This window comes from Eulemur rufifrons, chromosome 29, assembly GCF_041146395.1.
Source record: "Eulemur rufifrons isolate Redbay chromosome 29, OSU_ERuf_1, whole genome shotgun sequence".
NCBI classification, from domain to species: domain Eukaryota; kingdom Metazoa; phylum Chordata; class Mammalia; order Primates; family Lemuridae; genus Eulemur; species Eulemur rufifrons.
In genome coordinates, this window is record NC_091011.1 from 3,534,268 (window position 1) to 4,687,700 (window position 1,153,433).

General features: G+C 37.6%; 2 non-coding genes and 2 pseudogenes across 2 annotated transcripts; all 4 read right to left on the reverse strand.

Annotated features, from left to right (window-relative positions):
* Positions 1-90,069: 90,069 nt before the first annotated feature.
* On the reverse strand, positions 90,070-91,025 carry LOC138377325 (clusterin-associated protein 1 pseudogene; annotated as a pseudogene).
* A 113,470-nt stretch (positions 91,026-204,495) lies between these two features.
* LOC138377695 (U6 spliceosomal RNA) lies at positions 204,496-204,599 on the reverse strand. The gene has a single exon (XR_011231857.1). It is a non-coding gene; the product is annotated as a U6 spliceosomal RNA (small nuclear RNA).
* Positions 204,600-657,271: 452,672 nt separating this feature from the next.
* Positions 657,272-657,373, reverse strand: LOC138377756 (small nucleolar RNA U13). The gene has a single exon (XR_011231903.1). It is a non-coding gene; the product is annotated as a small nucleolar RNA U13 (small nucleolar RNA).
* A 306,453-nt stretch (positions 657,374-963,826) lies between these two features.
* LOC138377492 (uridine-cytidine kinase-like 1 pseudogene) lies at positions 963,827-968,390 on the reverse strand (annotated as a pseudogene).
* Between the last annotated feature and the right edge of the window lie 185,043 nt (positions 968,391-1,153,433).

Sequence of the window (1,153,433 nt, forward strand, 5' to 3'; positions counted from 1 at the left end):
TTGAGTGGGGAATTCAAGCCATTCACATTTATTGAGAAAACTGATAAGTGAGACAGTTTTTTGTTCAGCTTGTTGGGTAGAACTTCATTGTGATGTTTTCTCTCCTGGGCCATTGTGGTATCTGGAATTTGATCTTTAGCTCTTGAGTAGTTTTACATTCATGGATCTTTCTTGTGCTGATCCGTGTGTAATTCTCTTTTGAGTACTTCTTGTAGGGCTGGTCTTGTCTTGGTGAATTCTCTCAACCTTTGTTTATCTGAGAATGTCTTGATTTCTCCTTCATATAGAAAACTTAGCTTAGCTGGGTACAAGATTCTAGGCTGGGCATTATTCTGTTTCAGAAGCGTGAAAATGGGGCCCCAACCTCTTCTTGCTTGTAAGGTTTCAGCTGAGAAATCTGGCATAATTCTGATGGGTTTTCCTTTGTAAGTTACTTGTTTCTTTCTCCTTACAGCTCGGAGAAGGGACTCTTCAGTGGATATTTTGGTCAACCTGATGACTACATGGCGTGGTGTTTTCCTATTTGCTATGAATCTCCCAGGGGTCCTTTGAGCTTCTTGAATCTGTATGTCTAGAGTATTGGCAAGGCCTGGAAAATTTTCCTCGATTATGTCTTCAAATAGCTTGTCCAACCCTTGCTTATTATCTTCTTCACCCTCAGAAATGCCAATAACTCTCAAGTTAGGTTTCTTCACATAATCCCACATTTCTTGAAGACTCTGATCATTTCTCTTACTTTTTCGATCTATCTCTGTGACTGACTTATTTAGTGGGAAGGTGTTATCTTCAATTTCTGAGATTCTTTCCTCTGTTTGATCTACCCTGCTCTTGAGACTTTCCACAGTGTTTTGTAGCTCTCTTAGTGAATTCTTCACTTCTAGGAGTTCAGTTTGGTTTTTCTTCAATATTTCAATTTCTTTAGTGAATTTTTCCTCCAAATCCTGTATTTTTTTTTGTGTTTTCCTTGTGTTGTTTATCCATTGATTCTTGTGTATTATTCAGCTTGTTTATGATCCATAATTGGAATTCTTCCTGTGACATGTTGGTGTTTTGAGTCTGGTTTGTGTCAAATGGTTGGGAGCTGGTATTTCTCTTTGGGGATGAGCTTTCCGTTTGATTCTTTGTGCTCTCCGTGTTTTTTCGCTGGGCCCTTCCCATCTAGATTTATCGTTGGATCTTTTCTTATAGATTTAGTCTGGTTAACAGCACTCTTTGTGCTCTATTCTTAGGCTGTGAAGCAGTCTAGGTATGTTGCTTCTTTTGGCAAGAGGGGGAGACTGTTGTGTATTGTTTAGAGATTTTTCTGTTTCCATTGGGGGACTGCTTCTGATGGGTCCAATCCTAGAGGATTGGAGTGATCCAAGACGACTTTGGCGAGTTAGGACACTGTGTTGTGGTCTTTCAGAAGGCAGGCAGGGTCCACACTAATAGTAGACCGAAATTCTCTTTGTTTGTTTGTTTGTTTGTTTCCCTTTGGTTCTTCCTCTATAGGGGAGGTTTCTGTCTCTATCTGCAGGCAAGATACTAGCTATGGGGAGAGGACGGTGACCTCACTTTCTCAGTGCCCCAGTTGCTGTAGCTCCCACGGGCAAAAGTCTGCCTTGGCCCAATGTCCCCAGGGATCAGGTTCCACACTCTCGCTTCTGGAGAAGTATTCAGTGTTTACACATGGGCGGGGACCCTATATAAGGTCCGTGGACCAGGGGAGAGGGCCGTGCAGGGAGCCTCTTGGTACCCTATTGCTCCGCAGTGACTTGGCTGTGGGCCCTAAGATGGCGATTGCGCGCCCGCAGATCGCCGGCACTGGGGGTGACTGCTCAGGATCCGGTATGTACCAGAGCCAGGGACCTGGCCTGTTCTGAAGCTCACTGTGTGTCCCTAGTTAGAAGGCGAAAAGAGAGAAGAAAGAAAAAGGAAAAGGAAAGAAAGAAAGGAAAGAGGAGAAAAAGAAAGAGAAACGAAAAAAAGAAGAAAAAGAAAAAAAAAAAAGAAAGAAAAGAAACGCCAAAAACCAAACCAAAAAACACCAAAAACACCAACAAAAATGAACAAAAACAAACTACATAGCACCTCACCACACCGCAAGGCAGAAAGATACACAAATCTGAAGTATATAGTTCAGCGACTCAATGTTTTTGTTTGTTTGTTTGTTTTACACCTTAGCACAGCTCCGCCCCTTCACGTCCGCTTGGCTGGGTCCAGAGCAGCCATTAAATGTTTTTGTTTTTACGCCTTAGCGCAGCTCCGCCCCTTCACTCCCAACCAGCTGGGTCCTGGGCGGTTTCCCAGTGGATCTCAAGATGGCATCTGCCTGCCCGCACAGCTCCGAGGGTGGTGGGGATCCAGCCTCCACGCTCAAAAAGGTGTGGCAGCCAGAGGCCCGGAGGGCAAAGGTGCCCGCTGAGGCTGTCCGGCTCGTGAGAGAAAAGAAAAGAAAAAAACAAACAAACAAACAAACAAAACCCAGAAAAAAATCACCAAGAATAAAATATACAGTTCGGCGAGCCTATTCTTCTTGTTTTTTTTTTTTTTTTTTAATGCCTTAGCGCAGCTCTGCCCCTTCACCCCGAGCGCGGCCCCGGCATATCCCGCACTCCTGGCGTTGGTTCAGAGACCAGCGGAGGGTGCCGGGCAGAAAGAGCCGCTCGGCACTTTATGGCTCCCGAGCGGTTTCGCCCTCGCTTTCAAGATGGCGCCTGCAGAGCTCCGGGGCTGGAGGGGACCAGCTCCCCGGCAGGCAGAGACCGCCACTGCCCGGGGGCTGGCGAGCAAGGACGCGCACCGGGGGTGACCGGCTGGAGAACTGCCGAAAAAGGCAGCACGGGGTACAACGCTATTTGCTGTCCGGGAGTCTTTTGTGTTTTTCCGCCCTGTGCAGATCCGTCCCTCCTCGCCAAGCGCTGTCTCAGCTGAGATTCCCCCAGGTTCTAAGGTAATTTCTCAAAAAAGCCTCCTGTCTGCAATGCTCCACGTATCCCTCAGTGATTCTGCGCTGGCCTGGGTCAGGGCTCTATTCAATTGGGAGCGGAGGTCAATCAGGAGAGCAAGCCGCTTTCCCAAGAGGCTGCACCCGCCCCAGCTGGGGGCGGGTGTAGCCGACCCGTGCTCTGCTGGCTAGTGTCTGTCCCGCGTTCCTAATTTTCGTTCACCTCAGACCTCACTCGCTCTGTTTGTCCCACGCTGATTCTCTGTGGATTCACACCGCTGTTCCTGTGTGGTAGCGGTCCTCTAGCATTGTGGCAGGTCCAGATCAATGCCTTCCTCCCCGGGAGCACAGATCCAGGCGGTCACCACCACTCCGCCATCTTTTTTCCCAATTGTGAGTTTTTTTAATAGTGACTAGAAATCTGTTATCAGAAATGTGTTTTGCATATATTTTTCTCTTAGTTTTTATTTTTTATTAGTACCTCTTAAAGATCAGAATACCATAATTTTAATAAAATTCAGTTTTTCAGTGTTCTATTTCAAGGATCATGCTTTTGATATTATAATAAAGAAGTTCTTATCTAACACAAGAGCGAAAAGATTTTCTGATATTTTCCTGTAGAAATTTTATAACTTTAGGTTTTGCAATCAGGTGTATGATCCATTTTGAGTTAATTTTTGTATTATGTTTGAGGTATGAATCAAAGTTTATTATTTCACATATGGATGTCCAAATGTTCCAGCATATTTGTTGAAAAGAGTATCTTTTCTCCATTGAATTGACCTTGCATCTTTGTTAAAAATCTATTGGCCATACATAAATGCATTGACCCACTTCTGGACTCTATATTATTTTCCACTGATTGATATGGATATACTTTCATCAATACCAACCTTGCACTCCCAGGATAAATCACATTTGGGCATGATATAATATATATATATATATATTTGGGAAATTGTCTTTCCTTTCAGTTCTATCTGTTTTTGACTCATATCATGAAGTTCTGTTGTTAGGTGCATGCACATTGAGCATTGCAGTGCCTTGAAGAATTGATCTCTGTATCATTAGGTCTTGTCCTCCTTTATCTCTAATAAATGTTCTATTCTAAAGTTTATTCTATCTCAACAGAGCTACTGTCTCATGGTTAGCATTTGCATGGCATATTTTTTCCACCCTTTTAACTTACTTATGTCTTTATGTTCAAAGTAGATTTTTCTTAAACAACATATAGTTGGATCTTTTTAAAAAAATACATTTGGCAATTTCTGTTTTTAAATTGGTCTGTTTGAATAATTTTATTTAGTAGAATTTTTTGTTTATTGGATAAAATATTTATGATCATGTTGTTTTGTGTATTTTAAAATCTCTTTATTTTTTCCCTTTTTTGACAGCTTTCAGATAGAGTAATCTTATTATTTAATTTCATATCCACTACAAGTTTATTTATTATTTATGCTTCTTTATTTCAGAATTTTTAATTGTTACCTTGGGATTTACAATATAGACACCAATGAATCATAGTCAACCTTCAAGTAATATTATACCACTTCAGACATGGTATAAGTATCTAACTGCAGTATATTCCCAATTCTTCTATCTATTTATGTCCTTTTGTCATATACTTTACTTCTTTTTATGCTATCAAACCACAAAAGTTTGCTACTATTTTTGATTTAGGCAATTATATTTTAAGTGATTTAAAATAAGGCAATATTTTTTATATTTACCTATACTTTATTTTTCAAAGGTTTTCATCTCTTTTGTGTAGAGCCCAGTTTCTGTCTGGTACCAGTTTCTGCCTGAAGAATATCCTTTAAGCTTTTTTAGAGTGCACATCTACTGATAATAAACTCTTTTTAGTTTTTGGTTCACCTGATAAGATATTTATTTTTCATTTATTTTTAAATAGTTGGAAGTTGTTTGTTTTGATTTTGCTTTTCTTTTAGCTTTCCAAAGTCTTCTAGGGGAGATGGTTTTTTCCTTTCTTTTCCCCTGCCTTAATTTATCTTTATGTGTGCACTAAGGGGTACAGTGTCTGCTGCCCTTTTCCTGGTGACGTAAAGCTTTTCCTCTCTACGGCAGAAGAATCCAGGGAGGACTTAGTTGTACTCTACAGCAGTGGCCACTGTGGGAGCCCTTCTCAGCTGCCCTGCCTTGCCCTTTCAGTCTGCACTAGTTATCTGCTACTCCATGACAAATAACCAAAGCTTTGGAGCTTGCAGTGCTGCACATGTTATCTCACCATGTCTGCGGGTGAGGCACGCAGCCACGGCTTAGCAGGGCCTGCGACTCAGGATCTCTTGCCATGAGCAATCAACTTCTGATTGGGGCTGCAGATTTATCTGAAGGCTCAGCTGGGATAGATCCACCATGGAGCTCACTTGCAAGTCTGTTGGCAGGATTCAACTCTTACAGGCCACTGGACTGAAGGTCTAGTTCCTTGCTGGCAGGTGACCAGTGGCTGCCATCAGCCCTTTGTCATGTGGATCTCTCCAGCTTGCTTCTTCAGAATGAGGACAGGAGAAGAGCCAGAGATAGAGAGAGTGCCAGCAAACAGGACAGACATGATCTTCCTTTATAATTTAATTTTAGAATTGACAGGCCATCACTATTGCTGTATTCTAATCATCAGAAGCTATCACCAGGTCTAGCCCACACAAAGGGGTAGGAGATGACACAAGGAAGTGAACATCAAGAGGTGGACCATTGAGAGCCATTTTAGAAGCACTTTCCATCCCTCAGGGATTCTCATTTCTTCTAAACGGAAAGTGTGTTCACCTCCTCCTGAGAACTTCATAAGCCTCATTCCATGATAGTGGCTATCAAGTCTCATAACCATTCACATCAACTCTACATCTACATCTTGGAGCAGGTTCAGGGAGATGACTCTACAAAAGCAAGCAAACTTCCCTTGTCTCTGTGGCTACTAGCGGTAGTATTAATATATTTCCATGCTAAGCTACGTTTGGTCTTTAGAAATCTACCAATAGTTTTAGCTAGGTTCTCCTTACCCATGTATAGTTGTCAACCCTGTCTTCTTTTCATGCTCTGCCACAGGTCAGCAAGGGCTCACATCCCAGGTCTGTTAGGAGGCATATCTCTTTTCTTAATTTCAGACTATTTAATGGCCCTGAAACCCCAGCTCTGTGATTGGTTCAGAAAGTTCAAACTTCAATGTCATTCATTTTTTTCCATATAATTTTTTCATATACTTTTCATGATGAAGACACTTTTTCTAGATTTCTGCATCATCAATAGAAGCTGAAAGTTGTGGCAGTAATTTTTTGATGTTATAATGCAGTATTTTTAAAGATCAAAATACATGATGGCTTTGTCTTTCTGTGCTTGTTGTTTTGACCTTTATGTTCCTTAGTGCCCTGATGTAGTTTCTCCAACCTTCTCACATAAGATTAAACATTATGCCAAAAGATGTCTCAAATATGGAGATGACATTTCCCAAGACAAGGTGCTCTCAGGAGACTTTCTTAATAGGTATCTTTGATTGAAACATAGTCCCACTATGGAAATAAGAATATTAATGTATAAATGCCATGTGTATATAGTATACTTTAAAACTGAGGTTGAGATATGAAACAATCTACAAAATATGCAATATGATTTGGTGAAATATCATTTATAAAGAAAAATCAATGTTAGTCAAATGAATAATAAATTTATGTCAGCTTAAATACTATAAGACAATGTGTGTATGGAATTGGCAATTTTTGTAAACTGCATTGACTTTTATGCCACACTCTTGAAAGGGAAACATTATCTTTCAAGTTGTCCTTTGATTAGTATTTAGCAAAGTGAACAAAATACAAAGAATTTGAAAATGGTGAGTAAGGTCAATACTTGTCCTACGAAATGTAATCTATTTATCAGTGATGTGGATTTTTGGGAGGTAGGTGTAGGCATCTAAGCACCGTGGTTTTCAGCTCCTGAAACATCTGGGTCTGAATCAGACCCACATGGTTATCCATGTCACTTCTACCGTCACTCAGTCCTGTGGCTCTGACAGTTCTTGTCCTTGTTTTCCTTTCTGTTCCTTTGTGTGATCCGGATGAGGGCACATTGTCATTTGGTTCAGTTGCAGGACTGCTTTTTGCTTCCTGTTTATGTATATCCCACACCTGCTGTCAACTGAAGTGTACTCACTCTAGGTATTTACTACAAAAACTTTCTGATGTTTGGCAGCATTCCAATGGATATTGTTTGTTCCTGAAACTCACTCATCTCTACTTGGGTCAGTGACTTGGTTGTTTCACACTAAAATGACACTACTGCAACCACCTACGTATTTACAAGTCTTCTAGGATCACTTAGGAGATATCTTTTTATCCCCAGTGAACAGGTCACAATCACATGTCAGCTATTGCAGTGTCTATATGGAGTCTAGACATCTTCCCCCAAACTGGTAGGTAGGCAAAGGGTCTCCCTGTAGCTGTGAATAGGACTCATCTAGTGACTAGAGGTCCACACTTTGTTATAAAAATTTCATTTGGGTGAGACATCTTAGGTAGGTCCTTTATTCATTTGTTAAATCAGTAAAAATAAATTACAAAGGGAATGCTCTACTCTATAAATATTTTATTTTTCATGGAGAAACCCAATAAATGTCCGTGATGTACAGAATTCATTTAAAAACATTCCAAAAATATTTAGAAGTCTTGCATCATACTGTGTAATTCTTAAAATGCATTCTTATAAAATGTACAAAGGGTAAATATGCACCAGCATACTGAGTATTATGGTAGATATGTTAAGATAGTTTAAAAATGGAAGAGATTTACAGTCAAATTTCATATACATTTAAAGAGAAATATAGGTGTAAGTACATTGGGCTCAGTAATCCAATAAGCTTTTGGAAGTAATACTTACACTCTTCTCTCTCATTTATTCTAAATAAAAAATGCTAAGAACTGTTAGTAGAATAAATCCTTTTTAAAAGGTATTGAATTGTAATCATGTAATCCTTTAAGTTGTACAAAAACTTATTAATATATGAAGCTCAAAACATTCATAAATGATGGTCCTATCTCAATTTAAGAGTGCCTATCTCAAATAGAAATATCTGGCATGTATAAAGTATAAACAATATTGGATTTCACCCATTAGGACCATGAAGTTCAAAATATTGACTCAACACATTGCCGATCCATGTTCATATGTCCTTAATTGCTCTTTAGAGACTCAGAGGGAAAAAAATCTAAGACTGCACAATTTCCCCAGGGACAAACAAACATACTGGCAGCAAGAATAAAAGCACTTGAGAAATCATCTCATCTTTCAACCTTAGCTGTGACCTGTGTTTTCTTACCTTCTTAACTCATCACTGCCACTAACACCTTATATGGAGCTTTATTTTATATATTTTGAGATAACAATGGTTTTATTAAAAGATAATTTCCCTGTTGTATAAATCCATATCTATTTTGAGTATGCATTTCTGTAAAAATGTTATTTTTTCAAATTTTTTCCTTAATTTCAGTGTCCTAAACAAACTGTGTTCTCAATACTATTGTTTTATGAGACTTGTAATGGAAGTATCAAAATGAATGACATCTGATGTGAGTTCTTCATTTGGGAACATAAAATAATGTTATGGACTACTGGACTATGTGATACCACCTATTACATATATAGATACATATTCAAAGGAAATTCTGCTGCCTCTGTGAGAAAGTGCACACTGAGCAAGTCTGCAGGCTTGCAATTTGAAGCAAGGGAGGAACATTAAATCCAAATTCTTACCTGTCGTGGAAAACGTGACAGGTTTCAGTAGGTAAGCCCCGTGTGTTCAGATCTGATTTGCAGGTAGGTTTACCCATAACTGAGTTGACGTATGAAAAATGACTATGTAAAAGTTATTGAATGAGGAAAGTAAATGTATATACCTTTGATCAATAAGAGTAAGAAAACATCTAAGCAATGCTTAGTAGCAATAAACTATACCCATAAATGTAAACCATTTTGATTTCAGATAAATTTAGTTTCTCAAAAGAAGTTTATCTCTGTCTTGCTACATAAATATGTATAAACTTGTACTTCATATATGAAAATGAAATACCTATACAATAATCCTTTCCACAAAACTAATATTTGGGAAATTTTTTCTGCTGCTATTTTTATATTTATTTTAGTAAGCTTTATCTTGCCATTGGAAGTAACACAATATATTTTTGCTTCAGAGTATAAACACATAAAGAAATTATTAGAAATGTAGATGAACACATATTCTAATAATACTGTACTACCCACGGAATGCTACTATGATTTTCTAAGATATTAGAGTCCTATCACGTTGGCAGTTTCCATTGTGCAAGCACGGGTCCTGCAGACAGAGAGCTTGGTTAGCCCCTAGTTTATAGAGGCTTGTCTGACCTTAGGCATGCTGCCTACTTCACTTAGCCTGGCATGCATTGCTGTGGGCTGGATGGTGTCTCCTGGAATTCCTATGTTGAAATCCTAATCCCCAGTATCTCACAATGTGACTGTATTTGCAGACAGGGTAATTAAAGAGATGATTCAGTTAAAATGAGGTCTAGTATCCTTTAAAAAAAAGGAAATTAGGACCCAGACACACACATAGGAAGACCCTGTCTGGACAAAGGAAGAAGATGGCCATCTATAAGTCAAGGAGAGGGGTCTCAGGCCCACACCATGATCTTAGACTTCAGCCTCCAAAACTGCGAGGAAATAGAATTCTGTTGTTTAAGACAGCCAGCCAGTCTGTGGTACTTTCTGATGGTGGTTGAAGCCAAGTAGGGCCCACACATCCTTGAAAAAATGGGAGAAATTTTAAAAATATACATTTGAGGGCTGTTCTGCTTATTAAATAAATTATTGCTGATCAGTGATACTTTATTTGCACTATTTGCAACTCACTCATATGTCATAATTTTGGTCTATAACTCTTTCATCTCTACTCATCACTCATGTGATAGTTTGCTGGGCTTTTGCTCTGTTTCCTACTGAATGTAAGAATATGTGGCTCCAAAAGCAGCGCTCTGGCCATGGTTGGTGTGAACAGCCTCTGTCAATTGGTGTCATTTCCAGCAGACTACAACCAAAACCTTATTGTTTAGAAACAAGCCTATATGTAGAGTATTTCTTGCCATATTATGATTATTCAACTTCAGACATACAAAACTACAGTTGTAAATAATCAACACACTTTAGAAAGCATAAAATTAAAGAAAATTTCTGTATAAAATGATATTAATAATGATTAATTTGATTAGTATAAAGCAAGACAAAAATAAAAGTTTGAATGGTAATAACTCATAATATTAGAAGTGAGAGCATCTTTATTGTATTAGAAAAAAGAGAAAATTATGAATTATATAATTTAAGTTAAAAATGCATGCAAAAAACTCTAAAGGAATCATTAGTTAGCCTATATAAGGTGAATAACTACTAATCTAAAGGAAGAAAAGTATTTTGAGAAATAGGACAAAATTTTAAAAAGTCACCAATCAAGGAATAGATGCCAAGACAAGAAAAAGAAAGATAAAATAAGAAAATTCAGAAGTCACAAGATGAAATAAACTTATCGACATATAGCACCAATGACAATCAGCATAAATTGACTTTTCCAATATCCAACTTAGATAAATGTATTCCACTCCCACGCTGAAAATTCTGTTTCACAACATGATTCTCTATCCCATATCTGAAAATGTTAGAATAACTATATAAAAATGCCACCACCAAAGTGATCACTGAAAAGGGGTAGTTTTAGATAGGTTTTGTAATTCTTTTTTTTTTTTTTTTGAAGGCAAACAAGAAAATGAGGTTTATTGAGGAGAGAAAGATAGGATTATAGGGCAAGAGCAAAATGTAGGTTTACAGAGCATGATATGTAGGCCACAGATGACGGCCAGACCCATTGTCGCAGCAAAGGGAGAGCAAAAGGAAGGAGCCAAAGGGGGTTGGTTATGGTCTGAGTCTTGTTTTACAGTGTCCGGATTGGGACCTCCCTAGTGGCTCAGACATCACCATGTAATCACTTTAATTGGACAGTTGGGAGCTGCATTACTACACGTGCAAGTTGTTCTAGGTCAATTTCCAGACTCTATGGTACCTATGCTGCCTGGCCCATGGGCTAGAGAGTCCTCTGCATTCTTTTGTTTTCAGGTTGCATCTCACTTACATTGTTCATTCCAGTTATGGCATTTTAAAAGTACTTGGAATAGTTCCACCCTGGAGGTATTGCCACCAAATTGATATGCTTTTAGTTTGTTTAATCTGTTTTTGATTTTAAGATATGTATTTACATATATAGATGTTTACATGGCTCAAAAATAAATCTATGAAACAAGATATTTGAAAAAGATCAACTTGTAACCCTTATTACTCAATACTGTTATCTTAATTGTTTTATAATTATTCCAAATATTTTGGCCTTTCTTTTATTTTTAAATATAAACATTTGTATATATACATATATTCTTTACTTTTCAGATGTACAGTAGCATGATCTATACATTTTTACCCAATTTGCTTTTATGCTTGGAGACCAGTTCAAAACAGGATATAGACAAGAAATTCATGTCTTTTTAGCATTTCGGGGCTGTGTAATAGTCCATTGTGTGGGTTCATTCAACAGATACTCCATTAATGGGCAGTTTAGTTATTTCAAAATGTATGTATTACAAGCAGGGCTATACAAATTAGAAATGAAGCATATGTATTTTGGTAGTTTTAACAAAATTGAGTAGTTTTAAATGTCATTTCATCTCTTTTAAAATATATTTGCTGCACCTCTTTTTTTATTGTTGATGATTTAGTGATTGCTATCATCTGAATGTGTCCCCTAAAATTCATACACTGAAACTTAGTCACGCAGGGGATGGTATTGAGAAGTGGGGCTTTAGAATGTGATTAGGTAATGAGGGAAAAGTCCGTATGAATGGGATTAGCTACCTTGTAAAAGGGTTGAAGGGAAGCAGTGTTTGTCCCTTTCTCTGTTCCTTTGTGAAGACAGTGTCCCCCTCTCCCCATCCAAAAAATATACCAATATAGTGCCATTTTGGAAGCAGAGAACACAGCCCTCACAGAACACTGAACCTGTTAGCACTTTGATCTTGGACTTCCTAGCCTCCAGAACTGTGACAAATAAATTGTTATTATTTATAAATTATCCAGTCTGTGTTTTCTTTAATAGCAGCACAAATGAAGTAAGACAGTGACTGTCTTATGGTTTAAAATACATGTCCTTAACTTCTCCTCCTCCTCCTTGATTTTTTTGAAACAGTTCTAGTAGGACTGGTGCCAGCTTATCTTTGTATGTCTGGTAGAATTGGGCTTTTCTTTGTTGGGAAGTTTTCTTTTATTACTGATCCAACATCACTACTTATTATTGGTCAGTTCGGGATTTCCATTTCTTCCTGGTTCAATCTTGGGAGACTGTATGTTTCCAGGAATTTACTCATTTCTTCTGGGTTTTCTAGTTTGTGAGCATAGAGTTATTCAGAGTAGTCACAGAATCCTTTGTAGTTCTGTGGTAGGAGTTGTAATGTCTCCTTTTTCATTTGTGATTATGTTTATCTGAATCTTCCCTCTTTTTTCCCTTGGTTATTCTAGCAAGTGGGTATTGATTTTTTCTTTTCAAAAAATCAACTTTCCATTTCCTTGATCCTTTGTATTATGTTTTGGCCTCAATTTCATTCAGTTCTGTCCTGATATTTGTTATTTTCTTTTCTTATGCCAGCTTTGTATATCGTTTTTCTAGTTCCTTGAAACGCAAAGTTAGATTGTTAATTTTTGATATTTCTATTTTTTATGTAGGCATTTAATACTGTAAAATTCCCTCTTAGTACTGCTTTTTCTATATCCCAGAAGTGTTTATTATGTTGTGTCTCCCTTTTCCATTTTAGTTTTGTTATTGATCCTAAGATCATTCAGAAGCAAGCTGTTGTTTTTCTTTTTAATGTTTTCATTTCTTATTTCTTCTTTTCTTATTGCATTGGCTAAATGTTTAGAAAAAAGGTTGACTAAGCTGGGAATGATGAGTATACTTATCTGCTGTTGATGTGTTCTGGTCTTTTTTTTTAATTATGGGAGTACAAATGTTTTGGGTTACATATATCAATTTTGTTATGCTTGAGTCAGGGTTACAAGTATGGAAATCACCCAGATAGTGTTCATTGTACCTGTTAGGTAGGTTTTCACCCATCCCTTCCTCCCCTCTCCTCCATGCTTAATTTCCATCAAGTTTTACTTCCCTCTGTTCACATGTGTGTTCATCAGTTAGTTCCAATTTAACAGTGAGTCATGTGATGCTTGTTTTTCCATTCTTTAGACACTTCACTTAGGGTAATGGTCTCCCATTCCATCCAAATTGTTGCAAAAGACATTAAGTCTTTCTTCTTCATGGCTGATCAGTACTCCATAGTATACATATACCACACTTTGTTAATCTACTCATGATTTGATGGGAATTTGGGTTGATTCCACATCTTTGAAATTGTGAATTGTGCTGCAATAATATTTTGAGTGCAGGGGTATTTTCGATAAAATGACTTCTCTTCCTTTGGGTAAATAGTCAGTAGTGGGATTGCTAGATCAAATGGTAGTTCTACTTTTAGTTCTTTAGGAATCTCCATACTGTTTTCCATAGAAATTGTACTAATTTGCAGTCCCACTAACAGTGTACAAGCATTTCTTTTTCTCTGCATCCACAACAACATCTATTGTTTTTGGACTTTTTAATAAAAGCCATTCTAACTGGGGTAAGGTGATATCTCATTGTGCTTTTAGCTTACATTTCCCTAATAATTAGTGACATTGAGCATTTTTTTCATACATTTATTGGCCATTTGTCTATCTTCTTTTGAAAAGTTTCTGTTAATGTCTTTCACCCACTTTTTAATGGAGTTGTTGGTTTTTTCCTTGCTGATTTGTTTGAGTTCTTTGTAGATTCTTGTTATTAGCTCTTTATTGCAGCTGTCCCCAACCTTTCTGGCACCAAGGACCAGTGTCATGGAAGATAATTTTTCCACAGATGGGGTGGTGGCGGTGGGAGGCAAGGTGGGGAGGCAGAGCTCAGGCAGTGATGTGGAGCCCTGTTTTTCTAACAGGCCACAGACTGGTACCTTGCTACAGCCCGGGGATTGGGGACTGCAGCTTTATCGGATGCATAGCTTGTGAATATTTTCTCCCATTCTCCCATCTGTAGGTTGTCTATTTGCTCTGTTGATTACTTTCTTAGCTGTGCAGAAGTTTTTTAATTTAATACAGTCCCATTTATTTATTTGTGTTGTTGCTGTGATCACCCTTGGAGTCTTCTTCATAAATTATTTCCTTAGGCTGATATCTAGAAGTTTTTCCAGCATTTTCTTCCAGAATTCTTATGATTCATGCTTTATATTTTAGTCTTTTAACCCTCTTGAATTAATTTTTGTGAGTGGTTCTTGTTTCTTATGGCTATCCAGTTGTCCCAGCACCATTTATTGAACAGGGCTTCATTTACCCAGTGTACATTGTTGTCTGCTTTATCAAAGATCAGTTGACTGTGTGTGGACAGTTTTATATCTGGGTTCTCTGTTCTGTTCCATTGGTCTGTGTCTCTATCTTTGTGCTAATACCATGCTGTTGTGGTTACCACAGTCTGTAGTATAGTTTGAAGTCTATTAATGTGATGCCTCCTGTTTTATTTATTTTTGTTTGTTTAAGATTGCTTTGTCTATTCGAGCTCTGTTCTGGTTCCAATCTAAGCATAGAGTTATTTTTTCTAGATCTGTGAAATATGACATTGGTATTTTGAGGGGGATTGCACTGAATCTATAAATCACTTTGGACAGTATTGACATTTTAACAATGTTTATCCTACCAATCCATGAACAAGATATGTTTTTTCCATTTGTTTGTTCAAGCTCTTTAATTACCATCTATTTGTATAATTTTTTAGAGTTCTTGGAATTGATTTCTAGTTTTATTCCATTGTGGTCTGACAAGATACTTGATAAGATTTCATTGTTTTAGTATTTTCTGAGACTTGTTCTGTGGTCTAGCAAATGGTCTGTCTTAAAGAATGTTTCATGTGCTGGTGAGAAGAAAGTATATTCTTCAGTTTTGGGGTAGAATGCTCCCTCAATGTCTCTTAGGTCCATTTGGCCTAAAGTCCAGTTTACTTCCAGGGTTTCTTTGTTGATTTTATGTCTTAATAATCTATTTAGTGCTGTGAGTGTGGTCTTGATGGCCCCCACTATTACTGTATGGTTGTCTATCTCTTCATAGGTCTACTAATATTTGCTTCATCAATCTGGGTGCTCTGGTGTTTGGTATATATATTTTTGTATCTTCTTGTGGAATTAATCACTTTACCACTTACAATGACCTCCTTTGTTTTTTGTTACTGTTGTTGGTGTAAAGTCTGTTTTATTTGATACAAGTACAGCAATTACTGCTCATTTTTGGTTTCATTTGTGAGGAGTATCTTTTTCCACCCATTTACCTTCAGTCTTTAAGTGTCTTTAACAGTAAAGTGGTTCTTATAAGAAGCATACATTGGATCTTTTTTTAAATCATTCTGCCAATCTAAATCTCTTAAGTGATGCATTTAATCCATTTACATTCAAAGTTAATATTGATACCTATGGTTTTGTTCCTGCCATTGTGTTGTCATTTAATTGCTTTGTAGCTTCATTTGTGCATTGTTTTATAACACTTATGAGTTTTATAATTTCATATGTTCTTATAATGGTATTTTGTTTCTATGTTTAGAGCTCCCTTGAGCATTTCTTGTAGGACTGGTCTAGTGATGAATTCCATCAGCATTTGCTTGTGTCAGAAGGACTTTTTTTTCTCCTGAAGATTACTCTAGCAGGATACAAAGTTCATGGTTGATGGTTTCTTTCCTTCAGCATTCTGAAACTAGGACCCTGATCTCTTCTGGCTTGTAAGTTTTCTGTTGAGAAGTCCACTGTTAGTCTGAAGGTGTTTCCTTTATAGGTGCTTTTCTCCTGCTGATTTTGGGATTTTTTTCCCTTCACATTGACTTTAGATAATCTGATGATGATATGTCTTGATGAAGTCCTTCTGGCAGTGTCTTCTCCTAGAGTTCTCTGAGCTTCTTGTGTTTGGTTGTCAAAGTCTCTAACAAGACTAAGGAAGTTTCCTCAACTATTTTTTAGATACATTTTCCAAATTTTTGCTTTTTCTTCTCTATATTGAATACCTATAATTTGTAGGTTTAGACCCTTATATAATTTGTAGGTTTAGACCCTTATATAATCTTATAATTCTCCAAGTCTTTGTTAATTTTTTAAAACTCTCTTTATTTTTTTCTGACACAATTAATTTGAAGGAGCTGTCTTTGAGTCTGAGAGTCTTTGTCTGGTATAGTTGATTGTTGCAGCTTTTAAGTGTATTTTGTAATTCTTTCAATGAATTTTTCACTTCTAGAATTGCTGTTAGGTTTTTCTTTAAAATATCTATCTCTTTGGTACATTTATCATTCATGTCAGGAATTGATTTCCTGGTTTCTTTGTATTGGTTTTCAGATTTCTCTTGGATCTCATTGATCTTCTTTACAATCCATATTTTGAATTCTTTATCTGGTGTTTCAGGATTTTCATTTTGGTGAGGATCCACACTAGGGAGCTAGTGTGATCCCTTGAGGGTGTTGTAACACTTGATTTTCATACTGCCAGTGTTCTTACATTGACTCTTTCTCATCTGGAGAAAGATGACTTTTTCTCATCTGGAGAAACTATCCTTTTTCCTTACTTATGATTGTTTTTTTATTTGGATGTATTTTTTTCCACTTGAGAATATGACTGTAAAGTGTGTTGCATATTATCATCTGGCTTTGCTCCTGGGTGCTTTCAGTGGTGAAGCCTCTGCATACATTCCTTGGTTATAGATAGCCTAAGTGTGGTGGCTTTCTCAAATGCCACTTGTAGTAGGGAAGTATTGGACACACGAGCAGACTCACAGCTTCCTGAGAGGTTGAGGGAGGTCTCAAGTAGCTTTTCTCATTCTTACATGCTGTGCACCTGTGTAGGCAGATTTTGTATCGGGGTGTGAGGGTTGACCTTGCAGCCAGGAAGTGGCACTTGCGGGAAAGAGCTGGCTGCAGCAGTGGCAATAGAATTTACACTCTATTTGCTGTGTGAGGCTCTCAGTTGCTGCTGGCAATAGGCTGTCCATGGGATGCACAGTGAGCTGAGCTCCCTCCGCAGTCCTGGAGTCTGGGAGAAGGCTGGGCAGAGCTGTGCTGGGCAAGGCCATCCTCGGGTTCCCCTGAGTCCAGCACAAACACTGGCCCCTGACTGGGCTGACAGGAGGGGTCCTGGTGCAATGTGGCTAGGTCTCTGCAGGGGCCGTGGGCTTCCCCAGTGTCTCAGCAGGCAGGAACATGATCCGTGTCCCTGTCATGCCCCCATCTCGGTGCTCGGGAAGTTCGGATCAGTCAGGGGCTGCTGCCTATCTCCAGGCGCAATGTTCCCGAGAGTCATAGCAGATGCCTGGCCCATGCCTCCCCACTGAAATTGCTGCAGTGCAAAGCTTCCTCCCTCAGCCCAAAATGCACAGTTCCCTGGCTTTCCTGCTTCCGGGATGCGGCCGCTCTGTGCAGAGAGAGTGAGGCCTCCCCTTTTGGGCAAGTGGCTACACTGGGACCAGTGGCTACACTGCCCATGGGGACTCAGTGGTCCCTGTCAGCACCAGAAAGGCTGTCCTCTGGTGCACCTGTGTCAACTTCTGATGGGAACAGCCACTGTAGAAGTCTGTAGAAGTGAGGCGGGGGTGGGGGTTGGCGGGGGGTGAGGGGGTGGGGTGGAGGGAGTCCCTCTCTCCATATGTGGGCTTGAGCATTGATGCAGCTCAGTTGGTGGGATGGATTTACACCCCTCCCCAGCAGAGCCCAGAATAGCCTTTGTGTCTCTGTTCAAGCTGTGTCCCTGCTCCCAACCACAAGTGAAGGCACTCAGACTCAGGACAGTGCGCTCTCTGGTTCCTTTGTCCCAAGGGCCCAACTCTCTCCCTGGTCTGGGTGCAGTGGTGTGCAGGCAGCAGCCTTGGCCCAGCACGGGATGCAGACCCCGGGGCTGGGCTCTCAGAAAGGCACCGTGCTGAAGCTGCTCGGGACCCAGAAGCCCGTGGGAGTCCACGTGAGCTGCCTCTGCGCGGTGGTGCCTCCGCACGGTCTCTAGGCAACTCCCCGGAGATAGACAGCAGCCCCTGGCTGATCCGAACTTCCCAAGCACTGAGATGGGGGCATGACAGGGACACGGATCATGTTCTTGCCTGCTGAGACACTGGGGAAGCCCACGGCCCCTGCAGAGACCTAGCCACATTGCACCAGGACCCCTCCTGTCAGCCCAGTCAGGGGCCAGTGTTTGTGCTGGACTCAGGGAAACCCGAGGATGGCCTTGCCCAGCACAGCTCTGCCCAGCCTTCCCCGGCTCCAGGACTGCGCAGGGGCTCCCTGAGTGAGTCTGGAGGCCTGCACGGGTCGAGAGGTTCTTCCATACCTAGAATGAGAGAAGTCCCTGGCTGGCATGTGGAGCCCTGGGGCTCTTTCACTCACTCCATGCCTGGTTCCAGGAGCTTTCCCGATTCCCAGCCCATCCTGGCCAGGCAAGTTGCCTCACTTCCTTCTCCTTTGCTTTCAGTGCTTCCTGCGGCTTCTCTGTGGAATCCCAGTGTTCTCTCTTACCCTCTACAACCATTTTGGAGTGTAAATATATCTACTTGTTATTTTGGCTGCTCTCTGTGGAAGAGGCACATGCTAGGTGCATCCAGTCAGCCTTCCTGTGTCCTGTTGTATCGTTTAATCTCTAAAATCTCCCAGTTTGCTCTTTTTCATATTTCTATATTTCTGCTTAAGATGCCCAATATTTATCTTGAAGGTGTGGATTAAGTTATAACTATGTTAAAGCCATTTTCTATTGTTTCTATCATTTGCATCATTCTGGATCTGCTTCTATTGATTGATTTTTCTCCTCATTGTGGTTCATATTTTAAGCCATATTTGAATGACTTTATTTTTTCATCAGTTGCCAAATATGTGAATTTTACCCTATTGGGAACTTTTTAGGCAGGACAAAGGACACCTCTTGTCTAGGGATAATTTTACATCAGTGCTAAGGCAAAACACTTCTGAGCATCTATCTGAGTGTGCTTAGTTTACAAAGCTTTCCGAGCTGGTGAGCAAACAGCAATAATTTGGCGTGAGCTCTCAGAGGTGTTCGCGCTGCCCTCCATGAGGGGCTCTGTCCCCAGCCTGAGGAGGCTGCCTGTGCATTGATCTGTCCCATTCTTGAGACTCGCGTGGGACCCTCTGCAGAACGCTGGGGCTCGGTCACGGTGCAGCTTCTGCTCTTTGGTGTCCTTCCCTGTGGACTGAGCTGTCGTGGCTCTCCTGGTCTCCTCAGCTCGTTCTTTCAACTCAGGGAGACCAGCAGTTCCCACGCCAGTGCCCCTCATTGGTCTGTGCCTGGACACTCTCTCCCAAATGTTAGCTGGGAAAATTAAATTGCTCACTTTGCTCCCCCATCTCAGAGATCGCTGTCCTGAATTGTCTAATGTCCAATGTCTGACATTATTTTTATTTATTTTCTCTGTGTGTTTAATTAGTCTAGGGGGATATATTTTTACCGGACATTGACTCTAGATTAGCAGTTTATTTTTTTCCAGACTTTAGGGTGGTATTCAATTTATTCTTGCTTCCAACATTTTCTTTGAGAAGTTAGCTAATGATATTGCTGTCAATTCATTTAGATTATAGGTCCTGTCAAGATTTCTCTCTGGCCTTGAGTATGTTCCTAATGAAGTTTTCTTCAGCCTTGTCATCTTCTGGGGTCTCCTATTTTCTTGAAATTTGGTTTGATATATTTCATCTATTTTGGAACATCCTTAAGCATTGCCTATGTTTTTTCTATAATTTTTATATTTGTGTGATATTTCAAATTTATTGCCTTAAACTAGTTCATTGTATTTTTATGATTTACAGATTATCTACATGAGCTGTGATTATGTTCCCATTCTTATTTTTATTATCAACTAAAGAATTTTTAGTTTGTTTCTGTTTGTTTAGTTGTTTTGGTCAATCTGATCATAAGAATTTCTATTTCATTATCATTTAAAAAGACAAACTTAGATCATATTAACTGTGTTTTACATTTGTTTACTCTCATATTTTATATCACATTAATTCATTAATTTATTATCATCAGGATCAACCAGGTATTCTCTTAAATTTATTATTTAGGTGTTTCTATTTTATTTGTCTGCTTATTGAGATGGGTGCATGGGTAATCAAGTATTTAGTAAACTATATTTTCAGAATAGCTTTAGATTAACAGAATATTTGCAAAGAAAGTACAGAGTTTCCATTGACTTGCACCCAATTTTATTACGAACAACTTATATTAGTATTGTACATTTGTTAAATTAAAAAACCAATATTGACATATTAGTAACTAAAGTCTACACTTTATTCAGATTTCCCCCATTTTTATCCAATGTCATTGTTCTATTTTAAGATACCACATTACATTTAGTTATGTGTTTCTGGGAGAAAGATGACAGATTATGTGCAGTTTTTATCACATCGTATTAAGGATACAGATGATCAACCTGACTTCATGGTTGATGTTGACCTTGCTCCTCTGGCTGAGGCTATGTTTGTCATGTTTTCACTGTGAAATCCTGCCACCCTTTCCACACGATAGTCTTTGGCAGGAAGTCAATGTGTACAGCCCGTACTTAAGGAGTGGGGAGCTATGCTTCATCTTCTTGAGTGTGAAGTATCCAAATAAATTATTTGAAATTCTTCCACATGGGAAATTTTTTGCCTTTTCCCCATTTCTTAAAATTTTTCATTTATTCAGTTACCTACTTATATTAGTATGAATTCATGAATATTTATTTCATACTTTTGGTAATAATATGTTACTACTCTACTAATGTTATTGTTTAGTTTGTTTTAGTTTTGTTAGTGGGCTCTCGTGTCCCTTTGACATACTCCATTATTGTGTGTTTGTGTGTGTGTGTGTGTGTGTGTGTGAGTTTAGCACTTCCTTACTTTCTGCTGTGTTGTGCTGTTCTAGGCTCATCCTATATACGTCTTGCTGAGCCCTGTAATTTACCACTTCTCCAAGGTCACGATTTCTATTTATTGGATAATGGTGTTAGATCTCAAGACCTAGGTGCTAGGTGTGCTCATCTTTACAGTGGTGTCACTGCTTCGAGGCCCTCTCAGCTTGCAGCAAGGAAATATGTGAGTCTACACTGACCTGTGTATTTACACATATAATTCATACTGATGTCTCCAATTGTAATCTATTACCATATGGATCATTCCAGCCTCCTTCCTCTTCTTATCTATACATTTCCACTCCAACAGTAGGAAAGGAAGCAAGGAGCTCATTATGTGCCACCTATTATTAAAATTAGGATATGTGTACTGGAGTACCAAACTTGTTAACACGTACATCTGGTAACAACTTTATCACTGAAAATACAGTGCCTAAACAGTTTCTTTTACCTTACTCACATAGATTCCACTCATTTCCAAATTTTAACCAGATGTTTTTCTGTTTTCTTCAATGGCAGAATACTTGTCATGGTGGTCCTACTTGAACAGTAAGATTTATATTTATATTATTAAAATAATGTACATTATTCTGAATTTATTTTTCTTTACAATATATTATTTTCAATACCCAATACATTTTTATCTTATTTTAATATCTACTTAGAAATCTGTTATTGATGCATATATAAAGTATGTGCATATATATAAAACATTTTCCCTGTACTTTTAATTATTTGATATAAATTCAGGTTTATCTTATATAAAAATCATGCATTAACAGCTTTGGGTATATGAAATTGAGCATTTCTATTTGGAATATAATATACTTTCTTACAAGAGGAGTTACTATGTCAAATTTACTTGTAGTAAATATTATGATACATAGCTCCAGTTTGTTTTTTAAAGGGAAATTTAATTTACACTGTTGAGTAGTGAGTGAGAACAATATCTACATACTGGCTGAATACTGCATAAGATCTTCTTTCTAAGACTTTTTGGCAGATTAATAAGAATATTGTTACTAATAAATTCAGATCTATTTAATTATGACCATGTTAATTTGGGGACATTATTGTATTTTAATTTTTAATATATTTTTTCAATTATCTTTTTTTATTTGATAAAAGTGGCTTTTGCAGAATGAAAACCAGTCCTTTCCTACAACTGTGAAAAAATATTTTCTCAGTTACTTCTTTGTTTTAGATATTGTTCTTAACATTTTTGATTGAAAGGAATTTTTAAAATTTACATTGTAGATTTATAAACCTTTTCCCTTTAAGTCTTAGGTTCTGTATCATGCCTGGACAATCTCCAAAATATTAAAATGTTAAACTAATTTTTTAAGAAATTTCATGTTAACTTTTTAACTTTTTACTCCTATGGAATTCATTTTGATGTAAAGAGTGAATCTGAGATATTTTTCTAAAATAATCTTGCTAACTTGTCTACTGATTGGAAAGGAGGACACTACCATGTAAAAAGCCTCATGTAGGTTGAAATCATTTCTGGATTTTCTGTTCCTTCCCACGGGTCTTTCCAACTATGCTTGTGTCAACAATAAGGGGCCCTTCACATAACTTAATATTACATTTGAATGACTTAGTAGGCCTTCTCTGCTACCATGAGGTATCTTAGTGATGTGACTTTGGCTGATGCTATTATGTTAAATGGGTACAGCATGACAGACGATTACACACGCAATTTTACCACAATCACAGCAACAACAAAACCTGTCAGTAACATGCATTTAGATACAAATTGTAGCTATCTATAGATGATCACCCAAAAATTTTCAAAACCATTTTTTAATTTTAGAACTTTATTGAGCATACACTGGATTTAAATTTGAGACAAAACATTATTAAAGAAGTAAATTCAAATCTACAAAATTGACCATAGACATTTCTATGTATATATTTACCATTTCCCTTGATGTATTTTTCAATTTCTTCAACTTCAGTCTTTAAAAATTTTAGATTCTTGAAGCTCAGACTCGGGGGGATGGGGGGGCATGGGCAATATATATAACCTGAACTTTTGTACCCCCATAACGAGCTGAAAAAAAAATTTAGATTTTCTTTAGTAGTAGTAGTATTTTTAATTAACCCATAATGGTACACAACTATGAAGTACAATGTGATTTTTCAATACACGTATATGTACAATATGTAATGTTCAAACCAGGGTAATCACATTCACCTTAAGCACTTATCATTTCTTTCCCTTGACACAATTTTTCATAATATTTTTGTATAGGAAACTAGTTTGTCTGAATCCTATATTTTAATATTTTTTTGTGATTTACATACATAGAAACTATCACATGTAACTTGCTTTGTTGGTCACTTTCAGTTTTAAGTTAGAAATCTTGAAACAAGCCTCCTAGTAAGTAGAATTTTGGTAAAACTTTTATTTCCTTGTTAAGTTTGGGCCAGGACTTTTTTCATTCTGCAGTGTTCATGTTTCACTTATGAAAAAAAATTCATGTAACATTTGAGGCTAATTTGAAGCTGATCTCTAAAAACATAGTTTGAGTCAGTAATAATTCATTTAATGGACTGCCCAACTAATCAGACACAATTAATTTATAGTCTTTGATGCAGAAAGAAACTCAGAGCAACATGAGCAGCCAGTTTCTTTATAATCATGCACCTTCGTTGCACAACAGTAACTCACAATCGATAGATAGTCAGATCTAATTAGTACCCTGAGCTTGGAGGGTGCAGCGCAATCTCAATTGCAGGGTTCTCAGTAAGTGAGAATACCGCTTCACTTGGAAAGTGTGTGAATTTGGCCTGTATTAACCAACCACCTCACTTGAAACCAAATTTTCAATTCAACATATACACATTTTATAAGATCTATATATTCTACTAGATGTACCAGGACTTTCAAATAAACTTAGAGAATAGTTTACCATTTCAGTTCGCTCTTACTCTCTCTAAAGCCATGCCAGGCATGGTTCATAACTCATTATTTATGTATCCACGTAGCTGGACATTTGAAACCTCACCTCCCGGGTCCGTCAGCTCATCTTCTCCAAAGAACTTGCTTTCTTCTCTGCCTCAGCCTCTCATTCCAGTAGTTATGCCTTGGTACTCAAGTCTTTCTGAATATTATTTGTAAATGCTAAAATTTAACTCTCCTGCTACTGACTCCCATCTTTTCATATCACTTTCTCACATACTGCAAAGCTACCAAAAGTTTGGTACAAAATATGAAGTCTTCAAGGCATTGCTCTTGCCATCATTTACTAACCACCACACCATTTATTCTGTATGTCTCATTTAATTTTTCCAGTTAAATTAGATACTAAATCCTTATACCACTTCCCTTGCCTCCAACCAAGACTACCGTTACCCCTTGATAAGGCAATGAAAATTCTTGTTAAATTCGTATCTTTATGACAACCTCATCTCCAGTACCTCAAAGCTATTGTGACTAGAGAGAAATGTGTAACCACACTGAAAAGTATCTTTTTAAATTTACAATCACTGTGCTGAATTGAGTCATTAATTCTGTCTAACAATTGTGCTATAATTCTCTTCCATGCCTTCCCCAAAACTTCACATCTTGTTTCTTTTCTTCTAACCTACAAAACTACTTCCCCCATCTGTACTCAGTTGAAAATCTTACTATTTATTTCACTGAAAAATTGATGTCCATGGTACCTTCCTGGATGTTTGCCCATAGGCTCTGGCTGCTGTCTCGTCATTGTGCTTGGACGTTACTTACTCCAGTGAAGGCTGAACCCTCAGCTGGAGAACTGGTCTTTCTCCTTGCTTGCCTCGTTCAATCGCATTCCCAGTGCAAGATCCAGAGGGATCCTGTTAGCAAGGAAGTCGGATCATGTTGCTACATCGCTTCATTGGTGAATGACTATAGAAGAGATTCCAGTTTATTCTGCCATAATCAGTTTCCCCTTGAACCCTGGCATGCCCACTTCCAGTGACCCTATGCAGTCCATCAGCATTGCTCACTGTCTTGGATATACCCTGTGTCTCTTATCCATCAGAAGTTTTCTACTTCTGAAATAAAAATAAAAGTTTGATACTCTAATCTTATCACAGCATTTATATACACACACACACATATACATATGTGTGTGTGTGTGTGTGTGTGTGTATAATATATAGTTTACTTTCATTTTTCCAGCCCATATCATTGTGGAAATTACAACCTTCTGATTTTTCATCTTTTTCTCTATCTTAAGGCCTTTGGTCATTTCTCTACAGAGTGTTGACAAAACTTCCATTCTGGTTTATCTGACTGTATTCCTAAGGCTAGGCTAGTGATTTTTCTTGCAGAATTTCACTCAAGAGAAACTGTAAATTCATGATGACAATTTCATCTGGGCCACCCGTTGCTCAGCAACCTTTATTTTGCAAGTTGTCTCTCACCCCATTTCTCCTCAGCAGCTGTGTTACACATCCTTGTTCCTCACATGCAAACATTCCCTCCTCATTCTTACCAATTGACCTTCAGTTCTATGCAATGAAAACAAAATCTTCAGGCAAAACCTTGAAAAACTACATTATCACCTATGAGTGCATCTTTAAATATCTCTTTTTCCATTTTTCTCTATTTTCTTTGAGAAATCTCTATACTGTTTTCCTTAGGGGTTGTACTAGTCTGCAGTCCCACTGACAGTGTGTAAACATTCCTTTCTCTCTGCATCCACTGTTTTTGTTTTTTTTAATAAAGCCATTCTAATAGGAGTAAGGTGATATCTCATTGTGGTTTTCATTTGCTTTTCCCTGATAATTAGTGATGTTGAGCATAATTTCTGTTCATGTCGGTAGCTTCAACCACCATCTGTAAATAACACCCTCCCAATAAATATCTCCATCCTCTCTCTCAGCAGAGCCCCTGATCTGTGTATTGCAACCACCTGTGAGGCTCTCACACTTGCATGAATCACAGTCACCATAACCTGCTCAAGACTGAACTCACCTTCTCCCTAAAGTCTACTCTTCTGAGGTTGCTTATTGTAACCAAAGGCATCACAATCTATAGTTTGCCCAAATTAGCACCAGAAACAGTTATTATCTTAACTTGCCCCTCCCATTTTTCACAATCATCAACATGCTCTGCAGTGTCTACACCCTAAAAATGCTCACAACCATCCACTTCATTTGCTCCCCTCCAGCTCTTCCTTAGAACAGACACCACCACGTCTTACCTAAATGTCTGCGACACACTGAACACTGGTCCCATGGCCTCAGTCTTTCCTCCGTCTTCCCCAGTTCATCAGAGTGAGGAACCAGAGTAATGTATCTTGAACCAAAACATGAACAGACAGGCCACTTTTAAAACATTTTTTTTTTTTTTTTTTGAGACAGAGTCTCACTCTGTTGCCCGGGCTAGAGTGAGTGCCGTGGCGTCAGTCTAGCTCACAGCAACCTCAAACTCCTGGGCTTAAGCGATCCTACTGCCTCAGCCTCCCGAGTAGCTGGGACTACAGGCATGCGCCACCATGCCCGGCTAATTTTTTGTATATATATATTTTAGTTGTCCATATAATTTCTTTCTATTTTTAGTAGAGATGGGGTCTCGCTCTTGCTCAGGCTGGTCTCGAACTCCTGACCTCGAGCGATCCACCCGCCTCGGCCTCCCAGAGTGCTAGGATTACAGGCGTGAGCCACCGCGCCCGGCCCACTTTTAAAACATTTTAATGATTTTCTTTGACCTTTAAGTCAAATTTGACTTGTTGAAATTCAAACTTGTCTATAAGGTCCAGCTTCATCTTACTTTATAGATTTTGTCCCATCACTTTATCCTCTGCCTGGATTCCCCGAGACAAACTAAGTTATCAGTTTGGTTCTCAGGCATGTCATGTTTTCATTTATTCTTGGGAATGTTTATGTACAGTTCTATCTGCCAGAATATCTCCACCTCCCTCTGAACCCTTCTCAGCCATCCCAGTTCACAGCCAGACGGTACCCGAGTGACACTCAGATACGTGTGGATCAGGTAGTCCTGTTCTGCACTCTTCTCCAGCACTCAGTATCCCACCCCCACCCTCATTTATATTACTTGTTTTGCTTGAAACCAACAAAATTCCAGTCTCTCTGAGAGCAAGAGTAATACCTCTTTTGTATATCATTTTTATTTTTACAAACTAGGATAATAATTATTAGTAGAGTGAATTAACTGATTTTTTCTCAGCTAGTAAATGTACATGTTAATCTAAACAAGGTATTTTAACTCTTGTTAAACATTTAAATAGCTTTTACATGAAAAATAAATTAACTTCATTGTATGGTTTTGCAATGCAGAGTCAGGATTTGAAAGTGAAAGTTATAAAGAAGAAAAATTAATTTGAATACAATGAAGTACCTTCTAAAAGTCAGAAATGTCTAGACATGGAAAACCAGAGCTTAGGAGAGTGTGGGTTCCCGCGATCAGAAGCTGCACAAGGACAGTGGAGAGATGATGCAGAGGCCATTCATCTATGAAGTAAGTGAACTGCACCAGGATTTCACAAGATTGTGCTGCATTGTGAGTGATTTGCAGGGACTGGAAGAGGTTGAGAGTCGCTTATATTGTTCAAAACCTGCATTGAATTTTGCCAGAGATAACAGTGTGATCTCAATTTTCATGTATAAGGAAACTGTGTCAGTAGTTCAGTAGCCATTGTGGGTTTCCTCAAATATTTGTTTCCCCTAAGTCTGAGGCTGTCTGATGGCATTAGTAGGAATAAGAGCAATCGTGTGCTTAAGCTTGCAGCAAGACATTCATGACTAAATTGTGATCTCCATGTTCAGATGGCTGTTTCTGAGGGTATTTTAATGTTTCCAAGATAATGGAAGACACAGATTTAGAAGCATGATCTGCTTCATAGGGTGCCACCTGTGTGGTCACGTAGGGCCCCATGCTTGCTAGAGGTTTAATGCTCTGTGGTTGCTGTTCTGAAATCCTTAATAATTTTGTTATTCAATTTATGTTCTGTAACTTAAGTCTTATAAAACAATGGAGCATGTGCGAAGGTCTTGGAGCTTCAGCAGTCTGAGCTCTCCTCACCTGCCTGCCGGGCTCCCCTGCCCCAGCTCCTGCCCCACGGCCACCACTGCCCTCCACCTGGAGTGGGCATCAGCAAGATTTAAGGATTTGGGGGATGGATGGGCACATTCAACTGTTAGTCTCTGCCCACAATGGGGACTTGAGCTCTGGGGACGGGTGTGGGTGTCTCTGGGCTGAGCAAGGTAGCAACCATTCCATGCCTGGTTGATGTGGCCATTAGCGCATTTTCTAGACAATTCCACAATGGCCTTCTACCTACCCACAATTCAGGTACTGAGAGCATCAAGAAGAGAGGTTACATTGAGGTTGCAATGCCTTTAGATAAATGCCTCCATGGATTGGAATGGTAGGCTCTTGAGAAGGGGGTGTTGACTTTATCTTCTTCAGCTGAGGTTCTGGATTTTCATTTTGCACTGAGCCCCACAAATTGTGTAACCAGTACTGTGTAGAAGTCAAACACATATTCACTAAAAAGTAGCTTCTAAGCTACTTTTTACAATGGGAGCAAGTTAATGAGATGTGCAAGTGTGATTATGTCTACAAATGTATGCATTTGCATTTGGGTTCAATGAAATGTATTTTCATAGAGATGAGTTTGGAGAAGCAAATGAGAAGTTTGAATATATTAAAATAATAGATTCTATAATGAAATAAATAGGTAAGCATCAGAAATGTGAGGTCCTTGAGTTGTTAAGGTCCTGAGTTTGATATAATAAATTTATAAGTATGTGTTTTTAAAGTCTTTTTTAAGAAATCTGTAGTACTTTTATACTGTGATTCTAAACTATTTGTTTCTGCTGTTCATGTCTCCTTAATTGTGTTATCCCACAGGAACACAATGTCTAGATTAATTGGATCTATTGCTTTTGCTAATGCGAGTCTCTAAAAGGTTATTCAGGTACGTAAAGTAAATAGCTGTCTTCAGGGTGGCAGAACTAGTATGATAAACTCCAGCTCCTTGAATCTGTTTAAAAACATTAATTTAAAAAATAACCTTTAATTCACATTGCTACAAATTCTTTTTCCTCATTAGGTGGCCCAATAATAGGTACTTCTGTGTTGTTCCCACTCTCATCTGTGAGGCTGAAAGCCCTTGGATGTCATCTATGAATACAAACAAACCAGAGTGTGTTGGGATAGGATGCATACCAGCAACTGCCTGTGAAATACTAACTGATTAAATTTCAAGTGCCCAACCACTTTTTTGGTCCATTACCTCTTGGGACTAATTCATGGAAATTAAATGATACATTAACATATAGGTCAGAGTCAAATGTGTCCCCCTAGGCAGGAATTTTTGTTCAACTTTGCCATTCTGCTTAAAATAAAACTCTTCTTACGCTGCCACCAGTCTGAGTCCGACTTCCGAGATCTGTGGGATCCCACAACACACTCTCCAAGGTTTTTCTCCTGGACAGAGAATCAGGTGCGGAGGTTCCTTTTCCCAGAAAACACCTGCTGCTATGAGTACTGCCCGAGGCAGCAATCAACAAATTACAAAGATTTTGTCCAAATCAGAATCCGGTAACTGGCCTTGGGACAGTTTGAGTCATCTAGATGGTGCCTCTCATGTAGTTTTATTACCACAATCCTTTCCAAAGTTGAGGTCTAGAGAGCTATGGAAACGTAAAACAAGGAAACAAATATAGATTAACGAGACTATCAGTAAAAACAATACTAAAATCAATCATTTTAATTTAGAAGTAATTAAGATATATACTAGAGATTTATTCAAATATATGAACACATTTTAAAATAATAAAATCATAGAAAGGTACACTTGAGCACTCATCACAAAACTAAGTACCAATATCATGTGGTATCTTGGCATTGATTTCTAAGCTGAGAGCCCTATTTTTTCCACGTAGGTAACTAAATTATTCTAAATAATATTTCTTTGCTTGCAATCCTTAGAGAAGCTTGACTGTTTTACACTAATATGGGGCAGAGTTGTCACAGGCATCCTTCAGACAAGAGTTTGACAATTCCATTTTTCTGGTGATTCTTTCACTCCCTCCGATTTTCAACTTTTCCAGGGCTTCTTTTGCAGATTGGTGGGGTTCATACACCCATTTCAGACACTCAGGTGTGTGCCTTCCTCTGCACCAGTCAAATCCCATAGTATTTCTCTACTCTTCTCTCTCTTATTAAAATTGACTCCAAATCTTTAATTTGCTGATGTCTCACATTCCAAGCTTCATTTATTCACATAACTCTGTTAAGAAACTGTAATTTTAATAGATTCTTCAGCAGAAAAGAATGGTGAAATATGTCATGCACTTATAAATCCCTGAGATGAACCCTCTCAGCTGAGTTCAGCTGTAGCTGTGGAGAACAGTCTTCTAGAACTCAGCCTCAGGCTGAGAGTACCGCACTTTACTGTCATTCTTTTCCCATAACCATCTCTGACCTTCTATGAAGCATGTTCAGTCCATTTACAAGCATAATACAAAAACGAGGGGAGGTAACACTCTTGGATTCAATAATTTATAGATAAATGCTTCATCCTCCTTCTCTTCATATGGATAATTCTCAGAGGTATTATGTCTAGGCACAACTGAATGATGTGGCCATGTGACTCATATCTCCATGTCACCTACTCTATTGCACTAGTGAGGGACACCAAGATCACATCTACAGCTTCAGGTGATTGGCAGAACACAGAGGAGAAATAATCCCAGGATCAGTTCAGAGATATGTTAGCTCAACCTGTGTTGATCTGGTTATGGACTGATGCTGTAATAACCCCCACCCAAGGAATAGAGAGTTTAAAGGTCAGGGAGGACATTCCCAGTGGGTGGAATGGTGAGCAGTAAGTAGGGATTGCCTACTTTGCATGGAGCAACAAATGTATTGTGGTAAGTATACACATGGATTTCTGGGCTGTGGTAAATAACTTGGTCATTAGGTTAGTGGCCTGGAATGAACTAGATCAGGAGGTCTAAGATAAAGGAAAGAGCTTGAGGATAGGCCTGAAAAGCAGATCTGTAGTGTGTGGTTATTAGGTCACAAGCCAATGCCCACGAAGTAGGAAATCAATAATTCAGTGCCCATCCCATCCAGGGGTTGTCAGCCAAACTCTGTCTTTAGCCCCTTAGTGCTTGAAAACATGCTGATTAATAGAGTAGTCATGGTGAAAGAGATGACACATGCACCTCACAGCAAAGGCTCATTCTTACTAAGGCTGGCCATGACCTATTTATGATCACAACTGTCCCCTGAGGAACTAGAAAGTCACTTAGTTGCAGATTGATCACTTTGGAGGCCTTAGACTCTAAGCACCCAGTGAAATTCACAGCTAGGCCTTAAATGTGGGTTTGTTATTCTATTGGACTTTTCTCTAGTTTTACCTTTATCTCAAGACCTAAGATTTGCCTGATATACTGATAGCGTATCCTACATAACATTGCCTCCATCCAAGATATGCATTTTATGCTGAAAGAAGTGCAATGTTTCATACGTAATTGGAACACCCACTGCCATTCACATTTATTGAGAAAACTGATAAGTGAGACAGTTTTTTGTTCAGCTTGTTGCGTAGAACTTCATTGCGATGTTTTCTCTCCTGAGCCATTGTGGTATCTGGAATTTGATCTTTAGCTCTTGAGTAGTTTTACATTCATGGATCTTTCTTGTGCTGATCCGTGTGTAACTCTCTTTGAGTACTTCTTGGAGGGCTGGTCTTGTCTTGGTGAATTCCCTCAACCTTTGTTTATCTGAGAATGTCTTAATTTCTCCTTCGTATAGAAAACTTAGCTTAGCTGGGTACAAGATTCTAGGCTGGGCATTATTCTGTTTCAGAAGCATGAAAATGGGGCCCCAACCTCTTCTTGCTTGTAAGGTTTCAGCTGAGAAATCTGCGTAATTCTGATGGGTTTTCCTTTGTAAGTTACTTGTTTCTTTCTCCTTACAGCTCGGAGAAGGGACTCTTTAGTGGACATTTGGTCAGCCTGATGACTATGTGGAGTGGTGTTTTCCTATTTGCTATGAATCTCCCCGGGGTCCTTTGAGCTTCTTGAATCTGTATGTCTAGAGTATTAGCAAGGCCTGGAAAATTTTCCTCGATTATGTCTTCAAATAGCTTGTCCAACCCTTGTTTATTATCTTCTTCACCCTCAGGAATGCCAATAACTCTCAAGTTAGGTTTCTTCACATAATCCCACATTTCTTGAAGACTCTGATCATTTCTCTTACTTCTTTGATCTATCTCTGTGACTGACTTATTTAGTTGGAAAGAGTTATCTTCAATTTCTGAGATTCTTTCCTCTATTTGATCTACCCTGCTCTTGAGACTTTCCACAGTGTTTTGTAGCTCTCTGAGTGAATTCTTCATTTCTAGGAGTTCAGTTTGGTTTTTCTTCAATATTTCAATTTCTTTAGTGAATTTTTCCTCCAAATCCTGTATTTTTTTTGTGGTTTTTATGCTGAATTTTGTACTGCATCCATGGGAAGAAGCTGACTTCAGAGAATATTAGAAAGCCCTACAAAAACCTCTGTTAAGGTGCCACCATACTTTTCATATTGGGATAATGCTTCCAGGATATGGTTTATGTATTGAGTCAAGTGGGCTTTATCCCAGGGATACAAGGATGGTTCAACATATGTAAATCAAAAAATGCAATTCACCACATAAACAGAAACAAAAACAAAGATCATATGATTATCTCAATAGCTGCAGAAAAAGCATATGACAGAATTCAGCACACTTTCATGATAAAAACTCTCAAAAAACTAGGCATAGGTGGAATATATCTCAAAATTATAAAACCATATATGACAAATCCATAGCCAACATCGTACTGAATGTGGAAAAGCTAAAAGTATTCCCATTAAGAAGTAGAACAAGACAAGGATGCCCATTGTCAACACTTCTATTCAACATAGTGCTGGAAGTCCTAGCCAGAGAAACAGGCAAGAGAAAGAAGTTAAGGATATTCAAATCAGGAAAGAGGAGGTCAAACTATTGCTTTTGGCTGATGATATGATTATATACCTAGAAAACTCAAAAGCTTCCACCAAGAGACTCCTGGAACTGATAAACAAATTCAGCAAAGTCTCAGGGAACAAAATCAATGTACACAAATCAGTAGCATTCCTATACACCAATAACAGCTAAGCTGAGAATGAAAGCAAAGACCCAATACAATTCACAATAGCTATAAAGAAAATAAAATACATAGGAATATATTTAACCAAGGAGGTGAAAGATCTCTGCAAAGAAAACTATGAAATATTGAGAAAAGAAATTGCAGATGACAGAAACAAATGGAAAAACATTATGCTTATGGATTGGTAGAACAAACATTGTTAGACTGTCCAAACTACCCAAAGTGATTTATAGATTCAATGCAATCCCCATCAAAATATCAATGTCATATTTCACAGATCTAGGGGGAAAAAATTCTATACTTTGTTTGGAACCAGAAAAGGGCCCAAATAGCCAAAGCAATGTTAAGCAAAAGGTACAAATCTGGAGGCATCACATTACCGTACTTCAAACTATACTACAAGGATATAGCAACCAAAACACCATGGCATTGGCACAAAAATAGACCAATGGAACAGAAAAGAGAACTCAGGTAAAAAATCATCCGTATACAGCCAACTTATCTTTGACAAAGCAGACAATAATATACACTGGGGAAAAGAATCCCTATTCAATAAATGGTGTTGGGAAAATTGGATAGCTACATGTAGAAGAATGAAACAGGATCTATATCTCTCACCACTTACAAAAATTAATTCAAGATATATAAAAGACTGAAATGTAAGGCATGAAACCATAAGAATTGTAGAAGAAAATATTGGAAAAGCTCTTACAGACATTAGCCTAGGCAAAGAATTTATAAAGAAGAACCCAATGGCAATCACAGCAACAACAAAGATAAAAAGATGGGATTGACCAAATTAAAAATCTTCTTCACAGCCAAGGATATAATCAACAGAACAAATAGACAATGTATAAATGGGAGAAAAGATTTGCAAGCTATACATCTGATAAAGGGCTAATGACCAGAATTTTCAAAGAACTCAAGCAAATCAGCAAGAAAAAATCAAACAACCCCATCAAAATTTGTGCAAAAACATGAACAGAAGCTTTTGAAAAGAAGATAGACAAATGGCCAAAAACATATGAAAACATGCTCAACATCACTAATCATCAGGCAAACGCAAATTAAAACCACAATGACATATTACCTTACCCCAGTTAGAATGGCTTTTATTAAAAGTCCAAAAATAACAAATGCTGGCTTGAATGCAGAAAGAAAGGAATGCTTCTACACCATTGGTGGGACTGCAAATTAGTACAACCTGTATGGAAAACAGTATGGAGATACCTCAAAGAAGTAAAAGTAAACCTACCATTTGATCCAGCAATCCCACTACTGGGTATTTACATAAAGGAAAAGAAGTCATTTTATCAAAAGGACACCTGCACTCGAATGTTTATTATAGCACAATTCACAATTGCAAAGGCGTGGAAACAACCCAAGTGCCCATAAATTCATAAGTAGATTAGCAAAATGTGGGATATGTATACTGTGGAGTACTACTCAGCTGCGAAGAAGGATGACTTAATGCCTTTTGCAACAATTTGGATGGAACTGGAGACCATTATCTTATAAGATTTATCTAAAGAATGGAAAAACAAACACCACATGCACTTACTATTAAACTGGTACTAACTAATGAGCACACAGATGCATAGAGGGAAGTAAAAGTTAATGGAAATCAAGCATTGGGTAGGGGGAATGAAAGAAGAAGAGATGAATGAAAACCTACCTAACAGGTACAATGAACTCTACCTGGGTTATGGGCACACTTATAACCATGATGCAAGCATCATAAAAGTGATCTATGTAACCAAAAATATCTGTACCCTCATAATACTTTGTAAAAAAAAATAAATGATTTTGTATGCTATGACATATTTGGTGTAATTTGAGTTATTTTGCTTTGTATTTATCATTATTCTGCTACCATTATTAATTGTACCACACACACACACAGACACACACACGCACACAGTACCCACAGGGGCTGAAGACATTAAACCTGGATGTTTCAAAGGCCTTAAGAACCTATCTTGAGCAAGGTTTGTTGCTCAGTCTGTGTTTATTGGGAGCTGGTAGTTCAACTTGGAGGCTTCCACGTTAATTTCCAGATATAGCATAATGTTTATTAAAGAGTAACTAATAAAAATGTGATATTTTGAAACCTGAATGCATATTATTATTAACAAAGCTCAACAGTAATGACAGTAATTGTTTAAAACTTAGATCAACACAGAAACACATAATTTTTTGAGCAATGGATATTTTATCACTGACATCATTTAGAAAGACCAGCATGCAGTTATCATGAAAGGCAGAGTACTTTTTATTTTTTATTATTTGTACATTTACTGCTGATGACATGCTCCCATAATGCCTACACATGAGTGGACTTCTTCCATGCCCCTCCTGGGGTGCAATGTTGGTCCCAGGGCTCAGGGTTTTTACATTCAAATGTTTAGGAACCCAGTTTTGTTATTTATGTAAGCTAATAACTTACCATTTGTTAAATATTGTGTCTAGATCAAAAGGTCGCTGTTCTTGCTGTCATGTAAATGCCCTTAGGTCTCATTTCTTCATTATTTCTACATACTTAGTTGGTCCCTATGTACCACACATTATATCTGAAGCTTCAGTTATTCTTATGCAAAATAAAGGTTAGACCAAGTCTGCTCCCGGCTTCATTGGTGGCCCAAGTGCATCTGTGTGCATGTGCTCCATGAAGAGACATGACTGACATATTGAACTCATTGCTCCTTCCTCACACGCCGATCTATGTCAAAGTTGTATAATGGTGTAAAAAGGCCAGGTGCTGTATCTGACAAATTTGTGATTGCTTTGTTAACATGGGGTGAACTTCATTTTGTTACATGGGGGATATATTTAATCTTAAGGGGAGCCATGAACATTGCTACTCCACTGGAGCAGGGAATGAGACGGACCAGCTGATTTAGGAGTGAAGAATGTCCACTCTTTGGTGAATGTGAAAATAGCTCAGTTGGTGGGGTTGGGTTGCCCATGGCTGCATGGAGGCTGATTAGGATTCAAACCACATCTCTAGCATGAAATGGGCCAAATAACCAGCACTCAGCAGCACTAACAATGACCAATTTCAAGCTCAAGAAAGGTGGTTTGGGAGGAGGTCTGGTTTTCAGCTCCACTAGAGATCTGCATGGACAACTGATATAGGGAGTAGAGTGACCCCTGCATGAGGCCGTCCCATGCATGCATCAGCAGTGTTTAACACATGCGCCTTGGCCAGGACAGCGGGGCTCTCATGAGCAGCCTGACCATCGGAGAAGGAAGTCAGGCAGTAAGAAAAAAGAAATTGCAAGGATGCCTGTGAAGTGCATAAATGACAAAGAGGTCTGGGAAACTCTGAGAAATATTCGTGGGACACTTTCAGATGGGGCTAAATCCTAGCAGGGCATGAATTAGTTTTCTATTTATACCCAATCACTATTTTATGTCATCATCTAAAATACAATGCATTTGGTTTCGAACGTACAGAGGATAACCCAGCTACAAATAAATGACAATTAATTATGGTATTTCTTCACACCACAAGTAAGACTAAGATAATCTTTGCTTCATTTCTTCGACTGTTTTCAAATTGTTTTGCTTTAAATTATGTAATATCCCCCACTTTACTTATTCCTAGGCTACCACCTTTTTTCAGTCTCCGATTATGACGTATTAGGAAAACTACAAACCCCACCTCTTGCGTATGTCACCTAAAGAGCCAATTCAGATCACATGTCACTTGGGTATGGTACAGATTCCTTTTATCTTAAGTACTCCTGTGCAGTGTCACACAATGTCAAACACAAGGTAGGGAGTTTCAGATTCTTTATGTTTTCTTGAAAATCTTCTATTCTTCCAGCACCATCTCATCTCTTAGATGACAAAGTCTTTACACACTAGAAATGGAAAGGGGTAAAGTAAGAATTATTGAAGAAATGCTAGATACATCAAATACTTTGAGGTACAAAAATGCATAGATTCAAGAGCATAGAGTTCAAAAAAATGAGAAAAGTGCAAATTAGGTACACTTTGGTAATACTACATGTTGCAATTTGTGTTCTCTGGGAAGCTGATTCTGAGAGGAAAATTGGCATCAAGAAGCTTATTAGAGGATATAGTTAGAATTAACATCTGCAGAAGGGAATTGAGGATAAATCTGATGTGTGATGCTGTCCTAATGAGTCTTTGGCAAAATGTACTGGGGACTGGAAAGAGAACCCCTGAGTTGGAGCAAAGGAGCCAGAGCGTGTTTCTCCCACATGGTTTAGTCATTGAATATGGGCCCTTCTAGGAGAAGGTGAGGATCTGGGTGAGGCCTAACACCTCGGTTGAGGCACTCTCTGAAGGGAATGACAGCTGAGGGTTTTCTGCTGGAATTGTCCAAGAACTGGGGAAGTGAGTCAGTCATCTCTACAAGGATTTCTGGTGGGCACAACTCTGGTATCCACCACACCATGACAGGACAAGTTGGTCAAGTGAAAGTTGAGGGGGAAAAAGTTCCTCTCAGCTTGTTAAAGGCCCAGGATTAAGGAGAGAATGACTATAGTTGGAAATGTCCAGTAGTTCAGATGATTTGACCACAATAGTGAGAGTCAGTAGATTGGAGAGGGATGTATAGAACATGGTATAGATGTTCCATTAGAAATTTGAGTTTTATCATGTGAACAATGAGAAGCCACTGAATGATGAAGCAGTTGGAATTAGAATAATTCAATTTACATTTTAAAGGTAGCTCTTGATTTATTTATGAAGTTTTAATGCTTTTGAGTCTTTTCACTGTAGACTACGAAAGCAATAAAAGCATGTGTCTCCTTAACCTTGTTTTTATGTCACACAGCCTTGAACATACCAGCTGTTCAATAGATTTGTAAAAATGAATAAGTCAATGAATAGATTTGCACAGCTGGTTGGATAGTAATGGGTTTGATTTGAACATGTTGAGCACCATGAGGACAGTAACAAAGATCAATAATATATGGTTTTAATTATGTGCTCTAGGGTTAGGCAAAATGCACATTAAAAAAAATTGACAGTCATTTTTAAAGTAGAAAGGGCATTCGGCAAAATTCAGCATTTTAAAAATACTCCCACGGGCTCATTGTTTCACATCCATTGCAATAGTTTGTGATCCTTATGTCATTGCTAATTGGAAAATGTTTTTTATGTATATTACCTAACATGGTTATTATATTGAACAAGTGTTCCTTGCACTTTTAATCTTACTAGAGACAAACAAGGTCAAGAAAGAGGCAAAAATAAATAACAAATGCCACAGCTATAAAGGTGAGCCAAAAAAGGTAAATATTCTAAGTCATTCTTAAGTATTAACCAGTGCCTATATTTACTGAAAATGATTACTGTAAAAAGAGCATGTCTATTTATCGTGGCAAATTATTTTAATACTAATTTAGGCAATCAAATATATCCTGTTCATAGAACCATTTGCTCAGAACTCTCTGTATTTTAAACTTATGAAAGTATAAGAAAAGATTTTCATGGCTATAAATTTAGTTTCAGAAGACAGAGAGTAAGAGAATAAAACAGGAAAAAGAAATATTTGAAGACATAATAGCAAAATTTTTCCCAATTTGTTGAAATATACCAACCTAAAAGTCCAACAACCTGAGTGAACCGTAAGTAGGAAAAAGAGAAATCCACTATCCACGCCGTAGTTCAAACTTCCGTAAACTAATCATGCCAAAAAAATTTTAAAAGCAATCAGTGAAAAATATATTATATTTGAAGGAAGAATAGTATGAATAGAATTCCAGTGAATTTTATTTGGGAACAGTAAGGCCCAGAAGATAACGTAGTGGTACATATAAATAGCTGAAAGGAAGTGAAAACGTCAATGCAGAGTTCTTCTTTATCCAGTGATCGTGTCTTTCAAAAACATAGGTAAAATAGGCATTCTAGATAAACCAAACTGACAGAATTCATTAGCTATATTGCAATCTATACTAAAAGAAGGTTTTCAGTCAGAAGGAAAATGACATCTGATAAGACTTGGATCTAAAGAAATGAAGAAAACATGAAATGACAAATATGTTGGTAAATATAACAGTTTTTAAAAAATTGTCTTAAAAAAAGATAGCAAACAGTTTAAAGAAACAATTGTAACATTGTGGGATGCACATGTGTACATATAAAATATATTTCAACCATAAAATGAGAGATGAAAAGGATTACACTGTTGTGAGTCTCCTATATTTTATATGAAGTGATACATTTTTTCACTTTTTAAAGATTTTATTATGAAAATTTCAAACGTACAGAAAAGTAGAGAAAATAATGTATTTTATATCTTCTTGATTAAACAATTGTGCACATTTTTCCATGTTTGTCTTGTATACACATATATGTATGTTTGTATTGTGCACGTATGTGTACCTGGTGCATGTATGTATACCTGGTATATGTATGTATACCTGGTTTCTACAGTATGTACTTCCACAATAGAAAGGCATTTTCCTAAATACCATAATACCATTATTCCATGAAGTGATACAATATTAACTCTAAGTAAACTATAATACTTTAAGTAAAGCCACTTTACTCTTTAGAGCAGCAATAGAAAACAATGAAAAAGAAGTTATAACTAAAAGGTGGGAATTAAATAAATTAGAATACTAAAATATTCAATAAACCCCAAATAAAGATAAGTCTAATAGTAAGTCATTAAATATGAAATGTTTTCAAATGAAAAATTTATTTTATTATGTCTCAAACAAGAAGCAGTACAATTAACCAATCTATGCACCTAAACTATCGACATAGGTTTGCCACCTTAACGGGAGCTTGTTTATGCCAGCAGCAAAGAAGCCTGGAGAGTGAGTGGAAATGAAATAGAGAAAGGCGTTTTCCACAGCTTGTTGAGAATCGAATATTTTTCTTGCAAGAAGTGGTCCAAAGCCTGCAAGAAGTGGTAGTCAGTTGGTGCAAGGTCTGGTGAATACTGTGGATGACAGAGAGTTTCCAAGTCCAGCCTCTGTAGTTTGACCAGCATTGTTTGTGTGACATGTGGTGGAGCGTTGTCTTGCAAGTGATTGGCCTGTCTGTATTGACCAATCTCGGCTGCTTCATCACAAGCATCCTTATCATTTCATCCAACTGGTTGCAGTAGACATCCGCTGTAATCGACTGACCAGGTTTCATGATGCTGTAGTGGATAATACCAGTGCTTGACCACCAGGCACCATTAGCTTTTTTTTGATGAATATCTGGCTTTTGACTGTTGTTTCAGCACTTCATCTTTATCCAGCCATTGGGCCGAATGCTTGTGAGTGTCAAAAAGAATCCATTTTTCATCACACCTAACCATATGGTGTAGAAATGGTAGGTTGAGATGGATTTGCTTCCATGACACCTTTCAGCTCATCATTACCCACCTTGGAATCAGGTTGCCTGCCTGGCTCATTTTCAAAATTAAAATCACCAGAACAGAACTTTTTAAACCATCGAGGTACTGTGTGTTCATCAGCCACATCCTTCCCAAACACTTTATTGATATTTTGAGCTGTCTGTGCTGCATTGGTTCACAGTGGAACTCACATTTGAAAGTAACACAAATTTTTGACTTATCCATGGTTTCACAAAAATTGCTATAAAGAAAAATTGAAAGATAATTACAAGCCAAAACATGCATTTGAAAGAATGAGGATGCACTTTCACAATAAACATACAACAAGAAGTGTCAAAATGAAAGGTCAGAGATATCAACTGTCTAACTTGGTACTTAAGAAAATCGAACATTTCATACTTAATAACTTAATAGTTTCCTCTTGCTGCTATCTATATATCTATATCTATATCTATATCTATCTATATACACATATATAACAAATTATCACAAAGTTAGTGGCTTCAAATAACATAAAATAATTCTCTTAGAGTTCTGGAGGTCAGAAGTCCAAAATAAGTCTTAAGGAGCTTTTAAAATCAAAGTATTAGGCTGTTTTTTTTCTGGAGATTTCAGAAGACAACCTAGTTCTTGATTCTTTCAGCGTCTAGAGGCTGCAGCATTCCTTGGATCATGGTCACATCATTTCAATCTCTATTTTTGTCGTCACATAATTTTCTCCCTCTGACTCTGACTCCTGCATTTACCTCATAAGGACCCTTGTGATTGATTACATCAGGCCCAGATGGATCAACCAGAATGTCCCCAATCAATATCCTGAATTTTTCACATCTGCAAACTACCTTTACCACATCGGGCCATATTCACAGGTTCTAGAGATTAGGAAGTAAATATATTGTAGTGGAGGTACATTATTCAGCCTACTACCACAAGAAAGTTGAAACGGAAGGAAAAATGGGATATATAGAAGATAAATAGGAAAGTAGTATACTTAAATTCAACTATTTCAATGATTACACTAAATGTAAATGAACTTTAGTCATGAGACAGATTGTCAGAAAGGGTTAAAAAATAAAAAGATACAACTATATGCTGCATTTAAGAAATGCACTGTAAATGTGAAGACACAGATAAGGTTAAAAGCAAAAAGTTAAAAAAAAGACATATAATGTAAATTGTAAGTATAGGAAAACTGGTATGACTATTAATATAAGACAAAGTGGACTTTAGGACAAGGACAGTGTAGTGATAAAGAGGAATATTCTATAATGATAAAAGAGTTATCAGAATGATAAGCTATATAATAAAATAATTTCAAAATGAAGCAAAACGTGATAGAATAAATGGAGAAACAGACAAATCTTCACACATAGTTTAAAATTTTATTACTTTTCTCTCAACAGTAGATAAGGCAAATAAACAAAATTCAGTAGGATATACAATATTTGTATAACATAATTAACACAATCAGTGAAGTAAATGAAATTCACATTTATATAAAATTGTGCCCTTATAATTACACAGTACACACATTTATCAAATGCACATGAAATCTCAGTAACTTCCAAAGGGTTAAAATATTATGGTGTGTATTCTCTGTACAAATGGAATTACAATATCAATAAGAATATTTGAAAAGTATGTAAATATTTGAAAATTAAATAACTCATAAATCATAGTAAAATTCAGTGAAATTTATCAAAAAATTAAATGATACAGGTTAAAGCACCATTAAAGGAGAAATGTACACATTTAAATGTTAGTATTCTAAAAGAAGAAAGGTTTAAAATTAATCATTAGGTTTTAATTACATCAAAATTAAGTTTTCACTTTAGCTAAAGAAGGAAGAGCAAATTCAAGTTAAATAATGTAAAAGCAATGACAGTACAAAAATATATCCCGAAATCATTATTTTGAATAAAAGAAGCGTGGTATAAAAAGTTAGATATTATGTTTGCTTATTATAATTCTTCTATTTTCCTGAAACTCAAGAACAGGTAAAACTAACCTAGGATAATAGAAATAAAGCAATAAAAATGACACCACCAACTATCTGGTCACCCAAACCAAAATCCTTGTAGTTTCTTTTCTCTTACTCTCAAAAGCAACAGTGACACAGTAGTAATATTCTCCAGGTATTAGGGGGTTGGGGGGATAAACTCACAACTAATGGATGCAGTGAGCATTATCTAGGGGAAGGGCAAGCCTCTAATCCTCGCTCGGGTGAGGCAAAGACATAAAATGTAACCAAAACGTTTGTACCCTCATAATATCCTGAAATAAAAATAAATAAATAAATAAATAAAGCAACAGTGATGAAACACTGAGTCTCATTGTTTCTATCTTTTCAATCCCTTTCATAATAACCATTTTATCTTCTGTATTGTCATTATATTAATCTAAGCCATGATAATCTCTCTGTGGTGATCACAGCTGTATAAAACCATCATTGTTTTCATTCTTTCAGTCATCAAATATTAAGTTAACGGCAACTATATGGCTGGCAGGCCCTGTGGTACCTACTAGAGAAAAAAAGAACGAACACATATGATCTTTCTCTTGTGAGTTTTATCGCCAAATTGGGGAGCAAACATTATTCAAATAATCAGACCAATGAATACCAAATAAGCGATCCGTATCAGTGCTATGAATAAAGAGTATGGTGTGGCAATGAAGTAAGTAAGAAGGGAATGCACACTGGCCCAGGAAGGTGAAGCTGTGCTTAGGAAAAAGGGACACTTAGGCTGATTCTGAAAATCAGACACGATTATTTACTTATTACAAAAATGATAACACCTCCTGGGCTGGGCACGGTGCTCACACCTGTAATCCTAGCACTGTGGGAGGCCGAGGCGGGAGAACCACTTGAGCTCAGGAGTTTGAGACCAGCCTGAGCAAGAGTGAGACCCCGTCTCTACTAAAAATAGAAAAATTAGCCAGGCGTCGTGGTACATGCTGTTGCATTAGTCCTGTAGGAAAAAATGTGTGCCTTGGATGAGACTTACGGAGCAGAGGACCAGCTCATGTACAGATGAGAGGTAAATTGGGATAACAGGGTGATGGTATGGATGTGGGGGACATAGAGGACAGGAAGACATTAGTGACACCTGCATGAGTTCTGTCCAGCAGAACTGGAAGGATGCACAAAGAAATAGGGGCAGATAAATCATACCAATTCCACATAAATAATTCAAGAATGTAGAAGGAAGGCAAGAGTTTCTCACAAAGGGCATCTATGGAAAACCTACAACTGGAGAGAAAAGGGTATATAGTATACAATTCTGTGTATGTGAGATTCTAGAACAGAAAAAATGAATATTGGGTGGAAAATGCAGAGATGTGGTTGCCTGAGGCTGAGGGCCGAGGGTTTTGCCGACTGCAAGGCGGCAGGAAGGTGCTACTGTGGTGGTGACAGGTCCTAATGACTGGGTGGAATAGTGGTTACATGGTTAGAGACTTTCATCAAAACCCATCCATTAAAATGTGTGCATCAAACAAAAATGATTCCTCAATAAAGTTCATTTTAAAAGTAAGTAAAGAAAAATGTGCCAGGAAAAGTTGAAAATAACAAAATGTAGTAACTGGAGAGCAAGAGATTAGAAAGAACTGTAGCAGTCTGAAATTTTAAAACATTATTTTAAATAACAGTAATTAGTTTATGATGTCAGTTGATATACAAAAATTATTCTCTGTGCAGTTCATTGTTTTTAAGAAAATGGGGAGAAAACTACTCTATCCATAACATATTAAAATTAAAAACCCCAGAAAACTATTATTCAGTTTTCATTCCATATAATGATCTGAATCAAAGGGAAAAAAATTGCAGTGACTTACAACAATAACAATTTTTAAGAAAACATTTGTGGATTAAGTTTCACCTGTTTATTATTTTCCATATTTCAATAAAATTAAAATAAGCATAGATCACATAATATTAGTTTAAATAAATTAAACGTAACAAAAAAATAAAATGGCATCCATAGACCTGAAGACAGACTTAAAGAAAACTTGAGGCAGGAGATAAACCAACAAAACATCGAGTAGGTACAAAATAATCAGAATAAGAGAGAGACATCAGAGGGAGAGCATAAATAGTCAACCTGTAAATGTTTGGAGCAACTAAATAATAGAATATAAAAAAGACAACCAGAGTGACCACCACATGTGTCCTCTGCTGAAACTCCATTTTGGGATTAAAAACAGGGTAATCATAACATGAATTTGAGCTTTCTCTCACAAGACCCCCAGCCCCTATCACCCCATCCCTCAGCAGTTCTGGAAATGCTGAGAAGTTCTTGAACTCTGTCTCTTCACTGCTGCCTTGTGTCCTCCCCTGAGTCAATGAGCAGCAGGGCTCTTTCCTCTTGCTGCCCAGGCCTGAGGGACAGTGAGCGTCCTGGTCCAGGGAAGCACTGGCCGCGGTGCCAGCCAAGGTCGGTACCTGGGGCTGGGAGCTGACGCCAGCACTGCCCTGCGGTTCCCTGATGTTCGTGTCACGTGATCGAATGTCCATGGAAAGTGCCTCCATGTTTTCCAGATATGATAAGTAATCACTCAAGTAATGAATTCATTCAATTATTTATCAATTTATTTAACACATACTTATAAGCATTCATCAGCCATGTTTTAGGCTCTAGGTAAAGGTATTGAGCTAACCAGATAAGGTCTTTGACAACAAATTCTTGAGGCACCAAAGATTATGAAAATTACAGTCAAATATTATTTTAATTTGTACTTAATTTTTGTTTTAAACACCTCATTCTGATTCAGACATGAATACAAGTGACTATGCCACAAGGAAATTTCAAACATTTGATACTGTGTTCAGAAACACTTTGTTTCTCTTCCCTTTAACCTTTAAATAAAAGAGTTCATCCAAATCTTATCTCTTGTGGTGGGTATGAACCTGCTCCCATAAGCTCTGGTCATCTGTAGGGGCTGAACATCTCCAAACATTCTCCCAACTTCCGCGGACCAGATATGTCATAAATATTCCAGGGAACACAGCTTTGGTTTAAAATGAGATCTTTATTACAAATGGTATAATGAAATAATTTCAATAATTGTATAAATACAAAACCTGATATTTTACATTGAGGCAATACACACACACACACACACACACATATATGTTCTAGGCAAAGATTCAGAAATCACCACCTGAAAACTCCTTTTAAAATATCAAAAGAAAATTGGATATTCTCATCAAAATCAGATGCTAATTGTAGAGGAATGAAAACAAGATCAACCTCAGATGTTCATTTTGCAACAGTAAACATCATTAATTACAGAAACAATGAGCAATAAAGAACGTGGTCTAATAAGTCCATATATATCCAAAATGATTAGCATATGAAAGTCATAAAAAGAAATTTAAATTATGTAATTTATTTGACATGATAGCCATATTTTATTTCCCAAAATACATTAAAATATATTATTTATCATAAATTAGAAAATAGTTAATTGTTTGTAATTATTGACTTTTATGCTTAATTTGAATGACCACTTTTGGAAGATTCTGGGAAAGGGTATTGAATCTTCACTTATATAGAGTTTCAGTTATTTTCCAAACCTCATATTCCACTTAAATGCATCATCACTTAAGAACTGACCGTAAAACACATTGTATTAACAGGTACTTTCCTTTAATATTAATATATATGTTCGGAGTAAATGACACATTTATAATAAAATTATGACATATTATGGAAAAGACATATTATGCTCATTATGCATAGTGAGGAACGGGAAGGTTAAAAATGCCATTAGGAGTCTCTTTTTGGCAAATATTTTATGCTTTCACTCACAACATATACTTTTAGAACGCTATGGGGAGCTCATCAATTTATTCATAACATTGTAGAATAAAATATCTTGGTAGTGCTAAAATTAGTATGGCACTAGAAAATAAATTCACTTTGCATTCATTATTAGCTAGAAAGTAATGACTAGCCATTAATCAGAATTTATACCTCATACCTCCTAATGCTGATGAAAAATATTAGAACTAAATGGATGAACAAATGACATTTTCTTTCATAAAATACAGCCAGTAGTTTTTGTAAAATGAAATGTTCAAATTTTACCATAGAAACTATTTCCATTTCATGAAAATGTCATAAATTTAAGAATCCAAATAATCATTGTGGCCAAATCTATTTTGACTTTTATGTTTTTAATTTTAGCTTCCACTTTTTTGAACAGTTAGGTGATTACCTAATTTTACAGAGGCAAGAATAAGAGTGCTGTACGATTTTGAGTAATCTGAAATTCTCTGAAGAAAAAAATTGTCAGCTGAGCAACTGGAATTCTGGGAAAACTTCGACTTCCGCCAGGCGACCGCTTCCCCACGTCAGCCCTTCAACTCGTCCTCACTCCTGGCCACAGCCCTCTTCTGCGCCTCCACTTCCCCCTCCTCGGCATCATTACGCGTTTTATATGAGTAATTTCCACCTATGGTTTTGCCACTGACATTGTTCCCAATTGTATCCAGAAGTTTCTTACTTCAAAACTTAATTCTCAAAGAAATTTAGAAATCTTCCCATGAATCCCAGAGTTTAATTGTGAAATGCTAGCTTTTCTTATCTCAGTAGCCCCTAGTATAGCCTTCTGTTCAGTCATCTTAACTAGACCGTAATGAGACTGTAAATACATTAAAATAGTTACTATATTATTTGACTTTACATCTCCTTGTTAAGGACACATCAAGTCCAAACATGGGAAGAATGTGGAAGTGAATGAGTGAAACATGGCTTGCACCTGCTTCCGTCTTTCTCTTCCTTTGCTTTTTCCAAATCTCTGCTTGTGAAGCTTCTCTGCCCCACTCATCCTCATTCTTCTTGGAGAGATTCTTCTCTTTTTCCATTTGAAATGTTCACATTTCCAAGGTTTCTACTGTTACCACTTACTTTTCTTCAGCTGTTTATACTTTTTATTTTATCACTTATTCTCATGACTTTACTTTCTTCGTAAGATGCACAAATCAATTTTTCCAGCACCAGGTTATTCTTGCTTTCCCAATCATCTCCCAAACCAAAATAATGTGCTTTTTCTGCTAATCAGAACCCTTGCCACAGGTTAGCTTTTCTAGAAAGCACGCCCTAAGTCACAGTTTAATGTGCAGGATATTTACATGGGAGTGTCTTTGGGACCCATCCCTGCAGAAGAGATGAAGTAGCAGGATTAGGCAGAGAGGGAAACTGAGCTGTGATTCAGACTTGACAACAGCACTGGCCAAAGAAAATGAGGAGTTTGAGAGCTAAAACGGCCCATCAGAGCTGTCCTGAACTGAGTCAAGATGGTCAGATCTTTGTGACTGCAATCAGTCATTGCATATGAGTCATCTAAGAAAGACCTTGAATAAGGCCGCTCTCGGATGAGGCAATGCCTGAAAGGATGACAGCTACGGTCTGTCTTCTGAGTGCATTCCCAGACATTGGAGCAAAGTTTGTCCTCAAAGGGGAAATGGGTCAGTGCACCCAATGTCCATCCTGCCACCCATATTTTACTTCCAGTCATCAAAATGCATTGTGATTCCCTGGAACACCCATTTACTAACTTTATCTTCATCTGCATCAAACTTACTGTTGAGTCTAACTATCTTATATTGTGCATAATTTTAAATAAGTAGTGTTTTGAGAACAGTTTCAAACTTACAGAAAAGTTGCACAGATAGTACAGGGAAGTTCTATACAGAGAATGTGCCCTAGAAACACAGACTATAGGAGTGAATTGTCACAGCGAGGGAAGGCTGGGGACATCGATGTTCCTCAACAATAGTCTCCCCTGTTATTATCGTTTTTAAATTAATATGGTATATTTGTTACAATTAACAAAATAATACCAGTGCATTATTTTAAATTAAGCTCATACTTTATTGAGATTTATTTTAGATTTTACCTTGACTTTTTGTTCCAATATCCCATTCAAGATAGTACATCACAATTAGCAGTCACAACTACTTAGGCTCTTCTTGGCTGTGACAATTTCTCAGATTTTACTTTTCTTTGATGAACTTGAACTTGACAGGTTTAGAGAACTGATCAGCTATTTTGTACAGAATGTCCCTTAACAGTAATTTTTTTGTTTATCTCATGGTTAGAATGGGGTTACTGGTTTTAGGGGGGAGAAGACCACAAAGATAAATTGCCATATTCTCACGTCAGAGGAAGGGTATGTGGCACCAACAGGACTTACCACTGTTGGCATTAACCTTGTTCATCTGGTTGAGAGAGTTGTTTGTAAGGCTTCCACAGCGTAAGGTTAATCTTTTCTCCTTTTTCCATGCTAGACTCTTTGGAGAGCATTCATTCACCATGTACAGGAAACAATTGAAGAGCAAGGAATTATTCTCAATCTCCTTGAGAGTAGAGTATCTAGATATATTATTTGGAGCTCAAATGACACATTGGAGTCATTTCTTCTCTATGCCGGAGTTTTACTTTCACCCCCCCGTTTATTTATTTATTCAGTCATTTATTTAAATAGATGTGGACTCGAGGATATTTCTTGTATATAATGGATTGTAATCCAGCACAACTTTACGTATTTCATTGCTCAAATAGATCCAGCTTTGGCCATGGCGGCCCTTTCAGTGGACTCCTGGGTCCCTGTGGCCTGCGCCCGTCAGTGTGGGCTTTTCATCACTAGGACACCTTCATGCACTGTAAGGTGCTCCAGACTCAGTTTGTATAGCTCCGCCCGAGCCTTAGAATCAGGCATTTCTTGAAGAAGCCTAGGTTACTTTTAATGGAGAATGGTATTAGATGCTGATACGTGGGCACTAAGTGTTCTGATTGCTACTGGGACTTTGTTGCTTTTGAGTCCTGTCTGCTAACAGAGTGAAGGGAATATATGTGAGTATTCGAACCCATATATGTAAACACAGCCATCAGTATTTCTACATGTAACTATGTGTATCGATATGAAGCCACACAAAAGTTTATAGTGAGGTCTCCAACACTATCTCATTACCACACGTCTTTCAAGCCTCATCTCCTGGCTAATCTGAAACCTTTTTCTCCAATAGTAAAATTTCTGGCTCCCAGCATCTGCCAGTTGTTTACTTTTTTTTTTTTCTTTTTTTTTCTTTTTTTTAAATTTCAGCTTATTATGAGGGTACAAAAGTTTAGGAACATATCCAAACATTTAACTGGTAGTACAGTTATGCTATGGAGCTATAGAGCTTCCACTATGCTTTTTTTTTTTTTTTTTGTAGATACAGTATGTCCTCATAATGTATACATTATTTCTTGTACAATGATATGAAATAATATGGGAAATATTCATGATAAATTATTAAGTGAACAGTGCAAGTTAAAAACAACAGTTTCATATTTTTTCCCCACCCCCCCTTTCCCGAGTCAGCAACTTCAAGTGTTACCACTCCCCAAACGGTGCGCAATGCACTCATTGTGTAGGCATGCACCCATCCCCTCCCCCACCCCCCACCTCAGTCTGATGTCCAATTGGTGTCGTTCCCAGATTTGTATTTAGGTGATGATCAGGGAAACCAATTTTCTGGTGAGTACATGTGATGCTTGTTTTTCCATTCTTGGGATACTTCACTTAATATAATGGGTTCCAACTCTCTCCAGGAGAACCATAGAGATGTCGTATCTTCATCATTCATTATAGCTGAGTAATATTCCATGGTATACATATACCACAGTTTACTAATCCAATCATGTATTGATGGGCATTTGGGTTGCTTCCACATCTTTGCTATTGTGAATTGTGCTGCTATAAACATTCGGGTACATGTGTCTTTGCTACAGAATGACCTTTTTTCCTTTGGGTATATGCCCAGTAATGGGATTGCTGGGTCAAATGGCAGGTCTACTTGAATCTGTTTAAGATACCTCCATAATGCTTTCCACAGGGGTTGCACTAGTTTGCAGTCCCACCAGCAGTGTATTAGTGTTCCTGTCTCTCCACACCCACGCCAACATGTGTTGTTTTGGGTTTTTTTGATAAAGGCCATTCTCACTGGGGTTAAGTGATATCTCATTGTGGTTTTGATTTGCATTTCCCTGATGATTAGAGATGTTGAACACTTTTTCATATGTTTGTTAGCCATTTTTATATTTTCTTTTGAAAAATTTCTATTCATGTCCTTTGCCCACTTTTTGATAGGGTTGCTTGATTTTTTCTTGCTGATGTTCCTGAGTTCTAAATAGATTCTTGTTATCAGTCCTTTATCTGATGTGTAGTATGCAAAATTTTTTTCCCATTCTGTAGGTGGTCTGTTTATTCTCTGGACTGTTTCTTTGGCTGTGCAGAAGCTTTTTGATTTAATCATGTCCCATTCATTTATTTTTGTTGCTGCTGTGATTGCCTTGGGTGGTCTTCTTCATAAATTCTTTGCCTAGGCCAATGTCTGTAAGAGTCTTTCCTACATTTTCTTCTAGAATTCTGATTGTATCACGCCTAAGGTTTAAGTCTGTTATCCACCGTGATTTGATTTTTGTGAGAGGTGAAAGCTGTGGGTCCTGTTTCAGTCTTCTACAAGTGGCTAACCAATTCTCCCAGCACCATTTATTGAATAGGGATTCTTGTCCCCAGAGTATATTCTTTCCCGCTTTGTCAAAAATTAGGTGACTATATGAGGATGGTTCTATATTTGGATTTTCTGTTGTGTTCCACTGGTCTGTGTCCCTGCACTTGTGCCAATACCAGGCTGTTTTAAGAAGCACGGCCTTGTAGTATAGTTTGAGGTCTGGCAAATTAATACCTCCCATTTTGTTTTTGTTGCTTAAAATTGCTTTTGCTATACGGGGTCTTCTTTGATTCCATACAAAGTGTATAATTATTTTCTCTATGTCTGTAAAGAATGATGTTGGTAATTTAATAGGGATTGCATTGAATCTGTAGATCACTTTGGGTAGTATAGACATTTTAACAATGTTGATTCTTCCGATCCACGAGCATGGTATATTTTTCCATCTATTTGCAAGTTCTGCTATTTCTTTTCTCAGTGTTTCATAGTTTTCCTTATAGAGGTCCTTTACCTCTTTAGTTAGATATATACCTAGATATTTTATTTTCTTTGTTGCTATTTTGAAGGATATTGAGTCTTTAATTTGGTTTTCCAATTGACTGTTATTGGCATATATAAATGCCTCTGATTTGTGTATATTAATTTTGTAGCCTGAGACTTTGCTGTATTCGTTAATCAATTGCAGGAGTCTCTTGGTTGAATCCTGGGAGTTTTCCAGATATAACATCATATCATCAGCAAAAAGCGAGAGTTTGATCTCTTCCTTCCCTATTTGGACTCCGTTGATTCTGCTCTCTTGCCTGATAGCTCTCGCAAGGACTTCCAATACTATGTTGAAAAGTAATGGAGACAATGGGCAGCCCTGTCTGGTTCCAGTTCTAAGTGGGAGTGCTTTCAGTTTTTCCCCATTCAGTATGATGTTGGCTGTGGGTTTGTCATATATGGCTTGTATCATTTTTAGGTAGGTTCCATCAATGCCTATTTTGTTAAGCGTTTTTATCATAAAAGGGTGTTGAATTTTGTCAAATGCTTTTTCTGCATCTAATGAGAGTATCATATGGTTTTTGGTTTTGCTTCTATTTATGTGGTGAATTACATTTATAGATTTACGTATGTTGAACCACCCCTGCATCTCGGGGATGAAGCCCACTTGGTCGTGGTGGATTACTTTTTTGATAAGTACTTGGATTCGATTTGCTAGTATTTTATTGAAAATATTTGCATCTATATTCATGAGGGAAATTGGTCTGTAGTTCTCTATTTTTGTTGTGTCCTTTCCAGGTTTTGGTATCAATGTTATGTTGGCTTGGTAGAACGTGTTGGGGAGAATTCCATCCTTCTCAATATTGGAGAATAGTTTATGTAGGTTGGGCACCAGTTCTTCTTTGTATGTATGGTAAAATTCAGGTGTGAACCCATCTGGACCAGGGCTTTTCTTTTTGGGAAGGTTTTTTATTGCTGTTTCGATTTCAGTTCTTGATATTGGTCTGTTCAGGTACTCTACTTCTTCCTGGTTGAGCCTGGGAAGACTATGTGTTTCTAAAAATTTGTCCATTTCCTCCACGTTCTCCAGTTTGTGTGCATAAAGATTTTTGTAGAATTCATAGATGATATCTTGTATCTCTGTAGTGTCGGTTGTGATTTCTCCTTTCATGTTCCTAATGGAGGTTATTAGAGAATTTAGTTTTGTGCTCTTGGTTAGTCTAGCCAGGGGTGTGTCTATTTTGTTTATCTTTTCAAAGAACCAACTTTTTGTTTTATTAATTTCCCTTATAGTTTCTTTGTTGTCCTTTTCATTTAGTTCTGATTTGATCTTAGTAATTTCTCGCCTTCTGCTGGGTTTGGGATCATTCTGTTCTTCTTTCTCCAGCTCTTTGAGTCTATTCGTTAGGTTGTCTATTTGCATGTTTTCTGTCTTTTTGATATAGGCATTTATGGATATGAATTTTCCTCTCAGGACTGCTTTAGCTGCATCCCATAGATTTTGATAAGTTGTATCTCCATTGTCATTTAATTCAAAGAAATTTTTGATTTCCATCTTGATTTCTTCTTTTATACAATAATTATTCAGGAGAAGGTTATTTAGCTTCCATGACTTTGAGTAAGAGTGAGGGTTTCTGTTTGTGATCATTGTTACTTTTATTCCACTGTGATCTGAGAAGATGCATGGCATAATTTCTATTTTTTTGAATTTTTGAAGACATGATTTATGTCCTAGGACATGGTCCATCTTAGAGAATGTCCCGTGAGCTGATGAGAAGAATGTATATTCTGTGGACTTTGGGTAGAATGTCCTATAGATGTCAGCCATGCCCATTTGTTCTAGCATTCTATTTAGGTCCATTATGTCTTTGTTCATTTTCTGTTTAGAGGATCTGTCCTGTACTGTCAGTGGGGTGTTAAAGTCTCCAGCTATTACAGTATTGTTATCTATCATTTGGTTCAGATCTAGTAGGGTTTGCTTTATGAATCTAGGTGCACCTAGGTTGGGTGCATATATGTTGAGTATAGTCATGGCTTCTTGATGAATGGTGCCTTTAATCAGTATGTAGTAGCCATCTTTGTCTTTTATTATTTTTGTTGGTTTGAAAGCTAAGTTATTGGAAATTAAGATTGCCACACCAGGTTTCTTTTGGTTACCATTTGCTTGAAATATCGATTTCCATCCTTTTATTTTCAGTCTAAATGCATCTTTGCAGGTTAGGTGAGTTTCTTGTAGACAGCAGATACTTGGATTGTATTTTTTTATCCATTGGGCCAGTCTATGTCTCTTGAGCGGGGAGTTCAAGCCATTCACATTTATTGAGAAAACTGATAAGTGAGACAGTTTTTTGTTCAGCTTGTTGGGTAGAACTTCATTGTGATGTTTTCTCTCCTGGGCCAGGAGAGATACCTTGTGGTATCTGGAATTTGATCTTTAGCTCTTGAGTAGTTTTACATTCGTGGATCTTTCTTGTGCTGATCCGTGTGTAATTCTCTTTTGAGTACTTCTTGGAGGGCTGGTCTTGTCTTGGTGAATTCCCTCAACCTTTGTTTATCTGAGAATGTCTTGATTTCTCCTTCGTATAGAAAACTTAGCTTAGCTGGGTACAAGATTCTAGGCTGGGCATTATTCTGTTTCAGAAGCGTGAAAATGGGGCCCCAACCTCTTCTTGCTTGTAAGGTTTCAGCTGAGAAATCTGGCATAATTCTGATGGGTTTTCCTTTGTAGGTTACTTGTTTCTTTCTCCTTACAGCTCGAAGAAGTGACTCTTTAGTGGATATTTTGGTCAGCCTGATGACTATGTGGCGTGGTGTTTTCCTATTTGCTATGAATCTCCCAGGGGTCCTTTCAGCTTCTTGATTCTGTATGTCTAGAGTATTGGCAAGGCCTGGAAAATTTTCCTCGATTATGTCTTCAAATAGCTTGTCCAACCCTTGCTTATTATCTTCTTCACCCTCAGGAATGCCAATAACTCTCAAGTTAGGTTTCTTCACATAATCCCACATTTCTTGAAGACTCAGATCATTTCTCTTACTTTTTCAATCTATCTCTGTGACTGATTTATTTAGTTGGAAGGAGTTATCTTCAATTTCTGAGATTCTTTCCTCTGTTTGCTCTACCCTGCTCTTGAGACTTTCCACAGTGTTTTGTAGCTCTCTGAGTGAATTCTTCACTTCTAGGAGTTCAGTTTGGTTTTTCTTCAATATTTCAATTTCTTTAGTGAATTTTTCCTCCAAATCCTGTATTTTTTTTGTGTTTTCCTTGTGTTGTTTATCCATTGATTCTTGTATATTATTCAGCTTGTTTATAATCCATAATTGGAATTCTTCCTGTGACATGTTGGTGTTTTGAGTCTGGTTTGTGTCAAATGGTTGGGAGCTGGTATTTCTCTTTGGGGATGAGCTTTCCATTTGATTCTTTGTGCTCTCCGTGTTTTTTCGCTGGGCCCTTCCCATCTAGATTTATCATTGGATCTTTACTTAAAGATTTAGTCTGGTTAACAGGACTCTTTGTGCTCTATCTTAGGCTGTGAAACAGTCTAGGTATGTTGCTTCTTTTGGCAAGAGGGGGAGACTGTTGTGTATTGTTTAGAGATTTTTCTGTTTCCGTTGGGGGACTGCTTCCGATGGGTCCAATCCTAGAGGATTGGAGTGATCCAAGACCGCTTTGGTGAGTTAGGACACTGTGTTGTGGTCTTTCAGAAGGCAGGCAGGGTCCACACTAATAGTAGACCGAAATTCTCTTTGTTTGTTTGTTTGTTTGTTTCCCTTTGGTTCTTCCTCTATAGGGGAGGTTTCTGACTCTATCTGCAGGCAAGATACTAGCTATGGGGAGAGGACGGTGACCTCGCTTGCTCAGCGCCCCAGTTGCTGTAGCACCCACGGGCAAAAGTCTGTCTTGGCCCAATGTCCCCAGGGATCAGGTTCCACACTCTCGCTTCTGGAGAAGTATTCAGTATTTACACTTGGGCGGGGACCCTATATAAGGTCCGTGGACCAGGGGAGAGGGCCGTCCAGGGAGCCTCTTGGTACCCTATTGCTCCGCAGTGACTTGGCTGTGGGCCCTAGAATGGCGATTGCGTGCCCGCAGATCGCCGGCCCTGGGGGTGACTGCTCAGGATCCGGTATGTACCAGAGCCAGGGACCTGGCCCGTTCCGAAGCTCACTGTGGGTCCCCAGTTAGAAGGTGAAAAGAGAGGAGAAAGAGAAAAAAAAAAAAAAAGGAAAAAAGAAAAGGAAAGAAAGAAAAGAAAGAGGAGAAAACGAAAGAGAAAAGAAAAAAAAGAAGAAAAAGAAAGAAAGAAAAAAAAAAAAGAAAAAAAAAAAGAAACATGAAAAGCCAAACCAAAAAACACCAAAAACGCCAACAAAAATGAACAAAAACAAACTACATAGCACCTCACCACACCGCAAGGCAGAAAGATACACAAATCTGAAGTATATAATTCAGCGACTCAATGTTTTTTTGTTTGTTTGTTTGTTTTACGCCTTAGCACAGCTCCGCCCCTTCATTTCCGCTTGGCTGGGTCCGCAGCGGCCATCAGATGTTTTTGTTTTTATGCCTTAGCGCAGCTCCGCTCCTTCACTTCCGCTCAGCTGGGTCCGGAGCAGCCATTAAATGTTTTTGTTTTTACGCCTTAGTGCAGCTCCGCCCCTTCACGCCCGCCCGGCTGGGTCCGGAGCGGCCATTAAATGTTTTTGTTTTTACGCCTTAGCACAGCTCTGCCCCTTCACTTCCGCTTGGCTGGGTCCGGAGCGGCCATTAGATGTTTTTGTTTTTACGCCTTAGCGCAGCTCCGCCCCTTCACGCCCGCCCGGCTGGTCCCGGGCGGTTTCGCAGTGGATTTCAAGATGGCGTCTGCGCGCCCGCACAGCTCCGAGGGTGGTGGGGGTCCAACCTCCGCGCTCAAAAAGGCGCGGCAGCCAGAGGCCCAGAGGGCAAAGGTGCCCGCCGAGGCTGTCCGGCTCGTGAGCCGCCGGAAAAAAAAAGAAAAAGAAAAGAAAAGGAAAAAAAAAAAAAAACCAAAAGAAACAAAAACAAACACAAACACAAACACAAACAAACAAAACCCAGAAGAAATTTACCAAGAATAAAATATACAGTTCGGCGAGCCTATTCTTCTTGTTTTTTTTTTGTTTTTTTTTTATGCCTTAGTGCAGCTCTGCCCCTTCACCCCGAGCGCGGCCCCGGCATATCCCGCACTCCTGGCGTTGGTTCAGAGACCAGCGGAGGGCGCCGGGCAGAAAGAGCCGCTCGGCACTTTATGGCTCCTGAGCGGTTTCGCCCTCGCTTTCAAGATGGCGCCTGCCGAGCTCCGGGGCTGCAGGGGGCCGGCTCCCCGGCAGGCAGAGACCGCCACTGCCCAGGGGCTGGCCAGCAAGGACATGCACCGGGGGTGACCGGCTGGAGAACTGCCGAAAAAGGCAGCACGGGGTACAACACTATTTGCTGTCCGGGAATCTTTTGTGTTTTTCCGCCCTGGTGCAGATCCGTCCCTCCTCGCCAAGTGCTGTCTCAGCTGAGATCCACCCCCCCCCCCCCCCCCCGTTCTAAGGTAATTTCGCAAAAAAGCCTCCTGTCTGCAATGCGCCACGTATCCCTCAGTGATTCTGCGCTGGCCTGGGTCAGGGCTCTATTCAATTGGGAGCGGAGGGCTAGCCGCTTTCCCGAGAGGCTGCACCTGCCCCGGCTGGGGGCGGGTGTATCCGACCGGCGCTCCGCTGGCTAGTGTCTGTCCCGCGTTCCTAATATTCGTTCACCTCAGACCTCACTCGCTCTGTTTGTCCCATGCTGATTCTCCGTGGATTCACACCGCTGTTCCTGTGTGGGAGCGGTCTTCTAGCGTTGTGGCAGGTCCGGATCGATGCCTTCCTCCCCGGGAGCGCAGATTCAGGCCGTCACCACCACTCCGCCATCTTTTGATCTATAATCCTCATTATTTTCAATAACAATTTGTTTTTAGGCCAGGTGAGGTGGCCTATGCCTATAATCCTAGCACTCTGGGAGGCCAAGGCAGAAGGATCGCTTGACGTCAGGAGTTTGAGACCAGCCTGGGCAACAGCGAGCCTCCATCTCTCTGTTTACTTAATTATTCAATTCCAGTGTACATATATAGTGTTATTAGAATCGTTAACCTATACCCCTCTGTGGGGGGGAATCTTTATCAACTGGAGTACAGCGTTCAATCGTACGGGCTCCGCTCATTTGCAAGATTACTTAGAGCAGCACCCTTTTTCCCCTGTCCTTTGTTGAGGGTGTTATAAACAGTTAAATTTTTGTCACATTTTGCATTCCATTCTGTGTGGAATCCTAAATGATTTGTTTTTAATTTGCATATATTAAAGTTTGCTCTTCATTCTGTAAACTTCTTTGGGTTTTGAAACATGCATGGTGTCAAACATCTATCATTAAAATATCATTTGAAATGGTTTCATAGTCATAAAAAGTCCCCTGTACTTCACTTCTTCAGCCCTCTCGTCTGCACCTTGAACCTCTGGCAGACTGGCTGTTTCATTTAGCAATATGCATTTGAGGTCTATTTATTTCTTGTTATGGCTTCATAGACTATTTTTGTCACTTTTATCACTGAATAGAATTCCATTGTATGATTTTAATGAAGTTTACTTTATTCATCTTTTGAAAGACACCTTAGTTGCTTCCAGTTTTTGGTGACTAAGAATAAAGTTGTCATAAATGTTTGCTTGCAGGTTCTTGTGTGAACATAAATGTTTTGTGGAGTAAATACCCAGGACCACACCGATAGATCACGTGGTAAGTGTAGGAAACTGTTAAACTGTTTTTCACACTGTCTGCACTGTATTCCATTCCACCAGCAATGAAAGAGACTTCTTATTACTCTGCATTTTTGCCAGTAATTGCTATTGTTAACTTTTTATTTTAGCCATTCTTATGTCTAGTGGTATCTCGTGTTGTTTGATTTTGCAATCTCTAACGACAAATGAGGTTTAGCATCTTGCACATGCTTCTTTGTCATGTATACATAACATATGTATTACACATATATCTTCTGATGAGGTGTCTCTTTAGAAGGTGTTCCTATTATCAAATTTCTTTGCTTTTTTATTGTTGACTTTGGAAAGTACTTTCTATAGTTTAGATTCAAGTCCCTTATTGGATATGGTGTTTTGTGAATATTTTCTTTCATGAATAGTGCTTTTGGTGATTTGTGGAAAACTCATTACCAAACCCAAAGTCTCAAACATACTTCCCTGTTTCCTTTAGAAGTTTTATGTTTTTGCATTTTATTTTTATTTCTTTGATCTATTTTCAGTTAATTTTTGTAAAAGATGTAAGGTCTGTGTCTAGGTTCATTTACACATTTTTTGCATGTGAATGTCCAATTATCCAGGCACCATTTGCTATAAACATTGTACTTCCTCCAATTAATTGACTTTGCACATTTGTCACAGATCAATGGCTCATGTGGTTCTATTCCCAAGTTCCCTATTTTGTTCTGCGGATTCATGTGTTCTTTCACCAAGACTTCTGTGTGTTCTGCACTGTAGTTTTATAGTCAGTCTTAAAATAGGGTAAAAATTCAACTTTGTTATTCTTATTCAGTATTGTGTTAGCTAATCTAGGATATTTGCCATTTCATATAGATGTTAGAAATAATTTTTCAATATCTGAAAAATAATTTGAGATTTTTTGTGATTGCATTGATTCCATAGATAAAGTTGTCAAGAATTGATATCTTTATAATATTTTGTCTTCTAATCCCTGATTGTGTAATATCTCTCCATTTATTTAAATATTCTTTGATTTTTTATGTGAATTTTATAATTTTCTCCATCTAGATCCTATATATAATTTTTGGATTTATATTCAAGTATATGACTTTTTAATTTGGCACTAGTGTAAATGTTATTGTGTTATATTTTAAATTCCAGTTGTTAACTGTTGACATATATGAAGGCAATTGACATTTGTTTATTAACTTTATATCTTCAAAATTTGCTATAATCACTTATTGGTTCCAGAGATACACCTGTTGATTTATTGTGATTTTTTTTCACATATAACTGTCATCTGTGAAAAAAGATCATTTTATTTTGCCTTCTTATCTCTATGGTGTTAATTGCCTTGTTTTGTCTTACTGCAGAAGCTATGACTTCTGGTATAATTTAATAAGAGTATGAGAGGGAATATCCTTACCGTGTTACAATCACAAAGGGAAATTGTCCAGTTTCTCATCATTTAGTATGATTTCAGCTGTAGGCATTTGATCAATTTGTGTTTTACAAGTTGAGGAAATTCCCTTTCTATTTTTATGTTTGCTAAGAGGTTTTAGCAAATGTAGCATAAATTGCAATTGCATTTTGTTAATTTTTTTTGCATCTTTATATATAATCATCTGACTTTTTTTAACACGTTGACAAGATAGACTCTGTGAACGATTTGTGAATGTTAAACCAATTATGAATACCTGACATAATTCGAACTTTGATTTGTTTAATTCTTTGTATAGTTTGTTGGATTTGATATGGTAATATTTTGTTCAGTATTTTGCATCTATGTTCTACAAGAGATATTGACTTATGGTTTATTTGTCTTGTAAAGTTTTTGTCTGGTTTTGGTATTAGTACAATGCTAGCATCATAGAATGAGTTACAAAGTATTCCCTCTGCTTCTATTTCCTCAGAGAGATTGTAGAGAATTGGTATTATTTCCTTCTTAAAGTGGTCTACATTTACATGTGAACCCATCTGGACCTGGCATTTTCTGCTGGAAAGATTATTAATTATTATTTCAAAGTATTTAACAGCTACGGGATTATTCAGATCATCTATTTTTTCTTGTGTGAGTTTTGGTATACTGTGTGAGTTTTCGAAATACTTTGTGAAAGATTTGTTTTAGGTTGTTTTTAAGCATGCAGTAGAATTCATCAGTGAAGGTATCTGGGTCTGGGCTTATCTTTTTGGATATTTTTTGAATACTAATTCAATCTCTTTATTTGTTGAAGGTCTATTCTAATTTTCTATTTTTTCTTAACAGTTTCAATAATTTGTGTCTTTACAGGAATTCTTCTCTATTTTATCTAGGTTACCTAATTCTTTGGCGTACAATTGCTCACAGCATTCCCTTGTATTTTTTATTTGTTTATTTATTTTTGGTTATTCATTGTTTATAGTAATGGCTCCTATTCGTGGTTTTAGTAATTTAAGATTTTTAAATATGTTTTAAAATCAATGTAGCTAAGATTTATCAATTTTGTTAATCATTTCAAAGAACTAAAGTTTGGTTTCACTGATTTTCTGTGTTTTTCCATTGCCTACATCACTGATTCCTGCTTCTGTTACATCATTTTTCTTCCGTCTGCTTGTTTTGGGATTAAATTACTATTCTTTTTCTGGTTTCTTAAGGTTGGAAAGTTAGGCTTTTGATTTGAAATCATTTTTAATTTTTTACTTATTCCTTTTTATTTTTGTTTTGTTTTTATCTGACACCCAGTTTTAGAATCACATTTTTAATTTTAATGTGTTTCTTACAAATATAAATTTTCTTCCCAGTACTCCTTTTATTGCATCTCCTAAATTTTGTTGTTTTTGTTTTCAAACCTATCAAAATATTTGTAATGTTTCCTTGTGATTTTCTGCTTGACTCATTGGTTATTTAGGAGTGTATTTGTTAATTCCCACTTATTTGATAATTTCTCATATTTCATCAGTTATTGATTTTTTAAATTTCATTCTATTGTAGTGAGAATACATACTTTATATAATTTCAGTCCTCTTCAATTTATAGAAATATTTTATGTCCTAACAGGTTGTCTAATCAGAGAATGTCCCATGTGTGTTTGTAAAGAGTGTATTCTGTTGTTCTGGGACCAGTGTTTTCAAGATATCTCATAGGTCTGGTGGGTATACTGTTGTTTGTTTACATTTCCTATTTCCTTGTTGATGTTCTACCTAGTTTTTCTATACATTATTAAAAGTTAGTTTTTGATATCTCCAACTATTATTTAGTGCCTACTTCTCCCTTCATTTTTATTTCGTGTATTTTAAGTCTCTGTTGTTATGTGTCTGTACGTTTATGCTTACATCTCTTTTATAGATGGACACTTTTTATCATTATGACATGTCCATTTTTCTTGCTAGTAACACTTTTTTTCTTAAACTTTAGTTTGTCTGATATTAGTACAGCTACTCATGTTTTTTTTATTTCAGTTTGCATAGCATGTCTTTTAATTTTAACCTATTTGTGCCTTTAGAGAGCATATAATTGTTTCATGTTGTTTAATCCATTCTGATAATCTCTGCCTTTTGGCTACAGTTTTTAATCCATTTAAATTTCTTTTTGAAATATATATAAAGCTTATCATTTTAAACACTTTTGATTGTACATTCCAGCAACATTTAGAACATTCACTACACTGTTAAATTATCACAGCTATCTAGTTCTAGAACATTTTCATCATCCAAGAAAAGAAAACCCAAACCCATTGAGCAGCCACTTATTCTTTCTTCCCATAGTTCCTGAAAACCACTCATTTGTTTTCTGTCTCTTTGCATTTGCCTGTATTTCATTTTTCATATAGATGGAGTCTTAAAATGCATGGCCCCTTTTTTGTGGTAGGGGAACCTGGCTGTTTTTCACTTAGCATGACGTTTCTAAGGTTCATCAATGCTATAGCACTTATCAGTTTATCATTTATTTTTGTGACTGAATAATATTCCACGTTATGGATATGTCTACGATTGCTGGATTATGTGGTAATTCTGTTAAACTTTTGAGGAATCTCTAAATTGTTTGCTACAGTGGGTGCACTGTTTAACATTACCACCAGCAATAAATGTACATTCTAATATCTCCACATACTCACCAGCACGTAGTATTTTCCTTTATTTGTTTTTTTCTACTGTAGCTGTACTAGGGAATACCATTTTGGTGTCTCACTGTGGATTTATCTATGTAATTACTGATAAGGGAGGATGTACATCTGCCATTTTGCCACTTATTTTTGATACGTCTTATGTCTTTTTTTATCCCTCTACTGTTCCCTTCTTTTGTGTTAAATAGGTATTTTCCAGTGTGCCCTTTTAATCACCATTATGTTTCTTTTTTACATTTTTTCACTCAGTTTCTTAGCAGTTGTAATGAAGAACACAACTGACATCTTAAACTAAAGCAGTCAAGTTTGGGTTCACACTAAACTTCAAAAATATTCAAAATTATACAAAAGTATACAAAAGTAAACAAAATTAATACTGAATTTCAAAAGTATACCAAAACCTTGGTCCAATATAGCTCCTTTTCTGCCACTTTCCTTATGACATTATATTCATATAAATTACATCTTTATATATTATAAACTCACCAACACAGCATCATTAGTGCATTAGCAGCTGTTTTAAAATTAGATAGGATTAGAAAAGAATTACAAATAAATATACACTTACACTGTCTTTTATATTTAGCTAGGTTGTTATGCACACAAATGGTCTTTCTGCGTGAATTTAAGTTCATGTCTTGTGTGCTTTCATTTAAAACTAATGGATTCCCTTCAGCATTTTTTGTCAGGTGTATCTTCTAGTAATTATTTCTCTCAATTAATATTTATACAAGAATGGCTTAATTCATCATTATTTTTGAAGTATAGTTTTATTGTACATAGAATTCTTTGTTGATGGTCTTTAATTTTAACAGTTGAATATATCTTCCCACTAAATTTTGCACTGCATAGCTACCAATGAGAATTCAGTATTTAGTCTTATTGAGTATCCTTGTACATGATTAATGGGTTTCTTTTTTTCCTCTTTTTGCTTAAAGATTCTCTCTTTATCCTTCGATTAAAGAACTTGATTATGATCTTTCTAAGCATGAATCGCTGGGCTTACGCTATTTGTAATATGTTGAGTTAGTTGGATGTGTAGATTAATGTTTTTCATCAATTTAGAAAAATTTGGTCATTATTACTTTTTGCACATACTATTCTTTTTTTATTTTTTAATTTCAAAATATTAAGGGGGTACAAATGTTTTTGGTTACATGGATCATTTTTGTAATGCTTGAGTCATGGCTGTTTAAGTGTGCCTATTATTTCTTTAAACTTTCTATCTGCCCTCTTCTGTCTGTCTTTGGGACTTCTATTTTGTGTAAGTTAATATGCTTGATGGTTCCACATGTGTCTCTGCGGGTCTGCTAGTATTTCTTCATTTCTATTTCTCTTTTTCTGACTGAGTCATCTTAGACCTATCATCAAGTTTGCTGATTATTTCTTCTGCCAGCTCAAATCTGCTATTAATCTCCTGTAGTGAATTTTTAATTTCAGGTATTATACTTTTCAAATAAAGAATTGTTCTTTGGCAATTTCTATATTATTATTCATACTATTTGGTGAGATTTCATTCTCATACTTTTATTCAGTTTTTTAGGCGTGGTTTAAATGAGCATATAACTACAATAAAATTATTTTTATAATAGAAATATGGATAATTAAAAATCTTTGCTTTTTCCCTCTTTAAGGGCCATACTTTTCTGCATGTTTGAATGTCTAATAATTGTGTTGCTTATATGTTGAAAACTGGAGATTAAAATAATAAAATATGGCAATTTTGGAAATCAGATTACCCCTTCCTCCCTGAAGTTTGTTATTCACTCTCTCCTTCCCAAGGTTTGTTATTGTTGCTGCTGCTGCTGTTGTTACTGCTAGTATTATTGTTGCTTAGTGATTTTCCTGAACTAATTCTGTAACTTCCGTATTCTTTGTCATATATCTCTATTGAAATCTCTACTTGGGTAGCTTGTTGGTTAGCCAGTGACGGTATGAAGATTTTCTAAATACTTGACGCCTGTAAGTCTCCTAGTCTTTGATGAGGGGCTACATGCGTGTTTGGGGCACATCTTCAATGTTTCTGCAGGCATTTCAACTCTACTTCACCGTTCACTTCCTGTTTGTGCTGAACTTCAAGGTCAGTCATGAGAGTTTAGTGCCTTCTCAGTTCTTTCCTTATTAGGCATACAACCCTGTACATGTGTGAGTCCTTCTAGATTCCCAGGAATATTTCAGATTTTTTCAATTCTCCTATGGACTTTGAATTGTTCCCCACTTTTCCCTTTAATTTTATTCATAAGCTTTTTGTTCACCCCAGGTCTTATTGTCACCAGAGGCAACTGTCATGTTAGACAATTGCCTTTGACTTTTAAAACAAACATCTAAGATAAAACACCTGACCAGGTCAAGTAAAACCAAGCCTTGCAAATTTTGATGCGGTGAAAGTGGCTTTTATATATGAAAAAAAAAGCATACATATCAAGAAATGAACAACTAGCTGTTTTCTTTCAGTGAATTGAAATGTTTGCCAAGAAAAATCATTCCATTGTTACCTATCCTACCTACTGCAAAAACATGTTTGTTCGCCTGCTCGTAGCTTTAAGGATGAGTACAGTATCTGCTTCTAAAACACAAATGCAAGCATACCTACCAAAACACACATCCTTCCATGATTTCTTTTAGTGAATGGAAGTACTTGAGAAGGAACTTGTTTTTTTTTTTTTTGAGACAGAGTCTCGCTTTGTTGCCCAGGCTAGAGTGAGTGCCGTGGCGTCAGCCTAGCTCACAGCAACCTCAAACTCCTGGGCTTAAGGGATCCTACTGCCTCAGCCTCCCAGGTAGCTGGGACTACAGGCATGCACCACCATGCCCGGCTAATTTTTTCTATATATATTTTAGTTGGCCAGATAATTTCTTTCTATTTATAGTAGAGACGGAGTCTCGCTCTTGCTCAGGCTGGTCTCGAACTCCTGTCCTTGAGCGATCCACCCGCCTCGGCCTCCTAGAGTGCTAGGATTACAGGCGTGAGCCACCGCGCCCGGCCTAGAAGAAACTTGTTTGAACAGTATGTACTGATCACTTGCTGGAAAAACATTAAAAAAAAAAAAAAAAAATCCTTGTGTTGGGAGTTTCTAGGAATGGGCAGCCAGGTGAAATGGTGAGAATTATCTGATAGTGGGTTCCTCAGAGTTTCCAAACTCATTCAGCCCTCCCAGTGGTGGTGAGGTAGCTGGTTTTCTTGACTACCATAATTGACAACCATAGGAGGTCATTGGTTTTCAAGGCTACCACACAATTGAGGAAGATAAAAGGGAATGAGCCCAGTTAACAATGCCACAAATCTCCTTTTCTTTTATTACCAAGATCCTGCCATTTTTCTTAAACATACTTTCTTCAGCTTGATGCAAGCCTTTGGTTAATTTTGAGTTTTGACATTTTGATTTTTTTGCCGGTGTTTTCATTGCTCTTATGGAGGAATAGAGGTTTTTTTTTTTTATTTCAGCCTATTGTGGGGGTACAAAAGTTTAGGTTATGTATATTGCCCTTGCCTCCCTCTCCCCCCGCCCCGAGTCAGAGCTTCAAGCATGTCCATCCCCCAGACGGTGTTCATCGCACTCATTATGTATGTGTAACCCATCCTCTCCTCTCCCCTCCCATCTGCCCAATGCCTGATGAATGTTATTCCTGTATGTGCATTTAGGTGTTGATCAGTTAAAACCAATTTGATGGTGAGTACATGTGGTGCTTATTTTTCCATTCTTAGAATACTTCACTTAGTAGAATGGGTTCCAGCTCTATCCAGGAAAATACAAGAGGTGCTATATCACCATTGTTTCTTATAGCTGAGTAATACTCCATGGTATACATATACCACGTTTTATTAATCCACTCATGTATTGATGGGCATTTGGGTTGTTTCCACATCTTTGCAATTGTGAATTGTGCTGCTATAAACATTCGAGAGCAGATGTCTCTTTTATAGAATGTCTTTTGTTCCTTTGAGTAGATGCCCAGTAATGGGATTGCTGGATCAAATAGTAGATCTACTTGTATCTCTTTGAGGTATCTCCATATTGCTTTCCACAGAGGTTGTACTACTTTGCAATCCCACCAGCAGTGTATGAGTGTTCCTATCTCTCCGCATCCATGCCAACATTTGTTGTTTTGGGACTTTTTGATAAAGGCCATTTTCACTGGAGATAAATGATATCTCATTGTGGTTTTGATTTGCATTTCCCTGATGATTAGAGATATTGAGCATTTTTCATATGTTTGTTGGCCATTCTTATATCTTCTTTTGAAAATTTTCTGTTCATGTCCTTTGGCCACTTTTTGATAAGGTTGTTTGATTTTTTTCTTGGTGATTTTCCTGAATTCTAAATAGATTCTAATTATCAACCCTTTATTGGATGTGTAGCATGTGAAAATTTTCTCTGATTCTGTAGGTTGTCTGTTTGCTTTCATGACAGTTTCTTGAGCTATGCAGAAGCTTTTTAATTTGATCAGGTCCCATTTATTTATTTTTGTTGTTGCTGTAACTGCCTTTGGGGTCTTCCTCATAAATTCTTTGCCTAGGCCAATCTCTGTAAGAGTTTTTCCAACATTTTCTTCTAGAATTCTAATAGTTTCAAATCTTAGGTTTAAGTCTGTTACCCACCATGAGTTGATTTTTGTGAGAGCTGAAAGGCATGGATCCTGTTTCAGTCTTCTACAGTCTTCTATCCAGTTTTCCCAGCACTATTTATTGAATAAGGGTTCTTTTACCCAGTGTATATTTTTGTCTTCTTTGTCAAATATTAGATGGCTATATGAGGATGGTTTTATATCTGGGTTCTCAGTTCTTGAATGTCCTTATTCTGCTGGTCCCAAAATGACCCCTGCTAGGGTGGTTTTTTTGTTTTTGTTTTTTTTTTTTTTTTAATATAAAATCTCTTTTCTTTGTTCACGTTAGTAGCACTTTATATTACTTGGACATCGTAAAGTATATTTTTGTCTGATATCAATAATTTTTATAATATGATTTGATTAATTTTGTTACTTTATTTCATGCTATATTTGTTTGACTTCCTTGATATTTCCTTTGTTTTGTTTTTTTCCAGATATATTTTTTATTCCTTTGAAAATTATGGAAACTATTTTTGATTTAAGGTCACATTTTCTGCTTAAGGTAACTTTTTCAATTTATAAATAGGATTTTATATTTACTTTCTATATTACACAGTGCTTTTTAAAAAATATTCAGTCCTAAGAATAAAATAGTATCTATTGACTTCATCATTTTATTTTAATCACAATTAGTTTTTCTTCTATTATAGTATAACTATTTAGTATTGTTTGTTCTATATCTACGTATACCTAAGAATGATTTGTTGTACCCATTCATAAAAAAGCCACTTGGATGAGTATAAGATTCTTTTTTTTTTTTTTTTTTGAGACAGAGTCTCACTCTGTTTGCCAGGCTAGAGTGAATGCCATGGCGTCAGCCTAGCTCACAGCAACCTCAAACTCCTGAACTCAAGCGATCCTCCTGTCTCAGCCTCCCGAGTAGCTGGGACTACAGGCATGCACCACCATGCCCGGCTAATTTTTTCTATATATATTTTTAGCTGTCCATATAATTTCTTTCTATTTTTAGTAGAGATGGGGTCTCACTCTTGCTCAGGCTGGTCTCGAACTCCTGAGCTCAAACGATCTGCCCACCTGGGCCTCCCAGAGTGCTAGGATTACAGGCATGAGCCACCACGCCCGGCCAAGATTCTTGACTATCAGATTAATTAATTGTTATGGACTCAGCTAATAATTAATGATGTAGCATATGTTTTTTCTTTTATCATTGGTAATTTAAACTATTTTGAAAAGTAATAAAAATAATAGTAGCTGTCATTTATTGAGTACTTACTATGTACCAGCACTTATGTAAAGTCATTTACTTATATACCGTAGTCTTCAACATGTTTATTATTATAATAATATATCAGATCATCCCAGAAGAAATAAAAACAACATGAAGTTTGAAAGAGATTATGAACTTTTGCAAGTCAACATAGATGAAGTTAAGACATATTCCTGATCCTGTCTGACTTCAAAGCCTGTGTTTTAATAAGGGTACCCTTTACTGCCCCTCCAATGATTAATGACTTGCACTTTCCAAAGGGAAAGGTTTGTAGTACAAAAGAATATTGATTCTTGCTCTTTTGATTTAGTTTAGTTAAATCCACATTTAAGTAGTAGCATGGCACGGTATAAAGAAATATGAAGAGGAATAAGAAAACCTCTAGTTCAACCTCATGTCAACATCTAACCATAGGAGCAAAGTAGTGAACAATGAAATATCTGAAAAAAAGTGAAATTTTAGCTAGTTAAGAAAGTTCATCTTTAATATACATCAGTGGAAGTCAGTGCATTCTTTGTCCAAATTATCTAGAATTGCCACATTTTGAAGAAGTTTAAAAGTGCAATTTTCTTTTCTTTTTGTGCAAAGAACCATATTACTGGATAGAATTTGTAAAGGAATCAGCAGGCATCAGTGGGGATTTTGCTGATTAATTTTGGATAAGCTGCAATAACATTACTGGCTACTTAAGGGTTGGACTCCACATGAAGCATTATTAAGATTTCTTAACACTGTTGGTGTCCTACAACTCCCAGGAGTGTTTATACACATCTGTCTTTATCTTTTTCTCTATCTGTATGTAATAGGATTATGAAATTCAGTTATTACAGCATTCAGAAATTTTCACTTAACTCAAATCTAACTATGTAATTTTATACTTAAAATAGTAAATGTTTTTTATATGAAAATGATCTTAGCATTACATTTAAAGAATAGGCTTTAAAGGCCTTCATGAGGCCTCTAAAATGGTCAATCTCTATTCTAAATCTTTGTAAATTTTTATAGCATATACTGCTTGAATCACAAGCATAAATCATGCTACCATGGTTCCTGCAAACTTCTGTCAAGAAGGGGAGAAAAGTGGTTAAACATGAACTAGCTAGCTGTAGGCTCTATAGGGTGTATCATTCATGGTACTGAATTAATGATATTCTGATATTTTACTATGCTACCTGCATTGGAATAGATGTTTATACTTTTTAAACACATTTTCAACACCAACCTCTTACTCTCAGAACAAATGTAAGACAGACGCAGTGACACCCATCTCAAAGACCAAGAAGCCAAAGACCTGAAGCCCAGATACTAAGAAATGCAGCGGGTGTCAGTCTTAGCACTGCAGCCTGGGGCGCACGTTCTCTTCTGTGCCATTCTTACACGAGGATGTAAAATGAATACAAACATGTATGCAAAATCTATGTAATTATTATAAAAATTTTTCATATAATAAAAATACATACTTACCTATACATGACCATTTATGTTTAATATTGTTATTATTTAATGGATAATATATATCAATTCATATTCCTATTTCGAAGACAGGAATATCTATTCAAGGATTAGGATATGAGAATAGAGAAGGAATAAGTGAACCCTAGGACAGAGGCAGGTGTGTGCACAATAGAGTCTGTGTAGTGTTTCCAAAGCTCTAGCATTGCAAATTGAAGCTTTGTAATCAGACCCTCTACATCCATATTGGGAAGGAGATCATAGGATATAATCATAGGTTTAAAGGAACAAAGTTTGAATCTTCAAACAGGATCTGCTGTGCTTCAACAGGGCATTGTCATAGGAACAACTGAGTCTTTGTAACACCGTGGTTTGGGAACCCTTCACACAGAAGATTATTGTGAGCCCCGCAGACCAGGTTATGTTGACACCTACAGGAAAACAATTCTGTCACCCTGTCTTGGTAATAAAGACTTTTTTTCTTATCTTTATTGGAACATGTACACAATGAAGAATCACTAATGGAACAACATCCACTAGGCTGAACATTGCCTATCCTGTTAAAAATAGTGTAAGTTGTGTCCCCTTGAAATGTCTTATTAGTGTGCCACAGTTTGTTATTTTTGGCTGTTACTAAAATACACTCGTATCATATTAAAAATAAATTAATAAAACTATGTATGCACTCATTTTTAAAGGAATGGTAATGGTTATGTCAATCTATAATGCTCACACATTTACATGCATGCAACTTTTAGACTCGAGACCCAGGGCAAATTCTTTCTGTGGAGAAAAGGTGAACGTTTAAGGCCACCTTTACTGTGAAATTGTATAGTGAAAGTCATTCAATATTTGGGGCATCCAACTATCTGTGTTTTTAAACAATTTTCAAAATAGTTTTTGACTGTCCTCTTGCTTTTATAAATACATCTCCCTACTGAAAAGAACGCAAACATAGCAATGACCTCCCATATCCAACTTAGAAAGACACTTCCCGACTGTTTTAAATAAACATGCTGATATCAATCCCAGCCTCAGATACACATTAAGGAGTGAAAATAATGGCAATGAGGACTTTAATAAACCCTGAGCATAAACAAAAGAACATCTTTGGATTTTCAAAGCCAGGAAGCACAATCTTCTAAACACCCTGGAGAGCATCACCGGCACCTCCATCTCTCCTTGGACTCCTTTCCAGAGTACTGCTTTTCTCCTGTTTGCTAAAGAAGCAACAGCAGACCAGTCTCACAGGCGATATGACACATTATTTATTATTTAAAACAGATGGAGTAGAACAAACGATGGTGAAAGTTAGCATTCTAAAACTTCATCATGAAAATGGTTTTGTTTTTGTTAAGATACAAAACTTGGGCCCTATTTTTGTTATAGATGAAGAATGAGAAATTTTATTATTGAATTGTAAGTTTTAAGGGAATAAATGTGGACCAAGAAAGTTCTTTTGAGAGCAGGACTATGGAAAAAAAAATAATTAATACTAGAAATAAACTAGACCATACATCAGATGAAAGAGCAAAAGTGAGATGGGCAAAGATTTTGTGAAATCTGTGCACATAAAAGAATAGGGAAAACTCTGGGGATATGCTCTAAAAATAATGTCAGTGATGTTGTTACTATTCTTAGCAGCATCACAAATTACTAGACATTATTTTCGGTAAAAAATACCCTAAAGAAGTGCCTTACATTTTTACATGTCATAATTTAAGCTCAGGCTTTGGGTCATTACTGTCTAAATTTCCATTTGAAGGGGAAAATAAATTTATAAATAAAAAAATCAGTAATGAAAACTAACAACAGTCTCCCTTGTCTACAAAATAGAGGCTACCACAGTAGATAACTGGTAGGAAGTTCTAGAAGGCCCCACTGGCCTTCACTGATTTGGACTGTGGGCTGGATGTAAGGCTGATTTAGGAGGTGGAATCAGGAAAGACACCCCTGGATAGGTTCTCTCTTGCACTGTAAATCTACAGCTATGGAGCCCACCACGGTGAGAAGAGACTTTGCGTGTCCTTGTGGTAGCCTAGGAAGCAATAATTCACGAGCGTGAAGAGGTCTCCAGGGAGGCCCCCTGCAAGCAACTCAGAGAACCCAGTACCAACGGGAGAACAATTCTGTGTCAACTCAATAATTCACATCACCAAGATCTGTAAATAGTGGCTTTTTCCCAGTTGTGACTATTACAGAGTCATTCAATTACTGTGGATACGAACAGTCTGCTTACTATCAGAATTGTTAAACTTTTATTCACTTCTTGGTATAAAATTATGAGATTAACAACAAACAAGAGACTTACTATTTAAAAGGCAGTATAATATATACCTCTAAGAGAACACATATTGGTTATATTAATTTGCTAGGACTAACATTACTATGTATAAGAGACTGGGTGGCTTAAAAACAGGAATTTATTTTCTCACAGTTCTGGAGACTAGAAGTCCCAAATGAAGGTGTCAGTCAGGTGGGTTTCCTTGGGGGCCTCTCTTCTTGGTCTGCAGACAGCTGCCTTCTTGCTGTGTCCTCTCGTGGCCTGTCCTCTGTGTGCTGGCACATCTGGGGTCTCGCCTGTGAAAACACTTCCCATTTTCATAAGGACACCAATCAGATTGGATTAGGGCACAACTAAGAGCCTCATTACAACTTAATCATCTCTTTAAAAACCATATCTCCAAATAGAGCCACATTATGAGGTGCTGGGGGTTAGTATAATATGTTAACATATGAATTTTGAGGGGACACAACTCAGCTCATATCAATGAATGGTAGGAAAATATTATATAAAGGACCCGTAGCCATAAGAAAGATTTTAATACTTTCTAAAATATCATTGGGTTATTTCATTAGAATCAAAGATCCAGACAATTTCTATGTTATACAAAATAATTCAGTAAATAGGAAATAAAGTATTGAAATTAATTCAAGAAATTAAGTTTGCTCTGACTTTTTTAAGACTATGTTTTTTAAGCAGCTGTAGGTTCACAGAAAAATTGAGAAGGAACAGAGATATTCCATCCAGAAAAGAATACAACAAAACAAAACAAGAGACTCACTCTGCTTTTTTCAAAATTACTCAACACTCTCTCCCCAAATTCCCTAAGTGAATCTGGGTTTGTATAAAAAAAAAAAAAAAAAAAAAAAAGCACATAATTATTTGCAAATTTGCCTAGTACTATCTTTTTATAACTCCTAAATTATTTTTAAATGTAATAAAGCATATAAAAAGCTTTTGTGACTATGGCTAAATAAAAAGTTAATATGTTAAAATCAGTAGATTTTCTATAACTGGAAAGATTAGATAGAAATTAAAAGAGAAAAAATGCTGTCGTCACAGTTGGAAAAAATATCATGAAGAAGTTTAACAAGAAATATGAAAGGCCTCTAAATTCTTAAGAGGCATAAGAAGCATAATTTAAAATTATACTAATTAAATTGAAAATAATGTTATTTTTCTTTAATTTATTAATATGAAACACTTTAAATCTAAAATTCAAAAAGATTTTAGGGGAAACTAAACAATGAATATGAATTATTTCTTAAATATCAAGTGCTGAGAACTACAAAATTGTTGGAGAGAAATTGAGACTTGGAACCTTGACAAGTGCTCACTCTAACAACTGTATCTATCACCTCTGAGGGTATGTGTGTCTACAAAATTGTACTTGGAAATGTTATTTATAGAAAGAATCTCTTAAGCTCAACTACTATTGCTATTATTTGCACAATTATCTTGAATCTCTTAAAAGTCTTTAACTGCTTGTTTGCTTGATAATGCTAGTTCTAATAATACAAGATTACTTGACATCTCTTTCTCTCTAAAATTATATATAATTGTACAATTGCTTCTCATTTCTTCCCTGTTCTCCCTATATGTATGAAGGCATAAAAACCACTCATTTGTTGAAATATTAATCCAAAAAAAAGTTTGAAGTTCTTTTTTTAATTTAATTTGCAGTCCTTTGTCTTTTGTTTTAATATTGACAGCTAAATTCTTTTCTCGCTTCCTTTTTGACATTGCTTCTCCTTGTAGGGGAGAGTGCCTTGATAGAGGATGACATCTCTTCCTTTCTTAATACTGATAATAATAATTGCTTTAATCCTATGACAACAATACTAAAAAGGCCCCATTAGAGTCCTCATTTTAAAGATACCAGTGTTAGTTGTTTTCTGTTTTTATGCAATTGTCTACACTGGAAAAGTGAACAAGGGTGACCCTTATAAATGTTCCCAATGTGACATCTCATATTATTGTGCATTTATTTTTCATTCAAAAGATATTTATTGAATGTCTACTGTGTATCTTCGTGTAATTAAAATTTAAGATAATCTGCTCTGAACTAATATCATGACAAAGAATGAGGCCTCCTTTCTGAAGGCACAAGGCAAGTGGGGGTGATTTCAATCTAGTCCTTTTGGGGGGAATTCCAACGGTATCAAAGAAAGCAAATTAAAGAGTTGCATAGTTTAAATGTTATAATCAGGTGGATGAAAAGACAAAGGGATTTTGTAGTAAATGGTAGATGATGCGTGAAATGTTCTGTTTGTATATCACTTAAGTTCTGAGGCTGCTGCAAAGCTAACTTTGTCTTTAATTTCTCTCTCTCTCTCTCTCTCTCTCTCTCTCTCACAGGTTTGCTCCTGTAATAATAGTTTCTCTTCTTAGCCAGCTGAGTACCATGGTGGGTGTGGAGTATGAGTTTGATGGTGACAGATGGATAGAATGTAGCCCTGACTATTTTTAGTAAGATGTAAAAATTTTGTCAGCTTCTTGGGGAGGCAAAAGGGGTTTAGTTCAGAGTTCAAAAGATTACTTTGTCTTCTGGGCAAAAGCCTCCAACCAGTAAAGTGTGTTTTTGTGGCCTTGTCACCTAACCTCACATATACAGCTTAAGAAACTTGCAGGGAGTAATAACATGGAGTTAGTTGAAGATGCAAAGATATGTTAATATAATCAGGATCCTCGGACACATTTCCATATAGCAGTTTTATCTACATGCCTAGGAAAGAGTTTATACAAGTCGGTATCTTTGCAAGCCATCTCCTAAGACGATTTTATTGCCTGTAGCTGTTCCTTCTTGGTTAACTTCAAGTATTTTATATTTTATTAAATAATTTCAATTGTTCAATTTTTCTTTTTCAACATGAACTCTATTTGGTTAATTTCTTACTTACGGATGTATTTTCATCAATGCATCACTTCCCAATATACATAAATCAATATTTAATTCTAATAGTTTGTCAGTCTATTCTTTTGGATTTTCTAAACAATTCTAACATAAGCAAACAATGATAATGTTGCCTCGTATCAGCTGATGTTTATACTTAACCTTTTTCTCAACCAACTACCTTGGTAGAATGTTAAAGTTTATCAGTGTGGTGATAAAGGTCACTCATGCCTGGGTTTTAATGAGAATATATCAATTTTCTAGCAATTAACTTATTGCTTATCTAAGCAATTGTCAACTTGCCAAATGCCTGTTAGGGGCCAGACCTTGTGTTAGCCACTGAGAATCCTTATTTGGGACTTTTCTTTGAAATTGATATTCTTTATTGAATTGAGAAAGTGTTCTTCTACTTCATGTCTGTCATGGATTTTTCATTAAAAATATTGTAGAGGGTGAATGTTATGTTTGGGCATTGATCAAGAAGACTCATGATTAAATTAATTATTTCCTCTTGCCTGATTATGTAATCAATTATGCCAAAGTAATTTTAAATGTTGAAATTTTCTTGTGTTATTATAATAAAATTTATCATAATATAATTTACCATATTACTGGAGCCTCTCTGCTTGATTTAGAATTTTAATGATACAGGGATATGTGAGATTATTTAGTTATATCATGTGTTTAAATAAAATTAGCTTATATGAAACATGTATGATATGATATAAATTTTATAGATTGATATGTATGTACCAATATATTAAAATGGTTACTCTAGGCAGTAAAATTATAGTTTTTATATTTTCTCTTTATGTGTGTATATTTATTAAAATTATCAAATATAACATATATTGGCTTTTGCAATTATTTTTGAGCAACTCATAAGAAGTCCAATGGCCACTGTTAAAAAATGGAGAGCTGAATGAAAAAACAATTCACAAAAAGGTGTAATCTAAAATGCAGGTATACACATCTGGATATGCCTAACTTCACTGGTAACTCAGGAAATGTAAATGGATCAAAAAAATGTTTATGTCTGTAATTGGATTTTTAAATAAATTAATATCAACTATAAACAAGAATTTGGGAAAATTAAAACCTCTTTTTTCAGGAACAAGGTAAGGACTCCTGTTAGCATTCATTTTCAGCATCATATTGGAAGCCCTAGCTAATGAATAAGACCAAAAAAAAAAAAAGGAAAGAAAAAGTATACAGATTGGGAAGGAATAAATAAAACTGTCTTTCTTCACAGACGATATGATTTCCTATACAGAAAATCTGAAAGAATTAACAAAACATCTCCTGAAACTAGTAAGTGAGGTTGCAACTAGCAAGGTTGCTACATAGAAGGTTAATGTAAAAATGTCCATCTCCTGTATGCCAGAGATAAGAAACTGGAATTTGAAATTTACGACATAATACATTAGAACACCCAAAATGAAATACTTAAATATAAATCTGGCAAAATAGATATAAGGTAAATTACAAAGCTCTGGGCCAGGCGTGGTAGCTCACACCTATAATCCTAGCACTCTGGGAGGCAGAGGTGGGAGGATCACTTGAGGTCAGGAGTTCAAGAGCAGCCTGAGCAAGTGTGAGATCCTGTCTCTACTGAAAAAAAAAAAATAGAAAGAAATTAGCTGGACAACTAAAAATATATAGAAAAAAATTAGCCAGGCATGGTGGCACATGCCTGTAGTCCCAGCTACATGGGAGGCTGAGGCAGAAGGATTGCTGGAGCCCAGGAATTTGAGGTTGCTGTGAGCTAGGCTGACGCCACAGCACTCTAGCCGGGGCAACAGAGTGAGACTCTGTCTCAAAAAAAGAAAAAAAAAAGAAAGAAAGAAAGAAAGAAAGAAATTACAAAGTTCTGATGGATGAATTCAAAGACATTTCATGTTCATGATTAGAAGACTCAATATTGTCAAAATGTCAGTTCTCCCAAAATTGATCTTTAGGTCCAATGAAATTGTAAATGAAACCCCAACTATTAATTTTGTAGATACTGACAAACTGATTATAAATTTTATATAAAAAGACAAAAGACCGAGATAGGCAAAACAGTATTGGAGAAGAATAAAGTCAGAGGATTAACACCCCCACATAGTGTTCAAGACTTATTCAAAAGCTACGCGATCAAGACGATGTGATATTAGTGAAAAAGACAGATCAATGGAACAGAATAGTGAGCTCAGAAATAAACCCATACACATAGTCATCTGATCTTTGACAAATGAGCAAAGGCAATTTAGTGGGAAAAGGAGTCTTTTCAGCAAACGGTGTTGAAACAATTGGACATCCACATGCAAATAAATGAATCTAGACACAGATTATACACCTTTCACAAAACTTAACTTAAAATGGATTTTAGACCTAAATATAAAAGTAAAACTATGAAGCACCTAGAAAATAACTTAGGACAAAATCTAGATGATCCTAGGTTTGGTGATGACTTTTTAGATACAATACTAAAGGCACAATTAATGAAAGAAACAATTGGTAAGCTGGCCATCACTGAAGTTAAAAATTTCTGGTCTGAAAGACACTGTCAAGAGATTAAAAATACAAGCCATGGGGGAAAATATTTGCAAAGTAAATATCTGATAAGGGACTGACTGCTATTTAAAATATACAAGGAACTCTTAAAACTCAACAATAAGAAAATAAACAACCAAATTGAAAAATAGGCAAGCTATGTGAACAGACCAAAGAAGATATTCAGATGACAGATAAGCCTATGAAAAGGCATTCCACATCATATGTCATTACAGGGTTGTAAAGTAAAACAACAATGAAATACCGCTACACTACCAAAATCCCAGACACGAACTCTGTCAAGTGTTTCCCAGGATGGACAGGACTCTCCCGGAGCAAGAGGAGCTCTGATTCCTCGCTGGTGGGAAAGGGAAATGGCGCAGCCACTTTAGATGATGGCTTGGCGGTTTCTTACAGAATTAAACGTGTTCTTACCATTCAATCCAGCAATCGTACTCATTGGAATTTACCCAACTGCACTGAAAACGCGTGCCCACACAAAAGCCTGTACGCAGATGTTTATAGCAGCTATATTCATCATTGCCAAAACTTGGAAGCAAACGAGATGTTGTTCAGTGAGAGAATGAATAAACTGTGCTATATCCAATGAAATATTATTCAGTACTAAATAGAAATGAGATATCAAGCCATTAAAAGACATGGAGGACATACAAATGCATGTTACGAAGTGAAAGAAGCCAATCTGAATAGGCAATATCATATATGATTTCAACTATATGATATTCTGGAAAAAATAAATCTATGGAGACAGTAAAAAGATAAGTGGATACCAGGATATAGAGAAGAAGGAAGGAAGCGTAGCTGGAGCACAGAGGATTTTTAGGGCATTTTTGAAACTCTTATGTATGCTACTATAACAGTGAACACATTATCATGCTTTTGTCTAAATCCATAGAACATAATGACACCAAGAGCCAACCTTAATGTAAATTATAAACTTTGGGTGGTAATGATGTGTCAATGTTGGCCCATCAATTGTTAAAAATGCACCACTGTCGTGTGTGATGTTGACAGCAGGGGAGGCTGGCAGGGTGGGCAGAAATACGTGGGAATTCTGTACTTTCTGCTCAGTTTTCTTGTGAATCTAAAACTGCTCTAATAAATTTTTTTTTTTTTTTTTTTTTTTTTTTTGTTGAGACAGAGTCTCACTTTGTTGCCCAGGCTAGAGTGAGTGCCGTGGCGTCAGCTTAGCTCACAGCAACCTCAAACTCCTGGGCTCAAGCGATCCTACTGCCTCAGCCTCCCGAGTAGCTGGGACTACAGGCATGCGCCACTATGCCCGGCTAATTTTTTCTATATAGATTTTTAGGTGTCCATATAATGTCTTTCTATTTTTAGTAGAGACGGGGTCTCGCTCAGGCTGGTCTCGAACTTCTGACCTTGAGCAATCCACCCGCCTCGGCCTCCCAGAGTGCTAGGATTACAGGCGTGAGCCACCGCGCCCGGCCTGCTCTAATAAATTTTAAAAAAATTTGTAGCCTGCCTATATCAAAATCTTTAGAAACATTTATAATATTGGAATAGTTAGATTTTTGTGATTGTAGTTATAAGGAGTTATCATCAAAGCTTTATTTTGATAGAAAAAACTAAACATTGTGTGAGTGCCAAAAATAAGAGGTAAATTATTTCAATTATGGTTGTACATATATGGAAAACATACTAACATTATGATTATAAAATATTTAGTCACATCAAAAATATTTGTTATATAATTTAAAATAAAAAGTAACATCACAATTTATAAATTCATGGTTCTAATAAGTATATTACTTCTACTCAATACTTATTCATGGATAGTGGGTTAAAGAATGTTATTTTTCTTCTCTATCTTTCTATATTTTCTAAATTACTTATAACTAATTCATGCAATTTTCTAATGAGAACAGTGTGTTTTTTGATTTGCATTTTCTGAGCTTTAGATCACTCTAGATTTCCACCTCTGCGTTCTTTACTGATTGCCTCACCCACACTCTGAATCCTTGTGGGTTTGCTGCCCCTCGTCCCACTTTGCACGTGATCCAATGAGACGATGAGAGATGTACATCAGGAAACTGAAGGGGCAGGATGATTTGATGGCCTTTCAGTTCTGAACTCACCAGAGCTCTCCTTATGAAGTTAAATTGATTTTGTTCGCTGTCTTCTGCTTTACTTCTGCCCTGGGGTTATTCACTATTGATGTAAGAACTCCATTTGTATTATTATTACTAAAAATCCAATAATCCTGTGCTGATTTTTTTAAGCGTGTCGGCTCATGGGTTCATATCCTAAAATCATAGAATTCTGCAGCTCAATGGAATGTGCTGTACATTCTAAAGAATAAACTACTAATCTAAAGAAATATCATTTATTAAGCCAGCACAGCCTAAGAATTTTAATCTGACATGCATAGTTCTAACATGGGTTACTAAATATTTTAATATATAACATGATTAAAAGTATAGAGACTTATGCATCTGTTAGCCACACATTTCTTCAGCACAAATAACCACTGCTATTAATTTTTTTTAATTTATCCTTCCACATATGTATTATGCATGGAAAAGAAAATTTAGAGATAGTATCTTTTTTCTCTTTTCTACAAAAAGTGATAGCACACTATACATAATATTCTGTACTTTGCTTTTTCCCCCCCAATGAGTAATTTCTTGACTATATTTTCTTACCATGTGTAATGAGAGTCCCTATTCTGTCTTAGGCATAAAATACCTTTTTACTGATATATCTTAAAGCCAGACCCCTGTTTATGGGCATTTAGCTATGGTTACTGCTTTTGGTATTATAAACAATGCTATAATGAATTGCTTTTAACATAAGTCATTTTGCAAATGTGTTCAAGTGTTAGAAAGATAAATTTTAGAAATTTAATGACTGAGTTTTAATTTTTTATGCATTTTAACAAGTAATCATGCACATAGAATGTAACAAAGTACATTCCCACCAGCTGCATATGCGGTTTATCCCAGGACATTTTCCCTACATACCCCAACATAGGATATTGTCAGGCTTTCCGATCTCTGCTGGTATGTTTGGGGAAAAATGGTATAGCAAGACAACTTCCTTTCCTTTACCCATTTTTCTGTTGGTGATTTTTCAAATTAGTGGCAGGAATACATTATGCAACTTAAATGAAATATCTCTTTGTCTATAATGGGCATTGTCTATGTTTATTTCTGAATTAAACCTGCTTTTTCCACTTGCTTTATGATACTTTTTAGCAGGTTTATTACTGTGGCAGAAATTAATCAATCTTTTATTTATAAACTATTGAGTTGAGTAATAATTACAAAATTCTTCCTCAATCTGTAGCTCTGTTAATAAAATATGATTTTTATGGTTGTATTTTTCAAATTTTTAAAATAATAGATTAATTTGCTTTATTTGAAATTTTTCTTCAATCAATGTGGGAGGCTTGCATCAAAATTCCTTGCCTTCCAAATGGTTCTCAATTATCCAAACAAATATGTAAAAAGTAAATGATTTTTTGCATTGATTCAGATGTCAGCTTTAATGTAATCCAACTTCGTATATTTATTTGCGTCTTCTTACAGTCTATTTTCTTTTCCACTGGTCTGTGTTTATGTACAAGGACTACAGTGGTCTTTGTTAGAGTCTTCCTGAGAGTATTAAACTTTACACTGCTCATTAAGTTTATATGTTGGCATTTTATAATTTTTTTGGTATCTTATAAAGGGACTTTTAAAAACAAATGTTTGAACTATGTGTTTGTTGTATATATAAATGGTACTGATTTCTGTCTATTAATTTTGTACATTACTACCATATTAATTCATTCATTGTTCAAAATAGTTTTTCAGTTTTTTTCTCTTATATATTCCTGGTAAACCAACACATCATTTATTTAGTCATAAATTTACCTCCTCGTTTCCAATTTGTATATCTTAATTTTATTTTGTTTACCTGTTTGGGTAATATCTTCAAAACAATGTGTGATAACAGGAATAATAAGAGTGATTCTTTTAATGTCTTTGTAGGGCAAGAATATCAATTGTTAACCAATTAAGATTAATGGTGGAATTTGGGCTGAATGTTAGATTTTATTCTGTTAAGATTTCATGTGATGCTTGTTTTTCCATTCTTGGGATACTTCACTTAATAGAATGGGTTCCAACTCTCTCCAGGAGAACCAAAGAGAAGCCGTATCACCGTTATTTCTTATAGCTGAGTAATACTTCATGGTATACATATACCACATTTTACTAATCCATTCATGAATTGATGGGCATTTGGGTTGTTTCCACATCTTTGCAATTGTGAATTGTGCTGCTATAAACATTCGGGTGCAGGTGTCTTTTTTATAGAATGACTTTTGCTCTTCTGGGTAGATGCCCAATAATGGGATTGCTGGATCAAATGGTAGGTCTACTTGAATCTGTTTAAGGTATCTCCATATTGTTTTCCACAGGGGTTGCACTAGTTTACAGTCCCACCAGCAGTGTATGAGTGTTCCTGTCTCTCTGCATCCACGCCAACATGTATTGTTTTGGGACTTTTTGATAAAGGCCATTCTCACTGCAGTTAAGTGATATCTCATTGTGGTTTTGATTTGCATTTCCCTGATGATTAGAGATGTTGAACATTTTTTCATATGTTTGTTAGCCATTTTTATATCTTCTTTTGAAAAATTTCTATTCATGTCCTTTGGCCACTTTTTGACAGGGTTGTTCGATTTTTTTCTTACTGATTTTCCTGAGTTCTAAATAGATTCTTGTTATATCTGATGTGTAGTATGCGAAAATTTTTTCCCATTCTATAGGTTGTCTGTTTACTCTCGTGACTGTTTCTTTGGCTGTGCAGAAGCTTTTTAATTTGATCAGGTCCCATTTATTTATTTTTGTTGTTGCTGTGATTGCCTTAGGAGTCTTCAAGGAAAGAAGGAACAGTCACCATGGCCTGCTGTCCTAATCATTAAGGTGCATTTCTTTCTACTCATTTTTCTAGGCTTCCCTATTTTTGTGGTTTTAATTATATTTCTACAAGTTCACTTTTTCTCGTAGTAAATAAAACATGTGTTTTCCCCATTTCTCAATTATTTCTTGTTCACTCACTTACAAATAGAATATCTCACCCAAAACGAAGGCTGTAACATAAAATGTTTCTCCTATTTTGGGGCATTTAGAAATTTTATGCAATTTTCTATTGTGGCTACTGCTGCAGTGAACAGATGGAGGATGGTTTTCATTGTTTTCAGTACGTGCCTGTTGATAATCCGCGAGGCTGGGCCCCTGGTGAGGCCGAGCGCGGTGCCCTGTCTGTGCAGCCGGGCGCCATCCGTGTGGCCGCTCCGCGGGAGGCGCGTCTCCATAAGCCCTTCACCATCTGCGCGTCAGAAAGTCATCTCTCGTTCTGTTGAATTAATTTATGATGTTAAGTGTTATATAGCATATTTCTATGCTTATCAGGAGAATAGGCATAAAAAGTAATCTCTGCTCCTTAAAAATATAAGAAATGGATGTTACGTAATACACTGTAGAGATCATATTCATATTTATCAAAAGAATAAGTATAGAAAATGATCTTTGCTCTCTTAAGTATAATAATATACACTGTATTTTACTGGTAGATTCTTAGATTATAGAATGGATATAATAAAGATATAATGAATATAATAAAACAAAACGTCTCATTTTTTTAAATGAAAATAAGAAATATCTTACCGTCACATGGCGTGGATGTAAACTCAAATATTCTTGCTTTTAGTCCTGTACAAATCCCTCATGACAGTGCTTGTATATTGATTAATCTATGTCTTTTTGCCTTTCTTGCTATATACCAGATATTACATCTTCTTGCAAAATTAGGCAAAGCCTATACATATATAATTAGGTCAGATGCCTCTTCTTATTGTCTCCGCAACAGAAACACTTATGTTCAATACACACATAAGGCAACCAAAAACAATTTATTTTTTTTAATCAGAGTAATGCAAACAAAACACATAATGTAACACTTTTACACTTGGTAAACATGACAAGAATGAAAACTCCTATTAAAATGATGTATAAGAGAGGATGTGGACTAACAGAATCACTTATAAATGACTTTTTAAAATTATTTGGCATTGCCTACTAAAATTGAAATTCACACACTGCATAAGACAGCAATGTCATTTTGAGGCAAATATCCAAGAAAAATTACTGCACATTCTACCAGATTTTAAGATAATGTACATAGCAGAATGCCTAAAATAACAAAAAAGTGGAAACAATCCAGATGCCCATTAATAATACAAAAGATTATTAAATCATCATTTATAGCCGGAATAACACACTCCATTCCAAATGAATGATCTCCATCTCCATGTAATGACAATGATAAATAACTTTGCAATAGGATATTGAGTGAAAAAAATCCAGAAGAAAACAAAAAATACACAATATTCTTTTTATAAAAATTAAATGCAATTAAAACTAAATTTCATATTATTTGAACACACATTGATATCTATAATAGATATATATACATATTTGTGTACATACACATATATATGTGAATATGTATATATATCAAAATAATTTAAAAATTAAGGATATTAATTACTAAGGTGGAAACAGCTGAGGAAATCAGCTTCTCATTCATCAATAAAAATGCATGCCACATAATCTAAAAAATTGAAATATCTGAACTACCTAAGAGGCTCCTAATATTTTACTTCTCTGCACACTCACTATATGCCTTTTGCAGATATTCAGTATTTCAAATTCAGAAGAAAATACTGTAACCCTTTTATACACCCTAAATGTTTTACTGGAAAAAGCTGGAACCTCTTTTAAATGTGTATCATTATCACTTCTTTTAAATGGCCTTTTTGACATTTTCTAGTCAATGATAAGTGGCTTTTTCCCCTCTGCTGAGTCACCAGGGCTCATCTTCTCCTTGTAGTATCACAAGGGCCAGCCTCTCTGTTGACCCTCAGACAAACTGTGGAGGGACACTTGACTCAGGTATAAAAGAAAACTTGTCACTTCGATGTATCAAGGAAATGGTATGTGGTGGTCCTTAGTCTCTGGCTGTTAATCTGTCTCCCCCCCACAATCTGTGCAATGCAATTTGTGAATTTGCAAATGTGTGCATATTTGCATGTGCATAACATTCTGTGTGTGTGTGTGTGTGTGTGTGTGTGTGTATAATTCTGATATTTTGATTTTGGTTCTATTCTTCCCCATAAGAAAAAAAAATGGAATGGTATAGGGAAGAAGTATGCATGTTCACATAAATATTTTTTTCAAAGGACTATCTTGTAAGTTGGGCATAGATACAAAGTGTTCATTATCTTTAATAAGGATGAATAAAGAAAACACAAAAGAATGAGAGAGAAAAATAAGTACAAATAGACTACAGATAGCAGATTTTCTTGAACTAGTGATTAGCGTTAAATTGTGTACCTGAGTTCTATAATCATTTCACAAATATTCCTTGAGTTCTGATTTTATAATAGGTACTAGTTAGGTTTTGGAAACATAAAAATAACATATTAAAAATTCTAACTGGTGAAAAGAGAGTGAGGGTAGATAATTTTAGAGAAATTATTATAATAATATGTGATTTTGATGATTGAGTTATGCCCAAGTAGACACTCGTCAGCAAATATTCACTTTTAAAGATGAATCTTAGAAATAATTTAGCTCCAGAAAGTTATACAGTCTCTAGAAAATTGATCTTCCTCAGGACATAATTTTGTTTAGACAATATTTATTTTATCATCTTAAATGGTCATGCTAAAAATTATTTTAATAGTCAATACACTGCTCTTATTCATTTTTTTCTGTTCTGTTTTAAGCAAAATTGAAGTGCACCTTTTTCAGAGAAAGTTATTATTTATAATGAAAGTATAAAATAAAATAAGAATATGAATTATAAAACAAAGTCATATAAGGTCATTTTTTCTTTTTTGTGGGCGGCAGCTGCTGGGAAGGGGTCTCACTATGCTGCCCAGGCTGGATCAAACTCAAACTCCTGAGCTCAAGCAATGTTCCCTCCTCAGCCTCTTGCACACAAGGTCAATTTTAATCAATTAAAATGTGAAATAGAAGCAATTTCCCGACACCCACATATAAGTTAATATATACTACTGTTTTCATATACCTATAGCAAAGTAGAAAAAATGTCAGTAATAAATTTTTTGAAAAATTTTTCAATATCCTTATCATGTTTTATCTGGAATATTGTAGTATTATTTCCTCACTTCCTTTTCAAATAGTGTTATCTGTACTTCCTAAATAATCTACATGAAATTGCATCCTTGCCTCAAGGCCTTTTGTTGGGAGACCCCAAATGATAAAGATTACACTTTAAGCCAAGAGCACAGTCCTACTCAAGAGACCATAGCCCAGGGTCTGTGTGATGAATGGAACCAGGAGTTACCCAGGAAATAACGTCCGAATAAAACAGGATGGTCCATGGGGAAGCCTCTTAATTGTACTAAATTTAACCATGCTTTCCATAGAAACAATGAGAAAATTTTGAGACAGACATCTTTGAAAATCATTGTAGCACTAGTATTTTCATATCAGTGTATTTGAGTTCATTTTAAGGACACAATTTTTTTTTGTAATTATAAAACTGTTTTCCCCAAAAAACTTCTATTACAATACTAGTTTTTGAAAATTCTCCATCTCATTTGATGTTTCTGAACATAATTTTCTAAGAGTAAGTTGAAAAACTCATCTTTCTTCTCGCTCCAATCGATTTACTCCCCCCGCTGCCCCAAGAAGAAATGGTTGTGGCCGCAGTTCTGGTGTCCTGCTGTGATGACTGACTAATTCTCCTCATTCATCTCACACTATTTTAAAGTAACAATATCACTTATGATTTGCATAGCCTTTCGGTCTCTGTTCAAATGCTTTTGGAGATGGACAGTTCACCAGTCATTTTACTGTGGATCGTTCATAATTCTTAGATGATTTTCCTTTAAATTAAAAGTAAGTCTAACCAAGCTCAGGTAATTCCTTGGCTTACATGGTTTGAAACATGTTCCAGAGCCTTTCAAGTACTATCTCTGTAAACGCTTCAAATTGGCTGAAGTTAAACGTAGATGCTTTCCAAATGTTAGCTCTAAGCTGTGAAGCAGCTTCAAATATCGTGAAAATAAAATAACATAATTAGAACATTATGCACAGATGGTCAAAAGAGTGTCCAGGAAATGCGTTTGGTGAGTACAAACCAGCAGAGTTTCCCAGATGCTTGCCATACAGGTGCCTATGAACACGCTAAGTCCTTTCACATCTCTGATCCAATCAGTGACATAACTAAGAGGAATGAGCATTGTCTGGAACAAATAGGAGCTTGTCCACACAGAACATTTCTCAAACTCTCCAGTTTTTGTATCAGCTCATACAGAACTAAAATTTGGATCTCGAGAGAGATAAATTTATAATTTTATGCATATTATGGCAAAATGCCAATGACACTAGCTTATTTGTTATGTCGCTCAAAAGAACCACTCTGACAGTTTTAGGACATCAGAGCTATAAATCCTATCCCATGGAGATAAAAGAACCTCCTCTTCCTAGCTGCCTTTAAGGTAACCGGCACTGTGTTGAATCATTTATAAAGGGCACATAGGCATATTACATCAATGCCATATTTGAGGCAGAATAATTTATGTGTGTGTATATATATATATATATATATATAGTTAGAGAATTCTGCTTTTTTAAATTAATACACTTTAAAACAAAGATATTGAGCAAAAATAAGATCTTTATATACATAATATTGTTGTTATTGCTTTCTCCTAAATTTACGAGACCAAACTCTGTGTTGGTCATAATTTATGGCATATTTAACAACTTCAATTCCTGGTCTATTATAATTTGTCAGTTCATGCTTTTTCATTAAAACAGTTGGGAAGTACTAGAAATGAGTATCCTGCCATATTATTATGACATCCCATAAAGTTTATGCTTGAGGTTAATATATGTCCTAAAGAAAGGTCATATTTGTAAGATGAGTGCAGAATGACTAGAAAAATGTTTTTTACAGATTAAGAGATACAACATGGAAAGAAAAAGGCCATAGGCTTGTGGCTTTCAGCATGGGTTCATGCGTCCTATCTGCTGACTTTCTTCAAGGGCTGAGTGTGACTGGAAGATTTACAGTCAGCACTTGAATACAAGTGACACACTTTCCCCTTGAGGCAAACTAACACGCCTGGCATTTATAGAAAATAAGCTGTGGTATCATTTTGAGATAATGTAGTGTCCCCAATTCTCTTTGTTAGTTAAAAAATTATTAGTTAATCCAGTTATTATGGCATATTAATCACATGCACACAGTTACAAGTCGAAGTGACACATGTAGTATGGTTTACAGACACTTTACAAACAGGGCAGAATTATTTTTTCAGTTTGAGAAGTTACTAAATCTGTGTCATTATCAATTTATTTTTCTGTAGAAAGATATTCACAATCTCTTTCTTTCCGAGTTGGTGGGAGGTTAAAAATGACAACTGACCGTTTTACTCCGTGCGTGCTGGCGTGTGAGGCTGCCCAGACCCAGGGCGCACGGCGGAACCCAGCGCTGTGACATACGCCACGTGCTGTGTGTCACTCCGCACTACGTGATTGTCTCAGGAACGCACGTCTACTGTACGTGGGATTACTGGATTAACATTCACATCCTTCGCTCTGTCTCAGCTTTTGCATTTTCCAACATGGATTAAAATAAATTTTACATCCTTTCCGAGAAACTGCTTTCACCCCGACTGCCGACTAGGAAGCACTAGAGCAGAGCCGGGAAGGTGCGTCGCTGTGGGGAAGCCAAACTGCCAGCGGTCCAGGAAACCGGCCCGGCAGGAGCGGGGAGCCGGGTGCGACCTCTGCCTTGCCCGCAAGGTCGGCGCGGACCGTGGGCGGGAGGGACGGGGTCCCGCGTGGGCGGCGGCGCCGGTGGAGGAAGCCGAGCCGCGAGTCACGGTCTATGGGGACGAAGGCTGAGGACAGCGTCCGCAGACCGGGGAGGCTGACGACCGCGGTCCCGGCAGAGTCCCACAGGCCGCCCAGTGAGAGCCGCCGATGCTTACTGAGGGGTCAGTGAGGCATCATGGCCCACCGTGTTCAGTGCAATCGCGCAATCGAGCTTTCTCAGAAGCGATCGGTCTGTAAAGAGAAGTCATGCGTTTGCGGACCACAGGATTCTGCCGACGCCCCCTTGGTGTCCTTGTCTCTGGTGGCTATGACTCTGCCCGTGTGGATTCATTGCTTCCGCAGAATAAGTGGGATTACCCTCTTGAGGCTCTTCATTTATAGCTCTGAGATTCTTTCTCCTAATCCCATCCCTTGAATTTTTATCCCACATTATATACAAGTAAATAAACTTGTATGTATACTGTGCTAGAGCTTATAAATGGAAATGTTTATTTTATTTTTGCAAACAGCTGAGAGCAAAAGAACGGACACATCATAAATGACAACAAGATTATATGATTCCCACTTAATACAGAGTGTTTACCCCGCAATAGCCCCCTTGCTTACTCTGAGGCAGGCATTTCCCCTTTGTTTCCCTTGAATCATCAGTAGATCCCTATACCCCTTTAAACTCATCTATTGACCTCTGGTTCACAGATGTTTACTTGATTTCTCTCCTCAAGGTTGAGAGATGGGAAAGTGGCCACTAAAGGAGTCTGGAATGATCCCTGCAGGCACCGTGCAGCAAGTGGACAAGCGCACCACGTGGGGCTAAGCCTCCTCCCACAGCCGCCGCCCCTCCTCCGTGTGGGTGATCTGGCTTGATGATCTGGCTTGTCATTCTCACTAGCCAACAACAGATGAAAGATCATTTATTTTTCACTTCCCTCTAGTCATCAATTTTCCTACCCCAGAGAAAAAATAATAACTTTCAGTTAAATGCATCCTGAAAGTCTGCAAATCAAATGAACCAATCTCTCAGACTCACTTAGCCTCATCTAAACACTGGCGTCAAATGCCCTTGAATTTCATGACCACACCCTCCCGATTTCCTCCCGCCTCTCTGGATATTGTCTCTTGATCAGCTTTGATACTTAGATCTGAGCCAGCTTTCCTTCAATACTTTTTCTTAAATTCTGGCATTTTTCAGAATTCTGTCTTGGATCTGCTGTTCTTTCATTCTATGTACTTTCTTAACGAACTCATCAACTCCAGAGACTTTTATCATCTTGTGTATGCTAATCATTCTCCTAAATCTATTTCTTTTTCACTTATCTCTTGAGATTTAATAAGTTGCACCCAGCTATGATGCTGTGACGTGGTCCCCAGCAGGCAGGCCAGACGCAGCGCTTCAGATTTGCGTTTTCACGCCGTGCACATCGCTTCTCACCAGGACTGAAGTGGACCAATCAAAATTACATTGGTGACCACAGAACTACCACTGAAAATCCTTCAGTGATTTTCCACTGTCTGAGTTAAGTTCCTCTTTCCTTGAATGGCTTGTAGAGTTCTCTACGGTCTTTGCCTTTTTACCTCCTCAGGCTGTATCTCACCCCCCCACCTGCAAACTATGTTTCTAATGGATACTAGTGCTTCATTTCCCCTCTTGGTTCATGCTTTATTTTGTATGGAAACTTCTTACATGGTAATTTCTTTCCTGAAAAACTTTACTTTTACCATGTTCTCTCTTACTATCTGTCTCCCTTTAACCTTAACTTTCATACCACTTCTCAAGGAAGACTTTTTCTATCCTCTTGGAGAGGTTATTTTTTTTTTTTTTTTTTTTTTTTTGCTTTGGTTCTTATTTAAGCTTCATGGGAAATAAACATAGGAGGCCAAAGCAGAAATAAGTATTGCTTCAGTAACAATGAGTCCATCTGGCTGAGTGAACAAAATATATGTTACCTTCGTAACCTTCTTTTTTCCCATTTACCTACAAATCTGAGGGTTTTAATCTGCATGGGTCCCCTGGCCAGAGGGTCAGAAGTCATTGTCACTCTCATCCAGGGGTTCAGGTTTCCGGACTCTTCGACTGGGCTTAGCTGGTGAGAGCATAATGCTCTCATCTTCTAAATCATCATCGTCTTCCTCATCGTCTTCCATGTCAATTTTACTGTCCTCTGAGTCATGATCATCATCGGAGTCTCCGCCTTGCATTGTGCCCATGACTCATTTGCCGGGTCTCCCTTGCATGAGTACTTCCATGGCTGTCCGCGGCTTGGACAGCCGCCTCTCTTCCAATTCACTGTCGGATTCATCATCATCCTGGATGTCTATGTCTGAGCCATCGTTACTTCCACTCTTGAGCAGTCACTTTTCTTCTTCCTTTAGCTTGTTCTGCATCAGACGGAGAGTATTTTCAGCCTCCTCAAACCTCTCTTGCTCCATCCTGTGATGCTCCTCAAGTTGTTGTTCCAGGTAAGTCAAATTTCGAAATTTCTCTAGATAAATGTCATACTGCTTCTGCAATTCTTCTTCAATCTTCTCATACTCATCCATAAAGGCTGGCCTGACACTCTGCAGAGTCTGTAGTCGCTTCCGATTTCTTTCCAGTTCTAATTTTCTCTTCTCAATTTTACCTTCTAAATTAGCTTCATCAGAGGCCACATTATTGAGCAGGTCTTTGGTCTTCTGAACCTGCACCAAAATCTCTTTGATTGCAACTCGCATCACTTTTTCAGTCTCATTTATTTCCAGAGGTCTGCCAATGGCTTCTGTTCTCATTTCCCTCAACTCTACCTCCTTGCCCAGCAAGTCATACAGAGATGCTCCTTTGGAGGTGATTTCAGATGCAAGCTGCCTGGCTGCTTTCAAATCTGCAATCTTCGAGCCGAGATCAAATAGTTTTTCATAGTTTCCTTTTTTTCTATCCTCTATTTCACTTTTTAAATATGTTTTTAATTTTTTTTTAATTCTTTCACTAGTTGTTACCCTTGGAAGGACAAAACCTCTGTCTAACATGTTCACCACAGGCACATAAGAGCCTGTTGTATAATAAAAAATTTTTCTGGTCTTTGTCCTGGGTTTCTTAGAAGGAGTTTCTACACCCTAGGGATTTTCTAGGTGATAGGCATGTCTTTGTTATTCTTGGTAGGCCTGTGGCCCACGCCTGAGTTTATGTACAGCGATGACTCAGAATGGAGTCTGGTCACACCAGAGGAACTGATCATGTGACTGCAGGGTGGAGGATCCCAGCTACATGGAATTAGCCCAACCTCCAGTCAAGGGAGGGGAGCTGGGATTGAGGTCAGTTACATCCCATGGCCAGTGATTCGACCAAGTCCACCTAGGTAAGGAAACCCCGTGAAAAGCCACATTGCTGAGCTCTCTGGCTCATGTACATGCTGATGCATTGGAAGGCTGACAGGGAACAGGACTTGAGAGCTCTGCGTCTGGGATCTTCCCAGGCTTTGCCTATGTGTCTCTTCATTCGTCTGGTCCTGATTTCTGTCCTTTAAAATGAAACTGTAATCATAGATACAGTGCTTTCCAGAGTGCTGTCAGTCACTCTAGCAAGTTATCAAACATGAAGGGATTGTGGAAATGCCCAAATGTGTAGCCAGTAGATCAGAACCAAATGTGTAGCCCAAATGTGGCATCTGAGTGACGGCAGTCTCTTGGGGACTGTGACTTGGAGTCCGCGCTGACTGCAGGTGCTTAGCACAGAACTGCAGTGCAGTACCACCCGGGCACTTTCAAGTCTTTACTGGAGGAATGAATAAACGTATGAATGAATTAAAGACAGAGTCTCTAAACTGTCAGAAAGAATGGGGGTCTTCAAGCAAAGTGTATATATTTCTTCTTGTGTAGGCAGATTTCCAACATGGTCACTGAGATTCTGGTCACTGGTATATGTGCCTTTCCCTCTGAGTATGAGCAAGACCTTGAAAATAATGGGATAGTCATTTTGATGAGTTTACATTATGAGACAAAGGAGATGAGATAGTCACTCCTTTTATATTAATATAATACTCCATTTTAGAAGACTGAACAGAGATTCTTGTTGGTTTTCAAGAAATAAGCTACCACATTCTGAGAATGCCACAGGGGTAGAACCTGGGCAGCCTCTGGGGGTTGAGAGTGGGCCCCACCTGTCAGCAAGAAAACAGGGATCTCATTACTGCAGCTACAAGAAACAAATTTTCCAATAACCCAAATGAGCCTGAAAGAGGACTAAAAACTCCAGATGAGAGAAGAGACACCTTGGTTTCAAATTTGTGAAACCCTGAGCAGAAAGTGTTGCCACCCTGTGCCTGGATTTTTGATTCACGGAAACTTCCAGGTAATCAATGGGAGTTGTACCCCACTGACGCTGTACTAATTTGTTATTAGACAATAGAAAATGAACACATTTTTCTACCTGCATTTATCCATAAAGAAAAAAAGAATTATTAGCAACTTTGATGTTCTATTTTATACCCAAACTAGAAAGCAATTATTTTATGTTGCTTATTAAAGGAAATTTCATGTTTTGATATTCAGCTAAGCATTTGGAAAATTGATATCTTCCAAGAAAAATTAAGATGAAAATTATGTTTTCTTCATGGTATCTTAAAATATAATAGATAGCTCAGAACTGAACATTCATACATAGAGTGCCTTACACATGAAGAGATACATGAAGGAAAAGAAGCAGTCCTATACACAAGCCTTAATTTCAAGTGTCTAATTTTTCAGGTAGAAATGTTCATTTACAAAACCTTCACAAGTTAACAACAGTACAAATGTGACTTATTTAAAGATCATGCTCCAGGGTCAGTAGGCTAGACCAATCCTGTCAATAACACAGAGCAAATACAAACCTAGAAACAACATGTTCTAACAATAAAGAGGAGTTTGAGGAATAAGTATAGGAAGCAGTAACTAGAAGGTTTTAGAATGAGAGAGTGCATGGCATGCACTTGTGATTAGGGCATTGGATATGTGCTTTAACAGCACTGATTGTCTTCTTCAACCTTCTCACCCAGGAGCCTTGTAATAAATGGATCATTATCACTCTGTTCTTAAATCTGGAGTACAATTAATGCAACATAAGATCAAAGAATTATCTAAGCAAAGAGCAAATAATTGCCCAGATAGTTTCAGTTGCCTGATTAGTCCTTTTCACACAGCTGCATATTTGCTGCTTATGAAACGTGGACAGTATTTAGTGTTGAGTAGTGCTTGTTTTTATTTAGTTTGAGGGGTGCATTCTGTTTAAAAATCAAAGCTTGCTTGCTGTGAACACCATTACACACTGTTTAGATATTTTAAGTTTAACTACATGCCAGTTGGAACTCCTACAATTAGATAAGCATGCCATCCATGCTATCTGTGATTGGGTGAAAATGTTGAACAGAATATGATCAAGGGTGTTGACATAAATCATTTCATAGATGAGATCGGGATGGGGGTGGGGGGAGGGGATGGGTGCATACCTACATGATGAGTGCGATGTGCACTGTCTAGGGAATGGACACACTTGAAGCTCTGACTCGGGGGGATAAGGGGGCATGGGCAATATATATATAACCTGAACTTTTGTACCCCCATAATGAGCTGAAATAAAAAAAATAGAAAGAAAAAAAAGAAAGAAAGAAAAAAAAGGAAGGAAAAAAGAGAAAGAAAGAAAGAAAGAAAAAAGAAAGAAAGAAAAAAAAGAAAGAAAGGAAAAAAAAGAAAAAAAGAAAAAAAAGAAAGAAAAGAAAGAAAAAAAAAAAAAAGAAAGGCATTCCAAGCAAAAAAAAAATAAATAAATAAATAAATAAATCATTTCATAGAGAATCCGGTTCACTGGGCATTATTTTCTTACTCATTGTTCTGTGACTGTGATTATCCATTTTTTATTTCTATCACAAGTATGAGCACGAATAAATTCTCAGGGATCTTGAAAGATGATATTGTTAAAATTCAAGTAAACTACAATTCCCAGTAGTTCTTGAAAGTGTGAACTTATACAAATATCTTGGAAATAGACATGTCAAAGAATAACCAGCAATTTATGTAACGTCAACATTTGTAACCCTATAATATTCTGAAATAAATAAATTAAAAAACAGACAGTTCTGGCTTTAGCTTTCTTTTGTAAGATTTAGATAATAGCTCGTGCAGTTGGCCAATCCTTTGGCTTGTGCCTGATGACTATTCCACACTCACTTTGTGCTGAAGCATTTTTTAAGGTGTCCAGCTATGTGTCCAATTCCAAATGTTCTTACTCTGGGTGTTTTTCCTTCTTCCTCTCAGCCCCTAAACACCAAGAAAAAATATGAGATGTTATATCTACATCCCATTTACAAAATATGTTTACTCTTTCTGCCTAGTTTCAGTTTGTTGTATTATTTTTGAAATATTAAAGTGTATCTTCTGTATTTTGTAATCACTTTCAACATAGTTTTTAAATTTGATGGTATACTTTAATTTCCACTGAGAAAATGTGGTAAGCCTCTATCTCTGCATAGTCCCACAGCTTCATGCATTTCAGACTGGTGAAATGAAGCTGCTAGGACAATGGTGTTATTTATTATGGTGCATTATCCAATTGCACTGCACCTGTCTGGATCATAGGTTTGCAATAATGCAATGAAAATGATTTGAATGGGTCATAGGTCTAATGTGTTAAGCACATAAACAAAGACTGCCCAGGGAGAGTGTTAATCCATGCTCATTAATTTTTAAATTCACATTCTGCAAGTTCATCCAAAAATTTATGAAGCACATCAGAGTTTGGCTTCGACAGCAATAGAGACATACTGAAACATATGGCTGGGGGGCAAGCTAGAGTCCTTGGCAGTGCTCCTGTAGACAGACAGGTGAAGTGAAACCCATTAGACCCTCCACCGTGGCCGTGAGAGTCAGAGCCCACAGAAGAGAGACGCTGCCCAGTGTCTCTGAAATCGTGAAAGGCAAAGGAGACTCATTTCAATTACTTCCACAGAGAATATCATCACTGCCCCTTCTGTTTATTAGAGTTCATCTTTATGTATGATCATTTAAATCAGATAAAATCCATCTACCTTATTTTTCTATGTTCTATGTATATACATAGATACATGTATAATTCGGATGCCTTATATATACACACACATGAATTTGCATAATATATTGTGCAAATTATAAAAAACATACTAAATATATTTATAATTATGGAAGTATATTTCAGTTTATTTTATTTTACAATTTAGTAATGATAAACACTTATTTTACACTAGTATTATTTTAATAATCTTATTTTTAATGGCAATAAGGTGATTGAATATAAATTTTTTTTAGATGTTAGTTTAACACTTAGTGATATATACTAGTCTGGTTATTTTAATTTGGTACTTTTCTCCAGTGGATATTTATTTAGAACGGAAATTTATGAATGTATAAGGATACAAATGGAAGATTGAATAATCATAGTCATCATTTCTCCATAACATACACTATTATAGCATTTAGAAGTAAATATCCATCTTCAGTTCTGTCAATTTTTCTTGAAAAAAATAGAAATACTTTAAAAAATAAAAATAAATGTATACAATAATTCCTTTTATATGTTTCATATGTATTTCATATATTTCATATGTTCATAGATTAGAAAAGTAAACATTTCATTTATTTAAATATTCAAATACAAATCTTTTCACAGATGACAAAATTATATATCTTCTGTCCACCAACATCCTGTGTCTTGCCTCAGTGGTACAATGGTCCAGCTCAGAACTCTGCCCTCCACCTGCACAATTTTCTTTGGCACAGTTACAGCAGCCTGCTTTCAATTCCCTGACGACCCCGTGCTGCTGCTTCCTACCTGCCTCCACAGGCTGTATTTCGTGCTCCGTAACTGGGCTTCCATTTTGCCACCTGGCCATTCGCATCGGCAGGCGAGTCTTCCTGGAACCCAGACCAGGGCAGGCGCTTCTCTCTCCTCCCTGGTCCACGCGAGCAATCAGCCTCACAGCCCTCGTGCACCTCTGCTCGGAGACTGGAGCACAGTGAGGACAGGGGCTGCCCTGCGTCCTCTTCCTCAATAGTCCCCACCTCCGAGTTCAGCGACTTTACCCAGCATGTCAGTAAATATGGCGTTGAGCTAGTTAATAAGGAGGCAATCCAAACCCAAGAAAATCGTTTCAAAGACAGAGATGATTTGCATTAGAAAAGAAAACCCAAAACATTTACAACAAGATTAAGTAGAAAAGAATTCTGCAACTATGATAAAGTCTAATAAAAAAAAGGAAGTTCCAAGCCAAAGTGTAATAGAAGTAAATAGTTCGAATTCTTGACTGAACTTCTTTCATTCAATAAACGAAGGGAAAAAATGTGTTGTGTTCCTGAAACTACCCAGCCTTGGGAGAATGGTTACACTCTTAGTGACAAAAACTTCACTAGACTCTTGTAGACATGGCCGAGCTGACAATGAATAAGAAAACGTTTCGGAAAGGAGAAGCACGCGCAGAGGATGCATTCCTGGAGGGAAGTCTATGGCCAGGCCCTTGTTGCCTTGGAAGCCTCTTCCGAGACCAGGGTAAGGCGATTTGGCATTCAACCAGTGTGGAAGGCGTTGGGAGACGGTTTCAAGTCCTGAGGACTTTGTCTCAGCAGAGATTGGCCCATAAAACCAGAAGCTGTGTGAGGCATGCAAGGCGACAGCCTCGCCGGCCACGTAGACAAAACCCCCAGCACGACACCGGCCTGCTCTGCGCCCCTCCAGTGCCCACCTCTTGCTTTCAGATGTACTGCACGGTCCCCCAACCGCCCTGTGATCTGGGGCATGGTCTGATCCCCACTCACGCCCACAGGCTTCCGCACCCACCGCTCTGCCACACTGAGCTCCCAGGTTCCACTGACAGCTTCAAGTTTACTTCCACCGCAGGGCTCGTGCATTTCTAGCTCTTCCTCCCGAATGTGTCCTGGTCATCTCATTATTCTTTCTATCACCTCACTCTGGTTTCTGCCCAAATGTCTCTCTCTAGAGATAATGTTCCTGAATACCTTATGTAAGTGACATCCCCAAGCACTTCTTAGCTTTTAAGGCTGATTTATTTTTCTTCAAAATATGTACCTGTGATCTTTTCATATTTTGTCATTTTATTACATTCTATTGCAATATAGCCCTGCATTTATTTCTCTTTCCAACTCTGTAACATATGGCATAAACCCTCTCTTGTGTCTCCAATTACATTGAAGTGTGGGGCATACAGGTGGTACTCAATAAATATTAACCGGATAGTTAAGTGGATTTGACCCATTTGGATTTTATTTTGCTACAAGATGTGTGGTAAATGTCTAGTTTGTTTTCACAGAGAGCTCAACTATTGCCACAGATCATCATTAAATAATCATATTCTAAAATTGTTTCAAATTTTACTTATCAAAACAAAATTCCGTGTCCATTTTATCCTTTAGTAAGGTCTGAAGACATGTACACCGTCTCTGCTCTTCATAAGCAAGATAACAAACTCCACCTGATTTGCTGTTTCTTCTAACTCTCTTGTTTTTATCTACAGTAAATTTTCATTCACTTTTAACTTAATAATTTAGTCATTTTGTATTTTGTTATTTCCTTTTCATTCAGTAATAAGGGTTATAAATGCATTTTATCAATATCTCTACCAAATATTGTTTTTTTGTTTTATTTCTTTGAGTTCACATCTTGCCATTAGTACTTTTTCATCAATAACCAGGAGGTAAGACTTTTTGTGGTTTTATTTTAAATCATAATTTGGTTGAGTATGAACTATTGATTACAATTTTATATGATATTTTTGAATATATATACACATATATACGTGCAATTTCCCTATAATCTTTCTTGCTGCTATTGGGGAATCCGCTACAGGCCTAATTACCATGTATTCATAGACACCTGTGTGTTGCTCCCGATCTCATAAGATGCTCTCTTCATCCTTATTGTTCTGTAGTTTCACTCTGTTATAACCAGGTGCTTATGCTTATTTATTTATTGAGACAGGGTCTCACTCTGATTCCTGGGACAGTGTGCAGTGGTGTCATCACAGCTCACTGCAACCTCGGACAGCCGGGCTCAACTGATGATCTTGCCTCAGCACCCGCCCCCCCAGAAGCTGGGATTACAGGTGTGTGCCACCACACCCTGCTAATTTTTTCTGTTTTTGGTAGAGACGGGGGCTCACTGAGGCTCAGGCTGGTCTTGAACTCGCAAGCGATCTCCCACCTCGGCCTTGGCCCAGAGTGCTAGGATTACAGGTGTGAGCCACCGCACCAGGCCTCCAATTTATATTTTTTTTTTATTGTGTTTGCTTCATTGGTATTTTCATGTTCTCACTCGGCACTTCTCTGTTACTCCCTCGACTCCCTGCTGCTCCAGGGCAGTCATGACACTGTGGCAGACCCAGCACGTTTCTCCCTGGCTCTTAAGTAGGTTCACATTTTCCACCTCTTCATTGTTTTGAGTTCATTTGCAACTCAATAACATCTACACCTGTGTCCAGACTACCTTTGAGCTGATTGCTTCTAAAGGATTGTTACTGCTGTAACAAATTACAACAAATTCCGTGGCTTAAAATAACGCAAATTTCTTCTTTTAAAGTTCTGGGGGCCAGAAGTCTAAAAACAGTTTTGTAGGCTAAAGTCAGGGTGTCTTTAGGGCTGATTTCTTTCAGCCATTCTAGGAGAGAATCTATTCCCTTCCCCTTTTCAGCTTCTAGAGGCTAGTGGCAGATTCCTCTAGATCCTGTCTTCTTGTAACAGCATAAAATAATTAATTACCCCCCTTAATTTCTATAAGTCAGAAAGGGAAAGATTCAAAATGCCAAAAGTGACATATCAGATGGAAAGCATTTTTTACACAGTTCATTTATTGTCTATTTAAAATCACATTAAGGTACAATCAGATGTACCGACACTATTTCTTCACTTGCTAGAGAGGAAGGTCTTCCTGGGCTCTTTCCTAAGTCCATGCAGAACTGAGGGAGCCCACCCCCAAAGAAGAAAAGCTGAGAGAAAGGATCAGGTCACTGATTCTCTGCTCGGGGAATGCAGTTTTCACCGGTGACCCCAGTGAGCTGCACTTCCCCAGATCCTCGCCCTTGGGTAGTCCACCCCCACCTTGCCCCCAGACTTAACCATGTGTCCTACTTAGGCAAATTGGACATTAGCAAGAGTGATATAAGCAGAGGCTTGAGAGGTGTTTGTGAATCGAGTCTTAGTCTTTTAGAATGTTCCCTCTTGGGTCCAGTAGCCATGTTGTAAAGAAAGTTGGACTAGACTCCTGAATTGTGGGGAAACTATGTAGAGATGAATCTTGGATTTGAAATGTCCTCACCTGAGCTCCCAGCTCCACGCAAATACAGGTGTGACATTGGCAATTCCACATGCCGCCAAAAAACTGCCCACATAATCACAGTTAATACCACTGGCTTTCAAGAAGGGATAAATAATTGCTATTTTATGCCACTAAGTTGTGAAGTATTTTTTTATGCAGCAATAGGTAATAGAAATATCCACAAGCAGTATTCTATTCAATAGCAACATTTTCTTTCTCATTCAGTACATGCCAAGTCAGGTCTAAGTGAGATATTAGAACAGGACAATCATGTTCTCTCATCAGTTAATGCAAGTTAAGCAGACTAGAGAAGATTTCATGTTTTAATTTCTTCCATTTGTTAAACTCATATAAACTATCTCATGCAATTATGCTTTGCTTAGGTTTCTTTGTGTCATGCACTCCCAGTGCCTGTTTACTGTGTCCATATGTTCCCATTTTACATGCCAAATAGGTAAGCTTTTGGGGTTTTTGTTTTTGTTTTGTTTTTTTATTTCAGCTTATTATGGGGGTACAAAAGTTCAGATTATATATATTGCCCATGTCCTGCCCATCCCCCCGAGTCAGAGCTTCAAGCGTGTCCATTCCCCAGACAGTGCGCATCGCACTCATCATGTAGGTATGCTCCCATCCCCTCCCCCCACCCCCACCTCAGTCCGAAACCCAATTGGTGTTATTCCCAAATGTGCACTTAGGTGATGATCAGGGCAACCAATTTGCTGGTGAGTACATGTGGTGCTTAGTTTTCCATTCTTGGGATACTTCACTTATTAGAATGAGTTCCAACTCTCTCCAGGAGAACAAAAGGGATTCTATATCACCGTTATTTCTTATAGCTGAGTAATACTCCATGGTATACATATACCACATTTTACTAATCCACTCATGAATTGATGGACATTTGGGCTGTTTCCACATCTTTGCAATTGTGAATTGTGCTGCTATCAACATTTGGGTACAGGTGTCTTTTTCATAGAATGACTTTTGTTCTTTTGGGTAGATGCCCAATAATGGGATTGCTGGATCGAATGGTAGGTCTACTTGAATTTGTTTAAGGTATCTCCATAATGCTTTCCACAGGGGTTGCACTAGTTTGCAGTCCCACCAGCAGTGTATGAGTGTTCCTGTCGCTTTGCATCCATGCCAACATGTATTGTTTTGGTACTTTTTGATAAAGGCCATTCTCACTGGAGTTAAGTGATATCTCATTGTGGTTTTGATTTGCATTTCCCTGATGATTAGAGATGTTGAGCATTTTTTCATATGTTTGTTAGCCATTCTTCTGTCTTCTTTTGAAAAATTTCTGTTCATGTCCTTTGCCCACTTTTTGATAGGGTTGTTTGATTTTTTCTTACTGATTTTCCTGAGTTCTAAATAGATTCTTGTTATCAGTCCTTTATCTGATGTGTAGTAAGCAAAATTTTTTTCCCGCTCTGTAGGTTGTCTGTTTATTCTCGTGACTGTTTCCTTGGCTGTGCAGAAGCTTTTTAATTTAATCAGGTCCCATTCATTTATTTTTGTTGTTGCTGTGATTGCCTTAGGGGTCTTCCTCATAAACTCTTTGCCTAGGCCAATGTCTGTAAGAGTCTTTTCTACATTTTCTTCTAGAATTCTAATAGTTTTGCACCTAAGTTTTAAGACTGTTATCCACTGTGATTTGATTTTTGTGAGAGGTGAAAGCTGTGGGTCCTGTTTCAATCTTCTACATGTGGCTATCAAATTTTCCCAGCACCATTTATTGAATAAGGATTCTTCTCCCCAGAATATGTTTTTGTCTGGTTTGTCAAAGATTAGATGGCTATATGAGCATGGTTTTATATTTGGATTTTCTGTTCTGTTCCACTGGTCTGTGTCCCTGCACTTGTGCCAATACCAAGCAGTTTTAATAACCACAGACTTGTAGTATAGTTTGAAGTCTGGCAAATTAATACCTCTCATTTTGTTTTTATTGCTTGAAATTGCTTTTGCTACATGGAGTTTTCTGTTCTTTTAGGCAGAGTTGCTCTTTGCTGGAAAATTTCACCCCTTGTTTTTTCTTCTCGATAGGGAACAGATGGGTACAATATTCGCTAAGTCATGGAAACCCTTCTGTTTTTTCCATTGTGAAAGGTAAAATGAAAGCAGGGGATATTTCCTTCAAGGTAAGCAACCATATAATACAGGAAACAGCAACCCTGATTCTGTTATAGGAATGGGTGTGTTCTGCCCATAGCTCAGAGACTGTCATTCAGAAGTATTACGTTTGTCACTACTATGTTTTTGTATCAACGGTAGGTTTACATAACAGACAATGCTATAGACTCTCCTTGCTGGATTAACATGCTCTGGAGTGCAAGATAAGAGATTCCCATGCCAGGCAGTTCCATATTAACATGACCTATAAACTAAAATAGCACCCTGCTCCTTCGGGGTCACAGGATGATACTCCACCCACTATGTAGCACCGTTTTATTGAGCCAACAAAGTGCTATTATAGGACCTTCATAACCTTGTAGGCCACAGTGCTTCCAGAAGCACTGATAGTAAGTATAGTTGCTTAATTAAATAAACCAAAACAAAATGTCAGACACACTGTTAAAATTGTTCATTATTTAACCATATCAGTCTAGTGAACCAATATGGCACTGATTGTTTCTTAGAGCAAATCCAGATAAGTCTGTAGGACCTGCAGGGTGTAGGAATCTGAAGCTCTTGGGTGGAGCAGTGAAACGAACCTACTCTGTCTCATGTACTGACACATCAAGAAGCTTAATTACAGAGTAAAAATTAATGGTTGAGTGTCCAGGTCTGGATCTATAGCCAGGCTTGGGGGCCATACAGGGAAGAAAGTTCCATAAAGCATTATGGAGATACCTTAAACAGATTCAAGTAGACCTACCATTTGATCCAGCAATTCCATTATTGGGCATCTACCCAAAAGAACAAAAGTCATTCTATGAAAAAGACACCTGTACCCGAATGTTTATAGCAGCACAATTCACAATTGCAAAGATGTGGAAACAACCCAAATGCCCATCAATTCATGAATGAATTAGTAAATTGTGGTATATGTATACCATGGAGTATTACTCAGCTATAAGAAATAACGGTGATATGGAGTCCCTTTTGTTCTCCTGGAGAGAGTTGGAACCCATTCTAATAAGTGAAGTATCCCAAGAATGGAAAAACAAGCACCACACGTAAAGCTTTCTTAATTTCAAATGTTGAATGGCTTTAATCCTGCCACAATTTAATAACAGTCAATATTTTTCTGGGTCTATCTATCTGGCTTCTGTGTTTAGGATTCTTTATAAATTCTGATGGAGTTGAACCATCATATCCAGAAGGCAAAGTAGCATCCTTTTTCTGTGCCCCAAAGTTGCCATAACAAAGTACCACAAACTCTGTGGCTTAAAATGGCAGACATCAATTGTCTCACAGTTCTAGAAACTAGAAGTAAAAAGTCAGGGTGTTGGCAGATCCATGCCCCTCTCTGAGCTTCTGGTGCCAGCAGCAGTCTGTGTGCTGGGGCTTGCCCAGCCCGGCCCGTCTCCACTGCCATCGTCACACGGCCTTCTCTCTGTGCTGTGATTTCACATGGCCTCTGTGTGACCTCGTCTCAATTTAATAATTACATCTACAGCAACCTTCTTTGTCAGTGAGGTCACATTCTGAGGTAAAGGGGTTAGGACTTTGACTTATATTTTTGAGGGGACACAATTCCACCCATAGTACATCTCTAGCAGGACAGTGAAGGGGAATTCCTGGTCTCCACACCACAAAAAATTCCCTGGCTATACATCTATACATACTGGAATTCATAAAATTATAAAGCAGACTAATGACTACTTTGTGTGTGTGTGTGTGTGTGTGTGTGTATGTATAGTAATGCAATTTGAATTATATACCCCAAAATTTATAAGTTGAAGTGCTAACTCTCAATAACTCAGAAAGTAATCTTATTTAGAGATAGACTCTTTACAGGGGTAATCAACTTAAAATAAATTTATGGGCCCTAATCTAATAAGACTGGTGTCTTTAAGGGGAAAATTGAAAACAAATGTATAGGGAGATTACCAGGTGCATATGAGGAAAAGATCAGGGTGATGCCTCTACAAGCCAAGGAACCCCAAAGATTGGCAGCAAACCAACAAAAGCAAGGTGGAAGCTCAGCCCTCAGAAGGAAGCAAATCTGCCCACACCTTGTCCTCAGTCTTCTGGCCTCCAACACTGATGGACAATGAATTTCTGTTGCTTAAGCTATCCAGGGTGTGATGTCTGTGTGGCCGGCCTCTCAGACTCGCATGTGCAGGTATGGGCAAGAATCACTGCTTTCGGTTTTTGACCATTTTCATCATCAAAAACAGTCCCTGCACCCTTTCCATCAGCCCTTATTTCCTCCTTCCTCCCTCCCAGCCCCAAGAAACCACTAATCTACATTATACCTACTTGGGACATTCATATAAACGGAATCACACAATAAGCTGTTTTTGTGAGAGGTGTCTCACTTGGTGTGCTGTTTCCAAGCCCAGGCACGTGGCAGCACGTGGCAGAACTGCATTTCTGGTGGATGGGTAATGCTCTCCTGTGTGGACAGGCCACATTTGTTTCTCCACTCATCAGTCGGTGGATATCTGAGTTGTTTCTACCTTTTTGCTAGTAAGAATAATGCTGTTATAAATATACATGTATGAATTTTTGTACGAACATGTTTTCATTTCTCTTGGGTATAAGTTTGAGAGGGAAATTGCAGTTTCATATGTCAAATCTATGTTTAACCATTAGAGGATCTTTCAGACTGTTTTCCAGAGTGGCTGCATCATTTTACATTTTCACCAGCAGTACCTAAGGGCTCTGATTACTACGTATACTCACCGATGCTTGTTGTTATCTGACTGTTTAATTCTAGCTATCCTAGTGGGTTTGAAGTAGTATCTTACTGTGGTTTCAGTATGCATGTCCCTAATGACTACTGATTATTAACATCATTTCATGTGCTCATTTGTTTTATTTTTCCTTTGGAGAAATGCCTTTATATATCCTCTGTCCTTTTATTAATTGCATGATTTATCTTTTTGTTATTGAGTTGTATTCATTCTTTTTAAAATTCTGGATATAAGTCCCTTATCAGATATATGTTTAACAATTATTTTCTCCCATTCTGTGGACTCTTTTCACTTTTTTAAATTTAGAAATATTTAATTCTGAAATAAAGATTGCATGTTTTCAAGATGTACACTATGATAATCATTACACACTATATATGTGTAATGATTACTCAAATTAGTTAGCACATCAGTCACCACCCATACTGTACATAAGCCTCCCAGGGCTTGTTACTCTTATACCTGAAAACCCGTACCCTCAGACCAGCATCCTCCTATTTCTCTTACTCCCCAGCCCCTTAGCAACTACCATTCTACTCTTTGATTCCATTAGTTCAACTCTTTTAGATTCCACTTATAATGAGCTCATATGGCATGTGTCTTTCTATGTCCACCTTATTACACTAGCTTAATGTCCTTTAGGTTCATACATGTCGCTGCAAATGGCAGGATTTCCTTCTTTTTTATGAATAATATTTCTTTGTATATATGTACTGAATTTTCTTTATCCATTCATCAGTTAAAGAACACTTAGGCTGCTTCCATATCTTGGCTGTTGTGAAAAGTGCTGTAATGAACATGGGTGTGCAGGTATCTCTTCAAGATTGGTCATTTCATTTCCTTTGCATATATACCCAGAAGTGGGACTGCTGGATTGGATTGGAATTATATTTTTTAATTTAAAAAAGTCCCCATACTGTCTTCCATGATGGCTGTACTAATATATACACTCCCACTAACAGTGTACAAGAGTTCCCTTTTCTCCACACCCTCAGCAACACTTGTTATCTCTTCTCTTTCTGATAATAGCATCCTAACTGTTATGAGGTAATATCTTGTTATGGTTGTGCTTTGCATTTCTCTCATGATCAGTGATTCTGAGAACCTTTTCATACACCTGTTGCCCATTTGTATGTCTTGTTTAGCAAAATATCTATTCAGGTCCTTTGCTTATTTTTTAATTGAGTTTTTTTTTTCCTTTGAATTTTGCAATTTTCTTAAATATTTTGGATATCATTTATTATTAAATATGTGTTTTGCAAACATGTTCTTTCATTCTGTAAATTGCCTTTTAATTTTGTTGTTTCCTGTGCTATGCAGAAGCTTTTAGTCTGATGCAGTCTCACTTGTTTATTTTTGGTTTTGATTCCTGTGCTTTTGGTTCATATCCAAAAAAAATTATTCCCAAAATTATTGCCACTAATGTCAAGGAGCTTTTTCCCTCTTTCTCATCTAGGAGTTTTATGGTTTTAGATATTATACCTTTTCACTTTCTTAATAGTGGCCTATTTCAAGCACAAAATATTTTTATTTTGATTAGGTCTTATTTATCTATTTTTTCCCTTCCTTTGCTCTTAGGATTTGATGTCATATCTAAAATTCAGTTGTCAAATTCAAAGTGACGAAAACATATACATTATATTCTAAAAGTTTTATTGTTTTAGCTCTCAAATTTAAGATGTCGATACATTTTGAATTAATTTTGTGTATCATGTGACATAAAGGTCAACTTCATTCTTTTGCATATGGCTACCCGGTTGTCCCAATACCATTTGTTGAAATCTTCTAAGGTCTTGGCACTCTTGTCAAAATTCACTTGACCATGGATGTATGGATTTATTTTTAGACTCTCAATTCTATTCAATATATATGTGTATGTATACATACATGTGTGTATATAAGTTTCAATCCTCCTATTTTGTTCTTTTTTTTCTGAAGATTGTTTTGTACTATTTTGGGTCCCTTGAAATTCCATATGAATTTTTATACTCCCTGTGTTAACTTATGCAAAAAGTCAGCTGGATTCTGACATGAATTGAGTTGTATCTGCAGATCAGTTTGGGGAGTGTTGTCATCCTAACAATAGTAAGTTTTCTGCAGTGTGGGATAGTTTTCCATTTATTTAGATCTTCTTTAATTATGCTCAACATTTTGTATTTTTTAAAATACGTGTTTTACATTTTTGTTATATTTATTTCTAATTATTTTATTACTCTTGAAGTTATTATAAATGGGATTTGTTCTTAATTCCATTTTCATATTGTTCATTGCTGGTATATAAAAACACAACTCATTTTGTATCTTTTATCTTGCAACCTTGATCATCACATTAATTAGCTCTAATAGCTTGTTTTAGTGGGTTCCTTAGAATATTCTCCATACAGCATCATGTTATCTATGAATAGAAATAGTTTTATTTCTGCCTTACCTTTTTCTTTTACTTGGCTAATGCCTTGGCTAGAGCATCCAGCACAAGGCTGAGTAAAAGAGCAGACATCCTTGCCTTGTTCCTGCTCACAGGAGAAGGCATGTAGTCTTTCGCCATTAGTATGAAGTGAACTGTGGGTTTTTCAGGGTGCTCTTCATGAGGTTGAGGTGGTTCCTTCTGTTTCCAGTTTGTCGTACATTTGTATCCTGAAAGAGTGTTGCAATGTCACATACTCTTTCTGCATAGAGATAATAATTCTTGTTTATTTTATTGATATGCTATATTAATTGATGTTTGGCTGCTAAACCAAATTTGCTTCCTGAGATAAATCCCACTTGGCCAAGATGTATAACTATTTTACATGCTGATCAATTAAATTTGCAAGTATTTTTTGGAGCATTTTTTGTATCCATATTTATAAAGGATGTTGGTTTGTAGTATGCTTTTCTAGTGAGATATTTGTCTCATTTTGATATATGGTTTATACTGCCCTTATAAATTGAATTGGTAAGTTTTCCCTCATCTCCATATTTTAATAATATTTTGTAAATCATTGATATTAATTTTCTTTAAATGATTGGTAGAATTCAGTAGTCAAGCCGTGCAAGCTTGGGGTTTTTGGTGGGTAATTTTTTGGTCACTAATTCAATCACTTCACTTATAATAGGTCTATTCACATCATATATTTCTTCTTGAGTTAGTGATTTGTGCCTTTCTAGGTATTTTTTCATTTCATCTAAGTGATCTGATTTATTGACATGCAGTTGTTCATAGCATTGTAAAGTCCATAGTAATGTCACACTTTCATTTCTCTGATTCTGGTAATTTGAGTCTTCTCTATTTTTGTTTCATTAGTCAGTCTAACTTGGTTTTTCAATTTAGTTGGTAGCCTAAATAACTTCCTGTAGTATTTTGTGTAAGGTGGGTCTGCTACCAACAAATTCTCTCAGTTTTTCTTTATTTGAGAAACTCTATATTTTACCTTTAATTTTTTAAATATAGCTTTGCTAGGTGTAGGATTCTTGGTTAATTTTTTTTTCTTTGAGCACTTTGAATATATTATATCACTGCATTCTGCTTCTGCTGTTTCTTATCATGAGTTAGCTGTTAATCTAATTGGAATACTCTTTTAAATAACAAGTCATTTTTCTCTTTCTGAAATCAATATTTTCTCCTTGGCTCTAACTTTCAGCCTTTTTAAATAATGTGTCTGTTTGAGGATTTGTTTGTGTTTATCCCACTTGGAGTTTGTTTAGTTTCCTGGATGTATGGGTTTATGGTTTTTCAATAAAACTGGGAAACTTTCAACATGTGTTTCTTTAAAAATTTTTCTTTTCTTCTTTCTGGCACTCCCATTATGTGTATATTGATGTGCTTACTGGTGTCCCACACCATTCTGAGGCTCTGTTCATTTTTCTTCATACTTTTCCCTCTGTTCTTTAGATTGCAAAATCTCCACCACTCTGTGTTTACCGGGCTCTCTTTGCATCTCTCCCTAACGACAACCAAATTTTAAGCTCCACTAGTTTCTGGCTAGTTGCTCCATTGCTTTTAACAATGTGCAGTGGCATATATTGCTGTGCAGATTAATCAAATCAAATTTGATAGCCTTTGAAGGAATACTTCCAAGGTCAGTGTTTGATATTTGTGTTGACTCCTAGAGGACTTCTAGCTGTCTCCTTTCCCGACCGTCTCTGCATTATACAGTTTAACCTGTATCTTCACTGAATCTACCAATTCCTCCCAGCTGCATTTTACCGCAATCCCCTAACTTTGAGAATGCTCTTAGATTTGAACTTCTCTATACCCAGTTGTAAATAAAGTCAGTTTGTTGGGAAAAGATTAGGAGCTGTTTTGCAGTCTGCTTCCCCTCCCAGGCAAATTCTCTGAGCCAGGGCCCTAGAAATGCGGGTGGAGACAATGGCCAGCTTTTCTCGGTAGCAATCCTGCAGCAGGAGCTGAAGGCTTTGTGGTGGTGCGGGAGCAGCCGCTTTAGGTCTTCTCTGCTTGTCTCTGCCCACATGGACCCGCTGCCTCGGCCTTACTGGTCAGACCGAGGGAAAGTGGGGCCCTGGTATACCCAGTAACTCACCTAAGACTGGGCCTCCCTCCCACAGGGGTGCTCTCGCCAGAAGACAGCCCTCACCTCTTGGGAGCACTTGCTCAGAAGGTAGCTGAGGCAGGAGGAGAAATGCTAATGTCCTGGGGCTCCCAAGAAGAAAACCGTCCAAAGGGGAGCTGAGTCTGGGCTGCGCCAGTCTGGAGTGGAGTTTCCAGCTCGCTGAGCTGGAGCAGGGAGAGAGGGTGCAGTCTTGGGCACCTTTCACAGAACCACGTGTCAGTAGAGTTCTTTAATAGGTGTTCCTTTATTTGCCGTATGCCCTGAAGACCATTCCCAGATGCTTACTTTTTTTCTGTCTAAATAATTTTCACCAGTTTCACTGGGGATCATCAACAAAGATCCTTAAGCTGTCATGCTGGAAATTAGAACGATTATAATTTTTTTTTTTTTTAATATATGGGTCACATGAGTCACATTTTTCTGTTTCTTTGCATGTCTCGTTTTTGTTGTGGTTGAAAATTGGTCATTTTATTGATATTAGCAATATTGGCCTTTCTTAATTTGGTAACTTGTCCAGGCTGTATCTGAAATTTGTCTTCCCTAGAGCATGCAACCATTCACGTATCTCTTCGGTTATGTTTATTTTGTCTTGCTTTAGTTTGCAGCCTGGCTTCCCAGGGCGTCCACTCTCACAGCTGGCTTAGTGCTCAGCCAGTGATTGGCAGAGGTTTCGCGAACTCCTCAGAACCAGTTTCCATCCCCAGGGGCCGTGATCCTTCCACTAATCCCGTGACCCTCCGTGCTGCGGGCCGGTGCGCGGGTGGCGGGCGCAGGGCGGCTCGGGCTGCGCAAGCCACACTCGGGCCGGGCCCTTTCGCGTTTGCAGTGGCAGTGCCGGTGCGGCCGGGGAGTCTGTGGCTGCGTGGAACCTTCTCTTGTCACTGAAACAACCTCAGACTGGTAATGCCACAGCTCTGTCCATCACTGAACACCAGTGTTTGCTTTCCAGAGTGTTAAATTTCTGTTTTTGTCAATATTTTTCAACTTTACTGTTCTTACTGCGTACAAGATTTTGCCAACTTTCTCCACCCTAACCATGAATCCCGCCCATGGTTCTTTTTTTTTTTTTTGAATTAACTTTTGAATTTCTTCTTTTAATTCTATTGAAAATTATTCATTTCATTAATGTTTTCATTTATCCATGCATATAAATATGCCTATATTTCTGATATACAATTAATACATTAAATTTTATTACACAATACTAAAATTTAATAGGTTTTTTAAATTTTTTCTTTCTATTGATTATATTTTCTAGAGTCTTGAGATTTATTATTAGTAATTTTTTTGAGTTGTAATAATAAGAAACATCATAATGGAAATATATAAATTATGTGCACCTAAGATCAATTTAAAATATGTCATGAGAAGTGACATTACGTATATACACATTTACATGGGAGGTGATACTGTATCAATTTTGCAAATAAATTTTGATTTAAAAAAAGACTGGGATTAGTTTATATTGCATTTTTTCTTACTGTTGCTGCAATGAATTGTGACAAACTTAGAGGCCTAAAATGACACAAACTCATTTCTCACATGTCCATATGCCAGAAGTCTGGGTGGGCGCAGCTGGTTTCTATGCTCCAGGTCTCACAGGGCTAAAATCCAGGTGTCCACAGGGCTGTGTTTCTTTTGCGGCTCTTAATAAAATCTGCCTGCACTCTCCTCAGGTCGCTGCAGGACTCACGTCCTTGTCTTAGCAGGATTGGTCCCTGGCCCCTCCATCCTCAAGCCAGCAGTGGTGAATCAAATCACTGGGCTTTGAATCTTTGACTTCTTGTTCTGCTACATCTCTTCTGTCTCCAGCTAGAGGAAGTTCTCATCTATTAGAGGCCGATATGCCTGGGCCTGCCTGCCTATTCCTGGCTACCAGCTCTATCTCAAAGTCTGTAGCCTTAATTCCCCTGAAAAGTCCCCTTTGCCGTGTGAGGGACCATATGCTCTGAGCGCAGGGATCCCGGCGTGTACGTCACTGAGGAGGGGCCTAAGACCGCTGTGATCAAGCACACATAGCCGGTCATTTCCAAACCAAAAATTCAGACACAGAACTTTTCTGTTTCAAAGCCTATTTTGTTGTATTGTTATTGTCAGTATTAGCTGTAGTTGTGTTGGTATTTTCTTCTACTTCTCTTTGATATCTTTTTTGTAAAATCTTAAATATGCAGTTTTTGCTAATTCTTTTGATTATAACACAATGCCTTTGCATTACTGAAAATTTGAAAATAATAAAATTATATGAAAAATAAACAAAACAGTAGATAATCCTGCAATGTTATGACCACAGTGAATATATTCCCAAGTTTTTTCTGTATGTGTACATATAAATATATCAATACTTATATTAAAACTCAGGTTAAGAATATTTTAGTTAATGTTATTTTAATTTCTGTTATCCTTTTTTTTTTTTTTTTTTGAGACAGAGTCTCACTCTGTTGCCCGGGCTAGAGTGAGTGCCATGGCGTCAGTCTAGCTCACAGCAACCTCAAACTCCTGGGCTTAAGCGATCCTACTGCCTCAGCCTCCCGAGTAGCTGGGACTACAGGCATGCGCCACCATGCCCGGCTAATTTTTTGTATATATATATTTTAGTTGTCCATATAATTTCTTTCTATTTTTAGTAGAGACGGGGTCTCACTCTTGCTCAGGCTGGTCTCGAACTCCTGACCTCGAGCGATCCACCCGCCTCGGCCTCCCAGAGTGCTAGGATTACAGGCGTGAGCCACCGCGCCCGGCCTGTTATCCTTAAATATACTTCAAAAATATTAATTGCTTAATATATTCTGCTACAAAATACACAAAATTTTTGTCAACCATTTTCTTGGTTTGGCTATTTGGGTTATTTCAAAATGTTACCTATTTTATAATAATTTACAAAGAATACCATTGCAAAGAAAAAACCACTTTCTTTTCATATGAAAAACAATTGTCTGGATTCCTCAAGTATGAAAACAAGGGCGCATGACAGAATCCCGGCTGGTCTGGCGAAGCCGGAGTGGGGCCGGCGCGTGGACCGCGGCCCAGGTGGCCCAGGCGTGTGAAGCATTTGAACGAAGTGCTGTCAACTCACCTTCCGTGACAGTCACAGCCAGATTAATCCTTACAAACTGTTAAATATGGTACTTATTTCTAGTTGATCTGAGGCAAGAATATTTTTGAAAGCATCTATGCATTAGACCTATTGCATTGTCAAGGTCTGTGGTGGTTGTCGTTAGCGGCGGACTCACGCACCGGTTCCAAGCCCGCACTTCCCTGCCTTGGCTCTTCCGTCCACGAAGCTCGTGCCATTGGGTGGGGTCTGGCAAGCCTGAAACCCGCCGGGCGAGCCAGAGTCAGAAACCCAAGTACAAGCTCGTGGTGCGGCCTTGAGTGCAGACTCCACGGGGCGAGCCAGACAGTTTCTGTCCTGCAGTCTTGAGCTGAATTCCGTGTTCTTTCGGGAACCTCAAGCTTTTCTCTTAAGCCGTCAACTGATTGGAGGAGGCCCACCCACCCGATGCAGGTAATCAGATTTAATCAAAGTCCATGAATTTCAATGTTAATCATATCTAAAAAAAAAAAAAAAAAAAAAAAAACAACTCCACAGCAACATCTAGACTGGTGTTTTACCAAAAACTGGACACCATAGCTTAGCCAAGGTGATGCTTAAAATTAACCATCACAAGAGATTTTTCTTGTTACTGGAAACATTCAGTGCTCATTGTGTTGTTTTTAACTAAATAATTGTCAATTACACTGATACCCAGTTATGAGTCCCTTGTGAGATTAAACTATTTTAGGACTAAGCTCCTGCATGGTAGCTTGGGCGAGAGAGCATAGATCGTTCACTTCTGTGTGCCTAATTGTAAGGATCACCAACTATGCGCATTCCTAATGTGAATCGTGGCCCTGATCAGAAACTTTCAAAAAATCCCTACTGCCTAAAAAATCTTTATATCCTTTTTTGGATCTGTTCATCACACTGCGGTTCACAAGTCAAATCCAGCCCCCATCTGCTGTGGTGCGTAACGTTTCATTGGCACGTAGCGCACTGACTCATTTCATGCTGTCTGTGCCAACATCCACGCTGTAACCGCGTTGTTGATTTCTTGCAGCAAACGTCGTAAGGTCTGCAAAGCTAGAAATGGTCCCTCTCTGTGCCTTTACAGGAGAAGTCTGGCAGCCCCATTGTGCGCCACAGCACTGATCCCTTATTTCAGAACTCTACTACGTGTCCGTGCCCCGACCCGTGCTCCGCACATTTCCTTGTCCCCTGGGGTGTCTCTGCGGGGATGTCTCCCCTCCTCACCTGCTGGAGGCTAAAATGCTGCTCTTTTACCAGGTCCATGTCAAGTAATAGCTCAATCCAAGATGCCTTTCCTAATGTCTCTAGGTACAGACTGACATTTTTTTCTGTCTTCTTTTTACCAGTGGCTCTTTATACCTATTTTCATCACTTATGTCATGCCTTTATGATTAGTACTATGATTCCATTTGTCTCATTTCTCCCTTCTGAATGGCACACTTTGCGAATGCGGCCACTCACCTTGGACTTACTGTAGTGTCCGGGTTTCCTAGGTACCATACGGATTGTGAGTAACTGAAAACAATTTGTTGCATAGAATTAAACTCTAATAAACTGCATTGAATTAAATTTTATATCTCTTAGTAATTTTCTTCACCCTTGCAAAAGAAACCTTTTATATGGATCATGGGAAACTGCTGCCCTAAGTTGAAGCAGGAGTTTAAAAGCTTTTTCTGTAAACAGTCAGAGAGTAAATATTTTGGGCTTTGCACATCATTAAGATTCAATTGTCTCTGTCACATACCCCTTTTATTTTTTACCTTTAATAATGTAAGAAAAAAAATCTCAAATAATGTACAGATTGTGGGAGGATTTATTTAGCTTTTTGGAAGCAAATCTGTATGTCTTCCCTTCTCATGGACACCCAAGTTTGAGAATGACTGCTACTGAGGGATGGCCCGAAGTTGAAAGAAGTGCGCAAATAGAATTGGTATTTGCGTCCTTACTGTACTTTCAGTTGTTCTAATATAGACTTCTAGGGCTTAAATCTGCCTTTCTTTCTTTATAATACCATACATAAAATTGTTTCTAGCGCATGATAGGGAAGAAATATACACATAGATACACAATTATTTATAAACCTATTAAGTGGATTTATATATTCTAAGGACTGTTTTATTCTTTCTGGGCATTTCAACTAGGACTCTAAGTACTAAACTTTTATGCTGCATTTTAAAAATAGAGCATAATTTGTTTACGAGGAGTGGGCTCCTGTTGACACTTGGTTCGTGTAAAGGGAAATAGTGTTCTCCAAGTACCACAGTAAGCCAGTTTCTGTAACACTTGAAGACAACACGTTTGTCCCTACAATGTATTTCATAATTTCTAGCTACAGGCTTTTGGTTTTATCCCTCTCATATTTTATGTAAAGTACAGTGCAGCGTGCTGGAGACTGTCCGAGGGTCACACAGAAATGAATGGCGGTCTTCCTGGAATTTTCTCTCAGGAGCTAATTGAGGTAATTACATCGTTTGTAAACATTTGTTCGGTACTCAGACAGGTTGATTTTTTTCACTAGTTGTCAAGCATTAATTAAGAGTTTATATTATCAGTACATAAATAAACTCTTAGAAAAATTACTGCACCAAAGAAAATTTAAACAGTGAAGATACAGATGCGATAGAAATAACTATGACATCCATGAACAGCACTGACAGGTCAGGTCGCTTAGCAGAATTGTGCTCACGGCGTGTTCCAGGTACCAAGACTCCACACATCTTTGTGCCGTCCACGGCACCCGCACTGCATCTTCATCGCGGCTGATTATTTGGCTGAGAAGCAACTCCTCTCTGTAGAAAGCATCACATTTTGAACTGCGAAAGGTACTGATATTAAGAGTTTTGCTTTTTTCCATGGCTAGTAATTTTGAAAAAAATACATTGTGAAGATGTTGTATTGCAAAGATGTAGAAGCAGTTGTGAAATTAAAAAATACTCAGTTACAAAATGAGTCAGACAAACATTTAGAAGTGTGATCAATAACAAAGTCATCTTGTCTTTAAGAAAGTATTGGCGTGACCAGAGCAATAGCATAAATATTTTATCCACTTCAGCGATTGGATAATTTGAATTTAATTCATATGCCAACAGTGTATTGGGTTGAATAGTCTAATTAAAAGTTTCATTATATGTCTTAGAAAAAATTAGAGACAAATTTAACAAAAGAAATAAACTTGAAGAAATCAAACAATTTCAAGAAAAAATCAAGTTCTTATATGGCCCCAAACAAACAAAAAGTATTGGTGAAGTCGAAGGGAGAACCTATTAATGGCATTCACACACCCACCCACACATTATCTAAGTCTTCGTCATCAGCCTTGGTGAGTATTAAAATATTACATTAATTGTGGGATAATTTCAGGTACAGCTGTTTGTAACTGCTGTATCTACCTACAAAGATGCCTGTCAATGGAAGGTGCTCAATTAACTCGGAGTAAATGTTCTTCAGTCCTTAAATTTCTAACATGCTCAATATCTGTTCATGTCAAATAGTACACACACACATATATATTTATATATATATATATATATACACACATTTTTATATTACATAAATAAATAGGTTTCTGTATATACAATTTTACCATTGGGAAATATTTTGTGTGGTCGTGTGGTAGGGATATTTAGTGCTCACCAAATGAGCGTTTGCTGTTCTATATTCCCCAGTTTCCACTGCAGAGCATTTAGCAGATGTGTCATTTTCAGGCCAAGGCTGTGGAGAGACCATGCATCTCCTCCCGCCTTTTTGTCCCCTAATGCAGCATACTTGAAGGGCCCTTATTCTTAATTATAGTGACAGAAAGGGACTGCTCAGGCTGTATTTGCCTTTAATATTAAACCCTTGGGATTCCGATTTTGTATATCAACAAAGGCCATCCTATTATGACCAATGCAGTTGTTTGATATCACCATCTAGCTAATGTGTATTATTTCATTTATTCAAATGTTGCTTCTTCTAGAAAATAAATCCTGATACAACTGTGGTCTATGAGAAGAATATGGTTATAAAGCTCAGTGTTCTTTGACAAGATCCACCGACAGTGGTGACATTTATGGACTATTAGTCAAGAGGATTAATCATTATTTCTACCCCTTACAACTCTTCCCCCGCCTCAGCTGATGGTCTATCTAGACATAGAATCTCCAGCCTGTCATCTCAGTCCTAACCTTTCCTACTTTTACTTTTTTGGGGACTCATCTTCATAATACAACAAAAGAACCCATCTTTAATGTTTATTCCTTCTAAATCCCTTATTCTGTAAAGAGGAGCTTTAAGATTTCCTTTCATAATTTCTTCTCAACTCTGAAAACCTCTATATAGGCATTCCTTTATTTTTTAGAAGCATTAATTGATATTCATTACTTTTCCAGACTCCTTACGCAGTCATCCAGTCAGCCCTACTATCTACTTTCATACTCTCTGTTCTCCTGAAAATGCTTCTATTAATATATTTGACCCCTAGGTCCAGTGGCCTTTTCATAGCACACTTGAAAAAAAGCAAATTATATTTTGAAAGGTGGTCCTTTATTTAAATTTTAAAACATCAAATTAAGGTAAATTTATTTTTCTCCATAGCACAAAATTTTGTCCAAATCTACATAAACATGAACCATCACAAAGTCTAAGATTTTGCATATATACAGCATTTTTATTCTTTCTTTTATTTATTTCTGTTTACCGAATAAGAAAACAAAAGAGGAGAAGAGTGTGAAAACGTGTACACTTTCTTTGCTGGTGTTTCCTTAATTTTAAAGAATTAAAAAGGAGTGTATTATTAATGAGTATTTTGGATGAAATAACTTTTTGGGTAACCAGACAAATGGACAAAAAAAGTCTCCTTGCAGCATTTTGAAGTCTATTCTATATGGTCTATTATATTATGGGGTACCTTTTCCTAGTCTCTCCTCCATTTAGTTGACTATTTTGTGACTTAGGAATTTGTAGCTGGATCCGTGGTCTTGGTTTGGTGGTGACCTCCCTTACCCATGCTAGGGCCTTGTCCACTCCATGTCACAGTGGGCCACTCACTGATTTGTTTGTCCTAAGTCCACAAGGCTTTTTTTGCTTTGGGGCAATAATTCACTTCCCAGCTTCTGCTTAAATTTTTTATTAACTCTTACTTAGGCTGTCTCAGAGATGAAGTTGGGCAATCTTACCCCTTCTAAGGGTGCTTTGCCATTTTCTGCCCTTGCCTTTCATTTCTTCTCTAAGTTCCCAGACTTGGTCGTTCCTTTCGATGCCGTGTCCAGTTCAGCCCATAGGGAGCACGACTCCTGCATCAACCTGCCCAAGGCTGAACCCCCCAGAAAACAGCTCTGTGTGCTTAGGTATTTGCGGATGGTTTAAGGCATTTTATTTATGAGGAAGAAGTTAATATTAAGCTTTAACTTCTTACATAATACAGGCACAGTTCATTTACCGAGTGTTACACTGTTGCTTGTTAGGAGTTTGTAGACTGCCTAGGTGAATTTTCTTATGCATTCTGCTGGTTCATTAGGAATAGAAAGTTCTGTAAAAGATATAGCCTTTGTTATAATTGATGACAATAACATTTTAAGTTTCAGAAAAAGGCTGATAATCTAAAATGACTTCAAGAACCCACACACAACCTAGTAGGAAGACAAAAAAAGTAGGTATGTTGCATATTAAATATAATGTTATTTGGAATAGCTTCTCACTTAAACTTAGACTTTTATTCTCATGTGTATTTAAGTGGGAGGTTTAATCATGGAGAATAATGTTAAAATAATGGACTCTTTATAATCTTGATGTGTTAATCAACCCATGCTTTATAAACTTCAACTTATAAATTGCACGTATTCAGTCTTGTGTGGCCAGGGGGATGTGTCTAAGATCTCTTTCACAACTAATTGATTCTCTTGCATGTTCTTTCATGTAAAGAGAGATGTATGACTGAGTCATGAACTTAATATTTGGCTGGAACCTAGCATTGCAAATTCTATTCCAGACTCTGGCTGTCATCATTTATTCTTGTGTGATTCATCCACTCATGCATGGGCTCATTCATTTAACAGAAAATCATACGATGCTTTCAAAGTGACAGGTACTGCTTTTAGCATTGAGGATTCTTAAAAACAGAGTGAATTATTTTTATAATATGGGTTCTGCATAATCCCTTACATCATAAAGCCAAGAGCATTCCTGACGGAGAATATATCAATTACAAAATTTCTGAGATGGGAGACAGTTTGGTTTATGAGGGAAAGAAAAGGATACCAGCCGGGCACAGTGGCTTATGCCTACCATCCCAGCACTTTGGGAGGCCTAGGTGGTTCTCTTGAGGCCAAGAGTTCCAAGACCAACCTGGGCAGCACAGTGAGACCTTGTCTCTATAAAAAAATTTTAAAACATTAGCCAGGAACGGTGGTGTGTGCCTGTAGTTCCAGTTACTCAGGAAGACGGAGGCAGGAGGATTGAGCCCAGGAGTTCAAGGCTACAGCGAACGTCAATAGAGCCACTGCACTCCAGCTTGGGTGACAGAGCAAGGCTCTGTCTCAAAAAAAAAAAAAAAAAAAAAGAAAGAAAGAAAGAAAGAAAGAAAGGAAGAGAGAGAGAGAAAAAGAAAACAAAAGGAAAGGAAACCATTGTGAATGATGCTTTCTTACCAAGTAGGGCAGGGCTCGGTGTTAAAGCAGGAAGAGCAGGATTGGGAAGGGACTTAATGAATGGTGGAAAACATTGAAGGGTTTTCAAAGGGAACTTTATCGTTGATAGGAATAGGAGTTAATAGCAGATTACTTTGGCTTCTGATGGACAACAGAAAGCAGGAAGCAAGAATGAAAGCAGAGTGACCAGTTAGTATAACAGCTAAGAAGCATACATCTTTCCAAGGAATACCTGATTTATGGTTTCATGCTACAGTGTGGATCTCTCATTGAAATATGGCTGTAAAGACTCACTTATCTCATATTATAGGCATAGAATAAGGTATAGAATAAAGGTAGGCTGAGTGATCCCTTTCCCACTTTAATGATAAAATGAAGCAAAGAGATAAGCAAGAAAAGCATTCCAAAGAAGAGAAGGTCCCTTTGTGATCTTATTTCTTGTCTTTCCAGTAAGGTTCTGTCTGTGGCGTGCGATACAGTTTTGTTCTCTTTCTTGAGACGCTAAATCCTGACTTCTCAGATGGGGGCACTTTTGTAGAAAATGGCCTGAACTCCCCCAAGAGCCCAACAGTATGTTTTAAAATAGTGTTTTAAAATTTTAGGTGCACTAGAAACTCCTGGAGGGCTTTACACATCTCGCTGAAGCCAGGAGGCAATGGGGCCCGGCAACGTGTGTCTCTAATGGGTGCTCAGGTCAGGCTGACGCTGCTGGTCAGGAGACCACATTTTCGAGCTACAGTTTTAAAATTATATAAATGTCTGAAATTTTAGTCAGAGAAGGACTGCTTAATAAGGGTCTTTTGGTTTTGTTGTTGTTTTAAGGACAATTACAAACAATGGTATCTTGGATTCAGAAATTATTTTTGGCCAACATTCTAGCTTTATTTGCTTCTAAGTTTCTTATTAATACAACATATGTCAGGGTAATATAACGTAATAATATATTATTAATATAATATATTTGATACAATTATGATTTTTAATATAAGGTATTGAAGATGTATACATTCAGACACTTTGAAGTCCAGACAGAAAAAAAAAAAAAAAGAGAAAGTAAGAGGAAAATGAAGGAGGAGAGGAAACAGAGAAGGAAGAAAGAGAGAGGGAAGAGGAGGAAAAGGAAGATGGAAAGGAAACATGCTTGGCTTTACTGATCGGTTGGCGGCAGATGACTATTTTGTGATATTCTGTTTGACAAGGTCTGCTTTCTCCCCTATTGAGGACTTGTCTCTAGGAGATTTTCTATTGATAATTTACCACAGTTTTAAAAAATCCTAGCTATATTGTCAGGATTTTCCAATTATTAGGTGAACTAGAGTTACACTGTAGTATTTCGTTATTGTTTTGAAACATCTCTTGCTCCGACGTCACAGTAAGATCATTAGCTTCACTTTTTCAACTGTACAATGGGGACACTTATCTACCTCACTGAGCTGTTGTGACAATAAAACTATATAACGTGTGCAAAGCTTTAATACACTACCGAATCCTCAGCACATCGTATCCTCTTTACATTCAATATGACATGAATTTTTTTAATTAACAAAACAGAACATACACTCTAAAGGGTTGAATACTGTCCTCCCCAAATCCACATCCAAGTGGAATCTCAAAATGTGACCTTATTTGGAAATAGGGTCTTTGCAGATGTAATTAGTTACGGATCCTGAAGAAATTTAGGGTGATCCACAAGCCAATAACTGGCAGCCTTACAAGAAGAGGAGAGGACAGGCGCAGAGTGGCGACCGTGCGTATGGACGCAGAGTTGGCGCGGTCTGTGGACGAGCCAAGGTGGCCCCGGGGGCAGCAGAAGCCGGAAGAGACCGGGAAGGGGACTTCGAAGAGGGCGTGGCCCCGCGGACCCGGGACTGCGGACCTGCAACCTCCGGAGCTAGGAGGGAACACAGTGCTGTCGTTTGGAAACACTAGGTTCGTGGTCACTTGAGTGGCAGCCCTCGGACACTAGCACGCACACCAGCCGCCTCTGCGACTCTGCCGTTCCACATTCATCGTTTGCGGCTTGGCCCCTTCTGCCTTCATTGCTCTGGCCTCACAGGGGGCTGTGTCAGATTCCGGAGGCCACTCTAACAAATTACCATATTTTGACAAATTAAAACAACAGAAGCGTATTTATTCTCGTACAGGCTGTGAGGCCAAGAGTCTGAAATCAATTTCACTGGGCTGAAATCAAGGGATTTCCGGGGCTGCATTTCTTCCGGAGGCTGTAGGGAAAGTCGGTTTCCTTCTCTTTTTCAGCCTCTAGAGGTCACCTGCGTCCCGGGCCGGTGACCCCTTCTTCCCGTCCCCATGTCGGCTACTCTGGCGTCCGGACTCCCTCTGCTTCCCTCTCGCCAGAGCACTTGTGATCGAGCCCCAGCGAGTAACCAGGATAATCTCTTCATCTTAACGTTCTTCACTTGGTCACATCTACGATGCCCGTTTCGCCATATAAAGTTAGAGCCACAGGTGCCAGGCATTAGGACATGGATACCTTTGGGGTCCATTGTTCAGCACGCCACCACGGCTAACATTTTAATCTCTTTTACGCTTATTTTGGGTCCTCTTTCTGATCCTGATCTACATTAGTTACGTCCTCCCAGTTACATGGAATCCCAGCACCCTAACCTGTCGACCTGCAGAAGCGGGTGGAGAAGCTGAAACAATGAAATAGATTATAATGTTTGGCAAACAGATAGTGAAAGACATACAGAAGGCGCTATGCTTGCTCAGCGCTGCCTTCCTCAAGGTCAGATAAAACTCGGGGTCCGCGGACTGGAGCCGAGGTGACTCCCCAGGTGCCTGAGACAGAGACCAAGGTAAACACAAGCAGCCAAACCGCCACACGGTGGTGGTGCGTGTGCTCTCCGTGGGCAGCCCAGAGCCGTTTGGGAACATGGTGAGTGCTAACATCAAAAAATTCAGTTAGATTGATCTAGGAATAAAACAAGAAAGATATACCAGAATGTTTCTGGAATTAAGAAGCAAAAGCTTAACCAACTGTGTCAGACTATTTGGGAAAGTGTCAGTAAGAGAAGAAGGAAGGTAAGCCTAGCATTTTAAAATTCAAACCCAAAGATACAGGGGAACGTGTCATTTTCAGGCCTGTGACTTCCAGTATTATTGATTACTGAGAGTGATTTCCTTTTTGGGAAGATGAGCACATGGGATTATTAAAGCCCAGTGCCATTAACTGTGAAACTACATAATAATAAACCACCCAAGTTGGGTTCTGCACCGGCACTCTCTGTGACGGTGTTCGGGCTCTTTCTCAGCCTTGCACATCAGAGACAAAGTGCTGACCAGGCTGAGACAGCTCCAGCGCTTGCACTGCCTATGAAAATTAAATGAGCTGCGTATGTGTGTGCGTGAACCCAACAGTGATGGCTTGAAAGTTTACTTTTGTGTTTGTTTTGAACTTTAAGGTATTGCATGAATAACATAAAATTAACATGTATTATTTACATAATTAAATAATTATAAACAATTAAATATTCCATGTAGAATAAAAGGCAGAAAATTTTTACAAAGAAGATTTCAGAGAAGGATGGCATGTGCTTCTTAACAATGACGTTGCCCTTACAATATTCAAAAAACCAACTTTTGATTTTGTTGCATTATTTGTTTTTCCTTGGGTTGCTTCTCTTTCTATGTCTGTGTCAGGATCTTTTCCCACATGTGCTAAAGTATTTCATATTTATTTCTGTATCTGTAGAAAAAGGTAACCACACTGTTCCTAACTCAAAGTTATTATAAAGTTACTGAGATGTATGTCTTTTATGAACTAGCTGTTCTCATAGCTTCAGTGATATCTTTTTCTGTTGTTCTTTAAAAGGCAAAGCAAATGCCCATCAATACATGATTGGATTAGTAAACTGTGGTATATGTATACCATGGAATATTACTCAGCTATAAGGAATGACGAAGATACGACATCTCTATGGTTCTCCTGGAGAGAGTTGGAACCCATTATATTAAGTGAAGTATCCCAAGAATGGAAAAACAAGCATCACATGTACTCACCAGAAAATTGGTTTCCCTGAACATCACCTAAATACAAATCTGGGAACGACACCAATTGGATATCAGACTGAGGTGGGGGGTGGGGGAGGGGATGGGGGTATGCCTACACAATGAGTGCATTGCACACCGTTTGGGGAGTGGTAACACTTGAAGGTGCTGACTCGGGAAGGGGGGGGTGGGGAAAAAATATGAAACTGTTGTTTTTAACTTGCATTGTTCACTTAATAATTTATCATGAATATTTCCCATATTATTTCATATCATTGTACAAGAAATAATGTATACATTATGAGGACATACTGTATCTAACAAGATATACTGTTAGACTCTTTGATCCTGTAAAATTAAATTGTTATTAATGATAAAAAAATAATAAAAAAAAAGGCAAAGCAATTATGATGTTGTGAATATTTAGTGATAAGATTTTGGAAGATCCTTTCCATGGATAATAACTGAGTGATTACAAACCGTTCAGGTGACCATGTAGAAAAGCAGTTCCTTGGCATACGTGAACAGAATGCAGTGTTCCAGTCCGGGGCATCTTACTAAGTTGTGCAGGGGTCTAGTGGGATCTTGTTTGGGATCGGAGCATTTATTTGTCATTGTTCTGCTCAATGGGAGCACATGTATGTAAAATGCAGATATAAGGCTGGGCCACTTTTTCCCTGTGCAGAAACTAAGAGCCTAAATAAATCAGAAAGGAAACAGAAGAAAACAGCATTTTATTTCTTCTATTATCAATAGATCTCCAGTGAACACTTCATGAGATGATTCTTCTTAAAACCTTGGCATGAAATGCAGATAGAGGGGAGGATTAGAAAGCGATGTCTTGTGATCACCTATGAAACACAGGTTTTGTTGTATTGCTCTACAGTCTGTGGAGTCACATATACAGTGTCACAAAAGTTGCATAAAAATATGGGGAAAATATTAAAAACATACTTCAAAATTATACAAAGTATTATGCCTTTTGTTGGTGATTTTCTCATGCTGTTTCTACAGTTTCTAAAATTTCAATTAAATAAAAAGAATTCGTGAAATTATTTTTTAATCCAAGAAAATATCACAAAATGGAAAATTCTAGAGAACTTTAACATGGGTGGTGCTTGCCAAATAAATGTAATATTGACCTTATAAGAGTTAATCTTGGCCAGGCACAGTGGGAGGCCTAGCACTCTGGGAGGCCGAGGCGGAAGGATCGCTTGAGGTCAGGAGTTCGAGACCAGCCTGAGCAAGATCAAGACCCCGTCTCTACTAAAAATAGAAAGAAATGATCTGGACAGCTAAAATTATATATATAGAAAATAATTAGCTGGGCATGGTAGCACATGCTTGTAGTCCCAGCTACTCGGGAGGTTGAGGCAGGAGGATTGCTTGAGCCCAGGAGTTTGAGGTTGCTGTGAGCTAGGCTGACGCCACAGCACTCTAGCCGGGGCAACAGAGTGAGACTCTGTCCCCCCAGCCCCCCCCCAAAAAAAGAGAATTAATCTTTATTTTAAGGTTTTTCAAACATTTGACTGCCCCCTCAACAAATTTGTATTTTTCCAGGTATCCGATGAGCCGCTATAAGAAGGCTGCCAGGTCATGTGAGTAGAAGGCCTCGCTGTGACTTCCTGAACTCCAGCTCTTGGCCCGCAGAGCGACACTCCTTCCCTGCTCCCTGCGACCTTCCATCATTACAAGGCACCAATACCACCAGCATTTGCTGAGCCATGTTTGGTCCTTTCATCTCCTTCATTCCTTTTGCCTTATTACTGTCCCCTTGAATCGCCTTTATATATTTATCCCATGTTTCATTTCATCTCTCTCTCTATCGCCACCTTGCTGGTACGACACCAGCATTTTTCTTTTGAGCTGCTGCTCTTCCCGCTTCCACTCATCTGCTCCTCTCTGTGCAGAAGCAAGAATGATCTTTAGAAATTGATGTGTCCTATCACATTTATTTAAGGTACCTCAATCACTTTTTTTTCTGTGCACTAGAATTAAATTTTAGCACCTTAAGAAGACCTTGCAAGCCCTGCATGCTATTGTCCCCCTACCCTTCCAATCTCATCTTGTATTGGCAGCTTCCTTATTTCTGTCACTCCACCATGAGGGAAGTTAAGGAGAGATAATGCAAGATACCTAAACAGAGGACCTCCTACTGGGAGAGGGCAAGCTGGAGCTGGCTGTATAGCGGTGTATTCAGAGATGTATCTCTTTCCCCAGGCGGCTAATGGTTCTCCGTGGTAGTTCCCATAAAAATGCCCAAGAGTGGTCATCTAATTGCACATGCTGCTGCCGGTAAATGGGCTGTCCCAACATAACCAAACCCAGCTGGTTTCCGAGCTAACAGAGATGAAGATTTGTCATCTCAGGCCAAAAGTAGTGAGACAGAACGGGTTACGGAGGCTGAGGGCTTGTGGATGGGCTACCAATAGCTGCCGGCAGCTCGAGTCAGACCAGCTAGAAATGTCAGCTGCAGTTTCTCTCTCCCTCCCCTCTTGATCAGACGCATGCGTACAGTGGCAGATACCCCTGCCTCAGAACTGGAAACTCCTTAGCACCTGTTAGTGGAAGAGAAGCCTAGGACTTGGAGGGGAAATTAAAAAACTCTGATGTAATACCTGCATTGGATATCAGAGAATGAAGAAAACTATTTTGAAAATTATTTTATTATACCTCATTCTATGTTTAAAATTAATTTCTGTCATAATTACCTTTGTTTTTTTGCTCTTTCCTGCTAACTTAAAACATTAAATGTAAAAGTAATTGAGGGAACTGTAGGGAAAAATAAGTAATCTTCAGTAGCTAGTGGAAGAAATTTCTGGGGATTAGTTTTGATTGGTTCAGAATGAGTTGGAAGTAAAATTTGGAAAATGATATATAAGAAGAAAGAAAGCTGGGAAAATAGCAAATGAGTTTGGAGAATTATTGTCACAGATAACACTACTTCTGTAGTGCCACTTTAAATAATCTACAGATTTTTTAGTAAAAGGCCATTCCTTTTTCTTGGGAGGGTTTGTGGAGAGAATGAGTCAATTTTATCCTAATTATTTTCTTAATAACAATTGGAATTTTCTGTCACTGTCAACATAAAAATTCTTAGGAGCCTACACTGTACATGTGAAATATTTTTATTTGTAAAATAAGGTTTTATTTGTAAAATAATTAATGAAAGCAGACTTTGCAAAACAGAAATAAACTACAAATAACAGAAACTGTAAATAGTTTTTAAAATTTCTCTCTTCTTAAAAAAAATGGTGGATTAGTGATGGCCGCCTGGCTCGCTGCTCCCAGAGGAGGTGAAGAACCCGGACAGCTGCACACGAGCGGATCACTCCCAGCCCAAGAACAGTGTTGTGAATCTGCCAGAAACAGCTCGGGACACGCAGCGCAGAAAAAAAGGTGAAAGAGAGATACATTCGCAAAGACTGGAGAGTAGAAGAAATACAACAGGGAACAGAGAGCAGCGCCTGCCCTGCCAGCCAACACAGTGCGATGTGACCCACAGGAGGACGCCTGGCTCCCCCACAGACTCCACACACACTCACACGCCTGAAGTCAGTGCAAAGTTGTGTCACGGGAGGACAGGCTCTGTGGAGAGGAGACAATTGTGGGAAACCTTTTAGACTCTCCAGTGCTCTGTGCTGGGTCCACACTGGGTGGGGGAAGGACTGGTCTGAGGGAGCTTGGGGACAGGCACCTTGTCCCTGGAGGTCAGCAGGAGGAGAGCACACGAGGTCAATGCTAAAAGGGGGCCCTGCCCATGGAAACCACTGATGATTCTGCTGGCTCAGGGTGGGGGAAAAAAGAGCCAGGCCCTCCACTAGGCACATGTGAGTCTGCAGGACTTTGATGCCGAAGTAACAGCTGGCAGCCTGTTTATTCAGCCTGCCAGACCGGCTTTGGCGGCCTCTTGATTGTTGGCTCCCAGCACTAGCTCTCCAAGGGTTGAAGGCAGCCATCTCTGGGGTCTCCGGTACAGAATGCTGCAGCGGCAGCAGTTTCAGGCACCACTCCACCCCCAACCTGGGGACTTTAGTGCTGGGCCAGTGGACTCCGCCCTTGGATATGGGGAGAAGTGAGAAAAGCTGCTTTCTCTGTGAAGCTGGTATGAATCTGTGGGAATTTTGTGCTGAAAAAATAGTGGCCTGTTGATTTGGCCTGCCTCTGGGCCAGACTTAGGCCATCTACTAAGAACATAACTCCAGGGCTTGTTCTCCAGGTCCAGGGGGCTTCCAGCATTGGGGGTTGTGGACAGGGAAGGAAAAACCTGGCCAGAGACCTCAGCAATTGCACCAACTGACCCCTCCCATCAGGAGCAGCCCTCCAAGTGTGGTAAAAGAGCCCTGAATAGCATATTAGTGGCCCCCCATAGTTTCAGGTCAAGCAATCATAGAAGCATATACATCCAGGCTTGCGTTCACCAGCTGCGATCTGTCTTGCTCCTACCACCACTGTAAGGGAGAACAGTGTCCAAGCAACCCTCAGGAGAGGCAAGACCACTCCCAAAGATCAGGGCATTCATATACCCCATCAGGGTGACCAGAGCCTACCACAGAGACATCAGATTATCTTGATAACTGGCTCCTCCACACAGACTACAATCAACAATAAAGAGTGTAACCCCATAGCTTTACACAGTGCCCTCCATCTCAAGCTATAAGAGGGCAGTGGAGTCATACCTACAAGGGCAATCCACCAGCTGGCAACTTAAGCTAGGGGACCAAACTCACTAGTCTCCATTGGCAAGAGGTGAAGACAATAGGTCAAAGGTAACCCAACCTACTAAAATACCCCTAAGGCAATACAGGACCAGAACGCCCCTCCCCAGCACTATCAAGGAACAACATTTGGGACTTAGAGATGAGGCTATAGCCAGTCCTACCTCCCCTGGTTCTCAACCAAGAAGCCTGATAAGAAAGAATCAGCAAAAGAACACAGGAAACATGAAAGATCAGAGCAAAAAAGTCACCCCCAAAAGAAATCATTACATCCTCAACAATGGATACCAACTTAAACGAAATGATTAAAATTATAGAGGAAGAATTCCACATGTGGTTTGTAAGAAAACTCAGTTAAATTGAAGAGAAAATAGAAACTCAACACAAAGAAGCCACAAGAACAATACAGGAAATAAATGAAAAATTCTCTAAAGAAATTGAATTATTACAAAAGAACCAAACAGAAACACTGGAAATGAAAGAGGCATTCAACGAACTACAAAACACAGTGGAAAGCCTTAAGAATAGGGTGGATCATGCAGAGGAAAGAATCTCAGAGCTTGAAGATAAAGCCTATGTGCTAAATAAATCAGATGAAAAAACAACACAGAAGCAAGAGACATGAACAAAACATACAAGGAATGTGAGATTATGTAAAGATACCAAACCTAAGAATTATAGGCATCCCTGAGACAGAAGAGCAAAATACACAAGGGCTGGAAAATCTATTTCTTGGAATAATGGAGGAAAACTTAATGGCCTGGCCATAAATCTAGATATTCTGGTACAAGAAACACACAGAACTCCAGGAAGACTCGATGTGAAAAGGCAATCACCATGTCCCATAGTTAAAGGCTGACCAAGTAAACACAGAAGAGGCAATCTTTTGAGCAGTAAGACAAAAACAGCAGGTAACCTACAAAGGAAAACCTATCAGACTAACTGCAGACTTCTCCACTGAAACTTTACAAGCCAGAAGGAGCTGGGGACTCATCCTCAATCTTCTAAAACACAATAATGGCCAAGCTAGAATTCTTTATCCAGAAAAACTATGCTTCTTATATGAGAGAGAAATAAAGATGTTCCCAGACAAGTGATAACTGATGGAATTTGTGAAGACCATACTTGCCCTGCAGGAAGTACTCAGACCTGCATTAGACACTGAATAGTGCAATAGACACCCACCAATGTAAAATTACTCAAGAGTTAAATTCCACAACACTGATTCCACAATGACTTGAGAGATAAAACAAAGCAATAAGAATTTATCCAACAATATGAAAAGAAATCTACCCCAAATATCAATTCTCTCAATAAGTGTGAATGGCTTAAACTATCCACCGAAGAGTCATAGACAGGTGGAGTGAAAAAAAAAAAAAAAAAGCTAAGTATCTGCTGTCTCCAGGAAAAGCATCTTACCCACAAAGATACTTTCAGACTCAACGCGAAGGGTTGGAAAGCAAATTTCCAGGCAAATGGAAACCCAAAGAAAGCTGGGGTAGCCATTCTTGTATCAGATAGCATAAACATTAAAACAGCATAAATAAAGAAAGGAAAATATGGTCACTATATAGTGGTGGATGGAAAAATCCAACAAGAAGATTCAACAATTCTTAATATTTATGCACCCAAAACAGGAGGGCCCAGATACATAAAGCAAACCCTATTTGATCTAAATATCATGATAAACAGTGATACCATAGTAATGGGGATTTCAACACCACTGACTGAACTAGACAAATCCTCCAAGAAGAAAGTAAGCAAAGAAACAATGGACTTAAACAGAGCTCTAGAACAAACCGGTCTAATAGGTATCTACAGAACATTCCACCCAAATAAAACTGAATATACATTTTTCTCATCAGCTCATGGAACCTTCTCTAAAATCGATCACATCCTAGGTCACAAATCAGATCTCAACAAATTTACAAAAATAGAAATTATTCCATGTATCTTCTCACACCACAGTGGAATGAAATTAGAGATCAATTCCAAGAGAAACACTCACCACTTCAGAAAGTCATAGAAATTAAACAATCTATTGCTGAATGACTATTGATTGAGTCAAGGAGGAGATCCAGATGGAATTCAAAAGATTCTTGAAACTAAATGATAATGGAGAGATAAGTTGTCAAAATCAGTGGGATACAGCAAAAGCATTCCTGAGAGGAAATCTAATAGCATTAAATGCCCACATCCAAAAGACAGAAAGTTCACAAATAAACAAACTAATAAACCATCTCAAGGAACTGGAGAAGGAGGAGAAAATCAATCCTAAACCCAGCAGAAGAAAAGAAATAACTAAGATCAGAGCAGAACTAAATGAAATTGAGAATAAAAGAACGATACAGAAGATTAATAAAACCAAAAGTTGTTTTTTTGAAAAGATAAAATTGACAGCCCTTTTGCTAGATTGACAAGAACTAGAAAGGAAAGGACTCTAATAAGCTCAATTAGAAATGAAAAAGGAGAGGTCACTGCAGACATCAACAGAAATACAAAACATTATCTTGAATACTATAAAAATCTATATGCCCAAGAACTACAAAATGTGGAGGAAATGGACAAATTCTTAGAAACACAGAACCTCCCTAGGCTCAATCAGGAAGAAATAGAATTCCTGAATAGACCAATATCAAGCACAAAAATTTAAGCAGCAATTAGAAATCTTCCAACAAAAAAAGTTCCAGACCAGAAGAGTTCACACCTGAATTTTACCAAACTTACAAACAAGAACTCATAGCTATACTGCAGAAATTATTCCACAATATTGAGAAGGATGGTATTCTCCCCAACTCATTCTATGAAGCTAATATCACCTTGATACCAAAGCCAGGTAAGGACACAACAAAAAAATAAAACTATGGACCAATAAACCTCATGGATATAGATGCAAAATTCCTCGACAAAATCTTAGCAAACCAAATTCATCAGCACATCAAAAAAATAATTCATCATGACCAGGTGGGCTTTATGCCAGAGATGCAAAGATGATTCGACATATGCAAATCTATAAATGTAATACACCACATAAGTGAAATCAAGAAAAAAGACCATATGTTTCTCTCAATAGATGCAGAAAAAGCATTTGACAAAATCTAGCACACTTTTATGATAAAAACTCTTAACAATATAGGCATAGATGGATCATAACTCAAAATTATCAAAGCCGTATATGACAAACCCACAGCCAATTTGATACCGAATGGGGAAAAATTGAAAGCAGACAAGAGAGGGGAATTAAGGGTGTCAAAATGGGGGCAGAAAAGGTCAAACTCTTATTCTTTGCTGACCTTATGATATTATAGCCCAAGGATTCAATCAAGAGACTCTTGCAATTGATAAATGAGTCAGTAAAGTGTCAGGATACAAAATAAATGCACACAAATCAGTGGCATTCTTATGGCAATAGCCGTCAAGTGGAAAATCAAAACAAAGATGCAACGCCTTTCACAATAGCATCAAAGAGCATTAAATATTTAGGAATACATTTAGTGAAGGAGGTGAGAGACCTGTGTAGGGAGAACTATGAAACACTAAGAAAAGAAATTGTAGAAGATGTAAACAGATGGAAAACCCTACCATGATCATGGATTGGAAGATCAATATTCATAAAATGTCCATAATATCTAAAGTGATCTACAGAATTAATGCAATCCCTATCAAAATACCATCATCATGCTTTGCGGATCTAGAAAAAATAATTCTACCCTTTGTATGGAACCAGGGAAGACCTCGTGTAGCCAAAGCAATCCTAAGCAAAAAGAACAAATTGGGAGGCATCAGTCTATCAGACTTCAAGCTTTACTACAAGGCTATAGTAACCAAAACAGCATGGTACTGGTGCAAGAACAGAGATATAGACCTTTGTAATGGGACTGAGAACCCAGATGTAAAACTATCCTCATATTGTCATCTAATCTTTGACAAAGCAGACAAAAATATACACTGGAGAAAAGAATCTCTATTCAATAAATGGTGCTGGGAAAACTGGATAACCACATGCACAAGGTTGAAACTGATCCCCACTTCTCACCTCTCACAAAAATCAACTCACAGTGGATAACCTAAGGCATTAAGCCTTAAGAATTCCAGAAGAAAATGTCTAAATCTTATAGACATTGTCCTAGGCAAAGAATTTGTGAAGAAGACCCCCAAAGCAATCACAGAAGCAACAAAAATAAATAAGAGGGACCTGAACAAATTAAAAAGTTTCTGTACAGCCAAGGAAACTATCATTAGAGGAAATAGACAGCCTACAGAATGGGAGAAAATATTTGCATGCTACACATCTGATAAAGGACTGATAACTAGAATCTATATAGAACTCAGGAAAATTAACCAGGAAAAAATCAACCCAATCAAAAAGTGGACAATGGACATGAATGGCAGCTATTCAAAAGAAGACAGAATAACGGCAAGCAAACATATAAAAAAGTGCTGAACATCTCTAATCATCAGGGAAATGCAAATAAAAACCACAATGAGATATCACCTAACTATAGTGAGAATGGTCTTTATCATAAAGTCCCAAAACAACAAATGCTGGCATGGATGTTGAGAGATTGGAACACTCTTACACTGCTAGTGGGACTGCAAATTAGTACAACCCCTGTGGAAAGTAATTTGGAGATATCTGAAAGAGCTAAAGATAGAAATACTATTTGATCCAGCAATCCCACTACCAGGCATCTACCCAAAAGAAAAAAAGACATTCTATAAAAAAGACATCTACACTAGATTATTTATAGCAGCACAATTCACAATTGCAAAGATGTGGAAACAACCCAAGTGCCCATCAATACATGAGTGGATTAATAAAATGTGATATATGTATACCATGGAATACTACTCAGTCATAAAAAATGACAAACTACCTATTGTATTATCCTGGAGGGAGCTGAGGCCCATTCTTCTAAGTGAAGTATCCCAAGAATGGAAAAACAAGTACCACATGTACTCACTGTCAAATTGGTACTAAGTGATCAACACTAAGGTGCTCACATGGAAGTAATATTCATTGGGTGCAGGTCAGGTGGGAGGGGAGTGGTGGAGGTGGCTAAACTCGCAACTAATGGGTGCAGAACACACTGTATGGGGGAAGGGCATGCTTGTAGCTCTGGCTTGGGCAAGGCAAAAGCATTACATGTAACCAAAATGTTTGTATCCCTATAATATTCTGAAATTAAAAAAAAAAGTTGAAAGAAAGAAATCCAATAAGTTAGCTGGCCATCTTTAGTCAGTGGAATTATGTGTCATCTATTTTTCTCTGATTCTTAACCAAGATAATGTACTTTTTTCTATTAAAAAAATATAAAAAAGCAAGAGCACATAGCCACCCACAAAATAAGAAGAAAAATTGCTATTTTTTAGAAGAACAAGAATAATATCATTGAAAAAAGTGGAGATTTAACTTAGTTTGATTTTAAAAATCTACTTTAATAGTGAAAGCTGCATAAAATATTTCAAATATATACATCAAACACATTAGAATTATTGATTATGTGGAGATGGGAGAGGGAAATGAGAATAAAAGGAAATAGATACATGAATAAAATACTAAAAAAAAAACAAAAAAATTTCCCATAAACCAAAAGAATATAGCTTTACTTGTTTAGTGTAAATATGTCTATTAGTTTTCATTTGTGACACAATAGAACACATATGAATGAAACCAATGAATAAGTGGATGTGATTCACAGTCTTTTGGATGTACATCCTCCCAGCTGGATTAACCCGTGCTCCTCAGTTGAACCAAGAAAACACCAAGGAAGGAGATGACATGAATTTAGAGTACATTAATTTTTCTAGAGTCTTAAATTCTCTTCTATTTAATGAATTTACCTTTAACTTGATAGTCCTAATCTTATGTTTTAATCTTTAACAACAAATTAGCAATAGAAGTCTGATTTTTTTCTTGTCCTTATTTTATTTGCAATTGCCTGAGATCCACGCATAGATTTTAAGTGCTACAGCAAGTGTTGTGTCCGTTTCCAGGGTTTTAGATTGTATTACGTGATGACAACCATCTGCTTAGCATCTCATTTATCTTATCCACTGAAGCAACTTGAAATTAAAATTGACAGTAATGCTCTTCTGCAGGCACTTACCCAGAAAGGAAAGTGGTGTACATCTATGCTGGTCAAGAATAGAGTCTCTTAATACTCAATACTTTCGGATTTAATTAGAAAGCCACATAGTATGCTCTGTAAAAATAAAGTGATGCTGCAGACAAAATACAGATCTAATCAAGGAAATGGTATGGGTAGTTCAGAAAACCTCAACTCCATCACAGAATATTAAACAGGAAATATGGATATCTAGGTTTCTTGGACCAATGTAGAAGCCACTTAGGAGTACAATGGTAGAAACTCAAATGAACTTATCTAATTAATTACTTTTATTAGTAAGGGAATTCAAATAAATGACTTCTTCCAACATCACTAAAAGCTGTGTGATAACAACACTGAATTTGAATTTAGAATGACTGGCCTTCAATTTGTACCATGTGGCCTCTTAGCCGAGTATAATTGGGGAAATATATTTATCCTCCTTATATCTGTCTCAGGCTCTGGAAATGGGGCTGCTTAGAAAATCAGATAATGCCGTTTCTTAAAATTTGTTTAGCAGCAAATAAAAAATTACATAAAATCTTAAGACTATCTACACAGTTGGGGATGCAGAGCCCCTCTCTTGGTCCTGTATTATTTTTTTATAGTGGGCTCAGAGGTCTCTTTCAGGGACCTCAGAGCTGGGTAGAAGTTGCTAAGGAAACCATCAACGTGATATGGAAAAAAGGATTTTGAAAAATATGAGTCATCATGGAATTGCCAAATGTGTTAAAATTAGGTTTTACTATTTGTCAATGTGTGCTTGCAAGGTGCAGTTTTAAGACAAGAGCAGGTTCTTCTGGGAGGGATTAGTAGATGGATGCTGTGCTGTGTCACACGGATGCCCTCTGCGTGATCAAGGGTTTTTCTCCCACTGCCACCGGAACGGATGTGTTCCTCTCTGGGAATTTTCCAAGGAGACCGACTTACTCCTGGGTCAAACCCCTTCAATGACTGGTCAACATGGGCTATGACGGCTGCTCCTTGCACCTCAGTTCAAGACATGCTGAAAGCGTGAGTCCCTGCTCAAAGCTCCCCGTAGGATCGGCTGTTGCCTCTTCTGCAGTCCAGTCACACTGGTACTATCCCCCTGCTCAGTGATGCTTTCCTCATCCCACAGAAGAAAACGCTAGGAAGAAACCTCCAAAATAGTGTTTTGGAGTTCTCTCACCCCCTGGCTAACTGGCCCTCACTGCTGGTGGGAGATGAAGTGCAGACAGCCCTCTGGATACTGCGGTAGCACAACTGATAACGTTTTCACTGGCGGTGCAGGGTGACAGGATGCCTGTGGCTGGTATAATATCTCAGGTGTGTGAGAGGCATGGGGCAGTGGTTCTTGTAAATATTACGGAATTGGATATCTGTTGTGGGGTTTATTGACACTCGGTAAAAAAGAATAAGGCTGAGGGTAGTTAATTACCAATTTAAGGCTTCTCTAGAAGCTTAAAAAGATATTCTTCTCTTCTGCAGCAAGAGTAAAGAATAAGCTGAGTGTTAAACCCACGACTTAATTACAAGGGTAGGTAAGTCCCAAAGAAGGCGAATTCTCAACCACAGCACATTCCCTACATGGAATTCAGACCTGTGAGTTGGAAAGAATGTCATCTGACAACCTTGACTGTGATATATGGATTGATGTACTTGAGGACTTCAGAATTGCAGATGTGCCCTGAAATTTCTGTTCCTGCAGAAGTAGCTCACTCCTCTCTGTTAAATGCCACTGCTTCTAGCTTCCTGGTAGATGATAAAGAAACTTGCAAGACATTGAGCACCCCACATGGCATCTACTGCCCACTCAGCTTCTGCCCATCAGACCAAAACTAATTAATTCAGTCCGAGAAGGGCTGTGTTTGCTAAGGGAATAAAAAGGGTGCATACACTGTGATGTACAGTAGCATGTATAGTCGCTAACATGTACCACCAGTGGTCAGACACGTATGCAACTGGTCCTGAGGATGGTAAAGCAAGGGTTGAAAATACACATTTAGATGAGGGAGAATTTACAGAAGGAGAAGAAGGACTAAGATGAGTATTTAACACCTTCGCAAAGAATCTTAGATGTTCCTAGTGCATGCTAGGGTGGCCCTTGCAATCCTGCTCAAAGCAGTAACCCCACTTAAATAAAGTAGAAATGTAAGAACTTCTAGGAAAAATAGCAGAGGAGAAGAATCCAAAGACTAAGGGAAGTTACCCTGTCAGCATATTTTTATTACATAAGGTTGAAACCCCACAAGTTGACGAAGCCCCGTGGGAGATCCCTGAGAGCACACTGCTTACAAAGAATGCTGTGGTAAGAAAGCACTGTACTCACTGAGAGACTTAGTGGTCACTGACCGCTTCTTGTGGGGATGATGGAGGGGGATGGTATTACACGACTGGGCTCCCCAAAACACAGGCACCCAGAAACACTGGGGCCCGGAGCAGAGCGTAACTGTAGGAAGAGAGGTGGACACAGTTATCATAATGAGCGCAAGGCCTGAGTGATAGATAGCCAGGGGGCGCTGACCTGAAGAACATCACAGAGACGTGTAATAAAACACGGTGCGCTTAAGGATGGGAGGGGTGGGCAGCCCAGAAGAGCAAGGCTTAATTTGTACAATAAACATTAAATCAAGGAAGGGCATTTTCAGCTTCCACATGTACAAGGTTTGAAAGTTGTCTCATCCTCATAGCAAGAAAAAGAACTGAAAATCCACAACTTTTCTTAGTCCCATCATAGAACTGAGGTCACTGGGCAAACTGCCACCTACAAAGCTCAAAGTACAGTTAAACACAGACTCACAGATGCGACACCAGCTTACCAGGAGCATAAGCTGCTGGAGACAGTGACTGGTACGGACACTTAAGTGACAACTTTCATGAACGATGGAGACTGAGTGTGGGCTGGCCTGATAACTAAACCCTGGCGTCTGGTGTGGCCGAGGGGCACACTTCCATGGATGTGACCTTCAGGACTCCCCTTAGGTTCTTGTGGGAAAGATCAGGAAAAAAAAATCCCCTCCTCTTCTGGGAAGGGGGGAGGAGGAAAATAATTGTTTAAAATACTCTCAGAGCTTTCTCCATGATAAAGAATTGTCCTCTAAAGAAAACTATTCTCTATCAAAACCTTATCTGACATGAATAAAGTGTAATAAAAAAACTTCAACCCTTCTAACATTTTTGTCTCATATAAGGGGAGAAAAAAATAAGGCCAAGAAATACTTCTGAAGGTTGCAGGCTCACTTTGAAAATGGGATTTCATCACTGTCTTATAGAAGACTTCCCTCACAGCACCTTACCACCAAATCAACACGGCTCCTGTGCAATAGCAGTGGATCACGGCCAAGAGAGCTGCAAGACACTGACTCTATTTAAGAAGTAGTTCTTAGGGAAACCCATAGACCACAGTGAAGGAAAAATAAACAAAAGCAAGGAAATGAGGGGTAAGTAGAGCCTCTGGTACCTACAGCTACAGCAAACATTAAACATAACAAAGCTCCTAGCCATATTAACATAAAACCTGTCACTAAAAGCCTTAATACTTTACTGTTTAATTAATTTCTTAATATGGAATCTGAATTAATTGAATTAAGCTGTTTTCCTTTCTAATCATACAGTAAGTGCTACAAAGTTTTCCCCAAATTCTTTGACCATATTTTACAGATTATAGCAATTTTCTTGGTTTTTTTTTTTTTTTTGGAGTTTTTTAAATTTTTTAAATTTTTTTATTAATAGATTTAGGGATACAAAGGTTTTTGGTTACATGCATGAATTGTATAGTGGTGATGTCTGATAATCCTGTTACCTGATATATCATATAAGCTTTGAATAAAAAACTGCAAGGCATACAAATGGCAAGAAAAAATACACAGTCTGAAGTAACAAAGCAAGTAGCATAAGCAGATTTAAATATGACATATATTTTGATGTTATCATTTAGGGAATTTAAAATTACTATGATTAACATATTAAATGCTTTAATGCAAAAAATAGACAACATGTAAGAATGGGTGGGTAACACAACCACTGATCCAGGAAGCTCAGAGAAAACTAAGCAGGATAAACACCAACAAAATTACACCTAATCATATCATATTCAAACATAAGAAATCAAAGTATGCTTTGGCTATTTGGTGTCTCTGTGATTCCATATAAAGTTTAGAATTGTTTCTATTTCTGTAAAAATGCCATTGCAATTTTGTTCAAGATTTTATTTAATTTATATATTGCTTTGAGTAACATGGACATTTCAACAACATTAATTATTCTAATGTATGAATATCGGATACATTTCCTTTTATTTGTATCTTCATTAATGTTTTTGATTGATGTTTTATAGTTTTCAGTGTACAGATATTTTACCTCCTTGGTTAAATTTATTCCAAAGTATTTATTCTTTTTGATGCTATTATAAATGGTATTGTTTTCTTGATTTATTTTTTTGATAGATTGTTATTGGTGTAAGGAAATGAAATTGATTTCAGTATGTTGATTTTGTAGCTTTCAAAGAACTGTACTAATTCATTGATTAGTTCTAACAGTGTTTTGTTTTGTTTTGTTTGTGGAGACTTTAGGATCATGTCTGTAAACAGGGATAATTCTACTTCTTCCTTGCTAATTTTGATGATTTATTATTTTTCTCATCTGAGTGCTCTTGCTAGTCCTTTCAGTACTATGTTTTAACACAAGTGGCGAGAGTGGGTATCTTTTGCATTGTAAGGGATCTCAGAGAAAAAGCTTTCAGTTTTTCCTCATTGATTATGGTATTAGCTGTGGGCTGTTCATAAATGGCTTTTATTATGTTGAGAATATTTCTATGCCTATTTTTTTGAGATTTTACCACAAAAGGATGTTGAACTTTCTCAAATGCTTTTTCTGCATCTATTGAGATATTCATATAATTTTTGTCTTTTATTCTGTTAATGTGGTATATCACATTGATCGATTTGTGTGTGTTAAAATAACTGTGCATCCCAGGTCATGGTGTATTACATTTTTGATGAATACACAGTGCTGGTATTTTATTGAGGATTTTTTACAGCTATCTTCATTGGAGATATTGGCCATAATTCTCTCTTCTTGTGGTGCCTTTGCCTTGCTCTTGTATCAGGGTGATGCTGGCCTTATAAAATAAGTTTGAAAGTATGCCTTCCACTTCTATTTTTCAGAATAGTTTAAGAAGGATTGGTATCAATTGTTTTTCAGATGTTTGGTAGAATTCACCAGTAAAGCAATCTGGTCCTGGGATTGTCTTTGTTGTGGCATTCTTGGTTACTTCTTCAATCACGTTGTTTGTTACCACCCTGTTCAATCTTCCTATTTCTTCTTGATTCAATTTGGTTTGTTGTATTTTCCTAGGAATTTATAATTTCCTCTAGATTATCCAATTTATTATTGTATAATTATTTTAGTCCCTTATCATCCTTTATATCTCTGAGGCATCCATTGTAAAGTGTCTTTTCATTTATGGTTTTATGTATTTGAGTCTTTTCTCATTTATCTTCTTGGTCTAGCTCAAGCTTTGTTAATTTTGTTAATGTTTTTCAAAAAAAACCCCTCAGTTTTGTTAATTTTTAAATAGTTTTTGTATTCCCTTTTGACTTATTCCTTCTGTGATTTTTTTCATTTTTCTAACTTTGGGGTGAGTTTGTTCTTTTCCCTAGTTTCTTGAGGTATAAAGTTAAATTGTTTATTTGAGATTTTCTTTAATTTGAGATCTCTTTTAATGTAGGTATTTATTGCTATAAACATCACTCTTAGAACTGCTTTTGGTGCATCTCATAAATTTTTGTAAGTTATGGAGACAATTTTGAGCTGAAGGCAACTGAGAAGAAGCAGATACAGAAATGCCCTCTGCCCTCCCCTATTTGCCTGAAAGCAAGGAATATGTTCACAAAGGTGTCTCTCCTCCCCTCTCTGCTAGCAAGGACAAACTGATCAATGGAGATGACTTTAGACCTATGTCAGCCTGGAGATGGCATGAGATAGTTGAAAGGCAAACAAACTTCATCTTTTAACTACCATTAGATTCCCATATATTTACCTTCCCAAATTTGCTGCTCCTCGAGACTTTTCCTTTGTCTTATCATTTCTCTAAATTTAGTGTTGTTTGTAGAAGATGCTGTCTTAGCTGGATTTCTAAGCCACCTCTTTGAGAATTACTCATTACCGGAATATCGCCCATGTATATGTGAGGTATGTAGGTAATAAACTTGTCTGATTTTCTCTTGCAAATCTCCCTTTTGTTACAGGGGTCCTAGCTAGGAATACAGAAGGGTGGAGGAAAACTTCTTCCCCCTCCATACACTGTTGTGAACATGGGCATACAAATGTCTCTGCATGTCCCTGCTTTCACTTCTTTGAGTACATACCCAGAAGTAGAATTGCTGGATCATATCAAATTCTACTTTCTCTGAGATGCTGTACTGTTTTCCACAGTGGCTGCATCATTCTACATTCCCACCAGCATTGCACAGGCCTTCAGTATATTCATATCCTCAACAAAACGTTTTCTTCTTTTTTGGATGGTGACCATTCTTCTGGGAATGACCTGCTTTCTTTTCATTAGTGCTGGCAGGGTATATATTTTTTCCTAACCTTTTATTTTATTCCATTTGTGTCTTTATATTTAACATATGTATCTCATAAATAGAATAATTTGGGCCTTGCTTTTTATCTAATCTATCTTTTAATTGGGATACTTCTATGATATATATTTGATATATGTGATTAGGGATATCTATTATCTATTAGTTTCCTATTTTTTCTATATACTCTTTATACCAAATTTTCTTTTTTTGTTGTTTTCTTTTGGATTAATTGAACACATTTTATCTGTTTACTTGTTTTAGCTCTTTTAATAAGGCTTTTCACAGTCTACCTCTAATTGATATGTCCGCTTTCTGTACAGTATACTAACCTCACAATGTTGCACTTCCATTTCTCCCCAAGCTTTCTGCTGTTATTTTCATGCAATTTACTTATTTATATGTCATGAATCCCACAATGCACTTATTATTTTAATTAGTCAAGTATTCTTTCAAAATATTTAAATTTTAACGAAAATATTATTTCCTAATTTTTGTATTTTTCTTGATCTTTCTTTGTGTAATTTTCTGTTTACATCTGGTGTAATCTTTTCACTTGAGGAGTTTCTTTAAAATTTCTTGCAGTGAAATTGTACTGATGATAAATTCTTTTAACATTTTATGTCTAAGTCTTTATTTTACCTGCATTTTGAAAGATATTATCTTTGTGTAGAGAGTTCTAGGTTTAAAGTTTATATTCATTTTTGATTTGTCTCAGTATTTTGAAGATTTTACTCACTTTTCTCACTTGCATTGTTCCCAAAAAGAAATATTTTCTCATCCACATCTTTGTTCTCTGTATGGAATATGCTCCCCCCTCCCAATATTTGGCTATTTATAAGATTTTTTTCTCACCACTTTTGTGCATTTTTATTATGATGTGCTTTTGTGTAGTTTTATTCTGATGTCTTTTGCTTGGGTTTTGTGGAGCTTTTTGAGGCTGAGTTTATAGTTTTCGCCATATTTGGAAAAATTTTATCCGTGATTTTAAAAATATTTTCCCTGTACCCCCACCCCAGAGATTCAAATTACCCCAATTTCAGGACCTTTTAAGTTAGCTCACAGCTCATTGAAAATCCTTTCATTTTGTTAAATTCTGTTTTCTGTCTGTGTTTTATTTGGGACAGTTTGTTCATATGTCGATAGGTCCCCAAATTCACTTTTATTTCCTTCTGCAAAGTAAATCTGCATTAATCTCATGCAGTGATAATTTTCACCTCAGCCATTGTAGTTTTCTTCTCTGGAAGTTTGATTGGGCTCTTCTATCTTCCATGTTTCTTTCTAACTTTTTGAACAAATGTAATATATTTACAGTAACTGTTTTGTCCCTTGCTGCTAAATCTCACAATTGTGTCAGTTTTGACTGAGAAATGTTTCTCCTTTTTTTATGTGTCACATGTCCCTCCTTCTTTCATGTCTTGTGATGTTTGTTCTGTTGGCAGGTGTTGTAAATGTTCCCTTTCTTGGTGCTGCACAATTTTGTTTCCTTATGTTCTTGAGGTTTTTCCTCCTGCAACACAGTTAAGTCAGGTGGAAACAGTCTGATCCTTTAGGGTCTGCTTTTAAGATTTGTAGGTGGGTTTAGTTCAGCATTTAGTTTAAGGTTACTTACCCTCTGTTACTGAGGCAAGAACCTCTGAGTGCTGCACTCAGGGCCCTGTGTTAGTGTCCCAATGCGGTGTGAGGCGAGATAGGTGACAGTGGCTTTTAATATAAAATGTTACAACGCAGGAGAAGAGCTCTAAATGCTTGCACCACCAAGCTGGGCATGCCCTTGCCAGGGAAGTTGAGGAGGCTGCTTCCCCAGTGACCTCTCTGATACACTCTTTATGTTTTTAAGAATTTGAAATTCAGACTTGGAAGAATAAAAACCTTCTTTTGTCAGCAGTTTGAGTGTGGATCACTACAGAGTTGTCTAAACCACTATATGATTTATTAATTCACAGTGAAAAATTTACCTGTCAAAAGAGCTAAGATACTCACATTGTCAATATCAGTCCATTCTCTCTGTATAGCCCAGGATGGGGAAGTTAAATAAATAACTTACTAATTTTCAATGAAAGATATCTGTCACCTTCTATGACCAGTGAATTCTCTCCTTCTGTGGGAAGCTCAACGAGTTCTCTCAATACATATGTATATATGTATATATATATCTATATGTGTGTGTGTATATATATATATATATTTGTGTGTATAACCGTTTAATTGCCATAGCCCTGAATATATTTGATTTGAATGATTAAGACATCTAGTTTTAAGACCTCAGATAATAATATTTCTTTTTTTTCCTTGTCTTGTCTTTTCATTCCATACCGAAGTGAACACCTGAAGTTCATAGCCAAAACTCACTCTGCCCTGGACATAGCCACTACCAAATCATACTTTCCAATCTTTGCCTTTTTCATAATTCTAAAGAACCACTCTCCCACTCTCTGATGCATATACTCCAGCCTTAGGTTTACAGAATCCATTCTTAACATATTCAATTTTTAAGTCATTTAATCCTTCAGGGTGGTTATTCATTTTTATCTGCTGATCTACTCTGTCTTAAATTTGTAGTTTAACACAGGAGGGCAATTATTTTTTCCTCTTTTTCCAGTTCATGAAATGATATGCATTTCCACCTGGAATTTGTGATGAGAAGGACCTGTTTTGTGTTAGGCCCTTCCTCAGTCACTGCCTAATAAAAGTTAGATTACCATTTAAGATACCATTGAAAATTGTTAAATTATTGAATAACAGGAACAGATCACATCTGCCATTTGGAAATGTAATTCCAGCAGCTGTTTGAAGGAACAGCAGTGAACTGGCATGGAATGGCATGGACACATCTCAGTCAGAAAGGATGTAGGCTCTGAGTGCAGGAGCAGGTCCCTGAAGGATCTTGGACTGAAACACTTACGCTGTAAATCCTTGAGTTGCTACATCTTTGTGAGATACAGCGTGGTCCTAAGGGAAAAGCTGGGAAAAGCTCGTGAACCTTTAGGGGATTATCTCTACATTTTAACTGCTATGGCCTTAAGGATGGGTGTTTACATGATAGCAGCCCAGTGGTGGGGTGATCGGGGAGAGGGCAATAGATAAATGTGACTTCAAACAACAGCAGCAAAACAAGATTACAAGTCCTGAGAAAACTTGTTTCATTCTACATCATCTTTGGAGTAGATATAAACAACATAATAGGATCTTTTTCGGTCTCCCTTTCTCTATGAGATTAATGCCTTTCCTGATGCTATGGGATTATTTAAGATACTGTACATTTGTCATTATTCAGAGATTAAATATTTACACCAACCCCACCTAATTTTGTCACTTTGTTGGAAGTCTCAGTAGGGAAAATTAAAAAACAAAAAGCTTGCAACATGCGGTTTGTCTACTACATAAACACAAACATCTTTTATTTCCTGTGTTTTAAGGAGAATGAGGGTCAGTACCTTGTACAGCTGATTATTCCAGTCACAGCTCTGCCAAGTTTTTAATTAAAATTTTGTTAAAAGATAAAGGTTGTCTCATGCAGATTCATCATAATAAAAGGCTGTTTTAGGAGTTCATGATGTTCAAAATCTATTAGAGTTTCATCCAGAAACTGTCAAGGTAGTTTACATCATATTTGGTAATCATGATGGCAAATTCCCAGTATGCTGTAAGATTTGTTCATTGTCATCATCTGCAGAGTTGAATTAAAAAAAATTCTCTTACTCTAAACAATGCTGTAGGCCATGTGCAAATAGTTCTGCAGTATATACAGGGACAAACTCTGAGCCCCTTTTGTCCATTTCTGAAGATCTTCCCACATAAATATGAGAAACATCTTCCTTAGAACCATTTGATGCCAGATATTCACTCTACTTATCAGCTATATCACCTCAAAACCACAAGATAAAAAAGGATAATTACTTCTAAGATCACCAAAATTACTGCAGTAGAGATACCTGGGCTTTCTAAAACCACCTCAAAAGTCATTTTGCACACTCATAGTACATTGCTTGTGTAGACCACTCTGTTCATAGATTGTGCTACGTGCCATGGCGACACTGTGCTAGGATACATTGTGCTTTTTTCCCAATTTTATTCTCACTCTGGTTCTATTTCAGTTCTTGCTTTGTAGATTATTAGATGTTGTATACAGTTATAGAAATAAAATGAGAGATATGTGCTAAATAAAAATTAAAGGTTTTAAAAATGTTTGTGTATAACTGCTCATAACTTCCTATTGCTTTCAATTCTTATAAAATAAGATACTTAAAAATTATGAAGTCCATCTGAATTCTGAGAATTTTGCCGTGACCATGATCTCTGTAGGCTAGAGATGGACAGAGGTGTGCGAAAAGTTAAAAAAAGAACATCTGGACAGAAGTAGTCCTTTAGCTGGTCCCACGAAATTCAGCCTTTGCACTGACAGAGAGAAATAAAGGAGACATTAAGGACAGAGATTTTGTGTGGGAAAGAGAAAGGAGATAATCTGAATGTGTCAAGACCTGAGAAGAAGCCTTTGGCAGTGATTAAAATGGTTGGTAAGTTGGTTACCATAGTCTGTGTAGAGTTTTCATTGACAGTAAAGAATTATGACTCTATATCATAGGGTTTGCAGAACACATGGCATTTTTGAGCAGTGAAGCATCAAACTGAAAATACGGTTTGTTCACATTTTTTAATGTACCCAAACAAAAATTTTCTTGTCCCATTTCCTCAAGTTATTGATTTGTTAGCTCCACTGATTTCCATTAAGGTCAAGGTTTTGGATATCATCTCTGCATGTAGCTTTAAAAATATACATGTACACATGTCCAAACACATATGGACGTGCCATTTTATACCTATGACATCTACATTTGTATCTTCCCATCAAATTTTTATAGGCTACAGATATATATTTCTAATTATTTAACATTTTTGACAAAGGTATCACTGAAGCTTCAAAGATTAATATTTCCAAGAAAAGCCATGATTTTCCACACAATCTGGGTCTCATCTGGTGCTGTTATCTCAGTGAATTGTCCCATCTTCCATCCATTGTGTAAAGTACATCTCTGGGACTTCTGCCTGATATCTGTCTCTTCTTCACCTGCTATGACCATATTTAAACAAGTCTTCTAGATTTTACAGACTAAAATTTCTTAAGTCTGTTTACTTTCTTTCACATCCTAGTTGAAATTGCTCTCATCTCTAGCCTAGATAGTGTCATGCCTTATCAACTGGTTTATTCATGTCTATTTTTGGCCTTTTAACTTGCTCAAAGCAAGAGTGAACTTTAAGAAACACGTCGATAATCATTCTCTTTGCAAACTTTTGAGGGCTTACCAGTTGATTAAGTATAAAGGTCAAAACGATTCATAGGAGGCATCAAGTTCTATACAGTCTAGCTATGAATATACCTCCAGCCTAACTTGACAAATAACTGTGTGTTTTCTTTTTTATTTTTATTTCAGCATATTATGGGGGTACAAATGTTTAGGTTACATACATTGCCTTTGCCCCACTGGAGTCAGAACTGCCAGCGTGTCCATCCCCCAGATGGTGCATAACACAGCCATTAGGTGCGAGTATACCCATCCCCTTCTTCCCCCTCCCACCTGCCCGACACCCGATGAATGTCACTACTATATGTGCACATAAATGTTGGTCAATTAATACCAATATGATCATGAGTACATGTGGTGCTTGTTTTTCCATTCTTGTGATACTTCACTTAGAAGAATGGGCTCCACTACCTCTGGGATAATACAAGAAGGGCTAGATCACCATTGTTTTTTGTAGCTGAGAACTCTATGGTAAACATATATCACATTTTATTAATCCACTCATGTATTGATGGACGTTTGGGTTGTTTCCGCATCTTTGCAATTGTGAATTGTGCTGTTATAAACATCCTAGTGCATATGTCTTTTCTATAGAATGTCTTTTCTTCCACTGGGTAGATGCCCAGTAATGGGATTGCTGGATCAAATGGTAGTTCTACTTGTAGCTCTTTGAGGTATCTCCAAATTACTTTCCACAGGGGTTATACTAGTTTGTAGTCCCACCAACAGTGTATGAGTGTTCCTATCTCTCTGCATCCATGCCAACATTTATTGTTTTGGGACTTTCTGATAAAAGCCATTCTCACTGGAGTTAAGTGATATCTCATTGTGGTTTTGATTTTCATTTCCTTGATGATAAGAGATGTTGAGTATTTTTTCATGTTTCTTGGCCATTAGATGTCTTCTTTCGAAAAGTTTCTGTTCATGTCTTTTGCACACTTTTGAATGGGGTTGCTTGGTTTTTTCTTGCTGATTTTCCTGAGTTCTATATAGATTCCAGTTATCAGCCCTTTATCGGATGTGTAGCATGCCAATATTTTCTCCCATTCTGTAGGTTGTCTGTTTGCTCTATTGATCGTTTCTTTGGGGGTGCAGAGCTTTTTAATTTGATCAGGTCCCATTTATTTATTTTTGTTCTTGTTGTGATTGCCTTTGGGGTCTTCTTCATAAATTCTTCACCTATGCCAATGTCCATAAGTGTTTTTCCAACATTTTCTTCTAGAATTCTTATGGTTTCATGCCTTAGGTTTAAGTCTGTTATGTACCGTGAGTTGATTTTTGTGAGAGGTGAGAGGTGTGGATCCTGTTTCAGTTTTTTACATGTGGCTATCCAATTTTCTCAGCACCATTTATTGAATAAGGGTTCTTTTCTCCAGTGTATGTTTTTGTCTGCTTTGTCAAAGATTAGATGGCTATATGAGGATGGTTTTACATCTGAGTTCTCAGTTCTGTTCCAGTTGTCTATGTCTCTGTTCTTGTGCCCGTACCACCATGCTGTTTTAGTTACTATAAACTTGTAGTATGCTTGAAGTCTGGTAAATTGATGCCTCCCAATTTTTTCCTTTTGTTTAAGATTGCTTTTGCCATATGGGTTCATCTCTGGTTCCATATGAAGCATAGAATTATTTTTTCTAGATCTTAAAAAAATGATGTTGGTATTTTAATAGGATTGCATTGAGTCTGTAGATCTCTTTGGGTTGTATAGATATTTTAACAATGTTGATTATGCTGACCTATGAGCTTGGTATGGTTTTCCACCTGTTTACGTCCTCTGCTATTTCCTTCCTCGGTGTTTGGTAGTTCTCCCTGTAGAAGTCTTTTACCTCCTTAGTTAAATACATTCCTAGCATTTTATTTTCTTTGTTGCTATTGTGAAGGGTATTGAGTCTTTTATTTGGTTCTCAGTTTGACTGTTATTGGCATATAGGAATACTATTGATTTCTGTACATTGATTCTATAACCTGAGACTTTGCTGAATTTATTTATCAATTTCAGTAGTCTCATAGTGGAATCTTTTGGGTTTTCTAGATATGAGATCAAATCATCAGTAAAGAGTGATAGTTTGACCTCTTCTGCTCCCATTTGGATGCTCTTGATTTCCTTCTCTTTTCTGATTGCTCTGGCTAAGACTTCCAGCACTATGTTGAATAGAAGTGGTGATAGAGGGCAACCTTGTCTGGTTCCAGTTCTAAGCAGGAGTGCTTTCAATTTTTCCCCCATTCAGTATGATGTTGGCTGTGGGTTTTTTATATATGACTGTTATCATTTGCAGCTAAGTCCCGTCTAAGCCTATTTTGTTAAGCACTTTTTTTGTTTCTCATGTGCCCTCTTCATAGATTTTTTTTTTGTCTCTAATAAACATTATGTCCTTCTCCTCTTTTCTAATAACACCATTCACATCTTTTCTATAAATCTTTCCTAACTTCGTTTATATCATTTCCTTAACAAAGCCACCCCTGAAAAACCCCAAAATCACTCCAAACTGATCAGAATTCTGTTTATACTTTCATAGAACTTATCTCAATGAATAGTTATGCATTTATTATGATAGCTTCAATATCTTGTAGACGTATTCAATATCTTGTTCTTTTGTTTACAAGTTCTTTTGTTTTCTACACCGGATGGACTGATCAGCACAGTAACCACCACACAGTAGATGCTTAGTCACTATGGTTGAAAGAATAACAAATGGTGAGATGAACAAAAAGTGGAGAGAAGGATGAAATGTCTGATGAAATATTGGTCTTTGGGGAACTAGGGAAGTCAAATCCATTTTGATTTCTGGCCTAACATATTCAAGAATATAATTTACTGCACATAAGGCAAATTATAGTCATGCATGAAGGACTGCTCAGTCCTTGTTAATAATGCTCAACCACATCATGACAGCTTGCAAAATCTTAGAAGAATCCATGGAGTATTCAAACCCTGAGTTTTATATGCTTACAATCCATAGAGACTTACATCTAGTGATTAAATATTTCCAAATATAAATCAAGTTTTGATCCAAAAATTCTGCTGAGCTATATGCAGGAGACAGTACCAGTAGCACAAGTTCTGTTCCTAACTTAGGTCAGGCAGCCCCACAGTGTGGAAATCAACCAACACTCATCTTTATTTTAAATATTCATAGAAAGGGACCACAGGTATACTCCTTAATTGAATAAATAATTAATTCTTAATAGAATCCCCAATATTCAGTTGTTGTTTCTAAAAATCTAGGAGGTCTTATAACTTACAATTAGATTAATCATGTTTATAGTAAGCATTGTACGTAACACTTTTGAATTTAAGTTTCATGTAAGTACCACAAGGGCAGAGTTTATTATCTGTTTTGTTCACTACTATTTCACCAGTACCTAAAAGAGTGTCAGATACATCATAGTCGCTATTTATTAAATAAAATTATTTAAATTAATGCTTGTGTACATGTAGATGTTTACTCATATGGCATACATTTATTAACTACCTACCATGTGCAAAGAAGTATGTCCAGCATTGCAGTGCAAACATAAGGCTTCAACAACCAGAATCTCTGATTAAAACATAACTGAAGAGCACCAATGTTTCAGTGTTAAACTAGAAGTTTCCCTGTTTGCACAGGAACTGGGCATAGTAGATGAATAGTAATGTAGTCCTGGTGCCTTTTATCTGCAAGTCAGCAATTTTTCCAAATCTGGTCTTGGTACTTGGCATTACTAAATTGAATTAGACAATTGTTAAACCATGCCTAACAAGAGTGCAGAGAAGAAAACTAGTTTGAACTCTGCTTCTGGTGCCAATAATATTATATAATGAGGTAAACACTAGTAATTGTGTTTAGTTCAATAACACTTTTAATTATGGTTGATTTCTCCTTCAGAGTCTATGGATTTTACTGACGCAAAATAAACCGCTGGAAGCCAAGGGAAGGCAGCCTCCTGGGTTTCTATTGTCTAATTAAAGCACAGATACATTGCTTTTCCCACCGTGGCCTTAAGTAAAATAAGCTAGTTGCTTATAATTTCATATTTAAAATGCTTTTCTTTAAAAAATGAGACTAATAAAATGGTATCTTTAGTCTCTGTATATCCTGTGCATTTATCCTTGTGTCTGGAACATAATAGGCACTTGATTTATTTCTGTTGAGAGAAGAAAAGGATACTAAAATAAACATTTAATGCAGAGAAAATATTTGTTGACTCGGGGTGATTTGACTATTGTGAGGCATAGACAATGAAGAGTTATTAATAAACACTTATATGTTCAGAACTAATCTCCTCCATGTCTTTCTACTTTTAACTCATTAGCTTTTCCAACACTCTCTTTCATGTTCATTCTAAATGAGAAATGGAGAAGAATATTAATGCACCTGAGCCTGCTGATCTCCTGCCTTCTGGCAACATTTATTTCCTTTGGAGAGTTCCATCCATATTTGCTAAATACATAGTGGCAAAGGCAATCAATGACACAATTAATTGGAATCAATCTTGGGCTTTTTCTGTTCATCCTTCAGCTCCCATCCTCCTACTGCCTGTGGAAAGGCTCCCTCCCAGGGGAGGACGTCCACCGCCTGGGCTCGTCTTCACTTCAACATTTCTGAATGAAATATGACAAAACAAATGATGTAAATCCAATTAAAGGATAATATTTATACTTTCTTTTTCTTTTTAAGCTTCAGGTTTGGGTCTTAAGCATCTCTGGCCAACAGAAATAGGCTGATTTCTAGAACATCAGAGAATGGATCAGTTAATGGAATAAGGATCTATGCAGACTAGTTGGAAAAGGACCCAGTGTCTGCACTTTCTGGAGCACTGACAGATGCAAAGCACTTAATCTCATGTGAGCCGGGATTCTTTCTTGAGTACCTTCCATTTTTGCCACAAAGGGACAGAGGGGCTGTCAGTATGTCTCCCCAGAACCTGACATTTCCTGAACCTGCGGCATGCTTACCCTGTAGGAAACTACCAGTAAAACCCACAGCAGCACGACAAAAATCACTCAGAGATTGCTGGTGGAAACAAAATTGGGATCAATAACTTTATTTTTTATAAGTTCTGAAATTGTATCATCCCACCAGCTGCCTTTTCATGCAGTCGCTGAGAACAGTCTGCTCTGAGGGCTGGGGAGACCCTCCTAGCTCCTCTGTTCACTGAGATCTACTTCTCAGCAGTCAATCTGGAGAAGATGTGAGTGCGAGCAGATGTCATTCTTAAATAAATCAGAGCAGATCTGATTTAGTATTTAAAACATTTAAGCATCAAAATTCAGAGTTTTGTCTACATAAGAGGAGAACTAAGCAAAATATTTACTATAGATTTATAGATGTAATTACATTATCCCAGTGCCTGTTTAAAGTTAAGAGGTTTTCTACTTCCATTACAGATTAACATTCTAAGGATGTGTGACTGAATAACAACAATAACAATTGCAAATGAAAATATTGCTTTTTGTATTCTAATTTGACAAATTCAAGAAATGTATCATTTTACTGGTGTTTGCTTTTGCATAAAATGAGCTTTATTTAAAAATAAATGTCATTTGTATTCTACCATTTAGGTGAATTATATGTACTCTTCTTTTTCTTGCTAAAATCTAGTGAAGTTTTTCAGTGCTCCAATGTAATAAATATAGTACTCAATATGTGGCTTACCATACAATCTGTTAAGCAGTCTGGGAGATGGAAAAACTGTGAAACAAAGAGGATACACACCAGAAATAAAAAATGGTTTAAATGATTCTTTTCTAGCTCAATGCATTTGTATCATAACACAGATGATTTTGCTTTGGGCAAAGTAAATCAGTGACAAAGAAAAGTTGCTCGTTTGACCTAGTACCAATTTTATCATATGTATTAGGTTATTAATTATGAAATGTCTGATTTCCTTAAGTACTAAGTTTGACAGTTGATATTGCTGACATTTCACTTTGACACTTCTTTATTTTTATTGTGAAGATTCATTTTCATTCTTTGAAATGCATAGTTTGGTATGTGATTATCTTTCAAATTTTTTTAGAGCAATTTTTGTGAAACCATAGATAAGTCAAAAATTTAGTTATTTTGGAATGTGAGCTCCATCGTTGAACCAATGCAGCTCAGACAGCTCGAAATTTCAACGAAGTGATTGGGAAGGATGTGGCTAATGAACGCACAGTACGTCAATGGTTTGAGAAGTTCCATTCTGGTGATTTTAATCTTGAAAATGAGTCACGTGGTCTCAGGTGAGACCAAGGTGGATAATGATGAGCTGAAAGCTGTATTGGAAGCGAATCCATCTCAACCTATGTGTGAATTAGCAGCAAGGTTTGACATTACTATTCCAACAATATTGGACCACTTGAAACAAATGGGCAAGGTAAAGAAGCTGGACAGATGGGTTCTGCATGAATTAAATGATCATCAGAAGAGAAATCATCTTAAAGCTTGCCTTTGTCTGTTGTCACAACATAAAGGCAAACCATTTCTGTACCGTGTTGTTATGTGTGATGAAAAATGAGTTCTTTTTGACAATTGCAAGCATACGGCACAATGGTTGGATAAAGATGACGTACTGAAACACAGTCCAAAACCGAATATTCATCAAAAAAAGCTAAAAGCTAATGATGTCTGTTTGGTGGTCCAGCGCTGGTATTATCCACTACAGCGTCATGAAACCTAGTGAATCGATTACAGCAGATGTCTACTGCAACCAGTTGGACGAAATGATGAGGATGTTTGCGATTAAGCAGCTGAGATTGGTCAATAGAGACAGGCCAGTCCTCTTGCAAGACAATGCTCCACCACATGTCACACAACGCTGCTCAAACTACAGAGGCTGGACTCTCTGTCATCCACCGTATTCACCAGACCTTGCACCAACTGGCTACCACTTCTTCCAGGTTTAGGACCACTTCTTGCAAGAAAAAATATTCAATTCTCAATGAGCTGTGGAAAACTCCTTTCTTGATTTCATCGCCACTCGCTCTCCAGCCTTCTTTGCTGCTGGCATAAACAAGCTACCGTTAAGATGGCAAAACCGTGTCAACAGTTTAGGCACATACTTTGATTAATTGTACTGCTTCTTGTTTGAGATATAATAAACTAAATTTTTTGCTCAAAATCGACATTTCATATTTAATGACCTAATACAGCTATCTCTATTGATTTATATGAATATATCTCTATATTAACAGAATGACAGCCAACAATAAAATGATGGGATGCTTTGCATCACTGGATTAGTCTGAAAGAAGAATTTCTATACCAACTATATTTTAGGGTCACAATTTAATGCATTTCTATAAAATGATGTACAGGAATGGATAAAAGAAATTAAAATTTTACGAAGCTAGGATTGCCCATTCCAGGTGGCTTACAGGAGTGCTGGGAAGGTGCACCTCACACAGCAATGCAGGCGGCAGCAAAAGATAAAATGTCCTGCAGGTCGTAGCTGCACCAAGAGCAAGGAGGGTATGAGGAATTTTGTGTTGATTCCTGGAAATCGGATTGACAAGTTTCGAGAGCAATTTTTTAACCTTGGCCCATCATGGCCAAATGTCTACTGTATGAAACTTAAGGAACGCATAAAGAACAAAGCTTTAATGCCAAACCATAGCACCATCTGGTAAATATATTGACTTTTCTTCTGGGCAGGAATGAAATGTGGAAAATGCCGAGCTGGAAAGGTTAAAAGAAGAGAGATGTAAATGCATGTGTGTGTCTGTGTATGTGTGTGCGGGTACGAGTGTGTGATGGGGGGAGAGAGAAGGAAGGAAAGGAAGGCTCTCATAAATGACCAAAAGAGCAGAATACAAAACTGAGGAAAATAGGAAGAAATATCTTGAGAGGCAGATGTAAAATCTTAGTGTATACAGCGTTGAAAGAGCTAGAACCTAGCATCATAGTTAAGGAGAAAAGGGGCAAGGGAATCACAGAGTAAAACAAGGGTATATAAAAAGAGATGAGAATGCATGTCAAATGCACACAGAGACAGTGGGGAGATTTCTTTCATTTTTACTACAACAGAGGGGGGTGGAATGGTGCGCTGAATGGAAAACCATTTTCCCCCAAGAAGACAGGATTGAAGAAATACTTGAGGCAACCTAAATATTTCTAAATATATATTGTAGCTAAGAAAGGTTCTCAGTTAAGCTCTGGCTGTTAGTGATTCTGACACCTGGGTTCTGTGCTATCTACCTCTGACGTAAGTGCAGTTATGCAGGAGGGAGAACAGTATTTTCAGTATATTTCCTTTTCCTTAATACAACTTTAGTTCATAAAGGCAGTTAGTAATTTTAAAATATATACTGGTGTCTGCAAAAGCAAAATATCTTTCAAGCTTTTTAAGTTATCTTAGATGTTCTAGAGATTGTTTGTAATTCTACCATATAACTATTTTTCAAAATATAGTAACTTACTATGGAATGTAATGGACACTGCAGAAAGATGCCTAAGGTTTGCAAGAGTGGCTCGACACTACAACTGCCTGGGGAATAGTCTGATCCAGTCGGAGACAAAAGATGCTTGTCTGTAATTATTCAACAATACATTACTACACTATCACCAAAGGGATATTGATTAGGAAGTCAGTATCCTAATCTGCCTCTCCCTAGCTATTTAGCTAATATAAAGTTAATTAATCTTTCTAAGTTGGTTACTTTGCTTATTTATAATAAGGGACTTTTTAAAGCTTTTCTGGCACACAGGACATCATTTTTTTCCATTGTAGCTGCTACAGGCACAACCGTGCAACAACCACCTCTTCTCACCCACCCTGTACTCAGACACCATGGTCATGGAGGCTTCCACAGAGCAAAGACTGTCTTCCCACACCAGTGGGATCTGAACTAGGTGTTCATCTTAATGGGGTCCTGTTTTTATCCCCATTTTACAGATGAGTACACAAGATAGCAAGCAGTGAGACGTGGCATGAGGTTTCATCTCAAGGAGGAAGATTCCAGAGGTTTCAATCTCAAACATCAGGTCTACTATGAGCTAGAAGCTGCTAGAAACAGAATCTGTGCCGGAAGCATCCATTCTCCCAGGGAGATCATGCCCCTGAAAGCCTGAAGGCTCTACTCCTTCAGTATGTGTGAATGTTTGCCATTATTTCAACGTGCACAAGTGTGGCAGACACAGTGGACTTGCACGGCTCTGCCAAGGGCCTCACTGGACTCCAGGAAGGAGAGAACCCATGTTCTTTGCATCCCATTGACAGCTGGTCCTTCATCTTCCTGCCTGTGCAACTTCCTCCTCATGTGCTGTCCAAGTTGGTGTGCTTTCTAGACAGAAATAAAAATGTCTCATCTAACCAATTAGAAGTGAACAGAGTTAGAAGTCAAGATGAGTTTCAAGGACACCAGGTTACAGAAAAAAGGAGTAGAACAGGGTAGGCTGTGCAGCCGGGAGAGAAGCTGAAAGCTTGGCTACCCCACTGCGGGTGGGTTTCACAGGTGTCCTGTGGCCTCAGCCCAGAGTGGCAGTGGAGCAGGGAAGGTGATTTTTTTTGTCCTTTGCCAGATGTTGAGTATTGAAGATCATGAAGGATTGATTTTTTTGAAGCTCAGAGTTTTGTACCCTAGAGTGTTATTCCAGAGACTTTGCAATTTGGAAGGCAGGAATAGGAAAACATTAAAGTAATGTTTCAAATACCAATTTTTCTTTACACAAAGGGTAGAAATATGACAGCAAATATTTTCATTATAGGCATTTCATTTTGCTTTGTTTTATTGTGCCTTGCAGATATTGCATTTTTTACAAACTCAAGGTTTGTGACAACCATGGGTTGAGCAAATCCATTGGCATCATTTTTCCAGCAACATGCTCATTTTATGTCTCTGTGTCACATTTTGTTAATTCTCTCTATATTTTGAACTTTTTCATTATTATCATATCTCCTCTGGTGATCTGTGATCGGTGATCTTTGATGTTACAATTGTAATTGTTTTGGGGTGCCATGACCCACACCCATATAAGACAGCAAACTTAATGAATGAATGTTGTGTGTGTTCTGTCTGCTTCATTCATCAGCCGTTCCCCCACCTTTCTCCCTCTCCTTGGCGTCCCTCGTCCCTGAGACACAACAGTATTGAAATTAGGACAATTAATAACCCTGCAATGGCATCTTAAGTGCTCAAGAGAAAAGAAGAGTCACACATCTCTCACTTTAAATTACAATCTAGAAATGTTTAAGCTTAGGAAGAAGGCATATTAAAAACCCAGACAGGCCAAATGCAAGGCCTGTAACACCAAACAACCAAATTGTGAATGCAAGAGGAAAGTTCTCCAAGGAAATTAAAAGTGCTACTCCAGTGAACACATGAATGATAAGAAAACAAAACAACCTTATTGCTAATATGGAGAAAGTTTTAGTGGTATGGATAGAAGAACAAACTAGTCACAACACTCTCTTAAGACTAAGTTTAATCTAGGGCAGCACCTTAACTCTCTTCCATTCTATGAAGGCCGAGAGAGGTGAGGAAGCTGTAGGAGAAAAGTTTGAAGCCAACAGAGGCTGGTTCATGAGGTTTAAGGAAAAAGTCATATTCATAACATAAAAGTACAACGGACAGCAGCAAGTGCTGATATAAAGCTACAGGAAGTTATCCAGGGATCTAGCTAAGATCCTTGATGAAAGTGGATACACTAAACAACAGATTTTCAATGTGGATAAAACAGTGTTATAGAAAGAAGATGTCATTTAGGACTTTCTTAGCTAGAGAGGAGAAGTCAATGGCTGCCTTCAAAGCTTCCAAGGATACACTGACTCTCTTATTAGGGGCTAATGCAAGTGGTGACTTTAAGTTGAAGCCAATGCTCATTTACCATTTTGAAAATCCTAGGCCCTTAATAATTAGGCTAAATCTACTCTGCCTGTGCTCTAGAAATGGAATAACAAAGCCTAGATGACAGTACATCTGTTTATGGCATGGTTTACTGAATATTTTAAGCCTACTGTTGAGACCTACTGGTCAGAAAAAAAGATTCCTTTCAAAATATTACTACTCATTGACAATGCACTTGATCACCCAAGAGCTATGATGGAGATGTCCAAGGAGATTAATGTTGTTTTCATACCTAATGGTAACACAACATTTATTCTGTACCCCCTGGATCATGGAGTAATTTTGACTTTTAAGTCTTATTATTTAAGAAATACATTTTAAAAGGCTATAGCTTCCATACATAGGGATTCCTCTGATGGATATGGGCAAAGTAGATTGAAAAACTTCTGGAAATAATTCAACATTCTAGATGCCATTAAGAACACTCACAATTTATAGGAAGAGGTCAAAAATACCAACATTAACAGGAGTTTGGAAGAAGCTTATTCCAACCCTCATGCATGACTTCAAGGGGTTCAAGACTTCAGTGGAGGAAGTCACTGAAGATGTGGAAACAGCAAGAAAACTAGAACTAGAAGTGGATCCTGAAGATGTGACTGAACTGCTGTAATCTCATGATAAACTTGAATGGATGAGGAGTTTCTCTTCTTATGGATGAACAAAGAAAGTGGTTTCTTGAGATGGATTCTACTCCTGGTGACAATGCTGTGAACATTGTCAAAATGACAATGGATTTAGAATAGTCCATAAAGTTGGTTGGTAAAGCAGTGGCAGAGTTTGAGATAATTAGCTCCAATTTTGAAAAAAGTTCTAAAATGCTATCAAACAGCATCACATGCCACTGAGAAATCTTTTGTGAAAGGAAGGGTCAATTGATGCAGCAAACTTCATTGTTGTATTATTTTAAAAAATTGCCGTAGCTGCACCAACTTTTGGCAACCGCCAACCTGATGAGTCAGCAGCTACCAAAACTTGCTGAAGGCTCAAATGATCATTAGCAGTTTTTAGCAATAAAGTATTTTTTAATTAAGGTATGTACATTGCTTTTTAGACATAAGTAATGCTATTGCACATTTCATAGACTACAGTACCGTGTAGACATACTTTTACATGTACTGGGAAACCAAAAGATTATGTGACTCGCTTTATTGCTATGTTTGTTTTATTGTGGTGGTCTGGAATGCAACCCTGGATATCTCTGAAATATGCTCGTATGTAATCTTTACGATGCTAAGGAGAGCTGTCTTTTCATCATTATTACTTTAACAGTCAAAACTGCAGGCTGAACATTGCCTAAGACTATTTTTATTAAGTACCTGTAAGTGAAGTGGTAATAAACAAACACAAATGGTCAGAAAATGACAATATGCAATTTGTGTAAATGAAACTTGGAAATTTATTCAGGATTTTGTGGGGGATAATAGAGTCATTTCAGCTAAAAAAAAAAAACACTAGAAAATCTGTGATTGTTACTTGATTTCTCAAAATGTTTTTTCTAGGGCAGTTGAGATAATTTTAGCACGATTTAGTAGAAAAGAAACCAAACAAACAAATCACAAACCATAAAAGCCTATAGACTATTGGGTTAGAAATTACGTCTTTCCTCCTGGGTCTAATTCACAGTGTGACCTGGGACAAGGCAATTAGCCACCTTGCACAGGCCCTTCGTCTCCTTCCTGGAGTATCTTATCTAGTCATACTCACCAAGGCTGAGTCCTATAGATTTTCCAGGGCTCTTGGATGTGGCCAGGGCACGGGCAGAGATGAACAGCATTGCTTTCCTTGCTCTATTGCAATTTTCCTGCTCACCTTCCTTTGCAATTCACTGCTACAGATGGTATCTGGTGAATGAAACTACCCAACTATTCAGTCCCTAGATCACTTAATACTACAACTAGTTCTCTGAGGATAATGCTGTTAAAAATCAACAAATATTGAGTAATGCACTTGGGTAACACATAATAAGTTGGAACATTTTTTCAGATTAAATGATGATTCCAAACTCAGAGGATTTTATTTGCTCTTGTCCTAGTGCTTTTTTCTGTCTTCCTTTCATTGTGTTTCTTATTAAATATTAAGGAACATGCCAGCCTACTCTGATTTGTCTGCTCATTATGTTAATGCCACAGAGAATTTCAAGGCCTTTCCTATATAATAGAGTGAATAAGCATTAAAACTTAACTACTTCATAACTAAAATATAACGACACAGACAAGGCAAAACTAAGAGTGAGCAATGAAATAATGACACTTAAACAAAAAGAAAAGGTATTCACTGGAAAGATAATATCTGCAAGTACCACATAAATGTTCTTAAGATATTTCTTGTATCTCATTCATATAGATAGGAATTCCAATAGATAATTGTATGGGTTGCATGTTAGTATAAAACTAACTCAAGGAATTAAGAGATACTTTTCATCAAACTATGTTCAAAAATACTTGATTTTAAAACTGCATATACAATGATTATCTGCTATTTTTCTCTTGCAAATTAAGAATACAAAAATGATTTTGAACTTACGTATTGCATCTGCAAGCAGACATCAGAAGCGCCAGTGGGCTGGACTTCCGGGAGCCTACCCAGCGGTGTGGGGGACAACAAACCAGATACCCCCTGAGAAAACACTTACACTAAGCAAACGTGCTTGTTTTTACCTCAGAGATCTGTGTGAGAGCTCCTGCTCTGAGATCTTCCTAGAGAATTGCAGGTAGAATAAAGCCTTACTCTTACAAAGAGGGGGTTGAAAGAGATATGGCAACATTCAAAATGTAATTCACTAAATCTTTGTGGGGTATGGAAAGCACATGACATAGTGGTTTAAGTAACAGTGATTAAGACCTGGGAATGATGAAAGTTTGGGGGAGAAACTGACAGTGCTTGCTTAGGGCACATAAAGTTCTCCTCTGCGCGAAGCAGATACGTAAACAATAAGCAATGACAGTGGGTATTGAAAGTATGTTGGCTGTACTAGAGTTGTTTCCAGTTGACGGCTATATTACAAATGGTGATGCTATCGCGAAATCTGCACGTGTGTTCTGGTGAAGACGTGTGTGCATTTCCTAGGGTGTGTACCTGGGAGTGGGATTTCTGGCCACAGAGTATATGCACATATTCAGCTTTAGTAGATACTGCAAAACAGTTTTACCAAACAGCTGTATCAAGTTTAGCTCTCACTAGCAGTCTCACTTCTCCACACCCTCACCAAGACTTGATGCGTAACTATAAGTTTTTAACCTCTGGGTGGGTAGAGAGTGGTATCAGCTGCTGACTTACATTTGTGTTTCCATGAGTAACTAGCACTGCTGTTGAGCCTAAGAATACTGAATTATAGAAATGCCCCCTGTATTTCTGGAGACAAGATTTGATTTCAGAAGTCAAATAAGGCTTTGCCTTAAGGAAAAGATAAATGTGTTAGTTCAAGAGCTGCCTCGTCTCAGGAGGGCGTCTTGCTGGTCAGTAGAAGCTGCATCTCAAGGAGACAGCTGTAAACTGAGCCTTTGGTTCTCACCTGTTTTGAAAGACAAGGCAGGCCTCCCTTAGGACCAAAGGTTACTGGTGCTGCTGACAGGTGGACCCCCGGAGATGAGAGCTCATCAGATAGATATGCTATTGCCCAAGCCAGGCCCAGATGGAACCATGTGGTTAAAGTAATTAACACAAAGCACAGCCCATGTTGACTTCTGGGATCATCTCTGTCTCCAAGAACACAATCACCAGAGCCAAGATGTCTCTGTTTGTTGCTAAAGTAATAGCCTTATCATAAAACTTAGAAGTTTGCCCCAAGAAGATTTTATAACCCATTGTTCCCCTAGTTAGAGTTAGTTAAAGGATCTGTAGTAGACTTTTAGGAGACTTTGACCCTAAAGCAAACTGCCTGTTAGTATCAAAATCCCGTTGCCCTTGGCAACCGGAGCCTGTATGTACCCTATATAATACCTGTGTGGAGTTTCAGTCGGGGAGATATTTGATGCGGGTAAAATATTTCCATCCGGATACCCTCCTTTATCTATTTTCATAAACTTTCACTTTATAAACTATATCTTTGGCTCTGTGTATTATTATTGCCATTACTTTATATTTTTATTTCTGTTTCCTACTATATTTTTCATCCTTTGTGATGACCCCTGCCTGAGAGACCTGATCGGAAGAAAAAACCTCTTTGCAGGGAACGTAGCTAACTCCCTGCAAACTGGCGTAGTCAACTTAGAGATCTGATCAGAACAAAGAGAAAAGGACCTCTTTGCGGGGAGCGTAGCTAACTCCCCGCACACTGCTTCGCACGCCCACCTGTGTTAATCAGCCACGCGGATAACTCTTTTTCCCTCTCTTGGATCATTTGCCTTTCTCTTACTCATGTGAAAAAAGTAGTTATACATTTGAGATATTAGTTATTTGAGAAAATGTCTTTTTCAATCCTGTGTCTTTAACTTTCAAGTTGAGTTCCATGATCCATCTCAAATCGTGAGGTAGGGCACTAATATTCACTTTTAATTCTCTTATGCATATCTAATTGTTCAGCACATCTCCTGAACAACAATCCTTTCTCAACGCAACACAGCGATGCCCTCCCGTGTTGTTATAGTTGTTCACTAAATTAAGTAAATGTACATGTGTAAGATTATTTCTAAAATTTCTATTTTATTCTATTTTTCTATTCTGTACTAATACCCCACTGTTTTAATTGCTTTCAACTTCAAATAAACATTGATAAGAGAGGTGTAAATCCTCCAAATCTATTCTTCAAGATGTACTTGACCATTTTTAGCCATTTTTATTTCCATATTAATTTTCGTAACAGTTTGCCAATTTCCACAAAATTGCATATCTTGCCTTTAAATTTTGCCTTAGTTTTGACAAACAAAATTTTAATTTTTTATTAGTTACAATATATAAATCTTACTCTTAAAACACTTTCTCTTTCATGACATTAGACAAGCTATGTAAGTATTAGAGAAAATCTTTAATAACTTAGGGTTTCTTTATTTGCTTCATTTATAAATCAATTCAACCCTGTAAGTTATCTCTAATTCATTTGGGGCTTTCACTGAAAGCAAAGCAAGAACATTATGATTTTCTTAGTTTTTATTCAATTTTCCAAACAAATTATTAAATAAGTATTTATGTTATATACATTATGCACTCTGTAATCCTATGAGGGTAGGAACTTGTTGAAGGAAGAAATGAGAGATGATTTTTCAAAGAGATTATATGCTGGAACTGGCTAGATGACTGCTGTGCTCACTCCCAATTTGTCTACATGTGTTGCAAAATTATGAAAGTAAGGAATGCTTGGCTTGTTCAAGGTCATAGAGATTGTAAACATTGAAGTAAGAAAAAAATAATGTTGTATGACTGTAATTCAGAAATTGTTTACAATCATATGGTATATAATTTAATCTTACAGTTAAATATATAATATTAAAAATAAAGTTTCAGGAAACAATGGAATATCTCTTCACTGCAACTGCTAATTTATTATCCTAGAATGGGTTAAAAAAGCAAATAAGGAATATTTAAATGATGTTAATATTCAAACATTTTAAAATGAGTAATTTTATGTGATACATTTAGACGAATGGAAATTTTTCAATGAAATTGAGCGTCAGAGTTCCATACCTGATTGTGAGTGATGTTCTTTGCTAACAACTATTCGCAGTACTAGTGTTTATTAAATACTTACAATTGAAATGATCTCCTCTTTTCAAATTCCATAGCCCCTACTATAATTGAGAAACCACAAAGCCTGTTTGTTACTATAATAGCAAACAGATTCTAACTCAGATTCGGAATTTCTTTTTTAGGGAACTTCTACCAAACAGAGGAACAAAATGAGAACTTACTTTATCAACAAGTAGAAAGATGGAGAAAATGACGTTTTAGAAACAAGGATAATACCTGTTTTGGGAGTGTTACATAAGCTTTGTGGGATCGACTTTTTTTTTTAATTTATTAAAGTTAAATTCTGCTTCTTGCCAAGGGTGTAACAGACAAATGTGGTTGAAACCTTTCGCTCTAAGGAATAACGTCTGGGCTGAAGCTGGTCTTCTGCCGCCTCGCAATGGCTTACAACTTGCCCCCTGAGAAAAGTGTTCACTTCGGACTAACTTTGATTAACCTGCACAGGTCAAAAATATCAAAAGAATAAACAATGGCTGAGAAAATCAAATGTTCCTGTGGGACAAATACGGGAGCAAAGATCACATTGACAGGACCTTAGATTTGCAGAAGCATCAGGCTTGGGAGGCCGGAGGTGAGGAGCTCTGGCAGGTGTGCTGCTGGCAGGGCAGAGAGCACTGTCACAGAAGCCCCTGAGACTTCCATCCACTTCATTGTCACTCGGGTCCCTGCGGAGCATGCGAGCTCTCCAAACCCACGACTGGGTGATGTCACGTCTCTTGCCAGTCTGTAAAGCGCTGACATGTTTTATCACTCTGTGCCTTACTCTTCACCCAAGATATTAATAACGAATGAGGAACTCAGATGTGGTGGTCCCCGGAGCACCCTGCATGACGAACTGATGTCAGGTCGGCTGTAAACATTCTTTTAGGGAAGGTCTAAAGCTCTTTTGCTAAGCTACAGTTCTGGGACAAGATGTGACTTTCTTAAAATCTGAAGACACCATCCCAAGTGCTACATTGAAATATATGTGCTTTGTCCTCTCTGCTTTCTAAATGTGCTCATTATAATTCAGAAATGGAAACGATGAGAACACCAACTAGTTGACTTAATAGTGCCGGCATGCTATTCCACGTTATAGACACTCTCAGTAAACAAAGGTAAAAGTAAGCGTAATAAAAAAGTGTGCTCACATTTCAGAAAAGTTGCACTACAGGATAAATAAAATGCTACTTGACATGTCTATTCTTTATTCTCAATCCTAATATACTCATTTTATGATGGTAATAACACACTCATTTAAAATTATTTTGATTGTTATCTGGTTGACCATGTGACAAGTTAACTATTGGACACAAAAGAGAAATGTGTAGTTCAAAAACATTCATAAATACTCCAGATAATCTTATAAACTAGAAAACCCAGTGATAAAAATATTGGCTTAGATACAATAATATGTTGATTCTTTCACTAGAGAGAGATTATAAAATACAACTGATTATTAAATCACAGCAACCTCCATTAGTACATACTATGTAATTCAACTTAGCTAACTTATTGGATATATTTTATGTATTTAGATTTGAATCTATTATGTACATATTCCCCCTTAGAGGTCATATGTATCTTTTACACATTTGGTGACAAGATAATCTAAGTCAGTTGATTTTTTAATTTGGGGTTTGAATATGGTAACATATAGGCTTACTTACCATTGGTTTCTTATAAGATAACTCCAAAAGCCATAATTTAATTTATCTGATCCAAATCAAACTCCTTATTAATGAATTATGTTGCTCTGTAACTTATAGTTCATATATGAAATTAAAATCAATGTTTTCAAAGTCATCAAACATTCATTTTTAACTCCCATCTGTCACATCCATTCAGCCATCAGCTTGTGGATTCTCCTTTCTCGGCAGCCGAGGTCACTGGGTTCCCATTTGTGCTACAAGCCACCAAGCTGGCTCTGCATCACGTGCTGACTTTATGGGTGACAAGGTGTCTTTCCATTCTAGGAGCATAAATTAAATGCCCAAGTGTCTCAAATTTAAGCCAATTTTGCGTTTGGTTGTGCCCAAATTTCTGTCTTAGACAGAAAATCCAATAAATAGACTCTTTTTTGCATGTATGAGAATTAAGCTTTTATGCATCACTGGAGTCTACAAATTTGTTCTGCTAAAGGTCCAGATATTAGATATTTTAGTATTTATAGTTTCTCTCTTAGTCTGTTTATTGTTGCTTATAACAGAATATCTGAAACGAGGAAATATACAAAGAAAAGGAATTTATTTCTTACAGTTATGGAAGCTAGGAAGTTCAAAGTCAAGGGACTGAATCTGGTGAAAGCCTTCTTGTTGGTGGGGCATTCTGAAAAGTCCCAGTGTGGCACAGGGCATCATGGGGTGGGGTTGGCGATGGGGATAGAATATGCTAATGTGATAGCTCAGGTCTGTCTATCTCTTTTCACAAAGCCAAAAGTTCTCCTCCCATCATAACACATAAATCCATTAATTTTTTTTTTTAAATTTCAGAATATAACAGGGGTACAAATGTTTTGGTCACATGGATTGCTTTTGTACTGTTTGAGTCAAAGTTATAAGTGTGCCCATTACCCAGAGAGTGTACATTATACCGTTAGGTATGATTTCACCCATCCCCCTTCCCCCCACCTGCATGATTTCTGTTGAGTTTTACTTCCATCTGTGCACATGAGTGCTCATCAGTTAGTTCCAATTAAGTGAGTACATGTGGTATTTGTTTTTCCATTTTTGCCATGCTTCACTTAGGAGGGTGGTCTCCAATTCCATTCAGATTGTTGCAAAAGGTATCAATTGATTTTTTTATGGCTGAGTAGTACTCAATGATGTGCATATACCACATTTTATTAATACACTCATGAATTGATGGGCACTTGGGTTAATTCTACATCTTTGTGATTGTGAATTGTGCTGCAATAAACATTATAGTGCAAGCATCTTTTTGACAAAATGACTTTTTTTTCCTTTGGGTAAACACCTGGTAGTAGGATTGCCAGATTAAATGGTAGGTCTACTTTTAGTTCTTTGAGGACTATCCATACTATTGTTCACAGAGGTTGCACTAGTTTGCAGTCCCATCAACAGCGTGTAAGTGTTCCTGAGGAAGGAAACTGCAGATAATGTAAACAAATTGGAAAACATATCATGCTCATGGATTGGTAGAATCAACATTGTTAAAATGTCCATACTACCCAAAGTGATTTACAGATTCAATGCAATCCTGATCAAAATATGAATGTCATTTTTTGCAGATCTATAAAAAATAATTCTACACTTTGTTTGGAACGAGAAAAGAGCCCAAATAGCCAAAGCAATCTTAAGCAAAAGGAAAAAATCTGAAGGCATCACATTACCAGACTTCAAGGTATACTACAAGGCTATAGTAACCATGTGCCAGCATGGTACTGGCACAAAAATAGGGACACAGACCAATGGAACAGAACAGAGAACCCAGATATAAAACCATCCACATATTGCCATTTGATCATTGACAAAGTAGACAGCAATATACACTGGGGAAAAGAATCCCTATTCAATAAATGGTGCTGGGATAATTGTATAGCCACATGTAGAAGATTAAAACATGATCCACACCTCTCACCAGTCACAAAAAGTAAATGATGATGGATAACGGACCTAAATCTAAGACATGAAGTCCTAGAAATTCTAGAAGAAAATATTGCAAAAACTCTTCTAGATACTGGCCTAGGCAAAGAATTTATGATGAAGACCCCAAGGGCAATCATAGAAACCACAAAAATAAATAAATGGGAGCTGATTAAGCTAAAAAGCTTCAGCACAGCCAAGGAAATGATCAACAGAGTAAATAGGCAACCTACAGATTGGGAGAAAATATTTGCATGCTATATACCTGATAAAGGGCTAATAACCAGAATCTACAAAGAACTCAAGTAAATCAGCAAGAAAAAAATCAAACAACCCTACTAAAAAGTGGGCAAAAGACATGACAGAAGCTTTTCGAAAGAAGATAGACTAATGGCCAATAAACATATGAAAAAATGCTCAAAGTCACTAGTCATCAGAGAAATACAAATCAAAACCACAATGAGATATCACCTAACTCCAGTGAAAAGGCTTTTATCAAAAAGTCCCAAAACTTTAGATGCTGGCACGGATGCGGAGAGAAGTCAATAAACTCTATTGTTTCCATGTATGAGCTTATTGGCTTGAGAATCTTCCTAAAATGTAAGTACTTATTACTCCATTTATTGACTTTGTTGTTATCTTAACCAACTTTCTGTTTTAAAATCTCAGGCTTATGGCTGGACCATGGCAACCTAAGGATGACTCTTTCTAAAATAACCTACCTGATTGTTTCTTTATAATTTGTTTTTTATTTGCTGTTTTCTTTCTTCTTACTGAAGAGTGTGAAAATGGTGAAATTCAGTATATTCTACATAATTCTTGCTGTCTTCTAACATATTCTCTAACCTGAAGAAAGACTGCAGATTATGTTGACTCTAATTTATACATCTTGTGTAATTAAAACTTTCACAGGTAGGGCTGTCAGTTGAACATCAGCTATTCAAGACACAAACATATCTTTCACCAAGACATTTCTAGAAACACATTTCAGACATACATTGGATGTTCTCTACCTACTTGGTAGAGAACTTGGCTCCAATCCCAACTGAAAAAAAGAAATAGGTGTTTTTATTTGGTGCTACTCTTAAGCAGCTGTCAAGCAAATAACATTGTCACACAATAAATCAGATTCTTAATAAAGTCCATATCTGAAGTCTGAACGAAGAAAACATAATTTTTCCATAGGTCTTAATTGTACAGACTGAAACATTTAGAAACATTACTAGGAACCAACCTATCTTTTATGATTGATTGTAGCAATGCCATTAGCATGACTTCTGTGCTGCTGTTTGATACTGTAGAGAAGAGAAGAAAGTAAAACTGTAATATATCTTCAGTTCAGCCAAACTCTGACACTGAGATAGCACACTGCTATTTTTCACTCTGTGCTGTCAGTTTTGGCAATACTTAGTCTGCACTGGGAATTCATATTGGAAATATTACTTGCTAGGGGTTTTTGTATGGACTCTAATGAAATCATTACAAGCCACTTGCACAAGAGGCTAAGCTTAATTAACTCTATTTCCATGAAAACCTCTCAATACTGCCATGCTAGGATAGTAAGAAATGATTTTTTTTTCCAGCTATAGAGGAATGGTAGCTAGCAAAATGGGACTGCTCAATGAGGCTTGGTGAAGCCCAATCACCAGGAGAAAGTAAGCAGAAAGATCAGACCAAAGAATTGAAATGTCGAGTGTTCACTTTCCCTTATACTCTTTATTTTCCTCAAGGCCACTCACAAAATGCAAAAAGAAGTGGAGGTAATGTAAGCAAAAGTGCTGGACCAGAGGAGATGGTCAGAAAGGGTCAGGCTCCTTTGACCTCACAACCACTAATTCCTGGATTTCATGGTCCTCTTCCCTAAAGTGCTGTTTCTATCAGTAATCTGGAGGGAACCCTTAAAAAAGAGTTGAAATATACCTGCTGAACACTCAACTATTGATGTCACTTCTTCCGGCTCTCTTTGATTTCCACTGAATCTTCTGGTTTGCAGATAAACCGCAGGGTGCTGGATTCGTGCATAATGACAGACCCTTTAAACCTCCTCGGCACTCCCAACGTATTGGCACACGCAGTTAGACGGGCTATTAGCTGACCACCACCCCACATCCTGCTCAGTGCTTTCAGGTCTTCACAGCAGCACTGATAAACAGCACGGTCCCTAGAAAACGACTGCTTCCAGATTTAGAATAACCCATGGGGGTGAGCCCTAAATGTCTGTGTTTGTCTCAGCACAGGTGGGTTGGGGAATCATACTATGATTATCACAGAAATGTCTATGACTTTAGGCTCAGGGAAATATTTTGAAAATGTAGAAATAACTTTGTTCCACACCAGGAAAGCTTGGGAAAAATAAATTGTCCAATATAAATGGCAGAAGAAAAAGAAAATAATTAATGAGTGATTCCTAATAAAATTTTCTTTTTATTCTGTACACTAATACTAACGAATCCTTAACCACAATGGTCTAAAAAGAGGAACAAAGAAAGAAAAAAAAAGAAATATTATGTTATAGTTCATTTATAGATATGATTATGTCCAGAAAGTTATTATATATTTTAATAGATATTATCCCTTTAGAATGTATCAAGGTAAATACACATTGTCCAAATACATGTGTTTTGAGAATCAAATGATCTCTTGTCAAGTTTTGTTTTTCAACAATCTTATGAATACTAACATTTATGCCTTCTATATTGTGCCAATAAAGCACTTAATGGGAATTATTTAATATATACCATAAAATGAGGGCAATCACACTCATCTCACTGAGTTTTTTACAGGATTAAATGGCATAAAGATGACAAACTCAGTACATAGAAACAATCAGAAGTGAATATTATTATTTTATGGGTGATAAAGTTAAGAGCAGGTAAACCACCAAAGGTTTACTGTTAGAAAAATGAAGAATCAATAAAAAATATAAGATTTCCTAATATCTAATTCTATGACTGCAATGATTTTTAATAGAAAGTGTTTTTTTTTTTTTTCTTTTTTCTTCTTCTTCCTAAGCTATTTGAACTCCATGGTCCTCAGGAGGATATTTGCAAAAGGAGTCCCATCACCCTGCAAGAGCACACTCTGGAAGGTGTGTCCAGTGAGAGTTTTGACCCAATCTTGCTCCCTTCTTTGCCACTCTTTGGAGATACTTTGTTTCATTGTCTTTTTAGTGCTTTTGGAAGAGGAACATTTCTTTTGTTTATTTGTTGTTTTTTTTTTTCTTCCTTTTCATTTAGGTGGTAGGACATTGGGCCACCACTCGCTGTAAAAAAGGAGATGGAAGAATGTGGCTAGAGAAAAAGGCCCCAAATGTTTTACGTCTGAAGTTCCAATCTGTGAGTTTATTTGCATAATGAAGCAATTTAAGAACTAGCAGTGATATTATTAAATAAAATAAAAAAGTTAATCATTCCCTTTCAAATTCTCTGAACTAAATAAAGACTGTACCTACTAGAGAAGGAACTAGGAGAACATGGGGAAAAAGCTAAATATACATGCAGAATGAGATCCCTGGACATTTGCCACCACTAGTGGTGAGTCCTAGAGCAAGGCATGGCAGAAATGTCCCCTTGGGTTTAGGGATATGTGAGATGTTTTTCTTACTGGGTTGCCCCAAGACATGGATATGCAGAAGAGATAGTTCTCGAGCACGTGGCATTGCAAACATAATGTGAGAGTGGTGGTATAGAGGTATAGGCCTGTGACACCCACAGACAGTTCTCTCATTTACTTCTGGTCATGAATTAATGCAGGAAGATATTGGAAGTTTCCTTTCTTAGGCTTGTAACTTGGGGATTAGCTCAGGTGCAGCTGTGTACAAAAGAACATGGAATCAGGAGAAATATTACGGATTATAAATTTATTCTAATGACTCAGTTACCTTTCGAGAGACACTGGCGATACATGTTAGGACCACATAGGACAAGTTCTGTATGGAGGAATGAGGCACCAAAGGACTGAGACATCTCAGACAGAGTGAACGAGACCTTGCCCACAGTGGGGAGGTGGTATGTGTGCACGCACCCAGAGAGACGGGAGATGCAGGTGGATACTCGGATGATTAAAATAGCTGAGGGATCTCTGAGTTTGAATGAATTCACTTAGGAAAGGCTAAGTACAATTCTGGGCCTCGGAAAGAATGGAAGCATGCTGATGACCAGTCTAGTTACAGAAAAAAGTATATTGGTGCATAATTGAGTTCTAACTACGAACCATATACGCACTTCTTTCACTCTTTTTTTTTTTTAATTTTGTACTTGTATAGCATCAGTTGAGAAAATTATGTGGGGTTTTCCCCTTAATTCTGCTAATACAGTGTATTACATTGATTGATGTTGAACCATCCTTTTTTTTTATTTCAGTTTATTATAGGGGTACAAAAGTTCAGGTTATATATATATATATATACATATATATATATATCTTTCAGTCTTGTTTTTTTTTTTTTCTTTTGAAATGGTGGCTAAAGCTAGATCATAATGGAATTTATCAATAATAATGAATAAAAACCATATTATTTAAGCTTTCACTTTAAAATTCCTTCTTTATCCTCAGGCAGGAAAAAAAAAACTCTACAATTTGTTTTTGCATATTTTGATATGCTAATTCACAACTACCAGCTTGGAATATTTCACCTCTTCAGAACTTTGAAACATGGAAAATCTTTGAATATTTTGATATTTTTCTCTCTCAGTGCAGAAGAGGAAAATCTGATTCCAGAAGTCAAGGAAAAGAATCCCTCCAACTCTTAGGCAATATTTTACAGATGTCAGAAGAAATACATACAGCTGCTGGGAAAAGTATCATCAGTCTTATAGAACTCTACCTCATGATCCGTCAAGCAGAAAGGCATTTTCGTAAGTACGGTTGATGAAAGACAACCTCCTTGTTGTTGAAAACCCTGAGACAAATTATAAACCCTTATATGGTTTAAAATCTTAATTAATAATTCAAACTTCTAATTTTTTAAGGTCAAATATTTGGGAAGACTTTCATTTTCTTTTTTCATGTTTATGATTGCTTTTGTTATTAATTCTTTTATGAAATATCACACTGACATGAAGAAAAATCAGTATTTTAAAATAGACAGTGAAATAAAGGAACAGAAAGCCCAGTGAAGTTGAGATCTGAATCTGATTTTCAGCCTGCCATGGACTTTACAGGGCCCTGGTAGAGAATATATTGTAAATAGAAAAGAACCCAAACTCTGTATAATAACTTTAAGAGGTTTATTCTGAGCCAAATATGCGCAACCGTGGCTGGGAGAGCCACACCCAAGAAGCCTTGAGCAAGTGGTCTAACGTGGTTGGGTTATGGTTTGGTTTTATACATTTCAGGGAGTCAGGAGTTACTCATAAAGTCATAAATCAACACGTGGAAGGCATACATTGGTTTGGCCTAAGAAAGCAGGACATATTGAAGTGGGGGACTATAAGTTATAGGTGGGCTTAAAGATTGTTTGATTTGTAATTGGTTAAAGAAATGAAGCTTTGTCTAAGGGCTTGGAAAGTTTTAAGTTAAGATTAGGAAGTCTGCTGATCACAGACAAGCCACTGGATGTATACCAAGACTCAAGTGATCTGTTGGGTAAATTGAGGACGTGCAGGTGTGGTCTTGCATGGCCTAGGCCTGTTAGTGAGCTACGGAGGACATCTCCAAGAAGGGAAATGGGCATGAAGAGGCCTGTCTGACCTATCTTCCCATGGCCAGCAGCTCAGCTTTAGGGTATTTCTGGGATCCCCTTAGCCAAGAGGGGATCCATTCAGTCAGCTGGGAGGCTTAAGATTTTGTTTTAGTTCACAGTATGCAAATTAAATACTCAATAAATGTACTTCAAATAAGCAAATGTCTATGCAGTTGTGTAGTTGTGTTTTGAAAGGAAGCACTCTGCTCATAACATTTTAAGAAAGGCTATGTTAAACAAAGGTAAACAAAGGCCTTTATTGGTGGACTTCTTAGAATTACCAGAGTATTATAAATCTTTGAACAGCAGTATTTCATAGGTTTTTTGAAAATAAACCTTTTTTAAAAAGATATTTAGGCTCCACCCTTGGTCTAAACCTAAAAAAAGATATTTGTTCAGTTCTTGAATAACAGTGTTTCTTAGAATAACATTTAGGGCAACACTTGCTTAGAAAAAATTATAAAACTGGACTCCGAGAAGGCGACTTGTCACAAAGACTTTGTTTTGTTTTTCACAAATTTCCTCCAGTCTGTGGGGAAAAAAAGAGAATATAATCATTAATAAATAAAAGCTAAAGTGAACAAAAGACAGCTACAAAATGAAATTTCCATTCCCAGCTGGAGTTCTCAGAATCTACCTCTAACCTCTTGGGATAATTCTTAACATTTACAAATGAAACTAAAGCTCTACAGAAATGTACTAAAGTATGGCATAATTTTGAGACACACACTAGCCCTGCAATATATTTTTAAATGAATCTGCAGTGAAAACAGCAAGGGAATAGAACACAATTTTCATAATCAGGAAGACACTTACATTTTCATAGAATTACTATGGTTGGATAGGTCAATATGCATATCTTAACCCAATGTAAATCCATTGCAAATGAATGAGGGTAAAAGTTCTAAACAGTAAACGTGCAATAAATGTGTGTACAAGCTAACTCAGAAAGTTATAGCAATAACTGATATGAATTTATAATGTAAAGTTTTGTAAGAATATTTTCTAAATACATGAAAAAATGATTTTAACCAAGAGGTACAGATTTAACATATCAAAATAAGCCCAACTCAAAAGTTTCCACGTGGGTCAGGAAGACGTTTATTGTTTTAAATAAGAGTTAAGAAGATACAGTAAGTAGTGTCTATTTTTTGTTCAAAAAACTATGTAATCATGATAAATAAACCAAATTATATTAAAAATGATTAAAGCTGATTTTTCAGTCATAAGGCCAGCAGTCTTGTTGAGGAGTGAAGAGCTCGCGTTGTAGAGGCGCAGCGCTCAGAAGCTGCCTGCGGGCCAGGCCTTCAGGGCCTCTCGCAGGGGTGGAAGGGCCCGGCAAACGCAGGGTCCTGGGACCTGTGACAGCAGCTCTTCCCCACTGCAGCAGATTCGCAATAGCTAATATTGGGAAGAGCCCGACAGGCCGCGCGATAAACGCTGCGGGACCAGCGCGCACGTTCCTGCAGTGAAGCGCTCCACGGTCTTGGGAACGCGAGGCCGATTGCTACGCAGGACGCCTGGCTAAGTGAATTACACCAGGTGAGGAACAGGATTCGGGTAAACGGTATTTTACCTTTATATAAGAAACAACGGGAAATTAAAATGCTCTTATTTCTATTCACTTGTTTTTGCTAGAAATAATGAAGGTTTTATAAACACTAAAGTCCCAGATCACAGACTTGGGAGCTGAAACGGAGGTGACGGGCATAGAGCCGCAGTTCTCTGAACGTACCCGTTGGTAGGAGTTCGCCTATTGAACCTTGCAAATTTATGACACGTTCAAAAATATAAACAGCAGATCCTGAAAGAAAACAGAAACACATGATCCTAATAGCATTTGAAATCAGCAATATGTCTACCCAGAGAAAAGAATCATTTCAAGGAAATGAAACAAACATAATATCCATTCCTTTTTTTTTTTTTTTTTTTTTTTGTTGAGACAGCGTCTCACTTTGTTGCCAAGGCTACAGTGAGTGCCGTGGCGTCAGCTTAGCTCACAGCAACCTCAGACTCCTCGGCTTAAGCGATCCTACTGCCTCAGCCTCCCGAGTAGCTGGGACTACAGGCATGCGCCACTATGCCCGGCTAATTTTTTCTATATAGATTTTTAGTTGTCCATATAATGTCTTTCTATTTTTAGTAGAGACGGGGTCTCGCTCAGGCTGGTCTCGAACTCCTGACCTTGAGCGATCCACCCGCCTCGGCCTCCCAGAGTGCTAGGATTACAGGCGTGAGCCACCGCGCCCGGCCATATCCATTCTTAATGGATGCGCTTCCAGAATAAAAAGAAGGGCAAATGAATGCCACGCTTGGCTCAGAAGGTTTGTTGTTAGGAGTTATATTAGTATTGCAAATTATTTACATTGAATGATAAAGCACATAGGGAAATGTATTAGTGTTCACAAAAACCAAGGTCTCACTGTAAGAAAAAAACTAGAAAATAAAAAATCAAAAGGTTAATATCAATATGAACTCATGATTTTTTAATATTTATTTTCTTGCACTACTCACCCAAAGGAACTAATAGACAAGACATCATAGCACCATTCAATGTGTCTACAGTCTCTGTTTCTTACCTTACTTTCTAAATATCACTCTCTACTAAAAGAAACAGGCCTCCTTGGTGAATCAATTGGTGCTTTTTCATTCGTTGCCGCTCGAATCCAAATTATACCGTGGTAGAAGAAAGCTTAAATTTAGCATTTCAAGTGAACTAATTCATTTTCAGAAGTTTCCAGATTTATAGGATCCCCTTCGCCTCCCTTCTCTATTAAGATAAAATATAACTAAACAGAACATCATGGGGAAAATGCGTGAAAAGGGATGCTTCAACAAAAAGTGTGACAGTCTATCTTTTAAAGATAGTCCACACTATACTTAAGAATAAATTCCAGGTAGATTAATAAAAAGGAGAAAAAAAGCTATAAAAGTGTTAGTTGGAAATATGAGAATTTTTTTTTTTTAAATCTATGGGTGCATACAGCCTTCTGAAGCCATGGACAAAGCTGAGGAGAAATAGCAAAATTATTGACAAATTTAAATTGTGTTAGAAGGACTTGTTAACAAATTTAAGAGACTAGGAAAAAACATATGCAGTAGGAAAATCCATGAAAATGATTAATACACTAAATATTCAAAAAGGCTTTACAAATTAGTATGAAAAAATAATCAACCAAGAAAAGAGTGGGCAAGGGATAGAGCTATGTCATTCATGGAAGGAAAAAAACAGTGGCTAAGATGAGGTGAGTCATTTACCTCTCCATTGATCAAGGCAATTCAAGCTAGAACAATGAGAAATCAGGGTCTTTTTTCCTTAATCAGTCAATTTTTTAAAAAAATATTGATTTTAAATAGCATTGAAGAAGAGGTGGAGAATCAATCATTCAAAAATTATTGATAAAACTTTGTATTGGAAATCTAGTTTTTCAAGAAAGTTTGGCAATATTTAAAAATACATAAATAGATATATATTTTTTAAACAGCAAAATCATCTACTAGAAATTTATTATGTTGGAATGCTCATTTATGTGGACAATGAAGATAATATAAATTAATACATAATCACTTTGAAAAAGACAGTTTGGGACAATTTTGTGTATCTGAAATTGTATATACCCTGCTAAGCATGAGGGCTAATTACAAGTGTGTAACCTAGAGCAGGGAGTCTCAAAGTGTGGCCTTTGTACCACTGTAAATACCCAAGATTTCTTAAGGGGACTACGTATTCAAAGCTATTTTCACATTTTCATACCATGTTTTATTGTACTTCTCTCACTGTGTTGGCATTTGCACTGATGGTGCAAATACAATGTAGGTAACATTACCGGCATTTTTTTCAAAAATGAAGGCATTGCCATCAAACTGTACAGGTAGTTTGTATTATTTTCACCTGTTTGAGTTGCAAGCTGAACTAGCCAATTTTTCATGAAACATTATTTTTACTTGCAATGACTGACAGGTAAACTACTGCTTTAGCAGATATTTTCATAAAAATAAATACAGTGAGCCAGTCTTTTCAAGAAAAACATTTGACAGTACTTGTTGCCAATGATAAAACATGAGCATTCAAATGATAATTAGAATTTTGAAAAGCATGTATCCATCATCATTAGCTTGATAGTTTCCCTATCTTAAAAACTTTTCTTATGAGAAGATTGGTGAGACTTTTCTCACATTATGTAAGGTAAAATTTGATGTTTGTGTAAATGTAAAATCAAATTTGATTTTTAAAAATATTTTTTAATGAAAAGTGTTACTGCTTGTAAGATCTTAAAAACCTAGAGAATGAATATTTTTCAAATGACCAATGTATGAAATTAAAAGGTCATGAATGGGTGAAAAGTCCATTCAAATTTCAAGATAGATTAATGGATTTTAACATAACAGAAACTAAAATGTTTTCTAATCTCACACAGTGCAAGTAAATTTTAAGACATTACCATTTGCTGAGTTTAGTGTAGTATTAAAGAATATCCATATTTATCAGAAAAAGGATTTAAATAATCTTCCACTTTTAACTTTACATATCTGTATGAGACCTAGTTTTCTTCGTTTCAGTGAAAACAACATATTGCAACAAATTTAATGAATAATCAAATATCAGAATCCAGTTTCTTCTATTAAGCCAAACATTAAGGAAATTTATAAAAATGTAAAATAATTTCAATTTTCTCAATAATTTTGTTGTTCCTTTGGGAATATAGTCATAGTTTTCACTAAAAACACATTTATTAATTTATTTACTGATTTATTTAAGCAAACTTGTTTTATTAGGCAAAGTAAAGTAATACAAAAATACTATTCAGAAATAAACATGATACTTTGATATTAGTAATGGTTTACTTTCCTACAACTATGATATTGTTATCACTTATAATATGACATTGATTATGATACATATCCTTAATTGTTTTAAATTAACAAATAAAAATTGTATATATTTATTGTGTACAATGTTGTTTTGAGATATATGCAGTAAGCTGTATGCAGTGGAATGGCTAGATCTAGCTAATTAGGGTATGTATCATCTTACATACTTATCATTTTTTTTGGTGTAGTGAGAATACTTAAAATCTACTCTTAGCAATTTTCAGGAATACAGTACATTGTTATTAACTATAGTCAACATGTAATACAATAGATCTTTTTAATTTATTTCTCTTTTCTAACTGAAATTTTGTATCCTTTGAACATCTGTCTCCCTCCATCAGTCTCTGGTAAGCATAATGCTACTCTCTACTTCTACGAGTTCAAACTTTTTAGATTCCACATAAGTGAGATCGTTTGGTGTTTGTCATTCTGTGCCTGGCTTATTTCACTTAACATAATGTCCTCCGTGTTCATCCATGTTGTTGCAAATGACAGGATTTCCTTCCTTTTTAAGCTGAATAGTATTCCATTTTGTATATATACCACATTTTTTTCATGAATTCATCTGTTGATAGATGCTCAGGTTCATTACATATTTTGACTATTGTGAATAATACTGCAATGAACATGGAAGTGCACATATTTTTTTAAAAAATCATATTGTTTATACTAACACATAAAGGGTTTATTATTGTTATTTTAAGTGGATTATGAAGTATTTTAAATACTTTTAATTTTTGATATGCAAATAATGATAAGATAGACTTTAAATGAACAGTCTTTGAAGTCTTCAATAATTTTTAAATTATAAAAAAGTCTTGACAAAATGTTTAAGAACTGCTATTTTAGACAAGCTCATGCAGTTGTGCAACAGGATACATAGTAATAATGAACATAAATGTTCATAGTAATATTCATTATAATAGATGAAAATTCAATAAAATTAAACATCCATCAACAAAGGATAGAATAAGTTGTAGTTTATTCATAAAATAGAATACTGTAGAACAATGACAATTAAAAATGTGATAGATTGAGTGAAAAAAGTAAGAATCAAACACATTTAATATAATTTGATAGATGGTGAAATTATAAAGAGAAGGAAGAATATGATCATGAAAAAGGCAGTCAGAATGACCATTCTTTTGGGGTGAGGGAAGTGTTTGGAATTGAGGCAAGACGTATGCAAAGCTTCTGGACTATTGGCAATATATTTCTTGACCTTTGTGGTTATGTGGGTAAGTACTTTATAATTATTATTCAACAGCCTGTCTATGCTCTATATTAACATACAAACAGTGTTTGTTTATCTACCACTAGAGGAATAGTTTCCCATTGATTAGTTGGTTTCATTCCTCAATATAATCAAATCATTGTATACTGGAAAGCAAGTGGATTTGAAAGTATGCCAGAACTAGACACACATTCTAACTTCACAATGTGCATGGATAGAAAAGTTAGCCAAGTTATTTCACCTCTCTGAGTTTTATTATTTATTTTCGTTTGGGGATGAAAGAATTGGTTTCATATGGTTGTACTGAGCTTTCAGTGAGACCTATAATATAACAATTGGTTGGCAACATATGAGAGTGCACTTCCTCATTTCTGTACTTGTCATTTCTAAAAAGGCATCTCTGAAATCATTGTATTTTCTAGAAGCCAGGAGTCCTTTATGCAGTAGGTATAAGGTGAAGGGTTATCTGTGCTTACTGCTTTCCCCATGACAATGGCTGATTTCTGCTGTTTGGACTGAGGAAGTTGGTTGGAAGCTTGTCACCAACATGCAGAAGGGTTCTTAGGAGGATAATCAGGTAACTAAAAATTGAGGAATTGAGTCTGAAAGCCAACAAGCAAATTGTGTGTAAGAAATAGCAGTGGGGAGATAGTCTCCGGCAGGCAATTTTTGAAGCTCTAAGTGAGCAACAAGTCACATTTACCTGATTATGAAGCAACAAATACTCGGGATTAGGTCCTGGAGAAGTAGCTGCCAAGATTTTCAATTTCTGCAAATTAATGCATTTATTTTAAAAATTAGAAAATATCCTACACATTAAAAAACAACAATGAAAATCTAAATCTATTCATAGATGCCTTGTATTGGTGTCAGGAATCTTTTGCCTTCTTAAAATTCAGAGTTATGTCGATCAATGTTAATCATATTAAAAATTAAAATGAGAAGTTTAAAATGTATGTATTAAATAATTTGTTTTAAACTAATAAACTCATTGAAGTTTATCACAAATAAAATATTTTGTGAAAATAGTGTATTTTCCAAAGCAAAACTATACTGAGAAGGTTGCATTGCTTTATGCTTTATGCTTTCTGGCTTGCTGCAAAACAGCTTGGTGGCCACATCAGCTTCTGCAGTTGATCTGCTGTAAGATTATGGGTCACAATCTCTGGTACATTCCACTGTCCACTTGCGAGAGAATGAAAAAAATTGAAAGGTATTATTTTGAAAATAGTTCTACCCTAGCAGAATTCTTGTGGACCCAAGAGTCCCCAGCTACACTGAGAGACCCAGCAGCCGAGGGTCTCCCGGGCTGTGCGGGAAAGGTCAGCGTGCTGGCGTCTCGTCAGGCCGTGTGATCTCCTCAAAGACAGAAGCGCTGTTTGCTAGGGAAAGAAGTAAGAAAAGGAAGAATCAAAGGACATTACGCGTTGAAATGGGACTCTGGCCTGCTCAGATATTTTCTGGGGTGACGTATGGTGAGGCCACCCCCACGGCATTTCTCCTGTCTGCCTCATTATCTTTCCACTCTTCAAAATGTTCAAGTCTACAAAGCTCTAGATGAGTCTGGAACTTCCCTCCTGTCAATGATCTATTGCCATCACAACATAGCTTTGTTTTCAGAATGAACTTGACAACTTCCTCAATGTTTTTCTTTGGTATATTCACCTGGCTATTGAAATCGAAGGCTTTGTATACATGTATAAATACATACACACACACACACACACACACACACACACAATTCTAAGAATAGCAGCGATACACAGAGTAAGGCAATAATAAAAACGAAGCATTCCACAGCTCACTTCTTTGTCAAGACGTCGCGGTGGAAGCAAATATCATACAGGACATAAAGACTACTTACACCCCCACCCTCGAGGAGTGGTAGATATAGGTTTCAAGATGTCTTAGAAATAAACTGCACATTGCTAGTCTTGTGACTCCGGACAACAGCAGAATATGTGCTCTGTGGACCTGGGGGGAAAGGGAAGGCACATCCCTGGCAGGAAAGCAAATGCTGCCGCCATTGTCATCAGGGAGGGACAACCAAAGCAGAGGACAGGTGTGCTAGTGCGTGTCACCTGGGGAGGCTGGCTGCATGACAAAAATAACTACCAATATCACTTTCTCTCGAAATCATCTTTCTTTTCCTTTTCTTCTCTTTCAATATGAAAAGCCACTTGAAAATCTGAGGGGAAACCTGATGATTTTAGTTTTGTAACAAGAAAATCAAAGTCTCAGGGACACCACCAACTCCTTATGCAAAAGAGAAGGTAAAAGCCTCAGGCACCTGTGAAAAACTGGCCCCAGAGATCATTCTTTAAGGAAATTTCTTGCTAAGCGCCCATATGCAAGGACATGCAACATGTCTAGCACCTAAACCCAAAGCCTGATGGATTCTACACTGTAATGAATTACAAGTTTAACTTTCAGGTAACAGAACTGGAGACCAGACAGAATCAGACTTTCAGACCTTCTTCCACCCATCCAGGGACATGTACATAATTGATGCTTCCTTCTTTCCCTTATTTTATGTAAAATATAGATTACTTGGGCCTCACAAGAATGTAACCACCACCTCATCAGCAACTCACCCCCGACCCCCACCTCTTTCCTTCTCTCTGTGCACTTTTAAAATGCAGAAAGTTCCATCTTCTGCTTTGGAAAAACAGCCACAGCGTGTCTGCATTTCCTGTTTTTCCCTGGGCGTATCTTGGCTTAATAAACCTCCTTTGGTTGAGACTTTTGCCTCAGTCATTTATTTAGTTGGACAGTTTATTCCATCTCTAGATGTTTTTGTACAAATATACCAGGAAAAGTGAGTAGTTTATTCAAGTACATTACTTTATTCTTTCTGATCTTACATTGATCCCATGAAAAATATGATGAGCGTAGAGTATGGTGATAACCCATATTCTCCCATTTATTTACTTTGAGCTTTAGAGACCAGATTAACCTTGGAAGTGGTAATTTCTAAACAAAATTTCCTAAAATATATTATCATTACCACATTCTGTTGCTAAAATAATCAATTGTAAAGCACCTGGCATGTAGTAAGTGTTCTTAAATATAAGTTGTACTGACATTATTAGTTTTTTGCAATGATCATAAGCACCTTGGTTACAGTTACAATAGCAAGAGTAGCAAGTTCTTTGTGGAATCACAGCACTTCTAAACATGTTAATTTCACGGTCTACATGAGAAATGCCACCCAATGAGAATGGAACACTATGGATGACCCACTCTCGCTTCCAAGCTCAGCAGTATTCTAGGACATGAGACCTCAGATTTCAGAATAAGATATCTTCACTAATTGCTAATTTAATGTCCATTGTATAATTCTGTAATTCTTAGCAAACAACAAGAAAACCCCAACCTTTTCTTATATCAAAATCTCAGCGTAGCCTCACAAAGATTAGGGGAGCTATAACATTTAACATTTAACTTCTATTCTATTGTTAACCATTGATGAGTTTAACCATTAAAAGTGATGTGCACATTCTCTATGAAGAAAAATAACCTGTCCACTTGCCTCAAAGGGTTTGACTAAATCAGTGGCTCTTTACAAGCAGCATTACCTGGGAGCTTATTAGAAATGCACACCTTCCGTCCCATCCAAGACCCATAGAATCGGCAAATCTGGGTTTGGGGCACAGGAATCCCTGTTTTAACAAGTCCTCCCATTGATTTGAGTCACTCTAAAATGTGAGAACCAGTGGCCTGAACATCACCCCCTGCCAGAGGGATATGTGGCAAAGAATAGCAAGTGGGTGGTTGTGCAAGGCATCTGGGAGGCATCCGAGGCTGACACCACGTTAGATCTAGAAGGCTCTGTGTGCAAGACATGCAAAGATGCGTGTCCTCTGCAGAGCTCAACCAGTGCAGGCCGGAGGACTGGTGAGACACTTGAGAGACTGGCCTTTGGTGGGAGAATTGAGGCATCCAGAGACAATGGCACAGATGGTGTATACTGGGCAGGAAAAAAAAAAAAAACTACACACAAATAAAGTAAGGGTTGGTCTCTTCCATGCACAAGCAGGGCATGGAAGAAAGCTTAAAATGGAGATAATCCTAAACTCAATCTCAATTAAAATTATACTAAAAAACAATTAAACAAATAAAACTGGAATGAGGCACAGCTAAAAATATCACAAACCCAGGTTTATGTTGCCGCCCAACCAGATTCATTTGCCCACTGCCCAAGAGGAAGCCAATACGCTGAGACAGCAGGGTTTACAGGAGGGAAAGGGTTTATTCTGCATAGCACCAAGAGGGGAGATGGGAGAAATTTCTCAATCCGCCTTCCCAAGGGTTTTTAAGGAGAGTTTGGCATGGGCAATTGAGTCTGTTAATTGGCTGGGTTGAGGTGGAACCATAGGGGTGTAGAAATTGTCCTCTTTGCTGACCAGGTTCTTGGGTGGCGTCACAAGACCAGTTGAGTCTGTTCCTGGGTATGAGCCGCTGGCCTGGGTGGGTCAGCAGTTCTACTGGAATGTAGGGCCTGGAAGATATCTCAGAAACTACCCGTAGGTTTCGAAAAGGTGACATTATCTATGGAGAAAGCTAAGAATCTTTATGACCACCAGCTGTGTGGCTCCAGAGTGGCAATTACAGAGAAGCAAAGGGGAGGGGGGACAATGGCTAATCATCATGATTATTTTTAGCTAGGCCCTTACCACAGTTCTCATCTTGCACCCGTTTTTACCAATTTGCAAGAGCAGTTTCACTTGGCTCCATCTAGGGCTATGGTTCCCAAACAGGAGCAGTTTTGTCCCTTCCGCCAGGGACATTTGACAATGTCTGGACACATTTTGGATGTCGCAACTGGGAGGAAGAGATTGCATTTAGTGGGATGCTGCACAGGCCAACCCCGTACAACAGAGAACTATCTGGCACAAAATATAAACAGCACTGAGGTTGAGAAACCCTAATCTTCATGAACATGTATAATAGATATATGCATTTAATTTTGCCCTTTAATCCATGCCTGTCTAGTCCTTTTACATTAATCTGTTTTTATTTTAATTCACAAACTACTGTGAATTTGATAGATGAATTTCTGTAATGTTACTAAATATAAACAGTACAGGCAACCGAATCATTAATATTAGTAAAAGGAAACCCTTCTTTCCTGTGCAAATTGGCCTGAACTTGGAGGATTTTCTTTCTTTTTCTTTCATTTATTCTTATGAGTAAAGACATAACCTCAGAAACACTCCTCACGGTCTAAGATATTAGTTTCAGCAAAGAATAGCATGGCATGGGAAAGTGTAGTCTGCGCATATTTGACTTTTATCTCTTGCTCATTTGGCTTCAGCAGTGATGGAACAAAAGTGAGAAAGCATCACTAAAAGCTGTTTGGGACTTCCCAGCTTCCTCTATATCACGCAAATTGACTTTTAGCCAATGTTTTACTCCTGTTGGCTTCAGTTGCATAAGAATTAATTTTGCCTGGCACAGTTATTCAGTGCATACTTAAGGTATAATATTCTAAGATTTTGGTAGTAATTCATTTATACTGTGTCTATTAAATAGACTTAAAGCTATCTTGCATTTAATTGGTAGGCCAATTTTTTATACTACTGACCAGTGAATCACCATATCCTTTTTTAAATAAGTTGAAACATGTCATATCTATGTTATAACCACAGATGATGTTCTCTGTGCTGACTATAAATGACGGAGACCTCTTACAAAAGGCCTTAAAATTAGTCTTTCCCCAAATATGAAACTGAAGGTAACAAAGAATTTTTACCAGAATATTTTGTATATTTACCACCAGAATACACATATGAGACATTGCTGAGATATTTGTTGCATGGGCCATATATCTCCCAGCTATGGACTGTGTGACTCAAGCTACACGTCTGATGTTACTTCCTCCTTTGTAGCTGACTCGATGACTCTTTGGCTCTATGGACCTTGTATATATGTAGAAGAGTCAAGCATGAGAAATACATGGGTACTATACAGTAATATTGCATTATATATTATTGTATAACATATATGCTCTATATAATTTTGTAATAAATTGAATAATGAGATCTCAATTCAAAAGTACAAATAAAACACTGACATTTTCTACAGTATACAGTTATTCCTCCATTCGCATATGTAACTTCCAGGTCCATTGCATATACACAAATACAAACTTTGATTCATTTACTTATTGGTGCTCTGGCTAAATTCTATAATTTTGTGGTTGGTGAAATAAATATTCATGTGTCATCCATGTAATCACCCAATGAACACAAGAATGCATATGTTTATGTGTACTGTAGAAGAATATTATTTCCCAGAAATGGTTTTGGCTAGGGAAAAGATTATAAATATCAAGAGAAAGACATTTTACTTAAGATTGTTTTAGCTATACAAGGTCTTCTCTGGCTCCATATGAAGCATAGAATTGTTTTTTCTAAAGCTGTAAAGAATGATGCTGGTACTTTGATGCGGATTGCATTAATTCTGTAGATTACTTTATATAGTATGGACATTTTAACAATGTTGATTCTATCAAGCCATGAGCAAGGTAGATTTTTCCATCTGTTTACATCTTCTACAATTTCTTTTCTTAGTGTTTTGTAGTTCTCCCTGTATACATCTCTCAACCCTTTTGTTAAATATATACCTAGATATTTAATTTTCTTTGAGGCTATTGTAAAAGGTACTGCGTTTTTTATTTGAATTTTGGCTTGAGTGCTATTAACGTATAAGAATGCCTCTGATTTGTGTGTGTTGATTTTATATCCTGAGACTTTACTGAATTCATTTATCAATTCCAGGATTCTTTTGGTTGAATCCTTGGGGTTTTCTAGATATAATATCATATCATCAGCAAAGAGTGAGAGCTTGATCTCTTCTGCCCCCATTTGGATGCCCTTAATTTCTCTCTCTTGTCTAATCACTCTAGCAAGGACTTCCAGCATATGTTGAACAGAAGTGGGGATAGTGGGCATCCTTGTCTGGTTCCAGATCTCAGTGGGAATGGTTTCAGTTTTTCCCCATTCAGAATGATATTGGCTGTGGGTTTATTGTAAATGGCCTTGATAATTTTAAGGTATGTTCTGTCTATGCCTATTTTGCTAATAGTTTTTATCGTAAAGGTATGCTGGACTTTGTCAAATGCTTTTTCTGTGTCAGTTCAGAGAATCATATGGTCTTTGTTCTTACTTTTATTTCTGAGGTGAATTGCGTTTATAGATTTATGTATGTTGAACCAGCCTTGCATCCCTGATATAAAGCCCGCCTGGTCATGGTGAATTATTTTTTTGATATGCTGTTGGATTCGATTTGCTAAAATTTTGCTGAAGATTTTTGCATCAATATTAATGAAGGATATTGGTCTGTAGTTTTCTTTTTTTGTTGTCTCTTTTCCTGGTTTTGGTATCAATGTGATATTGCCTTCATAGAATGAGTTAGGGAGGATACCATCTTCCTCAATGTTGTGAAATAATTTCTGTAGTATAGGTATGAGTTCTTCTTTGAATGTTTGGTAGAGCTCGGAACAAACTGGGAGGTATCAGTCTACCAGATTTCAAGCTGTACTACAAGCCTATAGTAACTAAAACAGCATGGTACTGGCACAAGAATAGAGACATAGACCTTTGGAACAGGACTGAGGATCCAGAGATGAAACCATCTACATATTGTCATTTAACTTTGACAAAGCAGACAAAAATATACACTAGGGAAAAGAATCCCTTTTCAATAAATGGTGCTGGGAAAACTGGATAGCTACATGCAGAACATTGAAACTGGATCACCATCTCTCACCTCTTACAAAAATCAACTCTAGATGGATAAAAGACTTAAACCTAAGGCATGAAACCTTAAGAATCCTAGAAGAAAATGTAGGGAAGACTCTTTCAGACATTGGACATTGGCCTAGGCAAAGAATTTATGTAGAATACCCCCAAAGCAATCACAGTAGCTACAAAAATAAATAAATGGGACCTGATCAAATTAAAAAGCTTTTGTACAGCCAAGGAAACTATCATTAGAGTGAATAGACAACTTACAGAATGGGAGAAAATATTTGCCCTCTACTCATCCAATAAATGGCTGATAACAATAATCTATCTAGAACTCAAAAAGATCAACAAGAAAAAATTAAACAACCCCGTCAACAAATGGGAAAAGGACATGAATCAAAACTTTTCAAAAGAAGACAGAATAATGGTCAGAAAACATATTAAAAAATTCTCAACATCTCTAATCTCTAGGGAAATGCAAATCAAAACCACAGTGGTATATCACCTAACTCCAGTAAGATTGACCTTTATCAAAAAATACCAAAGCAACAAATGCTGGTGAGGATGTGAAGAGATAGACACTGCTGGTGAGACTGCAAATTAGTGTAACCTTTGTGGAAAAGAATCTGGAGATACCTCAAAGAGTTACAAGTGGAACTACCATTTGATCCAGCAATACCACTGTTAGGCGTCTACCCAAAGGAACAAAAGTCATTCTGTAATAAAGACATCTGCACTCAAATGTTTATGGCAGCACAATTCACTATTGCAAGGATGTGGAAACAACCTAAGTGCCCATCAATCCATGAGTGGATTAATAAAATGTGGTATATGTATACGATGGAATACTACTCAATTATAAAAAACTGTGGTGATCTAGCACCCCTTATATTTTCTTGGATAGAGCTTGAGCCCAACCTCTGAAGTGAGGTATCACAAGAATGGAAGAATAGGCACCACATGTACTCACCATCAAACTGGCATTGAGTGATCAACACTAAGGTGCTCACACAGTAGCAATATTCTTTAGGGGTGGGGGGGTTGGGGTGTGTAAACTCACAACTAATGGACGTGGTGAGCATTGTGGGGGAAGGGCACGTCTCAAATCTTGGTTGGGATGTGGCACAGTCATAGCATGTAACCAAAACGTTTGTACCCCCATAATTTCATGAAATAAAAAGCTCAAAAAAATAAATTAAAAAAATAAAGAGACAGACATTTAGAAAATAAAGTCCTGGGTATGGAGTTTGAATGGAGCCTCCCTCTTGACCACACAGAGATAGCCATTTGCCCACATGGCTTGCGGGAAAGGTTGCCCAGCTGCTGTATCTCCACTTACCCTCAGGCTTTTAGCTGAGCAAGTGGGTAGTGCACTGACATTTTATACTGGATTTGAGATTGAGCAACTAGCACTTAAAACATTATACTGAATTATTTAAAAATATGATCTATTGAATAATATTGAAATGTTTCAGAATTTCCTAGTTACCTCTGCTATTGAATTCTATCTTACTGTCTCTATGGTCATATAAAATACTGTAAATTCATTCAATTCTTTCAAGTTTGTTGAAACTTGCATCATATGGCTCATAATTTGTTTAAATTTAATTATGTCCCTTGTGCACTTAAAAGAATGTGTATTCTTCCATTTTTGGGGAAGTGATCATAGTTAGATAGATAAAGATAAATATATATATGATAAATAGATCGTAGATTTATAGAGTTTATGCTATATTAATAATATATTTTACACACTCATATAAATATGCCACTCATTTTTTGACATTCTTTTTAATTTTAACACTTCATTCTCTTTAAAAATTATTTTTTACTTTCAGATTATTATTTTTATAATCTAGGAAGCTACATGCTCTTGTAAAGAAAACATTAAACACATTAAGAAATTAACAATAAAAAATTACATAAACTCTTACAAACTAAGAATAATTTCATTGTTAAAATTCTTCCTGATTTTCCCATTTGTAAGTATTTACACATATATGTATTTAGTAAAATGAAATTATAATAGGCATCTCTTTTAAGACATTATCATCACAGCTATAATTTTGTGAACATATTTCTATGACAACCTAGACTCATGTAGTCATTTTTAATGGGCACATATTATGTCATATAAATTTAACAGTCTGCTTTCCCTTCCTCAAATGTGTATAACAAGCCGTAGGTGGTACTATGTTTTTCAAGTTTGTGTCTGTGTGTATGTGTGCGTGTGTGTACATGTGTGCTTCTGGAATGTTGATTATAACAAAAAGTCATTCTAAAACTTATCTCTAAAAATTATATGAGCTAATATGTCAGTTTCCTAATTAACCTTAAGAAAATGTTATATTCCTACAAACTGCATGTTTACATGAAATGCTAAATTTCCCTATTCATATGCATATTATATCTCCACATTTAAGCAAAGACATCATAATTTTTTTGGACACTTTCCTGAAGTTAGTGCAGCTCCCCTGGCCCTCTCCTGGGTCAGAGGTGAGATTGGCACATTTCAGAGGTAATAGCACAGGGAAGACAGCTGCAGAGATGCAGCAGTAAGAACAGCAACAGAGGTGGATTTATCAGTTTCTGATGCTCCATAGCTGGACAGTAATTCTGCCAGGCCATTCCTAGCAACTCCTCCTGGGCTGAGGGAATAAGCATGTGTCACTAGAAGAAATCTAATACAACTGACTATTGGGAACAAAGATGACTCCTTCTTCCAAGCCATGAAACAAATTTACCTTTTTTCTTTTCTTATACTTGAGAGAACCAAGTGTATGAATTATCATAAGAATACCACAGGGCATGAAATTTCTTGGAGAAAAATTCTTTCTTTTGTTTTATGAGAAATTATGAATGTTCTTTAAAGAAAGCAAAGGTTGATATATTTTAAACTGTAATTATTAGATATTGGCTATTGCTGTTTATTGAAACACTAGTGGTTCATTTAGTCTATTTATTAAAACTTGAACATTTTATTAACAGTGGAAAAATAAGCACCAAGACCTTAATAAATTTAATTTAAAATACTAAATTGGTAATTATTGAAGAGAAGTCCTCTGTTGGGTAGTGGTAGGAGCAATCCAGGAAAAGTGCATGTTTCACATACATACACACAGGTGCATACATGCAGGTGTGTGTAGATAGATAGGTCTCTCTTACAGAGTTAGTGCTAGTACTGGAAAAATGTTTATATAGTTCTGAATCATCACAGGCTTCATAAAGCCTTCACTGGGACTAGAGCTATCTGTAGTCTAAGTGAAGTTATTTAAAAAACTAAAACTGCTCATTTATACATGAAATTAAGTATTCTGCATATCAGTTGATCTAGTTCTGTGAGAAATTTAACGTGAAGCAAAATGATATTTATTCTCCAGAGAATTTTGCTAGGCATTTTAGATTATGAGTAGAATATCAAACACATATTTCTGTGTGTTTCCAAATTTATTATTGTCCCTCTTAACTCCATATGTAGGCCGATCAACAATATGATACTTATTTGAGTGAGAAGTCACCAGTTTTAAAAATTTTTATATTGAAATTCTTAATAATGTCTTAAATTGTTCAATCATAGTGACTGTGGATATGGAATTAAATATGAGCTAAAAACTGAATCTAGATTCCTAAGTCCAAATACAATATTTAAGTTACCAGTCACATAGTTTTATTCCAGTCAAACTGAAAAGTAACATCCATGTAAAGCAATCCAGGGTGTGCAGTTTCTGGACTTGTTTTCAAATGAGAAGAAATCATGCAGAGGCAGCTTGAAGTGGGAGAAGAATTTGTGCAAACTCATTTTTTTCCCTGTACTATCTAGTGCACACTGTGGCATGCTCTTTCAAGTCTTTCTCAATCCTGATAATAACAAAGTGTTATCTTTTATGACGTTTTCCACTGAATACAGTTTTTAATATTTCAGAGAAAAAGATATTACTTATGCAGAATGTTAACTCATACTGGGGAAATACAAGGACTTTATAAAAAAGTTAATATAAATCTAGGATTTTTTGCCCAATGCTCACATTTTTGGAATATTTATTTTGTCATGTATGCCAGTGGCACAACAAACATGAAATGAGAGGTTGCATATGGAAAGCAAGGAAGCTTGTGTGCATGCTAGTGGATGAGCTCAGAGTAGAATATGGGACCCTAAGTTGTGTGGTGTGCAGGGAAGAGTTAACTCAGCAGGACTGAGTTGCTCAAATCCTGAACATTTCCAAGAGAGGCCTGTTTTCTGAACTGGCCCTTGGCTGGCTCCCAGGAACCAAGCTGTTGGAAAGTTCTGTCTACTAAGAGTGCTTTGACATGCCTGAAGCCTTGTGCCACACTACATCAGTTTGTCCAGGTCATTTATGGTAACAATGTGGTTTATGATGAGTGTCTGTTCTTCTCTGGGAGTCTGAAGCTTGGGTCACTGAAGTAAATCATACAGGTGTTATATTCTGATATGGCTGACCCCAGTGCAAATCCTTGATACCAAGGCTCAAGTGAGCCTCTCTAGTTGGCAAAACTTTGCATGTGTTGTCACATATCATTATTGGAAGAATTAAGCAGGTCCCATGCAACTCCTCTAGAAGAGGACACCTAAAAGCTGACACCTGACTTCCTCCAGCCTTCACCCATGGCCACCATGTTCCCTTCCCCTTTGCTCATTTTAGTTTGTTTCCCTTTCTTGTAACCAGCTGTGACAATGAGCATGGCAACTTCTGAATCCCATGATTCCCATGAATCCCTGGAAGGAAGCATTGATCCTGATGACAGCGTTGGGGACCCTGGCACACTGGACGCACAAGTGTTCTTTGCCCAGTCCTACTAAGGCTCACCATGATTTTACCATTAAAAGTTTATCTCAAGCTTTTATTTTTATTTTTATTTTTTTTTTTTTTTGGCATAGGATCTCATGGCTACAACAGGGTCATGGCTGTTAAAAGAAAATTGAAAGAAATTTGACCTTTACATTAATTGCCTTGAAATTGCTCATTCACTTTGAACATTTGAAAAAAAAAATATGTATGTCAGTAGAGAAATTATTCCGTGTTGTTTTATAAACACCAAGGAAAGGTATTTTAAGCATAGAATTCTTGTTTTGACAAAGGTTATTACATTTTATCATATGGAAAGTGTCCATGATAAAATTTTAAAATACAGTCAACTCTTATAATTGGGGGTAGTTATGTTTTATAAAGTCTATAAATACTGAAATAGTATATATGGACTCATTGCTTCAAAATGAAATGCAGAATTAGGTTTCTACATGTCGCTGGTCACAACATTATTGCATAGCGATCAATACATAACCATATTTTATGCATGCTTCTGTTTTAAAACAACTAGTGTGTATATACACATTATATGTATTAACACTGAATTCATTTCCAACAGTTTGAACAAAGCTCTTCTAACACATACGTCTTCTCCTTAAGGCCGCGGCAGCCCCTGGTGCTGAAGAACACCAGGCTGCTCTACACTCCGCACGTGTTTGGAGGCCATTTTAAACAGTGAAATTACCAAGAGAAAAGGCACAAAAATGAAAAAGGTGTGGCACTGAATAGAGCTCTAAAATAATGCTTGTGTACATTATAAGCTGAAGCAAAAAGGGAGAGGACCACTTTGTTTGACCTCAACGTGGGTGTCAAGAGACTGAAATTTTTCACTGCTCTTTCCATATCTATGAATATTGATCTTGTGGTAGAAGTAAATTTTAAGTAGTTGGCAAATTTGCAAATACAGAATCTATGAATACTGAGGGTAGACTGTGCACCATACTAAAATTTTGTTAATTTCTAGTTAGTTCTAGGCAGCTAGATTGTAAGTGATTTACAAATTCTTTCTAATCTTTTTATCTTCAAGTTATTTCATAATGCGTGTATATTTTCTTTATTTTAAGAAATTATTCTCTTATGAAAATAATGTATGGACTGGGGAAAAACTATAAAACATCAAAGAGTTCAAAAATGCCTCCCACTTTCTCAGAACTATAGTCCAGAATTAAAATGCAAAGTGTACCTTTATTCTCCCAGAAATCTGTCATTTGTAAACATGTGTGTACACACACTTTCATATACCAAAGGACTTTTTAAAAACAAACAAGTGTATGCTTTTATTTATAAAACTATTTTTAGGTGTGTTCCAAATATATAACCAAAATATTATATAATGGCTTCATTGCACACTACTTAAATGTTCCATCATTTATTTTAATAGTAACCGACTGATAGTGTAGAAAACATCTTTGCCAAGGCTCCTTTAGGACAGCAGGGTCTTTCCTAATAGGGTGACTGTGAAGCTGAAGAGCATGTGCTTTTTAAATTCTAATATTGTATTCCAAAGAGGGTATAACAACTTAGAGTTTCAACAAAAATGAACAATAGTGAATGCTTCCTACAATTGGGTCATTATTGTGTATTATCTTTAAAATAATGACAAACACAATACAAAAACCTTTATGTGATAAATTCAAGATGGCTTTATTGTCAAATTTAGCATTTAAAAGAGGAAATAATGTCAATTCTATATAAAGTCTTCCAGAATGTTAAAGATTAGGGGCACTTTTAATGGCACCAACATTATGGATCAAAATCAACAAACATCAAAACGAGATATTACAAAAAAATAAACATAGACACAAATATCCCTTAGGAAAAAATTCTTAAAAATTATTAACAGATTAGTTCCAGCAATATATAAAGATGATAATATATTGTGACCCACTGGAGTTTATGCCAGAAATGCAAGGTGGGTTGAACTTTCAAAATAGCTAGAGGAAAAGAATTGTAGTGTTCCCAACACAAAGAAAAGATAGATGTTTGAGGTGAAGGACATCCCAATCACCCTGACTTAATCATTACATATTGTAGATATGCATCAAAATATCACATGTATCCCAAAATATGTACAACTATGATATATCAATAAAAATACAAACAGCACAAACCATAATAGCAAATCATTAGATAAATAAAATCATAAAATGAATTATTAATTTCATTATATTAAAAACTTTCAAAATCTGTACAAAGAAGAGTAGTATAAGAACAAAGGCAAGTCACAAGCTGGAAAAAGTGTTTTCAGTGCATGTTAATAGCAAGGAACTATTATACAGAATGTATAACTGATGTCTACAAGTACAAAATATATAAACAGACAGAATGGGAAAAACATATAAAACAGCGACTCCCAGAAGGGAAGATGTAAGTAAGTAATTATTAAAGATGAAAATCAACCCAATCACACTAGTTATTCAGAAATACAATTAAAGAGATAATATTTCATACCCTTCAGTCAGGGAAAACTAAAGGGTCTTAAAATACCAAGTATTGGAGAGAACCTGGGGAAATAGGAACCCACCCAAATTCCTACCTGTTGTGCACACATTGCAGAATGATCTGGCTGTATCTAGTATGTCAGGCAGAACCTGCATCTGTCACGTCTTTGGTATCACTGAGGGCTGCCTAAGAAAATGCCCAACTGTGTGCACAAAGGTACGTGCTTAGCGGTGTCAGAACTGTCTCTAGTAGTTCTCTAAGAGTTTAAATTTGAAGCAGCTAATATGTCCATCATTATACAGAATTCACTGTAAACAAATGAACTCTGATTTATACTGAAAAACAAGGAAAAGAAAAAGCAAGCCAACTGATGCAATTGTTCATATAAACAAACTAATTAAATCTACAGGATCATCTCAATGGATAGAGATAAAGCATTTTAAAAAATTCACCATCTAGTCATGATAAATAAAACTCTCAGAAAACTGCAAATAAAGGGAATGTCACCAAACCAAAAAGGGCAGCTACCAAAAACTGATAATTGACGTGGTATTTAGTGGTCCAAGGCTGAGTTACTGTCCCCTCAGAGTGTAAACAGGTGGAGGGTGTACGCTGTCGCCGTTCCCACCCAACTGGAAGCTTAGCACGCATGCGAAGACGAGAAAAAGCAATAATGGGCATGCAGATGAGAAAGGAAGGACTACGACCATCGCTATTTACAGATGATGTGATTATTTGCATCAAGCATCAAAAAAATAAATCTTGTCAGAATCATACTATAGGGCTCAACGTCTGAGATACTCTGGGAGGCCAAAACTAGAGAACAAGACGAGTCCGCTGTGCCCCGGAGGCAGGGCTAGGGAGAGGGCTGACTGCCAAGGGGTGTGAGCAAAACCTTTGAGAGGCTGGGTCTTGTCCTCTCTTAATTTTGGTGGCTACTACATGACAATATCTATATGTTAAAACTCATAGAACTGTGCACCAAAGAGGGTAATTTTACTGTATAAAAATAATATCTGCATTTTAAAAACGTTTCTGTTTACCTAACAGCATATTGCCCTCTGATGACATTTGTCATCGTGGACTAAATTATTGAGCTATTTGTATCTATTCTGTTCCTATGACCAGTTTTTTAAATAACATGCCAATCATAAAGTGTTTTTCTTACAGTAATTTTTAACACATATCAATAATTGACGTTAGTACTGTATCATTGCTTAACTTTTTTTAAGAATGTCCTTGGATATTCTCAAGCATTTAAATTCTCATATGACCTTCAGAAAAAAGTTCTCATTATTAAGAGGATCTGTTGTCATTTTATTGGAACTTAATTAATTGCATTTTTAGATTGTCATATTTTTAAAGAGATGTGACAGCTCTGCCATGTTAAGTCTTTGTATCCAAAGGGAAAAATATGTATCTATGATTATTGAAAAGTCACTTTGCTCAAAATAATCTTAAAATTTTCTTCATTAAAATCCATTGACATTAGAGCATTTGGGCATATACAAAATTAGGTATTATAAATTGTCCTTTTCTTACATTTTATATAAAATTTTTAACAATTCCAATATCATTTCCAACAAATGTTTTAGTGTTTTATACATTTCTGATTTTCATCTTTTTTTTTTTTTCAAGTCTATCCTGTCAAGGCTATTTGTTTTATGTGGGTCACATTTTCTTAACTAGTGGAGTTGGTAAACATTACTACATTATAATCTAAACTGGAGCATTACTCCATGAAAATTTGAGAAAATCCTGTGTTTTTCCCCTTGAAGTTCCTTCTTCTGTGGATTTCTTCTTTTTCCTTATTTTATTACTATTATTTTTTAATTTTACAGCAATACTAGGATATATCTCACTATTGATACTTCAGGGATGCGAATACAAACTGATGGAAGATGATATCTTTAGAGAACGATTTGTGTTGCCCTTGATTTTGCATTTGTCGCTTTTGTGGCTCTCCCCTTGGGACAGGCGACACGTGTTGGGAGACAGGGGTCGGCCCCCCCTTCTCGCGCCTTCTGGCAGTTCCCTGAGCCCTTGTGGCCCCTGCGTCCCCTGCCCGGCTTGAACTGGGCACCCTGCTTGCCGCCACGTCGGTTTTCTGTTTTCTGTTTCTCCTTGTCCAATGTCCCTTTCATTTCTGTGATGGGTTTATTTGTCTCCTGCTCACTCTCTCAGCTTTAAGAGGAAAACAGCTCTAAGTCTGTTTTCCTCTCCTGTGGTCTGAAATCTTTGAACTTCTGTTTCTCTGAACCTTTGATTCTGATGCACCCTTTCCCACCCCAGGAAAGCATTTGTCCAACACCTTTTCTGAGTTTTCCTTTCTGTTGCTATTTGTTTATTTTAAATGAAGTTCGTTATCTGCTCTTTTCTTACCAGGTCTCTTCACAGGCCTGAAGCCTGGTTTGGGGACTTCGCTCACAACATTACTTAAGAAAAAGCTGTGGGCGAGCGGGCGGGCCTGGCAGGGAGGGCTGCTGGGACAGCGGCGTTGGGTGCAGAGCTGGGGCCCAGGACCAAGCGCCGCCCCGCCGCGGGGGGAGCCTGGCTCCAGGGGCCGGGGCCCCTTACCGGTGACTGTTTTGTTTTTTTTTTTCCCAGCTCATTATGGGGGTACAAAAGTTCAGGTTATATATATTGCCCATGCCCCCACATCCCCCCCGAGTCTGAGCTTCAAGCGTGTCCATTCCCCAGACAGTGCACATCGCACTCATCATGTAGGTATACACCCATCCCCTCCCCCACCCCCATCCCCCCCAGTCAGAACTTGACTGTTTCAGATGACTGCAGGTATCATCTGAGATGACTGTCTTCAACGTCCCCACAACCCTGGAAACCAGCAGCCTGATTCTCACACAGCAGGACGCGCTGTGTGTTCAGTCTGGCTGCCCTCTCCGCCCCCTGCTCCCCCATCCCTGCGGGCTACAAGCCCCAGACCCAAAGCCAGGCCTTCGAATCTATGCAGACCTTTGAGCTGCAAGAGCTTTACTCCCCAGCCGCGCTTACGGGCCACGTTTCACCAGTTTTGCAGCTATTCTTTGCAGTCTGGGATCTATGGTTTTGGCCCTTGAAGATGGACTTTGTTCTCCAAGTTCTGTTCTTTATTGTTCTGAAGGGAAGATTGGAGGAGAAAAGGCTTTCTTTTTCCATTTTAACTGGAAGCCCATACTATACTATAATCAACAAAAACATGACTTAAATATACCACATATGCTTGAAAAAAAAATTAAGCATGAATAACAAATTGCTGTCACATTTTCTGGCTTTGAAAGAAACCCATTCTCTGGGTGGGTGGGTGGACATCACCGGAGGACAGAGCGTGTCCTTTTCTTTCCTTGTGGAATTCAGTGAGTGTTGTGGTTACTGTAACTCCATCTGCCTTCTGTTTAGTCGTGATTCCAAATAGATTATTCGTATATATTTATAGGTAGGTCTACTTTAACTTATACATTCTTATATTTTATTGAGTACTGTACTAATTGCTTTACATACATTCTCTCTTCCCTCTTCATAAAAACATAGGTATCTTTAATTCCCATTCACAGATAAGGAAAAGCTAAGTAATTTGCTAATAATCATGGAGCTAAGTGGGGCAAACTGGGCTCAGTGTCTGTTTTCTCTATTGCAGAATTTTATCTTCTTTTCTGTTCTCCTGTACTGTGCTGAAGCTGACGAGGTCCTACCAGGGGCTGTCAATCAGATGGCACCTAATCCAAAAGTTTATATTTATGTTATATTAAGAAATTTAATTTTATTTTCTCTAGGAATAAAAGGGGAAGATGGCCACACAGATATCTAACACTTAGAAAATTAAGAAAAGGGATTCAAGAGAGAGGCAGAGAGAGAGAAAGAGGCTAAGAGCAACATAAGAGCAAAGGCCTAAAATTTTGGCAGCCTTATTTAATTCTTAGAACAGCATGTTCCCTCGAATTCTCTTCCACTAGACATTACTTGAGATGTTTAAACCCAGAGGTAATTATCTAATGTAAGTGCTCCTTGCAGGAGGAACTCTAAGCAAATGAGTTCTGATCACATTCCTACTAGCCAGTTGCATCTAAATTTTTCCACTCAGAGAGGCTCCACCTCCTCCCTGTCTTTCCAAATCTATATAGAACTTCTGCAACCAGGAAGCAATAGTTGCTCATGGCAAGAGATTGTGAAAGTAACAACATCAGTGTAGGGTAAAACCTGATGTTATAATGTTACATGAAGTCCCCCAAGAAAAATGGAAAAAAAAAAAAAAAAAAAAAACTCTTTCAAACATGCATCCTCCATGCACACTTGGCAGAGAAAATAAAACTTGGAGTTACTCTTTTGGTTCTCCTGACAATCCTATGAAATAGGTCCAGTGAATATTCCTACTGTACAAAGAAGGAAACTGAGGCCCAGCAGCTGTGGCTCGCAGAGCTGGGATTGGAGCCCAGGGCTCTGACTCCAGACCCCACGGTGTCCCAGCTTCCCATGTAACCAGGCCATAGCACACGTGAACCATAACATTTACACACAAGAGCATAAATACTTAGAGAAGGACTATTAAAACCCACATTCTTAATTCATTCAGCAGACGTGTAGAGCACACACTAGGTGTTATATACTATTTGAGGCATGGATGACTGCAGTTAAATGCAAAATTTCTGCTTTCATCAAATTTACATTATAGTGCAGAAGCAAAGGGTAAGCAAGCTGAATAAGTAAATTAGAGGTGTTTAAAGGTGATAAGTATTATGAAGTAAGATGAAACAGACATATCAGGAAGAGTTGCAATAAGGATTATTGGAAACATCTATCTAAAAAGGTGATATTTGAGCAAGGTCTTGTGTGTCTTATGTCTCAGAAGAATACTGTTCCTGGAAGAGGGAACAGCAATCCAAAGGTCCAGGGGTAGACGCAGGGCAGGCATGCTTTCGGAAGAGCCAAGAGGCTGACGTCTTTGAGAGAGTTGGGAAGGCAGAGAGCAGCAAGAGGTGTGGTCAGAAAAATACTGGGGTACCGGCTTGCCAAAGGCCCTCCAGTCTATTGTAGATGAGTTGCCTTTTCCTCTGGGATTGTTTTTAGCGAAGAGTTGTTATGATTTGCATGTATTTTGAAAGGCTCACTCTGCTGCTGTGCTAAGAAGGCCTGTGGAGAGGAAAGGGTAGAAGTGAGGGCCCAGGTGAGGGATCACTGCAATGATGGGTCAAAAGGGGTTGGGGTTCATTGCAAGTCATAAAAAGTGACCACATGCAGGCTAGATTTTAGAGGTGAGACCAAGATGATGGGATGGCTGTATGTGAGAGAAAAAGAAATACATGCAAGGAGTCAGAAATCTCTTTGTATATTTCAACGTCAGCAATTGGGAGCATTTAGTTTAAATAAACCGAGAGGAAGACAATGGGAGGTACAGATTTTGGTGCTATGTTCAGGCTGAGGTGTCTGCCATTTGAGTGGCACTTCAGGGACAGTGTGTGGTTATAGGGACCTGTAGTGCGGTGGAGCTGTCTGGCCTGTAAACAAACCTTTCAGAGTAGAGTTGATATTGTAAGCCCGGGACTCCATCAGTTCCCCTAGAGAGTGTCCGGGAAGAAGAGAGTTCCAAGGACTGACATCTAGGACAATCACAGTTGGAGCATAAGGAGAAATCAGAGAAAGAGACCAAAGAGAGGCCAGGAGAATGTGGTGTTCTGGGAGCCAGTGCATAAAGCGTTTCTAGAAAAAAAGATGATCAACAGGGCCAACCATTGTCAGCAAATGAAGTCACAAGATTGAGAATTGCTGCTTCCGACTCCAGCCAGGTGGAGGTAGTGTCCGCAGATGGTGCTTTTGAACCACTGATTTTAATAGGGTGGAGAGGACAGAGAAGGAGTGGGTTTGGACACAAAGAGACAATGCCGTGGAATTTTTTGTTATAAAAGGAGGTCCGCAAAACAAGGTGGTACGTGGATGCTGACAGTGGGGTCAAGTGAGATTTTTTTTCTTTTTCTCATGATGGAAGAAATAGCAAAATGTTGATCTACCTACTGATGGAAATTAAAAGTAAAGAGGTAAAAACTGGTGCCGCTGAAGGGGGGTGGTACCTTTGGGTATTGCTGAAGCCATGGCTTTGGGTAGGCAAAAAGGTTTGGAACCTAGTGCATGAAGGAGGTGCTGGGCTGGTCTTAGCGGAGCTAAGTTGGGGGGCGGGGACCGCTGCATGGGAGAGGTGTGCTGAAAACTGGCTGGATGAAGAGGAGACTAAGGAAGGTGAGGAGCCTCAGGGCTGGAAGAGAGAGAAAAGAGGAGAGGTTGAATGGACTGGGAGCATAAAGGAATCAGGAAAACATAATCTTGAAAATTGTAAAGCTGTCTTGTCAATGTTGCCTTTTACTATACCATCTAGAGACATTTTGTGTAAAATATTTTTAATCTTCCATTATAAGTCATCAGATTTGTTTTATTATATTAACTTTTCTCTATGACAAGAATTTGTAGGATTTGGAATATTTCAGGCTATTATTCAAAATAATATTCTGGCTCCAATCATCCTTTAGGTTTCATTATTATTCCATAAACATTTGTTTATAATAATTTTTAAAAGCAATCCAGATATTCAGCTATGAAAGTAAAATAAAATCCCAGTCAAATTTCCTCTGTTCTACCTCATCTTTTGTGATGTTTTTCCACAAGAGGAACCATCTGTGGTAATCTTCATGCCAGGTGTCTGATTCCGAATCTCCCATGAACACATTAAATAGAGGAAAATGAGAGGAGAGGGATATTCCATCTCTTGGGGGCATTTTAAAATTAATAATAATTGTGCATGCCTCCAGCATAAATTATTGGCAGTAAATGGAACATTTGATTTGAAAGAGGGAGGTTTCTAAAGATGATGTTATTTAAACAACGCCAGATAATCAGTTATTTCTTCCTTGGTGGGAGATTGTTGGCAGGGAAGTAGACATCTCACATCTCCCTGTAAGGCATGAAATGAAATAACTGCAGTGAGACACAGAAGTTTCTATAAGATGTTCTTAATGTAATTCAGAATTTGTTGGAAGATGTAGCAGTTGGAAAACTCAAGATTCTTTTCAGTGATAAAAACATGGTGATGGAATCCTTGTAACTCTTATTGTCATTATTTTCCATAAAATAATATTTTGCTAAAATGATGAAAAAGGTGATCAAATGTTGTCAAATAAAGTTTCTGGGTAATATGCTCTTTGACTTTAATAAACATATGCAAAAATCAATATGTGTGTAATATTTTCTACCTGTGTCTTTACATTAGAAATATGCAGAAAATCAGACAAAATTTTAAATTGCCAGTTATAAAACACCTAGATGAAGTCAGTATTAACAGTTACACAGGACTTCTACATCACTGAAATTACATTGCATACATGACTGGAAATTGCTCTTCCCACCCGACAATCCAGGGGGCATGAAGAGTGCACATTCTATTCTTTCACCTCCTATGTCCTGAGAGCTGCTCAGTAATCCTTCTAGAAGGATATATCACATATTATTTAATCCATTTCCATGTTGTTGAATTTTAGATTGCTTCCAATTTTTATAATTTCAAATGCTACACTGGTGAACATTCTTATAGAAAGCATTTTGTTAATATATTCATACAAGTGAAATATTATAGATTGTTCAAATATTTTTAAAAGAAAAAACATTTGTAATGAGTGACAATTTTTTTTTCAAATGTGCCTATTTAAGCTCTTACTAGCAACAGTAAGTGTACGAGAAAGGTTATTTTCCTGGAAATTATGATTCCTACAGACTGGGACAAAAATTACCATCATCTTCTTTTGAGTGTTAATGCCTTTGATTGCTGGTGTTTGGAGGCAATGTTATCTGGTTTATCTCTATAAGTATTTGAAATTCTGACCAGACTTTTGACTTTTTTGTTGGGGAAAAAAAACAATGGGGAATCTAATATTCCCACACTCTGGTCCCCAAGTCACTGAAAAACCATTTTTCTGTTAGGATCATCGTATATTTCTTAGTTATTTATATATGTATATAAAATATACAATTTTTTTATATATTTAAAATCACCCATATATGAAATTACCATATCATTCTTATCATGTTGGACAGAGTTACTTTCTCCCTGAATTCTATCAGATTACAAAGTGGATGTTTTCTATAACGTAATTCCTTTCCCTGAAGAAAACCTCTATATTGAAAGATTTTCTTTATCTTTTTATTAATTCAAATTTATCATATTTTGTTCTCTTAATAATATCACTTTTCCTTGTTTACTCACCCTTTTATAGAGTTAGCTAGTGCTGGACTTTGGCATTAAATGAGCTGATTCTAAAATTTCCCTTTGTTCCTGAGAAAATTCAATCTTCCTACTTTTTAATTTGAGATTATATTTGATGTGCACAGCATGTAGCCAAGACTTTGCTGGCTTCATACCTTGTATTTAATTTATATATTTCTGCACCATGGAGCGTCAGCTAATCCTGCTCCCTGGTCTGATAAGGTTCTTTTCCTCTTCCTTTGCCCCAACACGCATGAGGACCGTCATCCTCTGGCCGCCACGCAGCGCTGTGGCCCCTTCTCTGCAGTCCCCTCACTGTCTAGCAACTGCCCTTCTGGAGCCATTACCAGCTCCCTGAAAGTCCCACAATTCCTCTCACCTCTGTGGATGTGCGCGTGAGTTTTTATCTGACTGAAATTCTCCTCCTACCACTTCTGATTAAAACATACATTCACTCAACACACTGTCACTTCTCCCGTGATGCTTTGGGTTTTCTGTTTGTTTATTTTCTAATTCCAAACTCCCTTTTCCAGGACTTGATTTTCTGACCCCCTGTATGTGCACATAAAAACCCTGTTTGTTTATTTTTTTTCTGAATTACATTTGAATTTGGTGTCCTACAAATGGTTCTTTGTGTGCATTCCTACTAGGTTCCAGATTGTTTCGACAGTAATGGTGCCATTCCCCTTTGCCTCTCACACCAGCACACTAATGCACCTGGCGCACAGTGGGTGTTCAGCAAGTTCTCTGCAAATTACTTAATGGACACATGCCTTACTATAAGTGAAGAAATTTCTCCTTGGGTGGGCCAAGAATATTAGAATATTGTGGTGCAAAGAAAAATATTTACTCTAACAAACTAAAGCAGAGAATATGCGTATTAGGGTTGCTAACGGAAGCCCTGGCTGGTTCGGTGACTCAGGTTTAGAAGTTCTGTGGACACTTAAAATATAAAAATCACAGGGCCATGGACAAGTTCACTGCTTCTGCTCTCTGCACCGGTGCATTAGCTTCCAGGGCGGCACTGTGTTCTCGGTGGATGTGCACTGCGCCCCAAAGACACCCTCCACTGCGGTCTCAGAATCCTTGACACCTTCCCATCATTCCTACCAGAGTGAACTTTGCTTACCCTCTTCTCCACGTCTATTCGGAATAGAATTATCAACCAGGTGTATTAAATTTGAAGAAATTACACCCAATCTATCTCCAGGGATATCTTCTCTCTGTGTTCCTGGAGATGTGCTGCTTCCAGCTGCACACTTGCCACCCCTCACTTTGCTTTCGAGAGCCGCCACCTTTCCTTCCACATGGCTACCGTGGAGGGGTTACACTTTGAGGGATGAAAGGAACGGTTGAGGTGGCCAACAGAGGAAGTGTGCATTTCTGTTGGAGCACTGGCGTCAAAACTCTGGTGGGCAAAGGACGTGTATCTACAAGTCAGGCTTCTGGTTAAGCACAGGCTCTGCGGCTAATTAGATGCTCAGTTTCTGCTTTTATCACTTACTCTCTAGGAGACCGTAGTGAGTTCCTTAACCTCCGTTTGCTCATTGGTAAGTTGGGTATGATAACAGTTCCTACCTTTGTGTTGAAAGAGGATTAAGTAAGATGATGCATTTGATACAATTTCTGGCACATGGTAAGAATTCCATAACTGAGATTTCATCATATTTTGATTACAGGAAGCATCTGGGTACAAATTTTCTACCATTTCCCACTGTGTGCCTTTCTTATTTTGCCTGAGGACTGCATACAAGCCTTTATCCATGGAAGTATTACAGTAATTTGATGTATCACCAATTAATATTAATAGATGCAGTGGTTTCTAAATCTTTGTATATTGCCATGAATATTTCAGTGGGATGTAAGGAAACAGAGAATAATACATTTTCACCTGAGTTTGATTTAACTCTTTTTGTAGCTCAATGACTTCTCACTGATCATATTAAATATACTCATGTTCTGACAGACTAATTCAAAATGCGTATTTTTCAGGGTAATTGTCATGAGTGAATCAGTGTTTGAATCAGAGTAATTTCTTATCTACTGTGATTACAACGCTTTATTGGTCAATGGTTCTCCGATGCTTTGCTGAAACCGGACTGTGCCGGGGCCTGTTCCATCTCCGCACAGTTGGGAGGCCTGAACGGACTGTATTCATCCCAACCATACGGTTTCGCCGACACTGCTCAGGAACACAATCATGGGACAATTAGAATGAAAAAAGTTCTCATTACTAACAATCTCCCGTCCCAGAGTTACACATTTGTTACTGTCACAAAACATAATTGTGATTCATAACACTATGCAGAGCTTCGGGTAGGTGATGACAAATCTTCACGATAAATATGGATCACTTAATCCAGAAGCAGCTGGACAGGCGACTTCTGTGCTCCCTCCTGCACATTTCTCTCCCTCTCTCCAGGCCTCCTGTGCCCCAGGAATCTCTCTGAACGTATTGACAAAGCAAGGCCAGATGGCACCCTTGGCCAGGGACAGGCCTGCCTCATCACCTCCCTCTTACATGACAGCATGCCCAGGGACCGAGCAGCAGGGGCCACTGTGCCTCTCTCTCGTTCGGAGCTGTGAGGGTTCAGCCCTTAGACAAGTATTCCATAAACTCTTGCTGGAGAAGCTACCCGCATGTCTCTGTCTCGATTACAGCGAACATTCACCACTTCAATCTGAGCACTTTCCTCACCAAGGCCTGTGTCTACACTCGCAGTCTCCTGGTTTCCTTCACTAACACCTCTATATACTTCCTAGAAGATGATTTGCACAATAAAATAGCATTTATTCTGCCCTCTACCTTGCACAGTGCTTATCAGAATTATTTCAGAATAGACATAAAAATAATCCCCCCTCTAAACCAATAAAAATTAGCAAGTCCCTGGATTGCTTTCATTTTTTTCTATGTCGCGGTGTTTTGGCACCTTAGCGGCCTTCCTGCTGGGAAGACTGCCCTCCCTGGGCCGGCCAAGTCCTGCAGGCAGAGGCCCAGCCAGGAGCGGCGTCTTTGGTGCGGGAACTCACCCACCCAGAGCCCCACCTCCTCCATCGGGTCCCTGCACCTCAGGTTGCAATATTCGTCTGTCTGACTCATCCCAGGGCCAAGTCCCAGCGAACGAGAGATCCCCTTTCTAGTTTAGGGCCCACTAAAGTCATGCAAACGAGTCCCCCCTGAGCTGTCCACCTGCCCTGCGCGACTTTCCTGCAGAAGCTCCAACAGGGGCCTGGCCGGGCTGTCCCTTGGCTCCGCCCTCCACTCCTGGCCAGCCTTGCTGCCAGCCACGTGGCCTCGCAGGGTGTGCCTGCCTGCTGGTTCTCGGACCTGAGAGTAGCACAGACTTGATGTCATGAGTCTCTCTTGTGTCAGCTTCTGTAGCTGCACCTGGCCATAATCATGCAAAAGTACACAGAGCAGTCCTCAAATCCCTCTAGTGTGTCAGAGATTTATTTTCATCTTTCTATATCCAGTCATTTCTCCTTTTCAATTTGGGGTCGTATCAGCCCATCCCAAGCTCTCTCCTTCCGAGGGCATGTTCAGGGCTAGCATGGGTTGCAGGGGGAACTGGAAGCCCAGCGCCTACGGGGCGGGCTGGGCCTGGCTGCCTGTGCAGGCGCCCTCCCTGCGTCCTTCCCAGAAGGAGAAGGCAGATTCGGCGGAAGGGCTCGCTCCTCCGTGGGCTCTCCCTGCAGGTGAGCCTTCAGGGAGATTACACCTGCGGGGGAAACGTGGACTAGTAGAGAAAACCTGAACCCACAGTTTATTTCCACTTCAAAACCTGAAGCAGGGGTAAAAAGAAACATTCGGCTTTCTGCTTAACTCTAATTGTTATAAGAAAATAATTGTAGCATTTATTGTTTACTAAGGTGTCTAACTTTTGCCTGTGGGCTCTTCTTTGAACTTGATTGGCCCGTATTTATAAGTGTGAAAGGAGATGGCACCTCCTTGAAAATTACTTTTCTCTTCCCAAAATTGTTTTTAGCTTGAATAAAATGCACACATAAAAAAGTCAAGTTGAGAGAGTGTTTTACTTTGGGTGCAAAACTGTTACTATGCCCTGCTAAGGATCTTCATTTAAAAACATGGAACGCTTCGCGAATTTGCCTACCGTCCTGGCGCAGGGGCCGTGCTGATGTCTGCACCGTTCCAACTTTAGTATGCGTGCTGCGGGGGCGAGCACTGTGCTAGGGACCTTAAACTCTATGAAAACATCCTTTTTCCGATAAGAAGAGACTTCTTAAAATGTAATATTTAAATTTTTTTTGGTTCCCAAAAAATGTAGAAAGAGAACTATATGTAATCTCATATAAATACAGTTTACTCAGAAATCATATTTATTATTTTATATTTTTATGGTATTTGCTCCAATTCATGGATTCTTATAACTCAATAGTAAGTTGTAAATTAAACATATGCTTCATATTTTATTACCTAAATATATATAATTAGTATTCCTCAGGTTTTGTTTTATTTTGCCATCATTGTGAGCTCTCTACACTTAGAAACAAAATGATTAAAGCTAAGACTATTTAACCCTAGTTATTCTAATCTTTCATCAGTAATTAGAAATTTGAAAATAAAAATAATTATATAGATTTTTTTTCAATATATCTTGCTCATAGGAATGATGACTACATTTCTCATCCTTTTCCCAAATCTGCCTAGTCTAAAAAGATTTTCCCTAAAACATTTCCTTTTTTTTTTTTTTTTTTTGACACTCCATATAAAGAGCTACAATCAGAACAGGTGATACCTGGGAGTTCTTGGCACTGGAGATACAAGAGGAATAATGTGAGACCGTCTGCTTTTAAGCTGTGATGAGAGGAATTCAAGTCTGATCTACCCTAGAGATGTCCAAATATGACAATCCAAAGGAAAGACTGGAGCAGGTTTCTGTAATTTATCGTACACTCATTCATTAACAGCCTAAATATTTCCACACATGAGATGGATGGGCTCTATGCTATCTACAGAATGGCACTTGGGTAGAATTAGCGCTAATGTAGGAACCTGTGGGTATATGTGGAGAGTTGGCACCAACTTATATGCATGTGTTTTTTGTTTTTGTTGCTGTTGTTTTTATTGTGGTAAGAACTGTTAACATGAGATCTATTCTCTTAATAAATTTTAAAGCACACATTACTGTATTGCTAACTGTAGGTGCAATGTTGTGCAGCAGACCTCTAGAAGTTATTCATCTTGCATAAAAGACACCTCGTACCCTTGTGCAGCAACTCCCCACTTCCCCCTCCACTCTGCCCTTGGCAGCCACCATTCTGCTCTCTGTTTGGAAGAGATTTACCACTGCAGTTATCTATGTGGAATCACACAGAATTCGTTCTTCTACTGCTGGCTTACTTCACTCAGCATGACTTTCACCAAGTCTATCCACGTTGTCACAAATGGCAGGATTTCCTTCCCTCTTAAAACTAAATAATATATGTAGATGTTTTAATACATCTTTTGAAGTATATAAAAATGAATAGTTTATATTGTAAGTGCAATTCAAACTTAGACCATGATATGACTATGTATGCCAAGTTCCTGTTGCTTCATAGCCTGAGACATTTGATGAATCTCTTAGGCTACTGTAAATTATTTCCCAAGGTGGCATCATCCTTGCTCAGAGATTTATATGTCATGCAGAAATCAACAAGCTAATGAGGGAATTACTATTTTATTGCATGGTTTGCCACCCTTGTTCCCAAACTTCCATTTTAGAGAATTCTTAGATGACATATCAAAGCATTGATTGGCTTACATTGTTTACTGTTTATGATAGACATTTATAATCAAAAATCTCAAAACATCACTATGTGCTCCATGAACATGTACAATTATTATTTTTCAATTAAAAATTTAAGAAAATATTAAGAGGTGAAAAAAATCTAAAAAAAATTATTTTGAGCATTTATATTAGTCAGAGAAGAGACCCAAACTGGTAAGACGATTCACAGATACTAAAGGGGCGACTTCTAATAAAATGTCATGCCCATTAGCCAAATCTAAAATAGTTGAAGTCCTTATCAAATGTATTCATTCCTTTTGAGGTGCATTTGCTTAAAGATTTCAGAAATTTCCCACATAAAAGCCAATTTTAAAATGTACATTCTGCAAAATCCATTAGACTATGCTACAGGAAACGATAAAATAGTTCATATTTCCTATTACCAGCAACATTTAATCATGAAATTTTGGATCTAAACTTAGATTCACTGTCTCTAATTTCATTACATTATTTATAAGACTGGAACTTGGTCATGTACAGACTGAAATTGATTTTCCTGCAAAAATTGAAAGTGCACAGCCACCTCATGTTCATTCTGTTGCAAATTGTATTTAAAAACAGTTCAGGAACTTTCTTCTAAGGTGCATGATGTCAACATGTATACATAGTGGTGAAGAAGCCTTGGACCAACAATAATAAACATTGACCTCATTGTTTATTTCTCTTTAAAGATTTCAGATATTATATTTTTAGAATTACATTTGGATGTTTGCACTCATAATAATGTCTCTTACTGCTTATCTAGGATAGTAAAGATTAAGTTGCTAAGTCCCTAATGACCAGGGTCTATAACTAATTTATAAAAATAACCATGACCCTCTACTTCCAACAGCACTGTAAAGTACATAACCAAAAAGGTTTTCTGCTGAAAAATACTTAGATGTTATGTAAATTACAAGAAATATGACTGCATGCATAGCTGAACTTGCAAGAAGATAAGACATATGTCAGAATGGGTTGAAATCTGTTTTTTTGGTTGTTTTTCTGGTCTTATGGCCTGTCCCTGGAGAGTGGCTATAAACTGTAGCCCTGCACTGATGGGCCCCAGGGGTTTGTTCATGGATGTCTACGATGTGCCTTTCATGGGATACTTCTTTATCCTGGCACACAACCTAATGCCTCTCACAGGAAACTTGTTTATATTGGCAGATGCCCTGGTGGATCTTGTCTGACCTGTGTCCAGTTTATTCCTACCAAGTTAGCCACTCTCTAGAGCCCTGAGTGGAAAAGAAATTTGCTTGGGTGTGTCAGTCAAGCAACTCAATAAAACACATGAAATAACAAAAGCAGTGTAGTGCCTACATAACTTACAGAATTTAAGTAAATATTACACAAGTATAGATAAATCATGCATCCCTGAGGGAAAAGGACAGCACTCCTTGAAGGCCAACTGTAGAACTAGAAAATATTGTAAAGGGCTAACATCCTATTTCAGCTTCTGTATCCATGGCTTGCTTGCTTGATGCTTAGCTTGGCATAACAGGCTTCAGAAAAATTGAGAAAAACAAGGCACCAGGGAGGTGACCGCAAGTTACTTCCCGATAAAGGACTAGGAGTCCTGGGGCTCCAGCCTATCAAACTTCCCGATAAAGGACCAGGGGTCCCGGGGCTCCAACCGACCAATTAGATAAAAAGGGCAAGGCATGATCAGTGTGTGGACAGCTTGTGTGAGGCGTGTGTTTCCCAATATCGCTTATAAACCAGAGACAGAGTCTTGTAAACAGCCCAGAGTATAAAAACTCACCTTGTGCCACAAGGCGGGGTCCTGGTCCATGGAGAGGCCACTGCGTTGGTGCTCTGGGACCAGGACCCTAGCTCAAGCTAGCAAATAAACTCCTTTGCCGTTTGCAACCTTGGTCTCTGCTTCCTTGTTCCGAGGGTCTAGGGGAACCAGATCGAACACAACAAGCGGGGGGATCTGTCTGGAACATGCACACTCAGCGAGAAAGACAGGTAGGACCTGAGGGCTGAAGCTTCCATAGGGCCCAGGGCGTTACCCAAGCAGGTTTCCCACAGGGACTTCTAACTGGTGGGTTTAGAGCAAGGCGACACCAGCCCCACAGAGTCACGCTGTGACTGAGCGGGGGTCACTGTGTATATCTGCCCCACCCTGAGAAGTTTGGGGGTCAGTGGGTGAGTCCAGCTGTCTGTCCCATCCAGGGTGGTAACCAGGGGGCCACATAAGTCAGATATCTGAGGCCAAACCCTGTGCTGAGCTGGGAGAAGGCAGAGGACTGGAAACCCTGTCACAGGTCACAAAGCCCTTCCTCTGATATGAGAAAGTCCAACTCATATCCAAAAAAAAAAAAACGATACTGAGATAATAAAATTGTAGGAATTCACTACAGAGATGAATACTAATACAAAACCAGATACCAGATTTCTTGAGGACAAATTCCCAAAAAGAATAGAGTTTTGGTTGTTACAGTAAAAAACACAGGGGAATGATCACCAGACTTAACACCCCCACCCAAATCTGTGGCACCTGAAGGGGTTGCACCCTACAGAGGAAGGAACAGGTGGACGGCAACAAATCAATAGACCAAACACCTAAACAACCAATGTGCCCCATTTCCTAGTGAAGAATGCAAATTCCCTGCTAGCATTACTAGTTTTATTACCTAGATATAGAATTTTTAACTATTGGCCTATTTTAGCATAAATCTTTGATTTAATTTTATATTAACTTACAATTGTGGCAATCACAGATAATATTGTATTAAATAATAATTATTATTTTAAAATATTGAATAGAAAGGTTAAATATCAGAGTATACCTAATTTAAAAGAGATTTGTTGAGCTAGACTACAGATCAAAAGAAATTACATACAATGTACACTGAGGTCTAAGGAGATAACACATTTGAGAAACAGAGGGTTGGAAATGTGGAGGTGAGGAGTAGAAGTCTGCGCAGATCTACAGAAAGAGGGGAGAGAAAGTCACGAGAGTAAGCTTTGGAAACATAATGACAGAGAAATTTCTAGAATTCAGAGACTGAGCTTACAGATACAGAAAACAATTTCAGTAGAATAAATAGAACACCCATGTGAAATTGAAAAATAGTGACTGAAAGTAAGAAAGAGCGAGGAACAGAAACTACTTTTAAGGTAGAAAAATATATAAGCATGTGTGTGTGTGTGCATGGGAAGTCAAAAGATAGTGGGAAAATATCTTCACTGTATGTTGATGGAAAATAAGTTTCAAGTAAGAAATGTGTACCAAAACAATATTTTAAAGATAAAAGCACGAAAATGATAATGTCCAATGAAAAATTAAGTAAGAGAACATGTTTAAAATAATCTTATTAAAAACTTACAGAAATATATTTTAAGAAGTAACAAGTCCTGCCTGCTGGCAGAAGCCCCAGAGAAACTGCAGAATAAGGGAGGGTGGAAAGGAGCAAGGCTTGCTCTAGACTGCAGGTCTCAGACAGCCCCACCCCCCTACACAGACTTTCCTGTTGAGTGGGGCCATTCCAGCCCCTCCCTAGCAGCTTTGCCCAGAGGCAAAGAACAGACCTTTGACCCCTGCTAACAGCATTTGTGGAGCTTGAGGGCAGGCTTACCCAACCCAGCCCACCCAGCCTCACTCCCTGACCCGCCCCCACTGAGGTGCAGGATAAGGACACAGTGGGAAGTCCCAGGGCCCCACCCACCACATAAGGCACCAGGGTGTCTCTCCAGAGGAATGAGAGCTGGTTACAGGACCCAAAAATAACACTGCAGCCTGCCCTTCCCAGCAAGCACCACCTACTGACAGGGAGGTCATTTTGCACATAATTTTACTGTATCTACTGACTCATCATATAGGGTGTGGTCAAATCTCACCCACAAACACCACCTACTGGCTCAGAGACTAAACAGGGTGTGTCATCATCCAAATGAAAATCTAAAGGTAGGAAGCAAAAGCTGATCCAGATGGGAAGGAATCAGCAAAAGGACTCTGGAAGTATGAAGAATCAAACGGAAAGCACACCCCCAAAGAGGAACACCAGCTCTCCAGCAATAGACATTAACCAAATTCAGAACACTAAAATGACAGAAAAAGAATTTGAAATATAGATCATCAGAAAACTCAATGATATGCAAGAAAAAATGGATAATCAACACAAAGAAACCACAAATAAAATCCAACACTTGGAAGAAAAATTAACTAAAGAAATCAAAATATTAAAGAAAAATCAAACTGAACTCCTGGAAATGAAGAATTTATTCAGAGAACTATAAAACACAATGAAAAGCCTCAAGAGTAGGGTAGATCAAACAGAAGAAAGAATCTCAGAGATCGAAGATAACACCTTCCAATTAAATAAGTCAGTCACAGAGATAGAGTAAAGAAATAAGAAAAAAGGCCAAAGTCTGCAAGAAATGTGGAATTATGTGAAGAAGCCTAACGTGAGAGTTATGGGCATTGCTGAGGGTGAAGAAGATAATACGCAAGAGTTGGATTACCTATTTGAAGATATAATTGAGGAAAATTTCCCAGGCCTTGCTAAAAATCTAGATATACAGGTTCAGGGAGCCCAAAGGACCCCTGGGAGATTCATTGCAAACAGGAAGACACCACGTCATACAGTCATCAGACTGACCAAGATATCCACTAAAGAGGCCCTTATTCAAGCTGTAAGGTGAAAGAAACAAGTAGCATACAAAGGAAAGCCCATCCAAATAACGCCAGATTTCTCACCTGAAACCTTACAAGCAAGAAGAGACTGGGGTCCCATTCTCACTCTTCTGAAACAGAATAATGCCCAGCCTAGAATCTTGTACCCAGCAAAGTTAAGTTTTGTGTACGAAGGAGAAATTAAGACATTCTCAGATAGACAAAGACTGAGGGAATTCACCAAGACAAGACCAGCCCTCCAAGAAGTACTCAAAACAGAGTTGCACGTGGACCAGCACAAGAAACACTCACGAATGTAAAACTACTAAAGAGCTAAATATCAAAGGCCAGATACTAACATGGCTCAAGAGAGGAAACATAGCAATGAAGTTCTACCCAACAGGATGAACACAAATTTGCCCCACCTATCAGTTCTCTCAATAAATGTGAATGGCTTGAATTCCCCACTCAAGAGACATAGGCTGGCCCAATGGATAAAAAAATACAAGCCAAGTATCTGCTGTCTCTAGGAAACTGATCTAACCTGCAAAGATGCATTTAGACTGAAAATAAACATCTGGCAATCAATATTTCAAGCAAACAGAAGCCCAAAGAAGGTTGGCGTGGCAGTTTTAATTTCAGATAACTTAGTATTTAAATCAAAACAAAAGTAATGAAAGGCAAAGATGGTCACTATATAATGGTGAAGGGTACAGTTGAACAACCAGATATAACTATACTTAATATGTATGCACCCAACATAGGTGCACCCAGATTCATAAAGCAAACTCTACTTGATCTAAACCAAATGATAAACAGCAACAACATTGTAGGTGGAGACTTCAAAACCCTGCTGACAGCACAGGACAGGTCCTCAAAACAGAAAATAAAGAAATAAAGGATTAACACAATGCAGGAACAAATGGGACTGACTGACATTTACAGGACATTCTATCCAAACTCCACTGAATATACATTCTTCTTATCAGCTCATGGGGCATTCTCTAAGATTGACCATATCCTAGGACACAAAGCATGTCTTAAAAAATTTTTTAAAAATAGAAATTATACTATGCATCTTCTCAGATCGCAGTGGAATAAAAGTAGAAATCAACTCTAACAGAAATTCTCATTTCTACTCAAAGTTGTGGAAGCTAAATAATCTTCTCTTGAACAATCATTTTATAAATGAGGAAATCAAGATGTAAATAAAAAGATTCTTTGAACTAAATGACAAAGGTGACACAAGTTATCAAAATCTGTTGCACACAGCTAAGGCAGTCCTGAGAGGAAAGTTTATTTCCATAAATGCCTATATACAAAAGACAGAAAGATCACAAATAGACAGACAACCTAATGAATTGACTCAAAGAGCTGGAGAAAGAAGCATAGACCAACCCCAAACCTAGCAGAAGAAGTGAAATTAATAAGATCAAATCAGAACTAAATGAAATTGACAACAGGAAAACTATACGGAAGATTAATAAAACAAAAAGCTGATTCTATGAAAAGGTAAACAAAATTGACATGCCTTTGGCTAGACTAACTAAGAACAGAAGAGAAAAATCTCTAATAAGCTCCATAAAGAACATGAAAAGAGAAATTACAACTGATGACACGGAGATACAAGATATCATCTATGAATTCTACAAAAACCTTTATGCACACAAACTGGAAAATGTGGAGGAAATGGACAAATTTTTAGAAACACACAGACTCCTTAGGCTCAACCAGGAAGAAACAGAATTCTTGAACTGACCAATATCAAGAACTGAAATCAAAACAGCAATAAAAAAACCTTCCCAAAATGAAAAGACACAGACCAGAATGTTTCACACCTGAATTTTACCACACCTACAAAGAACTGATGCCTACAATACAAAAGTTATTCCACAACATTGAGATGGATGGAATCCTCCCCAACACATTTTATGAAGCCAACATAACCCTGATAACAAAACCCGGAAAGGACACAACAAAAAAAGGAAAACTACAGACCAATATCCCTTATGAATATAGATGCAAAAATTCTCAATAAAATCCTAGCAAATCGAATCCAGGGGCTTATCAAGAAAATTATCCATTACGACCAAGTGGACTTCATCCCAGAGATGCAGGGATGGTTCAACATACCCAAATCTATAAATGTAATTCACCACATAAATAGAAGCAAAAACAAAGACCATATGATCCTCCAAATAGACATAGAAAAAGCATTTGAGAAAATTTAACACCCTTTTATGATAAGAATATTAACAAAATAGGCATAGATGGGGCCTACCTAAAAATGATACAAGCCATGAATGACAAACCCACAGCCAACATCATACTGAATGGGGAAAAATTGAAAGCATTCCCACTTAGAACTGGAACCACACAAGGTTGCCCACTGTCCTCACTGCTATTTAACATAGTGCTGGAAGTCCTTGTGAGAGCAATCAAGCTAGAGAGCAGAATCAAGTGTGTCCAAATGGGGACAGAAGAGATCAAACTCTCACTCTTTGCTGATGATATGATATTATTTCTAGAAAACTCCAAGGATTCAACCAAGAGACTCCTGGAATTGATAAATGAATTCAGTAAAATCTCAGGATATAAAATCAATACACACAAATCAGAGGCATTCATATATGCCAATAACAGTCACACTGAGAACCAAATCAAAGACTCAGTACCCTTCACAATAGCAGCAAATAAAATAAAGTACCTAGGAATATATTTAACTAAGGAGGTAAAAGACCTCTACAGGGAGAACTATGAAACACTGAGGAAGGAAATTGCAGAGCATGTAAACAGGTGGAAAACCATACCATGCTTATAGATTGGAAGAATCAACATTGTTAAAATGTCTATACTACACAAAGTGATCTACAGTTCAATGCAATCCCTATTAAGTTACCAATATCATTTTTCACAGATATAGAAAAAATAATTTTATGCTTTGTATAGAACCAGAGAAGACCCTGTTTAGCAAAAGCAATTTTAGGCAACAAGAACAAAATTGGAGGTATTAATCTACCAGACTTCAAACTATACTACAAGACTGTGGTTATTAAATCAGCTTGGTATTGGCCCAAGAACAGGGACACAGACCAGTGGAACAGAACTGAAAATCCAGTTGTAAAACCATCCTCATTTAGCCATCTGATCTTTGACAAAGCAAACAAAAATATACACTGGGGAAAAGAATCCTTATTCAATAAATGGTGCTAGGAAAACTGGATAGCCACATGTAGAAGACTGAAACAGGACCCACACCTTTCACCTCTCACAAAAATCAAATCACAGTGGATAACAGACTTAAACTTATGGTGCGAAAGTATTAGAATTCTAGAGGAAAATGTGGGAAAAACTCTTATAAAGATTGGTCTAGGCAAAGAATTTATGAAGAACACCACAAAGGCAATCACAGCAACAACAAAAATAAATAAATGAGACCTGATCACATTAAAAAGCTTCTGCACAGCCAAATAAACTGTCACGAACAGACAACCTACAGCATGGGAAAAAATTTTCGCAGGCTACACATCCGATAAAGGACTGATAACTAGAATCTATTCAGAACTCAGGAAAATTAAGAAAAAAATCAAACAATCCTATCCAAATTTGGGCAAAGGACATAAGTAGAAATTTTTCAAAAGAAGACAGAAGAATGGCCAAGAAACATATGAAAAAATGCTCAACATCTCTAATCATCAGGGAAATGCAAATCAAATCCACAATGAAATATCACTTAACTCCAGTGAGAATGGCCTTTATCAAAAAGTCCCAAAACAATAAATGTTGGCATGGATGCAGAAAAACAGGAACACTCATACACTGCTGGTGGGACTCAAACTAGTGCAACCTCTGTGGAAAGCCATATGGAGATACCTCAAACAGATACAAGCAGACCTACCATTTGATCCAGCAACCCCATTATTGGGCATCTACCCAAAAGAACAAAAGACATTCTATAAAAAAACATATCTGCACTTGAATGTTTATAGCAGCACAATTCACAATTGCAAAGATATGGAAACAACCTAAGTGCCCATCAATACATAAGTGGATTAATAAAATGTGGTATCTGTATACCATGGAGTACTACTCAGCTATAAGAAATAACGGTGATTTAGCACCTCTTGTATTTTCCTGGCTAGAGCTGGAACCCATTCTACTAAGTGAAGTATCCCAAGGATGGAAAAATAAGCACCGCATGTACTCACCATCAAATTGGTTTCACTGATCATCACCTAAGAGCACACTGAGGAATAACATTAATCGGGTGTCGGGCAGATGTGGGGGGGATGGGTGTATACATACATAATGAGTGTGATGCACACCATCTAGGGGATGGACACGCTTGAAGCTCTGATTGGGGGGCAGAGAGAGGGCAAGGGCAATATACGTAACCTAAACTTTACACCCCCAAAATATGTTGAAATTAAAAAAAAAAAGAGGTAACAAAATTGCAACAAAAATTTGAAATGAAGGAAGGGGTGAAAAAAATAATAAAAGTGGGAAAATAAATAAATATTGATTTATACAACAATACATTTAATGCTAAATTTAGAAGTTAGAATAAAAGTAAAATTAAAATATAGAGTTTACTATTATACTCCAAAGTAAAACAGTATACTAAAATGTACTATATACCTTTTATTAAATATTATGCTCATTTCATACTTTTTAATGGACAAATTGACTTTTTCATATTAACCAGTAAAATAGCAGTAATATAGTACATAAATTTCAAGTTGGTAGGAGGATAAAATGGAATAACATGCAAAATACTAGTAGCATAAAGGGAAAGATAGAAGTAATGAAAGAGGAAGGGAAGAAGAAAAGAAAGAAAGGGAAAAAACCAAATAAAATAAAATAATATATTCAAGGAATGGCATAAAATAAGAAAATAGCTGAAAATGAGCAAAAATTAAAACAAAATATAATGATGAAATAATCTCAATGTATTAGCAATAACTATAAATATAAATGGACTAAAACACCCAACAAAAAAGAGAAATTGAATTTGGGTTAGAGTCTGTTTAAAGTAAAACTTGAAACAAATTGATAGAAAATATATTAAAGTAAAAATATGAAAATATTTTAGGGCAAAATTAATTAAAATATACCTGTGCGTGGAAAACTGATTTACAGCAAAATATTTTTAGCTGAAGATTTTTATTATAGAAAAAGATATTAGTTATTTTGGTGTCAGAGAAATGAAACAGACCAAAGAATCCAGAAATAAGAGGCCCCACTGTACGAAATCTTTATATTTGAGAAATTTTATATAGCATGCCTATGGAAGAAAAAGTGGATGAATCAATAAATGAACAAAGTCAATTTATTTTTATATAAAATCTGAAATCAGATGACTACCTTATAACAAAACAAAATCAATCAATAAAATCTATGTCAAGTCAATGAAAAAGGTTCAATTTTAGATACTATTTGTGATAATTAGATTTATGTGATGACTATCTATACCACCAAGTGATGTTATAAAGCAGTAATCTAGATGTTGCTGTTACTTTGTAGATGTGCTTAACATTTGCAATCTATTAACTTAAAGTAAGGATCTTATACATTACATTTTATTCGTTCTGTTTCTCTGGTTAATGTTGACTGACTCAATGCTAAAGGGCAATCATTTTATAACCTCCTTGTAAGGATGGATTTCATGTAGAAGACACAAAAAAGTTTTACTTGTAGGTGGCTGTTCCTCTATTTGAAGCTTTCAGAAAGTGCTGGATTCCAAGAGAGATGTGCAAGAGTATTTGGTTTTAAGTGTCATGTAGCCCACTTATGAGAAACTGAAGAAAGCAGTTGTCAGAGGAGATTTAGAGGTAGTGGGAGGTTTAAATTTGGACAAAACATAGAAGCTAAGTGGTTTGTAGTAAATATTCTAGTATGATACTTTTCTATTCTCACATAATTTTCTTTCCTCAATTCATAGTAGGTTTTGATTTTGAGAATTATGCCCTGTAGTGACTATTACTATGGAAATTTTTAGAGTAATTCTATATTTGGAGAGCAGAACTTAATCTGTGAATTTTTCATTCCCAAATAAAAGATTGAGGAAAAGGAAGTGTCATTAGCACATATTGAAGCCCTACTATAAGCTGGGCATATGTCATCACATTTCACAATATTTTCAGGGTAACCCAATTTCTCAGTTACCCCACACATGGGTATTGTCAATTCAAAAGCAAAATACAACTATGACAGATGATAAAGCATGTATTGGCAATGTAATACCCCAGATTTAAGATTAAGGAAATTGCACCCATATGCATGCACACACACACACCCACACACATACCACTTCTGATCATATTTCAATATTTGTAATTGGTTGATAATTGTGTTATCAAGAGTTTGGTTTCTCTGAAATAATATCATTCTTTTGTAGGTACAATATTTCATTTTATTTAACTATTTTAATATTTTATTTAGTTAAGATCAGGAACATTTCAATTTGTTCCTGATCTTAACTATTTAAAAAGGTTTTTTTTTTTCTTATAAAATTGGTAGTTTCTTGGCACCTGAAAGCTGCATAAGTGTTGCATTAGAAATCAGTTATGCACATTTGGGAATAACCCCAGTCGGTGGTTGGACAGACATGGGGGGTGGGGGGAGGGGATGGGTGTATACCTACATGATGAGTGCGATGCGCACTGTCTGGAGAATGGACACGCTTGAAACTCTGACTCGGGGGGATGGGAGGATATGAGCAATATACATAACCTAAATTTTTGTACCCCCACAATAAGCTGATATTAAAAAAAAAGAGGCCGGGCGCGGTGGCTCACGCCTGTAATCCTAGCACTCTGGGAGGCCGAGGTGGGCGGATCGTTTGAGCTCAGGAGTTCGAGACCAGCCTGAGCAAGAGCGAGACCCCATCTCTACTAAAAATAGAAAGAAATTATATGGACAGCTAAAAATATATATAGAAAAAATTAGCCGGGCATGGTGGCACATGCCTGTAGTCCCAGCTACTCGGGAGGCTGAGACAGGAGGATCGCTTGAGCTCAGGAGTTTGAGGTTGCTGTGAGCTAGGCTAACGCCACGGCACTCACTCTAGCCGGGGCAACACAGTGAGACTCTGTCTCAAAAAAAAAAAAAAAAAAATTAAAAAAAAGAAAGTTATGGCAATTTGAAATAATTTCCTACTATAGAATTTATGAGAATAATGAGGTTGTTTCTATTTAAGTAAAATCAAGTTAAGTGGTATATATGGTATAGCTAAAAGAAAGTTGAAACTAGAACACTTGTCACTGCATCAGTCTACAGTTTTCCAGGAGAAAGAGAGATACTGAAAGAGGAAAAAACCAAAGACATGGCTCCAACCTCATATTCTAATATTGTGTGGAAAATCATTCAAATGTCCAAATCATATATGTTCTATTAATGTTTGGTTGCCTGGAATTGTTGCTTTACAAGTCTTCTTTTATCTTTAATTGGAGAACATTTTCTTTTACTTTTTGATGTGATAATCATATATGAACATTCCTTAATTCACAGATAGGTTGCATTACAAAAGATTGTTTTAGTAAACTGAATATTTGGGGCTTGAAGCCATTTTTTCCTAAAAGATAAGCTTTACAACGATGCTTGATTCCCATATCAACCATACAAATAAAAAGTCAAAACAAAACAAAAAATCCATAAACAATCCACGGTGTGACTGAACCATAATGCAAAAGAAAATATGAAACTGTATTTGAGGCCATTTTATCATAGCATACACCGCCCTTGCTTGATTACATTTCGGCTTTGCACTGTGCTCCTGCAGACAAGATTCTCAGGGCCAGCCGGGTGGTGAGCACGGACCGGCGTGTCCGGATGGCCAGGGCAGCCCTAAACCGCCAAGGTTTGGAACACCTGGTCTCGTCTCAGCAATACTGTGTTACTCAAGATTCTCTCCTCACCTCACTTCTTCTGGCTCAGTTCCATCTATCTGAGGATCATATTTATTTAGATTTCTTCTATATGGTTTACCGCAGGAAACGGTAAGAAACTGCCATGCTGCAGAGGCAGGGGGTCAGACTGCAAGTGTCCAGTGACACCCACATGACTGTCGCCTCTCGTCGTCTTTCGTGGAGAGAGGGGAGGATTGTCTGGAGAGCGTGGAAACTGGAAACAGGCGCTCACAGCAGGGGAGGCGCAGTCCTGACAGGCAGAGCGGGAAGCGCTTCCCCCACCGCTGCGCTTCCCCCACCGCTGCGCTTCAGGAGAGGGTTGAGGCCCGCGGGGGCGTTCGGGGCAGGGGGAGCACTGGGTGGCAGGAGAGCGCGGAGTGACGTGGTTATTCCTGTCTTTAGCTGAGAGCAGCCAGGTAACAAAAGGCTATTTACTGCCTGTGTGTGACTGAAAAATGGTGGAACCCACCAGAAACCCTTCACAGGCAGAGAGAGAGAGGACTCTTAACGGCGAGGGTGAGGGGGAACCGGGAGGAAGGTGACAGCGTGCTGGGCAGTCAGTGCAAGCCAGCTCCTTTAATCCCTGTGGCCGGCTCTGACCGCCAGTGTTCAAGGGGACAAGAGCAAGACCCTTGGTGCTTCTTCCGAGGGGACTTCGTCCTGGCCGCTGGAATTCAGCCAGGGGACCCTTCGATTGATTCTATGCAAGGCCCTGCTCTTGACTCGCTTCCCTTTGCTGCCTTCAATCTCCAGGAAGCGTCGGTCTTACTAAGGGATTCATCTTCTCCTGCCCAAACCATGGTAAAGGTCATTTTCATGGGTATTCTGACTCGTCTATCGAATTCACATTCCCTGGTAAGATAGGAATCCTCTTCTCAAGAGTAACCAGAGCTGAGCAATATCAAAAAAGTAATTACACAAAATGAAAAAATAAAATTAAGAGCAAATATAAAGCAAAATAAAATAAAATTTTCTTTGATACTGTTTTCCAACTGTACATAGGATTTCCTTATTTGGGCATTTAAAGCCCTTTAAGCGGGCCCTGACTTATCTTCCTTAGATATTTACTTTGATAATTTCCTTTGTGTTCTAGCCCTGCAATAACTCTGCTTTCCTCAAAATATTACTTAATTTTCTCTATTGAGAAAAAATCCGGGAAGTCTAAAGAGTGTAGAATTTCAGTTAGACAATGGCAGCTCAGTCAGGGTCTAGCTAAGCTACTCCTGGCAGCTGACTTAATGTTTCCTTGCCTTTTAAGGATGGATAACAATGGCAAATTTGAAGTTTTACTGTGTAGGTTAAATGAGATAATATAATCAGAGCTTTAAACGTAGTATTTGTTCAATAAAAAATAACTGCAGTAATTATCTTATGATACTTTTATATGAACTATTCCCTCTTCTCAGAGTATTGGGTAAATCTCAGGGTTCAGCTCCAGTTCCAATATCATCTCCTCATTAAATTCTTTCATTCTTTCATTTGCATGAAGATTTCAACTCAAAGCTAACTTTCATTTTGCTACAGTTAGAGAAGCACATTTTATATTTCCTACTTAAGAATGAACCCTTCAATGGCACAAATAAACTATTTAGATTTATATTTTCATAATGTCTGGCACAATGCGAAGGCACAACTAATTGGATTATCAGGGACATAATAATTTGGCACATGGTCTAGTGGAATTCTAGAAAGTGTGCATCATCCTTCTCAACACAGCTGGAGATATCCATGCTCTGTTAGAGCCCTGTGGCTTCCTGGCATCCCCTGCAGACCTCGCCCTGTGGCAGCGCGGGGTTGCCCACCGGCACCTCCTCCCAGCACTTGCCTGGGGCCTGCCTTGGGAGACACCTCCCGGTGAGTAGCAGCATGAACAGCATAACTGAGCAACCCCACAGATACAGGTTCGGCTGAGGAGATAAGTGATAATCATTCCTCGGAACATGAAAGGAGAAAACCATCCTTTGCTGCGTTTGTTCTCTCCCCTGGTCTTGCTCTTGTTCTCCTTCCCTTCCACGTCCTCTCCTTCCCACCTTCCTCCTTCTCCTTCCGTTTGATTCATTTCCTTCACATTCTCATATAGCTCTGGCTTTAACCAGGTTTCTACATTTTTATCACAAAACACACGTCTGTGTCTTTCTACTCATGTTAAATGACTATAGTTATGTTATCAAAGCCGCAGAGTTAAAGAAGTACCCTGGGCTACGTGTCTGTTTTAGTCATCGAAAAAGACAATGGGGTTATGCAAGTTACTGTGCAGGAGGTTTGGGGCTGTCATGCTGTTTTGTCTTGTTTGATCTGGACTCCAAGTGCAGAAGATTGAGCTCATCATACTCTTCAACTAATGGCTGGATGCAGGGCTGTGCCAGTCTTCACTTTCACTAACGTGGTAGTTCCTCTGTGTTCACATTTCTGCCAAAGTTTCACAATAGCCAGCTATTTCTTTGAGCCTAATAGACTAAAAATAATATATTATATATAAATAATAATAATATGATATTTTGTATGTATAACTTTTATTTGGTCATTTTCCTAATGGGTTTAAGCCTATCTTTGGCCAGTTAGCTTGCAGGGCTGTCTGTGCTGTTCATTACACTTACATACCCAGTTTTCCATGGCAGCTGCTGTCTCTCTTTTCATGGGATGCAGAATTTCTGATTAATCTCTTCTCAGTCTTAGACATTGTAAATCACTTTTTCAATCTGCCATCTGTCTATTAACTTTGATGATGGTGCCCTTTCCTGAAGATAATTTATTACTTTTATGTAACCAGATTAATGCAATTTTGTCTAAAGGTTTATGCTTTAGATATTTTGCTTAAAATATATCACCTATTCAAATTCAAGAAAACATTCTATAATACATTTTTATATTAACAGCATAGCTCTGTGTTCTACAAATCATTTTTTAGTCTACTTAGGTTCTACATTTTTATTTGTGTCTATATGACTCAAATGCAGTTTCCCATGTTAAACAACTCATTCTTTCACCATATGCTTATGTTACTAACTTTATTCTACATTGAATTTCCAAACATACATTGCTGTGTCCCTAAGTTCTCTATTGTCCTCCATTTGTCTATTTGTTTATTATTTTATTGATATTATAATGTATCAAAATATAAAATAAACAGCTTAAGAAGTATATAAGGATCAAGATTATTTTCTATTTTTCAAAGCAGTATAGCGATACTTAGATACTGGACAATAGATCATACTTTTACTTCATAATAGACAGGAATCCCAAGAATTCATGATGGGTAAAAGTATGTCACTAATTGTACTGAAGCCTATATGTAATGGCTAGAGGCTTTTTATCAGATGATTGGTAAAAAGAAGAAAAACAATGACTTAATAGAATTGTGTTTATGGGCATATTAATATTTGTAAATAACGTGTTATGTGGAAAAGATGTAGTTATGGAGTTTAATACTTACATTATTTACCAAGAGGATGCCCAGTTTGATAAAAATCATGCTACTTTGTAGTACTTTACCACATGGTTTAAAATCAGATGTTTGAAATGCTACTAATAATTGTCTCTAATTAGTGATATTATCTTTTATTTTTATTCTCTTTAGTATACCTTTTATATATTTTTTGTCTTTTTCATGAGATGTATATTATTTTTACAAACAAAAGTAGATGTTGTATTTTTAATGGTTGTTGGATCCCGTTGTTTTGCTTTAATGTGAAACGCCATCATGTCAGGGTACCCTGCTGGGGCACTGGGACAGTGACTTACACAGGCTCCAGGGAGCCTTCGAAAGGTCGGCAAAAATCGTGATTGCCTGCAGGTTACTTTGACCTTTTTGGACAGATTCTCAAGTAAAAATATCTGTCTAACTTTATGTCCTTCAACTGAATATTTTCCCTTTTCCCATTCTCGATTTTCCCAATATCACTCTTTCTATCACTCTTCTGTGCCCTTTATTCCCCCTCAGTTCAAAACTGTCCCCTCAACTTGGGATCCACAGCAGCAGTTTACTCTTGTGTTTCTTACTGTCATTCTCTCTACCTCCCTTCTCCATCCCTGCCCCGCAGGAGGTTTGCTTAGACTCAAGAGAAAAAAAGACGATGACAGTCTGTTCATGGAAGCAGTTTGCACCGTAAAAACAATTGGTACTACTCCTTTAAAAAGTTACTTTAGGATTAATTAAAAATAACAACTCGATATTATGGGTGTGGGAGAGAAGGAGAGAGAGAGAGATGGTGATTGAACAGCAAAGGGCCAATTCTCAGGAACAGCTCTTGAGCACAAATTCCCTACAATGTCTTCTATACTCTTCAAATTTGAAAGATGACTTAACTAAATAAAAAATCATTGGCCCATAAGTTCCTTCCCAGAGTCCTTTTGGAAATGTTAACTGTCAGCATGTTTTGATTTTTGCCATGGAAAAAATATCTTATACCATCCTGATTTCATCCCTTTATAAATAAGGTGGTCTGCTTGGTAGGAGGCCTGGCTTAGAAAACAGTTCCATGGAAATTTTCTAATTTTATGATTTGTACGTTTCTGATCTGAGTTCTTTTTCTCATATTTTCAAATGCTTATTTATTAATATTTAATTTTCATTGGAGTATTTTGTGGTCACTTTCCTCTGTTTGATAGTTCTTATTTTGGGAACTATCTTTATCAGCTGAAAAATTCATTCTTAATTTTTCACCTCTTTTCATGGTAGCTTACACAGATATCACTATCATTTTACAGGTGTTTTAACATTCTTAAGTAACATTCTTAGATGTTACTTGACCAGAAACCACAAGCATTTCTCTGGCAGTGTCAGGTACTTGGCTGAGTCAGCACATTTTCTAGTGCAAAAACGCCCATTCCGTTGGCTCAGGAAGAGCACCGGGAGGGCGGTGGTATGTCCAGTGACATCAGAATGCTTTTGTTTCTGTGTAATTCTTAGTCTCCATCATTTTCTCTCTTCTCTCACTTCATCCCCAAGACCCTGAGGGGCCCCACCCCCTTCAAGCTGCTGCTTCTTATTCCAGAAGGCTCGCGCTGCCAGACTGCCCCACTGGCCCTCACACCTCTGAGTCCCTTCCCTTTAGTTGGCCGACAGTGAGCGCTGTGACCTTCCATGTCTCAGATCTTTTCTCAACATGTCCCCATTGAGAGCGGGGCATGTTCTTTCTTGAATGATTCTATCTATTCCGTCACCGTTAAGAACCAGCCGTGCTTCCTCCTTACCAATGTCTCTCTGCCTGACTTTACTCGTGTGCAGTGTGGAGCTGGCCCTGCTTGCTTGCCGTATCTTTGCACACTGACATGCAAATGAAGTTTGGAGTAGTTCCTGCCTCCTGGTCTGCTCATGGGTGTGAATGGTTTTCTGTGTTCTAGTTTTTGAGCTACCTGATTTTGGAGAATGTCTATAGAGACCTGAATTTTTCACCTCTTAGCTTCCTGTGGGAATATCAAATTCTGTCTAAGTTCCTCTCTATGAATAGCACAGAATGAAACCATTTTCTTCTCAAATGAGAATTTTGTGGTAGGAACGATACCCATCGTGCCACGTGGGTTTTCCTATTATACATGTATTTAACCAGGATACTTAAAACACCTGACATTGTTCATCATGTTTATGTAGCAAACATTTGTGGGACTTGATTTCCAAATGCAAATTGGCACATTTAAATATCACATCCTTATAAATTGTAAAAAGCAAACAAACAAAAATCTTTTTTTGAACACTTGTAAGTTGTAGTCTAGAAAAGCAATCAGAGGTTTCCAGCCACTGGTAAAAGTATTACACTTCACCTGGTGCACTAGTTCTTGAACTTCACAGTACATAAGAATCCAACAATTGAGAAAATTATGAAAAATGTGTATTTCCCTGCTAGACATGTAGAAATTCAGATACTGCAGGTCTCTGGGTTGAACCTGAAAGTTCTTCATTTTTTACACTTGAAGATCATTATAAGATCATAAGTCATTCTAGTTGAGAAATACTATCACAACTTTTTATTACTTGGCTCCTCACATCCTTATAGCTTTCCTTCCCTGCACTAATCACTGTTCAAAATCACAGGATATATTATTATTATACTTTAAATAGTAGCTATCCATTCCCCTAGACAGACTTTCCATGAAGGGCTGTATCTGTTTGCTCCCAATGATATATTTAGTACACAGCACAATTATTTGGTATTGTAGGTAGCCAATAAATATTTGTTTAACACATGAATGATTGAAAATGACAAAACAACCAAATCCAAACTCTAAATAATCATTTTTAAATTATTAAAATTAAGGTTGGTTGATTGAAATTTTCATGCACTGCACAAAGTACATTTATCTATTTTCATGTATATTTCTTACGCTATCAATTCTAGGCAATTAAATTGTCAAACTACCTGTAAGTAGTAACAAAGGAAACATTAGAATGTAGAAACAATTATTTTAAGGAGTTTTATAATTCATGTAAATTTCTTCATTTTAACTATGAAGAAAATAAAGGCCAGAAACATTAAAACACTTCCCAGACACCTCCGCCCCCTCACATATGGGTCTGTCCAGGCTCAGTGATGGCCAAGGCCCAGGTCTCTCTCCTTGACAACTCAAGGCTATTCTAAAGGGAGCCTCCTTTTCAATAAAATAAGTTTAAGTTCATCACACAGGATTTTGCCCTAGTTTAAGTTATAATATGGCTGAAATTAATATTCAGAATCCCTAGCTTCCTTCTCTGACTTCTTGATTTCTCTCAACTATTTTTTATTTTTTTTTAAATTGACATATAATAGCCATATATTTATGGGATACATAGTGATGTTTCAATACATACAATGTATAGTGATCACATCAGGGTAATTAGCATATTCATGATCTCAAACATCTATCATTCTTTGTGTTGAGAACATTCAATATCCTCCTTCTGGCTATTTGAAACTCTAGTCATCCTACAGTGCTATACAACACTAGAACTTTTATCCCCGCTGTCTTGCTATAATTTCCTTTTCTATTATAGGTAATGCCCCTCAAAGCCTATACATATATGGGTCTTAAATGTCCTTTCCACATAATTCATTGACAATTATCTTTACTCCTAATAGACAAATACTGATTAGCTCTTATGTTCAAATTCAAAAAATGATGCTAATTATTCTATACATTGTGAATTGCTCTTATTTAGTATAAAAATTTATATTTTCCGTATCCCTTTCTGATCATCTGCTATGTTTAGGAGCTTTACTGAGTGCTTTACAAATATTACTCCATTTATTCTTCAATACAGTTCTGCAGTGAATATATAACCACTTACAGTGTACACATGAAGTCATTGAAATGCAGGTAGCATATGTATTAAGATTCTGCAAGCTGGCATTTGTATTTCCATTAGCTGCAGAACTTGTAAAGAGTCCCTCTAAAATTTATATTACATAAATGAGCACATTTGGCACAGAAGCAAGTATGAAACTTCAGGTAAAAGAATCAGAACTGCCTTCCTTTCGTTTATTCTCTTTATTTACTAAGAAATTTGAGGTTGGAACTCTCTTGGGTTTAAGTCTCAAAGTTTATGCTCCAGTGCTGCCTGGGTGTTGGACTGTGTATCCAGGCCTCACAGATTTCTAATATCCACAGTTTCATCTCCCAAAGCCTCATCTGCCAGGAACAGGTGTTTTAAGATGGCAGTTCTTACCAACTTTCCGGCCTTGGATTTTTTAATTAAAGCCCAAAATTCCTTCCTCTTTTTCTGACATTAGTCACCAGGTCCCTTTCTCAATTCCAGGTTCTGCCAAAAAAATAAATCAAAACAAAACAAAAAAAAATAAGAAAAATACACAATATCCTTCACAGTCTAGTTCCAGTGTGTTGCATATACATAAAATATTCAGTCCATAATGTATTTTAATTATTTAGCCAACATCGACATTTAATAAAATAGTATCTTTTCTCTAACACTGTAGCATTTCAAACACCATGGGAATCTATGTTCTCCTGTTTCCACAAAATTAGTTGGTATATCATCTCCTTTCCATTTAAGAATATGGCTTTTCTGATGTACCTGCTTTCCTTAAGGACTTTTGGTAAGGCATAAAAGAAACTTATTTTAACCTTGCCTCACCCAGAGCTCCCACGCACCATTTACCTGGACTTAATTAATTGCTCTTTCCCCCTCGTGGTCTACTAAATCTGTTCCCGCTTTCCACTCAGTCCTAAACAATGAGAACAAATAATATACCTGCCTTCTCGCAGGGGCAATTCACCTCATGAGTGTTTATAACTAGCTCATGCTTCATTATAATTTAGTGTTGTGCAAACTTTGCTTAGATGCAGCTGGGTCTCCACGGGTCTAGGCCAGTGGAGCCCTGTGAAATGAAGGAGCACCGGCAGCCCGTTGCTTCTGTTGACTGCGAATTTGGTGTGTAAATCACAGTCGCTGTGCCACATCTTTTCTAGATGCAAGTACCTCCCAGGCTTTCTGGAACGAACTCAAGAACTGCCACTGATGGCAATGTCTTTCTGTGTCCAACTATTTCTATCCCAGAAAGGATAATATGCCACCCTTCCCCCAGGGCCAAGGTTGAGAATCACTACATCGCTTGATTATGTTCCATGGCTCACAGACGCAAGAGATCAGGGTCCCCTCCCACTGTGGCTGTCTCTTCCACCGTGCCTCCACCTGGCCATGGGAGTTCTGTGCCTAGGACCGGGACCAAATAATCCCCGTGCACTGCAGAAAAATTAAATTCTATCAGCACAATACCTGCAGCTTCCACACCGGAGTGTCCTACCCAAAGTACCCATCACACAGGACATTGGAGTGTACACCAGGGGTGGGGGATGTCCTGGGGGGTGAACTTTCAAATATAGAGAAGCATATAGAAACAAACCAAAACTTTAAAATTCTAGATCTAAAAAGCAACCAAGTAAATGTCAGTGTTTGATATGTCAGAAAGTGAATGAGTTTGAGATTATATGTGTATGTATGCAAATAATATAAAATTGTGATTTTTCTCTGACAAGAGACTTAACTCAATTCTGCTTCGTGACTTTAAACATATGTAGCACCTCTAGCTTTTACTTAGAATACAGAAAGCTGGAAGGAACATTGTTTCCATCCTCACAACAAGCACAACAAAAACATGCTGGATAACCTACAAAACAATCACAATTTTCTCCAACCCACCAGAGAAGTGAGGACAGGACAACAAATAAGGAAAGACAGCACCCCCAAGGAGACAAGGGTGCGAGCACTTACTGGGACAAGCACAGGAGAATATACAGCTGATAAAAAGAATTTTGCTAAAATTCTGAGTGACTTATGGCTAAGTGTGGGCAAGTGTGAGAGTGCAGGCCCTTAGGCACTGAAGACACAGCGGATTCACACCCTCTCACGACTTTTCTCCACAGACCTCTTGAGAAGACTGGAGGCTGGAGGCAGGCTGAGATGAGGGAAAACCTCCTCTGTGGTGCAAGCGTGAGGGAGAGAACAGCAGCTCCGACAGGCCCACTGAGGGCCTTCCCTCCTCTCCCCTATGGCACAAAAGGCAAAAGCTGGTCCAGAGCGGGTTGCAGCCCTGTTCTTCCCGCTGGACATCCACTGCAGCTGTGGTAGAGAAAAGGGAGAAACAGATGGGCAGACGAGAGGGAGAGGCAGACAGAGGGGAGAGAGGGCAAGGCAGGAAGGTGGCAAAGAAGGAAGACGTCTACCCTTGGAAAAAGATAGAAAATATCCAGATTATAGACATTAGACATGCCCTGTGGCCAGGGTCCACTGAGAACCAGGAAGCCCATTTGCCTAAAACTGTGGTGAACCAAAACATTTCTTAGAAAAGAATAGCTTTTTCCCATCTCTGGTGGTTCTTGTTGTTTTAACAAGAATTTCATAGAAAAGCATCTCTTTGAAAATATGTCCCTGGCTTTAAAGGTAATATATCATCTATATATTCAAGATGTAATCAAATATAGGTAAAGACAAATATTTGTAACGTGTACACAACTCAGTTGAGTTGGAATAAAGACATAGCTTCTGTCTTTGATAATTGGAAAGACATTTTTGAGAGAAATGATACTGGCTGTAGGACTTACAGAACAGGAGGAATTGTTAGAGGCAGATGTGAGGATTGAACAGGTAACCCACGTCAAGTTTTCAGACAGAAATACAAAAGAGGTGATTAACACATTATGAGTAGACCAATTTGGCTAATGCATAAAGGTAGCTGATATTTAACAAAGTTGGGGTACACAGTAGGCAAGGTCTCACACCAGCTCAAGGGATGCATCCAATGAAGATAATATCTGGGGCATGTGCTTATGAATAATAGGGAAGTTTCAGTTAACCCTTTGGTGGCCAGGACAGAAAAAAGTTGCCAAAATTAGGATTTTCGTGAAGCTCTTATGCAATCCCATAGGGGTTGACTAAAGCTTGAGCTAATGCAGTGTCACAGACTTGGAGAGGAGGCCACCTATGCAAGAGGGACCACTAAGGCCTTCGTGCCCCCACCTAAGGGCATGCAAAATGAATGTGCTCTTTCCACAAGAATAGTAATATGTTTGAAAAACATTCATTAAATTTTTAAATATATATTTTTACTTCAGACTCATGATTAGGAAAATCTCTGAAGTCTAGATCTTGAGATCTACAGACTAGAATCTTGACCGGAAGTGTCAGTCCAAATTATACTAACACAATATGTTTAGTATGAAGTTTACCACAAACAGGAGCATTCTACACTTCCTGTCTCTTGTGGGTAATATTAGTCTACATGTTTTTTTCAAAATTCCCATTATTATGCTATTATTGATATTATTAGCACAAAAAACCTATCAGGATTTGAAACTGAAAATGATAGTAACCAATGTGTCTGAGATATACTCAAATAAGCAGACAGAAGAGAAGATTATGGATTCATACCAAAAAAAAAAAAAAAAAGAAGAAGAAGAAGCCGGGAGGAGACAGAATTAAGCAATTTGGGTGTATATAAAGTTAAGGTCTATTCGAGTCTCTAGGAAGAGAATTCGCTCTGAAATGCCTACAAAGGAGCACTGTACAGACAGCAGTCATGTGGAATGCCTCAAAGGCACCCTGCTGCATTAGGGTTCTCCTGTGAGCCAGTAAGATATTACATATATCTTGACGTGTGCAAGTGTGTGTGTGTGTGTGCACGTGTGTGTGCGTGTGTGTGCCTGTGTGTGCACGGGCCCCATGAGAATTGGCTCACCTGATTGGGGAGGCCCGGAAGCCCCACAAAGTGCCATCTGCAAGCTGGAGAACCAGGAAAGCAGAGCTGTAATCCAGTCTGAGTCCAAAGGCCTGAGAACAAGAGTAGGAGGTACTGAGTCCCAGCATCAAGGGCAGGAGAAGGTGGAAGTCCCAGCTCAAGAAGAGAGAGTGAATTTTCCCTTTCTCCACCTTTTTATTCCATTCTGCTCTCAGTGGCATAGGTAGTGTTCGCCACCATGGCTGAGGGTGATCTTCTTTGCTCAGTCTACAAATTCAAATGCTAATCTCTTCCAGAAACACCCTCACAGGCACACACCCAGACATAAGGCTTTACCTGCCATCTGGGCACCCCTTAGCCCAGTCAAGGTACTACAGAAGATGAACCACCATCCCAGTCAATGGAGCTAGGAACAGGAATAAACACAGAAAGGCCAGTGTGAGACCCCAGCTGAGAAGAGAAGGGAGTAAAATCGTATCATATGCCAAATTGTTCCAGCCCCCAGGCTGTGACTGGGCTCCCTTCTCTCAAGTTGATCATCTAGTAACACTGGAGAATACAGCCATGTGTAATATTTTATTTTTAACGTTTTTAAATAAGGTTAAGTTCAGAAAATGTCAACAAGTGAAATCCTATAAACTTTATGACAGCATTATAAATTATTTTACACCCCAAACTAGTAACATCCTCCTCTGGGAATAGCATTCTACCTACCAGATACTGACAGTATCCAGGAATTCTTAATCCTCATTCTAAATCTTAATTGTGCCTTTCAAGTAGTATGGTTGCTTATGCATTAATACCAAAATAATGACTTATTAAATTAGTAATTTATGTACATCACTAAATTAAATCATATTTTGATCCAATTATTTGGTCATGAATCCAATAGAAAATTAATAAAATTGCTAACTGTGAAATGATTTTCTGTTTGCAGTGTAACCTCTCCAATTAATCCACTTATTCAACTTATTTTAAAGTCTCCATATTCCAAGCACTGAGAATAGAATTGGTGAATAAAATAGTTATGATTCTCGCTGCTATTGGGATTTTAACCTGCTGGGAGAGAAAAATATTAATGAAAATAATCTCTGAAATAATTCAGTGTGATACATGATAAGAAGAAAAAGTAAAACAACAATTAGAGTGTTGAGTAGGAATAAAAAATAATGTTATACTTAGTCTTCTCTGAGCACATAAGACAATCCATATTTATTTGAAGTTGATGTAATGGTTACATAGTTTACTATTGGATTAGTAGTGATATCATACCCACTGGTGCCTATCCCACTACTTCTCAGGTGTTTGTGTTCAGTTTGTCAATGCAAAACAGAGCACACCAGCAACATTAAGGCTCTAGGCAAAGTTGTATTTTAGGATGAAGTACTCTTAGTGAACCAAAATATATTTCCTTCAAAACACACAGAAATGGCACTCATAGCTTTGAGAAAAAAAATATTATGACAAAAAGAAAATATTTAGAAAAAAATATATATCATAATGTATAAGAGTAAATGGAAGTTGTTACTAGATATAAATGTATCTAGGTAATATTTTATATTACAGAGGTGGAGAACACATTAGTGATTGTCTGAGGCTATCTATGGGGGAAGGGGAACATGGGGTAAGATTATGAAAGAAAAGGTTGAGAGCATCCCTTTCTGGCAACTCAGCAGTTCTGCATCTTGATTTTGGTAGTGTGTTCGAGTTCAAGTTGCTCCAGGTTCTAATCAACACTTGATAGTATCACCTTATTAATTTTAGACATTTTAGTAGATATGCAGTGGTATTCCATTATGTTTTTAATTTTCATTTTGCTAATGACTAATTAAACAGCATATTTTTGTGTGTTTACCAACCATTTCATAGAATTCTGTGAAATATGTACTCAAATATTTATGTAACTGTTTGTTGGGTTATTTGTATTATTATTGATTTGTAAGAGTTTTTTAAATATAGGGTATACAAGTCTTTTGTCAAATATATATACTCAGGATGAGAATACTAAATGTGACTTGCATTTGCATTTCCTTAATTGTATTCTGAATGGCAGAATTTTTAAATGTTGATGGAGTACAAATCATCAATGTTTTCATCTTAAGCTTATGTACTTTTTCATCCTAAGACATCTTATTCTAGCCAAGGTGAAAAATTTTATGAAATTTCATGAAGTGGAAAATTTTTATCAATTTTAAAAATTATTTTTATATTTTCTGTTTCATTATTTTGTTTTCTTTATTATTAATCTAACAATTCTTAGAGTTTTAATCATCTTTCTTTTTGTCACATTGAAATTTGCATCACTGATATCAGTTGGTTCTGTTTCTCTTAAGTATTCAGATTAAAAATTCCCTCTAAGAACTGCCTGTACTGCATCTCAAAAATTTTGAGATGTTCTGTTTTATTTTTATTTAGATTTAAGTAATTTCTAATATATTTGACCCTCAGGTTATGCAGAAGTATATGGCTTAATTTCTAAATATTTTTAGATTTTTTGATATATTTGTGTTGTTAGTTATTCATTTGTAGTTTAGTTTTATTTGGGTCAAACAACATATTCTCCTTGATTTCAATTTCTTAAAATATACTGAGTAGTGTTTTACATGAACATTGTATGCACACTTGAACAGAACATAAATTCGATTGTTGTGACAAGTATTCTATACATATCATTTAACTAGTGATTTCATGGAAGGCTGAGATTGAAAATTTCACCTCCTACCGGAGGTGTTTCCCAGCTTCATCCCTCGAAGAGGCACACCTGGTGCCATTTCAAACAATCCCAGTCATGCACTGTGCATTGCGGTTCCATGTCCTAAAGCTGGAGGCTTATAAAAACTGCATCTTTTTATTGGAGAATTTACTTATTTCTACTCCTTTTTCTTTGGAGACTATGTTTTCTAGTTTTGATTAAATAGAGTTTATGAATATCCCACTCAAATTCATATTCATTGCCTATTCTTCCACCCCAGTTTTGAGACATTATCTCTACAGGCATCCATATGTAAGTATCCATTCACCTACCAAAATCAAAGAAAACAAAACAAAGGACAGGATTATATTTCTTGTCTTTGTTCACTTCCTCTGAGCATCTGAGCATCTGAGACTTGTGCCAGAGAAGATGGGTGGAGAACCATGAATGCCCTTATTTGGTCCCACCCATTGGCATTTTGTCCTGCATCAGACACAGATTCCTTCTATCCTTATAAAATATCCATCCGCAAGGGGCAGTTCATTAAGACCTGCTATGTGGGATGTATCCAGACCCTAAGGATAAGCAGAGTTAATGAAGTGAGCCAAATTCCAGTTGCAAAGAGTCTCACATGGAGAACTCTCACGCTGAGCACAAGAGACAGGTGGAAGGCATTTTCACCCACCTGCCGTCAGTGAGTAGCTGCATTCACCAACATTACAGCCACTCCACCTCCAAATTTCTTGCAGCATGACTTCACAGATATTATTATGGTTTAATGTAATTTAAGTTGGATATTCCTTTATTTGAGTATAAAACACCTTATGAGACATGGAGCAGTTTTAATTCCATGCTCATGTAGGCTTTCTTTGTTCTGACTTTGGGAAAGATATAATTTGTCTCTCAGCCCACAGAAAGCTCCATCTTTGTGAAGATGGCCCCAAGGTCATCACCCACCAGAGTACACACCTGTATAATCCCCTCCCCTTGGGTGTGGGCAGGTCCACTGGACAGGAATTTTATAGGCACTGCATTAGATTATGTTACATAAGACTCTATTGGGCCGGGCGCGGTGGCTCACGCCTGTAATCCTAGCACTCTGGGAGGCCGAGGCGGGTGGATTGCTCAAGGTCAGGAGTTCGAGACCAGCCTGAGCGAGACCCCGTCTCTATTAAAAATAGAAAGACATTATATGGACACCTAAAAATCTATATAGAAAAAATTAGCCGGGCATAGTGGCGCATGCCTGTAGTCCCAGCTACTCGGGAGGCTGAGGCAGTAGGATCGCTTAAGCCCAGGAGTTTGAGGTTGCTGTGAGCTAAGCTGACGCCACGGCACTCACTCTAGCCTGGGCAACAAAGTGAGACTCTGTCTCAACAACAACAAAAAAAAAAAAAAAAAAAAAAAAAAAAAGACTCTATTGAAGTATAATGCAATAAATTCTCCTGTTGACTTTCAAGAAGTCAGTCACCATACTCTCAGAGGTCCATGTGGCTAGGATCTGAGACAGGTTTTTAAATGATGAGAGATATCCCCAGCTAAAAGCTAGCAAGAAAACAGAAATCTCAGTCCTAGAACTATAAGAAAATGAATTCTGTCGACAACCTGAATAACCTTGGAAGAGGACCCCTGGTTCCAGATGAGATTGCAGTCCTGACCAACATTTGACGTTAGCCTGGTGAGAAGCTGAACAAAGGAGCCTGTTGACCTGTGTCTGAACTCTTGACCTTCGGAAACTGTGGGGCAATACATGTGTATTGTTTTAAGCCAGTCTATTTGTAATGATCTTTTATGCAGCAATACAAAAGAAACATAATCTTTCTGTATCCTCTACCCTACGACCTACCCTAAATTCTAGAGGAATACCACCAATGTGAAAGTAAAATATGTATCATAAATTAGTATTTTTGCAAACATCAGTGTGAAATACATGTCTAGAGTTTGCATGAATCTCAACTACATTAGAACTGAGTTACAATCAGTGATAATTTGGCACAAAACACTGTAATCTAGGCAACATTTGTATTCTAACTTGATGTTTTATACTTATTTTATTTCCTTAGCAGTTAGCTATCCAGTTTCAACTATTTTAAATGTGCTCTGTGGTTTCTACTACTTTTCAATTCAACTCCTAATGTCCTAATTCAAGTAGAAAATAACAAAATCAGAACTACCTATTCTTTTGAAATTCCTAAGCAAATTTAGATGACAGGTGTAGAAATTGCATGACTAATTCAGAGGATATGAGATTGAAAAGCTGTATAGTAGTTGGCATATAAGATATTTCCATCACATTCAATTCAGAGAGCATAGCCTTCAGAATCACCTTTTATTAGCAAAATGTTTGAGGACTGATATAAATTTAAATAAGTGGCAAAGCAATTTGTCATAGGTCAAAATGCCTTTCCTTCATTCCTACTGGAAACATTAAAACCTTCTTGAATGTTTATGTTCATTAACTTCACTCCATGGGCATACTATACCATGATAAAGCACTGGGAAACAAAATACAATATTTGATAAGTACTTTAACATGTTTGCAAGGTGTAAATTGAATTATTTGTCTAAATAAGATTTTCTGATTACAAAAGAAAATAAATATTCATTGTGGTGAATGTAGAAAATACAGACAAACAAAATAAAACAAGAGCAGTACTTGCAGAACTCAGTTTTAAACATTCTTAGTAATATGGAATATATCTACAAAATATTGGAAAATAAGTAATTAATAGGTAAAAAGTAAAGACATTGTATACTAAAAACAAACTATATGAAAAGGAAATTAAGAAAACCATCTTATTTACAACAGTACCAAAGGGCATAAAATACTTAGGAATAAACTTAACTAAAGAGGTAAAAGAGTTATACAATGAAAACTGTAGAACATTGATAAAGGACATTTTTAAAAAAATGGAAAGATATCTTGTGTTTTCAAAAAATGGAAAGATTGGGAGACTTAATGTAGCTGAAGTGTCCATACTATATAAAGTGACCTGCAGATTCAATACAATCCCTATCAAAATTCCAGTGGCATTCTACCATGGTCTGAATATTTGTGTTCCCCCAAAACTCCTATGTTGAAATCCCACCCTCACAGTTGATGACTTTAAGAGGTGGGGCCTTTGGGACGTGATTAGATTATGAGAACAGAGCCATCAGGCTTGGGATTAGTGTTCTTATAAAAGAGACCACAGGCCAGGTGTGGTGGTTTATGCCTGTAATCTCCGCACTTTGGGAGGCCCAGGCAGGCAGATCACTTGAGGCCAGGAATTTGAGACCAGCCTGAGCAATATAGCAAGATCCCATTTCTACAAAAAATAAAAATTAGCCAGTCATAATGGCACATGTTTATAGTCCTAGCTATAGGGAACTAGCTAGTCACTTCTTCCACGTGAATTTAGAGTGAGAAGATGGCTATCTCTAAAGAAGTGGGCCCTCACTAGACAATAGATATGCTAGCACCTTGATCTTGGACTTCCCAGCCTCCAGAACTGTGAGAAATAAATTTCTGTTGTTTAGAAGCCCCTTAGTCTATGGATTTTGTTATAGCAGCCTGAATGAACTAGGACAAAAACCTTTACAGCAATAGAAAAAAAATTACTATCATATGAAACCATAAAATACCCCAAATAGCCAAAGCAATTTCAAGAAAGAAGAATAAAGTTGGAGTCATCATATATCCTGATTTAAAAATATAGAACAAAGCTACAGTAACCAAAATAGCATGGTACTGAAATAAAAGCAAATATATAGACCAATAGAAAGTTCAGAAACAAATCCGAACATATACAATAAGTGATATTCTACAAGAGTGCAAGAATATACAATGGGGAAAAGACAGTCTATTCAAGAAATGGTACTAGGAAAACTGGTGTGTTTATTTTCTAGTTTGGTCATGAGATCTCTCTCTCTGGAGAATAGCTATAAACTCGAGCCCTGCCCTGACAGGGCTCGTGGGGCGTGGTTGTGGATACTTACTATGTGCCTTTCACAGGATACTTTTTTATCCCAGTGGGTGGCCTCATGCTTAAGTGTCAAACTCATGACCTGACAACCCTCTGACAAAAAGCTTATTCGTACCAGCAGACACGTTGTGGCTCTCATCTGACCTGTGTCCAGTTTAATCCTACCAAGACAGCCACTTTCTAGGAGAGCCCTGACCAGGAACAGTTTGGCTCAGGTATGTCAGCCAGGTAAGGCACAAAGGAGGCAGCTCAATGAAACACATGAACTATCAGAAACTGTTTCATTATTTACGTATCTCAGAGAGAAGAGGACATCATGCCTCACAGAGCCAACCCAGTGATTGAGCCCTGCTTCTGGTATCAGAAAGTCCAACTTATATTCAAAACGGGTGCTGTGGCGACATAAAAGTATAAGAATTCACTACAGCTGGATAGCCACATTCGGAAAAAAATGAATTTGGGTACCTATCTTACACCATACACAAAAATCAACTCAAAATTGATTAATGACAAACTTAAGAAACGAAAAACTGTAAAACTCCTGAAAGAAAACATAGGGGAAAAGCTTCATAACATTGGAGTTGGCAATTATTTCTTCGATATGACACCAAAAGCACAAGTAACAAAATCAAAATCAGGCAAGTGGAAAAGCTCGTACACAGCAAAGGAAACAACAGAGTGAATAGGCAAATTACAAAGTGAAAGAATCACCTGAAAACCACTTATTAATATCTGATAAAGGTGTCCTTATGTATGGTTTGCAAACATATATGAGAAACTCCCATAACCCCATTGGAAAAATAACAAATAACCCAATTAAAAAATGGTCCAGGGATTGGCACAGACATTTCTCCGAAAAAGACATAAAAATGGACACGAGGTATAGGAAAAGAGGCTCAACACCACTGATCATGACAGAAAGCCAAGTGAAAACCATACCTATTAGGATGGTTATTATCTAAAAGACAAAATGTAAACGTAGGTGAACATGTGGGGAAATTGGAAGCCTGTACACTATTGGTAGGAATATAAAATGATGCAGCTATCATAAAAATCAGCACAGCAATTCTTTAAAATATTAAAAATAGAATTACTATGCAATCCAGCAATCCCATTCTGGGCATATATTAAAGGAATTAAAATCAAGATGTCAAGAGATGTCTTCGCTCTCCTCTTTATTGCAGCACTATTCACAGTAGCCAAGATATAGAAACAACCTAAATGTCCATGATGAATGGATAAAAACACTGTGATGTATACATACAATGAAATAGTATTCAGCCCTAAAAGGAAGGAAATTCTGTCATATGTGACAAGATGGATGAACCTGGAGGGCATTCTGCTAAGTGAATAAGCCAGGCACTGAAGAACAAATATTGCATGATTCCATTTACATGAGGTATCTTTAAAAAAAAAAAAAGGATATTGTTGTATTGTTTACACTTGCATATCTTTGATTACTAGTAAAATTGTACTTTTTAATATAACCATTATTAATTTTCTCTTATTTAATGGTAAAAATGTTAAAATATTTTACTTCTTTCTATGAGGTTTTGATTATCAAATGTTAGAATATTTCCTAATTGTTTTACTTTTGTAGTTAAGTATGTGTTCATTTGTGTGTGTATGATTTAACATTTAGAAGTTTTGAATATTCATGGAGTCAAAAGTAATTGACCTACTACTCTCTAGTTTTTGTCTTTGGTCTTATACTTAGGCAAACTTTCTCCATCACAAAGTATATAAAAACTTCAAGTGTTTCTAAAAAAGTAATCAGTAGATAGAAATTTTTGAAAGACCCTCATTTATCTCTTAACCAATAAATTCCATCAGTAAACATCTGTAAGAGATTTTGCTGAGGGTCAAACCTGCCTCAGTGTCCCTGAGAATGGGAAATGGGTTACTAACCAACTTTTAAGCCTTTTCTTTACAACCATGAAGCTCATTTTTTTTTTTTTGCACCTTTAAGTCTTTGATAAATTCAGATTTGAATTTATACATTTTTGGAGTAATATACTAAGAGTTTTTTCCCTGCAGATATATTTTTTATCTTCCATTTTTTATTTGTTTAGAGGAAGGTTGAATTCTGAATACACTTTATAATTAGATTCACTAAATATTTTGGAAGGTCTAATGTTATTATTTTCTGTTTATTTTTTATGTATGATTTCTTAGTATTTCACTCCAATTCCCAGTAAGTATTTGGGGAGGGAGAAATTAAAACAATGCCAATTGTCTATGTTCTGAATCAAAGAGCTGTTAAGAAGACATACACCCTCATTTTTTGCCCCCATATTCTACAGAGTAGAGGACCACAAAGTTCCTTAGAATCATGTTGGTATGAAACTTAAAAAAGAACCCAGGCCTTCTGAATGATCCATGGGTTCTCTAATCATTATTACATTTAAAATATTGTTTATTTTAATGTTTTAGTACAAAACTAAAACTCAGGGTATGTTAAATTATGTATAAAAATCTTTTAAATAGAATAAAGAGGAAAATGCATCATAAGCCCACCACAATTTTCAGAGCATCGCCAGTCTTTTGAGAGGCAGTTCAGACAAATTCTCATGACATATTTTTGAAAGGATCCTACAATACCAAGAACTATTTTTATTATAATTGTCATCTTCATTATTATTAAAATGATCTGGAATTGTGTAATGAAAGAGAAAACATTTTCATCAGTGTTTCAAATGCTTTTTTTGTTGTTGTTTAAGCTACATGCTATGAACGGGACACAATATTTGTATTTCTTCAGTTAATACCTTCCCAATTTTATTTACCATCATATCTCTGGTTCTCAAAAAAGTTTCTAAATTATGAAAGGTGGTCTAGAAACTTCTTAGAAGAAATTATTTTTTAAAAACTGTGAGAGCTTGATAATTTAGACAATGGCCACTTGGTAAATATATATATGAATAAAGGACTGTTATATTGCTGTTCATTTCTTACCCAAGGCTGGAAGCACAAAGCACCAACTTTTGAAAATATTATATCACAATTTAACATGTTTCAATGGAAATCAAATATTTATTAAATTAAACCTGCAAAAAGCCCAATCTTTGTGGTAATATGCAAAGTAAAACAGAAGCTCCAATTGATATTAAACTTATAACTGTATTACGGAGCACACAGACTATTTTCATAAATCACTTGAAATTTATTTATGAGTTAGAGAAAACAGGAGTTTTCCATCCTTTAAACAATAAGCTATTCCTTGTTTTTAATTCAATGTTGCTTGCAATAAAATCCACTTAAAAATCAAATGCTTTCTATTCAATAAGAAGTTTATATAATACTAGGTATAAAACTAATCCCTAATTTTAAAGGAAAAAGAGTAGAACATTTATACTGTAAGTTGGAAAATTCTTTTTTACCCAATTAAAATTTGGCATTAAGGAGAATAGGAGAAAACCACTTAGCCATGTAGCTATAATTATGCAAGGTCATTTGTCACTGGTTCTGTGATGTTACAAAAATTTACTAGGCTCAGATTCATGAAAACTTGCATTAAAGGAAAGGTGTGTGATAAATCTTTAAAATAATTCAAGTTTAAAATTAATGTCCTTCTGAGAAAACCGAATCTGATTATTCTTACATTCAATTGAGGTTGTCCATTGTCCTCCTTGCTTCTGTAGAAACTAGTCACTAGCAAATAAGAAAGAGTCATTCAATTGCTATTTTTGAAAAATTATAAGGCTGAGGCACACAGAATGCTATGAAGAAGAGTGCTAGGAATAAGATGCATTTCAGATGTCCTGGTCCTGAGATTAGACATAGAAATCTCATCAATCACACATGTCAGTCTTCATTTCCAGTAACTTCTTTTTCTCTGTCAGAGGTTTTAGGTACCCTAAGTCTTTGAACAGAGACTGTTCCTTTTCTGACCTGAATCCTTAATGTGAATTACATTGCTTACCAACACATCACAGCACAATTGCATTGGTTACATTGTACATTGGTTACATCCCATCGCTCATGACGAGAAGGGTGCACAGTGGAAAGAACCATCTACCAGGTGTGCAATTTTGGCAAGTCTCTTAACCACTCTTCATCTCACTCAGCCATTTATTTATGCATTTAACAAATTATGTATGTATATATGTATGTGTGTATGGGTGGTACACACATGCATGTTTGCATATATGTGGAGATATATACAGGGAGTGGGGAACCAGCCGCATTGGACGCCACTGCAGGCTCTGGAGACAGAAGAGAGAGCTGAGTACAGGAAAACCTACAAGCCTCCTCGGTCACTGAGCACGTCATGTGATGGCAACTGCTATCCAAGGAGAAAGAGGAAAAGGGGTAGAAATGACTGAGCAGGATGAGCGTTGGAAATTTAAGAAGGGCTGTCAGGGAAGGGTCTGCTGGGAAGGTGACAAACAAAGACTTGAAGAGGATGAGGGAGCCAGGAGCACCCTAAGGTGAGAACAGTCCAGGAGGAGGCAGCACGTGCTGGAGAGCAGATGCGAATGTCCCTGCTGCTGAAAACCAGCAGGGCGCCATGGCCGGGCGACCAGAGTGGCAGGGGACAAAGCCAGGGAGTAACAGGGCTCTACATTTTCTTAGGCCTACAGAATGTATAAGTTAATGTGACCAAGCCTAATTTTCCCCTCTAGAAGGATTTTTTTTCTGCTTTAAGAATATTATCCTTGTAAAGTGGACACATTTATCCACCAACGGATGTTTCCTCTCTTTACTTTCTTATGTCTTGGGTTTTTGTTACTTGTGGTATTTACCAGCTCTCTGCCCTACATTGAATGACTATATGCGTACTTAAGATACTTAAGATGCATTAATCCCAAAAGAGTAACAATTGAGGTAGCAACATGTATAATTTCAGATTTATCAAAGCTCACATTTCCTTTGAACACATAAAAGGAGCCACTTCAAATTCCTTTACCAGCAGATATCACTATTGACATCTTTGGCCCCTTGAAAGTCCTATTGTAATGACATCTGCTTCTAACAATTCTAGCTCGGGGTGGGGGGGGGACCTCAAAACATGTTTGTTAGATATCTATGGAGTATGAGGCGTAGTTTGCTTTAGATTTATGGAAGCTAGAAAAACATTGTCTTTGACCTCACTGAGTTTGTGCTCTGACCCAGACGGAGTCACAGGAGGGGAGCCGCGTCCCAGGGCGGACTGCAACGGTGCAGTCTCGTGGGTTCTCGATCCCACAAAGGACAGAGTGGGAAGCTCTGCCTTGCCCGACAGCAGCCGGCGTTGTAGAGTAGGATGTGCCGTGAGATGAATAAAGAATAGTTGGGATTCAGAGAGAAAGTGGCCAGGTAAGAAACACAACCCAGCTAAAATAAAAAATATAAACAGAAAATTCTGGCTTTGCTTCATTGCGGTCTTTCTTGTCGTCCAATTGCTGTTGCTTCTTTAGACTGAAGGCTCTGGGTTCATTGATGAGATATCCTACAGATAGTGTTATGCTGACGGGTCAGGCATTCATTTATTTTTATTGCTATCTATTTCAAGAAGTGTAAACCAGAGTAGTAGTTCTCTGTCCTTTCTTCTGAGCTGCAAGACACCGCAGGTCATAAGGATCCTGTGTTGCCAAATTCAGAGGGAAGTTCCTCCAGGGAGCGTTTCAACATGCTTCTTACGGCGATGCAGAAGGAAGCATCTCCTTGCCCGCTTTCTTCCTGTTCTTCCACATTCCAGAAGGGTCCCTATGGCAAAGGCCATCAGTGTCTGCCTTTTCTTTGAGCCATCTGGCCGCCACCCCGAGGCCCCCGGATCCTGGAGGAATCTTGCCAGCTCCACTCCCGGCGGCCTCTTCTCTCGGGAGACGGTCTCATTGTGTTGGTCTGTTTTACTGATTCCTCTTGCTCCAAAATCCAGCCTCACCCCTTTCAATTAAAAGGCTTTTGTGAGAGTTTCCTCCACTTCAAAGATTTTTTTCACAAAAGAAAAAAAAAATTGCATGTCATCCTATTATGCCTCGTTAGACCCATTCCAGTAGGCGTGGTGTTCACAGAAATTTCTCAGGATGTCTTTAAAGATATCTTTTGTAGTTTTCCCTGCTGCCCGCAACTTTTCTCCTTATAATTTCTTAAGCTCCTCGAAAGGATTTTGAGAAAGGTGGAGTTACATTATCTGTGGCATACTGGTTGTGACCACACATCCTAATCTGATTTTAAATAGGAAAGAGGCACATATGAAAATGCCGAGGTAAGTCTTGCCATAGCACCAGTATCATCAAATCTGAGGAGAAGAGACACTTATTCAAACGCTTAACAAATATTTATTGAAAATTTCCTCAGGACTAGTCACCGTCCACGTGTGGAGGACACCAGGGAGACAGCGCAGAGTCCCCGGCGCCTCCGTCCGCGTCGGGCAGGGACGGCAACGGCGAGACCCTGCCCGTTAGGAGACCGCAGTGCAGGGGTCACTGCCGCTTTCCGAAGGGGACACAGAGAGCGGTCAAGTCCAGTCTCCAGAATGAGGAAGCGCATTGGCAGGACCCTCACGTCGGTCCCTTCGTCCGTCTGTCGTTGGGGGAAGGCCGGACCGCAAACGCCGCCAGGAGCAGCCCAGCCGGGCTCTGCGCGGACCGCGACCTTGCGGGTCAGGTGAACACGACCGCAGTGGCGAATGTCTGCTCCCTGAACTGGCTTGAGCGCTCCTTTACACTGACAGAGACAAAGAAGAAAAAACGGTTCGCTTTTTACGCAACAGGAAGAGTTTACACGTGCGGTCTTGGCCGAGCGCCGCGCCAAGCCAGGATGCAGCCCGGGCGGGACTGTCCGCAGAGCGGGGACAGCGCGCTGCTACCTGCGGCGGTGACATCAGGTGGCCCGAAGGGAGCAGGAGTGGCAAGTCAGCTGGAAGCCTTCGGGAAGCAGACACACTCCGGGGGAGGAGAAGTCACCCGAGGAGTCGAGGGACTGTTAGGTCAGCAAAATTGTAACGAGGCCGGAGGGCTGGGTATCCGGGAATTCGCCTCCGAAGGAAACGCCGTATTCTTGCGTGTTTTGCTCAATTGCTAGGAGGGAAGCGCTACGCTCAGTAGGCTTTGGATTGTGGACACAGCATATTTATTATGCAACCTGGGAATGTTGTCCAGTCAGTGTATCAGGTGATGCAAAGGTTGCTGGCTTTGAATGGGGCCCCGAGCGCAAGACGCTGTTCTGCAGGTCCGGGCTGCAGTGGACGCTGACTCGCCTCTTGGGCCACATAACCTGGGAGATCCCGCGGTCTCCAAATACCTGCGGCGGGAGAAGACGCCATGCAGAATTAATAGCAATCCCAGTAGGAAAACCCCATAACAAAGACTTCTAGCTTTCTGCACTATGTCATCTTCAGTGAAAATTTATATAACTTTCAAAAGTAAATAAATAAATAAATAAAATGCTGCCAACATGCTGGAAATGTCCATGCTCACTCCTGTGTGGCTGCAATTTAGCTACACATTTTCATATTTTAACATCTATGAGGATCCTCTTTGACCTAGGTTTGTTGAAGAGGTTACCTTTTTTATGATTTTTGTTTGTCTTTCTCTTTTTTTTTTCCTGCTCTCCTAGCTGACTGTTCTGTGAGAGCACTTGGGAAAATTAAAAGTGTCTGCTGTGAAATTCAGTGCTGTCCCCACCATGTCTCTCTCAGAAGGTTCATTTCATATCATGAAAGTATTCTTGAATTATATTAAAACATATTTTTATATTTTGACAGTTTTTTTTCTCAGTTTATGCCTCAAGACATACGCCTTATTGAGACATTGTATTATGTATAATAATTTAAGTTTTTATCCTATTGAGAACACTTTTATTTTTTTAAGAGACAGGGTCACGTTCTATCACTCAGGCTGGAGTTCAGTGGCGTGATCATCACTCACTGCAGCCTCAAACTCCTGGCACACGGCAATCTTCCCATCTCAGCCTCCCAAGTAGAGGAGATTACAGGTGCATATCACCTCGCCTGGTCAGTTTTTTTCATTCTTTTTAGAGATGGGGTCTTGTTCTGTTGCCCAGGCAGGAGAATGTTATCTTTGAACCATTCACTTACTATGCCTATAACATCATATACAGTATTTCATAAATATCAGCTTGTCAAGCAATGTTGAACTAAATAGAGAAAGAGAATGTGAAAGGAAAGAAGAGAAGTAGAAGGGAAATGGGGAAAGAAGGAAGTTAATAAGAACGGGGGAGATTGATACAGTTTTCAGATAATGTACAACTTGCAATATGGAATTTCACTGACTTACTGAAATTGATGCGATAATATTTGAGGCACTTCTAATAATTCATTCCATTAAACTTGTCTATATTGTCTATGTCACTTCTTAGTTGCAAAAACTCTTCAAATTTCTCTTCTTTACATTAGTCTTTTAAAAACATGAATTCTGTATCTCAGAGCAGTTTCAGAGGCATCATTACTTGTTTCCTCATTCATTAGTGAGTTCATTGACTATTCTCATTCTCTTTGAATCATTTATTATAACAACATCCTTGTTATTCTGATTACAAATATTGGCATGTTTCTTGTCATTTCTTTTTCTACAGGACTCTGATTTACACATCCCTATTTCACGAACCATATTTCATGTATACCCAGATGAATTTTGCTTAGATTGTCATTAGTTATGATATCCTATGGTGGCCCAAACTAGGTGAGCTCTTCTTAATTTTAAAAGTATAGTTCCTTTGAATTTCTTTAAAATTTAAGTGTTTTATATTTTAAATATAATGACATATTTATGACAGAATTTAACTATAGAATCCTTGTCACATCATATGTGTTTTCTTCTCCCAGTTAGTAAGAGTGTTCATCCAGTGGAACAAAGACTACTCAGCCCATTGGCAATTTTCCATAGCATCTTGCAAAATACCATTGTCCTAAATTTAGTAAATTAGCTTTTAAACACGTTTCATAAATATCTCATAAGCACTAATTTTAAACATGAAAAACAGTTTCTGAAATGAGATTCTGAAAAGTTTTCTTAGATTCGACATGGCACGTGCCACTGCTTTATCACTTGTCGTAATCTAGGAATAACCACGATGATCACTGAAACAACCATGGACACTTGGTTTATTTTCTGACAACTCAGCATAAATTGCAAATGACCTTGATTTCTTTTGGCTTCTAAACAAGACTTAGAAGAGTCACTTACAACTTATAACTTAGAGTCACTTACAACTCTCAGTATGTGATCTGATAAATGCCCAAATTTGTGCTTGTTCACTAAAATGTGATTCTCGCCTTGTCATTCTTTTATCAACAAGGAGGTGTGGATGCATTTCTGCTTCCAGCAATATTTGAGAGAATCCATTTTTTTCCAAATTATGCCTGTAACTTAGGGTGCTCTGTTCAGTAAGAATTGGGGGTTCTCTTGAACTCCTTCAAGGGGAACTATCTATATGAATTATTTAGAATTCTACATGAGCTATTTGTCTATTCTAATACATTTATTTATCTATTCAATAACTATTCCAGTAGGGATTCATGGACATTTATTTTATGTTTGAAGTATTATCTAATACTACTTTATTTATTGTATTGTTCAAATCATTCCAGCTTTGGCCTTTGGGAGTATTGTTGTTACCCCTTCTGCCTTTTTGACATACATTATACCTTCATTATTGTTTTGGTTTTGAACACTGTTTTGCTTTTGGCCTCTACAAGATACTCCAATATCATTTTGTATTATATACTGCTGCCTTAGTCCTTGAACCAACCATTTCTCCAAGGACTTGGTTACACTTATTGGAGTAGGATTTTAAAAAACAAGATCTTGGAGCTGGGTATTGTCTTTGTTATGGGGTGATGTTGTTCCTAGGTTATGCTGACAGACAGAGCAAGTACATATGTGCTACAAACACAAATACATATACATATACATATATACACATGCACACACATACACATATTTATATACACCTACAAATATTTCTAAATATATACGTATTTGTATCTATGTTAAGCGCATGTAGGGCCAAGAGAAAACTTCCCCTTCACCCTCTGATGATTCTCTGAAAATTAACTGACAAACAATAGATTAATAAGAGAAAATGTTACTGAAAGTTTGGTACTTGTCCATGAGGCTGAATCAGTGAGAACAAAGAATGAGGACAAGTGGTTTGAGGAAAATGAAAGAGAAGTTTATTAATTTGCCATCACATGAGGAAGGCAACAGACTAACATCTCAAAAGATTGCCACCCTGCCTTTAAGCAGAAATACAGGGCTTTTTAAAGGTGGAGGTTTTGGCGTTTGGGCTCAGGTCTATGTGACCAGCGTCACATGTTGTGGCTTCGGGCTGTTGTTCAACCACGGTTGGTAGTTTTGGTGGACCTTATCTCTGGTGAGGGTGATCTCAGTGCCCTCTGGACAATTCTTATGTTGAGCTATCTCCTGTGGTTTGAGGCACTAGAAAACAAATTCTAAATATCATTTTTCTGCCCCTTTGATTACTGGCCTCAGGCAGGAATACAGGTTTTAATTCCCAAAAAAGGTAGGGTTTTAAGGAGAAAAATCATAAAATATTTTGCCTTTTTTCAGACTTTTAGCTCTGTTACAAAAAAGCATATAAATTGATTAATATTTGGGGGAAAATCACTGTCCCAATGGGGTACAGAAGGTTATAAACCCTTTTTCACAGGGGAGGGAGAAGATGGGGAATTTAGACAACTCTTTGGAGGGAAAGTAAATGATTTTCAGGGAGAGGGAGACACAAATTAACTTGTTAATGATTCTCTTTGGGGTTTGAATGAGCCCCAGTCGCAGGCAGCCCTGGTGGAAAGGACCATGTAGGTGAGGTTGCATTCTTCAGCCTTCTTTTATGCAAGAGATTCTGAGGCAGAAGAGGGGATAGAAGGCCATTGCTATTCTTTTGTTAAGAAGCTTTCTTGGTCAGATAAGGAAATTCCTGAGTGAGTCCTTCTTGCCCTTGGGGGAGGGTGAACAAGACAGGATTAGAGGGACCTTGATTCTGAGACTTATTTATGAAGCCTTTCAATTTTCAAAGCCATTCAGCACGCCCAAGCACTGTATCTGGGGAATCCTGTCTCCAACTCTAAGGCATTACCGTTACCGCATGCTCATTCTGTCCTCTCCTCTCATTTGTGAACTGCCACTCCATCAGTGAGAAACTGGGCTTCTGCCATGTAACCTCTATTTTCTTAATTATTTAATCCCAGAATGCATATTTCGTGGTTTCAGAATTGTTAACTCATAATCCTGAGGGAAACAGCATTATCAACCAGAGTACAGTGCCTGTGCACAGTGTCTGTGGCTTTCCGGACTCCACTCATTTTCAGAGTCACTTTTGCTCTCACTCATTTCAGTGAGCTTATTTCATGCATTTTCCTTTAGTTAGATTCTTTTGTCACAGTGAATATTTTATGCTGAGATCCCCTGACCTCCTATATGACTTGCATTTTTTTCTTACATTAAGGTTGATTCTTTGTTTTATAAATAATTTTCACAAAGATACGTGTCAGGAATTATTTCATTATTTTTAAATATTTCCTGTGCTCCCTTTCCCCACAGTCCAAACTTGGACAAACAGCTATCTCTGTCTTCATTGTGTTTCAAGTTTTTCCTTTCTCATGAATCGGTAAAAATGTAGTCATACAGTATGTAAGCCTTTCAGGCTGGCTTTTTCATTTAGAAATATGCCTTTAAGATTGTTCTATGTCTTCATGGTTAAACATTCCTTTTTTATTCTTAAATATTATTCAGTTATATGAATGTACCACAGTATATCCTTTCATCTATTGAAAGACATCTTTGTTGTATCTACTTTTTGGCAACTATGAATAAGGCAGCTATGCAATGTTATATTTGGGTTTTGTGTGGACATAAGTTTTTTAATCAGTTAGGTAAATTAGAGTAATTACTAGGTCACATAATAAAATTATGATTAGATTTGTATAATACTTTCAAACTACCTTACAAACTGTACCATTTTGCATTTCCACCAGAAATGAATAAAAATTTCTGTTACTCCACACCTTTGCCAGAATTTTATTATGTCAGTGTTTTAGATATTAGCCATTGTAATAGTTATGTACTGGTATCTTGTTGTATTCATTTGCATTTCCCCAATGGCATATGACGTTGAGCAAATGTCCATATGCTCATTTGCTATCTGTATAGCTTCTGTGGCAAAGTGTCTATTCATTCCTTTTATCCATTGTTTATTGGGTTTTTTGTTTTCTTATTGTTAATTTTTAATAATTCATTGTATATTTTAGATACAAATCACTTATCATATGTATGTTTTAAAAATATTTTCTCCCAATCTCTTTTAATTCCCTTACTCATGTCTTTCACATAACAAACCATTTTAATTTTGATAAATCCAACCTATCATTTTTTTTCTTTAGTTGATCATGTTTTGGTTGTTGAATCTAAATCACATCACCCACCCTAAAGTCATATGAATTTTCCCATATTATTTCTTCTGGATATTTTATAGTTTTTATCTTTACATTTAGGTCTATGGTTCATTTTGAAATAATATTGGAGAAAGGTGTAAATTCTGGATCTAGGTTCTTTTTTTTTTTTTTTTTTTTTTTTGCTTATGGTTGCATAAGATCATCCAATTTTTCCAGCACCATCTGTTTTATATGATATCTCTATTGAATTGCCTTTGCTCCTTTGAAAAATGACTACTGACTAATTTTTGCTGGTTGATTCCTGGGATCTCCGTAGTGTCCCATTTATCTATTTGTCTATATTTTTGCCAATATCACACTCTTCTGATTATTGTAGATTTATAATAATTCATAAAGTCAGGTAGTGGCAATCCTTTACCTTTCTTTTTTTCCTTTAGTATTGTGTTGGTTATTCTTTGTCCTTTAGCTTTATACATAAATTTTAGAAACAATTTGTAAATATCTAGAAAAATACATTATGGGATGATGAACGATGGAGACTCAGAGAGTGGGGAGGTGGGATGGAGGTAGATGATGGGAAGTTGCTTGGGGGGTACAGTGGGCATTGCTGCAGTGATGGGTGCATGGAAGGCCCTGACTGCCCCAATGCAGTAGATCAACTGCAACATTGTACCTGTACCCCACGGATATACAAATAAAAAAATTATACCTCTTATTCTGCAATTATATCTCTTATATTGTTATTTAGTGCCCTAATAAAGAAGTATGACTATTTCTTTTAAAAATAAATAAACCACATGAGAATAAAATATAAATTTTTATTTCATAGATTGCTTTAAAATTACATTTATTATTTGGAGGAAAATTGATATCTGATCAATATTAAGTTTTCCAATTCATGAATATGGATTATCTCTTAATTTAGTGATCTTCTCTGAGTCATCAATGTTTTTAATTTTACACATAGAGATCCATAAACTGTTAAATTTATATCTAAGTATATTTTGGCACTATTGTAATTTTTTTTTAAAACTTCAACTTCTAATTGCTCATTGATGAAATATTATAAAACAATTGACTTTTGTATATTGACCCTGTGACTTTGTTATAGTCACTTATTAATTCCAGAATATTTTTTGTAAGTTCTTTGTGTGAGTGTGTATATGTTTACAAAAGCAATTTATGTCTTCTGCAAATAAAGACAGTTTTACATCTTTCTTTCCAAAAGGATAGGGATAATAAACTACAAGTGATAGAAAATTCGTGGTTCTTCAGAGAAAAGTAAAAAAAAAAAAAAAAAAAAAAATTCTAAAAATTCTTTATTTGATGTTGAAACCATCCTAATGAAAAGCAAATGATAATAAATAAATATAAAATAAAAACAAGAGGTAGACTTTAAATAGAAACACAGCTAACAAGGGCTGGCTCACCCCTTATCCCCCCCTTCCAGTTGCCTGCGGCTTGCCCTTTAGCCCCGTCCTCAGAGCTGCTCACTGCCAGAAAGCCGTAGACCCTGTCACAAGCACTGACTTCCCTTACTTGCTTGCTTCTGTAACGTTAGGGAACCTCAAGTTTGCACGTGCGATGTTTTCCAGATCCAAGATTCCCATGGGTCTGCCGAGACCAGGCAGTCTGAAGACCCCTCTGAGGAATGACTGCGCAGAGTGCAGTTTCCGCAGGCTCGCGACTCCACCCCCACGCTCCAAACAAGCAGGGACCTCAGTCCCTTACCCACCAACATTCCCCTAAACGCACGACTGCAAGACCCCTCGGGGAAGCGGACTTGAGATTTCTCTCCTGCCTCCTCCAATTATTAAACTCTTCTGTGATGTAACACCCACTTTTTCAGTGTGTTGGTCCATTACCACGCAACAGACCTGAAACTGGTGGGCCTGTAACAAAGTCTGAAATTTGATTTATTGCATAATAGAAGACTGAGAATTCCCTCTAATTAATAAAATTAAGTGTGGCTGATTACCAAATATGATGCTGAACTTAAAGATGAAATAATGCAAAAGAGATATTCTTTTTTTTTTTTTTATTTCATCTTATTGTTATGGGGGATACAGAATTGCAGGTTACATACGTTGCCCATGTACTGCCTTTCCCCCCAAGTCAGAGCTCCAGGCGTGTCTGTTCCCCAGGATGGTGCACGTTGCACCCATCGTGTAGGTATATCCTTCCCCAACCCCCGCTTCCCGAGTCAGCACCTTCAAGCGTTACCATTCCCCAAACGGTGCGCAATGCACTCATTGTGTAGGCATACCCCCATCCCCTCCCCCACCCCCCACCTAGCTAACAGTTTTAATTAGGAAAAGGGGATTGGATATTAATATCAGAATAAAAATTAACAAGATGTATTATTCATTCCAAATATATATTATGCTTCAGATATATGTAGAATAAATTGTCATTTGTTTTCAAACCATGTGTGTGTCTCAAATGGTTGTCCCTCTTCCTCCTCTTCCTCCTCCTCTTCTTAGTATTCTTCAGTTTTAAAATAAGGATTAAAATATCTCTAGGTATTATTCTTCTAAGTAGATATCTAGAACAGTGGAATCTAGTGGAAAACTTCAGTCACAATTTTGTGTTTCAAGGTGGTTGATCTAACAAACATCATCCCCATAGAATACAGTTTTATTGAAGTGTATTTCTTACAGAGTGTACCTAAAGACTCAATGGTGCATAGTAGGAACTCAATAAATGCATTAAATAATAATTTAATGATTATCTTCAATGATTTTTTAAACTGCAAAATATATTTCTACCTTTAAGGGTCAAATTTTAATGCAATTTAAGATTTCACTGCTTCTTCGGGGCTTTCTTTTTTTTTTTTAATTGTAATAAAACACACATAAGATAACATTTGACATCTTAACCACTTTTATGTTTACAGTTCATTAATCGGAAGTATAATCATATTGTTGTACAACCAATCTCCAAAAAATTTACATCTTATAAAACTGAAATTATATACCCATGGCACAAATTCCTGTTTCCCCTCCCTATTGCTGGCCACCACCATTCCACTTACTGCTTCTGTGAGTCTGACTACTCTGCACAGCTCATGTAGTATGTGCCTCCTTGTGACTTATTCCAATTAGTACAATGTCCTCAAGTTTCATACAGGTTGCAGCATGTGTCAGAATTTCCTTCCTTTTTAAGGCTGATAACTATCACTATAGATAGGTATAGATATAGCTAGATATAGATATGCCTTATTTAATTTATTCATTCATCATTGGCCAGTTGAATTGAGTCCACTATTTGGCTATTGTGAATAGTATTGTTATGAACATGGGTATACAAACATTTCTTTAAGACCTTGCCTTCAATTTTTGGATACACATTCATAGGTTGAATTGATGGATTATGTAAGTAACTCTATTTTTAAGTTGTTGAGGAACAGTCATACTGTTGTCCAAAGTGGCTGCACTATTTGAAATTCTCACAAAGAGTGCACAAAGGACTCTAGGAGAAGATGCGTGCATTATTAGAAACACACTGTGTTAGCTGATAAATGCCCAAACTATTAATATATGCTCGGCCCATTAAAATGTTTTTGTTGCCATTCCAGGTTCAATGGACATGGATGGATTTCTGCTTCCAATGTTTTTCTGCTTCTGACAGTTTGGTATTCTGCTTCCAACACTTGTTATTTTCTGCTTTTAGTTTTTTTTAATGTATAGTAGCCTCCCAATGAGTGTGACATTATATTTCAATGTGGTTTTGATTTGTATTTCCCTAATGGTGAGTGATTTTCAGCATCTTTTCAAATGTTTGTTGGTCATTTGTATTTCTTTGGAGAAATGCCTACCCAAATCATTGGTTCATTTTTTAATCAGGCTATATGTTTTATTCTTGTTGAGTTGTGGAAGTTTTAAAAATATTCTGCATATTAACCCTCTATCAGATACATGACTTGAATATATCTGCTCTAATTTTGTAGGTTGACTTTTCACTGTTATTTGTGTCATTTAATGCACAGTTTTTAATTTTTGTGTAATCCAATTTATTTATTTATACTTTTCTTGCCTCTGCTTTTGGTGTCATATCAAAAATATCATTGCCAAATCCAATGTGATATTTTTCTCTTATGTTTTCTTCTAAGAGTTTGATAAACTTAGGCCTCATGTTTAAGCTTTCTATCCATTTTTAATTTATAAGTGTATGTTGTATAAGATAAATGTCTAGCAATTCTTTTGTATGTGGTTATCCAATTTTGCCAGCGCCCTTTGTTAGAAAGACTGTCCTTACACATTGAATGGTCTTCACATACTTATTAAAAATCACGTCAATATACATGAGAGGGTTTATTTCTGGAGTTTATTTCTTGGCTTTCCTTTCTGTTATACTGGTCTATATTTCTATCTTTATTACTGTAGAGAAACATAACTGATTTTTGACTATTGATTTTGTATCATGCAACTTTGCTGAGTTCATTCACTAGTCATTTTTTTTTTATTTTGTGTGGAACATTTAGGATGTTCTACATGTAAGTTAATATCATCTGCAAATGGAGATAATTCTACTTCTTTCTTTCCTACTTGGATAAGTTTTATTTCTTTTTCTTGTCTAATTGCTCTGGCTAAGATTTTCAGCTCTGTATTGAGGAAATGTGGCAAAGGCAGGCATTTTTCTCCTCTTCCTGCTATTAGAGGAAAAGCTTTCAGTCTTCACCACTGATAATTATGCAACTGTGGGCTGGTAATTTATAGCCTTTATTATTCCAGGGAGTTTCCTTCTATTCCTAGTTTGTTGAGTGGTTTTATCATTAAAGCGTGTTGAATTGTGTCAAATGTTTTTTTTTTCTGATCAATTGAGCTGATCATGTATTTTTTAATAGAATGTTGTTCATTCTGTTAATGTGGTGTGTTACATTGGTTGATTTTCATATGTGGAAGTATCCTCACATTCCAGGAAGAAATCACACTTGGTTATAACATATAGTCCTTTTAATGAGTTGTTGAATTCTGTTTGCTACTGCCTTGCATATACTGATATGTAAGATATTTATGCATAATCAGGGATATTTCTTCATTTGTACTGTAAAGATTTAATTCTCTAGAGCCTAAAAAATGAAAAACATCCATTTATTTTATTAGCATTTCACCTATTTTAAAAAGATAAAAATTAGAAAATAAGATGGTCAAAATTCTACCTAATACTCAACCTTGCATTGTTTATAGCTAACTGAAAAATTATTTCAAAAATTGATGACTTACTACTGAAGGTTAGCAACACTGCTACCACCTTCCTTCCCAAGGTAGCCCCAAATGCCCTTGATGTCCAAAACCTACACTTACCTCATATTTACTTAGTTCTGTCTCCTGGGTATGCTTTGCATATTTCTATCCCCATGTTTTTGCTCTTTTTCCCCTGGTTATGTGACCTCATCCTTCTTTCCCACTCTCCTCTGATCCCAGAAAGCACCAGTCCCTCTAAGGCAGGACTGCTTTGTATTCTTTCCAAATCCCAGTGTTTGCCAGGGATAAAGAACTTACCACATAACTATGTAGCCAATTTCAATATAATTTTTCTTTTTGATTGAAAAAATGTAGCTTTTCCATAATTTCTGTTTCTGGAATTTAAAAAAATTAATCTCTTTCTTTATAAAAGAGCCCTTCAAAAATTAGGAATGTTATTATAAATGTTTTAAGTTACTATTTTCCAGACTAAACACATTAATTTATCCTTATGACATGATTTATAGACTCTTCCACACCCGGTCACCAGCTCCTTGATGTGCTATAATTATGTTCATCTGGTGTAATAAAGTAGTATGGACCTTTCTGATGATGTGATTAAATAGAGAAATATATCAAGTTCATGGATGGGGAAAACTTGATACTGTAAAAATGTCAAATTCATTCATATTTTTGTAAAATATTGATAAAATTATAATTGCAATGTAAGATTCTAAAATTAATAGGGAAGAACAAATACACAAGAAAAGCATGACATTTTAAAAGGATGAGAGAATGTGTGGAACCAAATATTGCTAAAATATCATAATTAAGATAATTCTTATGGCTGAGAAATAGACATAGTTTAATTGTATATGTTTATATGTAATATTATGTATATATTGTCATGCATTAATATGATTAAAAGGTATTTTAGGCCAGTGGCAAAAAGAAACATTCCTCCATATACAGTGTTAAAACATTGCTCATTTGAAAAAGAAATAGAATATGAATCATAACTCATCCCTTTCAGATAAATAAATTCAGAAGACATAAAAATCTAAATATGAAAAGGAAATCGTCCAAAAAAAAGTGTAATTACAGAAGGTCAGCCCTTCAGCTGTGTCCTTGCTCCAGTGACTTATCAAGTGTTTATAGACTTTTTTACTGCAGTTAAACTCTCCTCTCCTGCTGGAATATTACCTTCATTATCAACATGCATCTCAGATTATACATGTTTAATACCCTCCCTTGAGTCTTCCATCCCTTTGTCTGTTATCCCCTCATTCTCTTCTCCCACTAGAGTATAACATTTTCAAAAGTCTTCTATATCTTTGCCTTCAATTCCTCAGCATCCGTCTACTCTTCAATTCATTTCAATCATCTTTCATTCCATTTACTGCCTGGAATCTATTCTCTGTAAGTAGGTTATTATTGCCCGGCAGTCTGCCAAAGACTTTGTCCAAGACGCTGTCCTAAATGTAACCGGTTTCTCAGCAACATCGGCGTGGGTGCCCCCCATCACTCTCTTTGCTACCTGTCTGTGACCCCACATTTACCTAGTCTTCCCCCACGATCTGGGTGTTGTGCCTCCTTCCTTAGAACTTTATACTTGGCATGCCCCTCAAACTTTTTTTTTTTTTTTTTTTACTTTCTATTCTTTGCTTTCACGGATGAAAATGACAAAGGAGAATGATTATATGATTATATGTTATGCTAAAGCAGCTGCAGTATATACCAACTATTCCAAGGTACCACTGAGTGAAATTTAACTATTTAAGAACATGTTCGATACTGAAAATGTTATCAATGTCCAAGCTTAAGTGCTGTATACCTGTGGAAATATGCCATCTCTATTGATGTCATTATTAAAATACGTATGAACTGCCAGGCATTGTAATATAGCGCTTTTTACATTTAGGAATGTACTGTAAAATTATTCTTTCATTACTACTTTATAATATTTGCTCTGTTATTGATGTGTGTTCTTTGAGTATGGCATCATGCTCTCCCTAAATACACTAGAATTTTAAAACATGCTCCATGAACATACTACTTTACTTCTATAATTTACTGCTGGTAGCTTAGTTCTTTACCTATATATCTAAATGTATAAATTACTCATTTTAATGCTGTATTAAACCAGCTTAATAGCCAGACATTTTCCATACAAAACACTCAGGATTCTGAAGGTTAGTCTCAATTTATCACCTTTTTCCTTGTGTATGTCCCTATGACTCCAGTGATGTTAAATATTTTGAAATTGGTCGATCTTATACAATTTCCCTCCAATAATCTCTTAGATACAGGTTTTGTGGAGTAGTGGGCTGTAATACAATTTTATCAGAGAGCTTGATGCCACCATCTCTACTAACTTTGTTCATTGTATCCCTCCTAGAATCCCAGAAGAGGGAGCGAAGTGTGATAATCCACACCACCCTTTCTCCATATAAATTAAAGGACATGCCCCCTCAAATTTTATTCTTAGTTATTTTATCTTCTTTGCATATACTTTCTTCTGAGATGATTTCATTCAGTCTCATGGTTTTCAGTATCATTTATACACCTCAGGCTTCCTACTCGAAACTTGTGACTTAATTGTTTCTTAGGCATCTCCAACTTAACATAATTCTCCCTTCCATTCCACAGGTGCACTTCCCAGTGCTTCCTACCTGCACACCTGAATGTGCCATCCACCTGTTCACTCAGGCTCCAAAGTCACTCAGGATTCTTTCTTTTCCTCTCATTTTATATCCTAATCTGACAATTAATTCTATTTATTATGCCAAATAAAAATCTCTTAAACCTAGCTCCTCTTACAATTTTTACAGCTAAAACCTAGTCTCAGCCACCAACTCTCTCCTGCAGTACTCCAAGAAGGAAAAGAAAAACAGCTCTGAAAGAAGGAGAATAAGCAAAACACCGTCTCTAAAAGTATCTGCTGTGCTGCCAGGTGCCTGGATTTGAATACAGATGTTACCTGTGTGTTAGGTAACTGGCATTCGTATTCTTCTTATCTTCTTTGTGCCTGTACCTCTGTGACTATGTTTCTTCATTCATAATATGGGCATAGTGATAGTGCCTACTTCATTGCGTTATTTTTGATATTAAATGTGTTAGTATATATAAAGTGCACAAAACAGTATTTATAATATGTAATACATGATTTTGAGCTATATAAATAAAGCAACATTCTCTAAATGCTGCCACTTCAAAAATAATATTCCTAGATCACAAAAGATCTATAAACCAAGTTAAACAGCAAATTAATAAGAATAAAAATATAGAATATCAGTAATTATCATGAAGATGTAATATTTGAATATTACAATATTGAAGCAATATTGAAGCAAAAACAGAAAAAGGAATTCAAATATAATCTAGATTCAGACACTGGCATAGAGAGATGCCTGATATTTTTAAAAAATGAAAGAATCTGTTAGTTGCCTAGACTTATCTTAGGGAGACTGAGCAATATAGTACAAAAGCCCTGACAAATTTCTAAATGTCTGGCTGGGAACGTAGGCAAATAAATAAAATTGTATCAGCTAGAAAGGGATGTGTGAGTTCAGAAATAAGTCCTTCCTCAAAACGGCAATGGAAATGGATGATCTTTTAAAAAAAATGATACTGAATCAACGAATGTTCATATTGAAAGAGTATCTTCATTACTAACCCACAACATACATGAAAATCAGTTTCCGATGTGTTGTATACCTGAATAAAGGAGGTAAAAAGAGACCATTTTTGGAAGACAACAAAGAGAAATATATTAATGCCAGTGAAGGAGATAAAGACTTTTTAACTGGTTGCAAAATTACTAACCATAAAGAATAATAATGATAATTAAAATCAAGAAACTACATTTATTATAAAAAGCATAAAATTGAAAAGCAAGTGGCAGAGTGAAGTAGGAGTGAACATTTGCATATATAAAATTTACAAAGAGTTCATACTGATAATATATAAAAAATTCAAATAAACCAGTAAAAAAAGAAGACAAACGAATAACAATGAATGAAATAGTTAAACATGTATTTTAAAAAAGAGGATAGCCAGACTGACAATAAAAAAATGAAAAGGTGTTCAACATTATTAGATATCAGGGAAATTCAATTATAATGTAATGTGAAATCTCCATACATTACCCAGAGCAAAGAAAATGAAAGAACAGGAAGTATTAAATGTTTGGTGAATATAGTCATATCTATTATAGCTGAATAGATTCCTTCCTATGACCCAGTACTTTCTCTCTCAGCATATATTGGTGCACTAAGAGATGTGTAATGGAATGTTCAAAACCGCCTTATTTGCATCAGGTAAACACTGGGAACAAAATAATGACCATTTATTAAAAGAATAGATAAATGAAAAATAGGCTTCCTATAATGAACTAGTTTACAGCAATAAGAATAATTTAAATACTTCTATAGGGGTCAATGCCTCAAACATAATTATGAAGAAAAGAATTAAGTCAAAGAATACATGTGTATATGATGATTTCATTTGTATATCATACCTATACAAACAAGAAAAATAAAGCAAGACAGTTACCCTTGGGAGGATGAGTCGTTATTAGAGAATTCTGGAGTGCTGTAACATACTAATATTTCCTTTTGAAGGAGTTGGATATATGATATTTTTTTAGTGACAAATTATCAAGCTCCACAGTTAACAATTTGCCCATCCAGAACAAAGTGAATTTAAGAAGTAAAGAGAATTTTTTTTTTCTTCCATTCTGTAGGTTGTCTGTTTGTTCTCATGATAGTTTCCTTGACTGTGCAGAAGCTTTTTAATTTGATCAGGTCCCATTTATTTATTTTTGTTGTTGTTGTGATTGCCTTTGGGGTCTTCTTCATAAATTCCTTGTCTAAGCCAATGTGGTCTATTAGAGTTTTTCTGACATTTTCTTCTAGAACTCTTATAGTTTCACACCTTAGGTTTAAGTCTGTTATCCACCGTGAGTTGATTTTTGTGAGAGGTGAAAGGTGCGGATCCTGTTTCAGTCTTCTACATGTGGCTATCCAAATAAATGGAAAATAAATGACTGAAGACAATTTGGGCAGAAAATTTCTGAATGTCTAGGCTGGAAAGTAAGTAAATAAATGAAATTGTATCAGCTAGAGAGGGACATATGATTATAGAAATAAATTTTCTATTTTTTGGATTCATTTTATAGGGCATACAGTACAAATGGTTGTGTATAAATCATTCAACCATTCAATAAATTCAAAAGCTAATGGTGCAAGAGAATGATGGAATAATAGACCAAAGTCTTAGAAATTCAAGAAAGTATAATATCCAAAGATTGGCTAATAAAAGAAGGATGAACATTTTGTCTGTTGATAAAAGGGAGGAGGAGACTATATATAATTAATAAAAATTAATATAAATGTGGTATACTAATAGGGAATTTTTAATGAAATAAAATTTGACATATAAAGACTTTGTTGTAAATTAACTTTGTCTTGAAACTCATTTAAATAGAGCTATTCTGGAGGTTTATAATTGTGTTTTTCAACATGATTTCACACATGGGAGGTGGTCTAAGTGCTGTAGCTTTCAAAAAGAGCACAAAACTGACCCATTCATGAATGACTTATTCATTAATATATGGTATCTCTTGGTGGCAGGACATTTCCACTTGCTTCTCTTTTTCCTTTTATCCAGAGAATGAGCTGTAGAACAGTGGCATTTTCTTCAAATAGGCTCTGCCCCTTCACTTACTTCCAGGGTTCTTGCCTTCTTTTTCCAAATTCCAGCTTGAAACAATTATAAGTTTCTCTGGCATAATTAGGCCACCTGTCAGTTGCCTAATTTGATAGGTAGATTATTTTGTCATTCTCTCTCCTATGAGATACACTGATAAATTCCCTTCTGACCATTCTAGAAGTTCCTTTATTATTTTAAATCATTATCTCATCCATATTCATCACTTTTCTGCCAAATTTCATTTTTTTTTTAAACTAAAGTTCACTCTTAAAAGCCTGGGTTGTCAGCTAGCTGAACTTTTGAGCTAGAAGGTATATTTAAGTTTTGCCAAACTTGATTTTAAACATTACATTGACACTTTTGTCAAAATCCTTATTGCAATTTGTCTAGTACTTTCTTGGTGAAGCTGAAATTTAATCTTCCCAATTAATCTCTACCTACACAACATCTACTATCCACACCCAGAAAATAATGTTTTACATTGATTTATTTATTAACATTAACATGAGAAAGTTCTTTTTATTTTTTATAATAGCTGTACAATTATTTGGAAAACACCATTCCAGAGATTTGGACTGAGTCTTCTGCATCCTCTGCTAAGAATCCTGTATCTATCCCATTGCCCTGTGTTTCGGTGTTTCCATATTTCATACCCTCCACCTTCCTCACACCTGCAGAACAGCTCCTGGGCAGTCAGTTTGTATCGTTTCTGTTGAAATGTGACCTGTCCACCTGTATGAATGTCCAAGTGAACAGCGTGATTAAGGGGAATTAAGTGTGTGAACTGCAAGGAAAGCAGAGCATGTGACTTGGCTCAGAAAGAGCCTAAAAGGAACTTGAAATTCAGGGGAAAAAATTCAGGTATTTGAGGGAAAATGGTAAAATTATAAACCTTTTCACCGCTATTTTCACAAGTGACAAATGACCCTCCCCCCTCAAAGTGATGACATCCTAGGCTCAGTTGGGGGCAGAAAGAGGAACAGAAAGCCTTGTCTTGATACTGTACGTAGGACACACCTTTAGCATCGCATGTCTCGTGTTCCCTGTTTTCCTTCACCCTTTTTCTTCTCTGTTGTCCACTCCTTCAGTTTCAGTCTCTGGGCAGTGTGTAGTATTTTCTTCCATATTTGCATATATCCTTCCTTTTCCAATAAGAGTAATAGTCCCAGTTGGAATATGTGTGAATGTTTACTCCAAAGGGATGTTGTGACAGACAGCCTTTTTGACTTAAATGATTCTCTCTGAAAGGGATTAGCAGGGACAGCGACAAAACATTACATTAAGTGAAATGAGCCAAGCACAGAAAGACAAATCTGTCACGATCTCACTCATTGTGGGAGCTAAACATTAAAACAGTTGATCTCATGGAGATAGAGAGTAGAATGATGGTAACCAGAAGCTGAGAAGGGCAGGGGGCAAGGGGGATAAAGTGGGATGGTTAGTGGGTGCAAAAACGTAGTTCCATAGATGAACAATATTTGATAGTACAACTAAGTGACTATAGTCAACAATAAGTTAGGGTATCCTTTAAAATAACTAAAAGAGTGGAATTGGAATGTTCCTAACACAAAGAAATGATAAACGTTTGAAGTGATAGATACCCAATGACCCTGAATTGATTATTACATTGTACACCTGTATCAAACTTATATGCACCCCACAAATATATGCAACTATTTATAACCATAACAATTAAAAATTAAAAAGCAATAAAAAAACAAAAACAAAATCCTGCCTAGAGCATTGATCTGAGGTTGATACTGATTTAAATAAAAGAAGTTCTATAATTTGGGCTTGAAGAGGAGCTGGGTTAAATAATACAAATTAGTTTGTAGAATGAGCACAGTCAGGAAAAATCTCATACTTCAAGGATTACTCCTAAATTAAGTAATAAAGAATTAAATTTAAATCCCTACTCACAGGTTTTGTTTCATTTTGAATGACCTTTGGTCTGAAATCATTTCTTGTTCCCATTCTAAATGGAGAAATGTACAAGTAATGTGACTGACTTATTTTAGATGTATGGCGGTTAGATGAAGAGCTGGTGGAGAACATGTGAGCCACCATCAGTTGTTTTGCAATTGCACTGAGTGAGTCATCAGCAGCTTTCCACCTACCACTATGCTCAGGACTTTGCGGCAATGAAGACAGGACTCAGCTTCCTCATAGAGTTATTTGATCTCCTGTTGATCTGAATAAAAGCAATTTCTGATGCATAAAAGAGCAAAGAATGCTTATTATTTTACTTTTTATTTAGAATAGGAATCATATATCATGATAAAAACATCCTCTTAGGTCCATCGTATACATATCTTAATTACTTTTTCATGCAAATTTAAAGTGTTTAAGCTCTTTCCAGCAAGTTCTATGAACACATAAAGTTTGCACTTTAAAAGATTTTATATAATTTTTGAACAAGAAATAACTAAATTAAAATTATATAATCAATGTTGACATTAAGTATTAAAAATATATTACTTAATTGGAAACTGGCTAAATATGCTAATTAAGCTGGATTATTAAGCAAATTAAAATATATCCGGACTTCAAAAGTGTTTGGGCATAAAAATATTTTCTAGGCTTTTCAATTATAATTTAAATGTTAAATTAACCTAATTAATAATTTATAATTTTGTATGTAATTCCAGAAAAAGGAAAAAAGATAAAAAAGTTTAGTTTTATTTTTCCTCTATATCTATATCTATATATATATACACACACACACACACACACGTACCTGTATCTATATCTATACCTAGGTATATACACACATACACACACATAAATATATAAGTATATACATGATAAGTATATATACTATATATGATATACATAGATTAGTATATCCTTATAATATGAATATATAAATATTATATATATTGCCATATATAATACATATATTTTCTACCTGATGCTTATATAGCATTATATTTGTAACAGTTCTCAGAAGTGAAAGTGGATAAATTAGTAAAAAATTGAAAATATATAGCAATGATTTAAATTTCAGAATAAAGGTATTTTTTCAAATTTGTGAGACAGATGAAAAACTGAAAATATTTTTGAAATTCACATTTTAATTTGAAAAATCAGGAAGGTTTTCTGATGGGTGATTTTTTAAATTTATGTTAAAAATTTACCAATCTACTTAACTTTTTGGGGTTTTTTTTTGTATTTTTAGGTTAATTTTTTATATGCATGTATATTTTTCCCTTTACTTCTCATGTAACCTATTTTCCTGAGCTCAATAGGCTAACAATACCAGTAAGTCAATGTTTATTTAGCTTATTGAACATGGATACTTCATTCAGAGAAAGAAACTCACACAGCATACGTCTAGGATACAAAAAAATATAATTACTTGATTTTTTTCCTCTTTTATTTGAATAATTTTGTTTTGGAGAGTTAATCAAATATTCCTTTTAAAGCAAATGGGAGGGATAATTCTTTGTTCTATTTAAAAATAGATAATCTATTTAAAATAGGTAAATCAGACTGGACTGGACAGCCTGGTGAGGGTTGCGGTGAATCTATTATTTTTAGACTGTAGCCTCTATGGCACTTTCTTTCTTGTGCACAATTTTCAGACACAAAGAAGCCACTGATTGTCTGACCTTTCTGTAGAAACACTGAGCAACACACCAGAAAAGACTTGGCAAGAGACCTCAGCTCCTTCTGGGAAACTCATCATTGCACGTCCTTGGGCAAGACCTTCAGTGACCGTATGCCACAGTCTCTACACCTGTATGTGCAGAAGTCACACAGATCCTCCTGGTGAATCTCCATGGAATGCTGCTTGCTTGGTCCAGAAGACAGGAACTGGAACAAACGGCTTTCTCAAACATGTCAACGTATGTCAACGAGACTCCATCGGAGAGATCAAATCCGTTGTAAGGACAAAGGAAAGGCTCTTCTTGCCCTTGATCTTCTAGTAATCATTTCTCTGGCTTTAGGAAATCCTGCCTTTCCCAGTTTCCTTGCGCATTGTGACCTTCCCTCAGACATCATCAACATCTGGGTTCTTCAGTAGTTGTTGTTTTCGTTTGGTTTTTAAATCAAATTTGCACCCGTATCATACCCTGCTGTTAGGTGGAGGTACTCATGTGATGACTGTTCATGAATTTGGGTCAGGGGCAAAAGTGATACATTGATCTTATGTGGAAGGAAAGAATGATATCTTTAAAATAAGATTTCACATTATTCTCCACTAAAATGCCCAAAATTAGATGTACTATTCATAGCATAAATCAAGTTACCTCAAAGATCTCCTTCAGGGTCCACCTAAGAAATTACTAATGTTCTATTCACAATTTTTAGGAGTTACTAATTTGTTACATTTTGTATGCTAAATTGCTTTGAACTTCTTCTGGTTTCCCTCACGTCACAGAGCATGCTACATTAACTTGCCGATGAAAGGTGACTGCCCAATTTATATTCCTATTATCCCTATGGAAAGGAGGGAAGAACAAACAGAAAGGAAGAAGTTTGAGTTCACTTGACTATATCATGCTATTGTTTTTAAGACAGCAACAAAAAGCCTCTGAATTTCTTTCAATTTAAACCCATCACAATTGCATAAACATTTGAGTTATAATTTTCAGGGTGCTTCCTGGTGTGTATTATATACTTGTAGAGAGTTTAATTAATAGTCTACAAGCTATACTTAGCCTCCTTTTTTTTTTTATTTCAGCATATTATGGGAGTACAAAAGCTTAGGTTACATATATCTCCCTTGCCCCTCGCCCCCCGAATCAGAGCTTCAAGCATGTCCATCCCCTAGACAGCGTGCATCAAAAGAACCTGCAATCTGGGAGAGCAAGTAAAGAGTACAGGTTAAATTTTAAAGAACACAGCTTTATTAAATGGCTACATCAAGACCGAAACTCAAGTTGTCTGATTTCAAATGCTGGTTATCTTTATAATATACCACACCTGGATCAAAAATGACAAAGAGAACACAGTTCATGCCGACCACCAGCAGTGAAAATTTTTCCAATCCTCAAATCTGTAAGAACTCTAAGTTTTTGGAAAGATAGCTGAAATGAGTTGAGAATTCAGGTGTGGGGGGTAGGGGGGTTCAGGGGATGGGAGTGTTTGTGAGAAACTTGCTCCCTGGGACACTATGACACATATCCAGCTCTCCATATCATTTTAAACCTGAGTTGAAAGTAAGTTCTGCATTTCTCAGTTTCTTCTCCTTTGCCATTATTTGTTATTGGGCAAGGTAACCATATTATAGTATTGGATTCTGAGAATCAGTTTGGGAAGCAAGCTTACATAAATGTAATAAATAAATCATGCTGAGGTACAGAAACTGATGTTACAGTTTTCCAGAATTGGTGACAAAAGTCATCAACAGATACTAGTGAGCATGTGTCATGTGCAGCTGTGAAGTGCAGGAAACCCGGAGCTCCTGGCGTACCCAGAGGGTTTTTCAACCATGATTCTTAGTTTGCAACACGTGCTTTACCCCAAAGACAAGGCTAGTCTAAGGACAATGAGTGTGATGTGTCAGTTCTGTGTCTGCACACGGACACATCACCAGGAGCTGAGTCATTCACAACCATCTCTCGATGCTTAATGGGCTGGCCTCATTCAGAGGCAGGAGTGGTGACTCTCAGCTGTGTGTGATTCAGAGAAAAACTTTCCGTCTTCAACTGGCTCTCCTCAGCCACTATCATGCTATAAATGTCACTAATATCTACTTTCTAAATTAATAGACTTTTCTTTTGAGGAGGTTTTTGGGTTTACAGAAAATTTGAATAGAAAATACAGAAAGTTCCCCTTCACCTGCTCACTACCCCCTCATTTCTTTCATGATCATCTTGCATCAGAGTGGTACATTTGTCAACATTGAAGGGACAATATTGTTGCATTATTATTAACTGAAACCAGCAGTTTACATCAGAGTTTACTCCCTGTGTTGCACAGTCCTGCGGATTTTGATAAATGTATGATGACGTGTACCTGCCACTGTAGTATCATACAGAATAGTTTCTCTGCCCTGAAAATGCCCTGTGCTACACCTGTTCATTCCAGTCTCTCTCTCCCCTGAAAGCCCCTGGCAACCACCGATCTTCCTTCTGTCTTCACAGTTTTGACTTTTCCAGAAAGTCATACAGTTGGAATCATCTGGAGCCTTCTCAGATTGGCTTCTTTTGCTTTGCAGTATGTATTTAAGCTTCCTGTGTGTCTCTTTGTGGCTTGGTAGCTCATTTCTTTTCTTTTTTTTCTTAAACAAAAAGGGATTTTATTAGTTCTTGTAATGGATATTCAGGGTTTAGCTGCATGATGTCATTAAGGGCTCTGGGCTGTCCCCATCTCTCTGTCTCCGTTCTCTGTGCGATGGCTTCGCCGCTGGCCTGCACCCTCCATGGCTGAACAATGATCGCAGCAGTTTCAAGTTCCATATTTACATATGAGCCTATCTAGAAAAAAAAGTGGGGCCATCTCTTTCTTACTTTTAGTATTTTTTGTCCTGCCATTTTTACCATGACATAAAGTTGTAACCATTTTAAATGTACCATTAAATGGCATTAAGTTTGACATTTTTGCGCTATCTCTGCTATTCAACTCTTGAACTTTTTTATTATCCCAACCTGAAATTCTCTACTCATTAAACAATAAATCCTCCTTCACTCCAACCCCCAGTAACCACTATTCTACTTTCTATCTCTATGAATATGATCCTACATATGATCATTCTGGGAACATCTTGGAAGTGGAATCATATAAAGTGTGTCTAATTTATTTCACTTAATATAGTATTTTCAGAGTTCATCCATGTTGTAGCATGTACCAGAATTTCATTTGTTTTAAGGTTGGATAAAATTTCTTGTATGTATGTACTACATTTTATCTATTCCCTTGTAGATGGACATTAGTGTTGTTTCCACCTTTTGGCTACTATGAATAATGCTGCTATGAACACTGGTGTGCTAATCTCTGTTTGGGTCCCTGCTTTCAATCCTTTCATTATATATCTAGAAGTGGAATTGCTGGATCACATGGCAAGTCATGTTTAATTTTTTGAGGAACCACCACCCTGTTTTCCATAGCAGCTGCACCATCTCACATTCTCACCAGCAATGCACCAGGGTTCCAGTTTCTCCACATCCTCCCTTACTACTGTATGCGTGTCTTGTGTGCATGCGTGTTTATAATAGCTGTCCTAATGAGTGTGGAGTGGCACATAATTTTGGTTTTGATTTGCATCTCCCTAATGATTACTGATGTTGAGTATCTTTCCATGCACTTGTTGGCAATTTGTCTATCATCTTTGAATAAATGTCTACTTAAGTCTTTAGTCTGTTTTTGAATCAAGTGGTTGTATTTTTGTTAATGTCTAATTGAAGAAATTGTTTATATATTCTGGATAACAATCCTTATCAGATATATGATTTGTCAATATTTTCTATCTTTCTGTGGGTTGCCTTTCCGGTTTCTTGATAGTATCCTTTAATGCACAGAAGTCTTTAATTTGGACGAAGTGCAATTATATATATATATATATATATATATATATATATCTTCTTTTTGTTGCCTATACTGTTGGTGTCATATTCAAAAAATCATTGCCAAATATCAAAGAATGAGCTTTCCCTTAATGTTCTGTTTCAGAATTTTATAATTAGTTTTATATTTTTTGCTCTTATGTTTAGTTATTTGGTCCATTTTCAGGTTGTTTTGTATATTGTATAAGATAAGGGCCCCACTTCATTCTTTCACGTGTGGATATCTAGTTCTCCCGATACCATTTGTTGAACAGACTGTCTTTTCCCCATGGAGTGGTTTTGGTGCACTGGACGGAAATCATTAGATCACATCAGTGATTGTTTATTTCTAGGCGTCTTTCTATTCAATTGGTCTATGTGTCTGTCTTTATAGCAGTACCACACCTTTTTGATTACTGGAAATTTGAAATAAGTTCTGAAATCAGAAAGTGTGAATCCCCCAACTTTTTAAAGATTCAACATCTTTTTCAAGATTGTTTAAGTTATTTCTTAATATTCAATATGAATTTTAGGATGATTTTTACACCTCTGCAGAAAACATGCTTGGGATTTTGAGAGGTTTTTGCATCAAATCTGTAGACGGCTTTAGGTGGCATTGACATCTAAACAATATTAAGTCTTCTAATCCGTGAATGAGGGGAGTCTTCCCACTATGTGTTATCTGTAATTTCCTTTAGCAGTGTTTTGCAGGTTTTAGTATAAATTCACATTGTCTCCTAGGTTAAGTTTATTCCTAAATATTTTACTCTTTTTCATTATATTGTGACTAGAGCTCTTCTCTTAATTCCCTATTTAGACTGTTCCTTGTTAGCATATAGAAACATAACTGACTTTAATGTATTTATTTTGTATCCTGAAATTTTGCTGAATATGTTTATTACTTCTATCAGTTTCTTTGGGGGGAAGGGGACTGACTCATAAGGGTTTTCTACATGTAAGATTGTGTCATTTGTAAACAGAAATAACTTTAATTCTTTCTTTCCAATATGGATGCCTTTTATCTCTTTTTCTTTTTTAAATTTGTGCTAATATTTGGGGTACTTGAAAAATTTTTACATGTATATAATGCATAGAGATCGACTCATACCATTTAGGGTATCCATTTCTTCATGGTGCATCTTGGAGGACAGTGCATTTTTTGGAATTTTTCCATTTCATCTAGCTCATCCAATACCTTGGTGTAGAATGGTTCATAGTGCTTTTACTTCTTTCATTTCTGTAAGATCAGTAGTGATATCTTCACTTTCATTTCTGATTTTAGAAATTTGAATCTTCTTTCTCTCTCTTTTATAGTCTAGCTAAATGTCAATTTTGTTAATCTTTTCAAAGAACCAACTTTTTGTTTTGTTGATTTTCTCTATTGTTCTATTTTATATTTCAATTATCTTCACTCTAACATTTATTATTTACTTCCCTTTTTTTGACTTGGGTTTAAATTTTTTTCTTGGTCCTTAAGGTGAAAATTTATTTGAGATATTTCTTTTTAATGTAAGCATGATTAGCTGTAAATTTCCCTCTTAGCACTATTTTCTCTGCATCCCGTAAGTTCTTATTTCCATTTTCCTCAATATATTTTCTACTTTTTCTTATGATTTCTCTTTTGATCTATTGGCTATTTTAAGAGTGTGTTGATTAATTTCCACATATTTGTGCATTTTATGGTTTTCCTTTTGCTAATGACTTCTATTTTTATTACATTGTCATTATAAAAGATACTTGGTATGATTTTAATTTTTTTAATTTATTAAGACTTTTTCATGGCCTAATATAATATATGGACTGTCCTCTACAATGTTCCATGTACACTTAAGAAAAATGTGTGCTCTGCTGTTGTTAGCTGGGGTGTTCTTCCTGTCTATACTGAGTCCAATTGGTCTACAGGGTTTCTCTTGTTTTCTATTTGCTTATCAATCTTCCGTCCCTTTGTTCTCTCCCTTACTGAAAGTGAGGCATGGAAGTCTCCAACTTCTATTGCAGAGCTGGCAGGTCCTCCCTTTAATACTGTCAGTGTTTGATTCATGTCCGTTGGAGCTCTGATGTTTGGTATATTCCTGTTTGTAATTGTTGTATCTACTTAGAGAATTAACTCTTTTATCAATGTGTAATGTCCTTGTTTGTCTCTTGTAAAAGTTTTAACTTAAGATGTATTTTGTCTGTTGTTAGAAATGTACCCTAGCTTTCTTTTTATTCCTATGTACACAGAATATCTCTTTCTGTCATTTCCTGTCAACCTGTGTGTGCCTTTAGATCTGAAATGAGTCACTTGTAGACCAATGAAGCTGGATCTTTTTTTTTTTCCCCATTCTGTCAATTAATCCCTTTGATTGAGGACTTTACACTATTTATATTTAAGTTAATGACCAATAGGGAAAAACTTACTTTTGTCATTTTGTTACTTGTTTTTTCTATATGTTGTGCCCTTTTTCTCTGCGTTTTCTCCATTTTTGTGTTTATTTGATTTTTTTTGTAGTGACACATTTTTATTCCCTTCTCATTTCCTTTTATGTATATTCTATAGATATTTTCTTTGTGATTGCCTTGGGGATTATACGTATAAAATCCTCATGTTATAACAATCTATTTTAAATTGATACCAACTTATATTTACTTGCATAAAAATTCTATTTCTTTAAACTTTTTCTTCCCCAACTTTGTTATTTATGTCATAAATTGCATCATTATACATTGTGTATCGGTGACATAGATTATAATTATTTTTATTTACTTGTGTTTTATAGAACACACATATAAAAAGCAAATAGTGGAGTTACAAATGAAAATTACAGTCATGCTAGTTTGTATATTTGTTTGTGCTTTTATCTTTACTGGAGATCTTTAGATCTTGATAAAACTCCAAGTTACTTTCTACTGTTCTTTCATTTCAACATGAGGGTCACCTTTCCCATTTTTTGCAGAGTACATCTAGAAGTATTATAATAAAGTCTCTTAGCTTTTGTTACCTGGTAATGTCTTAATTTCTCCCTCTTTTATGATAGAGCAATTTACTGACTATAGAAATCTCAGTCATCAGGGTTTTTTTTTTTCCCATCACTTTGAATATATCCTCCCACTTCCTCTAATCTGCAAGATTTCTGCTGAGAAATCAGCAGATGATTTTATTGAAGATGTTTCATGTGTAATGATTCTCTTTTTGTGCTGCTTTCAAGAGTCTCTCGTCCTTGGCTTCCAACAGTGGGGTTGGAGCATGTTTTGCTGTTGTTCTCTACAGATTTTGCTACTTGGAATTTGTTGAGATTCTTGGATTTGTAGATCCAAATATGTCATCAAATGTGGGATGTCTGCAGTCATTATTTCTTCAAATAATCCCTCTGAGCCTTCCTTTCTTCCTTCTTGTCCTGGGGCTCTGATGATGTGTGCATTGGCCAGCTCAGTGCAGGGGCGTTCACTAATTACCCTGGCCTACCAAGCACTTAGGGATTAGCCCTATATAAAAGTTCACGGTCTTTTTTCAGTTCTTTTCTGAGCACACATCTCACTGGGGTTTGTGTGTGGCTTTTTTATCCCCCATGCTCAAGGCTGCTTTGAAATATCTTAATGTTACAGCACTTTGTCCCGGGTTCTCCCCAGGCATTTCATGGTCCCCTGCATGTCCCCACACATAAACTCTCACTCCAGGTAGCTCTTAGTCTTTAGTCCTGTGGCAGCTTTTATGAGAGTAACCACTGCTTATCTGAGATCTAGAAGAGGCAGAGACCTGTCCTTCAGGAAGCCTGTGGACAGGTTAAAATGTGGTAACTGAAGTCTGATCTGCTGCTTCTGGTTTGAAGGAAAGAATTAGTAACTGCCCTGCTGTCACCTCCAAACCAAGACTGCACCATAGTTTAAATTCTGTGAAGTGTGCTACCATTTTCGGTTTGGCTTTGCCTTGATTGGGTGTTTACTTGGTTGCTACAGATCTTTGTTGTCTATAGCTCCTATGAGGTTATTTTAGCCTGCTCGTGGTTGCTTTTTTGATGTATCCATAAGGGAATGGGACTTGGAGCCTCCTATTAGGCCATTTTTCTGAAACCATTCTCCCGATAATTTCTTTGTAATCCTGTATAATATTCTGTTTTATGGTTTACCGTAGTGTTTATCCATTTACCTATTGAAGGACATCTCTATTGCTGTCAGGTTTGGGCAATTATGAATAACCTTGTTATAAGTATTGATGCACAGGTTATGGTGTGGACATAAGTTTTCAACTTATCTGTACAACCACGAGGGCTGAGTCATGTGGTGAGAGTATATTTTCTTTGTAAGAAATTGCCAAACAGTCTTCCAGACTATATCATTTTGCAAGTCTACCAGCTATGAAAGAATTCCCTTGGCTTCACATCCGCACCAGAATTTGGTGTTGTCAATGTTTTGTATTTTCATCATCTTAATAGATATGTAGTGTTATCTCATTGTTTTAATTTGCAGTTCTCTAATCATGTAATATTGAGCATTTCTTGATATGCTTGGTTGTTATCTCTATAGCTTATTTTGGTCAAATATTATAATTCATATTTTGTATGTCATACATGTTATATACTCTATTCTTACAATAAATTAAGCTAGAGAAAGGAAAGTATTATTTGGAAAATCATAAGAGAAAATGTATTTAGTATTTATTAAGTGGAAATGAATCATAAAGGTTTTCATCTTAGTCATCTTCACATTGCATAGGATTAGGAGGAGGAGAGAGGGGAGGGGTTGGTCTTGCTGTCTCAGGAGTGGCAGAGGCGGAAGAACACTGAACACACAGTTCAAACCTGTGTTGCCCAAGGGTCAACTGCGTTTCAAGTTTTGGATGCTAATGTAAATGTTATTGTGTTTTTAAGTTCAATTTTCATTTCTATACATAAGAATGCAAATTACTTTTATATATTGACCTTGTATACTGTAACTTTGGTATAATTGCTTATTGTTTTCTAGAAGGTTGTTGTCATTATTGTTGATTCTTTAGAATCTTCTACATAGAGAATCATGTCATCTGCAAATAAAATCATTTTACTTTTTCCTTTTCAATCTGTCTTTCATTTATTTTGCTGTTTTTTACATTAATTAGAATTTCCAATACAACCACTAATAGAAATGGTTAGTGTGGATATCCTTGCTTTTCCCACACACTCATGGCAGGAAAGCAACACACAGTTTCTCACCATTAAGTGTGACGTTAGCTGTAGTTTTTCATAGATGTTCACTATCAAGTTTAGAAAGTTCCCCTTTTGTTTCTAGTTTGCTGAGAGTTTTTATCATGAGTAGGTGTTGAACTTTGTCAATTACTTTTTACATAAACTTTATATTTTAGCTTGTGATATGATGAAATATATTCATTGATTTTAGAAGTTTGAAACAGCCTTACCTACTAAAAATAATCCCTATCTGATCATGGTGTAAAATTTGTTTTATACATTATTGTATTCAATTTTCTATCATTTTGTTGAGGATTTTTTGTATGTTATGTTTATGAGAGTTATTTTTCTCTAGTTTTCATTTCTTGTGATGTCTTAATTTGGTTTTGGTATTTGGGAGGTATTTTATTGCCACCTAAAATGAGTTAAGAAGTATTCCCTCGCTTGTACTTTCTAGCTAATGGCTATTTTCATCACAAAACTTCCTTATGTGGAAAATTGTGTGAAATAATCAGGGTTCTTTAAGAAAACAAAACCAAAGCAAAACCATATATGTATGAAGAGAGAGAGATTTCAAGGAATTGGCTCACACAATTATGGAGGCTGGAAAGACCTCAAATTTGCAAGGTTGATTCTCAGGCTGGAGAACTATGTTCTTTATGTGGTATAGTGACAAAAACCTTCATTTCTGAATTCTCTGGTCCACTTATAGTCATGGCTGGGTTGGGTCATTGTAGTTTTTAATTGATGTTATATATGGGGCATGATATAATAAAAGAAGCCTTAAGAGATCTCCCCCCCCCCCCAGACATACTTTGCCTTACCTCTAGGGTCAATCACCCATCCCAGAACAATAACTCTATTCTTTGTGTTTTGATTCAGAGTCATTAGGATTACAAAGTCACTGAGTGGCAGTCTTAACCTCCAGTTCATTCTAATCACTGTTGTGTTTCTTGGCAAGACCATTCTTTCTTTTGAAACTAAATTCTCTAGGTTAGGTTAGCAGAGTGTAAGTCACAGGGACAGGAAGAAAAATTTTGCTAGCAAGTCAGGGAAGGTAACAGTGAGTGGTAACTGTACTATTCTCATGTCTTGATTCCTGGAACGGTGAATCTTGGCTATGGGACAGAGAATACCATATTGAGCACTGATTCAGAGACCATACAGCCCCTTGTAGAGCCTTGCCCCAGTTCTGCAAGGTATTGTCACATAACTGGCACTGTATCTGAGTCTTCAAAAGGCCATTGCCCATTTCCTCAAGCCAGCTACTTTAGGATAACAGGGAAGATGGTAAGACCAGTGAAGTCAATGACCCTGGGCCCATTGCTTCCCTTATTTTTCTATGAAGTGAATTCTTTGATCAGAAGCAATGTTTGTGGAGTATTATGAGAGAGGAGGAGGCATTTTTAAATTCCATGAATGGCAGTATTGGTAGAGTGCTGCAGAGAAGGCAAATCCATATCCAGAGTCATGTCTATTCCAGTAAGGACAAAACACTGCCCCTTTCATTATGGAAATGATCCAATGTAATCACTTTGCCATCAGGTGGCTGGTTAATCATCCCAGGGAATGGTGCCATATGCAGACGCAGTGTTGGTTTTCATGGCTGGCAGATTGAGCACTCAGCAGTGGCCATAGCCAGCTTGACCTTGGTTAGTGGAAGTCCACATTGCTGAACCCACATATATGCTCCATTCCTGCCACCATGAGCCCCTGGGTACTAACAGGGATAGCCAGGCAAAAAGGCTATGTGGTAGCCACAGAATGAGCCATTCTATTCACATGATTATTAAAATCCTCCTCTGATGACGTCAACTTTTAGAGCCTTCATGTGGAACAAATATCTTCATGCATTTTGCTCATTTAGAGAGGTCTGTCGACACACGTCTTCCCCAGACTACCTTGTCACTAAGTTTTCAATCACATGTCTTCCAAGTCCGTGAACATCCAGCCTAACCAGCCATCGCCCATGAACCAGTATGTAATTACACATCTGGCTATTTCTTCTTTCAATCAAGGTGAACAACCAGGCACGATGCTTCAAGTACTGACCATTGAGAGGATTTCCCTTCATCATGTTCTTCTCTTCCTCGTCAACTAATCACAGGAAACTCCCCATGAAGTGCAGGCTGGTAGAGAAAATGCAGTGTCACAGCAGTGGGAATTATGGCTATTTGGGCCATTTCTTCATGTAACTTACTTATGCCATTAGGGCCTGTTTGGGTCTGATCTCCCATACACAACTTCCATTTGATGATGAAGTGTTACTGTGCTTGCGCAACTTTACAGCTTGGTGAGTTAGATAACACTCCATTTATGATTGTTAACACAGGTTTGCTAGTAACTTGGTAACCCCTGGTTGAGTGTTTAGTCTTTATAGCGCCCAGTGGCATGGGAAAATGTGTTTCTCAAAAGGAGGGTAGTTATCTGCAGAGGATGGAAGGGCTTTGCTCCACATTTTTAAGTGCCTGCACTGTAATTCACCTGCAGGTGTATGCCAAGAAGCATTCCTATCAGCCACTGACATTTCAAGCACCACTGGTTCTTCTGCATCACATAGCACAAGAGGCAGAGTAGCTTACACAGGAGCTTGGGCCTGTTTTAGATGCTTCTCCTATCACTGCCCCATTCAAAACTAGAAGTCTTTCGGGAATACATGGAAAATGGGTCAGAGCAGTACTCTCAAATGAGGAATATGTAAACTTCAAAATTCCAAAGATTCCTGCTAGATATTGTGACTTTTTCTTGGTTGTAGAATGGGCAAGATGCAACAACCTATTCTATACCCTATAAGGGATATCTTGGCATGCTTTACACCATTGGACCTCTAGAAGTTTCACTGAGATAAAATTCTACTAAATTTTTGTCAGGTTTATCTCCCACCCACTGGTTTGCACATATCATATCAGTAAGTGTAGAGTAACTGTTGTTTCTTGCTCACTGGGTCCCATCAGCAAAATATCATCAATGTAATGGACCAGTGCTCCTGGTGAAAGGGAAAGACGAGCATGACTTCTGCAAACTAAATTATGACATAGTGCTGGAGAGTTGGAATACTACTGACGTAAGAGAGTGAAGGTGTGTTGCTGGCCTTGTCAACTGAAAGCAAACTGCTTCTGGTGGGCATATGAACATGGATGGAGAAAAAGACATTCTCCAGATCAGCAACTACATACCACTGCTAGGACTTGTGTTAATTTACTCAGGTAATAAAACCACATCTGGTACAGCAGCTAAAATTGGAGTCACACCTGGCTAAGCTTATGATAATCTGCTGTCATATTCCAAGTCCTATCTGTTTTCTACGGAGCCCAAATAGACAAAATGAATGGGGATGTGGTGGGAACCCTGCTCCTGCATCTTTTAAGTGCTTCATGGTGACACGAATTTCTGTAATCCCTCCAAATGTGAGGTACTTCTTTCAGTTTATTGTTTTTGTAGGTATAAGCATTTATAGTGTGTTTCGCTTGTATTTTTCTACCACATTGGCTCTCATTCCATAGATTATGAAACCATTCAGGGAGCTGTTGACTATGTTTGTTCTAATGATGAATTCTAGGACTGGATAAATAATCACAAGATGGATTAGGGAAGCCAGTGGGCTCACTGTAAGACAGATCTTACCTAAACTTCACTGATCTCCTGACCTCATGAGCCCCTACTATGAGTGTTGGGCCTCAGTGATGATTTGTGCCTCTTGAATTCAGTGTTGCTTCAGAACCAGTGTCCAGTAATCTCTGAAATGTCTGATCATTTCCTTTTCTCAATGCACAGTCATCCTGGTAAAAGTCTATAGGTCCCTTTGGAGAAGGCTGAGAGAAAACTTAACAGTATAAATCGTTGACAGTGTACTGAGATCTTCCTCAAGTTGAGTTGGCCTCCTCTTCATTCAAGGGGCTCTTGGTCTATAAACTCTTAAGTCTTGGAATTCATTGATGGCCTGCAACTCTTCATTTCATGGTTTAAGTTAGACTTTTTGTCACATTACCTAGAACTTTTCTGCTTATACTGATCAAGTAATAGTTTGGTAGGATTTCTATCTATTTCACTTCTAGGAATACCATGATTACCTAGCCAAAACTGTAGGTCTGTGTAAGTCAGGCTGCTCCAATTGCTGCTTTGACTCTGTTGTCTGTCATGGTAACTGTGCTCACCTTGCCTCTGACAGTTGAGTCCCATGATTTTGTTCCTATCACACTGGGATCTGATTACTCCCATTGGATTTAGGATTCCCAGTTCAGTGGCAGCAGTTCCAGCTGTAAGTGTCACGCTAAAGAGAGGAGAGATCACAGAACTTTTCAAATACGTTGTTGCTCTTTTCACAGATTTTTTTGTCATGATGTGGTAAAAAATGTGTCCTCTAGACCCTTCCAGGTTGGATGAGTAGCTAGCAAATGATAAGTCCACTCTAACATCCCATTATTTCTAAGCCTTTGAATCCCTTCCTCTACATTACACAGGGCAGGTCTGACATTTTGAGTAGTTACCCTGGTCTACCTTTTGCTCCATCTTTCAGCCTAACGACCAAAGTGTTAGTGACCTTTCTAACTCCCTGAGCTAAAACTTTAAATGCAAAATCTCGGCTTATGAAACCTATACTAATAAATTAGGATTAATCCATTTCTATGTTTCTTCCATCAATATCATACATCGATGATGTCCCTTGCACACATATTTCCCAGAGTTATGTCTGTATACATTAGAAAAATCAAGTAGTTATTTTGTGATGTGGTAAACCTCCTCATTGGTCACTGTCTTAGTCCATTCAGGCTGCTATAACAAAATATCTTAGACTGGGTAGCTTATAAACAACAGAAACATATTTCTGACACTTTCTGTAAGCTGGAAAGTCCAAACTTAAGGTGCTAGCATATTCCATTGTCTAGTGAATTCCCCTTCCTGTTTCATAGAAGGCTATCCTCTTGTTATGTCCTCCATGGTAGAAGGGGTAAGTGATCTCTCTGGGGGTTCTCTTTTTAAAGGTTCTGATTCTATTCATGAGGGCACCACCCTCATAATCTAATCAATTGCCAAAGACTCCACCTCCTAATATCATCTCTTTAGGGGTTTGAATTTGAACATATGAATGGGAGAGGGGCAATAAACATTCAGTCCATTGAAGTCACACTTTCAACTTTACTTTTAAGGGCCTGCTGGGACTTGAGTCTAATTATAAGTATAAAGGGGGAAAAAAGTGTGGCGGGTGAGGAGAATCAGCACGATCTTGCAAGGGAACTGCCTCAGAGGAGGCCATTACAGTTTCCTCATCTCAGATGGAGGTTGGAGAGGCTGCTTTTCCTGGAAAGGAGATTAATCAGGTTTTAGGGTCTCATGTCCCCAACCTCATCAGGGTATTTTTGCACATCCCCTTTTCAACTTTTAAGATCCATTTCTTCCCAGTCAATGCCCTCACTTTAAGAGTAAACACACTATGAGGCTGAGAATTCAATTTATGTTGTTATTCGTCCATTTTTAAGATGAGATTTTGCTTTTGGTTTTCAGTACTCTCATCCCTGGATCTATGTCTTCTAGAGAGGCATAGAAGCTTGCAGGTCATTTATATGGCACTGTAGCTAGCAATTCAAATCCTTGAGATTATTCTTTTCTTTTCCTATTTTCCAGCAACATAAGGAGCAACCAATCAATCTCCTTAGTTTGACAAAATTGCTTGAAAATATGTACATGATCCTTGTGTTAGTTAAACCAGCATCCACTGGTAATATTTTGTGTATCTCTTTTGTCACATCACACCATGCACTATCTGTGCTCTCATGACTACTGGAAATAGGGTCATTAGTGTCTCTAAATCTAATCATATCAGAGATAGCCAAATTTAAAAATCCCCAAATAAATTCAGAAACACATTCTTAAGATTCTGATTCTCTAGAACCATTCTTTTTACCCAAATTTGTATTAATCAGGGTTATTTCTTACTTCTTTGTGATATTTTAATTTCTAGTATCTATTCACTTCAGCCTAAAGAACTCTTTATAGTATATCTTGTAGAATAGGTCTTATAGCCATTTATTTTCTCATTCTTTAAAATTAAATTGAAGATGCCTTAATTTATCCTTAATTTTTAAGGGTAGTTTTACTGGATATAAAATTCTTGATTAACAGTCTTTTTCTTTCATTACTTTGACTTTGTCATCCACTGCCTTCTGAACTCCATGAGGTCCCTGACAAGAACGCAGCTGTTAGTCTGGGTTGCTAAAAATGTGAGTTCTAAGTCAGGTCACAGAGTATGAAAATTTACAGGGAACAAAAAGAAAGTCATAATGACAATTATCTGGGTCTGGGGCTTTTGGGGAGCCTCACTCATTTTTCCTCTTCAAGTGAATGCTAAGCTACTGTTTTTCATAACTAACAGTTTCAAGGTTGTTGCTTTCAAGGTTATCACAGAGAAGTAGAGAGGGAGATGAGAATAAGACAAGTTAAAATCCTACAAATCTCATTGCTCTTATCAAAATTTAGTAGTTTTTCTTCAATCATATCTTTTCAGGTTGCTGAAAAACTTGCTTAGTTTCCAGTGTTCTGAAAAAATAGATTTGATATTTTATACTACTGTCCTCATTGTTTTAATGTAAAAGTTGATTTTTGAATGTCTTTCTACTCTGCCTTTCTGTAAGTAATTGTCCATATTAATTATTCAGCACATCATATAATACAAACACCAGACCTTTCCTCTACAACTTTAATAATATACCCTGTCAACTTTATTCTTGTATCTGTGTTTGGGAAAATATTATAGACAATATTAAATACTTATAAAATTTCAGCTACTCTATTGTTCATTCCAAGTTAAAATGTGTTTCAAGGCATTGAAAACACATCTAGACACATTTTAATTCCAGTTAAGTTTCTAATGAATTTGCTGATCTTAAATGCATTTTTATGGAATGGTCAAGGAAAATATTGCTGAAATTTTTTGCAAAGTCCAGCTCTAGGTCATAATCCTATGTGAGATCTTTCAGGACCAACCATAGGCAGTTACAAAGGCATTACCTGGCAGACCTCACAGTGGAAATCTGCCTTCTCCACTCAGAACTGATGCACAGTCTAGAGTGAGTTGCAGTCAAGGACTCAGGACTTCTAGGACTGACATAGTGTTATGCATATTTGTGTTCCAAACCCAAACATTTCCATTCATGGGACTTTTTGTCAAGATGCTTTCATCTGAGGCCCTTCCAAGGCATCTCTTCTGAGACCTTCTTATTGAGGAGTCTGGAAGACACTTTTATTCACTTGACTCAGTACTTTTCCATCCTAGCCCTTCCTTTTCTCCCTCCCCCAAGCTCTCAGGTCCAATTAGGTGGGAGGCACCTCTTGTCCAGCCTCCCCAGCAGTGAGCTGATCCTCCCATCTGCTCCTGCTGACCTTTGCCCACTGAAATTCTGTGGCAACATATGGAGCTCTCCAGGAGCCCACACCTTTTTTTTCCTTGCTAAAACTATCTCAGTAAATTAAAAAAAGGCTTGACTGTTAGTTTCAGTTTAGCTCATTGCCTTAATCTACCACCTTCACACCTTACAACTCTCTTATGACACTTTCAATCCTCAAGACCTGCTTAGCACTTAATATATTGAAATTGCTGTCTTAGTTTTGTCTCTGAACCATGGCACTATAGTATGAATAAAAATGTTGATTTACTCTTTCTATAAAAGTTGTGGAATATTCAGAATTGTCTACATTTTTCTCTCTAGTCAGATATGGAGGAAAAAGATCTGAAATACCAAACTCTATGTCTTCTATGATTTCCAGGGGCTTCTGGCCTCTAGGTCCTGTTATATCTGTCCAAACAATCTACATTATTTTGGGATGCTGTCTCTGATGTGGCTTCCCAAATTTGCATGCCACTGTGCCTACTCTACAGCCCCACCCATGACCAAGAAACTCTCCACGCCTGCAGTGTTTCTGAGAGATGGCATCTGCCATGGATAATGGATCCCTCCTAAATAAAGGGCTTCTTGCTATCTGTTTTGTAACTCTAGGCTTTTTCACCTTGGCCATTTCTGATGCCATAAAGCCACACTTGTCACATATCCTTGCCAGTGTTTCATTGTCTACTTTGCTTTTCACCCCATCTGAGAAACAGCAATCTTGTTAACACTGACATCCTGCTGTGTTCTGGAATCTGCATCTACAAATTGAAAAAAGGGTTCAAGGCGAGAACTGTGGTAAGGGCCTAGCTAAAAGTAAGGCACAGGCCTAGCTAAAAATAATGATAATATTTAGCCACTGTCCCCCTGTTTGCTTCTCTGTAATTGCCACTCCAGACCCACACAGCGGGTGGTCATAAAGATTCTTAGCTTTCTCCATAGATAACATCATCTTTTTGAAACCTGGGAGTGGTTTCTGAGATATCTTCCGGGTCTTGCATTCCAGTGGAATAGCTGACCCCCCTGGACCAGTGGCCTGTACCAAGGAACTGACTCAATTGGTCTTGTGACCCCACCCAAGAACCTGGTCAGCAAAGAAGACAATTTCTACAACCCTATGGTTCCACCCCAAACCCAGCCAATTTGCAGACTCAATTGCCTACACCAAACTCTTTAAAAACTCTGTCCCCCAAATTCTCAGAGAGGCAGATTTGAGAAATTTCTCCTGTCTCCCTGCTCAGTGCCATGTGGAATAAACTCTCTGCCTTAAACCTGCTGTCGCAGCCTTTTGGCTCCCTCTTGAGCAGCGAGCAAATGAACCTGGCTGGGCGGCAACATTCTGGCCCATCTGCTTCTATTGTTTTATAGTAAAACTAAGCAACTTCCATATCCCATGTAATCAGCCTAGTAATCAGAAATGGAACTATCAGGTTTGCTCTGGGTGTGAACCTGGAAAGTATGTATAAGACGAAATGCAGTTAATGGAAAACTTAGTGAACATAAAGCTCGTGAAACAATAGCCACAGGCGTCCGGAGAGTACAGAGGTTGTCATCTAACTCTGGCCACAGATGGCTGCAGCGACGCCAGCATTCCTTTCCCCACTGATGAGGACGGACCTACCCCAACCCCATCTCTGCAGGATGAGACCAACGCAGGGGTCCCAGGAATTGGTTGTTTGAAAAGAATTTATTACAGCGGCTGTTCTGGCCCAGTTGCTCACTCCCCATGGAAAAACCCTCTATCAAACCCAAGGTTCTCCCCTCCCTCATGGCGGATGCTCTGTTAGCCTCCACCCATCTGCACCCAGATGCCCAAATAAATGGCATCTTGCTCTACCTGAGGCATCATGCATCTCTCTCTCAGCTCCAGACCTAACAGGAACAACGTGTTTCTTCTCAATTTATATCTCTGCAACTCCAACTCTTCACTAATATGATATTTTAGTCCATTTTCTGTTGCTTATAACAAAATACCTGAAACTTGGGTAGTTTATAAAGAGAAGAAATGCATTTCGTATAGTTCTGGAGGCTTAGAAGTCCAAGGTTGAGGGGCCACATCTGGTAAGAGCTTTGCTACTGGTGAGAACTACGCAGAGCCTTGAGGTGGTGCAGGCATCGCACAGTGAGGGGCTGAGAGTTTTGGCTCAGGTCCTTTTTCCTCGTCTTATAAAGCCACCTGTCCCACTCCTGAGATAATTCATTAACTCATTAATCTATTAATCCATGAATAGTGTGATTCATTCATGAAGTCAGACATTCATGCCTCAACCACCCCTTGAAGGCCCCACCGCTCAACACTGACACATTGGAAATTAAATTTCAACATGAGTTTTGCAGGGGATGAATATCCAACCATAAAATATGAGAAAATCTTATCACAATTTTACTACCAACCTCTTGATTCCTCTGTGATCTCTGCTTCTGCTCATATTACACATTGCAGCCCACACAGATGGTTCACCAACACATTTGAAAATATTTTGGTTCTTTTGCTAAACGTACATGAGTCCACTCCTGAAAGTAACATTTTATTAAACCAATTATTATTAAACACATGTCAAGGGAAATACAAATCTCAGAACCATGGCCCCAACTCCCTATGTAAAAGGTTAAGTCAGGTCGAGAGGCTGAGTCAGGCAAGGCCCTTCCTAGTGAATCGCTGCTGCTAACATTATGCATCAGCTGGTGCCCAGAAAGGTAAGGGCCTCAGGCGCCTGTGAAGGACTGGCCCCACAGGCCACTCATAAGGAAATTCTTTGCTGGTTTCCTATAAATAAAGACATGCAGATTGTAACTTTGGGTCTGCAAGCTAAGTCTAGCTCCTAAAATTAAAGTCTCTTTGATTCCATACTAATAAATAAAGACTATAAAATTTTATCTTCTCATGTGCAGAACAGAGACAAGATGAAACATTCTTTCACCTACCCAGGGACATCTACATAATTGATGCTTCCATTACTCCCTTTTTTTCTTCTAACATTCACTTTATCTTACGTAAAATGTAGATTTTTTTCTGGGCCTCAAGAGAATGTAACCATTTATCTCACCCCCTACTCTTCTTTCTGTAAGCCTTACCTTTTAAATACTGAGTTCCCAAATTCTCCTTCATAGAAAGAGTCACAAATTTGTCTGTGGTTTGTGTTTTTCCTGGGTGCATGCTCAAACTTGGGCTCAATAAACCTCCATTGATAGAGATTTTTGCCTCAGTCAACTATTTTGGGTTGTCACAAATCATTTTCAAATGCATTAAAGCCTCAGGTTACTTATTGCATTTTGATGGGCAGAGGTGTGAGAAAAAGGAAACAGATTGTTGATCCATGGAGGAAAAATTACAAATACTAAGTGAATTAGTTTTATTAAATTTGGACACTATATTCTATATTTTCTTTCTTCCAACAACAGTCAATTATCAAATAGCAATGCCCTTGGCCACCTGGGCAGATTTGATAGCAATTAGTTTAACATTTAAAAACAGGTAGCATCTTGTTTTCAACACTTAGAGCTTGGATTATATTCAGATTCCCTTTTTACTAGAGAGATGTATGCAGCTATTCACTTAAACAGATGCATGTGTCTGAACAGCTGCTGATTTCAAAGTTATTTCCTATACTTATTTATAAACATTCTGAACACATTCCCCAATGCTGCGATGGCATTGCTATAAAACTAAAAATAAAAAGGGAGAAAATCTTCCAGATGCTGCGACTCGCTGAGCAGATCTGCTGCAGAGAGCAGGCACATGACTGACTCCAGTACGCGCACGCAGTGTGTGCTGGGTCTTGGGAAGCCTCCTGCTCACCTGAAGATTAATTGAAATTAAACAGTAAAAAAAAAAAAAATATATGCCATGAGGATTGTCACAAATCAAAATGTGAGTTGGTTGTTTTTTAAGAAATAGAAAACCCAGTTAGTAATTCAATGATATAAATAATTCAGATTTCCCCAGGTTTCATTTTGTCTTTGCGTAGTATTTCTATTTCATTTGTGAGTGTTCACAAAACTCATATTTTTAAACCTGAATGGTTATGCTGTGTTGGTTCATAGAAACAGCCTGATTGATAAGCCACAAAGAATCAACTTAGCACAATCTGAACATTTGTATTCTACTTCAATGATAACAATACAGTAGACAGACATGTTTTTATACTTAAGTAAATAATCAAGGTATTGCAGCAAAACATATTAAAATATCAGGAAGGAGGGTTTTTTTCCTCCTATAAGCATAACCACATAAAGCGTATGCCAAAGGAAGTTTTGCTGCTTTTTTGTATATTATAGACTGATGTGTGATTATATATCCCCATTCTAAATGCAAACCAGCTTATGACAAGCTAAAAAATATAAGCTTAGAAGCTATCTAAAAATAAGTTTATACACATAAACACACACAGAGAGCCATGTTTTAAAACCTACAAAATGTATACACTGCATTCTCGAAGGAAATTTCATTATGTATTTTCTTCAATCAAAATAAAAGAAGAAAATAGTTATTCAGTTGCCTTTGACAAAAAACAAACCTTGATGTCAAATATCAAAACAGAATATATGACCTAGCAAATATGTTGAATGCTGTCTGTGTAAAAGACACAGATGTACTATTCACATAAACATTTCTCGTAGTAACCCAAATAAGAGCTGAGAGTAATATGTAAAATTCAATAGGGTAAAATGAATTATTATAATATTGCAAATTATTACATGTTGCAAGTAGTAATTATCTCTGGGAATTCTTCCATTTTTGAAATATAATTTTTTTATTTCAGCATATTGTGGGGGTACAAAAGTTTAGGTTACGTATATTGCCCTTGCCTCCCCCACCCCCCCAGTCAGAGCTTCAAACGTGTCCACCCCCTAGACAGTGCGCATCACACTCATTATGTATGTATACACCCATCCCCTCTCCCACCCACATCTGCCCGACACCCGATCAATGTTATTCCTAAATGTGCTCTTAGTTGAAATATAATTAACTATGGTATTAATACATTTATTAAAAAAGGAAAACTACATTCTATGACATCTGACAAAATCCTGGTAGCTCACAAGAACCCAGTTATTCTTTTCATTTACTAATGCTGCTATAAAATGATTTTATACTGTACTATTTATATTTCTTAAATTTTGTGAAAAGTCCACTGAGACATAATATATAACTCACCCTCAAGATTCTATATTTAATAAATTAGTAAATTTTGAATTTTATGGGCTTCACTTACCTCTTTTATTTCTCTAAAATCTTTTTTTGCTTTTTAAAATTGAGGTTTTGAAAAGGTCCTCAAGTTTTACACATAATGAGAACTAACTTATATTTAGCACTATTTCTGCCAGAAACTGTGCTAAAAGCTTTATGTACTTACATCATTTAATTCACAAAAGATCCTATTAATCTTAAGAAAAATAAAGCATATAAAGATTTAGTGACTTACCCCAGTTACACAGCTCGGTTATATCAGAGAGCTAGAATATAAACCCAAATCTATTTGTTTCAAAACCTTACATGCTTAACCACTACAACACATTGCAATAAAATATCTGAGCTTACCCTACAGAGTGTACTAAATATGCAAGAAAATTATTCTTCCATAAATAAATTTGGAAAAAAGTTGAAAGTCTTCGAAAAGCAAATAAATCATACATTTTCTTAATAAAGACACTTTTTAGAGTGCTTTCACTGAACATTTTCAATTAACTAAGCAAGAGAACTCAGTGGCCTAATTTATGTCCTTCACTAGATTAATGTTATTGATGTGTTCCTGAACCATTTTTTACACTAAAGTAAGAAAATTCCTTAACAAACAAAATATCTAAGACTAACTTGAGAGCAAACTAACCCTCTTTCCCTGGATTTGGAGAAATGCTACAAGCAGAAAATATTGCTCTTGGAAGAGACTCCTAGATGGATGATTTCTCACCGCAAGGGCCTAAATAGCAGGGCTGTGACCCAGCCATCTGTGTTCCCAGGACTTTCTAATATACGCAGAGCGGGTGCTCAGTGTGTGTGTGTTGGATGAATCTATGAATTAAGTAGTCTGAACCTGTGTTTCACTATGACGAAATTATCAATTTCATGGTGGAGATCTCTGGATATTCACCAAATTCCAATTCCTTTCCTGTCATTTGCACAGCTCACTAGCATATACCAGAATCATTATGGTGTGGCTGGGCCATGTCTCCATTAAGGGTATCCCCCTATAGCAGTTACATTAAAGTTTTGTGTCTATTCTAAATACACATCTTCTTCAATCTCACTTTCTCTATGTGTGTATATCTGTTCCTAATGATATAAAGTGGTATAATATCAATAATTTCTCCTTACATATATAGAATTTTCAGAAATTTTGTTTTTGTATCCTGCATTTTCCAGATGAGTTCTCGATGAACAAACTTAAGTCATATGAACAACGTTCAGGATTCTTTGGGTTTCTATGCTCCTATAGCGTCATGAAAAGTGTGAAACGTGTGCGCGTGGCGGCAGAAACAATCCTGCTACACAGACAATAAATAAATACAACGTGCAAAGTGAACTGTTGGCTATCAGGCAATATGTGAAACAAAATCAAAAGATGATTTTTGAACAAGTATTTTCTAAATAAATTTTATTGTGTATATTTAAGGTGTAGAACAGGACATTACAGGATACATGTTAGTCAAACGGTGACTACAGTGAAGTAAATTAACATATCCATCATCTGACATAGTTACTCTTTTTGTTTGTTTCCATAGCAAGAGTAGCTAAAATTTACTCCATTAGCTGGAATCCCAAATATAGTACACTTTTATTGCCCATTGTTCTCATGTTATAGGTTAGATCTTCAGACATATTCATCCCACACGTCTACTATTTTGAACCCTCTGACCTACATCTCCCCATTCCACCACGCCTGCCCCTGCTAACCGCTTTTATCCTCTATCTCTGTATGTTTGACTGTATATATTTTTTAAGATTCCACATACAGGTACATCATGCAATATTTTTCTTCCTGCGTCTGGCTTATTTCACTTAGCGTAATGTCCTACAGTTCCATTCATGTTGTGGCAAGTGGCAAGATCACTTTCTTTCTCAAGGCTAAATATTGCATCACATACATATGTAATGGAATACATATCCGTATCTTTAGCCATTTGTCCATCACTAGACACAGAGGCTGTTTCTGTATCTTGGCTATTGTGAGTACAATGAACATGGGAATGCAGATATCTTTTTGAGGTCATAGTTTCATTTTCTTTGGGTATATATCCAGAAGAGGGATTGCTGCTTCATATGCCATTTCTATTTTTAATTTCTTTAAAATTACCATACCATTTTCCGTAATGGCTACACCAAGCTACACTCCTAACAAACATGTACAAGTATATTTGCTCTGCACCTTTGACAACACTTGGATCTTTTAACTTTTGGATAATAGCCGTCTTAAACGGAGTGAGGTAGTATCTTATATTGGTTTTTATTTGCATTTTCTTAAAAATTAATGATATTGAGAAACTTTTCATACCATTGTTAGTCATTTTTATGTCTTCTTTGGAAAAATATCTATTCAGGTCCTTTGCCCATTTTTTCATTGAGTTATTTGGTTTTCTACTACTGAGGTATATAGCTTCTTTATAAATTATAGATATTAAGCCCTTATCTGATACATAGTTTGTAAGCATTTTTTTCCAATCTGGAAGCTGTCATTTCAGTGTGTTGATTGTTTCCTCTGCAATGCAGAAGCTTTAGTTTCATGTATTCCCATTCACTTATTTTTGCTTTTGTAGCCTGAGCTACGAAAAGTGTGATGTATTATGCAAAATTCATTGCCACGTCCAATGTTCAGTTTTTTCTCTATGTTCCTTTCTAGCAGTTTTACAGATTCAAGTCTTACAGTTAGAGTTGATTTTGCGTATGGTGCAAGATAAGGGTCCAATTTTATTCTCTTGCATGTGGAAATCCAGTTTCCCCTGCAACGTTATTGAAGTGACTACAGGCAGAAGTAGGAGATATTACAGCTTCAGTTCCAGACCACCACAGTCAAGCAAATAATGCAATAAAGTAACAAATGTTCTTGTTTTCCAGTGTATATAAAAATTATGTTTATACTATACTGTAGTCTATTAAGTGTGCAATAACATTATGTCTAAACAAAAAAACAAACAAACCTTAATTAAAAAATACTTTATTGCTAAAATTACTAACAATCATCTAAGACTTCAGCAAGTCATGTTTTTTGCCAGTGGAAGGTCGTGCTGGGTTGTTGATGGCTACTATCTGGTCAGGGTGCTGCTTGCTGAAGGTTGGTGTGGCTGTGGCAGTTTCTTAAAAACAAGACAACCAAGTTGGCCACGTTGATTGTCTCTTCCTTTCATGAAAGATTTCTCTGTACCGTGCGATGCTGTTCGTGATGGCATTTTACCCACAGCAGCCCTTTTTCAAAATTGAAGCTGTAGCCAGGACCCCTGAGATTTTAGTTCCCCTGCCTTTAATAACTGAAATTATGTACAATTGAACCAGACCCATGGTTGTTTACACACATTCATTGCTTGTTTCCTGCCCAATACCGTTTGTTCTCATAGTAATTATTAACTGCTGGTGTACTGCTTTTATGTCAAGCAGTAGGAGACAACTCCAAGGACACCAGAAAACTTTATGAGACTATGTTGCAAGAGGCAATGAATGTCTTTGAGGAAGTCAGCTGCAGCTGCGGACGCTCAGAGGTGTGCTTGTTCAAGAGGCTGAAGAGGCTATTTGCGACTGAAGAAACACAGACCTCACCCTTGGACCCTGGAGTCCCCCTCCTTTAGCGAACACATAAAACCCACCACTTGTCTGTGACAAGGCAGATCGGAGGGATTGTGCCCTCCTAGCTTGTCACTTTGGCCAACAGTGTAAACCATTCTCTGTCTGCAAGCACCGTGTCATGGTGTTTGGCTTTGGCTGCATGTTGGGAACAGAAAGCCAAATTTGGGGTTCTACAACAAAGTTAATTCTCTTCAACCCTCCTGCTGCTTTATCAATGAAGTTTATGGACTATTCTAAATCCTTTGTTGTCATTTCAGCAATGTTCACAGCATCTTCACCAGGAGTAGATTCCATCCCAAGAAACCACTTTCTTTGCTTATCCATAAAAGACAGCCCCTCTTCCTTTAAAGTTTCATCATGAGATTGTAGCAATTCAGTCACATCGTCAGGCTCCACTTCTAATTCCAGTTCTCTGGCTATTTCCACCCCATCTGCAGTGACTCCCTCCTGTGAAGTCTGGAACCCCTCAAGGTCATCCATGGGGGTTGGAATCAACTTCTTCCAAAATCCTATTAATGCTGATATTTTGACCTCCCCCCGTGAGTCACAAATGCTCTTAATGGCATCTACAATGATGAATTCTTTCCAAAAGGCTTTCAATTTCCTTTGCCCAGATCTATCAGAGTAATCATATCGATGGCAGCTATAGCCTTATGAAATGTATTTCTTAAACAAGACTTGAAAGTTGAAATTACTCCTGATTCATGGGGTACAGGAAGGATGTTGTGTTAGCAGGCGTGAAAACGGCATAAATCTCCCTGTACATCTCCGTCAGCGCTCTCAGCTGACCAGGGCATTGACAATGAGCAGTTCGGCTGCTGCTGGAGCCGGGGAGGCCCGGATGTGAGGAGTAGGGTCCTGAGGTGGTGCAGGACAGTGAGGTCTCAGACTTGGCCCCCAGATCTCTTCTGCCTTCCCAGGCCTTTGAGCCTGTGGTGGGAGAGGTGGCCTCAAAGATCCTCTGAAATGCCTTGGGAGCCTTTTCTCCCTTGTCTTGACTGCTTAGATCTGGCTCCCTTTAAGTCAGGGTAATCTCTTTAGCAAAGGGTTGCTCCATAGCACCCTTGGATTCCTCTCCTCAAAACTTCCCTTCCTTCTCCACCACATAACCAGGCTATGAATTTTCCAAATCTGTATGCTCTACTTCGTTTTACATAATAAATTTTAATTTATGTCATTCCTTTGCTCTTGTATCTAATTGCAAGCTGTCAAAAGCAGTCATGCCACTTCTTGAATGCTTTGCAGCTTAGAAATTTCTTCCACCAGATACTCTAGAGGTCATCACTCTTAAGTTCAGTCTTCCACAAAGCCCTGGAGCATGAGCACAATGCAGCCAGGTTCTTTGCTAAGGTGTAACCCAGAGTGACCTTCCCAATAAGTTCCTCAGAGAACTTGCTCACTCCCAGGAGAAGGGCACCAAGCCATTTGTGACAGATCAGCTCAAACCCAAACACTTCCCACCGACCCCACCTCCAACACTGGGAATCAAATTTCATCACGAGACTTGGTGGGGCCAAAGAAACCATAAACTAACTGCAGAGACTATTTCTTCCACACCGAGTTGCCTTTGTGTCTTTGACTGTTTGTGCGTGCCTACTGTTGTGCTCTCTGTTTTGTTCCACTGAACTGTTTGTTTGTCCTTTTAGCTGTTCTGATTACTATAGCTTTATAGAAGTCTTAAAATTGGGTAATGTTAGTTTTCCAATATTCTTCTTTTTCACTGTTTTGGCTGTTCTGGGTCCTTTTCCTGTCCATATTAACTTTAGAATTCGTTTTTCATTATCCACAAAATAGTTTGCTGGGATTTTGATTGTGATTATCTTTAATCTATAGATGTTTGACATACAGCCAAAGATTACCAAACATGTGAAATAGCAGTAATACACAACTCATAATGAGGACAAAATGTAATCACAACTGATCCAAAATAACACAGATGTTAGAGTTGGAAGAGAAGAATATTAAAACAAATCTTATAACTGCATCCCATATGCTCAAAAAATTAATACATCCAAGATACATATATATATATATATATATATCATAAATATAAAAATCACAAGGTTGAAACAAATAAAGCATTATGTGCACTTAGTTGTAGCTTGGAAAATGCAGAAGAAATATTAATGAACTAAATAGAAGCTATCTAATATGAAACACAATTTGTTGAAAGAAAAGAACAGTGAATTAGTGAACTCTGGTGTAATATCTAGTAGCCTAATATATGTGAAATTGGAATCCCTAAGTTAGAGTAGAAGAAGAATATGAAAAAAAAAATAATGGACATTTTTTCAAATTTTGATAAAAAACATGAAACAACATCCAGGAAGCTCAAAGGACTCCAAGCACATAAGAAAAGGAAGAAAACTACACTAAGAAGCACAATAATTAAAATATTCAAAACCAGTAATAAAGAAAATAATCTTAAAATAGCCAAAGGAGAAGAAATAATGCTGCACAAAATAAAAAATAATAATAATAGTAGCACATTTCACATCAGGAATGTATGCCATCAATCTAGATGCAAAACTTCTAAAAACAAAATAGAAATTTGAATTCAACAATATATAAAGAGAATATTTTGTGACTGATAGTTTACTTAGGAATGCAAGTGGGGTTTAGCATTTGGAGATCAATCAATGTAATTCACTATATTAACAATTTAAAAAAATCTGTATGATTGTCGCCATGGATACATAAAAGCATTTGAAAAAATTCAATATCCATTCCTGATAATTTCTCTCAGCAAAATTGGAATATAAGGCAACTTCTTCAAACTGATAAAAGACATCTACAAAAATCAGAACCTCACTCCATACATGGCTGAATTATTTTCTCTTAAGGTCAGAATCAGTACAAAGAGGTTTGCTGTCACCATTTCTGTTCAGCATTGTGCTAGAAGCTCTAGATAAAACATTAAGGCAAAAAAGAAAAGATCAAATGTATCCTGGTTAAAAATACAACGTAAGATTATATTTTTTCACAAATATATTTACCTACGTAGGACAAGTCTATGAAATCTACAAAAACAGCTATTAGAAATAAAAGTGAGTTTATTAAGTTGCAATGTCTAATGACATTTCTATGCATGAGAAATAAAAAATCAGAATTTGAAATAAAGACTATTATTTACAATATCATCAAACTATGACATGCATGGAGATAAATCAGATGAGAGATATGAAAGACCTGACATTAAAAACTTGAAAATGTTTCTGAAAAAATTTTAAAAAGATCTAAATCATTGGTATCATTCTCCATGTACATGTGTCAAATAACTCAATATTGTTATTATATCAATTATCACAGAATTGATTGATTCTTTCTACAAAGGAACAATCAAAATATAAGCAAAATTTCTTATAGAAATTAAAAAAACAATGCTTAAATTTATATGAAAATGCAAGTGATGCAGAATAGAATAGTCAAACAAACTTGCAAGAGAAGAATGAATTTGGAAGATGGATACCACCTGATTTCAAGACTTACTATTAAATTACTATAATCTAGTCTATGTGGTATTAGTATAAATATATATAAATAAGTCAATGGAACCGCATATAGAGCACAGAAATAGATCCCCATACACTGGACAACTAATTCTTAACATACATACTAAGGCAAAGCAGTGAAGAGAAGATAGTTTCTTCAACTAGTGCTAGAACAATTGGATATCCATATGTAAGCAATCAAACAAAAAATTAAACAAGCAACTAAACAAAACTTCTCCAATCCATATGCAAAGATTAACTCAAAATTGATTTAAGACCCAAATATAAAACCTAAAAGAATTACATTTATAGAAGACTTCACAGGAGAAAATATCTGTGACCCTAGGTTAGATAAAGATTTCTTAGATACAACACAAATAAGATTCAGTAAAATAAAAAGAGGATAACCTGAGCTTTATCAAATTAAGAAATTCTGCTATTCTAAAAATACTACTTACAGAATTAAGACAAATCACAGAGCAAGAACATTTGCCAATCATATATCTGATAAAAAATTTATACCTAGAATATATAAAACTCTTCAAAAATAATAATCATATTTGTAATAATTAAAAATTTTTTAAATGTGAAATTTTAATAATTAACTTTTTTAATTTTTAAAATGTGGAAAACGTTGGACAGACACTTTACAAAGATGGTATAAGGATAGCAAACAAATACATGAAAATATACTCAACACCTTAGTCAGTAGAGAAATGCAAATTAAAACCACAATGAGGTGTCACATACCCACCAAAATAGCTAAAATTAAAAAGACTGACAATGCCAAGTGTTGACAAGGTTCTGGAGGAATTGAAGCTCTTGTCCACTATAGTGCAAGAGAAAAGGGATTCAGCCATTTTTGAAAAGTTTGGCAGTGTATTTAAACACTACACATGAACCTACCATATGAGGAAGACATTCTACTCTCAAATATTTAACCTTGAAGAGGGTAAAAGCTTCTATCTGTACAAAGCATTGTACAGGTATATTAACTGCAGCTTCATTTGTAATAGCCAAAACAAAAAACAAACAAACAAAAACCTGGAAACAATCTAAATATCGCTAACAAGTGAATGAATGATCAGATTGTCACATATTCAGGCAATAGAACACTATAGAACAGTGATAAGGAATGGACTATTGATACACATATTTTAGATAAATCTCTTAATAATTATGCTGCATGTAATAAGTGAGAAAAAAGTATACATTTTTTATGACCCTGTTTCTATAAAATTCTAGAAAATGCAGACTAATCTACAGTGACAAAATCAACCAATAGGTGATTGGGAACGGGATTCAGCGAGAAGGGAAGGAAGAACATGATGAGATCAGGGGAGACAGGAGGAGGCGAGGGGGTGATGTAGATGTTTTCTGTCTTCAAACTGGGGATCATTGTAAGAGTATATTCATATGGCAAAGCTTATCATATTGTATACTTTAAATATGTACAATTTATTTTGAGTCAATTATATCTCAATAAAGCTTTTTAAAATATTATAACAGATTTGGGTTCAAATGTATCATCTGTATCAATTGATGTAAGTGGAAAAAGCTTTTTTATTAAAAGTGAATTATTTTCAGATTAGCTCAATGAGTAAAACCCAACCATGTGCTGTTTATAAGAGCAAAGTGATTCAGACAGACTTAAATTAACCTAAAAAAAAAGATGGGCAAATATACCTGGCATTTGCAAAAAACAAACAAACAGCAAAAAGAAACGACACAATTGTTCACAGGAAACCCAGTATCAAAAAGTTTAAATTATATGTTAAGTATTAAATGAAGAAAAAGAACACTGAACAACGCTAAAACTTACCATTCACCTTGATGTATATCTATGCATCAAATCACTTGCTATCAAAACTTCGGAATAAAAAAAATACATAAAATGAAGGGAGAAATAGGCAGACAATATTCACAGTACCAGATTTTAACATCCCACTTTAGCCAGTAAAAGGTCAAAGTAACAAGATTAAGTATAGATATATAAAATATTATCAATATAATCAAAATGTACACTTTACACATAGACATATAGATATTACATAGCTTTAATAAAGAATAAAATTTCTCTCAGTGCATATAGAACACTCACAAAAATCAATCAGATATTAGAACAACCAGGAAACCTCAAAAATGCCATTATTGAGGAATAACACAAATAATATTTTTTAATTACAGTTAACCTAGGTGTTAATGGTAAAAGTATAAAAAACAAAGATTAGTCCATTGGAAACTGGAGAAAAAACTACTAAACAAGTTCTGGAAACTTAGTTAATATAAACTAAAATTGCAGCATTTCTGAGAGGTAGTAAACCACTATCTGAAACTGCCTTTACAAATTAACAATAGGGCGAGTTAGCAAGGAGACAAACTGTAGTAAGGACCTAACTAAAAATGAGGCGCAGACCTCTCTAAAAATAATGATAATAATTAGCCACTGTCCCCTGGTTTGCTTCTCTGTAATTGCCACACTGGAGCCACACAGCTGGTGGTCATAAAGATTCTTAGCTTTCTCCATAGATAACATCACCTTTTGAAACCTGGGAGTAGTTTCTGAGATATCTTCCAGGCCCCGCATCCCAGTGGAAGGGCCGACCCACCCAGACCGGCAGCCCATACCCAGGAACTGACTCAACTGGTCTTGTGAACCCACCCAAGAACCTGGTCAGCAAAGAAGACAATTTCTACAACCTTATGGTTCCGCCCCAAACCCAGCCAATTTGCGGACTCAATTGCCTACACCAAACTGTCCTTAAAAATCCTGTCTCCCAAATTCTCAGCGAGACAGGTTTGAGAAATTTCTCCAGTCTTCCCGATTAGCACTATGCGGAATTAAAACCTCTTTCTCTAGAGTCAACCCTGCTGCCTTGATGCATTGGCTTCCTCTTGGGCAGCAGGCAAATGAACTTGGTTTGTCAGCAACATATCTATATGAATTTATATGCAATAAATTAAAATAACTACCAAAGAAAATTGATTGCCTTAAATACTTTATTGATCAATTTTAAATAATAAATTAAATAAATTAAATCCATATTTCAACAGTCTAGAAAAATCATAATTCAGATAACAAACATAAAAGCAATAAAGACTAAAGGCAAATATGGAAAACTAAAACTTATATATCTTTTCTCTGTGAAAAAGCAATACAAGACACTAATAACCAAAAAAAGAGAGTAAAGCAGAAATCATGAATACTTAAAAAATATATTGGAAGGGGAATAATCATTGGTACAAACAAAATCATTATAGAAGTGAGATAAAATAGAAAAATTTAAAGTAAAATTTAATTTAACATAATTAGCCAGAGTAAAATTAGAAAATTAGTCTAACTTGTGACAATTGGATACCAATTTGTATGAATAAAATAGGGAAAGGTAAAAAGAACTATTTAACACAAAAGTGCCACAACCCAGTGAGTCCCCCAGGGAATTTTTCAAACACTTCAAAGTCCAGGTAATCCCAATGGTACTTAAATTTGTCTAAAGAACAAAATAAGAGAATGCTTCTAATAATTTTTATGAATCAAATACAATGTTAATACTTCAAACTGGTAAAAATTGCACAAAAATGAAACCTAAGACCAAAATATCATAAGACTATCAATGCAACAATCCTAACCATAATGTTATTAAACAGATTCCAGAAATGTAATAGGGAAAATAATACAATGTGGATATTAACTACGGGGACATAAAATTGGTTCATTAATCAATTAATATAATCCTGAACTTAATGGAACTACAATGAAAACGTTATATGATCATTCTGTAGATATTGAAAGGCTTTATGAAAACAACAACTATTCTTGTTAAAAGCACTCAAACCAAGAACTGATTGGCAGGTACTTATCCTATACCTCAGCCCCAAATTCAGCAAAATTTCCACTTAATGAGAAAACAATAGAGTTTATTCCTACCAAATTAGGACCAAAACAAGCCTGCCCACTGTCTCTACTATTGCTTTCATTTATTCATTTTTAACATTTCACTGGAAATCCTAGCTAATGTAATCAGATACTAGGAAAAAAATAGAGACAAGATAATTGGAAAATATTATAAAATGTTGGATTGTAAGAAGCAGTATAGCCAGGTGTGGTGGCTCAAACCTCTAATCTCAGCACTTTTGGAGGCCAAGGCAGGAGGATCCCTTGAAGCCAGGAGTTTGCAGCCCACCTGGACAGCATAGAGAGATCCTGTGTCTTCAAAAACTTTTAAAAATTTAGCTGGGCATTGTGGTGCATGCCTGTAGTCCTAGCTAATGTGGAGGCTTAGGTGGGAGGATTGCTTGCGACCAGGATTTCAGGGTGTTGTGAGCTGATTGGGCCACTGCTTTCCAGCCTGGGTGACAGAGCAAGAACTTGTCTCTTAAAAAAAAAAATAGTGCAGATAAATATGAAAGCGAAAAGAATGCTTTCTTACATGCTCAACATTAGAGAGTTTAGCTTTTATTCTAAGGCCTCTTCTATTTGATGAGTTTTTACATCATTATGAATAAAGTTAGTGCAAACATATCTGCTTACAGAGACTGAACTGTGCCCGTGATCCTACCACAGGGAGATGGTTAAGTGAAAGTCTGTTAGTGAAAGTAAACTACAAATTATCACGTTTACAAAAGGGAGTGACAGAAAAAGCACTATAGCAAAGACACTTGCATTTGAACAGCTGTAGATTTTAAAAGATTAAGCCCCAAAGGTTGTAGTTTAGTAGACAGCTGTGGATAGGGCTATCGAGCTCTCATCTTGATATACAGCCTTCACCCGCAGAGGAGTCACTTGTAGCCTGGAACCAATCTGCACATATCAGGATAGACGTGTTCCTGCATTGGTTACAACGTGCCTCAGTGGCACCGGGAAGCCACTCACGAAAAAGATATAATTCCTGGGAGTGATGGATGACCAGTAACCTCTATTTTGTGGAGCGAAACATGGCAAAGAGAAACTTAGAAACACTCATAATGAAGATTATGAAAACTACTCAACTTCTATGATGAGAAATTCATTACTATCCAGTGAAGCTGAAGACGCACAGTCCCCCAGTCCGAGAGAATATTGTTGCCTGTATGCCCTAAGGTGACTCATTCACAAAAATCATTGTACACTTTTTATACTAGCCAAAAAAGTATGCATGCCCTAAATTGTTGACAGGTAAATTAATACTTTAAAATGTTTATATGATGGAGTACTATGCATTGTGAAAAAGCATTTGTAAAGCAATAAGAATCAACACAGAAAAATCTCAAAAGAAAAAAATCCCAAAACCCTGTGGAATAGAATAAAGCAAATTGCAAAACAAAACATGCAATATCAAAGCATTTATATAAATTTAGAAACATGCAAACTAATGCTATTATATTATTATGATATATTTGATATAGTGAATGGATAAAAATGTACTCAAAACTGAATTATTGAGTCTTTGATGGAGAGTTGAGGTAGATAGGAGAATTGGATTACAAAGAGATACATACAAGAATATAACTGGGAGGAGAAAAAGATGGCGGAGTGGAGGTGACCTCCTGGATTCCTGCTCCCAGAGAGGGAGGCGTAGTTCCCGGTCTGCTACACATGAGTGGATTGCTCCCCCACAAGAACAGCATTGTGAATCGACAGAGAACCAGCGTGGGGCACAAAAAGCAGGAAAAAGAAAAGGTGAACGGAAGATAAGATTGCGAAAATCTGGAGAGTGCGAGACAATCAATAGAGAGTAGAGCGTGGGACGGCTGCGCCCGCCTTGCCAGTAAGTGAGGGGGGATCAGTCCCACAGGAGAGCGTCTTGCTTCCCCACTGACTTCCACACCCACTCAGACAGGGATCTGCCTGAAGTTGGTGCAAAATCACCACGGGAAACGTGGGACTCTGTGGAGAGGAGACATTAGCGGGAAGCATCTTGAACTCCCCGAGCTCTGTGCCAGGACTGCACTGGGCGGAGGAGGGCTTGGTCTGGGCTACCGCTGGAGGCAGTTAGGTGACAGGTAAATTGGCTCTGGCACTCAGTGGGTCCAGATTGACAGAGGTGAAAACTAATTAGGGGACTCTAACCTGGAAACCGTTGCAGGCTATTAGGCCTGCTCAGGGTGGGTCAGAAAGAGCGAGAGCTTCTGCTGAACAGGCATGAGATTGTGGGAGGGCGACATAAAAGAGACAATGGGGCATCCTGATGACACAGCCCCCTGACCCAGTACCTACCAACCCCTGAACAATCATCCCCCAGTTCTGGTGCTCTGCGGGCAGCCAGTCACCATTTTGGGGGTCCATAGACTGGCCGCTGTGGTGTGATACGGTGTTCGGGCAGCTCCCTTCCCCCAGTCCAGGGACCCTCTCTATGAGCTCCGCTCTTGTACAACCTACGGTCATCAGTCCCGTTTTGATGTGTGAACTCTGAGTGCTCCCCTAGCTGTGAGAGACTGGCACTTGGATTTTGTAGGTACAGGGGCGGGGTAGACCATCACCTGCAAGATCTGCAGCTGCTGGGGCGCTGGGCAAACAGTGGCACCACCCCCTCCCCCTATCCAGCATCTTTCTGCGGAAAGTTGTAGGTGCCAACTCTGAAGACAGGGAGAGACAAGAAAAAGCCTCTCTCTCTCTGCAACTAGTGTGAATCTTGGCTGCAGATCAAAAGTTGTCAGCCCAGTGACTTAACTCATCAGACCTGTTTTAGGTCAAATCAAAAAACCGGAGCTGGATTTTTACCTCTGGCTGGCTGCCAATATTGAGTCCAGCAGCCAGGGGAAAAAGAGTCCTGGCAAGAGGCCAAAACAGGCTCCCCAAGTAACCCCTCCCACCAGGAGCAGCCCCCCAATTATGGGAGAAGAACCCTGAACAACACATAAGTGGTTCCCCCTAGTGACAAAGGAAGCAACACACCTAGGCTGTTAGACAGCCTAGGAACAGAGCCTGCACAAGGCGTGTTACTTTCCAAATAAAAGCTGAAAGGTGGGAAGCAACCATTGATCCAGATAGGAAGAGCTCAGGAAAAGAACTCTGGAAGTATAAAGAATCAAACAGAAAACACACCTCCAAAGAGGAACACCAGCTCTCTAACAATGGACATTAACCAAATTCAGAACACTAAAATGTCAGAAGAATAATTCCAAATATGGATCACCAGAAAACTGAACAATATGCCAAAAAAAAAAAAAAAAAAAAAAGAAATGGATAACCAATGCAAAGAAACCACACACACACAAGAAAAATAATAATCCAGGACTTGGAAGAAAAATTCACTAAAGATATTGAAATATTAAAGAAAAATCAAACCAAACTCCTGAAATGAAGAATTTATTCAGAGAACTACAAAACATGGTGGAAAGCCTCAAGAGCAGGGTAGATCAAACAGAAGAAAGAATCTCAGAGATCAAAGATAACACCTTTCAATTAAATAAGTCAGTCATAGAGATACAGCAAAGAAATAAGAGAAAAGACCAGAGCCTGCAAGAAATGTGGGATTTTGTGAAGAAGCCTAATGTAAGAGTTATGGGCATTTCTGAGGGTGAAGAAGATAATACGCAAGGGTTGGATTACCTATTTGAAGATATAATTGAGGAAAATTTTCCACACCTTGCTAAAAATCTAGATATACAGGTACAAGAATCCCAAAGGATCCCTGGGAAATTCATTGCAAATAGGAAGGCACCATGTCATGCAGTCATCAGACTGACCAAAATATCCACTAAAGAGGCCATTCTTTGAGCTGTAAGGAAAAATAAACAAGTAATATACAAAGGAAAGCCCATCCAAATAATGCCAGATTTCTCAGTTGAAACTTTACAAGGAAGAAGAGACTGGGGTCCAATTCTCACTCTTCTGAAACAGAATAGTACCCAGCCTAGAATCTTGTACCACAAAAGCTAAGTTTTGTATATGCAGGAGAAATTAAGACATTCTCAGATAAACAAAGACTGAGGGAATTCACCAAGACAAGACCAGCCCTCCAAGAAGTACTCAAAACAGAGTTGCTGTTTTGAGTGGACCGGCACAAGAAATACTCACGAATGTAAAACTACTCAAGAGCTAAAGATCAAAGGCCAGATACCACAATGGCTCAAGAGAGAAAACATAGCAATGAAGTTCTACTCAACAGGATGAACAGAAATCTGCCTCACCTATCAGTTCTCTCAATAAATGTGAATGGCTTGAACTCCCCACTCAAGAGACATAGGCTGGCCCAGTGGATAAAAAATACAATCCAAGTATCTGCTGTCTCCAGGAAACTCATCTAACCTGCAAGGATGCACTTACACTGAAAATAAAGGAGTGGAAATCGATATTTCAAGCAAACGGAAGCCAAAAGAAGGCTGGTGTGGTGGTTTTAATTTCAGATAACTTAGATTTTAAATCAACAAAAGTAATGAAAGACAAAGATGGTCACTATATACTGGTGAAGGGTACAGTTCAACAAGAAGCTATAACTATACTTAATAAGTATGCACCTAACTTAAGTACACCCAGATTCATAAAGCAAACCCTACTTGATCTAAACCAAATGATAAACAGCAACACCATAATAGCTGGAGACTTCAACACCCCAGTGATAGCACAGGACAGATCCTCCAAACAGAAAATAAACAAAGAAATAATGGACTTAAACAGAACGCTACAACAAATGGGCCTGACTGACATTTATGGGACATTCTATCCAAAATACACTGAATGTACGTTCCTCTCATCACCTCATGGAACATTCTCTAACATTGACCATATCCTAGGACACAAAGGATGTCTTAAAAAATTGAAAAAAAAAAAACCAGAAATTATACCATGCATCCTCTCAGATCACAGTGGAATAAAAGTAGAAATTAACCCTAACAGAAATTCTCATTTCTACTCAAAGTAATGGAAGCTAAACAACCTTCTCCTGAACAATTATTTTATAAATGAAGAAATCAAGATGGAAATCAAAAGATTCTTTGAACTAAATGACAAAGGAGACACAAGTTATCAAAATCTGTGGGACACAGCTAAAGCAGTCCTGAGAGGAAAATTTATTTCCATAAATGCCTATATCAAAAAGACAGAAAACTTACAAATAGACAACCTAATGAATAGACTCAAGAGCTGGAGAAAGAAGAACAGACCAACCCCAACCCCAGCAGAAGGAGAGAAATTAATAAGATCAAATCAGAACTAAATGAAATGGACAACAGAAAAACCATATGAGAGATTAATAAAACAAAAACTTAGTTCTTTGAAAAAATAAACAAAATTGACATGCCTTTGGCTAGACTAACCAAGAGCAGACAAGAAAAATCTCTAATACCCTCCATCAGGAACATTACAGGAGAAATCACAACTGATGCCACAAAGATACAAGATATCATCTATGAATTCTACAAAAATCTTTATGCACAAAAACAGGAAAATGTTGAGTAAATGGAAAAGTTTTTAGAAACACACAGCCTCCCTAGGCTCAATCAGGAAATAATAGAAACCCTGAACAGACCAATATCAAGAACTGAAATTGAAACAGCAATAAAAAACCTTCCCAAAAAGAAAAGCCCCAGACCAGATGGTTTCACACCTGAATTTTACACACCTACAAAGAAGAACTGATGCCTATCCTACAAAAGTTATTCCACAACACCAAGAAGTACAGATTCCTCTCCAACACATTTTATGAAGCCAACATAACTCTGATACCAAAACCAGGAAAGGATGCAATAAAAAAAGAAAACTACAGACCAATATCCCTTATGAATATAGATGCAAAAATTCTCAATAAAATCCTAGCAAATTGAATCCAGGGGCTTATCAAGAAAATAATCCACCACAACCAAATGGGCTTCATCCCAGAGATGCAGGGATGGTTCAACATAAGCAAATCTATAAATGTAATTTACCACATAAATAGAGGCAAAAACAAAGACCATATGATCCTCTCAATAGACACAGAAAAAGCATTTGACAAAATTCAATACCCTTTTATGATAAGAAAGCTTAACAAAATAGGCATAGATGGGGTCTACCTAAAAATGATACAGGCCATATACGACAAACCCACAGCCAACATCATACTTAATTGGGAAAAACTGAAAGCATTCCCACTTAGAACTGGAACCAGACAAGGTTGCCCACTGTCCCTGTTGCTTTACAACATAGTACTGGAAGTCCTTGTGAGAGCAATCAGGCAAGAGAGCAGAATCAAGGGTGTCCAAATGGGGACAGAAGAGATCAAACACTCACTCTTTGCTGATGGTATGATATTATATCTGGAAAACCCCAAGGATTCAACCAAGAGACTCCTGGAATTGATCAATGAATTCAGTAAAGTCTCAGGATACAAAATCAATACACATAAATCAGAGGCATTCATATATGCCAATAACAGTCAAGCTGAGAACCAAATCAAAGACTCAATACCCTTCACAATAGCAGCAAATAAAATAAAATACCTAGGAATATATTTAACTAAGGAGGTAAGAGACCTCTACAGGGAGAACTATGAAACACTGAGGAAGGAAATTGCAGAGCACGTAAACAGGTGGAAAACCATACCATGCTTGTGGATTGGAAGAATCAACATTGTTAAAATGTCTATACTGCCCAAAGTGATCTACAGATTCAATGCAACCCCTATTAAATTACCAACATCATTTTTTGCAGATATAGAAAAAATAATTTTATGGTTTGTATGGAACCAGAGAAGACCCCATTTAGCAAAAGAAATTTTTGGCAATCAGCACACAATGGAAGGTTTTAATTTACCAGACTTCAAACTATACTACAAGGCTGTGGTTATTAAATCAGCTTGGTATTGGCACAAGAACAGGGACACATACCAGTGGAACAGAACTGAGAATCCAGATATAAAACCATCCTCATATAGCCATCTAATCTTTGACAAAGCAGTCAAAAACATACACTGGGAAAAGAATCCTTATTCAATAAATGATGCTGGGAAAACTGGATAGCCACATGTAGAAGATTGAAACAAGACCCGCACCTTTCACCTGTCAAAAAATCAAATCACGGTGGATAACTGACTTAAATCTAAGGTGTGAACATATTAGAATTCTAGAAGTAAATGTTGGAGAAACTCTTATAGACATTGGCCTAGGCAAAGAATTTATAAAGAAGACCCCAAAGGCAATCACAGCACAAAATAAATAAATGGGACCTGATCAAATTAAAAAGCTTCTGCACAGCCAAAGAAATAGTCACGAGAGGAAATAGACAACCTACAGAATGGGAAAAAGTTTCGCATGCTACACATCCGATAAAGGGCTGATAACTAGAATCTATTTAGAACTCAGGAAAATCAGCAAGAAAAAATCAAACAACCCTATCCAAAAGTGGGCAAAGGACATGAATAGAAATTTTTCAAAAGAAGACAGAAGAATGGCCAACAAACATACGAAAAAATGCTCAACATCTCTAATCATCAGGGAAATGCAAATCAAAACCACAATGAGATATCACTAAACTCCAGTGAGAATGGCCTTTATCAAAAAGTCCCAAAACTATAAATGTTGGCATGGATGCAGAGAGACAGGAACACTCATACACTGCTGGTGGGACTGCAAACTAGTGCAACCTCTGTGGAAAGCAAAATGGAGATACCTTAAGCAAATACAAGTAGATCTACCATTTGATCCAGCAATCCTATTATTGGGCATCTACCCAAAAGAACAAAAGACATTATATAAAAAAGACATCTGCACCCGAATGTTTATAGCAGCACAATTCACAATTGCAAAGATGTGGAAACAACCCAAATGCCCATTAATACATGAGTGGATTAATAAAATGTGATACATGTATACCATGGAGTACTACTCAGCTATAAGAAACAATGGTGATCTAGCACCTCTTGTATTTTCCTGAATAGAGCTGGAACCCATTCTACTAAGTGAAGTATCCCAAGAATGGAAAAATAAGCACCACATGTACTCACCATCAAATTGGTTTCATTGATCATCACCTAAGAGCACATTTAGGAATAACAATAAGCGGGTGTCAGGGAGATGCGGGGGAGAGGGAGGGAATGGGTGTATACATACATAATGAGTGTGATGCGGACTGCCTAGGGGATGGACACGCTTGAAGCTCTGACTCGGGAGGGGGGGCAATGACAATATACGTAACCTAAACTTTTGTACCCCCATAGTATGCTCAAATAAAAAAAAAAGAAAAAGAAAAAAAAAGAATATAACTGTTTGTAATATTTCTTAAACTGATTATTCACATCTTTTTCTGTGTTTGAATTCGTCCATAATGCATTTTTAAAAGAACCATTTTAACAATACAATATGCAAGCTATTAAAAATGGTTTCTGGGCCAATATAAGATTGTATTTTTAAAGAACATTATAAGACAACACACTGCATGTAGGATCTACTGATTGGGAAATAACTGAAATATTTTAAACATCAATGGCCCTATTCTATGACCTACATTCCTTCCGGGAACATAAGAAATGAGTGTATAAATCAGTGAAACTACTATCATCTGTACAGAACAAATAGAGAAAATGTAATCAAACAGATATTTTTGCATTTACCTGGGGGAACCACAGCTATTTCTTTAATTAGAGGAACTCTGGAAATGGTGAAACTGTGCGGCAGAGGTTGCAAGGTGACGTTTATCTGGGAATAGGGAACACCGGACATGAGGGCAGCTGCACGTGCAAGGGAGATGGAGGAAGAACAGGAAGAAAATAAGACTTTTCTATGCAGTTCTTATACTTAGGTCTCTTCTACTTTTATGACTTTCTAAAATAAATAAATTCAGTCCATGGGCCCCTCTCATTAATACAAATGCTGTGTTGTAAGTGCGAGAACTTTAGAAAGTGCTGAAAGGTACAACTGTAAATTACAAAAAATTTAAACATGAAATCAGACTTTCATTCTTTGAATAAATTGCACTTTGCCATAATTTTAATGTACTGCTGAATTTGATTTGTTAGAATTGAATTAAAATGTTGGCAACTATATTCAGCAGTAAGATATATCTGGAGTTTCATTGTTCATCCTGTCAGTTTTTGGTATCAAGGTTATTCTGGTATTTCTTAATGAATTAGGAAGTTTTCCAACTTTTTCAATGATACAGAACATTTTGCTTATAACCTGAGAATTTTATGGTCCCTTAAAGAGTTTTCTCAGAATACTATGGGCATTGCCCTCTTTTAATTTAAATTTTTGACATTAATTAGCCCAATTTGTTTCATAGTTTATATAGATTTCTGCTTCTGGAGATTAATTGTATTATTATTATTTTTTTAATATAGATTCTGCTTCTGGAGATTAATTGTATTACTTTGCTTTCCTGAAAAAATTATGCATTTCATGTAAATTTTCAAAATCATTAGTATAATATTATCAATGTGTGCCAATGGACATTTTGGGAGTATTTATCCTTTAGTTTTATGAAGTACAATTGTCATTTTTTAAATTGTTGCTGCATTTTTTATCCTATTTAAGAAAAAATAAGGGCAAATCTGTTATCCCATATTTTCTTGTAGAATTTTTTTACTTATAGATTTAAGTTCAGGTTTTTGATTAATTTCAAGTCAATTTTGTATGTGAGGAGAGGTAAATATTGAGGTTTTGTTTTTTTTTCTTATGGATATCTGGTTGTTCTAAAACCATTTGTTAAAAAGACTAGCTTTTCCCTGTTAGATAAATTAGACAGTTTTGTCAAAATTTAATTGTCCACATATGTGTGAATTTATTTCTAGACTCTTTATTCTACTCCATTGATCTATATGGCTATCCTTATATCAATAACATATGGTCTTGATTATTGTAGGGTATAGTATTTTAAATCATAACACTTTTGTCTTTGCAAAATTGTCTTAGCTATCTTAGCCCCTTTATATTTCTAAATAATTTTATATTCTATTTGTCAATTTCTAAAAAAAAATATCTGATGAAATTTTAATTTGAATTGCACTAATTCTGAAAACAAATTTGGGGAGAACAGACATCTTAAATTATTGTGCCCTCCTATTTGTAAGAGATAGGAAAAAAAATGAAGTGTTCTTTCTGCTCTTTCCCACCACTCACCATTCTCAGCCCTTGAAGAACACTTTGGACACCAGCGGGGCGGGGGCATTCCCTCACATACCACGTCGTTCCTCAGTGGACGCCAGCTGGGGCCCCTGTAATTTAACTCCATTCTGACACCGTCCACCTGGAGATAGTGTTGGATCCCACAGGTTAAGGGCTCAGTCCCAGGAGGCTGCCCCCACATCGAATAACAGTCACAAATCCCAGATTGTGACTTTTACTTCTGACCAACCTGCTGTAAATCGGGCATTCCCACAGCCACCTCATAGGGTTCAATTAATTTGCTACAGTCGCCCACAGAACTCAGGCAAACACTTATGTTTACCTGTCATTATAAAGGATATTGCAAAGGATACAGATGAAGAAATGCACAGGGCAAGGGGGCAAGGCCTGTGGGAACGGGTAGGAAGGGGCGTGGAGCGGCCATGCCCCGACTGGGCACTACTGTCCAAGCACCTCCACGTGCCCAGCAATCCGGACGCTCTCTGAGCCCAGTTGTTTGGATGTTTACAGATACTTCATTATGTAGTCAAGATTGATCAAATCACTGGCACTGGTGATCAATTCTACCTTCAATTCTTCTCCCCTCCCAGGAGATCAGAGGCTTAGGCTCACAGTTCCAACCCTCTGATCTCAGGGGTGGTTCCCCTGGCAACCATCCCTCACCCTGAGGCTACTGGAGGGCCCACGAACTGTCACCTTATTAGAACAAAAGATGTTTTATGGCTCAGACAAGCACAAAGGTCTCAGGAGCTCTGTGTCAGGAACTGGGGTCAAGGAACAAATAATAGAAGCAAAGGTTCCTCCAGCACCTCTACTGCAAAGGTTTCAGGAGTTCCATCTCAGGAACCAGAAGCAGAGGCCCATATAAAACTATAGATACGGATGTATTTCTTATTATATCTCACTTTCAGTCTATTCATGAAAGTGGCATATCTCTCCATTTATTTAGAGTTTCTCTAATTTTTCTCAGCAGTGTTTTGTAGTCAGTTGTGTCCTGTTCTTGCCTATATTGTGTAAATTTATGCCTAAATATAGCAAGTTTTTCATGCTATTATAATAATTTATTATTCTTTTATTTTTAATTAATAAACTTTATTTTTTAGAGCAGTTGTAGGCTCACAGCAAAATTGAACAGATATTACAGAGATTGTTCATATACCCGTGTCCCCACAAACACCCACAACCTTCCCCACCATCAATGACCATGGGCCAGACTGGTACGTTTCTCACAAGTGATGAACCTGCAGTGCCACATCATTGTCACCCGAAGCCTGTGGCCTACATTAGGGTTCATTTGGTGCTGTGCATTCTGTTGGTTTTGAGGAATATATAATGGGGCAAGTGTATAATGGGCATTCACCACTGTAGTATCATACAAAGTAGTGTCACTGCCTAAAATTTCCCTGTGCTCTGCCTATTGACCCTAAATGAAAACTGTTTGAAGTACAATTTCCAACTATTTAATGAAGCAACTGCCTGCCAGAACGACACTTTTGAAAGGATGTTGACTATTTATATTGATCTTGTATCCTGCAACTTTGAAAAATTCAGGCTTCATCCCAGTAGCTACTTTGAGGAATCTGTGAGATGTTTCATGCACGTGATCATATATCTGAGAATAAAGACAATTTTTTCCTTCTAATCTCTCAAATTTTTTTTTGTTTGCAGTAAATAGATCCTTTATATGTTTCATTTTTATCAATATTTCATCTTTTCCTGCTTTTGTAAATATTGTTTTATTTTATTTTCATTTTCCAAAAGTGTGTTGCTCATATATATATGAGGTTGATTTTTGTATATTGAACTTGCATTCTGTGTTCTTTTTTATTTTTAATATTATTTCCCCAAATTATTATTCAAAAAATTCACATATATAGTAAAGTTGAAAGAATAGCACAATGAACACATGTAAATTCTTCATCAAAATTCTTTAGTTGTTAACATTTTGCCATATTAATCTACCCTTCACTCTATTGCTTCATCCCCAAAATACCTTAGTATGTATCTCCTAAGAAATAGCACATTCATCTGCATAACCACAAATACTAAAACATTTAGGAAATTTAACACTGATCCAATTCTATTATCTAATGTGCCTTCTACATTCAGTTCTACTCCACTATTGTATTAGTGTCCTCGGTAACTGTTTTTGTTGTTTCTTTGTATTTTCAATTTTTTGGTGTGCTTTCTTTCAGGATGCAATCAAGGATCACACATCACATTTTATCAGTTCCTCGGCACTTTAAAATTAAACACATTGATATTTTAGGACTCCAGGCCTAATATCTCTCAATTTGGATTCAGATTGTTCCCTCATGATTACAGTCTAGACGCTGGCAGGACTGATGCTTATAGATGTGCCCTTCTCAGGCCCCGGTGACAGGGACCAAGGTCAGTTTGTCCCGTTATTGGGGAGGTTGAATGATCACCTAATTAGGGTGATGTCTGCCAGATTTCTCAATTATAATCTCATGAATTTTTCCTGTTTTGATATTCATGTATTCAAATTTGCTTTACAATATAATCCACCGATAAATAAAGAATATTTTACAATTTTAAATATAAAATATAAAAGTAAATATAAAATTTACTTTTGGATGTACATTTGAGTCACTATTAGTTTGCTTAATAGAATAATGACAGGAAGAAATGAGAGATAGAAACATCTGACAAATCATTAACGACAGCTGTTGATGTCGACCAGCAGAAGAAATGAAAGTTAATCAGAACTCAGAGATGACGTGGCTCAGTTCTCATTTTCCAGTGTTTGTGGTGTGCGTGCGTGCGTGCGTGCGCGTGCATGTGTCTCAGAGGGAGGGGGAGAGAGAGGGTTGGGTATGGGATATGAGGTGACATTAGTGGGACAGCCATTCAGTCACAGAGACCCAAAACGGGCTGCAGTGCCATGTCCTTGAAGGAGGAGCAGCTGGAGAAGTGTGTGCCCGAGTCAGGACAACAGCACGACCCGTCCTGAAAGGACTCGACGGGCGCTGCAGTGGCCAGCTCCCCTCACCGCCACCACCAGCCTGTGGGTCATCGTTGAAAACAAATAAATAAATGCTCAAGAACTCACGAATATATTTGTTTTAAAAATAGAAATTTTAAAGAAACTGTTGTCCCATATGCAGAAAATATTTTCATTCCAGTTCCTAGTACCTCCATGCAAGAGGCACCTTGATATTTCTAGAATGTTCTCCCTGTATGTCATGGGGGAAAAAGAAAGAAAGAAACCAAACCACACATTTTGGGGCTAAGAGATTGTACTATTAGGTTAGGGTGATCACAGTGAGAGTGAGGGCTGTGACTGGGTATTTAAGCTGGCATGCTTCATGGTTTGAGTATTTTAATAATTCTGGAACTCAGTAGTTAAGGAGGAAACTGTATGTGTGATACACACACACACACACACACATCTCAGAGATTGCAATCTTTTCAGAATGAACTTTTAAGGCACTCTGAGATAACTTTTTAATAAAAACAGTGTACTATCACCACCATAGATTGCTTATAATTTACAAAGTCAAAAGATAGCTTTATAATTGAGAAATATGGCATCCTGTGTTCTTGACAAATTAACTCAAAATTTCTAGCAGCTCCTTTGTAGACACGAATTTTTATATATGAAACCATGTCATTTGCAAATAAGCCATTTTTGTTTCTTACTTGCTAAACGGTATGCTATTATCTGCTGTTATTTCTTCTTCCCGGCTCCCCAGAGCACTGTTTCACAGAAGGTGAGAGCCAGTGCCCTTTCCCTTTTCCCTGTGTTTTAGACAAGCATTCAGTCTTTTGTAACTCTGTAGGATGACAACTGTAGGCGTTTTGCTTATGTTCTTTGCTATATTGGGCAAATTTCTTTATATTCCTGGCATGCTAAAATTTCTGTTATATATGAATGTTAAACTTTAAGATTCTTTATCTGATTCTGTTGAGATGATCATCTGATTTTCTTTTGTATTTCTCAACCTAATGAATTTCATTGATTGATTTTCTGAATATCAAACTAATATCATTCCTGGGATAAACTCCACTTGGTCATAATATATACCTATTTCATATATTGCTTCATTTGTTTTGCAAATAATCTGTTAATGATGTTGCATCTCTTGACATATTCCCACAAATTATTGTAGTTCTGTTTTTCTTATTTCCAGTCTTTTTTCTCTCATTGCTTCAACTTGGAAATTTTTTATTGATCTGTCTTCAAAAATGTTGATCTTTTCTTTTGTATTTTCCAATCTTCTGTTAGTCATACTCAGTTTTTTCTGATCTAGAAATTCCATTTTTCTATCTTCCATTATCTCCTTACTATGGTTATATTTGCTTATAAATCCTGTTGTAGATTTATAATAGATATTTTTAAATCCTTTTCTCACTTCTTTCATTTTTGAACCTGTTTGCATGGATTAATTTTGTCCTAATTATGGGTCACATTTTGGAACTTTTGCAAGTATAGAAAATTTATATTGCATGTCAAGTACTTTGAACACTGTGCCTTTTGTTGTATTTTTCGTAATGAGTATTGAGGTTTATTGTGGCAGGCGGTTGATTTACTTGCTAATTATCTTGGTCATTTTGTGTTAGCATTAACTCTAAGGCTAGTTTTGCCCTACTATTAAGGTATGACTTTTCTTTGGTCTTTTCTAAGCACAAGTATTTAACCAAGTATATTCCTTTCTGTCTGGTGAGGTTTGAATGTCTCCTTACGCAGATTTTTGAAAATTTTCAGCTTAGAGCTCTCCAGTTCATTTCTCAGAGGCTTTAGAGTTTCACTTTACACATGGGTAGTTTTTATTTAGCCACATATTCTAGAAGACCCCCAAGCAGATTTTTAGAAATTATTCACTGCGTAGCTTCCTCTGCTACTCTGCCTGCAAATTTCAGCTACTTCTGTGTCCCCAGAATCTCCACTCCATCTCCTGAAATCACCATAACCCCACACTCTGCTTAGATTCTGTCTTTACTCATGAACTTGACAGTGGTTCTAGGATGACTGCTTGAGTAATAGGGCACACCCCATGTGTTTCCCTTCTCTCAGGTGTCACAGATCTTCTTTCTGCAATGAGTTGTTTCGAATATCATGTCTACTGTTCTATTTTTTAATGGCTACAGGGCAAGTTCAGTCCATACCACTCCCTGCTGACTAGAAGCACAGGTTCCAACATGTGCTTTTTCCTCAAATATTACTATTTCTTTTGTTGCTGTTGTTGTTGTTGTTGCTTAACTGAGTAAAATTGCAACTCTCAAACCTGTGTATCCAGGTCAAAACACTTTTCTTAAATTCTCTTTCACATTTCTGACATCTAAATTAAAGACATGACATTCTAGTGCTGTCATAGACTCTTATGTATATCGGAAATTTATTCCAAATGGAGTTTATTCCTTGGATTATCTATGACGGTTAGTAACAACCAGCTGGTAACTATTTGCTCAGTCAAATATCAGAAGGTTGGTCCAGGATCTTCCTTCTCCTCTCTTTGCTACTCTTGCACTGGAAACCAAGACAAGACGTGAAAAACAGCCTGGCTTGTGGTTAAGGGAACAGATACTGTGCTGCTGCACCAGGATTTAGACGTCAGCCATGTAGTTCACCGGCTCCGTAGGCTCAGGGGAATGGCTTCATCGCTCCAGGTACGCTTTCTCATCTGCAGATGGGATGACAATGATAATAATGTGATTATTTTAAGGAATAAGCGAGTAAATGTTTATAAAGCAAATAGACTCATACCTGGCAAGCTAAAATGAACAAATAAATGTTTTTAAATACACTTAAAAACATTTTTACTTTCTATAAATAATTTCCCACTGCCAATGCTTAAATTCAAACTTGTTATATATTCTTATATAAATTTCACAACTAGTCTGACACCAAACTTTGCCCACCTTTTCAAAATTTGATTTCATACTGTAATAAAATAAGTTCTATTAAATATAATTTCCTATGTATTACACATGGTATTTTTTGTTTGCTGATATCCCTAAAATTCTTACTGTGACATGTTTGCTTTTAATTTGATATTTACTCACAGTCCTAGATGCAGTGATTTCTCATCTCTCTTTTGCTTTTTATATCAAATTACTTGCCGTTCTTGAACTATATCATGTTTTCTCATGTCTCTGTCTGTTTAAACTTATTTTCCTTTTAACTCCTTCATCAGAATTACTGACCTTTAGCCATCAGTTCAGCCATCATCTCTGCTCTCTGGTTTTCCCTGACCACTTAATTCCAATACTAATTTTTCATTAGATGCAACATTTTCTTTGCCTCTAAAGCTCATTTTTACATAGCCCTTACCACACAAACGTATAATATGTATTTTAGTTGTTTGCCTACCTTTCGTAAGATACAATGCATTCTTGAGCGTCCTGATTTTTACTTATTTTTTCCAGTGTTTACTATGTGCTTCCTGGGTATAACGCAGAGATTTTCCAAATAACAATTAAATTTAATGTCCGACAAATTAATAAATAAAATAGTAAAGGTGGAATGTCCAAAAGATGCCTATCATTTATCATGGGATTAGTGATCATTGCAGAGAGTTCATTAGAAATGACCAGAGTTCTCTTGGAACAGGAACATCCCCTGAATTCTGGCCATGAGAATTATGAAAACACATACATTCATACATACATACATAAGTAAAGAAAGTGTTTGTTTTGTTTTTATTTCTGATGCTCAGAAATAGTATGTTGATGAATATTACTTTGTGTATTTTTACTGTTATTTGAATCACCTTCAATTATTTTATAACAAGAATACTTAAGACATTAGTGATATGGAATCTCAGGCTATTCAATGTATAGTAACCTGGAAGAGTGGAAAGTTTTCTACTGGCAATTTTCTAAGTAATCATTTCATGGTGAGTGATGGGAAAATGCAGATTATATTTGTGGCAAGGTGCTGACAAATAAATGAAAGTATTATTTAGATTTTATTTGATCAACTAGGAAAACTTTCAATGGATAAACAAATAGCTCTGTTTTCTAAATTCAGCGCGAATATAATCTATCAAATCAATCTGTGAAGTGGTACTTGCATGAAATGTTGTGCTTCCAGAAGAGTAAATGAAAATCTCCACAAATTTTTCCTGTCACTACTGTGACTCAGCTGTAATTATCACAAAACTAACTCCTGATTGCTCCACCACTTGTTTCTCTGGAGGAAGACAAAATGTTCTTTACTCATGAGAGGAAAATAAAATAAAAAAAAATCCCCAGCCAGGGAGGTGGTTCCAGAAGTTTTCTGTAGAAACAGGGAACAGTCACCATGGAAGATGATGCGCACATTGTTTCCATGGCTTCATGCTCGCTGTGTGCCTGCCACTGTTGTTGGAGCGGCGACTCTCCCAGGTCATACTGCTGCACCTTGTCAAAAAGTAAGTGGTGTCTCCGCTCTGGCCTGCTTCCCAGGTAGGGCAAACATAATGTTATTCATGTCTTAAATAAAACAAGATTTTTTCATCAGAATTCCATGTTTAGTTAAGAAATTTCAAAACAGAGTTTACTGTCCTCAATGGACCCCCACCCCATCCACCCACCCACAGACATATTACAAATGCAGCATATTAAGCTGATGAATAAAATGTGTTGGGATCAAAATCATATAAGAACTTTACGTATATCATATATACAAAAACCTTTATTCAGTAAACATGTGTTGCCCATCTGGGATGTGTCAGAGTTATGAAGAATAAAGGACACAGAACTACTCTCAAGGCCCTGCCCTAAAAAAAGCAATGCAAAGACCCCACGACATGTGCCACAGGCAGTGACTGGCGTGGGGTCCAGAACAAGGATCTTCCCAGGTGAAGAGATGAAGTTGGAAACCATCCCAGGAAGAAGTTACGTTTGAGTGAAGTGCTGGAGAATGCACAGCTTTAGCCAAGTTGAAGGAGGAAAGTGCTTTCCAGGCAGAAGAAAGGTTCACGTGTCTTGCTCTGAAGGAAAAGGACGTTTCAGGAAGCTGTGGATGGGCACAGCTGAAGCTTAGGCCCGTGAAGCATCTGAGGTTGGAGCGTCAATGCCAGCCCGCAGCAGCACGGAGCCGTGGATGCCGCTGGGATTACGGGCAGTGGTCGAGCTGCCGGACGGAAGATGCTGCCTGGAAAGGAAGCAAGAGTGGGGCTGGCGTGAAGCCTGAGCCGAGCCCCTAGGCGGCTGGAGGCTGCGGAGCGGTTGAAAATGGAAATGGTGAGGATGTTAAATGGGCGTCTCTAGCGGGATGCAACGAGACAAGGTTTTATGTATATACCACCAATGGGCATCAGGGCCAGATCAGATCAACTGGAATGAATTGAAGTGGATTTATGTGTGAAACAGTTCAGTTGGGACATTTTGAGCTTGAAAAGCAAATTGGTGTGAACCGTAAGATGAGAGAGATAGAAGAGATTTGATATAAATTGAGTTAAATTAGAGAGGTAAGCGAAGGAATAACAAAGGAATAACGTTGTGAGCAAGATGCCATAAAAACATTTTAACAGAATGTTTTAGTAATCTGTTCTTGAGACTAAGGAAGAAAGCAATGGGAATGTGAAAAATACATTATAACAACTAAACCACTCACAGACTTACAGCTATTACAATGACAACCAGCGATCATGTTCCAGCTGTTTAGCAGCTAGTGTTGCCCACACATCCCCCTATCAAAACACAAGCTCACTGCAGCCCCAAAGCATTACCACTAAAATGTTGAGAAAAGATGTATTTGTAAATATTTGTAGTTGATTTTGGGAGAAGGCATTACAGTTTTCACCATGGGACAGACAAAAGATTTGCTGGACTTTATTTTATAACAGCTTTACTTTGAATTACATATATGTGTATTGGGAGAAGGGCAGCTAAAACCATCTCTGACTCGGGCTCATGGGTCATTGCCTTCACCAAAAATACAATCCTGCACAGTCCTCTCTCCATGTCAGATGTAAAAGTCTCCTTTGAGCTGCCACCCCACTGAGTTCTTTGGAAGTGAAGACAAGCTCTGTCCATGCGCACACTGCCCAAAGTGTTGTCAAGAATCCTATGATCAAGAAACTAAGGAGGGTCCTATGTTTTCCCCTGTCTCCAAACTAACAAGTTAGCCAGCCGCAGTTCCATGGATTCTGGCAGAAACCATGAGAATCCTAGGTCGAAGACAAAGGACTTTCTTACCCATGGCAAGGTAGGCAGTGTCAGCTCCATGTCCACATGGCTCCCTGCCCCCAAATCCTCCTGGGGAGGCCTCTGATGCTGCTGATGCATGTGCGGAGGGTTAGGGTAACAGCTTAAGAAACAGAGCTTAGGATATGGGAACAATCCAAGTGCCTGTCAATCCATGAGTGGATTAATAAAATATGGTATATGTATACCATGAAGTAGTACTCAATTATAAGAAATGATGGTGATCTAGCACCTCTTATATTTTCCTGGATAGAGCTTGAGCCCATCCTCTGAAGTGAGGTATCACAAGAATGGAAGAATAGGCTCCACATGTACTCGCCATCAAACTGGCACTGACTGATCAACACTAAGGTGCTCACACGGTAGTAATATCCTCTGGGGATATGGGGGTTGGGGGTGGGTAAACTCACAACTAATGGACATGGTGAACGTTGTGGGGGGGAAGGGCACATCTCAAATCATGGTTGGGATGTGGCAAAGTCACAACATGTAACCAAAATGTTTGTACCCCCATAATTTCCTGAAATAAAAAAATTAAAAAAAAAAAAGAAACAGAGCTTAGGAAACTCCCAATCTTACAGGGAAGGATGCTCTCAAATATGCCCAACCTCTGTTTGAGAGGGAGATACTGTCTTTCTTACCCTGATCAGGAAACAAATCTGCCTTCTGCCTAGGAGGGAGACACTATCTCTACCTTCTGAGACTGTTTGCTGTATAAGTATCATTACAATGAAAGTCTGTCACCAGAGATGCCAATGCCTCTTCACGAGATTTGCAGAAACAGTGAAATTTATATAGAATCTTCTCCCAAAAATTATCTTTAATTCTTTTCACTATAGGTTATAGGACAGGCTGAAATATTTTACCAAGAAATTGGTGAAAAAAATTAGGAATGTTACAAAGACATTTTACAATGAGTACAATTTACTTATGCTGTTCCTAGATGTGATAAGTTTGGACTTAGAGCTTTTCCCTACATGGTCTCAATAGATCAATAACTCAAAGGTGAGTTATTGGTTTACATCAGAAGTAGAACATCAATACTACATCCACATTGATCTTTGTCTCTCCCATTGCAGATCTGTTTAGATACTGCTGAGTTTCCCACAAAGAATGCCCAGGTCATCAAATACTCTAAGAAAGCACAGAAATTTCACTCAGACCATTGAGGAAAGTTTAAATGCTCTACTCTGTCAAAGATACTGTCTGCCACTTTGGCCTAACGTGATCCCAGGTACAGCTTCCCCATCATTTAAGAAAAAATTTAATCATCTATCTATTTCTCCTCTATTCAGTCAGTCCACAACTTGTGCCAGAGACTGCAAACATTTCACAAGTATATCATGGAGCAACATCTGAATTAACTTGCAACACAGTGCCTTTGGATGCTATCTTCTTGTACCACTTTCCTCTTAAAATCCTTATTAACAGAGAATTGAGAACCTACCAATGACCACCCATATCTGTCCAACCCTGCTCCTGTGCTCCTGACAGGGAACATCCTTCTCAGGCATGGGAGGAAAGTATCTGCCTGTGATACTGTCTTGTCATCTTCTTGTCCCAACTGCTGCTCTCTAGGAACACCTACTTGGACATAAACAATTGCCTCCGTAAGTGGTTTCCGCTTCGAGCCCAGCCTTCATTCAGATTAAGAAAACAGTTATTCTGTACGGTTTGGGCAGGTCATCAAACACTAACCTTTCCCTTTATTACCTGAAACAGTGTAGTCGCAGTGAAGCCTCGGAGGAACTACTGCCAAGGTCCTCAAATATTCACCGTGCCAGACAGGGGCTTGAGTAACTTAATGGAAATTTTTCGTGGTTTTCCCAGAGCAAAGGAACAATATTTACATTGAATTCCAGTCTTCAGTCCTATCCAGAGAGGAAACCTTTCCAGACACGTAATCATCGTCCCTAGCTTTTACTAGTCTCAGGCTCAAAAATCTTTTTCTCTGTTTCAAACAAATTTCTGGCTATACACATTTGGTGACTTAATCTAGGTTTTTTTCCTTCTTTGTGCTTTATGAAAAAATAATTTCTGATAGTTGCGAAATGGTCTCAGTTAGGCAAAGTGATGATTAAGAGCTTCAAAATAGATTATTCTGTAGTAACAGAGACCAGGGCAAGTGCAATATGTCACCCATGCCCAAGGGGTATGTTTTTAACTGAGACTGAGTCTCACTTTCTAAACAAGAAAGAGCCTCATATATTTTATCTAAACATATTTTACCAAGCGTAGCATCATGGATACAGGTTCATGGCTAGCTTTTAAAATGTAAAAGTAACTCAATTCCTCAAAATTCTCCCCCTTTCTGCCTAGTAAATTTACAAATGTAATTTGCTCTTAAGACAAGAGTAAATCTCTGCCTTCAACTGAAACCTAAGAGAAACATCGTACTCCTTTATTTTACACAAACAAACTTAATTTGACTCCGTGTCCTTATCCCACTGGTTGGGGAGGCATTTAGCCCCAGGCGTGCCGAGGTGCTGGGGTCCTCCTTGGGAAGCTGGGCCTCTGACCCGGTGCCAGCTGCCCACCCACCGTCCTGGGCCCACCAACACCGCTGGTGTAACACGCCCCCGAAGTAGCCACCACCATTCCTCACCCTGAGGCTCCAGACTTTCTACTTCTCAGCCTAGGAAAATTTTTCTATTTTCTCAGGAAAACCTACCCCTTCCCCTGTTCATTTCCACATCTCTCTCATTTTTCTCCGCCCTATTCACCCATTATTCCTTCACAGAATAATCGCATTGCTTATTAAGCCTATGGTCAGGATTATTAGGAAGCTAAAACTGCCAAAGATAGACAAAGCTAGACACTACTAGATAAAAGTGGTAAAGACGGATTTTATTCAGTGATAACTATTGCAGTAGGGAAGAGAGTCCGGTGTGACTGAACTCAACTTCAGTGGATGCACAGGTGACCTGACGTCCCAAAAGGAGAAGTGGGGCCTGCGGGTGCAATTAGGAGCTCGGCAGAGTGGGAGCAGTGAGCAAATATAGCCAGTGGCTAGGAGAGCCGGTCAAGGTCAATGCCAAGTGCCCGCTTACTGGAGCTTATTGGTGTTAGACTTCTGCCCTCCCATAGAGACTGCTGTCCTTCCCCGCGTGTCAAGGGAACAGCTTGTAGGTCCTTTAGGAAGACATTCCTGAGTTGAAAGAGACACATTAACAAAAAAAAAAAAAAAAAAAAGAATAGAAGAAGGACTTTATGTAATTAAAAAAATAACTAAATTTTCTAAGACAGGGAGATCAAGGGCCTGTCATCAGATGTTGGCTGGTTGGTAGCCTTGAGTTTTCCAGGCAGAAACTCAAAGGCTATGGGGGCACCCCAGGAACTAGGCCAGAGGCTGCTAGGGGCCACGAGTCTGGTTGCTTAAATTTTAAGTAATCAAAACGTTTCATATGAACATTACAAATAAAGGTGAAAAATTAGCCAGTCTCAATTTTTTCCTATAGGAATTGGTTTTACTAAAACATTTCCTGATCAACTGTAGTTTGTAACTATTGAAAAATTAGAACAACTGTATATAAATTTTAACTATACTTTTAATTTTTGCGCTTTATATATGAAATATTACCTACTTTAACATCAGGATTGAGATAAGAACATCCAACTTAGTTCATTGATAAAATTATAGAGAGGATGCTGATTATATTAGAAACATAGTGGAATGATGAAATTGTGAAATTATCACTGAAGACATACTGCATTATCCATAATATCACCCTAAGAGCCAGAAGGGAATTAGGAAAATTTATACTTACTGATAATACTCTCTACATGTATAATTAGAATTTTAAAATTCATGTTCACTAACAGGGCAGATAAAATTTAATAAAAATTCACAGGGAATCTACATAGAGTTAAAATATCAATATAAAATAACAAATCAGCTGGGCTTACAGTTTCAGGTGTGATGCTGAGAGCTGATAAGAGCATCACTCTATCACTCATTATAAGGAAAAAAGACTAAAAGTTAACAATTTTTCTTGAACCCACCAAAAAGTGAAGTCACAGGGCAAAAATCCAACTCACATTTGGGAATGATACCAATCGGATATCAGACTGAGGTGGGGGTGGGGGGAGGGGATGGGTATATACCTACATGATGAGTGTGATGCGCACTGTCTGGGGAACGGTCACGAGCTTTGACTTGGGGGGACAGGTGGTACATGGGCAACGTATGTAACCTGAACTTCTGTATCCCCCATAATAAGCTGAAATAAAGAAAAAAAAAAAATGCAACTCAAAATCCAGGGAGTGAGAGGAGCCTACAAAGAAAAGACAGGTCTTGAGCATTTGCTTGCTCAGGGCAGACGGATCCAAACACCACAGAAGCCAGTGAGATTTAGCTGGTGTGGTGGAAGAATAATGGCACCCAAACATGCCCTAATCCTTGGGAATTGTGACTATGTTATGTTACATGGCAAAAGGGACTTTTCAGATGTATTTAATGTTACAGATCATAAAATAGGGAAATTACCCTGGATTATCCAGTGAGCTCAGTCTGATCACATGATCCCTTAAAAGAAGAAAACTTTTTGTGGTTCCAAGCCAGAGAAATCTGTCAGAAAGAAATGTCAGGGGCATTGCATAATAAGAGTGATTCAATGTGTCATTGCTGTCTCTGAGATGGAGGGCCCGTTCGCAAGGGCCATCTGCAGCTCACAGCCTGCAAGGAAACGGGAATCCCAGGCCGGCCGACAGCCACAGGAGCCGGATTCTGCCAGCAGCATGAATGAGGCTGAAGCTCAGGTGACTGACGCCTTGATTTCAGCTTTGTGAACGCCTGAGGGAGAAGCCCCTGAGCCACTCTGTGCCCAAATGTGTGATCCTGGCCATGTTGAGATGGTGAGTTTGCATTGTTTTGAAGCCGCTAAGACTGTGCTAACTTGTTATGGTAGCAGCAGAAAACTGATACAGCTAGAAATTTTAAGTGAATCGCAGATGATGAGGTGTAAGCTAGTGAGAGGCTACAAGGCTATTGACGGTGGCAGGCACAGAAGGGTGCTGTGGTCTGACTATCCACAAACGTTTGCGTGCTGGTACTTAATCCCCATCCTGGTGGTATGAAGAGGTCTGGCCTTTGAGAGGTGATTAGTCTAGGAGGGCTCCACCTCATGAATAAGATTAGTACCTTTATAAAAGGGCTCGAGTTTGAAAGGAGCTCTCTTTTCCCCTTCTGTCCCTTCCCCTGTGTGAGGACATGGCATTCCTCCCACCCAGAGGATGCAGTGACAATGCACCATCGTGGCAGCCCTCATGGGACACTGACCCTGCCAGCACCTTGATCTTGGACTCCTCAACCTCCAGAACTGTGAGAAATAAATTTCAATTTTTAATAGATTACCCAGTCTACTGTATTTTGTTATAACAGCACAAATGGACGAAGACAGAGGGTTAGAACTTCTTGCAGCGTTTTCCTCTAGGAACCCTACCAGGTGCTCACAGAGAAGATCAGGAAAATCCTGAGTATTCCCTGGTGGGGCAAGCTGTGTAGGGAAACAGCCGCCACTCTGGGAACTGCATGGAGCCCGATATCTGCTATGTCCACTATAGTACAAAAACTTGAATCTGGAGGAGAGGGCCACCCAAATCTGCATAACAAAAGCACTGTTAGAAAACTACTGCAGCGAGGAGACGGAAGCAGATGAAAAAAAATTTACAGGAGCTCTAGCACTAAAAGAGGGGAAAGATTATATGTAAAGCCCAACATTATGTCTGGAAAAGCAGCAGGAACTTTTGTGAAGACCACCATCCCAGGGCTCAGGTTCAAAGCACTTTCCTAATACTGAAGTTTAATCAGAACTTTAAAGAACTTCTCTTCCCACACCCCACAATCTCACGCTAGCAAGCACTGAATAAAATTCCTGTGAAGTACACCTGGGAGACCTACAGAAGACAGGCTCTCTCCAGGGAAAGACATAATAGACATTCAACCTGAAACCAAAACAAGGTATCCTCAGAGGAATGTGAAGCCTCATGCACTGGGAGTAGTCACAACAACAATCCCACCCCAAATCCTAACCAGATCCGTATAATCACATTTATTTATTTTTTAATTAAATTTATTTTTATTGTAGTTTATTAAAATCTCTTTAATTATCTTAATTTATATTCCAGATGTTCCAAAATGGAAAGACAGGAAGTAGATCCAGTTATTACCTTAATTGATTTTGGAATCATCTTCAGAACATTTATATGATTACTGTCTTTGTTTTTTTTAATTTATTCAGGATATTATGGGAGTACAGACATTTTGGTTACATGTGATGCATTTGTCCCGCCCAAGCCAGGGCTACAAGCATGTCCCTGCCCCATACAGTGCGTCCCGCTTCCATTAGTTCCAAATCACCACATTCAAAACTTAACAGAAGGAGAGACATGCTCATCTCCAAGCATAAAAGAATATTGGCCTTAGTGTCTGTAGTCTGTAAACACACACACCTTTCAAGAAAACATTGCAAGCCATGCCAAAGAGCAAGAAAAGCACAGTCTAAAGAGACAAAGCAGATGCCAATATAAGATTGATGTTGAACTATTTCCCTGGGAATTTAGAAATATCTGTAGTTAATATGTTAAATCTGCAAAGGAAAAGGATAGACAATATGGAAGGGCACACAGATAACCTTAGTAGAAAATTGGAACTTATGAGAAATAACTGCATAGAAACAATAGAAACCCAAAACACAGTAAATGGTATGTAAAATATGTTTGATGACATTAGTAGAGCTGACAGCCAAGGAAAGAATCGGTGAATTTGAACATAATAATGCAACAGGAATTAACTCTATCATGTTCCTTCTGTCTGGAGAACTTACTTTAACATTTCTTGTAGAATAGGTCCTTTCAGGTCTAAGAAATTATTTCCCCTTGATTTTTGAAGGATATTGTTGATGGTTATAGAATTTTGGGTTGTTGGGTTTTCCTTTTAGCACTTCAATGATGTTAACTTCATTTTCTTCTTACTTTCATCATTTATGTAAATTATCCTTGTAAGTTGGTAGAGAAAGTGATTTTCCTCCCCTTGAATGCCTTCAAGATTTTCTCCTTGTATTGGTTTTGGCTTTTTGAATATATTATTCCTAGATGTGTTTTTATTTTTATTTATGCAGATTGGTGTCCTTTGAGGTTCTTAGATCTGTTGTTTGCTACCTGTCCCTGATTTAGTTAAATTTTTGGTCATTTCTTTCTTCAAGTTTTATTCTATCCTGTTCTTTATGTCTTCACCTTTTACTATTTTAATCTAACCATATATACAATCACAGGTAATTTTAGGGTGACATAGCTGTATTGGATGGTACTTGGTCATGGACAACTGATTCTATGCATTTGTAAAAAGCATATATGCATATGTTACAAATATACATTTTTTTAAAATTTCAGCATATTATGGAGGTACAAATATTTAGGTTACATATATTGCCTTTGCCCCACCGGAGTCAGAGTTTCAAGCACGTCCATCCCCCAGATGGTGTGTGCTGCACCCATTAGGTGTGAATATACCCATCCTCTCTGCCCCCTCCCACCTGCCAGACACCCGGTGAATGTTTGCACTATATGTACAATTAAGTGTTGGTCAATTAATACTAATTTGATGGTGAGTACATGTGGTGTTTGTTTTTCCATTCTTGTGATGCTTCATTTAGTAGAATGGGTTCCAGCTCTATCCAGGATAACACAAGAGGTTCTAGATCACTACTGGTTTTTGTGGCTGAGTAGAATTCCATGGTATACATATACCACATTTTATTAATCCACTCATGAATTGATGAGCACTTGGGTTGATTCTGCATCTTTGTTATTGTGCATTGTGCTGCAATAAACATTCAAGTGCAGGTGTCTTTTTGGTGAAAAGTCTTTTTTACCTTTGAGTAAATACCCAATAGTGAAATTGCTGTATCAAATGATAGGTCTACTTTAGTTCTTTGAGGAATCTTCATACCATTTTCCATAGAGGTTGTCCTAATTTGCAGTCCCACCAATAGTGTATACGAATCCTTTCTCTCTGCATCCATGCCAGCATCTATTATTTTTGAACTTTTTGATAAATGCCATACTACCTGAGGTAAGGTGGTATCTCCTTGTGGTTTTAATTTTCATTTCCCTGATGATTCATGACATGGAGAATTTTTTCATATGTTTATTGACAATTTGTCATTCTTCTTTTGAGAAGTTTCTGTTCATATCTTTTGCCCACTTTTTAATAGGGTTGTTTGAGTTTTCTTTCTGATTTGCTTATTTGTAAATTCTAGTTATTCGCCCTTTATCATATCTGTATCTTTTGAATATCTTCTCCCTTTGTGTAGGTTGTCTATTTGCTATGCTGATTGTTTCCTTATCTGTGCAGAAGCTTTTTAGTTTAATCAAATCCCATTTATTAAATTTTATTGTTTCTATGATTGCCATTGGGGTATTTTCCATTAATTCTTTGGCTAGGCCAATATCTAGAAGAGTTTTAGCTACATTTTCTTCTAGAATTCTTATGGTTTAATTCCTTAGAGCTAAGTCTTTCATCCATCTTGAATTAATTTTTGTGAGTAGTGAGAGGTAGGGTCCTGTTTCCATTCTTCTGCATGTGGTATCCAATTTTTATCATGCTGCTTTGGTTACTATAGCCTTGTAGTATAGTTTGAAGTCTGGTAACATGATGCCTCTAGATTGTTTTTTTCTTTTGCTTAAAATTGATTTGGCTATTCAAGCTCTTTTCTGGTTCCAAATGAAGCACAGAATTTTTTTTTTCTAGATCTGTGAAGTACGACTTTGGTCATCTGATGGGGATTGCATTGAATATGTAAGTCACTTTGGGTAGGGTGAACATTTTAACAATGTTGATTCTACCTATCTATGAGCAGCTGTGTTTTTTTTCATTTGTTTATATCCTCTGTGATTTCTTTCCTCAGAGTTTTGTAGTTCTCCTTGTAGAGATCTTTCACCTCCTTGGTTAAGTATATTCCTAGGTATTTTATTTTCTCTGTAGCAACTGTGAATGGTATTGAGTCTTTGATTTGACTCTTGGATTGACTGTTATTATATAGAAATGCTACTGATTAATGTACATTGATTTTGTATCCTGAGATTTTGCTGCATTTATTTATCTATTCCAGGAATCACTTGGTGGAATCTATGGGGTTTTTTAGATACAAGATCATATCATCAAGGAAGAGTGATAGTTTGACCTCTTCTTTCTCAATTTGGACACCCTTAATACTACTGTCTTGTCTGATTGCTCTGGCTAGGACTTCCAACACTATGTTGAGTAGAAGTGACAACAGTGGGCATCCTTGTTTTGTTACAGTTCTTAGGGGGAATGCTTTCAAGTTTTCCTTGTTCAGTATGATGTTGGCTATGGGTTTGTCATATATGGCTTTAATTATTCTGAAATATGTTCCTTCTATGCATAGTTTAGTGAGGGTTTTTATTACGAAAAGGTGCTGGATTTTGTCAAATGCTTTTTCTGCATCTATTGAGAGGGTCATATGTTCTGTGTTATTGCTTTTGTTTATGTGGTGAATCGCATTTGTTCATTTACATATGTTGAACTATCCTTGCACCCCTGGGAGGAAGCCCACTTGGTCATGGTGGATTATTATTATTATTATTTTTTTTTTTTGATGTGCTGTTGAATTTGATTTGCTTGTATTTTATTGAGGATTTTTGCATCTGCTTCCTCCAGGAAACACATCTAAATCACAAGGATGCACACAGACTCAACCTGAGAGGATGGGTAAAAATATTTCACACAAATGGAAATCAAAAGAGAGCAGGAGTAGCTATTCTTACATGAGATAAAATGAACTTTAAGCCCACAAAGGTAAAGGAAGACAAAGAGGATCACTATATAATGGTAAAGGGAGCTATCCAATGAGAAGACATAGTAATCCTAAATATATGTGAGCCCAACACTAGAGCTTCTAGATACATAAAGCAAATTTTACTAGAGCTAAGCAAAGAAATAAACAGCACCATTGTAATTGCTGGGGATCTCAGCAACCCACTGTCAGAGCTTGACAAATCACCAAAACAAAAAATAAATGAACATTGGACTTATACCAAACTCTAAATCAAATGGACCTAACAGACATTTACAGAACATTCCACCCCAAAACTACAGAATATACATTCTTATCAGCAGCACATAGGGCATTTTCCAGGACTGATCATATCTTAGGCCACAAAACATGTCTGAACAAATTAAAAAAAAAATTAAATCATACCATGTACCTTCTCTGACCAAAGCATAACAAATAAAACTAGATATCAATTACAAGAGAAACACTCAAACCTACACAATGTCATGGAAATTAAATAATCTGCTGCTGAACGATTACTAGGTCAAGAATAAAATTAAGATGGAAATCAAAAAATTCTTTGAACTGAATGACAAAGAGGATACAAGCTATCAAAATCTTTGGGACACGGCAAAAGCATTCCTCAGGGGAAAAAATCATAGCCTTAAATGTCTACATCAAAAAGACAGAAAGACCACAAATTAACAACTTATTGTCACACCTCAAGGAACCAAAAAAGAAAGAACAAGCCAAACCCCAAAACAGCAGAAGAAACAAAATAATGGAAGTCAGAGCAGAATTAAATGAATTGGAAAATAAAAAATATCATACAATGGATTAACAAAACTAAAAATTGGTTCTTTGAAAAGATAAAAATAAAAAAATCAACCAGCCTTTTGCTGGTCCAACCAAGCGCAGAAGAGAAAGGACCCAAATAAGCTCAATCAGAAATGAAAATGGCACTTGATACCATAGACATACAAAGCATCATCTATGAATACTATGTAAATCTCTATGCACATAAACTAGAGCACACAAAAGAAATGGATAAGTTCCTGGAAACACACAACCTCCCAAGACTCAACCAGGAAGAAACAGAACTCCTGAACAGACTAATAATGAACACTGAGATCAAAAGAGTAATAATAATAAAAAAAAAAAACCTTGCCAAAAAAGAAAGTCCTGGACCAAATGGATTCACTGTTGAATTCTATAAGACCTACAAAGAAGACCTGGTACCCATAGTACAGAAATTATTTCATAATATCAAGAAGGAGGGAATCCTACCCAACTGATTCTATGAAGCCAGTATCACCTTGATACCAAAGCCAGGAAAGGACACAACAAAAAAACAAAACTACAGACCGATATTCCTCAGGAATATAGATGCAAAAATCTTTCTAATAGTTACACAACTTCTTTCATCTTTCCTCTCTGTATTAGCTGGAACCACTGTGAAAATGTTAAATTTTATTGTGCAGAAAAGACACTCTTGACTTAAAAATCCACATGTTAATGGGTATGTCTTCCTATATAGATACAATTTTAATATCTGAAACATGAAGATTTATTTGTCCCTCTTTGGTATATATTGCATATTGATGTGTATTTGTATGTGCAGTATTCTTAAGTTCTAATGGCCTTAAGAATACTTAGTTTTTAGTATTATAAATGAAATGCAGACTTAAATTTGCCCCCTTTGGTGCCATAATTTCATTTTGTCTCATTCCATATAACTCTAATGATAATTAGAACAGTAATTATAATGATAATAATGATAAATTATTCCTTATGACATGGTTTGACTAGTTATAATCATTATTCTGATTTTATATAAAAGGAAACTGAGGCATTGAGAAATCTACCTGTATTTACAAGAGAATGTGGAGCTTGATATGAAACCAAGCAAGGTTGTTTCAGAACTCACTGCTGATTACCACTTCACTCTATTGCCACTTAATAAGCTATCCATATAGATCCAGTATAAATTAACTGATGTCAATATACATGTGAGTATTAAGTGCTGGAAAGAAAACAGAAATATGAAGGAATTTGCATTTTTAAAAGAAATCAAAGGAAGAAATCATGAGCAAGAAGCTATTAATAATAGATGCAGTTCTCTTCTGAGTGCTGGAATATAGATTATAAGGTACCTAGGAACCACAGTTATAGTCACATTTTATGGGTGCATGCCAAGATAACGTCATTGACATCACATAGATCCCAGTGGAGCTGGGATCGATTCCCGGCTGTGTATTTATTCCCATGCTATATCATCCCTGAAAAGTAACTCACAATGTTATTTGATATCAATGAATTGCTGCAAGCTAAATGCAAGTAAATATGTAACCCATGGAAAGGATATATTGATGAAAAAACTTAACAGTCTACCAGGAAAGAAGTGATGATATTCAAGGCAACCTTCTCAGGATCCCCATATCCTGAAGTTACCACAGCAGAATTTCAGTGTGGACTGAATGGAACCTGAAAGACAATATCTGGAAAAAGTTCTTACGTGATGGGGCAACATTAGAATATGTTCAGGCCATTAGTTAAATATGCTATTCAGTTATCTATCTGAAACCTGTAAAATATACCTTAATTAAGCCACTTGTTCTTAAAGACTTCTTGTCTTGATTGCCCATGTGGTCTACCTTTGTGACCCTGGGCTACACCGACCTGTGACCATTGCCACTTCCGAGCTAAAGTAGGTTATTCCAGTTAAGAAGCAACCAGGAGCTATGCAGCAGGCAGAAGTACATGTCCATCATTTAATCAGTCAAAGGACATGCTAATTTGGTGAGACACAGGAGCAGAGATATGGCATCTTAGTGAGGTTTAATTCAGGCCACAGACTATTTTTAGTGAAATTTAGCTTTTCTCTTTCTACCCCTAATTTTGATACTACCCTTTGAAATTTACATTCAGATAAAATTAGGAAATATTTGTTAATCATTTACTGAGTGTAATGCATTATTCAAATTAATATATATGGCCTAAATTACCAGCCTATGCAGAGATAAAATAAAAAAGTCACAGCAAGTTTTACTCAATAAATGTTATAGACTACTTTGGTTTGATAAGTTATAAAAAACAAAATTAAAAAAAGGCAATGCGTCTCACTGGGGCACTCATATAAGCACATATAAGTTTATTTCACATGATTTAATGGCTGACTTGTTCATGCACAAGGCAATTTTCCCTCAGCAAATATGCAGTTAAATATAATACCCTCTGCATTGCAGGTAGATATAATTTTTAAAATGTTTTACACTTTATACTTTTCATTTAGTTTTTGATGAAAATTAATCAGTTATATGCAGAGACCAGACTCATATTTTTTGTATTGATTATACTTTAAAAGAAAAACAACTCTTTTGATAATAATATATTTCAAATAGTTTTCTTTCATTGAACACCTTCCACCTCTAAAAGGTCAACTCCTAACATTTTAGAAATAATCATTATTTACTGAGGACATTAAACTAATTATTTCAACTTCTCTATTATTTATTTTGGGATTTAGTATTAGGAACATTGCCTGACTTTGGAAGGAATTGGAGCATCAATATATAATAATATCTGAAACTTAAGAAGACAGAAAAATTTTCACCATGAATCCCATTGTTAACAGTTATAAAGTAGTTATTTTGAACTTTTCCATGGAAATAAAATTTAAATCTGGCTTTCTAGAGATAATTAGAATACCTTGGAAAATTCACTGCATTTAAAAATTGAAAGATATCATTAGGTAATTTCACATCTTGTAAGTAAAGCTCTATCTTTTCCATTTGTAACAAGATTTGAATTTAATTAGATAAATGTATGCCTGTAGACTCTAAGGCAGTAGATTCATTTAAAACAAATTAGGTAACTGAGATTTAAAGTATATTCACTAGGATTGTGCATACCGTGTCCTTAAAATGTAAAGAAGGGAGAGAAATAGAGAAATTACAAAAAGAAAACAAAGAAAAGTGAATTTGTCTAGAAAATTTTGTTAAAATTGTATGTTAATAGGTTTTAGTCATTACATATGACTTTTTCAAATCATAATTAGTGAAATTTTAAAAGAAACCTATATTTTAGCATAACATCATACCAAACAATCTAAGAAATAACGCCAGGGTTTTTTTTGTTATAAAAATGATGTATAGTTTACCTTGATTCCAGCTCTTAGTGTCATTCCTTCTTCTGTTCATTGAGTATTTATTGAGGTTCCCTAGGTGATAAAACTGCATAGGACAATGGGGATACACACAAAAAATAAGACTTTGTCCTTGCTCTCGGAGAAATTATAGTTCAATAAGGGCTCACAGACCAGTTTATTTGACTTGTTGCTCCTAGAGTTTTCTGCTGTCATAAATTTGGTTGATTATTTCTTTCTTATCAAAACTCTTTTATCACAGTCTGTCCCTGTCTTACTGGGTGAAACTCCTCATTCTTGCCAGTACTGCTACTCTTGGCTATAAACATTTCTCCATTTTCTTACCTGCACTCTGTTACAATTCACTCCTCCACATTCAGGTATTACCTCAGTGTCCTTAAAAGGGGCATGCAACTCCAGACCGCCAGCACCAACCGCTCAGTTTCTTAAATTTATGTGTAAAGTTGCAATCAGAAAGTTTCCAACCCATGCACTATTGATAAGCGTTCTATACCTGCATACTTATTCCAACTTTCAATTAATTGTCTTCAAGTTTAGTGAACCATTTGTGCCCTACAACAGGGTCTTCTCCACATGTGTGTTATTTTCAATCAATAGCTTCTTCCTCAAGCCATGGAATTGTCTCATGCCCCTGATTTGTGAGACAGTGGGTCTGGGAATCTTCTTTTGTTTCCTCTTTTTACAATCACCACAATGTTTTCATGTCTGTACACATTTTAAAAGACTTTTGTACTTAACAGCTTAGTACTTTTGTTCCTACTGTACATTGGCTTTAAATTTACATCCTGGAATGAAAAAAATATGCCATTATTCTGTTTTGAAATGCATTTTCTAATTTGTTTTTATTCTAAATCTGAATTTGCTTTGGGAATCTTGGGGCCACACCTCATCTCAAAGCCTTTCAAAAGGTTAGTGGCACACCTGAATATTGTGAAAAAGACTGACTACCACAGACTGTGTTCATATGCAACCCCAAACTTAAACTATGAACATGCAGAAATAAAAATGAATTCTAAAAAATGACATTTTCAAATTTCACCTCCGGAAAAACTGCAGACAAGGAAGCAAAGTAAACTTTAGAGATTTTTAAAGGAGGATCTATTACAAAGAATTCCAAACCAGAACTAATTGTCTATAGCAGAAAGCAAGAGGAAGTCAGGTTTATATATATAAGGGAAACTTTCATAATGAGGCAAATAAAAATCACTTGAGAATTATCGATTTGTGTTTTGAAATGATTGGCATAATATACATAATTAAAAATAAAAATCTAAACTGAAATTTGTAAATATACCTAAAATGAATACAAATAAAATAATTATTGAAGTTACACATTTTAAATATATAATAAAATGTGTCAAGAAATAAAGAATACAATATATACCTGTAAAACTACTAGTAAGTCACAAATACATATTCTTGGCAAAATGTTTTAATGAAAGAAAAAAGATGTCATAAAACAAACATTGAATAAAATATGAATCTAATATAAAACACTCAGTTTAACTAGAAATTAAACTTTAAAGATTAAATTTTCCCATTATAAAAAAATAAAGATTCTCATAATTTTTTTAATTTTAATTTTTATTTCAGCATATTACAGGGATACAAATGATTAAGTTACATATATTGCCTTTGCCCCACCCAAGTCAGAGCTTTAAATGTGTCCATCCCCCAAATGGAGCGTACCACACACATTAGGTGTGTATATACCCATCCCCTCCTGAGCCCTCCCACCTCCCCAAGACTACTATATGTGCACTGAAGTGTTGATCAGTTAATACCAATTTGATGGTGAGTATGAGTATATGTGGTGCTTATTATTTCATTCTTGGGATACTTCACTTAGTAAAATGGGTTCCAACTCTATCCAGGAAAATATAAGAAGTGCTATATTCCCATTATTTCTTATAGCTGAGTAGTACTCCCTGGTATACATATACCACATTTTGTTAATCCACTCATGTATTGATGGGCACTTGGGTTGTTTCCACATCTTTGCAATTGTGAATGGTGCTGCTATAAACATTCAGGTGCAGATGTCTTTTTTATATAATGTCTTTTGTTCTTTTGGGTAGATGCCCAATAATAGGATTGCTGGATCAACTGGTAGATCTACCTGTAGCTCTTTCAGGTATCTCCATATTAGTTTCCACAGGAGTTGTACTAGTTTTCTGTCCCACCAGCAGTGTATGAGTGTTCCTATCTCTCGACATCCACACCAACACTTATTTTGGGGGGAACCTTTTTGATAAAAGCCATTCTCACTGGAGGTAAGTAATATCTCATTGTGGCTGTGATTTCCATTTCCCTGATGATTAGAGATGTTAAGAATTTTTCATGTTTGTTGGTCATTAGTCTGTCTTCTTTTGAAAAACCTCTGTTCATATCCTTAGCCCACTTTTTAATGGAGTTGTTTGATTTTTTTCTTGCTGATTTTCCTGAGTTTTGTATAGATTCTAATTATCAGCCCTTTTTCAGATATGTAGCATCTGAATATCTTTCCCATTCTATAGCTTGTCTGTTTGCTCTTATGATACTTTCCTTGGCTGTGCAGAAGCTTTTTAATTTGATCAGTTCCCTTTTATTCATTTTTGTTGTTGCTGTGATTGCCTTTGGGGTCTTCCTCATAAATTCTTTCCCTAAGCAGATGTCTATAAGAGTTTTTCCAACATTTTCTTCTAGAATTCTTATGCTTTCATACCTCAGGGTTTAAGACTGGTATCCACCATGAGTTGATTTTTGTGAGAGGTGAGAGGTGCAGATCCTGTTTCAGTCTTCTATATGTGGCTATCTAATTTTTCCAGCACCATTTATTGAATAAGGATTCTTTTCTCCAGTGTATGTTTTTGTCTTCTTTTTCAAAGATTAGATGGTTATATGGGGATGGTTTTATATCTGGGCTTTCATTTCTTTTCTGTTGGTCTATGTCTCTGTTCTTGTGCCAGTACCATGCTGTTTTAGTTACTATAGCCTTGTAGTATAGCTTGAAGTCTAGTAAAGTGATGCCTTCCAATTTGTTCTTTTTGCTTAAGATTGCTTTAGTATACAGGGTCTTGTCTGGTTCCACATGAAGGGTAGAATTATGTTTTTCTAGATCTGCAAAAATTCATGTTGGTATTTTAATAAGGATTGCATTTAATCTGTAGATCACTTTGAGTAGTATAGACATTTTACAGTATTGATTCTGCCAATCCATTAGCATGGTATGGTTTTCCACCTGTTTATGTCCTCTGCTATTTTCTTCCTCAGTGTTTTCTAATTCTTCCTTTAGAGGTCTTTCACCTTCCTAGGTATTTTGTTTTCTTTGTTGCTATTGTGAAGGGTATTCTTTGATTTGGTTCTCAGTTTCACTGTTGTTGGTGTATGGGAATGCTACCAATTTGTGTACAATGATTTTGTAACCTGAGACTTTGCTGAATTTGTTTATCAATTCCCAGTAGTCTCATGGCAGAATCTTTGGGGTTTTCTAGATATAAAATTATATCATCAGCAAAGAGCTCTTTGACCTCTTCTGCCCCTATTTAGATGCCCTTGATTTCCTTCCCTTGTATGATTGCTCTGGGTATGATTTCCAGCACTATGTTGAATAGAAGTGGTGATAGAGGACAACCTTGTCTGGTTCCAGTTCTAAGCAGGAATGCTTTCAATTTTTCCCCATTCACTATGATGTTGGCTATGGGTTTATCATATATGGCTTTTATCATTTTGAGGTAAGTCCCATCTATGCCTACTTTGTTAAGCATTCTTATCATAAAAGGGTGCTGAATTTTGTTGAATGCTTTTTCTGCATCTACTGAGAGGATCATATGATCTTTGTTTTTACTTCTATTTATGTGGTGAATTACATTTATAGATTTGTTTATGTTGAACCACCTCTGCATCTCTGGGATGAAGCCCACTTGGTCATGATGGCTTTTTTTTTTTTTTTTTTTTTTTGATAAGCACCTGAATTTGTTTTGCTAGGATTTTTTTAAGAATTTTTGCATCTACATTCATAAAGGATATTGGTTTGTAGTTTTCTTTTCTTGTTGAGTCCTTTCCTGGTTTTGATATAGCGTGATGTTGACTCATAAAACGTGTTGGTGAGAATTCTTGCTTCTCGATATTGTGAAATAATTTCTGCAGAGTAGACACCATTTCTTCTTTGTAGGTCTGATAACATTTGGGTGTGAAACCATCTGGTCTGGGGCTTTTTTTCTAATAAGGTTTTGTTTTGCTGCTTCAATTTTGGAACTTGATATTGGTCTGTTCAGGAATTCTATTTCTTCGTGATTGAGCCTAGGAAGGCTATGTGTTTCTAAGAATTTGTCCATTTCCTCCACGTTTTCAAGTTTCTGTGCATAGAGACTTTTATGGTAGTCATCAATGATATTTTGTATTTCTGCGGTATCAGTTGTAATTGCTCCTTTTTCCTTCCTGATTGAGCTTATTAGAGTCCTTTCTTTTCTGCTTCTGGTTATTCTAGCAAGAGGCCTGTTAATTTTGTTTATTTTTTCAAGAATCAACTTTTTGTTTTATTAATCTTCCATATAGTTTTTTGTTATCGATTTCATTTAGTTCTGCTCTGATCTTTGTTATTTCTTTTCTTCTGCTAGGTTTGGGATTGATTTGCTCATCCTTTTCCAGTTCTTTGAGATGATTCATTAGATTGTTTATTTGTGACCTTTCTGTCCTTTGGATGTAGTCATTTATGGACATAAATTTTCCTCTCAGGACAGCTTTAGCTGTGTCCCACAGATTTTGATAACTTCTATCTCCTTTACCATTTAGTTCAAAGAATCTTTTGATTTCTATATTAATTTTCTCCTTAACCCAATAATCATTCAGGAAAAGGTTGTTTAGTTTTCATGAATTTATGCAGGGATGAGAGTTTCTGTTTGAGTTGGTTTCTAATGTTATTCCACTGTGTTCTGAGAAGATGCATGGTATAATTTCTACTTTTTAAATTTGGTGAGACATGCTTTGTGGCTAGGATATGGTTAATCTTAGAGAATGTCCCATGAGCTGATGAGAAAAATGTATATTCAATAGTTTGGGAGTTGAATGTTCTGTAAATGCCAGTCAGGCCCATTTGTTCTAGAGTTTTGTTTACATCCATTGTTTCTTTGCTTATTTTTTGTTTGGAGGATCTGTCCTGTTCTGTCAGAAGGGTGTTGAAGTTCCCAGCTGGTGAAACAAAAATATCCACGCAGATTTTGTCTAAAAGGTACATAATTAAAAATGAAAAGAAACAATTGCAATTAAAATGTGAGGTAAATAAGCAAATAAAAATATTATATTAGAGCTATAGAAAATAAAAATCAAGGGAAAATAACAGGAAATATGACAATGAGCATCAATATGTTTTTTTCACAATGTAGAGTCTTTAATAAATGAAGAATCACAGATATTTATATTTAATGGAACACTTAAAATCACTTAAAATAAGGATGAGTGGAGTAAAATCAACACATCTTTTCTCTACTTTGTATAATAAAGTAAAATGCACGTGACTTTCCCATAGAAGAGGAAATAAATGGATTGAATATATGCAACATTTAAGAGCTGTGAAAACTGATGGCACAGAACTGCTATGTAACTTGCCCTAGATCACACAGACATTATGGTTGGATTATAATTTGAGATTAGGCAGTCTTCAGAGTCTGTGCTCTTTTATTAATTCAGGAATTCTAACAAACTTGTTAATGGAAAAGCTATCACTACAGAAAATACTACAAACAGTGCCAAGAATGCAACTATGTGAAAGTGACTAAAATTGAAGAAAACTGTGAAAGAAAACTTCAATCACTTAAGACTTATCCATAGTGTTACAGGAGTTGACTGACTGCTTTTTTTGTTTCTTATTTTCTTCTTTTTAATTTTCTTCAATTTATAAAAGTAAAATATCCTTAACAAAATATGTTAAAGAAGTTAAGAGAAAAATCGCATATTTCCATCACTAACCATTCATGATTGCAGCGTATCTTTGTAGTGTTTCTCTGCCTACACTGGTTTCCACCACCACCTTGGCCACTTTCTAAGCAATACAAAGTATGAATGATATATGGGGCCTACCTCTCACATATGTGTGTTAAAACACACACACATGAATGCACATATACATGAGCATTGCTACATATACAAATATATGTGTATGCACATACAATTTTGGAAATTATTTTGTACAACTATGGCTTTCTACTATTATGGAATATTTTATCACATGACTATATACTATTTTACATTATGTAGAATATTAAACTTTGGGTTAGTTACATTATTTTTCTATTAATAATACTTCAATTAAATATATGTAATTTTAAAATGTATTTATAGCTTTCAAATGTATTCCAAATTATCCTACAGATTGATTATACCAGTGTGAACTCCAGCAACAGTTTATGCACATTTTTATTTCCTTTACTACCTTTCATTTATTAATTAGCTCTTCTATTAAGGGTAGCTCTTCTGTGATAGCTTTTCTTGTAATATTGCTGGAAATTATTTAGCCTGTGATTTCCCATTTGACTTTTTATTAAATATGATGCCAATTTTCAGAAAGTTAGTATATTCATGTATTTTAATTTATCAATATGTTTATTTTCTACTATTTATGCTAAGGTTTGGGGAAGCATAAAGCTAAATATAAACATGATGTAATGGGTGTATTTCCAAATAGTTAATAAATTGCCTCAGAACTATTCATTGAAGTTCCATTATGCAATATTGATATGTCTGATATGCTAGGGCATTTTCACATATACACTGAGTCTGTTTTGGGGTGGTTGTTTTATTTAACCTACCTAACCATTACCCTGCCTATTCCACATAGTTCCACATTATTAGTCTTTTTTAACATGTGAAGGTTCAAGTTCATTTTTATTATTTGTGGGCAATCTAGCCCAGTGCTGCCCCATAAATATATAATTTAAGCCATATAAGCAACTTTAAATTTGAAGTGGTAACATTTTAAAAAGTAAAAATAAATAAATAAAATTGATGTAAATAAATTTTATTTAATCTAATATATTAAAATTTATCATTTCAGTTTATAATCAATATAAAAATTATTGTGATATATTACATTCTCTTTTTTTGTATTATGACTTTGAAATCTAGAGTGTGTTTTACATTTATTATATACACCCTGACTTACGATGGTTCAATTTATGAGTTTTCAAATTTAAGATGGTGTGAAAACAATATGCATTCAGTAAAAACCATACTTTGAGTACCCATACAGCCATTCTGTTTTTTACTTTCAGTACAGTATTCAATAAATCACATGAAGATATTCAACACTTTATTATAAAATAGGCTTAGCATTAGATGATTTTGTCCAAGCATGGGTTAATGTAAGTATTCTGAGCACATTTAAGGTACACTAGGTGAAGCTATGATGTTTGGTATGTTAGGCATATTAAATGCATTTTCAGCTTATGATATTTTAGACTTATAATGGGTTTATCAGGATGTAACTCCATCATGAGTCGAATAGCATCTGTGCAGAATTAGGTATTTGTATGTATCTGAGTATTTAGATTAGACGCATTTCAACTGTTTAACAAGCACATGCAGCCAGCAGCTATCATATTAGAAAGTGAAGTTCAAGCACTTTTATAGATAAACTTTTACCAAGTGCTAGAGATACTTTGTTTACTGGAATTATGTGTTATAGGTGAACTTTGAAAAGATTTATAACTTCATGCAATTTTTTAACATGGAATTACTTGATTAATTGCAGACATACATTAGACACATCAACATATAAACAATGCTGCCCTCTAGGATGACAGTAACAGGTTTAATGTTTCTTATGTTTTTTGTAACTTGCAAGTTTTCCATATGTATGAAAAATAGAATACATGGAAAAATAGAACAGTTTTTGAGAGACCACTATTTTCATAGGGTTCGTTTTACACAAGAATTTGTATAACAATTGAAATAGTAAAGATCCTAGAAAAACATTTCTCAACAACTGCAAAATTAAAATAAACTAAAATAAAACACTGCAGCCAGGAAAATAATATACAAGAGGATTTTCAATAGATTAATACAGAATTGTTTCATTCCCACTACTTCTACCAGTATTTTCAGTGAATAATTAATGCACTCACTCTTCTCAATGTGGAAATTTAACCCCATCAAGAATTTTGGTTGCTGTATTTAGCTAGTATTAAGTACTGTGCCATCAAAGTCACATAAGATAAAGAAAAATGCTACTTAACCAAGAGCATCCATTTGATGTTGTAAAAGGTCACTATTATTTATTACATGCACAATTTAAGGATTGTGACACAGTGAATTAATTGGAATCAAATTCACTCAACTGGTCTCATTGGTGCTACATGCGACTCTAGCATGAATTTAAGGTTATCTGTGAATCAAGGTGTCCACAGATAATACTGATTCAACAGACAGGTTTTAAACAGAAATTTCAAAATGCTTACTTAGTGTTCTTATAAAGATCATTGTCTATTTTAACATAAAATTGAACTGGAAACTGAAGCCAAAATTTATAGGACATTTTGGCTGCATATAGTTTATTATTAGATTATTTTATTTTTCTGTAAGTTCTGTAGAAACTTTTAATTTACACCTTCATTTTGCTGAAGTGGGCAAACACTCTGGTACCTGCTGCCTGTGGCTACACAGTCAGTTTTCACTCGATCAATGCTTTCATCAGTCTCCACGAGTGATTTCGCACCACCAATTGGATAGATAGTGCCGTTAATGAAATTTAGTCTGGGCAATAGACATGAAGTCCAAGCCACGTTCCATCAGCCTATATTACATTTCGATTGGAGATAGGCACACAGCTGTTCTGTGCTCACGCCACCCACTTGTTCTCTTAGAAATACATCCCAATGAAAGGTATTTTGCATTTCAGGCTCAAAAAACTTTCAATCCATATTAATATTGGCATAGTCCAAAGCTAAGTTCTATCTATGTTTAAACTATCTTTAGAACTAGATTATTGCTCATTATTTAACATTTATTTATTCATATTTATTAATTTTAAAAATGCCACCATTCATTGTATGTCCCCACTGTCTAGCTCAGAATCCTGTGTATGGAAATTTCTAAATAGGCGTTTTTAAATGAATGAATGGATCAATCAACTAATCATTGCAAGGAGCTTTGTTGAAAAAATGATACAATATTTCAGGTAAGAGTAAGCATATGATCTAACAGGCAGCCAATTTCAGATCTAAAATTGAAAGGCTAAGATTTCTCCTGGATCATCCTTTCAAGCTGCTTCTGTGCTAGGCGTTCTCCCGTTGTGTTCCCGCTGTTACGCCGCCAGAAGACCTTGCGTGCGGGTTCATCGTCCTCACTGCCAGGTAACACCTCGTTTACACAGCAGGTGGATGAACTCTCACACAAAGAAACAGGATCCTTTTCTGTAAGGAGTAATTCTTCATTACTCCTTCTGCTTACTAGGAAACTGCTGGTCAGGGTGGATAACACATTCCACAGAGGACCCCACCTACTGCTCTGCCTCAACTGCCCCGACCCCCACGCAAGACCCACTGCAGTCCGCGGGCTCCCCTAGCACTGTACCGTACGCAGCGGCGCTCCATTGGATTGGGCCCTCCCAGCCTGCGATGCCTCTCCTTCACTCACCTACCAAAACAGCCAACAGAGCTGGTGCGAATGGTCAGAGGCAAATCCAATTTCCATTTTTTGTCGCTTTGATTCAATAAATAGAATGATAATTAGTTCCCCTGGAAAATAACTAAATTTAACTTTTTAATTAGAAAATGACATGCCCCATGCCAAAGAAAAATTCATAGAAACATTCATTCAACAAATTGCCATCGAATACCCATTCCGTCCCCAGAAACATGACAGAAGAGCGCTGGAGAAAGCTGAGGGAATTTGCTTTACTGGCGGTGTTGGGGATGGGGAGGATGAGGACAGATATTAAACTAATAAGCCGATAAATATGCAAGGTAGGTGTAGAAAGAAATAAAACAGGGCAGATGCGTGTCACATCTTTGCTGACCCCTGACTGATGGGAGTGAGCCTTTTATGAGAAATTCTGTGGAAGACTGGGGAAACCAATGCAAGGTTCCCGAGGTGGGACCAAACACGGACTATTTATGGAATGCCAAGACCAGGGATGTGACAAGGGTGAGCAGAGTAGGACACTTGCCTCAGGAGCAGCCTTCGAATGGTGCCCAAAACTCAGTAATCGTGAGAAATAGTACAATGCAATATTTTACAACATAACAAATAATGCAAAATATTAAAGATAAACAACATATTAAAAATGTTATAAAGGAAGGCTGTTGTGATTTGTTTTATGATTCCCTGTTGTCGCCGAAAGGAACAGTTCGAACGGTTCGAACCTGATGAGGCTTCCCGCTGGCTGCACGGTGTCGGTGTCCTGCAAGGTTGGTGAGGGCTTAGGAAGAGACTGGGCGGCACAGGCTTTCATGCAGCACGCTCTGGTTTTCAATTGTAGATATTTTATTAATATCATTTCTTCCACTTGGCTCAAACTGTGGGAGGACATTTTGAGAAGTGTGAAAAGTGGTGCACAATTTACCTTTGGGCTCTTTCCAAATGGCTGAGCCGACATCCTTGGTGCAGGTACGGCCGGAGGGTGGCGAGGAGGGAGTCCAGCAACAGGAAGTCCTGTATCATTCTACAGTCTTGAGAGACAGACACTACTATGAGTTTAGGAGAATTTTACTTTGTGGTTTTCCCCAGTGCTTTTAGAGGGAAAAAGGTGAAATGAGTTTTGTCTGTGAATAATATTAAATCAATTGACTCTCTGTGTTGGCCTGCTATTTATTTATTTATTTTTAGGACAGTAGCAACAGCTTGTCTGTTAGTTCAGAATACAACGTATTTTGTTCTACATCTGATATTATCTTTGCCTTGAATTAAAGTGTTTATGCTGGTGTGTGCAATATGTAGAAACGTAATAAATCTTTTTCTTAAGTTGCGTATAGTTAGAATTATTCCTGTTATTTTTTTAAAAAAAAATTCATTACATTAACTTAACACTATACCCACAGATACTTTTGTTTGTTGAAGTATTTTTATATATTTGCATCTAAACTTTTTAAAATTAATATGAAATTTATAAAAGAAGTGTTACATTGAATAAATAAAACATTTTTATTGCCTAAGTTTATAAAGATAAAATGTAACATTATTTAGCAATGAGTTTGACGACTCTCTGGAGATCCTTTCAGTTAGGAGTATTGTGTTCTTATTTGACAACGCATCTGAAGCAATCTCATTACATAAATGCTTTGAATTACACAAAGTGTGTCAAGAAATTGTACTGTTTAGTAAAATTGCTTAATTGGCTAAGAACAACTGGGAATACCAATAAATATTCAAACACACTCTTCGTTCTATAAAACTTGAATCAGGATACCTCCATTTTGATTTCATTTGATAAACTATCACCCATGAAAATTAAACTGTCACCCTGTTCACCTCCGTCACAGAGAAAGCAGATGCTTAAACTTTCCCGTCCTGACATAAGTATATGGAGAGTCACACAATTTGAAATCTAATTAGTGCTTAATAAGCCATTTGAAAATGATGTCATTCAACTCTTACAAATGAATCCTGCTCTTTCAACACCTGCTGGTATTTTGTAACAGTAATTATTTCATGACAAAAAGAGGCCTGAACCGGTCCTTATTAACATAAGCATCTCTCCTGACTACTCCACACAGTTTTCTCTGAGAAATGTTAATAGCCTCCTCCTGGCTTAAGAGGGAAGAAGCTGCTATAGACACAATGAGACTTGTTCTGAATGGAAGAGACTTTACTATCCTAAATTGCAATTTCAAAAGAGCAAAGAGAGTGAGGGACCGTCCCTCAGCTGTGAAAAATCTTCCAGAGATTTCTTAACCAAGTGTATTTTGGTTCATCTCTTTAAAAAGAGACTCACATGGATGAGATAATAGGAAATTTAACAGCAAAGTACTCTTTCACTAAAAGTGTGAATTTTTAAGTTAGCAAAGTATCTCCTTTAAACTAACCTGACATAACCAAAACTGTCAAATTATTGCAAAACCTTTCCCGAACCAATGTTTAGTGCCTCTGAGTGACTGACTACTCTGGTTTATCCTAAATTCAACTTAGATGTTCCCATTTCATTATTAGTTTTAGTTATACTCATATCACTAGCAAAAAGAGAATAATGCTTCACAAAATGTCTGTGATTATTCAGTAAAGTCATGAGTGTCAGCAGCCTCTCACACACCAGGCATTAGTACGTTCTCACGCTGTTCTCTTAGGTGCCACCGCTGTGAAAGTGCCAGCAATCTGCAGGTAAGGAAACTTTAGAGCAAGTTAAAGCCCATGAACGTGCCCCCACACAGCCAGTGTACCTGTATTTGAAAGAATATTGTTAACACAGATTGTTAATCATGACTTGTAAAATATTACGTTTCTCATTTGACTAATTCTAGTTTCATCTTTTTCCAAGTAAAGAGCAATGTGAGATCATTTCGCACAAGTAATTTCATTTGCCCATTTTCCATGCCAGAGCCCCATATCAAAAATCTTCAATCAGGAGAAATGATTATTCTTTAACCTGGTTCTTTATTTCAAATATTGTTTTTGTGGGATCAATTCTTCATCTACACAGAGGAAAGCCTATGTTACGTTACAGCAATTTTTGCAAATGAGTTTAAAAAAAAGTAAAAAGCAAACATTTGCAGAATAAGTTTTTGCTGTAAAGATAAAGCTTCAACAGTATGTGGCCCAGGCCCCTAGTGCTAAATTGAGTTACCCTGTGAAGCTATTTCTATAGTCAGCCAAATGATAGGTGACTCACTTGTGTAATGAGGACAGTGTGTGTGTGTGTGTGTGATAGAAACTGCTTTTTGTCAAACCAATATTAAATTCTTCCCATATTTTAGTCTTAGAACCTTGATTTTGTTACATTTAACAATGTGCCCGACTTCCTTTGAAGATAAGGGTGGTAGATAACTTAATTCATGGAATGGATGTTTGCAGAAGAAACAGATTTTTAGAGAGGTAGATGCCCACCCTATCATATGCCCCTTTGTGAATGTCTATGTAATATAGGAGGTGCAAGAGACAAAACCATGAGACAAACAGAATTACTAAACCTAGGTCCTCAGATGGGTGATTAGAAAAAAATAGGAACTTGACTCTCTGGCGCCTCTGCAGAGCATGAGCTGCCTTCTCAGCAGGGCACTGCCTCCCTCCTTCCCACCTTCTCCTCCCCCAAGTCTTGTTATGGGAGAAAAATAAGCTGCTAATTGAGTTATGCTACTTCAAGTAGCATTCCAAGTATTTGCAACTGCATACAACCCAGTTGATACAAGGAGGTCGAGAAATAATATCCATTATACCTAAAACAGGTTATTAAAAAGAACTTTTCTTACGTTGAGAAATATTTGCTGAAATATTCAGGGCAAGCTTCTATTCCAAGGGCTATCTAAAGATCTTTGGAGAAGATTAAAGAAAGAGCAGAGTGAAAAGGATTTTTTTTTTAAGAGGATTGTTCACTTCCAGAGGATCTCTACTGCTCCCATTTCCAAGCCATGTGTCAGGGTGCTTTAAGGAAAACTTGGAAAAAGTGGAGTTCTTCATTTCTATGGAGACTGACAATAATTCCCTCCCTGAAAATGAATTATTTTATATTTATGTCTCTATGCTCCTGTTTTTCCTTCTAGCAGATTTTATTTTGTTCTCATTACCACATGCATGCCAAGACACTTAAGCAACAGAGGATTATCTTTTTCATTTTTTAATATCTTTCTTATTCTTCACTCATCTAAATGATCTTACTTCTACCCCCTTCTCTATCATACAATCCCTAACATTTTAGCTCATAGTTTCTGATTTTAGGCATCATTTCCCATACATAATATTCAAAATAGTATAGAGATTTTTGGGAAGATGGATAATTTTTAATGTGTAAAATGCATCTTCTCAGTGAAAAACAGGTTGGTTTACAGCTAAATTGAAAACACATATTTCATGTTTCCATTTACTGATTTTCAAATGGCATCAATTAACATTATTTAATGCCATCATATTGTCTTTCTTTAGCTTGTTGTAGTGGATTATACTTTTTTAAATTTGTAAAGCTCTAACAGCTTTGCATCATTTGATTATAGTGGAAAACAATTTTTATACATTTTTAGATTTGATTTCCTAATTTTTATTGAGGATTTTTACATCTGTGTTCATCCCTTTCACATGATATCTTTATCTAATTGCTGTTCTTTTAATTGGTATCTATACTATTCACATATATAATTAATTCTTGAGTCTCATTAATTTCTACTATATTTGTAACTATTTTCCATTTATTTCATTTGTTCTGTTTTCCTTTTCCCCCATTTTTCTGCCTTGTAATTTTAACTGAGAATTTTATATAATTCCATTGTGTCTCTTCTTTTAGCATATCAACTACACTTCAACTTCTTTTAGTGGTTGTCCTATAGTTTGCAAATGTGCATATTGTGTGTCCACCCTCAGACAATACAGCCTTCCTTACTTGTAAGGAAGTATTTGGAGTATTTGGAATAACAAAGTATTTGGAGTCTCTCTTTTCCCATCCCTCATTATTGTTTCATAATACTTATCCAGTGTTAAAGTCATCCAATAAATTGTTGCCATTATCACTTTAAAAAGTTACCTTTAGATCAAATAAGAATATAAAAAGATGATTTTATTTTAGCTTCATTTATTTCTATATTATATATAATAAATACATATGTATAATATTTATATATTACTCCACTCTCTTTGTACTGATATAATTTCTGATGAGAAGTTGCTATAATTCCTAATTCTTATCCTTGTTCCTCTGTAGGTATGTTGTGGGTTGGTTGTTGCTTATTTGCTTGTTTTCCTTACCTCTGGCTCCTTTAAAGACCCTTCTTTTGTCTTTGGTTGTCTGCAGTTTGAATATAATATGCCTAGTGTAGTCATTTGATACTTATCCTGCTTAGTGTTCTCTGATGTTTTTAAATCTGTGGCTTCGTGTCATTAATTTTGGAAAAGTTTCAGCCATCAGTACTCCAAACATTTTTTTTCTGCTCCATTCTTTCTTTCTTCTTCTGGTATTCCAATTACGGATACGTTACTTCTTTTGCAATTTTTGTACCATTCTTAAATATCCTGTGTGGTTTTTGTTGTTTGTTTTTGTATTCTTCTTTTCTTTGCTTTTCAGTTTGGAAAGTTTCTTTTAACTTATCTTCAAACTCACTAATTCTTTTCCCATTTGTGTCTAGTTTATTATTGAGCACATCAACACTACTCTTCACCACTGCTAGTGTTTCTGAATTCTAGCACTTCCTTTTGATTTAAGGTTTTAAAATTTTCACCTTGCTGCTGCTATGTCCCATCTGATCTGACATGCTCACTACCTTTTCCTTACACATATTAATCATAGTAATTTTAAGTTCCCTTTCTCACATATCCAATATCTGTGTTATATCTGAGTCTGTTTCTGACACTTTCTTTGTTTTCACATTTTGTTTTTACTTGTCTTTTATCATGCTTTATGTATTTTTGTCAAAAGTAGACATGCTGTCTCACATAATAGAAACTGATGTGTTTCATTTAATGTTTGGATTTATGTTAATCTTGTTAAGGTTGGGCTGTATTTAATATTTACAGTGTCCATAGGTACTTAGGGCATCAAATTCGTCTTTGTCCTTGTTTTTGTCACCCCTCTTGTCTTTGAGCTCCTCTAAGAAACCTCCCAGACAGAGGCTGACTGCTGCAGATGTGACCTACTGATACGCTGGCGCCATGCTGGGTGGGGATGGCAAGGTGGGGTGGAGGGAAGGCATTTCATAATCTGATGATGAAACCTAGGGATGTCTATGTACTGTAGGGGTCCTGTATTCCTCGTTTTGGCCTTCACAGATGTTTCTTTATGAAATATTAGGGAAGACAGCAAGGTTTGAGGAGCTGGTGTCAGAGAAATGCTATCTTCCTGGTGGAATGTTCTGGTAAAGTCTTTTCCACTGGAGAGCAGGACTTTCTTATGCAGAGTGCTCTAGATCTGCTTTGTAACGGTTGCTTCTCACCTCCCCTGCCCTGTCAGGAGAGCACCCCTCTTGGCTCTTCACTGTGAGAACCCAGTGGTATTCCATGGGATAAGGGCATGACAGTGTGGGCCCAACACTGCAGCAATGAGAGTTTTTCACCCGTGTGCTAGTTTGCACTCACCCTCTAGCAAGTCATCCAAATGAGCACTTACGTGTTGCAACACTTTATGGCTCTGCTGCCTGTGCTTCAAGCAGGGAGATCTCAGCTGCGACACTCCGCATTTGCCTGTTTCTTGACACAGAATTTCAGTTTGCTGTAAAATCTGAGTTCTTTGATGGATTCGAGAAAAGTCATTGATTTTCAGCTTGTTCTGCCTTTTTCTTATGAGGACACAGTGACAACACTCTTAACATGTTGCAGCCAATACTATATGTGTGTTGAATAGCAGTGTTATTGAGATATAATTCCTATCCCATAAAAATCTCCACATTAAAGTACACACACATTTCATTGGGTTTTAGTATATTCACAGGGTTGTGCAACGATCAATATTTCCTAATTCCAGAACAGGTTTATTTACTCAGAAAGAAACTGTGCCATTAGCAGTTGCTCTATACCCTGCCCTCCCACAGCCTTTGGTGACCTCCGGGCCACACTTTGTCCCTGGGGTTTGCCTGGTCTCCCTGAGTCACACACACCAAGTCGTACAATCGTCCCCGGCTACTTTCACTCACCACGACGTTTTCAAAGTTCATCTGTCTTGTGCATCATGTCAGTACTTCACTGCATTTCCCACGCTGTGGGAGAACAGCCTCCCATGGTGTGCACGTGCTACGGACGGATGGTGTGGCGATATTTTGTTAATCCACTCATCCCTCGGTAAACATTTTTTTGGGGGGTTTTATTCATCTTTTTTTTTTTTTTTTACTTATCTTTTTTTTCCTTTTCAGTTATGAATAATGCTACCATGAACATTGTGTATCAGTTTTTCCAAGAATATTTAAGTGCAATTTTCTTTGATATGTACCTAGAGCTAAACTTGCTCTTTCCCATGAAGCTATAGCTTGAATACTTACATCCTCCCCACAGAAAATGATGTACTGAAGTCCTAACCCCAGTGTGATGATATTGGGAGGTGAGGCCTTCAGCAGGTGATTAGGTCATGAAGGCAGAACCCACATAAATGAGACTAGTGTACTTATGAAAGAGGCCCAGAGGGACCCCACACCTCTTCCACCATGTGAGGTTACAGTGAGAAGATGGCTCTGTGGCTTGACAAAGCCCTGAATCTGTCGGTTCCTCAGTCTTGGACTTACCAGGCTCCAGAACTGCAAGACATTAATTTCTATTGTTTATAGACCACCGAGTCTATGATATTTTTGTTATAACAGCCCAAATGGCCTAAGGCATATAGTAACTCTATGTTTAATATTTTGAGGAACTGTCAAATTGTTTTCCACACTAGCTGCTTCATTTTACAATGATACCAGTGAAGTATGCATTTTCTAATTTCTTCACTTCCTTGCCAATACTTGTTATTGCCCATGTTTTCTATTATAGCCAATCTAGTAGGTATGTAGTAGAATCTTACTGTGGTCTCAGTTTGCATTTCCCACATAGCTGAAACTATTGAGCATCTTTTCCTGTGCTTATTGGCTGTGTGTATATCTTCTCTAAAGAAATGTCTATTCAGAAACTTTGTACATTTTTAATAGGGAATTTCTCTTTTTGTTGAATCTCTGTGTATTCTAGATGCAGGAAGGACTTAGCAGGTTTTACAAATATTTTCTACTATTCTATGGATTGACTTTCCACTTTTTGATGATGCCTTTTGTTAAATTATGTCAAATGATGATGAAAGTTATTAATTTTGGTGAAATTCAATATATCTAGCTTCTCTTTTGTCATTGGTGATTTGAGTGTCATATAAAAAATTATTGCCTAATCCAAAGTCACAAAATTTTATGTCTATGTTTTCTCCTAATAGTTTTGTAGTTTTAGCTCTTAACTTTAGGTCTATGATCCACTCTGAATTAATTTTTATATAAAAATGCATTTTATATGTGTCCAGTGATAGGGATCCAATGACATTCTTTTGTCTGCTGACATCCAATGTGATTTAATAAAAAGATTTTTCGTTCACCACTGAGTTGTTTTGGCATCTTTACAGAATATTAAATTTATGGGTTTATGTCTAGACTCTCAATTCTATTCCATTGATCTATATCTCTATTTTTATGCCAATATCACACTGTATGGACTATTGCAGTTTTGTAGTATGTTTTAAAATTGGTATGTGTGAGTCCTCTAAATTTTTTTTCTTAGTTTGTCTTGGGTATTCAGGGTCCCTTGCTACTAAGAATGGAGCTTTTCAGGGAAGTTTGTGTGATGTACTGGTTTAAATAATCTCTTTATTGGAAATGTACATTTATTATGTGAATGATCATAGTTTGGGAAAATGGAAAAATAGCTTGAGGTGCAATACATTTTTAAACTAGTTGCAAAAATGTATACATGTATTTTCACTATTAAAGATATATTTTTATCAAAGTTGAATAATCTTATAGACATGTATAATTATTTTTTGAAGCCTAAATACTTAAAAGAGCACATAGACTTGCATTTTGCAAATTTGTGATGCAAATATTTATGTCTTATTCAATTTTCTTTTAAGTATCATAATTTTGGATTTTTCCAACTCTTCTTTAGTTGATTTGTCATAATATTTTTTTAAGTTGGAAAGCACTGTAAAACCCATTGAAAATCTTCATATTTAAAGACAAAGATTAATATCTAATAAATGTGAAAAGGCATTATGCCCTATAACCAAGTTTAAACTAATATATTAATATTAATAAGTATTAATATTAATTTTATAAAATCAGCTTAATCTTTCTCTCTTACTCTCTCCTTCTCCTTCTCTGTCCCCCCTCTACCAACTTTGGTTTAGCATATGTTCACTGGTAAGTCACCAGAGTAGATTAAGTTTGATGAAGTACACAGGGGAAGACTGTATACATAGCTGCATTCACTTGCAGCAAGTCTTGAATTTTTAATACAATTATTTTTAGAGATAGGTAGGTGAAGAGATAAATAAATAGATATGTGTCTATATAATATATGGGGTACATATTTTGTTAATTATATATACATATATATATTAAAATCATGTTTTCCCCCCAAAGGTTCAATACTCAGCCCTATAACCTAAAAAATAACTTTGTTAGTTTCAAAATATATTTCTGGGGATTGGTCCTATAAGCTTATCTTTTAGAGAGGTTTACATAGCTGTATATGGGAGCTTATATATTCTTTTATTTACAGGTGCCTAGAAAATTGTTTGATAGTTGTATCATAGATATACCAAGCTCTCTGATTTACTAAACTTTTGACCTTATCAATTGTACCACAAGTTATTATTTAATACATGTGCCATTTTTTATGTATGAAATTATATCTGTAGGATTAATTCCACTAAAGGGAAATGCCACTAGAGTTGCAGATTGTCTTTCTTGGGGCTAATATGAATTTACCTACACAATCATGTATAAGTACCAATCCATCACGCCTTGCCTAACTTACTTCTTCTTACTCTGATAGAGCAAAGATGTGCACTGAGGAAAATTTCAAAGTATTGTATTTCAATGGTGCTGAGCATCAGTTCACAAAATTCTTACATGTGTCTTGTAAGTCTCATTTTCTCTGAATTATTTGCTCATATATTTTGTCATTTTTTTCTATTGAGCTATTGATCCTCTATTATTGACTTTTATGATTTCTTTATAATATTAGCCATTTATTGTGATATAAGTTATAATTTTTCTATTCTGTCATGTGAATTTTGACTCTGCCCCGGGGTCTGTGTGTGTGTGTGTATGTGTGTGTGTGCCTTTTTAATACGTTTTTCTCCACCTGTCCTCCTGTTGCCATTCTCCCTTTGGCTCTGTCCGGCGGAGTCTGCCCTAGGAGCTGGCTTCTAGGTCACATAGGTCCTCAGGCCAGGTGGCTCTGGTCATGCACAGCCATTGCAAGGAGACTGGAGCTAGGAGGGGAGAGTCGGCTCACGTCTCTGCTGCTCCTTCTTGCTCCCGTGCTCTGTCATGGGCAGTAGGTACACATTTCACCACTTCTCCTCCGCGGCCCCAGCTCTCAACAGACTCCTGGTAAACTCTTTCATCCCTCTTGCCGCATAGATCCCTGTGAATTGTGACTAATTTTGTTAGGACCTGGATGCCTTAATCATTTTTGTTTGTCTTTTAAGCTCTGTAGAAATCTCTTCCTTAAAATCTCTGTATTTACACAATCAGGGATGAATTTTGGTTTCCATGGATACCGATTACATTTTTTCTTTGTTTGTGTGCAGCCAAGGTCCTGTGGCTATGCCTTCAACACATCCGAAATGCAGATAACTCCTCCTTCCTCTGGTGCAAATCTCCATCATCTCTTGCCCAGAATACACTAATGGTTGGTCTCTCTGCTTCTGGGTTTGCCCAATGATTTCTCCTAACTGCAACCAAAATTATCTTTTTTAAAAATAACCAATATCTCATAAGGCGCAGACAAGCTCAACATGTTGGAAGATTGTACAAAGTGCAGGTTTTATTGAAATATCTTTTCTGCTTAATTCCACTGGGGACTTAGCAAGATGGTAACTGTAGTTTGTGACCTCAGGAAATTCTTCTTGTCAAAAGAACATGAAACATCTTACTGAGAACCATGTCCCCAGCCACTAGATTAAAGGAGAAACCTAAATATCACATTTGAACCTTCCCTCCTCCCCCAAACTGTTTAATTGATCATGAAGGTCTGACAACTCTATTTCCCAAACTCCAATGAAAAATCTCAAACCTTCCTTTTTCTAATTGCTGTTTTTGCCTTACTTTTCTCCAGCCCATCCTTTAGTTTCAGCCAGAATGAATACTCTGGTTTGCTACCTAATCCTGCCACTCCCTGATCGAATCCTTCTCGAGTGGGTAAGTTCACATATTTTATTTGCTGCACAACGACCCCATGTTCAATAATACTTTACCATGTGCAGCTTTTCAGGGCTGTCATTGAGTGTTTACTCCACACGTATCAACTGCTTTTTAATTTTCAAAGTGCAACTCACTTTTCATTCTGTTCTTCCCATCTTTTTCATCTGTGCAATCCTAATATATTTTCACAAACTTTGTCAAATGTTAGCATTTTTGTAAAGATTCCTGCACCATAAACTCTACTAGATTTAGGTGGTCTTCCTACGAGCTTAAAAACATCCTCTAATTTCATTATAGGGATTTTACAAAGCTTTATAAGCTCAGGCCGTCCATTTGCTCTTCTCCACTGGTACTGGGGATCCCACAAGAGTGCCCCTTGGCAGAGTCAGATCTTAGCTACAGACTAGAATTTGCTGATTACAGATCTGCTGCATAAAATATCTTGGCGTGCCTTTATAATGGTATTCTTGTGTGTTTATTCTTTTCTCCTTTATGTCTTTATGGCAATTGAAAATAATTTTTTAAAAATTTGGATGTAATTAAATAATCCATAATTTTTCTTTATCAGCTTCCTACCACACAAACATTTTCAAAAATATAATTCTTAATTCAATATGAGGATTGGATGGTTTGACTCATAAAGTTCTGATAATTAACTGAAAAATACTACTAAGGTATCATCTTCTTCAATGAAACAAATTGGCAACCAGGATTTGGAGGAAGTTTGTTATTTCTAAATATCACACATCTGTTGTGAAAAATGTAGGAGCCCCTGGTGCTCCGCGTGTGTGTTCTTGGGTGCAAAATAGACAGAACTGCCCCTCACAGAAAAGTTTGGATGCCGGCTTTCCTCAAGCTGGGGCTCTTCACTGTCAGGAGATACAACATTTATAATTTCACATGCACAATTTTATCTATATGTATTTTTTCTGAAAAAGGGCTAATAGTCTTCATCAGACTAAAAAGAGTTATGATTACTGAAACTTGTGGAATGCTTATTTATTAATCTAGTGAAACTAAGTTGTGTGCATTTATTACTTTAATCTTCATCACATTTTATTGGACTAATTTCTGCCACTAAGTACAGGAAACAACAGTTCCACAGAGAAGGTCATGTCTTACTTTCCACAGTCCCCACCCCACATAATTGTCACATGAAAAACTCTCCTAAATATGTGACATAAAAATGGAATAATCTGTTTTTCCCTATACATTCTCCCATACTTTCTTATTCAAATAAAATAAATATAACTTACTACACAGTATGCTAAGGAATATTCACTTTTTTGTACACCATAATGGTAAGGTGGGTTGATGATTTAATGAGTTTTCTTGTTTGTTTATTTCTTTTAGAAAATTAGCTCCTCACTTATTTTGTGTCTTATTTTAACATAGTAATTTTCTTTATTTTTCTATTGTCCTTTGATTCTGCTTTTGTAGTCTCTGCTATCATTTTCTTACATTTCTTATTTTATGGGGAAATTAGTAACCTCAACTGCACCCCTAAGCCAAGAAGCAGGGTCTTTAAAATAAAGAGATGCTGGTCCACTCAGCAGCAATGACCTAGTGGCTCAGTGACTTTGTTCCTGTTCTTTTTCAGATGAGGAACGGCATGTTTTTGCTATTAGTGAAAAATAAAAGAAGGAGTGTCAGATTGTTAAAATAACAAAAATTCTTTTAATTCCTGCCTTTTTGGTGAAGAAGTGAAAGGAGCTCTCAGCACACACGCGTGTGTGTGATGTGTGCACATGCGTGTATGTGCAGTATTGGGGGTGGGTGGCCAGCATGGTAAATGATTCCAGGTCCAAGTATTAAATTATTAATTTGAGAAGAACCTTTCCAGTGTTCACTACAATTTTCCCTTATAGCGATTGCTCTTGAATACATAGATTTATAACAAAATTCTGTGATGATTCCTCTGGCAATACTGGTGGATACAGACCCCTTTCTCTTGGTTCACAAGCAGAGAAACGTCCGAAACGGTCTTACCTGTTGGCTGCAGCAGCGTCCCCCCTTAACTTAGGACGTTCCCAGAGATGGCATGTGAATGAAGTGTCACCATATCATATTAAACATAACTCTCACATCAGATTTTCGAAGTTATTGATTCTTTTTCCAAATAGACACTTTCAAAACTGCTTATAATATTGGTTAAATGCATTCAACATAATGAACTTCGCAGTTAACACACTCTGGGAGGAGTGAGCTCCGGCTTCTATGTTTGGGAGCCCTGGGCCCCTATGGCACAGACTGGTCTTCTCTGTACCTTTTACAGCCTTTACTACCCGGCTTAGATAATGGTTCTGAAATGAAATTGAGTGCAGCATATTTTATTCCATTTCACCATATCAATTCCCATTTCCGAAAACATTCTCCTAAGGGCATAATAATCAGCTGCACCACTTGTAATCACTTAGAGCAGCTGACAGAAAAGCCCTTAAAGCTATTTCCAACAGCCATTTTTTTTAATCGATTTTAAGAATGTGTTGTGTCTTTACATACAGTAGATATGTTCCTCTAACAAATATATTTATGGTTTCACATAATTTGTGAGTGCCTATCACTCCTTGTCTTTCAGGTCTTTTCTTTTTCTCAACTTGTAATAACAAATTAAAAACCCTACTTGAGGCTTTGAATATTATTTGACTTTCAAAACTAATTAAATTAAATGAATATAGACAACTCAAACCCATAGGAAGCAGTAGTTATTGTGTTAAAGTATATATGCTCATCTACCGAAATTCTTGCTCAAAAACAGACTCCCATCCTCATCATATTAGGAGTTAAAGTTTTGGTGAAACCCTTGCAAAATATTGAAATGATATTTTGTAAAACCCAACTTCCTCTAATTCCTTTTCAACCAAGTTTCCATGCTTTACCCAGATTCCAACAATCTTATGCACCTCAAGAATCACAGAGGTGGAAGTGAATCAGTAGACACGCAGGTGAGTTTACATATGTGTAAATTCAGTGGTGGGTCCCTCCAGGACCTTGTGGACAGCTGAGATCACGTCAGGCAGAAGCACTGAAGTGTTTGCAAGAACAGCGCCACGACACGCTGGGGAGGACTCTTGGCTGCTTTGTTTCTGATAAATGGTATAGTATGCTTGAAACAGCTGATATATTTTCATGAGCTTCTGAGCACTTAAATCATACTGTACATGTACAACAGAACATATTATATGAGTAGGGATAAAAATAGACCTTGTTCCTTGTTATTCTCATTCTAGTGAGACAGTTGACCACTTAACGTCAACTGGAATCAAAATTTGTGTTTGATGAAAGTAGAAGTTAATTCTCACCAAAAAGAGACAGGTTTGCTTGCCCAGTACTTTGCCTGAATTTTAAAGTGCTGAATACCCAAGATGAATGCTATTCAGGATTGCAGGGCTCTTCCCAGAGTGGAGTTTTGAAAGGCTGGTACTTTACAGTGAACAGCCAACATACATCCAGGAGACTGGGTTGGAGGCCAGAGGAGCAAATAAAAACATGGGGAAGACAGTCAGAGAAAGATGAGGGGCAGCCCATGCCCAGCCGGGGCTGCTCTTGTATGAACTGTAAGGTGGATCAGTGAGGAAAGTGATTTCTGTCATTTTCCAGGAGTGGACTCTATCCACATGTCTGTCCATTGTAAGGCAAAAGTGAAGGAAGTGTTAGCTGAAATACACCTAATATTTCAATATCTGAGTAAAAGCAAAGTGTGTACCCCGTAGCCCTGTGGGAAACAACTTCCTCAACTTGAGTATAATGTTTACGTAGAATGTATCTTTGCCTTTAGTCTTCCAGATCCACTCATTTCCAAAGTAACTTACGTAACTATCATTTTTATTCCACCTCCGTCAGTGTGTTTATTTCATATATATAATATAGTTATATTTTCTTGCAATATTCTGCACCCATCTGGGACTCCCCAAACTCATAAATGATTTTTAAATTTGCATATGTTAACATTCACTCTTTGTGCTGTAAAATTTACAGATTTGCATGTGTAAGTTTTATGTGTCCACCATCATGGTACCACACCGAATAGCTTTGCAGCCCTAAAATTGCCGTACCCTGCACGATAAAGCCTCACACCTGAGCAACCACCGATCTCAGTATCGCTTTTCCTCTTCAGCACGTGGTATAAGTGAAGTCACACAGCATGTGGATTTCAGGCTAGATTCTTTCATTCAGAACCTGCTTTTAACATTCACTCATAGCTTTTCATGGCTTGATAGCTCATTATTTTTAAAATCGCATAATAGTATTCTGTTGTCTGAATGTACCAGTTTGTTTATTCATTCACCTGTTGAAGGACATTTTGCTGATTCTAATTTGCTAAATTCTAATTTGCTGATTCTAATTATATATAAAGCTGCTGTAAACATTCATGTGCAGGTTTTTTGCTGTAGATGAGTTTTCAAATAAGTTGAGTAAATGCCTAGAAATTATGATTGATGGCATGACTATGGTTAGCTTTATACAGAACTGTCAAAGTGCCTTCCAAATTCACTGTATCATTTTGTATTTTCACCATCAATGAGAGTTCTTGTGGCTCTGAATCCTCACCAGCAACTGAGGATATCAAATTTTTGGATGTTAGCCATTCTAATATGTAGGAAGTGCAATCGTATTGCTGTTTAACTTGAAATATTGGAATGATGATTGATAGCGAGCATATTTTTATATGCTTATAATCCATTTGTATATTTTCTTTGGTGAGGTCTTTTGTCCAATTTTTAGTTAGGTGGGTTGTTTCCTTATTGTTGACTGTTAAGAGTTTTTTGCATATTTAAGAAACAGGACTTTTATCAGAATTATATTTTACAGATATAGTCTTTCAGTCTTTGGCATGAATTTAATTACAACAGTAGCGTCACAGACTAAAATTTTTAATGCTAATGAAGTCAAATTTATCAGTTTTCTCTTTTACAGATCATGGCTTTGGTATTGTTATAAAAAGAGTTCGTCAGCAAACACAAGGCCACATACATGTTTTCTTCTAGAAGCTTAAGTTTTTTTCAGTTTTGTATTTAAAATTGTGATTCATTTATAGATAATTGTTTGTGAAATGTGTAAGGTCTGATTTTAAGTCCATTTTATATTTGTTTGCAGATGGATTTCCAATTGTCCATTACCATTTGTTGAAAAATCCTCAGCTTTCTCCATTGAATTGCCCTTGCCGTTTAATCAAAGTTGGCTCTATTTGTATGAGTCTATTTCCAGGCTCTGTGTTCTGTTCTATTAATCTATGTGTCTGTTATTTCACCAATACCATGCTATTTTGATTACCGTAGCTTTGCAATGCATCGTGAAATTAGGCAGTTTGTATCATCCTACTCTGTTATTCTTCTTCAGTATTATACTGGCTCTCCTAGGTCTATTTCCTCTTCACAGAAACTTTAGAATTGATATGTCAACATCTATAAAATACTTTGCTGAAGTTTTGATTGAGATTGTTTGTATTTATAGATCAAAGAAGAATTATCTTAACAACACTATGTCTTGCAATCAATGAATATGGAATATCTCCTATGTTCCATATGATTTCTTTTATCATAAATTTAGTTTCCCACATATAGATCCTGTACATGTTTTGTGAGACTTATACTTGTATTTTCTCCCTTTTTTTGGTGTATTGTAAGTTATTTTCTTTCAATTTCAAATTGCAACTGTTATGCTTATAAATAGGAAACAATTGACTTTTGAATACTAATGCTTTATCCCTTGACAAAGATACACTCATTTATTAGATCCAAGGATTATTCATAGATTCTATGTAATACTTTTTAACTCATAAAACCATGTCACCTGTGAAAATGACAGTTTTATCTCTTCCTTTGCAATCTTTGTGTATTTTTCTTTCCTTTACTTTTGTCTTATTACACTAAATAGCACTTCCACTATAATTTTGAATAGTAGTCGTAGGAGAACATATTTTTCCATGTTCTCAAATCTTAGGGTAAAACATCCAACCTCTCACCACTAATTATGATGTTAGCAGTAGGTGTTTTGTAGATGTTCTTTATCTGGTTGTAGAAGTTCCCCCCTTTTCCTAGTTTGTTCAATGTTTTGATTATGAATGGGTATTAGATTTGTTAAATATGTTTTTCTGTATCAATTGATATGAGTATATAATTTTTCTCTCTTAATATGGTATACCATTACATAGATTGATTTTTGAATATTGAAACAGAGTTGCATACCAAAAATAAATCCTATTTGGTTAATTATACACACACATACATAAATACATCATTCTATTTGATTTAGTAATAATTGGTTAAGATTTTTTAATCTATGATCATGATGAGTATTGGTCTGTACTTTTCCTTTCTTGTGACGTCTTTTTTTTTCTCTTTTCATTTTTTATTAGAAAATCATTTCTTTTTTATTTTTTATTTATTTCAGCTTATTATGGGGGTGCAAAAGTTCAGGTTATATATATTGCCCATGTCCCGCCCATCCCCCGAGTCAGAGCTTCAAGCGTGTCAATTCCCCAGACAGTGCGCATTGCACTCATTATGTAGTTATACCCCTATCCCGTTCCCCCCACCCCCTGTCCCCCCGAGTCAGAACATTCAAGCATGACCATTCCCCAGACAGTGCGCATCGCACTCATCATGTAGATATACACCCATCCCCTCCCACCAGCCCCCACCTCAGTCTGATACCCAATTGATGTTATTCCCAAATGTGCACTTAGGTGATGATCAGGGAAACCAATTTGCTGGTGAGTACATGTGGTGCTTATTTTTCCATTCTTGGGATACTTCACTTAATAGAATGGGTTCCAACTCTCTCCAGGAGAACAAAAGGGATTCTATATCACTGTTATTTCTTATAGCTCAGTAATACTCCATGGTATATATATACCACAATTTACTAATCCACTCATGAATTGATGGGCATTTGGGTTGTTTCCAAATCTTTGCAATTATGAATTGTGCTGCTATAAACATTGGGGTGCAGGTGTCTTTTTTATAGAATGACTTTTGTTCCTCTGGGTAGATGCCCAATAATGGGATTGCTGGATCGAATGGTAGCTCTACTTGAATCTGTTTAAGGTATCTCCATAATGCTTTCCACAGGGGTTGCACTAGTTTGCAGTCCCACCAGCAGTGTATGAGTGTTTCTGTCTCTCTGCATCCACACCAACATGTGTTGTTTTGGGACTTTTTGATAAAGGCAATTCTCACTGGAGTTAAGTGATATCTCATTGTGGTTTTGATTTGCATTTCTCTGATGATTAGGGACGTTGAGCACTTTTTCATATGTTTGTTAGCCATTCTTATATCTTCTTTTGAAAAATTTCTATTCATGTCATTTGCCCACTTTTTGATTAGAGTAATGCTGGCTTCATAGAATAAATTAGGAACTGTTCCTTCTGATCTAATTTCTGGAATAGATTGTGGAGAATTGGTATAATTTCTTCCTTAAGTGTTTGGTAGAATTCACCAGTGAAATAATTTAGGCTTTGCACTTGCTCTGTCTGCTTTGGAGGGTTATTAATTATTTATTCCATTTCTTTGATTGATACAGACCCATGGAAATCATCTATTTGTTCCTGTGTGAGCTTTGTTAGATTTTGTCTTTCAAGGAATTAGTCTGTTTCATTTAGGGCAGAACATCAAGCCAAGAGGATTATTTTCATGACATGGTATATAATGGAATGTGCCCTGCACATTTTGGACTTGCGTGGGGTCTGCCACTCCTTTTTTCTTTCCTATTAATATTTCTCCCTTTTGAAATGGGAATGTCTACTCTATGGTTTTTTCACCACTTTGTTTTGGAAGCACATGACTTGTCTAGTTTCACCAGTTCACATCTGGAGAGAAATTTTGCCTCAGATAAATCCTGCCTCAGGTCTTACCCATATCTGATTTAGATTATATTTAGATGATAATTTGGACTTTAGACTTTAGATTCGATACTGGAATGAGTTTAAGACTTTTGGGGCTGTTGAAATGGAATGAATATATTTTCCATTCCTTGTATGCAAGAAGGACATGAATTTTGGGGTGTTGGGGACAGAATGTTATGGATGACAATTTGTCTCCCCAAATTTCATATATTGAAGCCCTAACCCTCAATGTGATGTATTGGGAAATACCGCTGAGTGGTAACTAGAGTTGGGTGAGCTTGTGACGTGGGGCCCTCGTGTCAGGATTAGTGCTGTTATGAAAAGAGATACCAGAGAGCTCCCTGTCACCCTCTCATGCTCTCTCAGGTCATGCATTTGTGCGCTGTCTCTCTTGGTCTACCATGCAAGGACACAACAGGAAGGTGGCATTTTTAATCCAGGAAGAGAGCCCTCACCAGGAACTGGATGGGCAGTCGCCTTCATCTTGGACTTCTCAAATCTCTGAGAAAATAAATGCATATTGTTTAAGCCGCCAGTGCATAATATTTTGTTATGGCAGTTCTAGCTGACCAACACACCTCCTCTGTGCTTACATTAGCCATCTTTTCTTGCAGATTGTCTACTTTTTACATTAGAGCCTATAATATTAATTATAGAAAATTCACTCTGATATTTTTAACATTTTTGTCATATCTGTGTCTGGTTTTGATCTTTGCTTTTTCTCTTCAGACTGTGTTTTCACTTGCCTTTGAACAGCCTTGTAGTGTTTCATTGTCAGCCAGACATATCATGTAGGGTAATAAGAACTGAGGTAAACTGATTTTAAAGTTTGGATTTATGTAGATTTTGCTAGGAGTTGGTCTGTGTTTACTGTTTTCTCTTGTCTTAGGTGAAAAAGGCCTCAAGTTCCATTGGTGCTTTATATTTTCATTCCTCTTAACTTTGAGCTAAGTCTCAAAGAGAGTCTGCTGATGGAGCTTGTTCAATTTTCATCTGGTATTGCTGTACTGACGAACTGTTGGTGTGATGGTAAGGTGTGACGGACGGAGGGGAAGCATTCTAGAATATCGTGAGTAGACCAGAGCTTTTAGTTGGCTTGTGCGAGCTATGGCTGTCACAGAAGTTTCTCCAATAGTGTAGCTTACCCATGTGCATGCACACGCAAGCTCACACACATGCACGCACACGCACACAGTACTCTTTACGTGAGACATAAAGGCAAGAATAAAGGACTTTCTTTCTCTCCCATAAGGCAATGTGCTGCTACAGTATTTTCCTTCAGAGAGGCTTTTGTTTTGAAGAATTCTCTGTGCATATTTCACAATAATTATTCTTCCCTTTCTCCTGCCCAAGCCAATAGGGGAAGTTTCTCAGCTCTTCACCATGAGAACATGTTGGGATCTTAGACATAAAACCCACAAATAAGTGCTGCCTCTTCTGAGACTGCAAGCCAGGAGTTTCTCACCTTCATGATAGTTCACACTCAGCCTTCAGCAATTTGTCAAAATTGCCATTGGAATGTTTCTTCCTATTAAAGGCCCCTGGATCTTCTCAGCCAGGTAAGCAGCTCAGGATGTGACCCTTTGGAGCTTCCTGTCTCCAGTTTTCAGAGTGACTATTGGCCCTGCCAACTTGAGTATCTGATGGATTCAAGAAAAGTTGTTGATTTTCAATTGTTCAGCATTCACTTATTGTAGAAACAGGAGTGCCTACTTCTAAACTTCTAAATTTCTTGTCAGAGAAAAATTAAGTTCCCTGTATTATTTTTCTATTTGAACGTTTCTATTTTCCATGTGTTTTTGCCTTCAACTTACCATTTCTAGATTTCATGCAGAAATCCAACCTTCATTTGATTGAATACAAGTGTAACATTTGTTGATACTGATTTATAAACTCAACTGTATACTGACTTCAAGCATAGACAAAATGTTTCTGGCCAAACAGAGATACCCACTTGTCTTGTATTCTATACATTATATCTCTCTTTGAAATAGTAACAAGGTCTTTCACTAATTAATGTGAAGAACTTATACTTACAAATAACTGTAGCAAAATTAAAACAAAAAGCATATTTTTAATGTAATAACCGTTTAGTAGTAACTTTTTATGTTTTTTGTTGTTGTTGCTAGTTTAACATTTGGTAGCTCCTATATAATTGCATAAAAAGTTTCTCAGCAGACCCGAGACCGTCTTTGTCTCTTTTTCCAGATAGTGCTCTAATGACCTTGGTGCTGCTACTAGAAAGCCCCTGCTAGGTTTCTACGCATTTGTAACTGGAGTTACTGCCTGGGGAAAATGAGAGATGAGAATAGCGAATCCATTTTCCTCCCTTTCTTCACACTCTCATAGGAGATCTCAAGATGGCTTTAATGAGGCTTCTCTAGGAGAAGCTGGAGAACTAAAACTCAGTTGCACTCAGGTGCGTCCAGCTTGATGATTTGCTCCAAGATGAGCTTCCTCTCCCTTCTGTCTTCACTCTGTCCCTCATCCCTGCTTTTTAGGAATATAGTTCTCAACCATAGCCTCAGTCTCTGCTTTCTGGGGAATCTAGGGGAAGCTAAGTGAAGCCCCAGGTGATGTATTTGCAAAGATAGAAGTAATTATCTCTGGGTTCTAGTTGTTCTTGTTGCTTCCCAAAGCCAAATTTCTGAACCTAAACCAAAGTAAAGTTAGCATTTAAAATATTAGAGCCCAGATGCTGATTAAAACATGAAAAGAGTTGTTTCTTCAGCTTTAAAATTTAAGAGAAATTTGGTTGCCTTCAATTCTCTTATCTGTTATATATAACTCACTGTTTCATTAAATAAATAAATAAACAGACACATAATAAATGCAATGAAATGTACCGCATCTCTACAATAAAGTGTGCATGGAGCACTTTCTCCCATACGAGAGTCTGTTTTAACTGGCAGAGCCCTTTAGTTTCCTGTAGGTGAGGCCACACTGAGCCAAGGGATGGTCACACCTAGCCGGACATAAAATGTTGTCCATCCCATTTTTCAAAAATAGAAACCTTCCAGCCTTCACCCCCAATTGAACACCCATTATTTTGCTCACCCTAAAATGTACACTGCTTTCACCTTTGATAAACTGGATGTTTGGGTGTTGAGGTTACAAGTACCCATATGGAGCAGGAAGATGGAGCAGGAAGGGCACGACTATCCTTTTATCGGTCATAGTTATACTACTTATTGCATTGTGAGGAATCTGCAAGATCAAAATGGACACACATCATTCACACTTTCACTCTGTGACACAGATCAGTATCAGGGAAGCTGTAGCAAATCTACACGATCTCCTAAATTACTTTTATATAGATAAAGGGCTTGTATCTTAACAAAAAAGGGTCAGAATTAATAGCCTCAAAGCACATGAGTTAATATTTTATCATAATACATTGTACCTTACTTTATAATTATTAATATAATTATATTTATAACATTTTAATGGCTTAAACCTACCTTAATGACTTAAACCAAGTTTGAATGAATTTCACGACCCTTCTTCCTCTTAGGTAGAAAATTATGTGGCTTTTCTTCAGCATTAAGTATAAAGGTTTTATTTTCATATTGTAAAAGTGGATTCAATAGACAATTAGCTCTGCAACCTCATTAAAACTGCAAAAAGAATGGTACAATGGCACAATGTCAAATATATTTAAACCATAATACTTAGTTTGGCAGATGTCATCCAATATTTAATTGGCTTTTTTCCAACAAATCCATAAAATATATAAAATCTATAAGTTTATGGGGCTGAATGTACCAAATAATTCATCTTGTGGTTCACAAGAAGTGAAATTACTTACCAACAATGTTTATGGACTTAATTCAGTTTGCTTGTATGTGAGTTTGACTTCAATGTGAAATTTCAATAAAAAGCTATCAATTGCAACATTGAAAATTCAACAATGCAAAACCTATGTCCTTCAATTTTCATTTTCAAATTGTTGGAGACAACCTAAAATGAAATCATATTCCTTCCCCAGGCCCTTGCTTCATTCTTTGGAAAGGTAAAGTGGCTATCTGTTTAAGAACATGTCTGCCTATGCATCTTAATTTTGATAAGAAAGTTATTGATTGGTTGGCAATTTATATTAATCTACCTGAAGCAGGAACTTTAAAGAAAATGTAACCTTAAACCACCTATGTACCCATTAATACTTATTACAAATAATTTTGGAGAAATAGTATTTGCATTAATAGACAGTTTTCTGACGTGATGTATCGTAAAATATTTTCTCAAATATTCTAAATTTTAGCCTTAGGTTAAAGCTACACCATTAAAGAATTTTTCCTTTGGACAATAATTTAGTTCTTCATAGAATGTATACTACTGAAATCTAATTTGGCATTATTCTATTGACTTACCTTAAGGGACGTTATAATAAATAGCTCTAGAATCTCATTATTATATAAATTGTAGCAATCATATAAAGAAACTTGTCCAACACATTGTTACTCTTCACAATGTAGTCTGCTCATTAGTTTAGATCCATAAAATTTTGTTACTAGTCCATTATTAGAGAAAGAAAGAAATGCAAAGTAAAGCATTTAGAAATTTTCAGAGACTTGTTACAAAGTAATTTTATGTCTGTTGCATCTAATAGTAAAAATACCATTTTATATGTCTTTAATATTTTTATTGTCATCATATTTGCAAAAATATTCAGTGATAATAAATTGAAATTAAAGACAACAACAAAAAGGTCATTCACTCTAAGTAGTTTGAGAAGCACTGCACCACCTCCTATGGTATATGCCTCGGCAGAAGCCACAGAAACTTACCAGGGCTCTCAACAAGAGAAAACTTTCTCAAAATAAAATGGCAGCATTATCCTTTCTTTGCTTGTTTTTTGCTTTACTTTTGTTGTTTGTTTTGACTCTGCAGTGTAGAATCTGAAGACCTTGCAACTGTTTCACTTTGCGCTCTCCACTAGGGATGCAGTTATGCTTATCCTGTGGCGTGCCACCAGTACCAATTCAGATTTTTGAACAGGACTGGCCTTGCTTAGTGCCCTGCCCAGAGATGTACCCAGTTTATCAAGCTTATTATTTCTCTTTTGTGTTGTTAGCTTCTAGTGGGCAGAATCTTCATTTTATCACTAACATTATTGGAGCATTAATGCTCCTAAAGGAGGTAATGGCCCTGGCAGCAATTCAGGGTTTACCGCAGCCTGGTGAAGGGAAAGCTACAGAGTCACGTGGTGAGGATCAGCAGATGAGGTGACAGCCACCGGATGGGGGCGTGGCAGGCAACCTGCCTGATCTGTTCAGAGTCACATCAATGCTCATTAGGATATGACTTGAGGCCTGGGACCTGCATTAGCAGGGGACAAGAATCAGAGAAACACAGATTCTTGTGACTTTGTATTTTAATGCTTCTTCCTTTTATTTTTGCAATGCTGCATGCATACTTTATCTAGTTAAGGTTTCAATGCTCAGCCCCAATGAGAACAAGAGGGAAAACTACTAATTTTAAATCACTGAAATTATTCCAGCTAAAACAATATGTTCTTGTAACAGAAGTAATTTGCATAGGCTTTTTTCCCTTTTTCTGTTTTTTTTCTTGATTTCATTTATATTCCAACTAGCATTTTTCCACTGAATTCTTTTGGATGAACCCCAAGTAAGTGCATTGATTTGTCTCATGACTCCTATGTTCTCTTTGGTCTTCTAAGAAATCCACATAAATCATTCCACAGGCATTAAGTTATCATTTCTGAAACTACACTTAATATTTGCTAAGTGAAAATCACATTATAATATTGAGTTCTAAAATTAAGATCTGAGGGCTGTGATGAGAATATAAGGGTGAGATATACATATATATATATATATATATACACACACACACATACCTATGAATGATATATATATCCTATTCATGTTTCCTGGGTACACTTAATGAGCAATTAGAGCCACTGATTTATATTTGTTTTAGCTAAACTCACCACAGAACTTCGTTAATGTGTTCCTTTCTGTTTTAAGTAATTGTTAAGTTCAAAATGATATATTACCATTTCAGAATATTGATGATCAATTGATTTGAGCCCAAGATTTTCTTTTTCATGAATATTTGTTTATGGTTGACACTATCCTATACATGCTACTTTTTTCATCTGCTGTCATAGTATATGCTTTTACCATGTGTGGCAGACACACCCTCAGGTGATTCCCGTGATCCGCGCCACGTGTCATGCCTTCCCATTGAATGTGGGACCTGAGACTTGTTTCTAACCTATAGAAAATAACAAAGGTGATGGGCTAACACACACACCATAGCATTCTTAAAAATATAAATTCTGGGTTATCTAGAAAGAAGGGCTGTGCTGCTGGCCTTGATGCAGCAAACAGCCAGCTTGTTGTGAGCTGCCCACGGAGAGGGCCCCGTGGCAGGGAGCAGTGGGCAGCTGCTGGGACTGACGAAAGGCCCCAGCCAGTAGCCAGTAGGGGGCCAGGGCCCTCAGTCACACAGGCACTGAGAAATGTGTTTGGAAGAGACTGAGCTCCAGAAAGGAACACAACATGGTCAGTACCCTGATTTCAGCATTGCAGACCCTGAGCAGAGGACCCAACCATGGACAAGCTCCTGACCTAGTAAAGCTGAGATAGATGTGCATTGTTTTAAGCCATTAAATGTGGTCATTTGCTATGCAGCAATAAAAAAATAATAGATCATGTTACTGAAAGAAATTTTCATAATCTTTTTTTAACGTTACATATTTTCTTGAGATGTTAATATATAATAATGTTTAAAATCAATTCTTGAATGCTGGACATTTAGGTTCTTTTCTAATATTTTCTATAATGAATATTATTAATGTGTTTATACTCAGGATAGAATTCCAGTGCAGTTACTTAGTAATGTTGCATTGTCATTAACAATTTTATTGACATCTTTTGTGCAATTGCTTTTCTAAAATGTTTTTCTAATTAAGAGTATCAAAGTATGGAAATCCCATAGCATTTTGTGTGTGAATACATATGTATACACGCGTGTGTGTGTATGTGTGTGTATATATGTATATATGTGTGTATAATAGTTTTAATTATAGCTTTTAATTCAAGAATGTGAAACAATGTTCTAATTATTAGTTATTTACTTTATTTTAGTAGACTTTTGAAGTATTTTGGTTTGAATTTTTGTTGCTAGCATTTTGTTTTTCATACAAGGCTCTCAGAGTTTCTTTTTGTGTGCTTCATACATTATGTTATATATGAATAGGATTATTTTTAAATAGTTTTAACAGTCTACTGAAAAACAGAAAAAGAACTTTAAAAATTAATAACCATATTTTAGGCATCATGTAAGTTTAACATAGTGTCTGAAAGACATGGAAGAAAAGGGATGCATGCTTTCTACTACAGTTTATTATATATCTACTTAATTCTTTACCCTGTGTGAGATAATACTTATTATAAACAATAAATTAAAGAAAATTAAATTTATTTAGAAGAGCATATGCAACTATTTCTTAAACAGACATACCATGATATCCATATTTATGAATTTAAAATTCCTATTCAACTTCCATACAGACAAAAAAATGTCCACAGTGTGTTTATTTTTCACTGACCTTGATCTTGGCCCATCAAATCTAACAGGAGATCATGGCCATCAATTATTTTTTTCATCCTCCTGTCTTTGGCTTTTTGAACCGCGTCTGCTTGTACCTTGAAGACTATGAGCTGTCTTAATTCTTTCTGATCCAACAACAATAACAATGTGTCGGTTCCTATTTTCAGTGATAATCTCTCATAAAGTTGTGAGAAATGATTCGCAATAACTGTGATGTCAGTCAGAGATACAATTTTTCCAATTTTTTAAAGACTTCATTTTTAAGAGCAGTTTTAGGTTCTCAGCAAAACTGGGCAGAAGGTAGAGCTATCCACACCCTCCTTCCTCCCCCCGTGCAGTGCAGTGTTCCTAGTGACCAAGAACTCGTCCCAGAGGGGTACATTTGCTGTATTTTATGGTCTGCCTTGACACATCACTATCACCCTAAAGTCCATAGTCTACCTCAGGGTTCACTCTTGGTGCTGTACATTCTATGGGTTTGGATGAAGGTATAATGTCATGTATCTACCACTATAGTATCATTTCACTGCCCTAAAAATCCTCTGTACTCTGCCTAGTCATCCCTCCCTTCCTCCAACCACTAATGTTTTCAATATCGCCATAGTTTTGCCTACTTCAGATGCCATATCATTGGAATCACAAGTATGTAGCATTTTTACACTGGATTCTCCCACTTCATAACATGTACTTCTTAAGTTTCTTCCATGTCTTTTTATGGCTTGCTAGTTCATTTCTCTTTAGTGCTGAATAATATTCCATTGTCTGGATGTTATACAATTTATTTATCTATTCACCTACTGTCAGACATGTTGGTTGCTTCCAAGTTTAGACAATGATGAATAAATCTATTATGAATATCCATATGCAAGTTTTTGTGGGGACGTGAGTTTTCATTTAACTCCGTTAGGTAAATATTAAGGAGTGCAATTTCTGGATTGGGTAGTAATACTACGTTTAGTTTTATAAGAAACCCTCAAACTGTCTTCCAAATTGACTGTACTGTTTTGCATCCCACTAGCAATAGATGAGAGGTCCTGCTGCTCCACACACTCAGCAGTATTTGGTGCTGTCAGTGTTTGGGATTTTGGCCATTCTAGTAAGTACACAGTGACATCTCATCGTTGTTTCAATCTGCATTTTCCTGATAACTTCTGATGTGGAGCATCTTCTCATATGTTTATTTCCTATCCATATATCTTGTTTGATGAGGTATCAGTTAAGGTCATCAAGTTGTTCATTTTCAGACTGTTGAGTATTAAAAGTTCCTTGTATGTTTTGGATAACAACTTCTTATCAGCTGTTTCTTTTGCAAATATTTTCTCCTAGTCTGTGGCTTATCTTTTCCTTCTCTTGACAGTATTTTTCACAGAGCAGAAACTTTCAATTGCAATACTTTCTCTCAAAGATTGTGCCATTGGTGGCGTATCTAAAAAGCCATCACCAAACTCAAGGTCATCTAGATTTTCTGCAGTACTATCTTCTAGGAGTTTTACAGTTTTGAATTTTATGTTGACTTCTGCGTTCTATTGTGAGTTAATTATTGTGAAAAATGTGAGGTCATGTCTAGATTCATTTTTTCTGTGAATATCTAGTTGTTCCAGCACCATTTGTTGGATAGACTCTACTCTTTCCATTCTTTGCCTTTGCTCCATTGTCAAAGATCACTTACCTATATTGATGTGGGTCTATTTATGGACTCTGTGTTCTGTTCCTGTGATCTATTTTTCTATTCTTTCACTGATACCACAATCTTGATTGCATAGATTTGTAGTAAGCCTTGCGGCCAGGTAGTGTCAGTCCTCCAGCTCTGTTCTTCTCCTGCAAAATTGTGTTAGCTATTCTGGGTCTCTTGTCTCGCCACATAAACCGACAATCAGGTTGTCAGTGTACACAAAATACCTCACTAGCATGTTGACTGGGATTGCACTGAACCTATAGATCAAGCTGTGGAGAACCAACATCTCAACATTTGTCTCCATTTATTTAGTTCCTCTTTGATCTGATTTTTTATTGTGAGAAAATCCACATAACTTAAAATGTACCATCTTAACTATTTTTCACAAGTACAGTTCAGTGTTATTACATACATTCATACCGTTTCTCACCCTCGCCAATCTCCAGAACTTCCATCATCCCAAACTGAAACTCTGTCCCTGTTAAACAATAACTTCCCGTTCTCCCTCTCCCCAGCCTCTGGCAACTATCGTTTTACTTTCTGTCTCTATCAATATGACTCAAAATACCATAATTTTCTTTTGTGGCTGGCTATTTCACTTAGCATAATGTCCTCAAGTTCCACTCGAGTTGTAGCTATGTCAGAATTTCCCTCCCTACGGCTGAGGAGCGTTGCGCGCACCGCGTTCCGTCCCCGTTCTTCGTCTGTGGACGCCTGCGCTGCTCTCAGCTCTTGGTAATTGCGAACAGCTGCCATAAACACAGGTGAACACGTATCTTGTCGAGACCCTGCTTTCAATGCTTTTGTGTGTATACTCGGAAGAAGAATTGTTGGAGCATATGGTAATTCTATTTTTAATTGTTTTGAGGAACTGCCAAACTGCTTTCACAGTGGCTTCACCATTTTTCATTCCTACCAACAGTGTACAGAGTTCAGATTTTTCCAGACCTTTGCAAACATGCTATCATGTTATTTCTGCCTTTGTCTGATTGTTTTTTGTAGTCATACGAGGGGGAGTGAGAGATTACATTTTAAAAGGTAATTTTCACACACTTTTTCTCACTCATAATAAAATATTTATACTTTTGGTATGTATTCTTAACCCAATTTTAAAATTGTGGAAAATCGTTTCTCTGAATGAGAAATGTGTAGAACAAATGCTGCAATCCAAGTTCTTAGACCCCATCATGCCATTTTACTGTGTTTCCCACCTGTGCCTGTCACATAAGGGCCTAGACAACCTCACTAATTTGGCTGTGTCAGTATCTTAAATATAATCTTGACTACTATCAAAGACTAAAGTTTCAACAGAAGTAGAGAAATGCCTGCTTGCACAGCATATACCAGTTTGTATGTTTCTCTCCACACTTTGAAGGCAACCAGTCAGTCCTTTTCAATGGCTTTTCAGAGAAATGCAGCAGGAAGCAAAACCACATCTTCAGTGCTCTGGGTAATAACTTGACACACCGCTTAAAAAGAATCCCAGCTGTGTCATTTCATAACTCACATGTTTGAAAGCTTCTGCTGATTTTTCTACATGCGGGGAATGGTTTTGCCTTATTTGCCACTCCAGTTTGCATGATTTCAAACATTCTGCTCAAAGAAAATTTCAAGTACTAAGCTCTTTTCAGAAACAAGGCACACCTGCTCTGCATAGAAAAGAATGTCACCGCCAGTATTTCCTTGGACACGCTTGCCTTTCATGACAGAATGTGCTTGACCTTTCTGTTTGCTCCTGGTTCCAGCAACTTACCATCCCTCAGGTCTGAGGTCTCTGAGATGTATCCCAGGAATGATCGCTGCTGCCACCAGGAACATGTCTTTGGACCACAGGACGCCTGCCACTCTGCCTTGGAGACTAGCCGGCAGTGTCATACGGCAGGGCAGACCCTCACCACTCTAAGGGAAATGAAGATTTACAGTTTCGGAAGGAATTTGTTTTCAGAGGAGCCCAATTCTCTCATTGCAGTCTGAGCCTCCATTTGCTGATGTGGGCAGATCAAAGCGCAGAGCCGGCAGTGCCTTATCAGGAAAAACACTTTCCAGTTTTGTAGCTCTCCATGTTATGAAGTCCAAGCACATATTCGCAAATTTTAAAAATTGCACAGTCCACAAGACGATGTGTACCCTATTTTCTTACTTCCTCTCCATTGCTTTAAGCTCACCATATGCAATCTCACCAGGTTTAGCAGCAGAATATACTTCATGTTAGATTCATTTTTCGAAACAAATAACCACACAGTATTTATTTTTGGTCCAATAAAATATATAATCAATAAAAGAAAAACATGTAGTTAGAAAGCTAGTGTTCAAGGAAGTAATGTATGACAGTAAAAATTCAAACTCAATCCCACTTACACACCTAGGTTACTCACTGTTAAACATGACTGTCAGTAGGAAATTCTCAATAGCGGATGAATATGCATTTAACAAAAATTATTCTAAGATTATGGGCCACTTAAAAATGTATTTTGAAGGTAAATGTAAGAAAAAAAGGACTGTGAAATCAAGAAGAATGTGTCCTAATCTACTTTACTTCACCTGTCCACTTAACCTCGTGTACCCTTCTTTTTACAACGAGGTGAAGTCTAGCTGTGGATCTCCCCCTGCTTCCCTGCTTCAGGCTTTTCCTTCTCTCCTCAACACCAAGCTTATGTTGAAGAAATATTTACCGACCACAGAATTCATATCTTAATTCCAGATGTCCCCCTGCCACGCTGCCTTCAAGTACCTAATGGCTTACTTAAAACTCCAGTTGGGACGTCTATCTGACATCTGAAACAGAACTTGTGCCAAGAAGAAGTCCTGATCTTACCCCAATACTCCCTCTTCCACCATCACCGCCCAGCTGGCTCCTCCAGCCGCTTCCCAATCCCATGCATGAAACGTGCATTCTTCTTGCTGGTTCATGCCCATGACCTTGAAGTTAACGTTGACTCGCTGCTTTCTCCATATCCAAAATTGTTAGGAGATACTGTTGCTTTTTACTTCAAAATTTAACCAGAATCTGCCTATTTCTCCCGCTGGTCTGTGACCCTGGTCACTACTCTCATCGTGGCCACCACTGTGTCCCACCTGGATCACTGACACAGCCTCCTTCCAGTCTCCATCCCCACCCATCCATAGCACACACAGAGTAGCACCAAGTATTTATGACATAAATCCACATCGTATCACTCCCTTTTAAAAACCCTGCAACGGTTTCCCATTGAACTCAGAGGCCAAAATCCTTACAGTGGTTTGAGAAGCATCTCGTGTCATCTGGACCCCGTCACCGCTCCCGCATCCTGCACCTGGCAGCTCAGTCCTCTCCGACCGCATCCCCTGCCCTGCCGTTCCTGGCACGTGCCCGCACCCCTCTGCCTGTGGCTTTGGCACTGGGTGGTCCTTCTGCCAGGAAAGCTCTTTCCCCTGATGGCGTCACTGCATGCGCCCTCATTTTTTGTGAAGTTTGTAATCACATGTCACTTCTCTCTGAGGTCCACTTTACCCATTTTATTTAAAGTTTCACTTGGCCTTCTCATCCCTCTTCCCTGCGTTGCACTTTTATTTTTAATTTCCATGTCATTTATATCCTTCAACTATACCATATAATTCATTTATTTTATTGGTCTGCTGTCCATATCCCTCTGTTAGAATATAAAATCCACAAGAGCAGAGATCTCATTTTGTAAGACAAGCCCCTAGCAAGGTCCCTGCATATAGGAGATGCTTAATTAACACGTTCTTAATGAATATATGCTTTGCTGTGCCTGGTGCTAATCAATGAGGACAAAACATAAATTAAACAAACCCTCTCTCAGTGAGCCCACACACCCCTTTCTCATCATGTTTTTTTTTAAATTTATTTCAGCTTATTATGGGGGTACAAAAGTTCAGGTTATATATATTGCCCATGCCCCCCATCCTCCTGAGTCAGAGCTTCAAGCGTGTCCATTCCCCAGACAGTGCGTATCGCACTCATCATGTAGGTGTGCCCCCACCCCCTTCCCCCACCCCCCATCTCTGTACGATACCCAGTTGGTGTTATTCCCAAATGTGCACTTAGGTGATGATCAGGGAAACCAGTTTGCTGGTGAGTACATGTGGTGCTTATTTTTCCATTCTTGGGATACTTCACTTAATAGAATGGGTTCCAACTCTCTCCAGGAGAACAAAAGAGATGCCATATCGCCATTATTTCTAATAGCTGAATAATATTCCATGGTATACATATACCACATTTTACTAATCCATTCATGAATTGATGGGCATTTGGGTTGTTTCCACATCTTTGCAATTGTGAATTGTCCTGCTATAAACATTCGGGTGCAGGTGTCTTTTTTTATAGAATGACTTTTGTTCTTCTGGGTAGATGCCCAATATTTCCTCCCTAAACAGTTGGAGGAATTTGAAACATCATCGGCATATGGGAATAAGGAAGGGGCTCGTATGACCAGATACGGTTTAAATCTGGGCCTTATGTCTCTCCCTGGGAAAGAATGCCGAGGGTGACAGGGACAGCCACTCTCCCAAGAATCCTTTCAGGAGCAGCAGTTGATGGCAGAAACCACGGCTATCCCTAATTCTGGTGGCTGTCTTTCTTGTATTTTTTCCCCAAACTGCTATTTTTCAAAAATATCCAGTGGACTGAAAAAGAAGGCTGCTAATAGTCTTCACTCTGAGCAGGGCTTCACTGCTGCCGGCCTCAGCCTCGGCCAGAAAAAAATTTCTATCTTTAACTTAAATCACACAGAAAACTTGCAGGGATAATGGAATTATATGTGAATAAAATTTTTGCTTCACAGATGGCTTTTGCTGAAAGGATGTGGCATTAAATACCCAGTGCTCTTTATCTTCTGCTTCACGTGGCCTGGGGGTCTGAGGTGGGGCGTTCTCAGGGCATGATCAGCAGAGAGGCCAGTCCACCCTGAAAATAAAGCCAGGAAGCTGTGGCTTGCATATTCCTACCTATGTCTAGATCTAGGTCTGTTTATCTATCCATGTATTTCTCTCTTTGTTCACGCTCACCTATGAGCACAAGAGCCACGTTTCCAATAAGCTGACTTGAGCCTTTTCTGATAAACTGGCCTGACTTCATTTGACCATTTTGATGATCTCAGGGAAGGTATTTTTAACTAACAATCCTCAACAGCTGGAGTCCCCACATTTGACAGCCCTATCAGGTTAGAAGTTAATCTATATAAACATGGATGTCATCCTAGTTTTAGAGTCTGCCAGAGGAAATGACCTTAATAGCTAGAGTTTTAGCTCCCTGAGGAACAAGAGTCAGCTTTGGAATTTAGATAGTGACGACATTTCAGCGTCCCTTGCTAGCTCTGTTCGGAAACTTCTCTTTGACCTTTGTGTTTCCCTTGAAGAGTCCACAATGAGTGACGTAAACCTTTGGCAAGTGCTAACAGACACAGTTGTGTGATTGCTGGCACTTCACTTTCCTTCTTCATCCCCCTCCAGCGCAGCCCTGGCGGCTCGGCTCCGCAGGCAAGGGGCCTGATGAGACCCCCTCGGGCAGGCGGGGCCCTCTTCACCCTGCCTCTCAGTAGCTCTCCTGCTGCCTAGGTTTCTTTGTTATCAGTCAAATTTAATGATACTCATCTGTTCTTGTGAATAAAATTTTAGAAAAATCATCTCCTGATTTCCCAGTCCTATTCACACTGTGATCACCTTCTTACTTCCTCCCAAGAGCAAATAAAGGAGTGGGTGAAAAATTTTATGACTCTGTTGTTTGTAAATAAACAAACAAAGAAAAAAAGAGTGGGTTGGGGGTGCTCTCCACCTGTAAGAACTCTGCAAGGGAGATATATTTCCCCCAGTTTTAAAAATATTCATGCAGCATGTAAAATTAGTTAAAATTATTTTTGGAACAGACATTATTAAAGACACTGCATTTGACTGTGGCAAGAAAAATAGCAAAAAAGAGATAATAGATCCCTTTCTCATGATTATTATATTCCAGCAAGAGCCATGGACATGAAGTAAGAATTTCCAAATGAATCTGTTAAAAACAATTTGAGGCAAGTGCTGCAACAAACTTGTTAACAAAGAGAGCGTCCTTCCTTTCCCAGGGCCTGAAGGATGCTGAGAGGCTTCTTTAAACCATTGAAATGAGATGTGAAGAATGAGTAGAATTTCGCTGTTCAAAACAAGCTTGTGGAAGGCTCATTTCAGACACGAAGCCGTTTTCTCCACTCCCAGGAGCTGCAGGGAGCCGGGTGGAAACCGGCCGCGCTCCTCCTGGATGCTCCTCTGTGGTCACAGATTCACGCTCCCGCCATGCAGAACTGGCACCATCAGGGGAAAAACCAAGATGCTTGACAAAGCACTTTGTGAGCGAAGGCCTGCTTTCTCTTTTTTTTTTTTTTTTTTTTTGAGACAGAGTCTCACTTTGTTGCCCAGGCTAGAGTGAGTGCCGTGGCGTCAGCCTAGCTCACAGCAACCTCAAACTCCTGGGCTCAAGGGATCCTCCTGCCTCAGCCTCCCAAGTAGCTGGGACTACAGGCATGCACCACTATGCCCGGCTAATTTTTCTATATATAGTTTTAGTTGTCCATATAATTTCTTTCTATTTTTAGTAGAGACGGGGTCTCGCTCTTGCTCAGGCTGGTCTCGAACTCCTGACCTTGAGCAATCCACCCGCCTCGGCCTCCCAGAGTGCTAGGATTACAGGCGTGAGCCACCGCGCCCGGCCAAGGCCTGCTTTCTCTACGTCTGGCTGGGTGCAGCTTTTGTCTCTATCTGTCGTGTCTTCCCCCACCTGGGATTTTAGGCAAGTGTTTGGATCTCTTGCTTTTCTCTTACCCTATGAAGGTAGAGTGAGGAAGCACCTCTTTAAAAGAAGGACTTTTAAGAGAATACACAAGGAGATATAAATACAAAAACAGACACAAATATAAGTAATCGGCCCAAAATTTCTTAAAGCAGAGAAAGGATGAAAGTAAAATTAAATTTGCAAAAAGAAGATAGGCAGATTTAACAGATTGTTCTGTGCCTTTCCTATGCAGTTAAGCTTTGCATTGACTTCTCTTCACAAAGTTGCCTCAGAGGAGCCTTCGGGAGCAGCCTCCGGCCACCTCGTGATCATGCGGAGGCCGGGGTGGGAGTGGGGGTGGGGAGGGGGTGGGGGGGTAGGGCAGAGGGAAGAAGATGGAGCTCTATGCATCTCTCAGCCGCCCCCATCCCATGTCACCAATTCTTCGGCCAGTGATTTACTTCCTCAGAGTTAGGGAGTGAACAGGTCAGCACAGTAAATTTTCTCTGCATGTGGAGAGGGTAAACTCCACAGATAGCGTTGTCAGTGAGAAGACCTGAGGATAGTAGCAAAACGTTTACAAAACTAAAAGTTGGCATGGATGTTGCTCACTCATATTTCCAGACGGCACATCCTGAGCGTAACCGAGCGATGACCCAGGCTGAGGAGGGACTAAGGGCTTAGAACCAACTTTGCGAACTATAGAGAAAAGAAATTCATCAAGAATTTGTTTCTCTCTAACTACTCCTATGATACGCTTTGCAAACACTTCAGAAAAAAATAAATTCTTTCAGGAAAGGTGGTAAAGAAGTCAAATCATTTTGCTCTATTACCTTCTCTTAAAATCACAAAACAAGAATACAATGCCATGGTTTGAATGTTTATGTCTCTCCAAAATTCGTGTTGAAATTAATTCCCAGGCAACAGTGTTAAGGGTGGGGCCATTGCCAGGTGATTAGTCCATAGGGCTCTGCCCTGGGGGTGGGACTGGTGCCTCTAGGAAAGGGCTCAGGACACAGCAGCTACCCTTTCTGCCATGTGAGGACACAGCAGCCAGGTACCGTCTGCGGAGCAGAGAGCCCCAGTCAGATACCGAATCTGTTGGCACCCTGACCCTGGACTCCCCAGCCTGCAGAATTATGAACAATAAATCTCTATTATTTATATATTACCCAGTCTAGGGTATTTTGCAGCATGAACCCACTAAGAAATACATCTTCAATCAAATAAGGAAATAGCTACAAATGCACATTATAAATAATCTACCTGATAGTGTAAGCTTTGGGCTAAAATAAGGGAGAAGTTTAGGAGCCAGTGTAGATTCCCTTATGTATCTAATACTGTGGAAATTTCTTTTAAAGTTAGTTTTATAATATGAATGACTCAAATCAGGATGTTGAATATAAAAAATCAAGGTAAAACAAAAGAATTTAGAAATATCAAAATAGATCTGGGTGTGCACTACAGAATGTTAGAGATTTGGATGATGACACATATACATGTAACTATTAACATACTATGTATTTTGTTCCCTCTGAAGTTTGGACTTTGCTGCCTTTTTGTTCCTTTTTTTCCCACAGAGGCATCCTGAAAGTAAAAAAGAAAGCAGGAGAAAACAAAATCTGGAGTTACTTAGGCAGTCACTGACCAGAGTCAGTTAAATAAACATAGGTAACTTTTATTTTCTGTACAGAAAGTGTTGGCATTCAAAGTGGGCTTTTAGACAAGCAAACCTTTGGAGCAGAAGACACTGTGTGCTGGCACAGAGGGATTCCAAAAAGTAAAAGAGAACATTGTCCAAAAATGCGTAATTAAAGCAAATTTGATTTAAAAAAAAAAACTTCTGAAATGCAGAATTTGTTCCAGTTCATTATGTCAAAGTCTTACTAAATGCTTCTTGGATAGAATTGAATTGATAGAATTGATTATTACAAAAATAACTTTTAAAAACTTATTTGGGATCTACCTGTGGGTTTTATGCATAAAAAGAGAGGATAAGAAGCTAATGAATATATGACTAATGAAGAATTCATATATAAAGACTTGTTTGAGCAAACATAAGAAATGTTAAGACAAAAATTTCTCCTTGCAAGCGTGAGGAGCAAGAGATGAAAGGAGAGATCACAGGCCAAGGAAAGTCTCCCATATAAACATGGGCTGCAAGGCACATTGAGAGTTTTTAACATTCTGTCATCGTGGATTTAGGGTCGAAGGGGCATTAGGCTGAGAGAACATTAGTCTGAGGAATGTTCTATGAGGTATATCTACCAATTAAATTCTACAACTTGATGTCAAAAATATGTTTTACTTCAAGAGTTCTTGCATCGTTTTTTTTTTACTTTTTGCAACGACTATATTAGATCACTAGTAAATCTCAATACATCCCACAAAGTATGATGCAATGACATTTGATTTATAACAGTGTAATATTTGTTTTAAAATAACAAAAATAGAAACTAAAAATTAAAGTGCTTGACAAGTTACTGTCACCTTGATTGTTTTGTTGTTTTGAAGAGAAAATCAATACCTAAATTGTAGTATAGTATGTGAGTGCAGCCTGGTTCAGAGGGATTCTCCAACCAGACATGCTTCACGGATCCCAGGGCCCAGCCAGGGCCTACACCCTCGAGGCCAGCAGGTCTCGTGCCAGCAGCAGCCACGAGAGAGGCAATGATGCCTGTCTCAGGATGTCAGGCTGCACTGGTCACACTTCACTAAGGCCTAAAGAGCAGCCCAGACCAGCACCTGCCCACAGAGCTCAGGAACATGTGGACAGGAGATGGGAGGATCTCTTGAGGCTGGGAGTTCAAGACCAGCCTGGGCAACATAGCAAGACCCCATCTCTATACAAAATAAAAAAATTAACCGGGCTTGGTGGCATGCACCTGTAGTCCCAGCTACTCGGGAGACTGAGACAGGAGTATCACTTGAGCCCAGAAGTTCGAAGTTGCAGTGAGTAAGCTAGGGTGACACCACTGCACACTAGCCCTGAAGACAGAGAGAGACTCTGCCTCAAAAACAAAAACAAAAACAAACAAACCAAAAGAACGTGTGCACCTGTATCTGATTCCCATGCTCCCCCTTTTCCATGGAGCAGTTGTCCAGGCACATGAGGAGGAGAAGATTGTTTATTACAAGAGAGTCAATTGCAAGGCTGAGTGAGGGAGGTGACTGAGACACTCTGCACAGACCTGTTAGCCTTCTCCCTCACCGCCCGACTCCAGTCCCTGCATCTGCATGATGTTTGGCAGAGTATGGTCTGGACCACTTGCTCAGGGTAACCCCGGATGCTCAAGGAATGTCTTTCCTGGGTCCGTCCCAGACCTACTGAGTCACAGTGTCTTTGGGTAGAGCTCAACAGTGTTGCCGAAAACTTGGCACTTGGCCATGGGGCCAAATCAGAAGAACAAGGACAAGTATTTCTGGGAGGAGGAAAGAGATTTACCTGGCTGGCAAAGGAGGAAAAATGGCAGAACTTCTCGTCTCAAAATCCAAATTTCCTGAACATTCTCAGAAATACAGAGCTTTTAAAGGGTGGGTTCTCAGTTCAGGCAATCACTGTTCAATTACAGTTGATGATTCTGACCATCCCATGTCTGCTGAAGACAATCTCGTGACTTCAACATAGAACTTCCCTTTACCAGGTGGGGCTGGGCCATCTCCTGTTGCACAAATCAACAAAAGACTCACCCCGCCCCTCCCAGCCACTGCCTGAGGCAGGGACGCAGGCTTTAGTTCTCAAAAAGGAGCGGAGGATGTTTTAAAGAGACAGAAAATGTTTTTGCCATTGTTTTCCAGGCCATTCCCTCTGTTACACATTGTCACAGAGACCTCATCCTGCTAATTTGGAAACTAATGTCTGAGAATCAGAGCTTTATATTTTTATGTATATTTTGCATGCTTGACATATCAAAGGACCCTGTATACATATTAGTGTCTTTTTATGTTTTAACTAAGTGTCTAATTATTCATTTTCTAGTCATGCTTTTCGGTGCATTAAGGTTCACGGCAATTTCCTCCTTCCCTCCTGTTTTAATCGAGGTTGGGGGTGACAGCTGCTGCTTGGCTTTGGCTTCCAGTCAACTCTGGGCTAAATGGTGTGGACAGTGGCCCCGTGGTCCACACCCGATTTTGGAGACCATCAGATGAGTGGACTTAGGAGGTGAAACTCGCCTGCAGATCAGCCACACAGCTGACGCAGCCCCTGAAAGACACACCCCCACCGCCTCCGCAACTATTCTTCCAGTGTTATGGTAGATGGGAAACCACTGAGGCTGAACTTAAGGGATGCTGGTGGACAAGGAGATTATCCCGCCTGCAAGCAGGTGTACGCCTACCTGAGAGGGTCCAGCATCATTTAAAAAGGTCCATGCAAAACGGTGTCCTGAAGTGGAAGTGTCACAACATTGCTTCCACATACCTGTCATCCCAAGGGGACAACTCGAAGTGAGGAATAACAAAGGCACAACTGAGAAATTAAAAGAGAAAGCACTGACTCCAACCACCTACCCACAGGAGTTAGCCCGGCCAAGAAATCGGTACGTTAAATAAGCCAATATCTGGCCAGTCCTGACTTTTGCTGCTGAATCCATCTACAAACTTCATAGATAACGGCTGAGCTTGGGAGATACTTCAAATCTTGAGTGTCTGATTTTACGAAAACTCAAGGGAATTGTTCTATGTTAAATTGGCCGATGCCTTTGGATCAGGATAAATCACCTTCCTATAATACGAAGAGCCTTTTCAGATTCTCTCAAGTGAGACTGTGAGATTGATGGATTTTGAGGAATTAAAATTTAGCCTTGCTTAAAAATAGTCAAACCTATGTCCTCACTGACAAGTTTTGTCACTGACCGTTTTTTTCCATGAAATTATTTTGAACTCACAAGTAATGTCAAGGTTTTGTTGGATAAAATGTAAGAGTTATATTTTCACATTCCATTAAAAATCAGTCCTAAAATGACAACCTTCGTAAAGCTTTGTTTTTCAAAAGAACCTACTCTTACCAGACTAAGTATTACTCAAATATCTACCAAATTTAGTTACATTGTTGTGCTGTGACCACTAAGAACTAAACTGTTTTAAAGACCTTTGTCTTTAAAAGGACACATCTTCTGAATTTGGTAAATTTGCTTTCTAAGTAATTTTCAGATATGTAAAAAGTACATTTCCTCGTCTACACATGACCTCAAAATGCAGTGACTGAACTGCTCCGGGCCCACGTCCAGGGCCTGTACGGGCCTTCCTCCAGTTCCCTGTACCTGGGGTGGGCTTCGTGGCCACTTATGGCTCCTGGATAGGGTCAAGGGAGCTGTTCCATGTGTGTGGACAGAGCTGGGGTGTGTGAGCTGCTGAGTCCTAAATCACGGTGCTGGACAGAGGTGGAGACAGAAGGATTTGGTGTGCTGCCTGTGCTGACACAAGGAGTCAAAAAATGTAAATTGTAAACTAATCCTCTAGGTTATTATGAGGATATATTTGCCTTATATGTTGCAGATTATTCTGTCTTATGTTTTAATTTCTCCATATATAAGAAAATGTTACTCCTAGGGATGCTGTGAAGATTATAGCAGTTATGTATAAAAAAGCATAAATGCTTAGAAAAATATCTCCAGTGATAGCACGTCAGTGCTAAATATTATTATATAAGAAATATTGCACTCAGTTGAAAACTCTAAAATTACATGATGAGTGCAATGCGCACTGTCTGGGGAGTGGACATGCTTGAAGTTCTGACTGGGGGGATGGGCGGGACATGGGCAGCGTATGTGGCCTGAACTTTTGTACCCCCATCATAAGCTGAAATAAAAAATAATAATAATAAAATAAAACTGAGAAGCCCAGAAAGACATAGAGGTAGAACGTAATGTATATAGAGAATGAAGGAATAAGAGAATTGAGAAATAAAATCGTGTTTTCAGGTTCAAGATGGAAGAATTATTTCATGTTTAAGGATACAAAAATACCATTCCCTGAATGTATTTATTCAGGAGACAAATGTGTTTTGGCTTCACATATAAAAAGGCATTCAGGAAGACGTAGAGACAGCTTGATTGCACAAGGGCTGGGAGTGACAGCAGGGCCTCTGCTTGGGTGGCTCTGGAGAGGGGCTTCTCTCCCACGTAAGGACAGTTCTTCCATCAAGTTGAGCCCAGGAAAGGAAGCAGTGAGCTGTCCACAACCTCAGTGGCTCAAACACAGATCCCACATTTTCCTAGTGGAGCAACTGCAGGCTCCATAGGTAACAGCTGGCCCGGGAAGTGGCTCCAAACATTAGTGTCTCTTATTCGAAGAAAACTCCAGAGAATTGTTCTATGTTAAATCAGTCAGTGTCTTTGGATCAAGATAAATTACTCTCCTATAATATGAAGAACCCTTTCAGATACACTCAGGTGAGAATGATACATTTTGAGGAATTACAGAGAATTTGAGATGCGTTAGAACACTAAAAAATGAAAATCGTGATTTTTTTTTTAAAGAAAATGTGCATGCTACAAATCTATTGGTTAGCTTAAAGTGGTTTCAAGGCAAAAGTCTGATGCAATTTTCAAAATTTTGAATACTTTGAGAGAAAATTTTTGCTGTAGGAAGAAATTAAGCTATTTATGCATGTAAGTTAGACAATTTTCCTTTTATCAAATGACCACTACATTGTAAAATGAAAGCCATAAGATATGTAAGTAGTATGCATGTTTGTGTATGCATGTGTGTGTACTTAATAAAATAACTAACTGCTCTTATTAATTCAGTAGAATCACAAGGTCATAATTTCACCAAGAAAACGATTCCAATTCACAAAATTGTTGCTAAGAATTATTGGAAAAATGCTGTCATGCCATTTCCAGAATTACTGATTCTTTTAATGGGGAATTGGTGATTTAAAGGCTATAATCTTAAAGCTTCTCAGAAACCACTGAAATGCTCAAAGAAAACAGTCAATAAGAAATCTTACACAAGAAAGGTGACTTGTAAATTCTCTTAGGGCGAAAGCTGATTGTTCTAAACTTCTCCATTAGATTTTTCTGGGAAAGGTAAGAATCTTATGACATTTTAGAATTAATTTTAAAGTACATTAAGAGCAATAAAAAGACACATTCTCAGACTCTGAGTGAAAGAAAGGCAATATTTTAAAAGAAGGAAGATACAGACTTGAAAAAAGGCAATTATTGATTCAAACACCAGTCCCACCCTTATTAGAGCTATGACTTGGATGAGATGGCTGCCTTTTATCACTTATTTCTCTAGTCTCAAAGATAATGATATTACCAATCTAAAATGGTTATAATAAGGATTAAGTCAATTAAAGTTTATAAGGCACCTGATAGTTAAAATTATTGTGCTAATTGTTCTTCTTTCCTCACCTTTAGATTTTATCAAATATGTTCTTGTGAATGAAGGAAGAATTTTTATCATGATTTTGTCCCACAAAGAGCAACCAAGCTTTGTTTCTGCATTATAAATTGAGCAAAAATCCAAAGACTATTCAAAATATTCAAAAAAATGTATCATAAATAATGAAAATAAAATGAAATCAACTTGGATTTCTACGTGCAAAGATGCATGCCTCCCACAGTAAGTGTGGAATAGATGGGTGTCTGGTCTCCTGGCATGCCAATAAGATATATTTTTCAAAGTAGGTAACTTCTTTTAATATAATGAATTAAAAATAGAAGACACATCTGCACCTATTGTTTCCTTGTCATCCAAAGAAAAAAGACTTTACTATACCAAAATCAAAATTGCTAGTAAATTGAAGGACATATTCTACATCAAAATGTACAGCAGTAAATAATTCCATCCAGCAGGTTAACTAATGTCATATGTGGAGTTATGTTTTATTGATAACATATCCTGGGGGGCCCAAAACGCGGTGCAAATTAAAACTAAATGTTCCTTTTGGTATAGAAGAGCAATGAGTAGCACTTGTCCTAAAAATGATCCAGACCAAACCATCTATAATTTCATGGTGTGGATTCTGTGGCATGGAAAGTAAACTATGCTTCAGGTGAGGAACCTGACTGTTTAGTTAAAAAAAGATAATATTTCTGTTAGTACTAATATTTAAACATAAAGAAGGCCTATGTGTGGTATGAATGATCATTTGATTGCAACGACATAAAAATTATCAAGTTTATTTCCCACTTTGTTCCCGAGTTAGGCATGGCACCTTCGCAGCAAATCTGGCAGTGAGGATTTTGTGAGCAGTTTCGGACTTTACCACAGAATACAGAGTAAATGCTAGAATGACTGGGCTCGCTTTAATAGCTATAATCTACTGAAAAGTACGATTAAAAAGAAAAATTAAGGCCCTAAGAGGACTATTAATAAACTTAAATGGATTTACGTAATAAAAATAAAATAAAAATTCAGAAAACTAATCTTTCTTAAATAAAAAAGGTTATATCATCTATCAGACAAGAACATATAATAAAAATAGAACAATGACAAGTTGCAGAATTTGAAAAAGACAGTGTTTTTACCATGAGCACTCTTTTTAGTGAGCATTATAAAAAATATATATGTATGTCTTTATATATAATCTTCATATATAGTTAAGATTTACTGTAATATAAAACTGCATGTATTTATACATACATACACATAGCTAAGATTTAAAAAATAATTGAAGATTTTAAAACATAAATAATTTATAAATGAAATATCTCATATTGGAAAACTAAATAATACTCAAAAAATTAATAATAATCAAAATAATTTGTATCCATTCTAGTGGGATAAAATGAAACTGTTATTGAAAAAGAAGAGTATAGTCTGTAAATATTTTTATCAGAAAGCAATGAAGTCTGGAAATAAATGAGCACAGTAACATACTTCACCACTAAAAAATGGAATGGACAAAATAAAAGAAACAGTATAAATAAAATATCAGAAGAAATTAATTAAATGGAAAACAAGCCTACAATAGAAAGCATCAAAACTGGAAATTATTTCTTAGATAATTTTAATTAAAGACAGCATCTAAAAAAAATAAATAAATAAAAAATAAATAAATAAAAAAAAGAAAGCATCTAAATGCAATTTAAAATGAGTAAAATAATTCATTTTAAATTATGAATAAAAATAAAAGAATGAAGACAAACTTCTAGCAAATTCAATCAGAAAAAAATTAAATGGAAAAAATGTACAAAAAAATTGAGAATGAGAATAGAAACATAGTTAAGGATACAATAGATAGATACTCCCTTGACTTGATAAAGAGCATTCATTCTAAACCTCCAGAATATGTTTCCACTGGATTTGCAATTTTAAGGACTTGTCAATACCAAGATTTGGCAAACATTTGAAAATATAAGAGGTCACTTGCCGGTGGGATATTTCTTCAGAAAACTATTTGGGTTTATTTTGCAAATAAGTATACCTGTTCCTTATGATCCTGCAGCAATTTTGACTTCTCCAGATGTAGACCCTGGATAAACCCTTACATACAACTGTCAGGGAATGTGTACATGAATGTTGTAGCAACAATATTTTTATAGCAAAAACTGGAAACAGCCCAATATCCATCAAGGAGAACAAGCATGTAGAATTGGCATGGATTATATATGAAGTACAAGTACAGAGAAAATTAACTACAACTAGATGAAACAACACAGATACACAGGAGAAACATAATATGTAGAAAAATATTTTAAAGAACTATATATAAAGCACTAATGTTATATGGGTTTTTAATATTATAACTCTCTGATACAAAAAAATTATTACAACTCTCTAATACAAAAAAGCATACATATATTGGTATGGAAACATTATATTTTTTGAGAAAGCAAAGAAATGATAAATGCACCTGTTAAGAAACTGCCTAACTCGGGAGGACAGGAGATGAGGCAGAGGGAAGTGTTTCCTGAGAAGCACTAGGGTGGTCCCAGTGCCGTTGGTGATACCCTTCTACTTACGTGATGTGCTGATGACTTTGCGCTTTGTATTTTGCATCAGCTATTAGACAATATAAACAAAATAACAAAGAAGGAATGTAAAGTCTGAAATAGAGCTAACTGGATATATTAAATATATAAAGTATAGTCATCAAAAAGCTCAGTGCATAGACTGAACAGTAGATTAGATAGTGATGAAGAATGAATTAATTATTGAAGTGAATATTATTGAATTGGATGATACATTGTGGAGATTACAGAGAATACAGCAAAGAGAAGGGACAAAGTCAGAAAAAGCAATGTGTGAAAAGACTAATTCCTTATGCTCAGAAAACACAAGTATTAGTATAATTGCTATGATATTCAGGTCTTGTATATATTAGGCTACTTTTTGAGCTTTACATTTTATAAAACAATAAGCAAGGTCATTAAGGAGTCAGTTATATTTTTAAATTTTTTATAATGTATTACAGATTGCTTTATAGTTCTTGTATGTTTTCTTGCATGCTTATTTTTTTTCCAGAAATTGAAGTTTTTATTTTGTTAATCTTCTCATTGTTTTCCAATATTTTAATGTTATTTTTTGTTTTTCAAAATTAAATTATTATTATTTTTTCTGAGTTTCTATACTGAACATTTAACAAAATTATATTCATCTTTGCTCATTTTTTAATAAGTGAACATACTGAAGAAAATACATTTCCTCACTAAGTATCATGTTAAACTCCATGAGTTTGTTTAAGTGGTATTTTATTTTGATGTTAATTTTAAAAATTTGTAATTTTCCTTATTATGTAGCCTTAAACTGATGAGTTATTTAGTTTTTCCTTTTAATTTCCAAAGTTTGCTTATTTGCTTTACTACTATTTAGTTGATTTTATATATAACTAGTTATGGTTAGAAAATGTATTAAGATTTATAGACATTTGTTGCCATACATTAAGACCTACACAGGCTCAATTTTTCTACATAGGTACTTTAAAAATATACATTATCCTTTGTTGAGTGCTGAATTATATAAACAAATAAGTCCTCATATCAAAGAATCACACCAAGTCTTAACAAAGTGAGTAAAAACAGCTCTACAACTGGACACCTCCATATCTCAAAAAGAAAAGACAATCTTAAAATCACCAGAAACTACAGATTGCCTTAAAAATAGCAGACTGACAACATACACTATAACTCAGCAACCTCATTTATGTTTTTTTGATTACTTCATATATATTGTTCGTGTAACTTCATGGCTTCTAAATCTTCAACAATTCAAGCAAATGCTCAGCCATTATCTCTTCAAATATTGCTTGTCTCTGTTTTATCTCACTTGAACGAGAGATGTGTTTGATCTTATTCTATCAGCCATGACTGTCCTTTTTTTTCATATTTTCTATCTTAGATATCTAAGCTGGATGAAGGGGAGTGAGCAAATGGCCAAAAGGAATTGATTTGCTTTTTCTTCTTAGTGTAAAGAGACACACATACACCCTGCCCACCAATACTCCCTTGCTACATGTGTATGACATGGTTACCTTTATCTGAAGAAAAACATGGAAGTGAATTGTGGTGGGGGTTGCATTTTAATTTCTCTATCACAGTCTACCAAACAGTCAAACAATTTCCCACCTATAATCTTATTCCCTTTACATGGAATATACTCATATCTCCAAGGAGGAGATAACCTTGAAATACACTAGATTACCACCAGTTTGAAGTCTATTGTCTATGATTTCATTCAGTCTCAAGCTTAATAATAACCTATCTACTCCAGAAGTTTTGGAGCACACACAGAAGAGCTGCAACAAAAATTCCCATTCAAAAACAGTGGGTATGCATCTGATAAAGGGCTGATAACTAGAATCCACATAGAACTCAGGAAAATCAGCAAGAAAAAAATCAAACAACCCCATTAAAAAGTGGGCAAAAGACATGAACAGAAGATTTTCAAAAGAAGATAGACTAATGGCCAACAAACATATGAAAAAGTGCTCAACATCTCTAATCATCAGGGAAATGCAAATCAAAACCACAATGAGATATTACCTAACTCCAGTGAAAATGGCCTTTATCAAAAAGTCTCAAAACAATAAATGCTGGCATGGATGCGGAGAGATAGGAACACACATACACTGCTGCTGGGACTGCAAACCAGTGCAACCTCTGTGGAGAGTAATATGGAGATACCTCGAAGATCTAAAAGTAGAACTACCATTTGATCCAGGATCCCATACTGGGTAGCTACTGAAAGGAAAAAAAAAAAAGACATTCTACAAAAAAGACATCTGTGCTCGAAGGTTTATAGCAGCAGCACAATTCACAATTGCAAAGATGTGGAAACAGTCCAAGTGCCCATCAATACATGAGAGGATTAATTAAATGTGGCATATGTATACCATGGAGTTCTACTCAGTCACAAAAACCAATGGTGAACTAATAACATCTCTTGTTATCCTGGATGGAGGTGGAGTCCATTCTTCTAAGTGAAGTCTCACAAAAATGGGAAAACAAACACCATATGTACTCACTATTGAATTGGTACTAATTGATCACCATTTATATGCACATATGGGAAGTGACATTCACCGGGTGTCCGGCGGGTGGGCTGGGGAGGCGGGGGTGGGTAAACCCACACCTGATGGAACTGGTGCGCGCTCTCTAGGGGACGGGCACACTTGTCAGGCAATTTACGTATTTACGTAACCAAAGTGTTTGTACCCCATAATACTCTGAAATACAAAAATAAAATTAAAAATAAATAAATAAACAGTGGGAAACTAGAATCTGTGGTGCATGAAAATGCTGCTGTTGGGGAAGAGAGACGATCGATCCTGAGCCCCGACAGGAGATCCGCTGCCTCCGTCTCTAACCTGGGGGACCCGGCGCTGCTTTCTGACGGGAGCTCGCGCGGCCACCGTCGGTATAGGTGCCCTGCAGCGAGCGCTAGAGCCCAATGTGCTTCCATGAGCTTCTCAGTTGTCATGCCAGGTTCCGTGTATGCTCTCAATCGCAACGGGATTTTTTTCAAGTTCGAACAGTCATTGAGGGCAGGTCTTATTTTTTTTTTAATCTCCCAATTTATTTTTATAAAAATCTGCTGGTTTCTAATCTATTTCATTTTGGTCAACTTCATGGGTAAACCACCAGGAGGAAGAGCACTTGGAGGCCTAGCTGTTTGTTTCTTTGCTACCCCAGCTTCCTAACCATGGATGGTTCCAAATGAGGGAAATCTTAATAAAAAGCCACTCTGTTCCTCCTCTGCTGCTCTCTGTAACACTAACATTTTCTCTCCACTGCTTGTTGCGACGCTGCTTTTTCAAAATACTGTAGCATCAAACTTAGCCTGTCTTTCCTTATGTGTTTGATCTGTATTTCACAAGTATCAAAAGCTTTAGTTCATTTTTTTCCTCTTATTTCATCCTCAAACAAACATCTGAGGCAGACAGGCCTGGCATTATTTGTGCTTGTGCCAGCTAAAGGCATCAAGGCTCAAGATACTGAAGTCATATCACAAAGGCAGCACAGCTGGGTATGTGCTGGCCCTGGTACAAAAACACTGGTGTTCTGGCTGCTAGTTCAGAATCTATGTGCTCTACCGTGAAGCATAATAACCCTAGAGCTTACTGATGGCCCTCAAAACTTCCTCTTAATAACACATTAAATATACACCTTGAGAACTATCCTTAACATAACTGGCCCCATGGTATAATGGTTGGCACTCTGGACTCTGAAAATTATCCTTAATAAATAATAGATGTTTCAACTGCTTGAGCTAAAAGACCATGCAGTTCTTCTAGTAGACACAACCTGCAGGACAGATCCCTAAATAATAACCTTCTTCTCCAACCAGGCGAGTTTCAATGTGTGTGAGTTCTGTCTGAGAGAATCAGGAGCTGTTACCAATGGTTCCCAGTTCTTAGCTTGCATCAGAATCTCCTGAAATGCTCCTTAAAATGCAGTTTGCTGTCACCACTCCCGGAGTCTCTGTGTCAGCGGATCTAGGGAGGGCTGCAAGATGGGCATGTCTAACAATGCCCCTTTATCTCTTGGTCTCAGGACTACACTCTGGTAGGTAATTTTATGTCAATTTGACTGGGCCATAGGGTGCTCAGATATTTGTCAAACATTATTCTGGGTGAAATTAACATTCAAATCACTAGACCTAAGAAGACGGACAGCCTTCCCTAGTGTGGATAGACCTCAGCCAACCAGGGGAAGGCCGAGTAGAACAGAAAGACTGACCTCCTCGGGGAAGGGAGGACTCCTCCCGCCTGAGTGCCTTCAAGCTGGAACATTGGCCATGTCCCACCTTCACTCCAACTGAAACCTCAGCTTCCCCTGGGATGGAAACTTACACCCTCAGTGCTTCTGGGTTTCTGGCTTACCGGCTCACCCTGCAAACCTCAGGACTTTTCACCCTCCTTAATACATGAGTCATTTTCTTATGCGTGCTCTCTCCTCTCTCTGTCCTCTCTCTTTCTCTCTCCGTATGTATATTAATATATCTGCTATATGCATATATACATATACATGTATGTCTCCTGTGTACATGTATAAATACACACACACACACACACACACATACACATTCTGTTTGTTCTGTTTCTTTGGAGAATCCTAACACACCACTGTTAGGTCTGGAGCCCAGAGAGAGAGAGAGAGAGAGAGAGCTCGCGAGCCAAAGCCCTATGTTAGCAAAATGCTGTTTACTTTGAGCATCAGGGTGCAGAAGGCTGGAGGCCAAAGAGCATCCACCCTGAGGGAGGGGACAGCCTTGGATTTTATAGAGGGTTCCTCTGGGGGGAGTGAGCACCTGGGCCAGGAGAGCCGCTGCAATAAAAAATTTTTTTTTTAAAACAACCAATTTCTGGGACCCCTGCGTCAGTCTCATGCTGTAGAGATAAAGGGGAGAGGGGCAGTTCTGCCCTTATCAGGGGGCTAGGAATGCTGGCTGCAGCCGTCTGTTTGGTTTCCAACCTCCGGGACTCTGCAGACCCCTGTGGCTATCGTTTCACAGACCTCCGTTTTCCATTAACGGCATTGGTCCCAGGCATACTTTTCCAGTTCCCGCCTGGAACAAACCTAACGGACACCACTGTGGGAAACTTGAGCAGGATATAACGGGCATTGGAAATGTGACAGGCTGGTGTTTTAAAGGAGGATCACAGCCAGATAATGATAATAATAATGACAATAATAATAATAATAAAGCCAAGTTAGCAGCAGAGCCAAGCCTGGAAATCCACAGGCTTTCAGTTTCTGAGGAAATAGTCTTATTTTTTTCCCCCTTAGCTCTTAGTAATCAAAATGACCATTCACAAAATGTATTTGTGTGCCCAGCTGTATTTGAGGGATCTTTTTTTTTTTTTTTTTTGTCACAAAATGAATTCCCCTCTTTACACAGGCCCCTTCCCAGCCAACTCTGGAGTCTGTGAAAAGCGCATTGATGGAGCGCAGGCAGCTGCAAGCTCGGGCCCTCCCCGGTGGCTGCTGCTCCCCTACTTCCTGCTCCTCCGCTCGCCATCCCTGGTGTCGGTGGCGGGAAGGCCATGCGGTCGGTTTGTGTCTACCCCAGATTTTTGAGACACGTCTAGATGGAGTCTGTTTCTTCGTGTCAGTGCCCGCAGTCTCGCTTGTCGGCTATTCCTGGGAGACTGTGAGCGGGCCGTGACAGGAGGACTGCACGCTGCATGCGGGCGGACAGCAGAGGTGCCAATACACCTGGTTACCCCAGCTTGGGGCGTAAAGGAAAGCCTGAACGAATGGAGAGATTAGTGAATACCCCAGGGCAGGAAAGTGCTTTTGTTTACATATAAAATTTCAGCAGAAGGAGTCAGGATGAGATCGTGATTATAATCTTGAGCTTTAGATTAGTGTAAGTAGAAACTTAGAAAAGTTGCTTAAACTCTCTCAACCTTAGTGTCCTCAAATATAAAATTAAGACAATACCAGTGACCCCGCCCCTCAAGGAATAGCATACGTGTCAGGGAAGGTAAACATATAAAACCCTGAGACCAGAATCTAACCAATATTTAAATATTAGCACTTATTATTTTATTGTTTTAATTTTTTATGACCTATAAATTGCTTTGTCAGCTCCTTCTGAGGTATGAACATTCCTGGCTCTCTGATCAAGGGTTTGGTTGGGAGTTAAAAGTAGCAAAATTGATTGTCAGAGGTGAGACTGTCTTACTGAATTCAGAATATCTTAACTTTGGTGATAGATGTGCCTAGGCTTTGGAATAGTTTTTAAAGTACCATATAAAAATATTTTTCACAGCTGGCAATGCCCTCCTTCTTCCCTGTGCGCAAATACATTCAGTGTTAGGAGGGGATGTGAGTGGTGAAGACCTTTGGAATGAATATGAAAAATGCAGTTCTCAACATGTGCTACAGATGAGCCAATAAATTTTGTTAAACTTCATCAAATGTAAATGCCTCTACATCTCACAGACACAGGCCATGTGAAGCCATGTCACCGCCAGCATCATTTAGAAGGTCTGCCCCTTGGTGGCTCTGTGTCTCCAAGTCCCTGGACATGGGATGGGGAATTAGGGCTTCCGCTGCTCTGCGTCCCGAGCTCCATCTGGTTGATTAGGAGCCATCTAATTAATTTCAGCCTTCCCATATGGCTTAGTACTTGCCAAGGAGATGTCTCATGATGTAGAATTTCTAATGACCATTCAAATACCGCATAGAAACACTGATACAGCTTATGAATCTGTTAATCACTCATTAAAGGTTCTTCCATATCATTAAGGTGCTGTTTTTCACTCAGAGGAACGGCCGAACATTTGATAAAGCAGAAGCAGTTCTTCAGAAGGAAAAGGTAAGCACCGGGTTTGAATTTTAAGGTTGCTTTCTAGGGGCAAGTTTTAGGCACTCAGTGGTAGAATCTGGCTCTGGGAACAGATGATGAGATTTTTATGTAGTCTTGGGACACGTACTCTGATCTCTCAGCGCCTGAACCACGCACTGAGAAACACGGGCACAACTTCCGAAGTGCGTCTCACTCTGCGTTCCACCTGCAGTGCGGTTGCTCCACGCCCCCAAGGCCGACTTCAACGAAGGGCAGTCTGTAGCGGTAAACATTTGAACAGAAACCTTTACTGGCTTACCATAAAAATACACCAAAATCAGAAGTAAGGAAAGCTCTTTTAGGGCAACGCATGCATTATTGGCCATACCACATCAATACCTACGGGAAAGGGAGCTCAGTCAGTCTGCAGGAGCTCCCTGAACTCTGGGGTCGGCGCCTGCGTGTCTCCTGCCCGCAGCAGGGCGCAGCGCTCTCCCCGGCCACGCTAGTGCGCTCGTTCCCCTTCCTCCCTCAGATCTCAGCCTAGATTCTTTCGTTCTACCATAGAAAACGTTATTTGACTTCCAAAAGACATTAGGTGCCCCCTTTGCTATCTTCGATTTTCTCCGCGGCACATGGCGTTTTAACTTCCCATGCAGTCATTTCCACCTGTCACCGGAGTGCACGCTCCTGGGCACAGCGCTCACGTGCTGATCCCTGTCGCAGGCTCAAGTCCAGCGCTGCGCCTGCCAAATAGCAGAGTTTTCAGTAAGTATTTATTGACGGAGTGAATGTTTACTAAATATTTTACAGGTTACATTGTGCTGAACAGTCTGTTTAATACTGACATGAAATATACCTGTTGAGTTTATTTGAAAGTGCAAACTCCTAGATGGCAATTTGCATCTTAGTTTCAGTTGGCTTAGTGATTGTACTAAAATTCATATACAACTTCATCAAAATAGTTCTATATCTTAGAAATTTGCTGCAGTGGGTATGGGCAGGCACAACTATATATAGAGCAGACTCTTCATTTTCACTTAGTCTTTTTTGTCCCCTCCTCTAGGTAGTTTGGGCTTTAATTTGTGGTCTGGACACTCTTTTATATGTTTCAGTTATATAACTAAATAAGACATGAACCTCAGCCCTGTTCAGACATGAGGTACAGAATGCTCTGATTTTTCCCAAGCTTAGATCAGAATTAAAAAAAAAAAAAGAAAAGAAAACACAAGAATTCTGGAAATGAAGATAAATTATTAACAAATAAGGAGCTTTAAAACAAAACAGCTAATTTAATATTTTTAAGGATTCCAAATAATGTCAATTAATGATGAGGAAAAAAACTTAAATGGTTTTAAATTTATAGTAAAAGAGTGTAAAACTTTTAGGATGTGATTTTTACACATCCCTTTATACGTATCTTAAAATATCCTCTTTCTAAGGGATGAGGCTAAAAAATATACTCATTGGATTTTGCTCTTTTATGAGAACTTCTTCCTTCAAAAGACTTTATTAAAATGGGCTAAAATTGAAGAGCGTTATAATAGCCATTGATTTTCATCTGTAGCAAGTGCTTTTTCTTGATAACCTAAAAATAAAATACACACAAAAAAAGTTTCAGTTGGCTAGAATTTGGAAGCCTTTGTCACCCTGTATTTTGGCAAATCTTTGTGAAAATACAGAAACGATTTTTGTGCAAATGAAATGTAGAAACGAGACATGTACATTTCACCTCATTCTCCCAAGTCCCCTCACAATGTATAGGTAGAATTTTTTGTGGCACCCCCAATGGACAGAAAGTTTGTGTCCCCCCAAATTCATATGTTGAAATCCTAAGCCCTAATGTGGTGGTATTAGGGGATGGGACCTTGGGACTGATTTGATGATGGGAGTGGAGCCCTCGTGAATGGGATTGGTGCCCCCATAAAAGAAACCCCAGAGAGCTGCCTTGTCCCGTCCACCGTGTGGGGACACAGATAGGAGAAACTGTCAATGAACCAGGAACAGGCCCTCATAAGACACAGAACCTGCAGGTGCCTTGGCTGGACTGCCCAACTTCCAAAACTGTGAGAGACAAATTTTTGTTTTTTATAAGCCACCCAGTCTATGGCATTTTGTTACAGCAACTGAACATATGCAGATGGATCTATGCCCTGTCACAAAAATCAACTAACAGTGGATAACAGACTTAAACCTAAGGTGTGAAACCTTCAGAATTCTAGAAGAAAATGTTGGAAAAACTCTTATAGACATTAGCCTAGGCAAAAAATTTTTGGAGAAGACCCCCAAAGCAATCGCAGCAGCAACAAAAATAAATAAATGGGACCTGATCAAATTAAAACGTTTGCACAGCGAAGGAAACTATCACTAGAGCAAATAGACAGCCTACAGAATGGGAGAAAATATTTGCATGCTACATATCCGATAAAGGGCTGATAACAAGAATCTACATAGAATTTAAGAAAATTAACAAGAAACAATCAAACAACTCCATCATAAAGTGGGGAAAGAACATGAACCAAAACTTTTCAAAAGAAGACAGAATAATGGCCAGCAAACATATAAAAAAGTGCTCAATATCTTTAATCATTAAGGAAATGCAAATCAAAACCACAATGAGATATCATCTAACTTCAGTGAGAATAGCTTTTATCAAAAAGTCCCCAAACAACAAATGCTGGCTTGAATGTGGAGAGATAGGAACACTTATACACTGCCGGTGGGACTGCAAATTAGTACAACTCCTGTGGGAAATAATTTGGAGATATCTCAAAGAACTAAAAATAGAAATACCATTTGATCCAGAAATCCCACTACTAGGCATGTACCCAAAGGAAAAAAAGACATTCTATAATAAAGACATCCGCACTCAAATGTTTATGGCAGCACAATTCACAATTGCAAAGATGTGTAAACAACCCAAGTACCCATCAACACATGAGTGGATTAATAAAATGTGGTATATGTATGCCATAGAATACTCAGTCACAAAAAACAATGGTGATCTGGCATCTCTTATATTGTCCTGGATAGAGCTGGAGCCCATCCTTCAAAGTGAAGTATCGCAAGAATGGAAAAACAAACACCACATGTACCTGCCATCAAACTGGTACTAACTGACCAATACTAAGGTGCTCACATCAAAGTAATTATTCATCGGGTGCCGGTCAGGTGGGATGGGGGTGGCGGGGGAGGGTAAACTGACAACTAATGGGTGCAGAGTGCACTGTATGGGGGAAGGGCACACTTGTAGCTCTGGCTTGGGTGAGGCAAAGTCATTATATGTAACCAAAATGTTTGTACCCCCGTAATATTCTGAAATTAAAAAAAGAAAAAAAGAAGAAAAACATAAATAAATAAAATCCAAAACACTGATAACATCAAATGCTGATGAGGATGGGGAGCAGGAGGAATTTTCATTCATGTTCCTAGGTATTTATCAAATGAATGAAAGGTTATTTCCACACCAAAACCTGCAGTCAAATGTTTATAGCACTTTATTCATAAACACCAAATTACGAAGCAAACAAAATGCCCATTAATAGAAGAATTGATAAACTGCTATAGATTTATATAACTGAGTGCTATTCAGCGATGAAGGGAAATGAGCTATCAAGCTACATAACAACACAGAGCAATTTTAAATGCGTTTTACTAAGTGAAAGAAGCCAGTCTGAGATACCTTGTGGTTGCAATTGCAGTTGGCCTTTGAACAAGATGGGTTTGAACTGCGCAGGTTGTCTTGTATGTAGATCTTTTTCAACTAAAAGCAAATAGAAAATACAGTATTCACAGGAGGTGGAACTCATGTATAGAGAGAGCCAACTGTTTTGCATATGTGGGTTCCACTGGGCGGACTGCTGGACGTGAGTATGGCAGATTTTGGCATACTCAGGGATCTTGGAAGCAATGCCCCACATATAGCAAGGGATGACCACATATGACTTCTGGAAAAGGTGCAACTCTGAAGAGGTTTAGGGAGAGGGAAAAAGAAATGAGTAGGTGATGTATAGGAATTTTTCTGGACACTGAAACTATTTTGTATGATACTGTAATGGCGAATACATAATATACATTTGCCAAAACCCATAGAACAGTACAACACACTGTAAACTATGGAGTTTTGTTAATAATAATACATTAATATTGGTTCATTAAATGTGGCAAATTTAACACATTAATGCAAGAAGCCATTAATAGGAGAAATTGTGTGAGGGGAGAAAGAAAAAATGATATGTAAAGTCTTTAGACATTCTGTATAATTTTTTTGTAAACCTAAGATTTCTCTAATATTTATTTTCCTCACACGTCTTTTTGGCTTTGTCTCCACAGCCCAGGCGATCCCTCATCCTCCACCATCGGCTGTCGTGCAGTGCTGGTTTATTTCTGAGCAACCTGCTCCCTTTCCACACCCATCCTCCTTCCCCGTATTTCTGACCATGGCATTTTTCTATGCTTTTTGAGTCAATTACACAAACCTGTTATCACCAGTTTATATCTTATTTTTTGTCCCCCAAATTGTGTTTTTTTTTTTAATTTAAAATATGGAAACTATTTTTCTAGGATTCTCATTGTCTCAGTGTTTCAAATCCTTTGGTCAGAAATCAGCACCATTGTTATTCCCTTTAGCCATGGAATAGTGATTCTTGCAGCAATTCAAGAAGTTATAAAACAAGTATCTTCAATATCCCAAAACTGCCGAGCCAGTCACAACCCCTCCCTAATACTCCTCCTACTCTGCCTATCTTATCAGTATTTTACCTACAGATTGAAATACACACTAATTCCAATAATATAGTTAAAATTAGGGGGGAAATATGTTTTAGAATATAGGATTTTCCTCATATGTAAATTACCAATCATCACAAATACAAGATGTTGTATGGCATTTTAAAAACACGTTTGGTATGTTAAAACTATTTATCACTCAATTTTATCAGTGTTGCAGAATACGCACTAGGCTTAAATTGCTGTTTCTAGTGCAATATTCTTTATGTGGTAGAAAAACCAAAAAAAATTGTTGATTCCACCAGTATGAATAGAAAAGAACACAAAAATTCCCTATCATATACTTCTTCCACTCCATTTTCCCTTCTTTGTTTTCCCCAGAGAATTGAAAAAATATTAACAGAAGCTAAGTGTTATTTCCCTGTACCATATTATTAAAAAAAACAATTAAACACCAAGGAAACTGAGGCAGTTTATATGAATAACATATAAGAGGCAGTGTTGAAAGACACTGTATGTCAATAGTGACCATCTTAATAATACATAAATAAATGCTCATAAATTTATTTTCAAACACACAGAATAAAATCTAGCCCCTTTTCCCTTCTTCATTGATGGGTTATTTGTCTGCTGTTTCACTTTCTCTAACTCCTCTCCCTGAAGCTGAGTTTTGAAGCTGGTCAGGAGGGTCTCCACTGTAGTGGAGCACACTTGTTCTTACTATTTTAGGACTATTTTTGTCCTTGAATATTAGGACATTGATGTTTTTGCTGATGTTTCAGGTTAGGTATTACCATAGATTAAAAGCAGAGAGCACAAAAGAATTGTGGAGTGATGATACGATGAGCTCCATAGACCCTCTTCCTACACAAACAATCCTAACTCGTGAAAACTATTTTTTAAGAACTAAGGGCAGACAGCAATAGAGAAAACAATATCATCAAGAAAATTGACCAAGTCTTGGTAAAAACAGTGAGAGTCAGTGGTACTTGAACATAGCTTGTCCTGTTTCCCTGTCTCCTAGTTCGGAATGATGGAAGCTCAAATCCTGGTGGGTGCATCCAAGAATACAGGGTTCTTTTTCCCTCTAGCTTCTGTTCTAGAATGAAGGCATTTTTACAGGAGTGGCAGAATCCCATCTTTTCTCATCCTCCACCTCCACTTTGTATTGCATAAGCCATAGCTCTATTCCAGTGAAGACTGGCTGAGAAGTGCAGGGCTCCCTTCTTCCACTGAGGCCACATTTATGGACTGGAAGTCCTATGAAAGCCATGTCAGGCCAAGAATACTGGACCTTATCACTCTCACCTCGGTTCGCTTGCAGGTTGGGGTTCCAGGCAGGACAGGAAGCCCAAGAATACTAGAAGCAACCACCACCTTTCAAAGTTCTATTCATAAGCAAGAGAGTCACTGTAAGACGAGCACCCCACTGTCCCCATCTCAGCTTTAGAACAGGGCACAGACGTGCTTGTCAGAGGCAGAGGGAGGCCATGAGAGCAGAGAGCACAGTAAGTATCCCTGTCTTTATTTGGATGAGATTATAGAGAAGTTCAATCCTAGTGGTAAACAATTAAGGGGAGGCTGGTAGCTCCTTATCAACAACAAGCTAAACTTTGGCTAGCTAGAAACCATAGAAATTCAAGGAAGTTAAAGATGAAAAGAGCAGACGTAGGGTCAGCAAAAGCCTCAGAGACTTACCGTAAGGACTACAAGGGGGCCCAGCATCAATTATATCAGAAAGGGAGCGACGGATGCCCCACCCAGGCATTGTTAAATGCAACCATGTAATCAGCCAGCAACGAATGGTGTCTAACTTGTGGGTGTGATATCAACAGATATAGGCAGCCTGAAAAAGATGTTAGGGAAGAGACTGTTAGTCCATTAAAAACACTGCCATTGGAGGGTGAATGTTCACACGGGAAAGGCTGTACCATCTGAGGACAAACATCAGAAGTTTCACACTGTGGGTAAAATGGACTCCACTGGGGATACTCACAGGCTTTTGTCTTAAGTCTGAGTGCACGTCCCACACAAGGTTATTGTACAGAGAATTTGTCTGTACTAGCACTCCAGCTTCTATTCTCTCTTGTGTGCGCCCAAGCAATCTTACTGGCTCCTGTTTGGCATGTCCAGTTAATATTGCATTACAGGAAGATTTACATGACTCTGTTTTATAATACTACATTGGGGAAATGTTCCCCATTCAGACATGCTAAATATTTCCATAATATATTTGGGTAAAGAAAATGCAACTACTTCACACATTCAAGCATACCAAAATTCCCCTAAACTCATTTATTATTTTACATTTGTTTATACATCTAATGAGCCAACTGCCTAGGAGATGGATCCACCACATAAAAATTCCATTGATCACTCTTTCTCTCAGTAACTACCTCATATCTTCTGTTTCATACCATGGGTGACCCCCATGGTCACCCAGAAATCAAAGGTTTCCCATTACCTGACCTTTCATCCTTTCTTTTCCTATACCACATGTTTCAGTGAGTCAAGGCTATGCTAGTGGATCCCACTTCTGACTCAACTATTCTGTTAACAGCCCCAACTGGGGTAGTACAATTCACTTCTGGCACTAACCAACCAGAAATGGCACAGATGCAACAAATTAAGTGTATAGTCCATAGCAAGACCATCTTCACGTCAGATCAACTGACTACAAATCCAGAAGGTTTCCACAACCCCCTCAGGTCTGATAATTCACAAGAACCACTCACAGGGCTCAGGAATCACTGCAGTTACTATTACAGTTTTATCATAAAGAATACAACTCAGAAACAGCCAAAGAAGAGACAGAGAGGATGAGGTCTGGGAGGGCCTGAAATATGAATTCCATGCTCTTTTAATTTGTGTCATCTTTCTTGCCTGTCAGTGTATTCACCAAAGAGAAAGCTCCACTGAGCATCAATTGCAAAGGCATGACTCATTTAATCATTGGTCATATAGTAGAGCTCAGTATCCAGCCTCCCACAGGGGTCAGGGATCAAGCTGTTATCACTTGGTGCAAAGCCCCTACCACCCATCACAAGATGAGTCTTTCTGGCGTTACCAGCCACCATCTTGAAGCTATTTATGGGTCTATCAAGATTCACCACATTAGCACAATCTCAAGTATACTCCAGAGTGCTCTTAAATTAAAAAGACAGTTCTATTACTTGGAAAATTTCAAGGGTTTTTATCATGTTAGTGTCAGGAACTTGGAACAAAGGCCAGACAATTTTTTTTTATTACTATACAACAGAGACTTAGAAGGTTAATAGCGTATATTAAAAAAAAAGAAACTCACATGAATAACCTGAACTCCCATATTAAGACATTAAAAAAAGTAAAACAAAGCAAACACAAAGCAAGCAGAGAAAAGTAATAAAGATTAAAGAAGAAATAAATAAAATAGGAAAACAATACAGATAATGATATCAAATTTTAGTTTATTGAATAGATCAAAATATTGCCAAGTCATCATTTATAGTGGTCAATAAAAAACAGAGAAAGGATGCAGTGTAGTAAGTCAGGAATGGAAGGAGAGCTCCCAATATTATGGAACAATAAAGAGGATTTAAGGGAATATTATCAACAACTTTTGCCAAAACTTTGATAACATGGATAAAGTGAACAAATTTTTATAAATATACAAAGTACCAAAGCTCACTCATAAAATTATAGTAAGTGACAATAGATCTATAACAAGAGATTGCCTTAATAATTTAGAAAACTTCTCACAAAGAAAAGCTAAGTCCCAAATGGCTTCATTGATGAATTCCACCAAACATTTAAATAATGAATACCAATTCTTCAGTAACTCTTAAAAAGAAATAGAGAGGAGAGAGCACGTTACATCTCATTTTATGAGGCCAGGATTATACAACATCAAAATCAGAAAAAGATATCACAGAAAAAGAAAACTAGAGACCTATATTTTGTGAATATAACTGTAAAATTCCTCAGGAAAATACTTGCAAACTGAATGCTCTAAAATTGATTGTGATGATGGTTGGTTGTTGTGCAACTTTGTTTACATACTAAGAAATACTGAATTGTAAACTCAAATGGCTGAATTGTATGGTATATTAATTACCTTTGCAGGAATCATTTAAAAGGAAAAGTGCAAACTGCAAGTCAAGTGGAAATGACACTCCAAGGTATTTGGGTAGAGTAAAAGGGAGGAAAATATAGAAGTAAATATGGTAATGAGACCTACTTAAAGAGAGGGACAGAATCTTATAATCAATTTCAGTTACCATATTAAATTTGGCATAATACAGAAGACATGCAATAAAACTCATAATTCTCTTAGTTTCCCATTTGAGCAGACCCCCGAAAGAAATTTTTTTATGTACCAATTTTAAGTGTTATTTTGCTCTGGAGGATTTAGGATCTATTTTTTTCATTAGTTTTGAGAAGAAAAAATTCATTTACTTAGTATCAGAGCTTGCTTGATTTTAATAACAACAAATTTTATGTAGTTGTATTAATATTTGAGAAAATATATTAATATATGTTATATATTTTCTCAAAAATTAATATTTAATTTTGGTTTCATGAAAATTAAAAGAAAAGACAAAAACACCTGAGTGTTTATTAGAATAAATGCTAGTTAAATATATAGTTCAGACAAAATAACTGTTGTCACAACAGAGTCCTACTTTTTATTTGTATTATTTTACTGCTAGTATTTTTTTCATTTATAATGGTTAATGAATCATGAAATATCATAAGAATTGTAAGAATAATTCTCTAAACCTGCACTGCTTACTTCCAATCTGTAATTCATAAAAATTCCAAAGGAAAAAATTAGTTTGGAGCCACACATGAGGAAATTAACATTCTTTATGCACTGTCACCCATATGCACATATTTTTGTTTTTGTACATTTATTATCTTCAACAATAAGGCCCTAGAATTCAACAAAGGTAAAGTAGCCAGTAAAAATTAATTTCAATGTAATTAGATTTGCAATAATAAAATAGTCTGGAGTTTTGTAAATTTAAAGGAAGTGATCATATTATATGATGCATATATTAATTAGGTTTATTTGGATGTTTATATTTCTAAAATTATGCCTTTACTATAATCCTGCAGGATGAAAGCAAAGCAAAACTCATCTTTTATTCCTTGAAAGGGTAAAATTAAACTGTCAAGACTAAACCACCTAAAATTAAAAAATGCTCAATTTTTCTATCTTCTGCCAAAATTTAATATATCTTGCTAGTATTTTATTTTATTAAAGTAAAATAAAGCTCATTTACTAGTTGATGAGCTCATTTACTAGTTGCTATCTAAGTGTCTAACGTGAAGCAGTAAACACCTAGATGGACAAATAGACAGATATGCATATATATGCATATACATAAACATATATGCTAGAGGGATAGGTTTTCTGTTTATTAGGACAGCTGGTCATACTTTCTGTTATTTAGTCTCCTCAACTAATAAAACAAAAATTTTTCAGTATCCTTTTTAATGTGATGATTTAACATGCAACATGGCATATTTTGAATTTAATTTAAAATTCTTACCATAGTTTGAAAGCAAGACTAAAGGAAATTTGAACTGGAGAAAAAAAATTATTGCAATTATTGCCAATGAAAATTGCTGAGAATATGAAAGGGTGGGCCTATAAATCTACTGTTATTTCTATGCTCCCTATTTAAATAAGATTTTTTTCCCTGATTTTACACACTCTTTTTCATTTTATAAAATCTTCCACATAATACAATGTCTTGAAATTGCCCAGTTATCAAAAGATTTTGAAATTATTGCTTTTTCTAATATCTTCTGTTCTAAACTGAAAGCACAAATGGTGCTTTTTGCACCATTATATCCCAATTACTTGGCACAATGTTTGGCAGATATTTGGATTTCAATAATAATTTTTATTTAAAAAATAAAGGGTGATTATGTTCAGTACCTGTGTTAGAGTTCTCCAGAGAAACAGAAAAAAATATTTATATATATTAATATATATATATAGTTACTAGTGCTTGATTAGCTAGAAACCACATTTTGTTAATTGCTTAGAAAATTATGAACTCTATATTTATGTTAAATCATTGGTAGCACAGACAAATTATTTTATTGTATGTCTGACAATATTTGCCTAATTGCCTTGTGTATCTTCAAGAAGATTTATCATTTCCATGAAACATACAGGGCTATGAGGTAGGAAGCCCTGCTGAAAATTTGATTACTCTTCATAAATCCTTATTAAAATTTTGATTTACATTTGTCTTTTTGTTTTTATTGCTTGTGCTTTTGAGGTCTTAGTCATGAATTCTTTGCCTAGAACAATGTCCAGAAGAGTTTTCTCCAGGTTTTCTTCTAGTATTTTTATAGTTAAATGTCTTACATTTATGTCTTTAATCCATCTTGAGTTGATTTTTATATGTGGTGAGCAATAGGGGTCCAGTTTCATTCTTATATATAGGGAAATCCAATTTTCCAGTACCATTTATTGAAAAGGGTGTACTTTACCCAGTGTATGTTTTTGTCAATTTTGTCAAAGGTCAGTTGGAAATGTGTTTGATTAGTTCCTAACTCTACCTTTTACATGTCCCTTGGGAGGCCCGTAGGAATCACCACTCAGCCTGGCCTCTTCTGATACGGTCACTGACATTGTGCTGTCTTCAGAGCTCTAAGGAGTCACAGCTGTCTTCCCACTGGAGTTTCTGGCTAAGAAGTTATGAGGCTGTTTTAAAACTTGAACAAGCGAAGAATTTTTAGTCTAGGTTCTTGTCAAATTTAATTATAGTCAGATACCTGTGTTGATAAACACAACAAAAGTAATTTCAAGACATAATTACAGCTCCTGATTTTCCTCCTTTGTTTCTTTATTCCAATTTGTTTTGTTGTCTGTTTCTCTCTGTCCCTCTCAATGCTATGCAGACTATCAAAGGCAGGTGGTCTTTTGAACCCTGCAGAGCCATGAATTCTGAGCTCTGCTCCCTTTCATTCATGTCTAGTCACCAGGCGATTGTTTCCTGCGTGCACCTTTTCATCTGTTATCTTGACAAGTACAAACCTGAATATTGTGCCTAGCATAGCATAAATCTCCAGTCAGTCAACCTGGGCGATCTGTTTTCGGATAGCTGCTGTCCTGCCAATTAAGCAATGGCACATATTTTAGGTGTTTTGTAGGTAATATTGCTAAGTGTAACATTCTGAAAAGTATAATACTGACTTCAGAAATCAGAAAGGGTACAACAAATCCATGCATCTCTATAATATAACCAGGAGTTTCCTTGATTTGGGACTTATGGATATAAAAAAGAAAGAAGGAATAAAAGAAAGAGAAGAAGAAAAGAAAAGGATCTTATGAAAATAATCAAACTTATACAATAAAATTAGAATAATAAAGATATTTATAATTTTGTTTTTGATTTCTCTCCTTTTTGCTCCTTGTCATTTTTAATAGATAAAAATTTAGGTAGTGCAAAGCACAGATGTTGAATGCAAAATTGTATTTGCCAGGTGTTGTGAGTCATATGAAAAGTATCAACATGAGTAGAAATGAAAAATATCGTTCCTATTCGTGGAGCTTACAATAAAATAAAAATGTGTTATCTAATCTTTATTGAGGAGGAAAATCTCAGAGCAAATAATAAAAATGTATAGCTGAAATAAAAATATAATTTTAATTATATTTAATTGGAGAATCTCTAAAGCAAATGTAAGGTCTTGGGTAGAAATATTTTTTTCCTAAAATCAATATGCATATTTTATTATGTGCTTCAAATAAATTTCAATTAATTTATATTAAAAAAATATTTATAATTTTGGACACAAACTAAGTGCCAGTTCTATGGTAAGCGCTAAAAGTATACTTTCTCACTTCATCCTATACAAATTTAGGACATATGTACTATTAGACTTATTTTACAGTTATAGAAATTAAACCTCGTAATAATAACATTTGTTCAAGATCACACACTGCTAAGTTTTCTTATTTCTAGTTTATAATCTTTCCATTAAACAATGTTGCCTCTTTTAATTATCATAACAAACTGTTACAAATTTGTTTTGAAATTCTGGTAGGTGGAATTCTAAGATCCCCATGACTCTTGCATGAACCATGTTTTTTACTTTCTGTGCTTTATGATGGCTTGCTGTCTCAGGTATTTCTCTGGCTGTGGAGAGACTTCCCCTCCCAGACTAGTTCCTAGCTAACTCCTAGGAATTTGTAGAGATTCACACAACTTGCCCTTGAACATGTTTTTTATATAAAAATCAAACAATCCAACAGCCCATCCCCTAAATCACCTCTGTTGTCTAATTCTCACTCAAAAAGTCAGTATCTTCCCCACACTAAATCATGTCAGGGTCAGGTACCAAACACCTAGAGTCTACCCCTATAAACCAGAGCCCACTCAGATTATTCAAACCATCCCCTCTGCAGCCTACGCAGCCGGTTAACCTGCCTCATCCTTTCGTCCCCACAGAAAAAACGATACAGGCTCCAGGTCATGTTTTGCCTTCACGCCTCCTGCCTCCTAACTGCCCACGGTGCTTCCCCAGCCACCCTGTGTGGTGTGGCCGCCTCCCTTCTCTGGGAAACTGCAATAAATTCTTTCAACGGCATTGACCTCAGTCACCTCTGTAAATTAAAATCTCATGGGTACAATTGAGACAGCCCTCTTTGTTGTACCGTCCCGTCCCCTTCATTTGCGAGTGGAAACTGTAGCTGTCACCCCGTTGATCACATGATGCAACAGGCAACAGAGAGATTGGCTGGGACACGAGATAATCAGGTGACCACTTTAAAGGCAGTTTTTTCCAGATGATTGAAAAAGGAATTCAGAGAGTTATACACTCGTTAGCCTGGAAAATAGCAAAATTATGTTGTCAATTGCTCTTTAAGGGGTCAAGTGGCCAGGGACTGTGTGTGGCCTCTAGCAGCTGAGAGTGGTCCCAATAAACAGGAGGAAACCAGTGATCTCAGTCCTACTTCCTACAGAAATGAATTCTGCCAAAAAACTAGTAGCTTGAGAAAAGGATTGTGAGTCTCCAGTGGGAACTGCAGCCCCAGCTGATACCTTGATTTCAGGCTTGGAGCAGAGAATCCAGCTGCCCTGTAGTGACCTTCTGACCTTTACCTACGATTGACCCCTGAGCAATGCAGGTGCATGGGTCCACTGATAAGCAACTTTTTCTCAACAAATATATTGGAAATTGTTTTGGAGACTTGTGAAAATCTGAAAAAAAAAAACATGCAGATGAACTGTGTAACCTAGAAATATTGAAAAAAAATCAAGAATGTCATGAAGACATAAAATATATGTAGATACTAGTCTACTTTATTATTTACCACTAGAAAATATACACAAATCTGTTATAAAAAGTTAAAATTTACCAAAACTTGTGCACAAAAACACAAACCGTACAAGGCACCGTTGCAGTCCAGAGAAATGTAAACAAACGTAAAGAGGCAGGATGAAATTATATCTGCATAAAATTAGCTGTAGTCCATACTGTACTACCATAAACGTTCCATAGCCCCTGCTCTCGCTACCGTGGTGAGCTGCGGTGTTGCGAGTTGTCCACTCATAACGCTGCAACGCTAAGCAGTTCCTCACTCCAGTGTACTGTGTATGTCACTAAAAGTGATCTGTCATGGCTCTCACATATTTTTCATCATGTTTAGTGTTCGTGCAATACTGTAAACCTTGAATAACACCATGGGACCCATACAAAGTGCCACTAGTGATACTGGAAGTGCTCTCAAAAAGCAGAAAGTGATGACACTACAAGAAAACGTTTAATTGCTTGGTATGTACCATACATTGAGGTCTGAAGCTGTGGTTGCCCATCATTTCAAAATATATAAATACAGAGTAAAGATCATTGTGAGAAAAGAAAAGGAAATTTGGTGAAACCACTGCTGCATCTCTGACAGCAGGTGGCAAAACTTTGTACTTTTTGAGAAATACTTTTTTATCATGTATTGAAAATGCAGCTTTTATGCAAATTCAGCGTTGCAATAAGAAAAGCATACCAAATATGATTCAAGAAAAAGCAAAGGCATTATATGACATCTTAAAGCAAAAGGAAGGTGAAGGTTCTAAAGCTGGAGAATTTAATGCCAGCAAAAAATGATTTGATAATTTTAGAAGGAGGTTTGGCTTTAAAAATGTCAAGATAAGAGGAGAACTGGCTTCTCCCAATGAAGAGGCAGCAGCGAGTTCCCAGATGCCATTAAGAAAATCCCTGAGGAGGAGGAATTTCTGCCTGAACAGAGTTTTCTCAATCTCCTGGCCTCGGCCTCCTACGGCCTCGTCCTCCAGAAGTGCCAGGATTAGAGGTGTGAGCTACAACTCCAGGCCCTGAACATATTTTTAACTTAGACAAAAGTTTTTCTTATTCTGGAAAAAAAAAATTGTGGCCAAGGACATTTATTAGTAAGGAAGAGACGCAAGCACCTTGGGTTTAGGGCAGGAAGGGGTATTCCAGCTCCACTGTTTCGTGCCAATGCGTCAGGTTTGTGATCAGGACCACCTTTATTTATAAAGCTGCTACCACCCAAGCCTTCAAGAGAAAAGATAAACACCAACTGTTAGCCTTTAGATTGTACAAGAAGAAGATCTGGATGGTGAAAACTGTTTTTCTGGATTGGTTCCATTTATGCTTTGTCCCAGAAGTCAGGAAGTATTTTGCCTGTAAGGGACTGCCTTTTAAGGTTCTTTTTGATATTGGACAATTCCCCTGGCCACCTAGAACCCCAGGAGTTCAACACAGAAGGCATCAACGTGGTCTGCTTGCCTCCAAACACAATGTCTCTAATTCAGCCCGTAGATCAAAGGTGCATAGGACCTCTAAGGCTCACTACACAAAGCACTGTACAGAAAGAATAGGCAGTGATACGGCAAAGGAACTCCACAGAGAGAGCATCAGGAAAGTCTGGAAGGACCACACCATTGAAGATGCTATCATCGTTATAGGAAAATGCTGAAAGCCATCAAGCCTGAAACCATTAATTACTATTAGGGAAAATTGTGTCCAGATGCGATGCATGAGCACACGGGGTTTATGACAGAGCCAGTGGAGGAGATCGTAAAAGAGACTGTGAATATGGCAAAAAGGTGGAGGAGCGGGTAAAGGGTTTCAAAATATGAATCTTGGAGAAATTCAAGAGCTAGTAGATACCACACCAGAGGAATTAACAAAATACAAGTAGGAGGAAAAGAGTGCTTTCTAATCAGTGTAAGACGTAGAAGCAGCATTACCAGTAAATAAATTGACATTAGACAATCTGGCAGAAGAGTTCTGATTATTCAAGACTGCTTTTGACCCTCCTATGATACTGGCACTGAAACTAAAGGAAACGGTGGAAGAAGGAGTAGTAACCTATGCAAATATTTTTAAAGACATGAAAAAGCAAAAAGAGTCGGACAGGAATCACAATGTATTTCTGTAAAGTTACGCTGAGTGTGCCCACCTCTCTTGCCAGCTCCTCCACCCCTTCCTCCTGTCACCCCTGAAAGAACAAAACCAACTCCTCCTCCTCCTCCTCAGGCTACTCAATGTGAACACAACAAAGATAAGACCTTACGATGATCCACTTGCACTTAATACATAGGAAATATTTATTAATTTTTATAATTAATAAATTATTATTTATTATAATTGTCTCAATAACATTTTTCTTTTCTTTACCTTACTTCGTAGTAGGAACACAGTATATAACACATATAACATAAAAATGTATGTTAATTGCATGTTTATGTTATCTATATGCTTCCAGTCAACAGTAGGGTATTACTTAGGTTCTGGGGAACTCAAAAGTTATACATGGGGTTTTCAACTGCATGGGGGATGGGTAACTCTATTCCCACGTTGTTCAGGGATCAACTGTACATACAAACCTGCTAAGTTCGTGGGGGGTTGATACACAGAAACATAAACTAATACAAAAATGCTACTCTGTTAAGATTTTTTTCTTTGATTCCTTTCATGGTACAAAATTATGTTATCCAATGATTCTAATACAATTATTATATGTTATAAACCCTACAAGTACAAATAGAAATTTATAATTGCTACTTAAAATGTTTTCCTTTTTTTCATTTTTTGAGAGGTAGGGAAATGAATGCATTTCTTCATGATTTTTTAAGATATTTTATTATCTGATTTTTTTGTTGTTGGCTGATCAAATCAAGTTAAGTCTGTTAGAAAGTAGCCATGCTACTATCTGGAAAAGGATCTAGCAGTTCATAATGAATAAGTGGGAAAGTTGAGTAATTTTTAAAGTATGTCAATCAGTCATGAAATATCATGCATCTCACTTTCCATTTTTATCTTATTCTCCAAGTCTTAGACAGATATTACTCATACACTATGCAAATCTATTATCCCCTTTTCAAGTTTTTTTCAATACATTTAGGCCCTATGTAATATTTGAATATTAAAATCAAGCACTGAGAAAAATTTTTAAACTTTATTTTCCTAAAATCATGAAATTACTGCAATTTGAACTATATGAAATGAAATAAAAGGGAGCAATTTCTAATGATATAAAACAATTTATTGAGATGTAAAACTGTAAATGAGTTAAAGAAACAGAGTAATATTTTGATATTATAAAAATATTATTTATCTCTCCATGTTGACTTAGTAATAAATTATTATTTTATCTATTTATTTATAAGGAGAAAATAAGTATGAATAAATTAGACCTTAGTATTATTGCATACATAAGAACACATGAAGAAACCCAGTATTCTGAAATTCTAGACATTATCAGTCACAAAAATTGACATTGATGACATAAATAAAATACATTGTAAGAAACTAAAATGTTTCAGGAAATATATGTTTACAATAAATTTAACTAAACATTATTGACAAAACTAGAAACAAAAACATTTCTAGCACATGGAATTTTAAAACTTTCCTTACTGTCTTTAGTCCAAAAAGAAATAAAAAGCAGTGTGATATGTAGAAAATGTTAATAACAAGGATGATGTTTATAATAATAATAAAGATTACACATAGATATAACAGAAAGCAGTTAAAACTCTCCTTAGATGAAAGGGTATTGCTTTATTTCATATATTAATACAAATAAAAGTAAAACAATAAATTTAATTCAAGCTATAATGGGAATAATAAATGAACCATGAAGAAAAAATGAAATTTTTAAGAGGAAAAATTACTGAAAATAGTAAAAATTTATTTCTTACATTTACACAAAGACATTTGGAGTGAAGATCAAATGCTAATGTAAGGGTAAAATGTAAATCTTCTAATTCAAATGAAATGGAAAAATTACTTTAGAACGCAAAAGGTTTAATGTATATCTCCTAAGAAAAGTTTATGCCCAGCATATTTTCAAAAACAGTATTTCAAATCTTCATAAAACTAGTTATGACAGTTATTCAATGTTTTCTATCTTCTTAAGTATAGAACTTCAAAATTATTTTTATGAAAGTATAACATTGGCAGTAAGTCTGAAATAGATTTAACACAGAAGACAGCACTACTGATCAATCTAAGTACATGAATGTGAAAGTCCGAAGTAAAACATCCACAAGTTGAACTACTAGCATGTTAAAAACATGCACCATGACCAAAGGGGATTGCTCCAGAAATACATGGATGATACAGTATTACAAATTATATTAATTATTTCATGTTATTAATAATAAATAACAGTTTTCTCCTTAAATGCTGAAAGATAGATAATAAAAGTCATATCCCAGGTTTATTTAAAGAAAAACATCTATAGGGATGTAATCAAAATAAAAGGATTATATTAATCTCTTTCTTGACTTATTTTTAATGAACATCATATTTAATAGTATTCCCAGTAAATCTAAGAAGATAATGAAACCTTTAGCAGCATTTCGAATGCACTACTCAATGGGATTAGCCAAAAAAATGCTCTAAGCATGATAAATAATTAAATTCAGGTCTAAGATGCTAATATAATTGCTCACTTAGAAGTTGTTAAAGAATCCATTTCTCAATCAATAAAATAATTCCACTAACTGGGTATAAATTTAATATTCAATATTTTGAAAAATTCATTTAAACAAACAAGAGTAAATTGAAAAAGAAAATGGAAGGAAATCTACCATTAAAGTGACAACAAAAAAATCAATAAGAAATTTTAAATTAGAAATAAAAAGAAGTAAATGAGAGAAAATTATAAATTATGAAAAAATACATGAAACATATTTAAAAGATCATTACCATACAAAAATTAAAACATATAATATGATATAACTTCAATACTGGCAATATACAATAAACTAATTGAAACATAACTATGAAGAACATCCCCAGAATATAGCCATCATAGTAAAAGATAAAAATGTGAGAAACCAGTTAAGAAAATAAAATAATAAATTGAGACATTTCAGTATTGTTTCAATTGAAGTTCCATCAGGAAAAAATATTGGATATGGAAGAAAACTAATTTAAAAATCCATTAACAATAATTATTGAATTATTGAAAGTAATTAAAATTCAACTGAATAATTGAAAGTAACATAAAATTTAATAATAGTTTTAATTTTTTTCAAAGCATAATATGATATGAGCACACCAATGGAAAGAAATCTTCTGTATATCATCAGCTAATTGAAGTAAAAAAAGCTAACAGATATTTTAGGGGACTTGTAGAACACCAATATAAAGACACTGTCATAACAGCTACTGGAAGAGGAAAAATACAGATTAACTATAAAGAATAACTATTAGGTGGTCAAGAAACACTTCAATAATATCAACCAGTTTACAAAAAAAGTAATACTTTCTATAACATGCCTGATAATCATTCTGTTCATATTAAAAAATCAAAGCATTTTTAGAAAAGACTAAGGGAATTGCATCATTTATGTTAACATTTTTTCTAAAAGAATGTATAAAGTATGTAAGTGAACATGAAGAATAATTAAAGTTTTAAAACCCACATGTATTGGAAAAGTATAGAAACAATGGTAAAATCAGACTTAAAACAAATGCCAAAACAGATGTTTTGAATGGAGTAATTAAAGCATATGAATGCTACTTTCATGAATGCTAAAAAGATACAATTACTAAATTGCAATACATATTGATTCATAAATATTTAAGTATATATTTTAAAAATTCAAGAATAACCACAAAGATTGTAAAATATAATTGATTATTTCCAGAAACACTGAGAGGAATAAAGATATGATGAAGAAATTTTATATCTATCAACAGAAGGCAGGGAAATGAAAAAAAAACCCAATAAATTTAAAATATAAAATAGATTGTAGAGTAATTCTTAATAGTTCATTATACAAAATAAATATAAGTAAATAACTATCATATTAAAAGACAGTAAATAGCATAAACTAAAAAAGGTATTTGAAAACTGATATTCGTCTAAATTACACACATACACACATGCAAACAGTCTTGGGTCACAAAGAAAAATAAAATATATTAGATAATAGGAAATATACAGAATAGGTTATTTTACTACAATGGTATAAAATTTCACTCATTAATATAAAGGTATCAAAAATCAACAAATAAAAGTATTTCAGGTTTAAATTTTACTCTTAAGTAATTCAGACCTTGAAGGAGAAAACGCAATAGAAAGCATAAAATGTTCAGAACTTGATGAAATCTACAGAATAAGTCTATACATTCCATTAAAAATAAAATAAGTGAGTTATATATTTAAGAAAATGAATGAGTTAGATATTCAAAACAGAGGCCCTAATATCAACAAAATATGCCTATTAACTATAGATTAAAGTAAACAATAAGCAATAAAATGAGAATTGATAAAACTAAAAAGGAGTGAACTGAGGAGGATTACAACTGAAATGTGTATTAGCAGGAAAAAAGCTTACAATAAGCAAACTTCACCATGATAATCAGAGAAAATATTTTAAAATACATAATTAATAAAAATGGTTTAAAAGTTGATAAAATCACATTTAAAAAATAATTTAGAAAATCTAAAAAAGTACTATAAGCAAATAAATGGAAAAATATTAAAATGTAGAAAACATGGATATTTTTTGAAAAAATCAACAAAATTATATAAAAGAAAAAGTAAAATAACCAAAATAATAATAATAATTAAGAACATTATTTTAATGAAACTCACCAAACTCACAAACAGGCACAAAACATTTTTTAGGGAAATTTTATCACACCATCAATAAGCAGATAATGCCTATTCTTTGATATTTTTGAAATAATTAAAAAGGATGAGTGGTTCCTCAAATCAAAATATTCTTTGAAACTGGTCCAACTTTAGCGACAAATTGAGACTACAGCAGCAAGGAGTGAAGTCAGAAAGAAGGCAGAATAAGAAACTCTAAGCTCCTACTCTTGTTCCATGACACGGCTTAATAATATATGGACCAAACTGCCTTTGTAAGAATATTAGAAACCAGTTACGAAGTTACAGCGTGCAGGTGAGTACAAAGCCAAGAGTAGCATCAAAGCAGAAAGGAAAGTACTTTGCATTTTGCCCATCCTAGACCCACCTCCTCCCTGGCATGTCCTGGCATGATTGAGAGAAGAGTGGAACATGTACCCAATGTTCTGGCTTTGGGGAGGATTCCTGAGGGACTAGCTTCTGTCTTGCCTGATCCAGGTCACTGATCAGAAAGGCAGCGTAGTTCGGATGCCAGGATAGGAGCTGCTGAGAAGAAAGCCCTGTGTGAACTGCACCCCCGGGACCACAGCCTGATACAAGGGGGAGTAAGAGGTTGCAGGTCCTGAGAAAAAACAGGGCCCAGCGTCTAAGCTGGGAAATAACATGCAGGAGCCTACAAAGATTCGTCACCAGAAAAGAGTTGAGAATCTCTAGTTAGGCTGGTTAGTAAAAGTCTTCTATACAAAGTCAGTTCATAAAACTGGCAAAAGAGGTCTTTTTTTTCACATACTTAGATGCCAACAAATGATCAAAAGGTATAAGGAAAAAGAACAATATGGCCCAATCAAAGGGCAAAAACAGGATCCCAGAAACTGACCCTAAAGAAATGCAGAGCTACGATTTACCTGACTAAAATTCAAACTAAGTTTTTTCACGCAGCACCTCTTGGGTCTAAATTTATTAACATTTCTCTTCGCCTTTCAATCCACCGGTCACAATCTATTAGCAAACAGCAATAAAACATTTCTCTATTTTAGTTCCGTGAGGAGGAAAAGTTACTCACTTTGTGGGAGACAAAAACCATTAACCAGTTTACAGAAGGACACACCGTGGAAATCACATGGGCTTTAGAGCCTGCAGATCAACTTCGCTTTGCCGTTACCAACTAATTAGCTTGGGAAAAATACTCATCTATGTAAAGCCGGTGATACTTTATTTACCGATCAGGCTAAAGAAATATTAAGTGAGAAAATGAGTGTCAAAATGTCTAGCACATAAAAGACATAATGTTAGTCATTAAATGGCTTTGTTCCTATTTTGTTGTTGTTGTTGTTCCTTCATAATTGGTTCTCCAACTGTTGGCCTAAATTTAAAAAATCATATTCGACATGGAAAAGAGACTATCCTCAGAAACTGATTTTGATGGGGTTCACTTGAAGACAAGTCTCACTTTCCCCATGTGAGAAAACGTAAGACTCAAAACCATTTTGTGGTGGGCCGGTTATGCATGATAGAATAACTACTAAGTGCATGTTAAAACCTCTGTTTTCTTAATTTATAGCCTAATAAATCTCTGTATGAGTGAACAGTATAACCAAGCCACTCATATTTCACATTAAAATCCCATTTTTGAAGACGACTTAAGTGAACTGACAAATGCCTTAATCACTTTGCCTTAGGAAAGGCTCCCAGTTCCGATTCAACAGAGCGTTACCTGCTGGAGCAGCGCCGAAGCCTCTCGCAGGTTCTCAGCCCCGCCTCGCTGGTGGCGTGACTGCCGTCTGTGTGCCGATGCTGGGGGCAGCCCTGCGGCAGCAGGTGAGCGATCTCCCCATCTCTCCATCGCTCTGAATGTGTCTTGATTGAACGCGAAAGACACTGTGTTAACCAGTCACCTGTGGGGCTGCGTAAAGGGGTACTTCCTGCTTAATTCAATAAGGAAGGTGACTTGAGTTTTAATGAATTTCAAACCTAGTTGCAGCAAATTAGCTAGTTGATAACTCTTTACATTTGAATAATTGCTCAACAAGTTCTGACCTAATTTCTCTCTCTCTCTCCTCTCTCATACACACACACACACACACACACATTTCTTAACTATTTCTTTAATGCTGGTTAGGGTAGGAAATATTTTATTAAAATAAAGAAGAAAGTTCTTATCATTGACTGGTCACTTAAGCAACCACATAGTACAGAAGACATATCAAAACATTTTTCACTTTTTCTGTTATGTTGCTCATTGTTCCCTTACGAGCTCACTGCATGAACAGCGGTTTTCTCCACTCTTGTGTCCCTGTCCCCCAAACCTTCCAACACCTAATCTACAGTTTTTATCCCTTGCATTTTCTTTTAAACTTAAAGGAAGTATTTATTTAGTTTTTTATAATAGACTTTATTTTATTGAATACTTTTAGATTTACAGAAAAACTTAATAGATAATACAGAGTTCCCATATACTCAGCACACAATTTCCCCTATTATTAATATATTACATAAGTATGATTCATTTATTATGATTAATGGACTAATATCGATACACAAAGTCCATAGTTTATTTAGATTCTTCTAGTTTTTACCCAATGTTAATTTTCTGTTTTAGGGTTTGATCCAGGATGCAGTATGTCTAGTTGTCATGTTATATTAGGTTTCTTCTGTCTATAGCACTTTCTCAAACTTTTCTTGTTTTTGAAGATTTTGATGATTTTGAGGAGTACAAATCAAGCATATTTTGAGATGTTGCTCAACAGGAATTTGTCTGCTATTTTTCTTATGAGGACACTGGGGCTTTGTGTTTTGGCCAGGACAATCACAGAGGTAAAACATGCCACTTTGTCACATCATGCCAAGGGTTCACGCTTTCAGCATAACTTATGACTGTGATGTCCACCTTGATTCTCTGACTGAGGCAGGGTTTGTCAGATTTCTCTGATGTAAAAATACCCCCCAACACCCATTCTGTGCTCTTTAGAAGAAAGTCTCTGTGCAGAGATGGCACTCTAGGAATGAAGAACTATTCTCTCTTTTAAGGGGAAGTATCTACATAATTTTTTGGGGATTATTCTGAATAGGAGATTTGTCTTTCTCCCTCATTTATTAATTTGTAAAATTATTTATTATCTATATGGGCTCATGTATATTTATTTTAAATTTTAGGTTAAAATCTTATACTATTTTATTTATATAGTTGCTCAGATTGATTGGGCCTTAGTCACTGAGAGCTCTTTCAGTTGGCTTGTGTGTGTGCCTCTTTGAAATACTAATATCATTGTGGGCTGGTTTGCTTATGTTTGCATTTTTGAGCACTGCCTTAATTGCTGCTACTATGCACTGCTTCAGGCTCATCTTGCATCATTCATGCCATGGTCCTAAAAGCAACCATTTCTCCAAAGAGTGATTGTTCCTATTATTGGAAAATGCTATTAAAGGCCAAGAACTGGGCACTGGAGGTGCTCATTGTTACTTGGGTGCCATTTCTTTTAGGTCTTTTCAGCTGAGAGAACAAAGAAATATATGTCTATATACAAATCCATGTATGTATCCATAGGTACAAATATTTCTACATGTAGCCATATGCATCTATATTACATTAAATATGGGTTTATGCTGATGTCTCCAACTGTGATCCACTATCCCGTGGACCATTCCCACTTCCTTCCTTTGCTTTTCTGTAAACTCCCACTCCAACAGTGAGGAACCAGGCTCCACCATCCACTATGTATTTATTTACTTATTCAATTCCGCTGTACATGTATACTGGGAAAAACCTGTATCCTTGTGGGAAACAACTTCATAAACTAGAGTTCAGAGTTTATGTCCAGATCCATTTTGCTTTTTGTCTTACATTGCACACATTTCCAAAGTTACTGAGACTAGTGACGTTTTCTCCCATACCATTCTGTAAAGTTGTTGCATACTTTTTTTTTTTTTGTACAGATAGATTCTCTTGGCACTACCTTCCTTCGTTCCTGTGATGCCCCAACCTCCCACTAGTTTATTTATTTTTAATTTGCGTGCATCAAGGCTCAATTTTTTTGTGCTGAATTCCAATTTCTTTGACTAACAAATAATGTCATGTATCCATGACTAAAGTATAATAATAGTAAAGAACAGTTCCAGCACCTTAAAAATCTCCACTTTCAACTCTTCTCCCCAAACTCATGGTAGCCACTGAATTTAATATCTCTGTAAGTATGCCTTTTTAAATTATAAGTATGTCATATAATTTGAATCATGTAGAATGCAGCTTTTTCACATTTGCATCTTTCACATAGAAATATTCATTTAACTTTCCTCCATGTCTTTTTTATGGCTTGATACCTCATTTCTTTTTACCGCTGACTAATATTCCATTGTAAGAATGTATATCACATTTTATCCTTCACTTATTGAAGGGAAACTTGGCTGCTTCCAGTTATTGGCAATTATGAATGAGTCTGGTATGAACATTCACATGCAGGATTTTTGTAGATGTAAATTTTTAAATCAGTTGGATAAATATCTAGGAGTGCAATTTATAGGTGGTATGGTAAGAATATGTTTAACTTCGTAAGAAACTGCCAAATTGTTTTCCAAAATTGCTGAATAATTTTGTATTCACATTAGCAATAAATGAGGCTTCTTGTTATATCACATCTTCATGAATGTTTGACGTTGTCAATTCTTGGATTTTACCTATTCTAATAGGTATAGTGGTGTCTCACTGTTGCTTTAATTTGTAATTTGCTTGTGAAACATCATGTTGAGCATATTTTCATATGCTTATGTGCCATCTGTATATCTTCTTTGGTGAAGCTTCAGCTCAGATTTTTTGCCGATTTTTAACTGAGTTGTTCGTTTTCTCATTATTACATTTTAAGTGGTCTTTGTATATTTTGGAGGCCTTTGTCAGATATTTATGAAAAAGAAATATTTCCTCGAAGTCTGTGATGTGTGTTTTCATTCTCTTAACAGTCTTTTGCTGAGCAAAATTGAAATTGTTAATTCCAGTAATGTATAATGTATCAATTTTTTAATGGATTGTATTTTTGATATTATACTTTTTAAAAGTATTGTCAAATACAAGGTCACCTAAATTTTTCACTATATTATCTCCCAGATATTTTATATTTCACATTCCACATAGAAGTCTAGGATCCATTTTGAGTTAATTTTTGTGAAATCTATAAGATGTGTAACACAATTCTTTTTGGGGGGTTTTTTGTTTGTTTTGTTTTGTGCTTATGGTTTCCAATTCTTCCAGCACCACTTGTTGAAAAGACTGTCCTTCTTTCCAGTGAAATTGTTTGCAGTTTCATCACAGATCAGTTGGTTATGTTTGTGCGGGTCTGTTTATGGGCTCCCTATTTTCTTCCATCGATCGATGTGCTTATTCTTTCTCCAATATCAAGCTGTCTTGATTATGGTAACTTTATAGTAAGTTCTGAGACCAGGTAGTGTCAGTCCTCTAACTTGTTCTTCTTCAATATTGTCTTACGCCTTTCAATATACACTTAAAACAAGTTTCTTGATGTCCCGACTATACGTTTATCAAAATTTTATGGGATTTGTTCAGTTTATACTTCAAGTGGGTAAGACTTGGCATTTTAATATGGAGTCTTCCAATCAATGATTTCTCAATTAATTTAGTTCTTCTTTGATTCCTTTCAACAGAATTTTATAATTTTCTACATGTATAAACTGCACATATTTTGTTAGATTTGTATCTACGTATTCAATTTTTTTTTCATTTGGCAGTAATGTAAATTGTTTTTGAATTTTAAATTCCATTTATTAATTACTTACAGAGCTAGCTAGTTTCTTTGCATATTAACCTTAAATCTTGCAACCTAGCTATAATCACTTATTTTTTCCATGAGTTTTTGTTTTGTAATGGATGTTATTGATTCTTTTGGTTTATAATCATATCACCTATAAACAATGATAGTTTAAATTCCCCTTTTTTTATCTGTATGCCTTTTCTTTTCTTGTCATATTCACTAGCGAAGACCTCTGTTACAATGTCAAATAAGTCGCAAAGGAGGACCAGGTCGACTCCGCTGGTGAGCACCTCAAAGGCATTCTTCAGTCCCATTACAAAGTTTTTTCCTATCATTTCCTTTTGATTCTTAGTGTTTCTACCTCTACTTACATTACTCATCTGTTCATGCATATTGTGTACTTGTCCCATGAGAGCCCTTAACATGGTAATAATAGTTATTTTAAATTTCCTATCATATAATTCCAAAATCTGTTTTCTATCCAAGTCTGGTTCTGAAGATTGTTTTTTTTTTTTTTTTTTTTTTTTTTTTGAGACAGAGTCTCGCTCTGTTGCCCGGGCTAGAGTGAGTGCCGTGGCGTCAGCCTAGCTCACAGCAACCTCAAACTCCTGGGCTTAAGCGATCCTACTGCCTCAGCCTCCCTAGTAGCTGGGACTACAGGCATGCGCCACCATGCCCGGCTAATTTTTTGTATATATATATTTTAGTTGTCCATATAATTTCTTTCTATTTTTGGTAGAGACGGGGTCTCGCTCTTGCTCAGGCTGGTCTCGAACTCCTGACCTTGAGCGATCCACCCGCCTCGGCCTCCCAGAGTGCTAGGATTACAGGCGTGAGCCACCGCGCCCAGCCTGAAGATTGTTTTGCCTCTTCTTACTGTGCTGTTTATTGCTTCCTGCTCTCTTTAGTTTGCCTTGTTGAGAGCTGGATATAACGTGTAAAGTAATAGAAACTGAGAGAAAAGGCCTTTAGTTAGAGATTTTAAATTTTGTCTGGCTTACAGCTGTGCAGTGTTTAATGATTGCTACGGCTGTCGGTGCCAGGAGCTTCAGTTACCTCTGCGGTACCTACTTTTTGTTTCTCCTTGTGTTGTCTTCAGTTATCCCTGATAACTTCCTCCCAAGCTCTTCCCATTGCAGTCTATTGCTGTCTTATTGGAGCCCTGTTGACATGGAGTTAAGAGGTGGTAGAAGAAAGCATTTTATAATCTTAAGATTACATCTCAGTCCTTTAGTGGAACTGAGTCACTGGGCTTTGACCTTCAAATATTTTCATAGCCTTTTTATTTTCTTTTAGGTGAGACAGAAAGGTTGGAGGATGGTGAGGTTCCTTTCCTCAGGTGAGCAAGATTTGGGTATAGTACTTTCCCCTGCCCTGCACAAAACATGGGGAGGAGGGTGGCTGCTGGGTTTCCTTTTTTTTTTTTTGCCTTTTGGTTTTTGTTTTTATCTTCACTATGAGGAGCAGGTATGGCTCCTGGGAGTAAAGCCCATCAAAGTGTGAGATCTCCCCATTAGGCCTAGGCAACTAGGAGTTTCTCACCTCAAGCTAATCTGCACCTGCCTCCAGAACTTCATAAAAATTACCATGTAAGTACCCCTACCTGTTTATGGCACCAGCAGTTTCTGTTCCAGGTAAAATAAACTCAGCTATGAGTCTAGATATTCACCTATGTTTTCAAATTTCAGGGTGGTGTTTTGCCCTGGGATCATCAATTCTCTGACAGGTATAATGGATGTCATTAATTTTGTTTGTTCGGATTTTTTTTATTATTATCAGCACATAGAAGTGATGATTCACAAGCTCTTTAAATATTGGAGTTGAAAGTAGAGCTCATTCTTCTGCATGATCTTTTTGTTCCTCTTTCTCCTTCAGAATCTGGCTCCTCGGATTGAATGCATGATCGTTGAATATCCTAAGTGTCTATAAAATTGTTCCTTTTTATTTCATAATGTTTCCAACTGATGCTTTCTTTCCTGCTTACTTGATCAATCTAGAGGAGGTTTATTAATTTTTTTCATCTTTCAATATGCCACTCTGAATAAACCAATTATCTTGTTCATAAAAATTTAGGTTCTTTCCAGATTTCATTTATTATAAATGGTAATTTTCACACATATTTAAAAATTTAAACCTAGAACTACAGAGTGGGATCTTGCATTTTCAAAAGTTCAGCTTTAGACAATAATGTTGATATATTTCCAATGTGGTTTTACCAATTTTTACTCCTAAAACTAATGTATGAAATAAAAAAAAGCTCTTGCTACTTAATCAACACTTATGTGCACACATGGAGTTAACATTCATCCATTCATCGGGGGCTGGCAGGTGGGGGGAGGGGATGAGTAAATTCACACCTGGTGGGCACGACGTGCGCTGTACGGGGACGGTCACGACGTGCACTGCGCGGGAACGGACATGCGTCTGGCTCTGACTCGGGCAGTACAAAGGCAATGTACGAAACCTAAACATTTGTGCCCTAGTAATATTTTGAAATAAAAAAAAATGAAGAGCCCAAATTAAAAAAAATAATAATAATAATTTATGAGAGTATACTTAATCCACATCCATATCAACATTTATACTGAAAAGACCTCTTAAATTTTGGCAGTATTTGGTTGTAGAACAGAATATCTAATTCTGATCTTAATTTGCATTTCCCAAATTTATAAGAGGCATATATATGTTATACACACACACACACAAACATACACAGATATTCTGGCTATAATTCTTTGTTTTCTTTGGGAGAGGAGATTCAATCGTTCCTATGTGCCATTTTTAAAACAAATATAATTTCTACCACTTTATCAAAATTTGACTAAAAACTTTGGCATGATCTTTCAGAATTTCTAGTACTGATGTTGAAATTCTTCCTACTTTTAAAATACAGTAGAAGTGGATTCAGCTGTCTCTCCCAAAGCCACGCATTTTCTCCCAGATTGAAAGTGTGGACTGGCTTTCGGTGGCCAGCAGGGCCGGCGAGCGGCGCAGGTGCGGCGGTCACAGGTGTGGCGGTCACCACGCGCCTGCTGGGGATCGCGCGTCTGAGCCCGAGACGGACACATCGGCCTCGCCACCGGACTTAAATAGGAGGGGCAGCTTGTGCCCGTGCCAAAGTGCATAAAGAGAATGGCCAAGAGAAGACAATGCAATTTTCCTGTTGTCGAATACTACGTATTGATTTTTTTCCTCATTAAAACAAGAGCGAATATAGATCAAAGCAAATGGGGATGCAATACCCACACAGACGCAAGGTTTGGCCGGGGTGAACTGTGCTGACCCGCATGCTCAGTCCCGCAAGGTGACTGTAGCGTGGATGGCACAGACCTCACTGTACTAAGGCAGTTGATTCACCTGGTTGTGCAATAAATATTCTGAAAACTGTTTGATACCAATCAGATACCCGGGCTGGCAGACAGGCAGGCACCAAAACCTGGAGAGCAATGGGTTCTGGTACAGAAGGGCAAGTGGAGGCGGGAAGAGAGAAAAGAAGGTTCGCAAAGGGAGACATCTCTCACTGTGTGTGTTTTCTGCCGCCAGCTGTGCCCTCCCTGTGGAGAACTTTGGAAAACTAGAAAAGCAATCTGTGAGCCTGTTAGCTCCTGCCTCCTCATCTCTGTAGCCTTGAGCATGTAGGTGTTTCCTTACATTTTGCTTATAGTCTTTAGGGTTTTTTTTTTTTTTTTTTTTGATTATTTGTGTCAAATATTTTTATTTTTTTCTGATGTACACCCATTACTTATAAAAAACAGAACACTTATAGAAAATGCCTGGATTGTATATTCTGTAAATTAAAAAAAATAAGAATGCAAAGAGATTATACTAGGAAGAGAAATAGTCTCAGCTTTACCTGGAAATAAACAGAGCTTACTGAAATAGAAACAATGATGTCTTTTTGATGAAAAGTCTCCTTTTTCTTTGGATAGATACCCAGTAGTGAGATTGCTGGCTCGAATGCTAGGTCTACTTTTAGTTCTTTGAGGAATCTCCATACTGTTTTCCATAGAGGTTGTACTAATTTGCAGTCCCACCAGCAGTGTATAAGCGCCCCTTTCTCTCTGCATCCATACCAGCATCTATTGTTTTTGAACTTTTTAATAAAAACCATTCTACCTGGGGTAAGGTTATATCTCATTATGGTTCTAATTTGCATTTCCCTGTTGATTAGTGACACTGAGCATTTTTTCATATGTCTATCTTCTTTTGAAAAGCTTCTGTTCATGTATTCTGCCTACTTTTACGGGAGAAAATATTCACAAGCTGTATCTGATAAAGAGCTAATAACCAGAATCTACAAAGAACTCAAGCAAATCAGCATGGAAATTCTTGGTTTTAAAGGAAAACTGAAACAAGGATCCAAGCAATGATGTAAGCTTAATATGGAAAGTAAAGTCTCATCCATCACACACTTGTTTTAAAGTTAGAATCATCGATTTCTAAAAGCCAAGTTAAACTATTTGACATGCACATCTATTCATAGAACTGAATGAAAATCAATCTCTGCTGAGGGTCACTGTAAGAAGACCGTGGTAACCACTAACGCCAGTTAAATACAGATAGTTGCATTTAAGTAATTGTTAAAAATTTAACCATTGCCTAATTTGCTAGTTGGGACAGATTTGTGGTTCTTGAAGAAAGTCATAGTTGGGTTAATTGTCTTTATATTTCTTCCAGGTAGGTAGAAGTATTCTGTGCCACTGGTAGTCATTTTTTTTTTAATTGGTTATCATTAAAATTACAATTTTAGTTAAGTGTATGAATTATTTGCTACTCTTAGTTAAGGTTTGAATATTTGCATTTTTATTGTATATATCTTAATAAGAAGTGTGGAGGGACAGAATCAAAGACTACAACTGAAGAATGCTGAGGTTTGTAAATTTGGAAAAGAGAGCATTATTTGTCATAAAGGATTGTAGCCTGCAGGGTGGCCATTCTGACAGATTGGGAAGCAATAGCCTTGGGCAGAAGCTGGGTGCATATACTTTTTGAGGGAATGGAAAGGGACAAGGAACAGTAATTTATCCTGAGCAAGGTGGCCAAACATACATATTTAACAAGCTATAGGAGGAGTCACACGTGTCTGAAAGGAGAAACGGGCACGTGCACAAGTGAGCTGCATGTACCAAAATAGTGGCCTTAGTGTGATCTGCGGGTGTTTTCACTCCTCTGATGTCAAAAAGTGAAGCAGAGCACACAAAACCCTCACTGCGCATCCTCCTAGAGTGGTCAGAACCACTTCGTGGTCAGGGGTCTCTCTTATCAAGGAGGGATGATGGTCAGCTGTGTCAAAACCACAAAAGGAGGGAGCAGTGTCAGGCAGTTGGTCGATACCAGTGGTGCAGCTAGTCTTTCCACAGGCTGGTTCTGTCCAGTCTTTAAGGGAAGGGAGCCCGATGGTGATGGTGTCTGACCTTCCATCCTGTCCTGGCTGGGATTTCAGTTCTAAGGTTTCTCTGGGTGCCCTTGGCCAAGAGGGGTCAGTTCAGCTGGTCGTGGGGCTTAAGATTTTATTTTTATTTCTGAACTGTTATTAATAAATGCCCTATGAAACATAAATTTTGCTTTTCCCATACATTAAATACACATTTCCCTTAATACTCCAGTCGTATTTTTGTACTACATTTTATTGCTTTTCTAAAAATATAAGATAAATCATGACGTATCTGTTATATAAGTAAAAGCTGGTTCATTATATTTGTAGTATTCTGCTATTATAAATTTTCAATTTGCTCATATATGAAGAATATTTTCTAATATTTTAAACATTGCAGTGAAGAATTATCTTCCATACTGGGATTTCTCTTACTTTCATCTTTTTTTCCTGTAATGTTATCTAAGCTTTCATTTTGTAAGTAACACAAGATTCATAATCATTCACCCACATCTTCGTGAGAATAGAGACAGCCATCTTGATTGCTTCACCTTCCCGATGTCATCTGCATGCAGAGTGGGCGTCACCTTCCTCACGTGGCAGTCACTATTGAACTGCTCTGCTTGCACACATGTTGTGGTGTCATTTGAAGGAGACATGCCAAAAATCAAGTTACTATCAATAGAAATAGCATGTTAGAATTTCAAATACAATGAAAATTGCTGGGTTCTACTTTCTCAAAACCAAATATATTCTTAAATTGAATCAATTTTCAAGAAAAAAATAGAGAAAAACAACCTGTTGCTATAATTTAGACATTTTCCTTAAAATAATGTGAATAATTGCCTCACTCATGGCCTTATTTGACTCAAAAATTATATAAAATTTAGCCTTGGAGTTGATCAGTATTGGTTGTTTTAACTTTCTGTCAGTGAGGAAAAGTTTTAGTAAGGAAAGTTATTGACATTTCTACTAGTTTCATATCAGAAAATACAAACTTTTCTAATTTTCTTAATTGATTGACTTTTTCATCAACCTTTACAATGACTTTAGCTAATTATTAAAGTAGTAACATAATTAAATAATTACAAATGCAATTATTTGGGTAATTTACATTTGGAAAACAAGAATTATAGTCATGGATTTATTGAGTCAGATTTAAAAGTGGAATATTTCTAGCAATGAGATTTTTGAGGTAGTTTATTCAATTTTAGAGGAAACATATTTATTATAAAAGTTTTTTCTTTTTATGAAAACAAAATTTAACTCTTAACAGGTTCATCCTATTTGCAATAGTTATTCCTATTGGAATGGCAAAGAATAGAAAATCAATGCCTATCACTTCTTTTAACTCTGTGACATTACAGTTGTATTCTAAACTATTATTTCTTTATATTTTCCTTCATCTGAATTGTTTCCAAAAGATCCTTATCTAAATGTATTATAATGTTTGATAAAATTATGTTTTATTATGTGGATCACCAAACTGGATATTACATCAAAGTTACAGTCTGGTTGTCCTGAACCAGGGAGAATATTATTTCCCTTGAGTTGGACACAGTAGTTTTGTTAAGGTCTAAAATGCACCATATCTATTTCCAAAATAGTTTAAGCAATCTAGAAAAATATTTAACAATCATTATTTTAAGAGTTAAAATCAAAGAGAGTGATAAAATATTTTATAAAATAAGTATTTTATTATTTGTACCAAATCTTGTGTAATATTGTTTGTCAGTGAATTAAAGAAGTTGTTAAGAATTCTTAAAGACAAAGATATATAAAAGTATATGGCTAGCATCAGTTTGATTTTTTTAATTTTTATTTAAAATATTTAATTGAGAAATAAAAATTACATATATTCAAGGTATACACATGATGATTTGATATATATATACATTATGGACTGAATACCACAGTCAAATTAATTATCACGAACATCACCAGCCATACCTAGTTACCATGTTTTGTGTGTGGTGAGTTGACTTAAAATATGCTCTCTCACCAAATTCCAAGTAAACAACACAGCATCCTTAACTTTAGTCACTATATTGTGCATTACTTCCCCAGAACTTATTCATTTTGTAACTGTAAGTTTGTAACTTTTGACCACATATCTCCCTGTCTGACAACCTCAGTCTCTGGCAACCACTGTTCTACTCTATGCTTCTATGAGTTTGACTTTTTTAGATTATACAAATAAGTGAGATCATGCAGTTTTTATCCTTCTGTGCCTGGCTTATTACACTTAGCATAATGTCCTCCAGGTTCATCCCTGTTGTCACAATTGGCAGGAATCCTTTATTTTTATGCTGAATAATATTCTATTGTGTACATACACTACATTTTCTTTATCCATTCATCCTTCAGTGGGCATATAGGTTCTTTCTATATCTTGGCTATTGTAGACAATACTGCAGTGAACATTGAAGTGCAAGTTATCTTTTTGACATAGAGATACTTTGTTTCCTTTGGGCATGTACCCAGAGGTGGAATTGCTGGATCAAATGGTAGTTCTATTTTTAATTTTTTAAGGGACCTCAATACTGTTTTCCATAATGGCTGTGCTAATTTGTATTCCCACAACAGTATGCAAGACTGACCTTTTCTTCACACGCTCACCAACACTTAACCTTTTGTTTTTTGAAAATAGCCATCCTAATAGGTATGAGGCGATTTCTCATTGGAGTTTTGACTTTCATATCTTCCTTGGAAAAATCCATATTTAAGTTCTTTGCCTATTCTTAGATCAGGTAATTTGGTATGTATGTATTTATTGCAATTGACTTGTATGAATACCTTATATATTTTGGACAATAACACCTTAGCAGATTTATGAACTACAAATATTTCTCCCATTCAGTAGATTGCCTTTCCATTTTTTGATTCTTTCCTTTGCTGGGCAGAAGCTTTTTAGTTTACTGCAGTACCATCTGCTTATTTTTGCTTTTGTTGCTTGTGCTTTGGTGTCACATCTAAAAAATCATTGGAGATGTGATAAGGAACTTTTTCCTTGTGTTTTCAACTAGGAATTTTATAGTTGTAGGTCATACAATTGTTTAATCCATTTTGAGTTAATTTTTGCATATGGTGTAAGACAAGGGCCCAATTTCATTCTTGTGCATGTGAATAGTCATTTTTTTCAGCACCATGATTGACCATACTTTCTCTGTTATGTATTTTTGACACCCTCGTCAAAGGCATTTATTTTCTTCCTCATGGTTGTGACCACACGCTCTGCTTGCTGCCCCCAATCATTGTTGGGATTTCTATTATTATTGTTTCTTTCTTACTTGATCTTGAGGTCTCTTTGTCAAGACGGTCATAAGCCCACATAGCCAGTGTCTGGGAGAACCCTGACCGGGGGAAAGCTAGGTTTCAGTGTGCGCATCAGCTGAGACACAATGAAAAGGTGAAAGCAAAATCCAGGAAACAGAAGAAATGTATTACTCACAGGTCCTGGAGAGGTTAAGGGCGCTGATGTGGGGCTGAGAGGACATCTGGAGATGGCCAGGAGCTCGAGCAGTAGGTGGGAAGTGGGAGACCAAGAGAAAAGCTGTAGGACTAGGCCTGTATTAAGGTCCACCCCTGTGCACGTGGTGGATTGGCTGCTGTAAAGAAAACATGTGAGAAAGGGGAACTTATTCACATGACTCTGTGCTTGACCATCAGGTTTCATCATGGTCAGCAGCTGTAAAGGCTTTTGAGTCCATGAGATAAGGAGCATCCATGCGGGGGGGGGGGGGGAGTTTCAACCAGGCCAAAGGTGATGGAGTACAAATGGGTTTGAAACATCCTAAGTCAGGCTCCAAAATGGATGCCGAGGCAGCAACTATGTTGAACAAATATGACACAGAAAGATGACAAAGCTCTGACATTAGTGATCTGATCTAAGAAGACAAGTTTATAAAAGGAAAAAAGGGGAATGTTAACTATAAATACGTAAAAAGTTAAAACAGAAAACCTGGTAGTTTAGATCAAGCTGAAGAACATTTTAGAAATTAGAAAGATCAGATTGAGGAACTCTTCTAGAAGGTAACAGAAAAGTAAAGAAATGGACTGTATGTATTTTTTTAAAAATCAAGCTTGAGGGAATGGATGGAGAGATAGAAATGTGCTAAGGCAAATACAGCAATGTTTTAATTTTAGAACCCAAATGAATAGCACGTGTGTGTACACTGTGCAATGCTTTCAAGTCAATGCTTATTTGAGTGCAAATGTGCATAATAAATTTTGGAGTAAAAAAGAAGAATTTATGTGAGGAATTTAAGCCAATATCTGGGTAATAGGATTTTGGGGTACAGAATATTTATAGGAGAAAATGTGTTAATAAATAAAGAAAAAATACAGATAAATATTATGAAGTTTATTAAATATGTAAAACCTTAGATTCAAAGATAAAAATTAACATCAATGAAAAAAAAATTATAAAGTTTCCAGAGAGAAAGTGCAAAATACCAAGCACAGAACAAGGTCAAATTAACATCCGTACTCTATAAATATGTTAGGTATAAGAGATCACTGGGGAAATATTTTTAGTCACTAAAAAATAATCTTATAATTTTATATCTAGCTAATTGTCATTTCAATGTGAGGTAATAAAATTATTCTCAAGCAGAAAAAGCCTCAGAAAATTTACAATATGAAGATATAAAACTTCGCCCTATGTTCAAAGACATCGAAAATATCCTTGGAAAAAGTATTTAACTAAGAAGAGATGCATACACAGGAGATGCTACAAATCGTTATGGTAAGGGTAATCACCTATCATGATAAAGCATACTTAGATAATTTTCTAGAAAATAAACTCATATGTCACATAGTAAAACGCCTTTATTATTGGTTACTATCTGAGAGGCAAGGGCTTCCTAGACTTCCTCTCGCAGTGCTTGGCTCACAATGATTGCTGCAGAGATAGCTATTTAGTGAATGATAGAAAATAAAATTTTAAGAAAAGTTAAAAAATATTATAGCTGTTTATGCAAGTCAATTGAAAGAGCTATTAATGGAAAACAGTGCCTAGCATGGTGCCCTGCTCTTAATAAGTATGCAGGGAGTATCGGTGGACTGACTGAATGAGTGACAGACCCACTGAATTTACGAATGAACACAAACAGTGATATTTTTAAAAAGCAATGAAGCATCCAGAATACGGTATAAATGCAAAGAGAATACCTGAACAGCAGACAGGGAATGGATGTGGATTAATCATTTTGTTTAATTATAGGCATAAAATGAGGGAAAAGACTAAATAAGTTCATATATAATTAAAAATTAGTACAACTATCTGACCATATTGAAGTGTTTATTATTTTCAAAATCCTCTAAACTTTGGAAAGCATATTGCATACAAAATTCAGCATTTATTTTATCATGTTATTGATTTGTTTTAATCAGTAAGTCTATTATGTTTATGTCTCGACGTATGTCCAACTTGACAGCTATTGTGTGAACATAAAGTTCACACACAGATTATCAATGTCCAAGCTGCTGAACAGTAATAAACCCTGTAAAGAAATAAGCATTGTAAAACGTCATCTTGAAAATCCAAAAATACACATTAACTAATCTGCTCAATAGATTCCAAATATAATTAGAAACTCCTATCTGATTTTGACCAGCCAAAAATATTGCCTACAGCTTGTAAGTTTTCCTGCCCATGCACACACTAAAACAAAATATTTTAACATGATTGTAACACAGTTTTGACATTTAAATTTAAATAGATTAACAGCGGTGGCTACATGCTTAGTAGTACTAACCCCCAAAATTGGTCTGTCATTCAAATGAGCAAAGACTAGCCAGGAAATAAAATAAGGGAACAGCAAAGAATGCCCAGCTCGGTGCTAAAATCATCATTCAACCATGCCCATCCCTACACCTGAGGTGCCCCTATGAAGAGTGATCATTTATTTTATCCATGTCTTGTACTCTTAGGTGTACCTAATTATGAAATTTAGACATAGGGAAATCTCCCAAATTCATTTTTAGTAGAAAAATAATGGGACTAGGTAAGCAGCTTTATTAGCTTTAAGAAAATTTAAAAAAAAATCGAAACAATTCTGAGAGCGGGCGGTCTCCATTCTCTGCACAGGAGCTACCGCCAGTTAGCTTGCAATGAATTACCCTAGACAAATTGTGTAACCGTTCGAAACCACCGTAAACCTGCCTGAAGGATCTGTCCAGCCTGCTTGTATTTCTTTAGCTCCCACTGCTGTCTCCCATAGTTTGTGAGCGAGTCTAGCCACCAAATCACCAGAGAAGGTTTAACGGTAAGTGTGAAATCACTACCCACAGCCCTCCCCTGTACCTCAGCAACCTGATGCCACAGACAGAGCTGAGAAAACCTGCAAAAGCAGATGACTTGTGCTCTCATGCCATTAGCCCTGCATTGGAAATTTAATTTCTGGACGTATCAAGTTTACCTGAATCTTTGATTTATAGGGCTCGGATTTATTAATATAATGTCCCTATACTCAACAAATAAATAAAAACAAGCACTGATTTCAACATGATGAGTTATGTATAAGCAAATCATTCAAGGGCTAAGGTTAAAGTAGAAACTTTCACTTTGGTGGCAGTTTGCTCAGAAAAGCGAGAAATAAACTACAAGCAACATAAAAAGATGACAGTGTAATATGAGTTTTTAAAAATATCACTCACAGTTGATCCATTAAAAAGAAAATTTTCCCCAATACCTCCCCAGGAGGTATTGTTTACAATAGAATAAACGTTAAGTCTGCCTCATTCTTTGTAAGTCTTTATAAGTCCATCCTTTTTACATTTCAGGCCTAAAAGTCTGGATTTGCCCCTGGCGGATATGTCCTTAACGGGGCTGGATCTATCGCAGCTGCTTCCCCTCGCTGCTACGGTCCTGCCCTCCCCTGAGTCACTGCCTGCCTGCTGTGGCAGCAGCTGTCTAACCCTGGCCTCCTTTCCTACCCTTTGATCCATCCTCAACCCCAACAATTGTGATCACTCCATCGCGAAGTCAGACCACACCATCCCTCTTTCCAACACCCGCCAGGGGCTTTGCATTCCCATCAGTGTAAATGTTAAAATCGCCCCAAAGTGACCTGTAAATAGGACCAGCGTGTGGCAGTTTGTCTAGGGTAAGCGGATCATACCTGTTTTCCAGCTGTAATTATTAAGGCACCACGCTTTCATTCTTAAAATCATGCCCAGCTGGATGCTAGGGTGCGCGGCCCATGTCCGGCAGGGCCCTAGACAACGTGCCTTTAGCCCGGCTGACTTCGGTGACCTGTCATTAGGCTGTCCCCGCCTCCACCTTCAGGGACACTCTCCCCTTTGCTATTCTTTACCCTACGAGAAGATCTTTGTCTGTTGCCTTCCAGCTACCTTCTTCTGGGCCTGGAACTCTGTCCCTTGGGTGTCTCTTAGCTTCCGCTCTCGGCGCTTTCAAGCCTTTACCTAAGTGCCGCTTTCTCAGTGAGCCACCCGCAGCACCGTACTGTTGCTGAGGCTGCAAGGGGTGTCCGTCTGCGTGCAGTTAGCTCCTGGTCACACAAAGATCCAGTTCTTGAGACAATGAGGATTGCCAAGGAAGAAAGGAATTTTTAGTACAACACAGCTTGTTGGAAGAATGGGAGGAGCTGCCTCAAATTCCTCTCCGACTAAATCACGGGCTTTTAAAGGCGGACATCTGCCCTGGGGCAGGTCCTGGCCAGGGCCTAGGTGCACTGGGGCGGGCTGTGGGTGGCGAACCTTGGCTCAGGAAGTCCGCCTAGGCCAGGGGCCTTTAGAATCTCAGCTCCTGGGTCTTGCAGAAGATCCGCATTTCTGGGGAACAACTCAAAATGTCAAGCAGTTAGTTAAGGGAGAGGATTATATAGGGGTCATTGAAATTTGTTCTGTGGGAGGTCGGTTACTGTGTGTCAAACTGCAACCCCTCCCTACCCCACTACTCCCTATTTTTCTTCCTGCTGTTTTTTCTTCTTCTGGCACATCAACATCGTGTGCGTGTGTGTGTGTGGGTCTGTGTGTGTGTGTGCACGCGCACCCGTGTGTCTGCCTCCAAGAGAATTGATGCCCCCGTGGGGAGAGATTTTGTTATGTAAATGAAATCACACAGCATATAATCTTTTTGAGACTGCTTTCACTCAGTGGAATTGTATGGAAACTCATTCCAGTTATTGCATATATCAAGAGTTTGTTTTATTGCTGTCGTAGTTGCTAAATAGCATCATATGATGTGGGTTATCAGTTTAACCTCTCACCATTGAAGGATAACTGGGTTGTTTTCAGGTTTCGCTTGTACAAACACAGCCGTTACGAGCACTTATGTACAGGTTTTTGAGTGAACGTAAGTTTTTATTTCTCTTATATGAATATCCACCAGCACAACTGCGACATATAGTTGTTTCATGTTTAATTTTTAAGAAACTGCCTATTTTTCTGAATGCTATGTATTTACCTTACCACCAGCAATGTATGCATTTTCCAGTTTCTCTCTACCCTCACCAGAATGTGGTGCTATCACTATTTTTAAAAATTATGTTACCCATTCTGATGGGTCTTATTGTGGCTTTAATTTGCATTTTTCTGATGAGTAATTAGCAAGTTGAATAAAGTTGAATATCTTTTCCTATGCTTTTGACAACTATATATCCTCTTCAGTGAAATCTCTGTTCATATTTTTTGATAATTTCTAACTAGACTATTTTTTTTCTGTTGAGTTTTGAAAATTCTCTATACATGTTACAGATACTAGAACTTTGTCATATATGTGTTTGCAAATATTTTACCTCAGTCTATAGTCTGTCTTTTCACCCTCCTAATGGAGTCATTTGCAGAGAAAAAATGTTTAATTTACTTATGATCAAATGTTTCAATTTTTCTTTTATTCATTGTGTTTTGAGTATCGTGTCTAACCCCACTTAGCTTAGCCTTAGATACCAAATATTTTCTCCATTTTTTTCTGAAAAATTTTATCATTTTCATTTTATGTTTTAGTTCATAATCAATTTTGAGAAAATTTTTGTATAAGGTATGAGATTTTAGTCAAGGTTTAATTTCTGTTTTCCCTATGGATGTCCAGTTGCTCCAGCAACATTTGTTGGAAGGGCTATTCATGCTCCATACTCTAACCGCTATTGCATCTTTGTCCAAAATCAGGTAGACCTATGTGTGTGGGTCTCTCTCTGGGCTCCCTAGCAGATCAAGTGCCACACATATTTGTATCTGGAAGGGGATTTGCTCTAGGGCAGCCCTATCTCCATTCTTACTTTCTTTGCTCTTTTTGTCTCAGAATTTACTTTATTTAGCCCTTGGCAAATATCAGTACTTTCTCATGAGCTCAACAATGCATGCAATCTTATTTTTAGAATACAATATTTAGTATTTCTGGAATTTCACAGCAGGAAGTATTTCTAATGATTTCTTCTGTCAAACTGCCAAGTAAAGTAGTCCTAGGATTGTCTTTACCTTTTGTTGACAATGTGTATGGAGGCTTTTATCTTGCTAAGATCATTCAATATTGTTTTATACATTGCAGTTTGCTATGGTTTCAATGTCTGTGTCACCTGAAAATTCACATATTGAAACCCTTAAAGATGGGATCAGTAGCCTTACAGAAGAAGCCCCAGAGGGCTGCCTTGCCCCTTCCGCCGTGTGAGAAGGTCGCTGTCTATGAGCAAGGAAAAGGGAATCGCCAGACACCACATACGCTGATGCCTTTCTCTTGCACTTCCCAGTCTTCAGAACTACATAAATTTCTGTCGTTTATGACCCATCCAATTTGTCATGGCAGCCCAAATGGACTAAGACACAAGTAAGCCACATGGTCCACAACTTATAGTTGTTTGCTATTTGATTGGAGGATAATTTGGTTAATTTTTTTCATCTTCTTGGCTTTATCCTTTTTCCTCGGGTGACTTACAGTTATTCTTTTGGTAATGACTCTGTATGCTCATGTTATCATGTTGCCTATAACATTCTACGCATCAGTGCTTCGGAGTTCATATTCTGAGAATGACCAACTTTCCTATTGGAGTAGATTCTAATCACCTTTCTTATTTCCATGGGAAAATCTCTAGTGTGAATGAAAATGTGGGTTAATATTTAGTGCATGAATTTGAAATAATCTAAAAAACTATATTTAAAGTATATAATATTTTTGCCTAAATCTGTGGTATTTTAATTAATCTATGTAAAAATGGTCTCTTGTCATTCATCAAAATTCAGCCCCGAGTGCCAGAGATGCTGAAGCATTATTCTGAAGTATGGACTTCATATCTCTATATTCTATAAGCACTACAGGTGATTCTAATGCAGGTGTTCTCGGGTTCATTTTTTGAAGAAAGATTGCCAATATCAAACCTCCAGGCAGTTACTTATAACTTGCCATAAAACCCAGATTCACCACAGAAGCTTCTCTGTATATAATTTCTTGAATTCAGGAACCCTGAGCATTTTATAAACAAGGTCATGTTTCTTTAGGAGCAGTTAGCAGCCTGCATCAACCTATTTCGAAGTGTGTTTTATCACCCCAGGACCACCAAAACAGAGTCTAGACTCCAGAAAAAATAGATCACTTTTTTTCTAGGAGACAGATAATTCAATTTGTCTCCTATTGAGAAAGCAGAAGAAAACTCCCCCAAAACAAACAAAAAAACTCCAGAAAAGTTAACAAAATTTGACCTTCGTGTCTAAATTCCTGAACTCAAAGGCCAGCTTTGTCTTGCCATCAGAATCAGCTCAGCAAATTCATTTAATCTTTTCCAGCTAGTTATTGCTGTATGTGTAAAATGAAACAAGAAAATGACCTGTATCCTAGGATGCTAGAAAGGTTTTAGTTAGGCAACACTTATTAAGTACAGAGCATTCAACTTGGTTCGGAAGAGGTGATCACCAAACATTAACTAGTACGATGATACCATACCACTCAAGTAATATATTATCTGTGATGGAAATAGGCGTTTTAAATACATATCTCTACTCTCTGAATAACTCTCTTGGGCTTTCAGTGAGACAACTGTGAACGTGTCAGTTACTGTGTCAGGTGCGTGGCGTGAGGTGCAGATGCCAACCAAATGTGTGCACCTTGTCCCAGAACTGGAAGCTTTCCAGGAAGCCCCTGAACAACCTTTGGAAGGTCTTATTTGACCAGAGATACATTTTCCTTACAGAGAATTCATGGACATCTGGGATCTCTTTCTCATCATGGATTAGAAAGCATTTAAGCCTGGTAACAGCAAAGGATCTTACATGCAACATTGATCTCTCATCTCCTGAATTAGGGAAGTGAAAGAAGTTACCAGATTTCAACTTTGGGTAATAAATCCAGGAAGGAAAGGTAAAAAAAATATATATTTATTTCAACATTTGAAACAATATGAAGTCTACTCTAGGCTCTTCATTTCCCCAAACATCATCTTGGTGATCATAAATACTTATATCCTGTTGGATGGAACATTTGACTAAATGGGGAGAAAAAGAAACTTAAGTCATATTCATTTATATGTTTTTATTAAGAGAAATTTCCACTGTGTAAAAAGAAAGAGTAGTGTGCTAACCTCGAATGCACCCAGGTTAAATAATCAATAACTCACAACCAGTTTTGGTCAATTTATGGTACCCACTTTTATCCCCATCTGGTATCAACTTTTTACAACTTTGCATTATAAAAATAAATAATAAAATGCACATAATTAATATGCACAATTTTATGAATATTAACACATGTATAAACCTATAAAACCATCACCACAATAAAGATAATGCAGATTTCAGGTCCCCGTTGTTTCCTCCTGCTCCACTGTGTTCCCATCCTCTGTATCCATCCCCTCCTGACTCCTATTCTGAAACTATCATTGCTCTGCTTTTTGTAGCTATAGATTATTTTGTATTTTATAAAATTTTATATGAATGGAAATATATAGTACATATCCCCTTTTTTGATCTGCCTCTCTTAGACTTAATATAATTATAATATTTTGAAACACATGCTTAATTTTTGCATTTATCGGTAATTTGTTGCTTTTTATTGTCAAGTTGCTTTTCATTGTACTAAGTTTCTTTATCCTGTCACCTGTTATCAAACCTTTAACTTGTTGAAAATGTTTGACTCTGAAAAATAGAGATTGTGAATGTTAATGTACTAATTTTCCTCTGGACATGTACTTATTTTCATTTCTCTTGGATTTCTGCTATGAGTGGAATTTCTAGATTATATGGTGGGTGTGTTTTTATCCTTTTAAACAAGTCACCAAGCTCTTTTCAACAGTGGTTCTACCATTTTACAATTCCACCAAGAATGTAGATGCGTCGAGTGGTTCCATATCCTTAGCAACAGTTGATATGTCCAAACTTTTCAATTTAAGCCATTTTAGTGCGTATGTGGTAGAATATATTGAGTTTTATTTTATTCACTCTATAATGAATAATGTTTGAACATCTATTAATATGCCTCATTGCCATCCATATATTTCTTTTAGTGAAATATTTGTTCAAATAAGTAGTTTATTAATAGGGTGATTTCTGTTTGTATTTTTGAAGTATATATATTTATAATACATTCCATACGTAATTTTTTGCCTATTTAAGAAATATTTTCCCTAGGCAAATGTTATTAATGCTTTCTCTTTTGCTTCTTTGGAGTTTAATAGTTTTTACTCTTGAATTTTAGTCCATAATTCATTTTAATTTTTTGTACATGGGGTGATAAAGCAAGGTTCATTTTTAAATAATCCTGTCACAGCAAGATTTGTTGATAAGAATATATTTTTCCATATTAAATTTCCTTGGCATCTTTGTTGCAAATCAGTTGGCAGCTCGTGTCTATTTCTGAACTCCTTATGCCATTCCATTGGTCTATATACCTATTTTTATAACAAAACCATACTGTCATGCTTACTGCTCCTTCATGGTAAGTATTAAAGTATGGTAGTACATGCTCTTTAACTTATCTATTTTCCAAAGTGTTTTGGGGAATTCTAGGTCCTTTGACTTTTTGTGTAAATATGGCAATCAACATGTCTATTTCTGTAAAAATGTATGCTGAGATTTTAGTTGATCTCATCTTGAATGTATAGACCAATTTGAAGAAAATTGACATGTTAAAGGTATTGAACACCTTGATCCATAAGTATGGTATGTCTCTCCACGTATTTAGATTTTTAAAATTTTGCCAGCAATGTGTTTTAGGTTTTAATGCAAGGACCTTGACATTTTTTCAGCAAATTTATCCATCAGTATTTATATTTTTATAACATTGTAAATAGTTTTCTTTTGCAATTAATTTAAAGGGAAACAAACAAACAAAGAGAATTTTGGCCCACTACTAGTGTGGACCCTGCCTGCCCTCTGAAAGACTACAACACAGTGTCCTAACTCACCAAAGCAGTCTTGGATCACTCCAATCCTCTAGGATTGGACCCATCAGAAGCAGTCCCCCAACTGAAATAGAAAAATTTCTAAACAATTCACAACAGTCTTCCCCTCTTGCCAAAGGAAGCAATATACCTAGACTACTCCACAGCCTAAGAATAGAGCACAGAGAGTGCTGTTAACCAGACTAAATCTATAAGTAAAGATCCAACGATTAATCTAGATGGGAAGGGCCCAGCGAAAAAACACAGGAAGCACAAAGAATCAAACAGAAAGCTCACCCCCAAAGGAAAATACCGGCTCTCAACCATTTGACACAAACCAGACTCAAAACACCAACATGTCACAGGAAGAATTCCAATTATGGATCATAAACAAGCTAAATAATATACAAGAATCAATGGACAGACAACACAAGGAAAATGCAAAAAAAATTCAGGATTTGGAGGAAAAATTCACTAAAGAAATTGAAATATTGAAGAAAAACCAAACTGAACTCCTAGAAATGAAGAATTCACTCAGAGAGCTACAAAACACTGTGGAAAGTCTCAAAAGCAGGGTAGATCAAACAGAGGAAAGAATTTCAGAAATTGAAGATAACTCCTTTCAACTAAATAAGTCAGTCACAGAGATAGATCAAAAAAGTAAGAGAAATGATCAGAGTCTTCAAGAAATGTGGGATTACGTGAAGAAACCTAACTTGAGAGTTATTGGCATCCCTGAGGGTGAAGAAGACAATAAGCAAGGGTTGGACAAGCTATTTGAAGACATAATCGAGGAAAATTTTCCAGGCCTTGCCAATACTCTAGACATACAGATTCAAGAAGCTCAAAGGACCCCTGGGAGATTCATAGCAAATAGGAAAACACCACGCCACGTAGTCATCAGGCTGACCAAAATATCCACTAAAGAGTCCCTTCTCCGAGCTGTAAGGAGAAAGAAACAGGTAACTTACAAAGGAAAACCCATCAGAATTACGCCAGATTTCTCAGCTGAAACCTTACAAGCAAGAAGAGCTTGGGGCCCCATTTTCACGCTTCTGAAACAGAATAATGCCCAGCCTAGAATCTTGTACCCAGCTAAGCTAAGTTTTCTATACGAAGGAGAAATCAAGACATTCTCAGATAAACAAAGGTTGAGGGAATTCACCAAGACAAGACCAGCCCTGCAAGAAGTACTCAAAAGAGAGTTACACACGGACCAGCACAAGAAAGATCCACGAATGTAAAACTACTCAAGAGCTAAAGATCAAATTCCAGATACCACAATGGCTCAGGAGAGAAAACATTGCAATGAAGTTCTACCCAACAAGCTGAACAAAAAACCGTCTCACTTATCAGTCTTCTCAATAAATGTGAATGGCTTAAATTCCCCGCTCAAGAGACATAGACTGTCCCAATGGATAAAAAAGCACAAGCCAAGTATCTGCTGTCTCCAAGAAACCCACCTAACGAGCAAAGATGCATTTAGACTGAAAGTAAAAGGATGGAAATCGGTATTTCAAGCAAACGGTAACGAAAAGAAAGCTGGTGTGGCAATCTTAATTTCCAATAACTTAACTTTCAAACCAACAAAAATAATAAAAGACAAAAATGGCTACTACATACTGGTCAAGGGCACAATTCAACAAGAAGCCATGACTATACTCAATATATATGCACCCAACCTAGGTGCACCTAGATTCATAAAGCAAACCCTACTAGATCTGAACCAGATGATAGATAATAATACTGTAATAGCTGGAGACTTTAACACCCCACTGACAGTACAGGACAGATCCTCTAAACAGAAAATAAACAAAGACATAATGGACCTAAATAGAATGCTAGAACAAATGGGCATGGCTGACATCTATAGGACATTCTACCCAAAGTCCACAGAATATACATTCTTCTCATCAGCTCACAGGACATTCTCTAAGATTGACCATGTCCTAGGACATAAATCATGTCTTCAAAAATTCAAAAAAATAGAAATTATACCATGCATCTTCTCAGATCACAGCGGAATAAAAGTAACAATGATCACAAACAGAAACCCTCACTCTTACTCAAAGTCATGGAAGCTAAATAACCTTCTCCTGAATAATTATTCTATAAAAGAAGAAATCAAGATGGAAATCAAAAATTTCTTTGAATTAAATGACAATGGAGATACAACTTATCAAAATCTATGGGATGCAGCTAAAGCAGTCCTGAGAGGAAAATTCAAATCCATAAATGCCTATATCAAAAAGACAGAAAACATGCAAATAGACAACCTAACGAATAGACTCAAAGAGCTGGAGAAAGAAGAACAGAACGATCCCAAACCCAGCAGAAGGCGAGAAATTACTAAGATCAAATCAGAACTAAATGAAAAGGACAACAAAGAAACTATAAGGGAAATTAATAAAACAAAAAGTTGGTTCTTTGAAAAGATAAACAAAATAGACACACCTCTGGCTAGACTAACCAAGAGCACAAAAGTAAAATCTCTAATAACCTCCATTAGGAACATGAAAGGAGAAATCACAACCGATGCTACAGAGATACAAGATATCATCTATGAATTCTACAAAAATCTTTATGCACACAAACTGGAGAACGTGGAGGAAATGGACAAATTTTTAGAGACACATAGTCTTCCCAGGCTCAACCAGGAAGAAATAGAGTACCTGAACAGACCAATATCAAGAACTGAAATCGAAACAGCAATAAAAAACCTTCCCAAAAAGAAAAGCCCTGGCCCAGATGGGTTCACACCTGAATTTTACCATACATACAAAGAAGAACTGGTGCCCATCCTACATAAACTATTCTCCAATATTGAGAAGGATGGAGTTCTCCCCAACACGTTCTACCAAGCCAATATAACATTAATACCAAAGCCTGGAAAGGACTCAACAAAAATAGAGAACTACAGACCAATTTCCCTCATGAATATAGATGCAAAAATTTTCAATAAAATACTAGCAAATCGAATCCAAGTACTTATCAAAAAAGTAATCCACCATGACCAAGTGGGCTTCATCCCCGAGATGCAGGGGTGGTTCAACATACGTAAATCTATAAATGTAATTCACCACATAAATAGAAGCAAAAACAAAAATCATATGATACTCTCATTAGATGCAGAAAAAGCATTTGACAAAATTCAACACCCTTTTATGATAAAAACGCTTAACAAAATAGGCATTGATGGAACCTACCTAAAAATGATACAAGCCATATATGACAAACCCACAGCCAACATCATACTGAATGGGGAAAAACTGAAAGCACTCCCACTTAGAACTGGAACCAGACAGGGCTGCCCATTGTCTCCGTTACTTTTCAACATAGTATTGGAAGTCCTTGCGAGAGCTATCAGGCAAGAGAGCAAAATCAAGGGAGTCCAAATAGGGAAGGAAGAGATCAAACTCTCACTTTTTGCTGATGATATGATGTTATATCTGGAAAACCCCCAGGATTCAACCAAGAGACTCCTGGAATTGATTAACGAATACAGCAAAGTCTCAGGCTACAAAATTAATATACACAAATCAGAGGCATTTATATATGCCAATGACAGTCAATTGGAAAACCAAATTAAAGACTCAATACCCTTCAAAATAGCAACAAAGAAAATAAAATATCTAGGTATATATCTAACTAAAGAGGTAAAGGACCTCTATAAGGAAAACTATGAAACACTGAGAAAAGAAATAGCAGAACTTGCAAATAGATGGAAAAATATACCATGCTCGTGGATCGGAAGAATCAACATTGTTAAAATGTCTATACTACCCAAAGTGATCTACAAATTCAATGCAATCCCTATTAAATTACCAACATCATTCTTTACAGACATAGAAAAAATAATTATACAATTTGTATGGAATCAAAGAAGACCCCGTATAGCAAAAGCAATTTTAAGCAATAAAAACAAAATGGGAGGTATTAATTTGCCAGACCTCAAACTATACTACAAGGCCGTGGTTCTTAAAACAGCCTGGTATTGGCACAAGTGCAGGGACACAGACCAGTGGAACACAACAGAAAATCCAAATATAGAACCATCCTCATATAGTCACCTAATTTTTGACAAAGCGGGAAAGAATATACTCCGGGGACAAGAATCCCTATTCAACAAATGGTGCTGGGAGAATTGGTTAGCCACTTGCAGAAGACTGAAACAGGACCCACAGCTTTCACCTCTCACAAAAATCAAATCATGGTGGATAACAGACTTAAACCTTAGGCGTGATACAATCAGAATTCTAGAAGAAAATGTAGGAAAGACTCTTACAGACATTGGCCTAGGCAGAGAATTTATGAAGAAGACCCCCAAGGCAATCACAGCAGCAACAAAAATAAATGAATGGGACATGATTAAACTAAAAAGCTTCTGCACAGCCAAAGAAACAGTCCAGAGAATAAACAGATCACCTACAGAATGGGAAAAAATTTTTGCATACTACACATCAGATAAAGGACTGATAACAAGAATCTATTTAGAACTCAGGAAAATCAGCAAGAAAAAATCAAGCAACCCTATCAAAAAGTGGGCAAAGGACATGAATAGAAATTTTTCAAAAGAAGATATAAAAATGGCTAACAAACATATGAAAAAGTGTTCAACATCTCTAATCATCAGGGAAATGCAAATCAAAACCACAATGAGATATCACTTAACCCCAGTGAGAATGGCCTTTATCAAAAAAACCCAAAACACATGTTGGCGTGGGTGTGGAGAGACAGGAACACTAATACACTGCTGGTGGGACTGCAAACTAGTGCAACCCCTGTGGAAAGCATTATGGAGGTATCTTAAACAGATTCAAGTAGACCTGCCATTTGACCCAGCAATCCCATTACTGGGCATATACCCAAAGGAAAAAAGGTCATTCTATAACAAAGGCACGTGTACCCAAATGTTTATAGCAGCACAATTCACAATAGCAAAGATGTGGAAACAACCCAAATGCCCATCAATACATGATTGGATTAGTAAGCTGTGGTATATGTATACCATGGAATATTACTCAGCTATAAGGAATGATGAAGATACGACATCTCTGTGGTTCTCCTGGAGAGAGTTGGAACCCATTATATTAAGTGAAGTATCCCAAGAATGGAAAAACAAGCATCACATGTACTCACCAGAAAATTGGTTTCCCTGATCATCACCTAAATACAAATCTGGGAATGACACCAATTGGACATCAGACTGAGGTGGGGAGTGGGGGAGGGGATGGGGGTATGCCTACACGACGAGTGCATTCCACACCGTTTGGGGAGTGGTAACACTTGAAGGTGCTGACTCGGGAAAGGGGGGGTGGGGAAAAAAATATGAAACTATTGTTTTTAACTTGCACTGTTCACTTAATAATTTATCATGAATATTTCCCATATTATTTCATATCATTGTACAAGAAATAATGTATACATTATGAGGACATACTGTATCTAACAAGATATACTGTTAGACTCTTTGATTCTGTAAAACTAAATTGAAAAAATATATATATATAATAAAAAAAAAAAAAAAAAAAAATAAGGCAGACCAATATGTTCTGATACGAAGTGATGTGCATATCCATGAGAAAAGCAACATGTGGAACAATCCATATGTTGTGATGCTTTTTATTTAATAAAATCAATGAAAAATAAAAAAAAAAAAAAATTTTATTGTTAATAGAAACACAATTGATTTTCATATATTGATCTAATTTCTTAAAATCATGCTGAATTGCTTATTAATTCCAGTAGCTTTTTTGGTAGACTGTGTAAAATTTATTGCATAAAAAATTATATGTTTTCTTAAAAAAATTTCCTGCTTTTTCAGTATTTGCCAGAACCCATATTGCAATATTGAATAGACATGGTGAGAATAGACATTCTTACTTTGCTTCCAGTCTCATGAGGAAGGCAGTTAGTCTTTCATCATTAACATTAGACTATCTATAGGTATTTTATAGATGCCCTTTTTAGGAAGTTCCTTTATATTACTATTTTGCTGAGTTTTTAATTATAATGACTTGTTGAGTTTTGTCTGATTTTCCTGTATTTGTTAAAATGACTATATTTCTTTTTAGTTGTTTGTATGGAAATTACATTCATTTGATTATCATGTGGTATACCAAACTAGCATTTCAGGGATAAACCACACTTGAGCATGGCATATTATGCCTTTGTGTATTGTCAAACCTGGCTTGTTAAATTTTGATTATTAATTTTTAAATCTATGTTGCAATGGATATTGATCTGTAGTTTTCATTCTTATAATGCCTTTGGTTCAATATCAAAGAAATGCTCATTTCATAGAATACATTGGGGCATGTTTCCTCCTCTTCTGTGGAAGACATTGTACAAAGTTGATATTATTTCTTTTTATATTTTGATAGAATCCCAAAACAAAGACATTAGGGCCTTAAATTTTGCTTTATGGGAAGTTTTATATTACAGAATTAATTTGTTTAAGTTAAAGAGCTTTCAGTTTATCTATTTTGTGTAATTTTTGGTGGATTTTGTTTTTCAAGAAATGTTTCCATTTCATCAAATTTCTGAAATTTATTAGAATTGTTCCTCTAGAATGCTCTTATCTTTTTAATGTCTGTAAGATCAATAGTGGTGTCCCTTTTTTTCATATCTTCTATAGGTAATTGGTGCCCTCCCTCCTCTTTTTATCAGTCTGGCTACAATTTTGTCAGTTTCTTGATGTCTAAACACCATCTTTTGATTTCATAGAGTTTCTTTGTTGTTTTCTGTTTTATTTATTTTAGCACTTATCTTTTTTTTTTTTCATTTTCTCTGATTTTCTTTGGCTTACTTGGTTTTAGGTACTGCCTTTTCCTATTTCCTTAGATATCATCACAGAATATTGTTTTTTAAAAATTTTATTTGTTTTTTTAATTGATATATCATAGTTGTACATATTTGGGGGGCATATGTAATTGTTTGATACATTTTAAACAGTATTTCTAAGGTAAATATGTACAAGTAACATATAAATTTTCTCCAAAATACGGCTTTAATTGTGCCCCACACATAGAGATTTTCTTAAATTTCATTTTTTTTCTAATATCCTTTTTGATTTCTTCTTTGACTGATATCAAAAAATAGAAATATATTTTTTATTTCATGAACATTCAGTTATTTTAAAGATGTCTTTCTGTTACTAATATTTAGTTTCATTCTATTATGGTCAAAGAACATACTTTTATGGTTTTAATTATTTTAAATTTATTGAGAATTATCTTAAAACTAAAAATATACATTTAATTTGGGGGATATTTTCATATACACTTCAAAAGAATGTGTATTGAGCTTTTTTGGGGTGGAATGTTCTGTAAAATATCCAAGCTGTTTGACAGTTTTATCCAAATCTTCTATAACTTTACAAATAACCTTACAGATATAAATTATTATGAGTGAACTTCCGGAATTCCAATTCTCATTTTAGCTTTTTATATTTCTTCTTTCACTTTAAATTTTGTACTTAACATATTTTGAAGCTCTCTAGTTAGATAAATATTTATTGGTGGCCCATTGGTTAATGTTACTTTTTTAAAAAAAGTAAAAATTATGGATTTGACCATTATAATTGTAAGGTGTCTAGTTTACTGGTAATATTTTTATATGATAAGAATTGATATTATCTATAATATTTGACTTTTTTATACTAAAAAACAAACTCCCTCTTCCTACCACTTAACAAGACTTTGTATGTTAGCTCCTATTGGCTTAAAAGAATCAGAGAAATTTTTAGAGAAATTTAACTTTTTTTCAGTAATTAGAAAGGACAGAGATGATTAATGTCCAAACTATGATTGCAAGTTAACCCACCCTCTATATTATCATCAGTAACCTTTCAGAAATTAAATGCTTTAAAAAATTATTTCCAATGTTATTTCAAGAAGACATCAAGCCTCTGTGTGCTTCATTTGTTCTTCTGTATTAGTGAATCTCGGAAAGGATGATGGGTAGTTCCCCCGGCCCAACCTGGAGTTAAAGTAAGATGCTAAGAGATTTAAACTACAAGTGTAATTCTGTGCTCAAGACTCCAGGACATGAACCCAAAAGTCATTCCCCACGAGAGCGGAGATCCATATCCTTAGAAGATGTTGATGAGGCTTTCACCATCTGATGCGATCTTTTAAAAATTTTTTTCAAGTGCACAACACAGTATTGTTAACTATAGGCACTAAGTTGTACAGTAGATCTCTATGATTTTTTAATGCTGCAAAACTGAAATGTTACGTCCTTTGAACAACTCCCCATTCCTCCCATTCCCCCCAACCCCTGACAACTGCCTTTCTTCTCTTTGTTTCTGTGAGTTTGACTATTTTAGAAATCTCATATGAGTAGAATTTTGATGCATTTTTTCTTCTTTGACTGGCTTATTTCACTTAGCATAACACCCTCCAGCTTCACCCACGCTGTCACATGTAGCAAGATTTCCTTCTCTTATTATTCATATTCCGTTGTGTATATACCACATTTTTAAAATTCATTCATCTGCCATGAAAATTTAGGTTGTTTCCATAACTTGGCTTATTGTTAGTAATTTTGCAATGTACATGGGAATACAGATATCTCTTTGAGGTCACAATTTTAATTGTTTTGGACATATATTAATATATACCAAGAAGTCAGATTGCTGGATCATAATGTAGTTCTGTTTTTATTTTTTTATTTTTTCTTATTTTTTTATTTATTTTTTAATTTTTTTTTATTTTTATTTTTTGTTTGTTGGTCAGCTCATTATGGGGGTACAAAAGATCAGGCTATATACATTGCCCATGCCTCCCCATCCCCCCGAGTCTGAGCTTCAGTTGTGTTCTGTTTTTAATTTTAGGGGAATATACATACTGTTTTCCATTGCAGATACAGCATTTTACATTCCCACCATAGTGTACAAGGGCTCCAAATTATCCACATCTTTGCCAACACTTACCTTTTTTTTTTTTAATAATAGCCATGCTAACAGGTATGAGGTAATATCTCATTGTAATTTTGATTTTCATTTCCCTGATGATATGCAGTGTTGAATATCTTTTTATACACCTGTTGGCCATTTTTATGTCTTCTTTGGAGGACTGTCCATTCAAATCCTTTACCTATCTTTAATCAGGTTATTATTATTAATATTATTATTATTGTTATTGTTTTTTTCATAAATACCAACCCAGTGGACAAAAACTTAGCTAGATTGACTAGAAAAAAAACAAGAGAAGACTCAAATAAACAAAGGAGGAGACACTACAACTCATGACAGAAATGAAAAGGGTCGTAAGAATCTACTAGGAATAATCACACACCAAGAACTTGAATAACCTAGAAGAAATGGCTAAATTCCTGGAAATATGCAATCTACCAAAATTAAAGCATGAAGAAATAAAAAACTTAGACCAATAATGAGTTATGAGATTGAATCAGTAATTAAAAATTTTCCCACAATGAAAGGCCCATGACAGATGGCTTCACTGGTGAATTCTACCAAACATTCCAAGAATTAACAAAATTTTTTCTAACCTCTTCCCCCCCAAAAATGTAGAACATTTTCAAACTCATTTTCTGAGTCCAGCATTACCCTAATACCATTACCCTGAAGCCAGACAAAGACACCACAAGGAAAGAAATGACAAGGCACATCCTTAATGAATATAGATGCAAAAATCCTCAACAAAATACAAGCAAACCAAGTTCAATAGCACGTTAAAAGGATTATGTTCTACAACCAAATAAGGTTTATTCCTGGGATGCAAAAATGACTTAACATATAATATCAATTATTGTGATGTACCATGATAACAGAATGAAGAATAAAAAACACATGATCATCTCAATAAATGTAGAAAAAGCATTTGACAAAATTCAACAACTTTTCACGGTAAAAACCTTCAACAAAATGGGTGTAGAACAAATTGAATTTACTTCAATTTAATAAAGGTCATCTATGAAAAGGCCACATCATACACAAAGGTGAAAATCTGAAAGCTTTTCTTCTAATATGGAGAGTAAGGCAATGATGTACACTTTTGCCATTTCTATTCAACAGACTACTGGAAGACCAAACCAGAGCAATCAGGTAAGAAAATGCGAGAAAATGCATTCAATTCAGAAAAGAAGAAATAAATCATCTGTGTTTACAGATGACTTGATCTTATATGTAGAAAATTCTAAAAAGTATAGAAAGAAAATGTTAAAAATAAAAATCAAATTCAGTAAAGGTTCTAGATACAAAAATAAGTTACATTTCTATACACTGAAAATGAATTATCTAAGAAGGAAATTAAAAAGACAGTTACTTTTACAATAGCATCACAAACAATAAAATAGGAATAAACTTAGCCAAAGAGTTAAAAGACTTATACAATGAAAACTGCAAAATACAGATGAAAAAAATATGAAAACAAGTAAATGGAAAGATATTTTATGTTCCTTAATAGGAAGGCTTAATATTTTTAAAATTTTCATATTAACCAAAGTGATCTACAGAGTCAATGTAATGTCTATCAAAATCCCAATTTTTTAAAAAAATATATATGCAAAGAACAACTCTAAAATTCATATAAAACTATAAAAGACCTCAAATAGCCAAAACAATCTGGAGAAAGAACAAAGCTGAGGGTATCACATTTTCTGATTTCAAAATATATTGCAAAGCCACAGTAATTAAAACAGTATAATGGTACCATGTGTACTTTAATATTATAAAATTGTAACAACAACTGAAATGCAGAATCAATAGGAACTGCCGAAGGCTTCTAACTTTTTAAAGATTCAGTATAGAAATAAAACCACAAATGTACAAGAATTATAATACTCTCATTTTATAATCCCAGAGTTTGAAAGAACTTTCTAAGTTCAGAAACAAAAATAACTATAAAAGCATAAATTATAAAATTTCTAATTTAACATTAGTGCTTACTCTAAATAATGTAAAGATAAATGATTAACTGGGAGAATTTGCATTATATAATTAGAAACAATGGTTAATAACATCTAAAAGAAAATTTTATAAATAATAAAATTAAAAATTTTAACTGTAGTAAGAGTTATGAACCAGCAATTTATACTAGAAGATCATAAGGGCCCAAGAAAATTTTAAAAAGATGTCCATTAGTTAAAACCAATTTGATGACCAACACCTAAGAGCACATATAGGAATAACATTCATCGGGCGCCGGGCAGATGGGAGGGGGGAGGGGGGAAGGGTGTATAGGTACATAATGAGCGTGCGATGAACACCGTCTGGGGGATGGACACGCTTGAAGCTTTGACAGGGGAGCAAGGGCAATATACATAACCTAAACATCTGTATCCTCATAATATGCTTAAGTAAAAAAATATATATATATATATCTGTAGAGAATTTTCAGGGAAAAAAACAAAGAAATAAAGAAAAAAGAAAAAAAAGACGTTCATTAAAAAATTAATTAAAAATAAAGAAGAATTATATACATATTAGATTACATTTTTTTGCCTGTACTTTTTTAAATATCAAAAAGAAAACAAATGTTTCACCATGATTATCTTGGGCACTGATATGGAGAGTCAGGCACATTTGGTCAGAGTATAAACAATTAAGCTTCATTACAGAACAATCTGTATTAATTGAAAATATTAATAAATTGCATTATATGAGCAAATCAATAGATATGTGGTGAAAAATTTGAATAGGAATCTCACAATAGAAACCTGAACAGATAAACATAAAAAACAGCAATAAAAGGAAAATCATGACAGGATTTCACAATCCCAAATTATTCAAATATTCAATAATGGCACTATTATGTTTTTGTGAAAATATGGAACAAAAACCCTTTTATACAGAGTTGATAGGAGTACTAATTTTTAAAAACACTTCAGAAAACAACTGTTCACCACACAATAAATTTTAAATGGATATATCTTATAAAATAGCAATTCCATTTCTGGATATATAAATTTAAGCAGAGATTCTCAAATTAACCATAGTGAAGAACTATTTTTTTCCAATCTCTCATGAGCAAATACTATTGCAAAATATAGCAAAAAGAATTCTTTATATTAAAAAGAAAAAAAGATACTTCACCAAATTTGTGTTTTTATATTCAAATGCCATAAAACTATTCCATCAGGTTGCTAGAAACATGACTACTCTCGATGTATGCGTTCACGGTGTAGACTGACCACGGTTTGCAGACCAGCCCCTGTCTGCAGGTCACGCTTTCAGTGGTGCTGCCTCTGTGCACACACATACCAGGATCTTTGAAAAAAACATATTCATTGATCATTGTTCAGACTACCAAAAATTTGAGACCTGAAGAGCCCATAAATAAATAAACAGCATGCTAATATAAGATAATATTTATTAAACATTGAAAATTAATGATCTTGAGTAACATGTTTCAACCTGACTGTATTTCATAGGCATGTTGAGTAGAGACAAGAAACAAGTGATCCAACAAACAAAAAGAAAAAATGAACACACATAAGAATATATATGATATATCACCACCCATATAATAGCAAAATATTAAACAATATGTAATATTTGTGTGAAGCTGTATCTACATGGAACTAAGGTATAATGACCAGTGTTTGACTCCATGCTGATCTATTCTGAAACAAGGCCTTTACACAATGTCTGAAGCATAGACAATCCCTTAAAAAGATTAGTTACTTAACCTTCCCAGTGGTCACAAGTGACTTCACCCTAAAAGCTTGCTATTTTAAGGATACTTTCTGGAGGAAGGGTGTGGGGATTCACTGTCTCCTGGCCACCTGAAACTGCTCTGTTTGTAAGTTCCTATTAATTTTTTTTTTCCTGAGAAACTGGATTTGTCAGCCTCTTTCTTCCCCTCAGCTCCCTTGGCCTTTGGGGGTAGCTTTGCGCATACCTGCTAACCTAGGAACATGCAGAATGTTTCAAACTTTCATAAACTTAAAAGGATATTTTATCAATATATTTTTAATTAAACTATGAGAGAAAAATATTACTATGTTGGCTCAGAGATCCACTTACAGAAATACATCCAACTTGAAAAGGAATCTCACAATAGAAACCTGAACAGAAAAATACGAAATATTGCAAATTTTTAAAACATGAAAATTAAAAGCATGACAGTATTTCACAATCCAATTTTTAAAAAATTTAAAAATGACACTCTTATGTTTGTATAAAAATGTGGAACAGGAATCTTCTTATAAATACTAATTATTACAAACACTTTGGAGAATAAATGTGTAAAATGTTTCAATCCTTTATAAATTAAAAAAAAATCATGTCTATATATCTTCCATTAATACCATGAGAGAAAAATATTACTATATTAACTTAAAGATTCAACTTACAGAAATATATCCAAAAGAAATAATTGAATAACTCTGCAAATATTTATGTGCAAGTTTTCATTTTTATGTTGTTCATGGGAAACAAAATTACATAATGTTGGATGCTTAGCAATAGTGACTTATTTGAGTTTCTGATGCAGTAATCATAGAGTAGAACACATTGAAATTAAAATGCTATGCATTACAATTAAAATAAAAATAAAGATCTCTATTATTTACTTGAAACATCACTGTAATATATTTCAAGTAAAATATTACAGGTATAAAGTCTTTGAATTAAATAATACATGATATCGTTTTTTTTGACATTATAAAGTTACATTTGTAACATTTTTATTGTCCGTATTCCAGTTTTGTCAGTCCATCTAATGAGGCCATTTATAGGGACAAGGCCCAGTGTTGGGTCACATATTCCAATTAGTTCCCTTGCTTCTTTAGCATCCTTTAATTGGGAATGTTTTTTTTTTTTTTAAGAAATTCACATTCTTATAGAAATAGAAAAGTGACAAGTAATAAGAAAAATACCAATATGATGACATTGATTGTGTGGATAGTGAAATCTAAAATTAAAGATGATTTTATTTTCTTATTTATAACTTTTTATGATTAATTTAACTAATAAATTGATTTTCAATCAGAGAAAATATTTAGGTAAATCTCAGCTCACATTTAATACGTATCACAGGCATCTTTCTTTGCATTCATGTAAAAATACTCATTATTACTAATTTCACTAACTACATAGTATTATGAAAATTTTACTGTATGATCAATGCATGAAGTTTTATTAACAACGTGGCTACACCAAAGATCTTTATTTTTCCCCCCTTGGCATCTTTCTCAGAGTGTTTTTGTGAGATTAATTCCTAGAAATCAATTGCTGTTCAATGGATACATATTTGACCCTTGAACACCACAATTTTCAGCTGCGCAAGTCAATTTTATGCAGATTTTCTTTTACTTCTGCCCCCGAGACAGCAAGACCAACCCCTCCTCTTCCCTCTCCTCAGCGGACTCCAAAGAAGAGAGGGGAAAGAAGATCTTTATGATGATCCACTTCCATTTAATGAATAGTATAATGCATATATTTTATCTTCCTTATGATTTTATTTAATATTTTCTTTTCTCTAGCTTACTTTATTGTAAGAATACAGCATGTAATACATATAACATACAAAATATGTGTCATCGGTAAGACTTCCAGTCAGCAGTGGGAGATTCACAGTTAAGATTTTGGGGAGTCAAAGTGATACTAATATGTGGATTCTCAACTGTGCAGGGTGTCAGCACCCCCGCCCCTGTGTTGACAAGGGTCCACTGTACGTGTTGTTCCCGTTGCTACTAGAGGAAAATGCTACGAGGATCCTTTCTTTAGGAAGCGTATTCGAAGTGTCGCACACTTTGTGCTGGTGCCACCATTTTGTGTCTCACTTTGAAAATTTATTATCAAAAATCACACTAAAGCCTACCTCATTTTCCCAACATTAGAAAAGCTACTGCAAACACGCTTGGTTAAAACATCCTAGTTTGCACTGTATGCAACTAGGGTGCATACAGTTTATTTTTAAAATAGATTTTTTCTTTAATTGCCTCAAAAGCTAAAGAGAAAAGCAGTTGCATAGAAACGACAGAGCGCCCTACGACTGCACTGAGACCCGGGAGGAACTGTGTCGTCTACAAGGAGCAGAGAGGAGTGGTGGGTGGGTGCTCTGCATCTGGGAGTATAAAAATGCCGCGTGCTTCCGTTGTGTGTTCACTGTATATTTCCTGCTGGGAACTGGGCAATTTTGTGTATTTTTATTCCAATTTTATCCAAGTTGCTAATGGTTTAGCGTTTCAAAACCTTATGTGGATTTCTTTTCCTTTCAGATATAAAACTATTTTGCCTTGGTCTTGTGATCATATGAGGAGTAAACTTACCTGAATCATCTGCAGACCATAATATTATGTCCATGTTAATCCCAACAGTAAAAGAGTAAAATCAAGTACAACTGTCTTTCTAATTATTTCAAACATGTATGGCTAAAAGTAATCTGTATTTTTATATAATAAAGTGTATTTGATATAATAAGTTCTCAACTATTTAAGAAAGTACATGTGTATATTAATTTTATACACATCTTTACGTATAACTTGCATATGAATCTAAATTTCAGGCTTTAGAAGAAAAATTCCACAGAATTTCAACTTAAATGTCTACAGTTATATTTATATTAAAAAAATTTAGCACAATCTTACTATGATGAAAAAGTGACTATAAAATTATCTTAAAAATTTATCCACCCTGACATTTACAATATTCTCACATTTGTAGTTAAAACCTATTTTGATTGTTCTTAGAATTTAGATAAAAAATGTTCCAGAAAGTTTGAAGAGAACCACTTTAACCAATTTTGAGTTGTTGAAGCGTGAAGAAATGACATTTCATTGACATTTTAAAAACTATTCAGATTCTTTCTATGAATTCAAGTGTTTCAAACATATATTATTCTAAAATACCAAAACAGAAATAGAATATGAAGGGCTGGTTATGAGTAATATGATATAGTTTTGTGAGAGCATGGAATTATAACAAAACCTGCTCTTATCTAATATCCAGCAAGGTTTCACTGAACTGTAGTACCTTGATTGTATAGATGTTTAATCATTGATGTTGAGTTAAATCTCAGTCATTTCTAGACATAAGGGTATATTGAGTTATTACATAATAACTTTCAAATATTTATGATTTATAGTGATAAAATTATGCTGATCATACATATAATGTACCTTATATTAAAAAGAAAGGACTTTTATATACACAGTTTTAATACCTGAGGTTTTTAATTCAATGTCAAGGTTTGCAAAATAATTCGATATAGTCTAATGTTTTCTGTAAGGGATTTTTATTTTTGCTGTTGTTTGTTTTACTGGTTTTCAGTAGTGATCATAATTGCTTGTGCAAAACTGAAGAAATTATGGAGACATTTTTCTATTTATTATAAATAAGAAAAAAAAAATCATTAACTCTGAGGTCAAACGGATATGGTTTTAACTCAGCTCTACATTTCCTGGCTGTGTTATTATAATGTTTTATACTGAAAAATTAGAGGTGCCAAATTGTTTTATATGGTTATTGTAAGAATCAGAGGCAACAAAATGCTTCATATAAAGTAAAAGTTGACTGGAATAAATGCTGACTCAGTAAAATAAAGCCAATACGTGTATTGTTTTCAACTAGTTCAGTAGAATAACTGAGTAAATATCTATTTACAATCTCTCATTGCCTGTATAGTATAAAACCTTGTTTTTAGCACTAGTTTTAGATGAAATATGCCAATGATAAATAAATGTGTGTAAAAACATATTAACGATAGCTAGGTGCGGTAGCATGCGCCTGTAGTCCCAGCTACTAGGGAGGCTGAGATGGGAGGATTGCTTGAGCCCAGGAGTTTGAGGCCAGCCTGGACAACAAGATCCTGTGTCTAAAAAGAAATAAATAAAACAAAATAAAATAAAAAATAAGAAAAATAATAAGAAAATTTAAAGACATGTTATTGATTTCCACAAATCAGATTTTAAAGAACTTATTCTTGTTTGTCTTGGTATTGTAGAATAATAATTATACTAATAAAACACAGCCATAATCCATGAAGACAGAATAACAAGGAGACAGAACCTACGCAAACCTTTATTTTTTACATAAAAATTATATCCAAAATTGAAACCAACTCTAGAGCAGAGGGGGGCATGAACAGGGCAGAGAAGAGGAACAGGCAACAGCAGCCCTGTGACGGCGAATGTGGACGACGCCCCAGGGCAGAGAGCTCCCTAAGAATGAACCTGTCAGGAAGATCCTATAACCCCATGCAGAGGGCACTAGGTACTGGGGAACAAAGGAGAATGGAGTTCCAGTTATGCCAAAGTGTACATCTCAGCACCTCAACAACAACTAAAATGTGTACAAATATGAAGCACTAGTTTTCAGGTTTCACGCAGCAGATAGTAGATAAAGCTATAATCCCTGTGACTAGCGTCAACAGAAAAAAAGCCAAACTCTGTAAAATAATTTTAAAGAGATTTATTCCGGGCCAAATTTGAGGACCATGACCCGGAGCCACTCCCAAGAAGCCTTGAGCAAGTGGACTGGCTGTGGCTGGGTTACAGTGTGGTTTTATTCATTTCAGGGAGACAGGGGTTAGAGGTAAAGTCATAAATCAATACGTGGCAGGTATACATTGGCTCGACCCGAAAATGTGGGCCATCTCAAAGCTGGGGGCAGGGAGAGCTTACAGGTTATAGGTGGGTTTAAAGATTCTTTGGCTTGTAATTGGTTAAAGACAAGAAGCTTTGACCACAGGCTTGGAATGTTTTAACATAGTTGCTGTTTATCAGAGATAAGCCACCAGACATATATTTGTTGTATAAACTGAGGACCTGTAGATTTGTCTTGAATACCCTTAGGCCTGTTAATGGGTCACAAAGGATGTCCCCAAGAAGGGAGAGGGGCATGATAAGGCATGTCTGACCTCCTTCCTCTTGGCAGGCAATTTAGTTTTAGGATATTCCTTTGGCCACGAGGGAGTCCATTCAATCAGCCGGTGGGGGAGGCGGGGGGGGGGGGGGGGGGGGAGCCTTTAAATTTCATTTCAGTTCACACTAGGAAAACCTTCAAAGTGAACTACATATTCACCCTGGCTTTCTGCCGAGAATTCTTCCCAACGTGGCATCCACATGGAGTGGAATCCAAAGATGGAGTAATGCCCTCACTGACCAGAAGGAATTTAAATGAGAGTCGAGGATTTCTTAGGCAGCTGGAATTAGTGGGATTGGGTATGAGAAAGGAAGAAGCCATGCAAGGAAGTCACTTTAGAAGGCTACATAGGGACACTGCGTTTGCAGCTGTAAAGTGCACGTTCATAAGGCAAAGAATTGCAGAGCTGGCAGAGAACTGCAAGAGTCTGCTTGTGAGCTAAACAGTGATTCTAAAGAACGCACAGCACTGAAAATGGTAGTTTTCCTCAGTCTCATTGAATACCACAGCTATTCAACTGAGAAAACAGAAAAATAAAAATTGAGGAGTATGACTAATCTAGCCACAGAGCAGTGGCTACCCACCCTCACCATGCTGAGTAACAGACAAGACAGAATCACGTTGTCATCAGCAAACACTGCCCACCAGAACAGAGTATCACTTAACTACTGAAAGAAAATCAGTAAGTAAACCAGCTTAATCCTGTATCCAGTAACAATATAACTCAAAAATAAAAATGAAATAAAGATATTTCTGATGAATAAAAACTCACATGCACATCAAGAAACTTGAAAGAATATCTTTAGGCTACAGGAAAATACCAGATTAAAATGCAATCTACAAAAAGAAAGAAAGAAAGAATACCATCAATTTTAAACATTAGAATAAAATATAAAAATGTTTTCCGCTAATTTCTTTAATTGTTTAAAAGACAATTATTTGAATAATAAAGTTTTACTACATTTGTAACACATAGATTAAAATGTATGATGACAGTATTATAAAGGATGAGGAAGGAGTTGAAGAAAATACATGTCTGAAGTTTTTACTTTCTGTGAGGGAAATTAGGGACAGATTAGCAAGAGACATATCAGACATCAAAAAAAGATGGACAACCAGAGTAGACAGATGATTAAAAAGTAAATTCATCAATATAAAATGTTAATTTTTCAAGAATATACAACACACCTTAAATGTGGGTACACCTAAAAGTAAATTTTCTGAATAGACCAACAAAAATGAGAGAAATGGGCAAAACAGATAAACAAATTCCGATTGCTGCTGCAGTTTGAACACTGCACCCTGTCACCCTGTCACTGCTGGAGGTGGACAAGTACATGATGCAGGTAACAATGTAGAAAATTTGAGCACTGTAAACATCCATATTAATATATTTAGAGAACATTTACAAAACATAATTATCAACTACCATAGTATTTACATCTTTCCAAGTATATCTGAAATATTCACAAAGATAGGCCTTATTCTGGCCTCTAAAACAAGTCCCAATAAATATAAATTATCAATTTAAAAAGATGCCAGCAAAATTCCCAAATATTGGAGAATTAACCAATGTTTTGTAAATAATTCATGCATACAAGAAAAAGTAAGAAAATAGATTGAAAAATATTTGGGAGTGAAGACTAATGAAAATATAATATCTCAATCTTCCATTGATAAAATAGTATTTCAGGGGAAATTTAGAATATCATATTCTTTTATTAAAAGGGGAAAAAGGTTTAAAAATATTATCTAACCTTTCAAAAGCTGGAAAATGAACAAAATAATTAAATCCAAATGAAATAGAAGGAAGAAAATATCCTAACAGTTAAAGTACAGAAAACAATAAAACAGAAACCTGTAAAACAGTGAAAATCAACAAACCAAAAGTTTGTGCCTTAAAACCAATAACATTGATGAACAATTAGCTATACTGATCAATAAATAAATGAAAGAGAGAGAAAAATTATCAGGAGTGAAAAAAGGGCTATTGTCACCATTCTTAGAAAATTAAAAAGATAAAAAGACAATGTTTTATCTTTTTTTTTACATGAATGCAAGTAAATGCAAGAACTTTTCACATGTGGTGTCTGATTACTGTTACAATGGAATAACCAGTAACAGATTTTGTCATTCCTTTATACACTACTAGAAAAAGGTAAAAAGTATAAAACCACTCTTTAAGACATTGGACTGTGATTCCTGAGAGGGAAATAAGTGGTGTGAGTCCAGAGTACTTCCAGGGGCACATTGCACATGCAGACAGAGCAGGGAGGGGTGTCTCAAGCAGATACACGATGATTCTACAACATATATGGACATTCGAGGACCTAACATGGACAAACAACTTTCACATAGAAGAACAGGAAGACTGACACTACCTGAATTCAAGATTTACTCCAAAGCTACAGTTTTAGTCTTGGTTTAGAGGAATAGTGTAATAGAATTGAATAGACTTCTCATAAATGATCAATCCACACATATAACATCAACTAATATTCAAAAAACACACAATAATATTTCAGTTAGATGAGAAAATATTTCAAGAACTGGAAGAAAATACATTTTGTTTCCTACAACACACAATAATAAATTTAAGATAGAACATTGACCTAAATTTAAAGTTAAGTGATAAAACTTTGAAATAAAAATATAGGCAAATATCTTTACAATCTGAGTATAGGCAAAAGACATTAGACAGGTCTCACAAATGATTAAGCAACAATGATAAATTGTATTTGTACAAATAAAAATTTTCACCCTCAAATGATACTATAAAAAAATAAGACAAAGTGGAAGAAATATGGCAAACCTATAGCTGGTAATGTGTGACCGGAATATATAAAGAAAGTTTACAACTTCAGAAAATTAATTACAACAAATGACCAAAAATAAATGAAAAAAGTCTTGAATAGACTCTGCACAAAGAAGATGCACTAATTGTCAATATTTTCAAAAAGTTCTCAGCATTATTGATCATCAGGGAAATGCAAATTAAAACACCACGAAGTATTACCATACAGAGATTAGAGCAGCTAAAATTTAAGCACTGAAAGGTTGATAACCCACATGTTGGTGAAATACAGAATAAGTGGTGCAAGAACATGTTAAGGTATGTGACTAATGAGAGCATGAGGAGAGACTGTGTGTTCGCCAACTGTGGACCAAAGGCATGCCACCCAGTCCCCCGCAAGGAAGTATGTTCTGCACGGGGGAAAAGAGAGTGGTCCGCAGATGCCTCCCACTGTCACCTTCTGCAGCTAATGCAAGGTCACTCCCTTCACAGTGCCACCCAGTGACTGCGAAGGGTCTGGCACTAGGACAACTCTGGTGGGCGACAACTCACGCTGGGGCATATGCTGGGCTGTCAGAGCAGTCCTGTGTTTACATTTTCTGTTCTTCTCTTCCTCTTCAAATCCTGCTTCCCCACGTCTTCCAGAGGTGTTGATCCCTATTAAACTGAACCTCTTGCATCCCACACTATGTTTAAACTCAGCCTGTCAGCCAAGCAGCACTTCAAGCACAGAAGTTAAAAAATGTAGTTTTAAATATGCACGTATTTGAGAAATTCTCTACTTTGAATTTCTTGAAGAGTCTACCCAACTTCATCAAGCGAGGTGTGAGTAGGGAAGTGTTGACAAAGGATTGGTAGTAATATTGGATATATTTAATTGTAAATCTAAGATTAAATGTTGGGAGTAAGGGTAGAAAGAATGTGGAAATGTTACGTGTTCTGTCTGACAAAGAGAACATAGTAGCACCTTGTGCCTGACCTGCTAGATTGCATTCCAACACATGCAATAGGTTATTTTATTTATTTTATCCAGGTTTTATAGTTGTTTCTTCAGGAGGTTTAGTCCAGTATCAGTAACTCCATAACTGGTAGAATGGGAAGTCCTTAATGTTGCTGAATGTTCTCTACATAGCTTTATAGAAAGATTTTTCTGGGAGATTAATTCCAATGTAAAATGTTCCATTATGGTTGAACAGAAAATAATTATTATTTAAAATCTACAGCTGCTGTGGTTGTGTATTCTTTCTATTCCAGATAATTGGTTATTTGTTCATCTTTTTACTTTTCTTCATCAGGCTTACTAGATATTCGTTAATTTTAATATTTTTCTTAAAGAACCAACTTCTGGATTTTTAAATACATATTGTCTGTTTCTTTCATTTCTGCCCTTTTATGTATAACTTCCTTCATTCTGTATGTTATACTGATTCTTTCTCTCTCAGTCTCTCACATTGTAGTTCTTATTAAATAGCCTAAGTGATGTTACATATTTCCCTCCTTGTATACCTTTGTGGCAGTAAACAAATGCTTATTTCATTTTTTATGCATTAATTATTCACCTTAAAATACCACAGTATTCATTAGCATGCCTTTTGATCCATATTAGACATATTTTATAGCTTTCTTTTTTTGTTCTTGATGTCTACCTTAATTGCTGTTTGTTCCAGAAATATACTCTGTGTTACTTTATTTATGTGAAATTGTTGGGATTTGCAGCATGGTCTAGAACATGTTGATTTTTGTAAGTATTCTATATGAATGTAAAAATAACATGAAGTATACCATTCATGTTCCATATAAAACATATGATTAATTTTTGTTAATCAAATAGCTTCTTTTAACACTTGCTATTCTATTACTGAAAGATGTGTGTTTAAAACATATATGGCAATTTGGGGATTTATCTATTTCTCTGGCAGTTCTGATATTTTTGCTTTATACAGTTTAAATACATATATATATATATTAGGCTGATGCACATAAAATTATCATAGCTTCTTAATCACTTAAAACTTTTACATAATAATTACATTCACTTATTTTAGTAAATGTTTTTAACTTAAATTCTATTATGTCTAATATTGCTATGACAAGGCCAACTTTTTTAAAAAGTTGTACTTGCAAAGTTAAGTTTGCATGTCTATTGTATACACATAGTATGTATATTGTTTGAACCTCAAATTTTCTGTAAATTTATATATTAGTTGTGTCTCTTATAATCATCATAGATATGGATTTAAAAAATATTCTGCCAATCTTTGTATTTTAATGGAAACATTATCTATTTATCTTTAAGGTAATCTTTTATAGTTTATGTTTATACTTTTTTTTTCCTATGAGTTGCAAATACATTATGTCTCATTTTCTCTCGTTTATATTTATCAGTTTCTTCTTGTTTTCAAATTATTACTTTTGTTTCTGCTGTCTGTTTTCATGGCTATGAGAGAGACATATATAATGCTTAACTAATTTATCATTTTATCACTTTTATCTTCTTGTCAGAAATACAGGGATGTTTGAACACTTCAGACTGATTCATTCTCCTCCATATATATATTGTTGTGCTTATCTATTTTAAATATCTTTTAATCTTAACACCTAATTTTTAATTTAGAAATATCCATATATTTATGACATATTTTGCTTTTTGTTCATTCTTTCATTTCAGAACTTCATCCTCTCTGTAGTTCGTCCTTTCAGAGTTTCTTCAGAGTTTCTTTAGTGGAGTTCTGTTGGTAGCGTTTTGTTTCTCTAAAAATGTTTTTATTTGGCCATAAATTAAAGAATATTTTTCTTGGTTGAGAATTCTAGGATTCTAGATTCTAGGCATTTAGTGACTTTCAACAAATTATACTGTGTCTTTTACCTTCCATTCTTTCAGATTTCAATGTAATCAAAGGTCTTTATGATCTGCCTTCCTGATTGTTTGCAGTTGCACTATGAGATATTTAGGTATAGGTTTATCTTCATGTACCCTGCTCATGATTCATTGAATTTTTGAATATATGGCTTAGTTTCCTTCAAAAGTCTAGAGAACTTTATTCCAAAATATCTTTATATCATGTCCTTTCCCAGTTTTTCCCCTCTCCAATTAAAATATGCATTAAATGCATACTACACTTTCTCACTCTATCTTCCATGTCTTTTATGATTCTATCCTCATTTTACATCTTTTCAAATTATCTGTAATGCATCCTGAAATATTTTATTAACTCTCATCTTGGCTGTGTCTAATCATTGAGTTCATCAGTAAGCATTCAATTTAAACTAATATATTTTTATACAAACTACTTTTCAAATTTGCTAGGTCATTTTTTAGTCTCCTCAAAATGTGTTCATATTTTTTTTTATTTTTTTAAAGCAGATTTATTTTATAATCTAACACAGATTTTTTCAGTAATTGAAGTCTTTGTGAATCTGTTTATGCTTTTTTTCTGCTCTTTTTACAAATGGTAGGGTATCATTTCCTTGTATATGTAGATATTTTAAATAACAAATATTTATTTTTTCCTAGAAAATTATTTTTGTGCATTTTGAGTATTAGTGTGAAGAGAATTGACCAAGGAGGATTTGAATTTGTTTCTGAGTCTCCTAGTGGCACCACCATTCTGGGACCACTGGATATTAATTCTTGGCCTGAGGCTTTTTTGGACGTCCCAAGTTGCATACATTTGGGATGTACATTTAAACAATGCCTAAATTGTTGCTATTAATTCTTAATGATTTGTTTTCTTTTAATCTGTTTAGTCTCAAGTCAATTTTACTTGCAATTTCCTGGGAATGTGGAAAGAGGCTGATTTACTTCTGACTTTACACTGAGGACGTAACATTTGGTCACAGCTTTATGAGGAAGGGTCTTGTAAGACACCCTATCTTGGGAAAGGCCCACCTGTGTGCTGCAGGACCCTAAGCAAACCCAAGCTCATTCATTTCAGTACATGTCTTAAGGGCAAAATCAGTTCCAGTGTTAGGTATATCTTTAAGGGTCCCTGCATTCACATAGTTTACACCTAAAATTTCATTATTTTGTGTGTATATTAATGCTTCATTTTTTTCCAGTGATAGTATCAACCATAAGAAATAGATAGAGAAATACTCCAAAACACAAATCCCATATTTTTCTACTCTAACTGGCTTTTACATACAATTAAAAATTCTTTCTGTTTTTGACTACTTCTGGTCCCTATTTTCTGACTGTGTGTGCCTTCTCCACACAGGCACACTCAGGGAATTGTATACATGCTTTGGTTTCCACTGTTTTGATATTAACCAAATATATTTCTCAAATTCCAACACTTAAAACTCAAATATCCCAAATTAAAATTTTCTTTTTCCTTCACTTCGGTGTGTCCCTAGTCTCAACAAACATTATCAATGCCTAAGCCAAGAAAACAAGCATTATTCTATTGCTTTTCAGTCATCACAGATATGAATTCAATTTTCTAGGTTTCCTTAAATACTATCATTTTTCAGTGCTTTTATCTTAACAAAGTTCCTAAATTTTCTGTAATATGAATGTGCTGCAAAAATGTCCTTACTCTGCTTCTTTGTCCCAGTTAAAGTTCCTTGCAGTCTCTTTCTCACCCTGTGAAACATAAGCAAATAAGACAGCTCATGTGGTCACCCAGCACACAAGTATTGTCTTCATTGGACTGTGTTCTTCTTCTTCATTTTCTATGTTCTGATTTTCCTTTATTTAGTATATAATACATCGACATAAAAATAAGAACATTTTACAAATTAAAACAGAAAAACACACCTAGGAATAAAATGCACAAATAAAATATACAAATATACAATTAGATGTACAACATCTCCATCAAATTTATTTAGACATTTACTTTTTGTGCATTTTTAATTAAAATCTATGTATTATCTATACTTCTTAGTGCTTTTTTATAACATAAATTTTGTAAATTAGGAAGTTTCTGTGTCATTATAAACTATCTCGGCAGGGGTTGATCTTCGAGGAATTATTCCTGTCCCAAACTATGCCAATCACAATATTTCACTATACCATAATTCTTTCAATCAGTCTAAGAGGAATAATACATTTCAAAATTCTTTAAGGTATTCTTTTTTAGTTCAAATACATTTTTACTGGCGTAAAACTATAGACAGACTAAAAAAATTATTTTAATTGGTTCAAAAATATATAGAATTTTTTAAAAGTCTATATATATCTTGTCAACATATACATTTGTTCCTTGTGAAATGATTGCTTTTTAGTCTCTGAATAGACTAACTTAATCTTTAAACCTTCAATTCTCCATCATAAATAAAATAAGGTGATACTTATAAAAATAATTCACAGTTTTTCAATTCAGGGATATATGTGAGAAAATCCTCAAATAACCAATGAGTTCCAGGGATAACTGGGTTAATAATTTATTCTGTATGTTCCAATTTTTCCTAGAGGCAAGGTGTCCTTTAAAAAAACTGTGGGCATTTCAGAACCCAGGTCCATTCAAAAGACCACAATGCAACAATGTCTGGTTTAGTTTTACAAATCTTGGACATGAATAGATATTTTTTATTTCATCTGAACTAATGTGACATGGTGAGTTCGCTCACCATCTTACTGTCATTAGAGCATTCAAGGTGATTATAACAGAAGATTATGGCTTCCACTGTCATCTGTGTGGCAAGAGTTTAAGAAAAGAAAAGAACGTATTTGTTTGGGTGATCTCAAAGCAGGAGTGAGGACACTGGGAAAGTGAGTCAGGAAAAGAGAGAAAAGAAAACAGGAAAGGTGGTAAAGCCAATACCGCCTGCAATACGGGGCAAGTTCCCGGATTAGCCTCCGGGGCCCAGTCCTGTCGCTGGCTGCGTCGCGCACCCCTCGGGACGCCAGCTGGAGGGCGGGAGGCTCCCGGTGGCCCCAGTCCCTCGTCCCTCCCGCCTTCCCGCCCCGCCGGCAGCCCCGGGTGCCGCTGGAGAAGGTCCTCGGGTGGAGCCGGCGCGGGCGACGCGACTTCCGCCGCGGCCGGAAATGGTTTTCTCCTCAGCAGCGGCGGGAGAGGACAGGAGGGCGGGCTACTCAATATCTGCTACAAATGTACGTCTGTATCCCGTCTTCTCCTTTTCTGGTGATTCACAATGAATTTTGGAATATTAGAAGACCAAGAAAAGCTGCAGAAAACAGAAAACATACAAACAACACACTTCTTTTATTTTCATTTCATGGATTTCGAGGAAAATGCTTTGGGAGCTGCTGGCATAGAGAATGTGACAAAGGCATGTTTCAAACAGTGACGAGATCGGCAGACAAGGGCTGACCTTGGTAAACCCGCGGCTGCGGGGACAGACGCGACAGCCCCGCCTTCCTGCGGAACATGGGCTTCAGAGTCGGGCGCCCTCCCCCCATGTAGGAGAAAAAACAGAAATTGAGAAATTGAGTTTAGGAGACAGGAGTGACTTATGCCCAGGTGTTACCTCAGGTTTGAAAAACATTCATTCAAATTAACTGATCCCAGGACATCCGTAGAGAGGAAATTTGTGCCTAACTTTTGCATTTGTCAGCATTTGGTAGGGGAGTTTATGACCAAATATGCTCACACAGGAAAGTTTTTTGGAAGTGACCAAACCTAATAGATTGTTGAATTTTATCTTTGACTTGGGTCATCAAAATCTTATAGACAGTTTTGGATTAAAATAGACTTCACATCTCTGGCCTACTTTATTGTTATTATTAAACCGTTGTATAAAATAACAAAACTTCAGAAGATATCCAAAGTCATCCAATGAGATCGTAGTTAGAGTCTCAATATCATCCTCATTTCTGAATATTTTTAAAATGTGAGCAATGGGAACAAGTACTAAAAATCAAGACCTAACAAACATCTATAGATCACTTTAACAACAGCAGAATATATGTTCTGCTCCAAAGCACATGGAACACTCTTCAGGAAGCATTTTATTCTAGGCCATAAAACATGCCTCAGTAAATTTAAAAGAATAGAAATAATATAAAATATGCTTTCCTAAAACAAAGAATTGATATTACAAACCAATAACAGAAAGAAAAAAAAAACGGGGAAACTAACAAATAAAACAACACACTCCCAAAAAACCTGCTAGATAAAGAAGAAATTAAAAGGTAAATTAGAAAATACTTTAAGATGATTGAAAATGAGCATACAACATACCAAACTTAAGGGATGCACATAAGAAAGTGCATAGAAGGAAATTTATGGCTGTAACTGTCTATATTAAGAACAAAGTATAGTTCTGCTCTGCAAAAGACATTATTAAGCGAATGAAAAGACAAATGAAAAATACCAAACTAACCCTAAAGCAAGCAACAGGAAGGAAATAATATTACAACAGAAATTAATGCAATAGAGATTATAAATCTAATACAGAAAAGCAGTGACAACAGAAGCTGGTTCTTTGAAAAGATCAACAAAATTGATAGTTTAGCTATATTTATCAAGAAAACAAAAGAGACAGACTCAAAACACCAGAATTAGAACTGAAAAAGAAAATATTACTGTCAAGCTTACAAAAATGAAAAGGATTATAAAGGAAAACTATGGCCAATTGTACCCCAATAAAATAAATAAATGAGACAAAATGGATAAATTCTGGGAAGACATGAACTACCAAAAGTAACTCAAGAAAAATTAAACAATATGAATAACCCTATAATAAATGAAAAGATTGAATGATCAATGAAAAAAAAAAAACTTCCCAAAAAGAAAGCTTTACCAAAAATTTAAAAGAATTAATATTAATTCTTGCCAAAATTTTTAAAAAATATAAAAGAGTAGGGAACACTTTCCAATTCATTCTGTGGGGTCAAATATTACCCTGACACCAAAATCAGCCCAAATGTCATGGGCAAAGAATACTACAACTACTATATCTTATGAGTAAAAATGCAAAATTTCTTTAAAAAATAGTAGCAAATCAAACCTAGCAACATATAAAAGAATTATATACCATGACCAAGTGCAATTTATCCCAGTAATGTCAGGTTATTTTAACATACCAAAATCAATAAATGTCATACATTTTATCAATGGAATAAAAAGAACCACATGCAAAATAATAATTTTGAACCCTTACTTCAGATTATTAAAAAAAAACCCTCAAAATAAATCAAAAACATAAATACAAGAAGTAAAGCTGTATACCGTGGAGTACTACTCAGCTATAAGAAACAATGGTGATTTAGCACCTCTTGTATTTTCCTGGAAAGAGTTGGAACCCATTCTATTAAGTGAAGTATCCCAAGAATGGAAAGATAAGCACCACATGTACTCACCATCATATTGGTTTCACTGATCATCACCTAAGAGCACATTTAGGAATAACACTGATCGGGTGTCAGGCAGATGTGGGGGGGGGAGGGGATGGGTGTATACATACATAATGAGCATGATGTGCACTGTCTAGGGGATGGACACGTTTGAAGCTCTGACTCGGGGGGTGGGGGGCAAGGGCAATATACGTAACCTAAACTTTTGTACCCCCACACTATGCTGAAATAAGAATAAAAAAAAAAATCAAAAGGAAAATTTTTTAAAAAAAGTAGAATCCTATCCCACTAATAGTTACTTTCCAAATACATATTTGACTGGATAATTTTGACTCCAGAAGATAAATATTAAGTTCAAAACATGTAAAATGACAAAGTTTAAAATTGTATACTATTAGACTATAATTGTAAAGTCACTGTAGCAAGTATGGAGGTAGCAATGACTAAAGACATTAGCAGTAAATACTCGAAAAAATTCAAGGTAACCTAAAGCTAATTTTCTGATAACAGGTTACCAGATACCCCTGGGGGACTTTTAAATGTATACCAGTGCTGTAACTTTTGAAATTTTGACCAATGACCATGTATTAGAAAGAAATTAAAACCAATAAAATTACAAACACTGAAAAAAAAAAGAAAATATATGGAAAAATTTTCATGACTTCTGATCTAGACATGAATTCTTAGATTTGACACCAAAAACATGAATAACAAAAATTAGGTATTTCAGATTTCTTAAAAATTAAAGGCATTTGTGCCTCAAAGGACACCATTAGACAAGCAAGAGACAGCTCAAAGAATGTAAGAAAATATTTGCAAAACACAAATATATGTGTGTGTGTATATATGTGTGTGTGTGTGTGTATCCTGAATGTAAAAAAAAAAGTTTCAACTAAAAAATTCAAAATAATAATGGATATAGACATGTATCCCAAGAAGATATACAAATGATCAATAAGCAAATGAAAAGATGCTCAATATCTGTTGAGCCTAAGAATACTGATTTATACAAATGCCCCCTGTATTTTTGGAGACAAGATTTGATTTCAGAAGTCAAATAAGGCTTTGCCTTAAAGAAAAAATAGACGTGTTAGTTCAAAAGCTGCCTTGCCTCGGGAGGGCGTCTCATTGGTCAGTAACAGCTGCATTTCAAAGTGACAGCTCTGAGCTGGGCCTATGGTTCTCACCTGCTTTGAAAGACAAGACAGGTCTCACCTAGAGCCATAGGTTGCCAGAGCTGATCAACAAAGGCCGTGGAGATGAGAGCTGATCAAATAGATATGCTAATGCCCAAGCCGGGCCCAGACGGAAACACGTGGTTAAAGTAATTAGCACAAGGCACAACTCATGTTGACTTCTGAGATCATCTCTGTCTCCAAAAGCAAAATTACCGGAGCCAAGATGTCTCTGTTTTTTGCTAAAGTAATAGCCTTATCATAAAACTTAGAAGTTTGCCCTAAGAAGATTTTGTAACTCATTGTTCACCTAGATAGAGTTAGTTAAAGGATCTGTAGTAGCCTTTTAGAAGACTTTGACCCTAAACTAAACTGTCAGTTATTATGTAAATCCCATTGCCTTTGGCAATGGGAGCATGTATCTGCCCTATAAGTACCCATGTAAAAAGTTCAGTCTTTGTTATATCTCCGCGAGAGGGACATAATCATCTGGGCACCCTCCTTCTCTATCTTCGCAAACCTTTACTTTATAAACTATATCTTTGGCTCTGAGTATTATTTTTTTATTTCCATTTCCTACTATTTTTTCATCCTTTGCGACGACCCCTGCCTGAGAGACCTGACCAGAAAAACCTCTTTGCAGAAGCGTAGCTAACTCCCTGCAAATATCATTAGTCATCAGGAAAGTATAAATCAAAACCACAATTAGATACCACTGCATACCACTTGATGGCTAGAATCAGCCTCTAAGGACAATAGTTTGGTGGTCCTCAGAAATACTAATTCTGAAATTGCCATATTACCCAGAAATTTACTCCTAGGTATATACCCAAAAGTATTGAAAACAGGTGTTCAAACAAAAAACTCTACATGATCCAAATGTCAATCAAGAGATGAGTGGATAAACAAAATGTGTTATATGCACACAATGGAATATTGTTCAGCCGTAAAAAGAAATGAAGTCCTGATACAGGTTACAAAATGGATGAATCTTAAAAATGTGAAAGCAGCCAGGCACAACAGGTCACACATTGCATTCATGCCATTCATGTGAAAATGTCCAGAATAGGAAAATCTGTAGAGACAGAAAATAAATCTGTGATTTATTAGGGCTGGGTAGGAGCTGGGTACACAGGAGGTTGAGAGTTACAGGGTATGGGTTTCTTTTTGAGGTGATGAAATGTTCTAAGATTGATTGTGGTCACGGCTGCTACTTACCTGCACATGAGCTAAAAACCACTGACTTGCCCACCTTACTGTGTGCACTCGGTGGTGTGTCAGCTGCATCCCAAGGACTCTGTTGAAGTGTGCAGACTAGGGTAAGAGGTTTTGGAGTGTACAGTAGGGGTGGCAGTTTGAAATGCAGAATAGGGTGCACCGAGTAGGGTTCATTGAGAATGTGAGATTTGACCAAAGGCTTGAGGAAGCTGAAGGAGCTGGCAATGTACATGTGGAAGAACATCATTCCTGGCCAGGAGGCTGGCTAGAGCCTAGGGCCCAAGGCAGAAACATGTTGTCACATTCAAAGAACAGTGAGGCAGCCAGGACCTCTGGTGAGGTTAGAGTTAGAGATACAAAAGAGGACTTTTGTGAGTTAACGTGGGGGCCAGACCATGAAGGGCTTATAGATTGTCTTAGGAATTTTGGCTTTTACTCTCAATCAAACTGGGAGACAAATTGTCATCTCATTATCAATGTTAGGACCATGAGCCAAATTTAATGAGATTGAATTAATTAGTTATAATACACAATTTTTCATTTAAATTACAAACATCATTTGCAAACTTCAGGATAGGAGAGGTACAATTGTGTATCAGCAATGATTACTTTTAATTGAGATTAGTTAATTGAGATTAATTGCAATATGTCATGCATTATGATGTGACTGTCAAAAGGAAAATGCGATTGTAATCTTAGGCTGCATATGCCAATGTTTGTAACACTTAAGATTATAGAGTAGGCCCATAATTTTCAAAGCCAATTTATGAAACAGCAACATCTTATGAAAATTTCATTTTTTTTGCACAGTTGATGTTGGTCATCTTGGGTAAATTGTTTTCAAGAATCACTAGGTGAAAAAAAAATTTGGTTCACAATGAATACAGACACAATAATATTAGAAATATTAATATTATCAGTTCCAATGCAGCATGAAAAGTTGACAAAGGAAATATATCGACTGTAAAGATGCCAGCTAGCTTGGATCTACATAATAGAAAAATGCCCTTTTTATTAGATTACATAATTGTTTTACATGAGTTCTGGTGCATCATATTTTTAACCAAGGGCAAAAAGAGATGAGATAATTAATTCTTAATATATCAGGAATTGAAAAAGAAGGAAAGTCATCTTCAAAGATAATTGACATAGCATTTGTCTTCTGTTGTCACCTTTTCCGTCATTCCATGTATGCCTTGTGACAGCTTTCACCGAGTTTGGAACAGCCTGTAACAACCAGCTACCAACTGATCTTTACGGAGACAACTTCATTTCTGGCAAGACTCACCTCATGCATCTGCAAGAGGTATTTGTAAGAAATGTTTTGTTAGAGTGACCCTGCTTGACAATGTGAAATATAAACATTTATTTTATAGACATGAATTAAGATGGGAAAAAGATTTGGGGAAAAATATTTACTCAAAAGCTAAATAATAAGTGGACACAAAGGACAAATAATATTCAGTTTCTTTCCCACTTGTTTTCTGTATCTCAAGCAATCCACCCTGATTCCCTTCAGTTTCCAGTTAATATGGAAAATGCCATTTTCATTATTTTAAACTTCCACACAATGAAAGAATTTCTTTTTCCATGAATTGGATCATAACTGAAAGGTAGGAAGAGTATCCTATATCATATTTATTGTCCAACAAAACACTGCTTTGCAGCTTAAATTCAGTTTAAATAAAGAGAATTTATTGAACATATAACACATATATAAAAGGCAGTAAAGACAGATGGAAAGAGGGCAGGATCTTGAATTATATGGACTTTAATGCTGAGTTCTGTATCTTGTTAACTTACTCCACCTTACAGAGGCTCGGTTTCCTCTGATTTAGGAAAGGGATGCTAATGGGTATCATAGAGGTTTAGGTATAAAAATTTTATATGTAAGATAACTCCACAAGCTTTGTACAAGCCAGGAAATAAATAGATGGAACATTAATAAATAGTTTATTGCCTTTGTTTGCTATGTGAAGAATAGAGGAAGCAAGAAACACAGCCGCTCTGCTTGATTAGCATTATATGCTAATTTTGAATATAAACATAAAAAATAGAAAAATACAAAACTATGTATAAACACATGCATTAAAATGAGTTTTCTGGGAATAGTCCTTGTGCTTGTTTCACAAAAATGTTTCTAAGTTATTTGATTTTTTTCTTTTATTGTGGAAAAATACACAAAACAAAACTTACTATCTTAAGCATTTTTAAGTATACAGTTCAGTGAAACTAAATATATTCATAATGCTGTGCAACTATTACCACCATCCACCTCCATAACTCATTTCATCTTGTGAAACTGAGACTCTCTGCTCATTAAATGATACTTCTCCATTTCTCCCTCCACCAACCCTCTGGTAACCACCATTCTACTTTTTGTCTCTGTAATTTTGACTACTCTGAAAACTTTTTACAAGTGGAATCATGCAGTATTTGTCCTTCTGTGACTGCCTTACTTCCCTTATCTAATGTCTCTCTAAGGTTTGTCCATGGTGTAACATGTGTCAGAATATTTCCTTCCATTTTAAGGCTGAATAATATTGTACTGCATGTATTAATAGATGCTGTATTTTGTTTTTCCATTCATTTCTTAATGGGCATTTGGGTGGCTTCCACATTTTCACTGTTGTGAATAATGCTGCTAATCAGTGTGCAACTATTTCTTCAAGGACTAGCTTTCAATTCCTTTGGGTGTATATCCAAAAGTGGCATTGCTGGATCATGTGATAATTCCATTTTTAATTTTTTAGGACTCACCATACTCTTTTCTACAGCAGATGTACCATTTGACATTCCCTCCAATGGTACGCAAAGGCTCTCCACATCCTTGCCCATGCATTTCTCTCACAAATCCTGTAAATTTCTCAACAACTTCACCAAATTTTTATTTTCTGATTTTTTGTAGTAGTCCTCATGGGTGTGAGGTGATATCTCATTGTAATTTTGACTTGTATTTCCCTGATTATTAATGATGTAGAATATATTTTCATATGCTTATTAGCCATTTGTCTGTGTTTTTTTGAGAAATGTCTATTCAAGTTCTTTGTCATTTTTTTTAGTATGTTGCCTGGGTTTTGTGGTTGTTGTGGTTTTAGGAGTTCTCTATATATTCTGTGTGTTAACTTCTTATCAGATACATGATTTACAAATATTATCTCCCATTCTGTGGGTTGCCTTTACTATAGCAGATAATGTGCTATATAGTATCTTTAGATGTACACATTTTTAAAATTTCCATAAAGTCCAATTTGTCTAATTTTATGAAGCCCAGTTTTTCTTTTTTTGCATGTGACTTTTGTGTCTTATCCAAGAAATCACTGCCAAATCAATGTTGTGAAGTTATTTCCTAGGTATTTAGTTGAAAAAATATTTTGTAAGAGGTGTCATTTTTAAACTTTATTTTCTAACTATGTTTCTGAAATATGTTCTACAGGCAAAAGGTGATGATCCAGGATGGATTCTCAGAGGTGCAGCAGAGAATAAAGTGAATTGGAAGGAAAGACGTGTACGGAAGTGGAAATAAATACCGACTGAATAAAACTGTAGGAATAATGATTGCTGATGATCTGTCTATATCTATCCATTTGTGTAACATCCATCTATCCACCCATCTATAATTAAAACATATTACAATTACAGCACAGAGAGAAGAATAGGAGTAAATGAATTTAAAGTTTTAATATTATCAGATTGTCTTAGCATCATTATATGAAAGAAAATCTGTAGGCCAATGTCTCTTATAAATATAGATACAACAATCCTAAAGAAATTATTCAGGTACATTTAATTATAGAATGAATAATGTATCCCAATCAAGTTGGATTATTTTTTCCATAAATGCAAAAATATAAATTTTATTTAACAAATCACTAATTGTGGAAATCATATACATCAATTTATTTTTAAATATGTATTGTTAAAAACTGGAAATTTGTCCTGGCCAAGTATCTATAATGTGATAAAACTGAAAACAGTATTATTAGCTAAAACTTTCCTAATAATTGTGGTACTGAATAAGATATCAGCATTAAAATTTCAGATATTTTAGATAATCCTTAAGAAATTTTAAAATTTTATTCTGTTCCAAATACTTGCATTTAATCATATTATTTCTTATTCTTTCCATCCTGCTTCTGTAGGGTTTGTCTAGTGAAGTACATGCAGTTCTAACCTCTGATCTCTGCTCCTTTTACTCAAAAGTGGATGCGTTTTCTCATACTCTTAATTTCATTGTGCTCCCTTTCCGCAGCCTTAGTGGGACTTTCACTTTTGTGTCCTCCTTCTTTTGAGTTTCCACATTGCCGATTAAGCTTTTTCCCTCTTTATTATTCGAAAATTCATTTTCATATACTCATTTTTGCCCACCCAGCTTCCTTTTCTTCTTGATTAAGTATTTGCCTCTCATCTGGTTTCTTTTCATGCACCACATTTCTTTTCGTCTTAAGTTAGTCTCTTTTAACGTTCTGGTTCTGTTTTGTAGAGGCTGTGCATCCCTGAATTTTATAAAAGAGGTCAAGAAGTTTGCTGAAGTGTTCGCCTGATGCAATGGATTAAATCATTTCATAGATTTCCTCTCAAGTGAGGAGGCGACTATCTCCTTGCCATATTATGCAGCATTGCTGTTCACACCACCCAAGTCCATTTTTATGTTTCTCTGTATTATCAATAAGATAGTATTTTTCCAGAACCTTGCTTTGGCTGAGTCACTTTGGTGATATCCCATGGCTCTGTTCTCATGTGATGGCCAGATGGCCTTCTAAATACCAGAGGTAGAGGTAGAGCTGTGTGCTTGGTTCTGGTTCACTTTAGAGGGTTGGGCCACATTCTTCCTTTAGGGCTTTAAGATTGAGTGCGGTTTGCTGTTCTCACTCCTCTTTCTGACACGTTGCACCAATACGGCAGAGGAGAAGGAATACGCGTGAGCTGCCATTCGGTCAGAATCCACCTTCTCTCCACTCGCCAACCACACCATTGGTTGTCCCCATCAAGACCTTCACACCAGCCAGAATAGAACCTGTCAAGCAGGTGCTCTTACCTTAGCTTGTGCTCTTTGGTTTTCTGCAAATTAGCTCCTTAAAACGAATGTCTAAATAAAGCCTGGCAGTGGACAGTGCTATAAAATGCTCAAAATGCAGCACCAGTACCTGAAGAGATTGGCAGATCCTGGGACTCTAATTCAGGTGCCAAACTATATAAGAAGGGAATACATCGTTGAGGGTTGGTGAGCTCTTTGTTGAAAATATTTGCTCTTTCCTGATTTTGAAATTCTTTTAAAAATCTAAGCTCGTTCTCAATGTGGTACAAGATGATTTGATTTTAATGCATAAGCACTAATTTTCATCTAAGATTTGTACAACATATTTGCTCTGACAGGCCATGGCCAGCAACTCGCTTTACAGCAATTTATAGTATTTCTACAATAAGTTGAATTATCTTTAGACTGTGCCTTAATAAAAATATGAAACAACCACACACTTTTTCTAATTAGGTGCAAAAGTTGACAGCTCTCTCCTGGAAGGACCAATAAAACTTCTAAATAGCCTGACGCATCTACACACACACACACACACACACACACACATTTGCGCGCGCATTATCCATAAAATCCAAAGCTTATTCTGTTCTATGACTTCATTTGTCTAGCACAAAATAAAACTATTATAGTATATGCTCAGTACCAAATTTTCTATGTGGATATTTATAGATATTTTATTTCTCAAAGATTGGAGTACTGCAGGGGCTCTTTCTATATTTATTTGGAAACAAGCTAAACATTGAAGAATAGGTAGGATTTGACTTATAATAACAATATTAACATCAAAACACAAAACTAGTGATATCAATAATAACTGGGAACACGGGATATGTAGCCAAGGTTCAGTTAACAGTCCTTCCATGCCACAACTTTGTGATCTCAGAAAATATTTTTTCATGTTGTCACCTCTACGTGCAGCTCTTTGATTTTTCAATAACAGCTTGTTTGCCCATGAAGTACCAGTTACTATAATAATTAATTTGAGCTCCGTATAAATCAAAAACACAGGGACTCCATTTGTAAAACATTGGGAATCTAGTTAGGGATTGGAGGACATAAAAATAATATTTCAAAAATGTGTAAAGACAGTAAGTAACAAACATAGAGTGTCTGACCTTTTAGGAAAAAGGTCCATATTTTAGGAAAATACAGGATTATTTAACAAAAAAATTTGAATGATATCTGGCAGATTGCTGTCCTTCACACTTGCAAGTAATAGAAATGCTGTTTGTCTCTTTTAAGGAGAAAAGGAATTATTTAGAAGAATTACCAAGGAAACTGGTCAATCTGTTACAGAATCAAAGTAACCAGAACCAATGCCAGAATCACGTGACCAAATCTTCTGTGAAACATGCCCCTGCGGTGCTGCTGTTGGTGAAGCCAAGTCTTTCCCCACCTCAGGCTGAGCCCTCCAGTCATTGCCACTGTGGCTGCCACAGGAAAAGTGACTTCTCAACCACCAGCAGCCATGAACAGCAAAGGGATTCTGTCCTCCCTGCTCCCAGAACCAATGCAAACACAAAGTGAATGTCTTGAATGGCCACCATTTAGTGCCCACATGCACAAAACAGATGACAGAAAACATGGAGGCTGCCAGCCTCACAGAAAATCCATCCTCCCAACCCATGCTGGGGTTTCCATGATGGGTGGACGACTGTTCAAAGTGACAAAAACTATTCCCTGTAGTCTGCACTTTTGCCACATGGAGGATTATTCAGCAAATAAGGATTATCCAGCAATAAAGCATGGAAACTCATGTAGGGCTGGCTGATGAGAAGCTGCAAAGACTGGGGTCTTCTCACAAGCTTTCGCTCCACAGCAGAAGGGCTGCAAATTCCCCTTGGTCCCCAGGGTCTTCCGGTGCGGGGATTTCCAGTTAATGCTGCTCCAAGTAACAGACTGCTTTGAATGGAACAATTTGGTCCCACAAAGCCACTCTCTGTCCACCATGTAAAACAGGAAAGTAAGGACAAGAGCAGTTACCTGCCCTGGCTCAAACACAGTTCGCTGTAGGATGCCACTGCACCTGCTGGTTTCTGCTCCTGGGTTCTCGCGTAGACAGAGGACGCCAGGGTCATTGTCTCAGACCTCTTTGTCTCTGCTACTCAATAACCCAGGATCTACTTACACCCTCTTTACATATTTCTTTCTTGAAATGTATATGTTTAACTATTATCTATCTACCTATCTCTATCTACCCATTTAATAAGGTTGCCCCCACATTCACGGATCATTGTTTCAGGTGTATTTACAACAATCATTCCTGTATTCTTTCTTGTAAAAAAAAAATTTCAAAAAACTGTTGTCATTTTAGATTTCTTATTAATTAGAAATTTAAAGTTTATAGCAGAAGAGCTATAATTTCGTGTGATATATTTACTCTTATGGACCACATAGTCCAAACAATATCAATGCCATGTAAAAGTACATGAGGCTGTTGGAAATATTCTCAACTGTCTGGAAGTGTGTGTGTGTGTGTGTGTGTGTGTGTGTGTATACACTATCAAATGGAAGTAAAGCTATTCCCCTTAGAATAAGACATCCAATCAATTAAAATATGTCCTATGTCCTAACATCCATTGCAAGAATATTTCTTAATTAGCTAACAAAAAGTGAGTTTCAAGATATGTATTTACATTTGATTATGAGAATAAATCTTGATCCCACTATGTTTAAAACGCACACTCTGAGACAAGTACAGACTGATAGACCTATACCTATGTGCATATTAAAAGATATATATGTCAATTTTGTTAATCATGCTGTTCCAAACTTGTACATCCTGACTGGCCATTGGTCTAGCAGTCACTCAGAGTTATTTCAAATTTTCCTCTAAGATTATCATTTGTATATTTCTCTGTGTTATTTTATCTATTTTTGTTTTATATAATTTAAGACATTTTATTGACATATCATACATAAAGAAAACTATATCACTCAAATATGTACAGCTTGATCAATGAACAGGTTCATTTGCTCATAACCCATCGATGGAAATAGAACATTACTGAAAATAATAATACTTCTTTGCTCCTTTCTAATCACTCACCCTTCTCCCCAATAGTGACTGACTTCTTTTACCAAAGAGTAATTTGGTCTGTTTGTTCTACTGCTAATGGACATAACAGATTAAAAATGGCTGCTTATACATTTCCTAATTAATGGTCTTTTTTGAGCAATTTCAGATTTAAAGAAAATGGAACAGAAAGTACAGTGAATTTCCAGTTACTCCCGTGACTGCCTGTGTCTCCTATCATGAGCATCTCTCATTAATGTGATGTGTATGTTACAGCCAATGACTCAGTGTTGATGACTTGTAGTCAACTGAAGTCCATAGTTTATGTTAGAGTTTACTCTTTATGTTTTGCATTCTTTGGATTTTGGCAAAGTTGTGTATAGTATCATGTATCCCCCATGACAGTATCATACAGAATAGCCTTGCTGTCCTTAACACCTCCTGTGCTACCCAGATTCACCCTCTCTCCCCCTCGCCCCTGGCACCTGCTGATCATCACACGTCTCCACAGTTTTGTCTCTTCAAGAGCGTCATATAGTCGGAATCAAATAGTCTGTAGCCTTCTCCTTTTCAGATTGGTTTCATTCACTTAGCAATATGCATTTAAGTTTCCTCAGGTCTTATGATTTGATAGTTTGTTTTTGTTGCAAAATAACATTCTATTGTATGGATGTACTTCAGTTTGCTTACTCATTCACCTATTCAAGTACATCTTGGTTGTTTCCACATTTTGTATTATAAATAAAGACGTAAATATCCACGTGCAGGTTTTTTGTGGATGCAACTTTTCGACTCATTTGGTTAAATACCTAAGAGCATGATTGCTGGATAGTATGGTAGAGTATGTTTATCTCTGTGCAAAACTACCAAAGTGGCTATACCATTGCATTCCCTCCAGCAAGGAACAGGAGTTCTTGTTGCTCCACATCCTCACCAGCCATTTGAACAGGAGTGCCGTGGCATCTTATTGTTGCTGTGACGTGTGATTTCCTAATGGCATAGGTTAGCCCTCTGCATATCTTCTTTGGTGAGGTGTCTGGTAAGATTTTTGCCAATTTTTCAGATGAGCTGTTTTCTTATTGTTGAGTTTTAAAGGTTCTTTGTATATTTTGAACTCTAATCCTCTACCAGATATGTGTTTTGCAAATATTTTCTCCTAGTCTGTGGCTTGTCTTTTCATTTTCTTAACAATATCTTTTGCAGAGACAAAAATACATGTACTGTATGCTTTGGAATTCATATTATGGAGGAGAGTCAATGTTTTCTCTGTATGGGTTCTGTGGCTTTTTGACCCATAGAATATGAGGAAGTGAAGCTGGACCACTTTTTAGTCTCCGATGTTAAGAGACAGGGAGCAGTCACTTCCAGAACTTTGAGACATTCTCTCTGAGGGCCCTGAATTGCAGAGGTCATGTGTAGGCACGTGCACCAACAGTCCCAGCTGATCCAGCCTTCCAGCCATCCCCACAAATGTACCCCTCCAGATGGCCCTTCTACCAGCTGAATATTGTATAGTGACAGAACATGGAGCAGCGGAATTGTCCAGATGATCTCACACCAAATTCCTGAACAACAAAATTTTGAGGTAAAATAAAGAATAGTAGTTGTTGCTTTAAGAGACTCGGTTTTGTATTGGTTACTAGGCGGTGACGAATAACCAGAACAATGGACGCTCGGGCCATTTCCAATCAGAGGCTGACACCTGTGCAACGTGTGCACGTGCACCTGCGTGCACATCACACACAGTCACTCAGTTTAGGTCTATAATGCCAAATACTTGTCCCAAGTGGTTTTGACCATTTTTCTCTCTGCCAGCAACGTATAAAAGACTCAGTTGATCCACATCCTTGCCAAGACTTAATATTAATATCACTTTCTTTTCCATGTTAGCCACTATAGGGGATGAGTAGCAATAACTCATGGTGGTTTTAAGGGCTTTAAACCAAATTGTAAATAAGGAAGGAAATGAGAAGGGGAGGACAGGATTAAAAGGCCTGCCAAGGAGGAGGAGGCACCAATAATTACTTCAAGCCTCACATTGTAGCAAATTAGCTAGTCTGTAAATAAGGGTGAGCAGTAAATAGGCCACCTTTGCAGGTGCTAAAAAATTAGATTTGACATGTCTCAATCTTTGATAAGTTAGAGAGGAATAATGATGGCCAGTCTTCATCTCCTATAGAAAGCAAACATAAATCCAGTCAGGAGGGAGATCACATCAATCGAAGCCTGAAACTCATCTGAAATCATTCATAATAAATATCTGGCATGCCATTGGAAAATATGCAGGAAGAGATAATGTAACATGATTAGAAATAAATAAAAATGATAGACACTAGTAATAAACACACATAGGATCCAAGTAGCAGATTTATTAAAACTGACTTTAATATAATAAGTTTTATTATAGTCAAGTAAATAAAAGATAAAATTGAGAATTCCAGAAAATACTTTCTTCAATATTACATATTAAAAAACAAAGAAATGAAATTTCTAGAACTGAATAATACAGTAATGAAAATTTAGGCAACAGCTGATATATTTGAGAGCATCCTAGAAAATAAAGTGTGAAATGTAACTTAGGTCAGAATAAAGCATCCAGTTTAATGCACAGAAAAATGAAAAAAGAAAGAATATTGAGAAAATATCACAATAGAAAGAAAGCAAAGAAAGATAAAAGACTACTAAAAACATAGAAAATATAGTTAATACTTTCACATGTTGGAAACCAAGAAGGAGAGGAAATAGACCTGGGCTGATCAACATTTACCACCCAATGGTAGAAATTTTACCGAAATTGACCAACGGTGAGAAGCCAGAGGTTCAGGAGGCTCTGCAAATCAAGGGAACATAAACACAGGAAACACACCTGGAAACATTGTGATAAAACCCTGAACACTTCTGAAAAGGGAAAGAAAAGTGGGAAGAGCACGTGGGGAAACACGGGCTGGCTCTCAGGGAGAACAAGTCAGACTGACAACTGGCTCCGCCATAGAGCAACGACAGCCAACGAGTGATGCATCGAGACCATTGGAGTTCTCAGATAAAACAAGTGCCAACCCGGAGCCCTATACTTGGTGGAAATATCCATCAAAAGCAAAGACAAAATAAAGAATTTGTCATGAATAGACTCACGGTGAAGGAAATGCTAAAGATTATTTTTCAGGCAGAAGAGCAATGATCCCTGATCAAAGTTTTCAGTTATAAGAAGCACTTTTAATTGAATAATGTACCAATTTTATTATATTCTGAAGAGTCAAGAATACACATTATAATAAACAAGATTTTTAAAATGGACTCTCTTAAAGATTTTATAATTTACACTTGTATTTTATATATGTTAAAAGTAAATGATGGAAAAGCATTCCATGCAAACATTAACCAAAATATACCTTTAATTGTAGCTCTATTAACGTTTAAACAGTTAGAAACAGTTAAGCCTCAGTCTCAGTGTGGCGTTAGCTAGCACCGTGGACATTCTTAGGCTGATTACATAACAGAAAAGGAAGAACACATGAGACAGCTCTCGAATGAGAAAAAAGGAATATAGTTACAGAACATGATGCAGTAATTGGGGCTGCAGTTAGTTTTTTAGAGAAAGAAAATAGAAAACTGGACAAAATACAGAAGCAATTGTTTGAGGTATTGGAAAAGGAATCAGGATGCATAGGACTGTGATCCCTGAGGGAAGAGGAAGAGCTGAGTCGCGCTTTCTCCCCAGGCTCTGTGTGGCAGCAAGGCCAGAGCCCAGGCTTACGGAGAAGCATCGCAGAGAGCAGGGTAAGGTCACTGCACTGAGGAAACAGAGATTGAAATTCAAAGAAGGTTAAGCAGCTAGAATTTGTAGTAAAAGAAAAAGGAGCCAGGACCAGCAAAAGCTTTCTCCCATGTCCTGAGCCAAATGCACACAGGAAGAATTTCCGTGAAGCTCAGCGAAGAACATCTACCAAGGAGTTGTAAGATGAGCAATCCCAGACATCCCATGGCAGGAAGGTGTGTTCGCTCTGTCCAGCCAGGGTGCCGGGTCCTCACTGAACACCCAGGGTATCAGCAGAGACCATGCAAGTTTCATGCCCTGGTAATAGTTCTCAGCTAGTTCTGAATTGGAGACGGCTCTAGACGAACCTAACAAAGTCTAGGGAGAAGCCTTAAGACAACAGCAGCAAAAACAGAAAAAAAAAAAAACCTGATCCTCAAGTCACAAAGCCAATAAAATCCCGATGTTCAATACTGTAAAATCACAATATCCAGTATCCAATAAGAATTATCCCACATGTCAAGAAGCAAGCAGACACAACCCATTAACAGGAGAAAAATGAGTCACCATAAATGACAGAGAAGAAAGAATTTTCAAGGTATTTAATGTAATATATACGTGCATGTATGTGTGTGTGTTAACGTATTTAAATGAAAAAAATAAACATGGGGAAATAGAAATTATAAAATAAAAATGTACTATGTATAGATGAATAATAAATATTTGCAATAAAAATTCCACTAAATGGGATAAGTAATGGATTAGATATTTTGAAAAGATCAGGGAATTTGAAGATACAGAAATAGAAAGTATACAAACTGAAGGACAAGGAGGAAAATAAAATAAAACAGAAACTCCTTGAAATATCTGACAGTATCAAGCAGTGTAACATATATGTAATTGATATCCCAAAAAAGATGAGGGAAAGAAAAATATAGTTGAATAAGTAATAGTTATAATATTCCAATTTTTGATAAAAGGTATAAATACAGAGACCCAAGAAGCTCAACAAAAACCATGCAGGCTAAACTCTAAGAAAAACATAACAAGAAAGCCAGGGAAAAAAAGACATTATTCAGAGAATAACCTAGGTTTTCAACCAGAAACCGTGCAAGCCAGTAGATAATGGGATGATATTTTTAAGTACTTGGAAGATGTAGGGTGTAAAAACCTATTAATTTAATATCCAGTAAAAATGTCCTTCAAAAACGGAGTCCATTAAGAAAATCAACTGACAAGGCAAGGGCTGAGAGAAAAAATTTGTGAACACATGTCTGATAAAGAACTGCTATCCAAAATAAACAAAGAACTCTTAAAACTCAACAATAATAAAACAAACAAACTAATTAAAAAGTGAACAACTGCCAAGATGGTCGATATAAACATGACCTTATCAATAATTACAGTAAGTGTAAATTTTCCAGGCACTCCAACTAAAAGCCAGATTATCAAAACAGAGAGAGCAGAATGCACTAGACGCTGTCTATTAGCAACCCACTTAACAGGAAGACGAGCAGGCTCAACATCATAGGGTGGAAACACATGGATGCAGTTATCACACACACAGAAAGCCTGAGTTATTGATATCAAAAAAGTAGACTTCAAAAAAAGTAATAATACATGAATGAATTAAAATAGAGTACCAAGAATACCAATGATATAGCAGCCTATGTTCTCACAGGGGAAGTGTAAGTTTTCAAGAAGTCCTACCCTTCCTAAGTTTGCAAGTGGAGCATAAATTAAATGACCTTTAAGGAAAAAGACACACTGACAATCTTAGTTGTAGTCAACACTACTCTCTGCTACCAACAGAAAAATTTCCAATACCTTTCAAACTTTCAGTTTAAACAATTCATTTAATACTCTAAAAGCAAAAATAAATGTAATATTGTATCTAAGATGTTTAAAATATAACAAGACAGACTAAACAAAACAAAAAGTACTAGGGCAGAGACGTATTTGGCTACTAAAATCATTGACATGAATCTTGATTTAATTTTTATATTGTACATCTAATCTTAAAATAGCCTATTGATAACGTTTTACTTAGTTGTGATCTGTATGGGAAATCAGATAGCATATATGTATATATGTATAAATATCTTTCCTTCCATAATATTTAGAAAGAATAAATAAGTTAACATTTATTTTAAAACCAGTACTTCTGTTTCTAAAGATTTTTTTTGATCTGTTTGAACTAAAGCACTTCTTGTGCAAATTTCTTTTAAAATAAATTCTAGATTTTTTGATAATATTATTCCACACTGTGCCCTCCACAAATGGCAATGTTATGCAAAATTTTAGAAAGTCCCTTATATCAAGATGGGAATGGTCTATCTTTAAAATGGGCTGCCTTTCCCCAATCTGGTTGTACGATTTTTCTTTTGTTTACTTTATGTGGCTTTCATTTATTGAAATCTCCTTAAATGAGGTTTGGCAGTAAAATGTGTGTGCATGTATAATTATTATTTTATATTTATCAATTTATGTATATAATTTATATATTCATTAATTTTATATACTTTGATATGTAAATTATATATTTATACATGTATTTATAACATGCATGATATGTGAAATATAATATTTTACCATTTCAATTCTTAGGCCAGACATATGCTTATTAGTATACCAGAGATAACGTTTAACAGAATTGTGACATAGTTTAAACTTTTCAGCTTTATCTTTATGAACTCAAGTCCAAATCTAGTCATCCACTAATGTATTAAGAAATGCCCATATAATTCCTTGATCGGTATACACTTATTTGAAAGATAGCATAAAATTCTTGATTATGATATTAATTTGAAAAAAATTCAAAAGTATCCATCTGGTTTATTTCTTTAATATTTTAAAATATTTTTGTTGTTTGTCTTGCTTTTGCATTATCAACCTTGTTAAGACAAAATGTCAAATGTTATTGCCCAGGATGCACTATGTATTTACTCTCTACTTATTCTAGTAATATTGTCACTGTGTAAATATTTTTAGTAATATGGGAAGAAGAAAACACCTGTCCAACATTTTTTAGTTGGTGACCTTGTTGTGTCCCCTGAGTGGCTCTGGGATAATGCACTCCACCAATAGTGCTTTTCTTTTTCCTTCCTGCATCCTGTCCTGGCTGGTATATGTGCCCATAAAGGAACTCACAGAGCCTTATTGGGAAACTAGAGAAAATCTAGATAGATACCATGAGCACGACAGGTAGTTTTGTAGCCCAAAAATACGACCAAGACTCAAATGCTTTATTAAAAAGGATTTGTTCTATAAAATTTGGATTCAGTCAAAAGGCCGCACTCAATGATCCAGAACATGTGGCCCCGAGACCACAAGTTCCCCACCCCTGACCGGTCTTTCTGGGTGTAAGCACGAGTAGCAAGATTAACAAAGACAGTGTAAACATAAAAATTTGGCAATTCATATAGAAATTAAATGAGTAAAAAGGTAAATCTATGAAGTCAATGTACTAATATAAACAATTTCAGCAAAGAACATTTAAGTTGATTCTCATCTTACTTTTGCCTTTAGGCTAAATGTTAACATAATCTGGATCGTTAAGAAACAATGATCTGTGGTATCTAAAAACACAGTATTTTGCTTCAGTATTTATTTGAAATTACTGTGCTGAGGAATTTCGTTTGTGTGGGTGTATATCACTTAATCTGGAGAGAATTAGCGTTGAAATGAACACATTTAATACTGGTGCTCACTTTAGAAACATTGCTAATACTACTGAGTCTTTATTTCCCCGTCTGTGAAATAAAGATATGCCACCACCCCCTGAGAAAGTTAATATGTGAGTTCACAGACTAAGCACGCTTATTTCAGGGAGCAGCTCACAGCAGGTAGTTGGCAGATAACAGCTGTCTCCTCCCCTCATGTGATATGGAGGAGCGGATGCTCGAGTCTGTCACTAGGAACATTTCACACGTGACGTGTGCTGAGCATGCTCTTAGCATAACTCAGTAAAACATGCTGAAACTTCCAGTTGATCACCTTATGAAAGTAGGGACTCTCGGCAGGGCATGCTGAATATAACAAATTTGTAGGCTTCGCTAGCCTTGATTTCTGTTTGTTGGTTAGATTTTTTGCCATAGATCCAGTGATTAGCAATAATTTGGGGGAGCAGCATAAAAGTGGGTTCCCTCTGTTTATTCCTTTGTGGAAAATAATACTTTTAAATATCCAGCAAGTCGTGGCAGCTGTCAAGGAAGTAGGATTTATTTGTTTATAAACTAATTTGTGGATTCAAAATAATTATTAAGTTTCTATATAAATTTTTCACTGGTTGCACTATGATGAACTTCTCACTCTCATAGAGTTTAGACTATAGTGAGGAAGAAAAACAAGTCAGCAGACAAATGAATAGACATAAATATTTATATAATATATATAATATACATTTCAAAAATATATATTCAGAAAATACCTGAAATACAATGAGAGAAAGAAAACAGAATTAACATATGGAATAACACATGGTGATCAATTTAAAGAGTAAACAAAGAATGTTCCACTGAGGGAAGTTAGGCTTGGACTTTTAGAATGTGAAAATAGCTTAATTTATATTTATTGAACACATAATATTTCAGTAAGCAACTACTTATGTGCACAGAATATGTATAATTTCTATTCTAAGTGCTGGGAATAGTGGAAAGTAAGACACAATATCCCTGCCCACAAGCAGTTTATGTTTTAGTAAGGAGACAAAGAGCATAAGAAATTAGTAAATAAAGAAATTTCAGATACAATGAAATCTTTAAAAAAGAAATATATTGTCTAAACAGCCCATACTCTTAACTACAGAGAATTGACCCTCATCCGGGAGGACGTACCATATGACTTCCTAATGAAATAGGTCTGATGACATCAAGACTAGCAGCTGTCTTTGTCTGTTTGTGCTGCTGTAAAGGAACACCTGAGGCTGGGAAACTGACAAAGAAGAGGCTTATTGGGCTCAGAGTCTGCAGGCTGTACGGGAAGCCTGGTGTGGCGTCTGCATCTAGGGAGGGCCTCAGGAGGCTTCCACGCGGCAGAAAGGGAAGGTAGCTGGTGTTCCCAGAGATCACACAGGCAAGAGGAGGCAAGAGAGAAAGGAGGAGGCACCAGGCACTTTTTAACAACCAGCTCTTGCAGGAACTCGTAGAATGGGAATTCGCTCCCCCATGAGGGAGGGCATTAATTTATTCATGAGGGATTCACCCTCATGCCTCAGGCACCTCCCATCAGGCTCTAACTCCAACACTGGGGATCAATTTCTACATGAGGTTTGGAGGGGACAAATGCCCAAACCATAGCAGTTAAATTTCCACTAAAAAATATCACTAAAATGATTGTTTCCCCAAAGACAAAACCTCATATTTAGCCTACCTTTACTGAACATACTCAGCACTTTGCCTCTGGGATACAGATTTGCTTCAGGGTGTCTCATTATAGTCAAAACAAAGAGGAAAAAGTTATAGAAACGCTGAGTGGTGGAGACAGCAACACTGTGTATTTTAGAGACTAAACATTGTAAGAACCTCACGGATTTCTTCAACAAACACATTACATTTTATATTCTATCCTGGCTGGAAACTTGTTGAATGTTTCTTAAGAAAGAAAAGTGATCCTGATTCTCTTGAGATCTCCACAGACAGATGAGAAACCCAGAGGAAACTAGTTAGACTTGAAGCCAGTCCCTTCAACTGTGCCCCGTAGAAACAACCATCTACCCTAGGAGACATATCAGGGACAGACAACAGCCAAACTCCTATTTTTCTCATTTGTAATTTGAGAAGAAAGTACTAGCCTACTTAGTAATTCACTGAGAACACCAGATATTTAGCACTAACACAGGGTTGGAGAGACGACCATTGCCATCACCATGTCCATGAAGCTGAAATATTTCCTACCGCTGGTATCACACCTGAATAAAAGAACTCAAAAGGCTTCTCATCTTGCAAGATGGATATGCAAGAACATTTCCTCAGAAGTGAAATTATTAACACACGTGCAAGGTACGTGGAGAGAAAAAGAATAATCAACTGGAGCTCTTCCTCTTGACAAGGCAATTTACTAAAAAAAATACAGAGAAAAACACAAGTTTAAAATAATTAACCAGAAGAAGACAACTGTAGATTTTTTTAAAAGCTGATAAGATTTTAATTTGCTCCAAGTTGAAAATAACTATATTGCTGGTGTTTTAAAACACATAATGAGCAATTATATCACACATGATAGATTCAGCAGTAAAATATTATCAGTTAACAGCTGGAACTCATAAAAGCATAGCACAATGTGAACATAGAATTTGCTAGAATAAACCATCTGCTGAAAAATACTATTCTGCAAATTTAAAAATAAAGTTAAAATGTAATTTGCCTTATTTAATAGATCTGTGAAAAAATGATGAGATATTTTAAAAAGTAGGTGCTACCTTAATTATTTCCTATATTTGACGGTTGTTTATAGTGATGCACAGTAAGGCGCTCCATGAAAGTATTGCTAAATTTTCCACATATAGTGTGTGTTCAGCTTAAATTATTTGAAATTTTATAGTTAAAGTAAATGTACATTTAAATTGTTTGATACAAATTGCAAATATACCTTTATAAAGCTTTATTTCAGCAATTTACATTTTAAACAATATTATTTGTCATATATATCTTTGTCTTTTCTCTGTAGGGAAGTTTAAATTTTTCCCCTGAAGTTTTGATAGTTTTACTTTATAAAACAAACTGGCAATACCCAGATGAACAGGAAGAGAAGGCTTGCTAACGTTATATGTGTCCCTGTGTTTGAGAAGAGGCCTGGCTGGCAAAGGCGGTGAGTCTTGGTATGTAGAGAAACCTCCTAGGCAGGAGCCCTCAGGGAGAAAGATGGGGATGTTTCCTTCAGACCTGTAAAAGTGTCAGACTCTCAGTCAGTCTCTCCTATCTCAAGACAAGAAAGTGTCTCAGAGAAAGCCTGGCTGTGTCAATGCAGAATTTCTCACAGCTGCAAATCTACCCTAAAAAAGACAGCTTTTTGGCTATTCTTGTACTGCCAGTTCTCTGAATAGCCATCTTGAAATATGTCAAAAAAATATACTTTGGGGTGAAATATTTTGGTTCCTTTTATCTTCATGCCAACAGTAAATGGCTATTATGACTCTTAATCCTTACTCTTTTATAGAGAAAAGACATGGGTGTGATTTCTAGTATAGCTGAAAATCTTCACGTTTATTTGACCGTATTGCACCTTGCGTGTGTGTGTGTGTGTGTGTGTGTGTGTGCGCACGTGTGTGTCACCTTGCTGTAACTATTCTTTACCTACTGAAGACCCAATGTTCTCACTTAACGATTACTAAAATAAGCACATTTACTGTTAATATTGTAAAATGTATATTTCCCATACATTTTATATAATTATTATATTTTAATTAGTGTAATTATGCCACCTAATGCATATATTTTAATTATGTAAACTAAAAATAAAACCCTAAGTTGCACTGCCAAGTGAACAGACTCCCTCTTGGCCAAGGAAACTCCAGTAAGACATATAAACTGAGTTCTCAGACACGAAGGAAAGGGAGGTAGGACACGCCTCCTTATGCTCCTCCCTTTTGGCATTTAGAGTAATAGCGCACAGGACTCAAGGCCATGCAGGCCAAAGTTAAGTCACGCCTTACAAATCCTAAACTCTCATTAAACAGTTTTTTAAAAAATTAACCCAGTATAATGTGGCTTACTTTTGTGAACTAAAGTAAAACCCTAAGCTGCCCACTGACTGAACAGATCCCCTCTTGGTCAAAGAGGACCCCAGAGAAAACTTAAAACTGAGCTCCTGGCCATGAAGGGAAGGGAGGTTGGACACACTTTAGACGATAAGATGCTAAATTATTAACAGGACCTAAGTCCATGAAGGGAAAGGTCAAAATCACCTGCAGACCACTAATTTGATTAACAGATCACTTGAGTCTTTATATTGTGGCTTGTCTCTGATTAACTTCCTTATCTTAACGTAAAACATTCCAAACCTTTAGACAAAGCTTTGTTTCTTTAAGCAATTACAAATCAAAGAATCTTTGGAGCCACCTAAAACCTATAAGCCCCGAGTTCCAGATGTCCTGACTTTTCAGGCCAAACCAATACACTCCTTCCAGTATTAACGGGATTTTGTGTGTCATTCCTGCCTCCATGAATGTATAAAACCAAACTGTGACCCGGCAGCCTGGAGCACATTTTCTCAGGACATTTTTAGGCCATGTTCTCTGGGGAAGTCACACATATTTGGCTCAGAATAAACTTCTTTAAATTATTTCAGTTTTTTTTTCAATCCATTCACACTTTCTTACCTGACTCAGGTATAGCAAACCACATGATAACAAACCCCCTTATCTCAACTCAAGCATTCCTGACTTCAAGTCTTCAGAAAAAGCTTTGTTCCTTTAACCAACTACAAATCAAAGAAATCTCTGAACCCACCTATGACTTGCAAACAACTCCCTTTCGTTCAAGATCTCCCACCTTTTCTGGGCAAACCAATATATACCTTCCATGTATTGATTTATGATTTTACCTGAAGTTCTTTTCTCCCTAAAATGTATAGAACCAAACTGTCACCTGACTGCCTTGGGGCCGCTTACTGAAGGCTTCTTGGATCTGCGGATCCCTCAGCAATGACCATTCGTATTGGCTCAGAAAAAACTTCTTAAATTATTTCACAGAGTTTTTTTTTTTTTTTTTTTCTGTTAACAGTTCTATCTCTTAGGTCTTTATTATGGTTTCTATATTTGAACTTATGCTAATAAAGTTCTATAGCTACAAAGGATTATATGAACTATTATCTATGTTTTAATATTTTTCTGACTTTGTTCATAATTATGTTATTAAATGCAAATTTTTTAATTCTATAGACAGTCTCATGCTGTTGCCCAGGCTGGAGTGCAGTGGCATGATCATAACTTATTGTAACTTCGAAATCCTGGGCTCAAGGGATCCTCCTGCCTCAGCCTCCCAGAATTCTGGAAGTTCATATTACAAGAGTGAGCCCTTGCACGTGGTCCAATTTTAATTTGGATTATTGTTATTATATGAGTTAAGGTGCTAAATTTTTCTTTTCTTATAAATTATCACATTATTCCTGCACCACATTGACTAATCTGCCTTTTATATGATCTGCATTATAAGAACTTGGAATGATTCATTTGCAAAGATGAAAATATGAGAAGTCGATATTTAATCATAACATTTATTAACCTAGAATTGAAAGGAGTATAGGTTGAAAATTTCCTATAGTTAAAGAAAAAGAAAATGCTGACTACATAGGGGCAATATAAATATCAAGAAACATTTATTTTATAATTGCCCTGAAATTTGAGACTACATAGGTGTAAGTGTAACCAAGTCCAAGCTCCTGCCACTTGCCTCAGGACAGCCCATAAGTCAAGAGACAAGGTGTAGGGGCAACGAAAGCATTTTTTATTCAGTGAGCCAGCAAACCTAGAAGATGACAGACTAATGTCCTAAAGAACGATCTTAGGCCTCTCTTTCTGTTAAGGCGAGAGAGGTTGCAAGAGATAAGCAAGGTACCTCCATAATGCTTTCCACAGGGGTTGCACTAGTTTGCAGTCCCACCAGCAGTGTATTAGTGTTCCTGTCTCTCCACACCCACGCCAACATGTGTTGTTTTGGGTTTTTTTGATAAAGGCCATTCTCATTGGGGTTAAGTGATATCTCATTGTGGTTTTGATTTGCATTTCTCTGATGATTAGGGATGTTGAGCATTTTTTCATATGTTTGTTAGCCATTCTTATATCTTCTTTCGAGAAGTTTCTATTCATGTCATTTGCCCACTTTTTGATAGGGTTGCTTGATTTTTTCTTGCTGATTTTCCTGAGTTCTAAATAGATTCTTGTTATCAGTCCTTTATCTGATGTGTAGTATGCAAAAATTTTTTCCCATTCTGTAGGTGGTCTGTTTATTCTCTGGACTGTTTCTTTGGCTGTGCAGAAGCTTTTTAATTTAATCATGTCCCATTCATTTATTCCCAAAGGAAAAAAGGTCATTCTGTAACAAAGACACATGTACCGAATGTTTATAGCAGCACAATTCACAATAGCAAAGATGTGGAAACAACCCAAATGCCCATCAATACATGATTGGATTAGTAAGCTGTGGTATATGTATACCATGGAATATTACTCAGCTATAAGGAATGATGAAGATACAACATCTCTATGGTTCTCCTGGAGAGAGTTGGAACCCATTATATTAAGTGAAGTATCCCAAGAATGGAAAAACAAGCATCACATGTACTCACCAGAAAATTGGTTTCCCTGATCATCACCTAAATACACATCTGGGAACGACACCAATTGGATATCAGACTGAGGTGGGGGGTGGGGGAGGGGATGGGTGTATGCCTACACAATGAGTGCATTGCGCACCGGTTGGGGAGTGGTAACACTTGAAGGTGCTGACTCGGGAAGGGGGGGGTGGGGAAGGGAGGGATATATACCTACATGATGGGTGCAATGCGCACGACCTGGGGAATAGACATGCCTGGAGCTCTGACTTGGGGGGAAAGGCGGTACAGGAGCAACATATGTAACCTGCAATTCTGTATCCCCCATAACAAGATGAAATAAAAAAAAAAAAAAAAAGAGATAAGCAAGGAATGCAAACATCTGGGCATCAGTGAAGGTCTGAGGAGGTTGTAAAACTTCCTTGCTCTTGGTCAGTTAACTTTGAATGAGTGGGTCAGGTCACAGTTCCTGTAAATCTTTAACATAGCATTGTTACATAACAGAGGGAATGGCCTGAAAAGGGTAAAATGTTTTACAAGTTGTGTCTTTAATACCACCCCCACTTTTTTGGGAATTAAAGCCTTCATCCCTGCCCAGAGCTAGTAATCGGAGGGGTAGGGGAGTATCCTTTGGTCTTTGCACCACAGGAGATGACTCAACATATAATTTTCCAGGCGGAAGTCACCAGATTGTCTTACCCAGAGATGGGATTGATCAGGACCATCAACTACAGTGAAACAGCAGTAACCTGAGGCTCAAAGCCCTCCTTTAAAAGATATCTATAGTTCTGCTTATGGGGAGGACAATGGCACTTTTAAGATGAGAACCTCCATCCTCCTCATTTGCTAGGAAATTAATAAATTTCTCTTTTCCTCCTCAAACCATTTGTCCTCGTTATCCTGCTGTGGCCTGGGGGACAAGTGGGCAACATGAGGTAACAGTGAATTCTGCACATACTTTCCTTATCTCCCACCCAGTTACTTTTGGGAAAGGGAAAGTTATCACCTTTCTTCTAGAGTTGAACTACAAACTACATTCTTCCTATAACTAGCTGGCCTACATACAGAGCCAAGCAAAAGCTTTTAAGCCAAAGGATACTACTGCAGGGGTCAGAAGGAGAGTGAGCTGGTCATGCTCAGCCTCCCTTCCATGTTACGTAAGCACATGCAGTATCTACAACATTATCCATGTATTAGGTCATGAGGAAGTATAGACACATTCTTGAAAAATCGAATATAGCAGAAAAGACACTCTCTGTTCTTGATGCAATAAACTTACAAATGGAAGTAGAAAATAAGTGGATAAGTGGGTGGATTTTTTTTGTTTTTTTTATGTTTAAAAAATTAAAAAAAATTGTTTTGCATAACATAATAACTCCATCTATAATTATAAAACATCAAGAACTGTGACTCTCAACTGGTGGATTTTATCCCCAGGAGACATTTGGCAAAGTCTAGAGATATGTTGGGGTTGTCAAGACTTGGGTGGGGTTGCTGAGATCTATGGGGTAGAGGTCAGGCTACACATCCAACATTGCCCAGGGAGAGCTCCCACAGCACAGAATGATCTGGTCTTAAAGGAAAATAGCAGCAAGGTTAGGAAACCCTAATCTAGAAAATAAAAACTGTTCAGCTGTCAGAAATGCTTGGGAAAACAATCAATGCCCACAGGGGAGAAAAATGTGTAAACATTTTAATGGCTATGTCCGGTTACATAAATCCATGTCCATACATGACGTCAACCTGAAATAATTCAAAGGATCTGAATCCTGTTTTAATGAGTTTATTCAAGTTAAAGGCTGGAAATGGCCATTCAGGAGACACAGGCTCCAGAGAAAAGGGGTCAGTGTTCTAAGGTGAAAACTTCAGTTCTTGCTTATATAGGCAGAAAACAAAAAAAGTTTAGTAAGATTACAACATTTTCTATACAAGGCTGGTTTATGAGTTACAATGATTTAATCAGGTGCAGCTTGTTTTCATTTCCTTTTCCATTTAAAGGAATATCTTTGACATCCCATCTTGAGACAACGTGATAGCCATGAAGTTTTGTGTTAGAAATGCAAGAGGTATGTTTGTTCCTCTATAATGAAGGTCAACAGTAAAGAGGGAAGGGGCCTTTCCTGGTGCCCTGTGGTCAGCTACAGCGTTTTACAGAACACCGCAGGGAAGGAGGAATGTGGCCAAATGCAGACAGGAGTGGTTTACTCAAGTTCAGGCAGCCTGAGGACATGGGGACTACTGTCTCAGCCACCATCTCATCTCCTCTGCTCACTGAGCAATTTATAAAGGGAAGGGGCAAAGGGGAGGTGGCAGAAAGCAAGCTCTGTGCACGTCACCATCACATGCGCCAGGTTATCAGCAAACAACAGGTCATCGGTGGATCTTGTTATCAGCAATCGGAGGTTGGACAACTCCAGACTCTTGATCTGTTTTTCCTCAAGGTCTCTTTCTGCTTTTGTGCTCAGCAGCTGTGCAAGCAAGTGGCAGGTGAACTCTAAACTTTTAGGAAGAACAAACCAAAAGCACACTGGAAACAAAACGGCTCCCTTTAGCCGATCCAGCGTTAGAGTCTGAGTGGCCCTGGGGGTACACAAGGAGGCAGATCTGTAGCCAGAGAAGGAGAGGGCACAGCCCCCTGTCACAGGGCTCAGGGCCGGGAATCGCATTCTTTTAAGGCTCAGAATAATTTAGAGTTCCAACAGCTTAAATTTTGAATTACTTATTTCTACAATGATAAGGAATAAACATTAACTATATATTTTCTAGGATCAAGTAAGTGGAGTTTTAAAATAAAATCTAAGGTGACCAGATATCATAAAAGGGAAACAAAGTTATAAAGATATAATTTTAAAAAATGATTTTAAAGTATAAAGAATTAGGTAGGTTTTTTATCTGTTTGTTTTGTGTTTTATTTTGGGGGGGCGGGGGTTGGGTTTTGGGTTTTGTATGTGTGTAGGCCAAAGGAAAACTTAACCTTTGTCCTCTGAAGAATTGCTGAAAATCAACTGACAAAAGGCAGATTAAAAGGAAAAATGTCATATAAATTTATTAATGTGCACAGGGGAGAACCACAGAGTGATTACCCCAACCCCCGTGGGGTACAGAAGCTTATTTATTGTCAACCTTAAATAATGGGATTCAGAAAAGATGATTAAGTATAGAGTTTATCCAAGCCAAAAGGTGGAGGATGGCCCCTGGAGCGTAAATCCAAGCTGCCCTGAATGTACACTTTGGTGAGCAGCAGGTACAGGTAGGTTTTTAAGGAAAAAAAAGAAGAGCAGTTCCTAGGTGGCTTAACAGTTTTTACACTGAAATGACTGCAGCTATTGACTGTCTATGCATTGTTCTTGGTGTCACAAATTCCAGGATTATGGAGACAGTGGGTGAGGCAGCTAGTCAGGAACAAAACACCTTTAGGCAACCGCCCCGGATGTGTCCCCTGCCGGGCCTGATAAATTTTGCACACCTTACAGTGCTCTGACTGCTCTGGGCTGTTTTCTTTTTCAATACCTTCTTGAGCTTCCAGAAAGAAGGCAGGCTTGAATCCTGGCAAAGCAGGCCAGGGGAGGGAGAGGGGAGGAGAGGATGCCCGGCGAGCAAGGGTGGCCTTCCTACCTAAGTGAAACGTCACAGGGAGCAGCCCTCAGGAAGCAGATGACAGACTTTTCTTTTAGACCTTGAACAGTGTCAGAGTCTCAGCTAAACTTCTCTAAATCTGACAAGGGAGAGCCTCAGAGAAAGCCCAGCTGCATCAATGCAGATTCTCTGTGGATGCAAATCTCTCCCACAAAAGACAGCTTTTTGAGCTATTTTTGCATTTCTAGCCTTCTGAATAGCTGTCTTGAAATATGTCAAGGAAATATATTTTGGGGTGAAACATTTTGGTTTCCTTCATATAGTTACAGAACAGAGAAAAAAATTTTTTGCCAATTTTTAACACAACTGTAATTATAAAACCCAACAGATATTGAAAAAAATGTAGAGTTCAATATCACTTATAAATATTGATAAAAAATGCCAAATGAAATAAAAATAATCTCCAAAAGTATTTGAAGCATTAAAATCAGAAATTAAGACTGGGTACAGTGGTGGCTCACACCTGTAATCCTAGCACTTTGAGAGGCAGAAGTGGGAGGATCGCTTGAGCTCAGGAGTTTGAGACCAGACTCTACTAAAAATGCAAAAATTAGCCTGGAGTCTCATGCCTGTAGTCTCAGCCTCTTGGGAGGCTGAAGCAAGAGGATCACTTGAGCCCTGGGGGTTTGAGGTTGCTGTGAGCTACAATGATGCCACTGCACTCTACCCAGGGTGACAGAGCGAGACTGTGTCTGAAAAAAAAAAAAAATAGCAAATGTTAATGGAAAAAAAGCCAAACTCTGTAAAATAATTTTAATGAGATTTATTTTGAGCCAAATTTGAGGACCATGACTCACAGCCACGCTCAAGAAGTCTTGGGCAAGTGGACTCGCTGTGGCTGGGTTAGTTTGGTTTTATACATTTCAGGGAGACGGGGGTTACGGGTAAAGTCATAAATCAATACATGGCAGGCATACATTGGTTTGGCCCGAAAAGGTGGGCCATCTCCAAGCAGGAGTTACAGGTTATAGGTGGCTTTAAAGATTCTTTGGCTTGTAATTGGTTAAAGACATGAAGCTTTGTCTAAAGGCTTGGAATGTTTTAATGTTTAGTTGCTGTTTATCAGAGATGAGCCACCAGACATATATTTGTTGTGTAAATTGAGGACCTGTAGGTTTGTCTTGCATACCCTTAGGCCTGTTAATGGGTCACCAAGGATGTCCCCAAGAAGGGAGTGGGGCATGATAAGGCATGTCTGACCTCCCTCCTCCTGGCAGGCAATTTAGTTTTAGAATATTCCTTTGGCCACGAGGGGATTCATTTAGTCAGCCAGTGCTGGGGGTGAGCCTTTAAATTTTATGTTAGTTCACACAAGATTAAAGAAATTTCCACCTTAAGAATGAAAGAGTGATTTCACATCAGGTAATTCAATGTATAAATAATCATATTAATTAGAACAAATAAAAAATAAATTCCTGCCTGCATTAAGCCCACGAATTAGAAATCCCCGTGGAAAATCTGCGACCGTAATGCCCAGGACCCCAGCAAAGGCTTTGGTCCCTCAGGTCCTCTCTCTCTAGCTCCCCCTGCGAGAAGAGCTGCCCTCTTCTCTCTGGGATCTGTGCTTACTACCAGCTACTTATTTTAGTCCCCGTGTTCCGTCACGCGGCCTCCCTTGTGTCTCCTCTGACCGATACCCAGGAGCCAGCTTTCCTCCCAGCCAGGGTCTCCTGGACACTCATCTCCACAGGAATATGCCGGGCACAGGCATGCAAGAGCCACAAAGACATCTGCCGGCATAAACAGGTTTTCTGGGACGGGAACACCTGGTCGTGGGTCGGACACTTAAGCCCTCCGCGGGGATGAAGAACCATCCTTGAAAGGGGCACTGTAGACGTCCTGACCCTTCCCCAGGGCTCGTCACAGCAGGGCCAGCACTTGCGGCCACTCCACAGAGACAGACCTCCAGACCTAGTTAGAGGGAAATGAAACAACGTAAGTATCTGAGTTTATCACACCACTTACTGATCCAGTGGTGGCATTCTGTTTCTCTACACTACATGTTTTCTTAGATTGCTGATATATTTTATTATAGGTAAAATTCCATGCTGGGGTTTCTCTTCGGCCTGGGCTCTGCATCAAGCACACAGCACGGCTTCTGTGGCTTCTTTCCTGGTACTGCTGCCTGCCGTGTGCGGCCGTGTCCTGACCCGTCCTCGGGGAATCCCTGCGCTGGAGAACGCTGCCACCACGGCCAGAGTGAGACTGCAAGGCTTGATTTCCCAGGACAACCTCACTACATGACTACTGTCATATAATTTTCAAATATGTCCCATATCGGACAATAAATTATGTGGCTGAGTAAGAGATACGGTCAGGAAGAAGCATTGCCTCACACAGATTTTCTGTTTGGTGAACTTACATATGTCTCCTCACCTACCAGTCACTTCTCAGGCCCATTGTTCCAAGAGCAAACAGCACTTTGAGTGCGTATGTTTCACCTCTGGTTTTGTCTTTGCTCCGTTAAGCCAAATGCTTAATGAGGTATGGGTTAGCATTTTCTCTGTTTAATTTCCCATGAAATAGCACAGGGCTTCTTAATATGGAATCATGGGTGACTTTCTTAAATCTATACCATAGCAAGTTGAAATTACATGCTTATGGAATGTAAAACATACTTTTTAAAATATCAGTAATGATGTATTTCCCCTCATTTTAATATTTAGTCAGTGGGGGACAGAGATAATATATTTCTAGTCTCATGCTTGGAGACCAATATGAAAAGAATATTTTTAGTTAAAATATCCAAGCTTAATGGAACCTTTAGGACATCATGTGATAGAATATCATAAGATCATAATTTTCTCTAGTTTTGCATATAATTCTATCATTGTTCCATTCTTGCAGAGTACTTTTCCCAAAATGGATATCTTGTCATTCTTTCTGTTGTTATCATTAAATAAGTGAAATGGAAAACTAGAATCTATATTTTCATCTGGGACAAGAAAGTAGAATTGAATGTATCCATTAATGAAAGTAACAAGTCACTTACACAGAGAGTCATTAGGCATTTTGAAGATAATATGGCTCCACTGTCAGAAAAATTATCATTTCTATCTATGTGGACATCACCTGTACATCTCTATGCAGAAATCAATGAGAGGTGATTTTTAAAATATTGAATCCTACGGTTGACAGCACAGAAAAACCTTTAAATTAGAAGTATAGGTGAAATAAATAATGTGTGCTCTCAGGGGAGGAGAGAAAATTTAGCAAACTAATGAGTTTAAAATGTCAATTCAAACTTGTTGATATCCTAACACAAATTGCATTTAGCAAATGTTCTCTGGGGTGACAGTATGTATGTGTCCATGTTATTCCTACTTACAGATGCATGAGAGGGAAAGATTTCTCAGAGACAACTACTCTAAGATTGAAATTAAACCATACTAGGTTTGAAAAGAGAAATTCCAGAATTACTGAGTATTTCAGATATCAGATAAAAGAGGATGCCAGGTATGCAATGATAATCAACAGTGGTTGTTAGCACAATATATCAAATCAATATTTGAATTAACTTTTGAATTATAAGGACAAATGGATGAAGTCTTGACTCTTTAGTAGATTAATCCTCTTCTTATGCTAAGGTGTCTTTTCTTCTGTTTTTCCACAAGGAGATTACAAATTTGCAACCTCAGCTGCTCTCATTTTTGGTTCTTGTTAAGCCAGAAGCTATTCACTTCATCAATCAATGTCTCTAAGTGGTCATAGTTGTATACAGTTTTGTAGTTTAAGCTATTTTTCCAACTTCCTAAATTATCACCTTTATCTGTGCTTGCTCTTTTTACTGTCACTTCCTTATTGACCATATAATGAAAATAAAACACTAAAGTTTAATAACATTAAAGTTTCATTTACATTTCAAAGATTAAATTAAACCCATGTATAAATGAATGTGTGACTTATATTTACATTATTTTGGCATCGATTTGCTGTTCTCCCTCATACATGTAAATGGAGACCATATCTAAGCTCATGATTTCAAGGAAGAAGAGAGGGGTGTTGTCGTATTAGAATCAGTGGTAAATTATCGTCATCACGCTGATTTTAAGATTAGTGTATGAGCTTCCTATTGCTGCTGTGACAATTACCACAGATTCACTGGTATAAAACAAAGCAATTATATTACCTTATGGTTCTGGAGGTCAGATGTCTGAAGTGGGACTTACAGAGTTAAACACGAGTTGTTGGTGGGTCTGCATTCCTTCCATAGGCTGTATGGGAGAATCTGTTTCCTTGATTTTTCCAGCATCTAGACACTGCCTTCATTCCTTGGATCATGGCCTCATTCTTCCATCTTAAAAGCCAGGCATGTTGGGCTGGGTATTTCTTGTGCTATCACCTCTGTGGTTCTTATAATAGAAAGGTAAAACAAATTGTAACTAACAAATATTTAAAATTTGAATCAAATGTAAATAGAGCAACATTTTTATTCATTTTGTTAAATAATTTCATTAGATCTTACTAAATATTTTGTAAAACAACAATGCTCACATTTAATGTCAATGTGGAGAATCATTGGGACACGTTAAGCATTTTACGTATAGAATTACATTTATGCAAATTTAATAATGATATAATTGTTTAATATTCCAAAATACTTCTCTGGTGCCATGTACACATGAGAGTCGTGATGAGCACTCTAATTCCTGAGCAGCCTGAGACCCATGGATTAGAAAATGTAGACAAGCATGAATGGATGTGTACACTGCTCATTAATGATCATTCATTGTTTAAGTATCTATTACATTTAAGTGATTTAGGAAAAAGGACTTAACAAGTTAAATAATGTATCTTTCCTCTTAACTAAACACACCTGCCACTCAGACCTTCCTAAACTCACACTGCCCTTTCCAATAAACCTGACATGGGTAGGATTTGCTCATAATAATTGTTTATTGAGTAGCAGTCCTTGTCAGCATCTATCTCAGTTGTCACAGGCACAACACACAAGCTTTGACGACATTCTTCTTCTTTGGGGACAAAGGGCGAGGGATGTTGGAGAAGCGTGTGCCCGTAGACTGGCAGTGTTGGTCACGCAGTGAATGTTGGTGGTATGGATCACACTGAAGGTGAGATCCTGAGTAATCCTGGTGCTTCTGTGCCATTTTATCATAACACTTACATGTCCACGCCTTTATCCGTCCATTTGTGTGTGTGTGTGTGTGTGTGTGTGTGAGAGAGAGAGAGAGGGGTGGTGATCGGTGAGGCCACTCCAAGCACAGAGACGAGAACAGGGACCCTTTTTCCCCGAGCCTAGGAGTTGCACTAAAAATTGAAAACTGATAATAAATAAATAAGTAAATAAAGAAACAGGAAATAAAAAAACATTTTTTAAAGAACTTATTTCAGGCTGGGCACGGTGGCTCACGCCTGTAATCCTAGCACTCTGGGAGGCCGAGGTGGGCGGATCGTTTGAGCTCAAGAGTTCGAGACCAGCCTGAGCAAGAGCGAGACCCCACCTCTACCAAAAATAGAAAGAAATTATATGGACAGCTAAAAATATATATAGAAAAAATTAGCCGGGCATGGTGGCGCATGCCTGTAGTCCCAGCTACTCGGGAGGCTGAGACAGGAGGATCGCTTGAGCTCAGGAGTTTGAGGTTGCTGTGAGCTAGGCTGATGCCACGGCACTCACTCTAGCCTGGGCAACAGAGTGAGACTCTGTCTCAAAAAAAAAAGAACTTATTTCACACAAGAAACATCATTAAGCACTTTAATATGACATTTTTTGTAAATTGATTATCATTACAACTATATATTATAGGCAATCTGAAAATCACTCAACACCAAATATATCAAATTAACATATTTGAAGGTTGTGTTAAGGAACCTGCATTTTTAACCAGTTCCTTAATGCAGAATACAATTTCAAAAACATGGCCACATGCTGTCAGCAACTTTGACTTCCCTTTGCTTAGTCGGGAGCCTGGTGCACAGCATATACTAAATAAAAGAAGTCTCGGTTGGTAAAAAGCCAGTTTGACTCAATACACAAACCCTTGCTGGCAGCTTTCAGGCAACATTAGCAGTATACTGTTTCACTATGGAGAGAAGAGGTTATGTTTGACCAGACAAAAGTGGAATACCCTGAGAGATAAGGAGTAGTGGCAACTGGGTTCCACAACAACAAAAAAGACTAAACAGAGTTGTGACGTTTGTCCACAACTGTACTTTAACGAAAAACTAAAAAAGTCACAGAAACAACAGATAAATTTTCATTTTGTTTCATGACATTTGAGCTAAATGCTAGTTCTAAGTCAGAGAACACATTTTTAAAATTTAAATGAAGAATAATCAAGAACAATATTTTAACTAAGCTAGTATATATTTTGTTCTAGAAATTATATAATTTTATTTTAATGGCTAAATATATGTTGATTATAGAAATAAAATAGAGAAAAATTTGCATATGTATGTGTGCATATATACGTATACAAATATACATGTATATGTGTGTGTTTGTCCATTTGTGCTGCTATAACAAAATCCCAAAGACTAGGTAATTTATAAACAACAGAAATGTATTTCTCACAGCTCTGGAGGCTAGGAAGTTCAAGGTCAAGGAGCCAGCAGGTTCAATGTCCCTTGAGGGCCTGATCTCACTTCCAAGGCAGCACCTTTTCCTGCACACTTCAGAGGAGACAAAGGCTGTGTCTTCACATGGTGGCGGGGATGAAAGGGGTGGATTCACCCCTTGAAGCCCTTTTATAAGGTGGCTGACTCCACTCATGGTGCTGTATCTTCAGTACTTAATCACCTCCTAAAGGCTCTGCCTCTTAATACTGTCACATTGGCAATTAAGTTTCAACACATGAATTTGGGGGGACATTCAGACCATAGCAATCTGATTATCTATTTCCTTCTCTACCTATCAATTTTATAGGAATGTTAATGAAAACTGTTTTGTAATGTATTTAGTATGCTTAGCAAGAATTTTTGTATATATTTCCTCAGTAAGGACTGCACATTCCAAAATCAGTTTCAACATATGGAATATTTTTATTCAATCCCACATCCATGGAAGTTTAGTTTACTTCCAGTATTTTACAACTTTATGTCTTATATATAAATTTTTTCAAATGTCTTTTATTATTTCCTAAGATAAATTCTTAGAAGTGAGAAGGCCTTTTCCAAAGGCTCCCTACTTTTTAGGCTTTTGTTAAATGTTCCCAGATTGCCATTGCAAAATGTTATACTAATTTACAAACCCATCATCAGCGTATGAGAATGTCATTTTGATGTAGTCATCTTCAAAGTATGTCGTAGCATTTCTTTGGACAGCCTGGAGCTGGAGGTGACATGCAGAGAGAAAAAGTCATACAGAAGGCTTTGGATTGCTTGAGGCAGCATAGTTGTAAGTGCTGCTTTGGGGCCACATGACGTAGACATAAACCTAACACCATTCTGCAACGACCTTCTTACTTTGTTTTCTATCCTCTTTAAGCCGTGACCAGGGCTGCACTTGTCAGGAAGCACATGGCTAGCCCAATATGTGCATGGTCAACAGTAATTGGGGATAAACAAATTTTGTGACAAGGCAATAGTATTTTTGGTATGTGTTATTACATTTTACAACCTAAAACCTTAGATAAATATATTTACACGCACATCTATAGACACTGGGGTAGCTCACCTCTTCTCCATCATTACCACCATAGACAAAGTTGCCACCATCTCCTATGAAGAGTATTACAACAAGCACTGAACTATTCTCCCTGCTTCCCACCCTGTCCAGCTAACACACACACACACACACACACGCAAATATATCCTCTATATGGCAGCCAGAGTGGTCAGAATGGTTTTATTTATTTATTTATTTATTTTGAGACAGAGTCTCACTCTGTTGCCCAGGCTAGAGTGTCCTGGTGTCAGCCTAGCTCACAGGAACCTCAAACTCCTGGGCTCAAATGATCCTCCTGCCTCAGCCTCTCAAGTAGCTGGGACTACAGGTGTGTGCCACCAGGCCCGGCTAATTTTTTCTATATATATATATGTGTGTGTGTGTGTGTGTGTGTGTGTATATATATATATATATATATACATTTTTTTTTTTTTTTAGTTGTCCAGCTAATTTCTTTCTATTTTTTTTTTTTTTTTTTTAGTAGAGACAGGGTCTCATTCTTGCTCAGGCTGGTCTCCAACTCCTGGGCTCAAACTGTTATGGTCTGAGACGTGAGAAATGACCACCTAAAGACCAAATTGAGCCAAATTAAGAGTCTTTATTAGCTGGCCAGTGACTACCCTCTACACCGCCAAAGGCGGTGGCACAGAGAGTAGCGCTCAACCAGAAAAGAGGAAGGGTTTTTATACTATTCTACATCGGGATCTTAGGTGACTCTGAGTACACAAGGTGGAGTCAGTTTTGCAATAATTTCCATTAGCAGGGGGCCTGGGACCAGCCCCAGACCACCTGTTTTGATTACACTCCATACGCAAGCGAGTTCACAGAAGCAGATGGCATCAGTTAAGTCAAGGAACATTTCTTAAGCATAGTAAAATTTAACCTGTATACAGCTGGAGGATTTTAAACAATCAGTTATAAGTTAATTTGTTTTTCATTTTACAAGGTATATTTCCTTTCTGTACATAGGTCACGCAGCCATGAGTCATCTACAGCCACAGCCAAAATGGCTGAACTATAGCTAAGTGGCCAGCTATAGGCCCTGGATTTGCTGGATTTGGTGTGTAGGCCGTTACATTACGATCCACCCACCTCGGCCTCCCAGAGTGCTAGGATTACAGGCGTGAGCCACCGCCCCCGGCCAGAATGGTTCTTTTTAAACATGTACCAGATTGTATCACTTCTCTGTTTAAAACATTCCAATGACTTCTCTTCTCATTAAGAGTGAAAAGCCAAAACTCTACATGGACTTCAAGACTTTTTCTTTCTCAGTTTGGGCCCTACCACCTCCCTGATGTCAGCGCCCATCAGTCTCCCTCTCATTCGGTTGGCTTCTTCAACATTTCTAAAACAGTCCAAGCACATAGATGTCTCAGGACATTTGCACTTGTTTTTTTTTTTTTTTTAACTATAATATTATACTTCTCAGGAATTCATGTTTTCCTCACTTTCTTTAGGTCCTTTCTCAGTTGTCACCCTATCAGACAGGCATTTCCCTAAACACTGACACACACTCCCAGAGGCACACACACATGCACACACTCTTGCACTTTTAGAGTCTGAGGTCTCTTGACGTGGTACAACTATAGAGTTTCATTTTATCACCCTCATCATTCCACAAGATCCACATTGCCAGAAATGCCAGTAACAGAGGTATGTCTTCAAATTTTTGTGTTATAAATTCTAGATTGAGGACCAAGCTTAAAGAATAACTTCTTTACTGTCAGAAATATAGATGCCACTTTACTTTTATTGTGAATAATTAACCCTGCCCCCCTTTCTCTGTATATCAGTTACTTTTGCTTATTGGAGCCTAAATCCCTGTACTTACATGAGAAATAGTTACTTTGTAGCATGGTTTTCCTGAGTTATATAGAGCTAGACACTCCACTGATCGCTGCCCCATGATACTGTGTTTTAGCAAAATGATCCCATTCTATCTTCACAACAATCCTTTGGGGGTAGGTTCCACTTGTGGTTAAACTGAGAACCATAGAACTGAAATAACTAAAAAAAAGTCAAGCAAAGTAAATGTGGTTAAAATGTGCATTTTTTTTTAAATTCTAAAGCTTGTCCTACCTTTATACCTCTAGTTTTACAGGAAGCAGAGTTTTTTTTCCCTCATGCTGTTCTGGTTACAGGCAGCATTTTCACCTTTTTGTACCCCTGCCTCTCTCTGCCACTCTTTCTGGGCTGCTGGGATATTCAGAATCTTACTGCAGCCCAAAACACAAAATACGTTTGTGTCCTGCTGTTGCTATATAAAATCTTATGAATATTACTACACCAGGAAAACTAATTTATACACATACCATGGTTCTTCTTGCTGTTTTCTAGAAGCTCTAAGCCTTTCAAAGAGCAGATGTATCTTATGTTTTTGTTTATTGCTTTGAGAAACTATTTCTACCATGAAATTTAAATTCTAACCAGTCAATCTTCTAGTTGTTCTGTGAGCACAATATATGGACTTTTTCTTTCTTTTTCTTTCTTTATGCAGGTTCTGGTCTTAAATGCTCTCTTACCTTTTCATGCACACATTTCTGAATCCCACTGATCTTTAGAGATAATTTCAATAACTTCCACAAAATAATAAATTTTAAAGCCTGTATTATTGCCCTTAATTTAAAAATATTATATATATTATGCATGTATATGCACAGTTATGTATACATATATATGTAATATTATATATACACACAATTATATACCACCTAATACTATAAATATAATATTATTTAGTATATATAGTATTATACATGCACATACACACAATTATATAGCACACACCTAGGCAGCCAATAAACAGATTTAAGAAACATTAACTTTGTGCCATTTTTAAATTCAGATATATTGTAAAGAAATAAGAGCTTACAGATATATATCATGCCTTTTTGTTCCTTCCCTATTTCATTCTTAATTTTTTCTTATAGTAAACTTTATTTTGAGATCATTGATTATTCTTCCTAGAAATACATAAATACAGTATTATGTGGCTATATAACAACATAAATGTTATATTTTCTACAAAATGTGATATATAACCTAAACACATATAGCAATAAGCTGTGTGATTATTAAGTTTTCTTAAATGATGCCATAGTATACATATCTTTGGAAAATATCTTTAAGTGATCATTATATTTTCAAGATTTACAGCTAATGCTTGTGGACTTAGTTTGCTATTTTATTCTACTATATTGTGATGTGATGTTTTAATCTTAAACATTTAGAATTTTGCTAAATTTGCAGCTAGAATTTGAAGTTCAAGGTCATAGGTACCTTCATCTTAAAATGTACCAATGCTTTCCACGTGCATCTCCAAAATGGCCCTACAAATGCATAGCCCTCTCTGCAGGGCATATGAATTCCTATATCTCTGTATGTCTTGCAAACTTATAAATAGGAAATGGCATTACATTTTGCATAAATTTGCATTTTCTGTTTACTACTAAGTTTGAGCATCCATGTCAGTTGGCCATTGGCTTTTTTCCTTATAAATTATCTGTGTAATATCCTTTGCCCATTTTTCTATGGATTGTTTGTTTTTCTTGTTTATGTAAAATTGACCTTCTTTTCATAGGTCATAATGATATTCTTTTATATTTTCATCTAATATTTAAAACTTTGGTCAGATATTTATGTCATTAATTAGTCTGTAATTTTTTTAACTGTTTGAAGTAAGGATTAACTTCCCTTTTCCCATAAGGACAAAATTTTCCCTGAAAAATTAAAATCAATTTATAACTAAAATAATTCCATTCTTTACCAGTGTTGCATATTACAACATCTGATAAAAAACAATTTCCATTGGTTTATTTCTCCATTTCTATGACAATTTCATTTTGTTTTGATGATTACAGCTACATTATGAGCTTTGTAATCTTATAGGGAAGCTTTTTAATGATGGTACTTTCAGACTGCACTTCATAGTATGTGTGTGTGTATTTAAAATCTTTAATGACCTAATTTTAAGTGTGTTTGAGCTATACATTACCAACAGCTTTGATTTTTTTAACATAATTTTTTTTTATTTTTTTATTTTTATTTTTTTATATTATTTATTTCAGCTTATTATGGGGGTACAAAAGTTCAGGTTATATCCCACCCATCCCCTCAAGTCAGAGCTTCAAGCGTGACCATTCCCCAGACAGTGCTCATCACACTCATCATATAGGTATACACCCATCCCCTCCCCCCATCCCCACCCCCCTGTCTGATACCCAATTGGTGTTATTCCCAAATGTGCCCTTAGGTGATGATCAGGGAAACCAATTTGCTGGTGAGTACTTGTGGTGATTATTTTCCATTCTTGGGATACTTCACTTAATAGAATGGGTTCCAACTCTCTCCAGGAGAACAAAAGGGATTCTATATCACCGTTATTTCTTATAGCTTTGTAATACTCCTTGGTATACATATACCACATTTTACTAATCCACTCATGAATTGATGGGCATTTGGGTTGTTTCCACATCTTTGCAATTGTGAATTGTGCTGCTATAAACATTCGGGTACAGGTGTCTTTTTTATAGAATGACTTTTGTTCTTTTGGGTAGATGCCCAATAATGGGATTGCTGGATCAAATGGTAAGTCACTTGAATCTGTTTAAGGTATCTCCATATTGCTTTCCACAGGGGTTGCACTAGCTTGCAGTCCCACCAGCAGTGTCTGAGTGTTCCTGTCTCTCTGCATCCACGCCAACATGTATTGTTTTGGGACTTTTTGATAAAGGCTATTCTCACTGGAGTTAAGTGATATCTCATTGTGGTTTTGATTTGCATTTCCCTGATGATTAGAGATGTTGAGCATTTTTTCCTATGTTTGTTAGACATTCTTCTATCTTCTTTTGAAAAATTTCTATTCATGTCCTTTGCCCACTTTTTGATAGGGTTGTAATATTTTTAAAAAGATGAAATTATATCTCTCATATGAATGTATAATAAATATACATGAAAAATGTTATCTCAGTTATTAATGAGAGGAACAGTAAGATATCATAAATAGCTAAAGGAAATTCAAAAAACACACACATATATGTAATGACAGGGATGAACCTTGAGGACATTACGCTAAATGCAACAAGCCAGTCACAGAAGGACAAACTCTATGTGCTTCCACTTATGTGAGGCCCCCAGAATCAGCAAATTCATAGGGACAGAGAGTGGAATGGTGTGGTCCGGGACTGGGCGAGAGGAGAAGGAGTTATTTGATGGGTATAGAGGTTCAGTTTTGAAAGGTGAAGCATTCTGGAGGTTGGTTGCACAACAATGAATGTACTTAACATTACTGAACTACATGCTTAAAAATGGTTAAGATAGTAAATTTTACGTTTTGCATATTTTACCATAATTAAATAGAGGCACACGCATGTAAACAATCAAAAATGCTGCAATAAATGTACACATACATAGAAGCTATGAAATAGCTCCAACACAAAGGTACATACTACTTCAGAATAAGATAATTTGGAAGGTTGTACTAGACCAGGCATTGCCAAACTTTTCCTCAAAGAGCTAGATAGTAAAAGTTTTAAGCTTTGTGCTCCATTAGGTCTCTGTTATAACTACACAGCTCTGCTGTGGTAGCACTAAAGCTATAGGCAATATGCAAAACAAACAAACAAAAAAGGGCATAGCTGTGTTCTAATAAAACTATTTACAAATCAGGTGGCTGGCCTGCAGATTATAGTTTGTGCTAAACCACACTAGCATTCCATAGGACTTTTTTCTTTTCTTTTTTTTTTTTTTCTCCTTTTTGCCATTTCAAAGCCTTTCCCAATTTCCCTGAAAGTCTTCTACCTGCTATGCTTACAATAAGCTCAAAGAAAGAAATATTTAAAATTGCCAGGAAAGCTTTCTAACTAGGCATGACTTGGTTCTTTACATAGGTGCAACAGGTGATAATTAACCACATAGGACTTCTTCAGTTGGCTTTGCAAACTAGAGCCATGCGATATTGAACTACTCAGGCTTAACTATGGAAGTTTTCATAAAGAATCTCTGGATGTTTAAATACCTCTATTATTTTCTTTCTCAAAACTATGAAACTAAGCCCCAGAATCGTTCTTCAGCATAATTCGTCTATGGTAACCATAAATACAAGCTCCATTTTCCTTAAGTTCTTGGCCAAAGTTTTTGTACACCTAAGAACCAGGCTTGTTTTTCTGGAAGGTCTTTGTAGGCATCAGTTCTATAAGTAATACCAACCTTTGTCCCTTAAAAGTGGCTGATCCTATCTGATTAAACGAGCACCGTTTTCAAAGATGACACTGCAGGTGAGCACTACTTAACTGATTACCCAGACATTCTGTAAAAAGAACATACTCTTATTGGATGCATGCAAATAACCACTTTGCCACAAAAAGTAAGGAAACAGTAAAAATGTCCGAATTCTGAGACATGAGTGAGAAACAGGTCTCATTTTAAAATGTCATTTTATTAGCTCACAAAAGCAGGATACACTAAATTATTATGGGTTATTAATTAAAAAGAAAGGGAAGGGGCTTTCTCATATGCTCAGAAAGTAGACTATTAAAACAACATCAACAATATTCCAAACAAATAAAATTTATTTCCCTCATCACTTCCTTGAGACATGTATAATAAATTCTTGATTCAACAGATCTTGGGTTACAATGAGCTAAAGAAGAACCCTGCATATGCCAACTCAGCCCACTGGCACAATGTGAAAACTTTCTAAGCATTTCAGCTTCAAATCTACTCTTTGAAGGGCAAATAAGTTAAAGTAGCTGGCACAATCATTTTTTTTCCTAGTACTCTGAAATGGTCCTTTATTGGAGACACAAAACATAGCCTACACCTTATGGCACAGCATTTAGGCAAACATTGGAAAAAGGAAAAACAAAGCACAAAAACAAGTCAAGACTATTTACATCTTAATGGAGATGGTTGACTTAATACCATAACTTAGAATAGTAAAATGAAGGAGAGTACAATGTCCTATTGGGGTACAGAACTTAACTATTTCATAAGAGTTTAGATCAGTGTTTCCCTTAGGGCAAACATGTTATGAATGGTGAGGATATTGAGAAATCTTTAGGGACTTCCAGCAAAGCATACAATTTCTGAAATATTCATGTTAATAAAATATTGCCTGCAGAAAATCAGGGAGGGCTGAACACCTCTTCAAACTAACTTCTTATATATCTTATAGTACCAGAATATCAAAAAAACCCTTATCATCTCTAGTACCTCTGTTTTATGAGGTGAAATAACAAATCTTTGTGATTTTTTCAGGAGCCCTCTGGGAAATCTCAAAGATCATTTTATATTAAAGGTATCCAGAAAGTTATTTTTATTACTAATATTATGATATGATAATATTGTGATATGAATCATCAGAAGACATGTGGGGAGTTGACTGAGGGTTGTGACAATAAACATTTAAAATAAACATAGAATCAGATAATGTAGAACACCCTGCCTGACATTCCACAGGACATTTGTTTGTTGTCTATTTCAAAAGCTTTCCAAAGGAAACTAGAGCTGAGGAGTTTAGAGTACAGGTGAAATAAAGTTGGGGAAATAAAATGGATCCAGGGTAAACATTATTAAACATCCATGTTAATAATATTTCTTAAATATATGTATTTCTTACTCTTTAGCCCAGTAATACCCCAGAGAAACATAATATGAACCACAAATGTAATTTTAAATTTAATCTAAGAATATTCTAAAAGGTAAAAGGAGACAGGAGAAATAAATTTTTATGGCATCTTTTAAAAAATTCATCCCCATATATATAAAAATATTACAATTTCAACAAGTGATCATATAAACTGTTAAGACATTGTACACATTTTGTACCCCTGCACGTCTCAGTACTTGTTCTGTATACAGATTGCGTAAAATTTACAATTGAAAAAGTAGATTCATGTATCCAATTTGTCTGAAACATACAAGTTTTCCACTGACTTGGATATCAGTTTTAAATTAATTAAAATTAAAAAAGAAGTTCATCCTTCCTCCACACTAGTCCCGTTGAGGAGGCTCCGCGGCACGTGGGCTCTAGGCCTCGGCGGGGACAGCGCGGACGTCGCACACGGCGGGGACGGCGGGTCTGCCCCAACTTCCCCCTGCGGAGCCACTGTTCATCCCGCTAAAAAAGGAGATGTGACCGTGAAGTGCGGAGGGAGGAATGGGAGGAAGAAAGGGCGAATAGCCAATTTGTCTACTCCCTCTTAGAGAAAGCATGCAAGCCCCGACTTCTTTTGCAAAGGGACAAAAATCAAATGATGTTCAGGGGTTTTCAAACCTGGGTATCAGTGGGCATTTTCACACACGTGTGAGCATGCTTGCACTCTCGGGGGACTGCTTAAATGTGCCTTCAGCCGTGTGCAGCCCTCCGTGCGTGTGAGTGGAGCCGAATTTGCGTCCCTGCTTGCCCGGTCCCGGCCATCCGACCTTGGGAAAGCTCGCTGCGTTTGCCTGAGCCTCGGGATTCTGGTCTGTACGCCGAGGGCAGTAGTACCCACCAGCCAAGCTCGGTCTGACACCTACATGTGATGACAGAGTGACCTGGCTTTGCAAACTGTCAGTTCCTGTATGTGTATGTTTATGTTTAATGTCCTTATAACCCCCTCCTTCCCCGTTGGTGTCCTCTGAGTGTACAAATCCTCGGGACAAAGGGGCACTTGTGGTCTCCATCAGCCTGAGTGCTGATTTCCTGCCTCTCTCAGCAGGACCAGCCACTCCAGGCAGGTCCACGTACCCCTTCTGGGGAGATGCCTCATTTCAGGATGCTTCAAAGGCAAGAAAGCCAGTGGGAAAATTACCCCATTTATGGACTTGACTGTTATTTCAGTCACCAGCTAATGAGGCTTCCTAAATATCTCTCAAAGCTTTAAGAGCCTCTCAGAAAACAGATTTTTGGCTGTTCGTATTGAGAGGCAGTTTATGTAGTGGAAAGGACACTGCACGAGTAAGTCACCGGGAAATCCTGGTCTGTGCTGTCCTTGTTCATGATTTACTTTGTGATTTAGTCCAAATCACTTAACCTCCCAGGGATGCAATTTTTGTTGTTCATGTTTTGGTGGCGGTGGTTGTATTTCATTTGCATACTAAGGATGATAAACAGCTGTCCTCTCTAACTCTTTAAAAATAATGTGAAAATCAGATTCGACAGCACTTATGGAAGCATGTTACCTGTTTGTAAAGCCCTCAGGAAGAGGACCTTTTGTGGGTTTTTTTATTTTATTTAATTTATTTGTTTTTGTTTTTAGTTACATCAGAGAGCACCAGGGTGTCCACTCTGTCCCCAAATCAGGCAGCCTTTTGTAGGACATAATAGAAAGGAGGAGCAGAAGGTGGATTATAGTTCTATGAAATAAATCAGCACAGGGTTTCCCTCCAAACGATGCTCACAGCCTGCTCTAGGCTCTGTAGATCCTTATCCATATGCTTTTTTGGAAATAGCAATGAAATGAAAACTGCTGTCAAAAGCACTTCAACGGCAAACAGACTTCTATTGAAAATGTAATGCTTTATTACACTTTTTATTTTTCCAAAGCAAGTGTTTATCTATTAAAATGTCTTTTATAAAAGTTCATCAGCAAAGATCATTATAGTTTCCTTAATTGAACTTTTAATTAGACCACAGAGATCATTTTAATTGTTTCCTTTGATTATGTGTTGAGTACTATGACTTGTTGCCTTGTAGAAATAGCAGAATTGACATTTACTTCCTTATCTTCTTTAAAGCATTCAGATGAGGATAATTTCATTAGTTCCTGTCTAAATGATGTTTCAGATCTAGGGCCTAGAGCTAAGCAAATGGTTTTTAATAGACTGCACCATTTACTCTATTCATGTAGACAAATTAAATTAATCCCGATGTTTAGAAGGAAAAACTCTAAAAATCCATAATTATGAACCACAAAAAAATTCGTCATTTTCTTTGAAAAGACTGTGACATTAAGAAAAAATATATAACTGATACTCAGAAGAAAAGTGAGCTCTTGTCAATCTCTAGTGAGTTTGCCAAGGAAAATGTCAAGTACATGCTGCTTTTTATCTTTAGATGTTTGCTTCATTATCTGCATAATCAATTATTTATTCTGTAGCTCAAACTAATTAGCCTTTTCATAAGAAAAGTATCTTGAAGTTGTAATATTCTTCTAATATTAATGTGATTGTATCAAACAAATCAAACCTGCATATGAGGATGAAAATGGGAGGTTTCACATGAAATTATGGACAATTAAAAGTGAAATCTCACTACCAATTTGTTGGGACACATTAAAGCAAATAGCATCACTGTATTTTAATGATTTGTAAAGTGAAAAGTAGAAAAATTCTTAGATCTATTTTGCCCGATTTTGATTTGCAAGTGATCTGTTAACCATTAAATCAGGAGACATTCTGGGTTCAAGTTCTCATCCAAAATCTTTGGTCAAAAATATTTGGTACAAAACCTGTATTTAAAATTAAATGTCGGCCGGGCGCGGTGGCTCACGCCTGTAATCCTAGCACTCTGGGAGGCCGAGGTGGGCGGATCGTTTGAGCTCAGGAGTTCGAGATCAGCCTGAGCAAGAGCGAGACCCCATCTCTACTAAAAATAGAAAGAAATTATATGGACAGCTAAAATATATATATAGAAAAAATTAGCTGGGCATGGTGGTGCATGCCTGTAGTCCCAGCTACTCGGGAGGCTGAGACAGGAGGATCACTTGAGCTCAGGAGTTTGAGGTTGCTGTGAGCTAGGCTGACGCCACGGCACTCACTCTAGCCTGGGCAACAGAGTGAGACTCCGTCTCAAAAAAAAAAAAAAATAAAATTAAATGTCATGAAATATATACACATTTGCAAACTGTGAAACATAATTATTTACTTAAAAGAAGTACATATTTCATAGAAACCTTCTTGCATCAGAAACCACAGGTACCTATTAAGTGGAGAAACTTAAAACTTATATAGTTAAGGGAGAACATACATGATTATATAAACCCTGGGATAACCTACCCTCTTTTCTCTTTTCTCTCTTCTGTTTATTACAAAACTTTAGTAGAAATGAAATCACATGATAGGCATATGCTTTTGCACATTTTTCCTGATTAAACACAACGTAAGAATTGCCTTCACCATATTCAGAAGCCACAATATGAAACTTGCTAGCTTGAGTTCTGTTTTCATGTGATGGTGAGCCCTCTCCAAATTTTGCCTGCATAGGAATTGTCTCTCTTTGTGCGTTTATTTGTTTGGCTTCTTCCCCCTTGTGGTAGGAATAGGCTTCTTGTGAGTAGGCAGGTTAGGACAACCTGGATGAACTGACTGCTATGTGCAGAACCCCTCCTTCCAGGATGATGTTTAAGGTTAGGGTTAGGGTTAGGCTCTTCTGAGCCTTGGCTTCAGTGACACCAAAACAGCTGCAGCAGCCTCACGATATCCTCAACAACTTATAATTCTGGACAGTAGTATTTATATTTAATTTGCACAACACATGATTTATTTCTAAGGTGGGGAAGGGTTGAAGGAAGCTAACAAGCTTTGTAGCTGTCAAAACACAAAATTTGAAAGTTGTATCAAATAAACTTCTTGAAATTGCCTGTACGCCTGAATTCTTCAGCTCATTCAGTTTCCTGCCAGAGAACTGGGCAATTAAATGTCATCATAGAATTGACGTTGTCAGGCATCCGCATCCTCTGTCAGGAAGCCTAAATGGTGAGCATGGAATGAATTTGCATCCGCCTTCTACATGGAGCAACCCAAAGAGAGGACCTGGCCCTCCTGCACTTTCAAAGAAACGAATATTATCTGGGTCTTTGTACTATATTTATACGCCTTTTATTCTCTAGTTAGTCCCATGATACCATAGTGGTATATAAATATCGCCCAACTAGCTGTCTAATGTTTTATTTTCATTTGGAGAACTGATAAGGAACAGAAAGAAAAAAGAGAAAGAAGAAAGGAAGAAAGGGAGGGAGAGAGGGAAAGAAATAGTGAAGGGAAAGAGGGAAGGAGACAGAGAGGGAGGGAGGAGAGAAATAAAGAGAGAGACAGAGAGAGAGAGACAGAGAGACAGAGGAGTGTGTTGTTGCCAGAGCTATGATGCAGAACAGAATGCACTGGTATTTCTCGTTGCTGCCAAAACTGACAGCTGGCCTTATTCTCTTTAGGGATGTAGATGCAAGTTCTTTCTGCAGCATATAATCTCTACAACTCTCCACTCTGTCATCCCTGTGGATTCGGCCAGTCCCTGTCTTGGCAGAGTTCTTAATGCCAAATCGAAGCATGTGTTTAATTTGTCTCTGAAAACTCTTTGCTCCAGCACAGATACATGCCAAACACAAATTGGCAGAGATCCTTTACATAGGAAAATTCTTTCATGTATACCACAAATATTTATCAAGCCCCTTCAGTGCACTTGTTATGGCTTCAAGACCTGGGGCTACAGCATGAACCTAAGTCTCCTCACGGAGTTTGCGTTCTAGTTGACACACATATCTCCGCATAGTTTTTGTCAATATTGTTTTTGTGTAATGGAAAGTTTATCGATGTCAAGGACTCTGCCTGAATAATCACATTTACTTCAGACACAAAGTCTAATCTGGAATTTAAAAAGCCAATCAATATTTTATCCAGAGATTTTTATTTTTTTTTTATTTTTTTTTTTACCAGCATCTATTCCAATCTTTTTACAAGCCAAGTTATTTAAAACTCAGAACCAGTATTTACTATCTTCCTCACTTTATGGATGAGGAAAGTGACTCAGAGACAGGTTAAGAAACTTGCTCAGATTAAACAGCGTTCACCCTGGGCCGACTAAATCCGTGCCTTTGGCAGACGCGCCCGAGGCAGCCCCCACCCCCAGTTCATTGTTGCTGTGTCTTTCTGTCTCTACCTTTGCTTGTTTTCTCTGTGGTCACTTCGTAGGTATCTTTTTATGACTCTAAGTTCTTTTAAATAATTTATCTAATTGCTCTAGTTCAGGCAAAGGGACTAGATCAGCAGGAAGGAAGCACGGGGACCCATTCAAACGCACTGGGGTGGGGGACAACAGGTGGCTGGGCTTCCTCACTGCTCTGCCTCCCTCTTGGTGAAAACCGTGTTGAGGGGCTGGAGCTGTGGTCAAGCCCTGGGCAGAGATGAGGGCAGTGGCGTCCTTATGGAAACACAAACTGTGGCTGTTTCTATATGGAGTAAATGGATTTTCTCGGTTTCTTTTTAAGTCAAAGGCTCTTGCTCTTTTCAACCAAAAGCACCTAGGAGGCTTCTGCCGGGTCATGCGCACAGCACGCGCCCCTCCTCCCCGCACGCGCACCGTGCGCCGCCCCAGCTCCCGGCAGGGGCCCGGGTTCCCTTGCACAGCAGCGGGGCCATCGAAACCTACGTTCTTAGGTCACCATTTGAAATATTTTCGCTTTTAAAATTTTTTTGTTGTGTGATACGGGAGGAAAAGAGGAAGCAATCTCAAATGATTATTGAGCCAACTTAAACCAAATAATATAATCTAAATTTTGAACCCAAAATGATGGTAAAGGAATTATAAAAATAGATAATATCCTCAGTCAAAGGTCAAAGACTGTATTCTAGGAAACTTTCACTTTTAATATCAAGTAGAATAACAATTAAATATAATAAAATTAATGTGTCATGCTCAGGTAAAATTATTTTCTACTTTGAGGTTTATTTTTGCCCTGACTCACTTCATTAGCCAAGTTGGTTCAACTTTAACTGAAACACTCTTTGTTATATGTTTCCTGTTCAGCTTTCCGCCCATGGCGTGTTACTCTAATTATTAATCAGTTTCTGTGTGACCTTCTGGGGTCCATGTAGACCACACCATTGAGTGACATCTTCTTGATGGGAAAACAGTGTTTTGTTAAAATGTTCTACACCTGACACCGTCGTAAGGATTGTGTGATTCTTAATCATTCCATAAGGCCCAGAGAGTTCCTGTTCGTTTTCTGTGAAATGTGGTAATTGAGATACGGTTCTTAGCTACTGTCTGAGTTGGCTGGAGGAGAGTGTGTTTGCTCAAAGACTAAGAATCCCTAAACGGAGGGTGAGACAGAAACAGAGACCGGGAGAGAGGGGGCAGGGAGAAGAATGGAAGAGAGAAACATGCTCCAGTATGACGTGCCTGTTTACTACTGAGGCTGTGATGTAGAAAGAAGAGTAGACGCAGCACGTTGTCAGTTTGTTTGTTTTTATTAGTAGGCCCAGTAAGAAAATTCAAAAAGATAAAGTGATACTATTTTAAATGTAAAAGCCAAACAAGCTTGGTGGATTATTAATTCAAATAAAATTATATGGAGAGAATTACATTGGTGGGTGTCACTTATTTAAAAGTAAATAGCCTCTTAGGGGAAGAGGGTAATTAGAAGAGTTAGTGAAGACAAATACCAGGATATTATTTCACAGTATATTCCTCACATTGAAAGTGTTCAGGTTTTTTATTGTATTAAAAATTAAGTATATTTACCATGAGCTGTAAATAAATGTAGAAAGAAACAATAATGCTAAACTAATTAAAATAATGCTAAGCTAATAAAGAATAATGCTAACCATGGTAAGCTCTCTCCTCCATTTCCCTCTCTCAGATGTTACCTTTCCTTTTTGTTTCACTGAGAAAACAGAAGCAATCGGAAGAGAAGTTGCACAGGCCCTGCGACCTCACTGAGGCCCCGCTGGGGCACGCACCCGAGTCGGCCTTCCCTTCCGCCTTTTTGCTGCTTTGCAGACAGGACCCACGTCCCACCCTGCACTCCGCTGCACTGCTGCCTCCCAACTCAGGGACGTGGCCCCCAACATCAATAGCTTTCTCTCTTGCACCGTCATTATTTTCTCTATCTCTGGATTTGTTCCTATTAGTAAATAAACATGTTGCAACTCACCTCTTTTTTAAAAAACCAACATCTCTGTCTTGACCACACTTCTACTTTTTTCGATTTAACTCAATCCCTCAGTGAACTAACCCAGTCTTGGAGGTTTAAAATACCCTCTATACACTAGTGATTTCCAAAAGCCTGTCTCTAGGCCAGATTTCTCTTTAGTTCCAGGCTTCATACGCACCTGCCTGCTGGATCCCTTCCCAGGAACATCAGCCGTGATCCAACTTCAACACCCAAATCTCAACCCGCAATTTCTTATCTTTCAGTCTTTTCCAACTTAACGAATACAATAACATCTTCATTTTTCCACTTGCTCAGGAAAACATCTTGGAGTCACACTTGATTCCTTTTGTTTCACACCCTAGAACCAGTTAGTTTTATCCATCACTGAGTATTCCTTGGCTTTCTGGAAAAATGTTAACTACACTCTTTTCCTACCGTCGGACACACTCCCTTGTATTTTGAATGTGGCAGCTACAGTGGATCCTTTAAAGTAATAGATTCTTCCACTATTTTGTTCAAAACCTTTTAACACTTTCCAGTTCACGCAAAGTCAAGTCTCAGCCCCGTCTTCATCACGGGCTGAGACTGCACATTCTCCGGCCTCCTCCCCAGCCTCCTCCCGGCCTCCTCCCGGCCTCCCTGTACGTTCTTTCTCTGTCTCCACCAGTCCAGTCCTGTCAAATCTGGGCTTTGCACTTTGTTTCTTCTTTCTGGAATGCTCTGCTTTCAATAACTTCAGGATTTTCTCCATTTTCTCTTTCTTGGCTGTTAATCACATCTTACAATGTCAGTTCATCTTTATCATTTTGTTTCCAGTAGCCGCGATCGTTCCCCGCCGCTTCTCTCCTCCGCCGCTTGATTTTCTGCACGATACTCAAGATATTCGAGGCTACTGTGTACTTTTCTTGTGTACTAGCCCCTAGTTTAAAATGAACTGTCATATATTAAGGGAAGTATATATTTACAGTGTGAGTGTCGAATGGGTGCTATAGTCACGTGGTTCCGAGCCCCACTGCCTAAGAAGGAAGGGTACACGGTGAAATTCTAACCACGCTGCTCCCCGTCTGCCCTTGCCCTCCCCAAAGCAGTGTCTCTGCTTTGTTTCTTGTGTATTCTTCTAAATGATCTGAGTAAATATTTAAAAATACTCAGGTATGTAATTTATTCACCTATGCACAATGTAACATGCTATTCATACTACTATTTATAACTTTTAAACACTTAATATCACTTAATTTATCTTAAAATTCTCTTTCTGTCTCTCATATGTGTATGTATACACACAGGCAGACACACACACACAGGTATATACACATAAATGTATATATGTTACAAAGACAATCTCCCTCATCTTATTTTATTTTTCCTCTCTTATTCTATTGTAAGGCTGAAGCATAATTTATTAACCTATTTTTGACATATATTTTTTGTTTCTAACTTTTACTATTCCAAGAAATGACCTTGTAAAAAATGTGTTTTTAACACATAGAAAGTTATGTGAAAATTGTCAGAATCAAAATGGAGTCGCTGGAGTTAAAAACCCTGACAAAGGGGAGGGCCTGAGGGAGGGTTCAGTCCCACGAATGCCTGACAGCAAGAATATCAAAGAAGACTGCAAAACCCACAAACTTGCACAAAGGCCTTTGCAACTTTACACACACACACAAAAGTACTTCTGCAAGGACGTCTGCGTGGCAATTGCTTGTCCGACCTCAGACTGGTCCCCCCTTGTTATCTACCCTTGCAGTCAAGGATACTTACGTCAAAAACAATTACATAATCCTCCTCCTTTTTCCGTTTAAAACCTTTGTTTTTCTTTACCTCCCTGAGTTTGAACATAGTTTACTATGGCACGTGTGTTCCCATTGCAGTAGATTCCTGAAAAAATATAACTTCATATTAGAAAGCTCTCTCTGTTTTTAGGTTGGCAGTTGTTTTGTTGTTATTTTTATTTTTTAAATGTTCTCTATATTAATGAGGTCATTGTTTTCTTTTTTGACTTCTGGATTTTGGTGTCATACATAGTAGGAGACATTTTCCCCATCCCAAGATTAAAAGAAGTTTTCTCAAGTTTTCTTCCTTGGTTTGATGGTTTTATTATTTATAGTTAAATTGCTGACCCACTCAGAACATATTTTGCTACAGGGTGTGAGATATATTTAGTTTTATCTATATATCTTTGTATATACATAGTTTTGTTTTATTTCGCAAATGGGTATTTGGTTATCCTTACATCACGTAGTGAATTATGATTTGTATGTCACTATGACCATACCCTAAATTCCTGTTCCTAATTGTCTAATTCTGGAATTTCTATTTTACTTGTTGGTTCTTTATCTCTTTTAATACACTGATACCACAGTCTTTCAGTAGTGTGAGTTTATCAATATATCCTCATACCTGGTAGGGTAAGCTTCACTTACTGATCTGTTTCTTTCATAACTCATGCCTGTACTTGTTTTGGTACATTTCTATATATATTTTAGGATTAGATTTTCTAATTTCACTTTAAAAATACCTGTTATCTATATTGGGATTTTACTGAATTTATAAATTAATCTTTATAATTTGACTATTTTATGCAAAACCATAATATTTTCCGTTTATTTTCTGTGTGTCTAGCAGTTTTTAAAGCATTTTTTGAATTATATTTTATATTTGTTTGTACCATTATTGATTTAGAAAGCTATTGAATTAAGTACATTATTTTTTGCCCTATTTTACTAAAATTTTTAGCATTAAATAATTGATTTTTTATGTTAACTAAAAATATCATATATGATATCTTAACTCTTCTCTAGTTTCTTCATCAAATTTCTTTCATTTTTCTAGTTGCATTGTCTAAAGTGTTCAGTGAGCATTAGATATTAAACAAAACAATGTACACATTAAACAAAAGAAAGTGGTCAGCTATTAGTCCTGGCCTTTTGGGGACTGCTTCCCTTGTGGCTTCTTGGCTGAGACAGGCATATTTTATCATGTTAAAGAACAAGTCCATTCATTGTTATTTAGTTTCTTTTTTTCTTAAAATTAAGGGTGTTGACCTTTTAAGCATTTTTAGGTCTATTTGATTTTAAGTACACTATAAGAGTTTTTTAATACTGAAACACCCATTCATTCTTGGAAGGACTACGAGAGCTGTCCAGAAAGTATCCCGCCATGTAACCATCCTTGTTATAGGAACAATGGCTGGGTACTTTCTGGACAGCTCTGGTATACTTGCTCATGATTGTATTGTTCTGTATTTCTTTCTTTTTTGAATGTTTGAAACTATATTAATTATGAAAATTTGTCATGCTTTTTGTCTTGTCTTTTTTTCCCAATGCCTATGAGATTTTAGTATCAAGATTATAATTATTTTATATAAAGACATCCATATTTTGAAATGTTCTAAATAATTAGTAAAGATAAAATAAAAAATTAAAATCTGTTGAAATTTTCTGCTTTTTAATGGTGTGTTGAATTCTCTTCTAAAACAGTGTAGTTTTGCTACTCTTTTTATGAGACAGAACTTTTAATGTTAGTTGAATTGTCTTGTGAATATATATATTTTTTACTTCTACTAATTTAGATTTTCAAACTTTTCTAGTGCACTGCAGTTTTGGCAAGTTATATTTTCATAAAAGATTGCTACTCTATCTGGGTTTCCAAATTTATTTGCATGATGGTAAGTAAAGTGTTTTAACACATTCTTTTTTGAGTATTTTCCTCTTGTTATTTTTTTCATTTAAAAATACTCATTTTTTTTCTTATTTTTAAATTGTGGTTTATATATTTTATTATATTAAAGCTTTGATAAATATTTATTACTTATATTTTAACCTTTTATTTCTGTTTTCTTTAAGTCCTTTTGTGATTTTTGTTCACTATATTGCTAATTTTCTAATTCTTTGATTGGTATGCTTAATTCATTTATTTTTAATTCATTTATTATTAGTATTAGGTATTAAGGCAATAACTTTTTCTCCAAACATTATTTTAGTTATAGTTTACAGTATTGGATATGTAAAACTATTGTATTCTCTTTTTGCTTTTTTTAGAAAATTATTATTAATTCTTCTTTGACATAAGAATGTTTTAAAAGAACATGTTCACATTTAAGAAAAAAAGCTTTTTCCTTTTCTGATTGTTTTCAAATTTCCATTTTTATTTCTTATGTTTGTTTGGCTTTGTTTTTGTTTTTTAGAGAAAGGGTCTTGCTGTTTTGCCCAGATTGGTCTCAAACTCCTGGGCTCAAAGGTTCTTCTTGCTTCAGCCTTCAGAGTAGCTGAGACCACACACAGATGTGTGCCACTATGCTCAGCTTCCATTTTTATTTCTGCATTATATGAAATACTTTTATATTGAGATTTTCTTTGTGCTCTTACGTATGGTTGGCTTTTGAAATGTTCTGTAGACTTTTAAAAGAGGATGATTGCTTAATAGATGGTGTAAATTTCATGTTTAATTATTAAGGCAACAACTGCAAAAAAAATGTTTTTCTTGTTTGATTTTTTTCTATGAATATAATACCGTCTACTAAGTAGGTTTTATTCACTTTCTCTTCACTCTTATAATTCTACTTTATAAAAGTTATGATTTTATTTGCTGCTTGAATAATTATAATTACTGTGTTATTGTGATCTGATACATTTTGCATTATATAGTGCTCTTTTAAAATGTATTTAAATGTGCTTTGGGTCTAAATTCCACCTTTTTGTTTTTAAAATGACAACCGTTGCTTTTCTTTATTTAATTTGTCTACTATGACTGCCCAACTTTTTGCTTTCTGAATTGTTTTACTATTTTGTATAATATTTTTCTAAAGTATTTTATTTTACTATGTCCTTTAGAGCATAGAGTTGTATTAGACATTGTTGGACAAGAAGAAATTTTTATTTTTTAATAGGTAGTTTAAGTGTATTGGCATTTATTAGTATAATAGTTACATTTACTGCTTGATAATTCTGCTCACCTGCATGTTTTCAGTCCATGAGACAGGCTTGCTGTGATTTTGTGCATATTGCCCTTCTGTATTTAAGAAGATTGTATTTTTATTCCAGTGGCTGCCTTCATTCTTGTATCTTTATAAGATACACTCAGTTCTTAGTTTTTTGATAGCATTTTTTCCTCTCCTTTCTTTCTTTCAGCAAGATAATTAAGTAAAATTATTCTATAATCATTTGTGTTGCACTTCGTGTCAGTGTAGCCTCTGCTCTTTCATTTGCTACCCAATCCTTCCAGGAATCACAGATCTCATTGAAATCAAGGTGTAAATATTTGGTATTTTAAGGTAAACCGTTAGGGATAGAAAGGCTGTTCTTTCTAGAGTTTTTGGAGATCTGCTGCTTGAAAGTAATTTGTTCTTATTTCCTCTTACACATAGCAGCTTTTTGCTTTTATCCATTTGTGGCTTCTTGTCATTCTCAGGGGTTTTGACAATTCTTACATGCATTTTAATCTTGAATTATGACTGCTTAGTTTGGTTGAGAATTGAGCTTGCAAATTTGGCTTGTGTATGATATTCAGAAAGACGAAAGGGAAATCCCTTGCTTATGCCACTACTTGATACAAGAAGCCTCTTGCTCGATTTTATTGTCCACCTTCTGTCACTAAAATATAGGCTTAATGCAGACATCAATTTTTGTTTCCTGTATTTACTACTGATTGTCCCACTTTCAGAATTGCTTGGCATATAACAAGTACTCGTAACCATTTGTTGAATGACTAAATTAATAAACATGAATATTCCTGCCATGAATGAAGATTTATTTGTCTATAGGTCTCAATACCAAGGAAATTCATGGAAGAAAATATTCAATTCAACTCACTTTAACATTATAAAATGCAGACCTGACTTGTTAAATTTTCTTTCTATGGTTTCCTTTGCATTTGACATTCTAAGCTATCAAGTAGTTTACATACAACTGGTGGGATTTTTCTTATATATTATTAGAAGAATCCAAATATAAACATTAATGTGCAAGTCCTGTGTGGGTATACATTTTCATTTATTTTGAGTAATTATCAAATATTAGAATGTCTGAATCATATGTCATGCATCAATTTAGATTTTTTGTGTATTTTTTGTTTGTTTTTGCTTTTTTCTAAAGACAGTTGTAAATTTACATGTAGTTTGCATTTGTTTTCTATTGCTGATGTTACAAATTATTACAAACTTCATGGTTTAAAATATCCCTTGCCTTTTCCAACTTTTGGAGGATTTCCTCATTCCTTGGCTCAGAATCACATCACTCTGGCCTCTGCTTCCTTCATCTTCTCTGCTTCTCTGACTGTGACACTCCTTCCTCCCTCCTATATGAGGACACTTGTGATTGCATGGGGCCAACACAGATCAACCAGGATAATCGTCCCTTCTCAAGGTCTTTACTTTAATCAGATCTGAAAAGTACAATTCCTATGCACAGTTACATATTCACAGATTCTAGAGATTAGAGCATGACATTATTTGGAAGGGGGGCATTATTTATTCTGCCAGACTCCACTCTCTGGCCCCCAAAGATTCACATCCATCCTTCATGCAAAATACATTCATGCATCACAGGCACCATCACCAAAAGGGCTCAAACCATTCCAGTGTCAACTCAAAATCCAAAACTTTATCTAATCTCATCAATTTAAAGATCCCACATTTTAGCATTTAAATCAGATCTAAGTCAGATATTGGTGGGGCTCTGTCCATAATTTATCCTCAGATACAGTACAGTTCCTCTTTGTCAATCTGTGAAACTCAAGAAACAAGCTATTTGCACCCAAAATTCATCATGGGACAGGCAAAGGATGACAGTTATAAACATTGTAATTCAAGAAGGGATAAAATTGAAGAAACAAAGATGTCACTAGTTCCAAGAAATTTTGAAATCCAGCTAAGTAGACAGCTTTAGGTATCAAGATCGGGGAATAATTGCCTGTGATTTGTGGCTCCACCCTCTGGGCTCACAGTTCTAACCTTGGAGGCATCCTTTTTCTTTATTTTGTTTTTCTTTCTATGAAGGTTGGAATGTGATTGAAGCTGAGTCATTTTTTTCATCTTGTTTCCTGGCTGTAGAATTTTGGGTGTCTGAGGACCTTCTCTCATTTTGTATTCTCTCAGTTCCTTTCAGTTTAATATGACAGTATAAAATTCTTAAGTGCCTTGTAACAATTCTTAACTTAAAGTCTAAATTGTCTGATATTAGTACAGGCAATCCAACTCCCTCTTGGTTAATATTTGCACGGAATATCTTTTTCCTATTCTTTCACTTTCAGCCTATTTGTGTCTTTGCTTCAAAATTAAGTCTCTTATAGACAGGGTATAGTTAGATCGTGTTCTTTTTTTCTTTTAATCCATTCTACTAATCTCTGATTTTTTCATAGAGAGTTTAATCCATTTACATTTGAAATAATTAGAAAGAGGTTATTACTGCCATTTTGCCATGTGTTTACTGTATATCTTATAGCAGTTTTGTCCCTTGTTTTCACCACTCTTACCTTCTTTTGTGGTTAGTTTTTTGTAGTTACATCTTTTCATTCCCATCTCAATTCCTTTTGGCTATATTCTATAACTAGTTTTAATGTGGTTATCAAAAAGATTACATATAGTATCTTAGCTATTACAGTCTAATTTGAATTGATACGAACTTAACTTCAATTATATACAAAAATTTTTCTCCTATTCAGCTATTTCCCTCTTATGTTATTGATGTCACAAATAACAATTTTATACTTTGTGTGTCCAATAACGTAGATTTATAGTTATTTATTTATCCTTTGCCTTTGAAATCCTGTAGGAAAAAAGTTACAAACCAAAATTACAATAACACTGGCTTTTATGTTTACCCATGTATTTACCTTTACTGGAGATCTTTATACCTTCATACAACTTTGAGTCCCTGTCTAGTGTTCTTTCATTTCAACATGGATGACTCTTTAGCATTTCCGAAGGGAAAATCTAATGGTAATCCCTCCCTCAGCTTTGTTTATCAGAGAATGTATTAATTTCTCTCTCATTTTTGAAGAATAGTTTTGCTGGATATTGAAATATCAGTTGATCGGTTTTTTTTAAGCACTTTAAATATATGATTTCCCTGTTTTCTAATCTCCAAGGTTTCTGTTGAGAAATCCACTGACAATTTTATTGATGATCTCTTGTGCATCATGAGTCACCCTTCTCTTCCTGTTTTCAAAGTTTTCTCATTGTCTTTGACTTTTAATGGTTTAATTACAATGTGTTTTGATGTGAACCTCTTTGGTGTTTTCCTACTCTTCAAGTAATCTTTCTGTCCCCTTTTCTTTCTTGTTTCTCATTTGAGACTCCGCTTATAGGTCTGTTCATCCACTTGATGGTGTCTCATAAGTCTCTTAGGCTCTGTTCATTTTTCATAATTCTTTTTTCTTTCTGTTTCTCAGATTTGATAATCTGAATTGTCCAATCTTCAAGTCTGCTGATTCTTACTTCTGCCTACTCAAATCTGCTGTTGAACCCCTCTAGTGAATTCTTTAATTTATTGTACTTTTCAGCTCCAGAATTTCTGTTTGGTTACATTTTATAACTTCTATTTATTGACAGTCTCATTTTATTTGTATACAGTTTTCCTGATTTTTTTTTTTTATTAGTTTTGTGCTCATGTCTTTCCTTAGTTCTTTGAACATACTTAAGACAGTTGTTTTAAAATCTTTGTTTAGTAAGTTTGATGTCTGGTCTTTCTTTGGAATGTTTTTTGTTAATTTATTTTGATCCTCTAGATGAGCCATGTTTTCCTGCTTCTATGCATGCCTTCTAATTTTTGTTGTTGTTTACAATTGTGCATTTGGCTATATAATGTGGCAACTCTGGAAATCAAGTTCTTCCTCTTCCCAGTTTTTTATTATTATTATTTAAGGCTATAGTAGTCTGTTTAACATTTATCCAAAGCATTTGTGCAAACGTTTTTTCTTATCATGTGTGATAACTGAAGTCTCTCTTACTTTAGCTCATGTTTATTTAATGTTTTGACAGATATTTCCTTGAATAAAAAGAGCTAGAACAAACAGAAAATCAAAGAAAGAGAGAGAGAGAAAACAACCACCTCTACTAGTCTTTGCAGATTAGTTTCGTGCTAGAGAATTTTTCATTACTTATCTGGGCCTGTTCTGAGCCTAGGAATCAGCCCAATTTGAAAGTTAAAGGTCTTCTTAGGACTCTTCATCTTCAAATACACAACTTGCTTGGGATATGGGCAGTTTTCTAAATTTCCCCACATACATAGCTGCTTTTGAATGGCCAAATTTCTCAAATATTCCCAGCCCAACTTCTTTTCCAAACCTTAGATGATGTATTGTACATCTCCACTCTTAATGTCTTCCCTTGAGTATTGGTAGATTTGTCTTTTCTATTGTAGCTTTTTTGAGCAGTGGCTGTCCCTTTTCTACCACCTGCATTCTGAGTGAAGCAAAGTGAGCACGTGTATCAATCCTTCAGGTATCCTGCAAACAGGTTAGAGCAGATGTGCATAACACTTTGCAATTAATGTCCACTTTGCTCCCCCTGGTTCCAGGGGTAACTGGTAACTGAGATGTCACCTGCTCAGGACTAAGACCTCCATTGTGCCCTGGAGGGGGTAAGAAAAGGATGAGTACAAAAGCCACAAAACAGTCATGCCATTTTTAAGATGACTTTTTCTTGATTGAACATTTGCTTAGTTGTTGCAACCCTTTGGCTGTTTCCACAGATCCTACAACGCTGGCTTAGAAAACTCTGCTTGTTTTGCTTTTGTTTGTTTTGTTTTGTATTTCTGTGGTAAAACAAGAGCTTGGAGATGCCTACTCTGCCATTTGCTTATTTCACTCAAGTAAAATAATATTTTTAGAAAGCCCTATGCCCGCAAGAATGGGTAGAATCTTAGAGAAAATAATTGTAATACTCTTAGAGAAAATAATTGTAATACATTTACGAAAATTGGAAATCAGATGAATAAGCAATAACTGATTTAGTAGGACCAGCAAATCAGAATTCCCAAACAGAGAATAGTAAAATTTGAGAACACAAACTCATACAGAAACTCATTTTTCTTTACTCAGAATGCAGGTGGGGAAACAGTGGCAGGCACTACTCGTAAAAGCTTCAATAGCGAACTATTTGCACTGTAGAATCTCAGGAATTGGAAATACCATAAAGGATTGCAGAAATCAGAACTCCATTTTGATTTTGTTAACACTTTCTGTCTGCTACTATCTGCATGTCAGAAGAAGGTTGCTGGAAGGGAAGCGATGGCTTACGTGGGAAATTGATGAGCATTTAAACCAATGGTTTACAAATACATGGGTAAGCAGCCAGTAATAACAAAATCAGTAAGACTTTAACATTTCTAAATACGAAAGGCCAGGCATGGAGTGGTTATCAGAAGCAGCGGCAGATGTGTAAGTAGTCCAGCAGACTGGAACGATGGTCTTTAGTAGAGCAACACAGCTACCGCCAGGCTGTGACTCAGCAGCGAGGAAACCAGAGAAATACATACTCACTCAGACCTCTTTCTCCAACGACCTTTCATCTACGGCTAGTTTCATTGGCTGACCTACGCCAGGAGCCAGGGGGCAAGGCATGCCGTTGGTATAGTCCACAAAGATCAGCCGCCTGGGCCAGAGGTGAGAGAGAAGAAAAGGAAAATAGACATGCAGTAGCAAGCACATAATAGATCTCAAAGTTGTATGAAAAACAATTAGTACCTAAAATAACAGTTACTGTGCTTTGTAAAATCTAGCCTCTAAAGCTTTGATTTGGCTCTCATCTATTTTATTATCAAAATAAAACTCTCAATAACTTACTCCAGGAAGAGTAACACAGAAAATTAGTAGCTACAGATGTTAATCTAGGGTGTAATGTTCTATGGGACTTTCTGTGCATCAAGAATACAAATGGTCATTTATTTTGATGTTCCCACAGTGCGCATTTGCTGTCAACATTCGATAAGCTTTGCCTCAGCCGTCTTTACCTTCTAAGGACGTGTTTCTTCCATCGCTCATCATCTCTTCTTCACCATATCAAAAGTTTTGCATTTGGACAAATGGCAGAAATCACTATCATTCTTCAGTAAGTAAAATAGAAATGTGATAAAAATAGGTATTTTAACTTACTGTTATAGTTTCTTTCTTCCATAGGACTACGTTTTTTATGTCAAAAGCAAAAGCAAATTATCTCAACAAAACAGAAAGAAGAAAACAGTTGTTCACTGTTGGGAAATAAATCAGAGCCCCGACTGCCTTTGTTCTCCCTGTGTTTTCAGGAACGTTCGCATAGCCAGGAGCCTTAGAAGACAGAGACAGCATCTCCCCCAGAGCACGCTCAGCATCAAATATCATGAAGTCGACATCTTCTTCCAAAGTGAAGAGGAGGCGCTTGCTTTCTTCCCATTATAAAAGATTGGAGTTGTTTTCTTATGATACCATCCACTGTGGGTGAAGGTGTCACCTGGTGTTCTTTGCATTACTCCGTGGGACAGGGACTGGGAGAACTAGAGCAAAAGCAAACACTGATGTTCTGGCCATCACTACTGCTATGAGAAAATTCATTTCCTCTGACACAGAAGTCTGTGTCTTCTAACAGCTCCAATGAAACGGTGGCAGGTTAATTTTGTTAACTTGAAAGTAGGGTAAAATTTCAGACACTTCCCAATTCTTGACACTTTTGATGATGAAGCTAGGGCAGTGACAGAGGTCACGCCTTTCTAGAAAAAGGAGGATGAGCACCCAGTGGACTTACTATTAATATTAATGGGATTTGAAGGAAGTACATGGGAATCAGTAGCAAACATGTTAACCACATTGTGTGCTTAAACTGGGATATAAATGATCTTCCACATTATTGCCTCTTAATAAGGAAGAATTCGGGAAGTGGTTGCAGCTACACACAGGGAAATAGGTTCAAATCAGCTGTCTTCACTTTGTCCTGTTCATTCTTCTCCCAACGGGAGGATTTTATTACCAATCTGGCAGACAGACTCAGATCTGTCTCACTGTAACAATTAGTGCTAAGAATTGCCCTGGATGGACAGAAAGTTCAGACTTCTTTCAGGCAACAGTATCAGAGAAGCAGATCACACTAAACATGGAAGAAAAGGAGGGGGGTGGTATTTGCCAACACTGTGGACCGAAATCAGGCAAATTGTCAGAACCTTTGTTCTTGGTGGGTTCCCTTGGGACATTAAGGGACAGGGCGTAATGCTTGCTATGGAACCATGGCGACCAATGGACCTCTCTCAGCACCAGCCATTCATATGGGAAAGCAAAAAGTCTCTGCACGTCTTGTTGTTTTTGCACTGGGTCCTGGCTGCTGTAAGAGAAATCTGGATCCCTCAGTAAGATTTCCCGGACACAGACACACTGCCCCTGTAAGCCATGGATATAAAGCACCCTCTAGTCACTAGTGTTCAGGCTCTTAGGGCCCTGGCTGGGCACAGCCTCTCATTCTGGGCAAGTCCTAGGTGGCACATCAAGTCTAGGAAGAACCTCACGCTGAGTGTCAGGGGAGCAGGTGTGGTGTTGGAAAGAGGGTGGGATTCTTTCTAGGTAGAACCTACATTCAGAATGAGTGAAAGAGTTGAAAGAATGAAGAGACCTGTGGATAGGTCTTTAGCATTTTGGTTTCAATTTCCAGTTTTCATTTAGAAAGAGAGCAGATGACAGCTTTTTCACTCCCGTTTCTAGGAGGATTGTAGTGCTGCTTCTGCCACTTGGTGACTCCCTTTAACATTGCTTAGTTTCTGGGTTTTAGGTGTTTTTGTTTTATCATTAAACGGGAGTACTTGTCTGACTCAAAATGCCGTGGGAGACCTAAAACATATATATGTGATTTAAAGTATAAAATTGTGTCTTTGATTACAAAATATTTTTTAAAAATATCGGCTTATTAACTGCTGCCAAGGCACTAAACCACGTGAGCTTTTTTCCAAACGTTAAACTGTTCATATAATCTATATTATTGTTATTGTATGCTAACTTTATTAAAATAAAAGAAGGCTTTCTGCAAGGACACATCTAATAGAAGCACACAGAAAATAAGGACATGGTGTCAATGTCATTGTGAGATTTTAATTCACATTTAGCTCTGAGCTCCCTGCAGTTGAAGATGGAAAGGGAAGTAAAACACAGTTTGAAATTCCCCACTCCATCTGCGCTTCAACTAAAAGTCCATTTCAGTGTTTATAGATTTCGGACTTCTCCCCCTCGAAGGCATTTTGGTCTAGGTAGAGAGTCAGAGCCAACAGAAATGGCAAGGAATTTGAATTTGTCCTTACAGGTCTGGGTCCTGGTTCTGACCTCACAGACTACCCAAATGTCACCGTGGCTCAGCTCCTCTCCTAGGAAAGAGGCATACAGCAAGTTTAAATAACCGTTTAAGCATTATCCTAAATAGCATGTGAATAATAGCTAATAATGGAAGGCTTATGAATATTTATTGATTATAGCATCAGGGACTGTGCCAGGCATCGATCACATCTTATGAGATCAGCACAGCATTTCCCCAATTATATAGTTTAATAGTTTAAGTGACTCTCCTGCAATCAGAAAGCCATTTCGTGGGGACATTTTGGATTTGAGTTCCAGATCTCTCAGTTCTCCAAGCGGTCCCTCACACTGCCTCTCACATAGTATTTGACACAGGTGTTTGAGAAGTGATGTCTTCATCTCCTTCCTATTTTATAAGATGCTCTAAGATTTAACTCTGAAATCCATCAGATCAGAAGAAAGTTATGTTATGCTGCTTTTTCAAAGAATTATTTGAAAAGAAAAATAAGATATTATACCCAAGTCTGTAAAGGTGTCTGATTTTTTAAAAATTTCTCTTAATGGCCATATACATGGGACCAATACCCACTGTCCATTCAGAAGATATTTATATCTCCTGAGAAACTAATCATCTTCCATACAATGAAGAACACTGAATAATGCTGATGGTTTCTTCTACAATTACCTATTAATCCTAAGAAAAATTAACTTGTACATTGAGAAAAGCCATGGACTTCGTGTGAAACATGTCTTGAATTAAGAAATACCTCTTTGAATTGAAAACAGTTCTCCCTTTAAGGGTGTGTGTATGTGTGTGTGTCAATTTAATGAACTGAAAAAATGTACATACCCTAGACATGTTTCCCTGATAGTATTACAGGTCCTCTGTTGGTGATTTGTTATTGATTGGCATACGGGTTATCTTCTTGTAAGCAAAGGTTTTAAAGCACTGCCACTAAAACTTGACATGTTGACATGAGCACATGACATGCATTGAAATGTCCAATATCAGGGAAATGTGCACAAAGTCTTAAAGAGATCACATATAACAAGACTAAATGATTTTTATTTTGAGAGTTTGGGAGGAGAAGAACATGGAAAAAGACATTTCAAAGATTAATGAGTCAAGAAGTCTCTAAGACAAGGTGACAGAGAAGCTGAGCAATGGGGCTGCTGCCTGCACTTCAGAACATAAAGCCTAGTGTCCAGTGAGGTGAGTGGGGTGATTTTGGTGAGGCCCACCAGGTAACGTAGAGGTTGTACTATCCATTCCCTACCCCTGCCCGCACGCGCGCGCGCGCGCACACACACACACACACACACACACACACGTGACCAGACCGAATTTTTGATGTTTCTGGAGAATAGCCATGGTTTCCTAGCACAGTTTTGCAGCTGAGAACAGTACAATAAGGGCTTCTTCATAGATCACCTTCTATTTTTTCAACATCAGTGGCACCTACAATCCTGTGAAATCCTAATGCCAATTTCTCTCCCAATTCTGAAAGTGTCCACAATTATTAATTTCTTCCTAAAAAGGAAGTTATCAAAAAGTTATTGAGTAATATGAGATATTCACCACTTCTTCTTAATTCCATATATATAAAATATATTTTATATATATAAATATATATATATATCCTCATCCTTTGGTAAATGCACTTAAAGAGTTGGTAATAAAGGGAATACACAAATAAGATTAATAAGATGGAATTTTTAAGGTGTGGTGTTTTGTATAGGGGAAATGCATTCAAGAAAAGAATAATTATTTTACACCTCCACCGTGTTTTTGTTGTTGTTGTTGTTGTTGTTTGTTTGTTTGTTTTTTGGAGACAGGGTCTCGCTTTGTTGCCAGGGTTAGAATGCAGTGGTGTCATCATAGCTCACTGTAATCTCAAACTCCTGGACTCAATCGATCAGCCTCCTGAGTAGCTGGGATTACAGGAATATGCCACCACATCTGGCTAATTTTTAAAATTTTTTTTGTAGAGGCAAGGTCTTACTGTGTTGCTCAAGCTGGTCTTGAACTCCTGGCCTCAAGGGATCTCCCACCTTGGCCTCCCAAAATGCTAGGATTATAGAAGCATGATCCATCACACATGGACAGTTACATCACTTTTTGATTCATGATGCTCACATCACTGACTTATTATTTCTCCTGTGTCCTCTGATATCAGACTAAAACCAACAAAGGCACTCCTTCACCTGCCATTGAGAAGTCACACCCATTTACAGTGCAAGTTTGGATATGGATAAATTCCCCATCAACTATTCTGAATAATCTCAATTTCAAAAATTGTATGAGAAACTCTACTGGGAAAACAAGGAAAGACTTTGACCTTTAACATTCTTGGTCTCAGAATATAAAATAAGTAAATAATCAGGTAAGCACTCAAATATGTGTTTGAAACTTCTAAATGAAAAATGATAATTAGATAAAGTGAAATACAAAACAAGCACAAAATATGATTATATATAGCTATACTTATCACAGGAAATATGCCAACAATATATTGAAAAGTAAGAAAGGTAGTTTATGAATTACTATGTTTGGGGTCTTTGTAATTATTAAAATTGCACATGTATAATATAATTTATATAAATATTTGTATAATGCTAGAGACTGAAAAGATAGTCATCAAAATGATAACTCTTGGTAATGAAATTATGAGTGTTTTGAAAAGTTTCTCCTCTATATATTCATGTACTATTAGAATTATAATGAAAATTATTAGTTTCATATCAAAAGCATTAGAACTATTTTCATTTATCAAAGACAAAAATGAAATTAAGAAAAATTAAAAATTAAGTAAAGAAAATAGATATAAAGAACACCATTGAGCATAAAAAGTATGATCTTTATACTCTAAGACATCAAAATCTTTTCTTAGGTTGAATTAATTTCCACAGATATTTATGGCATTTCTATGGTGTTTCTAGTAACATCTAAAGCATTAGTAGGGAGGATGAACTGAAAATGTGTGTTGTAACAGGCTTTCCGATACCTAAACTTGGAGAAATACAGGCCGTTGTTCTCTTCTCTACCCCCCAGCAGGGATCCTGAAAGTCTCTGTGAGCATGACCAGCCTCCCCGCCGCCCAAGAGGGGGCACCAACTCAGGCTGCCCCACCCTGTTATCTCTAAGGAGAAACTCTTCCCTAACCACCCTTAAGAATCTTTGCCTGCACATGGCGTCACATTTGCCTACGCCTTCAGATATATCCAAGAACTCAGAGGGTCTTGAGCACAAACACATGGAACAGGAACTCAGAGGAAGGTTACTAAAGGACAAGAGGCCTTTTCGAGTAGCAGGAGCATGCTTCAGATGCATGCTGAAAACGAAAGATTGTATAAGTTCTGCAAATTTTAATCACCATGATGGGCCATTCTCCATAGGATAGAGACCAGCATTCTCTTTAGGTGAAATTTGAGAGGGGAAAAAAACTACCAATATTTAAATCAAATGGATAATTATTAAATAAATATTTTAAGGATTATCACTTTCTAGTTATACTCAGGCCCCTACCTGCATCTTCCAGGTAGAGTCAGCTATTCCTAATCAAAGAATAAGTAAAAGACTAGGGAATATTTAACAAGTATAAGAAAAGAGTCATGATCATAATCAACTGGCCTGATTAGAAGACAGCTCACACATCAGCTCTGAGGCCTGCGGGAATGCCGAGAAGGGCTGCTGAGCAGGGTGGCACCTGTCAGGCACACATTCCACTCCTCCCCACACATGCACACATTGCAGTCACACGTGCTCCACCAGGGAGAACCTGGTCCCCTCGACAGTACATTTGGGGCTAAAATTTGCCTCCATTTACCATATTTTGGCTCAAACGGAGGATTGGGAAATGTGGGAAACCTCCAATATTAGAAATTGAGAGGAAATTTCAATGTTGTAGAGAAATGTCAAATTCATTCCTTGGTTTTAAATGATCAGAATGATGAAAAACTAGAATTTTGACATTCATTCTAGGTTAAGTTAAATATATACATAAATATAATATATATCTAAATATTGTATGTGTATATGCATATATAATACACACAATATCTAAATTACAGAAGGAAGTCTTATTTTTAAATACTCAATGCTTAATATAATGATATTTTGGATTTCTCTAGTATTTTAATATGCTTATTTCAGTAGCCTAAGGAAACATCTTTGGAAAACTCTTACCTGTGGTGCACATTCATACTTCAATATTATCTTCACATTTCACATGTACAAATTAGAACAAGAGCAAGAATTGTAGATTAGAATGTCAAAGGGGCTAGTGATGATATGCTATATAATACATCGTCTCTGCTAATATCTTAATTACTTACGTAAAATAAATCTCTGAAATATGCTCAGTAGCATAGGTGATCCTGCAGCTTTAGTATATATAAGAATCAACAAGCTAGCATGTTCAAATACTGTTTTATGGGCTCCACTATCTGAGGTTTTGAATTAGTAAATCTAGAAAAAGACACTGAAATCTGCAGTTGCAGCAATACCCCAACGTAATTCTAAAGCAGGAATTCAGAAACAAAGTTTGAGAAGTGCTCCTCTACATCTTGGTATGTGACGCCTTTCTTGAATGGATGCACAAAGAAACTTTTGTTAAAATGGCATACAAAGTAGCATTTTCTTTCTTCATCAATTGTTTCTTTTTTTCTCTTTCTTTTTTCTTTTGTGTCTTTTTTTGGCACACATTATAAACAAAACATTGTGTGCAACAGCACAAGGAATACAAGGAAAAGGGGCTGATGATTTAGTCACTCAGATAAATATTGTGAAACTTTTAAATTACTGCATACTCTAAAATTTTATAGGTAAAATGTATTATGAAATTAATGTCATGAAAACTTAGAGATTGGTTAATTCCATTTGATTAAGAAATAATGCCACCATGGAAGAAAGAGCACCTGATGAAGACCTTCAGGGAGGTTAGTCCAAGTTTTGTTGACAAGGAAAGAAAATGAAGAAGAATGCAGACACTGGCATTTTAAAATGGGTGTGGAAATGTAAGATAGTCCATTATTTCTATGTTATGTTTGGATAGCAGGCATAAATGTGATTTGCGATAAGAATCTGAAGAACTTCCGATACAATATTCAAGAATGTAGATTTAATAGTTTAAAAAATGTGGAAATATTAGATATTTCATAGGAAAGTAACAGGTTTGATGAATTTTAGAAGGAGATTTATCTCAGGCATGGGTGGGACGGATGAGAAAAGTGGAAAGGCTGGAGGTCACAGGCAGAAAGGTTTCATGGTGGCAGTATGTACAGGGTATACAAGGACAATGAACATTGGGATTCAATTCTAAGGTAGAGTGAGAGGCACCTTGTAACTGGTCAAGTGTGGAAAACATGAAAATTTGGGAGTTCCCATATATTCTGGAGTTTGTATGATGAGGTTTAGAAAAGATGTGCATGCCATTAATCCGATTAATGCCATTAATGGAGAGTGTTAAGGCAAGTTTGAGGCATGATGACAGAAGCCACAGGGCATGATGCATTTTGGCCACACACATTTCACCATGCTCTGTGGCTCCGTCATGTGCAAGTAATCCCCTCATTATCCCAGATCCAAGCCAAGGTCTTCCCCCTTCTGGAGCCCCTTTCTATTCTCACACTCCTTCATCACAAGGCTGGGGATCACTGCAATCAACAGCCGAAATGAACTTCCTGACAAACTCCACTGAAGAAGATACCACGCTGTGTATCTTAAGGATCTATATACGCTCACAATCGTCATATGTAATATTTGCCTCTTATCTTTTCAAAATTTGGCAAGAGAGAAGAGAGAGAATTATTTTGTATCTTACAAGTAGTTTCTCTGTCTTAATTAGAAAAGCATAAATTACATATGTACACAGTTATAGTAAAAGAATGCTGCTAAATTTCCTTTTTCTGAAAAGTAGAAAGATGGCTACGAAGATTTTTTTTCATTTTTGATTTTTTATATTGCTCTGAATTTGATGCCAATATTCAATAAAGCATCCTCTTGTTCTTGTGATATGAAAATGTGATTGCTGTTGAACATTAAACAAGGGATGCTGGTAATTTTATGACAATTATGTTTTAGCTTTCCATACCAAAACAATGATAATCAAATCTCATGCTTGAAAACTTTAGCTGATTGTCATAGGGAGAAACATCTTGCCACCAACTGCATAATTATAGAAGAACATTAATGGGATATTTCATCTTCTTTTGAAGGTCAGGGCTAAGTCATTGTAGCTGATATAATGTAGCAATGGGCTGATGAACTGATGTAGCTCATCAAATCTTGTGCTCAGATGTATTTGCCATTATATTCCATTTAAACGCCATGTATTATAATTCTGTTACATTCCATATTTCAGGAAATGAGCTTGATACTCCCATCTGCCACAGAGAATATAGGTCTTGTGAGAATAGAAAAGACAGCTACTCTGTGCCGTTTCGTATCTCCTTGGAGCGAGACCTGCTCTCGTTCATGAAGGACTCTATGCAACATTTCTGCTCTCATTATCTTTGCTCACCTCTCATATCTCTCGATGCCCTCTCACTGGAGAAGAGGGGCCCGTTCTAGTCTCCAAAAAGTGGATCAAGGCCTGCATAGACAATGAACAGGTATGTGAAAGTTGTGTAGGAATTAATACCATGGCATCTGGAGCTTACCACAGAATTTATTCTCATAATATACCTAAAAATCAATCATGAAAGAAAACACTTCCCATGTTTAGTACTGAATTTTCACATCCCTGTAAGCTTTTTGTACATGCTTGTGATAATGAAGTATGAACATTGACACCATACCTAAACAGGAATCTTTATGTTAATTTTTTTTTTTTTCCTTTCAGACAGACTCTCGCTCTGAGGTGCTCGCCTCCATGCCTGGCTAATTTTTTTCTATTTTTGGTAGAGATGGTGTCTCGTTCTTGCTCAGGCTGGTCTTGAATTCCTGGCCTCAAGTGATCCTCCTGCCTCAGCCTTGCAGAGTGGTAGGATTACAGGCGTGAGCCACCACACCCAAACTTGTGTTAAATTTTAAAGATATTTTTGCCATATAAGATTTTAATTTGTGGCTAAAAAGATTGATTGCATAATGCATGTAAGTCTCAGGCTTTAAAAAAACCAAAGACATAGCTATGCACAAAACACATCTAATCTTACTGTACTAGTGTTGGAAATGTACAAGGTAAGGTGGAATACAGACACATGATGAAAACCTTTGGAACTCATTAGTATATAAACTAAAATGCTGGTTTTAGTGGTTTAGCAAAGAACCATGGTCCTCCATGGTTCTTTGCTTTTCTTCTGTAGGTTAATTATTTATGGCTAGGCTATCTCAAGTTAAAGAAGATCAGAAGGGACCAGTAAATTGGTATTAACAGTCATTAGAAATAGCAGCTTTTACTCCACGTCCCTTAGAATGAAATGACCATATCTAGCCAACAATCATTACTTTCTTTGTTTAAGCAGTAGGGGATAATTATTAGGCAGCATAAAGAAATTGGACACACCTGAGTTCTAACTGTAGCTAAAGAATTAAGAGATCTAATATGAATAAAGATTATTATAGCTACCATTTAAGGTTTTGCAATATAACGTTCACTTTACACATGTTATCTCATTTAATGAAATAATCCTATGGTTGCCTACCTATTATTTTACCCCGTTCTATAACGCAGAAGCTGAGGCTCACAGAGGGTTAGGAATTTGCTGAAGTTCATTCTGTATGTGGCTGCAGGAGGATTTAACAAATCTGTCTGAATCACTGGCATGATGGCAAATTACTAACAACTCTCAAAAATCAAAAAAAAAAATAGTTGACCTTACTTGTAGGTTTTGCCAATTTCCAAAAGTAAATATTCCTGTTGTGGTCAATTTCAAGCTTCCAAAGTGACATCATTGAGTACAGAATAAAGTAGAATTACAAAAACTCAGCTCCTACAAACTAGTTTGAGCCAGTCCCAGCACACTATTGAACTCTGACTTCAAAATTTATAATTTCTACTGTAGATGATACTACAAATCACAAATGAAACAAGAAGAAAGAAACTAGCAAAGAAAAAAGTAATCTTAGGCAGGGTTCTGTTGTTTCTCTTTTCATCAATCACTTAGAAGATTTCTTGCTCAGATTTTACTCAGCCTGAAGATCTTGTTGTATGAGATGAAGGGACTTTACAATACAATTGATTATGTATAATAAAGCTATGGGTGATAATCCTTAAAAATTAATGTATAGGAAAAACATATCTATTTATTTGAGATCAACACATATATAGGATAGAAAAGTTGGTGAGAAAAAAAAATAAAGGTTTGAGAAACTCTAAAAAGATTATCAATGATTAAGATATAAATGTATATTAGAACATCACATTGTACACCTTGAATATATATAATTTTTATTTGTCAGTGATATCTCAACAAAGCTGGAAAAAAGGTTTAAGAGTCAGGAAGGAAAAGGTGATTGTAACAGACTGCCTACTATTTATTGTTGATCCTTTTTATTGGTTGCATTATTAAATTATCACAATATTATTCAAGGTACATAGTATCATGATGATGATTTTATAGATAAGCAAAATGAGACTTAAGGCTAGAGAGCTCGGAAGGTAGCAAAGACCCTTTTCATCTAAGGTTTGCCTTCATCTTCTGCACTTTGAACTGTATCCTCTAAAAAGGAAAAAATCTTGTGAGCTTGTGTCCACATTCGCATATTCCTATCTATGTACATCCTATGTGTATTGCCTGTCTTTTACGTCTTGTTGTAACTTGTCTCAAGGTTCCTATGAGATAATCTCTGTTCTTTCCTGTGTCATAGGCTTCCTCTATTTCCAATTAACTTAAATGAATGAAAAGTACATGGAGAATGTTCAGTTACATTTAGTAAATGATCGTCGTTCTTCACTCTGATCTTTATTCTCTCACAGTCTTAAAAGAAATCCTTTTTACTCTGTCCAATGACAAATTTCTATTTTCATAAAGTCATACTGTACCACCGTGTCTGTGACACCGTGCCCTCATCTGTCCAATGAAATACTGCTCTCCCTGTTGAGAGTAAGCATATAAAGGCAGCCTAACTTCAGTACTTTTCCCTCTATTTCTCTTTCTCTCCATCCTTCCCTCCCCAACACACACACCTTAGAGCCTGCAAATATGTACAAAATATGCGCTAAATAAATGGTTGTCACCTGGTTGATATGTTAGTGATTAAATATTGAAAAGAGGGATGGGAAAGTATTAAAAATGCAGCATAATTTAATGGAAACCTAGAATATGCTTTGGCAGGGAAAATGGAGAATGTCTATTTTAAACTCTTTGTTGAATATTGAAGAAACTGAAAACAGAGAAGGCCCTATTCTTCTTGTCACAAATTAATTTTAGGAATATGTATCAGAGGATCAAAGATTTTAAGCACAGTTTTTTTTTAAAAGGAATTAAGCAAATACCTACAATTGTGAAAGATACATTTTTCTGAGGTCACATATCTGGGGATAAAATAAGGTCACAATCTAATATCTGAAATATATTGAGGCTTTATTATATGGCAGACACAGGGTGAGTACCTTCCATGAACTGCTATTTTAGAGTAGGTCTGCAGGTAGCAAATTCTCTTAGTTTTCTTTGATCTGAGACTATCTGGATTTCCTTTTCACTCCTTATGCACATGAAGGTTTTTTAATCCCTACAACAGCCCTATGCGATAGAGGGCTGTCATCCTTACTTTTAGATGCAGAAACCCAAGCTTAGAGAGGTGCCCAAGTCCCCAGTGGTTACCCAGATCATACCTGGCAGGGCAGGTATATAAATTCACATCCGACTCCCAACCTCATTATCTTGAGCACTATGTCAAATATTTATTTGTTTCAACCATCTTTGTATGACTTCCAGCCTCAGGAAAATTCATGCTAGATATTTCCAAGGAGCACAGGGAGGCCTCCTGTGCCCGCCGTGTGGCACTGATCTCCGTCTGGTCCCCACCTCAGTGCCCTGAGGATGCCTCTTTCCAAAGCCGGCGCCGACAGCACAAGTCTTCACTATGCCCTCGGCGCACTGAAGTGTCCACCAGCTCAGACGTCTGCAGAACACCACGACGGAGGCCACCGTGCCCTTCCCGAGGGCACTGCCGCCCGGGGCCTCGTCGCCTAAGGGTGACGAGCAGTTTGCCACTAGGCCAAAACGTGCGTGTTAGCTCTCGGGCCCGACCACAGGCAGCTGCAGGCCCTGCCAGGCAGGCCTCACGGCGGCGAGACGACGTCCCACGGAGGGGAGAGGACGTCCCATGGCGATGACATTCCACGACAGGGAGACGACGTCCCACGGTGGGGAGGCGACATCCTACAGTGGGGAGATGACGTCCCACGGCAGAATTGGTGTGCGCGTCGGCACCTTCGCGTTTTCTAGGGGATTTGCAGTCACGGAGTGACGCGTGTCCGTGTGGCTCGCCCGGGCGCTGCCACCCACCGGCCTCCCCAGGGCTGGGCATTGTCTCCGCCCTGACTCAGTACTTTGCCCCCTCGGGCTCCCGCTCTCCTTCCTCCGGGCCCTTCCTCAGGGCTTCCCTCCGGAGTGAGGTGATCCCCGACTGTGCTACACGTCACCTGGTCACCTGCCCCCAGCCAGGTGCTCCTCCCTGGAGAACTGCAGGGACCTGAGGCGCCGGCGTTTCTCTCCCTGCCTCAGCCAGCGTTCTCAGTGCCAGCCAGTGAGGCTACCCTGCGCTTCCAGCCCGGCCTGTGCTAACTGACCACCCGGACACCTGATTGCTGGACAGGTGACACCACTGCCGCCGCCTGCCTGGGCTGAGGCTGTCGCTGGTGTCTAGGCCCAGGGCGTTGCCCCCTATCATCCTCAAAGCTTTTGATGTGAATGCTTTTGAAAGCTTAGCTCAAGGTCCTAGGATAGTCGGGAAGCTCCTGCTCTCACCCACTGTTTGATCGGCGCCTGTCTCGCCCTCAGACTCTGAGGACTCGTGGCTGGTGCGGAGGCCTGTTTGTCTGCTTGGCGCACAGCAGTCCTGTGCTCTGAACCACCCCTTTGCCCCGGGCTTTTCTTTTTCTTTTTTTTTTTTTTTCCTTTCCCCTTGAATTTATGTATATCTTTAACATTTTCTTCCCTTTGGAAAAGTTTTGGCCAAGAGTTGTCATAGAAAGGATATGCCCAGTCATCCCCTGTTTTATTTGGGTTCACCAACTCTCTGGTTAGGTTCAGCCATGCCTAAATCCAGGGGAAACATCCCCGGTGAGAACTTGGATCTCTACTACATCACTTAATCAAAAAATAATATGTTCTTATATAGTATTGCCATTTTTAAAGCTCTTTCATATTATGTTCTAATTTAAGCCTTACAGCAATGCTACAAAGGAGGTAGGAAAATATTATTTTTCATATAGCAGATTATGGAAACCAAGCTCAATGCTATTTAGCCTATTGCTTATGGCCTTATATTTTGTGAATGACAGAACATGGGTTTGAATTCAGTTCTTCCATTTCCATTCAACTAAGCTACGCCCTGCTGTCTTCAAAATACATAGTTCCACAAACTGAAATGAGCAGCAGAGTTGATTTTTTTAAATGATAGGTTTGAAAAGTATGAGTTAGCAGGAAGACTGTGTAAAGTGGTGTATCTGGGTTCACCATTGAGACCCTGTGCAGAACACTAGGGAGAGTTGCACAGTAAGAAGATATGATTTCATTTTCTAATCAAAAAAGAAATTCCAAAAGTAAAAATTAAGTGAAACCAAACTTTAGAAACCTACCAGTTGCACCTGTGTTAATGATCATTGACTGATGATTCCAGGAAATAGATGGTGGGTAACCAGGCAGCTAAGCATTTACATTTAGATAAATAATTTTTATTTTTGCAACTTTTTCTTGTTTCCATAACTTGTGTACCAGAAGTATAAGTAATAGATGTTATGAACACACTAGCATGTCTTTCCTGAGATAAGTCTTAGCAACTTCCTCTGATATTTCTTGGTCTATCTAGAATTTTAACATGTCATTTTCAGTAACTGACATTAAATCAAATCACTGTTTTGTTACTTCTGAATATAATAAAAACACAAAGAGGCCATCATGAAATGGAATCACACATAATCAGCTTTAGCTTTAAAATGTCTACAATTTACCTTGCAAGTATGTTTTAAAAATATGTTCAATGAAACACATTATCAAGAATGGTGGGCCACATGGGGGTCTTTATATTTCGTATCTTTAAGGATAGATGTTTTATAAGTCTCCTTAATAAAGCACTCATTTTTAAACATTAATTGTCCTTCTTCCTGGCATGTTAAATTATGTTTTAGATCACTGATCATTAAAAAAATTGTTAGCAATAGCAACTCACAAAATGAATTAGAATAAATGTTCCTAGCATCTGCTCTTTTTTCCTCCTTATTTCTCTTATACAAAGCTATGCATACGATCCGTTTAAACTCTTTATTACTAAGAAAGACACAAGCCTTGAAGAGGACAAAGCATCTGGTGCTATGCTATTCTGGTGACTGCTGAATGCATTTAGCGAAATAGACTACCTCTAGTCTTCAGGGAGTCAACTTATTAAGGACTTCTAAGTGACAAAAGGTCAATTATTTAACCATTTTTCACTGCCCACATTATGGCATAGTTCAAATTTTTGTTTTTCACTTTTTAGTTTGGTATATTACAGACCTGAAAAACAAGATTTCAATCACTAGCTTTTATGTTCAGCTTAATAGAGATTATTATTAGGGTCATTCATTTATTATTTTAATCATTAGTTCAAATTTTAATTCCTCCTATAGTTCAAATTGAGTTCTAGGTACTAAAAATAGAGTGATAAGTAAGTCAGTTTTGTCCTCACCAAGCTCAAAACCGAAAGAGGAAGAATGCTGAGGAAATCTGAAATTTTGTGTTATGTTATAACAGTTCAGGTAAATGCGTTCAAAGTGTGCTCTGGCGTCTAACTTAGTCTACATAACGGGTCAGAAAAAGACCACAAAGGAAGCAGTGCTTAGGGTCTGTCTTGAAACTACACTCGCGGGCTGGCTGCCTGTCTTTGTACGTAGAGGTTTAGGGACTCGCAGCCACACCCATTGCTCATGTTTGGAGCATGGCTGCTCTCTCCCTACCACAGCAGGTCTGAGCAGTTGTAAGAGTGACCATGTGGCTCACAATGTGGAAAATATTTACTAGACATCCCTTTACGGATAAAGTGTAGTAAATATTTTAGGCTTTGTGGTCCATTGTAGCAAGGAAAAAATTATGGATCATACCTAAGAAAATGAATGCAGCTATGTTCTAATAAAACTTTATTTACAAAATCAGGCAGGAAGGTCTGATTTAGTGCATGAAACAGTAGTTTGTTGAATTTTGTTCTGGAGAAAGTGGCCTGTATATTTATAGAAAGGCCTTTTATATAAGATTTTTCTTAAGTTGAAATACCCAATGATAGAATTTAAACAGGGAAACAATATGATGAATATACACTTTTAAAAACATATCTCAATTTATGCATTGATTGTCATTTTTGCCCCAAATATTTACTTCCCCAGATTTTTAATTTCATTTCTCTAAGTTTAAATACCCAAGCGTCACCAAAATTAGTATAATGAATATATATTTACCCTTTAACTATATTCACTCATAATTTTTTTCTTTTATTTCCTCTCTCTCAGATATCATAACACTTTATTTCTACATACTTCAGGGTATATATTCTATGAATAAAGATGTTCTCCTGTGTAATGACAGTTGAATCACAGGGGGTTGCAAAAAATACAGTCCTGTGAAACCTGCACCCAACTTCTCCAAAATGGCAACATCATACACAACAGTAATAAATTATTAAAACCATGAAATTGATATTAGTACAATAGTCTTAATGAAATTACAGCCTTTATACACCTTGTGCTAAATTTTACGTGTAACTATTTCTAAATGTGCAGTTCTACATGTGATTGCATGGGTAAATTTTTGTTAACAAGACAAAAATCAAGTCACAGAACTGTTCCGTCACCACACCGTCCTTCTCTCATATTACGTCTTTATAATCACTTCCACTACTGTCTCTGTGCCCTGCCGGGCAATAGTATGCTTTCCATCTCTATAGTTTTGTCATTTAAAATATATTATATGAATCAAATTATGGTGTATGTAACTTTTTGAGATCGGCTTTTTCTCCGTTAAGCATAATGCCCATCCAAGTTGTTTCATGAATAGTTTGTTTCATTTTATTTCTGAGTAGTATCTCACTGTACAAATTCACCATCATTTGTAATCGTTTTGCTTGTTGAGGAGTATTTGGATGTCAAATTTGGGACTATGATGACATAAGCTGCTATGAACAGTATACAGGTTTTTTTATGAACATAAGTTTTATTTAATTTTTTAAATAGTTAGGATCTTCTACATATACAAACATGTCATCTGTTAATAGGGACGGTTTTAGGTATTCCTTTCAATCTGTATACAATTTATTTGCTTTTCTTGCCCTATTCCCTCGGCAAGAATTTCAGTACTATGTTGACTACGAGTGGTAGGAACAAACATCCTCACTCTGTTCTTGATACACATATTGGGGGAAAGTATTCAGCCTTTCACCACTAGGTGTTATGTTAACTGGATTTTTCTGCAGAAGATTTTTATCAAATTAAAGAAATTGACCTCTATTTCTAGATTGCTAACAGTTTGTATCATGACTCAGTGTTGATGCTTTGTGTGCATCAATTGGTATGATTAACCATGTGCTTTTTCTTCTTTAGTTTATTGACATACAGGACTTTATTGATTGATTTCAAATACTAGCCCTGGCTTGCAAATATGAGATACAATCCAGCTGATTATGGTGTATAATTATTTGATGAATTAGTGAATTCTAGTTGTTGATAATTTGTGTCTAAGTTTTTTGGAGATGCCGGTTTCTAATTTGATTTTGTGCATGTGTTCAGGTTTTTCTGGTTATAGGTAGCAGGGTACTATTGGCTCCATAAAATGAGTTTGAAATTATTTTTTCCTCTTATATATTCTGGAAGAGACTGTAGAATTGCTACTAATGCTTCTTTACCTGTTTGATACAGGTAAGTTTCCTTAACAGTTACAGAATTATTTAGATCATCTACTTCATATTTAGTGAAAGTTACACTCTTTTCATTTTTTTTGGAATTGGTTCATTTCATCTAAGTTCTCAAATACATGTTGTAGAGCTGTTTATAGTGTTCACAGTATTCCATTATTATCTTTCAAATGAATAGAGAATATGAAATAATATTCCCTCTTTCATTCCTAATATTGATAAATTATGTCTTTTCTCCTTGAAACTTTGTCAGTCTTGGTAAACATTTATCAATTATATTGACCATTTCAAAGAACCACATATTTGTTTTGATCTTATCTGTTGTTTATCTGTTTTCAATTTCAATGATTTCTACTTATTTTATTATTTCCTCCCTTCTGGTTGCTTTGGGTTTATTTTGTTCTTTATTTTTTTCCTAGTTTCTTGGAAAAAAAAGACACCAATTGTTGAAAAAACAATACTTTACCCATTGAATTTCCTAGGTACATTTGTTGAAAATCAGTTGACTTTAAATGTAATCTCAAGTCAGTTCCTTTGTTCTATAGATTTCTGTTTGTCATTATACTGTAGTATCTTTATTACTGTGTTTCTATAAATTTGGGGTTCAGAAATGCATGCTCTCCAACTTTGTTTTTCCTTTTCAAATTATTTTGGTTATTCTGTGTCCTTTGCTTTTTTCATGTAAAATTTGGGGTTAGCTTGTCAATTTCTGGAAAACAAACCATACACACACACTGCCTATTAGGATTCAATGGGGCTTGCATTGAGACCATGTATCACTAAGGGAAGACATGCCATTTAAGAAACAGAATCATCCAATATTTCAAACATTAACTGTTTCTCCTATTATTCAGATCTTTACTCTTTGCCATATTTTATAGATTTTAGTATGCATGTTCTACACATCTTTTGTTAAATTTATTTTTATTCTTCTTGCTATTTATATAAATTAAATTGTGTTCTTACCTTCATTTTGACTATATATTGCCAGTGTATAGAAATACAATTGACTTTTGTATTGAATTCTGCACATATACTTAGCTTACTTATAAATTCTAATAAATTTTATTGTATGATCCCTAGTTTCTTGTCATTGTTGTAGTTTGTTTGTTTGTTTTTGTTCTTTGCTTTATCCTCCTGGCTAGAAACTCCAGTACAATGTTGGATACAAGTTGCCAGAGAGGATGTTCTTTATTTATTCTTGATTTTAGGGGGAAGCATTCAATCCTTTACCATTAAGGGTGAAAATAGTTGTAGATTTTTGTAGTTACCCTTAATCAGTTTGGTAAAGTTCCCCTTTACTCCTAGTTGTTTGGAGTTTTCATCCTGAACAGTTAGGATCTGTCATTTTCTTTTTATCCATCCATTGAAATGATCATGTATGTTTTGTGTTTTTGTCTATCAGTATGCTCTATACATTCACGGATTTCCTGATGTTAAAGCAACCTTGCATTCCTGGGGTAAGACTCACCTACTCACCCATACTGTAAAACTCTTTTTTTTAGTATTGCTAAATTTGGTTTTCTAATTTTTTTTTTAGGATATGTATGTCTATATACATGTGGGGTAAGCATTGGTAGTTTTCATTTTTGCTACTATTTTTACTTTGCTTTAGATTTAGGGTAATTCTGTTTTATGGATTAAATTGAAAAGTATTTCCTTCCCCTCTATTTTTAGAAGAGTTTGCGAACGATAAACAAATGTTATTTCTTCTTTAAATCTTTGATAGAATTCATCACTCCTGTGAAGGCCATCCGGGAGAAGGATTTTTGTAGGAAGATAATTATTATTTTACTTGATATAAGTCTATGCAGATATTTTATTTCTTCTTGAGGCAGTTTTTATAATTTATGATTTCAAGGAATTTCTCAAATTTGTATAATTTGTTGGCATAAATTTTTTCAAGCTATTACCTTATGATTCTTTTAATTCCTGAAATTTCAGTTGTAAGTACCCTTCTTTGCATCTTAATTTTTTAATGTTTCAATTTATGTCTGGTATTATGCTATGTTTCTTAATATCTCAAGTCTTTATTTCTCTGTTCCACTTGTAGTCTGATTTTGTTTTAAATAGGTATATTCTAGTGCACCATTTTAGTTCCTTTCCATGAAGCTTTATTACATTTTTTATATTCTTAGAGTTTGATATAGGAATTACAGTATCTATTTCAATGTATCAAAATCTACTTCAGATTAAAACATTATTCTGCTAAGGTACATATTCTTGGCTTAATTGGAGCCCATTTTTTATCCCTTCCTTTGTGCTTTGTGTATAAAATTACTCATTAATTTTTTTCTTTTGTCATTTCAAGTCTGCTGCAAAGCTCCCTGAGTGACGTTTTCCTTGTGGTTATTATAATTTTCAACTCCATAATTTCTATTTGGCTCTTTTTAATAATTTTTATCTCTTAACTGGCATTCTCAATTTGATGAGTAATTGTCATCATACATTCCTTTAATTCTTTAAATATGAAATTCATTAGTACTTGGAAACTATTTATAATTGCTGATTGAAGATTTTGCCAAGTCCAATGCCAAGGCCCCTCAGAGATAAACAAAAGAGTTTATACTGACTTTTCCATTAGTTTGGTTTTGTTTTCCTGAGTATTTCATACTTTCATTTTCCTTTACATTTCTCCTATTTCTTGTTGAAACCTGGGTAGTTGGAATAATACGTCACAGGAAATCCAGCTAGTGGGGAAGTCTTCTTCCTCTGCCACTTCCTGTAGAGTCCTCTGTGCCTCCTGTCGGGGGGTGGCGGGAGGGGTCCTGGGGAGAGGGGTCCGGTGTTCAGCGAGGGCCATGGAGATAGCCTGAGTCCTCTCTACTCTCTTGCAATGTTTCATTTGACAATTTTTTTCCAGTTTTATCATTGGTTTTTATGGAGAATACTTATCATTGTCCTTATTCCAGAATTCCAGAAGTAATTTTTAGATTATCATTTAAAAAAAAAAAAAAAAACTTAAAAATATTGAAAGTATAGTAAAAATAACATAATTTTCATGAATCATTTGAGAATAAGTTGTCAACATGATGCATCATCAGCTCTGAAATATTTAGGATGCATTTCCTATATAAGAGCACATTCTTCTACCTAATTGTAACATTTCCCTAGACCAGGACGTTAACTTTCATATCTTTTGGCGTCTGTAGTGACTCTGTGCTGAGATTATAGTTTTCCCAATTTTTCTTAACTATATGGTTCCAAATTAGGATTGGCCACCAGACAAATTTACACAAGATTTTGAAGTTGGAACTTAAGAAATAGCCATTTTTATGCTCTGAAGTCAATGTAGCGTTAGTGCTTTGGTAGCTTAGACATGTAACTGAGCTTCTTGGTGCTGGTAAACAGCCAAATCAACATTTTCCCCACCTCTCACTGGGTTCCTCTAAATCCTGGCTGTGAAGCGCTTGCTACTTCGTAGTCAAAAGTCACAGCCTTATCCTTCGAGCCACTTGCATTTCTGAGATTGCTGAGGGTGTGGGAGGGATGTGCTTGTGGCTGTGCTGTAACACGGGTTTCAGAGGCCCTCAGCCTGTCACGTCCGTCCTTGCAGGACCCACTGGACCCGCATTTGGGGGGGGGGGGGGCTGGCACCAGGCCAGAGATCAACCACTTTACACACTCCGTAACCCCCCCCCCCCCACACACACACACAGGTGCAAAGTTCTAACCCTGGAAGTGAGCCCCTCTGTTTACACTGTTATTGATACGCCATCTAGTCTTCAGAAACCACTCAAGTTTTGCCGGTTTTCCAAATCATATCTTTTTTCAGACAAAACCCACTCAGAGTCACATATTTTTCAAAGTTATCTTAAAAATGTATTCTCCTACAGATTGGCATAGTTCCATGATACTTCCATGATTTTTATGACTATATTATATTTTTATTGTTGTCTAGCAAATTATCACCAAATTGTGATTAAAACAATGCTCACTCATTATTATACGGTTTCTGTAGGTACAAAGCCTGTCATGGACTAAGCAGGTTCTCCACTCCGGGCCTTGGAGGCTTACATCACTGTGCCTCCTGGCCCGTGCGCTCCAGGGAGCTTGGCATCCTCTCCCAAGCCCACCCCTGGCAGAATAGAGCTCCTTCTGGCCAGGGATGGAGGTCTCTGCTTTCACGCCTCCTGTCAGCCAGGAGTTGCTTGCCTACCTGGGAACCACCCTCAGTCCTAGCTACATGGCCCTCTGCTAACAGGGCAATGTGTGTCTTCAAAGTCAGCATGAGAACATCTTTTTAAAGTATTTCACCTAGTATTTCAGAACCACCCAGGATTAACTCCCTTCTCATTAACTCAGATGCAAATGATTCAAGGCCTTAATTGCATCTGTAATATGCTTTTACCTTAGCCATATTTTCTTTGCTATAAACAACCACAAGTCATATGTGCATGATAAAAAGAATCTATTAATTTTATTAATTTCTATTTTAATGTGTGGTGTAATCAGAAATGGATACCAAATTTTGACGAAGTACTTTCAGCACTTATGGGCATAATCATATGAATTTTTTCACTAGTCCAAATGAATTATACTAATTCATTTCCTTATATCGAACTATCCTCACATTCATACCAAAAATATCAGTTGAACACCTTGCATTATTTTCAAAATGAGATGATGAATTCTCTTTGCTACTATTTTATTTTTTTACTAATATTTATAAGAAAGATATGACCTTTCTTTAATATTTTTATGTTACTTACTTTATACCTTATTTTTACATTTCTTTGGATCTAACCCATAGTCTGAGGATCAAATTAATAAGAAGTTTTAAATTAAAAATGATTCTAGTGCCCCAAAATTAAATTGACAACCTTTTATTAACTTTTTAACAAAAATATATGCATATAATCATATTACAATTTAATATAATGACAGTTATTATAGATTTACATATAAATCTTAATATGATAATTTTCAAAAAGAATGTATAGATGTCATACAGTGCATACTAGAGTGCCTGAATTTGTTATAAATTAATTTTAAAGTGGATTATTGAGAAATTTATTTTCCATATTTATGATATGATAGACATGATAGAATGATATGATCTTTAAAGTCCAGATTATTTTTTTAAATGTCAGACCATTTATCTACAAAATGAGATTATCCTTAATATGTAAGACATGGTACTGCAGGTCTTAAGAAATGTCACCACTAATCCTGTTACTTAGTTTTCTTTTAGAACTCCCTAGTGTTTCTTAACTAGGCATCCAGTTATGAAATGTAAACTGCTGATCAATCAAATATTTACTGGTTGGTTTCCAAGGAGGGTGACCCCAAGTATGCCAGTTCCTCCTGAGACCACCGTCAGGAGTGAGGGAAAACTGCACGTCGTGGGGCCCACAGCAGTTCAGAGGCACAACGCAAAGGTGCCGGTTCTGTCTTCAGCTCTGCTCCCCACCTGTCGACAGCGCCTGATAGTGGGACCAATTCACTGTGACGCAAGAGTGCACTTTCTCCACCCGACGTAACGTATCACACACACAACAGCATAATGCTCAAAATTAAAATATTGAAAATAGAAGATATTGATTTTAAAGAAGCATTGGTTTTGAAAAATATGTTTAGATAGGTCAACCAGTGAAGAAAATAGTCTAGAAACTGACTTCTTCATATGTTATACATACTTGTGATGGTGTGTTACAAAAGCGGAATTACATTAATAAATATCAACTCTTAATAAATGGTGTTGGACAACTGGCTATCCTGTAGAAAAAAAAAATGTCAGACCAGAATGAATTCATTTCTTTCCTGATAGCTATACACCAGTGGTGAATGAGCAGAATAATATTATATAAATATCACATATTTTAATGCCTATAGGAATTTTAAGAAAGTCAAATTCTAGGATGATTTTTTTCTGCTAATGAATCAATATCAATTTCCAGCCTGGTCTTTAGTGGGGAGTGATGGCCTCTGTTCTCTGTCCTTTATTTGGTTTGGTTTTCAGGGCTACATTTAACTCTCAGTTTCATACTTGATAAAGACAGATAATGTGGATAGTTTCAGATAAGCTTTATAGTATTTAATCACATTTGAAACAGATAATTTAAAAAACTCAAAATTGAGAAGATACATTGGTTTAGCTTACTTAGAAAGTGAGCTTAGGATTGAACCCTAATATCTGTGAGCAAATTGATTTAATGCTCCACGAGCTTATCTCTGTGACTGGGGTGCACCAACATTCCTGGAAACAAACAAAACTGTTTTAGAGTGAATTGAAAGATGTATAGAGTAATGTAGACATGAGCATATTGAATAGAAACTGTTAATTGGACTTTGATCAAATGAATCACCAGGAAATTTATTTTATGAGAGAGATTTAAAGAAATATAAAAATGACTGAAGAGAGACGTGACACCTGCTTTCAAATATCTGAATAACACTCATGCATAAAAGGGCCTGAATTTATTCTGTGTCATTTCAAAGAACATAATTTGGACCAGGTCTTGGAAGATAAGTACAGGTCCTGTAATTTATCAAGTGTTTAATATATGCCAGTCTTGATAAGTGCTCTGCAAGTCTCATCCCATTTGTGCCCCACAGGACACCTGTGAAGTGCATAATTATTAATAAACTAATTTTCATTCCATGCTTTACTGATTACATCTCTTTATTTTTTCTTGGTGGTATTATTCATTCTCTTTAGTACACTTTAAGTTTTGTTCAGAATCAGTGCCAATCAAAAGAGATAAAAATCAAAATGAGTTATGCTCTGGCTTACCAACCTAGTAAATGTTTCAAAGTGGTTTGAGCATATGTTCTTCTATGTCATGTATGTGTCATGTACATGAGTACGTGTGCACATGTATGAACAGAAACTCATCACTGGCAATTATGCATAAAATAAGAATTAAAGTAAAATGGAAATGAGAATGTAAGTTAGTGTAAAATTTCTTCTAATCACTTTGACAATATAAACAAAATATCCTAAAAATATCTAAAATGTAGAAAATATTTCATGTGCTAGTGTATTCCTTATGCCACTATTTATAATAAAAAAATGTTAAAAGCATGAAAATGTCTAAAAATACAGGCATGGTTAAGTAAATTATAATACTCATATTAAAACTCCATATATGAAATCAATGAAAATAATGATAACATGGGTTTATACCAAAATGGAAAAGGATTATACTAAAAATTAAATTTAGAAATCAGGTTACAAAATTAAACATATACTATCCTAGTTATGTAAAATATGGAGCTCAAAATTATTGGAACCGAACATCATGAAATGTTAACAATAACTGTGTAGATGTTATGATTATGTTGTTTTTTATTCCTTCTGTTGCATTTTTAGTATTCAAAACTGTTTTAAGAAACACTTCATATAATTTGAAAACAAGTAAGACAAAGAGAAACGAATACCCTTGATAAATCCTGCCTGGAGACCTGGAAAGATCAATGCCCCAAATTTAAGCTTTTTGAACAGGAGACTGATTATCCCCTTTCCACACCTGAAATGAAACCAAGAGATATATGTGCACATACAAGTGAGAGTGGAATGGACTGTGAAACGAAGTTACTAAACAACTAAAGTATACTTTATAGAGTAGCAAACTCTGCAGTCTCTGAAATTATGATGGCGTTCTACATGTGCCGATGCCACGAAGGTAGGCTGTCCCTAGGTCCCCGCTTGCCGTGTGCTGAGGTTTGGTATGATTTCCACCACAGGTTCAGAAATTAGCTTTATTGGGGGAAAGGGGAATCTGACTAGGCCATGATCAGCCAAAGAATAGGAAGCACAGGTTGCCCATTTCCCGTAACTCCAGAAAGGCAGGGCGGCTGTTTGAAGACACCTAAGTTCTGTTGGATCGGTCTTCAACATCCTTCCTTACTAGGGACAACATTGTCGCTACCCTTTTCATAAGGTATTCATCAGAAAATGTCCTTCTCAATGGAAAAAGTGGATATCTTTGAGGACATGCAATCGTCCAGGTTTGGGTGACAGTGATTCGTTAGAGCCTCACCCCAGTGCCTGTACATCCTGGGCCCACTGGAACCCCCTTGCCCTCCGTGGGAGAGGAAGCCGGATGCCCTGGGAGGCTGGGTGTGGGTGCGCTGCTCCCGACAGACAAGTAGTGCCACAATCCAGCTGGCGTCTAGTCCAGGACACGCGGAGCAGGCTGCCAGCTCATTGGACCTTATCGGATAAGGAAAGGTCCTTGAGAGACGTTGCATGGTAGAAAAGCAAACAAATAAATCCAGTTGGTGAGTGTGGAATTGTATGTATGACAAAATAATTGTCTTGAACCATCCAGCTACATAGGGTGTGTAATTTGTTGGCCGGGGGCAGGCACTTGTAGAGACTCAGGAAGACTGAGAAATACTGAAGAAGGAAGGGAGCAACGCACAGCTTCTGCAAGGCAAACACAAGTGCACAGCAAGAAGCAGGCTGGGCTGGCTGGATGCCTTCAGGAGCACTTTGTATATTAGGGACCCATATTATAGCAGCTACCTGCTAGGGTCTTCCAACTGTCTGAAGACAGACACAGCATCTGCCTAAGGCAGCTAGGCTAGCTCCTTGCTATAAAGAAGAAACAAGGATAGAAAAGAGAAGAAAAACCACCTAACCAGCAGCGGGACATGAGGTGAAGATACAAGAGTGAGAGGCGGCCTCAGCTGTGCGCTGCCTGATCCAAAACAATGAAGGATGGGTGGGTGGCAAAACCATCAAAGGCCACCTGCAAATACCTGTAGGATAAAAAGTTAGAGCGGAGTTTTTGGTTTGTTCTGTTTTTTAGCTTGGAGTGTTAGGGTTAGCTTTTTGTTTGGTTTAGATGATTCATTGCTAAAGCAGCAACAATCACTGAGAGAAAGAGGAGAGAAGGAAAGATAAAGGTGGATACTTAGTCTTGTTTGCTGCCTGGAGACTGGTCCTCTTGAGGTCTTGCTCTGAGCATCATGTAAGTCGTCATCAAGACTGTTTATCGTTGTCTCAGAAGCCAAAAGGAACATTCATTGATCATGTGGGCCAGGAGAACTTGGTCATTTCCTTTACAAGAAGATCAAGAAAAACATACACCCTTCTTCACCCCATACACAGGTGACATTGTAGGAGGGACATAGAGAGGAGTAATCAGGAAGGGAGACCGAGACCTGTTTGTCCTTTGATTTTCCATGAAGAGACCTTGTGCCGCCTGAATAAGATAGTTAGATCACTAAAACATGCTGACCTAAACAAGACACGAGCCTAGCAGTGAGAGCTAAAGAAGAGGACATAGTAATCCACAGACAAAACAAATATATATAAAACATATTTAAAGTTAAAGTTTTGATGCTATTGCTTAAAGAAAATAATTCTCTCTCTAGATACATAGATAAAAGTATATGAATTTAAATTTCTAGAATACACACACACACCCCTGTTGACTACCACCTATGATGTCAGACACTGGGTTCTTAGAATGGGGATGTGAATGCAGATGGGAAAAATTTAATTCTAATTTCACATTGTTATTTGTTTTATTTTTTTTTTAGCAATTGTATGTATTATTTTTATTACTAAAACTGGCTCACATTTTAGATACATAATCTTAAAAGTGCATATGTAATTGTATTTAAACAGTATTTTAATGAGTTTTTGATATAAATGATTAAAAGTAGTTATTGCTGTTTATTTTATTTATGCTTCCAATATTTGTTTCCATTTTATCAAGAAGGGTAATGACATGGCATCACCAGGTGATGCTCCCTCTTTGGTTATTCACAGCGCAGCACTCAACAGTTTTTAGGCTGTTCATTCACAGTTCAGCACAATTTTCAGAGGGTGGCTGCATTGGCTTCCTGAGGCTGCCACATCAAATCACCCCAAACTTAGTGGCTTCAAACAGAAGAAATTTACTTTCTCTTGGTTCTGAAGGCCAGAAGTCTGAAAGCACTTGCTCTGAGTGGAGGTCAACGGGTCAGCAGGGCCAGAGTCCCTCTGCATGCTCTGGGGCGAATCCCTTCCTCACTGGTGCCACTTCCGACACTCTCTGTCTTGGGGCTGAATCGCCCCTCTCTGCCCCCAGGGACACAGTGCCTTTCATCCTCCGTGTGGGCCAGCTCTCCCTCTCCCTCTCCCTCTGTGCCACAAGGCCCTGGTGACTGGATTTAAAGCTTCCCTAGACAATATAGGATAATCCCATCCCAAGACCTTTAACTTAACGCCATTTTCAAAGATCTTATTTCCTTATGAAGTGATATTTACAGGTTGCAGGGATTGGTAACATTTCTGGGTGACCATTACTCAGCCCACCACAGTGGCTGATCATGTAACTAGAAGAAAGACAAGCTTGACAATAGGACTCAATACTCCAAAAAGGATTCCATCACACAACTAACTGTAACGTACGTGATTATAACTGCAGCAAATTCCCCAAAGATTATCTCTTTGGCAAAGAGGACTACAGAGAGTTTATATCTAATTATAATTTAAGAGCAATAATTTTTCTGTTATTAAACATTGTGGATGATTACTCTTGTTTTCAGTATTTGGAAAAAAAAATTTAATATAAACTAAAATGTTACCTAGTACCATCAACAATTAGCCTAACATTTTATAGTATTTTCACATTATTATATTAAATATAAATACTTCTTTAATTTCATATAAATCCTGCCCAACTTATAAGCATGAAAAAAAGTTTTCTTGACCCCAAAACAATTTAATGATTCCTACCAAATTACATAATTTCCAACAAAAATTACTTAGTACATATTGTTACTGATAACTGTTTTGACTAATTATATTTTTAGGGAGTATTTTGTGGTCAAAAGGAATATCATTGATTTTATTACTTCCAGAAAAAGAGTGAATATAAAATAAACAGTACACTTATCTATGCTTTTTGACCTATTTATTATAGGTCAGGGACTCGTCCTTACATTCTTATAGATCAATTTATCAAGTATTAGTGGCCAACATTTAATCAACACATTGGGAGTAAATGGCAAGGCCTGATGTCAGAGTAATTAGGAATGATGTGTGCTGTGATGCTTTGAGGTCCCGGGGTGAAACACATAATTGACAAACGATAGTTACCAAGCATTATCAAGATGGAGCTGAAATGCCACTTTTTAAAGCAGCTAACAGGTACAGGAGCTGAGAATATATTGCAATTATTTCTGTGGGATCTCTCCGCTGGGCGCGAGCCCTGAGCCGGGCGTGCTAAGCCGGCAGGAGAGTACCGGGAGCAAGGTACGTGCGCTTGCTCGGGCCACCTCGCTACACGTCTGCGTACAGTCTATGCCAAGCGGCGGACTCGTCCTAAGGAAGGTATTGGACATTTTTCTCCAATTGACTATAAATAAAAAAGTAATTAACCTCATAAATAAGAGCAATGTACAGAAGAGAAATTTATTCCTATATAAAGCAACAGCAAAAACAAGGAAATCTTGCCAGTCAATCTAATAATTAGCATCTTAAAATATCTACTGAGATGCAGTTGATTTGCATGGTCGGATGAACAGAAATCACCTGAGCCGTTTTTCTTTCCGGAAAGCAAATAGCATTACTTTCATTTCTTCTTTCAGTATATGATGGTTTTTCTATTAGGAATATGAGATAATTTTTTTGCTTTCTTATTCTCTGTCCTTTCCCCGCGGCCCAGGGCACAAACGCTGGGTGAACTGACGCAGATGCCCAACGAAAATAAACGCAGGAGTAGTTTTGTGCTGAAACCAAACCCTCGAGAGTGGATTCCGCACTTGCGCTGCTATGGTTTCCAGGTTCCACTTCTTACCTGTTTTGGTGCGTTTTGTGTATTACGGGTTTTCACGCGCGTGCTGGGGAGGGAGGTGTCTGCGGATGCCGCGACGCCTGGGTTCAGGGGAGCCCGACAGCTGCGCAGCCGGCCGGGTGGGGACTCGGCGACGGCAGAAAGGAAGGAGCACCGTGGGATGTGGCTGAGGAAACAGCCTGGGCTGTGCCGTTTATATTCAGTGCAAGTAAAAGATTCCACTTACAAATAGCAGTTAGTTGATTCGGGGCATCTGAATTTATCCAAAATTTTGGTGAGTGCATCACCCTTGGAGGGAGAAGAAGGAGGTGCCAATGGGCTGCATTTTCATGCCTTATATGAAAGTGCTTTGATGTAAGAAAGCAAAGGGTGAACTGTTTTTTTTTTCCCCCTGCCTTATCTTCGTTTCCAAAGGGCCGAGTTGAACTGCAAATAATAGTTGAATATAATAGCCATAATTTCTTTTTGATCCACAGACACTTGGGAATAATAGCACATACCTATGGTAGAGCCTGTCTAACTTTAATAATGAGATTTTATAACATTCATTTACTTTTCAAGTGAAATCACGTGTTCCTCTGTAAGTAGGGCACACAGAATGGGGCAGATATTATAGTTGACCTAGTTGTTGGAATAAACAGATGAATCAATCATCAAATTAATTATGAGTTTTTGATAGCTGACTAAGAGACAGAAATGTCCAATTACAAATTATAGCAGAAATTCCTAGGAAATAATCACATCTAAGAGATAATAATCATTACAAAAATACAATTTAGCAATTCAAGTTTTTAAGATCCTGTTTGAATACTGTTTGAACTATTTCGATATCTTGTGTAACCTAAATTTGCCTTGGAAATTTACCAGATAATTTGAGAAGGAAAAATAATAAATCTGAATCAATCTCTCTTTCTCTCTCTCTCCCCCACTCTAATTCTATCTCTCTCTGTTTCTTTCCCTTCTCCTCTACACCTTTCTCTCTCTCTCTCTGTCTCTGTGTCTCTGAATCAATCTCTCTTTCTCTCTCTCCCCCCCCACTCTAATTCTATCTCTCTCTGTTTCTTTCCCTTCTCCTCTACACCTTTATCTCTTTCTCTCTGTCTCTGTGTCTCTATCTCTACCTCTCTCTCTCCTGCTATTTCAACGTTTCTCTTTCTGTTTCTCCTTCTCTCCTTCTTTCTATCTCTCTATCTCTCCCTATCTCTCTCCTGATATCTCTCTCTGTTTCTCTCTCTCTCCTTCTCCTCCCTGCTTCATCTTGCCTTTGTTTCACCTCTTCACAAAAAAGACTAAAACAAAAGAGATAAAAACAAAAGCAGTGAACAACTTGTACACTGCCCATCTTGACCTATGTTATTTTGTACATGGTATTTATGGCCATAAGGGGCTAAATCTTCAGGGCAAGCCTGTAAGCCTGACAAACTTTGAGTCTTTATAAGGTCATACATAATAAGCTCTAATTTTAGGTAGCAAAGAAGCCCAAGTCAGCTACAATTATAAATACAAAGTAGTGCAATCATTTCTGTTCCTTTCATCAGCATCAATAGTAGCCTCAATTGAGTCATGACCACAGTACATATTCTATTTGCAAAATTAATTAAATCACAAAACAATTGAACTAATTGTCACAATAATCATGGGCTGTAATTAAAGATGCAAATACTGTCTCCTGGACTTGATAACACTGGTCACGTGAATTATTTGGCTACTGAACAGCATCGTGAAGTGTGGAAGATAGTTTAAAAGGGGCATAGAAAACCAAATTTGGAACAGGTTCAAAGCATTAGAAATGTCATACATTTTGGGTGCTAAACATAAATTTGTTGATGGAAAGAAAAATCAATGAATTTCTTATAATAGGAAATGAAGTTATTAAACTATACAATCTCCAAGTGCTTCAAATAAAAGGACTCATGAATGTCCCTTCTGGTTGTCTGAAATATCATCTGAAATGTGGGCAGGTAGTGCCTCACACTTTGACTCGTACCATTGTGGGGGACAGTAAATCCACTTAAACACAGTGCGACAGGTGCAGGGGATTTAGGGAAATTCTATGGAGCTGTTTACAACCTTTATTTACCTAAAACTCCAGTATCAACCCAATGATATTTGTTTAAAAAAAATCACAAGATAAAAGAAAAGGTTGAGGCATATCACCTCTGTTAACTACCTCCCACCTAAATGAGGTAGGTGTAGACTCACCTATTTGTCATTACACTCTAGACACAAGGAGATTGTTTTACCCATTCAGCCTGTTATAACAAAAGAGCATAAACTGGGTGGCTTAAAACAACAGACATTTATTGTTCACTGTTCTGGAGGATGGGATATTCCAGATTAAGGCTCCAGCATCTGGCGAGAGCTGATATTCTGGTTCCTACACAGCTGTCTTTCCTGTGTGTCCTCACACTGCTGAAAGGACAAAGGAGCTCCCCCAAGCCTTGTAAAAAGCCACTAATCCCTGAGGGCTCCACCCTCATAACCTAATCACCTCTGGAAAGCCCCATTTCCTAGTCCCAACACGTTGGGTGTTAGGATTTCAACTTATGAATTTGGGAGGGACACAAGCGTTCAAACCATAGCACAGGAAAGTGTATTTACCTAATTGCAGCAGTGACTGTGTGCATAAGCCTCGCTAGCAGTTAACAGCCCAGGGTGATGCCATGCGTGGTCTCCAATCTCCCTCCCAATCCTGTGGAATTTACTCATTTTCTTTTTATGTGTGATAACGATACCTTGGTTACACATCTTTTGTAAACTAGTCATCATCCTTTAGAGGTAAATAGTGACATATTTATGGATAAAATAAAATCTTTATAATTTATATTTTTACAAGGGAGTAAACTAAGGCTCAGAGAGATAGAGCAAATCTTCTAAAATCAAACAACTGAGCATCAGTGACATGATTCAACGCGGTTTTCTCTAAATCCCTGCACCGTCGTATTTACACTGCTCCAGGCAATGTCTCTATGCAGGATTTGGAATATCTACAAGATTTGTCGAACTCCCAGAAGATTTTCTCTAAAGCCCATTTTCTTTGTTCAATTAACTACATCATTAGCATGGATTATACAAAATGACTGCATACTCAAACTTCATTCCCTGTAAAAATAATTGTTGAATTCGAGGATCAGGGAGCAAAGAGAGAAGCATACGCAGAACTTGGAGTATGTTTAGGTATTTTATTGATCTAAAGACTTCATAGCAATAGCTACACATGGTATGTGCCAGGCGTGCTCTGAGCATTACACACAGAACTGTAGCAGGACCCTTCAAACCTGCCTGACCAGTGCTCCCATTTAATAGATGAGAAAGCAGAAACAGAAGTTGAACAAGACACAGAGCCAGCTGGCAAGCGGCAGAACCGGGAGTCCAGAGTTTGCATTAAGAAGTAACCGCCGTTTATGATTCTGTGGAGCGCGCGGGGCGTCCTCAGCCTGGATCATCCCCTCCCACCCCACCCCCCGCGCTCTCAGCTTTCTTCCCAGCAGGCCTTCATGTCAGTCAGGTGCTGTCAGGGACGTTTCCAGGATCAGACAGTCCTGGAACTCTTTCTTTACATCATCTGATAAGCATTTTCCTCTTCGTAAATTAGAATACCTATTAGACTATAACCATTTAAGTAGGATTAACCAACGTTTCTAAATTCTTCCTTGAAATATTAATAGTAATGCTGTGGAGCTAGTTCCCACCAGCTCAAAGAGACAACCAAGAAGTTTTGAAGAACTTTGCAAGCCAGTTTTTAAACACAGTCATTATAAAAAGCGAATTACATAAACATTAAATAAATTATACTAACATCAAAGGCCCTGAATCCTCAAGATTTGTTACTTTCTAATCATTGTGCGTGCTTCAGAGGTGCGTCTCTGGAGACGAGAGACAGCTGGCGCGCGGAGAGTGGGATGGGGCACGCACGGGGCGCCTGTCCCACCTCCGCGTCCCCGACGTCGTGCTGGTCATTGCAAGCAGCCCTGACGGAAGCACTTTGCAAGAGATTTGCAACTGATAAAAATCAGGGCTTAATTCAGTGTTTCGTTGATTGTCTGGACTTAAAAAAGTGAAATAGAAAATATTATATTAATAATAATTTAGATTAAACTTAAAATTGTGTCATGTCTGTAGTCAATACCCTGCAGATAACACAAAAAAGTGAGGAAATCTTATGTCAATATTTGGAAACTATTATCTGATTCAACAGAGAAGTCGCTCATGTCATAGACAAGAGAGTGAAGTCCTGACACAAATCCGCCCTGTTTCACTGTCACGCTCGTTAACATAAACAAGGCTTTCCCGTCAGCGCTGCACTCGTTCACTGACGACAGGAGTGACTTATTTGCTGAATCAGATAGTGATCAAGCATTTATTTGTAACTAATTATGTCAAATAGTGGTTGAATTCTACAAGAGATTGGTTACACAGACAAGAGTTTAGCCAAAATCAATGAAAGCCTTCATTTAAAATCAATTGACTATAAGAATTTACAATAAAGGGTATTATATATTTTATAATAATTTGTAAATTCATTGCTACACATTGTTAATATCAGTAATTAAAAAAGTGATACACACTTTTTTTGTTGTTTCTGGAGAACTAGTTGTTAAACATTTACCAGAATAGCCCTGAATAAATGCCTCTTACTGCCTGTTCTAAGGGAGAATTCCTGGTAATTAGATTCTGTGTGTGTGTGTGTGTGTGTGTGTGTGTATAGCTTGTTTATTTGTGCCAGAAATGTAATTGGATTTTACTAACTCTGACCTGCTAAGTGTAATAAAAGGGTCAGGAAAAAAACAAACTTGTACTTACCAATACAAATATGAACTCCCTATGTGATCATTGATGTAGAATATCAAAAATCTCATTCTTCAACCCCATTCACAGAAAGAACAATGTCAGCTCCAGGCTTCAGAAATATATTAACTAACATATATTCCTAGCTCAGCTTATAGCTGGAAGCTGCATTCAATAGAAACCAAATTTTTTAAAAAGGAAAAGAAAAGAAAAGAAACTCTGTCTCAATGTGATCACAAAATGGACGAATCATTATTTTGTCAGGCTAAGAAAGAAAAGAAAACCCTAATTTGACATTCTCTACCAAGCTCAATTACATCAACTTTTATAAAAATGCCAAGAATTCTGCTCTAACTTCTGCCTTTGCCTGGTGTAAGATAGCCGCTTGCTTGTTGCTGCCTATTTGAGACCATTACTATTCTACCACTCTCTTAAACAAAAAGCTCGTAAATAAATATCTGACTTTTTGATTTATTTTGCCACTCAGTGCTCTTTTTGGCTATTGTCATTTGTTGCCTCCTTGGCTATTTTTTCAGCCGTTACAAAACTGGCAGGTGTCTCCTAGACTTGTTCTGTGCTGCACCTACAGCCCTTGTGTCATCCTGAATGATTTGGAGACCCGTATTGACGACCCAGTAAACATCCTCAGAGACCTTAGTCTTGTTGCCAGACATAACTCCAGTGACCTATTTCACTCAATTTCAGAAAGCCCCCCCCAATATTCCTACACTATCAACTTCCCACGGTCTTGTTCTTGTCACCGCTGAAATAGTAAATCCGAACACCCCACTCTCTCATCACAACCTCCCCTTACTCCACTCCACTTGATAAATTATTCCCAGTGTCCTAGTTCTTCAAGCTCGTTGTGAACACCAGTCCATCAGCCCTTCCAGTGCAGCCCACAGAGCAGTCCCCTACAGTGTCTGCTTAGACCTCCACATTCAGAAGTTCAATCCTCACTTGCCACTATCTTAACCTCTCCTGTCTCATTGTCGTTCTGATGTATCTGTCAATAGTCATGCTCTGGGGGAATCCGACAGTCAGTCGACTTCATGCTTGTAGCTGGGTTGCTGAGCAAAGCTGATGAAAGTTTCATACTCAAATAGGGCCACTCTAAACTCACGATCACCAGAACTGTAAGACACTCCACACTGGCCAACATTCCTATAACATTCTGCCGGAGACTCCACTCATCCTTCAGTATCTTCCCTCTCGGAGTAAGAGGTTCTTCTAATTTTAGGTCTTTTAAAGACCACAGTACTTAGTTTTCTTTGCAAATGAATATGTCTATGAGATGAAGCGACTCAAGACAGAGGAAGCCTCGCTCGCTCAATGAACCAAGAGGCTGAGTGGAGACGCCCTGCACTTTGAGGACGCCCCCCCCCCCCCCCCCCCCCCCCGCCGCAGCCACACACAACACAGGCTGCGACGGGTTGGTTTGCCCACTGTCGTCAGTCCATGAGGGAGGGGGTGAGCAAGTGACAGAAACATTTAGAAACGTTTACAGCAACTTGGCTTTGCTGAGATATTTTTATTGGTTTTACAAAATTATCCTTCTATGATGGATTGAAAAAAATAATCGTTTCTTTATCATAGGTAGCTTGAGAAATGTTACCAATTGTTACCCAAAAGAAGACACTTCTATATAAGCGAATTTGCTGCTATTTTGCCTCTTTATAACATTCAGCTGAATAGTACTTAGCTAATAAGATCTCCTCGGTTTGGTCTCCCTGCTTTTCTCTACAAAAATATTTCAGTTGTTTAATCTCTTCAAATCTCCCACTCCAACTCATATCCATTCTCATTTTTAGGCTATTACCTGATTTTCTACTAACAGAGGTAAGAGGAGCCATCTATGCAGAATTCCCTTCACCTCACGTCCCCAGGCAGACACAACCTGCCTTGGAACCGATCTCACTGCAGAGAGCCCTTCTCCAGTCTAAGACTATTCTCCCCTGCACACTGGGACTGTCCCCACCTGGCCTCTCTGGGACTTCCGTGTTTCAGTTAACGCCCTGCATTCCCCTCTGTCCTGCATCACTCGTCTGGCCCTTGTCCGACTCTTTCCCCTGACTTGACAACATAACCCACCACTTCACGCAAACTGTTTTCCTGAGATCACTTATTCCAATGGACACTTTGCACCCCCTTTTTTGCTAGACCTTCCCACAGAACTGTTGCTCTTGTCTACTCTTGGCCTCTTGAAACACACTCTGCCCTTGGAGCCCATCAGAACATTCTCACGTCATTCCTTTCCCGGTTCCTCTCTGATCTTTTGCTCTCAGCTGCCGTTGCAGGTTCTCTTGCTCGGCTCATCCCTCAGGGCGTGGTTCCCGAGGACCCTAAAATAAGCACAGGGCACCTGAAAATGCCATTCCACCACCTTTAGAAAAAGTTGCTTAACCTGCCTTTGGGTCGCTGCTCCAACTTTATCTCACACGTTATCCTTAAATTCTATGTTTCAGTCACAATATATTTTATTTCCTTGAATGTCCATGTCAACACACCTCCTAGAAAAGGCTTTTTATCAATCTCCTTTGGTATTCTTCCAACTCCGGTCTTAGAAAGCTGCCTGTTCAGAAGCCCTCTATAGAACCTACCTTGTTATGAACCCAACAAGGTTCATAACCCTTGTTGTGGCCCCCACAATGGACTTCAACTTCCATATGAGAGACTTAGTGTATCACTTTATAAAGTAATTACCATTTAATTTTGTTTCTCCTCTAGACTTCAAATGGCATTATGGAAGGGCTTACATCTCTCTTATCAACATCAGTATCTACAAGATTTATCACAGGACCATATCATATCATAACCATATCATAACATAATATGGTTAATGAATGCCTGTTAAATGAAAAATACATTAATATTTTTGGAATTGTACTGGGATGTGCATTCTAGAATGAATGAGGAGCTAGAATCTTAGAGATGAAATGAGTCAGTAGAATTTTATAACAAAGGGTATATAAATCTGGTTCCTTCCACAAGTAAATATTTATGCTATTTTTAAACATCCTTAATCTATTTCTTTCTTCATATCTGACTTGTCCATTACATAAACCCAGAGCTTCTGAATGTTATTTCCACATTGATTGAAAAGAACAAAATTTATACAAATTATACTACAGTGTATTCCGAAAATTGTTACCTTTACATTAAAAACAATGACTTAAAATTTAATATTTTTGCTTCCAGAAATCACATTTCCCTATAATTTAGGAAGAATTCAGTCGTGTGTTTTCTTAGCAAACACACACCCCACACACACGGGTTTACTTGCTACTCACGAATAAATTTTGAAGGCAATTGTAATCCACGGTCCAGCTGCTTCAGTCGATAAACCTAAAATGAAGGCTACGATGTTTACCTAAGCCAGATGTAAAATACAATATGTGGCAAGCAGTGACCTGTAATATTTCGCAGATGGCTGCCTGCAGCACAGCCAAGCGCTCCCCAGAAGCCAGTTCGCACGTTCCCTCTGGCTCTGCCACTTGCCTGGGCTCCAGCAGGAGCCAAAGGGGCAGATGCCTGTTTGTCACCTTCACGGCTCTTTGTTTTCTCTCCAGGACTCGCCACATGAGCTCATGGAGGAAAAGGCAGGGGATACTCCCGGTATAGGAGATGAGGACTGAGGCAGGGGATGCTCCTGGTACAGATGCCTTCCCCACCCAAACTCCCCTCTCACAGCTGGAGTGCTCTAAAGGAAGATAAGGGGGCAAGAAAATAGCAACAGTGTTACTAATAGTATTACACAAAGCTGTGAATTGGCAGCTATGCTGCTATTCTTTACAATCTCCATCGGAGGTTACCTGGGAGGATTGAATGTATCACCCACTCACCCCCCCCCACACACACACCACTGCACACAATTTTAAATAATGTTCACCTAAAACTCACACCTAACTGCATCAACATCTTTATCAACTAGCCATCCCTCTGAAATGTTTAGTAAGTGCCTAGGTAGTAAGCTAACGCTTCCCAGTCGCTCTTGGCATTCGTATTTTCCATACATAGCGACCAACGAGCAGAAACTAGCCCGGGTTAGAAACAGAGTTCTTATCTGGAATTATCTCAAGAAATGTGTTACATAATGTAGAAAATGTTTTAAAACATGTGTATCATTATGCCCCTCCCACTTCAAATGCCTATTGACTTTAAGAGCACCTTATAATTTTCCTTTAAATTTGTGTGACTATTTCATTATTGTTTTGCATCATATAAGTTTCATGAGAAACAATGTCCATTTCACTTATTTACAGCGTGTTGTGCTGCCTAGCACAAAGTATGTGCTGAATTTGTGGGCTAATGGATAAATATAAGAATAATTGCATCTTTAAAGAAGTATTTCTCATTTCTTTTAATTGATGTGCTCAGAAGTAGAAAAAATAGGACAATCTCCAAAACATCCCTGTTTATCATTCAGAGAGACAGAAAATGGCAGTCTTGCTTTGAAGTCTAAATGTATCTAAATGTTGTCTCCTGACTGAGTCGGTGTTATTATAAAGAGCACATGAAAATGTCCTCAAAGCACTATAAAAATGAAAAGTGAGCTTATTAACAATAAACAGGCACTGAATTAAGTTTTTAACACATTTGTATAATACAAATATAAGAGATTGAATTAACCCTGTGTTATCACTTTACCTGAAAAGAAAAAGAGAAAGGGAGAGGGTGAGGGGAAAAGAAGGGAGAGAGGGAAGGGCTTCCTGAGGACAACGTTCTCTACCTTCCCAGCAATGATGCTGTTTCTCAGTTGTCTAAAACAGCACCTACCTTTCTGGCACCAAGGGCTGGTTTCATAGACGACAATTTTTCCACAGACCAGGATAGGTAGATGGTTTGGGGATGATTCAAGTGCATTGCATTTATTGTGCGCTTTATTTCTATTATTATTACATTGTAATATATAATGAAATAATTATACAATTCACCCTAATGCAGAATCAATGGGAGCCCTGAGCACGTTTTCCTGCAACTAGTGCCCTGGCTGATCTGGCAGGAGGCGGAGCTCAGGCAGTGATGCGAGCGATGGGGAGCGGCTATAAACACAGACGAAACTTAGCTTGCTCACTGGCCGCTCACCTCCTGCTGTGTGGCTGGGTTCCCAGCAGGCCATGGACCAGTGCAGAGCCTGTCTCCTCCCAGGGGTTGGGAACTTCAGGAACAGGTATAAAAAATGCAGGCACCAGCCCCGTGTCTGTCTCAGGAGGCGGAGTGGCCATGGGGAATCTCATCAATCTTAGCGTTTGATGAGAGGTGGGGTCAGCCCGAGGTGAGTGCGGTTGCCTTGTGCAGCTGCCTTTGCTTTGGCCTTTGCTTTTGGCCGAAGGAACTAGACTCTGTCAAGGAATGTGGGCTTTCTCCCTCTACAAATAAAATTGCACAATTTAAAATTTCATCCCAAACGCTTGCCTATTATAATTATATTTTGACCCAACAATCTTCCCAATTTGCCTGTCTATCCCTCCACATATTCTCCTAAGTAGTTTTTATGCCCTTGCGTTGGCTTCCTCAATCATTTTGTCAATTTGTCGTATCAATAACAGGCCATCTTTGATTTAGTTGCCTTAATTTATGCACAGAGTGAGGTGCCGGCTGTTAGGCATCAGATCCAAAGCCCCTCTGCCCCATCAGTGGTTCTTACGAAGGACCTGTCTGTCGCCCACAGCCTCTGGCAGCCTTCTCCTGCCCACAGGTAACGTGCCACCCTCTGCCTGGCATTCTGTGCAAGCCTGCCCCTTTGGAATGGAGCAGCTCCCAGATAATTCTTACTTACATCTTCGCCCTCTCTTTAGGAGTATACATACTGTCATCTGTTCTTTGGTTCTACCTCAATGTCTTAAAATAACTGTATTCTGTGTACCCATTAGTATAATTACCTTTAGGAAATAATTGCCGGTGGCTCTGGCAGGAGTCTAATTATAAAAAATGTAAAAACTGGTAAATCTAGGCCATTTTGGAGGGTTCCATAAAGAAGTATCTCTCTAATCATATGCAGATATAGGTGGAAGACACTGGAGAGGGGAATGCTAGATATATCTTCATTATGGGGGTCCTCTTTTTTTTTTTTATTATTGAGATGGGGATCTTACTGTATTGCCCAGGCTGGTCTCAAACTCCTGAGCTCAAGTGATCCTTCCACCTCAGCCTCCCAAGTAGCTGGGACTATAGGTATGTGCCACTACACCTGGCTTATGGGGTAATTCTAATTATTTCAGAATTATTCCTTTGCCTTAATGAAAACAGGCAATATAGATAGTGTTGATAAGAATCTCTTTCTCCAAAATACAGAAATACTGATTTCTATCTTTTCCTGACATATGACTATATTCATACCTGAATAAGACCAGAAAAATAATCATCTTAAAATGGAGTGCTAAAATAAAATTTGCAAAAGTGATAAAATCATGACTCTTGAATTTATATGCACACATATACATGACATGCGTATACACACATGCACATACATAACACATGTTAGGGATTTAACTCCGTATTAATCATGGAACCAGAAAAATATTATAACTGATTGAAAGGAGAAGCCATATAGGTAATATATATACACACACAAACACACACATATATGAATATGTGCATCTATATATATCTTATGTGTATATACATAGAGAGAGAGAGAGAGAGAGAGAGAGGAGGAGGAGCAGGAGGAAATGTATTTATAAGTAGACTCATTCACAACTGATTTTACCTTTATTTTTTTTTGGCTGGGGCGATTGGGTAGGCAGTTGCCTGAGTGGAGAGTTAATAGAAACTGCAAAGAACAAAATTAATTTGTGGATCTAGAGGTAAGAACTATTTTGCCTTGCTAGCAATTGTTTACAACTTATAAAATTATAAAATAGCTCAAAAGCAATGAAAAGCAACCTTAAATTTTGTGTTGTAAACAATGTAGAATTTTCCACTGGAGACACTCAATAATCTTTTTGGCTTATGCCAAATTTACTTATAGGAATAAGAATATTGCATTAATAAACACATTTCAGAGATCTAATAATTTTATGGCTCTAACTGAACTACATTGAAGAATTTCCTGTTAATTGCCTAGACCTGAATCCGATAATATTGGAACTCATTTCAGCTTTCCCAAATTTGAAGAAAGGCTATTCAGCAAAGAATACTTGAAACCTTCATCCCCCTCTTTAAAAAAATCACAGTAATATTTTAATATTTTAAGTACAACAGGTGTATATGTAAGTAAACGTACAAAGTTACTATCTCTCAAGAAAGAAAGTAGAGGCATATAAAGTACATTGTATACCTTATTTTTGCTTTTAGTCTTGGAAATACATGTTCATACTCTACGCAAGTAGCCTATAAGGTACACGTGCTGTTACAAGTGGAGCTGTGGAGTTACGATGCATATAACCCGAGGGCATGTCTTCCCTAGAAAGGCTTCCAGGAATCCTGTGGGAAGGACACGCTTTTTTCTCTTCACACTGCAGTTCCACCTCCCCGGTGAGAATCACTGCCATGGTGCATGGGCATCAGTGTTGGAATGGAACTATTACCATTGTTAGCAGAATGAACAAAATTTGAGATTTATGGTGCAAGAAAACTTCATTAAAACCAGAAGCAGACATAAGAAAAAATCCACTACCATTGTTAATTATCCCCTGACATTTCATAACATTTATGGCATAGCACTTTTTTATATTTTGTTTCTATTTATAATTGATACATAATAATTGTACATATATATAAGATACAAGGTGATATTTCAATGCATGCACATAGTGTAATGATCAAAACAGGGTAATTACTATATCCATTGATTCATTTTTTTGTGGTGACAACATTCAAAATCTTCTTTTCTAGCTACCTTGAAATATACACTACATTGTTACTTGCTATTGTCACCTTACTGTGTAATACAACACCAAAATTTATTCTTCCTGCCTGACTGCAACTTAGTAACCATTGACCAACCTCCCCTCCACCATCCCCCCACTCTCCCCAGCCTCTGGTAACCACTACTCTACTCTCTACTTCTATGAAATCAACTTTTATAGCTCCCACATGAGTGAGAACATGTGATATTTGTCTTTCTGTGCTTGGTTTACTTCACTTAACATAATGTCCTTCAGATTCATCCGTGTTGTTACAAATGACAGGATTCCATTCTGTTTTATAGATGAGTAATATTCCAGCATGTGTGTATACACACATACACATACACACACGTATATATACATATGTATATTTTTGATTTACACAGACATACAACTTTTTCTTTATTCATCTGTAGATAGGCATTCAGGTTGATTCAGAATCTTGGTTATTGCTATATTGTGAAAAGCCTGCAATAAACATGTATGTGCAGATACCTCTTCGATATGCTGATTTCATTTCCTTTGGATATATACCCAGAAGTGGGATTGCTACAGAGGTCCCAAAACCACACATTGAGGAAAAAACAGTCTCCTCAATAAATGGTGCCAGGAAAACTGAATATCTACATGCAGAAGAATGAAACTAGATCCCTATCTCTTACCTTATATAAAAATCAACTCTAAATGGATTAAAGACTTAAATATAAGACTCAAAATTATGAAACTACTAGAAGAAAACATAGATAAAGGGTTCATAACGTTGGAATGGGCAAGGATTTTTTGAATAAAACCTCAAAAGCACAGGCAACCAAAGCAAAAGTAGACAAATCAGATTATATCAAACTAAAAAGCTTAGGCACAGCAAAGTAAACAATTAATAAAGTGAAGACACAGCCTATAGAATAGGAGAAAATATCTGCAAATTACGCATCTAATAAGGGGCTAATATCCAGAACATGTAGGGAACTCAAGCAATGCAATAGCCAAAAAAAAAAAAACCTGAATAGCCATTTCTCAAAAGAAGACATACAATGGCCAACAGATATATAAAAAAATCCTTAAAATCACTAATTATCAGAGAAATGCAAATCAAAACTATAATGAGATACCACCTCACTCTACTTAGAATGGCTATTGTCCAAAAAGACAAAAAATAACAAATGTTGGTGAGGATGTAGAGAAAAGGGAACTACACACTCTTCGTGGAAATGTAAATTAGCACAGCCATCACGGAAAATAGTATGGAGATTTCTCAAAAGCACAACACTTTTAAGACGTTAAGGCAATATAAGCAATGAGCGTAAGCAATTCACCCAACTTCATTAATAATCAAAAAATTTAAATCAAAATGGCATTGTTTCCCTATCAAGTTAGCAGTATTTCTTGTGTTTGTATGTGTGTGTTTTAGATTATTTTAATGAAAATATACAGTGCTTCTAAAAGGGCAATAGTCATTTTCAGATACAGGTTAGGGAATTATAAATTATTCCAATCCACACCTGTACATTATTTTCACCTTAAAAATGTGTTTTCTGTTTTATCATTAATTTCACTTCTATTAATAGGAATGGCTGAGAATGATATCATCAGGGATATAAAAATCATATAAACAATATGCCTTGCAAAATCATTTATAATAGTAAAAAAAAGTCCAAAAGCATTTCATTGGATGAAAAAGCCAATAAAAATCATGTATTTATAGAATATTAAAAGCTATGGGAAATTCTCATGATATAATGTTTAAAAAAATCAGTTTCAAAATGTATTACCCAGAAGTGGGGACAACAATTTCTGAATCCCACTCACCGTATGGGTTAAGGTCAGTGTCTCCAGAGAGAGGCTCTGGCACCACATGTGGGAGATGGAAGAGAATGAGAGACTCATTTTACAGGGACACCTGCAGGCAGACTGGGGCAGACCTAAAGCTTAAAGCAGCTTCCTGCTGAGCTTCTTGAGAATTTCCCGCATGGGTGCTGGCGTAGATGCGCCCAGGGAGCTGTCCGTGGCCCTGTAAGGCCGGATCTGGAGAGCCACCTGATTCGGCCATGGCTCCCGACCTGCAGTTTGCAGCCCTTCCAGCGGCTGTTCAAGTCTCTAACTTCCTTCGTTAAAACCCACTCACTCCTGCTATGCAAAGAGTGACCTTTATTTTACTGTTCAAACCCTGATAATATCAAGTTTGCAAATGTAATCATACTTAAAATACAGACATTTAAGAAAAATGCAACTTCTACATTCTCTTGGATGCTCTATCACTTATTATAACTCTGATGAGTTTCAGGGCATGTTTAGACTTTTCAAGGAATACTTCTTCAGGATTTTAAAAATTTCATTAGGAATTTCTTTCAATCCAAACATCCTGTCCATTCCAATTTCAATAACCTCCCAAACTGGGTTAAAATAGCCTGTTTTGAATGATTTTTTCCATTTATATCGATTCTCTATCTTTTATGTTTAATTCCTGCTCTTTTACACATGATAAATATTTGTGTGCAGGATGGAGGTATACTGGGTTGCCATGGTTGCAAGAAAGAAGAGTCCTTCTGGTCCTCTGTGTTGGCATTGACTACCTCCTTGGAGAGAGGCTGTGTTGCTGAGTGTACAGGGAAAACTCCACCTTCCCACAGACTTGGTGATAGCTTGAATTATGGAAAATTTCTTGCAGGTTATTTGGTAATATCTTAAATTATAAATGCACATGTCCATGCCCCTTGCCTCAATTCCACTTCCAGAAATTTATCTTTCAGTTATATTCATATATAGGCAAAATATCATCTAAACCAAAATATCCCATTCATCATTTTTTTTGCAGACGAAATATATTAGAGAAAAAACTAAAAGAACATCATTAAGGAGCTTGAAAAATTGGACTTCATAACAACAAAATATCAAATAGTGAATATATGTTTGCTTTCAGGTATATATTTGCATATGTGTGTGCATATATGTGGTCTGGAAAATACTGAATACATATATAACAAACAACTCTGGTTGGCTCTGGAGAACGGGGTACAGAATGAGAAAGGAGAATTTTAGTCTTTTTATCTTCTGATTTTTGCATTACACAAATTTATTTCCTTTGTAAAAATTAGTTTAAAAAATTTAAAGTTAATAATAAATTTTCTCTCCCATGTTTTTCTCATAGACAGGTCGCATGGTCACAAGAAAAGAAAAACGTAGTTTGGTTCCTGATTTCCCTGTCTTTCTGTCATTCATTTCCTTGAACAATCTCTCAGGCTGAAAGAAGCTGGATTTGCTTCGCGGCCAGCACCTGTCTTTTAGAAACCGGTTAGTGTAGTTCAGGGGTCAGCAAACATTTTGTGTAAAAGACCAGAGAGTGAATACTTCAGGCTTTATTGGCTGTAAGCTCTCTCTCCCAACGCCTAAAGTCTGCCATTGTAGCAACATCAAAGCATCAATAGACAATGTGTAATCAATGAGCAGGTCTGTATCCCCATAATAGGTTTTTTTTGTTTGTTTTTTTAACAAAAACAGGCAGCAAGCCAGATTTGGCTTAAGGGTTGCCAGCCTTTGCATGTGGGTTACCCTTGTTAGCTGTGAATATATGAAATAGATTAAGAAATTTGGAAAGGTCTCCATATTAGTAAACTGGTTTTTAATATTATCATTTGTATAAATTTATAATTTGACAATCCCATCTCCACTCTTGATTCAGTGGCAGAGCTTGAGAACCATTAATCTAGTTAATTTCTGGGCCACAGTTTTTCATCCAGAAAACTAATTATTATTTTTTTTGCATGTAAGTATATATGAAAGGTATTTTAAGTTTATGTAGTTTGGATACTATTGTTTAGTGTTTACTTTTTTGTTTTAAAAAATAATAAAATTGCATTAGTAGCTAAAATAAAAGAGTAAATCTTTCCCTTGGAATTGCAGTCATATCCTTTTCGTATTTCAGCCAACATACCAACATTCCGCCAGTCCCAAAGCCATGTGGATAATTTCAGATGGAATAGAGTTAGACAGGAACTGGCTTCTCTTTCTCTTCTTACTAACTATGGGGACAACCCACCATCTGTCCAATGGCCTAAAATATTTTGAATATGTTTATGCAACTATGCTGAGAAGGTTGGAATAATGTTGATGGAATCCATGACTCCACCAGGTTGTGTCCTACATTTACAGGCCTAGGGCCACAACTGGACCATCCCTAGAGACTTCAGCTCCATTCTTGCCCATGTAGGGTTAAAAATACAGGCTTCCATCCCGGTGTGCACGCGAGGCTGAGTCAGGAGGATCCTTTGCACCAGGGGTTCGAGCCTGGGCAACATAGTGAGAGACTTCATCTCAAAAAACAGTTTTCCCATATGAGTAAAAACTTAAGTTTTATTCACATAGGGCTTTTATGACTTCATGACTAGGCAATAATGAAAACCAAAGGAGGCAAAACATTGAAAAGACTTTTTGATTTGCTTTAGAACATTCATATGAAATTTGAAACTTTAAAGCAAATTTTAACATGTCGTGTTGTCATTTACTTTTGTTTATACTGTACTACATATATTTTCAAAGTCCTATCTAGAATTTCTAAGATATTTGATTCTCTTAACTAAAAAACCAAAATGCCGTAGCTTCTAAAATTTGAAATAAATACTTTAATGTACCAAAAAGACCATATTTACAATTTGAGGGTTGGAAGCTATAATATTAACTCTTTATATCTGAATTCATACATTAATAACCCTGAACTTTCCAGAAGGAATTGGAGGCCTCCAGCAAAACAAGGAGGAAGACGGTATGAGGAAATCAAACCAGAATAGCACCTTTGTGTGTTTCAAGCTGTAGCCTCTCCTATTTAGCAGCTTTACTGAGGCATAATTCATATACCATACAATTCATTCATTTTAAGTGTACACATAATTATTTTTAGTAAATTTAGAGAAATTCAATTTTAGAACATTTCCGTCATCTCAGAAGTTCCCTAGTGCTCACTGGGAGTCACTTCTGCTCCCACCCTTGCGCCAGGCAGCCACTACTCTACTTCTTTGTCCACGGCTTTGATTTTTCTGGGCATCATTTACTATAAATGGATCAGACAACATGCAGTCTTTGGTGTCTGGCTTTTTGCACTTAGCACAATGTTTGTAAGGGTTAGCCATTTTTTGCATATATCAGCATTTTTTTCCTTTTATTTCAGAGTAGTGTTCCATTGTGTGGATATACCACATTTGGATTGTTCCATCTTTTGGCTGTTATGAACAATGTTGCTATAACCATTCACACCTGAGTTGTGTAGACATGTGATTTTCTTTCTCTTGAGGGGAAGTCTAAGGGTATAATTGCTAGGTCCTATGTTAAATTTATGTATAACCTTTCAAAAACTGTGAAACTGTTTTCCAATGTGCCTTTACCAGATTATATCCCCAGGAGCTATGTGTGAGGGTTCTAATTTCTCGACCCCCGTGCCAATACTTGCTATTGCCTTATGATTGATATCTGTCCTACTGGGGCATGAGGTGGATATGTCATTCTTATTTAATATTTCAATTTGCTTTTCCCTAATGATTAATGATATATATATAATCTCCTTTGTTATATGTTTTGACATACCCATGGTTAAATGTATGTAGAGGTGTATTAAAAGTCTTAGAGGAAAATATATATATACACACACACACACACACACACACACACATATATCTCAATAGCAGTGGTTTTCTCTGGACAGCAAAAGCATGGCTGATTTTTATTTATCTATTTTAAAATTTTTTAAAAATTAAAATAAAAAGTAGTAATAACTAAAAGCAATGTAGTATAGCTTTCCTCTTACTAGATTATAAAATATAGTGTTAAAAAACTAATATTTTTTCAGAATGAGCATGAACTTCTAGGACCAGTTCTCCCACTATTGGTAGCTGGTATACTCAGTTTTATCTTTTCAGGACGCCCGTTAGTAACAGCATTAAATTTTTTGCCAAGTCTTAATTTCTCAATTGATTTTGAATCTATGTACTTCAACTATTTATGGGTCAGGCTGTATGCCCTAGTTCTGGCAGTGGTCCCAGCTATTTGATTCCTTCCCAAAATCTGCATACAAAATTATTGCTGGGACCGGTACTGGTAGTTGTTAGGTTTGTTCCAGGTGGGAACCCGAAAAGTATGTATAGGGCAGAATGTATGTATAGGCAGAAAGTATGTATAGGCAGAATGCAAAACTTAGGCTTGTAAAACAATAGCCGCAGGAGTGTGGACCCAGACATTGTAAATCTCACGCACAGATGTAGCCGGCATTCCTTCCCCCTCCCCATAGGGATGAAGTCTGTCCCTCCCTACCTCTCCTGACGACACCGGAGCTGAGGGATGGATGTGACTGGGGCAGGGGTCCTAGGAGCTGGCTGTTTGAAAAAGAATTAATTACAAGTGGCTGTTCTGGCCACTTACTTACTGCCCTCCGAGAAATCCTCTATAAGCTCTCCCTTTTTCCCTTGTGGACGCTTTTTTGCCTCCACCCATCTGCACCCAGATGCTCAAAATAAACCGCATTTTGCTACGCATGAGGCTTTGTGTGTCGCTCTCTCGGCTCTGGACCTAACAGTAGTAACGGTCTTTTATAGACTTCTAAATTTATATGGAGTAAAATAAGGCTAACTTGGATGGTATCTTTTGAAACAAAGTTTTTAGGTGAATTGATTCTTCTATCTACTCAATTTCCTCCAAACTTTCAGTTCATTTCTCTTTGCTAAGGAGTCGCTGGAAGAAATCAGAAATAGACAGCAAGAGGAAAGTGTAGTCAAGAAAAATACTGGGAGAAGTTACAAACAGAAAACCATTCAAGATGGTGAAGAAACATCAACATATTTTTATTGTACTCTCTTACATTCCAAATCCTTTTAAGACACAAACACAAAATGAGTGGTGGAAATTTGGTCAAACATACCAAGGAAACATTTATATTAGAAGTAAGGGAGAACTGAAGGCTCTTTTTTTTTAAGCCTTTTTATTGAGGGATTGGAGTTTTAACTGGTGATATGTCTACACGCATTAGAGGTCTTCTGCTGTGGATGCTTTGGGCAAGAGGTGCTGTGATGAGTCCCTGGGGACGTGAACATCCGGGTTTCACTTCACATCCAACTGCAGCCCTGGGGAAAATGGTGAGAAGCTTACAAGGTGTACCATTGTAGTCATTAAGAAGAGAACGGAGGTAGGATTCACAGGGAAGTTATTCGGAAAAACGCTGTCCATTTGGTCTGGCTCCCCGTCTACGACCTCCCAGTCCCTAATTCTGCACAAGTGAGAAGTCTCATAGTGGAGTTGCCAACAGAAACCAGCTTGGGTCTCAAAATGGGACTAAGAAATTACTGAGATTAAGAAAATTACTTCTTAGCAAATTACTGTCGGAAAGGATACTCAACCTCACCTACAAAAATGTTTGAAGTTTTAATTAGGCTTCTTAAAGTACTCATAGAGTCATTATGGCTCTGGGGAAGAAACACCTGACCCAGTTTTCCTCTGTGCTCTGCGTGGCTGAGTCAGTTGTCCAACACAGAGCTCCCTTGCTAGAGACAAGCACTACCTGTGGGCTGTGGGCTCTTTTGCTTGACCTCTGTGTGGCTGTGTGTCCCTGTTTTATTTCTTTTGGATATAAATTCTGTGAACTAGTTCTTTCTTTTTGTCTTCTCTATGTCTCTACAACATTAGTGACCTGTGGATCTATTTTGCCTTTAATCATCTACTAATTCTTGGCTTATCTCTTGAAAGAAAAATCCATATGCCACCTCTGAATAGAGTTTGTTTTGTTTGAGGAATTCAGGACATTCTTTTTAAACTTTATTAAGCATGTTATTCTAGGCTTAATGGGTACAGGGCGTTGCTGCTGCTGTACAGACCCAGACTCAAGGTCCCTTCAGGCCAGGCACACATGCACGGCACAGCCATGGGCAGAACTCCAACTTCTCGTGAATAAAAAGGAAAAGTTTCATGGGTCCATTATTTGTCCCTTCGCAATCTGCTTTCAGGCAAACTGGGCTGCCCTAAACTATACTATGGGAATTAAAAAGCAAATAAGCCCATCATTTTACATGTTATCTGATGACATAATACAGTCCTCCAGTAAGAGTATACCTCTAAAAGCTCCCCTTTTTCTTCTACCACAGCAACAGGAAGAGGAACAGTAGCTATGTATGTTTAGCAATAAATACATAAGTGTGGGTGAACCTCAATAGCTCCACGTATCTCTCTATGGACACTGGCTGATTGCTGGGTGCAGGCGCTTATAAGCTATTCCATCTCATCTTTAGAAGACTGCAAATTGCATGATATTAGCTGATTTATGGATGAGGAACTAGAGACATAATTAACCAAGTCCAAATCTGTTTTCTTAATCATTATCTACTTCCACGTTCTCTGGGATGCACCCTTCCCTTAATGGATCCTTTCTGTCTGTCCCTCTGTGCACACACACGTGTGTATTTCTCAGCATCGTCATATATTGAATTAGTCAATGGTTATGTCCGCATGAAAGTCTCATAAGAATCTCAAGCTCAACCATCCAAGATAAAGGTATGAAGAGATTCGTTTCTTCTTCCCACCTTCAGTTGTGCTCCACCCCCGGTCGAGTCCATATCCCTTTATGATCATATGCACAGAGCATAACCTGTGCCTAGAACCTTAAGAGTGTGCACATGATCTATCATTCACACCGGGATGCTTGAGGGAAAAGGGACACAAGCAAGGTCGACTCAGAGTGTCCTGGACAAGCCCTCATACGTCAAACTGATCCACGCTCAGATTTCTGGACCCGTCTTCCTAACCCTAGAGCTGCCCACCCTGGCCAAACAGCCATTTGAACACAACATCATCCAAAATTAGATTTGTTTCTGTTCTCTCCTTTTTCTCTCCAGTTAATTTGTACTTATCCTAAAAGTTTCAGGTTTTTTTTTTTTTTTTTTTCCTAAAAAAAAACCCTACACACACAAAAACGTTTTCAGGTCTTTTATATGTTCACATAGAAATTTGTTCTCACCCTTATAATAATTTATCAAAGTGTATTGAATTCTCTTCTCCTAGCTGTGTACCCACTAATCTTTAACCTCCTGGTGTCTCAGTCACCATCACATCCCTGGTGCCTGGCAAAATACTCAGGTCAATATAGAGGCTCAAGAAATACTTTAGGAATGTTAAATGAATGTGATACCGACAGCCATCACAGTGATGCAATTGCCCAGATACTTAAACCCCCTTTTAACCTAATTAAATTTCAGTTCCTCTACTGGACTCCAGTGCTGTCCCTGGCCAGCTTCCGGGCAGAGCTGTCAGTGGCGGCGCATTGTTCTCTGACTCTTTCCGTTTTCCTTCTCATTCAGCAGCATTGCTCGTGCAGTAGGGTCGCATTCACGCTGAAATTAAAACCACTTTCGATATACATAACAAAAAACCACTTATACAAATGTGATCATAGTTTTTAAAACTGCACCTTAACCAAAATCTTTAAACCATGAAAGGCTTTTTGTATTATCAGTCTCCTCCAAGATATTTAACTTATTGTAAATTTTCAAAATGTTGTTTTACCCACATTGAGAGACATTTTGCAAAATTGCCAAGGTCATGAAAAACAAGATAAGCCTGAGTAACTGTCACAGGTTGGAGGAGCATAAGGAGAGATGATGATTCAATGTAACAAGTTATACTGGATTGGATCCTGAAACAAAAAGGCCTGGAAAAACTGGTGAAATCCAAATAAAGTTTGTAGCTTAGGTTACAATATTGTACCAATGTTAATTTCTTTCTTTTTTCTTTTTCTTTTTACTTTTTCAGACTTTATTTTCTTTAAAGCCGTTTTAGTTTCACAGCAAAATCGAGAGGAATTTTGCACAGAGATTTTTCTAGTACAGTGATTTCCTGTATCCTCTCTGCGCCAACCCCCACCCCACCCATAACTTCTCAATATCAACATCTCCCACCAGAGTGGCAGGTTTGTCACGATTGATGAACTGATATTAACACATCATTGGCACCCAGAGTCCATAGTTTACATTAGGGTCACTCTTGGTGCACATTCTATGGCTTTGCACAAAGGTGGATAATGACATATATTCACTATTAAAGTATCCTACAGAGTGTTTTTACATGGCTAAAACTCTTCCATTCTCTGCCTATTCATCCTTCCTTTTCTCCATCCTCTGGCAACCACTGATCTGTCTATATAGTTTCACCTTTTCCAGAATGTCATGTATTAATAGTTAGAATCATATATTAGATAGCCTTTTCAGAGTGGCTTCTTTCACTTAGTAATACGCATGTAAGTTTCCTTCATGTCTTTTATGGCTTGACAGATAATTTCTTTTCAATTCTGAATAATATTCCAGTCTGGGTGCACCGTAGCTTATCCATTCACCTGCTGAAAGACATTGTGGTTGCTTCCAAGTTTGGGCAATTATGAATAAAGCACCTCTGAACAGCTTGTGTATGCATAAGTTTTCACCTCCTTTGGGTAAATACCAAGGAGTGTGCCTGTTGAATCATGATAAGAATATGTTTAGTTTTGTAAGAAACTTCCGAACTGCCTTTCCAAGTGGGTGTACCATTTTTCATTCTTACTAGTTCCTGTTGCTCCACATCCTTGCCAGCATTTGGCGCTGTCAGTGTTCTAGATGGTAGTCACTCTAACAGATGTGTAGTGATATCTTCTTGTTATTTTAATTTGCATTTTTCTGGTGACATCTGATGTGGAGCATCTTTTTATATACTTATTTACTGTCTATATATCTTCTTTGGTGAGGTGCCTATTAAGATTTCAGCCCATTTTTTAATTAAGTTTGTGTCATCTTATTGTTGAGTTCTGATTACTGTTTTACATTTTGTTGTATATAAATAAAATATATGTTGGTTTTACAAAAATGAGTTCACATTTATATGTATACATTTTTTCTTTTATTGTAAGCATTTTTCTATATTTATCGAATATATTCTATATTTTGATTGTAATGCATTTTATATATTGCACTTTGTCAATAAGTATAAAGCTATATTATTATTTTTAATCACTACTTAATATTGTGTTCCATTATTTGATACACGCATCCATTCAACAAATATTCAGAAGTCTGCTCTGGATTCTGGGGATATAATCATGAATAAAAATATCCCCACTCTCATGGATTTATATTATAGTGGGAAAGCAACACACAAATAAATATAAATTATAAAGACAAGTGGGGACAAGCACTATGAAGAGAAAGACAGCAAAGTGGTGGGATGATGCCCACAGGGCAGGGCAGGGCTGGTGCCAGGGATTTAGCCGGGTAGGCAAGGACGGTGACCCTGAGCAGAGCCTGGAGTGAAGTGGGAGGGAGCTGTCTGCAGGGAGAGAGCCGAGTTCCAGGCAAAGAAAACAAAAAAGGGAAAAGTTTTTAAAGCAGAAACAAGCTTCTCTTATCATTTCGAAGACTTTTTAAAGATTATATAAACTTTCTCCTATATCTTCCTCTAGCATTTAGAAAAGATCCAATTCTTTCATTTAAGTATTTGACTGAAACCAACGCATTTGTTGTGAGATTGGGATCTTAAACAACACTCTTGTGAATGTTAAAACTATCAGTGCATGTGCCCCATCATTTCCCTAAAATATCCTCCTAGAGGTAAAAAGAATAGATTCAAAGCGTTTACTTTTTAAAGACATTTAATGCACATTGCTCTACTGCCCACTAGGGAAACTTTAACAATTTGAAATACCTGGAAGTACACACTTTATCACACCCTTCAGCAAGTTTTCATTTTGGATAATCTGGTAGGAGAAAAAGGGCATCTTGTGTGTTTCTATTGCAGTCTTTTATATTTTATTTGTCTATTTATCCTTTTTGGCTATGTTTTAATTTTTATATTATCTTTTCATATTTCTGAATACATTCTCCAACTAATCATGTTTTAGTTTCTCTATTTTAATGCTGTGATATTCTATATATTAAGGTTGATAAAAATTATACCTTCAGATTTTGGTAATTTCCTTCATTGTAACATACCATTCTACTTATGATTGATTTAATATTTCATTGCTTAAAATCCACATTTTCTGAAAATATTGCAGCCCAACTTTCTTTCCATTTTCACTTGCATGGAATATTTTGTCCCCTCATCACTGGAAGTTCTTCTGTGACACTGTGTTTTAGGTGTCCCTTATTGATAGTATATATAATAGTTCCATTTTGGTTTGGGACCCACTTTGACACATATTTTATTAAATTAGCTATGTCATTTATAATTATTATCTTGTAGACATGGTTGGTTAATTTCTTAATTTTGATAAATATACCATGGTCCTGCCTGGAAAATGTTAACATTAGGGGATGCTGGATAAAAGATATGTGAAAATTCTTCTATAAATCTAAAATTATTTAAAAATATCAAGTTAAAAATATTGAGTTAGCATTTTTGCTTCAAAGTTATGGACTGTCATGACTGGCCTAAGAAAGGTAAGAGCTGAAAACTGCCTAGAGGCCTAGGACAAAGACAAGGGGCGTGTGACGGAGCACCAAGCCTGCTTGTGAGCACCGGAGAGCAGTACCAGGAGGGAAACAAGTGACAGCCAAGCCCTAGGAGAAGATTATTTGAGACAATCCGGACTCAAAACCTCAAGAACAAATAATCAGACAGGAGAAAGAAATTAGGATATCAAAGAAGGCATTTTTTTGTCACAATTTCCTTGGATAAGGTTTGTTTATGTCAATGTCTCTCTGGGGAAATTAAGTTCTAATTTGGGGGACAGATGGACCCATCCTAAAGGTTCTTCTTTTCCCCTCAAAGAGTGCTCTCCTTGTCCCTTTTAAAATATATTTCATAATTTGACCATCTGAGATATACTTCTGTTTCAAAACACTTAACATCAATCCTTTGTGAATTCTGAGTAGACAAAATGCAAAGACAATAAACTTCACTGTTCCATCATCCAGGGCTGACGATTCTAGGTGGGACCCTCGCCCTCCTTGCTGGGACTCACTGATAGACACCAGCTCGGAGCTGCAGCCGCTGGCGCGCGGGGTGGGAGAGACCAAGGGAAAGCAAGGCCACGGCCTATGAAAGTGAATTTATTAACTTATTGAGTTAAATTTAATTGTACCTTCAAAAAGAATGCATCCCAAACAGCTTTCTATATTACTTCAAATAATCCTTTATTGAAAATTTAATATAAAATATTTAATTTATTATAGCATAAGATACTGAGCTTGTGGTGGGAGCTGTTATCATAATTGTTATTTTCCCAAATCAAGAAATGTGGAGGGTTATAATGGCTTAAAGTATTTTTATTATTTTTGCTATTCAATGTAATTTTGTATCTCTTAGAGAAATGGCATATTTAACTTGTAATATCACATTTTAAGTGCATGTGAGAGAAATCATCTTTGATGAAAAACATTCTTTATATTTTTCTAAAATATATTAATGCTACATTTGGAACTTTTTTTTTTTTAGAAAATGCTAAACTTGGATTTAAAAATTCTGCAAAAAAAAAAATGTAAATACAGCTACAAAAGTGTGACTGTTTATGAAATAAGTACTGTTGAGGTTTGCTCTATGGGCACTGGTGGAATGACTGAGTATACCAATAAGAACATACTCGGCATGATCCTATCACTTGAGTTTGAAAACATTCATAAGATAACCAATAAAACCAATTCTAAGTTAATAGCATAATCAAAAATTAAGGTGAGAAATTTTGCTATTTTTGCTGATTTCAAAGCAATTATCTCTAAAACATTATTATTATTATTATTATTTTGAGACAAGGTCTCACTCTGTTGCCTAGTTTGGAGTGCAGTGGTATTATCACAGCTCACTGCATCCTCAAACTCCTGGGCTCAAGCAGATCCTCTTGCCTCAGCCTCCTCAGTAGCTGGAACTATGGGTGTGCACCACCATGCACAGCTAATTTTTTTGTTTTTTAATTTTTTGTAGAGATGTGGTCTCCCTGTGTTACCCGGGGTAGTTTTGAACATCTGCCTCAGCCTCCAAAAGTGCTGGGATTACAGCATGAGTCACCATGCCTGGCCATAAACTTTTGAGAAATATTTGGTCCTAGCAAACAATTGAAACTCAAAGTAATCTTCAAAATAAAATTTTAGATTTTGATGTTAAATTTTCTTTAAGAAATATTGTTAGTCATTCTTTTTCAATAGCTATAACTTAATCTCTGGAGCCTTATTCTAGGTAAAGTTTTTTAAAGTCCCCCCACCGCATCAACTTCTCTTTTTATAGTCATCCTTACCTAGCTTATTTAATTCTCTGGCTTGAACCATCATTGGTCATGTGATGATTCTGTAACTTCTTACGCTTGTGTTCTGACTTCCAGTCTACATTAACATCTAGAATATATAATATTATGTGTATGTATAAGTATGTCTATAAATACATGTGAATACATATGCCTGTGTGCAAAGGGAACTTCAAAAATTTCATGGAAATGGGATTAAAAGACAAAAATGAAAAATATAATATTTCTCAACAAAAGCTTCATCAAGTTCAAAACCCTTTTGTAAGTGATTATGCCAGCCATTTGGTCCATCCCTAGAGAACTGAGAGTCCTGGGGACTTAGCCACGTCAGTGCAGTCTTTTCTACATTACTGGCTGAATAAAAATGGGTGCCTTCTATGGATTTTTTAAAATTAGGAACAAAAAGAAGTTAGAAGACACCAAGTTAGGACTGGAAGGTGGATGCCTAATGATTTCCCATCAAAACTCTCACAATAGTGCCCCGTTGATGAGGGCGTGAGCAGCAGCATTACTGCAGTGGAGAAGCACTGGCTGCTGAAAGTTTCCCAGGTGTTTTTCTGCTAAGGCTTTAGCTACCTTTCCCAAAACACTCTCCCAGTAAGCAGATGCTGTTGTCCTTTGGCCCTTCAGAAAGCCAGCAAAACACCTTGAGCATCCCAGACACTACCGCTGTGGCCTCTGCTCTTTTGCCTGCACCATCAAAGATTGATGTTAAAATTAACATGTGGTTTTGAAGGAAAAAAGAGCCAAAGGACTTAGAAATTATAGCAGGGAGAAAACAAGTCCTTGTGGCTCACATGTGGGCTGTTGACTCAAGCTTTTTAAATTGTAACCTTGGTATCAACTGTAACTGCTGTGTACCATGTCATACATTTGTCTGCCAATTGTCTCAGTAGTAAAGATGCCTCCTCTTCTTTTCTCATTTGTCAATATATTTCAAAGCTGTGCCATTTCATGACCCATGTCTGTACTGCGCATTGCAGCCTTTATTAAAAATTAAATGACACTGCCAAAACAAAAGAATAATTACAAATTTACATGCAAAGAAAATTTACAGACTCTCATTCTCATCATTTTACCAAATTTACATGAGATTATCTATTTCTCCTACAATCTTGCCAAGGAAGGATATTAGTGGACCTTGTTTTTGGCAATAATGAGTGGAAATTCAAATATTATATATACTTCTGAATAACTAGAACACTTTTGAATATTTTATATGTTTATTAATAATTTGAATTCTTTCTTATATGAACTGGGTAGTTATATTTTTACTAATTCTATTTACTCTGTATGTTTTCTCATTAATATTTAGTGATTCCTTACTACTGTGGAATAGTGATCTATGACCAACTATGTAGATTACAAATGTAGCTTCCGACCCTGTCGCTTGCCTGTAAAGTTTTTATTACTTATACATATTTCCCAGCGTTTTATAGCTTGCGCTTGCCTAATTCAGAAGAAGTGTTTTTTTAACTCTACTTAAGTTTTTCCAATTTATTAAACTTAAGTTTAAAGAAATAGCAACTCTCTTTCTGCACTTATATTTCATTCTTCTATGAAGTAATTAGATTTCTTACATAACTAGAGGGTTTGTCATGGACTGGTTCAGTAAAACATTTAAATGAATTTGTAGCAAAAGAACAATTAAACTGAGAGAATCATGAGAGTGTTGGGATACTAAAGAAAGCCTGTGCCAAAGGAGAATTGAGTGTGCTAATTATGTACCTATGTTCTTTGACATAATTGCGTATCCAATTGTTTCAATCCAATTTCTTTTGTAGCTAATTATTTTTACACAGGTTTCAAATGTTACCATTATCATCTATTAAATTACCGCATATCTGCTTAAGAATCTCTGTTCTGTCCCAGGGACTTGGGTATTCACACCCACAGTGCCAGTCCTTTGTGCTTCAGGGAAGGAGGCCTCACTTTGCTTCTGCTCCCAGTGAATCCTTCTTCCCCAGCTACTGCAGTGCTGGTTCACAGGAGGAAGAGTCCTTGTGCTCTTGGTAAAATTTTTCCTTATATTCCAGATACTCCATACTACAATTTGGCTGACAGACCACATTCCTCTGAGACACTGCTATGAATTAGCCGGTCAGGAATCTTTGTCCAAGCTAACTGGACCCTCCCAGACCATTCCATTTCTGGCCCAACCTCCCATCCTGTCTTCCCAAACTCACACAGTACCCTCGGAAACTCACTATGAGTCACTGGACAATCCCACAAATCTTAAGTTCTGCAAATGTTCTCTTCAACTTGCTGCACTTGTTAATCTTGGCTGTGTAGTGCCCCTCAGCTGAAAGCAAGGCCACACTTTCTCTTTCATTCCAAGGCCCTTGTGGCTTGGACAAAAGAGTAGATGCCATTCCTATTCACATTTGCCTCTTCCAAACTGTTATTTCTCTTTGCCTTTTTAAAAAATCCCCGTTATGGTCGGGCACGGTGGCTCACGCCTGTAATCCTAGCACTCTGGGAGGCCGAGGTGGCTGGATTGCTTGAGGTCAGGAGTTCGAGACCAGCCTGAGAAAGAGTGAGATTCTGTCTCTACTAAAAAAATAGAAAGAAATTATCTAGCCAACTAAAATATATATAGAAAAAAAAATTAGCCGGGCATGGTGGCGCATGCCTGTAGTCCCAGCTACTCAGGAGGCTGAGGCAGGAGGATCGCTTAAGCCCAGGAGTTTGAGGTTGCTGTGAGCTAGGCTGACGCCATGGCACTCACTCTAGCCCGGGCAACAAAGCAAGACTCTGTCTCAAAAAAAAATAAATAAATAAAAAATCCCCGTTACTTTAAAACTCATAATGCTACAAACCATGTGCTGATTCTTCTTGCCATTATTTGCACTACTATGAATAATAATTCCCTATTCTGGTCACTCTTCATATCACCTTTAACATCCACCCTCCACAAGATGTTTTAAAATCTCTCCTATATATTTATTTAATTGACAAATAAAAATTATATACATTTATTGTGTACAACAGAATGTTTTGAAATATGTACACATCATGGGATGGCTAAATTGAGTTAATTACCATATGCATTACCTCACATACTTATCATTTTTTTTAGTGAGAACACTGAAAATCTACTCCCTTAGCGAGTTTCAAGTGTACTCTGTGTTAACCACACACACCACGTTGTGCAGTGCGTCTCAGCCTCATCCGCCCTGACCCACATTTTGTGTCCTTTGACCAACATCTCTCCACCCCACCCTCCCCAGGCCTCATCACACCACGTACTGATTCTATGGGAGTTTGACACTTTTAGATTCTACATATGAGATGACGCAGGCTGTCTGTCTTTCTGTGTCTGCCTTATTTCACTTAATATAATGTCCTCCAGGGTCATCCTCCGTTACAATTGAACTGATTGTTCATGACTCCCAAATTTATTTCTCCAGCTTCAAACACTCCACCGAGTTCCAGGCTCGTCTTTTCAGAGGCACAGTTGACAGCACCACCAGCATAACAAGTGTTCCTGTTACTGTAGAAAACACACCCAAAACAAACCTTGATTTCTCCAAATACGTTCTCCTGTTGGTGGTCCCCATCCCAATAAGTGGCACTATCTTCACTCAGCTTCTTGAACCAATATGGTAAAAATCTTGGCTCCCTCCTCTTGTAATACTATCATCCAGCACACTAGCAGGTCCCAAAATAGCTACCTTCAAAACACACCCCAAACTCCCTGTGTCTTTCCATATGCACCATGTTCCTCTCGGAACAAACCATCCTCCACTCTTGCTTGGAACACTGTCCTGAACAGGCCTGTTGCTTGTTTCAGTTGCTGCCCCCGACGATCTATTCTATCATACATACAGTAGACAGAACAGTCTTCTGAAAAATACCAACCACGTCATCCTCTTTCCTCTGCTTAACACTCTGGGTTTTAGAATAAGCTCCACACCCTTCACTATGGCCCCATATCTTGTGTTACCTCATCACGCGGTCTGTTTCTCTAACACCTTGTTATTTTTTTCTCTTACTACTCTTTAGCTATGCTGGACTTATATTTAGACCTCAAAGAAATAAAAATTATTCCCCATGCAGAGTGTTTTCCCTTGCCCTTGTCTGCAACACGCTTTCCCATTTATTTTGGCATGAAAAGCTCTTTTTTATTTTTAATATTATTTTTCAATAAGATCAAATATTTCACTGTACAAACTGGGCAAACAGGACAGGCGGGGAAAAAGCATGCTTCCCAGAAATGTCTGTTTCAGAGGAAGGACAAGGAGAAGGGCAGGGAGGCAGGGCAGGTGTGTGTGGCGGGAAGGCAAGGGCTTTGAAATCCACAGCGGTCCAGGGTGGGCTCTACGGAGTAAGGATGGGAGGGTCCGGGGGCTTGGCCGGTCAGGGGGCTGGAGCAGCACTTGATAACATGGTGTGTCAGGGTCCCACGCTGGGGTGGAGCCAGAGATCAGCAACACGAAAGCAGATCCTAAAGCTTGAGTCTCAGGAGGTGGGTGGCAGGGCCCTGACTCAGGAGCCAATGGGGCCAGGAGGTTGGATGTCCACAGGGCCAAAGGGGACCCCCCCCCCCGGGCCTGCTCTCCTGCACAGGAGGCCAGCCGAGGCCGCGGGAATGCGGCTGCTTCTCCCAGCTTTCCAGCTGGGGCACCGTGCCCTGCACTGGCTGTGTCCCTGCAGCAGGCTGGGCGGCAGATGAGGAAGGCTGCGCATAAGGCCAGGGGTCAGCCTCCTCCTCGCAGACGCGGGGGCTCCAGGAGCGGAGGCTGTTCAGAGGCCCTGGCCTGGGCACAAAGGAAGCAACCACTCATTTTTAATCAGGGCTTGAAGGCAGTGGCCGGGCCTCCAGCTTCTGCCTGCTGCCCTTGCTCTCGGGGACCTCAAACCACAGTGGCGCGTCAGACTTCTGTTCCCGTTCTTCACAGGCTCAGCGCCCTGAGCCCCGGCGCCTTGGCACAGGGGTCTGCGCGGTGCTCAGCGGCTGGACGCCCGGCCCACGCGCCCGCTGGCCCAGGGCTGCTGAGGGGCTGCGCCTGCGCTCAGGAGCGATCTGGACCGTCACCGGGCTCCAGGTCCGTCTTGGGTTCAGGGCACTGCCACCTCTTCATGTAACTGTCCCAGGCACAGGAAACATGCGGCCCCACAGTGGTGTCCGAGGGCAGCCTGGTACGAAGCGCCTGCATAACTCCGTGACCCCCTGCAGGGCTCGGCTGGGTCCCAGGGCCGGTCATCACCGTGGAGGTGCGGAACGCGGTCCTGAGCCGCAGCGGGCCGGGGTGGCGGCGCGGGCTGAGGCTTCTTCGGGAGCTGCCCATGGGAGCTGCCCATGGGAGCCGACGGGGTCGGACCTCGCACTAGGGATTAGGCTTCCAGAAGTTCCCGATGTCTGCGGACGCGGCCGGAGGAGAAGCACCCAGGGCTCAGGTGGCCATTGGCATCTGGGCGCAAGGAAAGCGCGCTGGCCGCTGGAACCTTCCACACCCGGGCCACGCGACGGGCCCCCAGTGAAGACACGCGCAGCCGCAGCCAGGGTCACTCTGTTAACTGAAGGACACAGAGGACACGGTCGGCACAAGCCTTTATCCTTCCTGCTGCCGCCAGCAGGTTCTGGAGAGAGGGGCCCAGGAACCAGCGAGCGCGCGCTCTGTCTCTCCCCACCGCCCATCTTTACTGTGATATCCACGGACCGGACGGACAGCTCGCCCGTTCAAAATGTATCATTCCGTGGTTTTACTGTATCTCTGTCTCTGTGGATTTCCCTACCGTGCACTTCCATATAAACGGAATAGTAGAACATGAGCTCGTTCGTGCCTGGCCTCGTTCACTTGGCATAATGATTTCAAGGTTCGTTCTTGCGGCACGTGCTTCATTCCTTTTCATGTCCAAAAATTACTGCATTGCGTGGCTATCCCACATTGGTTTATCCTTTGATCGGCTGACAGACATTTGGATTGTTTTCACCTTTGGGCTACCATGAATAATACTGCGATAGACATTCGTGTGCAGGATTGTGTGTACACGGATGTGTTCGTGTCTGTTGGGTGTACAACTTGGAGACTGGCTCCGTCCGTCGTTACCATGTTCGACTTTGTGAGGCGCCACCAAACTGTTCTCCTGCACATCTGTACCATGTTGCGTCCCCTTCAGCAATGTCGGTCTGTTATTGTACTTGACATTTAGAAAGAGAAAGGACAATAATTTCTGCAGTTCATAAAAATTGCAGATAGGCTACTACTGACAGAAGGGCACTCGCTTTCATTATCATAAAAATGAAGATAATTCACTGGAATGCTCTTAAGGAAAAACAAATCAATAGATTTTGTTTCAGTAAATGAGATACGTGCTTTATTCTTCTAGAATGGCTGTTAATATCACTTTTTGCAATTTACCTTTTAAGGAAATGGTGGGAGTAGACCACAATTTGTTTGAACACTGACAATGATGATTTTATGTAGATTCTTCTATAATTTTAAGCTTCTATGCATTCATATATAGATTTTCTTCTCTTTGAACCTTACTGCAATTTCTCTTTTTTCCATTTTTACTGGTAATTTGTGTATACAGAGTAGAATGATTCACTTTTGTAACTAAGAGTTCAAAAGATCTGACTACAAAAACAAGGTCCTGGATAGTTGATTGTCGCTATCAAGTTTGAAGATCCATCCAAGGTGTGGCACAAACTGCTCTTGAGCGTGTTTCTCTCAAAAGCATGTGTGAAGGCAACTCCTGGGCTGGCCCCACAGTGAGGGACAGAAAGTAGAGACTGGCAGATAATCAGCAAAGTCAAGAGTAGACAATGGTTTTTTTGGGGATCTGAGAGACAAACTAGCGGATGGCGAAGACACTAACACGAGCTTACTGAGAACCCTCCGGAGGCCCCGGCAGGTCAGCGAGGGCGATGGTCAGGGAAGGACAGGTGCTGCGCAAGAGCCTTAGCACTTTCTACTCACTCGCCAATTCCTTCTCGTTTCCCCCAGATTCCTTAAATAGCAATACCCAGTACATGATTTTGAAAATAAAATGAAATTCCTATGCTATAATTTTCATCTTAATAAGACATTTCTTGATGATGATGAAAATGGCTTTTATAGCTAAGAAGCCTTTTGATATGACATTATCATCAGAGAGGACAGTTAACACAATGGGGTCTAGATTTTTTAAAATGTATGTTTTCTTCTCAATGTCTCCAGAGTTTTCCATGTCCTATTTAAAGTGCAACCCAATTGATGTCATTTTGGTTTGTTTTTGGTTAAAGACCCTTCAAAAAACCAAAGTCTTCATGCTGTTGAGCTGCAGGCAGCCATGTTAATTGCCTCTAAATACACCTTCACTGGTAAAGGTAACTTAAAAGTGATCTTCATAGACATTAAACATGTCTGTTTCTTCTCCTTCCCACACACCAAAAGATAACTGATTTCTTTTGGTTAGCTATATATTAGAGATTAATATGATTAGTGGTTCTCAATTATAGGCAACTTTGCTGTACTGGTACCCCTGCCCCCGAAATCTGCTCACCCTTCTAGGGACATTGCAGAAGGTCTGTAATCGAGGTTGGGGTGGAGTGGTTGGGTATACTACTTACAGCTAATGAGCAGAGACCAGGGATGCTGGTGAACATCCCATAGTGCGCAGAACAGACTCCCACAACAAAGAATGTGCTGCCCCCGAATGTCCAAAATGTCGGTGCTGCAGAGACTGTGAAACCCTGCTGTATACCCTTCTCCTGGGGTTATTAAATAATGTAACGAGGGTATGTTTATCAAAACTAAGAAATTAACGTTGGATTTCACCTTTAACATGCTTTTCTTGGGCCGGGCGCGGTGGCTCACGCCTGTAATCCTAGCACTCTGGGAGGCCGAGGCGGGTGGATTGCTCAAGGTCAGGAGTTCGAGACCAGCCTGAGCGAGACCCCGTCTCTACTAAAAATAGAAAGACATTATATGGACACCTAAAAATCTATATAGAAAAAATTAGCCGGGCATAGTGGCGCATGCCTGTAGTCCCAGCTACTCGGGAGGCTGAGGCAGTAGGATCGCTTGAGCCCAGGAGTTTGAGGTTGCTGTGAGCTAAGCTGACGCCACGGCACTCACTCTAGCCTGGGCAACAAAGTGAGACTCTGTCTCAACAAAAAAAAAAAAAAAAAAAACAAAAAAAAAAAAAAAAACATGCTTTTCTTTTCTAGGAACTAACCCTCTTTAGTCTCTTCTAATTTGTGGGATTTGTTTATTCGTTCCTTGTTTTCCATGATCTTGATACTTTTGAAGAATATTGGACAAGTATTTTCTAGAAATGCTCAAATTTTAAAAATTTTCTTTTAGCTCTTTAATGTTTACCTTTCAACCAAACCATACATTCAGATAGCTTAAAGTGCTAAATCATCTAGAATTTTTATTGAAAAAAAAGTAATACTAATATGCCGTTTATCCCATTTTTTACCCCCTGGAGAAATATGTTTTCATAGTTTGCCATTTTTTTAGCTTATTTATTTTTTTTAGCTTATTCCCGCCGCCCCCAACACTGCTACCTATACATGAGCTCTTTCTGTGTTCTTGCTCTGTTTTTCCTGATCTCTGAGATCTTCACATTTTCTTATGTTTGTAGAGGTGATAGCTTGATTATGTTCAATAACTTGGTTCCAAATTTTGGTCATAGTTTACATTCTTGTTGTATTTTTTACTTGGGAATATTCTTTGATAAACTTTTTAAACAACTTTATTGAGATGTAATTCATATATCACATAGTTTACCCATTTGCAGTGCACAGTTTAATGACTTTTAGTATATTTACAGATATGGGCACCCAGGACCACAGTAAATTTTAATATTTTCAACACCTCAAAAAGAAACCCTGCACACTACAGCTGTCACCCCTACCTTTAAACCCCATTCTGATCCACAAGCAGTTGCTAATCTACTTTCTCTCTTTGTAGATTTCCCTATTGTGGCCTTTATGTAGATAAAATTATATAATATGTGGTCCTTTGTGACTGGCTTCTTTCACTTAGTATGTTCAAGTTTACCTCTGTTGTAGCATGTGCTTCGTTCCTTTTCATATCCAAAAATTATTGCATAGTGTGCTTATACCATGATTTCTTTATCTTTTTGTCAGTTTATGGGGTTGTTTCCACTTTTCGGCTATTATGAGTAATGCCACTCTAAATGTTCATGTATAATACTTTTTGTGGACAAATATTTTCATTATCTTTGGTTTATACATAGGAATAAATTTTGATAACCATATAAGTAATCATTTGAGGAACTGCCAGATGGTTCAGCATGTATGAGGGTTCCAGTTTCTTCACATTTTCACCAATAGTCATTATCATCTGACTTTTTCATTCTATCTATTCTAGTTTTTGTGAAGTAGTATATTATTGTGGTTTTGATTTGCGTTTTCCTAATGGCTAAAAGTGGGGAACTTCTTTTCATATGCTTATTAGCCATTTGCATCTCTTCCTTGGAGAAACATCTATTCAGATTCCTTGTCCATTTTTTAATGGAATTAGCTGTCTTTTTATTATTGAGTTGTGAGTGTTCATTATATATTACGCTTACAAGTTTCTTATTAGATATATGGTTTGCAAATATTCTGTGGATTGTCTATTTACTTTCTTTGAAGTAAAAATGTTTTTGATTTTAATAAAACCAAATTAAAAATATTTGCTAAATTCAAGGTCATGAAAAGATATGTATACATATTATTTGATAAAAGGTTAGGAAGGTAGTGAACTCCGTAAGAAGTATAAATATTGAGTTGTTTCTGAACTCCATAGTCCATCACAGACACCAAAATGAAAAAAAAAAAAAAAAAGTAAATCTACCCAAGAAGCAGGCCTACGTTAGTACTATGACTCTTGTGGGTTTCTCTAACACATAGTAAAATTATGTTTTATGAGTGTGTTGGTATAATATCCCCAATATATCCCCAGTAGGTCATTCACTGTTTAGATAGAAAACTTCAGAAATTTGTATCTATTCAAACTCCACTCTTTCAAGGGGGACGGGAGGAGTGTGTCAACTGGTTCTGCAGCTAGAAGTAAATATCCTTAATCATTCCAAAGTGATAAAACTTCCTGCAACTCTTTTTATTTGTTCATGCTGGGATTTCTCTGGATTTTATTTGGAAATTGACTCTCGTGTGTGCACACATGTATGTATACGTGTGTGTATGATTTTAACAATTCATTCCATTCATTCTCTATCATCTAGAAATTCCTTAGAATGCCTGATGCACTTATGATGCCCCACCTCATTGCCAACACTGTTGTCATTATACTAGTTCCTTGGATTTCTTTATTTCATTTTAAGAGAGTTAAAGTCAATATGTGAGTTCAGTTTTTGTGTCCTTTAAAAAAATATTTTTAACTTTTAGGTTTTTAACCTTTCTAATTGGTTACAGTATTACAATAATTTTATTGGCTGGTAATTCTCAAACTTGAGTATGTGGCATCATGATCACCTGGAGAACTCGCTACACAAAGACTGCTGAGTCCCCTCCCTACTGGGCCTGGGTGGGGCTGAACAGTCTTCGTTTTTTTATATCTTCCCAGGTAATGCCAGCGAGGACCACTGCTATAGGCTTAACTGTGTATGCGTCTGGTTTTAGGATCTGGAATTTGTTTGAGTTGAATGAATTTAAATTAGATCAAGGTAAAGGAGATTATCATCTGACATCTAAGTTATACAGAATATCATCTTCCTCATTTGGAAAAAATGTATATTTTTAGGGAGCGTTTCACAAAATTTCATGTTCATTCAAATCATCTGGAGATGGTAAGATGCAGATTTTGATTCAGTAGGTCTAACATGTGGCCCTAAATTCTGCATTTCTAACAGCTCATAAACTGGTGAAGGACCAGCAATTTTGGTCATAATCTGGGTGCTTGTTAGAAATGCAGGACCTCAGGCAGCATCCCAGACCACTTAAATTAGCTTCTGCATTTTAATAAGAATCCCAGGTGGTTCGTGTGCATTTTATGGTTTTAGATGCACGAGTCTAGAAAGAAATCTGTAAAACTCCATGTTGTGTGAATATGTTTAAAATATATAAAAGCTCTCCCAGGGAATCTGCTTGCCAGCCTGGCAGAGAAGCACGGGGCTGGCTGGTCTGGCCTTGAGCACGGCCTGCTGCAGACTCTGCCATCCATGCAGCCAGCACTGGCTACACCACTGTGCCCGGCTGCGCAGTTGCTTCCTTCAGTCCCGCTCCCTGGTCCCCTTCCCAAGGCTCTGCTCTGTTGGAGAATTACGTTGCTTCACAACAAAAAGACCTCACCTTGCATCAAAAAAAAAATGACGTTTGTCTGCTGTCCTCCTATATAATGTGATTAAATCTCAGAAATGTGAGGTAACTCATAATCAAGCCCAGACTACCAGACCGTAAGCCGGCACTGAACATGGTAGGTGGCCTACGTGCTGGCCCTTAAATGCTTATTGACAGAGTATTTCCTGCATTTTGGAAGGATTCAACGTTTCCCCTCCATTATGAACTCTGCTTGTATAAAACATTTGTCTTTTAGATTTAGACTTCTGGTAAGTGTTTTAGAGAATAATTTCATGTCATTGCATTCTCTCTGGATTGATCTGCTTTTACAGATAGTAAATAGTTCGTTATATATCCACAGTTTGTGGAACAAAATGTGTGCTTGCCGAAGTCCTGTTCAGATCCAATTCTATAATCAAAACTTTCAGGCAATAAAAGGAAAATAGAGGTGACATTTTATGCTGCACTATTTCTTCCCGAAAATGAAAGTTTTAAGGGCAGAGATTATGTCTCTTGAGTGCTGCTGTATACAATATCTTCCCTGCCTTGGATGCTCAACACTTGTTAAATGAGAAATTCACCCCACGGTTCTGTGAGTTAGAATTTTGATCAACTGGCTGAAAATGAGTACAGATGACAGAGTGGATAGCTGTGACAGGGCCTGCCAGGAAAGCAGGGATCGACACGCATAGCTCAGTGAGCTGCAGCTAGTTATGTTCTTGTAACTCTCCTAGATCCATAATTCAACGTCTCACAGCTTGCATAAGATTTATCAGACAGAAAACAGTAATTACAAAGACATAATGAAGGGGTGATTTTCAGGGAAGACTCTTTGGTATATTGGATGGCACAGTAGGAAACGTATTTTTGTAGCTTTTAAGAAAGATGAGCGCCGCAGGTGTTGGCATGGTAGTGTGTTCCCTTTGGCAGCTAGATCTTCTTTTATTAGGATCATTTCAGACACTCTTGTGTTCAGATGAAACTGGAAAGTTATTCTAAAATTTATTATAAATTATGAAAATCAAGAAAGATTCATCATCATAAAGCATGCATGTTTCTTGGTGACCTGGCCTCCAGTGGGCACTCTCTTGAGCAACTCATTTGATATGAAAACAGTCCTCTGTGGAGGAACCAGCGTGGCCTCTGCCTTGACCACATCTGTTATACCAACAAAGTCACCGTCTACTGACAGGACAGTGAAAATTAATAGATTAAACCATGTTAAAACGTAAAGGTTCAATAATCTGTGGCAAGTGGTGTTTTGTCATCTCCAGGGTAACGATGGCAAAGACAAACAGCAGAAGAAATATACGCCAAAGTTTATAGGTTTGTGGTTATGTCGGAGTGTAACTAAGCAGGTGATCAAATGCAGCGGCGTTGGTCATATTGATTGACTCCAATTCAAGTCATCCTGAATGCCAGCACACTGAATATTGTATTCTCTACCGAAAACAATTTGGTCAGCAATCTCAGGACAGTGTTATTTGCTAGGAAACTGATCAAACTTTTTTGGACAAAATAAATTTGTTTGGAAAAAGGATTCCATTTAACACACAAGTCCATATGATCACATTTTCTTTCAAACTCATTACTGCACCAGCCAACATATTAGTTGGATCTGCAGTTCCGTTATTTGAATGATGTTTGCAGGCTCATATTTCTTTTACTAAATCAACAGAGAGAACAATCGGTTTATATGTAGGCGCAATAAGAAAGAGACATTTTTATAAATTTTGAAAGATATGTAGTGAGAGTATCTGACACCTGATTTAAAGTAAAAATGATGAAATTGTAGCTGTAACCTAAAATTATTATGTCCATAAAGTCTACCTGGCTTTGAATTATTACTGGAGAGCACGTGAGTTTAAAAAAAAATTATGATGAGTTTCAACCAAATTGCTATAATATGTTTTCAATGAACTAAAATGAGCCTCACAACATATACTTCTTTAAAAAATCTACCAATAAGTATATATTAATATATTTTAAGAATTAACTCATTGCTGTATTACATTTTAAAATCAAACATTAAAAATTTCTTTTGTCCTAAAAATATAATGTCACAAGCTATAATATGTTTTCAATGAACTAAAATGAGCCTCACAACATATACTTCTTTAAAAAATCTACCAATAAGTACATATTAATATATTTTAAGAATTAACTCATTGCTGTATTACATTTTAAAATCAAACGTTAAAAAATTTCTTTTGTCCTAAAAATATAATGTCACAAGTTAGATTATTGAGCACTTTGAAGAGATCTTTCAGGAGTTCTGAAAAAAGAAAGTGAGGCTGGATGACTGTAGTCTATAAACACACAGATCATATTTCTAAGACACTGAAGAAGTTCAATGCTGTAAAATATAGACTTTTTTGCTAATTTTATGAATCAAGAAATACAGGAAAATATTATCAGAAAAGAACTTTAGTCCACTCAAAGAAGACATATCAGTCTGATTTCCACGTGGGTAATGCGAGCATGGCAGGTAAGAGAAAGCGGTAGGCGTCCTCCGTCTGAAGCTCAGAGCAGCATCTCACAGCTTACCCCTGAGACAGGTTCCCCTCATCTCAAAGGCAGAATGGCTTTTTAAATATTTGCCTTTTAATGAAAGGAAATCTATACATTGCATATGAATCCAAGAGTCACAAAAAATAGGATATTCACTTACCAAACGTTGCCGGATGGCTAAAGCAGGGGTAGTAGGCCACGGACGCTGGCCATTCCTGAGAACAAAGCAGCAGCGCGGGGCAGGTGGGAGCGGGAAAGCCCTCCCCGCACGGAAGGTTTGCAGACGTCCCCTTGTGCTCGTTCTGTTCGGTTTGCATGCCACGTATGCATTTTCTTATGGTGTTCTCTCTCAAGGACTTCTAGGAAAACCTTCAATTATTGGGTCAGAGTGGGCATCATTTTACTTTGTCTAACAAAAAAATACTTTAAATTTTCATCCCTAAATAACATGTTTGCCATACCTTAGGATACTTATATCACATTAATGTGTCTAGTTCTTTAGGAGTATTCGCGTGAATGTGTGCTGAACTTTATAAATATTGTCTATCTCTTGACACAGTTATATACTTTTTCAACATTATGCAGCATTCTTAATGCTGATACGCCAATGCCAAATCATCTTTACATTCTTGGGGTGAACACTATGGATCATCGGATTTTTAATGCATTAATTCATTGGAATATTAATATTTTAACTAGAATATTTGTATGTAAATTTACAAGTACATATCAACTTTGATGTTTTCCTTATATTATCCCGGAGGATTTTCTTTCTTATGTCATCCTTGAGTGTCCCTCAAGGTTGACTGACAGTCCTTGAGAGTCTGGTGTCCAGGTTATATAGCATATTAAAATAAGCCAGAGAACTTTCATTTTTTTTCTATTTTGTAAAAGATTCCTTATAGGGAAATTTGAATCAAATTTTAAAAATATGTATAGACCCATTCACATTTTCCATTTCTTCATGAATAAATTTTAATAATTTTGTCTTTCTAGACTATTGTCTATTTATCAGTAATTTCAAATTTAATGGCAGTAAGTGGTTTATAGTATTTAGCGTGATCTTTAAAACTTCATTTTATCTATAATTGTGATATCTTTTTCATTCTTTATATTGATCATATATGGTTTGTTTATTTTTTTCTACAGCCTTGACAGATTACAATATTTTTAATGTTTTACCCAAAGCTTAGCATTCGGTTTTGACCTTTCATTTGCTATTTTATTTATTTCAACATTTTTATTTCTTTCCTTGAACTTTGTGTTTGTTTCATTAGTTGTTTTTCGAAATTTTTAGGTTCAACTGTGAACCAATTTTCTCCTACTTCTATAATATGTGCATTTTAATCTATATATTTTTCATGTATAGCTTTACCTATACATCAAAATGCTTTATCTATGTATCAAAAATGTACTGTAATATGCATTTTGTTCCCCAGAGTCAACTTATTTTTTTGTTCCCTTAAGAATGACTGGCTTAAACTTCCAAACATGTAATTTTTCTTTTTGTTTTAACTGTCTCATTTTTATTGGGTTTTAATTTTATTGCATTGTTGGCAGAAACATGTTCTATAGTTTCTTTTTGTTTTGTTTTTTGAGAACTTAATCTGTAGGGTTTCATGTGGTGATTTTTTGGTAAATATTATTTATGTGCATAAAAATGTATTATCCATCAAATTCAAATTGCTAGTAGTGTCATTCAGATACTCTTTAGCTTAAGTTTTTTTCTTGTTTTAGATGTGTCCATTTTGAAATGTATCCATTTTTCTATGCATTTTCGTTTTATTGTGATAAGACCATAATATGAGATTTATCTTCTTAAAAAATTTTAAGTGTACATTATGTTGACTATAGGTACATTATTGTACAGCAGATCTCTAGAGCTTGTTCATCTTACTTACTAAAACCTATCCCGGTAGATTAATAACTTCTTATTTCCCTCTTCCCACACCTTTGGTAACCATCATTCCAGTCACTGACTTTATGAATGTGAGTATTTTAGATACCTCATGTAAGTTCAAACATGCGGTACTTGTCTTTCTGTGTCTGCTTTATTTCACTTAGCATAATATTCTCAAGATGTATCCATGTTGTCACATATTGCAGAATTTCCTTTTTTGTAAAGCTGAAAACTATTTCACAATATGTAAATAGCACATTTTCCTTATCCATTCATCTGTCATGGACATTTATTTAGGTTGTTTCCACATCGTATCTATTTTTGGACAGTGTTGCAATGAGCATGGAAATGCTAATACCTCTTGGAGATCCTGATTTCAGTATCTTTTTTTTTTTTTTTTTTTGAGACAGAGTCTCGCTCTGTGCCTGGGCTAGAGTGCTGTAGCATCAGCCTAGCTCACAGCAACCTCAAACTCCAGGGCTCAAGCAATCCTTCTGCCTCAGCCTCCCGAGTAGCTGGGACTACAGGCATGCACAGATCATGCCCGGTTAATTTTTTATATATATATATATATATATTTTTAGTTGTCCAGATAATTTCTTTCTATTTTTGGTAGAGACGGGGTCTCACTCTTGCTCAGGCTGGTCTTGAACTCCTGACCTTGAGTGATCCTCCCATCTCGGCCTCCCAGAGTGCTAGAATTACAGGTGTGAGCCGCCGTGCCCAGCCCTGATTTCAGTTCTTTTGGATAAATACCTAGATGTGGGATTACTGGATCATAAGGTAGTTCTATTTTCAATTTGTTGAGGAAACTCTGTAGTGTTTTACATTTTGCATCCTCAACAACAGTTTGCAGGGGTTCCCATTTCTCCACATCCTTGCCAACACTTGTCTTTTGTTTTTGTTTGTTTGCTTTTCTATTATAACCACCCTAGCATATGTGAAGTGATGTAGTTTTGATTTGATTTTGATGATCAGTGAAGGCGATCATTTTTTCATATATCTATTGGCCATTTACATGTCTACTTTGGAGAAATGTCTATAAAGGACATGAAGAATACACAATGAAGAAAGGATAGTCTCTTAAACAAATGGTGTTGGAAAAACTGGATATCCATATGCAAAAGAATAAAATTAGCTGCTTATAGAATACACAAAAATAAACTCAAAATGGTTTGAAGATACACTGTTAAAGTCCTGTGAGAACACATAGTAAAATTCCTGGACATTGTTCTTTGCAGTGACTTTTTTGGATATATGATATCAAAAGCACTAGCAACAAAAGTAAAAAATAGACAAATAAGATTATATCAAACTAAAAAGTACATGTACATCTGGGTTCCCAGTTCTGTTCCACTGTTCTATGTCCCTATCTTGTGCCAATACCAGGCTGATTTACTAACTATAGCCTTGTAGTATAGTTTGAAGTCTGGTAAATTGAAACTTCCCATTTTGTTCTTATTGCCTAAAATTGCTTTTGCTAAATGGAGTCTTCACTGGTTCCATATGAAACGTAAAATTATTTTTTCTATATCTGTGAAAAATGATATTGGTAATTTAATAGGGATTGCATTGAATCTGTAGATCACTTTGGGTAGTACAGACATTTTAACAATGTTTATTTTACCCACCCACAAGCGTGGTATGGTTTTCCACCTGTTTACGTCCTCTGCTATTTCCTTCCTCAGTGTTTCATAGTTCTCCCTGTAGAGGTCTTTTACCTCCTTAATTAAATATATTCCTAAGTACTTAATTTTCTTTGTTGCTATTGTGAAGGGTATGGAGTCTTTGATTCGGTTCTCCGTTTGACTGTTATTGGCATATATGAATGCTTCAGATTTGTGTGTATTGATTTTGTATCCTGAGACTTTACTGAATTCATTTATCAATTCCAGGAGTCTCTTGGTTGAATCCTTGGGGTTTTCCAGATATAATATCATATCATCAGCAAAGAGTGTGAGTTTGATCTCTTCTGCCCCCATTTGGAGACTCTTAATTCTGCTCTCTTGCCTGATAGCTCTCGCAAGGACTTCCAGAACTACGTTGAATAGAAGTGGAGATAGTGGGAAACCTTGTCTGGTTCCATTTCTAAGTGGGAATCCTTTCAATTTTTCCCCATTCAGTATGATGTTGGCTGTGGGTTTGTCATATATGGCTTGTATCATATTTAGGTAGGCCCTGTCTATGCCTATTTTGTTACATGTTCTTATCATAAAAGGGTGTTGAAAACCATCCTCATATAGCCATCTAATCTTTAAAACAGCAGACAAAAACATACACTGGGGGAAAGATTCCTTATTCAATAAATCATTCTGGGAAAACTGGATAGCCAAATGTAGAAGACTGAAACAGGATCCACACCTCTCACCTCTCACAAAAATCAAATCATGGTGGATAACAGACTTAAACCTAAGGTGTGAAACTATTAGAATTCTAGAAGAAAATGTGGGAAAAACTCTTATAGACATTGGCCTAGGCAAAGAATTTATGAAGGAGACCCCAAAGTAAATCACAGCAACAACAAAAATAAATAAATGGGAGCCGATCAAATTAAAAAGCTTCTGCACAGCCAAGCTTCTGCACAGTCACAAGAGCAAACAGACAGCCTACAGAATGGGAAAAAATTTTCGCATTCTACACATCCGATAAAGTGCTGATAACTAGAAACTATTTAGAACTCAGGAAAATCAGCAAGAAAAAATCAAACAACCCTATTAAAAAGTGGGCAAAGGACATGAACAGAAACTTTTCAAAAGAAGACAGAAGAATGGCCAAGAAACATATGAAAAAATGCTCAACATCTCTAATCATCAGGGAAATGCAAATCAAAACCACAATGAGATATCACTAAACTCCAGTGAGAATGGCCTTTATCAAGAGTCCCAAAACAATACATGTTGGTATGGATGCGGAGAGACAGGAACACTCATACACTGCTGGTAGGACTGCAAACTAGCGCAACCTCTGTGGGAAGCAATATGGAGCTACATTAAAGAGATACAAGTAGACCTACCATTTGATCCAGCAATCCCATTATTGAGCATTTACCCAAAGGAACAAAAGACATTCTATAACAAAGACATCTGCACTAGAATGTTTATAGCAGCACAATTCACAATTGCAAAGCTGTGGAAACAACCCAAGTGCCCATCAATACGTGAGTGGATTAATAAAACGTGGTACATGTATACCATGGAGTACTACTCAGCTATAAGAAACAATAGTGATATAGCACCTCTTGTATTTTCCTGGATAGAGCTGTAACCCATTCTACTAAGTGAAGTATCCCAAGAATGAAAAAATAAACACCACATGTACTCACCATCAAATTGGTTTCACTGATCATCACCTAAGTGCACATATAGGAGTAACATTAACCAAGTGTTGGGCACATGGGAGGTGGGGGAGGGGATGGGTGTATACATACATAATGAGTGCAATGTGCACCATCTGGGGGATGGACATGCTTGAAGCTCTGACTCGGGGGGCAGGGGGCAAGGGCAATATACATAACCTAAACTTTTGTACCCCCAGAATATGCTGAAATTAAAAAATAAATAAATAAATAAAAGTACATGTACACCAAACAGAACAGTTGACATAGTGTTAAGGCAACCTATGGAATGGAAAAAAAAAATTTGCAAACAGCCAGCATGGTGGCTTACGGTTGTAGTACGAGGTACTCAGGAGGCTGAAGCAGGATAGCTTGAGCCCAGAAGTTGGAGACTGTAGTAAGCTATGATCGTGGCACTGCACTCCAGCCTGGGTGACAGAGTGAGACTCCATCTCTTAAAGAAAAACAAAACTACAAATCAAATATCCTATAATGGATGAAATAAAGAACTCATACAACTCAATAACAAAAAAGCTAATAACCCAATTAAAAAATGGTCTAAGGGCATTAATGGAAATGTATCTATTTTTAAAATTTCCCCCACAATGATTGAAAACTTGTCAGTTTCTCCTTGTATTTCTGTTGATTCTTGTTTTATCAATTTTAATTAGATAGTACATACCTGATAAGGATTTTTATAGGCTTCTGATAGATTTTCTTTTTGTCATTGTTTAATGAACTCCTTTATTCCAAATAGCTTTATTTACATTTATTTGTATGACACTTTTGTTATGGTCAATATATACCTAATGTAATTTATTTCTCTACTACTTTACATTCAACATTCATTTGTGTTTTCTACATTTTATATAAATAGAATGCAGTTGGATTTTCCCACTCGATATATTAACAAGACTTTCTTTCAGGGTCTAGATATAAACTAAGAAACTTTATTTTTAGTACAGTTTTAGGTTTATATAAATGTTGAGCAGAAAGCACAGAGAGTTCCCATATGCCTTCTGTGCACATGCACACAGTTTCTTTGTTATTAACGTCTTGCATTAGTGTGGCACATTTTTGACAATTGATGAACCAATACTGATATATTATTAACGGAAACCCATAGTGCACAGCAGTTCTTCCTCTCTGTTGTATAAGTCATAGATTTTGTCAGACACATAATGCTGTGTATCAACCTCTTCAATATCAGGCCAGCACTTTCACTGGCCTAAAACCCTCTGTGCTATGCCTGTTTATCCCTCCTGCCCTCAGCCCCTGGCAACCCTGGTCTTTTTACTTTCTCTATAGTTTTTCTTTTTTCAGAATGTTATATAGTTGGAATCAAAAAGTGGGTAGCCTTTTTAGACTAGCTTCTTTCACCTCGCAATATGAATTTAAGGTTCCTTTGTGTCTTTTTACGGCTTTATTGCTTATTTCTTTTTAACACTGAATGGTATTTCATTGTATGGATGTACCACAGTTTATTCACTCACCTACAGAAGGATATCTCTGTTGCTTCCCATTTTGGGCAATTATGAATAAAGGTGCTATAAACATTCATTTACAGGACTTTCCATGGATATAAGTTTTGAACTCATTTGCTAAATACCTAGGGGTGTGATTCCCAGGTGGTAAGACTGGTTAACTGTGTAAGAAGCTGCTCGACTGTCTTTGAAAGTGCCTGCACCGTTCTCATTCCTGCCAGGCTTGAATGAGAGTGCCTCTTGCTCAGCATCCTCTCCAATACTTGGTGCTGTTAGTGTTTGGGAGTCTATCCATTCTCATAGGTGTATAGTGATATTTAATTGTTTTAATCTGCAGTTCCCTACTTATAGATGATGTTGAATATCTTTTCATATACTTAAATGAATGATCTGAATGTATCTTCTTTGGTGAGGTATGTGTTCAGATCTTTTGCCCACTTTTAAATTGAGTTTGAATTTTAGGTGTTCTTTGTATATTTTGGACTGCACACACTTTTTCCCAGTCTGTGACTGCCTTTTCATTCTCTTAACAGTGTCTTTCACGGACTATAAGTTTTTGATTTTATTCAAATCAAACATTTTTTTTAAGGATTGTAATTTTTGTGTTGTATCTAAAAAGTCAACACCATACCTAATGGTCACTTGGATTTTCTCCTATGTTATCTACTAGAAGTTTTGTGTTTTACTTTTAGGTCTGTGATCCAATTTTTATTTATTTTTATGAGAGGGGTAAGGTCTGTGTTTAGATTCACTCTTTTGAATGTGGATGTCCAGTTCCGGCATCATTTCTTGAAAAGACTGTCCTTTCTATTAAGTTGCCTTTGCTGCTGTGTCAGTGATAAATTGACTCTCTTTGTGAGTCTATATCTGAGCTATCTATACTGTTCCATTGATCTATTTGTGCATTTTTATTGCTAAAATATTTATATTCATTTATAATATGTCATTTATACTTTCTATTTTCATATAATATTTTTAGTCAATAAAAGCATCTTTGTCCCCACCTTGTTTTTAAGTATTATATAATTTTTTCTTCTTTTAGGATGAACCTTAAATTTTAACATTACTTGACCAGAAAAAAATGTAAAGCAAATGAATTTGTCCATTTTTTTCCAGAATAAAAGCTAGTATTTTATCTGCCATCTACCTTACATTATTTTTCCTGAGTGTTTTCTGTCATGATATATTTGAAAGCCAAAAATCAGTCATCATTACTGCTATCTATGCAGTTAATGCTAGTTAATTTTGCCTATAATTATTCATAGTTCATTACTTATTTCAACTCATTCTTACAATCAGGGTTTATTTTCCTTTTTTCTTAGGTAAATCCTTTCCTTGTTATTTTAGTGAGCATATGTGAGTGACAAATTCTCTCAGTGTTTTGTTTCTAAAACATGTTTTTATTTTATTTACACTCTTGAATGATAATTTACAAGGGCATTTATCTCTAAGAAATGGTATCATTTCTCTTGAGTACTTAGTATTTTTCCCCCTTTCTTCTGAACTCTTGAGGAGTATTCTACAAGTCTAATTCAGGGGTCAGCAAACTTTCCGTTAAGGGCTAGATAGTAAATATTTCAGCTTTTGCAGGCCCTGTTGTTTCTTCCACTGCTACTCAAATCTGCCTTTGCAGCACAAAACCAACCAGCCAATAAAATTTTGTTCACAAGAACAGGCAGCACAATTGCTGACCACTTTCTAATTGTGGGTTTTTTGTTTTTTTTTTTTTGTCAGTTTGTCTTTTGTCACAGATTATTAAGATTTTCACTTTGCATATTGAGCTAGATACATTGTATTCTTAAGAGCGGGAGCGGGAAGTGGAGCAGTAAGAATTAGTGTGAAGGAGAATAATACGGAGGACATAGGTAAATGACCAACACCACACTCCACAGGCCAGAACAGCCCTGAGGAGGGCTGAGCCAGTGATCCTGGGCACACTTGGTGATGAACAGCTGTCAGTGGGTGAGTTCCGTTTCATTGGATAACAGAGTTGAAAATTGCCTACAACTAGGAATTTGATTTCTCTCCCAATATCACGATTTTACCTAAGACCTAAGAATATAGATGATGTCTTGGGTGGGCAGGGGTGTGCTGCATGAAATGATTGATTGATTTTAAATCAGAAATCATTTAAAAAATAATGCTAGAATTGGCTGATTATATTTTCTGACATGACACAGATTAGGAATTTGAAAGCATATCAAAAACTAATAGAAAAAAATAATTAAAATATCCATACCAATGTTTATAGCTTGAAAATATGTCATTTCTGATCACAAGTATAATTTTTTTAGATGGGCATACATGTTTGAGTAAGTACTCTGGTTGATACAATGTGTCCTCTTTTCAAACTTATACCTCCGCGCTAGATATCTTTTCTTCTTTTGTTCTGTATAATAGAGGTGAGAGGTGCTACAGTACGTTTGTAAACATAACTAATTGTTGTCAGAAGTGTTATGTTTGATCCCTAACTCCACCATCCGTTATAGTGCCATTCATTCTTTCATCCAAAAATTAATTTTATGAACTAGTGCAAATGTGGCCCAAGCTCAGTGACGGGCAGTGGCTACAATGGTGCTTTAGAGAACAAACTGCCTTCCTGGGTGTCGATGATCAAGAGAGAGCAGAACAGGGAAACCAGAAATTACATGGAAAGAAAACGGATGGCTTTAAAGGAAACAATCAAGTTGCTATGGAAACACCCGGGCCAGTATCTCATCTGAGTGGTTCAGAGATTTCCTCAAAGAAGGGACGTCCAAGGTGGTTTTGAAGTATCATTACAATTTCGTATACAGAGAGGGGAGAAAATATTCAAAGAGGTTATTTGAATTATTTGAATGGCAATATTTAATGAGACAGCTCATGACCAATGTGATGATTAATTTTGTGTGTCAGCTTGGCTGGGACACAGTGCCCAGCTATGTGGCCAGACTTTACTCTGGATGTTTCTGTGAGGTTACTTTTGGATGAGCTTAACTTTAAATCGGTGGACTTTGAGCGAAGCAGATTGCTTTCCACAACATGGGTTGACCTTCCCCAGTGAGCTGGAGGCCTGAACAGAGCAAGCCGCTGATCTCCCCGGCGTGAGGAAGCTCTGCCCGCAACCGGCCCTCGCACTTGCGCCGCAGCGTCGGCTCTTCCCGGGTCTCGGGCCTGCGGGCTCCCCTGCACATTTTGGTCCTGCCAGCCTCCATGACGACATGAGCCAATTCTGTAAACTTATTCTATATATGTACACATCCTGTTGGTTCTATTTCTCCCGAGAACCATGGCTGCTACAACCAAATAAACTGCACTAGCAGTGGGGGAGGCTGGTGACGTGGGAATGGACTTAAGGAGTAAGCTTGACCTTACAGTAGATTGCGTAGGACAGAGGAAGAGACGAGGTGAAGCTGTCAAAAGGATGCTCAGATCCTTGGCTTGGAGCAGTTGGATAAAATTATACATATATATATATTTTCTTTTTACTGAAATAAGGAAGGAAATGAAAGCTACAAGTGTCAAGGAAGGACTAAGTTTTGCTGCAGATATGTATTAAAGGCAGCTATGGGAACAAGATGTTTAATAAACAGTTGGACTCAATGCCCCAAAGAGGAGAGAATTCTGGGATGTAGCCAAAGGTTTAAGAGTCAAATTGAAGCTCCTGACATTAATTTATGTTGTATAAAAAAATCATATTTGTCAACTTTACATTTTAATAATTAGATAGGAATAACACCAACCTTATGTGATATCTACATCAAATTTTGTGATTTTTAATTTTTCAACAGCTTGTACATCACTTCGGTGCTTGTGGTGTATGTGAACGTTGGTGAAAAGGAATGTGCTATCTTCTGTGACAGCCTGGTGGCTATTGAGACTCACAGCTTATTCAATAAATCCTGGTTGGGCCAAAGAAGTAAATTCAAAAGAAACCATTAGTTAAATTGCAAATGCTATGTAAGTGTAAATGTACTTTAATAAAATGAACTTTTTCAAGCTTTAATGCCATTATGATTGATTCCTAAAAAAATAAATAAGTAAATAACAATGATAAACTGAGACGATGGTCTCAATGTTTTTAAGTGGAATTTTGAGCTCTCTGGATGGGACGAGCAGAGGGCCATTGACAGTACAATTCAGGCCAGGCAGAGTGATGCTCTCTGATTGGCACAGAGTCTGTCTAAGAGACACCTTCGTAAAGGGCATTGGATTTAGTGAGCTGCTTATTAGAGCTTTAATAAGGGCCCATCTACTGACTGGAATGACTGGAATTTATATTATATTCCAAACCAGTGAAGATTGAAGAAGTAAGGCCAGCTTGCCCATCACCCAGGTTTAAGGGAACACTGTGCATTTGCAAGTTGATATTTGAAAGTGGGATTGCCTAAGTTAATGCAGGATTCAACAGCAGGAGCTGTGCTATTTAGGCATCTGAGTACACAGTTTAATACATTACTTCATGAAATATTAATATTATGACATTAATTTAACTTGATTTAGATACACTATAATAAGGGCAAAAAATTAAATGTTATTACCAAACCAGGATGCATTGCTTCGCACAGAGCTGCTGCCAGGAATGGCGCGCATTCAGTCTCGTTTCACATGGTCATTACGGAACTGAGCCAACGACCGAGTAATGAAATTCTGAGAATATAGCAAATCAATAAACGTATTTGATGATCAGGGATACATAGTGCAAAAGGTCTTTGATGATTAAAATACAAACTGAGTCAACCTCTAACGGTGCACAGAATGCCTTAAGTCAAAAAGATAGGGGAAAAAAAAAAAAAAAAGAAAGCAACTGTAGTTCCTGGTCTTGTTGTCAACTATCAGAAACAAATATCGTAGACTAGGTGACACCAAGTTCCAAAGCCGTTTCTAAACAAGACACGTATCGAAAGAGCGAAAGCACACGGCCCCATGGCATGTGATGCTGGGACGCACTTGCGTTCTCGAACCCTGACACCCAGTGTGCTCACACGGCCTATCTTCTTTCTCTGTGGATGCGTCTCGCCCTCAATTTGCATCACTCAGTGGAATCTTTCTCACAGCGGAAGCAGCACGGCCTGGCTGTTTCCGCGGGCGAGGGCGGTCGGCTGCGGGGAAGGCAGCTCCTCCCGGTCCAGCTCCCGCAGCTCCAACCCCGCGCGTCTGCAGCGGTAAACCGCCAGCTCTCACCATGTGCCACGCACGCTCGGAATTGCAGTTTACGGTAATCGCTCAGTTTCAGGAAGACTAGTAGGGCTGAAATGTATACGGATATATTTTGAAAGAAAAGTTGTAAGCAAATTTTAGAACAAACATCACGTGTCTCTTTCTGGAGGTTTTTTTTAAAGATTTGTTTCAGTTTGTTTCCGGGGTCCCTCGGCGGCCTCCCGTGTCCCCTGCTCGCTCAGCGCCGCTGGACAAGCAGGGGATGCGCACTGCACCGGGACACTCGGCCCTGTGAATGCGTCCCATGCACTTGTTATTTTCCTTCTCACTGGCCCACATGCACAGGGCTCATCTTCTACTTAAAATAAATATTTTTATTTTATCGGTGCAGTCGCAAGGTTAAAAGTTCAGATAGACATGAGCAAGCCAAGCAAATATTTTGGTCTACATTTGGGTTGGGGTTCTAGGGACATCTTTTCCTTCAGCAATAGGAGCAAAATGGTCCATATGGTCCAACCTAGCTCTGTGGGATTTGAACTAGGGATTTAGGAGACAAATTCTGTGCCTCACTTGTTACTGTACCCTGTGGGTATGTATCTTTGGAGAACTCTCTGAGAAAACAGGTTGAATACATGATTAAGGCATCTCAGGGCCTTTTAATCAAATATCTTAATCTCAGTTCATCGTTTTGGAGGCAGCTTGCTCGTTTTCAGCACTGGCGCACTGTTGAAGCTCACAAATATCAAATAATTAGGACGTGTAAATCTCCTTAGAATATATATACCTTGTTTTAGGTCTGGCACGGTGGCTCACGCTGTAATCCTAGCACTCTGGGAGGCCGAAATGGGAAGATCGCTTGAGCTCAGGAGTTTGAGACCAGCCTGAGCAAGAGTGAGACCCCGTCTCTACTAAAAGTAGAACAATTTAGCCGGGCATGGTGGCACATGCCTGTAGTCCCAGCTACTCAGGAGGCTGAGGCAGGAGAATAGCTTGAGCCCAGGAGTTTGAGGTTGCTGTGAGCTAGGCTGGCACAACGCACTCTAGCCCAGGCAACAGAGCGAGACTCCATCTTAAAAAAAAAAAAAGAAAGAAAGAAAATATATACCTTTTTTAAATAATGAAAATGATGTAAACATATTTTTTTATGGGCAATTTTTACCACTGTGTGCTTGTGACAGATAAACATCAACTGTTTGGGAGAGCCCATTCGGTTGCTGGGTGTGTCTTGGTATGCTCTCAGTTATTAACACATAGCATGAAATTTCAGGCAGTAGCAAAGCTGTGTTTGAAATGACCTCTCATCCTTCGGTAAAGCATGCACAAAGGAAAATGCACAAACCGAACATGGATGAATCATTACAAAGTGAATGCACCATGCAATTATCATCCTAGTCAAGAAATAAAACCTACGGCCCTTCTGGAGACCCATTGTGACCGTCGCTACTCTGTTCCTTTCCTAAAGTGAGCATCATTCTGAGTTCTAACACCATGGATAATTTTTGCTCTTTTTTGATTTTTAGATAAGTGAAATCATACATTACATACTCATTTTTGTCCACTATCTTTTGCTTAATATTTTTATAATTTCATTCATGTCATTTGGTGTAGTAGTAATTTGTTAGTTTTAAATATTGTATGCCACTTTGTTGTGCTGATACGCCACAATTTACTGATACATTTTATTGGCAATGGCTTTTAGATGATATTCAGTTTGGGAGTATTACGACTAGAGCAACTATGAATATTTCTGTATATGTCTTTTGAAATAAATACATACACATACATTTATTTTGGGTTTAGATCAGTAAGTGAATTGCTGGGTTATTTTCACCTTTAACTGATAATTCCAACTGATTGTTTCCAAAGTGGTTTTACATCAATTCATGCAGTCACCACAGTATGTGGGATTCCAGTTGCTTCCCATTCTTGGCCACACTGGGTACTGTCAATCCTTTTAACTTTTGGCATCCTGGTAAATGTGAAGTGATATTAAATTATGGTTTTAATTAACATTTTTAAGGTTTTTAGTAAGCATGAGGAAACTAGTCATTGACAATTTATGTGGTCTTTTTGTGAAGTGCCTTTTCATATCTCATGCTCATTTTCTAAATTCTCAGTAATTTTTTGTTATTAATAGTTTCATATGCTTTATTTTTTTAGTCCATAGTTTTCTTTTTCGCTCTATAGAAAGTGCATTTTGATGAACGTAAGTTTTTAATTTTAAGTAATTTATTTATTACTGATTTTGTTTATAGTTAGTGGCATTTGTTGTTGTTACGGTTAGCTATGTTGAAGAACTCATGATAATATTCTCCTACATTAACTTTCTTATTGCTTTGTCTTTCAAATTTAGATTTTTAATTCAGCTGTAATTGATTTTTGTTTTTGATATGAGGTTGGGGTCAGTTGTCCACTAGAGTGGTACATTAGTTACAGCTGACGAGCCTACACTGCGGCATCATTAACACCCAAAGTCCATAGTTTACAGTAGGGAGCTTACTTAACACTATAAACCACAATAAAAGAAATGTCAAATTCGGATAAACTTATTTAATATTATAATTTATGAGACATTTTAATATATTTGTGTCACTTTCTTCCCAACGTAACTCTATGCTTTGTTACAACCAATATTATATATAAAGAATCAAAATTAAAAATAATATACAAAATTTGTCAATGACCACAAGATAGGAAGAGTCAAAACTGAGATTTAATTCCATATTCCTTGAGTTTAATCTAAGACTAATTCATTCACTTGCAAATATTGATTGAACATATAGTGTGCCATCGTCCGCAGGTTGTTGTTTGAACAGACAACAATCTATGGACAATGTTCCATAAAGCTTAGAGATTATAAATAGTGCCAGTGATATTCTACAGGATACAAAACATACAACTGGGAAAAATGAGGGGCAACTCCTCTTTTACTTGCATTAATACTTTTATAAATAATTTCTCTGCAGAAAATTTCATAGGATAAAACTTCAGGCTAAATCTACAATGTTTCTGAGTTACTAAAACTTAAAAGTAAAAATTGTTCCCAAAATCAGTATTTTCAGTGTTTTTGTGGTCATTTGTAAACATATGCAGAGCAGCAACAAATTTGGAGTTACTCAATATGCACCTTCTCAGCTGAGACTGAACAAGGTGGACATTGCTTTCCTCTCTCAACTCTCATACTAAACAAGTGTCCTTTCCATGCTACATTTAGTGCCATGTTTTCATATTTTTGTGCTTTCATTGGTAGTTTTTCTATTTAAAATGCCCCCAAGCATAGTGCTGAAGTGTTTTCTAGTGTTCCTAAGTGCAAGAAAGCTGTGATGCGCTTACAAAGAAAATACTTTCGTTAGATGAACTTCATTTAGGCATGAGTTATATACAGTGCTGTTGGGTTTAAGTCTAGTGTTAATAAATTTACAATATATACTAAATAAAGTGTCTTTAAATAGAAACACACAAAAAGCAAAGTTACATATTGATCAGTTGAGAAAAATGTAGTGCCCAGAGGCTCATGGATGCCCAACTTGGGTGTCCCCAGGAGCACTTCCGTGTTTCCGGAAGGCTGGGTTCAGCAGCAATGAAGAAGCTGTGGGTAGTGTTTATAAGGCTGGGCAACACTCCATAGAAATCCAGTAGCCAGTGGCCCAAACTGCAGTTGGTTCCCACACAATTCTAATTCAATGGCAACCATATCAGATCTATTTTAATCAAAATGGCTCAAAATCTACATTTCCATATAGCCTAAGAAGATAGATACTGTTCTTCGAATATACAGTCAGACATTGCTTAACAATAGAGATACGTTCTGAAAAATACATCAGTAGGTGATTTCGTCATTGTACAAACATCATACGGTGCACTGACACAGACCTTGATGGTGCACCTACTACACACTGAGGCTCTGTAGTGTAGCCTATCGCTCCCAAGCTACAAACCAGTCCAGCATGTTACTGTCCCAAATACTGCAGGCAACTGTAACACACTGGCAAGTATTTGTGTATCTAAATGTATCTAAACATAGAAAAAGTACAGTAAAAATATGTATCATAATCTTATGGGACCACCGTCATACATGTGGTCTGCTATTGGCAGCAATGTTGTTGTGCAGCACATGTCTGTAATTGCTAGCAGAACATCCCAGTTGAGATGGTCATTAGTGGTGAGTCCAAAGAATAAAACATGAAGAGAGGTACAAACAGAACTTCAGGCTAACTCATTCCAGCAGACGGCTGAGGAGCTGCCTGATTAAGAACATTTGGGCTGTGCTAGTCTCTTGAGACTAGACAGCCTGAGGATTATGACTGAGGAGAGGGTTTTGCACTGAAAATAAGGAAAGCAATTCCACTAGAATGGTGGTGGCAGATATGAGATTGTCATCAGTTAAGAATCAAATTAGTAACAGAGGAGATACAGGTAGAGTTTAGAAATTTGGGCAAAAATAATATCTGAAGAGAAAGCATGGGAAAGACAGTTTGTCCTAGAAGCAGAATTAAGAAAATGCATTTTCACAATATGAAATGGAGGGAAAATATTTTTAGACCAAGAATGACTTAGTGCATCATTCTATGGGGTACAGAGGGGACTGAATCAAAAGCCAATTGTGCAGCTACAGCAATGAGTTATGATCTGCCATTTCTACAGGAAGAGAAAGAGAAACTGGTGGGGGACAAAGATGAGGTAGATGAAAAAGAAAGAAAAAGATAAATGTATCAAATAAGGGATTTTTGTAAAACTATCAAGACATTCCGAAGTGGTTGTCAATAAAGTTCAGAATGTTTATTTTTTTTAAATACATTCAGTAAAAATCCACTGGGCATTTATTGTGTTACACAGTGGTATTGGCTTGAGAAAGTTATCAAAATGAAAATAGCCATGGCTCTCACCTCGCTCAGAGCATACTAGGGACGAGTGTAACAGCGACACCATCAAGGCAACTTTGTGACAAAGGCCCTGTGGCCATGGGAGCTGCACCTAAACCAGTTCCGGGAAGAATTCCAAGAGGAGGTGAATCTTAATGTGTGCAGAGAGAGACACATGAAGAAAAGAGCAGATAAAATTCTAGGCAAAGGGTAAGCAGAGGCAAGGAAGTATGAGAAAGCATGGACTAAGCAGGGAAACAAAGATGTTGGAAAACAATGTAGAATTCATGAATCTAAAGACATGACCTGGGAAGATAAGCTGGAGCCAGATAATGGCAATGAGGAGTGATGTGATGGATTTTGTTTTTATTTTAGAAACGCCATACAGATGGTAGACCGCAGAATGCCATCTATCTTCATAGTGAAATAGGAACCAGCGTCTTTGCCCAAGAGTGGAATGTGGAAGTAGGATGGGGATATGAACACAGCAGAGAATATTTTGAACAGCTGCTAAGAGAAGAGTTATAATGAGTCAATCAGAGATGAGGAAAAGCATTGCCAAGTATCACTAAGACGCTGGCCAAAGCTGCTTAGCATGAAATTGTGATGGAGCTGGTCGTCACAAATATGTCAACAACAGCCCAGGCTGAGCAGCAAAATGGGAAGAAAGATAAAATATTGTTGCATGACTGAGGGTGATTGATGTATGTCTGGTTGACTATGAAAAAAATGGGTAATCAAAGACGTTAACTCAAGGCACAATGAAATTGGCAAACTTTGGAGTCTATTATAGGTACAGATGAGAAAATGAAACTGGGAGTGGACTCAGAACACAGGAGAGAGAAGTTCTGGTGGGATAACGAGTGCAGAATGAAAGAAAGGAGAGAGGGAGCTGAACGAATGTAAGCTTATGGTGAGTAAGGGGTCTAGGAGTCCAAGTTCCTCGGGGTGGATTACTTCCTGGTAATAGCAAGGTTTAGGGTGTAAGTCACTAACAGTCAATGAAGTATGCCAGAACTGAAGGTTGGAAGAACTGAGTCAGAAAGCTGGATAATTAAAATCAGAATGGGGGAAAGCTCTGAAGTGCAACCATTGATTGGAGTGTCAGGTTATGACACCCATCACAAGATCACATTGATAAATTTTTTTTCCATTCATTTTTTAATGACAAACTACTTGAATAAATGTTTAATGAATTAAAATTCAACTCAATAAAAATGTAACATGATGGAATTTGGGTCAATTGTCATTTTTCCATCTTAGTACCCAATAACTCGGCATGATTTATTGCCAAGAACATTGTTGGCCAGCAGAACTTTGGGAGGCTGAGGCGAGAGGATTGCTTGAGACCAGGGAGTTCTACGCTATCTCTAGGAATTGCTCAACCCTGGGAGGGACCCTGCAGTGTCAACAAGGACCCAAACGACAGAAATAGAGAAAATAAAAAGTTATGGTTAATACAAAGAGTGTGTTTAAGGCTCTTGTTTGCATATCTATTGTTTTTTTTTTTTTCCAGATTGTTTAAATTCAAGAAATCACCTTTTTGCTGTTTATAAGATACTTCTTTTACCCTGTGAATGTCCTTTTCATTCTCTTAATGTGTCTCCCCCCCTTATTTTTGCTATTAAGGTATAATTTATATACGGAAAAAATTTACTCTCGTTAGTGTAAAATTCTGATAATTTTGGGAAATATTACATGTATAGTCATGTAACTGCCATCACAATAAATTTATAGAAGAGATATGTCACCCCCCAAAATCTTCCTTGTCTATATGTAGGTAAAACAAGGTTTTTTAACAAAAATGTCAAGTAACTGGAATTATACATTGTGTTTCCTTTTCAGCCTGGGTAATTTCACATATAATTGAGATTCACGCAAGCCATTCTGTGTGTCAGTAGTTGGGTCCTTCCTGCTGAAGTGAGGATTCCACTGTGTGGGTGCAGAAGGTTGTTCATCTGTGCTCTGGGCGAGGAAAAGTTGGATTCTTGCCGATTTTTGAAAAGTACTAGTGAAAGCCCTGTGCATACCCACATACAGATTTGTATGAACACAGATTCTCAAGTCACTTGAGAATACCTAGAAGATGAATTGCTGACTCATTTGGTAAATGTACTTTTAACTCTATAAGAGACTGCCAAACTCTATTTCAAAAGCTCTGTACCATTTCGCATTTCCGAGAGCAATGTTCCTCTCTCCCATTTTTGTGATATTGTGGTTAAATATTTTAGCTTGATATATTCTAAGAGGTACAATACATTACCACTATTTTTGCTTTTAGACCCTCAGTTTTCTGGTTTTCCTCTTTTTCTCACACTCTGGGGAGGCTGTTTTCAATGTATAATTCTTTGTGTAATTATGTCTGTAAAAATGTATAAATTCTATTTGCAATTTTTCTTTAATATCCATGTCACATTTGGTATATGGTCATGCTCTCCTCATAGAGCTAACTGGGATGTGTTTCCTAATTTTCTAATTTCTGGAATGGATTGTGTGATAATAAGGGCTATTTATTTGAGTTATATTTGGAGGATTTCACTGGAAAGCCCTCTGTGCCTGCAGCTTTGTTTGGGGGAATATTTCAAAGATATCATTCATTGTTTTCTGCCTTACATTTCTTTTGATATCATCCATCAATCTTTCTATCATTTCTCTGAAACACATTTGTGCTGTTTTCCTCTGGTTGACCTACATATTTTATATTTTTGTATTTTACTGAAATCTTTGGGTTCAACCAAAGATGTGTGTGTGTGTGCATGTGTGTGCATCACATGTTTTGCTTGGGTTTTACAGAGTTCTTTATTGTCTTGGTTTGTGTACTTCATCTATTGGGCAAAATTCTCAGCCATTACAGCTTTACATCTTGGCTCTGCCTCATTCTCTCTCATCTCTCCTTCTAATAATGTTTGTTAGATTTTTAATACATCTTGTATATTTTTAATATTTTTTCCAGCCTATGCCAACCATTTCTTTTCCCCATATATCAATCTGGGCATTTCTACTTGCCCGTTTTACTGTTGCATATTTCTGCTGTGACTGTGAATTCTTGATTTTAATCCATCCTTTGCTTGTCTATAATCTCCATCTTTTATTTTCCTACATATACTACCCACAGATATTGTAACTTTTTGAGCTTTAACTCCTATATCTAGATCACAAAATAATCACTTTCTTTTGCCCGTTTTATGTCTTAGTTTTAAGCCTTTGATCTGGATCTTTCTATGTCTGCGTTTTTTAAATTGATCAGGTGACATGTTCCTTGTGTATAATTTGTGCAGGGCAAGACAGTGTTTATGAACTGAAGAGCCTCTCAGTAGTTAGCTGTTTCACCACAGACGCTTTCTTGTCCTCTGCCTGGTAGAAAGATTAGGGTAGATGGAACTGACTTGTATCTCAGTCGTGATCTTGGCAGAAGCATTGTCTGTCTCTGGTAATCCATTATAGCCACCAGTAGCCATCCTCATACATTTTCCTTAATATCTCTGTGTCTGGTCCCACTGCTTGTCCTCCACAGATGCCCATCTCCATTTTTCTGCTGGGTGAATATTGCCTTTTAATAATAACTCAGTGGGAACCTGCATGAATTTCCATATTCAGAAGTGATTTTTCTTCCCTTGGTGTTTTTGTATTTTGCCCTATGTCTTGACCTACATGAATTATCAGGAATACCAATTTGCAGTTGTAATGAGGCCATCAGCTTCTCTATGTTATTACTCTTTCTCACTGTAAATAAGACCTTTTTTACTACCCATCTTCCATGCTGTTCTCTTACATAGCAACACGTATATACCTTTCACCTGTCAGTAAAAGGGAATAAAATATGCACTTGTTTGATGCGAATTAATTCAAGGACATGTTAAGTGCGATGAGGACTCACTGGAGAAAATGAAGCACCCTGGAATTCCGGAGGTTCCAGGAAGGCCCCCTTTCAGGGGAAACCTCTTCATTGAAATGTTTGTCTTAATAATAATAACTTAAAAAGGCAGTTTTAGACCCTGCTGAAATACAAATTTACCTTCATGGAGTAACAAATTAAAATCTATCTCTTCTTTATTTCTTATTTTGAATGAGTTTACCATATTTGTTTCCCTGTTTTATAGAAAAGGAAAATTTTTCAGTTATATTTAAGCTTATGAATAAAGAAAGGGAGATTTCATTTGTTTTGTTTCTCTGTCTATGTGTGTCTGAGACTTCCTTTCCAGAAATCCCTGCCTGACACTACCACACTGAGCTGAGTGTCTTTTCTCCGCGCTCCAGTAGCATTTCCTTCCATCTAGTGCACCGCCAAGATTTGTTTCCTGTCATAAGTGACGCTTCTGCAAATGAGGGCGAATGTCTTGCCCACGTTAGGTTCCTAGCACAGGACTGTCGCGCTGCAGGCAGGCTCGATGCTTCGGCGAGGGCAGGCTGTAGCCCTCACCTCACGATTTTGCACACAGTGCAAAGCGCTGTTTTCAATTCTGAAAATGTATCCATGAGCAAGGAAACGAAATTTCTCTGTCCCCTAGGAGGTAATCTAATGAGAGAGGCAGGCAAGAAAAATAAATGTGTAACATAATGATGTAAGGAGATAGTAACTGCTCTGGAGGGAAAAACGGTGAAGAAATAGAAGGTAAGACTGGTGGTATTTTTGGAGAAGCCTGAGAGAGGCAGGTAAAACAAGATTGCAAATACCCAGAGAAGCTCTAAGGGAAGAAGAAAGTAAAATCAAAGGCGTCCAAGCAGGGTCCTTGGCCTTTACCAGGAGAGGCAGCCGGCGAGCCCGGAGGCCAGGCCGCCAGTCGGGTCAGAGATGAGCCGGGGCCAGCCCCGCACCCGTGCGCTGCTGCGGTGGATTGGAAGCCGCGGGAGGCTGCCAGGCTGCCCAGAGGACACGTGAGGTGCTTGTGATCCGCAAACTGGCTGCAGAGTGAAAGACGGAGATTGTCAGGGCTAGAAACAGAATCGCTGGTCAGAGCCAATGTACTAACTAGAAAATTGCAGGGAAGTGAGGACTTAAGGTGACCATGTCAACCCGGCTGCTGTATGTGCTCACTGCACTGGTGATTACTCTGGGATGGATTAAATACGTTGACTTCATAGAGCATTTTCTACCATGATTTCTTTCATTCACAAGTGTTTTATTGGCCCATCTCCACTTTACATGAGATTTACGTCTTAAAAATTCCCTCAATTCCTTCCATGCTTCATTCAGATTTCCTGTTTTCTTCTAATATCCCTTTTCTGTTCCAGTATCTCATCCAGAAACCACATTACATTTCACCACCACGTCTCATCAGGCTCCTGGCTGTGATAGTTTCTTTCTCAGACTTCTAAAAATTTTTTTTTGTTTCTCTTGACAGTTTTGAGGAGTACTGGCCCAGTATTTTGAAGAATGTCTCTCTACTGGGATTTTTTAAAAAATATTTTCCTCATATTTAGACTGGGGTAATATGTTTTAGAGTAGAAGACCCAAAACACATACAGAAGTAAAGTGTCATTCTCATCCCTTCATATCAGGCATGCGAATCATCAGTATGACTCGTCGTTGATGTCGACCTTTATCACCTGGCTTGAGATAGTGTTTGTTAGGATTTCCCATTAAAGCCTCTCTCTTTTTGCCTTCTGTGTCGTGCTCCTGGGGAGGAGGGACTGTGAGGCCCAACCCTAGAGAGTGGGGAGCTAGGCTCCCCCTCACCAAGAGTGGGGTGTCTACATAAATTACTTTTCTGAATGGGAGAAAAGTATCCCATTATCTCTTATACTCGTTTATTAATTTATTCAATCGTTTATTTATATCAGTATGGACTCATGTATTTATTTTATACTTTTGGTTATAATCCAATACTCCTTTATTTATTTGTTTCCCAAATTGTTCCAGCTTTAGCCACCGTGAGATCTTTCAGTTGACTCCTGTGATCCTTCGACATGTTCCCATCATTGTGGATGCTTCATGTACTTATTGACTTCTTTTAGTCCCCTTTTTACTTTCTGGCACCTAAAACACATCAGGCCTGCCTTGTACGTTTCCTGCTCCAGCTCTGTGGTCAGGCACGTCTCCGGGGAGTCTTCGGCCTTTCTGTCGGTGAGTGGAACTAGAAACCCGGGTTTGAGTGCTGAGGGTGCTTTCGGCTCCGAGGGCCTCCTTGTGTCTAGGCCCTGTCAGGTGACAGTGCAAATACAGTATGTGTGTATGCTAGCTGCCACACACATGCGCACACACACACCTGTAAATATCCATTTCTCATGTAACCAGTTTGTAGCTATGTGAAGCTGTGCAGGAGTGTATACTGATGTCTTCAACTCCAATCCACTTGCACAAGGACCACTATACCGCTCTCCTGCTTGCTTATATATAAATTCATATTCAAACGGGGAGAAACTTGACTGTCACCAGGGACCATCCGTGTGCTGAATTGTTGAATTCCAGTGCGCATGTGCAGCAGCGTAAGCACTGTTAACCCAGACCCCTGTGGGAAGCACCTTTGGGTGTTTCTGTTTATCCTAGTCTTACAGATGCCACTCAACATCAAAGTTACTTGGGTCAGCACGTTTCTTCCACTTCTTCAGGGAGATTGTTCCACACATTTGTAATACAGTTAGGTTGTTTATGACACAGCACAGCCCATCCTGGGATTCCCCAACTTCCTCAATGTTTCTTTTTTATAATTGTATGCATTAAGGCACACACTGTGCGCCGTAGGCTTGGACAGATGCATGGTGTCATGAGCCCACCATTATTGGGCTCATAAAATGTTGACAATAGTTTTAATATCCTAAAAAAATACCCCATCGTTCACTCATTCAATCTTTCTCTTCTCTACCTTAGTCTCTGGCAGGCACTGATCTTTTTATTGTCTCTATAATTTTGCCTTTTCTAGAATGCCGTATAATTGGCATATGGCATGTAGCCTTTTCAGATTGTTTTCTTTCATTTAGCAATATATATTTAAGATTCATCCTTTAATTTTCATGACTTGATAGCTCGTTTCTTTTTAGTGTTGAATAATGTTCCATTCTGTAAATGTAACAAAGTCATTGATTCATTCATGTCTTGAAGGATAGCTTGGTTCCTTTGAGGCTTTGGCAATGTATAAAGCTACTGTAAAAATTCATGCACAAGCTTTGGTGTGGAAATGGATTCTAAAATCAGCTGGGTAAATATCTGGGAGCCAAATTACTGGACTACATGGTAAGACTGTGTTTAAGTTGATTAGAAACCTCCAGGCTGTCTTCCAAAATAGCAATGTTCCGCTCTGCCACCGAGGCAGATTCCTATTGCCCCGCATTCTCCCCTGGGACTGGGGTGGTCAGTTCTTTAGATTTTAGGAATCATAATAGGTTGTGGTGGTTTCTCGCTGTTGTTTTAATTTACAGTTCCCTGATGACAAATCATTTCGTTTCATTTTTTTATGCTTATTTGCCATCTGTATATCTTCTTCAATGATCAGTCTGTTTATATTGTTTCTTCATTTTGTAATTGGGATGTTTGATTTTAATTGTTTATATTTGAGGCTCTTTGCATATTTTGATACAAATCTTTTCTCAGATGTGTGTTTTGAAAATATTTTCTCCTAGTCTATGATTGTCTTTTAATTCTTTTGACAGTGTCTTTCACAGAGCAGAAGTTTTTTAATTTTAATAAAGTTTAAGTTGTCATTATTTTTTTCTTCCTGGATTGTGTTTCTGAAAACTCACACCCAGTCCGAAGTCACATAGATTTTCTCCTATGTTTCCTCCAAGGGGTTTTACAGTTTTGTATTTTTTATTTAGGTCTATAATCTCTCTGAGTTAATTTTTGTGAAAGGTTGTATAAGGTTTGTGTTTGAGTATATTATTTTGGATTTATATATCCAATACTATTTCCCGAAAAGATTATCATTTTTCTATTAAATTGCCTTCCCTCCTTTTCAAAGATCAGTTCACTGTCTTGGTATGGGTTTATTTTTGGCCTCCGTATTCTGTTCTATTTAATACAATATCATGATTATGATAGCTTTATAGTTAGTCTTCAGTCGAGATAGTGACCAACCTCCAACTTTGTTCTTCTTCTTTAGTATTGTGTTAACAATTCTGAAGTCCTATGAGTTCCCATATAAATTTTACACTCTGTGTGTCAATATCCACAAAACAACTTTCTGAGCTATTCATTGGGATAGCATAGAATTTATAGATCAATCTGAGAAGAGTTGACATAATATTTAGTCTTTCGGTCAGTGAACACACACTATCTCTCAATTTCCTGAGATTTCTGCGATTTCTTTCATCAGAATTTTGTAGTTTTGTATAGGATGTGGATCCTATACAAATGTTCTTATATTTAATGTAGGTATTTCATTTTGGAAGTTATATTAAATGGTATTTTTAAACTTCACATTTCAATTATTCATTACTGTTGTATGTGAAAGCGTTTGACTTTTGTATTAACCTTGTAGCCTGTCACCTTGATATTATTACATAAGTTCTAGGAGTTTTTTGTGGATTCTTTGGGATTTTCTACATAGATAATTATACCATGTGAGAACAAAGTTTCATTGTTTCCTTCTCAATTAGAATAACTTTTATTTCCTCTTCTAATTGCATGTGCTAAGACTTGCAGTGCAATGTCGGCTCGAGGAAAGGGCTCGAGGAAAAAGTCATGTCTACTGACAACAGATTTCCTCAATTTTCATGTGTCTGAGAAAATTTTTATTTCTCCTTCACTTTTGAAGAATAATTTCACAGAGCACAACATTCTAAATTGGTGTGTGTGTGTGGGGGGGGGGGGTATTTGTTTGTTTTTTTTCTTTCAACTTTTTTTCACTCCACCCTTCTCTGGCTCGAGTGGCTTCTGATGAGAAGTCCCATACAGGCTTCATCCCCGTCCTTCTGTGTGGAAACTGCCCCACGCTCGGGGCTTCCCTCAGGAGTTTCTCTTTGCCTTTTGCTTGCTGACGTCTGACTGTGATTTGCCTGGACAAGGACTTTCTGGCATTCACCCTGCCTGGTTTTCTCTGAGCCTCCTGGATCTGTGGTTTGTCATCTGTCATTTATTCTGGAAAATTCTTAGTCATTATTAATTTAAATATTTCTTCAGCTCCTTTCTTTTTTCTTCTCCTTCTACTATTCCTATTATATGTAGGTATATCTCATATAATTATCTCACAGTTTGGGGGTATTCTGTTATTTTTTTTAATTATTTTTGTCTTTATATCTCAATTTGGGATGTTTCTATTGCATACGTTCAAACTCATTAATTCTTTCCTCACCTGTGTCCAGTCTACAGGTGAGTCCCCAATAGCAGCGGTCCCCAACCTTTTTGGCACCAGGGACCAGTTTCATGAAAGACCATTTTCCACAGAGGGGGTGGTGGGGGCTGGAGGGGTGGGGATGGTGTCAGGATGATTCAAGCACATTACATTTACTGTGCAGTCAGACGTCTCTGCTGATGATAATCTGTATTTGCCACTGCTCCCCAGCGCTCGCATCACCCCCTCGGCTCCACCTCAGGTCATCAGGCATTAGATTCTCATTAGGAGTGCGCAACCCACACCCCTCGCATGCGCAGTTTCCGGTAGGGTTTGTGCTCCTGTGAGAATCTCCTGCCGCTGCTGATCTGACAGGAGGCGGAGCTTGTGCAGTGATGCGAGTGATGGGGAGCAGCCCTTCGCTCGCTCCCCCGCTGCTCACCTCCTGCTGTGCAGCCTGGTTCCTAACAGGCCATGGTCTGGTACTGATCTGTGGCGCAGAGGTTGGGAACCACCGCGTTATAGGTAGTCTTCATCTCTGTTATTGTGTTTTTGGTTTGTGGCATTTCCTTTTGTTTCATTATTTGAGTTCCTGTCTCAAATATTTGGTTCTTTTTCCATTAGAGCCCTTAACATATTAATCATACTTAGTTTAAATTCCCTGTCAGATACTTCTAACATGTGTGCCATATCTGAGCCTGGTTTTAATGATGTTTTTGCCTCTTCAAATTGTTTTTCCTGCCTTTCTTGCATGCCTTATAATGTTGAATGGTATATAGTCCTTACTGTGATATTTTACATTAGTCTTTCTTGGAGATGTGCTGAGTTTAAAATTTGCTGTGACAGTATATGCCAGAGGGTTCAGCTTCCTCTAGTGTTTTTATTTTTGTTTTCCTTTTTGACTTTGGGCTCTCCCAAGTACTACTCCTCAGAAAGCATCTGAGTGTCTTGGTCTCTCCGTTGCAATCCATTGTCACTGTATGAGCCCTACTGGTGTGGCACAGGGTGTGGGGGAGGCTGTCACTCTATAATCTTGTGACTAACCCCGGTGTGTTCGTGGGCCCGTGTCTGCAGAATCCGACCTTCGTGGGTGGATCTGCAGTGGAACATGGCACAGCCATTAGGTCAGACCGCAGGCTGACGTGGCTGCAGTGGGCCGGATTGCTTGGATATTGGATCAAACGTTTGTTACATCTTTTCCTCAGAAGAGTAGTCCTTTGGTGGGCACATTTCACAAGGATCACTCTTGTGGCCCCCGGCTAGAGCCAGCAGGGTTTCTGTCTTAGTCCCTGAAAGTCTGAGGGTCTGCCTGGTGCTTAATGCCGCAAAAGCGTGAGGGCCTCCCTAAGACTGTGGACCCTGGCGGGTTTTCTCTATCACCCTAGTCCATATTCAGCTTCCAGTAATTCTTCCTTATCATTTAAACATTCTTGAGAGTTACTCTTTCCAGCAGCTGGAGATATTTTTAGATCCAGGTAAACAGCTTAGCTGTGATCCTCTGGGTTCACTGCTCGGGTTTGGGGGATATGGTTTGCTCTATAATATCACTTCCCTCATGGGCCCATGCTTATTCACATGGACTGATTGATTGATTGATCAACTGATTGTTATTGTGAGGATGGGAGTCTTACCATCTAATCTCTTTAAATGTCAAAGCTGAAACCAAATGCCTATAATTTTTAGTATAGAAAAGTTTCAAGGATTGTTTGTATCATTGTAATTCTTTAGTGGGAACATAGATTTTTGGTAAGGAATAATTTCTTTTATTTTGTCTTTACTATTTTTTAAAAAGTAACTAATGATACACAAGATTCATGTATTTCACAATAACAAACTTACATTGCTAAAGGCAGTCCTTTTAATTGTGTTTTTCACAGGTGCTATACCTTTCTACTTAACACTGTCTTTAGTAAGGTACCACATTTTCTCTAGGTTTCTCTAGGTAGCTTTATTTCATCAAAAATCAATTTGCGGTGCTAATGTGGGCACATTTTCCCCAGAGTAATGACTTCTTTTTGTGAAGCAGAACTAAAAAGAATAATTTGTTTATGTGCATTTAAGGCCTCAAACTCAGAGTCTAATTTTTTGTGTGCAGAACCAAGCTTTAGAACTGTTACTCCCATTTTTATAGTGAAATTTAAGGTGGGGGGCTAGGTGAATGGTTTTTAATTTAATGGACTTAAACATTCTCCCTCAGCCTGTCAAATTTTCTGTGAACATGCAATACCGTTTTGTGCATGTGCTCTCAGAGGGAAACAAAAGTAAAAAGACTGTATGTTAAACATGTGGCGGAGGAAAGTAAACATCATCCCCTAAAACACAATTATATTTAATATAAGATCATCTCTCTTGTGGATAGATTAATTAGCACAGAAATATTTTTATTTAAATTGAAAAAAGTCATCAATTCATGTAGAGTTTAGGCATAACTGCCAATAATTTGTTGCTTCCGCCAAATTTAAAGATGGCAACAGTGACTGTATAATCACTATGCAGAGCTCTGCATTCTTGAAGTATCCATCACACAGCATATTATAACCAAGGTGTTTCTAATGTCACATGTTTGTACGTGCACATGAAAATTCAAAGGCTACTCTAAACTAAGAAACCAAAGTGCCTTAAGGGCCTTTCTGTTTTCTTTGCTTTTTTGTCTTTGTTTTCTTACATGTGTAATTCTCAGCAAAATTGGAAGTTTAACGCTTGTCTAAATGGACAGATTTGTACCTCTACACCCTTACTTGTCACCCAGTAATGGCTCATGCCTATTTGTGGGTGTAGATAGCTAACACAGTGCGAGGAATGAAGAGTGTTTAAGCTTGAGAAAATGTCACAAAGGTGATGACTGTAAGGACCATTTCAAGAACTTGGAGATGTGGGATATAAATGAAATGAAAGCACTGCATTCCCAGGGCAGAAAGAATTTCCCTTAGATCCTAGCATGTGTATTTAATGGGTTAACTAGAGAATCTGTTAAGAAATACAACAGATCATTTTTTGGCTACGCACCTATCCTTAAATGCCTCACTTAGATTGATTCTATATCTGACCTTTTGAAAACAGTTAATACATTTTGTCTTGACGTAAGCACACAATTGTCTTCTTTCTTCCTTTCTAGTCTAAAGAGCACTCATTGCAAAAACCATCGTGGCTTCTTCCTTTGTCATGTTTTCGATGCATACTAAATTTTGACTGTGTGTATTGTTGTTGCTGTTCTATCAGTTGGATGCTTTGGGCTGCAATTAATAGATTACCTAAAGGGGAAGTCAGTGTCTTAAACGATGAAGAGTTTAATATCACAGATAACAGGAAGTCCTGCAAAATGTGATTCCAGAATCAGTAAATTAAGTAATACACAGTATCACCAAGGACCCAGATCTTACTGACATATCTATTTTGTATCCTCAGCCATTGAAGTGTGTCTTGCCTTCTCATGACTAAAAGATACTTTCTACAACTCCAGGTGTCAGATTCTCACAATTTCAATCAAAATGCAAAAAGAGCAGTGTCTCCAGAGACATCTTTTATCAGGGAGAAAAACATTTTTCTGACACAATATCCATAAGAGATCTTCATATATTAATATTTTTATTAGCCAACCTGCTAATCAGATTGACTAACCTTGGCAAAACCATCCTCCGTCAAGTTAAAGAGAATTATCATAATTTGATTTAGATTAATCAAAAATTATACATTGTGACTGGGGAGGGACCAAATTCCACAAGCACATGAGAAGCCAAAGATCAGAAGGAGGGAATGGGGAGAATGGCCACAGGATACACAATTATATCTGCCACCGAGCTTCCCTCCAGCGAGCTTGCTCTGCGTTTTAGATCATAATGGCATGTAATGGACAAGAGGAAAGTGCTCAAATATCAAACAGACAAGGTTGTGAAAAGTGAGCATTTGGCAATACCATTCACTTCACTTGTTCTTCAAAGTCTTTCTCCCCCTTGTTTTCAAGATAAGCCGCTTTAAATGCAATGTAATGTGCATTCATCTAAGTGCTAAAATTTCAACTTCATCTACATTGCTGCTTGTTTCTCAGTTCTTAGAGTACCAGTCTTCTCTGTTCTTCAAGAAAATTGTCATCTGGAATAACTGGATGTTCTCTCAGCTGCTTCTGTTGTTTACATTTGCGACATTTTTCAGTAGTTTATAAATTCCAAGAGGTCAGGGATCACATCACGTTCTTTTCTTGCACTCTCCACAGCATCTGTTAGGTATTAGCTAAGAATTCAAAAACACTGCTGACCAAGCACATAATTACTTTCCTTGGTGACTTCACTTTTTAGTTTTCTGACTGTCCTATTTATTATTCAGGATATAGCATCTATTATCTTTACACCTGCACTTTTCCTACAATACTGCCTCATTTTGTTTGTTTTCCAATTTTATAAATAATATTTTTATTTGATTCTAGTTCACAAACTATTCCTGCTTAATAATACCATGTCTATAAATTTGTCACTTTTAAGATTATAGAATGAGATTTTCTTATATACTGCACATCAATTTATTTTTTCTATACTCAATCTATATTTTATCTATTGTTTGTTTAAATAATTACTTAATTTGTTTATGGACATGATAGATGCAAAATATTAAAATGATGAATAAATTGAACAAAATGGAAATAGTAAAGCAACATATACCCCAACATGTACGTAGAATTATCAACGTTTCCGTTTGAGTACTGTCATTCCAGCCATGGTTATGTAAACATTCACAACAAGAAGGCCAGGTATAATGTGAAGGGTGAATGAATAGATAAAACAGTTTTCTAAACATATGATTTTAATTAAGTAATTAATTTTATTTTTATCTTAAAATAATGAAATAAATGGTTAAATAAATCCATTCTTTTGTTGTATTAGGTAAGAAGTAGGGCTCCTTTTTTTCCCAATATGGATAGCCAGTTAACCAGACACAGTTTACTGAATTGCTCATCCTTTCGCCGCAGCATTACTTGGACACTTTGACATCCATCAAGTGACCATATATGTGCTATAGTCTTTCTGGACTGTCTGTATCTGTACCTTCAGTCAGTTTGTTAGTTTTGCATCAATACTACACTTTTCAAATTGCTATGTAAGGAAGCCAGATGCCGTTGATCAGGACAATGGGAGAATGACCCGAAGGCATTTCTGAGATCTTTGTGGGTGCCCCACCCATCCTAGGCCTACAGTGCCAGGCCCCAGAGGGCAGAGCAATTTTAAAGGAGGGCCCAGGGCACCCTGTGGGTCCTTGGGGCCCACTGCCTAGAGCCACCTCAAGATCCTGCTCCCCACGTCCCAGTGTAGCTCCTCAGCCACCCAGATGTGGCTCAAGCAGGTCCAAGGGTGGCTTAAGCCACCAGTCTGGAGGGCACAGTGGGAAGCCTCAGCAGTGGCCTCTTGGTGCCAGCTCTGCAGGTGTGCACCGTCGTGGGGGGTGGAGGCCTGGTGTACACATGTGGTTTTGTGTTTCACATTTCACTATATGACCCATGTTGAGTTACATTATGTGGAAGATCTAAGTTCTGTGTCTATTTATTTATTTCTTTTTTGCAAGTGAATGTCCAGTTGTCCCAGCACCACTTGTTGAAAAGGTTATCCTGTCTCCATTGTGTAGCCTTTGCTCCTTGGTCAAAGGTCAGGTGATTATGTTTACGGGGTTAATTTCCAGGTTCTCTGTTCTGTCTGGATTACTGTACCTTGTTCTTCTCACTCACTGTTGTGCTGGATACTCAGGGTCTTTGTCTCTCCATGTAAACTTTAGAATCAGTTTGTCAACATTCACAGAATAACTTGCTGCAATTTTAGTTAGGATTTTGCTGAATCTATAGCTAAAGTTGGGGAGAACTGATATCTTGGTGATATTGAGCCTTTCTATTCATAAACACAAATTTAGTTCTTTGATTTCTTTCATTAAAGTTTTGTAGTTTTCCTCGTGTAGATCTTGTATATATTTTGTTAGATTTATTCCTAACTATTTCATTTCTTTGTACTAATGTAAATGATATTGTGTTTTTAATTTCAAATTCCACTTGCTCATTGCTAGTATGTAGGAAAGCAATTGACTTTGTATATTATATTGAACTTGCATCCTGCAACCTTGCTAAATTGCTTATTAGTTTCAGGAGGATGTTTGGTGATTCTTTCATATTTTCTGCATATACAATCATGTCATCTGAGAACAAAACTGTTTTATTTCTTCCTTCCCAATCAGTGTGCCTTTTACTTCCCTTTCTTATATTATTAAATTAGCGAGGACTCTCAACACAATGAGGAAAAAGTGGTGAGCGGGAACTTCCTCGCCTTCTTCCTTGCGTAGTGGGAAACCTTGCAAGTGTCTCGACACTAAGTAAGATGTTAGCTGTAGGTTTTTTGTAGAACTTATTTTATCAAGTTGAGGAAATTCCCTTTTGTTTCTAGTTTGCTGTGAGAGCAGAATATTTTTTTAAATGATAATAAATAGTATCTTTGTTTTTTTTCTTGCTTACAGGGGAAATGTTTCAATTTTTTGTCTCGAGAATAATGTAAACTGTAGATTTTTTTTCATATATGCACTTTATCAGATTCAGAAAGTTCCTATCTATGTCTCTTTTACAAATAGTTCTTTTTGAAAATCACTCAAAGATGTTGAATTTTGTAAAAAAAAAAAATGTTTTCATCTTCTGAGATTATCATAGAATTCTTCCCCTATATTTTTGTTGTTAATGGGTAAATTACATGAATTGATTTCAGAATGTCAAATAATCTTTGCATTTCTGGAATAAACCCAACTTGATCCTGTGTATTATTTTTTGTATGTACTACTGGATTTATTTTGAGACTATTTTATTGAGGCATTTTTGCATCTATGTTTTGTATCTATGTTCCTTTATTGCAATGTCCTCATTAGATTTTGGTATCAAATATATGTTGGCCTCACTAAAAAAGTTGGGAAGCGTTTTTTCTTGTTCTCTAGAAGAGTTTCTGTAACATTTTTTTTCTTAGCTGATGGCCAGAACATAAGAGTTTCTGTAATATTGCTGTGATTTCCTTCATAAACATTTTTGAAAAAAATCATTAATGTCTTTTTGAGAGGTTCTTTAAGAAGATAATGAAGTTCAGGGTTTTTTTTCCTCGCACATCTTTGGTAAGTTGCATTTTTGAACAAATTGGTTAATTTTATCATAGTTGTCAAATATTATACATTTATGTATAATATAGTCTATTTTTACAGATAAATAATGAAAACTTTTTCTTAATATATTCCTAGTTTGCATTAAAGCTGCAGTGATGTAGCCTTTTGCATTACTGATGCTGGTTTCACAGTTGACTCCCACCTTTTGTGCTGATTAATCTCTTGGATGGTTGGAGTTTATTTAAACAAAAACCCATCAGCACATTCCATGGGATATCTGTGGATATCTTAGATTTTGAGCTGGGCAGCATTTTTTTTTTAACAATTTGAGGTGCACTTAATTCTTAGAAATTTATAGACCTGTCACTATTTTGTTCATCACTGAGCACTGGTTTTCTTTAACCTGAGATCAGTCTGATTTTTTCCCCCTTATAGGATAATGGCAGTTTCTTCTTCCATGTTTGAATAATTATTTATCTTCAAATTCCAGTAATGTAACCAGGATATGCGTCACCTTTTGATAAGTAAATTCTGTTTTTATTTCACCAAAAATATTCTGTATTTTATTCCTAACTATATATTATATCCATTTTTAATATTCTCTATATTTTTATTATTCCCTATTGAATGTCACCAGTTTTTCTTACACTTTGTACTATTGTTTTTCCTCAGTTCTATTATTGTTTTCTCAAATGTTTCAATCTCTTGTATTTTCACTCTGGCAGAAGTAAACCACATGGCTGATAATTCAATGGAGATGTGATCACTCAAAGCCATTGAAACTTTTCACAAAGTATTTGGTCTGAATCCTGCTTTATGACTAAAAGCTCCTCACTAGCAAAGGGATCCTACACTCTTTTTATCCAAAAATCCAGCAGAATTCTTAACCAGTGTCTCTAGAGAGTGAATCAACAAAAGCAATGGGCAGACTCTGAGCATAATGAACACGCTAATACCTTAACTCTCTTATCTTTCTGGGATCTGGAAGCCCATCAATTTTATGAAGAAGATATTTACTATAATGTGATTTTGTAGCTTTAGTTTATATGAGAAAGATAAGTGGATTTCAGAGTTTTCATTCTTTCCCCTAAAAAATATTGCTATATTTTCTCTGACTTTGGGGAAAAAATTAATGTGCAGAAACTACAAATGATCATTGCTCAAAAATTAGCAAGCTTTAGTTTAGAATCATGCAATATTTCAGAGATAATTTTATACTACCTATTATAATTTTTCCAGAGAATTAACAGTGTAATTGAGTCAACTAAAGATGAGCACTTTATTCTACCGTCTACCCCCTGAAACCCCGTGCACCCTATCTTCTGTCAGCCTTTCTCAAAGCCATTTGCAGTGAATGGACATGGGGTAGAAATGCTTTTGAGGGGTTAACTCTGCTCCTGTGACCATGTCCTGGGGTGTGGAGTGGAAAGCAGCAAGAGAGCACGTGGGCTGCCATGAGCACCTAACCCTTTATGACTGTCATACCTAACACTCAAGTCACCTCTTCTCTTAGGGCTCAGGATCAGACAAGCTATCAGTATATTCCGAGATGCAGAATTAACAGCACATAGTTTCACGACCTATATTCATCTTCAAAAGAAATGCCCAGATTCTAACAGGCATCTACCTTGGAATCAGGACTCAAAAATGAGATAAGAAACCATCAGTATTACCGTTTCTGGGGTGTGTGTGTGTGTGTGTGTGCGTTTCTGCAAACACAAATAAGTAAATATCTCTTTCCCTTTTGGGGCCTGATGGTGGGAAGTATTGAAGAAGACTCTGCAAATTGCTGGGTAAGGAGGCACTCAAAATACTCCCACACACTTCCTGAATGTGTCACTTTTGATGTCTGAAATGCTCTCTCTTCCATCCCTTCCATAATTCTACCTGAATCCTAATTTTCCTGCTGCTCACTTTCACAATCCTTTTAAATATCTCTTCTGGATCTTTCACAGCCCTTAAGTAAAGTCTCCTTAATCCTCAATAATTGTCAGTCAGTGAATCTAGTTAATATTTATTGATTGCTTATTATGTCAGTATTCAGAAATCTCCAACCATATTCTGGGCTTAACGAATATAATTCTCTCTTGTATCCCTTTTTCATGGTTTACCTTCTACTGGATGCCTGTCTTTTAGTTCTAATTTTACATTTATATCATTACTCTCCTCTTTTTTAAAACAAACAAACAAAAAAAAAAAAAAACAGGTCTCACTCTGTTGCCCAGGCTGGAGTGCAGTCACATGGTCATTGCAATCTCGAACTCCTAGGCTCAAGGGATCCTCTTGCCTCAGCCCCTGTGTTTGCTGGTATTTCAGGTGTGTGACACCACGCTGGCTTCATTACTTTTCTTTCACTCAAAGAGGCTCATCCATTTATAGGTAGCTATACAAGCTTTTCTCTTTATTTTGCTGCCAACACATTTGGAAATGTCTCTGGAAAATTCATTTACTTTTTTATTTATTTAATTCATTTATTATTTATTTACTTAGTTCATTTATTATTTAATTACTACCTCTTCAATATTTGTAAAAGATTAGTTGTGGTTGCCTACAAGTTAGATTTTAAATATAAAGTAGCAGTAAATTGATAAAGGAATGTTTGTTTTTTAAGTAGGAATACAGAATCATGCCATGTTTAATTTAGAATCTTTAAGATGGCAAGTACCCCTCCAATGATTAGGAGAGACACAAGATGGAAATAAAGATTTTACTATTATTCTTACAGGTCCTAGGGTACACGACATGCCTGAAAGCCACAAACACAGAGAGCAGGAGAACAGGCAGGGAGAGAGAGAAAGGGACCCGTGGGCCAACACCTCTGTTGGGTCCAAGGTTGTATCCAAGCGGCTTCCTGTAGGAGTTTTAAGTGGTGGGTTTACAGCAAGCATGCAGGAGTTCCAGGTGGTCACTCGGTGACTGAGAGGCAGTCACTGGGGCGTATTTGCACCGTCCATGTGGGGTGTGAGGGGCAGCAGGCTGGTCGAGCAGGCTGCATCTGGCCGCCGCGTAGGGAAGTGGTGGTCACCAAGTAGCTGTCCGAGGCAGATATCTGGATCAACGGCATTGAGGAACTGGGGGTGGGGGCTGTGGAATGGGAAACCGTGTCAACCGTGACTGAGTCCTGCTTCACATATGAAAAAGTCCAACTCATGTTCAGAATGAATGTGAGGCAACATACAATTAAAGGAATTCGCTAGATGCCAGGAGGATATTTAATACAGAAATGTATTACAAAGGACCCAAATACTTGATACAAAATAGCTAGCCTTTTAGCTCTAAGCTTTCTGGGGCAAATAATAGCATCTTTCATTCAGAGTCTGCAATTTAATAAAGTTCACACATTAAGAGGTTAAACAGAACAAATACAGTTACTTAAATATAAGCGGAGGCATTAAAAAAGATCAACTGTCAACATCCAAAAAATTCTAAATTATTTGGTTTAGTTTAAAAAAAATGTAAAACGAGATACTTTTTTATTTTGAATTATTTAAAAGAATGCATAATATTCTAAAAAAAATAGCTGATGACTTTACCATTATAAAAACTAAGGTTATTATACAGTACTTGTATACTACTTTTTGAAGATATAAGAAAAGAGAAGTATTTTCAAGTTCTTAGAAAAAGAATGCTATAGAAATACAAAGTAATAAAATTTTATTATGAACCAAATGCCAACATCATTAATCACTGAAAATGAAATAATCATACTGACAATTAAAGTATTCTTTAGAGCTAATGACCTTTTGTTATCCTAAGCTATAGCAATTCATAATTATAAATGAATCTAGTGTTCAAAGAAAATATTACACATCCAAACATGAAAAGTAGCATATTGTACTAAAGAATAAAATATGTAATTAGTGTATCAAAGCCTGATTATAGCAAGTGAATTACTCTGTTGTCTAATTTAATGAACAGTTATTTCTGCTTACATTCCATTATTAAGACATTCAAATACAATATGCTGGCAGAATACTGTATTATCATCGATATTTCAATGTATTTTGTAACTTTATTAGTGACACATAAAAAAGTCTCATTATTTTCATTTTATATACATTTTCAAATGACATGGTAAAGGTTATACACACTTCAAAAGCTCAATAGACTTTACGTTTATTAGAAATATTAAGAAATTATTTTGAAATTGAAGGATGTAAACACAGTGACAGCTGAACTTTTCTCTTTTTTTACTGTAGCCAATTAGAGCTGGGGCGGACGCACCGTCCGAGCTGCTAACTTCCTGCGGTGGACGCCCCTCCCCAAGCACCACAGAGCCCAGCTGGTGAGAATGGCCTCCCAAGACCACATTTTAATTTTCACACTGTGAAACAAGAGGTAACACAATGTCAGAGTCCATACAAAACATTCCAGGAGAAATAAAATAAATCACTGTTTTAGCCAATCTTATGGTTTCCTTATAACTTTGGTCAGTACGTGAATGGGGGAAAACAATGCACTTTAGGCAATTAACTCTGTTATCTAAAGATAATTTACTCCCTCATGGAAAATACTTGGCACTCGTGACACTCTGTGGCATCTTTCTCCAGCTCAGTGATGCGTCTGAGATCTGTTAAACTTCAGTGCAGATTGCTTGTCACACAGATGCAAATGAGATATACATTATAAATATTTTAATATTTTAAAATGAGTCAAATGCCTTTTCTCAACTGATAATACAACCATTGCTTTCACTCCTACTGCTTCCTATTATATGTGCCTTGACGTTTCAAAACAAAAAATAGTGACTATTAAGCTTCGGGAAAATATGTTATCTTGCACAAGGACCATTTTCTTAGCTCAAAAATAGCTTGGTTATCAAACAAGGAAACAAAACACCAGATAAAAAGAATTACAGAGCGGAGTCAGAGCTCCTTTGAATTGTGTACAAAGACTTCAGTGATCTACCCTCCACCTACCTCTCCAACTTCAGCTACTTTGACCTACTCTCCCTTGTTCTCCAGGTCCCCAAAATGCTGCATTTCTTGTAGTTTCCTAGTGTACCACATAAGATGGTGCTCTACTAACGGTATCGCTCTGCTAAGTGCAGCGCACCCTTTATCTTGACTTAGTCTTTCAATACTGCTGGCATCAACTTAAGGATGCCCCAACTTTGCTGTGAAGCTTTCCTTGCTCCCTTTTCCACTCCAGCTAGTTGAGAATCCCTCATCTGGGTTCACACCTGGGAAACCCAGAAAATGCATCTATCACTGGACACCAAATGTGGCAAGTAAGCGTTGCCCAGACCCTTCCTGATGCAAGAGACGGTTTCCTGAGGATGCACGATGTCTAGCTCTGTGCCCAAGGCCTAATGAAGTGGAAACTCAGGATATTAGAATTGAATGTTCAGATGGCATTGACCATATCTGGCATGGGTCCCCAGTCACAATAAGAAAAATTCTATAATAATTATGATCACATCCACCCTTTAGAGGGAATGTATTCAGGATGTTCCAGCCACTGTGAATAAGCAATACTGGTTATCCTTATATGATACAAATGCTTTACTGAGCCTGGAGGTCATCTCATGGGACAGAGTTAGAGGGCATGGGTCCTCTAATTTCAAAGCCCGCACATTTTATGTGCCTCCTCTTGTCGATTTTCATAATCACAACTGGTGTGATTGTAGCTAATTCAAATCTGTTGAATAAGGTTTGTCCATCATTTCTCTTCCCAAAGGAATGACAGACTTTAAAGAACCTTAATTTTTATTTGTTTGGTTCGTTGTTCCCTTTTCATTGACTGTACTGAGCTTATTTTATATATATATATATATATATATATATATATATATATATGTATGTATTTATATATACACACACATATAAAATTATTATTCCCAGTTGCTCTTTTAAGGTTTATGTAGGGTTGAAGGAGAGGTAGGAGGTTGGGTTTATTTTCCCCATATTTTGTGGCCTCTACTAATAATATTATAAAAGTATTAGAAGTGAGTCGTGTTGCTTACTTTGCCTTCCTAGTCTCTATTCCCAGCGAAAATCAAGAAGATGTAGTTATTAAAATAGACACTGAATAGGTAAGTATTATATCTTCAGTAATCTGGCAATGCCTAGTGTCTAACTTGTATCATATGACTTATGTTTCTCCCCTTGAAGTTTAGAGAAACTGTAAGCTATACTTTACCAGAAGATTGCATGCCCTCCCTTCCTCCCCTGTCCTTGGTTTCTTAACCAAATTTATGTTGGTTGACACAGACTAATACCCAGGAGTGACCTTAGGCAAAAGGAGGAACTCTTTTAAAGCATCGCATACATTTGAAGTTCCCCAGGGAAGGCTTAGTGTTCTAGGACCTGGAGAGTGATGGGAAATAACACAGCTACTTGTTCCGCCTGGTGGTCACTGTTTCTCTGCACCACTGCCCTGCACCTCTGTGCAGACAGACGTGCTCGTCAGCATGCATGGCCCTAAACAGCCTCTAAATCATAGGTGCTTCGGCCCATCAATTCAAACTGACTTATTCTGCCGGTGTTTACCTCCAAGCGCTTATCTCCTGTGTCTCAATTGTAAGTATGGACAGAAAAATTCAACTAAGAAATGAATTGACTCTCCCTAAGTCAGGTGTTCGATTCTGCCCTAATAACCTTTATCCAGGCAGAAGCTGGGGGAATGCACAGAGGGAGGAGACAACCGTCTAAAGCTAAGGACAGCAGCCTCAGGCGGACCCGCCCTTCTGGGACCTGGATCTTGGATTGTCAGCCTCTGATCTGTACAAAAATAAATCTCCGTTGTTGAAGCCACCCAGTTTGTGAAATTTTGATATGGCAGCCCTAATGCATAGCATCAGCAGACTGACGTGTACGAGCATGTAGATGTGCATGCGTGTGTGTGCACGTGTGCGTGTGGTAGAAGGCAGCCTCAGAAGGTGGTGTGGCAGAGCAGCAGATACGTGTTGTAAGTGGGAGGTAAACACCGCACACTAATCTAACTTTTCAGAACTTGCTGCCATTTCCCCATTTGTTATTTATTTATTTATTTATTTTTTTGCACTCTCCCTACCCCCTTAGTGATTCTTTTCTTCATAGAAAATGTCAGTCTTCCTTAATTCTGAAACCTGTCCAGACCCTGTCTTCTGCATTCTAGCTCCACATCTACAAAACTACTTTTAACATACAAACAAGTTATGTCACCCACATTCAAATCTATCTTATCTAAATCTAAATTAATTTACACTCTGAACAGACCACTTTGTCCTCCTTAAACACTGCCGCTGTGAGTGTAATCCGTGGGAAGATTCCTGTAGCCATTCTTGAATCCTTGATCTGTCCTTGCCTTCTGGTGACTCTGCCCAATCTCTTTGACCTAAACCACCAAGCACAAAACAGTCCTGCTTATTTTTTCTTCAAAATCTGTCTTCCCATTCAAGTCCTCACATCCAGTTATCCTTATTGTATCAGTAAAGTGAACAATGAGGACCCAAGTATTATTGTTAAACAACAGAACTTAAAAATACGTAAGTAAACATTTTATAAATATTTGCACAAACTGACAAAAATGGCTTTGCAGGACCCGTCATTGTAACAGAGGGAATGGCCTGGAAAAAATGGCAAAAGTATTTTCTGTCTCTAGAGCCTGTATCTATGCCCCAGGCCAGTGGCTGGTGGGGCAGCATAGGTCTTTTGTTTATTTGTACAACAGGGGATGTCCCAGCCTGACCCAGTGAAGGGAGATCTTGGGCAGAGGTCACGATACTGTCTTCAGCGGAGATGGGATGATCAGAATTATCAACTGGAGTTGCCTGAAGCTGAGAACCCATCCTTTAAAAGCTCTGTGTTTCTGCAAATGTTCAGGAATTTTTTTTTTTTTTTTTTTTTTTTTTGAGACAGGAAGGTCTGCCATTTTTCCCCTTTTGCCAGCAAAGTAAACTCTCTCTCTTTCCTTCCTTATCTAACCATTTGTCCTCAGTATTCAGCCTCGTGGACAAGGGCTGAGTTTTTGGTAACACTACTGTTTAATACAATTACCACACAAATATTAAAGAGTTCCTGGGTAACCACTGACAGGCAATTTCTAGCTCAATTCTACTGAGCAGCTGGAAGATTTAAAATAAAAATTTATGACTCACTAAGGGCAAAAAAACCAAAATTAAAAGAAAAATGAAAATGTAGTAAGTGCATAGAAATTGCTTCGGTTTTCTCTACCAGATTCTACTGTAAGATAGAATTATTGAAATATCATTAAATATTTCAGATAGACTCACAAAGAAATGTTGACTCTCAAGGAATACTGTAGGAAGTTTAGGACCTGGGAAAATATCTGATGCAGTCCATGAACTCCCTAGGATATCCTAGAAACTCTGACTATCCCGGGTGAAAACTAAGAGTGCTGGTATTCGCAGGAAGTTTTTGTTGTGGGAGGCAGTGAGATGAAGAGAGAGGAAAGAAAGAAGTCCGGGAACGCAGAAACGATGGGGATGGGCAGGCTTGGGGAGTGCAGGGAAGGAAAGGATTCTTTCCTCAGCCATCCAAGGTTCACAGCTGAATTCCTGTGCCAGAAGACAGATTGAGAAGGCAAAGCATTTCAGTTTATTTCATATAAGTTAAAAGTTTCACATGATGCAGGAGCCTTTGGAAATGGCCCAAAGAAACAGGTAAGCATATGTATTACGCTTAGGTTTGGGGAAGAGTGGGCGGTCATGGAGAAGTAGGACTGGGGTACAAAGGGTATCATTTAACGGTGACAGGATGGGGAGGACTTAGAAGGCCTGTTTGTTAAGATTCATCTGTGTCCCTGTGTTTTCAGAAACAAGATGTTCCTTTCCTCCAGGTACAGGAAAGTCACCTCTCCCATGAGTGTCCTATTGTTACTGACTCCAGGAACAATTTCAATGACCCCTATGTTTTCCTAAGTTCTCTCCCTTAACTAATTACTTGACCTGTTGAGTCGTTTCCCAGAAATACTGGATTTTCTTCAAGACAAAGGAGCTGAGATGCTGAAGGCCCCTGGGCGGACTCCTGATGCCAAGATTCACCACCCCGATGACCTGCCCCAATGCATGTGGCCTCTTTTTATTTACCCCCACAACCTTCCCCAAGGCATGTGGCCCCTTGTTAGTTATACCACAACCTGTCCCTAATGCATGTGTCCCTTGTTAGTTATACCACGACCTGCCCCAGGGCACATGGCCCCTCCTTTAAAAGCCCATGATCTCTATTGGTTAGAGAGATGGATTTGAGGTAGCTTCTCTTGTTCTCCTGAAAAGACATCTTTATATTAAAAAATTCCTTTCTTCCCTGGCAGTCCTCTTTTGTTTTAAATAATTGGATCTTTGTGTGGTGGGCAACTGGCTCTAAGCTCAAAGTCCCTGCAGTTTCGGTAATGTTATGACCTGCTTCAGAGGAGAAGATGAACCTGACCTTCCTGCTTTTGCTGTTTTCTCAAGTGCCAAAGTGCCATATTTCAGGTGGCATGCTCTGAATTTCATCGAGAGCAACAGATCCTGTTACCTAAAATATACTGTGCTTTTGGATGTGTCAAACCTACAGCTATCATGGCATAAATTGTACATCTCTTGCTATCTCTGAATCTCAAGTAGGTATGTAACCTACACTGTCCAACAATACATGTTGTATGGACAAATGGATTTGTGAAGAATCGAATTTGTTTCCTGTTGTTGTTACAAGTTACTGCAAACTTAGTGGCTTAAAATAACACAAATTTATTCTCTTAAAGTTCTGGAAGTCATAAGCCTGATGCGGCTCTTGGTGTGCTAAAAGCGAGGTCTGAACAGGGCTGCCTGCCCTACGGCGCCTCCTGGGAGAATCTCTTGTCGGGCCTTTCCCGCTGCTGGGGGTCTGGAGGTTGCCTGCGTTCCTTGTCTCCGGCCTCCTTGCACCCTGGCGGCCGGCAGGGAAGCTTTCTCTGACTCTGACCGTTCCTCACCTGATGATGCCGGTGATTTCACAGGGCCTCCTGAGATGGTCTAGTAGAACCTCCTTACAGCTGGTTAGGTAAACTGCAACACGAATTCCCCTTGCCACACAACACAACATGTTCACAGGCTCTGGGAGGTGGAGGGGACATCCCCGGGAGACATTACTGTGCCTGTCACAGTAGCCTTGAGTGCTCTTTATTCGACCGAAGGATTTGGTCTTTCCATTCTTGTTCTTGAAATTTGTTTTGTTATTAACATTTTAGAACAGACCCACTTACTCTTTTCTAGCTAAGCTGGGGAATCTTGGAGCAATAACACCTGAATTTGGTAGAAAATGTGGTACCCCACATTTCCCCCTTATAAATGTCCCCATGACCTCTGCCGTGACAGCAGAAGTAGGCAGGGAGCCTGGAGAAAGCCCCTCACAAGACAGTGGTGCTCACCACTGTGTCGCTCATTATTAAGGTAATCTCAGAAGGTGGAGAAGAGGAAAGATAAAACTCCAGCTGAATTTATCTCATTACTTTTACATTAGACAACTTGCAGTTTAGCGAGTGTGCTTGATCCTGAGGGCATTCAGACAGCTCAGCATTCGGCATTCGTGAGGAACTGGTAGGGGGAGATAAACAGGAGCTCTCAGAGACTGCAGTATGTTCAGAGTTCAGGGCGGGAAATATCTGATTCGAGCCGGAGTGAGAAGGCTGGTCACTCAAGTTGTTAAAAGACCTATTATAGAAGTACACACGGCCTCATTCGAGTATCGCTTGAAATACTACACACTGAAGGAGTGTTTTCCATAGATTTAGAGTAGGAGCCGAAGCTTCCCACCGCACCCAGTCCAAATTGGAGCGAGGTGGGGTCTGGGTGGAACAGGGGTAGGGAAGGACACGGACCCCACTCCCCGAACAGACACCACTGCTGGTCACAGCATGCCTGGTGCCCGACAGCGCATCCCTGCAGGCTCTGCGCAGGTCTGAGTTCTCATCTCCACACATGAGTTCTTTTCCCCAAACCTGCAGTATGATCCTGTAGGGGCCGAGACCCTTGGCCCCCTGAAATTTCGCTAAAAAATCAACTCGCAGAAGGCTTATGAAGGGAGAGAACAGGCATACAAATATATTGAACAGGTACACACGGGGAGAATCACAGAGCCACCGCCCTCCCCAGCAGGGTTCAGAAGCTTGTAGCCATCCCGGTAAGACAGGATTGGGGTGGGGGGTGGAGGGGAATTCTGTGGAGGGGCCGTAAAGGATTATTTGGGAGAACGAACCTATCCAGGGACACAGATTAACTTGTAAATAGTTCTTTTGGACAGTGGAAGCGTCTGTTCACTGGGAGGCCGAGGCTGGCAGATCATTTGAGCTCAGGAGTTTGAGACCAGCCTGAGCAAGAGTGAGACCCTGTCTCTACTAAAAAAATAGAAAGAAATTAGCTGGACAACTAAAAATATATAGAAAAAATTAGCTGGGCATGGTGGCGCATACCTGTAGTCCCAGCTACTCATGAGGCTGAGGCAGGAGGCTCACTTGAGCCCAGGAGTTTGAGGTTGCTGTGAGCTAGGCTGACGCCACGGCACTCTAGCCCGGGCAACAGAGTGAGACTCTGTCTCAAAAAAAAAAAAAAAGGAGGGGGGGCTCTGTTCAGGTGTGGTTACGTTCTTGGTCTTACAGGGAGGGGAAGAAGAAAACAATTGTTCTCCTTGGTGGGTCTGGATCGTAGGCAGATAAAGGAACTTTCACTTCACTTCATTGGAGGAGAAGGTGGGGTGGGGGAGGTCAGAGAGACCTCGCTTCTCTATCTATGTAGCTATGATGCAGGCTTCGAACTGCAGCTCTAATGCTACCTCCTACTGGAGAGTTTTGACTGGAGATTCCCTAAGTGCTTTCATGTGCTTCCTTTGCAAATGCCATTCACAGCATTTAGAATTCTGTAATTTCACTGTTGATGAATCTTCTCTACATTCTTGGAGGACAGAGAATGTACCCTCTTTGGCTTTGTATTCCCCGTGGATTGCACAGTGGCTGTCACTTTGTAGGCACAGAAATACCTATGGGTTGATACAGACAAGTACTGCATTTGAATGGAGAATTTCATTTCTTCTTATTTAAATAATCTCCATTTCTTCCATTCCCCATACCGCAGGTCCTTCCTTCATAAATTGGTACTGAAAATATCAAATTTACCTCTGGGACTTTTGTTGTGTGATGATGACAATGATAATACTAATGAAAGCATTTCATAAACTATTAACTTGTAAGGCCTCTTACTACCAAAAATATACGACTGCTTTTTAATCTTTCTCTTACCGAGAGTTTGGTACTTGTCCCCAAGACTTAATCAGTGAGAACAAAGAATGAGGACAAGTGGTTCAAGGAAGTTTATTGATTTGCCAACAAATGAGGATGGAGGCAGACGAGTGTCTCAAAGACCACTGTCCCGTCTTTAAGCAGAAATACAAGGTTTTTTAAAGGTGGGGGGGGTGTCCAGTGGTTGGGCTCAGGGTCTATGTGACCAGTGTGACATGTCCTGGCTTCAGACTATTGTTGTTTCACTATAGTTGATGGTTTCAGTTGTCATTATCTCTGGTGAAGATGATCTTGTGACCGATGTCTGGACAATTCTGTTGAGCCATCTCCTGTGGTTTAAGATACTAGAAAACAAACCCTAAAGAAAACCTTCATGCACCTTTGATTACTGGCCTCGGGCAGGAATACAGGTTTTAATTCCCAAAAAGAGTTGGGGGCAGGGTTAAAGAGACAACTCATAAAACATTTTGCCCTTTTTCAGAACTTTTGCCTCTGTTACATATTCTAGTTGCATATTTTTAAAAAATTGACAATTGCATTCTAACTTATGCTATCATGTTGGCAGCGCTGGTTCTGTTAAAGAAAAATACTGTATTATGTAATGATACTTAGTGCACAGTAAAAAAGACTTTATTCAGGACTATTGTGACACATATAGCGACACTCCAGTGTGTTCTTGCAGCGGGGAAGAGAGATTGGGCTAAACACAGAATCCAGCATGGGCGAGTGGCAATTCATAGCCACCGAGCAAGGTGGCGGTCAGTGGGTGGAAAATGACTAAGAGGAAACATCGGGAGGTTATGTAACTTTGAAATGATTCCAGACACACAGTTTGCTGTGTGCATGATATGTGTTTTGCTGTAATAAGAACTTGGAGAATGCCATGTCTTATCAGATCCAATGCGTGAGAACTTGGACACACTCCCCTCCCTTCAGCAATGTTATGTCACACTGAGACAGGCCTGGGAGTTTGAAGCCAGCTGCCAGTACCAACACTGCCCACTAGCACGGGGGACCTTCTGAGTCATCTGGAGTCTTCCCACAGAGGCCGGCTTCCACCCTCACTGAGCAATGCACCTGGGTAAATTTGGGACTCACTCACTGTGTGGTTAACCTGGCTCGTCTCTCTGGTGCTCCGTGGGGGATTTGCTCATGTCATTCTCCTCCTCTGGAGTGTTCTGGACCAGAGAAAAACTCTTTCTGTATGACAATAAACCGTGTGATTCATGCAATCCTCCTCTGATCACCTCCTTATTTTCACCATACAGAACAAGGGATGAGGCACATTCTGATTACACCGACCTGGCAGGATTCTCTGAACAGGACGCTCAGACGTCACCTGGGGCTGGGAAGGCGTGAAGAGCCTGGTCAGACGTCCAAGAGGGTAATCTGATAGCCAGGGTCCGGGGTTCTTGCTGAAACTGGATTTTATTATACAAGGAGTCCACAGATGGGCCTAGGAGAAGGTTCAGGAGCCTGAACAAAGTTTGGCCAAGCAAAGAGTTATTTGTAGTTCTTAAAGTTGAGTAGGGTTTCCACAGAAAGTACTTTTAAACAGGTCAGATTCTCACCAATTTGCTGGAGGGGAGAAAAATAAAATAAATGGAGCAAAGGATCTCTCAAGACCCTGACAATCTAGTAGCTATTAGCATTAAAATAAGTCAGGAAACACAATAACTGTTTCTTTTACATTTTTCCTAACCACTTAGTTTTAACAGTGTTTCTGGCCTAATCTGTCTGCCCTCATTGAACACCATGGATTCTGACTGGGAGTTACATATTCATAACACAGGCAGGTCTTATCAGTACAATGAAAGTAATCTTTAATTCCCATAAAAAATACAATATAACCGTGTCTCTGCAGTGCAGGATGATAGCTGATTTAAATTACAATGGGCAAAAATAAAAGGAAGAAAACAAAAACACAACGTGAGGTTTGTTGACAACAAAAGCTTAAGTCAAAGACTGTTTTGTCATCAATCATAGCCTCAACTGGCAACACCCAAGGGCAGCTTTCAGTACAGTAAACACCAGACTGGGTGCTTTCCACACTCAATAACAGCAAATTGGATCACAAAATGTTAGACTGAAAGGAATATTTCAAGTTGCTAAAACAATCACCTTTGTAGATCAAGAAACTCACCTCCCAAACTGCCCCCCAGCCCCGGAATCCTTCAGTGGTGCCCTGTGAGTCCATCATGGACACACTGCCCTGCGTCTGCTATGAGCTGCCCACCCGACACAAACCCTTAGGCCACAGAAAACAATTCCCCGAAATACGGCGCTGTAGCATGCAGAGTGCTTTGAAAATTGAAAGGCCTTAGACATAAGCTTCAGAACCAAGGTCTCTTCTCTGAACCTTCCCTGTCTTCCTGTCTATCTGATCCTCCTTCTGGAAGCACCAGGAGGGATTCTCTCTGGGATTTCTTTACATGACCAAGAAGGCTTCTTCCCCAAAGAAGCACAGTTGCTTTTCATGCCCTCCCAGAAATGTCATTATCTATTTCAGAAGAGAAGACTGAGAATGCCAGGACGCCTGCATGGACTTTTTCACAAGCTAATGGCTGCCTCTTGGGCTCATCCCCATTCCAAAGAGAATAATTTACAAGTTAATTTCTGTTTCCCTAGTCCATTCGTTCTCCCTGACAATTATTTCCTGCCCCTCAAAACAAGTGTCTACATTCCTCATGGCTCCTGTCCCTTAGGAAGAGGGACATGTTGACTTCTGTGCCCCACTGGGTCATGCGGTTGGTAATCACTCCGTCGTTGCCCTCCTCGCCCTCCAGCATGTTAATAAATTTGCACGCATTTTCTCCTATTAATCTGCTTTCTGTCAGTTGCTTTTTCAGCGAACTTTCGGAAATTTTCCCTTCACCCCTACAATGCATTACTCCCAAATCGTAATGGCTTATAAAAACAATGTTCATTTAAGATCTCACACAGTTCCGGTGGGAGCAACTTACCGGGGTGGTTGGTGTGCACGAGGCTGCAGTCAGGGTGTCGCAGGGCGCGGTCACCCGAAGGCCTGGCTGCGGTGGCGCCTGCTTCCCGTCCGCCCGCCGTCCCTGGGGAGGTGGCGGTGGTCGGTGAGGGGGACGCCTCTCCACAGAGACCTCCCCGCAGGGCTCCTGAGGTGGCGGCTCCGTTTCTCAGTAGAGAGTGACCCAAGAGAGGGCAAGGTGGAAACCATGGTCTTTCAGGCCTCGCCTGAGTAGTCCCACATAATTATTCCCATAGTCGTTCACTGGTGACTCAAGTCAGCCCCGTTCATTGCGCAGAGGACGACACCGGGGCGTGGCTGCCCACAGCGAGAATCGCGGGGACATTGCGCGTCCAACAGCCGCAGTTCGAGTCCGCTGTTCCTGGTGTTTCTTTTTCTTCCCCGACTTCCTTGACGTCCCACAGATATCACTTCCATCGCCACCTTCCCAAATGATGGGGCCACCCCACCCGTTTTTTATTCCTACTCCACAATTTGCAACGATTACATGTTGTTCCGTGGGCTTAATCCTCCTTGCTCTCCACTTCTGCTTCCAGACGGCTCCTCTCCAGCTCTCAGAAGGAGAGCAGCGCTATTCTAGTTCTTGTCATCAACCCACACGCCAGTCACTCTCCATCTGTCAGCAATTTTGTCATCCGCAATAGTCTTTCCTTCTACCTCAAGCCCCACTGCAGTTTTGTGCGAGGATGGCCAGCATCATCTCCCAGTTTCTTGCAACTGTAACTTTCTCTTCTCCAGATAAATGAATCCATTCTACTTAAGTAACAGATTTGTATGACCACAACTCAGAATTCCTAAATCAGGTACCTGTCACCCAGAAAATTATCTTTTCCCCACTTGTTCATTAAAAAACAAACAAACAAACAAAGAAAAAAACTTTTTTTTTATTTTGGAAAAATTTTAGATTTATAAAAAGGTGGTAAAAATATATGAAAAATTCCCATATATGCCTCACTCAATTTCAATTTTACCTAATGTTATTATCTTTTTTTTTTTTTTTTTTTGTTGAGACAGAGTGTCACTTTGTTGCCCAGGCTAGAGTGAGTGCCGTGGCGTCAGCTTAGCTCACAGCAACCTCAAACTCCTGGGCTCAAGCGATCCTACTGCCTCAGCCTCCCGAGTAGCTGGGACTACAGGCATGCGCCACTATGCCCGGCTAATTTTTTCTATATAGATTTTTAGGTGTCCATATAATGTCTTTCTATTATTAGTAGAGACGGGGTCTCGCTCAGGCTGGTCTCGAACTCCTGACCTTGAGCAATCCACCCGCCTTGGCCTCCCAGAGTGCTAGGATTACAGGCGTGAGCCACCGCGCCCGGCCTATTATCTTAAATTGTATAATAATCTGCCTAAACTAAGAGACCTACAGTGGCACATTATTAGAATTAAATTCCAAACTTTATTTGGGTTTAACCAGTTTTTCCATTAATGTCCCTTGCCTGTTCTAGGATTCCATCCAGTGACCACACTGCATTTATCCATTATGTCTTCCTAGTCTTCTGGGTCTGCCGCACTTTCTCAGCCCTTTCTTTCTTCTCTTTCCTTCCTTCCTTCCCTTCCCTTCCCTCCCTCCCTCTCTCTCTTTCCCTTCCCCTTTCCCTTTCCCTTTCCCTTTCCTTTTCCCTTTCTCTTCCCTTTTCTTTTCTTTTCTTTTCTCTTCTTTTCTTTTTTCTTCTTTTTTCCCATGACCTTAGCAATTTTGAGTACTGGTCAGATAGTTTGTAGAATGTCTCATTATTTGGGTTTTATTAATAATTTTTCTTATTTTTTCTCACAGGCCTTATGAAATACTGGAAAAAATATTACAAAGACAAATGCCCTTCTCCTCGAGTCATTTTAGGAGGAAATAACATACATGTGACAATACTGGTGACATTAATAATGATCACTTGGGTAATGTAGTATTTGCCAGATGTCTGTGCTGTGAAGTTATTATTTTTTCACTTTCATACTCTGTTCTTTGGAAGTAACTAAATCCAGCCCACACATAAGGTATACAAGATTAAGCCCCACCTCTGGTAAGGTAGAGTACCTTGTATATTTAAATTTTCTGTAAGAAAGAGTTACTTATTCTCCCCCATTTATATGTGTCTACATGATGTATGCATTTATATCATTATAGAATCTTTTTTATAATTAGGGTTATGACCTTCTGAGCTCACTTTTTAACTACTCAAACTGTGACCATTCTTTAAGGTGCTGCACCCCTGCAAGCCGCTGGCTCTTACTTTTCTCCCCAATCTAAGCTGTTTCCCTCTCCTGTCTTAGATTCCGTGGTCTATTAGTTCACTAAATTCTTACAGGCATCTCAATTCATCTTGTTGTATTTCTTCACGTTGCTTCTGTTACACCCACAGGCCTAAATGATTTCTACCTTCTTTCATTGTGTGAACCTCAAAGCAAACACCTTAAGAAATACACAAGAGGACAGACTGAGAATGCTGCAAATTATCTGTTACCAAACAAAAATGGACTTTCGAAATTTGTGAATAATCCTACTAAGTTTCTCTAATTTAATCCTGGTGCTGGCTATTAAAAAAATAGACTTTATATTTTAGAGAAATTTTAGGCCTACAAAAAAATTATACAGAATGTACAAACGCTTTACATATCATTTTTTCTTTCTCCCTTCACACAATTCCTCCTATTATCAACTTCTTGCATTAATGTGTTAAATTTGCCACATTTTATGAACCAATATTAATGAATTATTATTAACAAAAGTCCATAGTTTACAGTGTGTTGTGCTGTTCTATGGCTTTTAGCAAATGTGTATTATGTATTCACCATTACAGTACCATACAAAATAGTTTTGGTGTCCAGAAAAATTCCTATACATCACCTACTCATTTCTTTTTCCCTCTCCCTAAACCTCTTCAGAGTCGCGTTTTTTCCAGAAGTCATATGTGGTCATCCCTTGGAATATGTGGGGCATTGCTTCCAAGATCCCTGAGTACACCAAAATCTGTCATACTCAAGTCCAGCAGCCCACCCAGTGGAACCCACATATACAAAACATTTGGCTCTATATATACATGAGTTTCACATCCCATGAATACTGTATTTTCTGTCTGCTTTTAGTTGAAAAAGATCTACATACAAGACAACCTGTGCAGTTCAAACCCATCTTATTCAAAGGCCAACTGTAATTGCAACCACAAGGTATCTCAAACTGGCTTCTTTCACTTAGTAATATGCATTTAAAATTGCTCTGTGTTGTTATGTAGCTTGATAGCTCATTTCCCTTCATCGCTGAATAGCACTCAGTTATATAAATATCTAGCAGTTTATCAATTCTTCTATTAATGGGCATTTTGTTTGCTTCGTAATTTGGTGTTTATGAATAAAGTGCTATAAACATTTGACTGCAGGTTTCGGTGTGGAAATAACCTTTCATTCATTTGATAAATACCTAGAAACATGAATAAAAATTCCCACTGCTCCCCATCCTCATCAGCATTTGATGTTATCAGTGTTTTGGATTTTATTTATTTATGCTTTTCTTCTTTTTTCTTTTTTTAATTTCAGAATATTACGGGGGTACAAACATTTTGGTTACATGTAATGACTTTGCCTCACCCAAGCCAGAGCTACAAGTGTGCCCTTCCCCCATACAGTGCACTCTGCACCCATTAGTTGTGAGTTTACCCTCCCCCGCCACCCCCATCCCACCTGACCGTCACCCGATGAATAATTACTTCGATGTGAGCACCTTAGTGTTGGTCAGTTAGTACCAATTTGATGGCAAGTACGTGTGCTGTTTGTTTTTCCATTCTTGTGATACTTCACTTTGAAGGATGGGGTCCAGCTCTATCCAGGACAATATAAGAGGTGCTAGATCACCATTGTTTTTTGTGACTGAGTATTCTATGGCATACATATACCACATTTTATTAATCCACTCATGTATTGATGGGTACTTGGGTTGTTTACACATCTTTGCAATTGTGAATTGTGCTGCCATAAACATTTGAGTGCGGATGTCTTTATTATAGAATGTCTTTTTTTCCTTTGGGTACATGCCTAGTACTGGGATTTCTGGATCAAATGGTATTTCTATTTTTAGTTCTTTGAGATATCTCCAAATTATTTCCCACAGGAATTGTACTAATTTGCAGTCCCATCAGCAATGTACAAGTGTTCCTATCTCTCCACATCCAAGCCAGCATTTGTTGTTTGGGGACTTTTTGATAAAAGCTATTCTCACTGGAATTAGGTGATATCTCATTGCGATTTTGATTTGCATTTCCCTAATGATTAAAGATATTGAGCACTTTTTTTATATGTTTGCTGGCCATTATTCTGTCTTCTTTTGAAAAGTTTTGGTTCATGTTCTTTTCCCATTTTATGATGGGGTTGTTTGATTGCTTCTTGTTAATTTTCTTAAATTCTATGTAGATTCTTGTTATCAGCCCTTTATCGGATGTGTAGCATGCAAATATTTTCTCCCATTCTGTAGGCTGTCTATTTGCTCTAATGATAGTTTCCTTGGCTGTGCAAAACGTTTTAATTTGATCAGGTCCCATTTATTTATTTTTGTTGCTGCTGTGATTGCTTTGGGGGTCTGCTTCAAAAATTCTTTGCCTAGGCTGATGTCTATAAGAGTTTTTCCAACATTTTCTTCTAGAATTCTGAAGGTTTCACACCTTAGGTTTAAGTCTGTTATCCATTGTGAGTTGATTTTTGTGACAGGTGAGAGATGGGGATCCAGTATCAATCTTCTGCATGTGGTTATCAGTTTTCCCAGCACCATTTATTGAATAGATATTCTTTTCCCCAGTGTATATTTTTGTCTGCTTTGTCAAAGATTAGATGACAATATGAGGATGGTTTTATGTTTGGGTCCTCAGTACTGTTCCAAAGGTCTATATCTCTGTTCTTGTGCCAGTACCATACAGTTTTGGTTACTAGAGCCTTGTAGTAAAGCTTGACATCTGGTAGAATGATGCCTCCCAATTTGTACTTTTTGCTTACGATTGCTTTGGATATATGAGGTCTTCTTTGGTTCCATAGGAGGACTAGAATTATTTTTTCTAGATCTGTAAAGAATGATGATGGTATTTTATTAGGAATTACATTAATTCTGTAAATCACTTTAGGTAGTATGAACATTTTGACAATATTGATTTTGTCAATCCATGAGCATGGTAGAGTTTTCCATCTGTTTACATCCTCTGCAATTTTTTCTCAGCATTTCGTATTTCTCCCTATATATGTCTCTCTCCTCCTGTGTTAAATATATTCCTAAATATTTAATTTTCTTTGATGCTCTTGTGAAAGGTGTTGTATCTTTGATTTGATTTTTTGGGTTGATTCTTACTGGCATATATGAATGCCACTGATTTGTGTGCGTTGATTTTGTATCCTGAGACTTCACTGAATTTATCAATTCCAGGAGTCTCTTGGTTGAATCCTCTGGATTTTCTAGATATACTGTCATATCATCCGCAAAGAGTGAGAGTTTGACCTCTTCTGCCCCCGTTTGGACACCCTTAATTCCCCTCTCTTGTCTCATTGCTCTGGCAAAGACTTCCAGCACTGTGTTGAACAGAAGTGGAGATAGTGAGCAATCTTGTCTGGTTCCAGTTCTAAGCATGAATGTTTTCAATTTTTCCCCCATTCAGTATGGTATTGGCTGTGGGTTTATTGTATATGACTTTAATAATTTTAAGGTATGACTCATCTATGCCTATTTTGTTAAGAGCTTTTATCATAAAGTGTGCTGGATTTTGTCAAATGCTTTTTCTACATCTATTCAGAGAATCATATGGTCTTGCTTTTATTTATGTGGTGAATTACATTTATAGATATGCATATATTGAACCATCCTTGCATCTCTGGGATAAAGCCCACTTGGTCATGATGAGTTATTTTTTGATGTGCTATTCAATTTGGTTTGCTAAGATTTTGTTGAGGACTTTTGCACCAATATTCATGAGGGATATTGGTCTGTATTTTTCTTTTTTTGTGTGTGTCCTTTCCTGGTTTTGGTATCCAGGTGATATTACTTTGTAGAAAGAGGTGGACAGGATACCATCCTTCTCAATGTTGTAGAATAATTTCTGCAGTATAGGTATGAGTTCTGTTTTGTAAGTTTGATAAAATTTAGGTGTGAACCCATCTGGTCTGGGACTTATTTTTGTTGGAAGATTTTTATTGTTGCTTCAATTTCTGTGCTTGATATTGGTCTTTTCAGGAATTCTATTTCTTCCTGATTGAGCCTAGGGAGGTTGTGTGTTTCTAAGAATTTGTCCATTTCCTCCACTTCTTGTAGTTTTTGGGCATATAGATTTTTATAGTATTCAAAGATAATATTTAATATTTCTGTGATGTCTGTAGTGACCTCTCCTTTTTCATTTCTTATTGGGCTTATTAGAATCCTTTCCTTTCTAGTTCTTGCCAATATAGCAAGAGGGCTGTCAATATTCTTTACCTTTTCGAATAACCACCTTTTGGTTTTATTAGTCTTCTGTATAGTTCTTTTATTCTTAATTGCATTTAGTTCTGCTCTAATCTTAGTTATTTCTTTTCTTCTGCAAGGTTTAGGATTGATTTGCTCTTTCTTTTCCACTTCCTTTAGATGGTTTATTAGTTTATTGATTTGTGAACTTTCTGTGTTTTGGATGTGAACATTTAATGCTATTAGTTTTCCTCTCAGGAATGTTTTTTCTGTATCCCACAGATTTTGATAACTGCTGTCCCTGTTATCATTTAATTTGAAGAATCTTTTGATTTCCATCTGGATCTCCTCCTTGACCCAATAGTCTTACAGCAATAGATTGTTTAATTTTCATGACTTTGTGAATCAGTGAGTGTTTCTTTTGAGATTGATCTCTAATTTTATTCCACTGTGGTCTGAGAAGATACATGGTATGATTTCTATTTTTTTTAAATTTGTTGAGATCTAATTTGTGGCCTAGGATGTGATCAATTTTAGAGACAGCTCTATGAGCTGATGAGAAGAATGTATATTCAGCTTTATTTGGGTGGAATGTTCTGTAGATGTCTGTTAGACCCATTTGTTCTAGAGCTCTATTTAATTCCTTTGCTTATTTTCTGTTTGGAGGTTCTGTCCAGCTCAGTCAGTGGGGTGTTGAAATCCCCAGCTACTATGGCAATACTGTTTATCATGTTATTTAGATCAAACTGGGTTTGCTTTCTGTATCTGAGTGCTTCTGTGTTGGCTGCATAATTATGAAGAATTACTAAGTCTTCTTTTTGGATTTTTTCCCTCCATCACTATGTAGTGACCATCTTTGTCTTTTTTTACTTTTGCTGTTTTAAAGTTTATGTTATCTCATATAAGAATAGCTACCCTAGCTTTCTTTTGGTTTCTATTTGCCTGGAAGATTGTTTTCCAACATTTTTCTTTAGTCTGAAAGAGTCTGTATGGGTAAGATGCATTTCCTGGAGACAGTAGATACTTGGCTTGTGTTTTGTTATCCACTCAGCCAGTCTATATCTCTTCAGTGGACAATTCAAGCCATTCACATTTATTGAGAGAATTGATATTTGGGGTAGATTTCTGTTCATACTGTTTGGATAAATTCTTATCGTTTTATGTCTTGAGCCATTGTGGAATCAGGGTTCTGGACTTTAACTCGAGTGTTTTTCACATTGGTTGGTGTCTATTGCACTGTTTAATGTATAATGCAGATCTGAGTACTTCCTGCAGGTCAAGTCTTGCCTTTGTAAATTCCATTAGTGATTGCTTTTCTGGGAACATCTTTATTTCTCCCTCATATATGAAGCTTAGTTTTGTCAAATAAACAATTCCAGGATGGCCATTATTCTGTTTTAGAAAATTGAAGATGTGCCCCCAATTCCTTCTGGCTTGAAAGGTTTCAGTTGAGAAGTGTGCAGTTACTGTGACAGGTTTTCCTTTGTAGGTTGTCTGCTGTTTTCATCTTACTGCTCAAAGGATTGCCTCTTTCATGTTTACTTTGGACAGGCTAATAACCATGTGACCTAGTGAATGCCTTTTCACATTGAGTCTCCCAGGAGTTCTATGTGCTTCTTGTACTTGGATATCTAGATTTCTGGCCAGGCCAGGTAAGTTTTCCTCCCTTATAACAAGAAATAGATTTTCCAGCCCTTGTGTATTTTCTTCTGCTTTCTCCGGGATTCCTATAATTCTTATGTTTGGTTTCCTTACATAATCCTATATTTATTGTGTTTTGTTCCTGTCTCTTGCTTCTGTGTTCTTTTATTCATCTGATTTGTTTAGCACACAGGCATTATCTTCAAGCTCTGAGATTCTTTCCTCTGTGTGATCCAACCTTTTCTTAAGCTTTCCACTGTGTTTTGTAGTTCCTTGAATACCTCTTTTACTTCCAGTATCTCTGTTTGCTTCTTTCATAATACTTCAATTTTTTTAGAGAATTTTTCATTCATTTCCTGTATTGTTTTTTTGCTTCTTTGTGTTGGGTTGCTATTTTCTCTTCAATTCCACTGAGTTTTCTTACAATCCATATTTGGAATTCTTCCTCTGTCATTTTAATCATTTCATGTAAGTTGGTTCTGTTATTGAGAATCTAATGATTTATTTTGGGGTGACTCTGATCTTTCTTATTTCTCCGTGTATTTCTTTTTTATTTCCTGTGTTCTTTCGCTGATTCTTTCTCATCAGGCTTCTTGGTTGTGAACTGGGGGTGCTAGGACTGGTTTATGGCCCTATCTCAAAGTCTCCAAGGGTCATTCCTTGACAGTGTTGGAGAGAGGTGCACTGGTTCTGTATTGCCTTAGGGGTATTTTAGCAATTTGAGTTACCTATGACCTATTATCTTCACCTCTCGCCAATAGAGACTAGTGAGTTTGGTACCCCAGCTTAAGTTCCCAGCTGGTGGATTGCCCTTGTGGGTATTACTCCACTGCCCTCTGCTAGCTTGAGATGGAGGGCACTGTGTTAAACTATGGGGTTACACTCTCTGTCGTTGATTGTAGTCTGTGTGGAGGAGCCAGTTATTGAGGTAATCTGATGTCTCTGTGGTAGGCTCTGGTCCCCTGAATGGGGAATACAAATGCCCTGATCTTTGGGAGGGGCCTTGCCACTCCCGAGTGTTGCTTGAACCCTGTTCTCCCTTAAGGTGGGGGTAAGGGCAAGATAGATCACAGCTGGTGCCTGCAAGCCTGGGTGTGTGTTCTTCTATGGTTGCTTGGCCTGTCGCTAGGGGGAGCCACTTATATGCTATTCAGGGCTCTTTCCCCACACTTGGAGGGCTGCTCCTGATGGGAGGGGTCAGTTGGTGCAATTGCTGAGGTCGCTGGCCAGGTTTTTCCTTCCTTGTTCACACACCCCAGTGCTGGCAGCCACTCAAATCTGGAAAGCAAGCCCTGGAGTTATGTTCTTAGTAGATGACCTAAGTTGGTCTGGCGGGCAGAATCAACAGTCCGCGGGGTATTTTTCAGCACCAAAGCCCCACAGATTCATGGCAGCCACACGGAGAAAGTGGCTTTTCTGGCTTCTCCCCACTCCACGGGCGGATTCTGAGGCACTGGGCACTAAAGTCTCTAGGCTGGGGGAGGAGTGTTGCCCAAAACCACCACGCACAGCTGCATCTCTGTGCGGGGGGCCCAAAGATGGAGGCCTCCTGCCCCTGGAGATTTAGCGTTGGTGGCGACCACTCAAGAACTGGCGGAAGCCGTTCCAGAGTGCTGAATCAACACACCACCAGCTGTCAGCTCTGCATCACGTCCCACAGACTCACGTCTGCCCAGCAGAGGGCCCTGATCCTTTGTCCTGCCCTGGGCTGGCTGGATTGCCAGTGGTTTCCAGGGGCAGAGCCCCCTTTGCGGTGTTCACCTCCTGTGCTCTGGTCCCTCCGACCTCCAGGGGTGAGATGCCTGTCTCCAAAGTCCCCCATGTGGTCGTGGCCATGAGAAGTAACCACTGAGACCATACCCTCCCCTGCCCAGTGCAGTCCCAGCACACCACTGGGGAGTTCAAAATGTTTCCCGCTATTGTTCCCTCTTCACAGCCTGGTGCCAAGACTTTGCACCTACTGCAGGCGTGTTCCTGTGTGCGTGGGTGTGGAGGGCTGTGGGGGAGCCCCGCGTCCTCCTGTGGGTCAGATGGCACTGCACGGACCGGCCAGGCGCGCACAGCCCACCTGCGCTGCTCTCTGATCCCTACTGTATTTCTCACACTCTCCGGGTTTGCGGATGTAGCTCCCTTTCACCTTCTTTCCTGCGCTGCGGTCCCACCAGTTTCTCTGCAGATTCACAGTGCTGGTCTCGGCGCGGGGAGTGAGGCCCTGGTGCGTGGCCATCCGAGTTCTTCTTCACCTCCTTCTCTCCTTCTCTGGGAGCAGTGAGCCAGGAGGCCACCACTAATCTGCCACTTTCCCCTTTGACTGTTTTGGATTTTCGTCATTCTAGTAGGTGTGTAGTGGTTATCTCATTGTTTTAATTTACAATTTTATAGGATATATAATGTGTGCATCTTTTCATATCCTTTTTTCCTATTTACATATCTTCTTTAATAAGATGTCTATTCAGATTTTTGTCCATTTTCTTATTGCTTAACTTAATATAGTTTTTTTGCATATTTTGTATACCAATCCTTTATCATATGTATATTTTGCAAAGATTTTCTCCAAGTCTGTGACTTGTCTTTTCACTATTTTTTCAGTGTCTTTGAAAAGCACAAGTTTTTAATTTTAATAAAGTCCAATTTATCAACTTTTTCTTTTTACAGGTCATGCTTTTGGTGTTATATCTAAAAAGTCATCACCCAACCCAATGTCATCTAGACTTTCTCCTATGTTATATTCTAGAATTGTATAATTTTGCATTTTACATTTAGGTCTATGATCCAGTTTTGTGAAAAGTGTAAGATCTGTTTATAGATGCATGTGGATATACAATTGTTCTAGCAGCAATTATTGAAATGACTATCATTTTCTCTACTGAATCACCTATTCTCTTGTGTCAAAGATCAGTTGATTCCATTTGCATGGATTTATTTCTGAGCTTGCTGTCCATTTAACTATTTCTCTATTACTCAAACAATGCCACACTGTATTGATCACTGTGACTTTATAGTATATTTCGAAGTAGGTGGTGCTCCAGCATTGTTCTTCTTAAGTATTATCTTGGCTATTCTGGCTTTTTTATCTTTCCATATAAATTTTGGAATCAGTTTGTTGATATTGACAAAATACCTTGCTAGGATTTTAATTGATATTGCTTTGAATCTCTAGATCAAATTGAGGAGAATTGACATACTAATAATGTTGTCTTCCTAACCAAGAACATGAGAAAACACTCATTTATTTAGATCCTATTTGATTTTTCATGAGTTACGTAGCTTTCCTAATATAGATCTTGTAGATAGATACCTGATCTATTTATGCCTGATCTGTTTTTATACCTAATTTTTTATGGTAATGTAAATGGTATTATTTCAAATGCCAATCATTAATTGCTGATATATAGAAAAGTAATTAAATATTGTACATTAACATTATATCCTATTACTTCACGGTAATTGCTTATTAATTCAAAAAGATTTTTGTCAACTTTTTTTAATTTTCTACATCAACAGTGAATTTTCTGCAATCAACAGTCATATCATCTGTGACCAAAGACAATTTTATTTTTCCTGCCCATTACCTTTTATTTCCTTTTAATTTCTTATTGTACAAGCTTGTATTTTCAGTACTTCAGTAGGATTGGTGAGAGGGAACATTTTTGCTTGCTTCTGGTCTTAAGTGAAAAAAATCTAGTTTTTCACTGTTACATACAAAGTTAGCTAGAGGTTTTTATAGATATTCTTTACGATGTTGAGAAAGTACCTTTCTAATCCTAATTTGCTAAGAGTTTGCCCTTTTTATCATGAATGGGTGCTGGATTTTGTCACATGATATTTCTGCATCAATTGATATGCTATGATCATATGATTTTTTTCTTTAGCCTGATAATGTAAGAAATTACATTAATGAGTCTTCAAATGTTGTCCCAGACTTGCATGCCTAGAATAAATCCCACTAGGGCATGGTGTGTGTCTCCGTTTGTTTTCTGTTGCTTATAACAGAATACTTGAAACTGAGTAATTTGTAAAGAAAAAGAATTAATTTCTTACAATTGTGGAGGCTGAGAAGTCCAATGTTGGGGGGCTGCCTCTAGTGAGGACCTTCCTGATACTGGGAATTCTCTGCAGAGTCCTGAGGGGGTGCATGGCATCACACGGAGAGGGGGCTGAGCGTGCTCATGTGTTAGCTCAGGTCTCTCTCCCTCTTATAAAGCTACCAGTTCCACTCCCATGATAGCCCATTAATTCAATAGCACATTAATCATTAATTAATTAATCATAAGTGGATTCATCCATTCATGAGGGCAGAGCTCTCTTGACCCAATCACCTCTTAAAGGCCCCACCTGTCAGTACTGCCACATTGAGAATCAAATTTCAACATGAGTTTTGGAGGTAGCAAATATTTAAACCCCAGCAATGTGTAATTCTTTTTAAATATTGTTGAATTTCTTTTGCTAAAATTTTGTTGAGGATTTTGCCTCTATACTCTTAAAAGATAATTTCTCATCTGTAATCATCTGTAATTTCCCTTCCTAGTGATGCCATTTTCTGGTTTTGGTATACTGGTAATGCTGGCCTCATAGAATGAGTTAGAAAATGTTCTCTCTACTTTGATTTTCTGGGAAAGATTGTATGACATTGGTACAATTTCTTCCTTCAGTGCTTCATAGAATTAACGAATGTAAACATCTGGGCCTACTGTTTTCTGTTTTGGAAGGTTAATATCAATAATTGTTAGTGCAATTCCTTTAATAGATATAGAGCCATTTAGATTATCTGTTCTCCTGGTGTGATGTTTCATAGATTGAGTCTTCAAGGACTTGGTCAATTTCATCCCAATTATCAAATTTGTGGATACAAAGTTGCTAATAATATTTCTTTTTTTTTTTTTCTCACATAAGATAGGTGATGTCCCAACATCATTACAAGGTGTGAGGAAGGCACATCTCACACAGGCTGTGAAACCCAGTCATCATACTTTTGAACCACAAAAGAAGCTCCTTTGTTATTTTTTAAAGTCCATGGGATCAGTTTTGATGTCCCTTCATTCATTTCTGTTGCTAATAATTTGTATCTTCTCTGTTTTGTTTTATTTTGTCTTTTTTATTGGTTAACCTGGCTAGAGGTTTACCTATGTTATTAATCTTTCCCAAGAACCAGCTCTGGGTTACTCTTATTTTCTCTGTTGATTTCCTGTTTTTGACTTCATTGACTTCTGTTCTCAATTTACTATTTTTTGCCTTTTGGTCATTTGGGATTTAATTTGCCCTTCTTTTTCATGTGTCCTAAGGTGAAAACTTAGATTATTTATATTAGATCGCTCTTCTTTTCTGATGTATGCACTCAATGCTATAAATTTCCCTCTAGGCTCTGCTTTTACTGCATCCCATAAATTTTTGTGAGTTGTACGTTCATTTTCATTTGGTAGAAAGGATTTTTATAATCTGTTGTGTCCATTTTTATCCCTGTGTTATTTAGCAGTGTGTTGTTTAATCACCAAATACTGTGTGTGATTTTCTGTTTTTCTTTTATTGATATCTAATATAATTTCATTCTGACCTGAGAGCATTCTTTATATGATATCTGTTGTTTTAAATTGTTAAGATGTGTTTTGTGACCTGAGTCTTGGTGAATGTTCCATGTGAACTTGAGGACAATGTGTATGGTGCTTTTATTATATGACTTAGTCTATAAATGTCAATTATATCCATCTGATTGATGGTGCTGGTCAGTTCCACTCTATGTTTACTGAGTTTCTGCCTGCTGGATCTGTCAATTACTGAAAGAAGGATATTGAAATCTCTAAGTGTGATAGTGGATTTGTCTATATCTCCTTGAACTGTGCTTTTTGCCTTTTACATCCCTCGTAATTTTTTGTCAAATACCAGGCATGATATATTGAGTAAATGGAACTAAGTTGAATATGCCTTCTAGATACTGGCTGGGAGTTAGGCTGTGTTTACTATTTGCTGTATCTGTTGCTGTCAGAGACTAAAATTTCCTCTGGAGTTTTATTTCTATCTCCTCTGTTATCTTTGGTTTCCCTTGAGACTTTTTATGAAAATAGGGTCTGAGCTGTGAAGTTTTCTCAGTGTATAATCCCGTTATTATACAGGATCCTATCCCTGCGGATGTGAGATATGGGGGTGGGAAACGTATTCTGTAGTCACACGATCAGGTCTCAATATTTTACTGAGCTTGTGTACCTGGACTGTGACCCTCGAAGTTGCTTCTCAGTTTTTTGTTTCGCTTCCCCCCCAACAAACTTTAGGTGAGACAGGAAATCTAGAGGGGCCTGGATGGGGTAATTTCCTTCCTCCACATTAAAAGGTAGAGGGGGCTAGAGTTGGGTAGGTCCTTCCTTCATATCAGTTACACACTGGTAACATAGTTCCCCTTGAGTGCATGCCTTTCTGTAGGAACACACGATGTTCTGGCCATGTTTCAAAATGCTTATTTTCTCCATCTCCTGCCACAAACATAAGGGGATTATTTTCACTTATAGTCACAGTGAGAAGCAGATGGGGCTGCTGGAGGTTAAAGTCATGAACTGCAGCCCCTCCCGTGGGTCTGGCCTCCAGGAGATAATAAAGCCCCAGCCAGTCCACACGTGTCTCCAGCAACTTGTCAATTACCCTCTCGGCTTCCCTGCCCAGTGCTGGCTCCAGCAGCAGTTTCTGAGAGGTTGGTGCTCCTGAGAAGCTGTGATTTTCTGTATCTTTCCAGTTTTGGGAGCCATGGTGTGTGCTGAGACCTCAGTTCTCTGATGGATCCAAGAAGAGTTGATTTTCAGCTTTTATATTGTTGTGGGAAGGGAAGTCATGACTTTCAAGCTCTTCACGTATGGGAGTGGAAACTGGATGTCAAAGTAACTTTTTCAAACTTTCTCAATACTCTTGAAATTACCAAATAATCTCCTCATCACAACTCAGTGTCAGCAAAATGATACCCTCTTACTTCATGCTTTTTATCAGATATAGTTATCTGTTTTTATATGTACTGTTCCCTTTTCCTTCCTTTTTATTACAATATAGAAACCCTTTCTTCTTTGGAGATTGGTGTCAATGCTTGTGATTTGCATCTCATATTATTATCTAGTTAAGAACCAAGATCTTGAAAGCTTTTTTTTTTCTCTCGCTCTTTCCCTCTTTTATTTTTCAGGAACACACAATACATTATTATTAACTATAGTCAACAGGTTGTACAATAGAGCTCTTTAACTTATTCCTCCTGTCTAACTCAAATTTTGTACCCTTTAACCAAAACCTCCTCAACCATTCCCATCTGAGCTCCTGGTAACCACCATTCTACTAGCTGCTTCTAAGGATTTGACATTTTTTAGCTTCCACATATGAGATCATGCAGTATTTATCTTTCTGTGTCTGGCTTATTTCATTTAACAAAACGTCCTCTAGGTTCATCCATGTTGTCACAAATGACAAGATTTCTGTCTCATTTAAGGCTGAATATTATTCCATTGTATACACATACCACATTTTTTTTGTGCATTCATCTATTGATTGATTTAGCAAGTTGATTATCTTGGCTTGGATTGATTGATGTGATACGTTGATTCTATATCTTGGCCATTGTGAATAATGCTGCAATGAGCATGGGAATGCACACGTCTTTTTGACATTCTGATTTAATTTCCTTTGGAAAATCCAGTAGTGGGATGGCTGGATTACATAGTAGCTTTATTTTTAATTTTTTTGGGAACCTCCTTACTGTCTTCCATACGGCTGTGCTAATTTACATTCTCACCAGTAGTGTACAAGGGTGTCCTTTTCATTACACACTTGTCAACACTTGTTTCTTTTTTTTTTATAGTAGCCATTCTAACAGGTATTAGATGATATCTCAGTGTGGTTTTAATTTGCATTTCTCTGATTATTAGTGATTTTGAGCATTTTTTTTTTCATATGTTTGTTGGCCATTTGTATGTCTTCTTTTGAGAAATGTCTATTTAGGTTTTTTGCTCATTTTTTAAATGGGTTGTTTGTTTTCTTACTATTGAGTTGCTTAAAATCCTTGTATATTTTGGTTATTAATCCCTCACCAGGTTCATGGTTTACAAATATTTTTCCCAATTTACTCTGTTGATTGTTTCTTTGTGCAAACGTTTATGTAGTTTGGTATAATCCCATTTTCTATTTTTGCTTTTGTTGCCAGTACTTTTGGGATCCTATCCAAAAATATTGCCAAACTTATATTGTGGATCTTTCCCCCTTTGTTTTCTTTTAGAAGTTTAACAGTTTTCAAGTCTTACATTTAAGTCTTTAATCCATTTTCAGTTGATTTTTGTAGATGATGTGATATAAGATTCTAATTTCAGTTTTCTGCATGAGGGTACCTAGTTTTCCCAACAACATTGAAGAGACTGTTCTTTGCCCATAATGTTTTCTTGGCATGTATGTCAAAAGTTAGTTGACTGTACATGTATGGAATTATTTCTAGGCTCTCCATTCTATACATTGGTGTATATATCTGTTTTCATGCAAGTGCCATACTGTTTTGATTACTATAGCTTTGTAGTATATTGTGAAATCAGATAATATGATGCTTCCAGCTTCATTATTTTTCCTCAAGATTGTGACTATTTGGGCTCCCTTTTCACTTTTATATATTCAGCCACTTTCTCTCATCCAGATTAACAGCATTTACTATTTTTTTAAAAAAATAAAATATTACATGCTTATAAAAGGAGGTATACATGGTGTAGCAGGTATAATATGTAATAAACTAGACCAATATATAGCCAGCATTCAGCTGAATGAATAGCAGCATCAGTATCATTGAAGGTCCTCTTGTGTCTTTCCTGGTCATGCTCCTCCATCCACATCCCAAAAAAGAGATAAGCATTGTTTTGCATGTTTTGCTTTTGTTAGGTGTGTGTGTGTGTGTGTGTGTGTGTTACAATTTAATGTTGACTTTACATATGCATTTGTGACTAGTTCTTTTCCACTCCATATTATATTGCTCATAGTTACACACTTTTTTGCAGGTAGAAATTTTTCCATTTTCACTAATGCATTGAATTCTGTTGTGAGACCACCTAGTAATTTATTTATATAAGTTCCTCTTGATAACCATTTCAAATATTTAGAGTTTTCTTATAATTTTAATTAATTTATTTTTTTCTATTATAGACTATGAGTAGGATTTCTGGGCATTAACTTATTTATGCATACCTTCTACTTTATTAGATACTTCAAATTGTTCTCCAGTGTGGTTATATTAATTTGTATTAACACCATCAGTATATAAGAATTTATGTTATTTCATATTATTCAAACAACTTAAAATGTGTTTGTCCTTCTGGTGGTTGTAAAATGTTAACTAACTCATAATGGTTTTAATTTACATGTATTTGATTATAAAGTTTCAAAATATTTTTAATATATTTATTGGACATTTTCTTCTCTTCTCTGAAACATTCATTTATGACTTTTATGCATTTTTCTACTCGGTTACAAGTATTTATGATACAAATACTATTTATATTTGTATGTTCACCAAACTCTCTTTTTCTTCCTGAACAAACAACCATAGCAAGTGTGTGTTTATATATATATGCATATAAATTCTGATCTGGGCAACGGAATTGGGATGGACATATATTACTCCTAAGATTTGTGTATAAAACTTCATTATTCTCAAATTCTATTTATCATCATTCCACAGAATCTAGAAGATCTAGTGGAGGGTGTAAAGTCCCAGGTAATGGTGAGCCATTATAAAGGAGCTTACTCTGAATCACCACTCAGCCGGCCACATGCCATATAAGAAATTGGACTGAAATGTGAGTGACAAATAAAACTATATTGTGTTAAGCCACTGAGACTTTTAGGGTAGTTTATTCCAGTAGTTAGCCAACACTAAGTCATCCCGTATGTTTCTTTTCTATTCTTATTCATGTATTCTGGATGTTAGATTTTTTTAGTCTATATGTGGGAAATATTTTCTCTCCACTTTAGACTCCCTTTCACATTCCTTATAGTGTAGTTTTGCAACAGAAGATCTTCAAGAGATTCATGTTTGACAGTCTTTTACTTCATGCTTGGTCATATTTGCATCTTGTTTAGAAATCTGTAGTGACTTTGAGATGATAGAAATATACTCATTTTCTTGTAAACATTTCAAAGTTTTACCTTTCATATTTAAGTCTTTAATCCACCCAGAATTGAATTTTGTGTTTTGTGCGATAAAGAATCTAAACTTGTTTATTTTTCCATATGGATAAAAATTGTCTGAGTCCTATTAATTCAGTACTAGCTCTTTCAGAGTGGTAAGAATGGTCCATCTGTGAGATAGCAGGTTCCAGATATGTGAGCCTTTTGTTAGAGCCTCTTACAGTTCCATTTATAGCTATCCTCCCATCCTTGTAAAACCTACTTATCTGCTATTCTACTTCAAGATTGAATATTAGTTACAGAAAATATATTTTTAAATTTTCCTTAGGGATATGTCTTCACTGTTTGGGTCTTGTCTTTCCACATAAAATGTTCGTTAAAATTTGAGTGAAAATGCATTTGAGATTATATAACAAATTGAAAAAAAACTAACAACACTAACATATTGCATTTTTCTATCACTGAACTTGCTAAAACATTTTGTTATAGTTTTTTTAATAAGCAAGAAGTTTTAAAATTATCTCCACAGCTATGTTTACTTATCCTTAGTTATCCTTTATACTTTGATATTATGTGATGCTATTTTTTCTTAATTACATTGTCTTTGCTCTTGGTGTATAGAAAGGTATAGAGTTTCATATTTTTAGGATTTATCTTATTTTTAGAAAATTTACAAAACTGTCTCTTTAATTGTAATAATCCATTTGTGAATTGGTTGGGATTTGCTTATGGAAAACAATTAAATCATCTTGGAATAAAAAGTTGTTGTTGCTTGGGCTAAGTCTTCCAGGATGACATTGAAGAGGAGACAAAATCATAGGCAGACTGTCTTGTTCTTGTTTTATATGTGATGTTTGCTTTGGACTTTGGTAGGTTCTCTTTATCTGTAAAAGAAGTTTCCTTTTCCTTTACAAAGATTGACCATGTATTTCCCAAGAGGTAAATCTCAACATATGTCAAATATTAGCATAAAATATGCCATAGTCACTAATCCTAATGAAATTAGAATTAATATCAATAATAAAAACAAATCTTTGTAAACTAAAAGAAATACATTTATAAATAGTTTTAGGATAAAAACATAAATTATAATAAAACTTAAAACATAACTAGAACTAAATGACTAAAATAAAGCATTTCAATACTACATTCAACTGAAATAGTATTTAATGGAAATTTACACCCTTAAAAGTTCACTGAAGAATAAGAAATGGTAAGAATCAGTGAGCTAAGCCTCTAACATACAAGTTAGAAGACTAGCAAAAGAATAAATTAACATAAAACAGAAGATAACAAAAAACTAAATAAACAACATAATAGAGGAATTAAAAAATTGATAGTTTGAAATACATATATAAATGATATATTGTAGATAAACTTGTGGTCATAATAACACATGGAAAAGGGAAGCATATGTGGAAATTAAAAACAGGCCAATTGTAGGCCAATCTTTCCCATAAATATAAATGTAAAAATATTAAGAAAATATTGATAAATAAAACCCAGGAATATGTAAGAAGTATAGTTTGTTTATGATCAAGATTGACATATCATTAGAAAATCTTTAACTGTAATTCACCATATCAACAGCTTAAAAGTTTATATATTGTATACTATATACATATATTATGTACATATGGATTATATAATATATGCAATATAATCATATGACTAGGTGGAGAATAAAATTGATACAGTTAAAGATTGGGTACAGGATTAATGTCAATTACATTAAGCCTGTACATTTTGTTATTCACGTGTTCTATATCTTTCATACTATCATCGAAAGAAAAGCTTGACAATGAAGCTGACACAATGACTATACTAAAAAAAATTTTTCTCCCAAAATTACATTAACTTAATTTATATATGATATTAAATTCACTGTCAAATTTAACGAAACATCATATGATGGTGTTATCAAGAGAAGACATCTGTTGAAAAAATATTATAATTGAAAAACAGGCTCTCCAGCAACATGCCAGGAGTATTTCACTCTCCAAGCCCCTCGTGCAATGTATCCTAATTACTCCTCATTTCACTTCAGTGCCTACCCTAACTTCCTTTTCCCTTTCTTTTTTGAGAGACCTAAGCATTTTCTCACAAACTATTGCCTCTCTGTAATGAAATCCTAAATGCTTCATTTTTTTTAATTTTCTTAATTTTCTGATCTTGGCCAAATTAACCTCTGGGCCTCAGTTTCTACAACATAGGATTGAATAATAGTATCCTACCTGGTGGTTCTTGGGCATGTTACATAGGATAACATCAGCAAAGCACTTAAAAGTATACGTCAATCATAGTAACAGTAGTGGTCCTTAGTTATCATAAATGATCAGTTTTTGCTATGGTCATTCCCAAAGGGTTTATGCTTTCATTGCTTCCTATATGTGTCATGATTTTTCAATAAGATAAAAAACACTTGAAACTAGAAACTGTGGCCCATTTTACTTTGAAATTAGCTAGGCTTAGTGAAACATTGTAAGTTCTTTTCCATCTAGTTTAAGTTCTAGAAATAGTCTACTGCTGTCTTTTACCTAATTGTGAATATGTTCAAATGTGAGCTGAAGATTTCCTTCCTAATGACACCCAGTGTCCAGCCATTATACCTTAAGGGATCTGATTCATAATTTATTTCCCTATTAGATTATAGCTTTTTTGGAAAGGACTGACACCCTTGACTAGTTCCTTCCAGCAACTCTGTCTTGCTCCCCAGAGATGGGGAACTGTGTCTTAAAAGATGAATAACTGTAATGTGATACTTTCATTTGCATGTTCTTTTATAAGCCTGTGGTTTTCTTCTGTCAGGGTAGAGTGATTTAGAGTTGCCTGATGCTCCTGGACTTCTGTGATCAACACCTAAAACTGGTTCTCCATGCACCAAAGCTAACATACAGAATATGGAAAGAAGAGGATTCCACTGGGGTAGGAACAGCGGAGGAGGCGGGGGCATAAGGGAACCATGGACTGCCAGTGCTCCAACTGGGTTCTCCCCACCTAGTACTTGATGCTTCTCCACCAGCAGACCCTGTGTACAGCACAGATCTGCCCGGCGAGCCGGGCAGACACCCATCCCAGGGGTCAACTGTCTCCCTGCCTCCTCTGAGCATTCTTTGGTGGAGTGGTCGGCATAGGTTTGTCTTCACGTTCCAAAACCCTGACCAGTTTTTCCAGGAAGGGAACAGAATTCAATTTATTGGGTGGGAGTTGTCTGGGCCCAGAATGTCTGTCTAGTTTTCTCTTTGGCTTGGAGAACATTTCAGATCTGTGGTACATCTTGTATGGGCACCTTCTGAGTCGAATTGCCAAGGAACGCAATGCAACCCGTTGCTTTCATCCATTTAACTGGGACACTATACAACCGTTTTGTTTTGTTTTGTTTTGTTTTGTTTTTAAGTGGGAGGAAGAATTATATTTTCTATTTGAAGATGGCAAGATTGAATTTTCATAAGTCTTTACATGTGAATGAATTAGCTGCTATAGTTTTAAAGAAGTAGAACATCTGGGAAACAAGTTTTATTGCTTAAACATATGGCGCTTCCCTACTGGAGAAAAACTGTGTTACCAAATGAAACAACAGAAAAGTTATAATGCATTTAGGATTAGAAAAAAGACAAAAGAAATCCAAAATATTGAATTCAAGTGGAACTAGAACGTTCTACTATTTAAAACAGTAGAACACAGCCGTGGATTTTATGTTACTAGGAATTACATATTGGCAAAGAACGGGAATACAGAGTTGTGGCATTGAAGAGAGTTGCTGTCACACTTCGAAACATGCCAAGAAAGCTGCATCTTGCACTTTGACCATGGCCAGTACGTGTTCATAGGAAACGACATCCCTTTGGCTTAGTGCTTGGTATTCACTGGTGACAGGGGCTTTGAGCAGTGCAGACAGGCTGGGAAAGCGTCACCTCGGTCACAAAGTAATTCCATGGTAACAGACTAGGGTGTTGCTTCTCAGGGAAAGTCAGCATGAGTTGGGAATAAATCCAAATGGGCCACATCGAAAACAGGCAACCGTAGGCCAGGCCTGTTCAGACACGCGGGCATCCAAGGTGACAGCATGAACGGGGGCGTCCCCAGGGTACCGGGAGACCATTCGGCCAGCAGGAGAGCCAGCACTCTCCAGTGCCAGCTGCTCGCAGGGCACAGCCATGGTGGGTGGGCACCGCAGAGTCCTCAGTCGCCCCCATTCAAAACAGCAGTCTCCACAGTTCTTTGAAAGACAAACAACCGCCACTTCTCTTTCTGCTACAGTTTTGAGCTACCAAGTACACGTACCTCTCAGCTGATTGGTGAAAGGCCGGCCTGTTTCTGTGGGAATCACACCTCACCTGCCGCTGGAAAATGCGTCTCCTGACTTTTATCTGGATCTTGGCTTGTTCTAGGAACTTCAGATGAGCAGAGCAAGAGCATCGGTATTCCTCCCCTGACTGGAAACAAGAGACTACTCATTTTCCCAGGGTGAAGGTCAGGAATCGGTGCCAAGGTTCGAGTAAATCAAGACAAAGAGAGGAATCGTGGGTAAAAAGAAAGGTGCAGCCAGACGAGGTGACAGAAAAGAGTGGCTGAGAGAACTGAGCAAGGTGACGCTGGGAAAGAGAAATCTCTGAGCACAGAACGGCGTCTCAGACGCTTGGACACCTTTCCTGCACAGGGAAGACGGCACCTGCTCCTCACCCTCAGCTGAAATTCTAACCTGCGGGTCAAGGTCATGGACGGGCAGGTTTCAACTCACTGAGGGGAATTTCGCTGTAATCAGAACTACCTAAAAATGGAATGGATTTTCTCATAAGATTAGGGAGATAGTTGATGTTTATAGGTTTCTAAAGTGAGCTAGAGACCATGATGGAATCTTCCAAGAATTTTGCAAGTCCCAGAAGTTTTTTTCACTGATTGATAAAGGTTAAGCGTCTCCAGTGCTAATAACCGGGCGTTTCGGAATGGACACTTGGCGCCAGAAACCAGACACACCCACCTGTATGTGGTACTTAAAGGGTATTTCTGCACAAAAACTGACAAAGAGAACGGTGTCATTTTAAATTTCGCGGAGGCATTGGCCTCAAAGCACACAGCGAGGCCTGGGGGGCAGGACTGTGGAGGACGCAGAGAGCACCCCGGTCCCCCGAGCCTGCCGAGCTGGGCCGGCCCCCACAGCGGCTGCGAGGCACGTCCTGCCTGCGCCCCGTCCCCCTGCGCCCCGTCCCCCTGCGCCCCGTCCCCCTGCGCCCCGGCCCACACTTGGGTGTCTGTGTCTCTTCAGTGCACGGAAGGAAGAAACAGTGAAAAGTAATATTTCTGGTTAGACCACGAGGAGACGAAAGTGCAGACTGTACGCTGATCACCCAGCTGCCAGGAGGAAGGGAGAGAAAATAAAGAATCATGTCCATAGCTACACTTTTCTGTTTTCATCATCTTCCATTTGGAATAGATATATGCTCAGCAAAAATCAAAGACTAAAGACATATTAAAGATAAAAATTCCCATCTGCTTCCTCTGCACGGACTTGCACCCCCGTGGCAACTACTTCCACATCCTTTTTTAGAAAATATATGTATATTTTCTTACATTTGGGATTGAAGACCTTCTATTTTTTTTCTTTTAATGGGATCAAACTAAATATATTGTCATGCATTTTTTTTTTAAAGTAATATTATGACTTATAGGGCATTCTGCATTATCTTTCTTTGTGAATGGCTTTGCCCTATTTGAGGACTTTTCTCCTCTATATCAGGAATCAGCAAAATTTTTCTGTAAAGGCCAGGTAGTAAATATTTAGACTTCAATGACCTTCTGATCTCTGTTACAACTACTCACTTTGCCATTGTATTGAAAAAGCAGCCATAGGGGATATGCAATCACATGATCATGGCTTTGTTCCAGTAAATTTCACTCACACATCAGGCAGCGGGGTGGATGTGGCCCACAGGCCACAGCTTGTTGACCTGTGTTCTATTGAAAGACTTTTTTGAAGGGAGGATTTTGAATGGAATTGAATTGGATTCAGATATCAATTTGTAGATGACTGTTAAATTGTGGTAGTAACTCTTTCCAATTTTGAAGATGGTATAACATTCTATATTCTTTTAAAAATGATATGGACTAAAATTTTAAATTAACTTTATGTAGAACTTGACACATTTATTATAATTATTCCTAGGCCTCCTATAGTTTTCTGTTATTTCTTCTGGATCTCTGGTTAGATGATCTTATAAACTAAATGAATTATATTTTATTTCTTTTCCCCCAGATTTGGAGCCTGCCGTTTGAGCTGATCTTGCTGCACTGTCTGGAATGGCCAGTTCAGTACTGAGCGGCTCTGGTGACACTGAGCGTGCTGGTCGGGTGGTTTCCTTCAATGTTATGACATTAAGCTTAATGTCTGCTGTAGGGTTCTGGTAGGATTCTTTTGACACGTTAAATTATCTTTCTAGTTTGATTATATGTATATTTAAATCTAGAATGGATGCTGAATTTATCAAATGCTTTTCAATATCTATGATGAAAATGATAACTTTGTTTTTCTCTTTTAATCTATTAATGAAGAAACTCAACTCGATTGCTTTAAGTAAGGCCTAGTTTACCATAAACCATTATTCTTTTTCCAAATATCTATTACATATTATTTTAATTTTCTTCACTTACATTAATAAGTGTAATTAGCCTATACCTTTCTTTGTGCTCTCCTTGTCTGATTTTGATATGAGTTTAATGCTAAGCTAGTCTCTTTTTCATGTTTGAGAATCATTTTCTGTTACTGTGACCATGATAGTCTTGTTGCCAGGTATGTGGTGAGTCCACACACCTGGACGCTGAGGGCTGCAGCAGAGAAAGAGTTTGATAATCGTAGAGAAGCCAAGCGAGGAGATGGGAGGAAACTTCAAATCCCTCTCCCAGAGAGGTTTGTGGATAGAGGCTTTAAGGGATCTTAAATGGTGGGAAGTTTGAGGGGCTGAGGTGGTCACGAAGTGAAGGGTGAGTCATGGGACGGAGTGATGAAGAGGCTGCCTCCTTGTGCTGAACCAGTTCCTTGGTCTTCGGATGTTGGCATCAGCTGTTCTGCTGGAATTTGGGTTCTGAACAACAACCTAGCAATGCTTCAGCAAAAGTCTTCTTGCTCCAGGGTCAGAGATCCCGCCTGCAGGAACAATGGAGAAGCAGGTGGCCGGCACACTGCAGACTCCAGGTAGCACCGAGAGGGAGTGGGTCAGAGGGCACCAATGGACCCTGTTAGTGCTAACTGTGTTTCTGCCTAAAGCCTGGCTTGTAATTCTTGTTAACCCTGTGAGGGCAGATTCATTATGTGCTGGAACAGTTTAGTGAATGAATATCAACAATGTATATTATTAATAACCGCTGATTATCATAAAGCAGAGATAAGTATCCCCAAATATGACCAGCCCATAACAATCACTGCCCCCTGGTAGAAGTGGAGAATAGTTATAGCAAGTCATGCAACCATATGGTGGAGGAAGGAAATAATCAATGGGATAAATAAGTAAGGGATGCAATATATTAGATAGCTGGTAAATGATGAGGAGAACAATAAAGCAGGGAATGAAAACAAGAAGGAATTAGCATTTTCTGTAGGGCGGCCAGAGAGTAGCTCCAAGAGAAGGGAGCCTATGCACAGGAGCTCAAAGGGGTTGGAAGATACGCCACATAAACGCCTATGGCAAAGAATTAGTAATAAGGCACCAAGATTACAGAAAACTTTGCTGACTTGAAGGACATCAAAGAGGCCAGGAAGATTGGGAGGGAAGGGGAAGATGAAGTGAGAGAAGCAAGAGGGAGGAGAGAGTATTCAGAAAAGAGTATCTACGATTCTTGCTGCCATATCAGTCCCTTCACCTGTGGCCACACACTCTAACGTCCCTCTGGTGACCGGGTGTGAACTCCCCGTGCTTCTCTCAAAGCCGGGAGTCCTCCACCCAAATGCTAGTTCTTATCCTCTGTCTCCTACTCAAGGACATTGCACTAGAAACTCTCACCTCTCTCTCTTAAACCTCAGTTGCCCTTTTAATATTAATTTTCATCAGCCAATATACTATAATTTCTTTCATTTTATAAAAATAGGTTTTTGGTTTTCCACCCACATCCAACTACTTCTCTATCTCTTTGCTCATTTTAGAACAACGTTTTGTAAAAATATCGCCTTTCCTCACTGTCTCCCATAACTCACCCATGAACTCTCAAACCCATTTCGCTCAGGGTTTACCCACCACGACACCACGTGCTCTCTCGCCAGGTGTCAGCTGTTTCTGCACACGCGAGTCCAGGGGCCACTTTTCAATCCTCATCTTACCAACCGGTCAGTAGCATTTGACACGGCGGATTATGCCACTCTTCCTGAAGGTTCTTGAGAGATTTTCTTCATTTGGCTTCCAGGATACCAGGATAGCCAACCCTGCTCTTTTTTTTTTTTTTTTTTTTTTGGTCCTGATTTTACTGTCTGCTCCCCTTAGTCTTGTATGCTTGACTTTTCCCACCTTCTTGAACTGAGGGTCAGAGTGTCTCACAGCTCAGTTCTCAGACTTACATTCCTTATCTTGCTCACTCCTTTGGTAACCACTCCACAGTATAAAATAACACATATATTTTTTGATGGTTGCCACATTTTTATATCACTCCATACTCCGTCTGAGTTTCATATCGTGTAAACAACAGCATCGCTGCCACGTTCATTGGAATGTAGAGTGGGCATCTCGGACCAAACAAGTCCATAACCAACATCCCCATCTTTTCACCAGGAAATGGGAACTCTAGTTGCTCAGGCTAAACACAGTTGTGTTCATTCTTGAGTGCTCTTTCATATCGCGTGACCAACCCTTCCTCAAATTCTGTCTGCTATAGATGCCAAAGATACCCCCAAACACTTTCTCCATCCTCTCTCTCAACATCATCCCCTCGGCTCCAGCCGCCTCAGCCACTGCCAGCCTGATGGTGGTCCCGTCCTTTTCGCTGGCCTCCCTGTTCCCAGCTCGCTTTCTTCCCCTCACTTACCTCACAGCAACCAGAGCAAAGCTTTTAAAAGCCTAAGTCCAGAGCGTTGCTCTGCTCAGAACTGTTCAGCTGTAGCAAACTCACTCCCAGCTGGCCTCCTCCTCTCCTTCAGGTCTCTGTGTAAATTTTTTTTTCATGGAAAAGAGGTTTTTCTTTTGTTTCAAAAATTACACGAAGGTAAAGCAAAGCTGTAGTTGCTGAGGGCATGTTGTGTGGGCATCAGCAGCATTGAACAGTAGCGCAATCCCAAGGAAGGGGTGGTTTCTGTGTAAATTTTACTCTCTGAGATAGGTCCTTCCTGACGACGTTACTGACAGTAAGCAACTTGCACACCACTCATACCACACCTTAACATCGACACTTTCTATCTTCCTATTACCTGGTATATTTTTTTCTCCATAGTCGTCGCATCACTAACTGACAGCCTACATATTTTATTTATTTTGTTGCTTATTGCCTGTCAACTCCAACTAGATGATAAGTTTCATGAGCAGGGAGTTTTTTCTTAATTTTGTTTGCAGGGTAACCGCCTCTCAATCATGAGCGCTTCCCTCTTACTCAAAGGCACTGTTGGCCAAACTGCTGTGCCAGTAGATTAAGTGTGCTTGTTTTTAAACTTTACAAACAGTGAATTCAAAAGTATCCATGTACACACACACACACACACACACACACACACACTTGGGAATCTGGCTTCTTTCCCTTAAAATTATTTTATGAAATTTATCCATGTTGTTGTATATAGCTGTAGTTTGTTTTCAATACTGCATGTTATTCCATTGTAAATAGACCACATTTCATCTGTCCTTTCTTCTGCTGATGGCCATTTGTTTGTTTTCACTTTTTGGTTATGTCAGTTAATGCTTCTGTGATTGTCACTATTCATGTGTTTCGGTTCACACGGGTCTCATTTCTGTAGACTACGTGCTGAGAAATACAACTCCAAGGAAAAGCTCAACATGGCTGTGAAATGTCCCAGTTTTATGTATTTGATTTATGATGCCTTTATCTGTGCTTGTGAAAAATACTGGCCTGTAATTTTCTTTTCCTAAAACACACTGGTCAAGTGTAAGTATCAAATGCATATTGGCTTCATAAGTGAGTTGAGAAATATTCTTTTTCCATTATCTGCACAAGTTAATATACGATTGGGGCAATTTTCTCCTTACATAGTTAGTGGATTTCACCATTGTCATTAAAATAATAAAAAATAATAATTAATATGCTTAATAGGCAAATATATCAATCTTACAGATATTTTATAATTATATAAGAAGTCAGTCACTTTTTCTATTATGATTCGAGATTGTTGCTCTCCTTAGGATGGACAGGTGCGTGCAGTTAGCTTATCGGTGGTGCTCTTGGGACTCTTCCTGGGAAGGAAGAAAGAACACAGGTTTGCCAGAGCAGCCGAGCAGGGAGGCAGTGGCCACGGACAGGTCTGTGAGGACCTCTGGCATTGACATGGCATCTAGAGTCATCTTGAATTCAGAGTCGAGATAAGGGGCTGAGCCCTCCACTTTGCAAACTGAGCTGTCATTGGAAGTTTGCCCCTGAGGAGGATTTATACCCTTCAACACTTCAACATGGTGGCTTTTTTTTTTTTTTTTTTTTTACCTAGGGCAATTCTTGCAGAGGCACACAGCCCTGAGCGGTGAGAGCCCAGTGGGATGAGCTCTGTCTCGAAAGGGGATATCTTCACATCAACTACAACAAGCATTTTAATTCTCCAAAGTGGAAGAAGAGCAGTATAGGCAGTCACCTGATTTAACGCACTATGGAGAGACACAGAACATTGACCTCTGCAATTTTTCCTGAAAGAAAGAAAAGAGATAGGACTCAAAGGGACAAAAGGACTTCCTCCTTACTGGAGTGAATGTCCACAAACTTGGTTTAATTCATCTGCTCATTGGTAAGGAAACTAAGATTAAATATTCTGAAAATTAGATTGAGCTTTGTCAATGCTGCTGATTTGGGATAAGGTTTGGGAAGAGAAAGTGGAAAGAGGAAAAGCCAGAGAAACCAAGTTCTAATTCCTGGGAATTAGACAACAGAGAGAAATAGGAGGAAAACTCTGTCCCATAAATCTGATAATATTATTTCAAACCCTGCTTCCCCCAAGTTTTGTGGCTACTGAGATGAGGTAACAATCCATGCAGGTAAGACATGGATGTCACTGCAAGGCCATCTGTCTGAATACGGGGCCAGTTACTTACGACTGGGTCTGATTTTTGGAGGAGGTAAAGAAAGGCAGGGCGTTACCATGAAGCTACTTGGAGGAACCTTACAGGGAGCAAGAGGTTAGTGCGGAATCTCATGGGTGGATATTTCGTTAAAAGGGGTGATCTGCAGAGGAAATATGATTCTTCCTCTGTAACAAGAGAACCCTTATACTTCTTGAAAATACAAAATTGTATGTGACTCAGTAGAAAGGAGGGTGATTCTTCTCATTTTAAAAGCCCCCTGCCCCCCAAATATTAGTTTTCCTTGAAACCAGGTACCCCGGGCACGGGCATGTAACTGAAGCCAAACCAAATGAACCCCCTAGGATGGAACTTTCCACATGGAAAACAAACATAAAAAAGCTGGAAAGCTGGGATTGTTTGAAATGCGTTCTGCTCTCAGGAAGCCTGGCGGGCACAGTGACAGCCACTGCCCAGTAGGCTGTTCCTTTGCCTGAGCCCCAACTCCCTGGGTTCCTTGGCTATTTCCTAAGCCTGAGTTTTTATCCATCTCAGTAATTATTTTATCTCAATCACAGCCTTCTAATAATTTTTGGTTTTGTTAAATTTAAATTTACCAAGGATTAATGTTTTCAAAATGGTCATACTGCTCAAATCCTGAGACTGTGAAAGTGTTTGCTCTTGGGAGGACAGAAATCAAGGTGAGGTCTTGGAAGTTGTTTCTGAGCCAGTTCCAAGTGTCTTTTTAATGTGGTCCCCCAGGGTGGGTTGGCATGGAGAATGTGGGCTCTCAGAGTTATGACCCCCGTGTCAGGAATGGGCATGGCTCCAGAGTGGTTAATCCATTAATTCTTTGATCCATCATGTGGAATATCGTTAGTCTCTTTGTTTTATTGAACATCCTAAATCTTAAAAACGTTTACCTAAAAACAGACATCAACTTAGACAAATACAGAAACTTAAAAGCAGAAGTCTTGACAAAGAATATTCTCAATTTGTGAGTTTAAAGCTTTGGGTTAAAATGATTCTCATTACATGACACACGCTTTCATTTCTGACAGTTTATAAAAGATACCATCATCAGACAAAAATAAGCAAGCCATAGAGAAATACCCTAGGGTGAACATGTCTCAAGATCATTTTATTCCTTTGTAGAGCGATTGAAGGATTTATGATGGGACATGCAATTTTTATGTTAGAAATAGTACTTTGATAAGTGATGAGGGCAAGACATAAGTCAGGAAGATTACTTCAATAATTCAAGAATCTGATTACATTTACCACATGAAATAAAGAGAAATGAAAATAATAAGAGAACATTTAAGGTAAGAAAAATATTGATAGGTGTCTAGGAGATATTAAGTCATAATGTCTTAAGACACTCATTGTACGTAATGGAATAACATACCCTGTGCATCTAGATAGTGCACTTATGCACCATTCTTAATATAGTGGAGAAAATAGGCACTCAAATAATTTCTTTTGTTCTGTGATTCAGATGAGGAACCTTGTTGAGAAAAGTTAGACCTATTTGGAGGTCTCATACTGGATGACTTGGTTGATGATAGAGAATTTATCTGGCCTACAACTGTTATACAAGAATAGAGAAAATTTGGATAAACAAATATAACAAATTTTATTTTGGGTTTGTAATTTCAAAGATTCACGAGGTAATAGTAGCCAAGCTATATGTATTTGGAAAGCAATAAACATGTAAATATAAATTTGGAAATTGCTATTGTTGTAATTGTTGAAGTCAAGGGTCAGGAATGAGATCCCAGGGTGAGAGTGGGTGGAGAACCTTTAAGATCCTGGGAAGGGAGCTGAGACGTTGACATATCAAACACAGGAAGAGCTTTTCAGGATGGTAGCCATTTGTGACCCACATCGTATGCAGAATTGTTGAGGAGCTTGAGAGAAAAGGACCAAGGCACTACTGCCACGGGTGTTAGAATCACCCCCGGTGGAAGAGAGTAAATCTGCAGAGAGTGGCTCAGTTCATACTGCCAGAACCAAATCCCTGGAATCGAAAGACAGATTTTCACTCAGTATACAAGAAAATCTCAAGAGACTTCAGTTGCAAATACAGAACGCCAAACAGAACCAGTTTAAATAAAAGGGAATGTGTTGAGCCCCCACTACGAAACCTAGGAAAGCCAAAACAGCCCCTGGGAACTTCACTATCCTCAGGATCCTATACATGTACAACTGTGTGTTCTCAATCAAGATTAATCCATAGGGAAGGGAAACGCGGCAACATTCGCCACCATGCTTCGTACAACACAACTTTTCCAAGAGGGGGACTGGAATTCTCCCTGGGAACATGGATGACCTGCACTGGAGCACATGCACCCTCTGGTGTCCTGCCTCACTCCCAGTGGCAGCGACCAACGTCTCTGCCTCCTTTTGCAGTCAGTGATTAAAGTAAAGCAAACAAACAAAGAGAAACAGTTCCGAAGCGGAAAGAGTAGTTCTGAGGATCAGCAAAAATAGAGGTAGAGGGACGGACAAGCCAGCGATCTCACTAAACACGTTCCCTGGAAGGAGCTGACTCACAGCTGAAGGGGCCTCCACGGGCCTGCGTGGCTTCCATCTCTAGAGACACCCACGCAGAGGTATTAAGGTTGCCCGCTGGTTGATTAACGTAAAAAGAAAGGAGAGGAGTAAAAGAAGAAATGGAGAAGAAAAGGAAGAGACCATTTACTGATGACTTAGGATGTGCCAGTTCCTTTGCTTTGCAGTTTCACGGATACCACCTCACGTGGTTCTCATCATTGTGTTCCCAAGACTGCTGGTGGCGTTTCTGTGTGCAGCCTGGACAGCAGGACGCATCGCTATGCCACGTCATTTCAAAAATTTTATTTACTTTTTGTCCTTTCTTGGATCTATTTGTCTCTAAATACACTTCCCAGACCCCTGGTATCTGTCCTTTTGACACTCTTGGCCGTTTCCATCTCTTGGCTTCACACCAAGCCAGACATGGGATGTCGTCACTTTCTAATCTCTCACACACCTGTCCACACGTATGTGCACATACGTCAGACGGGGGGTACTCCATAACATAGAGCACGTGTGGGCTCACGTCCCAGAGAGTCAAAAAGTTAAAGTATAGTTGTAATATGTATTTCCCATTCCTCAAAATAAAATACTTTCACTACATTACCAAGCTTGAGGGCTATTCCCTCTTTCCTCCTCTTCTCAAGTCATGTTCTTTTTATTCTTTAATCATTCTATTGCAGACTCGCCCTCTCTCTCTGTCTCTCTGTCTCTCTCTCTGTACACACACACACACACACCCACACACACATATTCCTTTCCCTTTCCCTAGAGCTTTCTTCCAAGTCCCCCACAAAGGTATTCTATTAAGTATATTCACGGGTTGATTAGGACATTTGCCTACTCACTGAGACAGAAAGGAGATAAGAGGTTGCCAAGCAGAGGGAGGAGGGGAGATGTTACTTAATGTATAGAATTTCTGTTTGGAATGATGAAAATGTTTTGGAAATAGATAGTGGTGATGATTGCACAACAATGGGACCGTAATTAATGTTACTGAATTGTATTTTTAAAAATGATTAAAATAGCACATTTTCTGTTTTTTATATATATATTTACCACAACATATAAAATGATTTTTTAAAAAAGAAGCAGAGTGTGGCCCAGCCTAGGACCTGGTGAGGTTTCTGAGGACATTTCCTGAGGCCCCTGAGCCCCAGCCAGGCTGGTCCCCAGTCCCCAGGGTACGTTGTCCTCCGTCTCTCTCCACCCCTTGCTCCTGCGGGGTTGCCCCCAGCCTGCCTCACACCCCTCAAATTTATGTGCAGAGCCCTCACCCCTATACACACACACATACACACACACACACACACACACACACACACGAGGGGAGAAAAGATACTTTGCTTTACGAAGGCAGTTCCTCCATCACCCAAGAAGAAACTAGAGGGCATCAATTTAAATAACACTTTAATCTCCCTATAGAAGGAAACCGAAGAACAGAAAACTACGTGACATGCCTCAGATTTCATTCACAATAAGTGAGAGATCTGGGGATTGACGTCTGTGTCTACTCAAGGCTGAGAGTAGATTTCCCAGCATATCAAATGATTGCTTCTATATACACGCAGGATCCACTCTTGGTATCTTTGAAAACAACAAAATGTAAACTATATCCTCAAGCATTTGGTTGGGCACATTCCTTCATATTAAATTGCAGTACTGACGGGGAATATGTATAGACAGGTAAAGCCTTGTGACTGGAGTACAACCGTCTCAATGTCTCATATAGAAACTATGCTGATGCAGAATTTTCAAAACATCTGTTGAAAATAAATTTACAATATGTACAACACTGTTACTGTTTCTTTAAAGTATTTTCATTGGGGAACTTACATGTTTATTCACTGTGGTAAAAATCAGTGAATCTAAATCCCAGCAAAAACAGAATTAAGCACAGAAAAACCAAAACAACAATAAAAAGATAATTTTAAAGAGACATATTAACATTTAACTTTAAAAGACATTTGGCTTTTCCAAGAATATGTCTTAAGAAAAATATATCACATATTTCGGGTCCCAGAATGTTATTTAAATGGAAATCAACTTAAGTAATATTGATGTTTGTCATTTAGGGAAAATACAGTTATAGTTGTAGAATCATAAATAACAGCTCTTTTAGAATCAGATGAAGAACTAAAAACTCATTCCATTCCCAAATCAGAAGGGGAGTGACTTGACTGGCAATTAATAGCACTCAATCTATTTCAAGGGAAAGGAGGAGGGGAGAAGGGGAATTAACCTATAATGATGTATTGGAGGCAACACTGGAGATAAAGTCCAAAAATGAGGATGAAACCATTAAATTAGGAAAGTAATATACATGCCCTTCATACAGGAATTTATTCAGACAAGGCAAAGACTGGAAGGACCTAGATTTTTCCCTTGAACTCCCCAATACCAATTAATGACCACCTGCTACATTGCAGGCCTGATACCAAGGCTTTCTATCCGAGGTTTCTAATCTTCATAGCATTCTTCTAAAGTAGATACTATGTAGGGAAGATATATATAAGATGAAAAGGAGAACTTCAGAAATATTAAGGGAAATGAAGTAACTTGCACAAAGTCACACAAATTATAAACGACACACATGCACACAAATGCACACGGGGAATAAGGGCTAAACACACAGAAATGCAAATTACTTGGAATCAGACAAATATGATGCAGATTATGGCTTAGCTACGTCCTCATTCTGTATGCTTGGGCTGGTAACCTTAACATTTCTGTTTCTGAAGTTCAGTTCATCTCTGTGCGTACCGGGGGTAAAGATTGAATCGGTGTCAAGATCACTGTTGGTGCTATGAACTCCGCGGTCCCCGGTGCAAAAGGAATCTCAGTAAACGCTGCCGCTCATTTCAGGTAACCCGGGTCTCCTTTTCCAAGCCTCACTCGGGACGGAGTCCGGTCGCTCAACACTGTCTCCCCAGATCTGGCCGTGAGCCTTCGCTGTGGCTCTCGTCCAAGTAACCCCCTGCTGCCCTCATTACACACGGCTCCGGCGGCTGTCTCTACCTGTGCCCTCAAATACTACTGTCCCATCCACGCCACTGTCCCCACGCCAAAGTCGCTCGTCACTTGCCCGGTGCCTGCTCGTGATTCTTTTCACCATCTACCTCAAACCCCACCTGCATTTCTTCCATTTCCATCGATTGTTAAAGCTCATTTTCACCCAACATTCCTCTGCACACCTCTCTCCGTTTCCCACCTTCGTCCCACCGGACAGCTCCATGGGTCACCGGGCGGCCTTCACTCCTCCACGCGACCCCTCGTTCGTCGGTGTGTCCACCCGCTGCAACCAGGCCCAGCTTTCCTCCGTCACTGCCGTCTTCAGATCCCCACGGGGACTGTACACTGTGCCAGGGCTAATTTTTTAAGGGACTTTTATGGGATCACTATTAGTATCTTTCCAAAAGTGACACGAAATCAGAAGCCATAATAGCAAACATGATTATGCCCAGACATGGAACAGTCATACCTATTCTTATTATAATAATAAAGTTAAAAAGTGTGTAAAAATATCTGTAATCCAAAGCTTATGTTCTCAGTAATAAATGAGGTCTTTGAAATCAGAAGGCGACTTAAACCTGCCCGCACTGCTGATCTTGGCCCTCGTTTGGCCTTCCTCTCTGTCTCTTCCCCATCCTCAGAGGTCGCCCCGTGTCCTCGCCTTCTTTCCGTGAGGGGCTCGGAACTGCCTGGCTCCCTCTGCGCGTCGGAATCCTGAGCTCGGTGCTCGGCGCCTGGGGTGTCGTGACGCCGCAGACACATCTGTCCGTGGACACACGGTGGAACCCGGTGGATGTCAGCGCTCCCGTACGTGGACTCCGTGTGGAGGCCCGAGGGCCCAACCCCCAACAGCAGCGCCGGGGGACGTGCGACCCCTGCTCCCCGCGTGGTCCCCTCACCTCTGCGTTCGCACTTGGGAGATGTGATTGATCCGGGATCTGGTACTCCTTAGGAGGTCACGTTTGATCTCGCTTTAGGTCGGCTCGCCTTGTTCTGTGTTTTCTTACCACCTTGTGTTTCTCCATCCGCACTGCTCGCCGCCACACTGCTGTTTTCCGGGCTCCTCCGTCCCCGGTGCTTCCTGCGGCGCCTGGCGTGAGGCTCGGCCTCGCCATATTCTTGTCCTCAGTGCTTGCCTTCCCTCCCCTCGCCTTCAAAATCCAGAAAATTTCCGAAGTGCTTCCTTTGGAAGACCACCTTTTGCAAGCTAAAATGTCATAAATAAATAACTTAAAGCTATCAACTAGGAAGGTGTTCCAGTTTATTTCAGAGGAAAACATTGCTGCTAGAAAAACACACTGATGGTTCTCAATAAAAAGAAAACCTAAAAAAAAAGCCATCCCCACATTTCAATGTACGGTCCAGGGCTGCCCTGTTTAGACACTAAAGACAAAGGTGTTGGTCAGGGGAAGTTGGTTTTGCTTAAAAATGACAGCCCAGTGAAATGCTTGTTCTGAGAAAACACCGTGAGTTTCATCTACCTTAGATTTTTCTTTTTACCTTTTAAAAAAATTAGTAAGAAGTCATTTTATCAAGGAGACACCTGCACTTGAATGTTTATTGCAGCACAATTCACAATTGCAAAGATGTGGAATCAACCCAAATGCCCATCAATTCATGAGTGGATTAACAAAATGTGGTATAGGTATACCATGGAGTTCTACTCAGCCTTGAAGAAGGATGAATCAACGCCTTTTGTAACAATTTGGATGGAACTCAAGACCATTATCCTAAGTGAAATATCTAAAGAATAGAAAAACAAACATCACATGTACTTGCTATTATATTGGAACTAACTGATGAGCACACATGTACACAGAGGGAAGTAAATCTCAATGGAAATCAAGTAGGGGGGAGGCGGGTGAAAACTTACCTAATGGGTACAATGAACACTATCTGGGTGACAGGCACACTTTTCACACTGACTTCAGCATTACAAAAGTGAGCCATGTGACCAAAAACATTTGTATCCCCATAATGCTTTGAAATTTTTAAAAAAGTTATATGAAGAAGAATATAAAAAATTAATAGGCTTTATTTTTCTTTTTTTGCAGCAGTTTCAGGTTTACAGAAAAAAATGGGTGGAAATTACACAGGGTTCCTACACACATCCTTTCCCTCCGCCCCCCCCCCCAATTTCCTCTATAATTAACATCTTAAATCAGCATGGTATGTTTGCTACAATTGAGGTTTGGATTTTTCTTACAATTGGCTGTTGACTAAGCAGACTGCGAGCAGCCCATGAGCAGAGCTGTGTCCCTGGGTGTGGAGGGCCCCACCGCAGTGAGAGCTCGTCTTTGGTACCTCGCCGGTGTGGGATTTCACGTCTGGCGTGACGTTGAGCTGTGTCAGTTTATCGGTGTCCACTCTAGACCCGATTGCCCTCCGTTTATGCCTCCTGCCTCCTGTTTCCCTCTGGAACGTCTCTACCACCTGCTATCAGTGGCTCAGCGCCTTTCCCGATTCTCTCTGTTCCTTCCTTAACTCTCTGAGCCTTAGGTCCCCGGCACACTGACCAGCTCAGGTATCAATAGTGACACTGGGGTTTTAAAAGTGAACTTCAGCAGAGTCACTGGAAAGGTTATTTGGGGACAGAGCTTACTAGACGAGTTGACGTATTTTCTTGCTCTCTTTTAAGTCAAACCATATAATTGGCTAGTTAGTATGCCTCCGTATTAGGCAAGGTTTGCATATCTATAAGAATGCTCAAAAATATTATTCAAACACTTACGCTCTTTGACTGACAAAGCTTAACTTTATCAAATAAGATTTTCAAAGCGAGGCAAATACCAAGAAAATATGTTTCTTAGTGTTGCACTTTTCTTTCTCACCCCTCCCATGGGCAGTTTCACCAGGCAACATAAAAATGTTCTGACTGTTGTGGTCTTGGTGCCAACCACACTACAGGTGACATAAATCGCACTTTCCAGGGGAGAAATCATCTCAGGACATGGTCACACTTTCTTGCTTATAATTTTCACTGCTTTGTAGGAACTCCCAGCTTTAGAGCCCACATTTTTGACTAGAGGTGATGATTTAAATTTCAGGTTATTACAGCTAAAAAAGATCTTAAAACTCTTTCTCAAGTAAAGCAGCAGTTGCAGCTGGGACTGACATTTTTGAAGTAGAAAAAGAAAGCCTCAAGGGTTGGAACAGAGTGATGTTTATTAGGGCACTGAATTATTCTTTGAATCCAAACAATAATCAAACTGAGATTCAGGACAAGCACAATCCAACTTCAGAAACCCAGACTAATGAGATGGCAGCTTGAATTAGTCAAAAATCCAAATTACACAAGATTGGAAAGAAATCCAACTTTAGAGTTCTAGAATTTTAAATAGAGGCAATGTCTAAGATCACACCATTTGCAAATGCATATCTGAAGTTTTTCCCAGTAGAGGTATTTAGGGAACCTTATTTTAATAATAGATATGAATTACATAGACAATAAACCACCTTTTCCAAGGAACATATTATAACTTACCTCTTTTAGATTAGTGATATTTCGATAGCTTGATTACAGTAGTGTGTTTGAAAAGATGTTATATAGCACATACAATATAATATGACATACAGTACATATAGTAGGCAAAGATAACTTATATTGATTAATAGAACCTATCACATTTAAAATAGCTAAAAACAGAGGACAAAATAAAAAAATCCTTAGTGTCAGGCACAGAACAAATTATTTGGTCAATATTTGCAATAAAAATCATATTTGCAGTGCAAATTTATTTACTGAAAATAGCAAAAATTAGACTCCTCTGTCTTCTCTCTCTCTCAGTATATGTGTATATATATCAATACATAAATGTATGTCTTCATGAGTAATTATATCTGTATATATCTATACATTATATGTACACATATATTTGTATATTTTCATTGTATTATATACTATGTCTATGCAAACGTAATTATATGTGCACAAAACTTTGGTTAAAGGACTAGAAACTGGAATATGACAAAATCACTACTCATCAGGATTTGAAATTGGAACTAGAAGATACTGCAATAGCTCTATTATTACAAAGGTACACATGAATCTTTGTACATTTGATTGTTTTTAAGCTTTAGAATTTTTCCTTCAGACTATTCTACTGTAGCACCTCCTGCTTAGGAGTGAATGGATTGAAATTGATGAGATTTTCAAACGGAAGAAACTCCAACAAAGCATTTTTCATCAGACGATTGGCACCACCGTCATCTTTTCCCTGTTGCATAGACTGGGTCACTGTAACATCAACAATGCGCCACTGTGTCCTGTTGGATTACACATTCACTATTCACTTTACTGTAGAATAAATCTTGTTAAAATTATAATTACAATGTGAACTAAAAAATATGTAGAAATTCTTTTAGGTGAAGATAAAATGGAATATTCACATTCAACCCTTTCTTTCTTGCTGAATATTGCTATAAAACCGAGACTGAGTATGTGGAGAAGCTACTGAGGACTTTGAAAAGTAAATAGTAGCGGACAGATTGGGGACAAAGACCAGAATTCAAAATTCAAAGTACTACTGGGTTGTCCGTGTTTCCTCCAGTGATATTCTCAAGCCTGAATTCAACCACACCCCAAACTCAGAAATGGGCATCAGAGCATTGACAGGTATAGGAGAAATGCTCTAGTTCTAACTCAAGGAACAGGAAAGAGAACTTAGACATTCAGTGAGAGTAGAGATTATTATGCATTTTTTTTTCTTTTTCTGCATGATGCCCCAGCCCCCAAGCAATCCCATGGTGGTGGTGGCAGCAGAGCCAAAACTCTAAGGAGCGGTGTCTTCCTCTCTGATCAGAGGAGCTATGATCGTCAAAAGGTTATATAAAACTCCATTGCTTTTTTCTCTCCTCTATCTGTCCACTTGTCACTGGACAACAGAGTGGGATAAACAAAGCCTTAGATTTCTGGTACCATGACCAAAAGGGGAAGGTGAAGGGTACTGGAAAGTACTAGGGAGACTACAGAGAGAGAAGAGCTTGAGAAAGTGATCCCTGAATGTTGATTTTGAAATTCTGGGTTCAACTCAAACTATATATGCACAGGTATGACCTTTAACAGCATCGATAGACTTCGAGACCTGAACTGCAGGATGGAGCATGCCCAAGTCCCAGACTGGTCACTGACTGGTGGTCACCTGAGTCAGATGTGGGGAACATTTCATAGGCTTTGAAAACTGACCTGATTTTGGATAACTCATCATCCATAAAAGAGTAGATGGAAATTGTAGTCTAAACCCAACCGACTGTCTGTTAAATGAAAATATCAACATTATTCGTAAGATTTTTAAAAAGACTCAGAGGCTTATATCATGATATTCAAATATCCAGGATAATATCCAAAATCATTTGGCATTCAAGAAACTAGGAAAATCACAATTCATATATGAAGAATTAGTCAATTGACATAAATGCTGAGGTAACACACATGGGAATTTTCTGAAAAAGATGTGAAAGGAACTAAAAAGTCAAGGCAATCACTCTGTTAAAAATATAGAACAATCTCAGGAAAGAAATAGAACAGAAAATAAGAACCAAATGGAAATACCTAAGAACTAAAATATACATTAATTGAAAAACAACAACAAAAAACCACAAACAATAGATTGGGTCAGAGTTTCCTGTGACTGTTATAACAAATTGCCACAAACTGGGTGGCCTAAAACAACAGCAATTTATTCTCTCCCAGTTGTGGAAGCCAGAAGTCTAGTATCAGTGCGTTGGCAGAGCTGTGCTTCCCTACGGTGCTCCATGGGAGATTCTGTTCCTTTCCTCTTCCAGCTCTGGTGCGTGCTGGTGTTCCTGGGCTTGTGGCTGTAGCATCAACGTCTGCCTCCACCTCTTCTCTGTGTGTCTCCCATAAGGTTGTCAGTGGGCTTAGAGCCCACTCTGATAATAAGGATGACCTAATCAAAAGACCCTTAATTATATCTTCAAAAACCTTTTTTTATGTACAGTAACATTGACAAATTCTGAGAATTAAGACATTGGACATATCTATTTTAGGCGCCCACTATTCATTTGATTATAGTCAGTGAATTTGAAGACAGTCCTGTATAAATTATTTGATGTAAACAACACATAAAAGAATTCTAAATGAACTGAACCTAACACACTTGTGGGAAAATACCAAATATCTAATTCCATCATTGAAATCAAAGACTTGTGAAAGATGTGGTGCTGAAAATAATGTAAAAGAAAGGATGAAAACTTCCCAAATTTGGCAAAAGACATAAACATACCAATTCAGGATTCTCAGTAACCACAAACTTCTGAATAAGGGAGATAAATTATTAATAAAAACTGAGAAAAAAAACACATTGCTTATTAAAACCAAAAATTCAAATGGATGTGGAATTCTTGCCTGAAACTTGGCCAAATGGAAGTAGAAGAAAAATTCTGAAGTGCTGAAAGAAAAAGAACTGTCAACCCAGAACTATACATCCAGCAAAAATAACGTTCTGGCATCAGAGTGAAGTTGACATACAAAAACTAAAATAATTCCTTGCAAAACATTTGCTGGAAAGAATTGCTATAGGAAGCTCTTGAGGTGGAAGAGAAATGATAATGGAAGAAACCTTGGAACGAACATCAGGAATGAAACATAAGCAACAGAAATGATAAATGTCTGGGAAAGTATAATAGACTATTACTCCCCTTTTGAGATTTTTACGATATTTATGAAGGTTGAAAGTAACAAACATAGCCTTGCTGAAAGAGTTTTTGATGTACATTAATTTAAAGCATGAGGCAACTACAATATAAACTGGGGGAGGGTACAAGGACCTCTACAGTTATAAAGTTTCTATATTCAACTTAAAGAGAAAAATATTCATTCTAAGTAGACTATAAATGTTAAATATGTATATTGAAATTCCTAGAGCAATAACTTAAAAAAATACTATGCAATTTTTTTTTAAATTTAGTCAGATTAAAATAGAGTTCTAAAAGGTGTTCAAGTAACTCAAACCCAAACAAAAGGAAGAAAAAAAATGTAAAAGAACAACTAAAATGCATTTTAAAGAGAACTAAATTCAAGCATATCAATAATTACATTAAATAAAAATGATCTAAGCACACCATTTAAAAGCCATAAATTGTAAAAAATTAAAAAAACAAAACAAAACAAAAAACATGACCTATCTAGAAGAAATTCACATCAAATGTGATGTTATATGTATGTTAAATGTATTGAAAAAAGATATAACAGCAAATATAGTAAGATTGTAGACATGAGGTTAATGTACAAAAGTTAATCACTTTCTGATATAATAGCAATGAGCAAGTAGAATTTGAAATTGAAAACATTATACCATTTACATTAGCACCCCTAAAATTAAATATGTAATTATAAATCTAACAAAATATATACAAAATCTATATGAAGACAATTACAGAGTCTATGAAAGAAATCAAAGCAGAACTAAATAAATCTTTATTTCATGTTCGTGGATAGAAAGATCCAATAATGTCATGATGTCATTTCTTCCCAAATTATCTTTAGAATCAATATAATCTCAATCAAAAGTCCAGCAGGTTATTTTGTGGTTATTGACAAACTGATTCTAAAATGTTTATAGAGCTACAACAGACACACACAGACAACATAATATTGAATCACAAGAACAAAGTTGGAGGACCAACACTACCCAACTTTAGGATTTACCATAAGGTACAGTTATCAAGACAGTATGGTACTGATGAAAAAATAGAAAAATAGATCAATAGAACAGAATAGAGAGTCCTGAAATAGACCCACATAAATATAGTCAACTGATCTTTGACAAAAGAGAAAAAGCAATACAATGGAATAAGGATTGCCTTGACAGTCTTGATAGTCTTTTCAACAAATAGTGCTGGAACAACTGGACATCCACATGCAAAATAAATGAATCCAGCAACATACTTAACATCTGCACAAAAATTAATTCAAAATGTTTCAACGACCTAAGTGTAAAATGCAAAACTATAAAACATGATGATAACATAGGAGAAATCTAGATGGCCTTGGGAATGGTATGGAGAAAACATCAAAGGCATGGTCATGAAAGAAAGAAAGGATAAGCTAGACTTCATTAAAATTAAAAACTTCTGCCATGCAAAAGACAATGTCAAATGAATGAGAAGACAAGTTACAGACTAGGAGAAAATATTTGCAAAAGATACATCTAAAAAAGGACTGTTATTCAAAATATAAAAAAGAACGATAAAACTCAACAATAACACAAGGAATATCCTAAGTAAAACATGGGCAAAAAACCTGCACAGAGAACCTCACCAAAGAAAATATATAGATAGCAAACAAGCATAGGAAAAGATGTTCAACATCCTATGTCGTTATGCGAATATAAACAACAATGGCATACTGCTGCATACCTATGAGAGTGGTAAAAATTCAAAACACTCATAGCACCAAATGCTGGCAAGGATGTGGAGCAACAGGAACTCTCATTCATAGCTGGTGGGAACGCAAAATGGCGCAGCCACTTTGGAAGATAAGCTTCTTTTATTAATAAGAAGCTTGGCATTTGCTTAGAAAACTGAACATACTTGAGAGTATGATCCAGCTATCACACTCATTGCTGTTTATCCAGTTGTATAGAAAACTTACTTCCATAAGACAGTGAACTTGATAAATGTGTGTATTCTGACTGCTCCACTGACCAACCAGTGCCTGTCTCTCTCCATCTCCTCAGGCTTCCCCATTCCCTGAGACACAACAATATTGAAATGAGGCCAATTAATAGTCCTCCAATGGCCTTTAAGTGTTCAAGTAAAAACAAGGGTTACATATCTCTCACTTTGAATCAAAAGCTAGAAATGATTAAACTTAGTGAGGAAGTCATGTCAAAAGCCAAGACAGACTGAAAGTTAGACCTCTTGCAACAAACAGCCACGTTGTGAATGAAAAGAAAAAGTTCTTTGGGCCGGGCGCGGTGGCTCACGCCTGTAATCCTAGCACTCTGGGAGGCCGAGGTGGGCGGATCGTTTGAGCTCAGGAGTTCGAGACCAGCCTGAGCAAGAGCGAGACCCCATCTCTACTAAAAATAGAAAGAAATCATATGGACAGCTAAAAATATATATATCAAAAAAATTAGCCGGGCATGGTGGTGCATGCCTGTAGTCCCAACTACTCGGGAGGCTGAGACAGGAGGATCCCTTGAGCTCAGGAGTTTGAGGTTGCTGTGAGCTAGGCTGACGCCACGGCACTCACTCTAGCCTGGGCAACAAAGTGAGACTCTGTCTCAAAAAAAAAAAAAAAAAAAAAAAAAGTTCTTGAAGGAAATTAAAAGTGCTACTCCAGTGTACTCATGAATGTGAAGAAAATGAAACATACTTATCGCTGATATGGAGAATGTGTTAGCAATCTGGATAGAAGATCAAACCAGCCACAATATTCCCTTAAACCAAAACCTAATCCAGAGCAAGACCCTTACTCTTTTCAATTCCCTGAAGACTGAGAGAAGTAAGGAAGCTGCAGAAGAAAAGTTGGAATCCTAGCAGCGACTGGTTCATGAGGTTTAAAGAAAGAAGCTGTCTCCATAACACAAAAGTACAAGATGAAGCAGCAAGTGCTGATGTAGAAACTGCAGCACATTTTCCGGAAGATCTAGCTAAGATCATTGATGACAGTGACTACAATAAACAAGAGATTTTCCACGTGGATAAAACAGCCTTGTATTGGAATAAGATGCCATCTAGGACTTGTACAGTTAGAGAGGAGAAGTCAATTCCTAGATTCAAAGCTTCAAAGGACAGGCTGACTCTCCTGTTAGGTGCTAATAGAGTTAGTGACTTTAAATGAAAGCCAGTGCTCATTTACCATTATGAAAATCCTTGAGCTTTTAAGGATTATGCTATATCTACTCTGCCTGTGCTCCAGAAATTGAACAACAAAGCCTGGAGGACAGCACATCTGTTTAGAGCATGGTTTACTGAATATTTTAAGTCCACTGTTAAGACCTACTGCTCAGGAAAAAAAAAAAAAAGATTCCTTTCAAAATATTACTGCTCATTGACAACACACCTAGTCACCCAAGAGCTCTGATAGAAATGTACAAGGAAATTAATGTTTTCATGCCTGCTAACACAGTATCCAAACTTCAGTCCATGGATCAAGAACTAATTTTGACTTTCAAGCCTTAGTATTTAAGACATCCGTTTTCTAAGGCTATCACTGCCATAGACAGTGATTCCTCTGATCTGGGAAAAGTAAATTGAAAACCTTCTGGAAAGGATTCACCATTCTGGATGTCATGAGAGTAAGTCAAAATATCAACATTAACAGGAGATTGGAAGACATTGATTCCAACCCTCATAGATGACTTTGAGAGGTTCAAGACATCAGAGGGGGAAGTGACGGAAGATGTGGTGGAGACAGCAAGACGCCTATTATAGAATTAGAAGTGAAGCCTGATGATGTGACTGAATTGCTGAAATTTCATGATAAAATTGAATAGATGAGGAGTTGCTTCTTATGGATGAGCAAAAATTATGAATTATGTTTTTTTTGAGATGGAGTCTACTCCTGATGAAGACACAGTGAACATTATTGAAATGACAATAAAGGATTTAGAATTCTACATAAATTTAGTTGATAGAGCAGGGTCAGCGTTTCATAGGATTGATTCACATTTAGAAAAAAGTTCTGTGGGTAAAATGCTATCAGACAGCATCGCATACTACAGAGAAATAGTTCATTAAAGGAAGGGTTAATTGATGCAGCAAACTTCTTGTCTTATTTTAAGAAATTGTCACAGCCACCCCAGTTCAGCAGCCACCACCCTGATCGGTCAGCAGCCATCAACTTCAAGGCAAGACGCTCCACCAGCAAAAAGATTCTGACTTGCTAAAGGCTCAGATGATTTTTAGCTTTTTTTAAGCAATAAAGTATTTTAAAATTAAGATATGTACATTGTTTTTCTGCATATAATGCAATTTCACACTTAACATACTATAGTATGGTGTAAAGATAACTTCTGTGTTCACTGGGAAACCAAAAGACGCATGTGACTCACTTTTTTTTTTTTTTTTTTTTTTTTTTTGAGACAGAGTCTCACTCTGTTGCCCAGGCTAGAGTGAGTGCCGTGGTGTCAGCCTAGCTCACAGCAACCTCAAACTCCTGAGCTCAAAGGATCCTCCTGTCTCAGCCTCCCGAGTAGCTGGGACTACAGGCATGCGCCACCATGCCTGGCTAATTTTTTTTTTTTGTATATATATATTTTTTTAGCTGTCCATATAATTTCTTTCTATTTTTAGTAGAGATGGGGTCTTGCTCTTGCTCAGGCTGGTCTCGAACTCCTGAGCTCAAACGATCCGCCCACCTTGGCCTCCCAGAGTGCTAGGATTACAGGCGTGAGCCACTGCGCCTGGCCGTGACTCACTTTTTACTGTGATATTCACTTTAGTGCGCTGGTCTGGAACCTAACTCGCAACAGCCCTGAGATATGGCTGTATGTAATAGGCCTCCAGGTGCTGAGTGGCCTCCAGGTGGCTGTCAGCAAATATAAGCTCTTGGTCTTGTATCCACAAGGGATTGAATTAGTTCAACAATTGGAAAGAACTTGGCAGTGGGTTTTTCCCCAGAGCCTACAGGTGAGAACTCACCTTGATTTCAGCCTTTGTGACCATGAGCAGAGATCCCAGTCACGCTGTGTCTGGCCTTCTGACCTGGAGAACTGTGAACTAACGAATGGGCGCTGTTTCACTGCTATGTCTGTGGTAATTTCACGTGTAGCAATAGGAAATTAATATACTCTGATAACAAAATGAGACAAATAAAGGAAAACTATAGAATAATAGCCTTCATGAACATGAACACAAAAATCTTCAACAACATATTAGCAAATCTATTCTAGCAATATACGTAACCAAAAGAAAAGATAACAAAATGTGTTTATCCTGGAAATGCAAAGCTCATTCCATGTTTAAAAACAATCAGCATTATTGATCATATTTTTAGTCTAAAGAAGAAAAACCACATGTCAGTAACTAATGATGCAAAGAAAGAAAGCATTTGACAGAATTTGACACCTAGTTACGAGAAAATCTCTCAGCAAACTAGGAATAGGAGGAGATTTTATCAAGCCTGTAACTGGCATCAAAATAGCACACAGCAAATGTCATATTTCATGATGAAAGACCCAGTGAATTCCCCTTAAGATTGGAAACAAGGTGAGGATGTTCACTTTCAACACTCTTATTCTACATCGTGTTGAAAGTTCTAGCCATTACATAAAGCATGAAAAAGAAATAAAAGTCCTACAGATTAGAAAAGAATAAATAAAATTGTTTTTCTTCACAAATAATGTGAATTGTCTACATAAAAAATCCCAAAGAACATGTAAATATACCTCCTGGAACTAATAAATTAGCTCATAAATGTAAGATGCAAGATCAAAACATAAAAAATGGAATGTATGCTTTATATTAGCAATAAAAATTGAAAACTAAATTAAAATAAAATTACTACCATTTGAAAAAGTTGAAAACAAGTGAAATATTTAGGTAAGATTTAGCAAAATATAGACATGATCTGTATGTTAAAAATTATAAATGCTAATAAAAGAAATAAATAGGACCTAAACAAACTGAAAGACATACTATTTTTATGGATTGGAACACGCAACATAATTGAGGTGTCAACCCCAAATTGAACTACAGATTTACTATATTTGTAAAAAAAAATCACAGGATAAATTTTTATAGACTTTGACAAGCTGATTTTGAAATTTGGATGCAAGCCAAAGGAACAAATATACCCAAAACAATCTGAAAAAGAAAAATCCTGTTAGAAGAATCACTTCACCTGGCTTTAAGACTTACTAAATAGCTACAGTAATCAATATGATATGGTATTGGTGAACAGTGGACACATTGACGAATGGAATAGGATAGAGTGTTGATAAATAGACCCATACAAATATGGCCAATTGCTTTTTGACAAAGGTGCAAAGGAAATTCAGTGAAGAAAGGCATTGTCTAACAAATTGTGTTGAATCTCTTGAATGATTACACACACATGCACACACACACACACAGAAAAGCACTTTAACCTAAACCTCCCAAATTGTAAATCATACACTTAAATGTTAAAATGAAAACTATCAAACTTTTAGAAGGAAACATAAGAGAATATCATCCCATCTGGGGTAAAAATTATGAGACCTACCACCGAAAGCGCAATCCATTACAAACAATGATAAATTGAATTTTATCAAAATTAAAGCTGTTTATTCCGTGAAATGCCTGTTGAGAAAATGAAAACACTGTAGATGAGGAGAAAAGATTTGCAAATTGCATATTTGACAAATGTCTTATATCCAGAATAAATAAATTTGAAAACTCTCAAAGCTCAATAATAAGTGTTAGGTCCGGAGCTGAGAGAGAGACACACGAAGCCTCATATGTAGCAAAATGCTGTTTATTTTGAGCATCTGGGTGCAGATGGGTGGAGGCCGAAAAAAGCATCCACGAGAGAAAAGGGGAGAGCCTTGGGTTTTATAGAGGGTTTCTCCAGGGGGAGTAAGTGGCCAGAACAGCCTCTTGTAATAAATTCTTTTTCAAACAACCAGCTCCTAGGACCCCTGCCCCAGTCACATCCGTCCTTCAGCTCCGGTGTCGTGCCTGTCAGGAGAGAGAGGGAGGGACAGACTTCGTCCCTATCAGGAGGAAAAGCAATGCAAGCTCCCCTCTTTCATTCCATTCCCTTATCTCCCTAAGGGTCTGGCAAAGGCTACTTGCCTAATAAGAAGTCAACAAACAATTCAATTTTGAAATAAGCAGGAGCGTTGAGTAGACTCATCATCAAAGAAGATATATAGATGATAAATAACCACATGAAAAAAATGTTCAGCATCACCAGCAATGCAATTCAAGACCACAGCAAGATACCACCACATATCCACTAGAATGGCTGATATACAAAGTGCTGAAAATACCGCTGTTGCAGATGTAGAACCATTGAGCTGTTACAACTGTGAATGTGAAATTCACATCGTAAATGTGAAATAGCCATTCTGAAAAACAGTTTAGCAGCTCCTGGTATAGTTAAACACACAGTTACCATGTGACATAGCCATCCTACTCTTGGATATTTAACCTAGAGAAATGAAAACTTACATTTATACAAAACTCTAAGCATGAATATTGATAGCAACTTAATTCCTAAGTGCCTTAAACTGGAACAACCTTAATGTCCCTCAACAGGTCAATAAAGTAGGAAATCCATACAATGGAAAACTACACAGCAATATAAAGGAATAAACTATTGATATGCGAAGCAAGGTAAATAGATCTCAGAGGCATTATTCGAAGTGACAGAGCTAGTTTCCAAAGGTTCATACACACCGTGCAATTCCATGGAGAACACGTCAGTGGCTGCCAGGCTTACGGGCAGGGTGAGAGGGCAGAGGGATTGCAGGGGAATGGGGGAGGCTCGGTAGTGATGGCACGGTTCTGTGTCCCGCCTGCGGTGGTAGCTACAGCAGTCTGTACATGTTTTACAATTCATAGAGCTGTACACACAAAAGAATTCAATTTTACTGTATGCTAATTTTTAAAAATTAAATTTATAAAACTCCTTTTATAAAGCAATTGTTTTTCTACTCCCACTCAAGACTTCTGGGTAACAATCATCTGTTGTGCTCAGAATCCTGTTTGCAAGTAAATGGCTACTTAACATTTTTGTATATGCTCATGGAAAAAATATAGTAAGACTTTCACATAAAATGATACAAATAATATAAAATCTATAGTCCCTGAATGGAGGTCATGCATTCTGAATGAGTAGGTCTGAAATAATGAGATTTTGCTTTGCTTAATGAAACACCTTCTGCAGACTGGAATTTTACTTATTTTTTTCTAATACTCTAATGTCAACATTGAATTCTGACTCAGGCACCAGACGTCTCATCTTTAGATCAAATAACTCTGCTAATTGGTCAGGTGGCCCCCCTCACGCCCACCATCTGCTGCTCCTGTGACTCCCAGCGTTTTGTCAGAGCACTACACAGTTGTCCTTCTTGCTCTCCAGCTAGTCAAGCCCAGAGAAGCCCAGAGAAGAGGGCTAGAGTCTCCCCAACAGAGTCCTCAGAACGAAAGCGCGTTTGGAGTGGCTTCACTCTGGTATGAATCTTTCCCTGTGCTCTGTCCACTGGGGCTTGGCCGGAGTCCTTGGGACGTGGAATGTCCTCAGGCTGTCCTCTGAGCTTCCTCAGAGCACAGGATGCACCCCCACCTGCTCTCACTTTTCCTGCCAGCCCCCCTAACCCCCCTTCAGCAGCCCCTAGGGCCCTTTGCGGCTGTTCGCTGTCCCGCCAGAGCACAGGCAGGCGAGCTGCTCCCTCTGGCGAATTCTCCCCACTAATGCCTTGTCATCTATCAAGTCCTGAGGATGGAGCCACGGAGCAGGTGACAGGGAAGCTAGGAGCAGAAGGAAACCGCCTAGAACTCGGAGGGCAAAGGCGGAGAGGACGCCTTTGCATCGCACACAGTCAGGGCGCTGTAGAGGTAGATGGAACTTCCACGCTTCTGTTAACACTGCTAGCACATTCTTAATTCTTGTTCTACAAACAATAGGCTAATGAAGGGTAATAATTGGGGGCAATGTGGTCTGTACCAGATATATCTGTGACAAAAATCGGGCCTATTTGCCATCCACAGTAACGTGCGTACCATATTCATAACACTCAGAAGGACCTCATTAGTATTAAATTGCCCCGTGACGTGGGATCAGGTTTCCTCACGGCAAATACATGAGTTGGACAGTTGCAACTGACAGCAGTGGCATGGAGACACCAGCATGCTGTTTGACAAGGATGACATGGGTTCAAGTTTGGGTACAGTTCTGGGAACACAGACATTTCGAGCCCACTCTCATTTTCTGTCTCTAAATACCCACTGAACCGTCTCATTGTTTCCATTCTCGAACTTCTCACTTTTTGCGTTCTGCCCACAACAGCCACTTTTTCATTTGTCCACCCGGTGCGTCTGTCTGCACCGTCCTCTCTTCCCTGTCCCGATTCTGCGGTTCTCAGGCAGGGTACCGGCACCTTCCCGGGCTTCCAAAGCTGGAGGGGTGTTGTACGGCGCCAGCAGGGGGCGAGTGGACGAGGCCGCTGGCCCTTCTCGGCAGGGCCTCGGACACTGCGGGTCTGCAGCGTGGACACCCTGCACGCGAAGGTGTTGCTCGCATCCCACGTAAGAGTCCTACAGCCAGACGTCGTGTAGGTGAGCGCGTGTTTATAATTACCCCTGCACAGGACGAAACTCTGTATTCCATAAAACATGAAGTTTCTTGTACAATTTTAACCAAATGAATCTTCCCTGAATGCAAATACTGTAAAAATTGGGGGAATATTGTACTTTGTTTTATTGCAAATTTTAACGACTCTTTGTCTCCATTTCAGAATAAAACCATACCACTGACAGAAATGCCTCATAAACATTGAGTTGCCCGTAAGTACATCTGCATTCGTGTGTGTTGGGGGCTGCCCCACTCCCATGGCCCTATGTGAGTGGAAGACCCAGGGTCTACGTTTACCAAATCCTGTCTCCTGCTCTTCCTTGTCAAACAGCTGACCGGCATTTCCCAGCCTCCCCTGAGTCAGGTGGGGTCATGAGAATATTTCTCTCCAACAAGCACCTGTCTGCGCCCAGGTGTTGAAAGGAGGTACCTTCTCAGCATGCTTCTTTGCGTCTCCGGGGGAGACGGAGGCTGCTGCGGGGACACAGTCCTGGGCAGAGGGACGCCGTGCAGACAGGAGGACTGGGTGCCTGAGAGACCGCATGGGCCTTGAGCTAACGCGGGAGAGAAACTGCACTTCACCCTGTGAAGCTCTTGTAGTTTGAGAGATGATTGTTTCAGCAGCTTGTGTTACTCGCCCTGATTAATGAAGGACAGAACTATGAGACTAGTTCAGTATGTCTTCTAGGGTAGCAATGCTTCTGTCTCTATGTATATAATAATGATACACTATTTCGCCATAAATTGCTTTTATAATATTTGCTTTTGCATTACAATTTAGTAATTATATACTAATATATGTTTGATACTTACTTGTACATAGCTTATGTTTTCTGTTATTTCATTCCAATGGGGGTGTTACACAGTATTTGTGACATAAATAGAATGTTAGCTTAGACAAAAATCCTAAATACAGCCTTTACATCTGCCTCTACTTGTTTTCTCTTGTGGTAATTTCATGGCTTGTATGGATTGAGACCTCATTTAGACTGGTCATTGATCTGGTTAGCAAATAAGTTCCTGTAAGACATGTCTTTGTTTTGAAACATAAACATTAAAACTCTCTTGAAGAAGTAGAGTGTAAGTCCCCACCCCTTGGGTGCAGGCTGTGCACAGGACTTTCTTCCAAAGAGGTCAGTGCGGAAAAGCATACAGGAAAATGACAGGTAACTTTACAGTGGCTACACCTGGCAAACGCTGCCGTAGCTAGACGGTCAAGGTCGTGTCAACAGTGATAAATCACGCTGATAGCATGTGCCGTTGGTACCGTGTGACGAGTGGCACTCTGCCTCTGTGGTCTCCCCCACCGAACCCTTGCTTGGGGGTTCATGAGAAAGAGAATCAGACAAAGCCCAGCTGAGAGATATTTTGCAAAACACCTGACCCGTACTTTTCAAAATTGGCAAAGCCATCAAAACCAAGAAAAATCTGAGAACATGTTAGCCTTGAGAAGCCTAAGGAGACTTGTAATGTGGTATCCTGGATAAAATTCTGGAACAACAAAAAGAATTAGGTTAGAAGTAAGGAAGTTTGAATAAAGTATGGACTTTATTTAATAATAGTGGATTGGTGCATTAGTTGTGACTAAGATGTTAACAACAAGGGACAGTGCAGGTGGGACTGTATAGGAACTCTGGTATTTCTGTGACTTCTATGGTAAATCTAAAATCATGCTAAAATAAAAAGTTTATTTTAAAAAAGGCTGACCCCTTCTCCATTTCTAATCCCTACATTCCGTTCCTCTATATCTGTTAATGGTTAAATCTCAACCCAGTAGGAAACAGAAAACTTTGGGGTTACAACTGCAAAGCTCATTTCTCTCTTGTCACTATTGCCTGGAATTCCTGTCAAATCTATAACCACAATGTCTTTTTCCCCCACACGCATTCATCCTCTATATTAATCCTGTCATTTCTCTAAATGAGAATATAATATCTTCTTGTCTGGACTGTGGCGATGGCCTCCTACCTGCTGCTCTTGCTTTGTCCCTTTCCCACAGCAGACTAGGCTCGCTAACCGTGGGCTACGTCGCTCCTCCCCGCTGGGCAAACCTGAAGGTCCCACTGACTCAAGACCCTCCGTGGTCTCCGGCTGACTTTGCTACTGCTCACTGCCTCACGAGGCCATGCTCAAAGGCCCTGTTACAATGTCCCGCTAGGGCTGTGTTTTCTCACCTTGACACTTCCACTGTGACTTTTGTTCTGTCTGGATCTCTGCTTGGTCCAACCCCATAAATTCCCCTCTAGTCCCATAAATTGTAGTCACACAATTTCTCTCTTTATAAAAACAAACTTTACAGTGTTCTCAGTTGAAAACATTGCAACTTTTTTCTTTTCCCATTGTGCTTTATATTTTTATCATCATTTGACATACCAATGTCCGTGTCTTATCTTCTCCTTAAACTATGGCTCTTGAAGACAGGCTGCCTCTGGTAGTCTTCCAGTGCACCTGGTACATGATTGATGCCTAGTCAACGTTTATTGTAAAAAATGTTAAACAGATAAATAGTGAAAATATAAATGACTTGGACTTATTGCTTTATATTCGTCTATATTTTGATGTATTTTCTAAGATTTTAAAGAGAACATGTATTAATTTAAAATTAGAATTGTACAATAAGTCTCTTGCATCTTTGGTTTTAGGTTATGCGATACATGTCTCTGTAGCTTGGACGTAGGTTCTGTGCTGGAGGGTGGATAGGAAGGGAGGTAGGATGAAAAGTAAACACAGAATGAAGCAGAGTCAGAAACAGGGTGAATAAAACAGACTGAGAACACTACCAAGGGTTCTGACACCTGAGCGTTTCCTCTGCATTAGTCTTACTGAGTTACATTTGCTGGACTCCAGTTAAGGTGACATATTTGACAGATTGTATTGGAACCAAACCCTTGTCTATCTCTAGCAATCCTTTTTAAGTTAGTATGAAACTGTAATTTTGTATTAAATTTAAAATTTTTGTTTATGGAAAGTAGTATGGAGATACCTCAAAGAACTAAAAGTAGAACTATCATTTGATCCAGCAATCCCGTGACTGGGTATCTACCCAAAGGAAAAAAAGACATTCTATGAGAAAGACCTCTGCACTCGAATGTTTATAGCAGCACAATTCACAATTGCAAAGATGTGGAAACAACTCAAGTGCCCATTAATACATGAGTGGATTAATAAAATGTGGTATATGTATACCATGGAGTACTACTGAATGACAAAAAACAATGGTGATCTAGCACCTCTTATATTATCCTGGATAGAGCTGGAGCCTATTCTACTAAGTGAAGTATCACAAGAATGCAAAAACAAGCACCACATGTACTCACCATTAAATTGGTACTAATTGATCAACACTTATGTGCGCATATGGAAGTAACATTCATTGGGTGTTGGGCAGGTGGGAGGAGGAAGGAGGGGGTGGGTATATTCACACGGAACTGATGCGGTGCGCCCTGTCTGGGGGATAGGCACGCTTGCAGCTCTGACTCAGGTGGTGCAAATGCAATATACATAATCAAAGCATTTGTACCCCTGTAATACTCTGAATTAAAAAAAAAAAAGCAAGCCCCTGGAAATCTTGAAGAAAAATTTTGTTTATAAATAAACATCTTTAAACTTTGGAAAATTAGGCTCTAAGAACATGGCCATTTGCAAAATACATTGAATTATATTCCGTCATACTAAGGATGACTTTGTTGTTATTGTTGAAGACCACATTGTGGTGTTTGTGTTTTTCCTAACTAAAGCAACAGTTTCTAATGGAGACAAAAATTTTGTAGTCAGTTCTCTTACTGGAAGACATTGTTTTATGAAACCCTAAAATACTAATGAATCCTTAGGAAACATCCCAATTGTAATATTTTTGTATAAACAGCATTTAGAAATATTATTAAATTTTCAAATTGAAATTTTTTTTGTTTAAGGAAACAGAAAATACTCTTGCTGGGCCAGCATTTGGCCTGCAAACCCATGCTGGCTCCAGCAAGAGATGTGATGTGTGAAAAGTTCTCTGACATTCATGGTGTAAAAAATAAGTTATTTTTGCTTCTTTGAGTTCAGGGTCTGATGACAGTCACCTATTCAATCTTCTGTGCATTATTGCACGCACCATGCCTGCAATGTCCTGGCTTAGGAGTCCCTGCTAATATGGATGTCCCACACCTGACACAACCCAGGGGGTCCTCACTGGAGAAAGTTCTGCAGTCTAAAAGTAAAGGGGAAAAATAAAAGGGCTTGATTTTTTTTTTTCAATAAAATAAAAAGCCAGGTGCATGGCCACAAATGAATAGCATCCTTTTGTTTCTCTTCCACGATGCACATGTGAAAACCCTGCTGATTTTCCATAATTCTAGCACACAGAGCTTCGTGAAAACTTCCAAAGAGCACAGGCACATTCTGAGGGCAGGTGGGGGCAATAATCATGATTTCTGCTTCAGTGACCTGGTTCCTTCCTCTGGGCTATCCGCACCGCACTAAAATCTCATCTGGAAATTATAGTGAGTCCACGCTGAGTTTCTGGCATTAGGTGAACCTTATATCTCAAATACTGCCTCCCCCCACTTGAAAGAATCACATCTGCTACCAAAAGAGAAATTGGAAACTTTTCAGCATATGGGATTAGATATTGAATACAAGAATCTGGATCCTGCTCCTGTAAGAAAATTGCCACGGTTTCTTTCTTTAAACAGATGCTCAGAGAGAGAGTCCTAATTACTTACCCTTTATGTAATTCGAGGGCAGAGCTTAATTACTCCACTCTCTTTGCTATGCTGCTACATATGGTCCAGCGTGGGAGTTAGTGATGGGGAATCTTGGGATCTTGGTCTCAGAAGAATCCCAGAACAGGCAGACATGAGCGTGGACCCACCTGGCATAGCAAGGCGTGGGCTCTGGCAGGAACTGGGAGAGTGTTTGGAGGCACTGGGCACAGGCTGACACAGGAACACTGAAACTTCTCCTCTCCTTCCCAAACTGCTACCCCGGGTGATGGCTTGATTAAAAGAATGCAAAGACTTTTTAATCCCAGCATCTTGCATCATCTTTCTAAATTTCTTCTCCAAGAATCAGCTGTTAAGTCTCTGTCTCTCCACTCCCCTCTCTATCCCTTTTCCTCTCAACTAGTTAGCTCGTGGATATGTTACCAAAGAAAGCCACCCTAAATCTGATTGACATCGTTGGTAATATCTGATAGGCTGATATTGTTAATACCATCCTTGATCAGGAATTAGGTACTCTACCATAAAAGTCCAGGAACCATAGCTTCCCAACCAACCAATGGGCATGTGCAGAGGACAATTTCGTACCTGGTCATGGACGTCTCCTGCAAGGCGAGAGGGCACCCAGACGTGGGGGGCCAGGGCTGGACCTGGGCTCCAGCTCAGCCAGATGCCAGAAAGCTGGCGGAGCACCCGCGGTGCGGAGGAGGGTAGGCACTGCAGAGGTGGTGGCCAAGGCAGAAGATGATCAAGGAAAATCGTCTTGAAAAGTCTTCAGTTCGATCTAGAAGTTACAAACAAAGAAAAACAAAAGAAATAAAAGTGTGGCTGACATCGGCAAATGTTAATACATGTCTTTTGTAGCTGTACCATGTCGAGGAATTGCCAACACTCCCAGCCTCCTGAAAAATTACCGGGACGACAACAGAATGTTGGCATTAGCTTGGGGAAGTAAATAATCCAACCGTGAGAGAAACACAAGCTATCGTTTTACAGCTAGAATGAAATACTACTTCACATGTCAGCTAGGTACGTTAAAAGAATTTGTGAAAGCCTAGGACATAGGACAGTACTGTACACTACTGCAGACTTTATAAATACTGTGCTCGTAGGTTACACTAAATTAAAAAAAATAATTTTCTTTATTCAATAATAAATTAATCTTAACTTACATTGTAGCCAAAACGATAACCTGCTCAGAACCAGGGAGTATAGTGAATCGCTCTGGAACGGACTCCAATAGTGACGGCAACTCCAGGGAATTCGTTACAAAGGACGCACAAATTCCTCCTCTGGAAGCTGACCTTTCAGGACAAGGAGCACCACTCCAAATAGAAAAGCAAGTATCTGCTATTCCTCGAGACAAACTTGGAATCGATTTTGCATCCTCTAGTCAAGGGAGGACAAGTTTTATTGGTAATGTCTTACCTAGAACGGTACCTCAGTTTGAAGAAAAGTTTGAAACATCTGTGTAAACAAGCTACATTGGACGGCTTTTACACCAACTGTTTGACAGGGGAATCTTTTGAATTTAAAAATCATTACAATGCATAAGACATGTTTTGCCCTTGTATGTTAAATTTTTCCTAGCATTTTGTATTTATATGTTGTCAGTTTGTGATTTTTAAACCAAAATTTTGTTAAAAAATATGGTTGTAATATATATGAGAAAAATAAAGGATGATTGTAAATAAGTTTTCTTGTACACCTCACGCCAGAATTCAGTATAATATACTACTTTGTGTTTCAAGGAGACAAAACATGATACATTCTATATTGCCTTCAAGATCTATGTTGTAATCCATATTCTTAAGTATTGTGTACTTTTATGTTTTGAGTAGTCTGTATTTTAATATGTGACTTTTTTTTGAAAAGTAGTAAAGCCATAGACTTGTGCAAAATAATTTTCAAGTTTATAGATATTAAGTATATAAGAAGAAAATGTGTATGTAAAAATGCATTTGTCAGTCTGGAACTTAATGGAGAAAAAAAACAAGAAATTTGAAACATGGATGTTAATGTGCTTATATATGTGGATGAACACAAATAAAGCTAGTTAAGACATTAAAAAAAAAACCCTGGAATTATCCACCAGAGTGGGTAAGGGAAGCAGAGTGCATCCATACTAGGGGGTATCATCAACTGTAATGAGAATGGCAGAGACCTATAGGTATTGCCCCAGGAACATTTTTAAGATAAGTTGTTGAATAACAAAAACAAAAGCAAAAAGATGTCACACTCCTCTCTCTCCTCTCTCTCTGTACCTACGTACATATCTGTACACACACAAATACACACATATACATATGCACATGTACTTATGATCATTTATTATAAAGAATAAGCCCCAAGAAACAAAACAAGACACTTGTCTGTTAACACATGGAAGACCTGCCAAAGTGTCCACACCTCTATGAAAAAGAACTAGAAGAGGATTTTCAAGTTTTGCTTTTTATACTGATCTTATGCAGTATTTGATTCTTTAGATGAATCTATATTTACATATCAGATGACATAACAGCACCAAGAAAAGCTTATCAGATGGTTTGCTGAAGGGAGTGTAAGTCCAAGTCAGCCCTAAGAGGAGGCAGAGCCAGAGGTGAGGTGGCTGGAGAAGGACTGGGACCCCAGAGTGCGGAATGGAGCTCGGAGAGGAAGCTCGGGGCAGGAGGTGGGGACTGTCTCACACGGGGAGCATGGTCCCTTTACTTTTAAAACATCTTATACAAAATTATATTAGTCTTCAAATATGGATAAACTACATTTTCCTGAACATTTCAACTAGTTATATACAAGTGTAGGCTTCAAACTTTCTGAACTGAATGAATTCCCCTCATTCATTGATCAAAAACTTCGTATAAAGCAAATACAAAAGGCCCTGGATATGCACATATTTAATATTTGAGATTGTTGACTATATAAGGGAACTATTCTGAAAGTCTGTCATATAGTAATTGTGGATGTTTGCTAAGGCCTCACTTTGAACAGTGTGCACTTAGATCTTGGAGTCCAGAGCTGGTCATTACCTAGTTCCTGCCCAAGCAACCCTCGATTCTCTGGTCATGACCTGCTCTGGGCTAAATGTGCACCTGCACCTGGGAAAGACTGGGAGGACTGGGACGAAGCCAGCTGCTGTCTGCAAGCCAGGCAGAGAGCTCTCAGCAGAGGCTGAACCACCTAAACCTTCATCTTGGACTCTTCAGGTTCCAGATAGTTGAGAAAATAAATTTCTGTTTTTTAAGCCTCCCAGTCTATGGCATTTTGTTATGGCAGCCTGAGCAGACTAATACAATTTCAATGTATTTAATCTGAGAAATTAAATGCAACAAGCAACCTAGGGTATACCCTACTGTGAATGTAAATGATTTACTTTACTCAAATATTGTAACAAGGAGTTTCAAAAGATCCTCAGCCTGTCTGCAAAAAGCATTCACTCTAGCATCCCCCACTCCAGGGAAAAATAAAGATGCAAAAAGCTTATGACTAAAACAACTTTAATAATCATTACTTTCCACAACAGTGGTATAAGATACATTTCATCTAAAGGACGAATTTTAAGCATTGTAAGAAATTTAAACTAGTCCAGTACCTAATACAGTTATTTGTATTAAAGGAAAACTAAACCTAAATTTATTAAAGGCTTAAGATAAAACATTACATTTTAAGTGTAGTTTTGAAGAATTGTTCATGATATATAAAATCCTGTCAAGAAACCAGTCTGTAGTGGCTGTGTGACCCACTTTTGTACTGGGACGAATCTCTCTTTGACAAACAGAGTGACAAGCAGGATGAATTTCAATGGCATCTAACAAAAGTTTTATCGTATTTGCTTAATACTTTTTTTTTTTAAGAACTGTGTCAAAGGTCTTTTTCTGCTTGAAAATAGAATTCAAGAAACAAATCTATAGAAAGGTCTCCTATTCTATATTACCATGCTAGCATGCGTTCCTTACTTAGCAGTTCACTCTGGCTGTGCCCCTACTCAAAAGCAGAGACACTGTGGAGATTTTTTTATCCTTTTCAGAGAAATAAATTTTTCCAGTTTTCACTCCAGTAACCAAACTGGCATTGGGGATATGCCCCAGGCCAAGATGAGGCGGCTGGTGATTTTCAGTAGGCGTACTAGGGGAGTTTGTGTTGGCTTTGTACCGTAAGTAGCACATAATATTTCATAAAGGCAATGAATGGCTATGTTACTGGTTTATGTATCTAGTATATTTTTCATCATTATTTTAGAGTATAGTACTTCTACTTATGAAAAACAAGTTAACAGTAAAACAGCACCAGACAGGTCCTTCAGGGGGTATTCCGGAAGGCATTGTTGTCACAGGAGATGACAGCTCCATGCATGTCATTGTCCCTGAAGATCTCCCAGTGGGACAAGATGTGGAGGTGGAAGACCATGATACTGACGATCCTGACCCTGTGTAGGTCTAGGCTAGTGTGTGTGCTTGTATCTTAAAGTGATTTTTTTAAATGAAAAATAAAAATTTTTTAAATTGAAAAAAGTTCATGGAAAAGGATAAAAACAAAATATTTTTGTACAGCTCTACAATGTATTTGTATTTTAAGCTAAGTGTAAGTCAAAAAGTCAAAAAATTACCAAGTTACAGTAAGTTAAGGTCAATTTATTGTTGAAGAAAGAAAATTTTTTTATGAATTTAGTGTGCCCTAAATGTCCAGTGTGTATAAAGTCTGCCGTGGTGCCAGTAGTGTCCGAGGCCTTTACAGTCACTGGCTACTCACTCACTGACCCACCCAGAGCAACTTCCAGTCCTGCAAGCTCCATTCATGGTAAGTGCCCCATACAGGTGTACTGTTTTTTATCTTTTATGCCGTGTTTTTACTGGACCTTTTCTATGTTTAGATATGTTTAGATACGCAAACACTCCCCTGTGTTACAACTGCCTACAATATTCAGCACAGTAACATGCTGTACAGATTTGTAGCCGAGGAGCAATAGACTGTACCACACAGCCTGGGTGCGTAGTAGGCTCTACCATCTAGGTTTGTGTAAGTGCATTATGATGTTTGCACAACGGCAAAATGGTCTAATGTCGAATTTCTTAGAATGCACCCTGTCACTAAGTGACACATGATTATACCTGCTAGTGCTTTTACATAGCAAGGGGAAGTCATCAGAATCACTTGATTCATAGACGCTCATGTCAAACTTGTTGTTACTTTCTTATGCTTTAGAGATATATTACTTATTTTATTTTGCCAGAAAGGAGTAAGATGAGCATCCACTGTCAAACTGAAATTGTAAGCATTGCTAAAACTAAAAGATCCAGAAGATTTTTGGGAAACAGTTTTTTTTTTTTTTTCTAACTGTTTGTTATTTCTGTTCCCTTTATACCTTGATATAAACTTTGATTTTCTCTTTCTGTTAACTTTTCTCTTCTCTTTTTCTTTCTTGCTCATCTCCATGTTTAGTGTTAGTTTGCTCAGATTTACACTCTAAAATGACCTGTTTTGATAAGCCTTCCTGAGTACTTTAGCTTTGGACATAAGTTAATTTGTCCTTGTTTCATTGACAAACATTTTTTTTCTGAATCTTCAGGCATCTATATGTTAACTAGTAGGTCTGAGAATCTAATTCTTTCAAATTCAAACTATTCAACACTCCCCACCATGAGAGATGCAGGCACAGTTGTCCAAGTCCATCCAGCACCTCATGATTCCCTTCCCAGTGTCACCAATATGACATGTAAGGGATGGCCCCTTCTGAATGCCCTGCACGTCTCTGCCGTCTAAGGACAGGCACCTTGCATAATGTAGTGGAAATTCATTGGAATATCTTCTTCCATGAAGACTGCTTATAATTTACTATTTGGTTGCTTTTCTCTTCCATTGGTTTTCAGAAAGACTTTAAGGTCTGATTTGCTTTGCGTATGGTTTGACCCAATATTCTCCCACTCACTTACAAATCAGACAGGACATCTAAAGAGGAAAAGACCTGGCCTTGGTCCTGGCACAGTCAGGTGGTGTTCATCTCTGCCCCTTCCCAGCTGTATAACTGGATAAACACACACACACACACACACACACACACACGTATTAATGATCTCTTCTTGGCATAAAATAAGCCCTGGGAAGCAAGGAGAAACATATATTTGGAAACTCTTGCCAGGGCTAGCTACAGCATCCACACTTCTGTGGAGAGCAGTGAGAGGGGCTTTTCAAATATTGCCTGGTTGAATTTCTGCCTGAGTATTTGGTTGCAGACATAATTGTCATGATCCCTATTCTTGACCACTTACAAAGTGACGGATAAAACAAAAAAAGACTAGTATATACTAATAGTAGAAAACAGTGCAAAAAACCATAAAATTAACCATTGACGTGGGTTTGGGAATCAAAGATATGCTATAATAATCAATGAAATCATTTATGGAATAATATTTTGAAACCAATGAGACTTGATGGATCTTTTGAATAACAGTCAAAATTCTTGTGTTAATGAATATTATAGATTAAATACAATAAATTTCTGAAATGGCACCAGAAGTAAATGCCAGAGGAACAGCCTAGATGGATATTTCCATTCTTAGACACATTTAAGGTCAACTGATCCTAGATGATACTCAAAAATAAAAGATGAATTTAAGAAGACCATTTTATAGTTTTTGAGAGCTAATGCATTATGTGTAAATCACTCAAAAGAAAAAAATAATTTTCCTTGTGTTGATACTAGATCTGCATTTAATCAGAACTTGTAAGTTCTGTCATTTCCAAGTCAAATTATTTCTAAAGAAGTCCAGAAAGCAGAATTGAATGCAACCTTCTCTTGCAAACTGAAATATATAAGCAGCAGACGAAAAGAATGATATTGAATAACTCTCTTGCACTCATATATAAAAACATCACATTGGAGTTTTGCAGGTAGGTAGCATTTTGTCCCTGATATATAGTTCAGAGAATAAAAGAAAAAAAAAGAAAATAAAGGAAAGGAAAGGAGGAAGGAAAGGGGGGAAGGAAGGGAAATAAGTTAGTTTCCAAAATAACAGATTCTAAACATGAAGGAAATCATTAAATTCAGTGTGCATTGTACCATTTAGGTGTGAATTTATCCAACCCACAATGCACACTATCTGGTGATGGGCACACTTAAAACATTGACTGTACAAAAGCAATATATATAGGCAAAACATGTGTAATACTCTTAAATTTAAAAAAATTCAGCTTCTGCATTAGAAATAAAATAAAATGAAAAAAAATCATTAAATTTAATAAGAAAGAATGATAAAATATTTTAAAACATACAGGAAATACAATATTTTTTAAAAACCTGAAATATTATAAGTTGAAAGAGTTGACAAAAAATGATGGATCTCTGGATAGTGTGGTGATATATCAGGTATTACAAATTCCTTTATAACAAAAGCTACTTTTAAAACTCTCAAACTTTTATGTGAAGCTTTGCTACATAAGTGCTTCTGTGAATGGCTTTTGTTCATCTCCATGGCTAAAAGACATTTTTTCCTGTATTCTGAGCATTTTTTCTGCACAACTTTTTCTCTTTAGTTATGACTTTTGTCTACCTTGAAAAAATTAGTTCTGCATTTTTGGTTTACACAAACACGCTCTTTTGATGGAGTGATAACTTGTTTTTTCAACAAAATATTATAATGAGCTTTAAAAATTTATTACCAAACTATTGCATGTAGTCAGTGAACTCTAGTGAATATATTTTTGGCATCAGTAAAATGTTACAAAATATTTCGGGGTGATTGTTATATGAAGTTTCCGACACAAGTTGCCTGCTCTTTGCTGGCCGCGATAGAGTCTCCACCTGAGAGACACGCTCCTCGCAGTTATCAGTGAAGCTGGACAAATGGCAAAACAGCAAGTTATCTGTTCACGCCTTCTTTCCTTCTGTTTTTTCTCACAAATGATGAATCTGTACGTTATAAAATTGCTTTCGGCTGCAGGTGCCGGAAGACTCGGTTATAAGAAGGGCAGTGACAAGGGTCCCTTAACTCCCGCACCCAGGAATCCGGCGGCCGGCGGTTCCAGCGCGACGAAGCCGAAGCCGGAGCCACCTGCCCCGACCGCGCTCCGCCCCGCGGGCTGTGTCACACCCGCGCGCAGCAGGCCCAGCGCACACACAGCCGCGGCGAAGAGGGGAGCCGCGCCTTGCGGGCAACAGCTTCCCGGTGGACTTATGACCGCGGACTGGGGCGTGTTACAGACCTAAGGAACCGCCTGGCCAGCGACGTGGATTAAGTCAGTCCTGCTCATCTGCAGGTGCTGTCCGCGTGTCAGGTGAACGTGCTGGGGTGGGCGTTTGGGGGGCGGGAGTGGTGTTGGCAACGTCTGCTGCATCGAATAAACAGAAAGCATCTTTCCTGGAAGGTGATTCGTGCTGACGTTGTTGAATCCCAGCCTTTTGTTTCCTCCCACTCTGGACCGTACACTGTGACTTGCGCATGTGACGAATGCGTATGTATCACAGGACGTGGAGACACACACTGAACGGAGGAGGGGAGAACCGGGGAAAGCACGTTCTGAATCCATTTGCGGACGTTCCTACGTATCAAGGAGCAGCCTGTGCCCAGGGTAGCCAGCTGCTAGCGTACGGCCAACCCCGAAGACTAATTACCTGACAGACCCAGGGGAAAGTCACCTGCCTCCTGCTGAGTCAATGTGGAGAATTAAATGCTGCTTTATCACTCTTAAAAGCAAATAAGGTTTTGTCATTAAATATCTAGGCCGAAAGCCAAGCCTACCAGTCTTTCTGCCGTAAGTGTACATAAATATGAACTAGTCTCATAGATAATAAGACACAAAGGTTTCCGTTCTTGAAAGGGCACCGTGCCCGGAGGAGGCCGGGGCTTCCTTGAGCTGCAGCTTGCGGGGAGCACATCCGCCTGTGGGAAACTCCTCCCTGGAAATGCCTGCTGGGAAGCGTCAGAGGGACAAATCTCTGTTGGGTTCCACTACTGTCAAGGCCAGGCCTGAGCGGCCCCCATGAGGGCTCAGCCTGCCCTCCTGGTCTGAAGAGCCTAGGCCTCTGCCTTCACAGAGGAAATCCAGGATTCGGGCCACAGCTCCCGGGACCTCGGGACACCTGACCTCGGGACACCTGACCTTGGGGCCCCTGGGCTGCAGACGCATTGGGGTAGTTCACTGGGCGTGTCTGTTTGCCCGGCCTGCCCACTGCTGGGTTCAGAAAGGCACCATACTGCACCCACAAGCACACAGCACCCACGGCGGTCTGTCCTGGCTGCGCCCACTTTTCCCTGCTTGCTCCTAAAGAAACCAGATTTAGAAACACGTCTGGAACTCTGAAATACCCCTGCCCACAGTCTTTCTTCCAGTTGAAGAAGAGAAATCACCAATAAAAAACGCAAGAGTGTGGAACACATGGCAGCAAGTAGACCATGAAAGGGACGCTTGTTTACAGTGTGAGCTGAGAGGAGAAGGCAGAGTGTCACATTGTTCCACCTCAGCAGGGAACGTGCGTGTTTGGCAACTAAAATTTTCCACTGCTCTATGAATGTCAGAGAATTACCATGAAAATGCCACAAGTGTTGATTTGGGAGTTATAAATAAATTTTGGCACGTAGGAAAATTTGCAAATACAAAATCCTTGACTAAGAAGGATCGACTGTATAGCAATAAATCTACCCTCAACACACCTCATCTTTCTCCAGCTCTCAGTTAGTATTAGAACTCGAAAAGAGAAGAAAGGGATTTTATTTTCCTACATTGTCTTATTTTGCGAACTTGGTAACCTAAGGAAATTTTGTCATCTGTAGGATGAAATGCATGTTGACTTGTTGAGAGGTGAAATGTCATGATGTAGAGACAGGGACACAGAGACGGAATTATCAAATATGCCAAATGTTAACACCTGGTAAATCTTGGTGAAAAGTATAATGATATTTATTGTAGTATTTATTTAAATTCTCTTACAGATGACAATACCATGGTTGTCCTTAAAAATAACGAAAATTGTATTGAGTCATACAAGAAATACGCAATCCATATTCACATTTAAAAAACATTACAGTCTTTTACATAAAATCTTTATTTCAAAACTCAATCAAGGTTTACACACTGCATATCCTTGGTATATTTCCTTAGTTTCTTTTGGTGAAGAACAATCCCTTCACATTTATTTAGTTAGTTAGTTAGTTAATTGTTTATTTAGTGAGACAGTTACATTGTTTTTCATGGTATCAACTGTTTTGAAAAATGCAATCCAGTTGACTTGTAGAATATTCCGCCATATACATTTCTTTGATGGTTTACTCAGGATTAGATTTGAGTTTATCCATTTTAATAAAAGGATATTTAATACTAAATATCAGTGTTGGGTATTTCTTATTGGATCACATCAAAAAGCCTTTTTCTGCCACATACGATGCTAAGTTTAACTATTCGGTCAGGATAGTGATGGCAAAGTAAGAGACAGATTTCATTATTTAGCTTCCTAAAACCCCAACATTTAAGAATTAATTCTCTGCCTCTTCTGAGACCTTCCTTTATTGCATGTGTCTGCTCTTGGTTGTCTTTAACAACAACTTCTTATTACTTTGCCTCTACTTTGCACATGCATAGATATTCTTAAGTATTTTCAAGCTTAAAAACACAAAAATAAATTTTCATGGTCTGCAACTGCAGCATGTCATGTTATCTGTCTCCTTCCTTTTGAACATATATTTCTTAAAGAACTGGTCTACATCATCAGTGACTCCCTATTAATTCACACAATGAACCAATATAATCTGGATTTTGCCATCAGCGTCCCACTGAAATGCTTTCTAACGTTTGCAGATATGCCAGATGGAACTTCCTCCTTGCTTACTTCATTTGCTTTTTCTGCCATATGTAAAGCTGTGAGCCACTCCCTCATTCTGTCCTCCCCTGACTTTCATTGCACCAGTATCTTTTATTTTTTTAACAACCTCTCTGACTTCATTTTAAGTCTACTTTGGGAATCATTTTTTGTCTTCACCTAAATACTGGCTATCCTCATATTTCAATCCCTAATCCTCATTTAACTTCACCACATTTTTATTAATGTCCACAGCTTCCATGGCCACGTGAGTTCTAACATTTAAACAACTGCACATTGGCACTGGCTTGTTCCCTAAAATCAAATGCCACATATTAAAGACTAAATAAACAATCAATTGTCTCAAAGCTACTTCAATTTTATGTTTTATTTTTATATCCTGCTCATATAACTTTACATTATTTTTTAAGAATTTTCCCAAGGGAATTTTCCAAATCTTTGGTTCAGTCTTTCATTTTGAAATATATTTTGAAATTTAAAATATTTTAATGTGTTATATTTTGTATATCATCTACTAAGTGTCAGGAAATGTGCTAGGCTTTGGTAATATAATACAATGATTTGAGCAATCTGTTAGAGTTCCTGTCCTCAGAACCTTATGGTGTAATGAGTGAATGTATATATGTGTGTGTAGTGGTTATGTTTCTCTGATAAACGCACATTAAACACATGTGTGTCTCTCTGTGTGTATATATTACATATTAATATACATATATAGATAAAGAGATCCATATGCATCTATGAAGGGCTTTGTTATAGGGATTGCATCTGATGCAGTCGTGGGTTCTGGTGAAGCAGCAGCCCTAAGGCTGCTGTCTTCATGTCTGATGATGAAGTGTGAAGGCCACAGGGCAGACAGTTGGAGAGGAGGATGGATGTAAACATATAAAATTGGGGGAGAGAAAGAACTAGCTGGGACTTATAAGCATGAACTGGAGCCCGAGGACATGAACTGAAATTTGTGTAAATTTCTGTTTCTGTTGACTTTGGCAGTCTCAGTGTTCTGCTGGAACTGAGGCCTGCACACAATTGTCCCAGGAGTTGGAAGAAGCTGCAGGAGGAGCCAGGGAGAGACAGAGCTGTTGCAAGCCCAGTGGTGGCTCATGTCAGGGAGGTCAGCCAGCAGGTCAGCGAGCGACAGCATACGAGCATATGTGCATGACAACACACCTTCCGCTCCACTTGCACTCTGCAGAGTTGGCTCAAAGTCTTTTGTGTGGCTCATGCTAACCAGGGAAAGGAATACTGAAAAGTGTAGTTCAGCCTAGCCAAAACCAGCACATGGGCCAGTCAATTGCAATGCAGTGTGATAAGCCCTATGTTCCAAATGAGAAGAGAAGGGAACATGAGCTAGATGTTAGCTAATGCTCCCAGGAAGCAGGAAAAATTAGTAAACATTTTTCCAAAGCACGAGAGAAGGGGCTGTAAAATATTTCATCATGCATAAATTTGTACACTAATTTGCTATCATTGAAAGTTTAAGTGGGTTCCTTCTCAGGTAAGTAAAGAACTCAGGTAAGTAAAGACGGTTCAAAGTCTTTTACCATATTTTCAAACAAACATAAAAACTCCATCTTCTGATATATCTGTTCTGTCAGTCAAAATTTCCCCTGAGTGCATTTTCTTCAAAAGTTGTTCACCTGTTTGTAACTACAAAATGTAATCTGTTTCATGCACACGTTGGAACCTTGACTATCTTTTAAATTGGTGAAAGAAAATGAGCACAGGAAAGTGTGATACGTGAGAGGAAGGGACATACAGTGCAGAAAAAAAACAAGTTACTCACATATACTGCGAAAGCTAAGACCATATTTGACTTGTGGATAAAATGGGCCAAATGTCTCAAGGCACAGCTTGGAAAGTTACTGTAGAGCTTGACTACCAACCCTCACAACCTCTGAGATCTCTTTCCTGTTGCTCTTGAGGGTGACTTCTAGCTTCTTGTGTATATTGGCTTTACTTTTATCTTTTAGCGGCTTTTATCACTGTTTCCAATCCTACATTAATTTATTTTTTCATTTTTTCATTCTTATAAGATGTATGGTCAGTTGACTATATGCCAAACACTGTGTTTTACTAATAAATAAAAAATAATATTGTGACCACATAATACTTAATATGTTGACAAGCACTTAAAACGTGAACTCAATTAAATTTTATATTAACATAATAAGTAGTTATCATAGGTAACTTACTTGGGGACTTTAATATAGAGAGATAATCAATTATGCAGAGTTAGGATTGGAACATAGGTCTGTTCAATTCCAAACCAAACTGTGCCAAGAAGCTTACGCTCTAATGAAAAGAAAAGAGGCCTGTAAATAAACAATCCCATCTATTAAGTGCTCAGCATATTCATTTTAAAAATACAAGGAGAAAGTGATCAATTGGCTTTAGACTGAGAAGAAGAACTTTAGCTTATTCTTAAAGGATTAGCAATTATTCAATAAGAGGGTAAAATGAAAACGCTAATTCCAGAAGAAAAAGAGTAGCTTAAAAACACAATATTATGGAGAAACAAAGACTGATTTGAAGATCTGTAAGCAAGTTGGCATGGCTAAGAACAGCATCACTAGAGGGATGTGGTAATAGATAAAGGCAGGGACCTAGGGAACGATGTCTTTCAAAATCTGTGTTCATCAGCACAGACTACCACAACAAAATACTAGACACTGGGTAGCTTAAACAACAGAAATTTATTTTTTCACAGTTCTGAATGCTAGAAGTTCCAGATCAAGCAGGTTCAATTTTATTCTGAGGCTTCTTTTTTTGGATTGTAGGTGGCCACCATCTGGCTGTGTGCTTGTGCAAACTCTCCTCTGTGCCTGCTCGGAGCAAGAGGGAAAGAGAGAGCTCTCTAGTGTCTCTTCCTATAAGGACACTAGTCCTATCAGACTAGTTCCACACTTACAACCCCATTTAACCTTAATTACGTCCATATAGGCCCTATCTGCAAATACAGTTACATTGTGAATTAGGCCTGCCGTAAATATAAATTTTTTAGGGAGGGCACAGTTCAATCCAGAGCATTCCACTCCTGATTACCCAAAATGTATGTCTTTATCACGTAATACCAAATACATTCCTCCCATCCCAACATGTCCGAAGATCCCATTCCAGGCTCATCTCTAAAGTCCAAAGTCTCATATAAATATCACGTAAATCAGGTACAGGTAAGACTCCATGTTCCTGAGTTCAAACAGTGACCCTCTAAGGACAGCCTAGGTTGAGTTTTTGACAATAGGAATGGAGAAAAAGGAGCAGACAAATTTTTGAAGTCTGAAGTAAGTAGAATCAACAAGAATCAGAAGCCAGGCAGATTGGAAGAATTAGGAGAAATGGCAGTCTATGAGGTATTCAGGTGCCTAGCTTGTATGAATTAGTGCATGATGTGACCATCAGTCAAACACAGTGGGAGGAGAATAATGGTGGGACAATAATGGATTTGGTGAGAAGGAAAACACAACTGCTGCCTTTACTTTTTCCTATAAATCTCCAAATCTAATACATAGCTAACAGAGTACATCAACGTACCTCTTGCCTTTTATCAGTCCTCTGTGATGCCAGCCTTTCCAACTGTGGGAACCTTCATTTATATGGATTCATGAAAAACTATAGTCTGGGTCATCGAGAAAACAAATGGCACTAGAAGACATCGTCCAGAAGGTAAAATTTTGCAATTGCTTTGTTGCCCTAAGCCAGAAATATGCAAGGTGGGTTCCTGAAACTCCTTTCACAAACTCAGATCTAGCCTCTATGTTGTTGAGACTGGGCTTCAACCCTAGTTCCTGATTGGTGTTTCAACCCGCTTGCCCTGGAAAAAACACCTCCCATAGCTAATGAACAGGAGACCTGCCCTCTGCCCTCTTCCATCTGGGATGTTTACATTTTTCCTTCAACTTTTGGCTGCAGGATGGGCTTCTGTTTCAGTCCAGGCAGTAATCTCCATTGATCCCCTCAAGCACAGACACACACACGCGCACACACACACACACACACACAGGGGTTCTTCCACCAAGATGCTGCTGTCCTGAGGACCAGCACCACCTAGACTGCTGTGAATTCTTCCCTCACACAAGCACATATCAACACAGGCTTTTTCTAATTTGACATTATTTAAACTGCTTTGGGGCACTGTTGACAGGCAGCTCTTATTGTTCCATTAATGCCTACAGTTGAAGTTCTTCTAATTTTCTTTCGAAATTCAAATTTGAGAAGGGTAAGTTTATACTGACAAATTTTATTGTAATTTACTTAAATATTTAAAGAGATCTTTGTTTCTCAGTTTTGGCTTAACTAGTGTATTCTCATTTTGTTGTCTTCTTAGCCATAAGAAAACTTTTAAGATTAGTGAAAAATATGATAATAGTCTACATATGAAAAGAAATCTCCATATATATTTCAAATATTATATGAATAGATGGCCAAGTATTTGGTTTTTCTCATATTCTTTTACAACATGTATATTCAACTTATTAATTTATTCTTACTTGAGCTTTAATTGTAGTGTATAAATCACTACTAATTGAAAGTGTCTTAAAAATCACCTGCAAAATAAATATGTCAAGTAACATTAAAAATAGATACCAGTAAATATACCAGTAAATACCACTAAATGTACCACTTTTGTTGGTACGTAGCCTAACACTTGTGTTTGCATTGATCTCCCTGTTTCCCTGACAAAATTGATGATAACACTAAAAGGTAAAGTGCTACTGGGAGTGGTATTATCTAATCTCATTTGAAATGATTGCTTTGAAGCAATTAAAGTTCTAATCATTTTTTTCTGCTCTTTTGGACTCAGGGATATATTAAGATAAGAATATTAAGAAATAATGATTTACCCTGTAGAAAAAATTTTCTTTAGAGTCTATAAATAGTAACTGCATGAACAATGATAAGTACTTCCAATATAGATTTGAGAATTAGGTTATAATGGGTTATAATTTTATTATACATTTTTGTGATTTGGTTAAATATTTTGTCTAATAATTTTTATGTGTACTATTATATTGTCTAATAAGAATGAATATATTTAATTATTGCCATAAAATGTTAATTCAAAACAAAGTAATACCAATTCTATCCATTAGTGGAAAAGGAGGCAAATGAAATAGGAGGTTAAATACAAAGGCTAAACTAATTATAAAATACTGGTACATACTTTGTGAACTACATAAATTAGAATTTGATATTACGTATTTTTCTTTCTGAAGAAATTTAAGATTGTGGCAAATATCTTTATAGGTATTTTAGTTTTTGAAATTTTTTTTTTTTTTTTTTGTAAGAAACTTGCTAGGGCCATTCCTGGCCAACCATGCCTTTCCAGAGAAAGCAAACACAAGAGAAAAATTGCTAAGAAGATAACTATTACAAGGAGATATTTTTAAGTTTAGCGTATCAGTCATGTCTTTGGTTAGTGACAAAAGTCAGGGAAGCAGTAGACGTTTGTTGTTTTGCCCATCTAGCGTGAAACTCCTGCTCCTGCTAACACAGTCAGAACTTCCTTTGAGAAACTGCCCCTTGGCTTCCCCACAGGCAGAGATGGATCACTAGTCAGGGCAGCCTCCCGCCCGGCAGGGAGCAAACCAGGCTACTGGAAGTCTTTTCCCTTTGCAGTTAAATCTTAAGCAAAATGAAACATCGTCTCAAAAATAGCTGGAAAATTTTACTCTGACAACGCTACTCTTAACAGACTGTACTTTATGGACTTCAGATATCTCCTGGTTCCTGTATCTTCTGGGCCTGGGTTACATATTATCAACCAACCAATTCCTTCCAATACGTTTTTCTCTTAAGTTTACCAGAGTTGAAGTCTGTTACATTTAATCAAATACTCAGGAATAATACACTGGGGTATGTAGAATCATTCCTTCTAAAATACTTGACAGTAGATTCAGATTTTTAGAAATAATTGAAACAGAGAAAAATTACGTGTTTTCACTAAGAAAGGCAGATAGATACACAGTGATTTATGCTCTATGGTCTGCATATTTGTGTCCCCTCAAATTTTGTATGTTGAAATCCGAATACCCAAGGTGATGGTATTAGAGGTGAGGCCTCTTGGAGGGATTAGGTGGTGAAGGTAGAGCCCTTATGAATGGAATTAGGGCTCCGTAAAAATGGCCCAGAGAAACCATTTCCCCTGCCCCCATCTGAGGACGGAGTGAGAAGGCTCCATCTGTGTGAAAGTGGACCCTCCCCGAACACAGAATCTGTGGGCACCTTGATTTTGGAAATCACAGGCTCCAAAACTGTGAGCAATGAATTTCTGTTGTTCATAAGCCACCTGGTTCATGCTGTTTTGTAATAGTAGCCGGAACAGACTAAGATGGAACAAAGGTTGCTTTCAGGGACTAGAATTCATGGAGAATTAAAACTGGAAGGCTGGTCTCCACTTAGAACCCTGCTACCAGTGGAACCTTAAGTAACTTGTATAATCACGTTCCTTATTTTTCCTTTTAGTGGAGATAAATAAATCAAGGTCATATATTATGAAATTTTGTATTCCCAGTGCCTTATGCTTCTGACACACAATTTTTGTTCAATAAAGATTTGTAAAATGATTTAAATTTAGTCTCTGAACCCCACATCTAATAAACCTTGTTCACAAAAACAACTCATCAATTCACAATCCACTGTAGAATCTGAAATTGCTTTGAGTGACCCCTTACAAGCAAAGTCAAGCGAATGTGACATGAGCCCTGCCCAATGTCATGTACCTATCTTGGATTCTGAATCAGGAATGTGAAATGCAAAGAGACAGGAGGCCACAAAAAAGAGTCTCTTGAGACAGAATTATCTCAGGGAAATCGAAATCGCAGAACACTGGGAGTGATGCCGGCAATTGCATCAATGTCCCCTACGAGAAAGGACAGGTGGTTGATCTGCAGGACACACTTACTCCAGTATGTGTTGTGTTAATAGGAGTAGTGGTGGCGGCTGAAGTTCCCTGATGGATTCCACCTCTGACTTGGGCCATTGTCATTGCTTTATAACCTGAGGATCCGGCTCGCTTGCTCTTCCCGCATAGTTATTATGAACAGAGGTTCTTTCGTTTTCCTGGACTTCTAGCATTGGCATCACTTGGGAACTTGAGAGAAGTGCAAACTCTTGGTCCCACTTTATACCTACTAAATCAGCAACTTTGCAGAAGGGCCTAGACATGTGTAATTTAACCTGTCCTCCAAGTGATTCTGATACAACTGTAAGTTTGAAAATCACTGTTCTAGAGCAAGGGTGTGGACCTAAGTCACCTGGATTCAAATCATGCCTTAACCAGCTGTTGTTTGTGTATGTGTGCATCATATTTTCTACATTACTTCATTTCTCCATCTCCCAAATTCTCACTGGTAAAGTGGAGATAGTAATGCCTATATTGTAGAGATGCACTGATGATTAAATGTATCCATACTTCCAAAGCGACACACATATCCTCTATAAATATCAGTTGTTATTATTAAGTAGCCTCTTAATAAATTTATATTATACTTAAAATATCTGGAATAAGTTTACATTGCTTGCAACTAACAATGAGAAATAATACAAGATCAGGAAAAAAAGAAAACTATTAATCACCAGGCTGTTTTTTTCTAATGTCGCTAGACAAGGTAAGAAAAGAAAAAGATGAGCTCAGGGATTCAAATTTCCAGCTCAAGCGCAGCATAAATGATCCGAAAGCTTCTATGCAGCCCTGAAGGAGACCTTTTTTACCTGTAGGCTCAGGGCTGAGATTGCTGAAAATCAAAATCAGAATCTCATTCTGTAACTGCTTGTCATTAAAGTGAAGACCTTTTGAGGGAGGAGAAGGACCCTGCAAGTTGGAAGGGGATGTCTGGAAAGACGCTGACAAAGCTGGGGCCATTGAGTCCCTACATTTTGATACATCATCTCTGCTAGTGAAAGCAGCCTCTCTACCCCCAGTGGAAAGAGCCTCCCATCCCCAGGTGAAGTGGTCTTTGCATCCCCCCGGCACTGGAGTGGGCAAAGCCTTGCCTGAGAAAGCTGCGGTGGCTGCCTGGTGGCACTTTCTGTGCCAGACAGTGCTGACTCTCTTCAGGACCCGCCCCAGCCCTGCGCTTTGTTCCTGCCTGTAACAGATTCAAGCCCCAGAAGGCCTACGAAGGTAAGAGATGGCGTGTGACTCGTGAAGAGATGTGCTCGACTCCTAAAGAAGTGCGTGAGTTTTCTGATCTACACAGACAGACATCCAGGGCACATGTGTGGGAGTGGCTATTAAGGTTTTGGAATAATGGTGGATGGAACAGAAAGTTGGACAGGCTGAATATATTCATGTGATCTAACGGAACAGACATTCCGCATGTAATATTGCAGCTCAGAGGGTCAGCAAGGACTCTAACAGTTAGTTTGGTGAAACAGGAAACAAAAAGTGGCCCACAGTGAACAAGTTCGAAGTGCTGGAGCTGCCTCGTTTTAATGTGGAGAAGGGGATTCAAAGCCTTAGGGAGCCGGGAATGTAAGGTGGGTTTGTCATTTGCTCAGGCACACAGGGATGGCCCAGAGGTCTCTGACCACAGCTCTGAGAAATGAGTTTATAAGGAGAGCCCTAACAACCTTGAAAACCTCTACAAATTTCTCTCTCTGTTGGCAAGATCATACAGTGGGAATGATAGACACTTTATTGGGAAATCTAAATGCAGTGGGAATAATTGTATCCCCAGGTGCCAGAGGCCAAGTGGCAGCACTAAACTGCCAAGGGCAAGGTGGGCAGGGTCACCATAATAGACCTCGGGGTCAAAAGAGCAATCAGAACAGTCTGACTTGCGCATACCTATGGCCCTGTCTAGCTGGTCATGGTGTTTCAGGAAGCCTAATAAATCCTCACGCAATCTGTATAAGCATAAAAGTTCTAGGTCAAGTGAAAACAGTCTAACCATTGTCATAATAATGGAGAGTCACAGCCTCTCAACTTCAGACGTAGCCAGTCTACAGACCCAGGACCCCTAGAATAAAGTGGAGGCCAAGTCCCCTTGAGGACGGACTTTAGTGCACAGACACGTATCTATACTCTTAGTCTTTCTTCCCATTTTCCCCAAAGGGACCTATAGCCTATAACCAGGGTAACCGTACTCTAGAACAAAGGCTATAATCAGACCCTTGGGTGACTACTGGACACTGCTCTGACTGACACTAGTTCTTGGAGACCTATGACATCACTGAAGTCCATCAGTTAGAGACAGGGCTTATAGAGAGCATATGTGTTGTGGTGTTTTAACTCAGGTACATCTCATGGTGGGCGTAGTGTTTTAGCAAACCCATTCTGTAACTAATTCCCCAGTTTGGGAATGCATAACCAGAATAGATATACTCAGCAACTTGCAGAATCCCCACAATGCCCCACACCATCCTTCAGAATGAGGGCTATCTATTATGGTGGAAATGGACAAGTGGAAGCCACTAGAATTTTCTCTACCTAGGATGATAGTAAGCCAAAAGCAATACTGCTTTCCTGAAGTAATTGTGGAGATTAGAGTCATCATTAGGAACTTAATGTTTTCAGGGGTGGTGATTCTGACCACATCTCCATTCAGCTCACCTGTTTGCCCCATGCAGAAGACAAATGGATCTTGGAGAATCACAGTGGATTATCATAAGTTTAACCAAATGATGGCTCCAATTGTAGCTACTGTTCCAGATGCAGTTTCATACTTTGAGCAAATCAACACATTGCCTGATAACTTGTATGCAGCTACTGATCTGGCAAATGCTTTTTTCTCCATTCATGTTATTAAAGACTCTCAGAAACAGTTTGCTTTGAGCTAGTAAGGCCAGCAATATGCCTTCACTGCACTACCTAAGATGTATATAAACTCTCAAGTCCTATGTCGTAATACAATTCATGGGAATCTTGATCACCTTTCCTTTCTAGAACACATCACACTATTTCATTGTATTGATGATATTGTGCTAATTGGACCCAGTGAACAAGAAGTAGCAACTACTCTAAACTTATTGGTAAGACACGTATATACCAGGAGGTAGGTTGGGAATAAATCTGAAAAAAAATCAAGGGTCTTCCGGCTTAGTGAAATTTCTAAGGATCCAGTTGTAAGGGCCATTTGAGATATTCCTTCTAAGGTGAAGGATAAGTTGTTGAATCTGGCTCCTCACAACCAAAATGGAGATAGAATGGCTAATGGCCCTCTTTCGATTTTGGAGGAATTATACTCCACATTTATGTGTATTACTTTGACCTATTTACCAAGTGACCCCCTAGAGGTTCTGGCTTTGATGAAACCTGGAACAAGAAAATGTTCTGCAACAGGTTCAGGCTGTTTTGCAATCTGACCTGACAACTGGCCTCTAAGATCCAGGATCCAATGATGCTTGAAGTGTCAGTGGCTGATCGTGATACTGTTTGAGAGCTTTGGCATTTCCCTATAATTCAATTGTATTAATAGTTCAGGCCTTTAAGATTTTGGAGCAAAGTCCTGTCATCATCTGCAGGTAACTACTCTCTTTTTGAGAAAGAGTTCTGGGAATGCTCTTGAAGCTTAGTAGAAACTGAATGCCTTACCGCGGGGCACTAAGTTATCATATGGCCTGAACTGCTCACTGGGGACTGGATATTATCTGACCCACCAAGTCAGAAAGCTGGGTGTGAACACAAATTTTCTGTCATCCAATGACAGTGGTATATACCTGTTCAGATACAAGCAGGCCCTTAGTGCACAAATAAGTCACATGAAAAAGTGGCTCAACTGCCTATGGTCACTGCTACTGCTCCAGAGCCCTCTCTCTGTCAGCCTGCACCTGTGGCCTTGTGGGGAGTTTCCTATGATTAGTTAATAGAGGAAGAGAAGACTTGACCTGATTTATGGATGATTCTGCATGACATGCAGGCACCCCCTGACTGTGAACAGCTGCAGCACTACAGCCCCTTTCTAGGACATCCTTGAAGGCCATTGGTGGGTGGTAACCTTCTCAGTCAAACAACAACAACAACAGAACAACTTTGTGCACTGTTGTGCACTTTCCTTGTAAAAAGAATTGGTCAAATTGATCAGATGTATAATTCTATACCTATTCATGGGCTATGGCCAATGGTTTGGCTGGATGGTCATGGACTTGGAAGAAACATGATTAAAAAATGGGTGACAAGGAAATTTGGGGAAAAGGTACATACATAGATCTCTCTGAATGTGCAAAGAAAATGGAGATATTTGTGTCTCATGTGAAGGAAAAGGTGACCTCAGCAGAGGAGGATTTTAATAACCAAGTAGATAGAATGACCCATTCTGTAGACACCAGTCAACATCTTTTCCAAACCACTTCTGTCATTCTCTAATGGGCCCATAAACAAAGTGTCCATGATGTCAGGGATGGAGGTTGTGCACAGGCTTACAACAGGGACTTCCACTCACCAAGGCCAACCTGGCTGTGGCCACCTCTAAGTGCCCAATCTGCCAGTGAGTCCCCAGTGGGGCATTGTTCCATGGGGATGCTCAGTCAGGTTGATTACACTGGACCTCTTCCATCCTGGAAGGAGCAGCATTTTGTTTTTACTGGAATAGACACTAACTCTGAATACAAATTTTTCTTTTCTATATGAAACTCTCCAGCCAAAATTATTCATGCAGATAAAGAATGCTTATGTACTGCAGAGTATTTGCTTCTAATCAAGGAACTCACATCACAGCAAATGAAGTAAATCGATTGGCCCATGCTCATGGAATTCACCAGTCTTACCATGTTCCCAAGCATTCTGAAGCAGCTAGCTTATTAGCACGAGGGAAGTGTCTTTTGGAACGGTGACACTTAGGTGACGACACCTTGCAAGGCTGGAACAAGAGGCTCTGGAAGGCTGTGTATGTGTGAATCCACAGGCACCATCTGGTGCTCTTCTGCCATAGCCAGGATTCTGGAGTCCAGGGGTCACGGGGTAAACATGCGAGTGGCTCCACTCACTGTCACCCCTAGTGACTCTCTAGCAGATTTTGCTCCTGTTCCTAAAACCTTATGCTCTGCCAGCCTCGAGGTCTTAGTTCCAAAGGGAAAGATACTTCAATCAAGAGACACAGCAACAATTCCCCTGAACTGGGAGTTAAGACTGAAACCCAGCCACTTTGGTCATCTCATGCCTCTAACTTAATAGGCAAAGAAAGAAGTTCCAGTGATAGCTGGGGTGATTGATCCTGGCTACCCAGGGAAAATTGTGATATTACTCTACAATGTATGTAAGACAAAGTATGTCTGGAATACAGGAAATCCCTTAGGTCACCTATTAGTATTACTATTCCCTGTAATTAAGATAATGAAAAACCATAAGAACCTAATCCAGACATGACTACTAATGGTCCAGACCTTTCAGGAAGGAAAGTTTGGGTCATTCCAGAGTGTAAAAAACGATGATCAGCGTAAGTGTTTGCTGAAGGCAAAGGGGATATGGAACGGGTAGTGGAAGAAGATAAGTGTAAATGCCAGCTATGATCACATGACCAGTGAGAGAAACAAGGCCTGTGATTGTCGTGAGTATTTCCTCTTTATTTTGTAATAAATATATTTGTGTATAGACAGATAGATATGTATGTATATACAGTTGACCCTAGAACTACACAAGTCCTCTTATATGCAGATTTTTAAAAATAAATATATGGAAAAATTTTTGGACATTTGGGACAATTTGAAAAAAACTTGCAGATGTGTTGTATAGCCTAGAAATATTGAAAAAATTAAGAAAAAGGAAGGCATGTCATGAATTCATGAAATATATGAAGATATCAGTCTTTTTTTATCATTTGCTACCATAAAATATGCACAAATCTATTATAAAATGTTAAAATTTATCAAAACTGTGCAAACACTTAGAGATCATACATAGTATATTCACAATCAAGAAAAATTTAAACAAATTTACAGATGCAGAATCACAACTACATAAAATTAACTGTAGTGCATACTCTACTACCCTAATAATTTTGTAACCAACTCCTACTGCTATCGTGAATATCTGCTTAAATTGCCATGTGCCATTAATTATCTCCACTTGAGCAGTTCATTTCTCCAGTAAACTGTGTATCTCAGTAAAAAGTTCTCTCTCCTAGCTCCTACATATCTTTCATCATGTTTACTGTAATACTGTAAACCTTGAATAACAACATGAAACCCACGTGAAGTCCCACTAGTGTGCTTGAAGTGCTCCCAAGAAGCAGAGAAAAGTCATGACATTACAAGAAAAAAGTTGAATTACGTGCCACAGATCCAGGTCTGCAGCTGCAGTTGCCCATCCTTATAGACAGACAAGTCGTCTTGTCAACAGACGATGTAAACTTATGGTACGGATCAATGCAGTATCATACTGTAAATGTATTTTTCTTCCTTATGGTTTTGTTAATAACATTTCTTTTCTTTAGTTTATTGTAAGAATACCATATATAATACATATAACATATAAAATATGTGTTAATTGACTGTCTTTATTATTGGTAAGGCTTCCAGTCAACAGTAGACCATTAATAGTTAAATTTTGAAGGAGTCAAAGTTATAGTACATGGATTTTTGACTGCATGAGAGTCAGTGTCCCTAACCCCTGCATTGTTCAAGTATTAACATGAACTATAAATACAGTATGTATATTTGTATGTATAGTAAATAGCTTTGCTTTTTTCTCCTTCTTATCCCCTTCTCATATAACATGTAGTGTCTTTATATCATAGCGTTGTTAATGTTACCTCACAGTATTTAAATTACGGATATCAAGACAAAAAGTAAGCATTATTCAAAGACTTTATCTCCTCTTCTTTGAAGGGAGTTAGTAGGATTTTTCCGATACAGGGATAGTTGGATCACGTTAGGTGGAGTTATCACCTGCTTATTGTCCTCATTTGTAGATTAAGTATAATTTAAGATGTGTATGGGTGCCAAGTTGACACAGTGGCCTTGTGATAATTATTTTCATGTCTCAATTTGACTAGGCCACAGAGAGCTGTGCCATTTGGTTAAACAATATTTTGGTGTTTTTTGATACTAACATTTAAATCAGGAGTCTGAGTAAAAAGGATTGCTGTCTCTAATGTGAGTGGACTGAAACTGTTAGTACGTTGCCAGCTCCCTGGTTCTCAGGCTTCACCCTCAGACTAGAGCGCACCATCAGCTCTCCGGGCCCAGCCTGCCGACTCACCCTGCAGATCTCGGGGCCTGTCCGCCTCCGTAACGGTGTGAGACAACATCTCATAATGCGTATCTTGCTCTCTGTGTGCACATCCTATTGGCTCTGCTTCTCTGGAAAACCCTGATGCACACACCTTTTCTCAAATTTTTATTTTGGTCATTATTTTTTCAGATAAGCTTTCTATCTTTTTCTCTCTCTCTTCGCCTTGGGACACACATACACATGTGTAGGTCCGCCTGACCATGTTCCATAAGTCCCTTAGGCTCTGTTGACTGTTGTTCTTTTTTTATTTTTCAGATTTGAAAATTTCAAATGACTTGTTTTCAAGTTTGCTGATTCATTTTGCAGACTTTTTAGTGTGCTGCTGAATCCCTTTAGTACAATTTAAATTTAATTATTGTATAATATTGTATTTTTCAACTTCAGAATTTGTTTTTTTAAACAATTTCTATCTTTCTTAGTATTTTATTTTGTTTATATAGCTTTCTGAATTTTTTTTATTTCTCTGTTTGTGTCCTCCTTCAGCTCATTGAGCATATTTTCAATAGTTGTTAAAGTGTTTGACAAGTAAATCTAAGGCTTGTGTTTCGTTAGGGTTGATTCTGGAAATTCAGTTTAGTTTTTTGAATGGGCCACATTTCTCTGTTTCTTTATTTGCATACCTTGTAACTTTTGTTGAAAACTGAGCATGTGATAAAGTAGCCCCTCTCTCAGTCTTGGCAGACTGGCTCTGTGTCCGGGAAAATATTCACTAACCAACCTGGAATGGAGGCTTAAGGTCTTTTCTGGCCTTTACTTGGTATGCATCTTCCTGTGTGTGTGTGTGTGTGTGTGTGGTTTCTTCACACTCATGTATTTGGGAAAGTTATCCCCTTATCCCTATATACGTGGCTGTTTCTAAATATCTTAATTTTCTTAAGGGTCTCACCACTCATTTTTCTCAGGGTCTTGGATGTTTATTGTATTCCTCTGCCTGCAATCTCTTGCCCCCAGGTGCTCACAGTTTCAAGTCCCCTTGCAACTCGTGTGTGGCAGAGTGCCTGTCATAGCCATCAGTGGCCTTCGACTTGACAATAAAACAATCCCCTTTTCTCATCAGCAGTTCGAGTCAGGCAAGACAGAAACCAGTCCCTTTTGGTAGACCCCAGACAAGCTAAAATGTTGCAGGAAAGTTATACTTTTTTCCTTCCATCCTGAGGAAGAAACTGGGAATTAGGTGACTTCTGGCTGCTTCTCTACCATGCCATGCTGCATTGGGGGGGATGTGAGACAAGGTGAACGAAATGACACTAAATTTCCTACTGCCCTGAGTGTGGCTTTTTCTCGGTTAAGGGTTGGTTTATTTGGTTGCTAAAAATTCTTAACTGGTTTCTAGTATTTCTACAGAGCTGCTTTGGTCTACATGTCACTGCTCGTTTGATGTTTTCAACAGGAGATGGAAGCTGGAGTTTTCTAGTATGCAATTTGCTGACTTCACTCCTGAGTCTCTTTGAGAACATATAAAACTGCTGTTTTCAAGTGTTCATTTAGAAAGTCCAGTGTTTGGGCTTTCTCGGGTATAATTTATATTAATCTATTCTTTTTTTTAATAGATCATACTTTCTTAGTTCTCTGTATGCATTATGATTTTTTTTTTGTTGTTGTTGTTGAAAACTGGCCATTTTTTTTATGATGTAGTAATGTTGAAAATTGGATTCTCCTCCACCATTTACTTCTTTTGAAAAATGTTTTTATGGATACATAATATTCATACATATTTATGGGGTACATATGATGTTTTATTATGCACATAGAATATATAATGATAAAGTCAGGGTATTTAGGGCATCCATTACCTCAAATGTTTATCATTTCTATGTTTTAGGAACATTTCAAGTTCTCTCTTCTATTAGTAGCTATTATGAAATATATAATACATTGTTGTTAAGTATAGTCACCTCACTCTACTATTGAACATTAGAACTTATTCCTTATCTCTAACTGTGTATTTGTACCCATTAACCAATCTCTTTTCATCCTCACACACCATTCACACACCCTTCCCAGACTCTGGTATCTATCATTCTACCCTCTACCTCCATGAAATAAACTTTTTAAATTTTCACATATGAGAGAAAACATGTGATATTTGTCTTTCTGTGTCTGGATTATTTCACTTAAAATAACGACCTTCAGTTCCACCTTGGTTGATGCAGATGATATGATTTCATTCTTATTTTTCATAGCCAAATATATTCCATTGTGTCAATATACCACATTTTCTTTACCCATTTGTCCGTAGATGGACACTTAGGTTGATTACATGTCTTTGTTAATGTGAATAGTGCCACAGTGAACATGGGGGTGCAGGCATCCTTTGATACACTGATTTCCTTTTCTATGGACAAATACCTAGTAGTAGGATTAATGGATCCTGTGGTAGTTCTATTAAATATTTTTAGTTTTATGAGAACATACTCTATTCCATAGTGGCTGTATAAATGTACATTCCTACCAACAGTGTATAAGATTTCTCTTTTCTTTACATCCTTGCCAGCATCTGTATTTTTTTTTGTCTTTTTTATAATAGCCAATCTAATGGGTGTAAGATAGTATCTCATTGTGGTTTTGATTTACATTTCTCTGAGGATTAGTGATGTTTAGCATTTTTTATTCCCTATTGGCCATTTGTATGTCTTCTTTTGAGAAATTTCTATTCAAGTACTATGTCCACTTTTTAATGGAATGATTTGTGTTTTTACCATTGTGTTGTTTGAATTCCTTGTATATTGTGAATATTAGTCCCTTGTCAGATAAATAGTTTGCATATACTTTCTATCACTTTAACAAGTTGTCTCTTCACTCTGTTGATTGTTTACTTTGCTGTGCAGAAGCTTTAGTTTAATATAATATCATTCATCTATTTTTATTTTTGTTGCCTGTACTTTTGAGGACTTAGCCGTAAAGTATTTGCCTAGAACAAGGTCCTAAATCAATTCTCCTGTGTTTTCTTTTAGAAGTTTTATAGTTTTAGATCTTAAATTTAGGTCTTTACTACATCTTGAGTTGATTTTTGTATGTGATGAAAGATAGGAGTCCAATTTCATTTGTCTGCATACAGATATTTAATTTTCCCAGCACCATTTATTGGCAAGTGTGTCTTTTCCCCTATGCATGTTTTGGCACCTTTGTCAAAAATTAGTTGGCTATAAGTATGTGGATTTACTTCTGGGTTGGTTCTCTGTTCTGTTTCATTGTTATAAGTGTCTGCTTTCATGCTCATACCATGCTGTTTTGGTTACCATAGATTTGTAATAGATTTTGAAGTCAGATAGTGTGATGTCTCCAGCTTTGTTCTCTTTGCTCAGGATTGCTTTCACTATTAGGGCTCTCTTTTAGTTACATATGAATTTTAGGATTGTTTTTCCTACTTCTGTGGAAAATTACATTGGAATTTTGATAGAAATTGCACTGAATCTATACATTGCTTTAGGAAGTATGGTCATTTTAACCATATTAATTCTTTTGATCCATAAGCATTAAATGTCCTTCCATTTGTTTGTGACCTTTTTCAATTTTTTTCATCAGTATTTTATAGTTTTCATTGTAGAGGTCTTTCACCTCCTTAGTTAAATTTCTAAGTATTTTTGTGGCAATTGTATCAATAAATAAGAATGTCTTGTTGATTTCTTTCTCTGTTAGTTCATTATTGGTGTATAGAAATGATATTGATGTTGTATATTTATTTTGCAACCTGCAGCTTTACTGAATTTATTTATCAGATCTAAGAGATTTTTTCATGGAGTCTTTAGGCTTTTCTAGATACAAGATCACGTCACCTTCAAAGAGAGAAAAATTTACTATCTCTTTTTCAATTTGATGCTTTTTATTTCTTTCTCTTGCCTGATTGATCTGGATAAGACTTCCAGTATCATGTTGAATAGGAGTGGTGAGAATGGGCATCTTTGTCTTCTTTCAATTCTTAAAGAAAAGGCTTTCAGCTTTTTCCCCCATTATGAATGGTGTTAGTCATCAGTTTGTCATATATGGCCTTTATTATGTTGAGGTATATTCCTTCTATGCCTAGTTTTTTGATTTTTTATCATGAAGGGATGTTGAATTGTAGCAAATGCTTTTTGTGCATCTATTGAGATGATCATATGGTTTTGTCCTTCATTCTGTTGATGTGATATATCACATTTATTGATTTGAAAATGTTGAAATATACTTGCCTTCCTGCGATAAATCCCATGTGATTATGGCATATGATCTTCTTGTGCTGTGTATTTTGTTGAGAATTTTTGTGTCTATGTTAATCAGGCATATTAATCTGTAGGTGTTTTCTTTCCCTTTCTTCTTTCTTTCTTTCCTTTTTTCTTTTCTTTTCTTTTCTTTCTTTTCTTTTCTTTTCTTTTTTTTCTATTCTTTTCTTTTTCTTTTTCTTTTTTTTCTTTTCTTTCTTTTCATTTTTTTCTTTTCTTTTCTTTTTTTTTTTTTTTTTTTTGCATCCTTGTCTGGTTTTTGTATCAGGGTAATTCTAGCCTTGAAGAATGAGTTAGGGAGAATTTTTGGAATAGTTTGAGGAGAATTGGCACTAGTTCTTCCTTATTAGTTTGTTTGCATTTGGCAGTGAAGCCACTCAGTCCTGGGGTTTGGGGGGTATTTTTTTGGGGGGGGGGAAGAATTTTTTTTAACAGATTCAATCTATTTGCTCATTCTTGGTCTGTTTAGATTTTCTATTTATTCCTGATTTAATTTCACTAGGTTGCATGTGCACAAGGATTTATCCATTTCCTCTAGGTTTTCCACTTTGTTAGCATATAGTTGCTCATAATAGTCTCTGATGATCATTTGTATTTCTGTGGTATCAGTGGTATATCTCATGCATTTATGATTTTTTTTTTTTATTTAGGTCTTCTTTCTGTTTTTCTTGGTTAGTCTAGCTAGCCATTTATCAATTTTGTTTGTCTTTTCAACAATTCAACTTTTTGTTTCATATAGTCTTCATATTTTTTATGGTCTCTATTATATTTACTTCTGCTCTGTTCTTTATTATTTCTTTCTTTCTACTGATTTTAGGTTGGGTTTGTTCTTGATTTTCTAGTTCCTCATTTAAAACCTTCTACTTTTTTGATACAGGCATTTATTGCTATAAACTTCTCTCTTAGCCCTTCTTTTGCTATATGCCATAGGTTTTGGTGTGTTGTGTTTTGATTTTGCTTTTTTTCAAGAATGTGTTTTATTTTCTCCTTAATTTCTTCCTTGAACTAATGGTCATTCAGGATCATGCTGTTTAATTTCCATATATTTGTACAGTTTCCAAGGTTCCTTTTGTTATTGATTTCTAGGTTTATTTCACTGTGGGCAGAGAAGATACTTAATATGATTTAGAATTTTTAAATTTATTGAGAATTGTTTTGTGTGATTATATATAGTCTAGCCTGGGGAATATTCCACGTGATGATAAGATTCTTTAGCTGATGGATGAATGTTCTTTAAATTTCTCTTATGTCTGTTCAGTCTAAAGAGCATTTTTAAGTCCATTGGTTTCCTTAAATTCTATGTCTAGATGATCCATCTAATTCTGAGAGGGGGTGTTGAAGTTTCCAACTATTATTGTATTAGTGTCTCTCTCTCTCCCTTTAGATCTAATAATATTTGCTTTATATGTCCAGGTGCTGCAGTGTAAGATGCAAATATGTTTAGAATTATTATATCCTTTTGCTGAATTGATCTCTTTATCCTTATGTAATGACCATCTTTGTCTCTTTTTACTGTTTTTTATTAAAAGCTTGTTTTATCTGATAGAAGTGTAGCTACTCCTGCTTGCTTTTGATTTCTGTTTGCATGGAATATCTTTTTTTCCTTTTTTTTAACTTTCAGTCTATATGTGTCTTTACAGGTGAGGTAAATTTCTTACAAGCAGCATGCAATTGGGCCATTTTTAAAATATATTCAGCCAGTTTATATCTTTTAACTAGAAAATTTAATCTGTTTGCATTCAAGGTTATTATTGGTATATGAGGGCTTATTCCTATCAATTTGTTGGTTTTTTGTTGTTGTTTTGTATATCATTTGTTCCTTTCTTTTTCTTTAATGTTCATCATTATGGTTTGTTGGTTTTCTGCAGTGGTAACATTTGAGTTCTTTCTCTTCTTTATTTGTGTGTTTCCTCTACCAGTGTGTTTTATACTTTTGTGTGTTTTCATAATGGTAGATGTTGATCTTTAGCTTCCAGGTGTAGAAATCTTTAAAACATTTCTAGCATAACAGTGATAAATTTCCTCATCTTTTATTTATCTGGGAAGAATTTTATTTATTCTTCACTTATGAAGGATAACTTTGCTGGGTATAGTAAGTGTCTGACAGTTTTTTTTTTTTTTTTTCTTTCAGCATTTTGAATATATCATCCCATTCTCCCCTGGCTTTTAAAGATTCTGCCAAGAAATATACTGTTATCTGATGGAGGTTCCTTTACACATGACTAGAGTCTTTTTGTTGTTGTTCTTAGAATTCCCTCCTTGTCTTTGACTTTTGACAGTTTGACTATACTGTGCTGTTGAATTATATATATTTGAGGAATCTCTCACCTTCCCTTATCTGGATGTCTCAATCTCTTTCTAGACTTGGGGACTTCTTAGCTATTGTTTCATTAAATAGATTTTGTATCCTTTTGGTTTTCTCTTCTGCTTCTAGAATACCAAAAATTTGAATATTTTGTTGCTTTATGATGGCCCATATGTCACATAGACTTTGTGAATTTTTTTCTTTATTTTTGTATGAATAGGCTGTTTCAAAAGACCTACCTTCCAGTTCTGAAATTCTTTCTTCTGCTTGATCTATTCTATTATTGAAGCTTTCAAAGTACTTTTAATTTCATTCAATGAAATCTTCAGTTTCGGGATTTCTGTTTCGTCCTTTTTTATGATACTTATTTCTTTGGTAAATTTCTCATTCATATCCTGAATTGTTTTTTTTTCTGATTTTTTAATATCATTTATCTGTGGTCTCTTATATCTCACTGAGCTACTTTAATGTCATTATTTTGAATTCTTTTTCTGGCATTTCATAAATTTCTTTTTCATTGGAACCTATTGCTTGAGAATTATTGTGTTCCCTTGGAGATGTCAATCTGCTTTTTCATGTTTTTTGTGTTCTTATGTTGATATATATGCATCAGTCATTTCTGATGTAACAGTCATTTCTTATCATTCTTTGGATTTACTTTTATAGGGGAGGGCTTTTCACTGGAGATATATATATCATGTTGATTTGGTAGTGCATTTTTCCTTTGATCCTAAATGCACGTGGTAGTGTAGTATTCACGTAATTTTTTGCAGCTGTAAACAGCATCAGTGGTGTCAGCAATTTCCTCAGTGGCTAAGGATGCAGTTGTTAGCAGAGGCTGTGGTAAAGTTGGGCGTGTGCCTGTCATTGGGCCCCAGTGTGATATGTGCTAGCATCAGTGTTAGCAGGTCCAGCCAGGCCAATTCTTGGACCTCCAGGTGGCATGCTCAGGTGCTGGCAGTGGCAGTAGTGGGCCAGTGGAATGGGCAGATCCTCAGGCCCCTGGGCAGTGGGCATGGAATTGACAATGACAATGGCAGTGGTCAGATGGTCCTCTGGCTCCCAAGCAGAATTGGTGGTGGTTGCAACGGGCTGAGCAGGTCAGTTCCAGGCCCACAAATGGTTCATATGTGTGGGTTCCAAGTGTGGTGGTAGTGGCAGGTGGGGTGGGCTTGTCTTCTGGCCCCATGGAAAATGCTCAGGTGCCAACAGTGGTGGATGGGACAAGGCAATTCTTAGGTCCCTGGATGGCATGCTTGGGCATTGTGGGGTATAGCCAGGCTGGCAGGCTTAGTTTCAGGCCCCCTGATGGTATGTGCTTATGCTAGCTGTGCTAGGCAGGGGCAAGGAGATCCCCAGGCCCCCAATAGGTTGGTTGGGTGGAAGAGGCAACAACTGTGCTGTGGCCCTGCTGCTATGAAGAGTGGCAGCAGCTATGGGCAGGGAGCTTGGGAGCATGCACTTTGCCCTAGGTGGTGGCTGAAAGAATAGGAGCCTGTCCTCAGGGTGCTTGTAAATTTTGTGGTGGCCATGTTGCTGGGAGCAGTGGAGTTGTGGAGTTGCTGCTAGTGGCTTGCACTGTGGCCCCGGTGGTGGCAGTCAGCAGCAGCAGCAGCAGCAGCAGCTGTGGGCATGGAATCCCACCATTAGGGCACACACACCTGTGCAGAAGAGCTTTTGCTGGGGGTGGCAGGGTTGCTCCCAGTGGTGTGTGTTTCGACCCTGGCAGCAACAGCAGCTGTGGGAGGGGAATGTCAGTGGGGCTCCAGGCATGAGGAGATGCAGGAGCTGTTGCGTCCCAGGGCAGGATGCGGTCTGTTGGGGGCTGGGCTTTCAAACACCAGCAGGTGCTGTAGCTGCTTAGGACTGGGAGGTGGGCAGGTACCCAGCATCAGCTCCCTCTGTTGGGCAAAGCCATCCAGGCAGCTCCCTCTGTTAGTGTTGGGACTCACGGGGGTCAAGAAGCTTCCCCAAGACTGGGATTGCAGAAGTCTGCAGTGGGAATGTGGCCCACTGGGGCTGCTCACTTACCCTTTCCCTGCACTGGGGAACCTCTCTGGCCCCCAGCCAACTTCCCCCTAGCAAGCTGCCTTACTTCCCTCTCCTTTTATGTTTCTGGTGTTTCTCGTCACTTCTCTGTTGAATTCCAGTGTTATTTCTTAGATGGTCTATCTGAAGTGTGATTACCTATTCATTAGTTTGGTTGTTCTTCATGGAGAGGTGAGTACCATTTGCCTCTACTCAGCTACCTTGGCCATCCTGAAAGGCCTTTTCCTTTTTTTTATTGTTGAAAGCTGCAATATTGCATTTGTCTAGTAACTTTTTCCAACTGTTTTTATGGAAACTGTATTTCTTGTCATGTGCAGTCATGGAAATTTTAGTTCATTACCTTGTGTTCAGATAGTGTTTTGACAAATATGTTCTTCAACACCACAAGATGAGCAAACACACACACACACACACACACACACACACACAAACACCTTGCAGTCGTTGCAGATTGGCTCTGTCATGGCGATCTTCAATCCTTACCCGGATTTGCGCCTATCCTAGAGATCAGCCCAAAGTGAAGGTTTAAAATCATAATACATCTTCTGTGAACGTGTACTTCCTCAAGGCATGCACATGCTTTCTGCATTTCAGCATGTACAGGAGGGCATTTGATGACCCTAACTGCCTGCAGAAACTCCCTCCTAGACTTTTCCTCCCAGCTTTGCTTGGTCTGTTCTGTCTCAACTGGAATCTTTGCCTCAGGCATCTGTCGGCTATTTTTCTGCCTTACAGTGTTTTTGAGCAATGACACTGGTTTTCCTGCTTGCATTATTTCTGAGTTAAACAAAACAGAACACTTTGTGCCAGACATTCCCCAGTCAGGTTAGAATAGACCTACACAATAACTTGTAAATATGGTTTTCTGTGCTTTTCTCTGAAACCTGGGTCCAACATCCCACAGTCCCTTGCTGGGAGCCTGGGCTGCCTGCTGTCTTGAAGACAGCTCCCAGACAGGGAGGACAGCAGGACAGGTAAAGATGCTGACTGCTGGAAATAGTCTTTAATTTTCATTTTTAGTTTAGGAATAACTGATGGTGACTAAAATAGATGTACATAAAAGTAAAAATGCCACAAAATTTTCCTACTATTGTAAAGTTGCTTTTTTCTAGATTCATAATTTATTTGGTTGTTATAAACCTTTGACTATGTTCCAGGGCTCTAAAAGAGTGGGTTATCACAATCCTCCTCGCTTTTTAATGTTTCCGTCAAAGATGGCAGCTCGGAGCTGCCTGCTCTGCCATTTTGCTGACATCATTTCTTGGTTACTCTTTATAGTGATATTTCGTGCTTTTGTATGAATGTCCCTGAAGGTTAGTACCTTTCTTAAAGCAACAAATTTTCCATAGGACTTGATTTAAATGCTTGTATTTTACCTTACTATGTCAAATGCATGAGAAATCACCTCCAGAAATATGTGACAAATCAAATGAATTAAAACAACCCACTATAATAACAATCCATCACCTCTGAGCCAGGTGAGCTCAGAGGATAAAAAACAAAGTCTCTTTCACCTTTTCTCTCTTACCTAATCCCAAACTTACATTGAAGGAGCAACTCACTAAAACTAAGGTTAATAAATGTCACTCTCGGTGATTGCAGAGCTTACAACAGAAAGGCTGTTAGATTCTTATTCTCATCACTGTGGTCTCTTGTGGTCACTTAGTATCGATTTCCTTGGCAATGATTTAATAATATTTTATTTCAAATAATTGAAGCCATATATGTCTAATTAGAAATTAACTCTAGAAATTATATTGAAAATGATGGGTTAATATTGGACGTCAAAGTTCAATGTTATCCCCAAGTTCACACCCAATGCTATGGCAAAGCCAGGCTTAAAGTTCTGAGGGATCTTAGTTCTATTCTTTGCTTTCCAGTCTCTTGTACTTTCTGAAATGGCTATTCTTCTTCCTGTTGCTATTACATTTTATAATGCAAAATGAAAACATTTTTGTCAAGTATCTCACAGAAATAATTAATTTTGACTAGAACCAAAAACATTGGAGTTCACCTGTATAAGAAAAAACAAAATGAAACAAAAACTGGGTGTAGAGCGGTAGGGAGGAGGAAATTGACTCATAAATAGATTAGTGGTATTAGGACAAGCAGGAAATAATTAAGTGATAATTGCAGGAACCTACAGGGAAAGTCAACATGACAGGGGGTGACAGTTGCCCTTGAGAATGAGAAGTAAAGCAATGAGATTAGAATGATTTGAAATGAAACAGCTAAAGAAAGATTTATTTAAGAAGATGTTCAGAAATTGAAATATTTTCTAAAATGTGTGCATGTATGTTAGCCAACATCAGATATTTCTAAACTGCAAATGGAAATTGGAGATCATCTCCAGCAATCAGCAGAAATCACATATAAAAAAGTGAAACACAGGGAGGTAGGTGACTCTTGCCTCACCAAGGTGAACCTGGTTGGTGGAAGAATTACACCCACAGAGCAGGCCTTGTAGTGGCTTCTGCAATATTTTTCAAGCATATTTGGGTTTAAATGGCAAGCTAGGTAATATTCATTTAGATAGACCTTGTAATAACACAGATTTTGATGAATGGCAGAAATATTCAAGGTTACAAAATTTCAGGCAAAAACAACATCTATAGGGCTGGTTCCCAGCCTTAAATTTCTTATGTTTTATTTATTCTCAAAAAATATGTTAACTAGTTCCACTACTCATTTTATACAGAAGAGGCCTTAATTAGCTGTCCATACACCTCAAAAGGACCATTCTTTATCATGCTACTTGGCCATCATTGATTAATTATAATCCTGCCCTAAAGAAGAAAGCAATTAAATAAGGAAAGAATTAGACAACCTAAGTTACAAAGCACTGTCCTCCACTAGTATTCTGGAATGAAACTCTGCAAAGACAGCACACCAGGAAAAAAAAATTATAAAGAAAGAGCTAATGGAGGGGAAAATTCCATATTTTTAAAATGTGAAATTAGTTTAAGGAGGGAATTATCTTTGTAAATGTAGAAAGCAATACTAGTAAAAATTATAATTTTTTAAGGTAACATTTCTTTCGAGCAGAGATAAAACTGCATCAGGAAGAACTCTCTTATAAATGGGAGGGGTGGACTCACTGAAAGGATTTGCTTTAAAGGTCAATATTCAATTAATATAATTGCCAAGATCCTGACATGGGGCCTGATTTATGGATATTTGTAGGACTAAAATGCCCTGTTTTAGAAACCAAAGCAGTTTTCACAGTTTACGTCATAAGCTGCAACCTCATATATCCAAACTGACTAGGATTGAAAGCACCTGCGTGATCTGGAAAAGCCAGGCTCCCACGTGCAATGTGAACTGGATTGTGCTGACACCAGGGCCCCTTCCAGGTGAGCCCAGCAGGCATTTTGCACCAGGCGTGATGCTGAAACGCAACCTGTCAGTGCCCGAGGTGCATGTTGCATGATACCTAGGAGCAGCTAGGATTTAAGGGAGAACTGACAGATTTGAGATGTTAAAAGGTAATGTAATTGATAAGTCAACAGTGGGATATTATCACTACAACTAGACACAGCAGTCATTTTGAGCCTATTGAAAATTCAGTGAATCATTAAAAGCACACAAATAATCATTTTTATTTTTCCCAGAATGCTACTTATTGACTACAACTTCTAACTTCTAAGTGTGGTCCAAGCTTCTGCTAATTTTTTCAAGTGTGAGGATAACCCTGAGGTTGTAGGATTTTCAAGAACAGACTTGAATCTGCATTAGGGGTAATGACTTTAAGATTAATTAGACTAAATGGAGCCAATTTTACTTTCTTGGATTCTCTATAAATACACACATATATTTAATACCTTATCTTATTATTTTAGGTGTCAGAAATTGATGAACATGATCATATTGTGGGACTAGGGAACCGAGAAGCCTACTTTTAGCCTTTGGACAGAGAAAAAATATATATCTTCACTCATGCACTAATCCAGAGTCACTGGTTAAGGTAAAAATTCCCTCAGGAATTGTGATCCAAAGTTCTCTAGTGGGGCTTTTAAATATATTTAATTGTGAAATGGTTTGTTCAAGGAATTTGGCAGCATAATATTTAAAACAGACAAAATAGCGCTTCTCCCACTGAAGGGGCGTGTGTGTCCAGGAGCTCTGCCTGTGGAGCAGACGACAGCTCCTGTCTGCTTTGTGGTTGGAGCCCACTGCCAGCTGCCCGCATGTCCCTGCGCCAGCAGCAGGCTCCCTGGTCTTCACATTAAAACTCAAATGGGATCGAGTGCAGTCACTGGGCAATCTCTAAATTTCATTTCTCAATTTTATTCTATTTTATTGGATATAGATTAATTGAATCTTGCAAATTTGGTCAAATTAGGCTGTTTAGCTGCCTTCAAGTAAGAATGTAATACTTATAAAAATGTGGTTACCTTGTTCATTCACTAATCATTATGAACATCTAATGTGTGTGGGTCATCCTGCTCTAGTCTTTAGTGCTAAGAATTTTTAAAGAAAATTGGGATGTAGCTCCCCCCACTTCATTTTATTTTTTTTTCACCCTTAAGGAGCTTGCAAGAACAGGAAACAGAATTGTGCAAATAATTGGCAACGCCAGCAAAATTAAGTGTGCTGAGATACAGGTACAAGCAAATTGCTTTGGGCCACATCAGAAACACAGTGGTCAACACAGCAGATAGCAGTTAGTATCATTGGCTTTGGGGCCAGTGGAACCTAGAGTGAAATTACGTATCTGAAACCTCCATAAGCTTCAATGGCATCATCTGTGAAGTGGCATAGTGATTCCCTACTTGTGTGACTCCTATGCAGATCCCACGCAATCATCCTGTGTGTGCTTAGCCCGTGGTGTCTGGAAGATTGGTAATTCTGTTGATTGGGAAAGTCAGTTTAGAAGAGGCAGAGAAAATAACTCAGGGTTTCGGAATATTGATTGTGAGATATAATGAAAAGTCCCTGTGGGACTATCCAGAAGTCATACTTTACATATTTAGGGTCAGCCATTTAAAAAAAAAAAAAATTTTTATTCCGAGTCATGCTCCAGAGCCACTTTCTGTCTCCACGCCTGCCTGAGACACGGAGTGTGGTGCTGGGCAGAGTGAGTAAAGTCACGCGTGTCCGGATACACAGAAGTTCTGACTCTCATTCGTCTCACTCACAACTCCATGATTTCCTTATCTGTGGCTTGCCTGTGCATATTTAATTAATACTCTCTCACTGCCAACTTCATTTTATCTCTCCCCAGACTTTTTAGTTTTTCTTGCTCTGTTGGTATATTCTCTTGCATCTACAGATTTGCACAAATATTATCAGTTTAATTTAGCATACAATTATTGAATGATATCCAAATACTAGGCATCGTGACTGAATCTGGGGATACAAAGATAAATAAGATATAATTTTTGGCATCAACATATGTACCAAGTGCACTTTTGTAAGCTATATCTTTACTAATTTTTACTAAATGAATTTTGTACTAACTTTTTCTTCATTTCACTAGTGATTGCCACACATACACGTTGAACTCCATTTCAGTACGCATTGGACAGATAGCTCCTATATCAGCTTTGTTGCTGGGTGTCAGCAATACCAGGAAGGCCTAAGAACCAGAGGTGGTAGCTGCCAACCAAAATTCACTTACCAGTAGAGCTGGTCTGTAGAAGCAGCCAGAAAGCCCAATGATGGTGTTGGAATGGCCACTGCTGGGCTAGTTCTAGGTTTGCATAATTGTCAGTATCTAGAGAAGTACAGTGTGGCCCAAGGGACAACCTGGCCCCAACCCACATGTGGACAGCAGGCAGCACTTGATCAAGGAAGGACTCTGGTGTCTTCATCTAAGGAGAAATCTCACTGGACATGAATCACCTTACAACCGTCTCAATTCCAGTTTTCAGGTCTCCTGAACACAGAGAAGATACCACTTATCCATGTGATACAAACACAGAAGCACTCTTCAGTAACACGTGGTGCTGCCTTCAGGGTCCGTACAGATTTGTTTGGTGTCCTTGGATGCCCTCATGTAACAGCCCCAACAGGCACAGACTGGAACAAGGTAAAACATCTTTTAACAGCAGAAAACACTTCACATCACAAGAGCACGAAGGCTATGAGGCTCCAAGCAGGCTGGGCTGTGCAGGGACTCGAGGGTGCTCAGGCAGGTGAGTGGCCAGATGGGGCACAGGCTGTAAGGACAGGCCACCCCGGCTTGGGAAGGGCCACATCTGATGCTCAGCAGAGAACCAGAGATGAATCCGACCCTCATCAGGCCCGCATTTTCCTACCCCGTCCCAGCATTCTGGATTCTGCCCTCGGGTAATGAGAGATCCGCTTCTATCTAACAATTTTCTTCAGAAATTTGAACATCTTGGAAGCTACTTCTGAATATTATAAAGATTGAGACTAACAAACTAAAGGGGTTTAAATTAAAGTATCAAATTAATTGCCCCTTGAAAATTGAGCAACTGAGTTTAGGAATATCTAATTCAGGATTAAGTACTAAAGAGAATTTCTTTTAATCATGGCAGAGGCATAAACAGGAGAGTACATGACTCACCCAAAGCTTTGAATGATTAAATCTGTGGAAAATGAGTGTGCTTACATATCTTCTATCAATTACACTGAGGATATAAATGTGTGCTGAAATCTGATTCCCCCGTTAAGGCCCAAATTGTCACTTCTCTGCAGTGTCCTCGAGTCTCTTCAATGAGACAAGACAATTTCTCCCTCGCAGAAATCCTAGGAGTGTTTGTTCACTTATTGTATCAAAGAGAAATTAAGAGCATAGACTTTGGAATCAGGCAGTATTTTATTCAAATTCCAGCTCCAACACTGGGAAATAACTTAACCTCTTTAAGCCTCGAATTTCATCATCTGAAAAATGAGAATGACAATGTGTCATATGTTATCCAGGAGGCTGGGGTCAGTCATACCAGCTGCTGAAATATTGACTAGGTCCTTCCCTCGGGGCCCTGACGCTCTGTGGCCAGGCCCTCCTTTGTGCAAGCTCACCCGGCCCCTAAAGCCCTGACACCTGGCCTGGGGGTTGCAGCTATCCAGATTTTCACCATGTGTCTGCTTGTGTGCCTGCCTCGTGACTTGTTAGGTATTTTACATATCACCCTTGTCTCTTGAAAATGTTAAAATGAATACGTTTCCATAGTAATAAGCACAGTGCATAGGGCAGTAGGTTGTTTTGTTGTTACAACAAAATATGACTCTTAATTTGATTTACGATTAGTTTCTAAGCCTGTCCACTTCCCGTTTTTGTTGTGACTTCTTTTAGTGGCAAATTATGTTTCATTATTGAAAGACTAATACTGTGTCTTACCCAGAGTGGGTACTCAATAAGTGAAAACCAAATTAATAAAAGGAAAAAAAAAAGAAAGAAAACTATATCCAATTATCCTGTCTATCTGGATGTTGTAGTTCTGTAAATAAATCACTTTTTTGATGAACTGATTTATTCAGATGAGTGGCTTAGTGTGCTGTAATAATGGCCTTAAGATCATTAAAGAGACAATATAAGATCTAAAAGACAGTAGAATCTTTGTGAGAAACTACGTATAAAATAGCAACTATCTTGAGTCTACTATGAAAAGCTATATAGGATTGTTTATTATGGTTTAAGCATCATGAAATAAATTTAAGAATGTTCAGCAAAACTAGTTTATCTTCTAGACAGGCTGTCTCAGACTGAGCTGACTTGGTAACATCAAACTAAGTAAAGATGTGATTTTGGTCTCGCATAAACTCATTATTTCCATACAACCAGATGTAACAAGTCTGTTGCAGATCAGTGCCCACAACTGGAGACTGGACCATCCACTACAATGTCAACATAGAGTATACAAGGCAATACATAATTTATAAGAAATTATTTCTAATGATTGAAATACATTCTTTAGAAAGTCTATATTGGAAGCCCACAATCAGAAAGCTGCTGAGAAAACATGGACAGCAAAAAGACAAAAGACATATAGAATTGCTTTTATCAACCCCAACAAACACAGCGTCAACCGATGTGGGATCCAAGATGTCACTGTAGACTGTAGAACTTTTCTTCCGTTCTTCTCTGGGCCAGTGATTCGTTAAGTCCTCCCCACCACTGGTGGCTGGGCTCCAGAAGACTTTATGAAAGAGGATTGCCACTCGTACCTCACGGAAGTAATTTTTGCCACTTTCAGGGGAATCCTCCCTCCCGATCCCTCTTCCTCACCCTCACTCCTGTCTGTCTTCCAGCCCAACGCGGACTTAATCTTCCTATGTCTCCTAGCTTTAGTCAACACTTTCTGTGATGTCCCTCACTGACCACCTTACCTATACTTACCACATCTTATTCCAGGGAAAGAGCACAAGTTTTTCCCCATCACTGACTGAGAAGGACCCACCCCTCACACTCAGCGTTCCCTTATTGACATTTGGCCCAAGTCTAATAATCAGAAGTCCACACTACTTTCCTGTTCTCTTCCAAGCGTTTCTACCTAGAACCCAAAATTAACTTTATTTTTACCTGAAAAACATTGTGCCAGAATTATATATATCATTTATGTAAACACAGTGATTACAATTATTCCATATGGATAGAATTTTAGCTACCAAAAAATGTCTCTTTTTGTTTTGGGATATTGTTGTGTTACTGTTTCCTTAAGTGAAAATTAAGTATGAAAGTTTTTATTTGAGATGAGAAAGCAATTCCTTTTGATAAACACATTACTGTTTTGTTTTGTTTTGTTTTTTTTTTTGGAGACAGAGTCTCATTCTATCACCCTGGCTAGAGTGCAGTGGCTTCATGAGAGCTCACAGCAACTTCAAACTCCTGGGCTCAAGTGATCCTCCTGCCTCAGCCTCCTGAGTAGCTGGGACTACAGGCACAGGCTAATTTTTCAATTTTTAGTGGAGACAAGGTCTCACTCTTGCTCAGGTTGGTCTCAAACTCCTGAACTCAAGCGATCCTCCCATGTCGGCCTCCCAGAGTGCTAGGATTACAGGGGTGAGCCACCTCGCCCAGCCACATTACTGTTTTAATTTTCTCTTTTGAATAGGTTAAAAGTATTCCATATCAAAAACAGAAAATGGCACCTTCAGTGTAATAGAGACTGTTCACAGGTCCTGAACCCTTTAAGTAAATGATGCATAATAAATATGTAATCAAGTAATTAGTACTAATTTTAAAAATATATGCATGAGATGATTACTATGACATCAAAAATGCATGCCCTATTAATTTGGTGAAATTTTATCCCTCAATTGATTTTTTTAAAATTGAATAATCTATGATCTAAATAGATTTTTGTTGTATTATCATTTATTATTAAACAAACTTCCTTTAAATTGCTACTTATCTGTCTTTTTGAAACACAATCACATAAAGATCTGTAGAACTCTATATTCCAAAGTTATTTTTTCCTTTTTTGGTAATATACATGTCCCAGATGTTATAGCAAGAGTGTGTCAATGCTAATTAGACTTATCACAGCTGGCAGTTTCTAAAGTCATTTGTGCTGCCCATGTCTTTGTTGCTATGTGAAACCTACTTTTGAAAACTGCTGATTGCTCTAATCTACTAAAATACTGACACCCACCTGTATCTATTTCCTGCTTTCCAGCCAAACTCCATGATTTCTGGTTTTAATTAGGCATCAGTGTTGATTTTCTCTTAATACTTGCTTCATGACTCTTCTAAATATTGAAATGAAAAAGTGGGCCCCGCAGCATATATTCTTGACAGTTATATATTATGATATACAAAATGGGAAAATAGCTTCCACCTGGGTTTTCAAATTTGTCTAAAATCTTCATTTATAGCACTAAAGTTATAGCATGAGGGAAAAATCTTGCATCTGAGTTGAAAATTGGCTGAGGATTCTGTTATGTAATGTGCATGGTACAAAGAGAGAATGTGACCAGGAGTTTGTTGTTTATGTCTCAAGGAAGTATCAGAACTAACACATAAACATTTGACATCTAAGGATGAATTAGTATCATAGAAATTATTCCTCCATAAGCAGCATTTAATATGACCGAAATTAAATATGAGATCAGCCTATTATTTTTTTCTTTAAGAAAACAATTGTTTAATTAACAACTTTTTTTCACAACAGCTGTTGAAAAATTATGCTATTTTCAGATTACTGTGTTTTGGTATATAATTACTTTTTTATTCCAAGACACATTAAATAAATATATGTATAGAGTGCTATTTGGGTATCATTATTTCACATAAAGACACAGTCACCAACGAGCTCATACCAACAGTTTCCAGTGAGCTAGAATCATGTGAAAAAATTGAAATGTGTGTCATGTGTAGATGAACCAAAATATTTTGTGTTGTATGAACATTAAGAGAGTGGGTGGAGGAGCAGCATTTCTGGAATCTTCAGTTTGTTGTAGGCATACACTCTTTCCACAAGCTTCTAGGCTCTCTCATGTTCAGCCTTTAATTTGCTTCAAGGGTGTTTTTCTGTATTATATATAATTTTTTTTAAAAGTGCAGTTTGAGTGCAAAATGACCAGAGGCCTTAAAAACATTGACAAACGGGTTCAAAAAGCCTTCACATCTGCTGTGGCACACTTCAAAATGGATTATGAACAGACATGTTGAAAAGGCAAGAAAACTTTGAAGTTGCTCTTTTTTGATCCTAAGTTTTCAATCCTTTTAAAGATAGAAGGAGCTTCTTCTAGTGTAAACTCCCCAAAGAAAAGAAAATCATCTCTAAACACAGCTTTGAATTGAAGCTATAAATAGATCACCCACTCTAACATCTTCTTGGATCCCCCCCTTCACCAGCACCAATAAGCGCACACCTTCAGCTCTCCTCTGCCTGCCTTGTCAAGTGCAAGAGACTCAGTGCATAAACAAACTCGGCTTATGCTCGTTTGAGTGGTTACTACTTATGTAAATTGTTTCATTGATAACATTTTATCACTGTATTAAAAATACATCATAATTTTTCCTTTAAAATTGGCAGAAATAAATGTTCAGTTTAACTTAATCACACATGGCTTAGAAAGCTCTTTAGGAACGAGGGGAAGTATTTTATATGTACATGTGCACATACCCAAACCAGGTGCTCTGGGGGTGCTTTCCATTTGCAAAGTCACACCTTGTGTTTACTCAGGTAGATGGGGACTGTTTTGCATTAATGCATTCTATTATTCTCACATCTTCTGGGATTCCAGTTATTGATGTTTTTCCTCCATATTTGTTGTCTTCTCTTTCATTGTTTTCACCTCACTCTCTTTTTCTGGATTTTAAGAACACATCTCACATCTGCCTTCCAGGTTAATAACATTCTCACCACATTCATCTTGCTCCTGTGTCCCTAATGGAGACAGATTCTCCTACTTTTTTCTCAGCCACTCTCCTTTTCATTTTAATAGGTCAAATTTTCGTCACATTTTTCATTTTGTTTTTTTCTGGCATCTCCATTTAATAAAATTAATTTGAATTTACAGTTCAATTAGTGTTTACATTTACATTTTTCCCTAATTTTTTTTTGCACAAATATGTCCTCTTTCAGTACTGCATGTGCAGTATTCCATTCTTTGATTTATTGGAGAATATTTACACAAGTCCCCATTGTAGTTCTCGATTGCTCTGGGAAAAGAGAAGTTTGTGTGAGAACTGATTCTTTCATAAACTCAGAGCAGGTAAATTCTCCTGAGCCTTCTTAACATCTCAGTATATGTTAAGAATGGAGAAGCAAACAAAAAAAAAAAAGCTCCATATTCCTACTCAGAGGCAGGACATTGGTACCTTAACATGGAGGTCTGCAATCCTTCTCATTTGCTGACAAATTAATTAACTTTTCTTTCCTTCTCCTCAAAAAAAAAAAGAATGGAGAAACAGTTCTTGAAAGGATGGATGGTGAGTATTGGAAGAAAATACACACAGAATTAGGCTTCTTTTTGTGTTTTAAGTATAATTAATACAAAGAAGGACTATTAAATAAAAACAAATAAGAAATAAATTTAAATTTTAACACTAAATGCTCAGAATTGAGAGGTAGAGAGAAAAGAGGTAAAATAATGCTAATTTTTACTATCTTTGACTTGAGAGGAGTTAATGAGCACTTTTTTTTTTAACTAGACAAAAGCGTTATTATTTCTTGAATAATAAAAATAATGTATGCTCATAAAATTGTTAAATTCTACAGAATTATATAATCACCTGAAAACATAAAACCTAGACAGTTTTGGTGAATTTCTTTCTGTCTTTGTCTCTTTCCCATACAGAGTCTTGTAATTTTAAATAAATGGGACCACACATGTAGCTAATAGATATTTAAAAAATATATGTGTATATATGTAATGCATACACATACTACTTTGGACATATTTTCACATAAAAACATATAAACCTCTAAGATAATTTTCAGTGTTTGCAAAGTATCCCATACTAATTTTCTCCCATAGTCATCAATCATGTTATACTGAAATTGTTTAAAGATATTTTACATTCAAATTATGCTTTCCTGAACATCTCCATATGTGCATCTTTGGGAAATTATCTGATTATTTCTTTCAAATAAATTCAAAGAAGTGGAATGTCTTGAGCAAGTAATATTTACTTTATATTTTAATATAAATTACCACTTATTTTCTTTTGAGATGTTGAGCCATATGTCACTCTCATTAGCAGCGCTTAAAAGTGCTTGTGTTCACATATCCTTGCAAAATAAATCGGTTATAGATCATTTTTGTTCTTTACATATTACTTTAAAGATGAAAGATATCATATTACTTGTATTACTTTCTCTTGGTGACATTCTATGATGGCACTAAATATACTTAAAAGAATGAATCCTAAAAATTTCAGACATACATGTAAAAAAATACCATGAAAGATGTATCCATGGAAGCTATAATTATAAATGAAAGATTAGTGAATTTATGCATGAATTCTTCAAATTTTTGTTCTATTTATATATTATTATTATTTTTAAAATACTACATTCCAATTATTGGTTTCTGATATATAAGAAAGTATATTAACATTGTGTCATGTGACTTGCTATAGTTGCCTATTAGGTCCAGGAGATTTTATTTGATTCTTTGGGAGTTTCTACCTAGACAATAATGTTATCTGCAAATAAGGACAATTTTATTAATTTCTTTACAATCTGTATATATTTTTATTTCACTTTCTTATCTTATTGCAGTAGATAACACTTTCAATTGGATACAGAGCATGAATGGTGAAGAAGACATCTTCACCTTGTTCCCAATCAGAGGGGAAGGGTGTCAGACTCCACTAATTATGAGTTATTTGTATGTTTGTAAGATATATTCTTTCTTGTGTTAAGGAACTTTCCTTCTATTTCTATTTTTTTAGAACTTTTATCAGGAATGAATGTTGAATTTGGTCAAATTGTTTTTCTGCATCAATTATTAAAATCAATTGTTTTTCTCATTTAATCTGTCAATATGAGGAATTATATTAATTGATTTATGAATGTACATGATCTATGTATAGAAAACCACAAAGCAGCAATAAAAGAAATAAAGGATCTATGTAAATGGAAAAATATTCCACATTCAGGAATTTTAAAGCTCAACATTGTTTACATGTCAATTCATCCCAGTTTGATCTACAGATGCAATGAAATCTCAATCACAATTCCAGCAAGATATTTTGAAGGTTTGACAAATTGATTTTAAAATTTATTTTGAAATACAAAAGACATAGAATAGGCAAAAATAACATAGAAAGATAACAAAGTTGGAAGACTCACTATTCAAGACCTATGATTAAAGTTACTCTAATCAAGACAGTGGCAAAATAATATTGGCAAAATAATAAATACATAGATCAATATAACTCTTTAGAGAGCTGAGAATTAGACATAGTCAGCTGAATTTTGACCAAAGAGTACACCAATTCAACAGAGAAAGGATCCTTCTTTTAACAACTGAAGCTGGGACACTTGGGTGGTCATAGACAAAAACAGAACTGAGACACAGACCTTACATTATACATAAAAAAGTGACTCAAAATAGATTATAAAGCTAAAAGTAAAATGAAAAACTATAAAACTTCTAAAAGAAAACGTAGGAGAAAATATGTGTGACTTTGGATTTGCTAATAAGGTTTATATATAACCCTAAAAGCATGATTCATGAAAGAAAAAATAGGTAAGTTGGACTTCATTAACATTAAAAACTTCTTTGTGAAAGGCTCTTAAGAGAATAAGAAGACTGTAGATTAAGAGAAGATGGTTGCAAAACACACACCTGATAACAGATTGGTGTCCAAAATGTATACAAAGAAGAACATTTAAACTCAAAAACTTTTAAAAAATGATTAATAATTCAATGAAAATGGACCAAAAACCCAAAGAGACACTTCATAAATAAAATACATGGGTGGCAAACAAGCACATGCGAAGATGACCAACACTATTTGTTCGAGAGAATAGTGGGTTAAAACAAGGAGACGTTGTTTTACAACTTTTACAAGCATTTTACACTTGCCACAGTGGCTAGAGCTCAACAGACAGCACCAGTTGCTGGTGAAGTCACAGAACAAGAATTCGCATTCAACACTGACAGGCATGCGAAGTGATCCAGCCACTTCGGGTTGGCAGTTTTTACAAAGCTAAATATACTGTTACCATAAGATCCAGTATCTATTCTCCTTTGTCTTTAACCAACTGATTTGATAAATGTTATCCACCCAAGAATCTGCACACAAATGCTTATAGCAGCTTTATGTATAATCTTCAAAAACTGGAAGCAACCAAAATGCCCTTTAATAGGTGAAGAAATACACGAACTGCACCGCATCTGTAAAACAGAATGTATTGCCAGGCCATGGAAAATTATAGGCGAATATTAAATGTACATTTCTAAGGGAAAGAAGCCATTCTGAAAAGGCTACATGCTGTCTGATTTTATTCATGTGACATTCTGGAAAAGGCAAAATATAATGACAGAAAAAAGATCAGTGATGGCCAGGTGTTTGCAAAGATGACTACGTGAGGTTCTTTTTAGGGTGGTGGAATTGTTCTGTGTGATACTATAATTATGGATATGATACTATGAATTTGTCAAAACCCATAGAAGCTTACATCAGAATGAATGGATTTTGATGCATGAAATTAAAGGAAATTATTTTGGAGCTTGGGCAAGGCTAGGATAGAATGCAGAGCCTAACGAAAGAATCTAACTGCCTTATAAATACAGCAGCTAGCCTCAGGGAAGGGAATGGAGAAAGAATTTCTGCCTAAGTAACTATGGAAATGAGTGGAGACTGTAATACTAATGGTAAAATAAACTGAACACAAATTCTGCACTCTGAGAGGTAAAACTGGTTCTCACTGGAATATTGCTTACCAGTTCTAAAACCAGTATAATGGAATTGAAGAAGCAAATGAATGACTGGCAGATGGTGGGAGCCAGGTATCACTGATGGAGTTAAAGCTTACGGAAAATCGAGAGAAGTAGAGAAGGATCAATGATGTATTGGATTACAGTTAAAGATGTCAGTATGAAATTATGTTTTGCTTAAGCTAGATATATTATGAGTACGTACAGAAATATTGATAAGGATGAGTATATTCATACGTTAGTATGCATTCACTTATTTCTTTGTTCTGTCAGCTGGTAGAGCCTCGCAACAATGACACCTGAATGACAACAAGCGTACTCTGTACCCAAATGTTGGTTCTAGATACCCTCTCCAGCAAAAGGAACTAGAGATCCTTGGACAAATCGCTGATTCTAAAACTGGGGCATGGAACACACAGGGTGATCCTGGAGCATTTTGTGTGCCCAAAATAAGGAAGCACCCAAGACAAACAAAACAAAACATAACCGTGAGGCAGCGGCCAAAGGACACAGGAGGCGGGTAACAATGTTTCACCTGTAACAGTTTGAGCACCAAATAAAGAACATAATATGGATTATAATGCTATGGATAAATAAAAATCCATGGGTCCTTATTGATATAAGTAAATTAATAAATGGGGGATAAAAGACAAAGCCCCATGCAGAAAAATTCTAAATAATTCGTATGGACACTGTCCTGTCAAGGAGGCGAAGGATTACTCCTCATTCTTTACCTGTGTGTTGAGCACAGTAACTTCCTTACAAAGAACACAGTGTGGAAAAGGGGCAAAGAGTCACTTCATGGTGGAGAAATCTGACAAACACGATGTCAGCCTGGGGATCTGTTTAACACCAACAGTGACAAGTCATGGTGACGGCGTGTACCCCTGATGAGATGTGATGTGAATGGCACTTCACCTCTGTGGTCTTCCTCCCTTAAGCCCATAACCCCAGTGTCATCCTGAGAAATATGTCAGATTAACCCCGGTTGAGGAACATTCTACAACATCTCTGAGCAGTACTGCGCAATCATATCAAAGTGAGCAAAAACAGGGGAAGTCTGAGGAGTTGTCAATCTAGAGGACCTTGCCGAGTTATGATGACTGAGCATAAAGTGACATTCAGGATGGGGTCCTGGAACAGAAAAAGAATATGAGATCAAAACTAAGAAAATATGAATATAGTATAGTCTTTTGTTAATAAAAAGGTGTTGATATTAATCAGTTGTTAAAATGTTCCATATGAATGTAAAATGTTAATATTAGAGAAACTGAGTGTGCAGTATATGGAAACTCTCTGTATTACTTTTACAAATGCTCTGTAAATCTAAATTCATTTAAAATAAAAAGTGTATTAAATTATGGAAAGCAAGAAGAAAATAAATATGGAGTTTAAGATGATCATCTTCTCTGATGGGGTTTTTAAAGGGATAGGACACTACGGTGTTTTGTTATGGGGGAGAGTTCCAGGGATGACCATATTATTACAAATAACTAAGTATATTAAAATGTTATTAAAATAAATTATGGTGTATATATATAATTAAATATTTTGCAATCTTTAAAAATATATTCTTGACATTTAAAAAGGCTGATACTCTACTATGTCAGTAGTGTGTTTGAGGTGAGTACTCTACTGTGATCTCTGAGTGCCTGCTCTGAGCTTTGCCCTGGGTTTGGCACTAAGGACACACTGGAGAAAATAGCGTGTCAATTAGGTGGTTTGTTTTGTTCTGGAGGATGCAAGTGTTTTCCACAAACTGCCTTCCTCAAGTAATATGAAACGGAAATACACAGGCTTGAAACAAGTTGTAAACCAAACCTGAGCTATTCCAAGGATGCTTCCTTGAGGACATTTGACCAGAGCTCTAGAGGAACAACTGGATTTACATATTGAATGAAAGGAAGATCTCTGTCTGCTGAGAAAAGGACCGCCCAATGGTGAATCAGTATGGACTGTGAGAGAAACTGAAAAAAAGGGCAAATGTTGGTGGAACATAGAAAATAATTTAGAAAGTGGCAAACGTTGAAACTGGAAAAGAAGAAAAGAGTCACCGTTTCTGTCTTGTAAGGCATACATTGGAGTGTTTCTTTTTCTGATTAGCAACGGGAAGACATTGAAAGATATTTTAAAAAAAAGACAATAAGCTCAAACTTGAGTTTGAAAAATTATACTCAGGGCACAGTGTGTAGAAAGGGTGAGAACGAATGAGCAGAGCCCATCAAGAAGTTGTGGCTACAAAACTCAGAGCCCCCTTTAGCTATTTTAAGCAGCAAAAGGATGTATTTAATGCTATTATTCGGCAACTTACGATTGTCCAGGAAGGTCACAGACTCAGGAATGGGGTCGTCTGGACAGAAAGCACATGTAATTTATGCTCAGAGGTCTCTAGTGAAGGGTTTCTCAACCTTTCTGTGATGATGGATAGATAGATATGATTTCAAAAAAATTATACAGGTATATAAACATATTAATATATGTATATATCAGTAATGAACTTATACTTTTATAAAATATAACAAAAATAGTTATGAGAAAACAAAATATGAAAAGTATAGAAAATATAAGTTCAAAGTGTTTATTATTAGATCCAACAGACATTAATCAGAATAAGTTGTACTAACATAGAAAAAAAAAATCAGAACTTACATACTTTTTTCATTGCTATTGTGAATATAAATGATTAATTCAGAAAATCATTACTCTACTTGTAACTTTTTGTTTTTCCACAACCATAATTAAGGAAAAAGTTATGAAGGAACTAGCGATCATCATATTAAACACCTGCACACACATCTGGAATGAACATCATGTACATCTATATTTAAGTTTTTAATGTTATGAATAATCTTGCTTCTTGCTAGTTAAATGAATTACTTTGGTTTGGTTGATAACAATGTTCCTCTTGAGGAGTAATTTCTACATAAATGGTTTCTGTATTTTGTTTTAATGAAAATTACGGTAGAGAAGCCAATTGCTCACAGAGGTATACTGGATTGAAAGAAGAGATTTTTAAAGCAATTTTGGCAAACACAAAATATTCCTTTAAGTTGGTCACCAATAAGACAAGCAACTTTGTATTTTCAAAATTGAACTTTAATCCTTCATCAGTAGCCAATTTCAACAATTTAATCTGTAAAATGACAGTTGTCTTTAAAATTATTTTCAGAAATTGATTTCAAGTCCACTCATTTCCTATCCATGGATTTTCTTTGATGAAAAATGTAATTTAAAACATTTAGTTGAATTTTATTAGATATCCTGTGATAACCTTTTTCGGTTGCATACTACCGAGATCATCACCTAATTGTTCGTAAATTACAGAATATATTACAATAATCTGAAGAAACACTGCTCTTCCAAGCTTTTTCTCAGGTGGTTGTACATTTCTTGGTCACAGTTTATCTTAAAATGCCACACACATTTAAAATGGTCCTATGAAGCATGACTGGTTTACAGCCATCACCACATGGGACTCGCCCTGTGAGTCTGACAAGACCCCGGTTGGTACCCTGTTCAGTCAGTCATGTCCTTGGATGCTGCAACATCACCAAGTTGCTCTAAAAGTTTCTCCACGTTTCCTTTCAATTTCTGCATCTGTCTCATCAGAGAGCAGCAGCTCTAAGGCCCTGCTCAGGTGGACAGGGCACTGCAGCCCCTGCTGCTCACAGCAAGGGGCACACACTAGCTCTGCTAAGGGTCTGGTTCTACTGCCAGAAAGTCCGTGACCTCTGCCCCCAGCCTCCCCACGCACCTCCCCCCAGGGATGAGGTGATCCCAGCACCCGCCTTCTTGCCCTTCCTTCCCTTTTAAAATCTCGCGCTGATGTGTGCCAGGTTCAGCCCAGCAGGCATCACCCACTGCACACCGAGTCTGGCAACACAGCTCCTGGCTTTTCTGTGGGAAGGTGAATGCCTAGGTCATGTGAGGAAACTCTACACACACAGGGTAACCGGGTTTCAAAAGTCAAAGTGGAGGATGAATCTCTGCTGCAGAGCCTGCAAAAGGAATCCAGGGGGCAAGATTTTATTATCATCTTTACCAGACGTTTAATTGGTTTTCTTCTAGGCCAGCCCAAATAATCCTGGCCACCATTAATCAGAAGAACAAGCTGCAGCCTAATTGTTTTAATTTCAGAACTGCCAGAAAATATCTCTGTCCAAATCTTTTTGTTAAATAGCCTTTGTAAAAAGGACAAAGGCCTGTATTTTACAGAGAGTAGTGGTTAAAATGAAAAGAAAAGAGTCATTTGAATGTAAATACTACTGGAATCTTAAGAGGGAGCTTTTACTCAAAGTGGACAGTTGAGGCAAAGCTTCTAAAAGCAGAGAGGAAATTCTCATGCAGGAAGGAGCAAAGCTTTGCCTGCCTCATATTCAGGGGCAGCTCAGCCCCTCTCCCAAGTTTTCCATTGTTGGGCAGCACCTAAGTGAGGCACAGAGAGGGAGCTAAGTATAGAAAAACGCTATGTTGTTCTTCCCCCAGTGAAAGTCGAAGTGAAACCCAATGTTATATTTAATTCTAGGGGCATTTGCTTACCTGCTCTTCTCTTAATGATTTTCAAACTTTGATTTGTTGCTTTTTCCGAGGTGGTGAGAGAAGACAACAGGCTTCTTTTCCTACAGTCTTTCAAAGCAGACTCTAAAAATAAGCCTGCCTTAATTAAATTGCAAATGTAATCATTGGGGTTTGATCCAATAGAAACGGCATGTGTTGGCATTATGTACAACTTCTCTGAACCTTGTATAAAGCGCTGGGAAGCAGCCCTGCCTGGCTCCCCGCCGCAGTCAGGTCTGGCGAATAAAGGTGGCACGTAGGGGTGGGCAGAGACCTCCCTGAGTTTTAAGCTTACTTATTTCTGTAGGCGAGAGGGAAACATGTTGTCTCAGCGCTGTCTAATTGTTCCCAGGGCTTCCCCCCAAACCTCTCTGTAAGCTGATATAAAACGTGAAACTTGGCAAGAAAACTCCGAGAAAGCGACTCCGAGCTCCCTCACGACCTCGCCCACGCCCCGCGGCTCCGGGCGGCCTGGAAACGGGTCTGCGGGGACCGGGTGGCCGCATTCACGGCTCCGCATCGGGGTGCAGTGGGAGAGCTACGTACTGTGCAGTGGAACAGGTTGTTGACTGAAGTCAGTAACAGAAACAACAGCCAGCCCATGGCCTTAGGCTCCCAACAAATAAAGCTCCTGAGAGAGGCAATGAGAGATCAGGCGGTGAATGTTCATTTTGCTTCCTCTGCAAGTTGAGACGGCCGATCTGCTTCATCCCCGCATTTGGTTAAACATATTCTGTTCTCGCGTATTTTTCAAGCGAAAATGTACTCGTTGGAAGGGTCTCCTGACTTGCACCCAGTGTGTGAAGCCAATCAGTGGATGGGAGGCCCCAGGCAGGAGAGGAAATGATAGCTGACTGTTTCCAGTGGAACTCAGGCAGATGCTGGCTACGTCCCTGTAGACACGGTGTACAATGACAGCCTTGCTGTCGCCTCGGTGAAATATGAAAAGCTCAGAGGAAAGGATACAATCTTGGCTGTAGAAATCATAAAAAATAGAGTATGAGTGGGCTTAAAGTTAGAGATGAGGACTCTCATAGCTTGTAGGAGAGGGTGTTATGAAAGAAAAGCAAGGATCAATTCATAATCTAGAATGGTCTCTTTTAAACTTGACAAACTTGGAAAGTTTAAACAAAATAAAGCATTAAACACACTGCCAAATGCAGTAGACCTAACGGCCGAGTGGGATTGGCACCCCGTGCGCCTGAGCACTCAGTGCCCGCGCCCCTGGATGTCCCCTCTGCGCCGCTCTCCGGACGTCTGCGGTCAGATCCGGGGCGATAGGGACCGAAACACAGTGAGGGTGGAGAAAAGATTCTGGCAGAAACCAAAGCCGAGCCATATGACAAAGAATTCAGAAAACGGAAGTGGTGTTGATAACGGGGGTCTGTGCGGTTTAGTGGGCAAGGGACGTGTGGGGCTCTGTGTACCTCCCACTCAGTTTGTAAACCTAAAACTGCTCTAAAAATAAAGCCTATTTAAGTAAGTAAAAACCAGAGTGTTTATTTAGAAAGGGAGGCGGGTGGGAGAGCTTTTTCAAGCACACGTTTGCTGGCTTCAGGCACAGGGAGGTAGAAGGGGGTTGGACCGATGCGGGAGGTAGCCAGTGGGCACCCCAGAGAAAAGAGTTGCGGAGATACACCCCTTTGTTCATTTTCAGGAAATAATCATGGTCCGTTCTTCATTTTGCCGTATGTGTTCCTAGATGCTGGGGATACAGAAGTAAAGAAAACGGAGAAGAATTCCTACCATACAGAGCTGAGACTACTGCAGTGGGAACAGAAAAGCTTACGTGAACTGTGCGCCAGGCTGACAGTGACAAGCCCTCCCGCCAGCCCAGGGCCGCGGCAAAGGGGGCGGAGAAAGGCCGGTGAGCTGTAGCGGGGCCTGGCAGCGCCACACTGCACGCACGCGCTGCACCAACCCACAAGCTGAACTGGCACTTCTGATGCTCTTTGAGAGCTTCGGTTAGTAAATGTTAACGTAAGTGCTCCTTACGTAGCATGAAGGTCTACGGCACCTTACATCATTAGCACCTAAGTTTAACACTCTAAATACACTATTTTTTCTTTATGTTGCTTTTTGCTTGGGTTTAACTAAAACAGTAATCTTTCTCCATTTCTCCCCACCTTCCCATTTCTTTTGCATTTCCCTGATTTATCACCCCTACTCTTTTATAGTATCCTTGTTTATTTACTTTATTTTACATTTGGCTTTTGTAACCAGTAAATAGATAGTCGGCATTTTAAAATTGGTTCTAGGAGTCTGTCTTTTGTGGGGGAATTCAGTCTTGCTTGCTATCACCTTGGCTTATATTTTATTTTTTGTGTTTCTTTTCTATATTGTGGCTTTTTATTTTTTCTGATATATGAACCCTATTGTTGTAGTGTGTCTGTGTGTCTATTCACATCTACATATGTATGTGTATGTGTGTTTGTGTGTAACATATGTTGAAATCTTAGGTTAAAAAAAGAAATGCAAATGTATCTAATCATTAACATTAGAGTTAAGAGCATCTCTAGACTCAATCTTGTAGTGAAAAAACAAAACCTCCCTTGGCCCAAATTTTGAATTTTGTTTACAAATCTTGGAATTTTAGATGCCATTTATACGTATTAGATCCCAGTGTGTCTAAGTGTCACATGATAGAAACTATGTAAGGAACGGAGTCCTCCAATTCCTGGGGTGACGGAGAGGCAGGAGGGGCATGGGTGACATTGTCTTGACGTCAGAGAGGGAGTGTCCTCTTGGAAACCCTGATGATGCAAATTTTTGTAATTTTATTAAGAGTAGAATAAAGCAAATGTTTTCAAAATATCACTTTATTTTTTAATATATTCATATTTTAAATGTTTTCCCTTTTATGAGTCAGAACCTTTTCATAGCCCCATGTTGGATTTGTTTGTTTATTCATGTATGTGGAGTCCTCTTTGACAGACAAGAGGTCACGTCCCAGGGGCAGGTTGGGGAGATTCAGCTTCACCTTCCTCACGACCTCGCCGGGGCTGCCAGTCTCCTCTCGCCTTCAAGCTGGCTGCTGCCACTTTACAGGCTCCATTCCTCACCCAGCCAACCTGAGGGGAAGAAGGAAATGTGGGCAGTACCAGCAGGGAAACTTCATCTTGGGGAGGTTCCTTGTCTGTGGAGGAAATGGCTACTCTAGAGGTGACTGTGTCTGTTTTGTTTTCTTGTTGCTTGATTCAGCATTTGCTGTGCTCAGCATCCGTGAGCGGAGTGCAGAGAGGGTATGTCTCGTCTGCACTGAGGCGTTGCCGCCTGCTCTGAGGACAAGCCTGCTGTCACCAAGGAACTGCGCTTCCAGCCTGGGCTGTGGTGTCTTCTCAGCTTTCTGAGAAGCTCCAGCAACTCCCCACGTCACCAACTGCCCCTCAACTGGGGGAGACCACACCAGCTAGAGGAACCCCCGTTTCCCCTCAGTATCGCACAGAGCTCTTCAGCCCCTCAGATGACGGGGTCTTGTCCGGACTCCACCAGACAACGTCTTCTCAGCCAGCGGACAAGGAGGAACTACAGGTAACGCATCAGTGTTCTTCTAAAAATTTTAAATGTATTACTCGTAACACCCGGGTGAGCAATACTTCTTTGGCATTTTTATTATTTTTATTTGATCAGCCTGGCCCAGACACCTGCGTCAGAAAGTTTCTGCCTGTGAGTGTTCCTGCTCCCTATTTTGGGAGATTACAGTTGTTTCTGGGGTTGGAGTTAGAGCGGGAAGAATGACCAAAAGGCCTCAGCTCACAGCCTCATCCTCGCTAGAATCAACTGTGAAATGGGGCTTTGGGACATGTAAAAATGACAGCAGTTTATCCCAGGACCCAGGGATGGTTAGCAAATTCTCCAGGAAAAAATCTCATTAAAAAATAATAATAATATTAGAAAACATAAGGATTTTGCTGGAGACATAGGTTGTTTTGATTTTTGGCAAAATAGCCTTTCAATTTATTACATGAGACAGATTATTCGTATGGAGACATGTGAACCAAAAAACAATATTGCTAAATATATGACTAATAGCAACTAGTAAGAAAAAAAATTTAAGAAGTGTGCTTTAAGGCTCTGTCCTTGGCTTATGCTGTGAAGATGTGTTTATTTCCGCTGAATGAGGGAAAAATTGCAAGAAACTTGCAGGTGATAATAACCTGACCAAGACCCTGCTATGATGAATAGGGTAGGATTTTAAAACATATAAACAATTTGGAATAAAGGCCAATATCTTTAAAATGATATTTAATCATGATAAACACAAATCCCTACATTTGGCTTCAGGAAGAAGAAATAAAATAGTAATGAAGAAAATATCATTAATTTTTTTTTAAAAGAAGGAGACTTTGTTCGTCTGTGTATCAGACACTGTACTAGGTGTTGGGATTACATATGTTATGCACATGCCCCGGATGTTTCACACTTGAAGTAGAGATGGATTTACACATAATTTAAGATGATGCAGGGAAATACATGATATTAGACATTTGCACCAGAAGGGAGGAGAATGGCGAGTTAACCGTGTGGCCTCCGTGCAATTTCAAGGATGGAACGAGTCTAACTTCCTTCCCCTCCCCCTCCCCCCTCCCCCTCCTCCTCCTCCTCCTCTTCCTCCTTCTCCTCCTTCTCTCCTCATCCAATACTCTACTTCCACTAAGGAAATTAGCAAGGAATCAATTGACAAGACCGCTTCTGTTAAGAAGAACTAAATGTTTATTAAGGATAGTTACAATTATTGATAATGGTTGAGCATTGGGTGTGTGTTTAAGATTTATAAGGATAGCTATAGCTGCTACTGTAAAATCTAGATCATTCCAGTGCTCAAATACATTTACTCTTCAATCTCCTGCAGAACAACCTCTAACTTCACATCCCAGCCCCTCTCCCTGTCATTACAGTCAGAGGATGGACCTTCTTTCTACCTCTCTGAGATAATCAAATCAGTCAAAGGAGAACAGACAGGGTCCTCCCGCCTCACCAGCCCCTCACCAGCCTCGGAAGCCATGGACTCCGTTTGCCCTGCTGCACACCTGAGCTCCCCAGACTCCCGTCTACACACAGGTGGCCCACTGACTTTCCAGAGCCCACCCCTCACCTGTTCAGGTACATTTCTGTGGTAGCTGTAATCACGTTCTCCTAAACTAATAGATAAGTCTCTCTCTACTGGAATATTTTTAGCATACAAAAACGTTATTGAAGAAACACAAAAACTATTCCATCCCCAATACTACTCTACGCCTCTCTATATTTGATAGTAAAACTCCTCACGTGAATTGCTTGACCTTAATCTCTAAATTTTCTCCTCCCATTTTCTTAAACCCACGCCAGTCACACATTTCCCTTCCATTTCTCCGCACTTGCCAAGGTCACCGATGTCGCCACAGCTAATCCAGTTTACTTAATGGGTTTTTGGCCTTTGAAACAGGTGGTTACTTATTCTTCAGCTGGAAACCCCAATTTTTGAGTTTTCTTCCTAACTCACGGCTGCTCTTTCAATCACCCCACAGATTACTCCTCTTCTCCCACCTTTGAACATTACTGGTTTTGAGATAATACTCTGTCTGTGCTCACTGCCTTGGTGCTCTCCTGAAGTCTTGTGGCTTTAAGTGCAATCTTTATTTCATAATGTTATATGAATGCAATGTCTATGTAATACATTATGTATTAATATATATGATATACAGTTGAATCTCTGTAACTTTGAATTCAACCAAACATAAATCAAAAACATTTGAAAAAATAAAATATCAATACAACAAAAAAAAAAATACATATAACAGTTATTAACCAAGAGTTTTCATCACATTAGATATTGTAAGTGATCTATCTACAGACCATTTAAAATATACAGGAGGATGTGTGTAGGTTGTATGCAAACCCTGTGCCATTTTATATCAGGGACTTGAGCATTCTAGGATTTTCATATCCACAGGTATCCTGGAACCAATCCCCTGAGGATACAAGGGATGACTGTGCATGGAATGTCTCTCTCTAGATTTCAGACCTCTCCCTTTTTTACCTCGTACATCCAACTACATACTTGGGATCTCTACTTAGTTACCTCCAAATGTTCCAAGATGCCATGAATCTCTATTACTATTTCAGGGTACTAGTTAATTTTAAGGTCTAGACTAGATTCTATTAAAGGGTATTGATAATGATGATGATGATGACTGATTTTTCTTTTTTACTACACTCACTCTATAAAGCACAATATTAGTATTACTTTTCAAATAATGAAATTGAAATCAGAGCAGTTATGAAATTTTTCAAGATAACACAGATAGAAGGGTACCAAGAAAGAAAGAAAGAAAGAAAGACTTTGAACTCCTATCTACATGATTTTGAAGTGATCCTTAAAATCATCTGCTTACTATATTGAACAGCCACTGCTTTACCAAGTACAACTTTACCCTTCTGCTTGCTAGTCTACTCTTCTATTCTCCTATAGGTAAGAGTTACTGAGATAACCAGATAGTAAATTGCTCCTTCTGTCTGACATAACTATTCCAGGGCAAGTCTCCACTTTCTTAGACCCTCCCCCAATCAAAGTCCTCTAATACATTTTATTTTACTTTATTTTTAATTAAAAAATAGTCATCGTATACATTTATGGGTAAAAAGTGATGATATAATATATGTGTACATTGTGGAATAATTAAATCAAGCTAATTAATATATCTATAACCTCATATACTTATTTCTTTGTGGTGAGAACATTTAAAATCTAATTTTTTAGCAATTTTGAAATATATAACACATTATTAGAACAAAAAACAAATATCATCTCACACTAATAGGGAGGAGGTGATATCCAAAGGACCTAAATATATACATTTCTCAAAGGAAGACATACAAATGGGCAAATGCTCAACATCACTAATCATCAGGGGGATGCAAATTAAAACCACAGTGAAATATCACCTTACACCTGTTGGAATTTCTGTTATTAAAAAGATAAAAGATAACAAGTGTTGGTGAAGATGTAGAGAAAAGGGAATCCTTATACACTGTAGATGGAAATGTGTATTAGTACACCCATTATGGAAAACAGTGCAGAGATTCCTCAAAACACTAAAACTAGAATTACCATGTATTCTGGCAATCTCCCTCTGGGCACATATCCAGAGGAATTGAAATCAGTATGTCAAAGAGATATCTGCACACCTGTCTTCACTGCAGCACTGTCCATGATAGCCAAGATATGGAAGCAAATAAGTGTCCATCAGCAAATAAGTCTATAAAAAAGTGTATGCACTCATGGAATACTCTTCAGCCTTAAAAAAAGAAGGAAATCCTGTCATTTGTGACAATGGCATAGATGAGTTTGGAGGGCACCGTGCTGAGTGAACCAAGCCAGGCACAGAAAGACAGAGACTGCATGATCTCATTTATCCGTAGAATCTAAGACAGTTGAACTCATAGAAGTAGAGAATAAAATGGACCTTGGGGGTGGGCGTGTTAGTCCAAGGGTACAACTTTCAGATAGACAGGAGGAGTAAACGCTTTAGTGACCTCTTGGACAGCATGATGACTTTAGCTATTATATTCTTTTTTTATTATTTTTTTTAAGTTTTTTTAAATTTATTTTGTTGCATAGATCACTTTTTTTTTGTTTGTTTGTTTTTGAGACAGAGTCTACCTCTGTTGCCTGGGCTAGAGTGCTGTGGCATCAGCCTAGCTCACAGAAACCTCAAACTCCTGGGCTTAAGCAATCCTACTGCCTCAGCCTCCCGAGTAGCTGGGACTACAGGCATGTGCCATCATGCCCGGCTAATTTTTTTCTACATATATTTTTAGCTGTCCAGATCATTTCTTTCTATTTTTTTAGTACAGACGGGGTCTCGCTCTTGCTCAGGCTGGTCTCAAACTGCTGACCTCGAGTGATCCTCCCGCCTCAGCCTCCCAGAGTGCTAGGATTACAGGCATGAGCTACCGCACCTGGCCAGCTATTATGTTCTTGCTACCACCCTCCTACAGAAATACCCTATAGTCTCCCATGGTGTGGTTCTCCCTGGTTACAAAAAATAACAAACCCAAGTTATTCAACTACTGTTCCTGGTGATCTTTGCTAGAAAACCTTGGCATGCCCTAGGGAAGATACGGTTGGTGCAAAATAAAAGGTGACCATCCAGTTTCATATTCTGAATAATACTTTCTAATTATATTAGTCTGTGAGAGATTCCATTCTCCACTTTTGGGTGAGGGTCTTGGCCCAAAGTCTTGGGACAATATCATGAGTTCACAGATCCTCTGCACACTTCCCCTTAAGCCTGTGTGAATAATAAATGTGGAGAGTTGTTTTCACTACCGAGGTGAAATTGTGGGTGTGGCCACCACCTAACCCTTAACAGAGTTTACAACACTAAGTGTTCATCTTGTTAGATTTGTTTTATTGTGTCCATACGCCAAAATAATTTGTTTCTGAAATTGTAATCTGAAACTGTAGTGATGGCCTTTAGTATAATCATTGTGTCTCTGGAACTTCATGGAAGTATTCAGTTTAACCAAGCAAAGGACAGAGCCTTGTAGGGCTCTCTGGAGACGACCTTCTACTACCTTCTACTCATTTATGCAAGAGAATGTAATGAAACCTAGTCAAACACTTTGCAAAATGTATGTAAACCCATAAACTGATATTGCTCTTAAAATGGGATTGATTTTTATTTCTACTTGGGCTTTTTGAATTTGGTATGAAATTTTAAAAAATATCAGACAAAATAGAAGCATTCAAATGGAAAAAATGAATAATGAAGATAATGTCAAACCAGTAGTTAGATGATTGCTACGAAACACAGAATTTGAAGAGACTGCAAGTTTTCAGAAGCCAAAGTCCAGTCTTAGCCTGTCCCCTACGCCAGTTACCTAGAGGAAATAATATGTGCGGAGGGGAAGTCCAAGAAAGGATTCATTTTTTTAAAAAATATGAGTTAGGATTCTTGCCTCAAACTTCAGAACCCTTGCTCAATTATGCTGGATGAAGTACGAAGTGGGGGAATACACTCCACACCCTTCCCACCTCGGCATAGAGTAAAAGACATCCATGATATCTTTTTTTCTCCCTTTCCCCTTGGATTCAACCCACATAGTATGCAAGAATGAGGGCAGGAAAAAGCAGAGCAAAGAAAAGCAAACTACTGGGGGCTTTTCTGTACCAACTTAAGGAACAGGGTATCTCAGTGATGCCTCCCATTTAATTTGGGCTGGATTCTCCACGCTGTCACTCCTACTCACCAGGGGCCTGTCCTGTGGGGGAAATATAGAGATTGCACGTTGACTTTTCACAAGAAGTCAGTAGGGGAAAAAAAGGAAATAAGCATTTTTAACATTTAACATGAATCATAAATACCTGAAACTGTCAATTTATACTGTGTTAATTAAAACCTGGGTGTTCTAAGATGTTCCTCACAACCCCGGTGGCTACACTGGGATGGTTGTCCTTATTCCTGCACAGTGCTGGTGGGCGGTGACATCCCACAGGCCTGCACTGTGTGAGAAAAGCTGTCCTAGCGGTGGAGGCACAGCATGGAGTGACGTAGATAACATTCCTTGCCCTGTGGAACTGACATTCTTTTGTGGATTCATGATGGACTGTGACAGCTAATTTTAGGTGTCAACTTGACTGGGCTAAAGCATGCCCAGACAGATGATAGAACGCAGTTTCTAGGTGTGTCTGTGAGGGTGTTTCCGGAAGAAATTAGCATTTGAGTCAGTAGACTGAGTAAAGAAGATCTCTCTCACCAATCTGGATGGGCATCATCTAATCACTTTTTTGTAGAGACAGGGTCTTGCCGTGTCACCCGGTCTGGAGTGCAGTGGTGCCGTTATAGCTCATGGCAACCTCAAACTCCTGGGCGCATCCAATCCTTTCAGGAGCTGAACGGAACAAAAAGGCAGAGGAAGGGCGAACCTGTGCTTCCCTTGCACAGGGCCGTCCATCTTCCCTGCCCTGGACGTCAGTTTCTGTGGTCCTCAGGCCTCCAAGCTTGGGCTAGAGCTCTGCCACCCGTCCTCCTGGGATGATCGTGGGACCTCCTAGCCTCCGTCATCACGGGAGCTAATCCCTCATGATAAGTCTCTTTCTCTATATCTATGTTTATATCCTATTCGTTCTGTTTCTCTAGAAAACCATGAATAAAACAATAGCATAGATGAGATATTGAGAGGTTGATGAGAGGAGATAAAAGTGTAGAAAAATAAGGCCCATTAATAAATGCATAACTCTAATATGCTTGAGATTTAATGTGAAATCTGACATTGAAAAAAGGAAGAAGTAGGTCACTCTCTGTGCGGATAGATCCCCTTTAGCTGGTGCACCGATTTCAAATGGACGCAGGAGGTAAGTCAGCCAGGGAAAGGGCGTCTCCCATTCAGAGTAGGGTAAGTCCTGTCTGTGCTTCTCCTCAATCGTGTGGTGAATATCGCTGCCAGATGGTTCTCAAGCGTGGGCCCAGATACTTCAGATGGATTAGCCACAAATTTGTCTCTAATATTTAGTGGCCAATAAAAAGAGGAAAACATAATCCATTCTACCATTTACAGCAAAATAAAATACAGAAAAAATCATTTCAGGAACAGTGTCTAAGTTCTTCAAAGCCCTACCAGAAAAAACTGTCCTTGTAACTTTCTCAAACATTAAACATCTAGTGCTTATATAACTGTTATGTGTACACACCCTTCTCAGTGCCTTACATCTACTAATTCTTTTAATTTTCAAACAGTCCTATGGAGTAAATATCAAAATTTCACCCAATTTGCATATGAAGAAATGGAGACTAAGAGAGACTAAATAGTTGGCTCAAGATCTTGCAGTTGTGCACAGGGACAGAGGATCGGACCCAGGCAGGGTCGAGTCTGCCATCTTAACCACTCTACTAAACTGCCTAGCTCTACATTTTTTTCAAAAAAATATAAATATTAATATAAAAACTTAAAAATACTAATCTGTTTGGCCTTCACACATATAAGTCTTCCCTGGCACTGAAACAACTCCTGTGATTGCACTTTCTGGTTCTCATTCTAGAACATCAGTGCTCCCCTTTCTCTCTTGTCCCTCACGGAGCCCCGGCAGAGGAAGGATTCAGGCTCCCGAGCAGCTGGAGGAGCCGGACGAGCCGCGCCCCGTGATGCTTGTGAGTGTGGGCTTCGGAATCGGGAACTCTTACGTGTGAATCCAGACGCACCGCGTGGCACCAGTTATAACTCTGACGGAATGCAGTGATCGTCTATGCCTCAGTCTCCATTTCTGTCTGCTAGAAATAGTAGGACTTGCAAGGTTTGTGGGCTTCCTTGACACCAGGAAGTCATCAGTATAAAGCCCTTAGAACAATCTTAGCACATTATAAATATATCCAAAATACGAGCTATTATGGAGAGTTTTGTTGTGTTAATCATTTGTAAGATATTTACAGTGAAAAATAATGTTTACAGGGAATGAATAATCACTGGGGAAAAAGCATCTACAAGCCTTTTTTCATTTCTTTTTGATCTTAAGTTTACCTCATTTATTAACATGCTGGAATATCTGTGTCACATGCTCATAAATCTAGAAAGCTCCAGTAAGAAAGCTTAAAGGTAAATGTGTCCATCTCAAAGAGGCCCAAGCAGTGTGACTGAGCGAGAGAGGAAGTGACTGCAGTTTGATGGCCTGGGGTCCCGGTCCCGGCGGGGCCGCCCAGGAAGCGCAGGTGTGACTGCGGCCTCCTGCCCCCACGCACCGCAAAGCTCAGCCGTCCACAGGCTCAGGGTGAGCCTGGGCAGCAGCAGGGCGTCCGCGCCGTAATTAACGTGCACATAACGAAAGAGCCCCTTGTTTACAGTAATATTTTTATTCAATTTATCTTCACAATCTAAGAAAGTGTTTAATTTGCCTTAATGATATTGGCCACTCCAGCCTTTATTACAACATAGGACATAATTACCCTGCTTTAACTTAATTTATAGACCTCATTAACACCCTTGCCTTTCCACTGTGATTAAAAAAACTCCTAAGAATTGAGAACTTTCTAAACGGTAGGAGAATTACTGTGATTTATTGTTTGCCCTGGTGGTGCTGAGCACAGACTGATATATTATTGTGAATCCCCGCTGAGGTGAGCAGAATTTGGGGAGCAAGGCAGGGGTGCTGGGTGGTGCATTCACTCTTCTCAGACTGAGGGTCACAGCTTAATATGGAGCCTGCTGCTTGCTGCACAAAAGCATGACGAAATCTAAGGAGGACAAAACCTCTAGCGATAACTAGCTTAGAGAACGTCTTTTATGCCAAAAGGAAAGTAATTGTATCTGCTTATTGGAAATGAAAAGCCAGGGCAAGTCTTAAATATTCCAGCTGGTATTCATTTTTCTCCCTCCCAGAGGGACGGCTTCCACTGTGGTCTGAACACTCCACAGGTTACAGGGAGCAGGAGTTGCTTATCTGTTCTTTCTCTGACAAAAGATCGTATCTCCACATTTTCCCAGGAAGGGTGCTTATTTGCTGCAATATTCTTGTCTAGCAGATCAAAAGTGCTGGCATCACAATTGCCCTTAAGGTCCTGGAGAAAGAACTGGGACTCTCAGCGCTCGTGTTATCATTAGCAATGACCGTTTAGAGCTCACACACAGTGCATGGTGTTACATTATGTCTTATACCCTTTTCACAATAAGTTTAAGATACTAACTTTGACGGTGATGATAGGAGACAGGAGATTTTTTAAAATGCAAAATAGGAGTTAACTCCTTCCCATACCAGGATATTTTCTAGAGCCAGAATGATCTGTTAGAGTTCTTTGGATTCATTGAAAGGAATTGTGCATCGAATTGCATCCGTAGAACACTAAAGAGCACGTACATTAGTGCCCAGCTCTTGTGAAAGAAACCATGTAGCTTCAGAGAAGGATCTACCCAAAGACTTAGGGTAAGCCACCCATAAAGTGTTTCCTATTTTTTCCTTGAATTCATTGTGATCTGGTTAACTACCACTGTGGGGGAGTGGGAAACTCAATTTGAGATATAAATTGCTACTGACTTTATAACTTAAGTAAAGGGGTTGGGAGATATTTAATTATTTAATAAATTTTTATTGTCAGATGCCCAAAGTTCAGAGACAGAGTGAAAAAGAGAGAGAAAGAGAAGAGGAGATGAGAGAAGAGAAGAGAAAGGATTCTTGCTCTTGTTATCCCTTCATTTTTATACCAAAGAAAAGCAGTCGTGACTCATTCTGGGTAAAGAATTAATGGAGCATGTGCTAATTGAGAACAATCTCCTACCCACCAGGACTAGAGCTTTGTTTTCGACACTCCTAGAAGCTTTGCACTTTGTTTCCAAAGCTCTTTACAAATCATCATAAAAGAGAAATGATCTCAGAAGCACTTAAAGACTTTTCTACACCCACTTTTCCAATAAATCTCAACACATCTTTCATTTTGATCAAAGAAATGCAAATTTTCTGACAGCAAACTACAGCATGACTAAGTCCAAATCGAGTGCACACATTTATTCAAGTGGAAAGGATAATGCAGCAAAACATAATGCAGTGGGATGTAATTGAACTCACTCAGCTCCAGCTTTCAAACCGTGTGTGCTTTACATCATCAGCTCATTGTCTGGCACTGGTTTTGCACATATTATGTGAAAACTATTAAACATTTAGAAAGAAAATAATGTTTACACACTGCAAGAAACTTAATGTACTTTGTTTCCCCTTAAATGCATTTTTTATTTTTTCCTATAACTTTGATTCATAAGAAAGTTAGATTGATAGTAGTGAAATGATTCCTAACTAATCAGGGATGTAAGTTTTTATTTTTATTAGGCTGAATCTCATAATAGGTACAGAAATGGAAGTGTGTGGTTTAGTCTCTCCTCAGTGTCCAGGATAAGGGTTGCTAGGCAGCCTCTTGCTTGCAGAGAAAAGGCAGAATTTCCTTATCTACAGATGTCTACAGCGATGCTGGTCCTCAGTATTTCCTTGTGGATCTGTACGGTGGGGGGGCTTGCCGAGCGCAGTCACTGCGTGCGCAGTGCACACCGGCCCTCTGTGTGAGGACCGTATTTCTGCTCAGGAGCTGAAGTGGAAACACAAGTGGGCATTAGTGAGACAGGTGGATGCTACCTGGAGAAGTCAGCCTGATAATACCCAGGAGTCTTAAAATCTGCATCATAAATGATATTTTAAATGAACTCTATTTTATCGAGGCAATACATGCACAGTAGCTTAAGAAGTTAAGTATTAAACTGAAGGATTAAAACTAAATGGCTCCCTGCTGCATCACTGCCATCCCCCACCAGTCTTCCTCTCCAAAAGCAACCTCTCTGGCCTCTTCGTGTTATTTATTAATAGTTTCCATAGTTCTAAATATATGAAAAAATTTCTGCCTCTGGAGTCATCAATTTTAGATGTTCTCTATGGACTCCCTGCTCTGGGAGATGAGGATGTACATCTCTTACATTGCCAACCTGTTCCTTTCATGTTCCTCATTCTCTTAGTATCATGTTGTTAAAATTGGGGGTTACAGTTACATCTGGGGCACATGGTATTATAATTTTCACCATGTCATAATAGGATCAAGCTTACCTTTTTTTCAGCTTGTCCTGAAGTGTAGGATTTCTTGTTTGCTTGTTTGTTTTATTTGTGATGTCTTGTATGTTTACTAAATCTTTTTATATCTTCTATTATATTCTCAGTGAAATTTTCCAAAAAGTGATAAAATTCAGTAAACTGTGATTCCAAATTTTCTTTGTGCCGCTTCCTCCTGGAAGCCTTCATGGTCCTTCATGGTCAAGGCCTGCTGCCCAGCTGTGTGCCTTGAACTACTTTACCATCATGCAAGGTTGGATACGTTGTTTCCTGTGTCCCCAGGTCTTTTCCTTTTCTGTTTTGCTGTGTTGTTTGGGTGGAGCTGTCCCCTCCAGTAGTTTTATCAAGTTCAAAAGATGGTACCAGGACAGGGGTTGTGACAATTCTCAGCTGTGTCCCCGAATGGCCCTGTTGTCCTTCACACCAGGCGCACAGCTTCCTTCTTTGATTCCTCTTCCATTATCCTCCTGGGCATCCCTTTCCTATCTCCTTCCTCAAATCTCCCATTGTCCATGCAGCATGTCTTCCTCTTTGCCTGTACGTCCCCGCATTTGGGGCAAGACATCTCAAGTAGCTTTCTGGAAAATGTAGCAAGGGAGGGGAAGTTTTAGAGACTGCACCCATCTGAAAAGGTGCTTATGCTGTACTCACACGTGCCTGAGTTTGTGCACATAAGTTGGAAATCATTTTCTGTCTGTATTGGAAGGTGTTGCTCCACTGATGTCCTGCTTCCAAGGTTGCTGTTAAGAAATCTGATGCATTCTAATCCCTGAGTGTTTTATTTGATCTTTCTCTCTAGAACTTTTAACATCCTCTCTTCATATCCATTGTTCTGAAATGTAACCACACAATGTCAATGTTTGAACATCAATATTTTCTCAAATTGTGCTAATCCTTGTCAACTTCAAAACTAGTGCTTTAGTAGGTTAAGGACGGGCCTTAAGTTCCTCCTCCTCTTCCTCTTCCCTCTTCTTCTTTTGAGTTTCTGGGAAAAAGTGAAAAGAAGCAGGACTGAGAATCAGTTAGCCTAGGATAATGCTGAAGGCGGCCAGCGGCTTTAGAGCCCCCAGTGTCTCTGTGGACCCCATTCTCCCTTCAATTTTGCTTGTCTTCCTATCAGACACAAAATTATCATACTCTCCCCTTATTTCTTCCTTCTCATATATGAAGCTATGATTCAAGAGTGACATGATTTTTTTCTATAGCTTCCAGCATTTTAGTGTCCTTTATCTTAATAATAATACAAAAGTTATCATTAATGAAGCACCTACTATACTTCAGGCTCTGCAGACCTGCTATAATGCTAGGTCACAGCTGCTATCAGCTGTGCAATTATGCAATCCATGTTTTACAATTATAGAAAAAGAAGATAGCTCAGAAGACTAGGTAACAAGAAGCTTCACTCAACAAATTAGGGACACATGCAAGGTTTATACCCAGTTCTGATTTCAAGGACTGACCTTTTCTGTCCATCTTTCCTTACTTCCTTTCTTATTTTTTAGCAAACTGTCAAATAATAGGCCATTGTGTTCAAATTATAGAATGAAAAAAGATATGTTGCTTATGAGTTTATGAATAATACACCTTTTAAAATGTTAACTTGCAAATCCGGTGATATAATCTACATTCAAGATTACACTGGTAACAAAAGCTTTCCCCAAGCAAGGGAATGTGACTCAACGTCTGTAACTGAGTCACCATGTATTCGCCTGCCTCATGTTTTGTCTCACATAAGCTTCACGGAGTGGTTCTTTAGCATCATGGCAGCATATCTCTAAAGAAATAGGTAAAAGGAATAACAGAATGACATTTGTTGTCACACTTAAGTGTTCGGCCATAGGAAAGAGGTTGTTCACCTCTATATTTTCCCCTATAATCAGCTACTAGAAACAGAAGACATCAAAGTCTGTGCATGCTGGTGTGTGACCACCCTTCCTTTAATGCAGGAATCTTGCACGGAGATAACTGTGGGGGCTCTGGAGCACCCTAACAATACATACCAAGAATCCTCTTCTCAGCGTCTCCTGACGTGAAATAAAGATCCATCAAGACATTACATTGCGCTGTCCAAATATATAAAATAAAAGTGGGAACAATAATATTAACTGAGATTATAACTATGAAGATAGGCATAGAGTTAAATTTAAGGCAATGCACGAATATAAGAAGGGGTTATTCCTTCTTCAGAACCCTAGACTTCGAGACTAAAGAAAAAAGATCTATTGGTTTGGCACTAGATGTGTGTTCTGCCTATAAGACATTGACAAAATACCAAAGTTCAATTTTATGTATAATCTTCAAATGAAAAAAAAAATTATGATACTTTAATTTTGAATGTACTTGTAAGAATTCAAAAAGTATAAAATCATTTTTGTGAAAGCCTTTTAATAGATAGATATATAATATTTGTACTTATTTATGGGGCACATGTGATATTTTGTTACAGACACAGCATGTGTAATGACCAAGGCAGGGTATTTAGTGTATCCAGTACGTGGAGCATTTATCAATGCTATGTGTGGGAAACCTTTCAAATTCTCTCTGTTAGCAATTTTGAAATATGTAACACATTGTTATTGACTATAGCCACCCTACTCTGCCACTGAGCATTGGAACTTATTCCTTCTATCTGACTGTATTTTTGTGCCCAGTGACCCACCTCTCTGCAGCCTCTCTCCCTGACCCCGGCTTCCTAATGCTTGAAAACGCACTTTTCACCCGATAACTCATCTTTTTCTCTCTGGCACAGTGAGAACTGAAGTTTGTTTGGATGTTATGATGCCATTCTACATATTTCTGAAATAGTTTTCTATTTTTAGTTGTCTTATCCATCTTTGCACACCTGTCTTATATTGTTTAAATCTCTTTCGACCAATCAGAATTTTCCTTGGAATAGGTTGACTTGTGCCTTGTTCTGATTCTGACAAAAATAACAGTAAATATTTAGAAAAGCCACAAATTATAGCCATTTCTTCCTCTTCAAAATAAAGAATGTATTTGTCTCAGTGATTCTCAATCCTAGCTGCATGTTAGAATCCTCTGGAAAGCCTTTAAGTTTTTTTCTTTTAAATCCAATGCTTATCAATCCCTTCTTTCACTCTGCTTCATTTGAGTCTCGCATGGAACCCAGAAACATGCATTCCTTAGAATCACAAAACTAGTTCAGTTATTTTCAAATTTTAAGGTGCACACACATTCCCTGGGGAATCTTATCAAAATGCAGACCCTATTCAGTCAGTTTGAGAAAGAACCTGAGATTCTACGTTTCCAAAAATTTCCCAGAAAATGCTAATGGTGCAGCTGCTCCAACATCTCTTTCATTGGTGAGACTCTAGATGCTCTATAAGAGATCTTTCAGGGTCAAAACAAGGCAGCAAAAAAAGAAAGAAAGAGAGAAAGAGAGGAAGAAAGGAAGGAAGGAAAGATGGAAGGAAAGAAGGAAAGAGAAAGATGGAGGGAGGAAGGAAACCTATCTTATATAATTAATATACTTTTATGGTTTATCAAGTTCTGACATTTTGTCAGAAACATCTATAGAACAAGACATAGACTTTTAATGGGAAAGTTTGTCTTAAATAATATGTAGTATTTATATTTTAATAGAAATCCACTAGAAAGAATATTTCTAGTGATACAAATTTGAAACAGACTAATAGATTTTATATATAAAATCATACACACACACACACATATATGTATCAATAACCTATCTATCTATATGAGATTTTCTCAGTCCCTAAAATTCAAGGTGATGATCACATATCCACAGGGCACACAGGCCCTCTTGTCACCCTCCCTTCTGTCCCAAAGGGGTCTCATGCAGCTGCAGATCACCAGATCACCACAGGGGATTCGATCTTATATCATCTGCACTCGCCCTCTGGACCATCCCATACACGTGACTCTTAACCACTCTTCCGGCCTCTCCTAATTCATTTTCCAAATCTCAGCCAGAGTTAAATCTGTAGGTCATAAATGTCCCCACCTCCCTTCTTTAAATGCTTGAGTAGTACATGGTCATCTTTGGGCTCAATTCCAATCCTTGCTCCGGAACTGGGTGGGCAGGGCCTGCTCGCCTGGCTTCGCTCCTCCAGCCATGGTTGGGCCATGTGCGCTGGGCACGGTCTCCTTCCCACACGCTGCTCCTTTGGGAGGACCTGGAAGATTCTTCGTTTGCTCACTTCGCTTCCTCAAAAACTCCCCAAAGCTCCTTCCGCAATGCCTGAACCGGAGCCCGGCTCTGTGCCCTCTTAACCGTCCCTGTCCCTGTCGAAGCGTCCCTGTTGCGCTTTCCTGCAATCAGCTCCTTCACCGCCTGCGCCTCTCTAGGCCACGGGTTCCAAGCCAACAGTGCCTGGCATTTAGTTGGTGCTACATAACTTTTTTCTTTAAATTAAGCGAATGACAGAATTTTATGTTTTCCTCCAATGTTTCAGCTAAACATTCAGTTTGGGATTCAGGAAAAAAAAATTATAGTGTGTTAAATAAGTTCTCAGATCTGAGGCATTTTTCATTTGCATTAATAGGAATAATTTTCAAATTCAACCTTTTCCCTTTCTGCTTTATTGAGCATAGATGTTCAAGGAAAGTGGTCTGAATTTTCTGTCTCATTTTTGTGCTTTTATTTATCTTTTTCCTGCCAAGGAGATTTGTGACACATAAATCACCAATTTTTTTTTTTTTTTTAATCTATCCTGGTGGTCAGTGATGAGAGAGCTTAAGGTGACGTAAGTGCGTTTGTGGGTATTGATGAGATAGCCTTAAGACTGCAGCGTGCAGTACAACTCCCATGCGCGGCCTTCACACAGCGTGGACTGGGCCTGTGCACCAAGAGATGGACAGCCCTTTGTATACCGTCTACTTGCAACAGAATGTTTTAGGAGCATCATTTAGAGCTATAGCTCCTCCCATGCTGCTTCTGCGAGCCTTGCTGTTTCCCTGCTAGAGGAACTGGGCACGGGCCAGTTGCTGGCTGCTGCCCTCAAGCGCAGAGTGCGAACTACAGCAGCAAGCGGACCTCAGTTCACACCAGACAGAAATCTGATTCTATTATTTCACATGACAGTCTAATCATTCTTCATATTCATCAAAACAAATGCCACGAGGATATCTTTGCTTTAGCTCCATGAGTTACCATACTGCTTGAAAGCAGAAAAATATATTTGCTTTAGAACGTATAAAATCAGACTTTTCACTAATTTGGACTGACTGGACTCATTCTCAGTGCTTGGTATAATGACTGGATTTTATTGCAGTAATCCCAAGACATATACTCAGAGACATTCATGATAAAATGAAGTCTAAAAATGAAAAATAAAAGATCTATACTATTGCAGTATTCAAATACAAGTAATTCCACTTTGGAGAAGTGAGATGCTACATTTAATGCTTTAAGATGCTCCTATTTTGCTTCAGTGTGATCACCTTAAAATAGCCTGACAGCAATGCATAATTCACAGTATCATTAAAAATTGAATCATACTTTTACAGCTTTAATATGAAATCAATACAAATCTACCTTTTACAAGACAAATATATCTGAACGGTTATAATAGTCATTGATCTCATATAAAACCCCTCTCTCTCTGCTTCTGTCCCTCTCTCCACCCCTCCCCCCACCAAAAGCTAGGGTGACATTTCTATTCCTGTTTCTCTAAAGAACTCGAGAACATCTTTAATAACAAATAAGATAATTTGACAGATGTATTACAAAGTCTAAAGTGTCCTGTTTCATATGTTAGAATCTCCTCAAGTCGGCGCACATATGTGCTCCTGGCGGCCAGGTGGCTGAGTGCTCACTGCTGTAGGAATGAGGAACATCTCTAAGCTTATCACTCACTTAATGTAGCCACTGAATTCGGCTTTTAGTGCAATCTATTTCTTATATTAACATCTATGTGGAAAAATATTTTTCTATATATTTTGAAAATTGAGAGTTACAAATATTATTCATTTTGTAATTTTTATTTCTCTTATTTTCCTTTTCTGTATTAATATTGTCCTTTTATCGGTCTCCTAAAATGAGCTGTTTTCCTTTTTTTAATATATGGGTCTTTTATGTTTTTTTAAAAATATTTAATTGATAAATATTGTGTTTATTTAAGGTATGCAATGTAATGATTTGATGTATATATACATTGTGTAATGATTACCACAATGAAATTAACACATCCATCACTATCTGTGCTGTACCCAGAACTTGTCTACCTTATTGTAAATGAGACTTTGTACCTTTTATCAATATCTCCCCATTACCTCCTCAGCCTTTAGAAACTACTGTTCTACTTTCTTCTTTCATGAGTTCAACATTTTAAGATTCCACATATAAGTGATGTCTTAAAATATTTATCTTTCTATGTCTGGCATATTTCACTTAGCACAATGTGTTATAGGTTCATTCATGTTGTTGTAAATGACAGGATTTCTTTTTATGGTTGAATAATATTCCACTGTATCTCCCATTGTCTCTGTTCATCTCTCTCTCTCTCTCTCTCTGTGTCTCTCTGTGTGTGTGTGTGTGTATATATATATATATATATATATATAAATTTTTCTTTCTCCATTCCTCTGTTGATGGACACTTAGCTTGTTTCCACAACTTGGCCATTGTGAACAATGATGCACTGAACGTGGGGCTGCAGATACCTCTTCAAGGTACTGATTTCATTTCTTTTGGATATATAGTCAGAAATGGGATTGCTTGATCACATGGTAGTTCTATTTTTACATTTTTGAGGAAACTCCATGCTGTTTTACATAATGGCTATACTAATTTGCATTACTACCAGCAATATACAAGGGTCCCTTTCATGCACACTTATCTTTTTTATATTCATAATAGTCATCCACACTTTGTGTTTTTTATATTAATAGTAGTCATCCTAACAAGTGTGAGGTGATATCTCATTTTGATTTGCATTTTCATACTAATTAGTGATGTTGAGTACTTTTGACATACTGTGGGTTAGTTGTATATCTTCTTTGGGAAATTGGTTCTTGGATTATTTGTTTTTTGCTATTGAGTTGTGTGAGTTCCTTTAATATTTTGAATATTGCCCCTTTACCAGATATATGGTTTGCAAATATTTTCTCCCATTCTTTAGGTTGTCTTTTCATTTTGTTCATTTCCTTTGCTGTGTAGAAGCTTTGTAGTTTGATGTTACCCCACTTGTTTATTTTTGCTGTTGATGTTATCCCACTTGTTTATTTTCTGTGCTTTTTGTATCATATGTGTATATATATACATTTATATACATATACATATGTATATATATACATTTATACACATATACATATGTATATATATAATTGCCAAAACCAATGGCTAGGAGCTTCTTTCTTGTGTATTTTCCTAGGAATTTTATGGTTTCTGATCTTACATGTAGGTGTTTAAGCCATTTCAAGTTACTTTTTGTACATGGCTTAATACAAGGGTCCAATTTCATTCTTTGCCATGTGGATATCCGGGACACCATATATTGAAGATATTTCCCTTTCCCCATTGTGCATTTTTAGCATTTTAAAAGATTAGTTGACCCTATATGCATGGGTTTATCTCTGGGTTCTGTATTCTGTTTCATTGGTCTATATGTTTGCTTTTATGCCAGTACCATGCTGTTTGATTACCATAGTTTTATAGTACAGTTTGAAATCAGGAAGTGTTATAGGCTTTCTTATCAAAATTGTTTTGGCTATTTGAGAGTTTTTGTGGTTCAATGCAAATTTTTGATTGTTTTTTGTATTAGTGTGAAAAATTTTATTGAAATTTTGATATAAATTGTATTGAATTTAAGATTAGGAAGTATATACACTTTAAAAATATTAATTCTTCCAATCTTTGTATACAGGATATCTTTTATTTATTCAATTCTTCAATTTCTTTTATGAATATATTCTAGTTTTAAATGTACATATCTTTCATTCCCTTGGTTAAATTTATTTTTAAACATTTTATGATTTTTAATACTATTAAAAATGGGATTGTTTTCTTAATTTATTTTTTTGATACTCCATTGTTAGTGTAAAGAACTGCAATTGATTTTTGTGTATTGATTTTGTATCCTAAAACTTTACTGAACTTGTTTACTAGCTCTGACAGTTTTTTAGTGGACTTTTTAGGATTTTCTATACTTAAGATTATTTCATCTGCAGAGAAAATTTAACTTTGCCCCTTTCAATTTGGATGCCATTTATTTCTTTTTCTTGCCTAATTCATCCAGCTAGGACTTCCAGTACCATGATGAATAGAAATAGTGAGAGTGGGAACCCTTGTCTTCCTCCTGATCTTAGAGGAAAAACTTTAAGCTTTCACCACTGAATATGATATTAGCTGTGGGCTTGTTATATATGGCCTTTATTATGTTGAGGTACATTCCTTCTATGTCTAGTTTATTGAGAGTTTTAATCATAAAATGAAGTTTAAATTTTTTGCATCTATTGAGATGATCATATGATTTTTATCCTTCAATTTCTTAATGTGATATATCACATTTATTGATTTTTATATGTATAAATAATCTTATTAATACATCTAAAGGATATGGTGACTGATCCTGTTAAATTTGATTTGCTTGTATTTTCTTGGAGTTTTTGCATCTATGTTCATCATAGACATTGGCCTGTAATTTTCTTTTCTTGCTTGCTTTCTTTCTTCTTTTTTCTTTTTGTACCGTCCTTGTCTGTCCTTGGCATGAGGGTAATGTTGGCCTTGTAAAATGAGTTTGGAAGCATTCCCTCTTCCTAAATTTTGGAAGAACTTGAGAAAGATTAAAGTTAATTCTCCTTTAAATGCTTGATAGAATTCACTCATGAAGCTGTTTGTTTCTGGGATTTTCTTTGTTGGGAGGTTTTTGATTACTGATTCAATTACCTTATTAATTATTCTTTTGTCTAGATTTTCTATTTCTTCATGATTTAGTCCTAGTAAGTTGTATGTGTCTATAAATTTATACGTTTCTTCTAGGATATCCAGTTTGCTGGCATATAATAGTTGTTTATAGCAGTCACATGTGATCCTTTTCATTTCTGTGATATGAGTTTTAAAGTCTCTTTTTTCATTTATAATTTTGTTAGTTTGAGTCCTGTCTCTTTTCTGCTTGGTTAGTTGAGCTAAAGTATTGTCAATTTTATTAATATTTTTAAAAAACTAATTCTTAGATCCTTTGATATTTTTTATTGCTAATCTAGTTAATATATTTTCACTCTAATCTTAATTGTTTATTTTTCTGTTGACTTTGTGCTTAGATTGTTCCTTTTTTTTCCTAGTTTCCTACGTTATAAAATTAAGTTGTTTATTTGAGATTATAATTTTTTTCTTGCTGCAGGCTTTTTCACTATAAATTCCCCTTTTATCACTGCCTTTCCTGCATCCCATAAGTTTAGGCATGCCATATTTTTATTTTTGTTTGTCTTAAGATACATTTTGGCATCCCTTTTGATTTCTTCTTTTAACTGTTGGATGTTCAGGAGTGTGTTGTTTAATTTCCACATATTTCTGAGTTTTCCAAAAGTCATGGTTTATTGATTTCTAGTTTTATGCCATTATAGTCAGAAAATATACTTTGGATAGTTTCGATCTTCTTAAAAATGTTAGACTTTTTTTTGTGACCCAACATATAATCTATCCTGGAGAATATTCTTTAGAAGAATATATTAATGTAATCTGCTGCTTTTGGATGGAAATGTTCTGTATATGTCTGTTAGGTACATTTAGTCTATAGTGTTATTTAAGTCTGCTGTTTTCTTATTATATTCTCTCTAGATCCATTGTTAAAAGTGGGGTGTTATAGTCCCCTACTATTATTGTATTGCTATTATTTCTCCCTTAAGTTCTGTTAATATTTGCTTTATATAGTTAGGTGCCACAATGTTGGGTGCATATTCATTTACAACTGTTATATTCTCTTGATAAACTGACGTTTTAATCATCATATAATGACCTTCTTTGTCTCTTGTGACAGTATTGACTCAAAATCTCTTTTGTTTGATATAAGCATAATTAACCCTGTTCTCTTTTGGTTTCTGAAAATACAAACTATGTTTTTATGTTCCTTTACTTTCTGTCTACATAGGTCTTTAAGGCGAAAGTGATTCTTATGTAGGCAGCATATTATTGGATCTTGTTTGTTTATCTGTTAGGCCACTTTGTCTTTATATTAGAGAATTTAATCCATTTACATTTAAGGTAATTATTGATGTAAAGACTCACCATTGGAATTTTTCCAATTGTTTACTAAATGTTTTGTAGTTTCTTTTTTACCTTTTTTCAATCTTTCTGTCTTATTTTGTGCTTGGTGGAAATTTTTGTAGCAGTATGTTTTGATTATCTTTCTGGTATCTACTAGTTGTTTTATCTTTGTGGCACTTTGGGGCTTACATAAAATATCTTATAGTTATAACTCTCTATTTTAATCTTAAAACAACTTAACTTTGACTGCATTCAAAACTTCTATACTTTTACTCACTTCTCCCCCATATTTTATGCTATTGATATCATACTTTCCATCTTCAATTTTTATATCTATTAATAAATTATTGAAACTATGATTTTTAATACTTTTATCATTTAGCTTCTTCTGTGCTAGAATTAAAAGTGATTTAGACACCACCATTACAGTATTAGAGTATTCTGAATTTTATTATATATTTGCCTTTACCAGTGCTTTATTCTTTCATGTATTTTTACATTTTTTGTTCATGTTCTTTCATTTTAACTTAACTTCCTTTAGCATTTCTTGTAAGGTAGGTTTAGTGATTACGAAGTTCTTCAGCTTTTGTTTGTTTTTCTGGGAATGTCTTTATCTTTTCTTCATTGCTGAAGAACAGATTTGCCAAGTAGAGTATTCCCTGTTGGCAGTTTTTTTCCCCTTCTAGCACTATGATTTATATTTCTCTGTATTTTTTTTTAATTTTGTTTTTGTTCATGCCTCTTTTTCCTACTTTTGTTCAGCTGTTTATATGAATTTTCTTGCTTCTCATTGAGGTTTCTTAAGATGATTATTTTGAATTCTTATTCAGACAATTCATACACATTTATTTCTTTGGGGTCAGTTACTGGAGCTTTATTAGATTAGTTTTCTCTTTGGTTCTGTTATGTTTTCCTGCTTTGTTATCTGGAGCTTTGTGTTGATGTCTGTTTATTTGAAGAAACAAACATCTTTTACAGTCTTTATAGACTGATTTTAGCAGATAAAGGCCTTCTCCTGTTAGGTCCTCAGAGTGACGACATTGCCTTAGGGGTCATGGTTGAGTGGGGATCGAGCCGTATCATATGGCTTCTTCTGGGATCACAATGGAGTCCACAGTTGTTTTTCTGTAACCAGGGGCTCCAGTAGGTGTGCCTTCTATATTCTTGGGTGGACTGCACTGCCCCTAGCATCTTGGTCAATGGGTTTAGTACTGGGATAAAGATCTGCTTTGGAGACTGTAGATGATGGGCCTGTTATCTGGTTCACAATGGGTGTGAATTACTCTAGATCCTTGAGAGAGCCTCTACTGGGTATCACCATGGGTCTATGGTATACAGTACTGGCCTCCAATCACAGTTCGAATGTGCTGGAACAGAGTCACAGGGCTGCTTCAGGATCCACAGCCAATGTTGAAGTTTGCAGGCCTGCCTCTGGGGACACAGATAAGCATGTTACCTTCTGGGTCTCTTTGGGAGTGACACTGCTCTCAGATCATAGCTGAGAGGGCCTGGAGCCAAGTCTCAAGGCTACTTTAGGGTCAGCTATGTGACTGAGGTTGGCCAGCCTGCCCCAGTGACTCAGCCCAGCACATATTTGGGTCTCTGTGTAAGCAGGACTGTTCTCAAAGTGAAGGTAAGAGGGATTGGAGCTGATTCTCAGGGCTATTTCAGGGTCATCTGTGGGACTGACATTGGCAAGCTTGTACCAGAAACTCAGAGTGGCACATCTTTCTCTGGGTCTCTATGCAGACACAACTGCTCTTAGATAGCAGCTGAGAGAGGATGGAGCTGAATCTCTGGGCTGTTTCATGATCCACAGCTGGGACCAAGATAAGCAGACCTGTCACATGAGGCATAAGTGTACATGAGTCCTCTTTGATCTTTTGTCTGATGGTTCTGATGGCAAGACCAAGAACACATGGAGCTGTAGTCAAATCTGTACCAGGACAGGATCATTTCTGGGTCTGAAACTTGGTTGGTGAGTCTGTCACCTGGTTGTGGGTCTATCCTCTCAAAATGGCCCTCCTAGGTATTGGGCTTTCCTGTGGTTTCACAGCCTTTTACCTGAATCCCAAAGCTCCAACAAAGAAACTTTTGTCCATGAATGGCTGCAAAATTATTGTTGCTGTAGAGGAATATTAGTTGGGGACCTCCTATTCCTTCACCTTGCTGAAAACATTCCTCTTAGGTTGTTGTTTTTCTATTCCTTGGAAGAGATGTTACAATCTCAGAATAATGTTTTCCTTAAAAGTTGGTGGGCCTCAGCTTTAGCATGTTCGGTCCTAATGTTTTCTGTATGGGATCATTTGGAGCTATTAATTCAGCTTCTGTAATGGTTATAGGACATTATTTTTTTCCAGAAATTATCCAGTTCTGTCAAAGTTGTCAAATACATTGGCATGAACTTTCTTGCTGCAATATTAATATCTAATAAACCTATGTTCTTTCCCATTTTTCATTCCTAGTAGTAGTTATTTTTGGCCTCTTTCCTCTCTCCTTCCTCCTCCTCCTCTTCTTCATCAATCTTGGTATAAGTTTGTCTATTTTATTAATCTTTGTTTTAAAGCAGTTTTTGCTTTCTTGATTTCCCATTTATGACTAGTTTTTATTTCATTAATTCTCTTCATTTTTTACCATCAATTATTTTGAGATTTATTGTTATTTTTTAAGACTTTCAACTTTATGCTTCACTCGTGGACTTATATTTTTTCTTACATAAGATTTAATGCTATTGCTTTTCTTTAAGCATCACATTAGCAGAAATCTACAATTAGTGTATTCTATCTTCACTATTGTTTAGTTACAAGTATGTTTTTCCATTTTCATTATGATCTTTTTTTAATCAATGCTTTCCCTAAAGCATAACTCTACAATGTGGAGATTTTTCCTTTATATTCTCTTTAATAAACTTCTAATTGAATTACATTATGGACTCTTTAATATCACAGTTTTTAATTTTTCCCCACTAGTCATATTGCCAAGTGACAAGTTAAATTTTGTAGATGTTCCAGAATTCTATTTATGTTATTCTAATAAACTAAGTCTTATTAATTTTCTTATTTACATTGTCTGTTTTCTAACGCAAATTTAATTACTTTGAAATTTCAATAATTTAGAGATAGGTTTAGAGCCCCCAATTTGATAGTGGATTTGTCAGTTTCATTTGCTAGTCATATGTTGCTATATAGTTATACTTTATTTGTTTTTTATAGGTTCTTAGTGCATTTATCTCATAATAATGCCTTCATCTTAAGTACTTGTTGTATAATATTAATATAATATATATTTAACATTAATATAGACCTGAGTTTTTTTAAACATCATGAGTAATGAAAAAATTGAATAAATTTGACCATGTCAAAATTTAAAGCTTCTGTGTTTCAAAGAACACTATTGGGAAATTGAAAAGACAATCCACAGACTGGGAAAAAACTATTTCTAAATCATTTGTCTGATAATAAACTTATATCTAGAATATATAATGAAAAGACAAAAAACGCAACTAAAAATGGGCAAAGAAGTTGAACAGATATTTCTCCAAGGAAGATACACAGATGACCAATAATTATAAGAGAAGATAACTAAATCAAAAAGTCAGATAATACCCAGAGTGGGTGATGATGTGAAGAAATTGGAACCATCATACTCTACTAATAGAAATATAAAATGGAGCAGTTTGGAAAATCATCTGGCAGATTTTTAAACATTGAAACATAGGGTTGTTACATGACCCAGCAATTTAACTCTAAGTATATATCCAAGAAAATGGAAAACATGTACACATAAGAACTTGTACACAATCTATTAATATTAGCATTATAGCATTATTCATAATAGTAAAAAGATGAAAACAACCTAAATGCCCAACAACTGATGATTGGATAAACAAAATATTGTGCACTCATACAATCAAATGTTATTCAGCCGTAAAAAAGAATGAAGCACTTGCTGCAACACAGATGGACCTTGAAAATATGCTAAATGAGTTAAGCCAGTCACAGAAGACTTCATATATTATTCCATTCATATGAAAGTCTAGAAAAGAGAAACCTCTAGAAACTAGGAGATTAGTGGTTAATTAGGGCTGGAGGTGGGGCATAGGGATATGATAGCTATAGGTCATGGGGTTTCTTTGTGAGTTGATGAGAATGTTCTAAAATTGACTGTAGTGATGTCTGTACTATTTATGAATACACTAAAAAACACTGATTGTACATTTTAAATGGTTGAAGAATATCATATATCTGTTGTATCTCCATAAAGTCATTTTTAAATGTTTGGAGAGATGGGGCTCACACCTATAATCCTAGCATTCTGGGAAGCCTAGGTGGGAGGTTTGCTCAAGCTCAGGAATTTGAGACCAGCCTGAGCAAGAGTGAGACCCTCCTCTCTACCAAAAATAGAACAATTAGCCAAGTGCCATGGTGTGCGCATATAGTCCCAGCTACTTGGAAGGCTGAGAAAAGAAGATCACTTGAGCCCAGGAGTTTGAGGTTGTAGTGAGCTAGGATGATGACACTGCACTCTACCCAGGGCAACAGAGCAAGACTCTGTCTAAAAAAAAAAAAAAGTTTGAAAAGACAGCATGAATAAAGGAAAATTACCATGATGGTAAAAAGATCAATGTCTACCTGGAGTTTTGGTGGGAGTGAGGAAGGGTTGAATAAGTGATGTACGGGGGATATTTTAGGGTAGTATAACTATCCTGTATGATACTGTAATGGTAGATACATGACACTAAGCATTTGTCACAATCCATAGAAATTTGTAGACAAAAAAGGAACCTTAATGCAATTAAAAAATATTTATGAGATTGACCTATCCCATGATGAAATGCAGAATTTGAAAAAAATCATCTAATATATTAAAAATGTAGTAAACAACTTTAGTGAAAGAGGTGGAGGAAAAGGTGCTGACCTAAGTAACTTCGGCACTAGGTGGAATCTGTAAGACTGAAGGCAAAAGAAACTATATATAACATTGTGATCTAGTTGTTACAGGTGTCTTCACAGGGGTCAAGTTAACAATTCCTACACTCTTATATATGCATAATGGGATGAAACATTGAAGTTAAGGTTCTGCGAGCGGTGGGAATCAGTCTTCAATGTTGGAGTGAGAGTTTACAGATAAACTGTAGCAGAACAGGCTAGAATCAATCGTCCATGTGGTAATACTTAAAAATTGGAAATACAGGCATACCTCATTTAACATCATCAATAGGTTCTTGGAAACTTCAATTTTAAGCAAAACTATGTATAACAAAACCAATTATTTCCCTCATCATGGTGTAACAAAATGACTTTGAACAAAACGTTAATTGAGGACCTGCAGTGTATCATTTTGCTTGAACTTGCAGTTTCCAGGAGCCTATTGAGCATGTTAAGTGAGGAATTACTGTAGTATGTACTTCTATTAGGCTTCATGTAGATAATGATGGTTGATATTTGTGAAAGTTATAGATATGTGTGTATACATGGGCTATTGTAAACACATATATCTTTTTGTTCTGTTAGCTGGAAAGGCCTAGAAGAAATGAGATTCCAGCAATGACAAGCACATCTGTCACACAGATCATGGCTTCCAATACCATTCTCTAATAGCAAGGACTAAGGATTCTTAGAGAAGTAGCTGATTCTTAGACGGGGGCAAAAAACATACAAATTGAGCATTGAGCATGCCATAGTTCCATAAATCAAAAAAGTACTTAAAATTAAAAACAAAACAAATCTAATTTGGGATTATATCAGTGGGGCCAGAGTCAATTGAAAGAACTCACAATGACCAAGGCTGGACCAGTTTGAGCAAGGAAACAAACAAAGCAGCTCTGGATTGTAATTCAAAGTATAAGATAGGCATCCACGAGCACATACTAGCATAAAGAAATGATTGAATCATTATTAATGGGAGAGGATAGACTAATTTTTATGCCGAAAACAATTTTAAATAATTTATATATATAATTTGTCCTCAAGGACTTGAAGTATAATTTGCCATTCCTTATTTGTGGACTGTGCAAAGTGACTTAATTCCAAAAAATGTAGCACTGGAAGAGGGAGAACAGAGTCACTGTGCAGAGGAGAAACCCGACAAACACAGCCTCAGGGCGGCAATCAGGGCCAACACCAGCAGCCAGGAGCCGTTACTCCTTTTTACCTTTGATGGGAAGCCCTAACAGTGGGGACAATGGCACTTTACCTTGTTTCTTTTCCCAGAATCCATAACTCAAGTCCAACATAAGAAAAACATTAGGCAAATCTCATTTGAGGGACATTCTATAAAGCATGTGATCATCTTCCTCAAAACCCTCAAGGTCCTCGCAGTCAAGGAAAGTCTCGGAAACCGTCACAGCCCAGAGGTGCTTCAGGAGACACAGTGACTAAACATAACGTGATGCCCCAGGTGGGCTTCTGGACCGGAAAAAGGACAGTAGGTAAAAAAGGGGAAAAAACCTGAAAAACAAGGACTTTAATTCTTAAAGTGTACTGTTATTCATTCACTAATTTTATCAAATGTATTATATAACAAAGTAACACTTACAATAGGAAAACTGGTGCAGTGTATGTGGGAACTCCTCCTGTACCATCCTCATGTTTTTCTGTATACCTAAAACTAGTCTGAAAAATCAAGTTCATTAATTAAAAAAAAATCTCCAGTTATCTGGATCAGTCCTCTAAATAGTGGCATAGAGATTAAATATTATAATTTTCTTCTATTTCTATCATTATTTTTTCATCACCATTTTATTTTTTCATTTCATTATTGTTATTAAAATTTCTTATCTTAAATTACTTAACATCTCCAAGGGTCAAGAGCTGCTTTTCAGCGTTTATCACCCCCTTGCCACCCCCTGTCTCTGCGTCCAGTCTGTCCCTTTAGACACACGGTCCGCTTGTGGCAGGGCCAGCTCCCTGCATCAAGTTCAGCAGACGTCACTTTTGTGCAGATTCACTTTTAGACTTTCCAAAATTGTACCTTAGACTTTTTCATTTTTCTATCCTCATGGACTCCACTTTATTGTGCTTGCTGCCAACAAAATTAGTTCTAAAACAAAAATCTGATCCTTCTTTTCTTCTGCTTTGTAAACCTTTAATGCCGTTCACTGCTGAGCGACATGATGTCAAGACCCTGGAGGGCGCAAGATCCTTTTCTTCAACTTCTTTTTTCAGCAGATTCTCCTCTAAACACCCGAGTTGTGTGCTCTGAGTTCCCACTAGCCCAGAGTTTTTATTTCTCTCTAAATCCCATGGCCTTTCACACCATTGTGCTTTTGCACAAGACATTCTCTCTTTTTGGCATTCTCTTCCTTTTGTGCCATTTGGGAAGCCAAACCTCATCCTAAAATGTGCGGTGAAAATGCTACTTCTTCTCTAAACATTTCTGCCTCACCAGAGAGAACCGGAGCCTTCCTCGTCTAAATCTGTATAGCAATTTTTGCAGATTCTTGAAGAACAGTACTCACATTGCAATGTAAATGTTTATCAGTTGCTGAAGGAGGAAAAGGAAAATGATGGGGTGTGAGACAATGAAACCTAGTGTGTGAGGAATAATTTTCCATTTTTAATAAAGGTACATTCTGGAATTTTAATTTAAATTTCTTATTACCCAACAAAGTCATTTTATTTTCTTCTTGGTTATATAACCTAAAATTAATGTAGCATCCACTCAACAGGTAGTGTTTTTATAGATAGTTTTCTAGAGCTCAGTACACAAAGAATCTCAAGAAATGACCATTATTATAAAATATTTAACAACATAATGTTTCATAATAACAGATTCCATTTATTGAGTCTACTGAATAAAAGCCACTCTGTTTGGTGCATTACATATGCTTAAATTTCACAGCCTCATTTTCAAATTGGCATCATTAACTCCACAATGTAAATTCCAAGTTGAGAATCAGCTAACTGAGCAAGCTGTCGTTCATGCACAATTTTGTCAGCTTTTGGTACCTGCAGTCTTCACTTGTACGTGCTATTTCAAATTAGATTAACTGGAGACTGATGCAATGTTTTGCTGCAAGATAATTTAAATATAGCTATTAAAATGTTTTAGCACGAATGATACTTATCCTATAATTACCTGTAAAATATTGGTGGGAAAGTGTGGTCAAAATCTTGGTAGATCTTGTGGAATCAAAGGAAGAGAGGTACAAACTAAAGCAGTCCCAGGCCTCGGGCAGCAACCCTGGAGGCATCTCTCTTAGTCTCTTTTAACTGTGGTCAATCTGTTCTGTTCTGCAGATGGATTTCTCCGGCAATCACCGAAGATGTCCACTGACAGTGCTGGAAGTACATTAATCAAACTTAGATATCGCAGAGAAGGAACTTCTACTTTGTAACCACTTTAAATAAAATGCCAAGGCAGCGTGCTTATCGGCCTAGCTTATGTCACACGCCCGCTTCTTAGAACAGAAACCAAGGCCAGCGGCCTGGGAATAAAATCCCACCACCTGTAGCCTGGCCACGGGCCATTGAGAATGGAATCCCCACTAATACCACTGGTATCCCGAGCCTGGAATGGGGGAAAAAGCCTTCCTCAGGGAAGAAGGGTGATATTCCCAGAATAACGGGGTTAGGAAAGGTGGATCGGCCAAAGAACACGTGCCCTCTCTGAGCAAGAGGCGGGGTAGGTCTCACCGGAAGCCCAGATCCTGCAACCCAGCAATGCGGACCCAAACCCGGGCTCTGCCCGCGCCACTCGGGTGCCATTGCTCACGTGGCCTCAGTGCTCCGTGCCTGGCCTTCTCATTCACAAAAGGGTAAAAGTATCAGTGTCTACTCCACAGACTTGACAAAATTAAATAACTTAAATCATGTACTGTTCAAAGTATGACACAGTAAATTAAAGGCCTTATGAATGTGGAATAGCAAAAAGGTAGCTACTCCAGTGTTTAGAGGAATAGCAAATAAAACTAAAATAAAACTAAATTAAACAAAAAAAAACCTTACTTGTTCTTAAAACTCTCAGAGAAAGAAAAAGTTCATTGACAAACTTCATCTTTTTTGATACTCTAACTCCGGGACTTAGTGACATTCTCTTGACTGTGTCATTTTCTGAATATAATAAAGTAATTGCCCTTTAAATTTAAATTATAAATGTCCAAAGATAGAAGTCTTAAAAGTTATTTAATTGAATCCTCAGTGCTCAGTCATGTCCCTTCGGTAACAACCTTGAAAGTGTTATTTATGGTTCCACTTGAACAATAATAGTAACAAGCAGCTCACTTCTAAGGGCCCAGCGAGCGCGGTGGCTCACGCCTGTATCTCCACACTTGGGGGGCCGAGGTGGGAGGATCCCTTGAGGCCAGGCATTCAAAACCAGCTTGAGCAACATAGTGAGACCTCGTCTCTAGGAAAAATAAAGGCGTGGTGGTGTATGGCCGTAGGCCCAGCTACCTGGGAGGCCTAGGCAGGAGGATCGCATCACTTGAGCCCAGGAGTTTGAGGTTACAGTGAGCTGTGATGACGTCACTGCACTATAACCTCGGTGACAGAACACAACTTTGTCTCAGAAAAAAAAAAAAAAAGAAAGAAAGAAAGAAACTCACTTCTTGATACAGCAACTTACTGTATTTTCACACACTTGTCAGATGGGAGGGGCTGCCAGGTAACAGGCATTCTTTGTTTGCATTAAACTGTTTAGTCCAATGTCAGAAAGATCATTAAGGATCCAACTCAGCTCCCCTTGTTTCCTTCCCTGCGATGCCCACTGAGTTTCTGAAATCCCACTGCGCGCTGGAAGGCTCCCTGCTGCCTGTGCCCAGACACTGCGCAGCCCCGCCTGGCTGCCTGGTTCCTCCACCTGCCGCTCTCCAGGCCGACGTGCCCCGCCCGCTAATCCTCTCCACGGGCTCTGCATTCCTGATTGTTCAGCCTTCTAATCACAGCAAAACAAATCTAATTTTCATATAACTCATCTGTGATTGCAAATAAACTCTAAGAGAAAAAAAGGGACTACAGTTTGTTCTGCTTAAATGTATATTTCTTTAATGGAAATTATTTTTTAAAAATATTATATGGGTAAGCGATCATACAACCAAAGTTATAACAACATGACTGGTTTACAGCTTCAAGAACCACTATTCTTTCCAAAAACAATGGGCGCTACACCTTAATTTGGATTTTTAGTCTCAGTGGAAACATTTCTCTTAGAAGCGAAAGTCCTCTGAGCCTAGCGGCGAGGTGCAAGCCCAGGCACAGAGGCTGGGAAGGGCTGGCCGCCTGCGACTCCAGGTGCTGCCCAGGCCTCACTCCTTCAGGACTTTTGTGAGGGCTCCACTTACAAAGTTCTGTCAGCAGTTTTATCCTTAGTGTGCAGCTTTGCAGAACTTGCCTGTGTTAATAACAAGGAAAAAAAGACAACTCTTGTAAATTATTTCTATTCTCAGTTCTTCAAATTCTATAATAGCTTGCTCAACACTAATGATTTTAGGAAAAATGCTCAATTATTTTGTCATGAACAAAGTCAGAACTTTTGTGACTAATACCACTTAAACACAACCGATTCTAAATTGTAACCTCAAATGATTGTTTTAGAGATTTCAGTTAAACATACTGTCACAGACACCCTTATGTTTCAAATGACTCCCATCAAACCACAAAGGCTGTGTTGGATTTGCTCCTTTCTTGTCATTTTCCAATGCCATAACGTCTATATTTCTGCTGTTTGACAGGAAATCAACAGCCTGTTCCCTCCCACAGCCCCCTGTAATTTCTCGTCTTCCAACAGCCCCACAAACACCTTTTAGATGAGGTGTAGAGTCTTCAAGTAAAATTTAATCACTGAAGGAAGTAGGCTGATTAACCACGTTTTATACCTTAAAAATCATCTTTACCAAGTTATTATAAGTTGGACTTTTAATCAAAATTTGCTGCTAGCTTAAAGAGTATTACTTTATCCTTTTACTTATCTTAGAGGAAAATACTGAAATGCTTAACATTTCCTAACAAACTGGTTCAGAACTGGTTACCTTGTAACTCAAGTTCCTACACTTTCTAGTTGTTTAGCAAATGTTTAAAACTATGAGAAAGAACGTTTGTATGAATAAATTTTAATAACCCTTTTCCCTTTCCACTCTGGCAAAGATCTTTAAACTAATTACATAATTGTAATTCCCCATCAAGTCCTAGGGAATGCTGGTTGGCGTGTCTAATAAATAATCGCTCCGAATCACATAGAAGGTGCCCCATGACCCTTCTCTCATGAGGTTTCAACTCTTCGATTTCCTTACAAAACGATAATGACTCAAAATGACTTGCCACACACATAGAAAAGGCACGGATGCTAAGAGAATTATCTAAAACTTGGAAGTAAGTACATTACGGCCTTTTCTTGTCAAACTGAAGAGTGTTTAACAGCCCAGCCAGGGATTATTTTATCTCTGTGTGACTTTGTTATTTTCTATTTGGATAGAGTCCAGAGACGGTGAATTTACACACTGACTCGTGGGTTTTGTTTTGTGGAGATGATAACACCGAGGGCTATGGGTTTATTGCCCTGTAAGACATTAATCAGTTTTGTATCTATCTAATGCAGCAATCCTCGTCTAACATTCCTTTGAGAAAAATACCCACTTCCTCCAATATTGTATTTACTCCATATCTGAATGAGAGAAATGTTTTTATCTTTTTTGAAAATCACACTTTGACAGAAACCACCACCACACAAACACGTCCGGGGTGGTCAGGTCTGAGGCGCTGGCTCCACGTGGCCGTGGCCGGGATGTGTCAGTCTTAGCTCTGCTGGCGGTCGGGCTGCCCCAGAGGGCTGTCCATCCAGCTGGGACACCCTGGCCCTCCCCGTTCCTCCCCCAACATACAATAATCTTTTGCACAAGCAGACATTTACTGCTTAGTTACCTTAACATCCAATAAACATGTGTTGTGTGCCTAGCATGATTCATACTCTACATGCAATTTTGGAGAAAGAAGGCAAAAATGAATATGACGGATCTGAAGAGTGAGTTCATTTTCAGGTGCATTTGTTTGTCCTAATCATCACCCTCTTTGACACCTCCCCTCCCCAGTGACATCTTATCCTTCTCTTTCTTTTATTTAAAAATAGAAGCACAAGAGAATATTTCTTCCTGGTTACAAAGGGAGTGTTCTCCTCTCTAGCCAACCCCTTCGTTGCACCGTGTCGGTAGGAAGCCCAGCTGTGATGGATCCCTCAGTGCCAACGCCAGTCAGACCCTTCAAGTCACCCTGCTGCCAAGTCTGGCCCCTGATATCAGGGGCAGTGTGTTTTCTGGTCCCACAGAAAGCAGCACCCTTTGGGGATAGGAAGAAAAGTCATATTAGGTATTATTTGTCTCACTATTTTCCACTTTCTGTTCAATTTACGTGACTCTGTCCTTGAAAACTACTGCTACTTATCCAGACTTCCGACTTAATTTGCCTGTGATTTTGGTTCTGGTGGGCAGAATCTTAACTACAGATATACTTGAATCTTCTTTCATTGCCTTCTGTGTCTGAGTCCAGAATAACTATTCCTGTCTGCACGTTTTTATTGCACTGATTTTATTCTCTTCTCCTTACCTTGTTACTCTCCCTGTGTATTTAGACCCTGATTAGGAGCTCAACGCATTTAGTCATTCAACCACACTGGGCCAGGCACTGCTCGTGCTCTGGGGATGGGGCAGGGAGGGACGGAGGGAGGACAGAAGATACAGCAAAGAACCAGAATGACAAGGGTCTCACGTGCTTGGAATCAGGGTGAGAGTAGAGGTGGGGATAAAGGTAAATAAGTGTAAGAATAGGTAAAGGATGTTTCCAGCAAATTAATACTGTCATTTCAGATTGTGATAGGTGCTTTAAGAAAAGAGTGCATAGTCAAAAGGAAAGTGTGGCCTGAGGAGTGTCTTTCTGGCGAGGTGAGCTTTGAACCAAAGCCTACGCTGTGCGACAAAGGCAGTCGTGACATTCTCAGGAAAGAGGGACGTGGCAGCAAGGCAGGAACTGCAAATTCAGATGTCCTAAGGCAGGAACAAGCAAGGCAATCTCAGGACCCAGAAAGGCTGCTTAGGAGATGGGTGGCTGAGGGGAGAATGGCGGGGGATGGATTTGGAGGTTTCATCACGTAGGAACTTGGAGGTCACAGTAAACTTATTCTAAGTTCAATGAGAAGACTCGTTTTGAAAAAGTGCATGGCATAATCTGTGTCCTGTTAAGACAAAGACATATAACTCCAGTTTAGTGTTGCCAGATTTAGCAAATGAAGATACAGAGCACAGTATATCCCACTCAATATTTGGGACATACCTTTACTAAGAATATATTTTCTTGCTTTCTGTTTCAAATTTAACTTGTTGTCCTATATGTTATCTGGAAGCTCTACTCTGGCTCTGTGGAAAGTGTGTCATAGAAGGGCAAGAGAGAAATCAGGAAGAACAATTTCAAGACTAGTGTGGTAATCCCATGTGAGAAACGGCTGAGGAAATGATGTTGACCTGGGGGTAACAGTGGATACCGAGAGAAGGGAGCAATTCCAGAAATGTTCTGTAAGCAGAGCTGAGAGGACTTACTGATCAATATATTCAAAGGTGTTTCATGGGAAATAAAAACTAAAGGTACATTCCAAGGTTTAGTCTTGATAAATGCAGATGCCATGATGCACTGCACTGCGATGGGGAGGATGGGAAAGGGACTGTGGGGAAATGTTTTCCTGTACAATTTTGATTATTTAACCTTTTCATGGTCTATTTACTAATAGAAGGCAAAATTGACTAATGATGTTTTAATCTGTTGTATTAATACTGATCCTATATAGGCAGAGTTTTCAATGAAATTATAATGCCTAGTCGACAGTGGGATTTTTGTACAGGATAATGGAATGCTGGAAGGTAGCCGCTATTGCAAAGAGAGGAAGGACGTCCACATAGAGCGTGGGAGTGGAAGATGGATAATGGACATTACGTGCCAGCCTGGCAGCTGTTGGCTGCGGGAAGTTGCAGGCAGTGGAACAGAAGGGATCAGAGGCAAACACCAGAACCAGCTGTGCTACTCTCTGTATTGTTACGGTGATACACAGACATCTACACAGGTACAAGCAAGAATTGGAGAGTCCTTTAAGCCATCAATAGGAGCAGCAACCATAGACTTGTCTTCAAAGAAAAGATGAGGGCTGTAAAAGGGAGATAGCTCCTCAGATTTGGAGAAAGGGCAGTGCGGGATTCAGGACAGATGCCGGGAGCAACAGAGTGAGCTGACTTGTAGCACAGGTGCCCTCACTTCGTGCCTGGGCAGAGCAGGAGCCCACATGGGGACCGCAATGGACTGAATGTTTGTGTTGCCCTAAAATTCATATGTTGAATCTCTAAGCCCCAAAGTGATTTATTAGGAGGTGAGGCTTTGGGAAGATGATTAGGTCACAAGGGTAAAGCCCTTATGAATGAAATTAGTGCCCTTACCCCTCTTCACCATGTAGGGATACAATGAAGTAGGCTGTCTGCAACCCAGAAGAGGGAGGGCCCTTACCTGACCATGCTGGCACCCCGATCTCAGACTTCCAGCCTCCAGACCATGAGAAATCAATTTCTGATGTTCGTAAGCCCCTTAGTCTATGGTATTTTGTTAGAGCAGCCCAAACTGACTAGGACAGAGATCCATGTAGTAGTCTCATAGTCCCACAGTCCAGCATTGATAAAAGTTAAGCTGATACACTGGTAACAAAATGTGTTCTGTCATTGTATTCACCAGAAACATATTCTTAGTGACAAAATTAAATAATGTCTACTAAGCGACAGTCACATTCCCCCCACACCTGGAGTCGGTGGGCTCCTTCAGCATCAGCAGCTGCACAATCCACACCCTCTCCTGCGTTTGGCTGCAGTAGTCTTTATGTCCAAGATCCAGGGCCAGTGACTTGCAGAAAAGCTCCCCGCTGCCTTAACAGTGCCAGATAGAAGATGGGATGCACCAGTTCAAGTTCCCCTCTTAGCACCCAGCCGTGGACCCCAAGTGGTGGACATCAATGTGTCTTTTAGGGGACTTATTTTGGGTGTGTTTATGACACCTAAACAAGAACAAGTAAGGCACAGAGTTTAAGGCAGGACTCTTCTCGCTGGTTGGACAAGCGTACAGAACACTTTCGACTCCGTGCAGGATCACTCACGCTACTTCCCATGGAGGACTTTCTAAATATCCCCTCATTTAGGGCCAAGGCCTAGGATGGAAGCACACGGGCAAGGATCAAGGAGTTCCGATTGTGGGTAATGGATACTTTCTATAGAAAGTGAGAGAGGGAAGGAAGGCAGGCAGGTTTTTCCAAGTAGCGCATTAACACCATGTACCTAGAACATCTTTGACCCCACCATGAGGACGTTCATTTTTTAGCTCATTGCTTAAAATTATCAAAATAAAGTGTTTTTCTTTCAAAATGTGATTTCACAGAGGGTAGAAGTTTACAAGGTACCACTAACAGCTACATCGTGAGAGCTGCTTCCTGATTAGAGAAATCCATTTCTGGACCCTCAAAGGATTGCAATTATGCAGATTTATGTAAACGATATGCAAATCACCTTGAAAATAAAGTGTGCAAAAGATGCTCCCAAGCTGTGACTTGTCAGTCTAAAGCTCTTTAGTGGAAAAGGATGCAAACCCCAATGCAAACAAAACCTGAATTATGGAGAAAAAACTTTACCTCCTACATTCCTTTTGGAAATAATAAGATTTGGGTGAGATAAGCAGGTATTGTGCCTAACAAGATCACAACATCTCCCTGCCTTTCCTGAATACTCAGCAATAGAGATTTTTCTAGTACAGAAACAGCCAAGTCATCATGGTATTATGCTTTTAGGCATAGCTTTAGGATGGTGTTAATGAGTCTTTGAATCATCTTTCTGACACTTACTGGCCATGTCAACCCTGCAAACTTTCTGGACCTTCAAGTCTCTGCTCCCCATCTATACTATTGCAAAAGAGACAAAATTAGTTCATGACGGAGCAGCAAGGCCAGGGCCCCACAGCACCCGGAGTACTCCCTGTGTGGTCACAGCTCTTACTTGTATGTATCTCTCTCTCTTTAAAAATGTATTGCTAGTTATCTATTGATTTACCTGTTAATTATGCAGGGATACATAAGAGATACAAACTGTAAATAAAAGTAGCATAATGAGTGCTATGTGCACTGTCTAGGGGCTGGACACGTTTGAAGCTGTGACTCTGGTGAGGGTGGGGGCAAGGGCAACATACATAACCTAAACTTTTGTATCCCCACAATATGCTGAAATAAAAAAAAAAGAAAAGAAAAGTTGTATGCAGACAATCACAGTTTCTGAGCAAATTTTCAGAAATACAAAACAGAATCAGATTGAAAATGAAAGAGGCAGAAAAACAAGAACCCCAAAGCAGGAAATGAATGCTCCAAGCCCAAAAGGAACTCATACAAAAACAAGGAAAAAACAAGCAGAAAGTTCTTTTTTACTTTTTCATATACAAACCCTAATCACAGCAGTTGAGCCCATGGCATGGTCCCATTTCTCCTCCTCCACTGGACTTTCCCCCTATCTGAGTTCCTTCCAGATGAATCTGTGAACCTCAGAGGGATGGCCCGCCTGGTGAGTGATCAGTGATGTCCCCTGAGACCCAGGTAGTGCCAGTCCCCGTCAGACAGAAAAGAATAAAAATGATAAAAGAGGCCGGGCGCGGTGGCTCACGCCTGTAATCCTAGCACTCTGGGAGGCCGAGGCGGGTGGATTGCTCAAGGTCAGGAGTTCGAGACCAGCCTGAGCGAGACCCCGTCTCTACTAAAAATAGAAAGACATTATATGGACAACTAAAAATCTATATAGAAAAAATTAGCCGGGCATAGTGGTGCATGCCTGTAGTCCCAGCTACTCGGGAGGCTGAGGCAGTAGGATCGCTTAAGCCGAAGAGTCTGAGGTTGCTGTGAGCTAAGCTGACGCCACGGCACTCACTCTAGCCTGGGCAACAAAGTGAGACTCTGTCTCAACCAAAAAAAAAAAAAAAAAAAAAAAAAAAAAAATGATAAAAGAAAGGCTGCCCTGGTCAAGACAGATACACTTTCTTTGAGTCCAGAGTTTCCCCTCCTCTTTTCAAAATGCTCCTTTTTGGGAAACAGGATTGTTCCATTATAGAAGTAACCTGTGTAGCTCCCTCTGGTACTGCATTCAGTATTTAATTCACAGGATGAATTAACAGTCAAAAGTCAGCAGACATGGAAGGAAAGTCAAGAGCCTCAAGACATGGACCAACAGACTCCAGAGGACACAAAGATTGTTAGTTTCCTAAGGGAGTTTCAACTTATTTTAAGTATCATACTAAAACTACTCAGTTGTGTAAAATATCTATAACAATGGGTCTCAACCAGGGAGATTTTGCTCACCCTTTCCACCACACCCAGAGGCATTTGGCAGCATCTGGGGACATGTTTTTCCTATTGTCTCTAGTGGGTAGAAGCCAGGGATGTAGCTAAATGTGTTAGAATACACAGAGCAATCCCCAACAGGAAAGCATGATCTGGTGCCAAATGTCTAGTGTGCCATTTCAGAAACATTGGTGTATTAAAAAAACAAAAGCTGTCTTAGAGAAAGAATAAGGAGGATCTCCTTGCCTAAAAGAAAAATAAAGAAACGAAGAAAAGAGGGAACGTTATACTTATTGATTACATGAAAGTAATAGTCAAGCCAGCGATTTTGATACCAAAAGTCAAGTAAATTTCTAATAACTGAGATTTGAAGGATAAGAAGATTAAAAAAAAATAGGGGAAGATAACCAGCTGTGGATTTCTGGATGGAATGGTAGGTCTACTTTTAGTTCTTTGAGGAATCTCCATAGTGTTTTCCATAGAGGTTGTACTAGTTTGCAGTCCCACCAGCAGTGTGTAGGCATTCATTTATCTCTGCATCCACACCAGCATCTATTGCTTTGGGACTTCTTAATAAAAACCATTCTAACTGGTACAAGGTAATATCTCATTGTGGTTTTAATTTGAATTTCCCTGATGATTAGTGATGTTGAGCATTTTATTCATATGTTTTTGGCCATTTGTCTTTCTTCTTTTGAGAAGTATCTTTTCATGCCTTTTGCCCACTTTTTAATAGGTTTATTTTTTTCTTGCTGATTTGCTTGAGTTCTTTGTAAATTCTGGTTATTAGCCCTTTATCAGATGTGCAGCTTTTGAATATTTTCTCCCATTCTGTAGGTTGTCTATTTGCTCTGTTGATTGTTTCCTTAGCTGTGCAGAAGCTTTTTAGTTTAATCAAATCCCATTTACTGATTTTCTTTTTGTTGCCATGTCATTTTACGAAAAAGACACCTGCACTTGAATGTTTATTGCAGCACAATTCACAATTGCAAAGATGTGGAATCAACCCAAACGTCCATCAATTCATGAGTGGATTACTAAAACGTGGTATATGTGCACCATGGAGTATACTTAGCCATAAAAAATGAATTAATATCTTTTGCAACAATCTAGATGGAACTGGAGACCATTCTCCTAGGTGAAATATTGCAAGAATGGAAAAACAAACACCACATGTACTCACTGTTAAATTGGAATTAACCGATGAGCTCACAAGTGCAACAGAGGAGAGTAAAACTCAGTGGAAAGAAACCAGAGGGCAGGGGGGAAGAGGGAAGGAGAAGAAACCAACCTAATGGGTACTATGAACACTATTTGGGTGATGCCCACACCTATAACCAGGACTCAAGCATTACAAAACGAGTCATGTAACCTAACCAATTTGTGTCCCCTTAATATTCTTAAATTAAAAAAATAGGTGAAAAAAGTTAATGGCCATGAATAAAAGATCCCAGCTATCTGATATCCATTTAAGGAGTGTATAAGCAGCAGAAAACTGAAGAGAAAGAGAGGTAAATAACAATACAAGAACATTTTCCTGAGTTGAAGTTGGAAAACATCTATGATATATTCAGGTTGATTAATAAAAATGACCCATATTCAGAAAAATCCTTCTGAAATTACAGATATAATAATACTATAATTATAAAAAAAGATAAAATCATAAAATGAGTGAAAATGTGGAAAAGATGGAACAGGGTTAGGTATAGTTTACTTTCTGAAAAAATCAGATAAAAGACATGTCAGTCAAAGGACAATGTTTTTGAAATTCTAAAATGAATTAGAACTAAGCTTCAATAATCAACCTAATAAGTTTTTAGAACCAATAAAATCTAGTTTAGACATGTGAAGTAGAAAAATTGGTAAGCAGAAAAATTAATATATTATTGTTTCTACATCTTTTGGCTATATACTCATTGATTGTTCTTTTTATATTGAGCATCAAGATTTATTATGAAGTATAGCTGAATAGTTAAGGTTGTGTAAATGTGGATAAGTAGGAGAATCCAGAAATAGATGTGCATATATAGAGACACTTAATATAGGAATATAGGAAGAGATAGCATTGCAAGAGTAGAGAGAAATAGTTTTTTCAGTAAAAGATTTAGGGTCCATTGAATATCTATAGGAAAAAATTAATCTTAATTCCTCTGTCAATCCATATTTAAAAATTAAGTTATAGATGCATTAATGATTTGGAGGTAAAGACAAAACAATAAAGCTTTTAGAAAATATGTCACCACAAAGAAAGGATGGATAAATTGGAGGCTATTAAAATTAAAAATATTTATTTATTATTATAAAAAGTTAAAGAATGAAAAAGTAAACCACATAGTGGGAAAAGTATTTACAAGTTATATAACCACCCAAAGGGCCAAAACCAGAATGTAAAATTAGTTCCTAATATTCTAGAAGAAAATGTAGGATAGTCCAAGGGAAAAAATTGGCAAGAGACTCCAACAGATGATTCACAAAAGAGTATATCCAAAAAATCATTAGGGCCACAAAAAGGCACTCAATCTCATTAACAAATACAGAAAGCAAACTAAAATACAACATGCAGTGAGATACCATTACAAACCCTTCAGAATAGCTGAAAGCAAAGGCTGGCAATACTGAGTGCAGGTAACACCGTGGAAGAACGTCATGCACTACTGGAGGGAGCATTAATTGGGAAATCAGTTTACAATCTCAAGTTAAATACAAATATGTCTGATGAGCCAGAGATTTCACTCCTAATTTTGTACCCAATATGTTTCCATAGTAAGAAACATGTTAAAGAAGTTCATAGTAACATTACTTAGTCAAAAATCGAAATCTATCCAGTTTTCTTTGTCAAAGATCAGATGGCTATATGAGGATGATTTTATATCTGGATTTTTAGTTCTGTTCCATTGGTCTATGTCCCTGTTCTTGTGCCAATACCAAGCTGTTTTAATAACCACAGCCTTGTAGTATAGTTTGAAGTCTGGTAAATTAATACCTCCCATTTTGTTCTCTTTGCCTAAAATTGCTTTTGCTAAACGGGGTCTTCTCTGGTTCCATACAAAGTGTAAAATAAATTGAAACAAGATTCGCACCTTTCACCTCTCACAAAAATCAAATCACGGTGAATAACAGACTTAAACCTAAGGTGTGAAACTATTAGAATTCTAGAAGAAAATGTGGGAAAGACTCTTATAGACATTGGCCTAGGCAAAGAATTCATGAAGAAGACCCCTAAGGCAATCACAGCAACAACAAAAATAAATAAATGGGACCTGATCAAATTAAAAAGCTTCTGCACAGCCAAAGAAACAGTCACGAGAGTAAACAGACAACCTACAGAATGGGAAAAAATTTTCATATGCTACACATCCAATAAAGGACTGATAACTAGAATCTATTTAGAACTCAGGAAAATCAGCAAGAAAAAATCAAACAACCCTATCAAAAAGTGGGCAAAGGACATGAATAGAAATTTTTCAAAAGAAGACAGAAGAATGGCCAAGAAACATATGAAAAAATGCTCAACATCTCTAATCATCAGGGAAAGACAAATCAAATGACATATCACTTAACTCCAGTGAGAATGGCCTTTATCAAAAAGTCCCATACCAATAAATGTTGGCGTGGATGGGAGAGACAGGAACACTCATACACTGCTGGTGGGACTGCAAACTAGTGCAACCTCTGTAGAAAGCAATATGGAGACAACTTAAACAATTACAAGTAGACCTACCATTTGATCCAGCAATCCCATTATTGGGCATCTACCCAAAAGAAAAAAAGACATTATATAAAAAAGACACCTGCATCCAAATGTTCATAGCAGCACAATTCACAATTGCAAAGATGTGGAAACAACCCAAGTGCCCATCAATACATGAGTGGATTAATAAAAATGTAGTATATGTATACCATGGAGTACTACTCAGCTATAAGAAATAATGAGGATACAGCATCTCTTACGTTTTCCTGGATAGAGCTGGAACCCATTCTATTAAGTGAAATATCCCAAGAATGGAAAACTAAACACCACATGTACTCACCATCAAATTGGTTTCACTGATCATCACCTAAGAGCACATTTAGGAATAACATTGATCGAGTGTCCGGCAGATGTGGCGGGGAGGGGATGCGTGTATATATACATAATGAATGCGATGTGCACTGTCTAGGGGATAGACACATTTGAAGCTCTGACGTGGGGGGGTGGGGAGGACAAGGGAAATATACGTAACCTAAACTTTTGTACCCCCATAATATGCTAAAATAAAAAAAAATCGAAATCTAACCAATTTCAATAGTAGATTTAAGTAAATTTTTATAAAATCATACAATTGAATATATCATTTATGTCAAAAATTTAAAATCAGTACTATTTTTTTCCTTTGCCAATTAACTATAGCTCTTCAATAATCCTCAGGTTTTACCAATCCACATTCATCTCCTTTGGAATGTAATTCATCTCACTCAAAGTTTTGACTTTCTTTTGACCTCATCTCCCTATCGACCATGTTTTCTCTGATTTCACTCCTCTTTGTGCCTCACACTGAACCTAAGTAGAAAGGTGTCTTCTGATGCCTTTAGCACTTGTTGCCATCCTCAATTCTAATTTCTCAACTTATTTTTTACACTGTATTTGTAAGAATGCAAATAATTTCTGCTCATTCTCGATTACCTGTATTTCTTTTCATCTTTTTTAGTAGGCCTTTTTCACAAGACCAGTGCTCTAACCCCTGAGCTATGGAGCCAACTTCTTTAGTAGGCCTTTTTAAAAATGCCTTCCTCTGTCACTTATTTTCTAACTTACAGGGATCTTTTAAGCTGGACATTCAGGCTTTCTCTTTTGAAAGCCTCCTAGTATTCTGACATATATCACAACTGGAAATCATGACATTGTCTTTGTTTCCTAAAACTTTTTGAACACTGGCTTCCTGCCATGCAAGAAATAGGTCACACAATTGCTCCCAAGCTACTTTTCATTTTTTACCTTAACTCTGTCACTACCATGTCAGATTCTCCTTGTTGTACCTGCTCCTTTCACAATAAACAACTTTAAAACAAAATAAAGTAAATGGAGGAGTAGAATGTTTTGTTTTCTGAACAAGGGGTTCCAATTTGCTACCTCCACGTGCAGTTGCTTCTACAGGAAGCTGAAGCACCCATTCTGCTCTCTGGGCAGCCGCGCCTGATACCAAAGCTCTTTGAAGAAAAAACTGGTCTGTTTTCCAGTAGCTATGCCCTGTCATAGAGAGTCAGTAATATTGCCATTCCCAAGTATCTGAACTAAGAAGTATGGAAAGATTTTGCCATTTAGTAGTTGAACCAAAAATGAAAGAACCATTGTGAAAAGTTGAGACATTACGAATCACACACAAGATACAGTTGACAACAGGTGCCTGTCTTTCCTTCCATTGCTTTGGGAGGCAAACTTATGTGAGTAGCTCCCTTGATTTTTGCCTTGCATTTAGATTTGGCAAAAGAAAGGGGACTGGATTGTAGTACTCATTCCTACAGCTTTTCTCTCTCTTTCTCTCTCCCACCCCTTTTCTCCCACCTCCCTCTCTGCCACTACCTTCCAATAACGACTCCCTCTCTCCCTCTGCCTCTCCTTTCAGACCTGCGGGTGCTAATGGTCCAGGGATGCTCGTAATCCACGTGGAAGTTTTCTCTCAGGATTTCCCTGCACCCTGCCTCACCTTTGAAAACGATCTCATTATTGAGCTCATCTCAAGTCACCCATTTGAGTATGCCATCGGTTTCCTGCCGGGTCCTGACTTACCTAGGAGGAGAATATGGCTGGTGTCCACTTGCTCCACTCTGGTGACTACCGTGGAGCAAAGGAATAGCAACGAGGAGAGTGGCTGGTCCTGACCGACTACGTGTCTAGCTCCAGAGCACACGCTTCATGCTAACATTCTTTTTCTTAAAAGTGACTCTTCATGTTACATGGCTAATTAATGGCATAATCATGCCCAGAAATCAAATATGCTAATTTGTCTCACAGATTTTTAAATTATAGATGTGAGTATATATATGAGGTCTGTCTGGAAAGTATCCAACCATTGTTAATATAACAAGAATATGTAACATGGCTGGATACTCTGGATAGACCTTGTGTGTGTGTGTATATACACATGCACATGCACTTATGTATATGTATATGTATATATACACACTTCCTACATTTTCTTCAGGTAGATCCCCTAAGTCACCAGAGATTTTTTTATAATATGTGCAAGGCAATACATTTACCTAGATGCTTATTATTTTTCTAGTGGCCAAAATTTCTCTCTAAATCATATAGGAGATTTTCAAGCACGCTTACTCTATTCAATTATTCAGGTGATTCCACTATTCCAAATACAAGAGCAATAGGCATGCAGAACTAGTCTGACAGTCAAAAAGCTGTTTTAGCTCCTAGGTAAGTAAAAATATAAAGACAATGGACCTTATAATCCATTTCAGGTTTAATAATATTTCCCAACTCTTGAGGATACTCTCCAAGGTTATTAAATTCTTTCCAAAACCATCACTAACCTGGGATTACCTATGAAGGGAAAACAGAGACCAGATATGTTTCACCAGAAATAACCACTGTGTACCCACATAAACAATGGCGTTTGCTTTGCAAATATAGCAGGTATGTTTGCCTATATCTCTGAGATTGTTTTATGCTAACAACACTCATTTTTTAAATTTTAAAATATGTTCCATATGAAACATAAAGTCAACCCCACAATAGCTTTGGCTGACACATGCTGTAAAATATGGTCAGTGACATACAGTCATCTCTCTGTGCTATAAAATAGGTTTTATAGCATTATTATCTTTCACTGGCACCCTATGTGCAAGAAAGAAAAATGATGACCAAACAAAAGAGAAGCTGACATTTTTTTTTTTTTTTTAGTGTACAAATCTAGTTGTTTCTATTAATCCAACATTGGAACGTGTCCCTTAAGTATGGCAACAATAAGTTCAATAAGTTTATCTGCATATATTTTGCCATAGTTGTTTAAATAAATTTCCTCAATAGATTGTATTATTACTGGCATCAGAACACCCCACTACTATTATTTTTGCCCTATCCTATGACATCACCTCCATCAGCATATTTACATGATTGTTTTCTTTGTGTCTCATCTACCTTGGGTGTCATTTTTTATTCTATTAAGGGTCTGCTTTTTCATTTTTATCATTTCACTGGGATAGCATGATTCTATTAAAATAACCATATTCTAATCCTCTTTGATCCTTGAGTGATAATAAATGATCATAGGGTTTTGAAAAGCATTAATAAAAAGTCTCTAGAATTATAACTTTATCTTTCATTTTGCTGTTCTCTCTCAGGCTAAGTTTGGAATAATGGTTGGAAATAAGAAAAGCATATGTTTCTGATTTTCTGAATCCATCTATGCTTGAGCATTGACTAGTTTGCACAGGGCATTAAATCAATGAAACAACAAACATCTTTGTGGAAATAGCAAATAATGCCATTTTCTTCCCTGAAAAAAAAAATATTTTCAATGTAATAGATGACTTCCTAAGTACATGTGACACTTACATTACATTTTTTGTTTAAAAAAATTTGGTATAATTTCTATAATTTATTGTGAAATGTGATTTATATAAATCTCTGCCAACATATATGTTTATAACTTTTCCTATTTGTTTTCTCTTCAAAATATTAAGGTGGTTGAACAGAATCTTTTCAAAAGAAGACAGACAAATGACCAAGAAATATATAGGGAAAATGTTCAACATCACTAATCATCAGGGACATGCAAATTCAAACCACAACAAGATACCACCTTACTCCTGTCAGAACGGTCATTATTAAAAAGTCAAGAAATAACAGGTGCTGGCATGGATTCAGAGAAAAAGGAATGTTTATACACTGTTGGTGGGATTGAAAACTGGTACAACCCATTTGGAAAACAGTGCGGTGATTCCTCAAAGTGCTAAAAATAGACCTAACATTCGATCCAGGAATCCCACTGCCAAGTAGCTACCCAAAGGAAAAGAAATCATTTTATCAAAAAGACACGTGCACTCGAATGTTTATCACAGCACAATTCACAATTGCAAAGATAGAGAATCAACCTAAGTGTTGATCAATTCATGAATGGATAAAGAAAATGTGGTATATAGAAACGATGGAGTACTACTTAGCCACAAAAAAGAGTGAAATAATGTCTTTCACAGCAACCTGGATGGAAGTGAAGACCATTATTTTAGGTGAAGTGTTTCAGGAATGGAAAAACAAACACCACATGTTCTCACTAATAGGTGGGCGCTGAATAATATGTACACACAGGCACCAGGAGATGTAAAGGATGTTGGAAACCAAGAAGCTGGGGGAGGAGGGAGGGAGGGGTACAAACTTATTTTGGGGTACAGTGAACACTGTTCTGGTGACTGGCACACTGAAAGCCTTGGCTTTAGCATTACGCAATGTGTCCAATAACACTATATTTTTTTAAAAGAAAAGCCCATATCTGTCTATTTATCTATCAATCATCTATCCTCTCCATTTTTTAAAAATTTAAAACTCAACATTTAGTTCAGTATTTGAAACATAGAACTAACACTTTCTTTTTTCATTAGTGAAGGAGTGAATAAATGAGAATATATAACCCTTTTTTATTATAACAATTACCACAAAAATCATGAAATAGTGTTATCTAGATATAACTTATACCCTACAATGAAAGAATCCATCAATGTAAGTAAATAGTATTTAAATTGCTTGGTAAGAGACATAACAAGCTGTCATTTGAGAAATTTTGTAAAACTGGCCAAATTATAATAGAAGACCTTAAAATACTATGTAAAAATTATAAAGGATTCACACAGAACAGAATTGGGAAGTGGTTCAGGAGCTGTGATGCAGGTCACCACCCTCTGTCAGCTAGTGAAAGCAAATGTAATATTTTTTAAAAGGGAATAAAATATCTCACACATGTCACAGATTTTGTGTGGGTACTTGAGAAATATAGAGGTGTGGAGAGAGACAACCCATTCAGAAACAACAATCTGAAAAAAAAACAAAAACGAAATATGAGTCAGAGCAGTCTATATCAGCAAGATCCACAGGTGTGGTGGGCAGCTGTGCCCCAGTGAGGGCAAGAAGGCCATGCAGCTGCCGGCTGGCACCACACAGCACAGTCGTGCAGCCCGCCCCAGAGCGAGAGCCCAAGTCCTGGGCACACACACTGGGCTGCTGCCCAACATCCAGGCCAGCCTGGCTCTTTGCACGTGAGCACCTTGGTTCTCATTTTCATCAGTGGAGCCACTGAAATGCTATGGGCCAACTCAACAGTTGTTCAGGGCCTAGAACAAATTTTACTTCATAAATAAAATAATGGGATTGATTTATGGATACATATGCCTGTTAAACACAATAGCTTGAACTCGTATGTTCATATCTGCTTTCTCTCACTACTTCACTGAAAGAGATAAAGAGTTAAGTCTTCAAGGAAAAGAAATACATATGAAGAGCATTACAGTCCCCAAAGATAACAGTACAATAAAGACTCTCTTAGAACTCCAGAACGACTCTTTAGAGAGCTAGAGGGAAGGCCCAGGGAAAGCATTAGGAAGCAAGCCGGTTCTCCCTGCAGATGAGTGAGGCTTTGGAACCGCAGGCCCAGTTACATCTGACAGTTAAGGCTGCGACAAGCCCATAGAAAAGGCAGGTTGTCTCTAGAAGGGTATGTTAGGTTCCTTTTCAAGCCATCAGCAGCAAGGTGGCCTCCCTTCCCCCACACTGGCAGAAAAAGGGGACACAACTTTCTTGGTAATTTGAATTAGAGGACCTCTGGGCTCGGGCACACAAGCACAAAGGAGTTAGGAAAATAAGTGAACATCTGCATATTAAATGGTGATAATTCCCACTTGTCTTCTAGAATAGTGCAAGCCAAGACTACAGTCTCCAGGAAATATAGTAAAAGATTCTACTTGGGGATAACTAATTGTCATCAAAGAAAATACTAAAAAAATATTAATAATTTGGAGTTTCCTTAGCAAAACAATGTTTTTGCCTAATCACACTATAGCAAAAATCAACAAACCAACATTTGACCAATCCAATCATGCACACAATCATGCACAAACTTCCCAATGTGCTTCTTAGCAATTCCTTTTCTATCTAAACTTTATATGCAACTAAAACATTTGCAGACCTGTACAGATCTCCAGAGCTTTACGTCTCATGACAAGTTTCTCACAAGCTACTGAAGGATGCCCATTCTGGCCCTCCCTACCCCCACTGCCCAAAGGTCTAAGCCAAGAAGAGAAAGAAATTGTATCCAGCAAGGAGACGCATGGCACAGAACAGCAATGATGAGGCCCCAGGATGGTGGTAAAGGGCAGATGAAGGAGAACAGTAGGTGGCAGATCCAGGGAGTCCCCAGGGGTTCCAAGAAAAAGATTCAACCAATCAATTACTTAAATTACTTGAAAATATTTAAATGCATTATCTTTTCCCAGAGGTATAAAAACATAATAATTAAAGTAAAGGAAAACATAAGATGGTTATTAGCTCCAAGGTAAAAATATGGAAAACAAAATGTAATTGTATTATTTGCCACAGCTGTGAAAAATATTCAGATAGTCATAATATCATAACAAATGACTTAACAACAACAGCAAACAGGATCTGGCTCTCTGGGATTGCGGGAATGATGTGTCCGTGTGTGTGTGTGTTCATGTTGCAGATATCAAGTGTATAAAAGAGCTACAACTTTAACGTTCATACTGGGAAGACGATAGAACACGTCTAAATCTGAAAAAGTAACTCTATGAGTGTCATGTAGAAATACGGACATAAACACCAAGGGAAATAGTTAACAGTATTTGAAAATGTTTGCCTCTAGGGTACAGCTGGGAGGAAAAGGGCAGGAGAGGGGAGTTTGCTGTTAGGATGCAGGTTGTGTAATTTGACTTTTTAGATTTATTCGTTATATCAAACTTTATATCTGATTTATATCTTATTCTGAAGTAAATCGAGCACATCTGTTTTATCAGAAAAGCTATTTAATCCTTCTTTATGAAAATTTTATTTGAAATCTAAATAAGGAGGAAGCTTGCTTCAGCACTCTTTTCTCCACCCATTCATGTCATTTCTAAGAGCAAAGAAAAGGGAAATAGAATTTCTTTAACTTTCTAGAACTGTAAATCTACCTCATACCTAAGTATGTTAAATGGCCAATGTCATTATAACAAGGAAGCTTGTTATTAATCATAAAACTCGGCTTCTGCAGTTCTGAGAATGAACTTCTTCTCCAGGAGTAATTATCAACTGTTAAATCCTGGTGGCAGCTGCGAGGGAGGGAGACGGCGGGTGCTGTAAATAGAACAATTCCAGGATTTCTCATCTAACCTCTGAGAAGCTTATCTCCTGTGATCAACTGCCTATGGATACGACCAGGCAGAGGATTTCATTTAGAATAAATGTCATTTTCCAGACAGGTTTCATTGCAAATAAGCCAACGGCGGGCACAGGATTCATTAGCATTGAGAGAAAAGTCAGCGAAAGGAGGAAAAACAGAGAAAAGATGGGCAGAAAAACTGATCTACAGTAAAATAAGTAAATAGCAATATTTCCAAACTCTCATGCCTTAATTTTCTCCATATTCTCTTATTTTTCATACAAAAGCTTAATGACAGGAGAGAAAAAAATATTGCACAGACTAAAAAAGGCTGTTTTATAAAGATAGGGAAGATTTTACACGGGGTGTGATTATCTTTTTTCTCAAACATTCAGAAAATTTGCTTTGAGATTTTCTAACCTGGATTACATATAAACATCAGTAATTTGACTATGCGGTCATGAGATATTTTAATGGAATACGTGATAGTTTAGACATAATTATTTTCAATATTTTCAATCTGTAATTTGAAAATACTTGATATTTTTTAATATTTTCTTCTCAATGTTAATATTTATAATTTTTCATACCTAAGCAGAGCATCTGTCTGTATACCAATGAAATTCCTTTTACAAAGTTATAGGCAATGTTATTAAATTTGTTTCACTATTATTAAGTTTAGTTTGTTCAAATACATTGTTAGTGGAACAAATCAATGCTATTTTTAAATGTAGACATCCTACTGGGTACACATTCTAACTTAGATTTTCTGGGTCTAACTAACAAAGTAAGGTAACAAAAAAGTAAAACTTAAAGGAAAGAAAAGGCCCTATTACAGTGAGGTATGGTAGTAGTTAGGGAAACTTAATAAAGTAGTATTTTAGCAGCATCCTGGATGGTGCACAGAATCTAACGACTGAGAAGGAGGGAGCTTATTTTAGATAGGCAAAGAAATGCGCCAGGAAGTTTTGTTTGAAACATGAATAGACTTAGATGGGTTAGAGGAAATGATTAGCACTGGGAATAAATATGGATTAAAAATGATATATATGGACTCTCTTTTGCAAGACAGAGTCCTTTTCTGTCCACCCCTCTCAGCACCTGGTCAGCACACATAAAATTTGGTTGGCTATCTTTCTCTTTAGTTTTTTTTTTTTTTTAACCTTATTTTCATTTACATTATCTTAACTGAGAAAGAGGATTAGTAATCCAGTATAGATTCCACCCTAAATGTATTTAATAGGGCAGAAAATTTGAGGCTGAGTATGTAGATCCACAACTTTAGAAATAACATGATGCTATCAGCAACGCTTTTAACCAGCAAATCTTCTCTTACTAGAATAGGGATGACACCTCGGATGCTCACATCATTATAAAATCCTAGGTAGATATTATCTTCTGATGGCCAATGTTCTTTTACAGTCACATCTGAACTTCAGAGCAGACACATCAAATGTGTGAGGGTTTCGAGCTTTCTTTTAGGATGCTCTCAAAGGGCAGACTCTGTAGTGTAGGAAACTGCTCCCTACCACTCTCACACATGTCTTTAAGTGTATTTCTGGGATTTTTAAAATTTTCTTATTTTGTCATGATAGTGCATATAGCTTATTTAAGAGCAAAGATGGGAACTTGTGCATGGAGAAAAGAGTGGAGTTTTGGCAGCTACGCCAAGACCATGTTTTCCTCACGCTTTGCCGCTGCTGATCGTCTGGTTCACCCCCACCTTGCTCACACTCCCACCCTCAAGGTCCCTCATCCCCTATGTCTCCTGTCATATCTGGACCCCGCCTCCCCATCCTCAGTACAAGTTATTAATTTGCAACTCTCTTTCCAGCCTTCAGAAGAAAGCTCCCTTCCACTTCAGCTCCGGTCACACACTTGTCCCTATCTTTCCTCTCAGGCTTCACTTTTCCAGTCTGATCCTTAATTGAACACAAATGCTTACTTGATGTCATATGTTGGCATCTATTTTTCCAGCCCCTTGCTATGGGCACCTTTAATTATCACCCTTGGGTGCTGAGGGAAAAATGCAAGTTCTCCACCACATAAAGCAGTGATCCCCAACCTTTTTGACATGGGGACTGGTTTCATGGAAGACAATTTTTCCACAGACTAGGGGGTTTGATGGTTTTGGGATGATTCAAGCACATTACATTCATTGTGCAGTCAAACCTCTCTGCTAATGATCATCTGTATTTGCAGCCGCTCCCCAGCGCCAGCATCACCACCTCTGCTCCACCGCAGACCATCAGGCCTTAGATTCTCATAAGGAGCCGCAGCCTAGACCCCTCGCATGCGCAGTGTGCAGTGGGGTTTGCACTCCTATGCGGCTCATCCGACAGGAGGCGGAGCTCAGGCGGTGACGTGAGCCAGGGGCAGCAGCCCATGAGAGCAGAGGCCCAGCGCTCACCTCCTGCTGTGCAGCCCGGTTCCTAACAGGACTGGTGCTGGTCTGCCGCCCGGGGGTTGGGGGACCACAGACATAAAAGAAACACTGTGCTGGCCTAGAGTGCTCAGAAAAATTGTTACAAAGTAGCAGGTACCAAAATAACTACTGGGCCTGGGAAAAGTGCCGGACACTTTCTCGGGTATTTCAGCACTTTCTTGCCTTGAAGCGGCCGGCATAGACTGGCCCTGCCTTCTTTAGACCTGCCTTGATTGTCATATAGTGCCCTTTCACTAATTGTGATAATAAAATCCCTGCCTAGTGCAAAATCGTAATATCATTAACGGGAGTCACATGACCATGTGTGATGACGGTACTGCACCTGTGTGATTTGTTTCACTGTAAACAACGATACAATGTAAAAACTTTGCATGACTCATTGGGAAGGAATTTCAGGCAAGGCCACAGGGTGGGTAGATGGGGATTTGGCATGCAAGAAATCTCCTGTGGAGGTAACTGCTGTGCTGCCCAGGAGCAAGCGCCCTAGTAAGTAACCGCTAATAAACTCGTCTAACTCATCAAGCTGGACTGTGGGCAGTCAGTCTTCCGTTTCTTGGTTTCTTCTCAGTTTGGGGTGGGGGGTGGTTTTTCTATGCTTCCTGGGAATTTCCCTAAACAGATGCCTATCCTGACTACACGTCTAGTTCAACCATTCTCAAAGATCTCCACCTTAGACATGGGAAGTTACTGATTATTATGCAAGCCTATGTCAATCACAGAAACTCAGGAATTGGAACTCTTCTCCAATTCAAAGGTCATCTACTAATGCTTTTTGCCTGAGAATATTTTCCCCAAAATGTCTTTTTCCGGTGCTCTTTTGTTGAAAAGATCTTTACTTACCCCATCTTTCAACTTCCAACATTTTTGTGATTCTTCAGTATCTTCCGTTTGGTCCTGATGAGGTTGCATCTATATGCACTCTATTTAGATAGCACATTAACCTTTTCTAAAAAAACATTTTTGTACATATGTTTACCATCTTGTTCATGCTTTAATATTACTTTTCTGCTTGTTTCATAAAATAATTTTGACAACCCCCCCACAATTTTGTTTTATAAAATTTATAGGTCTGTCAACATTTTCAAAAGTAGTCCTCCTGACATATGTTTCTTTGGCAATTTAAAGACCACTGATCTATTCATATTCCTTTCTATTGATCACATTTTCTAAATTACATTTTTTTGAAGGGTGAGAGTTCTAGTGAAGGTTTTGAGAGAATTTTATCTGATGTGTATGTGGTTTTGTGTGTGTCTGACTATAATAAAAGGCTCTTCCTCAATTCTGTGTTTTCTCATGGTCTTTCATTGTTCCCCTCAATTTTGTCTAGCCCCATAATTGCCCACATAAAATCCTGCCCCACGAGATTCTCATGTTTCCTTGTAATCTCCTGCCTCATCTGCCATTTCTCTCAAATATTTCATGAGTTACCAAGCAGACTTTAATTCATTTTATTTAAAAATAAACTTTTGTAAAATAGAAGAGCAATGCCCACACCTGCACCTGGGGGTAGGGTCAGAGTGGTTCATGCTGGCTGCAGATGTGCTGGGGAGCTGAGGGGCAGAGCCCCGGATCCAGCACTGCCTGCACCGCCTAGAGCTGGCCGTTGCGTAGGAAAGTGCAAGGAGGCTTAGGTACATACTGTGATACAATTTTGCAGATGAAACTTATCATCAGAAATAAATTTTTGAGTGCCCACAGGAGGGACCAATCATTTCTGAGAAGGAGAAAGTACACTGGAAGAAAAATGAATTAGAGTAAATTCTAGGAAGACTCAGGATTTGAATTGTACTCATACAGAAGTAGGTCAAAAGCAGAAGAACTATCAGGGTAAACCTACAGATAACGGGAGGCACAGGGCACAAGAAGCTCCCATCCTAGGTAAGGAATGGCTGGACATGATATTGAAAACATGGGGGTTTTCAGTGGAGAAGCCCCAAAGACAGGCTGGGAGGGCATGCTTCACTGGGTAGAAAATGGGGAGTAAGAGGAGGTCTTTGCACATGAAGTGACATGAGCTGGGTTGTGTTTTAGGGAGCTCAACAGGCTGTGTTTGAGAGCTTTGCTTGGCTAGCTTCTGAGTGCAAAGACTGAGTGCCATAGAACCACTAAAGACACTATCATAATTGTCTCAAATAAAGGGAGCATGACAGGCCAGTAGTAATGGGATGAAAGAAAAAGCCAACAGTCTCTATTTTTCTTTTTAAACTTTGGCTTTTATTTATTTATATTCATATGCCCATATACAAGTTTATAGCATGCATTCAGTAAGGATTATTTTCAAGCAGATCTAAATTTAATAAAATAATTCCCAAGAAAATGTCATTGACTAAGTTTTTCTTCCAAGTTTTGATTTATGCCTTGAAAACAATGGTATGTAGCAAAACTTATAATTTAAAAGGTGGCTTTGATATGTTTCTTAGAGGTACAGAGGAAGATGAAAGAAAATGTAAAAGGCCAAGAAAGGTCAGTAACTTAAGTTGGCTAAATATGTGTACATGTATACATATATTTCTAGTAAAAATAAAATGAAATGATTCTTCTCAGCATTTTTAAGCCAACATGTGAAATACAAATCTCAACACAAAGGGAGGACTTCAGAACTCTAGATGGTGTTTATAGCAAACCGTTTTCTCTATTTATTTTGGGCAAACTTCTCTTCCACTACATTTTCAGGCTTGCTCTTCTTGGTTCATTTGTAATATAGGACCATACTCTTGTCTTGTGATTGATTGTTGGTTTGTGTAAGATTGCCTTTAGCTTCAACACTTGGCTGATCTTCTTCTCCTCTTGGCTTGGATGGGAGAGAATAATGCACCTACTGAGATCTGATTCTGAGCTTGGGTCAACTGGCTGCTACTCTAGCCAAAATCATCTTTATAAGTGCTGAATTCCAAATAGGAAGTGAGACTATTTCAAAACTAGTTGTTAGACAGTATCCCTTCTGGGTATAGTACACAAAACTGTATCTACTGTGTTTGATCAATGTATTTAAATATTTTGAACTTTACATAGTACCCAGAGCTGTACTCAGTCTGCAATTATCAAGAAGATACAATGCTTAGGCTTATAAATTATATGAAAATTATAAGACATGAGGTCTCAAATAAATACTATGTATGTTCCTCAAACAGAAACAAAATGCAGTGGTGATTATACAGTGTTGGCTTAGTAAATGCTTAGTAAGTGAATAGATCAATATATATGATCCCTCTTCCCCTAAACTTGCCTCCATTAAAAGACAAACAAACAAACAAAAAGCTGATTTGCCACCACACCGTGTTACCTACACAATATAAAATGGAGCAAAAATGTGAGATTTTCTTAGGGATAACTTAGGTCCCATTTCCCCCATGACTTCCTGTCTTATTTTTATGCCACCGAATAAAAAGCCTTCCTTGAAAACAATACTTAAAAATACTTATCTTTGAAAATTCTCCTAAATATTTCCATTTTATTTATTCTTTCTATTTTCATTTATACCTTCTCTCTAGTACCTCAGAAAATATTCTAAAAGAGATGACATTACAAAAAATTGCAGTTAGGTGATTACAAAATCATAGTTATGTGATTTCAATCAAGATACATTGTATTTTGGGCCACCAGTCTCCTTCCTTAAAAAAAAAACAGAACTTTGCATAGAATGTCTCCAAGTTCTCTCTCTGCCTTGGAAACGCTTGAAGCTCTGACTCAGGTGGGGCGAGAGCAATATATGTAACCTAAACATTTGTACCCCCATAATATGCTGAAATAAAAAAGGAAAAATAAACCAAAACTAAAAATCATATATAATATAAGGTTAACACAATTTGAGACTAATGTTAAATTTTTAGTCTTTATTATTTTAATTAATTATTCCATTATGTAATAATTGTCCCATTGCAGATTTTTAAACTGTAGTTTACATAAACAAAAAGTGAGATATATACAAATCAATAAAACTCTTTTTTAAATAATAGAAATCAAGATTTATTTAATTTTTAAATATATTATCAATGAAATGAATTCAAGGAAGGAACTTAAAGTAAACTTGAAGACATGCTATGTTCACAGCAAGAAAAATAAGTGTTTACCAAAATTTGCTTCTTTTTCACTTATTTAATCTCTGACGACTTTGAAGAACTATTGTACTAGTTCTTTCATAGCATGAGTAGAAGTGACACCACAGCTGTAACAGTAGCTTCTGTGGCAAAGAGATGACTGAATGATGAATGGACGCCTCTATAGCTATTATTTACTCTCGTGATAAGAAGTGGGCAGATAAGGAAGAAACCAGCTCCTAGGATGGAAGCAAAATTGAAAAGAAATTGATTATATCATATGGCAGGAAAGGAAATGCAGCTATGTGTATACAGTCATCCTTTCTCAGCTGTTTTTATTATTGGGAATTCAATCAAAAAATATTTTTAAAGAAGTCTGTATTTTTTCTCAAATTGCAGGAATTTTAGTATTAAACTACAACTATTGAAGCAGAAGGGATTGAAAAGCTGACAAAGGAGAAAATGAAAAAATAGAAACTCTAAGAAATAGATGTTCGTTGTATGCACTCTTTCCCTCATTTCCTTATTTCCTAAAACAAAGTATCACTGGAAATTTTGCAAAGAAGACCAATAACAAGTAAGAAATGCCTTTTCCCCCTTTTCTTTATTGTCCAAGTTTTTCTTAAATAAGCTCCACTACTGTGTTTATAAGATTTCTCTATGTATAAACCTGTTGTAGGCAGAGTTCTGGAATGATCCCCCACGGCTCACGCCCTTGTGGACTCGTCTCCCCAGAAGTCTACAGGTGGGGAGGGGGAGTTTGTAAATGCCACGCGGTATCACCCTGTCATTGTGCACACTACACACCCAGGTGGCGGGACTGCGCAGATGGAGATACCCAGTCAGCTGACTGAATTACCCCAAGGGAGAATAGCGTGGCTGGACTTGACCTAATCCAGTGAGTCTTTTAAAGGAGAGCTTGCGTCCCTGACCTCAGAAACTCAAAGTGGCAGATTTTCTATCACGAGCTTAGAAAAATCACCGTGATCTCTAGAGCTGCAAGAAAATGCATTCTGCAGACATCCCTGTGAGACTGAAAGAGATCCCTGCGCCTCGGAGACCACGGCCCCACTCACACCTTACCTGCGGTGGGCGAGACCCCGCCCAGAGGACCCCGGAAGCCGCTCTCCAACGCCTGAAATACAGACTGTGAAAATAGACATGTGTGTTAAGCTTCCTTCGAAGTTTGTGGCAATCAGTTATCCAGCAAAAGAAAATAATTACACACAAATAAAGAAACACATCTAGATCATTTGCTCATTTGTTACAAATTTGAGGCACCCTTGAGGGAATTAAATTTCTTCAGAATTGAAATTACATAAAACAAAACTCTCTGCAAGTTGAATAAAATATTACATGCAGAAGTAGAAATGAATTAATAATCATTAGCACAGGCTATTTCTTTTACTCAAATGAACATTCTCTGTCAAACAAACCACCTTCTTTCCCTATGTTCACTGGTGGAAAACAGCCTCTCTAAGGAGCAAAAATATTTTTGAATCCATATTCTTTCCTTTGAAAATAGCATATACTAAAAAATGCTAACAATTAAAGCATCAGCAAAGGGCCTTGTTTGATCCACCAGATTTTTGGACAGAAGCAGCAATTTTTTGTTAACTTTGGGATTTGTAAATTATATATGTGCATTTTAGGAAGAGGGTGTTCATAAACTTAATCAGATAATCAGTGGGGTTTCCTCAGGGGGAAATCTAATGCTCACACTACATACCCCAAAACCTTACTGTTTCACCTTTAGGGCCCAGCATGTCTCAGACCCACAATAAAAGTCACGGTGTGTGTGCTGGATCTGCAAGTGATTGGATGAAAGGAAACAGAAAATTTGCATCTGTTTCATGAATGCCAAGTATCAGGTTATCTCATTCTGCAATGTTTTCTTTTTCTTAATTCCTAAGAGCTTTATTTTTATCTAAGCAATATTTTCAATCATATCTTCCTTGATCCTCTTAATGTTTTCCAGTTACTTAAAGTTTTAGAAAATTCTGAGGATATGGTATCTTTTGTCATTTGCCACCTTGTACTTGATTTTTTTTTCCAGATGCTTATTTTTGATTCTAATGTCTTCAAAATGTACAATCATTAGGCATGAGATCAGCATCTAATGCATCTTTTGTTTCCCATTTGGAGAAGTCTTCTTGCTGGGAAAGTAATAATACAAAAGAATAATTTGCTGACAAGCAGAACTGAGTTTGACTCTTACAGAGTTTGACACTTAACCAGTTGCTTGACTTTGGTTATTTAATTTAACTCCTCCAAGTCTTCATTTCTTCATCTCTAAAGGGCCATAATAACAACTGTCCTGCAAGGTGGACGGAGGATGAGAGAACATTGCTGTAAAATGCATCTCTAGCTCCTAGTTCCCCATTTGGCTGGACGATCCTAAATTTCAGGACCTATTTCTTATCTACAGCTCTATCCCCAAAGGTCATTGGGTGAATAAATAGAGAGATTTATAATCTTCAAGTGCTCTGTACGGTTCTCTCTTCTCTATAACCTTAGTGCTGGCAGCAGCAGGAAGTTTTCTAATCCCATTATTTCACAATCCAGAATTCCTCTCTGTCCCCAGCCCTTCCCATTTCAGAATTTCTCCCTCTTGCCCGATGTGTCCCTCATCTGACCTGTGCCCTGACTTACGGCCCCTGCGTGTGCTACCTGGCAGGCAGTTGTGAGCCGGGCCCACCCGCCCTGCTGCTGGCCCGTCCTCGATGCAGTTGGCTTGGCCATAACTTCAACTGTCTGTCTCCAGTTTTCTGCAGATACTGCCTAGAATAGTCGACTCATTTCCATAAAAGAATATTTCCATTTTCTTCCTTTCTGCTACCAGGCTGCCTAGCATGAGAAACAAGGTCACAGCAATAAAACACAGCTTAAGTAGAAGATCATATCTAATAACCTAGGCCCACGGTGAATGTGTTTGCCGTATAATGGTCTCCTCATCTTATTTTCAACAGTCCAACTCACTACATGCTTCTCAAGTTGTCATCTCAAGTTGCTTTAATTTTCACAGGTTTGTATATTCATATAATTCAAATATTTGTATTTTTAATTTCTTCGATTTTTCTTCACTTGAAAATTTCTTGCCATTTTCTCTTCTATTTTATCTCTTTCCTTTATCAAGAGAAGAATTCTCTTATTGATGTTTTCCAGGTACTGTTAACTCAGTCCCCACCAATGTCCCTGTCCTGTCATGAGCCTGTGTCTTTTCCATTACCTGTGATAACCCACCTCACTTGTCGTGCTGCAAGAATTAACTCCTATTTTTCTTCAATGGGCAACTAAATACCACGTCTTCTTGCAGCCAGGCCCGATGCCCACAGCCAGATCTGAACATTGTTGTGTCCCCGTTAATATGCTCCTCATCTCTCGGTTGTCACACTCAATTCACTTACTTACCTATTGTAAATTTTGAAAATATACAACCATATAAAATCTGATAGCTACCAAGAGTCAGGCAGTAAGACTGAAGTGGCTAAAGTTCCAGGTTTATTGTCTAAACTAATGGCTTTCAAACCCTACCAGCATGTTTACACCCTGTCAAATGATAATAAACACATATTGGAAAGAATTGAGAGCATTCAATTTTGCTTTGAGTGTTCACATTTTTACACAAGAATTTGAAATTAAGACTATTAGCTACAGTCTTTTTAACTTATTTGATTGATAATTGAGTGGATAGACATTCCATTAGGGATAAAAAGTCCTCATTTTGATCAACTGTTTAGTCTAAGTCACTGTAGTGGACAAGTCACAAGGTATCTGCGAGGTGACATGAAGTAGACGTTGCCTGCCGTAGATGTCATCACTCAGGGAAGGGATTTATTGCACACAGAGCCTGACTCCAGTTTTGATGTGACTGCTGACAGATTTTAAGCTTGGCATTTCCCTTCCTCTTCTCCTGCCTCCCATCTGGGCAGATGGATAAGAACTGAATGCTCTCTCCTTTGGCACCAGCGGGAAGTTCGAATCACATAAGCCCCGGCCTCAACTTACAGGAAAACCTTCACCCCATCCCTTCCCCCAAAGTAACATAAAAACCACAAACCAATCTCCTTTCTTTGCTCTTTCAAGCCATTTTCAGGCCAGCTTGGAAGCCTGCCAGCTGTCCCCAGAAAGCCTCATTATGTAAATAAAATTTTTCATGCCCTCCCTGTGTTTGTGTGGCATCATCAATCTCAGCATCTGAATCCAATTCTGGGTGAGGGTCCACTGTGCTTCTGTGGAGTAGTTACAGCATCTATAAGTAATTTAAATTATTAATCATGACAGTTAAAAAATGCTTAGAACCATGCTTAAACGCATTTCATGCAAGATATTTTAGTAGGCATTGAAAACAAGTATATATTTGTCAGAAAACTTTTGGGTCAAAAACCTAAATAAAACTGATTTAAGTAAAAAGAATAATTCATTGGAATGGCAATATTTTTTTCCCTAAAATTGAAGGAGAAGTTAAATAACCAGGAACAACAGAAACTTTACCAAGTTTGTAAGATTGGGCTTTTGATCTTAGACCATTCTGTGGATACTGCTTTGTGCACTTGGTTTACTCAGAATTTGATGTCGCTCATATACTATCCTGATACGATGGTCCAGGTTCTTCAGACTCCAGGAAATCTGCATTCATTCGAAAAAGGACCCTGGGCTCAATGGCTCTTACACAACCAGCATTCCCCTGCACCTCCATGCAGATCAGACACATTCTCTGCTAGTGTGGACTAAGTCCGCAGCGAACGTTCCAAAGAACAAGATCACTGGCAGGTTCTGGCCGACATCCCCTGAGAGAGAGAAGGCTCTTTCCCAGGCACAGTTAGAGAAACCTGGGGAGAGGGTTTCATTAATCTTCTCCATTTCTCTGCTCACCCCTGGACCAATCACAGCACCAAGGGTGAGGTGCCCAGCCTGGCCCTTCTGTGGTCAGCTGTTCCCTTCTGCAGCCAGAAACGCTGCGTCCTCATCTGTCCTGGCAGGGCACTGAGAAAGTCATCTCATGAACTTTCACTTATTCTTCCAAAACAAAGTAGATGGTATTTTGCTCATCTTAAAATTAGAAAAATAAGGCTCAGAGAGGTTTAAAGAATCTCCTCTTGATGGCCAATAACCAGTGGAGCAAGAACTTATTTCCAAGCTATTATGATTTCAAGATTATAATATCCTGATACACAATATCCACAGTGTCTTTTAGGGATCACTTGCTCAGTCAAGCAACGAAGAAAACTCCCAACCTCGCTCCTGTGTAAGACAGATCACACGGCTAGAACAAGATATATCCATTGTATGAAACTTCAGCTGTGGATTTCAGCCTAGTAGATATAGAAATATCAAACTTGGTTCTTCATCCGTCTACTCCTGTTTGCCTCCTGGCCCCTGCTCTACAAGGTGTTTGTTAAATGAAACTCTCAAGAGGCACATATGTTAGAACAATGGTACCTGCAAAATGTATTTACTTTTAGAGGAGTTAAAAGTATCACTTAATTCATTGTTTGACTTACACAGACCCACAGACACACCCTGAGTTTCTAAGACGGGACAAAGTAGGATATAAGAAAGAATTGCGAAAAAAGATGGCGGAGTGGTGGTGACGGCCTGAATCTGCGCTCCCGGGTAGGAAGGCATCGATCCGGACCTGCCACAACGCTAGAGGACCGCTCCCACACAGGAACAGCGGTGTGAATCCACGGAGAATCAGCGTGGGACAAACAGAGCGAGTGAGGTCTGAGGTGAACGAAAATTGGGAACGCGGGACAGACACTAGCCAGCGGAGCGCGGGTCGGATACACCCGCCCCCAGCCGGGGTGGGTGCAGCCTCTCGGGACAGCGGCTAGCCCTCCGCTCCCAATTGAACAGAGCCCTGACCCAGGCCAGCACAGAATCACTGAGGGATACGTGGCGCATTGGAGACAGGAGGCTTTTTTTTGAGAAATTACCTTAGAACCTGGGGGATCTCAGCTGAGACAGCGCTTGGCGAGGAGGGACGGATCTGCCCCAGGGCAGAAAAACACAAAAGACTCCCGGACAGCAAATAGCGTTGTACCCCGTGCTGCCTTTTTCGGCAGTTCTCCAGCCGGTCACCCCCGGTGCGTGTCCTTGCTGGCCAGCCCCTGGGCAGTGGCGGTCTCTGCCTGCCGGGGAGCCGGTCCCCTCCAGCCCCGGAGCTCGGCAGGCGCCATCTTGAAAGCGAAGGCAAAACCGCTCGGGAGCCAAAAAGTGCCCAGCGGCTCTTTCTGCCCGTGCTGCCTTTTTCGGCGGTTCTCCAGCCGGTGACCCCCTGGTGCGCGTCCTTGCTCGCCAGCCCCCGGGCAGTGGTGGTCTCTGCCTGCCGGGGAGCCGGTCTCCTCCAGCCCCGGAGCTCTGCAGGCGCCATCTGGAAAGCGAGGGCGAAACCGCTCGGGAGCCATAAAGTGCCGAGCGGCTCTCTTTGCCCGGTGCCCTCCGCTGGTCTCTGAACCAACGCCAGGAGTGCGGGATATGCCGGGGCCGCGCTCGGGGTGAAGGGGCAGAGCTGCGCTAAGGCAAAAAAAAAACAAAAAAACAACACGAACAAGAAGAATAGGCTCGCCGAACTGTATATTTTATACTTGGTAAATTTCTTCTGGGTTTTGTTTGTTTGTGTTTGTGTTTGTTTTTGGTTTTTTTGGGTTTTTTTTCTTTTTTTTCTTTCCTTTTCTTTTCTTTTTCTTTTTTTTTCCGGCGGCGGACAGCCTCGGCGGGCACCTTTGCCCTCTGGGCCTCTGGCTGCCGCGCCTTTTTGAGCGCGGAGGTTGGATCCCCACCACCCTCGGAGCTGTGCGGGCGCGCAGACGCCATCTTGAAATCCACTGCGAAACCGCCCGGGACCCAGCCAGGCGGGCGTGAAGGGGCGGAGCTGCGCTAAGGCGTAAAAACAAAAACATCTAATGGCCGCTCCGGACCCAGCCGAGCGGAAGTGAAGGGGCGGAGCTGTGCTAAGGCGTAAAACAAACAAACAAACAAAAAAACATTGAGTCGCTGAATTATATACTTCAGATTTGTGTATCTTTCTGCCTTGCGGTGTGGTGAAGTGCTATGTAGTTTGTTTTTGTTCATTTTTGTTGGCGTTTTTGGTGTTTTTTGGTTTGGCTTTTTGCGTTTTTCTTTTTTTTTTCTTTTTTTTTTTTTCTTTTTCTTTCTTTCTTTTTCTTCTTTTTTTCTTTTCTCTTTCGTTTTCTCCTCTTTCATTTCTTTCTTTCCTTTTCTTTTTTCTTTTTTTTTTTTTTTTCTCTTCTCTTTCTCCTATCTTTTCGCCTTCTAACTGGGGACCCACGGTGAGCTTCGGAACGGGCCAGGTCCCTGGCTCTGGTACATACCGGATCCTGAGTAGTCACCCCCAGGGCCGGAGATCTGCGGGCACGCAATTGCCACTCTAGGGCCCACAGCCAAGTCACTGCGGAGCAATAGGGTACCAAGAGGCTCCCTGGACGACCCTCTCCCCTGGTCCACGGACCTTATATAGGATCCCTGCCCAAGTGTAAACACTGAATACTTCTCCAGAAGTGAGAGTGTGGAACATGATCCCTGGGGACATTGGGCCAAGACAGACTTTTGCCCGTGGGAGCTACAGCAACTGGGGCGCTGAGCAAGCAAAGTCACCGTCCTCTCCCCATAGCTAGTATCTTGCCGGCAGATAGAGTCAGAAACCTCCCCTATAGAGGAAGAACCAAAGGGAAACAAACAAACAAACAAACAAAGAGAATTTCGGTCTACTATTAGTGTGGACCCTGCCTGCCTTCTGAAAGACCACAACACAGTGTCCTAACTCACCAAAGCGGTCCTGGATCACTCCAATCCTCTAGGATTGGACCCATTGGAAGCAGTCCCCCAACGGAAACAGAAAAATCTCTGAACAATACACAACAGTCTCCCCCTCTTGCCAAAAGAAGCAACATATCTAGACTGTTTCACAGCCTAAGAATAGAGCACAAAGAGTCCTGTTAACCAGACTAAACCTATAAGTAAAGATCCAACGACAAATCTAGATGGGAAGGGCCCAGCGAAAAAACACGGAGAGCAAAAAGAATCAAATGGAAAGCTCATCCCCAAAGAGAAATACCAGCTCCCAACCATTTGACACAAACCAGACTCAAAACACCAACATGTCACAGGAAGAATTCCAATTATGGATTATAAACAAGCTGAATAATATACAAGAATCAAAGGATAAACAACACAAGGAAAACACAAAAAAAATACAGGATTTGGAGGAAAAATTCACTAAAGAAATTGAAATATTGAAGAAAAACCAAACTGAACTCCTAGAAGTGAAGAATTCACTCAGAGAGCTACAAAACACTGTGGAAAGTCTCAAGAGCAGGGTAGATCAAACAGAGGAAAGAATCTCAGAAATTGAAGATAACTCCTTCCAACTAAATAAGTCAGTCACAGAGATAGATCGAAAAAGTAAGAGAAATGATCTGAGTCTTCAAGAAATGTGGGATTATGTGAAGAAACCTAACTTGAGAGTTATTGGCATTCCTGAGAGTGAAGAAGATAACAAGCAAGGGTTGGACAAGCTATTTGAAGACATAATCGAGGAAAATTTTCCAGGCCTTGCCAATACTCTAGACATACAGATTCAAGAAGCTCAAAGGACCCCTGGGAGATTCATAGCAAATAGGAAAACACCACACCACGTAGTCATCAGGCTGACCAAAATATCCACTAAAGAGTCCCTTCTCCGAGCTGTAAGGAGTAAGAAACAAGTAACTTACAAAGGAAAACCCATCAGAATTACGCCAGATTTCTCAGCTGAAACCTTACAAGCAAGAAGAGGTTGGGGCCCCATTTTCACGCTTCTGAAACAGAATAATGCCCAGCCTAGAATCTTGTACCCAGCTAAGCTAAGTTTTCTATACGAAGGAGAAATTAAGACATTCTCAGATAAACAAAGGTTGAGGGAATTCACCAAGACAAGACCAATTCTCCAAGAAGTACTCAAAAGAGAATTATACACGGATCAGCACAAGAAAGATCCACGAATGTAAAACTACTCAAGAGCTAAAGATGAAATTCCAGATACCACAATGGCCCAGGAGAGAAAACATCACAATGAAGTTCTACCCAACAAGCTGAACAAAAAACTGTCTCACCTATCAGTTTTCTCAATAAATGTGAATGGCTTGAACTCCCCGCTCAAGAGACATAGACTGGCCCAATGGATAAAAAAATACAATCCAAGTATCTGCTGTCTTCAAGAAACTCACCTAACCTGCAAAGATGCATTTAGACTGAAAATAAAAGGATGGAAATCGATATTTCAAGCAAATGGTAACCAAAAGAAAGCTGGTGTGGCAATCTTAATTTCCAATAACTTAGCTTTCAAACCAACAAAAATAATAAAAGACAAAGATGGCTACTACATACTGATTAAAGGCACAATTCATCAAGAAGCCATGACTATACTCAATATATATGCACCCAACCTAGGTGCACCTAGATTCATAAAGCAAACCCTACTAGATCTCAACCAAATGATAGATAACAATACTGTAATAGCTGGAGACTTTAACACCCCACTGACAGTACAGGACAGATCCTCTAAACAGAAAATAAACAAAGACATAATGGACCTCAATAGAATGCTAGAACAAATGGGCATGGCTGACATCTATAGGACATTCTACCCAAAGTCCACAGAATATACATTCTTCTCATCAGCTCACGGGACATTCTCTAAGATTGACCATGTCCTAGGACATAAATCATGTCTTCAAAAATTCAAAAAAATAGAAATTATACCATGCATCTTCTCAGATCACAGCGGAATAAAAGTAACAATGATCACAAACAGAAACCCTCACTCTTACTCAAAGTCATGGAAGCTAAATAACCTTCTCCTGAATAATTATTCTATAAAAGAAGAAATCAAGATGGAAATCAAAAATTTCTTTGAATTAAATGACAATGGAGATACAACTTATCAAAATCTATGGGATGCAGCTAAAGCAGTCCTGAGAGGAAAATTCATATCCATAAATGCCTATATCAAAAAGACAGAAAACATGCAAATAGACAACCTAACGAATAGACTCAAAGAACTGGAGAAAGAAGAACAGAACGATCCCAAACCCAGCAGAAGGCGAGAAATTACTAAGATCAAATCAGAACTAAATGAAAAGGACAACAAAGAAACTATAAGGGAAATTAATAAAACAAAAAGTTGGTTCTTTGAAAAGATAAACAAAATAGACACACCTCTGGCTAGACTAACCAAGAGCACAAAAGTAAAATCTCTAATAACCTCCATTAGGAACATGAAAGGAGAAATCACAACCGATGCTACAGAGATACAAGATATCATCTATGAATTCTACAAAAATCTTTATGCACACAAACTGGAGAACGTGGAGGAAATGGACAAATTTTTAGAAACACATAGTCTTCCCAGGCTCAACCAGGAAGAAATAGAGTACCTGAACAGACCAATATCAAGAACTGAAATCGAAACAGCAATAAAAAACCTTCCCAAAAAGAAAAGCCCTGGTCCAGATGGGTTCACACCTGAATTTTACCATACATACAAAGAAGAACTGGTGCCCATCCTGCATAAACTATTCTCCAATATTGAGAAGGATGGAGTTCTCCCTAACACGTTCTACCAAGCCAATATAACATTAATACCAAAACCTGGAAAGGACACAACAAAAATAGAGAACTACAGACCAATTTCCCTCATGAATATAGATGCAAAAATTTTCAATAAAATACTAGCAAATCGAATCCAAGTACTTATCAAAAAAGTAATCCACCACGACCAAGTGGGCTTCATCCCCGAGATGCAGGGGTGGTTCAACATACGTAAATCTATAAATGTAATTCACCACATAAATAGAAGCAAAAACAAAAATCATATGATACTCTCATTAGATGCAGAAAAAGCATTTGACAAAATTCAACACCCTTTTATGATAAAAACGCTTAACAAAATAGGCATTGATGGAACCTACCTAAAAATGATACAAGCCATATATGACAAACCCACAGCCAACATCATACTGAATGGGGAAAAACTGAAAGCACTCTCACTTAGAACTGGAACCAGACAGGGCTGCCCATTGTCTCCATTACTTTTCAACATAGTATTGGAAGTCCTTGCGAGAGCTATCAGGCAAGAGAGCAGAATCAAGGGAGTCCAAATAGGGAAGGAAGAGATCAAACTCTCACTTTTTGCTGATGATATGATGTTATATCTGGAAAACCCCCAGGATTCAACCAAGAGACTCCTGGAATTGATTAACGAATACAGCAAAGTCTCAGGCTACAAAATTAATATACACAAATCAGAGGCATTTATATATGCCAATAACAGTCAATCGGAAAACCAAATTAAAGACTCAATACCCTTCAAAATAGCAACAAAGAAAATAAAATATCTAGGTATATATCTAACTAAAGAGGTAAAGGACCTCTATAAGGAAAACTATGAAACACTGAGAAAAGAAATAGCAGAACTTGCAAATAGATGGAAAAATATACCATGCTCGTGGATCGGAAGAATCAACATTGTTAAAATGTCTATACTACCCAAAGTGATCTACAGATTCAATGCAATCCCTATTAAATTACCAACATCATTCTTTACAGACATAGAGAAAATAATTATACACTTTGTATGGAATCAAAGAAGACCCCGTATAGCAAAAGCAATTTTAAGCAACAAAAACAAAATGGGAGGTATTAATTTGCCAGACCTCAAACTATACTACAAGGCCGTGGTTCTTAAAACAGCCTGGTATTGGCACAAGTGCAGGGACACAGACCAGTGGAACACAACAGAAAATCCAAATATAGAACCATCCTCATATAGTCACCTAATTTTTGACAAAGCAGGAAAGAATATACCCTGGGGACAAGAATCCCTATTCAACAAATGGTGCTGGGAGAATTGGTTAGCCACTTGTAGAAGACTGAAACAGGACCCACAGCTTTCACCTCTCACAAAAATCAAATCACGGTGAATAACAGACCTAAACCTCAGGCATGATACAATCAGAATTCTAGAAGAAAATGTAGGAAAGACTCTTACAGACATTGGCCTAGGCAAAGAATTTATGAAGAAGACCCCCAAGGCAATCACAGCAGCAACAAAAATAAATGAATGGGACATGATTAAATTAAAAAGCTTCTGCACAGCCAAAGAAACAGTCCAGAGAATAAACAGACCACCTACAGAATGGGAAAAAATTTTTGCATACTACACATCAGATAAAGGACTGATAACAAGAATCTATTTAGAACTCAGGAAAATCAGCAAGAAAAAATCAAGCAACCCTATCAAAAAGTGGGCAAAGGACATGAATAGAAATTTTTCAAAAGAAGATATAAAAATGGCTAACAAACATACGAAAAAGTGTTCAACATCTCTAATCATCAGGGAAATGCAAATCAAAACCACAATGAGATATCACTTAACCCCAGTGAGAATGGCCTTTATCAAAAAAACCCAAAACAACACATGTTGGCGTGGGTGTGGAGAGACAGGAACACTAATACACTGCTGGTGGGACTGCAAACTAGTGCAACCTCTGTGGAAAGCATTATGGAGGTATCTTAAACAGATTCAAGTAGACCTGCCATTTGACCCAGCAATCCCATTACTGGGCATATACCCAAAGGAAAAAAGGTCATTCTGTAACAAAGGCACGTGTACCCAAATGTTTATAGCAGCACAATTCACAATAGCAAAGATGTGGAAACAACCCAAATGCCCATCAATACATGATTGGATTAGTAAACTGTGGTATATGTATACCATGGAATACTACTCAGCTATAAGGAATGATGAAGATACAACATCTCTATGGTTCTCCTGGAGAGAGTTGGAACCCATTATATTAAGTGAAGTATCCCAAGAATGGAAAAACAAACATCACATATACTCACCAGAAAATTGGTTTCCTTGATCATCACCTAAATACAAATCTGGAAACGACACCAATTGGACATCAGACTGAGGTGGGGGGTGGGGGAGGGGCTGGGGGTATGCCTACACAATGAGTGCATTGCGCACCGTTTGGGGAGTGGTAACACTTGAAGGTGCTGACTCGGCAAAGGGGGAGGGCGGGGAAAAAATATGAAACTATTGTTTTTTAAAAAAAAAAATAAAAAAATAAAATAAGAAAAAAAAAAAAGAAAGAAAGAATTGCTCTACATTTGGAAGTAATTAGAATGTGATGAACCATTTTGAATCAAACTGAAGAGGGGGGCAGAGAGAGGGAGAGAGAGAGAGATTGTGTGTGTGTGTGTGTGTGTGTGTGTGTGTAGCTGTTGTAAATGAAAGGCAAATGGGAATGAATGCTAAATATAATTAAAGTAGAAGCGAAAACCATTACAAAAGGCAGCAAGAACACGTTTTCTTTTTGTTTTTGCTCTCTTTTTAAAAGTTATCAATATTCTTCCCTCACAAGGCAATGTTAAGAGCTTTGTAATTTCCAAGACATTTAATCTCAATACTTTCCTTTAATTAGTATTCTAGTAATTCATGGCAAGCCAGGCACAGCAGACAAATGCTTTTACTGCGTTTGGTAGTCAGCTGTGTCTTGTTTACTGGAATGTATGTTGCAAGGTTTGAATAGTACCACCTTCTTCTACTGACGCCTGAGAATATAAGAACTGTTTTGGTAGATTTAGGGAAATATTTTAATGTTTTGTCTGAAATAATGTTTTGTGTATAGAATCTCATTTATATAATATGAACTTAGATAAAACTGAAATTTTTAATAATTGCTAATTTGAATGCACATGTTTTGCCTCAGTTGTTATAATACTAAAGTAAGGAGAATTTAGAACTTTATTTATAGCTTTATTAAAGTATAACTGGCATACAATAAACTGTACATATTTAAAGTGTATAAGTTCATAAATTTGACATAGATATACATGCACAAATCCATCAGCACATTCAACATAATGAATGCATTCATCAAGCAGAACATTTCTTTGTGTCCCTTGGAAATTCTTCTTGCTCCTGTGCACAAGGTCATTACCATCCCCAGGCAATTCCTAGACTGTTTTCTGTCACCACAGATTAGCTGGCCTTTTCTAGAAGTTTACGTAAATAACAGCATACAGTACAGAATCTGTTTTGTTTCTGTCACTTAGCATAATAATTGTGAGACCTATCTATGTCCTTGCAAGAATCAATAGCCCGTTCTTTTTCTTTGATGAGCGGTATTCCAGAATGTGGAATATCACAATATGCTTACCCACTTACATGTCGATGGACGTTTGGATCATTTACAGGTTTTTACCATTATGACTAATGCTGCTGTGAACATTTTTGTACAAGTCTTTGTATGAACATACGCTTTCATTTGCCTTGGATAAACATCGAGAAGAGAAGTGAAATGTTTGGATCATTTTGTAGTGAATGTTTAACTTTTTAAAAAACTGACAACCTATTTTGCAAAGTGGTTGTAACGTTGTATATTGCTACCAGCTGTGTATCACTGTTACCTTTACCACGCACACTTTTAACTCCATGTGTCTTTAATTTTAGCCACACCAATACCTGTGTTTTGTCATCTAATTGTAGTTGTGATTTACGTTTCCCTAATGACTAATGATCTTTCCATGTGCTCATCTGCCATCTGTACATTTTCTTTGGCGAAGTATTTTTCAAATCTTTGGAAATTTTTTATTGCGTTTTTATTTTTTTCTCGTTGAATTTTGAGAGGTGTTTACATATTTTAGATACAGTCAGATGTATGATTTGCAAATATTTTCTCACATACTGTGATTTGTCTTCTTATTTTCCTAAAATTTCTTTGAAAGAACAGAAGGTTTTAATTTTGATGAGGTCAGAACTATAAATTTGTTTTCGTATGCTTTATGTTTTAGGTGTCAAATCTAAGAAATCTTTGACTAACCCAAGGTCACAAAGTCTTTATTCTTGAAATTTTATAGTTCTAGGTTTTACATTTAGGTCAATGATATATATTGATTTTTCTATATTATGCAAAGTATATACCATTTTTTGCAAATGTATGTGAAATTTTCAATAACATTTGTGGAAAAGTTTATCCTTTCTCCACTGAATTATTTTGTACCTTTATTGAAAATCAGTTTTACCTATAGGTATGCATCTATTTTTGAACTTTCTTTTCCATTGATTTATTTCTGTATTTTTATGCTAATACCACACTTTCTTGATAACTGTAAAATTAGATTAAATTTTGAAACCAGGCAGTGTTATTCCTCCAACTTTGTTCTTCCTTTCCAAAGTTGTTTTGGTTATTCAAGTTCCTTTGCGTTTCTGTGTGATATTTATAATCAATTTTCCAATTTCTACGAAATAAATTCTGCTAAGATTTTAATTGGTATTTTGTGAAAACTATAGATCAACTTGGTGAGAATTGTATCTTAACTGTTTTGATTTTATAACTCAGGAGTCCAAGCACTTCTCCATGGATGCACTTCTCTGTGTCCTCCTTTAATTTATCTCAGACTTTTCTGTTGTTTTTCTTTAGTTTTTATTACACAGGTCTTTTATATCTTTTTCTAAATATCCCTAGTATCCCTAAGAATTTCATATTTTTGACAGTTTTATAAATGTCATTAAAAATTTAGTAGCCAATTATTAAATGTTAATATATGGAAATACTGTTGACTTTAACATATTTATCTTTAACCGTCTAAACTTACTACTGTCTCTTACTATTTATATTAATTTTTTATAGACTCCATAGGTTTTCCTGCATTGAGAGCAATGCTTCTATGAATACAGTGTTTCTTTTTGCAACAATGTTGTGAGGGAATAAAGAGAAATGCAAACATATTCTATTTGATTGCCAATGTTTTTATTACCCCCAAATACATAGAATTTTAAAAACTATTTTATTTGTTATCATATAGTGAAAATTTGAAATTTACTACGATTTCATATTATGGTGAAAGCATCAGATCATTACTTAACGTTGTACTTAAATAATGCAGATATGATATGAGGCCCGTAGGCAGAACTCCAGACATAGGAATATCGGTGTGTATGGTGCATCGTCAGCCTATGTCTTTAGAGCTCTCGACTTGGGATCTTTGTGCAACACTGTCCTGCTCCACTTTGTCTGGGAATGTGCCTATCGTGTCGCCTTGTGTGCACTGTAGTTAGTGTGGTCAGTCCACATGTCGTGGGATTTGAGCTCGGACAAGCCGAAGTTGAAATCTGTTTCATTCTACTCTTTCCTCAGCTGGAAGCTGAACAATATATGTCCTACCTCACAGGGTTGTTTTGCAGATGTCATAAGATGACACATGAAAGTCACCTAAATCATAATGGCATCCAGTCAATGAACCCTGTCATTATATTCTTCTAAGGATAATCACCATCAATTCAGCAGTGAGCTTGGCCTTTTTTAGTTGGCTAAGGCTAAAGTATGGTTTTTCCTATTTAAATTCCAGACACAACATTTAGATACTTCCAAGTATAAAATAATCTTAACAAAAAGAAAAAGTACAATAAATATAGTGGAAAAAGATCGGTTATTGCCATCATGAAAAGCAGAAAATAAGCACCCTTTGTAGTTCATAAACAAAAGCAAATCCTGAAGGTCGTGAGTATTTCAGGCTGTTATTTGTGTGTACCTGGTGCCACAATTCGGGAGTGTACAGCCACCCTCACTCCTGTTTCCATTATTGTTTTCTTTATCTTCTTGTTCACTGCCTCTTATTTTATAAATACAAGCAAAGAAAGGTTGTGGAAAACATTGACTAATTGTTTTTATTCCAAGATCATAAATTAAAAGAAAACTTTTGTTTCAACATTGTATATTGACTATCATGCCCTTACTCTTTCATGCTAAATTTTTTAAGTTATTTATCATTTTATTGTTTAATGTTATGCTCATACTGATGTACTTGTAGTTATTTTATGTGCATTTATTAAATGTACATAAAAACTAAAAATAAAGCCAAAGCTCCAACTATTTATATTTTTTATACTCTCTTAGGTTCTTTTTAATACACATGAACATTTCATATAACACTATTATTGCCTAGCACATTTAATGTTAAAACTTGTCTACCTAAGTGGAATTTTGAAGTACAGTATATTTGTTTTTTGCTCCAATGTGGAGAAATTTGAGCTGTTTTCCTGTTTTGTATTACTCATTGTTTTCACAAGCACTGTTACACAGATTTTGGAATAATTTTTCTCTTCTTTTGGCTAATTATCTTTTTCTTTTAAACTTATTGCTTGGTGTTATAAGAATCAATAGATCTATATATATATATATATTTCAATTTGGATTCATCTTGTTGATTATTGAAAATAGCTCTCTAGAAAGCACGTGATAGTTTACAATGCCAACAGCAACATTTGAGTACTTCAGCTTAAGCCTGTCAACATTAGATTATATCTACTTTGTAAAAATTCTTTTGTTTTTAAATTTTAGAGACAGGGTCTCACTTTGTTTCCCAAGCTGGAGTGCAGTGGTGTTACCATAGCTCACTGTAATCTCAAACTCCTGGGCTCAAATGATCCTGCCGCCTCAGCCTTCTGAGTTGCTGGTACTATAAGCCCATGTGCCACCATACCCGGCTAATTTCTTGTTTTAAAAGTTTTGTAGAGATGGAGTCTAGCTGTGTTGCCCAGGCTGGTCTCAAACTCCTGGCCTCAAGTGATCCTCCTACCTTGGCCTCCCAAAGTGCTAGGAGTACTGGCATGAGCCACTGTGCCTGGCCTTCTACTCTTTTTATTTTTGCTAATAGGTTCATATTACAACATCAATGATATTTTAGTATTTTTAAGGAAAAGGTTTTCATTTTTATTTAAGTATTTCTTCTAGTTATCAAAAATACAGCAAAACAACTTAAAAATAGTTCAGCACCAATTAAAATTCACTAGGAATCCCATTTTCCAAAGATAGATAGACAAATACTATAAACATATACCTATGCAGAAACATGTATACATAGATATAAAAGTAGATCTACATGCGTGGACACATGTTCGTTACAGCATGGTATCAGATGTACTAACTATAATGTGACAATGTGCTGTGGGCTTTGAGTTCTATCAATGGATATGCTTATTGAACACTATTTTCATAGCTGTATAGTATGACATTTTGTGAGGTATCGTCATTTGCTAGCTGTTCCCACTATATGACTTAATATTAAATAGAAAAAAATTGATGTAGTATAAATTTTGATTCAGTGAAAATTTATATCTGAATTAGTATCTGTATGTATTTGCTTATATCCTTGATTAATTCCTTAGCATAAATGCTTAAGTGTGAACTGCTCAACTATAATAATTTTGCTGGCACAATCGATTTTGACAATATTTGTTTTTCTTAGTACCTGTAATGAAAGGAACACCACAGTATCTGCAACGTGTGCCCTGAGGAAACCTCACAGTGACATATTCTCTGAAAAACAGAAGGCAGAAAACTAAACAGAACTGCTTACCCCCTACCTACTCGATCAGGCTGAAGTGGAGGCAGAGCCGCCTCTGTGGTAGGAGATCTGTTAGCATGGGCCGCCGTAACGAAATGCCATAGACTGCAGCACCATGGACATTTATTTTCTCAAAACTCTGGAGGCTGGAAAGTCCAAGATCAAGGTCTAGCAGGGTGCAGTTTCTAGTGAGGGCGCCCTCTCTGGCTTGCAGATGGTCACCTTCGTGCTGTGTCCTCACACGGTGGGAGGAAGGAGAGAAAGTTCTCTCTCTCTTCCTTTTCTTTATAAGGCCACAGTTCTCTAGGAAAAGTCCCCCGCTCTGATGACCTCATTCAACTTTATCTCCTAAAGACCCTATCTCCAGATACGGTCACATTGGTGGTTAGAGCTTCAGCATAAGAATAAAGAGGGGGACAAAATTCAGTTCACAACATTTTCCTCCTGGACCGCCAAAATTCCTGTCCTTACTACATGCAAAATACACTCATTCCAGCATCAAGTCTAAAGTCTAAGTCCAAAGTCTCATCTAAATATCATTTAAATCCGATATGGATAGGACCCAAGGTATGGTTTAGCGTGAGTCAAAATTCCTCTCCGCTGTCAGCCTGTGGACTAAGATAAATTTTGTGTTTCCAAAATACAGTGATGGGACATGCACAAGATAGTCCCATTCCAAAAAGGAGACATTGGAAGGAAAAAAAGGAGCAAAGATGCCAAGCGAATCCAAAGACAGCCAAGCAAACCCTAGTAGATCTTAATGCTTGGGAATAATCCCCCTTTGTTCAATGCTCTGCCCTCCAGATCCACTGGGGTGGCCTCCCCACCTTCAGAACCCTCTGGGGCAGTGACCCCAGCCCAAAGCAGCTTTGGTTAGAAGCGCCTAGCCTGTTGTAACTGAAGCAATAGCCTCATCCTTTGAACTGCCTCAAGGAGGCAGTTCTGATGATTCCTGAATCACCGTTGGGGTCATTCTTTGCTTTTCTTGAAAAATAACACATGCTTGCAGCCTAATAGCTCTATGGTCTGATCTTATAGGATCTAAGCCTGACAGGCCTTCCTTCCTTCTGTCCTGTTTTCTCTGTCACATTTAGTTCAAACTGCCAGTGGTCTTGCTGGTACAATCTCATCTTAATTCTAGGATTCTGCTGATATGGCTGATTAAGTCTGGGTCCCACCATATTGTTATTTAACCTTAATTACTTCTGAAAGATACTATCTTAAGACAGTCACATTGGGGGTTAGGGCTTCAACATATAAGGTTTGGGTAGGTCTGACACAATTCAATCCATAGCATGTGATAGACACTGTTATCCATCCAACTGTATCTTTTCTGTTATTTAGTATATTTTCATTAAATTGAACTTATTAATTGTACTCATTAAGAACTGGTCTTCTTAATGAGTCCTCTGTGACAGAGGGTAGAAAAAAAGGACATTCAAACCTTGTTACCACTACCTTCTGTCAATGGGGTTATGAGCAATTACACAGACTGTATACAACTAAATTGCTGTGTTTCTCAAAAATGATAATAACATGCCTATATTGTGGGGATGTTGTAAGAAATAAGATACACATAAGAACATTTTTAATATATTACTCAAGATCTTTTCTTTTTTAAAATATTATCTTTCATCCCTTTTCTCATCTTTCTGAACTTTTTAAGATCTGCCTTGTTATACAGTCACACATATCATTTTCATTTGCTATGTAAGAAACCACCTCGAAGTTTGGTGCTCGTGTCCTGCGAGTCAGCAATGTGGGCTCAGCGTGGCCAGGAAGGTACATCTCTACGGCTCCCTGGGGTCTGCTGGGCTCATGCACACATTTGCAGTCTGCTGGCTGCAGGTAGTTTAATATTAGGTCATTAAATATGAAACATTCGATTTTGAATCAAGAGCTTAGTTTATTATATCTCACACAAGAAGCAGTACAATTAATCAAAGTGTGCACCTAAACTGTCGACACAGTTTTGCCATGTTAAAGGTAGCTTGTTTATGCTAGCAGCGAAGAAGCCTGGACAGAGAGTGGTGATGAAATTGTGAAAAGCATTTTCCATGGCTTTTTGAGAATTCAGTATTTCTCCTTGCAAGAAGTGGTCCAAAGCCTGGAAAAAGTGCGAGTCAGTTGGTGCAAGGTCCGGTGAATACAGTGGATGACAGAGAGTTTCCAGGTTCAGCCTCTGTAGTTTGAGCAGCATTGTGTGTGTGACCTATGGTCACTTGTCTTGCAAGAGGACTGGCCTGTCTCTGTTGACCAATCGGCTGCTTAATCGCAAGCATCCTCATCAGTTCATCCAGTTGGTTGCAGTAGACATCCTCTGTAATAGATTGACCAGATTTCATGATGCTGTGGTGGATAATACCAGCGCTGGACCACCAAACAGATGCCATTAGCTTTATTTGATGAATATTCAGTTTTGGACTGTGTTTCAGCACTTCATCTTTATCCAAGCATTGTGCTGAATGCTTGCAATTGTCAAAAAGAATCCATTTTTGATCACATGTAACAATATAGTGTAGAAATGGTTCACCTTTATGTCGTGACAGCAAAGAAAGGCAAGCTTCGAGACAAGTTCTCTTCTGACACTTGTTTAAGTCATGCCATATCCATCTGTCCAGCTTCTTTACCTTGCTGATTTGTTTCAAATGGTCCAGTATTGTTGGAATAATAATGTCAAATCTTGCTGCCAATTCACATTTAGGTTGAGATGAATTCATTTCCACCACAGCTTCCAGCTCATCATTATCCACCTTGGTCTCAGGTCACCCACGTGGCTCATTTTCAAGCTTAAAATCACCAGAACAGAACTTCTCAAACCATCAGTGTACTGTGCATTCGTTACCACATCTTTCCATAACACTTTATTGATATTTCAAGCTATCTGTGCTGCATTGGTTCCACGATAGAACTCTTATTCCAAAATAACTCGAATTTTTGACTTATTCATGGTTTCACAAAAATTGCTCTTAAAAAATTTTGAAAGGTAGTCACAAGCCAAACCATGCATTCAAAAGAATGAGGATGTACCTTCACAATAAAAATAAAACAAGAAGTGTCAAAGTGAAATGTCAGAGATATCAACTGTCAAACTTAGTACTTTAGGAAATCGGACATTTCATACTTAGTAACCTGGCGGTTGACTAGCAGTTGGCAGGAGCGACGGAAGAAATTGCACCGTGTGTTGCCAAGTATCCACCGGGCTAACCGAACTCATTATTATCATGGTGGTGGCAGAGTTATTGAAAGCAGCAAGACAGAGGCCAACCTCCAATGCACAAGTGCTGTCACAGTCTCCACTTGCATCATGTTGGCTTTTACTACATTGGCCAAAGCAGGGGGCATGGCCAAGCCCATTGTCAATGCGGGAGGAGACTCTTCCCGTGTCCAAGGACTTGGATTCTGCGAGGGAGGGGGGAGATTGTGGCCATTTCTACAAAAAAATCTACCTCGCTATGTATTGATTGTGATGTACATGTATATGCCCTGACAATTTTTCATTAGAGAATAGTAGCTAGAATACTTTTACCACTCAGTACATACTTGTTAGATTAATAGTTTAATAACAATAAAATGATAAGTTAGTAATAATGACAGTTCTAGGTACTGTTCTGATTACTTCACATGTATTTTTCCCCAATAATCCTCATAATAGCTCATCTTGGTAGCATCTTTTATTATTTTCATGGATAATCATGGGCATGGAGAGATTAAATAACATGCCAACATTCATACCACTAATGAATTCGTAGCCAGAATTCCAGCCTAGGCAATTAACCACACAGCATTGCACTCTGTAAAACTTATCCCCTGAAGAAGAAATGAAAGATTAATAATAGAAGGAAGAAAAGAAGGAATAATCAAACTTTCTAGAGATATATATGATTAATATGAAGTACCTGTCAAGAAAATAATTTTATAAGGCTTGAAACCCAACCCATGGACATTAAATTTTAAATTTTAATAAGACACTTGAGCATGATGCTAAATTTAAATTGCTCAAAATTTGGAAAGGCTACTATTACCACCCACATAACTCTCCAGATTGTTCAACCAGTTTAAAATACAGGAATTATGGATCCAGGTTCCAAAAATACAGAACAAATGTTTTACTGAAACTAAGTCCCAGACACCTCTATTTTTGAAAATTCAAATAAATAAATTATACTTCCCCCCTCCCACGATGTAAGATCGGCATTTAGCACACATACACATATACCCCACACACACACTCTCTTAATGACCTAACCTATATAATTTAGTAAGGGAGCCAATGTCCCTTGAACCCTAAGAGGAATGATTTCAGTCCCACTCATTTATGTTTCACATGAGTTTATAAAACACCAAAATCAATATCTCACTGGTGCACACTGAATGCTCGGTGTATAATTGGTATGTGCAGTTGAGATTAGGATACTAACAAATTAAAGCTAAGCCAAAGCAAATTGTAACTCCTCACCGTGGCTGGCAATAAAGCTGCCATGGGACAGCAAAATTACTCCTATTGCATGATGAAGATTATAGATCTCATGAGAAAGTTAAGATTTATAATGATTTTTTTTTTTTTTTTTTTTGCTAAATTGTTGAACAGGAGAAAAACAACTCCTCAAAACAATGGGTGCATGTATGAATGATACTTACAATATGAAATGTTTAGTAACTGGTCTGAATTCTAGTCAAAATGCTGAAGCATTTAATATTTTTATTTACCAATATGCTGTCTTACCACCTGGGTGCAGTTTCATTCATAACAACAGGAGTCCCCAGGGCACAGCAGCGGAGAGGGACACTCTGAAGCCACCCTGCCCAGTCCACAGCCTGGTTCCCCTACCCACGTGGCCCTAGGAGGTAACTTACCTCTCTGAATCTCAGCTGCCTAAATTTATGAGGGAGGAGAAAAGAATTTATCTCAACATATTGCTTAGAGAATTACATAAGATGATGCATAGAATGTGCAGAGCTCAGAATATCAAGAACAATAAATTATGGCTCAAATAATTATTGTAATTGTTAATATTGTATGAATTTCTAGAAGAGAAAACTTGCCATGCACATCAGGAGGCCATTATGAAAATTTCTTTATGTGGTATGAATATTTAGAAAAATAATTCTTCCCCTAGTACTGAAGAACATGCCTTTCAAATTCTGCCCCTCCAGGAAAATATAGATGTAAGTTGTTTTTTTTTTTTTCCATCTGTAGACAGTGTTTTATACTACTGAATTATAGATTTTGGGGTCACCTGGAAGCATGAATTTAACTTAAAGCTTAATCTAATCAAATTATAACATATAGAAATTGTCACTAAAATGGACATGTTGCTATTATATTAGGATTATAATAAAAACTTATGCATATTTGTACACACCCAGTGGGATACATGACTCCTTTTGTGTGTTTGCTTCTTCTCCCAACTGAAACTTTTCACAACTAACTCTGCAATTTCTTCAAATAATCACTGAAAAACTGAATCCACAAGAAAACATAAAACTGTCAGGAAACAATCCTGGTCTTGCTTTTTAACTTTCCAGTTGCAACTAAAATGCTTCTGGGAGCTGTATTTGATTTTTTTTTTTTAATGATTGAAGAAAATCTACAAGTGACAATGTGTTCCTTTTAGATGCATGTGAAAAAGTGACTCCTTTAAGAATTGTTTAGTCACTTTTTCCTCAATGATTTCATTTTAAAGAAAATTACACCACTAAAATTCTTCTAGGAAGTTATGTTGTTAACAGAGTTTACAATACGGTCTCACTCCAGAAGAACAATTCGATTAGAAATGAAATAAGGGAGCTATAAACATAAATGATATTTTCCAGATTTTAAATTATAATACATATTTTTTACTTTCATGTATATTTTGGGGTTAAAAGAAATCTCTTGCCAAACCAAATTCACAATTTTGCTTCCATGCCACAACAACCTGGGATTAGTACATTTTCAGAGTGGAATTTCAACCTCCATACACCTCCCAAATGCTCTTCAAATATTGCCATCTCACATCTTCACAAGGATGTTGGCAGACTCAGGCAAATTAATTTTCTTTTTCTCTTGTTCTCTCTCCTTCCTTCCTACCTACCTTCCTTCCTTCCTTCCTTCTTCTATCTTTCCTTTCTCCTTTGTTCCTTTCTTCCTCTCCTCTTGAGTCAGTTGTCACAGTTAATAATGTATTTTCCACTCGTTCTTATAATTTAATGTTGATAAATGGATCAAATTTCTCACTGGCTCATTCATATTTGCCTGTCTGTTTTGTTCAAGACTCAGTAGCAGAAATTATTTAATATACAGTGAAATCATATCCCTGTGGGAGCTCAAAATCAAACTATGAAAATGGCATATGCATATTTTTGACTTGTAGAGAACCCCATATAAAAAAATAACTATACAATACACACACACCCCTATGTAGAAAGACTAAGGATTTGTTTTGAATCATTGTCATTACTATGCAAGGAATTATAGTCCCAGGAAAAAACACAGTTTTAGGATCTTTCCTTTTCCTCTTCTCACTCCAATCCTTACATAGGCTGATGTTGCTCAAAGAGACACTAATGGTGGTGGTAAATGGAGACTGGAGACACAAGTGCCTTTCAAGGTGTCCAAAGAGGCTTGGCCACTAAGCCTGGGCATAGCAAAAATAGGAAGACTTGAAGCAGCTTTTAATCATTGCTTAATAAAATTCACATACTCTTCTTTTTCTGTGTCTTTTGCTAACATGGATTCATGAGGGACAATTTGTTTGATTTACTCTTAAAAGTTGGCTGGAATTTAAGCAAAGCTGGGCTAGAATCTGGTCCCAGCTCTTAACAGTGTTATAATTATGCAAAACTGTTTAACTTGTGAATCTTAATAACTTTCATCTACCAAGTTGAAATACTTACCTAGCTCACAGGATTGTAGTGACGACTTAATATTATGACCACAACAATAAAAACCCTGAGTATTCAGTAAAGTCAGTGTTCGGTTACTAATTATTAATTCTGTTTTACCCCAGAATGTCTCAAGCTCTTACCCTCTCCCTAGCTAGTTTATCTGGCTCTAGCATAAGTTGGTCTTTCTAGAAAATGCTAATAGTTGCTAGTTAGTTATGTTTATCAACACACTATTTTTTGATGGTATGAGCATTTTTGGCAACTTAACAGTATTTGAAAAGAGTGACACTGCTGGACACTGTTTTTGGAAACCACGTGGAAATGAGTCGAGATGCGCAGGCAGGAGGAGAGCAACATCCAATGGCCTGCCAGTGCCTGGGCTAATGCCTGTCCCCTAATCCTCAGGAGTTCGTGTTGATTATTTGGGTACTTCTATTTATTTGGCGTGAAGCCGGTTCACTGTCACTAGTATCAATCTCAGGAAAGGATTCTAAACACTTCTCCCACTGCTCCTTGGGCTTTGCCAATTTCTTTCTCCTGCACAAGTCCAGAGAGACAGAAACTGGCATGTAACGGGTGACACGAAGCAGGTTCACTACTTACAAACAGGCAGCAAGGGACAGCAGAAGCCTAGCACTTACGGCAAGCTGGTCCCCCGGCTTGGGAAGCTGCCCAGGAAGGATGGAGTCTTGGGCATGCTCAGCTTGCACCGTAGCTGAGGGACCCAGCAAGTAGTCCACTTTGCGTTTTATAACCTGGGACAGCGTGACACACGGGGCAGAGTGCTGTGCTTTTGTATCTCAGCATGCTGCACTCCCAGCACATTCTACGGTGATTCTTGAGAACTATGAGCAATCGGGGGAGAACAGGGTTGGTCCAGACCACTGAAAGAGCTCTTCTGCTATAGCGCGTGGCTCTTTGCTCTTGTTATTTCCAGTCTTCTCTCTCTTCAGTGTTCTGTTTCCTTGTCATCTCAGAGCTTCATTTTTGTCCATTAATGCATTCGATCTGGTCTCTAATGTTTTATTAACATTTTATCTGCAATTCTCAGGGTTCTTAAAAGTAGTTCAGTTATTTTTATACTTTTTAAAACATTGAACATTAATTAAATAAATACTCAGAAATCTTTAAAATTGTAACTGTAATAACTTAGAAATATATACTCTTATACTTTCAAACCACGTATTAAGTTCAAGTTAGACAGCAGGTGTTTATCTTTACACAAAGAACTCTGAAGTTTTTTTAAAGGGATGTAAACAAATTCTTAGAAACATATGCAATTCTTTTTTTTTTTATTTTATTCAGGATATTATGGGGATACAAACATTTTGGCTACACGTAATGTGTTTGCACCACCCAAGCCGCGGCTACAAGCGTGCCCCTCCCCGACACAGTGTGGAACGCACCATGTGCAATTCTTATTAACAGTTTGTATCTACTTGCCACATAATGACACGCTTTGTTGTTTTTGTGCTGGCTGTTGCTTCATTTAACAGGCACCTTTGTTATGTAATTATTAGAAACTTTTCCCTTCACTGCTTGATCACATGAAAGTCAGGACCAGCAAAATTTTGAGGAAATGTAACAAAATGTAGACCAAAAAGATAAAGTTCCTGTCAGAGTATTTCTATTAGCATTTTTACTCCCAGCAAACTTAAAGAGGAGTTCCTTTCCTAATCCTTTATCCCTTAACTCTAGAGTTGAAAATTGCTATCCCCAGGACTATACCTCTGTCAATGAAGCAGGTAAAATGTGTTCTTGGTGCCTCCTCTCAGCTTTTGTCCTTGTCATCATCTCCAACCCGCATGCCATGCCTCCTGTCTCTTAGGACCTTCAATTTCCTGCAGTCAGGCCAGGTGAATCAGCAGTATTTCATGATCCAGAGCTTTCTTTCACCTCCCAGTCCTCCAAACATAACTACTAGTGCTCATCATCAAAGGTGTCCAAAATCCCCAAGACAGTAGTAAGTGATTCCAGTAAAGGAATATTAGTGAACTTTTATACAATGGCAGGAAAACCAGTTCAGCCAGTTCCCCTGCAGGCATTGTCCTCACTCCTGGGCTCTGTGAGAGCAAAGTGATCAAACTCAAAATTAGCTGGAAGGTAGTTCAGGAAATTGGAAAAATCCCCAGGTGTTCTGCAAGTCTGTGGCACAAGTGCAAGTCAGGTAAAAGAGACTATGCTTTTCTTTCTCAAGGAATATGTGCTGTATTCATCAGTGAACCAGAATTTGAATGATTTGTATTTGTATTTTTGTTAAAGGGAATAATGCATGTACATACTCAAGTTGTAGCTTATCTGATGAGCAACATAAAGCTGATTGTGTCATGTAATTTCAGTGTGCCTATTTTCTTTTCAGTTTATGATTGCTACCACACCAAGTGAAATCTAAGTGACGTCAGTGTTGCAATATGTCAACAGGGGAAGGCTTAACAGCAGCATTAACAGAGGAAAGGGCAGAAGAATTGAGTCACCATATGGCAAACAATTTTGGGCATTCATTCCCATCTTCATTCAATTCTATATATTTCATAAATGTAACCAGTTTTCTATTAGCCATGATAGAGTACTAAGAACACAGTGATAATTTTTAATGAAATAATAGATTATTTTTAGTTTCAAATTTTAAAGTAAATTGTAAAATTAATCAACTCATACAAATATTGTACTTTTAGTACAATGGCTTAATTGCTAACTACAAAAAAATTGATAATGATGATAACTGCTATGGTTTGAATGTTTATTCCCTCCAAAACTCATATTGAAATTTAATCACCATTTGTAACAGTATTGAGAGGTGATTAGACCATGAGAACTCTGCCCTTATGGGCAGGATTAATGCTGTCACAAAAAGATGAGTTCAGCCCCTTTTGCCTCTTTGTCCTTCTGCCTTCCGCTGTGTGACGATGCAGCAGGCAGGCTCTCCCCAGAGCCCAGTGCCTTCAGCTTGGACTTGCCAGCCTCCATAACCGTGAGAAATAAACTTCTGTTTTTTATAAATTACCCAACCCATGGAATTTTGTTATAGCAGCACAAATGAACTAAATCAATAACTCAAACCATAACTAATTGTAATAACAATTTCAAAAAAGTTCAAAAGCAAAATATAGAACACATTTACGTTTCTTCTATTTAACTAAACTTCAATATATTAATATTAGCAATATCAGTAAAAATATATGAAGTAACTTGAAAATAAGCTTCTTAATGTCAATTTATTGGTTTCTTGTAAGACTGCAGTGGATGCATTAATGTTTTGTCTATATCCTCCTGTCCTGCCCCACTGGACTAAGGAACCCAGTCCTCCAGCTAGTGGGAGTAGAAGCAGCTGACAGTTCTGAGCATGGTCCCTCCCTTGGACTTCCCTGCAGCTCAAAAGCTTGACCTTGATCGAGGTCATGTTTCCTTCCCGAAGCAGCCTTATCCAACGCTGGATTGTAAGGAGATATGGAGGCCAGGCCCCTCACCATAACTGTGACAATCCTGAAGGACAATTTGGATCCAGGGCTCCCCGTAAGACCCACTGAGACATTTGTGGTGACTTTATCTCAGTTCACCTTCTTTTGCCTAATGTTGATCCTGAAAACATTTCCTAATAAGTATCCAATAAACAAATAAGACTGTGAATGATGAGCCTATTCCATTAAACAAATCATGTCTGTACTTTATGAAAAAATAAAATTGATTTTTATGTGTTTCAATCTAGCAGATAGGTCATGCTGAATGGTCCTTTGAAATAAGAGAAAACAACTAAAACTATTCATTGATATGTAAAATATTATAAAATGTTCATTGGGAAATAAAATACACAATGGTCTCAGAAAAAATGTTAAGCCAAAGCAAGAATCAAGAAAAAACAAATGGAGTTAAGAATCAGGAACCCAAGTGGCATTGAGGTTTGGTTTCCATGGTATTACAGAATACAAGAAATTGAAGACACAGTGTAGACACTGCCAAAAATGGGAAGTTCTGGAGAAAAAAAGTTAACATGGAAACCTGAGGCTGCTATCTTCAGAAAGACCTACTTGTAAGCTTGATCTTTGACCAGCATTTGAGAACTTGGGTTTCAGGGTGGTTTATATCATTCCTAGAACTGATAAGAGTGGCTTGCTGTGCCTAAATTGTTTGTACAATAATATGATCTATGCTGAAAAACTGTTTTCCTTCTGGGAATCTGGAATTTTGGTATATGGTGTCAGACACAGGTCACAAAAGTGACTAGACCCTAATAAAAACTTTGGGGACTGAATGTCTTGTGAGCTTCCCTGGTCAACAACATTTCATGTGTTGTCATAATTTCTTTCTTGAAGAATTAAGCACATCTTTTGTGATTCTGCTGAGAGAGGACTGTTGGAGGTTTATGCCTGGCTTCCTCTGGACGTTACTACATATGCTTTGTCTCTTTGCTGATTTTTCTCTGTATCTTTTTACCATAATAAATCATAACATTGAGGATGACTACATACAGAGTCCATTGATTTGTTCTGGTGAATCATCAAATCTTGGGGTGGTCTTAGGGACTCCCAGCATAGAAATTTACTTGTAATCTTCTACAAATATGAACTAGGTAGAAATGAAGAAAGGAACAGAAAAATATCTTTCTCAAATCTTGGCATTGGTAAAGTGATAGAATAAGATATGCTCTCTCTACGTGTGTGTGTGTGTGTGTTTATTTTTCTTCAAAGGATTTTTGGCTGATAATTATCTAGAACCAACCCATTGACTTAAGAAGCCTAAACAATCCCAAGCAGAATAATTTTTACTCTCTGACCCCAGAATGGGCATATTTTTCCTAATTTCTTTATTTTTAAAAGTAACCTAAAGAAAATGGATGTTTGTGTGTACAGTTCTGTGAATTTTATCACATGTATGATTCTGTAACCACCACCACCAACAGAATATATAATACATCCTTCACCCTAAAAATCTTCCCTTTGTTATTGCTTTGCAGTTACATCTCTCCTCTGCCTAAGCTTTGGGAGATTTATATTTGTTCTATTAATACATCAGTATAGCTTTGCCTTGTCAAGGATGTTATTAAATGAAATTTATAGTATATAACCTTTTAAGATAGGCTTCTTTCACTCAGCATAATGACTTGAAGATTGATAAACCTTGTGTTTATCAAGGTTCATTTCTTTTTATTGGTGTGTAGTATTCTATTACATGTGTATACCACAATTTTTTTAACCACTCATCCTTTGGGTTGTTTCCATTGGTGTTGGATTAAGAAAAGAGCTGAGATAAACATCCATGTGTAAGTTTTAAATAAACATACATTTTCATTATTTTAGGGTAAATATTAATAACTATAGGTAGGATTAAGTTATATATTTATGTTTATTTAAACTTATAAGAAACTGCTGTTTTATATAATGGCTGTGGCATTTGAAAATTCACAAATAATGTGTGAGACTACCAGTTGTTTATCACCACTGGTGTTATCATTCTTTGCAGGACTGGTGTTATTATCATTATGTTTTATTTTGGCAATTCTAATAGGTGTACAGAGGTCTTTCATCATGGTTTAAATTTGTATTTCTCTAATGGCTAATGCAACTAATACCTTTTCATTTGCTTCATCATCCATGTATCCTCTTTGATGAAGTGTCTGTTCCAATCCTTGGGTCCACTATTTTATTTGGTTGCTTATTTTTCTTATTGAGATTTGTATTTGTTTTGAATACAAAGCCTCTGTCAGATATGTGATTGAAAATGTTTTCTTTAGTCTGCAAATTGACCTTTAATATGTTTCTTAGTGTCTCAAAGAATAAGCTTTTACTTTTTATGAGTTCTAATTTTATTATTATTATCATTTTGATAATAATATCAATCGAAATTTTGGTTCATGTCTAAAAAATATTTTCCTGACTCAAGGTCATGAAAATTTTCACATAGTTTTCTTCTGAATATTTTATAGTTTTGTTTTACATTACATTTTGAGTTACCTTTTGTGGAATATATAAAGTTTGATTTGAGGTTTATTATTCTGCATATGAAAGTCTAGTAATTCTTTTTTTTTTTTTTTTGAGACAGAGTCTCACTCTGTTGCCCAGGCTAGAGTGAGTGCCGTGGCGTCAGCCTAGCTCACAGCAACCTCAAACTCCTGAGCTCAAGCGATCCTCCTGTCTCAGCCTCCCGAGTAGCTGGGACTACAGGCATGCGCCACCATGCCCGGCTAATTTTTTCTATATATATTTTTAGCTGTCCATATAATTTCTTTCTATTTTTAGTAGAGATGGGGTCTCGCTCTTGCTCAGGCTGGTCTCGAACTCCTGAGCTCAAACGATCCGCCCACCTCGGCCTCCCAGAGTGCTAGGATTACAGGCGTGAGCCACCACGCCCGGCCGAAAGTCTAGTTATTCTAATACCATTTATTGAAAACACTTTTTCTACATTAAATTATCTCTCCATTTTTGTAAAAAAATATTTTCCCATATTTCCATGGATCTATTTCTGAATTCACTGTTCTGTTTTATTGATCTGTGTGTCTATGCCTTTGCAAATGCCATACTATATTAATTACTATCACATTAACATCTCTTAAAATACCTACTATAATTCTTCTAACAATGTTTCTCTTTTTCAAAATAATTTTAGCTATTCTAGTTAATTTGTTTTCCAATACAAATTTTAAAAGTAGCTTATCTATATTTATAAACAATCCCACTGGCAGTTTGATTGTTGCTGTATAAACTTATAAATTCCTTAGAGAATACATGACGTATTTTATGCTGAGTCTTCCAATCTATGAACATGGTATGTCTCTCCATTCATTTAGATCTTCTTTGATTTTTTCATCAGTGATTTGCATTTCCATGTACTGATCTAGCATAGTTTCAATACATTTTAAAAGATTGAAATCACATAAAATATGGTCTCTGATCACAACAGAATTAAATTAGAAATAAATAAGAGAAAGAAATATAGAGAACCTCCCAAATATTTGCAAGTAAAGCAATACATTTCTCAATAGCCCATGGGTCAAAGAAGATATCCCAAAGTAAATTAGAAAAATATTAACTTAGACCTTCACATGTCATGTGCACAAAAATTAATTTAAAATGAACCATAGACCTAAAGACTAGAAGTAAAACTACAAAACTTTTAGAAAAAACATAAACGAAAATCTTTGTGATCCTAAGCAAAGGGTTCTTGGATATTAAACCCAAAGCACAATCTATAACAGAAACATTAATAAATTAGACAATGTCAAAATTAAAAATAGTTGCATTTCAAAAAACACCATTAAGAAAACAGAAAGACAAGATGCAGACATAAAATAAACAATCAGATAAAGTATTTCTATCCATTTTTAAAAACCCTTGTAAATCAATAATAAGAAGAAAAGTGACCCAATTTAAAAATGGCCCAAAATTCTGAATAGGCATTGCACCAGATAAGATATATGATTACTAATAAGCAGAGAAAAAGGCATTCAACATCATTAGTTATTAGGGACATGTAATCGGAACCACTGTGGCAAACCACTTCACATACTAGAATGAGCAGATTAATAAAGACAGACTATAACAAGCATTGATGAGAATATGGAGAAAATGATACCCTCCTAAATTGCTGATGGGGCTGTAAAATAGTAAAACCACTTTGTAAGCCACTTTGTCATCTTCTTAAAAAGTTAAGCATGAGCTTTGTATACAACCCTCCCATCCCACTACAGGCATGTATGCCTGCCCAATGTTGAAACATATGTCTACACAAAGACTTGTACAAGGACATTCATAGCAGCAATATATCTAATATTAATAATTTGAAGCAATCTAATTGTCACCAACTTTTGAATGGATAAGCAAAATGTGGTATAATATAACCACAAAATGGAATATTATTTAGTAATATAAAGAAATGAAATACTATACGCTACGACCTGGATTAAATCAAGAAAATATATCAGGTGAAAGAAGCCAGACAAAAAATACTACTTATTTTATTATTCCATTTTTGTGGAATGTCCAAAAGAAGCAAATCTATAGCAATAGAAATGAGATTTGTGCTTGTCTGGAGCTGGGAGAAAGAATGCTGATCAGCTGCAGAAATGTTCTAAAACTGCTTTGTTATGAAGACTTTACAGCTATAAAAAATTTACTACAACTCATTGAATTAAACTCTTAAAATGGTGGAGTCAACCTTTCCATCAAAAAATAGTTTTTATGTTTTGTTCTGTGATCTGATTTTATTTTCTTTGAATGTGTTTAGGATTTTGTTGTTCAGGAAAATAACACTTTAGTTATTCCTCCTCATTCTATCATATTCCTAGAAGAACTTTTCAAGATTTGCTTTTCTGATATTAAAGTCCCTCATTCCCTTTATTACTGAGGACTGGGAGCAGACAAACTGCACAGATAGGGTGTTTTCACCACAGTTCTCGCACCCTCTCCTCCCTCCCTAGGTTTGAGACTATTTTCAGTGGGGAGTCTTCTTTTAAGGCATCTAATACGGGTAGTCTGAGTGGGATATGAAGGATCCATTGAGAGTGGAAAGACAAGATACACAGTCCAAGCCGCTTTTACTCCTCACAGAGTGAGTGTGCTTCAGAGGCAAGGGAGACATTCTCCGGGAACAAGCACAGCCTGTGACTGACTGGCTGTGCCTTGGCAGAAAGTAGTTAGTCCACAGCTTGGTGCCACAATTCTGGAGGTACCTATAGGGTTGTAAAATACAGTCACTAGCTAAGAATATGCTACCAATACCTCAGCGGCTAAGGAAAAAAAAAATTAGCCAGGGGAATAAACACCAAGTAGTGAAGTGGACAAGAGTGAAATCAAGTATTTTGGGCTAAAGGGTGCTGGCCAAGTGTTAGAAATGCTTAAACAGGCTAGTAACAGAGACTGTCATCACCCTGGAACAGATGGATACCCTTGTGGTGTGTGATGTGGAGAAATACTTGAAATACACAGTTGGATGACACTTGTGATCCAAAAGTGATGTGTATATATTATCAGTATTGATATTTTCTTTTTGTTATTATTGTTTTTAACGATGACAGATAAAAACTGAATATATTTATGGTATATATCATGATGTTTTGAATTAGGTACACAGTGCAGAATGGCTAAATCAAGCCAATTAACATACATATTACCTCCACAGGTATTTTTTTTTCATGTGTTGCAAACACTAAAAACTGCTCCTTTAGCAATTTTCAGGTATACGATACATTTTTATTAACCATGTACAACATATTCACCATGTTGTACAATAGATCTTGAGAACTCATTGCTCCTGCCTAATTGAAATTTCGCATCCTTTTACCAACACCTCCCCAATCCACCCCCAGCCACACCTGCCCAGCCACCATTCTCTGCTTCTGTGAGCTCAACATTTTCAGATTTCACATACAAGTGAGATCACACAGTATTTGTCTTTCTGTGTCTGGCTTATTTCATTTATCATAATGTCTTCCCAGTTCATTAATATTGTGGCAAATGACAAAATTTTCCCCCTTTTTAAGGTTGAATACCAGTCTATTATGTAATATACCACATTTTTTAATCCATTCATCTGTTGATGGACACAAGTTGATTTCATATCTTGGCCTTTGCAATGAGCATGGGAGTGCAGCTATCTCTTTGACACAGATTGTATTTTATACTTTTGATATATATCCAATAGTGGGATTGCTTGAGCATATGGTAATTCTATCTTTAATTTTTTGAGGGAACTTAATATTATTTACTATAATGGCAGTACTAATTTATACTCCTACCAATAGTGTACAAAGATTCTCTTTTTTCTACACTCTCACTGCCACTTATTATAAAGGTGGTCTTTTTGACAATAGCTCTTCTAACAGGTATAAGGTAATATCTCATTGTAATTTTAATTTGCATTTCCCTGATGATTAGTGACATTTAGCATTTTTTCATATATCTATTGGCCATTAATATGTGTAATACAGAAATGTCCATTCAGGTCTTTTACCCATTTTTTAATCAAGTTGTGTGTTTCCCTGTTGTTGAGTTGTTTGAGTTCCTTATGTATTTCAGATGTGTGTTTTGCAAATATTTTTCCCAATTCTGTAGTTTGTCTCTTCATTCTGTTGGTTGTTTCCTTTGCCATGTAGAAGCTTTATAGTTTGATACAATCACATTTGTCTATTTTTGCTTCTGTTGCCTGTGCTTTTGGGGTCATATCTAAATCTTATTGACCAATCAATGTCATGGAGATTTTCCTCTATGTTTTCTCCAGTGGTTTTACAATATTAGGTCTTGGCCGGGCGCGGTGGCTCACGCCTGTAATCCTAGCACTCTGGGAGGCCGAGGTGGGCGGATCGTTTGAGCTCAGGGTTCGAGACCAGCCTGAGCAAGAGCGAGACCCCATCTCTACTAAAAATAGAAAGAAATTATATGGACAGCTAAAAATATATATAGAAAAAATTAGCCGGGCATGGTGGTGCATGCCTGTAGTCCCAGCTACTCGGGAGGCTGAGACAGGAGGATCGCTTGAGCTCAGGAGTTTGAGGTTGCTGTGAGCTAGGCTGACGCCACGGCACTCACTCTAGCCTGGGCAACAGAGTGAGACTCTGTCTCAAAAAAAAAAAAAAAAAAAAAAAAAAAAATATTAGGTCTTATATTTAAGTCTTTATTTTGAGTTGATATTTGTGTATGGTGTGAGATAGGTGTCTAATTTCATTCTTTTGCCTGTAGATATCCAGTTTACCCAACACCATTTATAGAAGAGATTGCCTTTTCCCCATTGTGTGTTCTTGGCATCTTTCTTGAAAATAAGTTGACCATAAGAATCTGGTTCTGGGTTTTCTATATTGTTCCATTGGTTTATGTGTCTGCTTTTATGCCAGGACTATGCTGTTAATTACTGTAGCTTTGTGGTATATCTGGGGAACAGGTAGTGCAATACCTCCAGCTTTGTACTTTGTGTTTAAGATTGCATTGGCTATTTAGAGTCCTTTGTGGTTTCATATGAATTTTAGGATTGTTTTTACTATTTCTGTGGAGACTGTCATGGAATTATGGTAAGGATTGCATTGAATCTGTAGACTGCTTTAGGTAGTACAGATAGTTTAACAATATTATTCTTCCAGTCCATGAACACAGCATACTTTTCCTTTACTTAGTCTTCTTTAATTTCTTTCATCAATTTTTATAGTTTTCAAGGTACAGATCTTTCGACTCCTTTGTTAAATTTATTTCTATTATTTATTTATTTATTTTGGTAGCTTTTGTAAGTAGGATTGTCTTCTTGATTTCTTTTCTTGTTAGTTCTTTGTTAGTGTATAGAGACACTACTAATTTTTGTATATTGATTTTATATCCTGCAATTTTTCTGAATTCATGTATTAGTCCTAACAGTTTTGGGTGGAGTCTTTTTGTTTTCTGTATATAAAATCTTGTCATCTGTGAACAGAGACAATTTAACTTCTGTTTTTCTATTTGGATTCCTTTTTTTTTTTTTTCTTGCCTAATTGCTCTGTTTAGGGCTTCCAAGACTGTGTTGCATATAAGTAGTAAGAGTGGACATCCTTGTCTTCTTTTTGATCTTAGAAAGAAAGCTTTCAAGTGCTGATATTTTCTGTTCATCGCTTCAATTTTTCATGGGACGTGTTAAAAGTCATACTGGGTTATCTGGTGAAATGTTTTTTCCCTGGAATTTTTTAGAGAAGTATAACATTAGCAGTCTCTGTAACCTTCTTTCCCTTCTCTACATAAATATTAACCATGATGTCAGCACAAATTTTATATTCCAGACTGATTTCCATGCTATTGTACAATCTGAAAGTCAATGACTATGAAACACATGATTATTATGTTCAATGGTATTGTTGAGATACCATAATAAAGATTCATGCAGGTGTATAAAATCTGTTATGGAAGCAAATGAAACTTCACTTGGCCTCTAAAACCTACTTTCCTTTGCATATACTTCTTAATAATTGCCATGTAAATTATAAATGTTTTGACATTTACATAAAAGATTGGCAAATAGCCATATAAGTGAGGAGAACAGGTATAATAATGGATAAAATATACTTTAAATTCTGGTCCTAAATAACATCTCTCTAGCCTATCATGTACTGCTTTGATTCATTTATTCTAGGTATGTGCTTTAGAGTTGAAGGGCTCACATTTGAACTTAGACACTGAAAGTCCTAAATCCCTATGCATAGATACCAGATTATATATACAATTCAAATACTTCAATGTAACTCTAAAGTATATTTCAGTTTTGATAAATAAAAGAGCAAGAAAAGAGAAGAGAAAAGAAGAGGACAAAAGAAGAGAGAAGAGAAGAAAAAAAAATTCAGAAGAACAAAGAACTGATTCTCCATCCATATGAAATAATTGATAAACAGAGTTGTCATCACCAGGTAGTTTTAGAAAAATAATACTTGAAGAGATACAGTCATAATAATGTGTTTTTCAAAGATCTTATTTTTTGAAGCTTTTTTCAGGAATAGCTTTTTCTCTGAGGTTTTTATGCACTTAAAATAAAATAAAACCTTCTCTATCTTAAGCCCACGCATATAATAAAAATGAATACAATAAAATTACTTGGGACTAATTTCAGTGTCTGTGGAACTACTCTGACCTTCCCTTGGGATGTTGCCATGGGACTCCAAGCACAATTTCTCCTAGTCTGTGTCTTTTGCTGATCCTACACGTTAAACACTACCAAAACCTTCTCGTGGCTACTGATGTTTTATGAAAGTAGCTGGATTGCACATGGACAAATCAGAGCACATGGGAAGCCTCAGTTAATAGTAATTTGAGTATAAGGAAACTTCTTAGGTCCAATTTACACCACAGAGAACCCATAAGTACTAAAAATCTTAAAATGTTTCAACTCCTTCTGTCAAGAAAATAGCTGTAGAATAAAGAAACTACCAGATGATGACACAACTATTGAGAATAATTTGGGAAACCCACAGAAGTCATGAAAAGGTTGATAGGAGAACAAGAAAATAACAAAAGCAAAAAATGGAAATTTTGATTTGATTTCTTTAATTTCTAATAAAGAAGCCATTAAAAACTAAAGGATGATAAAAGTGTACAATATAATGTCCAGAAAAACCATCTTATATGTTTTTTATTCAAGTTTTAAAGCATAACTATTTCAAAAACTTATTTACAAAGTGAATAGTTACACTGAAACATCAAAAAGATACTAATAGAGAAGCTAAATTTACTAAAATTCACACAGAAATAACTGCTCAATCTCTGTGTAAAAGTAGCCTTCATAAAATAATTACTAAAAACATATATTTATGATTTTTTTAAATTATGTTGGTTATATGGACACAATTTCCTATATTTTTAAAGATGTTGATTCATAATGTTATTTACAGTGCCATTATTGATCAGCTAATGCCTAGCATTTGAAAACATGTATTAGACAAAAACATGTACATACATGTTCATAACCACTTAATTTGTAATTGCCAAAAACTGGATACAGCTCAAGTGGCCTTCAAGGGCAAAAAGATAAACTATGGTACATTCATACAATAGAATACAACTCAGATGTACAAGAGAACAAACTATTGACATACATACAGCTTAGATGAATTTCAAATGGATTACAAAGACTAAACAAAGCCAAAATAAGAAAAGAAATCATATGCTATATGATTGTTCAGATGAAAAGGAGAATTCTTTTCATTCTATTGTTATTTCTTACTCTGGGATTGTATTAGATAAATATTTACATTTATTAGAAATTTAGATATAGACACTTATCTACACCCTCTGTATCTATAAATAACTCTTTTAGATTTTCTTTCATCATTTTTGTGTTGTCTTCTGGTAAAGATTAATAAACTATAATTTCTAACTCATTTTTTCAGTTATATTCATTTATTTATAGTATCTACAATGTTTTTTCCAAATATTTTATTTTCATGTCTAAAATAGACAGTTATTTTGACAATCTTGGTTTTGTTTATATCATTAAAATCATCTATCTCCTTACCTATAATTATTATATTAAAAATTCCTTATCGTTTCTCTATATTTTATTTTAAATCCTTTAGAGTCTCCACTTATTTGTAAGGTTTTTTTTTTCTTCTCAATCTTTTTATTTATTTCATCATATTACAGCAGTACAAGTGTTTAGGTTACATATGCTGCCTTTGCCCCACCTGAGTCAGAGCTTTAAGCATGTCCATCCCCCAGATGGTGCACGCCACACCCATTAAGTGTGAATATACCCATCCCCTCTCCCCACTCCCACCTGCCTAACACCCAATGAATGTTACTACTATATGTGCACATAAGTGTTGATCAGTTAATACCAATTTGATGGTGAGTACATGTGATGTTTGTTTTTCCATTTTTGTGATACTTCACTTAGTAGAATGGGCTCCAGCTCTATCCAAGCTAATACAATTGGTGCTACATCACCATTGTTTTTTGTGGCTGAGTAGAACTCCATGGTGTACATATACCACATTTTATTAATGCACTCATGTATTGATGGGCCCTTGGGTTGTTTCCACATCTTTGCTATTGTGAATTGTGCTGCTCTAAACATTTGAGTGCACATGTCTTTTTTATAGGATGTCTTTTTTTCCTTTGGGTATACAAACCTCTTGCTAGATTAATGAGAAGCAGACAAGAAAGTACTCAAATAAGCTCAATCAGGAATGAAAAAGGAGAAATTACAACTGATATCATGGAAATACAAAATATAATCTATGAATACTATGAAAATGTCTATGAACATAAGCTTGAAAATGTGGAGGAAACAAATTCTTAGAAACACACAGCTTCCCTAGGCTCAATCAGGAAGAAATAGAATTCTTGAACAGACCAAAATCAACAACCAAAATTGAAGCAACAATAAAAAACCACCCTAAAAAAAAAAAAAAGTCCTGGACCAGATGGTTTCACACGGGAATTTTACCAGACCTACAACAAAGAACTGGTTCCTATCCTGCAGAAATCATTCCACAACACCAAGAAAGAAGGAATCCTCCTGAACACATTTTATGAAGCCAACATTACCTTGACACCAAAACCAGAAAAGGACGCAACAAAAAAGGAAAACTACAGACCAATATCCATTATGAATATACATACATGCAAAAATTTTCAAAAAAAAAAAAAAATCTTAGCAAATCGAATTCAGGTGCTTACCAAAAAAATAATCCATCAACCAAGTGGGCTTCATCCCAGAGATGTAAGGATGGTTTAACATACACAAATCTATAAATATAATTCACTACATAAATACAAGCAAAAACAAAGACCATATGATCTTTTCAATAGACGCAGAAAAAGCATTCAACAAAATTTAGCACCATTTTATGATAAGAATTCTTAACAAAATAGGCATAGACAGGACATACCTAAAAATAACACAAGCCATATATGAGAAACCCACAGCCAACATCACACTGAATGGGAAAAAATTGAAAACATTCCCGCTTAGAACTGGAGCCTGACAAAGTTGCCCTTTATCACTGCTTCTATTCAACATAGTGCTGGAAGTCCTAGCCAGAGCAATCAGACAAGAGAAGGAAATCAAGGGCATCCAAATGGGGGCAGAAAATGTCAAACTATTACTCTTTGCTGATGATATGATCTTATATGTAGAAAACTCCAAAGATTCTGCCATGAGACCACTGGGATTGATAAACAAATTCAGCAAAGTCTCAGGTTACAAAATCAATATACACAAATCAGTAGCATTCCTACAAGCCAACAACTGTCAAACTGAGAACCAAATCAAAGACTCAATACCCTTCACAGTAGCCACAAAGAAAATAAAATATCTAGGAATATATTTAACTAAGGAGCTAAAAGACCTCTACAGGGAGAACTATGAAACACTGAGGAAGGAAATAGCAGATGATGTAAACAGGTGGTAAACCATTCAACACTCAGGGGTCAACAGAAACAACATTGTTAAAATGTCTATATTACCCAAAGTGACTTACAGATTCAATGCAATCCCTATTAAAATACCAACATCATTTTTTGCAGATCTAGAAAAAATAATTTTATGTTTTGTATGGAAGCAGACAAGGCCCTGTATAGCAAAAGCAATCTTAAGCAAAAAGATCAAATTGGGAGGCATCACTTTACCAGACTTCAAGCTATACTACAAGGCTATAGTAACTAAAACAGCATGGTACTGGCACAAGAACAGAGACATAGACAATGGAACAGAACTGAGAAGCCATATATAAAACCATCCTCACATAACCATCTAATCTTTGACAAAACAGACAAAAACATACACTTGGGAAAAGAATCCTTATTCAATAAATGGTGCTCGGAAAATTGGATAGCCACATATAGAAGACTGAAACAGGATCCACACCTTTCACCTCTCATAAAAATCAACTCATGGTGTATAACAGACTTAAACCTAAGGCATGAAACTATAAGAATTCTAGAAGAAAATGTTGAAAAAACTCTTATAAACATTGGCCTAGGCAAAGAATTTATGAAGAACACCCCAAAGGCAATCACAGCAACAACAAAAATAAATAAATGGGACCTGATCAAACTATTTGTAAGTTTCTGAAGCAAGTGTGTTTCTCGATTATCTAGTTATTTTGACCTGATAGTGTGTGGTCCCTTGGTTAGCAGCACACTGTCTTGCAGTGTGTTTGGAGTAAGGGCCAATGCCCAGCACCAGGCCTGTTTCAGATCCATCAACTAAACGAAGGATGTGTTAATCACTGCTTTTGCTACCAACGTGGTAGGTGATCCTTCCGTCAAATTGTCCCCTTTAAATTGTTCTTACACTCTTAAGGTAAACAGCCTGAGCTGGAGTCAGTCTCTTTCTCTAGTGCTTTATGCGGACACGGGCAGAGGGTGAAGGTCCAAGGCTGAAAGTCAGGTCGGACCTAGCTTTATCAACACTGCGTCCATCTCCACGTTTCTCAGAAGCTCTGGTGTTTCCCACAGGACACAAACACCCCAGCGTTCCGCCACTGCTGCAGATTTCCACAAAGCAGGATCAGACGAAGGTTTCCTCATTGTGACACTGGGGAAGGACCAGAGCTTTTCTCCCCGCTAATCTCTCAGCATTGCGCTCAGCTGCCTTTTGTCTCACCTCCTTCATCCCTCAGATCAAGGGAGCCTTTAATTCCTCAACTCTCAAGAATTTTCCATAGTTCTTGCAGTCCGTTGTCCCCACCGGTTTCTCTGCCCTGGATTCTGGGATCACAGCACAGGCCAGCTCGCCATCTTGGTGGGAACCGGCGCTTTACTCTGAGTTTGGCTCACAGCCCTGTTCAGTCTGACAAGCAATGGCTTTTTAAAAATTCAGCCCAATTCCTCTAGGTGAAGAGACACTTTCTCACAGCCCTGACTACTGCTGTTCGCTGATCTGTGGTGCCTGCCTGTCTGGGAAGCCCCGGGAGTCTGATCTGGGGGTAGAATGGAGGGTAGGTGCCATGAGTGGCGAGAGGAGGCTGTGAAAGGTTGGCCAAACAAAAGTGTGAGGGAAATTGAATGACACGCTAAGGAGGTGTGTTTTTCCATGTACTCACTGGAAGCAATGGTATGAGTACGGAAAGGCCATGGTCTATACATCAGGAGACCGTGTTGAGGACAAGTCGGCTGGAGGAACCTGGAAGCACTGAGGGTAATTAGATTCCCACTGGTGTCTTCCAGAAGAGATGTTATGTCTAAAACAGAAATCTAGGCCTGCAAATGATAAAATAGTTATCAGAGAAGAATGAGCCGGACTAAGTGATGCACAGGTGAACAGAATGAAAGCTTCAGAAAATACTGTATCTTAGAATTTTTCTGACCTGTTTGATGGGAAGCATCACTGAAGATGTTTTGAGATAATAAACACAGTAGAATAAATGAACAGGCTATTGCCACAGTCCTGGTGACCAGCAGAATCTCTGCCCCTAAGGCGGCAGGTGACCTGCAAGCAGAGGGACAGATTCAAGGTCGTACCTCAAGGGTGTAGGATGGGGTGATCCAGCCACAAAGTAGAGGCTTATAACCCGGCTCCTAGGTGAACTGTGAAGTAACTGAACTGAGCAATGCAGAGGAGGATTGCGGTGGGTTTGCAGCCACAGACGTGCTGCTTTGAGGAGAGCATTTGAGCGACAGCTCAGAGCCGCCCGTCTCACTGCATGACCAAGTTCCCGGGAAGGAGCGCCTGCCCCGGCCACCCCGGCTGAGCAGGGAGCACGGCGGGTGGGGGTGCCCTGCAGACCCATGTGGGGGACAGGGGCGGCCAGCGGAGAGTTGGCTCCAGGGCTCCCCACGGGCCGGCAGAGCCGTCCTTAGAGCCGCTCCACAGTCTGAGACTTTCACTTCCTAATCCCTCTTTCCGTCCCCTCCTTCCCCGGCGGCCTGACCTGCGGCAGGATCTCAAGTCCCCCTACCGCGGCCTCTTCTCCATCGCTCTTCACAGGTGTTTCTCCCAACACATCTCTCGCAGGTCAAACGCGCCTAGGTGCTGGCTTATGTGAGGAACCAAACTAGCACTGTGGGCCACGGGAACGGGGATACCGCTTTGTTTTGTGGGTGTCGAATTGGAGGTCAAACTGGGACCTGCAATTATAACACCAACAGGCTAGGAGGAATCTGTATCTGAGGCTCGCTGTAGCTTTGGGCACAGGTTGTCATATCTAGGTAGAATAAAAACTTCCGTATTTATAGCTGTATGATTAAATTCAGATACACACTTTAAAAATAGAAACTTCAAGTACCATCTATATATGTATTAATATTTGTTTCCATCAAACTAGTTATCTCTGCTGAGACCTAACAGATAAAAAGGGAGAGATTTTTAGGTGTGATTATTAATTCAGATTAAAAAAATGAGACAATATTTTTCTTCCAAGGTTTAGATAAAGAATTGTTTCTCAGTTATAAGAATATCTTCAGCATATTTATGCTTGAGAAATGACTAGAAAAAGTGGTCTCATTGTTACGTTTTAGAATGCCTTCAATTTCTGTGGTGCCTCACATATATTAGGAAAGTTATGAATATATTTATTTTTGTTTTGATACTTAAGCTGAGTCATATTAATACTTCATATGTTCATTGAAAGTTTACATCAGGTACTGCACCGAATACTTAATCTAATTTTGTGATTGTTTTATTGTTTTCCCATTTAACAAAGAGGAAATGGATATTGCTCAGAAGTGTCCCTAGAGTATAACTCAGAAGAAGCTTATGTGAAAAGGCTATATACTGTTTGATTCCAACTGCATGACATCCTGGCAAAGGCGGACCTACAGAGACAGTAAAAACATCAGTGGTTGCCAGGGGTTGGGGGGAGGGAGGAATGAATAGGCAGAGCACAGACGATATTTAGGTCAGTGAAAACCCTCTGTATAGTACTATAACGGTGAATGCATGGCATCATACATTTGTCCAAACCCATAGAATTTACAACACCAAGAGCGAACCCTAATGTAAAATATGGGCTTTGAGAGACAATGGTGTGTCAACGTAGGTTCATCAGTTGTAACAAGTGTTCAGCTCTGCAGGGGATGTTCACAGTGGGTGAGTCTGTGCATGGGTGGAGGGAGGGTGTATAGGGGAAATCTTTGTATCTCCCTCTCAATTTTGCTGTGAACATAAAAGTTCTCTAAAAAATAAAGTTTTTATAATAAAAAAGTTGATTGGAAGAAAATGTTTTATGTAGAAATAATCTACAATATTAATTGATCATTCTACTTGGTGTTTTCAAACCTAAAAATGAAAAAAAAATATTTTGCAATTAAGGTCCAAAGGAGATGATTAACTTCTCTACAACAAAATTACAAGCTTTGGCAGTTTCCAAAGCATTGCCTTTTGATGAAACAAGAACATGGTGAAGCAGAAGTAATCATAACTTGGAATCCATTTGATTATTTGAAAACAGGAATCACTATTTACCAGACTGATATGTCCCAGGTTCTTTCATGAGGGTCGATGAACAGTGAGTTCCATTCAAAGGACATTGCCTATTTCAGGTGTGTGTACCTTCACCACCAGGAAAATATGGAATGAAAAACATAGGTTTGCTATGTTTAAATTCTTATTAAAATTTTTAACAAAGTTGTTTTTTACTAATCTTTTAATCTCAATTCTGTAAATTGTTTCTAAAATAATTTTAAAAGATTTTGAAAATTTAACAATGTCCACTCTGTTCAGAGGACAAGCAGCAATACCTGCTTTTTCTGATCTAGTGAGGGTCAAGATGATCCTTGGAAATAATTTTTAAACAAAATTATTCAAGAAAAAGAGAGTAAAAGTTTAACCCTCCCTGTGGAGCTTGACAGAATGAAAATATGAGGAATGAATGAGAGAGAGTGGGGCATGTCTTACACAAACTGGCACTGCGCTCACTGGAATAAAAGCAGGGAGTGTGTGTGAGGCAACTGCACCACCAAAAACACCATGAGTCTAGATTTTAAGTGTTTGACTAATCAAGATTTAAAACAACCCCTGGGGTGACACCTTTCTATGGGTAAGAAGCAGTTATTTCCCAAAGTTCCATCAGATGTGTCCAAAAAGGGTCATGAAGAAAGAAGGAGCTCCCATAATAGGGGAAAACCAAGGTCCTTGGGAAATTGTGGACTGGAGAGCCTCTTCCAGGGAGCAGAATCAGACCCTTTATGACCTCATTACCTCACTGACACCTCACCTACCAAAATCACCCTGTCGGTGTCCAGGGCTTTCATGTATGAGTTTAGGGAGACAGAATAAGTCCAAAGCAGAAGTTAAATCCCATTTATGTCACTTGTTTGGAGAGCTAACTTTGGGAAAGTCCTCGGTATTTACAAAGCATTCAAACATTCAGAAAGAAGTGTCTTAAATACTTATTCTTTAAATGTACAATACCCAAGACATTAGTTATTTTATTACAAAAATTATTATCAACACTCACTGTACATTAAAATCCCCTTGGTGCATTTAAAACATGCAACTTAAAAGCATAATTCCAAATCTATTAATTATCATTTCTTAGGATGGAGCCTGCACATCTACTGTTTTTCAAAGCTCTGTGAGAAATTAGGAAAAAGATTAAGAAAATAGCAACAGCAGTACAATAAAGGTTTCTCGTCAGAAGTTATATATATAGGAATTGGTTAATTTTAATTTATAAAGCATTTGCTCCATCTTCCCAAGATCTTACCAATGTAAATCATGTGGACTAACAATGGAAGGTAGACATAGGTTTTTAGGGTTTGTGGAATGGAAAATATGGATACTACTTGCAAAATCAGAGGCACTTACAGGCTATTTTTAATACATTCACACAAAATTTAGGAAATGTTTATTGCATGTTCCTTGTGTTTGCATTTTAGAAGAAGTAGAAGAGAGTTTCTGTTAAATCATAACTTTATGGATGTATCTGTGCTCGCTGCTACAGGCAGAAGGTAAATGAATAAACAGAATTACAATACAGCATACAAACTAGGTTTCTTTTTAAGCGCAGTGTCCTGGAGAGAGAGGTCAGGCTGAGAACTGCCCTCTATTCTCACTTACCCTTTACTCAATTGCAGATTTTTCATGCCACACACCTATTCTCACATATTTTTCTTTTACTTGTGTGTTTCTTTCCATCTCATTGTTTATTTATTTTTGGCCTTATTTATAGTTTAAGAATGTAAAACACACCCAGTGCAGTTTAGAATCCTATATATATGAGGCACTTTGAAATGAAGAATGTGAAAAAATTAAGTTAGACTTCAGTATATGAGACTTTGGCTTCGTATTGGACAAGGGGAAAAAAGGAATGCTTTACTAATGTATTTTCAATCATTTATGACAGAAGGCTGAACGAATTTTTCTTGTACCAGGGAAGGGAAATTGACTTTGTAACTTCACATTTGAATAGCGTCTTTCATTTTTCCTAAATAAAATGAAATCATTTACCACACTGCTCTAGTTTACAATCGCGTATCCACGTAACTTAAACAGAAGCGCTACAGAGGAATACGCGCATTTATTCACAGGTGCCGTTTCGGCAACTCCTGACTCTTTGGCGCACGACACTGGGCTTTGGGGACCGACAGGGACAAGGAGACAGACACGCAGGTACCCACACCTCACGGAACGTCAGCGACACTGGCGGGGAGAGACTGTGAGCAAAACCATAAGCAAGAAAATGAAACATTTACGAGTTCGTCATCCCCGTGGAGAAGGAGACAAGCAGGGTGCTGCGACACCAATCGCAGAGGGGCTATTTAGGAAGCTCCAGTGTAGACGAAATGGACAGGAAACCCTCCCAGGAAGGTGCGGAAGCTGAACTGGGAAATAGGAAGGCAGGTGCCAGGCGCGGGCTCGCCGGGTCCCAGCTGCAGGTGGCGGGAGGGTCGCCGGCCGAGCTTGCGGCTGCGGTGGGCGAGGACCCCGCAACAGCACCCTGGAACGCGGGTCTGTTCCGTGACCCGGAGAAACCTGGTGCGTTTGTGGAGCATGGTAGGGCGGGGAGGCTGGATCCCGAGTAGGGACTTAAAAGTGGACGGGACCTAAACGGCACGGAGCACAGATTTTATTTTAAGGGCAAAGCGAAGAAGCCATTAGACGCTTTTCTGAAAAGCCTCACATCCGCAGTCTCAGGACCAGGTGTGCTCTGACGACCCCCTGGGCTGGCGCGGGGAGGATGGGCTGGAGGGGTCAGCAGTGTCCACGGGGGGAGAGGGGGTCAGGAGTTCCCAGCGTTTTCTTGGTGAAAGATGATGGAACCCCCCCAAGGCCCATGACGGTGTGCGTGAGTGACAGTGACACATTTAACGTGTGCTTTGGAGAAAAAAAAACCTCTTTGGCCCAGCTGAAATGGATTAATGTGCGGGGTGGGAAAAGGGGGACTCAGGGATGATGACCATGTTCCTGGCTCGGGCAACCAGAGAGAAGGGATTGATGTTAACTGATGCAGAAAACTGAAGGCACCCGTGCTCCGAGGTGCGTTCAAAGGTTCCAGCGTGGCAGGCGGTGTTGGGAGGTGAGAAAGGTTCCAGCGTGGCAGGCGGTGTTGGGAGGTGAGAGGAGTTCCAGCGTGGCAGGCGGTGTTGGGAGGTGAGAAAGGTTCCAGCGTGGCAGGCGGTGTTGGGAGGTGAGAAAGGTTCCAGCGTGGCAGGCAGTGTTGGGAGGTGAGAAAGGTTCCAGCATGGCAGGCGGTGTTGGGAGGTGAGAAAGGTTCCAGGTGGCAGGCGGTGTTGGGAGGTGAGAAAGGTTCCAGCGTGGCGGGCAGTGTTGGGAGCGAGAAAAGGTCCAGCATGGCAGGCAGTGTTGCGAGGGGACAGCCCCATCAAACACCCAAGTGCAGCCACTCAGCAAGGAGTGGAAGATACCAATAGGGAGATCAGATAAGAGGTCTAGACTGGGAACATAAATTTGGGGTTCTCAGCATTTGGATGACATTTTAAGGCACAGGAATGGATGCGATACCCCAAGAAGAGAATTTCGGCAGGAAAAGTGGAGGCCCCAGACGCTGCAGGTAGAGTTTAGTTTGAAATAAAGGAGTCAGCGAAGGACGCAAAGACAGGGCAACCAGAGAGGGGAAGGACAGAAAGCATGCCAGGTTGTGCTGTTTTAAGGGAAATGACAAACAGCCTCAGAAGGTTAGTGTCCGGCATAATCAAAGCTTGGTCCCCCACGCACACCACATGGCCGTTTCAGATTGGTGCCAGGATTATTCCCAAACTAAGCTGACAGACAGCCACCAGTTGAGATGTCACCTCTTGTCATGGCAGATGGAAAAAGCTGGGGCAGGCTTTGTTTTCTTTTCTCTTTTTTCTTTCTTTTTTTATTTCAGTTTATTATGGGGGTACAAAAGTTCAGGTTATATATATTGCCCATGTCCCGCCCATCCCCCCAAGTCAGAGCTTCAAGCGGGTCCATTCCCCAGACAGTGTGCATTGCACTCATCATGTAGTTATACCCCCATCCCCTTGCCCCATCCCGCATCCCCCAGAGTCAGAACATTCAAGCGTGATCATTCCCCAAACTATACGCAACGCACTCATCATGTAGGTATACATCCATCCCCTCTCCCCATCCCCCATCTCAATCCGATACCCAATTGGTGTTATTCCCAAATGTGCACTTAGGTGATGATCAGGGAAACCAATTTGCTGGTGAGTACATGTGGTGCTTATTTTTCCATTCTTGGGATATTTCACTTAATAGAATGGGTTCCAGCTCTATCCAGGAGAACAAAAGAGATGCCATATCACCATTATTTCTTATAGCTGAGTAATACTCCATGGTATACATATACCACAATTTACTAATCCATTCATGAATTGATGGGCATTTGGGTTGTTTCCACATCTTTGCAACTGTGAATTGTGCTGCTATAAACATTCGGGTGAAGGTGTCTTTATCATAGAATGACTTTTGTTCCTTTGGGTAGATGCCCAATAATAGGATTGCTGTATTGAATGATAGGTCTACTTGAATCTGTTTAAGGTATCTCCATAATGCTTTCTTCAGGGGTTGCACCAGTTTGGAGTCCCACCAGCAGTGTATGAGTGTTCCTGTCTCTCCTCAACCATGTCAGCATGTGTTGTTTTGGGACTTTTTGATAAAGGCCATTCTCACTGGAGTTAAGTGATATCTCATTGTGGTTTTGATTTGCATTTCCCTGATGGTTAGAGATGTTGAGCATTTTTTCATATGTTTGTTAGCCATTCTTATATCTTCTTTTGAAAAATTTCTATTCATGTCATTTGCCCACTTTTTGATAGGGTTGTTTGATTTTTTTCTTACTGACTTTCCTGAGTTCTAAATAGATTCTTGTTATCAGTCCTTTATCTGATGTGAAGTATGCGAAAAATTTTTTCCCATTCTGTAGGTTGTCTGTTTATTCTCATGACTGTTTCTTGGCTGTGCCAAAGCTTTTTAATTTAATCAGGTCCCATTTATTTATTTTTGTTGTTGCTGTGATTGCCTTAGGGGTCTTCTTCATAAATTCATTGCCTAGGCCAATGTCTGAAAGAGTCTTTCCTACATTCTCTTCTAGAATTCTAATCGTTTCACACCTAAGGTTTAAGTCTGTTATCCACCGTGATTTGATTTTTGTGAGAGGTGAAAGCTGTGGGTCCTGTTTCAGTCTTCTACATGTGGCTATCCAATTTTCCCAGCACCATTTATTGAATAAGGAATCTTTTCCCCAGAGTATGTTTTTGGCTGCTTTGTCAAAGATTAGATGGCTATATGAGGATGGTTTTATATTTGGATTTTCTGTTCTGTTCCACTGGGCTATGTCCCTGAACTTGTGCCAATACCAAGCAGTTTTAAGAACCACAGCCTTGCAGTATAGTTTGAAGTCTGGCAAATTAATACCTCCCATTTTGTTTTTATTACTTAAAATTGTTTTTGCTACACAGGGTCTTCTCTAATTCCATACAAAGTGTATAATTATTTTTTCTATATCTGTGAAAAATGATGTTGGTAATTTAATAGGGATTGCATTGAATCTGTAGATCATTTTGGGCAGTATAGACATTTTAACAATGTTGATTCTTTCGATCCACGAGCATGGTATGGTTTTCCACCTATTTACATGCTCTGCAATTTCCTTCCTCAGTGTTTCATAGTTCTCCCTATAGAGGTCCTTTACCTCCTCAGTTAAATATATTCCTAGGTATTTTATTTTCTTTGTTGCTATGTTGAAGGGTATTGAGTCCTTAATTTGGTTCTCTGTTTGACTGTTATTGGCATATATGAATGCCTCTGATTTGTGTGTATTGATTTTGTATCCTGAGACTTTGCTGAATTCATTGATCAGTTCCAGGAGTCTCTTGGTTGAATCCTTGGGGTTTTCCAGATATAACATCATATCATCAGCAAAGAGTGAGAGTTTGATCTCTTCTTTCCCTATTTGGACTCCCTTGATTCTGCTCTCTTGCCTGATAGCTCTTGCAAGGACTTCCAATACTATGCTGAAAGTAATGTGGACAGTGGACAGCCTTGTCTGGTTCCAGTTCGAAGTGGGAATGCTTTCAATTTTTCCCCATTCAGTATGATGTTGGCTGTGGGTTTGTCATATATGGCTTGTATCATTTTTAGGTAGGTCCCGTCTATGCCTATTTTGTTAAGCGTTCTTATCATAAAAGGGTGTTGAATTTTGCCAAATGCTTTTTCTACATCTATTGAGAGGATCATATGGTCTTTATTTTTGCTTCTATTTATGTGGTGAATTACATTTATAGATTTGTGTATGTTAAACCATCCCTGCATCTCTGGGATGAAACCCACTTGGTGGTGATGGAGTATTTTTTTGATAAGCACTTGGATTCAATTTGCTAGGATTTTATTGAGAATTTTTACATCTATATTCATAAGAGATATTGGTCTGTAGTTTTCTTTTTTTGTTGCATCCTTTCCTGGTTTTGGTATCAATGTTATGTTGGCTTGGTAAAACGTGTTGGGGAGAATTCCATCCTTCTCGATATTGGAGAATAGTTTATGTAGGATGGGCACCAGTTCTTCTTTGTAGGTGTGGTAAAATTCGGGTGTAAACCCATCTGGACCAGGGCTTTTCTTTTTGGGAAGGTTTTTTATTGCTGTTTCGATTTCAGTTCTTGATATTGGTCTATTCAGGAATTCTATTTCTTCCTGGTTGAGCCTGGTAAGGCTATGTGTTTCTAAAAATTCATCCATTTCTTCAACATTTTCCAGTTTGTGTGCATAAAGATTTTTGTAGGATTCATAGATGATCTCATGTATCTCTGTGGCATGGGTTGTGATTTCTCCTTTCATGTTCCTGATGGAGGTTATTAGAGATTTTTCTTTTCTGCTCTTGGTTAGTCTAGCCAGACGTGTGTCTATTTTGTTTATCTTTTCAAAGAATCAACTTTTTGTTTTATTAATCTCCCTTATGTTTTTTTTTTTTTTTTTTGGTGTCCTTTTCATTTAGTTCTGATTTGATCTTGATAATTTCTCACCTTCTGCTGGATTTGAGGTTGGTCTGTTCTTCTTTCTCAAGCTCTTTGAGTCTATTCATTAGGTTGTCTATTTGTAAGTTTTCTGTTTTTTTGATATAGGCATTTATGGAAATGAATTTTCCTCTCAGGATTGCTTTAGCTGTGTCCCACACATTTTGATAAGTTGTTTCTCCTTTGTCATTTAATTCAGAGAATCTTTTGATTTCTGTCTTGACTTTTTCATTTATAAAATGGTCATTCAGGAGAAGGTTGTTTAGCTTCCATGACTTTGAGTAGGAATGAGAATTTCTGTTAGGGTTAATTTCTACCTTTATTCTGCTGTGATCTGAGAAGATGCATGGTATAATTTCTATTTTTTTTAATTTTTTAAGACATGCTTTATGTCTTAGGATATGGTCAATCTTAGAGAATGTCCCATGAGCTGATGAGAAGAATGTATATTCAGGGGATTTTGGGTAGAATGTTCTGTAGATGTCAGTTAGGCCCATTTGTTCTAGCATTCTATTTAAGTCCATTATTTCTTTGTTTATTTCCTGTTTGGAGGATCTGTCCTGTGCTGTCAGTGGGGTGCTAAAGTCTCCAGCTGTTACAGTATTGCTATCTATCATTTGGTTCAGATCAAGTAGGGTTTGCTTTATGAATCTGGGTGCATCTAAGTTGGGTGCATATATATTAAGTGTAGTTATGTCTTTTTGTTGATTGTGCCTTTCACCAGTATATATTAACCATCTTTGTCTTTTATTACTTTTTTTGGTTTAAAAACTAAGTTATTGGAGCCGGGCGCGGTGGCTCACACCTGTAATCCTAGCACTCTGGGAGGCCGAGGTGGGCGGATCGTTTGAGCTCAGGAGTTCGAGACCAGCCTGAGCAAGAGCGAGACCCCATCTCCACTAAAAATAGAAAGAAATTATATAGACAGCTAAAAATATATATAGAAAAAATTAGCCAAGCATGGTGGCACATGCCTGTAGTCCCAGCTACTCGGGAGGCTGAGACAGGAGGATCCCTTGAGCTCAGGAGTTTGAGGTTGCTGTGAGCTAGGCTGATGCCATGGCACTCACTCTAGCCTGGGCAACAGAGTGAGACTCTGTCTCAAAAAAAAAAAAAAAAAAAAAAACAAACCTAAGTTATTGGAAATTAAAACTGCCATGCCAGCTTTCTTTTGGCTACCGTTTGCTTGAAATATCAATTTCCATCCTTTTATTTTCAGTCTAAATGCATCTTTGCAGTTTAGGTGAGTTTCCTGAAGACAGCAGATACTTGGTTTGTGTTTTTTTATCCATTGGACCAGTCTATGTCTCTTGAGTGTGGAATTCAAGCCATTCACATTTATTGAGAGAACTGATAAGTGGGACAGTATTCTGTTTATCTTGTTGGGTAGAACTTCATTACTATGTTTTCTGTCTTGAGCCATTGTGGTAGCTGGAATTTGATCTTTAGCTCTTGAGTAGTTTTACATTCGTGGGTCTTTCTTGTGCTGGTCCGTGTGTAACTCTCTTTTGAGTACTTCTTGAAGAGTTGGTCTTGTCTTGGCGAATTCCCTCAGTCTTTGATTATCTGAGAATGCCTTAATTTCTCCTACATATAGAAAACTTAGCTTAGCTGGGTACAAGATTCTAGGCTGGGCATTATTCTGTTTCAGAAGAGTGAGAATGGGGCCCCAGCCTCTTCTTGCTTGTAAGGTTTCAGTTGAAAAATCTGGTGTAATTCTAATGGGCTTTCCTTTGTATGTTACTTGTTTCTTTCTCCTTACAGCTCGAAGAAGGGTCTCTTTAGTGGATATTTTGGTCAGTCTGATGACTGTGTGGCGTGGTGTTTTCCTATTTGCTATGAATCTCCCAGGGGTTCTTTCAGCTTCCTGAACCTGTATATCTAGAGTTTTAGCAAGGCCTGGGAGATTTTCCTCAATTATGTCTTCAAATAGCTTATCCAACCCTTGCTTATTATCTTCTTCACTCTCAGGAATGTCGATAACTCTCACATTAGGCTTCTTCACATAATCCAACATTTCTTGTAGGCTTTTATCTTTTCTCTTATTTCTGTGCTCTATCTCTGTGACTGACTTATTTAATTGGAAAGTGTTATCTTCAATCTTTGAGATTCTTTCTTCTGTTTGATCTACCCTACTCTTGAGACTTTCCACTGTGTTTTATAGCTCCCTGAATAAATTCTTCATTTCCAGGAGTTCAGTTTGGTTTTTCTTCAATATTTTGATTTCTTTAGTGAATTTTTCTTCCAAATCCTGAATTATTTTTGTGGTTTCTTTGCATTGGTTATCCATTTTCTCTTGTATATTATTCATCTTGTTTATAATCCATAATTGAAATTCTTCCTGTGACATGTTGGTATTTTGAATCTGGTTTGTGTCAATTGGTAGACAGCTGGTATTCCTCTTTGGGGGTGAAATTTCCCTTCAATTGTTTATACTCCCCGTGTTCTTTTGCTGAGCCCTTCCCATCTGGATCAATTGTTAGATCTCTTCTTACAGCTTTAGTCTGGAAAGCAGCATGCCTTGTACTCTGTTCTTAGGCTGTGAAGCAATCTAGGTGTGTTGCTTCCTTTGTCACTAGGGGGATCCTGTTGTGTATTGTTTAGAGTTTTTCTACCTCATGTGGGGGGCTGCTCCTGATGGGTCCAGCCCCACAGGATTGATTTGACCTAAGACTGGTTTGATGAGATAAGTCACTGTGCTGTGGACTTTGAGTTAGCAGCCAGGATTCACACTAGTTGCAGGCAAAAAGTCTCTCTCTCTCTCTCTCTCTCTCTTTTTTTTTTGGCTCTTCATCTCACTCCAGGGGTGGTTTCTGCCTCTTTCTGCAGGAAAGACACTGGCTAGGGGGAGGGGGTGGTGCCCTCGCTCGCTCAGCGCCCCAGCTGCTGCAGCTCCCATGGGCAAAGGTCTGTCCCGCCCCAATGTCCCCAAGGTCCAAGCTCCACACTCTCGTGACTGGGGAAGCACTCAGTATTCACACAAAAGTGGGGCTCCTAGAGAGGGTCCACAGACTAGGGGAGGGAGCCGCCCAGGGAGCCGCACGCCACCCTATGGCTCCGCAGTGGCTAGGTTGTGGACCCCAAGATGGTGACTGCCCGCCTGCAGATCGCCGGTGCTGGGGGTTAATGTTCAGAGTCTGGCAGGCACCAGAGCTGGGGGCCTGGTAAGCTCAGGAGCCCACAGTAGCTCCCCGGGTAGAGGGCTGCCTAATAAAGGCTGTAATTTGGCGTCTCTGAGCTGCCTTTCACCTTAGCGCAGATCTGGTTTTCCCCGCCAAGCGCCATCCCGGTCCAGAACTCCTGGAGTCCAGGCTGTTTCCCGCTAATGTCTCCTCTCCACAGAGCCCCACATCTCCCGTGGTGATTCTGCTCTGACTTCAGGCAGATCCCTAATTGAGTGGGTGTGGAGGTCAGTGAGGAAACAACCCGCTTTCCTGTGGGGCTGAACCCACCTCACTCCCTGGTGAGGCGGGTACTGCCGTCCCATGCTCCCCTCTCTATTGTCTGTCCTGCACTCTCCAGATTTTCGCGATCTTATTTCCCGTTCACCTCAGTCTTTTCTTGCTCTCTGTGTCCCACACTGATTCTCCCTGGATTCACACTGCTGTTCTTGTGGGGAGCGATCCTCTAGCGTTGTGGCAGGCTGAGATCCATGCCTTCCTCTCTGGGAGCATGAATCCAGGAGGTCACCTCCACTCCACCATCCTTTAGCTTTTTCTGGGGCAGGCTTTGAATGTCAGTTTAATGTTTGAGCCCAACAGCGATGCATCTCACTTCCACTTAAATATCATTGGTCAGAGCTAGTCCCTTAGCCTGATAGTCCCAGAGCTGTTTTGCCCTGTGCTTAAATATTTGTTGAACCCTATTGATGTCTACAGGAATCTGCTTTTCTGATGGAATGTCTCTGGAAAATCTTCCTGATTAGGGGATTGGTGTCCTTAGAAAAAGAGGCAGGAGAGAGTTCCATTGACCCTTGTGCAATGTGAGAACACAGCAAGAAGCCAGCCATCTAGGAGCCAGTAAGTGGCCCTCACCAGATAGGAGATGTGTGGACAATCTTGGATTTCCCAGCTTTCTTCCCGTGAGAAATAAACGTTTATTCTTCGGCATCCCCATCTATGGCATTATGTTACAGCAGCCCAAAATCCCAAAGGGACTAAGACAGCTCATCTGCCTGTGTACCTTGGAACACAGCTGTGCTCTTTCCATTGTCTACATTTAAACATTTTTTTTAAGTTTTAAAAACTTTTTTATTAAATAAAATTGCAGAGGTGTTTTTATTTTTTTTTTCCCCTCCCCTACCTGTTCTCACTTTGGGTAATTTTGTTCTTTTTTTCAGAGCTGGTAAATACTATGGCACTGTATTAAAAATAGCAGTTGTTTGAATATTTCTAATATTTTAATAAAAGGTAATCTTTAGCATTAAAAGAGATTTTTAAATTAAGACAGAAACATGTGGTCATTAAAGAGAATTTAGAAAGTAAATCATTTGAAGTAAAAATAAAAATAAATATGGACTCATTACTCAAGCAGCATGAGCCCTTTGACCCTACTGTAACTTTTGGTTCAGTAATTTTTTTAAGTTATTTTACTCTCATGATTTTAATTTTTCTGGCTTAGAATTTTGAATAATTCATCAACTCTTATCTGAAAAGAAATATTCTCCCAAGGAAATTTTTTATGTCCTACTATGGGTTTCACCCATAATAAGAAATTAACTACAATTCATAATGAACTGTAAAATAAAACACCAACACTTTGACCTCATCAGGGTAAGTAGTTTAGGTGCATAGACCTTACTGAAATGATGAGTTTCTCTAGGTCTTTTATGAGAGTTATTATGGATGTTGAAAGCGCCAGAGGATAGTCCAACATTTCAAGTATACCATCATTATTCTTTCTTGTATTTTAATTTTCTTGCATATTTATTTCTTGCTTTTAGTTTTCTTTCATCTTTGGGAAAGCTGGGTTCTTCCCTCTTCCCCTCTTCAGCCTCCTCTTCCTGTTTCATTCTAGGCACATAAGTGGGATACGGTTTCCCACATCTGAACACCTTTGTCTATTCTTTTCATATGTGAAAAATGACCTGCCCAAATATAACATTGTCAGATCACCTGATTTTTACAACTAAACTCTATATCTTAACCTTTGCATTTAGTTCAGAACTAGTACCTGCTTCCTTTACAAATAACAGGTTGTTTTCCTTGCATTTTTGTATGCAATTTTAATTTTCTTTGCTTTTTCTATTGAAATTTTTATCAAGAAATTCCAATTTTCCAATGATTATTAAGATCATTCATAATGTATTTATCAGGACCTTGTTTTTGCTTCCATAATTCTAGAATCCATGGTTTTCTACAATCCACTCCATTTCCCAAGATTGTTAATCATACGTGTGGTTCTGAATCATATCTAGAGATAATTCCTCAATCTTCCTTAGTTCTGTGAACTCTTTGTTTACTGTGGTGACAAATTCACGAAACAATCAATGTTTTTCTTGGTCTAATTATAAAGCTTTAAAGTACTGCCACTTATCCCGTAAAACTTTCCTACCATATAGGGACATAATCAGATTTTAATTTTGAAAGAATTTCACATTTTATTTGTGTGCCAGGTCATGTGGGCATGAGGAAAGCATCAGTGAACCAAATAGACTACATGTCTGTCCACATGGAACAGTCCAGCAGCGGCGAGAGACAAAGGCAAAATAAATACACACAGAGCATAACAGGTGATAATGAAAGCTAAGTAGCAATGAGGAAAACGTGAAATGTCGTGGGGGAGCTTGACATTTCAGTTAGAAGTCAAAGAAGACTTTATAGAGAAGTGATTTTGTAGGTTGAAGGAAGGGAAGGAAGCGGCCATGAAGATTTTTAGACCATTCTAGGCAGATGGATCAATAAATGCAAAAGTTCTAAAGTGAATGTACACTGACTGTGTTTAAGAAACAGCCAGAAAACTAGTGTGGCTGGGTAGGAGAGTGGTATTGATACCACTCTCTGACTAAGTCTAAAAATTAGTAAGGGGTCGGGTAATATTGTGCCTAGAAAATGGTTCTGTGGATTCTGGGGTTTGAACTGAGATGGTACCACTCTGAAGTTGTCTAAGCAGACAGGAGTCACAAGGGCACTGACAGGTTTAAAAGATCACCAGGGCCACCATATTGTAAATAAACCTTAAGGGCAGAAACAGAAAGAGTCACTTAGAAACTTATTGCAAGAGTTTTTACGAGAGACAGTCTTTGTCCAGACTAGTGGCTGCGGCAAGGCAAGCTGTGGAGGAATACAGCTGTCTTTGAAAGCAGAGGGGTTAGAATTTGCTGATGAACCAAAGACAGATTATGGCTCCAAGAGAGGACTCAGCAATGATCAACTGTGAAACCTGCACCATGTGAGGATATCGATTTGGGAATAATCAGTTTTAGGTGGGATTTAAACCTCAGAGGCTGAATGAGATCGTCTCAAGGACGTGTGCATGTGTAAATGGAAGAAAGAAAAGGCCTGAAGCCGGGGTCTTGGAGCCTCTAGGGTGGAGAAGCCCCAGACAGGAGGAGGAGGCAGCAAAGGCCTGGGAAGATCAGTCAGAGACGAAGAAGGAAAAGCAGACAGTGTGGTACCACGGCAGTAAACCGGGAGCGTGTTCCCAGGGAAACTGTGGCATGCCATTCCGCCAAGTGCTGCTGCTGATTTAAGTGTGATGGGAATGCAAAGTGACCACTTCATCTGGTGACATGGAGCGACAGGAGAGACGTGGAATATGTGGGCAGAGACTCCGCTGGTGAGTAGATGCCACATCCAGGGCTTGTGAAGGTCTCTGACGGCTCTTTCTTCATGAAAGCAAGAGTGAGGTCGGGAAAAGAGACACTGGAGGTTGGAGAAGAGAGGTGTGAATATGAAATAATCTAGAAGACCGGGGAAGAGAATGCATTAGGAGGCTGTAGGTTGCTGGGCAGCATCGAGCCCATTTGAGGCCAGATCTCCTGAAGTTCAAGGGGGCCCCGTCTGCACGGTTGGTGCTTTCTCTGCCACCACATTTACCCACCCAGGCGCTCTCAGAGCCCTGAATGGAGATGTGGATTTGGCCAGGAGAGAGGGAGTGGGGGAGAGCAAGCTAAAAAAAAGGAGTATATGTACATATTATGAAAATGATAAGGAAGCAGAAGCAATGCTTAAGCTCTTAGGTCAGAGAGAAAATAAATATAACAGTAAAAAAAAGAAACAAGTAAGAATTTATATAATAAAGGGTTTGCATTTGTTTATGGAGTATCTGGTCAATCTCTTTCTTAAAATTTTGACATTCTATAATTCAATAAGGTATAGATTTGTTTGTGTGATTTTCTGTTTCTGTGTTTTATTTTGCAATAAAAATAATGATCTTGAAAAAGAGACATATAAAATAAAAAAATATATTTTTAAAGGATCTATTGCACTCAACCTAATTATTTTTAAAATTATTTTCCATTTTAAAAGTTGATAAAATCAAAGTAATGTTCCAGGCATCAAGTAACATTTGGTTTTGAAAGGAATGATTTAAGGCCTACTTGGCGTCCTGGCTCCAGACACTTTACAAAAGTGGTAGCTATTTTTATTTGACTTTTACCCAAGTGCTCAAGCATGACCTTATATATAGGACCAATGTGGTGCTAGGAAGGATTGATAACAAGAACAGATTTTGGTCCCCAAATAATTTGCAATTGGGAAATGACACTACCCTTCAGCAGAGTGTTACCATGAGCATTGGTACTGTAAGAAGCTTTAAAAAATGCACCTTAGCATGTAAAAGCTCTAAGCAAACTTTACCTTTGCTTAATGCATTTTCCAAACCTATCTCCCTCTGAAAAATCTTTCTGTGCACCTCATAAATTCATATAAATATTTCTGAACAACAGACTTTAAAATTTCCCTAAGCCTGCAGACTCTGCGTACTTCCCCTGGCTGTCCTTGAGAAGCTCTTAAGCTGACCCTTAGGTAGGAAGACACCTCACCTGTATGAGAAGAAGCACTCTGCCTCCCCTCTCCCCTGCTCCAAGACACTCCATCACACTGTCCTTGAAGTGCTTCTTGGAAGCTCCAAGAAGGCAGAGCCTTGGCAACTTGACATATACCAGAGTTCTCACTGCTAACAAGACAAATATGAGATCCAACCTCACTCTGAAAATCGTGATAAAAGTCATCACCTGTATTTTATCTTCTTGAAAACTAAATTTCTGAAAAAAAAACTAAGAGAGATTTTCAAGATCACATAGGAGAAATCTAAACTCATGTCTTGCAAATCCTGTGCATATCCCCTACTTATTGAATGGACACTCTATTTATTATACTCTATTGCATAGGAAGAGAGGTCACATTTTTCGGCCAAGCTGATGTCAACTCCCTGACTGCATACTGTGCTAACTACATGTTTGGGATCCATTCATCTGTGTTATGTTAGCAGAGAATTTTTAGTGGACATACTAATAATTCTCCAAAGTTTTATTGGGTTTGGTGTTTTCATTTATGTTGGCATCTTTGTATTTTAGATACATTTTATAGCAACATCTAACTAGACATAAACTCATTATAAGGATATCAAATATTTAATGTCCTATAGTTAGAGCTATATCTAACCAAACAGAGATGTGATGATTAGTCTTTATTAATAGATTTTCAAGGAAAACAGTTTCAATATTTTATACCTACTTAAACTGAGAAGCTCTTAATTCACACATTTTGAATTATTTCTTCTTCATTTTAAGTCAGTTTCCATTTTTTCAACCCTCTGTGGAGAAGAATAACAGCTGACTGTTTACCTCAAAAACTAACCCTATATATCACCTGAATACTGTTATTTAATGACTTCTTCAACTTATTTTTTGGGGAGAGGATCTAAACTATTTGCCTCACAAAATAATTCTTATCATTGAATAATTTTGCTGAAATACACCAGCTTTCCCCTAGTATTCTGTATCTCCCTTTAGTTACAAAGGAGGGGAGGGTAGACAATCTCATTGTAGTAAAAAAAAAAAAAAAAGCTGGTGGCTGTGTTGTCCAAACACCCATATTTCAGTCCTTGCCATGACATCATCTGGTGGTCGTCAGACTTCTGAATGCCAGTGGCAATGAAGAGCTCAATATTATGCCTTTGAACAGCTCCAGCTGTTGAAAAGTTATATTGGAACTAAAGTCATTTATTTCTTTTTCCCGTGTGCTCTGGGTGAGACCTCAAAGCCACAGAGAAAAAGTCTAATGTCACTTTCCCTGCCTGCCCGAGATGACTGCAGTTAGTACTTTACTCGTGTTTACTCTCAATCCTCACCACTTCCTGTAAGTGTGTCTCAGAGAGCATAATTTAAATCCATTTGCCTCTTTATTATCAATTCTGATTAACCCCCCAGCTTCTTTATCTCTTCCAACGAAAGGCGGATGGTATCACAATGGCGGCAGGATTCGCGTTGCTCTTCCCTGGAATCGCTGACCCCGTGTGGCATTTAGCCGATGACCACATCTTGCTGTTGACAAATAACTCGCTACTACTACTAAAAGGGATAAAATGATGTTCAGTGTAGAAAAGTAAGTGGTGTTTATTCTCAGCTTTAATATGTTATCTTATCTTGAGCATCAAAGTCAGCCCCGGGATATTTGCCTAGTGGCCTGCAGACATGTTGGGAACAGTTTTTATCTTTACCTCCATTGATTTGAGATCCTGAACTATCTTTGCGAAGTTCTTTGGTCTCTAATAAATGCTATCATTTATCTTCTTCCTGAGTCTGTTGCTTATTAAATTGTGACTTTTTTCCCCCAGTACAAATGTCTGCATAAGAATGGTGATGGATTTGTTCAGTAACACACCCCAGGGTTATTTCTCTCCTAATCAGTATGTATTATATTTAGCCCCCAGCAATGAGGCCTCAGCCAGAGTCTACCTATATGTTTAGCTGTGAGTTGGTGGTTTAGCAGGAATTCAGATTAAGTTACTAAATCTCGACGGCAGTGCTGACGGTGCTTTGCTTACCAAGTTGTTCCATTTGAGTGCAAACATTAAATGGAGGTTGAAAACAAGACAGGAACTACACACAGAAATATAATTTGAAATCTAGCAGATTTATTAAGTTGAAAAATGGATTCGAGATACACAAAGAGATTACAATTCCAAACTACAAATAGCCATAAAAGGTGTGGAATGAATATTTGTGATAAGTGGCAAATTAGCTATTAGAAAATAGGCCTGTATTATGCAAATTGGAGACAAAGAAGATAAAAGTGTTGGAGACTGGGAGTGTGTGTGCGAATTTCCTGGTTTATCAAGCCTGCTCTGCCACACTGGGAGGCTCATGACTCATCTGTGAACTAAGGCACGTTCACTCGTCAGATATGAGAAAATGAACGGAACTCGTGGTAATCATATTTATATATTTATTGGTTTTTCAATTTCTAGTGTGGCCATCCATACATCAGTTTGTACACCTGGGAAATGACTGGTTTATATCTGTTGCTCCACGGTAATTTTTCAAAGCACCTCATTTTACTCTCAAATGTGCAGTCCAGTTTAAATGAGATACTACAGAATCACCCTGTTCACAACCCACATGTGGCCAAAAAATTATGAAGAGAAACTCGGGAGTTATGCTCTTTTTCCATGTTGGGCCTGGCTTTTGTTTTAGTGCTCGAGATTCAGTGATGTCTGTGATTCTGAGCTGCGCGTGTTTGAGGGCTGCCTCTGATGCAACATCAGCCCCACTGCAGCCCCCGGGGGTTTCTGGGGAGCAGGGACCAGGGAGGACACATGTGCGGCCCTGATGTTGACTTGGAAACTTTTCAAATAGGTTCTGAGGGCACAGGTGATGCTTTTCAAAGCAGACAAGGTGATTGCAGATCTATTTATAGATATTTGAACCACAAAAGTGTTCTATGAACTTTGGATCAAAAACTTAACATCCACATTTTCACTGAAAGATCATGCCTGTGTAGTGAGGATAGAATAAAAGTGTATAAAATGCATTATCAAAGGATGTCATGTTTGAATACCCCCCAAAATGCAATTAGATGCTTGAGCATACTGCAAAGAAAAGATTTGGTTATCCACATTAAAGGATGAGATTTACAAGAAAAAAAAAACCCATAAAGAAATCAAAACAATGACTGTATCTAATCTATGTACTTTAGGCAATTTTCATATTAGACATGAGGACTGATACAACAAAGTGGTTAGAAGCCTGGATGCAAACACTTTGCCAGTTAAGAGCCATGTGGCCTCCCCCAAGTTTTATAGTTTCTCAAGGCCTCAGTTTCCTGATCTATAAACTGGGGAGAGTAAGAGTACCTATCACCCAGTGTTGTGGTGAACAGTAAATCAGTTAATATGTGTGGAGTCCTTAGGTGGTTACCCGGCATGGAGTGGATATCACATAACATTTGTTCTATAATCATTACCTAAACCACAGCACTGAAAGGTCGGACATAGAGTCATTGGTGTTATCACATTCTCAGCTCTCAAGAACACTGGAAATATTCACAGATTTTCTGAAAATTGAAAATAAATAACAAAGTGACATACAATTCATTAGGAGTTGATTTATCTTGTCTTTACTTGGAACCCATTAACAGATATTGGGGAGGCAATTTTAAAAAGTTTCAATACTGCAACATTTTAGCATTGTAAGCTGAGTTATGTTATTTCCAAACCTTTGAAGGATTTTAAGAAATTTGGAACTATGGAAAAAGACCATTGTAGCAGCAATACAATAGCTGACCTTTTTGTAAAGAAGAAAAAATATGTACTATGATGATTCAAAATGAAAAATCAAAACACACAAGTTTGAAAAGTTTAATGAGCAGAAGAAAAGTCCATTCATGTTCCACTTTGCTGAGGGAGGTTAGAATATGTCAAAGCACCATAATGTATTCTCACGGTGCATCAGACAGTCCCAGGAAGAGGCCAATTCTCTTCTTTGATTAGCAAGGATATTGACAATGTACTTTCAAAAAGGTACCAGTAAGATACCTGTGCCAGTTTCAACAAAGAAATATTCAGTTATTCATAAAATGGAATATGTTTTTTGGGGATGGCTACAAGTGTTCTAGGAGAAGACAGTAGTTATGAATACAGTATGTGGGGAAATTTGACATACACTACAATATTTGTACTTAATTATTAATATTGCATCATTGTATATTTTCAGGACTTGAATGGCATGACCTGGTTTGTTTTTACTAAGATGACTTTGGCAAAAATGAAGAGAAGAAATAGGAAAATATTTAGGAACCCTTACTGTTTTAGTCTATTCATGCAGTTGTAACAAAATACCATGAACTTGGTGGCTTATAAACAACACATTTATTTTTCACAGTTCTGGAAGCTGGGAAGTTCAAGATCACATTGCCAGCATATTTGGATTTCCTGGTTCGTAGATGGCACACCTTGTTGCACCCTCTCATGGAAGAAGAGGTGAACTGGTGTGCTAGGTCTCTCTGATGAGGGCACTACCCCAACTGATGAAGACTTTGCCCTCAGATCCAGTCCCCTCACAAGGGCTCTGCCTCCTAATAGCATCACCTTAGGGTTAAGGATTTCAACATATGAATTCTGGGGGGGACACAAACGTTTGGACCATAGCACTTAATAGTAACACAGATGGCAAATACTAATGAAGAGAATCCAAACCAGGGAATCTGTCACTTAAAATGAAAAATGAAGAAGACTGAGACATTGCTGAAATAGATGTAGGTAACCCAAACGAAGAATAGGTTTTTCAAGGCAGCCTAGGCGTGTGACCCAGGCTCACTTGAAGCCATCATCAGCCCTTACCACTGCTCAGGTGACTAATAAATTTTTCAGGTGAATTCATGGAGACAAGGGCCCCACTCACAGTGGAAATCAGATGACCCACTCAGCTTGTCTGTAGCTAGTCCACACTGTTCTGCCCCCTGGGTGCTCGCCTTTCACTATACGGCCTCTTCCTAAGTACTTGTATTATTATTATTTCTTATCTTCACCTTCCTATTTGAGTCACTATGAAAAAAAAAAAAAAAAGAAAAAAGAAAACTCTATGCAGTCCATCTTTTCCTCAGGTGTGACTCAGGAGTATTCTTTCCATCCTTCCACTCGCAGTTCACTGATGCTCACTAGTTAAAGGTGGGAATCAAGGAAAGCGCAGTGTCACGAGAGAAGAAGATGAGGGAGGAGCCCCAGACAGGGGAGGCGCCAGGGCTGCTCCTGCGTGTGCAGGACAGACAGAGGCACCGTGGCTCGGACAGCGGCCCCAGGACCAGCCTGAGCGGGAGGTGCAGAAACAACTAAAACCTGTTCTTTTAGATATGTTGAGTTGGGGACTTAATGTGGCATTTACGAGATGACCTCAGAAGGCCTTTTGAATTTCGTCTTTGGAGCTCTGGACAAATATCAGGGTGGAGAGATACAGAAGGAGGACTAACAAGGTAGGACACACTCTGGTCACAGCAGAAAATGCAACTGTTCTAGGAAAGCAGAACAGAGAAAGTTAAGCACTGAGGAGCTTAAGAGTGGATTAGAGAAGTCAGCAAAGAAAACTCTTGAAGGACCAAGAGAACAACAACAACAAAAAAAACAAAATAGAAAGTTTATAATTAGGACAGATTGGACGATTGGACAAGAGTATGAAATAACCCAAGTGATTGCAATAAAATCAGTAGGGATAAGGTAAGATCATTTTGGTTTGGCAATTAGAAAGTCTTGTGAAATTGAGAGGTTAATGCCATCGGTGGAATTAGATTACAGATGGTTAAGGAAAAGTAGGCACATTTATTGCTTAAAAAATTAAAATATTTTGTGACTAAATAATTAAAAAAACAGTATGTGGTGTGTTTGAATAATCAGAATGTGTTCAACAATGTAATAGATACAGTGGCAGTTTTCTCTGCTGTTAACTGCATGCAGAAAAAGTGAAGACAGCAATATTAGCACTGTATTTAGCTTCCCAGACCATATGTCCCATCCAGTGACTTAAGTTCTAGATCTAAGGCTTTGAATAAAGTTATATAATCTGTATTTGATTGGATCAAATGAAATGAGATATTTATGGATTATCACGAGCAAAAATAAGATGAGTACACACAGATTTAGTTACCTGTGTCATGTGTGACACTGAAATTGTAACTGTACTACATTTCAAGATTTGGGGAAAAATGAAGGTGACTGCTATAGTCTGAATGTCCCCTTCAAAGTCATACGTCGCACCTAGTCCCCAGTGCAACGGCATTAATAAGTGGGGTCTTTGGGAGGTGAGTGGGATCATTTGCCCGGTTCACCTCGGAGGATAGAGTGAGAAGATGCCTTGCATTGCTCTCTCCACTCCTGCTTCTGTCCCACCCTGGTAGCGATAGGGACGTTCATTTCTGTGTCTGGAGCTCTGCGGTGCCACCACAGTGCGCATCCGTGTGGGTCATCTTGGTTAGCATTTCATGAATTACATTAATAGAAAGGTTTGCTTTTTGTCAGTACTGGGGAATTTTCTTTATTTAATTTAGTGTTTTCTTTCCTTACTTCTCTATTTTGTGTCTCTGGAATGACAGAGACACTGCGTCCCCGCATCTGTTCTTCATGCCCTGAATTTCCTCTTATTTGTTTCATACATTTTTTTCTTGCTGCTTATGTTGAATTTACATCATTTCCATTTTAGTAATCAATTTTTAATATTTTATTTTAAATTGATATATAGCATATTTAATATATGGTATGCCTTTTTTGTTCTCTTATTCTTTCTTTTTAAGGAGCCTCCTATTTTTTTATAAGATGGGGCTTGAGTTTTCAGCAACTGTACGTCTTTTTCATGAATTATTTGTTTTATGTGGCTTAATTCAATTGTTTCTTCATCTTGGTCCTTTCCTTTTACACCATTTATTTTTCTCAAATAATTTTAATTTTTGCATTTCCATTCACATTTATGATTAAATACAGTGGTCAATAAACTATGGCCATTTGACCAAGCTCAGCCTGCCACATTTTTTGGAAATAAAGTCTTTAATTATTTTTAATACAGACATGCCAATCCATTTGTCTATTGTCTATGACAGCTTTCTGATACAACATCAAATTTGAGTAGTTGCAACAGAAACTACATAACCCTCAAACATTAAAATATTTACTCTTTAGAACTCTACAAGAAAGTTTATAGACCCTGGGATTAGAGCAGGTGTCTGTTTTAAGGGTCCTAAGGAGTTGGCGTTGGCCTGTATTCAGTGGCTGTCGCGCTCCGTCGGAGCTGTGTCAGCAGGCTCTGCAGAAAGCGGTCTGCCTGTGCTGGCACTGGAAGCAGGAAGCCAGAATGGAAACCTCAGTTCTCGTTGCCAAAATAGAATGCTCTTTTAACAGCTAAGGACGCCAGTAAACTTTGCTCATGGAAAGACCTAACTAGCATTTCTCCTTATTTGCATTTTCCCCGCCTGTTTATTATTCATCTCTAGAAGTATCGCAAATTACTCTCTGCTTCGTCTCTTTTAGATCAGAAAACGTGTCAAATGAGGGAAAGAGATGTCACTTTGGCCCATGTATTATGAGTGGTAATTAATAATGAAGTTATTAATGGTTTTGAAAGCTGTCCTGTGGACCACTTCTATCTTTTGTCGAATTCAGGGCTTGAAACCCCGATAGCATCCAGGTAGGGAGAATCGTTCCTACCCTGCAGAACCGTGGGCCGTGGCCTTCCCGTTCACACTGACAGTCAACCTGCCGTCATCGGCTCCTCCATCCCCAGGGTTTCTCAGAATCAACGGGCCATCCTATTTCCATTTCCTGCTTCAAGCCTGTTACTAGAACATTCCTTGCTGTATATTCCTCCTGCTAAGCCAAAGGGACCCTGTGAGCATCGGCCTTGAACAGCCTCTCAAAGTCAACCCTTGTACTTTGAAAACAAAATGCTTAAGTGGAAAATAATATTCTCCAACAATCATTGTTTAAAAATGTCAGTTGCTATTGATGTTTTTCTCCATAATGCTCCAGTCGAGTTTTCATCTGAACAGTTTAGCCATTACTTTCAACAACAAACATCTCATTGTTTCGGTTCCTGGGCGGCTGTGCCCTGTCAGTGCCTGCACTCGGAATGAGATGGTCTAACCTTGAGTCTCAGATCTGCCACCTACTTGCTGTGTGACGGTGGCAAGTTACTTAAACTTCTGTGTCTTAGCCTTCCAATCGGTAGCATGGGGATAACAACCATACCTACCTCCCAGGATTGTGTGGAGGACTCATTTGTTAATATCAGTGCCTGGCACCTAGCAAATGCTATACAAGGGGTGCTATTACTATGATATTGATGATAATAATAATTAAGATAGTAAAATAGTCATTTAATATAATCACAAGCTTTACCAACTGTGAAAACACGTATGAATCTTCATTCAGTACGTTTAAATAAGAATACATACAACAGGACACACGATTCACAGGTCCAAGATTATATTTGCCTTACCCAGCAGTGAAATTACTAGGGATTTGATATCTAGAGACAATAAAATGGGAAGCATTTCTGTAGGTGCATAGGTATAACCCCCACAGAATTGTATGAAAACAGCGGATCTATTATCATGGGGTCAAAGGATCAGTTAGAAAATGCCTGATAGACACGTACAGCTAACACTACTAATGAATTAAGTAATAAATGAAACTTAAGACACTATAAAGTCTCAAAGCATATTTTTTAAATTATTCCTTCTTCTCTTTAAAACCTGACTGGTAAAATGACCAGCACAATATTATCTAGAGTACATATTTTACCAGTAAAAAAGCAGTAACTATATGACAAAAGAGATTTTTGTCATTTTATTTTACCCAAAATATTGTGGAACACAAGTGTGTGTTGAATGGAAAAAACTACGGAAGCAAGAATAGGCCAGAGGTCAGTCCAGAAGAAATTATCTTGCAATCGGGATGCAGTCTTGGTATCCTTTAAGAACTTGTCCTTGAGTCCTTTAAGGCTCCTGTCTCCTGAGCTGGTGTGTCCAAGTGACAAACAACTGCTGTAGTGTTACATGCATGATTCATAAAGCCCGTATTTCCATGCTGCTCCCTGACCTTTCACAATCCCATGACTGCAGGTGTCCTAGCTCAGAGATCGGAAACTATTGCAACTGGGTCCTCAGAAGGAGTAAGGATCACGGTCATCAAGTAAAGCAGCACATGATGTGTCTATCGCCTCTCTCTATCCTGTTTCACGTTTCGTCCCAGCCTAAGCGCTTTTACTTACCTAACACGTTTATATCATCATGAGAAGCAAGTCCAGCTTCATGTTATTAATACATTTTAAATATTTTAATAAATACATTTATTAAATTTTATTTAAGTCACTGAATATCTAACTCGCCTTATTTAGGATTCAAATTGTTTGTTACATAAGGAGCACTAACATTCCAGAACGATATGTATAGACATCTGTGTATCACTGCGGGTGTGTTTTCTCCGCAAAACACTTAACATTGGGCAGATAGTTTCCAATTCTCATCTTTAATGAAGAGATATAATTTCATGCTTTCTAAATTCCTAGAGATCTTCATTCTAATTATCCAAATATGTTGATAGGAATAATACCAGTTCAGTTCAAATTAAGCAATCACAACATTTGTAAATATGGCACAAATAAATTTCTTAAGCAATAACAATTTCTAAGCTTCTATTAATAACTAAAAAATTTTACTGTTTTAGGTATGAGGCTATAAAGGTAAGGAGGAAGCTAATATGAAGTGGATGGAAATCGAGGATGGCAAAATAAGGTCCCTCAGGTCTTATCAGTGAGTTTGAGCAACGATGAGTAAAGAACAAAGGAAGTAGGTGGAAAGGCTGTCTCCCCTCTGGTCCCAGGCCCCAGGAATCGTTCAACTCAGTATCTGCGAGATGGCAGAAATAGCAATTCCATTATATTTCCAAGTTAATATCTTTAGCACAGTGTAATTATTGCTATAATTATCCCTGCTATACTTGGCAGTTTTATATAATTTTTAATTTTATCATTTTCTAAATTAGAAGTTGTTAGGTTTTTCCCCTGCCAGATAGAATGCAATCCTTAAAGTTTTCCTAGCCAAATGTAAGGGGGAAAAAAATCTCATTGCATATTTCATTTAGAGAACGTTATTCATCATACAATGAAGTGCAATAGATTTTTTACTTTCCTACATCCTGTATATTCTAGAGAAATCAGCATAACACTGAGGATTTTTCCCAGATTACAGCAAAAGCAATAAAGCACGAAGGGGGACAGTGACTGCCTTGCTCCCCACTCAGTGCCCACCGCAGGGCCTCACACACAGTGAACAGTAGACGGCTGTTTGACCGATTCATTGAGCTAGCCATTCCATAATATCTGTCGAGTGGATAAAAGATGCAGGGACAAACTTTCTGCAAATGTTACTTCATGAAGTAATCATAAGAAAGTCTAAGTTTAGCAATTGCAAAGAAGAGAAACAACCTCCCTTTCCCCAAGAAGAGGCCAAACTTTCTTACACAATGACCACTTTAAAGAGTACTCTTCAGCAGTTGTATGGAAAAAGGAACAAAAGTCAAGTTTTGTAGTTTTTGATGTTTCATATCAACAGAGAGGCATGTTTTAAAATGTGCCAGAATTTTGTTTTAATCAGGTGTGGTCAGGTGACAGACAGGAAGAGGGCAATGCCAGGGAATGAAGAATTTCTTTTTCCCCCAGAGACAGAGTCTCGCTCCATTGCCTGGGTAGAATTCCGAGGCGTCAGCCTAGCTCACAGCAACCTCTAACTCCTGGGCTCAAGCGATCCTCCTGCCTCAGCCTCCCGAGTAGCTGGGACTACAGGCATGCGCCACCACGCCCAGCTGATTTTTCTATTTTTAGTAGAGACGGGGTCTCGCTCTTGCTCAGGCTAGTCTAGAACTCCTGAACTCAAGCGATCCTCGCTCCTCATCCTCCCAGAGTGTTAGGATTACAGGTGTGAGCCACTGTGCCCAGCTGGAAAGAAGAATTTATTGCTCACAGGCCGTGGGGGCACAGAGCACCACTCCACGCGGAACCACACGGGAAGCACAACACCTGTTCAGGAGGCAGCGGGAGCACGGGAGGTGTGGGCAAGAGTGTTTACTGTGGTTTCTGTGGAAGGAATGGTAAGGCAGAATGAGCAACAGAGCAGGCTTGGGATTGGACAGTTTGAATAGTTTAGGATAGATCCGGGCTATAGGGCCATCCCTATTTGTCTAATATTCAGCTCTGGAATGGTATAGGATGGGGGAATATCGGCTCCATGAGTGAGAGTTAGATAAAGGAGAAAAGTGGAGGGTATGGGTTCAGGGTTGGTTTGTTTGCATATGAAAGGTGTGCTCTCAGGTAAGTTGATTACTATCTCTAGGAATTAGTTAATGCTGACAGGAGCAGTTCCTCCCCAGGTCCATAAGCTCCTCAGGTGTCAAAGCATCATAAAATCAAAAAGTAGGCCAGGCATGTTGGCTCGCACATGAAATCCTAGCACTTTGGGAGGCTGAGTAAGGAGGATTGCTTGAGCCCAAAAATTTTAGACCATCCTGGGCAACACAGTGATACCTCATCTCTACAAAAAATAGAAAAATTAGCCAGGTATGGTGGTGCTCACCTATAGTCCCAGCCACTAGGGAGGCTGAGGCAGGAGGATCACTTCAGCCAGGAAGTTCGAGGTTGCAGTGATCTACCATACTCTAGCCCTGGCAACAGAGCAAGACCCTGTCTCAAAAAATAAAAGAAATAATTAAAGTAAAAAAATAAAATAAAAACCATAATTAATACAAGGCATTAAAATCAAGAGTCTAGACATAGCTTGGGAAACTTATACTCATTTTCTGGTTTTTATTTGCTTATTAGCTTTAGAATGGACACATTACTTAACACAGTTCCTCACAAATAAAATATAGAAAAATATTAGCCTTATCTAAATACATAATTGTTGTGACAAAGTGGAATATTGAGTTTGAAAGAGTCTTGCCTGTTGTTTGGAACAAAGCACTCATTAGGGTCTACTTTCCTAGATAAGGAAGCTTTTGTTGACATCTGCTTAGCATACCACTCTGCCATACTGGATATTATTAACAGTGGAGGGTAAGAAATGGTCAAGAATGTTTGAGGGGCTTCCGATTTCTGCTCCAGCATGTAAGGAACGTGGAAGTCATCCTTCTGGGCCACACAAGAAAAAGGCAAAGCAGAATAGTAATCAACGACTCTTCTTAGATCGACCAGAAAATTGGAGTCACAGGGCAGCAAATCTGTGCTCCCAAAGTGGAAAAACAGGTGAATACAGAACATCGCATATTACTGGAGCAGACATCCAAACACAGAAAACTCTCCAGAAGTTAGTACTATGGTAGGAAAACCTAAATAGTAATTAATAATTTGAAGAAGGCTCACTGTGGATAAGTTTGAGAGTTAAAAACTTCATGGGGGCCCTCACATTTTTGCGAGGTTTGCTCCCACGAGCCCTACCAGGTTCTCATAATGGAGACCAAAGAAACATTCTCTTATGCTTCCAGCTTTCCAAAAGTGGGCATTTTGAAATATGCAGGGCATTCTGCCCTTAATAAGGCCTGCCCTCAACAGAAACTGTTTTACCAGCATCAAACTTACTGAGGGTTTTAACAGAACCTACCAAGTGGGTTTTGCTATATCCTTCTTAACCCTGGAAAAGGGAAATACCCAGCTGCATCCGTCTCTAGCCCTCCACATGGGGGAAAGAAAATGCCCAATCGCAGGCTCTCTAGCCATCATTTTCTCAGTTAGGAGAGGGGTGGGGTAAATGAGAAGGGTTTGCAAACGTGAGAATGTCACATTCAGGGATGGTGCTTCACCACAAGAATAAGAAGGAGCACAACTGAAAGAACTGCACATCTCAGACTTTTTAAAAGAAAAGTCTCTAGGAAACCTCAAAGACAACAGCGAAGACACAAAGACAGCACAGGAAATTGTGGCGTGATACCTACAGCTACAGCAAACAGTAAACACCCTCTAACCCCCAGTCAGATAAACATAAAACCCCACACTCAAGTCCTGTTTACCTCACTTCCTTTTACCCAGGACATCACTTCTAGTTTGCAACATAAATTACAAAGTACTAAAAGACAAAAGCAGTTTGAATAGGAAGGTAAACATCAGAGCCAGGCTCAGAGATGGTACAGATGTTGGGATTATAGACCAAGGATTTAAAACAATGAAAAACAACTATGATTAATATGGTAAGGGCTCTAATCCAAAAAAGTAGAAAAACATGCAAAAACAGATGGATTATGTAAGAAAAAAGATGAAAATTCTAAGAAGGAATAAAAAAGAAATTCCAGAAATCAAAAACACTATAACAATGCTCATCAAAAGACTGTACATAGTTGAAGAAAGAAAGAATCAGTAAGCTAGAAGTAATGTCATGGAAACTTCCAAATACACAGAGAAAAAAGAATAAAATGGCAGAACAAACTATCCAGGAACTAAAGGACAATTACAAAGCTGTGATATATGCATAAAGGGAATACCAAGGAAAAAGGAGAGAAAAGGACAGAAGCAATATTTGCAGTGATAATGAGTAACAATTTTCCAAAATTAATGATAGACACCAAATAAAAGATCCAGGAATCTCAGAGAACACAAAGCAAAATAAATACCAAAAAATGTACAAATAGGCATATAATATTCAAACTGCAGAAAATCAAAGACAATGAGAAAATCTTGAAAACTGGTGGTGGGGGTGGAAGACACCTTACCTATAGAGTGGCGATGATACAAATTACATCAGACATCTCTACAGAAACCAAGAAAGCAAGAAGAGAGTGGAGGGAGATATTTAAAGTGTTGAATGCAAAACAAAGAAACCCCTCATCACCCTAGAATTCTGTATCCAGTGAAATTACGCTTTAAGAGTGTGAAAGAAATACTTTTCTCGACAAGCAAAAAATGAGGGAATTTGATTCTAGTAGACCTTCCTTGCCAGAAATAATAACAAATTCTTCAGAAAGAAGGACAGGAAGGATATAGATCAGACATTCAAATCTATATAAAGAAAGGAATAGCGTTAGAGAAGGAATAAAGGAAGTAAAATAATATCTTTTGCTTTTTGTAGTCTTAATTGATCTAACAGATAATTTATTAAAATAATTATAGAAACAACATATTCAGCGGCTATAGCTTGCAGGAAATGAACTGCATGGCAGCAGTCTGCAGGGATGGGCACTGGGAGTTCTCTCCCAAGGCACTCTCACTGCTAGCGAAGTGGTATCACGCTATTTGAGGGAAGACTTGGATTAATTTTAAACGTATACCTTAGAGTCATGAGCAACCAATAAAAACACTTAAAAGTAAGTATATTTGACATGTTAAGAAAGGAGAAAAATGGAATCATATAAATGCAATCATATAAAATAATTTAAACTAGAGAAGGTAAGAAGAGAGTGGAAGATAATACAAAAAGATAAAGAACAAGAGCAACAAAACTAATAAATCATAACAAATATAGGAAATATAAATCCACTATATCAATAATCACTTTAAACAACAATGATTACCAACAGAAAGACAGAGACTGTCAAAGTGGATTAAGAAAAAAAAAAAAAAAGCAAGACCCAACTATATGTTGTTTATGGGAAAACCACTTTATAAAGACACATAGATGAACAATGGTAGAATGGAGAAAGATGTACCTACTAACATTAATCAAAAGAAAGTGAGAGTAGTTATATTAAGTGCAGACAAAGTTGACTTCAGAGCAAGAATCATTCCACTACCATATTGGAGACTTCAACACCTTTGTATCAGAAATGGAAATTTCCAGCAGGCAGAAAAATCAGTAAGGATGTAGTTGAACTTAACAGAACCATCAACCAACTAGATCTAATTGACATTTATAGACTACTTCATCAAACTACAGCAGAATACACATTCTTCTCAGTTTCTCATCAGACATTCACCAACACTGAATACATTCTGGCACATAAAATGCAGTTTAACAAATTTGAAAAAATAGAAATCATACAAAATAAGTTCTCAGATCACAGTAATCTTAAACTAGAAATTAATAACAAAAAAATAGCTGGAAAAACCCCAATACTTAGAAATTTATAAGCAATTTTCTAAATAACACATGGGTCAAAGAAGAAGTTGCAAAAGTAAATTTAAAAAAACTTGAAACTCAATGAAAATGAACATACAGCTTATCTAAACATGTGGGATGCAGTAAAAGCAGTGCCAGAGGGAAATTTATGGTGCTGAATGCAAATGTTTAAAAAGAATGTATGTACTTTTAAATTACTTACTAAAGTGCTGAGGTTTTGATATTTTGTGGGCTCTATCTGCTTACGTCTGAGAATCTCCCCTGAGCCATTTAAATTGGCAAGATCTACATCAATCAAGAAGGTGTTTACTGTCATATGTGATGTGTCATTATTCCAATGTGACTCCCAATAATATGAACCCAGCATTCGTGGGGCAATGTTGACAGTCCCGCGGAGGCTGTGTAGCTCTGGTGTCCACACGCCACTCAACCTCCATGGCTCACGGGGGTCTTTCTAAGTTACAGCTCCCAGTATTCTGGCCACAGCGTGGCAAGATTAATCTTTCTGTACAGCTATGGTTACTTTCTTAACAGCAAGAAATGAAACTTTCACGTAATGGAGATCATGGGCAGGTAATTTTCTTTTCCCTTGTACTTGATGAGTGTCTACAGTTAATACCAGATAGAGGCATTATACATATTTTGACCTAATAATCGTAGAACACAAATAAACTGTGTTGCTAACACCCTCCCTCCTCATTTAACTGGTGGCAGCACAGAATAGAAGGTAGGGGAGTCTGAGAAGAGCACTTTGGGACCAGGACATAATTGGAGAAGCACCTCTTTCTCAAAGCCAAAAGGAACCAGAACCCAACATCTAGGGCCAGTTGAACAGGCGAGTAAGCAAGATGTTGGTTAGGGTGATTGCCTGGGACTAGAGCTTAATTCTGAGTAGATTTTCATGCAGTTGGTGAAGACTCAGGTGGAATCGCTTACTGTCAGCTCTTTCAGCACCTCCCCAGGGATGTAGCTTGGTAAGGAAGAGGTTTCTGGCATCTGGTTCCTTCACACTCTGCTGGACGAGCAATTATCAGGCCCATAGGTGCCAGAGCACCTGTGCTTTGAAGAGTCAAAAAAAAAAAAAAAAAAAAAAAACCAGAAAAAAACAAAACAAGACTGTGCTAGTTAGAAAGTAAAACTTACATAAAGACAAGTTATTTTCTACAAGTACTTTTTAGCAGTTGCCTCCTTCCAGAAATTAGCATCTTTTGTCTCTCTGTGTTGCAGTAAAGCTCTGTGATTTCTATGCTTATATTACACATTTCTTCTTCAAAACCACATTTTCTGTTTCCACCAGCAAAGATTAATTTGAATTTTACTAGCTATTACTAGTTATTTTTGAGATTAGTTATGTGCTTAAAGAATAAGAAAGTAAGAATCCATTTTTTTTATTTGCTTATCTAAAGCAGCTTATTTTCTGTTACTTCAGAGCTAGGAAATTATTCTTCATAGCTTGGAATATTATCATACTCCATAACATAAACCATTATACTCAACTGAATAATGCATTTTTATTTCTGATTTATTTTCTGTAGAAAAATGGCATTGATGCAGTACAAGGCTATCATTTTATGACAAATATGTAATATAATGAAGGTATTAAAGCTTATAATTAACAAATCTGTAAGTATGTATTACATTTGATGTTCTTATAGGTTTAAAATTCCCAAAATACATTTACTTTTTTCCTTCTTTATATAGGTCTAACAATATTTTTGCTATATGTGTAGTTCAAAAATTGTTAGAAGTTTTTCCTGTATCTTTATGTGATAAAAGAGACAGCACAAACCTGAATACCAGAAGCTTACAAAACAGGCCATCTTTTCATTTTTATAAGACACTAGTTGAACTCGAGGGTTTCTGTATGGATCTCCTAGTTATATATAACTTTTTTTTTTTTTGAGAGTTTTATATATAAAAAGGAAAGCGTAAAAGGGACTTGAGATTTTCATGAAACTCTACATGTTCTATTTCTTTATGCTTAACTCTTTGAAATATAAGTTTAAAGACTGAAGACTAAAGTTCAATTGTGTGTTTGTAGATGAGTCTATTAAAATTTTGCTTAAAGCCTGTATATCTGATTGCAACAATTAAACCTTACTGAATTGCTTAGCAAATAATTTTAGGGTTAGGCAAAAGATAGGTAAAATAGTCTATGTAGAAATCAATATTTCACATAATACATAGTTTTTCTAACATAGTTTCTATAGAAAAATGTATTTTATTTATTCATTGAGTTTATACAATATTTATTTTACTAAACTTTTGAAAACATTGTTGAATTTTTTGAACACTTTCCATCTTAACTAAGCAGTTTGGAAGAATATAATTTAATGACAACTAGAAAATCAGTTTTAAAAATTGTATTGCTAATATCTCTTAAACTCTTTTCAACACGCACAAACTTGCCCCAATGTATGATGTTTAAATAATCTTCTCAACAACTACTGGATTTTGTTTTTAAAATATAAATTAGTGTGGATATGTTTATGTGCTGTCTTTATAAAGTGCTAAAATACAGTAACTATCATCTTAGGCAAAATTAAAAATTTGTGAAAATTAGTATTTGCATGACACAAAAGTTATAGAGATCTTATTTAATTTGTTAATGAATTGAATTTGGAAACATAAATAAGCATGTGCGGTATTTTACATATATATGAAAAATATATAAACAGTATAAAAAATTTCAACCAGGTGCCAAATCCTGAGAAGAAAATTTTAACATAGTCATTAACAAATAGTTCGGGAAAGATGGGGTAATAATGCACCAGAAAAACATCAAACATCGAGTTGATCTTTCAGCAAGCTTTTGGGGAAAGGGCAAGGCTCCCACACCTTTACAAGTTGTTGCATGTTTCCAGCATTTTCTCACTTTTTGGCCCTGCGAGATGCCGCGGTCTCATCTGTGTATTTCCTGCCTCGTTACCGGAATCGGCTGATTCTCCGCGCAGCCCTGCTTGGAGAACCGAGTTAGGAACCAGCGCGTGGTCAGTAGGCGCTGCCACTGCCACCGCGTGCCTTTCCGTCTAGGCTTTCTCGCTAACAGGAGATTTTTGTGTGTGTCTTAACTGGTGTCTAGACACATAACTATTTCTTTATGTAACTGTATGTCAAGCTAAACATAAGGTCATACTGAATTCTTCAACTATAGTCCATATCGAATAGATCATTCTGATCTGTAGAATGAGTTAGAAACTGTCACCACTTCTATTTTCTGGAAGAAAATATGGAGAATTGATATCACTTCTTTCCTAAGTGTGTAGTACAGTTCACCAGTAAAACCTCTGGGCCTTGTCCCTTCAGTTTGGAAAAGTTGTTATTGATCTGATAGATAACAGGTCTATTCAGAGTATATATTTTCCTTTGTGTGACTTTGGGTAGTTTGTCTCTTTTAAAGAATTTGTTCTTTTTCATTTAATTCATCAACATTGTGGGAATAGAGTTATTTGTAATATTCCTTCATTATCCTTTTAATGTCCAAAGGATCAATAGTTATTACCTCTTTTTCATTTCAATACCAGTAATTTCTGTCTTCTGTCTTTTTATATTTATTAGCCTACATAGAAGTTTATCAATTGTATTGATCTTTTCATTAAAACATCTTTTGGTTACATTGATTTTTTTTCTACAGATCCTTATTTTCAATTTTATTGATTTTTTTCCTTCAATTTTTGTTAATCCCTTTCATCTGCTTGCTTTAGGCATAAATTTCTCTTTCTCTGGTTTCCTAAGGTGGAAGTATAGGTAAGGGATTTTAGATTTATTTTTTATAACATATGCATTTACTGCTATATATTTGCTTCTAAGTATTACTTTCACTGCATCTCACAATTTTCATAAGTTATATTTTCATTTTGTTCAAAATATTTTAATTATTTGTGAGCTTTCTGTGACTCATATGTTATATAATGGGGAGCTGTTTAATTTTGAAGTGTTTAAGGATTTTCAAGTTATCTTTTGTTATTGATTTACTGTTTAATTGTACTGTGGTCAGAGAACATATTTCATGTTATTTTTATTATTTTAAATTAGTTAGAGTGTGTTTTATGGCATAGAGTGTTGTCTACCTTACTAGATACTTCATGCAAATTTGAGAAGAATTTGCACTTGGATGTTGTTGGATGAAGTATTGTACAAATGTCAATTAAATGCAGTTGGTTGATGGTGCTGTTAACTTCAACTGTCTATCTTGTCAGTTACTACCTTATCTATCAATTACTGAAAAGGGGTGTTGTGAGTCTCCAAACTCTAATAGATTTCTCTGTTTCTCCTTTTACTTCTATCAGTGTTTGTGCGACATGCTTTGACACTATTGTTAGGTTCATGTACATTTAGAGCAGCTGTGTCTTCTGAGAACATTGACCCCTTTATCATTACGTAATTCCCTAATTTACCTCTGATAATTTTTCTTTGTCTGACATCAACTTTGCCTAAAAATAAATAGATACCTTAGCTTCTTGTCTTATAGTTGGGTCTTATTTTTTAAAATCCACTGTAACAGTCTCTGTCTTTTAGTTGTTGAGTTTATACCATTCACATTTAAAGAAATTATTGATAAAGTTGGATTAACGTCTACCATGCTTGTAATTGTTTTCTATTTGTAACACTTGTTCTTTGATTCTTTTTTCATATTCCTCTCTTTTTATGACTTCCTTGCTTTTATTTAGATTTTCTATGATTTTATCTTTTCACTTAGCATATTAATTTTGCTTCTTTTAAAAAATGATTGAGTGCTTTAGAATTTCCAGTAAACATTTTACGCTAAATTTACCTTTAAATAGCAATAGACTACTTCATTTGTTTGCATGTGCTTTGTCACAGAACACTCTCAGCTCCTCTGCCCTGCACCTCAGGCACTTCCCTTACCTATATGCTGTAACCACTCAATGCATTGTTACTGCTATTATTTCAATGAAACAGTTACCTTTTAGATAAAAAAAAAAAAAGATTTTATCTTTATTTTTGCCTTTTCTGATGCTCTTTCTTTCATTGTGTAGATCTGAGTTTCTGATAAGTATCATTTTTCTTCTCCCTGATGAAGTTTTAGCTGTTCTTGCACAGCATTTTTGCTGGTGATGAGTAACTTCATAATTTTTGAAGGATTTTTTACTGAATATGGTATTCAAGATTTTTGATTTTTTATTTCTTTGAACAATTTTAAGATTTCACTCCACTCTCATATTGTTTGCATGGCTCATGATGAAAAGTCTGATATAATCCTTATCCTTGTTCCTCAATAGTTATGTGTATTGTTTTTGTTTTTCTGGCTTCTCTCAAGGATACGTCTTTGTCTTTGGTTTCCTGAAGATTCCAGATGAAATGCCTAGGGATAGATATTTTGCTATTTATACTGCTTTGTGTTCCCTGAATTTCCTGAATCTGTGGTCTGGTGTCCATAATTAATTTTGGGAAATTCTCGTTCATTATTGCTTTGAATATTTCTTCTGCCCCTTTTTTTCTTTCTCTTTCCTGTTGTGCATACATAACCTTTTGTAATTGTCCCAGGGTTATTTAATATTATGTTTTGTCCTTTTCAACCATCTTTATCTTTGCATTTCAATTTTGGAAGTTTCTATTGACATTTCTTCAGTTTCACTAATTCCTTTACTGTGTCCACTTTACCAATGAGCTTATAAAATGATTCTTTATTTCTGTTACAATGTTTTCGATTTCCAGCTTTTCTTTTCAATTCTTTTTTAGGTATTCCATCTCTCTACTTAAATTTTTTTTTTTTATTTCAGCTCATTATGGGGGTACAAAAGTTCAGGTTATATATATTGCCCATGCCCCCCCATTCCCCCAAGTCTGAACTTCAAGCGTGTCCATTCCCTAGACAGTGCACATTGCACTCATCATGTAGGTATGCACCCATCCCCTCCCCCCACCCCCATCCCCCCAGTCAGAACTTCAAGGGTGTCCATTCCCCAGACACTGCGCATCGCACTCATCATGTAGGTATACACCCATCCCTTCCCCCCAGCCCCCACCTCTGTCCGATACCCAATTGGTGTTATTCCCAAATGTGCACTTAGATGATGATCGGGGAAACCAGTTTGCTGGTGAGTACATGTGGTGCTTATTTTACCATTCTTGGGATACTTCACTTAATAGAATGGGTTCCAACTCTCTCCAGGAGAACCAAAAAGATGCCATATCGCCATTATTTCTTACAGCTGAGTAATATTCCATGGTATACATGTACCACATTTTGCTAATCCATTCATGAATTGATGGGCATTTGGGTTGTTTCCACATCTTTGCAATTGTGAATTGTGCTGCTATAAACATTAGGGTGCAGGTGTCTTTTTTATAGAATGACTTTTGTTCTTCTGGGTAGATGCCCAATAATGGGATTGCTGGATCGAATGGTATGTCTCTCACAAAAATAAAATCACGGTGGATAACAGACTTAAACCTTAGGTTGGAAACTATTAGAATTCTAGAAGAAAACATAGGAAAGACTCTTACAGACATTGGCCTAGGCAAAGAATTTATGAAGAAGACCCCTAAGGCAATCACATCAACAACAAAAACAAATAAATGGGACCTGATCCAATTAAAAAGCTTCTGCACAGCCAAAGAAACAGTCACGAGAGTAAACAGACAACCTACAGAATGGGAAAAAATTTTCGCATACTACACATCAGATAAAGGACTGATAACAAGACTGTATTTAGAACTCAGGAAAATCAGTAAGAAAAAATCGAACAACCCTATCAAAAAGTGGGCAAAGGACATGAATAGAAATTTTTCAAAAGAAGATATAAAAATGTCTAACAAACATATGAAAAAATGTTCAACATCTCTAATCATCAGGGAAATGCAAATCAAAACCACAATGAGATATCACTTAACTCCAGTGAGAATGGCCTCTATCAAAAAGTCCCAAAACAATACATGTTGGCGTGGATGTGGAGAGACAGGAACACTCATACACTGCTGGTGGGACTAAACTAGTGCAACCCCTGTGGAAAACAATATGGAGATATCTACTTAGATTTATTATCTATTCTTGTATTTTTCCATTTTTTTTCATTAGAAGTCTTAGCATATTAACCATAATTGTTTTAACTTCCAGGTCTGATAATTCCAACATCACTGCCTTATCTAAGTCTGTTCTGGTGCTTGCCCTGTCTCTTCAAACCATGTTTTTTTATCTTTTACTGAGTCTTATAATTTGTTTTTGAAAGGCAGACATAATGTATTGGGAAATAAGAACTGAGATTAAAAGGCTTTCAGTGTGAGATGTTTTTGTGCTTGTTTAATTTTGCCAGTCTAGCTAGGTTTGGGGCTGTGTTTAATGTTTGCTGTAGCTGTAGGTGCCAGATGCCTCAAAATTCTCTACCATGCTTGTATTGTTTCCTCTCTTAACTTTGTATTTCTGTAAGTGTGCTCCTTTAGACATTCTGTGTCTTGTAGGTCTTTCAGCTATTATCTACTCTTACCATATTTGAGCCCTGTTGGTGTGTCCAGGATGTAGGGAAGGAAAGCATTCTATAATCTTATGATTAAATTTTCAGACCTACAGTGGGCATGTGTCTCTGGTGTGTGACCTTCACACGTCTTTCTCCAGTTGCACAGCCTCCCTCCCCACCATAGGTACAATGGGAGGTTAGAGGGAGCAGGAATAGGAAGAATGACCTTCCTTGGCTGGAACAGGTTTGGATCATGTCTTTTCTCCTGGAGTGTACACTGTACTATGGAGAACACTTTGGGAATAATTTGCAATGATTTCTTTCCCACCCCCTTGACAGCTACAGGGGAACTTATGAGATCTTCACTATGGAAACCTGGTGGAGCTCCTGGTGGTAAAATCCAAGAATTTCTGGGCCACCCTTAAAAACTGGGTTCCAGGAGTTTCTTATTCTCATTTTAATTCACATTAAATATATGGAAATTCATCAAAATTTTACCATTTACTTTTTCCTATAAGTTTGACTCCATTGGTGTCTCTTTAGGTGGGCAGATCTGTCCGTCTTTCTGGAAGAGCCGGTCTCTCCAAATTCTGGGGCTGGTTTGACATGCAACTTCAGATTTCTGATGCACCCAAGAAAAATTGTTGAATTTTAATTTGTTCAGCTTTTTCTCTTGTTGTAAAGACGGAAGTTATGACTTTCATGTTCTCTCTATGTCCAGTCTAAACCAAGAAGCCTATAGTATAACTAATAATATTTTTAAATTTTCCTTGTCTTTTAAGAATTTCAGAGACAAAATGTCAACTTACTTCTGGCAGCCTTCTTCATTAGACGTCATTGCATGTGTTATACTTACATTTAGATATTATTTCTCTTTCATTTTATCTTAAATATTATATTTCTATTTTCCTGTGTTCTGATTCCTCAGTTACTGAAGTAAGTTTTTTGTCACAATGTGTATAATATCTATGTATCTTAAATATATTTTAACACAGGGAAGACAGGTTTACTGTTTTAATTCATTCTTTTATCTCTGTATTTGTTCATGTTTATTTATTTATTTTAATTTTGATTAACAAATACACCAAAAAGGAAGGAGGGTTAGATTTGAGGAAAAATTTAATGTTCCTATGAATTTTTCAAAGAACTATTTGTAGCTGTATGTATGTAAGTTCAACTATTTATCTCTGTCATAATTTAATAAATTCCTCAAATGTTAACAATAATGCTATTCAGCTTTATTTTATTTAGGTGGTGATTCTATTTTTAATTTACTGATTAATGCAATTATTTACATTCTTTCTGTATTAGCTATATCTTATAATTCAATCAATGTGATTTTTTAAAATTTTCAGTTATAACTTAGTTCAAATCTTTGATTCTAAATTAAAAAGAACATTTATATATAATTACTGTTTTGCTTTTTATTAATATTAATATATTTAAATTTAAGTAAAAGCATATTGCAAGTTTATTTTTACATTTTAAAATGTATTGATGTTAACTTTTTGACCTAACAGAAAGTTAGGTTTGGTAAAACATTTTATGAGTAATTAAAATAATAGTTCTAGATTTTTCAGTGGATAGCATTTAGCATAATATCATTTAAATGTACATAAATAATTCTGTTGTTTAGATCCTCTGTATACCTATTTATTTTTTACTATTTGATCTATGGTAAGCTTTCTTTGACTTTAATTTGTATACAATTGATATCATGATTCTTGCTTTAATTTTCTTTTTTTTTGAGACAGAGTCTCACTCTCTTGCCTGGGCTAGAGTGCCGTGGCATCAGCCTAGCTCACAGCAACCTCAGACTCCTGGGCTCAAGCAATCTGTCTGCCTCAGCCTCCCAAGTAGCTGGGACTACAGGCATGCGCCACCCTGCCCGGCTAATTTTTTTTATATATATTTTTAGTTGTCCAGCTAATTTCTTTCTATTTTTTTTAGTAGAGATGGGGTCTCGCTTTTGCTCAGGCTGGTCTGAAACTCCTGAGCTCAAACATCCACCCGCCTCAGCCTCCCAGAGTGCTAGGATTACAGGCAAGAGCCACCGCGCCTGGCCTTGCTTTAATTTTCATATATTTACTTTCAACTTTTGTATAAATTTTATTTTCATTAGAACTAGGTGTTCTTTATGATCCAATTTTGGAGTCTATTCTATTTAATACGTATATTTCTCATAAATAACAAATTTTACAGATTATGCTTACATTTGTTGAAAGCAGAGACATATTTGCTGAGACTTTGGTCTTCAGTAATATTATGCTTTTTAATGGTTACATTAAAAGATTTATTTCATTAGTTTTTTCATCTTTTTCTTAAATTAAAACTGTAGGTATTCACACCCATAGTGTTTAAACAGAAAATTAGCAAACTTCCAATCCCACTATCAGCTCTCATTTCTCTTCACTACTTGAATCTAATTATGTTATTATTTTCAGTTAGCTTTTATACTGAAATATATTTACATTTTTACCTATTACAGTTCATATTATGTAAATTCTGTCCTATAAACATATTTACACAGTCGTTTGATCTTGGTCATTCATTTCTATGGCTGTGCTGCTTGCCAGCGCTTCTCTGTTTCTGGGATTGGTTTGGCTCAACTCACCTTTCTTATTTAAGTAACACTTAATATTTAAAGACGGTTTAGGAGAAAAGTGTCATTTGAGAATGTATCTTTGTCTACTGCTGATTCCAGCGTGCGCTGAGATTCCTCTCCTGGGAAAGCAGCAACTGCGGGGAGGCAGATGGGCGCCTGATTGCTTGATTTGCGGCTCTTTTTCTTTGAATCAGCACCACGAGTTCATTCATCATTCATTTGGGGACTTTTGCGAGATGTTGACAAATTACAAAGAGCAGTGCACCTGACAAAGCATCGTGCGGGGGGAGCCACCTTCCCAGGGCCGACCTCGTAAATTCCGGAGAGGAAGCGCACCGGACTTCAGGGGCGGCTGGGCCCCTGCACGCTCCAGCAACGTCACAAAATCATTGGAATATTCTGTGTTTATTTAAAAACTATGTATCAGACACAGGTATTTTACGTGGATTTTCAGAAATTCTCAGAATTAGCATCAAGGCTAGCCTGACAGATGAGGAAACCACAGGTTATTTAAATATATTTCAATATATCATAAGTTAATAGACTCAGCTAATGTCAAAACCTAGATTCAATTAGGTTCGTGACTTTCTGAATTCAGAGCTGATAATATTTGCGTTCTGACATAATGTTTGCTTATGCAGATTAATGTCCAAGGACGGTCTGCCAGTTCACCAGAGTGAGGGAGGAAACCAACACAGGCACTTACCTGTTCTATGCAAGAAGTCTGAATGCTGGGGTGTTGTCCTTGAAAAAGAAATGGTATGCCCAAAAGCAGACATAGGAAGGATGTCACTAACTGAATAAAACAAAATGGTAATGCAGGTTGGCAGGGAAACTCCTAACTAAAAAATTACAGCAATTTATAGCATTCAGAAAAATATAAAAAATTTAAAAAAACCCGTAGTGTATCTCCTGAAAAAAACTAACATAAATATAATTCTTATACAGAGTTCTAATTGTGAATGTTAATATAGCAAATAAATACATTTTCTCAGACAACTCAAAATATATTAGAAAATGTTTATAGTGAAAAACTGCAATGTTTTTGAAAACTAACTTTTTCTACTGTCATTCCTTGATTCCCTGGGGTATTAGAGTCATGCATAAGTGAAGAAGTCTTTTGAAAAGACAAGATGTTGAGAAGATTTTTACTTTTAACACTAATATAGAAAAGAACAAAGCTAGATTTTTGAAGAAGTACCAGATGATACCCATAACTTTAAAACTTATTTAAATTTCAATCTAGGAAGTAATAAGGGGATGAAAGATAGAAATTCAGGAAGATGAGGACAACAGGAGCACTACTGGCAATTGATTATTTATTTGTGCACTTGGATTAGTATACTTTATTTCAATAATCAACATACCTAAGTACAAAAATGCTCTCTGATATGCAAAGTTGCTGATTTTATAAGGATATAAAAGTCTGCTTCCCAAATTGTATATCACTACAAGGGAACTGTCTAAACTATGGAAATGAACAAGATTTATAGCTAATTATAGGAACTCTATCTAATTTATAATTTGACAGAGAACATACAAGGATTTATCAACATTAATAAGTCCTTTTGAGGCCAAGGTTCAACAGTACCAGGTTATCACTTCTGGTGTATTCTATTGCTCAAAACAAGTCATGAGAGCAGGGTTCAGGCATGGGCAATTAGATTCCCTTTCTTGATGGGAGAAATGGCTAAATCTTGTTGCAAAAGTCTATGTACATGGGGCTGGAATGAATCACTGTGGCCATCTTTGCATAATCAGTAAGTGCTTGAGAATTATTTGTATAATTTACACACTTGGCTAGTTGTTCTAAACTCCCCAAATTAGGCAATGAGAAACACAAGAAAAGCAATTTTTTTTAATGGACAATTTTTTAGAGTAATTTTTAGTCAGAGTGCAGCAGAAATTGCGTAGATTTCCCATATCCTCTCTACACTACCCCAGACTGCCTCTGCCCCGCTATCAACAGCCCCACCAGAGTGGTGCATTTGGTGCAACCACAGAACCTACACTGGCACTTCATTATCACCCAAAGTCCAAGGTTGACATTAGGGTTAACTCTTGCTGCTGTACATCCAATGGGTTTGGACAAATATGTAATTACATGTACCCACCATTATAGTATCATACAGTACAGTTTCACTCACCTAAAAGTCCTCAGTGCTCCTCCTATTCACTCACTTAAAATAGTTCTTAATTTTTTAAAAAAAAAATGTATAAATGGCATCATATTAACACTAATGTGACCTTAAAGGAAGTGATCTATGTTGTACATAATTTTTCAGGTTTCTTGAAACTAAGATCAGAGAAACCTATAATGAAAATTATTTATTTACACATACAAGACACAAACACACACATCTGGTATACAATATAAATAAAAAACATCCATTAAAAATGTTAAACCATGACCTTCCAGAAATATAATTTTAGATAGTACCATGAGAAAAGCTCTTAATGTTTATTAATCATGCAGAGTCTCTCTGGAATACCTGCTGTAGTTCAACAATCTATCACAAGCTATCATAGAGTGGGTGGTTGCTTATTCTATCACTGCAAATGTCAGGGTCAATTCAGGACATTCCCCTAGTACCCAGGGCCCACTAGCTGCATGGATGCCCTATCCCTTTTTTTCTGAAAGAGAAACTAAAAGGAATGATGTCACCTTGGTAAGTCCATCAAGACACACTCAGTCACAAACCATGCACAGTTTGTCTGGGCACAAATTGCTTTGTCAGGAAAAGACTCTCTCATTCAGCATTTTAACGATAATTAATCACTATGCTCACCTTTGATGTGTGCCAAGTTTATATTCCCTATGTGATAGCACATACCACACAACTAGTAAATTATTTATATTTCCATGTGGAAATTTATTCTAATCACTACAATCCCTAAGTGCTAGCACTGAATGCAAAAATGTAGACCCCTGGTGAGGTTCAGTTTTAAATCCAAGAAGAAAATCAACAACAAACAGAGGAAACTTATTCTATCACAAAAGCAAAATCAAAAAGCAATCTCTCTCTCTCGGTGAAAATTTATCTGACAGTCTTAATGAAAGAACTGCACAGATTTTGATAGTGTTTTCTGCTATCTTCTTTTCTTTGAGATTGCTTTTATTTGTATGAAACAGTCATTTTACCCTTGTTTCTTTGTATTTTAATGTATTTCTTTTGCCTGTCAAGCATAAACCTGTAATGACAGAGAGCTGCGTTAACGCCTATAATTTCCAATTTCCTTGAGGTGTGCTGTTGAAGTGAGATTTATTAGAGGACAATAAAATAGCTTTTTACATTAAAAACAAAATTTGCCAAAATACCTTTCTGTCCTTAGTTACAGAAGTTTACTAACACCTTTGAAGAGCCAAAATTATGTGTTGTGAAACAAATAAATGATAGAGCAAGAAATATTAGAAACCAGAATTGATGTATGTTTTATCAGCCAGAAGGCTTTGCATTTATACATTTCATTCTTAGAAATGAACCTAATCTATTCCCCCCTGTGCCCTGGAATCTTCATTGCAGTTACACTGGCCTTTGCTTTTCAGGAACCCTCTTTGTTTCCTTCTACTATTAACCACAAAATATTTATTTGTGCTTTTTCCTCTTCCTGGAATATTCTCTTCCTTTTCTCCACACCTACTTAATAGTTTCCTTTTCTTCATATGTCAAGTTATTGTCCCCTTGACCCATTTGGTTTCTTCTACTATATTATTCACTTGTTTCTTAGATCATTTAATGGTCATTCTATCTGGATTTTAAATTAGGTTCTTTTTGCACACTATTATATCCCTACTACCTAAAACTCAAGACATTATTAACTGAATGAATGAATGATTAAAACCACCCCTCAATTACTATATCCATGTAGGAGTATTGCCCAGGTGCACTCTTGGTTTTCCTCATCTAATCAGAGTTTGTTCTCTCAAAATCTGTGGATGCCCCTCACACCAAGCACCTCTCATCTGTTTTCCTTACCTTTTGGGAGAGGAATTAGAGTTAAGAAGAGATGAACTCTATTTGAACCATTGTGTTCTCTGAGTTTGTTGTATGTTTTATACCGTCATTTATTTTGTGGTATCTCATCTTTCATTGAGTTCCTGGGAACTTCAATTAAATAGTGATCTTGTACAAACCTGTTCAAATGCTAAATGGTGACTGGTGATCTCTTCCTGCTGGCGATCCATTGTCTGTGTGGGCCACCCTAATCAGAGTGTAGACGAGATGGCTCCTGACCACAAACTGCACGTGGCACCTACTTGCCCAGTGGGAACATATGCACCCTTGTCTCACTGAATGGTAGACACACAGCAGCTTCCTCAAATGTACCCTCTCCCTGCTCTGCCATGCCAGGAAGCTCCAGCTCCAGTCTTCCCACCAAACACTGCTTAGGTGACAGACAGATATCAGGATCTCAACAGACTTGGGGTAAATGAGGAATGAATCTTCTTCATTCAAATGACTCCAACAACTTTCCCTAAAAGATACTTTCTCCCAATCTCTCTGTCTCAATACTTTATATACTCAAGCTAGTGATCAGCTAAGAGCCCCAAGAACACGTTGGGCAGACCACTTTGTCAGGCCACCTTGTGGTGGAGCACTTCATTTGTAAATATAGAAGGACCTGCTAATCCTTTCTTTGCTTCATGCCCCTTAGGATCTCAGCTAAAAATGAGAGAAATGGTTCCATTTAATAAATTCTTAAGTATGTATATGAACATACACAGTGTAGAACAAAAAATAAATGTTTTGTGATTTTTTTTTCCTAGTTTTAAGATTTGAAACATTTATGTTTAAAATCCAATTTTGAGAAGTACTCTATATATATTTACATTTTGCTCAATAAATATAAGTACTTTTCCCCTGAATTTTGGATTTGAAGTGCCTTAAAATCTTTTAAACACATTCAGGCCAGGTATAGAATCTAAAGGAATGTATGTAAAAAGAAACTTACAGAAGTATTCTTAGTTTAAAATAAATATCAGTATATGGAGAGGAAGTATCTTCCATTGCTCCTAAATTTTTTAATAGCTATAAATTCAATGTTTTATTTTTGACTTATACTGTCAAAGGAATAATAAATATTGGCTCAGTGTTTTAAAATGTAATAAGAATTTAAAGGAAGATGGAGCTCCAAATGCTTTTAAAGTAAATGGAAAGTGAAAACTATACCAGTCAACTGCCTACTTACTTGAAGGTGTATGTTAAGCAATTACATTCATTAGCAATTTTGTTCCCAACAGATTTTAAGATAATAAAAAAGTTTGAATTATGAAAGTAGAAAGTTTCCACTATCGTTTATGTTAGGTCAGTGTAAACACTCTGTATGAAGGAAAAAAAAATGGTATTTTTTTTTTTACCTGTTGCCTATCTATGTGTCTTTTTTGAGAAATATCTATTTAGGCCCTTTGCTTTTTGTTCAATTGAGCATTTCTTTTATTGCTATTGAGTTGTTTGAGCTCTTTACATATTTTAGATATTAACCCCAGATGTATAGTTTGAAATATTTTCTCTCATTCCATAGGTTGTATCTTCATTTTGTTGATTGCTTCTTTTGCTGTGCAGAAGCTTTTTAGTTTCATGGAATCTTGCTATTTTACTTTTACTTTTATTGCCTATGCTTTTGCTGTTGGATCCAAAATATTGCTCAGACCAATGTCAAGAATCATTTTTCCTATGTTTTCCCCTATTACTGTTAAGGTTTCAGGTCTTACATTTAAGTCTTTAATCCATTTTGAGTTGATTTTTATATATGATGTAAGATAAAGATTCACTTTCATTCTTCTACATGTGGATATGTTCACAAAACCCAAGATACGAAATCAACCTAACTGTCTATAACTGGATGGATGGATTTTAAAAAATTCACATATATACACAATGCAATACTATTCAGCCTTATAAAAGAGGGAAATTCTTTTATTTGCAATAACATGGATGAACCTGGACAACATTATGTTAAGTGAAATAAGCCAGACACAGAAAAACAAATATGTATGACATCACTTGTTTGTGGAAGTTAAAAAAGTTGAACTCAGAGAAGCAGAGAATGGCAGTTGGTAAGCAGTGGTTGAGGAGGGGAATTATTGAGAGGTGTTGGCCAAAGTATTGCAAATTTCAATTAGATAGGAGGAATGAGTTCAAGAGATCTATTGTACAACATGGTGACTATAGTGAATAACATTGTATTGTATACTTGAAAATTACTAAAAGGCTCATTTCTAGTGTTTGTACCAATAAAAATTCATAAATATGTAAGGTAATGTATATGTTAATTACCTTAATTCATCCATGTTCCATAAGTAACTTAGAATAGCAACACTGAGAGATTAAACTGATCGTGTCATCATCTAAACAAAACAAAACAAACAAACAAACAAACAAAAAGTAAGAAGCAGGAGCTGCTCCGGATGAGAAGGAATCAGCAAAAACAACTCTGGAAGTATAAAGAATCAAAGTGAAAGGACACCCCCAAAAGGGAGCACAAGTTCTTAAATAATGGATACCAACTGAAATCAGAATATTGAAATGACAGATGAAGAATTTCGAACATGGATTGTAAGGAAGCTCAATGAAATGCTAGATAAAATGGAAACCCAATACAAAAAAAAAAAACCCCACAAAAACAATGCAGGAAATAAATGAAAAATTCACTAAAGAAAATGAAATATTACATAAAAAAATAAAACAGACTTCTAGAAATGAAAAGCGCATTTAAGGAATTACCAAACACAATGGAAAGCCTCAATAATAGGTTAGATAAGGCAGAAGAAAGAATATCAGGGCTTGAAGACAACACCTTTCAATTAAATAAGTTGGTCACAGAGATGGAGCAAGAGAAAGAAGAGGAATGAGCAAAGCCTACAAGAAATATAGGATTATATAAAGAGGCCTAACATAAGAATCACAGGCATCCTTGAGGGTGAAGAAGAGAATACACAAGGACTGGATAATTTATTTGAAGAAAAAATTGAAGAAAATTTCCCTGGCCTTGCTAGAAATCTAGATATCCAGGTACAAGAAACTCAAAGGACTCCTGGGAGATTCATTGCAAAGAGGCAAACACCACCACACATCCTCATCAGATGGGCCAAAATAAACACAAAAAGAGATGCTGCTACAAGCTGTAAGGCGAAATCAGCAGGTAATTTACAAAGGGAAACCCATCAGACAAATGGCAGACTTCTCAACTGAGACCATGCAAGCTAGAAGGGATTGGAGCTCCATTCTCAACCTTCTCAAAAGAATAATGTGCAGCCTAGAATTCTGTATCCTGCAAAACTTAGTTTCATTTATGAGGGGGAAATAAAGTCTCTCTCAGATAAGCAAACATTGAGAGAATTTGTCAAGACAAGACATGCCATGCAGGAAGTACTCAGAAGTGCATTATGCATGGACAAAAACATTAAACATTAACCAGTGTAAAATCATCAAAAAGCTAAAGTTCAAAGGCCAGGTACCACAATGGCTTAAGAAGCAAAACAAAACAACAAAGCTCTACTCATCAGGATGAACAGAAATCCACCCTCCTTATCAATTCTTTTAATAAATGTGAATGGCTTGAACTGCCCACTAAAAAGACGTAGAGTGACTAAATGGATAACTATACACAAGCCAAGTATCTGCTGTCTTCAGGAAACATATCTAACCCACAAGGACTAACTGAGACTCAAGGTGGAAGACTGGAAAACAATATTCCACACAAATGGGAATCAAAAGAAACCTGGAGTAGCCATTCTCATATCAGATAACTTAGCCATAAAATCAGCAAAAATAATGAAAGACAAATATGATCAATATATAATGGTAAAGGGTACAATTCAACAAGAAGACATAACACATGTAAATATTTACACACCTAACACAGGTGCACCCAGTTTCATAAGGCAAATCCTACTTGATCTAAATAAAATGATAAATGGCAGCATTGTAGTAGCTGGGGACTTCAACACCCCTCTGAGGGATAGGACAGATCTTCCAAACAGAAAATAAACATGGAAATAATGGGCTTAAACAGAACTCTAGAACAAATGGTCCTAACAGACTTTTACAGAACATTGTACCCAATAACCACTGAATATACATCTTACTCATCAGCTCATGAGACATAATCTAAGATTGACCACTTCCCAGGCCACAAAACATGTCACATGAATTAAAAAAAAATAGAAATTATATTATGCATCTTCTCAGACCACAGTGGAATAAAGTTAAAAATCAACTCCAGCAGAAACACATATTGCTACACAAAATCATGAAAACTAAATGACCTAATGCTGAATGATATTCGTGTCAAAAGGAAATTAAGATGGAAATCAAAGATTTCTTTGAACTAAATAATAAAGGGGAAACAAGTTATCAAAAACTGTAGGACAGAGCTAAAGCAGTCCTCAGAGAAAAATTCATAGCCTTAAATGCCTACATTCAAAAGACTGAACAATCACAAATTAACAATCTAATGAATTGTTTCAAAGAACTGGAAAAGGATGAGCAAACCATTCCCAAAACCAGCAGAGAAAAAGAAATAACAAGATCAGAGCAGAACTAAAAGAAATCGATATTAAAAGAACTATACGGTAGATTAATGAAACAAAAAGTTAGTTATTTGAAAAGATAAACAAAATCAACATGCTTCTCACTAGACTAACCAGAAGCAGAAAAGAAACGACCCTAATAAACTCAATCAGGAATGAAAAAGGAGAAATTAGAACTGATACCATAGAAATACAAAATATCATCTCTGAATACTGTAAAAATCTCTATGCACATAAAAATAAAAACATGGAAAAAATGGTCAAATTCATAGAAACACACAGCCTCCCTAGGCTCAACCAGGAAGAAGTAGAATTACTGAACAGACTGATATCAAGCACTGAAATTGAAGCAACAATAAAAAACCTTCCTAAAAAAAATCCCAAACCATATGGTTTCACACCCAAATATTACCAAACCTACAAAGAAGAACTGATGTCTATCATGCAGAAATTACCCCACAAAATTAAGAAGGGAGGAATCTTCTCCAACACATTTTACGAAGTCAACATCATCCTGATACCCCAGCCAGAAAAGGATTCAATGAAAAAGAAAACTATAGACCAACATCCCTTATGAATATATGTTCAAATTTCTCCATAAAATCCTAGCAGATTGAATTTAGCTGCTCATCACAATAAAGTGGGCTTCATCCTAAATGTGCAGGGATTGTTCAACATGCAAATCTATAAATGTAATTCACTACATGAATAGAAGGAAAAACAGAGATGATATGATACTCTCAATAGATGCAGAAAAGGCATTTGAGAATATTCAGCACCCATTTATGTTAAGAATGATTACCAAAATAGGTAGAGACAGGACTTACCTGAAAATTATATAAGCCATATATGACAAACCCATAGCCAACATCACACTAATTAGGGAGAAATTGAAAGCATTCCCTCTTAGAACTGGTACCAGACAAAGTTGCCCTCTATCGCCATTTCTATTCAACATAGACCTAGAAGTCCTAGCCAAAGCATTCACACAAGAGAAGCAAATGAATGGCATCCAAATGGGGGCAGCAGTGGTCAAACTATTGCTCATTGCTGACAATATGATCTTATATATAGAAAACCCCAAAGATTCTGCCAAAAGACTACTGGAATTGATAAATAAATTCAGCAAAGTCTCAGGTTACAAAATCAATGTACACAAATCAGTAACATTCATATATGACAGCAACAGACAATCTGAGAACCAAATCAAAGACTCAATAACTTTCACAACAGTAACAAAGAAAATAAAATACTTAGGAATATATTTAAGTAAGGAGGGGAAAGACCTCTGCAGTGAGAATTATGAAACACTGAGGAAGGAAATGACAGAGGAAGTAAACAGAGGAAAACCATACCATGCTCATAGATAGAGAGAATCAACATAGTTAAAATGTCTATACTACTCAAAGTTATTTAAAGATTCAATGCAATCCTTATTAAAATAACAACATCATTTTTTGCAGATCTAGAAAAAATAATTATACACTTTGTATGCAACTAGAGAAGACCCCATATAGCCAAATCAACCTTAAGCAAATTGGGAGGCATCAATTTACCAGACGTCAAGCTACACTACAATGATATAGTAACCAAACTATCAAGTTACTGGCAGAAGAACAGGGACATAGACCAACGGAACAAGATCGAGCACCCACATATAAAACTATCCTTATATAGCCATCAGATCTTTGACAAAACAGACAAAAACATACTTGGGGGAAAAGAAGTCCTGTTCAGTAAATGGTGCTGGGAACATTGGATAGACACATGTAGATGACTGAAACAGGATCCACACCTCTCACCTTTCACAAAAATCAATTCACAATGAATAACAGACTTAAACCTAAGGCATGAAACCATAGGAATTATAGAAGAAAATGTCTGAAAAACTCTCATAGACATCAGCCTAGGCAAAGAATTTATGAGGAAGACCTCAAAAGCAATCACAGCAGCAACAAAAATAAATAAATGGCATCTAATCAAATTAACAACCTTCTGCACAGTGAAGGAAACTATCATTACAGTGAATAGACAACCTAAAGAATAGGAGGATGTATTTGCATGCTATAAAGGGCTGATAACTAGAATCTACAGGGAACTTAGGAAAATCAACAAGAAAAACGTCAAACAACCCTATTAAAATTGGGCAAATGACATGAACAGAAACTTTTCAAAAAAAGATAGACTATGGGCTACAAATATATGAAGAAATACTCAACATCTCTAATCATTAGGGAAATGCAAATCAAAACCACGGTGAGATATCATTTAACTCCATTGAGAATGGCTTTTATCAAAAAATCCCAAAACAACAAATGTTGGTGTGGATTCAGAGAGATATGAACACTCATATACTGCTGGTGGGACTGCAAACTAGTACAAACTCTATGAAAAGTAATGCGGAGATACCTCAAAGAACAAAAAGTAGAACTACCATTTCATCCAGGCATCCCACTACTGGGTGTCCACCCAGTGGGAAAAAAGACATCTTATAAAAAAAAATCTGCACTTAATGTTTATAGCAGCAAAATTCACAATTGCAAAGATCTGGAAACAACCCAAGTGCCCATCAATACATGAGTGGTTTAATAAAATGTGGTACATGTACACCATGGAGTACTACTCCACACCACATTGAATTAGTGTGTGTGCTGTCTGAGGGATGGGCGTGCTTGTAGCTCTGAATTGGGCAGTGCAAAGGCAATTTGTGTAACCAAAATATTTGTACCCCTGTAATACTCTGAAGTAAAATAAATAAATAAATTAATTAATTAAAAAAATAATGGTCACCAACCTTTTGGCACCACGGACCAGTTCCATTGAAGACAATTTTTCCATGGACTGGGGGTGAAGGGGGTGATTTTGGGATGATTCAAGCATATTAAGTTTATTGTGCAGCAAACCTTTCTGCTACTGATAATTGTATTTACAGCCACTCCCCAGTGCTGGCATCACTGCCTCAGCTCCGTATCAGAGCATAAGACATTGGATTCTCATAAGTACCACACATCCTAGGTCCCTTGCATGTGTACAGTAGGGTTTGCACTCCTATGAGCATCTAATGCCACTGCTGCTCTGCCAGGAGGAAGAGCTTATGCAGTGATATGAGCGATGGGGAGTGGCTGTAAGTACTGATGAAGCTTTGCTTACTCACCAGCCACGATCCTCCTGCTGTGTGGCCCGATCCCTAACAGGACACAGAATGGTATTGGTCCATGGCCTGGGGGTTCGAGACTGTAGACTTAGAAGTAGGATTCATATCTTTCTCTCACATCTTCAATCCATTTATATTTCTGAGCTCTGTCACAAACTCTGTCAGAATAAGAAAGAGATATATGAAGTTCAATGAATCAAGAATCCAGGGAAGAAAAAGTGTATATAATTACCAAATGTCCATGCTTCATTGAGAACTCACATAGCAAAAGACATAGTTTTCAGATTTTCTGTGGTCATTAGCCTCTTTCTTAACTTATTGAAAAGTGTTGTCAGATAAAGTATCTTTAAAGGCAAATTTGCTCATGCATGTGACTGTTTTGATAGAATTAAGTTCTTGGTGGGGGAGAGGATAATTTTAGTTCTAATGATTATTGCATTATAAGGACTAAATGACATCATCTGGAGAGGATACCATCTTCTAAGCATGGTTCTGTCTAATGGTTTATAAAATTTGTAGACTTTCCCACCTACAATGTATCAAGATATCATAGGCTATTTATCACCACTGAATATGAATGGTATGTGTGTGTGCTTTCGTCCAAGTTCACTGACAGCCCCATCTGCCATAAAACATGAATTAAATTTTTCTAGTTGTGTAGGTATGCCAGGGCCTGGGGTCTAGTACAGTGAACGTCCGCTGAATGACCTAGGTGAGGTGCTTCCAGCAGACAGTGATGTGCAGAAGTAGGCTCTAGTGGAACAAGAGGCACCGCAAAGACCTTTCTCCCAGTACGGCTACCCCTGGTGTTAACCCCAGACCACGCCACCCTCCGCCCTTCCCACCACCTCCCTTCCTAATGTACAGCATTAGGAGGATGTACAGGAGGATCGTTTGGCTCAGGAGTTTGAGACCAGCCTGAGCAAGAGTGAGACCCGCGTCTCTACTAAAAATAGAAAGAAATTAGCTGGACAACTAAAAATATATAGAAAAAATTAGCCAGGCATGGTAACACATGCCTGCAGTCCCAGCTACTCAGAAGGCTGAGGCAGGAGGATCACTTGAGCCTAGGAGTTGGAGGTTGCTGTGAGCTAGGCTGACACCACAGCATTCTAGCCTGGGCAACAGAGTGAGACTCAGTCTCAAAAAAAAAAAAGAGAGAGAGAGAGAGAGATTTATGTACTAGATTCTTGAAAGGAAATTTATCTAAAATTTAATGATTTTTGAAGCACCTAATTAACAAGATCAATTAATTTGTAAATACTATTCTGGCAATAACAGTCAAGTTATTACAACAACAAAAATTCAGTAAAATGGAGAAATGAATTCCAGATATAAATAATGAATAGAAGGCTGGGCACAGTGGCTCATCCTTATAATCCCAGCACTTCAGGAGGCTGAGGCAGCAGAATTGCTGGAGGCCAGGAGTTTGAGACCAGCCTGCGCATCAGAGGGCACCTTATTTGTAAAAAAATTTTTAAAAAATTACCTGGGCAGGGTGGCACATGCCTGTAGTACCAGCTAATTGAGAGGTTGAGGCAGGAGGATCACTTGAGCCCAGGAGTTGGAGGAGGCGGTGAGCTATGATAGCATTGCTGTACCCCAGCCTGGGCAGCAGAGAGAGACTCTGTCTCAAAAAAAAAAAAAAAAAAATGGGGCTTGAGCAATATAAAATATAGAATGTTGGAAAAATATTTAAATTTCTTGCTGAATTCCATGAAGTACTTACATCAATGAAGATAACATAAAACTCACACTTAGACATTGATATAGATATATTGATGTCTTAATGGCAAGCTGGCTAATTAGTATTATCAATGTCAGAAATATATAGCATTATTTACTACCTAGGAAAACTTGAATTAGTTTAAAATTAACTTGAAAGTGATTTTGAAAACTATTCTAAAAAAATTTGAGGCTAAAAGAAACTTTTTCAACTAAGCATACTAAAAAACAAACCATGATCCTCTATGCCCAGAGGAAATCCTGGGTCATCTTTGTGTCTGTAGAAAACTGAATTATGGCATCATTGCTACATAAAAAAGCGATCGAAAAGTATGCAGCAACCAAGAAGCTAATTTGAAAAGGCTGTGTACTGTAGGATTCCAACTATGTGACACTCTGTAAAAGGCAAAACTATTGAGACAGTAAAAAGATTGGTGGTTTCCAGGGGTTGGTGGAAAGCAGGATAAATACGTGGAACACAGAAGATTTTTAGGGCAGTGAAACTATTCTGTATGTGACAGTACAATGGTGGATACAGGTCATACTTTCATCAAAACCCATAGAATGTACAACACCAAGGGAGTGCCATAATGAAAATTACTGGCTTTGGGTGATAATGATGTGTCAATGTTATCACTTGTAACAAATTTACTACTCCGGTGGAAGACATTGATCTGGGGAAGGCAGTGTATGTGTAGGGGGGTAGGGGTTAATTGGGAACTCTCTTTGATTTCCATCCAATTTTGCTGTGATCCTAAAACTGATCTTAAAAAATGTCTATTAAAAAAGTTTGCAGCTACAAAAGTGGGGAAAAAAAGGTAATATGGACAAATGTCAGCCAATTAATACATATATTATAACTTTCAAACTTGGCAAAATGGCATAAACTCATTTCTCCTTTCTCCTCCCCAGTTAAGCACAGCCATACATTCTTGAACTAATAAAAGAAGCAGTCAAAGGAGAGCTCTGGGGTAGGAAGAAAAAGCCAAATTGGTTAGGGACTATAATACCGGAGGTACAACATGGCAACTTTCCTTCCCCAAGAAAACGTAGTAATGTGATCTAGGCCCTTTATGTCACAGAAGGTGACATAAGGAAGCTTACTCCTTCCCTAGATTGAATGTTAGTCCCAGCAACAACCTCAGGGAAGCCCCGCCTAGAGCACTGACAGCAGGGGTAGGTCAGGAGGCTCCCTGACTATACAGTCAGCGAAGCACTCTCCTTCCACACCACAGCTCAGACACTGGTCTCTTACCAAGAGACTCGGGCAGCCAGTTAGTGTGCCCAAGAGGGACCCAACATGACAATATCCCCGCCTGGGAAGCACTTTTCATTCCCACAGTGTGACGACTCCCTTTCCCCATCTAGAAGCATCAGAAGGCCCATCCTAAATAAATCACCCCCTCATCCCTCAGTCAGCACCAGCACTAACCAATGGGAGACACAGGACCCAAATAAGACAAACAGACACATAGCACTGCAAAGAATCTGACAATTATTAAATTTTCATTGGAAACACAACACATAAAAAAGTTCAGGTCCTAAGAAGAAGACTAAACCTGAAGATAGTAAGCATGCTAAAATAAAGATTTAAATAAGATACAGAGTCTTCCAACATAATACCAAAATGTCCAGGATACAATAAAAAACTCACCTACCATACCAGGGACCAATAAAATCACAAGTTTAGTGAAAAAAAAAAAAAAAAAGCAAGTAAATCATACCAACATAAGGATGAATCAGAGCTGGAAATATCTGACAACAATTTTAAAGCAGATTTTATTAACATAAGAATGCAATGAGAAATTACAATTTTTTGAAACATAATAAATAGAAAAAACCACAAATATATAGAAGCTATAAAACATAGAAATTATTTTAAAAATTGAAATTTATAATAACAGAAATAAAACCCTCACTAAATTTGATCAATAGTAGAGGTAAGATGATAGAAATCAGTGAACCTAAAGATAGATTAATAATCTACACCTTAAAAAGGAAAACAGTCTGAAAAAATGGTCTCAGGGATAATAATAAATTATTCAATGTTTTGTTTCTTTGTAGTCACAGAAGTTAAAGAAAAAGAATGGGAGGCTGAAAACTTACCAAATTTGATTAAAGAAATGGACCTACAAATACAAGAAGTTGATCAGACTCCAAATAGGTTGGATCTAAAGAAATTTATACCAAAACACATCATAATTAAACTTCTGAAAACTGAAAAAGAAAAAAATCTTGAAAGTGGTCATAAATAAATGACACATTGCCTATAGCACGGTATCAATGCGGATTCCAGCAAGTTCTTCATGTAATATAAGAGAAGCTAAAAGGAAATAAAACAATTATCTTTTCAGTGCTGAAAGAAAAGTACTGTCAATTGTGAAATCAATTCCAGTTTATCTTTCAGGAATTCAGGGCAAGACATTCTCAGATGCAGAAAAGCAAAAAAGAATTAATAGACCTTCTCTTAAATATAGCTAACAGAATTTTTTTCAAACCAAAGGAAATGATGAAATAAGCAGCATTAGAAATAAGAAACAACAATAGGAAATAAAAAAACAAACACGACAACACATGCTTTATTACTAATGTAGCAAAGTAACAATGTTACCCAAAGTAACAACATTACTCCTTCTAATGCTTACATTTACTAGCATAGTGATAAATAATTATGTGTTATGGTTCTTTAAAGTGCTGAATATTTTGTCACTCAGCTAACATTGTGTTTCTACAATGGCATGGAAGTAGTAATTTCTTGGATTATTTTTTATAATAAATGTATTCAATATGTTGGAAAAACTTCACCATAAAATCACATAACTTTTGTATTCTTTTTATTTTTGTTTTGAGTTCCTTTGTAGACAATGAGGCTTGACTTCCCACTAAAAGATTGCTCACATCCATTATATTTTAAGGTTTTTCTTTTTTGGTTTGTGTGTGTGTGTGTGTGTTTCCACTGAGTCTCTGATGGTCAGTAGGGAACTGATACTTTCTACAAGTATTCCCACATGGGGAGGTTCATATGATTTTTAGCTTCAACTCTGTTGGAAGGATAACCCACATTTATTAGTCATACATTATATTACATTCATTTGGTTTGTCTGTGGTGTGAGTGCTCTGATGAAAAATGAAGTGTAATTTCCTTCTGAACACACATCTGCATGAGAACATTCATGTAATTTCTAGCCTGTATGTGCTGTCTCTCATTTAGGGGGTACCTCCTTCATCTGGGTGGAAGGATACATTGTGAACAAATCTTTATGTTTCCTGAGAGTCCTCTCATTTTATGCGGTTTTCTCATACTTTGTTTTCAGGAGTGATTTCCCTCATTCATATACTCATCAACCTCTTTCTCACAGAATGCATATCATTAAAAATTAATTTCAAAATGTTTTTCAAAATATTTCCCATTAGTGTCTGTATCAGTCTGGGTCCCCCAGAGAAGCAGAACTAATAGGAGATACATGTACACTAGTGAATTCTTATATTGCCTTGATATCCATTTTGAATATAGGTTTGACTTTCTCATGTCATAAATGAGGCTCAAGCACCCTTGATACAGTTTCCAGTTCCCTGCCTCCCCCCAGTGCCTTAATGTGGTCGATCCCAATATCTGCCTGTACGACCACTCCTGGTGACTACTTCCCTGTGGGACTAGGTACAACCTACTTAACTTACCTAGTGACCCTAATGCCTTAAATGGACAGCCCAGAAATGCCACAGTGTCTACCTCTCAGTCACAGTGTCACTCTGTGGAACTTGTGCGTCCTTGCTGTAAACCCGCCAATTTAGAGCTCTCCAGGAAAAATCTGCTTTGGTAGCAGCCTGCACCTCCGTAATAGCTTTGGCCATAGATCTGTGTCTGTCTCATGCTCGCCACCCGCTTGAGCGTGCATGTCCCAGATTGCTTCCTACTTTCTCCTGGCCCTCATTGACACCCCTTTTCTCTCCAGGACCTGTGAATAATACAAATGCTTCTGTCATTTTATTAATATATAGTTTGTTGAGTTGCCTCCTGTGTGTCTCAGTGACTAACACAGCCAAACTCACCTCTCTCCCGGTTGGGATTCTCCCAGAGAGTAGCAGGAATAATCTGAACACAGGTTAAGATAAGAACCACAAGGGCTTCTGCCACTATAAATAGGTTTCCTGTAGGAGAAACCCCTCATCATGGGTCAGACACCGGCATTAAGCCATCTGCTAGGATAAAGGAGTATCTCACACAAGGCGCATGGTAAACCTCAACAGCCAAATCCCTGGGTCCCTGTCAGGTAGGGCTAGCGTTTATAGCCACTCTCTTGAGAAAGACCTTAACACCAAATTAGGAAAAAACAAAACAAATCAAAACAAAATAAAAACCGTGCCTGCGTGTGTGTATGTGCTTGTGTGTGTTTTCTTATAAGGAATCGTGTTGTGACTTTGGAGGCTGAGAAGTTCAAGATCTGCAGTGGGTAAGCTGGAGACCCAAGAGAACTGAAGATACAGTTCCAGTCCTGCTCCAAAGGTCTGAGAACCAGGAGAGCTAACTGTGGAAGTTCCAGTCCTAGTTCAAGTTTAAAAATAAGAGAAAATCCATGTCCCAGCTTGAAGACAGTTAGAAAGAATTCTTTCTTGCTCAGACTTTAATTGTATTGAGACCTTCAGCGGATTGGGTGAGGTCTGAATACACTGAGCAGGGCAATGTGCTTCACTCGGTTTACTGATCCAAATGTTAGTCATATTCTAAAACAGCACCACAACACACACAGAAATAGTGTTTAATCAAACATCTGTGCTCCACCCCCCGCCTAATCCAGTTAACACACAAAATTAACTCATCACAGTATCATGTCATATAGGTTTTTCTTGTGACTAGACTCATTACAGCAATTTTTTTCTCCAAATAGAGTATCCTTCTTGTCAATCATATTTTTATGGATGATGAATACAACCGATTTAGAAATCTTATTTAGTGTAACTCTGATTGTCCTTCAAGTCTCCAGTCTTCTAGGTAGCTCCGACTTGATAACGAGACCTTCCTGTCTAGGGCTTTGCTCTAACTTGCAGCTGGGAACCTCAGCAGGCCTGACCGTGTCCTCAGATCTCAACATCGCGTGTCTGAGCAGGGTCTTCCCAGCCAGCCTAGGCTGCTGTCACAGCACTTGGTGAATTTCCCAGGCATTCTTGACTGGCAAGTCACCCTCCTATTTATCCTGAGACCTGGCTTGACATTTATAAGAGATAACTGGTCCCCTTTAGGCTTCTTTTCTAAAAAAGGGAGAATTTAAGAAAAAACAAGAATACCTAAGACCCAGACCAAGCCCACCACAAACTGTAACTCCTTGTATTTGATATTTAAATGATGGGCTTTTATAATGTTAAAACTGTTATTCAAAAGGATCCTTTAGAGATAAGTCTGTACTCATTTTATCAACTGTTCAAAGGTTCTTTTAACATCCAGCTTTTGGAATCTGTATCCTTATTCTTCAAATCCCTAAAAAAATTTAGTATAAGTGTTCTAAAGTGGTTCTCAAAGTACGCCGCCCCCCCCCCCAAATTCATTTGGTCATTGAATTTCAAAATAGTGCAACAAAATTAGAGACTGGTCTCTAATCAGAATGTTTTAAATTTAATTCCTTGACATGTTAATCAGCATTAAACAAAGTGTTTGAGGTACTTTTTCTGCTGCTAAATAGACTATTTTTATACTTAGGCATCAACATATTTTGGGGACAGAAAAGGTAAAAAGCAATGTTTATTTGATTCATATGATATTTAAACCATTTATTTTCAGTTTTGAGTAAACACATAATTTTCAAATACATATTAAGGCAAATCAGTGGATTTGATTAAATTGTGTTCAGCCTGATTGCCTATTCCCTGGAATTAATTGACAGATGTTGAATGTGAAATTAATTTTAGACCAACATTACTAAAATGAGTATTTTTAAATACAATTTTGCTATGCAAATATAGTATGCAAGAATCTATATTGGCAAAAATTTTTCCTTTTTAAATTTAAATTTTGTTTTGTTTTGTTTTGTTTTTAGAGACAGGGTTTTGCTCTGTCACCCAGGCTGGAGTGCAGTTGTACGATCATAGCTCACTGCAGCCTTGAAATGTTGGGCTCAAATGATCCTTCTGCCTTAGCCTCCCCGATAGCTAGGACTGCAGGCTCCCACAACCACACCCAGCTATTTTTATTTTTTTATTTTTTATAGAGACAGGGTTTCACTATATTGCCCAGGCTGGTCTCAAACTCCTGGCCTAAAATGATCCTCCCACCTTGGCCTCCCAAAGTACTGGGATTACAGGCATAAACCACTGCACCAGGTCAGATTTTCTTATTTTGGCTCATGTAATGTGATTAAAATATGAATTAAAAAATTCAGCTGTTTTTCTCTTACAATAAAGTTTTACAAAATGATTCCGTTGATAATGTTGTGCCTACTTTTTAGTATTGGCAAAAAGTTTTATTGTCATCTAGGCATATGGTAAAACTAACAGCTTTAAAGTTGTACCAGTTTTTAAATTTTTAATATCCAAATCATACTATTTTTTCCTGAGAATATTAAATGTAGACATTAAATTTAGGGAAAATAGCTTGTAATTTAAATCTAGTCTACATACCTAAAACCAAGTGAATATGAAGTCATATTCTATATTTATATATAATTTTAACTAAATTGGTATACATGTTATAGAGGTACATTAATAAAGCTTCTCATGAATTTGGAAAATTGAGCTTGTTTTCTGAGAGTTAAATTGTGATATTAACCAATGAAGACCCTAATAAGAAACACACAAAATTGGATAAAAATGGCAGAAAGAATTCCAAGTCAGCAATGTTAGAAAAGGATGTGTCAGTCATATAAAAACGTGTGGATAAGCAGAGACAAGGTATGGACCCAGCCAACCCAAACGTGTAGTATAAAAATTGTTGTTATTGCTGTTGTTTGTGTGGACATATCCAAACCAAACATCTAATCTCTCCACACCCATCAACCCTGCTCCACTTACATTATACATTTTTCAGTTAATAGAAATTGTCTTTCTAGCTGTTCAGGCCAAAAACTTTAGAGTCTATCTTTGACTCCTTGCTTTCTCTGATGCTCCACATCCAAACCCTTTGTGCACCTTAACAATACAAATGTTCCAGGAATCTGTTTCATTGTTGGTATTTTTTTTTTTTAATTTTGTCTGTGGTTACACCAGAAAATACAACATTCATCCTTGATTAATAAAAACCATTATTTTAACAATTCCCACATAACGAAAGCTAGAAATTTAAAGCATTTCTGTTAACATTTCATCATCTTTTGTTTCATTGGCATCTTCAGTTTAATTATTCACATATTTAAGTCACAAAAAATCATTTTTAAGGCCTTGTAGAAAAAGGAATCATGTATGTTTACTCACATATTTACTTCCCACATTACTCTTTGTTCTTTCCATAGTTCTATGTTTTCCATTTGTAATTATCATTCTTTTCTTAAATAGCTCTTTTATGTATTTATTTAGTGCATGATTGGTGTTTTCTGAAAAGCTCTTTGTTTCCATTTTATTTTTGTTGGATATTCTCCTAAATATTAAAAAACTAAATTAGTCTCAGCATTTTAAAGATGGCATTTATTTTTTCTTCTGAATTTCATCACGTGTTACAAATATTTCGTTTTCCCTGGCTGCTTTATTATTTTCTTTTGCTCTTTAGTTTCAGGACTTAAACTGTGATTTTCCTACATAGAGCTTTCTTTTTTGTGATTTTTTAAAAAAGATTTCAAATTATTATGGGGATACAAATGTTTTTGGTTGTATAGATTGCTTTTGTAATGCTCGAATCAGGGTTAAAAGTATGCCTGTCACTCAAATAGTGTTCATTGTACCTGGTAGGTAGGTTTTTATCCATCCCCTTTAACCCCTCCCACTTGATTTCCTTTGAGATTTACTTCTCTCTGTGCACATGTGTGCTCAGCAGTTAGCTCCAATTTAATAGTGAGTACACGTGCTGTTTGTTTTTCCATTCTTTAGATACTTCGCTTAGGATAATGGTCTCCAGTTCCAACCAAATTGTTGCAAAAGGCATTAAGTCATCCTTCTTCACGGCTGAGTAGTATTCCATGGTATACATATACTGCATTTGGTTAATCTACTCATGAATTGATTGGGTTGACTCCCCATCTTTGCAATTGTGAATTGTGCTACAATATACATTCCAGGGCAGGTGTCTTTTTGATATTATGACTTCTTTTTCTTGGGGTAAATACCCAGTAGTGGGATTGCTGGATCAAATGGTAGATCAACTTTTAGTTCTTTGAGGAATCTCCACATTGTTTTCCATGGAGGTTGTACTAATTTCAGCCCCAATAGCAGTGCATAACCATTCCTTCTTCTATGCATCCATGCCAGCATCTATAGTTTTTGGACTTTTTAATAAAAGGCATTCTGACTGGGGTAAGGTGACATCTCATTGTGGTTTTAATTTGCATTCCCCTGATGATTAGTGACATTGAGCATTTTTTTGCATGTTTATTGGCCATTTGTCTATCTTTTTTTGAAAAGCTTCTGTTCATATCTTTTGCCCGCTTTTTAATAGGATTGTTTATTTTTTCCTTGCTGATTTGTTTGAGTGCTTTGTAAATTCTGGATATTAGGCCTTTATCAGCTGTATAGCTTGTGAATATTTTCTCTCATCCTGTAGGTTGTCTATTTGCTCTGTTAATTATTTCCTTGGCTGTGCAGAAGCTTTTTAATTTAGTCAAGTCACATTCATTTATCTTTGTTGTTGCTGTGCTGTGATTGTCAGTGAGGTCTTCTTCATAAATTCTTCGCCTAGGCTGATTTTTTTTTATTTATTTTTATTTGGGTCCTTCTGATTTATAGGCTGATGCCTTTTACAAGCCTGAAAAATCCCTCAGCTGTGCATATTCCCTCATCCTTTGGGGAATCTGTTATACAATTTAGGCCCTTTTACAATGTGTCACATGTGCCTTATGGTCTCTTCTGAATTTTCCATTCTTCCTTTTCTTTCAGTTTCTGTTTTGAAATGTGATTTTGACATTTCTAGCCTTTAAATTTGCCTTTTGCTACATGTAATCTGCTGTTAAAACATCCAATAATTTCTTAATTACAGAAATTGTGACTTTCAGATTTCTATTTGATTCTTTTTTATAGAGACAATTATTTGAGAAAGTTATCCATTTTTAATTTTTTTTTCTCTTCTGTTCTAATTGTTGAATATATTAATCATGATTAATTATAAAACTTCATATGCTTCTTCTACTGTCTGTGTTACCTGTGGTCTCTTTCTGGTATTTATTTTTCACTTCATTTGGGGAATACTATCTTGTCTTTTATCATATTAGTAGACTACAAAAGGTACAAAAATATGGCCCAAATGAAAAGAGGCTCCATATGGGATTATTTTTCTAGAGGGGATTCACCTAGATATTAATACATTGAGGTCCTTGATTACAAAATTTATCTGAGACTGAACTTAGTCACATGATGTTTGCCATTATGTTGGGCTTAGTCTACCTCTTGTTTCATCCTGTTTCATGGAATTATTCTTTTGTGTTGTAAGCTAATAACAATGTGTTTGTGAGTCTTCCTCTGTTAGCAGATTTTTGGATTCTCAGCAACTTAAAATTGTAGAAAATTCAGTTTGGCTTTTCAGAGTTTTTTTGATTATTATTTTTATTTTTAGTATTATTACTGCTATTATTACTTTGGTGTTGTTGGTGGTATTGTTGTTGGTATTATTGTTTGGCTTCTGAATCTCCCAGTTCATTCAGCTTCCAAAGACTTGAGGATGATATCAGTTCTGAGTTAAGGCCATACATGCCTTCAATGCTGTCTTAGTTTGTATTCTGCTGCTATAATAGAATACCAGAGATTAGTTAATTTATGAAAAATACAAGTTTATTTGGCTTATAGTCCTGAAAGCTGGGAAATCCAAAAGCATGGTGCCAGCACCTGGCAGGGGCCATTGTGCTGCGTCTCCCCATGGTGTACAGACAGAAAGGAGAATTGGGCCAAACCCATCCTTTATATCAGGAACCCACTCCTGTGATAACTAAACCACACCTGAGACGACAACATCCATTTACTCATTCATGAGGGCACAGCGTTCATGACTTAACCACCTCATAAAGATCCCAATTCTTACTGTTACAACAGCAATTAAATTTCAGGAAGAGTTTTGCAGGGGACATTCAAACCATAGCAATTTCTTCTATGATTACTGAGAATAAGAATAAAATGTTGGACACAAATTTAAAGAGTGAAAATAAGCCACCCAGTTTTGATACTTACAGGAAAAGAAATGCAAAGTTCATTAAAATGATATTGCATAGTTACATTTCTGGAAATATGATAAAATAGATATATAAAAGTAACCATGTTGGAACCAGAACACCAAATATTCTGGATAAAATTTAAAAAATTACTTTAATGCATAAATGATCTAAAAAGAAATATAACTACGCAGAGGCAAATAATTTTGAGCAATGATAATCCCAAGACTTTCACAAATCCAAAATTAGGAAGATGTTCCATTGCTTCTGCATCATTCTCCTGAATGTTTGTTTTTAAGTGGGCATAAATGTGAATTGGCAGTTACAAACAAACTGCAGAATCAGAAAGCAGAGCCTTTTAAATATTGAAATTAGGAAATAAATACTATAACAAGAAAATATTATATCTTAAAAACGGTAGGAGATTATGACAACTATTGTTAAAAAAAATCTAAAGTTTTAAAAATAAAATGATATAGAAGTGAGAAGTGAATCACAGAATAGTTAAAATTATAAATTAAAGAGATTTATTATATTGTTAATTAGACAGAGCAGAAAAAATAATTAGTGGCCTGGCAGACAGAGCTAAAGAAATTATTAAAAATACCTGTAAAACATCATTAGAAAATTACTTTCAAATTTAAACTATACACCTAACAAAATTATCTTTCAAAAAACTGAGAAAAATAAAGGTGCTTTTGGATTCGAGAAAAATAGCAATAATGAACAAATTCATATCGAATTGTTCTTCAGTAAGGAAAGTCTAAAAGTTGTACTTTAAAAAAAAAAAATAACCTAAAGTAAAAGTTGTGACTTACAAGAAAAATGGACAGTGAAGAAAATGAAAATCATGTAAGTAAATATACATAAATATAGACTAAATAAAGCAATATCAGCAATTGGCAATAAGTGGGATTAAGAAAAATTTTATATGAAATAATGGAAAGAAATAGTATATAATTTTAGAAAGAATTCATCAAAGGTAAGATGCTACTTAACTGTTCACTTCTATTTCACCTAATAATTTAAGTATAATACACATTTGTAACAATGCAAAAAATTAAAAAAAAAAAAACACACAAAGTATGTGTTTGCTCAATGAGTCACACAAAGTGAACACACGAATGTGACAGTCACCAGGCCAAGAAATAGGACATTTCCAGCACACTACAGCCTTATTCATTCTGCCTTCCAATTGCTGTCTCTTCCTGGTTCCCCAAAATAATCACTATCTTACTAATACTTGGACTTGTGAGTCCTTTAGTATTAGCCACTCAAGTGTGTATGTGTACTTATATTTCACTGTGGTTATGCTTTGAAGTTTCTTGATAACTAATATGGTAGAGCATTTTTTCAAATATATTTATTGAAAGATATGGATACCTATTTCTGGGGGGAGTACATGTTCAAGAATCTTGCCTAATTTTATTTGATTTATATTCCTTTTTTCTTGTTGATTTGTGGCAAGTATATATTGGAAATAAGAACTATTTGTGACATACATATGTTGTATTAATAAATATCTTTTTTCACATCATAGTTTTCACATTCATTCTTTATTTATGTCATATAATTAAATTTTTAATTACTAATATTTTCCTTTGTGTGTAGTAATATTTTATTCTGATTTAAGAAATCTCTGCCTACTCCAAGTTCATGAAAACATTCTCCCATGTTTTCTTCTAAGAGATTTATAGCTTTAGTTTCATATTTAGGTAAACATTGGAACTCAGAACTGATTTTTGAATATGGTTTAATTTTACAGATTTTCATATGAAATATCAATTTTGTCTGCCCTACTTGTTGAAAAGCCCATCCTTTTCCCAGAATTGTAAACTGTCAACTTCCTCTTCAGACACTTACCTGTAACTTAGTGGATCTCTTTGGTACTCTCTGTTCTATTTATCTGCTCATAGGCAACTGCTGCCTAAAAAGAGTTTATGGTTTCTTAAAACAAATTATAATATTCTGGACAGTAAAATTTGAAAGATACCTTGTTAACTATACTTTGGATCTTTGGAGTTCAATAACTATAGATTCATTTTGTCAATTGAAAAGATTTAAAAAATGACCTATGAGATTTTGATTTGGGTAACATGGATTCCATAGATTAATTTGTGGATAATTAATGCTTTTACAATATTAAATATTCTGCTAGATACACAGAATGTACACCTTCAATTATTTACATGTTCCTTAGTTGCTTCATATTTTATCATTTTCTGATTAAGTATTGTGTCATGATCACTACCCTTTTCTTATATTGCTACTTTTGGTTTGATAACATATTGTATGTGATTTTTGCAACTATATTATTGATTTTGGCCTTAATCATTCTTTCTTATATTGTCTCTGTGTTATTTTCATATCAGGATTACATTGGCCTCATAAACTGATTTTTAAAGTAATATTTTATATCTCTGGAAGATTTTGTGAATATAATATTATTCTTTCCTAAAATATTTCATAGAATTTACAGTGAACTTTCATGCTTTATATTTCTTCTTTTGTAAGTGTTGGTAATTTTCTTCCAGATATTTTCAGATATCCAGGAAAATGGATAAGTGGCATATTCATACAATGGAATACTACACAGAAATAAAAATAAGTGATGTACTAGCTAAATTACACTTCTTCAAAGAGTGCATACTGAATGATTCTACTTCCATGAAGTAGAAGAGCAGACAAAATTAACACACGAAGGTTAAAATAAGAATAACGTTTGTGTCTGGGAAAACGCATAGACCAGGAAGGGGGATGTGTGAACTGTTTCAGTGATGGGAAGTTTTACACCTTGATGTAGAGTTTCATCCAGGGCATATACCTGTGGAAAAATTCACTGATCTGTACTTTTAAGATGTGTACATTTCACTCTCTGTAAGTTATACCTCAATAAAAGCATGGGCCACAATGTAAGAACAGGCATTTTATATAAGAGAGACGTGAAAGGACAGTCGATAAAGTTACATAATGGTAAGCAACCTCACAATAGGCTGGGAAATGCAAATTAAACAACAAGGAAGGTGTGGCTTCACAGCCACTGAATGGCAACACTTGAAAAAGGTGAATTGTACCATGTTACGATGAGAATGTGAAGTAACTGGAATAAATCTTCTCAGATCCTCTTCTTGACATCTGAATGTGTAATATGCGCAATGAACGTGTAGATTAACATAGCCACATTAGGAAATAAATTATCATCAACCAGTATATTTGAGGATAAAAATAACCTACTGCACACCATTTCCAATTGTAGATGGGAACTCTAGGAACCTGCTGACTCAAGAGTCCAGGGTGAATTCCAGAGACGCACTCATGGTAAAAGCAAAATGAATATGAACACATGGCAGCAGATAAATATATTTTGTTAAAGTAAAAAATTACATATACTGTATATAGATCTATATTTGTGTATACACACATATGGTATGTATCTCACAGAACAGATAAAAAGAGTGTGAATCCATATATTTTGACATAGTCACAAATGGAATGTGCTATAGAAGTTAAAATAAAGGCATGCAAAATTAATCTCTTTAGAGATAACACAGAATTTAAAAATGCAAATTCGGAACAATTGTATAATACAACTCTTCTATATGAAGATGAAACCTTATAAAACTAGAAAGTATTATATTTACAAATGCAATGATTATGCTGTAAAATTATAAGAAAATCAAAGGCATGAAATGCACACAATTAGGGAAAGTGGGCAAGATTAGATTGGCAAATAAGCAGTTTAAAGAGCAATAATGAGACGTTGGAAAGGTATTTTTGTTGTATAGTAAAAAAGGAAAGATAACAGAGAGTTTAACATAATCATCAAACATGGAAGGAGAAAAATGATTGTAAAGAAATTGTATACACAGTAGGTATTTTCAAAAGGAAATAATGTTTGTGAAGTACTAAGGTGTTGAGTTGTCACAGAGAAGGTGTTCTCAGATGTCCTTGCTATTGTAATTGATATTTTAGTTAGCGTGGTAGTTCCTGTAGATTCGAGTGTTTCAGGAGAGCAGCAGCAACGGAAATAATGAGAGACCAGACCCCGTGGGTTGAGGAGGGGACGGGGGCACAGTGGCAGACACAGTCGAGAATCACTGCATTCCACGTCTGGAGAAAGGAGGAGCAGCGAATTAGGAAGGATCCATTTATTTGCTTGCTGTAAGGGGGGGGGGGTTATTAATTTAATACACAGAGGGATCCAAATATATTTCAGGCTTTATGAGAAAGATAGATTAAATCTGTATTTTGAGGTGATTTTATTTTGCCCTAATTGAGCATCAGTCAGTTAATATGGATGGCTATAAACTGAATGTTTATGTCCCCTCAAAATTCATACGTTGAAACTTGATGTGACAGCATTTGGAGGAACTTTGGGAGGTGATTAGGTCACGAGGTTGGAGCCCTCTTGAATGGGACTAGTGCCCTTATCAAAAAGGCCCAGATAACTCCTTTGCCTCCTGTGCCACTTGAGAACACAGAGAAAAGATAGACATCCGTGACCAGGAAGATGTCCCTCTCTAGACACCAAATCTGCTGGATCCTCGGTCTTGGACTTATAAGGCACAGCGTATACTTAGGGGATGATAAATGTATTGGAACTAGATAGAGGTGCTGCTTGCAAAATATTGTGCATGTACTAACTGCTTATGAATTATTCACTTTAAACTTGTTATTTTCATGTTATGTGAATTTTACCTCAATTTAAAAAATAGATGCATGTTTTCTTTGCCCTAATTTATTTAGGGCAGCTCACAATACCTTAAGTAACATAATGCATGTTAAAATGCTTTGTAAGTACTAAAATACTGTGAAATATAAAGTGTCTTTTTTTTTTTTTTTTGTGGTAGAGAACCATAACATTTCCATCTTCGCCACTCTTAGTTTGAACTGCTTTAAATAATCCCCAAACATTCTTATTGACAGTGACTCATAATGCAAATAAAAATAACTACCCAAGCCCTTGTGACGATAAATGTGCCCTGGGTGGCCTGTTTGCTAGTCTTAAATAGCTGGTTGCCTGCTGTCTCTCAATTACTGATGTTAGAGTACTGATGTTAGAGCCTTGAATATCTCTGGTCATTCCTGTTTACAGTGGCAAAGAACTACTTGTGAATAGCATTGTCACAGACAGGGTAATCACAAATGCCTCCTTGAGTCCTGGGTGACTTATCCTTCATGAGAGAAGAAAGGAAATAGAAACAGCAGCTATTCTTTGTTGAGCATGGACCCCCTAGCAAGTACCAGTCCAAGCCCTGCATCTTATAGTGTATAACAACCTCATGGAGTAGCTGTCTTGCTGTCTTCTTTTTACAGATGAGGACATTGGACTATGTAGAGGTTAAGTAACATGTCTGTGCTTGCATTATTAGTCAGTCTTGGATCAGTGATTCAAATTCAGGCCGCTATCTCTGGGAACTGGCCATGTCGCATTGCCTCTCGCTCAGGCGAAGTTCTTCCGGAGTGGAGAGCTAACACTCCTCCTGGGCCCAGGCACTTTAACCTAGGTAGGTCCCACCTACCCACTGTGGGACGCTGGTCAGCAGGAAACCAGTAAGAGTATCCAGCTATGGGATTATTGTGAAGATTAAATAAAACGATGCCGTAAAGTGATCGATAAATAAATAACAAATTAATTAGTGCTCAGTAAATAGCTACGGTGATGGTGAAGATGGTTTTGATGCAGTCTGGAGGTGGCGTAGGGGTGTGAGGACCCCTGCGACTGCAGAATTGCAGTGCACCTTTTCTATGCCCAAATCCACCCAGAGTTGAAGAAAGCTAACAAGGTGGGTCATCGTATCGACGAGAGGCCTTAGAGCAGGTCGGTGGCACTTGGAGAGAGAATAGAGTTTTAGATATAATTTCTTCATCACGCCTTCTCCCTATTTTGACCAACCTTCTCTGCTGAAACAGAAAACATTCTCCCTGTGCATTTGAATGGCTCCCATGATTAATGAACTGCTCCTGGGGAGTCAGATGTCCTCAGTCCAATTACTTCTCTCAAGGAGATATAGGTCAATTGCTTCTCCTTCTCCATAAATATCGAAGTCAAACGAAGACCATTTCTTGGAATTTAACTTGAAATATCTTCAGCAAGATTAAGAATTTCACACAGAGCCTATGACTAATGACAACAATCCACTCTGAGCTCATTACACAAACCCACATAAGGAGCATTTATCCTTTCTGAAAAGAACAATGGAGGGCTTCAGGAGAGGGCCCTGGGGGCTGTGCATGAGCACGCGGAGATTTACAGTGAAATCAGGGAAGGAATGGGAAAGGCTTTTGCCCTTTCACTGTTTTTGTTGATGGTTGCTTATGATATAAAATACTCCTTTAGCAAAGGCTAATTGCAAGGCCCAGTCTGCAGCAGCAGTGTGATTGACTGATGTGGATTGTTGTGGAAAACAATGGTACGGGGGAGCTGGAATGCTTCCTTTGTTCTCTGGCAGATTTCTCATCCGGATGCATGGCAAGCCCAGAGCTGAAGACATGACGTGCAGCTTGCTCAACTGTAATTGCGATCATTTGTAACACAGCACAACTTGCTTCATAAACAGTTTCCTGTTCTTTCTTGACAGACTGCATAAAGTATTCTTTGTGATTTTTGAAAATAGTGACACGAGTTACTCAAATCTGTTAACACCATCACAGGCCACCTGTGTTCTCCTGTGATCACTTTGAGCTTTGCTTCTTTGTTCCTGGTTTAGTAATGGAAACCATTAAAGCAAGGAGGAAAATGTATTCAGAGATCCAAGATAAACATTTTGTTCTTTTATATAGGGATTTATTGCCTTTATTATATATTTTCCCTTCTCAATCAACAGAGTATATTATCCTTGGAGAGAGATTTGTTTTGTTTTTTCCTTTTCTTGTTAATATCATGCAGCATATTTCCACCATTGACTTCAGTTTGAATTTATGTTATAAAAAAAGAAGCTGGGCTTTATTCATGGCTTCCCTATGCTTTTAATTTTGTTCAGTGCTTTTTCACATATCAGAGCACGCTGTACAAATCCACAACACAAATTGAATCAGTTCATATTTAGATTACAGAGATGTCTTTGAATGAAATTTGTAACCAGAAAAGCACTCCGCAGATATTTTTAATGTGTTTATTTTCTTTGAAGAAACAGAAGAGGAACACTGTATAGAAAATGTTTGGTGTTTTGCACTTAACATCGGTGGCTTCCCCTGTTTTCCAGAGGCGGATGGACCAGCCCGTCAAGGCCACTGCCCCCGAGCGGGGTGGGGCCTGCTGAGCACACCGTCCAGCCCGGTTTCCTCGCCCTCGCACCCCTCGTGACATCGCCTGTCCTGTTGCAGGGGAGGGATCTCCTAGTGCCTGTAACAGGCTCTCAGTTACCGTCAGTAAACTCATCTTCTTGGTTATTTTATTTTTAATTTTTCTTCTCTCATATATCTTTATAATTTTTTTTATAAAAACATAAGCAGCAATTCCATGTCCATGATTTTTTTTTTTAAAAGTAGGCTCTTCATGGAGAAAAATACCAAAAACAGCAAAGCAAAGTTAATTGAAAAATAAGCAAACAATAAGAAGTTGTATTTATCAGTTCTCAGCTAAAGTCATGTGTCCAATAACAAATTGGAGAACTCATGGAGACCGCTTAGCCTATTGATGTATATAATTTAGCCCTTGGTGACCTCTAGGGACATCCCAGGGCTCTTTCAACCTTAATGCCCTTCAGGACTCTCATCATGGTGACTGAAAGTCCCTGGGAGCAGTTCCTCTGCTGCTGGCACTGGCCCACATTTTCCAGGGCAAGAATTCACTGTGCCTATTTAAAAATGCTGGGAAAATAAAAGCCCTTCGGATTCTCTTCCTTGCGCGTGTCCAGAGTGACAAGAACATGCAGGACTCCTCTGGGCCCGTCACTCCCACCCTCCCCTCCTTCTCTCCCTGCTGCGGGGCCGGGCTGGAGGTGGCTCGCAGACCCGGCCAGGTCTCACGCACAGGCGGTGGCAGAGCAGAGGAAATGGTGACCACGGCCTGCGAGGGCCTGCCCTCTGCTCGGGTACCGCCAGTGTGGGGATGATCTCATCGAAAGGAAGGTGGGTGAATCCCCACTTTAGTGGGATGAAAACTCTGACCCAATCACCTCCTCTCCATGGATAGGATGGTGTAAGGCTGCGGTCCCCAATGCTCGGGCTGCAGACTGGTACCAGCCCATGGCCTGTTAGAAACCCGGCCGCACAGCAGGAGGTGAGCGGGCTTCACCAGGGAAGCTTCATCTGTACTTACAGCCGCTCCCCATCGCTGGCATCACCGCCTGAGCTCAGCCTCCTGTCAGATCAGCCAGGAGCTAAATTCTCACAGGAGCGCGAGCCCTACTGTACACTGCACGTGCGAGGGGTCTAGGCTGCGGCTCCTTACGAGAATCTAATGCCTGATGGTCAGATGTGGAGCAGAGGCGGTGATGCTAGCGCTGGGGAGCGGCTGCAAACACAGATTGTCATTAGCAGAGAGGGTTGACTGCACAATAAATGTAATGAGCTTGAATCATCCTGAAACCAGCCCCCCAACGCTCAGTCCATGAAAAAATTGTCTTCCATGAAACCAGTCCGCGGTACCAAAAAGGTTGGGGACACTGGTATAAGGGATGTAGAGGGAGCAAGACTCCAAACTGGCATTTCCTAAAGGAGGCAGAAATATCTGTGGACCAAGATAGGGATTTTGTTTCCTTTCTCCTTTACAGATCACCAAAGAATGACCAAAGATAAGGCTGCCTCTTTGGGAAACAATCCTTGGCAAACCTGCCCCACATGCAAAAGGCCATTTCTCATACACTGACAATTTCCCAACATGTGGCCTCCGAGGACTCATATTAGTTCCAAGAACCTGAGGCCAAACATTAAATTACCAACATGATAAAAAGAGTTTCTAATTTGAGCAGGAGAAACCAACTCCTACTCTTCAGTATAAAGTTCTTTCTTACAAGCGGTCTAGAATTATCGCTCAGCCATTTTGTTGTTGTGAAGCTGCAGGATCTCAGCGCTGGGAGTGGGGTTTCTTTGAGCAGCAGCCACGGGCTGGCGTGCGTCCTGCACGTCCTGGGACGGGTGAGGCTCCCCTGGCTCCAGCGGGAGCAGCACCATGTCTCAGTCGCAGCGTTTGGAAACTGCAAGTGCCCAGCTCCTTGCAAAGTCCTCATGGACTTCACTTGGGAAGTATATTTTGTTGCTAGGCACAGACCAGAGAAGAAAATCAGAGTGATTTGTGGAAAGAAGCTTTAAAGAAAAGATGCAAATAAAGTGCATTTGCATTTTTTGGTTGTTTCAGTCTAATCATAATTCCAATCTTTCCAAGCTATTTACAGGAGACTGCAAGTCATCTGTGAACCTAAGCCCAATTAAGAAAAAACTCCATCAAGGGAACTCTGCTTTGTCACTTAAAATAATTTTGACAGATGTTCTTCTTTTAAGGGCTTGACATTAAAACTGACTCCCACGAAAAATAGCAGCTCTCACCAGGCGCGGTGGCTCACACCTGGGGGGCCGAGGAGGGAGGATTGCTTAAGACCAGGGATTCAAGACCAGCCAGGGCAACATAGCGAGATCACGACTATGATAAGTTAAAAAAAAAAAACTCATCCAGGCATGGTGGTGGGCACCTGTAGTCCCAGCTACTCAGGAGGCTGAGGCAGGAGGATCGCTTGAGCCCAGGAGTTTGAGGCGGCAGTGAGCTATGATCAGGCTACTGCACTCCAGCCTAGGCGACAGAGAGAGACCCTGTCTCTAACAGCAACAGCAACACAAATAGCAGTTCTGTGACAAAATTTCAAAGTGTGTGACAGCAGCAATCCCAGTCCTGAGCTTTATGACCTACCTTTGAGGACTGTGCTCTTGTTCCCACTGCTGAGTTCACTGTGGGGCTCTGAGGGTAACACAGCCTCCCTTTTCACCTAAGAGGAATGTCTGTCTTGTCAAGTGCAGCTCACTGGACTCTGTGATAACAAACAAAAGGGAAATCTCAGAGACCTAATAAAAAATAATAATAATATCTCTCACTCACAGGAGCCCACTTTGGGTCCTGCATCTGTCCCGGGCAGTGACTCAAGGACCCTGCCTGACTCAGTCTCCTGGCTCCACCATCTCAGCTCATGGCCTCCAGGATTACTGTGGGGAGGGGTAAGATTCCCTGGAGTACTCACACGCATTTCTCTATGCTTTCCTTTAGAAGTGACCAGGTGCTTTGCTTAAAGCCCACTGAACAGAGCGAGCCATGCACTGGCCTAACTGAAATGGGTTTAGAAACGAGGGAGAGTGGTGGATGCTCTGTGATCAGTAAATGCCTTAACCTTCCAGGTAACCCCTTTGCTCCCTCTTGTCAAACAGAGCACGTGCAACCTGGGGTAGTTTTCTACTGATGTGTAACAGATTACCCCCAAATCTAGCAGCTTAAAGTAACAAACATTTGTTATCTCACACAGTGTCTGAGAATGAGGAATCTGGGAGGAGCTTTTCTGGGGATTCTGACTCGGGGTCCCTAAGGGGAATGCAGTCAAGTTATCTGCCGGAGCTACAGTACCCCACGTGCCTGACTGCTCCAGAGGGTCCTCTTCCAGTATGGTGCATACAGGGCTGCTGTGTGGCCTCCGTTCCTCAGCACCGGCACTGCTCATGGGGCTGTGTGTCCTGTGATGCAATAGTTGTCTTTCTCCATGGGAAGCATCTAGGAGAGCAAGCTGGAAGACGATCCTTTCAGGACTGAGTCTAGGAAGCCACACAGCATCACTTCCACCCAGTTTTATTGAGTAGAGGAAAATCACTAAGTCTAGCCAACATTCAAAGGGAAGAGAATTAAACTCCACGTTTTGCAGGGAGGAGTATCGAAGAATTTGTGGTCGTTAATGTAAACCACCAAAGAACTCCTCCCCAGAGGGATATGTTAGGAAGTTCAACCCAGTGTTTGTAATCAGCTCAAAGCTTAGGAACTTGTGGCGATATGAAGCAAATCCATTGAGTCAAATCTGGCTGTATGTGGTCCAGAGAACCAGTAACAAAAAGACAAGTTTTCTGAAACCTCTTACCCCACCCCCCAACATGAAATAAACAGTATGGGAAAGATGGCAGAGCGTGGGAATTCTGAAATTCCTCTGGAAAACCATTTGAGGCCACCTATCTTGGGGGTAGATGATGGTTGATTATAGTATGTTTCTTTTTCTTCTATAAAGATCACCCTTATCTTTTATTCTGTAGCTTTTTAGTGGTCCTTTTTTCTATTATCTTCCTTGTCCACATCTAAAAAAAGCAAAAATACACATTCCTAGTTTCAGTACTTTAAGACTTTCACAAGTCATTTTCAAGATCATAGACAATGAACCCCAGGGTAATTATTAGGCAAAAAACCCAAAAAACAACAAACCAAAAACCTCATTACAAAAAAACAAAACACAGTGGACTTTTAAAATTTCTTTGCCTCTGGTCAATTCTATGTGCTAGTCACCATAACCCTAATTTCTTTGAATTCACAGTTCTCAATGCTGCTTTTGTTTTTTTCCATCACCTGTGCTCCATCCCAACAGCTGCTTTCTCCTAATTAAATCAGCAATCTTGAGGTTTGTACAACTAGGAATAAGAAGTGTAAAGGTGATGCCCAAATCTGCAAAGATAGTCCTTACAAGACACACATCCTGTCTCATCTTTTAACTTACATCATATGAGCTTGTGTTTCATAGAGACTTCTTCAGAAACAACTGTTATCTGAGGAACGGCAATTATTGACTTTTCTCATATTTAAAGAACCTGAAGTTTTATACTTTTTTAAAGAAAGTTTTATTACTTTTGCTTGCAAGTTGACCATTATTTGCAGAGCTCATGTGTGCGTGTGTGTGTGTTAGTTATACCTTGCAAAAGAAGCCCAAACCAACTGTTATACAATCTTATGTTATCATGAGTACAGTTTCATTACCTTTTCCCAGAGTGAAGCCAGCTTAACATTTACATGATGCATGTCCCAAAATATTAGTACTACAAATGGCAGATATTTTTAATTTTTAACTTTTATTTGTTAGAGACAGGGTCTCCCTCTGTCACCCAGGCTGGAGTGCAGCAGTGAAATCATAGTCCATTGAAGCCTTGAACTCGTGGGCTCAAGTGATCCTCCCACTTCAGCCTCCTGAATATCTGGGACTATAGGCATGCACCATCATGTCTGTCTTTTTTTTTTAAAAAACAGTTTGTGTACAGATATGGTCTCGCTGTGTTGCTCAGGCCAGTCTCAAAATCCTGGCCTCAAGCGATCCTCCTATCTCCCAAAGTACTGGGATTAGAGGTGTGAGCCACCAAGCCTGGCCCAAATGACACTTTTAACTTATTAAAAAATTTTAGGTTTCAAGAAATGGACATTTTAAATTATAGTATTCACAATATAGCCTAGCCTAGGTTAACACAGCATTGGTACCAGAAATTTTGTGCTGTTTGGTTTTGTTTTGTTTTAAATTTCAGAGTATTATGGAGGTGCAAACATTTTGGTTACATAAATTGGTTTTGTGCCATTTGAGTCAAAATTATGGGTGTGCCCATCACCAAGATAGGGCGCCTTGTCCCCATTAGGTATGAAATTACCCGTCCCTTCTTCCCCTCTCCCACCTGCTTGATTTCCGCTGAGTTTTACTATCATATGTGCACATGAGTGTGATTGATCAGTTCCAGTCTAACAGTTAGTACACGTGGTGTTTGTTTTTCCATTCTTATGATACTTCATTTACAAGAATGGTCTCCAGTTCCATCCAGGTAGTTAAAAAGAGTATTAGTTCACCTTTTTTGTTTTTATGGCTGAGTAGTACTCCACATTATGCATATATCACATTTTATTAATCCACTCACATATTGATTGGGTATTTGGGTTGTTTCTACATCTTTGTGATTGTGAATTGTGCTGCTATAAACATTTGAGTGCAAGTGTCTTTTTTATAAAATGTCTTTTTTTCCCTTTGGGTAAATACCAGTAGTGGGATTGCTGGATCAAATGGTAGGTCTACTTTTAGCTCCTTGAGGTATCTCTCTACTACTTTCCACAGAGGTTGTAACTAGTTTGCATTCCCACCAACAGTGTATAAGTGTTCCTTTCTCTCTGGTTCCACACCAGCATCTATTGTTTTGACTTTTTGATAAAATCCATTATCATTATCACTAGTTGATATCTCATTGTGGTTTTGATTTGCATTTCCCTGATGATTAGAGACATTGAGCATTTTTTCATGTTTATTGGCCATTAGTCTATCTTCTTTTGAAAAGCTTCTGTTCATGTCTTTTTCCCACTTTTTAATGGGGTTGTTTGATTTTTTTCTTGTTGATCTGCTTAAGTTCCTTGTAGTCTGGTTATTAGCCCTTTATAGAATGTATAGCATGCAAATAGTTTCTCTCATCCTGTAGTTTGTCTGTTTGCTCTGTTGTTTCTTTGGTTGTGCAGAAGCTTTTTAATTTAATCAAGTCTCATTTATTTATTTTTGTTGTTGCTGTGATTTCCCTTGGTATCTTCTTCATAAATTCTTTGCTTAGGCTAATATCTAGAAGAGTTTTCCAACATTTTCTTCTAGAATGCTTATGGTTTCATGTTTTAGATTTAAGTCTGTTATTCCTCTTGAATTAATTTTTGTGAGCGGTGAGAGATATGGATCCTGTTTCAATGTACATGTGGATATTTAGTTTTCCCAGCACAACTTATTGAATAGGGATTCTTTTCCCCAGATTATGTTTTTGTTTGCTTTTCAAAGATCAGATGTCAATAAGAGGATGGTTTTATATCTAGGTTCTCTGTTCTCATCCATTGGTCTATGTGTCTGTTTTTGTGCCAGTACCATGCTGTTTTGGTTACTATAGCCTTGTAGTATAGTTTGAAGTCTGGTAAAGTGATGCCTCATGATTTGCTTTTATTGCTTAAGGTTGCTTTGGCTATTCAGGGTCTTTTCTCATTCCATATGAAGTGTAGAACTATTTTTCCTAGATCTGTGAAAAATGACATTGTTATTTTAATGGGGATTGCATTGAATCTATATATCACTTTGGGTAGTACAGACATTTTGTCAATGTTGATTCTGCCACTGATCCATGAGTGTGATATATATTTCCATCTGTTTACATCCTCTGCTATTTCTTTCCTAAGTGTTTTGTAGTTTTCCCTGTAGAGCTCTTTCACCTCCTTAAATATATTCCTAGGTATTTTATTTTCTTTGTTGCTATTATGAAAGGTATTGAGTCATTGATCTGGTTCTCAGCTTGACTGTTATTGGTATATATGAATGCTACTGATTTGTGTACATTGATTTTGTAACCTGAGACTTTGCTGAATTTGTTTATCAATTCCAGTTGTCTCTTGGCAGAATCTTTGGTGTTTTCTAGATATAAAATTGTATCATCAGCAGAGAGTGATAGTTTGACCTCTTCTTACCCCATTTGTATATCCTTGATTTCCTTCTTTTGTCTGATTGCTCTGGCTAGGACTTCTAGTACTATGCTGAATAGAAGTGGTGATAGAGGGCAACCTTGTCTGGTTCCAGTTCTAAGAGGGAATACTTTTAATTTTTCCCTGTTTGGTATAATGTTGGCTGTGGGTTTGTTGTATGTGGCTTTTATAATTTTGAGGTAAGTCCCATCTGTGCCTACTTTGTTAAGCATTCTTATCATAAATGGGTGCTGACTTTTGTCAAATGCTTTTTCTGTTTCTATTGAGAGGATCTGACCCTTGTACTGCTTTTTAAAATCTTAAAATATATCTCCAATAAATATATGTAAATAGCCAACAAGCACATGAAAAAATTCTCAATATTGGTAATCAAAATCACATTGAGATACCACTTCATTTCTACTGGAATGGATATAATCAATAAAAAAAATGGAATACCAGAAGTGTTAGTGAATATGTGGAGAGAGTGGAAAATTCATGCTTTATACTTGCTGGTGAAAATGTAAAATGCTTCAGCTGCTGTGGCAAACATTTGGGAGTTCTTCAATAAGTTAAATATACAATTACCATAAAATGCAGCAATTCTACTCCTAAGTATATACTTAAAAGTATTGAAAACAGAGAGTCAAACAACTATGCATATTCATAGTTGCAATATTTATAATTATTTATGTTGCTATTTTAATAGCCAAAAGGTGGAAACAACCCAAATTTCCATCAACAGTTGAATGGATAAAATAATTATAGTGCATATGTACAACTAAATATTGTTCAATAATAAAAAGCAAAGAAGTTCTGATATATGCCACAACATGAATGAACACAAAAAATATTAATCCACGTGAAAGACACCAGACACAAAAATGACATAATCTATGATTTCATTTATATGAAATATCCAGAATAGGTAAAACCATAGAGATAGAAAGCAGATGAGTAATTGCCAGAAGCTGAGGGAGAGAAAGAAAGGGAGTGGCTGTTTAATCAATACAGAAATTCCTTTTGGGATGATGAAAATGTTTTAGAAATAGATAGAGGTGGTGGTGGTAAAACATTGTGAATGTACTAAATGCCCCTCAATTTTTCTTTTCAAAATAGTTAATTTTATGTATGTGAATTTTACTCCATTAAACAATTTCTTAGATAAATCTAAAATATATGGCCCTTGTTTAGTAAGTAGTCAGGTGAATGGCAGAAAGAGAATTAAAGTTAAAATTGAAGATAAAGAAGGTATTGTCACATGTTATATCTGAAAAGACAGGTCCAATTACACTAGAATCCCAGTATCTTATTTATGACAATTGCAACTTTCTAAGAAAAAAATTATTATTATTTTCCTTTTAATTTGATTTCAACAATTTACACTGGCTAGGCAAGGTGGCTCATGCCAGTAATCCCAGACGGAGGTGGGAGGATTGATCAAGCCTGGGAGTTTGTGGTTACAGTCAGGTTAAAGTGAGCTATGATTGTGCCACTCTTTCTGGCCCGGGAGACAGAGTCTGTCCCTGTCTCTAAAATCAAAACAAAACAAAGCAAAACAATTTACATTAAGAAACTGATGATTAATCTTGTCTATTATTGATTGGACAGGAATGAGGTGGTTCAGGCAAAAAATTGGAACGGGAATGCCAGGAATCAGAGGTTGCCCACTGTGGCTGATCATCAGTGTCGAGGCTGTTATGGCAGGGGCTGTACTAATGACTGATGTTGTGAATACCATATGGATGAATGGGGAACAGTTATTGGAAATGGGGAGGGGAGAAAGAAATTATCCAGAAAAATTGTTGCAGGAACGTGGCACTTACAAATTTTCCATGATGTAATTTCAAAAGAGATATGGTCTTAGAAAAAGGAAAAACATAAAAATATAAGCTTTAGGAAAGATATGACTAGAAAATATTAGTATCACTATCACAGTGATTACTAGAAAGTAGCTGGAATCCTACCTCTTAATTAGAAAAAAATATTTTACAGTACTTTTCAACTATTTCACCAATTTATGAAATAAACAAAATTTAAACTATAATAATAAAAATTGTTAACTCAAATATATATTTTTTACATGCCAATGAAAATATATTTTAGTTTTCATTTTGTCCTTACTGCTTGGCCTTCTTTATCACTACTAAAGGTAAGAAAACCATATCCAGTTATGTTTATTAATAAAGCAGTTAGTTTCAAAAATGCCCACTGTTTGACCAGGATGAGCATAAACAGGTATTGACAGTTCTATGAAATGTAGTTGTTAAAAGATTAAAAATATTTTTTTTCTTTAGAGGTTTTATTTTATTATGAGTATCATACTTTAGTATTATTACTATTGCTTCACTGGCACTAGGAATGCTTATGTTGCCAATATCTCAGGATAAAAATACATATTGCTCAATTACATTTTTTTAACTGTTTTCTTTTTTTAATGACTTTTCTTAAATTTCAAAATATTAAGGGGGTACAAATATTTTTGTTACATGGATAGCTTTTACAATGCTTTAGTTAGGGCTAAAAGTGTGCCCATTACCTGAATAGTGTTCATTGTACCTGTTTAGTAGGTTTTTCCCCTCCCCTTTTCCCTCTCCCCTTTTTGATTTCCAATGGTTTTCACTTCTTTCTGTGCCCATGTGTGCCCATCAATTAGTTCCAAACTATTAGAGAGTACATGAATTTAAATATACTTTTGAAGGATATTTAATGGCTAACCTAAATACTCATTTTGTAGTGATAAAAAATGTATAGCTATATATTATGATTAAAGTTTTTTTTTAATTTTTGTGATTTTACTTTTGTGTGTGTGTTACTATAGGGGTACAAATGTTTTGGTTACATAAACTGCCTTTGAACTGCCCAAGTCAAAGCTATAAGTGTGCCCATCCCACAGACAGCATGCACCGTACCTGTTAGCTGTGAGTTTACTCATCCCTTCCTCCCCCCCCACCTACCCAACATCTGCTGAATGTTACTTACATATGTGTGCATAAATTTTGACTAATTAGTACCAGTGTAATGGTAAGTACATGTGGTATTTGTTTTTCCATTCTTGTGATGCTTCATTTAGGAGAATGGGCTCCAGCTCCATCCAGGATAATACAAGAAGTATTAGTTCACCATTTGTTTTTATGGCAGAGTAGTACTCTGTGGTAAACATATACCACATTTTATTAATCCACTCATGGATTGATGGGCACTTGGGTTGATTCCACATCTTTGTAACTGAATTGTGCTGCTATAAACATTTGAGTGCAGATGTCCTTTATATAAAACATCTTTTTTTCTTTGTAAAGCAGACTTAAACCTAAGGCATGAAACCATGATTAAAGTTTTATTTAATATGTTTTATAATATCCCAACTCCAAGAGATTTTTTTTTTTTTTAAGAGATGAGGACTTGCTCTCTTGCCCATACTAGAGTGCAGTGGTGTGACCATAGCTCACTGCAGCCTCAAACTCATGTACTCAAGCTATTCTTCCACTCCAGCCTCCCAAGTATAATAGCTGGGACTACAAGAGTGAGCCACCAAACTCAGCAAATTTTTTTTTTCATATTTACACATTTCTGAAGTTTAGATGAAATGTAGAGTTTTGGTGTTGTGTTTGAAAAACTATGTTAAAATAGATATTAGATTTTACACAAATGGTGAGGACTAGAAGGAAATTGACATAAACAGGATGAAGTCCTACATTGCTAAAAATTATACATTTTTCATTCTGTTTTTGTTTTTCTGTAATAGATAACCAAAACGATCTAGAGTGTCATGAGCAACCTTAAACTGTGAAAGCAGAAACTGCAATTTCTCGCTGCCTGTTTCTTTCCGGTGATAATTAGATTTTCCGAAATGATCCTCAGCTCCTGGGTACAAGTCAGCACTCCTTGCCTCTCCTGCTACTCTGGAGCATGAGACTGAACATTGGCTGAGTTAATCACCCAAGAAATTCAACAAACCTTCATAAATAAATTCTGCTCCTTCTATCATTTATCATATGCAAAACATGCAAAGTAAAGTAGATTTTGTAGTCATTGCTGAAATAGACATGGTGTGAACTCTTTGTCTCAGATATATTGCCCTTAGGGAATTTCATAATATATTAGAAATTTCCATCTTAGAAGCAGTTTGCTTGATGGATTTTGGCAATCTGAATCATGTATTAATTAATAAAATTATTCAGTCAGATGGTGAGAAACATAGTTTATTAGAGTTCAGAACTGAGCTACTGTTATTAACCTTACCTAAAGCAACTGTCAAATATGAAATAGATGAATGTGAAGCCACATAAAAGTTGAAATTCAATGATATAGTTGTGTACATGTGTTTATGTTCATATGCCTATAAGCAAACGTAAGAGAAAGCTTGCAGTTATGAAAAAAAAGTGAAGGAACAAGTTAATCTTAATCCAGAGGAGGATATGATATTGAGTTTTGAGCCATAAAAAAGCCAAAGAAACAAAAAAATACATGTGGGGTATATTTTTAAAAATAGATTTACTATAAAGCTATCTGCTAACCAAAGCTGTCTTTTTATTATTTTTGTAAGGTACTTTACCAACTTTTGCATGCAAATATGAGTGTATTTTACCAATAATACCAAAATCATGAAGCATAATTTATATCAATGTTCCTTATCCTAGAAATTTTTCCCTAAGAAAGAGGGATTCCAAGAGATCATCTTCTTCAAATTTCTATTCACAATGAAGGAAACATAAATCAAGGGAAAAGTTAGCACATTTTAATACTATCCTTTTCAGGAAGATATATTTCATACCGTACAGAAATGAATTAGTTCACAGCTTAGAAAATATATCTCTGTAGGAAGCAGTGAAGGGTAAGCATGGGAAGCTTGTAATCCAAGGTACAGAAGCATCAATACATATTGTGTCCAAACGTTGAATGGCAAAATATTCGAAAGCAATATTTGTTTGAAGTTGAGACTAACAATAAAGACAGAATCAAAAATGACATTCTGCTGTATGAGAATAATTCAGAAATTGTATCCAAAATTTATTATTATTATTGTAATACTAGAATTATGAAATTGTTAAAAGGTTGATTTTTAAAAGTTCCTGTTTGCAACAGGAGCAACGATTTCTCAGTACTGCCAGCATTTGATTGCTCCTGTGATAATAAATAGAGTTTTACTTTCAACTGAAGTTCTTGGAAGAGAAAGATATTTTTTGGCTAGTTCAGCCAGAATGTATTACTGTTGCTGCTGAGGTTGCCACCAAGTTATTATGCTTCTCATCTACTCTTTCTGTAATTCCACAGAGTAAGGATTTATCTCTTCTTCAACTCCTTCCAGATTTGAAGGTTTGGTTGATGAAATTGATGGAATTTCACCAAATCAATCACACAAACTGTACGGTGCTCGCTTCTTGGAGATGCTTACTGAATATTTCCGAAAACAAATTTAAGATTGCTGACTACACATAATAGTTTTATTTCTGAAGTTGTCACTATTTCTGTTCATAATCCTTTGAGAACAATTTGGTTTCACACGTAAGATTTAGAAACATGACACAGCTATGTAACAGACATTCAAAGCAATGCAATACTCTCCTACAGTGTGCCTCATTTCAGCTCCCTTCCCATGTGCAGCAATTTCCGTGGATCTTTGGGGCAGTGTCACGTAAAAATATTAATACTAAACTCTCAAGGTACCTTTGTTTGGTTACTTTTTCCCCACTTTTTAAAATTGAGATAGAATTTGCATCCTATAAAATTCACCCCTTTAAATGGTTATCAATACAATAGAGTGGTCTTGAGTATATTTACAAAGTCACAGATCCATCAGGAATATCTAATAACCGAATATTTATGCAACTCCCGAAAGAAACCTGGTGCCCATTAGCAGCCACCGTCCCTTACCCCTCTCCCTCAGTCCCCAGTAATCACTCATCCACTTTCCGTCTCCGTGGATTTGCCTACTCTGGGCGTTTTGTGTCAATGGAAGCACGGAATGTGTGCTGTGTGTGGCTGCCTTCTTTCATCATAGTGTCAAGGTTCACCCATTTTGTAACATGTATCACTGCTTCATTCTTTTTTAGTGTGACAAATATTTCATTATATAGATATAAAACATTTTGTTTATTCATCATTTAGGGGATGGACATTTGAGATATTTCCACATTTGAGGTGCTATGAATAACCTGCTATGAACATTCAGGCACATGTATTTGTGTGAATATATGTTTTCAATTGTCTTGGATGCATACCTAGGAGTAGTTTCGTAGCTCATATGGTCACTCTGCTTTGAATTGTTCTTGGAATTGCCAAATTGTTTTCCTAAATGGCTGTATGTTTTACATTCCTACCTGCAATGTATGAAGATTTCAATTTCCCCACATCTTCAATGATTCTTGTTATTGTCTGTCTTTCTGGTTACAGTTATCCATTAAAACCACCTTAGTAGTTGTGAAGTGATATCTTGTTGTGATTTTGATTTTGATTTTTCTAACAACTAGTGATTTTGAGCATCTTTTCATGCGCTTTTGATCATTTGTATTTCTTCTTTGGAGAAATGTCTATTCAGATTCTTTTCCCATTTCTAGCTGGGTTATTTGTCTTTTTATTGTTGAGCTATAAGTTTTTTATTCTAGATAAAAATTATTTGTTAGATATATGACTTTTAAATATTTCCTTTCAGACTGTGGGTTACTTTTTCACTTTCTTTATAGTGTTCTTTGAAGCATAAAAGTTTTTTTTTTTTTAATTTTGATAAAGTCAGATTTTTATATATTCTTTTCTTATTTGTTCTTTTGCTATCATAGTTAAGAAACAATTATCTAATTCAAGGTCACAAAGACTTATGCATATTTTTACTTATTTTATAGTATTCACTTTTACAATTAGGTTTGTGATAACATTTGAATTTGTTTTGTATGTGCTGGGATATAGGTGTCAAACTTCATTATTTGGCATATGAATATCCAGTTATCCCAGCACCATTTTTGGAAAAAAGAAATATTCCCCACTGTATTGTCTTAAAACCCTTGTCTAAAATCAACTGGACATAAACACAAGACTTATTCTTGGCTCTGTTGCATTTCTCTATATGTCTCTCTCTATGGCACCACACTGCCTTGATTACAGTAGCTTTATAGAAAGTTGTGAAATGGGAGATATGAGTGTTTTTTTAACTTTTTCTCTTCTAAGATTGTTTTGGCTATTTTCTTTCCCTTGTTATTTCATATGAATTTGTGATTCAACTTTTCCATTTCTGCAAAAATGGCATTTGGCATTTTGATAGAGAATGCATTGAATCTGTAGACGAGTTTAGGGAATATTGCCGTCTTAACAATATTATCTTCTAATCCATGACCCTGGGATGTCTTTCAATTTATTTGAGTCTTCTTTTATTTTTTCAATGTTTGATGGTTTTCAGTGCACAAGTATTGCAATTCTTTTGTCAAATGTATTGCTATGTATTTTGATGGTATTTTAAATTAATTTTGCCTTAATTTAATATTCAAATTTTTTGATGCTAGTGTAAAGGAAAGCAATTGAGTTTTGTATATTGATCTTGAATTCCGAAACCTTGCCAAACTACTTTAACTTTTTTAGTGGATTTCTTAAGATTGCTTCTGTACAAAATCATGCCATCTAAAAGAGAGAGATGTATACTTCTTCCTATCTAACCTGGATGCCTTTTATCTCTTTTTCTTTATCTTTTAAAAAACTTTTTATAAGCCTCCATTTTTTTCTCTTGTTCATCATCTTCATTTTTTCTAGGTCAGACTAACTAAAGGTTTGTCAACTTTGTTAACCTTTTCAAGGACATACTTTTGTTCCAGTGATTCTCTCTGTTTTTCTGTTCTCTTTTTCATTTATTGCTCTGTGAGCTTTATTATTTTCTTTTTTTTTTTTTTTTTTTTTTTTGCTTGCTTTATGTTTACCCTATTCTTTTTTTCCCCCAGTGTCTCCTAAGGTGATAGGTTAGATTATTGAACTGAGTTTTCCCTTTTTTTTTTTTAATATAGGCATTTATAGCTATAGATTTCCCCTTAACCACCGATTTCATTGTAGCCTATGTTTTGGCATGCTGTGTTTTTTGTTTTAATCTCTCTAAAAATATATTCTAATCTCCACTGTGAGTTTTTGTAGACCCACTTGTTACTTGAGTATGTTGTCTAATTCCTCCATATTTGTGAATTTCCCAAATCTACTTCCCAAGCTAGTGATTTGTAATTATATTTTATTTTGTTTGGAGAATATTCTTTATATACTTTAACTCCTTTTAAATTTATTGACACTTGCTCTATGGTCTAATATATGGTCTGTCCTAGAGAATGTTGTATGTGTCCTTGAGGAGAATTTTTTCTGCTGTTTTAGGTGCAATTCTAGATGTGTCTTAGGTCTGATTGGTTGAAAGTGTTTTTCAGGTCTTCTGTTTCCTTGTAGCTCATCTGCCTAATTGTTCTATTCATTATTGAAAGTAGAGTATTGAAATCTGCAACTGTTATTGCTAAGTTGTCTATTTCTTTCTTAAATTTTGTCAGTTTTTGTTTGCTTCATGTATTTCGGAGTATTTTTTGTGAGCTAAATATATGATCATAATTATTATGGATTCTTGATGAATTTGTCCTTTTATTCATATAAAATATCCTTCTTTGTGTCTATAAAACTCTTTATCTGATAATATAGACATTCAAGCTCTCTTAGTTACTGTGTGCATGGTATATTTTTGTTGTTCTTTTACTTCTAAGCTGTTGTATTTTTTAATCAAAGTTACTTCTATAGTGGTATGCTTAAGGAGTAAAATTAACATCTATCTAGCTATCTTTTATATAAGAATATAACTGACTTTGGATTTACACCAACTTAATTTTAATGGTCTACAGAAACTTTACTCCTATATACATCTCCTTTCCTACCACCTCCCTCTTTTGTGAGTTTATTGTAATAAAAATCACATATTTGTACGTTATAAGCCTTCAATAAAATTGTGTAATTATTGCTTCATGCAATTATTTTATAAAGTAGATAGGAGAAAAAAGAGTCACAAACAAAAAATACATTTATCCTGTCTTTCATAGTTACCTAAGTGTTTACTTTTACTTGTGCTTTTTGTTACTTCATGTGGATTCAAAATATTGTGTAGTGTCCTTTTATTTTTGTATAAAGTACTTACTTCAGTATTTCTTATATGGAAGTTCTGCTGGTGCCAAATTCTCTCAATGTTTGTTAGTCTAAAATAATTTCTTCATTTTCAAAGGGTAGCTTCATGGGATACACAATTCTTGGGTGATAGTGTTTTTCTGTTAGCACTTAGAATATGCCGTTCCACTGAATTCTGTCCTCTACGGTTTGTGTTGAGAAATGGGCTCCTATGCTTTTGAGAATCCCTTTACGTGATAAATTGCTTCTGTCGTTCTGCTTGTAAGTATCTCTATTCGACATTTTGATCTAAGATGTGTCTAGTTGTGGATCTCTTCAAGTTCAAAAGAACCCAACTTTGAGTTCATTTGGCTTCTTTTAAGTGAAAAATATTTTTTTAAATATATGTGGGTTTCTTTTTCATAAAATTTGGGAATTTGGGCATTATTTCTCCAAATAGTGTTTGTATTCTCTTTATTCTCTCCTGGAAGTCCCAGTATGAATGTCATAGTAGGCTTAATGATGTTCCGTGGGTCTCAATACTCTGCTCATCTGTCTTCATTCTTTTTCTTTCTGTTGGTCAGATTGGATAATCTCAACTGACCTAGCCTCGCATTAATTGATTCTTCTGCCAGCTCAAATCTGCTGTTGAACTCTTCTAGTGAATATTTCATTTCAGTTATTTTGTTTTTCAACTCCAGTGTTTATGTATAGCTCTTCATCATTATTCTTAGGTTTTTATTAATATTCTCTATTTGGTGAGATATCATTCTCTTACCTCTCCTGAGTTCTTTAATGTGATTTATGTCAGTTATTTGAGCATATTTAAAGTAAATAATTTTAAGTTTTGCCCAATAAGTCCAATGTGTACATTTTTCTGGGAAAATTGGTATTAATTATTTCATGTGTGGTGTGGTGATGCTTTCTTGTTTCACATTTTTTGTTGTTAATGCTGAAATGTAGAGAACTGAACATTGTAAATGCTATGAGGTATCAATTTTGGAAATCGGACTCACCCCAATCCAGGATTTGGTGTTGTTATTGTTGTTATTGCTCTTTGCTTATTTAGTTTCTAACAAACTAAACTTTTAAACTAATTCTCTAAAGTCTTTAGTATTTGTTCTGTGGCTGGTAAACTATCTTCATGATTTGCTTAGTGACCAGCTAACAATTGGACAGAGATTTCTTAAGTGGCTTGAATCAATAAATCTCTCACCTGTGCAGGGGGACCACATGTGTATATTGGATGCTGCTGTATAATAAAGAAATTGCCTGGTCTTTGTCTCAGGCTTATGAGTGAAAGAAATGTCTTTGTCATTTATGAGTCCACTGAATTACACCTGAACCTATGCTAACAAGACAATTCAGGATGGGTGCTGGTCGCCAGAAAGACAGCACGTGTCTTTAGAAGGCTGGGGCTTTGAGCACATCTGATTTTCAGTAAGAAAAGGGTAAGGTGGGTATTGTGTTCACCTACGTGGCTAATCTTTCATGCCCAAGAAAAACCTCTGGACACAGAAGCTGGATGGAGCTTCCTGGCTGGTGCTAGAGGGTGGTGCACCCTGAGTCCCTGAGCGGAGGGCGGGGACGCTGTGCATTTGGGAGCCTCCCAGGTCTCACCCCGGGTGTCCATTCACTTGGCAGTTTTATCCTTTACAATAAAACTATAAGTGTACCCTTTCTTGAGTTCTCTGAGTTATTCCAGTAAATCCTCAAACTGAGGAGAGCTCCAGGGGACACCCAGGACTTGTAACTCACTGGTCAGAAGTGCAGGTGACTTATAAATCTCATTTGCTGCTGGTGTCTGAAGTGGGGACTGTCTTGTTGTTGACCTCACCATTAAACTGTGGAATGTGATGCTAACTCCGGGTGGCTGGTGTTAGAACTGAATTGCAGTACGGAATTGGTGTCAGAACAGGCACTTTCCGTACTCAAGCTGGTGTTACAGCTCGGGCTCAGCCTTCGCTACTTTCTTACACAGACCACGACGTCAGCCAGCGGTGAGAGATTAAGGCTTTCTTGGGCCTTTACTGGGCATGCACACAGCCCTGTGCATGAGGGTGGTCTTCTAGATTCCCAGGAATATATCTGAACGTTTCAAAGATCCTTTGGGTATCTCATTTTCCATTTTTTCTTTGAAATATTTTGGTCAATATTTTGCTAACCTTAACTGTTATTGCTGCTTGAAACAACTGCAGTATAAAACAATTGCTGCTAATTTCTTTTTTCAACAAACCAGGTGAAAAGCTGTTTGCAGTGAGTGAACCCTGAATCATGTCCAATGAAGACCAGCCCTGCAAGAGGGAGTTTCTAGAGAACTACTATAACAAATAGGTTAGATGATTTCCTTCTCTGGGGATGGGGCCTGTTTTGCCTCTGGGCAGTGGCTGATGGGTAGGTGGTTTTTGTGGGTACCACCTAAGACTGCTGCTTGTTCAGGCCACTGTGAAACTGGGGAATAGAGCAAGTTGAAATGCCACAACTCTCTCTTTGCAAAAGAATATTCCATCTGTCAGGAAAACACTTCTTCCACATATCCATGGAACTAACTTAAATACAACAGATTTCGGAGGTCCTGCTCTGATCAACCTATTTAAAATTGCAAAGTCTGTTTCCTGTATTGATTTCCTAAGAAGCAGCCCACTATTATTATTACTGTTGCTGTTGTTTATTTTAACCCTGGAACTAATGCTACTTTACCATACAATTCCATTGTTTAGTTATGTATACTATATGAATCTCTCTTTCAGAACTTCCAGAAGGAAGTTCCATGGGGTGAAGATTTTGTCTGTCTTTGCTTTCTCCACCTGTCTTTGTCCCCAGGGGTACAACAGTGCTTCACACCACCAGAGACATGGGCAATACTCAGTGAACGAAGTAATGACAATTGTTCAACACTTTATTCTTTTATTTTATAAATATTTGATCAATTGCAGTATGATAAAAAAAGAAATATCATTAATTTCAATGTTGAGCATGTCCCCTTGATTTTTTTTTAAACGATCTATTAAAAACATCACAATCCTTTTTTTTTCCTTCTTCTTTTTTTTTTTTTTTTTTGAATGGCATCATGTAATTCCTTACTATGTTTTTCTGTTGCTTGTTTTTCAAGAGGAACTTTTCCCTCTAAGATTCATTTCATAGTTTGGTCAAATTTGAAAAATCCTTTCTTTGTAATAAACAGAAAAAAATGTGAAAATGTGTGAAGCATTATGACCAAGCTTACATTGCTTCAAAACTATAAGAAATTACAATTTAAAGTAGTGTCAGAGTCTATTGTTTTTGAAGTTTGAGCAAGAAGAAAATTTGATTCTTAATTTTCTCTAACACTTTCTTCTTCTATTTATACACTGATATTCTTTACTACATTTGAATAAAGGACAATTTATTATGGCTTCTATTAATAGATTTGAAATTCTTTTCTGTGTAAAATTTTGAAATGATAATGTGAATATCATACTTATACTTTGTTGAAATAGGACTTTCTCTTTAAAAATATGTCATCTAAATAAAATTAAATAACTAAAACTTAAATACAATTCTTAAAGAGTATTTTGTTTAATGTTTGTATGCTAAAACATCAAAAGTTTTAGACATTACAATTGTGATTAATTTAATTGCTACTCTTCTGTCTTGTGTTATTTATATTTTATAAACTTTTTTTGGCTTAGAGGTATTAAAATATTCTTCTGTAAGTTATCTAGCTAATGTTATGAGAAGAAGAGGGTTAGCAGCTGACCTACAATTGCTTCTCTCTTTTTACCAGGTGTAAAATAGCCAGCAAAGATACAAGAAAGATAATAGGCCATATCTTCTTGTAAAAATGTTAATAATATTCCATTTGGTAAACATACAAATAGTATTTGCTTATAGGATAGTCCTTACCTATAAAATGCTTTCAAAGGCATGTCCCTGGGTGTTCAGGATCAATTATGATAAACAAACCTGGAATCTATGGTTTTATGGACAAATATCCCCTAATAAAAATACAAGAAAGCATTACTTACTAAAGCTGAGCACACTCAAAGCTTATGACCAGCAATGCTCCTCATACGGATAAACACAGTGGAACCGTGGATGAAGCGAAGCGTTCACTAAAACACACGTAGAAAAATGGCACTAGCAGCATTCTTCATAATAACCGAAATCTGGAAATGAGGCAAATGCTCAATAAGAATAGGATTATTAAATATTAATAAAATTTGTTATGTTTGAAATGGAATACTATAGAACTATGAGAATAAGTGATCGGTAACTATTATAATATTTGCAACGGTATGAATGAACTGCGTAAACATAATATAGAACAAAAGAAATCAAATGGAAAATAGTATATCTTTTATTATTCCACTCATGTAAAGTTTAAAATATTTACAAATAAATCTACCTATAATATTAGGAGAAGGGTAATAAATACTTAAAGTGAGTACAAGGAGGACTTTTAAGTTGCTGATAATTCTCTGCTCTATACCCCATCTCTACATTTGTTCTTCAGTAAACAAATGCATATATTAATACATGAAAGAATCAGGGTCATATGAGTGTGACTTTCCCCCTTTCAATGTCTGGTATGGGAAGAGAAAAAAGAAATTACTTATTTCACCCCCAGTAAGAAGCTTGAAAGATCTTTCAAGAGAGCGGCTATGAAGACGAACTATGCAGCCTGATCTGACAGAAGTCTGGGCAGTGAAAGCAAATGTAAGCTGGAAAATAAATAGAAAGAGGGACAATGCCCGTGTGAGTCTCCATGGAGACAAAGACTTATCCATCTGTGCGCCTGAACAAGTACTGAAATAGGTTGTAACTTGCTTGAAATAAACACTTCTGGGGTTATGGCAAGATTTGAGGTGTGACTAGACAGTGGAGTAAAATGAAAACAAAAAGTTATTGAAAATAAAAAGGCCAAGGAAGTGAGAGGCACCCAAATCTATTTTAAAATAATCTGAAAGTTTATCAATGACCAGAGAGAGGGGGAAGACTGAGAAATCCTGAGGACAGAGCAGTGAAGAGGCCTGTCCTGTGCTAGTGACATCCTCTGTGAGGAGGACAGGCAGAAAAGTTGTCCAGAACGTGCACGCCTCGCATGGCAGGGTGTGTTTTGAAAACAGCATGTGCATGTGCTCTTGATGTGCAGTTTGAATATGTCACTGCAGCGGCCACTCTGCTCAGCCTGTTGCAATGGTTTAGGGTTCCAATTCACAGCCAAACTCCTGAAACACAACAGGCTTTGTGTAGCCATAAGTGTATCAAAGGCTATAAGGCGGGAGGTAGCACAGTGTACTCGGAAACCGCATGACAGAAATCTCGGGACTCCAAGTCCTTCTTCCAACATCACCATCATGCTGTGCGTGGGTCAGTGTGGTTATCAGCGATGATGCAGAGCTAGGTGTGGGCTTGGGGATTCGTGGGCTTTGGGGATTTTCAGCTTTTATGCCACTAAAGCCCTCAGCGTGTGCAGTGAATTCCCATTCCCTGGTGCAACCGCATCTTTCTTGTTCCCGGTACTCATTCCTAGGTGAACAGCCTCAGCAGGGAGGCGTGAGGTCCTTGGTTGAATTCCCACTTATATCAGATCTGGAAAACGTTTCTGTGAGTTACTATTTTGAGAAGGATTATAGCAAGGAACAAATCCTCAGGTATCTGTCAGGCTACAGGACCAGCTGATAACCTCTTTCTTCCAGTCACCAATGTAAATACCAAGTTCATGTATGACATCTCAAAAGTGATGTAATGACAGAAGCTCAGAAGGTTTACATACAACATCATAATAACAAAAATAACAGCAACCTTTACAGGGTGTAGTTGATGATGGCAACGGGAACTCCATCGAGGATAAAATCCCCTTTAGAGGGAGTGTAGCGTAGCTGGAAGAACACAGACTGCAGGGTCAGACAGACTTGCTGGGGGACAACTGTGTGATGTTGAAGAAAGTCACTTAATGGCATTCCTTGCAATGTTTCCAGCTATACAATGCACCTAAAATACGTTAAATAGTAACAGTATGTTAACGAAACTGATACGAAGACTCAAATGCACATTACCCAGGATTTATCTAGTGCTCAATAACTGCCTAATATTTTCTATTTTCCCTGGTGCAGTGGATTTTTTGAATGAAATGTGATATACATTTAATGTAGCTTTTCTTTCCTGAGTTTCTCTTCTGAGTTCTACTGCTAGCAATATAAAAGTGAAAAAAAAAAAGAAATCATGCCCTCCAACAAATATGTTTTTGGCTTTTTCTCTGTCTCTCTTTCTCTCTAATTAAATATAATATGGTCAAAGCTGTTTAGCTTATAAAACATGCTTGAGTGGTATTGTGCCCTAATAATGACTTGCTATTATAATTTAGGTCCTTGCATAGCTAATCATGCAGTACTCTGTGCCTCAGATTTCTCATAAATAAAGTGAAGCATCGCTCCTGACAAATAGCCTCTTTTAACTCTCAGTTTTAGTAATTTTTTTTTTCATTTTAATATCTACTCACTTAGCAGTATACTATTATCATATGGCTATCTCATATTGGGAAAATAATGCAGATCTTTGGTAATTTAAATTTAGTTTCAATATTGCTCAGGATATATTTTACCAGGATATTACTTAGAATGAGAACAACTAACCTTTTGCCAACGCAGGCGAGGGCTGGGGGGTGGGGGGGGGGGATGGGCAGGGCAAGAAGAAAATCACAGCCTTTTCTCAATCTCATACTCACGAATCCGAGACTGTGGACAATTCTCCACCAGGCAGGCGAGTTGCATAATATGGCAAGGGGTACAGAAGACAGTTGCAGAAGAAAATATTTACAAAAATTGGGCAGAATAGGTTTTCAGTATGTGTGTGAGCACTCTTGTGTGTTTTTTTCTTTTTTACTTAAAGCATATTTTAGTTTATCATTTGGGATAAAATATATATATATGGATATATATAGGTAAATATATATGTAGATATATATAGAAATATATATGACCATATATATAAAATAGATGAACATAGTGTAGGGAAATGTTTGATATCTGGCCTTCAGTGTGTCAAAATCTGGATATTCCAATAAGCCCGTAAGGTTGCCTTCTAATCTCTGCTTGGCAGTGTGATGTGGAATTATCCGTGTCTTCTGAAAGTAATTACTTTTCAAGCTCTTGCATATGGTGATGAATGTCTGCAGATTCGAGATAAAGAAAATCTCTTAAAATATAAAACTGAATATTCTGGTCCTCTAGGCATAAAGGGGAAAATAGAAGGTTCCAGAGACAGTCTGGGCATCCCGCACCCCGGACTCTCCAGGTGGAAAGTGGCAGGAAGCATTGGCAATGCCTGCATCCGATTGTACATATTGAAGGGTTCAAGGACCTTCAGGACTACTTTACTTGATAAGGGGAGAAAGTCACATTGAGGGGTGCACTAGATTTGGAAAAAAGTATTTGACCCCCTACTGGGCACACCTGGCCCCTGGGGTGCTCGGGCTGGCAGCAGACCCAGATGAGGTGAAGCTGACTGGGCCCCGGGGCCGGCCACACCGCTCACTGGCCCCGGTGGAGACAGGGAGGCCGCGGCTGGGCAGAGTGTTCTTACCCGCTCGTCTGCAGCGCTGCAGCGGCAGAGCGGGCGCCGCGTGCAATTCATTCCTGCCTGACCCGTTCTCACACGGGTCCGTCCTCATGACTCTCCCACTCCCAGCACACACACAACTCCCCGTCTTACTTTTCTTTCACACATTTCCTCTTTTCAGATGATTTCATCCAGGAAGACACGGCTTGCATTTTGACTTTAAGGACCCACAGCCCAGACCTTTCCCCTTCTCCTAATTCCTGTTTCACAAACTGTCTGGAACACACAATTAGCAAGTAATCCCGAGCCATGCTGTGCCCAACGTGCCGCTTAGTAAGCTGTAGGCTTGCTAATCGTCGTTGATTGATGAATTAATCATCACGAAATCTGCCTTGACTCAAACACACTATGAGCAAAACAGGGAATATAAAATTTTGGAAGGCAAACAGGCAACCAGCATTTTCCCTTTGATTAGGTAAAAGGGCTTATATAGCTGAGCACCTGGGAGAGGTATTCTAATGATTCTTTCTTCGGAAATGTCACACATTTCTAAGTAAATTCCATGAGAAAAACAAAATTGTTGTAATTTTATATATTTAAAAGTCAAAACAAAGGCTAAATTAAAAATTATTCTTATCAGTTACATGTTACTGTTTCTGGTGTTCACAGCAATGTGTTTTATTCAGTGATGGGCTCAGTATTTGTTGATTTGTTAATTCTCTAAAGTAATCAAACAACTAATTAAGGTGTAAAGGAAGAAAATGATGAATTCTCAAAACTTAAATAATGATAATGACCCTTTAGGTCTGTACAAGATAAAATAGTATGCCAAAATGATAATAATAATAAAAATAATGTATAGCCTCCCATTTAATGCTCAAACAACACAAGGAGTTGAATGTTTGTAATCCTGTTTTTAGGGAGGTATGATTTCAAACCCCTTTTCTGTTCTACTACATGGTGTGCCATATTTGTAAAGAAAGAAAGTAGGAGAGAAATCCTGTATTAGATTGTCCAAACCACGACATAAAAGCATGGCCATATGTTGGGTCTAAAAAGTGACTGCGTATGTCCTGTCAAACTGGTCAGTAGACTAGAAGGGCTTACGTTGTTCATTTCCCCAATGTATCTCCAGCACCTGTTTAGGACTTGATCTACATTATGTAGTCAATAATATTTATTAGTGAATAGTCAACAAATACTGAATAGAAGTAGTGACCCCCAAAATAGACTGTGGCAGACACCATTCAATACAATCCCAGGGCTTTTTCTTTCTTGCTATTGTGTTAACTTGCTAACTACTATCTCAATGTGCCCAGGTATAAAGGAGTAAGGAACCTGTGGCTTTGGGGACATTTGTGGCCCCTCGACTAAATCCAAACTTCATGAAGCAAATCCCTTTATTAAAAGAATTTGTTCTGTAAACTATGAATTCAGTCAAAAGTCTGAACTCAAGGATCCAGAAAGCCACATGTGGCCCCAGTGCCGCCGGTTCCCCACCGCACGATAGGGGGTGCATCAACCTTAAAGGGATGGCAGTCCATTCTTAGGGGACAAGAAACCTTACAATTTTTATTTTAAAACCTAAAAAGGCTCCTTGGGGAGGATGATAATAAGACATAGGTTGAGAAACACTGGTCAAAATCAATTATGCAATCTTGGTCCCCTTTGCTAGTGAGCCACTGGGAAAGACTGAGTTCTGACCAAGAAAATAAGTCAGAGGGTGTGCTGGAGAAAAGGTTCTGTCTTCTCCTGACACGATAGTGTCCTACAAGGGTTATTAGCACTCTCTCCATTCCTGCTGTGAATGGTGTTATATGATGAATGAAATCAAGACCTGTGGGGGACATTCTGTCAACCACGAGGAGAAACTGAGTGCATACTGGTTGGAAGTGAAGCGGGACTGAGATGACTTTGGAGATTGCTATGCCGGTGAAGCAGCATTGGCTCTGTCTACACGTAGCTTCCCTGCTAAGTAGGTACCTATGGTTCTACACCACATTCACTGGGATGGCTGAGCTTGGGAACCTGCCACGAGAGCTGAGTCGGACCCAGGAGCAAAGTCAATGGCTCACAGGGGAGGAGTCTGTGACAGAGCAGGTAGAGTATGTGGCTGACTTTTGAAACCCATCTCCCCTCGAGGGAGCATTCCTCACAATAGGTTCTTCCCTGGGCAGAACAGTGTGATTGAGAACCAAGCAGATAAACAGCACCAACAAATAATAATCTCAAGAGCTACAGCTATATTCCTTTTTTTTTTTTTTTTTTTTTTTTTTTTGAGACAGGGGCTCACTCTGTGGCCCAGGCTGGAATGCAGTCGCACGATTATAGCTCAGAGCAACCTCAAACTCCTGGGCTCAAGTAAGTGATCCTCCCTCCTCAGCCTCCTGAGTAGCTGGGACCACAGATGTGCACCGCAATGCTTAGCTAATCTTTACATTTTTTGTGGACATGGGATCTCACTATGTTGTCCAGGCTTGCCTCCAACTCCTGGCCTCAAGTGATACTCACACTGTGGCTTTCCAAAGTGCTGGGATTATAGGTGTGAGCCACCATGGCTGGCCTAGAGCTGTCTTCCTGTTGGGGACAAAAATTTGGTGACCAACTCTTGCTGGTTGGTCAAGAACTTTGTCAGGTTTAAAGCTGAGCATGTCCTCCAGAAGCCACTGAGTCCTGGGCAGATTGAAAAGTTATTAACCTGAGGGCCAAAGAGAGCCTACAATGGGAAATTAAGCAGAATAAAGAGGGTCTAAGATCCTCCTTTCCCTCCAGGAGGAACGTGGTGAGTTCCAGAAGCTGGACTCTGGGCAGGCATCAGGCATGAACGGAGCTTGGTTGGTGATTCTGAATGATCCAGTAGTGAAGAAACAGGCCCATGTTGATGGTGAACATGTCCCTATTTCCAATACTTTTGTATATATACCTGGGAGTGGAATTGATGGATAATATAGCAATTCTATGTTTAACTTCTCGAGGAGCAGCCAAACTGTTTCCCACAGTGGATGCACCATTTTGTATTCTCACAAGGAGTGCACCAGGTTCTGAGTCCACCAGAGTTTCTGTTCAGAATGGTGAAAAAATTTGGAAATAGTAGTGTTGGACTCAGAATTTGTATATGTACTTAATGCCACTGACTGACACATTTAAAATGGCTAAAATGTAAATTGTGTGTTATATATATTTTACTATAATAAAATAATGGTTTTAGAGGAAAAAAAACAAAGAATAAGTATGTAGAAGAAGGATATGGAAATCAGGAAATATTTAGAGGTAAGTCAAAATCCCTGTTATTGTGTCATTTGTGGCTTCCAAGCCAGAGAACTTTGGGGTCCGAAAGAATGAAGTGGCCTCATTCAAAACCAGACCATTCAGACTTGGGCTCAACAGGAGGAGAGAAAGTTCACACCCATGCCCGAGCCTTCTTCACCATGGAACTGTGACACCCACGGATAACTCTCTAACACAAGTGTTTCACAAATGCAGGAAATTTCGATTCCTGGACTTAGAATGATATGTTTACTTAAATTATCCCTACTGTATTTTTTATCTCTATCTCTAGATATTTTCACTAGAAAGACCACATTAAGTAAAATTTGTAAGAAAAAAATACAGATTATAATATTCTTCTGTGAGAAAATAAACTGTTTTATCCTTTTAAGATCCTGAAGACAATTTCGCAGTGTAACTCCTCTGTAAATAAAGACAACTGCTAACCAAGGACCATTTACTAGTTTGAGTTCTCTCTCCTGAGGTTCTAAGAATATTAAGTATACTTTGATGAGTAAAATACTTTGGAATAATACAGTAAAAAAGTGTCCGAAAATTGACCTTCATAAACCAAAAATAAAAGTTATTAATGCAAACTCTTGCCATTTTAAAATGATAAAGTTGAAAATAATAGCTTTTATTCACGTATTTATCACAAAAATAGAACTGTCATACCTAAATATTATGTTCATTTGATAGTCATAAGAACCCTCTGAGTCAGGCACTTCAGGTACCCATATTTTTATATTTATTTTTTATAGATTTAACCTCAGTAGTAAACTTTCCCAAGATCACATCATCAGTGTGTGGAGGACAAAATATCAACAAATTCTAACTTGTGACTTTGTCCTATTCGTCTAAGTTTTATTACACTTGCTTGTCTTTACCACACTGTGTCTTTGGTCAGATATGCTGGGATTGTCTATGTGATTCATAAAACTAATGGAAGAGAAATCCATTTTGTGGACATTGGTGGAAATGTGGACATTTATGTCATTGGAAAGTTTAGAATGTTCTGTTACTGAGTCATTGTAGAGTAATTAGGAACGTTAATTTTCAACCTCCAAAACTCCACTGGTAAAGCAACACACAAAGAAGAAGCTGATTAATAGGTCCAAGTGGAAAGTATTATAATAAGGTCATGGTTCAACCAAAGGTACAACAAAAGGATGTAAGAAACTGCACTGTCCGATATGATAGCTACTAGCTACATGAGGTCACTGGGCACTTAAAATATGACCATTTCAAACTGATATTTGCTGTGAGTGTAAAATCTATACTGGGTTTGAAGATTAAGAACAAAATTGTAAAATATCTAGTTAATACTTTTATATAGATCATATGTTAGCATGATAATACTTTGGACATATTGGATTAGATAAAATTTATTATTGAAATTTAACTTCAACTATTTCTTTTTAATTTTTTAATGTGGCTACTAGAACAATTAAAATACATCCACAGCTTGCTTCCACTGGATGGTGCTACTTTAGAGAAAGGAGAAGTAACCATCAAGGTCCAAACTCACAAAAACCATCCAGCAAAGTCATGTGTATGAGCTTCTGTGAAAGTCTGCAAGGACTTTCCTGTCCCTAGGTATGTTCACATCCCTGATAAATATAGTGACCACAGACTTTAATGTCAGATCACGGCCATTTTGAGAGTGAACGGCAATGGTGGTATTATTTATTTGGGGACCACAGGTGCAAACTGAAAATGTTCTGGTAAATGACAGCCTGCATCCATTCCCATGGAGACACCCTCTCCCATCCCGGTCTCCTCCAGCCACAGCGAAGTGCATTCAGTTCCTTGACTGCTTCAATTCCTTCACACGCTCTCCTAGCCTCCTGGAACACACCACGCACCCTCTCCTGCGTAGCTGGTGTTCTGTTCACCAAGCCTCGCTGACCGTGCGGGACTGCTGAGGTCCTGTCATATGCAGTATTGACAACATAAACCTCTCCATTCTGAAACTCACTCAAGTTAACCACTTCTTCAGTGTCTGTCTTCCCTGTTAGAATGTAAGGCTCATGAGAGTCAGAGTAGTATTTATCTGTGCCTGCAGAAGTCCCTGTGCAGCTTCACGTCTCTAGCAAGTGCTCAGGGGTATGATCTGAATGAATAAACGATAAAAAATGGTCCTTATGGACTTACGTGCACGTGGTGGCTAATTTCTTCCTAAAGTACAGAGTAATTCCTGAACACCCAGTCATTCTTCCTTCCAAATAATTATCATAAAACTTTATACTTTTTCTTTTTTTAAGAAAAAAAATTTATTTGGTATCATGTAAATAAATTGCATTTTAAGTAGCAAAATTTACATTGATGCTAGCTGTTATTACTCTTTTAAGACAATAGAAGTGGGCACATTATTCTCCATGGGTTTTTGTCCAAAATAATGTGTACATGGGGGTTAAATAAACTTTCAGGCTGTGGAGTGTTCCAGTTATGATAATTTAAACAAAATAAGAAAATCAGAAAATTCAAGAAGAGAGAGTTTCTCCATATGCCTTATGCTCAAGTCTCAATTTGTTAAAAACCAAACTAGTTAATAGCCTTGGAAAAACCCAATATATTGCCTTTAAACAAATTATCTTGCACCTTAATGAAATGTTCCCATACTTTGACACATCCTGGAAGAGACTTGGAAGAAATATGTATTTCCCAACAGCAAATTCACATAATTTAGAAGAAACAAGATGTTATTTTTTTTTAAATAACATCTCTATTGCCCTTTAAGAGTAGTCAATTTTCAGTATCGAAGCAGGAATTATCACTTGTCTAAGATATATATTTTAAAGGTTAAATATTTTAGAACCAGTAATTTTATTCACTAGAAACCATGTCTTACTGTTTGTGGATCAGTAATGGAACAATAGAGCATTTGTACAATACAGTAGCTTAAAAATATGTTATTGCCAAATTATATTGTTTCTCTTCCTCAGTAGTGTTTTTTAACAGTTTTGAAAACAGCTGATCTGAATAAAAAGATATTTTGTTATCTCTGAAATGATTCTTGCTCCTATCCTGCCCTTTTGTCAAGATATTGGATTTTAAAATAAAAATGATAGTAATATCTAACATAAATATCAGATATTTATTGTTGAGGACTTGTTGAAGACTATTTTGCTGTGGGCCAGATACTCTTCCCAGCATCTTTCGCACCTTAACCTGTAAATAATCCTGTGTAGGAGCTGTGCATCACGCCTCTTGTTAGACGACAAGAATGAGGTTAAGGAACTGCTCAAAGATGCACAAACCCATGAAATGAGGTTTGAGTCTACACATAAACATTTAAGTAAGATATGAGGGTTCAAATGGAAATTTCATTTTTTAAATATGGAATTGTATTGAAATAGAGAATATAAATGTCGAAGTCACACTAGAGAATATTTAGGAGGAGATCATTTCCTGTGTTGGAAAAAGCTACAAATAGTAATATTTTTAAAAATTACATTAGACATATTTGTTTTAATTATATTTTTCCTTGAAATCTCAACACCTTCGTTGAGTCTTATACAAAAGTGGAGCTCAGTAAATGAAAAACAAGAATGACCAAGCGTGTGTCTCAGTGATTATGTCACCGTCACCACCTCAGTTGGATGCCTGGATCACAGCCACCGATGACTGAGTTCTCTTCCCTCCTGCTACATCGCTCATCGTTTGTTATCCTTGAGTTGAGATCTTCACACTGCTTACAAGCTCTTTTTATGTACAGGAACATCTGCAGTAGAAGAAATGTATCGATACTAAACTCCAGAGCTCAGCACTTACTCAGACATGGGGCATTGCTTCCCCAAGCACTCGTCCCTTTGGGTTAATGTGTTCAAGCTTTACCTTCTGCTGCAAACATTTTTGCTGGTACATTTGTAATGGAGTTATGATCTTTGCCAGTGAATTTGCTCAGCATGTCTGCCACGCCCTCATCTTGCACTCATGTCCCATGCTTTAGGCCACCAAAGGGATGGCAGTGTCCCCAATCTTTCGTGCTGATTCAACTGCTAACGTGCATGTTCCCTTGCATTGATCACCTAGTGGATGAATATATCCATCCTTCCAGATTTAGCATAAGACCAGTGATGTGACATTTTATTTGAACATTCAAGTTTTAAAATCAATACATAAGGAATAACCTAAAGTTTCCCCCTAAAAAATCTGAAAATGAATACATATTAATATTTATATTGCAGTGTTTGCAGACAGTAAACTTGGGTGGATTTATATGTCACTGACTGATTTATTGAACAAATTTGTAAGTTAATTCCCTGGCAAGCCAGGCATTATGCCCAGGGTATGGTACTGGGCAAGACACAGCGCTGCCCTCATTAAGTTTACAGTGCAGCAGGTGTTACACTTGGGATATATATTAATAATTATGAATGTGATGAATACTTCAAAGGGGCGGTTCAAGAATGTGTAAATATATCATGTTCCATGGGATATTCACACTCATTTAGTGTGAGTCCATGGAGATGCTCTGTGTGGTCCAGCTTAAGTTTGCCAAGGGCCTCACACATTCACAGCTCTTACCCTGCCCCATAGCCATTATCCCTGGATTCTGTTTTAGGTAAGTCATGAGTTTGGTAGGTAGCTTAATGTTTCTATTTCTTACTGATCCTCTCAAGGTCTTTGATCTTCCCATCAGCTGATTCCAGGTTTACTTCTATTTTGGGATTATTTCACACATATTTCATAATGTCCTCCAGGTCCATCCATGTCGCAATTTTCTTTTTTAAAGGCTAAATAATATTCCACGGCGCACACACACACACACACACGAACATACACACACACACATACACACACACACACACATTCCTATCACCATACATGAGCTCAAAATTATAGTGACAGTCTTAAACTGATTGTAAATGCAGACTTTGATTAATCCTTAAAAGGGCAAGCTCAACAGCATTGCATAGAGCAAAGAGGTGAAGCAGAAAAATAATTGTAGTATTCCTATTTATTAAAAAATAATACTTCCCCAGATTTCACATTCCTAGTAAATAAAGCCAACTTTTTTCATCCATTTGTCCTTCAGTTGACATTTAAGTCATTCCTTTATTTTGGCTATTGTGAATAATGTTGAAATGAACACAGGAGTGCAGATATCTCTTTGAGATCGTAATTTTATTTTCTTAGGATATGTATCCAGAAGTGAGATTTTTGGATCATGAAATAGTTCTATTTTCAATTTTTTGAGAAACCTTCATACTGTTTTCCATAATGGCTGTACAAAATGCCATTTCTACCGACAGTATACACAGGTTTCCTTCTCTCTAAAACCTCAGCAATATTTACCTTTTGTCTTTCAGATATAGTCTTTCTAACAAATGTGAGGTGATATCTCATTACGATTTTGATTTGATTATGACTAGCGATGTCAACCTCCTTTTCATATTCCTGTTGGCCATTTATATGTCCTCTTTTGAGAAATGTTTATATAGGTCCTTAGCCCATTTTTTTTTTTTTTGAGACAGAGTCTCGCTTTGTTTTCCGGGCTAGAGTGAGTGTCATGGTGTCAGCCTAGCTCACAGCAACCTCAAACTTCTGGGCACAAGCGATCCTCCTGCCTCAGCCTCCTGAGTAGCTGGGACTACAGGCATGTGCCACCATGCCCAGCTAATTTTTTCTATATATATTTTTAGTTGGCCAGATCATTTCTTTCTATTTTTAGTAGAGACGGGGTCTCGCTGTTGCTCAGGCTGGTCTCGAACTCCTGACCTTGAGCGATCCACCCACCTCGGCCTCCCAGAGTGGTAGGATTATAGGCATGAGCCACCGCGTCCGGCCCTCAGCACATTTTTTAATTGAGTTTTTTGATTTTTTGCTATTGAGTTGTTTGAATTCTTTATGTATTTTAGATATTAACCTCTTATAGATGAATGGTTTGTAAATATGTTCTCCCATTTGTTATGTCTCTTTATTTTGTTGATTGTTTACTTTGCTGTGCAGAAGCTTTTTCATTTGATGTGTACCTCATTTATCTCTTTTTTCTTTTGATGTCTTTGCTTTTGGTGTTGTATCTTAAAAATCATTACCCATTCATAATTATTAATATATATTCCATGTATATCACCTGCTCCATTGTAAACTTAATGAGGGCAGTGCTGTGTCTTTTCAAAAAGCTTTTTCCTATGTTTTCTTCTAGGATTTTTGTGGTCTCAAATCTTATGTTTAACTATCTGATCCATTTTGAGATGATTTTTGTGTAGGAGTGAGATAAGGGTCAAATTTCATCTGTCTGCATTTGGATATCCAGTTTTCTCATTATTTATTGAAAAGACAATTCTTTCTCCATTGTGTGTTTTTGGCACCTTTGTCAAAGATAGGTACACTGTAGATACTGGCATTTATTTCTTGGCTCTGTATTCTATTCCACTGGTCTATCTATATATCTGTTTTTATGCCAGTACCACACTGTTTTTATTACTGTAGTTTTGTAACATATTTTGAAATAAGGAAATGTGATGTTTCCAACTTTGTTCTTACTCAAGATTTATTTGGCTATTTGGAGTTTTTTGTGGTTTCATATGAATTTTAGGATTGTTTTTTCTATTTGTGTAAAGAATTCCATTGAGATTTTGATAAGAATTGTATTGAATCTATAGATGGTTTTGTAGATGTAGAGGTGGTATGGATATTTTAACAATATTACTACTTCCAATCCATGAATATGGTAGCCTTTCCAATTACTTGTATTTTCTTCAATGTCCTTCATTAATGCATTATTATTTTCAGTGAACAAGTCTTTTACCTCTCTGGTTAAGTTTAACTCTTTTTGCTGCTATTGTAAATGAGATTGTTTTCTGAATTTCTTTTTGGATACTTCATTGCTTATATATAGAAATGTGACTAATTTTTGTGTCCTACTTCTTTACTAAATCCATTTATTAGTTCTAACAGTTTTTTTAATTGTTGAATCTTTATGAATTGCTATGTATACAATCATGTAATCTGCAAACAGATAATTTTACTTTTCTCTCTGATTTGAATGCCTTTTTTTTTTCCTTTTCCATATGTAATTGTTCCAGCTAGGATTTCTGTTGAAAAATAAGTTATGTGTTGTATACTGCAGTCCTGGGGTAAGCGGAAGTCAGGTGGGGACTGGGTGGCTCAGTTTGGGCAGTTAACCTGTGGAGGCCACTTCCTTCTAATCACTGCCTCAGGGACCACATCCATCACAAAGTAGCGGTCACCAAAGTTCCCGATGCCTGGGATGATTCCGAAAAGGTCATTGACGTGCTCGTCCACAGCCGTGGTGATGATTTTTACAAGTGGGAACACGTAGGCCACTGAATGCATGCCCATCTCTGCCGTGAGCAGTGACAACAGGGAGATCTTGTTCTCGGGTACATCATGGTCCAGGAGCACGTGCTCACAGCCGTCATGGCAATGGCGCTCGCAGACACTGTGCAGTCCCTGAGGATCACGTGGCCATCGCCGATGTCCTTGAGCAGCGGGAGGCAGTGGAGCTCAGGCTCCCCCAGTGAGCTGGTTGGTCTGGAGGAAGATGGTGCCGATGTGCACGTCTTTGCACACAGCACACAGTGCCGGCTGCATGGTCTCTCCGGCCCGCAGGGTGGACCCGCCCGGGATCTGCTTCCCCGAGGAGCACGTGCCGGCATAGTCCTGCCCCTGCGGGGTCTGCACCACGCAGTCCCGAAAGGGCAGGAAGGAGAGTGGGTATCCCTGACTTTACCAGACTTAGCAAGAAAATTTCATGTTTTTCCCATTGATGATGCTGTTAGCTGTGGAATTTTCATATATGACCTTTATTATGTTGAGGGATATTCCTTCTGTGCGTATTTTTTGAGAGTTTTAATCATGAATGTATGTCAAACTTTGTCAAATGTTTTTTTCTGTATATATTGAGATCATCATGTTTTTTTCCCCCTTTCATTGTGTTAATTCGTTGGATCACATTTATTTAGTGTGTTGAGCCACCCTACATCCAAAGGATAAGTCACACTTTGTCCTGGTGTGTATGATCCTTTCGATGTGCTATTGAATTTGGCTGCTAGTATTTTATTGAGAGTTTTTGCATCCATGTTCATAAGAGATATTGTCCTATATTTTTCTTTATGTGTAGTCTCTTTGGCTGTTTTTGATAGCAGAGTAATGATGGCCTCATAAAATGAGTTTGTAAGTATCTCTTACTCTTCCATTGTTTTGAAGAATTTGAGAAGAATTAGTATTAATTCTGCTTTGTTTGGTAGAATTCACCTGTAGAGCCTTCTGCTGCTTTGCTTTTTTGTAGTTGGGTGATTTATGAATGCTTATTTAATCTTATTTTTTATCTCTTCATGCTTTCTGTTTTTTATTGATACAATTTTGGTAAGTTCTAGGAATTTATCCATTTCTTTTAAGTTGTTGAATTTGTTGAGGTATAGTTATTCATAGTTACCTCCTATAATCCTTATTTCTGTGACATCCATTGTAAGGTTTTTTTATGTCTGATTTTATTTATAGATACTCTTTTTTTCTTAGTTTATCTAGCTAAGATTTTGCTGATTATATTTATCTTTTTGAAAAAGAACAGCTCTTGTTTTTACTTTTTCTACTGTTTTAAATTCTCTGATTTATTTCTGCTATAAAAATCGTCATTATTTTTTCTTTCACTTATCTTTCATCTTACTATATTCTGTTTTTCTAGTTCCTTGAGGAGTATAGTTAGGTTGTTTATTTGAGATTTCTACTTCTTTAATGTTGATATTGATTGTTATAATATACCCCCTTAGTATTGCTTTTCCAATATCTCATAAGTTTGGAATAATTTGTTTTCATTTCTGTTCATGTCCTTTGCCCATTTTTTAATGGGATTTTTGATTTTTTCTTGCTGATTTTCCTGAATTCTATATAGATTCTAGTTATCAGCCCTTTATCAGATATATGACATGCAAATATTTTCTCCCATTCTGTAGGTTGTCTGTTTGCTATCTCAATAGTTTCCTTGGCTGTGCAGCAGCTTTTTAATTTGATTAGGTCCTATTTTTTTTTTTTGTTGTTGTTGTTGTTGATACTGCGATTGCTTTTGGGGTCTTCTTCATAAATTCATTGCCTAGGCCAATGTCTAGAAGAGTTTTTGTAACATTTTCTTCTAGAATTCTTAGAGTTTTATGCCTAGGATTTAAGTCTGCTATCCATTGTGAGTTGATTTTGTGAGAGGTGAAAGGTGTGGTGTTTCAGTCTTCCCTACGTGGCTATCCAATTTTCTCAGTACTATTTATTGAATAAGGATTCTGTCCCCCAGTGTATGTTTTTGTCTTCTTTGTCAAAGATCAGATGGCTATATGAGGATGTTTTCATATCTCGGTTCTCAGTTTTGTTCCATTGGTCTATGTCTCTGTTCTTGTGCCAATACCATGCTATTTTGGTTACTATGGCCTTGTAGTATGGCTTGAAGTGTGGTAAATTGATGTCTCCCAATTTTTTTTTTTTTTTTGCTTATGGTTGCTTTTGCTATACTGGGTCTTCTCTGGTTCAATAAGAAGTGTAGAATTATTTTTTCTAGATCTGCAAAAAATGATGTTAGCATTTTAATAAGGATTGCATTGAATCTGTAGATCACTTTGGGTAGTATAGACATTTTACCTATGTTGATTCATGAGCATGGCATGGTTTTCCATCTGTTTATGTCCTGTGTTTTTTCCTTCTTCAGTGTTTTGTAGTTCTCCCTGTACAGGTTTTTTACCTCCTTAGTTAAACATATTCCTAGGGATTTTATTTTCCTTGTTGCCATTGCAAAAGGTAAAAGTCTTTGATTTGGTTCTCAGTTTGACTGTTATTGTCATATATGAATTCTACTGATTTGTGTACATTGAGTTTATAACCTGAGACTTTGCTGAATTTGTTTATCATTTCCAGTAGTCTCATGGCAGAATCTTTGGGGTTCTATAGATATAAGATCATTCTGTCAGCAAAGAGCAATAGTTTGACCTCTTCTTCCCCCATTTGGATGCCCCTTATTTTCTTCTCTTGTCTGATTGCTCTGGCTAGGATTTCCAGCACTATGTTGAATAGAAGTAGTGACAGAGATCAACCTTGTTTGGTTTCAGTTTTAAGCAGGAATGCTTTCAATTTTTCCCCATTCGGTATGATGTTGGCTATGGGTTTGCTATACATGGCTTTTATCATTTTTAGGAAAGTCCCATCTACGCCTATTTTGTTAAGTGTTCTTATCATAAAAGGGTGCTGAATTTTGTTGAATGCTTATTCTGTGTCTGTTGAGAGGATCATATGGTCTTTGGTTTTACTTCTATTTATGTGGTGAATTACATTTTTCAATTCTTTTCTTTGTCTTGAGACAGTTTTGATTTAAAGTCTATTTGGTCTGATGCACTTTATAGCCACCTGCCTTCTTTTAAATACAATTCACGTGAAATATCTTTCCCATCCTCTCATCTTCAGGCTACATGTGTCTTTAAATCTAAAGTGAGTCTTTTGTGTAATAGATACATCCATTCTGTCACTTTATTCTTTTTGATTGAGGAATTTGATCCATTTACATTTAAAATAATTATTAACAACTGAGAAATTACTATTTCCACTTTGTTAACTGTTTTATGTCTGTTTTTCAGTTTTATCTTCTTTTCCTTTTTTGGTGTCTCTCTTGCTTGATGATATTTTGAAGTGATTGGCAATGATTCTTTTCTCTTTATGTTTTGTGTATGAATTGTAGGTATTTTTTATTTGTAGTTGGCTCATGGGTTGGATATTTTGTATTTAATAGTTATAACTTTGTGTTACAAGTTGATAACAGCATAATTCTATTGCATACAAAAATTCTGCACTTTTACTCGCACCCCTCACATTCACACTTTATGTTTGTATAGTCAGAGTTTGCCTTTTTCAATTATTGTGCATCCATTAACAAGTTTTTACCTTTTAACTTTTATATTAGGGTTAAAAGCAATTTACTCATCACTATTAAAGTCTTATATTAATCTGCATTTGTTTATATATTTACCTTTACCAGTGATATTTATACTTTCATATGCTTTTGTGTTGCTATTTGGGATTATTTTGTTTTAATTTGAAGAGCTCCCTTATGCATACCTTATAAGGCAAGTCTAATGGTTATGAACTCCCTCAGTTTTTGTTTTTCTAGGAAAGACTTTATTTCTTCATTTTAGAAAAGAGAAATTGCTATGTGTAGTATTATTTGTTGGTAGTTTTCTTTTCCTTTTGGCAATTTTAACATATTATCTCATTCTTTTCTTGCCTGAAGGGTTTCTGCTGAGAAATCTGCTTAGAATTTCATAGGGATTCCCTTATTTTATTTTGTGATGAGTCATTTTCTCTTGCTAGATTCAGTATTTTCTCTTTGTCCTTGACTTTTGACAATTTAATTACAGCCTATCTCTTTATAGTCTCCTTTGAGTTGATCCTAGTGGGTACATTTAAGATTTATGAATATGAATTTCCATGTACCTCCTGAAATTTGGGAAGTTTTCTGCCATTATTTCTTTGCATAAGCTTTCTGTCCCTTCCTCTTGCTCTTCTTCTTCAAGCACTCTCATAATTTGTGTTGTGGTTTTATTGATGATGTCCCCAAAATCCCAGAGGCTTTCTTTACTCTTTTTTATTCTTTTTAAAATTTTTATTTCCTCTGACTGGATAATTTCAAATGACCTATCCTTGAATCCACAGTTTCTTTCTTCTTGATCAAGTTTACTGTTTAATCTTTCCATTTTGTTGCAGAAATTGTGGCTGAGGGGAATCCCTCTTGGAATTGGGTTGCAGGACATAAGCAAATAAAAAGCAGTCACAGAGCTGAGGTCCAGGGCACACGCACACATGGGGCAATCACAGAGCCATGGGCCATGTTCTATAGTGTGCACACTGTGGTGCCAGGTTAGGTAGACTGCAGAACAGCTCCTTCTCCAGGGGGTTGCAGCTGTGTGGATTCCAGGCAGCTCTGTTAACTGTCGTCAGTGTTAGTGAAGACTTCAGGAGTCCTTGGTGGTGAAAACTGCATGCTTCCATCACCAGCATTGGGAAGGTGTGCTGGGGTTCTCCTGTTCTCATTTCCCCCCCAGTTTGGAGCTTTCAGACAAGAGGATCTCTCTTGATGCTTAGTAGCGCTGAACAGGGAGATAGGTGATTCAGGTAAAATGTTTTCTATGCTTGTTATGCAGTCAGTCATCCTTCATCTTTGTACTCCACTGGTTTTCTGCAGCTTCTTCACAGTGCACTGCAGAGCTCTCCTGTAGGTAAGTTCATCTGTAGGTAGTTGTTTATTGATTTTTATTCTTTGTGGGAGGACTAGCATTGTGACCTCATAGTCTGCTTTTTGCTGATATCACTCTCCTCTAAATAAATACTTTGTAATCAACTGATTTACTTCACAGTGGATGTATATGTCACATTTGACCATTTACATCTATATAGTCCAATATGGTAACATCTACCAATTTGTGGCTATTAAGTGCTTGAAGTATAGATAGTTCTAATTGAGATGTGTTGTGAATGTAAATAACATACTAGTTTTATTAAATTAGTTCAAAAATTTAAAATATCTCACTAATATTTTAGATTGATTATATGTTAAAATAATGCTTATGAATTCTTAGATTAATGAAATATTAAAATTTACCTCAATTTTTTTCACTTTTTAAGTATCTACTAGAAAGTTTTATATTATACATGTGACTCATGTTATATTTCAATTAGATGGAATTTAGCTTGATATAAAAATTATTTGAAGGCAAAGGACTTTATATTATGGCATATATATAAATGTGCTAATATGCAGATTGCTTAGAGTTTTTCATAGGACTTTAACTATTTTCCTGAGAGGAATGGAGTTTACCTGATGATTGGCAGCTCCTAGTTTGAAAGGAAAACACAACAACCGGGTTGATTGAGAGAGTTAATCTCTCTCTATAGTGTATATATTCATTAAGAGAGGCTTATCAAATACACTGATTGCTCCTTACCACTTATGCACCTGTGTTTTATTTGCACCCCAAAAAGACATCCAAATTATCTTTATAAAGTATAACTAGAGTTCCTAAAATGATAGCTCATACTTTTAAATTACTTCATGTTACTGTTCGTTGGTAACTGATCCCAATATGTTCATCTCTTCTCTTCAGAGCTGCAGCCACTTGAGCTCACTTTGCAGCTTCTCATCTCTAGGTGACTACGTGGAATCTGCTCTGAGGCATCTGTAACTCAGGTAGGAGTTTGAAAAGTAACATTGCTGCCAAATCTATTGAATGGTTGTTTACAAGCTTTATTTCTGTCTTCCTCTTCCAAATGAAACTGCTACAATAAGTATTAATAATAAGATTCTACATGGTTTATTCCTATTCCTAAATTTATTCTCTGATTGTATGTTTCATCCGGTGTGTGTGTATTAATAGCACATCTGATAATGTGCTACATTCAATGAATGCATATCATTCATTCAACCTTTCAGGTCATTTGAATGTAAATTGCATTTGACAAGTCCTCTGACTTGTGCATTGCATAAGCAATCTTCATAAGTAATTTCTTACCTTTTTGGAAATCCTTATAATAGAAATATAAATAAATGAATAAATAGATAGAAAGGAGCATGTGAGTGAACATAGAAGGAGAATAGGAGGAACATCAGCATAGGACATGCCACTAGGACAGACTGACTGAGCAAATGTGATATGAGGCTGTGGATTAGGTGGTATTGAATTGTAGTCAATGGAGTCTTAGATTATATTGTAAGAGGAAGATATCTATGCTGAGTACAGGAATACTCTTCCATGGTGTTTTTTAAAATGTATGGATATAATGGAGCGTGTTGAAGGATCAATTACAAGAACAAAAATGTTTTTCTGAAGGTGAAAGCAGCAAAAACAATTTTCCATTAAGGTGTAAATGACTGCCCTGTACCCTTATCACCTCCTTCTGAACCATTCTTACCCTCAATAGCCCATTTTTATATTACATCCAGAGTAATCTTTGGAAAAATCATAAGCCCAATTTTGTAATTTCTCTGACTAAAATCTTCAATGACCTCTCATTGCTCTCAGTATAAAATTCAGACGAGACCCACTGACAAGAGAGACAAGACCATGACCTCCAGTCTACCTCGTAGCACTCTTCCTCTTACTAAATACACTGTCTTCTGTTTTTGTTCCTCAAATGGATCAAAGCCTTCTCTCACTTCCTCGTTTATTTGTTTTCCTCTGTCTCTGTCTGGATCTTTGCTGACTTTACTTATTTTCATCCTTTAGGTCCAGGTTCAGATGTTGCCCCTTCACAGAGGCCTTTGGCCTCTACCCAAGGGCCTGGCTTAGTAATTAGCTGTCTCATTTTACCCTTTTAAATTTACGCCATAACAATTATTATAATTCCTAATTATTTTAATATTTATTTATTGTTGATATTTTTATCAGAATGTACACTCAAAAATGTGCCTTGCTCATAGCTGTATTCCTAATGTTCAGCATAATACCTGGTTCACAGCATGTTCTCAACAATTATTTGCTGAAAAATTTAAGTGAATAGGTAAAAATATTTGAAATTGATTTAAATTCAGACCACACAATGTGAGTAGAAGAGACAGATTATCGCTTAATACAAATTTTTTAAAAGTCTGAGTTTCTTCACTCTGAGGAAGATTCTTAACCATTAGTGAGTGTCCATCATTCTGCCTTTATATACATGAGGAAAAAAATGGTGGATAAAGCTACTGATTTCCTACTAAATGCAAAATAATTTTAGAAAATTAATTCATTAATAGAAAGTCTCATAGAATAACAAAACTAAAAACATCTTAAATGCAGCATGTTTTCCACACAACATGTATGTCAAGAGATTTCCAGTCTAATATGAGGACTTCTTGGGTGTCTAAGACCATTTTTTTAAGCCATATTTGGGGCAAATCAAAATATCAGCAGAAAAACAAATGTAAAGTTAGATGTCTGTGTTAAAAATAAAACAAACAAATAAATAAAAACAACTATATTTTAACATGGAGAAAATGTTAATGCTGTGGCATATGAATATTTGGCGTAAGGGGGTATATCAACCAAAGAAAAACTATTATATGAAAACCACAGCTTTTGGTGATGGCAGGGCAGTTAATTTATTTGGACCAAATATTTGAGTGAGAACCATTTTTAAAAAGTTGGAAAAATTTTAAAATATTTTTGGAGACACTAAAGAGCTAACAAGACAATACACAATCTGACCAGTGTCTGAGGACAGTTGCCAAGTCCCAAGGAAGAGCTGAGGAAGGAGCTGAGTTACGCTTAAGATCCCGTCAAGAGGCCACGGAGACTGATGGGTATCCGAGAGCTGCCATCAGGAGGGATGCTTCCGTTCAGTATCCTAAAGTGGCAAAACCTTTGGAATTAAGGTAATCCATAGTTAGACAGACTACCACAGGAACTGAAGCTCAGCTTTCTATCACAGTAGTCCCCTTTTATCCATGGTTTTGCTTTTGAGGCTTTAGTTACCCATGGTCAACCACAACCCCAAAATATTAAATGGAAACTTCCGGAAGTAAATAATTCTTATGTTTTAAATTGTGTTCCATTCTGAGTAGCATGATGAAATCTCACATCACTCCATCCTACATGGGACATTAATCATCTCTTTGTCCAGTGTATCCACTCTGTTTACTCTACCTACCCATTAGTCATCGATATCATTTGGTCCTGACATCAAACCATCAACATCATCATAACTCAGTGATCCAGGATTGCCCTAAGAAGATGATCTTCCTTCCGACACACTGTCAGGAGGTCAGTAGGAGCCTAAGGCTACATGAAAATGCCTGCATCATTTGCCTCACTTCGTCTCAGCACATGGGCATTTTGTCTTCTCACATCATCATCACAGGGGTGAGTACAGTATAATAAACTATTTTGAGAGAGAGAGAGAGAGAGACCACTTTCACATAACCTTTATTTTATTATCATATATTGTTATAATCCTTCTATTTCATTTTTAGTTATTCTTAATCTCTTACTGTGCTTAATTTATAAATTAAACTTTATTTTATGTATGAATAGAAAAAAACCTAGCATATATGAGGTTCAGTACTTTCTGCAGTTGCGGCATCCACTGGGGATCTTGTAACATATCCCTTATGGATAAGGGGAACTATTTTATTCTAGTTGCTAAACTAAGATTAAGTTTATCTTGAGTGTTGCTGTCACTAAGTGTTTGAAGGAAAAAGTAATTTATCCTAGGTTAATTCATTTGTAAAACCTGTTTTACAAATGCAGTCTCACCCAACAATGAAAATAAGCATAAGGGGAGCATAAACACACCAAATGAACAACCCCCAGAGACCTCAGATATTGGACTTAGAAGATAAAAACTTCAATATAAGTATGCTTCCTATATACACAGAGACATGGTGAAACTGTGAATGTAAGTAACTGGAAGCTATGAAAATGAAATGAAATTAAGAACTTAATGGACAGGTTTACAGCAGATTAAACAAAGCTGGAAGAATAATAAGTAAACTGGAAGACAGATTAGAAAAATATCAAGAGTGAATCACAAGGTCGGGAAAGAATGGAAAATTGAGAAGGGTGGGGAAGAGTGCACATTAAGAAGCATGCAACTTGGAAGAGAGAGATCCAGAAATTCAAGCAATATATATTCTTAATTATCCATACTTAATCTATCAAAGTAAAACTTTTTATAACCAAAGGTAATTAGGGAAATCCTAAAAGCTAACAGATGTGAAAAAAGAAGAATTTTCAAAGGAGTAGTTATTAGAATGACTACTTCCCTTTCAAAAGAAATATTACAAATATGAAGATAAAGAAATCTAAGGGGCTGAAAGAAAATACCTGCCAATTTAGTATATTTATATCAATCAAAAGTGTTCTCTATGAAGAAGGTGACATAGATATTTTTTCAGACAATGGAAAGAGTTCACTACCAGCAGACACATACCAACATGACGAAAGAACAAAAGGACATCACTATAGATCTCTCAGCTGTTTAAATAAGAGGATATATATGAAAAAAAGTATGCACATTTAACTGGAAAGGAAAAAGTCATAAAATAATAAAACTTGCCAAAATGACATAAAAAACATTTGAAAACTTAATAAAGATAATTGCATGTGTTATTAAATCATATAAAGAAAAGTTTATAATTCACAGAAAATTTCATAGGTATCTTAATAGGTACATTCCACAAAACATTTAAGGAAGAAATGGCACTACTATAAAGAAACTCTCAAGAAAGTAGAAACATTGAAGTTGTTACGAAGTCAGCATAAATGTGATAGCAAAGCATGACATGGATATTATCAGAAGGCATGTATAATCCACCCCTCCTCACAAAGATTTTCAGGTCCTGATCTCCAGAACCTCTGATTGTGTTACTTTTCGTGGCAAAATTAACTTCATAGATGTACTTACAGTCACGGATCTTAAAAAGATTCTTCTGGACTGTCTGGCTGAACCCAATCTAACCACATAAGGCCTCAAAGCAGAGAGTTTTCTCCAGCTGGAGTCAGAGAGGTTCAGCAGAAGCCAGAGAAACGTGAAGCAGGAAAGAGACTCGACCTACTGTTGCAGGGTCATGGCCACATGGAAAGCAAGAGAAGGAATTAGGCATGTTCCTGAGAGCAAAGACCAGCCTCCTCCAACAGCCAGCCAGGCAACAAGCCTTTGGGTCCCACAACAACAGGAAACTGCGGCCACAGTCTGAATAAGCTGGGAGTGAGTTCGTCCCCAGAGATCCCAGAAAGAGAATGTTCTTGCCAACACCTTCACTTCACTGGTGTGAGACAAAGTAAAAGAGGAAGCTGAGTCACCCTGGACCTACTGGAGTGTAGATAACAAATGGGTGTTGTTTTAAGCCACCAAATTTTGCTATGGAAACAGTAGAAAATTTATACAGAGACCCATGGGTACATACAGATGCAGGATTTATGATGAGGATGGCCTTGCAGATCAGTGGGCCAGGAAGTTGCTTCAAATAAATGTTGCTGATTTAATTGGATATCTACATAGAAAAAACGAAACAAAAATATGTCTCTAATCTTATGCCATGCATATAATTCCAGTGAGATTGATGTTCTAAAGGTGAAAGCAAAATAATAAAGCATCTTTAAGATAATAGAATGTGTTCATCACTTGCAGAAATGAAAGACTTTTTTTAAAAGACACAAAATCTCTAACCACAAAGGAAGAGATTGATACACTGGACTATGTTAAAGTTAAGAATTTCTGCTCAGTGAGGAAGCAAAAAGGAAAGATACAGATTGAAAGAAAATGATGGTAACTCGTGTAAGACAAAGAAAGGGCTTTTAAAGAAGTCCTACAAATCAACAAGGGAAGGCAAAATACTCAATGGGGAAAAAAAAAGTCATAGACTTGAATAGAAAATTCACACACAAAAATGGTCTCCAAAGATCAGTAACTATTTGACAAGGTGCTCAATCTCAGCTCTAATCAGGGAAATGCTAAATCAAACTACATTGAGATGCCAATATATACCCTTCAGAATGGCTAAAAATATGTGAAATGGCCATCTCATGTGTAAGAAAGGAACTTGATTACAATATGTTGCTGGAGGGAATGTAAGTTTATACAGTCACTTAGGGAGAAGAACAATTAAGAGAGCAGGAAGTATCACCATAGATGCCAGGTAGTGGTTACCTCGGCAGGTAGATTAGAACTGGTTACAGAGGGGTGTTTTGACATGGCTGTATTCCATTTTTTGACTCAGTTCCTGGTTATCGAAGTGCTTGCTTTTTGGTAAATCTTTAAGTTCTGTTTTTCATTTTTGTTCTGTACCCTTGTCTATAGGCATGTATTATTTCATAATTAAATAGGAAAAAAATAAGTTATTTCACATGGCTGAAAAGAAATGACACAAATTGCAAAGTGTTATTTAGTAGATTTGTACTGATTTCCTTTGGAAGTAAAATGAAATGATGTACTATCAACTGGAAACTAATATGATACATATTTTATCTCAAAATCTTTTGTTTTGTGAACTTTGCTTATAACTAAAACTTGAGGCCACGTTGGTGTGAAGGTATAGTTGGCACTGTTAAGGAGAATTCTCTTTAAATGAAGATCTCAACTTTAATCCACAATCTCATGAAAAGATTTTGAAAAGATCACATTGGTTAACAGCTCCCTGGCCTTGGGTCCAGCTATGAGAAATTTACTCCACATGAAAAGTTTCTTCTTAATTTACAAAAAGAGAATTATAGAAAGGCTAAGGGAAATGGAATTGTCTTTACTTATATGACCTGGAACTGTTGTTAAAGATAATGATTATTTATATTACACTACATCGAAAGAGAAAAGTATGGTACGTTTTGTGTTACATAATATCAAGACATTTTTGCTAAAACTGCCATGAGAAAGATATAAAATATTTGAGATTCAAGTCTCCAGGCTTATGCAATTTTTTTTTTCTTGATGATCAGGTTGTAACCACAACTTCCAAATTTGTATTATTGTTTTAGTCTTTTCTCCCTTCAGTTTACCCTTTTTGTGTAGGTGTGAAATATAAAAACATCAAGAAAAGTGAATTTATATATATATGTGTGTGTGTGTCTGTGTGTGTATATATACACACAGAGTTTAACAAATATTTATAAACTGAACACTCATGTAACACCCACACATAGAAAAATAGCATATTGTAAGTGACTCAGAAGGCTCTGTGTTTCCTTTCCCGGTCTCAATTTCTTTGTTCATATAATGATAATAATTCTTATTACTTTTACAACAAATATTTCTTCTGTTTTCTTCATACTTTCACCACCTGCATATGATATATTTGTCAGGGTTATCCAGAGAGACAGGAGCAATGGAAGATACAGATAACAGGCATGTAGACACCACAGATACTTATTCAGAGAATTGGCTCACATGGTGATGGGGACTGGGAAGTCCCACAGCAGGCCGTCTGCAGGCTGGTGGCTTGGGAAGCCGGGAGCAGGGCTCAGTCCAAGTCTGAAAGCCTCAGAATCAGGGGAGCCAACCGTGTAACTCTCAGTCTGAGGCTGAAGGCCTGAGAAACTGGGAGCCTGCTGGTGTTAATCCCGCACTCCCAAAGCCAAAGAAGCTGAGTTCTGATGTGCAGGGAGAGGGAAGGAACTCCAGGAGAGAGAGCAAATTTCCTCTGCCTCGTTCCATCCAGCCCCTTAGCTGGCGCCCTGGTGCCCGCTCCTTGGATGAGGACAGACCTTCCTCAGTCCGTCTGCTGATTCCAGTGCCAGTCTCTTCCCGAAATCCTGAAATGTCAGCCTCTTCCTCACAGGCACTCCCAGAACTAACGCTTTGCCAGCTGTCTGGCAGCTCTACCAGCTATCGGAAGCCAGTCGCTTTGACACCTAAAATTTACCATCACATGTGAATATGTCCCTAAACAATGTAGCTTAGGTTTGGTTATTTTTAAGTGTGACACAAATATGAGCATACTCTGTGTATTCCTTGAACCTTCTTTTCTCATGTGATGTCTTTGTGTGATTCATGTATGTTTTTACTTGTAGCTTATTCACTTTCATTGCTGCATAATATTCTATTATATAAATACACAAAAATTTAATTACCCATGTTATTGTTGATGACTATGTGGTATTTTTCCATTTTGAGAAACTATGGAGTTTGCTATGGTGAATCTTCTCATACATGTATTCTGCTACACATATAATGCAACTCTGTATGACATAAACCTAATATTCTAAGTGCTAGGGATAGAGTTTGGCTGCCTTTAATCTAATAACAAATACAAAGTGTTTTCAAATGTGTTTGCAAAAACTGACTCTCCCAGTAGCAGTTCCTAGGAGCATCTGGTTCTCTAAATTTTCACTAGCACTTGTGAAGGTCCAGTGTTTAAACATTTGTCACTCTGAAAGGGTGCAGTGGTATTTGTAGTTTTAATTTGCAAATGCATGATTAATTAATTTAGATTTCCTTATTGTGAAGTGTCTGTTCAAGTCATTGGCCCACTTTCTTACAGGATACTCTATCTTTTCCTTACTGATTTGCTAGGAGTCCTTTTCATATGCTGGCCATTGACGCTATGTTACAAATTTATTCTCTCACTGTGCATGTTACCTTTCATAATACTATATTTTTACAACCAGACATTCTCAATTGTTTTCAAATAGATCAGTAGTTTATTTTATTTTATTTTTAGTATTTTTGTATTTTCTTTGAAAACCATTTTTCTATTCAGTGGTCATGAATATATTCTCATATTTTCCCTGCAGAGAGGTTTTGAAATTTTGCTTCCAGAAGGAAGGCACCAATGTGCTCTGCCCTGCTCCAGCAGGCAAACTCAACCAGAAATCTTGGAAATTTTATAGAAAATAAACAATCAAAGACTCTGAAAAGTGGAGAAAAGCAGACAGACAAGCTAGGGACGGCAGGCCCCTAGGATTGAGGTGGCCACGGGTTCTCTTGGGTTTTCTTTTCCCTCATATCCGCCACATTTAAAATTGAAGAAATCGTGGGCTCAGCAGCACCAAGGCGTGCAGACCAAAGGAGCCCCAGCAAAGCCTCATGTCCCCACTGAAGGAGCAGGAAGGCAGCAGCCCAGCAACATATAACACATTAGACAGTAGCTGTCTACCTCAGCCAAACTCCACGAGAACAACCGCGGCCACGCCCCACGCGCAGCAGCCCAGCAGAGTGGGGGTGCTGGAGTTCTGCCTTGCCAGGCTGCAACAGCGACCCCCAGCCCTCCTGCCAGGATGGCATCAGAGACGGCCAAGCAGGGGTCAGAGACTTCCATCCCCTGTGAGCCACAATGAGGCCACCTCACTCCTGGTGTCATGGAGACCACCCGTAGCACCGACCTTCCCTCTGATGTGACGGTGTTGGGAGGCCGAGTGGAGAGTCGGACTTCCCACCTGTCACGTGGTAACAAGGTTAACCAAGCTCAGATGATTTCCCTGGAGAATTCTACCAGACGTTCATGTTGCATATGCAGAACTGACAAATGCCCTCAGAGCAAACACACAGACACAGACACATACACACACACACACACACACACGTAGCATATAGTAATAGTTGCCGTCACTTTTTATTGTTTTTGAATAAGTCTTACATAGATGGACTACATTTTATTCACACAGTTATTTTTTGATCATATACAAAATTCTTTGTCCTGTGGTAGTAAAATGGTAGGTTATCAAACAAGGTTTATTTTCACTTATTAATCAATATACTAATTTCACAAACATTTATTGAGAGCCCACTATGTGCAAGCTAGGAGCTTGGGAAACATTGATGAAAAGAGCAAATGAAGATGTCTCTCCATGAGGCACTTATTCTAATGGGAGCGTGGAAAGTGATAGCAATATGTTAGTTGTATAGAATGATAACAAATGACAAGTGTTATGGCAAAGAGAAACTGTAACGCAAGGGGCTTGGTGTTTATGCCTCACTGTGCAGGGGCTGTCTGGGCGCGGGCACCACGCTGGCAAGGGAATCCGCCCTGGGGATGTTCACATGAGGATGGCTCCGAGCAAACACAGGCACAGAAAGACCCCAAACTGGAAGGACCAAAGGCTCCTGCAGTCTTGTGATGAAGGGAACGAGGGTGGAGTAGCAGCTGATTTGGCAGAGAGGTGGCTGGGGCGAGATTCTGATGGATAGTGTCGGTCGGTCGTGGCAAGTTCTTCAGCTTTTATGCAAAGGAAATAGAGTCGCGGCAAGGTTTGGACAGAGCAGTGCTGTACTCTGACTCCCTCTAGGAAAGTAATAACTGCGAAACGCAACCAGGTGACAGGCACGTAGAGTTACGCTGGCCAGGAAGCATTTCAGGAAAATAGACAATTAAAAATTAATAAAACAAAATAGAGGAACTATTCCTGTGGGCAGACAAGCTCAGAAGAATATATTTTTTTAAAGTAGAATTTCCCTGTTCGTTCTCTCATTTCATTTCCTTCCAGGTCACAAACACAAATCAAAAGAGAGAAAAGAAGAGAAGCAGAGGCAGCAAATAATATGAAAAATTGCATTCCACGCTTGACCGTACTTACGGTACGGACGCCTAGTAGGCAATCCACTCGGGTCGGACTGTGAGCTAGCCAGAGGCTACAAGTAAAGGAATCTGAAGATGAAAATGCTTATAATCCTGTTTCCTTGCGGTTGAGTTTTGATCATGGCTTTCTGCCCTGTTCTCCAGACAGGTGTGGATCAGCTCTTTCAAGTGCAGACATCACGTCTGGGACCAGTCAAGGAGACTGAAAAGATGGAGAATGCTTTTGGCCTTCGCTTCCCAGACATTCACAGCATGTATGAGCTGGCTGTGGACAATGACAATGGCAGCTCCCTGCAGGCGAAGGCTAGTGTCCCTCGGTCGGCCAGGGCGGTATTTCTTCTCAGACTGAGCCTTCTATCTCGTATTGAAATGAGGCTGATCCGCCCGCCCCTGGAATGTGTACTGCGCTAATTGTGAACAGATTGCCCACATAATATAGTCTATTGATTTCTCTTCAAATTGCCGTCAGGAGCAAGTAGATCAATGTTCATTTAAGTATTTATAACTGCCTGCCACAGAAGATGTGAGACTTCTCTCCTGACTCAGAGTTTCAGAGTCTAGATGAGATTTTTGTGTACCCTGTGTTTACCTGCTGCCTGTGACTTGCAGATGCAAAGTCTCAGAATTGGAAGGAGCCGTGGCCGGGAGCCCTGTCCACGCAGCACAAGGTCTGGTCTCTAGCTTTCCTGCGGGGACATTCTCCAGCCTCTGCTTCGGCTGTTAATGAGACAGGGTCTTGAGGTCTCAGCGATGTGGTGCATTCTATTTTCAGATTGTTCTAGTAGTTGGAAATAATTCTTTACTGGTCCAATTCTGAGCTCTGGAGTCATGTGGAGCGACCAAACACTTCATCTGGTTGAAGACATATCTCTATTATCCCCCAAGTAATTAAAATGGTTCCTTAGAGATCATGCTGAAGAAAACCCCTATACCCTGGTCATTTTTCTGTGGACGTCTTCCTATTTGTAATGCCCCTCATACATACTGCGAGTGAACTTGAGCCAGGTACTGTGACGCCACCAGACCCCTAAAGGTGGAGTCTGGTCCAGCCTTCTCACCAGGCCCAGAAAACCACCCCCACCCCAGAGCTGAGGCCATCTGGGGCCACCTGCTGGCTCAGCTGACGCCAGCTCCCCCCCTCTCCCGGGGGGCATTACAGAATCTCCACCCTCTCTGTGGCTTAGGATTCAAGCCTCTCTGGGTAGACAAACCCTCTGTAGGGTCCACAAGGAGAGGCCCTGCTCATGTTTTGTTTTGCCTCTTATTCAGGGCGTGACATCTAAATAAAGTCCTGTACTTTCTGAGTACTTTTCAGACTTTTATTCAGTCTCATACCTATTTTTTAAATGTGGAAACAGAGCAAAGACATTAAATGAGTTGTCACATATATTAATAGAAACAAAGTTTTAACTCTGTTCTGCCTAATTACAAAGATTGTGTTATTATTCTAGTCCTGTGCCTTCCATTCCCAAATTGCCCTGTCAGCACTTGCAGCATATTTCATATTTATTATCTACCTTCTTCTCATTTTGCATACCTCTTTAATATAGGAGTAGATGCTTTGTATAATATCATTGCTTAGAACTTTAAAACACAATTGGGTATATTCTAATGAAAACTACCTACTCATTGTTATGGTGAAAATATTTATTTTATTTACTTATTTATTTATTTTTTGAGGCAGAGTCTCACTCTGTCGCCCTGGGTAGAGTGCAATGGTATGATCATGGCTCACAGCAACCTCAAACTCCTGGGTTTAAGTGATCCTCCTGCCTCAACCTCCCGAGTAGCTGAGACTACTGGTGTGCACCACCACACCAGCCTAATTTTTTCTATTTTTGGTAGAGATAGGGACTTGCTCTTGCTCAGGCTGGTCTCGAACTCCTCAACTCAAGCAATCCACTCACCTCGGCCTCCCAGAGTGCTAGGATTACAGGCGTGAGCCACCACGCTTGGCCTTGTTATGATGAAATTAAAGAAAATTTAAAAGTTGTTGGAACCCCCAAAATACTTTAAGCCCAGAGAGAAATGTAACTGCGAACTGAGTCACGTAGCATGTAGTTGCAGCTTCTGCTTCTCAGACTATAGATTAACTCTCTTCCTCTTTGTTCTTGTTCTGTGAATGATTAGGAGAGACCAGAGACCAGACGTCCCCACTTCCAATCTCTGCTCTTTTTTGTAGATTAACTACCTTCTTTATTGTCCTGCACCTAACTCAGACCAGATGGTACAAAAGACCCCAGGACTTCTTCTGTGTGGAATGTTAAAAGCTGGTTCAACTAATCAGATTACTGTAACTCTGTGCTAGCCTTGGATAGAATGCTGTTGCAACCCATTAGGCTTCCCAAGCCTTACCCATATAAATGACCCTAAAACTTCTCCACTTTTGAGCACTGACTTCTATTCTTTAGAATCTGTGTTCTCAGGTGGCCATCCTTAAGCTTTATACTCTAATAAATCCTACATTTAACCATATTTCCTGAATTATGTTATTTAAGGGTGACAGTTATATGTGTGGGGAAATCAGAAAGGTCTATCACATCGGGAAGAAGAGAGACCTTGCGACCTCTGCGGGAGCCCCTGCCTCCACCTCCACCCCTTCTCTGCCCCCGACAGAGCCAGCCCTCCCAAGAGCAGCCCACACTCCCCGCTCCAGGGCTTCACTCCCTCCTCCCCGCTCACCCGCCCTTGAGGCTTTCTAAGGTCGACAAGTTTGCTGAAACCAGCATTTTCTGTTCTCGTGATCCTTGACCTAGAAACTGATGCAAACCTGTGAACTTTTTTTTTTTTGATTCTCCATATGTGCTTTATTGAACTTCTTTTTTTTTTTCAGCTCATTATGGGGGTACAAAAGTTCAGATTATATATATTGCCCATGCCTCCCCATCCCCCCAAGTCTGAGCTTCAAGTGTGTCCATTCCCTAGACAGTACACATCGCACTCATCATGTAGGTGTGCACCCATCCCCTCCGCCCACCCCCATACCCCACAGTCAGAACTTCAATCGTGTCCATTCCCCAGGCAGTGCGCATCGCACTCATGAAGTAGGTATACACCCATCCCTTCCCCCTAACCCCGACCTCTGTCCAATACCCAATTGGTGTTATTCCCAAATGTGCACTCAGGGAAACCAGTTTGCTGGTGAGTACATGTGGTGCTTATTTTTCCATTCTTGGGATACTTCACTTAATAGAATGGGTTCCAGCTCTCTCCAGGAGAACCAAAGAGATGCCATATCGCCGTTATTTCTTATAGCTGAGTAATATTCCATGGTATACATATACCACATTTTGCTAATCCATTCATGAATTGATGGGCATTTGGGTTGTTTCCACATCTTTGCAATTGTGAATTGTAACCTGTGACCTTTAACACCCTTAGCTGCCTTTGGCTCTGCCTCTCTTCGGCTGGTCCTCCCTTCTCCATTGTACCCGCTCTGCTCAGATCACCCTTTCTGTCCTCTGCGAGCTTATTCTTCTCAAGGTTTGAACGCAGCCAGTCTTTCTATTCTTTATTCTCTCCTTGCTTCTTCTCATTCATGGCTTAAATTTCAATGATTACATGTACTCACTCAGACAACCCAAAATGTTTATCTTTGTCTCATACCTTGCCTCTGAATTATACACTGATATGTAGGAGTTTACCCAAAATCTCCTCTGAAATATCTGAAAATCTAAAATGTCCTTCAAAGTTACTGTGACCAACATTTTTCATTCCCTATTCTCCCTTCAACTCAGCACTAACTAACAATTATGGAACTTCTCCAGTGTTCCATTTCCAGGCAATTTCACCCCAAACCAAATTGCAATTCTTAGCTCCGAACTCTCCTTTCTTCACCCATGATCAATCACATATAAATAAAATCTGTCAAATGTACTCCTGTATACCTTTATTTTTTTAGCTTGACAAATAGAATTTGTATGTATTTATTGTGTACAACATGATATTTTGAAATATGTACACATATAGGATGGCTCAGTTGAGCTAATTAACATATGTATTACCTCACATGCTTATCATTTTTGCAGTGAGAACTTAAAATCTACTCTCTTAGTGATTTTCAAAATACCATACATTGTTATTTGCTACAGTCACCACATGACACAGATCTCTTGAACTTATGCTTCCTGTCTAACTGAAATTTCGTATCCTTTGACCAAGATCTCCCCACCCTCCCACTCCCAGTCCCTGGTAACCACCATTCTACTGGCTACTTCTATGATTTCAATGTTTTTAGAGTCCACATATAAGTGAGATCATGCGGTGTTTGTCTTTCTGTGCCTGGCTTATTTCACTTAATATAATGTCCTCCAGGTTCATACATGCTGTTGGGAATGACAAGACTCATATATATCCTTAGAAACTGTCCTCTGCTCTCCATACTGCACCCCAGATGCAATGTTTTGACACCTACCTGGTTTGACACAGTTGCAAGTAACTTCCTCCAGGATATTCTTCACTCTGAAATCAAAACGATCTCTTGAAGCACGACTCTGATCATGAAACTACTACCACTTTCTTCTTAAAACAGTTACAGATTGTTTCCTTTATTGTCCTGAACCTAACTCAATCAGATGGCACAAATAACCCCATGACTGTTACATCTTCAGGGTGGGTGTTAAATACACCCTTCTGGAAAAGACTACTGGTTCAACTAATGTGATTACTGCATAACTATGGCTTAGAGTAGAATATGAATAAAAAGCAATCCTAAGCAACCCTTAGGAATTCTTTTCTTCCTTTCATGCTGTAAATGGCCATGCATGTTCCAGATTTGCCTGCACCTTCAGCTTTCCTCTGAATCCTATAGGTCCAGGCTCTCTTTTTCGCTCACATGGTCTTTTTTTCCTCTCTCACTCTTCTACTTTGCATGCACCTTTTCACTAGAGGGGCTTTGCATACGCTTGCCACTCTGCCTGCAGAACTTTTCCCTCTCCTCTTTGTCTTCTCAGCTCTATTTATGCTTTAGATCTTAGCTTCCTTAATTAATGAAGCTTGCCGTATGTTACTTGAGAGACAAATCTCTCTCATAATAGAGTGCTTAAAACTGCTGTGGGCCTTGTTGTTCATTGTCCTTATTTGATGAGCAATTTTTAACTTAAGTGTGGTGTTCTGAAACTTTTATTTGGAAATAATTTCACACTTAAACATTTTTCAGAAATAATACAAAAACCATGTACATACCTTTAGCAAAAATACCGAGTGTTAACATTTTTCGTCATTTGTCTGTATAATGTTTTTTATGACCATTTGAGAATAAGTTGAATACATCAAGGCTCTTTGTGCTTGCGCATCTCAGAGTGCGTCTCTCAGGAGTAGCGATGTTCTCTTACATAACCACAGTGTAGCGGTCAGTGTCAATATCTTTTAAGTCTCCTTTAATCTGGAACTGTTCCCCTGGCTTTCTTTTTATCTCTTTCTTATCCTTTCCCTCCCTTCCTCCCTCCCTCCCTCCCTCCCTCCCTTCCTTCCTTCCTTCCTATTAATGATACTGGCATATTGAAAAGCATAGCCCCCCACTATTTTTTTTAAAGAACATGCCTTATTTTAAGTTGTCTAATATTACCTTATACTTCAATTCAGATAATGAATGCCTGGTCAGAATATCTGTCACTTCTTAAAAATTAATATTGATATCATCAATAGATTTAATTTTTTGATATTTTTATCATGATAAGAATGCTTAACATGAGATCTACTCTCTTAACAAATTTTTATATGTACAGCACAGTATTGTTAACTATAGGCTCTATGTAGTTTAGCAGATCTCTATAACTGAATTATCTTGCATAAATGAAATTTTACATCCTTTGAATAGCAACTCCCCATTTTCCCTTCCTGCAACCACAATTCTATAATCTCTTTCTATATGTTTGACTGTTTTAGATACTTTCTATAAGTGGAATCATGCAGTATTTATCTTTCTGTGACTGGATTATTTCACTGAGCATAACATCCTCAAGATTTATCCACGTTGTTGGATATTGCAGGATTTCGTTCTTTTTAAAGGCAGAATAATTGTACTTATAGAGCACATTTTCTTCATCCATTTATACATGGATGGAAATTTAGGTTATTTCTTGGCAATTGTGAATAATATTGCAATAAACATAGGAGTTCAAATATCTGTTTGAGATACTGCTTTAAATTATTTTGGATAAATAATCAAAAGTACGATTGTTGGATCTTTTTATTTTTAATTTTTTGAAAAACATCTATACTGTTTTCCATAGTGGCTGTGCCATTTTATATTCCCACCAAGGTATGCAAGGGTTCCACTTTCTCTTTTGTCTAAATTCTCATCAAACTTATCACATATGTGATATATGTCACATATGTGATTTCATATATATATGTGTATATATATGTATATGTATGTATGTCTGTGTGTGTGTATACATATATATAAAATGTTGTTTCAGGTCTTAAATTTTAAGTATTTAATCCATTTTGAGTAGATTTTTGTATAAGGTATAAGTTAAAGATCCGATTTCATTCTACTGCTTGGGGATGTGCAGTTTTCTCAACACTATTTGTTGAAGATATCATATATAAAAATATCATATAAATAAATGATATCATACATAGAAATATATATGATAGATATTCTGACAGGAATGAGGTGATAACTCATTGTGATTTTCTTTTGCAGTTCCCTGATAATTAGTGTTGTTGAGGATTTTTTTGTATACCTGTTGGCTATTTGTATTTCTTCTTTAAAGAAATGTCTATTTAAACCTTTTGCCCAATTTTTAATTGAGCTATTTATTTGTTTATTTAGCTACTATGTTGAAAAAGTTTCTTATATAGTTTTGATGTAAACCTATTCCCAGATACATTGTTTGCAAATATTTCCTCACATTTTGTAGATTGCCTTTTCACTGTCACTTGTTTTCTTTGCTGTGCAGAAGCTTTTTGTAACAGTTTGGTCTGGTCCACCTGGCTGCTTGTGTTTTTCCTGCCTGTGCTTTTGGTGTCATATGCAAGAAATCATCACCAATACTCATATCACATAGCTTTTCTCCAAAGTTTTCTTCTAGGAATTTTATAGTTTCAGGTCTAACATTTAAGTCTTTAATCCATTTGAGTTGGTTTTTGTATGGATATATGATGCGAAATAAGAACCCAACTTTATTCTTTTGCCTGGGAATACGTGGTCCTCCAAGCACTATTTGTTGAAAAGATGTCCTTTCCCCATTGCATGCTTTTGACACCCTTGACAAAGATCAGATGATCATTCATGCATGAGTTTGTTTTAGTCTATTCTGCTCTATTGGTGTGTATATATATATATATATATATATTCTTATGTCTTTTTTTTTCTTTTGACCAATGCCATGCTGTTTTAATTACTGTGCCTTTGTAATATATTTTGAAACCAGGTAGTATGTTTCTGATAGCTTTGTTCTTCTTTCTCAAAATTATTTTGGCTATTCAGGGGCCTATGTGATTATATATGAATTTGAAGATAAAAATTCCATTGGGATTTTCAGAAGGATTGCATTGAATCTGTGGTTTGTTTGGTTTAGTATGGACATTTTAATAATGTTAAGTCTTCCAATCAATGAACAGAGGATTTTGTCAAATGCTTCTTCTGCATCTATTGATATAATTGTACATTTCTTATTCTTTATTCTGCTAATGTGGTGTATCACACTAATTGATTATTTGTGTGTTTACTTTGCATTTGAGAATTAAATCTCACTGGATCATGGTGGATGACTTTTCAATGTGTTACTGAATTTTGTTTTCTAATATTTGCTGTGGATATTTGCATCTCTATGTTTATCGGGGATATTGGCCTGTAGTTTTCTTTCCTTGCACTATGTTTGTCTGACTCTGGGATTAGGGCAATGCTGTCCTTATAAAATTATTTTGTAACTGTTCCTCTCTCTTCAATTTTTTGGAAGAGTTTTAGAATTAACAGTTATTTTTCTTTAAGTGTTTTTTAGTATTCCTAGTGAAGCTGTCTGTTTTTGGGCTTTTTTGTTGTTGTTATTGTTGCAAGGTTTTTGATTACTGATTCAATTTTCTTACTAGTTATTAGTATGTTCAGATTTTCTATTTGTTGATTATTCAGTCTTGATAGGTTTTATGTTTCTAGAAATTTATTCATTTTATCTAGGTTGTCCAATTTGTTAATGTATAATTTTCATAGTTGTCTCTAATGATCTTTTTTATTTCTATAACATTTATTATAATACATCCTCTTTCATTTCTGATTTTATTTGAGTCATCTCTCCTTTTTGGTAAGTCTAGCTAAAAACTGTCAATTTTATTTATCTTTTAGAAAACTCACTCTTAGTTTCACTGATTTTTTTTTTTTTTTTTTGGTACTGTTTTTCTAACGTCTGTTTTATTTATTTTTTTTCTTCTCTGATCTTTATTATTTACTTTTTTTTTGCTGCTTGGGTTAAGTTCATTCTTCTTCTACTAGTTACTTGAACAGTATAATTGGATTATTTATTTGAGATCTTTCTTCTTCCTTTTTTTAATGTTCATGTTTTTTGCTATACACTTTTCTGTTAGGACTGCTTTTGCTGCATCCCTTAAGTTTTGGTGTGTTGTGTTTTTATTTTAATTTATCTTAAGGTATTATCTAATTTCCCCTTAGATTTATTCTTTGACTTATTGATTGTCCATGAGTGTGTTGTTTAATTTCACATGTTTGTGAAGTTTTAAATTTACCTTCTGCTATTAATTTCCAGCTGTATTCCTTTGTGGTCTGAAAAGATACTTGATATAATTTCAATCTTCTTAAATTTGTTAAGCTTCTTTTGTGACCTAACATGTACTCTGTCCTGGAGAATGTTTCATTGGCGCTTGAGAAGAATATATATTCCTCTAAATAGAGTGTTCTGTATATGCTATTAGTTCCATTTGGTGTGTAGTGCTGTTCAACTCCATGTTTTCCATCCTTCTCTAATTGGTTGGTATATCCAGTATTGAAAGTGAGTTATTGAAGTCTCCTATGACTATTCTATTGCTATCTTTTTCTTTCTCAATGTTTGTGTTACATATTTGGGAACTCTGATATTAGTATATATATAAATTTATGATTTTTATATGTTTCGGAGGAATTCATCCTTTTATCATTATATTATGCCCTTCCTTGTCTATTTTGACAGTTGTTGGATTAAAGTTTATTTTGTCTGATATTAATATAAGTATAGCCCCCCTGTTCTCTCTTGGTTACCATTTTCATGTAATAACTTTTTTTAATCTCTTTACTTTAAGACTAATGTGTTCTTAAATCTAAAGTGAGCCTTTTGTCGATAGTATATAGTTGAATTTTGTTTTTTAATCCATTAACTCTATATCTTTCAATTGGGGAGTTTAATCTATTTATATTTAAAGCAATTATTAGTAAGGACTTACTATCTTAATTTTGTTAAGGGTTTTCTCTCTGCCTTGTAGTTCTTTGTTACCCCTCTTTTAATATCTTGCTATCTTCCTCCGTTTTCCATTGTTTTTTTTGTGTTAATGTACTTTGACTCCTTTCTCCTTTTCTTTTGTGTATCTTCTATAATTTTTTTTTTTTTTTTGTGGTTTCCTTGGATTTACAGAAAGTAACTTATGGGTTTAATAGTGTATTTTAAACTGATGGCATCTTAAGTTTAGTCACATACAAAAACTCCACAGTTTTACTTCCTCTACGTGTACTTTTTATTATTGATGTCACAGTTTACATCTTTTATATTGTACATCAATTAATATTTTCATAGTTGTAATTGTTTTTAATACTTTTGTAATAGAAGTGAAAGTGATTTACCCACCACTATAACAGTGTTTTGTGCTTTAATCTGCATATTTTTGTTTAGTGCTTTTCATTTCAACTTTAAGAGCTACCTTTTGCATTTCTTCTAAGGCAGGTGTAGTGGCAATTAAAAACTTTTGTTTTACTGGAACAAAATTTATCTTTTTTTTCTCATTTTTGAAGTTCAATTTTTCCAGGTATGGAAATGTATTGGTTGACATTTGTTCTTTCTGCACTTTGAACATATCACCCAACTCTCTTTTGGTTTACAAGGTTTCTGCTGAGAAATATGCTGATAGTCTTATAGTGGTTGCCTTGTACATGACAAGTTACTTCTCTTTCTACTTTCAAAATTCTCTCTTTGCCTTTACTTTTGACAATTTATTATAATGTGTTTCAGTATGTATTTCTTTGGGTTAACTTTTTGGGGTGTGTCGTATTTTCTGGACCTACATGTGCATTACCTTTCCCAAATTTGGTAAATTTTAGGGCATTATTTCTTTAAATAAACTTTCTGCCAATTTCTTTCTATCTTCTCCTTCTATGATTCCAATAATGCATATATTGGTCTCCTTGATGGTGTCACGTAAGTGCCTTAAACTTTCTTCAGTCCTTTTTTTATTATCAATTTTCAATAACCTATCTTCAAGTTCATTGATCCTCTCTGCCACTTAATTTAGTCAACTAATCTAGCTCATTGTTGCACTGCTTTAGTGAAATTTTTGGTTATTATATCCATCAGCTCTATGATTTCTGTTTGGTACCTTTTAAATTTTTTATCCCTTTGTTGATATTTTCACTTTGTTCATTCATTCTTCTCCCAACCTCAGTGAGCATCCTAATGGAAGCAATTTGGAAGCTGTTACCTCTGGCAGGTAATTTGGATATCTACTTTTCACCAGGGTTTGTTTTTGGAGTTTATCTTGTTCCTTTTGGGGAGACTTATTTCGCTGTTTCTTTATTTTTTAACTCTGTGTTGGTATATACATATTAGACAAAAGAGCCATCTCTCTCAGTCTTCACAGACTGTCTTTGTATAGGAGAAGACCTTCATCAATTAGCAAAGCCATACATTATGAGGGTATCTCAAGCTTTCCTGTTACTCCAAACTACCAAATTTGTTCTTAGCAGTTCACAGCCATCTGGAGTATGTTAGTCTTTTGAGCAGTTCAAGACAGGTAAGACACAAGTCCTTCAAGCAGCCCCTGGAAACATTGGATTGTTATACACATGGTCCAACACTTTCCCTCTCAGGGAGAAGCTGGGATCTATTTTTTGTTTTGGGTTTTTTTTTTTTTTTTTTGCTTACTTGCTCTGTACTGAGCTGGAGGGAGGGAGGGCTTTGACAAGTCCTAGTGTGCTAATTCAAACTGCAGTCTTTGTTCTCAATAACCCTCAAGTATTTAGAGGATGCCAGGTCCCATCAGTGTTCTGAAAATAGACAGAAATTAGTCTCAAGAAAACCCAGAAAAATCAGACCTTTGTATATGGTCCAATACTTTCCTTCCTTTTCCAAGCAGAAAATAAGAAACAGGGTCTTTTGCTTACTCTTTCTGCACTGAAACAAGGGGTGGAGCTGTGGTGCTTTGTTCTCAGTGGGCCCCAGGCTACTACTCTGTGCCAGGTCCCATCAGCACTTCAAGCAGGACAGGAGCCAGTGTCTTGGTGAGCCCCCCCCCCCCCCATAATCAGAACTTTGGACACAGGATTCAATCCTTTTCTTCCTTCCCCAGGAAGAAACTGAAAGATGGAGGTTTTTTCCCAATCATATGGCACTGTGCCAGGTATAGGGGTTATGGCAAGAGGGCATCTTGATCTTTCCTACTGGCTTCAGTGGTGGCAATTTCACATTCATCCATCATGCAGGAGCCCCTCAACTAGTTTCTGATTTCTCACAAAGGTACTTGGTCTGTCTATTGTTAAATCAGTGTGTCCGTGGGGTTCAGGAGGTTCCAGGGATTCCTGTTCTACCACCTTGCTTATATCCAAAACCTCTTCAATAGATTTTAGGCTTCACAAAAGTAAGGAGTGCATCTGTTCTTACTCCCCATGGTATCTTACCAAGTGATTGTTGCAGAGTAGTTCTTCAGTGAATGAATGAATAAATGAAATAAGGTATTTATGGCATCCACAGTTCTATCCAGACATGAATACTGCTGATTTATATTTTTTTCAATTCTTTTTTCTATGTGTATAATGAGCTGAGAGAATCCTAGAATAGGATTAGGCTATTAGGAAGAGGAACAGGCAAAGGCTAAGACCATTTCCATGTGGCCGTGATCCATCTGTGAACACTGAGCTCAGTAAGCTGTCTATCAAGCTATGACGCTTATCTCAGCTTGCTGCTTTCACTGATAACATGTCAATCTCCAAACTAAGTTTGGTTCATCTATTTTTTAATATAAATGTTTGTAACAATCTGATTTTATTTATAGCACATGCTGTTTATGCATTTATCCATCAATAGACACTTTGGTTGCTTCCACCTTTTGGCTATTATGAATAATGCTGCTATGAATATGGATGTATAAATATAGGGGTATGTTTTCTAAAAAATCTCTGTAATATGTATTCTTTGCAACTCTCAATTTTCTTCTTTATATAAGTAAACCATAAATACATTTTTATTATAAAATATTAATTGAGGTAGTACATAGACAGCAAAACATGAAAGTTTCCATTCATTCTCTTACTCCCTGTCCATCCCCAATTACTAAAGTTAAGTTTGCTATGTTACCTTCCACCCTTTTCAGTGCATTTGTATATTAATTTTTTTATATATTATTTAATTTTAATGGATTATACTACACATCTTGTTCTATATTTTTCTATCTTTTATTTAGTAATGTCTTAGAGATATTCCCCATCTTAATTTTGTTTTCCTTTTTTAACAGCTGCATGTATTCCATATTGTTTTATTGACTATCCATGTGTACATGCATTACACACACTGGACTATTTCTATAGATTAAATTCCTAGAAGTAGAATTACTAAGTCCAAGAACTTTCCTAAACTATACATCAAATTTTCTTTTCTAAGATCCTTTGAGGCTTGATTATTATTTTTCTTCAAAGTGTATTATTCAGCTCTAGAAATTTGGAAAACTCTGAGCAATAAGAGCTCTGAAAAAAAATTCTGATTATAGATTTGTCCCCATTGGCAAGAGAGTTATCAACCCTGAGTTCTATAACATTAATGGATTTACTGAAAAAAAAATACAGTTGATCTTTTAAATCAGGCATTTAGCTACCACATGGGAGATAGGACCTTACCTATGAGACAAATGGGGGAGTTTTAGAAGAAATGAAAACAAAGGATTATTGAAAATGTGTTATAATGAAGAGAATATTTTATAGTGGATACACACCTTACCAAGTGAATAGATTAACACTGCATATAATAATCATGTTGATCTCATGCAGTGAGATGGGTACATCACTTCTGTGTTACTATTCCCCAACCCCTAACCCCAGTTCATTCATGAGGAAACATCAGAGAAACCAAATTTGAGGCACATTCTACAAAACCCCTGACCAGTTCTCTTCAAAAGTGCCAAGGTCATGCAAGACAAGATGACAGAGTAACTCTTGAAGATTGAAGAACACTCGGGGATCAATAAGAACAAAAGGTACCATGAGATCCTGGGTTGGATCCCAGAACAGAAAAAGAAGTTCGTGGAAAAAGTGAGGAAATATGAGTAAAATCTGTGGCTTAGTATTTTCCCAACATTAAATTCTTAGTTTTCAAGAATATAACATGGTTACATAAGATGCTAACATTTCCTTTGCTTTTATATTTAGATAGAAGTTTCACCAGAAAGAAATTGGACAGATATCTTTTTATTATATTTTTCTCTAGTTCCTTTTTTATTTGTTTTTACAGTTACCACCTCCAAACATCTAGATAAACAATGGTGATTCATTGCAAATATTCAAAAATCTTCACGTTGGTGTCCTCATTTTAGTATGCTTTTAAACATATCTTCATTTTCCTGGAGTAGAAAGGGGAAAGGGTGATACAGACAAGGGAATTTATTGTTGACTAATATAGACAGGTAAGCAAATATTAAATGAGTGGATAAATATCAAATTATAAATTCAAGTAATCAGGAACAATATACATTTATGTAAATCTAAAGATATGCTACTTTTTTCATTATACATACTTTTAATGCACTGAGGATTTACTGAAAACCTCTAAGGCTCAAGGTGACACGGTAGGTGTACAAAAAATATAAGGCTCATTTTTGCCTCAAAAATCTCAGAGCATGCTATGAAACTATAATTGATATTTGAATAGTATGTTTTATTACCTAAAAGTTATTTGGCACATCTCTCTTAATTTATTTTTTTTAATTTTTATTTTTTTAGTTTTGTTCTGTCACCCAGGCTGGAGTGCAGTGGCATCATATAACTCACTATAACCTCCAATTCTTGGGCTCAAGCTATTCTCCTGCCTTAGCTTCCTGAGTAGCTGGGACTACAAGTGCACAGTACCACACCTAGAAAATATTTAATTTTTTTTGTAGAGTCAGGATCTCATTATGTTCCTTAAGCTGGTCTCAAACTCCTGGCCTCAAGTGATCCTCCTACCTCACCCTCCCACAGTTACAGGCACGAGCCACCATGCCCAGCCTCTGTTAATTATTATCAACAAATGCTTGATATATTACTGTTTTCATTATTATTTTTGCATATGAAGAAATTGAGACTCAGAGAACTTCTAAGTGGTTCAGTTATACTAATTAATTACTATACGGATTGAGGCATAAACCATATTTTTAACCTATTAACATAGCTCTAGTTTTTGCAGTGCAATTGCTTCTCCCAAGTGTTAAATTTATTCATAATATTATTTTTGAAATTAATTATTTCTAAATAACTGAAAAAATAGAACATGCAAACATTCTGATAGAGCATATTCAAATAATGAAATGACTTACCAATTTGAGGCCCCTGAAAGAGAATCTTGCCAGCAGTGATTATGTCAGGGTACTTTGAATCTCTGCACTTTGAAAGCCATATTTTCTGAAAGACTTGATTTTTAAAATGAAATACTTCTTATTGCACATATATTGGAAATACTTCTCTGCCTCATTATCAGTTCAATTAAATGCTTGCTAGTGGTTCCAGGTTAAATGAAGCTAAACAAGCATGTTGATAGAAGAGCCAATTTTGATAATAAGACATGAGAAAATAACTTTGTTATTTTGATTAAGAAAAACTGCCCACCTGTACATTTCCAATGGAAAAATATGAGAATATATAATAGCTTAGTTGTATCTTTGTCACTCTTAGTAGAAAAACTGGATTAACTGCACATGTTCTCTGATTGATTAGGCAGGGATCGTTTAAGGCAGCCAAAAAAACAATTTGGCACAAAACATCAACTTAATGTTCATTAAGCAAGACTGTTGGAAAGGGTGGAATTACAGGAAGATGAGAGAAGCTCTGGATTCCAGGGTGTTCCTTTGAATCTTTGTGAAAGGTGCCATGTTGGTTTCTCTGCAAAGATAAATAATGGCTGCATTGATCTGTTGCCAAAACAAAGGCTGAAAAGTAAAAATTATTTTAGTTACTCGAAGCCAAATAACTCTTAATACTGATTTAAAAAAAAAAAACAAAAAAAAAAAACTAAATTCTTTGACATTTTGGGGGTAGGGTGAAGAGCTCTGGGGTGTTTCCGGATGAGAGTGAGGGTGGGGAGAGCAGGCTTCTGGCTCACCGGGTGGCCGCAGGACCACAGGGCACTGGGGAGGGAGCTGGCGTGTTGCCCCAGAGCCTGCAGAAAACGGGCTGTTGTCTGTGCTCCCCGCCGTGCGCCTGGTCTGCCCCACAGTAACTCCCCTTTGCTAGTGTCACGGCACATCTTATTATGGGGACTTTATTAGAGCCACTGTGACTTTCACCGTTTCTTCAACCATTATGCTATTATCACTCGGGACTCAGTCTGCTTTCCTAGGAGTGCTTTCTTGGTTAGAACCCCAAGGGTAGCTGTTTCTGTCAGATATATTAAGCCATTTCCAAAGCACGTTATTGTATGCCCTGGATTCCATGTGCTAAAATGTAATTTTTCTCCTTTAAGTTTGTGAGGGTTAAGTTTTCTCAGGCCTACAGCTTCCCACCCTGTGTAAGGGGGACCTTCCACATGTCTTTAAGACCACAGGATCTCTAAGTTATTAACTACTGCCAGAAAAGCTCTGCATGGACAGAAGAGAGAAAAAAATGCTAAAGTAGATGAAGGAACAGTATTCTTAACAATATAGGAATTTACAAGTATTTTTTTAAAATAAAATTAGACTGTAAAATGCTTTTAGAAACAAAATATGATAAAAATTCAGTAACCATTAAAAAGTTTCTTTAAATATTGACTGTAAAAACAAAATAAGAAAACAAAAGCTTTCGGGACATCTGAGCTTCAAAAGCAATGTATCTCCTATAACCATATCCTTTAACTTCAAAAGTTCTATTATGATTATTAGTTATTATAAACAATCTTCAAATTTATATTTATAATTATAGAAGATGTGTATTTGTTCATTTTGCTTTGTTAGCCAGAAATATCATGGACTTATTTTTTCTTTTACTCCTTTATCATTAAAGAAATCATCAAATCTGGTTTAAGTATCTTAAAGTAATTTGTGAGCAATTATTTTCATATCAGCACATCATGATTCAAGGAATAAAGCTGCATAAACTACAGAAAGTATGATATTTCCTTCTATTACATCTCACTAGTATTAAGTGAACTTGTTTATTTTTCAACAGATTTGCTATGGTCTTCATTACCTGTTTACATACTTTGACAATTTTTCCATTAGGTCTTTTTTTTTTTTTTGTCATTATATTAGCAATTTTCTTTTCAGACCTATTATTTTTTTTTAAATTTGTGATGTACCTTGTCTTTTAAAAAGGTTTTGCACTTTTATAGGTAAACACATCCTAACTTTTGTAGTAAGATGAGAGAGGTTATGCAAAAAAGACTATATTGCAGCGGAACACTGGAATTGAATGAGTTCAGTGGGCAGAAATGGAGAATTCAGAGAGAAGATGTTTTTTATATCTATAACATACTGTACATGTGAATATGTGAATACGTATAATGAATATATAAAACATACTGATTATACATATATATATATATATAAGCTTTCCTTATATATATATATATATATATATATATGATAGGAAAGCTTAACAGCATAGGTGTAAAAGGCAAACTCTTCTGGCAAGAGAACAGAAAAGCTTCCTGAGGGGCTGCTATTTGCCTATTAAAGGATTAGGTGTTTGTTTTTTTTTTTTTTTTTTTGGAGACAGAGTCTCACTCTGTTGCCCAGGCTAGAGTGAGTGCCGTGGCGTCAGTCTAGCTCACAGCAACCTCAAACTCCTGGGCTTAAGCGATCCTACTGCCTCAGCCTCCCAAGTAGCTGGGACTACAGGCATGTGCCACCATGCCTGGCTAATTTTTTGTATATATATATTTTAGTTGTCCATATAATTTCTTTCTATTTTTAGTAGAGACGGGGTCTCACTCTTGCTCAGGCTGGTCTCGAACTCCTGACCTCGAGCAATCCACCCGCCTCGGCCTCCCAGAGTGCTAGGATTACAGGCGTGAGCCACCGCGCCCGGCCAAGGATTAGGTGTTTGAATACGTAAAGATAGCTACCTGTTTTATCTATCAGGTAGCAGCCTAAAGGTGAAGGAACACCTGATTATACAGGTAGGTGTGTTGCCTAATAGGTAAGGGAGCAAAAAAGGCCAGAGCCTGTTGGGGAAGGCTTTGAGTCTGGCTCCAGTGAGAAACTGCATGGACTACTTGGTGGCCCTTAGTGAGGGAAACAACTAGAACTGGCAATAATAATTCAACAACTTGAATGAATTTCTTCCTAGTGCCTGTTCCACCTTTGTGATTCTACCTAGTTTTTGGTCTTTCCCTCCCTTTCTTCATTGGTGATCAGATTCTGGCACATAAGACCATCCACTTCCATAGTCATATTTCAGAAATGAAGAGCATGAAATCTAGAGCTGTAGCATTGCTCGTATATAGCTCAGGTGCTAACAGCATGAAAGACAAAGAAAACAATACACCAAGATTCAAAGTATAATTACTTTGCTCCTTTCTCGGGATTTGCCAAAAATATTTGAGTCTTATAAAACACACACACACACACACACACACACACGTACGCGCGCACACACACACAAACACAAAGATAGATGATGAGCATTGGTCAAACAGAGATGTGGGTGGATGAGGTAACAGGACTAAGTATTTGCACCATTTTCAGAAATAGTGCTCTCTCAATAAAATGGAAACTTTTTTATTCCTCTTTTCCTAGAGCTGGCTCCTAAGAAAAGGAAATATGATGAAGAAAAAGGAAGGATCATGTCACTTCCTAGCCAGTCTCTAAAAGGAAAAAATTACAAGACAGACTCTCCACTAGTCCAATCTACTCTAATTCCTCTTGGGAACAAATATTTTAATCAAATGTATTTTATGTTTCATCTTTTTTTATAATTGACAGATCTCTGTTAATAATTTTCCCTGTCAGTACAATTAAAAGCAAGATTAATGTCACTCTCTGCGTATCCCAGCACCAATCCAGAGTTCAATGAAAACCTGAAATTAGCTACTAAATTAAAATTTCTCTTGATTTTCTACCTTTCTCCTGGGTAGTAGGTACAATTATTTGTGAAGTTTTGTAATCGTAACTCTCTTCATCTATTTAAAGATGTCTAATAAAACTAGTATGAAATACAGAAAACTTGGGAAGAAAAAAAAAGCAATGGTGCCAAGATAATTGCTTATCAATGGACTTTGACAAAATATTTTGTCTTATCTTTGCAAACTTCTAAATGACAAACTATTTTCCATTAAAGTAAATAATGAGAGACCTCACTATAGCACTGCCCTGATGTTTCTCTGCCTCACTAATAGTTGTTTGATGAACAAAGTTATCATAATAATATTTTCTCAAACTTATTTAATCCATGCTACCTTTGTAAAAATGGAAACATTTACAATCGCAAGGCCTACATTGCTGCTGTTTGGAACGTTTAAATAAATAATGTCATTAAAGTTCAAATAAAATCAAATTCAAACAGTTCAACATCACCAATAGCAGGCTCCACTCTCTGCTCCTAGATTTGAATTCAATCCCCCAAAAAGGGTTTGGTTACCCCAGAGAGAGCTCAGCGTTGTAGGCAATGAGTCCACCGGACCTCCCTTATGAAGAAAAGTTAAGTTGGGAGTCTGCAGATTAATTAGAAAGAAAAACTTCAAAAGTTCTTTAGTTCTTATGTAGGAGGTTTTCTACTTAAATATGTCAAAGTGTGTAGTGTTGCTGATACTTGCAGAGAATTCCTCATTTTGAAGATGCCAATAATTAGATTTTTGTGCATTTTCTCTTTTTCAGAAGTTTCTGTTCTCCTCCTCCATAACATGTGTTCTGGGTTAGAATGCCTGACTGTGGAGGCTTTAGCACAGCTTTAGCTGTTGTTTGTCATTTCAGAGCCTCAGTATTCCCAAGAGAATGTACTTATTTTATATATTTTTGTTAGCATTGAGACAGTGTAGTACTTAGCAAAGTTATTTGTATTCAATGAACTCACAAAACACATCAGCTATTATTATTATATTTCTATCTCACTTAGGAATATTTTCTGTTTTTTAAAAAGTTATTTATTTATTTTACTTCAGAATATTACAGGGGTACAAATGGTTTGGTTACATAGATTGCTTTTGTACTGCTTGAGTCAAAGTTAAGTGTGCCCAGATAGCATACATTGTACCTGTTAGGTCTGATTTCAACCATCCCCTTCTTCCCCCTCCCACCAGTATGATTTCTATTGGGTTTTATTTCCATCCGTGCACATGAGTGCTGATTGGTTAGTTCCAATTTAATGGTGAGTACGTGTGGTGTTTGTTTTTCCATTCTTGTGAGACTTCACTTAGAAGAATGATCTCCAGCTCCATCCAGCTTAATACCAGAGGTATTAGTTCACCATTTTTTTTATGGCTGAATAGTACTGCATGGTATACATATAAAGCATTTTATTAATCCATTCATGAACTCATGGGCACTTGGGTTGATTCCACATCTTTGCAATTGTGAACTGTGTTGCAATAAACATTCTAATGCAAGTGTCTTTCTGATAAAATGACTTTTTTTTCCTTTGGTTAAATACCCAGTGGCAGTATCAAATGGATCAAATGGTAGGTCTACTTTTAGGTCTTTGAAGAATATCCATACTATTTTCCACAGAGGTTGCACTACTTTGCAATCCAACTAAAAGTGTATAAGTTTCCTTTCTCTCCATATCAATGCCAACATCTATTGTTTTGGGACTTTTTGATAAAAGCCATTCTCCATTCTCACTGGGGTTAGTTGATTTCTCATTGTGGTTTTTATTTACATTTCTATGACGATTAGTGATGTTGAGCATTTTTTATATTTTTTTTGGTCATTAGTCAATCTTCTTTTGAAAAGCTTCTGTTCATATTTTTTGCCTCTTTTGCCCACTTTTTAATGGGGTTGTTTGATTTTTTTCTTGCTGATTTGCTTTAGATCTTTGTGGTCTAGTTATTGGCCCTTTATAGGATGTGTATCATGCAAATGTTTTCTCCCATTCCGTATACTGCCTATTTGCTCTGTTGTTTCCTTCACTGTGCAGAAGTTTTTTTTAATCAAGTACCATTTATTTATTTTTCTTGGTGTGATTGCCCTTGGAATCTTCTTCATAAATTCTTTGCCAGGGCCACTATCTAGTAGAGTTTTTCTAAAATTTCCTTCTAGAATTCCAATGGTTTCATGTCTTAGATTTAAGTCTGTTTTCCAGCTTGAATTAATTTTGGTGAGTAGTAAGAGATATAGATTTTGTTTCAATCTTCTACATGTGGCTATCCAATTTTCCCGGCATTATTTATTTAATAGGGATTCTTTTCCCCAGTGTATATTTCTGCCTACTTTGTCAAAGATCAGATGGCAATATGTGGATGGTTTTATATCAGGGTTCTTTGTTTTTGTTGCATTGGTCTATGTCTCTATTTTTATACCACCATGCTATTTTGGTTACTGTAGCCTTGTAGCATACTTTCAAGTCTGGTAAAGTGATGCCTTCCAATTTGTTCCTTTTGCTTAAGGTTGCTTTGGCTATTTGGGGTCTTTTCTGGTTCCAAATGAAGTGTAGAATTATTTTTTCTAGATCTGTGAAAAATTACATTGGTATTTTGATGGGGATTGCATTGAACCTGCAAATCACTTTGGGTAGTATGGATTTAACAATGTTGATTCTGTCTATCCATGAGCATGATATGTTTTTCCATTTGTTCACATCCTCTGCAATTTCCTTTTTCAATGATTTATAGTTGTCTTTGTAGAAATCTTTCACCTCCTTGGTTAAATGTATTCCTAGGTATTTTATTATCTTTGTAGTTATTGTGAAAGGTATTGAATCTTTGATTTGGTTTTCAGCTTAACTGTTGTTGGTGTATAGGAATGCTACTGATTTTTGTACATTGATTTTGTAGCCTGACGCTTTGCTGAATTTATTTATTAGTTCCAGGAGTCTCTTAGAGAAACTCTTTTTGGTTTTTTAGATATAAATCATACCCTCAGCCAACAGTGATGGTTTGACCTCCCTTTCCTCATTTGGATATTCTAATTTCCTTCTCTTGCCTGATTGCTCTGGCTAGGACTTCTAGCACTATGTTAAATAGAAGTGGTGACAATGGGCATCCTTGTCTTGTTCCAGTTATGAGTGGGAATGCTTTCAACTTTTCCCCATTCAATATGATGTTGGCTATGCGTTTGTCATATATGGCTTTCATAATTTTTAGATATGTTCCATCTATGTCTACTTTGTTGAGTTTTTATTTTAAAAACATGCTGAATTTTGTCAAATGCTTTTTCTGCATCTATTGAGATGATCATATTTTCTGTTTACAGGAGAAGAATCTTTTTGTTTACATAATTAGTGGCCCAGAGAAAGGAAACCCAGACTGGATAGGAAACACAGTGATGTGTCCAGAGACAGGTAATTTCTGTCCTTCAACTCTGCTGCTCTCAGTACATTTGACATGTGTCAGGATTGTTACTTCTTGGTATAAGGAAAGCATCCATTGTCCCAGAAATCAATTTATAAAATGAATGTTTCCAAAACAGAAAAGCAGAAAGGAGGGAAAAGGGCTTTTTTATTGCATATCTCTCTCTTATCTGGGAGACAAAAACATTCCCAGAAATAGAACCTATGGGCACCCCTAGCTACAAAAGATTTTAGAAAACCACTTAGCATGAATTTAAAGACTAGGCACAGCACCAGTGGGTTGAGGTAGGAAAAGTAAGTTAAGATTGACAATTGCACAATCATTCAACAATACTTATATTTTGAAGTCAATAAATTTCACCTTTTCCTCTAAAATCATTCCCTATGTGACCTCATCTTTCTTCTTTCTGCTGCTTTCACTTCAGTTAGTAAATGTTAGTGTCTTTTAAAATGGTTTTGTTCTGCTTGTGACAAACCCAGGTGAATTAGATGAAGTGGTCACCACATGTTAGTAGGATGAAGAATAAATTAATCTTTTTAGCAAGCCAGATGCCAGGTGATATTAATCAGCTGACTGTAGAGCCAGCGATATTTCCCTGTAGAGTGCAGAAGTTTCAGTGAGAGGCAGATTGTCACAGTGGACATCTCTCTAAAACATATGCAGGAGTGTTGCAATAAATTTGAAGGATCTAGGAAACAAGTCTATCACTTGCCCTTATTCACATTGAGTAGGGAACTGTCAATAATCCAGTCTAACACAAGAGTATAGACCAAATTATGCACAAGGAATTTTTTTTTAGTGATGCTTTCAAGTGCTGTTCATTTAGTAAACAAATTGCTCACATGCCTATTTTGTTTTAGACATTTAACACATAGTAAGGGCTCCACAAAATGTGTTGAATAAAAAAAATGGTAAATTTTGACATCTAAATAATTTTTCTTCAATGGTTATACAGTACAAATTATTAACAATTTCTCTTTGAAAGATCATATTTTGTAATTGTTTCTGTTTTGGTGTGTGGAGTATGTCTGTGTATATAAAATATAAAGTTTATTTTTCTGTAGCCAAGTGTTCCAAGTGATCTTAAATCAGAGGTAATTTTTAGTGTTTTTTATGTCTAATTTTCTGGTGGACCTTGCCTCTTTAGGTCACTTGTTTCATGAGTTGCTTGACAATTAAGAAAAATGAAAGATGAGAGTTAGATAATTCTAGGAACAAAATAGAAATGAAGAACATGATGGTGTTGGTTTGCTACTCTGATTCTATGCGCTATTTCTTACCCATAGAGAGAAAGAGTGATATTAAACTAAAGGCCCAGCATCCAAGCAGTGTGGCTTCAGGTGGCAAAAGAGAATGCTGGGCATAGAGGGGTCTCCTGCCCCTGTGGAAGAAAAGTGCTGCATCAGCAGTGGCTGAAGAGCAGGAGCAGGCTGCACCTTTCATGTCTTGGAGTCTGTAGCATTGAAACATGTCTGGTAAGAAACGAGATTTTCTCTGCCATTGCAAAATCCCTCTGCCAAGTGGATTTGGTGGTGTAGATATGAGAAAAGATGTCATAGTGAACCAAATTGACAGGAATGTTTGTCAATGTAGAGAACAATCTGGATACTTCCAGAAATGAATGTAGACATTTTGATGTGCTGTGATATGACTCACAGATGTGCACCCTAGTAGTCAGTTTTGGATGCCTCATTTGTCAAATACTTAGAACAATACAGTAATATCTCAATGTATTATTGTCTATAATTCTTCATATTTTTTCTGACATATGTTGATTTATGGGTTTAATGCTACATTGTTTAACCTGCAAAGAGTCATAGGTATTTAACTTCACTACATATCCATTATAAAATGCAATGACTGTTTAAGAGTCTGGAATCAAGCTGTTCTGCCCCTGAGAAACCCTGGGTAAATTTCCTCATCTCTCTGCCTCTCAGGTTTTATGTCATGTAAAATGGAGGTAATAATACAAACTTCTTCACAGATAAAGAAAAGAGCAAATCTTTAGCATGATTCTTGTAATGTTTAAATACAAAATAAAAATGAGCAATTATTAATATCACTGTTATTGTTAATGTTATACCATCATAAATGCAAACATTATCTCAAGATAAGCCACGTCACTCTTGTTTCAAAGAAAATTTTCTCATGAGACAGGTTAAAAAAAATTTGACACTTATGAATAAAGTCAAAGTATTCGGATGAGACCACTTTGCTTCCCGTTGACTGCCTTTATTGATGAACCCAGTTGACTGCAGTGTGTGCAGACAATGCTCAATATCATTATGCGAAGACAGGTTGTCATACAACATTTTGCTCACAGGCTACATGAGCAAAGTCCTAGTTTACGACTATGAGCTATGTTTGGCAGCCCTCTTTCAATTATGCAGATACACAATGTCATTACCCAGAAGAATCACATCCATTGACATTCTCTACCCTCTTCTTATCTTTTGGAGGGGAATCAACTGTTGATCAAGGAGTCATGAAATAAGAAATTTCAAAATCCAAACCTTTACAGAAGGTGTGTTGAAATGGCTAAGATTATTTTGTTATTCAGAGTCTTGAAAAATATGACCTAACCCACTCAAGAGTACATGTTTCAAATAAATAAAATATTAGTAAGCTATAGGTCTCATTGAAGAAAAGGTACATCTGATTGTACTTTTCCTACGGCTCTCGAGGGGGTGGTGGGAGAAAGAGCTCATTATAGCATACAACGGACCAAAAGAGGAGAAACAAAAAGAAAGAAAGAAAACAAAAAGGGAAAAAAGCCTTTGGGATTATGTGATGAAACATTCATTACTTTGTGAGAAGGCAGCCAAAATGATTTATACTTCAATACTTCATGCTGAAGTCAAAGAGAATGCCGATGCAACTCTACATGGGGAGATCTGTGAAACAGGGCAGTGTAAAAGAATATTTTGATTGAGACACTTAATGGCAATTCAAACTAATTATGAATTAAGGTACTAAAAATGCATGTGATTTCACTTCTGAGGCAACAGCTGAATTTTTATTTCTAGATGCAATATTTGGCTACTCATCAGAGTATGATTGGGACAATATAACTTTATTGTGTAAGTGATTTTGTGCCAACAATGTGAAAACTGATTTTCAGAGCCTGCTTATATGCAAAATGGAAGGCATTCAAGATATTGGTTATACTTTTTTGGCTCTCTAGTAGTTAGAAGCAAATCATATGAAAACTAATGTTTTTCATGTTTTTCCAAAAATATTGTTATTAGAGAACATCATTCTCACAAAAGCAAACATTTTAATTTTGATTACATGCACATAATGCACTATGTTCAAATTCAGTTCCCTTTATTGGGAAGGTTTAAGGAACAATTGTGATTATACATCAAGTCTAGTGCAATAATAGAAATTGAAGTTATTGGAAATTTATATTTTAAATATTTTAATATCAATTATTTACATGTAATTTATATTTAGCATAAAAATATATAAATACATATTTTATACACCTACAGTTTTATAGTTAGTTTGTGTCCATGAGGTACGGAGTGCATGCGTGTGCTTGAAATGTGATGATTGTAGCTGTGACATGCTATTTGTTATAACAGCCAGGTGGACTCTTAACTGCTCATTCATTCTAGAAACACTTCTTGGCCTTCATATATAAGTAATTCTTAATGTTATTCTAGCTTTCTCTTTTTATTTTTTAATCATGTTTTCATCAATCCATAGTAGATTTCCACTTTTTCCTGAGTTAAAGAAAAGAAAATGACCAAATCAAAGTGATTACATATCAACTTTTATCTCATTGCATTATGAAGACAAAAGTGAACCATAGGCTCTACTGCTCTTCAAACAAAATAAGCACAGGAAAAAGGCTCTGAAATTGGTTTAGAATACTAAAATGAATGTATTTTTGTCATTGAATTGAAAAGAGCTAACTTTAAACTAATTTGGATAGTGAGATCACTTTCAAAGAAAATGCTATAAACCACAACATGCTATTTTAATAGAAGACAAATATAGTCAGTGTTTTAATTAATGTAACATTTTTTAAATAACCACATTAATGGAGCTTTCTTTTGCAAATACTGGTAATTTTATAACACTTAATTGTTTAGATACTTGTAAATTTATTATTGTTACATACCAAAAAACTAAAATGGATGTCAAATTTAAAGAGGATTTAAATTCATCTTTTCATGGTAAATTAGGGCTATTTTGGTAAATATATTACATTACATAGCTAACTTTAAGCATGTATTCATGTGTCAGAATTTCATAGAGAGAAATCTAATTACAATATTTTACATAGAAACAATAAATAAATTTATGTATGTATTTATAGCTTTTTGGTTTTTGGAACTTTATAACTTTGTTTTTATTGTTGTTTCTGTTATTTATTTATTTATTTGAGGCCAAGTCTCACTCTGTTGCCTGGGCTAGAGTGCCATGGTGTCACCCTAGCTCACAGCAACTTCAAACTCCTGGGCTCAAGCAATCCTCCTGCCTCAGCCTTCTGAGTAGCTGGGTCTACAAGCATGTACCACCAGTCCTGGCTGATTTTTTCTATTTTTAGTTGCCCAGATAATTTTTTTTTCTATTTTTAGTAAAGATGAAGTCTCACTCTTGCTCAGGCTGGTCTCAAACTCCTGAGCTCAAGCAATCCTCCCACTTCCTTGGCCTCCCAGAGTGCTAGGATTATAGGCGTGAGCCACCGCATCTGGCCTGTACTTTATTCTTAACCATAACAGTGAAAACATTGCACAAAATAAAATCAGATGTTTTTATTTTACTTCTTTCTTTTTTACATGCTCCCTTAGGGCCATCTGTTCTTTTATTTTCTTTTGTTTTCCCAGAGTATTACAGGGATACAAACAATTTGGTTACATAAATTGCCTCTGCACGGCCCAAGTCAAAGCTACAAGCGTACCCATTCCCCAGACAGCACGCACGGCATCCATTAGGTGTGAACCCCCATCTCCTCCTGCCACCACCCACCTACCCAACACCCTATGAATGCTGCTTCCCATATGTGCACATTAGTGTTGATCAATTACCAATTTGATGGTGACCACATGTGGTGCTTATTTTTCTATCCTTGTGATACTTCACTTAGAAGAATGGGTTCCAGCTGCACCCAGGATAATATAATAGGTAGTTCATCATTTTTTTTAATGGCTGAGTAGTACTATGTGGTATATATATATACCACATTTTATTAATCCACTCATGTATTGATGGGCACTTGGGTTGTTTCCACATCTTTACACCTGTGAATTGTGCTGCTATAGACATTTGAGTGAAGATGTCTTTTTTATAGAATGTCTTTCTTTCCTTTGGGTAGATACCCAGTAATGGGATTGTTGGATGAAATCGTAGTTCTGCTTTTAGTTCTTTGAGGTATCTCAATACTATTTTCCATAGAGGTTGTACTAGTTTGTAGTCCCACCAGCAGTGTATGAGTGTTCTTATCTCTCTGTATTCATGCCAATATTTGTTGCTTTGGGATTTTTTGATAAAAGCCATTCTCAAAACAAAGAAACCACTAAAACAATGCATGAAATGAATGAAAAATTCACTAAAGGCCAGTTTTTAAAGAATTTGTCAAAAGTTAAACACAGAAAGTCATAACTATTTTAATCCTCAACATTTGGTTATTAAAAAATACTAACTTAATAAGGTATATTTAAATTAACTTTTCTTAGCACTACCTATGAATATGATCATGAAAACTAAAGAGACTTCCTGCCTCAAATAGCATAAAACATTTAAATGTAAATAAAAGAAAAATTGCTCCAATCAAACATGAGTTAGTATTTTAGAGTACCTTTATATTGGAAGAAGATGGCCTTACTAAAAAAGTATTCACAGTAAGAAAACCAGGTCTGATGGGAGAATTTTTCTTCTATTATTAGGATTGTGAAGGAAAGAGTCAAAATGTATAGGCAGATTAAGAGCAGTCAGTTCTGATTCATTGATACATCATGGCACTTTTAAGGTTTTGATTCAGTGCTTCCCAAATGTACACCTGGAAGCATGTCTCTTGTTAATTAATATTTTTGAATCACCTGGCTTTGTCATTCTGAATTTAATTCTGAACTCTATCCTTGAACTCTCCCTAGACATTGGACAAGACTGGCCAGTTCTAAAGATAATAAAATATAGTCATAAAAATGAAAGTCTTTGGAATCAAAGGCTCCTTCTAGGCATATTAGGACTCCATTACGTGGGTAAACAAAATACCTTTTCTCTCTTGTCTACCTCATAGAATCCTATTGATTCGCTAATATTTTGCCTGAATACCATTTACTCAAAGATGCCTTTCCTGATTACTTTCTCCCGGCCTGTAAATCAAACACCTTTTTTCACACTCTCTGAGGGGCTACCAATGTACCTTATGCATGGCACCACTGTTGCATTTGATGGCATTATAGCAATTTTCATGCATATCTGCTCCCCTGATGAGACTTCACTTTGGAGAGAGCAAGAATTATGACTCCTTTAACATTGTACCTTGTCTCTTTAGTATAATACTCAGCACAGAGTAAATGCTTCAGTAAATACTTGTGAATTAATTTGAAGGCTAGATAAACTCTGTCCAGAGTTTGGCCAGGATCTCACTCCATTGAAGGGAACATTTCCATTGAGGAAAAATGACTATATTTCCTAGATTCCCTAGAGCTTAAATGCTGCTATGTGACTAAGTTCTGGAAAATAAGATATAATGGAAGTATTGTTTAGACTTTCAGAAAGTCTTTTAAACTAAAAGGGGGTCATGATTCTTTACAATTTCTGCCTAGTGTGGCACTTAAATTTATACCACACATGTTATATGCAATAACTGGACATTCAGCTGCCCTCATGTACCATGAAGAAGGGGCCCTACTCTAAGCAAGCTGGAGAAACTTGAAGAATTGTGAATGGCTTTGTAGATGGCTTTATGGAGCCACCACATTAGGCCAGTGTTATGGGCTAAATTGCATCCCCTAACCCTAACTTCATATGCTGAAATCTTCACCCCCACTACAGCAGAATATGACTGCGTTTGAACACAGGGACGGTAGGGAGGTAATTAGAATAAAGGGAGTTTGTTAGGGTGGACCCTAATCTGATATGACTGATATTTTCATAAGACAAGGAAATGAGGAGGCAGACATACACAGAGGGAAGACCAGAAGACCATGTGGAGACAGAAAGATACCATGGCCATATACAAGCCAGGAAGAGAGGCCTCAGAAGAAACCAGCCCTTCTGGTTGGCCTTCTGGATGACACCTTGATCTTGGCCTTCTGTCCTAGAGAACTGTGGAAAAATAGATTTTTGTTGCTTAAGCCACTCAGTCTGCTATAGATTGTTATAGCAGTACCAGAAAACTAACAAAGATTTTGGTACAGGGAAGTGGGTGCTACTATGCAAACATCTAAAATATGGGTATGGCTTTGGAAGTGGGTATTAGGTAAAGGCAGAAGGAATTTTGAGATGTATGTTAGAAAATACCTGGATTAAATTCAATAAATTGTTGGTAAAAATATGAATGTTAAAGGCAATTGTGTTGAGTGCTCATAAAGGAAGGAGCTGTGAGAAATCTTCTATTGTCTTAGTGATATGCACATATCATAATGGAAAGAATGCTGGTAGAAATCCAAACATTAGAGATGTTTCTGGTGAGATCTCATACGGAAATAAAAGACACGTGTTTGGAAAAAGCACGAAGATGATCCTTGTTATAAAGTGCAAATAACTTGACCAAACTGTGTTCTATTGCTTTGTGGGAAGCAGAACACTAGAACTTACATATTTAGCTTAGGGCACTTCTAAGCAAAATGTTAAAGGTACAGCCTAATTTCTCCTTGCTTCTTATAGTAAAATATTAAAGGGGAGATAGAAGTTTAAGAAGCAATTGTTAAATGAAAAGTACATAGGGCTTGAAGATTTGAAGAATTCTCAAATTATCCATGTTTCAAAAAAAAAAAAATAAGAAGTGCGTTCTGAAGAGAATACTGAGGATGTGGATAGACAACCATTTGCTAAAGAGATTATAGACAAATGAGCCATCTCAGCAGATATCAGGAATAGAGATGGGAGTATACAGGAAAGATCTCTGGAAGACCTTCTTGTCCGATAGCTCGAATCCCTGTGAATGGCATGGGAGGCAACAAGGTTTTTGGCCAGATGAAGTCCTGTTGGCTTGGAGGAAAGGAGTCGGAAATGGGATGAAATGAAGGCAGGTTTCAGACTTCTGGGATTCTATAGAATGGGTCCATAGGGCTATTCAGTTGCAAACATGCATTATCCTTCAAGAAAAGGGAAGGATCATCCCAGAGTTGGCTCAGAGGGTGACAGGGCTGCCAGTGGCACCACAGGCACAGTAGACACAGGCCTGGGCAGCAGGGTTTCCTCCTCCTTGGACTCAGGAGGCCAGGACAACTCCTCCGAGGTCCAAGGGGTCAGGGCCACTCTGGGGTTCTAGAGGGCAGACTATGGAACCAATGAGGTTTATTCCCAGCCTTAAAATCTAATGGAATTCGCCCAGCTAGTTTTTAGACTTACTTGGAACCATGACCTTTTTCTTATTTCTAATTTCTCCCTTTTATAATGGAAATGTCTTTCCTATCCATAACTTGTCTTGTTTCATAGGTTCACGGCTGGAGAGGAATTTTGCCTCAGAATGAATCATATCTTGAGTCTCGCACATACCTAATTTAGATGATATTTAGATGAGACTTTGGACTTTAAACTTTAGAGGTGATGCTGGGATGGGTTAAGACTTAGTGGCTATTGTGATGGGGCGAATATATTTGCATGAAAGAAATACATAATTTGGGGGAAATCAGAAGGAAGAGTGTGATGGGCTGACTTGTGTTATTTAAAAGTTTATATGTTTAAAGTCCTTATCCCCAGTAGCTCAGAATGTGACTATACTTAAATCTAGGGCCTTTACAGAGGTAATTATGATAAAATGAGGTCACCAGGATGTGCATTAATCTGATATGACTGATACCCTTATGAGAAGAGGAGCTTATGACACAGACACAGAGGGAGAAGAGAGTCACCCACAAGCCAATTAGAGGGGCCTCAAGAGAGGTCAACCCTGCTGACAGCTTGATCTTAAACTTACAGTTGCCAGAACTGTGAGAGAATGAATTTCTGTCTTTTAAGCCAGTCAGCCTGTGGTACTTCCTTATGGCAGCCCTGAAAAACTAACACTGCCTACCTCTGCACTGCTGTCATGGGAAAGAGAAATACAGTTATAGCCTGTGGAAGGCACTAGTGTTTTGTGTTTTTCAGTGGTTGCCAGCTAAGCCAAATCTTATATTTTCCTGAGAGTGGAGAATGAACAGATCACAAAAATGTCATCAGATTTCTTGATGGAAACTTAAAGCCAAAGATTTGCACTCAAAATTATACCAGAAAATATTTTCCAAACTAAACATTCATATCAACCAAATTAAAACTAAACAATACTGAAAGTAAAAATAAAATACAAGAATAATGTTTTAAGGTTTGCCAATGTGTCCTTTCTCAAGGACTAGTGGAGGGAACGGTCCGCCAAAACTAGGGACTAAAACAGGAAGCAAGTCCTGGCACGGGCAGCGGCAGGTTTCCGTCATGATGCTGAGAAGCTCTATGCACAGCGTGACAGCTGGATTTTAGGGCGATAGGAGGATTGTAGCTGAAGAATAAAAATACATTTCGTGCAGGATTCAAACTGTGTAACAAGTCCTATGCCATTAGCATTGAGTAAGTAGAAGCAAAGCCAGCCCAAGCACAGTGGATACAAACTGTGAAGATAATGAATACATTGTTTTCTACTGAGTAGATTTTAGTCCCACTCAGGGCTGGCTTCATGAGCTTGTGATGTGTGTAGTGTCACTTTTGGAAGGACCCTGTAATTGGTTTAATGATCTGTTTTTCAGTCATTTAATTCTTCCTAATTTTATCTCTGAACTTGTGTTTCGTAAGGGAAGTCCGATAGAACCACGAGCATGTGTGAGAACAGGGAGGGACAGCAGGTGGCCCCGTGTGCACCTGCAGGCCAGGCCCTCCCGTGCAGGCAGCAGAAGGCAGCGGCCCCCCGAGTGTGGGCTGGCGGCGGTGCGTGCGCAGGCAGGGCAGCCCAGGGGGCCGGCCTAGGTCCCTGCTGGCAGCAGCCGCGGCACAAGCAACACAAGCAGTGGCCTTGCCCTGTGGGAGAGGAGTCCTCCACATGGCGAGGATCTTGGAAATAGAAATTAAGTTGAAACACTGTTGTTACATTTGATAGAAAAGAATACTATTTTCATAGTAAGCATTTTTGTAATGGAAGATACAAAAATAAATACATAAGCACAAATTTTGAATTATATAAAAATCATAAAGCCATTTTCCATTTCTTGTGCAACCACCATGAGTTACAACAAATAAAAAAGAAAACATTAAAATGTCGTTGTGCAAATTGACATTTAAAATTCAAATCGGACTTACCTGAAACTGGTTTGTATGAAGAATTAAATCTTTCTAGAAAAAGTGTCTCATAAGAACCATTGACTCTAGATATACTAAAACGTATATCTGAAATAATTTATCAGAATGTGTTCCATTGTTGTCATTGGTTATAGAAGATTCTTAGCTTCCAGAGGAGTTGCATCAGCAGAAAGATCTTTCTCAAAACTAAAAATTATCAAAAATTATCGTGATCTTATATTTGTCAAGAATGACTAAAGGAACTTTCAACTATATTTATCAAAAATAAAGTCACTAACAAATTAATATTTTAAATTAATAAATGAATTTACAGAAAATAAAACCAGTAGAATTTTATAATCAATCAAATTATCTCATTAATAAAATAATATTATTTATTATACTATTTTAAATTATGATACTAGAAATATGATTTTTTGTAATTTGTAAGTTTATGTTAGTATTCATATATCACTATCACTCCTACCTTGTTTCATAATAAAATATCTCCTAAGAAAAAGATTTTTATATTTCAGTACCATTAAAGACATTATTCATACTTTTGAACAAATAGGCTTGAATTTTTCTTTTGCACTTGGCCCCAGAAGTTATGAAGCCAACCTTAGACTGGTTGTCAAAACAAAACATCACACTACCAAATTCCAGATGTTCTCCCACATATTGAAAAAAGAGATATAATTTTATTAAAGTATTTGGAGCTCATTTAATGATAAATGTGTAGAAAGCTAAGCAAATAATAAAATCAAGGCATTATTTATTCCAGAGGAAATTAAAATGCACTAGAAAAGAAATGTAAACTTCACTTCATTTTATACTACCCATTAATTTTTTTGTATTGTAATAATAATGAGACTATTAGAAATGATGACCAAAAATTGCATCATAACTCTAATTGGAATATTATAACCATAAAAGTGGGAGGTGAAAATCTGTGTGCGTGCACCCATGTCCACGTGCACTAGAGTATGGATAAACTATATCCTCACTTTCCAAAGGAAAAAGTTAATAATAAATGCACAACTGCAAAACTAATCAAGAAATTTTAATAGAAGCATGCAACTTAAAATTATAGGTTTACATACTAGAAAAAAATTCAAACAATGTTGAAAATACTACCTCTGTGGAGCAAGAGTGAGTTGGGAGGAGATATGACTTTGCTTTTTTTGTGTTAAGCCTTGAAATGCTTTTTCCAACTTAAATTGGAAAATAAACACTGCAGCACAACATACAAAATTGTTAGGTAAAACATTAAGTGAAAATATGAAAATCTACTATTAAACAAAACACTTATATCTGTAGGTAGGGACATAGAAAATTAAAGTTAATGTATTCAGGGGCCATTAAGAACAAAAGCAAGTGGTTTATTCATAGTTTACCATTCTCCATGTTCTCTGTGATGTTTTCTTTCTTCACCTGTGTTAGGTTATCCACAACTATAGGATTTTAAGGCAGCAATCTTGCCTTTATTTTAATTCTTTAGGGTCCCTCAAAAAGTCCTCAGTGTCTTGGGCAAGAGCATGAAGGAGTTCCTAAGCACAAAAAGCCTCTCTCAGTCCCATCGTATTTTGCAACAACTTTGCCCAGGAGTGCTTCAAAAAACATCTGAAATATGCGGATTTAGGGTATTCATTACTTTCAGGAGATAAATGTATGAAGAGCCATAAAAAATTTTACAAATTGTAAAACTGAAAATAATTTTTGACAGCAGACAGCCTGTGTCTTGTATTTTTATATGCATTTTCTGTATTTCCATTATGTAGATGTTCAGAAATAATAAAAACCAGCTTATACACATCCGAGTTTATATTAATTGTCTTGACAGTTTACGGTAACGCCAAACAGTTAATCCCCAAAGTTTAATTACATAAGGTTGTTCTACACATCTAAATAGATAGAGTTATATGGTCAGAGAGCTGGAGCCACCAGGAAACGGAACCCTTTACATTGTGTACAGATGCATTCTCCTCTCAGATCTTAGAGTAAAATAAACAAACAAAATTAAATTGTTATTAAAAATGGATTTTAGAAAAAAATTCACAGTCCAGTTAATGGTCACATCACTGCTTTAAGGAGAACTCTCTGTTGAGGATGAAACTTGACACTCTGTTGTTTCGTGCCAATAAACCTGTCCCTCAACATTTATGTTAGACAGAGGGAATTTCCACAGAGATGGTGGAAAGGGTTGCACTATAAGAGTTTCTCTTTCCTCTAAAGACCATGAAAATACTCATTAAGCTAGTTGTAAAAGGAAAATAACAGAGAAAACAACACCAACAAAAAATAATTAGCCCCAACACATATTAAAAAGTTTATGTATATTCAAGAGTCCCAGAAAGTAGTAGCACTAAAGCAGAAATTGTCTTTATATAGAAAAGCCTAAAAATAACTGTTCATTTTTTCCCGAAAGAGTTCATGTTACTGCAGTATATGTAGGAATTTTGAAAGTATATTTGACCGAAATATTAGGCTCAGTGTTTGGAGAGAGGTATATCGTTAGTGTCTTTATCATAATGTTAAGATATCCTTTGATTGTATGAATGTTTAATGCAACACATAGCTCTGAAATAACACCTTTGTAAAACAGTGACTAGAAGGGTTGGAATGGCTATTGCAGGTTGTTTCTGTACCATCTTATTTTTCCCTTTCAGACTGACTTCTTCAAATTAAGTATGTTGAAGGGTTATAGAACTTGGATTGCAGATAAAGGTTATGAGGTGTTTTGTACTACACTTCTATTGTTATTGTAAATAATTACCACACACAGTGGCTGAAAACAGCACAAATATATTATCTTGTAGTATGGAGATCAGAAGTCTGCAATGGATCGCAGAGGGCTAAAATCACAATATTGGCTGCATTACTTTCCGGAGCCTCTAGGGGAGAATCCATTTCCCGGCCCTTTCCAGCTCCCAGAGGCCGTCTGTATTCCTTGGCCCTGGGCTTTCTTCTTCCACTTTCAAAGAAAGCAATGGTGGTTTGAATCTTTTCCATGGCACAATTTTGTGAACTAGCTGGAATAATTTTTGTTTTTAATACTTTATTTGACTAGCTTGGGTCCACCCAGATAATTCGAAATAGTGTCCCCACCTCAGTGTCCTTAAATTTAATTATATCTGCAGAGTTTCTTTTGCCATATAAGGTGTCATATTCACTGGGTCCAGGAATTAAAACATGGACATTTTCTGTGGGTCATATGCTGCTACCACATGCTTAAATATATAGAATGAACCATATGCCCACGTACATGTTTTAAATATAATCCAAGCACTAGGAGAAGTTGTTGCAATGGCAAAAGGAACGATGTTATTTATTTTGCTCTTCTTTATGTCAGTGGCTCCTCAATTATAATTGCTGTACAGCAGCATCCATATCACTATAAACTTGAGAAAAATTAAAATTTTTAAACACCACTCTAAAACTACTGTGTGAGAAATTAAGACTGAAGCCCAGTAAGCTGTGTTTTACTGATGCTTTGAGAAATTGCAAATGCAGGCTAAAGTTTGAGAACTAAATTCTCTATTTTGTAGAAGTGTAGGTCAGAATGGAAGAAGAGAGCCAAGTGACAAAGAAAGCCGATGGCCTCAAGAAGTTGGAAAGGGCAAGGAAATATCAAAGTAATTTGATATAATCTTTCTCAAATGTATAAGAGTGATCTCTTTAATACCTGTGACAGAGGACATCAACAAACTAAATATTACATTTTTTTAGTTTTGTATTATTAAAATAATTTATAAACATTTATTATAAGTCATGCATTAAGCTAAGATCTGGTATAACATATCATATGCATCTCGTCCCAACAGGACCTTCAGTGACACCGTGTGAGAATATCGGCACCACAATGGTGAGAACGTCTACACCATGAAAATCAGGAAATGCTACATATTGAATCAAATCAGGATTTTTTTTTTCTCTAAGAGTTGATTTCTAAACATTTTCTACCAAACCATTGGTAACACTAAGGTGTAAACTCCCTGTTCTCAAAGAGCTTATATATTAGGGTAAAAATGCAGTGAAGAATTGGGAATGATAAAATCATAGAAATAGAAGTAAATATATCCCATATAATTTTGAAAAATAGTGAAGGTTGTTCTGTCCTTGGTTTTCATTTGGTTTCTTTTTAATTAATGTTTGTTACTGTTACCATTATATTCATAGAAATGAAATTGAATGGAAAGTGAATCTCATTCTTCCCAGATCTATCTATCTATCTATATTTTCAAGTCACCTATTAAAAGTAAAATAAATCAGAGTGGGTTACAACACAAAGTTAAATATATTGCTGTATTAAAAGAGATATGCTTAAAAAGAGGAATTCAGAAATTCTAGAAATAAAGAAATGGGACAAATGTACACTGGACAAAGTTAAAAAACAAAGTGTTGGCAATCATGTTAACTGACAAAGTAAAATTCATAATAAAAAGCATTTACCCTGTCAGAAAGAACAATTATTAATTCTAAAGTTCATAGTACACAATAAAAATATGATACTTAAAAAATTATATCATCAAATAACACAGCAGTATCCTTTATGAGGCAGAAACAACACAAAATACACAATGAATCTATAATTATAAAAATATTTAAAATATTCATTTTATTTATTAGATTTAACGAACTGACCTAGAACAAAGAAATCCCAGTTTCCTAGTAAATTCAGTGCCAATATATAGCTTTTAAAATATATTAAATCTATTTTTAATATGTAAAAATTCTTTGGAGCACTGAATAATTCCAGATCTGTAGCAGGGAAAGAATAAGGTGATTCTAGAATATCTTACTAGGCCAAAAATTAAGAAAACGGTCAAAGATTATTTTAGAGGGGTCAAAAAGACACCATGACACAGAAATCAATTTGAAAGGACACAGTTAGCCAAATTGGAACAATTTGATATTCAAAAATAAGAATGATGTAATTTACATTATAATACTATCTGGATAAAAATCTAGGTATACATAGTGATAGTCACAAAACCAGAAAACAAACTAATCCTTTCCAAATAATTATCTACACAAAACAAAACTATATCTCATGTAAGTGAATAGAGTTATGGTAAAATAAAAAATAATTACTAAAGTAGTTAAAACTCTCACATTTCAATATAGAAATATCTGTTATTGCTATTTTATTTGTTATAGGCCAAAAACAAGAGGAACCATCCACATAAAGCTATGAAAAAATGGAAAGTGGTACTTTTTAAAAATTAACAAAAATACTACTTAAAAAGCCAGTCATGAAGCAAAAAGAGCCAAAGCAAAACATTGTAAAATGGATTTCATATGAATAAATAAGCAATTGTGAAATAAAAACTGCTTTAAATGGACATTTAAAATCTCAGAATTAAAATAATGGACCAGAAAAAGAACAATATGAAATGAGAATAAGCCACATGCCAAAAATAAATTCCAGAAAACTTGTATTAATAAAGACTAGTAAGATGTTCAAAGAAAGGTAGATTTCGCTGAAAATATAGTAAGGGACACAGAGAAGAATGAAAACAGCCAAGAAACATAAAACAAAATATAAAAGTAAAAACAATGAGAGATGAAATTGATATGTTATCTGCATACACAAATGCACACATACACTAATATATATACACACATATGTATGTATACACACACACACACACACACACATACACACACACACACACACACACACACGACGGCTGTCTGGAAACTATCCAGCCAAATAGAGACATTTATTATATTAACAATGGGGGGGGGGGCATTGTTGCTTAGCATCTGTGGGAGATTTGTTCCAGGATCTTCCATGGATACCAAAATCTATGAGGCTCAAATCCCTTGTGTAGAACGGTGTAGTGTTTGCACATAACTTATGCACATTATCCTTTATACTTTAAACTATCTCTAGATTACATATAATACCTAATACAATGTAAATGCTATGTAAATAGTTGTTATGCTGTGTTGTTTAGGGAATAACAACAAGAATAAAAGTCTGTACACATTTAGTACAGACATTTTTTTTCCAAATATTTTTGATCCATTGTTGATTGAATCTATGGATGTCAATGGATGTCACACAAAGGGCAAGCTACACACACATACACACACACTCACATATATGTACACATACACACATAAACACAAGTATAGGAAAAGATGATCATATATATATATATAATTGGGCCCACCAGAACTAGAAGACTAAAACAATGGAATTGAACTAATACTTTAAAAGTATAATGCATGATATTGTGGAATATGACAGAGTAGGAAGCCCTAGAATTCATCCTTTCATCACAAACTCTACTGAATTGGCAGAAACCAAACAAATTAACTACTCTGGAACTCTGGAAGGTGTTTGAAACAAACAGAATCTGGAGGGAGTATGATGAAGATAGATGATAGTAAATTTTGGTGAAATTCAGCCTTTTGCATAGAAGCTACCCCATATCATATATATAATAAGCCATTAATATCTAGAATATATAAGGAACTCACACCACTCAACAATAGAAAACAAACAACCCAATTGAGAAATGGGTACAGAATTTGAAAAATAGATATTTTTCCAAAGAAAATATACAAACAGCCAAGAAAAACATGAAAAGATATTCAGCATTGTTAGTTATTAGATAAATGAAAATCAAAACCACAAGGAGATAACACTTTACTCCTATTAGGATGACTATTACCAAAAATAAAGAAAGAAAGAAGAAAGAAAGGAAGGAAGGAAGGGAGGGAGGGAGGGAGAAGAGTTTGCCAGGCTGTGGAGAAATTGGATCATCTGTGTATTGTGGGTAGGAATGTAAAATGGTTCAGCTGCTATGGAAAACAATTTGGCTGTTTCTCAAAAAGTTAGAAGTACCACATAATCCAGCAATTCCTCTCCTAAGTATGTACACGAAAGAAATGAAAGCAGAGACTTAAACATATATATTTATACCAGTGTTTATAGCAGCAATAAATCACAATGCAAAAGTTAGAAACAACCTACTTGTCTATCAACAGATAAGTGAATGAACAAAATGTGGTATATACATGCAATGGAATGTTATTCAGCCTTAAAAATGAGTAGAATTCGGAAATATGCTAAAACACGGATGCATCTTAAAAATATTATATAAAGGGAAATAAGCCAGACACAAAGGACAAATATTGTATGATTCTAATTATATGATGAACCTACAAATGGCAAACTCTAAGAAGCAGAAATTACAATAGAAGTTACCCGGGCTGAGGGGAGATGAGAATGGGGAGCTATTGTTCAATGGGCACAGAGTTTCCAATTTGAATTATGACTAAGTCCAGAAATATGAACTGGTGATGGTTACACAAAGTTGTGAATGCCACTGAATTCTACACTTAAAAATAATTATGTATATATTACCACACTAAAAATGCAACAAAATATACCATTACAAAAGATTTTCCATAAATAAAAGTGTTGGACTTCCATTTCGGATCGGACATGTAAAGAGATGGCATTTATTATTCATATGCTTATAGCAGGAGAAAACAGAGCAAACTAAACCATAAAGACTTGCCTTGAACCCATCAGAGAACAGAGATTGCAGGAATCGGGAGACACAGGCAACTCCAGAGTGTCACGGACAAGATCTACCTCCATGGAGCAGGAACCACTGGAGTCAGACGCTGGTAAGACTTTGGATAAATGTTGGGGACTGAACGTGGGACTAGTGTGCGCGTGAGAAACTCTCGGGGGCTGCAGTCTGAGAGGCTCTGTGCTCTGTGTGAGGCTTTGCTTCCAGGCTTCCTACAAAGTACTCACAGCGAAATCCTAGAATGAACCCCCCACGGCTCTATAAGAGAAAGGGTAAATTTTACATGGAAAACAACTGGAAAGATGTCACGGTGCTTCCATAGCAAGAGCCTACTCGCCAGGGAAAGACTTTATCGGAGCCTTATCTACCTAAGAAAAGGAATTTTCTCCCATTCCAGTCCCCGCTGGCATTCCTGTCCCTGTGAAAGTGACCACAGGGTGCAGGGCGCTGTAGCACTGGAAAACCTGTCGTGAAGAAGACAGCCCCGAGACACAGATCCTCCAACAGAACTGACATTTGATCATAAAATTTTCAGATGATCACCTCCCACTACATCTTACCACCAAACCAACAGAACTCTAATGTAATAACAATGAATTAAATTTAAAAAGTGGTAGGACATAGACGGAATCTGAAAAGAATACTTAGACAAACAGAAATTTAAAGTGTAGACAAGAACAACGCTAGAAGAGTCAGAGTCTTCAGGCACGTTAGAGCTACAGCAAACGTTAAACAAACCTGGCTCCTCACACAGTAACATATATCCTTACGATAAGAAGTTTCTTCTTTTTTCTTTTAACCACAGTTGCTGTTTTGTAATACATTTTGTCTTGTTTTTAACAAAAATTACAAGATATGCCATAAGGCAAGACAAGGCAGTCTGGAGACAAAGCAAGTGCCAGAACCAAGTTCGGATGTGGCACGGGGATGGGAGTCATCAAACAGAAAACTTATAAATAAGTATAACTGCTATGTTAAAGGCTCTAAAGAAAAAAAAAGTAGAAAACAAAAAAAAGATGAATAATGAAAGCAATCATGTAAAAACTCTCAGAAAGAATCAAGAAAAAATGCCAGAAATCAGAACACTGCAACAGAAATGAAAAATACCTTTGATGGGTTTATCAATAGATTGGACATAATCAAGGAAAGAATCTTTTTAAGATATATCAGTAAAAACTTCCCAGACTGAAATGCAAAGAGAAAAAAAGAATATTTAAAAAAAAAACAACAAAAAACAGAACAGAAAATTCAAGAACTGAGTGATAATTTTAAAGGTGCAACCATAAGAGTAATTATAATACCAGAATGGAACAAAAAAACGAGAACAAAAATATTTGAAATAATAACTGGTGAGAATTTTGTAAAATTAGTGACAGTCACCAACCTGACATGTTCAAAGAGCAAAAATTCAGATAAATATAAAAAAAACAAAACAAAAAAACCTTACACCAAGGTATATCATATTTCAACTGCAGCAAACCAAAGACAAAAAATAAATATTGAAGGAAGTTAAGCAGGGAATACTTTACCTATAGAGGAAAAATGATAAGTACAGGAAACATGTCCCCAGAAACAACGCAAGCACGAATACAGTGGAGTGAATTACTTAAGGAATTGAAAGAACACACACATGTACCCATGCTGACCTAGAATTTTACATCCAATGAAATTAACTTTCAGATGGGAATTAGTATGAAAAAAAATTCTCAAACAAAACTGAGGAATTCATTACAAGCAGATCTTCCTTGTGAGAAATGTTAAAGAAGAGCGTCGTGGACAAGGGACAGAACATATGTCGGAAACCTCGGTTTACATATTTTAGAGTAAAGCATTGCAGAAGAATAAACTGAAGATAAAATGAACTCTTTTAGCTTTTATTCTTCATTGATATCAAAGGTAATTGAGCTTAAAAGAATGATAGTAACAATCTATTGGGTGATTATGTCACATGGGCCAGTGTAACCAATGACAGCAGTGCACAGAGGACAGAAAGGAAGCAGTGGGACACTGTTGCGAGGCGCCTGCACCACATGGGAACAAACAGTGCTATGCGAAGGAACACTCAGATCAGGTGCAAACATATATTTGATAAATCGGTACATTTTTAAAAGATGTAAAATTGATAAGAGAAAAAAGTGAAATGATATAAATGTTCACATAAAATAAGAGAAGGCAGAAAAAAAGGGAAAAATGAAAAGTTCAACACATATAAAAGTTATAAACATGGTAGATATTAATCCAGGTAATCAATAATCTCTTTGGTGTGGACAATTCACATACACCAAGTGATAGCCAAAGATTATCAGAGTGAATAAGAATTACAAGAGCCAACTATATGTTTTCCACAAATAATTCACTTTAAGTATAAGATGCAGACAGGTTAAAAGTGCAAGGATGGAGAAAGATACACCATGCTAACACTAGTCAAAAGAGAACTAGAGTCACTATATTAATTACAGACAAAGAAGACTTCAGGACAAAGAAAATTATCAGGGATACAGAGGGGTATTATATAATAAAAAAGGGTCAACTCCTCAAGAAGACATGTGCATAATGATTGTTAATATGTGTGCACATAACAATGGTGTGTAAAATGTGAGGCAAAAATAGAGAAAAATGAAAAAAAGAAATAGTAAATCAACCATTATAGTAAGAGACTTCAAGACCCCTCTTTCAGTAATTATGCTCTTACATCTTACTCATAGTGACCTCTCTAATCTCAAAATGTCCAGTTTGGACCAAAAATATGATCATTCTACAAAAGACTAATTACAGGCATTCAAAAGGACATGAGATCTATCTTGAATGAATTTCATATCCAAATATGGGAAAACTGAGCATTAAATAAAACACTGATGACAATGAAATGTAATATGTTAAATTTTTAAAAAATCAGGAATCTCAACTAAAACCTTTCCCAAGAAGGGAAAGGGGGCAGAAAAAAAAACAAAGAAAACCTTTTGTCACAGAAGAATGTCAACTTAGGAAAAAAATGATAGAAATAGAAAATCACCATTTTATAGCCAAAATGATATAACAGATTCCATCAAGGATCATCAATGTATTATAAAACTATTGGGTTAAATGCTATTGGAGAACAAGATATCTGTACGCAAAATATCACCCCAGAGATCACATCATAACTTCCTTTGTAGTGGAAATATCTCATAATTGCTACAGGCATACCTCAGAGATACTGTGGGTTCAGTTTTAGACAACCACAATAAAGACAATATCACAATAAAGTGAATCACACATTTTTAAAAATTTCCCAGTGCATCTAAAATTCATGTTTACACTATGCTGTAGTCTATTAAGTGTGCGATAACATTCTATCTTAAAATGCTCATACCTTTATTATTATAAAAGATACTTTATTGCTAAAAATGCTAATGATCATCTCAGCCTTCAGCAAGTTGTATTTTTTTGCTGGTGGAGGGTCTCCCCTTGTTGTTGATGCAGCTGTCTGACCAGGGTGCTGGTTGCTGGAGGTTGAGTTGGCTGTGGCAATTTCTTAAGACAACAAAAGTCTGTCACATCATTTGACTTTTCCTTCATAAAAGATTTCCCTGTAGAAGGCAGTGCTGTTTAATAGCACTTTACCCACAGTAGAACTTCTTTCAAAATTAGAGTCAATCCTCTTAAACCCTACCACTGCTTTATCAACTAATTTTATGTAATATTCTAAATACTTTGTTGTAATTTCAGCAAGGTTCACAGCAACTTCCCCAGGAGTAGATTCTGTCTCAGGAAATCCCATCTTTGCACATGAATAAAAAGCCATTCTTCATGAATAGTCATGAGGTTGCAGCGGTTCAGTCCCATCTTTAGGCTCCACTTCCAATCCTAGTTCTCTTGCTGTTTCCAGCACATCAGCCGTTACTTCCTCCACTGACACCTTGAACTTTTCAAATTCATCCATGAGTGCTGGAATCTTTTTCGAAACTCCTGTTAATGTTGATATTTTGATCTCTTCCCATGAATTACAAATGTTCTTAGTGGATCTAGAATGGGGAATCCTTTCCAGAGACTTAATATACTTTGCCCAGATCCATCAAAGGGATCATTACCTATGGCAGCTGTAGCCTTACAAAATGTATTTCTTAAATAATAAAACTCGAAAGTCAAAATTATTCCTTGATCTATGGCTTAGAGAATGGATGTTATGTTAGCAGGCATGAAAACATTAAGTTCCTTGTACTTCTCCATCAGAGCTCTTGGGTGACCAGGCATTGTCAAACAGCAGCAATATTTTAAAATAAATATATATATTTTTTTCTTTTCTGAATGGTAGGTTTTAACAGTGGACTTAAACAATTTAGTAAGCCATGCCGTAAACAGATGTATTCTCATCCAGGATTTGTTGTTCTATTAATCTACTACAGGCAGAGTGGAGTTAGCATGATTCTCAGAGGCCCAGGATTTGTGGAGTGGTAAATGAGCTTTGGCTCCAACTTAGGATTCCAGCTGCATTAGTCTGTCACTAGAGAGTCAGCCTGTGCTTTGAAGCTTTGAAGCCCAGTCACTGACTTTTCCTCTCTCACTATCAAAGTCCTGGGTGGCATCTTCTTTTGATAGAAGGCTATTCTGTCTCCATTGAAAATCTTTTGTTTGCTGTAGCCACCTTAAAAATTTATCTTAACCAGATCTTCTGGATAACTTGAGGCAGCTTCTCCATCAGCACTTGCTGCTTCAACTTGAACTTTTATGTTATGGAGACAGCTTCTTTCCTTAAACCTCATGAATCATCCTCTGCTAGCTTCCAACTTTTCTCAGATTCCTCGCCTTCTCAGTCTTCATAGAATTGAAGAGAGTTGGGGCCTTGCTTAGGTTTAGACTTTGGCTTAAGGGATTGTTGTGGCCAGTATGATCTTCTATCAAGACCCTTAAAACTTTCTCAGTAATAAGGCTATTTGGCTTCCTTCTCATTCGTGTGCTTGTATTTCCCCAAAACAATTTCAATAGTGACATCAAAGATCATGGGATCACAGGTCACCAAAACAGATATGATAATGAAAAAGTTTTAAATTATGTGAGAATTACCAAAATGTGACAGAGACATGAGTGCATGCTGCTATTAAAAAAATGCCAATAGGTTTGCTCAATGTATTAATAGTATTGCCACAAACCTTCAATTTGTAAAAAATGCAGTATCCATGAAGTGCGATACAGTGAAAAGCAATAAAACAAGGCATTCCTATAATTTAATCATATCATCAAATTTTATTGTTAACAACAGTTGGCTAACCTGACATTTTATGCCATCTGATTTGACGCAGAATGACATGCTCAGTGTCATCTATGCGGTATTCTTATGACCAAATCAAAACCTGGGCATCCTATAAGATTTCTGAATTGTAGTCTTCAAAAAATCATTCAAATCAAAACAGGACAAAGGTTTGGGATCAAAAAACAAAAGGAAAGATATCCAAATGCAATGCTTAACTCTTATTTATTCACAGATCAAACAACGACCACAAAAGCAATTAAAGACCATAAAATATTTCAATTATTAAGTATATCCATGAGGAGAAACAATTAAATGTGACTCAATGTTATTAATTTCTATCTTTTTAAAGTTTGCCATGAAAAGAATCTTAGTAAATTATTGAGCTCAAGGTTTGATGGAAATAAGAACATTAACATTTTTTTAGAAAGAAGGAGAGGAAAATATTCAGAGCACAGTAAAGTATTACCTTTAGATTTGAGGAAGGAGGACTGGCCTATTGGAAGAAAAAGGAAAGACAGGTGGTATGCAGGGGCTGGTAGGTTTGTATTTGGTACCAATGAAAATAAGAAAATGAGGAGGTGGTTTCTAGTTTTTGAGTAAAGTAGAGTCATAGATATTTTCTGGAAATTGAAAGAAGATGCTTTAAAGGTTTGATCTGAGTGGAAAATCACTGAAAAAAAGACTGAATTCTGAACTAATCAGAGAAATACGGTAAAATTTCTGGTTAGTGCTCAGCGCACTTTGAGTTCGCGACCTTGAATTTAAGTCAGGAAAAAAATCTGCCTTCTTTGGAGACTTTCCTTAGCAGTGCTCAGCCACTATGGTGCAAATTATGAGACGGTGTGCAGCTGCCTCAGGTTTAACCAAATGGGTGCGAGAAAAGCTGAACAAGTGGAGGAATCAGCAAGAGGAAAAAACAGGAGGCCCCAGGGCCATCCTTCCCCCACGGGAGGCGCTAACATAATAAGCAGACAAGAACCGGACTGCCTTTACGGGAACTCCAGAGATGAGTGGGGAGGTGGCAGCACCGGCCGCGGGAAAGGCAGAGCGACTCCCAGGCTTTCGGCGGGGCCACCGCGAGCAAACGCAAACCGCACAGACCGTGCCAGGCCTGAGAGATCGCGGCACCACAGAGAAACGTCAGAGGAAACCCAGCAACAGGCCGCTCGCTGCAGCAGCAGACATGCTGGCACACCGCAGGGAGACATCCGGGGAACTTCCGAGCAGAAACAATGAACCTCTTCAGCTGGGAGACTGCATACACCAAACCTAGGGCAAGTCTGCTTCTGAAAAGAATCGCCAGCCTCCCGGAGTCTCTAGCCAGGGTGATCAGTGAAGGTTTTCCCCTCTGTGAAGACAATTAATAACGGCTGGCAAAGGTAGCTATTTTTGTAAATGCCCACATGTCAATAACAAAAGATAACAAGACATACAAAAAAAAAAAAATTAAAAAGGAAAAAGGAAACAGAAAATCAGTCCAAATTAAAAGAAAAAAAAAACCTCTAGAAACAAATGCTAAAAAAGTACTTCTATGAATTATTTGAACAAAGAACTTAAAATAACCATTTTATAGATGCTCAGTGACATAAAGAACACAGACGACTAAACTAAATCAGAAAAACTATTCATGAACAAAATGAGAATATAAAGAGATAGAAACTAAAAAAGAAACAGACAGAAATTCCAAGCCGAAAAATACAAAAATGGAATTGAAAAACATAGTAGAAAAAATCAGCAGCACACTGGATCAAGCAGAAGAAAGCACCAGCAAAGGAGCAAAGGTGAAGACAGGTCATTTGAATGTATCAACTTAGAGGAACAAATGGAAAAAGAATTAAGGAAATCAAAGTGAACCCAAAGGACTCAGGACACCATCAAGTGGACCAAGATAAACTCTATGGGATTCACAGAAGGAAAAGAGGGAGAGGAAGGGGCACAGTGCTTATTTGAAAAATTAATCGCCTTAAAACTTTCCAAATTCGAGGAAATAAATGGGTATATAAATTCAAAAATCTTGAAGATCTCCAAATAGGATTAGACCAGAGACCCACACTGAGACACATTATAATTAAGCTGTGAAAAGTCAAAGACAAAGAAAGAATATTGAAAGTATCAAGAGAAAAGTAACTTGATATGTACAAGGGAGCTATCATAAAATTAAAAGTGATTTTTTCAGCAGAAACCTTACAAGACAATAGGGAGAAGGATGATATATTCAAAGTGCTGAAAGGAAAAAAAAAGCTATACACAAGAATACTATATGCAGAAAAACTGTCCTTCAAGAATAAAGGAGAAATTAAGATTTTCCCAGATAAATTAAAACAGAAAATTAATTGCTTCTAGTGCTGCCCCTCAGGAAACGCTAAAGGTAGCTCTTCAAGGTGAACAGAAAGAATGCTAGACAGCAACATAAAACAAAACAAAAATAAAAATCTCTCTAGTAAAGGTAAAAACATACACAATTATAGAATCTTGTAGCATTGTAATGTGTAAATCACATTGAATTGTGGTATAACATTTATAGGATTAAAACATAAAAATAGCAATAAATCTTTATTAAAGGATACACAGTATAAAAAGCCATAATATGGGACACTAATACATAAAGAGGGTGTAAAAAAACAGAGTTCTTGTATGCACTTGAAGGTAAGTTGGGATCAGTTCAAAATATATAATTATAACTTTAAGATGTCTTATGTAATCTCCATGGTAACCACAGAGAAAATATGTATAGAAAATACACAAAAGAACATGATAAAATATAAAAGTATATCACTATTAAAAAAAAAAAACACAAAATAAGACAGCTAGAGAGGAAAAAGAGGCCAAAAGAGGTACAAATAATAGAGAAAATAATTAATAAAATGTCAAAACTAAGTTCCTTATCTATAATTACATTTAATTCAAATGGATTAAACTCCCTAATCAAAAGACATAGATTCACTGAATGGATGAAATAAATAAATAAAACAATAAAACACCACAAGCACCAAATATATGTTGTCTACAAGAGGCTGAGTTTAGATCTAAGGACACACACAGGCAAAAAGTGAAAAGATGAAAAAGGATATTTCACACACATGATAAAAAGAGAGCAGGAGTAGCCATACTTATCTCATGAAAAATACACTTTAAATCAAAAACTGTCACAAAAAAACAAAGGCACTATGTAATGATAAGGGGTCAATTCATCAGAAATATATAGCAATTATAAATATGTACCCAACATCAGAGTCCCCAAATATATGAAGCTAACATTAACAGAATTTATGGGCAAAACAGACATCAATGCTATAATAGTAGGAGAATTCAATATTTCATTTCAATAATTAATAGAATTAGACAGAAGATCAGTAAAGAAACAGAAGATGCGTCAGCACCATGTGCCAGCTGGGCCCAAACAGATGCAGGCAGAACACCCACCTGCCCCCCACAACAGGAGAGTACACACTCCTCGCAGCTGCCCAGGGAGCATGCTCCAAAACAGACCACCGGTGTGGTCACCAAAGAGTTCTTTACACATTTAACAGGATTGAAATCGTATCAAGTATTTTTCTGACCATGATGGAATGAAACTAGAAATTAACAAGAGAAAGAAAATGGGGAAAGTCACAAATAAGTGAAAATTAAACACCACACCCTTAAACAACAAAGGGGACTAAGAAGAAATCACAAGGGAAATTAGAAAGTATCTTGAGAAAAATTAAAACAAAAAAATGCTTAAGAAAACCAATAGCATGCAGTAAAAGCAGCTCTAAGAGGGAAATGTGTAGTGATAAGCACACATTAAAATGTAAGAAAACTCAATTTAGCAATCCAAATATATATAGTGAAAAGTAGGAGAAAAGAACAAACTAAAAACAAAGTTAGCAGGAGGAAAAAAATAGTAAAGATTACAGCAGAAAAAAACAAAATATAGGAGAAAAAATAGAAAAAAACAATTATATTGACTTTCTTTTTAAAAAACATAAGCAAAAGTGACAAACCCTTTGCTAGACTAAGAAAAAAAGAAAGAAGACTAAAATAACTAAAATTAGAAATGCAAAAGGAGACAGTACCACTGAAGACACAGAATTAAAACGGACTATAACAAACTATGAATAGTTGTACGCCAGCAAACTTGATGAACTATAAGCAACACATAAATTCCTAGAAACACTTAACTTAGCAAGACTGAATCATGAGGGAATAAAAAATCTAAACACACCTATAAGTAGAAAAAATATTGAACTACTAATCAAAACCTTGCCAAAAAATGAAAGCCCAGGATCACTAAGCTTCACTGAAGAATTCTACCATACATTAAATTAAGAAATAATACCAATTGTCCTCAAACTTTTCTCAATAAATTGAAGAGGAGGGAACACTGCGGACTCATTTTATGAGGCCAGCATTACCCTGAAACTAAAACCACATAGAATTTATAAGAAAATAAAACCATAGACCAATTTCCTTGATAAATATTGATACAAACATCCTCAACAAATTACTAGCAAGTTAAATTCAACAATGCATCAAAAAGATTAAATACCATGTCCATAGGAGATTTATGTCTAGAAAACAAGAATCTACATAATTTCAAAATCAATCAATGTGATTGATTTGAGAGAAGAATACAACTTCCCCATCTCCGGCTTTTAATGTTTAACATAATTTATGCAGGTTTGTTTCAATTTAGAGATATAGATCAAAGCAAAAAATGGGGGAAAATACAAAACAAAGGATATTCTTAAGTAGCTCCTTCTGCATAGATGATCATACATCTTAAAACCAGTTTGCACTGTTTTAAGTTGTCTTAATTGCCCTATTATCCTTTAGCCAACAGTAATACTAACATCCCGCCTAATGGGAAGTACCACACAGGCTTAACTCGTATTGTATGTAAATACACAATGCCCAGAGACAGCCCTGCCTCACTCGCCAGAAAGACATTTAAGGCTCCACAAACAGGGCAGATGGGATCTTACTCTCCAAAGATCTCCTGTCACCTCCGGGTGCCAGTGCCCCAAGGATTCTTGTGTTGACTAGGAGTCAGAGCCCTGTGTAAGTCACCTCCAATAATCTCACCTAACTCGCCAAGCTGTATTGGTCTGGGCCATTTCTCTGGTCTCAGCACCATCTCAGTTTGGAGGGTGGTTTTGCTCTACTGTGCCAGGCTTTTCCAGAAACAGTGACACACACTGCATTAACAGAAAGAGAAAAACAAGATCTCTTCAATTGATGCAGAAAAAGCATTTGACAGAATTCAACACCCTTTTATGAGGAAAACTCTCAACAAAATAAGAATAGAAAAAAACTATCTCAATGTAATAAAGGCCACACATGAAAAGCCCACAGCTAACATGATAGTTAATGTTGAAAAATTAAAAGCTTTCCCTCTAAGATCAGGAAAAAGGCAAGGTAGCTGGATTTTACCACTTCTATTCAACATAGTACTGCAAATTCTATTCATAGAAAGTGGACAAGAAAAATTAATAAGAAGCATCCAACTTGGGAAGGAAGAAATAAAATTATCTCTATTTGTAGAAGAAATGATTTTGTATGTAAAAAATCCTAAATATGCTAGACACTAAATAAACTGTTAGAACCAGTAAAAAATTAGCAAAGTTGCAGGGTACAAAATCAACATTTAAAAATCAGTTACATTTCTACACACTAACATTGACCAATGTAAGTAGGAAATAAAGAAAACAATGACATTTACAATAGCACTAAAAATTACAAAATATTAATATTTAGAAGTAAACTTAACCAAGGAAAGACAAGACCCATGCAATGAAAACGTTGCTGAGAGAAATGACAGAAAACACAAATAAATAGAGAAACATTTCATGTCCATGGATTGGAAGACTTAATATTGTTAAAATGTCTGCAGTATCTAAAGCAATCCACAGATTTATGTTTATTTGCAATACCCAAGAGATGGAAGCAGCTGGACTACCTGCCGGTGGATGAATAGATAAATAAAATATTATATATACATAATAATGGAATATTATTCAGCTTTTAGAAAGGGGATCCTTTTACATGCTACAATATGGATGAATCTTGGGGACATTATGCTGAATGTAACAAGCCAGTCACAACAGGAAAAGACATTCTATGACTGCATTTATATGAGCTATTTAGAGCAGTGAACATCACAGAAACAGAAAGCAGAGTGGTGGTTGCTGGGGCTGGTGGGGTCTGGAGGGGAGAGGTAGGGAAGGGAGGAATGGTGAGCTGTTCTTCCATGAGGTGTAGGGCTTCAGCTTTGCCAGGTGAGCAAGTTCTGGAGTTCTGTTGTATAACAATGTGAATATAGTTAACACTGCTGAACTGTACACTTGAAAATAGTTGAGGGTAAATTTTGTATTATGTGTTTTTAATATACACAAAAAGAATCTGAACAAGATTTAGAGTATTGGCAAGATGTTTCTGACGAGATTAACTATCAAATAGAAGTCGGAAAAATAAGAAAGAAAACAAAGTGCAATGAAAAATTGAAGTGTCAGTGGGCTAGGATTCATACAATATAGAACAGAAAGAATTTTTTGCCCAAAACATTTGTATTAGTGATTTGAAGGATAGAACAACCAACCAACCAAGTGACCGTCCAGTAATTTAGGAAAGACAAACTAGCAATCCCAGTTAGCAGGGAGGTAAACCAACTGAGGGAGGGGCCTGAAGAAACTAAAATGGCAAAGAGATTTTCTGTCTCCTTGAAACTTCCCCTACTCTTTTTGGGAACTGCATTCTGGCCTGTATCCCTGAGGCAGGTTAAGTCATTTGTTAAAACCCCCAGGTGGGGGCTGGTGGAATTCACCGGCTTTGTCTTTGGCCGAGATGGGACAATTAGGATAGTTAACCACAGTAATTGCCTGAAGCCAGGACCACTCCCTTTAAAAGCTCTGTATTTCGGCCCCTGTTCAGGATATTTGGGATTTTGAGACAAGAATGTCCACCATATTTCCTCCTTTGTGGACAAAGTAGACTCTCTGTCCTTCCTCCCCAAACCGCTTGTCCTCATTCTTCTGATTCGGCCTCTTGAACAAGTGGCCGAGCTTTCAGTAACAGTAACGAGACAGGGTGATTAGCTGCAAGAGACAGCACAGTCACAAAATTAGAGGGCTTTGGAAGAGAAACAGAATTACAGAATTGGAGGACTAATGACGGTGGGTGAGGAAGGAGCAGAAGTTATTTTTATCAACTGCATTCTTCCAAACTTTCCATTTTGAGCATCCTACCCTTTGAATATCACTTGTTATCTTTCTAGTGTAGAACTAGAAAATATTATAAAGGGCTAACAGCCTATTTCAGCTTCTGTATCCATGGCTTGCTTGCTTGATGCTTAGCTTGGCATAACAGGCTTCAGGAAAATTGAAAAAAAAAAAAACAAGGCCCCAGGGAGGCCACCGCAAGTTACTTCCTGATAAAGGACTAGGAGTCCCGGGGCTCCCACCGACCAATTAGATAAAAAAGGGCAAGGCATAATCAGTGTGTGAACAGCTTGTGTGAGGCGTATGTTTCCCAATATCTCTCTAAACCAGAGACCAGAGTCTTGTAAACAGCAGAGAGTATAAAAACTCACCTTGTACCACAAGGCGGGGTCCTTGTCCATGGAGAGGCCACTGCGTTGGTGCTCTGGGACCTGGACCCTAGCTCGAGCTAGCAAATAAACTCCTTTGCCATTTGCAACCTTGGTCTCTGCTTCCTTGTTCCGATTGTCTAGGGGAACCAGATTGAACACCAGTTAACTAGAAAGTGGTCCACTTAAAAATTATTCAGGCCCAGAGACTTCCACTCTAAATATTGCACTATATTCTCACTGGCCCCAACATTGTCCTTCATGTCCTCTTTTTCTTCATCAGCTGATTTTAATTAGATTCCAGGCAGAGTCTAGTTGCGAGATGTGGAGATACTACTGAAAACAGGGGGATGAAGTGATATCCCATCTAGAGTGAACAGTGACACCTAAGTCCCTCCTGACGTGGTCACAGAAACATGAGTAGGGCGGCTTATACACCCTGATGTCTCCCGCCTGTCCTGTTTCCTCACCCAACAGAATGGAAGCTTTGTCTTTGGAAAAATAAATAACTCAAGAAGGGAGGGTAAAATAAAGACTACAGATACTGTCCCTGGAGCCTCCCTCCATCTGTTTTGATCTTTATGGATTGTGCTGTTAGCTCATTGCAGGCTGTGGTCCAGGATGCCTTGGCCCACTGGGGCTGCGATGCCAGAAACCACGAACTGGGTGGCTCATAAACAACAAAAATTTGTTTTTCCGAGTTCTGGAGGCTGGGACACCCAAGATCAAGACACTATGCCCACAGATTTGGGGTCTGGTGAGGGCCTGGTTCCTGGTTGCTAGACGGCACCATCTCGCTATATCCTCCCCTGGTGGAAGGAGACAAATAGACTCCCTCAGGACTCCATTAGGAGGACACTGATTATATTGTTTATATATTTGTCCCTCCAAATCTCATGTTGAAATTTGATCCCCAATGTTGGAGGTGGGTCTGGAGGGAGGTGTTTCGGTCTTGGGGGCAGATCCCCCATGATCGGCTTGGTGCTGTCCTGCTTGTGTCGAGTGGGCCCTGGCTCTGTTAGTTCACGTGAGAGCTGGCAGTTTAAGAGAGTGTGGCATCCCTGCTTTCCTCTCACTCCCTCTTTTACCTTGTGAATCCCTTCTCCTCCAGTCATGGTTGGAAGCTCCCTAAAACCCTCACCAGAAGCAGTTGCTGGCACCATGCTTCTTGTACAGCTTGCAGAACCATGAGCTAAAAAACCTCTTTTCTTTACAAGTTACCCAGCCTCTGGTATTCCTTTGTAGCAACATAAACAGAATAATTCAGACACTAATCTCAAAAAGTCATATCTCCCAAAGGCTCCACCTTCTAAAACTATCACTTTGGGAATTAGGATCTGAACATATGACACAAACATTCAGGCCACAGAATTCCAAGCATAGGCCCCCAAAATCCATGTCCTTCTTGCATGTAGAATACATTGGTTTTGTGCCAGTAGCCACAAAGGTCTTAGATCACACTAACATCAACTCAAAAGGCTAAACTCCAAGTCTCATCTAATCATCACCTAAATCATATATGGGTGAGATTCAAGGTATGATTCATTTGGAGGCAAATTGTTCTCCAGGTGTGAACTTGTGAAATCAAACCCATTATGTGCTTCTGAAACACAATTGCAGGACAGGCAGAGAATAGACATTCCCATTCCAAAAGGGAGAAATAGGAAAGAAGAAAGGAGTAACAAGTTTCCAGCAAGTCAGAAATTCACCAGGGCAAGCAACATTAAACCTTAAGTCTTGAGAATAATCCTCTTCTATTCGATGCTTGGCCGGCCAGTCTCACTGGGGCAGGAGTCCTGCCTTTGAGACGAACCCAGGTGGTGGTCCCGCCTCCATAGGTTTTGGAAGCCCAGCCTGCGAGTGACTACGTGCTTCGGGCCTATTTCCAGGGCAGTTCTCTTCATGGCACCCGTCTCTGCAAAGCTCTGTTTCTAGGTTGCATGCCAGGGCTTCCTGTGGCTGGAAGCACACACCAGTGGCTCTATCCGTCCATGGCCAGTGGGCCCCACCCCCATGGCTCCACTGCGCATGCACCACCCTATTTGGCGCTTTCTTTGGGGGCAGTTCTCTGGTTGGACTTCCTGGCTCTTTCAGACATCTTTAGAAACTGAACCGGGGGCAACCACACCCCCATAGCTTTGCTGCACTGGGGCCACCAAAGCTGCACCTGAGGCTGCCAAGGAGGGTGGTGATGGAACACAGGAAGCAGAACCTGAGATGTGTGGTGGTGCCTACTGGTGGCAGCCCCTCCTCAAAATGTTCTGCTCCCAAGACCTTGCACTCTGGGCCTGCGCCCTGATAACCTCTGAAATGCCTTCAGGGTCATCCGGCCATCACATCGGACAACAGATACTGCTTTCTGTTTACAAGGCCGACCCATTGCAGCAGATGGTTACCCAGCCCCTGCCCATTATCCATTCCTTTGTTTTCTGTAATATTCTCAAATAATTTATTTTTAGTGGCATTATATAATAAATGTCTTCATTTGTAGATATACTGTTTAGAATAACACAAAGACACAAAAAGAATGACAGTAGTCCCCCCTTATCCGTGGTTTCCTTTCCATGGTTTGCTACCAGTTGTCAATTGCAGTCTAAAAATATTAAATGTAAAATTCTAAAAATTAACAATTCATAAGTTTTAAATTGTGCACCATTCTGAGTAGGTGAAATCTCACACCAATGCACCCTGCCCCCACAGGACACGCATCCGCCCTTTGTCCAGCAGACCCACCTGCAGACCCACCTGCAGACCTGCCCACCTGTGAGCCACTTAGTAACAGTTTTTGTTATCAGATCGACTTTCTGCAGTATCACAGTGCTTGCATTTAAGGGACCCTTATTGTACATAATAATGGCCCCAAAGTGCAATAATAGTGATGTTGGCAATTCAGATATGCCAAAGAGAAGATGTAAAATGCTTCCTTTAAATGAAAAGGTGAAGTTTTAAATTTGATAAGGAAAGAAAAAAATCTTATGCTGAGCTTGCTAAGACAGAATTTTCCACTTGTGAAATTGTGAAGAAGGAAACAGAAATGTATGCTAGTTTTGTTGTCATACCTCAGACTGCAAAAGTTATGGCCACAGTGCATGATCAGTGCTTAGTTAAGGTGGAAAAGGCATTAAATTCACGGGACGAAGACATGAACAGAAGCTGTTCCCACTGATGGCAATCGGGTTCTGGACTATCTGGGGTTTCCAACACCCACTGGGGGTCTCAGAATGTATCTCCCAAGCATAGGGGGGACCACTGCATAGTGTGAAAAGAGAAATGAGCTGAAGACAAATCTCTAGAAGGCAGCATATTATGTAGTAGAGAAGTGGAAGTCTCCAAGAGGAGTTTCAGTGATAGAATTTTGTAACAGGACATCTATTTTGGAGAATATCTAAGTTATACCATCATTAAATATTCTACCCATTCATTTTAATTCAATCGTCGGGAGAGCCCATAAGTTGATGGTGGTGATGCTGACGGTGCTGTATGTGTATGTGTGTGTGCATGTACGTTTGGGTGTGTATTAGACTGGGGAATAATGTGAAAAAAGTGACCTGTTCACTGTATAAATTCATCAAAAACAAATCACATTAAGAATATACAAGATAAATGACATTGTAGAGGGCACAACAATCCTACAAATAAATTACTTTCAGGGCAGAAGCAAGAGAATGCATAGGTTCATTGTTCAGATGGAACTGACCAGCCAAAATCTAGATTTTCTTTAAAAAAACACAAAATTACATTCTCTTCCATATTTTATATATTTAACAATAAAATATTTAATTACTTTAAGTTAATGGATGTTCCAGGAAGTACACCACATTAGTCATATGGCAGTGGGTACTTTCTGCCACTTTGCCACCCATTCATCTTTAGACATACGCATTCCTAAGGTTTGGGGGTTTGGGCTGACAGCAAACCTAGATTCAGAAGCTATCCCACGCACACACCTAACAATCTTCATTCAAATTAAGGTACTAATCACTAGAAAAATGGCAAAATAGTTAAGCTGTCAGTGACTATAATGTTGAATTCTGTTTGTCACTGATGAATTTCTTCTATAACATTACCAAATCCAGAGCTCCTCAAAGTATATGCCCTCCAAAAGTCAAAAATTCTAAATGGTACCTGTTTTGACACAATGCATTAGTGTGCATTTTTATAAATCTGGGTAGTTGCATCTCTTATTAATCAATCATTATATGAAATATCATGTAAAAGTTGAGTTCACATAGATTAATTGATTTTATATGATCTCAGATATAATATATATCTAACTCCCCGAACCCACAATAAAGTATAAGAAAAGAAATGAGAGGATAGGAAGCTGTCACTGAGGGTTGAATGATCCTTCCTACAGCAGCTAAGACCATTTTCTAAATCATGGGAAAACGTTTCTAACACACAACCCTTACGTGAAAACATATGGAGTTGGTGGCAAGAGGGTGGAACAACCATTGTGTACATACAGGGGTCATTTATTTCCCAGAGTTCCAGGGTAAGCACTGACACTCGGCGACTTACATGCTAAAACTTTGAAAGCATCTGTCTCCCTAAGCTCCACTGTGTTCCACAGGATTTCTGCGTCTGCCTCTGAAGGTTTGGTGGGACCTTCTCCCTGGATAGAATTGAACCTCCTCCCGAGGGTCTTGGGCAACAGCGGCACTGTGTAACACGTCTGTCATTCTCTTCTTCATAGGACAGGTGCTCAATGGTTTTTAATGTCAAACTCTTCGCCCTGCTCCCCGGCTTGTGTTCTACTCCTATTTTACCTTCTCTATTCCTCTGATTCACATGTTTCATCAGCAAGCTTTTGACCTCACACTGACTGCCCATCTGGCACTTCCTGCTGCCACACACTCTGGGCCCCTAAATCCTATCTCCAGCTCCGGGCTTCATTTTACTAAACGCTGTTCTTGATTAACAACAGAACAAAACATATGAGCATTCCAGGCATGCACCCTTCAAACTGATAGTCTTTAAACATCGGTCCTTTAGAGGAGAGCAGGCGGTCCCAGAGGAGGGAAGCAGGCGGGACCCTGCAGCCCCAGAGGCAGCTCCATGTCCACCCTTGGGGTCAGGCATTCCAGCCCTGGCCCCCAAACTACCATGCCCTGGGACTGCATGTATTTTCCCATGGGAGAAAAGACAGAGTCCAACCACAAAGAATTAGGAGAAGGGAAAGTGTGTTGAGAAGAAGAAGGGTTGGAAAATGCGCTCTCATGGATGCTGTTTCAACAGACTCATTATCGATTTTCTTCTAAATTCCTATAATGAGGTCCTTTATAACTTGAGCGTTAAATAAAACATGCCTAGGATTTTGTTTAACCAATCAGAGGCTCTGTGTTTAGGGAAATAGAGTAGCCTTTCAAGAAGGCTTTTTATTCCATTGGGTGCTTTGGTGAAACCCTGCACTGCTTATTTTGCTTTGTTTTCCCCTTTGCCGTAGTAATTAAAGCAGCTACAGAGAGACGATGGGAAAGCAAGAACAAGCCTTCGGAGTGATGCGACGGCTGTGATGTCGGTACTCACCGTGTGCTCACTAAGCGCCTGCTCTGCCAGCACTGCTGCCGCTGTCCCGATGGACGGACACCTGCTTTATCCGTATAACAACGCTATGAATTTCTCTTACCTTCCCCAATTCATAGGAAAGGAAAAATCAGGTGCAAAGTGTTAATTAAAACTTGCCAAGGGTCACAGAGTCAGTAAGTAAAGACTAGATTCAAATTCATAAGGTGGCCTGTGAGTCTATAGTTAAATCCAATTATAGTGGTTTAACTTCTAGAAAAAAAGAAAAACTCTTTATTTTGCTCTTTATAGTCATATTATCTTCCCCAAAGTAACAGGGCATCACAGGCTTATAGCTGGAATGCAGTTTTCCACTTCTTTGTAATCCTGTATCTCTCCCAGTGTTGTGGCTAAGCTATTGTTTTTAACAATGGATGGAATTCCCTGTTGGTGCTACCTGTGACTTTCTGCCCTCCTGTAAACCATAGCTGTTGTTTACCCCAGTGACTTATCACAGTTTCTCATAGATTCATTTTTTAAAGCTATCAAATTCCTCCAAAGCCACTCTCCTTAAAACTAGAGGAGATTCACTTTGTCAAAATAATTATAGAAGTTGATGATAGAAAGGGTTGTTACATCTTCCTTTATGTGCCAGGATTCTGTTCAAAGTGGCAATTTCATTTGTCCCTATAAACTTTAAAAGATACTTAGTTCACCCAAACTTTCTGGCTGACACAAAATGGAATTCTCGACACCTGAATTGCATTCTTGGAAGATAACAGGCTCACTCCGTGTGCCGTGTACTGTGATTGATTTTCAGAAGCTCCTCAGCAATCCACTAGCAGTTTAATTGAAAAAAAAATTGCCATTCTTTCGGACTGTGTAAAGCACAAACTTAGAGCAAAGTAGATTTTCTCCTGATTAGACAGAAAACAAATGCATTAGAGAATAGGTATGAACAAGAGGCAATGGCTAAATACAAGCAGCCTAGCCCTCTGGGTAGTTGAGATCATATTGTTCTTGTGAACTAAAATAAAATCTTAACCCCTCCTTCATCCCTGGCTAACTGAATGGACCCCCTCTTGACCAAGAGGAACCCAGAAATGCCCTGCAACTGAGTTGCTGACAAAGGGAGGTCAGACATGCCTTATCAGGCCCCCCTCCCTTCAGGGAGACATCCTTTGTAACTCCCTGACAGGCCTAAGGCCCTGCAAGGCAAGCTGCAGGTCCTCAACCTACACAACAAATCACTTGAGTCTGGGTATGTATCAGCTGGCTTCTCTCTGATTTTATCTTAAAACAGTCCAAGGCTTTAGACAAACATCACTTCTTTAACCAATTACAAATCAAAGAGTCTTTAAACCCACCTATAACCTGTAAGCCACTCCCCACCATGTCCCACCTTTTCGGGGCGAACAGACGTAGGCCTTCCATGTATTGATTTACAACTTTGCATGTAACCTCTGTCTCGCTGAAATGTATAAAACCAAACTGTAACCCACTCACAGTGAGTCCACGTGCTCAAGGCTTCTTGGGCGTGGCTCCGGGTCATGGTCCTCAAATTGGGCTCAGAATAAACCTCTTTAAATTATTTTACAGAGTTTGGCTTCTTTTCCATTGACATTCTATAGCAGAGTGGTTTCCAGAGTTAGGAATTTATACCAGAAATGCTTCCGTAAGATATTTGAGGACTAACATAGGGTTGTCAACTTTTAATTTTCTAGTAAGAACACTTACATACAGACATACATACATACGTGTCCACAAAGGGCCCACCACCACACCACATACACACAATATTGTGACATTTATTTCAAAGATAAGCAGCTATTCTAAGCAAACAAACTTGAAAGGACGTAATTTCTGAGAATGTGATAATTTTTTAAATACGACAATTTAGCTCCATAAAAATTTCACTATATTATTATTATTACTTTTGTTTTCCCATGAATACATGACAATGTTCTAATGGGAGTCATCAGAAGAATTATTATTTTATAGATCATAAAAACTCAAATGGCATTACAAATTCTGCTGCAAAGAGCAATCCAACACATGAATATCATATTTTCAACACATCAAACATCCAGATATTTGGATATTCTTTCAAAAAGTATGTATTAAATTTCTACTCCATGTCAAATGTCCCTATCTAAGCCAAGAAATGACAGCACATATATATAAGTAAGAGGCAAGACATTACAGAGTTATGCACATGAGGATCACATATATTCTATGTGTGCATAGTCTATTGTGCAACAAAACATCAATCCAATATAAAATAAAATTACTGCAATAAATTTGACAAAGTTCACATTTCATATTTAATTATAAGCATGTGGGTAGAATGAGATCTGGGAGAAAATAGCATGAAAGTGAAGTGGTAAGATAGGGTATTATAAGCTTACTACTGTAATAGGTAAGAAATGCACTATTGGTCTAGTGCTAGTAAAACAGGATCCTCTTGCATTTATTAGGAATCAAGGAGAAATCCTATATTGATGGGTCATCTAAGTTGATAAAGAGTTACAAGGAGCACTATTCTAAAGTAATGCTTTAGGATCGTAGGTGGTTTAGGACGTGTGATACAACGTGTCAGGAAGAGAGTGAGAGGGGTGGCCTTGCAACCCAATTGCAGGAAAACACCTAATCCCACCATTTCTCATAATGGTTAAAGACCCAGCCTGTGAGTTCTAACACCCAGGCACCCTGCAGCAGTTCTGCTTTGCACAGCTTCTGAAGAAAGCTGAATGGACGGAAAGGATATGTAAATCTCTCTCTTCGAAGTTGTGTTTGAGAATCTGCTTTTACAGAGTTCCTGATTAAACAGCAGGAGAACCAGCTACAGCTTCAACCACATCTCCAGGACAGAGTCGCATCTCCTGTGATACCCCTTCTCCAAGGAAGGCAGGAAACCAGGTCTTGGGCTTCGACATCCTTGCAGTTTTTGTTATCTACCTGCTGCTGCTCTTGCTATCAACTGAGAGCCATTGCTATTTTTTGTTCTTTGTCCCCATAAAAGAAGCGAGCCACTTGGCCTCCCTGCTGACACCCCCTTCTTCTTTGGGATGCCATGCCAGCTCCCTGCTCTCTCTCCCCCCCCCCCACCGCTAAAAAGATAAACCTTTTTTTTTTTTTTACTTTTATATATCTAATCTCTGCATGAGAAATCTTTCTCCACCCACACCACAAGCACCTACTAGTCTTTCCACCCTAACAGAGAGAGGAGAAATTTTGTCTTTAGTATATGTGTGTGTCATAGGAAAAGCAATGGATTGATTGGTTATCAACAGATATGAATTCTGGTTCCAGATGTCTTGTCTGTAAATAACCCTGCCTCACTTTCCTTTTCCATAGAGAAGAATAATGATTACACCTTAGGCAGCCTCTCAGGGACATCATGATAATAAAAATGTCTAATGAATAGTATGACCAAATACACATGAGTGTCAATTTGTGGTGTGCTCAGAGCAGGACTGGATTTCAACCTGTGTGTGAACACCAACATACAGAGGCAGCAACTTAGAAGCTAAACAAGCTAACAAATAGTTTGGATTCTATTCTTAACATTATAAAAACAACTAGTAATTAGGTAATTCACTGGCAGAGATTAACAATACTATTTTCCTAAGTGAAAATCTTACACAAATCTTTCTAAATACTTTCTATGCGTTTCACCTTTCCTATGGTTGTTGTAGCTGTGGTCCGTAGGTACCTTTTATATTTTTCTTAATGATGTGATAAAACTCGATCATCTTCTATTCAGGTTTATTTTTCAATGGTTCTTTTGAACCATCTACTTGAGATCTAACAAAGGAAGAACTTACAGTGTTGCTAGGGGCAACCCAAAGAAGTGAGTTTTATTGTGTGCGAAATAGGCTCTCCCTCTGCAATGGCGGTCACTAATGACTTCCAGTGTGGATATCTCCAACAAGCAGACATTGACCCGTCAGTAGCTTTATCCGTCCTGCATTCTCAAGCTCAGGCTTCCACTCTGCAGCCCTTTCAACCAGCTGAATAGATAACACATGCGCCGGATTTCCCCTGCATCTCTGCCCTCCCCAGCCCCTTACTGAGAATTAGATTAACAATAGCAAAACTTAGTCTGTGCCAGGTGTCATGCCAAGCACTTTACAAATATTAACTAATTAATCCACAGGACAACAGCATAAAGTAGGCACTATTATTATCTCCATGTTACAGAAGATAAATGTAAGAAACAACCAGGTATGTAATTTGCCTACATTTGGACAACCAGTAATTAGCAGAGCTTGGATCTGAACGCAGGTGATCCAGATGCATTTTGTGCATCCACTCCAGGAGGCTAATGCCCAAGATGTGGGGCGAGGATTTGTGCAGAATGATACATGCATCTGATTGTATTTTAGAGTCCTCTAAAAATGTATCTGATGAAGTGACTTTCTGTCATTTTCCATGCTTTTTAAAATTTAACTCTTTTAACTCTTTTTAAACTTATTATTTTTGATATAACTACATGGCATCAATTCAGCAAGGATGAGTTTGTAGCAGGTCAAGCCAGGGGAAGCCCAGGGCTCATAGCGGTAGGACGCTACTGCCAGCTGGGCACAAGGCACCTCCCTTGCTAGGAGAGCTTTCAGATTACTGAGAAACAAACCCCAGAACTAAATCTGTAGCCTGGTGTAGGTCATTAAAGTATCTCTTTGTAACTACAGGCAAATGATAAGAGACTTGTCTTGGTCTTCCAACTTAGGGAAACACGCTCACAGTCCTGCAGTTGCAGTCGAGTTTGATGTGCTGTAATGCTGCAGAAAGGCCTATGTGGGCATCTTCGTTAAGACCTCACTCTGCCTCTCCTTGGCTTCCTTGAGCCTGGGCGCACCTGCTGGTATTAGAGGCACTGGGTGAGCTTGCCATTTGTTTACTTCAAGCAAACTGTGATCAAAAGTCCCTAACATAAGCTAGAAAGCTAGCTCAGCAGAATCAACATCTGGTAAATAATACTTAAATTCCCTGCAATCCTGCCTTTACATCCTAGTAGGGAAAAATCAATCTTCCCTTTACTGGGAAAAATACAATAAACTATAACTTTCTAACTGTGAGTTTGTTTGTTTTGAAATTTTTAAAACTAAATCATAGTTGTTTTTCCCAGAGACATCTAGTAACTTTTGAAGTGATTTGTCACATTATCCTCAGATAAACTGGGTATATGATGAAAAATCTGTCAATATCTTTTCATGGCTATGGGATCAAACCTAAGTTTTAAGTTGAGACACAGTAAACTTAATAAACTTTTAAAGAGTATTTATTTTTGTTATGAAATAATGAAAATAATGCCATAAAAACTGGAAAGTGAAGCAGAATTTATTCCCTAGCATAGATATAAAGAAAGTTGTATCAAAAATGTAAATGGTAATAATAAATATAATAAAATAAATTATACTTTACTTTTATTTTTCTGCAATTAAGTGATTTTGGAGGATTTATTTTTTAAACTATATGGGCCTTTCCCATTCTGAAATAATCTGGGCAAATAAAAATTATTGTCATAGTGAGTCATCGTTACTGATGAAATTGTGCTAACTAATTCAAGTGTCTTGGGTAAGAAAATATTTGAGAAGTACTGATTTGAGTACTGTATATCTTCATTGTAGGCTATGAAATATTATATTGGTAAGAAAATAGAGCTTTCTGATTTTCTACAAGAAAAAATCTTGTACTCAAGATTTTACTAAGACATATATAATTATAGGAATATATAATTTGGAGTTCAAGTTTCAAAGACAGACCAAACCCAATATCCTTAAGATGCAAGTATTAAAATTGATATAGTATAAATTGAAAGTGGTAGATAAAATTTCAGTTATAAAATAAATTTGATTGAACTTCTATACCAATGTAGCAAACCTGCACTTAGACCATTAATTGAACACATATTACCTGTATACTTTCCATGTCCAAACCAGCTTGTTACATTAATGGATAAGGTTATCACACCATATGAACCTATGATTTTAGAAAACATCTTGTGTATTTGGTTATCTTTTCTGGAGAAACAGGACCTCAATGCAGTTCCTGAATTAGAACTAAATGATTAGCCCAAGTATTTCTGTATCAAAATTTTTACAGAATTTCAGTAATTTGGTATTTTACATAGAAAACAAACATTATTTGGGAATAAGTGGACTTGAGCAATGGAAGAAGAACCATATACAATTTATAATGTAATTAGTTTAAGTGTAATTATGTTAAAGACAAACATGGCACAACCCTATATGGCACACAACTACAACACCACGTACCGCATGTTAGGATTCCAATAACTTGGAATACACCCGCAGCTTGGTGAAAACCTTGGTGAAACATGGCCCTATGGCCAAGAAAACCACCTGTTTTTCACTCTCATCTTTTATGAACTAATTGTTTATAACCTCCTCTATATCCCCATGGAAAGGTTATATCCTTCTCTGAGGATCCTTATTACTGACTATGGAAAAGTCCTTCTCACTTGGATTGCAAGTGCTCCATATTTGGACCTTAACAGAATCCTTATTAATTGTATCTCTATGCAGAATTTCTTTCTGAATATATTCTGGACATATTTGCTACCTATTGCTCAGAATATGCAATTGTATATCTAGGTACATCAAATTTCATGGAAAACCTGATCTATCTGTATCTGTGTCTGTTTATCTTTATTCCAGTTGTAGAGCAAGAAGCAAAATGTTCAAAAATATTTGATTCCATGACATTTCTTAGACAAGCCAAATACTGCTTCACCCCCTATCTCTGGCCCACCTGCTCACTGCATAAATGTCATAATTTCTGAGTCAGCAAGAATCTGTTGAGAAAGGTAAAATGTCTGGCTGCACTTCTCACACCCTATTGCTCATTGCACTGACTGAGCTGATTTAGCTGACAAATCATCCCCTTTAGACCTCAGGGGTCCAAATGTCCCTCCTGAAACAAAATAATTTGGTTGGAGGATATAATTTTGTCACATCACATTTCAGCATAGCGGGAAGCAGGTCATCCTTTCCAGTACTTTCTAGTACTTGCTCGAGACCTCAGACCCCTGTTGGATGGCACAGGCATTGCGTCAATTCCTGTCTGCCTGATTGAAAACAGATGAAGGCAACGTGTAACACTCAGGACTACCTGGGAGGGAAGTAAACAAGCATGGAAAATGCAGACTTGTACCAAAATAAGCTCCATTACCAAGATACATATTTAGGAACCACAAGGTTAACACATAAAATGGCTCAAGAGAAGATACAACCTGGAAGTGAAATCAGACAGGAAGGAAGATAAGGAGAGGAGAAAGAAAATAAATGTGATGAGGTTTGGAACAGGGCAGTCAAATGGCAGTGGAAGTATGTGTGGGATGGTGACATGTTTGGCAAGTAAGCAAATGACAATAATAGATCTTTCATTGTTTTCTTAAGAATGATATATTAATATGTAAAATCTACTTAAATTAGCCAAACTTTCCAAATTATTCCAGATACCTCCCTGTCAGCAGTGGAAGAAATGAGGTCCCTTTGGATTCTCTAATAGAACTATGAGAAATGTCATACTAAATATTAATAACCATTTATCAAGCACTTATTATGTGCTATGTACTGCACAAGGTAGAGTCTATATTTTATCTAATTTAATGTAATCTTGCTGGCAATCCTATTAAGCCAGTTTGATGGTTTCCATTTTACAGATGAAGCATGTAAGATTAGAGTAGATAAAAAACTTTCTCTGGGAGAAAAAGGTGGAGTCAGAGTGAAGATTCCATGACTGTGAAGTCCTATGCTCTCTTCTGAAATGGAATGGAATGCAATGCAATGTCATGCAATGGCCCTGGTCCCTTCTCTCTTTCTTCTCCTTATACTATTCCCATTATGCTTATATTATACCTTTTGCAATTGCCTTGTCCCACAGTACTAGGATATACTTGGATACTATATATTCTCTCTCTCTCTCTCTGTTTTTTTTTTTTTTTTTTTGGTCCATTTTGTTTTTCTCCTCTTTCCTTTTTAGTTTTGGAAATTTCCACTGATAGATCCTCAAGTTTAGAGATTCTTTCCTCAGCTATGTCCAGTCTATTAACAAGCCCATCAAGGGCATTCTTCATTTCTGTTACAGTGCTTTTTATCTCTGGCATTTGTTTTTGCCTTTTTCTTAGAATTCTCATCTCCCTCCTTACATTATCCATCTGATCTTGCATGTTGTCTGCTTTTCCATCGAATCCCTTTGCATAACAATCATATAGTTGTTTTAAATTCATAGCTGCATACTTCCAACATCACTGCCATATCTGATTCTGGTTCCCATGCTTGCTCTGTCTCTTCAAACTATGGTTTGCTTTTTTGTTTTTGTTTGTCTGTTTGTTGCTTTTTAGTATGCCTTGTAACTTTTTGTTGTTGTTGAAAGCTGAACATTATGTACTTGGCCAAAAGAACTCCCCTAAACAGGTTTTTAGCAATGTCAAGGTAAGTTATGGGGGAAGAAAAAGCATGCTATAGTCTTACAAGAGGTCTCAGTCATTAGTGAGTCTGTGCTGTGGCTGTGAACTTCACAAGTGATGTCAGCTCCTCACCCTGCAAAACACACCCTTAGGTGGGGTAGGATGGCTGGAGGGAGCTGGAGTTGTGTGCTTTCCTTTCCCCACATAGAAGACTAGGAGATGGTATCACCTTCCCCAGGCCAGTTAGGTTCTGATAAAACCTCAACATGTTAAGTGCTAGTAAAATAATTTCTCTTGAGAGCATCACTTTAAGAAGAACAGAATGCTCTGGCATATTTCAAAATAGTTAAATTTCCCCTCCCTCTGCCTAAAGCTTATGGGATTGTTCTTTGAGGTTCACTGTGATAATCTGATAGAGGTCCACAAGGTCCACTTGCCACAATGGCCACAGTGTTGGAGTCCCCATGGGGTTTTTAACTCTCAGACTTGTCCACACTGAGTCTCCAGCAATTCATCAGACACAGTTTGGGTTTTCCTACCTTGGTATTGACTCCCACACAGGTTTCTGCCCATGGAATTTCCTTTTGTAAGTTGTGATTTTTGGTATTCATCAATTTAGGTGGTTTACCTGGTGAGCTCAATTCTCTGCTGAATTTAAGAAGAGATGTTGATTTTTCAGTTTGTTTTATTCTTTATTTCTTGGTACAATGGAGGGAAGAATTTCAGTCTCCTTGCATACCATACTAGAACCTAGATATACTGAATTTCTTTTATTTTTTTATTTCAGCATATTACGGGGCTACAGATGTTTAAGTTACATCTATTGCCTTTGCCCCACCTGAGTCAGAGCTTCAAGTGTGTCCATCTCCCAGATGGTGCACACTGTACCCATTAATTGTGAATATACTTATCTCCTCCCCCCCACCTGCCTGACACCCAATGAATGTTATCATGTGTGCACATAAGTGTTGATCAGTTAATATCAATTTGCTGGTGAGTACATGTGGTGCTTATTTTTCCATTCTTGTGATACTTCACTTAGTAGAATGGGTTCCAGCTCTATCCAGAATAATACAAGAGGTACTATATAACCATTGTTTTTTGCTGCTGAGCAGTACTTCATGGTAAATATATATGACATTTTATTAATCCACTCATGTATTGATGGGCACTTGGGTTGTTTCCACATCTTTGCAATTGTGAATTATGCTGCTATGAACATTCGAGTGCAGATTTTTTTTTTTTTTTTTTTTTTTTTTATAGAATGTCTTTTTTTCCTTTGGGTAGATGCCCAGTAATGAGATTGCTGGATCAAATGGTCCTTCGACTTTTAGTTCTTTGAGGTATCTCCATATTACTTTCCATAGAGGTTGTACCAGCAGTGTATGAGTGTTCCCATCTCTCCACATCCGCAGCAACATTTATTATTTTGGGACTTTTTGATAAAGGCCATTCTCACTGGAGTTAAGTGATATCTCATTGTGTTTTTGATTTGCATTTCCCTGATGATTAGAGATGTTGAGCATTTTTTCATAAGTTTATTGGCCATTATTCTATCTTCTTTTGAAAAGTTTCTGCTCATTTCCTTTGCCCACTTTTTAATAGGGTTTGATTTTTTTCATGTTGATTTTCCTGAGTTCTATATAGATTCTAGTTATCAGCCCTTTATCAGATGTGTCGCATGCAAATATTTTCTCCCATTCTGTATGTTGTCTGAACGAGAAGCAGAAAAGAAAGGACTCTAATAAACTTGATCAGGAATGAAAAAAGGAGAAATTACAACTGATACCACAGAAATACAAAATATCATCTATGAATCCTATAAAAACCTCTATGCACATAAACTGGGAAATGTGGAGGAAATGAACAAATTCTTAGAAACACACAGCTTCCCTAGGCTCAATCAGGAGGAAATAGGATTCCTGAACAGACCACTATCAAGTACCAAAATTTAAGTAGCAATAAAAAGCCTCCTAAAAAGAAAAGTCCTGGACGAGATGGCTTCACACCCGAATTTTATCAGACCTACAATGAAGAACTGGTGCCTATCTTGCAGAAATTATTCCACAAGATCAAAAGGAAAGGAATCCTCCTTAACACATTTTATGAAGCCAACAACACCCTGATACCAAAACCAGGAAAGGATGCAACAAAATAAGAAAACTACAGACCAATATCCCTTATGAACATAGATGCAAAAATTCTCAAAAATATCCTAGCACACCAAATTCATGTGCTTATCAAAAAAATAATCCATCACCAACAAGTGGACTTCATCCTAGAGATTCCAGGATGATTCAACATACCCAAATCTATAAATGTAATTCACCACATAAATACAAGCAAAAACAAAGATCATATGATCCTCTCAATAGACACAGAAAAAGCATTCAACAAAATTCAGCACCATTTTATGATAAGAATGCTTAACAAAATAGACATAGATGGGACTTACCTCAAAATAATACAAGCCATATATGCAAAATCCACACCCAACATCATAGTGAAGGGAAAAAATTGAAAACATTCCCACTTAGAACTGGAACCAGACAAGGTTGTCCTCTATTACTGCTTCTATTCAACAGAGTGCTGGAAGTCCTAGCCAGAGCAATCAGACAAGAGAAGGAAATCAAGAACATCCAAATGAGGGCAGAAGAGATCAAAGTATTGCTCTTTGCTGATGATATGATCTGATATGTAGAAAACTCCAAAGATTCTGCCATGAGACCACTGGAATTGATAAGCAAATTCAGCTAAGTCTCAGGTTACAAAATCAATGTACAGAAATCAGTAGCATTCCTATACACCAACAATAGTCAAAATAAGAACCAAATCAAAGACTCAATACCCTTCACGGTAGCCACAAAGAAAATAAAATACCTAGGAATATATTTAACTAAGGAGGTAAAAGTCCTTTACAGGGAGAACTATGAAACACTGAGGAAGGAATAACACAGGACGTAAACAGGTGGAAATCCATACCCAGCTCATGGATTGGCAGAATCAACATTGTTAAAATGTCTATACTACTCAAAGTGATCTATAGGTTCAATGTAATCCCTATTAAAATACCTACATCATATTTCACAGATCTAGAAAAAAATATTTCTACATTTTGTATGGAACCAGAGAAGAGCCCATACAGAAAAAGCAATCTTAAGCAAAAAGAACAAATTGAAGGTATCAATTTACCAGACTTCAACTATACTATAAGGCTATAGTAACTAAAACAGCAAGGTACTGGCTCAAGAACAGAGACATAGAACAATGGAAAAGAACTGAGAATCCAGATATAAAATGATCCTCATATAGCCATCTAATCTTTGACAAAGCAGACAAAAACATAAACTGGGGAAAAGAATCCCCAGTGCTGGGAAAATTGGATAGCCACATGTAGAAGACTGAAACAGGATCTGCATCTTTTACCTCTCACAAAAATCAACTCATGGTGGATAACAGACTTAAACCTAGGGCATGAAACTATAAGAATCCTAGAAGAAAATGTTGGATAAACTCTTATAAACATCGGCCTATGCAAAAAATATTTGAAAAAGACCCCAAAGGCAATCATAGCAACAACAAAAATGGATAAATGGGACCTGATCAATTTAAAAAGCCTCTGCACAGCCAAGGAAACTATCACGAGAGCAAACAGACAACCTACAGAATGAATTTCTTTTTGTTTTGGAAATAAAATACAATTAGGCATAAAATACCATCAAAAATTATAATTTAACCATTATTATAAACAAAGCTGATAATATTAATGAACAAGTCAACAGAACAAGCTAGAAAGCATTTATTCAAGAAAAACTATTAAATCTTGGTAAGACTGCTGGGCCCTTGGTGTTTTAACTTGGGCTACTCCAATTTCTCCCTCCAGCACTATGGTGTGTTAATCGGGAAAAGAGACAGGAGTGACCTATTTTAGGAGGTCCTTACAAAGTCCCAAATCCAGAGCCCTGTCAATATTTTGACAATACTGCTAGTCTCTCACTGAAGAAACCCTATTCTCAACTACTGTCACTATTTTACATGACTCAGGTCCTAGGTCCTAGGAAAAATCCTTTCCCAAGCATGCTAATAAATCATAGCAATTAGCTGGAATTGTTACCATCACAGCTCTCTAAGGCTTTGAAAATAAAGAATATCAGTAAAGAGATATAAATTATAAATTAAAAAAATATAAAGTTTGTGTTTAAAATGTAGCTGAAATGAAAAATAACAACATTGACAAAACAGAATATTTGATCAGGCAGAATAAATATTAATGAACATGAAGATAGATAAATATATAAATATACCAATAGAATATTCAGTCTGAGGCATAAAAATAAATGGAAAAAGTGAGCAGAATCTCAGATAACTCTGGAATACCATTAAATAAATAAATATATATATATACATATATATATATAATGGGATCTTCAGAGGAGAGATGAGAAAGACATCAGAGAAAAAAATTGGAAAATTAATGGACAATATTTCCTACATTTGATGAAAACCATTAATTTATACTTTCTAAAATCTCAACAAACTCCAAGTGGATAAGCTCAAAGAGATACAAAACTAGAAACATAATAGTCAAACTATCAAAAACCAAAGGCAAAATCTTTGAATGCAGCAGGAAAAAAATAACTTGCCACATTTGAGGGACCCTCTGTAAGAATGAAGCCCAGAAATGGGCAGTCTGACACACAAAAAATGCTGAAAGAAATTACTTTCACCCAGAAATTGTGTATGCATCAAAACTACCTTTCAAAACACGAAGGACCACACCAGATATAAATACATACATACATAATAAATAAATAAATCACTTAAAGAATTTGTTGACAGCAGATCAGTCCCAAAAGAAATACTAGAGGATAACTACATAAAACAAAAATTACAAAACTATGTTGAGTGACTTATAATGTATACAGATATAATTTGTATGACAATAATAACATGAAAAAGAGTGAGGGAAAGGAACTATACTAGAACAAAGTTTTTATGTACTATTGGAATTAAGTTGATATTAATCTGAATTAGATTGTTGTAGGTTAAGATACATGTTATAATATCCAGAGTAGCCATTAAGAAAATATAATTTTTGGCCGGACGCGGTGGCTCACGCCTGTAATCCTAGCACTCTGGGAGGCCGAGGCGGGTGGATCGCTCGAGGTCAGGAGTTCGAGACCAGCCTGAGCAAGAGCAAGACCCCGTCTCTACTAAAAATAGAAAGAAATTATATGGACAACTAAAATATATATAATACAAAAAATTAGCCGGGCATGGTGGCACATGCCTGTAGTCCCAGCTACTCGGGAGCCTGAGGCAGTAGGATCGCTTAAGCCCAGGAGTTTGAGGTTGCTGTGAGCTAGACTGACACCACGGCACTCACTCTAGCCAGGGCAACAAAGCGAGACTCTGTCTCAAAAAAAAAAAAAAAAAAAAAAAAGAAAATATAATTTTTAATGAATTTAAGTAGCACACAAACAGATACTTATTTAACAAAATGAAGATGGCAATAATGGAGACATAGAGAATATACATTATTATAAACAAAGACATCTAGAAAGAAAATAGCATAACCCAACCATATCAATAATGACAATAAAAATAAGTGGATTAAAGACTCTAATCTGAAGGCAAAGGGTGTCAGATTATATTAAAAAAAACAGAATCCAACTACAGGCTGCATACAGGAGACACACTTTAGATTCAAAGAGATACATAGTTCAAAAGAAAAAAAATGGTAAAAAGGTATTCTGTACAAATGATAAAAAAGAACTGCAGTAGCTATATTAATACTATAAGAATAGATTTTAAGACAAATAGTATATACAAAAGGTATTGCTAGAAACAAAAAGGATATCTTATAATGACAGATTCTATTAAGCAGGAAGCAATTATTAATACAAACATATATTCACCTATCAGAGCCCCAAAATGCATGAAACCAAAACTGACAGAGTTAAAGAGAGAAATAGATAATTAAGCAGTAACAGTTAAGAGATTTCAATATTATATACTCAATAGTTGATAAAATATCTAATCAGAAAAAATATAGATTTGACATTGTTTACTTGACTCAACTGATATCCATGAACATTCCATTCAATAACAGCAAAAACCACACTATTTTCAAGACCACATAGGATATCCAAATTTCAATTAATATAATATACCATATTAATAGAATAAAGGTTATACATTATATGATTATTTCTATAGACACAGCAAAACTATTTGGAAAAATCCAATGCCCATTCATGATTAAGCACTTTCAACAAATTTTGTATAGATGGTAACTTCCTCAACATAATAATGAACATTATAACATTATATATACATACACATATATAATATATAAAAACAGTGAGCATTGTACTTAATAGTGAAAAACTTAATTTTTTGCCTAAAATCAGGAATAAGGCAAGGATCCCACTCTTGCCACTTCCATTCAGTGTTTTACTGAAATATTTAAGCAGTGAAGTCAGGCAAGAAAAATAAATAAAAGGCATCTTAATTTGGAAAGGAATAGGTAAAACTATATTTTTTCACATACATGATCCTATATAAAAAAAAGTCCTAAAGATTCTACAAAAAATGAGTAGAACTAATAAATATGCAGAGCAAGTTTGTAGAATACTAGGTGACCAGTAAAAAATCAATTGTATTTTTATATATGAGCCATGCCAATATAGAAATGAAATTAAGAATATAATTCCTTTCATAATAGCATCAGAAAGAATAAAATAATCATGAATAAGTTAATGGCAATGGTTTCACAATATGGTAAATTCCCTAAAAATTACAGAGTTGAACACTTCAAATGGGTGAGCTATATGGTGTGTAAAATGTGTCTCAATAAAGTTGTAAAAAATGAAAAATATAAGAGCAAATTAGCAAAAAAACTAAATACTTTCCACATGCACATCAGATACTCACTTCAAGGAATAACAAATTCCTCATAATTAATAGTCAAACCAAAAGGACTGCATCTGTGGAATACAGGGGAAGAACTACGTTGTGCAGCCTCTATATCATACCCTGTGGCAAAGGTGCAATATTAAAATATCATTGGAGTTGTGAAGCTTAGAGACATGATCTCAAATACTGTAAATTTTTAATAAGTTGAAAATCCAGTTTTAAAATTTTCAGCAGTATTAAACATTTACAGCCATCGCTAGCTCACAGCTCACCAGGGGCACTCTTGGGAATTCTGGTGCAGACTCTTCTATTCTCAAAACCATAAATTACCACTCCCCTCCTTATAATCCAATAGCATCTGTGAAATTCAAATTAATTTTAAATATAAATTATCCAGTATTGATTATTGCTATATACTCCATCAGCCTAATGAGACTTCAACAAAGAAAGATTTTTTTTTTAAGGAATTTTCCTCATAGGATTCATCAGTAGACAATTCTGTGAATTTGTTGCTAAAATTTTTTGGTATACTTAGATCAATACATCATGTGGAGATGCCTTTCTAAGAGATAGATGTTTGCTCTCGAACAGGGTCATTGCCAGCCATAACCAACCTTATCCTTAACTTATTTTAAAATACCGTATATAGAAGGGTTCTGCTCAGTGGAATATGTATCTCCGGCCTTAGAAAGGAGACAGACAAAACTGCTTCCAGTGACACTAATTTTGGTGACACTAATTATCATCAATTAACAGTGGCTTCAACAAGTATGTGATCCTATTCTCTAATTTTTGCAGGAAAAATATCAAAGTAGCCAAAACATGTGGCTGGTGCACACTCCTCAATATTCAAACCGATAAACTCAGGGATGCGGCCGGCTCGTTTTTTGACCAAGGGTACTCCTGCTTCTGCAGGACCACCAGAAACCAATACCACTTAAAACTGCCACGGGCGTAGGCTTAAGGCAAATGTTATAACAACTGTTAGATAAATGTTATTTGTTATATTTTTATGCTAAAATAACGTTCTCCAGTCTCTGCTACAGCATTGCAAGTGCTTGGGTTCTTTGAACTTACCTAAAGCTGCTCTTTGACCAAAATCATTTGTTTTCCATAAAAGATCTGTTAAATACCACACGAGTTTTAAAAATAGCATTTTCACTGACCTTCTAAAAACTGTTACTCAGTAACTACAAATCTCAATTTGATTAGAGATGTAGACACTCAAGTTGAGTCTTGAATATTTTTACTTATTAAAAAAAATGGTCTACTTTTTTCTCAAATTTCTGACCAGGACAAAGTATACTTAATATATTTATTACCAGAGAGGTTCTTAAACCAAAAGGAATCTGCTACTTAAAATGTGGCCTACTGGAAGATGCCGGTCCTCAAACTTTTCCTTTCTGATTTGTGGCAAATTAATACAGCAAAGTTGAGACTATCATAGCAATATGAGAGAATAAACTTTGTATGTTGACTCTAATAATTTTAAAATGGGGCTTCATGTTGCATATCTTTTTAAGTTATTAATTTTTATTTTATTATATGAAAGTATGAATCGACACATATTGGAAAAATTGTTCCTTCACCAGAGAAAATGATTTAGAAGCCGTGGTTTAGAAAGGATCTGAGGGTTTGGTGACAGTAAAGATTTTCTGTTTGCAGAGGACCTCATGGATATGCAAATAAAATGGGAAACCTGTTTTATGTTGATAATGCCTTAAGGTAGAAGATCTCTTTGCTTGATTGTGACAGTGGTTAAAATAAAACCACAGCTGTGGCTGAAACTGTGAAGATATAAACGTCTTGGCAAGAGGTCCCAAGCATATGAATTGGATAGTCAGGCAGATCACAGTGGATGACTGTACAGGAGAGGAGTTATAGTCAGGGCTCCATGAAAACAGAACCAATAGAATATGCATAGATAGAGATAAGAGGACATTTATTATGGGACTTGGCTTACACAATTATAGAGGACAAGCAGTTCCAGGATATGCAGTCTGCAAGCTAAAGAACCAGGAAAACCAGCAGTGTAATTCAGAGTGAGTCCAAAGACCTGAGACCATGGGAGCTGCAGGTGTGACTCCCCCCACTCTAGACACAGCCCTGGGGTGAGTGGGTGGGTGCTCTGGTGTAAGGCCTGGAGTCCAAAGGCCCACGAACCAGAGACCCATTGTCTGAGGTTAGCAGATGCTCCAGCTGAAGGAGAAAGAAGACTCTTCACACATTGGTGAGGGTGATCTTTACTCAGTCTGTGACTCAAATGCTACCCTCTTCTGGAAACCCCCCACAGACACACTCAGAGATAATGTTCTATCAGTTATCTGGGCATGCCTTAGCCTGGTCAAGTTGAGGCATAGAGGATCATTAGAGGAGGACAGACTGGAAAAAGTCTAGAGGTTCAGAGGACCCAAGTGGAAGAGGTCAAGGAACATGTGGGGTTTAAAAGGCAGCTATCCAAATGATCAATCCCCCTAAGGACTGATCTACCTAAAATATAACTCTCTTGGAATGTGTTGGCATCTACTTTTGTGTCCCATTCGCTTTTTACATAGTTTTTTATTTTAAAGAATATTTTTGGCAATTTCATTTGTTAATATGCATTTTACAAAGCATTTAAAATCTGTTAGATTTTAGAAGTGATAAATTTATTTTATATAATTGGGATTTTCTTTTAAAACACCATATTGTCTCAGAGCACTTAGAGAAATTTTAACAAGTTTACATAAAGGCTTTAATAAAGCATTTAATTCTGTTTATAATTTAATTTATATTTAAGATCAATAAATATTTTCAAATTACATTAAAAGTGATTTCCTTTGCACCAGAAATAATATTAATTTTAAATGATTTCTTCATTTGGGATTGACTGTAGGTAAAGGGTATACATGGGGACACCTACTTGAGAATTTAGCTCTGCTAAATTAGTTTATGTTCCTCTTTAACTTTCTTCTTATTATTATTTTGCAATAACTCCCTGATTTATTTGCTTAACCACACTGGAAATTGTGTTTGTGACTTTTCACATTTATTTATTGCTGTCTAATCGCTATTGCTTAGTGTGGTTTTGCCTGATTCCTCACAGGGCAGAGGGCATTTAGGCAGAAGCTAGTGATAGTAATGATGGTTGGGGGCGGGCATTCTATTTTACTGCCTGTTTTGCTAGTTAAACATATTAAATCATAAAACAGTGTACTGTGTTACCTTCCACCAAGCCAACACACATACACAAGGAAAAGTAGTATCAGTGATTGATGGGGTATGTCATTGGAAGTTGAAAATCAATGGTTACCTGCATTCTATCCATTCATTCCAACAAATTTTAAGCTTGTCCTTGTCTCAGGTTTGGTGCTGGATCTCACTTGATTAGCTTCTCACAAAAATTACCTCAATGACTCATGGCATCAGAGACACTGAGTTTTTTCTGAAGATAGATAGGTTACTGCCCCCTGAAGAATGTCTTCTTTGTAAAACCACATCTTAAATTTGTACAATTGGCTTTCTCAGTGGCCATTTGGTAAATCCATCTAGGTTGTTAGTATCAAATGATTAGTTTTGGAAATGAAATTTACTGATATTTTCTTGTATTAAGCACTGAGAACAGACACAACATTTTATGTTTTGATATCCAGGAAGCTTATAACTAATTTTTTATAACACTATTAATAATAACCATAGCTTATATATTTGATATATATGTTATCTCCACCCTGGGGTTGAGAAGTTTCGTTTTACTTTTATTCTAATAATCTGAGGGCAATGCTTTTCTTTTATGTAGAATTCTTCAGGTTTTGTCAATTATTTATACATTACAAATGAATACATAATTATTATATTTTCCATATTGTTTTTCTTTCTAATTTACTATAATTCCACAGTACTTTTTTTCATTTACTTCTCTCTAAACAGAAAGTATTAATTCCTTCAAACACTTAACAAAAATCTCTAAGTTTTTCACATGAAAATACTTTTGGTTTAAAGAGGTAGGTTGCATATCAAAAGGGAGTGTGTGTGTGTGTGTGTGTGCGCGCGCGCGTGTGTGTGTGTGTGCACGCATATGTGACTCTGGCAATAACGAAACATAACGATTCCCCTCCCATTCTGTTTGGAAGAACAGATCTTGTGGCTCCACCAGCTGAAAAGCGGGCTGGGAACGCAGCCCCCTGCGGACAACCGCCTCTTCAAAACTCCGTGCAATGAAAAGTGAACGTGAACTTCGGTGGTTAGTTGCTATTTCAGCTACACATGGAAACTAACTTTCCAACTTCTTAATTTTATAGACGAGAAAGCTGCAGCCCATAGAAGTAAATAAGTGGCTGCAGCTACAACTGGAGGTGACTCCTCTGCCAGCGCTGCTCGGTAGCGACCGCACCACAGTGCGCCATCTTGGGCCAGGCCTGGCTTCAGTCCACCCACGATGAACTCTCGAAAAGGTAACAGTGGCTGGCATCGTGGCTTTCACTGGGGGTGAGGATTGGGATAAAAGAAACAGTGCACGCTGTGACTAGGATGAGCATATAATTTATCATCCAAACTGGGACACTTTTGAGATTGTAATGAGAAAACCAGAAAAAATAGTTTTCTTGAAGTTTAACTGTCCCGGCAAAACTCTCCTGGGATGTGTCTGTAGCAAAGACTTCAAGGAAAAAATTGACAACAGATAGGGATATTTTTTTTCAGTTACTAGTACCAATTTAATAATTATTATATATTTTATGTTTTCCTGAGCAGAAATCCTTTGCTGTTGACATATAGATTGATTTTAGAAAGGATTCTACCATGTATCTGAAAGAACTTGAAAGAGCAACTCCTATAGAACAAGGAACTCAGATTGAACATAATTCCAAACATGCTGTTTCCTCATTTTGTCTGAAAATTTCAAAATAATCTATTGCTAAGAGATGATGGGTAGGCAGAAGATGAGAAGCAAGGTTTGGGATGGGGAAACATTTTATCTTCAGCCTCTAAATAACTTCAAATAGATAAAGTCTTATAAATATGAAAAAATACTACAGAAAAATATATTTGATAAAAATATGCTGTATGTCATCTTTTTTTGGCAAACTTCTCCACATGCCAAGCCCTGCAATACAAAGAATATCTCCCTCAAAGCGTCTGTAAACGTTTGCAATTCCCTGTAGAATGCCAACTTTAGCTAACATACGGTACTATCAACAAAGTAGTCCACGATGACTGCCCACACAGGTAAATTCACTTTTAACTGTCTTGTTATTCCAGTTTAATGATGTAATGTCAGCTAACTCTTCTGATATCTTCCAGCAGGAGAGAAAAAGGCCCAGTTTCAAAATTCTGTTTCAAGAACATCCTTAAAGGAAGCAGATCACACTATCATCTGCATCAATTTTGCTATGCTCTAACTAGTTCTGATTGGTTCTCAAACATAATTTTCACTTATGGATGTTGACTCTATATGGATGAGTTTGCTGTGCAAACATCATCTGCAGAGAGGCTGGGAGTGGCACCCAGTGAGGAGAGACGGAGGAACTCAAGCCTCCCTTTGGCCCTGGGAGGAGCAGCGACTTCCCGTAGTCAACTGACTTGTCATCCTGGTTTCACACAGTCTATCACTTTGTTTTTGGAATTTTTAAGTTAGTAACTCCTTGAATAAAGGCGATGGATGTTGAGAAATGTCGGACTTTGCAATCTATTAAGAAGGGAAAGTGTTGTGAACATGGCCTGGCGGTGTGTAATAGTGACAGCAGCAGCAAGAGCTTTGTGTGATGCGCTCACTCGGCCAGAAAGTGGCCTCAGTGCTTCGTGTGTCGGGTCACTCAAGCTCCCCAGCAAAACCCTGTGAGTGAGTTGCATTACCAGCCCCATTTTATTAATGAGGAAACTAGGGTTCAGTAAATTTCCCAAGGTTATTTATCTAGTAATAGATTAAAATAAACACATATGTATATATAAATACACATATATGTTTAACACATCTATTTATATGCACCATACATTATGCATGTCAATATATGTACATATACATATCCATCTAGTGTACGCATAAATACTATGTATATTATATGCATACATATGTATATTCTAATATTTATCTGCGGTACTTCAATGAAATCTTACAATCCTAAATATAATTCAATCCTCTATTTTATTTCCTTTAACGTCTTTCACATGCTATTTGGACAGTCATCACTCCTTTTTCTTTGTTTTTTTGCATTAAACTGAAGCTTGTAAGCCTGTCTTATGGCCCCTTCAATCCCATAGTGGGGGACCTGGCATCTCTGGAAGGTAAGTTCTGCAGGTGGGAGGGTCCTCGTGCTCTTCATTTCCGACGGCATCCACAACAGTGCCTGGCATAGGACAGGTATTCAGTATTCAATTAACATGATTGGAACAAATACCCATTCATTGTTGGATCCAATTCCCCCTTCCCCAGAGCCTGGAATTATCTACTGCACAGAGAGAGAGACTCAACTTGAAAAATCGGTGGATAAAGTTTCACCAAAATGATCCTGGCTAAGCTCCTCAAATCTTTATTCTTCAGGATTCATGTCTATAAGATAGGGATACAGCCAATCTCACAATACTGTATGAACCATTATATGATTATATAATGAATCAGAAAATATCCTGTAAACCAAATACTATCAATATATTTGCATTATTCTATAATTATATCTACTGTGGCTAAATTTAGGAATTTCCTGCCAAAGAATAAAATTGACATTATTACTACCCAACACATACCTTTAAAAAATTTTATTCCAATAAAGAAGAGAAGGTCTGAGCACAGCATATGAACATATAAGCAGCAGAAGAGTTACGTGATGAAAGGTGATTCCAACAGCGGGCGTTGTGGACGGGGCCTGCCCGCGGGCGGGATCCAGCTCCGGCTCCTGCGGGCGCTGGGAAAGGGCTCGCCGGGACTGCTCTCCTGCAGACCTTGTGCCTCTGTGGTTCCAGGCTGCAGAGCTTCTAGCCCTTGGCTTCTGTGACTCTCTGCTCTCTGCTTTAGTCTTCTGGACTGAAAGTGAGGGACGATAGAAGAAATGTCAGCAAGATTCCTGCCAAGTCTAACTTTATAATGCCCAAGCGTTCTAATTTCCACCATGATTTCAACATCAGTGAATGTCTTGCCTTTATTTTGTTAGAAATAGTTCCAAGATTACAATCAATCAGGCATAGTCTTTTGCATTTAAAGCAGCCAGATACTAAGTCAGTTTTCCTTTTCCGAGCCAGGAGGGCAGTGAGACTCATGGAGGGAGCGAAGCCTCTGGACATCAGCTCCACTTGGTACCTGTGCCTGCTGGGTGGCTCCTCCAGCCCCAGCCCCCACTGTCTGTGGAGATGGTGAGGGTGAAAGTGGGGGACATAGGATTCTTCAGTGGATGCTTTTAAGATTTTCATTTGTTCTTATGAAGCTCACAAGTAATTTAACAGAGGCTACTATTTATGGGGCACCTATTCCTCAGGCACAGTACTAAACATATTATATACATTTTCTTTAATGTTCGTGGCATTTCTGAAATTAGCAACTCCGTTTCAGCAGGCTAAACTGAGGCTCAGAGAGGTTAATAGATTTGTTACAAGTCACACAGCAAGGAAAGGAGAGGGCTGCGGTGCACACTGAGAGAACGGCCCCCAGGCAGGGCTGGCAAAGTTCAGTATATTACCTAGCGAATGTTTGTGTCCCTCAAATTCATGTGTTGCATCCTAAATCCCCAATGGGATGGTGTTTGGTGGTAGGACCTTTGGGAGGTAATTAGATCATGAGGGTGGATGCCTCATGAGTAAGGTTGGTGTCCTTGGAAGGGAATAAAGAGGCGAGAACTCACCATCTCTCTGTGTCTTGTGAGGATATGCCCAGGAGACAGCGCTGTACCCCAGGAACAGGGCCCTCGCCAAGAACTGAAGCACTTTGCCGTTGCACTTCCAGCTCCAGAATGGTGAGAAATCCACATTGCTTAAGGCACTCCGTCTGCGGTGTTCTGTTACAGCAGCTGAGCTGACCACTACATGGAACTGATGAAGTTCCTGCGACCTCGTGCCCCCCTACAACACCACTCCCACATGCTGGGGTGGGTTTAGCTGTGTGTTCTGGGGTTACGCATTTTTGTCAAATGAGCAAGCATAAGATTCTTTTTCTTAAAGTGTGTCCCATGTTCAAATACGAAAAGTTTCAGAGTCCACAAATCGTGGGTGTGCCCCTGCTCCCCAGGGCTCCAGTGCTGTCCCTGTGTGCCCGCCTCAGGCACCTTCAGTCCTGGGACAGTGGTTCTCGTGACTTGCAAATGGGTTTAATTTAGTCTTCTCTTTGTCTCTCTCTAACACACACACGCACACACCCCCTATACACACACAAGTGGTATGGCTAACCAAAACACACTGGGTGCTTAGCACAGTTCTATGTTCGTGTTATTACACTCAAAGAACTTATAATCGAATCAGCGAGATCCAACCAATGCTGACATACACGGGAAGAGGACAGGCAATCATACCTAGAGTATTCAGGCAAAATTTCTCGGTATTCGTGTTATTTGTGGATTATACTATTATGTGGGTTATTGCCATTTATGGATGTAGTATTTTATATCCTAATATAATTAAGCAAGGATAGGTTAGGAATTTAACTGAATACTAATTTTTTTTTTTTGCAAGCAACTACGTTACCTTCACATAACACAACTTTTCAAAGTCAAGTATTTATTTTAAAAAGAATATTCGTTAAAGCTAACATTCTTTTTAACTGCTACAACACTGTACAAAACAGAAATTTAATTTTAATTTTAACTTTCTAATAAGTTAAATCAGTTTATTATTTGAGTTGTCATAATGAATGTATCCCCTCTAAATAATATTTAACTGTGATTACCAAACATTAGAATTGTTTCACAACATACATGTGTGATGCTGGAAAAAGAAATCTAGTCTAAGAACTTTGGCAACCAGGCAAGAGGGTACGGGGTAGAGGAGTTTCCTGGATTAATAACTACACTCCTGCCAAAACCAATAATTGTTCAGAAACCTTCCATTGTTTATGTCAGGACAAAATTATTTCAGTCTTAGACACTGAACTCGCTGTTCAACCCCCACTGTTGGTAGCCTGCTGTGGAATATGAGCCTACGGTTGACTTTTATATCTGTTTGATATGTGGTCTCCATGTATTAAGAGAAAGGCCATAGAGCATATTTCTAATTCCCTAAAAAATGAAAAAAATAAACAAAGGGAAATCTCAACAGTTTTTTCCTGAGATTTCTCAGTTGCAATGTTTAGATTTCACAGACTACTGAACATCTGGCTCAGTTCTGAGAATTTCCTTTGCTGTCAGCGGGGACATTACAGGGGAGGCATTAAACCCTCATAGCTGAGTCCTCTCAGTGGTGGATGACAAATGAAAAACAGAGTTGGAAGAACCACCTGTTTTTCTTCCGTGACATCTAGCACAGCATTGTAATGGGATTAATTAATAAGCCTTTTTCCAGTCTGAGTCAGGAGCTTCCCAGTCTATCTGCAAGGGTACTCCACTTAATTCGTTTCCCTGTGATAGATGTATGATTAGATTTAGACCATCCCTGAGAATCAGATGCACATGACCAGAGTGAAGGGGCAGGTTAAGGAACCATTGATATAATGTTACGAAAGTAGTATTTTTTCTGTAGTCATTTAAACAAGAGAGAAAAAGCAAGTGACACAAACTGAATGTTCATTTTTCTTCTAACAAAATCATGTTGATATGACCTGTCGCTTTTGCTGGTAGCTAAGGAATGAGAGCTTGACCCTTAAATTTGGACAAGCTATGGTAAAACGTGAATACCCTTCCTGCTACGTAGAGGATTAAATGATCTTTGGATACCTACTAACATTTTCTGCTTCTCAGAGCCCGGCTTCAATTAAGCCAGGATTCCAGTGTCCTTCACACTGTTAGAATACAGAAATAGAATAAAATATAATATATATATAACACTTGGTGACCAGTTTACTAAGCAAAGTCAACTCCAATGCTTTGCAGTATGCCTTGCTTACCAACTCTTTATTTTAAAATAGACACGAGAAATGTATTAAGTCTGAGACATACTCTGTCTCTTATGTCTTAGCAGCCATTTACTTTGTGGAGACAGGATGATAAATAATATTAATCAGCTTAATTTAAATGTCACAGGGTAAACACTTTAGATTATGTGTACAGGTGCACTATTTTTACAAATGTTGCCAGAGATAAATGAGTGAATTTTATACGCTAAAGTCTGTGTAAATGTTCTGAACACTTATATATGATTAATTTTAAATCTTTCGTGACCTAAATATGAACATTTTAAAATCTCATTAACAAGTCCCTGGGTTTTCAGATATTCCTAAGAAAATTATCTTATAAGCTCCTTCTAAACCAAATTTGACAAAGAATATCATATTGCCTCAAAAATATAATATAGAAAATTGGGATATATCAGTGTATATATATTTCTACATTTGTTTATTAAAATGTAAATACTAAATGTAAGTATTTAAAATGCAGTGGTGACCATACAAGCTATGATCGGAGCCCTGCAATTTCGGTGACCATCGTGTTTATTAAATCCTCGTCCGCAAAGCTCAGCTTCAAGTGCTTCAAATTCAGTTTTAGATTCTCCTTTCTGAGAATTTCCTGCGGCACTTGGGCTGGTTCAGACACTCACTTCCTGGGCCACGACAGCCAAGCAGGCTCCTTTGTCACCTGACACCTTCGTGTCCCATGTTGGCTCTTTCCAGGAGGCCTCCTGCCTTCCCCTCTGTTCTCTCCCAGCGCAGGCAGACAGGCCCTACCTATCGTGGAGCCTGAGACGGATTCTGAATGAGTCTGTGATGGATAAATAAACGTGCACAAACATGCATGTAAATATATCAGTGCACTAGGAGGGGAACAACTTCTGTCTCTATTTGCAACCTTATATATACATAGCTAAATTTTAAGAAGTAATAATGTAATGCAAAACAGAGTAGGTTTTTAAGTGTTACAGAATATCCAAATATTCATCAACTCTGAGAATTTCAAAATTCTTCTCTTTCTTCAGGCAGGAAAGCACAACTGTCTTGGTCTTCATTGGAGATCCCTCTAAGCCCTGAAGGACCTACCTACCTAGATTTGCAATCCACAGACTCCAACACATTTTCATTTTTTTCTCAGCATGCTCATGTCCTGTCTTCATTGCTGACACATGCAAGCTCAAACTGCTTACTCTTTTCCAACCTTATTATACTAAACTAGCTAAACTGCAAACCTGGTTAAATGCAAGCATCTATCCACCCTGCACACATGTCCACAGAGTTCAGGATGGCCTCCTCTTTTATTTACAGAAACTGAACAATCTGCAAACAACATCCACATATATTTTTCCATTACATCTGCCCATTTGCCAATATATGATGCTTTCTTCACCATTATTATGAATAATCTGTCCACATAAGTGGCTTTAAACAGCACAAATTTATAATCATACAGTTATGGAGGCATCATCTAAAGCCCAGGCACGGGCGTGGCTGGTTTGTTCTGGGGGCCTCAGGGGAGAGCCCTTCTACTTCCTCTTCCAGCTTCTAGAAGCCGCCTGCCTCTGGCTCACGGCCCCTTCCTTCCAGTGCTCCAATCTCTGCTCCTGTCGTGACCCTCCTGCCTCCCTGTTGGGAGGACCCTTGTGACTGCAGTGGGGGCATTCAAGTCTTCCAGAATAATCTCTCCATTTAAAGCCCTTTACCTTAACCATACTTGTAAAATTCCTTTTGAAGTGTTAGGTATCATATTCACAAGCTCCTGGAATTAGGACTTGGACATATTTGCAGGGTCACTACTCAGCCTACCACAGCTCTAATCTAAAAATAATTATGATAATCTCTCAATCTTACTTCTCCAGGCAAAGTCCAATCTCAGCGCCATCCTTGACATAGCACGCCCTTGAAAAAGTTCTCATCACTTTCTGTGTCCAATCCTCCTCTTCTTGCCGTCTCTTGAGCCCACTCTGAAGCAGTGTCTCCTCCCTGCCACTCCTCCGAGCTCCTGCTAATGTTGCCACCAACATCAGCACTGCTGGGTCCTCGGGTCAACCTGGCTCTGCCCAGACGTGTAGGGAGCACCCGGCAGAGGCCGTCAGTCTCTTCCTGACTCTTGCGTTGACAGTTTGCATTCTGCTGCCAGTCCTTCCATTGTCTTAGTTTCCTGTTGCGGCTCCTTCTTTATCCCCTTAGCTTTACAGTGTCTCAGGGCTCAATCCTCGAATCCTGCATCTTTTTAATCCACATTCACCCTCTTGCTGCTCTCACCCAGGCTTCTGACTTCAAACTGCCATCATACCGAGAGCCCACACAATTAGCCTGGACATCCTCATGAATTCCGGACTCTTCTTTGATGACAAGACATTCCACACACAATTTCCACAACGCGAATGCCTCCTCTTCCCCCCCAAACACCTGCTCTGCTAAGGGGAAGTCCATTTTTGCGGTTGTTTACACAAAAATCTATACTCATCCTTGACTTCTCTTTTTCTTACGCATTCCCAATACAATCATTTGGCACATCCTTTGGTTTTCACCTTAAAATTATACCCACTCTCTGGACATGCCGCCACCCCTGCCAGGCCTCCCTCACCCCCTGCCTGAGCTGTTGCCGTGGCCTCTGAGCCCACCTCCTCTCTTCCACCCAGCCCCCTCAGGACATTCTCAATACCGCTATCAGAAAGTCATTTTTAAAGTCAGATCCTGACCCTGACCTGCTAAATTCTTTCTAAGCTCTCCCCATATCATGAAAGTGTAAGTTAAAAATTATACTATGATCTATGAGGTTTGAAAATAAATCAATAATAATATCTTGTGTCTGCAGTTCCCTCTCTGACTCTACTCCCTGCCCCTCTTGCCTGTTCTTCTCCAGCCACACTGGGAAGGACAGAGCTGTGCCACCTTCTAGTCTCACCTTTCCTCCGGGTATCTGCAGGGCAAACTGACCCGCCCATTGCGAAGCTTTGCTCTGGCACCACCTTCCCAGCGGGATCTGTCCTGCCTGCCCTACCTATAAGCTCAACCGACTCCCTCCGCACTCTCCTCTGCGACATTGAACGTCTCATACTGTGCAGCATTTAATTTTGCTCATTTGGTTTTTCATCTATCTCAATGAGGGCAGGAGTTTTATTGGTTTTGATAACTGCTATCTCCCCAGTACCCAAGAGTTCCTGGCATATTTAGCGGTTGCTCAATAAATATCAGTTGAATTGATTGAAAAAAAAAAAAAACCTAGAGACAGACACATAATTGGATATTAAACAATGTAGTAATTAGAAGAAAAGATATTTTCATGGATTACTATTAATAGATGACTCAAGAACGGCATTGACTGTGACTTTGACTATGGGATATTTAGTTGGCTAAGACAACTTTGCTGCCTTCCTGTCTGTCACAGACATGAAATAAGTACATACACTTTTATCTCTGGTGACAGAATATGCACCAGTAGGAAAGCAATGACCAGTGGTTAGCATGCTCCGATGTGGAATGGACGACATAGAAGTCAGTGGAGTGCCCCTGGGAGGTTTATGGAGAAGATGGTTGTACCAAACCACTGTGCCTCAAATGATACCGAAACTGGGCAGAGTGTCTCCTCCCTGTTCCAAATTTCAGCCTTACCACAGTTTCAGCTGTACCACGGGAACTTTATGTGCTGGGATTTAGCTAAGAACAGTCACTTATCAGATTAAGAATGTTGAGCACTTTGGGCATAGGATTTAGTATGAGCAAAAATAGAGATAAGAAAATTATGAGTAGGATATTTTGGTTATAGCGTAAAAGAGGTATAAGACAACAGTAAGCGAGAAAGAGGTTATGAATATAATTTAGGACCAGAATATAGAAGTATACCTAAATCAGTAGATCATAGAAAAGGAATGAAAAGGATACTAACAATCTCGGCACTTCGCTGTATTTCACCAAGAGTTAGAAACGGAATTTCTTTGATCCTCATAAAGACCCACAAGAGGGTAATATTACTAAGCAAAGGATAATTGAGTTCCTTGGCCAAGGTCAACGGCCAGCAAATGGCAGAGATTTGTTTTTCTTTTCCTGAAGGTCAGGCTTTTCCTTGGAATACTGACTCTCATTAGCAAAGGGAACCACTGAAAAGTGCTTTGCAGGCTGGTGTGCTGCTTATAGGGTGCTTTAGAAAGATTAATCTAGCAGGAGAGAGCAGGAGGCCAACGGTAAGAGGTGGGGACACAAATCAAAAGGCAGTATTGTTCAACCGAGTGGCTATAAACAACTCGAGAGGAAGAAGGTTGCAGAACTGGGGGGATTGAGAAAGAAAGAATCCATTCAGTTGAAAGGAAGTTGTTCAAAAACAAAGACAATTTTAGTCTCCAATACTTCAGAGAGGATGTCCCTGAAAGGGTTGTATGTCACCATAAATCTCACTCAAATCCAGTAATACAGGCCGAAGGTATTATCTTCATTACAGAATGCAGTGTAGTTTACGCAGATGTGTCAGGGCCGTGTAGTCCCCAGGCTCATACACCTTGGTATCTTTGATGCATTTCTTTCAATTTCCTATAAATCTTATAATCCAATTTCATCTATCAGTGCTTAAAATCTGTATTTGTATGCACCTCCTTAATCTAATTTGTATTTAGAAAAATTCCCATTTGCCTGCTATTATTACTTCTACTATAAAATTTCAAAGCTGAAACTCTAGGAAAATAAATGATGTACACAAGAAAACACTGCTAAATATTGTAAATCTGAAAATGCATGTTTCTTAATTTTAAATTATGGTTCATTTGTACCAAACCACTGGGTCTCAAATGATATCTAAACTGGGCAGAGTGTCTCCTCTGTGTTCCAGATTTCATCCTTACCACAGTTTCAGCTGTACTGCATGAACTTTACGTGCTGGGATTTGTACACCAGAATGAGAAGCAGTCCCCTGAGTTGCTTATTTGATTCTCATACCAAATAGGCTAAGTAACTAGGGATGCTGCCTGTAACGCAAAGATGACAATGATGAAATATTCAAATTTACTCTACAGGGTTAAATACCTCCAAGTGTCAGGAGAAATAATGTTATCATCTGTTGCTTCCAAGCAAGCCCTAGAAGGATAGAACAAGCCATATTTCAGCTCAGTAGAAGATGATTTTTCTAGTCATTCCTCTACGAAAACAGGCCAACCTCAACAATGAGAGGGTCCCCAGTAAGAGATGCCTGAAGTAACAGTCACAACAACATCCACCCCCGTCCCTCCCCCACGCATGCATATGGACAGAGATTTGTTACGGCTGCTGGACGTGGTGGTATATTTTGGACAAAAGGCAAACTAGCTGCTCAATAAAGACCATCTGCAAATCTGACTTTTAGAGAACTGAACTCTGTATCTCTATATTCTCGGCTGTTTGGGGAGATGAAAGCAATCGACAGATAGCAGGTTTGGTGACGTGGGTCTGGCCTACCTAGGCAGAGGACCCTCTTGCTTTTGCAACCCGCTTCTCAAGGGTAGGCTGCAGGCTGTTGCCACCATCAAAAAAAAAAGCTACCTGAGAACATGAATATTTATACAATTGTTTTATTAGTCAGAAATAAATGTCATTCCTATAAACTAATACATAAATAACAATACATACCCAAATGGGATTTTTTTTTTCACTTGTGCTTCCACTGTGCCTCTTTTCTCAGCTGTGATTAAAATATGAATGTGCTTATTTTAAGTGTTGGAGAGTGTAATCATTTTTCACATTTGTTGGAAAAGTGAGTTTTGCACCTCTAGCAGTATTTTATTTTGATAGAATCACATCATTGCTGGAAAAATTCATAACGTTTGCTCTCTTTTATGATTTAAGGGAAGTTGTTTTCTAAAACTCAGGCATTGTAGTGCATCTGCTATAATTACAGTTCCACAATTATAGTTTAATAAGCTGTGAAACACCTACAGGTACTCCACATGGTAATTTCTGTGACAGCACAGACAGCGGGTAGACGTTGTCATATGTATTTACAGAATTAAAAACTGCAGCAAGTGTTTTGATGGCTCACATTAGTCATGGTTGAGTGCATACATATCTCATACATTTAAAAATATTTAGAACTTGGTTAACACTTAGCCAACTGAATTTTCATCTTCCAGACAAATATGAGACAGGATATTCCTCATTTCTGAGTCCCCTGAAGCTCCCTCTTCTTAAGGTTTTTGAACTCCAGAGCAGAAATCCCTTTTCTTTACTTTTTGAAAGTAAGAAAATCCCTTTACAGTCTGACAGACTTGAAATTTATTATGACTTAACCACTTGAATAAATACATTTGGGCAAGAAATTTGAATTCCTCAGTTTCCTCTCTTGTAAAATGATGATTATAATATCAATATTATGGGATTATTTTAGGAATATATGAGTTAAAGTATATAAAGCAATGAGCAAGGCATAGTAACATCACAAATGCTCACTCTTATTTGTGCTCCAGATGCCATCACAGCACACCTGCTCATTGTTTCTGCCACGCCCATGCCTATTCCTGACTTTCAGCTCTCAATTGCCACGTCACCTTACTTACATACAGTGATATCACATGTGTGGGTCTGCATGGTTTTAAAGAAGTAACAATACCAGCTACCACATAGGTATATTTTTAGCTGCTCCATACTTAGAAGATGACTCTCTAGACAGGTACCCGATAAATATAATGGTAACTATCATGTATCTGACACAATCCAATTTATTGGTCTGCAAATAAATAGTTCACTGTTGGCCATAAGGAATGCCAAAGCAATGGCTCAGAAAGCCCACGCCATCATAGGATTTTGGGTAAATCTAGATAAAGTACTGGAGAGACGATGAGGTACTCCATGACTGGATGTCTGTGAACATGGTAGGTTTTATGTTCTCTCCGCCTTCCATTCTCTTCACCTTCCATGGAGCTGGGACCGTTTCTGTATGTTGCTAGGCTGCTATTCATGGTAGGTTACCTCTGGCAGTGGAGTCTGCTGAGACAAAGGCTTGAGGAGAGTGCATCATCAGCAGTGAACATTTCAGATTTTTATCTGTCCAAATAAATTAAACAAGTCTATAGATGCAAACATCTGCTTGCATCAGCCAGAAGCTCTAACACCCTGAGCCTCAAAGGAAAGCCAAATATTCTGTACATATTATAATAGCTGAAAAGCACAGAATTCCGTGATAGATTTAGATAATTTCAGTTCCCTTGCATGGTGAACATGCATCTGTATCCTTGCGCGGTTTTCACAGGTGTCTCAGGGTGAGGGTATAGAGGACAGGGACTCTTGCATATCTACAGGGATTTGCTGGATGGGACAGGGGAAGAGAGGAATGGAATTCCAGCCTCAGCTCCATGAGATAATTTAGATCACTCACAGGCAAAGTTCTCTAATCACCAGGACATTATCAATTTTCCTTTATTTGCCATATTTTCTCTTAGCCTAACAGTCATTTACTATTTGGAAATTTATAGAGTATTTGCTTTCTTTTTTGTTTTTAATTTAGACTATGAGACTTGCACTTTTGGAACTAAGATCAACCTCCTTATGGTATAGCCACTCATCCATTATAAATGTCATCTGTGCCCATTCTCCTTCAGCTAAAATAGACCCCATGACAGAAACGTTATCTGAGTTTTCCTCCATTTTTATACTTCAACCCCCTAGGCAAAACACCTCAAATGCTCAAAAAACCCACTAGAATATTATTTCCTTAACTCTGCCTAGGCTGTGAGTGAAAACTGACGTGAAACGAAATCACTAAGATAAGGCTGTTGCAAATAATAGTCATAGATATGCTGAGTCTCTATGACCGAAGACTAAAATCACAATGTGAATTTCAAGAGACCATTTCTACATGACCCATTTTCTTATCCAGTGGATTATGCTCAAGGAAACATTATTTTAAAGGTACTTTTTCATTTTAATTTTAGCCAAAGACTGATTGGAAACACTCTGCATAGTTGTGGCCAGTAAATTCTGATCTAAAACTTAAATATTCAAGCGGGGCTAGGTGGCTCACTCCTACGATCCCAGCAACTTGGGACACTGAGGCAGGAGCATCACTTGAGGCCAGGAGTTCAAAACCCATCTGGGAAACATGGAAAGACCTCATGTCTAAAATAATAAGAAAAATTAGCCGGGCCTGGTGGGAGCAGCTGTAGTCCCAGCTACTTGGGAGGCTAAGGCAGGAGGATCACGTGAAGTCAGCAGTTTGAGGCTGCAATGAGGTCTGATTGTGCCACTGCACTCTAGCCTGGATGACAGAGCAAAACCCTCTCTCTAAAAAACAAACAAATAAATAAATAATAAAATTTAAGTTTTCATAAGTGTTACTGTGTTAGTTTGCTCGTGCTGCCATACAAATCACCACAGAACGTGTGGCTTAAACCACGGACGTTGATTTTCTCACAGTGACGCAGGCTGGAAGTACCGGACCGAGGGCCAGCAGGGCCGGTCTCCTCCAGGCTGCTCTTCCCGGCTTGCTGATCTCCCCGTGTCCTCGCATGTGGCGACCTTCCCTCTGCCGTGCCCTTGTCCTAACTTCTTCTTACCTGCACACCAGGTGCATTTGATTAGGATCCCCGATAAGACCTCATTGTTAAAAGTAAGCTAATTAATTACCTCTGTACACACCCCGTATCCAAATGCAGTCACACTCTGAGGTACTGGGGATTGGACTTGAACTTTACTGAGACAAAATTCAGCCCTTAACAGTCACAAATGCACAAAATTAAAGTAACAAAGCAAGCATTTTGTCGAGCCCCCTTTGGGAATTAGGGCGACTCTTTGTATTATTTCCTCCAGTCCCTCAGTCCCCTGACCCAACCCAAAGTCCCCATGGCTCTGCTCCCTGCCTCGTTTGTGCTCCTGCAGGTTGACTGTCCGGCCTCACTGAGAGTCCGAGCTCCGTGTCCTTACTGTGGCTGCCCCCCCCCCACCTCTGTGGGTGCTGTGCTTACGAACAGCTTTCTGACGCTTCTGCTTTCCCTGAGCCGACACTTATGATGACACCGAGAGGCTAACCTCCTCTAATTTTGCTGTAATGTCATAGAAACCAGTGAGAGACAAGACGAGTGAGCAAAGATGATGTGAAATCTTCACCCAGATGAGGCAGAGTTGATCCCTGTTACCAACCTTTTGTGGGTTTTTGCATTTTGTGCTGTTACACTAGCAGCTGAATCTGTAAGGCGAGATTAGAAAAGCATGTATGGCCGTCATCCTAATTGTTTCCAAGCAGTGTCCAAACATGTGGATGGGGGTCCAGTTGTTTCTTCCAGACAATTAGAGAAATTGTATAAATAGTTTTATCAACTCTATTTCCCAGACATAGTATAATATTTAAATTTTAAGTGTTTAGGCTATTTTACTCGTAAAAGGCAAAAATACCTCTTAGGTTATGTGGATTGTTTTTTTATGGCATAGAACTGTGCTTTGTTTTTCAGAATCTGAGTAAAGATATAATTTAATACATCTTGGTCCAACTGCTGCTACCATTTCTAGCAAAACATTTCTGTTAATGTAAATGATAGACACACCAATGCTAAAATGTGGTTTATCTCTTTTATCAAAGAACTAAGTAAGAGAAGTCAGTAAGTTCCTGAAAAGATGCTGGCCTCCTCATTTGAATATCATGACTCTTGCTGAGTGGGAGAAATCCCCATGAGAGTTCTCTATACATGCTCCAAAATCACAGACCATCTCTGAGCAACCCACATTTCCCTTTGAATGAATGGGATCAAGATCCAGCTAAAATTCTACCCCTTTGGGAAGGTTTGAACATGACTTTGAACACAAAATTCCTGCTATCATTTGACTTCTATTACACTTTCTAATAACACTTTTCAGTTTAATATTCTTAAGCTATTATTTATCCTTTAAGTGATCAATATCTTATTGTCATATTTTCCCAGAAGGAAAGCAGGTACTTTGTCACCTTTGTAGAACTCAGACTTCACTCTAAGTCCATAAAAGCTGTTCCATAAATACCTGTTCATTACCTGATTAGCTCATATGATTTTATTAAAGCTTCTTCACCTTGTAATAATGCTTTATTTATTCCATTATGAAAATGAGCTCTAATTTCCTCATTGAATAGCAGAGAGATTTCTCCTAGGAAGTGATTCAGGAACAAACTGTTATACAAGGTGATGTCCGTGGCGCACAAAACCTGCCCTTAACCAGTGCTCTGTGAAATAATCCGCCCAGAGTTAACCAAAAGATGATGGAGTTACTAAAGTTGTTTTCTGCAGAAAGATGACTTTTAGTTTTTAAAGATCGCATAGTTTTCCAGTCAGTGTGAGGGACTTAGCGTGTAATCCCCTATAAAACTGATGAACATTATGAGGTCTGAATTTAAGTATGAGGACTATTTGTACTATGTTTATGCATTCATATTTAGATTTTTAAAATCCGCAATACAATAGAGATTCTACAATTAACCACTTAGCCTGTAAGTAGCAGATAAGTAATCTAGGGATTTGATATCTTCAACTATTTTGTAAATTTGACCCTCATTTGAAAACCTATGAGACAAATTGTTTCAAACATCCTCCTGGAATTACCTGGATTAACATAAATAGGACTAAACAACAAAATGGACCCATAATCCAAATAACTATCACACTTTCCTCTAAGTAATCTTCTGACATTTGACATCTCTAAAACATCAGACTTATCAAATTTCGTTGTAGATTAGTCTTTCCACTGAAAGTCTGGGGGAAGTACAGAAAACCAAGTTCCCTGAATTCAGGGAAGAAAGCTTTGAAAGATACATAAATCTTAATATTGTTAAACATATAACTATGATGAATGTATATATTCATGACTCATTACATTTCAAATAAGCTACCACTAAAATACATAAGAAATGATAAGAAGTATAATAAACATGTGACCAAAACATAGTAGCAAATATTGAATTCATCACTTTGTTTTTGTCTGATTTAGTCCACAGACAATAAATAACAATAAAGAAAAGCCAAATAAACAATATGGCTTATTTCTATCTAATATACAAAAGCATAAAAATGCTGGAAGAAAATATTACATAGCAAATATCTGTGTAACCTTGGGAAATGACAAGCCTTATTATGTCGAGCATTAAAAGAAGAAAATTTGAAGGAAAAGAAAATAGAGATTTGAATACATGAGATTTAGAAAATTCTGCATTGAGAAAAACAAGAACAATTAAGAGCTACACTTAGAAAAGTATGGATAATTGTTGTGAAAGTCAAAGGGAGAATGAACTTCGTATCTGTGGAGTTAACAATCATTGGAAAAAATCTTAACAGAATTTGAGAAGAGATCATGAATGAGTCATTGAGAAAATAAATGTATATAGTTAATAGACATAAGAAAACATGTTAAAAATTTCTACTATTCCAAATCTGGGTTAGATGAGAGAGTGTCTCCCAAATATGTCTGGGGAAAGGTCCCATGGTTCACCCCTCACCTGAGATTGTTGCAAGAGTCAGTCTCCAGTTTCATCTTGATGGTAGATATTAGACCATGTAACTATTCAAAAATATTTTGGACTAGCAGGCTCCAGAAAAACAGCAATTTATTGATTTCCAAAATAAGCTCCTCGGTTTCTTTTATAGCAAAATATTTCCTCACTTTTTGTGATGCAGGAATCACATCAGCACCTTAAATGATTGAAGCCCTGTAGTTGAGGAATCCATTTGACTTGGTCAGGGTGTTTCCCACACTGCGGGTGTGCAGGACTGTTGCTGGGCCTTGTCCGCGGGGACATCACGGGAAGAAGGCGAGCGTCAGTGTCTGCAGAGCCTGGTCTGGAAAGAGCGTCCATAGTCAGGGCAGATAGCCAGGAAACATGTGGTCTTATGTAGCCCATTGCTCACGTACCAGGGGTTGTCTAATAACTGGAGAAACTTCATCCTACCAATTGCCCTCCAAGAAGCGGGAGTTGCTAACACTTGAGCCTTGGTTGGGAGGAGCGGTTTTGTTCAGCAGGGTTTACAGGAAGGTCAAGTTGCTGAGGACATAGTGCTGAATCTCAGCCACTGGTGTATCAAGCTAAGAACCGACTCTCTCATCCAACAGCCTCTCTCTTAGATGAATACAAACCGCCTTATAAGTTGTGGAGATAAAAGCATGATTCCCACTTATGTTACTGTTCGCTACCGCTAATCATTAGAAATTTATGTAACAGGTTATTTTTTTACTTTGTGTGATGTTTTCTAAATAGTTTAGTATGAATGCTATCTTCAAAAAGGCAGTGGCAGTGAGTGTGCGCACGTGTGTGTGCACATGTAGCCTGTCCCCCCGTCTCCCCGCTCCTCCCTCCGCTGTCACTGTCGCCTTGCATTGTATTCAGAGGGACGACCTCCTGACTCTGCAAACACTCCAGCAGATGCCATTACTTTCTTCCTGGTTTTGTTGACAGAGAATCTTGCGGTCACTTTTACATCAGGAGGGTTTCAATTCATTAACGAAACTGCTTGTCGGTAATTCACAAGACTTCCTGTCACCCTCACGGCGACCGGCGACCGGTGGCAGAAGGCGGCTCTGGGCCTGTCCCGTGTCCCCTGCGCTCCGGCGGCTCCTGCCCGGGCCAGCTGGCAGGGGGACAGGAGGGATGTCGCTCACATCAGACTCGGTGTCAGCCTGTCCGGTTCCACAAAAATAAAGCAGCTCCGTTTCTGCCGGGTCCTCCCGCTTACGGCTGAAACTCCCCGGCTGCGGGACCGCAGACAGGCGGGAAGGAGGCGCCTTCCCGGGGAGCTCAGGACAGGAGGGACGACACCGTCGTCTGGGGCTTCCCTACTGCCCCTTCTCCAGAACCGAACTCTGCAGAAGTACAGGAAGAAACAGCTCCAAGAAAAGCCCGGTGTCCTGGCCAGGGGACCACGACACGGGGAGACTAGCGAGGGAAAGTTTTGGCGGTACCTGCCAGGCTCCGGCAAAAATAAATGGGAACATGACAATTCCTCACATTCCCCTGTCCTTCCACCACTGCAGTGGGGTGACCCGTGGAGACAGAGGCAGCGTCCGGTTCCCTGCCCCGCGTGTCGCGACCCCAGTGGGAACAGGCTCCCTGTCCTCTGCACACGGCGGTGGGCACTGGGGTCCCCTGCCCAGGCGGGACCAGCCGGTCGGGGCAGGGAGCCGATCTCCCACACCAACAGGATAAAATAAATAACAAAACTATAAAAACAATATCAGAAGGGCAACAATAACATGATCACCTCCGTATACAGGAGGAGGATTGATGAAACACAACCCATATTTGTGATAAAAACACTCAACATATTAGGATTGGAAGGGAACCTCCGCCACTATAGATAGAGAATCTATGAAAAGCCTGCAAGTAGCACAACACTGAATGATGAAAGACTAAATTATTTTACCACGACGTCATGAAAAATACAAGACGCCCATTCTCACCACATTTTTAAACATTGTACTGGAGGTGCCAGTCAGGGCAACTAGAAAAGGAAATGAAATAAAATAATATGGGAAAGGAAGGAGCAAAACTATCTCCATTCACAGGTTATATGATCTTATATATTGAAAATCCTAAGAAATCTGCTAAAAATATTTTAACAAACAAATGAATTCAGAAAGGTAGCAGAACACAAAATCCATATAAAAATCACGTGTATTTCTATATAACAGCAATAAAAAATGCAAGCATGAAATTAAGAAAATAATTCCATTCACAATAGCATCAAAAACAATGAAATACCTAGGAGTTAATATAACAAAAGAAGTAAAAACTTTATGCTGAAAACTATAAGATATCGTCAAAAGACGGTAAAGACCTAAGTTAATGGAAAGATATTCAATATTCGTGGATTGGAAAGCTTAACGTTGTTAAAATGGCAGCACTCACCTAAATGATCTACAGATTTAATATTAATGCAATTCCTGTTACCTACCAAACTTCCCGTAACCTCTTTTTGTTTGTTCGTTTTTGCAGAAATTGACAAGCTAATGCTAAAATTCGTATAGAAATATGAGGGACCTAAAATGTCAAAACAGTTTTAAAAAAGAAAAACAAAGTTGCAGGACACACACTTTATGATTATAAACTTAGGATAAAGCTACGTAACTAAAGCAATTTGATACTGGTATAAATGTGGACATACAGATCACTCAAATAAAATTGAGAATCCAGAAATAAACTAATACCTCTATGGACAACTTATTTTTAATAAGTGGGTCAAGATTATATTTTCTCCATTGATGGTTCTTGTCACATTAACAGGATATTTGGCAAAATTTGTGCGCGGCAATGACTTACACAGGAGGCTGAGGGCAAGAGCCTCCCTGAGAAGGCTCAGGGGAGCCAGGTTGAAGTTGGTTAAGGAGAAAGCCCTTGTCAAGTTTATAATCATTAAAATTATGAAATCATCCAGTTATTCAGATATTCCAACCACAAACTGACTAACGTAAGTAGATTCTATTAGGCTACAAAGCATTTAAAAATTTATTTTTGAAATTATACAGTAAATTGTATGTTTGCTTTGTAATATTGTGGGAGTTTTTTTTTTCTTTATGTATGCAAACATATGCAGGGTAAAAATGTTATAGGTGCTTGAGGATTTCACTGAGATAAACTTGTAAAATCTCTCTTCTCTGTCATAGCTGGGAGATGTCTTCATTTTTACCCCACTTTGCATCTTGGAAACTTGGCCTACGAGAGTTGTTTCAGATTCGGCTGTAGTCTCCACATTCCACCAAGCCTACAAGGGTGCCCTGTCCTATTTCTGACAACTGGCTGTGACTCCACCATTACCTCAAAATAAAAGTTTTAAACCACAGCAATAATTGTCCCTATGCAGAGCACATTGAAGGTGATTAAATGTGATTGTGGCATTATGGTACTATAATGACAATAACAATTTTAATCAAGTGTTAGAACCCATAGTGGAGTCAGAACACTGTATTCATTTTATATTTTTTCTCTGTGGCAAATAGTAACAATATTTTGGTTTTCTTGTCTCAAGTTTATGTCAAAAGCCCTCCTGAGTTTATTTCCATCTATTTGGTATTTTTATTCTACTGATATTAAGAAGAATTTTAAGTACAAAATAAAAGGCAATTATATAATAAAGACAAAAAATACAGAAACAGAGAACAGATCACAGTTGGCAGGGGTTAGCGAGGAGGAGGTCTGAACATGAAGGGGCTGCACAGGCATTTTGGGGGGCTGCATCTGTTCTGCATTCTCTCTGTGATGTTGCTGACACAAATCTACGTATTTGTAACACCTCGTGGAACTGTATACCAAGAATGTGAATTTTTCTGTAAGCAAATTGCAAAAGTTTTAAAAAGCATTCAAAAAAAGATGTAATGCAAGCAGATAACTGTAGAAACAAAGGCAAAAAAGATAAGCATATCCTACATCTAGGATAATTATATTGAGTTGTGTTTTAGGAGGTTGTATACAGGTTACATGTCATGGAATTGTAGCCAGCATTATTTTGCACTGTAGAAGGCTGTGGTAGAAGTCAAGATCAAAAATGCTGTCATCTACCATGAAAAGTTTTCCAACTTTTTTCACACCAAATAATTCAATTAAGTTGCTTAGCAAATAATCATGTGAAGCATATCAAAGGTCATGCAATTATGGGTATATGGGAAATGGGTTTTTTAATATATATATCAACAAAGAATTGGAAAATCCAAGTGACAAATCACATGTTGTAGAATAACAACTCCTCTCTATGATTACCATAAATATCATTCTGTTAAATTGAATTAAAACATTGAGGAAATATATTTTATGCTCTTGAAATTAAGCTACATGACTAGAAATCATTTAGGAAAGACATTTTTCTATAACTATGGTCTTTCACTAAACTAATATGTGTGAAACCTATATGCTTTCCAAGGCAGGGGAGATAGAATCTTCATGTGGGTAAGGACCTTCCATAGTTCTCTCAGCCCTGAAATCTGCAAGTATAATCAGGGCGAACTGTAGCATAACAAGTGGGAGGCACCTGGCTGACTACTGGCCATCTGCAGCAGAAAATATTTAAGTACTTGCCTTAGAAAAACATGACTCTTCTCACAGAAGAAACATTCAGATGGAACTTGAGCAATAATTAATCAAAACTTTGCCCAGGAAAAAAGCTACCAGATGAACTACTCATCTTTTCACACATTTGGGTAATTTCTCTCTAAAACAAAAAGTAGAGTTTTGTGACTCAAATTTTCTCCATGTTTTAAATTAAGATAAAAGCCTCTTTTATGTTTAAAGTAACTTTTGTTCAATGTGCTGATTAGAAGAAATATATGTCCATTATAATTAACTTAGTATATAAAACAAAGAAAAAAAAAGACTTTAATTATTCTTAATCCCTTCAATACAGAGATAATGTCTCTCAATATTTCTGTATTTTAGTTTAATAAAATTGTGTAGATTGCTATTACTTAAAATCTATTATATTTTCCCTTGTCAGTATATATTCTTATGAAATGTGATTCTAATAAATTTCAGATGCTGGAATTTACAGCCAATGTTAAATTCTTGCTACTTTTATTTATTAGTTTCATACATTGGCCAAATTACTTAACCTCTCTAGGCCTCATTTGCTAGATTTGCAAAACAGGAATAAGTATCGTAAACTCTCCAAAACCAATTTGACTAGCCTAAGTTTTGGGTTTCCTGGTAAATAATGGGTAGCTGCCAGATTGTGTTGGATATAAATTATCTCATAGCCACAATCTCAATTTTAGGTTAAAATAAAAGCAAATCTCAGTCCAAGTGCTTTCATACAGTATATGGGTGCATTTTATTGCCAACAAAACGTAAAATAATTTCTATACCAAATGTATACACATGGCAAAGTGCCAAAACTCTGTCCTTTAATATGCCACAACCATAATATTGCACAAAAGATAATGCAAATATTATCCGACAGTGTTCCAGATTCTGTGTCCCTTGGATTCAGCATCAGTGAAGCAGAAAGCTTCCAACCTGATGCCCGGATATGTCCTGTAATGTTAAATTTTATGTGTCAACTTGTCTTGGCCACTGTGACCAGATACTTGGTCAAACATTGTTTTAGGTATTTCTGTGAAGATGTTTCCTGGATGAGATTACCATTTAAATCTACCTTGAGTAAAGCTAATTACCCTCCATAATGTGGGTGGGCATTATTCAGTCTGCTGAAGCCCTGAATAGGAGACCAACCGACCCTGAGCAAAAAGGGCTTCTGCCGGGAGACTGCCCGCGGAGGCAGACTGCAGCTCTTCCCTGGCTCTGCAGCCTTCGGGCCTATCCTGCAGATTTTGGATTTTCCGAGCCTCCACAATCAAGTTAGCCAATGCTTAAAATAAATTTCTTTCTCTTTCTTTCTCCCCCTCTCTCAATCTCTCTCACTCCATTTATCTTTCACTTTCTCTCCACCTCCATTTATCTCCCTCTGCATTTACCCGCCTACCATCTATGTAGCTAGGTCGCTAATCTTGTTGATGCTGTTTCTGGGGGAAACCCTGACTAATACCAGTGCCCAAACCGAAGGAACAGACAGCTATTAGGCCTTACTGAATTCTCGCCCTCTATCCATTAAGAGTGGGCAGCACTGTTTGCCAATCCTCATATCTTGAGTGTCATAACTTCAGTACCTAGATCCCCATTTCAAACGTAGTCATTTGATGATACATAAATTCCACTTTTGACATTCAGTTCATTAGCTAGCAAATCCTGTGCTGTTGACTAAGATAAGGAAAGCTGATCCACTTGTGATAGCCACACTCTACTTGTCATTTTCATCAAACCCCAGCCCATCCTCCTAAAGAAGAAAGAAGAGATTGCTGATGTAGGAAAAGCACTGAGCTTTAGGTTTATGGCTTAAACTAATGAACATTCTCTTTATGTCATGTTGTGGATATAGAGCACTTAAAGGTAGCTTACAGCAAACGAAATAATAATAGCACATCGTTTACAAGGTTACTGAGAGGATGAGTGAGTTAACAGATGAAACCCTACGCAAATGACTGGCAGATAGGAAGCAGTCACCATTAATACTGATTGCATTTCTCAACTGCATGGACATGTCTTCAGTTGTTTAATCAACCAACTCCCTACATAAGAAAGTATTCTTATTTTTTTCCCAAGAATAAGAAACTTATTGGAAGTGTATGAATAAGTTCAGAGAATCAACAGATAAACCAAACCACCAGTCCTGGTAAAGGTCAACAGCTAGGTGAGCTCTTGAGTTTTGGGTAGACATGGAGAACTCTTCAAATTAGTGCTTTGAGTATCAGCTTCACAAGTTGTTGGTCCTAGTGTCTCTGTACAACTTTTAAGTTCCAGGAGAGTGTTATTATTACAACTTTGGTCACTATCATCTTTGTTTTTTGTTTGTTTTTTTCTTTTGTTTTAATTTCAGAATATTACAGGGGTACAAACAGTTTGGTCACATAAATTGTCTTTGCACCAACCAAGTCAAAACTACAAGCATGCCCATCTTCCAGGCAGCGTTCACCGCATCTGCTAGGTGTGAATTTACCCATCCCCTCCTCCCCTGCCCCACCGGCATGAACTCTGATGAATGTTACTTCTTCCTACATGTGCACTAAGTGTTGTGTTGATCAATTAGTACCAATTTAATGATGAGTACATGTGTTGTTTGTTTTTCTATTCTTGTGATATTTCACTTAGAAGAATGGGCTCCAGCTCCATCCAGGTTAATACAAGAAGTGCTAGTTCACCAATTTCTATGGCTGAGTAGTACTCCATGGTATACATATACCACATTTTATTAATCCACTCATGTATTGATGGGCACTTGAGTGATTTCCATATCTTTGCGATTGTGAATTGTGCTGCTATAAACATTCAAGTGCAGATAACTTTTTCATAGAATGTCTTTTTTTTCCTTTGGGTAGATACCTAGTAGTGGAGTTGCTGGGTCAAATGATAGTTCTACTTTTAGTTCTTTGAAGTATCTCCATATTACTTTCTACAAAGGTTGTACTAGTTTGCAGTCCCATCAGCAGTGTATGAGTGTTCCTATCTCTCCACAAATGTTGGTGTGGATGAACATTTGTTGTTTTGATACTTTTTGATAAAAGCCATTCTCATGGGAGTTAAGTGATATCTCATTGTGGTTTTGATTTGCATTTCCCTAATGATTAGAGATGTTGAGAATGTGTTCATATGGGTTTTTCTGGCCATTCTTCTGTCTTCTTTTGAAAAGTTTTTTTTCATGCCCTTTGCCCAGAATATTTTGGAAAAACTCTTACAGACATTGGCCTATGCAAAGAATGTATGAAGAAGACCCCAAAAGCAATCACATCATTGACAAAAATAAATGAATGCAATATGATCAAATTAAAAAGCTTCTGCACAGCCAAGGAAAAAATCACTGGAGTGAATAGACAGCTTACAGAATGGGAGAAAATATTTGCATGCTACACATCCAATAAAGGACTGATAAATAAAATCTGTAAAGAACTCAGGCAAATCATCAAGAAAACAATCAAACAACCCCATGAAAATATTCTTTAAAACAAACTTTAAATGTTATGAACCTATGAATGTTGTATTCTCTATTAGCAGTTGATAATTTAGATTTTAAAAAATATAAGAGAAATCTACATGGTTATCAGTAGAACACTTTTTTTTAAAGAAGAAAATAGTCATTCCTTAGAACGGCAATCCACCATAGGATGTAGGACCAGGAGGCATTAACTACTTTTCTATATTAATTTCTGTTATTAATTTTTTGTGATAACACTTTTTTCTCTAGAATGACGAATCATTACATTTCAGTTTACTAGGATACTTGAACTTCAGAATATGTATCTCATGCAGAAATGATATGAGGACTAACAGCTTAATTTTGACAATTTGGGGAAATCTCAGAAGGAATATATTCCAATTTCTAAAAATAGATACATTTTGTTAATTAAATTAACCCATGTTATGATGCCGTAGAATTATTCCTTTCAAAAAAATCAAAATGTTAATAGTATTCTTTTTCTAAGGCTTGAACTTGTTCAATTAAAGTTAATTTGGCCTAAAGTTGCCTCTATACATGGTAAACAGCAACCTAATTTAAGAATACGTTCTTGTAATAAGTAGTTGAGTCCCAGTCAGTCACAGCAGCTGAGCTTCATCCAGTTACATGCTACCAGCTGATCAGCCCATGCACATGTAGGGCAAATGCCTCATTGCACCATGTTCAAATAAGGCAATCGCCAAACTGTAACCAATCAAGCTATATCTATATCATGCTTATTTTTCTGTCTGTAAATACTGCCTGCTCAGGTTGCTGGGTGGAGCTCTCTGAACCTTTCCTGGTTCTGAATGCTGCCTGCCTCATGAGCCTTCTTTGGTCAAATAGATGCTACTAAATTTAATTTCTCTAATGTTTTCATTTAACAGACTTTAGGACATAAGTTTTTATGGGTTTGATTAATAACTGATCATAAATGTGGGCAACTCTGAGCCTCCCAAGGCAGAAAATAACTTATTAGAAACTGAACATTGGTATATACCTTTTAATTTATACTATAGAATCAAGAAGAATTTGCCAGCAGGCATACATTCCCCTAAATGGGCATCTTTTGATAGAATGCTCCTTCTGTGGCTTGGTATAAATGTAAATGAGTTTATGATTAGAAATCTGCTTCAAACATTAGCTACTACTTCAAAAGCTGTAGTTGCCCAGCAAACTTCTTTAAATTCTCTTGTTGCAGTTGTTTTAGATAACATGATTGCTTTGGACTATTTGTTGGCTGAGCAGGGGCAGTGTATGCAATGGCCAACACCTTCTATTGCACTTGGAGAAATATGCCTGATAGGGTAGAAGCTCAGTTGTAAGAAACTGGCAAACAAGCTACTTAGTCCAAACAGGTAGATTCCTCTTCCCGCTCATTGTTGACATATTTGATTTTGATCAGTTCAATTTATTTGGGTTCCTGTTAAGAAGTATATGTTAGTCTTTTAGTAGTATCCTCCCAATAGTCATTATAATATTCTCTGTTATTTATAGTCTTTGTGTATTAATTTATTACTCTCAAAAAGTCTTAAATGCCATATGTAGCCATCCATTATATATCAAATGGCTTTACTATGGTTAGAATAATAAAAACATAATAAAATACAAAGATAACATAAAGGAATTGGCTAAGATATTTATTATTAATATAAGGAATTGGCTTAGATGGCTATGGAGCCCTGAAAATCTCAAGATCCGCAGTGCTGAGTCAGCAAGCTGGAGACGCAGGGGGCCTGGCGGTATTGCAGTCTGAGTCTCCAGGCAGAGGAACCAGGAGAGTCTACGGTGAAGTTCTAGTCTGAAGGCCAGGAGGCTCATCCCAGGATGAGCCAATGTTTCCATTCAAATCTGAAGACAGAAGAAAAGCTGATATTCTGGCTCAAAGGCTGTCAGACAGGAAGAATTCTCTCTTATTGGGGAAAGGTCAGCCATTTTGGTCTATTCAGGCCTTCAACTGATTGTACGGGGCCCACCACATTGGGGAGGGCAATGCGCCTCACCTAGTCTACCTATTTAATGTTAATTTCATCCCAAAACATCCTCAGAGAAATACCTAGAATAACGTTTGACCAAATATCTGGGTACCCCGTGCCCCAGTCAAGTTGACATACAAAATAAACCACCATAAACACTTACTTTCCAACATAAATTTCAGATCTTGAACTTATCCATTTATTCTAAAAATACGTATCGAGTCCCTGGTATATAAACGACATGGTCTGTGCACTGAATATATGTACAATGTTGTTGGTGATCCACTCAAATCTCTTTGGATTCCTTGTGGCCACCATGTAAGCTCCTACTCCAGCTTTCGCATCACTTTGCCATCTCATGGCCTCCGTGTGCAGTGCTCCTTAGAGGAAGCTCTGAGGGATACCAGAGAGAATTTGTAGTGTGTAAGAGCAGAGATCCAAAATTGCCAGAACTTGTCTCTTACCCTCCCCACCTCACCACCACAGTCTTTAGTCAATGACATACCTGTGTGAGAACAGGCAAACCCAGCTCTCTTTCCAGGTGGAATTTATAATCTAGAGTTCCCCAGCATGAACAGGTTCAGACTGAGACTTAGGCAGAAATTGAATGCCTGCTTGACTGCTTTCCCTTCCCTGGCCATTCTGACCAGCTGGACCAGTAAGCCTTGGATAAGGGAGGTGTGGGTTGTTAACTTAATGGAACTTCTAAGCAAGGAACAACAACAACCTCTTCCTGCTCCTAGCCTCATGCAAGCTCATGGAGATTATTTCAGGCCATTTGGACAAATATTTGCATTACCTGAAGAAATTCTAACTTTAATGGCTAATTTTTTTCTTCTAATTCATCAGCACAGTGAAATCATGCATTAAATTTTGTTTCCCTTCTAGTTGGGAGGGGGGTAACTGAGGACAAGGAGAAGATATTTTTAATTTGAAATTTTTGTCATTCTTACAGAACTTAATGTGGTGGCAATCAGTCAGCCTTTGGAACTGTGAACCTTTGCTGTGTTACACAAGCCCACGAGCACCCAGAGACCCTGCATTCCGTCAGGCTGATGCTCTCCAAATAGACCAAAGAAACACCAAGCAGAGATCACCTCTACTTCACTGTCTATTACTTCCTGGCACACTGTATGTGAAAAGATGCCTATGCATAATCATATTTAAAATAGGTGACATTACCAATTATAGCATTCTAAATGTCACACAGTTCTTTTCATTCTTCCCCAATCTCCATACTTCAGACACCTACTCTCAGAATGTTCTTGTCCTTGTAATGATGTGGAAAATAGCTGAAAATCTAGATTGTTAAGAGGTACAAGGGACATTAAAATTTATCCAATTTTACACCCCATTTCACAGTTTGTTGCAGGCATGGAAAAATAAGTCACTGATGGAATTAGATGTCTAACTTTAGTCTTGTATAAATTATGGAAAATATCGTTTTGCTTTATAAAATGAGTTGTCACGGGCTTACATATGTATAGGAAAATAAAAGTTTCCATGTGACCTTGTCTCGACTTATAAGCCTCTATGTTTACCTATGAATTTAAGGACCAGGCTTCTTCCTCCAAAGCTAATGTACGGAGGTGTGAATTAAAGAATTGTGTGACTCAAAGTGGTGTGGAAGAAGTTTAAGGAATTTATCATTGGAAAAATATACATTTTGATTGAAGAAGGTGTAAGTAATGGTGTTTGCAAGACAGACTGAGACCTGAGCATGGATCATGTATGCACAGAGAAGAGTTTGGATTAACAAGTGGGGAATGGAGATATTTGACAATTGTGCAGATGGGAAATAGCATGACCACATTTGTGTTTTAGGTTGTTCACATGCTCTGATAACTCACAATGTCCAATAAATTTGAAGTATTTAGCACCAAGTCTTATGAAATTTCTGAGGCAGAGGATTTATTTCCAGTTGGGAAAAATCGAGAAAGACTTATGGATTAAAAGGCTCTTACGATTGGCCTTGTAGATGAAGAGACAAAGCTAGGAAATGAGCAGTGTGGATGGAGAAGGGTCCACTCGACTGGTGTGTAGTGGGGTGTTGAGGAGAAGTGAAAGAGATGAAGAGCCCTGTAGGGTGAGGTGACACCAGGTTTGATGGTAGCCTATTATGTAAAACAAATAAACCAAGTAATTTCTATGGGGAGCATTTATATTAAAATCATAGCTGGCAATGTATGTATTTTAGAAACAGCTTTTATTAAATTTATTACTTCTTTTTCTTCACTTTATATAACACGTAAATAAGCATCAAGGTTAATCTTTTTTGATATATTATTTAAAAGTAAAACCATTTTCCCAAATCTTGATCTTCTACAAATCCAGTTCTTCTGAAAAGACACCCTGAGTCCATGTCACATATCAGGTCAGTCAAAATCCGCCTTGGACTCTGTTTAGTCCCTGGAGGGGTGAGAGCCTTTTCCATCCTTCCCCGGGGAAGAAAGCAGGACAGAACGTTGATTCCTACTCTAGGTCTTAATTCCTTAAGAGCACAGCGTCATGTTTGTCACTGTATCCCAGCTCCTGGCGAATTTCCATGATAAGTATATTAATGTTAGCCCTTAATAAATACACTCATTAAAACTATGGGGTAGAGATATTAAACTTTAAGTTGTAAAAGGGAAAGAACACTGCTTGCTATGGTTTGGTTTTGTCTGTTCATGACTGTGAAGCTTTTCAGGGCTCGATGCTGCATATAGATCTATAGCTATATATTATTAGTAAGGATGTAGGAATTTCCAAAAATCACTATTTACACTATGAATCTTTTCAAATGGGAAAATAATTTTTTTCTAGAGTAGCAAATCTATTAGAAACCCTCAAAACAATAAAAACTAAGGAATAAAGTCATACCAGCAGAAATAAACAAATTATTTTTTCTTCAATTAAGGCATGAATCACATTCTGAGTTTTTCAATAACCATGCAAACACACACACACACACACACACACACACACATAATTTGATAGTTTTTGGTATTCATCTCTTCAAGGAAGAAAACTCAGTGCATCAGGAAAGACAAATTCTTTCCTAATATTAAGTTAAAAGCATTTGGATTAGCTCAAGGTTTAGTAAAATAGGACCTACTTGGATAACTTTGCTTTATACAATACAATGTGATTTTCAAGTTAGTTTCCTATTATGAGAAAATGATTATTCAATGCATATTTTCATGTATTTATCTTTGTCTTAGTTCTCTGGATACAATACCCACCATGGCACATGTAGATTTCTCTTAAGAGATGCATAATGGAATTTTAGAATAAACTCTAAATATCTTTGTTTTCTGTTCTAATTTTCAATTAGAATGTCCAAATCACTTAGTGTTTTTAATTGAATTTCTTTCTATTTTGGCCTCTGGCCTGTAGACCTTGTAAATTACAATGAAATTGTATATTTTAATTGTAGTGAGATGAGGTTTCTTTCTTGAATCATGTGAAACAAATATTGTTAGCTTTAGGAGTATTAAAAATGATTCAAAACCAAAAATTTACTGCCAAAAACAAGACAGAAGCTATCATACTTTTGGTTTGGTTTTGCTTAGCAGGTCTGGAATGTTCCATTGTATTGTCAATGAATAACATAGGCAAATAGCATAATGAACAATATCTTCAACTCATTCCACCATCAATTGTCTAAGTCATTTCCCCATTTTAAACAAGAGATTACACAAAGGGCTATTTGTTAACTTTATGTTGGAAAATATTAATAATGCCATTTCCAAAAGAAAACTAAATACAAAAATTTGAGGAGGAAAAAAATAAGCCAAAAGTGAATTTTAATATTCATATGAACTTTATTAAATTTTCAGTTAAAAACACACCATGTAAATGTAGTATGTGTTACACTGAATAACTTTTGAAAGAGATCTTAATGTTCATGTGATATGGGATCAATAAGAAAGTTCCGATAAGCAATTTGGGAATGTAAACAAGAAGATAAATTGGACAAGAATTTTTCAGTTTTCTCTTCTTATAGTAGAGCGTATACTTTGCTGAGAATAATTTCTGATCTGAGTGTTCACATTAGGTTATACTGTAAGATTATTTGGGAAACATTTTCCCCCGGTGAATGATGAACAGCACAGATCAGTGAGTGATTCAGAGCAGGCACGCGCGGACCCGGCCACCTGCATCCATGCATTGCCTGGCAACGTCTCACCTGTGTGGTCAGCCTAGTGTGTTTACCTCAGCACACGACACGTCCTAGATTCCAACATGTGGAATTTTGCTAAGAAAGTACATGAAAAGGAAATGTGTAGTCTTTAAGTGCTTATATTAGTAAAATGAAAGGCAAATATTAATGACCTAATCTTCTAGGTTTGAAAGGTGAAAAATAAATAATCCAAAAAAGTAAAGGAATGCAAGTTTATAGATGAAAAAAGTTAATGACACAGGGAATAATATTAATACAATAGAGGGGAACAACAAAATAAATATGTTCTTAAGCATTTTGAAAATACAAATAACAATGACAAGTCTGTAGACAATTTACCAAAAAGAAGAGAAAAGAGATAAAGAGAGAACAAGGAACACATAATATAGAATTTTAAAAAAGGATATAAATATAAAAAGTATAGATATTAAAATGATTAGAAGATATTATGAACAAATTTGACAATTTAGCATAAATGCTTCAATTTCTAGAATTCTGTTATTTGCTAAAAATAACTCAAGAAAATATAGAAATGCTGAATGAGCCAATAATCATGAAAGGCATTTAGTCTTTAACTAAAAATCATCCTAGAAAGAAGTCCCCAGGCCCATATAGTTCTTTATGTGAATTTTATCAAACATTCAAGGAACAAATAATTCCTAATCAAAACTTTCAGAATATCCAGATGCCCCTCAGCTTACAGTGGGATTACCTCCTGATAAACCCGTCATAAACTGAAAATATCCTAAGTCAAAAATATATTTAATACACCTAATCCACTGACCATCACAGCGTGGCCTGACCTAGCCTGCCGTAAACCTGCTCAGAACACTCACGTTTGCCTTCAGCTGGGCAAATCACCTGGCAGCACAGTCCACGGTGGAGCACTGGCTGTTCATCCTCCCAACAGCCAGGCTGCCTGGGGGCTGCGGCTTGATAGCTCTGCCCAGCATCACAGAGAGAATGTCGCTAGCGTGGGAAAAGATAAAAATTCAAAATTTGAAACACAGTTTCAACTAAATGCATATTGTTTTTGCATCATTATAAAGTTGAAAAATTGGTAAGTCAACTAATTTTAAGTCAGGGACCATCTGTATTAAAAAAAAATCATAATTTAAATATCAAAACCACAGGCATTGTTTTAAAAGGGATAATTACAGAAAAAGTCCTAAAAGAAATATTACTAAATCAATTTCAGATACATATATATATTTAAGTCTTTCCTTGGATTGTAAAGTTTAGATAATTTTCCACATTAATCATTCAAAAGAGAAAACATAGCTTTCTAATTACAAACAAAAAAAAATCACTCAATAAGTGCAATTTACATGCATGATGTCAACTCTTAGTAAAATAGGGACAAAAAGAACTGCTTTAACCTGGTAATGGACATTTACAGTGTAACTTACAGTCAGAACCATGTTTAATGGTGAGTGTTACAGCATCGCTTTGAAGCTCTGGAAATTACAAGTATGATTGTGCTCACCCTTTAGGTTGAGCCTTGTAATAGCATTCCATCCATACTGTAAGATAAGAAAAAGAAACAAAAGTGTAAGAATCAGAAAACAACAAACAACACAATCACTGTACTAGTTCAACTATTATCTTTATAGATATTCAAAAAATTATTAGCAACTAATGTATTTCCTCAGTTGCTTATTAATTAAAAAAATAATTGTGGAACAGCTCTTATAATACCAAGCCCGCACTGAGCAAAACAAAATAGCTGCCCTCATGAGGACTATGTGACCCATATACCTAAATAATAAGGATATATAGATTTCACATAAGAAGATAACATAATGGACAAAAACCAAGCAAAATATCAACAACAAGCAAAACAACAGAGTAGGGTAAGGGGATTATGAATGATATTAGAGCAATTAGTTCTCTGTATGGAAAATGATTTAAATCAGAATTCTATCACATGTAATACATAAAATAAATTCACAGTGCATTAGAGACTCAAAGGTAAAAAGAAAAGCTATAAATATAAGAAAATGTCAGTTGACCTTAGAATGAGAGAAGATTTATTAAATAATCTAAATCAAAGAATACAAACCGTTAAGGAGATTAGTAAATTTGACACCATCAAATTAAGCACTACTCCTCATTAAATGACATGACAATGAAAATGAATAGTAACATTTGAACAAATGTGTAAACAGAGTAAGGGAAAGAGAGATGAAACAATCTGGCAAAAGAATGTGCCAAGTAGAAACAAAAGAACCAAAGGCCTTGAGCCAAACTGCATGGAGCCCCCATCGTTAGGGAGAGCAAGGACAGTGGGGACTGAGCTGAGGAGGGAGGGGAAGAGAACAGTACCAATACGTCACTAGGATGAAGCCGTGCCCAGAGCCAGGCAGGTGCAGCATTCTAGATTGTCAGGAACATGGCATCCATCCAGAGTGCTGGAGGGGACCATTGAGAGTCTTGACTAGGCCAAGTGACATAATCTAACACGATGGTAAAAGGAGCAAGCTGACAATGTCAATAAAACATGGTCACAGTGTTGGCGAGTGATAATAGTGGCGTGGAATCAGATAACAAAAAAGAATTGGTGATAGATTTTGAAATTAGAGCCAATAGAATTTCTTGTTACGTTAGGTGCTCTGTGCTAGTTTAGAAGTTACTAAGAATTAAAGACAAGTGCCCTTAGATTCTTTGAAGAGTTGCTTTCTCATTTCTTCATTTTAACTTTGGCATTCAGAAGCCTGGAAATCCAGAAAACAGATTTTTTTTTTTTAAATAGTGAATTCTTCAGCTGTCCCTTGGATAAATTGATTCCACTTTGAAGATCTGCTGTTCAAATAAAACTCATCAGGGTTCGAGTCGGGGCTGTGGTGCGGAAGCCTCTGGAGAGCCCTGCAGTTGAAGCCCATCTCCGTGCTCGTCGGCACCATGTGCTGTTTTGCCGCGCTGCTCAGGTCCCTGCCACCTATGGAGTCCCTCAAAGCTCAGTTCTATCTCTTTGCCACTCGGTTGATTCTGCTCAGAAAAATGTATTTTGCCTCCACAGCTTCAGTTAGACACCCATGGCATATACTCAAAGGAAAAAAGGTCATTCTGTGACAAAGACACATGTACCCGAATGTTTATAGCAGCACAATTCACAATAGCAAAGATGTGGAAACAACCCAAATGCCCATCAATACAGGATTGGATTAGTAAGCTGTGGTATATGTATACTATGGAATATTACTCAGCTATAAGGAATAATGAAGATACGACATCTCTATGGTTCTCCTGGAGAGAGTTGGAACCCATTATATTAAGTGAAGTATTCCAAGAATGGAAAAACAAGCATCACATGTACTCACCAGAAAATTGGTTTCCCTGAACATCACCTAAATACACATCTGGGAACGACACCAATCGGATATCAGACTGAGGTGGGGGGTGGGGGAGGGGATGGGGGTATGCCTACACAATGAGTGCATTGCGCACCGTTTGGGGAGTGGTAACACTTGAAGGTGCTGAGTCGGGAAGGGGGGTGGGGAAGGGAGGGATATATACCTACATGATGGGTGCAATGCGCACTACCTGGGGAACAGACACGCCTGGAGCTCTGACTTGGGGGGAAAGGCGGTACATGGGCAACCTATGTAACCTGCAATTCTGTATCCCCCATAACAATAAGATGAAATAAAAAAAAAAAAAAAAAAAAAAAAAAAAAAAAAAAAAAGCCAGCCTAGAAAAACCTGGAAAGTGAAGCAAAGTTTGCTCATAAAATGGAAACATCTCAGTAATTTTGGATTTGAGGAAATTTTTGAATAGCCAATACTTACCACATTTGCTTGTTCATCTTCTTTTTTAGTCAGCAAGCATTTCTGAGCCCCTGCTATATGCTAAGCACTCTCCCGACCACTGGAAATGGGATTCCACTTGAAATAGCCTACATTAGATTAGCTGACAATCAACTGTGATTAGTATAGTTGACTGAAATATACTTCCCTTTGTGAAACTAGAAAGGGTTCTAGTATTCTATTATTTTCTTTTTGCTATAATCAGTGAGCTGTTTCTGTTAAATTTTTATTTTTTTCAGATAACTAAGGGTATGATATCTCTGAAAAATTATAAGTCATTTCTTTATATCCAAATCTAAGCAGGAATATGCAGAAACTGGGGCAGGTAGCCATCAACTCAGTCCCCACAGAGGACCCCGTTAGCAAAGGAATTATTCACTAGTAGTTCAAAAGAATTTTATTCTGCATATATACATCTCAAAAATGCATCTAAAGGTATTTCCATACCCACTTTAAATAAAAATAAATTACATATCATGGTGGAAGTTAATCCACCATAATTTGAAATCTTGCAGTACATGGATTTTCTAGTAGGATTTTCTTACAATAAGGACAGTGAAAAAATATGGATAATTGTAGTCAATTGTTCCACATCTATATACAAATAAAAAAAAATCAAAAACTAAGACTGTTTATGACAGATTTTTGCCTCAGATTTAAAACACCAGAGACCCTTTTATTGAATAATAACAAAAAAAGGATTTTCTATGATAATCAAAGACTATCTGTGTTCGATATTGTTGAGACACCAAACATACAAAAACCATCAAATTACAAATGAAAACATTTCTCAAATGATCTAGAAAAGGACTATGATTTTGCTTTCTTAAAACCCTAGTGAAAAAAATAAAACCCATCATATGATATTATCAAATAATTTGGAAAAGTGGAAGATATCATTTAATATCCCATTTGGAAGAAGCTGTTAATGTTAATACATATTTAGGCTGAATAAAATATTTTGTGCAAGTTAAACTGCAATTTAATATAGTGGAACATTTGAAATTTGATCAAAATGTCTATTTTTTGTTGATACAAATATTTGTACATATTTATGTGGTACATGTGATATTTTGTTATTCCTTCTAACTGTATGTTTGTACCCATTAACCAATCTCTCTTCTTCCACCCCCTACACCCTGCCGACACACCCTTCCCAGCCTCTGGTAACTTTTTTAGCTCCCACATTTGAGTGAGAACATGCGATACTTGCTGTACTGTGCCTGGTTTATTTCCCTTAACATAACAACCTCCAGTTCCATCCATGCTGCTGCAAATGACATGGTTTTATACATTTTTATGGACAAATAATATTCCATTGTGTATATATACCACCTTTTCTTTATCCATTTATCCACTGTTGGACAATTAGGTTGATTCCATATCTTTGCTGCAATAAACATGCAAGTTCAGGTATCCTTTCAGTATATACTGATTTCCTTTGAATTGATATACAGTAGTGGGATATCCAGATAATATGATAGTTCTATTTTTGCTTTTTTTGAGACATCTCCATACTATTTTTTATAGTGGCTGTATGAATTTATATCTCTACCAACAGTGGATAAGAATTCCCTTTTCTCCAAATCCTTATCAGCAACTGTTATTTTTTGTCTTTTTAATTACAGCCATTCTAACTGGGGTCAGATGATACCTCATTGTGGTTTTGATTTTCATTTCCCTGAGTATTAGTGAATTTGAGTATTTTTTCATAAATCTGTTGGCTATTTGTATGTTTTCTTTTAAGAAATGTCTATTCATGTCTTTTGCTCACTTTTAAAAGGAATGATTTTTTTTTTATGGTTGAGTTGCTTGAGTTCCTTGTCTATTCTAGATATTAGTCCCTTGTCAGATAAACAATTGACAAATATTTTCTCCCATTGACTAGATTCTCTTTTCATTCTGTTGTTTCCTTTGTTGTGCAGAAGCTTTTTAGTTTAATGTAGTCCATTTGTCTATTTTTGTTTTTGTTGCCTGTGCTTTTGAGGTTTAAACCATAAAAATCTTTGCCCAGACCAATGTCCTGAAGTATTTCCCCTTTGTTTTCTATTTTTAAAGTGAAAAATGACAATTATTTATTTCATGGCTTTCAGAAACTTTGGCCATGTGGTATTTCAACCTTGGGGGACATTTGGAATGAAAGCACATAAGTGGTTTCTTATTTCACCTGGTCAAGGTAGGTGAGGTGTCTTGATGTGTCTCCAAATACTCTGACACTGATTTGCCAGTGTGAAAGTCTGTTACCAGAAGTTACTCTGGATATTTAGTGAAATCAAGCCATTGTTGTTCAAACACATTCATTTCCTAAGAAGAAATTTACCACAGATTCTTAGCACTAGCACAGCACGTGTGAGCCCCTATTTATTTGTATGAACCTTACGTATCAACGTCTATCTGAAAATGTCATTCTATGGTCCACAACTAGAACCACTGATACATTTCTTCCAGAAAAGAAAGTTAAAATTCCAGGAAATAAAAAGAAATGCCGCAACTCAGAAAAAATTAGGACAACAGGTGGGAGTGATGGACTGTTTCTCTTAAGAAATGTGAAGTGATTCATCTCGGCCCCCAAGTCTTTCCGCGGCCTCTCTGCTGAGCCAGGCGTTCTGTGAGCTGAGAGGCAGCCCAGTCACCTGTGCGGCAGGCTCTGTGCTCCTGTGCCGGGAGGCCTGCCAGCAGCCGTCTGGGTTTCATCTCAAAGCTATTAGAAAGCAATCAGGAAAATGATTAGACCTCAGTCGAGAGCCAACCTGGGACTTCAGACGCTTGTCAAATCCTGACTCATCTGGAGTGGAGCTGTGCCCTGCATCCTCTTATCAGGCCGCCTCCATCCTGCTGGATTCACCCTGAAATAGCTAGTCCTCTAGCAGGCACTTTTGAAAATGCCTTACATGACTGTTGCCGGATCATGGATTTTAAAATTAAGAAATTTTTAGAGGGGAGATGACAGACCAGACTCTGCCTCTGTTGAGTGTTTGAAGAAATGTTCGTATTCAGGACAGACTGTGTCACCCACCCTCTACAGAAACAGCCCGTTAACCACTATGACGTAGGCAAGCTGGCCAGGCTGCTTCCATCATGATGTCCATCGTATATTAATAATGTTAACAACGATGGCAATAACAAATGCATCTTGTTACACTCTGTGATTAGGATATGTCGACTCACTTACTCTTCACAGGTTTATGAAGTAATATTATTCCTCCTAATCAACTACGTGTAATCTTAAAGAGGTTGTGTCACTTTCACAAGTTTTTACACAGGACAGCATATTAGTTGATATTGATAGTCAGGTCCGAGTGATGTCTCCCCTTATCCCTGAACATGACATTCTGTAGCACTTCCTTGGCAACTCTTGTCCTTGAGAGCCCCTCCTACCCTGCCTCAGAACCTCCTGCTCACAGAGATCCCCCAGGACCCTCTCACTGCTTGGCCGTTCCTTCCGCCCCCAGCATCCTTTCCCCCCAGAGCTTAACCATCGCTGTCTCTATGCCAGTTTTACATTGGACGTTCCTGACATTTTTCTATTCTAGATGGTCGTGTACAAGCTCCTCTGCCTAGCTTCTGAACAACTCAAGGAGATGTCTCCTTGAAGTCTTTTATAGTTAAAGAATTCATCCACCTTCTAAGCTTTATTTGGAACTCAGAAGAGTATAAACACAAATTATGAAAACGCTGTCATCAAGCTGCTTTCCGTTCCTTTACCTTTGTGTGATGGATCCTCCTGACATCTGTGTACTCACGTCTGACACTCAGAGATGAATCTTTCAGAGCTCTCCACAACGCTCCATTCCATTGCAACTGTGGAATCAGACCCTATCGCTCGTAATTTACGTTAGGCTTTGTTCCTTTTCCGGGTTTTTGTGATTGGTAGCATTTTCTGGCTCAATCTTTATAATAGGAAAGCAGTGATTCAACATGTGTGAGAATGATATATATATATATTTTTTTTTTTTGCCCTCTTGATTTCACTTTCTTTGGAGCATACAAATCACATAGGAAAGATATTTCAAGATGCAGCACTTTTATTCTTGTCAGAGTAAGTTGACTGAACTGTGTGCCATGTATTGGATTGTGCTGGGGTTAGAACAGCTGCTTCCACCCACCCACGTACTCATGGCCTTTGATTTATTAAGTCATTTCTTTTCATTTAGAAGCAAGCAAAAGAAAAATTAAAACATTGCTCTACATGTTTTAGACAACATTGGAAATACATTATACATTTTAATTTTCATGTTATTGTTATTAGTTTTAACTTGTGACATTTTAGAGACTCCTTTAAGTAATAACAGCAATACTGAACCATATTCTTGCACAGACAAAAGCACTTCACATATATTATCTGACTGAAGTTTTGAAATGAGCTCATGAGATATTTCTTTTTTCAGTAAAGCACAAAGAGGTTATGCATCACTTGCTCAAGGTCACACAGCTAGTAAACATTAGACACAGGTCAAATACACCAGGAATCTTTTTTTTTGTTGTTGTTGTTTTGTTTTTTTTTTTTTTTGAGACAGAGTCTCACTCTGTTGCCCAGGCTAGAGTGAGTGCCGTGGCGTCAGCCTAGCTCACAGCAACCTCAAACTCCTGGGCTCAAGCGATCCTCCTGTCTCAGCCTCCCGAGTAGCTGGGACTACAGGCATGCACCACCATGCCCGGCTAATTTTTTCTATATATATTTTTAGCTGTCCATATAATTTCTTTCTATTTTTAGAGGTGGGGTCTCGCTCTTGCTCAGGCTGGTCTCGAACTCCTGAGCTCAAACGATCCGCCCACCTCGGCCTCCCAGAGAGCTAGGATTACAGGCGTGAGCCACCGCGCCCGGCCCACCAGGAATCTAAATTTAAAGTCGTAATTTGTAACCCTTATGCTATTTATATATCATATAACAGTAACTGGAAATGATCTTGATCTATTGCAAAACGGAAGTTTTTAACAAGCCTTAAATATTTCTAAAATCATTAAACAATTGATTTAGTTATTTTTAACTTATTTGTCTCCCTACTAGAGAAAAAGAACCAATAGGTCATGGACATGTCACTCTTGTACACTCTATGTTCCCATTGCTTAAAATAGTGCCTGGCACACAGCAGGAGCTTAATGAGTTTGCAGCCTGGAAGAATGAATGGACAGAGGAAACAGGGATGCTTCACACTCTGGTGGGGGGCCGGGAGGCTGGTCCTCAGCAGTCAGGTTCAGTCAGAGATCTGCCGAAATGAAAGATCTGTGATGGATTGGACATCTTCTACCCAGGTAAGAGCAATGATCTATAAATGTTTATATTTCACTTTTGTATGTAAAAAAATCCAAATTTTAGAAACTTATGACATATTTCCTCACTACTCATCTTATAAGTGTTGACCCATATTCTCTGACATTGGGTGAAGGAGAAATTCATAGTTGACTTGATATAAATTTGTCTGAGAAGTATTTCCTGGAGCTCTTTATTATCCTTAAAATTAACATATTAATGTACATGTATATATATGAATCTTTATTAAGTTTGGCTGAGATATTTTTTAGTTTCCAATGACAATTTGTTTATTCAATTTTTCAAAATTATCTTCAAATGTATATTTGATTATAATTCTTTTTCTTTCAGAACATCTATTATTTCAAAGGTTTTACATTGTAAATATTGATTCTCTTTTCTACTTTATTAATGTATTTTAATTTCATCTAGAATCATTTTTCATACTGCTACTTTTTCTTTTTTTTTTTTTTTTTCTTTCTTCTAAATGTTTCTGGTAAGACATTTAATTCTGAAAAAATTTAAAAATGTAACTTCAAATAAGGCAAATAGTTCAAACCTAGTTAGACAAAGAACAAAATCACTAAAACAATGGAGAAAGCAAATTAATAATATAACCTAAAATGAGGTTACCATGAGGTAAGGTAGATCAATTATCATATAGTAAGTTTAGAAGGAATGCAACATAATGTATTTTAAAGAATTAAAATTAAAAACCTGAATTGCTTTTCCTAGACACAGCCATCACTAATGTTCTGAAGTATTTTCTCATCTTGCTCTCCCTTTCTCTCTACACACTTATATATACAATTTTGAACCTGAAACATAGATAAATCTGGTTCCTGCATTGTCATTTGACATTATGATATGAGGTACTATTCTATATCTTTAAAAATTATTTGTAAACTTACTTTTAGTGGTCTTTAGTATGCTAATGTATGGATGTATCATTTTGGTAGCCTAGCTTCTCTTGTTAGATATTTATGTAGCTCAACATTGTGTTAATATAAATGTTGATACATATTCAGGATATTATATTATTTCAACATGTATTTTTCCTCAGGATAAATTCTGATAAGTTGAACTGGTAACTCAATAAGCATAAATATGTTCTGTGCTTTGGTTCATGTAGTCAAACTTTCCCTAAGGAAATCATGACAATTAACCATCTCAAAGCTTCATGAACAGCAAGATGACATTACTCCAAATTATGCGGTGTTATTTTGCCTGTAACGGTCTCTAATGTGGCTATGTTCTGAATGTTTGTGTCCACCTAACATTCATATACTGAAATCATAATCCCCAAGGTGATCATATTTTATATTAAGATCTAGGGCCTTTGGGAGTCATGAGTGGGATTAGCACCCTCATAGGAGACCCTGGAGAGCTAGCTACTCCCTTCACCGTGTGAGGTCGTAGTGAGAAGACATCCATCTATGGAGGCAGTGGGCTCTCACCTTGAACCCAATCTTGCTGGTACCCTGATCTTGGACATCCCAACCTCCAGAACTGTAAGAGAGAAATTTCTGTTGCTTATAAGTTATTCATTTAGTGTATTTTGTTATAGTAGCACAAACTCACTAAGACAAATACTTAGGTCCCATTAGAAAGAAGCTAAACCTTTTCAGCAAGATTCTAACTGGGGAAGTGTCAGTTGTGTGGTTTGAGACTTCTCAAAGCAGCTGCCATTAACTTCTGTAGTCAGCACAGGTTAAAACATACCTGAATATGGTCATCCTATCTTTCACTCATCCCATGCCCACAAGCTCCTTTTCTCTAAAATTAGTGTTTGTAAGAGATTCTTCCAGTGTCTTCTGCATTTATTTCATTTCAGATAAAAGTTTCAGACATATTCTGCTGGTTTTGTCCCTGATTAAGCTATCAAAAAACCTCTAGTGAATGGGCTGGAGGGAAGAAGAAAGTCCAAGAAATGGGCTCTTTGTGAGTTTATTCACACATTTTGCCTTTATGTCCAGACCAGTGCCTCTCAAACTTGACCATGCATCAGAATCATCTGCTGAGGTTGCAGGACATGGAACAAAACAGACACAAAAAATCCCACTAACTGCTGGGTCAGTTTCCAGAACTCTCTATTCAATAAGTATTGGTGGAGCTTGAGAATGTGTGTTTTTAACAAGTTCCCAGGTGATGCTGATCCTGCTGGTTAGGGGCCACATTTTGAGAACCATTGTTCTGAACCTTATCATTCCCATATCATGCAGTTTAGTTGAAGTTCTTCTGGGGTGTCCTCTACTGACTTCCTACAGCAACTACCATTTACTAGATAAAAGCGAACAAGAACCTGTTCCCATGCAGTTGAAAGCTTTATCTCCCCCTTTTGTTTAACCTTTAAATTTACTCCTTAAGTTCCACTTTCTCATGAGTCCTATTCCAAGAACAGTCTACATAAAATCTAAGAACTGACCAAGAATCTGTTTGTTTGGCAAAGATTTAATATTCTTAGAAAAAAATATCTTTCCACACTTACTTTTAGGCCAAAAAGACAGACAAACTAGGAGAAAGCAAAATTAATATTTCAAAATCCATTTTACCATAGGTCCCCAGCAGTTTTCTTTGTGGCCTTCTCCTAATTTTCGTTCAATGATAGATATGGTTTCTCCTGTTTCTGTGATATTTATAATTATTCCCAGGTCCACTGTCAGAGTACTGGTAGATCTATCCCTTCATTATGGTTTTGCATAAAAATGAATAACTTTATTACATCTCCAGGAATATGTTGGCAATAGACCTCTTTATCTTTGATTTTTGCTTGTGTTTTTTTTTTTTTTTTTTTGAAAGAATTTTGCCTTCCTTCCATTATCAGTACTCAGGAACAAAATGGCTATTTGTTATGCAAAAGCTACTGATATCATAAGTATATTTATTAGCATTCCAGGTAAGAAGCAGTCAGCTTGCAGTGGCACTGGAAATGAAGAGGAAGAATGAATTTGAGATGCAAGGTATTGTAGATTTAAAATGGTTTAACACATAAGTAGGCACAAAAGAGTATGGAGAATGAGTCAAAGAAAACTTCATTTAGCAGAATTAGAGAAGTGATAAGGAGAAAGATGGTCATACAAGACATGTAATGACTTAATTTTGCTGATACATTGAGGAAAAGCAATTGAAGAATAGGTGGTTAAAAAACATTAAGCAGGAGATAGGAAATAAGACACTGATCAGAAAATCTGTAAAAGCTATAAGGACGAATATTTAATTATAAGCCTATGGATTAATGGCAAAACAAAACCTTTGTAGGTGAATAGGAGAGAAGATGCCCAACTCATGATGCCCAAGCGATGCATGGGCTGTGGAAGGGATATGTGGAGAAAGCACAGAAGTTGCTAACATGGAGGTTAGGAAAAAAGAAAACTGAAACAATGGAATATTTAGTTTGACAATGTGCAGGACAAAATAAATTAGGTACGTGAGGAATTGGTAAGAAAGTAGAGTAATTATGCTAAAATTAATTTCTCATATAGATCATACATTATCAATAGCTGTTAGAAAAAAAAGAACAGAGTTAGGATGACAGATTGAAGCAATGTCTTGGATAAAGAAAGAGTAGTGTTTCCTGGGTTTTTTTTTTTTAATAGAAAAAACTGGGCATGTCTGAAAAAACCACTTAATGAGAAAATTAGTGAGAAAAAATATTCTAAAAGAGAATATTAACTGAGCAGGATTGTCAAGGAGGCAAGCGTCATTGGATCAAGAAAACAGATAAGTGACACCCTGATGCCATAAGCCCTCTCCCTCGTGACTGAAAGGGGCAAAGCAAAAGAGAGTAGTTGAAATTTGAAGTGGAAAACTTTATGAGATCGCGTGCAAAGTTGCCTTAGTTCTCCTGCCACAGGATAAGCATTGCCGGTACCCGGGGGACTAGGAAGGTTAAGGCCTGGCAAAGAAGGGAAACTGCTGCAGCTACTGCATGGAAGAAGATCAAGCAAAGACAGCTGTGTCTTTATGTTCAACCTACTTGGGAACCTTTAAGCTTCTTAAATTTAGATGTCTGATTTCTTTTTTTTCCCATAAATTATATTCAATGTTTAATATTAATTAATAAATATAATGATCCAAACATCTATAGAAATGCCTATAGAATCATTGGCCTCAATGAGTATACCTCTTTCATTAATCATCCTGAGTGCTGGAAAATGATTAATCAACTAACGTTTCATGTCAATTCCATATTCATTATTGGACTAAGGTTGGTCTTTTTTCTTATATTTAATAGTTCTTTTAATATTACAGTGACTACCCTAAACAAACTACCAAAACTGAAATGAGAACAATGACTATTACTCACATTGGTTTCCATGCTCCTACACATGGAGTCAACCATAGAGACCTTTGACCAAGACTTAAATCAGCTTGGGTGTGTCCATTCTAAGAAGTAGAAAGCAGAGCAGATGTTAAGATGATTGAGATTTTTCTCTATCGACCCTTGCATCTACGATTCATTATTCAATCATTTAGGCGTATCTAGTTTGGCTTACCATATATTTCACATGCTCTTAACAATGAACATCAAACTTCCATTGACTCAGAACAAGAATATTGGCCTTTATTGATATTATCTGTATGTATTATCATCAGCAAGGAGTAATGCCTTCGAACCACTCATTTCTTAACTGATGTAGCATTTTCAATATATATTATTTTCTCTTGTCTCACTCATTTCTTCATAATTGAATGCTGCTTCACTTGCTCAATCTTTACTTATGATGGTTGTACATTGACTCTTTTTCCATTTTAAAATTATTTTTAATAAAATTTGTACATTGGAGGTATACAACATGATCTTTCCATTGTACATGGATTCTTTTATCGATCCCTTTCTTAGAATCAAAATCCATGAAAGCCAAGAACCCAATAAGGATCTAGATGTCTGATTTCTTACGGAGATTTAGGAAGTTTGGGGTCATTATTTCTTTACATAAGCTTCCCTTGCCTTTCTCTCCCTCTCTCCTCTTTCTGTGACTCCTGTAATGTGTACATCGGTTTGCTGAGTGGTGTCCCATGAATCTCATAGGGTTTCTTCCCTATTTTTCACTCTTTTTTCTGTATTCCTCCTCTGACTGGATAATTCCAAATGGTTTGTCTTCACATATGCTGACACTTCCCTCTGGCTGATCCAGTGTGCTGCTGAAACTGCATTTCCTTCTCACATCAGCCATCCTATTCTTCAGCTTCAGAATTTTTCTATGGTTCTTTTTTATGGTATCTTTCTCTTTGTTGAACTTCTTGGTTTTTCTGTGTACTGTTTTCCTGGTTTCATTGATTTTTCTATTTGTGTTCTCTTGTAGCTTACTGAGCTTTTAAAAATAATTATTTTGATTTTTTCATTGGGGAATTTATAGATCTCTATTTCCTTGAGGTCAGTCACTGGAAATTTATTGCGGTCTTTTGGTGATGCATGTTTCTCTGTTATTTGCTATTTCTTGTAGCCTTATATTACGTCTGCACATTTTAAGAAGCAATCAGCTCTTCCAAACTTTAAATACTGGCTTTGACAGGAAAAGACCTTTATCTGTGGGTGGGTGGAGGGCACTGGCTGTGTGGGGTTCCTAGTGGCACAGGTTCTGGTGATGTGCAGGGTACTGGTTCCAGGACGCATGGTAGTACCAGGTGTGGGGTGTGTAAATGTGAAAGTGCCAGGTCCAGGGCTGTATTGGTGTCAGCTCTGGGGGATGCACAGTAGCTCTGGCTCCAGGTGGGTGCAGCAGCAGGGGTTCTGGGCAGCTCCAGCAGGTGTCCCTGGTAGCAAAGGCTATGTGGGTTCGTGGTGGGATTAAAGGCTTGTGGTTTTTGGTAGCAAAGGTTGCTGGTGTCCTCCTGCTCTCTTTTTCCCCCACAGGGGAATTTGTGACTTAGTGGATTCCTTTTCATGTTGAGCCATGCCAGCATGGAGAAAGCAGTGATGAAGATAAAATGCTTCTTACCCTTTTCTATGCAGCCATTTTCAGTTTTTTTGTGCACCACTGGGCTGTTACAACTTCTTCCTTATACTTTGCAGCACTCTAAGAGCTATTTTTTTAAATCCATGAATAGTTGTTAAATAATTTATTTTTTGTGGGAGTTCCGGGGTTGGAACCTACTAGTCTGTCGTCTTGCTGATGTCACTCCCTAAACACTCCAACTTAATGTTTTATCCACGTTTGGTCCAGCACTTTCAAGACCCAGTCTCAAAAATACTTCCCACGCTACAGGGAATGTGCTGAAGCTCCTTCAAGGCGTAGGCCCTTCCCCTCTGGCAAACCTAAAAGCACAGTCACTGCTGCATGGTGATCCGGCTTCATACTAGTCATCAATCTGCTGGTTGCGAGGGAAGGTTTAGACCTCAGGGGCCTGTGAGTTCTAACAAGGAAGCCCAGGCAACAGCAGTAGCCACAGGCAGGGAGGAAGGGATGGCATCTAAAGCCCCAGACATTCAGCAGAATTTGAAGATTCAGGATTTTTCAAGCACATCGTTCCAGATATCCTTGTCTCAAGTCTCAAAGTCTCACTTCTTCCCAATCGTGGTCCTGGCATTAGGGTAGCAGACCAGCTGGTTTTGAGAATTCTGATTTCTCTGGAGCATCACAACTTTTAAAATTAGCTCCTGGTCCTCTTCTTTAGTATTTTCCTGCATGTTGTGGAAAGTCTTTTTATACCCTGTCAAAAACAACACTGGCTTTTATATTTAGCTTTTAGTTTACGATTAATCAGCCTCAGATTTTGATAGTTTTCTTTAGTATAATATAGCTGTAGCCCCAGCAATGATATCCAATTTAATAGTTCTTATAATCACTACATCCCAGGACCTCTCACAGGCCTGGGATAAGTGTTTCCCTCCACCTTCATCTTGTATGAATTCACCACAGTGAACTTACAACATGCCAAGGATATCCCCTCCCACCAGTAACAGTGTTTTCACTGTGAGTTATCCAATGGGTGATACAGCTCTAATACCCCACTGAAGTGTCTGTTTCCTAAAACTACTTTTACTATAAACTGAAGTCTGAATTGCTAATACAGAAATTTGAGTATAGAAGTATATTGGGAATGTGCTCAATAAACACATAAATACATAAAGAAAACAGGCTTTGGCAAAGGAGAAGTTGGGCTTTGATGTAGTTGCAAGTGAAGTCTCAGCCAACTCCATGGGGGATTCTGAAAGTGTGATAGTCCTTATACCTTATCCTCTTGATACAAGGGGGCTGGGCCCTTCTAGTCCCACAGTGACTAGGCATTAGATTTCAGCTGTCCACAGGGAGGGAATCGTAACTTTGGATGAGGCAGGTACCTTGAGCTAAGGGAAATTTAGGGGAAGGAACTCAGCTGCAAGTCACTGGTAGCCAATACCACCGGAAGAAATGAATGTTTCAGTCCTGATAAAGGAATTATCTGGTAAAATATAGTATCCATTAATTAACTACATGTACCCCAACAAATTCAAAGTGCATTTCTTCCACAACCACCCAAAACTTAGGAGTTGGCTGTTCCCTAGTTACTAGTGTTGAATCCACTTTATTAACAAGCACTGTACTTGCTAGTCATTAGTCATGTAGCATCAGTAAAGATTGGCAAAGGAAGACTAGATATCACTGATTTCCTTTATAATTTAGATAAGTATCAAGAATGGGACCTCTGGTCAGTACATTTGAGTCACACGTGCCACTAGATGACACCATGACAGAGGCAAGAAGTTCAAAATAGAGATCCAAAATGATTCAGTTATTTTAATGTAAATAATACTTCCTCAAACAACATAATATCCAGAACATACCCTAAACTAAGTGGGAAGCTGAAAAAATAGGCATTTATTGAGATTATTTCAAAAGATGAATAAGTTTGAAAAAAATCAGGGAAAGTTTCTATCTGCCATTAATTTGTAGAGAAATAGGTAAGTGGACTCGTGGTGCCTTCTCTAAGCAGGCGTTGCAGTCAAGAGTTTGCATGGAACAAGCAGATAAAGCTATCCGAGGCCGACAAGGTCAATATGGGAAGAGTAGAGGATTGCAGGATCAAGAAGTGCAAAATTGGCAGAGACTCCATTGTTGACATTGCTGACTTTGAGGTGCTCCCAGAGTAGAAATTTAAATAAAGTAGCCAAAACCCCTAGACTGAGAGAATTAGAAAACTTCCTCAGACGCATGGAGGGGTTTTCTTCCTCTGAAATAATTTCAGAAGGTTTAAATGTTAAATGAGACAAAGATCAACATTTTTCTGAGACAACGGTCTGAGTTAGTCAGATTTTCACATACTATGCATCAGGTTCTTACAGAATACGCCACACACCAATCTCATGTAATCCTCACAAAAGCTCAGCATATGATGAAGACGTGGCGATCGTATTTTCATTGATGTTGAATCGTTCATCCTTGATAATTTCTAAGTGTTGCCACATTCTTGTTCTTTCAGCGTCCACACACTGGGGGCGTGAGAGAGGGCACACTCAATTACACTGAGAATGGTAGAACCACAGGAGCATCGGAGGTGGAAGCTGTCACTTCTTGTCTGGGGGCTGTCACTTCCTCTCTGTGCCATGGCGAGCGTATGGAGGCTGTATCTGCGGTGAATCCTGTGCTCCAGATGTGCACAGACAGCTTTCTCCTGCCACACACAGGGCCACAGACGTCCCTGTTCTTTTCTGCTTCAGTAAGCCCTGCATTGTAATCCTCAGGCTTCTGAATGTCAGAAACGTTTATCCAACCTGTACTCAGGCAGAGCCATCACAGACCAACTGGCTGAATCTCTTCTGTCTCTGCTGGTGACCTGGTCAGCATGGCAGGTAGAGATGCTGTTCCACAGTGAGCAAAAATCAACTAAAAAGCAGAAAATCTCTGTGTGTATTTGGTAGCCCACTGCCTTTCACATTGAGAGGAAAAAGACATACTTTCACCAAGTTTTCAAGTTATCAGTTAAGTCAGGGTCTTATTTTCAGTAATAGTTTACTGCAGGCTAAAAAAAGATAAACAGAAAATTAAAGATATTTTCTGACTGTTGTAAAACATGCATTCTGAATCTTATCCTTCATACCTGCAAAGAATATGTGCCAAGTTTAAATATTTGCGGCAGAGAGTTACCATTGGACAAACTGGTGTTTATGACCTAGTTGTGCTCTGTGTGTTGTAGCATTTGCTGCCTTTGACTCTTGATTAAATGATTTTGGTTCTCTTATCATTTTGCTGTCCATAATTGTATATCATTATTGGTTTGTATCCCATTATTGGTTTTTATCCCTTTCTGTTCAAGGGTAACTCCTGTTTTGGTAAATTTGAAATGAAACTAGTGACTTTGGTTTATGTTAGGGCCTGATACCTAAGTAACATGAAGAAAGTAGATGAAAAATATAGATGATTCTGTTGGGGAAGGTAACGCATAAAACCATCTTCATGTCACCATCTGATCTCTGACAAAGCAGATAAAAACATACACCGGGGAAGAGAATCTCTATCCAATAAATGGTGCTGGGAAAACTGGATAGCCACATGCAGATTGAAACAGGATCCATATCTTTCACTACCCATAAAAATCAACTCACAGTGGATAACAGATTTAAACCTAAAGCATGAAGCCATAAGAATTCTAGAAGAAAATGTTGGAAAAACTCTTATAGACATCAGCCTAGGCAAAGAATTGATGAAGAAGACCACAAAGGCAATCACAGCAACAACAAAAGTAAATAAATGGGACCTGATCAAATTAAAAAGCTCCTGCACAGTCAAGGAAACTATCACGAGAGCAAACAGACAACCTACAGAATAGGAGAAAATATTCACATGCTACACATCTGATAAAGGGCTGATAACTAGAATTTATATAGAACTCAGGAAAATCAGCAAGGAAAAAATCAAACAACCCCATTAAAAAGTGGGCAAAAAACATGAACAGAAACTTTTCAAAAGAAGATAGACTAATGGCCAACAAACATATGAAAAAATGCTCAACATCTCTAATTATCAGGGAAATGCAAATCAAAACCACAATGAGATACCACTTAACTCCAGTAAGAATGGCTTTTATCAAAAAGTTCCAAAACAACAAATGCTGGTGTGGATGTAGAGAGACAGGAACACTCATACACTGCTGGTGGAACTGCAAACTAGTACAACCTCTGTGGAAAGTGATATGGAGATAACTCAAGGAACTAAAAGTAGAACTACCATTTGATCCAGCAATCCCAGTACTGGGTATTTAACCAAACGAAAAAAAGACATCCTATAAAAAAAGACAACTGTATTCTAATGTTTATAGCAGCACAATTCACAATTGCAAAGATGTGGAAATAACCCAAGTGCCCATCAATACATGAGTGGATTAATAAAATGTGGTATATGTATGCCATGGAGTACTACTCAGCCATAAAAAATGTTGAACTAATGGTTCTTGTGTTAACATGGATGGATCTGGACATCATTCTTCTAAGTGAAGTATAACAAGAATGGAACAACAAACACCACATGTACTCACTGTTAAATTGAAACTAATCAATCAACACTTATGTGCACATGTGAAAATAACAGTCATAGGAAATCAAGCAGGTGGAAAGAGGGAGGGGGATGGGCATATTCACACCTAATGGTGCAATGAAGGATATCTGGGGGATGGGAACATCTATGGCTTTGACTCAAATAGTACCAGAGCAATTTATGCAACCAAAATGTTTGTACCCCATAATATTCTGAAATTAAAAAATGGATTCTCTTTAGGATCTATATCTCTTTCTATCTATTTACCTATCTATCAGTCATCTTCATTATCATCATCTGTCCAGAAGGAAGAAGGAGGAGGAGGAGGAGAAAAGATTAAATAAGCAAACAAATGAAATATTCATAATATTTGAAGGAACAGAAGGTTGAATATCAAAAATTATGTTACGGAAACTGTCGCGCCGCAGTTGCCAGCAAGTACGACACGACCAGTTGGAGTTCTTCCAGCAGTAGTTTAATGAGGCACCTACAACAGTTACATGGCGAGAGACCTCGAACAGGAAATGCAAGCTGCTTTTATAGCCCCGGATAGGTGTGTCCCACAGGCGTGTCCCACAGGGATAGGTGGAGGGCCTGACTATGCATGTCCTGGGCGGATACACTAGGAGGCCTAGACCGCTCCCCACAGCTCCCCCTTTTGTTTTTGCCTCATGGTGAACGGAAGCCCCAGTCCGGATCTAGGGTCACAGTTCACCAAGGGGCGTATGGTCACCACTCTTCAGTGCAATGAGCGAGAGCTCATGAAGGTGCAAGGGCTGACCACAAAACAGGGGTCGCGCGCCCTTCCCGGTGCAATGGGGACAAGCCCTCGGGGTGCAAGGGCTACGCCATGCTGTCAAGGGGAAAAGCGGTAGTTGCCGTCCGTATGTAACATGCTTATCCACACTCCAGGAGGAGAGCCCTCATGAAGGGCAGCAAAGGCTTGAGCCATGACCACTCGATCCCTTTGTTGCTGCCAACGGACACGCATGAGCATCCAGAACACGAGGCCAAAAAGCAAGACATCCCAGCAGGCCCAGGGATCCAAGACCTGCCCATTCCCGAACCCCGTGTAGAAGCGACAAAAAGGTGGGGAGGAGGCCATCAGTAAGCATAGGATCTAACCGGGTAGAATTAATATGGGTGATTTCTAGTTGTAACTGAGTGGCTAGCTTGGAGAAATTGGCAGACCAAGAGCCCTGTAACAGCCGAGAAAGCTCTTTAGAGAGATTGGCCGCCTGGGAAAGGTTAGAATATGGGATCGAAGTAATACACAATCCCGGCAGTCGTCGCTCGCAACCAAGCTGGACGAGCTGTACCAAACTGTCCACCTGTTCTTGAACCAAGTCCACACGTTGATTTAGGAGCATAATCCCTCCCGCCAGGTGTGAGTTGATAAAGCTTTGTGTGTCCAAGGCAGTTGCTACCGTTGCTGACAGGTTATTTAGGACCTGTGCCATTTGTACGGCGCCCGCCGCCGCGATCAAAGCGGCGGTAAGGGCCGCAGCGGAGGCCGCTGCAATAGCAAAGACAAGAACTGTCACGCCAAAGTCCCTACGATGTCGAAAGAGAACCAACGAATCCGGTGCGTCAACCGGCCAGGGGACGTACCGGGGCATGCGTGCAACCACGGCCATCCTGTGTTCTGAGGCATTCCAGCAACGTGTATACGTGCAGTTTACGGTTGAGCAGTTAAGGGTGGCCGTATGGTTTTCCAGGCGGGCCACAATCCAGATGAATGGAGGCCAGAGACAAACAGGCGTGGGACCGAAGGTCACGTTGGAAAACTGAGCGCCTGATGCAGCGGTCTCAGATGTTCACAGTTTTGTGTAACGCAGGCCACATCCCTGTCACAAAAGTCCCATTAGCAAAGGTCCCATTGCGGGGACGCGGCCGGTCCACCCAAGCACCCGTCTGGTTGGCAAGAAGTATACAGGACAGGTTGCCGTTAGACGGGATAATGGTAGTAAAGCACAAGGACCCAGCAAGGATATAGGATTCATTGCCGGGAACCGCTCCAGACTCGTTGGACCACGGGAGGTAGGGAAGTCCTAGGGAAGCATTGGTAATAAAGAACCGGGGGAATATCTGCGAATCATAAGACACCGGCAGGGGTCTCGGGAATACAGGCAGGATGACCCAACGACGTTTCGCCCTGGACAGCACTCCCAGGGCGAGGAGGGTCATGGTCAGGGAAAGCAGAATCCGCCACAACAGCATCGTCGTCAGGAGCCGGCGAGGAAGCAGCAGGATGACTGAGGCGTCGCATGAGGCGTGTCGGAACCCAGATAGGGTCCGGGGCGTCCTGTGGAAAAACACAAACAGCTCCCCTGGATCTGCTGAGAATCAGATCCGGTCCTTTCCATTGATTACAAAGCACATCTTTCCACATCACCCGCTCGGAAAGGGGGGGGCCAGGATCCACATGGCGATCTGCCGCCGAGCGACCACGGTCATCCAGCAGCAAAAAATTTAAAGTATATAGAGTAAGAGATAGGGCAGATTTGGGAGACCTGCCACCGCCCAAAGCCCCAGCCTCCCCCTTTTGTTTTTGTAAGTAGACTTTGATTGTGCCATGGGCGCGTTCTACAATGCCCTGGGCCTGGGGGTTATAGGGCAAGCCAGTGCGATGGGTAACGCCGAGACGGCGGCAAAATTGTTGAAAGGCCCGGGAAGTATAGGCCGGGCCGTTATCAGTCTTAAGGACCTCAGGCTTGCCCCAGGCAGCCCATGCTTCTAGACAGTGCGTGACGACATGACAGGCGCGCTCTCCAGCTAAAGGAGTGGCGTGGATAACCCCAGAACAGGTGTCTACGGACACATGAACATAAGACAACTTACCAAACATGGGAATGTGAGTGACGTCCATCTGCCACACCTGGAGAGGCCGAAGGCCCCGCGGGTTGACGCCCACGGAAGGTTGTGAGCGGAAAGGTGCACAGTCCGCACACTGGAGGACCACTTCCCGCGCAGAGGCGCGGGGGAGACCAAATTTAAGGCGTAAAGTACAAGCTGGGACATGGTACAACGAATGGAAGTTGCGGGCACTTTCCAAAGGAGAAGCAAGCCAACATAATTTCGTGGCCCGATCCGCCAGGGCATTGCCGGCAGCCATAGGTCCAGGCAAGAGCGAGTGGGCCCGAATATGAGTGATAAAGAACCTCGCACTGCGCGAGTGGATGGCTGACCGGACAGCACAGAATAAAGAGAATACCGTGCTCCGTGGGTTCAAGGCGTGAGACACCTCCAACAACCGAACAGCCTGAACGACATAGACAGAATCAGAGACAATGTTGAGTGGTCCTGGGAAAGTACGGAGGACCAACTCAACGATGGCACATTCCACATGCTGAGGGGAAGAGTAAGGAAAAGAAGCGGTGAAGGCCTGGCCATTGACAACATAACTACCCGTACTATTAGAGGACCCATCAGTATAAACTGTAGTAGCATTGGGAAGAGGGTCAGAAGACGTGACACGGGGGAAGATAATCTGATGTCGCAGAGCAAACTGAAGAAGAGGGTGCTTGGGGAAATGATTGTCTATAACACCAGAAAAAGAGCATCGAAGGACTGCCCAACTGTCTACCGAGGCACAGAGAATCTGTACTTGAGCTCTAGTATAGGGGCAATGGAGAACAGAAGGATGGGCCCCAAAATGAGTTAAGGAGAGTTTAAGCGCAGACAACGCGAGATCAGCAACCGCGGTAGGATAGTGCTCAATGGCCCGTCGCGGAGAGGTATGCGCGTGAATCCAGAGCAGAGGGCCCTCCTGCCAAAGAACTGCTGTAGGTGTCTCCAAAGAGGGCAAAAGGCAAAGAGAAAAAGGCTGATCAGGCTGGATCCGAACCAACTGGGCGTGCTGTATCGCCTCCTCAACCAGCCGAAGGGCCTGTCGTGCGTCAGGAGTCAGAACGCGAGGGGACAATATGTCTGAATCACCCTCCAGCACCCGGAACAAAGGGCTCAGCTGTGCTGTGGACAGGCGAAGATAAGGGCGAAGCCAATTGATGTCACCTAGTAACTTTTGGAAATCATTTAGGGTGTGAAGACCATCTACCCGAATAGTAATTTTTTGAGGACGAATGGACAAGGGGCCTATATGGGCCCCCAAAAACTCCCCTATATCACCTTCCTGAACCTTTTCGGGTGCTAAGTGCAGCCCGTAGGAAGAGAAATGAGCACACAAAGTGGCATAAGCACGGTGAAGATATGAAGGGTCGGAATGACAAAGAAGAAGATCATCCATGTAATGTAGAATCCTAATCGAAGGAAAGGTGTGGCGCACGGGAGCTACAGCTGCTGCCACATACAGTTGACACATGGTTGGGCTGTTGGCCATCCCCTGAGGTAAGACTCTCCAGTGATAGCGAGAGTCAGGCTCTTCATGATTTGGGGAAGGAATAGTGAAGGCGAAACGTTCTCTATCATCGGGGTGCAGCGGGATAGAGAAAAAACAATCCTTAATATCTACAATAAGGAGACGCCAAAATCGGGGCAAGGTGGAGAGAAGAGGGAGACCGCGCTGCACCGGACCCATGATCTGCATTTGTTCGTTGACTGCACGAAGATCGTGCAACAGTCGCCACTTGCCTGATTTTTTCTGAATAACAAAAATAGGAGTATTCCAAGGGGAGCGAGAGGGTTCCAAGTGTCCCAACCGAAGCTGCTCAGCGACTAGTTCACGTGCAGCGGAGAGTTTGAGAGTGGAGAGGGGCCACTGAGGCACCCAAACCGGCTTCTCCGTAAGCCATGGGATGGGTATCGGTTGCTCCTCAGTGGCCCCTACGAAAAACCCAGACCATGCCGAGGGGGGTGAGGCTGGGGCTCAACGGGTTCGGCTCTGCCTTGCAGCCGAGACCCCAGTCCCCTTCCAGGAACATAGCCCATCTCTCGCATCATATGTTGACTTTGTGGCGAATACTCATTAGTGAGACGAAGGGCCATTTGACTCAAAATATCTCTGCCCCAGAGGTTAACAGGGAAAGGCATCACATAAGGGCGAAATGTGCCCTGATTGCCTTCAGAGTCCTTCCAGTGAAGATGAGCAGCACTTAGATCAGGGGCGGCAGCATAGCCAAGACCCTGAAGTGTCTGGGTGGAAGGGACAGTGGGCCATGCGGATGGCCACCATTTAGATGACATGACACTGGAGTCAGCTCCCGTGTCCAACAAACCTGAAAAAGACTTTCCTTGTATTATAAGGGGGAGCATAGGTCTCTCACCCATATGAAGGGACAGATATGCAGCATTGACCTCAGAACTGCCAAAACCCGCTGTCCCCCGTGTACGGGGGGCAGCGGGAAATCGTGCATGGAGGCTCGGGAGCAAGAGCAACTGAGCAATCCGATCCCCTGGGCAAATGGAAACGACCCCTCTGGGAGCCGTCGCCAATATCTGTACTGTACCTGTAAAATCAGAATCTATAACTCCTGGATGGATAAGCAAGCCCCGCAAGGTTGAGGAAGAGCGACCAATCACTAGACCCACAGAGTCTGGGGGCAAGGGTCCCTTAAAATCCGAAGGAATTGGCTGACACCCCATTTCAGGGGTCAATACTGTGAGGGTGGTGGCACGGAGGTCCAATCCTGCGGAACCCGAAGTGGCTCGCCGGACCTCCCTTGGGGCGTTAGTGACGGCGATTGCAGCTGAGGCATCAGCGCTGGCGTCGCCGGGGACTGATGGAAGGCCCCATACATTTGCGGGCCCTGGGGTCGAGGGCCCTCCCTCCCGTTTTTTGGCACATTAAAGACCTTAGGCCGAGCACCTCCAGCGGGGGCACTCCCTGCAGGGTCCAGGGGCTGCCCCCGAAGATCCTTGACGGATCGACATTCAGAGGCCAAATGACGCCCCTTGCCACAGCGCGAGCAGATTTCCGGCACCGCACGGGAAGGCTGGGGGCGCGGGCGCGAAGAAGCCCGGCACTGTCGCCGTATGTGCCCTTGTTGACCGCAGTTATAGCAGGTCACATTGGCACTCTCCCGGGCAGCCACGATAGCGGCTGCCAGTCCTGCAGAGGTCAGTGGGCCCCCGATCTCCCGGCAAGCTTTAAGCCAAGCGGTAAGGCCCTTGTTCTTCCAAGGAACAATGGCATTGCGGCAGGCTTCAGTGCACTGCTCAAACACTAGTTGTTCTACCAGGGGCATCACCGTGTCAGCATCCCCGAAAATGCGGGCCGCACATTCCACCATACGAGCCACGAAATCAGAAAAAGGCTCTGTAGGTCCCTGAACCACTTTGGTTAAGTTACCTGCAACCTGTCCCCGATTAGGCAGCTGCTGCCAAGCTTTTATGGCCAATTGGTTAATCTGAGCATATACTTGTACGGGGAAACAGGTTTGATTATTCTGCCACTGACCCAAACCCAATAGCATATCAGCGTTCCAAGCGGGTTGACCCTGTTGAGCATTAACACGGGCTTGGTTGACACAAGCCTCCTGGTAAAGGGATTTCCAATCTAAATACTGCCCAGCGGATAAACAAGCCCGCACAGTGCTGGCCCAATCACTAGGAGTCATAGCATGGGCAGCCAAACGATCTAGCAGGCCCCTAGTATAAGCAGCATTGCAACCGTAAGCCTGCACTGCCTGGGCCAGGTCCTTCAGTAGCTTGTAGTCGAGTGGCTCATGGTGCCGTTGTTGGCTGGCATCCTCAAATACAGGAAAGCACTGGCTGACTTTTCTCCGAACCCGGTCGGACATGAAAGATGTACCTCCCCCGCCATCAACTGGTGGGGGAGGGGCGGAGGCATACGGAGGCGGGCGATAACGCTCCGCCTCATACGCCGTCACCGCCTCCTCCAAGTCCGCCTTATCGGCCGGAGAAAGCTCCGCCTCCCTCTCGCGAGACGAGGAAGAAGAGCGGGACAAAGAAGAGGAAGAAGAAGAAGAAGAAGAAGACAGACGGAGGGCGGCCATTTTACAAGCCATGTCCTCCCTAGATAACGGGCCAGGCAACGGGCGTCCCCGTCGCCTTCCTGAGCGCCCTCCCTTGCGGGCGGCTCCCCGCTTTTCTTCCGACCGGGTTCTCGAACGCCCCGGCCGGTCCGGACCACCCTTATCCCTTTCTGACATGCTATCTTGATAGTCACTCAGAGCCTGCTGCCCCTGCTGCACTTGAATACTACAAGGAGAGTCCTCTAGGCAGGTGCGCACCAATGCCCAAATAGGAAGGACGCACTCTCGAAGGAGCCCAGTAGCATGGGCACAGCGAAGGTCCTTCTCTAATTTATCCCAGCTCGGAACGGTGAAAGAGCCCGAGTGGAGAAACCATGGTGCCACACGATCTACTTCCTGCATAAAATGCCGTAAGACACGCTCGGGGATTTTCAACTCTCGTGCAGCCAAAAGCTCCTGTAGAGCACGGAGCAGCTGGGCGCTCGGGGAATTCCCCATATCAAAGCACTCTCAGGGGGTGGGGTCCGACCCTACCTCAACTACTGTGGTTCTGAACTCACCTCTAATGAGGTCGTCTCCGCCTGGTGCAAGAGTTCCCGGGTCTCGGCACCACTTGTCGCCCCGCAGTTGCCAGCAAGTACGACACGACCAGTTGGAGTTCTTCCAGCAGTAGTTTAATGAGGCACCTACAACAGTTACATGGCGAGAGACCTCGAACAGGAAATGCAAGCTGCTTTTATAGCCCCGGATAGGTGTGTCCCACAGGCGTGTCCCACAGGGATAGGTGGAGGGCCTGACTATGCATGTCCTGGGCGGATACACTAGGAGGCCTAGACCGCTCCCCACAGGAAACAATAGGATGCAAAGAGTAATATTCTGAATCAGATGAAGAACAGTTTAAAAAAATAAAAGAAAGGAAAAACTAAAGTTTTGCCAGGAGTTAATAATTGATTTTCATTTTCCTGTATTAAATATATTCATATGTTAAATATTACAAGTGCAAGGTATTACTCTATCCAGAGTAATACAAGAGGTGCTATATCACCATTGCTTTGTGGCTGAGTCGAACTCCGTGGTATACATATACCGCATTTTATTAATCCACTCATGTATTGATGGGCACTTGGGTTGTTTCCACATCTTTGCAATTGTAAATTGTGCTGTTAAACATTCTAGTGCAGATGTCTTTTTTATAGAATGTCTTTTTTTCATTTGGGTAAATACCCCGTACTGGGATTGCTGGATCAAATGGTAGTTTTACTTGCAGTAAAGAGCGACATTTTCTTCATTGTTGCTTTATAGGACCTGTGTGTGTCAAAGAGGTTTGAAAATACATAATATGATAAATAGTAAAATATATAATACATATTCCTAGTTCTGATCCTTTGTAGCAAATTAATTATTTTTAGACATGTTAGACTTCATTTTCTCATAAATTTTTTTATGGTGTCTTTCATGGAATAAAACAACTTTTAATATAAATTATATTGAAATACATCCATTTCTTTATGATTGTTGATATTTTATAATGTTTATACTTATTCTAATTATCTTACTTATATACACATATTTGATCTAAAAGTTTTATAATTTTCTAATTTACATTTATGGTTTAATTTGTGGTTTACTTTATATGTTCGTATTTCGGATCAAGTTTGATATTTTTCATGTAAGGTTACCCAATTAACCTTACATTGTTTTTTATTTAGCTTACAATTCTGTTTCATGTTCCATTATCTATTTTTCTATCATTTTCCAATAACAAGTATACATATTATAGCATGAGAGCAAAAATTGATATTAAGAAATATTTATATGCCTTTATAAGTTTTCACATTCTATTTTAAAATGACCCCTTAGAGTTGAATAATAATTTTACTATAGTCTAGTCAGGTGTCACAAAAGCAGTTTTAGGAATTACTCTGGAATTAAATTGAATTTATAGATTGTTTTATAGGAATCATCATTTTTACCACATTTATTGTTCCCATCAATGAATAAGGTACTTCAATTTATATTTTTAATACCTCAAGCATGTATTTTTATGAGCTTTATAACTTTCTTCATACATCATATATTTTATAAGATTTCTTCCTTGGTAATTTATGTATGTTATTGACACATTAATGAAATTATTTTATTAAAAAAATGCTGGAATTTGTCATTGCTAATGGACAGAACCAATATTTTTTATGGATCAGGTAGTCAAAAATTTCTTATTAATTTAAATTATTATTTGTAAATCTTACTACATATTTTAAAGGGATAGTCATAAAGCTTACAAATGAAAATGTGTTTCCTCCTTTCTGGTCTCACATATAGTTTTGTGGTAGGAATATTATAAATTTTGTAAATGTTCTAATTTGTTTGCTTGCCATTGCTTCTTATAGCTTCTCATTTCTTTCTTTGGTCAAATTCCTTCCTGTGAAAATATTTCACATTCTTTTAGCAACAGTTCTTTGTCTATCGGCAGAAAAATTTCTGAGTAGTTGTTTACCTAAATATTACCTTTAATTTTTCCCACCACATGAAGGAGAAATTCATGAACATAGGTTAGAGAATCCTCTAGAATTAGTTATTTTTCTTAGTGCTTTGGTAATATTCCTCTGGCATCCATCTACAGGTGAGAAGTACGCTTAATTTGTGTTTATGGGCGCAGTTTAACTTTTGAATGTCATCCATCTTTTCTTTCTCTTTACTTGTTAAATGGTTTCCTTGTTTTGTTACTCTGCACCTTCTCTCTGAGGATTCGTTTTATTTATGCATTCTTGGGTTTTGGTGCAGTTCCTCAATCTGACGGTCATGTATTTTTTATCAAGTTTGGAAAAATTTTCCATTTTTCTCCCTTTGAATATTGCCTCCCCCCACCTAAATTTTCTGATTTCTTATTAAATACGTGTCAGAACTCCTCATTTTCTTCCCTATTTCTCTTAACTTTATTTTACTACTTTTTGTATCTTTATTTCTTTGTGCTACATTCTGAGTACCTTTCTCATATTTATTGTTCACTTTCCTTTCTCCTTAACATCGACAGAATTATGATTTAACCCTATTGGTTCAATTTATTTCCTTCTATTTCTGTCTTACTTTATTCACTTCAGAAGCAGAAAATGTGAATAGGTTCAATTCCTTTCCATGCCACACTCATTACTCGAAAATGTATGGTTTGCCTTGATTCATTTGTGTTTCTTTCAGTCTTTTTTTCTTTTATTTCTTTTTTTTTTTTTAATTGCAGGTTCATGTACTCCTAAATCTAAAAAAAAAGCCAGGACCATGACGACACTCTCATAGGATCAGGTGGGCTGATCAGCGGCATGATCTCTGCTCTGTACTCTCCATCACCTGGGTCTTCTTTGTCCCATTCCTCTCAATTATTGCTTTTCACTTTCTTTAAGGTAATTTTAATGAAAGAAACTATTTCTTTTAATTTGATATAGTATAACATGCTAACACTTATTTTTGTTATAGATGATTTTTGTATCATAGTTAAGAATTGTGTGTGTGCGTGTGTGTGTGTGTTTTCTGACCAAATCCTCATGCCCTGGGAGTTTAGGAGAGGCTTCCATGTAACGTGGCTCTTGCCCCCTCATAGTTCTGCAGTTCACCCCTCTCTCAGGGTCAGACGTGCACACACACCCCTCACTGCAACATTTTTTTCCTGACGTCATTTCCCTAAATCCCCCTCTCCTTTGGTAGTCGTCATTTTGAGTTGTAAAGAGCCAACAGCCTTCCTTCCCCGGTTTATCTTCACTGCCCCTTTGGGGAAAGTGTGAAGATATCCCTTGAGGTGGAAAAAAACCCAAATCTCAAGTTTCCTCCTTTAACTTCAGGTGTAAGTCTCTGCCCGTGGCAGGTGACATTGCAGGTTGCACCGGGATTAAATACCTGCCGACTCCACCAAGTATCTATTAAAATATATTGTTTTGCAATGTGGGATCATTCCTAGATAGATATAATGCTGGAATTTTTTTGAAATCTTGACTTTCTAATGGTAAGTTTCATATAATTTGTATTGAATGTTCTTATGTCATAGGAAGGGGGAAGTAGGTGGTATATTCAACCAGATGTCCCAACATTTTTTTAAGGAAATGAGATTTATAGTATAACAATAAGTATAGATATATTTCTGTATTTTTTTAAGATTTCATAAGCACTAAAACATTTTTTTCTCATCTTGTGGAGAAACTCTAAAAAATCATGATGTTCCAAGAAAATTACTTACTACCTATTGTATAATTACACTTATGGCAACATTTGTCAGATACATGTATTGTTAAACATAATGGGTTGGCTCATATTCTGATTTTAGAAAACATATATTTTTATTGACATTAAATATACTATTGAAATGGTTAGTGTATAAACCCTCAGACATTAAGAAAAGTTAGACATTTCTATTCTTATCTAGAAGCAATGCCATTAAGTGAGTTGAATTTAAACACACACACACAATTTTGAATGCATCAGTTTTATTTTAGTCTGTGTGGTAGATATGCAATGAAGTTGTGTTTGGATTAGAATTCCAGAATTTGCATTGAAAAACAACACGTTTTGCACCTGCATGCTTCCCTAGAGTAATTTAATGTTACAATTTCTGACAAGATAATTCCATCTTCACTGTAGTTGTCTTTGCAGTCAACTGTTGGGAGAAAATAAATGTGAGCCTACACTGGGGTGGGAAAAATAGATTTAACTCAAGTGAACTTAGCACATAAGCCAGAAAACTCTGAATTGGAAAAGAATGAGAAAAAGAGGTATAGAAGCGAAAGCATAATTTTGTCTCTCCCTCACTTCCAAAGGCTTGTGTACAATTGTGTACGCACAGTGTGTCTGCATGTGTGCATGAACTGCTTAGCACACTTTGCAAATGTAATGGCCCCTGGAGGAATATTCTGCAGCAGCACACCAGCAGTTCAGAACAAAAATAAAGGATGACACAATGTTTCCCATGAGCACTTAGGAAGAGTGAAAGACAATGGAGAATTTCTTGCTTCAAGAAAGCTGAAGAGATAAAGGTTAAATATCAGCGGTTGAAGCACCAGAAGTAGATGTATAAGCAGGCACACTGACTTGCACTTCTGTTGATACTCTTTTTCACTGTTTGGAAATCCATTTTATTTTTCTCTTATGTATTTTTACAGAAATCTCAACGAAATCCCCAGTCCATGCAGGAAAGCTTCAGTCAGAAACCCTTCTCAACATTGAACTCACAATTTGTTTCCCGATAGGAGATGAACTTAGGTGACCTAAATGAGCAGTAGAATGATTTTTTTCTGTGGCTGTGGAATAAGTTTTATTTTCCATTTGCAGAGAGTGAGGTATGACTGATCACATTTCACTATTTTGCTTTGTGATTCTGCTTTAAAATATCCATCTCTGTGGCAATGGTCATAAGGTGAGTGAACAATATGCAAATAATTTTAAAATGTTCTTTAAGTACCTAAATTATAGTATATGAGGGTTTACAGTTCTGAAAAGGAGGCAAGTCAACTAAGTAAGATTAACTAACTGAGGAAAATATCATGCTCAAATGCCCAAATGATATTCCTTCCCTAATATTCTTTTATTCAAAGGTATGCCAACTCAGCTGTGATTAAAATGGGCCAGATTTAGTGTCATTTGAAGACTCATGAGTGTACAGATTAGAAAGTCATCTAATAAGCTGTGATCAACCCTAGAGGAGAAGAGTTCTCAGAGAATACATAGCCTGAGTACATTTTGATCCTTCCAAAATGCAAAATCATATGACCCACTTCCTGCCTTTCAAAGATAGACAATCTGTTGAGTAGAGGACACTGTAATTTTTATAGATTTATATTTTAGTACATAATTCTTCTTAGAACCACAGAATCACAAGCTTTGATAAGATTCTTGAAATTATTTCATGCAACTCAATCAAAGCTTAAGTTCTCGTAGCATCTTTACTCTCTGAGACAATCTTCTCATTATGCAGCATCCTAATTATTACGATACTTATATTGTGAGATCCAAGGTCCATGGGAATGATGGTTTAGAAAACAAAATTGGCTTGATAGACTAAGTGAATTAGAGTTTAGAAGACTCGAATCTATAATAAATACTAACAGCGAAGAAAGAAAAAAGAAATTAGAAATTTCAGCAAAAGCAAAGGTGTGTGGAGTGAATAATGCCCCCCAGCACCTACCATGCCCTGCGATCCCTGTCCCAACACCCACAGCCTGTGAATATTTGATGTTACATGGCAAAGGAGAATTAAGTCTGCTAATCAGCTGACCTTAAACCAAGGAGATTTTCCTAGAGGAGCTTGTCTGGGTGGACCCAATGCGGAACAAGGATCTTTACAAGTGGACGGAGCATGGAGGACAGAGGCGACGTCAGAGAGGGCGGCGGGAGATACAGACCAGCGCTTGCTGATTTTGCAGGTGGAGAAAGAGGCTGTCAGCCAGAAAATGTCCTGGCCTGTAGAAGCCGGCGAAGGGAAGAAGACAAGCTGTCCCCTAGAGCCTCCGAAGAGAACTGTGCCCCTACCAACACCTTGATGACAGCCCAAAGAAACCCATGTCTGACTTCTGACCTCCAGAACTGTAAAATAATAAATTTTCATCACTTTAAACCACTAAGTTTGTGGTAATTTGTTATAGCAACAATAAGAAACTAATAACAATGGTTATAAAACAAAACATGGTGCAATATGATACATAGAACAATACTTATGATTAATAGAAATAGAGGAGAGAGAATTCTATTTGTCTTCTAAGACAGGGTCATTCCCTTTCGAATGGCCTGAATCTGTGACCTGGACTCATCGAGATAAAAAAAAATAATTCTAGTACCCTACTCAGTCCAGCACTGAGTACTGTCAGCACGGTCACTACAACACGTCTGAGCAGAGGGCTTGGGCATGGCGCAAGGGGGGAGGTGAACTCAGCAGGCAGACAGGAAAGTTAATGTGGGAGATGGAAGACAAGGAGGGGACGCTAATACCTTTTTTAAAAAGAGAGATTCTAACACAAACTACAGAAAAATGATGGCCTGGAAACAGAGGGTCGTGTGCATTCTTTAAAGGAAGCCCACAAGAAGCAAGACAGTGTAACTATAACTGTTGGCGGAAACGGTTTGGATGACAACACAGAGCTGTGGGAGCCACGGTGACAAGAAGGAGCTACCAGGGCTCGCACGGTGGGAGGGGCTGTGGCGGGAGGGGCAGGATTGACTGCTGCTGTCCTGCACATGTTTGATGTAGGAAAGAAGTTCATTTGAATAAAAATAAATATTTTATAAATGAATAAATAAAATGCTGATTTTTGCTTTTTGACATCTATTTCCCTGGTTTTATATTTTAATTTTTTTTTTAAGTTTAGATACATTTCTTTATATTATACAAACACTTACATCAAGCTTACTATCTGCCAGGCACAGTTATAAGTACTTTACAACTTTTAGTTCTTTTAATCCTTTTTGTTTTGTTTTTTGTTTTTGAGAGAAGGTCTCACTGTATTGCCAGGGCTGGAGTGCAGTGGTGTCATCGTGGCTCACTGCAACCTCCAACTCAGCGGTCCTCCTGCCTCAGCCTCCCAAGTAGCTGGGTCTGCAGGCATGAGCCACCATGCCCAGCTAACCTAGTCTTATTTTGAAACAGAAAGTCAATGAGGAAGAATTTGAGTCTCTTATAGTAATTACTGTGTGTTTTAGCTTACAGAAAGTACTATTTCTTTTACAAGAAATAGAGAAAAATATAGATCTGACATAATTCAAGGAAGTTTATATATCTGGATATAACAAGCTATTATTTCCACATCATGGCCAAAAATCGGTGAAGGTTAAAGTCAAGTCGCAAAACCTTGCAAATTCCATCAAAATAAAGTAATCTTTGAAAGGTGTTGATGTTTCATGTAATAGGAAAAATAAAGGACATTATTGTTGATCCACAATATAGTATGAAATACTCCAGAGGAAAGAACATGTGAAAGCCACGTGAAGACCACCTGTTAATGCCACATTACGATTTGCCCTGGCAGTGACAGGCCCTTTGGCAAATGGTCAGGAATGGAGAATGAACCTGCTGCAGAGTGCTTTGTCCTCACTGTAAGATGACAGATACATATACATATATATCTCAGATTTATATAGATACAGAAGACACAGATATAGATATAGATTCATCAAGAGAATTAAATTTACCTAGTGCTGTGCATCATCTCAAAGAATAGGATAAATTTGCACACAAACTTAAAGAACTGAAAAAAGTGATCTAACTACCACTTTATTTTGAGTGTAATAGGCCCTTAGTAAATACTGATGCTAATGAATTCAACGCACTGTTCTATACCTCGGCAATATGAAAATGAGTTCTGATATTCCTCCCATTGGGACATGCAATCTGTGTCCCATCCCCTTGACCCTGGGTGGACTTGTAACTGCTTTGGTTAATTGACAGTGACAGAAATGATGTTATTACAATTGCGAAAATAGTTCATAAAATGCCATACATCTTCCTCCTGTTTCTCTGGGGATGTTTTCTCTGGAAGAATCTAGTTTACATGAAAGAAATCCAGTGATTTGACATTGCCGTTTTGCTCAAGAGCCCGTAAGTAACCTCTTCTACGTCACTCACACTCCTGGACGAGCTCCAGCTGTCAGGCAGCATCATGTCGCTGCCAGACAAATGAGCCCTTGGTGCAGCCCACTTGAGCGTTCAGATGACGCCAGCCCCAGACAGCGTCTGACTGTAATTACCAGAGAGATCCCAAGCAAGAGCTGTCCAGCTGAGCCCTCCATCACTGACAAAATCATGAACAAAGCAGAATTGTTACTTTAAACTTGTTTTGTATAATTAGTGACACATTATTAGTACCTGGAACATTATGTGCTCACAATTTATGTGTTTATGTTTGTCAGTATACTCGGGAGAAGCAGAACTCCAGGCGAGTGCGCAGCACTACACGGTACTCCTTACTCGCTGTATCGCCTTTACAAACAACTCACCCTGCGTCTCCATTCCAGTGTCTTCAAAAGGGAGTTCATAATGATAAATAACTCCCCGGTTTGTTTTAAGAATCAAATGGGATAGAAGAAAACTACAGTCTTGGCGGTAGCAAGGGTCCCGCAGGGCAAGCGCTGGGCGAGGTTCGCGTTCAGGCGACGCAGGTGTTTCCCTAACATCGCTCACATCGCTCCTCATTCTGAGAGCTGTGGCCTCGCGTTTTATCATGAACACATGTCTTTGATTCTGCTCTTGAAATCTTTGGAATAAGAATAAAATTAAAAATTTAAGTTTACGTATTATTTTCTTCCTTCCATTAATACAATTATTGGTGATGATTTATGCATTGAAAACAGCAACTTTCTCCTTTACCAACCAAGATAGAGTCCTCATTTAAGGGATATGGGCAGTGCTCGTTATAAACATTTACTGTGAGGCTTTCCAACATAGACGAGCAATTGATCGTACTCTTTTTTGTTCAATCAACTGCAATTGTCCATTCCAGACGTGGCCCTTTAACTTTTTTTATTCAGAGAGAAAGAAAAAGATAGGAAATTAGAATGAAAAAAACCCCCAAGTTATAGTAATGAAAATTACATAATAAAAAACAAAAGAAAACCTCAAAGGGATAATAATGTTCATTTATTTTAATGAATTTTGGTCTAATTTTAACCACATTATTAATTTACACTTAAGAAAGCATCTATCTCAATTTGCTCCAAGGTACCTTTTGTGTTTTGTTTTGTTTTTTTAAGTTAGTAGAAAATAGGTCAGCTGTCAGTTCTTCTATGACTGCATTTATAACAACGCACAGGAACAGATTTTCCCTTTGCTTCCCCCATGATAAGATATGAAGTAAACCATGCATATAAAGCACAGAAGTTACCCTCTGAAGAGCTTAAAGTATTAGCAAAACAGATTGTCTTTCCCAATGGCATGTTTCAACAAGCCAGGTACTTGCAAAATGTTAGTGTAAAGAAAAGAAATTCACTTATATGTACATTTGTGATGCCAAATACAAGCTTTTAAAATGTCTTATAAATGACTGTTTATTAGCAAGAAGCACTCACTGGGAAGGTAGGACGCTCTACCCTCTGTCAGGGCCAGATGGTTTAAGCTCCTCTTGGAAAATGTAAGAGAGTGAAGGGAAAGTCACAGTGGGCAGAGCTTGGTAAAACACAAATAATCTCACAAAGAAAAGGAAACCTCTTTATAGAAAAATTAATTGTAGTAATGCAATGAAGAAAATGACAAACTGATGTGATTTTTGATGCAAAAAATAAGCTTCTTTAATCATCATAAGTATGAGTACATGGAATCAGCTAGCAATGACCTGATATTTTGGAAGGTTAAGCATCAATTTGGACAATTCATTCATCTGATTTAAAATTTGATAGCATGTTTTGTTAAGAATTAAATAAATAGCTGAATTGATATAGGCCTGGTTAAAAATTTATCTAAATTAAGTTAGCACCTGGCATATTCAAAGTGGTCAAGCCATCAGACTAAGGTCCCTAGAGAAAGCACATTCATCTTGCAAAACCCAATTCAGATGCCAGCTCCTCTGGGAAGCTGTCCTTGCTTCTGCAAACAAAACACCCTAAGCAATCCTGTTGTGCCAATTAAATGCATGATATTTTTTATTTAATAATTATAACTTGCTTTGCCTTAGAAGTAGTTTATCACACAGTCTCACTAACCCTGCAGAATTGCTTCTCAGAATTTTTTTAAACAAAAACAGGTGTCCCAGTCTCTCGTTTAAATCATGACCTCTATAGTACAGCTTGCTTCATCTCCTTTGAATATTCTCCAGCTAATACTATGTTGAGCTTATTTTGCCTATAGTTCATAACATAAAGAGTGAATAAATTTAAATGACTTGTGAAAGTACACACACCGTGTCTTGTCCAGCTGCTGTGCCATTGCAACGAGCTAGAGCAAGGAAGAGTACCCGGAAGTCGGGTCAGTAGAACAACACACGTAGCTTGGGAGCTGCCAGTGTGGATGGCGACAGAGAGAGCAGTGACTGTAAAGGCAGATAGGTTGGCGATAGGTAAGGAGGTAGGTAGACAAATACATAGATAGATAAGACATAATTCGTAATTCATTCATAATGAAAGTAACATCATAGATCAGTCAATGCATATTCTAGAAAAAAAATTTATTTTTAATACAGGCCCTGGCCAAAAAATATTTCAATTATGTTTTGTGAAAGATAATTGTTACCCTTGCTATCTACAACTCTCACATCACTAATGTAAAAATGCAAGTATGAGAAAATTGTAGAACAATGAAAGAAAAACTGCATAAAATATGATCAGAGAAGTAAAAAAAAAAAGATATCACCTGTGACGATGCACGTCAGGATTAATCTGAGAGTAAGTCAAGTCAACAGCTTACTCTTAAAGAGCCTGCACATAGTGAAAACAAAACACATAAGGTAAAGAATGAAATATTCACAAAACATGTAGTACGTGTTACAAAAAATAATGACATATAAATATAAATACACATATTATAACCAGATAAAGTAAGTAATGAAACAAAATGCTTACAAAAAAAAATAGGAGCATAACGATCTAATTAAACGTATGAAGAGAGAGAGACATAAAACACTAAGAGAAACTCAATGCATTGGTTTTAAGGTTTCTTTGTTCAAATTCCTGTTCTTTGTTTGTTTGTTTGTTTTTATTATTTAAGCATATTGTGGGGGTACAAAAGTTTCGGTTACGTATATTGCCCTTGCCCCCCCATCCCCCTGAGTCAGAGCTTCAAGCGTGTCCGTCTCCTAGACAGTGCGCATCACACTCATTATGTATGTACAGTTCTTTATTTAATCCCTGCATGACTTGGACAAGTTATTTAAATTCTCTTTGCCCATTTTCTCTTCTTTCAAATAGAGTAGAAAATAGCTTCTACTTTATGATTATTTTGGGGAATAAATGAGATAACTAATATAAAATAATTAGCAATTCTTAGCATATGTTGTTTAATAAATGTTAGCTAGTCATTCTATAGATACATATATGTGCCCATAAATGCATTTGTGTGTGTGTGTGTGTGTGTGTGTGTGTGTGAGTGTGAAGCCACCAAAGGTATACCTAGGTCATCAAGAGTGTTTATATCTTGATATTGGGATTTGGAATTTTTCCCCATATGTACCTTAATAGTTCAATACTTTCCATGTATTATTTTTAAATTATTGTGTAAATTTTGAGAAAACATTTAAAAATCAAGTTTTAAATGTTTGTTTTCCTTACGGAGTTACTATAAGGATTAGGAGGGAAAGGCCTTAAAAACAACATATGCAGTAAAAATTATTTAGAAATTCAATTTGTTTTGTTCCATGGTAAAAAAAAAAATCAAATATCAGGTGGACTTGTACAGAAGATTATATCTTATTTGAATTTCAATACTTTAAACTCCAGTAAAATTTCCTACAGAAAGCATTTTTTTTTTTTTTTTGGCTAGCCTTTCGGAGTTCATAAAGAATGTATCTGGGACTTTGTTGTTCCTTTTTACATTTCAGAACTATTCATCCTTTGCATATACCTTAAGTTCAAAAGTCTGTAAAGCAAGCACACAACTTTTTCCATTAACTGGTTCCTTAGAGTTCTTGAAGTTCTATATACACACATCCTGCTGGTCTCTACTTTCTGTATTCTGTCAAATGTGATTAGAAGTACAAGAAGGACCTGACTATATTTCAAGCTAGCCAAGTCACTAGGACAAATGAAATGCATCCTTTGTAAACAACAGTGACCAGAGGTAGATTTCATTGCCAATTAAAACAGAGAATTTTATATGGAACTTGGAGTGAAAATGCTCTTATTTAGCAAGTATGTTGTCATTCTATCAATCAGTTGAAGTACATATGTGGTTTTTAAATTATGATTTTAGGACAAAATTACAGTAATAATGATGATGCAGCTCTGATTTTGCATGCAGAATGTACATTTATTAACAAAATTTTACAAGATACAAAATTTTACAAAAGGGAAAACTTTTGTAAAATTGTGTAATGAATATTTTGTAAATAGAAAACGTACACTTAGCTACAATTTCCCAATTTCCTTATATATGGCAACTTTTGGGACACCCTATAGTATAAAAATGCAACTAGGTCTGGGTGCAGTGACTCATGCCTATAATCCCAGCTCTTTGGGAAATCAAGGTGGAAGGATCACTTAAGGCCAGGAGTTCAAGACCAACCTGAGCAACATAGAAAGACCCTGTCTTTAAAAAAACAAAAACTAAAAAATTAGCTGGGTGCTTTCATGTGTGCCTATAGTCCCAGCTACTCAGGAGTCTGAGGCAGAAGAATCCCCTAATCGCGGAGTTCTAGGTTATAGTGAGCTATGATTAGGCCACTGCACTCCAGCCTGGGTGATGGAGTGTGACCCTGTCTCTAAACAAATAAATAATGAAATGAAATAAAATAAAATGCAACTACTTGGGAAAAAGTCTACTATGCAATTTATAAGGCCTCTATATTGAAAACTACAGAACATCACTTAGAGAAATTAAAAACCCAAATAAATGAAGAAATGCACTTATGTTCCTATTATAAAAATAGTGCTAAATTGCAGAATCTCCTGAAATTGATTTATTGATTCAATGCAATTCTCAGACAATCCCAACAGGTTTGTGTGTGTGGGTAAATCGATGAGCTGATTCTTAAATATATATAAAAATGCAAATGCCCTATAGTAGGGAAAAGAATATCAAAGAAGAAAAAGATTTCATTTTCCATATATCAAAACTTACTGTAAAGCATAAGTGACTATTTTATATTGGTGCAAAAATAGACAAAGGGGCTAATGGAATAGAATAAAGATTCCAGAAATAAACTTACAAATGTATAACTACCTGATTTAAGACAAAAGCTTCACTGCATTTTAGTGGGAGAAGTGGTGCTGGATCAGTTGACTATAGACATGGAAGGAAAACAAACCATGACCTTAACTTTAAGCCTGCAAAATTATTAAATTGAGATAAATTACAGACCCCAAGCAATCAAACTTTAAAAGAAAGCATAGCAAAATGTCTCCAAGAATTGGGAGAGACTATGATTTTTTAACAGGATACAAAAAAATTGCAAAAACTATAAACTGTACTAGATTAAAATTCAGATCTTTGTTCAATAAAATATCATTAAGAAAGAAAAATATAAACCATAGAGTGAAAGAAGATACCCATAATGCATATCTGACAAAAACACTCATATCTATAATTACAAATATTTTTAAATGCACATATCAAATTAAAAAAAAAAAACAAAAACAGAAAAAAGACTTGAATAGCCACTTCAGAAAGCCAATACTAAATGTTGAATAAGCAAATAAAAAGATGCTTACCAGCATTAGTTTTCAGAGAAATGCAAATTAAACACAGTGAAATACCGTGACCTACAAACTAGCGAGAAGTCCAATGCGCTATCCACTGCTCCACACAGCCAGCCACAGTGACCTACCAACTAGAATGACTAAACTTAAAAGCACTGACCATACCAAGTACTGGCGTAGATGTAGAGCTACTGGTACTCTTTTCCATTGCTGATGGAAGGTTAGATTTGGAAAATACTTTGGCATACACAGTACAACTAATCATACGTATGCCCTAAGACCTTGCAACTCAACTTCTGGGTGGATAATACGGTTTATGTCCAGCAAAAGACATGTTCATATAATCTTTGTTTGCCACACTCCCAAAATAGAAACAATCCAAACAGCCATCAATTATGCAATGGGTATGTAAATTATGATACAAATGTATCAATGAACAAATAAAAAAATACTGATACATGTAGCAACTCTTGCACTTAAACAAAGGACTACTAGTTGAGTACCCCTTATCTGAAATACTTGGGACCAGAAATGTTCCAGATTTTGAATTGTTTGCAGATTTTGAAATACATGTATTATATTTACCAGTTCAAAATCCCAAATGTGAAAATCTAAAATCTGAAATTAGAAATACTCAATTGGAGATTTTTTTTGATTTGGGCTGGTCAATCTGTTTATCAATATATCTGTATCTTTATCTGTTTATCCATCCGTGCCTTTACCGTATCTATTGATATGCATATACAGATGCTTCTCCTCAATTTATGATGGGTTTATGTCCTGATAATCCCACCATAAATTGAAAATATCTTAAGCTGAAATGCATTTAATACATCTAACCTACAGAATATCATTGCTTAACCTAGCCTACCTTAAACTTGCTCAGAACACTTAACATTAGCCTACAATTTGGCAACAGTATGTAATACAAAGTCTATTTTATAAAAATTGTTGAATACATCGTGCATGGCATATAGTTAGACCAGGAAAAAAATCAAAATTCAAAATCCGAGATATGTTAAACTTGTGACAGTTTCACACTTTTGTAAAGTCAAAAAATCATAAGTTGAACCAACATAAGTTGGGGAAAGTCTGTATATATGCATATTGATATTTGAGGAGATTATTATTTTTCAAATGAGATTCCAAAGGGATTAGGAGAATTTCCTTTTAGATAAAGTGCTAGTCATATGACGTGAAAGAGCACTCAGGTTTAGAACTATAACCATTACAAAGTATTCCTGGTGAATTTGGAATCTGGAGTTAAATTACCCAATCACCAACAGTTATGAATACTTTGAGAAAAAAATAATAGATATTTGACAGAAACTTGATGTAGAGACAAAAAAGAAAAGCTTGCAGAATTATTTATTTCTTTTCATCTAATTTTTGTTATTGATATTAATTAATCAAACTAGTCAGCAAATAAAAATTAATTACTTGATCTAAAGGATCTCCTTTTCTACATACAGTAACAAGTTTAAAGAAGAGGTTTAGTACAAAGTTTTTACAATATTTCACACAGTGAAAATATTCCAAAGCTACTAGTGTTAAAGTATATACCATAGGAAAAGTGAAGGTTGAAATCTAAAATATTTATGTCAACACGACCATCCCTGTTATTTGCAGAGCACTGTTGTACAATGCAGATATTTATTTGTACATGCTTTATTTATGATAAAGAGGATGTGTAAAGTGAAGGAAAAAAACACTGTAGTTCCCCTAATTTTAATGATTACTGCCAAGTGAGTAGACCATTAGTAGACAGGCTACATAGATTATGTGTCTGCAATCCCATCATCGGCGCTGCTATTTGAGAATGGAGCCAAATCTCCTCTTTCTTTTATTTTTTGACAAAATATGAAATACTAGGATTATTTGATAAAGAGTTCTTAATTCATATCTTCTAACCTCTTTTTTACAAATGAAGAAATGAATCCAGAAATGTCAAACATATTTCCTAAGATGCCCTATTTTCCAGTATAGTGGGCTAGTAGAAATCCAAAATTGTAAGTCTTTTGGAATAGCACTGGCAGACAGCACAAGACCCACTTCCCTTTCCAGCATGCTCCAGAACCAGTTAGCTGCTCCTTCTGAAGGAATTCTAGAGAGCCATTTCCTAAAAATACTAAGTAATTTCAGCTAGGAAAAAGGTCTGGGCAAGATAGTTTCTTCATCAGCTTTAAAGTGCTAAATTATATTCCAGTATTGGTCTTGCTCTCTGTGCCCATAATTCCTTCAAGTCATAGTTTTGAACAAGGTCATAAAGCCATTCTCTCTGGATTGCAATTCAGGGTAATTTCTCCATTCTCCTACAAATGCATGAACTGTGCCACTGCCTTGGTTGGGACAAGCAGCTTTGGGACAATAACGATGTGCAGAATTATCCAAGCTGGGCTTTTGCCTAACTACAGATACATTGCCTATAGAGGCAGTCTTACACGCAGTAAGCATGAGAATGTCTACCCATGTATGGGGTAAATGATGAAGTTGGAGGTTGGGATATGTTATGGAGAAACACTTTGTTGTACTTATAATTATAGTTGTTAATATCCTCTATTGAGTGACTTCTTTATGTAATATATCAGGAAGATGTACGTGTATATTCATTATCCCTTAAACACTGAAATATAGAATCATTTGCAGAGGTTGCAAGAAAACATACAACGAAATGATCCATGTGCTGGCTTTGGAGATTTCACTGTAATCAACTTTAAAGTTCCTCAATTGATTTGTAAAATAAAATACATGAGTTTTCTTGCAGTTTAGTAATTGTCACTGAGGAATATAAATATCTGTATGCCATCACATTCTCTTTCTGAAGACAGATGTATACGAGAATCCAAACTGAATTTTAAAATCTTGCTTAGTACATTTTTGTGTGTATGAGAAAGGGATACCCACTGTGAAACTCCTCTGCTTCATGTCCTGGGGTTAGCTAAGCCTTAAGTAAGTTCTATCCTTAAATGCTAAAAAGAACTTTATGAGGATGCTATTACTATAGTAATATCTTCAGTTTCCAAATTAGGAATAGGTATCTTAAGCCCCTGACGGAGGGCCAGGCAGCTGTGGGAGTCTAACTGGAATTCTCACCCACAGTAGGACTGCAAAACTCAAGGTGTTCATCACTATTTCATATTGTGACACCACAGTGAACTAGAATACAAACAAATGCAGGGTTTACCTGATATTGCTGCATTTACGGATCAAACAGAGATAGGATTGCAAGGCCTGAGCTCCCCCGTGCAATATTTTGTTGTTCCTAGCAGATCATGAATTCCAATGACCACCTTCATCTCTGTGACTCCCCACTTGCCGTGCCTTCTGGACTGTCCAGGTCCCTTCTGATGAATATATTTTGCTTCATATTTCTTGACATAATCTGTCAATTTTCATTCCTGCATTGCTTAGCTGAGAACTGGTCTGTCCCTTTAAGTTAACTATGAATATCTGTCTCAATTAATCCATATAGTTTGTTTCTTTGTTGCTGTTTTATATATCAAAGGTCAAGCTTGTCTCTAATTCCTGCCGCCCATTGATGCAGCCACTGCATACCTGCCACAGGATTTAGTGTGTTCAGGTAACATGAGAGCAAAGGGGAAACCCCACTGTAGGTGAATCCAAAGCTCAGCAATCTTTTGTTGTACTGGGCTCCCTTCCAATTCATTGACTAATTAATATAGCAGTTAAGCTTTATTTTCAGATTTATCTTGAACATTATGATTTTATGAGTATGGTCTCCATTATATAAAAGCTAATATTTGTATCATGCTACTATGTCATAAGGTCCCCTCACATATATGGTGTCATTTATTCTCCTAACGACTTTGTGGGAGAAGCACTCCCATTGCAGGTTCACAGGTGATGAATGCAGGTGCAGATAAGACCTGAGAGACCGTGTGCTGCCTGCTTTAACAGCTGGATGACATGGGGGTAGATCCTAAGTCTTCCTGAGCGCAGTCTTCTCTTCTGCGCAATGGGAATAACGCTGGCATGTGGCGCTGTTGACAGCACTTAGTAAAACGTGTCTATAAGTGCCTAGCATCTTACATTCAGTCAGAACTTGTCACAATTATACTAAATATATGGTTGCTGTTATCATCCTGAACAAATCAAGTCTATTATCCCAATAAATGGCAGGGAGAGACCAAAACTCCAGTCTTTTGGCTCCAAATCCAAAGTGAATTGTGCCACACTCATGGAGTCCTTTATAAAATGAAACATCCTGCTATACCAAACATTTAAATTTTACAGGCAATATTAAATGATACTTTGAAAGTTATATATTTTGAGATTCCAGTATAATTAAAAGTCTTGTGATGCATCATTCAATCTGAATTATCCCACAGTGAGAACGTCCTGCGTCCCTAAGGTGCTTTCATTGCGTTTGTTAAGGACACTGCCCCTACATTTCTACGGAGAATGTGGCCTTGATGAGCGGCGATTTCATCAGGACTAATAAAAGTAATTACTGAGGAAGCTGATAGATTTTAAGATTTTAAATCTATAGTATACAATGACTGTATACAAAGTCAGTATACAATGACTACACAATCTACTTTTTTGTTTTGCTAACTACAAGTATTTTTGAGAGCATATCTTTCTCAGCAACACAACCTATTGTATCTGTCTGGGTTTCCTTGAAATCAGTCCAATGTGACGAGTCCTTTGTATAATGGGATTTTTAAGCTTGTCGGTGTAAATTCATTTATAGCTACTATCTTTATGAATATCTAGTGAAAAATATTTACATTCATAATGTCTATACATGGAAGGGTATTTACTGTTCTTTCCTTTGATGTTTCCCTATGCATTATTTGGAAAATACTAAGACTTCATTAACTTGAAAAATGATCTTTCCTTACAGCGATTTAGTGGAAAAAATGTTTCTTCTTTTCTGCAAATGGTTTGGATAATAAACTTGATATTCTTTAAGAGCAAAGCATCCAAAATATAGCATGCTAAATAAGGGCTGGTAAGCAGTTGGAAGATATTTTTAAAACCTCATTTGAAGTCCACAGCATTCAAAATCAGACTTAATTAAATTGGATTTATCATTCAGAAAATGGAAGTAATTCTAGCATATTGCATTATTCAATACTTTATACCCTGTACTGTTATTATTGAACATATCAACTTTAGACTGCCATGAAATTCACGGTATATATATGTGTGCGTTTTTTGTTTTTTTTTTAAATAACCATTTATCAACTATTCTAACCAGGCTAGGAAAATAATACATTTGGGAATATTTCTCCTGTAGCTCATAAGATTTTCATTTTCATTGAAGAGATTATTTTCAAGAGGAGCTATTGAAAATTTAATGTAGCAAGTATGACTAATCAAACAGACAGCTTTTCTCCTTTTGGAAAAAGTATGTTCATCTTTCAGAGATGGGTAACTAGCTATTGCATTTCTGAAGGATGCCCTTTTCCTAAATCCAAGATCTGAAGGTGTCCTTGAGTCTGAACTGATAAGAAATTTCCCACAAACCATTAATCTGTGAAATAAAAGGCAGGAAAGGCGGGAGTGAGCAGAGTGGGGAGGGTTTGGGCGTGGTGCAGAAGCAGCCATGATGCTGTTGTGGGGAGGAGAACCTCGGCCTGGCTACGCAGGAGCAGGCTGCAGGTAGGGGAGTGCCGTAGGCTCCCGGGGGGAAGTGGGGTTACATTGCCCACCCCAGCTCTTCCCAACTCAACCTCTCCAACCCTGAGGCTGAGAAAGAGGATCCCACTTTGCCCCCACCGAGTAAGGCAGGTAGAGAGGACAAAACAGGCAGAGACATCACTCAGTACCAAGGGAACACCTGAGCGCATCTCCAAAATGAGGCACAGTCATTTCTCTTAGGACTTTAGGGTAGGAGGGTTCCCTCCCCAACCCTTATAGTCAGCATCCCACATCCTCCGAGAGAAGGAAAACTGGACTTCTCACTCAAAGCCACACTTGCTTTGATTTTGCAAAATGAAGATGAATGACATCTCTTAAACCTAAATGTCATTGAGCAGTGTCGATTGTCTGCATATTCTACGGAATTCTGCTAATGGGAAATGGAACTCGGCTGATTCTCTGATTCCCTACAATCCGTCACATGCACTTTATGTTTTCATCTTCACCTTAACAGGGAGACATTCACGGCGGGGGTGGGGGGGGAACAAAAAAAAAAGAGAGAAAACAAGCAACAAACGAAAACCCCTTTTTTTCCCACTTGACAGTGCTGTATTTTCAAGGAATTGCAAAGTGCTCCAAGTTATGGAAAAACTAGTGCTGTTATTTAATATCTATAAATAAGTTTTTTAAACAAAGAACTACATAACTTTAATTTCTAGGATTCAATTTTATTCATTGTAATTGTTTCATAGTTTCATGTTTTCTCTGAGGTGTTTCGACAAACTTATATGAAAATATCTTCCGGGTTGTTCTGGTTGTAATTTTCCCATTTGCTGGGGCTGAGGACTCCTGTGGTCTTGGCCTAAGTGTCTAATTCATCCGTGGTCTTGGCGCTTATTTCGTCTCTGATCCTTCCTTGCAGGTCCCCCTGCAAGTCCCACTCGGGCCCCAGGTGGTGAGGCCTCCTGTGCTTCCTCTCACGGCCAGTTCCCACCTGTCCTGACGTCAGTCCTGTTTCTCTGCCCCGCCTGCCCGGGACCGTGCCCACATGTGGAACTGCACTGTGATTCTCTCCCGCTGGCACCCTGCTCTCAGCGCTAACTAGGGACCGCAGCTCACTTGGCCACAAGATCGGTGAGCTGAGTTTTTCTGACTCCTTTTCATCCAAGATACAAGAGTTTCCTTGTTTCCAGATCTAGAGCGGGATCCCAATTTCTGCTGTCTGCCAAGGACGGGACCCTGTCTGTGCCGCCCATCACGTGTGTGTGTGTGTGTGTGGGGGGGGGGGGTTCTTCATCCAATTAGAGCAGTTTGGTTTCAACTACACAACTACCATGCTTCAGAATCATCTGGAAGTCCCCTTCCTTGCTTTCAACTTTAGTTATTATGCATCTATTTGCACGTTGTGCAATAGGACATACATTCTGGTGGGTGACATTCCTCTGTCTTTTCAGCATAAATGATCAGAGGTTCTATTTAGGATTTTTACATCTATTTAATGTGAAAATGGTTCAACATTCTCTACTAACAAACTCTGCTTTTCCTGTTAGGGTCACGGTAGTCTTACAAAGAAGTTACAAAGTTTAAAATATTTTTTGCGTTTTTTGTTGTTTTGTTCTGTGACACATTATAGCTAAGAATGATTTATTTCCTGAAACTTCACTTTGAAAACTGTGAGTCTGACACAATTTTCTAGAGAAAATTTCTTTGGATAATATCTTCATTTTTCTATAATTAATGGTCTATTCAAATTGCCTGTCTCTTTGGGGTCAAGTTATATAATGATTCATTTTGCTCAGATTTTTAAACACTTTTGGCCTAATGTTGTACATATTTCATTACAATATTTCAAATTCCCCCTGTAATTATAGTTATTTTCTCATTTCTATTTTTCCCAGATACTTCCAGTTTTATTTTTCCTTATGTGCCAAAAATTAGTTTATATTTAAAAGTGTACCTTTCCCTTTGACTATATTTTACTTTAAAATTTGATATGCAATTCTAACATAAATATTAAAAGTAAAAACTAAATAATATCAAATAAAAGAATGCAATTAACATAAAACCTTTCTCCATCATACAGCAAGCCTGTACTTTTGTTATTTCATGCATACTTTTTATATAAACATGTAAGATATCAAAATGTTTTATAATGACATATAAACTATAACGAAACATAAAAGCCAAATGCTAACAAGGGGAGTAAATACAAAATATCTGTTAATTTGTTATCTTGAAGACATGGTAAAGCTACTCCTCATTGCTGAATTATCAATTTCTCAATTGATTTCTAGTTTTCTATGTGTATGATTTGAAGCTCTGACTTTGAGAACATAAAATATATTGAATATTATGTCATCTTGAGGACTCAAACATTTTGTTAATGTGGATATATTTCTTATTTTTTTTTTAATTTTAAGCCTGAGTTGTGTGTTCTCTACATTAACTTAGCTATATTTACTCCTGCTACCATTTGGCTTTTATCCTTTTTTTTTTCCATTCCTCTATTTTCAACCTTTTCATGTGGTTTATATCTATAATATACAGAAAATAGAGATTTATTTTCATCAAAATTGGTGATTATCTTTTAAAGGGAAAATTAATCACTCCATACTAGAGTTAGCTTAAATTTCCTGATATTTTACTTTATGTGTTATAGTTTGTATGTTTTATTTGGTATACATTTCCTCCTTTTTGTTTTGCCTTTTTAAGGTACTGGCAATTACCAATCCCTCTCCCTCAATATTATTTCAGAAATCACGCATACTTTTCAGTTTGGCCAGTGTTTACTTTTACATATTAACCCATATATTAAAATATATTTAATCATTTCTAGATGTAATCAGTGTTTGCATTTCCCTTCCAAAATAGCCATATGAGGTTGTGTTTACTGTCACCATTCCCTGCCTCATTCACCTGCCAGCTCTCTCACATGCATCTGTCATTCCCAACTCCTGTCGGGCACTTGTGCGCTGGAATATATCAATCACAAGTTCCACATGGTTGTAGAGATGCATGTGTGCATTTGCTGTGCATTTTCACTCTAAAGTTCATGTCCTCAGGTTTTAAATGCTCTCCCATTTCTTTATGTCTTTTCCCCATTTTCTGTGTTTCTTCCCTCTGTAATTCCTATCAAACATGGTATATTCTGTACATATTACCTATGTCATGTATATTCTAAGTCACACTGCATCTTTGCTCTGTATGAAATAATCAGCTTTAATCATCAAATTCCAAATTGTTTTTGCTCTTGCATCTATTGGCTAATCAGCTCATGTACTGAGGTTTTTTTTTAAATCAAATGATTAAATTTGTAAGGTGCAAACTTTATTTTTGATTTATGTTAAAAGCATTTCTTTAAATATATGATATGATTTTTTAAATATATAAATTATAATCATATCAAAGTCTTCTGATTCCTTCATCAAATCTGTTTCTTCAGATGTTAGTTCTTCTCTTATGTTGAATGTGGGTTTTTTTTCATGGTACCCACTTTCCTCAAATACTGCATGATCTCTGGTTGTCTTTTCAGCTTTAAGGATCATAATCGAACTTCCTGCTGTGTTCATTTACCCTCCACCCAGCGTTTGTCATTAGCATGTGCAGAGGGTTATACTGATTTCTTCTTTTCTGGCTTTCCTCATGAGGCGTGAGTATGTACCTGCCTTTGTCATCCTTGTACCCATTGTTTTACCTGCAAACAAAAGCCACTCCTTAACATCAGTGGCTGAAGAGGCTAACAGATCTCTTCACAGGAATTGATCTTCCTCCCTCGAAAAAAAAGTTTCAAGGTTCTCTTCAGTATCCTTTAACTCTGAGCTTGCAACTCCTTCACATCTCTCCCCTTATTGAAGTTTTTTTTTTCCCTGCAGTGTTTTTGTCTGCAAATACTTTTTTGTTGTGGCTGTTTTCTCCTAAGTCTGATACTCTCTACTTTCTACTTTCTGAAGTTTTTAGAAGACCACCCAACTTTCAAAGTACATGGAAAACACTGAAGAATATTTGAGTTTATTACTGATCCAGGAAAATTAAACTCAATGTGAAATTTAAAAAATCACAATATAATATTGAGAAAGAAAGAAACTCTGCTTTGTAACTGGCTTAAAGATATGTACCAGTACATTGCTCTCTGCAAATATGATCAGATACACTTATTTGGGAAATAACATTAAACACATTTAAAATTGAGCTTAAATAAAACATCTTTTTTTTTATACTTTTTTAAATTTTTTATTCTTTTTTTAAATTTTTTTACTGATACATGATAATTGTACATATTCATGGATTACATGTTACATCTTGAAACAAGCACACAACATACAATGATCAAATCAGGGTAACTGGGACAAGATTCACCTAAAACATTCATCATTGCTTTATACTGGGAGCATTTGAAAACTTTTAGATATTCTGAAATACAGTAAACTATCATCAACTATAGTTGCCCCATTGTACCACTGAACATCAGAGCTTCTTCCTTCTATTAAACAGAATTACTCCTTCACCAACATCTCTTCATTACCCCATCCCACCACCCTGACCAATCTCTAGTAGCCACCATTCTATTCACTACTTTCTTGAGATCAATTTTTTTTTTTAGGTCCCATATTTGAGTGTGAAAATGAAATATTTGTCTTTCTGTGCCTGGTTTATTTCATTTAATATAGTGTCCTCCAGATCTATCCATGTTTCTGCAAATGACAAAATTCCCTTCTTTTTCATGGCTAAATAATATGTGTAGACACACCACATCATTTTTATCCATTCATCCCTTGAAAAACCCTTAAGCTGATTCCATAATTTAGCCATTGTGAATAATGCTGCAATAAACACTGAAGTGCAAATATCTTCTGGTTACATTTTATTATTTTGCCTCACCTAAGTGAGGTTTAGAGTCACGCCCTTCCCCTCTACAATGCTCACCGTGTCTGTGACCCTTTGTTGTGAGTTTGTCCCTCCCAACCCCCTAATCCCTGGAGAATATTACTACCACGTGAGCACCATAGTGTTTATCAGTTGGCACCAATTTGGTGGCAAGTATATGTGTAGACTATTCCTCTGATCTTGTGATACCTCACTGTGGATAATGGGCTCAAGCTCAATCCATGAAAATATAAGTGGTGCTAGATCACTGTCATTTCTGATAATTGAGTAATATTCCGTTGTAAACATATACCAAATTTTAGTAATGCACTCATGAATTGATGGGCACTTGGGTTGTTTCCACATCCTTGCTATAGTGAATTGTGCTACCATAAATATTTGGGTGCAGATGTCTTTATTATAGAATGTCTTTTGATCTTTTGGGTAGATGTCCAACAGTGCTATTGCTGGATCGAACGGTATTTCCACTCCCCGCTCTTTGAGGTATCTCCAGATTCTTTTCCACAGAGGTTGCATCAATCTGCAGTCCCACCAGCAGTGTAAGAGTGTTCCTGTCTCTCCACGTCCTCGCCAGCATTTGTTGTTTTGGGATTTTTTGATAGAGGCCAATCTCACTGGGGTTAGGTGATGTCTCATTGTGGTTTTGATTTGCATTTCTCTAATGATTAGAGATGTTGAGATAACAGACTTAAACCTAAGGCATGAAACCTTAAGAATTCTAGAAGAAGATGTTGGAAAAACCCTTTCAGACATCGGCTTAGGCAAAGAATTTTTGCAAAAGACCCCCCAAAGCAATCACCACAGCAACAAAAATAAACAAATGGGATCTGATCAAATTAAAAAGCTTTTGCACAGCCAAGGAAACTATCGTTAGAGTGAATAGACAGCCTACAGAATGGGAGAAAATATTCGCTCTCTACACATCAGATAAAGGTCTGATAACAAGAATCTATCTAGAACTTAAAAGAAAATCAACAAGAAAAAATCAAACAACCCCATCAATAAATGGGCAAAGGAAATGAATAGAAACTTTTCAAAAGAAGACAGAATAATGGCCAGCAAACAAATGTCAACATCTTTGAAATAGGTCAAGTAGAGTAAATGTGACGTTACCTTCCTTTTTGAGAATTGTGATGAAATAATGGAAGATTTCTTTTAACCGACCATATTTGAGAAACTTAGAAAGATAAAACTGAAGGAAAACAGCAGAGCCCTTTCTCTACAGGCCACAGGTATTTTAATACTCATTACTTCAAGTCAGAAAATTGTTATTGTTGGGTCTTAAGTGTTTTCCAATATTTTGTTAGGAACAATTGTCCTGTCAGAAAAAATGGAAATTTTTTTGGCCTAATGGACCAAATTATGCTTGGCGATCTGGATGGACCTTAGCTGGAGAGAGACACACCTGCAGTTCTTGTCTCTGCAATGATTGCTATGGTTGATTTGACTGAGAGGTTCTGATAGGCCAATGCTTCTTTCCTCGCTCAGAACTCTGACTGTGAAATAAGAAGTGCACTCTCTTAAAAGAAAAGCTCTTTTTTAAAAAGGCAGATTTCCAATATAAAAGAGACCATAAGAGTACGAGAGAGTCTTTGCACTCCACATACATCACCTGACTGGCCTCCGCTGACTCTCCATTAACTCAGCCATTCAGTCCCTGAGGCAGTCAGCAAATGTGTGCTGAGAACCTACAATGATGTAGACACTTGCTATATTGAACTCCGGAGATTAAAAATAAAGTTGAATAAGCCACAGATTTCTGAAAGTTAGAGTGGACAAAGGACATATCATTAAATGCATGTGATAAATGTTAGTGAGAATATGAAACCGCTTTTCAGAAGATAATGGATTGAGGCAAATAGTGGTCTCAGTTGCAAGACTCCTGATGCGGACAGTTAATAAAGTATCCCAAGCTCGGGTCACAGAAGTAATTTTTTATAAATAATTTTGAAATTCAAAGTACTTTCTATGTGAATTGATTAATTACCAGTTCTCTCTTATTGTCACCAACCCACAAGCACAGTCTTCATAAAACAATATATTTCTGCAGTATGTGGAAGAAACTGCCAGCAGGAGATCAAGAGAAATAAACCCCAGTGTTTCCCCTGGGGGGTCCTTCCCTCCTGGGGTCCTGCAAGCTCAGCAAAGGAAAATACCCATTTAAATTAGGAACCTATGAAAGTTTGGGCTCTTATGTCCTTCATTTAGTCTAACTTGCTTTCATATACTTTTCAGTAGAAATCAAATATAAGCAGTTACCAAGATTATATAAATCAAGCATAACAATGTGGGGAATATAAAAAAATTTACCCCAAACTGTTACATAACTACACCTTAATTATTCACATGACAACAAAATACTACTGAACAATGGCTCTATTGAAATATAGTAACTAGGTACTTACCACAAAATTTCTTAGTAGGAATTTATAAATGTATATATTGTACAGACTAGAACTCTATATATCCTTACCTACAATATACATTCTTTGCCTGTGGCAATGAAATGTGCTAATTAATGAGGAAAAACCAAAACCACTCAAAATTAAAAAAAAAAAAACATAAATATACAAACACATCCAAAAGAATAACCTAGATTTCCAGATGTAGCTAAAGTTTCACCCAAAGAACTATTTTAAATGTTATGTAAATAAGATTTTTTGTATTCCTGTAAATACATTAAAAGAAAAAGTAAAGAATATGTTAACAAGATAAACAAAAAGAAAGGGAAAGAAAAAATGGTGAACAGATCAGTTGTTACTGAAAAGGTAAATCTAAGAATGTATTGATTGTATTCAGCAATTATAAATAATTTGGAAGTTGAAACACATGCAGTACAATGAAGATTACTCAAAAATAACATAATAGTTGAGAAAGAATATGTTAGAACTTTCTAAGAGGCTCATGTTGTTCAGAGAAAATAGGAATATTGATTAACTTTAGACTGTGTTAAATTAAATGAATGATATATACCAAAATGTAAAAAGACCTAATTAATGAAAAGAGAACATCTATTTGTTAAAACAACAGACCATGAAAGCAAAATAAAGAAAATGTCATTATTGTAATAAAAAGCAAGAAATAAGAAAAAAATTTATAAAGAAAGAACAAAGTAAATACAAAACTCAAATTAAGGTTATAGAAATGTCTTAATCATAAAAATTGCTAATTAATGAAAATAATCTATTTGCAAGCAAAGCCAGTCACACTGGACAAAAGAGAGGGGAAAAATTACAAGGTTTTTTTTTTTTACGAAGAAAACCTGATACAAATTGAGCATAGAGATTGTAAATATTAGGAAAATGTAGTATATATATCAAATAAATATGAGACAAAAGAAAGCTGTTACTAGCAATAACATGTCAGAGAAAACATGTAAAGAAAACATATTGTATCTGAGGAAATACTATATCCGATAAAACAGAATTTAAGGGAAAATATTAGTAACTTGATTAAACATATAACTTAATTAAAAATACAGTCCATCAAAATGTGTAAAACCCCATTGAACCTTATGCACCTAAATTACGATCTCAACTGTATAAATTTAAAATGAAACAATTACAGAGAATGTTTGAGAAATTCCCAAATATAACAAAAGATTTTTGTATTATGCTTGTATAAATTAATAGAAGAAACAGGTTACAAACTGAATTCTGTGATGTGCATGCCATATATCTATGTTAGCGTTCATGATAATTAGAGCTAATGCTGGAGAGATGCTTACAGTGTAGCAGGAACACTTACTCCCACATGCTTTGAATATATAATTTCATTTATTATTCACAACAATGCTCAGAGAAATACATTATTATTGTCATCATTTTACATATAAGAGATATGAGTCACTGCGAGCTCAAAGGATTAATTTGAGGTTGCACATTGGTAGAAGGTTTAACATTAAAAACTTTACCAATATAATGAGCTGATTAAAATGGAACAGCAAGAGAAAGCCCACAGCAGAAGCAATCCAGTAGCAGCAAGCCCACCCAGCACCCAGACCCGCTTTCTAAATAGCATTTTCAATAAAAGTGACCAACATGTCTTGAAATTGCTGGTTCTAGGGTTGGGGCAGGGAAAATATAAAATGAGCCTGGAACATCTAACAGTGCTAGAAATAGAGGGAACAATGTATGAAAACAAAAAGACAAGTACGTGTGAAAAGGATGTAGGAGCCAAACTGAATGAGGCCCCGATTGCTAAAGCTAAACCAATTTGAACACAATAAATAGCAAGAGTATAGAATTACAACTTGAAGAAAAAATAATTATGAGCCTTTGGTAATATAAATAAATGATTGGGTATATAAATAAATGGGAAAGAAGGAACACATTTTCAGTATGGAAACACTCCAAATAATATATGTAAACAGCTCCAGGAGATGGGCTGAATTCTCTCTTTCTACTTGTGAATATGGGCTGAATTTAGTGAATTCCTTCCACAAACACAGCACAGATGGGGAAAATAGGAATTTCACAAGGGAGAAATCTTGCAAACACCACCTTAAATAAGAGGTCAACTGTAACATCCCCAGTAATGTCATATTGCTATTATATACCTTCTGATATCAGGTACTTCACTTTGTAGTATTTTTTCTACCCATGGCCATAGTCCAATCATGAGAAAACATCAGCCAATTCCAAATTGAGGAACAATCTAGAAAATACCTGAGTAGCATTGGTCAAAAATATACAGGTCACAAAAAGTAAGGAAAAACTGGGAAATAGAGAAGAAACTAAGGAGTCATGATCACTAAATGCAATTGGTGTCTTGGATTGGACTGTGGAACAGAATAAGAACATTGTGGGGAATGCATCAAATATGAATAGAATGTGGATTTTAGTTCACACTAATGTCCCATTTTTCTTCCTAGTTTTGAAATCGGCACCATGGTAACATGAGATACTAAAATTAGTGGAGGCTGGGTAAAGGGATTGCAGGAATTCTCCATTCTATCTGAAATAGCTCTACATTACTACAAAACAAAAAAGCTTATTTAAAAGCTGAACAATTCTTAAACCAGGAAATATTATTCAATATATTAAACACACAGTCTAAGATAATGTCCGTTTTTAAACAAGGAGTAAATAAGATATTCCAAATCAAAGTAAAAGATTTTCCAAATATAAATCAAACATAAGGCAAATTACACCTAAATTAAAGCTATGTCATATGCAATAAGACTATTGTTTAAAATGTGGAAAATAAAACAGGGCCATGGATAAGATATTTAGCATAAAATATCTGACTATTACTCTCTAGAATGTTTTTGAATTCTTACAAAGCCGTAAAATAAGCAACCAAATTTATAGTAACGTAGGCAAAATATATGAAAGGGATACTAATAGAAACATAAAGTAAAATGCTACCACATCTGCAAAGGGATCTAACAGTCATTGAACTGTGAATTAAATAATATACTATTTTTGCCCTTCATAATGGCAAAAAAATTAAAGACATACAAGAGTGGCACGGATGAGAGAAAAATGTTGGCACAAGTTTGGCAGGAGTTTAAATTGAATCAATCCCCTCTGAAAGCAAACCATCTGTACCCACATACGAAGACGATGGGCTACCTATTCTAGGAGAGAGCAGGAACCTCACCTGAACGTTCCACTGGAAAGTCTCCTACCTAGGGGCAAATGGAGATAGAAGCGTATGTATTTTATTACTATTCTAACAAATTAAAAATAACTTAATAAATGTTAAAAAATAAAAAAAAATTATTCTTGGTATCTTCTTATGATTTGACTCTATGCAGCCTTTCAAGTGATTAAACTCCACAGCGTATCATTTGGATAGTTTGTACAAACATGATGATAAAGCAAAAGAGAAAGTCACAGACCAATCGGTACAATATGATATAATTATATAAATATTAAAACCATGTGCACACTAATGTACATTTTATTTCTATACCAAGTAGCAAAGCAAGTATGTATGTCTTCCCAAAATAGGAAATAAATATATGAACACAATTGATAATATCTGTATGACAAATGCAGGCTTTCTTATGTTAATCTTTGAAGTTTTCTGCATTTGGAAATATTCTAAAATGTATTTCAATAAAAATACTTTTCTGCCATTTGATTTATTCTGCTTTTCTCTTCTCTACACACTTTCCATCTTTCTGCGTAATTACACTAAGCAACTCAAACTTGTATTTATACTTGTATTTCTTTATACAGAAAGATAAATTTAAAATAGAAAATATCTTGGGTGTGCATAAAACAAAATAAGTTACTTTGTACATTTTATTTTTTGTACCTTAAATATACAGAATAACAAATTCTTAATGCACTTTTTAAAAACAGAGAAGCATTTTTACTATTTGTTGTATCTTTAAGGAAAAATTATATCCAAAGGGGATATTTCTGAATCTTAAACATATTTACTGCAAAATGTTAAGTATATTTTTTCTCTTAGTTTTGGATCACTTGCAGTTGTTTATAAAATATAACCAATATTAACCTATTTTCTTTTTGATCGCATCAAATCATACCTTGGTTTACAGAAGGATTTGCTATGCTATCACTTATTTTGAGAGCCGATTTTGATTCTTTCATATTTTACTCACCATAAGATTCTGAAGTTGATGGTATCTTTTTCAACAGTTTCTTTTTTTTTTTTTTTGCTCTTGGTTGCCTGGCAGCAGACGAAGAATTCTGTTAGTTGCAAGGGTCAAGTTGTTGCTTATAAGAAAAAAAAAAACATAACTCATAACACTTGCAACAATTAGCCCAAATCCAATATCACCATTTAAATTACTGTTAAAACCCACACTAGCTCAGCTTTGTACACAGGAGTGGCACCTCTGGAGAGGGGACTCAAAGTGACAGTGTTGTCCAGAGCACCAGCAAATGAGGCAGGAGAAAGACAGACAAGGTGAAGCTGGTCATGAGAACATGCAATTCTGGAGTTAAAAGAAAATCCATCCACTCTACAGAATTTAGATTTCCTACAAAATGGGATATATTACCTATGCCATTATTACTTAAGAAAATGAAATCCTTAGATGCTATGGATAACAAGTTTTTTTCCGCCAACCACGGCAGCTTTTTCATCAGCTTTGAGAATGGGGGTAACTGGCAGGACGGAAGCCACAGAGGAGCTGGAGAACGTCACCCGCGCTTAGATCCCAGTGCTCCTGTCACACGCGCCACCTCAGACAAACGTACAGCCCAGGCCTTGCTTCTGTCTTGTCAACTTAAAATTGTGGATGTTAGATTCATAATTGCTAGTGTTCAGTTCAGATCTATTTCCAGATGATTCTCCCACACTAATTTTTAATTTATGAATATAAATACTAAGTGGGTAGTAATGATCTACTAACAAAAATTTTTTCCACTGTTTATAATGGTAGTTTTCAAATTTTGTCCATATGAACAGTAAGTAATAAATGCTATGCTGTGGCTCAGTATAGACACACAGTCTGTCATCTATCTATCTATCTTTCTATTTGTCTCTATCATCCATCCAACCTATCATATATCAGGAAACAAGGCTTCACAAACCAACTTTCACTCTTACTATCCATGAAAAACTCTTATACCGATCTATTGCAGTTTATTTTAATTAAAGAAAATCTTGGTTTCCACCAGCTAAACTTATTTCATTACTCCCTAATTTGTGGTGAATTTGGTTTGAAGAACATTCTCCTAATGATCAAGATCCAAGCTCTTTTGCATGGGTATAAGTTCTTTCATTTAATGATCCTTCCTACCCATTCTTCCTTATCTGAAGAACATCTTTCACACCATCTCAGTCTCCAGCACTGCTCAACAAACATGCGTAAATGTGTAAACACCCACAAACATACATACACGCGCGCACACACACGATGCTATTTAATCCTCTGATAGTGCACATTGACTTTTTTCTACCTAGAATTTCCTATCTTCTCTAGCAAAGTTTGATGAATAAGTGTTTCCTAATGTTTACTGTTCCTTTATTTTGTAGAGGAGTTGGGATTAAACAAACAAAGCTGAAAAAAAAAAAGAAAAAAAGAAGTAAAAAGAAGAAAACAAAGAAAAAACAAACAAACAAACAAACAAAAAACAAATCTGGGCTATAAACTGTTTAGGAAAATCTTTTGATGAAGATTTTTGTCCTTTGGAAAAAATCTGATATTAAGGCAATACTAAAGTTTATTGATTATGTTTGACTCAAAGTTATTAATCACAATAATACTTTATATTGTCAACTGAATGCTTTCATAAGAATATTTCCAATCATTAAATTATCTAACTGGGTAAGATAATGTCATTGAATCTTCCTCCTATAAAAGACTTAGAGAAAAATAATCAGGTGAATAATACCCACCCTTACTCACTATCAGATGCTACAGCCCTGAGGGAACAAGAACATTAAGATATTGGTCTATTTTGTTAGACAGAAAATGGAGAGCACTTGTGAGCACAGGGTAGGGGCGTAGTCTGACAACTGCCATAGGCAATACATGTCCACACACAACGATGCCCCAAGAGCCGACTCTAATCCATGCTCTCATAGAAGCTTCAATTCTGAACTCATAGAATTGTCAAGTATGGAAGAGTGGCAGCTTCCAGGCATGGAGGATTATAGGACTAGGTGATCATTGCCATTCCGATCAATTCTGTGTGTCCTCCTTGCCTAACGTGATGCTATTACAGAGAGCTTGGTCCATGAAAGAAGAATTGAAAGAGACTAAATGTTTAAAGTTAGTCAATAAAGTTAATTACGTAAAGCTGTAATTTAAAATGCCTAATGCATATACCACCCTCTCTGGGAAACACTCCATCTTGGATTTTCCTATAGAATTTTCTCTTTTTATTTAAATTCCTATAAATAAATGTATTCAGTGATTTCCATGTGCTACTTCTGAACTTATCCATGCTTCCAATGCCATATTCACCACATCGAGTTGTAATTTAGAGAAGCAATTAGGGCGTAGTGATCAGGATGACTCAAGCCAGACTCCTTTGCATTACTGACAATATAATACAACATAATATAATATAAATCATAGCAGTAGTTCCACATGCAGTTTTGTGATTGAATGGCACATAGCTATCGGAGAAGAGTCTACCCTACCACTGTCTGTATTTCCATCACGTAAAGGACTAAGAAAATGACCTTATTCTTCATGCCTTATGCAGGGAGCTTGGGAGGAACACTTTTTTTCCATGGAGACGGATCAGAACTTTCATAGTGTTTGGGGATTTGTGGCTCCATCACAAAAGCTGGCACATCACTCCCTCTTTACCTTTTCATTTCCAGGACAACAGAGCACCACCTGCATTGTCACCTCAGTGCAGAGCCAGGGAAAGCCACCTTTAACAAGGTGTCCCTCTCTTCTGCCTGCTATTGGGAATATAAGACAGGCCTGTCCTCGCTGTTGTTTGAGCCTGCAATAGGGAAAAGTGGTGGATCTATCATCTTTCTGTCTCTCCCCTATGTAGCTGGCCATTTTATAGGTCATTCGATATGAAATGTCTGATTTTGGATCAAAAGTGTAGTTTAGTATATCTCAAACAAGAACCAGTAAAATTAAAGTGTGCACCTAAACTATCGACACAGCTTTGCCATCTTAACGGTAGCTTGTTTGTGCCAGCAGCGAGCGAAGAAGCCTGGAGAGAAAGTGGCGATGGAATTTTGAAAGACGTTTTCCACAGCTTGTTGAGAATTGAATATTTTTCCTTGCAAGAAGTGGTCCAAAGCTTTGAAGAAGTGGTAATCAGTAGGTGCAAGGTCTGGTGAATATGGTGGATGACAGAGAGTTTCCAAGTCTAGCCTCTGTAGTTTGAGCAGCTTTGTCTGAGCGACATGTGGCCAAGTGTTGTCTTGCAAGAGGGCTGGCCTGTCTCTAGTGACCAATCTCGGCTGCTTCATCACAAGCATCCTCATCAGTTCATCCAGTTGGTTGCAGCAGACATCTGTTGGAATCGACTGACCAGGTTTCATGAAGCTGTAGTGGATAATACCAGCACTGGACCACCAAACAGACACCATTTTTTGATGAATATTTGGTTTTGGACTGTGTTTTCGCATTTCATCTTTATCCATCCATTGTGCCAAATGCTTGCGATTGTCAAAAAGAATCCATTTTTCATCACGTGTAACAATACAGTGTAGAAGTGCTTGACTTTTGTCATGACAGCAAAGAAAGGCAAGCTTCGAGATGATTTCTCTTCTGGAGCTTAATTCAAGTGGAACCCATCTATCCAGCTTCTTTGCCTTGCAAATTTGTTTTAAATGGCCCAATATTATTGGAATGGTAACGTCAAATCTTGCTGCTAATTGACACATAGGTTGAGATGGATTCACTTCCACTACAGCTTTCAGCTCATCATTATCCACCTTGGTCTCAGGTCGCCCACCTGGCTCATTTTCAAGATTAAAATCACCAAAACAGAACTTCTGAAACCATTGACGTACTGTGCGTTCATTAGTCACATCCTTCCCAAATGCTTAGTTGATATTTTGAGCTGTCGGCACTGCATTTGTTCCAGGACAGAAGTCATATTTGAAAATAACATGAATTTTGACTTATCCATGGTTTCACAAAAATTGTTCTAAAAAAATTTGAAAGATAATCACAAGCAAAAACATGCATTTGAAAGATTGAGGATGTACCTTCACAGTAAAAATAAAACAAAAAGTGTCAAAGTGAAATGTCAGAGATATCAACTGTCAAATTCCACACTAAAGGAAATAGGACATTTCATACTTAATAACCTAAATATTTTGGGTGCACTCGCCATTCTGCCTCTCTTTGTGAGCACACCTGTTTATGTGTGACCCAAGACCTCTGCTTTGGCCTTACAGGCCCAGAGGAGTTTGCCATTTGAGTTACGTACTGCGAAGTTGTGATGTGCCTGCACAGATAAACCAGACAGTCTATCGTTTTCCATTAGGCTACTGACTATTCAGCCATGCTGATCAGTCAGATCGTTGAAGGTGAAGCGGAAAAGGTGAAATACCAGCTCCCTATAAGTCATCCTCAGTTATTTATTTATCTCGACTGTCCCTTAGACCAGACTTGAGCCCTTGCTGATGGGAGCAATAAACCCCTGGCTTCCGTCCTCCTACAGCCTGCCTTAGGCTCTACACACAGAGTTCCATTAAATCTGTTGTGCTGAATTAAACAGAATGCACAGAGAGAATGTTACTTAAAATCTCTTCCATAATGCAAATGCTGCATTACCATTGTTCTTCAATCGCTGCTTACCTTTAATGACCTTCTTAGCTATGGTACACACTGAGAAGACACAGATCACAAGAACAGGAGGACACGGTCCTGTTATGTAGGGTGGCCAGAGCAGATTCTCCATTCTGTCTGTCCTTGAGGAAACTGTTAGGATCATCATAAACGGTGCATTGTGGAGACTCAGCTATACTGTGAATCACGGAATTAGAGCAGGTGGAGAAGCAAAAGCATTGGTGGGAAACAATTATTTAGCTGATGCAGTGAAACACCCAAATCTCTCTTTACCGACCAACAGTCGTCCTCAGAAAAAGAGAGTGTCACTTCCTCTGAGGGAATGTGTCCGGGAGAGTGACGTGGTTCTTGATGAAAATTTAGCTACATTTTAGGGATGAGTGATGCCAAAATAAAAAGGAAGTGGAAAAACTGAAGCTTATGCTATTGTTACTTGCCTCTGAGTGGACACTTTTCCAAGTTCTTGGTTTTCTGCACGGAAAAGAATTTCAGGGCGCACCCGGTAGGCCCAGGGACCCTCAGCTTTCACGGAAAGCGGAAGTGCACTCGGAGGAGAGCAGCGGCCCGGAAGTGCAGCGAGCTGAGCGGCAGTGGCTGCGAACTTCCGCGATCTGGCCGATGGAAGGAAAGAGTACTCCAGGCCACAGGGGTGGCTTTTACTGAGAATTTGGATAGTAATTCCTAGAATTGAGTTCCCTCCGATGTTCATACTTTATATGGGTGCTTCAGAACTGTCATGGTGATTTCAAGGGCAGAGAAATTTTAAAACCACAATGTAAACGATACTGTTACTAGCCAGAGTTCGCGTGAGGTGGCAGAGGTAGCTGAGGAGCCGGTTGAGGTCGGTTCTTGCCTGCGCCGTCAGCCCGTTTCGTTTAAGGATGTTTACTTAACACCCGCACCTGCGTCCACTCTCAGGCCTGTCTCCTGGTCTCCTGCTCCAACATTATGTTTTGTATTAATATAATCTCCATAGGGAATGCTTCGAGTGATAACTTTTGCTAAAAAAATAAATCACTCACTAGAATGCATGTCAATTAAGGATCTGATTGAGAAACAGCATTGCTTATTATAATTTTCAATAATCGTTAGGGATTTTGATTATTTGAAGATTTTACCTATCTACATCTGTAAATCATCTTACTGATGAATTTGTTTTTAAAATATTCCTGCAATCCTCTGTAGGAACAAATTAAATTGACGCATATAAGCACATATTTAAGGTACATGTGTGCTGTGTGTGTGAATGTAGACTGGCATTGCTGGAAATGTAAATGTTAATGATTTCAGATATGTTAGCATGTATTTTGTTTAAAAAATACTTTAATTGACAAATTTGGCAGATACTATATTGAAAAATTTAAAACCATTTTGTTTACTTTGGGCTGACTTATTTTTTCAAATGTGAATCTCACTGAGGGCTATCATTTGTCCAGAAAACATTTCACCACAGCACATCCGGGAGCATCTGGGATGGGTTGAATGGTGCCCTCCGCAAAAATGTGCCTATGTCCTAATCCCTGGGACCCGTGAATGTTACCTTATCTGGGATAAGGGTTTTTGTAGCTGTACTTAAGGATCCTGAGAAGGGGACATCATCCTGGATCATCCGAGTCAGTCCCAAATCTAGTGGCAAGTGTCCTCAGAAGACAGACACACAGAGACAACATCCCCAGAAAGGGCCGTAGAGCAGAGAGAGACGCAGTCACGGCCGGCAGGGCTGGTAGGGGCAAAGGAGGGATTAGTCCCTGCAGCCGCCACAGAAAATACGGCTCCACCCATTACTTGACTTTCAACTTCCAGCCTCAACAGTCAAGAGACAGTATATGCCTTTGTTTTGAACCACACAGTTTGAGGGAATTTGTTATGGCAATCCTGGAAACTATTCTAGCATCTATGGCAAATATTACTGTAGACACAATCAAACATAAATACTGATTTTAAAATGTGTTCAATTTTAATTTCTCTCTAAATAGCTGTATATGTCCTTTGATAAATAACAGTGTCAACTCTTGAAAATATTAATCCTTTCTAAGATTTATTCCATATTTCATGTTGCTCTATATATGAGACACATAAAATTTCTATCCATAACTCTGCTAATAAATGTTTATCTGCAGAATGTTCCATCCTATAATTGTTATTTATTTATTTTATTTTCTAGAAAAATAAGACAGACACAAAGGAGCTTAATGTTCAGGTAACAGAACATATTTACGAATGTACTAGTAGATTAGGGAGAATTTGAACTATTTTTAGCAAAAGAATAACAGTTTGAAGAATATTCTCATTTTTTTTTTTTTTTTTTACAAATAGTCTTTCATATGTCACGAGG